Source organism: Triturus cristatus, chromosome 5_1 (genome assembly GCF_964204655.1).
Source record: "Triturus cristatus chromosome 5_1, aTriCri1.1, whole genome shotgun sequence".
In the NCBI taxonomy this organism is placed as follows: domain Eukaryota; kingdom Metazoa; phylum Chordata; class Amphibia; order Caudata; family Salamandridae; genus Triturus; species Triturus cristatus.
In genome coordinates this window covers 187,160,737-188,203,814 of record NC_140587.1, presented here as the reverse complement: position 1 = coordinate 188,203,814, position 1,043,078 = coordinate 187,160,737, and the positions used below count along the sequence as shown (strand labels likewise).

At 45.3% G+C, this 1,043,078-nt stretch overlaps 2 protein-coding genes across 2 annotated transcripts; both read right to left on the bottom strand.

Annotated features, from left to right (window-relative positions):
• Window positions 1-76,452: 76,452 nt before the first annotated feature.
• On the bottom strand, window positions 76,453-777,843 carry LOC146830624 (G2/M phase-specific E3 ubiquitin-protein ligase-like). The gene is made up of 9 exons (XM_085604807.1): window positions 777,818-777,843; window positions 91,548-91,754; window positions 88,708-88,867; window positions 85,149-85,250; window positions 84,748-85,061; window positions 81,104-81,285; window positions 79,949-80,121; window positions 78,022-78,236; window positions 76,453-77,004 (listed from the first exon to the last, which is right to left on the bottom strand). The coding sequence occupies exons 5-9, from the start codon at window positions 84,896-84,898 to the stop codon at window positions 76,748-76,750; spliced, it is 978 nt and encodes a 325-aa protein (XP_085460933.1). The 5' UTR covers window positions 84,899-85,061; window positions 85,149-85,250; window positions 88,708-88,867; window positions 91,548-91,754; window positions 777,818-777,843; the 3' UTR covers window positions 76,453-76,747.
• A 174,051-nt stretch (window positions 777,844-951,894) lies between these two features.
• On the bottom strand, window positions 951,895-972,105 carry LOC146830623 (uncharacterized). The gene is made up of 3 exons (XM_085603766.1): window positions 971,222-972,105; window positions 953,159-953,403; window positions 951,895-952,866 (listed from the first exon to the last, which is right to left on the bottom strand). Exons 1-3 carry the CDS (start codon window positions 972,103-972,105, stop codon window positions 952,019-952,021), a joined length of 1,977 nt encoding a protein of 658 aa, XP_085459892.1. The 3' UTR covers window positions 951,895-952,018.
• Window positions 972,106-1,043,078: the final 70,973 nt, after the last annotated feature.

Genomic DNA, 1,043,078 nt, shown 5'->3' with positions numbered 1-1,043,078 from the left:
GGGAGAAATGCGCATGCGCGGGCGTCCGCCGCATGCACATTCGTGAGGAAGAAGCTATCCAGGAAGCCGCAAGATGGAGCCCCGGGACGCGGCAGCTCAGGTAAGTAATTTTTTTAATCTAATGTTTATAATAATTGTAAAATGAGGGCGGGAGGGAGGGAGGCGGGTGGTGGGCAACTCTGCTCCGCTGCGGGGTGTGCGTAGTCTGCCCCTGCTACGCCTACTTTGCGCAGCGCGAAGTGGGCAGTACTACGCACACTCCGTGGGCGGAGCGGAGCACTGCGCCCACCCTTACTTTTTAATGTAGGGGAGTCTCAAGACATGTGTCTCACCCGCAGTAATTTCATTGCAAATGTTCTGAGAGTGTTTACTGCCAGTGTTTGCCTTTTAAGATAAGGCTGCTGCGACTCAGCTAAGGTGAGGGGCACATAACTGCTTACACATGTGTGCTGGCTGTGCATGTGAGACTACTGTTGAGCGATCCCAGTAACTGCACAGAGGTAGCCTGGCACAGGGGGACTCCGCAGGGTTAGATTTTGACCTGATATAGATCTTATACTATTAATGTGCACTTATAGGGAAAGTTAGTGTGAGTAGGTTCTAGAGCCCATGCCACCCCATGTAAAAGGAGTAATTAACAGTGCTTCCCTCAGCTCCTGATGATGAAGAGGTTGGGATAAAAATCTGTATCTGTTAATTACCTGCCACTCTGTACCAGGGCTGGGGACAGACGAGGCCCACCGAACAAAGGAGGAAGCCCGGAAAATGGAGCCATCACACGAGGGAGCTCCTATTTGATGTTTTGGTGGAAAAAGCATGGCATTGATGTTAGCGAGGGACGGAGCTGAGAATCTTAGAGCAGATGTGACCTGTAATGCCTGGATGATGCCATCTTAAACTGAGGGTTGGAACAGGGGTGGAAAGGTGATGTGGCACGCTAGGATTGGCCAGGGGTGCCTGGCTTCTAGAACCAGTGACAAGGTCCAGGAGTAGATCTGATGCAGGGAGCCACTGGAACCAGAACCCTGTGGAATATACCGCTTTAGAGGTGAGAAGGGCTGCTAAAACTGCTCCTGGTGCTAGAGCTCACCGCCATGAGAAAAATGAGTCCAAACAAGATTGGCCAAATTGTCCCAATGGAGCCCGAGTTATGGCTGTTTCAAAATTGGTGACCTTTGACACCCAGCAAGGATCGAGCCCTTGGAGCTCTGCTGCCACTGTGAGAAATGACCCCTAATGTGGGCCAGGGCCCAGGAGTCAGCGCAAGGATTATTTATTGTGTGTTTTTAAACAGTGAGCTCTCCGTAAGTGCATTCCTGCCCTCGGGAGCCGCAACTCCCCAGAGGCTGATGCAAAATGGAAGGGGAGTGCCATCTAGCCACCTCTCTTCTGGAAGAAGAAACTTGCCCAGAACCCCATCTCTGGGCCTCGAAGAACATGGAGACTGTGAAAGCGCCATTGCACCCCTCAGGTGTGATGGGCCTGTCCCCCGCTCCCTGTGCCCATGTTCCAGTGGGAGTGGAATGGCAACGACAAAGAAAAGACACCCTGCCAGGTTGAAGAGCTGCTAGTTCCTGCCCCGGCAAAGAAGAACGCTTGCCAGGCAGAGAGCCTGAAGGGGCAACAGGGGGTAGGCTCCCCAAGTTGCCCCAAACAAAGTTGCCATGTGCGGTGCCCAGGAGGGAATGGGCACCCACAAAAAAAGACCACCGAAGGAGGCGCATTCACAAGGCCACACGCCAAAATGGAAATCATCTCTTCCTGACACAGCAGAAGAGTCACTCATAAAATATTAACTGCCCTTCTCAAGGGAACACCACATAATGCCTTGCTGGGTATATTTACATTGATTATATCTGCTTCTGGTGGCCCCAGGAGGACAGAGGCACCACCAGCAACATGAAAAATGTGAGTGAGAGGCTGTAGGTGTGCAGCAGCCCCCCTTCCCTTACATTTTTTAAAACTAACCCTAAGGAGTCAAAGAAAGTACGACCACCTTGGCCTTTCAGGTTTTTTTTTTCTTTGCAGAGTTTTATATAGTGGGAACTTGACCCGAATCGGGTATCAGAGCGCTTTACATAGCACGAGTTACGTTACATGAGGACACACATTCATTTTTTGTTAGGCACAGGGAGATTAATTGATTTGCCCAGAATCACAGGATATTCAGCGTCATTACCGAGACTCGAACCCAGTTCCTTAGGTCCGAGGTCGAACGCCCTAGCCGATAGGCCAACTCCTCTCCCCAGGTTGAATTTAAATAATTCCCAGAACTGGAGCATTTGTTCTTCAGATGGAAATTCAGTGCCATCTAGGGGCTTGGTCTATGGCTGCATTTTATGTGGCCTGAAGGTGTACAAAGAAGACACATGGTGTGCAGTGCCCTCTAGTGGTTAGTTAAATGGCTGCATCCTATGTGGTCTGAAAGTATAAAAAAGCACACAGACATATTATGTTCATTTTAAAATGCTTTATTGATATGATACTATTGTCAGTGATTCCTGGTGAAGGATGACATGCTTTATTGATATTAAGCATTGGATTTGAACAAGGTTATTGTTGAATACTGCATATACACACAAAGTGATGGTGATTTTACCATGTAGTCTGTTGTTCTTGCAATATGGTGTTATGTTTTGTAGGGTACCCCGATATAGGCTTGAGTAGTCACCTAACCCTTCACCTACATTTACCGTACCATTGTACTACATAACGGGTTTTGGTTTGGACCTTTTACCAGCTGAGCACTGTATAAATGTTGTGTGGTTTTCCCCGAAAACTAGCCTCGTTAATTATGCATGAGGATTTTCAGAATCACAGCAGGATTACCATCTCCTGTATAATAACTCTGTATAAGGGTTATCCCTTCCGTCATCCTTGACCAACATGACACACCAAGATAGAATCACCTGATAGTACCTTTTGGGTATAAATACACCACATCTTTGCCAGGGTAGGTAGAGGAGAACACACACTGACGCGTGACATTGAGGTCCCTGCATGCAGATACTCCAGCACGTAGTGGTCTGCCATCCCTCGCGGGGTGTCTATCTCGAGACCAAGACTGGCCGTTCATTCTATTGCACCAGGTAATGGGGTTAGCCTCATCCTAGGGGGATTCTTGGCTCTACACCTCATTACATGCTAGGTACACTTAGGTACATCTAGTTAAGTTTGCATCATAGGAGTACGCATTATTACTGTCATGCTTGCATATATTTATTGTCTTAGCACTATGGTATAAATCTACCATCCATTTACTCTGTTGGTGCTTATTATCGTTTTTAGCTGTTTCTGTGTTATGGTTGTTTCAGCACACCTACTTTACACTAGAATGACGCTGGCTCAAAAATACTTATAGGAAACGTACCCACTGTTTATTCTCTGTATCTCTGAAACAAAGTGAGCACGAATGACTAAGCAAAAAGTAATGTACTGTTTCCACGATCCCTGATGGGACAGAGTTGTCATGTTAGATAGTTGCTAGGATCTATTCTCTCCTTGGTAAGAGGAGTTTACAGTGGCACTGGGAGCTAGCTGGTATACAGGCGAACATATCCGGTGTGGGTGTCTGGAATCAGTCTGGACACCTATCCCACAGTTTTTGTTGTCTAAATGCGCAGATCCTATATACATTTATAGGATCTACACAACAATGGTGAACCCTTGATGAAGCCAATAGGCCTGTTTTATCTAAAGTGATACCTCTTTATATTGTGATGTGTTGTTTTGTATAAAAAGGGGGGGCACTACAATTTTGAGAGTCATGACCCTTTGGGGTCAAATGTGATTTCATAATATCATCCAAGTTATTTGTTATTTGCTTTTTGTAAATATTTACATATTTTTTAATGAATGTGTAGTATTTAATAGTGTGTGTGTGTAATAAACGTACTCTTCCTTTGAATGTACAATCATTTTTTGAGTGTTATTATTGCATGCATTCAAATGGTGATAAATAGCATACACCACTTCCCCTGAGTGGGCATTGGACTGCTCTGCTTTGCTACCCTGAGAGAGTCAAGCACTACAATAGGGTGCTTGGTTCCCTGTAAGGGGGAATTGTGGACCTAATATTTGTGCAGGCCTCACATCCTGCAAAACTAGTAAGTCAACTTCCTACAGTCACCACCTGTAAAAATACAAGAACACATGTCATAAGTATATCAACAAATCATGATGTTATATATTGTAACAGTTACAGGTTCATCCCTTATAGGACCTATACTAAGCATTAACAAACGTTTTGCATCAGATGTGTCACTGTTATCATATGTTACGTTGTGTTTTGTTTTGTTATTGTTAGACTTGGGGGTCTCTAGTTGGCACAGGTATGCACTTGTGACAAATAGGGACCCTCTCCTCTAGTCAGGGTAAGGGGGTACACCTAAAATAACCCCTGCTCACCCCCTTGGTAGCTTGGCACGAGCAGACAGGCTTATCTCAGAGGCAGTGTGTAAAGCATTTGTGAACACATACAGTAATCAAGTGACAACACTACAGATGGACACCACACAGGTTTAATATAAAAATTAAGTATTCTTTATATAGATTTACGACAAGACCATTAAACGACAAAAATACACTATACTGTTACTTTAGATAGTAGAATTTTGCTTAGTTCTCTTAAGTTCTCAGATGCGACTCTTTAAGTCAATGTACCTTTTAGATGCGACACGCAGGGCAATGAAAGTGTTGCAATGATGTTGATGCGATGAAGTTTTTGGTGCAAAAAAATAAAGACGTGAAGATCTTACAGATGCGGCATGCTTCTCCGATGTTGCGAGATGACTCGACTCTCTGCTTCAGCTGCAGCGGCGACACACTTTACACGATGCGACGACAGCGGCATTGGCAGCGACACTCTTCTCTGACGTTTGCGAGTCGCTTCCGCTCGATGCGATGTTGCACAGGCGACACCCCTTTATGCGATGCGACGACAGCAGCTCCGACGGCGGCACGCTTCTCCGTGGATGCGAGGCACTTTTCTTGATGCGGTGCAATGCGACAACTACGGAGCCTGCGATGGCGACACGCTTCTTCCTCGATGCGAGACTCTTCTCTTGATGCGGTGCAATGCGTCAGCTACGATGGCTGCGATGGCGACACGCTTCTTTGGCGTTGTGAGACACTTCCTGGATGATGCGAGACGCTTCCGCTCAATGCGATGCTGCAGCGGCGACACACTTTACGAGATGCGACGACAACAGGTCCGACGGCGGCACGCTTCTCCTTCTTGAGTCGCGCTTCCAGCTCCTTGCGACATGCAGTCCCTCAGAAGGCCGAACAACAGCAGCAGGCACTTCCAAAGAACTCTGTGGAGCTGGGGGGTGAGATCTGTTGTTCCTGAGACTTCAGCAGGAGGCAAGCTCTATTCCAAGCCCTTGGAGATCCTTCACAAGTTGAGCAAAAGTACACACACAGTTCCTTTCTCCTCTATTTGGCAGTAAGGCAACCACTGCAGGCCAATCCCCCTGTTTCAGGGATAGTTTCCTCCTCAGCTTCTTCTGGTTCCTCCCTCAGCAGAGGTTCTTCTTGTTCTCCCAAAGTGATCTAAATTCTTGGGATCAGGGTCCCAATACTTATACCCCAAAATCCTTTGTCCTCTGCGGGCAGAGGTGCCCTTGCCCAGTCCAAACCAGTTCCTGAGCACTCTGTTTACCAGACTTCTCCTTTCCTTTCACAGTGTAGGGCAGAACCATTAGACGCCCCACAGGAGGTGGAGCCAGCATTGTGGAAGGCAAGTACAGCCCTGGAGCACTTTGTTGACAGGATTCCTTCTCTTCATTCACTGTGCAGGGCAGAGTCATCAGCCGCTCCCCAGGAGGTGGAGCCAGCATTGTGGAAGGCAGGCACAGCCCTATTCAGGTCCCAGGTGCAACTCCTCCTACTCATCTAGATGCAGATCTCTCTATTCACCACTGGGACACCTCACCCTGTCTCCTGGAATTCCCCAGCCCTGTCACTCAAACTCCAGACAAAGGAATACATAGCCTAGCAGAGGCAGGTTTGAATAGTTAGACAAGAAAATGTCTACTTTCTAAAAGTGGCATTTTCAAACACAGAATGTTAAAACCAACTTCACTAAAATATGTATTTTATCATCCTGAGTGCAGGCATACTAAATTGGAATTTCTACCATGTTCTCTGAGTCAGCTAAGATTATAAGATGTAATAACCAAACTGCCCATTCTGGCCTATGGAGAACAGGTAGCCTTGCAATAGTGAAAAACGAAAATGGCTGTAATTCACTATTAGAACATGCCATACATACTAGGGCTTGTCCTACCTTATCCTTACAATGCACCCTGCCCTTGGGCCTACCATAAGGGTGTCTGATATGAAGAAAAGGGAAGGTTTAGGGACTGGCAAGTGGGTGCACTTGCCCAGTCAGCATGACAGTACCAGACTGCACGCAAGCTCTGCAATGGCAGACCTTAGACACATGTTTACAGGCTGCTTCCGTGGGTGGCACAACCAGTGCTGCAAGCCCACCAGCAGTATTTGGATTTACAAGCCCTGGGCCCTCCTGGTGCACGGTACTAGGGTCTGACAGGTAAACCAAACCAACCAATCATGGAATCACAAATCATACATCAATTTACAATAGGGAGCACTTGCACTGTGGCACTGGACAGCAGTGGCACAGTGCCCTGAGCAACTAACACCAGCAAAAACATATGAGGCACAGCGAAAAATGGAAGGGAGACCCACGCCAAGGTGCCAGGTCTAACAGTTATGTGTAGTGTATAGCACACACCTCTCCCGGGAGGGTATCCTGGCACTGACGGTGGAGCTGTATGTTCCAAACCAGGGTCGGGTTCAGGTGCAGAGTCAAGTCTTCAGTTTCTTGCAGAATTCTAGGACTGAGGAGAAGGCTGTGTTGTGGAGGGTCAGGTTGTTTCAGGCTTTAGGAGCGACGTAGAAGAAGGTGCTACTGATGGATCTGGTTCTACACATGCAAGGATGGGGGAAAGGGTGTTCGTGGGTAGGATTCGGATGAGTAGAGTTGTCCTGTAGGTTTGTAGACATTTATTCAGTTTTTGAGGTGCGTAAGGTCAGTGATGTGCCAGGCTTTGTATGTGTGTGTGAGGAGTTTGAAGAGTGTTTGTTTGTAGGTTGGCAGCCAGGGAATCTCCTTGATGTGCAGGGTGGGAGGTTCAGGTAGAGCCTGGCTGCTGAGTTTTGTATGGTCTAGAGTCTTCTGGTAAGGTGAGTGTTGATTCCAGCAGAGTGTGTTGCCGTAGTCCAGTTTGCTGTTGATTGGGGCTTAGGTGATGGTTCTGATATTATTGGTGGGGAGACATTTGGAGATCTTGTTGTGCATCTTGAGCGTGTGGAAGCAAGAGAAAGAGACGGCATTCACTTGGCCGGTCATGGAGAATTAGTTATTGATTACTATTTTGAGGTACTTTGGATGGGTTGTAAGGAGGTGGAGGCCCAGAGAGAGATATATTTGTTAAAGATTACTATTTCCGTCTTGTCTTTGTTGAGCTTGAGGCACTTAGTTTTCATCAATGTGGCGACTTTGGTCACGCAGGATGAGAAATTGGTCTAGGTGTGTGGGTCTTGTCCGAGGTGAAGAGTATGAGCTAGGTGTCATCAGCATAGAATATGATGTTGATTTTGAGGGCACAGATGATGTTAGTGAGTGGGTCCATGTATGTGTTGAACATAGTGGAGCTGAGTGATGATTGCTGTGGAACTCTACAGATGAGCTTGATGGCGTCTGAGCTGAAGGGTGCCAGGCTCAGTGACTGCATATGGCCTGTCAGGAAGGAGAAAATCCAGAAAAGTGCAGGACCTCGGATGCTGGCTTCTTGCAGTAATTGGGTAAGGATGGTGTCGGAGATGGTGTTGAAGGCTGCAGAGAGATTCAGTAGAATGAGGAAGGCATTGTCACTTCTGTCCATGGTCATCCAGATATCGTCCGTGGTAGCGATTTTCTGAGGTTGGACCTGAATCCAGATTGAGTGGTTTCAAGAAGGTGGTTGTCTTTGAGGTGGTGGCTAGGCATTTGTTGATCATCTTTTCCATTACTTGTGCTGGGTAGGGTAGTATAGAGACAGGCTAGTAGCTGGTTAGTATCGTCAGGTCAGTCGAGGGTTTCTTTAGGAGGGGGAGTACTGCAGCACGTTTTCAGATATTCTGGTAGGTAGCTGTGATAAATTAGTCATCAGGATTTGGGTACACTTTTTGGATGAATATGTGGTAAGGGTAGGATCTGAGGGTACCCTGGGGTGCATGCACTGCAGGATAAATATGATTTCCTGAGTAATGATGGTGGGCCAGGTGGCCAGGGTTGTCCTCTTGGTGTTGGTAGAGAGGGGCAAGTGACTGCTAGGGTCCAGTTGGAGCTTGACGTTTTCATAGATGTGGTGATCATGTTGATGAAGAAAAAGGACAACTAAGTGCAGATGTCCTGTCAGGGGTTTACGCTGTTTCTCTGTCATATCTGTAGTACATGATACGAACTGTTACCAGTAAATTGTCTATATGTAAGATTTACCAGTCCCCTTATGTCAGTACCACAAAAGCATGCAGCAGTACCTTACGTATTATGGACTGGTCTCCTATGTCAAGAGACTTGAAAGTTTAGTTCCTATCAGCGATAATAGGTTCTGTAATTTTTTATCCCATGCATGAGGTTGCACGGGAACCCAACACTTCTCCTGCAAGAACTAAGGACCCTCAACATGAGGGGTGGGCCTTACAGTGACCTTTCTCTTTATAAATAAACGCATTATTCATGTAGTATACTGTTTAAACTATCTATAGCACATTTCCATGGGTTTCTAAATGAGACTAATATGGTGTGATTCAACACCTCCTCTATTATAAGGCAGACTTTAGTGGATTCATTAGTTTTCTTCATTGAAATAAAGGCGGAACTGTACCCGCATTAAACAGCAATTTATAGCAATGGTGAGATAGTCTTGATAACACTAATTATTTTCCAACAATGTGTTTAATGCTCCCACTATATGTTGCTCCACATTGTTATAATAATAATTGCCCCAAATGATAACAAATATTGAGTTTGTGGTATGATTCCACGGTGTGTATGTGTAAGGCCATCACTAATTAAGGGCCTGATTACGATCTTGGTCGATGGGATATTCCGTCACAAATCTCGTCTGCCGTATCACAAGTTCCTTTTTTTTTTTTAACTCTTTATTTTGAGATTATACAGCAAAATACAGAGAACATTACACTTATGCATAGACGGAGATATAGAAATATCAACGTACCACTGGGTATCGTACACTTGAGTCAATTGCTTGGTCATAGCAGTCCTTCCCCACGATAGGGCCGCTCTGTTCAGCAGTCTTTGCCCAATGGGGAAACCAGCCCTACCTCCAAGCCCAGCACATAAATCCAATCATTATCCCTCGGCCGTAACAGGGGGCCATCTCTGGTCCTCATGTACAGCGAGGTACCGCGTCAGAGGCCCCCAAATGTCAAGGGGGCGGGACGCAGGCGGCAACAATTCAGCATACAGAAGAACATTTTCCTGACAGGTAAGCATATCCTGCAACCCTTCCTTAAACTTAGGACTTCTCCCCCGCCCCCATCGACACGCCACACGGCGCTTAGCAAGCAGTAGCGCGCAAGTAACAAAGCGATGATCCGACTTAGGTATGCCCCGGGTGTATCCCAGTAAGGCCTGCAGAGGAGAAGGACGTAGCGGGGACCCCAGCATCTCGCCTAAGGCGTCGTAGACCCGGTTCCAATAGCTATCTATGCCTGGGCAGGTCCAGGCCAGGTGTAGGAAATCCGACCCAGGGGAGTGGCACCTATCACATTGGTCACTATCCCGGAGATTAAACCTATGCATCTGGACTGGGGTGCAATAAAGGCGATGTAGGAACTTATAATGGAATACGCGGAACCTACTACTCGAGGAGATCATTTCAGTTTGCAAACAACAGAACTCCCACTGTTCATCCGTGAAAGCAGTGCCAATCTCAGTCTCCCAGCCAGCACGGGACCTCAGAATCTCTCCCCCGACACGGTTGTAAAGGCGTCGGTAAAGCGAGGAGACCATGTGCGATGGGGAAGAAGAGGCAAGAAGATAATGAAACGGTTCCAGAACCGTAGGCTCTGCCGGGAATGCCGGCAATATTTTCTGTAGTCCACTGCGAAGTCGAATAAAAGCAAAGACCTCCAGAGGTGTGGGGACAGTGGTGCCGAAAAGGAGCGGGAGGTCACGAAACCTACCCTCATGGAATAAATCACCCCAGCACGTAATCCCCATTTTAAGTTTGATTCTCTGGAACAGGCCTTCCTCTAAAAGCAGAAGAGCCGGATGATACACCAGGGGCATCAGTGGGGAATAAAGGAGCGGCGCACCCATGTGTTCAGCCAGAACACTCCAAGCATGCACCGTGGCATGTACAGGATTGCGATCGGCACGAGACGAAGGAACCTCCGCAAGGGCCGCCCCCTCAAGCGGGACCGGATCCGCCAGCCAGTGCTCCACCGCTATCTGTGGCATGAAAGGGGAGGGGCGAAACCAATAATACACGTAGTGTGCCTTAGCGCAGTTGTAGTAAAGTTTGAAATCAGGGATATCAAGGCCACCTTGTATATACGGGCCCGTGAGCACAGACCACTTAAGCCACGGTCTTTTCCCTCCCCACACCAGGCAGATAAGCTCCGATCGTAATGCCCTGAAGAAATATCCACCCGGATGAAACGGTATATTGAGGAATAGGTAGAGTAGCTTGGGGAGTATAACCATCTTTATAAGTGAGACCCGGCCAGCCATAGTCAGCGGTAAGGTCAGCCACCTAACCACGCTCGAGCGTATAACTTCCAGAGCCTTACCGTAAGTCATGCACATCACCTCCTGCCGATCCCTAGAAACCCACAATCCCAAGTACTTCACGTCAGTGTCGGGCCACTCTACCGGGAAATCGAGCGGGATTCTGATGACCCCCTCCGTTAGGGGGAGGACAGCGGATTTGCCCCAGTTGATGTGTATCCCCGAGTACAGCGAGAATCTAACAAATTCCCGAAGTATAGGGTTTAAGTGATCCCGGGGGTGTTTGATATAAAGTGTGAGATCGTCCGCGTAGAGCGATAATAAAATTTGCCTCTGTTGACATCTCAGGGACGCCGCAAGGTAATTCTGCCTGAGTCGGGATGCCAGCGGTTCTATCGCCAAGGCGAAGAGGAGCGGCGATAATGGGCACCCCTGCCGAGTACCTCTGGTGACTGGGAAGGGTTCGGAGACACGACCATTAATAAGGACTCTCGCCATGGGGCGGTGATACAGGATTTGGATCCATCTGGAGAAAGCTAATGGCATACACATGTTGCGTAGAATCAGATGAAGAAAGTCCCACTCGACGGAGTCGAATGCCTTGGTGGCATCCAAGAACACTGCCACCAGCACAAGAGAGGGATCACCATTGTTCAGGACCGAGAAAAGAGTCCGCAGATTGTGGGAGGTAGATCTGCCAGGGATGAACCCCGCTTGGTCCGGCAGGATCAAGTCGCCAATCAGGAGATTGACGCGATTCGCTAGTACCTTGGCGAGGACCTTCACATCAATATTAAGGAGAGAAAGGGGCCTATAGGAATCACAGGAACCCGGGGGCTTCCCTGGCTTGAGAAGCGAGACTATCAGAGTCTCCGACATACTAGGTGGCAAAGAGCCAGTCTCATTCGCCTCCTCGAACACCTCACGCAAGACCGCCGCCAGTGGGTCAATGAAGGCCTTGTAGTATTCAATAGGGAAGCCATCCAGGCCCGGCGCCTTTCCCGAGGACATTTGCATTATGGCTTCCTTGATTTCGGCAAGCCCTATGGGGGCCGCCAAGAGTTCCCGCTGGGCATTTGATAGCCATCCGAGAGTAAGCTCCGACAAATACTCAGACATTTCCAACGGCGACTCACGCCTGGATGTGTACAAGGCGGAGTAGTGTGATACAAAGGAGGAGAGTATAGAGAGCGTATCATGGTACATAGTGCTGTCAGGGGCTCTGACCTCCAAGATGTGATTGGCGCATCGCGGGGGACGGAACACCCCCGCCAGAAATCTGTCGGGCCGCTCCCCCTCCCCATACACCCGCGCGGTGAAATGTTTCCCCCAGAAATGGACTTCTCTCTCCGCGGTGAGCTTGTACTCTGAGATCTTAGTACGATATTCAAACTGAGCCTTGGGGTCCTCCAGGAAATCGGGGGCAGTTTCTAGTACCCGCAGATCCCGCTCCAGGGAGGTCAGCGTGGTGCGAAGGGAGCGCAGGACTCCCGAGCCCTTAGAAATACACACCCCCCGCATGGTGACCTTGAAGGTCTCCCACACCGTCGCCACGCAGTCCACCGACCCTCTATTGCGATCTATAAAATCCATGATCTCCTGGGACATTTCAGTCTGGAAAAGCTCGTCTAGGAGAATATTAGGTTGCATGCGCCATGGGAGCGGTGCGCCAACCAGTCCCGTTCTAGCCAGAGTGATCAGCACAGGTGCATGGTCCGAATAGGTACGAGGCAAGTGTCGTGCGGCCAGCAATGAGTACCCCAAACTCCTTGAGAGTAGCACGTAATCCAACCGAGCCCATGTGGAGTGCGGTGCTGACCAGTGCTTGCCCTCCTGCACATCCGGGCGAATGCGGCGCCAGGCGTCAATCAGTAAATGGTGAGCCATTAAGTCAGAGATATAAGCCTGAGAGCGAGGGTGATGTGCGGTGTCTACATTGGAGCGGTGCAGAGCAGGGTTCAGAGTGACATTGAAATCTCCTCTCCATATCAAGTGCGTAGACCCTATGTCCAGTATGACTTCCCATAGGGAAATAAAGTGCGTGGGCTTGTCCAGATTCGGCCCATCAGAGGACGCGATAGTGACCGTGGCGTTACCCATCGGACCCCACACGACACAGAAACGTCCCTCAGCATCCGTTTTTTCCCCCAGGGGCACAAATGGAGTGTTTCCTGACCAATATGGCTGTTCCCCTAGAATAAGTAGAATACGAGGAGAAGAGGCCATAAGACGCCCATCGGGATGCAAAGGTAGGTAAGCGACGGGGGGCCGTGTGAGTTTCCTGCAGCACCGCTATGTGTATCTGATGACGGTCAAGATAACTTAGGATCTGCCGGCGCTTGCGCGGGTCCCCCAACCCCCGTATGTTCCAGGTCAGGACATTGATCCTGCTATGCGGGTCTCGCAGCATGTTGCCTTCCTCCTGCGCCATCACGCGGACTGACACCAGATTCTGAGTCTAAGCATATCTCGCTGCCGAGCTGCACGGCCCCCCCGTACCCCCCCTCCCAGACCGAGAACACAGCGCACTGCCATCTCCAGGCCCCACCGTAGGCACTGCCAGACTTCTAACCCTAATGTATAAGAGTGCATAGTCCTGTGTACAAGTGTAGTGCTGTAGTCACATTCCCTCCCCTCTCCCGCTCCAGCCGACCCTCCCAATAAACCGTCCCTTCATCAACCATTCCCTACCCCATCCCGCCCCCTCCCACCACGACAGCCCAATCCTGTCGGGATCCAGACCCCTCCCAACCCCTGTGTCGAACAGAACCAGTGTTGTGGGGTATTCCCTCTCTGGGTGACACCAGTGAGCCGGATCTGCCCTCCCCTATCCCGATATTTCACCCACTACATCGCCCTCGCTAAAAGCAAGGAGCAGAAGTGGGGTGGGAGGGGGAGTGCCGAGGCAAATAGTAGCCACAACCACCCTACCAGTGCCTAATAAGTATTGAGAGGCGGTACTAATGGGGCGCTTGATCTCAATGCTCCCCCCAACTCCACAAGCTCCACTAAAGGTCAAAGGACTGGAACATCTCTCCCCACAGTCAAGGCAGTCCAACTTGTGGATTCAGCCAGTCCATCTCTGCAACCAGAAGGAGGCATGAGCAAGGGAAAGAGAAAAGGAAGCAGAAAGTATGAGCTAGGAGAAGTGAAAAGGATGCAGAAAAAGAAGGAGCACAAAGGAATCATGACGTGAATACTCATCAGTCCGGAGCAGACTTCGGAGACCGGGACCCAGATCCCACCCCAGGGCTGCGCCGCGGGGACGCGGAGGGTCGCTGGTCCCTAAGGAAGTCCTCCACCTGTTGAGGATTGCCGAAGAAGAGGGCTTTGCCATGATGCGTGATCTTGAGCTTGGCAGGGTACAGCATGGAATATGGGATATCCCGCTGCTGCAGCTTTTTCTTTACTCCCGCGAACTTGCGACGAGCCTCCTGTACCACCTGGGTGAAGTCCGGGTAGAACGAGAGAGTGGTATTTTCATGCTGGATCGGTTGTTGCTCTCACGCCATGCGCAGCAGAGTGTCACGGTCTCTGTAATTGAGGAACTTGATAATCACCGGGCGCGGCGGAGCTCCAGGGACCGGCCGGGGCCCCAAGGATCTGTGAGCATGCTCCACCACCAGCTGAGGCGAAAAAGAGTTCCATCCGAATTTATCTACCAGTAGGCGTTCTATGAACTCCTCCATGCGGCGGCCGCCGCTGGATTCCGCAAGGCCAACCAGGCGGACGTTTTTCCTCCGGGAACGCGCCTCCAAGTCCTCATTTTTTTCAGCAATGACTTTGAGTAGTCGATCCATCTGCGAGATTTTAGTTGCACCGATCCCGGCCCCATCCTCCAGCTCCGAAATCCGACCCTCCGCCTCCTTCAGCCGCTCCCCGTGCTGATTCAGCCGGTGCACCACCGCTTCCAGCCGAGTATTCATATTATCGATCTTGGCGTCAATGGAGGTTAAACTCCGCTGCATACCCACGAGCAGGGACTTCCAGTCCAGTTCCTCCTCCTCGCTGGGACCCGGTTCCCCTCCATCCGCAGTCTGGGCGCGCGTTTTTTTCTTTGGGGGGTTGAAATGCAGTGTCGATTGTTTCGCGTCCGGTTTGCCCATTGTGTCTTCAGACGCCAAGATCAGTCCGTGCGGGGAGCGTGTTGTTCAAATCACGCGATTGGCGCCAGACCCAAGGGCCAGACCACGGGCCTCGCACCCCCCCCGCTCCGCACCTCTCCTCCGCTCCAGTTCCAACGGGGCCACCCACGGGGCCGTCTCCCAATGGCTGTCGATAGTGTTCCGCCCGGATGTCCAGCTAGAGGCCCAACTCTGTCCAGTGGCAAGCAGGAGTCGCAGCACCCCCCGCGCTCCTCCAGCCACAGTGCCAGTCAGTCACGCACATGCAGGACCGAGCAGATGACCGAAGAGGCACCCACCGGGCCAGTTCCCAGCGCCTCCCGCCAGCAAGGAAATCCCAAAGGGGCCGATCCAGCCAGACCCAGCCACTCCCCAGCTCCAGGCGCACCTCCAGCGCCTCACGGATGGTGTCCAGGTGTAGGATTCTGCCGCTCCTGTCCTCCGGAGCGCCGACAAGGTAGGCGGAGATACCAGAGAGCGCGCCTCCAGCCCCCTCAGCCCCGTGAGCTTCAAAGCAGGCCTCCAGCACACCCACCGGCCCCAGTAGCAGCAGCCCGTGTCTCCCGAGCGGAGGGGGGGTCACTCCTCCGCGAGCAACCAGGGGGGGGACAAAGCCGACAGCGGCCCCAAGGCAGCACCCAAAGCCGCGGCCCAGCAGGCCCCGAGGATCCCTGGCAGAAGGTAGCACCGGTAGCCGTTTCGTCGCTCCGCCCCTCTCACCAAGCCTCCCCCGGCGATTTCGCAAGCCGATCTCTCCGCCTCCAGGTCTCCGCTCCTCTTCAAACTGACACCGGACAGTCTCAGAGTACTGCGCCTCTCGTCAATGAGTTTAGTTCACCATTAACTGGCCGGGAGGATGGTGCTGCAGGATGAACATTTGCCTGGCTGGCTGGAGCCTCACAGAAGTGCGGCCATGACGGTCCAGCGCCACCTAGCGCCCCCCGTATCACAAGTTCCTTAGGCTATAGTGGAAATGTACTATGGCAGACGGGATATCGGTCACATTTGTGACGGAGTAACCCTGTCTGCCATGATGGTAATCAGGCCCTAAGTCTTGATTCCCCAAGGTTCCCTGTACCTGTTGCAAGGTGAATGCCAGATTCAGACAGCTTTCTGGAAACAATTCATGTTATTTATTCCAGATATACAAGAGAACTGTGACATCACTCTGACGTAGAGTTTGTTAACACTTCGTCTATATCCTGTGATTGCTACACCTTAAGGACATGCAGCCATAACCTGCCGCTTTATAAACTTCAAGCTCTTTAATCTTTCTTACGACCCCTGATGGGGAGACAATGTTAGTGGAGAGAAGCAAATAGGTGAGGACTTTGGCAGCATAATTTGCCATCAGCACGCGTACAGGTAAAGATTCAGCATTCTCTTTGAAATGTTGATATGGACTATTTTAAAAGTTTTTTTTCTATGAGGATCACTGCTGTTTACTTCCACCTGACTGTTGGAGGTTCCTCTAATGACTTCTCAAGGACTATGGCAAGACACCAAAAATCCCTAAGTAAGTGCAACCATACCTGGCTACAGATTGCCAGCTTATGTCTCTCTGAGCTTTTTCACCCAACGTCTGAGGATACCACCGACGTCCACAAAAGTGTTTGTGATCCTGAGCGTCCCTCTACAACCTCCTGCCTTGCCCACTGAAGGAAAATGAGATACAAAAAAGAAACCAGGTGGCATATTTACAAGCCCCTATCGCCATCACAGAGTCGTTTTTCAGGATGTTGTAGTGGCAATAGGGGCTTCGCCTTATTTCCAAGGTGGCGTTAAGCCACTGAAAGTGGCTTAACGCTGCCTTGTGAATAAGGATCCCTTTCATGCTACATTAGCGTGAAAGGGGTTGGCAATGGGTGTTGCGGTGGGCGTTCCACTGCAACACCCATTGATTTTGACGTTGTGTACTATTTGCAAGAGCTGCGTAAATATGGGGCTGCGCCAAAATTAAGACCAGGGTAAACCTGGTCTCAAACAGGCGCAACAAGGAGAAATCTTTCATTTCACCTCGTTTTTTCTGTTTCTATGTGTGCTGCATTGTGCAGCACACATAGAAACAGAAAAAGGCCATTGATTATTTATGTATAGGAAGGTCTCCCTCCCTGCAAATAAACAATCAATAAAAAAAATACGTTCTGCAACTTCTATGTGTGCTGCATTAAGCAACACACATAGAAGTTACAAAACACCATTTAAAGATTGTGCCCATAAACAATCTTCCCCTCAACGCAGGCACCCTTGCACTATGGTGCAAGGGTGCCTGCGTTGGCGCTAGGCTGCTAAATTTAGTGCCAGCACAGGGGGAAACGTAGGGCTTCACCATGTCTTTGTAAATATGGTCCAGCTCTGTGTTTCAGAGTGGATGAGCGCGGTGTTAAGCCAAGGAGGCTAACGCCAAGCTTGCCACTTCATAGTAAATATGCCCCCAAGTCTAAAACATAGGTGTTGAGATTGGGGTGAAGAAAATAATTTATCCTAGCAGGGAGAGCTCGACAACGACTTATCCAACTTCGAGGCGCTCATTCTGGCATCAGCTTCCTGCCCTGCTAAATTATTTTGACAAATAGAAGAGTAACATAGTCCCTTGATATAAACTCTGACCATGGGGCCTGCTCGATTTATGGGACTACCGTTCCATCAGGATTGGGCTGAAATTATGCCTAAGTAGGTCCTTGTCTACCACAAGCATTGACTTTCATTAGAGCCCACCAGGGAAACGCGCGGCCCGGGCGGAGACATAAGGTTGCACATGAACCCAACACTTCTGTAAGAACTAAGGGCCCTCAACATAAGGGGTGGGCCTTACAATCACCGTTCTCTAAATAAATTAACAAGTTAATCACGCAGTAAACTGTTCACATTATCCATAGCACATTTCCGTGGGTTTCTAAATAAGACTAAAATGTTGTGATTCAACACCTCCTCTATATTATAAGGCAGACTTCAGTGGGTTCATTAGTTTGCTTCATTGGAATAAAGGAGGCACTGTACCCGCATCAAACAACAATTTATACCAATGGTGAGACAGGCTTAATAACAGTCATTATTTCCCAACAATGTGTTTAATGCTCCTACTATATGTTGCTCCACATTGTTGTGTTAATAATTGCCCCTAATGATTAGAAATAATGTGTTTGCAGTAGGATAACACGGTGTGTACGTGTAAGCCTCCTTCACTAATTAAGTCTTGAATTCACCAAGGTTCCCTGTATCTGTTACAAAGTTAATGGAACTTGTTGGGTTTCCTAAACAAACCCTGTCATTTTCTCCAGTCGAGTTGCAGATCTGAATTGATAGCTATTGAATAGTTCAGTTATTACATTCAAAGCAGCTCTAAACACGGTGTACCTCCATCCAGAAGTGTATTAGAGACAAATAATGGTTGCACTGGTTCAACAAAAGGAAGCATTTTTGGTCTGGCCTAAGGATGGCTTTAGCTGTTTCAAAAACCTCATGTTTTCTGGAAAAAATCATAACAATTTTAAAGTTATGGTCTGCTGAAATGTCATTCACATTTTGATCCGGCCACAACTACATACAGCATGGTTCTCTTCATTGTAAGTGACTATTTTTAGCTCTCATTTCATGCTGTTTTTTAAAATATTTTTCAATTTTTATTCGAGAGGTCTTTTTCTCTGTTTACAAGCATATGCATGCCTCGTTTAAATGACAGCCTTTTCTTTTCTTATTGCAAATGTTTGCAAAAAAAAATGCCTCCTATCTAAAGACAGAGTTAATGGCTATACCAATGCTTGTTTTTGCTCTTACCTTTAAAACACCTGAGGACAACAGTGTGTGCTCGACAGTGGCGGCTGACATCTAAGGAGAGTGGTGAGGTGGGCAAATAGGCGGGTGCAGTATGACAGTGACAGGGACAGAAAGACACAGGCGGGCACCCAAGACATCAACACAGCCTGAATGGTCACGAGATATAGACCCGCATGCCCCCGTCCATAGGGCAACTATAAAGTAGCAGACAAGACTCTTTCCTGAGTTACCCATCAGCGCAAAGAAACAGCGTAAATGGTAGTCTATGTGTTTTGAGAAAACTGCCCCTCATAACACATCATCGTCCTAGATGGCCGACTGTCAACTGTGCGCAGTGCTTAATTTGTAAAATATGAAGTGCAGGTACTCAAATGTTTGTCGGAGGCCACACCTACTTTTCTCTGCCCCCACCCACTTCATCCACTGGCTCCGCTCACTTACTATATTAGCTCCACCCACATCGTCAACTGGCACTGCTAAACGTCAGATGTAATAAAAGGTGTGTCAGGGCACTAGTTTGCTCATACACACATTGCATAGATACAATCCTATGTGTGTAAATTAGTATATATGGAATGTTCCATCAGATAGGACTACAAGGCATAGGAATCATATGTCATCCATGATTGCATTGTAGGCAATATAGTTTAAGAGTTCCAAGTCTGAAAAAGCGCAAATTCAGAATTTAAAACATAACAGCATTGTTAGGGGTTCTCTCCAATAAGAATTGATTTCTACCCAAATGAACCCTTTTTGCAAGATTAGTTTAATGAAAGATTGGGCAAAAAAAATATATAGCTCTAATATATAACTTGCAGTTTGCATGCAGCTCTTTGATGACAGACTAGTTAATAGCTTGCTGTTCTATGTTAGGATTTTAACTTACAAACTGTAAGTAACAAAAAGAGCTCTCTGACAGAAGCAGTAACACACTGACCTACTTTACATGATTACATGCACTTTTTGATCGGCATGGTAAACGTTCTTTGCAGCAGGTATATTAACCATCTGTACTACCTTACAACAAGCAGTCACAACTTCCCCTAGACAAACCCCTGTGACTGTCTCCCTCCAGGAAGATGATTAATCACCAGTTATCTTGACAATTTAATTTATGCCTGAATATTACTGGAGGCCAGGAAAGAACTTGGCAGCAGGTGCTTTTAAAACAAGAATATACTGGCTGTGCTGGAGGTTAACCCTCTGCTTACCTTTGGGACTTGGCCCACCTGGCCCAGTCACAAGTCCAAGCCCCACCAAGGTTACAGAGTTAGAATGCACGCAGTATAATGGTGACTCACTGGACCCTGCTTATGCTCAACCTGCTGACACCTTCACTGTCCTCTCAGTCTGTGTGTTTTGATTGATGAGGATTCCGAGGGGGGAGGATAGGCATGCATGACTGTGCGCACCCAAACAAAAAGCAAGGCCAGAACCACCACCACGCCACCGCCACCCACGGGCGGCATGATCATGGTGGCACTGGCATCACATGGCGGCTATGGCCGCTACCTTACTTTACAGTAACAGTGCAGTCACAGTGTGTGTGTGTCATGTGTCAATTAAAACTTAAGTTACCGGTCGGTTCGGGCCGGGCAGCCCGGCCGGGACAGGGACACGCACACACACACTGACTGCAGTAGTGCACTGCACAGCCTGCAGGCTGCCTCTGCAGCCTTACTTAGGCTAACTGAATAGGCCTGCTGCTGCCACACTTTACACAGGTTCTGCGTCACCTGGTGGCTGGTGCGGTTACTGGCAGGTGGCACTGGCCAGAGTCAGACTGGCCAGTACTAGTAGAAGTAGTACTCACTCATTGATGGCGGGTACACTAGCCTACGCCGGGCTACTCCTCAGGCTCAACGTCAACAAGTCGCCAATGCAGCACGTCGCGACTTGCACCGCAACAACGTCGCCCTGCCTGGCCGTTTGTGCTTCTTGCTGCTGGCTTACTTTCAGTTTCACACTTAGACTTACTTTCACTTAGCGATGCTGCTGAATGGTTCTTTGAATCTCTTGAACCGAATGGCCATGTTCATGACTAGGTGGTGAGAGGTGAGAGGCCGTGCGGCCGGGTATGCTGGGGTGTGCGGTGTGCACTGTGCGGTGTGTCAAAGCAGCGAATGCGCGCGCATTGCAATCATTAAAAAAAAACAACTGTGCACGCTGCTTGGCGCGCACAGCCCCAACCCCCCCACAGATTTGTAAAAGCAAAACTGAATCCAGCCGCAACATCGATCAAACTAAGAAACCACGGCCACCGGGCCACGCCATCATCAATCAACATATAATCAATGATCAGTCAGTCGAATAATTATAATCGCCACGCGGCCACGCCATCATCAATAATCAACATATAAAAATCAGTCGAATCGAATAAATTAAACAGTCGGACTCTCTTGGCTCACAGGCATGGGCCGCAACACACTGTCTTCTTGATTGTGGGAGTGGGCAGTGACCCCGGACCAGTAAGTTCAGTGAGAGTGGGACTGGGAGTCTGGGGGAACTCACTCAGGACTGTCGACTGTGACTGGCAGCTTCATTAACTGATCAGGCCCTGCCTCGCCCTCACCTGGTGCTGCTTAGTCTGCGCTGCGCACCTTTATTTAACTGATGAATGATGATGATAGGCCTAGGCTACCAGGCCGTGCCTCCCTCACCTGGTGCTGCTGTGCTGTTGTAAGTTGTACTTTCTACTCCTCAACGTGGCCAAGATGGCCAACCAACGTCGTCCAGATCGCGCTCGCCTCTCACTAGTCAGTCAGAGACTTTGAACGGCGGCAGCGGCCGGTTGAACCCAGTCGGTGAGGTGCGGCCGTGCGGGTATGTTGGGGCGTGGTGGCAAAAAGCAGCGAATGCGCGCGCATTGATTGATTGCAATCTAAAAAATATCTGCCGCGCACAGCCCCAACCCCCGCAGAAGACCAAAGCCCTGCCCACCTCAGTGCCCCGCCCACTGGGCCGGCAACACTGAGCCGCTGCATTCACGATCATAACGAAATGAGCAGAACTAGTGTGTGACTCCTGTGGTGTGACTGAGTCGTGAAGAAACAGAGTCAACAAGTACGTCTTCAACAGCCAACCCGGTACGTAACACTCTAACTGCAGCACTTACGCGGTAGAGCAGAGCAGCAGTGTGCAGCAGTGTGCAGCAGTGGCACTGAGCCACTAAATACTATAAAATTAATTACGTGCACTAAACGTGTGTAGACACGGCCCTGATAATTAAGTGCCGGTGCTAAGCACCGGCAAGCACCGGCACAAATTAAGCACTGACTGTGCGTGAGAAGTAGGGGAGACACCACGGACCTCCCAAAGGCAGCCATTTCACTTCAACCCAAGCTCAGACATTAGTCTGAGCAGGGAATGGTGCGAGGGGCGCAAGCTGCTCCATGGATTCCTTTGAATTCTGGTGGGTTTAGCTCTGCTTATCTCCGTCAATGGATGCAGGACCACAAGAACCAGAATGCAGTGGGATCCCCAAAGACTCGGCCCGCTACTCACACGGACATAGGGACCAGGGTGCACTCCAAGTCTTCAACTGGGTTAAAGGCCCCGCCATACTTTAGGGGGTGCCCGAATGTCAAAGGCTTTCATTGCTTGCATTAAAGACACTTTTATTTAGGTCACGGGGGGAGGGGGTTGGCCAAGATGGCAGCCGAGTTGGCCGTGCCTGCTCGCCGCTCCCGTCTTTCACCTAGGCACCGGCCCTATAGCTACACATAGCAGGGCCCAGACGGTGTTCCAGACTTGCCCTGCCGGTGATCGTTCTGCGGCAGCCTAGGTTCAGGAGCGGAGCAGCCACACAATGCGATCACCAGAGATTGGCATCCGCTGCCCTGCGCCACAGAGTCTGCGGCCCATCCGGCAGTGGTCCGCAGAGGAACCGCGCATCGGGAGTGCATCCCTGGAACGGCGCCTGGAGGTCGCTTGGGTGGACGGCACTCAGGGGTCGCTAGCAGCAGGATGCCTTTTCCCCCCCCACCCCTTGGAGTGCATGCCTGGACGGCAGACGAACAGCGGGTCGGCGAGGGCCAGCTCATGGGAGCCCTCTGACCAGAGGTGAGTGTAGAGCAAGCCTGGGTCCTGCGGCCACCCAGAGTGACTAGACCGAGAGCGACGGGTGCAGGTGAGCCCGACATTGGAACCAGTTGGATCGCTTCTTCTGGGCCCCGACACCCTCCCTGAGTACGCCAAGTGGCATTGCATCCCTCCCCTGGTCTCCGCAGTGTTGTATAGCAGTGAGCCGCGAGGCCTCCGGGGACAGGAACAGGGCCAAGACGCCAGGGCGCGGTGGAGGATTGCAGGCCTGTGCCGCCTCCTTTAGAGACCTTAGCTGCAGAGGCTCCTAGCCCACATCTCCTGGAGGAGCCGGTTGTTTCTGCTGGTGTGCGACGGGCTAGGATCTCTGGGGGGGGGCGGCCGGAACAGGCGTTGCGGTGAGCGTCTCAGGCGGCGAGAGCGGCACTGACCGACCCTGCGCCAGTGTGTATGCCTGGCCCACCGAGTGCTTGCCACACGCCGAGGTTGGAAGGCCTCAAGGGGTGGTTATAGTCCCCACAGGGGTGACCCCCGTGGCGCTCTGGAACATAGATGTGACTGCCATGGGAAGCCCACAGCATAGCCTGGCGAGCGACCAGGTAAAGAAGGCTCACCGGGAGAGACACGGTCTGAAGTGTGTCGAACTCGCCAGATTGGGGGACATAGGAGTCACCGGAGATGGCCACTGTAGGCCTGTAGAACTTTATTGTGTCCGGGCCTCTTTGGCCCCTGCTGGCCTGTCACCTCCGGCCTCTACCTGGGCCCTTCAACTTTAGCACATAAAGGGAAAACAAATCCACTTAACCATGGCCACCACTAAATCCAAGAAGGAGAGATCGGTGAAGGATCTCCTCCTCAAGTCTGGCGCTGGAGGGGCTGAAGTGCCGTCAACTCCAGGGGGCTCCCAGCTGAACGCGACCATAGTGAAGCAGACAGACCAGTCACCCGTGGTATCCTTGAATCTCTTTTTGCTTCCCTAACAGGGGAATTTCATGCCATGAAAAAGGAGCTGACCTCGGAACTCCGAGAGATGCGCAGGGACATTGGCTCCGTAGAAGAAAGGGTTGATGCATTGGAGGCGCAAGCATCGTCGAGGGTCAGGGAGATTACTCAACACCAGCAGGAGATCCTACACCTTCAAGACCAGCAACTGGACCTCCGCGCCCATGCAGAGGACCTCAAGAACCGCTCCTGCCAGAACAACATCAGGATTCGGGCAGTCCCTCAGGGAACGGAGGGGCAGGACATCGAAATCTTCATCGAAGAGCTCTTCCGCCACGTCTTGGGGGGCCCCCCCAGAACAGCAGATCAAACTTGATAGGGCCCACAGTGTTGGGTCCAAGAGATCAGCGACCCCCCCCCCCACCGCATATCTTAACATGCGTTCACGATTTTCAACTTAAAGTATCCTCCGGGAAGCAGGAGCAAAGCATCCAATTGACTTTCACTCATCCAGGCCACTTTTGTATCACGACCTTACGGCCTCTACTTTGCAGAAAAGGTGGGAGTTTCAGCCAGTCACAGCGTTCCTGCGCTCAAAGAACATCTCACACTCCTGGGGCCATCCTTTCAGGATCTTCTTCAAATGGGAGTGCAAACTCCACCAGATCCGCTCCATGCAAGACCCTACATCGCTCCTAAATTTGCCAGAAGATGACCGGGATACCCTGGAGCGGGAAGACACTGATGGGCGCCGAGATGGAGTATCAAGATGGCGACGAGTGGGGAGGGCTCCAATACGCCTTCGTCCAGGCCCTGAGACAATGGCTAAAGAGCGTAAGGCTGTTATCACTACATTGGCGGAGGACTCTGCAGCCACAGATTGAATATTGATCTGGTAACATTAGATTCAATTCGCTAGTGGGGCTCTTCTAGCTTTCCAAGTCTGGGTCTTGGGCGGGATGGGGGCAGTAGGTGGTTCCTGCTGTACATCTCACGTCTCACTATGGGGCTGATGGCCCAGGACATTTATGGACTTTATAAGTTGTTGTTATCTTTTGTTTGTTTTATTCCAGGGGCAATGGGGTTCCTCCTCCTTACTCCAGATATGGTGGGTCTCTGAGATTTGCAGGTTGTGTTATTTATTAGAATATGCGGGCAGGGGTGGTTATCAGGCAGGCCTTTCTAGTGCAGTCTTACGCCCCCTATAATGGCCGCTGACATTAAGATCGTGTCCCTCAACGTCAAGGGCCTCAATGACCCTACACAACGATGTGCGGGTCTGTCCTTTCTAGACAACTCGGATGCCCATATCTGCCTCCTTCAGGAGACACATCTCCTGACACAAGACACTTGCAGATTAAGATCCAAAGTGTTCCCCCACCAACTGTTTTCCTCTCGGGCCTCTAAGAAAGCGGGAGTGGCAAATTTTGGTCTCTGCTAAGTTCTGGGGTCAGATAGGCCATAAACAGGCTGAGATTAAAGGCAGACTTTTGGCTTACACCTTTACGTTGGGGCAGCATACTTTTACAGTAGCCTCAGTTTATGTCCCCAACGAAGGTCAGGAGGGGTTCATTCGGTAGGTAGTTCAGGAGCTGACCTGCCTTACTGAGAGATCCCTGTTTTTAGGGGGAGATTTCAATTTGGCCTTTGACAATGAGCTTAATAGATCTTTGCAGCACTGGGGGCAGACCGGGGCACATTCTGGAAACGGGAAACGCTTACTTGTGGAAGCTGGTCTCACGGACGTCTTGCGATTACACCATCTGGAGTCCAGGGAGTACACATTCTACTTGCATCCCCACAAAACGTAAGCTAGGATTGACTATGTACTAACATCAGACACACGGACGCAACAAACATGGGAAGCTGAGGTTCTTCCATGCCCCCTATCTGATCACTCGGCAGTGAGGGTGTCCCTGTCCTTGCTCCACCGGCAACCCTCTCGTCACTTTTGTCATCTTCGCGAGACAATGTTGCAGTGCCCCTCAGTAGTGCAGCAGGTCACCAAAACCATAACTGATTACCTAAATCTCAATGACTCTCCTGACATCTCAACGGCAATCCTGTGGGACGCACTGAGGGCGGTGGTCAGGGGGGGGAGTTCCTGGGGATAGCGGCAGCGGACAATAAGATTAGGAGGGAGAAAAGGGAAGAATTAATGGGTGCGGTTGTCAAATTACAGCGCATGCACCAGCGGACAGGCGCACCCAGGGTCTGGAAACAACTTAAGGCGACAAGGGCACAGTTAGCGGGTCTGGATGTAGACAGAGCTGAATATGCCGTCTTTCGGCTAAAGCATGCCTTTTATGTTGGGGGTGACAGATGCAGGAGACTTTTGGCCAACAGATTACGTGCACAGCGGCAGGTATCCTGCATCCTTACGGCACTAGATCAGCAGGAGGAGGAGGAAACTACGGACCAAGAAATCGCCAAAATATTCCGGCAGTTTTATGTGACTCTTTATGAGGCCCAGATTTTACCCGAGGAAGGCCCTGCCCATTACCTACAGGGAGCTACCATGGCCAAGCTAGTTTTGAGCCAGGTAGAGGAGCTTGAAGCTCCTATTAGGCTGGAAGAGGTCATCTCCGCTATATATAAATTAAAATCCTCACAAATCCCCTGGCCCGGACGGCTTCCCCTCCGCTTTTTATAAAACGTTTTGCCACACCCTGGCCCCATTGCTAGTGTGGGTCTACAACTCGATCGGGACCTCCAACTCTCTCCTGCCCTCAATGTTAGAAGCACTGATCACGGTGATCCCTAAACCGGGTAAAGATAAGCGCCAGGGTGCATCTTTTTGCCCTATTTCCCTCCTCAATGTGGACCTTAAACATTTTACTGGGATCCTGGCAAGGAGACTCTCTCCCCACCTACCTGGGTTAATAGATCCAGATCAGTCTGGTTTTGTCCCTGGGCATCAGTGCTCTGACAACACCAAGTGACTTTTACACCTTGTGGATAGATCTAAATGCTTCCTGGCTGAACGAATGATATTTTCCATCAATGCTGAGAAAGCGTACAACAGGGTTCACTGGCCGTACTTTAGAGCGACGCTGTCTCACTTTGGCCTGCCACACCGCTTCATAGATTGGATACTCAGCGGTAATACCAAACCAACTGCCTCGGTGCGGTTGAATGGACCTGTCTCGAATTCCTTCTCCATTCAGCAGGAAACGAGGCAGGGATGCCCCCTGTCACCACTCTTGTTCGCCCTGTACATGGAGCCCATGGCTCAAAGCGTTCGGGACGATCCCTGTATCACAGGTGCGCTCTTTGGAGGGTCGGAGCATAATCTCTGCCTCTATGCAGATGATGTTGTGGCCATGCTGGAACGACCCAGGGAATCTCTTCCTGCCTTGCTAGCGTAGCAGGACAGGGTCGCCTCAATGTCGGGCTTCAAGATTAATGTGCATAAGTCACAAGCTCTTAACCTCTCTCTTGAACGTGAGACACTGGATCTGCTGTAGCGGTCCTATCATATCCATTGGGCACGAGATTCTATCTCCTATCTGGGCCTACAACTTTCCGATAGCATACAGATCCCCAAGTCGACGAATTACACATCGTTGTTATGGCCAGTTCGGGATTGCCTTAGAAAATGGCAGCCTCACTAGCTGTCATGGTTGGGTCGCATAGCGGCCATAAAAATGACAATACTTCCCAAGATCATCTATCTGTTTCAAACACTTCCACTAGTGCCCCCGACAGGAGTTATACTCTCGTTGTTGAGGGATATAGAACCTTTTATCCGGCGGGATCAGAGGGCTCGAATGCGCAGGGAGCTAACCTACAAGGATCCCATTGAGGGAGGTCTGGGTGTCCCCAACTTGCAGGCTTACTAGTGGGCATTTCAAATGAGAGCGTTGGTTGAATGGTCTTGTCCAGAGTCCGAGAAACACTGGCTGTTCATGGACAGGTCACTCACCAGACAGCCTTTGTGGAGGATCCCCTTCCTTACCCGAACGGCGAGGCCTCAGCTCTTGTACCTTTCCAAAGTAACTCATCCTACTCTTCTGGCAAGGGACAGGGTCGCTGCCTCTCGAGGGCTCACGACTTTCCCGCCCCCGATCACACCTATAGTTCATAATCCCGACTTTACTCAAGGGTTGGACTCGGTGTGGTTCTGGCATTGGACTAAGGAGGGTATTGATTTGATACCACAGGGCCCCTTTCCTTCTCTGACTTCCGAAGGGACCGGGACATTACAGAAACAGAAAGGTACCACTATTTACAGATCCAACACTGGGTGCTACACACCAAGGTGAGGGAGGGTGCCGAGAGACATCTTACGCCATCGAGAAATGGCTGCTCACGAGACACACTGACTCTCATCTGACATCCGACTTGTACAAGTTTACCAAATATGTCCCCAACACTGGGAAAACGCCAGGTCAATTAGGCTGGGAGGGGGGAACTGGGCCTAGCACTGACGCTGAAGGAGTGGCCGAGCGTCTGTTATAGGGCCCACCGCACAGCGCGTAACGTCGCCTCCATTGGAACAGCCACAAAAGCAGTCACCTATTGGTACTTGAACCCTCCCCGGCTCCACAGAGGTAACCCCTCTCATAGTCCCCTCTGTTGGAGAACTTGCGGTTCCCTGGGTACCCTAACCCATTTGTAATGGGACTGTCTCTCCCTAGCAGGTTATTGGAAGCAGATTCTGAATGATATTGACTCCCACTTTGCCACCCAAATCCTGCGCCTCCCGGTGTATACGCTCCTGGGCCTCCCAAATCCAATCACTTTTCCACTTAAATCCTGGAGGGGCAAGCAAGTGGCACTAGCTCAGGGGGCGGCCATAGAAATTATACTCTCCCATTGGGGTACCTCGACTAGGATGGCTCCATAGACTGTGGGGCATACTGGGGATGGAGAAAATCTTGTTGTCCCTTGTACACCTGGGCGCATCATTTTACGACATTTGGGAACCCTTTCTCAAACTCTTGACCTCCGAGTTCACGGAACTCACCTGCCCCAAATATGTGAGATTGCTGTGACTTGCAGGCCTACCCAAGCAAACAGACTCGGACACTTCTGCTACTCAGTAGGACCCCTTCTCCAGGGGGCATCTTTCATATAATCGAGGATGTTCACCACGCAAGAATGTTCAACCGAAAATGTAGGGGGGGTTTGTTATTCTAGTTATTGTATAGTTTGCCAAAAGCAATAATCCTTTTGTTCGATTGCATCTTGATGGACATGTAGCAAGTTGGCTTGTATGTTGACTTATTGTCTTAGAAACCAATAAAAGAAAATGTAAACCAAAATAGACACCCGGTTTTATTAGCAGTAATCATGTTCACAATATCCAGGTGTGGAGAGTATGCTAATTTCCACTCAGATCCCCGCTTTTTAGCTTTAATTATCCAAACTATGCAATACTTTAAAGGCAACAGTGCCCCTTGTATGGTGACACATTTGCCAATCAAAACTGCCATACTGTGACATGTTGTTGAGAGTGAATGCATCCTCGTTGTGGCTCACTTCCTTGCACACATAGAGGCAGGTTTCAAGAACAGTTAAAAGCAGGCCATCAGGAGCACAGGCTTGCCTCACACAAAAAAGACATGTCACATGGCCATCAGCAGTGCAGACATCCAATCAACATACAGCCCAGGCAGCAGGGTCTGCACCCACGCACTCAAGTACACACAACTGGTAGCTACATGTAGGGCGCAAAAAAAAATCCACTTACCTCACACCTCCTCACTGCATAAAAGAAAATATAAACAAATTAAAAAAACACATACCTGCAATGGCTGCCGCCTCTTCTTTGTCCTCCGTCCCTCTGACATCTTCCGGCACTCCTGGCCAGCAGCAGGAAGCACCCGCCCTCCCAGCCTCCCCATAGCCAATCACAACACTTCAATGCAGCAATGTGATTTGTTTTAGTGCCATGGATCGGCGCTCAGACGGGGACTGGGAGGGTTTGCATGTTCCTCACCAGGCTGCGTAATGCAGCCTGCTGGGGAACATGCAAAATGCACAGGACTGCTTGGGGCGGCCCGAGAGTAACCCTGGGCGTTGTGGGCATAGTGGGGCTACGTGGAGCATCGCGGAGTGGGGCCAAATCTACACGCACCTGCACACTCCGCGTGGCCCCACTATGCGCCGCCCGCCTCCCTCCCGCCCTCATTTTAAAATTACTTACAACCTTAAAAGTAAAGAAAATTAATTACCTGAGCTGCGGCGTCCCGGGGCTCCCTCTTCCTGCTTCCTCGCTAACATCTTCCTCACAAATGCGCGGGCATATTTCAGGGAATAGATCTCCTCCGGAGAAGAGATTTTGATATAGATCTGGGCAGCGGCGGTTTTCTGTAACGGGCGGGCGGGCGGCGCCCTCCCTTTCGTGATCGCCGCCCGCCCGTCGCCTCGCTCGGCAGCCGCGCTACATTTCGATTTAAAATGATTCACAAGCGGAACGGTGCGCACGCGCCCAGCCTACCTGCCAGTGCCAGCACAGTCATTACAGCGAAGTCCTGCTGCTGCCTGCTTGCGACGCTCGGAGTCAGACTCCAGCGTCATTGCATCACGCAGGCCAGGCAGCAGGGCAGGCACAGAATTCATGCAGTGTGTGGGGCAAGTTTGTGACACATGCGCTCTGCGCATGTGTCACAAATAGAAACTTTCGATCTACCGGGCGGACATAATGTCAGCCCGGTAGTTATATTGACAGCCCAGTTAGGGCCCGCGGCCCCTCCCACTTATGACGCCAGTAAGGTGTCAATTCCAGAGCAGCCTCGGGCGGGTACTGTATAAGCCCGAGGCTGCATTAGTCACCACGTTGCCCTGCCTCACCCCTCCCTTTCACCAGTCGTCACTGGATGGGGTGGGGTCAAGCATAACTGATCCCACCCATCTCTATGACGAGTTGGGAAAGGTAGGGTTTTTTTTATTTTTCGTTATTACAATAATGATTTCCAGCATTATTGTAATAACTTAATATAAAGTGATTAAAAAAATAATAAACTCACACACATTTCCTTGTGTCACAGAGTCATGAGACTTAACTCATGACCCTGTGAGGTGGAGTCACATGATACATGCTGCTTTCACTTTCAGTTCCACTGAACCAGCAGCAGCTCTGATTTGAAGGTGGCAGGAGCAGGTCCAGAGACACACAAAGCACACAGCAACCAGCATCGAGGCCATCAACTAGCTGACTAAGACAGAAGCAGCTGCCTGATAAGGTAAGTGTGAAATAATAATTTGTACTTTTAATTTTTTGTGCAATGTTTGCATTGTTTAAATATGCTGCTTTATATATTTATTTTAGCATATTGCCCAGTTGGTTGACCAGGTCTAGTATAATGCCTCATGAGTGCATTAAAAAAATATAGCAAGGGTTAAATTTGATATTAACCCTTGCAAGTTTTTTAAATGCACTCTATGGGGCAGATTTATGAGGGACTTGCGCCCCTTTTACGCCGCTGCAGCGGCGGCGTAAACCCTGCGCCACGTTGCGCCACATTTACATCGTGACGCATCTATGGAGATGCATCACGGTGTAAAGCCCTGCGCCACGTGAAACCTGCGTCAGGTTTCACGTGGGCGTTTCGACTCAGGGGGGGGCGTTCCGTCGCAGGAACGCCCCTGAAAAGTGACTCAGCGAAATCTATAAGATTTCACTGAGTCACTTTCCCAACGCTGATGCGTCAAAACCCTGCACCTGCTTGAAGCAGGCGTAAGGCTTGACGCACCATGTTAGGGATAGGGTAGGTTGGAACAGTGCTGGAGTTGCATCGCGCTTGCGACGCAACTTCATCACTGCGCCAACCTTACGCTGGCAGATGCGTCGCGTATCTGCTTGCCCTTGCGCCACGATGCACCGCATTGTAAATGCGGCGCATCTGCGGTGGCGCATGGGCAAACTTGCGTGACGCATCTTCCCTGGCGCATCCATGCTGATTTGCAGGGATGCGCCAGGGAACATAAATCTGCCCCTATGTCTGATGCAAAGCGGATCATGTAATATGCAGGTGACAATATTTTTACTTTATGTTGCCAGATAAGTGGGTCACTGCTTTTAACACAGAGATAGTTGTTATCGACAGTTCATAAATCGTAATCCTTCTAATATAGCACAGTGAGCTATAAACAACATGCAACTCTTACACCTTGTGTCCCTCACTCACTTATGTAACACAACCTGTACATTCATTTACACACTCATTTTCATAAAGCGCAACTCCTTACCCATAAGTGTTTCAAGCAGTTTGGGGGTGAGGGGAGCGGGTGAGGGGAGCTGCGGTTCAGTCGAAGAGCCAGGTCTTGAGGTCCTTCCTGAATTGGTCCTTCCTGAATTGCGGACGTAATGGTGATTGCCGGAAGTGGACAGGCAGGGAGTTCCAGGAGTTAGGAGAAGGATCTTTCTCCAGCAGTGGTCTTGCTGATACGTGGTATGGTGGCCTGGCCCAGTTGGATGGAGTGGAGATGTCTGGTGTATGTGTAGAAGGAGAAGTGGTTGTTGAGGTATCAATCCATCATGTGTTTGTTAAACGCGACTACTCACCAGTAAGGGTCTCAAGGAGGAGGGGATGTGCAGGTTCCAGTCCATCAAGGAGGGGGTCTGTCGAAAAGCCAAGATTTTTAGGTTTCGCGTGAAGATGGGAGTGATAGTGTCTAAGGTGGAGCGGTAAGGCATTCCAGGCTCTGGCCGCGAGGAAGAAGAAGGAGCGGCTTCCCGATCTGGTTTTTCTGGCACGGGGGACAATGGCGTAGGAGAGCTGGGCTGATCGTAGGGCACTTTTGGGTGAGTGGAATTTGAGTCGGCTGTTTAGGTATGCTGGTCCGGTGTTGTGGCGGGCTTTATGTGCGTAGGTGAGAATCTTGAAGGTGATTCTAGCCTCGATGGGGAGACAGTGGAGTGTGAGCAGGTGCTGGGAGATATGGCAGTGTCTTGGCAGGTTGAGGACCAATCTTGCGGCGGCATTCTAGATGTTTTATAGTTTGCGGGAAAGGTTTTTGTTTATTCCAGCGTAGAGTGCGTTGCCGTAGTAGTATCTGCTGGTGATGAGGGCGTGAGTGACGGTATTTCTGTGCTTGAGGGGGATCCATTTGAAGGTCTTAGATAGGAGGCAGAGGGTGTGAAAGGAGAATGCAACGGAGTTGACCTGGCGGTCCATTTTGAGCTCGGAGTCCAGGATGATCCCAAGGTTGCGTGCGTGGTCCATGGGTGGGAGCCACTAGGTGTCGTTCCAGGCGTCGGGGTGTGGGCCCATGATGAGTACTTCTGATTTGTCAGTGTTGAGTTGTAGGCAGCTGCTTTTCATCCATTTTGCAACAGCTTTCATGCCTTCTTGAAAGTTGTGTTTGGCTGCATTGGGTTCGCTGGATAGGGATAGAATGAGTTGGGTGTCGTCTGTGTATGAAACAATGTTAAGTCCATGGGTTCTGACGATGGGGCGAGCGGAGCTATCTAAACGTTGAAGAGCCTTGGGCTGAGGGAGGACCCCTGGGGGACTCCGCAGGTGGTTGGTGTAGGGTCCGAGACGAAAGGTAGGAGTCTGACCCGCTGTGTTCTGCCGGAGAGGAAAGAGTGGATCCAGTCGAGGGCCTTGTCCCGGATCTCTAAGTCATGGTGGGGATGCACTGCAAGATCTTATGAAGTAGATGGAGCGTGCGGAAATAGGAGGATGATACTGCGTTGATTTGGGGGTTTATTGAGAGCGAGGAGTCCAGGAAGATGCCAGGGTTTTGCGCGTGGTCAGTGGGTAGTGGTCATTGTGGGCCCCCTCTGTGTGTATAGGGAGGTGCACTGGGGGGTACCATGAGTTCCATGCACCAAATGGCAGGCACTGCACGGTGCCTGCCACGTGGTGCAGGGAAATGCTGGGCATGCTCTTTTGACATTGCAGACGGTGCTGCAGCCAGCAGCACCGTCCGCAATGTTAAAAGGCCAGGATGCACCCGCAGTATGGCTGACACATCCTAATTGCACTGGTGGGACTGCCGCACGTCTGGCGGGTGGTCAAAACCATCATAATGAGCCCCTTAGGTCTTGTTTGAGCTAAGCTTGAGGCAGCTGTCCTTCTTCCAGGTGGAGACTGCTTTATCTCCTTGTGGAAGTTGCTCTTGGTGGCTGTGGGTTCTTCTGTGAGGGAGAGAATCAGCTAAGTATTGTCGATATAGGAGACAATGTTGAGACTGCGGTTTCTGATGATGGCTGCAAGTGGAGCCCTGTAGATGCTGAAGAGGGTGAGGCTCAGGGAGGATCCCTGAGGCCCTTTGCAGCTGATCTCAGTGGGTTTTGAGTTGAATTGTGGAAGTCTGACTCTCTATGTTCGGCCGGTGAAGGAGTTGATCCATCCAGGGCTTTATCGCGGATGCCAGCGACGTGGAGTCTTGCTCAGAGGGTTTGGTGGGAAACGGTGTTTAAGGAGGCTGAGAGGTCCAGGAGGATAAGGGCAGCTGCTTCGCCTCGGTCGAGGCATTTGCATCTAGGTGTGAAGCTCTAGATAGCTCCCTGGAACAAAAGAATGCCAATGGCCCTTTAAATTTGGCCTGATAGAATCTGATAAGCCCCCCCACCCCCTTTGCACGTTGCTGCTTGGAATGAAAGCAGACAACCTGGAGACGCTGCTGAATGTGTACCTCTTACAAATGGGGATTTTGGTTGGCTAGGGTATACACATAATCCAGCAATAACCCACCATTATAGTCAGATTAATTCAGATACACATGTAAGATTACCTCTGGTCATCGTCTGGTAGCTTGGCGAAGAGCAGGCAGGCTTATCAAAGAGGCAATGTGTAAAGTATTAGTGCAACACATAGTAAAGTAACACAGTAAAAGACACCACAAAAAAACTTCACACCAGTTGTAGAAAAAGAGGCCATCTTTATCTAATTAAAGCTAAGCCTAAAGGACAACAGTCTAATAAGTGTATTAAGAATTATGCCAGTAGTAAAGTTAATTGCTCATTCTCCAGGGCCATCACAAAGCAAAGATGCAGGTGCTCCCTTTGAGGGAGTCATAGTAACATAATATCCTCAAATGAGTCCACTGGTCACCTCCGCCTCGGAAAGGTCTTCAATGCAATGGGGGTTGAAGTCAGGCCGTGGGCCCTCGAGAGAGTACTTGGGGCTTGGAGTCGCTGCTCTGGCTGTCTGCGGTCTCGCACACGGAGTCCACGGGGCGGAAAGTTGAGTTGGGTACCAGCATGGCCGAAGGAGCACAGTCAGGTCTATGGCCCCATCCTGCTGTGTTGGAAGGCCTCACACATGGAGCCAATGTTGGTAAGAGGCACAGAGGCAGGCAGGGCTAGGTTTCAGCCACAGTAGAGTCACATGAGGTGTTCCCATGACTCTGCTCACTAAACCAACAGGATTCTAGAGTTCATGCACAGCACCACAGGCACTCACTGCAATGCACACATACTAAAACATACACCCACATTGTTTCACATATATTCGTTTAAACGTGTATGCACTTCTTTGCAGAAACCAGCAACTTTACACAAAATTACACAAATCACAATGCTTGCAGAGACCCAGGATCTCACTTGCACTCATGCACATTCTATTAAAACCACCTGAATTTATTATCTTAAATGTTTGTGTTTATTTGTTTTGTGTAAAAGAGTATTGTACAGGTAGCACATTTGCTAGAAACATTACATGAATACAGTGCAGTAATTGTTGGTAATAATTCTTGTTTTAATTCTTTTAGCACATGAGAAATTGGAGTTAAGACTGATCGTAATATAATCACATTCAAGATCGGTACTGCGAGATCTCGAAAGAAGACACGTGGTGGCTCCGGCCCTGCGGCGACAGAACCTTTATCGAAACTCAGCTTCCTGGTCCTAGACCTCAGGCCAGAAGGTAGGACATGCTTTTGTATTTCCCGCAAAGGTCCACATTCAGCTATGTATGGGTGCCAAGTGTGTGGTCTTTAGGTGTGGAGGCCTGTTGGTTTATCCTAGCAAAACAGTGCAGAGAGTATGAGGTTGAATTTTAAGGGGATAATTTTGTGTTTTTTCATGATTAACTATGAGAAGTTCAAAAATGTTGATTTTTAAATCTTTTATTATTGTATGCTCTCTTTCATTTATCTAACTAGCCTAATAATCCCTTACTATCCCTTAATGCTTACCGTCCCTAAAGATATTAAACCCCAAACTGCCCATACATTCTGTCGTTTCTTGATGCATAATAAATGGACTACTCTTTAATGCTACCCTGATTCATAATAGCCCTGAACTACTCCTTAGTGCTACCCTAAAATCCCGTAATTATCCATTAACGCTAACTTGACCTGAATCATTACAATTCATTGCTAGTCTCCTGCCCCTTATTTTAGATGCTCCTGTCTACTTTGGGAGGATGGCCCTTAGCCCTGCTACCAGTACACTTATGTTTCTTGTATAATGCATGAAAGCCACTACTTATTTTCATTCTATTTTTTCAGTCAACAATGTTTTTCACACCAATGTTTTTCAGTCTACTTTTTCCGTACCATGGGGCAGATTTACGTTTCCTGGCGCATACCTGCAAATCAGCAGGGATGTGCCAGGGAAGATGCGTCAAGCAAGTTTGCCCATGCGCCATTGCAGATGCGCCGCATTTGCAATGTGGTGCATCATGGTGCAAAGACAAGCAGATGCTTGACGCATCTGCTGGCGTAAGGTTGGCGCAGTGCTGAAGTTGTGTCGCAAGCGTGACGCAACTCTAGCACTGTTCCAACCTGCCCTATCCCTAACATGGTGCGTCACGTCTTACGCCTGCTTGAAGCAGGCATAAGGATTTGACGCACCAGCGTCGGAAAAGTGACTGCGTGAAATCTCGTGGATTTCACTGCGTCACTTTTCCGAGGGTTTTGTCGACGTAACGCCCACCCTGCATACATTAAACCTGACTCAGGTTTAATGTGGCGCAGGGCTTTACAACGTGACGCATCTCCCTAGATGCGTCACGTTGCAAATCTGTCGCAGCATGGCGCTAGCTTTGCGCCGCCGCTGCGTCACAAATGTGATGCAACGGCAGCGCAAAAGTGGCGCACAGGGCTTGTAAATCTGCCCCAGAGTATGTACAGTGAGTAGGATATATAAAATCTATCTAATGTGTTGTGACAGTGTGACTCCTGTCCATTTAGTAATAGGATCACTGATATGACTAGCACTGTCTAAAGGATGTAATTATAGTCTGTCTTGTGTGTAGAATACCTCCATCCATATATTTTTTGAATTTGGAAATAGTCTAACTGCAATGGTAAACTCTTAATTGGAAAAATATACATTTATTTTGCTGTGCTTGGTACAGACGGCTGCTGGATATATCAGAGATCTGCCTAGAACTCTTTTAAAGGGTATTGCTCAATGCAAGTCGTATGCTTTTTACAGAAAATTTCAACATGTTTTGTATTATTTGCCATCTAAAGTCAAGTCTAAATGTATAAGTACTTTGTTTTAGGTTTACTCCTAACATATACTGATTTTATCCTTCTAATAGTAATTCAAGGACCCCATAATTGGAATATACCCTTTAAATTCTAGGCAGATCACTGAATTGAAATGCTTAAGCTTTTCAATCGCCACTGGTGTTGTGCATGCAATGGCACCTAGCCTCAAAGCTTACATCATATTTTAATTATTAACAGGATCCCAGGAGGAATTCTGAACTAGTTACAAGGCTATACCGCTTGGGGGACAGCTGTACGTGCTGCTGCAGTTGCATTCCTGTCAGAATGAGGATGGATGACTAATTGCTGTTACTATTGTGTGCATGACAATTCATATTAGTGTATTCATTATTTTGCGTGATATAGTTTTTGTGTCTTCAACCTAGGGAATATTTAAAAACAGGTTAGGTTTTCTATTTCCAGTCTGATCTATTGCTAGATACAATGAACACAGTTGACAGTTTACTCGTAAACCCCTTTTTGGGCTTGACACATGCTGATGAACTGCAAGTGAAAACATTAGGAGCTGATAAACCTGAAATTAAAATTGAGCAGTCTGCAAAAGATAGGGGACAGGGTTATACACGTCGGTTTACCAGAACATGGTATGATAGGATAGAGTGGCTTACTGGTAGCGCTTCTAAAAATGCTTTATTCTGTTTCCCTTGCTTACTTTTTGGAGGTGAAGTTGCCTGGACAAAAACAGGAGTTACTGACCTAAAGCATCTGGCTGAAAAAATAAAAAAACATGATTCCTGTAAATCTCATTTGACAAATATGTTGAAATGATCTCTTTTCGGAAAATCGGACATTGTACAGCAATTGAACGAAGCATACCGTGTGGGAGTAAGAAAACATAATGCAGAAGTGGATAAAAACCGATACATTTTATCAAAATTGATTGACTGTATTCGTTTTTGTGGTGCCTTTGAATTGGCATTACGGGGCCATGATGAAACTGAAGAGTCTCTAAATCCTGGCGTGTTCAGGGGCCTTGTTGACTTTGTCTCCAGCATTGACAGTGCTATGGAAACACATTTAAGAACAGCCACAGTGTTTAAAGGCACGTCTAAAACTATTCAGAATGAATTGCTGGACTGTATGCTGGAAGTGATAAGAGAATATATTACACAGCAGTTGAGAAGCACTGATTATGTAGCTATCCAAGCTGACGATACAACTGATGTCTCTACTAAGACACAGTCAGTTCTAGTCTTCCGCTACATTGATGGAAATTGCAAGGTAGCTGAACGATTTTATTGTTTCACACATCTAAAAGACTCATCTGCAGAAACAATTGCCTCAGCCATTCTTAATGAATTAAACATTGTTTTCCCTGACCAATGTGCTAAAGGAAAACTAATTGCTCAAAGCTACGATGGGGCCAGCGTCATGCGTGGTGCAACAGGTGGGGTGCAAAAGAAAATCAGGGATGTTTACCCAAATGCACATTAAATTCATTGCTATGCCCACCAACTTAACCTAATTATGGAACAGGCTTCCTCCAAAATATCTAGAGTTAAAATTTTCTTTTCAGAGATTGGAGGTATAACAGCATTTTTTGCACGTTCCCCGAAAAGGACTGATATTCTTGAACAAATAGTTTCAAGAAGACTTCCAAGAGGGTCTGCAACTCGCTGGAACTTCAATATTCGAGCAATATTGATAATTTATGAATACAGAGACGATCTTCTTGAATGCATGTCAACCATTGCAAACAGTGGTGATTTTGAGTCAAATACTATATGTGAAGCTAAGGGATTTAGTAGAACATTAGATGATAGAGAGTTTATATTCTTTCTGTTTCTTTTTCACCGTATAATGCCCCAGGTAGACATTTTATATAATCAATTGCAAAAGCGAGACATTGACACTGTATATGTCCAGAAAGCTACTACAGACTTTGGGACAAGCATCACCAAAGTATGGGAATCCATTGACAGTTTGGATTCTACACTGCCACAAGAATGTACATTTGTAAACCGAAGACTGCAAATAAATACTTTGACCCAAGAAGCAAAAGAAGTCTGTGACATTATTGTGGTCCATGCCAGAGAGCGCTTTGCATTCACAAAGCATCTTGTAAGTGCAACACTATTGCGAAGTGACCTTTTTGAAAGACATGACAAATCTTTCCCAGCTGAGGCACTCGCAGAAATGATAGAAGCCTATCCTATGTTAGACAAGGCTAGATTGCGTACAGAACTTTCGGTCCTGTATGGAAGACGTGACTTCCGTCAAACTACTGGTGGTGCCATGGCTTTATTTAGCTTTTTGTGTGAAAACAACTTAGAGAAATCTTTTTCTGAGACCATAAAGCTTTTAAGAGTTGTCATTACTACACCCATGACAACAGCAGAGTCTGAGAGATGTTTTTCCACACTAAAGAGGGTAAAAACGTTTTTGCGAAACACTATGACTCAAGCTAGACTTAATGCATTGGCTATGCTGTCAATGGAAAAGGAGCTAATAAAGGAAATACCAGAATTCAACAAAAGAACAATTGAAAAGTTTGTTCATATTAAAGATCAACGAGCAAACTTTCTATATAAATAGAATATATTAATCTGATGTGTAATCATAGTTTCAGGTGTTTATAGCTCGGTTTGTTTTGTTTGATAACATTAGGAAGTACTGTTGGACATGTACTCATTCCATTTAATATTCATAAAACTCCTGTACAGTTGATATGTGTTTATATATGTGTGTTTATGTATCTGTGAATTTATAGATATTTGTTTTCATATTTTATTATTTTTTCAAATATTTTTGTTGTTAGTGTCTAAAAATATGTTGGTTTTGAGGGTATATGTCTTTATATGTACAACATTTAGTTATTTTCGTAATTTATTTTTATTTAACTGTTTTCTACTGTACTAACAGGGACAAGAACCCTTCTACCTGTGATTGACATGCAAAGTATTTAAATATTATTATTATTTTTTTAATTGTTTAAAAATATCATATTGGTTTTGAAAGTTCTTAAAATGTACATTTATTTATTTTCATAATTTCTTTTAATTCATTTTTTTCTGCTGTGCTGGCTGAAGAGCACAAGGACCTGAGTGTGGCATGCAAAGAATTTATATAGTATTATTTAAAATAATTGTGTTTGTGTTTACAAATATCATATTGGTTTTGAAGGGATATTTCTTAAAATATACATTTATTTATTTTCATATTTTATTTTTATGTAGCCATTTTCTACTGTACTGACAGGCACAAGGGACTGAGAGTGGCATGCAAAGTATTTAGAAATAAAGTAAAACGTTTTTACCAAGCCTGCTTATACATATAAAGTTTGTGTTGTTTCTTTCTAAAATAAATTAAAGATTGTTGATGGATATTTCTTATATTTTAAGCAATGCATATTACACTCATTTCATAACTCATTTTTATTTAGTGTTTTTCTAAAATACTGATGGACCCAAGGGCCTCAGAGCGCTATATGAACTATTTTAAGTACAATATTTACTTCATTTTGCAAAATTGCCTCGCTCAAAAATGCAAAGCTTTTGCTGACTTCCTAAAAATTAAATGTTTGTTTCGAATGGATATTTCTTATACTTGTAGCTATTTAATGTCATGAAGATTACTGGGCAATCAACATTGAATAGCTGATGCAGAAAAGGAAGTGGCCAGCCTTCATTTCGGGTAGGAACAAAATTACAAGTGTGTTTCTTTGCGGATGTTTATGCACCTATGTTAGGTGTTTTCTATTGGAATGGGTAGAGACAAAGCCGTTTTGCTTAGTACCCCTAGCCATCTTCAGAAGTCAGACTTGCTTGGCAACACAGAAATTCTCTGAAATTATGTATGAGTTTTCTTTTATGAATGCCTAGAAGAACTGATTTTTCAGTCCATTTATCACATAAATAGTGCTGAAAATTGCACCTAAAAATGCCAATTTTTAAAAAATGTCTTCACTGGGGAGAACCCCCCCGAACCCCCCTTATTGCCGTCGGGCTCGCTCGCTACACTCGCTCGATCCCGTACGTTCATGCCTTTTGAAATACGCCCACCAGTTTAAAATTCCACCAGCCGCCACTGGATCTGGGTATCATTGGCATACATGTGGTAGGAGATCTTGGCGGTACATAGTACTTCTGCAGGCAGTTTGAGGTACAGATTGAAGAGGGTAGGGTAAAGAGTTGATCCTTGGGGGACTCCGACTGTAATCAGAGAAGGAGCGGATAAATTACCGTTGACTAAGAATTTCTGGGAGTGGTTCTAGAGGAAGGATCGAAACCAATTCTGCACAGATCCCCCCCAGTCCTATCCTGAGTTTGAGGCGTTGTAGAAGTTTCTCGTAGTTGACTGTATAGAACGCTGAGGATAGATCTAATAGAATTAGGTGACAGGTTATGCCTTGGTCAAGGGCTTGGAGAGCATCCTCCACAATATGGAGAGTGGTGGTTTTGTGTTGTGCTCTGGCCTGAACCCCGATTGGAAATCATCTAGCAGATTGAAGTTGGTGATGTGTTGGCTCAGTTGAAGTTTTACACATTTCTCCGGAACTTTCGCTAGGAGTGGGATATTGGATATTGGTCTAAAGTTGTCCGGAGAGGCGAGATTCAGCGTAAGTATTTTTAAGATGGGGATGACTTGACCGGCTTTTACAGAGTCAGGTATCGACCCAGGTACACTTTAGTGAAGATAGGGGATATGAGGGGGCAGAAGGTCTCGTAAAAAAGGGCAGTAAATCCATCTGGGCCTGGGTGTTTAAGCAGCTTCTGTTTTGAGATATCAGTTATGAATTCCTCCATTCAAATAGGGGATTCTAGAGACTCTGCTTGATTTGGTGTTATTTTGGCAGTAGTGACATCTCGTCGGTACTCTGCGGGCCGTTTAATGGAAGCTCTTGTGCCTCTAAGAGCCCCACGTAGTATTGCCTTAATGTTTCAGCAATCTAGTAGTATGTGTCGCCTGGTTGATATTCCAGCTGGCGGGATGTCTATTTTTGTGGCTGTCTGGCCCTGATAATGCTGGGGCAATCTGGTCTTCCAAGACAATGGGGCCGTTGCCTCCGCCTCTCTCTCCTTTCTCAAATCTTTTTGGCCCAGTAGGGTGTTAAATGCTTGGGGATGACCCCAAGCCTCTGGAGGAGGGGCAGCGCTCATGCGATGGAGGGTGCACAGAACCCACCCCTCTCCCTGTTGTGAGCAGAGCAGGCTGCTGCAGAGAGATAAATGCAGTGCCAGGCCTCCGACTCTCTCTACCTCTCCGCCAGCTCTCTGTTAAATCGGGGGAAGGCGTCTCGTAGTTCGCTGGGATTAGGTCCGGAGGTGAACTGAGGTCTTCTTGAGTCAGCCGCCAATCGCGGCAGGACTGATGCCACCCGCCAGGGCTGGCCAGCCGACCGCCTCCGCCTCGGGGCATATCGGGATCTCTCGGGTCCCTGGGGGGCACAACCCACCACCGGGTTGCTCCACAGTGACCCGCTGCAGCTCAGAGCCATCCCCACTAGCCGGCACTGCACCATCAAGGAGTGTCTGAGTCTGTGGTGCTCCCTCGATCTGATCTATGGTGGCCGCTCGTGTGCCAGTCCGTTCTCACTGCTCGGCCGTCAGAGCCCCCTTGCTGCTCATGATTCTTGGGTGCCTTCCGTGCTTGCCAATTCCCAGGGGAGTCAGTGGAGGCGCAAATCGAGTCCTCTGGTCCAGCTATGTAACTATAGTGCAGTGGGCTCAGGCGGTCAGATGGAGCGACGAGCAGGCACGTACTACTCGGTCGCCATCTTGGCCACGCCCTCCCCCTGTTGTATTTTAAAGGCCATTCTTTGTTATTTAAATGCTGGATAAATGGAGTTTTCTCCAAATTTGAGCATCGGTTACATTTTGCACTAGTGCAAAAGTTGTTTAATCAGGTGCCATATTACATAAATTACCTAGGGATAGCAACAGGCTTTTGGAACGGGGGTGGCAGCTATGCTGTTCTGTGTGTAATGACAGGACAAGCCGAATGGCTAAAGTGATAGCAAAAACTCGGACGTGGGTACTGTGTTCTCTTCAGCGCATGCTCAATCTTGAAGAAATGCTTTAGAAAATGGAGCAATTTATAGAAATACACAGTTTGTGTAACAGAAAGAACCCTAAATCCTGCAATCCTAGGAGCTTGGCGTATGTCACCTATCATTGGATATTACAGATGAAAGAATTAACAGCTCAAACATTGGCATCTTCAGGCGCGCAACGCCCATAGGGCTAAAAGGGCTTCAGCACCCCACCCTCACCATCGCATGTCTCAGCCGGGGCTGTTGCAGCTCGAGTTGCTGTGGGCTCGGCTGGCCAGTGTCTGGGGTCTCATCTCCGGCACGCCCGAACTTTTCACAGGTCTTTAAAGACCAAACAGCATATTTACATACCTTTGTAAACTGGTTACCGAGGCTTAGTTTTTATTTCTAGTTCCAGTACCCCCTGGGCCCCCACTCTGCCTATTCCTTACATTTGTATTTTACCTTTGTTGCCGTAGTGTGAGAATGTATTTCGTGAAAAGGAATATAAAGTAGGGTTGCCAAAAGAAAAATGCCAGCCATGTGTTGTTTAAAGAGCCTGCAAAGACCTCTTCTTGACACTAAATAGCGATATAAATAAAAAAGTCTGTATTCATTTGGAATGTGTCTTTTCTGTCTTTTTGTTACCTTTAATTTTCAGTCATGGATCATTCAGGCAGCCCTAGAACACAATTAAAAGTGTTTTCCATTTATATTTGCTGTTCGAAGTATGCCCAGATAAGATGACTGTTTTTTTTGTACAGTCTGGGACATCAAAATAATGAGCTGGCAACCCCAATCATAAGACTCAAATTTTGTTGCAGTATCAGCACATTATATATTTTCTCCACCCTCGATCCCTGATTAAAGCCATAATTGCAATAGTTTAACTTGTATCCGAAGCCCTACGGCACCGTAAAAAACAAGCCGAGTTACTTCAAGTGTCCAGGAATGCACCCTGCTCCTCATTCTCGCCCTTCACTTTCACGCTCACCTTGCACTCACAGCGATCACAATGTACCCACACTGATCACCATGCTCTCACACTATTCACCCACCCACCCTGCACTCACAGTGATCACTCTGCACTCACAATACTTATGCTGTTCACCCTGTTCCTCACCCTGCCGTCACATGAGTACACTATTTACCCTACACTCATGTGACACTTAACTCACTTGTACCCCCACTGCAATAGTTTAACTTGTATCCGAAACCCTATGCCGCCATCAATAACAAGCTGAGTTACTTCAAGTGTCTGGGAATGCACCCTGCTCCTCATTCTCGCCATCACTTTCACGCTCACCCTGCACTCACAGCAATCACAATGCCCTCACACTGATCACCATGCTCTCACGCTATTCACCCGCTCACCCTGCACTCACAGTGATCACTCTGCACTTGCAATACTTGTGCTGTTCACCCTGTACCTTACCCTGCAGTCACATGAGTACGCTACTTACCCTGCACTCATGTGACACTTCACTCACCTGTACCCCCACTGCTCAATCTGCGGTATCACTCAAACAAGCCCATCAATAACCATGCATTAATTCGTCCCACTCTGCACTTACTACGGCACCCAAATTCATATGGTCACCTCACTCACCCTGCAGTCACTCCTATTACCCAAATCTCGCAATGTTGCATTGCTCACCGTGTACTCACATGAGCACTCCTGCCACCCACACAGCACAGAGGGTTAATGTGCCTGCTACAAAGAAGGCGTACCATGCATATCACAGAACTGAGTGTGAGTAAACTATGAGTAGTGCTAAAAAAAAATCAAATGTTTGTCATAAAGGTGCTATAGAGAGATGAGGTGCATTGTTGGTGAGTGATAGTGAGGAAATTCATGGAGAAGGAGGAAATGGGGGAGGAGAATCAAAAAAAGACTGTTGCACCATGTGTGCGACCAGTGCTAGGGTCAGCCCTGACTGGGAGTGTTAGATCCCCCCGCCCCCAAAGTTCGGGTCTAGTTGCGCCCCAGGACGTCTTATATATTCATTGTTTCACTACAAACCTCATACAGAAATTGGTGCCTTAGGTGGACTACCATGTGTAGCAAAAACAAATCCGCAACTTTGTAGAGCCCTAGTCCCATTCTGCCACTATGCAAACGACGTTTGATGACAATGTATTAAATAAATTGAAGGCAAGTAACACTGAAAAGGCACTCAGATAGAGACTAGAGTTTCATAATGCCAAAGCTGTCCCCCAAAGTTTTAATGAGTGTCAAGCTGAATCTTTTCTGCAAATATAAGGGAATGCTTTGCTTATACACATTTTTTAAAAGTCTATGGGGCATATCAACAACAACCGGCGATAATTATCGCTAAGCGCACTTAGCGCTAGGATAATTATCGCCGGCTAGCGTTGATTTTTATCGCTGAGATAGCGTGCTATTAGCAACGCTTATCTCAATAGCGAAAAAAATAAAAAATCCTCACGCTAAGTGGCTAACGTGAGATTATCGCTGGAAACCCAGAGATAATCTCACGTTAGCTTGTTGATAGGGACAGACAAACGTAGCCATGATATCCTCCTTCCATTGGATATCATGGCTAAGTCAGAAAAATACCAGACGTAAAAAAGCAGCGTTAACCGCGGTTAGCGCTGCTTTTTTTGTCTCTAACAGGCTTAGCGATATTCTTGATAACATTTTTAAAATTTTATGTTGTTGGTATTCCCTGTACTAAATTGGTTAAAACCCTGCACTTTATAATACCTTGTTTTTGCAGTTTTTTTTTCTTTGAGGTATTTTGCTACTAAAGCAGCGTTGTTGTTTTTTTTTTTTGTGTGTACCAATGCTGCTGCCCCGGATAAACCCCGAAGAATTGATATATTTTAAATATTTTAAGGATATTTTGTTATATTAATGTAATGTTGAAATTTGTAAATGTTATGTTCTTTCTTGGATGTTTTAATATCCGAATAAAGATTAAGTGATTATGATAATAGGAGAAATGTCGCTTAGCGACATTTCTCCTATTATTTTACTCTGGAGCGCCCCCTTTGCATCTCATTAGAGATGCAAGGGGAAGCGTAGAGTAAAAGGGTGCTAACATGCAAATTTGCATGTTAGCACCCTGTTGTTAAGAGGGTGCTAGTTTTATCTCTGCTTTTTTGGCTTTTAAAGCCAAAAAAGCAGAGATAAAGCCCTTGTTGATATGCCCCTATATTCCTTTATCACTATTAGACATTAAACTAATACCTGATTCAGTTTTCCCATGTCTCCTAATGGAAGAATATATCGAAATTTGTAAAGGAGGCTCGCATATGTAATTTAGTGTTTTACAGATCACCTTTAGATTTGTGATGTGTTTTATATGCAAATTACAACACACTGGGTAATTGACAGATCTATTGCTGCCTCATTTCTTCCATTGCCAGCTTTAAGTGAGGAGCATGCATAAGAGCAGGTGAAGAGAGATGAGAACTGCTGTTTGCACTTCCAATGGGAGGAAAGTCTCCAGCATCATGTTCGAAGTCGTCTGCTCCTGTTGAAGCCCATTGGCAAGTAGTCGATAGGTGTCATTCGCTCCTAATTCTTTGTACTGACTTTGGGCCTTATTTAGATCTCGGCGGATGGAACACAAATGTGACAGATATCCGCCGTATTCCTGGATCTAAACTGCAAGAATTATTCTCAAATCCCTATTTGCGCAAAAATATTTTGCACTGAACTCTCTGTCTCTTGATCTATAGTTTGGTGGCATTTTGTGTTTTACATGCACTGATGAGCCCCTGTGCATTGATTTTAAGTGCTTTTTTTTCTTTTCTATCAGGTCATTTGAGAAGGAAGCATCATTGTTTCTGCATCCTTCTCAGAATGAACTTTCGATCCCGCTTGCGGTATTCGCTTACCAATAATGTACTCATGTAACCTATATTAATTAATTTATTTGTATGCATTTATTTATTTTGTATATTGCTTGTCTCCCACGAGGGCAATAAAACAGGAGTAAACTCGCAGAGTTGAATTCCTAATTCACAGTAGAACTGGACAGGTTTTAAGGTTCTTCTGGTAAAGAGGGTAATTTCATGGAAAAAAGCATGGCGCACCCCCGAGAGGCTTCATGAACCCCAGAAGCAAGCTTGATGCCATGGTCATACTTTGTATGGCACAACTGCATTTTTAGCACTAATCCTCTTACTATCCCTCTGAAACTGTTCTCTCATATATTCAGTATATCGTCCATTTCTTATGTTGGCATGTTTACAACTTCACAATTATTCTGACCATTAGTGACCGCTTACTGTTATAAATTAGTTTTCCTGTTTCCTGACTTGCATCTTTCCTCTCAGTGGTAACACAACTGGGTAGTATAGTATAGTTTCCGAACTCACACAAGCTTCTTGATATTTAGTGATCGCATAAACAGAATCTATTCAAGGAAAGGTATAGAAATAATTTTCATATACTGTCTAGATATGTTTGGCCTTTTAGGATTTAACATTTTGAGAAGTATTTTATTTCTTGCTCATAAGAACTGCATTTTATACTAAATATTGTAATCACTCCCTTGTTATATTTTTTCAGTGCCTGTGCTTGTAGATTGATCTATAAACACATTACTTACCTAACCTCATTCAAGTTTTCAGGGCTCATCCAGTTTTCACTGATGCCATCATCATACATGAATGAATATTGTTTGACTGAGTACACATTTGTCCAACTGGCTCAGTGAATGGAAATTATTGCTGTTTACGGAATGAGATGGGATTAGTTTTCAAATTTAACTATGTACTTATATCTGTCTTATGGTTGTTGATTTATGTGATGCTAAGCAGCTTTATTTTTCCTATGTACAGAAGTAGGGTAAGAAGGTGACAAAATTGATTTTAATGTTCATGTTAAATATGATGGCGACTCCTTATGTTGATTGGATGAGCTGACTTGTGCATTCATGTGGTGTGCAGCAATGATAACATTTAGGTGTAATAAAATCTTGTGACTTAATATAGCCTTATAGCCCACTGTAGCGGGCTATACCGGCTATTATAGGCCAGCTCCAGCGTTTAACAAGGGAGCGGGACTTCAAAAGCTGGTATAGCCCAGCTATAAGGCTATTAGAACATTTTACCACTGGGTGGCAGAATGTTCTAACAAATAAAACAAAAGCCTCTGGAGCCCAAAGGGATTGAAATCCACTCGGGCTCCAGAGGCCTTTGTTCAAAAAAACATTGGAATGTTGCTCTGCGGGCCTTTACCGGCCCATAGAAGCACAGAGCACTCCATTGTCTTCAATGGAGTGCTCCAAATTCCAATGTTCTAATATCGCCTTATAGCCAGCCGTAGGGGGCTATACCGGCTATTAAAGGCCCGCTCCAGCATAAAGGCCCGAGCCGAAGGCGAGGGACTTTAACAAGGGAGCGGAACTTTAATAGCCGGTATAGCCAGCTACGAAGGGCTATAAGACTATTAGAACATTCTGCTACTAGAGGGCAGAATGGTCCAACAAATAAAACAAAGGCCTCTTGGAGTTCGAGGGGTTTAAATTCCCTCGGGCTCCGAGAGGCCTTTGAAAACAACATTGGAATGTTGCTTTGCAGGCCTTTACCGGCCCGTAAAAGCATAGAGCACTCCATTATCTTCAATGGAGCTCCCAACATTCCACTGCTCTAACTTAGCATAACATCTGTAATGTGTGCTTTTATCATAATTATTGCTTTTAAAATAGCTCCCCTTTCAAAAACATGAATGGTAATTGTCATTTATTAGACACTTACTATTGGTCCTTTACTCCTTCTTCTAATTTTAATCACCCTAATTCCTGTACAAATCCTTTGGTATATTTAGACATCTGATGTACATGAAACTCCTTCCATGAAAATAGTTTATTATGCTCATTTGCCCATAACCTACCTCAAGAATCATACATGTGTCTATAGACGTTTCAGAGATCAGCAGCCTACCACAAGCAACTCTACCAGTAGATACTTCAGACTTACAAGCCTGGGTTTGAACGCAGTTTCAAAACTAAAAGTGCCAGAATATAGGGAGTTAACCCTGATCTAAATGTAACCAACCACCAAGATCTTTCATCCTTGCACTTCTGGACAGGCCTATAGAAAGCATAAGGGGGAGGGAGCACACTGCCTCTCATCCCAGCACAGTTCACCCAATTGCATTCTAGTAAATGCAGTATGCTTACTTCAATGTTTCTGTATTTTTTCACCAAAGCAGATGCAGATAGGGCTATTATCTCTATACAAGTGTTTCTGGGTTTAGCCCTTCATCAGTAGAGAAAAGAAGCAGTAGACAGCAGAGAAACATCATCTGGTGTTGCTGAAGTGCTGCTGCCCCAGTCTCCACAGGTCACAGTACCCCTCCACAGGCACACAGGTGCATCCCATTCAGCTCTTTGACTCAAAGGAGCCAATGAGCTGACCAGCCTTACAAGTCTCTTGAGCCTACGAGCTGTCAAGTTCACCTGGGGTGCAGCACTATCTGCACAAACTTTGGTGAAAAACAATAGCAACTTTGAAGTAAGCATTGAACAATTACCAGAATGTAATGGGGTGAACTGTGCTGGGATGAGAGGCAGTGTGTCCCCTCTCCCTTGACTCTATAGAAAGCATCTTTGCCCACAGCCTCTTGGAGGGACAATCTGTATAAATGAACCACGTAATATTTATGTTCAGATCACCTTTGATATCCCCCAGAGAAAGATATTTGCTGCCATGATTTCCAACCAGTACGATACCCATGGGGATACGACTGTCCAATAAGACATCCCACCCCCTTCATCAATGCACAGATGCTATACAGCTGTCCCTCGATCTATCTGGACATCACTCTCACCTGTATTTCATCATAAACCTCAACCCATTCAAAATGCCTTTTGTGCTCAATAAATACTCCAGGCAACAGTGATGGTCCATGCCTCAATCTCTAATCTCAAGCTTAATGGTATTCCTGCACAGATGTGTTTGGCTTGTGTGTTGACTCCAATCTAACTTTCAAGGACCTTGTGAAAATGAAATCCCAGACAGCATGGGACCAACTGGGCACTTACTGCAGGATTAGGTCAATCAATCCACCAATCAGTTTTTAATAAACCCCCTAAACTATTGGTCTATCTCACACTGAAATGGGTGATGCTTTGCAGTTGGGTCTGACTGGTAATCAATGAATATTAAACCACATCAACTACAGGTTACTATTACTTTGCAGACTTCCCTTACCAGCCTGCCTCACATTCAAGTTCTACTGTGTGATACACAATGCAATAAAAACAGACAAGAAATGCTGTGTTCTGCGCTCTCAGGCCCATATTTATCAAAGGATTGCGTTGCCCTTAAATTATGCACGGTGCGCAAGGACAACACAATCCTTACGTCAAATGTAATAAGCCACGCAAAGCCGCCTTGTGTGGCCCTGCGCGGCCTGGGAATTCTGAAGTAACGCAATGCAGCGCAAGTCGCTGTCTTGCATTATTCTGCCCTGGGAAGGTGGAACATGGGCGTTCTCATGCATCCACCCATGCTTTTTGGTGCATTCCTACATTTACAAAGACTAGCACAACTGGCAATATTGCATAATTGTAAGCCTTCTCGATAGAGATGCATCGAGTAAAAATATCTTTATTGCGCCGTGTTGTTTCCTCTCCTTAAGTGTGCTGCAGGGAAAGGAGAAGATGCCTTCAAGGAATATTTGTGTGCAGGAAGGTGTCCTTTCCTGCATAAAACCAATCCTGCCTGCATTGCAGGCACCCGTGCAGCATGGCACTAGGCAGCGAATAGTGTGCCAGCGCAGGGAGAGAGCAGGAATGCGCCTTATCTTGATAAATAGGACTCATTTCTCCCCTCTCCATTGGACGCAGTGCAGCAATGTGTCTTGTTGCGTTGCACTGCGTCAAACGGTGATAAATGTGCAACAGCGCAGGAAGGAAGTCAAACTCACCTCTACACTATGTTCTTGATGAAATAATTTGACTCTCCGAGCGAAACTGAGCCCCCTCTTTCACCCCCTTGAAAGTCCTCAATTAATCCCCACACTTGTGCAATGACTTGTTAATATGTGTAGGCATCTGACAGGGTGTCTACGCTTGAGCTATGACGAGTTCCTCTCGTGCACCCAGTAACCATTCACAACTGGCACAGATTTCGGTGGTGTATGCAAAAAGCTTTGCTGTCTACCGGCACAAACCCACAGCTAAGAAATGCCCCTGTTAACTGCACCTACATACACACAGGTTTAGCGAAAAGGTCATCTGATACAGTCTGAGGTGGAGGTTTCTGGATATTACCAACCCCAAATGTGTTCTGGTCGAAAGACTGCAAGTGTGTATTTTGACAATATGGCACAGATTCAAATTTGAGGTGTGTGAAAATGCTTTAGCTTTTAGGAAGATATATTGAAAACGTTTTTGCTTTGCCATTACCTCTTACAATGTGTTATTCATGTTGCATATATCAATATGAACACTAGAAAAATAGTTCTGCATCAGATATAATTTGCATAAAACAGTTAGGTCCCCATTGCGAGTGAGAAAGTAAACCCATTTAGCCCAGAAGGGGAATAACCAGTCGAATTGTGGTTATGAGTAATTAAGGCTTCGAGTTCCTTTCCTGCTCAATTAAGTTGCCATTGAAAATCTGCACAAAAGGAAAACCTTCAAAGGAAAAAGCAGCAAACATTTGATACTGTGCCAGGAAAAGCAAAGCTAAAGGCAGCTGTGCAGAGACAAAATCTGCTTAAATGTTACCAGCACCCTATGCAGTGACAATTATCTCACCAGTCAAAGAAAAACTTGCCCAGGTGCAGCTAAACTAGGAATATTTGCAAACTTCAAGAACTATGGGAAGCCGTTCATGTCAAAATTACAGATCCCCATATAAGGCACCTCCTGAAATGCATAGAGTGCTCCTAAATAAATTTGACACACACCAGAATGAATGTAACATGTGTCTAAACAAATATGAAACATGGCATGGTGAATATACTACTTAGTGGACAATAGGAATAATCCACACTCTGAATTGGATAAAAGGTATACCAAGATGTATAGCAACTATGCTGAAATGAATATGACTGTTGCTGAAAAGAATACAACAAGATCTCAAGTGAATATAAACCTTAATGAAATTATATAGACTGGTGATGAAATGAATATGACCCACATCAGAACGAATATGGCACATATTAAATTGAATTTGACACTCTTTAAAATGACTGTGACACACATGAAATGAATGTCAGACATGCAGCAATGAATACAAGATAAGGTGAAATAATTATGACTAGTGTCAGAATGAATATGACTAACACTGAACTGAATATGACACATTTATGTAAATATGATTCCAGTTGAAATACATTTTGTGTGCAATTTAAATGAATATGGCCCACACTGAAATGAATATGAGAAGCTTTAAACGGAATACAACATGCATTGGAATCAATGAAACATGGCAGAATAAACAAAAGAACTAAAGTGAATATAAATCTTATTGAAATGATATACACCGGTGCTGAAATGAATTTGACCCACACTGGAACAAATATGGCACATAGTAAATTGAATTTGACACTCTTTAAAATGTACATCAATTAATACAAGCCATGTTCAAATGAATATGACACATGTTCAAATGAATAAAAGACCATTTGAAATAAATATGACTAGTGTCAAAATTAATATCACTAACACTGAACTGAATGTGACACATGTTATTATTAATATGATTGCAGTTGAAATGAATTTGATGTGCATTAAAAGGAATATGGCCCACACTGATATGAATATGAGAAGCTTTGAACTGAATACAACATTCATTGGAATCGATATGGCACATATTACATTGAATGTGACACTTTTTCAAATGACTGTGACAGACATGAAAGGAATGTTAGACAATCAGCAATGAATGCAAGCCATGTTCAAATGAATATGACACATGTTCAAATGAATACAAGATAAGGTGAAATAATTATGACTAGTGTCAAAATGAATATGACTAACACTGAACTGAATATGACACATTTATATAAATATGATACTATTTGTAATACATTTGGTGTGCAATTAAAATGAATTTGGCCCACACTGAAATGAATATGAGAAGCTTCGAACTGAATACAACATGCATTGGAATCAATGAAACATGGCAGAATAAACATACTATCTATTGGACAATATGAATAACACACATTGAATTGGATATAAGATAAACCGAGACATATAGCAACTACGCTGAAAGGAATATGACTGTTGCTGAAAAGACTACAACAAGATCTCAAGTGAATATAAACCTTAATGAAATGATATAGACTGGTGATAAAATGAATATGACCCACATTGCAACGAATATGGCACATATTAAATTGATTTTGACACTCTTAAAAATGACTATGACACACATACAATGAATGTCAGACATGCAGCAATGAATACAAGCCATGTTCAAATGAATAAGACACATGTTAAAATGAATACAAGATAAGGTGAAATAATTATGACTAGTGTCAGAATTAATATGACTAACACTGAACCGAATACAACATGTTAATATAAATATGATTCTAGTTGAAATACATTTGGTGTGCAATTTAAATGAATATGGCCCACACTGATATGAATATGAGGAGCTTTGAACTGAATACCACATCCATTGGAATCGATATGGCACATATTACATTGAATGTGACACTTTTTCAAATGACTGTTAAAATAATATGACCTAGGCTTGGATGAATATGGCCTGGTTTAAGATTAACATGATGCACATTAAATAGGATGCATTGAAATAAATATGACCTAATTGGAAATGAGTATGACACATTTTGAAATTATTATGACCTACATTAACATCAGTTTGACACCTTTTAGAATTAGTATATCACACACCAAACAAATAATAAAGTCAAATGAAGTAAATAAAATCTGGACTGACATGATTATAGCATGGACTGAAATTAATGTGTAGTTCACCTAATCGACTATGACGTCCTATGATGAATATGATATGCACATAAAATAAAAGGGACTGCTACAGTTAACCAACAACTGCCTAGATAAATAAATATTACGGAGGTGCCTGAATTCAGTAGCACTGGAAGGCACATGACATTGTGGCCCAATCAAAATGCAGGACAAGTCAAACAGGAAAACCAACTTCTGAAAATGCTCAGTCCTTGAGTTTTTAGCCCTTAGAGAGCATGGCTTTCACAAATGCCTCTACATTTAATTTTTTGCTAATTTTGCTTGTTTGTTTCTTAAATGAGGCATTATCAGATGACCTTGTAGACTATCTCACCTCTTTAAAGTCATGCTTTTTTGCTTTAGATAGAGCTTTGTTGTGTGTTGATATTAATTGTTTGGAACTCCTGCAGAGAAAACTGGAGAGCCATTTGGAAATTTTAATCGCCATATTAACGGCCTACAATCTTTCTGGAAGTGCGACCATCACTGTGAGCTTCATTTTGGAAGAGTTGTGTAGGCTCACTTCTGTTTCCATTACAAACATTGAAAACAAGATCACCAGTTTGTCAGCTGTTTCTGCAAGTACTTTCCATACACCTGCAGCAAATCAAGGAGTAGGAAGGCCAAGGTAAGTTCAATTTTATTATTTCAGTCACACTGTTTTGCAACTGGCTTTTTACAGTCTATTTTAATTCTTTTTCTGCAGGTTTCTTGTTTCAAAAGAAAATATGGAGTACCTATGGGAGATTGGATTTTCATGGGCATCGATTGCATCATGTATGAACATAAGTTCCTCAACTCTTTACAGACGAAGAGTTGAAATGGGTTTGTGCACATCTTCTGAAAATAGATTTACCAATATAAGTGATGCAGAGCTTGATCAACAAATCATAAACATTCTAAGTTCAACGCCTGATTCAGGAGAAAGTTATGTCAGTGGAAGCTTGAGAGGTAGAGGACTAAGAATTCAAAGATGGAGAGTGAGAAATAGACTTCATCTTCTTGACCCTGTTGGTAGAGCAATTAGACAACGTACGGCTATTCGACGAAGGGTGTACCATGTGCAAGGTCCAAATCATTTATGGTAAAGCATTCCAATCTATCTATCTATCTATCTATCTATCTATCTATCTATCTATCTATCTATCTATCTATCTATCTATCTATCTATCTATCTATCTATCTATCTATCTATCTATCTATCTATCTATCTATCTATCTATCTATCTATCTATCTATCTATCTATCTATCTATCTATCTATCTATCTATCTATATATCTATCTGTCTGTATATCTATCATGTATAGGTTACTTCTCTCTCTACGAGTGTCAGTGATTCACTCTAACAATGTTTGATAAGTGATTTATTTAGGCCAAAACTAGAATATGCTATCCAAACTCTTTGCCCTTCAGCAACAACTCTGAGCTTCAGACCATGCCCTGTTTCTAGAGATTTTGCACTAAGGCCATATGCCCCATGTCATTTCTAAAATCCTCCAAACCTATTGCATATGGCTGTGTTGAGTGTTGTTTAACAGTAGTGAATTGTGTAGTATTAATGTTTTCTGTTGTGTTCGTGTAGTTTTGCTCGGTGTAGTGTTGCTGTGTTATTACGTTTGCTGTTTTGCTTTCATCTTGTGTTTTTGTGCCCTCTAGACCTTTTGTTGTTTTCTGCGGTGTTGCTGGTTTTCACTGTGTTCTTGTGTGGTTCAATTGTTTTTATATTTTGAGACTATCCAAATGTGTGGGTCTGGTCAAAGGCACCACTCCTGCAAACCAAAGTGAGGTTGTTCAAAGTTGAAGGCAATTTCCAGTAGGCACACCGGCTTTGAGGACTGGCTGTACACTGGGGCCCAGATTTACTTTTCGTTCGCAGAACGCTGACACAAAGACAATTTTCTGCACTGCGTTGTGCGGAAGGGAGAAAACAAAAATGCTCTGTATTTACAAAGATATGGAGTATAAGCCGCTTGAGCTTCCAGCCCCGCTTGCAACCTATGCACCCCAACTTCCTTTATTCCACAAATCGCTTAATTCATTGATGGTGCAAAAGTCCACAGTTGTATTACATATTGCCATATATAAACGTCATAACACTTCAATCAATCATGTAATTCCTGCCTCCTTGCTTCAATTTTGACAGCACAACCCTTTTTTGACAGTGCCCTGAGCGAAAGCCATTTTTTTGCGGCCTCTAGGCTACACCTTGCTGACAAGTGTTGAGGGGTGGCCCTCATGCCTGAACCGGGCTGCAAATGCCATGTCCGCCCTCTGCTGGCCTGTCGCCTGCTCCCTGTGCCCCACCCGTAAGACATCCCAAGGACACGGGTTTGAGCAGCTTCTCTTTGGCTATTCAGCTCTGACTGCTTTCCCTCTGTGCAACTCCGCCCTGCCTGAGCCCTACATCTGCCTATGGCTGCGACGCCCGTATTTCAGGTGTGGGTGGGTGGCTCAACGGCAAATGCACATGTTCTTGGTGGGGGCCCCCGCCGCCCTTAAGACCTGGTGCATCCCCAGAGGGCTCCCTAAACCTCTCACTGCCCCTCCCTAAACTCCTCCCTAATCCTTCCTCTTTATTAATTTATTTATTTTATGCATTTTTATATAGCGCTGACTTTACCCGAAGGTGTCAGACCGCTTCTTTAGTAGTAAGTATGCTGTTTTCTCCATCCACTTCCCTGTCCCTTCCAAATTTACAACTAAAAGGTATACTTACTTGTGCGGAGACTTCACTCTCATGATGGAGATCTATGCTCAGAAAAGTTAAGAGCAGTAGAGGTGGAAACTATGCACAGAGGCTTGTGAATACCATTGTCAGTATGCTAGTAGTGCTACTGTAGTACTACGAAATGCAGTTAATGACTAGCCCTCAGGGCAGTGGCTTAACACAGGCTCCCACAGCCCCGTGGGGTCCCCCCCAGCACAGTGCTCAGGCCTGAGAGCTCTGGGTTAAATTCTGAGAGTGGGCCCATCCATGTACCTTGCAGGGGGCCCCCCTCAAATCTTGTTACGCCTCTGCCTCCGGGTGTCTAACATAGCTGAATCTAGATAATTATTTGCAAACCCTCTGAGAGAGGATCACCTCACATACCTATCCTGTTAGATATAACTTTGAAATTAGGATTTTGAGGTTTTTTTTAAGGCATTAAAAGAATGTAATAATTCCCATAGAGGGGTGATTAAGTTTCATACTCTAGCACCACTTTCGGAGAAAGCCTGGGTGAGACTTCTGGTTTCTTGAAGGCTAGAGTTTATAGTAGGAGAGAGTCTGCACTCTGTAGTATACTTGATCGCCAGAGATTACCAAATTGTCGGCTAGATAGCTGGGGGGAGATGTTGAGTATAGATTTATGGATAATGAGGGCTATTTTGTAAATACTTCTGTTCTCTACGTAAATCTGTTTTAGTGATGTGGTATGATCAGACATCAACCAATCTTCAGTGTTGATGGCTGCTTTTAATAGCGAAAGGTGAATTATCAAAATTCATAAAGCAAGGAAAGATTATAAGAAACTCTCGAGAGGACAAAGGTTTGCGTCACAGATCTGATGGTATTTTGTTGAATGATGGATTTAATGCCTCCTACGAGTCTGTTTTGGTGGTTAGCGTTTTGAGCTTGGGCATCGATGTGATCCTGTAAGTGCCTTTATTTCAAGGGTCAAGCAATCATTATAATTGTTTGCAGTCCTGCATGTTTAGTTTCATCTAACCATATTTTCACTGGAGTGGTGCATGTCAATGTAGAGAAGAAGAGCAGCTAAATCTTTGTAGGGGTTTACCTTTTGCTGTTGGTGACAAAATACCTTAAGTAATTTTAGGGTCTCACCCACTTCAAATAATATCTTCTAGTGAGGAGACTCTCAGACAGAGCTGCAGTTGTTCACATACAAGCAACAGGAGATGTTTGAATGATTCAGAAGTGAGAAGATGTGTTCTGTGTATGCACTAAAGAGTGTCAAGAAAAAAATTGACTATTAGAGTACTCCTTGGTAGTGAGGCCTAGGGGTCGATTATGAGTTTGGCGGTCCAACCGCCGTTAGACGGTGTCTGTGAATGCCAGTACACTGCTGTGCTGGAGCTCTCCCGGCTGCCGTATTACGAGTTACCAGGGTGGCCAGTGGAGTGGTTGCAGTGGAGGGTAGTATATCCCCATACATATCAATGAGTATGTGTAGATTTCGACTGCATATGTGTTAAATGCTTACATATGCACAATATATACATGGTAAGATACCATCTATATATTAAGATACTATATCCCCATACATATCGATGCATATGTGTTCATTTCGACTGCATATGTGTTGAATGCATACATATGCAAGATATATATATGGTAAGATACCATTTACCCATTACCGGGCTCCGAGCCATATGTGTGCAGTCCCGGCAATGGGTATATGTTATGATATGCACTTACGTGTATTTTGGTATACTTTTCCTCAGGGTGAAGATCCACCTCGAAATCTCTAAGAAAAAACAGGACAGGTGTAAGTATGCACCCCAAACCCTTCCTTTCTGACTTCCAAACTGCAAAGGTTAACTGGCAGAAGAGCAAACTTGTAATACGGTCAGCGGTCTTGCACCGCTTGACTCCCCAATGGGTGCTGCCTTTCCGTGACCATCATGCCGGAAGTTTACCTTGTGCTGGCAGTGCCGACGGTTCAACTAAGGTCCCAGCACAGGCAACACTGTCAACTCGTAATACGGCGGATGGACTGCCGCCCTCAGACTGCCACCACCAGCCCAGCAGTCTATGGACCGCCAAACTCGTAATCAGGCCCTATGTTTTTTGACAGGAAGTTTGCTAGTTTTATTTTCAGGGATCAGTTTTTCTTAGGGTTGGGGCACAGATTCCCAACCACTGTTCAAATGTTTTCAAAAGGATGGCATGATTTACTATATTAAGTAACTCTGACTGTGATAAACTGGGAAGAATGAGTAAACATCATTAGAGTAGGATTTTGACAGCATCATCTACTATTTGTACCATACCAGTTGTTGAGTTACAGCCTGCAAGGAATGTTGATTGAAGATCATAGAGGAGCTTGTTTGTGTTTCATTGCTAAAAAGCATTGATTATTTCATGATGTGGCTTTCCAAAACTTATATAGGAAAGGTAATTTGAAAAATGGTCAGAAATTACCTTGATTTTCGTAATCGGATCACTGTTTTCTGAGCACAAGAATGACTTAGCGGATTTTCAAATTGTCCTGGCACCATGCGCTGCTTCCGGGAGTAAATGGCAAAGATCGTTATGTCTTGAATGGATTATATGCTTTATTCGCCTCGCTGGCATGTAGTGGCAGAAGTGACAGGAGGGTCTTAGATTAGCAACAGTCTTTGTTAATACTGCCTGGTTTATCTTATAAAACAAAGATCAAATCTGTGCGGACTCACAGACTAGTAGGAATGGGAGTTTCTCAGGAGTATCAACTATGAGAGTTCTACTTCTCTTATTTTGTACTGGAAGAAGGTAGATACTTTTTCACACTGTCTCTTGTATTGTAGTGGAGGCGGAACTAGAGATATACACATTGCTATGATAGCATAAGCGTCTTAGACATTAAAACGCCATCTTGCCACTTTTGCTGCTCTTGCACACGACACTGTAGATAGATGTTATTAATTATATGAAAACTGCTTGCTTGCTTTTTCTTCACATGAGAAAGGTCTGTTGTTCACATTGCTAGACGTGCACCGCGACCTTGGTCTGAACATTGTGTGCAGAAACAGTCGGGGCTAACAAACAATGTATGCTTTTGAATTCGGGTTGATCGGCCCACGCTCTAGCCATAACACGCACACAGCTGCAAATATCTGAAACTCGAGTGCCTTTAATATTGCAGTTCGCATGCATGAGACTCACATTCTGGAGAATACTTTTTCCAGACACAGAGCAAAGCTGATCCTGTGATGTGATTCACCTAAGCTGTTATTTACGGTATGGGGTTCCCCATTCAAACCTAGAGACCTTCTATTAGTCTAATAATACTAGCTTACTAATGAAGGGAGGGTGGTTGTATTCCACTATCATTTGTAATATGATTTCTCCCTTTATTTTCTATGGTATTGTAACAATGCTGATGGTTTTTATTTTTAATAATTTGTCTGCTTATGTTAGCCAAAGTACTGCATCTTGGGACACGTAGTTTATAAAATAAACATTTTACACTTTACTGTGTCTCAGAATACTCTTGTTGTGGACTGATATGAGAATAATAACGAACAGGTATTTCTAATTCCCACCATTCCTGAGAGTACTCTAAGTCGCATGTTCTGGGTTGTCTAATCATTGGTAGCTTCGAAATGATACGAAGAGCGAATGAGACACTGACCGGATAGGGTTCTGGGTACTCAGGTGAGTTTTTGGTACACCGCAATTCACTGAGGTCCTGGTTTCCTGCGCATAGTTCTGTGCATGAGCAGAATCCCTGCAACAGGATTTTTTGATGGCATGTGACAACAGTTGGGGTTTTCTATTGTTTTTTAACAATTTCAAAAAGCTTCTTGCTTTAATTTTTTACAATATAGATCCCTTATTAATAAAGAAGGTGTTGGTCTCCAATATGTGATTATACTATACCTTCCATTTTTATCTTACCTTTTCCCGTTTAAAGTGGAAGTGTATCTCCTTCATATTCTGTCTGTTGTGCTAAGAATTTTCCTTTCTTCATATAATTATTAGCAAATTAGTACAAAGAAGAGGGATTAGTTTGCCTTTTTTTAAAGTGAAACAATTTCATCTGCCATGTCAATCATGGTTTCATTATAATGTGCTGTTAAACAAGTAATGTTGGGTTCATTTATGTTGTTGGCTAATTTTGTAATGCTCTTCTATTCAAGATAGAGCAGTTTGTGTCCCTGCAATTTTTCGTTCAGATCGTCTGTTTGTTTAATTGACCCATGACATACGTTTTGGTACATAAAAAGGTGAAAGATAGTGGGAGGTGGAGAAAGCGGTCAACCAACATTTGGTTTTTGCTCTTGATGCAGACGTTTTTGACTATTGGGAAGCTGATTGTCAAATTTTCACATGAGTTGGTGCTGAGCAAAAAGGAATGAGTTGTATGTTATGTTGCCAAGTATTTCTAATGTGCACGTACACCAAAAAGGTTTCATGGCATTGGGGCAAAAGAGGCAAGGAACTCGGAACTTATCCATAAGCTTGTCTAAAGAGCCATATTTTTAGCGAGGTCGTAAAGCTTCCATGGGAAGTAGTGACTCTAATGAGTCAGGGAAGAGAATTCCACATGTGTGGAGCAGTCACAGCAAACCTTAGGCACTCAGTCTATTTTTCCTGTACTTGGGAACCACAAGCAGATTTTGATGAGCTGATCTAAGGTTACGTTTGGGGGTATAGTCCTGGATTCTGGAGTTCACAAAAGTAGGATATTCACCATTATGCGATTTAAAAATAATGCACCCAGTTTTAATTAAGGACCTTTGGCCAGTGTAATTTTGACATCAGAGGTTTAGTGTGGAGCCATACGAGCCTGGTTTGGAACCAGCGGCAGCTTCTGTCTCTGTCCCTTAGGAAGTCCCAGATAGAGTGAGTTTGCATAGTTGATGGGGACATAACCAAGGCGATTATAATCTGAGTAATAGCCTTGAGTGATAAGATAAAGTTACTGCACTTACCTGAGGCTTCATAGATAGATTCTCATCCATCATGACCCCAAGGCTCTTGCCTGTTTTTTTCTTCACTGGTCAAATGGAAGGATTTCAGCTATGCATTTTGTTTTCAGGCGTCACAATTTCAGTCTTATCTGAATTCAACTTTAACTCATTACAACTCATTCAGTCACAAATGTATAACATGGTGCTTCAGAAACATTATGCAGATTCTGTTGTGTCATCGATGTTGAAAAGCAACTGCATATCATCAGTGTACTTGTATATGTTCACCATCTGTTCCTGTAGGGTGCGGACTAGGGGGCGGATACCGAGGTTGAAAAGATGGGGGGACAAAGAGGACCCCTGTAATACTCCTCAGTTAAGTTCTACCTTGGATGAGGAAAAAGGAGTGAGATGTGCTGATTTTGAACATCCAGAATGGAAGGACTTTATCCAGTTTAATGCCGACTCCTTCACATGTGCGACCCTGACATATTTGATTAAGATGTCGTGCGCTCTACTGTGTCAAAGGCTGCAGATATGTCTAACAGTACCAGTGCCTGGGTCACTCCTGTGTCTGTTTCTTCTTTCATATCACTAATTACGGAGAGAATAGAGTCTCAGGCATGGGCAGGGCATGTGCATGGGCAGGCCAAAACCCGGACTGGTGGTGATTGAGAAAAGAGAAGTCCTCTAAGAATGTGCTTAAAGGTTTGGTAATGTTTGCCTTTAGTAACTTGGCTAAGTAAGGGAGGAGTGAAATGGGCTGTAGTTTTTCAATATGGAGGGATCGTCCTCAGCTTTTTTTTGAAGTGGGATGACTACCGCCTCCTTCAAGGTATGGGTGACAATGCCTTGACTTAGGGATAAGTTAAGCAGAAAGATCACAGGATCTGGAAAATGTGAGAAGATTTCTTTTAGGATCCGTGGGGGACAGGTGTCTTTTGGAGAGCCAGATTTGACCTTAGTCATCAATTTCCACTTATCAGCTTTAGAGATGGCCGGTAAAACTTGTGTTATATGGAGTGTTATAAAATTCGCATCTTCCGAGCCAGTAGTGCTGCTTAGGAGGCTGGGAGGAATACTGTCTATAATCAACCGTATTTGGTCAATGAAAAAGAAGACTAAGTAGTCATACTTGAGCGATCAGGGTTAGAAAGTTTGCTGACAGTATCAAGTATTTCTTCAGTTTTGTTGCCAGAATGTAGGATTTTATTTAATAAATAGGCATATTTAGCCCCCCAAATTGATTTCTTGTAGGCCTTTAGTCGCACCATGAAAATGTCCTTATTCTCCGGAGTAGATGTTTTCTGAAATTTTCGCTATAACTGGCATTGCTCAAGTTCAGCTTTTGTTAGTTCCTCTGTGTACCATTTTGAGGGTTCATGGCGGTGAATTGGTTTTGTTTTCTGTTTCAGGGGGGATACGTTCCTGGCTTCCTTGAGCCAGGAGGATATGGGTGAATCTAGTTTAATGGTAATGTTCTCTACCGTTACAATTGGTAGGGGAGTAAGTTTGGTAAAATAAAGTGAGTCATTTAAAATGTTTTATTTGTATCTCTCTACTTGTGACTGAAGATACCTATAAAGATGTATTTTGTTGTTGAATGGATTCATTCCCCTCTTTTCCGTAAACTTCTTTTTCAACTCTGAGTCTTCCCTGTCTTCAAAATAATTTCTTCCTATTGGAGAAGTTAATTAAATTAAAGGAGAAGGTTTGATTTGATTTCACCTTTACTCATGTAATGTTAATAATCAGCAATCAGTGTTTCCAGTAATTCTTTATGGGCACTAAAACACATAATCATTGATTTTGGTATGGGGATAGTGACCACAAGAGGAGATCCAACCCTTAGATATGCACCTAAATCCGTTCAATTCATAATGAAGGTCATAGTGTTGTTTTTTTGATTTACACTAATGTATGAAATATTTATTCACCATTTTAAAGTTTGTTTATTTTTTTATTTATCAGGCATATTGACAGTAATCACAAGCTGATACGGTGGAGGTTTGTCTTCCATGGCTGCATCGATGGCTTCAGTAGAGCAATTATATATGTGAAATGTTGCACCAACAATCGAGCAGGCACAGTTCTTAACCTTTTCAGAGATGGAATATCCAGATTTGGACTGCCATTGAGGGTTAGAGGCGACATGGGTGTTGAAAATGTTGATGTTGCACGTTACATGATATGTAGAAGAGGATTAAACAGAGGCAGTTTTATTTGTGGTCGAAGTGTTCACAATCAACGTATTGAGCGATTGTGGGGAGAGTTAAACAGAGTTGTTGTTCGTTACTTCAAGGATTTGTTCTTTTGGATGGAACAAAATGGAATATTAGATATTCAAAATGAAATCCATCTTTTTGCACTGCACTTTATTTACCTAAAAAGACTAAATAAAGCAGTTGCTGAGTTTGTGAACCAATGGAATAATCACCATTTGCGTACAGAAGGGCACTTAACTCCTTTACAGTTATGGACTCGTGGTATGCTCTGTGCCACCTCCATGTTAGACACCTTTTGTGTAGGAGATGATTATGGTGTTGATAACTATGGGTACACTTTTACTGCTGAAGTAAACGATTCTGTACAGGTCCCGGAAAATGTTATAATTTTAAGAGAAGAAGACAGGGTGGCACTAGAGAATTCAATGGACCCAGACACCAATCATTCTAATCATGCAGTAGACATTTTTATAAGCACATGTAATTTTATTGCAAATCTAATTAACAATGTCGACAATGCTTAAATTCTAAGTAGTTCGTTTTGCTCTCCGATATGCTCCAATGTTTTGTTTTCTCCTTGTTTTTATGCATCATTGAGCAAGGTATATAGCAATTTCTTTACTAATGTAAAAATGACATTTTTTGTACAACACTTTAAGTATTTGTGATGTCAGTGGTTGCATTCCACACTGTGGACTTACAGTTAGTGGATCAAAAAATATATTGTTATTAAACATGGCCTTTGTTGGTCTCATTCTTTAAAATAATAAACTGTGGTTACCCTGAGCTGGACAGCAAGTGGAAACTGTTTTAAGCTTGAAAGTGTTGGTGTTAGTTGTAATTGTGTGTTTCAATGACCACTAAACATGCAGTAATTTTAAATATGTTCTGAATGCAAAATCAGTTTCAGAATATTGTCAGCAGAGGATGTAACTTAAACATATGACTTTTATGATAAAATGAGCGATGACACATTCTACCCCTGCAGAGGTAAAGTTAAATAGATTAAAATTAGTGTCACATAAATCATCAAAACTACTAGGATAATGTTCAGGCGCTGTAAATTAAAATAAAATACACAAACATACAAATATCATAGTGAACAATAATAGCTTAATGTATTGGATTAAAAGGACATCACTTGAAATTATTATACCATGGAACATATGGAAAAAAAGCAAATTCTCGGTGAAAAATTAGAGGCACATACAGGATATATGAGCCCATAGACAGTTGCAATTATTTCGCTTTCCCTCATGGTTGATTTTAGAAACTGGTGTTTGGAGGCTCAGTTGCAGAGATTATGTTGTTCGGATACAGATTCATACTTCCAAATTGTCAGCACTGGAGCATAGATTCAGAGCTTTACTTTCGTAATGTTATGTTCGTATTACACTATACTTGAAATGATTTTTTGCTGATTGTTTCCTTGTTAATTGTTGTCAGAAATGCCCCTCTTAAGTGTAGGTGATACCTTGTTTTGGCCTCTCCAAAATGAGAAGACTCTTTGTGCACAATACCCATCAGCCAAGAAGACACTATTTACCGTTACCTATGAAAAAACACATTCCCTTTGCCCATTGTTACACATTTGTAATTTACATGACTGCCTATCTTCATTGGTATCATTTAGGTGATTGCTTATATTTGCTGCCTGATACAGTGAAAGAATGCATTGTTAATACTTTCTACTGGTACTGAACTAGAAAAACCATTAGAAGCAGTAGTCGAGTGATAAACAAATAAGGTGACAGTTTCAGAAATGTCCTCATAACGTGTTTACAATTGCATTAGTGTACCTACAGTGTTCAAATTCTCATTTTGCTGCAAGAAAAAGTCTGATTTAAACTGATGAGTTGGACATGAGGAATTGCTCCTCTTTACATGCTCAACTTCTTTTTTGACTGAATATATTGCTTTTTTAGACTCTGCACAACATGGTACTGCTATCAACGCCCAGTGTATGTGTTCTCAACCCTAAAACTTTTAGACATTGACCAATCTTTTATTGGCATACTAAGGCCATAGTGTATGATGTAGAAAATGCACCCAAGGCACGGACTGCCGCACCTATTGTACACTCCACTCAGTAGGACAAAGGAATAAAACATGACGTTGTGGCTACCATTGTTGCCTGACTGCTGCAGTGTAATACTTGCAGAGCAAACTGTTATAATAACCTTTTTTAATAGGTAAAAACCCCCCTTTGAAATATTAGGAAGTCACCACTTTGTGAGTGTTGTAGCCAACACGCTTGGTTGGGTGGTATTTAAAAGTGCCTAAAGGCTATTATCAGTTTACTGCTCTATGTATAAAACCAGAGTGATTTCAAATTTTTAATAAATAGAAATAATAAATAGAAAGTTAGCATTTATCTGCCTGAGCTTTCAGAAAGCTAAATAGCATTAGCCTTTGTCAACTCCCAGCCTCTACTCAAGCCTGGCTATAGGTTTAAAAAAAATGTGAACTGCATCCCAGGAGCAAACAATAGGCTGACCTGAATGGGTAGATGAACCCTCAGAATTCCACAGAATATTTACAGAGGAGGCTGTGGGCATCCTGTTAACACCGTAATGTCAATCCGGCTTAACAGGTCTGTGAGCCACATCTAACACTTGCAAGGGAGAGGACAGGATGCCAAGGCAATTTTGTGAACTTAATGCCTTTCACTGAAAGACCCTGCTTGTGACCTACCAGGCATCTGTCTCTGTGTTTCTTGTGGGTACAGTGAGTGCATCAAACTGAATTTTATTATTAGATGTGGAACGTCACTAGGATTACCAGGGTACACTCCCCATTTACACCCCCAGCCACAGAGCCAGAGTTTATTGTGGCCAGAGACCTTTGCCGTACTGAACTTGCTCTAATACACTTTGCATTTTTGGCCAGTTTACAGTAAGGTAAACATGAACTACTGCAAACGTAAATTTTTTTACTGCTTGGGAAACTTTACTCCATTGGTCATAGAGGAACTGGGAGTGTCATAGTGTGTACCCATTCCCCTACAAGCTGGTGAACCAAAGAAGTCTGGACCCTCATCCAGCCTTTCTCTGAAAAATGGCAGACTTGCTAAAAGTCTGAAGCTGCTGCACTTGGCTTCTGTGACCTGTTAGAAGGACCTGAAGAGTTTGGACCCCCTCCTTCTTGAAATCCAAGGACTGAAAGGTCTCCAAATATCAAGAGGCTGATCTCCTGTGCGGGTCCAGGAACCAAAAAACCAAAAAAACCTGAAAAGAATGTTCCTGTGAAGAATGGCAGTTGACCAGTGGCAACTGGACCCGGACTGAACTTTGCTGTTTCCCTCTGACAGACACCCTGAGGGGCAGATTTATCATTATTTTATGCAGTGCGGTGCAGCAAGCCACCTTGCTGCACTATGCTACGTGAAAGAGAAAGGTCACGATTGTACCGTATTTAACACGAAACCACGCATTCCTGACCTTTACTTGCACTGGCGCACCATGTGCTGCCTTGCAGACAGGAGTGTTTTTTACAGGACACCTTCCTGCATTAAAAAAATCCCCTGAAGCATTTTTCTCTTTCTATTTGTGCTATGTGTGCTGCAGCACACATGGAAAGTGGAACAAAAGAGGAGAAATAGAGACATTTCTCCTCCTTATGCTTCACCTGGGAGGCTTAGCATTTTTACCCATTCCCAGATCTGACAGTAATGTTATATCTGGAAATGTGCCAAAATGCATGGTAGAATGCGTGGGAACACCTAGGCTACACCCATGAAATACCTCCTTTTGACAGAGTAATGCAACACAGCAATTTGCACTGTGTTTCGTTACTCGAGATTTATCAAGCCACGCTGGGCTACGCAAGGTGGCCTTGCGTTGCTTCATAAATCTGACTTAGTAGTTGTGTCGCAAAGGCAATGCAACTCGTTGGTAAATCTGCCTCTTAGAGTCTAAAACTACTACACCTTATAAGTGTCCTCCTGTGGTGGTTCAGGCACCACAAGACGTTCGGGAACTTTGCTCCAAAGTTTAAAGGGACCAATGGCAACAAGTATTTGATTGGCAGTTCCCAGAGTCAGATTGAAAATCCTCAGAAATTCAAAAACGTTTGAACTTGGAAATTATTTCAAACTTCTCGTCCCTAGCGGGGCTAATCTACTTGGTATATCCAACGTGCTGGAGCGGCACTGATGTAAAAATGTACAACGTGGCTAAATCCCGCCTCCACTCCTATCTTAGACCTCCTAGTACCTCCTACTCATGACATAATTAGGCTAAACAGAGCTCGGAAGCTGGGTAGTGGCCTAGCTTGTATTCATAGGAACACACTCTCCATTTCTCACATGGAGTCCTCTTCGCCATCCTCCTGTGAATACCTCTGTCTCAGCTCTCAAGTACTAACCTGCCGGATTGCAAACTTCACCATTTTTATCACCCCCCGGGAGACAATCTCCCCTTCATCGAGCAACTAATGGAAAACATCTCTGGCAATGTCGACTCAGCCGTGTCCCAAATCTTCCTTGGTGATTTCAACCTTCACCGGTCTAACCCCAATGCACATGCGGTAATGTGCCTTAAATCATTCTTAACTGATCAAGAACTGATTCAGCACTGTGATCGACCTACTCATAACAAAGGAGACACTCTAGACCTCATTATCTTGAAAGGAGAGACCATCACTTTGGAGACCATTACCCCTTGTGACTGGTCCAACTACCACTGCATCCTCTTTTATATTAACAGATAGGCGTCGGAGAGGAAGTGTCAACCAACGAAATCAAAGATTTGGAAAAGGGACCTCAGATCAATAAACTCAGATGAACTAGCAGCCTACTGTAAAGCTGCCCTCTCCTCTCAAGCTGACTTGGTTGAGGTTCAGTGACTCACCGACTCCTACAACTCGACCATCTCCAACCTCATGGCTGACATTGCACCACCCAAACAAAAAAATGCCTCAACAAAAATATCCATCCGGTGTAAAATGATAATCTAAACACGGTACGCCGCAACCTCAGGACTGTTGAACGGTCCTGTAAATCCAAATCCTCCCTACCAACTAAAACTCCTTAGAGATGTTAGGAGCTTCTACAACAAACAAATCAAGAGCGCTAAAGCTGACTACTTCAGACACCAACTTGATCAAGCTGCTACCGCCCCAAGAAACTTTTAGTATTGGTCAAACAGCAATCAGTGGAAGGTCCAAACCATTGACTCTGGAAGCAGTACACCATCATGCGACAAACCTGCTGCTTTCTTCACTGAGAAATCAAGACCCATCACCACTGAACTCACCTCCAAGAAGGCTCTCCTGTCATCCTCTGGGTCCACACCATGCCTTGACCTCTTAGAAAACTCCAAACCTGCAAACCTATCAGCCTGAACACTAAGAACAATTCGTAATGGGGCACCGTTACCCCATTCAGTGAAAAAGACATCAACAAGATTCTTCAGAATATCAACCCATCTAACCACTTCAGTGACCCGTTACCCCCGGCCATCTTCAAAGAAATCAAGAATGCACTCATCCTCAGCTGGACAGGGATTGTAAACGCTTTTTTATAACAAGGCACCATCCCAGACTGCCTAAAAGCAGCTCAAGTATCACCTACACTAAAAAAACAAACGCAGATAAAGCTGACCTCAAAAACCTCCGCCCTATCTCCAACATCCCAACCCTAGCCAACATCCTAGTAAAATGCGTACAATCCCAACTTTGTGCTCACATAGATAACTTCCAACTCCTAGACCATTATCAATCCGGTTTTCGAAAGGGGCAGGATACGGAATCGGCTCTCACTCATGTTATGGATGACATTTTAAAAATGCTTGACTAAAATGATTCTTGACTCCTAATCCTCCGTTACCTTTCCTCCGCATTCGAAACGGTTAATCATGACAACCTTCTATCCATTCTGAAGAACAGGATGGGTTTCACGGGTCGGGTGCTACAATGGTTCTCGTCCTTCCTCCACCACAGATCACAAAGAATCAAGGCAAACCACTCACTCTCCCAGCCTTCTCTAGTACTCATGGGGGACCTCCAAGGATCAGCCCTTTCTCCTATCCTCTTCAACCTTTTCTTGGAACCACAAGCTAATTCATTAAATTCCACAAACATTCTCTTCCATATGTATGCGGACGATACGCAACTTTATCTGAAACTCTCATCCCCGGACAACATCATCTCACTCAACACTACCCTAACGTCTAACTGAGAATCATCGCCTGCTCAACACCTCCAAAATTGAATACCTTCTCATCTCTCCTCCGAACCACATCTCCAAGCCAGACCTTTGGCTGATTCACCTCACTGCTTTTAACTGCATCCCTCTCATCATAGACTCAGCCAAATCTCTTGGAATCACCCTGGACAAGCACTTGAATATGACAAATCACATCAGCAATGTGTGTAAGGGAGCTAATCACTTGATGAGGACACTTAAAAATATCAAACCATTCCTTCCACAGTCTGATTTCAAGCAGGTAGTCCAAGCGCTTGTCTTGCCGGGGCTAGACTACAGCAGCGCTACGCTCTGGGATCTTCCCAAATACACCCTGGCTCCACTAAGGGCATCACTGAATGCTGCGGCTAGACTGGTTACAGGTAGCAAACAAAATGAGCACATATCCCCAGTCCTAAAATCCCTTAAATGGTTGCCCTACACAGCTTGAATTCAGTTAAAGATTGCCGTTCAGACGCACAAAGCCTTGCATTTCAAAACTCCCAGGTACCTAGCGCAAAAACTTTAATTATCCTGTGGTGGTAGAGCCTCAAGAAGCGCTAACACTTTCCTCTTGAAACCACTCATCCATAGCAAAAAAAAAACTTGTCACCAAGCCTTCTCCAGCGCTGCCCCAAAGATACGGAACTCTCTTCCCCTGGAAGTATGCAGAATATCCTTAATGACAGCTTTCAAAGTGGAAGCTCAAAGATTCCTAATGAATTAACTCTTACCTAAATTGCGCAATGTTCACCTGCACTAAGTCATTGATCCTACAACCGTTGTACCATCATTTGATGCTGCTCTTCTTTACCGCAGTGTGCCCCCCTTTGTAGCCCGCTATATACCTGTTTATTGTATTACTCTCCTTGACTCATTGTCTTGTAATTATGTGAATATTCCTGTTTTTTTTATTCTTACTTGATGTCGTTATTGCATTTATGTCCTTCCTTCCATCTTTTTGTAAAGCGCTCTGATATCCTTCAGGATCTTGTCTGCGCTATATAAAGCTTTATAAAATAAAAATAAAACTCATTAATCTGATGACATCCCACTCACTTTTCAGGCAATGCCCTCCTGTGAAGGCCTCTGTTTTTCAATAGTTGGTAAATCTTTCCTGCTCTATGTTGGGTTAATGTTTGGTGCATCAGGTCGGATAGGGACAGAAAATACTACTTTATTATTCATACTTCTGAATATTTTACTTTTGTATTTAGACATCAGCACAGTCACAATTAATCATAAGTACTTTCAAACCGAACATATTTCTCGCAAAGCCTATATTACATATGCAGTGAGCCTGTAGCTAGCATGGTTGGGTTCATCAGTCTTCAGATGGTAGTCCCCATCACCACATAGGCTGACTCTGACAGCGATTGCAAAACTGTTGTCCTGAATATGGGGCACTGTAATTCTTGTATGGTCATAAGAGCATGGTTTTTACTGATGCTGGCATCTTAAACAGGGCTAGACTTTTCTTCCACAGGTGATTAGGTCAAAAGAGGACAAAGGAAGATGTCTTTGTCTCGTGCTTCAATGACAATAGAAACAGAACCGAGACCAAATTCTTCCAACATTTTCACATATACAAAAAGAAAAATGCCTCTTTGATGTGTTTTTCTGTAGGATCCTGCACATAACAGTACTGGCTGTAATCCAGGTACACTTTTAGCATGAAGCAAGGGTGCCTGCATTGTTGCTAAGCAGCAACAAGTGTGCTAGCACCAGAAGAGAGTGCCATATATTTTAAATATGGCTGTTGTGAGCTCTATCCCATTCACGTAATGCGCCACAGAAACTTGCCTTGCTGCACTGCGTTCATGTACTTACTAAATTTCTCCCTAGATTTTGGGGTGTGATGCTGTTTGCAAGGTGCACCCTACTACCTACGTCCGTGTTGGGTCCCATGACATTTCTGTTTGCAATCTACTTGCAAGGGCACACAGCCTACAGCTTAGCCTACGGCAATTTATTTAATAGGGTTTGCAGACAGTTTCGAGGGGTGCCTATGGGAGTATCCTGTTCCTTTAGCCTCCAGCATTCAATTTAAAATGTAGTATCTGTATGATTGGTCTCCATCATCCATTCAGTCCTTTTCCCTACAGAGCCTTGACCCCTTCTATTTGTCTATTTCCCCACCTTCCTGCACACTTCCATGTACCATTTCTCCTTAGATCCCATTCCAACCTGGATCCATTTCCTGAATTTAGGCCTTTAGCTTCCAGAGTGTACTCCATCCTGGTGTTCCCACCTCATCCCACCTCAACAGGGTATGAACTATAGTAGACTTCTCTTCCTAGCCTTCTCTTAATATTTTGTAACTTCTTTCTTCCACTCCCCTGTACTTACTCGGAGTATCCCATGCAGTCTTTTTTTCCTTTCCTTTCTTTATTCTTTGCGCCATTTTCTGCCCTATTTCCCTTCATGCTTTGTTCTTACTTTGCTGTGTTTTTGTGACTAGAGTCCTAGACACATTCATGCTTCCTACCTTCCTTTTGCACAATAATGCAATTTTCATCACTTGGTCCCAGTCAGATCTTACCTCCCTATCTATCTCTCCCCTGCCACACCCTTTTACTTGTGCCATTGCCTACCTGGTCCCTCTAACCATTTCAGTCTGTTTCTCACAAGAAGTTTCTTACATTCGGTAATGCTTTAGCTAGTAGAGACTCTATCTAGCTGCAGATTCCTAACCATAGAATATTCCTCAGGAGTCAGACTAGATCCAGAAGTTTTCAAGCAGTTCGCTTGAGATGGCCTCGTCCGGCTCTGTGTTGTGGTGTCTACGCTGTCAATGCAATGCAATGCGTGGTGCCTAAATAAATGCCACCCTGAAGCGCTGATGTTAGTTCCTTTTGTGACTTTCCATGTCAAGCACGCAGCCATGCTGAGGACTGACAACTGAACTGAAATTCTAAGGCCCTTAGAATGGTGAGCCTTACACTGTGATCAGTTCTGCGAGCATGGAGGATGGAATGACCAGAAAGGTCATCTGATAAGAGACTTCTAGCTGCATATTCCTTATCTTAGAATACAAAACCCAAGCAAAGCTTCCCAGGAGGTGGGTATGCGAAGCTGGTTTAAACCAGGAAGTCCTACAAGACTGAGTGGACCAAGTGCCCATCATAACGGACCGAACTGTTCAGGCAATAGTGTTTGGTAGACATCTGCAGAGATGCCCATGTTGCTGCCTAACAGATAACCAGGACAGGGACTCCTTACGCTAACGCAATGGTCGTAGCCTTGGCTGTGGTGGATGAGCAAGCAAGCCCTCAGGAGGTTGCTTCTTGCCCAATACGTATCAGGTGTTTATGCTGAGCAGTATCCGTCTTGAGATGGTCCATTTCTGCACAGCATTCCCTTTCTTGGCCCCTTTGTACACCACAAAGACTTGATCGTACACCCGGAACTCTTTTGTGTGGTCAAGTTAGAAACAACAACTCTTTTTGGGTCCAGACAATGGAGTCTCTCCTCCTCCTTTGAAGTGTGAGGTAGAGAAAAAAAGTTAGGCAATGTGATGCACTGGCCTACAAGGAAAGTAGTCACAACCTTCCGGAGTAAGGAGGCATGTGTCCGGAGTACGAGATTGTCCGGATAGAAGATGGTGTAGGGAGGGTTTACATAGAGTGGCTGCAATTTGCTGACCATTCTGGCCGATGTAACGTGCACTAAAAAAGCAGTCTTGATGGTTAATCAGTGGCCGGATCAATTATGCAAAGGCTCAAAGTGTGCACACAATAAAGCATGCTGAATGGCCTGGGAGGAATTGTATGTTGCAAACCGTTGAGGATCCTAGCCTCAAAAGGTGCCTTGAACAAAGAAGAATGTCCAAACAGGAGAAACTGAGAATGGGGAGCAGTTAGAGCACTAATGTTCCTAGATAAACACCATGCAACAAATTTATCCTCGCGTGCTGGCGTATACCCACTTGGTGGAGGTACTCCTGGCTGTCAGAATAACATCACATACTTTGTGAGGAAGTTTGAAAACTGTCAGCTGTTAAAGGTTGGTCTTCAAACATAAAGGTGAAGGGTGTGCAGGTTCGAGTGTAGGACCCTCCCGTTGCTGCAAAAGAAGGTTCTCTCAATGAGACAGCCTGATCGGGGGATCGATCATTCAAGTCCAGAAGCGGGTTCATAGAAAGCCGAAGGCCTGTGTCTTCACTGGAGTCTGTACTCCTCCAAGTACAGCGGCGGAGGCCTCGGCTGCTACCTGCTGTGTCCTCAGCCAAAATGTTGTAACCCCTGTCAGCATGTCAGCTCTCGGAAGAGGGAGCAACATGTCATGGGCACTGACGTGTGCGGCAGGGCTTTCTTTTAAGATGACGAATGCATGTTACTCGGTAGAGTGTGTACCTGCTAGGCTTAGGGTCTAGAAAACGAATGCTTTGAATGATGATAATACTTAACAGAGTGTGCAAGATGGTTATATTATTTTTAAAGCAGTTAGGTTTTACTTACACCAACAAAAATAACAGCAACACAGCATATGAAACTTCCATTCAGCTGTTCAAAGAGCAATGTGTTAGAAACAGCATTACAAGGTCATTCAAACCATGAAAGAGCAACTTTAGAGGCATTTTTCCACACATTTGCTTACCGTTCATACATGCTTCTAACGGAGGCATGGTTTGTTCTATGATACAGATACGTCAGACTTAACAACTTCCACAAACATTTCCAAAGAGAATTATTGATGAGAAAGTTGTAAACAGATCGACAAATTTGGGAGAGGAAGACAAGAGGACTGATTGCTTGTGGGAAATGCTAGTGTCCAACTGCAAGCTTCAAATGTATTCAGTGGCATGATATGAATTGGCGTAAAATAATTAGGGACAACACTACTCGCACACCAATATAATAACTGTAAAGCTGCTAATATTTTCAATATAGGCTGTAGGTATGGTTTAAGCTAATTCATTACCAATATTATGGAAGTGCAATAAAAAATATGTTTTTGGTTTTTCTAATGTTCTTTTTATTTGATAGTATGAGTGCTAGAATTATTTTTATATATTTGCCATATTCTGATACACAAGGTTTTTATGTGCAGATTGTCCATATTGCCTATTCTATTATTTAAAAACACCAATAGTTGTGATGTTGACTGCTTTCAGGTTGAGGCTTCACACATCTACAAAGACTCCTTTCAGATAAGACCTTCTCTGGAAGGACTCTCTGACTCATAAAAGTCAGGATCAAGATGAGCATGATTCAGTGCAGGGAAGTGTGAGAAAAGCCTGTCTTTTTTCCTATTCTCTGAAGGTAGTGTAGTAACCAAGTTTCCCTTAGAGTTATGTGAATCTTTGTGGATGTGCCCTGCAATTTGGGAGTTCACAACACAGTGCAGTAGGTCCCTGCTGACCACTCGTGGTGCAAAAGACACACAATTGATGGACGGAATGCAGAACAAATCAAAACATTCACCCCCAGTCAGGAGATCTGGGTTAAATCCATCATTCTTTTGCTCACCATGCCACCCCAGTTTAGACCTGGCCATATGCAAATCAGTCATGACCTTGTGCCTCATGGGAACAGTCCAGCCCGAACTGCCAAGCCAGGTCCTCCCTGGACCGTAAATAAGCATTCGAGGACAGGTTTCGGGGTTACATGGGTCCCGAGCTCTCCATGCCACTGGAGTGAAGCTATCCTGGATGATGAGGGTTGAAAGCCTGAAACCGGTCCTAGGATGCTTGTTTCCAGTCCGTGGAGGACCTGACCTGGCAGTTCGAGCTGGATTGTTCCCATTGGGCGCAGGGTCAAGACTGATTTGCATATGGCTGGGTCCAAACTGGAATGGCATGGTGAGCAAAAACATGATGGGAGTTAGGCCCAGAGCTCTGTACTGGGGTGAATGTATTACATTGTTCAGCATTCTGTCCATCAACTGTTCTTTTTGCATCTGACCACTCGTTGTGGGATGAACAAATTTCACTCTGGTGGGAACTGTCACACGGGTCTGCTTGAGACCATTCAAAATGATAATCAGCCCCTGACCCTTGTTACTGGCACTAGAGAGCTTGAACCCAAAAGGATGGGAACCCCTTGGAGCGGAGGACTAGGACACAAGGCACAGTAGCTCAGTAAAGTAATTGTAGCTATAGCCTGTTCTGTGAATCATTCAGTTAAGCATTTTTCATAAGCAAAGTAAAGGTATGGGTTAGACGATCACTTGCTGCTTTGCAGGCCAATAGATGACGTCTGAGTTTACATACCCTCACACTACCTCACTGAGAAGCCTGCAACTGCTTGCCATTGCTACAATTGAGAGTGAAGTGTTATAGGGATTGTACATAGCCCAGTTTGCACAGCCAAAGGTTCACTGTACCCCTTTACATCAGAGGTACATTACCACAGGCCTCAGGCCCAATTGCCACTGCTTGCCCAGTGGCCACCAAAACAGGGTCTGACACAAGACACACTAAAAACATGAAACCAAGAACTCCGTCAATCTGAAGAACTTCTATTTATTGACAACCAATGTATATTTATTGGTATAGATCGTTTAGAAAAAAACTTTATTCATCATTGTAACAACAAACATTGACAAAAGAAATGTGCTATTCTCAAGGCACAGAGACCTGCCCTGTGGCTATCAAGTGGTTTTACAGAAGCCTAAAGCCCTTGCATTTCGTAAGCTGCCACAAGACTCACACCTTCCGCGACAACAGCATGATCAATCCTTGTATCCATAACTACTTTGTCATATATATACATTATACCCCTCATTTCAATATGATCATTAGGCTCGTCCAAATCCTGGAGAATTCAGTATCCCAAAGTCCATGTTTGTTTTAAATTCCTCATAGGATATTGAAAGGGGGAGGCGCAACACATTTCCACAGGTGTTTGCCTCTGGAAACATAGACATTTCAACTTGTCCATCGCATGAATGTAGAAACTCTATTGATGGTTGAGGATTAAAGCCAAGTGGTGGAACTGTGTTAGCGCCAGTCACAAAACACAGAATGTCCTTTAATTTGGCTTCACATGCAAGCTCTAAAAGAAAAAATATATATATGAGTAAAACTAGTTAAATTGTGATTACAGCAAAGATTGTGATTGTTTTTGTATTTCATCTGCTAAATGAATACTTCAGTAATGGTTGACATGTGGATAATAAAACCAATGATGATTTGCTGTGCTTCATTTCACCAAAAACTCATCAATTCGAGATTATCTGTTGTTAACAACAGATAACATTTCAAGATCTGGTGTCAGATTATTTTACCATTTCCACAATCCTGCTCGCCTTACTCTCCCTTTAATAGAAGTCTTCCCATTGTTCAACATGGAGTAAGCATAGGTATTCCATGTTGGTAGACCTGCATCTGACACTCTCTCTGAGTCTTCACACACACACACCACTGTTTATACAAACAATGCCGATAAGCCAATAACCTTATCTTAAAGGCTTGGGGCTGGAGGTAGCTGCAATCTCCACTGTGCAAAGGCTTTACTCTTTTAGAGACCCACACAGCAGACCCAATCATGCTCTATATCGATTTGTATTACTTTTCCTTGATGCAGTACATGAAGCATCATTCTAATGGGGTAGCTACCATTTTACTCCCAGGACACTACAATTAAGCTTTAACCCCTTCCATGCTGCGCAAATTCCGCCGCTGTGCTGACGGAATCTTGCGCGGGCGTGGTCATGACGGAACGGTTCCGTCATGAGCACAGCTCAACCGTGGCTCATGACGGAACCGTTCCGTCATGAGCACCGAAGGGGTTAACAACATTAATAATATACATATCGTGCAAAATAAAGATTGAAATAAAGCAGGCATAGACTTCACAACTTTGGATGCATTGTCCTTTTGTTCTTCTTATAGATTTTACTCTGTGCAAATAAAACGGGTTAGTATGTCCCTCATAAACTCTCTTTCTCTACAGTATAATTCGGAAGTTTTTGACACCATGTTTGTCATAATAGGCTGGTTTAAATTATGTTTTCAACAGATGTGTCTCATCAATAGTTGAGCTATAACATAATGAAACAATTTCACTTGCCTTCACAATCTTGGAGGTAATCTCTCCAGTAAGCAATGATGTGTTCTTCCTGTAACCGATGGTTACTGCCTAATGAACTGAATTTAATGGTAAACATGCCATTAATGATATCAGTGGTGATTTCGTGCTCCATCCAAATGAATGCCTCTTCAAAAAGTTGTTTATGAATTTCCATGGCCTGAAGTACACCCAGAGTTTTTAACCCCTCCTTTAATCTGCAATAAAGAAAAAAGAATACCTAACCATAAATAATCAGACTATTGGTCAAACTATAATGTAAAAGTTATTATAAAATTAATATATGTCTATGATGCATCTAAAGGTCCATCAGTGCCCTATGTTCAAGCTGTTCATAAAAAGTTCTGTCCAAAAACAAAAATCTGAAGCTAGCTGTTGGAAAACACTGACAAAGGCAAATTCTCTTTCTCCTGTGGTCTTGTGATGAATTCCTAGCAGCAAGGTAGCACACGACTTGCAGCTTTTCTTAAAAAAACGTAACCAAACCCAGCAAGTACATTATTAGAGGGCAAACAGTTCATTTTCAGAGCTTTTTGGATGCCAATTTTTGACTTTAAACTGTTGACCCGGTGGAGTGTGTGAATGGGACCTTAGAGACTGTGCTTGGACTTTTAGCAAGGCCTAGCCAACCCTGCATAATAAATTGTTATTTTATGCATTGGATTAAAAGAGCACCTGGTCGAGGTGATTTGTAGCTGTTGATGTCTGCAGGCTTCACGCTCACATCAACCGTGGGAGTTCACTGGAAGGTAGGGGGCTAGAGGTGGCAGTAGATGTCAAAGAATAGATTTTGACTCTTAATTCTGGGTGAATCTGTACTCCATAAACCATCTACTTTATGAGGAGTACAAAGGGTTGCCTTTCCAAATATTTTTTTCAACAAACTGTAAAAATATTATATAGAATGATGAAAACTAAAATATAGTCAAGGTAACCCTATACAGCCAATTGCAAATTTACTATTCTTAGGTATGCATCGAATTACCTAGACAACATCCAATTATTTATTTTTTTGCAGTTGGATAAAAAAAAATCGTTAGATTGATAGAACACCTTACAGAGTTTGCTAAGCAAATGTTTGAGGCAAACAAGCACTGCGATACTGATAGCAAATTCTGTTTTAAACATTAGAGAATGGCCTCAATAAACACTTATTAGGGCAAATGCACAAATCATTGGCAGCAAAACAATAGTTACAATTTGTGACCATTACATTTATGATTTCAGACCTATATGTTGATTTTTAAAATGTCCTGGTGGATACATTCAAAAACGTTGAGGAAATGTGTGGCCTGCTGATCAAGTTTGTATTCACCGGGCTGCCATTACTTTTCTATCCCACGCACATGCAAGCCCTGAATCTGTTACATTTTTAGAACTCCTTTTGGGCTGCCAAGACGTGAATATGAGAAGTCCAATTCCTCTGACGATCTGCTGTTTATGCTGATGCCCATTGTGACTATGAAGGGAAAGGTAGCTGTGGCTTAATTTTAGTGCAATTTCTATTTGGGGAAGTTGGGGAGGTGGGAAGGCCTTCACCGTTTTATTTCTTCCTGTTTGTTTTCTCTATTTTGATTTGTGTTGCATGGGCTGAACCTATGGGAATGTTGGGATTCCTGTAATTTTTGTTAGCCTTCTATTTATGCCCCCTGGAGGAAGGACAGCACAAGTTGTATTGTAAAATGCCAACAAAAAACTGAAACAAACTAAATTTAAAATATATTTGAGCACCATGATGTGCTTGATTTCACATTCTATCATTGGGACATTTCACACAGTGTGAATATGTATGATGCCATTAGGGTGAACAGTGATTTACAGTAATTACTTTTTAAAAATGGACATACATGTATTGCAAAGTAAAAAAGATATTGTTTTATAATGCATATGCACATAAATAGCACTGTACCTAACTAGTGAAGGAACAGTCCTCCCCACAATGTACCAATTGATGATATCTTCCAATAGTTCTTTTTTGTCATTCAGAGATTTTAATGGACGCAAGCAACCTGCTACGCTTAGAATTGTGCTGTGTTTTTGAATCAATCCTTGAAGAGTTTCAAGAGACGAAGCATCCTCTATCTATGGAAAAATTAAGATTATGATATTCTGATTAAATAGAAACAAAAAACATTTTAACTTAACAAAAAAAACTGTAATTAAACCATGATGATGCAGAATATTTTGCCTTGGCCATCTGCTAAATAAACATATTTGTTCAGTAAGTTTAATGTTTATAAAAGTTTAACAGTCAATGGACTAAAACAGTATCAACTGCTGCTGTAGTTAACGCCACTGTAGTTTTACACTAGCTACACTCTCTCCCTGAATGGAACACCAACTGTAAAAGAGTGGGAGAGAATTAGACAAAGATGACTAGCAAAATGGCCTAATGTACCTGAAAGTGTTTGGCAATGAGTATATTAATCCAGAATACAGATATTTAGGTCCTCTCCTATATCACATTGTTTGCAGAAACATGGTCAGGAAGGCCCCATCTATTATGTTATTAGTCAGTCTTGAAAAACTGTAGCAATTCCAGGGGAGTCTCATGGGGCAACTACAAGTGGTAGTTGGTATGACTGTAGTTATGTGCCTGAAACTTTGTCTTCTTGTAATATGAAGACTCTGACATATCAAGAACATATCACATACTTTTGATTTGGTAGTATCACTAAGAAATATAGATCAAAATTTGGTTAACAGTATAACGTTCTTGATTGATCACTGATGCAAGAATGTGGATTTGTGCATGTCAGTTGAGAGAGTAGCAAATACGTAGAGGTTGCTTTGGAAACTTTAAAAAGGTGTGGAGGCACGGGAATAGACATTCAGGATTGACCCAATTCCATATCAAATAGATGAGTGTAATTTCTTTTCATATTCATTTATAGTACATGTGGCAATTATACATAAATCCAAGATACATAAGTAACTATTAACCACAAAATTAGACCCAAATCATTTGCATGTTTTTGCCTCATAGACCCTCAACTACGTGAAAACCAAATAAGAAAAATTGATAAAGATTCCTCAGCACAGATGTTTAGTATCTATTGCTTACCTCTTGCAACATGTCTCGTGTATCTGGATCTACCACATCTACCAAACTGCAATTCACATTTTTTTCATCAGAAACTAAACATCGATACAAAACAGGAGACACAAAATTTGGAGCAGGCCCCCCGTGAACTAGGGAAACAGCCAGGGCTTGGCCAGCAAGGTAATAGTCATCATTTCGCATACCTTAAACAAGAAAAAAGAGATTAAACGTAAAGTATTCTGCTTATCTATAAAACATTTATTATACATCTCAAACTAAATTTATTGCATAAAATCTAGAAAACATATTATCCAAGAATCCACGGCCCGATTCACAAAGGTACTTACGTGCAGTAAAGTCAAGTATGCAGAGTCTCGGCATATGTGGAGAAGCCTTCACACTCGGGGCTTAATCACTGTACTTGGGACACAGTCTCCATACTCGGTGCAGAATCTACACAGTTCACAGTGCGGAAATTCGGCCCGAGTACAAGACTCCGCACTCTTAACAGTACCTTTATAAATCAGGACCACAATATATTTAAGACAGACTAAGATGTTTAGACAGATGGCCTGATTACGAGTTTACCCGTTACTTTACGCACCTGATAAATAATTTTACCACAGGGTACATTAAATATTGGTTGTGAAAAATAACACTTATTGCTAGTTTGTGGCGAATAGCATGCAGATCTTGGTGTTTAAAGCACCAAAATCTGCATGATACAGTAAATTCCCTGTTTTTCTCTACCATTATCTTTTGACAGGTTTCGCATGCCAAAATTTATCGACGGTTGAGTTTTTTTTAACATCCTATAATGATCAAATGCAAGATCCTGAAGAAAGACCGCTCCACCCGCCCCACTCGCCAGCATCCACAAAAGCTCCCTCCGCATGACAACCACTGACTTGGACGACGCTTTGCCCCCATGTAACACATCCACTTCCAGACCAACCCCAGAATAATGCTCCATGGAACCCTCGCCTACAGACTGCCTGGCTCCATTCACCAATGTCACTGCTGACCTAATCACATTCCATGCACTCGCCTCCACAGACTACATACTACTTAGAGAACTAAACTTCCACCTGGATAACCACCACGACCCCAACACCACCGCCCACCCTGAGAACCTCGGCAACATAGGACTGAAGCAACTTGTCTCTGCCCCCACTCACACAGCAGTACACAAACTTGACCCTGTCTTCGCAGGAGGAAATAGCATCTTCCTCTGTCACATCACGGAACTGCTCTGGTCTGACCACCATTGCATCCACTTCTCCTTTAGAAAACCCACAACACACAAGCACACGCATCGCCTCCCATGCAGAATCTGGAGCAAAGTCTCAGAAGAACACATCACCTCTGCTTTCACCTGCACTCCATCCCTAACTATGACAGATGCCAACACTGTGGCAAGCAACCTCCACCAATGGATCGCCAACTGAACAAACACACTCGCTCCCCTCCAGAAGACTACAAGACGACACAACAAGAAAGCAAAGTGGTTCACCGCAGCACTCCAAGAATCTAAGCACGCCTGCCGACGACTGGAAAAGACATGGAGAAACAGCAAAACTCTGGAAAAACACACCACCTACAAAACAGCCACCACGGCATACCGCCAACTCATTAAATCCACAAAGAAGAATTTCCTCCAAGACAGAATCCTCTCCAACACCCACAACTCCAAGGACCTCTTCTCCATCATACAGGAATTTGCCAACCCCAACAGCGAAACAACAGAAGCCCACCACTCCCAAGACCTCTGCAACAGACTCAGCTCCTTCTTTCACCTCAAGATCAAGACGCTCTATTACAACTTGGACGGCCAAGACCTCTGCACCGCCTCAACCCCCACCCCCAGCAATGCCACCCAACAGATCCTACTTACTTGGACCCCACTCACGACAGAGGACACCATAAACAACATGAAGAACATCCACTCCGGAGCACCTTCAGACCCCTGCCTGCCACACATCTTACACAGGGCTGCCACAGCCATCGCATCCGAGCTACGTTGAACCATCAACTGCTCCATCGTGACTGTCACATTCACTGACAAATCGAAGCGCACCTAACTCAACCCCCTCCTAATGAAATCCTCCGCAGACCCGACAGACCGGAAGAACTTCAGGCCCATCTTGGTGATCCCTTTCGCAGCCAAGGTCATCGGAAAGGCCATCAACACCCAGCTAACATACTTCATTCAAGCCACCAACATCCTAGACATCTCCCAAACTGGATTCCGCAGCAACCACATCACTAAGACCACCCTCTAAACCGCAACAGATGACATCCGTGCACTCCTTGACCAAGACCAAACTGCAGCCCTCATCCGCCTGGACCTATCCGCAGCGTTCGACACTGTCTCCCAATGCACACTAACTACCAGACTCCACGACGCCGGCAACCAAGGAAAGGCCTTAGACTGGATACGCTCATTCCTCATGGGCAGAACACAGAGAATAAGACTTCTTTCTTTCCTTTCAGAACCGACCAAGACCAGGTGCGGAGTACCCCAAGGATCCTGCCTCAGCCCCACCATCTTCAAAGTTTACATGGCCCCCCTCGCAAGCATCATCCGAAACCATGAGTTCAACATCGTCTCCTACGCTGATGACACCCAACCCATGCTCTCCCTCACCAAGGAACCCAACATCACCAGGCACAATAAGGGATGAAAGCTGGCAAAGTTATATTCCTTGGAGGATGATTGTTGGGGACATGTCTTAATAACCCAGTTTAATTGTCTCCACCTCGTGCTTATATATGTAGTACCTGATTAAAAGGTACAACTCATTCCTGCCCAAAGAGATTTACAACAGTGTGTTTAACCAGGAATAGAATATTACATGCCATTTTTGGACCTTCCAGATGTTTCTTTCTTTAAGCGGCAGCATAATCCGAACTTAACCATAATTAAGTTGCTGTACCCAAAAAGTTCTGCTTTCTCAACACTCCTACAAGATGTCTTGATGGGCTCCAGTGGAGGAAAAAGTCTATCTTAAGAACTTTTTTTTTTAAGATCTGCATCTACAATGGACTGGAAGACTTTAATTTCTACGTACAAGAACTCCTACCGTTATAACCAAACCAGTGTCTGAAGTCTCATGTATCAAACTAACCCACGCAGTGGTTTATTTCCTTTGATATTCGGGCATAAGCAGGATGCATCTGTACAGTTTGGGTGATTATTTCATACACACTGCTGCACCAGAGCATCAACTAAGATTACCTAATGCAGAATCTCTAAAGTTAGCCATTATTTGAAGTACTTGTCAGGGGAATTTTCTCTAAATTGATAACAGTAACTACAGCAGGAAAACCTTAGCCCCTCATTTAATGCAAAGCAAACATAAAATATATAATGGAGTACATGCTAGCAAGGTTGTTTTACAGGCTGCAAGGGATATATTCAGTGGGTGAAATTGAAACCAGTCTGCTCTTGCTGCATAAATGAATAGTATAGTGCAGTATTCCCTTCACTATTCCACTTTTAGTTAAAATTCTTTGAGAATGTCTGATCAGTGGTATCAAACAAACTTTGAAGGAGTCAGTAAGTAATATAATATAAACATTATTTACACTTCAAATAATTATTCTTTCCCTCCTCTAGAATTTGAGCAGTTTAGGAAGGTTGGAACATAATAAATTTACGGTACCTAGGGCATCACAACTGAGTGTCTTGCTGTTTTCGGGTCCCTCAAAGAGTTTGCTGTGTTGTAAATAATGCATTAACAATCGCAAAAATTCCCGTGTTGGACCACCAAAATCAACAGCTCCTTCAGAGTTACCAGAGGAATCAGTAAACATAACAGATATACGGTTGATTGCTTTATAGGTTTTGCGAAGGAAGCCACGACGTGCTCCATCCCAAATATTTCGCCGATTTATGTTGAACTTGGATGTCTTTTCAGAGTCAATTTGTAAAGCAAGGTTTGATAGTAGATCCTTCAAAGTTATGTCATCGCTCTCACTGAAATACAGGAAATAAAGCTAAGCTATCAAATGTATCAGTTCAAAATTAAACGTATATATTCGGAATTAAACCTTATAAAATTACCTTTCGTGTGCCTCATTTTGTTCAGCAATATTGATATTTGAGGTATCAAACTCTTCATCGTCAGGGATGTGCACATTATCAACCAACAGTTCAGTGTAACATCTAAAACAGGAAGAATATTGTCAACTATTACTATGTTAAAAAAACACAACCAATGTATCATCCTATTGCTTCCTGTTACAAGTCAACCTTATACATGACTTATAGGGCTACATGCATGAAAGTTAGAAATAGCCATTTCATAATTGCGATTTGCTGTGAATCACAATTAGGAAATCGCTATTCCTAAATGGACGTCTTTTGAGTTTAATCACTGGTTTGTAGTGGGTTGAGGTAGGTCGCAATTTGCAGCCCATTAGGAATCGTTGCCATCACAGGGATGGTGGCCTGCTGGGATCAGCAGACAACCATGTCTGTGATTGCATTCAAATAAAGAAACTATTTTTTGTGCCTAAACGCAGCCCATTTTCCTTGAAGGAGAACATGATGAGTTTAAAAAAGAAATAAATGAAACTTGGAAGTTTCAGTTTTTAAGAGCAGGCCAGTGCTAATATTTTTGCAACCGTATTTCAGTCGCAAAACATTTGTACATACCATTCTAATTTCGTAATAGGAAGGGATGCCCTCCTCATGCCCCTTCCTAATACAGAATAACAGAACCCAAATTGCCATTCTATAAAAGCATTTTGGAGGACGCAAATGGCCCGACTCTGTGAATTGGGTTGTTTGTGACTACATATACATGTTCCTAGGTTTGGATTACTAACGTTTTACCAAATTAAGCAACAATCATCACTAGAGAACTCATTATCTAATTTGTTCACACTAGGTATGATCTTGTAACCAACCTGAGTATGTTTAATGATTAATTATGCTTAATTGTGTAAGCCAATTACTTTAGACTTGTAGAAATTGCCAGTCTTGTCTTTGCCCTCCACATTTATTTAGCATAGTAGTGCAGATTACAATTTTACCATCAATGCATTTTAATAGACAGAACATGGGTTAGTGGCAGCATATAGTTAAGATTCCTACAATATGTAAAACAAGAAAAAACTACTAGCGCCGTGCCACACGCCAAGGGTGTTATACTTCAGAAGTACATACCTGTGGTACTCCATATTGACTACTAGGCACCTCGACATTTGGTTTTACATCTTTTAAATTGTGAATTTTGTAATTCTGTCTCATGCTAAGATGCCATGGCCACCACACTACATTATGCCGCACAACTACTGCTTGGGATTGTACATTTTACATTGTTGTATTCCTGCATAATTTAAGTGACTGCTGTACATACCATTACCTGCCTTGATATACAGATTTTTTTTTCTTTAAAGTATTTGACCACTTCAGATGCATTGTACATTAACTGCATGATCCAATAGCCTTACATCACGGGAAATAGCAGGGAAAACAGTTATTCGTGGTCCTGCATTACTGGCCTGGTCATGACAAAACTTGCAAGAGAATAACTTTTTATATGAAAGCCAAATACTTTCGAAATTATATGACAATATTTAAAAAACAAGCAAATTTATAATTGAATATCTGGGTTGAGAAAAGCAGTACCGATAATGGTCATCAAATCCTTCGCTAATGACAGTGGGAGAGGGCGAAATCTGAATTGTATGTTCTTCTGTCGTGTTCGCAGAAATTGGATTTGTTGTAATGTTGTCGACTTTCAATGGATCTGAACTACTCAGGTATTCTGTTTCAGCAGAATTATTGCTGAAAGGTTCTTCACTTTCCAGCCCCATCACCATCTCCGTTTTTTCATCTATGCCTTTATCCTATAAAAACATCAATGGCACATCAAATGAATCTTGATGAAGATATCCAAGAAATGCTAGTAATCAAACAATTTATAAATAGCCAGTGTGTAGAAGCCAGGCAAGAACTACTCCTTGAGGACAGCATCACACAAGCATTTCCAGTGTTCACTGGCAGATTACCATACACAAATCCTACTGCTATAAGGTGATTTAAACTGCCTACAAGATCATCCATAGCACAACTCCATATTTTTCAAATATAAATTCTGACATTACATGTATAATACAACTCTCAGCTGAAGGCACTTACCATTTGCAATTTACACCTTGTGCAATAAGCAGCTCCAATAACTTTAATTGGAACATTGAAGTTAAACATATTAGGGAAATAACTATATATATGTGATTCCTGACATCACACGGTAACCTAATCTTGTCACTGTATATTTATTTGCTAATACTGTATAGCTGCATACCTAATCTACCTCATATCACTGTAAATTGTCCTGCTATTCAAATTGTATCGTTAACCTACCTCATGTAATTGTTAAGTGCTCTGATACCCAAGGGTCACGTTCGCGCTATATAAAACTCTTTAAATAAATAAATAAAAATAAATTCACCTCTGCATCTTATACACACATACAGACATTAACTCACTCACAAACTCCGTCTAGGCAATCACTTGTTCACATTTGTTGGCAGTCACTCCATATAGAGTAAGAGAGAACCGCATAGGCTGGTGATACATAGCTATATGAATAGAGTTAAATATTGGACTATACAGTTTAATGCCCAAATTAAAACAAAGTGGATCATATTGAATTATGTTATAAAGTAAAGTTGTATATTCCTATCTAAATATTAAGTAATGTTCCTCCTTTTTATTTTCGGTAACAACATAGGGCCAGATGTAGGTGGCCAAATACTGAGCGGTAACGCATAAATCCGCAGAATTTCTGTGTTACCGAGTGCAATGTAGGTAAGTTGAAACCTACTTGCAAAATAAGGAATCGCATAATAGCGATTACTTATTTTGCTCTTGCATTTAAGGAATCGGAAATATCGATTCCGAAAATGCAATGTACGTAGCACTAAAAATAGTGCACTTCAGCCTTAAGGAATCGCTAATTACCACCAACTTCAAGTTGGTGGTAAGTAGCGATTTCCTTTAAAAAAGCCCTTTTTTGCTTTTTAAAATGTGCTATGTGGCACACATTCATGCCCTTGGGGCATGTATGTGCGCCACATGTGCAGACATGCAAGTTTCAGGGGTGCAACAGGGTGTCATTTGGACACACTGGCACCCTTGAAATAGCTCCCGCTATTACAGATTCGGTAATACCGTATCGCTAATAGTGAAAATCTTCTTATTCAGTCCTATGGGCCTCCTAGCCCGTAGGAATGAATGGGTAGGTATTCCTTAATAACGAATCTCAATTACCGATTCGTTATTGAGGAAAGTTAAGGAATCGCTAATATTTTAGCGATTCCTACCTACATTCCATTTAGTGAGTCCTTAATAGCGATTCGGTAGAAATCGCTATTAAGGACTCGCTAAATTGAAGTTACCTACATCTGCCCCCTAGTACAGTATTTTACTTCCGGCTTAGATAGATATTGCTACGCTATAAAAAATTTTTTTTATCTAACTGCACTAGAAAGAAGATGCAATATGAAAAATATTATGGGAATATGAAAATGCATGCATATGTATTAATAGACCTGTTTCCTATACCTTTCAAAAGAAACCACAGAGCATACTTTATGCAAGTATTACTTACAGTCACCTGTGAATCAGGAAGTTGAAGAATTTGCCTTGATGGTTGTAAATAGACTGATTTCTGTTTGAAGAGTTTTGAGATTATAAGACCTGACAGACTCTGTTTGTCCATTAGCAATGGCTGCACTAATTTGTTATGGCATGGCATCAGAAGTTTTATGCTATAAAAACATAAAGTGGCGTGTTAGTTTAACTACACATGAACTTTAACATTATACATTTCAACATATCTCAAAATATCACAAATGTTCAATCTGCATCACTCAGAATATCATCCATGAAGGAAAAATTAAACCTGTTTGTCAATAAGCTGACCAACTTTTATCAATGCTGACAAACTGTTATACCTGTCAGCCTTAGAGTGGTCTTCCCCCAGACTTTTTGCTTATTTACATCCACTTTGTAATTATTGTTTTTGTTGGACTTAGGACTCTGACCACTGCTGACCAGTGCTTAAATGTGCCTGTGCTTCTGCCATAAACCTGGTTTATCCACAATTGGTATTTTTAATGTACTTGTAGGTGCATTGTAAAATGGTATTCCATATACCCAGGGCCTGCAAATTAAATGCTGCTAGTGGGCCTATAGCACTGATTGTGCAACCCACTCAAGTAGCCTATCAGACCTGTCTTAGGCCTGCCACTGCAGGACTTGTGTGTGCTGTTTCCTGCCACTCCGACTTGACATGTAAAATCAAAGCCTTAAATTTCCCTTTTATTACAAATATGTCACCCCTAAGATAGGTCCTAGGTAGCCCATAGACCTGTAACAAAACTCTGTCAGAAGAACTGCTGTGAGGCTTCAAGGACTGTCACTATTCTGGACTACTGATCTTGAAAACCTGCTTTTCTGCTGTGCTGCCCTTCTGCCTGCTGCTCACTGGCCCTGCCGAGTGACAGCTGGACTCTGCCTTACGACCAAAGTGTTCTCCAAGTGCTTATTTGATTTCCTCCTGTTGCTTGCGACTCAGCGATATCAAAGTCTATAATCTTGCTCCTGTGCCTGGTCCATTGGAAGTGGACCCAGATACTTGCTCCAGAGAAACAATGCATCCATTGCTTGTATGAAGCAGAACCTGATGCATCGTAACTGTGACAGGAGTTGAATCGGCACATTGCTTCAGAACCAATGCAACGGCTGTGCAAACTGATGTTCGGAACATCGCACTCAAAACCAACGCATCTAGTTTTTGGCACTTCGTCTTCGGAACCGACGCATCGCCACCCTTTGGGAATCAACATGCCGCTCCCCTGCGCTCCGCATCTCGCTGTTGCACCTAGGATCAAAGTACTATGTTCACTGGACCTGCTTGGCTCTTGTCCCTGGTCTCTGATCTATCACGTTGGCCTGAACTGTTGACTTTGCCCCAGTCCAGCGTGACCAGATAACCCAAATTAGTGCATATTGCTTGTAAAGACTAGTCCTCTTTTTATTCTTTATAAATTCATAACTCCACTTCTACTCTTTCAATTTATGTTGGTTTGTTCTAGATTAATTTATAATATTATTGCCTGTTTTGCTAAACCTATGTGGAGTATTTCTGTTGTTATTGTGTGTTGTGTAGCACAAATACTGTACACGATAACTATTTTGATTTGCCAAGCTACCAGAGGTTGAGCACAGGTAATTTTAGTGTGTATCCGAGATACCCTTAATAGGATTGTGGTTCCTGCTTAGACATGGTGCATGTCTTTGCCAACTAGAGACACGGGGTCTTATTTATAAGTCCCTTGCGGCACAACTGCGCTGCCGGAGCATCACTTTTGTGACCTTACAGAGGCGCCATGTTCAGATCTAGTTCTATGAGACCATTAGAAGCCACTTTACATGGATTTTCATGGCTTCGTAGATATGGAGTAAAGCAAAGAAGCGCAAGTTGCTGACTTGCCTTACTTTGTGTCAAAGAGGCAGTACATTCTCTAGAGCATGCGTAATGAGGAGAAATGTTTACATTTCTCATTTTTTCCACTTTGCATGTGTGCTGCATTCTGCAGCAAACATAGAACAAGGAAAATGCCACTAGTGATTGTTTTTATCCAGGAAAGTGCCCCTTTCTGCACGAAAAACAATCACGCTAATAACGCAGACACCCTTGCACCATGATGCGAGGGTGCCTGCGTTGGTTTATAGCTGTAAATTGTGTGCCGGCGTGGGCTGAAAGGACATGAAATGCACTGTTTCTTGCAAATACGGGTCATTTCCTGCCCTTTCGAATTGGGGTAGGGCAGTGCAGCAAAATGACTTGCGGCACAACCCAACTCCTAAACTTTAAAAATATGCCCCACAGTTTCAAACACCATCTATATATTGGATGGGAGGTAGCGCTGTGGATAAGAATGGAACAGATGGAACTGCTTATCTTTCAGCATTCTAATTGTCACTATATTGATTGTACAATGTGCTATGCTTTTCATTCACGTCAGTGGTCCCGAGTCCTCCAGATCTGAATGTAGTGAAGATACGCATCTATATTTTAGATCACTAGCACAAGTATTAAATTATTTGTACTCCTCCTTTTAAGAATATCACTCCATTAACTATTGTTATCCGTGTAAAAAAGGAGTAATTATTAATTGACACCTGCAGTGAGTTTCTTCCTCCTGTCTATCTGACCATTGACACTCATTACTTCTTAAATTTCTTTGTATCCATATGTTATTTGCCATACACATAACCAAAAATCTCGTAATACATTGAAAGTATATGGCTTTGATTTACAAAATAGATTAAATGCAAGACTGTTACATAATTAAGTGGAAATAGATAACAATTCCATATACAACTTGCTGATATTTTCAAAATAGTATTGCATAAAAATAAGCGAAATGAAAATTGTCTTACTCAATATTGTCAATTTTGGGGCTAAAAGCCACACGGAGTTGGTCCTGCACCTCATAGTTAGTCCATAATTTGTTAAACTCAAATGTTGTGATGATATGTCCACTCTCATAAAGAAATTGCTTTGTTCCTTGCTTCACCACACTCTCATCTTGAGGACTAGATAAAAGAATTACTTCCTTTGTGAATGTAGGAGGCCCACGAAAATGCCTGAAATGCAAAGCCATGTCCAGATGTCAATTATATATTTAGAAATTGAATATAATTCTACACTTTGTACTATATCACAATTCAAGAACCAGTTTCTGTGAAGTACCAAGAAAAAACTCTCATTAGATCAGAAAAAAAGAACATTTGATTGGCACAATGGTCCTGAAAGAGCAAAGCGTTCATAAAAGCATAAAATAACAAGTTTAAGATCTTATTTTTAGAACTGTTGCACCACCTCTAGCCTAATCAGGGTGCGTGTTTATTGAGTAAACCATTTTTGGGGAGTTCTTGGGACTGTGCTCATTATCTCTCCCTCTCTCTCTCTATATATATATATATATATATATATATATATATATATATATATATCTTCGCCATGCATGGACGCACCGCTCAAAGACCAAAGAAGGGCCCGCGAGGGAGGTAAAGAATCCTCTCTGGATAGGAACATCAGGACTGTAGTTTTAAACATGCAGGGGTGTGTGCTGGGGCTCACCGGAGGGCTGTAAAACAATGTGTCCTGGAACAAACAGCAGAAATCAACCCACCAAAGGGCGAAAAAGTGCATAAGTTAACTACACCTCCCAGCATGCATGGAGAAGATCAATACAGGCACACCGGAGGACAATTGAAGAATGAAGACATGCGGAATGGAGAAGTAGCTGCAGGAAAATGATTCTCTGCTACGGGCCTCTGACGAGAAGTGCAAATGCTTCGAAACGTACGTAAGGCCAAGGACTCGATAACCGGGATGAAAAACTGTGTGTTTTTAAAATAAATAGTCTGTGACTAACCTGATGTGGAGTGCGGCCTCAAATCGGAGAAATCTGTGGGGATATATATATAGACATATATATATAAATATCACAACACAGGAAGAGATATCGATGATTCAAGTCCGTAAAACAGCAGCTTTATTCAAGTACACAGAGGCAGCATTTCCTTTGAAAGGTTATCTCTTCCTGTGTTGTGGTTTTAAAGGACAGGAGACTCCTTGCCTGTTCAAACGAGGCCGCCCTGCAGGGACGGGGGCTCCTACCAAAGTGGAGAACTGTGCTTGGATATATATCTTGGTCATGTGATCAAGGCCTTTATGAGGCCGATACGCGTCATGGCGGTGCACGACACACTTTTTGATTAAATATATATGCACTGATTCGACTGGGTCCGCTTCGTCCGCTTTACAAGCTTGAATGGTGTGACGAAGTTCCTGTATATATATAGTGCAGCCACTGAGGAAGAGCATAAATTCTGCTCGAAACGCGTATGGCACGCCACATGGGGAGCTTGTGCTAGGCTGGGAACTGAACTGCCAGCGGTGTTTTGTGCTGTAACCCATTCGTAAGAGGCAACTCCTTGAGGACAACCTGTGTGTGAATAATAAAGCGGCTCGTCCGTCCGCGGAGAAGCCCTACCGCTTCTTTAGCGGGTCTTGCGTGCTTGGATTCACGGGCACGTTTATGAACGGAGGGGGCCTCAGCCACTGGCATATATTGGCGAGGGTTCCAGCACAGATTTCAAGACTTCTCACCCAAACGGGTTTGACATTTTAAACGAACGGAGGCAGTGAGTCCACATGGTGACAAACTACTAGTCCTTTTGAACTACTAAGACCAGAATGCTGTGGTTGACGCCCATTTGGGCGGGACTTATCTACTTTGAATAAATTTAGTTTGAAATCAATCTGCTTCATTTGTCGTGCAGCCACTGAGGAAGAGCAGCAACTCTGCTCGAAACGCGTATGGCACGCCACACGGGGAGCTTGTGCTAGGCTGGGAACTGAACTGCCAGCGGTGTTTTGTGCTGTAACCCCTTCATAAGAGGCAACTCCTTGAGGACAACCTGTGTGTGAATATATATATATATATATATATATATATATATATATATATATATATATATATATATATATATATATATATATATATATATATATATATATAGAGAGAGAGAGAGAGAGAGATATGTCGATATATATATATATATATATATATATATATATATATATATATTACCTACTGGCGGTCGCCAGTAGGTAGTTATAGTTAGGACCACGTTTCCATAGGAAAACCTCAACATTCTATTTTGAATAACTTTGGCGCCGGTCGATGAATCCTCGCGAATTTCTCAAAATAGGTGGGGCGCTACGCTCCGCTCCTACCCTGAAAGTCTCGGGGGGATCCGTCAAGCGGGGGCTGAGATAAAAGGGGGGTCCCAAAACGCGTTTTTCCATAGGACCTTTAGAACGAGCTACAGCCCGAACGGCTGAACAGAATTACTCGAAATTTGGCAGAGAGGTAGTCCCTAGGTCAAGGAAGTGCCTTTTGTAGGTTTGGTGTAAATCTGTTCAGTAGATTCTGAGAAAATAGCCTTTAAATCAATATATATATCTGAGCCCGCTTACGGTACGCTTACCGTATGCTTACGGTAAGCGTACGGTGGCGTGCGCGAGCGCGATTCTGATTGGCTCTTAGATCTTAGTAAACATTCGAATCGGCCGAAACCAGGAAGCGGCGGCCGCCATTTTGTGTATTTCACTCTGAAAAAAAAGAGTGAAAACAAGAAAAGGGGGCAATGAGGAGAGTTACAGACCCCCTTACATTTGTGAGGGGGTCAAAGAAGGACTGTAAAGTACAAAGAAAACATTTATTGATTTTAAAAAAAATCACGGGGTACGCGTACGGTAAGCTTACGGTAAGCGTACGGTAGAAAAAAAAAAAAAAAAAAATGAAAATCAGATTTAAGTGTTTAGATATTAGGGGGCTCTAAAAAGAGCCGTTGTGTTTATGAAATGATTTTTTAGTGGTACCTACAAGTAAGTACCGATGCAGAGTCTAAGGTTCAAGAGGAAGACTCTGTTCCCTTCATCATTGAAGTGCACACCATCTCCTCTATAAATGTCTTGCATGTCATAACGTAAATGGCACCCATACCATAGTCACGGAGGAAAGCAGAAACAGATTTGTTGACGTGCTTTCTTGCTTTGTCATCGCACCGCGTGCCCACCGTGCGTGCACGGCACTAACTGCGTAAAGTGGGCGCGCGGTGCACGAAGCGCACCGCGTGCTCACTGTGCGCGCACGGTGTGCGAAGCGCACCGTGCGCGCACGGAACGAACTGCGTTAAGTGGGCGCCCACGCCACGAATGGCGTAAAGTAACTTAGCATTTAAAAAACCGTACAAATTCACTGAAAAAACCATAGGTTTCACACACGTTATAGTTAGGAATTAGCATTTAAAAAACCTTGCAAATTCACTGAAAAAACCATAGGTTTCACACATGTTATAGTTAGCGGAAATTTTACTGATAAAAAACCAATGAAATTCCCCCGTTATAGTTAGTGCAGGCAACTATAACTCACGCGACCGCAATCTTCTGCTGATGACATATGTGTCTTTATGAAAAAAAAATATTTGTAATATATGTATAGCTAAAAATGTATGGAAGAAGACATGGGCAAATAAGTGTCTAAATACAGTATTAGCATCAGCAGAGGATTGCGGTCGCGTGAGTTATAGTTGCCTGCACTAACTATAACGGGGGAATTTCATTGGTTTTTTATTAGTAAAATTTCCGCTAACTATAACATGTGTGAAACCTATGGTTTTTTCAGTGAATATAGATATATATATATAGATATATACACTAATATATATAATATATATACACTATTTGTGTGTGTGTGTACATATGAGTGTATATATTTAAAACAAATTAATAAGAATCCACAAATTCAAGTGTTTATTTCAAATAAAACAAAAACATGCTGTACGGTAACTATTGCATAGCACCCCATTGCATTTTTGCCAAATGTGCTCCTCTCAAGTAAGCTCTTTTGGTAAATTATCACTGACACAACAAGAAACTGTACATTTGGCAAGTGAGAGATTCTGGGTCTGAGGAAGGAGAGCATCCACCACCCCGGTGGTTTGTAGGCCACACACCCAATTTAAAGTGAAACTCATAGTGAAATTTATTTGAACAAAATTATTTGGGAGACAATGAAGGCAATGAAATAGTATATCATATGTAATCTAACCTCCGAGTATATTTTGGCTGTTGCATCCTTTCACCATTCTGTCTTCCAAAGTTGCGTGTAAAGTGAAATATTGGCGATTGCGTCACAGAACTTTGCACACGTGTTTCTGACTGTTCTTGGGCTGACTTAGCAGATTCCATTGGGTTTGAAGAACACCTTCCTCTCGAAAAAATGTGTCTTACTTCTTCGTCCACGTCTTGTCCTCTGTTTCTGTATCGTGTATTGTAGTTTGATCTAGATATGCTTAGACTGTTAGTATTGGCATTACTACTTCCTGAAAAGGTTTGATTGGACCTAACATGGGTCTGAGGATTCCTTGGTACATCTAGAGTTTGGCTTATTGCCTCCAAAATTGATGGCTGAGCTAAAAGGCTATCGACAAGGTCACACACTACCTTTGACTCTGCAGCCATCTTTTTAGTGAGATCTGGAAAAAAGAACATATCAGTATGTAATAACACTGTAAAAAACTCATATCATCTGACAAATAACAAGCTAGATAAGGTATGGAAATTACCCCACCAAAAAGGATTTTCCCTGCACGATTTTTGCCAAGTATAATAACCTGGCAAAATTTGAGCAAGAGATAAGTACACATATTTCGAGGTTAGAACATGTAATGTGGTAAAACAAATGGCATTGCCCTCCTTGATTCACCATTCAGAGGCGTGGGACTTAGAAAGATGCAGTTAAACTTCACCCTTCATAAAATAAACACTGCATTCTCAGAATTCCATGTGTAGTTGAAATGTATACATTTATTACAAGAATGAAAATGCAGCCCTCCATCTGTCAAAAAATACGGTAGGGACACCTTTAAGGAATCCACTTTGTTCACATCTTGTTTCCTAGCAAAGCAATTCAGAATGGCTGTAAATAAACCTGAAATAAATATTGAACCTCTGATGTCTGCTAACAATACTCTGTGGAGAACTGTGCTGTACTGCACATTTTGAATTGTCAAACAACTTTTGATGTTATTTGAAAAAAAGTCTAAGTAAGCAGTTGCTTCCATTTATTTTTTTCTTTTATATTATTGTGACTTAGGTACGCTGCATATTACTGGAAATGTAGGTAGTAGACAATCACTTGCTTTGAAAAATAAGAAAGAGGAATTACAATGTGAAGAATTGTAACTACTGGCTTTTCAATTGGCTGTATCATAAGTGTCATGGTTCCAAAATAAAGGCTATTTACCCTCTCCACCATATTGTTTAACTGTCATCAGGTTTTTTCATTAGTTTGGCCCTGGCAGAAAGCACGCATTGCCTTTGTCAATGTGTTGTTTTACGTTTGGCATTTGATCTAATATGTAATATACACACATTTAAATGAGCTTACATAATGACAAAGTAACATATCAAGTTAGCATCCATTTCATAAAAGCGTGGAGTGGGGTTGCTTGGGAACTACCCAGAGTTCCTTGCTTCCTTTTTTGGCATAAATTATCTGGCACTCTAAGCCTGAAAGGCTATTTTTTTGCCTTATACTGGGTGTTCCCTTGAATCTGGACAAAGCTATACCTTTCTGAGGAGCTCATAGTAAGAGATAAACACATGTCCCAATGCTCACAACTCACCCGAGTCCCCGTGCAGACTACACAAGAGTTCAAAGGCCCACCAATAGCTCCCCGCCATGTCCCAATAACTCACCCAAGGGTTTCGGACACTTGCGCACCACACACCCTGCCGCATGTGGTACCGTTCCACCCCCACGAAAGGACCAGGCTGCATTGCCCCTTAGTTGAACGATGGGGCCTCCCGGGATGGAGAAGGCCGAGGTGGGGAGGGGATCTGCACATGGAGTCACCCCAGCAACTCACCGTCGAGTCCTGAGCGGTGGTGCACAGCCCCCCAGAGTTGCCCGCCCGAACGAGGAGCACAGCAGGCCACCCGGGGAGGGCTACGCAACTGACCTTCCCCGAGCGACAGGGGTAAGGGCTCTTAGGCAGCAGGCCCGCGGCCCTCCAACTGGCCACCCCACAGGACTTCACCGCGAGGCCCCTGGCAAACAGCTGATCCGCCGAACTGTGTCCTTTGCGGTTGGAGGAACCGTAACCCTGGCACCACTGGGATCACGATCAGTGATCATGTGCACTCGCAAGCAAGAACCCAGGGACTCCGGCAAGGAAGCCGGCGCACCAATGGCTGGCCCACTCGCGCACATCGCGGAGAGCAGGGAGCCACGCCACCCGGGTAAAGCCGCGCCGGCTCACCGCATGGCAGCTGAGACCGACCTCCAGTTGCGGGTCTACCCCTAGCGATTGGGCCAACTGCGCTGCTTGCTGCCCCCCGCAGCATCGCTTCTGTAGCCCTCAGGACCTAAGGGAAACAGATCATTGGATATAAACAAATTGTTTGACCACAAAGACAGTTATTAAAGTCAGAGCTGGAATTTATTTGCTAGGGGACCCCCCCAACCCCACACACACACTTAGCACTGCAGCCCCTGTGCAAGGGCTGTATCCCATCTACACAGTGCTTAATTTGTAAAATAAGAAGTGCCGGGCTCTCGTCAGGAGGGGACCGCAGATTCCACCACACATTGTCCTGCTATGCTGCAAATGATAGTAACAACAAAACTACTAACAGTCACACTCCTACAAGTGTGACAGGTAGTAGTCATTTTGAATGAATACAGCATTGATAATTAACAGTTGTTATGGTTATCTCTAAATTGGCTAGACAGCGCCACCTTGTGGCAGGCTGTCACAAGCAGCGGGGCTGACAATTAAGTGCTGGTGCCGAGCACCGGAAAACACCGGCTCAAATTAAGCACTGCAACCCACCCAGGGCAGAACCAAGGAAGCAATCCACCCATGGCAGAACCAAGGAAGCAACACACCCAGGGCAGAAGCATTAAAGCAAGGCACCCAGGGCAGAACCATGGAAGCAACCCACCCAGGGCAGAACGAAGGCCACAATCCACTCAGGGCAGAACCAAGGAAGCAACCCACCCATGGCAGAACCAAGGAAGCAACCCACCATGTGGAGCACCAAGGAAGCAACCCACCCAGGGCAGCACCAAGGAAGCAACCCACCCAGGGCAGAACCACGACCGACAACCACCCAGTAAAGAACCAAAGAAGCAACCCACCCAGGGCAGAACCAAGGAAGCAACCCACCCAGGGCATAACCTAGGATGCAACCCACCAAGGGTAGCACCAAGGAAGCAACCCACCCAGAGCAGAACCAAGGAAGCAACCCACCCAAGGCAGCACCAAGGCGACAAAGAAAACATGAAATCACTATGAAGGCAACACAGGGAACAACATCCACCAAAATAGTACCAAGGATGCAACTCACCCGCACCAGCACCGAATAAGCAATCTCAAGTGTGAATTATTTTAGCAGCAGGCCACTCCTGCCATGTGGGTGCAGAAGACCAACCGCCCTGCCCTCTGCCTCCTCCATCCCTTCCCTTCCTCCTTCCTGGCCCCCTCATGAATCTCACCGACACCTCATTTCTAACATGCACAAGCGCTTTCTCTTCTAGGCGCTGACAGGCCCTGTCTCCCCGGACAGCACCACGACACGATGAATAGAGGGGCCGCCCTCGGCTTGGAGCGTCGATGCACTTCTGAACCCCCACCTGCCTGGTGGGGGCTCAGGCATGACGCAGCTTCAAAAGTGGGCGTCTAAGGCCCGGACAAGGGGTGGTGCACCGCCAGCACAGATGTGCAGCACACCGGCCAGCTGTGAAAACCACGGAATGATAATCGTGAACGTTCAAACCATCCCCAGTTCCCCAACACAAACTGAGTGATCTCTCAGCACTTTACATGAGGTGTTATTGTTCCAGAATTAAGTAAAACTGACGCCGAGCTTTGCAGGAGAAACGCTGCTTTCTGCTGGAGCTTCGGGTAAGGGCTGACCCTTGGCCAGTATGGCAGGTACCATTTCATACGTAGGTATGCTACGACTAATAAACACTAAAAAACATACCACAGATATAGCAAATCACCATCACTCCTCAGCAGAGACAACGACCTGTCCCTGCGTCTGGACCAAAACTTACTTACTTTCAGCCAAGCAAACTTTACAAGATGTGTAACCCCTCTAAAAACTGTTTCTTTCTTCAGGTTTGGTATTTAGATTATCATTTATTTAGAGAAATGTGTGGTTCCTTTACAACGTAAATATTCTTTTCACAATTATTATCCCATTAACGTCATTTGAGTTCTCACACCAACGGGCTATCAGCAATGTGATGTTATGAACAGCTCCGCATAGGAACACTGGAAGTGTGAGAAATCCAGAGAGTGGCCCAGGGCAGCATTCTACAGACTCCTCACAAGTCAGTTATCTATCTATCTATCTATCTATCTATCTATCTATCTATCTATCTATCTATCTATCTATCTATCTATCTATCTATCTATCTATCTATCTATCTATCTATCTATCTATCTATCTATCTATCTATCTATCTATCTATCTATCTATCTATCTATCTATCTATCTATCTATCTGTCTGTCTATCTGTCTGTCTATCTGTCTATCTATCTGTCTATCTGTCTGTCTGTCTATCTGTCTCTCTTTTTTGTCTATATATTTAATTACTGACCCCTTCTAAAGGGGGACCAACGCGTCTATAGCCCCATACCCAGGGCTTTAAGTGAGGAAAAAAACTGGGGGTGCTCTAAAAGCGGCGGGGCAAACCTCTTAAAGGAGTGTGGCCTATCCAAGTAGGGTGTGGTCTAAATCACGATAACTAGCATTGTGTGCTTAAGAAAATCCCCTCCAATTATCCTACCTTCAGAAAACACTCTCTTTAAAGGATTTACCTTCCTCCTACAATGTGGCTCACCTAGCATGAGGTCTCCACAAAATGAGCATGCTCTAGCTGCAGTCCAATAAAAAAAAGAAAAAGGACTACCTTTGCGAGGCTCGAAAATAGAGCCCGATAGAGACCTGTTTCGAGGCCCCCTGAAAATAACTGCCGGTGCTCAGACCCGGTCCACTTAAAGCCCTGCATACATCCATCCTAAGCACTGCGCCATCCAAACATCTTTGAATCCATCCATACATTCCTACCTACATACATACATACATCTGTCCCTGCAACTGTCCTAAGCATCTATCAGCCCACCCGCCTATCCTAAGTACTGGTCCATTCATCCTTCCATCCATCCATTCATCAAGCCAGCAATCCATTCATGAATTCATCCATCCATCCAGCCATCCATCCATACATACATAAATGTGTCCCTGGACCTATCCTAAGCATCTATCAGCCCACCTGCCTATCCTAAGCACTGTGCCATCTATACGCCCATACATCCATTCATACATCTGTCCCAGAACTTATCCTAAGCATGTATCAGCCCACCCTACTATCCTAAGTACTGGTCCATGCATCCATTCATCCTTCCATCCATCTAGCTAACCATTCAACCATCTGGCCATCCATCCACTCGTCCTTAATTCACCTATCTGTCCTTCTTTCCGTGCACCCTCCTCCCCCGATCCTAAACACCCCGTATTATACTCATCCACCCAGCCTCTTAATGGGCCGAAAAGGCTGGTGATAACCATTGACAGGCAGATGTTTCTGATAAAGAACAAGAAAGCTTTCAGTTGCTCTTTGTGTACCATAGTACACCCCTTCTCTGGTTTTGTTTTAAACAAAGGTTGATCCAGCGAAAGAAATGTAAACCAGCTTTTCAGTGTAAGACGCTAATTCAGAAACATAAACTTTTGTCCATTTCTATATAGGAACACTGATTTAAATTGGCCGTAACTGACAGATACTGAATACCTGTAGTTCTTACATTTTAGAGAGCATACCAAACAGCTAATTTGGGGTGGTGGGAACCTGCCCTTCTATGGGGCATATTAACAACGAGGCGATAAAACATTATCGCCGCTTTTGCGGCCGTTTTCGGCCGAAAAGCGGCGATAATTTTATCGCAATATCATCAAGGACACGCTAGCGCGTGTTTCCTTGATGTAGAGCCCGTTTTTTCACAGCCTCGCCTCGCATCGCTAATGAGATGCAAAAGAGGCGTGGCTGTGAAAACAACACATGTTAATATCGTGAAGGTAGCTTCGCGATATTAACAAGGAGGTGCAGCGATAAAAAAAATCGCGCTACCTCAGCCTTAACTCAGGAATTTAACACCTGTTAAATTCCTGACTAAGGCATACTTTTAATAGGATATGGATTATGCTGATAGGACCACAGGGTCCTATCAGCAATGTTATCGCTGTTTTCAATGGAACATCGCTGGAAAACGAGCGATGTTCCATTGAAAACACCGCTATCGCTGAAATATTATCGCCATAGCGCTATGCGTTGTAAATATAGCGTTATCATGGCGATAATATTCAGCGATAGCTGGCGATAATTTTTCTGTCGCTATGAACGGCCAGCGATAATTATCGCTGGCCGTTGATAATATGCCCCTATATTTCCATGTGAAGCACAGTATAGGAATATAAAGTTAATTCCAACACTACTATCTTCATATTAAAGAGGGATGTGAGAACTAAATGAGCCAGGCAAAGCGTGTGTTTTCATAGCACTAAAACAAGACACTGTGAAAGGTCAGAGCAGGGTCGGCTGCCTGTGGTTGTCTCCAGAGGCGCAACTAGAGCCAAATTTCGGGGGAGGCTAATTCTCTCAGCAATAGGCAGAGTGGGGATGCAGGGGCTCTAAAAAGGGGTGAAAAACAACAGAGCCTCATTTACAAGCAAATGGTCTTTTAAAGACCTGTGAAGTACTCCCGTGCGGCTGTGTGTGTGCCCGGGAAGCTGTCTCAGCCCGGGGCAATGGGCGTTGCGCGCCTGGTCGTCTCTCTCCTAAGCACCCCACAATGATGTTGCTAATGCGCTGCAAAAAGAGAAGGGAAGGGAAATCCTGAGAGAAAATGGCTCTCTTTAAAGGATTTCCCTTCCCCTACAACGCGGCTCACCTGGCATGACGTCTCCACTTCTCAGTAGTGAGCGACGTGCAAGCTCTCACTACACTCCAATTTTTAAAAAAAAGAAACCGGACTACCTTTGTGAGGCCAGAAAAGAGAGCCCCATAGAGACCCGTTTCGAGGCCCCCTGAAAGTAACTGCCGGTGCTCAGACCCGGCCCACACCGCTTGGTAGCCCATATCACATACAGCCATGAGGTGTACATGCGTCATCAGTTATGGGAGCAAGTAATACCGACTTGTGACGGTCTTGATCCCAACACCCACAGGGTGGGCTACCTAACGACGCCGGTGACCTGCTACACGCATGAAAGTCGGTTCTGCTGCCAAACCTAAGCATCCCTGGGCACCTGGCTTGGCAGTTCGGGCTGGACTGTTCCCATGGGGCACAGGGTCAAGACTGATATGCATATGGCTGGGTTCAAACTGGAAAGGCATGGTGAGCAAAAAAAAGATGGATTTAGGCCCAGATCTCTGTCCTGGGGTGAATGTATGACATTGTTCTGCATTCTGTCCATCAATTGTTGTTTTTGCATTTGTCACCCCGAGTGGGACGGGTATGCTCAGACGTGAGTCCCGTGCTCTCCATGCCACTGGAATCAAGCTATCCTGGCTGACGAGGGCTGAAAGCCCGAAACCGGTCCTAGGATGCTGTTTCCAGTCCAGGGAGGACCTCGCTTGGCCGTTCGGGCTGGACTGTTCCCATGGGGCACAGGGTCAAGACTGATATGCATATGGCTGGGTTCAAACTGGAAAGGCATGGTGAGCAAAAAAACGATGGATTTAGGCCCAGATCTCTGTACTGGGGTGAATGTATGACATTGTTCTGCATTCTGTCCATCAATTGTTGTTTTTTCACCCGCAGGGGAGCGCCCGGCCTGCGCTGAGTTTGGGGTACCCTGGGGTTATTTACCCAATGACATAAGGGAGGTGCGGGCTCCAGCGGATAATTTATAGTCCGAGTTTGGAATTTCTCTGCATTGAGAAGACCCATGATGTATACGATTTATTGAACGCTGGGGCTCTTTCGTTTTCAGTGTCATCCGCCCGTGTTAGAATCCAGCCTAGGTCCAGTCCTCTTAGATTAGCTCAGGGGCAAGTGAAGAGCTTTTCAGTTTGGCCGGCATAGAGATGGCAATAACAAGGAGTTTCGCACTCCCAAACAGCCCTGGGTTGTTCTAATCAATCAGAGAGCTAAATAGGGACTTCTCAGTCCCATACACTGTACAGTAGAGGGATTGATATGAGCTTGGCCACCCGGGTGCAACAGCTTATTCCTACCATTGTTTCTTGAATTTCCAAATGGCATTCCTTATGTTAGGGACCAACACCCACGTCATCACGCTACCGGGCAGAGTGGGCGTCACACGTGGATCCAGTACTTACTGGGCTTTTGGCCCTCCCCCCTCCTTCAAAACATAACATTGGAGTTTGAGCTGGAAACTTAATAGATCCTTACACATTTAAAATGCATTGCAATTGTACAAGTTCCTTAACCTTATTTCCAAACCCCATTAATTTTACTGAGTAGCATATAGGATGTATATGTGTTGCGCACACATGCAGTGAAAGATTCACATTTGTAAATGGCAATTTAAGTTTTTTAATAAATGTGTCACTAATTAAGATTGAAGTTGTAGATGCCTTTGTCTTAAGGACGTATCATGAGCTGAGTGAGTCGCAATTATTACATAATTTCCCCAACACAGGTAGGTATTAAAGGTGATAAGAAATGGTCACTTCCCTGGGGGTCATCTTTACATATAATACACACATTTTCCCAAGTAACAGAACATGAAATCAGAGGGGGTAAAGACAAACGTTCACCAGCATTCACTGCCCAAGTGTTAATATTTCTTTGTAAAATAGTATTTCTCTTAGTGCTGAATCATCTTTGTTTCTTCGACCCCATCCCCCACACAGCACAGAAACCACGCTCTTGGCCTTTGTGCTGAGTTTCAGGAGGTAATATTTGCTTGCCTCCGGGAATAAAAGTTCTTTGTCAAGCCCGGGTGCCCGTTTGTTTTGAAATATGTATATCCAGAGTACGATACAGTGACTTCGAAATATATAATCGTGGTTCAGGTAATAGTGCATAAAGAAAAGTATACGTGTAATGTTATTTCAAAATGTACGTTGTCTTGCATTCTCTAGTTCCAGGTATCGAAATACTCTCCCTTTAGGAATAATCGGCGTTTATTCAAACACAGATGGCACCCAGGGCTTTCTTTCTCATCGACCTGTTTCACCCCAGTAGTCTCACGTTAAAACATTTAAAAGAAACCGATTCACACCTCCGCCTGAGGTGGACTGCCACCAAATGCATTTTTTGATAAAAACTGGCGAAAAGCAGGGTTTGTTCCCTGAGAGGGCTCCGTGGTTTGATGCTTCCTCCCACAAGAAGAAGGGAAGACCTCCTGGCTCCCGGTCAACAAATATTTCAATGCCACGAGTCGAGGTTCCTACAGTGGCGTAACGAAACAAGAGGGGGCCCCCCTGCAAAGTACAGGGAGGGGGCCCCCTCTCCAACACCTACCACTTTTGCTGAGGGGGTCCCCTGGAGCTCTGCACTCGGGGGGGGGCTTATGCTATTTTAATGCTGAGGAAAAATAATCACTGAAGTATTGCCTAATATGCATACAAACGCTGCAGAAAAAAGAAATAGGGGCATGCACAATTTACTCTGAATGTGTGGCTGCGAAGCACGATTGGGTATTTTCAACAAAGTGAAAAATTAACATTGTCATATTAACAGAACACTGCTCCTCCAGAGGAAGCATGGGGTTCAAGACATTTGGGACTTGCTGTTTGTCCGCTTTCATAGTTCCCAGCAGGCTGTAATGGAGAATATCTGTTGCAAAAGCCATCTGTCAAGTTTTTCATGTGTTACACCCCATCCGGAGGCACCGGACCCTCCAATAAAGAAGCATTAATAAATCAAATATCCTTGTAGGGCCGCAGGCTGACATCTGCAAAATGTTGCGAAAGAAAGGCTTATTTTATGATGGGTGTATGGCTTGTGGTGGATAGAGTCTTGCAAATGGCATGCAAGCAAACCCGGGGCACAGGTCCCTGAATAAAAGCAGCACCCACTGAAGAGAACTGAAGAGAGAATATAATTGAACTCAACCCGTGGTCGAAGTGGGGAAAAAAAAAGTAGGGGAACTGTAGGCAGAGAATCAGAGGGCGGTAATAACCCAAGGATTGGGCCAGTGGACGGAGTCAGAGGTGTGGTCAGAAAGAGCAAACTATCCAATTTTTAGTATTTGTTTGGTATTTCACTGACCAGTTACAGTTTATTACATTATTTAATCCAAACAATGGATGGATATGTTTATTAAAGGTTTAATATGAGTTATTGACATCAAAATACATTCACAAAGTAGGATACATTCCCAATCACAGAATGTCCCACATACGCTCAAAGGTGGAATCACAAGCTATCTGTCTCCGAGCCATGGTGTCTCTGTCATCAGAACTTCTCTTGCCCTTTTCCACAAGAGCAGTTCAAACATGAATGGTGAAATATCCTAGATTGCAAATGTATTTCACGTAATCATGGCTCTGCACAGATGCACAAATGCTGACTCCAGCACATGTGCTATCTCGATAGAAAACAGTGCAGCTTAGAAGTGTCATATTGATTTTCATTTATACAGTGCAAGCAAATAACAGGATAAAATAAAACCTAGCTTTAAAGAATGACTATGAGAGTGATAAACTGTAAATGCCACAGTTTGTCTAAAAACAGACTCTCTGACTGCTCTGTTACGTATAGACTACCACTACCATCATGTTACAAAGTTAAATTAATTACTTACTGGGACAGCCTTTTTAGTTTTAAGTGATCTACGAAGGAGGCCTGCTGCTCGACACGATGATTACTTCTGTCGTCGGCTGAATAGGCCTGCGGCTGCACAGTATGCTGGGCGGGCCGTGAGCAAAAACACTGCTCATTGGGCCACTCCAGGTACTCATTTGACGATTCGCCAAGCAGGGGGGAACTTGCAACCCTTCACCATTGATTGAACAATTGCAAAATGGGGTGTGACCTAAATTACGCCGAGCCAGGGGCTCAGGCAGCTTCTGGCAGTACTGTATGGCTCACAATAAGGCGGCCAACTGGGCCGCGGCAAGCAGCGGCCTCCAATTTGAAATATTTTAAACACACGCAGTCACATGAGATATGAGCTCTTCCCCGGGGAGACTGGGACCCATATCAGAACTTAGTAAGCAACGTGCAGTTCAACCAATTATCAATATTTTGTGTAGAGTGTAGACCCGGCCCTGAAAAATAAATGCCTGTGCTAAGCACCGGCACAAATTAAGCACTCAGGGACGGCGAGGTGACAGGAATTGCCAGAGAAGGGGCACAAGGGGGGCTTGTGAGGAAGAAAGGCTGAGAGCGGTGATAGGGGGAGCAATGGTGACAGCATGGAAATGAATGAAGGAGAAAGTATGGTGGAGAGAGGAGTGAGTGGAGATACGGTAAAGGAGAATGAGGGGGGAATGAACAGGGAGGGCATGAAGGAGGGTGGAACATTGTCCTTATAGAAGAAACCTGATGAGGCAGGATCAGGAATGGATGAAGTACAGCGGTGGGGTCTGGCGGGGGAATCATGATCCTGGTGGGTTATGGGGTGGGAGGGCAGCTGGAGCTTGGCAAGAAGCTGGAGCGGGGTGAGGCACGCACTGAGGTCCGAGGTAAAGGGAGTGAAGGAGAATGAGGCAGGAAAAAAACATTTTAGGGAGGGAGTCAAGAGGATATTATTGAGGGAGCGCTTGGCAGAAAAGAGGAAGCATAACACGAAAGAAGCATGGTAGGGGGTAGAGAGCAAGTCAAGGGGTACGGAGGAGGGTGTCAAAGACCGTAGAAGGGTGAGGAAGCATGACATGAAAGGACAGGGAGGGCCGAAGGTTGTGTGGTACAGAGCACACAAGAGATATGGCAGGAGGGGAGAGGCCATGATGCAGAAGGCGCTTGGAAGATAGCTGGTGCGCGAGACATATATATATGCGCCGTTATTGTTTCTGGTAGTGGGGCAGTGTAAACTTTTTGGGAGGCTTGATAAAGTTATGAACTCTGGAATATTCCACCCTGGCTAGAAGTACAGAGAGTTGTCACCTAGCGCCAAGGGCTATCATCAGTGCTGGGCTAGTGTACGCACCTGTAGAAATGCCACAAAAGTCTTTGGGCCACCCTTTAGAATCCCAGCAGGGCTCACTCAGCCTTTCATCCTCCTAGATTCTATCAAATGAATGTCATTGGTTGGTAAATAGTACCGCTATTACTTTTCATTGTTCAGAACCTCCAGGATTTAACGATTTGCAAAAAAATCGCGAAATCTGCAGTTTTGTAAAAATGCCGCGATATTTACAAAACTGCCCGCGAAATTTGGACGGTTAGGCAGCTCTTGGAAGGAGGCCCCTTTTAGGTGTCTGTGCTGACAGGACAGCTGTCTGCAATGTCAATATGTGTGGCATATTTGTTAGGCCTTTGCAGGCATCAGCAGATACACGTTACAACAATGTCTAATGTTTCAGGAGCTGGGGGGGGAGGTCTCTTTTTAGCAGATCTCGCCCAACCTGCTGGAATGTTGGCCCCACATGTGTATTCCTGCACATCACGCTAGTGGGGAACAGGGCGCGGCTTCACTCATAAAAGTAACCCCTGCCCCCCCACCCACCCATGGTGAATCTCTGGTAGATGCCGGAAAAGCGAGATTTCGTCCAGCCTGCGCATCCTGTGGGGGAGCAGGAGAAGGAGGTGTGGGGGGAGGGGGGCTGATGTGACCAGCGGAAACTGCGAGCATTTGAATGAAGAAAAAACTGCGAGGGACGGAAAGATGTGCAGCGTGGAGAGGGGGAGCTGCGAATGAGACGTGAGGATGAGGATTGGAAGCGATGGAGAGGGAAAGGGACAAAGAGTGAGGGGGCACGAACGGGGGAGGGCTGGATGATGTAGAGGTGAGGGGAAGATAGATTGGAGGAAGAGGAATGGTGAAGAGACAAGAAGGGGTGAGAAGTGTGGGATGTGAAGGAAGAGTGAAGGAGCTAGAAAGGGAAAGGTCAGAAAGAAATGGAAGGTGTGAGATGGAGAGGGTGGGAAGGAAGATAGAGATGGCAAAAGAGAGATGGGATAGAAGAATTAGGTGTGCGAAAGGAGGCCAAGGCTAAAGAGGGGAGGGAAGGGAGAGGCCTTGAGGGGGGGCAGAACGAGGTTAAGATGGGGAAAAGAGAAGCAGAAGAGATGGGAGAAGAAGGGAGAAAGAGTACAAGATGTAGAGAGCGGTGGGAAAGGAGAATAGAGATGCGAGGAGAATGAGTAAAAGGTTCCCGAGCGGAAATAGAGGGGGCGGTGAGAGCTTGAGAGCTGAAGTGGGGGAGGGGGGCAAAGAGGAGGGAAGAGAAAACGAGGAGAGGTGGGGAGATGGAATATAAACCAGAGACAAAGTTAGAAGAGATGGGAAGACAAAGGAGAAGTGCGGGAAGTGAATGCGTCAGAGAGGCAGGAAGGACAAACTGAAAGCAGGAGGGAAAGGCATGAAAGGAACAGCCGTGCACTGAAAAGAACCGAGGCAGAAAATTGGAGTGAAAAAGAGAGAGAAAAAAATGAAGAAGAGAATAGAGCGAGTAAGGAGGAAAGAGCATTTGAAAGAGAATGATTAGAAGCACTGGATTATTGAGCAGGGAGAAAATAAACCGGGGCTTACATTTTTATAATTCCAGGCTCCCGGGATTGGCATAGAACCTGCCTTGTGTCAGTGTTGTTATCTCTTTGCTATAGATTACTGAAATCATAAAAATCACAATCAGGCGCGCAACACCCATTGGGCTCACCGAAATTTGGCTCTAGTTGGCTGCCTGAGTCTGTATAACAAGTTCGGATGAGGAGTGGTATATATAATTGTAAATGAGTGTAGAGTCACCAATTTAGAGTAGGACTACTGTTCGCACCGAAAATGAAAGATTACACTTCACCCTCTGGAAGCCCCATAAGCAATATTACATACATAAGAAAGACAAAAAAGGCCTGCATTTTAGGGGCTGCAAACTTTTTCCCATTAAAAAAAGGTTTTGGCTAGCCATAAGAAGAGAACTGAAATTTAAAGTTGTCTAACAGCACACATGCATCCCAGTTTTTTTTGCATTCTGGGAGCTCTAGTCCTGAGCTTGTAATGACAAAGGTATACTACAAGTATCAGAAAGGAAATGACAAAAAAGGAATGATATCTTATGGTGGGGAGTAGAAGGTTGCGGGGAGGCGCCCATGGGCCTGTGATAGGAATGATTTGCATTCCTCAATTGGGAATTTTTTAAAAAGTGGATATATTGAATTGTGCAAACCTCTGACACCCATCCAATGAAATGCACCCTTTCCAATAGGGTGATGCGTGCCAGGGCCAGGCTTGACCTTGGCAGATGGGCTCCTGAGACCCAGATTCACCCCTCTTTAAATCCTACTGTGTGAATGGGGCGAGGGAGCACACACGGCTCTTTAAAGAATTGCCCGTAGGTCCCAGAGGAGAGGGCTGGTGAGATCGTGAACTTGTACTACATTGTAATTAATGTGCCCTCTCCAACAGGGAGTGACTGCAAATCTGGGACGTCTGTCACCCCAAATTCTGCTAAAGCACCCCACTGCAGGCTTGCATCATCAACTGCTGTTCCAGCACTGAGTTCTCATGCACAGCTGTGTCAGTGCACCCCCACTACAGGGCTGCAGCACCCCTTGCTATTCCAGTGCTGATAACTCACACACTGCTCTGCATCTGCCAGGGCTCCTGGGTCTAGGCCTGCAGCAGCCCCTGCTTTTGCCTATCTGAAACCAACATATAGCATAGGTCTGCCAATGCACCCCGACGCCTGCTGCTATTTCACTACTGGGACCACAAACATAGCGCTGCCAATGCACCTCAATATAGCAGACATGCCAACCCTCCCGATTCAGGCGGGAGACTACCGATTTCAAAGCTAGTCTCCCGCCTCCCGATTCCTGCAAGCAAAACCCGATTCCTCGGGGGTTTCAGCTGACACAGCTTGGTTTTGTGTAACGTGCTAATTCTTCCAGCAATAGTTTGAGTGGTGATGCAGGGGCTCTGGAAGGGGTGAAAAAGCTAAACAAAGCCTCATTAACATACGAATGGTATTTAAAAGACCTGTGAAGTACTCTGGGGCGGCTGTGTGGGTGCCTGGGGAAGGGCACAGGTGGGGGGGGGGGGGATGCACTGCCAGCAACCTGCCAGGCCAGTACACAACTCTTGCATCGATCACCCTCTCTCTACCTGCCATTGCGCTCCATGCTTCTGAAAGGTAAGAAAAAAAACGTGCATTTTGCGTTTCAAATGTCCGATGCTGCTGCAGGACACTTCCAAAGCCCATACACGACAGTAACCCGATTCAAGGCCCCATTCTCCTGAATTTTTTTTTAAATCTCCCACTTAGCTCTTCTGAAATGTTGGCATGTATGATATAGGCCAAAAAGAAGTCGCCGACTTTTTTTTCCAAGCGCTGAGAAAAGCATGCTGTGTTGCGGTGGCATCCGAGTACAGACCTGCAGGACGCCACGTATGCCAGAACTCCATCATTCATTCGTCACTTCCTGCTCCAAGCATGTCTCCGTCTGCACACTTTCAAAATATATTTTTTCTTTTCAGGTACTTTAATGATAATGATATCTATGCTATCCGACGCACATGCCAGAAAAGGCTAACGAAGGGTGTCCTTCATCACAAAGGGAATGTTCTCATCCCTCACGACTAAAAACACTGAAAGAGGTCCCTAATCGAAATCCAGTCGTAAGCGTTAGTTTACAACTGAATTTGCCGTTTGTTTTTACACCTGTCAGCATGCGCACAACACCCATTGGAGTCAAAGGGCTTCAGCCACCCCCCCCCCCCCCCTGTGTGTGGCAGAGGTGGGTCTGTGCGTCTGTAAGTGATGTATGCGTTTCATGCATTATTAAGCAACTGAGAAGGCAATTAACATTTACTCACAGCGTGTTGTGACAACTGCCTTCCACGAATCATAGAAATTAAATTACTGTTTTTCATAAATGTCCGTTTAAAACATGATAGATGTTATCATGCCACGCCAATCACATTTAACTACCTATTCATACGATTTGCAGTGTAAATAATTATCACCTTGAAATAGGCAAAATCGCCTTTCCCCGAGGCCTTCCATCAACGTGCTGTGCAGGCCTGGATAACTGAACACCTATGCACGTGTTTACAGCTATACTCCCTAAAATGGCGCGCTCTAGCCGCCAGATCTGAAAGTGAAAGTACACAGATGCTGGAGAGCCAATGTCACGTTGAGTTAGTTATTCGCATTTGACTAGCGCCCAGCGGCGTAAGGGAGCTTAGGTGTCCCCCCCACCAAACATGGAGGAGGGACACCCACCCTCCGGACCAAGTCAGGAGCTCTCAATCCAGGGGCACACCAACCATGTACAGTGCCGGAAGGGGGACGGGAGCTCGGGCCCCTCGCACCGCAGGCGCTGCTTGGACTATTGTTACGCCTGTGCTAGCGCCATCCTCCGTTTTTCAGGGAGTCGTAGCGCCCTTTCTATCTTGCGAAAGTTCCTTGAGTGAAACGTGAAAAACATCAGTTGTTTGCGCCTGTCGGTTTTTGGTGTTTGATCCCGTGATTTTAGTAGAGAGCATCTTGAATGTTTAGAATGGAACTGTTTTCTGGGCAATAATGCAAAGCGCGAACACGTTTTGTCCTGGGAGATCTTTGTAGTGTGTAATGGGGATGGGTGGGTGGTCCGAGAGACTCTTATGTTCTTTTTTTTTCCTCGAGTGGTTGGTTTTCCTTTACTTGTCCGAAGTAAATGTTCTCTATCTCTCCATCACAATCCAGGTAGGTCATTATGACGCAGCATTGCCCTCTTGAGAGAACGGTGTGTTGCTGTTATATTTATCAGAGGGTTTCCATGGTGCGTGTTTCTGTGGCAAATTACAGCGCTATTACTTTGCCGACTGCAGTGTTTATGCCAAATAGATGGCATTGTGCACCTGCTGATAGAAGGGTTCTGTCACGCAGGTGCTGCTGCCCGAGGATGACAAGTACTGTGCGCCTTTCTCTGAAATGATGACTCACAACTACATTAGTGCGTGGAAATTGCCGTTGGGAGTCTGTCGAAAGTGCAGTTGTTGAATGTTGACGATATTCTGAGTTTGTGCTATGAGGACCAGGCGCGCAACACCTATTGGACTCATAGGGCTTCAGCCCCCCCGTCGTATGTGGCAGCCCGGGATGAGGCAGCTTCCCGGCACACACACAGCCGCGCCCGAGCACTTCACAGGTCTTTTAAAAGACCATTTGCATGTTAATGAGGCCTCGCTTTTGTTTCAGCCCTTCCAAGAGCCCCAGCAGCTCCACTCTGCCTATTGCTTAAAGATTCAGCTCCCCCCTCCCCCGTAAATCAGCTCCACTCTGCCTATTGCTTAAAGTTTCATTGCGCCTCTGCTCTGTGTCTACATACCCGTTGCTTGCAGTCCGAATTTCTGTTCTTGCTGCTGTGACGGAGCACCGGGGCTGCAGGGCTCTGAAGTCTGGGAGGGGCTGGGTTTGTTGACTGGAGTGGCTGTTGGGCACTGGCACGCAGTTGATCAGTGCCAGTGCCAAATTCGAGCAAAAGCCTCTGCACAATTAGGGAGGCCTACCAAAGGAAACACGTGCTGCGTGCACAGAGAAGGCCTGCAAAGAATTATGGGAAGGAGTGCAAGGGTGGGGGCAGGACCACCAGTGAGCTCTGCAACTTGCATTGAAGTCCACTGTGATTGGCTGTCAGTGTCATGTGCTTTTCAGTACATGTTATACACACAGCTCACCATATCCAATTCATTCACGTCCTTATTCAGTTCATTCAGTACTCTATGCAACTCAATGTGATTCATATCCAATTTCAGTGATGCCTATATTAATTTTAACAACAGTATTATTTGCTTCATTGTTAGTTATATAAATTTCAAGATTTGACATATTTAAACCATTTGTAACGAAAATGTTTCAATTCATTTTTAAATTAGCTTTTGTGTTATATCAACTGTATGCAAAACAGCACACTTTCCTGTAGTAAATGACAGCACCTTAACACATGGGACAGCATGTCATTTAATACATTAACAGTCCAGCAGGATCCTTCTTTTCCCAGAACATCTTTTTCACACATAAGGATGGCACCTCCAAAGCACAGTGGCATTAATCAAAGCTGTAATGGGGCCAAGATGGCGCTTCGGGTACTATTACATTTAGAGCTTTTGTCCAGGAATCAATGTGTATGTACGTTCCCATCATACCTCCATCCCTCCCCTATTCTGCATGTTGGGCCACATTTTTAATGGATTTCGATGACATTGATTTCATGAGTTAACAAGTAAGCTTGCAATGGGCCCCACATGTTGTTGGGTTGGACACAAAGGAGAATAGTGGAAGAGTAGAGTTCCAGTTGGTCATTGTAGTATATCATATCATGCTACCAGGTCCTCAAAGTAGGTATGTGATCCCTACCCATCATACATGACACACGCCTCTTTGCCAACAGTAGTGCCATCAATGTGAACCGTCACACGGCGTGACCTTAGTATAGCTCCTAGAACATGAAATACTTTGCCCCAGTAGCTAGCAAGCAGTGGGCATGCTTAGTTCAGGTGCAGGAAGCCCACTTATAGTGCGTTACACCTTACACACCTGGAGTGGCCTGTAATTTGTGAGTAATCAGTTTGAGGAGAGTATGGTATGTCCGGTGTAAATATGCCGACGGAGATAGCTCCTCAATTTTGCTACAACATTAAGGCCACTCCGTATCCGTAATTAGATCTGCCAGGTCCACATCCCACAGCACCTTGGTACTAGGCCTTAGTGTTGAGAGCTCGGCCTGTATGGAGGAGTAGAGCTTGGTTACCAGTTGTCTAGCCGTCTGTGCATTTAAGACAGGGGCGCAACTAGACCCAAACTGTGGGGGAGCTAAGACTCCCAGCCAGGGCCAGCTCGAGAACTGGTGGCACCAGTTACCACAGGCTTTTTTGGTGATCTCCGCTCCTATAACATCCTTCTCAAAGTATTCCCTCACTACCACTCTCCAATACTGCACTACATCTTTCATTAGCCTTTCTCTGATGTACATTTCATTTTTTTATAGTGTAACTCACAGTTCACTCACACTCAGTTGTGTGATCTGCATGGTACACATTCTTTGCAACAGGCACATTAACCCTCTGCGCTACTTTGCAGTGAGTCAAAACAGCCACTAGACAAAAAATTCAGCGCCCCCACCAGAGTCAACGCCAGGTGCAGCTGCATTAGTCCCTTCGCCCTAACACCAGTCCTGACCCCAGCAATTGGGCAGGACAAGCATTTCCAGAAATGGGGTCAGAGCTAACCTCTTAGCCATTATATGAGGGAAAAGATCTATGTTACTGGTGAGGTGTGATACTTCCCCCAAATTCCAGCAAGCAAAAACAAGTTAACAGATTTCTTGTAGATGATTTAAGGGAGAGTAGATTTCTGGTCTGAGAATGTTTTTGAAAGGTTTGGGATAAAATTTGCTAAAACACCACAGACCCTTATAGGGCATTCATGAAATATTCCAGTACTTTCATGGTGCACCAGGGAAACCTGGCCTTTCCTCATAGCAGATCACATTTTTTTCAAATGTCTTAAGTCCGAAATTACTTCCACTATACCAAGGTCATCATTATTTCATGGGTGAAGCCCTTATGCCAAGGAGTACTTTCAATATGACAGTGACAGAATTTCATGTCATGTCAGGGGTACCCCATATGCTAAGAATCACATGCATCATGTCAAGGTCTTCAGCCAGGTGTGGCGGCGTGTTTTCTGTGTCCCAGCCGCTGGGTATAACTGGGCAATCGGCTTTCTCAGTTAGACAGTTCAAGTCCCCTCAGCCAATGATGGTGTCTTCATAGAAGCATATCAGGGCCTGCAGTTTGCCATAGGTAACACATCCCATCCATATGCTGTTAGTGCCCTTGTCAATAAGGCAAGAATAATCTCCAGAAGCACACTTGCACACATAAGACATATACACTTACAGACTCTCTCACACACACATTCTCATTATATGTCTTGCACTCTCTCCTACATATGTACTCTGTCACACTCACACACAGACACACTGCCACTCACACTTCCATTAGTCAATCTGCTTTTATTGTGTTAGATTAGCTTGCTCGGCTGCTTCTGCTATACCTGCCTGTCCTTTAAGTGAAGCTTAATAAAAACATAGGGGCATATCAACAACACCCGGCGATAATTATCGCTCAGCGCTCTTAGCGTGAGGATAATTATCGCCGGCTAGCGTGAATTTTTATCGCTGAGATAGCGTGCTATTAGCAACGCTTATCTCAATAGCGATAAAAATCCTCACGCTAACAGGCTAACGTGAGATTACCACTGGAAACCCAGCGATAATCTCACGTTACCTTGTTGATAGGGACAGGCAAACTTAGCCACGATATCCTCCTTCCATAGGATATCATGGCTAAGTCAGAAAAATACCAGATGTAAAAAAGCAGCGTTAACCGCGGTTAGCGCTGCTTTTTTTGTCTCTAACAGGGTTAGCGACATTCTTGATAATAGGAGAAATGTCGCTTAGCGACATTTCTCCTATTATTTTACTATGGAACGCCCCCTTTGCATCTCATTAGAGATGCAAGGGGAAGCGTAGAGTAAAAGGGTGCTAACATGCAAATTTGCGTGTTAGCACCCTGTTGTTGATAGGGTGCTAGTTTTATCTCTGCTTTTTTGGCTTTTAAAGCCAAAAAAGCAGAGATAAAGCCCTTGTTGATATGCCCGATATTCTCTACACGCTATCCAAAAATGATAATATATTGCCTTGTCAATTTTTGGTACAAGTATGATGTGAATGAAAAGTGCACTTCCTTAAAATAGCTGTACAGGACTTATATTTGGTTTCACGTGTGGATCAAACAGTTACAGTATTGGAAATTAACTAATCTACATACAACATGTAATATCACAGCATCCAACTGATCTAATAAAATGCTTGAATTCTTCAGCAATCATGGATTTTATAATGTAACACTTTGCATTTTGGGTTTTTGAGACCCAACTTACAATGTAAAGAAACACCACATGTCCCAGAATGAAGCATTGTGGTGAATGGAAAACTAGGAATGGCTGAAGATGTCTCACAATCCTTAATCACACCTCAAAGCCTCCCATTGTAGGGCTGAGGCTTTGGATATGGTGCTGGATTGAGGATTGTGTGCCAAACCTTGTGCCTCCCACATTCTCAGTCCGCTCTCCCCTCTTGCACCAGCCCCGTTGTTGCAGATGGAATTTAGTAGGCATTTACTACTTTGGAAAGAGCAGATATTCTGTGGGTGCCTTTATAGAAATATGTTTATATTCTTGAGAGTTGTGTCATTTTCATATGTGCAGGATAAGAGGTATGATCATTTAAGTGCTTGGTGATGGTGAATAGTATGAAGGAGTGCAGCGTGAGTGGTGCGAGTGTAGGGTAAGAAATGTGCCAATGTGAGGGTTGGGTGAGCTAAATGCAATGTTAGAGGAGGGCCCATGTGAGTGTCGGGTGAGAGGAGTGCGTGCAGAGTGAGAGAAGTGAATGCAGGGTGGTATGAGCAGTTTAAATGCAGGGTGAGTGGTGTACCTGTGTGTGGTTCAGGGTGAGCGGTGAAAATGAAGGGTGGTCTGTGAGAGTGACGGGTGAGTGCATGGTGAGAGGAGTTACTGCAGAGTGAGTGGTGTGTGCAGGCAGGATGAACAGATTGCCTATATGGAATGCAGGCTGAGAGGTTTGTCTGTGTGAGTGCAGGATGAGAAGAGGAAGTGCAGGTGAGTGGTGTGAGTGCAGAGTGAGTGCTGTGCTTATTTGCATGGTGTGAGTGTAGGGTGACGGCTGTGCCCATGTGAGTGAATGGTGAGCTGCCTGAATGAAAGGAGTACCTATCAGTGCACAGTGAGCGATGTGACAGTGTGAGAAGAGGGTGAGAGGAGTGACTGCAGGGTGAGTGATGTGACAGATGAGTTTAGGTGCAGGTGAAAGAACAGAGTGAGAGGAATTAATGCATAGTGATTGATGTGCTTGTTTGAGTAAGATTGCAGAGTGAGCCATGACAGTGACAGGTGAGTGAAGCATCAAATGAGTGCAAGGTGAGTAGTGTGATCGTGTAAGTGCAGGCTGAAAAGCGTGAGTAATTGGTGAGTGGCATGAGTGCAGTGTATTCACTGTGAGTGCAGGGTGAGCAGTGTGCTCATGTGACCGCAGGGTAAGGTGAGGGAGGACGGCTTGAGTTCAAAGCAAGGAGAATGAGTGCAGTGTGATCGCTGTGAGTGCAGGGTGAGCAGTGTGCTTGTGTGATTGAAGGGTAAGAGAAGGATGAACAGTATGAGTGCAGGGTAACATCGTGAGTGCAGTGTGATTGCTATGAGTGTAGGGTGAGCAGTGAAAGTTACAGGTGAGTGGAGTGTTATATGCGTGCAGGGTGAGCGGTGTGCAAGTATGAGTGCAGGTTAGGAGCAGGGTGAATGGTATGAGTGCAGGGTAACAGCATGCGTGCAGTGTGATCACTGTGAGTGTAGGGTGAGCAGTGAAAGTTACAAGTGAGTGGAGTGTCATGTACGTGCAGGGTGAGCGGTGTGCAAGTGTGAGTGCAGGGTAGGAGGAGGGTGAAGGAGTTTGAGTGCCTGGTGAGCAGTGTGAGTGCTGTGGGACTGCTGTGAGTGCAGGGTGATCGTAAAAGTGAAGGGTGAGAATGAGGAGTGAGTTGTCTGAATGCAGGATGTAATCCCAGGCACCTGGAGTAACTCACCTTTGAATTGACGGCTGCCGTAGGGTTTCAGATATAAGCTAAACTATTGCTATTATGGCATCAATCAGGGATTGAGAGTGGAGTAAATAAATGAAGTGCTGATCCTGCAACAAACTTTCAGTCTCCTGATTCGGGTTTCCAGCTGACAGGATGTCTACCGGCAGCACCAGTATTTTGATGTCCCAACCAGTACAGAAATAAGTGGAATCACCTAAATCCAGTACTTCTAGCACTTATCTGCCCCAGCAGCTGGAGCTGCAGCAGCCCGGGCTGAGACACACGAAAGAAGGGACCTAAAGCCCTTTTAGCCCTACAGACATTGCAGGCCTGATTTAAGAACATGGTTAATATCTTGGATTCAGCAGCTCCTCAGGAAACAGATGATAGTGCTCTCCACTCAATGCACGAAAGCAAAAGTAGGTGATTGTGCCCATCAGGGGCAAATCAGCTTTTGGGAAACCTAAAAATTGGATGGTATGGAATAGCTTACTTAGTCAGTGGATCCCCCATTTAGTCAACCTCTACAGGACAACTTTGTCTTTAGTCAGCAGTATTAAAGTGAAGTGATGCAAGGATTGTTCAGTGGAATAGAGTATTGGGCAACCCAGCCTTCTACGGATCTCCTCCCATGCCAACTGTGTGCATGCCACAGACTCTCTCCCTCCTTGGCTGCAGCGTGGGGCCTGCCGAGCAAGGCCAGCAATGGATTGGGGTGTGCGATTGTTGGATGGTGGTTTGGTAGTAGGTGAAAGTAGGTATCTACTGCTAGTATTAACACCACAATAACAATATAAGGCCCAGTCAAGGTCTTGATAAGTTATTCCCCTGCTCAACCCTTGATAGCTGGCTACGAGCAGGCAAAGTTATCTTAGGAGACAGGTGTGTAAAGCACCAATACACTAAATAAGAAAGACACTACAGACAATAAAAGTCCAACACCAATTTATTAAAATAGGAAATATTTTTATGATTAAAATGACACCAAAATGACAAAGATCCAATGTAGGGAACTGGAGACATACATTTTCAAAGATTAAATGTAAAACTGTGCTTTCTAGCGGCAAAAAGTTAAAAGTGCTAATTGCAGCTATGTGGATGCACCAGACCAGGACCAAGTCAAAATTCAGGCCCACCATGATGAAGAGCGGATCAGATGCACTTGGGGGTTTGGGCCGGTCAAAACTTTACCTTTGGACGTAGTCACTTTTTTGGTTCTTTTTCTCTCAATGTCATGCGGGTTTCGTCAGCAGGCAATGTTTGGTGTCAATGACGGTGGCTTTGTCCAGCGGGGCCCCTCAGTAAACTCCTGGAGGTCTCATTGACGATGCAGAGCTCCGGAGTATCTGCAATAATAATTTTAACATGTGTCATATTTCAAAATAAGCCATATTCATTTCAATAGAGGCAATATTAATTTTGATGTGTATCATATTCATTTTAAAGCATACCATATTCATTTTGCAAGTTTCATTATAATTTCAGCATGGGTCATATTCATTTTAAGGCATGCTGAATTAATTTCAAAGGGGCTCATATTCATTTCAATGCGTGTCATATTCATCTTAGCATGTGTCATATTCCTTTCAATTGATGTTTCATTGATATTAACATATCTTAGATTGATTTTAACATGAATTATAACCATTTCAACACATATTATGATCGTGTCAATGCGTATCATATTACTTTCAATGCAAGCCGTATTCATTTTGATGAATGTCATGTTTATTTTAACTTTACTTATATTCATTTTAAAACATGTCAAATTCATTTTAATAAAGTTTATATTCATTTCAACATATATTATATTCATTTTAATATGTGTTATATTCCTTTTAAATCATGTCATATTCAATTCAGTGGATGCAATATTAATAATACAACGTGTCATATTAATTTTAACATGAGTCATATCCATTTCAAAATATGTGATATTCATTTCAATGCTTATCATAAACATTTCAAAGCATGTCATATTTATTTTGCCAGAGGCCAGTTTATTTCAGCATTGGTCATATTCATTTTCAAGCAAGTTACATTTATTCAAATGAGACTCATATTCATTTCAACACATGTCACATTCATCTTAGCATGTGACATATTCCTTTCACTGGATATCACATTCATATGAATACTTCTTTTTTAATGTTAACATGAGTCATATCCATTTCAACACATATCATATTCAATTTAATGTGAATCATACTTTTTTTAGTGCAAGCCATATTCATTGTGATAAATGTCATGTTAATTGCAACATTACTCATATTCATTTTAAATCATGTCAAATTTGTTTTAATAAAGCTTATATTTATATCAACACATGCCATATTCATTGTAATGTGTCCTATTTCTTTCAATCAATGTTATATTTATTTCAATGGATGTCATATTCATATTAACATTTGTCATGTTCATTTTAAGATGCAAGTGACCCTTTTTAATATATATTATATTTATTTGAATATATATCATATTATTTTCAAGGCATGCCATATTAATTTTGATGGATGTCATGAGAATTTCAGCTTTGGTCATACTCATTTTAAAGCTTACCAATTTCGATTTAATAGGGCTTATATTAATTACAACACAAGCCATATTTATTTGAAATCATCTCCTATTAATTTCTGTATCTCTCATATTCATTGCAATCTGGGTAACATTAATTTCAAAGCAATTCATATTCATTGCAACATGTGTAATGTTCATCTCAGTGTATGTTATATTATTTTCAATGTGCATAATATTATTTTCATAATATAACATATTCATTTCAGTAACTTATATCCATTTCAATCTGTAATATACATTTCAATGTACGTCATATTCATCTTGGCATATGTACGTGAATTCAAGAAATGTCCAATTCTTCTTGATGCTTATTGCATTCGCTTCAGTGATAGCTATATTATTTACAGTGAGGGCCATATTCATTTTAGTTTGACTGATATATATTTCATTATATCTCTTATTCAATTCTGAGTGTGTATTATTCATAATAATCACTAAGTAGCACATTCACTCTGCCAGGTTTCATATTTGTTTTGACACATGTTACATTCATTCTGGTGTGTGTCAAATTTATTTAGGAGCACTCTATGCATTTCAGGAGGTGCCTTATATGGAGATCTGTAATTTTGACATGAACGGCTTCCCATAAAGAACGGCCTCAGATTTGAAAAATCTTCACTGGCACAGAAAAATAAAATATAAACTTGGCACACTCCACCTCGTACATGGGGTTTGGTTTTTTTTTGTTGTTGCATCTTTTATATAGCGCGAACTCGACCCGAAGGTATTGGAGCGCTTTACATAGCACCGTATTTACATGACACATTCAGGCACGGGGAGATTAAGTGATTTGCCCAGAATCACAGCATGTGGACGCGACCTCGAGGCTCGAACCCTGGTTTCCTGCACCAAAGTCGGCAGTTTAAGCCGACGGATCAAGGAAGTGTTTATGAATGAGAAACCTGCAGTATGACATGGGCGCAGGTTTTCAGCAACGAGCTGGTTAAATGTGTTTGTCCTCCATCCCTGAGAAAAACCCACAGCAGTGTGCACGGTTTGTTGTGGATCCTGGGAGAGCCGGCTTTAGGCTACGGCACTGCCTGTTCCTTCAGTAATCTCAGTAATTTCCTGTCAGAAGTGAAGAGATCGCCTGGAACCGCGGAGTTTTCCGAAGCTCCGGCCGTCTTGTGTGGAAGTTTAGCAGATGCTCGCTGCCTCGCGCTCCCGGGCACTTTGGCTCGGCTCTGAAGTGTGCGAGAAGGTCAGGCCAGTCCCAGGCCTCCCAGAGCAACAATTTACTCCCAGTCTCATTGCCTGCAGGTGAGGAGCCTAACCTTTGCCAGCCTCGGCATTTCTCCCTTGTGAGCGTCTTTGGCAGAAGCGGAAACTTTCTGATGAGTAAAACTGCCGGCTGGTTCACTGGTGCAAGCTTGTTTATGCTGACGCTCGAGGGCCGTCTCCGTGCTGATGTCCCTGCTGCACCGTTACCTGAACTGTGCACATTAAACACCGCCCAATTGGCTGCAGTGTAAGCTGCATCAACACATTCGTAAATACAAACTGATGATGCCACAATACGTACAAAAATACAAATTGTTCTGATTCGAAGTCAAATGTATATGTGTAGGTCATATTTGCTTTTTAAATAGGGATGTTTAAAAGGGTAGTGCAATAGCTGGCATGTCCACATGCACAGTAAGGTTAGACCCGGGAGCTCCCACCCCCGGAACATGGAGAACATTGGTTTGCCCCATGACGTTCGATGCTTAAAAGACCCGAGACCCCAGCTGTGTATTCTACTGGGTGTATTTCTCATTCAGTATAGGGTGCCACTTGTGAGCACTTGCCTGACCTCCACGCCTATAAAGCGCAAGATAGCATTCAGTGGCGGCTGGCATGTACCAAGGGCGGTAGGCAGGTGACAACAATAAAAAATAAAACACACTTACCTTGATATGTGACACAACGTCCTCCTCCACCGGTCTTCTCTCTTTCAGGCAGGCTCCAACGCAGGACCCAGCCAACTCCCCTAACCAATCCCAGTGCTGCTCTCACCAGCATGAGAGCGGCACCAGAACCGGAGGGCGCGAGCTCACTTAGCGCACCAACCCAGTTGTCTTAGACAGCCAAGTTAGAAAATTATAAAATGCACATGTCTGGCCGCCCGTCGCAAGACAGCCGGCCAAAGGGACATGCGCATTTTAAACTTAGGCGAACAGCTTCCTGCTGCCACTCCGCAGCACTGGTCCGCCCCCATCTTGAAACTCAGTCGGGACAGGTTGGTTGCTGAAAAATAAATTAGTAATAAACTTTATAACCATCTTATTTTTCAGCTCTGGCTTGGGGCTTTTCTTTGTGGGGCGACGCTCTTCTGCTCAATCATGATAGCATGGGCAGCCATTTATGGGATCCGGAGCATGAAGCAGCGCAAGCTCACACTGGGAAGCAACACCCTGTGATGCGCTGGTGAACCTACACCAAGCCGAGGCTAGAGGATCTGCTGGCACCTCTGATCCGTGGTTTGCCAGAATGAGCCCCACCTTTCCCGACAACCTTCTTGAATATCGGGCAACACAGCTTATAAGTAATAACACTGACCATGCACCTAGGACGATGACAACTGAATGACCAGAGACTATGCAGCTGGCACACAATCCTCACCTGGCAGGGCAGAATGATATGAGATAGTCAAAGGAAGGTTCCACAACCTAGCGTGCACCTGGAACACATATTCTCACACCTGGGGCCTCAGCAATGGCCGGCCACACCGACCAGACATGTAAGGGTACCATCACAGTCTAAAAGGCAGACACTGAAATAAAAGGAGCCATGTTTGTACACGGAAGCAGAAAAAACTCTTTTTGGAATCTGAACATGGGGTAAGTCTAATAAACAGCGATACCACTGCACTGGAAGTACAGGGGGGCATATTTATCAAGCAGTTGTGTCACACTTGCGCCACGCAATGGGGTGCAAAAGCAACTCAACTACTAAGTAAGATTTATCAAGCCATGCAAGGCCACCTTGTGTGGCACTGCATGGCTTGATGAATCTGGAGTAACGCAAACATAGTGCAAATCATTGTGTTGCGTTAATCTGCACCAGGGAGGCATTGCATGGGTGGAGCGTGGGTGTTCTCACGCATCCACTCATGGATTTTGGCACATTCCCTGATTTACCATTAACGGTAGACCTGGAAATGAGTCACGCGCTAACCTTGGCTTTCTGGGCACCCTTGAAGTCACCACATACCTCGACAGCCGTGAGGGGAACGGCTCTCCTACCCGGAGCTTCAGGGCAGCCTGCTGCAGTGCCGTGAGGGGAACGGCAGTTCACGAGAAAACTACCATCCCCAGCATTCCCTCTCCCGGGCGCCTGCCTACAGCGTCATCAGGCTGCGCCGGGGAGGGTTAAAGGCTGGGACGAAGAGCCGCTGCGCGGGACGCGCTAACCTTGGCTTTCTGGGCACCCTTGAAGTCACCACATACCTCGACAGCCGTGAGGGGAACGGCTCTCCTACCCGGAGCTTCAGGGCAGCCTGCTGCAGTGCCGTGAGGGGAACGGCGGTTCACGAGAAAACTACCATCCCCAGCATTCCCTCTCCCGGGCGCCTGCCTACAGCGTCATCAGGCTGCGCCGGGGAGGGTTAAAGGCTGGGACGAAGAGCCGCTGCGCGGGACGCGCTAACCTTGGCTTTCTGGGCACCCTTGAAGTCACCACATACCTCGACAGCCGTGAGGGGAACGGCTCTCCTACCCGGAGCTTCAGGGCAGCCTGCTGCAGTGCCGTGAGGGGAACGGCGGTTCACGAGAAAACTACCATCCCCTCTCCCGGGCGCCTGCCTACAGCGTCATCAGGCTGCGCCGGGGAGGGTTAAAGGCTGGGACGAAGAGCCGCTGCGCGGGCCGCGCGCGGGCCGCGCCCGGGTGAAGCCCGGGACAAGGGCGGGCCCGTCCTTGCCCGTCAAGGACCGATCAAGGCCGGGCTGGGCAACGTCCCTGACATCAGCTGTAGATCATCAAACTCGTAAGTGTTGCCGGTGGGCCCATGGTCATTTTACGCTTGTATGTTTCCCCTCATTAACGACGTGTAGGTATTTGTGCATCGTGGCCGTACCATCTGCCCTACTCTGCCCTGCTCACATCATCAGGATTCCAACTTTAGGTACTAACACAGTGGAAGGCGGACACTGAGACTGTATGAGACACTTAGTTGACGCACCTGGAAGTCTATTAATTCTCTGATTGATTTGTGTGGGTAGTTGGAACAGAGTGGCCTATGTGAGATTAAACTTGTTTGGATTGGGCTTGAGCTCCCAGTTGTTGCGCCCATCTCAGACACTAGACCCACAAATCCCTTGATTCTCTATCGCCTTATTTACACTATCTAAGGGACGTCTATATTAAGTAGGAATAATATGAGTAAGATTAAAAATACTCCAATGGCAACTCGCTCAATCTCTAGGAAAAAGGCCCAGGCCAATATACCACTCCCTAGCATCACTGCCATAGACAGGATGCTACAAAGAACTATAGGAGTTGTGGCCAACGCAATTGAGAATACGGAAAGGCGCCTCTCACTACCCCCAAGCATACGCCCACGGATGCAACCAACTGAAGACTTAAATATCGATGCAAATAATTCTATTACTACTGCATACTCTCAGGACTCTATTCTCATGGCCTCTTTTGCCGGCTTCCCAGTAAGAGAGACAAACCAAATTATACTCTCCCAACAAACTTTCCCACCTGATTTTATAACCCAACAAACTTTCCCACCTGATTTTATAACCCAGGAAAGCAGGCTGTCAGTATCACCAAACATCCAAACAAATACAGAATCTCCATCACTCATCAACATCTCAGAAGGCGAAGTGGGGACGAATGACTGTATTATTAATGATGATATCAACATACCTGACACAGTCATCCCATGTAACCCTTCGAGGGAGAAAGGGTGTACAGACAAACTGGAACCCAAAAGAAAGGCGAAGGCTGTCAACAAACCAAGGGCAAAATAAAAAAATACAAGGCTCAAACATGGATTAGGGCAGGGCAGAAATAGTACCTCTGCGCCAAGAACATCCAATAAGGCAGTACAACTTATAATACACACAGATCAATTACAGAAAGTACCAACTCTGGGAAACACACGCCAAGAAACTGTTGCCAGCATCCCTTGTAATCAGGAAAGTCCTAACAACCTTTGTATGAAGAATTTAATGCCTGGAATGGAACAGTTAATGAAGTCACTCATGCTCCCCGTTATTGAAAGGATAAAAACAATAGGGGAAAGGCTGGAGAAGATCGAACAGCAAAACAATGAAATTATGACGATACTTGTTAAGTTTTCTTCATCACAGAACCAAAATAATGCCAATGACAAACGGATCAATGAGGAAATCCCGTCAGACGTGATGGACACTAGTAAATATAAGCAATTAGCTCCGCAAGTTACACTATCAAATAATGGCAATGAGATACCGCAAATAGCTCCCCAAAAAAGTTTGGTCGGAGCAATTGAGGTACAACCCCATTCCGGGGCACAGGCTGGAATAGTTGGCACAGAGCACACTATTGGGAAAGACGGGATCTGTATCAACAGTAATACCAGTAATAGAAATATCACTGAGGAACAATCTGAGAGATTGAGGTTAATTAGTAAGAACGCATGTATTGACCTGCCACCAGAATCGTACCCTTTCACAGCAGTCATGATAGGAGTACCCACTTTAAGAGAGGGCAAGTTGGAGAATTATATTGAATTAAAAAATAAGGTAAGCCATTGGCTATCCCAACATAGACCTATTCCCCCATATCTAAATGGCCAAATACTTAATGTCAGGAGACTGAACTGGGTGGGCAAGAGACAAAAGGATTATGAAGGAGACTGCATTATTGTAAATTTTAAAGACAGACGCTCGGCAGGTTATATTAGTGGGTGGAGGGAGCATGGTTTGGAAAGTAGAATTCAAATAGTGGATCTCACCTATTTTTACCCACCCTCCCAGCACCCCCAAAGTAACTTGCCATGGAACTTTACTCAAGAAAATAGGCACTTCGATCATTATGACAATCGTCACATGGTTCGATGTCACCCCCGTTTTGCACCCTTATACGAGGATAGACACCCTAACTATATTGACTACTACGACAGGCAATACAGGATACCCATTTATAACCGCTTTGACGCCCTCAACTCTCAAGGCTTAGAGGGCGTGGATTGACCGTTTGTAGAGATTTTGATACCATCAACTATCAACCCATTTGAATTAAAAAGCAGCGTAACAACTAAAGAGCACACTCCTGTAATTCTGAGCCTAGTAGACGAGTGGCAAACTGTCAACCCACTTGAACCAAAAAACAGTGTAATAAACAAAGAGCAGACCCCTGCAACCCTGAGTTTAGCAGACGAGTGGCCAGTCAGCCCTAACTCATTTTTTGTAAATACCTTTGGGAACCAGGGTAAGACTAATGTAAATCCAGAGCAGTTGGTGGTCTTTAGCGAACCATTGACCACTTAAAAACCACTTACAGCCTTGCCCTCTTTTAAGAGTAATCTTATAAAACCCCCAAAATTAGGTCAGAATAAAGTATATGACCTAAAAATACTTAGCTGGAACGTCGCAGGCCTTGAACCCAGATTAAAAAATAACGACTGGGTGGAGTTAATTACAAGGTACGACATAATTATGTTCCAAGAAACTTGGGCACCACATAATCTGCATATTGATGGGTTTCATTGTTATAACACCCCAGCGCATAAATCGCTACATGGTCGGGCTGTTGGTGGGTTGTTCGTTGGCCTCAGTATAATGGCCGGGGGAAACCACAGGGCCATTAGGACTGATAATGTCAACATACAGGCTATTGAGTATAAGCAAAAAAAAAATCCTTTTGTTCTGATAAATTTTTACAATAATGATTTTTTATCAGTTCCAAACAAGAATTTTACAGCACTGTCTGATTTCATTTCCAAGTTAGTAGATAGTCAGGGAGAAATCGGTGGGCCTGAAATTGTCGTGGCTGGGGATTTTAACGCGCAGCTCCCAATAATTTCATCGGCGCAACAGCAAAATGGATATCTTGCTAATCAAAGGGGTCGGGAATTGAGAGCTCTCCTAGATGATCATATTCTTAGTAACACAAAGGATCATGGACCAAAATTAACGCAGGATCAGGTACCTACACATAGAGGACCAGCTAGTACCTCCACTATTGATTTTATTTTTGTTTCCCCTGGTATGGCTGATTGCATAGTAGAAACTGATACGGTGGATACTGACTTTGGGGATCATAACCCCGTAACTGTAACACTTAAATTAGCCCCCAAACCGGTTTATAGATCGATGCAGGGAGCAAAGGATCTAAGCGTATCCACTGATAAATTGCGGCTAAAATGGAGAGGCATAGATAGAGCAAAAATTATGGCATCTTTGTTAGGGGATAATCAGCAGAGCATAGATCTCTGCCTAGACCAAACAACTGGTGGCCAGCTAATCATAACACATTTTAGCAAAATATGTGCCTCAGTCAGGTCTTTGCTGACGGTCCAGGCCCCTCAGAGCCCTAAAGACCCCAGGTGGTTTGATCATAGTTGCTCAACTGCAAATAGGAACCTACGTAAGACTCTCATAGAAATTCCTAGAGTCAGGGCAAAAGTTAGTGAAGCAAGGAAGATTTATAAATTAGCCCTAGAGAAAAGGAAATCTATGCTCCTGGGCGAACGCTGGGAAGCCCTGGCTCTGACCGCAGGAAGTAAATTGAGCAATGTATTTTGGCCAGCAGTAAAAGAACTTCGGAATATGGGCCAACAACTTACACCAATCAGCTGTACTATCTCTGCTAGTTCCTGGGAACTACATTTTGCAAAAATATATGCTGCCCCGGGAAAAGACCCACTTATCAATATTCCTGAAATACCTGTTAATTTAAAAATAACCGAAGGAGAAGTAGAGGAGGCAATTGCACAGAGCCTTGGTAACAAGGCCCCCGGCCCAGATGGTCTCCCAATAGATCTTATTAAATGGCAACCTGATCTCTGGGCACCCATACTAGTGAATGTTTTTAACAGTCTTCCTGAATCCCCAATGCCTGAAACATGGAGTACTAGTATAATAGTCCCAATTTATAAGAAAGGGGATAGGTCGGATCCTGTAAACTACAGACCAATCTCATTGTTAGATAACACACTGAAGATATTAGGTCGTGTCATCTACAATAGATTGATTACATGGTCAGAGGAAACTGGGATATTATCCCCCTGCCAACTAGGATTCAGATCAAGGGTCGGCACAGTGGAACAATGCCTCAACCTCAAACTAATTATTGATAAATATAATATTGCCCGCTCTGTCCCTATTTATTTAGCTTTTATGGATTTGTCATCCGCCTTTGATTTGGTTAATCGGTCTAAACTCTGGACTATTTTATTAGAGTATGGGATGGACACGACCCTGGTCCACTTTTTAGCTTTTTTACATACGGACCTAAAATCTAGAGTGAGAATAGGCGTAGGCGGGGAATTGTCTGGACCCATTGAAATTGGAAGAGGAGTTAGACAGGGGTGCGTTTTAGCACCCCTGCTTTTTATTATTTATATAAACAGGCTTAGTAACTACCTTGCAAAGTCCAAACCAGACGTACCCCTAATAAATGGCAAAGCAATACCTACTCTTCTGTACGCAGACGATGCGGTGCTAATGGGCCGCACACCGAACTCGCTCCGTTCTCTGGTTCTTAATTTTACTGTATTTATGGATAATTTGGACTTAAGAGTCAATTTTAAAAAATCTTTCATAATGGCATGTGGGCCAGGGAAACGGCGACTGAGCCCCATACAAGTCGGGGGAGAAAAACTTATCGCAACCAATACTTTCCCGTATTTGGGTGTGACCTTTGCTGCGAATGGCTCGTGGTCTGGGCATTTGGCCCAGGCCACGAGCAAATTCTCAAAGGCCGCAAACTCAATTTTAAGCATCCCGAAACCTAAGAGGTCGGGAGTAACAAAGGCAATTGCTAAGATCTTCAAACTCCAATGTGTGCCAGTGGCAACTTATGGAGCTGAAGTCTGGGGCATCGGGAACAGCATCTCCATCCAGCGGGTAGAGAACCGGTTTTGCAGGAGATTATTAAATGTGCCAATTTTCACATCCAATCTCATCACACATAATTAATTAGATTTAAATTTTATCTCAGATTTTGTTAGTTCACGACCAGTACTATTTTGGCACTCGGTCTGGACAAACAAATCCGCGCTACTCACACAAGAGATAATAACTGATTGTTTAAATTGTGATAGGGGGCTGAAGATCCCGTGGATATCTTACATAAACACAAACCTGCGAGAAATAGGCATGGATAATATTTTTATTAACCCTACACATGCCAGTAAAATTAAAAAATCTGAATTAAAAGAGGCACTAAGCGCACTGTTCTGCCAAAAAAGACTTAGGAGGGAAAAAGAGAAACCAACAGTTATAAGGTATATGGAAATAGCAGCCACCAGAAATCCCTTCCCATTATATCTTACTATACAATTGACAAACTGGGAAAGAAGTCTTCTATGTCGCCTGAGGGCTGGGACTATTAGGTATCTTTTAAATTTCCCTTTGGGGTACCAAGAAACTGCACTTATGACGAGCTGTCCCTGTAATGGGCAAAGTAAACAAAGCGATTTGCACTTCTTTTTTCTCTGTAATTTTTACTTAATGTATACAAAGCGGTTCTTAATCCCTTATTTTAAAAAATTTAGACCAATTAGTTTAACCAAATCTTATGAGGTATTGTTAGCACTTGGAAACGAGGAAATAATCTTCCGTGTTTGTAGTTTTTTAAAAACAGCTGTCTATGCGCGCAGAACTATGGAAATGTAAATAATGATGTATTTTAACTCATATGTATTATTGGGGAATTTGATTTTTCTTTGATGTGAATATATGATGTGCTTTTATGAATTGTTATAATTCGAATAAAGATTCTTTGAATTGAATTGAATTGGAGTCACAATGCTACATGTTCCCATGTGAGATGTACTGAGGAGAAATATCTTTATTTATCCTCATTTTTCCTCTTTCAATGTGTGCTGCATTCTGCATTCTGGAGCACACATAGAAAGAGGAAAATGCCTCCAGAGATTGTTTTCCTGCATGAAGGAGTCACTTCCTTAAAAAAAAATCCTTCTTACAACGCATGCAGCCTTGCACCATGGTGCAAGGGTGTCTGCGTTGGCGCTAAGTAGCACATTAAGCACCAGCACAGGGAAAAGACAGGAATGCACTATATAATGTTAAACACAAAGCATTCCTGATCTTTCCCTATCACCCAGTGCAACGCAGCAAGGTGTCTTGCTGCACTGCATGATTTTTGATAAAAATGCTCCTAAGTGTTCTGTTAACACTGCTAGGTAAGCCTGATTATAAGCTGCGCCCCAACAAGCCAGACAAGGTCCCACAGGGTCAAGTGATGATTTCTCTGTGTGTTTAAAGAAGTAGCCAGCAAGTGCCCCCTGGGAAACGAGAAAAGAAAGTACAAGCACCAGTCATCCAGGGGTCTCATTTCGCAAACTACCCCAACTTGTCTTTGAGAACCTGGTATCCTGACCAAACATGCTGATGTTGGGCCGCTTGCATGAACTGTTGGAGGTATGAGGCATCAATGTAGAATTAGCATTACAAAGGTTCACGCTTAACCTCCTCTCGCCATATTAGAATGTGTGTGGACAGTGCAGAGGTGAGATCCTCCAAAGGCTAAAAGTGTAAAAATACAGATGGAGAGAGTTCTGCACAAATTGAGCATTTAGATACTCTCAGGTGCATGCTTAGAAATGCAGCATTTGCACATTTTCCTGTCATATGGGCATAGCAACAAACCTTGAGAGTGACTCTAATGTAGGTGTTGCAAAGTTGGTTATTAGTAGTGGTAAATGTGCATCTACTGCTGGCAATAAGGCCACTTACATGGTCTAGGGCTCAGAATAGGTGCGAGCAGGCTGGCTTAACTTAAAAGACAGGTTTGCATTTAAAAACAACAATTCAGTAAATAATTAAGACACCCCACACAATAAAAATCCCACACCAATTTATAAATATAGAAAATATTTGTATCTATAAAATGACAGCAAAACGAAACAAATCCAATGTAGGCAACCAGAGATATGAATTTCTAAAGATGTAACCTTATATAGCACTTAAAAACCAATAGCGCCACTTTGGGATATCTGATCGCGCTTGCCCTTGACAAAGTCACAGTTTCAGGCCGACCATGATGGAGCCCTGCTCAGATACCCCTTGTGGTAGCCCTCGTCGAAATTTTACAGTCGGACCTAGAAACCTCTCTGGAGCTTCGGGGTCCGTCAATGCTCTGTTAACCTGTAGCTTGCAGGGGAGTCCACTCTGTAATCCTTTCGAAACAAGGTACATCCACAGGGCATTAGTTTCTGATGGTGCAGCAGATGCAGTCTGTCCGAATGCACGGTCTGGTGGCGCAAATCAAGTGTCCAGCATGGCAATCCTTCTTCATCTCCTAGTTTCAAGCTGTTGAAAACTAAAACAGCAATATGATTAACCCCTTCGCTGCTAGGCCTTTTCCCCTCCTGTGCTAAGCCCTTTTTGGGCTATTTGAGGTAGTGCGCGCTTAGGCCCCTGTAACTTTTTGACCACATTAGGTATCCACGCCAAATTTGCGTCCTTTTCTTCCAACATCTTGGGAATTCTAAAGGTACCCAGGGTTTGTGGATTCTCCTAGAGGGTTCCCAGAAATTAGTCAAAATACAGCAATTTTTTTTTTTTTGTGTGAAAAATGTGAAAAACGGGCTGCAAATGAAAGCTTCTGGGTTTTTCTCTGCAAATGGTATCAAAAAAGGGTTTGTGGGGCTGAAATCACAATTTCTCCAGCTTTTAGGGAATGACAGACTTTTGTTAGAAAACCAACATTTTTTACACAGTTTTGGCATTTTTCTGGGACATACCCTATTTTTGCTATTTTTTGTGCTTTCAACCTCCTTCCAGTTAACGGTAGAAAAGGGTAACAAAACAATAATGGATCCTGGAAAGCTATACATTTTTAAAAAGTAGACAAAATTCTGAATTCAGCAAGGGGTCATTTGCGTAGATCCATCAAGGTTTCTTTATAGAAATTTACAGGCAAATATAGGAAAAATTAAAAATTTGTTGAAAAAAGCAGCCTCTTGAATCAACGTTTTTACCTGTAACTTCTTCGAATTATGACATCTCTTTGAAAGCAATGTACCGTTACATCCGGTAGACCTTCCTGGTTGTGGGGACATATAGGACTTGTAGGTTCACCAAGAGCCCAACGAACCCAGAGTAGAAAAATGAGCAGAATTTTGTAATGTTTTTTTTTTTTGGTCCGGGTATATAGCAATTATTGTGGGAAAATGTATACTTGGAAAAATCGGTATGAAAGTCACCTATGTATTTCTGAAATGGGAACAAATTACAGAGTTCAGAAACAGTGCATATTTGCACATTTTCGAAATTGGGAATACTCATATTTGCATGACAATTATTGGTCATTTTTCAAAATGACTTTTTTTTTACACAATGTCTTTCATTTGGAAGGGAGAAATGCATCAAAAATCAATAGGTAATAACAGTTGCTTTACAAATTTGAACTACCCTAAGTCTCCCGAGAAAAATGGTACCTCACTTGTGTGGGTAGGCATAGTGCCCACGACAGGAAGTGGCTCAAAACCTAAGGTGAACACACCACATTTTCACACTGAAAATTTACACTTTTTTTGCAAAGAGTCTAGCTGTAGTTTTTGAACCCTAGCCCTGCCGGCACCTAGGGAAACCTAGCAAACCTATACATTTTTGAAAACTAGACACCCAGGGGAATCCAGGATGGGGTGACTTGACTGCCTCCCACCATGGTCTGTTACCCAGAATCCCTTGCAAACGTAAAAAATTGACAAAAAAAACACATTTTCCCCACATTTCTGTGATGGAAAGTTCTGGAATCTGCGTGGATCCACAAATTTCCACCCACCCCGCGTTCCCCAAAGTCCTACGAGAAAAATGGTACCTCACTTGTGCGGGTCGGCCTAGTGCCCGCGGCAGGAAACGGCGCAAAACGCAACGTGGTTTTGCAGTGAAAAATGACCCTTTTTTTGGCAAAGTGACTAGCTGTAGATTTTGTACCCTGCCCTGCCGGCACCTAGGGAAACCTAGCAAACCTATACATTTCTGAAAACTAGACACCCAGGGGAATCCAGGATGGGGTGACTTGACTGCCTCCCACCATGGTCTGTTACCCAGAATCCCTTGCAAACGTAAAAAATTGACAAAAAAAACACATTTTCCCCTCATTTCTGTGATGGAAAGTTCTGGAATCTGCGTGGATCCACAAATTTCCACCCACCCCGCGTTCCCCAAAGTCCTACGAGAAAAATGGTACCTCACTTGTGCGGGTCGGCCTAGTGCCCGCGACAGGAAACGGCGCAAAACGCAACGTGGTTTTGGAGTGAAAAATGACCCTTTTTTTGGCAAAGTGACTAGCTGTAGATTTTGTACCCTAGCCCTGCCGGCACCTAGGGAAACCTAGCAAACCTATACATTTCTGAAAACTAGACACCCAGGGGAATCCAGGATGGGGTGACTTGACTGCCTCCCACCATGGTCTGTTACCCAGAATCCCTTGCAAACGTAAAAAATTGACAAAAAAAACACATTTTCCCCACATTTCTGTGATGGAAAGTTCTGGAATCTGCGTGGATCCACAAATTTCCACCCACCCCGCGTTCCCCAAAGTCCTACGAGAAAAATGGTACCTCACTTGTGCGGGTCGGCCTAGTGCCCGCGACAGGAAACGGCGCAAAACGCAACGTGGTTTTGGAGTGAAAAATGACCCTTTTTTTGGCAAAGTGACTAGCTGTAGATTTTGTACCCTAGCCCTGCCGGCACCTAGGGAAACCTAGCAAACCTATACATTTTTGAAAACTAGACACTCAGGGGAATCCAGGATGGGGTGACTTGACTGCCTCCCACCATGGTCTGTTACCCAGAATCCCTTGCAAACGTAAAAAATTGACAAAAAAAACACATTTTCCCCACATTTCTGTGATGGAAAGTTCTGGAACCTGCGTGGATCCACAAATTTCCACCCACCCCGCGATCCCCAAAGTCCTACGAGAAAAATGGTACCTCACTTGTGCGGGTCGGCCTAGTGCCCGCGACAGGAAACTGCGCAAAATGCAACGTGGTTTTGGAGTGAAAAATGACCCTTTTTTTGGCAAAGTGACTAGCTGTAGATTTTGTACCCTAGCCCTGCCGGCACCTAGGGAAACCTAGCAAACCTATACATTTTTGAAAACTAGACACCCAGGGGAATCCAGGATGGGGTGACTTGACTGCCTCCCACCATGGTCTGTTACCCAGAATCCCTTGCAAACATAAAAAATTGACAAAAAAAACACATTTTCCCCACATTTCTGTGATGGAAAGTTCTGGAACCTGCGTGGATCCACAAATTTCCACCCACCCCGCGTTCCCCAAAGTCCTACGAGAAAAATGGTACCTCACTTGTGCGGGTCGGCCTAGTGCCCGCGACAGGAAACGGCGCAAAACGCAACGTGGTTTTGCAGTGAAAAATGACCCTTTTTTTGGCAAAGTGACTAGCTGTAGATTTTGTACCCTAGCCCTGGCGGCACCTAGGGAAACCTAGCAAACCTATACATTTTTGAAAACTAGACACCCAGGGGAATCCAGGATGGGGTGACTTGACTGCCTCCCACCATGGTCTGTTACCCAGAATCCCTTGCAAACGTAAACAATTGACAAAAAAAACACATTTTCCCCACTTTTCTGTGATGGAAAGTTCTGGAATCTGCGTGGATCCACAAATTTCCACCCACCCCGCGTTCCCCAAAGTCCTACGAGAAAAATGGTACCTCACTTGTGCGGGTCGGCCTAGTGCCCGCGACAGGAAACGTCGCAAAACGCAACGTGGTTTTGGAGTGAAAAATGACCCTTTTTTTGGAAAAGTGACTAGCTGTAGATTTTGTACCCTAGCCCTGGCGGCACCTAGGGAAACCTAGCAAACCTATACATTTTTGAAAACTAGACACCCAGGGGAATCCAGGATGGGGTGACTTGACTGCCTCCCACCATGGTCTGTTACCCAGAATCCCTTGCAAACGTAAAAAATTGACAAAAAAAACACATTTTCCCCACATTTCTGTGATGGAAAGTTCTGGAATCTGCGTGGATCCACAAATTTCCACCCACCCCGCGTTCCCCAAAGTCCTACGAGAAAAATGGTACCTCACTTGTGCGGGTCGGCCTAGTGCCCGCGACAGGAAACGGCGCAAAACGCAACGTGGTTTTGGAGTGAAAAATGACCCTTTTTTTGGCAAAGTGACTAGCTGTAGATTTTGTACCCTAGCCCTGCCGGCACCTAGGGAAACCTAGCAAACCTATACATTTCTGAAAACTAGACACCCAGGGGAATCCAGGATGGGGTGACTTGACTGCCTCCCACCATGGTCTGTTACCCAGAATCCCTTGCAAACGTAAAAAATTGACAAAAAAAACACATTTTCCCCACATTTCTGTGATGGAAAGTTCTGGAATCTGCGTGGATCCACAAATTTCCACCCACCCCGCGTTCCCCAAAGTCCTACGAGAAAAATGGTACCTCACTTGTGCGGGTCGGCCTAGTGCCCGCGACAGGAAACGGCGCAAAACGCAACGTGGTTTTGGAGTGAAAAATGACCCTTTTTTTGGCAAAGTGACTAGCTGTAGATTTTGTACCCTAGCCTTGTCGGCACCTAGGGAAACCTAGCAAACCTATACATTTTTGAAAACTAGACACCCAGGGGAATCCAGGATGGGGTGACTTGACTGCCTCCCACCATGGTCTGTTACCCAGAATCCCTTGCAAACGTAAAAAATTGACAAAAAAAACACATTTTCCCCACATTTCTGTGATGGAAAGTTCTGGAATCTGCGTGGATCCACAAATTTCCACCCACCCCGCGTTCCCCAAAGTCCTACGAGAAAAATGGTACCTCACTTGTGCGGGTCGGCCTAGTGCCCGCGACAGGAAACGGCGCAAAACGCAACGTGGTTTTGGAGTGAAAAATGACCCTTTTTTTGGCAAAGTGACTAGCTGTAGATTTTGTACCCTAGCCCTGCCGGCACCTAGGGAAACCTAGCAAACCTATACATTTTTGAAAACTAGACACCCAGGGGAATCCAGGATGGGGTGACTTGACTGCCTCCCACCATGGTCTGTTACCCAGAATCCCTTGCAAACGTAAAAAATTGACAAAAAAAACACATTTCCCCACATTTCTGTGATGGAAAGTTCTGGAATGTGCGTGGATCCACAAATTTCCACCCACCCCGCGTTCCCCAAAGTCCTACGAGAAAAATGGTACCTCACTTGTGCGGGTCGGCCTAGTGCCCGCGACAGGAAACGGCGCAAAACGCAACGTGGTTTTGGAGTGAAAAATGACCCTTTTTTTGGCAAAGTGACTAGCTGTAGATTTTGTACCCTAGCCCTGCCGGCACCTAGGGAAACCTAGCAAACCTATACATTTTTGAAAACTAGACACCCAGGGGAATCCAGGATGGGGTGACTTGACTGCCTCCCACCATGGTCTGTTACCCAGAATCCCTTGCAAACGTAAAAAATTGACAAAAAAAACACATTTTCCCCACATTTCTGTGATGGAAAGTTCTGGAATCTGCGTGGATCCACAAATTTCCACCCACCCCGCGTTCCCCAAAGTCCTACGAGAAAAATGGTACCTCACTTGTGCGGGTCGGCCTGGTGCCCGCAACAGGAAACGGCGCAAAACGCAACGTGGTTTTGGAGTGAAAAATGACCCTTTTTTTGGCAAAGTGACTAGCTGTAGACTTTGTACCCTAGCCCTGCCGGCACCTAGGGAAACCTAGCAAACCTATACATTTTTTAAAACTAGACACCCAGGGGAATCCAGGATGGGGTGACTTGACTGCCTCCCACCATGGTCTGTTACCCAGAATCCCTTGCAAACGTAAAAAATTGACAAAAAAAAACACATTTTCCCCACATTTCTGTGATGGAAAGTTCTGGAACCTGCGTGGATCCACAAATTTCCACCCACTCCGCGTTCCCCAAAGTCCTACGAGAAAAATGGTACCTCACTTGTGCGGGTCGGCCTGGTGCCCGCAACAGGAAACGGCGCAAAACGCAACGTGGTTTTGGAGTGAAAAATGACCCTTTTTTTGGCAAAGTGACTAGCTGTAGATTTTGTACCCTAGCCCTGCCGGCACCTAGGGAAACCTAGCAAACCTATACATTTCTGAAAACTAGACACCCAGGGGAATCCAGGATGGGGTGACTTGACTGCCTCCCACCAGGGTCTGTTACCCAGAATCCCTTGCAAACGTAAAAAAATGACAAAAAAAACACATTTTCCCCACATTTCTGTGATGGAAAGTTCTGGAATCTGCGTGGATCCACAAATTTCCACCCACCCCGCGTTCCCCAAAGTCCTACGAGAAAAATGGTACCTCACTTGTGCGGGTCGGCCTAGTGCCTGCGACAGGAAACGGCGCAAAACGCAACGTGGTTTTGGAGTGAAAAATGACCCTTTTTTTGGCAAAGTGACTAGCTGTCGATTTTGTACCCTAGCCCTGCCGGCAACTAGGGAAACCTAGCAAACCTATACATTTTTGAAAACTAGACACCCAGGGGAATCCAGGATGGGGTGACTTGACTGCCTCCCACCATGGTCTGTTACCCAGAATCCCTTGCAAACGTAAAAAATTGACAAAAAAAACACATTTTCCCCACATTTCTGTGATGGAAAGTTCTGGAACCTGCGTGGATCCACAAATTTCCACCCACCCCGCGTTCCCCAAAGTCCTACGAGAAAAATGGTACCTCACTTGTGCGGGTCGGCCTAGTGCCCGCAACAGGAAATGGCGCAAAACGCAAAGTGGTTTTGGAGTGAAAAATGACCCTTTTTTTGGCAAAGTGACTAGCTGTAGATTTTGTACCCTAGCCCTGCCGGCACCTAGGGAAACCTAGCAAACCTATACATTTCTGAAAACTAGACACCCGGCGGCTTCCAGGGAGGTATGGCTTGCGTGGATCCCCAACGTTTCCTTACCCAGAATCCCCTGCAAACCTCAATTTTTGCCCAAAAAATCACTTTTTTCACACATTTTGGGGTGGGAAAGTAGTGGCATCACCGGGCTCACACAAATTTACCACCACCCAGCGTTCCCCCAGGTCTCCCGGTAAAAATGGTGCCTCACTTGTGTGGGAGGCCCAAGTACCCGCGGCAGGCAAGGGCCCCAAACGTAGTGAGGCGACATCAAGATGGCCTATCGCCAAACCACCTGGTTTTGCAAGGGGGGTCACTTTGGTTTTTGGCCCGGTGCGCGGCGGCCATCTAGGAAAACCTACCAAACCCAGGCATTTTTGAAAACTAGACACCCGGCGGCTTCCAGGGAGGTATGGCTTGCGTGGATCCCCCAACGTTTCCTTACCCAGAATCCCCTGCAAACCTCAATTTTTGCCCAAAAAATCACTTTTTTCACACATTTTGGGGTGGGAAAGTAGTGGCATCACCGGGCTCACACAAATTTACCACCACCCAGCGTTCCCCCAGGTCTCCCGGTAAAAATGGTGCCTCACTTGTGTGGGAGGCCCAAGTACCCGCCGCAGGCAAGGGCCCCAAACGTAGTGAGGCGACATCAAGATGGCCTATCGCCAAACCACCTGGTTTTGCAAGGGGGGTCACTTTGGTTTTTGGCCCGGTGCGCGGCGGCCATCTAGGGAAACCTACCAAACCCAGGCATTTTTGAAAACTAGACACCCGGCGGCTTCCAGGGAGGTATGGCTTGCGTGGATCCCCCAACGTTTCCTTACCCAGAATCCCCTGCAAACCTCAAATTTTGCTCAAAAAATCACTTTTTTCACACATTTTGGGGTGGGAAAGTAGTGGCATCACCGGGCTCACACAAATTTACCACCACCCAGCGTTCCCCCAGGTCTCCCGGTAAAAATGGTGCCTCACTTGTGTGGGAGGCCCAAGTACCCGCGGCAGGCAAGGGCCCCAAACGTAGTGAGGCGACATCAAGATGGCCTATCGCCAAACCACCAGGTTTTGCAAGGGGGGTCACTTTGGTTTTTGGCCCGGTGCGCGGCGGCCATCTAGGGAAACCTAGCAAACCCAGGCATATTTGAAAACTAGACACCCGGCGGCTTCCAGGGAGGTATGGCTTGCGTGGATCCCCCAACGTTTCCTTACCCAGAATCCCCTGCAAACCTCAATTTCTGCTCAAAAAATCACTTTTTTCACACATTTTGGGGTGGGAAAGTAGTGGCATCACCGGGCTCACACAAATTTACCACCACCCAGCGTTCCCCCAGGTCTCCCGGTAAAAATGGTGCCTCACTTGTGTGGGAGGCCCAAGTACCCGCGATAGGCAAGGGCCCCAAACGTAGTGAGGCGACATCAAGATGGCCTATCGCCAAACCACCTGGTTTTGCAAGGGGGGTCACTTTGGTTCTTGGCCCGGTGCGCGGCGGCCATCTAGGGAAACCTAGCAAACCCAGGCATTTTTGAAAACTAGACACCCGGCGGCTTCCAGGGAGGTATGGCTTGCGTGGATCCCCCAACGTTTCCTTACCCAGAATCCCCTGCAAACCTCAAATTTTGCTCAAAAAATCACTTTTTTCACACATTTTGGGGTGGGAAAGTAGTGGCATCACCGGGCTCACACAAATTTACCACCACCCAGCGTTCCCCCAGGTCTCCCGGTAAAAATGGTGCCTCACTTGTGTGGGAGGCCCAAGTACCCGCGGCAGGCAAGGGCCCCAAACGTAGTGAGGCGACATCAAGATGGCCTATCGCCAAACCACCTGGTTTTGCAAGGGGGGTCACTTTGGTTTTTGGCCCGGTGCGCGGCGGCCATCTAGGGAAACCTACCAAACCCAGGCATTTTTGAAAACTAGACACCCGGCGGCTTCCAGGGAGGTATGGCTTGCGTGGATCCCCCAACGTTTCCTTACCCAGAATCCCCTGCAAACCTCATTTTTTGCTCAAAAAATCACTTTTTTCACACATTTTGGGGTGGGAAAGTAGTGGCATCACCGGGCTCACACAAATTTACCACCACCCAGCGTTCCCCCAGGTCTCCCGGTAAAAATGGTGCCTCACTTGTGTGGGAGGCCCAAGTACCCGCGGCAGGCAAGGGCCCCAAACGTAGTGAGGCGACATCAAGATGGCCTATCGCCAAACCACCAGGTTTTGCAAGGGGGGTCACTTTGGTTTTTGGCCCGGTGCGCGGCGGCCATCTAGGGAAACCTAGCAAACCCAGGCATTTTTGAAAACTAGACACCCGGCGGCTTCCAGGGAGGTATGGCTTGCGTGGATCCCCCAACGTTTCCTTACCCAGAATCCCCTGCAAACCTCACTTTTTGCTCAAAAAATCACTTTTTTCACACATTTTGGGGTGGGAAAGTAGTGGCATCACCGGGCTCACACAAATTTACCACCACCCAGCGTTCCCCCAGGTCTCCCGGTAAAAATGGTGCCTCACTTGTGTGGGAGGCCCAAGTACCCGCGGCAGGCAAGGGCCCCAAACGTAGTGAGGCGACATCAAGATGGCCTATCGCCAAACCACCAGGTTTTGCAAGGGGGGTCACTTTGGTTTTTGGCCCGGTGCGCGGCGGCCATCTAGGGAAACCTAGCAAACCCAGGCATTTTTGAAAACTAGACACCCGGCGGCTTCCAGGGAGGTATGGCTTGCGTGGATCCCCCAACGTTTCCTTACCCAGAATCCCCTGCAAACCTCAATTTTTGCTCAAAAAATCACTTTTTTCACACATTTTGGGGTGGGAAAGTAGTGGCATCACCGGGCTCACACAAATTTACCACCACCCAGCGTTCCCCCAGGTCTCCCGGTAAAAATGGTGCCTCACTTGTGTGGGAGGCCCAAGTACCCGCGGCAGGCAAGGACAACAAACGTAGTGAGGCAACATCAACATTGCCTATCCCAAATGTCGCCTCACTACGTTTGTTGTCCTTGCCTGCCGCGGGTACTTGGGCCTCCCACACAAGTGAGGCACCATTTTTACCGGGAGACCTGGGGGAACGCTGGGTGGTGGTAAATTTGTGTGAGCCCGGTGATGCCACTACTTTCCCACCCCAAAATGTGTGAAAAAAGTGATTTTTTGAGCAAAAATTGAGGTTTGCAGGGGATTCTGGGTAAGGAAACGTTGGGGGATCCACGCAAGCCATACCTCCCTGGAAGCCGCCGGGTGTCTAGTTTTCAAAAATGCCTGAGTTTGCTAGGTTTCCCTAGATGGCCGTCGCGCACCGGGCCAAAAACCAAAGTGACCCCCCTTGCAAAACCAGGTGGTTTGGCGATAGGCCATCTTGATGTCGCCTCACTACGTTTGGGGCCCTTGCCTGCCGCGGGTACTTGGGCCTCCCACACAAGTGAGGCACCATTTTTACCGGGAGACCTGGGGGAACGCTGGGTGGTGGTAAATTTGTGTGAGCCCGGTGATGCCACTACTTTCCCACCCCAAAATGTGTGAAAAAAGTGATTTTTTGAGCAAAAAATGAGGTTTGCAGGGGATTCTGGGTAAGGAAACGTTGGGGGATCCACGCAAGCCATACCTCCCTGGAAGCCGCCGGGTGTCTAGTTTTCAAAAATGCCTGGGTTTGGTAGGTTTCCCTAGATGGCCGCCGCGCACCAGGCCAAAAACCAAAGTGACCCCCCTTGCAAAACCAGGTGGTTTGGCGATAGGCCATCTTGATGTCGCCTCACTACGTTTGGGGCCCTTGCCTGCCGCGGGTACTTGGGCCTCCCACACAAGTGAGGCACCATTTTTACCGGGAGACCTGGGGGAACGCTGGGTGGTGGTAAATTTGTGTGAGCCCGGTGATGCCACTACTTTCCCACCCCAAAATGTGTGAAAAAAGTGATTTTTTTAGCAAAATTTGAGGTTTGCAGGGGATTCTGGGTAAGGAAACGTTGGTGGATCCACGCAAGCCATACCTCCCTGGAAGCCGCCGGGTGTCTAGTTTTCAAAAATGCCTGGGTTTGGTAGGTTTCCCTAGATGGCCGCCGCGCACCGGGCCAAAAACCAAAGTGACCCCCCTTGCAAAACCAGGTGGTTTGGCGATAGGCCATCTTGATGTCGCCTCACTACGTTTGGGGCCCTTGCCTGCCGCGGGTACTTGGGCCTCCCACACAAGTGAGGCACCATTTTTACCGGGAGACCTGGGGGAACGCTGGGTGGTGGTAAATTTGTGTGAGCCCGTTGATGCCACTACTTTCCCACCCCAAAATGTGTGAAAAAAGTGATTTTTTGAGCAAAAATTGAGGTTTGCAGGGGATTCTGGGTAAGGAAACGTTGGGGGATCCACGCAAGCCATACCTCCCTGGAAGCCGCCGGGTGTCTAGTTTTCAAAAATGCCTGGGTTTGCTAGGTTTCCCTAGATGGCCGCCGCGCACCGGGCCAAAAACCAAAGTGACCCCCCTTGCAAAACCAGGTGGTTTGGCGATAGGCCATCTTGATGTCGCCTCACTACGTTTGGGGCCCTTGCCTGCCGCGGGTACTTGGGCCTCCCACACAAGTGAGGCACCATTTTTACCGGGAGACCTGGGGGAATGCTGGGTGGTGGTAAATTTGTGTGAGCCCGGTGATGCCACTACTTTCCCACCCCAAAATGTGTGAAAAAAGTGATTTTTTGAGCAAAAATTGAGGTTTGCAGGGGATTCTGGGTAAGGAAACGTTGGGGGATCCACGCAAGCCATACCTCCCTGGAAGCCGCCGGGTGTCTAGTTTTCAAAAATGCCTGGGTTGGAAAGGTTTCCCTAGATGGCCGCCGAGCCCTGGGCAAAAAACCAAAGTAACCCCCCTTGCAAAACCAGATTACCTATTGTTACTACAGCGTGAGAATTTAGGAATAATACTGCAAAGAAAATGTGGCAGACAATTTGAGGTTTACAGGACAATGGGGATAAAAAATATTTTTCAAATCACTAGAGAGACATCACCATGAACTCCCAAGGGTTTTCGACAATATCTACAGTTGGTGGGTTATTCTTACATGGAAAGTGTACCTTGGCAGAGAAACAAAAGACAAAGATTCCTGCACAACCATCTATTCCTCAAACACACACACATACTGGTTGGATTTGGCACGAGGGCAAGTCATGGTTCAGTGTATTAAATTTTATTAACAAGAGATTTCACAAAAATGAAATGCACTGTCAATAATTAAATTCACAAAAAACCAAACCAATGACTTGCAGCTCGTGAGCTGTAAAGCCACGTCAAGGCACCAACCGCTTTACAGGCCATTTACACACCTTTCATACGTGATACAAACAAGACCATTCGCACCACCAGGTACAAAAGCAACACAGTACAAAAATCACCAAAAAGGGACAAGGTACACCCTGCTTCAGAAAGACAAATATTACTGCACAGTCATCTAACCCGCAAGCACACACACATACTGGTTGGATTTGGCACGAGGGTGAGTGATGGTTCAGTAGATAAAATTGTATTACCAAGTGATTTCACAAAACATGAAATGCACTGGTAATAATTGAAAGGGCAAGAAACTGAACCATTGACTCACAGCTCGTGAGCTGTAAAGCCACGACAAGGCACCAACCTCTTTACAGGCCATTCATACACCTTTCATACGTGTGAGACATACAAAACCATTCACACCGCCAGCCGCGGGCCCATCACATAACAAAACTCACACCAGCACACAGCGCCATTCAAGGGCCCATCACTTTCACACGCCCACAATCCAGACACAGCAACTACACAGGCTGAAGGATTGCGTGGAGTGGCACTCAGCTAGCAGTGTGTGTAGTGACCAGCAGAAAGTCACTACTCACACACAGCCAGCCAAGCACCAGTCGACACACACCGCTAGCCAAACGCCAGTCCACGCACACCGCTAGCCAAGCGCCAGTCCAGGCACACCGCCATCCAATCGCCAGTCCAGGCACACCGGCAGCCAATCGCCAATCCACCTACACCGCCAGCCAAGCTCCAGTCCACGGACACCACCAGCCAAGCACCAGTCCGCACACACCACCAGTCCACGCACACCGCCAGCCAAGTACCAGTCCACGCACACCGCCAGCCAAGCACCATTCCACGCACACCGCCAGCCAAGCTCCAGTCCACGCACACCACCAGCCAAGCTCCAGTCCACGGACACCACCAGCCAAGCTCCAGTCCACGGACACCACCAGCCAAACACCAGTCCGCACACACCACCAGTCCACACACACCGCCAGCCAAGTAACAGTCCACGCACACCGCCAGCTAAGCACCATTCCACGCACACCGCCAGCCAAGCACCATTCCACGCACACCGCCAGCCAAGCACCATTCCACGCACACCACCAGCCACGCACCAGTCCACGCACACCGCCAGTCCATGCACACCGCCAGTCCACGCACACCGTCAGCCAAGCACCATTCCACGCACACCACCAACCAAGTGCCAGTCCACACACACCAACAGCCAAGCGCAAGCCTACACACACCGCCATCACATTTTGGATTTTTTTAGAAAAAAATAAAAACACAAACAAATTGCAAATAGATACAAATCTTCTAACAGAAAATCAGCAACTAAATACATTGCACTAACACCAACCTTGAAACAGAATCATATTTTCCAAAGAATACAGACCAGGCAGTTCACTTTACCACTCATGAATGTTCCCAGAAATTTTTACGCGTGTGGTACGCTCTGAAACAAGCAGAGAGACACAGTGCAGGATGAGAGGGACAATCGGGGCAGTACATACGACTCTCCTTCCGCAAACCTCTTCGCCAACAGACTCTACATCTCCTACTGGGAAAATCTTTTGCGGGTGTGGGAGGAATGTGATCTGGAAAGTGGCGTTCTTTCAATCTAGCAACATCCTCCACCAGTCCAACTCTAGGAACACTTGCCTGTTCCACTACAACAAGGCTGCCTATTACAGACTCCTGAAACTTAGCAAAAGTCATCTTTGACTCAGGGCAAGAATCCTGGAACACAACAAAAGCATTAAACATTGCCATGTGGAAAAGATGGATAGCCAACTTCTTGTACCAAATGTAAGCCTTACGAAGAGCAGTGTAAGGTTCCAACCTCTGATCTACTCTGTCAACACCACCCATGTGCCTATTATAGTCTAAAATGCACACAGGTTTGCGCGCTTCAGCGACCTGACCCCAAACAGTCACAGGTGCAGTGCTTTCATCATGGATGGAAGTCAGCATGTATACATCTCTCCTGTCTGTAAACTTCACAGCAAGAAGCTCCTGGCAACGCAACGCACTGCACTGTCCCCGCACAAGCTTTTGACACACAAGTTCTTTCGGGAAACCTTTACGGTTAGAGCGGATTGTGCCACAAGCAAGAGTGTCCACTTTGGCCAATTCCCTGAACAACCGCACACCAGTGTAGAAGTTATCTACATATAAATGGTGGCCTTTGTTAAAAAATCCTCTACCAAGTTCCCAAACAATTTTCTCAGTCACTCCAAAAGTGGACGGACAACCAGGGAGGTTAAACCTAGATTCCTTACCGGTGTACACCCTGAAATTAGAGACATATCCAGTCCTACTGTCACACAGCATATACAGCTTTATTCCATAGCGTGCCCTCTTACTAGGAATGTATTGCCTAAAAACCAAGCGGCCCTTGAACAACACCAAAGACTCATCCACTGCAATTTCTCTACCAGGGGCATAAATCTCAGAAAATCGATCAACAAAGTGATCAAGGACAGGCCTAATCTTAAAAAGACGGTCACAATCAGGGTGATCTCGTGGCAACGCTAAACCATTATCAACAAAGTGCATCATCCGAAGCAGAAGCAAATACCTGTCACGAGTCATGACTGCCGGAAAAATAGACGTTGCCATCAAGGGACTGCTAGACCAATATGAAGCCAATGATGGCTTCCTTAGCAAGCCCATCAAAAAAGTTAAACCCAAGAACTTCTTCATCTCTTCAACATTTGTGGGAGTCCACCGGGTAGCTCTAGAGTGTGGCTTAAGACTGGCACTGTTGTCCCTCAAAAACTGTTCGGCATACAAATTAGTCTGCTCAACAATCTCTGCCAAAAACACATCGTCCATAAACAACTGAAAAAAATTTACAGGCAAAAAGTTCTCAGTATTCACTCTAGACCCTGGAACACCAGTAAACTCTGGAAATTCCGGCTGCACCATGCCAGGGGCAACCCAGAGGTCATCACTTTCAACGGGAAGACTTGCAGCCCCAGCCTGCAGCCCAGATGCCTCTTGCCGCACTACACCAACGGGAAGTCTTGCAGCCCCAGGCTGCAGCCCAGATGCCTCTTGCCGCACTATCGGCACATCAATCTCCTCCTCTAACACAGGCACTTCATCCGCACTAAGAGTATCTTCATCATCCGATGACTCCATACGGAGAGACAACTCACTGCCAGAATCGTCCCCTGCCTCCTCTCCCTCAGATGCAGAGTCAGTCTCTGAACCAATATCAGAGGAAGACTCAAACAGCAAACCAACAACCTGCTGAGCAGTCATCCTGCGGCTAGCCATTATACTTACTAAGATAGAAGACTGCACAAACAAGTCAACAACAACCAACAATGTGCAAACAAAGTAAGTAAAGAAATGTGTACCTTTATCACAAAGATCAATGTACTCAAAAACTATACAATCCAATTACAAGAGACAGCTGCACTCACCAGAAACCAACTCTGCAGTGACACAGCAAAAACCAACGATATCAAACTGGAAAGAAGAAAAAAAAACAAATTACTCACAAGACAACAAAATACACATCGAGCACCAATGCAAAAAGTTTTTGACACTCAAAAACCAAACATACTGCTATTATTACACCATTTGCAAAACAGGCAGAGAAATCAAACACATTTACATTGTACAAAAATAAGTCTCTTACCAAACTACACAAACAGCAGAACCACCAGTCACAACACTGCAACGTGAAATGAAGAAAAGCCTTCACCTAGAACAAAAAAGTAAACAAAAAAAAAACATTACAATTGGAATTCACAAAAAATATAACAATAAACATTATAACATGCTATGTCACTACCCAAATGGTCAATCGGGTTGTGTGCCAGAAAACAAATTACACCCTGGAAGCGAGGGGTCACTTCTATTTTTATTTGAACTAATTCCCTGGTGTCTAGTGGCCTTTTCTGCCCCCCCTGGGAGCAGACACGGCGAAAAAATAAAACCTATCTGCCCCCAGAGGGGGCAGAAAAATCTACAAAATAATTAGGGGCCCAAGGAAGCGACCCTTGCCCAAGGGGTCGCTTCCTACAACAAAAATTAGATCCCTGGTGTCTAGTGGGCTTTTCTGCCCCCCCCCCCCTGGGAGCAGAAACGGCAAAAAAATAACACCGATCTGCCCCCAGAGGGGGCAGAAAAGTCTTCAAAAAATTTAGGGGGCCAAGGAAGCGACCCTTGCCCAAGGGGTCGCTTCCTACAATAATAATAAGATCCCTGGTGTCTAGTGGGCTTTTCTGCCCCCCCCTAGGAGCAGAAACGGCAAAATAATGACACCGATCTGCCCCCAGAGGGTGCAGAAAAGTCTTTCAAAAATGTGTGGGCCCAAGGAAGCGACCCTTGCCCAAGGGGTCGCTTCCTACAATAATAATAAGATCCCTGGTGTCTAGTGGGCTTTTCTGCCCCCCCTGGGAGCACAAACGGCAAAACAAACGACACCGATCTGTACCCAGAGGGGGCAGAAAAGTCTTCAAACAATTTAGGGCCCCAAGGAAGCGACCCTTGCTCAAGGGGTCGCTTACTACATAAATAATGATATCCCTGGTGTCTAGTGGGCTTTTCTGCCCCCCCTGGGAGCAGAAACGGCAAAAAAAAACCACCAATCTGCCCCCAGAGGGGGCAGAAAAGTCTTATAATAATATATGGCCCCCAGGAAGCGACCCTTACCCAAGGGGTCGCTTCCAAAATAAAATAAAACACATCCCTGGTGTCTAGTGGGGCATCCCTGCTCCACGATCGCGACGCTGTGCGCGATCGTGGAGCAGGAATGCCCTGTATTGAGACATCGGGGGAGAGGAAATACTCTTTCCTCTCTCCCGATGCCTCAATACTACAAATTTCACCGCCGCGGCCCCCACCGGACCACAAAACCTACCTCTGCTCCCTTGGACGCGCTGGAAGAAATGGATTCCAGCGCGTCCAACGCTTCCTGGTGACGCCGGCGCGCGCTGTGCGCGCTGACGTCATCAGAAAGCGTGGGGGGGCTCGGGGGGGCTCTGGGGTGGCAGCGGAAGCTCTTCCGCTGCCACCCCCGTAAAGGGGGTGAAGATCGCTGCACAAGGGGGGGAGCGCCAGCGCTTCCCCCGGGGGCTGTCCTCATGACGGAACGGTTCCGTCATGAGCACAGCCCAACCGATGCTCATGACGGAACCGTTCCGTCATGAGCATCGAAGGGGTTAAGCATTAACTGAAGACATGAATTCTCTACAGTTAAAACGTGTTTCTTGTCTTATGTTGACTAATGTCCGGACTCCATTTTGTATTGTCATGTCTCCACGTGCTTTGCACGAGAAGAGTCCTACCTTTCCGCTAGTTGCTCTTGTAATCTGCCTAGTAACAGTCTATAAATAGCTCCTTTGTCCGTCTGGGGCATGCCCAGACTTGACCACATCTGTTATCAGTTAGTCCTTGTTTGACCATGTTTTCGCGGGTTCAGGAAATTGTTAACTCCGCCCATATATTGATCCTGTATCGAAAATATCCATACATGGTAATGAATTTTGCTCTATGTTGTATCCACCCACTTATGAGCCCCTCTGTTGTGTATAAAAGGAGACCGTGTACGCAAGTTCTTTGTGCTACTCTATGCAATACTGAAGAGTGTTGTGTAGGTTGTAGGACCACCCTTAAGTGTTAATAAACTCTGTCTTGGTATTTGCAGTTTCCGTGCCAACTTCCTTCTGGCTTTCGTTACAGTAGGGCGAACCCTTGTATTTGCGGGCCTAGCTGGGGTCTGTACTCATCAATTGGCGCCCGTCACGTGGGGCTCATCGGCGACTCGGATGCTCGAAGGACTGGTCGTGACGAAGGTGAGGAATTTGGCCGGGGATGTGATCACTGCCAGTGGCGTCTTTTAGTCCTGGCATCCTGAGGTTTCTTCCTTCCCTTCCGAGCTGACCATCTGGGTGGCGCCGGTCCTCGACTGAGACCTCTTCTGTCGGTTTGCCGTGTGATAGCCGTTTGGGCGAATTTTGGAACTTGGCAGTTGGAATCTGGACGCTTTTGATTGGTAAGAACCGTTGTACGGTACTTGCTTCGAGTTTTGAAGCCTGGGTTGGCTATTTGAGTTTGATTTGTGATGACCGGTCATATTTTGTACTGATTACTGTGGGAATATGTGCGTTGCAACACATATAGGCAGGTAATGTGGAGATATTTCTCCGGAGTTGTTTAAATTTGAACGGCGCAACGTTTAAGTGCCATTTTTGATAATACTGCATATCTTGCATTATTTTTGAGCATGCCTGCTTTTAGCGCACTCCGTAAGTGGTGCTGCTGCTTTGGAAACCGGTTAAATCTTGAGGAATCTGCTCCAGCCCCCCCAGAGGGGACTCCTAATAGGGATATGTATGTGAAGCATGGTCTTTCCTCTATAATGTACAGCACAGTGTGGAGGAAATACACCAAAAAGGATCCTGAGTTACGATGGCCTTTGTATGGATCGTTTGATATGCGTAAGATTGAGTATGTGGAACAGTGTATGTGTAAACGGCGTGCTAGGCAAGACATGTTTGAATGTGTACGGTTATGGGGGAAGGAAGTGCGTGAGCGAGAGAAACGTGAGAAAGCGCTGATTGATAAAGAGCAACGGAAAAATGATCATGTGAGAGTGCAGGAAGCGAAGCGTCGGGAGGAAAGAGAACTGGCGGAGAGACAAGAGAAAGAGCGTAGGTTGCAAGTATCGGGTCAATATGCTGTCCGCCAGCCACTTTATCCTGTCCTTACTAATCTTGAAGATGATTTTCATTTATTAGATCGCTCTCCGCCCCCTTATGTTGGCGCGTCTGCCCCGAGGTCACAGAATTCTGGATCGGTTTCGGATAAGGTAGACACGCGGTCCATGTTATCAACTGATCGTATGGGTGAGCTTCGGAAAATTTCTTTTCGTGCGCTTAAGGGCAAGCTATCTCTTCCTGAATCATTGGCATTTTTGGAAAGTTGGCAGGATAGGGAAAAGTTATATTTTGTTGAAACTTTTTCTGATGAAGTGGTTACTGCCTTTCGGAAATATTCTGATGTTTTTGAGCCTGATGATATAGTATTAGATTCTAAAGCTTTACGTAACGGTGTCTTTTCTCCCTCTAGGGTACCCGATGCGGTCCGACGGCTGTTTGCATTGCGGGACGCGATGTTTGAACTTAAAGAGAAAGCGCGCCAAAAGACAGGGGAGGAGGAGCAATCGAATCCACATGTCGGCGGGAAACAGTCGTCTACCTCCCATTCAGATAAGAGTGAATTAGTGCATGCTAAACCGATGCGAGAAGCGGCACCTTTGTATGTTCCTCCTAAAGGAGCGGGAACTAGTTCAGATATGTCTTCCCCCGATGCTAGGGGATATTTTGTGTATAATTGGGTTTATACTCCCTGGCATAGGACTGATGTTATGGCATTGAAGAATGCATTGTCTGACCCCCGCAAGAATCCAGCGGCCTTTTATGAAGAGGTCGAAGGGGCCTTGAATTCTTGTACTATGACTTTAGCAGACATAGATTTGTTCTTTGGGCTCATTTTACCACCAGATATGTGGCGATCTGTGCGGAAGGTGGATGATCAAGCCGCTTTTAAGGCCAAATGGTCTGAGATTGAGGATGAGGATAGGGAGAGAAAGCCCGCGCAAAAACCGCCCCAGCTTATTTTAGATCTTCATGCTGCTATCTTGACTAAATTGAAAACAATTACTCCCCCTAGGAAAATTGACTGGAATACGTTAGCCTCGTGTAAACAGAAGGTTGATGAATCAGTTTCAGACTTCTTTACGCGCTTTGAGGAAACATTTCATGATTTCAGTGGTCAGTCACTTACGGATGATACGGGTCGACATCTTTTTGTTGATAAATATGTGGCGAATTTATTACCGGGAATAGCAGCTCGATTAAAAGCGAGTGAAAGTTCTTGGTCCACCTCGTCTCCGGCATCCCTCCTGACCATGGCTCAGTATTATGAGCGTCAGGAACAAGAAGCGAAGGGGCATGAGGAGAAGAAATCGAAAGATTTGAAAACTAAGGTGATGTTAGCGCAAGTGTATGGTCCGCCTCGTCGGGGTGTTGAGAGAGGTAGAGGAGGATTTTATGGTCCCCCTTCGGGTCGGTCGGATGTTAATAGGAATCAATGTGCGTATTGCAAACAGTTGGGTCATTGGGCCAGGGATTGTCCGGTATTATATGCATCTCGTCAGGGACGTGGTCAGGGACCGCCGAGAGGTAGAGGGGGCTTTTCGAATTTCAGAGGGAATTCCAATGATCGTGCTCGATTTGAGCCTAACGTGCAGCAACGAGATAGACCTAATGTATTTGATGGACAAAATCAGTATCAAATGTCTGGGAATGATCGCCCTGGGTACCATGACTCGCAGCATGCATAGGATTGCGTTGGGTGGGGGTTGGAATCAGTCGAAGTGCCAATTGATCAGAACGGTCCTTATGTTACAGCAAATGTTCTGGGTTCTACTGATCGGTTCCTAGTTGATACAGGAGCTACTCGCAGTGCGCTGTCCAAACAATTGGTTCCGAGGGCTCCCCCATCTGGCTTAATGGTTACATCGGTAGGATTTGATGGTACACTCTCTCGAAGCCCTCTATCCCAACCCCTTGCATTTCATGTTGACCACCTTTCTGCACCCTGTCCGTTTTTGCTTGCCCCGAACACACCTGACAACATTATGGGTCTTGATATGCTTAAGCACTTTAGAGCTACGATCCGCTGCTCCCCTACTGGAGTACGCGTGATCTTAAACGATAATCACCCATGACAGAACGGATGTGTGTGGTTGCAGAGGATACTGTATTAGCTTCTCTCCCTCGTACTTTGTGGGCCACTTCGGATACTGATGTGGGACAGATGGTGATTCCGCCTGTCCACATTAGTGTCAAGGAGGGTGCTGTGTTACCACGCCTCCCTCAATATCGTATTTCCCAGGAGGGGGAGGAGGCACTCATACAGATTGTGCAGGATTTGATCAAGGTGGGAGTAGTGGAGGAAGTTCCATATAATGTCTGCAACAGTCCTATTCTACCCATTTTGAAGAAGGATACTGATACTAGGGTTTATCGTTTCATTATTGACTTAAGGGAGGTGAATAAGATAGTGATACCTCAGTATCCCGTGGTTTCTGATATCACGACGTTGCTTACTTTGGTCCCGCCAACGGCGACCACATTCTCGGTTATCGATTTGAAAAATGCTTTCTTTTCGATTCCTATTCATCCTGATAGCCGGTACCTTTTCGGCTTCACTTTGAATAATCGGTCTTATAGATTTTGTAGAGTCCCTCAGGGTTATACAGAGAGTCCTAGTATTTACAGTCAAGCATTGAAAAGACAATTGAATTCCTTTGTTCTGCCTGATGGTGTAGCCCTTATACAATATGTCGACGATATTTTGTTGGCGACCGACACTCCTGAGCTATGTGAGAAATGCACTTTATCTTTGCTTTCCTTTTTGGCATCTCACAATCACAAAGTGTCGAAGAAGAAATTGCAATTTTGTAGACCAAAGGTGACTTACTTGGGTCACCTTTTGTCTAAGGAGGGGCGTGCACTCACACCAGATCGTATTCAAGCAATTTTGGACACGCCAGTACCTTCCACACAGAAGGACGTGCGTGCATTTTTGGGTCTTGCTTCTTTTTGTAGGCAATGGATATTGGGGTTTTCATATATAGTTAAGCCATTGTTAGCACTTTTGACAAAAGATACCCCAATTCCTCTTCCCTGGTCAAATGAGTGTGAAATTGCCTTTCAGCAACTTGCGACAAGCCCTTTGCTCAGCACCAGTGTTAGGTACCCCTGATTATACTAAGCCTTTTACATTGTATGTACATGAGAGAGATGGATGTGCATTATCAGTTTTAGTGCAGATGCACGGCGACAAGCAGCGCCCTTGTGCATATTTTTCGGCCGTACTTGATCCTGTTGCCCGAGCATTGCCTGGTTGTTTTCGCTCGGTTGCGGCGACAGCTGTGTCAATACGCCAAAGCGAGGGAATTGTGTTATCTCATAAGCTGTTGGTATTAGTTCCCCATGCTGTTGATGCCCTGCTTAATCAGACAAAGACGCAGCATTTGACCAGTGCTCGTTTAACGGGATATGAGTTGACGCTTTTGGCTCCTCATATTACGTTGAAGAGGTGTGCAACATTAAATCCAGCCACATTGTTGCCTTTCCCGGAAACTCAGTCTGAAGCACGAAAAGCACATGACTGTATTCTTGTGACTGAGGAACAGACAAAGGGTCGTATTGATCTCCAGGATACGCCCTTTACAGAGGTAGATGGAGAACTATGGGTGGACGGATCATGTCTGAAGCTACCAGATGGTACGACTTCAGCAGCGTATGCAATTACCACATTACAAACAATAGTGGAGACAGCACGCATACCGCAGAAATCAGCTCAAGCAGCGGAACTGATAGCATTAACACGAGCATGTGAGCTCAGTGCAGGATTGTGTGTGAATGTTTATACAGATAGCCGCTATGCCTTCGGAGTAGCGCACGATTTTGGCCTACTCTGGAAGGAGAGAGGGTTTCTAACGTCACATGGAGCACAGATAATGTATGGAGAGTTAGTTCACAACCTTTTGACTGCATTAACATATCCAAAGAAGATTGCTATAGTTAAATGTAGTGCCCATAAAAAGGTGGTTGATAAAGTTGGAGAAGGGAATGCTTTGGCAGACCGGGTGGCACGAGAGACTGCGATGCAGCCTGACTCTACTGCAATGTATGTTGTGAAGTCACAGGCAGAAAGATGGCACGATGCTAGGAGAGAAGTGCTGGAGATACAGAGGACCGCTTCCGATAAGGAACGGGAGCAATGGCCCAATGATGGAGAATTAGATGATGAAGGGTGTAGAAGAAATAAGCAGATGGATAAATGGAAGTTACCCACAGCTTTCGTACAACCTATGGTTCAGATGGCACATGGACTAGCGCATGTCGGAGCTTCCGCAATTGAAAAATTACTCACACGAGTTTGGGAGCATCCGGAGATCGCTAGCACGGCAAAGAGGGTAGTGCAGACTTGCATGATTTGCCTGAAGTATAACCCAGGAAAGGGTACACGAACTCCAGCAGGAGGATTTGCAACGCCTACTGCACCCTTTGAGGTTTTGCAGATGGATTACATTCAGCTTGAGCGCTGTAATAATCTGAAGTATGTTCTAGTAGTGGTTTGTGCCTTCAGTAAATGGGTTGAGGCATACCCTACGAAAGACAATACTGCAATGACTACAGCCAAGATGCTATTGAAGGAGTTCTTCCCTCGATATGGTGTTTGTAGATTGTTGTGGAGTGATAACGGACCTCATTTTATAGCAGACGTTATCAAGTATGTCCTGAAAGGACTGGGAATTACCCAGAAATTTCATGCAGTATTTCACCCTCAGTCTGCGGGATTGGTTGAGAAATATAACGGTACTTTGAAGCTTAAGATCGCTAAGATCCAAGCTTCGACTTCTTTGACTTGGCCAGACGCTTTACCGCTGGCATTATTGTCAATTAGATCGATACCGCATTCTCGGACCGGTCTCATGCCATATGAGATCGTGTTCGGACGCCCAATGAATATTTGGGGTCCACCGAAACCGAAGTCAGTGTATGATGTACCTTGTGTAATGATGAATGATTATCTGGCACAGTTAACGGATAATTTGGTTTCTATTCATCAACAGGTTCGAGAAGCGCTCCCTGAACGGTCCACAGGTGAAGGACATAACCTCCGGCCTGGAGACTATGTTATGATCAAGGTGTTTGAAAGGACGAACAGTCTGGAGCCGAGATGGGTTGGTCCTGAGCATTTTTTGCTCGCGACGAGGACTGCTGTGCGGGTCTCCAATCCGAAGAACTGGATCCACTCCCTGCACTGTCGTAAAGTGCCGCCTGGATTAGTGGAGCCTGCTGTATTGACCGACCATCGAGAAATCCTGACCGCAGAGACAAGCCGTGCTGTGGAACCGAACAACACTGAGGAGCTCTTCCCGGACCAAGTGATTCCTGGAGGAAGAAGATATCATCTCAGACCGAGGAAGTGATTTCTTTCTGTATTAGGACACATTGTCAGAACGGCCCTTAGGTTAGTGAAACGGAGAGCCAATGAGGCAAGGGGGGGAGGGATCAGCCCTGCATTAGTGTAGTGACACCCGTCTTGGCCCGCTGGTGAAGAAATCAACGGCTGCCTAAGGGGAAGAGTTCTGACAACCTTTTAGTTTCAGGAAGATATTGACTTTTACTGCAAAATGGAGAAGAAGAAGATTTTTTGTGCGACAAGTTTTATTATCATTGTACCTATTGTTGGTATAACCACGTGGTTTGTTGAGGATGTGACTCCTGCCCATGAGTTGTTTGTTTTGACTACTCCAGTGCCTGAGGAGCACTACTTTTACACCCTTCCGTATCAAGAATTGAAGCATCGTCAGTCTTATTTGAATAATACTTTTTTCCAGATGTTGCATCATACCCATGTTGCTACAAATGCTACGAACTGTTGGATATGCGGTATGATGCCAGCCCATCAGAAGAAAGGAGGAACGCCGTTTATACCTCCTTCCTTTCTCTCATAATGGCTCTTGTAGAGCATGGTACACTTTGCTTTTTGCCACACCGAAACCTACAGTGGGATGACTACTTTTTAGACTTAATAGGGAATGTCAAGATAAAGAAGGCTATCCACAAGCGAATGGGACAATATGGGAGTGGGAAGAATATCGACCAGATAATGAATCAATCCCCTACATCTTCATGAACACCAGAGACACTGCTGGGAATGAGAACTTCGTAATTCAAGTGGCACAAGCTCAAGCGGACCTGTGTGTCCAGAGTGTGGGTCATATTCCTGTTGGTGTTAGTGATTGTATTATTGTTTTGAACATAGATGGATTAAATATTAGTACTTTCTTAGCTTCCCACAATACGTACTTCGTATGTGGGAATAAAGGTTATTATCGCTTACCAGCCGGCTGGTCCGGAGTATGTTATGTAGCATTCTTATTACCCCCTGTATTCTTAGCGCCTGCATCCTATCATAAAGACTTGAAGTTATTGAACAATGTAACTGTAAATAGGTATAAACGTACTCTATCTATTGATGATGTTGACCAAACTGACACTAGCTTACAGCAGTATGTTGATTTTAACTTAGGATTGTTTTTCTTTGTTGGAGCTGCCCTAAATAGTAGGAAGGTTCGACGATTAACAAGAGTTGCAGAGGCTGTAACGAATCAAGCTGCTGCTGCTCTTGGGAATCTTACTGAAGAATTGCAAATCACTAGAATTGTTGCGTTACAGAATCGTATGGTATTAGATGTTATGTTAGCAGACAGAGGTGGAGCATGTAGAATTATTGGAAGTAGCTGTTGTGTATTTATTCCTGACCACACGCCATCAGTCTATAATGCTATTAATAAATTGCATAAAATCGCAGCTGAGATTCATACAGAAAATGGCACTTGGACCTTTTCTGGATGGTTTTGGGCATTGCTCACTACATGGGGATGGAAAGTCTTAACTGGTCTCTGTATTATTGTAGCAGTTCTGTTTTTCTGCTGCATCTGTGTTCAGTGTGGTCCTTTACTCTGTTCTTTATGTGTGTCATTTTGTATTCCTGATAAGAAAGCTATTGCCAATGTCACCTATCAGAAAAACTTAAACAAGGAGGTGGAAGAGATGATGAAAATTGACATATATGATGATTATCCTAATAAGCCGAATGTCTTCAGTAAATGCTGAAAGGGTCGTCTGTTGAAAACTAAAACAGCGATATGATTAAGCATTAACTGAAGACATGAACTCTCTACAGTTAAAACGTGTTTCTTGTCTTATGTTGACTAATGTCCGGACTCCATTTTGTATTGTCATGTCTCCACGTGCTTTGCACGAGAAGAGTCCTACCTTTCCGCTAGTTACTCTTGTAATCTGCCTAGTAACAGTCTATAAATAGCTCCTTTGTCCGTCTGGGGAATGCCCAGACTTGACCACATCTGTTATCAGTTAGTCCTTGCTTGACCATGTTTTCGCGGGTTCAGGAAATTGTTAACTCCGCCCATATATTGATCCTGTATCGAAAATATCCATACATGGTAATGAATTTTGCTCTATGTTGTATCCACCCACTTATGAGCCCCTCTGTTGTGTATAAAAGGGGACCGTGTACGCAAGTTCTTTGTGCTACTCTATGCAATACTGAAGAGTGTTGTGTAGGTTGTAGGACCACCCTTAAGGGTTAATAAACTCTGTCTTTGTATTTGCAGTTTCCGTGCCAACTTCCTTCTAGCTTTCGTTACAGGAGGGCGAACCCTTGTATTTGCGGGCCTAGCTGGGGTCTGTACTCATCAAAGCGGCAGATCTGAGAGGCTTTGCACCTTTCACATATTTATTCAGCTTTCTCTGGGGTCTAGCAGGAAAGCACTCATGTCCAATGAGGTGCATCACAACACTCCAGAGCATGACAACTACTTCCAAAGTGTGGCTGTTAGAAGGTGGTTCTGACACTCTGAGCCGCCTGGATTTTTCACTTTTGGAGCACCTATTAGTTGAGCTTTTTACTGTGGGAGAGCCTCATAAATTGGGACTCACACACAGTGAACTCATGATGAAGGAGACTACATGTGGATTTTACTGGTGTCCCCCTAGCTTGACTAGGCCGCTGCGCAGCAGCTGGAGTGAGGGGCACCGGGCTGGTTACATGCAGACACATGTGTACAGACATGTGCACATGTGTGCGGGCTGCGCAGGGTAGATTCCTGGCATGCACAGCCCAGGAGCAGCTGTAAAGTGAATGGGGTGGCAGGACTTATGCAGAATTGGGTGGTGACATGGACTAGGCTTTATACAATTGGAAGAAACATTTGAGGGAAAATCAGTGTGCTTTACTATTTTCACTCCATTACTCCCCTATGAGGATGGGGAGAACTTTGGCTAGTTTTACTTTCCTAAGGCCTACAAGTTCCAGACACGCATTAAAGTCCACTGTAACTGGTGTGAGAAGAAGTATTCTGCAGAGTCCAAAGTCATATTTGTACTGCTTTTGGGTCTTCCAGAAATGTCGTATTTCCCTGAGTCAGCTCATAACCAGGGCCTGGCTGGGGGCTGGCACTGACAGGCTGGATTAATTACCTATTCTGCAAGAGCGAAGGCCTCCTCTCCAAGAAGAGAAGATGGGTAGAGCTACAGGCTAATCCATCAGCAGCTGTCACCGGGTGCCAGGCACCAAGCTGCACCAGGGAGAAGGCAGTACGGGGACTCTCAGAGACCATGTGGCAGGAGACCCTGAGCGACGCCATTTTGAAGAAACCAAGAGGCATGGGCAGGAAGGAGGGAGCTGGAGCAGAGAAGTGAGGTATCGCTGTGTGATAGGGCAAACGGAGACTTCTTGCCAGCTTCCTTCCCAATTCTTTAAAAGAACTTGCACAGGAAGAGGAGCTCTCTCTGGGGTGTGGTCTGCTGAGTCAGAGGGTGCTGGAGCCTGGCGCAATGGGCAGTTGGAAAGAGCAACCCCCTGACTGTCCCAGGATCCTGAACAGCGCCAGGAGAAGAGTCCAGGACCAGTGTGCAGAAGCATGGGCCTCTGCGGAGGGAGAAGAGAGGCCCAGGAGGAGAGCCAGGCGAAAGGCTGGTGCAGGGAGCCAGTGAAGACAGCTCCCTGCTGAATATACCCTCTGTGAGACCCAGAGGGCGAAGGAAGGTGCTCCCAGTGGCTGGAGTGCACCTCCAAGAGCAAGAAGAGGCCAAGATCACGAAGATCGGACCCCTGGGGGCTGAGATAGGCCCCCCCAGAAGGTAGGTGATCTATGACCAACCGATGACGAAGCGCGTGGGGCTTCCCCGCCAGTCCAGAAAATGCCCCCGGGGTTGGACAGGTCCCAGGGGCTGCCCCCGCAAGAAGAAAAGTCGGGGAGCACCGTTGCGCTCCCCGTGAAAAATGCCCCCACGGGGTTCCAGGAGCCCACCCTGGCCCCTGCTGAACCCCGGAGGCAGGGGAGCATCATCGCGCCCTCCCTTGGGAATGGGGAGAGGGGCATGGGAACCCAACTACGGGCCACGCTGGAGGCGGGGGGTTGCCGTCGCACCCCCTGCGAAGATAAAAGTCGGGGAGCGCGATGGTGAAGGGGCCCAACCGGGGTGCCAGGAGCCCATCCCTGGCCTCCGGCAACAATGGAGTGTGGGGAGCGCCATCACGCCCCGCAAGGAAGTCAAGGGGGCCCGGGATCCCGACTCCGGGCCCTGCCCCCGTAAGTAAAGCCGGGGAGCGCCATCGCGCTCCCCGTGAATATGTGCAAGGGGGTCCAGGACCCCATCTCTGGGCCCTGAATGGAAGGCGGGTAAAGTGCCATCGCACTTCCCCGCAGTGGTGGAAAGGCAGGGAGAGTGCCATTGCACTCCCCCGAAGACCTGCTAGTGAGGGAGCAGCCTCTGGGTCTGCCCGCCGGATCAGAATGCACACGCCGGCTCCCGCGGCTGCACACAAGGGTGCGGGCTTAGAGGGAGCTGGCAGGGGCAGCCAGGGGTGGGCTCTCCGGGCTACCCTCCATCAACCTGCCAGCACGGGGTGCCCGGGTGGGACCGGGCCCCCGCAATGAGGAGAGGAGCAGCTGGAGGTGGGCTCCCCGAGCCGCGAGAACAACTCACCGGCATCACGAGATCCGGGTGGAACCGGACCTCCAACGATGTCGTGGAGCGCCTGGGGGTGGGCTTCCCGAGCCACGGGAGCCCTTACCAGAAGCATGGGGTCTGGGTGGGACCGGACCTCCAACGATGTCGTGAAGCGCTAGGAAGCAGGGCAGTGCGGCTCTCCCCGGAGCAGCGGGGGAACCGCTGCTCTAATATTCAAGAGCGCCCATAATGCCTTGCAGGCCGCCAAGGAAATGTCAGCTTTTCTCTACTTGTGGTGTCCCTAGGAGGAGAGGGTCTCCACCACATGTGTGACAGGGTGCAGGAGGAGCTGCAGGAGCAACGCAGTCTCCCCCAGCACAACGCGAAGAAGTCCCTCCCTAAGTCTCATGGGGACTAAAAAGAATAACCCATCAAGGGCTCAGCCAGGAACTATTGGCATCCCCATTGCTGGAACTTATCTTCTACAGCTGGGGGTGCCTTAGGGACTGGCTCAAGGAGTGAAGGGCCGAGTTGGGGATGTCTGAAGAAGGGTATACTCTGGAGGTGAAGAGGTGTAATTGCACCAGAACTGCATTTACTAACTTTATTTCTTTTAGAGTGACTAAGAGCCACGTGTAATGTGAAGTACCTGTGTAAAGTGATGTCATAAGCCAAATGGGGTTATGTTGCTCGACATTTCTGTTAGGGCGTCTGGCTGTATATGCTTAATCCTGTGATTTCATCTGTGATGCCTTTGGGGGCTGTAATTGCAATGCATTATACTGATCAACAAATGTGATGATTCTAAAGTGATGCTTAAACATGTATTTTTGCTGCTGCGCTTAGGTGAAGAACAATCCAGACTGTTATCCCCTAAGATGTAGAGGTGTATACTTCTGGGTCAGTAGGAGATGCTCAGTTAGGGTTATGTGTCACCAGGGCAGGCATACCTAGTTTAAATGCTTGTTGAGGTAATGGGGTGAGCCGCCACTAGGATAGTGCCAGTGCGCAGGGCCGTCGCTCCAGGTTATGTTCAACTAACTGCATTAGGGGGCAAGATGTTGTGCATACATGGGAGTGGTGGTACTGGACCACACCCCCCTGCGGGAGGGGTGTAGATGTTATGCAATGTCACAAAGTAATTCCAACAGCTTATGTAAATTTGTAAATTGGTGCATAGTATTGAGTAGTGTGTGTGTTTAATAAATGTACTCTTACTTTTATAAAGCAAAGTACAGACTGGGCAATCAATTTTTGAGTGTTATTTCTGTGCACCTGTAATGGCGATTACTAGCCCACACCACCTCCCTTGAGTAAGCCTCAGACTGCTCTGCACCGCTACCCTCTGAGAGTCAGGCACTACAATTGGGTGTTTGGTTCCCAGTGAAGGACAAATGTAGTCATGTTATTTGTGCAGGCCTCACAGATACTGCCTTGTTTTCCAACAGTGGCTTATTCTTGTCCGAGAAAGCACCATTCCTCCAAAATTCATCATGCTGAAATCCCAGCAGAGGAGCAAGAACTAGCTAGACCCACATCCAGTGTGACTCATTTCCATAGCTCTCTTCTCCCTAATATCTGCAGCTTTCTTCCTTAAGCCTGCCATCTGGATAGGTCAGAGAGGATGGGGGTAGGCAGACCTAGCATAATCTGCCTGTCATGTCCCTCCTTTGAACCCTCATGCTTTATGACACCTCCTCCCTACTCTGGCATTCCGGTGTGGCAGAACCCTCTCCAGCAGATAGTTTCTCCCCTGGTGAGCCATTGATCACTTCATCAATGCAGTCTGGTTAATCCCGTTAACTCTGACCAATCAGGGAAGACTGAAGGACAGCTCACAGACAAGAAAGTCTTATAACTTCTTTTCCGTACAATTTAAGATAGATTCAGCAATGGCACACTGCTGGATTCATCAATAAAATTCTTCAAAGTCTTTACATGATATCTATTTAATTCCTAGCAATAATTATGTGCCCATAAACTATTGCAATGTTGTTCTATGTGGCTAGGTATCTATAAACGGGAAAAAGAAATGTGCAATTTCTCCATCACCAGGGCATACAAAACATTTTTCATAAAGGCCCTGCTTATAGTTACATGACCCCCGCCAATGGGACTCCTAGGGAAGACCTTGGGGGTCCTAAACATATACAAATAATAGGGAATCTCACCCCACAGTGCTCATAGCACCAAAGCCGATTTTGGGAGGGACTTTACCACAAGGCGCCAAGTGAAATGTGCAATTTCTCTATCCCCAGGGCATATAAAGCATATTTTATAAGGACGCTGACTATATTTACTTAACACCCTGCCCCTGGGACGCCAAGGGGAGACCTTGGGGGTACCTAATATTAACAAAAAATGTAGAGTATCACTTTTTAAGTGCCCCTCCCACCTAAGTCGAGTTTGCAGTGAATATACTTTTAAAAACACTGCAACAAAGCAGGGGTTCTTTTTAAGTGACCTCAGGCACTCAGCTGTGCACACATGCAAGTGCAAAAAGGCTGCTGGCCCCTAAACGTCCATGTCCTATGATATACTAGGGATTTAAAGGTAGTTTTAATCCCCCTTACCCTACTTTCTACAAGGGACTTATTGGGTGGTCATGCCAATTATATGTGTGTGTTTGTGTTTTCAACATAGCACTGGCCCTGGGCCTGATTAGACAGAGCCCAGGAACAATCAGAGTCAGTTACCACCAGTACCAGTAAGCAAAAAATGGGAGTGCACAGTGCACACAGGGTGGCTTTGAAACAGCTACCTACCTTGATAACATAATGTAATGTAACATCATATAGCATAGCATAACATAACACGATATATAACATAACATAACATATCTCACCCATTCAATAAGTATTTATTTCTTCTAGTGAACCGAGAAACTCTGCATCCACAAATCAGCCTGGACAACATAAAACTTAGTGTATCATGCTGTCTATCACTGCCTCCTTGCAACTTCCACCCCTTCCAGTCCCCCTCCCACTTTCTATTCCCTCCTGACACCCTTGGATTTCATCTTCCTGGCCCAAAAATCCAGTAAGTGCTCTCTAACAGCCTTGTTTTAACTTTGTATATGTAATGTATCTATGCATTTTGTAAATACTACAAATATATTCATCTTTATTTTTTTAGTTTCAGTATTATGCAAATATGAGCCGACCTGTCAAGATGACACATTTGTTTCCATCTGGTCACTCAGTTACATCAAAGGCATCACAATGACAACACAGTGTCCGCATCAGGCAGCCACTTTAAAATGCTATAAAGATGGTCTGGTGACTATCTGCCTATTCAGAGAGTGAAGAAATCTATAAGCTCTGAATAGGGCGGATGGGACATCCGCTGCTTTTTGGCAGTTGTCCTGAATCCACTAAACTCTAAACGAGACACTGGACCTCATTTACAAGGACCCTGTGCCACCAGAATGCCGCGTTTATTAATGGTCCGGTGGCGCATAGTGCAACAGCTACAATGCCACTTAAAACAACCCTGAGTGGCTTTCATGGCCTTGTAAATATGGGCTGAGGCAACGCAGCACAAGTAGCTGCGTTGCTTCACCCTGCGATAGGGAGGTGTGGCATGGGCGGTGCAGTGGGTGTTCCCACGTAACACCCCTGGCAATTTACACGTTTTCAGATTTATGTGATTACTTAAACCTGGGAATGCGTCAAAAGCCTTCACCACCGCAAAGGTGACATCGGGAAGGCGCAATGAGGAGAAAATATATTATTTGTCCTTGTTATTTCCTCTTTCTATGTGTGCTGCATTCTGCATTTTGCGGCACACATAGAAAGAGGAAATCACCTCCATTGATTGGTTTTGTGCAAGAAGGTGTCCCTTCTTGCACAAAAACAATCACCCCTAAATGCAGACACACTTGCATCATGGCGCAAGAGTGTCAGCATTGGCAGACATTTTTGTGCCAGTGCAGGAGGAAAGGACGGGAATGTGCCGTATCTGATAGATGCATGCAAAAAGAACAATTGATGGACAGAATGCAGAACAATGTAATACATTCACCCCAGTACAGAGATCTGTGACTAAATCCATAGTTTTATTGCTCCCTATACCATTTCAGTTTGAACCCAGCCATATGCAAATCAGTCTTGACCCTAAGCCCAAAGGGAACAGTCCAGCCCGAACTGCCAGGCCAGGTCCTCCCTGTACTGGAAACAAACATCCTGGGACCGGTTTCGGGGTTTCACCCCTCATCAGCCAAGATAGCTTGACTCCAGTGGCATGGAGAGCAGGGGACCCTCGTCTGGGCATACCCTACCCACTTAGTGCGATAAATGCAAAAGAAACAATTGATGGTCGGAATGCTTAACAATGCAAACATCCACCCTCAGTCACAAGGATCTGGGTTTAATCCATCATTCTTTTGCTCTCCATGCCATTCCAGTTTGAACCCAGCCATATGCAAATCAGTCTTGACCCTGTGCCAAACTGGGGTGATGTGGTGAGCAAAAGAATGATGGATTAAACCCAGATCCTCGTGACTGGGGGTGAATGTCTGCTTTGTTCAGCATTCTGCCCATCAATTGTTTCTTTTGCATTTGTCACCCTAAGAGGGTTATTTTTAGGAGTAGTTGGACAGAATGCTCATTCTGGAAGGTGGAATAAAGTTCTGGACCCTTGGTGGGCTAACGATAAATAAAGTGTTTTAGTTATTTTTCAGAAATGGCCAGCTTGTTAGTATTTTTTGTTGCTTACTTGAGTTATGAATGAGACAAGCCGTGTTTGGAAATACTTCTTGTCACGATAGGGAGGCATGCATCAGAGATTAAAAAGGGAATAATTTACTGAGACCTACTTACTCCAATGACCAGTGTGAGAGCTGCTTACAGGGTGACTTTGAGGGGCTAGGTGAAACCTCAGTGATCCTACAAGTAGTGAGTTGCCATTGTCTAATCTCAAAAGCACCAGGTTGAAATCCTCCTCTGGGGTCAAAGTTGCAGTTCCTTACAGGAGTCTCACAAGTAGTGTGCCCATTGGCCAAAGGGTTGGCACGTACTGAAGATTTACATTCCTGCCCAGGTTAAAACCTTTTGGTTTAGTAGTAAGAGACTGTGTTGAGCCAGTCATGTGAAACAAAGACAGGCGCGGCCCATGCAGGTAAGAGCGGTGGGCGTGGTGGGGCAGGGTGGAGGAGGTGGACTCGACAGACGACGATGAGGGACATTAAATAAATTATTAATTTTCACCTTGTTGTTGTCTGTCAAGTCCCCCTCCCGCCCCGCCCCACCGTTCTTACCTGACGGGTCACTCCTGAACAATGAGACATTTTATAGGGAAGATCAGGAGAAGTTCTGTTTAAGAATGTCGTTCTTGAGTCAAACAGAAGTCACCCAATTTTGCATTTCTTTGAGTCTTGATAAGGAATGCAATGCCATTTGGTAAAGATATTCTCATGTATAGCTGAATGTACCCGCCCTAAATATGGAACGAAATTCTAGAGTCTCTGCAAAGGGAGGCAAGAGGTAACTTTGATAACACACCTTCGCTCAGGCTCCACCATTTAGCACATTCTACTCCTCTACCATGTTGACATGCAGCTAACATAGCGCTGCACATAATCTGTTGATAAAAAAGAACTACCAGCACTATATTACTGCCACCTCCCATGTCAAAACAGAAAAATGCAGCATAAGGAGTGAGATGGGTATTATGTTGAAAAAGCTTTAAAGAAAAACAGTACTGTATGAGAGTTTGAAATGGGATTATTAGGGACATCCCAAATTAAAAAGAAAGAAGACAAAAGACGACGGCCTGAGGAAGGACAATGTTTGCACAAAGGAGGCAGATTGCAGAACCAAACAGACTTCATTTCTGGGTTAGAGCCTTTCTTCATTTCCCCAGCCTGCATCTGCCATCATATCAAGACTCAATAAGTGAATACAGGGGAAATATTTGGGGACAAGGAACATAAGATATTCAGGACATGGAGAAAGAACAAAAAGCCTTCCATGAAGTAGGTGAGGTGCAGCACATGACTTGGGAGATCAATTTTACATAATAACATTCATGAGTGTTAGATAGTGCTCTACAAATGCCTTTGCCACTCACTTAAGTAGCCTTTAAACATGTGTGAGGCCTGCCATTGCAGTCTGTATGTGCAGTTTTAAACAGCCATTTCCATCTGACAAAATAAACCTTTTGCCAGGCCTAAGCTTTCCTTTTTAATACATACAAGTCACCCCTAGGTTAGGCCCTAAACAGCCCAAAGGTCATGGTCCAGTCTAACTAAAAATGTGAACATGTACTTTTAACTTTTACATGTCCTGGTAGTGAAAACATCTTAATTCTGTTTTTCTCTACTACAAGGCCTACCTGTCCCATAGGATAAAATTGGGCTACCTTATTCTATTTGATAAGTGATAACTTTAAATTGGGAGCAGTTAAGAATGCTGATTTTTGTGTCTAAAGAATTGTAATTTAAAACTGTCTTTAAAGTCGGATTTTAAGTCACAATTCTGAAAATGCCACTTTTAGAAAGCTGCCATTTTCTTGTCCCCGGCATTTGGCGCTACTCGTCTGTATCCTGGGTCACATGACTAGGTGTAGCTTGGAAGTTGGTGTTTGTGTTTTACCCCAGACAGTGAGACAAAGGGGGTATAGCCATTGGCAGTATGGGACCATCTCTGACTTGATGAAGATTAGGAGCTGTCAACTACCACACTTGCCCATCACAAAGGCTCTTTCCAGCACACTCACAAAGGGTTTTGACACTAGTCTTTTGCATCCCCAGGCAAGCTGCAGCCTGGGGACGCGGGAAATTCTCATGGTGGAAACCTCCAGAACCTTTGCCTACTTCTAAGTGAGCACCAGGTACAAATAGAGAGTTCTCAGACCCAACTCTTCTGTACACCTCTGGACCTGTAGAAGACTCAGAAGGACTGCTGAGAAGCTCTGCAAGACAACTGCTAATCTGTTTCCCTGCTGATCTGCTTCCTGACTGAGAAAAACTGAACCTGCATCTTGGACCCTGGACCACCAGAGTGTCTTCAAGGGTTAGTTGGCTGGCATCCCAATCTAAGTATCAGCGACTGTAAAGGCTCCAACTGACTTGACCTCAGCACCTGGATTCTGTCTGCTCTGAGTCCCACCTCCCAAGCGGTGTCACTCCACTCCTGGACCCTTGGAAGCAGGCCTGAAAGTGCTCTGCCAGCCCAGCTGTGGTTCTGTGAGCAGAACTGACACAGCGCTACGCATCTACTCGCAGACTAGCTACAGAACTGCCGCAGCACAAAGTATTCCCGACACCAGACCTTGCATCACAGCCCTCAGTCTCCTCTGAACTGCTACTGTGTAACGCATCTTTGACGTCAGCCTTCCTATTGCAAGCCCCCTCATTGACTACATCCTCGAAGACAACTTCACATCGCAGACCCACAGCTTCTATGGAACCGCTGTTGGGTGATGAATCCTCAATGTTGTAATTCGCATTGCAATCCTCCAGTCAAGGGCATCCTCGACAATGACGCAGGACTCTGAATTACAGCCCAGAAGCTGACCAAACCTGATACTGCGCGACGTATAGTCAACACAGGATCTCACAGCATTCCACAAACCAGGATTTATGGGACTTTGTTTAGCTGACCTAACTTCGTCCCTGTATCTGGCCCACGCTCCATCATGGTTGGCCTGAACTTGAGACGCGGCCAAATAACCACAGTTAGTGCTTTGTGCTTATGTGCACTATTATCATTTATTTCTTCAAAATTGCATATCTCCAGTTCCACTACTTAAGAGTTTTGTCGTTTTGTTCTCAAATAATTTAATACATTTTACTCTATTTTTCTAAATTGGTGTGCAATTTTTCTTGTGTTTTCACTGTATTGCTGTTTGTGTGCTGTGTAAATACTTTACACATTGCCTTTACGTACAGCTTTGTGCCAAGCTACCAAAGGGTTGAGCACAGGTGAATTTGGGGTTTGGTTGTGACTTACCCTGATAGAAATTGTGGTTGATGCTTGAGTAGGGTTTCACCCCCACAACCAGGAACCCAATGTCCAACAATTTGTAGCAACCAATGATGTTGTACAAGGATGTACAAACGTATGGATCACAAAACTTTGACTGTAATACTCATTTCGAAGTAAGAGGTTTTAGATAACGCAGGCAGTAAACACGTGCCAGAGGGACAGCTATAATAAGATAGGTCCTGATACACAAACATTTTGTGATTTACTCTTGTAGATCTCACGGCTTGAATTATGGAGTAGGTCAGTAGTGCTACAGGAGTAAATCACACCTACTAGTAGCATAATCCTACTGAAACCAGCCCATAGTGTACACATCACTTTCCAACTAAGAGTGTTTGTGGCCACCTAGAGAAACCACTTGTGTGAAGAACTGGATAGTGTTGTGTTGGCAACATATTACCCCGATCAGTCCCTTTCCTATCTTTGGAAATGATTCCTGATGTGTGATGTCATCAGTGATGTCTTCAGGGGCATCAGAAGTGATGAGATCATCAACTAAGCCACGTGTAATCTGATCGTTGATAACACCAATAGCGCTATGTGTGGTGGCATCAATGATTATTACATTATGTACCAAATGTGCAGGAGCTGTGCACGACGGGAGTACATGTATTGCCAATATTCTACATCTTAGTTAGATTTAGGCACTTTTGAATTCTCTCGTTGCAATTATAATGTCCCTTCCTTTGTTGTTTTTTTTTATGGAAGATGCACGCGGACAGATCTACTTTGTCCGCAATCTATAGGAGACGATGAGAAAGGCTGGAGTTTCCCTGTTATCACCCTCTCGCCTTCGTGCATATTTCACTCTGTGAATCAATACAGCCGGAGGCGGGTTTATTCTGCAGCGCGCGCAATATTAGCTTCGCTCTCTCTGCATATAAAGTAGATTTTATTGTGCGTCCAATAGTTGCTTGTTGACCCCAGGTTAGAATTCCTTTCCGCGGATCTGAAATAGAATGGAAGCCAATTTAGTGATAAGTCCATAATATCGGTGCTGTCAGTTCAGGCCCATGAGCGTGTAAAGGCATTTGACTTTCATGTGGACTCTCCGATGCAATGAGAACGCGCATCCCCCTGGTGTGTTCAGTTTAAGAGCGCGCGCCCACCTTGAAGATCGCTGCTAAGTGCTAATCTCCCCTTCCTCTTCCGCAAATCTTGTGCTCTGTATCCATCCAGCTGTGCACTCCCTGCCCTGCTTGACATTCTCAAAGCGTCATCACGTTCATTTGCACCGTGCATTAACATGCGTCTTACATCCCTTGCTCTCGGCTCATAAACACAACAGACTGCACTCGTCTGGAGTATTATGCAGGTAAATGTTTTTTGATTCTTCCCAATAAGTCCAGTTGTTAAAACATATTATATGTAGCTAAGGGGCATATTTACAATAAAATGTCGGAACGCAGAGCTGCGCTAAATGTGGCAGCGCCGGGCGCTGACATTTTCAAAATGCAAGGACGCGCTGTATTCACAATAATGCGGGGCACCCCTACGTTTGCCCTAGTGCTTGTGCAAAAGAAAATCTGCCCAGCGCAGACACCTTGCCGCCATGTTACAAAGGGTGCCTGCGCTACAGAGATAACTGTGTATGTGCAGGAAGGGACACTTTCCTGCACATAAACAATCAATAATGGCAATTTGCACCTTATATGTGTGCTGCAGAAAACATCACATATGGAAAGAGCAAACAATGAGGAGAAGTTAATAATTTATCCTTGTATCGCCATTCTTACACCTTGTATTCCATGGTGTTCATTTTTGGCGCTGCCTCAACCTTGTAAAGCTGAGGCAGCATCAAGAAGCAATGGGTGTTGCAGTAGAACTCCCACGGCAAACCCCATTGCAGGCCCCTTTGCCGCAGAGGACTGCGGCAGAAAGAGGCATATTTACATGGTGACGTTAAGCCACAAAACGTGGCTTAGACCAACATCGTAAATATGGAAAATGGCTATTGCGCCACCAGAGCATCAAAAAAAGGGGCGCTCCGGTGGCGGTGAGGGCTTGTAAATATGCCCCTAAATTCCTTCACTCCTGTTATGTTTTAAATAAATGCAAACCTACAACTGTTGGTGCAGCAACTGTACAGAGCAGTTCACATTCCGAGAACATTCAGTAAAACAGTAGTGGCTGCCTAGGTTAGACAAGTTTGATACTAGGGTAGAAATAAAAAATGTTTACATTTATACATATTTTTGATTAGTGTATTCACGCAGAGAGTTGTTTAGTAACTTTTAATTATTGGCCCTTTGAGGTGGGTTAACTAAAGCGATATCTGCTCCTCCGCGTAAAGAAGCAGACTAAATGATACTGTTCTCCACTCCACCCCTTTATTTTCCAGGTGCCTGCCTTATGTGGAAATCCCAGTTTAGAGGGTGATATGGCACTGTGTGGGTGGATTCCCTGCTGCCGTGGATGGAAGTCCTATGGCTTTGTAGTCCAGAGAGACTGGCAGCCAATCGCTTTGGCTGGAACACTACACAGATTTCCGTGGCCAGTTAGCACAGGTAGGAAGCAGAGTGTTTCAGGCAATATGATAGGCCATCACATTAACAATGATTAGGTCCCACATATCTGTACCCTCAAGACTTTCTGTCTCGTTACAAAGCAAGCACATCGGCCCAAACTTCATGCCATCTTCTTTACCGCCATGCTATGGGTACCACTGACATTTCTCATGATTTCAATGCATTTCATTCTCGGGTAGGTTGTGTGCTCTGTCTTTTTGTTACCTTAGTTTACCCTTCCTAGTCTGTCTCCCTTATCCTTGATGGAGTCCTACTTGACTATGTTAGTACAGTAGAGCTATTTTATGGCACATATCTTGTACTGGTTGGAATATTCTATATTTGGTAGTTGCTTTGAGGATCACCCTGCTGCATGTTGGTGGTGTTGCCCCTCACACACTCCCACACTCCCACACACACAACTTTGAAAAATTGCCTATTACCTGGAATCAGAGGTTGAAGGTCCTAGGGAAGAATGTCACAGTGGGACATTGGGTACGTCGGTGCTAGGAAATGTCCTGCAAACTCCTGCTACCGCAAGTAACATTCTACACAATTCAAATTACCAGTGCCGGCTTCCACAGAGTAGCACCGGTGAGGCAGGGGTAAGGCTCCCCTTTGACAATCACAATGCTTCAATGCGGTGTCGTGATTGGTCTGAGCACCATGGATTGGCACTCAGATGGGGACAGGGAGCCTGTGCATGTTCCCCACCAGGCGGTGTCATGCAGCCTGATGGGGACATGCAAAGTGTGCAGGACTGTTTGACCGGCCCAAGAGGGCAGGCCAAACCGTCATGCGCACTTAAGGGGCCACCATTCCTCTCCTTGCAGGCTTTGATGACAGCCAAGCCCCACCCCATAAAGCTGCTTGCCAAAGGGAAAAATAAAATGACAATAATGTGGTGTTATTATCGTTTTATTATTCTTTTTTCCACTGCATAAAAAATGCAGTGGGGCGGTGCTCAGCCACCGCTGCGAATTGCAACACTTTCGATTCCGAATGGCATGGTAACATGGAGACAGCACACTGCCTACAGATCACAGCACACTAGTATGTCATCTTTGAAGAAATTGTACGATACCGCATGTCATGCAGAACCTTCCACCTGCACCATAAAGATTGTGCTAGGGTTTACAGCTTGAGAAGTTACAAATAAGTCATTCTTTCCGCAGTCTTTGGGATCTGCCACATACAGTGGAGGACGTACTGGAAGACATAACTTTTAACTGGTGAACACACTTGAGTGACAGAGAACACCAGCAGTTTTGAGCAGTGGTATTCTTCCACCCAGCTTGTATGGGTAGACAGACTATTTGATGAACCTGCAGCCAACACAAAGGATAAAGTATACGAATCTCAGCCAAACAATTTCTCTCTGCCACCCATTACATTTTGGGGCAGTGTGGTACATGGCATGGTCATTCTACTTTAGAAACTGAGGCAGTGTACGAACTTTAGTGTCTTTTACTAGGGCGTGGGTACTAACAAGCCTGTTCTCAGGGTCCAAAATGCAGTCTTGTTTGTGGCCGAGGGCCGCACTGATGGGCCTGCGGGTGGGGGAGGGGGTGGATGGTGGGTCGGTGGGGGTGGGGCCACTAGAGTAAACATGCATGGCATAGCCAATAGGTCTCATCTTTGGGACATTATAAGTGTTTAGCCATGCAACAGTTGATGTTGCACCAAGGATATTGTGCTGCATAATTAAATACATATAAGGTCCCAAAGGCGAGACCTATTGCCTATGCCAATGCTTGTCTTACTTTAAGGCTGGCTGTGTTGGGAGAGCCTTGGTCCATCCAGCCGCAAAACCAGTAGCAGGAAAACAACATTTTCTTCAGGTTTATCCCTTGTTTACTGCTTCAGAGAAACAATGCTCCTGGTTTCTCGGGCAGACCGGATGCAGTGGAATATGGCATGAGTTTTCCTCCAGCAGTGTTTGTGGAATCTTTCACTTTTAGCCCAAAATACTTAGAAACCCGATTTATAAAATTAATAGTGTAGATTAATTTAATTAATTTCCCAAAAAATACACAACCTTGGGTGGAAAAGTCCTCTGAGGGAAAGTCCTATGACTTGCTTATTTGCTGCATTACTCGGCTGGTTTGTATACATTATTCATGGGGACTTGTTTACCCTACTCCAGTTCTAGAACTATGCATTGGTTCTTATGCGTGACCCTACTGGTACCCTACTACATGGGGGCTCAGACCTCTACCACCATGACCCTTCTCTCTAGCTTGTTTCCTTTCTGTTCCCCATCATCCCTAGGATGAACGGATCTCTGACTATCTCCCTGCTATGTCTGGCGAGGAAGGTGTCTGTGACTCTCAGAGCCAAATACAGCCCACATAGGACTGTTCAGACTCCCCTTAAACCCAGGCTGACTCAGTTTCCATCCTTCCAAAGTCGATAAACTGAGTGCTTCTAGATCTGGGTCATACCAGTGTCTGCAAAATACAGTGCTTTGAAGTGGCAGAAGTGGTCTACGTATTAAACAGCTCGCTATTACTTTGTTTTACCTGTAATAGAAATTCACAGTGTCTTTCACTCCAGTTGCCACTAAAGTCTCAGAGGAGGACCAGTAGAACAATTATGTAGATAGAGGAAATAATAATGCATTTAGTATAGCACCAAACGCTACTATTCTGCTGTTTCTAAACACTGTAAAACATGGACTTACCCCTCTCGGAGGAATGAAAGACTGGGTCTGCCTTATTCGCATTCGAACTCATGACTTTTTCCAATAACTGAAGATAGGAGAAGATGTGGCATAATGGCAAGAGCTAGCGACTTTGGAGTTGGTGAACTAGGTTCGAATTTCACGTGGGCTCAACATCCTGTGATTCTGGGCAAATCACCTATGACTGTCAGGAGTGCCCCAACCAAACCTGCCGCAATTTAGGATCGAGTTGAAGACAGCTCTTTAAGAAGTGCTGCGTCATGACCAGTTACACTAGAATTATGTGATTTTGCCGCCACCTTTTCCACATAAATGATGGATACTGAAACTGTAAGTTTCCTTTGGGGCAGAGTCAGGATGGGGGCGCTTGGAGACAAGGCGGTGTTTAGTGAGCCCCACCTTCGCCCTGTACAAAAGCCCGGTGTGGGTTCAGACCTGCCCCTTGTGGAAATGTGCCCGGCGCTGCCCTCCATGCCAGCTCCGCGCAGAGTGGCGTTGCCGCCCGTGAGACCCACGGGATGGAGTAAAGGAAGGTACGGTACAAATGCCAGGGGCAGGGCCGATTTCATCCCTCGCTGCCACCCTGCCCTCCCCTGCTCATAGCTGCAGCGGTCCTATGCACAGCGATTCATCTATCAGACGCATGCGCTCTCTGACCAGATACTCCATCAGTGGTGCACTCGAGTACCCCCCCTTCCACCCCCTCCGTCACTGTTTGAGACAACCCCCACTCCAAATCTTCATTTCAGTCCCGTTTCCCCACCTTTCGAGTCATGCCATGCCGTCTCTTCTCTATGAAGCGCCTTCTTGTCCATAGGTGACTTCCAAGCGCTGTGTGCCGACAGAAAAAGCGAGAGTGGCATGAAAGCTAAACTGAGAGTAGAAGGGTCCGGTGGAGAGGGGAAGAAAGAAACATGTTATGTGTTTTTTTTAATGCACTTTACACAGTTCCACACATTGACAAAGCTGCCTCGAAGCGCTACTCAGGTTTTTCTGAATAATTGTCATTGATTTATGTTTCGTTCGCTGCATTCTCTCTATATGCTGCTTTCTTTCACTCCCACTAGTGTGCCAGATGTCCCGGATTTCAGCGGACCGGCACGGCTTTAGAAGACTGCCCCAGCCCCTTCTAAGCACTCACTAAGTAGTGCGTGCCTGTTGACGCTTTCACCGTGCAGCTGTCCCATAACACCATGGATAACAGAATAGTTCCCTTCTTTAAATAGTCGCCTGCTGGGAGCCTTGGGTCCTTTCTTTAAATAGTCGCCTGCTGGGAGCCTCGGGTCCTTCATGCAGCTGTGAGCAGGGGTAAGTTTGACGAAAGGCGGCAGGGGGAGGGGAGAGAGGAGGGGGCCTGCGCAATTACCTTGTGAGAGCGAGCGGCAAGGCATGATAATTGATACCATATGGTGCTGCCGCTCGCTCCCGCAAGGAAATCGGCACACATGCACGCGTTGCCATTGAAGGCAAAGGAACGCGTGCACGTTTTTGGCCGAAAAAGGGAACCGATTGCTAAAGGTCTCCTCCTATGCAGCGCATGCGCGCTGCGTAGGCGAGACCTAAAAAAAAATTCACCACCTTCTCAAAATATTACTAGGCAGTGCTGTATTTCAAAAGCAGTTTTAAATACTAGAAGTAGCTTTTCAAAAAACTGAATGACCTCGCAGAAAGTGTGCTTTTTTCTTGGCGTAAATGTATTCAGTAGTGGTGCTGGGTGCTAATCAATGGCTCCAAGTCCAAGTTTGCTTTTGCAAATGGAGTTGAGGGGCATCATGACCCACATAGTTCTTTGCCTCTCATGAGCCATGGTCTGACTCCATATTCAACAGTGGTAACAAAAATAACACTTTAGACTGTGCATCTGCTTATATAGGATTACACACCAGTGAAAGGTCACATTTCATTTTACATTGAAAAGATGATGTGTGCATTGCTCATACCTTTAATGCCTTTTGCAAATTTACACAACTCTTTCCAATCAAAAAGCATTCAAGAATAATATATTGCACAAAGCTGACAAGGTTTCAGATTGCTAATGTGTGACGTTCCATTGCCTATGTGTGACACTTCAAGAGGCCCTTATCACCAGGAAAACCAAGCATTGAAATCAATGAAATGAGATAACATTTTAAAAACTACCCTGAACTAAGCAGAGAAGTTCTATAAGTTGCATTGAAACAGCTGTGTTGGCCACAACATCCTTTTGGATGGCCATTACAAACATTTTGTGTTACAAAATGATGGTACTATGGGCCAGGCAACAGTTTGTCATCAAAGCAGGCGTCCAGGTGCTGCCAGCATTTAAAATACTGTGCAGCACAGATACAAATGTCCAGATCTATGAAGAATTCAAGCAATATCTAGATGAGTGAGTTTAAAAAGAAACTATTCCATTTAAACAACATTCTTTTAAAGGGCCTTTGCTTACCATCAATACCAGGCTCGTGACATCACCAAGGCTGTCAGTAAACACAAAAGAAGGCCATTGGAAGAAGGTGCATGCTCCAGCAGCCCTCTTTTGTGTTTACTGAGAGCCCACTACAAGGACCTCAGGCCGCCAAGGAATGTCTGCTGGGCCATACCACGGTACTAGGGCAATGTGGAAACTGGAATAGAAATGGTTTTTTTGTATTCTGGAGCAATGTGCGTGCACATAGGTAGTAGTGTTAGGTATGGTAATAATGTGGAAGGTTATCTTCACACCCTGAGGCAATGTGGGCGGTGGCCTCATGGGAGTGCTTTTAAGCTAATGAGTAGTTCTACTTTTGGAGACTGAAGACTGTCAAATCAGCAATTCAATGGTAATAAGTAACTTTCAATAATCCTAACCCGAACAACAATAACTTCTGCCCCTGAAAAGCCCCAGTCTCTGGAATACTGGCATATTTGAACAGCATCTCTAGCAGTCTGCCACATTAAGCATCATGTGATTCACATATTATCAGTAGCACCCTGTTGGCTGCTGCTTGAGGGGCAACCTGTCCACACCCTGGAATATTACATTTATAATAATTTCTCCTGTATTGTAGAAGTGACATATGTTTAGTGGCCATATGTAGAGAGCAACCAAGCATATAATACCAATAATGATGTTGACATTTTATATTCTTACACAGAACGTGGGATGGTTATTAACTTGAACAGTTAACAGCATTATGCACTGAAAATAAATATCACCGTCAATACCAGTATTATGATATGAGCACCTAGAGGCCACAAAAGATCCTCGTCACCCATAGAGTCCCCCAGAGGTCAATACTGTCTCCTGTCATCTTTAATCTTTATATGGAGCAGCTCCATATTCTACTCACAGATAACAGCATCAAGATTTACCAATATGTCTGTGATGCCCAACTTTACTTGGAAGTCTCCTCTGCTTCAGACATCCAATCCCCAAACACTGCCTGCACATCATCCAGATTTGGATGGCAGCGCATACCTGAAACTCAAACCAACCAAGACAGAATTCCTGTTATTTGCCAAGAACAACAAACAAGAAATAGTCCAAACCTACCTTAGTGACAAGAACTTTGACAATTTCGAGTTAATTGCCCCAAAAACAAAGACACACATCACTCTCATAATTAAGGGACTCCATTGCCCCCCCCCCTTGTCTGCCTGCACCACCTTCAAAACTAACTGTATGATTTGCAAAGACATCACAACCATTACCACCACTTGTCTTGCAGATTAGCTCATAATCTCTGATGGGTCTCAGTACAGCCACAACACCATATGACTGCAGTCTAAGAAGTGCAAATAGGAAAAACAAGACAGAAAACCTTCGCTATCTATGCACCCATGATCTAGAACAACGTCCCTTTATCCACCAGGACAGCTCCAATACTGCTCTGATTTAAGAAAAAGTTGAAGGCTCACCTCTTTAAAGAACACTCCATTACAATGCATTTTTCAGACACAACCCAGCTTCCTCTCCTATTACCCATTGACTTTCTGCTTGTCTTTGATCGTTTAGACTGTGCGTGTATACTATATAAATACATCGTCAGTTTGAAATACTGTGAAAAAGGTATTTTTCCTGATCTGGAAACGGGCAACATTTTCTAGTCTTTGAGAACCGGTCATGGATATAGAAAAAAAATACGCAAAGGAGCTTGAGGTCAGTCCCTTAAAGCCATTGGTTTCTGTGGGACTGCCCATTGCAGGCATTGCCTGATAAAGACGTCATTCACATCTTGGAACAGGTCAGAGGAGTATTTCCACTTAGTTTCATCCAGCCAATTATTTGAGGCATTCAACATCTAAGAATGCTTATGGCTAGATTCCATTGCAATGCATGGTCTGTGAATAATCTTTACATTGCAATGGAGGGCCACCATACACACAGGTTTACTCTTGTTCTCTCAAAATCTGGCTGAGTAGAAGGAGAGATCTACAGTTGGCCACCCTTGTGAGTGAGACAGCAAAAATGTGAGTACAACTGAATGCCTCTTCCAGCTGCTGTTATTTCATTTTTGCAGCAATCCTGCCATCATGGCAAGGAGAGGCTTCCTTCTGCCAATATCTCCCAGCCATATATTTGGGGCTCAGACTGGCTTTACCACTCACCAAGTCATTCTTTTCTGTCAATGCTGTGTTCTCCCTCCTCTGAGTGTCTTTTTTTTGCTTGACCTCAGTCTACATAGACAGGAGACTCATCACTGAAAATGCAGGGTCAAAGAGTGTAGTAGTGCCAATACAATCTGTAGAACGTGCACCCTGTCAACGTTACCTACTTGCCTTGTCCCCCTTCAGAGCTAGCAGCTACTGTACAAATTCCTGGCACCACCCCTGTGAGCAGAGTAGTGCTGACTATGATAGAACAGCTGTCAGTGCTCTGCAGCTCTGGAGTTCATGGAGAAGGCGGATTCAGAGGTGCCAGGCTGTAAGTAACAAGCTCCAAACTGTGCTAGGGCCTATGAATTCTGAAGAACGTATTGATGAAGAAAATACAGTACTTGGCAATATCTTTCCTACAGTGAGAAAATGGAGAGGAAAGGGGAGTGCTGGCCCTGTTGCACTCTGCTCTTGGTCAGCATCCAACAGCTGGTGGAACGCGAGCTACCGGGAGAGCCGGGAGGTACCGGTGGGCTGCTGCAGGCCCTAAATACAGTTGCCTCAAGGCGACTAGCTCACTGGTGCTCTCTTGGGCAACAGGCCTTTCCTTGGGAACATGTTGGCAACCATGGCATTTCCATGTTTCTTCTTATATTTCTTCTTCTTCCCAGAATCCTCTAGAGAGGATTTCTGGGATAGGAAATACTGCCTGTTCCTAGATGGTGCATTGTCCGATTTCTTTCCCTAATCCAATATGGTGGTCCAACTTCCTTTGATGTAATTCCTGCCCTGGACCTACATAAGGAAGGGTTTTACATTCTTTCCTTGCGTCACAATGCTCCAGGTCTCCTGCGGATCCAGCGCTCCAGTCCTTCCTTGGCTCCTCCAGGAATATTCAGCCTTCTTCTATTTTGTAGTCTGTATGTCTACAACCATTCTAGTGCTCCAGTCTTCTCTTCGCTCCTACAGAATCTCAAGTCTTTTCCTGTTGGTTGGATCTCCTGCCTTGTTTCTTGCCTCAAAGTCCCAACTGTGCCCAAGTCATCTTGGATTGTGTTTGCCTTATGGCCTTTTCATCCTTCCTGGGGCCAATTCCAAAAGACAGTTTCAGACTAGGCAGTTCCTGTGTCCACAGCAACATGGCTACTAGAAGGAGTCACCCATACTTTCGGCAGTCAAGAACTGTGAAAACATGGCCCTCTTATACAACTCGCAGCCAAAGAGTTTCTGAGAGGGGTCAGCTTTGTGACATTTATTTGCATTTTTAATATAAACAAGCACATTGTACACATTATACATATTACATCATGTGTGTTATTATCCGATATGATCTTTGTGGTTCATATTTAACTGAGCGTATCATTCTCCATACATTTGTAGGTGAAATTATACATTGAATGTATGTTGCACTGGTTACAGTAAAACCTGTATTCTAACATATCTGACTATCTCCAGTGTCTACGTAGTTATCCTCTCTTGCCGGACAATCAGTGTTGGCAATTTATATTCAATCTGCTCAGCTCAAGATTTAAGCTTGAAACAAAGCATTGCTAGCAACTATGAACAAATAAGTCAATAACCTTGCACATCCAATACATGCCTATTACATTTCGGTTTCAACATATTTATCCAATGTGCGGCCCCTAACCTCCCATGTGTCTTCATCTTCCGTGTACAGGGTGACGCGTCCTTTTTTTGTTTTTGGAAGGGGGGTGTGATCATTAATATCCCGGAGCCATACTCTGCATTGTCTCCTATTCAGTAAGTACTCGCCTCTCGTCTATGGCGTCTAATGTGTGGACTAATTATGTGCCCTCACCTCTGGTCTCCTCACCACCCTGTGAAGTGTTGTCCTCCGATGTATAACCAGGATATTGCAGCGCTGTTCTAATTGTATCCCAGTACTGGGTGATAGGGTATTTGCGCAACCCAGCTGCCTCCTCTCTGTGCAATGCTGTGCTCTCTGCTTGGGCTCATACCTCTAGTGAGCCTTTCCAATTATCAATTGCAGGGGGTGTTTACTTTCCCATCTTCTAATGATCAGCCTTTTGGCCACTATGAGTCCCAAATCCATGAATCTGGAGGTGACTTTTTGTTTTTTTGGGCGTAGGGAATATTCCCAAGACGCATTCCTCCCATGTACGCAGTGGTGGACGAGCAGTGCATTCGGACAGCTCTTCCGTTACTCCCTGCCAATATGTCTGTAGTGAGGGGCAGGACCATGTCATGTGTAGAAAATCTGCTCCCACCTGAGCACATCGCGGACAAGCAGAGTCAGCGAGTTGGAAGTATCTGTTTATCTTGTCGGGTGACAGATATGCCCTGTGCACTATATATGTCTGTATGACTGAATTTGGAATTGCGCGGATTCTGTGTCGGGCTAGCTAGGATTGTTTCCCATTCCTTTTCCGTCCAAGGGCCTCCTCTATCCTCTATCCTCTTCCTACTTCATGCGTAGGGACGACAAAGGCTTCAGAGTGTGCTCTAGTAGTGCTTCTTTCAGCCAGTGCAAGATGTGACTCCTGTTTCCCATTACATAGAAGTATTGAACTACCAGGTGTTGTTGGGGCTCAGTGGTCCTATCCCCCCACGTTGCTGTAAGAGCCCTCACAATTGAGTTGTATAACATGAATTGGCCTGCTGGCAACGTATGTATCTCTGCAGCCTGCCAGGTTCCTAGGTCCCTGCTAGAGGTGCCTCTCTGGCGTCTCGGGGTGCTCAGAAAGGGGAGTGCGGGTGCATATGGGTTTGTGTTAATGGTTAAATATAGACTACGTCTGTGGCAACGGTAAGCCAGGGCCAGTAAGGTGGGTGCAGTGGTCAGCGATCTTGCTGCCGGGTGTAACAGGTTATATATCTGGGCTAGTGACCATCCTGGCTGTGTTGTGGCTGTCTCAGCTAGGTTATGTCCTGCGAGCCATTTCTTTACCCATTGCAGCTGTGCAGCTAAATAATAAAGTTCCATGTTCAGAACAGCCAGCCCCCCTTTGTTTGTAGGGGAATACAATTCCCACAGCTCTATTCTATGCCTGCATTCCAAATAAAGTCACAAATTATTTGTTCTAGCTCTCGAAACATTCTGACTGGCACATAGACTATGAGATTCACAAAATGGTATAGCAGTCTAGGTAGCATTACCATTTTAATGAGCGCTATTCTACCCATGAAGTTTAGCGGCAGTGATTTCCAAAGTTTAATTTGTGCATGAGTTAAGGAAATGGTTCTGCATGGATTATATTCAAATATGTCAGCCTGGCTGTGATATATACGGACACCTAAGAAGGTTGCCAGTTGACAAGTTCAATGTTAATTCTGAAGTTCGGATTTTGAGTCCTGGTACTGAAGGGGTATAGGCACTACTTGCTCCAATTCACCTTCAGCCCCGACAGGTCTGCAAATTTTCGCAAGGTTCCCGCAATGGTTTCTGGTTCCAGCTACTAAATTCATGATAAGTCTGGTAGACACAAATGTACAACTAGCCCTTAGACACAACAACTTTATGGTGCTTGGTGACTTAAATATCCACTTTGATAATAAGCAAGACGAGGACATAAATCTGTTATGTAAGGACCTTCTGACAATGAATCTGGCTCAAAAGGTTATAACGCATACACACCAAAAGGGTCATATACTTCACCCAATCTTCACTAATTGCGGAGACGTAATGGTCGGACCTCCATGCCCCATTCCTTGGTCAGACCATTATTTAGTTCCTTTTTCTATACCTTTAGTCAGGAAAATCCTGAATCAGCCCAATCAAAAAATAAATACTAGGAATTGGAGTGGATTTAACTCCACTTCCTTCTCTCAGGCATTAATAGGAAAGGAACCCAGATTGGACAAGGACATAAATCGGGCAAATGACCAACTGGATTCGTGGATCTCCGAGACACTTAATGAAATAGCACCATGGACCACAAGGACCCCAAAAAGGTTGGGTGCTAAATAAATTAATAAATTAATAAAGAATTGGCTATAACCAAAAATAATTGCAAAAAGCTTGAACGAAAATGGAGGATTAACTATTGCAACAAGGCTAGAGAAGACTATAAATACGGGCCTAAACAATATTACTCACAAATTAAGAAAGTCAGAGGAACATACTATACAAATAAAATTAACAGAGCCAAGAATGCCCCTAAAGAATTATTCACCATTTTGAAATCGCTTAAAACTCATAAAGAGCAGGATGATCATCCTACCTCCAGAGAGAATTGTGATAATATTGCAGAGTTCTTTGCCACCAAGGTCAAGAACATCTACAACTCTTTTCCTATAGAGGCCAGAGCAGGAACTAGGACCATTGACTCTAATAATAAAGCTTACGCAGAAGGAACACTGGACATATTTACCATACACAGTCTAGAGACACTTACGGCTATAGCTAAAGGAATAAAATCCGGGTCCCCCTGTGATGCGACTAGACCGGACATAATCATGGAAGGAGCCAATCCGATTATGCGCATATTTTAGACATTATCTCTCGCTCGTTCCAAGAAGGTCTAGTCCCTACGAAATGGAAACAGGCCATTGTTAAACCTTTGAAAAAGAACCCTCGAATCAAACATACAATACTTGAAAATCTACGCCCAATCTCCCTATTGCCTTTTGTAGCTAAGATTGCGGAGAAAATTACGAATAAACAACTTACTGATCATATAAATAAATACAATTTACTTCACCTTTCTCAATCAGGCTTCAGAAGCGCTCACTCAACTGAATCGGCACTACTCTATGCCACTGAAGCGCTGAGGAAACATGCCGATGAAGGGGACACTGCTGCACTGATCCTTCTTGATCTCAGCGCGGCATTTGACACGGTATCACATCAGCTGCTCCTACAAAGACTGGAAGCATACGGCATTAGGGATAAGGCCCTGCATTGGCTGAGGTCTTTTCTCTCTGAACGCAGCTTTAGAGTGGCTCAGAAATCTCACATATCAAAGAGTATGCCCCTTGAACAGGGGGTTCCTCAAGGCTCGATATTGAGTCCCACCCTCTTTAATCTATATGTAAGCCCCCTGGCTGAGCATGTAGAACAACATAATGTATCAATTGTCTCATATGCTGATGATACGCAGCTAATAGTCCTACTGTCACAAAAGGAGGAACAAGCAGCTACTCGCTTCTCCAAATGTCTATCAGAGGTGGCGGAGTGGATGTCTAACCACTGCCTTAAACTAAATGGGAGCAAAATGGAGGTTATGATTGTGGGTAGACAACCAACCATTTGGTCATCAGCTTGGTGGCCAACTTCCCTGGGTCAACCACCCAACCCTAAAACTGAAGTAAAAAACCTCGGATTTTACTTTGACTCTGAGTTGAGCTTTATCAACCAAATACATAGGGTTGCAGGCAAATGCTATGGAGCTATTAAGATTCTGAGAAAAATTCTCAATCTCCTACCTTCCAATGCCAGAAAAACCATTGTCCATCCCACAATAACATCTCAACTGGACTACGGCAATGTCCTATATCTTGGTTCCACGAAGGGAGGAATAGCTAAACTTCAGAGAGTACAAAATGCCGCTGCCCGTCTAGTACTTGGCTTACCCAGAAGAGCAAATTCAGAAAAGGCCCTGGAAAAACTTCACTGGTTGCCAGTGGGAAAAAGGGTCTTTTTTAAGGCTCTATGCTACAGCCATCGCATCCTTATGAAGTCCGGCCCCAAATATCTGCATTCTCTACTAATGGAATACAAACCGGGGCGGACTTTGCGATCCTCTGGCATGGCCTTCGTTAAAGTACCCAGGATATATAAAGCCAGATTTGGAGCCAGCTCCTTCAGATATCTAGCGGCAAAAACCTGGAATACGCTGCCAATAAACTTAAGAACAGCGACCTCCGAAACACTTTTCCGCAAAAAGCTCAAAACATGGCTATTCAACCTGGCGGCTTTCTCATAGACTCATAGCGAGCGCTCCTCTCTCCTGCAATTTCTTCTCTTGTGTCACAGCGCGGGGACACACCGAAACGGTGTAACCATGCGCTTTATAAATGTATAAAACTAAACTAAACTATATTGTCCAGTTCTCTAAGATATACGAGGAGATCATCCACGTATAGGGAAATCCCATGCGTACCATCTCCCAATAATATGCCCCACTGTTCTCCTCCCTTACGCCTGTGTATGGCTAGCGGTTCCATTTGCTAGTGAAAACAACAAAGGGGACAGTGAGCAACCTTGTCTGGTGCCCCTGTTTACTACTATGCTTTCCGACATGGTGTTGCCTGTGCGCACCCTAATAAGTGGTTCTGTGTTGAGTAGTCTGACCATCTTGAGAATGGTGTTCCCGAAACCGAAGTGTTGTAGGACCGTGAATAGGTAGGGCCATTCTAGAGAGTCAAAAGTCTTTTCTAAGTCAAGGACCATATTTCCAGCGTCGGGCCAGTTACAGCCGGCATATTCTTGCACCCTAAAGAATCGCCTGATGTTTAACAAAGTACTACGAGTAGGTACAAACCTGTTTTGGCCAGGGTTTAATAGGGATCTCACCATCGGTGCCTATCGCAAAGAGGCCAGTACTTTATAATCCGTGTTCAAAGTGCCAGTGGCCTATAGAAGCCCTTCAGAGCTCGATTCCTATCCAGCTTGTGGAAAGAGATTAATAGTGCTTCTCGTTGCGAATCAGACAAGGTGCAGCTCGTGAGTGCCTCATCATAGACTTTTTGCAGTTGAGGTGCCAGGAGTGGAGCATATGCCTTGAAGAATTTGGTTGGTAAACCTTCGGGTCCTGGAGTGTTCCCTGTGGCTAGGGTGCGTATGCCAGCCAATATCTCTTCTAATGTAAGCGGGTCCTTGAGTTCTAATTTTTGCTCAGGTGTTATGTTGGGAAGGGGTATTTCTGTGAGAAAGCGTTGAATCGCATCTGGTGTTGCCGTAATTGTAGATTTATATAAAGAGTTATAGTGTCATGTGAACTCCCTGTGTATTTCTTGTTACGTGTATAGTAATACGCCGTCCGATGAGCATATAGAAGTAATGGGGGATCTGGCAGCATCCTGCCTAATGAGCCACGCTAGAAACCGGCCAGCTTTGTCCTCAGTGCTGTGCTTTCACGCCGAATGTGCTTTGTAGTTAAGGCACCGTAATCATTCTAGTAGCTGCGCCTGTTCAGCCCTGCTCTCCTGTAGTCTTGTGTTGCCCGATGGATCAGTGTATGTGCGCTGTTCGAGACCCGCTAGTTCTTTCTCTAGTTGTTTGAGATCTGCTTCAATGGATCTGCACATACCATGTTGTGTGCCTAGGCAGTGTCCCCTTATTACTGATTTGAAGGCATCTCATTCAACTAATGCAGATGTCGCAGTGCCTGCAGTTTCATCAAAGTTGTTCGCTGTAGCTGTGCTCAGAGATTCGTGAAACAGCATGTCTTCTAGTGTCTCCGGCTGCCTGCACCATCTGGGGACTGTCATTACTCCACTATCCCATGTCATTTGAATTGTATGTGGGTTTTGATCGGAGTGTGTCCTCCCCAGGTATTCGGACCTAAGTATTGTAGGCAGTAGCTCCTTTGTCACTAAAATTTGTGTAAGTTGTGTGATCCCGAATAATAGGAATAGATCCTATCTGTGGGGTTTCTATGCCTCCATACATCTGCCAGACCGCACTGCACGACCCAAGTGTTTAGTGCCCTCATCGCAGCTGTCGTTGGTGCCCCATGTAAGGGAGAGAAGGAGCGGTCCAGTGAAACATCTAGTACACAATAATAGTCTCCTCCAATCATTCATGGCACTCCGTGCCAGTGTGATAGTGTGCCTGAAAAAGTATAAAGAAACGCTGCTTGGTCAGTGTTGGGTGCACATGTGGAGCCCAGTACGATCGGTCTGCCATCCAGTCGACCCCGCACCAGGGCATATCAGCCTTCTTCTTCTATGATTGTTTCATCTACCTGAAAGGGAGTGCCTGCTCTGACCCATATCAGCACACTTCTAGCGAATCCTGAATAGCCAGTTGCATACATTTGTCCCCTTCATCTCCTTTGCAGTGTAAGTGTCACAGTTTTTGTGAGGTGCGTCTCTTGGAGGAGAGCTATTTGGATTCCATGATGTTTGAGATAAGAAGTATCTACAACAAGGAGAGTGGATGTCCCTCACATTTCAGGTGCATAGTTTAGTGCCTGTCATGTTTGGGTAGTTCTGTGATATATGAGGGGGGTGCAGGTTTTCGGGGTGGCATCTGAATGCGCTAGAGAGCGTGGGGTGGGGCAACCAGTGGACTATTGTCATGTCTTTTCTACTGTTTGGCTGAATCGGTGTGCTTTGACTGTATAACCTCATTTGAACATCAGATCTTAATACCAATAGGGCAAATTTGCAATATCCACTTTGTCCAAACCCTTGAACAATAAAACATATCAACACTAAGTCATGGTTCAGGCTACGTTGGTTTTGTGTTTCCAGCAAATTAAGTAAATTGAAATTGGGAAAAGGAACACTACGAGTTCCCCTGTTGTACAGTGGAAGGCAACAATCAGGGTTGTCTTGCTTATGATAAAATGACAAGCGAGGATGCTGATGGAAAGCATGTCAGTGCACATGATCTATTGATGGCGATCTGTGTTAAGAGTAGAACAGTAGAGGTCAGGCCAGGTCCCAAGGGTACCACAATTGAGTACTTTCTGTATTACTCCTGAGCAGTTACACGGGTCAACCCTCCCATGTTATAAGTGAAATCAGTTGTCCGCGTCTGGAGCGTGCCAGATTGTTGTCTGCGTCCAATGCCGTACAGCGTGTGTATAGTGATAGAGGCTGATTTAGGTTGCAAAAATACTGCAGTATAATATTTAGATTTTTACTTCACAATTACTACAAATCATTCTATAGCTGCAAAGCTCAGTTCCTTCGGATATTGACGTGCACATCATATAATGTCATCTGCCGTTTGGGGCGTAACATCCGGTAAGGTCTTTGACTCCTGCGAATTCAGGGCTTCATCTATAGATTCTGCATCACTTGTTTGATTTTGAAAACTGTCCTCCAACTGCGAGTCACTCATGTGGTTCACGATTTCCGCTGCTTTTTGCAGTGTACTTTGCTGGTCACGCCTCATTTGTTCCAGGTTGGGACCATGGTGTGCCAGTGACAACTGTTGTTTGTTTCTTTTCCCTGGTCGTCACCACGGATCTGGGCCTTGTGTGCTCTCGGGCATGCCTCGTTTCCCCCTGCATCGTCTCCCAGGTTTGCACCATCTATCCATTCTCAGGATTCAGCAGGCGTGTCAAAGAAGTACAACTTGTCTTTCGCCACCGCTCGTAGGCATGAAGTAAACAACAGTGAATATTTAAGTTCCAATGTGCGGAGTCATTGCTTGACCTCCAGAAAGGAGTGTCTCTGCTTTTGTACCATAGCTGAATAGTCCAGGAATAGCATCACTGTTCTATTTACAACTTGTAATTTTTGTATCTTCCTCACCTTCTGTAAAATGGAGTATTGATCCTTGTAATTCACTACTTGGAATAGTAGTGGCCTGAGTCCCGCTCCCGGCCGGGGAGGACAAGCTGGCACCCTGTGTGCCATTTCTATGGCGGCGTGCTGCGACAATGTTCCCGCTGAGAGTAACCCTAGCAGCCAGTTTTTAATGTATGTGGTGGCATCTCTCACCTCTACTGTTTCAGGAAGACTTATGACGTGTCCGTTGTTGCGTCTAGATCGGCCTTCTGAGTCCTCCGCTCTGCGTTCAAGCAAATGTACCTTATCCAATAGTTCTTTCGGTAGTTTCTCAGTGTCTCGTGTCTTGGGTGCAAGCTCAGCCATGGACACTTCTAATGTGCTGGTCCTATATGCGAGTTTTCGGTCATCAGCATGGAGGTGATTCAGATCTAGTGCCACCTTGTCAATCTTGTTCTCCAGTGAAGTTCTCGTCAGCTCCATGGTTGTCCCCAGCTTCTCTACTGCAGCAAGCACCGCGTCCAATTTGGTAGCCATTTGTTCTGCAGATGGTGTGCTCACAGATTTGTTCATCTGGGGGAGTGATGACGATGGCTGGCCTGCCTGACCCACAGCGCCAGAGCAGAGGCGTCCCATATCTGACATATGGTGCCAGTCGTTTATCCAGTGCAGTCCTGCACTATTCCTTTTCAACTGTTGTGCATAGCGTGTTCTAGTGGTGATCTGACATGCGCACCATCAGCAGGAGGTAACCCCACACTTGGGTATTTACGCTTGCGGGCTCATAGGTAGACTGGGTCGGGTAGCCAGTTGCACAATACTGGTGTGCAGTAGGATTGTGCGTTGCTGCTTTAGTGCTTTACTGCTGCCTGGCGTCATACGTCGCTGCCCAGGGTTACTATCTCTCTCCCGTCCCGTATCGCAGCTCAGTCACAACACTTCGCCACCTAGGCCTTCATTTCTCACAGCGTGCCTGAGCCTGCCTCCTCCACCACTGCTGGGTCCACCAGTGATCTCCAGTCCACTCGCGGCAGCTTCTCTCACCCTCTCAGCCTTGTATTGCCACTCCGCAGCATGTGAAGTCCTCTAGTGGGAGAGGGCTCACCACCCGCAGCAACCCGTTTCTTTATGGCGCCTCCGAGATCCGCACATTACGTGGTCGCGGTCCGAGCAGGCCTCTCTCCTTTAAGGCAGTGCGTCACTCATTGCCCCTCACAGCGTCAACGCCCCAGCGTCTGTAATTTGGCAGTTTCTGTGACATGCCCTGATGTAGATTTCCTCAGTGCACAACACAAGAGTCAGTCTGGAGGAGATTCAGCCCTTAGGCCTTTCTCAGGCTTGCCTGTCAAGGGATTGAATGTATTGATAGCTTTCCCCAGGGTCTCCTTGAGTGCCCATTTTTCCCTACATCACAGGTCTTTTGTCAAGTTATTTACTCAAAGTTTATGCTAATGTCTGACAAATGACTTGAGTTAGCATTAACGTTGACTAACCAGAATCTAAGTGAAGATTTGACATGTAGCTGGCATTCCCCTTGTCTTCCCAGTGTTTCAGCTGTAGATCTGACCTCTGAATTACTCTGCCCAACCCCCGAAGGTTGAGTACAGGCAGACTTGAAACGTTGTTTCCGATTTATGTGTCGCACTCTGATCTTAAACAAGTGCTGCCTAATGTCAGACCTTTTTTTGCAATGGAAGTTTAATTTTCCTACATTTGTTCTGCTTTTTATTGACCAAGGCTTCTGAGGCTGCCATTAATATATCAATACCAATAGATAATGGTATTTTTTTTTAATTGTTTTATGGGCAACAGTGTATCTGTGTGTGGATGTTTGTATGACTATGACAGTAGGATGACCACAGTCATGCTGTGGTCAGGGTTCTCTTCTCCACTCCTGCAGCTTCAGCTCAACCACTCATGCATTCACCCTCTTATCAAGATGCAATCACCCACATTCACCGAATCACAGAAACCCCACACTCAGTGACTTGTCCATTTTTACGGCACCATCTACCGCGCTCCACTGCCGTTTGGCTATGTGCACGTTATAGAAATAACATACATATATATATATATATATATATATATCTATATATATATATATATATATATATATATATATATATATGAACATATACTTACCACACAAACTGGCCCATCAGTTATCAGACACTTTTACTAATAAACTACCAGACCTCTTGGCTTTCCTTGTATTTGTTCTACTGGCCTACATTACATTGGACAGGCACTGCATGTCCTACTGCACAAATATTTGTTTGCTGTGCATCTAGAACTTTGGATGTCACAAAATAGTTTATTGTCCAATTAAATATTTCTTGCAATGAAGAAATATAGCTTCTGTCTAAAATGATAAAACAGAAATAATTATTTAACGAAATTACTCTTTATTACATGAAATATAAATCTGTTATTTCATGCTATATTTTGGCATGAAATGCATCCTTGCATCACCTTTTGGTGCTAGGATGTATATAAACAAGAGAACTGTGTGTTCAGGGTACATTTTTTCCACCTTAATGTGATCACACACCACTTGTCCCACAATTTGAAGTCAAAAGATAACCAGGTATTCATGTACAACTTATGAGACCTCTTTTACCAGGCTCTATGGACAAACCTCCATAGTTTGTTACAATACCCTACACTACAGCATTTTCTGAGATAAACAGAAAGGCATGCAACCTTACAGCCATGCTTACAACTCCAGTGTGAGTTAAGCCACATGTAAGATGTTTTCTTTATATACAGCTTGATAGTTATAACCTTCATATATTCTTCTCTCCCCTACAATTACTATGTTAAATAGGACTTATTGTATTCACTGCCTTGCTGTTCTTTTTCTTGTTGTTCTCAATAAAATCAAACTAAAAAAAAAACATATGTGTTTCGCTGCTCCATTCTACAATATTCAGCAGTCTACAATGCCTCAAAATCTCCAGCACAGTTCTGGGAATAAAGATCGACATAAATGCCCTCATTGCATTAAATTTGTCTACCGTAGTCTGTTACACATATTTAACATGGACATTCAATGGTGGATAACATATTGTCAATAGAAGCTTTTTCTTCTCTCTTTTCTCACCATTTCTTTGCATTACACTTTGGCTTTAAGCTGCAACCTACTTTGAAACATACATCTGCAACCCATGTCAGGTGTGCTCACCCTTTTGCTTGTTTAACATAGAGTACTGCTTGGACCCCAAACGTTACTAGTTTGCAAAAGTTGCACCATATAACTTTCAAAATGCACAGCCACACTTTCCTCCAACACTTACATTATTGTACACTGTAATTCTATGCTGTGTATGACTTTAGTCCGTTTTGTTCTCTAGCAACTTCTTTTTTTTAATGATAAATAAAAATATCAAGAAAGATTTAAATCGAGATGACGCCCATGATGTCATCATGTATTGTCATTTGAGATGTCATCAGTGCTGTCATATGAGATGTTATATGTGATTTTATATGAGAGGTCATGGGCAGTGCATGGCAGTGACAGAAGTTAAAGTTATCTTAGTAAACCATAACCTGTGAATTTCAGTGATTTTTGGTTTATAAATATTTGTTTCCATTTCATTACAGCACCTATGTCATCTCTTTAGCTTTTGGTTTTAGTCAATGAATTTCTGTATTTTTATTTAACAGGAAATAAGATTGTATTACATACCTTAGTATACATTCAGTTTAACCTTTGTTTTTTTAGTAAACACATATTTATTACTGTTGGGTGTGCGGAGGTGCCCTGACTTAGAAGAGCGGAGGAGGTCAATATGCCCCTTCTCCCCTCAATAATGGAAATATATAGCTAATTATACTCTACACATCTGCATACATGTGTATTTTCTTGAACAAAAAAAAAAAATGAACAAGGATACAGGGAGTTATATTTGTGCACTACAGCATAACCACATTGAAGAGGCCTTGTTACTCTAAGGGAAGTAATGTCCATGTGTAATGTTATTGTAAAACCAATCTGAGGTATGGTTCTGGCTCAAACACAACTAACAATTGAAATCTGCCAGTTGAGGTTACTACTCACACAAAACACACCATAACTTGCAGCACCCTCCATGCTGTTTTCGTTTCCTTTGTTTCTTGACTGTTTGCAAATGGGTCTTTGGGAGGGAGGGGGGATAGCCAACACGGAGACCAATTTTTGTGTGTGAAGAAGGCCACTTTATTGAAAACAGGTGCATATCACAATGTCAACCTAGGCCATTGCCTTACAAACTAAAACCTCACTATACATAAATTAACTGATCCTCCATTTCCCCCACCTCTACGATCCCCACATAAAATCCCCCACCCTGCCGATAACATATCATTACATAACATTCCATAACAATCCCATTCCACAGTATTGCAGTTCCAAACTTCTGCCATCTAATAAAAACCTACAACCCTATCTGTCCTTCTGCAACTGTAACTACCTAACCTCCATTCTAAACTTATCCTACCTGCCTAACCTTTCGCTGGCCCTGCCCACAAAACTTCCAACATTTAACTCAAAACTTCTACCAATTTGGCCAACTTTTGAACAACCCCGCCACCCAGGAAAAAGCGAGAGCATAGGCGGATAGCCGCCTCCTCTTTTTTATGCCCCCCCTGCCCTAATAGGAGTGTTTTCCTAGTGACTCTGTACATTCAGCACCCTGGCCAATACTTCCCTAATCTCCAGCAAATACAAGTCCATACTCAAATGTGACAAGTGGACCCCATCACCTCTACAAAATTCCACTGTGTCAAACTTAATCTCCCAATGTGCAGTCCTGTAGAAACCCAAGTCTCTGTAATAAAGCACCATTTCCGCATTCAGCTTTCTCCGATCCCTGTCCACCGCCCTCGGATTGATAGCCCCTCTCCAAACCCTATGCGGAATAAACTCTGTCCAAATGACAGAGCACCCGGACCACTGGCGCTTTAACAGGGCCAGGTCCCTCTTCATGCTTCTCATAAGGACCAAACCCTTCTCCCTAACCATGTCATTTTCTCCCAGGTAATCAACAAAATGTCGGTGCACCTACCAGCCACCAACATACCATAGAATAAACGCAGAAGTTCCTTCCACTACATGCCCCCCTGCCCCTTCCACAAAACCTTGAATAAATCTTTATTAAAACCTACATTTTCTCCAAAATAGCTGGACCACGCTGGACCTGGGCCCACTTCACGAATGAATGCCCCACTATCTACATGGTAATTTCCTTAACGAGGGTGCCCGCGACCAAACCTGAAATAGAAAAACTGCATGAACAGACAAAAACACATAGCCGCACTACATTCATCCTGCGGCGCCGCAAACATAACTCTGGTAACAGTCCGAATACCATTCCCCTATTGCTCATCGTGAACGTTACTCTCTTGTGTGCCATTTGTGCCCCCACTGACAGTCAAACCTGGTGATGCAGAGGTCGCTGTACCGTCATCGCCCCACCCCGCCGTCTTCCCAAGTCCTCCCTACCCTTCCCCCTTGCACCCCCAGTGAAGTGTCCCCACCACACCAGCCTCTCATGAACTGTGCTTCTTTTCTCTGACCATCATTGTCTCCAGCAGCCCCAGCCTCTGCTGCCTTTCATCCATCAGCAAACAAGCCTCCCTCAAGCGGGATTCCAACTCAATGCCCTTAAAGAAAAAGCCGTACTGTGCCCCGTCGATTGTTCTATGCTAAAGGCACTCCAATTCCCCTCATGATCTCTTTGAAACTGTCCAGTGCTGCCTGGCATTCCGTTGAGTTTGAGGTGCCATCAAAGAGGAAGTCATCCATATAGTGCATTACCACTGGTGAACCGTGTGCCTGGAAAACTACCACTGGAGGAACGTACTGAAAAATTCGAGGGATGCGCAAGACATAGAGCTGCCCATCGGTACTGTTTTGCCCACGTACCGTTCACCACTGAAATGAATGCCCAGGAGGTCCCCGTCCCCCGGGTGGACTGGAAGCAATCGGAAAGCTGACTATATGTCGCATCCTGCCCTGACCGCTGTTGTGCCTGTGGTCACTTACCAGTGACATGGCCGCTATAACCGACTAATAAGATGCCCGTGGTCACTTACCAGTGACTTGGCCACGTCAACCGGCTACTCAAACACCATGTCTTCTGTGTTGTCACTAAAATCATGCACCGCATTGCTTTCCAGCCATACACATGCTGACGTAACTGGAATTGCCCTTGTGCAGTCCTGGGCACCACCACCAACAGTACAGCCAAACAAATCTCCCTGCAACTGGGCACGCCATGCGAGCCTCGCACACTTCTTTGCCCAATTTATCTTGCACCACCTCTGGCTGTTCCCCTGCTGGCCTATATGCTCAGCTCATCGCCTCCACCCTGGGGCCTCTGATACTCAAAAGAAAACAGTCTGTAAACCCTTCTTGTAGCACTTTCGCAGCCTTCCGGTTGTTCTAACCGTGTAAGGCTGCCCCGAATTTGACCACCCTAATTTGTATATGAGCCCGTTGGCCATGCATCTCTACCCTCCGCCCCCCCTGACCGACTGCTGGTGCTGACCCCCCACCTGTGACCCCCCTTGGTGCCACTGCTGACTCCCTGCCTGCGGCCCTCCCCCCAAAGCAATTAACCAAGGCGTGTCTACCTTCATATTTCGAGCAGTCATGCCTGAATCTACAAAATTCCTGTGTGCACATTCCCTTATTGAAATCCCAGCAGGCCCCTCCAGAGCCCGTCTGCCCCCTGCCTGTACCACCCACCCCTCCCCAGGTGGGCTGCCCCTGCAAAGGCCGATAAACGACCGGTAGCCAGCTGGCGGTGAACACCATCTTCCCCGCCCTGGTGGACCCCATCGTGTGTTGCCACTGGTCCGTATCCAACTCCCCCCATTTTGCTTCTGTATCCCATGCCATACAAGTTCTAAACTCCTCGTCGTACTGGGCCCAAGCGTATCCTTCTCCCGTGATCTGAGCTTTCCTAATGACGTCCATATACTTAAAGAGTGCCACACACAGCTCTGGGTATTTTTCGCAATATAGGCTGGCATATATAAGAAAAGCTGCCGTCCAGTTTTGTATAGTGAGGGGCACCCTTGGCCGCTTTGCCAATTTGTATTCCTCCTTCTTTGACCCTTCTTTAGCTTACACCTCCCTGTGCAGCAGCTTGAACATTTCCACATACTCTCCTTTCCATATACGCTCTTTAGTGGCCAACATCAGATACGCACCCAATGGCTTCATTACTCCCATATAGGTCAGCTTCTTGATTTTCAATTCCTTGCTCTCTGACTTTACATCCGACTCCACTGTCCCCGCTGCCCCTGCGTCACCTGTCGTCTTTGCCTTAGCGTCGTCCCCTACTCTTACCGCTGTCTTGTCTGCGTCTTTCGTGCCTACTCCCACATCCAACACATATTTACCCCGGCTTAACCTCTTCCCCTCTTTCCCCACCCCTTCCCTCTCCAATCCCCACCGAAACCATTACAGGTTTCACCCTTCCGTCCTTCGTTTTACCTGGCTCCAATGAGGGTGCCGGTCTCTCTGCAGCTCACCTCGCCATAGGAGCTGTTGCTGCTGCCAACCCAGCTGTCCGACCCGTGGGCTCCACCTGGCATCGTGACATCTACAAGGTACTAGAAACAACATTATTTGGCCCCCCTGCACCCCTCCTCGCTTTCCCTCAATTCACCCTCCTCAAGACAGTCTTCTTCATAATCTAACTCCTCGTGCTCCAACTGTCCCCAATCCCGGTCTCCAAGGGGTGCCGACTGCCCTCTCCTCTGATCCCCCCTATAAGAGCCATGCATGGTCCTGCATCCTCGATGTCCCGTGTCCCGTTGAGGGCCTTCAGGTGTTGGGGCCCGCAAGACAGTTCTGGGCGTACGTATGCCGGCCGCGACGGGCTCCCCCGCTGGTACTGGGCATCCCACGCGAGGCTCCACCCTCCCTTCACCCCGGTGCCTATGAGCTGCTCCCAGCTTTGCCATGTCTGGCTCCCGCCGCTGTTCCACCACCTGCAACAGAAAGGTATGGTCTTATGTGCTGGGCCTAAATTCCTTATCCCTCCCCAGAGTACCAGCCGCCCAATGGCGCCCTGCTAAGGTCTATCGCAACCCCCCAAACCTATCCCCCCTCGTCGTCACTCCATTCCAATCTCCCCAGGCTCACACACACACACACGCCCGCCTCTGCCACCATCGCGCCGGAGCCCAGACCCCCACAAAGCCCCCCCTCCACACCTGACCCTTCGCCTGCCTGATCCCCTGCCGAGCCTCCAGACCCAGTGACCCCCGTGCGCCATGTAGGCATCAATCTGCTCCCTCCTTGATAAACCCTGTACCTCCTCATGCCATGAGGTAAAGATATCCAGGCCCTCCCAATCCTGACCCCCTCCGACCCATGCTCCTCCAGGATATCCTCCTCCTCCAGGACCTGACCTCCCTACCTCCCTCCCTCCCTCCCCCCTTACCCCCCCACCGCACCCGAGAAACCCCCTGCCTCTCTCCAACCTGTCCCTCCCTCCAGCACATCCTGCCCCAACTCGGCAGGAGCCTGCATAGTTCCCAGCTGCAAACCCCCCTCTACCCCTCCTACAGATGGCCCCAAAAAGCCCCCTTGCTCCCCTCCACTCGGCAGGCTCTCAATGAGAGGAGCAGCCCTGCCAGCAGGCCCTGAGTCCTCTTTTCCCCCTCCCTGAGCTCCAAAACTATAACCGAGCCTGGAGCCCCTCTGTCCCCCTCCCCCCTCCATGCTGCCCTCTCCTCCTTCGGGCCCCGCCCACCTTCAGTCTCCCCGGAGCCTCCAAGGAGACGAGAGGTTCTGGTGCATCCCTCCCAAGCGGGCCGCTCTCCTGGTATAGGAGCGGCCCCGCACATTCGCGGAAACGACCGGGGAGACACGAGATGTGCTCCGCCGGCAATCCCTGCCCGCAAACTCTCCCGCCGCAGCCTCGACTCCTACTAGAGGCTGCAGCCCTGGGCCAGCACCCTGGGACGCCCGCATGCCACTCTTGCGGCCCGGATCACTCACCTACCCACGCTTCACCCTCTTGGGGGATGAGCAGGCCGCGACGGCGGCCGCTACCCCCGCAGCCGTGCGCCTCGCTGGGTGCACAGGTTCCGACACCTCAGGCATTATGAAATCGAGCAGGCCGGCCTCCCTGAGCAGCCAGACCACCTCCAACACTCTCCAGTCCTCGCCAGCCATAATAGATCGTCGAATGCCCACTAAATCCCACACACCAAACCAAGCAAAACTCTAAATCCCTACAAAATTCTAAATACAGCTACGCGCCCAGCCACCAGGTCACCAAACCTAAAATGGTGGATGGGAGGGATAACCCCTTATAGTCTTTGGGCTATTAAATTAAGTTGGGCTATGTTTGGACTATTCCCAATGTATCCCAAAAGCTTTACGAAAATGGCCACTGCTGGCCGCCCCTCCCCTTCCAAAACTGCCCTGGGGCAGACCTCGTGGACTCGGCTGTCCCCCAAATCCCCCTTTGATTATAGTGGCCAGCGCAAGATATGGTGTGCGCTATGCACTTTCGTAACTACAACTGGTGAATTTACGTGGTTTTTTCACTTTTAAGCCAAAGCCATAACTCAGATTTCAACTTTTGTTTTGTATATTTCAATGGTTTTATTATGCGTTCCTTAACTTCCAATCCCCTGCTGCAGACATTCACTCTGGGGTGGGCTACAGACCCTGCATCCAATTTCATGAGTGGCCTTCCCCTGCAGCTTACGGTGTTTGGCCATGTGAAGTATGGACAGGGGGCTGGACGAGCCATGAGGCCAAGCCCACGCGCACAACTCTCTGCCATCAGCTATATGCCACTGCCCATGGCCACTGGCTTTTCGCAGTGAGAGTTGGGTGGTGGCCCGGCCAGTGGCAAGTCCCACCCCCCAACTCTCTGCTGACAGTCAACCCCACTGTGTCCAGCTGAAGGCCGTACACAGTGGGATTTTGTCACAGGGTCTACCAGTACCACTGCCTTCACTAAACACCCACTGCACATGGACTTTGCTAAGAAAGCATGGTTTCATTGGTTCGGTACAGATCAGTTCAGTTGCTTTTGAGTAACCCTGGGCGTAGGACTACACTATGCTTGCGTAGTTTGAGCAACTACGCGCTACACGAATTGCATGTAGCACAGTGCAAAAACGCGTAGCAGGCATTTTTTGCTTGCTCTCAGTCCACAACGTCAAGTTGGCGACCGCGAGCGAGCAATATAACATCCCGGTGAGACTTTTTTCCCGTTCGCGATCATCAACATCAAGTTGCATGGAAAATAAACCTCCCGGCGAGATTTTCAACGCGGGGAGGTCAGGTTTCTCATTGTGAGTGGTCGCGTATGCTCGCGACCGCTTGCAATGAGAAACTACCAGTCCACGTTGAGAAAGCTGCCACTCGAGTACAAATCTACTCGAGTGGCAGAAAACTACCGCTTGCACTGTGCAAGATGCGGTTTGCAATGATTGCACAGTGCGGACATGCATCCGGCACTGTGCAATCAGTGTGAACAGCATTTTGCACAGTGCACTACACAGTTCGCGTAGCCACATGTAGCTTGTGTAGTGCGAAGTGCACTTCGCGTAGCTACGCATAGCGCTACTACGCAAACTACGCCCAGGGTTACTTTTGAGATATCGGAGTTTTACAAAGTTGTGGGGTTGGTTTTATATTTCGCTTTTGTATCGGTTCAGAAACTCACAAATCCTGACAATTACCTTTGAATTTTGGTGTTTATAAAAACACATTGTTTTTCTCACTGTGGAAACATATTCTCCACAGTACAGAGGGAGTACCATGTGAGGGGACCCCCCCGAGGGATGTACTAGGGGGTACTCTAAAGCTTGGAAAAGGACAATGAAGAACTCATAAAAGTCGAGTTTGTCAAAATAAAATTGTTATTTATTAACACATTTTATTATTAGGAAAAAAGGCAAAATTTTATGTAGAAAATTGAGATTTTCATGGAAATTGCGCATTTGTACACAAAGAATACTAAAACGTAAAACACAGGACAAGACCCTCAGTTACGCAGAGCAGAGTCAAAGGAATTGCAAAGATGGATTATACTGCCTTTGGAGGATTGGCCACCAACAGCAGGCTGATGCATGGCCTGGATGCTTATGTATTTTAATCCTATTTCCATGGATATTTAACAGTGTGAAATGACTGTGCAGCCAAATAGATGTTTCAGCATTGTAACAAATTAATAGAATAATTAATAGTCATCAATTAATAGGATAACATTAATAAAAACTGATTTAAACTATAAAAAAACAGTTCTTTCCTGTGCCTGCAGCATTTTATATTGCTATGAAACTGCAGAGATGATTTTTTTAGCTCCTAGGTTCATATGTGATCTACACCAACTACTGTACTTTGTTGCAATGTTTCCGTTCTTTGTGATGGCTCTGGGTATTCCCATTTCAAATATTTTCTTCTACTTTAAGGACTGTGTTTAAATTAAAGAATCCACTGATGCACTTACAAGGAAAGTGTTCGTAAAATCCTGCTGTTACCTCCCACCATGTTATTGTAGTCATTCATCCTTTGGGTAGGGGCGGCCCCTCTGCTAAGACGGAGGAGCGTCTCCCCACTGCTCTCAGAGCAGGAGAAAAAGGAAAAATATAATGATTACTTAGTTATTATCATTTTTTTCTCTCATAGCTACTGGGCTGGGTTAGCGCAGGGGGTCTGGTGTCACAGGGAGGAGGAGTGGTTTGTGCACAATAAGTGCGCATGACGGTTTAGAAGGCCTTCTTGTGACGTCCAAACAGCCATGCGCACTTTGCATGTTCTCCACCGGCTGTATTGCACAGACTGGGTGGAGAACATGCACAGCCTCCTCCTTCCTCTATGAGCGCCGAACCACGGCTCTCCGACCAATCACGACACTGCTGTCATGGTGACAGCAGCGTCGTGATTGGCTTATGGGAGCCTGTGTGCTTCCTGCTTCTTCCAGACTCTGAGTCAGGAAGAGAAGCAGAGAGACAATGGAGGAGAGATGGTGGAATTGAGTGTTTTTCTTTTTGTATTGTATTTTTCAACCCCCCCGCCCCTCTACCCCTGTTTCCTACCAGCCATCACTGCCTTTAGGTGTGGCTGAGAAGGAGACACACCGTAAATTGATGGGACTGCTGCTCCACCAAACTCATTTACAGGTCGGGAAACCACCAGCTTTCCATAGAATGAGCCTCAATTGGAGCGGCCTGCAGAAAACTCTGACTCTGTGGCCAAATCGCCACAGGACCACCAGGTCTATCCATCCAACTCCTATTTGTGCTGCCTGGGACCGCCATGTGGAGGCAGAGTGGTATCTAGCACAAAAAAACACTCAGGTGCTTATTAATGGGATCTTGATATAGGGCAACACAGCAAGGCACCTTACTGTGCTGCCCTACTCCAAAGTGAAAGGGCAGGAATTCACAGTATATAAGCAGTACAGTGCATTCCTGTCCTTCCTCCCTGCACTGGCTCCATTTCGCAGCATAGCGCCAGTGCAGGCACCCATTTGCCATGGTACAAGGGTGCTCCCGTTACATGCAGGATGCAGCACGCATGGAAAGAGGAAAAAAACCAAGGAAAAATAAACATGTTTCCGCACATTATGCCTCACCCTAGGAGGCGTACAGATTTTGAGCTTCCCGTAAGCAGAGAATCGGCCAGGGACCAGGGTTCAATCCCCGACGCGGCAGGGTCGTGGACCAGGGTCAAAACGGACTCGATAATTCTCGCCTCGGTACCTACTCTAACCAGGAACACACTCGGCAACTCTGGGCATTAAGCTTGCCTCATCTCTACAACGGCCCCCCACAGACGCCGGGGATGCCTGGTTTCACCTTGGAGATACCCAGAAAGGGACAATCTCACAGGGATAGCCAGGACGGGTTCCCCAGCGGTCTACAGCGCCGGGACGCCCCGGTGTTGGGTAGCTGTGCGCTTTACAAGTCTACAACATTTACATTTACATTTACATGACTTTGTAAATCTGGGGTAGCGTCGAATTCCATGGGTGTTGTGTGGGAAAACCCACCGTAACGCCCCAGAAACGCTTCTCGGGAGCAGAGTATGGCGACGCAGCGATTTGCGCTGTGTCGCCTTACTCATGATGTAGGAGGCAACTCAAAGCCACGCAGGGTGGCTTTGCTTGGCATAATAAATCAAAATGAGAGCCCTGGGTCACATATGCACCACTTTATGTGGTGCAAAAGTGACGTGGGGCTCTCATAAATAAGCCGCTTAGTGACTCTCTAACATGGAGGGAAAAGCTCACTTGATGTCAGGGCCTTGATATTTTGTATTACAGAAACAAACCTCTGCTTTGGGGGTTTGCTTCTGTATTACAAAAAAGACACTGTTCACCGGCCTACATGGCATGATAGTCGGCAAGCGTGTCAGGCTTGAGAGAAGTGCTCCCACCGTGAAGGAAGAACCCTTCACAGTGAACACAAGCAGACTCCTCTAACTCTGATATGTGGTTTTCCCTGAGTTAGCGGGTGCCTCCAAAGGACTGTGGGTTTGTGGACAGCTCACCATAGTCTGAATAACCTCTTATACCTGTGCAACAGTGTGTGGCTCCTCAGTACAGACCCTCGCGTTTAAGATGGGCTGTAAATACAATCAACTCCACCGTGCAGGAAGTCGGGGTATCTTTAATAAGGATGCTTTTCATCTTGTATATTGCTTTTCTTCAGTAATGGTAGGATGCCAAGCCCCTACTTCTTTCTGTTGAGTGTGTCCTCATCTTAGCTTAACTTCTGAGTTCAAAATATTTGATTGAATTTTGTTTATATACAACTAATAAAGACAATACATAAAATATTAATATTTAGCAAAAATACCTAAATAACAATGCATACCGTAACCAAAGTCGTTAAAAAATTACAATAGGTAGTGAGATATTACATATTCAAAAGATACACAAAGGGGGAAAGGAAGGAGGGGGAGTGAGGGGACAAATATAACAACTAATGCATAAGATGTATACAGAGCTACTATATTTCATAATAAGAATAGTCTAGTTGAGTTAAAATCAAAATTTTAATTATTAATACAGCATTAAAAGGAGAAATATACATCAACAGGTGACCAAAAAGATTGATTGATAAGAGAATGAATTGTGAGTAATCCCATTCATGGATAATTGAGCACCTCAGCTAGACAAAATAACCCCACGACCACCAAGCGTCAAAAGATAATATAGAAATATCTGTCCAACAAAAAGTGATGGATTTTAAAGCTGCTGAGATTAGGAAATGGAAAAGTTTGCTTTCTAAATCATGTAAATTTTATGATATAATAGCAGATTTACATATTATTAATTGATAGGAAACATCAATTTGAAGTTTTAAAATCTTTTTTCTGATATCCCAAACTTCAAACCAAAGGACAATCAAAAAGCATATGTTGTAATGTACCTGTATGTAATTTACAATGCCAACAATCTGCAGAGGGAAGAAGTTTAGCTTGGAATAAACGTGATGGAGTCCATAAACGATTGTAGAGGATATAAGAATTGGTTTGGTAGATTGAAACAGGTAGCCAACCAGATATACTACTAAGCCAAATATCTTGCCACGTGTCAATAGATAAAGAAAGTGAAAGTTCATTGTTCCAAAAAGTGGATATCATCTCTATATTGCTACCTAGAGTATCTGATATTTGTTTGTATAAAATAGAAACCCCATGAAATGATTTAGAAACTGTTTGAATATAAATTGATAAATCAGCTGTAACATTAGAAGGAATGGCATTGGGGAAGGAATCTAAAATTGAATTGCACAAATATTGATACTTAATAAGGTCAGACTTAATTAAACCAAATCTTGCTTGTAACATTTCAAAAGAAATAAAAGTATTATTGGAAGAAACATCTTTGAGATAAAAAATACCAGCCTTAATCCATGAAAACCAGAAACTAATATTTCTGTTTAATTTAATAACATTGCTATATCATAGTGATAACTCATCAGTATTGTTCATGGGAAAAAGACAAATTAAGTCAAGATCATTAAATAGCATTTTAGTAGATTTAATAATAACTGATTTTTTAAAAAATGGAGTATTGTTATTCATGTACACCAAAGTAGGTAACGGAAATGGACTTACTATTGATATTTCAATACAGAGCCATGCAGGAGGATTATTTAAAAAGGAGTGATTAAACCATAATGAACTTTGTTTTAAAATAAAAGCTTTATGATAAAGAAAAAAGTATGGGATACCGAATCCAGCATTACGTTTAGGAACTTTTAATTTTTTATAATTAATACGAGGAGATTTGTAGTTCCATAAAAACTTTGACAAAAATGTATCAACATCTGTATAAAACTTTAATGGAAATTGAGTAGGAACCATGGCAAGGGTATAAAAGATTTTGGGAGCTATAGTCATTTTAATAGAATCCATCCTACCCCACCATGAAAGATGTAATGATGACCATTTAGACATTTTGTCTTTAATATAATTTAGGATTAAATCACAATTTAAAATTATTGTCGATTTTATGGATGAGGAAAATAAAATTTCAAGATATTTTAACTTATTCTTTTGCCAAATAATTTCATGCATGGGAAGCATATCAGGAGTGCAATAAACATTAAGGGCCGATTCCGATGTCAGACGAACTCAGGTCCATCCGAAATCGGTCAGGAGCCGTAACCAACCGACCTGCTGTCGTCGGTTATGGCCCTGCTAGTACGATGCGACCAAACAGGGTTCGGTCGCACTCGTATACAAGTCAATGCAGGCATGCATTCTGAGCGGAATGCATGCCTGCATCCTTGAAAGCAGGGGTGCAGTTCATCCCTGCACCCTGTGGGCGGCACCCCAAGGTGCCTGCCACCGGGTGCAGGGATCCACAGAGGGGCAGCATAGGTACCCCCAGGCTGCCTATCCGCAGCCTCGCACCCATGGGGGCCCTACAGGGGGCCTCCAAAGACAGTTTCTGACTGCCTTTTCGTGCCGGAAAAACCGGCACGAAAAGTCAGTGAAAAACTGCCACCGTACTCCCTCGGTCGCAAAGAGGCGGCTGGGGAGTACTGGGAGATTTCTGGACGGCGGACGGGCTTTCCGAGCCTGTCGTCCACAATCCAGAAATCCGTGTCTGATTCCTTTCCGACCGAGCCCATCGGAATGACTCGGTCGGAAAGGAATCCAGCCGACATGATACAAATCGGTCGGAAGGGCTGCGACCGTCGGTCGGATCCCTTCCGACCGGAATCGGAATCAGCCCCTTAAGGGAAAAAATTCAGGGGCATATCAGCAAGGGCCGGCGATAATTATCGCTCAGTGCTCTTAGCGTGAGGATAATTATCGCCGGCCAACTCTGAATTTTATCGCGGAGATAGCGTGCTATCAGCAACGCTTATCTCCAAAGCGATAAAATTCAGAGCGCAAGCTGCCAATTGTGAGATTATCGCTGGAAATACAGCGATAATCCCACAAGGTTTGGCGATATCTTGCTGATAGGGATAGACATACTTAGCCATGATATCCACCTTACATAGGATATCATGGCTAAGTCAGAAAAATACCAGACGTAAAAAAGCAGTGTTAACCACGGTTAGCGCTGCTTTTTTTATCGCTAACAGGGTTAACGATATCCTTGATAATAGGAGAAATGTCGCTTAGTGACATTTCTCTGACATTTCTCCTATTATTTTACTCTGGAACGCCCCCTTTGCATCTCATTAGAGATGCAAGGGGAAGCGTAGATTACAAGGGTGCTAACATGCGAATTTGCGTGTTAGCACCCTGTTGCTGATCGGGCGCTAGTTTTATCTCTGCTTTTTTGGCTTTTAAAGCCAAAAAAGCAGAGATAAAGCACTTGTTGAAGTGCCCCTCAGTTTTTTTGGTATTTAAAGTGTATCCAGAAACTGTAGAATAATTTGTTATAATATCCATTAATGAGGGGAACGAAGATATAGGGTCACTAACAAATAAAAGCACATCATCCGCATAAGCAAGGGTTTTAACAGTAACATCCTTAATAATGATTCCTTTAATATTATCACATTTTCTTATTAAGGTAAGAAAAGGTTCAATGCCAATTAAAAATAAAAGAGGAGAAAGAGGACATCATTGTCTTGTACCTCTAAAAAGCGAAAAATGAGTTGAGACTTGGCCATTAATAAATAAACGAGCAGTAGGGGCAAAATATAGAGCTGAAATCATGCGAATAAAAGTATCTCCAAAATTAAATGAGGATAACGTATGAAATAAAAATTGCCACTGGATTTTATCAAATGCCTTTTCAGCATCTAAGGCTAAAATTCCAGATGGCACTGTTAAAGTAGGACTTTGTTCAATAATATGTAGCAAAGTTCTTGTATTATTAGCAGAATATCTATTCTTCATAAAAAAAACAGATTGGTCAGGGTGTATAATAGAATCTTATATGGGGCCCAATCTAGTAGCAAGTGTTTTAGCTTATAATTTACAGTCTTGATTAATTAAGGATATAGGACGATAATTAGGCACAAGGGTGGGATCTTTATCTGGTTTCGGAAGTACTCTAATTAAAGCTTCAGTAAAAGAACCAGAGGTAGATCCTGTGGATCCAAAAAACGTAAATAGTTGGTGTGAAGAAGGTAAAAGGTGTGACTGAAATTCTTTGTAGAATTCCGCTGGAATCCCATCAGGACCAGGAGATTTGTTCTTTTTAACAGATTTTATAGCTGATAAGATTTCATCTTTAGTAATAGGTGCATCAAGTCCAATTTTATCTGTTTGTGAAATCTTGGGTAACTCACAGGAATTTAAAAAGGAATCGATTAAGGAAACATCCTGAAAATTGGGTTTATTATATAATGCAGAATAGAAATTCAAATATTCATTAACAATTTCATTGTGAGAGAGAGAGCAATTTTACCATGTGGACCATGAATTGAATTGATTTGAGTTTTATCTTTTTTTATGCGTAAATAATTAGCTAATAGTCTTCCGGATCTATTGGCATTAAAGCTAAATCTGGCTTTCGCATTAGAGATTTGAATCACTGCTCTTTTACTTAGGATTGAATTAAATTCATAACGAAATTTTTGTAGTTTAAATTTATATTGAGGATTGTTGGATGTAATAAAAAGTCGTTCAAATTTCGCAATCTGTTTTTGTATGTTTTTAGCATTAGCATGAAAGGTTTTATTTTCGTGAGCCATAATAGATATTGTTACACCCCTAATATAAGCTTTGAAAGCATCCCATCCATTAATCATAGAACTAGAACCTTCAGAATTGAGTATAAAATATTCTTGAATGGTGTCTAAAAGTTTAGGCTTGTTATGCTCATTTAAAATTATACCAGTGTTCATTCGCCATCTAGATTGTTTAGTATAAGTTGATTCCAAATTCAAAACCAAAGAAATCATAGCATGATCTGAGATGTCAATGTTACCAATATTAGGAGCAGTTATTGAACTAATTAGTTGCCTGGAAACCAATAAACAATCAATTCTAGAATGGGAATTATGAGGATTTGAGAAGAATGTAAAACATTTTTTCTGTAGGAAAATGTAATCTCCAAATATCAACTAACTTAGTGGCTTGAATAAATGATTTGAAAGCAAAATAAACTTTAGAAGGGTGAAACTTTGTAAGAGATAATCTATCTAATAAAGGGTCAAAGATAACATTAAAATCACCTCCAACAATTAAAGGGGCATTACCGACCTTTAGAACCTCTGTTGTGAGATTAGTCCAAAAAACTGGGTCATCTGCTGTATGACCATAAACATTTAATAAAAATAGAAATGAGTCATGAACTTTAATTTTAACAAGTATATATCTACCATCCTTATCAGAAGTTTTACTCAAAATGTGACAGTGTAGTTTTTTTGCAAAGAAAATAGCTACACCATTTTTTTTACCATTAGCAGGAGAAGAGGCAATAGCATCTACCCATTTCTTTTTCATATCATCTAAATATTTTATCATCTATATGAGTCTCTTGTATAAAACAAACATCAGCTTTGCAACTACTTAGATAATCTAGAATTTTTGTACGTTTAACTGGATGGCACAATCCTTTAACATTTAACGAAACTACTTTAATATTATGTATATTAGCCATAATAGAAGAAAGCAGAAAAGAGTTCAAGAAGAGAAAGATAAAAGAAGGTCAAGAGAATGAGAAAAAGGTAGCTCCAGATAAGGAAGAAGGAAAGGAAAAATGAAAAAACATGGAAAAAACGACAAACAGAAGACATAAATATGAAATGTGAAACACACACGCTTTACAAGCATGACCGGATCCGCTGGAGCCCATTATAGAGACATTTCAGTACTGTGTCAGAAAAGGCATAACTGGCAAAAATCAAGTAGCAGAGTCATTGGTATCCATAGAGTGCTGTGACTGATGATCCAAAAAATGTCTCAAATCTTCTGGACGCTGAAAAGATTTCGAGAAATTATCCTTCCAAATGCGCATCGTTGATGGATCAAAGAGACCATATTTGTAGCCTAGACTTCGTAGTTGAGGACGAAGAGCAGTGAATTCTTTGCGAATTGAGACAGTTTCTTTGGCGAAGTCTTGATGAATAAATATTATATTCCCATTTACCATCAATGAAGGTATTTCTCTAGCTGCTTTTCTGATTAGAACCAAATGGTGGTGTCGAAGAACTTTAAAAATAATTTGTCGCGGTTTTGTGTGTTGAGGGTTCCTATGTGAGGGAGTCCTATGAGCCTTATCAATTTCAAACTTTTCTGAAAATTTAATTTGTAAAAGACCAGGTTATAAATTCTCCAAATATAATCTACAGTTTTTTCCTTCAACATTTTCAGATAAATTAAATATCCGTAGATTATATTGTCTGTTACGATTTTCCAAGTCCAATAATGTTGAGCACATAGGTGACATTTTTGCCACAAGTGGAGTAAATGGGTCAATTTTGACCTTATTATCCTGTATTTTGATGAAATTATCCGATATTTTCATTGAAAGGCTGGCCATTTCTTTACGCACATTTTTTACTTCAGATGCAATAGTGTCTGTATTGACACGAAGTGCCTGAATTTCCTCCAATATTAAAGATAGTGAGGGTACAGAAGACTCCACTACTTTAGATTTAGTGGGAGGAGGAGAAACTTGCTGCCTCCTTCTATTATTAATAGAACTTTTATTTTCCATTTTCAAGTGAAAAGAGTCAGAATTATAATTGCAGAAGCAAATTAACGTATGAAAAAGTGAAAGCTGTGGAAATAACCAAGAAATGAATGGTGCAGCAGCTAATATGGGCTGGGGGAGTGGCTAGGCCCAAGCCAGGCCATTTCCTGAAAGCTCGCTCCGCCCCCTTGACAGAAAGTCTGGCTGTACCTGAATGCTATGCAGGGAGCAGGAACCAGGCGGTGAAAGAACCCACTTCCGCATTGCAGAAACCTATAAAATTGCTCCATAATGCTGGTAAGTCCTTTATAGATGCAGCGACGTCCTCCAGGGCAATTTTCTGACAAAATTCGGCGTTTTTAAATGAAAAACGGGCTTAAAACGCGCGAACACTCTCACGTGCGGCCATCTTGGATCGCGCGCTCACGCGTCTCCCCAGCTTAACTTCTAATTTCTTCCTCCACAATGGACAGTGCTCTTCTTCCTGATCCACTGTTGTGTTTTAACCCTTATTCTTGTACTTCCCATGCATATTGCTCTTATCTTTTTGCCTGTATTGTTGGGCTGTGTCTGCATTCTATTTGGTCATAGCTTAGCAACAGAATACTGGGGAGGTAAGGGTTTGAGTTCAGGCAGTTGTAAGAGAACTGCTGTCTGGGCTGGTGGTCTTTACCCTTGTACTAAAGAATAAACTTCCTTCACTCCTGGACTGGCTCTTGGACTTCTGTACCTTGGAGATCAACTTTACATCCACATTAAGGGACCTGAAGGATCAAGAACAACATTCCTAGGCTCATGACCATGAATAGTGCCAAGAAGCCCAGAAAACAATGGCAGCAAGGGCTATTTTATCCTTTAGTCTTTATTCAGGCCTTTATAATCAGCAGGTAACTTCATAATTATCTATGTAGACGTTATCTGCACTCTTCCATGACTAGGTGGTGGCAATTAATCTCTGTGGTGGGGAGTCACATTCGCTGTGCCTCTGAAGGCGATTAAATTGTGGACTTCATTTACCAGGTTTTGGCGCAGGACAGTGCCGCAAGGAATCTTGCTGCGCTGCCTTGCATCAAAAGAAAAGGGCAGGAATGCACTGTATCTAGGAGATACAGTGCATTTCTGTCCTTTTCCCTTGCACAGGCGCACAATGGGCTGCCATGCGCCAACGCAGGCACCCCTGCGCCATGGTGCCAGGGGTGTCTGCGTCGTAGGAGTGATTGTTTTTGTGCATAAAGGGACACCTTAATGCACAACATCAATCACAAGAGCTGTTTTCCTCTTTCTATGTGTGCTGCAGAATGCAGCACACTTAGAAAGAGGAAACATTTGGAGAAATGCACTTCCTCGTTAGAATCTGACGCATTCCTAGGTTTAAGATTCCTCGTAAATCTGTGAATGCTTCAGATTCCATGGGTGTTGCGTGGGAACACCCACAACACCACCCATGGAACGCCCCTTTCACGCAATGTGCTGTGTGAAAGAGGTACAGATTTGCAAGGCCATGAAAAGCCACGTAAAGTGACTTTGCGTGGCCTCGTAAATATGCAGCGGCATATTGCGCCACCGGAGTGTCAAAAACATGCCACTCCGGTGGCGCAAAAGTGCCCTAAATTCTTTGGAGTACCTGTACATAGACGCCAAGGATTTATGTGCATCCAGAGATGTTCAGCTATTTTTGCTGGAGATCCAGATTTATGCCACATTTATAAGATCGATGAATAACAAACTTTTTTAATATAAATCTTTTTCATTGCGTTTATTGAAATACAAAATATATAAAAAGGCAGTGCAGCATATTCGTATGTCCCCAAGTGGACATGGATAATATACTTGATTGCCATTACATTCATAGTGCATACATTTATTTCATTGGAATATACTGAAAATACCTCATAGATCGGGCACACCTAGGCCAATGCTGGACACCCCTACAGGAATCGAGAGCGCCATCTTTGTCCATAAAGTCTTCGCTACCTCTTCCTCGCCCTCATTGGCTGCCGGCCAGCATCCCCATGCTCCTGGCTCCTCCGGTGGTCACTGGTTGCACTCTGAACCGGAAGCTGACGTATGCAAGCTGACAACATGCTTCGAGTCACTGGCTGAGATTTGTATGAACAGCATGCTGAGTCCAAACGAGAGAGGTTTGCAATTACAATTTTCAGCACAAGTTCAGCCTTTTTCATCAGATCCTGTTTGTCTTGTCTTCCCAGCTCGATTCAAGTAACTTAATTGAATGGAAAAATGTCTGCAGGCTGAATAGATTACTTCACTTGTTTGGAATGTAAATTGCAAATCGGTAGTACAAGTGTTCAGCTGGTTTGTGATGGGATTTCTTCCTCTTAGATGCATTAAAGGCTTGATGTACACCCCGGGCTAGTTGTTTTACCAATTCTTAAAAGATGTTGAAAAATGCTGGTTCGAAAGTAATAACTAACAAGTGATCCGGTGTTCTCGACGACACAGGTCATTACATGGTGGGGGAACATTTCTGAAATTAACTAAAGCTCCTTAGGCAGACGAGGCACTGATTGATGCCGAGCAATTATTCCAGGGTAAATATTCATTCGAACTTATTCTTCGCCCACAGCACAAGGAAGAGGGAAGGCAGCCTGGTGCTGATTGATAGAGGCAGAGAGGGCCCTTCTAGTGCAGCCATCCGGGAGCTCTGGGTTCAGGCAGTGTGTGCATTGTTGGCTTGTCACAGCTTCCACGAGACATCAGTTTTCAGCTTAGTGATGCTTGGGTGCTTCAAGAACAGGAGAAATTCTCACTTGTGAAATTTAACATGGAATCATGTCGGGGAATTAGGCAAACTCATTTGCAGTCCAGGCTAATGAGAAGTAGATTTTATACACTAATGCAATTGCATACGTTTTATATATTTTATTCAGCGCCAGGTTTTTCAGGCACATGTGTACCTAGCTTTTTCCTTACTTGCATTTTGAATCTTGATTATTCCTTTAAAAACCCAGGACTACAAGTTCCAAAATTCAAAAAACCCAGACTGAAGATGCTAGTCACGCATAGAACATAATACACTTGGCAGCTATATTTAATGGCTTGTTTTGTTATGTACCCACATGCCACCAAATTCACTTAACAGCACAACTGAGAGCTGATGGGAGAATTTTCTTTAAATTCTGTATTGCACTTGCCTTTATCACATTCTCGTCACAGGATGGTTTTCTTGAGATTAACCTCTCATAGATAGTTCATAGCACAAATCAAATCAAATCAAATCAGGGGCATTTGTATCGCGCACATATCCCTCACCTGTGTCTCATGGCGCTTGCAGATAGCTCTGATAGACGGACCAGATCTAATTTACATAAAGCCAGGTTTTCAACTCTTTACGGAATTCACTATGTTCTGGAATGCTACGAAGATGGAGAGGCATTTTGTTCCAGGACGATGGTGCCAGGAAGGAGAACGAGCGGCCTCCTTGCCTGACGGTATTAATTCTTAGAGGAGTCAGCAATGCCGCATCGCTGGAGCGTAGCATTCTGGACGGAAGATACCACTGTAGCTTTGTTCGCCAGTATTTTGGACCAGTTCCGCACATATACTTATGAGCGAGACATAGTATTTTAAAAAGGGCTCGCTTTTTTACCGGGAGCCAATGGAGAGTATTTAGGCAAGCTGCAGAGGGAGATCTATAAGGGCGGTCAAGAACCAATCTTGCAGCAGTGTTCTGTAGAACCTGAAGTTTATTTGTGAGATCTTCATTTATTGACAGCAATAATGCATTGCCATAGTCCATTCTATTTATTATCAATCCTTGTGTCAGGGGTTTACGCGCCTCCATGGGGAGCCATCTAAAAACCTTCCGAAGGCTACGCATGACACCAAAACAGGTGCCAACGACATGGTTAACATGGCTTCGCATGGATAGACAGTCATCCATATGGAAACCCAGGTTACGGACCGTGTTTCTTGGGGCGGGACAAAGGCCAAGCCTAGAAGGCCACCAGTCATGTGACCAATGGTTGATAGCCTTACCAAAAAGCATGATCTCTTACTTGCCCCCATTTAGCCGGAGATGGTTAGATCTCATCCAATTATCAACATTGATAAGACAGTTTTTAAAACGTTGCTTGGTGTCATTTGGGTCAGGACCTAAGGTGATCAGAATCTGCGTGTCATCAGCGTAAGATATGACATCAAAACCATGAGATCTGATCACCTCAGCCAAAGGGGTCATATAAAGATTAAAAAGGGTGGGGCTCAAGATAGAGCCCTGAGGGACTCCCATCTTTACCGGTCTTTCACAGGAAACAAAGTTTCCCATCTGGACGGTAGTTGTGCGTTCTGATAAATAGGTGATAAACCATTTAAGAGCATTCCCCCTGGCACCCACCTCCCAGAGCCTTTGTTCAAGGATCTTATGGGAGATGTTGTCGAAGGCAGCAGACAGATCGAGCAGGACGATGATAACCGATTGGTGTTTATCTAGGGCTAATCTGATATTATCAGTGACCTCAACCAATGCCGTTTCTGTACTGTGTGCTGCTCTAAAGCCGAATTGAAAGGGGTCTAAGAGTCCGTGGCTCTCAAGATGGTTTACCAGTTGCAGGTTTACAAGGGACTCCAGTATTTTCCCAAAATAGGGAAGTAATGAAATGGGTCGGTAGTTCAGGAGCACCTTAGGATCGGCTGTCGGCTTCTAGTGCTGACATCTTCTAGTGCTGTGAGTGTTACTTTCCCAAACAACTATATATATATATATAGTCCTCATTGTCAGTGACCTGGTAAATGGGCCTGATTTCCCCACCCGGGAGTTACTGATACGGGGGGACTGGTAACTCTGGGGGTAAAAAAATGCCCACCCATAACAAGTTGTACCCTGTACATTAGGAAATTTGGAATTAAAGAAAGAACCTGAAATTCCCGTTCTGACTAGATCGACAATTCCTTATTATCCCTTTTACTTTCACACAGAGATTGTGCATGTTTTTGAGTGAAAGTCAAAAGATCTGCTGTGTTCCCACAGATTTTATCATTCCAATGAGGCCAGTAACTACTGTTAATGAACACTCTTGTTCACATGACTGAACTTATGAAAATCAGCTTGACCTGCCATCGAGCTTACCAAATAGGTTTTGGACCTGGACCCGTTGGTGCTTCCAGAACACAGAGATGCTGTTCATTCCATCTTGGCTAGGATACAAGCCTGAAGCCCCTGCTGAAACTCTGGTTGTCAACCCAGGTGATGCTGTTGACTTTGCCTGAATAAGAGTGCCTTGCCTGACCTCTCTACTCCACAACAATGATAGGAGGAAGGCATCCTTAAAAAAAACAACAATAGTAAGTCCAGAAGAGATGAGTGGTGACAATACCTTGTCGTCACACTCCCTTTGCCCACCACCTTCTTTTATTTTCTTGATGATCCCTGACCCTGATCTCTGACCCTGATCCCTGACCCCACTGTTGCTGTAGGCTAATCTAGGCCATCTTCTTTTAGATGTGAAAACACAGATCATACACCATGCTCTGAGGCATCAGTCTGAACAACAAACTCCTTGGAGAAGTTAGGAGTCTTGAGCAGAGGCGCCATGCACAAGGCCTTCTCTAGGGTGTCAAAAGCAGCCTGGCATCCCTTGGTCCAGATCACCTGACCTGGCTGCTCCTAGAAGTCACCTCTGTCAACGGGGCAACAATGGTGACTTAACTCTTGACGAATCTCTGGTAGTACCCGGTGAGGTCTTAGAAGGCTCTCGCCTCTGTCTGGGTCTGGGGGGGTGCACACGCCAGAATGGTGTCACTCTTGGGTTGTAGGCAGTAGCCGTTCCTCCGCTAAGGTGGAGGAACATTGCCCCAGTACTCAAAAGGAAAAATAAAATTACAATAATGTATCGTTATCATCATTTTAGTTTTCCTATTGCAGTCAGTGGCTCTCAGGGCGGGGCTGGCCAGATGAATGGGAGAAGTGGTTTGCACTCCTTAACTGCACATGACTGCCAAAACAGTCATGCGCACTTCGCATCTTCCCTACCAGGCTGTAATGCACAGCCTGGTGAGGAACATGCCCTGCCTCCCATTCCCCATCTGAGCTCGGATCCATGGCACTCAGACATTGCAGCATTGTTATTGGCTTAGGGAAGCCTGGGAGCCAGGGTGCTTCCTGCTGCTTCTTGCTGCCAGACCGGAGACAGAAAGAAGATGATGGAGGAGAGGCAGCCATTGGCCATTTTCAGGTGAGTGTTTTTTTGTCTTTTTTCATCCCACCCGCCCACCACCCGGGTCTGGTAGCAGCCGCTACTGGTTGTAGGTGTGCCACCTGGCCACTTCCTACCTGGTGTCCCAAGTAAACCACAGACATGTGCCCTATCCCTGCCCTTTCTGACATTTACTGGCCTTGATGGTAAGGCCTGCACTCTGCAGGGCCTTCAACACCTCCTGACGATGGTACAAATGATCCCCCCCCCAACAAGAGCTGAAGACTGCTATGTCGTCAAGGAACTGAAAAAACAATCCAGGACCCGATTGACTGACCTCTGAAATGTGACAGGGGCGTTCTTCAACCCAAAAGGTATCATCTGGAACTGGTAGTGCCCGTCTGACATTGAGAACACTTACCTCTCTTGTGTCCCCTCAGTCAAGGTAACCTCCCACTAACCAGACATTAGATCAAACATACTGAGGAACTTGGCAGCTCCCAGCTGATCAATGAGCTCATCATCTCATTGGGGGATGGGGTGCGCATCAGTCCTGGTGATGGCATTGAGTCCAGAGTAGTCCATGCAGAACCGTAGCTCAGGAGGGACATTGGGTGTGGCAGCATTTGAAACCAGGATCACTGGGCTGGATCAAGGACTGTTGGAGGGCTCAATCACCCCTAGTGCTAGCATCTTGGAAACCTCTTCCTTATTGCTAACTGTTGGAAAGTGTGTTATTGGTAGGGGTAAATGTAGGTCTGCCACTGGCAATAAGGCCACTAACAAATGATAGGACTCAGCATAGGTCTTAGAAAATTATTCCTATGCTCAACCCTTGGTAACGTGGCTGCGAGCAGACAGGCTTAACTTCAAAGACAGGTATGGAAAGCATTTAAAAACACCAATTCAGTAAATAATTAAGACACAAAACATAATAAAAATCAAACACCAATTTATACAAATAGGAAATATTTTGATCTTTAAAATGACACCAAAGCAACAAAACTCCAATGTAGGGAACCGGAGATATGAATTGTCAAAGATTTAATACAATATAGCACTTAGAAGATTATAGCACTATATTGTGATACCTGCTCGCGATAGACCAGGTCAAAGTCAAAGTTTCAGGCCGCGCGCGATGGAGCCCTGAGCGGCTACGGCTCGCGACAGGTCCAGGTCCAGGTCCAGGTCTCAGCCTCTACCTTCACACTTTTCTGGAGCTTTTCTCCTCGAGGCCCCTGAAAGTTCCCAGCCAGTCCAGATTCGGTGAGGGTTCGCCGGCTTGACCTGTGACGAGGTCCCAGTCAACTTCCCTGGAGCGGACTTAGAAAATGTTCCTTTTACGCTTCAGCAGGGCAACCCAGGAATCCAGGCCGGCACGCTATGGAAGGTAGGCGGCTTGGCTCTCGCAGTTGCTCCCGGTCACCTTTTCTACAAGCGCACTTAGAAACCTTTCTGGAGCTTTTTCTCTCGGGGTCTCTTGATGCTCCTCATGTTGCCGGATCCGGTGAGGGTTCGCTGGCTTTAGTTTTCTTCTAGTCCCGGTCAAACTCTGGAAGTTGGACCTATGGAGCTTTTAGAGGGACGAACCTGGATGGCTGGGCCGGCTCGCGGTTAAAGGCAGACGGCCTGGCTGGCCAGGTTGAGTCGATCCCTTTATGGAGCTAAGTTGCTCCAAAGTTCTCCAAACTTCTTGAACTTCTTCCTGAAGTTCCTCAAGGGGTCCCAAAGTGTCCCAAACTCACTCCAAGGGTCTGGAGGCTCCAAGATGGTCCTTGAAAGTCGAGGACTTCAGTTCCCACAATCCACTGGTACAAAACCCTTACAAATCCACTGGTAGTTCTCCAAGGTGTAGATTTAGTAGGTGATGTTCCAGATGAGCTCTTTTAACCTGTAGCTTTCAGGGAGTCCACTCTTTAGTTCTTTTTCAGCAAGATAATCCACAGGGCTGTAGTTTCAGATGGTGCAGTTTTCAGAGGTCAGGCCTTAGAAATCTTTGCACAGCAATCTTGTCAGCTTGGCAATGTCTGTCCTCCCTAAACTGCCCTTCCTGATTACACTGAAAACACTTGAGAGCCCCCCTTCTTCCAGACTTTCCTGGCAGAAAAACCTTCATCTTTTCACTAGGGGGTTGAGAGTCCTTACCCTGGGAACTGGTTTGGGGCCTTTAGAGAAATTCTAATTTTCTCTTGTCCTCCCCCCTTCTGCTGATGGGGACCCTGCCAACCCTTGGCAGAGTCTCCCTCATACAACGTCATGTGGACCCTGGTACTTATCCAGCAGTCCGCCTCCTGAGCAAGCTTCCTGGGGTCAGTAAGCTTGCTGCCCATCAAGTGCTGGTGCAGCTCTGGAAAACACAGACCAGCTTAGTGCTTCCACACAATCAAATTGTACATCCCCTGATAACCTCTTACCTCACTGGCCTTCACCCAATCATCCACTGCTCTGCAAATATAACCCACACACTCAAACCATGCCTGGGAATCAAGTTGTTTGCTCTGCCTAACGTGTTCCTGTACCTCTACGGGGTAAGACCATACCTAGTGATAAGGTTGTCCTACATGGTAGTGTAGGTGAGTTCACTTGCTTTCCCTAGGGCTAAAATGTGTCCCCGATCTGTGAAGTGGTTCCACAGACCTGCCCCCCCCCCATCCCTCAAAGGGAACCCGTTCATGTGGAGTTCTGCCTCATAGCCCTGAAACCACCTCTGGATGTCATCCGTCTTGGTGTACTTTTTTCCTAGGTTCTTGGGTATGTGCACCCTTCTTTCAGACTGCACTGAAGAAATGCTACCATCATCTGTACTGGCCTTGCTTTTCAAACCTAGCTCCTTTAAGCTCAGTTCATTAACTAAAATCCTTTTCCTTTCGTCCATAGCTAGTTTGTTTTCCCGCATTTGCATCCTGAGCCTTTCAAGATCCAATTTGTGCTTCCTAGCTTCCTGCCTGTCCTCCAGCTCCTCGGGGGACAGATCTTTGGATGAAACATTGCTGCTGGTCCTGGAGGGTGCTCTCCCCCCAGTAAGTTCCTGATGCACAAAATACACTTGCAGGCTCTGTTCCTCCATGTCCACATAATCATTCGCATCCTGTGTGTGCTCACCAGCCTCCCTGGCTGCCAATCAGGCCCTCAGTGCCTTTTTTAGGTCCTCCTTCTAAGTGAGGCCTTTAAAAGTACATTTGAGATCCTTGCAGATTTTTTTAGCTGAGGTCCCGTATAGGTTTCCAACCTCTCCTGCTCAAACACCAAATCTTCAGCTACAGCTGATGGCTCACCAGACTGAGGCATGATTGTGGACAAAATTCAGAAGTTGCAAAAACATCAAAAGGAAAGGGAAAAACATTATGTGGTTGTTGCAATGGTCTCACACACACATGCACACACACTTACACACACTCACACTCACACACTCACACACTCTCACACACACACACACAGTAATACAGTTAAAACAATACAAAAGGATTCCACACCTGTTTAGAAATATAACCAATATTGATCTGAATAAATCAAGACCCAAACAATAACAATCCAACATACCCAAGTCAAGATATACATTTTCAAAGATTAAATAAAGTTCAGTTCTTAGAAATCACTGGTTGCACTTGATTAGGACATAGTACCTTAGATGAATCGAAAATCAAAGATGATACGAGGTGCAAGGAAGGTGAGGCGCCAAAAAAGCAGCTGATGCGTTGGTTCTTTACTGCTACAGGAGAGGTGATGCATTGGTTCCTTACTGGTAGGCAGGGGAGGTGATGTGTCAGTTCCTTATTGTTGCATGGGAGGTGATTCGCCATTTTTGGACACGCGGGCTTGGTTCCTTACTGCAGTGTCAATGAAGAAAATGATACTCAGGCATTATGCGGCAATGATGTGTTGAAAGTCAAGTTGTGCTGCGTTGATTCCAAGCCGTTGAAGCAGGCACTGTGTCGGAGTTGGGGCAATGCATCACAGACCTCAGTGATGCAGTGCTCGAGACTCAGATAGTGGCAGTTCTTTGGGGGCGCTGCAATGAAAAGCTGGGGCCTGCCCTGTAAGCCGCGGTCAATATGTCAAGTGGGGATCACGCTACGGTGCTGGCAGCGGCGAAGCGTCTAGTTTTGCAGTGATACGTCTGAATGATGCTGAGAGTCAATGCATGTATTTTTGTCTTGAAATCACCAGTATTCACTTCCAAGGGCCCAGGAATTGGATTTGGCACCACTTGGCAAGTCAGGACTCTCAGCAGAAGGGCTCAGGTACTAGCAGGTAATGTCTTTGATGGCCCTGAGACTTCCTAACAGGAGGCAAGCTCAACTCAAGCCCTTGGAGAACCTTGGAAGCAGGATACAGAAAGCAATGTCCAGTCCTTTCACTCCCAGGACAGAAGCAGCATGCAGCAGGCCTACACAGCAAAGCAAACAGCAGTCCCTCCAGTCCCTCCTGACAGCTTATCCAGCCCTTCTTCCTGGCAGAATGCCCTCAACCCAGAAGTGTCCTGGGTATATGGTGTCAGAGGTCCAGAACTTATACCCATTTCAGCATTTGAAGTAGGAAAACTTCAAAGGAAAGCCTTTGTAGTGCACAAGACCCTGCTGTTCCCTGCTCTGGCTCCAGACACACTACAGGGGGGTGGAGACGGCTTTATGTGAGGACAGGCACAGCCGGTCAGCTGTCAGTGATTTGATTTGATTTATCCATTTGCAGAGCGCGCGAATGCCTGAAGGCGTCTTGGCGCTGAGATATACCATTGGCTCTTGAAGATGTTGATTAGAGCTGAGCGGAGAAAAGCCATGTTTTAACTTCCTTTCTAAAGGATTTCAAGGATGGGCTGATTTTTATGGCCAGTGGTAGTTGATTCCAGGTTCTTGCTGTGTGTACCAGGAAACTTTTTCCGCCCCAGTTGGCTCTTTTGAATCTCGGGACCCTGATGAGTTTCTTTTGGCCGGATCTGAGAAGTCTATTTGGCTCATAATGTTTTAGGTGTGACTTCAGAAATTGTGATCCAGTTCCGTTGATTGCCTTATAGGCCAGGCATAATGATTTGAATTCTATCCTTTTTGCAATTGGTAGCCAGTGTAAGTGTTTTAGTTTGTGGCTGAGTGGTTCAAACTTGGGTATGCCAAGTACCAGCCTGGCTGCTGCATTCTGCAGGCGTTGAAGTTTGGCTAGGATTTTCTTCCTGGCTCTGGCATAGAGGCCATTCCCGTAGTCCAGTCTTGACAAGGCTAATGCTGTCACCACTGTCTTGCGCGAATCATGCGGTAGATAAGGTAGTATTTTCTTAATCATTTTTAGGATGTACCAAAGTGCTGATGCCAGCTTGGTGGCTTGGGCGTCGAATGAGAGGTTGGTGTCTAAGGTGACTCACAGGTTTTTCACCTTTTCTGATGATTCGGGGCATCTTCACAAATTTCTTGGCCACCATGAGGGGGAACATATATTTGTGTCACCTCCTAGTATCATGACCTCACTCTTGTCCCCGTTAAGTTTTAGGCAGTTCCTTCTCATCCATTGACTGATCTGTACCATGCAATGTTGAAATTTTTCTGCAGTGTCCTCCACATCCCTACTGATTGACACCACGATTTGAGTATCGTCGGCGTAGGATATTGGAGTGAATCCACTGTTCCTTATTATTTCAGCAAGGGGAGCCACATATAGATTAAAAAGAGTGGGGCTCATCGAGGAGCCCTGCGGGACCCCGCATGGCATGTTGAATAAATTGGATTTCGCTTCTCCTGATTCTACTGAGAAAGTTCTGTTCTCTAAGTAGGAGGCAATGAGGGTACAAGCTGAGTCATGTATTTGTGCTGCTTTCAGTCATGTTATGAGGATCTCATGGCTGACTGTATCGAAGGCCGCCGATAGGTCGAGTAGCACCAAGGCGGCCTTCGATCCATTGTCCAGTACTTGCCTAAGTTCCTCCACTGCTGTAATCAAAGCAGTCTCCGTTCCATGTCCCTCGCTAAAACCAAACTGAGAATGGTCCAGCCAGTCGCCATCCATCAGATATCGGGATAACTGTTTGTTTAACAGTTTCTCGAGAATTTTCGCGGCAAAAGGGATCCTGGCTATTGGTCTGTAATTATTTGGAGTTTCGCAATCTAGGTTTGTTTTTTTTAGTAGCGGCCTGATTGATATCATTTTCCAATCATCTGGAAAGATGTTGGTTTTGATGATTTGGGAGAATAGTTGTTCTAACACCAGGCTCAGCTGTTCTGAGCAGATTTGCATAATTTTGGGTGGACAGGGGTCCATTGGGATACCTGAGTTGATGGTAAGAACCTCTTTCTGTATCTGTTCTTCTGTAGGAGGAGTGAAGTGGAACGATGTGGTTTGAACTGATTGTTCCACTGGGTTTATTAGGTGTGAGGTATCCTTTTCTGCCGTCTCCGTGCTGTGATTTTTGAAGGAGTCGTAGACTGATGATACTTTGCTAACAAAGAATTCGCCTAATACATTACAGAAGTCTGATGACAGTTCTTCTGAGTTATTATTTTCAAATTTTGATAATTTTTTGACAGTATCAAAGAGGGTTTTACTAGAGTTTTTTGACTCATTAATTTTCTGGACGAAGTATTTACTTTTTTCTGTTATTATTAATTTTTTGTAATTGGCTAAGGTAGCTTTATATTCTTGTCTGAAGTTGGTATCATAGTTGGTTCTCCACTTTTTCTCTGCTCTTCTGCACTTCTGTTTTTGTGCTTTCAGTGCTTCCGAGAACCATGGTTGTGAGGGGGTTTTTCTTTTCAGAGTAACTTTTTTTTGTGGGACTGTCAGTTTAACTGCGGTATCCAACCACTCGTTGAATTGGTTGCAGGCTATATTGCAGTTTTCATCAAATGTAGGATGGGATGGTCGGAGTGTTTCAACAAATGCCAGATGGTCAATTTTAGACCAGTCGGGATAAGTTGCTTGTTTAATAAGTTCCACAGGTCTCCCCGTATCCTCTTTAATTTCTAATGTAAATCGGACTAACTTGTGGTCCGACCATGGGATCTGGAGAGTATCAATTTTATTTAGGCTCGGACATGAGGTGAAAATACCGTCCAGTGTGTGGCCAGCATTATGGGTGTCTAGGTGTACCTTTTGTTCCAGGTCGAAGTTTGACATTGCATCCATAAATGAAGCTATCTTTGGGTCTGAGGTTTTTTCAAGATGTAGATTAAAATCTCCTAAAATTGTATAATCTGGGCTTGTCACGCTAGATTCCAAAAATGGACCTAGCAGCTCAATTAAGGATGTTTTTGCGCTAGGTGGTCTGTAAATTAGCAGTCCATTAAACGTATTTTTATCTGTGATTTTTATTTGGAATTTCAAGGTTTCGCAGTCTGAGTTGCTTCCTCTGTCTGAACTCTTAATCCTGAGTTCTTCTTTTGCTATTATTGCCAGTCCTCCCCCACGTTTCATTTTTCTGTCAGATCTAAAAATAGAGTAACCCTCCGGAATGGCCAGTGTCAGGTCGGCGTCTGACGCTTCGTCTGCCCATGTTTCGGTGACGAAAAGCATATCGATATTTTGGCTTTCGATTAATTCAGCTGCATGTATGTTATGCTTGACTAAAGACCTGACATTAATTAGGCCAGCCTTCAGGCTGCTGTTTCTACATTTTGGTATCATGGGTTTGTTCAGGATCTTAATAAGGGAGAAATAAAAAGTACATTTGCAGGACGGACATTTTTTACCTTCCTTGAGTAGCTCTATCCGGGCGCATGTGACGCTGGGTCTTAGAGTTCGGAGCTCCTGACTGGAGTACTTCCGTTGTCCTTTATCGGGATCGCTTTGGACATGGGGTATGGCCCTGGGCCCGGTCTCGGCGCGGACGGGCGCAGACGGGCTTGCCTTTGGCGCGCCTTGGGCGCGCAGACAGCGCGCCCGCTGCGCGCGTCCGCTGCGCGTTTGAGGGGGACTCATTTTTGAGTGAAATGGGAGGGGGCGTGGCCTACGTCCGTGGGCGTGGCCTGTGCTCGTGAGAATAATGGCGGCAAGAACTCCGACCCGCGGCAGCCCTGAAATCGGCAGCGCGGGGAATTCTAATCAGGTGAGGTGGGGGGAGTATTCAGGGTAAAGTGCAACAATTTAAAGTACAATTCTGTTTCTAAAAAGCAGTTTTAAAATCAAGTATTTTAAAAATAGCGAAAGAGCTCCCGGCTAACTCGCCTCAGGAGTGGTGAATCTCTGTCTGCGGCTTGTATTCAGCTCGCTTTTGAATGGGTCTGCGGAGGGGGTGTGGCCTACGTCCGTGGGCGTGGCCTGTGCTCGTGAGAATAATGGCCGCAAGAACTCCGACCCGCGGCAGCCCTGAAATCGGCAGCGCTGGGAGTTCTAATCAGGTGAGGTGGGGGGAGTATTCAGGGTAAAGTGCAACAATTTAAAGTACAATTCTGTTTCTAAAAAGCTGTTTTAAAATCAAGTATTTTAAAAATAGCGAAAGAGCTCCCGGCTAACTCGCCTCAGGAGTGGTGAATCTCCCCCTCCCACCAGTCAAGCTCAGGAAGACCCTTTTGGCTGGTAATGGGCCATCAGGATACCAAGGGCACACCTTAGCTCCCTCTGTATGACTGTCTATAGTGAATGCCCAAACAGCCCACCTGTCATCCTAATCCAGATATGTATTCAGCAGACAGACAGAGGCCCAGAATGTTTAAAGTAAGCAAATTCCAATGTTCTAAATGCAAAAAGAGCAATTGATGGACAGGATGCTGAACAATGTCAAACATTTACCCCAGTACAGAGATCTGGGCCTAAATCCATAGTTTTTTTGCTGCTCCCCATGCTTTTCCAGTTCAGACCCAGCCATATGCAAATCAGTCTTTTCCAGTTCAGACCCAGCCATATGCAAATCAGTCTTCAACCTGTTACCCATGGGAACTGTCCAGCCCGAAATGCCAGGCCAGGTCCTCCCTGAACTGGAAACAAGCATACTGGAACCAGTTCCTTTTGCTTTCCTTTTGCAATTTTTTAAAAGTGGCATTTTTTGACCTGCAGATTAAAAAACAACTTTACTAAAAGATGTATTTTTAAATTGTGAGTCCAGAGACTCCCAAACTTCAATTTTCTATCAGCTCCCAATTGTAAGATATACTTGTAAGAGGTTACAAGGCAGCTTCAATGCTAAGCTATAGGAGAGATGGGCCTTACTGTAGTGAAAAATGAAATTAGCAGTATTTCATTAACATGACATGTAAAACACACATGTCCTAACGTCTAATAACACTGGGGCTACATTGGGCCTAACCTAGGGGTGCCTTATATGTAGTAAAAGGGAAAGTTTGAGCCTGGCAAGTGGGTTCACTTGCCAGGTCAAAATAGCAGTTTAAAACTGCGCACACAGGCACTGCAGTGACAGGTCTCAGACATATTTGCAAGGCTACTCTTGTGGGTGGCACAATCAGTGCTGCAGGTCCACTAGTAGCATTTGATTTCCAGGCTTTGGGCAAACACAATGCACTGTACTAGGGACTTACTAGTAAATCAATTATGTCAATCATGGAGAAACCAATTACCATTACATTTTACAAAGGGAGTACTTGCTCAGAGTCCTAAAACCGGCAAAAACGAAGTGCAGCACACAAAAATAGGAGGTCAGTAGCAAAAAGACAGGGGAACTCATACCAAAAGATCCAAGATCTAACACAGATGTTCTTCAACATTAAGGTTGCAAACACAAAGGGCTTCATAATGAGTTTGTTGGTCCTCCTGTAGGCGCGCCACACGCGCATCGACAGGAGGACTGCCAAGCCTGTTGAGTGCTTGCCTGATGGATCACAACTATAGTCCATGGCGGGCGGGTGGTGATCCGGCGGTCTCCCGGGGATGTCTGTGCGTGGCTCATAGGTGAGCCTTAACTGCAGATACTGATGTGACAGTGCCTGCAGGAAGTTTCTGCATAGTGAGGCATGCATGCCACACTGTGCAGGAACTGGGGTGCAATTCCAGGGGTACACCACATGTGCCCCCCCACAAGCACCTCAGGCCCAGGAACGGCAGAGCACCCAGGTAGGGCCCCCTTAGTTGCCTCTCTGCCACGATTTTCATGGCAGGCTCACTGCCATGAAAGGGGAGGTGGACAGGCAACTCGTAATATGCACGGTGGTGCCGTAGCGGCAACCCTAGCATAAAGCTGTCCCCCTTCCCCTGCACGACTGTCTCAGGATCCCAGATCCCCAACAAACATGGTGGTCCTGGGGCGGTCTGACTGCCACACTCTGAATACTGCAGGCGGACCAGCAGTGATCGGACGGTCACCGCGAGCACAGGTGTCCTGTGGACCGCAGTACTCATAATAAGGCCCACAATGTTACTGACTCATAAAATATAACATTTAGGTTGGAGGCTATCAGTCCCATATTTTGAAATCTACTGATCATGGTCAGATAGTGACAATCAACATATATTGTTTTCAAACATTGTTTATTGATTTCACTGAATTCATGAACGCATTCTTGTGGTATAGTACCTTTTGGTGCAATATTGAGGCGATGTTCCTGACTATCCAGTGGTCGCAAACATAAGATAATGAGCATGCCAGATAACGTACTTATATGCCTATATTGTATTATATAATTGCCTTATAGTGCATTAAGTATTTTATTGTGTACTTTCCATGATCTGATTTACCATTAATAATGCAAATATATTTATATGCTCTTGAATGATAATGCAAGTCCTTTCTTGCCACAAATCTGGTTGGATATTCATGTCCTTATTGAACCTGTGATAGTTGTGGTGTGCCATATTAGGGGGCTGATTTAAATACTGGTGGAAAGGGTACTCTGTCACAATGGCAAGTATCCTTTACCCCAACCAGAAGTTTTGTCTGCCCTATTTAGGGTTAGGCGGGCCTTCAGTGTGTAGGCAGCAGAGACTACTTCCATCTCCACCACACACGTATACCTCTAATGGCCCGACGGAGTAACAGCTGTCTGAGGTTCAGCTTTGTGTCTGCTTGCTGTATTTAGACTGGGCGGACACATGGCCAGTTTTCACTGCCTGTCGCAGCCATGAAAAATGTAGTGGTAAGTGGCAGTGAAATGTTTAAATGGCCCCATACACCATGGAAGAATCCTCCCATGGTTGGGGGGATCATTGTTTCATTTTTTTTCAAAAACAAAATACCACTTAAATTTTCTTTTTGAAAAAAATGGTAAGTTTTATTTACAGCTTTGTCATGTTGATGGGGCCATCTGTCAAACTTAAAATGCATTTCCAGGAACAACTATGATGGTGATTTCTGGAAATGCGAGAGATGTCCACAGGAGCAGCAAACATTCCTATATATGGCAGATAGACTAGCCTTGCCATGGCGGGGGTGTAGTACTCCACCATGGCGACAGTAATTACTCCATCTGCCTACATTTAAATCAGTCCCTTAGTCTCTTCCAACATCACTTCTCTTAAGCTAGGTTATGTCTGCGTGTTCACGTCTACACAGGCAGTCCAGAAGGTTATGTGAGGATGACATTCTATCGTAGACACAATACCTAGAGCCCTGGTTACTAGGAACCACAGGCATTTACAAATGTTGAGTGCTTGGTGGCCCCAGAAAAGAGGACTGACACCAGGATTTGTCTATGCACACGTTCAGGTGACTGTAAACTTAAAATGGCAATGTGATAATTGCCCAGCAGGTGGCAAAAGAAAGCCTGCTAGATCTTACCACAATAGGGAAAATATGTTATAGGGCTGAATAGCACTTATTCCATTATCTTTGAATGACTAAGATACTTAACATTCCTGAAACTATGACCATGTTATTCACATAAAGAGGTACACATTTAGGCATGCCTGCTCTCAACAAGACTTGTATATAGTCAAACATAAACACAGAAGCTAGCACACACACACACACACACACACACACACACACATGCATCAACAGCATGCATTCTTTTCATTGGGGTATAGAGTAATCACCTCACTCCATGTCATTACAGACGCAGTTTCCAATCCAGGACGTTTGTGTCAGCCTAATGTATTCTGTGTGTTGCAGTCTTGGTTGATTTCCAATTAACTTAGACTCACATATCTGATGAGAATCATTTATAACTGAAATGTTCATGACTAGAAACAGTGACATGGAGTGAGATGGTCATGTTGCAGGGGTATTTTGCCAGCTCAGCATTACTGTCTTAACATTTTCTTTTGCTTCACTTTTTATAGCCATGGTTCTCTTTCTTCACTTTTTCTTGTTACAGTATTTGTTCTGTGTTTAACTACCACCCTTTTACTTTACCTTAAACCACTTTGGGCCTAATTACAGATGCGCGGTGGTGGTAGTCCAGCTACCATCACACCGGTGCTCGGACTGCCATATTACAACTAGGGCGGTCGGACCGCCGCCAGGAAACCACCCTCCCCCGGGGCTGTCGCAGGAGTCTTGAGGTGGCAAAATGCTTGCCGGTATCACCGCAGTCCCGCCAAGCATATCACAAGTTTCCTCTCTGCTGTCAGTGTCATGGAGGTTCCTACTCCATGAAGACTGTGGCGGAAAGGAAAAAGAGGGGGGGGGGGCATAGACTTTCGAGTCCGTGCCATGCAGGAATCTTGTTGTGTGGTCTGATTGCGGTGCCTGTATTCTAGCGCACCGCTACTTGAGTGCCAAGCCGTCTGCCAGCCAGACCAATTTAAACTGATGGGCAGGCGGCAGTGACTTTTGGCTGTGCAGGAGTGCAGCAGTGGGGCACCGCCGAAAGTCGTAATTAGGCCTTTTATGTGCAAGCCTCCACTCTCTCTCTCTATTTCCCTCCCTGCCAGTCACAGATAGATTTTAATGAGATTTCTTCAAAATAATTACAATACATCAGTATAAACATCAGAAGCGTATACATAATCTAATCTAGTATAAAACATATTTTAAAAACATACACAATGCATCCATAAAACCAAGACAAATATTTACAACACCAGTGCTCCATTTTGAGTGCTTCATTCGTCAGTTGATTGTAATTTTAAACTCTGCAGGGCTGGACAAACCTCCCAATTTTAATAAATTAGAATTAGAATTCTCTGCCCCGACTGGAGAAAAGGATTGCGCGTTGTAACTTTTTTTTCGTTGTTTTCAGCAGCCTAGAAAACCAAGAAGCATTCAGCTGGACTAAATGGCTAATGAGTTTCAGTGAAGAATCATTTCAGTTCTATTAAGGACACATTTGTGTGGGTTATGCACTTTAACTTTCTTCTCTTTCTTCTCATCAGCCAAGAAAACAAAGAAACATTCAACTAGACTACAGAGTACACAGTCAACAGTAGCCAATTAGAGATCTGTAGTCCCAAGACATAAAGCCACCGGAGATACGTCACTTCCTCTTCCTTTGTGCCAGTCTGCCCTCTTAATCTGTGCCCACTCTTCTATAACGCACCCTTCTGCTTCAATCCTGTGAAACACACATCATTATCAAGGTTCATCCTGATATTGAACCCTTTCATTAGTAGGCCAAACTCACAAATTGTCCTGTATAATGCCTGACCTTCCTTCTGTCAAACTTTAGAGGGCAGATCATAGATAAGGCTCCCAGTTTTACACATAAATAAAAACAGAAAACAATGTGTTTCCTGTCTTTATTTATTTTTAGAAGTGAAAAAATACAGAAAATTGTGCTTTGTGTGTGTGACACTCCACGCTGTCCTTCATAAATTCTAGGCCAACAGCTAAGAATATAGACATCGTGGAGAGTTAAAAATACAGGATTCGATTTCCTTAAATACAGGCATATGTGTATATAATGCTAATATTTACCTGTGGGTTTAGTGTTTTGTTTTATTTGGCTGCTTAATTAGCCAAAACGTGATAGATATCAAAGTATAAGTTTGTGTTTATCAGATAAATAAATGCGAAAATATAGCGTTTTACGTCTCCATTTATTCTCAAAACACAATACAAATATGGAAAAATACTAATAAGCAGGCCAAAAATTAAATTAAAAAATGTTTAAAAAATGTATACCATGAAACCAGGAGTCCTACCCATAAACTATTATAAAAGTAGAAACCATACCTCAAATCATTAAATAGCTTGTGGCAAATTTACAAATTTTTCACACAATGCAGGGCAACAAAACAAGTTGCTGCATTGCCTGAAAGGAAGACTGCAGAAATGCACCATATCGACTCAGATATAGCGCATTTCTGGTCTCTCCTTGTACTGGCCCACTGTGTGCTACCCAGCACCAACACAGGTGCCCTTGCATCATAGTGCAAGGGTGTCTGCGTTACAGCCAGAATTGTTTTTGCACAGCAAGGGATAGCTTCCTGCACGACAACAATCCTTAAAACATTTTCCTCTTTCGATGCATGCTGCAGAATGCAACACACATAGAAAGAGAAAGTAACGCATGAAATAAAAATATTTCTTCTTGTTATGCTTCCTTCAGGAAGGTGTAGCTTTTTGATGCGTTCTCAGGTTTACTAGCCTTTGTAAATATGGAAATGTGCCATAATCCATGGGTGGTTACATAGGAACACCCGTGCTTATCCACGGAATGCCTCCCTAAGACAAAGTAAGGCAAGGCTATGCGCTACCTCGTCTTGCTTTTTGGGAAAAAGCACACACAAAGCAACACAAATTAAACTTGTGTGGCTTTGTAAATCACAAATTTTATTTCGCAACGTGGCTGCGCCAAAAAAGTGATGCAAAATGTTATTAAATCTGCCCCCTTGTGTACATGTCTTTAGAGCTTCAATAAACAGCATAATTAAACACACCAGTGTCTTCATTCTCCCTTCTTCCACTAGAGGGTGGGAATCTAGAGAACTTCTTCAGGCAGGGATAATTCTAGCCTCCCTTATAATTAATACAATTGAAACTTTCTTCACTGCTCATTTGTCAGTTAAGTGATTTCCTTCTGGAACTAATATATTTGGAGGGTGAGTTACACATATTTGATTGTTGCAGCTGATAAATACGTTATCCCTGTGATCATTATTCAGTTTGCTTTAGTTGCATCATGCAGCACTGTTCTGCCCCTGGGTAGTCCACTCTATCGGGAAGGGCAGGTTGGGCAGGCTACCATTTTCTGCTGAGGGAGGAAGGAAGCCCTTCCAGAAGCTGGGAAGAGGGGCATTTGTCTCAAGGTTCTATGGTGACTGCTTGCTCTGCTCTTGCCAGCTGTGGGGCCCCTGACCTGGTGGTTTGGGAAATCAGATGCCTAGGCATCGGCAGTGGACCCGAGGTCCCATACACACAGTGGTGGTCCTCCACCACTAGGTGGCATTGCAGATGGCAAAGCACGCTGTCTCTCCTTTATACCTCAGGTGAGAAGCTGCCATAGGAAACATAGGCCAACATACATGCTTGATTGTCACAATTTAGTGGTAGGCCCTTATTTTAAAGGCACTGTTTTTTGGAGTTCTGATACTTTCGTCAGTCCCACTCCATCCACACTCACTGTTACACTCTATTCCTATAGAGAGGTGTCTGTCTGTAGAGAAGCTTGAAAGCGCATGCATTGTTCTCGGCGCCTGGTAGATGGCTGCCGGGTGGTGAAGCACTAAGTTTTTCTCAATTGTTAAAGCTATTTATATGCCATATTAGATAGGGGAGCCTAGTCTTCTTCAGAGAAACATTGTGTCACCCAAGGGCAAAAGATATACAAAAAGGACAAGGAGAATATTTGGAGACCCATAATGTAGTATAGAAGACATTGAGAAGCGCCAGCAAACAGTTAGCATAATTTCCATTCCCTCATGGTACCTGTGGCCAACTGGAGAATGTGTCCTTCCCCAATTCAACATGGCAGACAGTAGCGCTTCCAGGTTAGGAGGAGAAGGGACAGTATATAACCCTGTGCTACCCAGAAAAGGGAGCCTGTTTGCACCAACTCCTCCTTCATATGCACATTTATTATTTTGTTGTTCTCTTTCCGTTCCCTTTTGGTGACTACCTGCTTGTCTTTAACAACCTGTCACTATCAGTTCTGCTCCCAAGCACTGGGTGTGCTGCCCTCACCATATCCTCTGCATGTACCACTGGAGTTTGCTCACGCTGTGGGTGATGCCTCACCTGCAATCTACCGTGGTGGGTACAACCACTAGCACGTTGTTTTAAGAACTGTTGTTCTTTTACTAACACTGTATTATATAACTACTGTGCTTCACCATAAGTGGTGGATGAGTACATAGCAAGTGAAAATTCTGTAGGGGTGCTCAAGGTTTTCTTTCTTACCTGCCCTTCATCCTTGCTTCCCGCAGAGTCTTTTGAGACCCTGGAGGTTTCTAGAGCTTCTGGAACTTGTATGGGTTTCTCCGATCCCCATTTTAAAAGAATTGTGAAGGATTTCCAGGGGGGATTATACCAGCTAGTCCTAGTGGAATCTCTGGGCCTGATGATGTGATGCTAAGAGATCCCAGTAGGGGCATAGCTTGGTCAGTATGATTAGATGGGTGGAGGGGGTTGTATGGAGGGTGAGCTTCAGATTTCCCAACAATAATGCAGGCACATTGTGGTAAAACACATTGTTTGAGAAGCAGAGCAGGAAGGGGCTTAAGTTAAGAGGCAGTGTGAAGGGACAGCAGTGGGGATTGTTAGTGTTACTTCAAAGACAAGTTGTTTAAGATAACCAACAGGTTTATTAACTTCAAAACAGAGAGGAGAGCTTGTGAGTTTGTGTATATATTTTTGTCTGTGTCTGCATGTAAAAATCCTAGGTGAAATCCGACAGCCACCTCAAAATATCCGACTGAAAGCCCCTGTACCCAACTATTTACTAGTGGATATATTTATTAGTGGGGTGCAACACCCAAATACCCTACCCGAAGCTATGCCTCTGGATCCCAGGGCTTTTGCTCCAGGGTTTATCTGGGCCCTTGAAAGTGGTGTTAAAGGGGCCCAGATAGCCAAAATCTAAAAGTGGAGACTTAGACGTTTTCTGTCCGCCCAAGGTGCATCGCCGGTCAGATTGAGTTTGATTCTTCTCCCATTACGTTCTTCTCCGAAGCAGCAAATCTGTTTCAGTGGTTCGCTCAAGAGGTATCTAACCTTGTGGAACTGTCTTCAGCTACAGTCCTCTGCCTTGTCCCACTGAAGATTTTTTACTTCCATTTTAGGGCTAATTCCAAACATAGAAATCTTCACCACAGCTTTGACCTAAGGCCATCCGGCGATGATATTCCCTCTGCAGACAGGTCCTGCAATTTTGCCCCGCTGAACTTTATCTATTTATCTGAGGAATTTTTCCAAGTCAAAAGGTAAGCACTGCCCGGGCTCAACCACTTCTTGTATCCGTACTGTTCTCCATTGGGGTCTGCCATATTTTTCGACTTTGATCCGGTTTGACATAACTAGGCGCATATTTACTCGAGAAGTGGTGGAGCATGGCGTCGGGCTGGACTGTTCCCATGAGGCACAGGGTCAAGACTGATTTGCATATGGCTGGGTTCAAACTGGAATGGCATGGTGAGCAAAAAAATGATGGATTTAGGCCCAGATCTCTGTACTGGGGTGAATGTATGACATTGTTCTGCATTCTGTCCATCAACTGTTGTTTTTGCATTTGTCACCCCGAGTGGGACGGGAATGCTCAGACGTGAGTCCCGTGCTCTCCATGCCACTGGAATCAAGCTATCCTGGCTGAAGAGGGGTGAAACCCCGAAACCGGTCCTAGGATGCTTGGTTCCAGTCCAGGGAGGACCTGGCTTGGCAGTTCGGCTGGACTGTTCCCATGAGGCATAGGGTCAAGACCGATTTGCATAGGGCTGGGTTCAAACTGGATTAAGGCCCAGATCTCTGTACTGGGGTGAATGTATGACATTGTTCTGCATTCTGTCCATCAACTGTTGTTTTTGCCTTGTAAATAAGGCGAAGCACATAACGCCACAGGAACATCACTAAAAGGAATGCTCCTGTGGAGATAAGGTCCTGTAAATATGCCTCAAGATGTCTGAAGTTGGTGCTTTGATCTTGTAGGTGCTACTTTTCAGCAAAACATAAAAAAATCATAACTCTTGTTCAGCAGATTTTTATTTTTATTTTGGTGTCAAATAATGTATTAAAATGTACTCTATTTTTCTAAATTGGTTTGGGATTTTTCTTGTGTTGTGTTTTCACTTTATTACTGTTTATGTGCTGCATACATGCTTTACACAGTGCCTCTAAGATAAGGCTGACTGGTTTTTGTGCCAAGCTACCCAAGGTTTAGCACAGGTTAATATAATAACTTTTTGTGGTTCACCCTGCAAGGGATTGACCAGGGCTCACACCCCAGTCAACTAACAACCCGATTTCCTAACCGTGGACAAAAGAATGATGGTTTGGAATGCTCTAATGAGCAATTGCCGGTAAGATGACTTGTAGCAATCATTCCACCAATCACCTTTGTGTGTTTGATACAGGTTATATCCAACCACCCTGGGTAGATCCTAAGATTAAACGATACAGTACAGTTTGAAGAAGATAGTCCCATTGGTGTATGGGATGGAGTCTGGTTTCCCTGACGACAGATACTATCCACATCTTAAACTAAAGAACTGGCCTACAGAATGGGAAATGCCTGCAGATCTGTGATTTTAGGGCCATGTTCCAAACGATGGGGTTCATTTGGAGGAGCATCTGCTAGTGTAGTGACTACTCTGGGGTATCCCATTGGGAGTCCATCCAGAGTGAAAATATTTGCAGCTGTGGGGCATCAATATAGACCTGAAATTAATTTTGCCTTAGCTGGTTAATGAGTACTTAACCAGGAAAGAAAAGGACTATCTCTAAACATGGGCTCTGAGTCTGAATGTGTTAAGCAGGGGGTTTACCCTGGAAGGGGTCATCTTTATGGTAGCTTAAAGGACCAAATCTAATATCAAAACTATCTCTTGACCCGCTTTTCCTGCAGTTCTTAAACTTTGCTTGGCTCGGTGCCTCAAGGTCTATGAGGACCAGACATTCAAGGTTACACCACAGGGGTGCAAGAACTGCTCATTTCTGTCAGAAAGCCCTTTAGAGAGGGCTAATTGCCTACCATGATGCGATGATTCATGACAGAGGCAGGTATTAATTTCTCAGTTTTCGAAGCTCACTCCATGAGAAGAGGTTTGAATCCAAAGGCATTTACACTAGGAGGATGTTAGACCTGGCACTTTGGCGTGAGTCTCCCTTCCACTTTTTGTCGCTGTGCCTCATGTGTTTTTATGGTGTTGGCCGCTCAGAGCACTGTGCCACTGCCAACCAGTGCCACAGTGCAAGTGCTCCCTATTTAAAATGTATATGTTGGTTGGATTCCATGATTGGCTTATTTGGTTTACTGTCAGACCCCAGTAAAGTGCACCAGGAGTGCCCAGGGCTTGTAAACACAAATGCTGCTGGTGGGCTTGCAGCACTGGTTGTGCCGCCCACAGAAGCGGCCTAATAAAATGTGTCTAAGGTCTGTCATTGCAGAACCTGCGTGCAGTCTGGTACTGTCATGCTGACTGGGCAAGTGCACCCACTTCCCAGTCCCTAAACCTTCCCTTAACTTCATATTAGTCACCCCTATGGGCAGGGTGCATTGTAAGCATAAGGTAGGAGAAGCCCTGATGTGTGTGGCATGTCCTAATAGTGAATTACAGCCATTTTCGTTTCTCACTATTGTAAGGCTACCTGTTCTCCATAGGCCAGATTGGGCTGTTAGAATTGTTACATCCTATGATCCTAACAGACCCAGGGAACATGGTAGAAAGTCGAGTTTAGTATGCCTGAACTCAGAATATTAAAATACATCTTTTAGTAAAGTTTATTTTAATATTATGTGTTTGCAAATACCACTTTTACAAAGTTGGTATTTGCTTGCCTAACCATTTCAGCCCGCCTCTGCTATGATGTGTATCTGCCTGTCTGGTTTGTGTGAGTGACAGGGCTGGGGAAACCCAGAGGGGCAGGGCTAGGTAGCCTGGTGGTGAATGGAGAGATTGACATCCAGATGGGTGGGAGGAGTGCACCTGGACTCTGAATAGGGGTGTGCTCTGCCACCACAATGCTGGCTCCACCTCCTGTGGAGCGGCTGATGTCTCTGCCCTGCACCCTGAATAGAAAGGCAGAGTCATGTCAACAAAGTGCTCAAGAACTGGTTTGGACTGGGCAAAGGCCCCTCTAGCCCAGAGGAACAAAGGAATTAGGGGTATAAGTATTGGGCCCTGCTCCCAAGAAATTAGATCATGCTTGACAAGAAGAACCTCTGCCTGAGGAGAAGGAACTGGGAAAGCTGTAAGGAGGAGTACTGTCCCTGACCTGGGGGATTGGCCTGCAGTGGTTGCCTTGCTGCTGAAAGGAGAGGAGAAAAGACTACAAAGACTTTAATTCAACTTGTGCTTAAAAGATCTCCAAGGGCTTGTGCTGAGCTTGCCCCCTGAACGAAGTCCCAGGACCAGTGGACTTCACCCCCAGCTCCCCAGAGTCTTTTGGAAGTGCCTGCTGCTGTTGTTGGGCCTTCTGAGGGACTGCGTGTCGCAAGGAGCTGGAAGCGCGACTCGAGAAGGAGAAGCGTGCTGCCGTCAGAGCTGTTGTCGTCGCATCTCGCAAAGGGTGTCGCCGCTGCAGCATCGTATCGAGCGGAAGCGTCTCGCATCATTCCGGAAGTATCTCGGAACGCCGAAGAAGCGTGTCGCCATAGCAGCCATCGTAGCTGACACATTGCACCGCATCAAGAGAAGAGTCTCGCATCGAGGAAGAAGCGTGTCGCCATCGCAGCCATCGTAGTTGTCGCATTGCACCACATCAAGAAAAGCGCCTCGCATCCACGGAGAAGCATGCCGCCAACGGAGCTGCTGTCGTCGCATCGCGTAAAGGGGTGACGCCGCTGCAGCATCGCATCGAGCGGAAGCGTCTCGCAAACATCGGAGAAGAGTGCCGCTGCCAAGGTCGCTGTCGTCGCATCGCGTAAAGGGGTGACGCCGCTGCAGCCGACGCATCGAGTCGAGTCTCCTCGCAACATCGGAGAAGCATAACGCATCTGGAAGATCTTCACTTCTTTATTTCTTTGCACCAAAAACTTCATCGCATCAGCATCGTTGCAACCCTTTCGTTGCCCTGCATGTCGCATCTAAGGTACATTGACTTAAAGTGTCGCATTTAAGAACTTAAGAGAACTAAGCAAACTTCTACCATCTAAAAGTAACAGTATTGTGTATTTTTGTCGTTTAATGGTCTTGTGGTAACTCTATATAAAGAATCCTTATTTTTAATATAAAAACCTGTGTGGTGTCCATTTGTAGTGTTGTCACTTGGTTACTGTATGTGTTCACAAATGCCCGCTGGGTCAGTACCAGGGTCCACAAGGGTCCCGTGGGAGACTCCGCCAAAGGTGGGCAGGGTCCCCAGCCGAAGAGCGGGGGGGACAAGGGTAAACAGAGGGAGTTCCAGAAGAGGCCCCAAAGTAATCCCCAAGGGAACCAAGGGAAAGGTTCTCAGCCTCCCCCACCCCAGAAACCGACTGGGGCCCTGACAGGTACCCCTGTTCAAAGAGGGCCCCCAACCTGTTACAGATGTGGTAAGCTGGGTCATTTTGCCAATGATCCCAAGTGTCGCCAGTTTGGTAAACCAGCACCCCCTGGTGCAACCCCCCGGCAGACGGCTAGTGTAGCCCTGGGTGGAGAGATGGGTGTCCAAGGTGGGTGGGGTTCAGTAGAAATGTCCCTGGTCTCATTAGGAGACCGTGAAGTGGTCCCCAAAACCCAGCTGCCTGAGAACACTAAAAAATACAGGCAGTGGGTGACCATAAATGGCCATAGGGTGGAAGCCCTCCGAGACACAGGATCCAGTGTGACGGCTGTCAAGCGCCACCTGGTGTCTCAGGAGCAGGTTGTCCCAGGAGCATTCTATCCGGTTGTTGCCACCGACAACACCGAGAGTCACTGCCCGGTGGCTCAGGATCCCTTTGAGTGGGGGGGGGGTCTCTGGTACTCTTCAGGTAGCTGTGAGGCCCGCCATGCCTGTAGACTGTCTGTTAGGGAACGATCTGGAGAGCTCACCTTGGGCGAAGGTGTAGCGGAGTGCTCAACTGGAGATGTTGGGCATGCCAGATTGGGCGTGTGTCACCAAACGGTCCATGGCAGCGAGTAGAGGTGTTCAAGAGGACCTGGAGCCTGAGAGGGAGGCCCAGGAACCGGCCTTAGGGAGAAGAGGCAGGGGGCGCGGGAAACCTGCCCCCAAAGTTCCCACGGTCCAGGAGGAAGCAGACCTTGAGGGGATGCCCTGGAACCTACAGGGGAACAGATAGCTGAACTGGGGGACCTGCCTGAGCTGACCCATTGGCAGCAAGAAGGAGGACCCTCCAGGGAGGAATTCTGCAGGGAGCAGAAAGAGTGCCCTTCTCTCGTGGGTATGCGGCAGCAGGCTGCAGACCAGGCCAACGGTGATCAGTCTGGAACATATTTCATTTACTGGGAGAACGACCTCCTGTATTCTGAGCCTAAGGTTGCTGAGCCTGGGTCAGCCCATGTGCTGGTGGTACCCCAGCGCTTCAGAGCCTTCCTACTGGGGCTGGCTCACGATGTGCCATTGGCAGGACATTTGGGGCAGGACAAGACCTTTGAAAGGATTGTCACCCACTTCTTTTGGCCCCAAATGCTCAGTAGTTCAGACACTCACTGCAGGTCCTGCCAGACTTGCCAGGCAAGTGGGAAGAGTGGAAGGAAGCAGAAGGCTCCACTCCAGCCATTCCTTGTGGTCAGTACCCCATTCCAGCGAGTGGGGATTGACATTGTAGGGCCACTGGACCCCAGGACAGTGATGGTCCACCAGGTTCGTCCTGGTGGACCATGCCACCCGGTAACCGGAAGCCATCCCTCTGAGGACAGTGACGGCCCCCATGGTGGGATGTGCACTGATGGGAATTTTCTCCCGAGTGGGATTCCCTCTAGAGGTGGTGTCTGACCGAGGTACCAATTTCATATCTAAATATATGAAATCCCTTTGGCAAGAGTGTGGTGTAACCTACAAGTTCACCACACCTTACCACCCCCAAGGAAACGGGTTGGTTGAGAGATTCAACCAAACCCTAAAGGGCATGATAATGAGTCTTGAGGAACCCATGAGGCATAAGTGGGACGTCCTCTTACCATGCCTTCTCTTTGCTTACAGGGAGGTGCCACAGAAGTCTCTAGGGTTCAGTCCCTTTAAGCTTCTGTACGGACACCCAGTGAGAGGACCTCTAAGTCTGGTCAAGGAAGGCTGGGAGCAATCTCCCAGGAAATCTCCCCAGAATGTATATAGCTACATGCTGGCCTTCAGAAACCAGACTAGGCGTTTCAGGGAACTTGCTGAGGCAAACCTGGAAGCCAGCCAGGAGGAGATGAAGCGGTGGTACGACCAGAATGCCACTCTGGTAGAGCTTCAGCCTGGACAGAAGGTATGGGTCTTGGCCCCAGTGGAGCCCTGTGCGCTCCAGGATAAGTGGACCGATCCCTTTGAGGTTGTGGAGCGCAACTATTTGGTGAACTTGCGGTCTCCAAGGAACCCCTTGAGGGTCCTTCATGTCAACCGCCTCAAGCCCCACTTGGAGAGGTCCCAAGTGGGCATGCTCTTAGTGACAGATTCTGGGATGGAGAAGGAGACCGAGCCTCTTCCTGACCTCCTGTCAGCCAAGGAGCAAGATGGGTCAGTGGATGGTGTCATCCTCTCTTCCACCCTGACCCCTGAGCAACAGAACGGTTGTCGCCAGTTACTGGGGCAATTCTCTGACCTGTTTTCCCTGATTCCCGGTGTCACTGATTGGTGTGTCCATGATGTGGACACTGGGGATAGTACACCTGTGCGGCACAAGGCCTACAGGGTGACTGGCAGGGTAAGGGCCTGCATCAAGGAGGAGTTCTCCAAGATGTTTGCCCTTGGAGTAATTGAGTCCTCAAGCAGTCCTTGGGCCAGCCCAGTGGTCTTGGTCCCAAAGGCTGCGCGCCGGGAGCCACACCCAAACTCCGGTTCTGTGTGGACTACAGAGGACTCAATTCGGTCACCAGGACTGACGCACACCCCATCCCCAGAGCTGATGAGCTCATAGATCGTCTAGGGGCTGCCAACTACCTCAGCACGTTTGATTTGACGTCTGGGTATTGGCAGATCACCTGGACCGATGGGGCCAAAGAGAGATCAGCATTTTCCACCCCTGATGGGCATTACCAGTTCCGGGTTATGCCCTTTGGGATGAAGAATGCCCCTGCCACCTTCCAGAGGTTGGTCAACCAGGTGTTGGTTGGGCCGGATTTGTTCAGTGCAGCCTACCTGGATGACATCGCAGTGTTCAGCTCCACGTGGGAGGAACACCTGCGCCACCTCTGGGAAATGTTGATGGCACTGCGCAAGGCAGGCCTCACGATCAAGGCGAGTAAGTGCCAGATTGGGCAGGGTTCAGTGGTGTACTTGGGGCACCAAGTTGGGAGTGGCCAGGTGGCACCCCTTCAACCCAAGATAGAAACCATCCTGAATTGGGAGTCACCCAAAACCCAGACAGAGGTGAGAGCCTGCCTAGGTCTCACCGTGTATTACAGGAGGTTTGTAAAGGGGTATGGCAACATTGTTGCCCCCTTGACGGCGCTGACTTCAAGGAAGCAGCCCAGGAATGTGATTTGGACTGGCATCTGTCAGAAATCTTTTGAGGCCCTGAAAGCTGCTATGTGCACGGCGCCCGTGCTTTTGGCTCCCAACTTCTCCAAAGATTTTATCGTTCAGACAGACGCTTCAGAGCATGGTGTGGGGGCTGTTCTTTCACAGATTAATGAAGAGGGCCTAGATCAACCTGGAGCCTTTATTAGCAGGAGGTTACTACCACGGGAACAGAGATGGAGTGCTATTGAGCGTGAGGCATTTGCTGTGGTCTGGGCGCTGAAGAAGTTAAGACCCTACCTGTTTGGGCCCACTTCCGGGTTCAGACAGACCACAGGCCCCTCAGATGGTTGATGCATATGAGGGGTGAGAATCCAAAGCTGTTGAGGTGGTCCATTTCCCTACAGGGTATGGATTTCACGGTGGAACATCGCCCTGGTACAGATCACGCCAATGCTGACGGTCTGTCCAGATTTTTCCGCCTTAGTGATGAGGAACTCCCTGGGCTAGGGTAGTTCTCCCCACTTTTCAGCTGGAGGGGACACGTGTTAGACCTGGCACCTTGGCGTGAGTCTCCCTTCCACTTTTTATCGCTGTGCCTCATGTGTTTTTATGGTGTTGGCCGCTCAGAGCACTGTGCCACTGCCAACCAGTGCCACAGTGCAAGTGCTCCCTATTTAAAATGTATATGTTGGTTGGATTCCATGATTGGCTTATTTGGTTTACTGTCAGACCCCAGTAAAGTGCACCAGGAGTGCCCAGGGCTTGTAAACACAAATGCTGCTGGTGGGCTTGCAGCACTGGTTGTGCCACCCACAGAAGCGGCCTAGTAAAATGTGTCTAAGGTCTGCCATTGCAGAACCTGCGTGCAGTCTGGTACTGTCATGCTGACTGGGCAAGTGCACCCACTTCCCAGTCCCTAAACCTTCCCTTAACTTCATATTAGTCACCCCTATGGTAGGCCCAAGGGCAGGGTGCATTGTAAGCATAAGGTAGGACAAGCCCTGATGTGTGTGGCATGTCCTAATAGTGAATTAAAGCCATTTTCGTTTTTCACTATTGTAAGGCTACCTGTTCTCCATAGGCCAGAATGGGCTGTTAGAATTGTTACATCCTATGATCCTAACAGACCCAGGGAACATGGTAGAAAGTCGAGTTTAGTATGCCTGAACTCAGAATAATAAAATACATCTTTTAGTAAAGTTTATTTTAATATTCTGTGTTTGCAAATACCACTTTTAGAAAGTTGGTATTTGCTTGCCTAACCATTTCAGCCCGCCTCTGCTATGATGTGTATCTGCCTGTCTGGTTTGTGTGAGTGACAGGGCTGGGGAAACCCAGAGGGGCAGGGCTAGGTAGCCTGGTGGTGAATGGTGAGATTGACATCCAGATGGGTGGGAGGAGTGCACCTGGACTCTGAATAGGGGTGTGCTCTGCCACCACAATGCTGGCTCCACCTCCTGTGGAGCGGCTGATGTCTCTGCCCTGCACCCTGAATAAAAAGGCAGAGTCATGTCAACAAAGTGCTCAAGAACTGGTTTGGACTGGGCAAAGGCCCCTCTAGCCCAGAGGAACAAAGGAATTAGGGGTATAAGTATTGGGACCCTGCTCCCAAGAAATTAGATCCTGCTTGGCAAGAAGAACCTCTGCCTGAGGCGAAGGAACTGGGAAATCTGTAAGGAGGAGTACTGTCCCTGACCTGGGGGATTGGCCTGCAGTGGTTGCCTTGCTGCTGAAAGGAGAGGAGAAAAGACTACAAAGACTTTAATTCAACTTGTGCTTAAAAGATCTCCAAGGGCTTGTGCAGAGCTTGCCCCTTGAACGAAGTCCCAGGACCAGTGGACTTCACCCCCAGCTCCCCAGAGTCTTTTGGAAGTGCCTGCTGCTGTTGTTGGGCCTTCTGAGGGACTGCGTGTCGCAAGGAGCTGGAAGCGCGACTCGAGAAGGAGAAGCGTGCCGCCGTCGGAGCTGCTGTCTTCACATCGCGTAAAGGGGTGACGCCGCTGCAGCATCGCATCGAGCGGAAGCGTCTCTCAAACGTCGGAGAAGAGTGCCGCTGCCAAGGCCACTGATGTCGCATCGCGTAAAGGGGTGACGCCGCTGCAGCCGACGCATCGAGTTGAGTCTCCTCGCAACATCGGAGAAGCGTAACGCATCTTCACGTCTTTATTTCTTTGCACCAACAACTTCATCGCATCAGCATTGTTGCAACACTTTCGTTGCCCTGCGTGTCGCATCTAAGGTACATTGACTTAAAGTGTCACATTTAAGAACTTAAGAGAACTAAGCAAACTTCTACCATCTAAAAGTCACAGTATTGTGTATTTTGTCGTTTAATGGTCTTGTGGTAACTCTATATAAAGAATCCTTATTTTTAATATAAAAACCTGTGTGGTGTCCATTTGTAGTGTTGTCACTTGGTTACTGTATGTGTTCACAAATGTTTAACCTATAACGCTCTGAGATAAGCCTTGTATGCTCGCGCCAAGTTACCTAGAGGGTGAGCAGGGGTTATTTTAGGAGTGTAACCCCTTACCCTGACTAGAGGAAAGGTTCCCTGCTTGTCACAAGTACCTACCTGTACCAACCAGAGAACCCGGATTTTAACAGAGGACAACAAAAGGATAGCATCAATGCCGTGGACTGACCAATAGGTTCGACCTTTAAAAACTTTTACTTCAAACCAGTGATGGAGTGGCATGATTGGTGATGAGTAAGCTTTGAACATGCATAGTCCTCTCCTTAGGTCCTGACTTAGATCATAGATCATACATTTTCCATGATGGCACTGTTTTGGTATAAGTATGTGATTTACTGAAGATCTAAAGACATTTATACAAGATGTTTAATAATTTGGTGTATGCTTTCTAGATTTATGATTCTTCATGATGTTGTGTATAAGGATTTCCAGAATAAAGTTAAATAGTATGCATGACAATTTATTGGTTTGGACTACTAATGAAAAGGTACAGTTTATCAGGATTTTTCTTCATAATGGTACCTGTTTTTCTGGATTGGGATGAAGTAGGAGTGACAGGAGTGTGGCAGGATCAATTGAAGACTGGTGCAAAAAAGAGGAAGTGCTGTTTTTTCTGTGGGTTTATATTTTAAGGTTTCAGATCTCTAATTGACTTCTATTGTTCACGTAATCTGTAGTTAAGTTGAATGTTTCTTTGTTTTCTTGGTTGTTGAGAAGGTTAAAATGCATAATCCTCACATCTTTGTCCTTAATACAATTGAAATGTTCCTCTGTGATATTAGAAAGCCTAATTTGCAGATTATGAACATAAAGATCTTTCTTTAAGGATCTCATCAGATGGTTATTAACTCAAAAAATAAAAACGAAAAAGGAAAACAATAAAAAAAAATACAGTCACAGAAAATGAAAACATCTCTACAAGATCTTGTACTGTCCTCATTCAAAATGGATTTTAATTTTTTTTATCTGAAATCAGAACAAAGAGTGTAAATAAACAAAAAGTGATCTAAACTTTTAATATTCTTCTCATCACACAGACAGGAGGGTAAATTACCTTCACTGCATTTTACTGTAAAACCCTTTACTGACAATATCTTAATTTAAATTAAAGATAAGGTCATAGTGCATCGGATGTATTGGACCAATCCAGATACGGCTCTCTACCTGGAATAGTCTTAATCTGAAGGCACATCAGACCTGTACTAATTAGGGTCTCTGTTTTGTCTTAACCATGGAAAACAGAGGGCACTACCAGTTTAATAAATCACCAAAACATGCCGGTCCAATTTTCACTATGATTGATGGCATAAAGAATGTGGCCAAAAAGAATGTGGACAATGAAAAGTAAATTTTCAATCTAGTGTATATGGATAAACAATTGCCTCTCTCATCACACGATTAAAAGAGTTTGTGCATTGTGATTTCGAGAGATACAGCTGCAAGTAAGCAGGCTGTGTCCATCGCTTTTTGCCTCAACCTACTACAAAAGCTTTGCTAGCTAGAGGGCATTCTCACCTTAGCTTGTATCTCTCATATGGCTGAAGAGCAGGAAGAGATAATGAACAGTCATGAACATCTAAATGCACCAGAGAAAGTTGTGAACAATGGTAAAGACCTATGCATTGAAAATAATGCATAGCACGTATGTTACCAGTGTGGTTACCATCTGCCTCTCGCAGCCAATGCCCTGTCATGCACAGCTCATCGGAAATGTGGAAAGTCGGGTCACCTCCAGGTTGTCCACTAGAGCACCATCTAACATTCAGCAGCACCAATGAGTCCAAAACAACATGCCCCAATAATCAAAAGCACATCAAGACACCAACCTGACCTTAAATAAGTATGTGTTGCTTATGCAAGACCATACTAAAACTCTATGGACATATTTTCTTGCAAGAGGGCAGTACCTAAGTCTGTTCCACTTCCTCCGACTGTGTCTGGAATTGCTCTCTTTCCTGGTCCTGTGCAGATACTGGGCACAATACATTGTAGATTTCACTGCTGTCAGTGCTCAAGTCAGAAGCCTGAGTGAGAAAGTGGCACCTTTTCAGTGATCCACAGAATGGCAAGAAATGTTTGGTCTGATCTATAAGATTGCCTTTAGAGTAGACATGCCATATTTTACCCCAACCTTCACACATAGATTGTAGGAGATGCAGGTCCACTCACAGGCAATGAAGGGTAGCTTGACTGTCTTTCTGCATCTGTGAGCATGTCCGCTTGTTCATATACAGTAAGCCATTTACCATCATCACCGGTCACCAGAGCCTTATCTTTATATTTGGCAAAACAGAGATGAAGATGCCTCCTTGGAATATTGCAAGATGGGATCTTTGCCTTCAGGACTACAAATTCCACATCATCCACTATTCTGGAAAGAACCAGATCCTGGATAGCTTTGTATCAAAATATCCAACCATATCACAAAACCTTCTATCTCAGAGGAATATCTACGTTATGTAATCAAACAGGTCCTTTCATGCACTCTTTAAGAAGAGTTGACTGTACTGGCATCAAGAAAAGATCCTACCCTCCAAGCAGTGGCTGATCTCATAAACACTCAAAGGTGTGGAGACTTGGAGAGTGCTCACAAACTGTGCAAAGAAAGTAGACTGGCTCTGACTTCAAGGCTATCAAATCCATCCACAGGGAACTGGCAGTGCATTACATTGGGTTGATGCTCAAAGGTACTCACCTTGTGATACCTTGCTCCCTCAAAGGCATATGATCAAATTGACCAACGCATAGTTACCACACAGCGCCTTCTGCTTCAGATGGTCTGGTTCCTCTCACTTGATGCCCTTAAGGAAAACATTGTGGGATGGTGGCATCTTTGACAAGGACTAGGGAAGGACCAGAACCTCTTCAGATGTAGCTGCTACCTTTGAATGCCTGGGAAGAGGTGGAGATTTACATTTTTTGATGCATGGCTACAGGACATCCTATGCTGTTGTTTATAGATGAGTGTTATGATTTTTTTTTTGTAATGGCTGTCCCTACCACAGCAGTCGATGTTGTTCTCATAGTGCTAATACAAATATTTGCCACATTTGCCATCGCCTCCTTGGTCATATCTGACAATGCTTCCCGTTCAGTGGAAAGGAGTTCAAGAGGCTTGTAGCTTTTCTAGGATTTAGGCTCTAGAAGAAAGCACTGCTGTGGCTGCTGGCCAATAGCATTACAGAGGGATTAAAGGCTCCAATCAAGAGATCCTCTACTGATTACCAACACCTCCAACTCGTCAATATCCAGTATTATCGGTCATAGAGGGATCACAGAGATAACTGTCACAGGACCACAGGTGTGTTGTCTGCTGAAATTATGTTCAGGAGAAATTCTGAGGACTAAACTCCAGCAGCCTTCTAACAAACTTGGTCCTCACCTGAGAGGACCTGAGACACTACAGGGAAAATACAGCAAATTTTCAGCCTCAGTGACCTGTTAGTTGCTCATGCTAATGCTTTGTTTTCTCTTGTGTCCTGAGGTTTTAATTGTGTGATTTAAGTCATCATTGTACTGTTGATTGTTCTCCTGCTCCCCTTTTACTGTACGCATTTGAACCTTTTTAACATTTTATACACTTTGTATTGCTATTTGTACTTTCCTCATGTGCCCTGCATCAGATTAGCCGGTCCCTGGTCAGTCACGGCTTGTGCCGATTGAGCGGAGGGACTTCAGGCTTTTTTCCGCTGTCACCTCCCCCGAGAGAGATACGTTTCTGGGTGGGTCAGCATTTCAGCATATGGCCAAGCCCCCTCCCGCTATTTAAAACCTATCAGGGCGCGGACGCGAGCAGCAGCGCGCCAATGGCACATCAAAGGCAAGCCCATCTGTGCTTGACCGCCGCCAGCTGCCAGGACCTCTGTGTAATTTACATCACATTTCTTGGTAAGCCCTCTTTAATATCATGCTGTGTTATTCTAGTGCGGAGTTGCCATCTCTAAACCCCCTGATTCCACAAAATCATGAAAAGACTCCTTCTACGACTGAGCCCTTTGACAATTATCAGTCCATCACCCATAACGGGATAAAGATAAACGCACCAACTCACGATACAACTGATACATGTGCCACTGATATAGAAGTAGCTCTCAAACCGCTCACGGCTCTATATCTTAACGCTAGGTCCATACCCAAACATGCACTTGAACTCTGGAGCCTTTTGGAGGACGTAGAGCCCGATATTTGTTTTATAACTGAAACATGGCTTCATAGCCACGCTTCTTCTGATGTTACAATAGCCTTCCCCCTTCAGTACCATCTAACTAGACTAGATAGGGAAGTCGGTAGAGGGGGAGGTATTGCAGTCCCATTAAGGCTGCCTTTGAGATTAATGTATTAGAGTCCGTCACCACTACAATGCTTGAGATACTGATTTTTAACTTTTTAACTTCAGAACTCCTGACTACGAAACTTGAGAGGAGCTTTAGTTTACAGACCTCTGGGACCTAAAACAATATTTGTTAATCATCTGTTGGAAGTAATAGTGCCACATGTACTAGCCACTGACAATTTTAGCTTAATTGGAGATTGTAACTACCATGCGGAGCAATTGTTGGACTCTGATTCCTGCCACTTAGTTGGGGCTACGGAAACACTAGAATTGACACAGAAAGTAGTAGGCCCAACACATCTAGCCAGTCATACGTTTGATTTAGTATTCGAACCACCTTTTCCAGTACTATGGACTGACCATTATCTCTTAAAATTCTGTATGCCCATAAACTCGCATAGGAAACCAGGACTGAGTAAAAGTAATTTGATTCGGCCCTGGCGTAAACTAACTCCAGACGCCTTCTCAGCCCACTTCAAGCCACAGCAGATATGCCATTCCGATACTGTGGAACAGGCTATCATTATTTTAGAAACCTCTATTATTTCCACATTAGATAGGGTTGCCCCTGTAACCAAGGTTAAAGTAAAAAGTAAAGCTTCACCTCGGTTAACGACTGCACTAAAAATTGGCAAACAAATTAGTAGAACAGCTGAACGTCAGTGGAGAAAAACTAAAACTGACGAAGATCGCAGGAACTACAGACAGTTTCATCTTAACTATATAAAAAACATCAAATTGGCAAAAAAGACCTATTTAACTCAGCGAATAAACAATGCAGCACACTCTAGCAAGGAACTCTACAACATATTGAAAGAGTTCACATCCCCTCGGGTTGAGCAGTCCTCTTTTCTCCCCACTCAAGAGTGGGTGGATTCTGTATCTTCCTTTTTTGATAATAATATTAAAACCATTTACTCATCCTTTCCTCATCTTGACATAGATTACCATCACCAAATTAGTAACATGTCTATGGCACCCTCACTGTTGGAAATAAATGATGTCCCCCTGCTAACGGAATTTGAACCTATAACCATTACTGAAGTATTAGAAGGCTTAACCGAAGATCAAAACAGGTTCTCCAGTAGACCCCTTTCCGCCCCGATCCTGCACTAAGATTATGCCCCTATTTGCCAATATATTAACTGTTATTTTAAACATGTCACTAGAGCAAGCCAAAGTTCCGACTAGGTGGAAACATGCTCAAGTCAAGCCTATTCTTAAAAAACCTTCGGCTGACCGTAATTTACCTGTTAACTATCGTCCCATCTCACTGCTACCCTACTTTGGGAAGGTATTGGAGCATCTAGTTAATAAACGTCTCACTGCCCATCTTGAGCACCATGGTCTCCTGGATCCCTCACAGTCGGGTTTCCGGGCCGCCCATAGCACGGAGACTGCGGTCGTTGAGATTATCGATAACATCAGGCTCACATTGGATAAAGGAGAACCAGCAATCCTGGCTCTCTTGGATTTGTCTGCAGCCTTCGATACTATCTCCCACAGTATCTTGAAACATCAACTGTGGGAGGTAGGCATCAGAGGGAAGGCCTTAGACTGGTTTGAGAGCTATTTGGCGGATCGCTCTACTACCGTTCTTGTAGATTCAATAGCCTGGTGCAGTCGTCCAGTAACTGTTGGTGTGCCACAGGGCTCCATTCTCAGCCCCATGTTGTTTAATCTGTATCTAACTCCTCTAGCTGGTATCATCAGATCATATGGCTTTGAGACTGTGTCATATGCCGACGATAACCAATTGCTTGTCGACTTTGGTCCTGATTACGTTGGCACACGATCTTGTTTCAAGAGCTGTATGATCCAAATAAACAACTGGATGAGTGGAAACAAGTTACAACTAAATGGCAGCAAGACTGAGATCATCTTGTTTGGTAGAGCAGAGGGATTCTGGGCGCAAGACTGGTGGCCTTCGGAATTAGGCACATGTCCCTCCCCTAAGTCAGCAGTACGTAACCTGGGAATTACCTGCGACAGTTCACTGTCCATGAAAACCCACGTTAACCAGGTTCTTGGTGTCTGCTATGGGATCATGTGTAATTTCTGCAAAATCTTTAAGTGGCTACCCATTGAAGCTAGGAAACCTTTGGTGCAGGGTCTTGTTATTAGCCGACTTGATTATGGGAATGCCTTGTTCACGGCACTTAATGAGGACCTGCTTTCCAAGCTTCAGATTCTTCAAAACACCGCAGCCAGACTTATCCTTAATCTCCCTATTAGATCCCCCTCCGCTCCAAACCTTAAAACTCTCCACTGGCTACCAGTTCGACAAAGAGGCCATTTCAAAATCTTAAGTCTCACACATAAGACAATGTATGACACTGGCCCAAACTACCTTGCAAGAAAACTTAAATGGTACATACCGGGAAGACCTTTAAGGTCCGGCACCAAATCATACCTTGTTCAGCCTCACATTCGAACCTCTCGTAATGGTGGCCGTTCATTCTCTTACCTTGCCCCCATGCTATGGAATAAACTACCATTACACCTCTCGTCCATAGTCGACCATAGATGTTTTTGCAGAAAGCTGAAAAGCTGGCTTTTCCCTCAGTAAGCTTGCCTTTAGTTTTCTTGTTGTTGTCCGTATTGCTGTTTCATTGTTGCAAGCGCCATGAGACCTTCCGGTGAGATGTTCGCTCTACAAGAATATTTGACATTGACATTAGACATTGACATTGACATTTGACAAAGGGAAAATGAAACCACATACTGACGACTGAAGAAGGGCACATGTTTCTGATATGTAGAAGGTAACTGGCGGTAGGGAGGCTATGTGGGACTCTCAAAGATCACCCTGTTTATGGACCTGAAGCTATCATTCTGACTGACATCAAAGCCTCCATGGTCACAGCAAGGTCTAATGGTCGCCTTATCACCCAAAATTCATAGTATTTCCAACACTTTTGGGGGTGAGCCTGGTGAGCTTTCTCCCACTGATAAACAGTCAGATAAGGAGGAGCCAGTTTCCCAATCATGGGGACCTGGTGGAACTTACGCCAACCGTGCCACATACCATTGTGCCACTTACATTGCTGTCCACAACCTCCCATTCTTCTCCTCATTCCCCTTCTCACTCCTCTCTCCCTGCTTCCAAAACTCTTTGCCCCAACAAATGTCCTTCTCTTGACCTCGCCTGATAGTCAGAACTTTAGAGTGACTCAACGCGGTTGGGGTATATACAGTGAGTTCTTATTCATAATGAAGGGGCATATAGTGTCCCCATTTCCACCTCACTGCGGCGTCACATGCGGGTGGGATGACGACCTGCCCATTCCTGCGGGAAGTGGATGAGTGCTGGCGAAAAGCAGGATGGGTAGAATGCACGAGAGCAAAGCATTGTTTACTGAAGGGGGCTCGCGCTTATCTGAAATTGCAATCTTTGATACTGAGACATGCCTCCTCTCTTATCTGATCTGCCGTGATTATATTTTAATTAAAGGTATGACAGGTACGTTCACCTGATCTCCTGTGATGTGTAAACTGCAGTCACGGCATGCTATAGATTGCACATGAATTGTAAAAAAAAAACCATTAATGTATCGATTCCAAATGTCCCCTTATCCTTCCAGGAAAACAGAATTAGTACATTATTTTGCTTAAACTTTATTTCTCAGAATATCTCTCGGTAAAGGGTCGCCTGTGGGTGTGAGGAGGGGGGTAAAATGCCACATTAAAGTTGGGGGCGCATAGAGGAGCTCATCATATGATTTCAATAAATATATCCTGTTATATATTATACCAGAAATATCTACAATGAGGTTGTAAGAAAAATATTCTCACTTTCCTCCTATTTCGTCCATTTCATAGTCAAGTAATTTCGACTCTGCAGGGGTTGCTTAAAAATACCAATTGGCGTGGCCCATCCATTGGGTTCAGGCAGGCTGCCTCCTGGATGGAGGGTACAACAACTCAAGCGGAACAGTTTGAGGTGCTGTCTATAGTAGTCTTGCGCAAGCGGTTGTTAATTTAAGTGTTTTCTATGATTGAATTTCCTTCTAGAAGAATTCTCCCCCTCCACCTCGCGAGTGTGTGTGCAGTGGGCACACTGCTGAGCCCATGTCTCCCAGTCCTCAAAATATAGTACAGGAACTCCTAGAGTTTGAGAAGGCGCCAGGCGATCACAACTTAACAAGTAAAGCTTTATTGTAAGGCAAGTAGATGTCATGAGAATGGATATATATTTTTGGGAAGCAAAGAACTGTAGAATATTATTTGTGTAGGTTAAAAGATCAGGGGACAGTTACACTGTCAAGCCAGACCTAAAAAATCCTTTTAGGTTAATGACTTCCTTCCTATTTGTGCTGGCATAGAAAACACCATTTAGTTATCTAATACACTTTATAAGCATTACAATGTCATGTGGGTGACCCTGAAAGTTCAAGCTAGGGCAACTGGATAAATATCAGAGCTGTGCGGAGGGCAAGCACTTTTTTGTGGAAGCACACAACTTCTGCCCAATTAAAATATGTACCAAAATGTCGGCAAAAGCCGCTCACGTCTTCCCACATAACTGTCTAGAGACAGCTGCTCTGCAAGCCAGACTCCAAAAAGGCCCCAGCAGCATCAGACAAGCTGCTCATCCAGGGAGCAAGGAGCAACTGCCTTGGCAATCACCTGCAGCCTCAATAAGTATAGCAGAGAGACTGTGTGCAGAGTTCTTGACAGCACAGGGTCTCTGTGAAAATAAACACTGTACTTTTCAGACCATTACATGACTTGGGAACACGTTGAAACGCCGCAGCCCTGGAGAAAGATAAAACGAAACTATGTCTAAACTTGAACCCTTGTGATGCTTGAATCAATAAAACCAAATGCAAAGCAGAAAAACACATTACTACACAGACTCTCTCTTTAAACAACACCAAAGATAGAAGATAGGTAGATCATAACAAAATCTTTAAATTGCAGGTAGCCAGAGAGTGGCTTTTGATTATCTGATGGTGGAATCAGACCTCAAACATTCTTGAGAGAGTTCTTCATTTATCAAAGGACCACTTGTGGGCGTGTTCAAAAGTCCTTCACTCCAAACTACTGCAGAAGAAAATGTTGGTTTCCATTTGTATCCGGATTGCAAATACTATTCGTCAAAAGTTTATCTTTTTTATCCCTACTGTTATTAAAAGATAAACAATTAAAAATTTTAACAAGTGATTTGGAGCTTAAAGCCTCCTCTTGGTATGCTTCACTATCTTCAGAGTTAAACTCATAAAAAACAATTTCTGACCATCATTGTCAATGATAGAGGTTTTAACTAATCTTCGATTATTCCACCATGATCCATTGTAAATTTTGGCAGAGTTTCTACCCATTTTGTTTTATTTTATATGTCTTTGAAAACCTCGAAAGCATTTTTTTACATTAATAGGTAATTTTATTTTGACACAGTCTCCCACGCTCAATCCTGGCCTATGGTTGTTTTTCTTTTGAAATATAGAGTGTTTCTGTTCAATTGTGTTATTCATTTTTGACTTTGCCTCTGAATACGTTTTTAAATTAAATATAGGCATCCTCTATTAATATTAGGTGAACAGTGATATGCCCACACCTTATTAGCAACACAAGTGACTGCATCCAGCCTATTGAAGTGGCTGCTTGCACCCCTCAACAATCATGCTGCTGAATCTCTCTAAGAAGCCATTTGTATGAAAAAAATATAAAACTGTTTTGCTGCGTATAATCCCACATCCTTGTAAAGTCTCTTGAACCCCTAAAGAAGTGTATTGAACGTGATTGTTTGAAATCAAACGTTCAGGCAAACTTTCTTTTTTTTAAATTCTCTTCTGAACTTTTTCTGTGTTGTGTTGCAAAATTCAGTTGATGTCTGCCCATTTAGAAGAGTATCGATTAACACATGAACATATACTTTTCGACTAGACCAGCGGTTCCCAAACTGTGGTCCACCGATCCCCAGGGGTCTGTGACACTTTCCAAGGGGGTCCACAGTCAGCAGTTTTAAAAGCCCTGCAAAGTTCCTTATATAACCAGAAGTTTTTGGGCAACAATAAAAGTGTCAAGATAACTCCGGTGATTAATGTACCTGTTGGAGAGTCATGTGCATTTTGTCTAGTGGCATCTTTGACTCATTTATGGTTAACATGGCTCCTGCAAAGATTGTGTACCATGCATTTTAAAGAACAGTATTTTATGTGCAGAGCTCAGTGGGTTACTTTTTTTTATACAGAGTTTCTTTTGTTACTGTGCAGTTCATAAGTCACAATCGTGATTTAGCACAGTGAGCTATGAACTGCCATCAAAGAGCTGCATGCAAACTGCATGGTACAAGTTAGTAAGTTATGTTTTTTTCCTAGTCTTTCAATATCCTGATGCTGATAAAAAAAGGTTTGTTTGGGTAGAAATGAATTCTTATTATTAAAGTCAATGCTAACCACAGTGTTATGTTCTGAACCCTGAGTTTATGCTTCTCCAGATCAAGGACTCTTAAAAAATGCCTACCAGTATGGATGACATGAATCCTACACCTTGTAGTCCTCTTTACCTTATGTAACATTTTCTTTACACTGATTTTCACAAGTATGATTCATTGTCTCTGTATGTGTGTGATGTAAAGGGCTCGGACACCCGACACTCATAGAAGAGGTGCTATAAAACAAATTAAATACATGTGACAGAGGGGCTATGGAGAGATGAGAGGCACTGTTAGAGGGTGATAGTGAGGGAATCTCTGAAGAGGCGAAACAAAGATTGTTGTATCCTGATGAACAGGAAGGTCATTATTTACTATGCTTTTGAATCGAACACAATTAAATATATAATGGCAAATGTGTTGTTGAATGCACCATTGCAGATTTTTCAATATAAAATATTAACATCTTTAGTAATTCAAGTATTTGTTTAGTGTGAATATGTTTGTATATTTTTTGCGAATTACTGTTTTAATGTTTGAAATTTAAAACATACAAATTGATTGAAAGGTCCCCGGATTGAAGTAGTGACTCAGTAGGTGTCCTCAGGTGTCAAGAGGTTGGGAACCACTGGGCCTAATATTTCAAAGGCTACTTGCTTCTGTGGTCCAGTTGACCTGGTATGTATATTAGAACTCTTGATTTTAAGGGATGTGTCTGAATTGCATATTCTCCACCTTGTAACAAATAGAAAAAAAAAAAATGCATATAAATCCGCATGTAGTCCTCTCTAACTCCTTTTTTACTGTCCTATGCCCTTGAGAGTAATGAGACAACCTACCTTGAAAACTTATTTAGTCACAGAAATCATATCTTTTACCTTCCAAAAAGTTTGTAACCCTAAAACTAAATACTTCTCTGCTGGCCAACCTTCCATATAAAATTTGATGACATCATTTAAGCCTCCATCTTCACGCATGCCCTTCTCCCAATCATCTTCTGAAAGTTTTTTTTACCAAGAAAATGAACCATGTCATTTGCAGGTGCAACCATAAAGTTCTCTGAAGACAGCGTGTTTCCCAGACAGTATTTTATTTTAGATATAAGTTTGGACCAATAATCCACTACAATATTCAAATCACCTGGGATATATATGACAAAAAAATTGTACACGTACAATTTTGACAATATTCTTTTAGGTCTGGACGATGCTTTCCCAGTTCCCACTTTCTCGAGTAGTCCTAGAAGTGGTATTGATCAGTTCTGATGATAAACTATCACCCCCCCCAACAAATATATTTTAAAGTGTTTGACTGCACAAAAACAAGCCAGACCCTCACTTTCGATGGTGGTATGATGTCACCCAGCAGTAGATAATGACTTAGATGCAAATGAGACTGTATTTCCACCGTTGGTGTTTTTTTGGGGTACGACTGCCCCAAAACCTTCTCCACTGGCATCAACCCCTCGAATACATTGTCTAAACTGAGGGTAAGGTGCAGGAGGAAGTAAACTGACAATGGCTCTTTTACAAGTGTTAAAGGCCAGATTGTGAAAATTTGCTCACAAAAATGTTATAGCTTTTCTTAATAGAGATCTGAGAGGCGAGGTTTGTAATGCAAACGTTTAAACAAAACTTGACTATAATTCACATAAGTCTAAATATACGTTGATCCTTTTCGCACGGTTCCTACAAATTTTCAATGGAAGAAAAATATTGTCTTTTGGTTAAATGCCATCATCATCAATGACATGCCCTAGATGCTCCAAATCTCTGGCCTGAAACATACCTTTTTCCATCTGCAGGATCATGCTCTTGTCATGCATTATGTTAAGAGCATTTTCCAATCTACTCAATTGTGTCTGCATACCCCAACATGTCATCTTGGAAAGCTATTGTGCCTTTTTGCTCCCCATATAAAATAAACACGAGTTTCTGGAACAAGTAAGCAGCTGATTCTAGTCCAAAGGTTATGTGTATGTAATGTAAAGCACCATCTGGGGTTTATAAATGTGCTTAAGTGGCTCTCTACCTGGAATAGTATTAATCTGAAGACACATCAGACCTGTACTAATTAGGGTCTCTGTTTTGTGTTAACCATGGGAAACAGAGGGCACTACAAGCTTAATAAATCACCAAAACCATGCCGGTCCACTTTTCACTATGATTGGTGGCATAAAGAATGTGGCCAAAAAGAATGTGGACAATGAAAGGTACATTTTCAATCTAGTGTACATGGATACAAAATTGCCTCTCTCATCACACGATTAAAAGAGTTTGTGCATTGTGATTTCAAGAGCTACAGCTGCAAGTAAGCAGGCTGTGGCTATCGCTTTCCGCTTCAACCTACTACAAAAGCTTTGCTAGCTAGAGGGCATTCTCACCTTAGCTTGTATCTCCCATATGGATGAAGAGCAGGAAGAGATAATGAACAGACATGAACATCAAATTGCACCAGAGGAAGTTTTGAACAATGGTAAAGACCTATGCATTAAAAATAATGCATAGCATGTATATTACCAGTGTGGTTACCATCTGCCTCTCGTAGCCACACTGGTAATATACATGCTATGCATTATTTTTAATGCATTGGTCTTTACCATGTCATGCACAGCACATCGGAAATGTGGAAAGTCGGGTCACCTCCAGGTTGTCCACTGGAGCACCATCTAACATTCAGCAGCTCCAATGAGTCCAAAACAACATGCCCCCAGAATCAAAAGCACATCAAGACACCAACCTGACCTTAAATAAGTATGTGTTGCTTATGCAAGACCATACTAAAATTCTATGGACATATTTTCTTGCAAGAGGGCAGTAACTAAATCTGTTTCACTCCATCTGAGTGTGTCTGGAATTGCTCTCTTTCCTGGTCCTGTGCAGATTAACCCTGGGCGTAGTTTGCGTAGTCGCACTTTGCACTAAGCATGCTGCGCGTAGCTATGCGAACTGCGTAGTGCGGTAGGGAAATGCTGTTCACAATGATTGCACAGTGCTGGATGCTTGTCCGCACTGTGCAATCATTGCGAACGGCATCATGCACAGTGCAAGCGGTTGTTTTCTGCCGCTCGAGTAGATTCGTACTCGAGCAGCAGCTTTCTCAATGCGGACTGGTAGTTTCTCATCGCGAAACCTGACCTCCCCGCGTTGAGAATCTCGCCGGGAGGTTTATTTTCCACGCTCGCGATCGCCAACTTGATGTTGGCGATCGCGAACGTGGAAAAGGTCTCGCCGGGATGTTGATTTTGCTCGCTCGCGGTAGCCAACTTGACGTTGAGGACCGCGAGCGAGAGAAAAAATGGCTGCTACGCTATGCGTTTTTGCACAGTGCTACGTGCAATTCGCGTAGTGCGTAGTTGCACAAACCACGCACACTCCGCGAGCATAGCGTAGTTTTCCGCCCAGGCCTAGTGCAGATAGTGGGCACAATACATTGTAGATTTCACTGCTGTCAGTGCTCAAGTGAGAAGCCCGAGTGAGAAAGTGGCACCTTTTCAGTGATCCACAGAATGGCAAGAAAAATTTGGTTTGATCGATAGGATTGCCTTTAGTGTAGATGTGCCATATTTTACCCCAACCTTCACACATAGATTGTAGGAGATGCAGGTCCACTCACAGGCAATGAAGGAGAGCTTCACTAACTCTCTGGATCTGGGAGCATGTCCGCCTGTTCATATTCAGTAAGCCTTTTACCATCATCGCTGGTCACCAGGTCCTTATCTCTATATTTGGCAAACCGAAGACGAAGAGGCCTCCCAGGAATATTGCAAGATGGGATCTTTGCCTTCAGAATTACAGATTCAACATCATTCACAACTCACAAAAGGACAAGAACCTGGATTTCTTTGTATCAAAATATCCAACCACATCACAAACCTTCTATCTCAGCGGAATATTTACGTTATGTAATCATCATCATCAAATCCTTTATTCGATATTTACAAAATATCACAAAAGTACAATAATACAAAAAAAAAACATTTAAAAAAAAACTTCATTTCAATACATTCTGGTTACATTTGGGCATCACAAAGTTACACTTGACCTCAATTCATTCAACTTTGCCCCCTAGTATTCCTAAGTCTTAATGCAACTTTAATAAAATTCATAATACAAGCCAATGTCAGTGGATTTTCAGACCTTTGTAAATATAAAAGAGCGACCTTGGCATGTCTGAACTTCATTTGTTTTAGGATCCTTTGTAAAAAGCTACGCCTGGGTACCGAATAAAAAGGGCATAATAAAACAAAGTGAAGGGTATCCTGCGGAGACCTATTGTCGCAGCCGCAGGTACCCTTCTGCTCAACTGTAACAGTAAAACCAGGTGGATCAGCCAGCAGGTGATGTAAGAGATTGAGCCCGAATCGAGTGATTAAAAACCTATCCTGTGCATTATGCATAAGGACAAGGTATGGTTCCATACCTTCTACTGACTTTAACATACTATGAGCACGCACCGAAGGCTTACTTTCTTCAAGAACCACTCTTTCCGTGCAGCTTCCTTTGCATAAAAACTTCATTGAGTTCTAAGCCTGTCCTCTGGGGTTATTGTTATTGGATTAAAAAAAAGGTCCTTACAACCTAATCCCTCCAGAACAGTCCTTACATATTTCAACCATGGAATGCACATTCCCTTATCTCTATCCATGCAGTCTCTGATTATTTGTCTGCTCAAACCTGCCTCCGTATTGGACCAAATTTTTAGCCAAGCCATGAGAGGTCTGACCTTAATCAGGTCCTCCATATGTGCCCTTCCCAGTTCAGCGTGAGTAATATGGGGCGATATACATTGTGAGGTTTGGAGGATCTTCCTCAAGAATTTGTTCTCTTCAATCTGTAATTGCTGAGTGCATGCAAAACCCCGAACCTCAGCCCCATACATTACTTTAGGGCAGCAGATTGAGCCGTATAGGTGCATGACCTGTTCTGGGGACCACCTGCCCAACCTGCGGCCGTTATAGCCCCTGTATATCCTATTAATTTTGAGGCCCGCTCTTCAATTAAAAATTTAAAATTTAAAAGCCCATCGAAAAGTAAACCCAGGTAGGAGAAGGTCTTCACCTGTTCCATATTGTGTGTGCCTAACTTATATAGGAACTTTTTACAAGGTTTAGATCCAGCCAGTAATACATAGGATTTAGTTAAGTTGACCGACAGATCTAAATTGGCCATAAAACTCACAAACCCATCTATCAAACTCTGAAGGCATTTTGGTGTACGGGCTAAGTGTACCGCATCGTCAGCATACAACAACACGGGGACCGATCGGGACCCTATTCTATGGGTATCTGCATTCAGTTTGCATAATGCCTGTTCTAGCTCGTTTATATACAGTGAGAACAGGAACGGGGCCAAAATACATCCCTCTCTCACCCCGCTGGTGCAAGAGAAGGGTGCCGTAGTGTCACCATCCATGTTAAAGCGCACTTTAGCAGAGGTGTTCCAGTGGAGTGCTCTTAAGATGTCAACTAGGCCCTGATCTACCCCTAGTCTGATCATCAGATCCCAGAGCTTTTCCCTGTTGACATGATCAAAAGCGGATGAGAGATCCATGAACCCCAAATATACAGCCTGGTCGCTTGCGATGGTATATTTAGCCACTAATAAGTAAAGGTTCAGACACTGATCTGTGGTTGATTTTCCAGTCCTGAACCCATATTGCAAGTCCGAAATTATTTGGTGTTCTTCAGCCCAATCTAATAGGCGGTTTAAGACTACTCGGCCCAAAACTTTGGCCGTCACATCAATTAAAGATATGGGTCGGTAGCACTTCAGGTCATCCTTTTTTTCGTTTTTTGAAAATTGGGACAATTATAACCTCGGACCAGGATCGTGGCATGCCTGTTGCGATAGCTGTGTTTATTACCCTTGTTAGGATTGGGGCCCAGAGATCAACCCTGCTTAGATAGAGGTCTGGCGGAATTCCGTCCGGACCAGGAGCTTTGTTATGTACGTTATGTAATCAAACAAGTCATTTTATGCCCTTTTTGAGAAGTGTTGACTACACAGGCGTTGAGAAAATATCCTTCCCTCCAAGCAGTGGCTGATTTCATAAACACTCAAAGGTGTGGAGACTTGGAGAGCGCTCACAAACTGTGCAAAGAAAGTAGACTGGCTCTGACTTCAAGGCTATCAAATCCATCCAGAGTAAACTGGCAGTGCATTACATTGGGGTGATGCTCAAAGGTACTCACCTTGTGATACCTCGCTCCCTCAAAGGCATATGATCAAATTGACCAACGCATAGTTGCCACACAGCGCCTTCTGCTGCAGAAGGTCTGGTTCCTCTCACTGTATGCCCTTAGGGAGAACATTGTGGGATGGTGGCAAGTTTAACAAGGACTAGGGAAGGACCAGAACCACTTCACTCCACTGGAAGAGGTGGTGATTTAAATTGTTTAATGCATGGCTACAGGACATCCTATGCTGTTGTTTATAGATAAGTGTTATGATTTTTTTGAAGTAATGGCAGTCCCTAGCACAGCAGTCGATGTTGTTCTCATAGTGCTAATCAAAATATTTGCCGCATTTGCCATCGCCTCCTTGTTCATATCCGTCAATGCTTCCCGTTCAGTGGAAAGGAATTCAAGCGGCTTGTAGTTTTTCAAGGATTTAAGCTCTAGAAGAAAGCACTGCTGTGGCCGGTGGCCATTAGCATTACAGAGAGATTAAAGGCTCCAATCAAGAAACCTCTACTGATAACCAAGACCTCCAACTCGTCAATATCCAGCATTATCGGTCATAGAGGGATCACAGAGATAACTGTTACAGGACCACAGGTGTGTTGTCTGCTGAAATTATGTTCAGGAGAAATTCTGTGGACTAAAATCCAGCCGCCTTCTGCAAAACTTGGTCCTCACCTGCCAAGACCTGAGACACTACAGGGAAGGGGGAAAATGAAACTTGACGAATGAAGAAGGGTGCAAGTTTCTGATATGTAGAAGGTAACTGGTGGTAGTGAGGATATGTAGGACTCTAAAAGAGTCATTCTTACTGACATCAAAGCCTCCATGGTCACAGAAAAGTGTAATGGTCGCTTTATCACCCAAAATTCATAGTAATACCAACTCTTTTGGGGGTGAGCCCGGTGATCTTTCTCCCACTGATGAACAGTCGGATAAGGAGGAGCCAGTTTCCCAATCATGGGGGACTGGTGGAGCTTACGCAAACTGTGCCGCATACCATTGTGGCACTTACGTTACTGTCCACGCCTTCCCATCCTTCTCCTCTTTCCCCTTTTCACACACGCTCTCCCTGCTTCAAAAACCTGTTGCCCCAAAAATCTCCTACTTGCGACCTCGCCAGATAGTCAGAACTTTAGAGTGACTCAACACTGTTGGGGTATTTATAGTGGGTTCTTATTCATAATGACGGGGCATATAGGGTCCCCATTTCCACCTCACTGTGGCGTCACATCCGGGTGGGATGACAGCCTGTCCTTTTGTGCGGTAAGTGGATGAGTGCTGGCGAACAGGGCCGGCTCTAGGGTGGTGCGATCGGTGCGACCGCACTGGGCGTTGACTTGGGGTAGGGGCGTCATTTTTATAAATGGGAATTGTCATTTTATAAGCACCTGCTGCCTCATTCCTTGGCTCAATTAAAATGTTAAGAGAAGTCCCGTGATTAATCGTCTTCCTGGAAAGAGACCGGAGGTTTGTCTAGTGGAAATTTTAACTCATCCTAAGGTAGCACAGAGAGTTAAAATGCCTGCTGCTAAGAAAGTGTACCATGCAGATAACGAAGTGCATATAATGTAAATAGGTCAGTGGGTTTCTGCTTCTGTAAGAGAGATCCTTTTGTTACTTGTTGTTTTTAACTCAAAATCCTAATATAGAACATTGAGCTATTAACAGTCACCCTGGAGCTGCTGCAAACTGCAAGTTATATGTTAGAGCTATATGTTTTTTTGCCCAGTCTTTTATTATCTTAATCTTGTGAAAAGGGTTCATTTGGGTAGAAAACAATTCTTATTGTGAAAGAGAACCCTTAACAATGATGTTGCGTTTTAAGTTCTGAATTTGTGCCTTTCCTGAATAAGAACTTTAACTATATTGCCTACCAGTATCTATGACATGCCACTCCTACACTACACCTTGTAGTACTTACTGTCTGATGTAACATTTCCTATACACTGATTTACACACATATGATTGTCTCTGTGCAATGTGTGTGATATAGAGTGCTCTGACACCGTACACTGATATGAGTGGTGCTATAAAACTAAGGGGGATATTCTCAAGAACGTGTGACAACGACTGTAAAAGTAGGTTAACGCAACTCCCCACATCACAGTCCATCGCGGGAAAATAACACCTTGGTACCGCAGCATTCCCAAGCCGGAGGCACCATGCGATAGGCTCACGATAACGCGTCAAATGTCCGCGATGAAGTCAACGCGAAGCTGCAAAAAAGCGAAACACGAACGCAAAAAAAGCTGGGATGAGGCCAAGCACAAAACAAAAATCCACGAAAAGCAGCCACAGGCCTGCAAATCCCACGCGTCATATGGGAAAATGCACTATAAAAGGAAAAAAAACACACATCAAAACCCAAACAAACTGCATAGCACCATGGATGCACACGGACCGAGTGCAGAGGACAAACCGTACCCCACAAGACCCACGGAGGACCAGCCAGGAATTCCCTGTTCGGGGAAGTGCAAGGAGAAGAGGAAGAGGAAGACGGGGCTCAGTCCGCAGGAAGACGGGATCTTCGTCACGGAATTGACAGAACAATACCAACAACTGTTCATCACCTCCACTACGTCATTGGCAACACAAACGGATATATGGTGTCAAGCCCAGCTTCACAGGATCCGGTTGCAGCAGAAAAAAGGTCCACCTCCAGATATGACCCACACCCAACCACTGAAGGGAACTGGGTGTGCGAAAGATCAGGCGGGGGAAAGGAAAGGGAAGGGACAGCAGTGGAATAAAGGATCTGCAAAAAACAAACAGACAGGAATAAAATACGATAATCACCACTACTCTCAATATGGTCTCGCTAGGAAGTGTAGGTACCTGGGTCAACCAAAAGCCATATCACCTGAACAATTCCGGCTCGCCAACTACCCTCTTCAGACCTATCAAACACAGAAGACAGAGGTTATCTCACCCTTCACGTTCAACATGCAACACACAGCGCTAGCCTGCCCAATTCTTGCATACCCGCAAATATAGGGGCTTGTCCGGGAAGGCGGACTTCCTTTGGGAACTCTCTGTGAGTAATTGAACTGTCTCGGACAAAAGAACAAAAAGCAAAAGATTCCACTGGAGATAAAGGTAGCTCTCCAAACGCCGTACCCCTTAGTCTCGAGTTTATACTCCTCGTATTCCCTTCCTCCTAGGTTTTTCCCAGCTACTAATAATCCCAGGTTGGCTTTTGTGCCTGCACCTGTGGCTCGGATAGTTCCCCCAAAAATAATAAAGGCAACTTTAGGCTCCTCCCTTCCGTTGCTATGTGCGTCAAAATTAGCATCGGCGGTGTTCTCCCTCGAGCATCCGGTTCTTTCACCGGAGTTCCTTTCTCGGTGTCCACACCCCGCTACTTAATGTTTGGTTATGCACACAACCGCGGTTCTCTCACCTGGCAGCTGGTGAATGATATCCGCAAAGAGTTGCCCCGCAACTCACCTATCGGTTCCTTGATAGGAGACGAATACGGAGCGAAACTCAGTCCCGCAGCATCGGCAACGCTGCGTCCTCGTGGTCTGGCCGCTCGTCTTCCTCTCCGTCTTCCAACGTCCCACGCCGTATTCCTGACGGCGCTCCGCTCCCTCCTTCCTCCGCTCTCCGCCGAGGTAGGGAAACAAATCCAAGGTTCAAAATTACGCGCAACATCCTGTGCGCCCGCGCTCCCTATATCCTGTTGGTTGCTGAGGCTCCTAGGTAATGTAGTTCTGTTAGCCTCGGGAGGCGCGGTAACGATCGGATCCTGACAGTTGGTCCCCCTCCCCTAGCGCCTTCTAGGCCCAGGTTTCAGAGGGAACCGACGGTGGAACGAACGTTTGGCTCTGGGCGCCTGTACGTTCTGCCAAGGTTCCCATGAATCATCTTCGGCCGGATATCCTTTCCAGGATATGAGGTACCACAGTACTCCTCTCCGTAGCCGGGAATATTTGATGCTCCTGACTTCGTATTCCAGGCCTTCGTCCCGCAGTACTGGCGGCGGTGCTCTTTGGCGAGCCCCACGCGCTGGTTTCAGAAGAAAACAATGGAACACGGGGTGTATGCGAAGTGTTCCCGGCAACTTTAGTTTGTAGGTTACTGGATTGATTTGTCGGATCACAGTGTATGGGCCTATGTACCGTGGATGGAAGATACTTCGTATCTTAAATCGTATGTTCTTGGTTGATAACCAGACTCGATCCCCGATCTGGTATTGCGGTCCCTCCCTTCTGTGTCGGTCTTCCCACTTCTTGTATGTCGCCTTGGCTTGTGTCAAATGCCTTTTCACCTGGCGATGTAATGAGTGAAGTTTCTTCACTTGTGACAGAACCATGGGTTGGTTTCGTACTTCCTCGGGGATGGAGATTGGAAGTACCTTTGCTTCGAACCCAAACGTGGCATGAAACGGAGAGAGGCCTATGGAGCTGTGCCACGCATTGTTATAGGCCAATTCCGCCATCCATAGCATGTCGGTCCATGATTCCTGGGTCTCTCTAGCATAACAACGGAGGTATTTCTTGAGGGTTTGGATCAAACGCTCCGTTTGCCCATCTGTCTGAGGGTGGAAGCTGGTTGACAGAGAGGATTAGATTAGGAGGGCTTTACACCATAACTTCCAAAACCTCGCGATGAATTGCGGGCCCCTGTCCGAAATATTGACTTCAGGTAGGCCGTGCAACCTGACCACGTGGGATAAGAGGAGTTGCGCTGTGGCGCTGGCTGTGGGGAGATTTACACAAGGAATAAAATGCCCCATCTTCGTGAGTCCATCCACCACCACCATGATGGCCGAATTTCCCTTCTCCGTGGGTAACCCTGTGACGATATCCATACTAATGTGTTGCCATAGGCGACGTGGAGTGGGTAAGGGTAGGAGCTTACCTTTCTTTCCCCTCGTTTCGGTTTTTGCTCTTGCACATACTTCACATTGCGCCACCAATGAGGTAATGTCCTTGGGGAGTGATTTCCACCAGAAGAGGCGTTGGACTATTTGCAGGGTTTTTTGTCTTCCTGGATGTCCTGCTAAGGGGGAGACATGGCACCATTCGAATGCCTTTTTCTGTAACTCTTTTGAGGGTAGGAATACTTTGTTCGTATAGAAAGGCAACCCTTCTTTTACTGACCGGTCTACATTGTTTCTTGCCCAGTTTTCCCATTCTGCGTGTGGATGCTGTCTCCGTATCTCTGACAGGAAAGTTTCCACTCGTACTACGCACAGTACTTTAGAGGGATTGATTATGGGTTCCATCATTTGGTCCTGAGGGATGTGGTCGGTGGTTTTCTGTCTGGACAAGGAGTCCGCTTTTCTGTTATCCACTCCCGGTCTAAAGGTCACCACAAACTCGTACTCAGCGAAGAAAAGCATCCACCTCATTTGTCTTTGGGAAAGGTGTCTAGCGGACTTCATATATTGGAGGTTTCGGTGGTACGAGTACACCGTGACAGGATTGAGAAAAAGTAGGTCGCACACCGCTCGTCACACCAGCAAGTTGCCCCAAAGGACTGTGGGAAATGTAGTGGCGACGGTGGGTACGCCTATGCCACAAAATGTAAATAGAACAGTATGTGTATGCGTTAGCCATCCCTGGACACGTGTTTCGAGGTAGTTGCCTCTCGTCAGCAGGGAGCAGGTCAGTGTAAAGGGGTGCCGCGTGGACTGCCAAATGTAATTAAAAGCAGGTCAAGTACCTCTCCTGGCGCGCAGGTGCAGACTCAAGGCTCGTCAGCCCGTTAGCTTAAGGAAGCCGTTTAAATTGAGAAAAAGTAGGTCGCACACCGCTCGTCACACCAGCAAGTTGCCCCAAAGGACTGTGGGAAATGTAGTGGCGACGGCGGGTACGCCTATGCCACAAAATGTAAATAGAACAGTATGTGTATGCGTTAGCCATCCCTGGACACGTGTTTCGAGGTAGTTGCCTCTCGTCAGCAGGGAGCAGGTCAGTGTAAAGGGGTGCCGCGTGGACTGCCAAATGTAATTAAAAGCAGGTCAAGTACCTCTCCTGGCGCGCAGGTGCAGACTCAAGGCTCGTCAGCCCGTTAGCTTAAGGAAGCCGTTTAAATTGAGAAAAAGTAGGTCGCACACCGCTCGTCACACCAGCAAGTTGCCCCAAAGGACTGTGGGAAATGTAGTGGCGACGGCGGGTACGCCTATGCCACAAAATGTAAATAGAACAGTATGTGTATGCGTTAGCCATCCCTGGACACGTGTTTCGAGGTAGTTGCCTCTCGTCAGCAGGGAGCAGGTCAGTGTAAAGGGGTGCCGCGTGGACTGCCAAATGTAATTAAAAGCAGGTCAAGTACCTCTCCTGGCGCGCAGGTGCAGACTCAAGGCTCGTCAGCCCGTTAGCTTAAGGAAGCCGTTTAAATTGAGAAAAAGTAGGTTGCACACCGCTCGTCACACCAGCAAGTTGCCCCAAAGGACTGTGGGAAATGTAGTGGCGACGGCGGGTACGCCTATGCCACAAAATGTAAATAGAACAGTATGTGTATGCGTTAGCCATCCCTGTACACGTGTTTCGAGGTAGTTGCCTCTCGTCAGCAGGGAGCAGGTCAGTGTAAAGGGGTGCCGCGTGGACTGCCAAATGTAATTAAAAGCAGGTCAAGTACCTCTCCTGGCGCGCAGGTGCAGACTCAAGGCTCGTCAGCCCGTTAGCTTAAGGAAGCCGTTTAAATTGAGAAAAAGTAGGTCGCACACCGCTCGTCACACCAGCAAGTTGCCCCAAAGGACTGTGGGAAATGTAGTGGCGACGGCGGGTACGCCTATGCCACAAAATGTAAATAGAACAGTATGTGTATGCGTTAGCCATCCCTGGACACGTGTTTCGAGGTAGTTGCCTCTCGTCAGCAGGGAGCAGGTCAGTGTAAAGGGGTGCCGCGTGGACTGCCAAATGTAATTAAAAGCAGGTCAAGTACCTCTCCTGGCGCGCAGGTGCAGACTCAAGGCTCGTCAGCCCGTTAGCTTAAGGAAGCCGTTTAAATTGAGAAAAAGTAGGTCGCACACCGCTCGTCACACCAGCAAGTTGCCCCAAAGGACTGTGGGAAATGTAGTGGCGACGGCGGGTACGCCTATGCCACAAAATATAAATAGAACAGTATGTGTATGCGTTAGCCATCCCTGGACACGTGTTTCGAGGTAGTTGCCTCTCGTCAGCAGGGAGCAGGTCAGTGTAAAGGGGTGCCGCGTGGACTGCCAAATGTAATTAAAAGCAGGTCAAGTACCTCTCCTGGCGCGCAGGTGCAGACTCAAGGCTCGTCAGCCCGTTAGCTTAAGGAAGCCGTTTAAATTGAGAAAAAGTAGGTCGCACACCGCTCGTCACACCAGCAAGTTGCCCCAAAGGACTGTGGGAAATGTAGTGGCGACGGCGGGTACGCCTATGCCACAAAATGTAAATAGAACAGTATGTGTATGCGTTAGCCATCCCTGGACACGTGTTTCGAGGTAGTTGCCTCTCGTCAGCAGGGAGCAGGTCAGTGTAAAGGGGTGCCTCGTGGACTGCCAAATGTAATTAAAAGCAGGTCAAGTACCTCTCCTGGCGCGCAGGTGCAGACTCAAGGCTCGTCAGCCCGTTAGCTGAAGGAAGCCGTTTAAATTGAGAAAAAGTAGGTCGCACACCGCTCGTCACACCAGCAAGTTGCCCCAAAGGACTGTGGGAAATGTAGTGGCGACGGCGGGTACGCCTATGCCACAAAATGTAAATAGAACAGTATGTGTATGCGTTAGCCATCCCTGGACACGTGTTTCGAGGTAGTTGCCTCTCATCAGCAGGGAGCAGGTCAGTGTAAAGGGGTGCCGCGTGGACTGCCAAATGTAATTAAAAGCAGGTCAAGTACCTCTCCTGGCGCGCAGGTGCAGACTCAAGGCTCGTCAGCCCGTTAGCTTAAGGAAGCCGTTTAAATTGAGAAAAGTAGGTCGCACACCGCTCGTCACACCAGCAAGTTGCCCCAAAGGACTGTGGGAAATGTAGTGGCGACGGCGGGTACGCCTATGCCACAAAATGTAAATAGAACAGTATGTGTATGCGTTAGCCATCCCTGGACACGTGTTTCGAGGTAGTTGCCTCTCGTCAGCAGGGAGCAGGTCAGTGTAAAGGGGTGCCGCGTGGACTGCCAAATGTAATTAAAAGCAGGTCAAGTACCTCTCCTGGCGCGCAGGTGCAGACTCAAGGCTCGTCAGCCCGTTAGCTTAAGGAAACCGTTTAAATTGAGAAAAAGTAGGTCGCACACCGCTCGTCACACCAGCAAGTTGCCCCAAAGGACTGTGGGAAATGTAGTGGCGACGGCGGGTACGCCTATGCCACAAAATGTAAATAGAACAGTATGTGTATGCGTTAGCCATCCCTGGACACGTGTTTCGAGGTAGTTGCCTCTCGTCAGCAGGGAGCAGGTCAGTGTAAAGGGGTGCCGCGTGGACTGCCAAATGTAATTAAAAGCAGGTCAAGTACCTCTCCTGGCGCGCAGGTGCAGACTCAAGGCTCGTCAGCCCGTTAGCTTAAGGAAGCCGTTTAAATTGAGAAAAAGTAGGTCGCACACCGCTCGTCACACCAGCAAGTTGCCCCAAAGGACTGTGGGAAATGTAGTGGCGACGGCGGGTACGCCTATGCCACAAAATGTAAATAGAACAGTATGTGTATGCGTTAGCCATCCCTGGACACGTGTTTCGAGGTAGTTGCCTCTCGTCAGCAGGGAGCAGGTCAGTGTAAAGGGGTGCCGCGTGGACTGCCAAATGTAATTAAAAGCAGGTCAAGTACCTCTCCTGGCGCGCAGGTGCAGACTCAAGGCTCGTCAGCCCGTTAGCTTAAGGAAGCCGTTTAAATTGAGAAAAAGTAGGTCGCACACCGCTCGTCACACCAGCAAGTTGCCCCAAAGGACTGTGGGAAATGTAGTGGCGACGGCGGGTACGCCTATGCCACAAAATGTAAATAGAACAGTATGTGTATGCGTTAGCCATCCCTGGACACGTGTTTCGAGGTAGTTGCCTCTCGTCAGCAGGGAGCAGGTCAGTGTAAAGGGGTGCCGCGTGGACTGCCAAATGTAATTAAAAGCAGGTCAAGTACCTCTCCTGGCGCGCAGGTGCAGACTCAAGGCTCGTCAGCCCGTTAGCTTAAGGAAGCCGTTTAAATTGAGAAAAAGTAGGTCGCACACCGCTCGTCACACCAGCAAGTTGCCCCAAAGGACTGTGGGAAATGTAGTGGCGACGGCGGGTACGCCTATGCCACAAAATGTAAATAGAACAGTATGTGTATGCGTTAGCCATCCCTGGACACGTGTTTCGAGGTAGTTGCCTCTCGTCAGCAGGGAGCAGGTCAGTGTAAAGGGGTGCCGCGTGGACTGCCAAATGTAATTAAAAGCAGGTCAAGTACCTCTCCTGGCGCGCAGGTGCAGACTCAAGGCTCGTCAGCCCGTTAGCTTAAGGAAGCCGTTTAAATTGAGAAAAAGTAGGTCGCACACCGCTCGTCACACCAGCAAGTTGCCCCAAAGGACTGTGGGAAATGTAGTGGCGACGGCGGGTACGCCTATGCCACAAAATGTAAATAGAACAGTATGTGTATGCGTTAGCCATCCCTGGACACGTGTTTCGAGGTAGTTGCCTCTCGTCAGCAGGGAGCAGGTCAGTGTAAAGGGGTGCCGCGTGGACTGCCAAATGTAATTAAAAGCAGGTCAAGTACCTCTCCTGGCGCGCAGGTGCAGACTCAAGGCTCGTCAGCCCGTTAGCTTAAGGAAGCCGTTTAAATTGAGAAAAAGTAGGTCGCACACCGCTCGTCACACCAGCAAGTTGCCCCAAAGACCTGTGGGAAATGTAGTGGCGACGGCGGGTACGCCTATGCCACAAAATGTAAATAGAACAGTATGTGTATGCGTTAGCCATCCCTGGACACGTGTTAGGACTAGCAGAGTGCGGCCAATCGGATTTTTGTTTATATTCAGGCTCCCTTGAGCCGGTGGGGCTGACGAGCCCATGGCTACGCACCTGCGCGCCTTGAGTGGTACTTTACCTGAGAATATTTTTTGGCAGCCTACGCAGCAACCCTACACACATACCTACTCCCTGCTGACGAGAGGCAACTACCTCGAAACACGTGTCCAGGGATGGCTAACGCGACACTCATTTTCATTTTAAACTTTTGGCATAGGCGTACCCGCCGACGCTACTTCATGGACCACAATTCTTTGGGGTAACACGCTGGTAGGACTAGCAGAGTGCGGCCAATCGGATTTTTGTTTATATTCAGGCTCCCTTGAGCCGGTGGGGCTGACGAGCCCATGGCTACGCACCTGCGCGCCTTGAGTGGTACTTTACCTGAGAATATTTTTTGGCAGCCTACGCAGCAACCCTACACACATACCTACTCCCTGCTGACGAGAGGCAACTACCTCGAAACACGTGTCCAGGGATGGCTAACGCGACACTCATTTTCATTTTAAACTTTTGGCATAGGCGTACCCGCCGACGCTACTTCATGGACCACAATTCTTTGGGTTAACACGCTGGTAGGACTAGCAGAGTGCGGCCAATCGGATTTTTGTTTATATTCAGGCTCCCTTGAGCCGGTGGGGCTGACGAGCCCATGGCTACGCACCTGCGCGCCTTGAGTGGTACTTTACCTGAGAATATTTTTTGGCAGCCTACGCAGCAACCCTACACACATACCTACTCCCTGCTGACGAGAGGCAACTACCTCGAAACACGTGTCCAGGGATGGCTAACGCGACACTCATTTTCATTTTAAACTTTTGGCATAGGCGTACCCGCCGACGCTACTTCATGGACCACAATTCTTTGGGGTAACACGCTGGTAGGACTAGCAGAGTGCGGCCGATCGGATTTTTGTTTATATTCAGGCTCCCTTGAGCCGGTGGGGCTGACGAGCCCATGGCTACGCACCTGCGCGCCTTGAGTGGTACTTTACCTGAGAATATTTTTTGGCAGCCTACGCAGCAACCCTACACACATACCTACTCCCTGCTGACGAGAGGCAACTACCTCGAAACACGTGTCCAGGGATGGCTAACGCGACACTCATTTTCATTTTAAACTTTTGGCATAGGCGTACCCGCCGACGCTACTTCATGGACCACAATTCTTTGGGGTAACACGCTGGTAGGACTAGCAGAGTGCGGCCAATCGGATTTTTGTTTATATTCAGGCTCCCTTGAGCCGGTGGGGCTGACGAACCCATGGCTACGCACCTGCGCGCCTTGAGTGGTACTTTACCTGAGAATATTTTTTGGCAGCCTACGCAGCAACCCTACACACATACCTACTCCCTGCTGACGAGAGGCAACTACCTCGAAACACGTGTCCAGGGATGGCTAACGCGACACTCATTTTCATTTTAAACTTTTGGCATAGGCGTACCCGCCGACGCTACTTCATGGACCACAATTCTTTGGGGTAACACGCTGGTAGGACTAGCAGAGTGCGGCCAATCGGATTTTTGTTTATATTCAGGCTCCCTTGAGCCGGTGGGGCTGACGAGCCCATGGCTACGCACCTGCGCGCCTTGAGTGGTACTTTACCTGAGAATATTTTTTGGCAGCCTACGCAGCAACCCTACACACATACCTACTCCCTGCTGACGAGAGGCAACTACCTCGAAACACGTGTCTAGGGATGGCTAACGCGACACTCATTTTCATTTTAAACTTTTGGCATAGGCGTACCCGCCGACGCTACTTCATGGACCACAATTCTTTGGGGTAACACGCTGGTAGGACTAGCAGAGTGCGGCCAATCGGATTTTTGTTTATATTCAGGCTCCCTTGAGCCGGTGGGGCTGACGAGCCCATGGCTACGCACCTGCGCGCCTTGAGTGGTACTTTACCTGAGAATATTTTTTGGCAGCCTACGCAGCAACCCTACACACATACCTACTCCCTGCTGACGAGAGGCAACTACCTCGAAACACGTGTCCAGGGATGGCTAACGCGACACTCATTTTCATTTTAAACTTTTGGCATAGGCGTACCCGCCGACGCTACTTCATGGACCACAATTCTTTGGGTTAACACGCTGGTAGGACTAGCAGAGTGCGGCCAATCGGATTTTTGTTTATATTCAGGCTCCCTTGAGCCGGTGGGGCTGACGAGCCCATGGCTACGCACCTGCGCGCCTTGAGTGGTACTTTACCTGAGAATATTTTGTGGCAGCCTACGCAGCAACCCTACACACATACCTACTCCCTGCTGACGAGAGGCAACTACCTCGAAACACGTGTCCAGGGATGGCTAACGCGACACTCATTTTCATTTTAAACTTTTGGCATAGGCGTACCCGCCGACGCTACTTCATGGACCACAATTCTTTGGGGTAACACGCTGGTAGGACTAGCAGAGTGCGGCCAATCGGATTTTTGTTTATATTCAGGCTCCCTTGAGCCGGTGGGGCTGACGAGCCCATGGCTACGCACCTGCGCGCCTTGAGTGGTACTTTACCTGAGAATATTTTTTGGCAGCCTACGCAGCAACCCTACACACATACCTACTCCCTGCTGACGAGAGGCAACTACCTCGAAACACGTGTCCAGGGATGGCTAACGCGACACTCATTTTCATTTTAAACTTTTGGCATAGGCGTACCCGCCGACGCTACTTCATGGACCACAATTCTTTGGGTTAACACGCTGGTAGGACTAGCAGAGTGCGGCCAATCGGATTTTTGTTTATATTCAGGCTCCCTTGAGCCGGTGGGGCTGACGAGCCCATGGCTACGCACCTGCGCGCCTTGAGTGGTAGTTTACCTGAGAATATTTTTTGGCAGCCTACGCAGCAACCCTACACACATACCTACTCCCTGCTGACGAGAGGCAACTACCTCGAAACACGTGTCCAGGGATAGCTAACGCGACACTCATTTTCATTTTAAATTTTTGGCATAGGCGTACCCGCCGACGCTACTTCATGGACCACAATTCTTTGGGGTAACACGCTGGTAGGACTAGCAGAGTGCGGCCAATCGGATTTTTGTTTATATTCAGGCTCCCTTGAGCCGGTGGGGCTGACGAGCCCATGGCTACGCACCTGCGCGCCTTGAGTGGTACTTTACCTGAGAATATTTTTTGGCAGCCTACGCAGCAACCCTACACACATACCTACTCCCTGCTGACGAGAGGCAACTACCTCGAAACACGTGTCCAGGGATGGCTAACGCGACACTCATTTTCATTTTAAACTTTTGGCATAGGCGTACCCGCCGACGCTACTTCATGGACCACAATTCTTTGGGGTAACACGCTGGTAGGACTAGCAGAGTGCGGCCAATCGGATTTTTGTTTATATTCAGGCTCCCTTGAGCCGGTGGGGCTGACGAGCCCATGGCTACGCACCTGCGCGCCTTGAGTGGTACTTTACCTGAGAATATTTTTTGGCAGCCTACGCAGCAACCCTACACACATACCTACTCCCTGCTGACGAGAGGCAACTACCTCGAAACACGTGTCCAGGGATGGCTAACGCGACACTCATTTTCATTTTAAACTTTTGGCATAGGCGTACCCGCCGACGCTACTTCATGGACCACAATTCTTTGGGGTAACACGCTGGTAGGACTAGCAGAGTGCGGCCAATCGGATTTTTGTTTATATTCAGGCTCCCTTGAGCCGGTGGGGCTGACGAGCCCATGGCTACGCACCTGCGCGCCTTGAGTGGTACTTTACCTGAGAATATTTTTTGGCAGCCTACGCAGCAACCCTACACACATACCTACTCCCTGCTGACGAGAGGCAACTACCTCGAAACACGTGTCCAGGGATGGCTAACGCGACACTCATTTTCATTTTAAACTTTTGGCATAGGCGTACCCGCCGACGCTACTTCATGGACCACAATTCTTTGGGGTAACACGCTGGTAGGACTAGCAGAGTGCGGCCAATCGGATTTTTGTTTATATTCAGGCTCCCTTGAGCCGGTGGGGCTGACGAGCCCATGGCAACGCACCTGCGCGCCTTGAGTGGTACTTTACCTGAGAATATTTTTTGGCAGCCTACGCAGCAACCCTACACACATACCTACTCCCTGCTGACGAGAGGCAACTACCTCGAAACACGTGTCCAGGGATGGCTAACGCGACACTCATTTTCATTTTAAACTTTTGGCATAGGCGTACCCGCCGACGCTACTTCATGGACCACAATTCTTTGGGTTAACACGCTGGTAGGACTAGCAGAGTGCGGCCAATCGGATTTTTGTTTATATTCAGGCTCCCTTGAGCCGGTGGGGCTGACGAGCCCATGGCTACGCACCTGCGCGCCTTGAGTGGTACTTTACCTGAGAATATTTTTTGGCAGCCTACGCAGCAACCCTACACACATACCTACTCCCTGCTGACGAGAGGCAACTACCTCGAAACACGTGTCCAGGGATGGCTAACGCGACACTCATTTTCATTTTAAACTTTTGGCATAGGCGTACCCGCCGACGCTACTTCATGGACCACAATTCTTTGGGGTAACACGCTGGTAGGACTAGCAGAGTGCGGCCAATCGGATTTTTGTTTACACCGTGACAGGATGTTGGGCCCCCATAGGTAATGTCTCCATTCCTGAAAGGCTTTTTTGATGGCCAGCAGTTCTTTTTCTGCCACCGTATAATTTCTTTCAGCGGGGTTTAATTTCCTAGACATATATGCCACCGGGTGCAGCTGACCTGTGTCTTGATCCCTTTGTGACAGGATGGCTCCTACTGCCTCATCTGAGGCGTCTGCCTCGACCACAAAAGGGTGTTCGGGTCGTGGATGGGCTAGTATGGGAGCGGTCGTGAAAGCGGTCTTTAGGAATACAAAAGATGCCTCCGCTTCGTTGGTCCATTGGAAGGGCACCCCTTTTTTAAGCAGCCTCGTGATTGGTACTGCTACCTGCGAGAAGTGTTGGATAAACCTGCGGTAGTAGTTTGCGAAGCCCAAAAAACTCTGAACTTCACGAACGTTCTTTGGAGTAGGCCACTCTTGAACCGCAACCACCTTTCTCTCAGCCATGCGCAACCCCTCTGGACTAAGCATGACCCCTAGGAACTCAACCTGTGTCACCCCAAATTCGCATTTACTCAATTTGCAATATAACGAATGCAACCTTAGGGTGTTTAGTACTCGGAGAACGTGTTGGACGTGTTCTTCTGTAGTGTCTGAGTATATAAGGATGTCGTCGATGTAAACCACGACGAATACATCCACGTATTCTTTCAAAACATTGTTTAGGAAATACTGGAATGCCGCCGGGGCGTTACACAACCCGAACAGCATTACAGTATATTTGAATAACCCGTACCGGGTTTTAAACGCCGTTTTCCACTCATCCCCGGCCCTCACGCGTACCAAATGGTACGCCCCCCGTAAATCCAATCGAGTGTATACCTTGGCTTCTTTGACTTAGTCCAACAGGACCGGGATGAGCGGTAACGGGTACCGGTTGCGAACGGTGTTTTTATTGAGAACGCGATAGTCCACACACGCCCTCAATTCACCGTTGGCCTTTGGAATGAAAAACAGGGGGGAAGCCGCAGGGGAACGAGATGGTCTTATAAACCCTATAGCCAGGTAATTGTCTAGATATTCCCTCAGATGTTTTGTTTCGGGTACTGAAAGGGCATACACCCTACATGCGGGGATAGTAGCTCCCTCTACCAGGTCTATACGGCAATCGTACTCCCTGTGAGGGGGCAACTGCTCGGCTTTCGTTTCACAAAAAACGTCCTGATACAATGAATATTCTGCCGGTAACGAAACGTCTTTTTCGGCGGCAGTGGCTATAAAATGGGAGTGGGTCAAAGACTCGCTCTGTGAGTGGCAAGCATCGGAAACGAGGTGGTCCTGACATGTGTCGGAAAGGAACCGCACCGTCTTGCTCTTCCAGTCGATCGTGGGGTTGTGGTGGCTTAACCACAGCATGCTCAGGATCACCTCATACTGGGGGGCATCAATTATGTTAAGAGATACCATTTCCCGGTGTCTCTCCTCCCCTATGCCCATGGTCAGGAGCAGCTTATCTGTTTGTTCTATGATCAGTCCCGATTTTAACGGCTTTCCGTCTACCGCGAACACTTCCTCTGCGGTCCTCCTTGGTACCCTTTGTAATCCCAGCTTATTGACCAGCCCGCTGTCTATGAAGTTCCCGGTGGCTCCAGAATCCACCATGGCCTTGATCGTATAGCTGAAATCCTCCTGTGTGAGTGTACTGGGGACCACTATATGTGTTTCTGTGTCTTGCACCTCGGTTTTTGCCAGGGAAGGTAGAAGCCATCCGAACTCCTTTTCCTATTCCCCCAATACCTCTGTCTCCCTCTTTGCTACCGGGGCCACGGTAGACACAGCTAATTTCTTCGGTATCGACCAGGCCTCGTTGGGCTTCGGTTTAGTGGGACAGTCTCTAACGTAGTGTCCTTTTTTCCCGCAGTACATACATAAACATTGTACCCTTCTGCTCTCTCTCTCTTCTCTGGTCAATGGGCTCTTAACTACCCCAATTTCCATTGGTTCGGAAGATGCCTCAGGGCTTAGTACCGCCTTACGGGAAAGTCTCTCTCCTCTGTACAACCCTCTTTCCCTCTTTTTCTTTTCTCCTCTTTCCCTCATCCTCCCATCTAAGCGCAGGGTCAGATTAATCATGTTGGTGCACGTGTGTGGCTGTGGGTCTATTTGGGCCAACACATCCTTTATCTCATCGCGTAGTCCTTGATAATATAAGGACATACGTTTTTCCTCTGGCCAGGCTGTTTCAGCTACCAAACGTTGAAACGTGGTTAGATACGTGACCAAATCGTTTGTCCCTTGCTTTAGTTCTAGTAGTTCCTTGTCTGCACTAAGCGTGGTAGCCCTTCTGTCGAAGACCCTTTCGAACTCTGACCTAAACGCAGCCCAATCCGACAATACTGCGTCATTGTTTCTTACTAGATGGACAGCCCAATTTGCCGCATCCCCTACTAGATAGGATATGGCGAATGCCACTCGGGAATGATTATTGGGGAAGGATGCAGGTTTGCAGGAAAAATGAAGCATGATTTGAGTTAAAAACACTTGAACTTTAAGGGGATCCCCTGCATATCTCTCAGGACTGGCCAGGGGTATGGGAGGAGGCACGGTTACTTGGATCTGAGATGTCACTGGTGAGGCGTCAAAAGGATTCCGCGATAACCGCTCTACTCTGTCTCTTAAAGCCGCAGTTTCTGCCTTAGAGGCGGCTAATTCCTGCTGGACCGCTAAGAGCGCCTGAAGAACCTCATCCATGGTGGCCATGGTCTACCGCAACCGTGCCGGGTGAAGCTATAATTCGTGGGCGCGTAATTCTGTCAAGCCCAGCTTCACAGGATCCGGTTGCAGCAGAAAAAAGGTCCACCTCCAGATATGACCCACACCCAACCACTGAAGGGAACTGGGTGTGCGAAAGATCAGGCAGGGGAAAGGAAAGGGAAGGGACAGCAGTGGAATAAAGGATCTGCAAAAAACAGACAGGAATAAAATACGATAATCACCACTACTCTCAATATGGTCTCGCTAGGAAATGTAGGTACCTGGGTCAACCAAAAGCCATATCACCTGAACAATTCTGGCTCGCCAACTACCCTCTTCAGACCTATCAAACACAGAAGACAGAGGTTATCTCACCCTTCACGTTCAACATGCAACACACAGCGCTAGCCTACCCAGTTCTTGCATTACCGCAAATATAGAGGCTTGTCCGGGAAGGCGGACCTCCTTTGGGAACTCTCTGTGAGTAAATGAACTGTCTCGGACAAAAGAACAAAAAGCAAAAGATTCCACTGGAGATAAAGGTAGCTCTCCAAACGCCGTACCCCTTAGTCTCGAGTTTATACTCCTCGTATTCCCTTCCTCCTAGGTTTTTCCCAGCTACTAATAATCCCAGGTTGGCTTTTGTGCCTGCACCTCTGGCTCGGATAGTTCCCCCAAAAATAATATAGGCAACTTTAGGCTCCTCCCTTCCGTTGCTATGTGCGTCGAAATTAGCATCGGCGGTGTTCTCCCTCGAGCATCCGGTTCTTTCACCGGAGTTCCTTTCTCGGTGTCCACACCCCGCTACTTAATGTTTGGTTATGCACACAACCGCGGTTCTCTCACCTGGCAGCTGGTGAATAATATCCGCAAAGAGTTGCCCCGCAACTCACCTATCGGTTCCTTGATAGGAGACGAATACGGAGTGAAACTCAGTCCCGCAGCATCGGCAACGCTGCGTCCTCGCGGTCTGGCCGCTCGTCTTCCTCTCCGTCTTCCAACGTCCCACGCCGTATTCCTGAAGGCGCTCCGCTCCCTCCTTCCTCCGCTCTCCACCGAGGTAGGGAAACAAATCCAAGGTTCAAAATTACGCGCAACATCCTGTGCGCCCGCGCTCCCTATATCCTGTTGGTTTCTGAGGCTCCTGGGTAATGTAGTTCTGTTAGCCTCGGGAGGCGCGGTAAGGATCGGATCCTGACATATGGCAGTCCATCATCAACAACGTGAATGCAGTTGGAGTGTTGAGGAGGTCAATGGAGGAGGTCAAGAGGCGCTGGCATGAAGTGCACAGCCTAACCAGGGAGAAACTCACTGCCAACCAGAAGGCAGCAAAGGCGACTGGAGGTGGGACTCCTGCGCCACAGAAGGAGCTGGATGAGCTTGAGCAAATGGTGGCCACAGTCATCAGTGCGGAGACGGTGCAAGGAGTTGGGGGTCTGGACACAGCTCGATATGACCTGACCCAACAGAAACAGGGTAATGACCAGGGCCTGGGGAGACTGAGGGAGATGGGCACAATGGCACACATGCAGAATAATGCGCAGCACACTTCAAACCCACAATGAGTGTGGAACATGTCCCTGAAACCCATGGCGCACTGCAACAAACATAGAAACAACAAGTAGGTCCCCGTCCACAATGTGCACAAGTGGGCCCCCCTCCATTTCACCAATGCCACAACCTACCCATGCACATGTGCTGAATCCAGAAATGCAGCGTCTCACTGAGCCACACAGACTATGCATGTGGCATTGCATGACAGACAGCATGGCTGCGGTCACAATACATGACATGGTGCACGAGACGACTTTGAGGTGGCTGAGTGTTTAAAGGAGCAGGTCACACTCTGATACATCCATGTGCACCTACAACCCATGACGTCAAAAACACATCTGCAGACCAACAATGCACAAGAGTATAAAATATGTGCAATAGCACAAAGGACCCAAGTCGCAAATATCACAGCACCCGAAAAGCACACAAGTCAAAGGCACATCGACTCAAAGGGATGAGGGGCTGCCAAATCAGAACTGCAGGGCCGACTCGCCAACAATGCAGCACACACACATAGCAATCACAGCACATCAACATTGACGACAATGTGGTACAAAGTGTAGCACTCCCACGACAGGACAGAGGACACAACTGGTGCTGCTTGTACGTAGAAAATTGCCAATAACATCTGGCATTTCATGACACTGTGAGATGATGAAATACGAGTACAACCTCACAGCCATCATGTTGTCCAAATGTACGCTGTTTCCCAGCAAATAGCCAACTCCTCCAAAACAGTCACAATGTACATTGTCATGCAGTCTGTGTGTAAACATGTACAATGCGTGAATAACATGGAAAACACTGTTAACCTGCATCTCCCCTTCACATTGCAGAGGGACAATCAACACCTCCTGAAGAGCAGACCACACATCTCTACTGTGATGATGAAGAGGACACCCTGCACATTTGCCCAGACACCCTCCAACGGCTCGTGGACAGCCTCCGCACACCATCCCCAGTAGCAGGGCAGCCCAGCAGCATCGCGGTGAGACCACACCCTGCACAGACCACACAGCAGGAAGCACACACCACCACGGCTGGCCCACAGGACCCCCACGACCAACACTATGAATTCCAACGCCGTGTGTTAGTGAGCCAGGAGAAGTTGGCAGATCAGTTGAGGGGGGATTTCTACCTCGTGGCAGCCAAACTCGATGCCATACGTGGGTGTCTGAGTCCCATCAGGGACCACATACAGTCCCTAACAGTCACCACCTGTCCGCACCATGCTCACCGACAATCCTTGGTTGACTTCGCTGCGGCCATTACTCAGATACAAGAACTGTCTAGTCACACAGGCTCCAGCGATGACAGCACAAAGTTGGCACAGATGCGGAGGACGACCATGGAGCGAATGCAGGCTGGAAGTAGGGCTGCCATGGCTGAACACCAGCGACATGTAGCTGGGATCTTCCAGGCCTTGCAGATACTCATCTTGCCATTGCTGCCACAGAGCCTGTACCAGATGACTGCTGCAAGAACTTCGACACACATCTCCACACCCTGATGTGTCATTGACACACAGGGATGCGGTCATTACACCTCCACACCCTGATGTGTCAGTGGCCCACAGTGATGCAGCCATAACACTACCACACATACCTGACACACCGGACACAGAAGAAATCTCAGAGGAGTAAGATGTGGGGTGCAATAAATGTGTGAGGAAGGAGGCAGTAGCATCCATACCCGCCACATTGCCAGCCCCTATATGGTTCAGCCCTATGCATCATGCCCCGGAACAATACCTCCACTGTCCCCCGGAACACTCTGCGACATTCACCAGGAAACTGACATGGACTGCCATATCTGCTCTTGTACCAATGACACAGCAATCCGGCTGAGGACTTTACCCTTCCTCTTCAGATTAACTTTGCATTCCCCCAAGGACTCTGGTTGGCCCACCACTGGGCAACCACGTAATGTGGACTTGAACTGGCCATGTACCCCTCCATCTCTGAGACTCCCCAGAATGTGAATAAAACATTCCAAATCACACAGATGTGTCATATCTATGTTCACCCACGTGCACAAGTATGGATGAATGTAGGGACGTTGATTGCACATAAAGCAAGGTACACCCTTGTAAATGTGATCAATGTGCATGTTTGAGCCAGACCCACATGGCCAATTAGATGCACAGGTCTACCAGCAATTATCCCAAACACAATGTGTGGCTCACAGAGGTGGAGCTGCCAATAGGGATTCACCACCTATGTACCAGTGGCAGTCTGTCCCTCCCTGTGTATGGACAATGTTCATTGAGGCACACGATTGGTCATACTAATCAACACTCATCACAGTTGTACACTAGTGAAGTTGCGTAGGCTTTATTAGCATGTGCGTGTCAGTACGGGCAGGTGATAGGCCACAACATGCAGACAAATGCCTAAGACACTTACAGGCAGAATGGGAACGTGTCGAGGTTCAAGGAATGGGGTGGCAAAATTGTACACATATCCTTGCGGTTGGCAATGGTCTCAGCCCACCTTTCCTTGCTGGTTGAGTCATGTGATGTTTGGCGTCTGGTCATTGCCCCGTGTCAGGGGACACGACTCACAGCCCATGGGATCTGCCTGGAGCTATATCACAGGACTGTGCCGACAGTGTGCTCTGCTGACAGTGAGCAGGTGAAAGGGAACAACAAGGTCACATGTCCTGCTACATTGCCATGTGTGCAGTCTCCCTCCGTCAGTATGTCAGATTTAGGAACTTTACCAAACAACGCTGTGCAGGTCCACCCATGGGGCTGCAGCACCTTGCACGGTGTGTGGCAACACACGTAGGTGCACGCACATGCATTCTGAGTCTGAGCGAATGCCAACATGTTCACTGTTGTACTGGCTTATGGAACCAATCCTCCAGGATGCAATACGGTGTTGGGACCTGTGCTCTGGGTGTCAATCAGTTGTGGCTGCATGAAGGTAGTTACTCGTCAATCAATGTAAGCGCTGCTCCATAGGCGATCAGTTTCAGAAGTACGTCGTTCTCGAATTCAAGGAACACGAGGGAGAGCCAATCCATTGAGTGGTCCATGTGCTTTGACCACGCAGTTTCACCAATCCGTAACACAGCCCAATAGGGGAGCGCCTCGATGTGGTCACTGCACATGATGACTTGTGCAATCTCCTATCCACTGCTGCCGGCAGAGATGCAACATATCAAGGCATCCCATGCCTGGGTATCAAGGTTGCACTCCTGTTCGTGAACCAACAGGGGTGCACACATAAGTCGTAATCCAGTTCAGCTACCATTGTGTTGGATAGGCAGACCTCCATGTGCATGATCGACAGTGGAACCATGGCTGGGCGCATGTGACGAATGCCAGCCGGAAACTCAGACGGTAACTGTTTCGCAAAACTGCCATTGGCAGAGCTCCCAACAGATGCAGCATTCTTGCACGGTACATTTCCACGTGACGGGTTGTGCATGTGCCCGGGATTGCCTGCCATTGCGTTTGTTGGTCTCGTACCACCGGCACTACTCGGACTGGCAGCAGTTCTGTGGACGATATGCCACAGCCCGGAGTAATGAGTCATATGTCTGTTCAACGTTTGGACGTATGGGTTGTCTTTTTTGCCGATGTGTGCCGATGTGCATGCCATGCAGGTGTATCTCGAGCAGGGACAAGTGAGTGTGGGGTGTGGACAAATCACTCTTTCATTAGCGCAGTTCATGGTATGGGAGTCGGCAGAGTCTGGTATGGTATCTCACTCAGGGGGTGCCGGGCGTTTTGGAGACTAAGGTCGGAGGTTCGGATGTTGTGTATTGAGACAAAGGAGCTTTCATGCCTAATTTTGGTCTGGCTACTGCTTGCATTTCTGAAATGTGATGTGGCCTTCGCACTGAAATTGTTGCCAGGCCTTAGATTTTGGGTGCACCAATTGCGAGACACACGCAACAGTTGCCATGATTTTCCTTGCGCTCCTTGTTCAGTCTCTCTCTCTCTCTCTCTCTTTCCCTCTCTCTCTGTCCTTTGATGGGTGCCTGACACACCTTCCTGGGATATTGTCTTACAGGCTGTCACTTGCAGTTTGTTCGGGGATGATCCGCCATGACTCTACAAAATAGTTGTTTGGTGTGGAAATTGATTGTGATGTTTTGTTTGGACAATCAATGGTGGATGATTGATTCTGCTTTTTCTTTACTCACATGGCTGTTAGTTGTTGTGATTCTGCGGCATCAGGCAAATGATTTTGTGCATGTTTTGTAATGTTGATGTCCATTCTCTTGGTCTAGGGGAGGTGAGGGGTTCCCGGGTTGTGGCCCCGGGGCGGGGGGGGTGGCAGTGGATGTTGTTGCCCTCTCGGGGTTCCATGATGCATGGGGTAGGCTCCATGGCATCTGTTGTTCTTCATGTGTGGCTGTGGTCTGGGCTCCCTTTTCTGGTGCAAGTTGTAGTTCGACTTTGCACCAGGTCAGAGCAGGTGTTAATTCCCTGTTGCTAACGCGCCTTATCGCATGTTTTGTGTTCTCATCTCTGATCTGGCTGGTTGTTGAGAATCTTGAGGTGTGGTGTTGTTGCGGGTTTTTGCTCGGGAACGCCTACTCTGCATCTCATTAGCAATAGTTGCTGGGGTTATTCGTGGCGATGTTTTTTGCGACTGCTATCACAGGTAAACTGGGGATATGGGCTGTTGGCACCAGCTTGTGAATGGGGCGATAAATTTCTCGCGACTTTGGGTGTGATAAAGTACCGATAACTCGGCGATAGTTCCTTGAGAATATGCCCCTAAATGAATCTGAGAGATAGTGGTTATGGAGACTTGAGAGGCACTGTTAAAGGGTGCTAGTGAGGGAATCTGTGGCAGAGGTCGTCACTGGGGAGCGACAAGAGACATTGTCGCACAGGGCGTCACCAGCGCTAAAGCCGGCACTGCTGGCGAAAAGCAGGATGGGTAGAATGCACGAGAGCTAAGCATGGTGTACTGAAGGAGGCTAGTGCTTATGTGAAATTGCAATCTTTGATACTGAGACATGCCTCCTTTCTTATCTGATCTGCTGTGATTTTATTTTAATTAAAGGTATGACAAGAACGTTCAGCTGATCTCCTGTGATGTGTAAACTGCAGTCACGGCATGCTATAGATAGCGCAGGAATTATTATTTTTTAAATGTATTTATCGATTCCAAATGTCACCCTTATCCTTCCAGGAAAAAAGAATTAGTACATTATTTTACTTAAACTTTATTTCTCAGAATATCTCTCGGTAAAGGTTCGCCTGTGTGTGTGAGGAGATGATGGGGTGAGCAAATGCCATTTAAAAATTGGTGCAGCATAGAGGAGCTCGTCATAAGATTGCAATAAACATATCTTGTTATATAATATACTAGACAGGTCTACAATGAGATTGTAATACAAATATTCTTACTTTCCTCCGGAAGTTCCTATTTAGTCCATTTCTATTTTTTTTGCTTTATAAGTCAAGCAATTTTGACTCTGCAGGGGTTGCTTAAAAATACCAATTGGCGTCCCCCATCCATTGGGTTCAGACAAGCTGCCTCCTGGATGGAGGGTACACAACAACAACTGAAGCGGAACGGTTTGAGGTGCTGTCTATTTACGTGGAGTTTACGTGAAGTTTAGCCAAAATGGCCGAATCTGCTCAAAGTAGCCTTGCACCAGTGGTTGGTAATTTAAGTGCTTTCTATGATTGAATTTCATTCTAGAAGAATTCTCCCCCCACCACCTCCCAAGTGTGTGTGCAGTAGGCACACTACAGAACCCATGTCTCCCAGTCCTCAAAAGATGGGTAGGAAGTCCTATAGTTTGTGAAGGCGCCAGGCGATCACAACTTAACAAGTAAAGCTTTTTTGTAAGTCAAGTTAGATGTCATGGGAATGGATACATATTTTTAGGAAGCAGAGAACTGTAGAATAATATTTGTGTAGCTTAAAAGGTCAGGTTATAGTTGCACTGTCAAGCCAGACCTAAAAATCCTTTTAGGTTAATGACTTCCCTCCTATTTGTGCTGGCAGAGAAAACACCATGCATTATCCAGTTATCTAATACACTTTATAACCATTACAATGTCATGTGGGTGCCCCTGAAAGTTCAAGCTTGGGCAACTGGATAAATAAACAAAATGATCACAGCTGTGTGGAGCGCAAGCACTTTTTTGTGGAAGCACACAATTTCTGCCCAATCAAAATATGTACTCCTGGCATCCAAAATGTTGGCCAAAGCCGCTCTCGTCTTCCCACAAGGATCTATCGCCGAGTTATTAGCACTTTACCACAGCCAAAGTCACGATAAATTTATCGCCCCATTCACAAGCTGGTGCTAACAGCTGATATCGCCAGTTTACCTGCGATAGCAGTCGCAAAACACATCGCCACAGATGACCTCGGCAACTAATACCAATGATATGAGAGTAGGCATTCCCGTGCAAAAAGTCGCGACAACACCATTCCGCAACATTCTCAACGACCAGCCAGATTGGCGGAAAGATCACAAAACATGCGATAAGGCGTGTTAGCAGCAGGATTTTATCACCTGCTCTTACCTGGTGTAAAGTCGGACGACAACCGGCACCATACAAGGGAGCACAGCCCATAGCCACACATGAAGAACAACAGATGCCCTGGAGCAACTGATCATGCAGCCCTGAGCCCCAATAGGGTAACAACACCCACCGCCACCACCCCCAGGACCCCACCACCCCTCCCCCCGGGGCCCTACCCTGGGAATCGCCTACACACTCCCCCATTTGGACAAAGATATTGCACATCAACTTCACGAAATCATGAACCAAACAAATCACCTGAAGTCACACAATCACAACACATAACATACATGTGTGGTCAGAAAAAGGGAATTCATACATTCATATCATAATATCCAAATAATATATTTATTATAGAATAAAGCCAAAACAACAATTCTGAAGAGACATGGCAAGTGTTCTCAGGACATCCTGTAAGTCACAGCCTGCAAGACAGAAATCTAGATAAGAAGGTATGTCATCCGCTCATCAAAGTACAGAGAGAGAGAGCGAAAGAGAGAGGGAGACAGTGAGAGACAGAGAGAGAGAGAGAGAGAGGGAGAGAGGGAGAGAGAAAGAGAGGGAGAGAGAAAGAGAGGGAGACAGAGAGAGAGAGAAAGAGAGGGAGAGAAAGAGAGGGAGAGAGAAAGAGAGGGAGAGAGAGTGCAGACACTGCGGATCCAGGCCTCACTGCTCACTTGCTGCCACCGGTGTAGCTCCAACCACGTGCCGGTATACACTGCAGTCCCCCAGGTCCCTTATCTGAAACAGTTTCCAGAGACATGAATGGCAGAGTCCATATAGTTGCACACGCCATCATCGCTTGCCTGCTTCTGTGCACACAGGCTGCTGCACCCCAGCCCCCCCGCCGCCCAGCGGTGATTGCCCGCCCCTGCGCAACCAGGCCTCACTGCTCACTTTCCGCCACCGGTGTGTCTCCAAGAGGGTCCACCACGTGCCGGTGGGAGCTCCAAGCCCGGGGCCCGCAACCATGGCACCCTCCACATCATGCAGCCCCGCACTGTGGGCCACCAGGTCACACACTTGATTCTGGGTCTTGATTTCACAATAGCAGAGACCATATCAGTGCACACGGCATCATCGCAGGCTGCACACCTGCTCAGCTCTTGAGGTGCTACTAACTCTGTGAAGCACGAGGCAATGCCACGCGGCAGGAGGCCCACACTGCCCACTGGCTCAGGCCTACACTGCGGTCCAGCAGGGCTCACACTAATCCTTACCAGTCCAGACCATCAGGACGGCGCATCATCGCAGGCTGCACACCCGCTCAGCACTTTAGGTGTCCCTATCTCACTGCACCGCAAGACACCGTCCCGTGTGCCGCAGTGTATCCGGTGCCACCAAGTCTATGCACCGCTAGCCATGGACCCTTTGTGATTGAGTCCCGTGGTGCGTACGCCATCATGTCACCCCCGGCACTGGGCAATGTGAGGTGGCAGGGCCCTAGGACCTCATGCATAAATGATAACCACACGGAGAAACCCAGTTAGAGAATGGAAATGGCATCCAGCACGTGCGCCAGGCCCTTTTTATTGGCAGGGTCACATGTCATGTGACACTTGTGCTGGATGGGTGTGGTGTGGGTGTATACCAGCCGTGAGGGAGTGGCTGTGGCATGCTGTCAATTAGACCTCTGAGCAGCAGATCCCTACAGGGAAGACCTGGGACATGTAACGTTGTCGTTCCCCCCTGCGAGCGTAAGCGGAGTGGGCTGTCCTGGCGTATGCCAGTCCAGTGTAAGGGTGTGAACAATGACCCTGGGGCTCTGGGCATGGTTTCGTCCTGGGCTGGACAAGGAAGTGACTAATGGATGTGTCTCTGTTGTAGTGTCGCACCAATTGGCAATGAGTCACCCTCTGACCCAAGTCCCACAACATGAGCAACATGGACGTAAGGGGAAATCACTGACCATAGATTCATCCATACTTCCACACTTGAAAGATCATAGACATGACACATTGTGTTAACATGAATGTTTATTGCACATTCAGTGGAGTGTTGCAACTGGAGCAGAACAGGGCCATGCAAACCCCACTTCATATTGTTGGCTCGTGGAGGGCCAGCCAGAGTCCTTCAGGGAATGACAAGTACATCAGAAGAGGAAGAGTTCAACCCGGAGTCTAATAGCTGTACCATTGGTGACCAAACAGAATATGGCAGTCCATGTCGAGGTCCAAGGTGAGTGTTGCAGAGTGCATCGGGGGACAGTGGAAGGTGATGATGCAAAGAGCAGAACCAAGCAGAAACAGGCCGCATGGCAGAGATGAATGCTACTGCGTCCTTCGTCCTCTGCTGTTGCATGTGCCTCACATGTGGGTGGTGGTGTTCTGTCTCCAGCACTGTGTGGCAGTGACACCTCAGGGGCCGGAGGTGGAATGTCTGCCACACTCTGTGGCACTGACACATCAAGGGCCAGAGGTGGAATGTCTGCCGCACTCTGTGGCACTGACACATCATGGGCCGGAGATGTGGATGGGGTGGTAGCAGCAGCATGCATCAGCGCCAGGCCTTGAGGCAGCAATGCCATGAGGAGGGTCTTTAGGGCATTGAGGAACCCAGCTACCTCTCGCTGGTGTGCAGCCGTGGCAGCCGCTCTTTCCGCCTGCGTCCGCTCCATGTTATCCATGAGTGTCCCAACTCCCGGGTGAGATCGCTGGAGGCACTCTGACTAGACAGTCGTTCTTGTCGCAGAGTCAAGTTAATAAGCTAATTTTGCGGTAGTTATCACACTCTTCTGAGTTGACCTTATATAACTCAATTTCTGACCATCATTGTCAATGATAGAGGTTTTAACTAATCTTCAAATACTCCACCATGATCCATTGTTAATTTCGGCAAAGGTTCTACCTATTTTGTATTATTTTATTCATCTTTGAAAACTTTTAAAGCATTTCTTTTACATTAAAAAGTAATTTTATTTTGACAAAGTCTCCCACTCTCAATCCTGGGCTATGGTTGTTTGTCTTTTGAAATATAAAAGTGTTTCTGTTCAATTGTGTTATTCATTTTTGACTTTGCCTCTAAATACATGTTTTTAAATTAAATATAGGCAGTTTTTTGCTAAACTAGGTGGTATTCAGAATGGTTCTTGGCCATTTCCCTTCCAATTGACAAACACGGAATCCTCTAATAATATTAGGTGTACAGTGATACGCCCACACCTTATTAGCCACACAAGTGACTACATCCAGTCTATTGAAAGTGGCTGCTTGCTCAATTTGCATATAATGGGTACAGTATTATCTTTCATTTTAATATTGTGAGCGAATCTTAATACTTGTCCCAAATCTTTTCAGAATAAAGACTTACATTTTGGAAAATACATTTTGTTTAGCTGTGGAGAGGGCCATACAGTATATAGGGATGTCTGATGATGCCTAGGTTTTCTTGATGTCTCCACCTTAAGATGTATTGTCTCCCATGCGCCACATATAATTTCTCTAAAATGGATCAACAAATATTATGGCTATACAGAATCCCACAATGGAAATAGACTACTTCCCATACCCAAAGAATGACACATCCACTCTCTGCAATGGTCTTCAATTTCAATTCTTCCTGTAAAAAGACTCTGAGACAAATTAAAATGGCAATCCTGAATCAATGAACATCATGGGAGACACATTATCTATAACAACCTCACCCCCAGATGAACTACACGGACTGACATCAATATCCTCATTGACAACAGTGTTAGTAAAATATCGAGAATTGTGTGGTCCTCTTTTCATCTACTGATGATATGTCTCTAGGAAAGTGCTTATCATTACTAGAAAAAGTTGTCTCTTTTCCCAATGTGGTCACTTTCATCCCTGGAAGCATCTGTAATCACATTGATGGAATGTTGTGATTTGTAAACACTTGAGAAGTGACCAGTTTGCCCACAATTGAAACAGTCTTTGTTAATAGCTGGACAGTTGTTTTCTTTACCACTTATTGCCTAACATATTTGCTCTCGTTGTTGTGAAACACTTGTTTTTGTCTTTATTTCCACTGACTGCAACAACTTACATAGTATCATCCTTATAGTCATTGAGAAATTTGAATGACTTGATAGATCTTTCTATGCCTTTTGCAATATCTATGACTTCTGCCAGTGAAGGGTTCTTACTCCTGAGAAGTTGTTTCTGGATCTTTTTTATTAAAACAATGCATGATGATCTGGTCCCTAATACATTGTTTTGAGATAGACCCAACCATGCTCATCAACAATTTGAAATAGGGGCACCAGGCGATCACAATTTAACAAGTAAGCTTTATTGCCCTTGCAACTGCCCAGAGCCCCGATTAATATAAGAGATTGCAAATAAGAAGTAGTTGATAGCGCTTTCAGACCATAATCATGGGAAAATGTTCAAGTATCGCAACACTTGATAACTTTAAAACTAACCAATGACTAAACTTCAACCGTTGTGAAGCCTGATTCAAAAAAGTAAATGCAAAGCAGAGCAATTAATTCATTACTGTAGTGTGCCAGCTATTCTGATTGGCTGCTCAGCCAATGTCCTAAAGAGAGACACCAATAACCTGCCTGTCCATTCATTCTAGTTGGGGGTCCCTGTATGTATCTGCCAGTCAGAATGGTTGGCAACTTTCCACAAAATTGTGTGCAGGACCAACTTGTCTCCCAGGGTCTGCAGTAGAATTTGCCAATCATTTTCTGTGTCTAATGAGAGAAAATTGGAACCCAGCGATAATGGATATATCAGCCACAATCCTTAGGTCACCAAAACACGTTTTGCACAAACCACATCTATCAGGTGGCAAATTTACAGCTAATACTGGCCTTAATGATAAAAGACTCTTGAAGGAAGACATGACGGCTGTATCTAAGTTCATAAGTAATTGTATTTTTTTTGCTCCAATGGTTATGTTCAATATCAGGTGAGTAAGACAACCTTCCTGAAAATTACCTTGCCTCCCAAATGCTCAAAGTGCCTCAAATCTAACTCTAATCCTATAGTGTTGTTTCTAAAGTCATGTAGGATATATTGACACACCACATTAATTCTGTTGCCAGAGACAGTTTCTTTATTGGGAGAGTTAATGTTGCCCTAGAATATTGTGAATGGAGTTTTTTTTGTATTATGTGTGATCCAGTAAAGACGCCTCCAAGATGTGACTTCATATCCAAGTTTTTAAAAAGCAATGGCTTAAAATAAAAAGATTTACCCTCTGCAAAATGTAAAGAGGGGCCCCTGAGCCTCCCATATGTCACATATATTTATTGGCCTTGGGGTGCAATGTGGCCCCACTAAAGAGCTTGGGGGTCCCTTAAATATGTGGCCCCTTTGCATTGCAGTGGTCTACGTTAACTCTGTTTAAAATATTTGTCAGCAATACCACATTGTGTTTCTATTCCTACTAGCTGTGCTGGAGACACATGCTACAGGTATGGCCTAATTTATCTCTAGGCTCTGTGATGAAATAATTTGCTGAGGAATTCTTCCACCAAAGTTTTGTATGGTCAAATTGACAAAGACATTTGCTCATCTAAATTGGAGTTAAGTGTGCAGATGTTCCTTTTGGGAAAAAGACAACAACGGTGGACAGAAGCAACCACACCTCCCACACAGTTCCTTACTATTAAGGCCTGGTGCACTTCAATTCCAGTACCAGCCGTTGCATGATACTGCTACCAAGCAGAAATAAATTGAAATAAGAAATGTATATGTTCACAATTCTGTATCTTTGTAAAAAATCATTCTTTATTCATGTTCCATGTGTTTCGTAAAATCAATCAAGAAAACATCCAGCCAATGCGTTTCGTTCAAATCATCTGAACTTCATCATGGCTCCTAATCTGCAAGTGTACTTGTTTCTCCAAGAAGCAAGTGTATTGAGCAATCTCCCAGTTCAATTGCCAAGTAATGCAAGATCAAGTGCTAACTGTGCATGTGAAAGTCATCCAATTCTAGACATGGTAGATGTGTTCAGAATCAGGTCTCAAAGTGAGCACGGCAATGTGAGAGAAGCCCGGATGGTACGATTGCAGACCTAATTGATTAAAGGCGAAATCTAAACATTTGTACCATAAAAAAATCTTAAACTCGATGCAAGGGGCAACTGTTCGAATATACATACATCAGGACAATACGAATCCTTATATCTTGAGATTGAGGATTTCTACAGGATAGGGTCAAGTTTACGAGAGTGGCAGACTCCGTAATCCCTGGGTAACTAGGACCTAGGATAAAGTATCATTGCATGAACGACATCAGAGGTTCTGGAAAAAAAACATACTTAAGTTTCAGGACCAATTTCAGGCACCATAAAAGGCCATGAGAGTCACATGTTGTGGTCTTGAGAAAGATGATATAAATGAACTGGTCACCATTGAGACGCGTCAACGCTGTGTTTCATCATCTGGGTAGTGGCTGGAACCACAGAGAGAGAAGGAGACAACCTATCGGGCTCCAGCTCAATATTTCTTCAAACACGGATATGTGCTGTCTATGACAAAGTGTACTGTCTTGTTTTGTACTCTCTATGTTACTGTTGTATATTTCTGTGGTTCTATTACCTGTGTAAGGAATGTCAATTTGAATTATTGTTTTTAAGAATAGTATATAGGATATATGCCTTGTGAGGATATCATGTTTTAACTTATGTTTTACAATGAAATGTTTTTAGGGATTTGAGAATAAACTAGATATATTTTTTCTCATTCTTGTGGTTTGAGCTTTGGGTCTATGACCAGACTCCCTTCGGTATAAGTGGGTGTGTAAAAGTTTCTGGATTGTTGGAGTGAGTAGTAAACAAGGACTAGATACCGAAGGAAGCTTTCTTTTCCACTGGCACCCCAGGTTCATACCTGGATCAGTATCCTATGTCCACGCTGCCTAGTGTCTCCGATGTGACTCCCTAAAATATTCTTTGTTAGGTTTGTAAAATCATATTTACTCTTATGAAATGCGCATGCACATTTGCAAGGCAGATTTCTCATGAGAAATGGATGTATGATGGTACAACACGTACCATCACAACGCGGTATGTTACATTGCGGTTTTGACAACGCAAGTCGTTACATCGACTTGCGTTGGAGGGCGCTGGATTTAGGAATAGTGTGAATTACTATTCCAACTCCAGTCTACGTACAGTAGGGAAGGTGTTGGAGTAGTAATTCACACTATTTCTTAGTCTAGAGCGCCCTCCAGTGCAAGTCGGTGTAACGACTTTCGTTGTAAAAACCACGATGTAACCATACCGCGTTGTAATGGTTGCGTGGTAAAGGATGTTTCCCTGAGAAATATTACAATAAGATGGTGTGATATTATGTGAACAATGCTGGAGGTGACAATTCATGGGATGGAGGCTCCAGTTTGGAAAACGTACTTGTAACACTGAAGCTGGTGATCTCCAACAGATCTGCAAAGATTTGGGTATTCACCAATATTCCGAGGCACGTTACCATACTGAATTTGCTCATAGATTTACTCCTGTTAAGCATACAAATAAATCTAAATCCATGGTGGAAATGAGAAGGGAAGATCCCCAAATTCGTTGAGTGTGTACTAAAAGGGGTTTATCCACGGTATTTACTTCTCTCATCAGATATACAGCTTATCATCTGCAGGATGCTCCAAGAGATGTTTCTGTTCCCTGCAAAGCCTGAAGGACGTCTACAAAAAATGTTGTTTTTTAAAGGATGTAAATGTCGTTCTGCTCGAGAAACTGTCATTTACAGAAGAAGTGATATTTGGCGTCCTAAATAAATTTCTAGGTTTAAAAAATGTTGGCAAAATCTTGCAATTTATGTTTGGTATAAATGAAAACCCTACAAAAGTTTTTTATTTTTTTTATTTTAGCAAAGCCATCTATATAATTGTTCAAAGTGTAGCATTTAGCAGCACTAGGTAAAATTGTAATATAGATTGCATATTACCACAATATTGGTAAGAAAGGGCAACCATGCTGATGAAAAACATAAAGAACTATATTTATGAAGTTTGGGCTGCAGGGCAGCGCAGCAAGTCACCTTGCTATGCTGCCCTGCATCACAGAGAAAGGGAAGGACTGTGTCATATTATTCCAATACGGGGGCATTCCTAACCTTTTTCCTTGCTCTGGTGCCATTTTGGCAGCCTAGCGCCAATGCAGGAACCCTTGCACTATGGTGCAAGGGTGCCTGTGTTGTAGCCAGGATTGTTTTTGTGCAGGAAGGGATATCTTTCAGCAAAAAGCAATCCTAAGAGGATTTTTCCTATTTCTATTTGTGTTGCAGAATGCAGCAAACATACAAAGAGGAAAAAGCGAGGAGAAATAAACATATTTCTCTCTACGCCTCCCAAGGGGAGGTGTATTTTTTGGGTGCATTCCCAGGTTTGTAGGGTCTTGTAAATCTAGGAATGCATCAAAAACCATGGTAGTTGTGTGGGAACATCCACTCAATGCCCATGGAACGCCTAACCAGTAACGCAATGCGCTACTTCATATTTTTTGAGCCACTGAAAGCCACATAAGATAGCTTTACGTTGCTTCAAAAATATGACTTACGGGGGCGTGGCTGAGCGGTGAAGAGAAATGGCTGCCGCTTAGCAGAGCTCTGTGAAGCCCGTCCCTCCTCCGAATATCCGGTAATTTTATCCCTGTAAGGGGATTTGGTCTTCAGAAGACATCCGGTGCCCTCTCCCGCGACAGCGGAGTCTGTCAGACCCCTGGGGGCCTAGAGAGCGCCCATCCTGGAATGCGGCCTGCTGCAGGTGCACGCGCCGGACCTCGCGTGAAAGCCGAGGCGGCGTGCATGACCACGTACTTGGACTGGCTGGGCCGCTGGCCATGGGACTGCCGTGCTGCCCTGCCCTTGAATGCACGCAAGCAGTGATTCCCGCTCGAGGAGTGGCCTGGAGGACGGGGAACTGCAACACGGCACGGAGGAGGCGGGCAAGCCTGCTCCGCTCTACATCAGAGAGTGCCGTGAGTCGGAAGGACGCGGCGCTTTGGAATGCGGGCCCACCGTCAATCTGACACTACAGTGGGCGGTGGCGGCGGGGGGCTCCAGTGGCCGGAACCACCCCAGTGAGCTGCAGCCATACACAGTGTTCACGGGCAGAGAGTTGAAAATAGCCCAGGACTGCCAAGCTCCATTGTATTAAGACCCCACCAACATTTAAGAGTCAGAGTCCGTGACCCCCGGTGAAACGCTGGCCGCTGCACTCCTGGTTGCCATACCTGCCACTCTTGACACGGCCCAGTGGGGTGCGTGAGATGCAAGGCCCAGACACAGATGCCTCTATTGCGATTGTGGAGTGACGGTCTGGTGGTCCTCAAGGACCACCAGTTTAAGACTCTGGAGATTAAGGGTGTGCCCTCTGTCGATAGCCTAGTCTTTAAACTGGAATCCCCCCAATCATCTTTCACCTGCGCCCTCTTCTATAAACCCCCCTGCCGCATGCCCATTTTTCCCCAGGCTTTGGGAGAAATGATCTCTCATCTGGCGATTGTTCACGCCAGACTCCTCATCATAGGGGACTTCAATTATTGGCCCCTAGATGCAATGGAGAGCGTCAGCTCTATTGAACTAACGGATCTTCTGTTAGGTACGAACTGCACCCAACACGTGCAGGTACCCACCCATACCAAGTGACACACTTTAGACCAGGTCTGGACAGCCAACATGACCCCCTCGACCCTTTTGATTTCTCCATGTACCTGGTCGGATCATCACTTTGTGTCCTTCACTCTTCCGGAAGTTCAACCCGCTAAACCTAAAACGACCAAAAACTTTAAGTCAAGGAGCTGGAAAAACGCTAACATTGATCTTTTCTGCTCCCATCTTACTCTTATGGCCCCTATTGCCACAGAGTCAATCCATGCTCAGGCCACAAATCTCAAGTTATGGATTGAATCTGTAAGTGAGTGCGTCTCCCCGCTTAAATATACTAAAACCCTTAGACCTCATGACGTTCAGCGATGGTTCTCCGCGGACCTGAAAAGTAAGAAACTTGCACTCAGACAAGCGGAGCGTAAGTGGAGACTCCACTACTACTCAGTTGACAAAAACATTTACACCAAACTATTAAAGGAATATAAAACTGCCACTCTCCAAACCAAAATGGACTATTTTTCAAAAAAAGTCGTGGACTCAGCTAATAAAACCAAAGACATCTTTTCCATAGTCAGCGAGCTATCTAAACCTGATACAATAGTGCCTGAGCTAACCCCTTCTCAATCTCTTTGCGATTCACTCAGCTCCTACTTTATGGACAAGATCACTGATATTAAAGCCAGCATCTTGCCCTCCAACACCGCCCCCCAATCCTCCTAACACCAATGACTTGCCACCCCTGATGACCCAGTTCCCCCAAATCTCCTTGGAAATCTTTCTGGGGCTACTGAAAAGAGTCAGCTCAGGGTCCCCAACAGATTGCTGCCCCCCTCACGTCCTCCAAGAGACCTTCTCCAGGTGTCCTGATCATCCTCTTTCTCTCCTAAACAAATCATTTGAAGAGGGCATAGTCCCCGACCTCTTTAAATCTGCTGAAATAATCCCCATATTGAAGAAACCGGGTGCTGACCCCTCTACCCCTGGCAACTATTGCCCCATATCACTACTACCATACCTTGGAAAGGTCTTAGAGGCTTATGTCTCCACTCAACTAAGCTCTTTTGTTGAACTGCATCATATTCTGGACCCCCACCAGGCTGGCTTTCGACCCTCTCACTCCACTGAATCTGTCATTCTGACAGTTATGGACGAGCTCAGAGGGGGTGCTGATAAAGGGCTTACTCAGGCCCTGGTCCTCCTGGATTTGTCCGCTGCTTTTGACACGGTCGACCATGACATCCTCCTGGACCGTGTCAATAATGTCGGGATCCAGGGTCGGGCTCTGGATTGGCTCTCTTCTTTCCTCAGCAACAGATCTCAATCAGTCCGTCTCGCTAATTTCTCATAAAAAAAGAGGACACTTTCTTGCGGAGTTCCTCAGGGCTCCTCCCTCTCCCCGCTCCTTTTTAATCTCTACCTTCTTCCATTAATTTCATCTCTTCGGGACAGGGAAGTCGTAATTTACAATTATGCGGAAGACCTTCAGCTGGTCTTCAATATTAGCCTCCTCCCCTCCTCGCTAACTCACTTCCAAGACACCATGACCTTTATTAGCGAACGGATGAATGGAAACCAGCTGAAACTCAATCCTGGCAAAACGGAGCTAGTCCTCACGGGTGGCCCTGCTAACCCATGGAACTCCAACTTCTGGCCATCCTACCTAGGCAACCCTCCCACCCCGGCCAGCTCCGCCAAGAGCCTTGGAATACTGGTCAGCAACGACCTCTCGATGAAGGCCCAGATCAGCTCAGTGGTCTCAGCCGGCTTCTTCCAACTGCGCCGAATCAAGAAAATTAGCAGATTCCCATCTCAAGGAGCCCTGACCTTAGTAATCTTAGCCCTGGTCATCTCCCGACTGGACTTTTCCAACTGCCTCTACGTAGGCATCCCAGCATATCAGCTTAGACGCCTCCAACTTGTCCAGAACCAGGCTGCCAGACTGATTTTTCAGCAGCCTAGATGGCACCGTATTCATCCTCTAATGAAGGACCTTCATTGGCTGCCAGTGGCCAAACGTGGTCTTTTCAAATTGGGTTGCACTATCTTCAAATCCCTGTACGGTAACTGTCCAGCTTTCATCTCATCAAAAATCATACGTTAGGACCCCAACCGCTTCCTCCGGTCTATTCACCGGAACCTACTAGTCACCCCTACCTTTAAACGCAAAAAACTGGGCGGTGCTCGTTTTGGAGTATTGGCCCCGCAGTTCTGGAACTCACTTCCACTGGAGATTAGGACAACCACCACCTATGCCCCATTCAGGAAACTACTGAAGATTTGGCTATTCTCTCAGGCCTATGACAACTAGCCTTCTTTCCTTCTGCCATCTCTTGTTTCTCCCAGCGCCAAGAAACCGTTGGTGAACGTGCGCTTAACAAATTCCCTATAACATAACATAACATAACGGAGGCCCCTGTCTGCGTGTGGTCTCTTCTGGGAGGTGTTGGGCCCCCGAGTGTGGCATCAGCAGAACAGTCCAGCATGCAGCCATTGTGACTGCCGCCCGGTGAGGGTACAGAGGAGGAATACTGAGTTCTGGCCCTGCCACATCCTCTTCACTACTGACGTGCTTGGGACACCTGGGGGAGGCGAAATGTCATATACGAGAGGCAACAAGCCCATCCATCAAAACAGGCAGGACCGCTACACTCTCCCCAAGACGTCCCTACTGGATCCCCCACCCATTCAAAAAAGCGCTGAGACACAGGAAACGGTGGACCCAAAGCCTACCCTCAAAGACGTTATGGTGGCCATAGCCGGGATTAGGACCTCGCTGGAACAAAAGATGGATACCATCACTGTAGAAGTCAACCTGCTGCGAGCGGATCTTAATAAGAATAGCGAGCGAGTTAAACTGGTGGAAATCACTGCCTAGTGAAGGACACTACCAAGCTACAAACCAAGGTGAAAGACTTACAGACCTTTCGGAAGTTCGCGGAAGCTATGCTGGACGACTATGAAGGGCGCCTGCGACGCAACAACATGCGCATTTTGGGAGTTCTGGAGAAATCAGAGGGCCAGGTGACCGATTGTTGAAGACCTCATACTGAACCACCTACAACCCAAGGGACTGGGAAAGTTCTTTGTCATAGAGAGGGCACACAGATTTCCCGGGGGTCGCCCGAGGCCGGGGGTTCCTCCTCGCCCATCCTGGCCAGAGTCCTCAACTTTCGAGACCGGGACGTAATACTTCAGCATGCCCGAGCGGGACCTCCGCTCCGCTATGAAAACGCAGACATAACCTTTTTTCCGGATTTCATCCAAATTGTTCAGAGACAATGTCGATCCTTCCTGGGAATCAAGAAAACATTGAGAGACAAGGGATACAAGTACGCTATGCTGTTCCCAGCCAGGCTCCGGGTGGAGGCCGATGGTAGAGCCTGGTTCTTTGACCACCCGGAATCAGCAGTGGACTGGTTGGAGAGCTGCTAAACTGCTGAACATGCCACGGATGAGGTGAACTTTCTCTGGGTTGAGCGAACGAATGCCAACATAAGTAGGTACTGGACCAGATCTGCATGTAAAGTAAGCTTGGTCAGGGGGGGAGAGTGGGGTGAACACCGGAGAGTACCGTTGGACATATATGTAAGACAAGAATTTCTCAGAGGTATTGACTTGCGCAGATTCTGGTTACCGCATAAGGGACCATATTACAGTAATGCCTGAGGGGGAGGAGAGGGACAGAGGATCACGCACCCCATTTTTCTACATTTAGTTAACGTTCTGGGCAACAGGCACTCTGCAAGTTGAATCATGGGCAGTTTGAAGCCCAGAGTGCAGGGACGCTGGGAGGGGGTGGTTGGGGAGGGGGTTTGGTTTTTGTTAGATGTTAAGTTTAGAGCAACACTCAACATATCAACAGCACCAGAACAAAGGAGCAGTACACAAACACTGTTCTAGATGGGTACTCAGTGGGACACGGAGGTTAAAATCCTCAGCTGGAATGTCAACGGGCTTGGCGACAAAGTAAAACATAGTGTGGTTCATCAATATGTAAAGAGAAAAGCCCCGGATGTTATCCTATTACAAGAAACGCATCTAGTAGGGAACACCTATAAGGCAATGAACGGGGGAGGTACAAACTAATGGTACACGCGGGCTTCATGACTGGCTCGCGAGGAGTAGGCATATTGGTCAGGAACTCGTTTCCCTTTACTGTTCAGTCCACATGGTCGGATGACCGAGGCAGATATATAGAAATTTCAGGCCTCTGGGAGGGTGGAGCTTCAACATTTGTTTTGGTCTACATACCCCCGGGCTTCCAGGGAGACACATTCAAAGATCTGGGGGTGATCCTATTATTGCTCCCAGAAGGTCTACTCATGGTGGGGAGGGGGGACTTCAATGCAGTGGTCTCGGGAGAGTTGGAGCGGCACCCACCGCAAGACATTAGACCTGCACATAGATGGCTGCCCGATTTTCTTGGGGCTAGGGGATTGGTGGCTGGGTGGAGATCACATGACCCAGATAGGATCCAGTACACCTTTTTGTCGGGGGCCCACCATAGCCTATCCCGCATCGACTATATTTTGGTCCCAGCGTCCCAGGCACTCAATAGCCGGGAAATCCGACATCTAGCTAGGGGAATATCAGATCACTCACCAATTTGGGCACATGCAGTCATAGGCCAAAAGAGAATCAGGAAAGTAGCTCCCATCAATCCGTGGTATCTCCGAGACCCGGAAATCAGAAAGGATCTAATTCAGCCACTGATTATTATTTTCAAGAAAATGAGGGAACGGTGGACTCCGCCCAGATGTTATAGGAGGCCTACAAATCAGTAATCCGTGGGCAAGCCCTGTCCTTGACAGCCGGCAAGAAGAAAGATAGGCAAAAAGATTAAGTGCAGGCAGAGGATGAAGTTCACAGCTTGGAAGAACTACACAGGGGAATAACCCCTGAGAAACTGCATTGACTGCATCTAAAACAAGACGAGCTTAAGGCCTTAACCCCTTCAGTGCCCATGACGAGCTGGACTCGTCATGGGCTGCGGTGGCGCTGTGCCCATGACGAGTCCAGCTCGTCATGAACTCCGCCCGCTAATAAAAAGCGCGGCACTGGGTGGGGAAAGGGGCGGGCATGCAAGGGGTTAACAGATAGAGCTAGTGCTCAGTTTAGGGAAGCACAAAATAGAATATACGAGCATGGGGATAAGACGGGGAAGTTGATAGCAAGGCTACACAAGAAGGAATGGGTCAGTCGTCGAGTGACTGAGCTGAGGGAAGGGAATACTGACCCTGTTACTGATCCACAGGAAATTGCTAACCGATTTGCTGATCCGGGCTCCCGGACGGTACACTGAAGAAGACTCCCACTCGTGAATCCATGACATCACACTTCCCATCCTGATGGACGAAAATCGTGATTATCTTGAAGCTGACTTGTTGGATGATGAAACAGCTCAGGCTATACGATCTCTGCAGTCCGGGAAGGTCTTGGGTCCCAATGGCATACCCATCGAGCTCTACAAGCTCAGACCAGACAAGATAGCCCCATACCTTCATTCGATGTTAGCAGAGAGAAGGGGATACTCTCGACTGACGAAAGGATAGCTAATATTGTGGTCATTCACAAAGAGGGCAAACCCAAAACTAACTGTGCCTCGTATAGGCCGATATCCCTCCTTAACGTGGAACCCAAGATCCTGGCAAAACTTCTGGCAATGCACTTAGTAAAAGCGATAGCCAGCTTAGTACATCCCGATCAGTCAGGCTTTATGCCTCATAGTAACAATGCCTTAAATCAGCGCAGAGTGCACAGGGTGTTGGGAAGAGTAGCTACTATCCAGGAGCCCCCGGTTCTGGTTTCCCTAGATGCCACCATGGCATTTGACATGGTGGAATGGCCGTACCTCTTTGCAGTCCTCGAAAAAATGGGATTTGGCCCCAATTTTATGAGCTGGGTTAGACTGCTGTACTCGAAACCCATGGCACAAGTAGTGGTAAACAACAGGAAATCGGAGGTCTGTCATTAAGCCAAGGAACACGGCAGGGATGCCCCTTGTCTCCGCTCCTGTTTGCTCTGGAATCCCTTGCCGCATGGATTCGCAAGGATCCGGATATTCGCGGTATGCGCTGGTCCCCGGGGTAGGAAGATAGGATCTCTCTATACGCAGATGATATTCTGCTATACCTGGCTACCCCGAAAGCTTCCTTGGAGTGCACACTGGATATTTTGGCAGTGTCTGGCAGGTACTATGGATTCATAATAAACTGAACCAAGTCCGTCATTTACGTCCTTCGGGGGGAACTACCTGTTTTGCCGAGGAATTGTCCGATCCAGATAACAACAGAGGGTTTTTGATATCTTGGCATATTTATCTCGCCGAATCCTGCTCTCCGCTTCACCCGGAACCTCATGCCCCCTATGCAAAGATTGAAACAAGATATAGAGAACTGGAAGTCTTTGCCGCTCTCATTGCTGGGCAAAGCAGCCCTCTTTAAAATGATGGCGCTACCGCGCTTCTTGTATGCCCTCCAGAACTCGTTAGACCCGATTCCCAAATCATATTTTCAAGAAATTGAGAGCCTCCAGAGAGACCTATTGTGGGATGGCAAACCCAGAATTGCCCTATCCAAACTCACCCTCAATTGGTACGATAGTTGCATCAGCCTCCCAGATATCAAGAAATATTACTGGGCGTCCCATCTAGCAGCCATAAACCAGGGGTCCTATGGCCGTCTCGATGACCCGGGGTACGCCATGGATAGATGGCTCCTGCCGGGAGGGAACTACAATAGAGCACTCTACGCTAGACCCCGTAAATATTCCTTAACAGGTCCAACCTCCCGTTCAGTTCACGTTTGGCATACTGTAAACAAGCACTTGGGCTGGGACCGCAGGCTCACGCTGGCAACCCCCTTGTGGGATTCCGAAAAACTGGGAAACCTGTGGCGGACCCTGGGATTTGACAAGTGGGACCTGATCGGAATCTCCCTGATCAAGGTTCTTTGGGTCAAAGATGACATACTCTCATTTGCCTCCCTCCAACAGCAATATAGCCTAGCAGACACGGAACGCTTTAGATATCTCCAGATCCGTCATGCCCTCCAGACCTATCTCACTGGGGGAACTTCCCTCCCGGATGCCTCCCCTTTAGAGGACAGGATATTGGACGGTCACCTGCCCGAAAAGGCCATCTCCCTAATTTATAAAAAGCTAATCAATAATATGGAAGATCTACTCCAATAACTTAAAGAGAAATGGATCAGAGACGGGCTTGAGCTTGAAGAGGAGGATTGGAGGGAAGCAGTTTCCTCCCCGAGGGAGGTGGCAATTCAGGCTCGTCTGCGATTAGTACAACTCAAGATTCTCCACAGAATCTACATAACGGGGCCATGCCTGGTGCGAATGGGTAGAGCAGAGAGTGGGGAATGCAGGCGACAATGTGGGAGTACAGGCACCTTCATACATATAACATGGGAATGTGACCAAATACAAACTTATTGGCGCGCTATTCACCGCATCCTCAGTTAGGTGCTTGCAATTGAGTTGCTTCCTGAGGCACATAGGTGCCTTCTGAACATATGGGAACCAACAGACCTTACCTCCTATGCAAAGCTCTTCAACCACCTGGGGTAGAACCCTGGAAAGAAGACCTGGACTGGTGTATGTTCAGAGAAAAGTCAGTCTATATAGCCAGGGGGTGTCCCAGGAAATGGAACAGGGTCTGGGGTCCTTGGAACTCCTACCGTGATGAAATTTTTGCCCCGCCTACACATATGAATGTTGATGGTAGCCTCACACCCCCCTAACTGTCCAATGCGATACACTGCGACTTGAATATATGTAATTCGGAAACTAAATTGTTTGGAATGTACTGTCTCCTCTGTATGTTAAGAACGATATGATGTGTTGACAATACTTAATAAAAAAGAATTGATTAAAAAAAGAGGAAAAAAATATATGACTTACGGTTGGCGTCAGTCTTGCACCACATTGCATAGTGTAAGAGCGACGTAACCCTGGTCATTAGTATCGCCCTAAATAATGAAGGAAAATCAAACCAAGATCAGAATAACGAAACAAGTGTCCTAATGTTACCTAAAAGAGTATATGAGCTTGAATTATTTATAACATACTTTGGAGCAGATTGAGAAATCATTTCTGTAGTGCTCTGCCGAATCTATGACAGGGGTGGTTTTCCAGCAGTACTCTGACGCTCACAATGTGCACTTGCAGAATGGCCATCATGTGGGTCATTCTGTGAGCAAACGACGCAGCATTTTGTTCTCCACAGGGAAAATATTTTACAATGTGCACAATCCCTCTATTAAAATAAAATATTAAATGAATAAAATAACAAATAGAGGCACTCCCAATCTTCGTCAATATCTACAAAGTTTCAAGCTGGGACCATTCAAGAGTGCGTTGCCACCTGCTCTTGAATGTTCCCAGCCTAACCCCTGCTAATGTGGCAGAAGGGCCCTCTGTGACTGCAGGATTCCGCTGACCCTGTTTGTGAGAGTGACGATTTGAAATTAGGCGAAATTTGCAGAATTTGGGTAATTTTGCGTTCCGCGGAGAATGTGGATTGCCCAAAATTCTGCGTTCCGCGGCTTCACAGAATTTTTTTCTTGTTCGCGTTCTCAAAATGTGTGTTTGCAAGATATTTCCCCCCGAGCACGCAAACAGCGTTCGCGAACAGAAAAAAGCATCGCGAACAAGCAATTCCGCGTGTTTTCGCGGAATTTCTGCGTGCTCGCAGTGATTTTTTATCCGTTTTGCAGAGCTTTGCATAGCACGACTACTCAAATTCCGCCCACCCCTATTTGAAACGTGCTCTCTCACATGGCTTGCTTTTCCACACCGAAGCAAGAACTCAGAAGAAAGCCACATTGATCACATAAGAAATAGGCGAACCAATTGAAAGAGAATTCAACATTAATGAATTGCTACAGGTGACCGTTCAGAAGTCCTTCAACCTTCACTGGAACAAGGCTGAGGTGGCATTGTGGCAGCATAGCATGTGTGAAGCAAGCGTTCACCTTGCTATCTTGCCACTGAATAACAGATATTTATTGTTACTAAACAGTACTCATTTTATTGACCTCGGACGGATGAAACGCTAAGTGGGTCCGCTGGGATTTGAACCTGTGACCCTGAAGTTGAACACAGACCCCTGGAGTGAAAACATTAACCCGCTGAGCTACCAGACACAATCTACATCTAGATAACAATCATCACGGAATGCTAACACTGAAACATATTTGTACTATGAAAGCGGAGTTGTGAACTGATATAGCGCCTAGTAACTCAAGGGAGGATCGCGCGCCATAGAGACTCTATCATATGTCCTGAAGGGAAGTCACCGGCAAAAGCTCAGAACTTACCGTTGATTATGATAAACCCTGTTGTAACAATGATCAGTATTAGACCCTCAGTAAGTGCAACAATCAGTCTGGACTTAATCACAGACATTGAAAGCCTACTGGAATGTCATAATACAGGGACAGCTGTGGTAAGTGTAAGACACATATACAACGAATCTACAAAACGGCCTAAGGCCGCTAACTTCCTGTAACAATGTGGGAATAATGCACGCAGAATTGTTTGTAATTGCAACAAAACCAAAACCTCAATAACATATGTTTTTTTTTTTTAAATGAAAGCGAGTTGTATTTCTTTATACAGGTATTGATTTTGTCTCACACAACACCCACATTGGCTTTCAGGCACTTCAGAGCACTTTGTTTGGGGATAGTCAGACGTATAATCGCAGCGCTCTATATTTACTCGCGCTTCGCTTGCTGCATATTATTGCATTAGCGTTTTTAATTACATCTCCTAGTTTTGTATTTTTGTTGAGTTGTCTTGTATTTTGTTTACCCTGTTTTTAAATATATTGTATCTGCCCACACTCTTGCATCTTAAAACGTGGCCTCACCGCTGTTTTGCGGGTTGTATTGCCGATTTTTTAAACTTTTGCCGCCATCTTGGGGGACTGGATTAGCCGGTAGCGCCATTGCACTGAGCGCTCTAGTGCTCAGCTGAACTGGGGGGGAACTGCTATTTAAGCTGACCGCCTAGCTCTATGCCCTAAGGGATAGTCAGACGTATAATCGCAGCGCTCTATATTTACTCGCGCTTCGCTTGCTGCATATTATTGCATTAGCGTTTTTAATTACATCTCCTAGTTTTGTATTTTTGTTGAGTTGTCTTGTATTTTGTTTACCCTGTTTTTAAATATATTGTATCTGCCCACACTCTTGCATCTTAAAACGTGGCCTCACCGCTGTTTTGCGGGTTGTATTGCCGATTTTTTAAACTTTTGCCGCCATCTTGGGGGACTGGATTAGCCGGTAGCGCCATTGCACTGAGCGCTCTAGTGCTCAGCTGAACTGGGGGGGAACTGCTATTTAACCCTCCCTTGGCTCGCGCAGCGGTAACGCGCAGCGGTCGTGCCTGACTCGTGCCTGAGTCAGGCCAGAGTCCTGCCCGTCTGCGCCCGTCTGCGCCCGTCTGCGCCCGTCTGCGCCCGTCTGCGCCCGTCTGCGCCCGTCTGCGCCCGTCTGCGCCCGTCTGCGCCCGTCCGCGTTCCGGAGGCGTTTGAGGCGACGGGCAGGACGCGGCCATTCGGCTCGAGCTAGCTTGCCTATTGAACACCATGCTACACTACTCGGGTTCGGAACTTCGGTCTTGGCGGTACATAAATGGTTTCTGCCGGTCGGTTTTCCCTGCTCGCCACAAGGGCAAGCATTGCTGCCCTGAGTGTGGCTGGCGCCCGCAGAAATATTTTGGCGATGCGCCACTGAAGGCGGCGTTTTGCACTAAACATCTGGGCCTACTGCTCAACACTCGATCTCTGGGCCGGCACGCTTTGGATGTTTTTGATTTGCTAGAGTCAGAAAAACCCCTGTTCCTAATGCTCACCGAGACGTGGCTCGGCGTGGCGTCCAACCCAGATATTGCCACTGCTATCCCGCCCGAGTATAACATCTTCAGGCAGGATAGGCCGAAGGGGCGTGGAGGTGGCGTGGCATTAATAGTCAACAAAATGGTCACCTGCACCATCATTCCATCGGATGCGATCAAGGATTGCGAATCCCTTGCCTTTGCCCTTGTCCTTTCACCGCACCAATCGATTAAGGGTCTCCTAGTCTATCGGCCGCCAGGGCCCTTGGGCTCTTTTTTTGAAGAGTTCCAGTCGGTGACCTCTTCTTTGTTACTTACATCAGAACATTGCATTGTCGCCGGGGACTTCAACGTCCATATGGACGTGGAAACGGATCCCGATGCGATGAAAATGTTGGAGGTCACAGCCCCTATGGGCCTGGTTCCCTATCATGTCGGGCCGACCCATGAGAAGGGACATACCCTGGATTTGACCTTCTCTACGATCCCTATAGAGATGTTGGCCCCCACCCAGGTGCTTTGGTCTGACCACAGGCTGGTGAGATTTTATCTCTCAGATGCTGGGAAGCCTGCCGGTGTCCCCCGGCAGTCTTCAGTGGGATTCAGGCCACTCCACCGGATTACTCCGGAACTGTTGGCACAGTCCTGCGCCGATCACCCCTGTGCCTTAACCGGGAACTTAGAGGAGGATGTGGAGCGTTTGCAGGTCTGGCTCTCAGAGAGGCTCAATGAGCTTGCTCCTCTGAGACCCCTCCGCAAACCCGAAAAAGGTGCCTCTGCCCCTTGGTTTACGGAAGCATTGGCGGCCTCGCGTCGGCAATGCAAGGTAGCGGAAAGAGCTTGGCGCGTGAAATACGACGCGACGGCGAAACTCACCTACAGGTCTCTGGCGAAAGCGTACCATCGGAACATCCTCGCGGAGAAGAAGGCTTATTTTGCTAGAAAAATTGAAGCCGCTTCCAACTCCTGTAAGGAGCTTTTCGCCATTGTGCGGGAGTTTACAGCCTCTCGCGCAGCGCCTGCCCAGACCCCCCCTCCTGCGCCTTGGGTCAGGGCGATTGCGGACTTTTTCACCTCTAAGATCCAGCGGATCCAGGATTCCTTCCTTGTGTTGGATCCTGAGGTACCAGGTCGGGTGGAGAATGTCGCTGCTACCCGACTGAGCGCCGGTGTGGCCTTGGCAGTTTTCCCTCCTCTCTCGCTGTCAGCTTCATTTGACCTGATGGGGGGACTAAAGTCAGGTTCCCCTCGGGATGCCTGCCCCGCAAAATTCCTGGCTAAAATGGCAGCTGTCATTAATCCACTCGTGAACCCCCTGTTGAACTGTTCTCTTGCACAGGGTGTGGTTCCCCAGTCCTGGAAGCAGGCAATGATTATCCCCCTGCTTAAAAAGCCTGGTCTGGATGTGGAGGTGTTAGCGAATTATAGACCTATCTCGCTCCTGCCGGCTTTGGCGAAGGTCATTGAAAAGCACGTGCATAGGGTGCTTGCCGATTACTTGGAGGCCCACGACCTACTGCACCCTACCCAGTCGGGTTTTCGCGCCAATCTTAGCACCGAAACAGCCCTCTTGGAAGTCTCGGAGGCGATAAAGGAGGTGCTGGATTCGGGTGGGAGAGCGATGCTGGTGATGTTAGACCTGTCGGCGGCCTTTGACACCGTCCCCCATGAGGGTCTGCTTGCTAGACTCTCAGAGATTGGTCTTTGTGGGACGGTGCTCCAGTGGTTTCGATCTTTCCTGGCAGGTCGTCGACAATCGGTCTGGGCTTCTGCTTGCTCCGCCGAGATGTCGCCATTGGGTGTCGGAGTTCCTCAGGGCTCTGTCCTGAGCCCGACTCTATTTAATATCTTCATGACCCCTCTGGCGGCCCTGGCGGAGTCTTTCGGGGCCCAGATCGTTTCTTACGCCGATGACACCCAGCTCCTCTTCACCTGTGAGAGGGGTGCGGACTTCGATGGAGGTAGGATCCAGGGTTGCCTTGAGGCTGTGTTTCAGTGGTTCCATCATAACAGCCTCAAGTGCAACTCGGATAAATCCGAGGTCCTCTTCTTTGGGTGCAGCTCGGACCCGGACTGGAAAGTGTGGTGGCCTGAGAACATGTTTCCACCAGCAAGTTCGTCCCAGGTAGCGAAAAACCTTGGGATTAAGATCGACAATGGCCTCACACTACGTTCGCAGGTAATCGGTCTCACAGGGACCTGCTTCGGCTTACTCCGGATGCTTCGCAAGTTCCTTCCTTTGCTATCGGAGGAACATAGGAAGATCACGGTGCAGGCGATGATAGGCTCGAGAATAGATTATTCCAACGTTCTCTATCTCGGCCTGCCAGAATACCTGCTTCAACGACTACAGGTCGTTCAGAATTCGGCAGCACGTGCTATTTTTGGACTACCTCGCCGTGCCAGAGCCTCGGGCCTTTTGGAAGCTCTGCATTGGCTTCCTGTCCGGAAGCGGATAGTTTTTAAATCTCTCACCCTGGCACACAAAGCCTTGTACAGATCTGGAGCAAAATACCTCCAGGAAAGGTTGTCCTTTTACCGTCCGGCCAGATCGCTCAGGTCTGAAGCCTTGTTTTTTGCTGTAGTGCCCCGCGCGAAGAGAGCTCGCATCGGTGGCCGCTCCTTTAAATGTTTAGCGCCTCAGCTGTGGAATAAATTGCCTGTGTCCCTGCGTAGCACCCCAAACTTGTTGGCCTTTAGGAAGGGGCTTAAAACTTGGCTTTTCACTTCTTAGTTTCAGGTCCTATCAGGTTTCCTCTTTTTATGTTTCTGTTCATTTTCCCTGTTGTGTTTCTGCGATTAGTGTGCAATCCAAAGCGTCGGGACACTCTTTCGAGTAGCCGTACGCTATACAAAAAACCTGCATAACATAACATAACATAACATAACATAACATTTGGTTGGTATTTACAAGAGCTCCTTTTATTTCCTGTATAAAAGGCAAGAGGCAGCTGAGCACTGCCCATAGCAGCAGGATGGGCTGCTGGTATGTGCGGGGGCGGCGGCAGCAGGTGAATTTAGAAGGGCACCGAGGGCGTCCTGTAAAAACACAGCTGGGATCAGACAGATCATCTCAGTGGGGTAGGAGGGGGCATGAAGACCAATGCAGGAGGGGGCTTGTGAAGACTTTTGTTGTGAGAACTTTCCTGAATTTTACCAAGCGAGGCTGATGTACAAGGCGGGTTCTTTCAAGTCTGTTGGTGCTTACGTTCCTCTTGGAGTATTTTGAGCTCCTGGTAGTGCGGGCACCACTGGCTACACTGAATCTTGAGGCGAAGGGTTTAGGGTTTATTGCCTTGTAGTTGTCTGCACATCAGAGAGCAGACTTTGTAGTGGACTCTGGCAGAGGAGTTGTGGTTGTTCAAAGACTGGTGACTATCATCTGGCTGTCTTTGATCGGTGATTAGTCGCGCTGATGTGATTGTCAGTTTTTGCCTGCTCTTTCTTGCTTTGAGTTTCAGTTGCCCCGTAGATAAATCCGAACGATGTTCATAAAGTTTCTGAGTTTAGGATGTTGCTGATGTATGTTGGTTTGGCCAGTGAGTGTGTAGACAGCCCAGGAGAGCTGAGAGTGGAACGATTGTTGGAACAATTCCCTGCTCTCAGGTTCCCTAAAACCTGAGTTTTCTGGTTGTCTTAACCCCTTCGCTGCGGCGCGAATTCCGCCGCAGCGCTGGGGGGGTTTGGGGGGGTTGACGGCGCCGCCATGCTCATGACGGAACCACGCCGTCATGAGTCACGGGTGAGCTGTGCTCATGACGGCGTGGTTCCGTCATGACTCCACCCACTGCGCTAATCGCCCGCACAGCTGGGAATTAGCGCCGCGTGGGAGGAGCGGCCGCCAACGGCCGCAGCATGACGGAACCACTCCGTCATGAGCACATCGCACCCGTGGCTCATGACGGAGTGGTTCCGTCATGAGCGGGGAAGGGGTTAAAATGGATTCTGCCCGTTCTATATTGATTGATCAAAGTTGCCTTTTTTCTACCCACACCAACTGTGCCTTTCTGCCAGTGTCCTGGGTCCCATGACTGTGAATGGCTGTGCTGTTGTGGGTGTGTATTGTTTCCAGACAGGGAGACAAAGGCCGCCTAGGTATGAGGGAAGAGGGCCTTCCTGACAGGATAGCTGGGGAGGACATGTACCCAGCTCTGATTGCTCTTCGAAGGGTCTGTACCCGCAGCAGACATAAGAGCCTGACAGCGGGCCTGCCATTGCCATTGTCACCCTAGACACTTTGAAGACAGGGGAAGGAGAAGAACTGACCAGAACAGGTTTTGGGGGTAGGTCAGGGAATCCCCCCTCACAAAAGCCGACACCAGGTATAAACATGGGACTTTCAGAACCTCTCACCAGAACTCTCCTGGGCCTGTGGAAGATTCAAAAGAAGGACTGCCCGGCAGCTGTAAGGGCTGCTGTGCTGTCTAAGAAGGAAGATTGGACCTGCTTGCCTTGATTCCAGGTTACCCAGAGTGACTTCAAGGGCCAGTTGGCTGACATCCTGTGTGAGCTACAGGGACACTACAAGCTACCAGAGGCTTCCCTGCAACTGTCCAGATGACCAGTCCCATCTGGACCTGCCTGAGCCAAGCTGCTGGCTTATGCTAGAGTGAGATCTACTCCCCAAGACGTGCCCTCAGGTCTTGAATCTTGGCTGGCATCAATGTAAACTCCACCGGAAAGGAAAACCAATGCAAAGCTCTAGTGATGACAGGCTCTTTGGGCAACAGCAAGGACCGCCAATGACGCTCAAGCTACTAGTAGTGCCGACAGCCTCCTACTTGTGGCCTCCGCCAATGCAAACTGCATCCTTTGTGTGGACTTTGAGCAGGTAACACTTCAGTGGGACTAACCTGGTCCCTGCATCTGACCCGCTCTCCATTGCAGTAAGTCAGAACTTGTGACTTTCTCCAGGTATAGTGCGACCAGCTAGTGGCACTTTGAGTTTTTGGCAGTGTGTTCACCTAAAAGCTTAAAAACGTATATCTCTGGTTCTACTGATTGGAATTTTGTTGTTTTGGTGTCATTACATTAATTTAAATTTACGATATGTTTCTAAATCGGTTTGGGATTTTATTTGTGTTGTGTTTTTACTTTATTCCTGTTTGAGTGCTGCATCAACACATTACCCACTTCCTCTAAGTTAAGCCTGACTGCTATGTGCCAAGCTACCAGAGGGCTAAGGATAGGTTAATTTAGTGACTTTTGTATTTAACCCTGACAAGAACTGTTTTTTTTATTTGAGTAGTTTCCACCCCTCTCAGCCAATAACCCAGTTTCTTACAGTGTATGCTTGAGATGTAAAATAGTCCCTCGTGCGTTGCATTGCAAACAGTGCATACAAATCCACACCAGACACCATCATGAGGTGTTACAGAATACTCCTCTAGGAGGAGCCAAAGCTCACTCTGTGTCATAGAATTAATAACAGTAAGTCTTGCAGAAAGCTGCGCTGTGAAACCAGACTACAAATGTAGTGAATGTTTGTTCCACTAAAACGTCCTTATAATTGTTTTATAGACAGGTCTTCCCGTGGGCATGTTGAAAATAAAATAATGACCTGAACAGAGTTGAGGTGTTGCATGTGAAGGTCGGGTATGTTGCACAGCCTTATAGAAAACACCAGGGGTAAGTGTTCTTGGTGAAAGCCTAAATATTTGGATACCCAGACGTTGTTAGGATATCTTAGTGGGTTTAGTGCTAGTCGCAGCGGATATGCATGCAACTTATAGGTTTCAGGTTCAAACCATTTCATAGCTCTCAGATCATTTCATTGCTCTGAGGTGATGTCTGCTGCTGAGTAGGGAAATTACTAACAGTTATCAGAGCATTGAAATTGGGAGCGCGTCTCTGGAGATTGTGGAGTGACCCAGGGCCAAGAACGGCTGGTATGAACCTTTGTTTCAGCATTCCAATGTTTGTCTTTCTGCTGCTCCCTTTTTAATTTAAAAGATTCTTCCCTCAGTGGGTGGAATATTTTAATAGCCTCAAAGCCCTTTGCTTTGGCCTTTTCCATATGTAAAAGACCCTCTCCCTCGTTAAAGACCCACGTCTGCGGCTCTGGCCTATATCTCAGGTCCAGGATCTTTAATAACCGTTAAAGCTCTGGACAGCAGGCTATAATGCTGTATTATTCAACTGCACCAAGAAAGAATGTAGGTGTTCTGTGCAGCTGGCCAGTGTTATATACCACAACGCAGCACAGAACGTTGTTCTACATTCCTGAAAGGTCTGCAGAAAGGCACACAGCTTGATCGCAGCGCTACAGCCTTGAACAAGAAAAGGTGAGTGGAAACGAGCAGCAAAATGCCATCATTTCCAAGGGTAAAATTCTGTAAGAGGAAAGAAAGGCACCACTCAGCACTAAACACTCCTGCAACATTTCAGTCTGGCCCACTGGAGTGATGTCATCTAAGAGGAAGAGTCATGGCTTACTGGCTAGGATTCTGACACCTTGGGAGCCAAAAGCTTGGGTTCTGGGTCCATATCCAACTTTGACATGTTCAAACGGTGTGCGATTCTAGGCAAATGACCTCCTTTCTGTGTACCTGAAACTATACAATCCAAGGTATACACGAGTATTGTAAGATCTAACTGTGCTGTGCTGGCCCAGTCACATTCTCAAATATTTTCCGGTCACTTTCTTGTTTCTGTGCTCTGTCTCAGCCTTCATAATCCTCAGTGCAGAATGTGTCAAAAGATATGTGCCAGGGCTCTAGTCAGCTGGCATTGCCCATTGCAAATATAATTTACAGTAACAGCACAACTAACGAGTCACAATTCTACAAGTGTGACAATTCCGACAATTTCAGGACCCCACGTTAAAAGAGCGGGCTTGACAGCAGGTGTTAGTCATTCTTAATGTATATTGGATTTATAAACAAAAGTTGTTGTGCTCATCTCTAAATTTAAAAGAACAGCGCCTCCGTGTGGCAGACTGTCATAATCACCGGTGCTGACGATAAAGTGCCGGTGCCGAGCACCGGAAAACACCTGCTCAATTGAAGCAAAGCGCTGATTCTCTTTCCATACTTTTTTTTCTTTTGTTCTTTGGATTACGAGAGCTAGGACTGCTCTATACAGTCATAATAATTTGTACGGCTCGCTCTAGCCATTGATGTGCCCCGTAAAACTGGCTCCATGAACTGAAATTTACAGGAAGTGGCATGCATGGAAAGAAGCACACGGGTATTGGTTACGGTATCCTAATGTAAAGAACTGGTTGACATTGTGGGCCAAGATTATGTTCTGATCACGTGATTGAAGGCTTCGTGTGTCATAAAAGCAGGATACATAATAGGAAAAATGCGTCAAGGAGACATCCTGAGATGGTGACACTTATCTCAGGGAAGCGCATGTGGAAGGCTGGCAGAGCTTAAACGTAGGACTGTGGAAGTGGATGCTAAGATATTGTGAAGGTGCCCGGCATGGGATGTGGTTGAATCATGCTGCCGCAAGCATGATGCAGCCACTGTCATGCTTCACGGGACTGGCAGTGGCCCAGGGTCCAAGCAGCTGACAGTAATACAATAATCAAGGTAGCTTGTCTGCACGGAGACAACCAGGTCCGGGCTGTTGTGCCAAAAACAAGGTAGTTGTGAAATGTGATTGCAATTGAATTCCGATTGACTCACAGTGATAGTATCAGGTTATGTGCGAGGAAAGATAGGCCATGATGATTTTGTGGGAACTCTATAAATTGGAGAATAGTCTAGGTAGGCCAGAGGGGAGTTGAGAGGTTAAATATCCGCACAGGTTTTAAAAGTTTACCATGTTGAGATGTTTTAAATCTTTGGGTTTCTAGCTGAAGCTTTGACTAGGGTGGAAGGTGCTGAATATTTTGCAGCACTGTAGATCAAGTTCCTTGGATGCCAATATGGTTGATGCAGAGGACCCTAGCAAAGCAGGGAGAGGTGTGGCGCAGTTGCCAGAGCAGCTAACTCCGGTGCGCGGGGCTCACGGTTCGATCCCGGCACCGGCGGCGGCGCAGCTCAGCACCATGTGACACTGCTAAAAACGCCGATTCTTGCTACTGAAGGGTGCCGCTTACCTGTGTCCTTGGCGTTCCGTGGAGGGTCCTGCTTCTCTGCTGCGTCCCGCGCCTCTCTCCCGCCGTCGCACACCATCGCGACCGCTGTGTGGGGAGGAGCGCCAGAGGGGACTACAATACCCAGGGTCCCCAGCGTGGCAAAACCGGAAACGGAGCTGTTTGCGCGCCTGGAGGCGCTATTTAATTGAACCTGCCCTCGGCAGAGCGGGGGCTGAGTGCTGACTGCTAAAAACGCCGATTCTTGCTACTGAAGGGTGCCGCTTACCTGTGTCCTTGGCGTTCCGTGGAGGGTCCTGCTTCTCTGCTGCGTCCCGCGCCACTCTCCCGCCGTCGCACGCCATCGCGACCGCTGTTTGGGGAGGAGCGCCAGAGGGGACTACAATACCCAGGGTCCCCAGCGTGGCAAAACCGGAAACGGAGCTGTTTGCGCGCCTGGAGGCGCTATTTAATTGAACCTGCCCTCGGCAGAGCGGGGGCTGAGTGCTGACTGCTAAAAACGCCGATTCTTGCTACTGAAGGGTGCCGCTTACCTGTGTCCTTGGCGTTCCGTGGAGGGTCCTGCTTCTCTGCTGCGTCCCGCGCCTCTCTCCCGCCGTCGCACACCATCGCGACCGCTGTGTGGGGAGGAGCGCCAGAGGGGACTACAATACCCAGGGTCCCCAGCGTGGCAAAACCGGAAACGGAGCTGTTTGCGCGCTTGGAGGCGCTATTTAATTGAACCTGCCCTCGGCAGAGCGGGGGCTGAGTGCTGACTGCTAAAAACGACGATTCTTGCTACTGAAGGGTGCCGCTTACCTGTGTCCTTGGCGTTCCGTGGAGGGTCCTGCTTCTCTGCTGCGTCCCGCGCCTCTCTCCCGCCGTCGCACACCATCGCGACCGCTGTGTGGGGAGGAGCGCCAGAGGGGACTACAATACCCAGGGTCCCTGTTAGACCTGGCACCTTGGCGTGAGTTTCCCTTCCACTTTTTGATGGTGTGCCTCGATTGTTTTGCTGGTGTTGTCCGCTCAGGGCACTGCGCCACGGCTAATCCGTGCCGCAGTGCAAGTGCTCCCTAGGTAAAGTGTACCTGTAATTGATGTTCCTGATTGGTTTATTGGATTCACTGTCAGTCCCCAGTAAAGTGCACCAGGGGTGCCAGGGCTCGTGAATGCCAATGCTGCTGGTGGGCTTGCAGCGCTGGTTGCGCCACCCACGGAAGCGGCCTTGTAAAGTGTGTCTAGGGCCTGCCACCGCAGACCCTGTGCGCGGTCCGGGACCGTCGCGCTGACTGCGCAAGTGCCCCCACTTGCCAGTCCCTAAAACCTTCCCTTACCTACATATTAGCCACCCCTCTGGTAGGCCCAAGGGCAGGGTGCATTGTAGGCATAAGGTAGGACATGCCCTGATGTGTGTGGCATGTCTTAGTAGTGAATTACCGCCATTTTCGTTCTTCACTATTGAAGGCTACCTACTCTCCATAGGCCAGAATGGGCTGCTGGAGTCACTACACGCTGTGACCCCAGTGGACTCAGAGAGCATGGTAGAATGTCAAGTTTAGTATGCCTGAACTCAGAATAATAAAATACTTCTTGTAGTCAAGTTTATTTTAATATCCTGGGTTTGTAAATACTACTTTTAGAAAGTTAGTATTTACTGACCTGACCATCTCAGTCCGCCTCTGCTGTATGTGTGTGTGTTCTGCCCAGCAACAGTAAGGAGCAGGGTTGGGGAATCCCCAGAGACAGGTTGGCTGCCAGGTGGTGGGTAGAGAGATTACACCTGGATGGGTGGGAGGAGTACACCTTGACTCTTGAATAGACCTGTGCTCTGCCACCACAAAGCCGGCGCCACCCCCTGTGGGGCGGCTGATGTCTCTGCCCTGCTGCTGAAAGGAAAGAGCAGAGCCACAATAACAAAGTGCTCCAGAACTGGACTGAGCCAGGCCTAGGCCCCCTGGCGCTCAAGAACAAAAGAATCATGGTATAAAAGTAGGAGCCTGGCTCCTAAGAAATCAGAATCCTGTTTACCACAAAGGACCTCTGCCCGACTAGAAGGAGAAGAAGACGCCGGAGGAGCTGGCCTGCTGCTTGCCTTGCTGAGAGAGGAGAGGAAGAGACTTACTGAAAAGACTTTGCTACTTTGTGCTTGAACATTCTCCAAGGGCTTGATCTGAGCTTGCCCCCTGAACTGAACCCCAGGAACAGTGGGTTCTCGGTGCTCTTGCTCGTCCTCCAATTCGAGCCGTGTGTGCATCCCGCTGGAAAAGAGACTGCGCCCCTCATCGCCCCTCCTAGGGCCGTGACACTCAGAAGCTCGCCTGCCTCCAACCCGTGAGAGCCCCGCTCCGTCCCGAGCCGCTCTCTGTCCCCGGGCCAGGCCGCCTGCATCCCTGTCACCGCCTGCTACTGGAGCGCGCTGACCGCGCTATCACCCCTCCTGCCGGAAGCCGTCCGACGACTGTGATCTACGCCGGGTCACCCAGCTGCACTGACTGTGCCCTGTGGCCCCGCTTCGCTATCCTCGGACACCTCAGGCCGCGCCGCCCCCGCTGTGGAGACCCTCCGGCACCGCCGTGCTAAAGGGTCGCGGGCCGCGCCTGCCTACTTGCCCACACCTGCTGATTGAGGACCCAAGAACACTTCCCAAGCTGAGAGTCGCACCGACCTGTGCCGACTCTCCACATCACGAAGGAAGTTCCAGTATCGGGCTCGGGGCCCGCAACGCCTTATTTCCCCGTTCCCAGGAGTCGATCCCTGTGAGTACTGGAACTACAAGTAAAGAGCATACAAAGTATCCATTTGAAACAACGAACCAAGAACATTTGCCTGCTGTATAACTTGGTGGCCTAGCGAAAACGTTATTGGTCTTGTGATAAGTCTGTTGAGATATATATACCGTATTTTTACATAAAGAAGCGTATTTTTATATATATCCAAGCCTGGTGTCCGTTTCTGGGGGGATTGATGTATTTACTGTGTGTATGATTGTAAGTGCTTAACCAACAACGCCTGAGGAATCGCCTTGGCTGCTCACGCCACGCACCTAGAGGGTGAGCAAGGGTCATTCGCGAGGGGTTATCCTGCGCCCTGACGTGGAGGAGAGGGTTCCTGCTTGACACAAGGGCAACCTTGCGCCAACCAGAGATCCCCGACTCTAACATTGTTGGCAGCGGTTGGGATTTCGGATTTGCACTTATAATTTGCATACAGTGAATTATTAATCACCAGATAGTGAGAGCAGACCAAATAACGCAGCCACAGGTTTGTAATTGTTGAACTTTGTTGAGACATCTGCCATTACTGCAACCATGCCTGGCTCACACTCCGCTGGGAGGGCCCTCTCTGTGATTTCTGGAATCGATGAGGTGGATTGGGAGAGACTGGAAGGCTACACGATGGAGCAATTGAAAGGCTACAGTGTACAATTCAGAGTCCCCCATGCTGGATGCAAGAGGAAGCCCCAGTACACCAAGGCGTTGAGAGCCTGGAAGGAGTCACGAGACCTACGGAATGCGGGGGACATCGTTCCACCCGACAACCTTGAGGAGCCCAGCAGAGTCCGGTCGCCAGAGGAGCTGGCAGACAGGGCAGCAGACAGGGCGCATGCAATGGAGATGGCAAAGTTGGCAGGACAGATGGAAATGGAAAAGCAGAAGTTGGCCCTGGAGGCACAACAACGCCAAATGGATCATGATATCAGATTGAAGGAGTTGGAGCTGAAGGCGAAAAGTTTGGACACCGCTCCTTCTGGTGGCAGCACTCCACCAGCGCAGGTAGAGTCCAAGGTGTACATCCCCAAAGATGTAGTAAAGGAGTATTTCAGAAAGGATGACATAGGGCAGTGGTTTAGGGCCTACGAGGTGGCCATGTCCTCACACCGGGTCCCTGAGAAAGACTGGGGAGCGGGGTTGTGGGGAAGGTTCCTTGCTGAAGGGCGTGACACACTGTTAGATTTACCCTTAGATCTCCAAACCTCATACCCCCATATGAAGGAAGCTTTAATGACCAGGTATGGGTTAACTCCTGAGCTATATAGACAGAGGTTCAGGGAGACCAAGAAGATCCCTGAGAGTACGTATGTGGAATATGTGACCTTTTTCTGCAGAGCGCTGGATGGTTGGGTGAAGGGTAGCAAAGTGAGTGATTATCAAGGGCTGCTTGATTTAATTGCATGGGAGCACTTGTCCAGTCAATGTTTTCCTGAGCTACGCCAGCACCTGATTGATAGCAAGCTGTCCAACCCGAGGAAGCTTGCTGAGGAGGCGGACCGCTGGCTCAGCACCAGGGTCCACAAGGGTCAAGTGGGAGACTCCGCCAAAGGTGGGCAGGGTCCCCAGCAGAAGAGTGGGGGGGACAAGGGTAAACAGAAGGGGTTCCAAAAAGGCCCCCAAAGTAATTCCCAAGGGAACCAGCAGAAGGGTTCTCAGCCTCCCCCACCCCCGCAGCAGAACGGGGCCCCGACAGGTAGACCTGTTCCAAAGGGGCCCTTCAATTGTTATAAGTGTGGTGATCCGGGTCACATTGCCTCTGATCCTAAGTGTCGCCTGTTTGGTAAGACCGCGCCCACTGGTGCTCCACCCCGGCAAGTAGCTAGTGTTAACTTTGGGGAGGAAGTAGCAGTCCAGGAGGGTGGGGGTCCCGGGCAGATGACCCTAGTCTCGCTAGGAGACAGTGAGATGGTCCCTGTAACCTACCTGCCCTCTAACACTAAGAAATATGGGCAAGTGGTGACCATCAATGGAAAGAAGGTTGAGGCTCTTAGAGATACAGGAGCCAGCGTGACCTCGGTGAGGCAACACCTGGTGTCTCAAGAGCAGATTGTACCCAATGCCTACTGTAGGGTTGTCAATGCTGACAACGTAGAGAGTCGTTGTCCAATGGCTCAAGTTCCCTTTGAGTGGGGGGAGGTCTCTGGTACTCTACAAGTCGCTGTGAGGACTGACATGCCTGTAGATTGTCTGCTAGGGAACGACCTGGAGAGTTCCCCTTGGGAAAAGGTGGAGAAGACCACGCATCTGAGGATGGTGGGTCTACCCGACTGGGCGTGCGTGACCACCCGGTCCATGGCAGCCAGTAGGGGTGTTGAGAGGGTCCTGGAGCCTGAGGGAGAGGTCCAGGAACCGGCCTTAGGGAGAAGGCGCAGGAGGCGCGGGAAACCGGCCCCCGAAGTTCCCACGACCCAGGAGGAAGTAGACCCTGAGGGGGATGCTCTGGAGCCTACCGGGGAACAGATTGCCGAACTGGGAGATCTGCCTGAGCTGACCCATTGGCAGCAAGAAGGAGGTCCCTCCAGGGAGGAATTCTGCAGGGAGCAGAAAGAATGCCCTTCTCTCGTGGGTATGCGGCAGCAGGCTGCAGACCAGGCCAATGGTGTTCAGGCCAAAACACACTACGTGTACTGGGAGAGTGACCTCCTGTATTCCGAGCCTAAGGCTGCTGAACCTGGGTCAGCCCGTGTGCTGGTGGTACCCCAGAAGTTCAGAACCTTCCTACTGGGGCTGGCTCATGATGTGCCGTTAGCAGGACATTTGGGGATGGACAAGACCTATGACAGGCTTGTCACCCACTTTTACTGGCCCCAAATGCACAAGAATTCCGATTCCTACTGCAGAACCTGTCAGACTTGCCAGGCAAGTGGTAAGAGCGGAGGGAAGCATAAGGCTCCTCTGCAACCTTTCCCTGTGGTCGGTACGCCATTCCAACGAGTGGGTATTGACATTGTGGGGCCTCTGGACCCCAAGACAGCCCTGGGCAACAGGTTCATCCTGGTCTTGGTGGACCATGCCACCCGGTACCCTGAAGCCATCCCTCTGAGGACAGTGACGGCCCCCGTGGTGGGACGGGCACTGATGGGAATTTTCTCCCGAGTGGGATTCCCTCTAGAGGTGGTGAGCGACAGGGGGACCAATTTCATATCCACATATATGAAATCCCTGTGGAAGGAGTGTGGGGTAACTTACAAGTTCACCACTCCTTACCACCCCCAAGGAAATGGGTTGGTTGAGAGATTCAACCGAACCCTCAAAGGCATGATCATGGGCCTGGACGGTCCAATGAGGCGTAAGTGGGACGTCCTCTTGCCATGCCTGCTCTTCGCTTACCGAGAGGTGCCGCAGAAGTCTCTAGGATTCAGCCCCTTTGAGCTTCTGTATGGTCACCCGGTAAGAGGACCTCTGAGTTTGGTAAAGGAAGGCTGGGAGCAATCTCCCAGGAAACCTCCCCAGAATGTATATAGTTACATGCTGGCCTTCCGAAACCAGACTCGGCGTTTCAGGCAACTTGCTGAGGCAAATCTGGAAGCCAGCCAGGAGGAGATGAAGCGGTGGTACGACCGGAATGCCACTCTGGTAGAGCTTCAACCTGGACAAAAGGTGTGGGTCTTGGCCCCAGTGGAGCCTTGTGCACTTCAGGATAAGTGGACAGGTCCATTTGAGGTTGTGGAGCGCAAAAGTCCTATCACCTACTTGGTGGACATGCAGACTCCCAGGAACCCTTTGAGGGTCCTACATGTTAACCGCCTTAAGCCCCACTTAGAGAGGACCGAAGTGGGCATGCTGCTGGCCACTGATGATGGAATGGAAGAGGAGACCGAGCCTCTCCCTGACCTCTTAGTGGCCTCTGAGAAAGATGGGTCAGTGGATGGAGTTAACCTCTCACCCACCCTGACGCCCGAACAACAGGAAGACTGCCGCCACTTGCTGGGACAATTTTCCGACCGATTCTCCCTGGTTCCTGGTGTCACAGATTGGTGCGTCCATGATGTGGACACAGGAGACAGCTTACCCGTGAAGCACAAGGCTTACAGGGTAACTGACAGGGTCAGAGCTTGCATTAAGGAGGAGGTCTCCAAAATGCTTGCGCTAGGGGTGGTTGAGTCCTCCAGCAGTCCTTGGTCCAGCCCCGTGGTCTTGGTCCCAAAGGCTGCTGCGCCGGGAGCCACACCTGAACTCCGGTTCTGTGTGGACTACAGAGGACTCAATTCAGTCACGAAGACTGACGCGCACCCCATCCCCAGAGCTGATGAGCTCATTGATCGGCTGGGGGCTGCCCGGTTCCTCAGTACGTTTGATTTAACGTCTGGGTACTGGCAGATCGCCTTGACCGATGGGGCCAAAGAGAGGTCCGCATTCTCTACACCAGATGGGCACTTCCAGTTCCGAGTCATGCCATTTGGAATGAAGAATGCCCCTGCCACCTTCCAGAGGTTGGTCAACCAGGTACTGGTTGGGCTGGATGCGTTCAGTGCCGCCTACCTAGATGACATCGCAGTGTTCAGTGCCACCTGGCCTGAACACCTGCGCCACCTCTGGGAAGTGTTGATGGCGCTGCGCCGAGCAGGCCTCACGATCAAGGCAAGCAAGTGCCAGATCGGGCAGGGTTCCGTGGTGTACTTGGGACACCAAGTGGGGAGTGGCAAGGTGGCACCCTTGCAACCCAAAATTGAAACCATCCTGGCTTGGGAACCCCCCAAGACGCAGACCGCAGTGAGGGCCTTCCTGGGGCTCACTGGGTACTACAGGAGGTTTGTCAAGGGCTATGGAACGATCGTTGCCCCCTTGACAGAGCTGACTTCGAAGAAGCAGCCCAGGAACGTGATTTGGACTGACACCTGTCAGAAAGCTTTCGACACCCTGAAGACTGCCATGTGCACGGCGCCCGTGCTCTTGGCCCCTGACTTCTCCAGGGAATTCCTAGTCCAGACAGACGCTTCAGAGCATGGTGTAGGGGCTGTTCTCTCACAGATGACTGAGGAGGGCTGGGACCAACCCGTAGCCTTCATCAGTAGGAGGTTACTTCCACGGGAAAGTAGGTGGAGTGCAATTGAGCGAGAAGCATTTGCTGTGGTCTGGGCGCTGAAGAAGCTAAGACCCTACTTGTTTGGGTCTCACTTCCGGGTTCAGACGGACCACAGGCCCCTCAGATGGTTGATGCAAATGAGGGGTGAAAACCTGAAGCTGTTGAGGTGGTCCATCTCCCTACAGGGTATGGACTTTACGGTGGAACACCGTCCTGGTACAGATCACGCCAACGCTGACGGTCTGTCCAGGTATTTCCGCCTTAGTGACGAGGAACCCCCTGGGCAAGGGTAGTTCTCCCCACATTTCAGCTGGAGGGGACACGTGTTAGACCTGGCACCTTGGCGTGAGTTTCCCTTCCACTTTTTGATGGTGTGCCTCGATTGTTTTGCTGGTGTTGTCCGCTCAGGGCACTGCGCCACGGCTAATCCGTGCCGCAGTGCAAGTGCTCCCTAGGTAAAGTGTACCTGTAATTGATGTTCCTGATTGGTTTATTGGATTCACTGTCAGTCCCCAGTAAAGTGCACCAGGGGTGCCAGGGCTCGTGAATGCCAATGCTGCTGGTGGGCTTGCAGCGCTGGTTGCGCCACCCACGGAAGCGGCCTTGTAAAGTGTGTCTAGGGCCTGCCACCGCAGACCCTGTGCGCGGTCCGGGACCGTCGCGCTGACTGCGCAAGTGCCCCCACTTGCCAGTCCCTAAAACCTTCCCTTACCTACATATTAGCCACCCCTCTGGTAGGCCCAAGGGCAGGGTGCATTGTAGGCATAAGGTAGGACATGCCCTGATGTGTGTGGCATGTCTTAGTAGTGAATTACCGCCATTTTCGTTCTTCACTATTGAAGGCTACCTACTCTCCATAGGCCAGAATGGGCTGCTGGAGTCACTACACGCTGTGACCCCAGTGGACTCAGAGAGCATGGTAGAATGTCAAGTTTAGTATGCCTGAACTCAGAATAATAAAATACTTCTTGTAGTCAAGTTTATTTTAATATCCTGGGTTTGTAAATACTACTTTTAGAAAGTTAGTATTTACTGACCTGACCATCTCAGTCCGCCTCTGCTGTATGTGTGTGTGTTCTGCCCAGCAACAGTAAGGAGCAGGGTTGGGGAATCCCCAGAGACAGGTTGGCTGCCAGGTGGTGGGTAGAGAGATTACACCTGGATGGGTGGGAGGAGTACACCTTGACTCTTGAATAGACCTGTGCTCTGCCACCACAAAGCCGGCGCCACCCCCTGTGGGGCGGCTGATGTCTCTGCCCTGCTGCTGAAAGGAAAGAGCAGAGCCACAATAACAAAGTGCTCCAGAACTGGACTGAGCCAGGCCTAGGCCCCCTGGCGCTCAAGAACAAAAGAATCATGGTATAAAAGTAGGAGCCTGGCTCCTAAGAAATCAGAATCCTGTTTACCACAAAGGACCTCTGCCCGACTAGAAGGAGAAGAAGACGCCGGAGGAGCTGGCCTGCTGCTTGCCTTGCTGAGAGAGGAGAGGAAGAGACTTACTGAAAAGACTTTGCTACTTTGTGCTTGAACATTCTCCAAGGGCTTGATCTGAGCTTGCCCCCTGAACTGAACCCCAGGAACAGTGGGTTCTCGGTGCTCTTGCTCGTCCTCCAATTCGAGCCGTGTGTGCATCCCGCTGGAAAAGAGACTGCGCCCCTCATCGCCCCTCCTAGGGCCGTGACACTCAGAAGCTCGCCTGCCTCCAACCCGTGAGAGCCCCGCTCCGTCCCGAGCCGCTCTCTGTCCCCGGGCCAGGCCGCCTGCATCCCTGTCACCGCCTGCTACTGGAGCGCGCTGACCGCGCTATCACCCCTCCTGCCGGAAGCCGTCCGACGACTGTGATCTACGCCGGGTCACCCAGCTGCACTGACTGTGCCCTGTGGCCCCGCTTCGCTATCCTCGGACACCTCAGGCCGCGCCGCCCCCGCTGTGGAGACCCTCCGGCACCGCCGTGCTAAAGGGTCGCGGGCCGCGCCTGCCTACTTGCCCACACCTGCTGATTGAGGACCCAAGAACACTTCCCAAGCTGAGAGTCGCACCGACCTGTGCCGACTCTCCACATCACGAAGGAAGTTCCAGTATCGGGCTCGGGGCCCGCAACGCCTTATTTCCCCGTTCCCAGGAGTCGATCCCTGTGAGTACTGGAACTACAAGTAAAGAGCCTACAAAGTATCCATTTGAAACAACGAACCAAGAACATTTGCCTGCTGTATAACTTGGTGGCCTAGCGAAAACGTTATTGGTCTTGTGATAAGTCTGTTGAGATATATATACCGTATTTTTACATAAAGAAGCGTATTTTTATATATATCCAAGCCTGGTGTCCGTTTCTGGGGGGATTGATGTATTTACTGTGTGTATGATTGTAAGTGCTTAACCAACAACGCCTGAGGAATCGCCTTGGCTGCTCACGCCACGCACCTAGAGGGTGAGCAAGGGTCATTCGCGAGGGGTTATCCTGCGCCCTGACGTGGAGGAGAGGGTTCCTGCTTGACACAAGGGCAACCTTGCGCCAACCAGAGATCCCCGACTCTAACAGTCCCCAGCATGGCAAAACCGGAAACGGAGCTGTTTGCGCGCCTGGAGGCGCTATTTAATTGAACCTGCCCTCGGCAGAGCGGGGGCTGAGTGCTGACTGCTAAAAACGCCGATTCTTGCTACTGAAGGGTGCCGCTTACCTGTGTCCTTGGCGTTCCGTGGAGGGTCCTGCTTCTCTGCTGCGTCCCGCGCCTCTCTCCCGCCGTCGCACACCATCGCGACCGCTGTGTGGGGAGGAGCGCCAGAGGGGACTACAATACCCAGGGTCCCCAGCGTGGCAAAACCGGAAACAGAGCTGTTTGCGCGCCTGGAGGCGCTATTTAATTGAACCTGCCCTCGGCAGAGCGGGGGCTGAGTGCTGACTGCTAAAAACTCCGATTCTTGCTACTGAAGGGTGCCGCTTACCTGTGTCCTTGGCGTACCGTGGAGGGTCCTGCTTCTCTGCTGCGTCCCGCGCCTCTCTCCCGCCGTCGCACACCATCGCGACCGCTGTGTGGGGAGGAGCGCCAGAGGGGACTACAATACCCAGGGTCCCCAGCGTGGCAAAACCGGAAACGGAGCTGTTTGCGCGCCTGGAGGCGCTATTTAATTGAACCTGCCCTCGGCAGAGCGGGGGCTGAGTGCTGACTGCTAAAAACGCCGATTCTTGCTACTGAAGGGTGCCGCTTACCTGTGTCCTTGGCGTTCCGTGGAGGGTCCTGCTTCTCTGCTGCGTCCCGCGCCTCTCTCCCGCCGTCGCACACCATCGCGACCGCTGTGTGGGGAGGAGCGCCAGAGGGGACTACAATACCCAGGGTCCCCAGCGTGGCAAAACCGGAAACGGAGCTGTTTGCGCACCTGGAGGCGCTATTTAATTGAACCTGCCCTCGGCAGAGCGGGGGCTGAGTGCTGACTGCTAAAAACGCCGATTCTTGCTACTGAAGGGTGCCGCTTACCTGTGTCCTTGGCGTTCCGTGGAGGGTCCTGCTTCTCTGCTGCGTCCCGCGCCTCTCTCCCGCCGTCGCACACCATCGCGACCGCTGTGTGGGGAGGAGCGCCAGAGGGGACTACAATACCCAGGGTCCCCAGCGTGGCAAAACCGGAAACAGAGCTGTTTGCGCGCCTGGAGGCGCTATTTAATTGAACCTGCCCTCGGCAGAGCGGGGGCTGAGTGCTGACTGCTAAAAACGCCGATTCTTGCTACTGAAGGGTGCCGCTTACCTGTGTCCTTGGCGTTCCGTGGAGGGTCCTGCTTCTCTGCTGCGTCCCGCGCCTCTCTCCCGCCGTCGCACACCATCGCGACCGCTGTGTGGGGAGGAGCGCCAAAGGGGACTACAATACCCAGGGTCCCCAGCGTGGCAAAACCGGAAACGGAGCTGTCTGCGCGCCTGGAGGCGCTATTTAATTGAACCTGCCCCCCGCGTCGCGGGACCGCGCGCGGGCTAAGCCCGGGCAAAGGGCGGGCCCTCTTAGGCCCTCAGAGGCCTGAAGAGACTGGACTGGGCCAGGGACTTTGGTCGTTTCATCTTATAAACATCGGACACCGTAAGCACGTTAATGTTAATAGTCTTTATTCCAGGACTGTCACACAATAGTGCTATATTTAGATGTGGAAAGAATTGTTAGAAGATAATAGATATTGGTGTTCTACTTTCATCCATTTAAAAGGGATTCCATTGCTATTATTGCCATAGCTATTAGTTCAAAAAATCTAAAAATTCGCTTATTATTTTTTATTCATTCGTGTTTTGTTACTTATATCATACTGATAAGACTTCACGCGAAACAAGAAGCAGTAAAGCTGTGGCAGGTAGCTCAAAATTAACTGGAACATTAGATGATTTCATAGTTCGTACAAACACACTAATAGACCAGGGTATTGTCCTTATGGAGAGAACGGTTTCTCAAGATCTTGCTTTAGCTAAAAGGTCCTCTATGGGCCATATTGCTACAGCTCGAACCCCAGTACGAACCCCTGAGAACACTTTAATTAATTCTAACACATTACATATTAATGCAGAGGTCCATAGTACTACCGGTGCACATTCTGATTCTCAAGATTGTAGTGTTCTTGATTCACAGGGTTTGGCAACCATAGAAAGCACCTCGCTAGCCCCACAGTTAGATAGCCAGACAGCTAACAACAATATCTTAAGAAAAGGGAAAAGGGAGGGAGCTATCCCCAAAAAAAGTACAAGTAAGCGATCCTATAAAAAATATCCCGCCACCAAAACTACCAAAGCTGTAAAGATAGGAAAGTGTAATGAAAACAATACAGCCAATGTAAGAGCGACAAGGGAAAGCCAGGGCCACGAACTTGGGAAAGGAGGGGTTGTCCCTAAAACACTACCTATGAATATTGTAGATGATAGTTTTTTAGACAACTCCCTGGGCTACGAAATCCATGCATAGAGTTGGATATAGAACTTATCAGTTGGACGCAGTTCCATCAGTAAGAGGCCGTCCATCAGGAGGGTTAATAATATGGGTTAGTGTGTCTATTAATATAGCCATCCAGCAACTAAGAATTGATTCCTTTGATATACTTGGTCTGGAAATGGTTACCGTTGATAAACGGGTGATCCATCTTTTTAACGTATATAATCGACCATGCCCATCATACAAGGAGTCACTATGTATTGACAAATTAGAGTCAATACTGGATACTCTGGACCCGGAAGCAAGCACGATTATATGTGGGGACATGAACTGTAATTTTGAGCCCATTGCTGGAATGAATAACTTGTATGAGGATGAAGATAATGTTAATGGTATACCATCCTTATCTAGTAATGGGGCAGTTGTAGGTACTACCCTAGCTTTTCAAATTACAAGGATACTGGTAAGCCATGGACTGAGGGCATGCAACGGGCGTCTCCCATCTGATAGTCCCAAGGCACCTACTTTTATGAGACGTAATTGTCAAAGTATAATTGACTATGTTATTGTTTCCGTGGACTTGTGGCCATATACAAAAGACCTGATGGTCAAAGCAAGATCTGATAGTGATCACCATTCCCTCGAAATTAGTTTTGTAAAGAGCTTAATAATGGGGCTGGAAGCTAAAGAGGGAGGATATCAACCAGCCCCAGATAATGTTATATTAAGCAATAATCGTCGGTCTGTTAAATGGGCATATCCTGGAACAAGAAGACTTAGTGGTAAATATTTATAACTGCCTTACTAATATATTTGATACCTATAATCCCTCTAAAAGTGAACCTGGTCAATTTCTTAAATTACATAAAGAGTTCTTTAAAGAATTATTAGAACTTATGACTAAAAGACCAAAAAAAAGAACGGGTGCTGTGAATCTACAGCCTATAGGTAAACCATGGTTTAATAAAGAATGCCGAACAGCAAAATCAGCTCTGATTGATTCGGTCAAAACCAAAAATTCTCAGGCAGTTAAAGAAAGTAGGAAATTATACAACAAGGTCCTGGCCAACGCAAAGTGTTTATGGGTAGAGGAATTATGGTCCTGTATGCTGACGGCAGCTAAAATAAAGGACCAAAAGTTATTCTGGGAAACAGTGGCCAAGGGTAACCAAAGGGAGAAAGGCTCAAGAGAGGTTTTCCTTGATGAAGCAACTTGGATAGACCATTTTACGAACTTGTATGCCGCTCAAGGGGCTGATAGTGCAGTGCAGGAAGAGCATGCTTTGTTGCCCGTAGAGGCCGAACTCACACATATAGTTTTTGACCTAGAGGAAACAGAATTAGCCATTAACTCTGTCAAATACGGGAAAGCTCCTGGGCTGGACAAAGTACCAGGTGACCTATTCAAGCATGAATTAGATATCTGGGTACCATACCTTAATCATTTGTGCAACACTGTTGCTGCTGGGGAAGCAATTCCGGACACACGGAACGGAGCGGAAATTATTACTATTTTTAAAAAGGGCGATAGAAGCAATCCTGCTAACTATCGCCCTATAAGCCTTTTAGACATTACCCAAAAAATCTATGCTAGGCATATATTAAATCGTATTAATACATGGTTGGAAGAAGAATTAATTTTAACGAAATATCAAGCTGGGTTCAGAGTAAAAACAGGAACCCCTGATCAAGTCCTAAGGCTCTGTTGCTTGTATTGGAAATATGTTACCCTCCGCAAAGGCCACTTGTATGTGGCATTTGTAGATTTACGGGCCGCATTTGACCTTATACCGCGAGAACTTTTGTGGGAATCACTGAAATCTCAGGGACTCCCACTAGACCTATTAAAATTGGTTATTGGATTACATATGGATAATTATGCCAAGGTTAGGTGGGGTCCTACTGGGGAACTTACAAAAGCTATTCCAATAAAAAGAGGAGTACGCCAGGGGTGTGTATTGGCACCGACCTTATTCTCCCTGTTTGCTAATGATATTCCATCTTATATGGAGTGCAGTGACAATGATTCACCAAGACTAGGGGGCGAACGGGTTTCGTCCCTTCTGTTCGCAGATGACACCATTCTCATTTCCCAAACACCACGGGGCCTTCAAAATTTATTAAATAGGTTTCAGTCGTATTGTTCCTCGAAGGGCTTAGAAATTAATACTAAAAAAATGAAATATATGGCACTGAGCCCACATAGGAATTTTAAGAAAAATCTAATGTTAAATGGACAGAAGCTTGATTATGTGCAGAATTTTATTTATTTAGGTGTCTCTATAGACTCTTCTTTAGCATGGAGATCACAGCTAGAAAAGAATAAGATAGTCTTCAAACAAAACTGTCTCCCAATTCTCAAGAGACATAAAGAATGCTTGAACAAGGCAGTGACCCCTGCCCTAGAGATTTTCAAGTATAAAGTTCAACTAGCGGTATTATATGGGGCAGAACTATGGGGACCCGCATGTAGAAATACATTTGAAAGCCTTGAGAACAAGTTCCTTAGGGGGTTGATAAAAATATCTACTAATACCCCATTGACACCCCTCCTTCTGGATCTAAACTTGAAACGAACAGATCAACATGCAATATTAAGACCATTATTGCTGTGGGTTAGACTGTGGACGACTCCAGAATTACTTGACTACAAGAAAGGCCTGAAAGAAGTTATGGATCTCGATAGTTGTAACAAAGTTTATTGGTTCAAGCATGTTAGAAATTGGTTAGGCATGATCGGATTAGCCCATTTTTGGAATGATCCTGAGGCTATGAACTCGTGCTCTAGGAAAATTGTTAAACTATCCTTTTGGTCATATGTGAGCAACGAGTCAGTGTATATAAGAACCCATGGACCACTAACTGAAAACTTTTTATTGTTTAAGGATGTAGCATCTTTCGAACCCTTTTTAGACCAGATTCATCCGCCATTATCAAAAACTTTGTACCTAAAATTTAGATATGGTACACTTAGAACGAAGGCGCTTGAAAAAAGCTGGGCGAAATCAGGAAGTGATCTTTGTATTTCATGTACTCATGGTACTAAGGAAGATGATCTACATATACTTCTATTTTGCTCCAGCTATGCAATACCAAGGAAAAAGTGGATAGTGCCGCTTTGTCTTAAAATTGGTTCAAGATCCTACAAGGAGGCTGGCAGAATTTTAAAAACTGATACTAGCCAGGTGATAGTTTTTGGAGTTAGTAGATTTCTTCTCGCTGCTAATTTTATTAGAACAAAGTTGGGCCTACATTTTAAAAAAAATAAAATAAAAAGGGAAAACATATATAAAAATGCACAACTATTGTTCACTAGATATCTCCAAAATGACCACGACAATCAAATATTCAAATCGTATGTTTAATTACCCAACCAGGAGGATGTTGTTGTTGTTTTTATGAACTTTTCACAAAAATGTCCTAGCGGTTAGTGATTTAATACTATTTTAATAGTTTTTAAATTATATTTATTATTAACTGTATTTTTAACTATTGTAAAATATTCGCCCGGGCTAAATGTGTTTGATAAAGAATTATGTAATTAGATATTGTGTACTCGGATGCAATGGATATATATGAATAGGTTAGCTTAATTGACCCTCTTACTTTTTTTTTTTTTTTTTTTTGAGCTAGCAAATGTTAAATTGTTAGAATAACAAATGTTTTTTATTGTATCTTTTATGATGCTAATGCGTCGAAATAAAGATTTAAATGAAATGAAAGGATACATAATAGTAAAAATGCGTCAAGGAGACATCCTGAGATGGTGACACTTATCTCAGGGAAGCGCATGTGGAAGGCTGGCAGAGCTTAAACGTAGGACTGTGGAAGTGGATGCTAAGATATTGTGAAGGTGCCCGGCATGGGATGTGGTTGAATCATGCTGCCGCGAGCATGATGCAGCCACTGCCATGCTTCACGGGACTGGCAGTGGCCCAGGGTCCAAGCAGCTGACAGTAATACAATAATCAAGGTAGCTTGTCTGCACGGAGATAACCAGGTCCGGTAGTTGTGAAATGTGATTGCAATTGAATACCGATTGACTCACAGTGATAGTATCAGGTTATGTGCGAGGAAAGATAGGCCATGATGATTTTGTGGGAACTCTATAAATTGGAGAATAGTCTAGGTAGGCCAGAGGGGAGATTGAGAGGTTAAATATCCGCACAGGTTTTAAAAGTCTACCATGTTGAGATGTTTTAAATCTTTGGGTTTCTAGCTGAAGCTTTGACTAGGGTGGAAGGTGCTGAATATTTTGCAGCACTGTAGATCAAGTTCCTTGGATGCCAATATGGTTGATGCAGAGGACCCTAGCAAAGCAGGGAGAGGTGTGGCGCAGCTGCCAGAGCAGCTAACTCCGGTGCGCGGGGCTCACGGTTCGATCCCGGCACCGGCGGCGGCGCAGCTCAGCACCATGTGACACTGGGCGATTGCTCAATTAATCTCCCCAGCGCCTTGATACCTTAAGGGGTGATATGTTTGGCGCTTTACAAATATGCATTTATTATAAAGCACATCTGGTCACACAAAGGCAATAATGAGCTTGCAGTACTGGTAGAAAGTATTCCCAAAGTAGTAGATGCACTTGAAGTCTAGTCGCTACATGAGTCCAGCCCATTGTTGACCCAGAGGCCTTGCACTGAGCCGGGGTATGATCTCTGCAGGCTATCAAACCTTGCGATTAAAGAATATTGGTTGGCTTAATTCCCTCACTACAATTCACGGTGAAAATACATGCTTGAATTAAAGAACCCAAAAGGGTCATTTTTTATATTAAGATAGTGTATCTCCGTGTTGCAGAGGAGCACACAGATAAAGTTCCACATGTGCAGTAGAGGAAGCAATGAAAATCTAGGAGTCTGTCAGTCTGTGAATAATCACTTCCGTTTTTCCTGTACAGCGCTGATTCAGATTTGCAGATACCTAAAACATTGCTAATACAAGGATAAATACTCGAGAGATTTATTTTCGACCGATGCAGTTGTAGTAAAAGCGTTTGTGCAATTTCACCCATGCAACATGTATCACTTCCACATGTTTGATGTCAAATTTGTCACACCAATGTCATTTTTTAAATTCAAAAACAGATCAATAAACACACCACGCCATTTCCATGAGTGACTCTTTTTTCAGAAGGCCAGGCTGGTGTGGAAGTCCTGATGAGGGCTCATCTGAAGCCTCAGCCCCAAAAAGGGCTCTAGGAGGATAGATGCATTCACTGTGTACCCGGTGGGAGCTTCTGCAGCCCATGGGGTTTGTCCCTGGGCCTGGGATTCATTCACCAGCCTGCTGTGCCACAAAGTGCCAAGGATGGAGTTTCGCAGTCCTGTGTAGATCTCCTCTGCCTTGCCAGTGTGAAAACCACTGACCAGTCCCTGGATCAGAGCTTTAGCAGGCCTCTTTCACTTGACAGCATTGACATAAAGTGACCAGGACAGGGCTACGCAGCCCCGGTAGGGCTACCTTGCTTCACTTGACTACAAAGCTGTGACAATGTCTCGGATCAGAGCCCGAGCAGGCCTAGGGATTTGAAAAGCTCTCATTTGGCCCTGGGTCAGTGCTCCAGCAGGCCTGAGAGTATGGTGCTCTTGGGCTGGGCCCCATTTTCCAGTCTAGCATGTCGCAAAGTGTCCAGGATGTGATTCCGCGGCCTGAGGAGGACCCCACTGATTCACAAGGTCAAAGATCACTGACTGAGCCCCGGATCAGACCTCTACCAGGTCAGCATCCTCGAGTCACAAAGTACCCAGCATGGGCTTCTGAATCCTGAAGGCCCCCTGCTTTGCCAGGTTAAAAAGCTTTGATCAGGCATTGGTCAGAGCTCCAACAGACCCTGGAGTGCAGTGCGCTGGGCCTTGGGCTCTATTCGCCAGGCTACGGCATTGCAAAGTGCCTAGGACGAGATTCATCACGCACAGGGAGGACTCCTCTGCTGTGTCGGGTTACATGGATTTAATTGGGCCTGCAATCAGAGCTCCATTAGGCCCTGGGCTTCAGTCACCTGGCACCATTCACTATTCTGGTGTGTTACAAGCTGCCAGGATGGTGTTCTGAAGACTCTCCTGCATCACCTGGGTAAAAAGCTCTGACCAGGCCCCAAGTCAGACAACCAAGAGGGCCCCCTGTGCCTGACCAGGCCTGAGGCCAAAAACAGGTTCTGTTTCCACTACCCAGCTGGCCCCTCCAAATTCAAGAAGAACATTTTCAAAAGTCATGGAGAACAAGATGCCATCATTCAAGCCCATACATCTGGTTGCGCACTATAGAAATGTATATCATGCCCAGATGGTCAGGCTGCTCTGAAAGCCCCAACAAAGGTTCATTTAATTCTTTAAGTCCAACCAAGGCTCTAGAAGGTCATATACATTCGGTTGAGCACCCCTTTCTCTCCTGCTATGCACATATTACAAGAAAGCTAGTATTCTTCCTCCAAATTAGTACCGAGAGGGTTTTTGAGAGCCATTTGTCATCCAATCAGTCACCCACAGGTGCTAGAAGGGCCATGGTGGGCACAGATTGACCACACCAGGGCTGGTAAATGTAAATGTAAATGTTGTAGACTTGTAAAGCGCACAGCTACCCCAGCAACGGGGCGTCCCGGCGCTGTAGACCGCTGGGGAACCCGTCCTGGCTATCCCTGTGAGATGGTCCCTTTCTGGGTATCTCCAAGGTGAAACCAGGCATCCCCGGCGTCTGTGGGGGGCCGTTGTAGAGATGAGGCAAGCTTAATGCCCAGAGTTGCCGAGTGTGTTCCTGGTTAGAGTAGGTACCAAGGCGAGAATTATCGAGTCCGTTTTGACCCTGGTCCACGACCCTGCCGCGTCGGGAATTGAACCCTGGTCCCTGGCCGATTCTCTGCTTACGGGTCTGTCGCCTCTAACTAGTGAGCCACACCTCTCCTGGTAACAGCCCTGAGTCACCAGGCTTGGGGCCGGGTGCACCCTCCATTGATTGCCACAGAGGGGTGACCAAATGGCCTGGGCAGGTGCCAATGGAGGTGTTGAGAGGCAAGCCGCTGACTCCAGTTGGTGACTTTGGGCAGTGTCTTGGGGTGTGGGGAGGAGTCTCTGTGCACTCTTCTCAACGTGCATGCCCACTATGGTTGGTGGAACTTAGGTATTATGATTGTTGGTTGCCCTAAGGCATCTGGTTGGTGGTTTTCCTGGGCGATCTGGTCAGTGGCTACCTAGGCCATCTTGTTAGATTATGGCCGAGGCCAATCTGGTTGGCACCAGGGGGACCACATGATCAGTGGGCCAGTCGTAACAGGTGTCTCCAATGCATTGCTTCTCATGGGTTCCATGGGGCCCCCTCTTCATGGGGCCCTAATAATCTAGGAAAATGGCTTATTTCATAGGCCTAGAGGTCGTAGGGAGGCTTCATCCTTTTCTGACAACCAGGGCTGGGTTCCAGGTAGGGAGGTAGCACACCTGCGTATCCAGGTCCAAAGGACTGGGCTGGCAGACACCATCCAGGAAGAAGGTAAGGTAATGCCTGATAAGAGAAGCGTTATGGTTTCCTTCGGGATTTCCAAGAATTCCCAGTGAGAGGCAGGTTAGCCCAGTCACCAATGCCAGGGCTCCAGGCATCGGCCAGAGCCAGCTTCCTTACACACTTCTCTTCCCAATGCACGGTGGTGGCAGACTCAGGAGGAATCTAGGTGTCCCCTGGGCTAACTAGCTACAAGAATCCCCTGGGTGGCCCGGTCAAGGCACCAGGCACCCAGTAGGTCTAACTTCCCTACTCAGGGCAGTACTGGGGAGGAGTCTGGATCTTCTCCAAGCCAATCAGACCTAAGTGCCCTCAATGAGAGACAGATGAAGCCAATACTTTCACTTGAATAGCCTGGTGCACCAGGTCAGCCTGCACGCACTGGCCAGGGCCGCCTTCCCTACCCAGATATGGTGGTGCTAGACCGGAAAGGAGTCTGGGTCTCCTCTGGGCCGACCAGTTCCAAGAATCCCCAGTGAAAGGCGAATGAAGTCTGAGCTTTTGCCTGGGAGCCAGGTCCCGCAAGCCATGGTTCAAGGCACTGACCAGAGCAACGTTTCCTATCCAGTACCAGGGCATGGTACCCCCCTCTGTAAGGGTTTCTGCTGAGAGAATCTTCAAAATTCAGAATGGGGATTACTTCTGTTCAAAACCTTCTCCAGAGTTTCACCTCCTTTAAAGAACTCTGTATGCCAAGAGCTAAGAAGTCAACAGACCCTCCTCTAATTAAAAAACAAATAATAAAAACCTTTGTTTTGTAGGTTTGACCTCCCGAAATTTAGCAAAGGTTGAGGTATTTAATGCATAACAATCGGATACATTAAATCTAACCAAACTCGTAATTCCGACCCCTGTGCAAGCAAAGGGGTCAAAAACCAATGACCCACTCGCAATCATGGCCTAGGAGATGTCTAGGAGAGGACGGTGGACACTAGTTGGGAATATTATTTACTAAGTATAATATTTATGTAGTGTGGATGTTTCTAGACTTACACATAAGGCACACATTAAAGGCAGGTACTTTTTGGTTAAAGTGTATTTATTTCTTAGTTCTGTATCCTTTCACTTTCATTGACAAATGCTATTAGATGATTATTACACTGGTACTTAATATTTTTCAAGGTAATATTCCTTTAGGAGCCAGGTGTACCATTCCTATTGGTTAGACAAATGGCTAAAAATGGATGTTACTAACACAAGCTGTCAAGCTCTCTGGAACATTTTCAAGACCACCAGGTCTTGAAATGTTTACTCACTTAGGACCTAGTTACCGGTAGCATCTAGATTACATGTAATCTGGGAAAACTGCAACTCTCCAGTTTTGACCAGGATATTTCACCGGTTCAAACCAGACAGAATATTATGGTTCTTTGTGTGGCGCTGACTGACTATAAAAATCTGGAGTAACACAACGCTGTGCAAATCGCTGCGTTACATTACTGTGCCCTGGGAAGGTATTCCATGGGCGTTGCGTGGGTGTTCTCATGGAACTCCTATGGTTTTTGACGCATTTCCAGATTTACCCGTACTGCTAAACCTGGCAATGCACCCAAAAGTTACGCCTTCCGTAACGAAGAGAATAATCTCTGTTTCTCCTCATTTCTTCCTCTTTCTATGTGTTCTGCATTCTGCAACACATTTAGAAAGAGGAATATGCCTCCTAGGATTGTGTCCCTTCCTGCACAACAACAATCCTGCATGCAACAAAGGCACCTTTACACCATGGTGCCAAAAGGGTGCCAGCGCAGGGGACAGGACAGGAATGCGCTGTATTGCCTTAAATATGGCATATTCTTGCCCTTTGCCTGTCGTGCAGTGCAACGCAGCCAGGTGACTTGCTGCACTGCCTCACTATCTCATACATGAGCCCCAGGATGTGTTCCTCATTTCTTTGATTCACCTACAGAAGGCCTTAACCATCAGTTGGCAAAGAGACCTTTTGTATTCAATGTGGACGTAAAGTGTGCTTTGCATCAGTCCCTTGCTCTTGATTCTTCCGTTTATCTGTAAGAGAAGCATTTTTATCTCGCCATGGTAAGATTAGAGGAGTTGTATCCCTTCACTGCTGATGTCAGAACCTTGCTGATGGGAAGCATGCACAGGCAGTTACCGCGGGTTGGTTTTTCTTTTGTTTTATGAATCACCATTCAAAGATGCCCATATGTGTGTGCACATGTAGTAGCCAACTTAGAGTAAATTGTCTTAAAAAAAAATCAAACTTATCCATCATGCGTACACGGACAAGCATGGAAATTGGGTAAAAGATCACACATTGGCAAAGCCAAGCTGTGTCATGAGCGAGTCCTGTTTGATTTGCCAATGCTTGCTTTTAATAGTGCAAAAAATAATTTCCCCACAGCAGTGATTGAAAGTTGGCTGCATGTTGAGTTCCCATCCATGGTTTTCGTCTCAAAGTGGCATCATGTGCCAATGCACGAGCCACTTTGTGGTGCAAACGTAGTGCACAAATTCCATTAATGGCCCATTTGAACTGTGGCATTCCCATCACCCTTGTAGACTATGGAGAAATAACCAAAAAATTAGAGTCTGTCTTCAGTGCTCACATATTCTGCCCAACTTACAGGCCGTGGAGGTGGTTCCCTACCACATTAGAGGCGCAATATTAATGTTTGGAAATCTTTCAAGGGAGAGGATGTGGCCCAACGGCTAGCTCAATCGACCTTGAAGTTGGGGAACGAGGTTCGAGTCTGGAGGGAGTCTCAAATATCCTGTGATTCTGGGTAAATCGATTAATTTCCCCATGCCTAAAAATGCATATTTCCGTCTGCAATGCAACTGGTACCCATTTAAAGCGCTCTGATACCTTCGAGTCGAGTTTGCGTTACATAAAACTGCAAAAACTAACAAAAAAATGGGCTACTACAGCTAAACATGGTTGAAGACCAAATAACGTAGATGTGGCAGTCGACCCACCTCATCTTCTCCAGAGCTAGAAATGCATCAGAGTGGCCCTGATAGCACCAGATGGACATCTGGCATGGAAGCAAGCCCATGTTGGTGGTTCGACCTGAACAAAGGTTGGGACATTTTTGGGTGACTCACCTGTGAGTGCCCTTCTCCTATGTCATTTACTGAGTTCCATTGTCTCTTATGATGATAAAATGCTCAGGCTGCAAAAACAATATAGCCTTAGAGCCTGACGTAGTGGGCTCTACCGCCCATTAAATGCCTGCTCAAGCGCGATGGCCCTTAACAAAGGAGCAGGCCTTTAATGGCTGTTAAATCCCACTTTAGAGGGCTCTAAGGCTATCAGAACATACAGCCCCTAGAGGGCAGAATGTTCTAATTTTTAAAACAAAGGACTCACGTAGCCCGAGGGGGTTGAAATCCCCTCGGGCTCCTGAGGCCTTTGATAAACATTGGAATGTTGATGCTCTAGGCTTCCAATGTTAAAATTGCAATTACTTACAACTTCTGTTATTAATAGGTGTCCTAGTATTGCTGGGTCTGGTGGCTCAGTGGAATAAAGCAACCACTGCAGAAGCCTGTGTTTGACCTCATGGTTACAGGTTCAAATCCTGGCGGGTCCATTCAGCCTTTCATTCCTCTGAGGTCTATAAAATGAGTACCGTTGAGTAACAATAAACATCTGTTATTCAGCACCAGGACACCTACGGTTAATCGTGCGCTTTACAAATACACCTGTTATGTAATTGCTGTCCTCTGGCACCATGTTGTACTTTCTCTGACATTCTCAGTGTCGAGTAAACAGCTAGGCCTGGATCAGTGCAGTCTTCAAAACTTCTCAAAAGTTAAATACAAAGTTATGTTTGACTTTAAAGGCAATGATCTTTCCAAACCCAATGACAAGACGTTTAAATATTTGAAAAGTTTAATTTTTAGCTAAGATTCAGAGCATAACGTGAAACTCTGAAGCATAGTGCTCGTCGCCATTCCTAATATAGAAGATGAATAAAAATTGAATGATTGTCTCAGACAAAGTATTAAATAATTGCTGGAATAAATTGCACTGCATGCGAAGTGTCTGGCTTTGTTCAGACTGTACCGTTTCGGTTTCAGAACCCTAATTGCCAAACTTTGGATGTAAGAAACCTCACAAGACCTACTTTCCAGAATATTCTCACGAGGTGTGACTTGATTTTGTCACTCGCCTATCCAACTTAGGCTACAGACGTTTTTAGTTTTGTCAAACTGGACACCTTCGCACACTGTGTGACCGGTGTTAAAATGCATTGGGGTATATTCACAAGAACGTGTGATAACTACAGCAAGAGTAGCGTAACGCAGCTTTCAATATCGCAGCCTATCGTGTGAAAATAACCCCATGCCAACGTGGAATTCATACCAAGGCGGTAGCATGCGATAGTCACCAGATAACCCGCCAAATCTCCGCGTGAAAATCAACACCACGCTGCAGAAATGCGATATGCGAATGCCAAAAAACATACGATGAGGCCAACCGCGGTACAAAAAGTAGCAAAAACTAGCCACAGACCTGCAAATCCCACGCGTCTGGTGAAACAATGCACCATAAAAACCACAGAAAAAATACACCAAAAACAATCCAAAGCTCGTAGCAACATGGATGCACCCTAACTCAGAGCAGGGGCCAACTCGAACCCCACGACCCCCACAGACTACCAGCAAGGAACAACGGGGTCGGGGAAGGCCAAGGAGAAGAGGGAGAGGAAGACAGGGTGCAGACCGCCTGGAAAACAAGACCAGCGTCACGGAGGTGACAAAACACTACCAGCAACTGACCCACTAGCAGACCACCTGGATTGCAGTCGGAGTGCTGAGGAGGTCAATCCAGGAGGCCAATAGGCGCCGGCATGACGTGACTATCTAAACCAGGCACAAACCCACTGCCAACAGGAAGGCAGCAACGGCAACAGCAGGTGGCAGTCCAGCGCCACCGGAGGAGCTGAAGGAAACCCAGGCCACAGTAATCAGTGTGGAGACGGTGCAAGGAGTAGGGAGTACAGACACAGCTCCAGAGGACCTGACACAACATCAACAGGGAGTGCAACGAACAGGGACTAGGGGGACGGGGGAGTGGGCACAATGGCATACATGCACAACGAGGTGTAGCACACTGCACACCCACAATCACCCAGGTCCATGGGCCCGATCCCCTTGGCACACTGCAGCACACACACATAGCACGAACAACACACCCACATTGACGACAACGAGGAACAACGCGCATATGCGACACTGCAGAACAGAGATCACAACTGGCTCCGCACATGCACAGAAACATGCCTACTACATCTGACGGAGACGGAAACTAAAATGGAAATGTGCGCGTATGACATCACATCTGTCACGTAGACCAAATGTACACTGTCCCGCAGAAGAATTCAGCACCCCCAAACAGTCACAATGTACATTGCCATACAGTCTGCTTGCAAACCCGCACAATGCGCCAACATATATGTCAACGCAAAGTCAGTACGCACCTCCCCTTCACATCGCAGAGGGGTGCACAACACCTTCAGCAGAGCACAGAATATAACACATCAGTGATGCCGGAGAGGACCACCACACCGTCGACACAGACACCCTACAACAGCACATGGACATCCCACATGACCCCCCACCAGGACCAGGACAGCCAAGCTACTCAGAGGAGAACACCCAGCCAGCAATAGACCACACAGCAGGAAGCACACGCAAGCACAGCTGGCTCACGACACTTCACCCACCCACACATCGCACCCCAATGCCATGTTCCTGCATTCCAAAAGGAGGTGGCCCAACAGGTGTGGGTGGGGGCCGAACCCATGGAATGCAAACCAGGACACATACGTAGGTGTCCATCACCCTTCAGAGGCCACCAACACCCCACTAAGGAGACCCACACTGCCATAGAGACACATGCAGTTGCACATTCGCAGTACAGAACCGCGGGCAGGGGCGCTCAAATAGCAGTCAAACACCCATGTTGGCTCTGCATACGATGGCCCTGGCCACTCCCCTTACGAATTGAGTGGGTGATGACAAAGCTACATGTCCAAGCTCCAACCCGCTGCCTGCGGTGACATGTCTGCATCCGATGTACGTAGCACAATGTAATGGCGTCGGGCCCAGGGCCCTCTTGCATACAGCGAGACCATGGGACACAAGCAGATATCATGTTGAACTGGCTATGGGCAAATGCGCCCGATACCTTTATTGGCAGGGCCACATGTACAGTGACGCCTGTGCTGGATGTGTGTGGGGTGAGTGTAAGCCAGCACACACGGAATGTCTGGTGATGGCAACCACTGGAACATTACACACCAGTGCAACGGAAACAGAAAACACATGCATAAAAGAGTCAACTGCTTAGCAACATGGAGGGAGCCGGAGAAAGTCCAGAGGACAGCCAACATGCAAACAGAAGTGTCGGTGAGTTGCAGTGCACTGGGGATGGGACACTAGAGATGAGCGCGCCCATGTGAAGAAAAAGTCTCGGATTGTGTTCTTCCGACAGACACCTGATGCAGATGCAGTGAGGTGTGTCATACCTGCATCATCTTCACCATCAATGTTTCAGGGCTCTCACACTGTTTGAGATGACATAGCTGCGCAACCTCTCCACAGCTCAAAACTCAATCAGTAAAGGACAATGGCTTGCGGTGCACTGAGTCACTGGCACCTGGAGTGCTGAGCAGGGTATCAGGCCGATGATGGCATCCATGACAGGTCTGAGCAACTCCGTAAATCTGTCAGGACCACCGTGTAAACCGTGGCAGATGGCTGTGGGAGGTGGTCCTTGCGGTGGTGGTGTGTGCCTCCTGCGGTGATGCCACGTCCAGGCCGGTCAGGACTCGATTTGGTGTGTGAGCCCTGGTGGGATGCTGTTGGGCGCGGAAGCTGCGTTCAGCGCAGAGCCACAGAGAAATGGCGTTGATGATCCCAAGGCCAAAGCTTCAGGGGCCATCCAACTTCTCAGAAGAAGGGGTCCCGGACCTGACCAGTACAGAGTTAGTGGCCCCAGACGCACAGCGGCATGCACAGGCACTCAGCCACGGGTCGGTGACTTGCGGTGCAGTCAGATGGGCCATGCAACCTGAGCGGGTCACTATCAATGTCCGGGGTGTATGTTGCGGAGGGTTTCGGGGGACAGTGGAAGGTGTCGTCCAGGGCATGACACCGAAAGGTTTGATTTTATCCGGAAGCAGCAAATGGAGGAGTGGAATGCGACAGCCTCGTTGCCACCACCAATTCGGTATCAGTTACATGAGGATGAAAACTGCCCCCTAGTCCATAGACTCAGACGCCACCAAAGTTCGCCCAGAGAGTGTCAATGATTGTCGGGGAACAGACTTAGTGGCACCGGGGTTGAGAGGGGATGCTGTCTGCGATGATGCCGGTACGCTGATATGAACTCAGCCATAGCAAATGAAGAGTCTGTGACCTACTGGACCGCAGTGTAGGCTGGAGGCAGCGGTCAGCAGTGGCCCACAGCCATGTGTCGTAGGCACAGAGTCAGTGACACAAGGGCAGTTGTCGGTAGGGTTCGATCACCTCTGTAACGATGATCTTGTTTCCTCCGGACTGCAATGCGTCATCCTCCTACGCCTCTCCATGTGTGCGATGACATGTATTCAGCCTTTTGAATAACCGATGTTCAGTTCCAAATCTGTGACCCACTCATGCGCAGCGTGGGCCGAGGGCAGTAGTCTGCGTAGGGCCACAGACACATGTGGTTGTGATGCCATGCACAGACTTATTGGCACCACATCGAAGTGAGTATAGTGACATGTTCTATGCCTTAAATGATGTTCACTGCCATGGTGTAATCAAGACTCAGTTCCAAATGTCTGACCTTCCTGACCGTGGCGTAGGTCTGAGGCAGCAGTCAGCATGGCCCATTCACTGAGTGTCGCCGGCATAGGTTGGATGGCCCCACCGGCCTGCGTAGTTCAGGTTCAGTGGCACCACGTGTTGGGACACCTCCGTGTATGTGACCCGGGTTTCGTCCGGACTGAGCCACATCTTCCTCTTACTCCACTCAGTGTGACCACTGGTGTGGACTCTGCCATTTGTGACTTGCGCCTAGGTGCTGAATGCGGGACCTACTGGTCCGCAGGGTAGTCCTGGTCCCTCATCTACGTATCGCCGGGTGGCATTCAACAGGGTTAGTGGCACCATGTGTCGCCGGCTGGCGTTGAACAGGGTTAGTGGCACCACGTGTCGCCGGCTCGCATTGAACAGGATTAGTGGCACCACGTGTCGCCGGCTGGCGTTGAACAGGGTTTGTGGCACCACATGTCGCAAGAAGCCCATATGGAACTATGCCTCATTGATCAAAGGGAGTCTGGTGCTGTTGCCGCTGGCCTGGATTTGGGGTCACTGCCATTCATGACTCAGGACACAGTTTAACACATGGGACCTACTGGGCGAAGGAGTAGGCCTGAGGCGGCAGAAGAGTACGTCAATGAAAAAGGACTAAAGCGGGCCTGTGTCGTGGAGGCAGTGATGGTCTGAGGAGGCTACCAAGGTCACGGGACTCAGGACTGGAGCTTGAGCCAGAACGTGGTGGGCCCTCCTTGACACATGCCGGTGTCGGCAGGTGATCAGTGAGGCCTGGCTGTGCAGGGGCGGGCCTGATGGGTTCGTGGTCCAGCAGGCGCGCAGTGCCACAGGTAACTCCGCTCTAGAGGATGGCGTCGGCCTCGTGGCGGGGTTAGAGGTGCCGCGCTGTCAGAGACATTGGGCTTTCCGGAAGAGGACCATGCCCAGGGCTACGTGCTACTTATTCACACCCCTATGCTGGCATGGTGTACGCCGGGCAATCCCACTCCAGTCACGCTTAGGAGGGGGCGTAACAGGCAGGATTTCCACGAGGTGCCCCACTGGCTGTGGTGAAATGGTTGCGTCCACTGTCCACTACACTCCATACACCAGAGGTGTATGTCGCCATGGATATGGGTGTGTGCTGCATACTGCGGTCTGTCCAGCACATCTCCGCCACTCTTGGCATTGTGTACTTTACCAATCATGGTACTACTGCATCCTTCACACATGCCTGTTTGCCACCTCTCCCCACATTCGGCTGTAATGTGGCTGAGGTGCCATGCCGTTGATGACTTATGTTCACGGCTTAGCCAGGTAACCATTATGAGTTGTTCTGTCGTGTCTGGAGAGTGGGCATGTTGTTTGTGCATGTTGATTGTGATTTTGTGACGTGTGCATCACCTGAGTTGTGATTTGCATGGTTGTGGAGTTGAGGTGAGTGGGGTGTTCATTTGGAACTTGCCAAGGGGATGTGCATTTCCCTTGTTGCCATCCTGGGTACGCTGGTTGATAATGGACGGTCGGAGGATGGAGGAATCATGCACACTGGCTGTGTATTTGAAGGTGAAATTGTTGGAGGTTCCACGGAGTTCTGTTGTTGCCTGCACATTGGGGTGGGACGTGTGCTTTCTGTTGCACTGATTGTGTGCTGTGTCATCAGGGCGCACAGGTGGGACATTTGTGCTGTGGATTGCCCCCAACACGTGCGCGCATCCTGCTATGGCGTATGATCCTTGCTTGGTCTCCAGCATGACCTGCGCATTCTGTTTGACGTATGGGGACTGGGGTAGCAGGGTGATGGTGATGTCCAGGACAGGTGTGAGGGACTTGGATGTGGCTGGCAGTGAGACTCCTCCGACTCTGGCGGGTGTTGGTTGGGGGGTGCCAGGGGCCAACATGTGCAGCCAAGCCAGCATTTTGGTGTGGGGTGGGATGTTGGTTGTCCACTGTGTTGGTGCCGTAGGCCTGTTGGGCGATGACGGTCGGGATGCGTGGGGTGGTTGTCCCTTTCAGCCTGTGGTGGATGGTGACATTGTCAGAGGTTGGGTCTGTGTGGCTGGTACGCTTCCTGGGGGTCCGCAGTCTTTGTCTGCACTGCATCTGTGTAGGTCCAGGGGAGGGGTGTTCCAGGTGTGGGTTGTGGTCTTATGGTGGTGTTGGTGGGTGTTGTGGCCCTCTTGGGTGTCCGGGCCGCATGATGGGTGGCTCCATGGCATCTGTTGCCCTTCCGATGTGGCCCTGGGCTGGTCTTCCATTTGTGGTGCAGGCTGCCGTCCGACTTTACACCAGGTCAGAGCAGGTGTAGATTACCTGGTGCTAACGCGCCTTTTCGCCTGTTTTGTGTTTTTTATCGTAGTTCTGTCTGGTCGTTGAGAATGTTGAGGTGTGATGTTGTCGCGGCTTTTGGCACGGGAACACCCACTCTGCATCTCATTAACAATAGTTGCGGGGGGCCTCTGTGGCGATGTTTTTTGTGGCTGCTATCACGGGTAAACTGGTGCTGTGGGCTGTTTAGACCGGCTTGTGAATGGGGAGGTATTTTTATCACGACTTTGGCTGCGATAAAGTGACGTTGGTTGGGCGATAGCTCCTTGTGAATACGCCTCATTGTTTCTTGATATTATATCTTAGTGAGTTAATACAGTCACTGCAAAAATCAGTGCTTAATTAGCAGGTTTGAATCCTAATGGATCCACTCAACTTTCATCATTTTGATGTTTATAAAATCTGAATTGGAAAACAGTAACACTATGATACGACTTTCACAATGAAGCGCTATTTAAGGAACCACTTATGTGCCGAATGCAGGGAAGTAGGGAGTGGTATTTGATCGTTTGTCTATTGCCAGGCAGCACAGAAACATCTCTCACACGTGGGAGATGCCAAACGATGCTCAAAGAATGACCTGGGTCACTGAAGTCCAGAATCTTTCCCTCCTCGAAGATCTCGACGGAGTCCCAGAGCAGGTGAGACATAAATTTATTGAAACACCTGGAAAACTTCCAAATATTACTAGCTAAGCATATCTCTCAACCAGTGTCTCGCCATACACCGAAAACCCTACACATGAATTGGGCAGGACTGGAGGTAGTCAGTCCCTGTAACTCTTTCCCCATTAATGAGGCTTCCTTCTTTCCTTCTAGAGAGGTTGGAAACAGGGAACATGAGAATGATAGGTCTTTGGCTCCATGGGTCACATCAGAAGCTGTCCCAGGATCAACAAACCTGGTCTTGCACTTTGGTGTCTTTTTTACATCCTCCATTTCCAATATATATATATATATATATATATATATATATATATATATATATATTACCTACTGGCGGTCGCCAGTAGGTAGTTATAGTTAGGACCACGTTTCCATAGGAAAACCTCAACATTCTATTTTGAATAACTTTGGCGCCGGTCAACGAATCCTCGCGAATTTCTCAAAATAGGTGGGGCGCTACGCTCCGCTCCTACCCTGAAAGTCTCGGGGGGATTCGTCAAGCGGGGGCTGAGATAAAAGGGGGGTCCCAAAACGCGTTTTTCCCATGCATTTTTCCATAGGACCTTTAGAACGAGCTACAGCCCGAACGGCTGAACAGAATTACTAGAAATTTGGCAGAGAGGTAGTCCCTAGGTCAAGGAAGTGCCTTTTGTAGGTTTGGTGTAAATCTGTTCAGTAGATTCTGAGAAAATAGCCTTTAAATCAATATATATATCTGAGCCCGCTTACGGTACGCTTACCGTACGCTTACCGTACGCTTACCGTAAGCTTACGGTGGCGTGCGCGAGCGCGATTCTGATTGGCTCTTAGATCTTAGTAAACATTCGAATCGGCCGAAACCAGGAAGCGGCGTCCGCCATTTTGTCTCTCGCACTGAGTGTTGTTTATCAAACATGATGGCCAAAAACATGTTACGGGGCTGTTTTGACAACTCCCTCCCACATAGTCATGTTTAGGGAGTCCCCAAACATCCCCCAAGAGCAAAAACGGTTTTATTTTTTTTTCGGCAATTTCGCGGGGTACGCTTACCGTACGCTTACCGTACGCTTACCGTAAGCTTACCGTACGCTTACGGTAAAAAAATAAAAATAAAAAAAATACTATCCACACTTACCCCACCCCCTGTGCTTTTGGTGGCCGCAGGCCACCAAATGTGCAGGGCTTATTAATAGAGAAAAAAAACGTAATTTTGGCAACATGAAATTATAAAATCGAAATAAAAAAAACACTATCCACATTGACCTCACCCCCTGTGCTTTTGGTGGCCGAAGGCCACCAAATGTACAGGGCTTATTAAAGTTGATAAAAACCGTGCACGGAACGAACTGCGTTAAGTGGGCGCGCACGCCACAAATGGCGTAAAGTAACTTAGCATTTAAAAAACCGTACAAATTCACTGAAAAAACCATAGGTTTCACACACGTTATAGTTAGGAAATAGCATTTAAAAAACCTTGCTAATTCACTGAAAAAAACCATAGGTTTCACACATGTTATAGTTAGCTGGACATTTTACTGATAAAAAACCAATGAAATTCCCCCGTTATAGTTACTGTAGGCAACTATAACTCACGCGACCGTAATCCTCTGCTGATGACATATGTGTCTTTATGAAAAAAAAATATTTGTAATATATGTATAGCTAAAATTTAATGGAAGAAGATATGGGCAAATAAGTGTCTAAATACAGTATTAGCATCAGCAGAGGATTGCGGTCGCGTGAGTTATAGTTGCCTACAGTAACTATAACGGGGGAATTTCATTGGTTTTTTATCAGTAAAATGTCCAGCTAACTATAACATGTGTGAAACCTATGGTTTTTTCAGTGAATTAGCAAGGTTTTTTAAATGCTATTTCCTAACTATAACGTGTGTGAAACCTATGGTTTTTTCAGTGAATATATATATATATATATATATATATATATATATATATATATATATATATATATATATATTCGCTGAAAAAACCATAGGTTTCACACATGTTATAGTTAGCGGAAATTTTACTGATAAAAAACCAATGAAATTCCCCCGTTATAGTTAGTGCAGGCAACTATAACTCACGCGACCGCAATCCTCTGCTGATGCTAATACTGTATTTAGACACTTATTTGCCCATGTCTTCTTCCATACATTTTTAGCTATACATATATTACAAATATTTTTTTTTCATAAAGACACATATGTCATCAGCAGAAGATTGCGGTCGCGTGAGTTATAGTTGCCTGCACTAACTATAACGGGGGAATTTCATTGGTTTTTTATCAGTAAAATTTCCGCTAACTATAACATGTGTGAAACCTATGGTTTTTTCAGTGAATTTGCAAGGTTTTTTAAATGCTAATTCCTAACTATAACGTGTGTGAAACCTATGGTTTTTTCAGTGAATTTGTACGGTTTTTTAAATGCTAAGTTACTTTACGCCATTCGTGGCGTGCGCGCCCACTTAACGCAGTTCGTTCCGTGCGCGCACGGTGCGCTTCGCGCACCGTGCGCGCCCACTTTACGCAGTTAGTGCCGTGCACGCACGGGGGGCACGCGGTGCGCTACGCGCACCGCGTGCCCACGTTACGCTAGATGGGCCATGTACGCACGATGCGCTTCGCGCACCGTGCGCACATGGAGGACATATTATGCGCTTCCTTGTGATAGGTAATCTGTTGAAATTTTTTGGGGAAATGCAGTACTCAAATAAGCCATGCACAAATGGGGGCCTTCGGCCACCATTTGCACACGGGGTGGAGAGAGTGTGGATTTTTTTTTTTATAATTTTTTAACGTACGCGTATGGTAAGCGTACGGTAAGCGTAATCGGCGAAATTTTCGAAAAATTAAAAATTACCGTTTTTTGCCTTGGGGGATCTTTGAAAACTCAACTAACATGGTTATGTGCATGGGCGCTGTCTAAACAGCCCCTTTATATGTTTTTTGCATTTGTTTATCAGCTCCCCCCTCAGAGTGCGAGAGAGAAAATGGCGGCCGCCGCTTCCTGGTTTCGACCGATTCGAATGTTTACTAAGATCTAAGGGCCAATCAGAATCGCGTTTGCGCACGCCACCGTATGCGTACGGTAAGCGTACCGTAAGCGCACCGTAAGCTGGCTCAGATATATATATTGATTTAAAGGCTATTTTCTCAGAATCTACTGAACAGATTTACACCAAACCTACAAAAGGCACTTCCTTGACCTGAGGACTACCTCTCTGCCAAATTTCTAGTAATTCTGTTCAGCCGTTCGGGCTGTAGCCCTGTCTAAAGGTCCTATGGAAAAATGCATGGGAAAAACGCGTTTTGGGACCCCCCTTTTATCTCAGCCCCCGCTTGACGAATCCCCCCGAGACTTTCAGGGTAGGAGCGGAGCGTAGCGCCCCACCTATTTTGAAAAATTCGCGAGGATTCGTCGACCGGCGCCAAAGTTATTCAAAATAGAATGTTGAGGTTTTCCTATGGAAACGTGGTCCTAACTATAACTACCTACTGGCGACCGCCAGTAGGTAATATATATATATATATATATATATATATATATATATATATATATATATATATCCGAGTTTGTGTACTGCAGGCATTCTAACGTACTTTCCACAGTGGGCGGCGCCTGCAGCTTCGCCTTTCATACCTGGATGTCGCTGTGGAGGGAAAGCGAGTTTCCTGGACCCTCATCCAGCCGCTGTTATCTCGTCCGGTACCAGAATGCACACCCCTTCAGTAAGTGTGTGCATTTTTGTACAGTCACGATCCAATTAGTTTCGGCATGGTACAGTTATGGGATGCGGCGGTTCGACGTTTTCCAAGAACTTTGAGAGGATCACTGTTTGCCACTGTTGTCTGCACAAAAATGCACACACTTACTGTAGGGGTGTGCATTCTGGTACCGGAAGGGATAACAGTGGCTGCTTTAGGGTCCAGGAAACTCACTTTCCCTCCACAGCGACATCCAGGTACGAAAGGTGAAGCTGCAGGCTCCGCCCACTGTGGAAAGTACTTACGTTAGAGTGCCTGCAGCACACAAACTCGGAGTGCCAAGCTCGGGACATCCCTCTTTGCCTGCCAGAGTGTCTCCATCAATCAGAGAGAGACACTCTATATTTAGAAGTGGACACTTGCAACACGAGTGATAGAGGCATTTGATAAAGGCAATTATGCCGAAACGCGTCCTGCTGGAATAAAGCGAGAGTTCCTGCAAACCCGTGTGGGCTCAATCTTTTCGGATGGGGAAGGATTATGGTTTTTGATATATATGTGTATAAATATATTTTGGAGGAATACATTTCTTGAAGCAACCTTAATATGCAGACTGGGATCCTATGACATATTGGCTTACTGTTTTCTTCTTTAAAACAAGTTTTATTGGAACAGTCATAAAAGCTCATAAAACAAAAGGTCATGATTATTAAGACAATTAATTGTGATGATATACAACAGGAAGCTACTGCGATTTGCAACATTTTGGGGTACTGTTGTGATTTTCAGGAATATTTGTAAATGTTAAAGGTTACAGTTTACGACATTGAAGCACCTTTTTCAGAGTCCACACTTAAAATTCATCTCGATAGCCCTGAAGAAGTCTTCCAGACAAAACACGTGTTGGCTGTATCAGCTGCATTCACTGAGATCATACAACACTATCGAGCCCTATATTTGATATAAAATCGGTGTATTATTGGGAAAAAATGTAAGATCTACTATCTGTGTTCCTTGGTGTTCACTGCATAACAACAGTCAGTCATATATTGATGGTTTCTGTATTTTGTATTAGGGTTTACTCCATGTACACTTATATGGGTGAACATTGATGTGTTGCTATACTGTGTTCATTTTGTATTTGCTCTTATAATAAAAGTATTTTGTATTTTTCTACTACATGTGTATAATACTTTTCGTACAGCTTGGCTTATGCTTCGGACATTCAGATCTTTGTATGTTGGACTCTACTTTCAGTAGTCACCCTAGGTACACCACATGGTAGCAGGGTTGTTTTCTGTTGTAGAACCAAATATAGTTCTAGCTTGACTCCATATCACAGTGACCACGTTGCTGTTTGTGAATTGTGTGGGTACTCTTCCACTGCTACTTTTGTGATGGAACATGTACACATTTATCTTATTTTCTAGGAATATCTCTTAGTGCAAGGCCTATAATTGTGGGATGCCCACAACATCATGTTAAGATATGAATCCAGCTACAGGCATTTTGGAAATCTCTAGGCGGCATAGGATGGAGTATTTGTCACACCTGGTAAGGACCATTACCCCAGTGTGACGTAATTACCACATGTGGTAAATACTTCCTATTCTGATTTCTCAACTGGCAAATGAGGGACAATATGGAGAATTGGTATTTAACCCTCCAAAATATGCATATTATGCCTTTTTTCACAGCGCTTTTACCCTATTACGTTTCAGAAAGTTTGACCTGCCGGAATCTTTCAGGGGAAAACAGTGAGGGTGTGATAAATACAACACAACTTGTCATTCAAAAACACACACTTGTACAGGAATCAGAATTTCACCTTACAATTCTAAAGAGGACCTTAGACATGATTACTCACTGAATTCTATGTGGAACAGGGATGGTTATCAAGTAGTGAAAAAGCCTTGTACAAAAATTTAGTTTGTCTGCAAAATCTTGTGAAATTCATGTATTTAGCATTACGCATATGTTGTGAAATTTCATAAGATTTTTCCAACATTACATTTTCAATAATTTCATCTCACAGACAATTGGTACAGCCAAAAATGTTTCTTGTTACGTATTTAAGAAGCACCAAAACAACAGCAATGCCAAGAAATTACTAAAGAAAAGTTACAAAACAATTCTGGTAAAATTAGAAATTATGGAGTTTGAAATACTCTAGAGGTATGAAGCTGAGAGTCAGACACGGCTCCGCGAGTCCCCATTGAAGCTCTTTTTGTAGCAAAATGTTCAGATCTGGTCAAAACAGGAGATCTTACTCATTGAAGCTGCACATGTCACAGGTGCCTTGGCAATTTCACTTACCTCTAGGAGGATTACATTTTTTAAGTCTCAATTTTCTTGGATTCTAAAGTTCTTTCTCCTGGTTACTGTTCGGGGTCCAAACCACAAAGACAGCCTCCAGAGTAGAGGGGCACAGATAGCAGAAGGAGGCAGGTTCATTCACTCTCTTCAGACAGCGCTGCAGCACAGTTCCCAGTCCCTACTAGACTGCTGGGTTTCTGCAGGTAAGATCTGACCATGAAAGGCCAGTTGGTATGACCCCTCTAAAGTACTTTCTGTTCTTGACTGCAAGGAAGACGCATTCCAGAACTCTCAACTCATAAAAGCTGACAATGCAACAGAAACATCCTCTTTTGCTTTTCCCAAGTCCAATTATGTTCAGAGGTGCTCGTGGCTTCCTTCTTAACCAGTAATTGGTGATAACCATTCTCAATACCAAGGAAGTACACATAGTCAATGCAGCAGCAGTAATTATTGTTGTCCTACTTCAAACCATTCTAGATAACCATGCTCTAGGAGTCTTCAAAGTGGTGAAGAACAGGGTGCTAACATGCTCAGCTCTGAATCCTCACCATGGGGCAATTAGATTTAAAAAGAGGAAACTCCCCAGGCAAACCAAATCTGGTTGTTTCTGACACAAAGTCCCCTCTTATGTTGAGTAGAGATTGTTTGGCTTGGAGTAGACCGCCGTTTAAAGCCTTCCTCACATTAGAGATCTGTTTACCATCAATATGCCAATGATGAGAGCCCCAGCCGCATCGTTTCAATGCCACATTCTGTTCTTGTCCTCTCTGCTCTTCCATATTTCAAAATAACTAGGAGTGAATAAATTGTAATGAACTTTTCTGTGCCTTTTTCTTAAGGGACCGCAACCTGAGCAGGCCTATTGTCTCCTAGACAGGTATTTCACACTCCCCAAAAGAGTTAATTACTGCCACTGAAAAGAGAGATTCTGGCAGAACTAAATTGTTAGAACTGGCGATTTCTGGTTGGCTAGGGCTTGCGCCAAAGCCAGGCAGAAACCACCACTCTAGTCAGGGCAACGTAGTTACACGCCAAAGACAACCCCTGCTCACCCCCTTGGTAGCTTGGCACGAGCAGTCTGGCTTATCTCTGAGGCAATGTGTAAAGCGTTTGCGCGCGCACCCAGCAACAACACCCAAGGCCCACCACAAAGGAAACTCCACACAAGGTATTCTATAAAAATAGCCTTTGTATTATACACAACACATTAGATAAAAACACACACTTTACAATGTGCCAACAGGCACGGGCAGAATTTACAAGGGATTATATGTACAGGGGACAGGGCCACATGGACCACTGTCAGGAATTAGTACTTTTAGATATTTAGGGGCAGATTTATGAGCCCCTTGCGCCACTTTTGCGTCACTTTTAACATGGGAAAAGTGACGCAAAAGTGGCGCAAGGGGCTCATAAATCTGCCCCTTAGCACTTAGCACCAAATATAAAATTACTGTAGCACAAAAATAACATATATATAGCACACAACCAGTAACTACTGGTAACAAGAAAGTACCACCTGCGCAACCCTAACCACCTTAGGAGACTATCACGCAGGGACTCAGAACCTCCCTAGTACCACCGGTACCAGGGGAACACAATCACCTAAGTATCACAATACTTGTAGGGGAAAACACACATTACACATGATGCATAACACATTCAGAGGTGTAGAACATGGCACATGACGCATAAACTCATTCAGAGGTGCCGGGCAGGTAAACACATGATGCATAAAACATTCAGCGGTGTTCTGAAAGAAAACACATGATGCAGAAACTACATTCAGCGGTGTCATAAAAGAAAACACATGATGCATAAAACATTCAGAGGTGCTAGGAAAGAACATTAGCGAGAAACTCTCATGAGCCACCACCTGTGGCAGTCCCTATGCCAACTGGCCTTGTCGGGGCTAGGACACCCTGTCCCAGTCAAGCTGCGCCAGCTACGCAAACTAAAAAGCGCAAATATCCCAACCTAAACGTCGCAGCTGCCCACTAAGTGCTGGGCAGCTGTAGAACTGAGCCTGGGCACCACTTTGTCTTCTCCAAACAACATATAGTACTGGAGCCACCGAGGCTCTACGAGAAGAATGCCCCCAAAACGGCGTGGGAGCCTACTAGGCTCTTGAACAAAGGAATGCGCCCCTGGCACGTGGGGCCTCGTGGGCTCTCTAATCACACAAAATGCCCCCCTAGAGCCTTTCAGGGCTCTAAACGTTACTGTGGGGCAAGGGGGAGCGGCCCGCTCCCCTCTGGGGCCGCTCCATCACTGAACAACTGGTGCCCCCTTCGTTGGAGTCCCCATGGACTCTTAACACAGTGCGCCCCGTTGGAGCCTCACAGGCTCTGCCACATGCAGCCTCCTTCGTTGGAGCCTCACGGGGCTCGTGAACACTGCCCGCCCGCACGATGGAGTCCCACTCGGGTGACTCTTACAGCAAAGGCTGTCCCCACTCACCGGGCTCTTCGTCGTGCAGGTTGCTCCTCCTCGGATTCTCGCGGGGCTGCACACGGGGCTTCCTCCTTTGCGGCAGGGGCAGGCACCGGCAATGTGCCTCGAGCCCCCTCCGCTTCACTGGCACCTGCGGGACTCTCCGTACGGAGGGGAGTCTCCTGCTGCAGCACACCTCACCTCACCCGGGGCCTACGCAGGAGCGCGGGGTAGGCTCCCGCCTGCTTCCTGCTTCAAAGTCCTGCCCCCGTCCCAACGAAGGCTGCCTGACTTCCGGGCTTCCCCGGACCGGGCTGCAGCGGTGATATAAAACTTCAGCAATAAGAGGGGTAGGCTCCCTCGTCATAGGAGCTAAACGGCGGGGTGGGCACCCGCCGCGATATACCACAAATAAGGGGGGTGGCACCCGCCAACGGCAAGGACAGGGCAAATGCCGGGTGGGCACCGGCTTGCAGCAAGACAGCGCTCCCGAGCGCTAAGGCGGATAAAAGCGCTTCCAGGCGCTTAGGGCTACAAATAAAGCGCTCCCAGCGCTTTAGGGCACAAATAATAGTCCAGCCAAAGTCTTCCAAGAGCAGGGGGGCAAAGGCTGGGCCCAGAGCCAGCACACAGGGCCCTCCAGCAGGGAGGCAGTCCCCAGTGGCGGTCTCTCCTGGCGCCCAGCAGCAGCAGGCCCCCTCCAGATGATCCTGCAAGAGAACACCCCATGTAAGGGGACACAGCCCCTTTTGATACAGTAAATTCTTTGTCTGCAAGGTGCAGGGAAGGGGCGAACCAGTTACATCTGGTTCCTGAGCACTTTGTTTTGCTCAGCCCCTCTCCCTATTCACTGGCAGGCCAGGGTCATCTGACGCACCACAGGGGCCGGAGCCAGCAGTGTGTGGGGAAAGCCCTGTCCTATTCAGGACCCAGGTATACTCCTCCCCAGCCATCAGTATGCTAAATTCCCATTCACCACTGGGTGACTCCTCCTGACTCTGGGGATTTCCCTAGTCCGTCACATGACCTCCACCAGCCAATCGTCAGACAAGCCACACATTTCATACTGCACACTGAAGTGTCCACTTCTAGAAGTGGCACTTCCACACTAGGTACATGCACGCCGCACACATCATCGCGCAGCATTCACTCACACGAGTCCGCACATACCAAACTCGGGCCTGCACACTCCACGCATCAGGAACTACCAGGACACATACATTCCCCCATGCATTCCTATGGGAGGGCAGGCCAACCTCAACACACGCACGCACTTTACCCTGGGACACAGCGGTAAAGTGCGCAGAAACCCAAAAATCACTAAACCAAGTCACCACTAAAAAGCAAAAAGTTTCGGGGTGAACCTGCCAGAAGGGCCGGGTCCAACATAAATGAATTACTGTCCACGCTTTCAGGCAACAAAAAGTTTTATTAAAATTGTATCTGTAGTATTTTTTCATAGCAGTGTGTGGATGATTTCTGTAGCTGTTTCATAAGACAAATTTTTGAAAACTAGGATTTTTATTTACAAGTAGGCTTTTACTATGGGTAAAAACTACCAAAGCCTATCCAGTCAAGTAGCACTTTTAATCCAGCAGCGGCATTCCAAACTAGGTATTCAGCATGTCTTCCCTGTTACCCCATCCACTCACGACTTGTAAACTCCAATGCAATACATAGATGTAGGGAATTACCATCTTTTGCATTACTTCCCTCCAATGTTGTCCTATCTGTTTTGCTGGACTTAGATCTCTATGCACTTTATCCCTGCTAAACAGGAGTAAAGTGCCTTGTGCTCCCCTTTTAACAATGGTGAAATTAGCATATCTTTAATTTACTTATTTAACTTGCCTACAAGCCCCGGGTGTATGGTATAGATGCAGCCAGGGCCTGAAAGTTAAATGCCGCCTGTGGATTGCAATCTCTATATTGCCATTCACAATGTGGGGAAATAAAAAAGGCTTTAGGCCTACACTGTGTAGCCTGACTGCAGCAGCCACGAAAACTGCTTTCAAGTCTGTCAAAATAACTGAAACTCAGGGGAAACCCTGCTTTAAAATATTAATAAGTCACTGCTAAGTAAACCTTGTTGCCAACAAGGTACAGGGTCTGATATTTAAAAGTAAAGCATGGAAAAGCAAAGTTGGAATTTTCCTCCAGTGACTAGCCCCCATGTTTTCACTGGCAGGGTTGTAGCTGAATCCTAGAAAATCTCAAAGTACAAATTATAAACTTCATTATGTAACGTTGACAGGAAATAGCTAGAATGGTCATTCAGAGTTTATGTTTCATATTTATTAACAATCCATTTAATTGGTTAAGATAGATTTGTAATAAATATTCATGGAAAATACATTTTAGAAAGTTATCTTTTCCCCACTGAACCACCTGGAGGCTAATTTCCATTGGCCTGCTAACAGCTGCTCTGCCACTGCTTGACCTTAATAAGGTAAAAAAAAAACTGCTCACAGAACAGGACCATTACACCGATCTAGTGACAGGATAGGCTAGGTGTGGGACATGTGATCAATATTTGCTCAGGAAGGACAGTTGGGGTGGGTCCAGCAACTCCATTAACTAAACAGGGACAAGGTGAAGCCTGCCCATTAATTGTTCAGTGCAAGAGAGGAGACCTGAGGAAGTAAACGCATTTGTTCCTCAGGCCCACACTATTCAGACTGGATTCAACCCAGTTGGAGGGAAGCTACCCTAAGAACTGGACTGCAGTGGATACTAGCAAGGGGACTGCTCATTACCCTGACTACAACTCTGGACACAATGGATCTGCACAATGGAGGAAGGGTTCCCCCATCTTGGAGCTTAGGCGTAAGGTGCGTTTTGGAATTGTTTGCATTAGAGCAAACTGGAACTGGTGAAAATGTTGATAGGGTTACCCCTGGCAACATTTACCCCATTGGTTAGGGAGGGTCCCAGATTCACCCCTACCCATTGGTGAGTGCAAACCATACATGTGGAACACAAAAGCATTCTCCTCACAGCCCTTTCTGGGCCTGCAAAAAATCAGAAAAGCCCTGGACCTTGCTTGACGTAACCCGAGAAGAGTCTAGAAGGGTTGAACCTGCTCCCTCTTGAACACAAGGGAAAGAAGTGGGCACCAAGGGTCAGTTGGTTGACCTCCTCTGTGGCTACATGGGCACTATAAGCTTCAAGAGGACATTTTTCTGAAGTGACCAGTTAACCAGTACCAACTGGACCCGGACTGGACCCTGCTGGTGTCCAATGCTGGCGTGAGTCCAGGATCCTTAGTGCTGCCCTTGAAGTCCTGGAAGCTTTAGAAGTGACCCTAGCTTGGTGCTTCAGAAAGCCTGAAAAGTTTGGACAGAGACAATATTTGGACTCTTAAGACCAGAGCTTCATCAGGACGTTGCAGCAAAGGTGCTGAATTTTGATGCAACTTTGCCAAATACAGCTTCAAGCTTGTCCTGCTGGACGTTCTGAGTTCCAGTTAAAAATACTAAGTCCCACAATGATTCCACTATGCAACAAACTCAAATAGTCTATCTTCCATGATTTTCAGCAAGAAGTCTTGCTGAGCTTACTCCTGTCTATAGGCCTGCATCACATGACGTACATATCATCCCATCATTCATCATCAAAGACCTCTCCAACTACTGCCTAACTACGCAGAGGCCATTTTTTGTGAAGTTCATTGAGATGTAAGTTGTGAGCAGCTTATGATAAGATCACGTGCAACACCATCCTGCACAGATTGGGTTAGGATCAAGGCTGTGCTGCAAAATATAGTTGCGACCATCAAAGTAGTTGACAACACTTTGAAGCAATAACTTCTCCAACTTCCACTCAACACTTGACACTGTTGGTCATCACCATCTGCTCCACAGAATCAAATTATGAATGGGTTAGGATTAAATTGTGCTGAGGTTATTTGAGTCATTACTGAAGAATAGAGTCTAGTTTGACCTGAAGGGACTTGCCAGGTATTAGTGGCATCACCCACCCTACAACTATCAGTCCCTGGAATTCCTACAAATCAAAACGGACACAAGCATTAACTAGTGTATGCATCACACCAAGTGCCTAATTTGTAAAATATAAAGTGCCAAGGCTCTGACCAGGAGGCCACTGCAGCTTGCACCACACCTTTGTCATCGCTGCCAAAACAACCACTAACCATCTCTCTCATATGTAAATGCAACAGTTCAGATTATTCCAGGTCCCCAAAGCTAAAGGAATGGCTGGGGAGGCAGGTATTAGCACTTTTTTAATGTATTTTGTATTCCTAAACAACCGTTGTTCTGCTCATCTCTAAAGTAGATGAGCAGTGCCACCATGTGGTAGACTGCCAACAACATACTTAGAACAGTTAAGTGCCGCTGCCGAGCACTGGAAACCAATTAAGTGCCGGTGCTGAGCACCAGAAAGCCCCAGCTCAAATTTAGCACTGATCACACCAAGCTACACACGAGGATCTCCTATAGCCAAAGTATTATGCAGCTGAAGTAGCGGTTCCAGTCTTACAAGCCTGGATGTACAAATGCATATTCCAAGTTTAACTTGTGTAAAAAACAGATGGGGGTGGCCAAGATCAAAACATTTACATGGGTTCAACAAGACAAATAGCACCAGCATTGCCACACTGGAATGCTGGGAAGTACAGGAAGAAAAGGATTCTATCCCTTTCAAAATGTGGCAGCACCATCCCACTTCTGCTTAAGAAAGAGCTGAAGTCCACAGTCTTCAAGCAACGTTTCAATGCTTTGCAACCTACCAGTGATTAGATGCCTGTGAGGAGTGTAATCTCATTACACTAGTGCACCACCGTCTACCAGCCCAACCCCCCTCCGATTGCCTGCTCATCTACCCACTAATTGGTTCTTAAAAAAATGCCCACCCTTCTCAGTAATCATTGCTCTTTCACCCTGCCCCCCACTGCTGCAGTCTCCCTTTTACCCTTTTCTTCCATGCCCTTTTATAATGGTAGTACACTACCAATAATATATAATGAGTTATTGCTTTGTAGTAGCTTTCAAACTATACAAATTCACTCATTTTAAACTATGCTATGTTGTGCTGTAAACTGTGTATTGTTATGTTAAATCCTGGAATAGTATTAAGGCAATGCTGTGTCAGGTTATTGTAAGAAACAGGTTATTGGCAAGGGGGGTGAAAACCTTTCTCAAGCAATAACCGCAGTCCATGTCAGAGTGAACCACAAGAAGTCACTAAATTAATCTGCGCTTAAGCCTCTGGTAGCTTGTCACAAAAGCATTCACGCTTAACTTATGGGCAATGTATAAAGTCTTTATGCAGCACACAAACAGTAATAAAGTGAAAACATACCACAAGAAAAAACCCAACCCAAGTTAGAAAAATAGAGAAACTTTTACTAAATAAAATTAGACCAAAACAACAAAAATCAAATCAGTAGAACCAGAGAAATGCAATTTCAAAGTTTTAGGTATCTATAGCTAAAGCACGAAGCGCCACTCACAGTCATCTGGTCGTGCTAGACCAGGTAAAGTCACAAGTTCAGGCTGACCGCGATGGAGCACAGGCCAGATATAGTGACCAGGTTAGTCCCACTAAAAAAATTACCTTCTCAAATTCAACAGACTACAGATCGCAGTAGAGGAGGCTGCGAGGAGCAGGGAGAGTGTTGTGGATGGGCATTGCTATAGCGCAAAGATCCAGTCAGGCATTGCAGATGGTCATTGCTGGAGCTTCACATTGGCAGTCACCGTGGCCATCATAGTTGTAGCACAAAGTGCAGATGTAGAGTGCCTGTCATCGGTGGCGGTCACTGTAACTTGAAGACTATGGTATATCAGAGCTTCACATTGGCAGTCATTGGGGGAGGCAGAGTCTCTGCACGAACTGGCTTTTCGTGTCCATGATGAGCCCACAACTTTAGGATTTCTCATTGTCTTTCAGAAGAGTGCCCTCTGATGCCAGCCACGGGTCCAGGACCTGGGTAGGCACCTCTTGGGGATCAGAGACTCACTTTATCAGAGGACAGCAGGACAGAGGCAGGTCCATTTGCACGGCAAGTTGCAGCAGATCAGCTAGGAAGTTGTATGAAGGCCTCTGGAGGTTGGTGTGTCCATGTAGCTCAGAACAGGATCTCAACTAGCTGACTCTTGGAGTCACTCAGGTAGCCTGTGATGAAGGAAGAAGGTCTAGTCTTTCTTCTAACAGAGCAGGGCAAGCCACACGCAGCAGGGCAGTGTTCTAAGGAACACAAAAGGCCTCAAGCAGCAGGGCAGTCCGCTGGGGGACAACACAGTCCTTATTCTGTATTGTCCACAGGTCCAGGAGTGTACTGGGAGGTAGTTCAGGAGGTCCAATATTTATATCTGGTGCCAACATTTAAAAGGGGTGTGACACCCTGGTTATCCCCATATTAGGTTATGGAAAGTTCTCCCTTTCCCTTGAAAAGCTTCCAAGTAGTCTGGAGTAACAAAAGACTGGTGTCAGGGCCCTTTGTGTGTGGGCTGGAGGCAGCCCTTTGAAATGTAAGTGGGGCACAGAACAGCTCTGCCCCAAATGATGGCCCATCCTGCCAACACCTAGTCCCACTTTATTTCACTGTCTAAAAGGAATGCGCAAAGGCCAACTGCCAAGTTATTGACAGTCATGTGACCAATAACACAGGAACCAAGCACCAAATGGCTAGGACAAAAAAATACAAACTTTCTAAAAGGGGCATTTTCAGGTTTGTGACTTAAAATCTTACTTTATCATTAAAAAGGAGTTTAAATAACTATTCATTTGAGTCCAAAGATGATATTCCCATCTGTTCTCAGCCAAATGTTAGCACCTAATAAATGTAATATGGTAACCTAATGTTATCCAATGGGAGGGATAGGCCTTGCAATAGTGAAAAACAGATTTAGTTCTTTTCACTCTCAGGGCTTTTGAAATACAATGTACCCTACCCTGTAGGCTGTTTAGGACTTGTCTTAGGAGTGACTTATATGTAATAAAAGGGAATTTTAGGCTTGCCAAGGGGATTATATTCCAAGTCGAATTGGCAATTTAAAACAGCTAACAGGCTGCAATGGCACCCCTGCGGCATATTTTAAGGGGCTAGATAAGTGGGTAAGACAACCAGGGCCGGACTTGCAGTACCAGGCATCAGGCATTTTCCTGAGAGGCTGGAAGGGTGGGGGCTGGTTTTGCAGCAGTGGGGGCCAGTTTTGTTACTGGGGGCCGGTTTTGAAGGGGTGCTGCAATATCAGCCCCCAGTAAAAAAAGCAGCAAGCAAGCAGTTCCAGCCTCCTAGAGCAAGGCAGTGTTCCTATATAATATTGTCAGGGCTGCTTTGGGTTCTCAGTCCGGCTCTGGGCACAATAAGTGCTACAGGCCCACTAGTAGCATTTAATTTACCAGCCCTGGGTATAAGCTATATCCTTTTAATGAAGACTTGAAGTAAATTACATATGCCAATCAGGTGTTGGCCAATTTTACCATGTTTTAGAAAGTGAAACAAACACTTAAGCATTGATTAGCAGTGGTCCTAATGACAACAAAAATGAATTCAGAAAACATGAGGTTGAAGGCAAAATGTTTATGGGTGGCCATGCAGAGACTGCCAAGCCCAACATGACCCTCTTCCATCCTGAAGTCAGGGTATTCTAATCAAAACGTTGATGGGCTTCTCTGCTCAGGTAATCGAACATGGACTATGGTCCTCTATTGCAAAGGCATTTGTTAAAATCATGCCCTTTTGAACCCAGTTGGATCCCTCTGTCAACATTCTTCTGAGCTACTAGCCCGGCCCATTAGGAACACTTCTCCTTACCTATGGACCCAATCTGTGAAGCACCTAGCATTAACTTGCTCAAAGATGCATCTCAGTAGGCAGACAGTAAGTGATGTAGCACATGCAGCGCCTTGGATCATAATACTGTCCCCAACCCAGAAAAAATTCTGCCCAAAAGGACAGCAACCAACAGAAACTACTTTTGTTAGTGTCAAGTGCCAGGCCCTGGGTCGTCCACCAGTTGGCACTACCAGGTAGAGGCCACAAGTGGGGTGCCTTGGGCAGAACTAATTTACAGCCTTGGGGCTGGAAAAGAGTTCCCTACCTGTCTTGAGGGTTCTCTGACCTCTGAGGTTTCTCAGAACGGCAGGCAGCTGCCCCTGGTGTTAGGCACCCTACGGAAGTACCCTGGCACTGGCTACTCCGCCGAGGGTCTCTACTCTGATGCTGAACAGGGGACAAGGTTCAGCCTTTCAACCCCTTACACCTCCATCTCCTTCCCTGTACCCTCCATTTAGGACTGGTACCCTCAGAAACCTGAGCTTTTAGGGCATCCTGGGCGGCCACCCCTTTCAGCTCTTTCAACACTGGTGACAAATTATTTCCCAGGATGCAGTCATTGGGCATCTGAGGCTGAGTATAACCTTCTTCTGGGTCACCCCCAACCCCATTCCAGGGATACCAGAGGCACAGGGCAGAATATTCTTGCCCCTGGGCCTGAGCCACCATACACACCTGTCCGGTTTACTAATCTGGGGAAAACAGCCTTCCCACTACCTTTTACTCTGAGGCTTGTCTTGCTTTAAGGTCTAGATCCTTCAGACTCTCGTTATGAACCAGTATCAATTTTCTATCAGCCAAGGCCCTATCAGTCTCACCTTTCTCCTTTGCTAGGGCAATCTGAGCCTCAACCCTCCTCATCTCTGGAGAGAGCAGCCTCCCTCGCAGCCCTCCTGGCAGCATCCTCTTCTGAAGACCCCTTTGCAGCAGCCTCCTCCTTGGCTGCTTCAATTTTCAGCTTGGCTAGCTTCAGCCTGAACTCCCTTTAACCCTTCCAGTCCTCAGGGGTCAGGTTGCGAGAAGAAATGCTGCTGCCTGCTCTGTATCTTGCAGGGGACCTCACTCCTGTGGGTCCACCCCTCTTTTCTGGGGCGTTGAGTAGGAGTTGTTGTCCCTTCTACTCAATCACTTCCTCCCCCTGCTCCTCCATATATCCTCTTTCTACTCCTGTGCTGTACACTGTAACTGGTGGGCCTTCTCCACCCAGGCCCTGAAGGCCTCTAGAGGTGCAGCTTCTTGGAGCTCTTGGTTACTGTAAGTCTCCTCTCCATGCGGAATCCCTTGAGCTTCGCCACAGTGTAGCTTTCCAGTCTGTTCAGCCCAAACTCCATGCTTGCAGGCAGAGTTACAGGTGCATCAAGTCAAATAGAATGGAAGGGAAATAGGCCAATCAAGGAGAATTGTTGAAAAATCAATGTTGATGTCAAATTATTTATTTGTGATTTACTTTTAAACCAAATCACTGAGTGCCAATGCACAGACATAAGTACTCTCAGAGGATAGAACCGGTTGCTGATAAAATAATTTACCTTTAATTTCATGGTGAGGTGGATAATGATGGATTAGAGATATGTGAACAGAAGTCCTATATGACAATCTAAGCAAACCTTTCTTCCTTTGAATGAGCGATGAAACAAATCTTTAGTTTTTTTATTGATTATCATCTAGTTGGAAATTATTCAGCCCTATTCAAAAGGGGGTTTCTCAGGGTAGTGGCAGAACATGTCCATGCTGAGTTGAAGTAGATCTGAGTGCAGTCCATGGAGCCAGTGCAACAGTGAGTGAACTGACAAAAAGGTTGAGAATGATCAGGGAAGAGTAAGACCACATAGAGAGCCCTTAGAAGGGATGGTTGGATATTGTGATGAGGTAAGTACATGAAAACCTGAGCCACTACTTCATGCATCCACTATGCAAAGCGTAGTTTAGATTAGGTTTGTTGGAAAATGAGGCTGTATCTGTGAGGCCTGCACAAATAACATGACTACATTTGTCCTTCACTGGGAACCAACCACCCAATTGTAGCGCCTGACTCTCAGAGGGTAGCACTGCAGAGCAGTCTGAGGCTTACTCAAGGGAGGTGGTGTAATCGCCATTTGCAAGTGCGCAGAAATAACACTCAATACTTGATTGTCCAGTCTGTACTTTGCTTTATAAAGTACATTTATTAAACACACACACTACTCAATACTATGCACCAATTTACAAATATACATAAGCTGTTGAAATTACTTTGTGACATTGCATAACATCTCCTCCCCTCCCGCAGGGGGGGTGGGGTCTAGTACCACCACTCCCATGTATGCACATCTTCTTGCCCCTAATGCAGTTAGTTGAACATAACCTGGAGTGAGGGCCCTGCCCTCTGGCACCATCCCAGTGGCGACCCACCCCATTATCTCAATCAAGCATTAAACATAGGTAACCCTGCCTTGGTGACACAACACCCTGACTGATGATTTCCTACTGACCATGAAGTATGCACCTCTACATCTTAAGTCTGGGTTCTTCACCTAAGCGCAGCAGCAAGAATACATGTTTAAGCATCACTTTAGAATGACAGTACTCATCACATTGGTGGATCATTAAAATGAATTGCAAATACAGACCCTAAAGGCATCACAGATGAAATCACAGGTTCATACATATACAGCCAGACACCCTAGCAGGAATGTCTGGCAACATAACCCCACTCTGCTTATGACATACACTTATACAGGTACTTTACATTAATAACATTAGTAAATGCACTACTGGTGCAATTACACCTCTTCACCTCCAGGGGATGCCCTTCTCCAGACATCCCCAACTCAGCCCTTCACTCCTTGAAGCACTTCTCAATCCTCCTCCAGCTTTAGAACAAAGGTTCCAGCCCAAGAAGAGTTAAAATGCTGGCTGAGCCCTTGAGGGGTTATTCTTTTCAAGTCCCCATGAACTTAGGGAGGGACTTTTCTTTTTGTGCTGGGGGAGACTGCGTTGCTCCTGTAGCTCCCCGGGCACCCTGGCACACATATGGTGGTGCCCCCGTCCTCCTGGGGACACCACGCACAGAGAAAAAGCGGTTTGCCCTTGCAGGCCAGTCCTGGCCTACAAGGCATTATGGGGCTATTCCTCCGGCTCCATGAATATTGGATGAGCGGCTCTCCCGCTATGCAGGGGAGAGCCGAGCTTGTGGTGCTGGTGGTCCTCCGCAAGGTTCTCGCCTCATTGGGGGTCCCGGTCCCACCTGGAACCCCAGGTGAGTGTTCCCTGAGGCTCTGGGAGCCCACCCCCGGCCGCTCTTCTTTTCGCGGGGCCCGGTCCCACCCGGGCCTCGCACTGCTACCTCCTCTATTCCTGGTGGGGTCCCGGTCCCACACGGGACCCCCGCATGCCCACACGTTGGATGGCAGCCTGTGGAGCACACCCCCGGCTGCCTCCGCTGGCTCCCCGCTCGGCCAGCACCCACCCGTGCTGCCGCGGGAGCCGGCAGCATAGTTCTGGCTTGCCCGCTCCGGCGGCCAGACAAGCTGGACTGCTCTGGTCCTCGGGGGAGTGCGGCTGCACTCCCCCGGCCTCCTAATACTTCACGGGGCCCAGAGATGGGGTCCTGGGCCCCCAGGCACTCCGTCCCGGGGAGCGCGATGGCGCTCCCCAACCTCGGCTCTTCCGGGGGGGCGACGGTGGGCTCCTGGCCCCCTTTCAGGGCATTTGCACGGGGAGCATGACGACGTTCCCCGGCTGGCATTTTCGCAGGGGGGGGCACGACGGCGCTTCCCCCCCTCCATCTTCGGCGAGGGTGGGCTCCTGGCCCCCTTGCCAGGTATCTTCACGGGTATCTTCCCTTCTGCTGGCAGCAGCCCCTGGGAATTGACCCACCTCGGGGACTCATCTGGGATCGGCGGCGGAGCCCCACGTGCTTCGTCGTTGGTCCGGGCCAGGGTCAAAGGTCGCCTACCTTCTGGAGGGCCTATTTCGGCCCCCAGGGTACCAATCTGCACCCTTTTCACCTCTTCTCGCTCCTGGTGGTGCTCCCCAGCCACTGGGAGCACTTTCCTTCGCCCTCCTTGCCTCCAAGAGGGTGGATTCAGCAGGAAGCTGCCTTCACTGGCTCCCTGCGCCAGCCTTTCACCTGCTCTCCTCCTGGGCCTCTCTTCTCCCTGCTAAGAGGCCCCTGCTTCTGCACACTGGTCCTGGACTCTTCTCCTGGTGCTGTTCGGGATCCTGGGGGCAGTCAGGAGGTTCCTCCTTCCAACTGCCCATTGCGCCAGGCTCCAGCACCATCTAACTCAGCAGACCACACCCCAGAGAGAGCTCCTCTTCCTGTGCAAGTTCTTTTTAAGACCTTGGGGAGGGGGCTGGCAGAAAGTCTCTGTTTGCCCTATCACACAGCGACACATCACTTCTCTGCCCCTGCTCCCTCCTTCCTGCCCAGGCCTCTGGGTTGGTTCAAGATGGCGTCGTCCAGGGTCTCCTGCCACATGGTCTCTGAAATTCCCTTCCCCCCTCGCTGCCTTCCCTCCTTGGCGCAGCCTGGTGCCTGGCACCCAGTGATAACTGCTGGTGGATGAGCCTGTAGCCCCACCCATCTTCTCTTCGTGGAGAGGAGGTCTTCGCTCTGGGAAGAAAGGTCATCAAACCAGGCTACTGAGGTCAGCCCCCAGCCAGGGCCTGGTTATGGCTGACTCAGAGAAATATGACAGTTCTGGATGACCCAAAGGCAGTACAAATATGACTTTGGACTCTGCAGAATACTTCTTCTCACAACCGTCACAGTGGACGTTAGTGCATGTCTGGAATCTGTAGGCCTTAGGTAAGTTAATCTAGCCCATGAGCTCCACATCCCCGTAAGGGAATAATGAAGTGAAAAACACAGTAAAACACACTGACTTTCCCTGGCAAGTTTCTTCCCAGTGTATAAAGCCTAGTCTATGTCACCACCCAATTCTGCATAAGTCCTGCCACACCATTCACCTGGTATCTGCCCTGGGGCTGCACACGCCAGGGATCTCCCCTGCACAGCCCGCACACGTGTGCACACAAATGTAGACATGTGCCTGCATGTAACTAGCGAGATGTCCCTCACTTCCGCTGCTGCACAGCGGCCTGGTCAAGCCAGGGGGACACCAGTAAAATCCCCATGCAGTCTCTTTCATTATGAGTTCACTGTGGGTGACTCCCAACTTATGAGGCCCCCCCACAGTAAAAGCTCAACAATTAGGTGCTCAAAAAATCCGGGCAGCCCATAGTGTCAGGACCACCTTCTAACAAGGTTAAATTGTCGATTGGCCAGATTGCAGCACCATTCTGAGATAAGAATTCATGTATGGAAGTGGGTCACTTGCATTTAACCTGTTTTGATTACTGAGGACCTTCATACCATTCATTCATTCATGTAGTCTTTATTATCGATTAAAATTCATCATAAAAGACAATACATTATAAAAAAGTTCATACAAAGACAATTCAAGAATTAAAAGCAAAGTTAAAAAAATAATTAATAAGACACATCACTGGGTGCTGTTAGGTCTTATTTCTGATGATCCAAACCCAACCCAAATATTTGGCCACGGCTATTACAATGGATTCACTAGTGTCAAATCTTGGAGTACTTAAAGCCTCAAGCCTCAGCCTAGTGCCCATGTTGCGACAAATGGGTTTAAGCCACTTCGCCCGAGGGGCAGCGTAGGCTGGGCAAGCAAAAATTAAGTGACCAACAGATTCAACACAGTCTGTACACCAGCGACAGGAGTCGGACACCTCACACTTCCAGCTTTTAGTAAACGATCTAATAGGTAAAGATCCGACCCTGAATTGATGGTAAAGTTTCCTGTCGCTGGGCCTGCAAATAATATCCCAGTAGTCTTCTAAATGGGGAGCATTTTTCCACTCGAGGAACCTGCCGGTTAGAGACTCAGCCGAGATGTGAGTTAGCTGTTTCTGATATACCAGAGACCAATACAAGCCTTTAAATAATTTTTTTTCAGGAAAAGGGTTGTTAGCAGGGTCGGTCCATAGGTTTCCCAGGCCCATAGATTCCAGAAGCAGTCTTACTTCCTTAAACCAAGCTATATTACCAGAGCCTAGGATGGAACGTACATCCAGAAATATCTTAGCATAGGGGGCTAGTTCAGGGGTAATCCACAGTCTGCGCCAGAGGGCCAGAGGTTTAAACCGAGCAATATCATCAATAGAACGACATCCAAGGTCCAGTAGTAAAGGTTTCACTGGACTAGAGCTAGGAAGGCCCGTAAGGGCACCTTTTTGCACCTTAACCAGGGGAGATAGGTCAGCAAAACCCCAGAGTTCTGCTCCGTATAGGATCGCAGAGCTGTTCCTAGAGTTGAAAATCTTGATTGCTGGGCCTATCCTTTTAGTCTGGGACTGCCTCTGTTCTTTTACCAGACCACCTGAGAGCTGAGCAAATTTAAGAGATAGTAATTCAATTTGTGGCTTCCAGCTCAATTTATTTTCCAGAACTATCCCCAGATAAGTCATGATATTAGTACGTTCAAGAATTTCATTATTCATCATGACGCGGCCTCCCACGCTTCGTCCTTTATTAAAAACCATATACTTGGTTTTGGAAACGTTCACTTGGAGATCGTGATCCGTACAAAAAATTGCAAATCTATTTAGGGCCGCCTGTAACCCCCTCTGCGTCTGTGACAGTAATAGGGTGTCATCAGCAAACATGAGCAGTGGGATTTTAGTACCACCCACGGAGGGAGCGTCGGTTGAGGTAGATGTAAAATACTGCACAACTCTGTCTATGAATAGCAAAAAAAGAGTTGCCGCGAGGACGCACCCTTGCCTGACACCCCGAGTTACTTTAAATTTATCAGTAACCTGCCCTTGGTTCCCCCAACGAACCTGGGCAAAGTTATCGTCATGTAGCCTAATGACAATGTTCAAAAGCTCGGCAGGCATCCCCAACCCTGCCAAAACCCCCCATAGTTTTGTCCTGGGGACTAGGTCAAAGGCTGACCTGAGATCGACAAAAGCAGCATATAGCGAGCCACAGCCAAGATAAACAGTTTTCCAAACAATCAATTGGAACCTAAAAACCTGGTCAATGGTGCTAATGCAAGATCTGAACCCAGCCTGAAACGAGGATACAATGTCCTCCTGCTCAATCCATGCCTGAATCCTTGCCAAAATCATCCTAGCGAGGATTTTTTGGATTGAGTCAATTAAACTGATCGGCCGATAGTTCCCAGGGCACGAGCGATCACCCTTCTTAAAGATGGGCAGTATCTCAGCCCCTTTCCATGATTCCGGGATAGCCGCCCCTTTAACAAGGGCGGTGGCCAAGAAGGCAATATATGGTACCCAGATACAGTAGTCGTGTTTGAAGAGATCCGCTGGGACACAATCAATTCCAGGGGCCTTACCACTAGACATCCTGCTTAAAGCCGTTTCCACTTCCTTACTGTCGAAGGAAAAGTTTTGAAGGGAAGGGATGTCTCTCGGTGTTTGTTGGGGCATTTCATCGGCCAGATTAGTATTAGAGAACTGAGACTCAAAATAATCCACCCAGTTCTCAGGAGGAACATGGTTGGAGGGGATCTGCGAACACGAAGAATTCCCCCACTTCACTATGTGCCAGAATCGGGTCAGATTTTTATGTTTGCTGGCAAATAAAAGATCATGCCAATGATCATCGTCCCATTCTCGTTTGGCCAGAACTTTGGCCTTATGATAATTACCCCTGGCAGTTCTAATGTTGACCATGTTCTTTGTTTTGATGGCGATTTTTAATTTGCCATAAAGATCTCTACACAATTTATTATACCATGGGTTACGCATTGGTAGGCTGGGTTTCTGTACTTTACTTGGTTTAGAGAAAAGAGCCTATAGACCCGAAAACAGGGATTCATGTATCTGCGCAGTCTCCCTAATAACATCTTCTTGATTTTGTAGAGAATGAAAAGCTTCCAGCGCACTTGAGACCTTGGTATTAATTTCGGCTAGAACGACACTATTAGTGGCAACCCTGTCCCAACGCACTCTCCGTGAATTATTAGTGAGAAAAGCGTCTGCGGTCAAAATCACTGTAGGTTCGGTACTATGTCGTGATATGCATGACCAAATACTCAATACTAGGGGATTATGGTCGCTCTCGGGGCGATCGATGATCGCCATATCTTTTAGGGCAGACCAGAACTCCACTTTGATAAGAGCATAATCAATTCTACTGCGGCGGAGGCCATCATTGAAGGTGTCACGGCCAATCTTATCGGAGCTGGACCGACCATTTGCCGCCCTAAAACCACGCTCCATACATAAACTCATCCACTGGATAGCCGACTCAGACCATTGCTTGATGGGAGGAAGATCAAGCTGGGGAATATTCCAAGCGACATCCACTTCCATAGTAAGTGAATCCCAGTTGAAATTCAAAGGCTCAAAACAACAATTTAGATCCCCCACAATAAACACATTAGTACCAGGGTTGACAGTTTCCAAAAACCCATCAAGTTGCAAGAAGGTGTTAGAGCCACGACCACCCGGTTGGCCTCTATTATAGACATTAATAATCATAATATCTGATTCATTTTCAAGGTGCAACAAGATTATCAAGAGTTCTGGACTGTCGACAGCCAAAACAGTAGGTCTACATTTAAGCGTTTGTCTAACCCAAATACAAAGACCACCAGAGGGATGTCCCCTAGTCCCACTGATAGCCCCTTTATGAAAATTAATAAATAAAGCCCGGTGAATATACTGGGTCCACTGCCCACGTTTCTTGGAAAACCAAGATGTCATATTTGTTTACCCAAGTAGACCAATCTTCTATTGTGGTTTTGTTCCTTAGGCCCGCGATATTCCACGAAACCAAGGTGAAGAGCGGTGGACCTGATGCAAAACCTGGGGGACAATGAGGTTTGCTGACTTACCAGGAGCTAAACACTGGAGGTCACCAGGGCATGGTTCTAAATCCGTGATATTAGGACAGACATAGCGAGACATTCTGTCATGAGGTACATCAGCTACTTTAACTAAAGGGGAGGGGCACAGTATAAGCCTTGAGTGTCCTCAGGATAGTCCCAAGCTAATAATAGAGGATCTAGATTTAAGTTACCACAGAACATGTGGGGAGGAAAACAATCAGTGTTAGAATGCTTACCACCAAGAACGGGGGATCCCTCCACAGGACAACTACTGGGAAAAATTCCCCGACAAGCAATACGACCCACGCTTTTATCAAATGCACTGGCAAGGCCCTGGTTGGTATTATCACTAAATGCCAGTCAGTCAACACCATCCGTACTGCCCATGGGGCCAAAATGATTGAACAAGGGGAGATTAAAGTCTAACCTAGATGAAGGTCCTCGATGGCCTCTAAGGACCCTTTCCCATCCCGTTGATTGGGCATGATGGACAATACTAGGAACAATGGAATAAAAATACCTTAGATCTAATGTAATTATTCCACTGGGGCTCTTTACATTGGGATGGTGGAGGATATGTCTCACCACTCTGGGGTCCCTAAAATTGATAATAATGCAATCGCCATCCAGATTCTTTGGTTTAGTACCAAGCCAACACACCCTATGTACGAACAAAATTTCTGCGCAAAGGTTAGATGGTAAAGGCCTATTAATATTAAGCCAATGAATAACCTTATTCTTGAGCTCGTTGTGATACTCAATCTTGTCGTGAGATATCCTCGGAGCACCTGACAGAATTACTGTGTAGGGAAGTGACTCAGGAGGAAGATTAATGCAAGGGTGTTTGCGAAACGAGGCATCACTCTGGGGGACGGTTGGAACTACTGGGTTGTCATTAGACTCAACGTTAGGAACGTTTGAAACCATGTTCTGCATGTGGCCTACTCCGGTGGGTGGGGGGACATCACCCGGAGCATGGTCCATGATAGAGGAGCTAACAGGTCCATTATATACAGTTTGGTTCGGGGGATTACTAACCAGAGAGGGGGGATTTAAAACGGTCGTTGGTAAGGCTGCAGTGCTAGACAATTGGATAGGCCTAGGGCCAGGCAGGGACGCTAATACATTTTCCAAAAGAGTCGAGTTAGCAGCCACAGTACTTTCTAGGTTCCCAATGTTAGTAATGAGTTGTTTAATTCTCTCACAAATCGGTAACAACAGTGATTTTAATAGTTTCTCAAGGGTGTCCAATAAACCATCTGGGGGAAAGTTAGCACAAGGCTGACTAGATGTAATCATATCAGGCGTAAGACTAACGTGGGCTAGAGGTATACTGGGGATAGTGGGGGGTGGAGGTATTTTAGGTAGGGTAGAGGATTTGGACGCTTTGGACACTTTAGCTTGTTTACCCTTATTTGCCCCTCCCACCCGTTTCCTTTTTCCAGTTATGGGATGGCTCGTACTTCCCTTAGCCAAAGTAACGTCCCGTGGGTTATCTATAGGGGGCAGGGGAAGGACAGTACTAGAATTCGCAATGAGGGGTCTGGAGTCCAAAATTGAAACACTATCAGAGGTAGAATTCAAGATGCTACTTGTGTTGTCCAGCCCCGCAACCTCAGTTCTTGGCACCAGGACGGAGTCAGGTTCAGGTATTTGCAGTCGACACTCAGGGGAAACAGCTGACATAAATTTGCCCAGTGACGATCTCTTAGCCGATAAATCCAGAGACAATCTTTTCTCGGTTAGAATAATTTTGTGCTCAAGGACACGAACAGCTCTCGTAATGAAGTTATCAAGGGTCCCTGAAACTGAGTCCCCAGTGCTATCTTGGGCGATCTTTCTCCCGGACCTTAAGGAGGTCATTATGACATAAAACAAGTGAGAAAGGATAGCAACAACAAAATGGCAGCGGCCCCGAAGCACAAAATGTTATGCTTAAACAGAAGTACCCTGGGTTAAATCACAATAACATAGCGGGAGGCCACGAAACAGTGCTACATATTCGCAAAGATGGCACAAAGCAATATATAAAGGAACACAGCTCGTTACGGAACTACCAGGGTCTCTGAAGCAGAAGTCTGGGCCGGCCCGGCCTCTCCAGTCCACGAACGGCCACAAACGGTCCCGCCCTTGTCCCGGGCTTCTCCCGGCGCGCGACCGTGCGCGACCGCGTAGCGGGAGGGCTTGTCAAGGATATGCAGAGATCATTGTGGGCGGGAAGAGTGCACAGCTGAGCCTGGTCACAGGGCTGCTGGTCCTCGCAGTCCCGACCCAAAAATAGACCTCCACACACAATCCTCGGGTCCAAAAGTCCACTATCACCACTGTAGCGAGAGGCTTGGTAGAAAAGTCCCAAACTGCACAAGAGCTCAACGAACAGAGCAGCCACTCATAATTCACTCATTTGATACAACTTGCTCTTTGAGGTGTGCAGTGCAAAAACGGAGTTTTGGAAATAACTACTCGCCCCTCCTTCTCCAAGCTCTGCGCACCCAGACAGCTTTTAGTCAACCCAAGATTGACTCCAATTTCAGGCAGCACTTTGTCATTTTTTCCAACCTGATCCGAAGTGGCCTTTACTAGCAATTACTCAATGAAAGTAGGCGTAGTTTGTGTCTAGCTCCAGCTCAAGCCAAACTCCAGTCAGCTCCACAAGAAGAAGTCGAAAGCTGAACCTGGTCTAGCCAGACCTCCTCCTCCAGTCCTTCTCCTTGAGGCCACTAGGTCACTCCCTCCTTCTCATTTTGCTAAAGGTCTGCCTTGCTGCTTTCCTCCCCTCCTTTAGACTTTTAACTTCTTTTAGGCTTCTTTTAACCTTTAAACTCGGGCCGTTGCTGCTCTGGCACCTGTTTCTTTAAGAACTGCTCCTTGTGTTCTCTTGCCCAAATATTTTATTTCACCAACACCATTTTCTTCAATATTTTCTTCAACTGCGCATGAAACTATTTCAAATATGTGAGTTAAAAAAAAAAAAAACTGCGAGGTGTGCTCTTTTGCACTTTGCACTTCCACTTTATGCTGCGTGTGGTGATGAAAAGCCACCGGAGTATTAAGCGGAGGGTGCCAGATGAATGATGCTGAGACACTTTAACAGAGGGCAGAAGTGACCTGCTAAGATTAACCCGCCCCTGGGCCCCCGCTAAAGTCTTCTAGGACCCAAAGCAATACACGGCGAGGCGAGGCAGGGCTGTGTGCCGATGGAAGTGGTGCAACGCTCTCTCTCCCCTTCCCGCCTGCCTCCGCCTCTTACTGCTGATTCACCTCCATCGCGCCGGGTGTGGGATGCAAGAATCTGAATGCCTGCAGACCACCTGGGGGCCACTGCCGCTGCTGTTCCACCGGTCGTCTCCTCGACCTTCATACCTTCATTGGGGAGAGGAGATGGCCTAACGGCTAGAGCGGTCGACCTCGAATCTGGGGAACTGGGTTCGAGACTCGGCAACGACACTTAACATCCTGTGATTCTGGGCAAATCACTTAGTTTTCCCGTGCCTAACAAAAACATTTTCTAATTAATGTGTCCTCATGTAATGCAACTGGTGCTATGTAAAGCGCCCTGATACCCCATACCTTCGGGTCAAGTTCGTGCTATATAACACTCCATAGAATAAAAAAATTAAAAAAATAGTATCACCAATGAATTCTGCTCAGTACAAAGAAATGTTTTAGATTGGTTATGTCTGATTGATCACTAGATAATGGTATCCCTCTGCCGAATGTATGACGTTACAACGCATACATTTACAACGCATGCCTTTAGAATGCAGTTTTTACATCGCAACATCCTTTACAACACATACATTTACATCGCGTGCCGCTACAACGAATTCTTTAAAACTACATTTACAACGCATTCCATTACATCGCATTATACCTTTACAATGCATACCATTAGAACGCATACCATTACATTGCATTTAAGGTAAGTGTTGGATATTGTAGGGGTAACAATTTCTATTCTAACTCCAGGGGGTGCAACAGTAGGGTAAGTGTTGGATAGTGTAGGGGTACCATGCGTTGTAATGGTATGCATTGTAATGACATGTGATGTAATGCCTGCGTTGTAGTGACATGCGTTGTAGTGTCATGCGTTGTAGTGACATGCAATGTAATGGCTGCGTTGTAGTGACATGCATTGTAAAGGATGTTGTGATTTAATGACTGCGTTGTAAATGTAGTGCGATGCAATGACTGCGTTGTAAAGGTTGTTTCCCCCCTCTGCCTCATCGCTGGAGTCAGGAGTTGTCTTGCCTGCTGGACCAATGCTAAGCATTTCCCCTTAATTAGCCTTGTCCTCAGTCTCCAGGGAAATAACATTTTCCAGACACATACAATGTGTCTCAAAATAATAACTGCGGAGGAGCTCTAAGTAGCCTTGAACTACTAACACAAGCACCATACCAGGAGCAGATGGTTAGAGGATCCTTGCCAAGCATAGCAATATCAATAACATTGGTGGGCAATAGCCAAACAGATTCGTTCAGATGGGTCAACAGCGTGAAGTTATACATGTTTGGGGATCTTGTGGTTATTTTATATTTAGACCTGTTTATTAGTCAAGACCTTATCGTTTTAGAAAAGTCAAATACTTAATACACTTACTTATGGGGGTTGCAGCCAGCATCCGTCATTAATTGGTCTGTTGCTGTGCCAATCGCATTTTTCTTCCACCCAGTACAACATATACCAAGGGGTAGTGGGTCAGCCCACTGCAGCCATGCCTCTCTTCACCGTGAGCGACAGCACTCTGCTCTTTCACAAGGGGCACACCCCCCCACAAATAAATCCCTTCGATGCCAGGTAATGTGTGCTCTTTGCAATGAAAAAACATCTTTGCTTTTAGCCAAAGCTTTTTTTTCAGATTGACAAGGGCAGGGCAGTTTTACCAACAATAACGCTGTGCAAAACTCATGACAAAACAAGCATTGATAAAGCCAAAATGTTGTTTTTAATTCCTGAAGTGCCCTTAAATTGATGGCAAATATTCATTACAATGGCTGTCATTCCACGACAGATCAGTGGGTTAATGCACTCTAGGAAGGTATAGTGTAAATAAATAAATGTAAATGCCAGCATGTGTAAAGCGCACAGCTACCCCCGGAGAGGTGTCCCAGCACTGGGGGCCCTCGGGAAGATCCCACAATCTATTGCACAGAGTCACATGGTGCTGGGCTAACCTGCCACCGCAGCCGGGATCAAACCTTGAACCCTGTGGTCTGGAGTCAGGTACCCTGGCCGCTGCGCCACACCTCTTCCGCGTGGATGAAGCCTTTGCTGCAGACTTGTGTCTATAACCTGCAGGTTAAAGCTGGTAATCCCACCACTAGGGTTCATGGTTCCTGAGTCAGGTTACACCAGACTCTCCCTGAACCACCTCGCTGGCTGCACTCTCACTAATGAGCGTTTCAGGAGCAGTTCTGCCTAACAGGCGTCTCTTTTATATTAATGAAAATATAAGCGCGCTCCTTCCCGCGCTCCCTGGGCGGATTCAATTATGCCGGAAGATGAAATGGAAGAAATGCTGCGCTATCTGAGAGTTCATTTATCACATCTGGATATTCACACATCTGCACTTGGGGGCCAGCTTTTCAAGCAGGTTATGGAACAACCAATGCAGATCCGAGTTACCTTTATGCTCATTCAAATCCCCTCTCTATTAAAATGGCAGATAGGAATTTCTTAATTAGGAAATTAGCCTAAAGTGTCTACAAATTCAAGTTTAGTCAAGGGGGGTGAGGGCCCCCAAAGATAGCTTTAGGTATTCAAGAACTTGCATCCTCTCAATTAGACAGTCCATTGATAATGTTCAATTATGTTGTTACTGTCCAGCTCTGGGAAAGAAAACTGCAATGTATTAATAGTTGCATAAAACAGCCTTGGCTTCGGAGCTGCTTTCTGCCTGGGTATATGGAAAAGAGATACATGCCTACCATTTGGATGCAGGAGAGAGATTTCCCAGAGGGATGCACGCTGTGAAAGGGCAGGAAGGTCACAGACCTCACTTTCTCAGTAAAATGGCAAAGGCTAGCAGAGAATTGCTCATAAAATCATATATTGCCACTCAGGGATTTCTGCATTTGATTCATTCAGAGGCGATTAACTGGCGAAGCTCATTATTTGGGTCCCACCGGGCCAACCCTTCCTTGACTTTTCTTTGCATTTTGATCTTTCGGCTGAGTATTTTCATTTGAAACAATCTGTCAAATTCCTCTTAGTGTTGCTTTGATCGATCACCAAAAACAATGGTTCTTTAATAAGAAATTGCTGAAGGAAAATACCAACTCTGGGGTTGTGTGATCTAAACAGATTATTGTGATTTATCAAGATTTAGCAGATTAATGCTTTTCTGCATAAATTAATGCATTTGTGTATTTGAACATTAGCTATGAAGCTGCATATGTGCTGCTCATGGGGTCGCCACCGGGTAGTTATAGTTAGGACCACATTTTCATTGGAAATGGATTTTTGGGTTTGTTTGTAACTTTGGTGACATTTTACAAATCTTCACGAAAATTTGCACAAAATAAATCTCATCTAGCTCAGGTCCTTCCTGGAAAGGTTCCGTGTGATCTGACAAGCAGAGGCCGAGAAAAAGAGGGGGGGGGAAATTATACACAGCTCTAGCCAAAACAGCTGAATGGAATTACGCTCATTTGGTAGAAAGCTAGATCTTGATACAGAAAGCATGCTTTTTGTGATTAGGTGCAATTCCATTCTGTAGTTTTGGCATAATTAATGTTTAAAATTGCAAGTATATATAGAGACAAAATATATGATCTGATTGGCTGTTACCACATCAACAAGTTAGTTATGGCGGGAGCCCTGTTACAACTTGGGGGCTCAGTACCCTGTCTTGAAGATTTTTAAAAAAGACATATAGAAGGCAGGGTGGGGATACCCTGTCCTCACTAGGCCTAGTGGGAGAGGTCCGAGAGATTAAAAAAAATATATTTTTACTGCAAACTCGAGGTGAATCCCCAGGGGTTAAAAACAGTATTTTGTTTTTCTTGGCACTGTGGATCCTCAGTGGACACCCAAGATCTATGATAAAACTTTAAAAAATGCTTTTTCTATTTGAAACCCACCCCCCAAAGGGTGGGCAAGGGCACAGGGGTCTGTGCAATATTTATTTACAGAGGGGGGTATATGGCCGCCCTCCCTGGGAACCCGCTCCTCTGGGGTCGACTCTCTTACTAAGGCCATTAGGACGCCATTCACCTAGACTGCTTTCTTTTTTAATGGGAGGGGGTTCAATGGCCCACTTCCCAAAACATTTTAAGGCCCCTGGGACCCCCCCAGGGCATAGCATTTTCTAAATGGGGAGGGAGGCATGCTCCCCCCCCCCCCATACCCCCCCTAGACCTGGCATTCTTGGCGTGGTTTCCCATAACTTTTTGCCTTCAGACATCCTGTTTTTCCTGACTTCATTTTTGCTGGCCTTAGGATTCTGCGCACTCTACCACTGCGAATCAGTGCTAAGGTGCTTGTGCGCTTTCCCTAAAACATGGTAGAATTAGCTTATCCCCATTTGGCACATTTCATTTACTTATAAGTCCCAAACAAAGTGCACTGCAGGTGCCATGGGCCTGTAAATTAAATGCTACTAGTGGGCCTGCAGAGCTCATCATGCTAATACCTAAAATGGCACTTAAAAGCCTGTCTCAGGCCTGCCATTGCAGCCTGTTGTGAAATTTTAAACTGCCCTGTCGACCTGGCAAGATAAACCTCTTTCCATGCCCAAACCTTTCTTTCTAATGCATTTAAGTCATCCCTAAGGTAGGTCCTGCACAGCCCAAAGGACAGGGTGCAATTTAGTTATTTATTTATTTATTTCTGTGTTTTATAGAGCGCGAACTTGACCCGTTAGGGTATCAGAGCGCTTTACAGGAATCATAGGATTGTACAAAAAGACTTAGAATCACAAGAGTAAAAAATCAATTAGGAGGTGGCGGGGTGCAGAATACATAAGAGATAGGACACGTATTTACAGATTACATTTACAATTACTGAAGACAAAACCACAGTTTCTTGGTGGGGTGACTAGGTAATCCGAAGGGAGGCAATAGCCAGACGTATATCATGGTCATAGTGGTGGTTGAAGGTAAAATAAAATTTAAACGAGGAATTTTTTCCATAAGGAAGGTTTTGGTATCTTTTTTGAAACGAGACAGGGAAGGGATTCTTCTGATGGCGGGTGGGAGAGAGTTCCATATTCTAGGAGCGGCCCCAGAGAATGCACGATTGTACGTTTTTTTTTTCCGAAAGCGAGCAAGTTGCAGCAGGAGGTCTCTGGCGGACCGGGAGTTTCTGATTCCTCCGTGCAAGATATGCAGGGGAGTTTGAGTATAAAGCCTTGTGTGTAATGCAGGCTAGTTTAAGCTGTATTCTTGCCTCAAGAGGAAGCCAGTTCAGAGCTTTCAGGTGTGGGGAAATGTGGTCGAATTTCCTTGTGGAGGTAAGTAGCCTGCCTGCCGCATTGAGGCAGGCTTTTAAAGGTGCCAGGGAGATCTTGGGTAAACCCGAGAGGGAAGAACAGCCATACTCCAGTCTAGAGATGACTCGTGCTTGGACTGCCATTTTTAGGTCGGGAGCATCGAGGAGGGGTTTCAATTTCCTTAGGTAGCTCAGGTGGAATCTGGCTGATTTGGCCATCGAGTTGATGTGGTCCCGAATGTTCAAGTTGCTGTCCAGGGTGATTCCCAGGGATTTGGCCGAGTCCACGATGGTCGGTGGGCAATTTAAGGCTGAGATAGCCTTGATCCATATTTCCATCTCAGGGTTGGTTTTAGGAGGGGAAATTAGGAGAAATTCTGTTTTCTTTGCGTTGAGTTTGAGTTGATTGGAGGCGAGCCATTGGACAGTCAGTTTCAGGGCTTCGTTTAGGGAGAGGATCTCCTCGAGAGATGAGGTTTTGATGTAGATCTGAGTGTCATTACAATGGTTGTTCGGGTTTAAGGTAGATAGGATTTTAGAGATGGAGTCTTTGTCACAGACTTTGAAGTCAGTCCAGTGAGCTTGATTTTTAGGTGAAATCTGTGGGGGCGTTGCAGCAGGAGGAGGCAGGTCCAGAAGGAGTTGAGAGTATGTGGCAGGACTGAGTTAGTTTCCTAAGGCTATGATTTTGTCAGCGAAGAAGGAGGAGAATTCCTCGGAGGATATTAGGAACTTGGGGGTTTCTTTCGATGTTTTGGCCATTTTATTAGATTGGTGTTTGACCAGTTCGAAGAGCTTGCGGGGTCTGTTCTTGGCCTTCCCTAGTTCAGATCTGAAGAATTCTTTTTTTGAGTTGAGGATGTTCCTGTTCTAGGTATTTCTGGCCTGGCGGAGAAAATTTAGATGTGCGGCAGAGGGGTGCTGCCTCCAGGTTATTTCAGATTGCAGGAGGGGGTCTTCTCTCATTGTTGAGGGATCCAGTGAACCAGGGGTTTCTGTCTTTGATTTGGGTTCTTTTCAGTTTTAGTGGAGCTAGATCATCCAGAATGTTCGATATAGTCGCAGAGTAGGGATCGTTGACGTCACTGACCATTGTGATATGCGAGGGGGGAGGTCAGATTTGCAGCGAGCCTCAAGTTCACTATGGTCCAGGTTCTTGGTGTCCCTGATCCAGCGTTTGGGAATCACCGGTTGCGTTGCCCTTGTCTTGTGGGTGCCAAGTAGTAGGAAGGTGATGGCGTGGTGGTCAGACCAGTCAGATGGGTCTATAAGATAAGCTTCACTGCTGCTTCTTTAGAAATGATCCAATGTGTTTAAAAAGCAGGTCATGCGCCTTTTAGTTTAAATTCATTTTTCACTACTGCAAGGCCTATATCTCCCAGGGATTATCTTGTTAAATTTTATAAGTGTAATTCCCAAATGGGAAGATATGACTATTTCATGTTTGGTGTCTCTGTAATCCTATTTTAAAATCCTGATTCATGGTGAAGTCAGATTTTGAATAACAATTCTGAAAATGGCACTTTTAGAAAGCTCAAGTTAAGGGGACTGCTATGGGTTGTCTATTTGCACCGGAGTTAGCAGTGCTGTACATGGCAAAATTTGAAGAAAAGTAAATTTTTAATAACAATACATTTCAACACAAATCACAAATTAGGTAAGACATATCGATGATATATTCTTTATATGGACAGGACAAGTCCATACACTTGATCGATTCCACCGCTGATTAAATAACAGGACTCCAGATATTAAGTTTAGTGTACATCACAATCATTGGAGAATTACATATCTGGATGTTGAAATATATGCATCAGATGGAGTGCAAATGACTACGCTTCCAACAAAACTGACAGACAGGAATAAAGTTTTACATTATTCGAGTCACCATTCCCTTAGCCTTCGGGATAACTTACAGTTCAGTCAGTTTTTAAGGGTACAAAGAAATTGTTCTCACAAAATGGATTACCAGTTCCACACAACAAATCTGTTGAATAAACTAAAAGAATGAGGGTACCCCAAAAAATTATTGAAACACTCTATGAAAAGAGCGTGGTGGACACCCCGAGAAGAACTTCGAGAAGAGCTTCTCCGAAAAAGAGACAGTCCTAAGTTAGAACATCTTGTTTATGTAACAACATTTTGCACAAAGACTAATCAGCTAAAGAAGGTCATCAGGGCCACACTGGGGACCAAAATCGGCACTAGCAAAGTGCTCGGCCGGCCCCCCAGTGGGTTGGGGGTGCAGCCGAGCTGTTTGCCAGGGCCGGTTTCGGCCGATTTTGTCCCAGCGGCGGCATTGCAGCTAGGCCTGGGCGGTAAATTCTGTTCCGCTCGCGGAATTTGCAGAATTTAGGTAATTTCGCGTTCCGCGGAGAACGTGGAATCGCCCAAAATTCTGCTTTCCGCGGTTTCGGGGAATTTTTGCTTGTTCGCGATCTCAAAATGCGTGTTCGCGAGATATTTCCCCCGAGCACTCAAACAGCGGTCGCGAACAGGAAAAAAGCATCGCGAACAAGCAATTCCGCGTGTTCGCGGAATTTCTGCGTGTTCGCGGAGATTTTAAACCATTTCGCGGAGATTTGCGTAACGCGGCTACACAAATTCCGCCCAACCCTAATTGCAGCTATGCTGCAAAAACAGCCCTGTAACAAAAACGGCCTCCGGGGGCCCAAAGCTGGCCCCCACCCTAGTGGCCCACCGGGGCAATGCCCGGTGCCCGCTACAGCCAGTCCGGCCCTGAAGGTCATCAATCAAGATTGGCATTTGATCGCACATCTGTACCAGTCTTTCACTAAACCTCTGTTTGCTCTTAAAAGAGAGAAAAGTTTTGGCAACCAAGTGGTACGCGCAGCCCTTCCAACATCATCAGTTAAAAACACCTAGCGACAGTCTCTCAATTTACCACCAATTCAAGGACATCATAGGTGTGGTACATGTACCTGCTGTAACCAAATCATCGAAGGGGACCGGTTTTCACATAAAAATTTCCATTGGAAGCATAATACATTCTCAATTGCAAGTAAAAAAATGTAGTCTATGGAATAATTTGCCCTGTAATAAGTTGTACATTGGCAAAATGAATCAGGAAGTAAGGCAACGAATTATGCAGCATAAATCTAGAATTTGCAAGAAGGTAATCACTGCCTCATTGGTGAGTCATTGGTTAAACTAAAATCATTCAGAGAGTTAGTTGCGATCGGCTGTATTGTCACCAGTCGAATCTGACAGTCGGGGAGGTAATTCAGAAAGACGTCTCATTCTGAGAGAGGTTCTGTTAATAGTGAAATTTAATACAGTTTTTGATAGTCTGAATGAAATGACAGAACTGCATAATCCATAAAAAGCCCTGATGCCACCTTTTTGATGCACACATGATATCCAAAACATTTTTGGGGATCCATTCATTATAACCTGACCGATTAGGCTAATGTGACATCACCGTAATAGATTACAGATGCACTGTAAAAGGTTAGGTTTCCACCATGTGGTTTCATGTATATATAGATGAAGTTTATTTTTGGGGACTCAAATTCCCACAATTCTAAGATAGGAGGGAGGGAGCTGGAAACAGCCTCACCTACACCGGAATAGGATGTGTCCTGTGCACACACTAATGGCTGCATCCAGTAGTGAGTCTGGAGCCAAGGCAGGAAGATAGGACATCTGTGCACTTCAAAGGCATGTCTTTCAACTCTCCCCCATTTCAAAGGTGCCACTGGGTATAAGTAGTGAACCTCAGACTCCACCACTTCAGTACACATCTGGAACTGTGGATACTCTGCCAGGAAGAAGGACTGCTGTGCTGCTGAAAGGACTGCCACTTTGCTAAACTGCTACGCTGCTGGACTCCTGCTTTGCTGTGTTGACATGCTGCCCTCTTACCTAGGTGAGAAAGACTGGACCTGCATCTCATGAATCCAAAAGCCAGCGTGACTCCAAAGGCTAGTTGGCTGGCCTCCTGATCAGAAGCCTCAGGAACATACAGGCTTCCAACAACCTTGCATCTGCATCTGGACTCTGCCATCTGTGTGTCTACCCTACCAAGTGGTGCCACCCCTGTTCTGGATCCTTGGAAGTGGGCCTAAGGTTTTTACCAAGGAAACCAATGCTTCTCCTCTGCTGAGCAGAGCATCCTCTAGCTGAATTGACACATCTCCTCAGCTGAGGAGCTCAAAACTGACACATCGCTGCTGCTGCATGGATTGGAGCCAGTGTAGAAGGCCTGCATTGCCCTTGCAGTCCTTGGAACTGACACATCTCTGACAGCGCGGTGCATCTCCGACCCAAGTCCTCGCATTTCTTGTCGATGGTATCTTGATGACGACACCAGCCTCCGCATCGCAGCTTCACAGCTCTTCATAACGACACATCACCAGCTACGCACTACATACTCAACGCCGGTCTACGCATTACAAGCACTATCAATGGGATTTTCAGTGTTTATGCAACAGGTCCTCGCACCTCAGCAGCGGTGAATCTCAGAACCGATGCATCACTTTGTCTGCGCTGCGCTTTTCTGCCTCGAATCCACTCAATGCTCCGCAAACCGTATGTAAGGAACTTTGTTTAGTGGACCTATAACTGGGTCCCTGTTGTAGTCCCATGCTCCATCATGGTCAGCCTTAACTTGTGACTTTGTCCCGTTTTGGCACGACCAGATATCCCCTGTTGGCACTTAGTGCTTTTTGGAGCTATTTTACCTTAAAAATTCAAAATTCAATATCTCTGGTTTTACTGATTGGATTTTTGTCATTTTGGTCTTGTTTTATTTATTAGAAACTACACTGTTTTTCTAAACTTGGTGTTTGTTCTTTTTGTTTGGTCTTTTCAAGGTTTTACTGTTTTAATTGTTGCACAAATACTTAACACATTGCCTTCAAGTTAAGCTTGACTGATCTGTGCCAGGCTACCAGAGGGTGAACACAGGTTGGGGTTTGCTTGTGTCTTACACAGCCTAGGATTATGGTTGCTGCTTGACCCGGGCTCACATCCCAGTCAATCAGAACCCAATTTCTAACATTGATGGCAGCAGTGAGGATAGGACTTGTGTTTGTGCAGTGCCATGCAGTAGTTTGGTGTACACTACCATCCCATATCTAAGATCAAATCAAGTAAATTGTCTCTGATTGACCTTTTTGCTTCTTCCAAATGTATTCTCTCTCGACTTGGCCGTTGTGTCTGCGACCTCACCTGTATAGATGGAGTTTGAGCTGGAGAGTTACACCGTGGCCCACCATAAGGAGTTTTGTCAGGAGAGAGGGCTGCCTGCTAAAAAGAGCACTAAAAAATCAGAGCTCCAGAAAGCTTTAAAGGAATGGGCAGAGGCCCATCAATTCCCAACCAGAGCAGATGACCAGGAGAATGAGGAGTATGAGGAGGAGTCAGAGCAGGACCCACAGGAGGATCATAGACTGCGACCTGTTGAGGAGGGGGTAACAACCTCCTAGGATTAGAGATCCCTTCCTTGGCAGGGTTCAGTGTGTCCCCTCTCAACCTATCGCCAGAGGAGCTGGAGGAGAGGAAGGCGGAGAGGGAGAACAAGCTGGAAATGGCTAAGTTCAAAATGGAAGAAAAGAAGCTGGCCATGGAGGCAGAGCAAATGAAACTGGCCCTGGAAAAAGAGCAAAATAAGCTGCTCATGGAGGTGGAGCAAAAGAAACTGGCTATGGAGGAGAGAATTGCATTAGAGCATTTGGCTCACAGGAGGAACCTTAAGGTGCTGTACATCAAGGCCAGACAGACAGTCGAGCAGTGATATTTGCGGCCTTTCTTCAGTGCCCTCTGGAGACAAGAGGGTCCACATTTCTAAAGGTCTGGTGCCTGACTCTATTGTGGAACACAATATTGATAAGTGGTTTGAGGCTTACGGGATTGCCTTACAGATGAACGAGACCCCTGTAGAGTATTGGGGAGCTAGTCTGTGGAGGCATATCCATAGCAAAGGGAGGCACACCTTACATGCCCTAGAAAAGGAGGACAGAATTAAATGAGATATACCCCCATAAAGGAAGCCCTTGTTAGAAAGTATGTTTTGACCTAAGAAAAGTATAGGTTCAAGTTCAGGATCAGCCAGAAGCTGCTGAGTGGATTTTGTTTATTCCTTTGGCAGGGCACTGAATGGTTGGGTGAAGGGCAGTGAGATGAATGTTTACAAAGAGCTGTATCATCTGTTTGCAAAAGAGCACATGTTCAGTAATTGTTTTCCAGATCTTCGCCAGCACTTGACTGATAGTAAGCTCACTGACCCGAGAAAGCTTCACAAGGAGGAAGACCACTGGCTCAGCACGAGGGTCCATAAGGAGGTATCTGTGAGGAGGGGGATCACCACAAGGGTGGGCAAGGTCCCCAAACGATGAAGGGGAGATAAAAATAAGCACAACAAGTTCTCTAAAGGGCTCCAAATTAATTCCTCGGGCCAGGACTCCCATACTCGAACTGAGAAGAAGAAGTGATGGTTCCCTGACAGGAGGTCTTCAGGGAAGGCACCCCCTAAGTTCTATGAGGTTCAAAAGGAAGGGCACTTCAAGGGGAATGCCAAGTGTCCCAAGCTGGAACAGCCCCCCCCCCCCCCACCGGTGGGTGGTCATTGGGGCTGACTAGTGTGTGGCCTGGGGAGGAGATTGTCCCAGATAGTGTGGGGGACTGAGTAGAGGTTACCCCAGTTTCCCTCGGTGAAAGAGAACTGATGTAGATCATCTCACATGCCTTGTAACACTAGAAAGTACAGGCAGTGGGTCAGCATCAATGAGCATAGGGTGGACGCTCTGAGAGACACTTAACCAGCATGTTAAATGTAAGATGTCACCTGGTGACCTCAGAGCAGGTAGTCCCTAATGCATTCCACCAAGATGTTGCAGATGACAACCATGAGAGTCACTATGTAGAGGCTCGGGTTCCCTTTGATGAGGGAGGGGTCTCAGGTTCCTTGAGGGTAGCTGTGAGTCCATCCATGCCTGTTGATTATCTGCTTGGCAATGACCTGAAGCATACTGCCTGGAAGGAGGTGAAGCTCAGGTCCCACTTGGAGATGTTAGGGTTGCCTGAATGGGTGTGCTTGAAAACACAGTCCATGGCAGCCCGAGAGGGTAGTCAGGAGGACCTGGAGCCTGGAAGAATGGCCCAGGTGCCTACTAAGAAGAGGACGGGCATTCTGTATGAAATTTGAAATTCTGTATGGGCACCCTGTGAGAGGAACTCTCAGTTTGGTGAATGAGGACATGAGCATGTTACCAGGAAGGCCCCCGAGGATGTTGTCAACTGCATGCTGACAATCAACATCCAAACAGCACGTTACCGGGAGCTAGCACAGCAGAATCAGGAAGCCAGCCAGGAGGACATGAAATGGTGTTCTCACCAGAATCCAACTCTGGTTGAGTTTCACACTGGTCAAAAAGTGTGGGTGATGGAGCCCACGGAGCCCAGGGCAAGATCGCTGGTCTGGGCTTGTGAAGGAATGTGAGCAAGAGTGATGTCACCTATTCGATGGACCTCAGGACTCCCAGGAACTCTTTAAGGGACTTACATGTCAATCGTCTCAAGCCCCACTTTGAGAGGTCTGAGCTCACCTTGCTCCTAGTCACTGATGTTGGGATAGAAAAGGAGAGTGAACCTGTCCCTGACCTTCTGTCTTCTAAGAAGCAGGATGGGTCAGGGTAGGGTGTCAATCTCTCCCATACACTGACCCTAGACCAACAGAGAGACTGCTGCCAGTTGCTGGGAAAGTTTGCCTCTTTATTTTCCCCCTACCCCAGGACTCAGAACATGGTGTACCTATGATCTCAGGGAAGTGCTTCAGGCTCTGCAGAGGACTGGGCTGACTATGAAGGTCAGTAAGTGTCAAGTACAGCAGTGTTCAGTGGTCTACGTGGGTCACCAGCTTGGAGGAGGCAAGGTGCAGCCCCTCCAGGCCAAAATGGAAACCATTCTGGCTTGGGAACCCTCCTAAACCCAGACGTAGGTGAGAGCTTTCTTAGGTATTACTGGCTATTACAGGAGATTTTTCAAAGGGTATGGCACCATTGTTGCTCCCTTAACAGGGCTGATGTCCAAGAGGAAGCCACATCAGGTGATCTGGAGCTAGTTGTACCAGAAAGCTGTTGACAACCTGAAGGAGACCATGTGCACAGCACCCATGCTCAAGGCCCCTGACTTCTCCCAAGAATTCATAGTGAATACAGATGCCTCAGAGCATGGCATAGGGGCCTTGCTCTCAAAACTAAATGAAAAGGGCCTAGATTAGTCTGTAGCATTCATCAGTAGGCTACTTCCCAGGGAATAGCGGTGGAGTGTGATAGAGAGGGAAGCCTTTTCTGTGGTCTAGGCTCTAAAGAAGCTGAGAATATACCTGGTCGGTGTCACTTCCGGGTTCAGGCAGACCACAAACTCCTTAGATGGTTGATGCAAATGAGGGTTGGGAATCACAAACTGTTGAAGGTGTCCATCTCCCTAGAGGGAATGGACTTCATGGTGGACCACCATCCTGGAAAAGACCATGCCGCTGCTGTTCCCTCTCCAGATTCTTCCGCACTAGTGAAGAAAACTCCCAAGGGGTTGAGTAGCTCTCCCCACTTTCAGCTGGGTGGGGGGCACATTAGACCTGGCATCTTTGGTGTGGTTTCCCCTAACTTTTCACCTTCTGGCCTCCTGTTTTTCCCGACTTCGTTTTTGCTGGCCTTAGGATTCTGCGCACTTTACCACTGCTAACCAGTGCTTAAGCGCTTGAGCGCTTTCCCTAAAACATGGTAGAATTGGCTTATCTCCAATTGGCACACTTAATTTACTTATTAGTCTCTAGTAAAGTGCACTACAAGTGCCCAGGGCATGTAAATTAAGTGCTACTAGTGGGCCTGCAGCGATGATTGTGCCACCCACTTAAGTAGCCCTGTAAACATGCCTCAAGCCTGCCATTGCAGAGCCTGTGTGTGCAGTTTTAAACTGCCAAGTTGACCTGGCAGGAAAAACATCTTCCCAGGCCCAAGCCTTTCTTTTTATACATATACGTCACCCCTAGGGTAGGCCGTGGACATCCCAGAGGACATGGTGCAATGCATTCAAAAAGTATGACATGTACATTTTAGTTTTACATGTCCTGGTAGTGAAAAACTCAAATTAGTTTCTCACTACTGCAAGCCCTACATCTCTCATGGGATAACATTGGGATTACCTTATTACATTTTATAAACGTAATTCCCAAATAGGAAGATAAAAGTGGATCATGTTTGGTGTCTCTTAAATCCTAATTTAAAATCCTAACTTATGATGAAGTTGAATTTTAAAGTTCTGAAAATGCCACTTTTAGAAAGTTGGCATTCTCTTTCCTTAGTCATTTATTTAGTGCCTGCAGCCTGCCTCTGATCACATGACTGGGTATAGTTGGCAGCCAGCCATTGTGTATTCCACCTAGACAGCCACACACAATTGGAGCTTCAGTGTGACTTGATGGGCCATCCTGACAGTATGGGAGGGAGGAGCTGGACACAGCTCACTTACACCTGAATGGGCTGTGTACTGTCCACACATAAAGGTTGACATACCCTCAGTAGTGAGTCTGGAGCCAGAGCAGAAATGGAAGACATCTGTGCACTTCAAAGGCATGTCTTTCAACTCTCACCCACTTCAAAGTCACCAGTGGGTAAAAGTACTGAACCTCAGACACCACCACTTCAGTACATTTCTGGACCTGTGGATACTCTGCCAGTAAGAAGGACTGCTGTCCTGCTGATATTACTACCATTGTGCTGAACTGCTAGGCTCCTTGACTCCTGCTTTGCTGTGTTGACATGCTTCCCTCTTGCCTAGGTAAGAAGGACTGCACCTGCATCTCTTGAACCCAGAAGCCAGAGGGACTCCAAGGGCTAGTTGGCTGGCCTCCGGATCTCACGCCTCAGGGACATAAAAGGTTTCCAACAACCTGGCATATGCACCTGGACTCTGTTATTTGTAAGTCTACCCTGCAAAGTGGTGACACCCCAGTCCTGGGCCCTTGGAAGTGGGCCTAAGGTGGTTACCAGCAGAACCAATGTATCTCTTCTGCTGAGTGGCGCATCCTCTAGCCGAACTGACGAATCTTCTCAGCTGAGTTGTGTATCCTCTTTCACAACTGATGCATCACCACTGCTGTGTGAATTGGACTCGGTACAGAAGGCCCGCATCACCCTCGCAGTCCTCGGAAGTGATGCATCATTGACGACGCGGTGCATCTCCGACCCAAGTCTTCACATCTTTCGTCGATGATAGCTCGACGATGACACCGGCCTTTGCATCACAGACTCGCAGCTCTTCAGAACTGGTGCTTCACCAGCTGTGCGCAGCATCCTTGATGTCCGGACTATGCATCGCAAGCCCCGTCGATGGAATACTCGGCGTTGATGCAACTGCATCTTGCAGCGCAACGATTCTCCACCTTGGGTCTACAGATTACTCCGCAACCAGGATTTAAGGTACGTTTTTCAGTAGGCCTAACTGGGTCCCTGTAGCTGGCTTGTGCTCCATCGTGGTCAGCCTGAGCATGTGACTTTGTTCCGGTCCAGCACGGCCAGATATCCCTTGTCAGCTTTTAGTGCTTTTTGGTTCTATTTTACCATACAACTTTAAGATTTAATATCTCCTGTTTTACTTGATTGGATTTTTTGTCATTTTGGTCTTATTGTATTTATTAAAAACTACAATATTTTTCTAAACCTGGTGTGTTATCTTTTTGTGTGGTGTTTTCAATGTTTTCCTGTTTGAAGTGCTGCAAAGATACTTTACACATTGCCTTCAAGTTAAGCCTAACTGCTCTGTGCCAGGCTACCAAAAGGTGAGCACAGGTTAATTTGGGGTTTACTTGTGCCTTACCCTGACTAGGTTTGTGGTTGCTTCTAGACCAGGGCCACACCCCAGTCAACCAGAAACCCAATTTATAACACCGCCTCCCTCTGGCCATTGAAAGGTACCGGGGACCCCACCTCTCAGGTCCAAAGGTATTTTTACCTGAGGAGGGGGGGTATGGCCCCCTCCCCAAGCAATCCTATACCCTCGGGGAACACATCCCCAGGCACCTGATGGCAGCGGTGTCCCTGGGACTCCATCCCATGGGACACCTCTGTTCACTAACCAGAGAGAGTATGGGCAGGGGATATAAACTTAGCCCCTGCCCACACTCTCACGGGCAGGGAGCACAGCTTGGGAGGGGAGAAAAAAGCTGCTACCTACCAGCAGGAGAAAAAGAGCACAGCTATCTCCCGTCGAATGCAAGATGGGTGTTGGCTGGGGAGTTGGCTGGGGCCGTGGGAGCCTTGATAACCCCATGCCAACCCAAAGTTAATATAAAGTGTTGGCATCCCGAGTGGGACTGGGACACCCCCCAAAAAAAATAACCAAAAAAACTAACGATAAATGAGCGACAAGAGCTTGTTTAATTTTCACTTCCCCAGGCAAGGGGCACCCCATAATGCCCTGCAATGGCTTTTTAGTGATTTTTTGTATCCAGGTGGTGATCCTAGAAGGGGCAGGGTCACCACTAAGCACTTTTTTTATGTTGTGGTTGGCTGCAGAGAGTGCAGCAGGCTCCCCAGCAACATTTTTTTAAAAAACAGTAAGTCTCCAGGGTCATTGAATCCATGACCCCGAAAAGCTCACCATATTTTTTTTAAGCGCTCCCAGTAGGTGCTATATGCTCTTAAGCTGGAGTGCAGGGACCCCTTGTGGTGGGTTCTATTGTTCTATTTTGCGGCCTGAAGAATATCATAAGAAAGACTCAAAGACTTATTGTTTTTTTTTTATAATAAGGCTTTATTTAAAAAACATATATAATAATCACTTATATTAAACATTACAATGTATGAATTTATAAAATATACATGTTATTACAATTATTGGTGACTTTCGGACAAAAACGATAGGTCTGTTTTATTAGTATATGTTGATGAGAGCTGTCGATAAAGCCAACAGGCCCACTGTTTGTATTTTGATGTTTTGACCCTTTGCTAAAGTCAGAAGGTCTGTCTTACATTCAATGACATAATTTATAATGTTACATTATGTAGTCTGCCGTGCACGCCCATGGGGGGTAGGGCACCTGTAGATGGTTGACCACAGGCCAGGCCCTGTGCTCATCCCCAAACTGGGCACAGCTGGGTGTTTGGCACTGAAGGGTGTGTGTTGCAGAAGGTAGGGCCCCCCTGAGGACTTAGTTGCAGGGCCTAGCCACAGGCCAGGCCATATGCCCAACCCCATGCTGCACACACCAATGGACATCTTATTTTACTGAAAAAAGCAAAGGTTAAGGTGATGTTAAGATTAAGAATTGTAATTATATTTCATTTTAAATTAAAAAACCTTAGAAATTCACTGATAAAAAACAAAGGTTAAAGGGACGTTATAGTTTGGAGAAAATATCAGTTACAACTTACTGTTTTAAACAAACACAACCACTGACATTTGCAGGTTATAGTGATCTCAAGGATCTAAAGTTTGTGCTCTAAAGTAACTAACTTGCACCGTTGCCATGCACTGCTTATGGCCTTGCATATTACATCACTCATGACATTTTAAATGACATCATTGATAAAATAACTGCAATATCTGAACTTACTTAATTGGTGACAACATTGTGCATAGGGGGGCGTGAGTTATAGTTATTTTAGGGCATGAGTTTTAGTTATTTAAGTTGCATGTAACAATTACTATCCATAGAGAAACAACTCTCCCAATAGACATATCTCTTAAGTGTAATTTTAACTTGCTGCACAAATGTAACCCTGTGCATCCTGGTTTTCATGAAATACATTTGCTAAAACACATGCATATGAAACAAAGTCTAGGCAAAAACCACATATGCAGGTATGCTATGATTACTTACAGGTAATCCCCATTACTCTTAGTCCTACTCGTCCTCGACCCAGTCATAACTAATGAGGTATTCCACATGACAGGAATCAAAACAGGAAACGCTTTTAGGCTCCACCCACCCTCCCGTCAGGGGCTATAATGGATGGATGGATGGCGCATCTGGGAATTGTAATAGATGTGGGTTTATGTTGGCCCCCCCCCGTCCCCTAAAAGACAGACTGGCTTTAACAACCCCACTTGTATCAACAGGATAGAGGCTAGCAGTACTGCTAGGAATTTTTCCCCCAAGGATGTAGAATTTACTTGTTTTAGTTTAAATTGTCGCTCACTCCCAAAACATAGAGTGGATATATTTGACCTCTTAACTAATAAACGCCCAGATGCCATCTTTTTAACAGAAACATGGCTCCATGAAAGCTGCACTCCCAGATGGTTATTCTATAGTTAGAAGAGACCGTGAAGGTAAAACGGGTGGTGGGCTGGCTTTTATTTTTAATAATCCGTGCAAGTGTAAATTTGATAAGCTGACCTGGAAGGAAAGTGAGGCTATGACATTTAAACTTGCCCAAACTCCTCAGTTTACCTTCTCAGGAATGCTAATTTATCGTCCACCTGGCCCTGCTAGCCTGTGGGCTTCTACATTTCCTGATTTGGTCGCTCCCCATCTGCTTAGTGCAGCTAATTTTACAATTTTAGGTGACCTAAATATTCATTTTGATGATCCAACTTGCCCTGTTAGCACCTCCATAATTTCTGATTTGGCGGCCATGAATTTTGTGCTGTCTAATTCAGGACCGACTCATGCAGCGGTACATTTGTTAGACCCAATACCTTCTAATATCCTGAGCTTATGCTGCGCTCCGGCCCTCCCTGTCATCTGGCCTGATCATTTCTTAGTTGACTTCAGGGTTATGACAGAACTAACTAATCAAACTGTGCCCAATTTAGGGAATAAACTTAATTCTAGAAACTGGGATAAACTTGATATGGATCTATTTAACCATCATTTAATGGAAACCATGCCTCCCATTAATCAGATCTCCATGACCGACTTAGGTACTATCATGAATTGGATTTCTAATTCTGTTGATATCTGCCTCCCTCCTTCCTCGCAGAAAGTAAAAAATCATCGTCCTCCGGCTCCCTGGTTTTCACCCGCTTTACAAAAAGTGAAGAGTAAGTGTAAAGCGTTAGAGAGACGCTGGAGGAAGGACTATGCCCCAGAATCTAAAGCGAACTATAAACAATCAATCAGAGATTATCATTCTCTCTGTAATACTGCTCGGGCCGACTATGTAAGTGCTACTATTTCTAATGCCCAAAACTGCCCTAAAGTTCTGTTTAAACTGGTTAAGGAACTTTCCGGGACAGCCAGTCAAGCTCCACAACCAATTCTTTTGAAATCGCAATGTGAGGAACTTGCGATGTTTTTTCTTGATAAAGTGGCGCAGATCTATTCTAAATTAAATACTTCTAAGATTTACACCTTGCATCAATGCATTGCTACCCCTGCCTTACCTAATCCTAGGATTCAGTCAGAGGCCCAGGAGGAGGCCAGAATAAACAAACTCGAACAATGGACTCTGCTTGATACTATTTCTTTCAGTCGTATCTTAAAAAGCATTAAATCAGGTTCCCCTCGGGACCCGCTGCCTATTACCATATTGCAAAAAATGGACTTACCTGCTTTGCAGTTGATCAAGGAGCTACTTTATGCCTCCCTACGTGAAGCCCTGATTCCTCCTGAGTGGAAGCATGCGATGGTCCTCCCGCTGTTAAAGAAACCTAACGCTGACCCAGCCCAATTATCCAACTTTCGACCCATTTCCCTGCTCCCAGTTTTCTCCAAGCTATTGGAGAAACATGTGAATTCACAACTAACTCACTATGTGGAAACTCACAAGTTCTTACACCCATCCTAATCAGGGTTTAGGGAAGGGTATTCTACAGAAACCACACTTCTAGGAGTCAGTGAAATGATGCGTAGTCGCTTGGATGATGGCGATACTGTGGCGCTCATATTGTTAGACCTGAGCGCCGCATTTGACACGGTATCTCATACCGTGCTTTTGCAAACTCTCCAATCCATCGGCGTGACTGGATCTGCCTTGAAATGACTGACAAATTTTTTGTTGGACCGTACGTTTCAGGTTTCTTCTTCAAAAGCAGCTTCCAAAATACAGGCTTCCCCTTATGGGGTGCCACAGGGCTCTATTCTTAGCCCCTTATTGTTTAACATTTATGTTAAACCTTTGGCTGACATTCGTAGGAGGTAGGACTGTCAATTTTTTCCTACGCTGATGACACCCAAATAATCTTCTCCCTCTTTACTAAAGGAGCTTCTAAGCCCTCTTCTCTTCAAGATGGGCATAGTAAAATCATGCAGTGGATGCAAGTTAATTCACTCAAGCTCAATGAGGAGAAGATAGAGGTGCTCATCCTGGGGAATAACAAAGAGCTTTGGGGCCCCCAACATTTGCCCCCTGAATTAGGTGCCTTCCCTCAGCCTACTAAACAAGCCCGTAATCTGGGATTCATCATCGATGACCACCTCTCGATGAGGCCTCAAGCAATAAAAGTGGCTGCAACATGCTTTTCCATACTTAGATGGCTCAAAGATGTATGGATGTTGCTGGACTCCACAAAAAGAACGGTAGTCCAGACTTTGGTCACCTTTCGCCTGGACTACGGCTATATCCTTTTTCTTGGAGCCAATAAGGAGGTCATTCGTAAATTGCAAGTCGTTCAAAATGCTGCTGCTCGCCTGTTCTGCCGGATTCCAAAAACTACACCTGTCTCCAGTTCCTTGCGCGATCTCCACTGGTTGAAAGTGGAAAATCGCATTCAATTTAAGACCTTAACTTATATGCACAGGATTAAAACAGGCAAGGGCCCCCAATATCTGAGTTCCATTGCTCAACTGTATGTCCCCTCTCGCCCTCTCCGCTCAGCCAACCAGATAAAATTCTTGGTTCCGATATATAGATTATCCAGGGTAGGCAGACGATCTTTTTCCTATTTGGGTCCTACTTTGTGGAATTCTCTTCCTCTGTCTTTGAGGAACGAGTCCAGTTTTGTGCACTTTCGTAAGATGTTGAAAAACAGATTTTTAATCAATAGGTCTTCCATCTCTCTTTTGATTATTTTAACTTCCTTAAGGCGGCGCCGGGAAACCCTTGGGTAGCTGAGTGCCTAATAAAAGTAAATAAAAATAAATAAAAATAAAAAACTCCAAATCCAGCCCACATTGTATGGATATCCCCACCGTCTGACTTTGGTTACAAAGATTCAACAAGATGATGTCTCAGAGAGATATGTCCGTCAAGTAACAATTCTCACAGGCTCAGGTTTCTGAGAGCAAATCTATTCCTTGGGTTATACATATACCACAAATTCCAGCAGCCATCTTTTCTTCAGATTGCATAAATCATGAAGACACTGGCCTCAGACTTGCATGTTATGGGTTAAATATATTGCAGACCTTAAGACAGAAGGACTATCTCAAACAATTACAATATTTTAAAAGGCTACGGTTTCAGACAGCAAATCTGTCTTAGGTTACAGGTCTTATATTTGGTTAGGGCATATTACAACAGAGATGTCCTTCTGTCTTTCCAGAATAATGTACGCCTGTCAGACCTGTCATGGTATTCTCCCAAATCATTTTGCCTTCACCCCTCCGGTGTGTTGAATTTGTTTTTGTTAGCTTTAGGACTGCCCACTTTACCACTGCTTACCAGTGCTAAATTGCTTTTGCTCTCTCCTTCAAACATGGTAAAATTGGTTTACACCTAATGGGCATATTGAATTTCCTAGTAGATTGTACTATATATACCCCAAGCCTGTAAATGAAATACTAGTAGTTGGCATGCAGCACTCATTGTGCCACCCAAAAAGTAACCTTTTAATACATGTCTCAGGCTTGCTACAGTAGACGGTATTGTAGTTAATTATAAATTGCCATTTCGACCTGGCAAAATAAACCTTTTTGCCAGGCCCAAACATTCTTTTTTAATGCTTATAAGTTAACCCTTAAGGTAGGCCCGAAAGGCTCACAGGGCAGGGTACATTTTTTTTTAAGAGAAGGACATGTGTACTTATGTTTCACATGTCCTAGCAGTAAAAACTCCTACAGTTGTTTTTCACTGTTGTAAGGTCTATATTTCCCATTGACAAACACTATGTTTCCCTTTAACGTTAAATAAGTGCTAACTTTGGATTGGGAGATGCTGGAGATATACTGTTTACACTCAAATTATTGTATTTAAGATTCCTCCTAAATGGTAAAGTGGGATTTTAAGTTAGAATTCTGAAAATGACACTTTTAGAAAGTTGGCAGTTCTTTTCCCAACCATTTGTCCCTGTTGCCAGTGTCCTGGGGCAAAGGACTGGGAATGGCTCTGCTGATGGGGTTTGTGTATTGCTTCCAGATAGTAAAACAAAGGGAGCTTAGATGTGGAGAAGATGGGCCATCCTGGCAGGAAGGACTGGGAGGGAGGGGTTTTAACCCATTCCATTTACACCTCAAAGGGCTTTGCTTCATGCACAAAATGAAGACATTCGACACCAGGTCTCCATTTTGTCACCCTCAGACAGTTTGGAGCCTTGACAGGGAAAGAACTTTCCAGAACCAGATGTGGGGGCAGGACAAGGAGTCACCCACATAAAGGCTGGCACTTAGTATACATAATGGCCCTTCAGAGCCACTCGTCAGAACTCTCTTGAACCTGTGGAAGTTACAGAAGGATTAGTGCCCTAATGCTGAAGGCCTGGTTTGCTGTCTACGAAGGAAGAGTGGATCTGCTTTCCTTCATCCCATGCTACCTAGAGTCACTCCAAGGGTCACTTGGCTGACCTCCAGTGTGAGCAGCAGGGGCTGCAACTGCGCAGCTGACCTGCTGCTCTGGACCTGCCTGAGCCCTGCTGCTGGCCTCTGCCTGGGGTCAGTCCAGATCCTCAAGAGGTGTCCCCCAGGTCCTGGTCCCCAGGCTGGCATTCGAGTTCACTCCTCCCTGCCTAACTGTGGGCTCCTTCAAATCTGATGCTTGGCATCACAGCTCGCCGCAAGACCTCGCATTGCAGCCCCTCGCAGCTCCTGATTGGCAGCCTCATGGGAACTGATGCAGCCCATGGCAACTCAACACAGGACCTGGCATCACAGCCCTCGCAGCTTCTGATTGAAACAGACGCAGCGCGACGCACTTCGACACAGAACCTCACATCGCAGCCCTTGCAGCTCCTGATCTGTCCCAACGCAGTGCGATGCACCGTGATGCAGCACTTCGCAGCGCAGCACCGCACAGCTATTGATCGGGACTGACACCTTACAAAATGAAGCCTTGCATCTAGGACATAAGGTACAACTCTCAGGGGCACTAACCAGGTCCCTGTAACCACTCTGCGCTCCAACATGGGCAGCCAGACTTGTAATCGAGTTGGCTATAATTTAATCAGTCCTTAAAATAGAAATAGAAAAGTGGAGGTACTCACTGTACCAGAGTACCTGTTTGCAACTCAGAAGTGATATAATCCCCGATTAAACCTATTGCACCCCTGCAGAGGCGTGCAGGTACTGTCTCTTTAAAATTAAAAATGACAGCGACTCAGTAACTGTGAGTACCTGCCCCTCTAAAACACCGGACCGAATTACCTAATTTGTAATGTTCATGTGCTTTAATTTGCAGTTAATGGCCTACGCACGTGCTGCTAACTTAGCTATGTTACATGAAACTTCGAATGCCGGCAGGCTCATCAACCTTTCATCCTCGCGAGGTCGATAAATATAGTGATATCAAAATGGCAGCCAGTACTGTTTCAAAACAATTTATCAAACGCGGTAGGCCCTCAATGAGAGTTTCCCGCATAGTGCTGTTCTGTGTAACATGTGCTCCTGAGGGACAGACTCGCCATCTACTCGTCTAAGTAATAAAGCGTGTTATAAGCCTGCTGAGCGAAGTGCCTGAAGCTAGAGACTCGGGAACGTTATGCTTCCAAGGTGTGCTACTGTTTGGGGGTCACTGCGACTGTCTCCTCTGACCCCATCAGTTATAAATAGATGTGTCATCCTGTGCCATCCCAATGTCACTCACCCAGACGTGGCTGCCACGCGCTCGGAGCACTGGGTTCATTTCTGCACTTCCTGCGTGGCTGAACGGAGGCCATGAATGGCGCGCTACATTACGTACAGTGTTAACAGGGAAGATATGAAGTCCGCACGCAAAGCCAATGAGGCTAGGTTGATCAAGAGGCAGGAATTATTTACAGGCTTCCGCGGGTTTTTTTCTGTTCTTAGTAGGCTTACTGATGCACGAGTGCCCTCTAGAGGTTAACTTGCGACTTTTTTTTTAGGGCTTTGTTTTCCAGTCACTAAAGCCTGCAACAAATTATATCATTATTTTCTAATTATATAATTTGGTAGGCGTTCACTGTTTATTTCACTTGACGTTTCTTCAAAATAAAAGGCCGCGCACCCAGGACACTATCATATTATCAGGAAGAAGTATGCCCACACGCCAATAAATATTGACACAGACACTAAGGGGCATATTATCAAGAACGGCGTTAAAATTACTGCCGCTAAAGCTGCGATAATGTTCACGCCGTTCTTGATAATATGCCCCTCAGATTGTGCGCTGTTTGCATCACAAAAGTGACCCAAATCTTTTTTTGTCAATTTACTTTCCAGCACTAAACTGGTTTTGTTCAATTTTACAACTTTGTCCATAAGGTTTATAGAATGTGGGGATGACCTACTAATGGAAAGTAAAAGTAATTATGTGTTCTAAGCACTTGTGAGGTAATCATTGTGTTGGCAGATGGAAGGGGATGTTTGAGGCTATTTTCTGTGTGTGCGGTCATTTAAATCTGGCTGCTGTGGCAGTGTTGATTCTGAATGTATCCGTGCACACTGCATTATTGAAAATGAAACAGAGCACAAGGTTTGTGGTTGAGGATCAGTGCCATCTTCGGCGTTCTGAACAGCTATATATATCCTTTCCATATTAATTTACATCAAGTCCTCGTGCTACCAGTCGATCGGCTGTACAGGTTAACGTTTCAGAAATGGGGCCACCCTAAAGCAGTCGGAAGCTCAAGCTGCCCGGCATCCATCAACTAAATAATACTAAAAGTCAGCTTAAACAAGCAGTGATGGGACCATTTCTGCTTAAACACGCAGTGATGGGACCATTTCTACTTAAACAAGCATTGATGGGACCATTCCTGCTTAAACAAGCAGTGATGGAACCATTTCTACTTAAACAAGCAGTGCTGGAACAATTCCTGCTTAAACAAGCAGTGATGGAACCATTTCTACTTAAACAAGCAGTGCTGGAACAATTCCTGCTTAAACAAGCAGTGATGGGACCATTTCTACTTAAACAAGCAGTGATGGAACAATTCCTGCTTAAACAAGCAGTGCTGGAATAATTCCTGCTTAAACAAGCAGTGATGGAACAATTCCTGCTTAAACAAGCAGTGATGGGACCATTTCTGCTTAAACAAGCAGCGCTGGAACAATTCCTGCTTAAACAAGCAGTGATGGAACCAATTCTGCTTAAACAAGCAGTGATGGGACCATTTCTGCTTAAACAAGCAGTGCTGGAACAATTCCTGCTTAAACAAGCAGTGATGGAACAATTCCTGCTTAAACAAGCAGTGATGGAACAATTCCTGCTTAAACAAGCAGTGATGGGACAATTCCTGCTTAAACAAGCAGTGATGGAACCATTTCTACTTAAACAAGCAGTGCTGGAACAATTCCTGCTTAAACAAGCAGTGATGGGACCATTTCTACTTAAACAAGCAGTGCTGGAACAATTCCTGCTTAAACAAGCAGCGATGGGACCATTTCTGCTTAAACAAGCAGTGATGGAACAATTCCTGCTTAAACAAGCATTGATGGGACCATTCCTGCTTAAACAAGGAGTGATGGGACCATTTCTACTTAAACAAGCAGTGATGGGACCATTTCTGCTTAAACAAGCAGTGCTGGAACAATTCCTGCTTAAACAAGCAGTGATGGAACAATTCCTGCTTAAACAAGCAGTGATGGAACCATTGCTACTTAAACAAGCAGTGCTGGAACAATTCCTGCTTAAACAAGCAGTGATGGGACCATTTCTACTTAAACAAGCAGTGCTGGAACAATTCCTGCTTAAACAAGCAGTGATGGAACAATTCCTGCTTAAACAAGCAGTGATGGAACAATTCCTGCTTAAACAAGCAGTGATGGAACAATTCCTGCTTAAACAAGCAGTGATGGAACCATTTCTACTTAAACAAGCAGTGCTGGAACAATTCCTGCTTAAACAAGCAGTGATGGGACCATTTCTACTTAAACAAGCAGTGATGGGACCATTTCTGCTTAAACAAGCAGTGCTGGAACAATTCCTGCTTAAACAAGCAGTGCTGGAACAATTCCTGCTTAAACAAGCAGTGATGGGACCATTTCTACTTAAACAAGCAGTGCTGGAACAATTCCTGCTTAAACAAGCAGTTATGGAACCATTTCTACTTAAACAAGCAGTGCTGGAACAATTCCTGCTTAAACAAGCAGTGATGGGACCATTTCTACTTAAACAAGCAGTGCTGGAACAATTCCTGCTTAAACAAGCAGCGATGGGACCATTCCTGCTTAAACAAGCAGTGATGGAACAATTCCTGCTTAAACAAGCAGTGATGGAACCAATTCTGCTTAAACAAGCAGTGATGGTACCATTTGTGCTTAAACAAGCAGTGCTGGAACAATTCCTGCTTAAACAAGCAGTGATGGAACCAATTCTGCTTAAACAAGCAGTGATGGGACCATTTCTGCTTAAACAAGCAGTGCTGGAACAATTCCTGCTTAAACAAGCAGTGATAGAACCAATTCTGCTTAAACAAGCAGCGATGGGACCATTTCTGCTTAAACAAGCAGTGATGGAACAATTCCTGCTTAAACAAGCGGTGCTGGAATAATTCCTGCTTAAACAAGCAGTGATGGAACAATTCCTGCTTAAACAAGCAGTGATGGGACCATTTCTGCTTAAACAAGCAGTGATGGAACCAATTCTGCTTAAACAAGCAGTGATGGGACCATTTCTGCTTAAACAAGCAGTGCTGGAACAATTCCTGCTTAAACAAGCAGTGATGGAACCCATTCTGCTTAAACAAGCAGTGATGGGACCATTTCTGCTTAAACAAGCAGTGCTGGAACAATTCCTGCTTAAACAAGCAGTGATGGAACCAATTCTGCTTAAACAAGCAGTGATGGGACCGTTTCTGCTTAAACAAGCAGTGCTGGAACAATTCCTGCTTAAACAAGCAGTGATGGAACAATTCCTGCTTAAACAAGCAGTGATGGAACAATTCCTGCTTAAACAAGCAGTGATGGAACAATTCCTGCTTAATCAAGCAGTGATGGAACAATTCCTGCTTAAACAAGCAGTGATGGGACAATTTCTGCTTAAACAAGCAGTGCTGGAACAATTCCTGCTTAAAAAAGCAGTGATGGAACAATTCCTGTTTAAACAAGCAGTGATGGGACCATTTCTACTTAAACAAGCAGTGCTGGAACAATTCCTGCTTAAACAAGCAGCGATGGGACCATTTCTGCTCAAACAAGCAGTGATGGGACCATTTCTGCTTAAACAAGCAGTGATGGAACCAATTCTGATTAAACATGCAGTGATGGAACCATTTCTGCTTAAACAAGCAGTGATGGAACCAATTCTGCTTAAACAAGCAGTGATGGAACCAATTCTGCTTAAACATGCAGTGATGGAACCATTTCTGCTTAAACAAGCAGTGATGGAACCAATTCTGCTTAAACAAGCAGTAATGGGACCATTTCTGCTTAAACAAGCAGTGCTGGAACAATTCCTGCTTAAACAAGTAGTGTTGGAACATTTCCTGCTTAAACAAGCAGTGATGGAACCAATTCTGCTTAAACAAGCAGTGATGGAACCAATTCTGCTTAAACAAGCAGTGATGGAACCAATTCTGCTTAAACATGGAGTGATGGAACCATTTCTGCTTAAACAAGCAGTGATGGAAACAATTCTGCTTAAACAAGCAGTGATGGAACCAATTCTGCTTAAACAAGCAGTGATGGAACCATTTCTGCTTAAACAAGCAGTGATGGAACCATTTCTGCTTATACAAGCAGTGATGGAACCATTTCTGCTTAGGTCTGGTGTTAGCCAATACCGTTTGAGATTAATACAAATACTAATGTCTATACATTCATACTGCCGGGGTGGATTTCATATTGACTTTCCCTACCCTTTGTTTGTGGTAGCTTTATTCAGATTTTGATTCCACCCACGACATCATGGGACATAGTCATCCCACTTCCTCCACTGGCTTAGCTAACTGTGAGTAATAGCATTTTGCTCTTGCACTATGTGCACATTCACACAAAAAGTAGTCATCTTCAGTGCTAGGGACTACTGGCCCAATGTGAACTTTTTCTTAATATTTTTTTTCTTACACTATTTTTAGGATCACTTGAAAGTGCTGCTGTATCGCGGACTATTGATACAAATCTATAGAATTAGAGATAGTGAGTTTTGGCTTTACCCAGAGGAGCATTGCCCTCTAACCTCATGATACTGGCAGTCTAGTGCATCATTCCACGCTTTAGGAATGGCTTCCACTGAAATCCACGAGGGACTTCCGTTTGTCAAACAACTTTTGTGAATGCAACGAAGACAGACAGCCTTTGTGAATGTCTGTGTTTGCATGCATTGACCGCTTTGATTGACTTTGCCACTGCTTGTTGCACTTGAATTTAGTTTTTTTCTGCTTTGCACGAGCAATGTATGTGTTGTTGAATTCAGTGTCTTAGTTGCCTTTTCCACACATTGTAGGAAATATATGGTCAAAGAGAATTGATGGATGTTTAGTGGACTTGTGCTTATTAAAATTTCACGTGCACATAGTGCCAAAAATCAAAGCTTTAATTGCAATTCATAATCACAAATACACACCCCATCACAACTGCCATGCACACTGCAGCAAGAAAACTCAGAACACTGCTCTTGAGAATTTTCCCTACTACAGTGGGTGAAATCCGATAATTTTCTCCTTAATTCTCTTCCCCTGCCTTGCACTTCCTTGCCTACTTCTATGTGTACCATTATCTGGCTAAATTGTGACCGCCTGGTCTGCAGGATAAAAAAATTAGGAGGGACTACAAGCCAGAAGGACAGAAGTAAAGAAAACGATGAGTGTGGAAGGTGAAGTGGAGGGAGGCAAGAGGTTGAAATAGAGATGAGGTGACGAGATACGTAAAGTAGGGAGAGATAAGTGAAATTGAGAATAGTGAGGCAGCCAAAGATGAAGAAGGAGACAGAAAAATAGAGTTGGAGAAATGTATGAGGTTCTAGAGCGAGGCAGAGAGCTAGAGATAGGGTAAAGGAAATGTAGAGGGGTAGAGTACTCTCGGAGGTGAGGGAGACAACACAGAATGAGAGTGCATTAGTGACGGATAGAGGTCTACAGATAGACGTGAAGTAGTGAGAGCAGTTTAGAGAGATTTATGTTCAGGACACGGGTGAGGCAGAGAGAGAAGCAAACTGAGTCTGGGACTTCTTAATACGTTGGTCACATGAGGGACATGTTGCTAATTTCTCAATTGACCCTAAACCAGTGCGTTGTGGGAAGCCAGGTGGACATTACTGGGGCCACCTGGCCCATCTGAAAGATCAAGCAAGCTATTGTGTGGGAAGAGCACCTGAAAAAGATAGCTGCTACCGAGAGAAGAGAAAAACTGAGATAGATGAGGTGGTGATGGGGAAGAAGACATTGTGAAGAAAAGCAATCCTGTTACTGTCACTCCTAGTGTGCAGGCATCACCTGCTGCAACATCCTGCACGGCACAAGGTGAAGAGGGATTCAATCACCCAAAGTGCGTAAGAAGCCTATCTGCTCCCAGTAGGTCCCTTGGGGTGGGACCCGCACAAAGAAATCAACAAACACAACGTCCACTTATCCAGTCTGTGTGCAGCAATGAGTTGCTGTACCACTGAACCCATGAGCTAGTCCAGATATACAACTGGTAGCAGGCTAAAATGTTTGTTAGCGATCTACTTACTCCCTTTTTCTTTTGTAGAAGAAGAGAGGTTTCTGGAGACCCTCTGTTCAAAATAGAACGTTCCAAGTCAGGCCTATTTTTCAGCTCTGTACACCTCACAACAGACATGTTGACCAGTTGTCAGGCTTCAGACTACATGTGCAAGACTACACGCTAGGTCTCCTTTGAGGAAGATAAGCAAATGTTAGCCCCTGAGTTCAAAATTACTGATGCTTTTCAAGGCACTCATCAGCATGCAACAGTCGCAATGTTCTCCATGGAAAGAGCTGTGAACATCCTTGAAGAAATCAGAATGAACGTTTATAAATGGCTTCAAGCCAGAGGCATCAGCACTGGATTCATTGCCACTGACAATGGCAGTAATATTGTCAAGGCCATGGCTGAAGGAGGATACTTCAGAGGCCTGTGTTTAATATAATTGCATCAACCTAATTGTGCAGGACTTCCTAAAATGTAAGTAGTTGCCAAAAACATACTGGCCACCTGTTACAGGTTTTGCACTTAGTTCCGGCATTCCTTCAAAGCCTGGGAGCAAATGAGGATCATTCAGATGCTAGGAGTGTCCCTACAAAAGCCCTCAATCTGGAGGCCGCAACCCATTGGGACTCCACATTCTTCATGCTGCCATGCCTGTGTGAGCAGCACAGGTCTATCAATGATCATTTATTGCAAAGAAGCGGGAATGCTACTGTCAAAGCCATGGCGATGGGGGTTGACAACTGGGGGTAAGCAGGGTGTCTGATCCAAATGCTAGCGCCTTTTGAGATTTTGACACAGGAAGTCAGCAAGGAGGATTGTACCGTGAGTCAATCGATTCAATTGTTGCACATGCTGCAGGACCATTTACAAAAGAGGTTCAATTGAATAAAGAAGCTGCTGCTAAGATCAACAGCTTGATCTTTCATGTGACTACCAATCAAAAGCTTGAAAAAGTAATGGTGTCCTCCTGAGAGTATATCTGTGCTACTATGTGCAACAAGCATTTGCAATGCAATAGATCTCACATAAGTGAAAGTTTGAGCTGTTGCCATTGCAAATGAAAATGTTGGTTAGATTTATTTTTTGTTAAACAATATCACAGCAGTAGCATAGTAATAAAAGAAAAACAAATGGAAACGTAAGCTTAGCTGCAGTCTTTCTTTTTATAATTGCATTAAGGTTGCAGTACTTTATGTGGCTCATATAGGTCTCTGTACAAGTCCACAGGGACACCTAGTAATACCCTGTGGTTACTACATCCTTTCCTTGCTTGGGTTATTTTCTTTTATTACTTATGTTACTGCTAGGATATTTTGACCCAAAAAAATCTAACAAATGTTATTATTTGCAACACCAATAGCTTAAACTTTCAGTAATGCTAGACCCATTGCATTGCAAATGCTTGTTGTCTTGGCAATCTGTCACTTGCAGTTTGCCTTTCCTATGATTAATCCATGACTTTGAGCACCAGAATGCGGATAAATAAACACGACAGGATCAGCTATAAATAGGCATCACCCCCATTGCCTCTGATGAGGCCGGTTAATCGTCGTTCATTTGCCAGGCCAATAACTGTTAACTGTCACAGTGCTGCCTGTCAACTAAGTCTGAAGAAAGTAGGCAGGCTGGCTTACTCCTCCACAGCAGCTTCCCCCTGCCACCAGGTCTGTGCGTGAAGTCACTACCAAGCTACAGGTTAACCCCCGATGCATATGTGTTGACGAACCCCACAAGGCTCTCTGTGCAGCCTCCATAGCACGCGGAAAACAAAGAAGCGATTTACAAAAAAGTAAAACAAATTAAATATAAATTGCTCACGTTTTTGTTGTTTTTTTTTAAGTTAGGCTGGTGCACTAAGCATGGCAGACAATTAAAAGCTCTAATAGAGAAGTATGTTTTCTATACAGCACACTAGAAAAGTGCTCCCTGAATAAAAGCATGGCATGAAAGCAAGTGGTACGCTCTGCATCTCAATTTCTAATCTAGCACAATTAATTGCCTTTGAAAACCTTTGGCGAGCCGCGCAAGCCAAAACTACAGAAACATTTGCAGTGCAATAGGTCTTGCTTAACTATTGAAAAGCAGGCGCCGTGCTGCAGCATAAAGTTTGGCGCCCGTGTTGTTAATATGAAAGCGGGCGGCGTGCTAAGACCAAAAACGCAGCACCTGGGGGCGGGGCAGAGATGAGGAGCTTTGACCCGCGAGACCATGCGGCCGCCATTATTGACTGTGTGTTGCCAGTGGGCAAGCCTCGCATAACTAAAGAAATGCGAGGCTGCCATTCTTGAACATGAAGCGTTGCCATACTGTTGTAAAAAGAACAAAGCGCAGATTTTTAAAAAACCATAAAACGAAGTCAGGCGTGCGTGCTGAGCACGGCAGACAATTCAAAGTTCTAATAGAGAAGTATATTTTCTTTACAATACACTAGAAAAGGGCTGTCTGAATAAAAGCATGGCATAATCGCGGGAAGCAGTCGGAACACTGTGGTCTAAACCACGAGTGTTCCGACTCCGCAAGTTCTACAACGCATGCCTTAACCATCTATATTCCCTTACCATGTATATGCATGGTTAAGGCAATGTGCGGTCTAGCTGCTGCCTGCTGCGGATGAAAGCAGGAAGACCTCGCAAGTAGCAGTGAGGTAAGTGGGGCTGGGTGTAGTTCTGGGCTGGGGTGGTTTGGGGTGTGTTTTGTTGGCTGGGAGGTGGCTTGGGGTTGTTTTGCTGGTTGGGGGTGGGTCGAGTTTGTTTTGTGGGCTGGGGTGGTTAGGGCTTGTTATGGGGGCTGATGGGTGGGTTGGGGGTTGTCTTGTGGGCAGGGGATGGGTCGCGTTTGTTTTGTGGGCTGAGGGTGGGTCAGGATAGTTTGTGGGCTGGGGGTGGGTCGGGAGTAGTTTTGTAGGCTGGGGGTGGGTCGGGAGTAGTTTTGTGGGGTGGGGGTGTGTTGAGGTAGTTTTGTGGGCTGGGGGTGAGTCAGGGGTAGTTTTGTGCGCTGGCGTAGGTCATGGGTAGTTTTTAGGGCTGGGGGTTGGAGGTAGTTTTCAGGGCGGTGGTTCAGGCTAGTTTTCAGGGCTGGGGGGGTCAGGGTAATTTTCAGAGCTGAGGGGTAAGGGGAAGTTTTCAGGGCTGGGGGGTCGGGGGAAGTTTTCAGGGCTAGGGGGGTTCGGGTTAGTTTTTAGGGGTGGGGTAGTTTTCAGGGCTGGGGAGGGTCAGGTTAGTTTTTTTTATTAGGGGTTAGGGCATTAGGCCTCAGGGCTGAGGAATGGGTAGTCGGGGTAGTTTTTAGGGTTTAGGGGAAGATGGAGTCGTTTTTAGGGCTGGGTCAGGGCTGGCCTGGGTCAGGTTAAGGAACAGGGATCTAGGCCTCGGGCAGGGAGAGGGTAATGGGTAGTCAGGTAGTTTTTAGGACTTAGGGGAGGGCGGGTAGTTTTTAGGGCTGGAGGGGGGGTCGGGTAGTTTTTAAAATAGGGGTTTGCCTAAGAACAGTGGAAGTGGTTGGGGTAGTTGTAGGGACAGCACAAGGGGCGGGAGGGGTTAGAGGTAGTGTGTAAGGGTTAGGGACAGCGTGGTGATTGGGAGGGGGTAGGGGTGTTTGGCCCTCAGGGCGCAGAGGGGGCAAGGGGAGTTTGTAGCTGAGAGTGAGGGAAGGAGAGTTTGCGACCTTACCCACGCATGCCCCTTTACCATTAATGCCTTTACCACGAAATTACGTGGTAAAGGCATGCGTGGTAATGGAATGCGTGGTAAAGACACATTCGTTGTTTAGGTAAAGTATTAGAGGCATGTGTGGTTTATCCACTCGTGGTTCTATCATACAACACATGATCGCAAGTGATGTGCTCTGCATCTTAATATCTAATCTAGCACAATTAATTGTCTTTGAAAAAGTTTGGTGAGCCGCGCATACCAAAACGACATAAACATTTGCATTGCAATAGGGCTTAACTATTGAAAAGCAGGTACTGTACTGCAGCTTAAAGCACGGCACCCGTGTTGTTAATATGAAAGCAGGAGCCTTGCTAAAACCTAAGGAGCAGCACCTGGGGTGGGACAGGGATGAGGGGCTGTGACATGGGAGACCGCACAGCCACCATTGTTGACTGTGTGTTGCCAGTGGGCAAGCCACACGTTAGAAAAGAAATGTGCGGTCGCCATTCTTGAGTATGAAGTGTACCATGCTAATAAAAAAAGAACAAAGCGCGGAGTTAAAAAAAACATTTTTAAAAAGCGTGGTGTGCCGCGCTGCTTCCCCAAAAAATTATTATAGCGTGAGCAGCATTAATGGTGTAGCTGCCATTGTTAAAGCAAAAAACATAAGATAAGATAAAGTGTTGCGTGCCGTGCTGCTTATAAAGGAAGCAGTTTCGGGTGGCAGGAGAGCAAGTCGTGCATACTACAGGAGAAAGTAATTTAAGAAAATTGTGCTCACATACTGAAAATTTCAACATACCAAGTAACAACACATGTTACAGGGGCAGCCCTTATGGAAGGATACAAAATGAGAAAGGGAGGTACTAAGGTGGGACTACTAAGTCTATTCACGAATCAAAAGCCACCATTTACAAAGGACAGTAGGAGGAGGCAATTGAAAAGATGGGTGGAAAATGGGTGGAGCTACAAGGCCATACCTGAATACAGCATGTCTCGAAGAGACAGCGCAAGCGCTGCCTAGGTGAGACCTAACAAGGGCTACCCACTTTCATTCCTTTCCAGAACACCACCGCTAGCAGTCCCACCTAAGGCTGGTGAGGTCTCTCCCCATTAGTTCTGGCTACTACCTGTGTTCAGTCTGAAATGAGGGAAGAAAGAGACCCACGTTTAAATTCACCATCTGTGTACTCACCCTGCTCTCCCCTCCTTCCTCAAAGTTTTCAATAGTTCCTTGTCCTACACATATTATTCATCCTGTTCTTTCTTCATACTTTTCAGTATCACATAAAAGGTATCCACAAAATTGCAAAGCGCGCATCTTTACAAAGATGGAACTTCTGTGCAGAGCCATCCACAGCCAACACACTATCCTTCGCTTCTTTTCTGATTACCCTTCATATTCTGTCCCCAAACTACAGCTATTGCACATCCTAAAAGTCAACCTAGTGTCCTGCCACCTGCACACTGGATGTCCCTCTGCTGCACCTCGACTGCCCTCCTCTCCCCTCTGCTGACATGCAGCATGGATTGACATTCTCCCTTCAGCCATGGGTCAGAACCAAGCATCTGACTGAGTCACGGGGGTTTGCCGTGCAAAAGTGGGCGCACCCTAATTAAAGCAATTCCCTCTGACCTATGGACATTGGTTACCTAGAATACCCAACCCCGTCATCAGCTAGTCCAGCACTAGGCAAGGTGGGAGAAGAGTGAGGGAGCAAGGCCCTGCCTTTGCAATATCACTACTGTGCGGAACAGCTTATGGTGAAATGTGTGGATTCATTGACTTTGTTTATTTAGTCAGGAGTATTGTACATCTTTATGTGTCGCCTTTAGATTACTTAAGCAAGCTACCAGGTGTAATGAAGCCTTAAGGTAAAGCATATAGAGGCTAGTGTGTGTCAGGGCCCAAATCTGATGTTCTGTATTTCCGTATCCACGGACAGGGAGTTGTTTTCAGGCCCTTCCTGAAGCAGATGGAGTTCTGCTCTGCTCTCTGGCTCTGGATCAGAGGGATGCACAGTGTCTGCTCCTGAACTTCGAAAGGGGTGCCTTCGTGTTGGTTCTGGTTGAATGTTCTTTTAGGTGATGAGGTGTGAAGTGTCAATATTTAGACTGTAAGACCCAATGAAAATATTTTAAAATACTACGTACCATTGCTTATTTGCCTGAGAACCCACCTCAATCCAGCTCCTAGAGCAGGTCCTCCTACCAGGCTGTGATGTCTGCTCAGTTTTGTTGGACCTGCTGCTGGAAGGACACGACCCCTGCTCCACTGTGCCACGCTCCTGACATTATGGATACTAAGGGGGAGGGGAAAACAATCAGGTAACATAAGGTAATTAAAGCAAATAGATAAAAGCAGAAGCCGGGAGAGGTGTGGTGCAGTCGCTAGAGCAGCTTACTCAGTAGCACGCGGCTCACGATCCGATCACCGGCACTGGCGGCAGCTCAGCACCATGTGACTCTAGGCAATAACTCACATAATGTCCCCGACGGGCCCCAGCGCCTTAAGACCCTTAGGGGCGATTAGTTTGCACTTTACAAATTCCAGATTTACGATTTTAGGGAGAAGGCAAGCAACTGGACAGAATAGGTAAAGGGAGAAACAATAGATCAGCAGCAGACAAAATAGATGGGGCTGGGTTTGGGTGAGACTAGGCAGTCCCCCAGGAGCAGGGGTCTGAAAACTCCCACTCACACTCCCCGACCCTAAAAAGCATGACTCGCCTATGTCGTGTAATGTGACAACCGTGCGTAGTCTCCTTCTGTATCCATTTTTTGGCAACAGGTTCTAGCAGCCAAATTTTGCTACTTTTACGTAATTTGCATAATTTCTGAGAAATTCCATAAAATTTAAGTGGCGACCATTCGCAATCAGAAGGCTACTGCTCAAGTAGAAAACCTACTTGAGTGGCATCAAAATGAACTTGAGTAATGCGCCCTCTGGAGTGCTGCGCGGTGTCGTTCGTGCTGCTTTTTCATCATGCAACCCGCACCCAGCACTAAAGCACAGCGCGAGCATCGCAACACCCAGGGCTGGACTGGGATCCAAAACCAGTACTGGCAAACTGCTCGCCGGACACCCCTGGGGGACTGCAGCCGAGCTGTTTGCTAGGGCCGGTTTCAGCCAATCTTGTTAGAGGGGGGCCGATATTGCCGAACCCCTGTAACAAAAATGGCCCCCATGGGTCCAAAACCGGTGACTGCCCTGGCGGCTCACCGGGAAAATGCCTGGTGCCCGCTAAGGCCAGTCTGGCCCTGGCAACACCCCTATTACCCGTAGCAGACCAAAGTTGGAAATCAGGAGCACAAGACACCCTAATTTAAATGGAATTTTTAAGAGATTCATTGCTCCTTTTACGTATCTGTGTCGCCAGATAAAACTGTTTGTAAATGACTACAAAAGAAGTGCCCAAAAGTTGAAAAGGAAACGGAAAACTATTGTTATTTGTACCAGGTTACTTAGACCAAGAAGGGAAATAATTTACCTCATAATTTCCAAATGCATTTTGTGTTGTCAACAGTACTGTTTCATAATTATGTCTAAATGTTGATGTAAGGTTCGGAGAGTTTTTTTTAAACATCCTGGCCATATCATGATGGGCTGTACTGGCACACAGCGCATGGTTTATGCTCCTGCAGGACATAAAGACAATTCATTTAACCCACACTGCTCCGAGTTAATGCTTCATTTTTAGGTCTCGCGAGCCAAAGGCTCGAAGAGACATTTTATAACTGGCCTTTTCAAAGTGCTGCCGTGGCCTAAAGCTACAGTGCACGTGAGCGTGCACGCGCGCAGCCGCCAATCACTGCTGCGCGCGCACCACTCACGTGCTTGCAGTTGCCACACGCAGCGCTCCCGTCCAAGCGATCACTTTCGCTTTGATCGCGATCACTTTCTTTTGCTGCTGGTTTATAAGTACTATCCAATAGATGCACCTATCAGATCTTGCGCTTCCCTCTAGCTCCACTGAACTCATCGAAACAAGCCGCACCAGACAAGGAAACGGCTGTGTCCATCTTATAATGGGGTGCTTCTCTCTATCCTGTCGGACCATAGCCTATATTTATTTAAAAAATACTTACATACGTATGCAATTTAGAAAACGTGTATCAAACTACAAATAAAAACGTTAAATAAGAATAATTGTCTTTAAAAAAAGAAGAATCGTGTCAGAATAAAAGGTTGACTTCAAGTCCTTAACGCACACATTTTACATTTCTATATTTAACTTTCTTTACTGTTTTTCTACTATTTCTCAACCAATAATTATTAGTTTTGGGTTTAAAACACGCTAAACGTATTTTAACAATGCTTCCTTCAGGAGAATTTTTCGTTTCTTGTCCAGCCATTGAAGCCTTGTTATTTATTTGGGGGCTGGGTTTGTTTTGGACTTTTTTTGCTAGTATTCGCGCTTGTTTTCTGGTTCTAGAAGTGGGAGGGCTTGTTGCGGACAGGGCGGCGACACTGTTCCGGAGCTGTACCGTGCACCGGACTCTCCCAGTGCAGGTCTCCCAGTGCAGGTATTGATCCTTATGTGGCTCTACTTCTATTGTCATTTTGTCATCGTTAAGTCTTTTAAATCCAAGTCTCGTTTAGAAAGTACTTGTTGATAACTGAATTCAGACTAGTGTTTCGGGGAGGTGAACAATATGCACAAGCTGTACGTGATATTACCATGCCAGTACTGGGGTTTTCATTTTTTTTGTAAATTGATTTTGCTCCCAAAATGCTTACCTGTGGGCATCTTGATGTGATGGCTATGTGTGCTAATGTCTGTGTAATGTCGCAGGGAGGAAAGAAGTGGTGCCCTGTTAACCATGTTATTATGTGTGTGGGAGTGTGTCAGCGGTCTTTGTGCTCTCTCCAGAGTTGTCAAGTGTGCACTTAACGTGTGACACCTAGTCCTGATATTTCTCAGAACCGAACTCTGCATGCTGGCACTCATAGTTGGTAGTTTATGCTTTCCATTATATACGTAGATCTAGATGTTCTAACTGTTTGGTAAAAGGTCAGGAGAGGATGAAGGTGTCGCACGGGAAGTGGGACAGCATGGCTGCTATGTTGTCCTGTGCGCTATGTGTACGTGTGTGCGCCTGGCCACTGTCAGTGGGTATGTGTAAATGTACAGGCTGTGTGAGTGAGTGTAGTCTTGGAAGAGGTGTGTGCATCCAGGTCAGAATCGCACCTCTGTGTGACCAGATGGTTTTTTGAGTAGTTCCACTGTCCCCAAGTTCCACACACTTAATCAGTTATTGGGTTTGTCTTTATCTTTTGTAATAAATAAAAAACACCAAAAACAAACCAGTACATAGACAGGGGGGTTTAGGTAGTCCCCTATAGCCAATGTTTTGTTGAAAGTTTCACTCACATTGTGGTTATGCTTATAGTCAAAGCAGAGTAGTAGTCGGTCACCTCCAACCGTTAGCTTTTTAGGACTGACCTATAGATCCCATTAGCAACATTCCAGTCTCATGTCCCCTCTACCCCCACCCAAAAAAAAAAACATACATATGCATATACACAGATTAGCTTTTGGCTAACCCTTCTCAGCCATTAGTCCAGGTGTCAGTCATAGTTTAATTCCACGCATCACAGCCTACACTACAGTACAGGGCAGTGGGTCAGCCACTTCTGTCATTGGCTCTGTTCACTGTGAGTGATGGACTTTTCCGTTTCCACTTGTCCACCTCTACTTGGAAATATGCCTGCTTAAGTGCCAGGGCTGATAGGCCATTCTCTGCATTAATTTCTGCTATCATTCCTTTTTATTTTATGTATTGTGATGTCATTTTTACTGACTTTTTAATTGCAAACATATGCATGCCACCTATAGACAATTTGACGTTTTATTGCCTTTACAGTTTTAATGTCTATTGCATATATTCAAAGAAAAATACATTAAAAAAATCACCGGCTTGCCAAGGCCAGTTGCATTGGCTTTGCCAGTGCTCAGTTGTGTCTGGTGTTAGCCAAGACCTTTCGATTTTATTAAAAATTAAACATTTAATACACTTATAATGGTTTTCAGCCAGTCTACTTTATGCTTTGGTCTGCTTTTGTGACACACACTTTCTTCTGTCCACTACAGTATTAGGCTGTGGATTTGCCCACTTCAGCCATCGGCTAACTACACTGTGAGTGATGGCATTCTGGGACTACAAAGGCAATGTGTGATTTTGAGACCAAAAAAGTATGAAACATTTTTTTTGCTACACAAGAGCCCAGCAGCTTCCTCAACAATAACGTTTTGCAAAAATCGTGACAAAAGAAACACTGACAAAGCCAAAAGTCTAGAGGCCAATACCCAACTTATTGGTTTTGCCAATGCTTGTCAGTGTCATTCACATTTTTGCCCTCAGACAATGGATAATCATCTGGTCTTTGCAGTGGTATCAACTTTTTGTCTGTGTACATTAGAATCGCACAAGAAGGTATTTCATTTGGAGACACAGCCACACATGCAGCATGCCAGCCCTCTATGGAGCTGTTGTGTGCAGCACAGGCAGTGGAGTGACAACAGTTCGACCCCCCCCCTAATTTCCCCCCCCCAAAAAAGGGGAGAGCATGTATCGGCAGTTTTTATGATTTGGCTTGATAGCGAAGCTGTCGCCAGACAATTACGTGAGACTCACCAGTAAGTGCTTTGGGCCCGCCTACATGTTGGGAGCCGGGAGTGCATGGTTTGATTGGGCAGAAGTAGTGTGCTTCCAAAGAAAAGTGCTTGCTCTCCTCTCCACCCAGCTATGATTATTTTGTTTATTTATCAAAGGCACAAACATGACATTGTAATACTATTAAAGTGTTTTAGATTTCTAGATAAATGATGGTGTTTGTCTCTGGCCACTGCACATATGGAAGGAGGGCATGGAATTTTAGGCCTGGCTAGCCCGTGCAACTATCATTTTACCTTTTAACCTACACTGATATCATTCTACTGTTCTTTGCTACTGTTCTTTGCTACCACACAAATACATGTTCATTCCCATGCTATCTACTTGCAATGCTTCGCATTACCCTATTACATTCCATTAAAGTCAGGCCTATTGCCATTGCCATTTGTTTTGTTTGGTCTGTTAGATGCTAAATGTTTCTCTAACTCCTTTGTATGATCACTGCTTTTCACCAAGGTGACATGCTGTTAATACGCCTGCATTCAGAGCACAGTAACAGGAAAGTTGCTGCAGCTACGTGCAGCTCACATTCTCCTTTACAAATTTACAGTGTTAAAACTTGAACAAAGAGAATTATGTTGACCTAAGCAAGAAGCCACAACTGCTGGGAAAAAGCTAATTATGAGCATCATTAAAAGAGGCTAAAGTGGGGAGAGTCGTAGGAGACAGGCTAAGGCTAAACATAAGGTGATGTTTACAGGTCTGAATTAAACTGACTCATTCAGGATCCCGACAAATATTAGCCTGCTGCATGGCTAAATACTTATAAGGTCCCAAAAGCTAGACCGATTGCATTGCAAATAAGTGGGGAATAATGTGCAAAGTTTGCCTATCTAAACACTTATAAGGTCCCAAAGGCGAGACCTGTTGGCTATGCCAATGCTTGTTTAATATGTATTCCTTGCAGAATGGCATTTCCTTGTAACCCGGTACAACCACAGCTAGAGACTTGACCAAATCTTTGATATACCTGCTCGATTATTCTGAATGCGTAGGATCGATTATTGGTGCAGACTGCCACGTCATCGGCACAGGTGAATTCTGGTTTTGCCCATCGCAGTCCTTACCATTAGGGGTGGGCGGAATTTGCGGAATTAACCTTCGCAAATTATCGCGAGAATGTTTAAAATTATCGCAAACAAGCAGAAATATCGCGAAGATGCGGAAGTTTTTTTCCGGCATGTTCGCGAGATTTTCTGCATGGTTGCGGGTCGCCAACTTACCCATGTGGTTGCTTGCGGGCGCGGCCATCTTGTTTTGAGTTGTTCTCGCGGTGCATGATCGCGAGAAGAAAGACGTGATCGCGCGACGCATGACGTCACTGCGGGCGCGAACTGTCGCGAGACAGCGCAAATGGCTAAAAACAATACAACATCTCATGGAGAACGCGACCGGATCAAGAAAACTTGTCGGCGAACGCAGGGATTCAGGTAAGGCGATCGCGCGCGCGCGAGAATGTATCATTTTACAGCGCGAGCAAGAAACAAATTATCGCCAAGCTGCGGAAACCGGAATTTTTGACATTTTCGCGCTCTCCGCGGAACGCAAAAATGTCAAATTATCGCAATTTCCGCGAACGGAACGAAATTTTTGCCCAGGCCTACTTACCATGCTATCTGCCCTTTAACCTCCGGGATAAATGGCTCCATATACAGATCTCATCTAAGAAAGACAGGTCCTGGAAAAAAAAGTGCACTCCTATAATTCATCAAAACGATTACATTTCTGATGTAAAGCTGCATTTGCACAGAAATAAAAAAGTTGCCAACGGCAAGAATAAAAAAAGAGATAAAAAGCATGTATGTTAGATTTTTTTGTACCCCGAGGGTGGGCTACAATGAGTTGAACAGTATTATAGGCAAACAGACTCAAACGTAAGCCCTGATTCCGAGAGTGTGGTGGAACTCGGGGGTATCACTGCACTTGATATATATTGATTCCCTGAGATTCGCTATTGACCCGGTACAGCAAATACCTCAGAATCTGAGTTTTCCTGGGGTAAACGAGGATTACACGTGGATAGAGGTGCTTATCACACGATTAAATTTCAACAAGGCTGAACTGCAGACCTTCATCCAGGAAAAGTGTGGGATTTCAGATATTTCCGAACAAAAAACCTCCGCCTGTCATCTTTGGCTAACGCACCCTCTTTTGAAACCATTTCGCTTGTAAGACTGGCGGGCTGCTCGGCGCAACGCCCTGCTTAATAAAAGAACAGGCGCGAGGATGTCCATTTGACCGCCGGGGGTATTTCCGTGAAGTCTTCGCTTCGGGCGGTACACCTTCATTTCAAAGAGTTCACCTGCGGGCCGGGGCGGCTGACAAAAGAATCCTTCCGCGAGCGTGGAAGAAAGAGTCGAGGCTCGCGAGCGCTGAGGTGCTGCAGCGGCGCATTAATCACTGTCTCCCAGACAATTACTGAAGACAAGAGCTTGTACAAGGCCTTCACCGGTGAAGAAATATTCCTACCTGATTACAAGGGTCCCTAATGAGAGACAAAAAGCAATAGCGGAAAACAAAGGTCACAGCGAAGGAATCTGTCGGGGATGCAACTTTTTCCTCGAGTGTGTCTGGCCGGAGGGCGGCACTGGAAATGTAACTTCTACAGTGACTCAATCTTGCATGCAGTGAAGAGGTAACGATTTGTCCCTGAAAGAAAATAGCGCTGAGCTGCACAGGGTCGGGAAAAGGAATATAAATTATGATGATGGATGTTAAGAGGGAAAATGGTCTAGTGGCTGAAATGTTGAATTCAGGCTGGCGAGACCAGATGCCACTCTGGTTAAGTGTGCATCTCGTCTGGTCAGTCGTGCACTCATTGACTAGTTCATAAATATATGAAAGAAACAGAGTTAGTTATAGATTCCTTACCTTAGAATTACCCCTAGGCGTCAGATTGGATCTGGAAAGTTTTTCGTCAGCAGTACCCCTGCGTGTCGGTAGGTGGCGTCTTTCGACTTGTTGGTGTCGTGGTTACCAGGATAACGTCGCGGAAGTTACTTAGACGCCGCCCTTGCGCGCTGATGTCAGTTCTTTCTTTTTGTGCGCCAGCATGCGCAGCTCCTGAGAGAGACGTACCCCCAATCACTTTTTGACTGACTTTTTTGCAACTTTTGTCGACATCTTTTCAAATCTTACATCGCCTCCTGGTGCACGAGTGATGCCCGGTTACAAGGCCTGCGGTTCCTGTTCTCCACTGATGTTGGTGATGGATCCGCACCGCGTGTGCCTCTACTGCCTGGAACACAATCATGACCCCAAGTCGTGCTCGCTCTGCCAAACCATGACCCAAAGTCTTTGCAGGAGCGGTCCTGAAAGCTACTCGAGGCCCGGCAGTCAGCTCCACGTTGTTCAAGGTCCTGGTCGCGTGGGAAGTCGAGGGATTGATAGCGGAGCCATCATCAATCCTCGTCTAAGTCTTCGCACTCGGGGCCAGGTAAGTCGAAGCACAAGAAGAAGTTGAAAAAGTATCGTCGCTCTTCGACTTCCTCTCGTCCGTCGGCCGACGCGACGAAGCGTGCGGGTGGTGCCACTCTTGCGGCTCTGCGTGCGGAGCCTTCAGGGTTGACTCCGGCCTTCCCTCCCTTCCCAGGACCAGGAGCAACCACTGCCCAGCTTTGTCAGTTCTTCGAAGCGATGCACGCCGTCTTTGGGCAGCCCAACTCCTCCAGTGTGCCTTCAGGTCCCGCGGACTCGACTGGGGGCCCTATGCCTTCGATGCCGGTGGCTCCGGCCTCGGCTCTGCAGGGCCCCCTTGGATCCAGGCCTGATTCCGGATCAGCGCCGGTTGACCTCCTATCACCGTCACCGGCGACAATTCCACCGGCACCACGTACGCAACCAGCGCCGGCTGGATGTCCAGCCGGCGTCGACCCCGGCTTCCACCCCGATGTGGATATGGAGCCTGACCAGTGTTGACCAACGCCGGATCCGAAGCCGATGAGCACTTTTGTGCCTGCATTCCACCCTGGCCATTTTCAGCCAGTTTGGCAACGAGAGAAGGGTGGGAAAGACTGGGAGGTGTCTGAGGACCCTCTCACTGCTCTGCTGGAATACGATCAGGACTGGAGAGAGGACTTGGGGGATGCCAGTGGTCTGGGTTCCACACCAGATCTTGGCATGTTGTCTCCTCCAACTGTGGCTACGGAAGAGGGAACGTCTTACGCAGTGGTGTTGCGTAGGGCAGCCGAGGCCCTACACCTCGAGCTACCTACTGTGGTAGTCAGGAATAACCTCCCAACAGAGGTGCTTCAACCAGCAGCGAGCTCTTCTGATCCCCTGCTGCCATTTAATGTGGGGCTCCTGTGGATAGGATGGTTGCCAGATGCCATCGCCCGTCTCCCGGCGACCCCACTTTCCTCTCACAACACCCCTCCTCCGAGAGCTAATTAGTCCAAGGCTCAGCGTCCCAAAGCTCATTCCCTACTGCACCACCGGACAGGGAATCCAAGAAGCTGGATCAGTTTGGGAAGAAGTTGTTTTCTTCCTCCAGCTTAGGGCTGCAGTCAGTGAACACTGCATGCCTCTTGCGCCGTTATCCACTCTTTGTGTGGGATAGGGTGGTGCAAGTGCTGCTCAGTGTCCGGAGGTGGCCCGGGCCGTGCTCTCCCATGCTGTTGCCGAGGGGAGAGACACAGCAAAGTTCGCCATCCGCTGTGGACTGGACCCTGCTGACTCACTGGGTAGGACCATTTCAACATCGGTGGTGCTTCACCGTCATGCCTGGTTGAGGACAACTGGCTTTTCTGGGGATGTCCAGGACTTCTTGATGGACATGCCCTTTGATGGCCGTTGCCTGTTCGGCGACAAGGCAGATAGTGCCTAGAGCGCTTCAAGGACTCTCGGGCTACGGCCAAGTCCTTGGGCCTCACCACCACACTCCCTGCATGGTCTACCTTTTGCCCCTTTCGTGGCCACGGAAGGGGCGCCCCAACACGTTCCTTTCAGAGCCACAGGCCAGCGCAAGCTGTTCAACCTCAGCACGGCCGGGGATGTGGGAACCACTGACATGGTTCTGGGGGCCAGCGGGTGGGCCAGTCCACCACCGCCCCCTCTGCAGCAGCCTTCAAACCTTCCTAATCGGACCTTTCAGGCCCATCAAACGCCAGGGGGTGGCAGGTTTGGCTATCACCTCCCCCACTGGCGCACCATCACGTCGGACAGGTGGGTTTTGCAGATAGTCAGAAGGGGCTACTCCCTCCCCTTCGAGACTATCCCTCCAACCATACCACCCCAGCACCCTCACATGTTGGGGGATAATCTGGCCCTTCTCCAACAGGAAGTTACGGCTCTCTTGGTTCCCATTGAGCGCGTTCCTGCCCCAGAAGTAGGTCATGGTTGCTATTCCACTACTTTCTGGTGCCCAAGAAGGACAAGGGCCTGCGTCCTACCTTGGATCTCAGGGACGTCAACCGCTTCCTCCGGAAGGAGAAGTTCAAAATGTTGACCCTGGCTCAGGTCTTGTCTGCCCTCGACCCTGGAGACTGGATGGTAGCAATGGACTTGCAGGATAGTTATTTTCACATCCCCGTCCTGCCGGTCCACCGGCGTTACCTGCGGTTCACAGTAGGCCACGAGCACTTTCAGTTTACTGTGCTCCCCTTTGGCCTTACCAGCGCCCCTCAGGTGTTCACAAAAGTGATGGCGGTGGTCGCAGTTCATCTGCGCAGATCGGGGGTTCCAGTCTTACCCTATCTCGACGACTGGTTGTTGAAGGCAGGTTCGCTCCAGGCAGTCGTCTCCCACGCGGCCGACCTCCTGCAGTCGCTGGAGTTCTCCATCAGTGTGCCGAAGTCATACCTGACCCCCTCTCAGAAGCTCCTCTTCATCGGAGCAGTTCTGGACACAACGCAGTTTCGGGTTTATCCTCCTAAACAATGAGTCCAGGATATTCGGATTATGATTCCGATCTTTCAGCCTCTATCCCAGGTTTCGGTCAGGATGACCCTAAGTCTGCTGGGCCTCATGGCCTCCTGCATCTTGCTGGTCGATCATGCCAGGTGGCATATGTGGGCTCTGCAGTGGGACTTGAAGTTCCAGTGGGCGCAGCATCAGGGGAATCTGTCTGATTGCGTCCAGATCTCGAAGGGCACTGCACGACAATTGCAGTGGTGGCTCATGAACCAGGATTGGGTCAACCACAGACCCCTCTCCCTTCCCCAACCAGAAAACACAGTGGTCAAAGATGCATCCCTTCTGGGATGGGGTGGTCACATGGGAGAGGCGGAGATCAGAGGCCTCTGGTCTCCGGCGGAGTCCGAGCTCCACATCAATCTTCTGATGCTTTGGGCGATCCGTCTTGCACTAAAAGAATTCCTTCCCTCTGTCCGGGGAAGAGTAGTGCAGGTGTTCAAGGACAACACCACTGCCATGTGGTACTGCAACCAACAAGGTGGGGTTGAGTTGTGGACCCTATGTCAAGAGGCACTCCGTCTCCGGACATGGCTGTAACATGAGGGCATATCCCTGCTGGTTCAACACCTGGCAGGTTCACTGAACGCCAGGGCGGATGAGCTCAGCCGCGGTGCATGATGGATCATGAATGGCATCTTCACTCGGAGGTGGTGCAAGGTCTCTTTTAACAGTGGAGAGAGCCTTGGTTAGATCTATTCACCACCAAAGAGAACGCGCAATGTCAGCAATTCTGCCTACTGGAATTTCCAAGGCCGCACTCGCTAGGCAAAGCTTTTCGTCGCAAGTGGAGTTGCGGTCCTCTATATGCCTTTCCGCTTATATCATTTCTGCCCAGAGTGCTAAAGAAGATCAAGCGCGACGGGGCCCATGTCATTCTTGTGGCTCCGGATTGGGCTTGAAGAGTCTGCTATCCCGAGCTGCTCAACATAGCCATCGATCCCCCTATCCAACTGCCTCTTCTGGAGGATCTTCTGTAGCAGCAGCAGGGGACGGTCCTCCACCCGAACCTGTCCAATCTCCACCTTCTTGCGTGGAGATTGAGTGGCGGCAGTTGACGTAATTTGACTTGCCTCCCGAAGTCTGGGATGTAATCTGGGCTGACAGGCGTCCCTCCATTAAGATGGTATACCCCTGCCTATGGAATAAATGTGTGGCAAGGTGCACAGCAAAGGCTGTGGATCCCCTTTCTGCCCCTCTTTCTGTGGTTCTCTTGTTCCTCCTGTCTATGGCCCAGCAGGTCACTGCTCTAGGCACTCTTTAGGGCTGCCTCTCGGCCATTTCAGCCTTCCTCAGGCTTCCTGATCAGCCTTCTCTTTTCAAGTCCCCTGTTGTAAATAGGTTTCTCAAAGGCAGTACTCTTCTTTTTCCTCCTGTTCCTTTCGTAATGCCTCAGTGGGATTCGAACTTGGTTCTTACTTTTCTGACGTGTGCTCCCTTTGAGCCGCTACATAACTGTCCTCTCAGACTCCTTTTCTGGTTGTTCATCTGTACAAGGTCTTCCTCAGAACTCGACCTTGCTTTCTTCCAAAGGTGGTCACTTCTTTTCATATTGGCCAAACCATCACTTTGCCCACCTTCTTTCCGCCTCCGCATCCTTCAAAAGAGGAAGAGAGTCTCCACACCGTCTGGATCCAAAACATGCGCTCTCCTTTTATTTGGATCACACCAAACAATTCCGGGTGGATGACCAGCTCTTTGTTGGTTACGCGGGCGCTAAGAAAGGTCAGGCCGTGCACAAACAGACCATCTCCAGGTGTGTCATTCTGTGCATCAAGGCCTGCTATTCTTTGGCAAAGAATGAGCCTCCTGTGGGGCAGCGCACCCATTCCACCAGGGCGACGCAAGCTACTCCTGCTTTGGGACGGGGAGACCCCTAAATAACATCTGTCAGGCTGCTACGTGGGCATCACTGCACACGTTCACCAAGCATTACTGCCTGGACAGCCAAGTCTGGAGAGACAGCTTCTTTGGCCGTTCTGTTCTCTAGGACTTCTGGTGTGAACTTAGTTTGCAGAGCCCCCTCCAGGGTTGGCATTGCTGGGGTATCTATTCTAAGGTAAGGAATCTATAACTACCTGTTTCGTTCAGATGAACACGTTACTTACCTTCCGAAACAATATATCTGTGAGAAGCATACTTTAGTTATAGATTTCTTACCACCCCACCCGCCCTCCCCGTTCTGCTAACCGATTTCTAGGGTTAAGGTTATCCCTTTCAGGGCCCTAGTTTCAATGCACCAGTGGTCAGTGTCTTGCATGGCTCTGCGTTCCTGGCGCGGAAAGTCGTGTACAGAACTGACATCAGCACACGTGGGCCGCATCAAAGTAACTTCCGCACCGTCATCCCGGCGACCACGATGCCGACAACGGATGCAGAGTTGCCCGACGCCACCTACCGAAGTGCAGGGGTACTGCTGACAAAAAACTTTCCGGATCCAGTCTGATACCTGGGGGTAATTCTAAGGTAAGGAATATATAACTAACATATGTTTCTTACAGATATATCGTTACCGAAGGGAAGTAACTTGTTCATCATTTGCACGTAGCAGAAATGGAGGAGCCACTGAAGTCTCAAGCTGGCCTCAAGCCAGATGCTGGGTCTTGCAGCTTAGTGGACTAATGCGTCCACTGTAGGGGTCTGTGTTTGACCTTTTGGTCACAGGTTAAAATCCTGGTGGGTCCACTCAGCCTTTCATCCTTCTGAACTCGATATGAGTACATTGAGTTGGGTAGCAATAAACATCCATTATTCAGCGCCAAGATGCCCACGGGTGAACGTGCGCTTTACAAACACACGTTATGCCTGGCTCTGGTTCAGTATAAAGTCTTCTTGGATCCTCAAGACCAAATGAGCCGAGTGTCATGTGGCTTCTGCCTGCCACTCACGCCAAAAGCTCAGATTTAAAGGCAAAGCATTAACTTTTGATATAAAACAGGAGGAAATGAATAAGTAGGTCTCTTCAGGTGGGTAAATTGCCCAGTGTCACACCTGAAAACATAGGATCAATCATAGCTTCACCACTTGAGTAAATTCTGTGATCCAAGGCAAATATTTCATTCAAACGTGCTTCCTTTAAATGCATTACATATGAGAGTATCCTAAAATACGCAAGTTTAGTATGTGTGCTGTGCAAAAACATCTCCTGCGTTCGATTTATTAAAGTATAATGTTGCTGCATGTAAAATAAGGTTCTACGCCAAATATAGGGTGCATGTGACAACTCACTCGTATTCGTTCACTAATAGTCCTGTCATGGGAGTAGGCGAGAATGTTTCATGTTTCATGTGGATTGTATAATCTAATGTACTAAGCTGAAATACTTCTGGGATGTAAATAAATTCTATTTTTTCAAATTTGAAGAGTTATATTTTTCATTGTTTGTTTCACTAGTTACATGCTATATATGTTCATGGCTTGGCTCGTGCATGAGTTCTTAAAAGCAAGCCAGATTCTTGGCTCGGCTCTCCCTGTTAAGTTGTTGGTTCGCCGGCCTCTAGCATGGACCAGTTTGCACCACTGATGACATTTTGCACTGTTGGTCCATGCAAAATTACCCATAAGCATTGCAAACATAAGCCTTTTAGTCTTGTTACTTCAAGTATTTCTTGGTCACAGGACCAAAGTGTCTGATCCTGGGAATTTTACCTCACACAGTGCTACTTCATTTCCCATATCTGCGAAAAACAGGAGTGATTAGAAACAGGTTAAAAGCATTAATGAAGGGCTTTATGAAGGAGTGAACAATTCCAGCCATTTATATAAATCGAAACCCATGTATTAGATAAGTATTAGTACCATCAAGGATTTAACGATCATTTATGATTCAGTTGCCCTCCGTTTGCTCAAGAACAGCATTGCGTAAATATTCATAAACTAGCAGTCTACTACGTTGCTGACTTTGGAAGCATTAATTTATGAGTACTTACCATGCCTTCAGAACTTGACTTAAAATATTGAGTGATCTAACCCATTCTCTATATTCCATAGTGTCAATCTTGGAAATATGTGTGCAAGAAAAATTGACTTGAATGACTGTGATTGTGAGCATAGTGGCCTATGCTACCATCACTTCCAAAATGGCTGCAACCCACACCATGTTTAGGGCGTTGACAGGAGCAGCCCTTGCAGGTAAGAGCGGTGGGGTGGGGGTGGAGGATGCGACAGACGACAACGAGGGAAAATGAATTATTTATTTAATTTCCCCTCCTCGTTGTCTGTCGAGTTCCCCCCTCACCCCCCGCCCCATCCCTATTACCTGCACGGGCTGCCCATGGGCGTTGAGACCACAATTTCAGTCACAAGCGATTAAGAAGTGACTGACATCTCAAAGAAGGTGGTAGTTCATTCACAAATAAGAAAGTGTGCCTCTCATCCCATTAGATTAGTGAATGTTTTAAAATAAGTTCAAGACAAGTAAAGAATGCAGCCCCTTTTCCTTTAATAGCATCCAATTGGACTTTGCAACGGGGCACTCCTGGTGCCTCTGTTACTTTCCCAGCTCCCCGAGGCACCAGGAGAGTTTTTGAGAGTGAAAGAGAGGGAGGTAGGAGGAAGAAAGAAAGAAAGCGATCAGAGTGGGAGAAGATAAGCAGGACAGCAGGGGCGGGAGAGATGGATAGGAAGAGATTGCATGAGGAGATATTGGGAGGTAGGCTGGTTTTAGTGTTTTTTTGGTTGGTTGCCCAGTCTTGCCCTGTACTTTTGTCACCATAGTCAATGCCATCATTCTGCTTCACCTCAGGAACAAAGTGCATTATGGAATGGATGGTAAACATCTAGCACCACGGGTCAACATAGTCACTAAAGGCCACATCATTATTTCAAGTAGCGATTACCTAATTGCGATTTTCTCCAATACTCAATTAGGTAATCTCTACCTAATGTATGAAACTCTTTTCAGTTTCATTAGCGATTCATAATGAGTCGCAAATAGACCTACCTCATTCAAATTAATGAGGTACGTCGCAATTAGCGAGTCATTAGGAATCTACGCCATCACAGGGATGGTGGCCTGCTGAGATCAGCAGACCACCATGTCTGTGATTGCTTTTAAATAAATAAGTCTTTTTTGTTTTTAAATGCATCTTGTTTTCCTTAAAGGAAACCAGGATGCATTTAAAAATTAAAAATTAATCTTTGCAGTTTCATTTTTTAAGAGCAGTTAGTGGTCCGTGGGACCACTGCCTGCTGCTAATTTTTTTTTCCATTCTCAAAGGGGAGGGGGCCCCCTGGGGACTCCTTCCCATTTGCCATTTGTCCGTGGGACCACTGCCTGCTGCTAATTTTTTTTTCCATTCTCAAAGGGGAGGGGGCCCCCTGGGGACTCCTTCCCATTTGCGAATGGACTACCATCTCCTTCAAGGAATCGGTAAAATCTGAATGTTGTGCGACCGTAATTCGGTCGCTAAACATTCACACATCCCATTAAGATTCGGTATTTGGAAGGGACGCCCTAAACACGCCCCTTCCAAATATCGAATCACAAACACAAATTGCGATTCTGTAAAGTGTTACCGAATCGCAATTTGTGTTTCACACATATGTAAAAGCATTTTAACGGTCGGAAATGGACTGATCGGCCATTTCCGACCATAAAAATACTTAATACATGTGGCCCCTATGAACCAAATATGCCCTGATGTGAAAAGAACACAAGCTGTTGCAACTGTCATCCAACTGCAGCAACAACAAGCATTGGCAAAGCCAATAGGCCACGCTTTCGTGACCTATTGGTTATGCCAATGGTGTTTAGCCATGCTGCACAGCATCCCTGATGATGGGAACAGGCACCAGCCTAAGGGGACAGAAGTGTATGAGGGAGGTGGTTCGTAAACACATGTACTCTCTGTAAGTGCCTAAACTAAAAGAAAAAGTAGTTCCCTAACACAGAGCACATACATCTGTCAAGCACACATACCTTAAAGAGGCTGTGCTCCATGGGAGGGACAAACAGAAGGTTGAGAAGCTGGGACATGACTAAGAAGTAGGCAAATGTGGTGCTTGAACACTTGCTGACTGTTTTTTAACGAAACAAAATATCACACAGAATTAACACTGGAAAGTGCTTTGCATTTAGAATCCAAACACGCTACTGTCACCTAATGCAAAGATGCAAAGTTTTTTTGCAACCTCCACAAAAGTTTATTGAACATTTTGCAACTTTTTGTAGTTTGCAATGTTTTTCAATCCACTTTTCCACAATGCTAGGGCTATGCGCATATTGTTTAGACCTTACATTCCGGCCCGTTCACTAAGATCGGGTTCTCTGAATCTTCTTTGCCTGGATAGGATTAGGAAGGCAAGATGGGGTGGCAGAGCGTTCTCCCACCGAGCGGCAAAGCTATGGAACATGCTGCCTGTAGCCATGCGTCTACAACCTAATAGATTAGCTTTTAGGAAGTCCCTGAAAACTTGGCTGTTTGTGATTGTTTAGGTGTACGATACAGGCTGTGGGCCTACTAGGGGGCATATCAACAAGGGCTTTATCTCTGCTTTTTTGGCTTTAAAAGCCAAAAAAGCAGAGATAAAACTAGCGCCCTATCAACAACAGGGTGCTAATTTGTAATTTGTAATTTGTAAGTGGGTTTTGTATCGCGCCAACTCACCGACAGGTCTCAAAGCGCTACTGACCAAGTACAGCAACAAAGATGAAATAAGAATATAGAGGTGTCTGATCTAGTAACCGACTATTGAGATGGGAATGCGTCTTTAAAGAGTAAGGTTTTCAAGGACTTCCTAAAATGAAGAAGATTGGGTTCTCTGCGAAGTGCCTCCGGTAGCTTATTCCAGATGGTAGGAGCCTGAACTGAAAAAGATCTGCCTCCGTTTGTTGTTAACTTGAAACGTGGACAGGATAGCAGAAAAGATCCGGACGATCGCAGGGCGCGCTTAGGTTCGTATATTTCGAGCCTTTTTTTTATGTAGGCTGGTGCCTGTCCGTGGATTGCTTTGTGGCAGATACACATACTCTTAAATTCGACTCTCTGCACCATAGGCAGCCAATGTAGCCTATAGAGCAGAGGGGAGGCATGAGTCCGCCTCGGCATTCCAAGAATCAGACGTGCTGCGTCATTTAGGATAATCTGAAGACGGTTGATGGAGTTCTTTGGAAGGCCGAGGTACAACGCATTGCCATAGTCTATTCTAGACACTATTGTGGCTGAGACAATGGTTCGCAGCATATTCCTCGAGAGCAGGGGGGCGAGTTTACGTAGTTGCCTGATCAGATTGGTGCAGGAACCAACTACAGCGGATACTTGGTTGGCCATCGAGAGTTCCTGATCGATTTTCATCCCAAGACTCTTGACACTAGGGCACGGTTTTGGAGTAGGTCCTAGTTCTTGTGGCCAAAACAAATCATTCCAGGGGGAAATAGAGGTTGAGATTACGAGGACTTCCGTTTTGTCTGGATTGATTTTCAGCAAATTGGACGACATCCAGTTCACTGTAAATCGTAGTATGTCTTGGGCCATGGACTGAGCCGATGGTGTATTATCGATACTCAGCAACAGCTGAGTATCGTCGGCATAGTTAAAAACTTTACAATTCATGTTTGCCAGGGACTCTATCAATGGTTGTAGGTAAAGATTAAATAGGAGCGGAGAGAGCGCTGATCCCTGCGGGACTCCACAGGCTAACATGCCCACGTCTGAGACCTGGTCTGCCAACTGGATCTTCTGCGTCCTTCTTGTTAAGAAGGCTGTTAACCATTTGAGGGCTTGCTCTCCTATCCCAAACCTAGCCAGTCTGTCCAGGAGCAGTGCATGGCTGACAGTATCAAACGCCGCTGAAAGGTCTAATAATATCAGGGCGCTTGGCTTTTTACTGTCAGCCATGCATCTTAGTTCATCCAGTACCGACAGCATTACTAGTTCTGTGCTATGGTGGGCACGAAAACCAGCTTGCCGCTCCTGGAGAAGGTGGTGAGATTCCAGGAGGGATGACAGGGATTTTAGTACGTGCTGTTCTAGTACCTTTGACAGAAATGGCAGCTGGGAGATTGGCCTGTAGTTCTTCAGGCTAGTTGGATCAGCTCCAGGCTTTTTTATCAGGGGTCTGACGCGTGCCTCTTTGAAGATAGATGGTAATGATCCAGTGGCTAGTGAAGTGTTTAAAAGATCTAAAATCTGGTCTTCTAGAATCGGTATTGCTAGCCGAAGGATGTCGGGCGGGCAGGGATCAGCGGGGGAACCTGATTTGGTGGATACTACAAGTTGTCTCAGAATGGTGGAATCAATTTCGGGGAAGCTGGTAAAAACAGGAATTGAAGAGTTTGAAAGAGGCAGTTGTTCGATGTAGGGGACTGGGTTATCCTTCTTGATATCAGACAAGATGGTCGCTACTTTTTCGAGGAAATATCCTTGAAAGGTATCGCAGTCAATCAAGATATCTGCCTTTTCCTCCTTCTTACTCAGCTCTTTCAGGATTTGGAAGGTCTCTCTCTGAATGTTAGTAGCGTTGTTAATGCGTGTCTCATAATAATCCTTCTTGGCTGATATAATAAGCTTTTTGTATAATTGAAACGATGTTCTATATGATTCCCTGTCGGTATCCTTTTTGGATTTCCTCCAGCATCTTTCGAGGTAGCGAAGCTTTCTTTTTTGTTCACGTAGATCTTCGGTGAACCAGGGGGCTCCTTTCTCTGCACCTTTTATTTTTTGTGTCTTTTCAGGAGCTAGCTCATCGATTGATTGCCTAAGGGTGGTTATTATCATATCATACTTTGAATCTAGGTCAGTACTATCAGAAGGGGTTGTAAAATTCTGTTTGTATTTGGGCAGGGCTTTGGCTAGGGTCTCAGAATTCACTTTTTTCCATTGGCGCACTTTTTTTGTTTTTAACGGTAGTTTGGCCTGGTAGATATTTTGCGGTAAGTCATACGAGATAAGATGGTGATCCGACCAAATACAGGGTGAAATACTTGTGATGACCGCTTTTGGTGTCGAGGACCAAATGAGATCTAAAATATGGCCTTTTATGTGGGTAGGAGTTTCCACAAGTTGTGTCAATCCAAGGGCGGTCATGGTGGTCTGTAATTTCTGGACTGACGGATCTTGATCACTTTTATCCCAGTGGACATTGAAGTCACCAGTTACCAGGATGTTTTTATAATGTGTGCATAGGTCTGATATAATGGGAAAAAAGAGATCATTGAACATGGGGGTACTTTGGGGTGGGCAATATACTGTTAAGATAGTAAGACAGGAGTTGTTCATGGTAATTTTTATCCCCAGTAGGTCAACGGTATTTATGGTCTCTGATAAGATTTTGGTTACCATACATTGCCTTTTAAAGATCGTTGCTACACCCCCACCTCGGGCCCCCTCTGGTCGATTATGCCAGATCATATCATACCCACTGGGAAGGGCGGCGATGATATCCGGGGAAGAGGCATCACTCAGCCAGGTTTCGGTGAGTGTCAGGATATCGATAGTCTCGTCCTGTAGAAGGGTGAAGATTTCCAAGTGGTGTTTCTGCAGTGACCTGGTGTTGAGGGTAGCTAGCTTTAAGGGGGTTGAACGGCTTAAGTTCTTACAGCTAGAGATGTGCAAGATGTGATTTTCCTTGAGAGTGGCACATATAATAGGAGGTAGGGTATACATGTCAGATTTCAGTGCTAGGAGATCCGCTGAGGTATAGCAGGTGCGTGTGCCAGAGTCCCTAAGCCCTGAGCCCGGTCGTGCGCGGACGGGCGCAGACGGGCAGGACTCTGGCACGACTCCGGCGCAGGTCCAGCGCGTCCGCTGGTCGCGTCCGCTGCGCGGAGCCATCACTGTCTGTTTTTATAGCGCTGTCGATGGCCTCACTAACCCAGCCCGACCCAAGATGGCCGGCAAAACCGGCGCCCAGCGCTCTCGGCGTCAATACTCAGCCGAGAGCGGGACCGGAGCTGCAGGGAAGGGGTAAATGTGAATTCTAGGCGCTGCTGAGCGCTGGGGGGTCTCAACACACCTATTAAGATCAGGTGTGAAATATACAAGTAGCGAATATCAAAATGTTAAAAACACGATTGTAAAACAGGGAAAGACAAGAGACTTCCCGGCTTCCGCCTCAGGAGGGGAAAGGTGCGTGCAATGTCAGGCAAATTTGCATGTTAGCACCCTTTTACTCTACGCTTCCCCTTGCATCTCTAATGAGATGCAAAGGGGGCGTTCCAGAGTAAAATAATAGGAGGAATGTCGCTAAGCGACATTTCTCCTATTATCAAGAATGTCGCTAACCCTGTTAGAGACAAAAAAAGCAGCGCTAACCGCGGTTAACGCTGCTTTTTTACGTCTGCTAATTTTCAGACTTAGCCATGATATCCGATGGAAGGAGGATATCATGGCTAAGTTTGCCTGTCCCTATCAACAAGGTAACGTGAGATTATCGCTGGGTTTCCAGCGATAATCTCACGTTAGCATGTTAGCGTGTAGATTTTTATCGCTATTGAGATAAGCGTTGCTAATAGCACGCTATCTCAGCGATAAAAATTCACGCTAGCCGGCGATAATTATCCTCACGCTAAGAGCGCTGAGCGATAATTATCGCCGGTTGTTGTTGATATGCCCCCATGTTCTTTGAAGATGAAGCACTGGGTTCTCTCCTGATAACAGGTGAGTAAATCGGAAGAGTGGGAGAAGATAAGCAGGACAGCAGGGGCGGGAGAGATGGATAGGAAGAGATTGCATGAGGAGATATTGGGAGGTAGGCTGGTTTTAGTGTTTTTTTGGTTGGTTGCCCAGTCTTGCCCTGTACTTTTGTCACCATAGTCAATGCCATCATTCTGCTTCACCTCAGGAACAAAGTGCATTATGGAATGGATGGTAAACATCTAGCACCACGGGTCAACATAGTCACTAAAGGCCACATCATTATTTCAAGTAGCGATTACCTAATTGCGATTTTCTCCAATACTCAATTAGGTAATCTCTACCTAATGTATGAAACTCTTTTCAGTTTCATTAGCGATTCATAATGAGTCGCAAATAGACCTACCTCATTCAAATTAATGAGGTACGTCGCAATTAGCGAGTTATTAGGAATCTACGCCATCACAGGGATGGTGGCCTGCTGAGATCAGCAGACCACCATGTCTGTGATTGCTTTTAAATAAATAAGTCTTTTTTGTTTTTAAATGCATCTTGTTTTCCTTAAAGGAAACCAGGATGCATTTAAAAATTAAAAATTAAACTTTGCAGTTTCATTTTTTAAGAGCAGTTAGTGGTCCGTGGGACCACTGCCTGCTGCTAATTTTTTTTTCCATTCTCAAAGGGGAGGGGGCCCCCTGGGGACTCCTTCCCATTTGCCATTTGTCCGTGGGACCACTGCCTGCTGCTAATTTTTTTTTCCATTCTCAAAGGGGAGGGGGCCCCCTGGGGACTCCTTCCCATTTGCGAATGGACTACCATCTCCTTCAAGGAATCGGTAAAATCTGAATGTTGTGCGACCGTAATTCGGTCGCTAAACATTCACACATCCCATTAAGATTCGGTATTTGGAAGGGACGCCCTAAACACGCCCCTTCCAAATATCGAATCACAAACACAAATTGCGATTCTGTAAAGTGTTACCGAATCGCAATTTGTGTTTCACACATATGTAAAAGCATTTTAACGGTCGGAAATGGACTGATCGGCCATTTCCGACCATAAAAATACTTAATACATGTGGCCCCTATGAACCAAATATGCCCTGATGTGAAAAGAACACAAGCTGTTGCAACTGTCATCCAACTGCAGCAACAACAAGCATTGGCAAAGCCAATAGGCCACGCTTTCGTGACCTATTGGTTATGCCAATGGTGTTTAGCCATGCTGCACAGCATCCCTGATGATGGGAACAGGCACCAGCCTAAGGGGACAGAAGTGTATGGGGGAGGTGGTTCGTAAACACATGTACTCTCTGTAAGTGCCTAAACTAAAAGAAAAAGTAGTTCCCTAACACAGAGCACATACATCTGTCAAGCACACATACCTTAAAGAGGCTGTGCTCCATGGGAGGGACAAACAGAAGGTTGAGAAGCTGGGACATGACTAAGAAGTAGGCAAATGTGGTGCTTGAACACTTGCTGACTGTTTTTTAACGAAACAAAATATCACACAGAATTAACACTGGAAAGTGCTTTGCATTTAGAATCCAAACACGCTACTGTCACCTAATGCAAAGATGCAAAGTTTTTTTGCAACCTCCACAAAAGTTTATTGAACATTTTGCAACTTTTTGTAGGAATTTAACAGACGTAAAATTCCTACGTTAAGGCATACTTAACGCGATTTAAATAATCGCTACCCTTCCTTGTTAATATCGCGAAGTTGCCTTCGCGATATTTTCCCTGGTTGGTTTCACAGCCACGCCTACTTTGCATCTCATTAGCAATGCAAAGTTAGGCGTGCTGGAAACGGGCGCTAAGTCAGCAAAACACGCGATAGCGTGTCTTTGCTGATAAGACAATAAAATTATCGCCGCTTTTCGGCCGATAATTTTATAGCGCCGCCTTGGTAATATGCCCCTTAGACCGTTGAAGCCCTTATGTTTAACTTAAAAATAAATAAATCAGTGCCTTTAATGGCATTTGTTCATTTACTACCGGCCTGGGCCTACAGAAAAATGTATCCACACTTTAATGAGATTTTACAGAATCCTGTATGGGCTTCCCTAATTTTACCATCTTGAGAGATGTAAAATGTCTTGAGCTGTCCAAAAATAGAGATACCGAGCACCTAGTCGACAGCCTGCTGAGCTTTGACCTCTCACAAATAGTGAATTTGCCTCCCACCAGGCCAACCACACACTCGATGGAGTGTTTACCAGTTATCCCGATTTGAGCTTTGAGAAAGTCCTGCCTTTAATTTGAACAAACCATGAAGCTGTCTTCCGCAAGCTTAAAGTCCCTAGCGATCATCCTCCTAACCGTAACACGCCCACCACTTTTAAATTCTGTTATTAGCAGAAAATTAATCAAATGGAACCAAATAGCATCCTACAAGGTCCTGCCCCACACTAGGAAGCAATACCGACTCCGCGACTGGTAATTCCAGTGATTGGTTTGATTCCGCAGTCAAGCGCAAATCCAATTTGTAGCCCTACCAAATGGGATTGTAATCAGCCCCTAAACATTTTGAAATCAAAAATAGACATTGTGAGGTTACATATATGAAATATGGACTTCACTTTGTGGGCAGATAGCGTATAGCTAAAGCCCTCAAGACATCCTGGTGCGTGTATAGCCCGACCAAGTCTGATTTGCGTATGGTTGTTCTCTAGAGAGGCATCCTGGGCTAAAACATGATGGACTACAGTGGGTCTGAGTAATTCCCAGTGGCTGAATTTAATTCAAACATTCTATCAATCACGTTTGTGTTTTTCTAAGTGAGATGCCCTAGGTGTGACAAGTATGCCCATCTATGGGCTCTGTGCTTCTTGTGCCATTGGACCTCAGCTGCACCTCACTAATAGAGCCCAAATAGGTCAAAACTAATTTTGGGCTGTTTAAGTTCCATCTAAAAGAAACCTGGCCGAGAATTTCCGTCTGGACTGTTCTGACAGTAATTGTATTAGTTTTGACCAGTTTCTCCCTCTTCCAGTGGCATTCATTAGCTTTTAATGAGGCGTGAAATATCCTTTCATGACAGAGAGAACAATAGCTTTGTTCTGCTGGCCGGAAGGCAGCTGGAGCTAATCACAGTCCACTCACAGGTACTTACCTTGCCGTATGGGAGAGAGAAGTGGAGAGGAACAGAAAGTGACCTTAATTAAACAAATAGCTGAAACTTTCCAGAGTACCATATGTATGGTAAACTGTGCATTTGAAGCTGCTCTGCTCCCATCCAACAAGAACCCATCTGACCTGTCAACTCTTACAACAGAGGGAGTTCAATTCAATCGATGTATAGTTATATAGTGCATATCTACCCATAGGGTCTCCCAGCGCTCAAAAGCATAATTCAGTATTTATTAAGTCCCAATTATGCAAATAGCGATGTATATTAATAGTTTCCTTAAACTGCTTGCTTCCTCAGTCTTTCTTATTGTAATGGGCATATTGTTTTGCCAATAGGAAAGAGAAGGGCCTGCCTCCACTTCTTACTTCCCGCATCCTTGGGATTTCAGCCAAGTTTAAAGAGGAAGGCCTCAGGGGTCTCAAAGGCCTGTGGGGTCGCATCATGCGCTGGAGTAGTTGAGGGCCCTTTTTGTGATATGTGCTATGAGCGATACAGAGGGACTTAATTTGAATTCTTTGTTTATCTGAGAGCCAATGCAGAGCGGCCACTGACCCAGACACAGATCGATACTTCAGTGTCCTAAGCAGCAAACGTGCTGTTGTGCTCTGGACCAAAGTCGAGCTGGCCTCAGAACCAGCCAGGGCAGGTTTTCTGGGGAAGTTCCCTTCTCTCCAATGGGCAGCCCTTGGGTCAGTATTCAGAGCTCTGCACACGGGGACAAGGCTCCTGCCATTTTGGAACGGATCTAGAACAGAGCTTCCAGCATTCTATTGCAGTAAACAGCGAGGAAGCACTGTAAATAAGTGCTGGGTGAATTGTGGGATTTTTGGACAATTGGATTAAGACTTAAAACAATCATGTCCTAATGACCCAAATTAGAAAAATGGTACACAATGCTATTGATGGAGCTTAGATTTCACTTCTAAAATGTATGCATTATTATATGACAAAAAGCTGCAGACATGAGTTCTAAAATGGCACGCAGATTGTGGCGCAAGCAAGATGAAAACATAGGCCTGATCAGAATGCTTCAGTTTGGAGGTGCTTTCATGTGAAAACATGCTCAATTAGTTGAACAGCCATGTTTATATGTGATTAATCCATATGTAATCTCACTGCAGAATGCACATTAATTTAGAAATTGTATTTGTACTTTCAAAATCGCATATAATTGCACTGAATTAACATGTATTTTTGCAAGAGTAGAAATGTGCTGAATTGTGTTTCACAGTGTAGAAAACCACGTGATTTCAGTTTGCTTTAGTGGACTCAGCTAACTGCAGTTTTTGCCCTTGAACATTTTCAATGGAAGGTGCTCCTCTTCCCTACCAACTTTCAATGAAAGGGCTTTGTTAATAGATCACACCATCCGGTTTCCGTTCGACCTTCACTATGTTGCATATTTTTTGTAGCCTGTTTAAATGTGGAGAGAAGAGCACACTTTTTTTTCATAATTCACAAGACTGAAATTTGAACAAGAACACGCCTGATTAATGACGTATCCAGTCAGCCCATGGGGAGATGATGTGTCTTGAAGTTCTGTTTGGATCAGCTATGAGGACCGAGCACATGAACTTTTGCTTGAAATATGGCTTACAAGTCGGAGGAGTGCCTCTTTTTTCTTTTTTTTCTGAAGGCCAGGCCCAGTTTCTGTGCTGGACACAGAGACGGGGAGGAGAGAGGAGGGGCTGTCATCTGTGGGTTATTTTGCAACGAGAAAGAGACACAGACTAGCACAGCGAGGCAGAGAAAGAGCTGAAAGGATCAGAACAGATTTAGATTTTAGGTGGTAATCTGCATTTATTTCTCTTTATGGGAGATTTTTGCCATTATTAATTATTGATTAACCTTGTAAGACTTACTCTTTTTCTTAGAAACTCTTTAAGAGTTTTGACTGACAATTTGCGCCACATTTCCCTTCCTATATGTGATGCTTATATGCAGACTGTAATATGTTCTGTATTAATGCTATTTTTCCTATTTTTCAATTCTGTAACCTGATTGATTTTTGACTAATGAATAAAGAGTCAGAGAACCTTAACTTTTGACTTAAATTAAAACCCTTTAAAATAACTCACCACTCTCATTATTGACTTAAATATTGTTGGCATTTAATTTTCATATTTATGTAAAGTCTCCTGTTTGGTGAAACACGGTCATCAAAAGGTCCATCATTTCACCCTTTACAGTGGTCAACAATAGGTAATGTGGTTTTGAATAGGGAAATTACCAGGTAATTACCGCTGGATCAGTTTCTCCTCAGAACACAGCTGGTCTGGGGAAGAGGAAGATAATGTTAGCGTGTGTATTTGGAAGAGAACAGAGGCTTGGCCCTGCTCTCCATTGAACCAAAGAACTTAAAGTGATTCTTTACTGTCAGATTTGCTGGCCTTCTGCAAACTCAGGGACATACATTATAAGAGAGGGACTCCTCAGTGAAGGTACCAGCTAGAAGTGGACTGCACTGGACTTTGCTTGAGTCCTCGCTGGATTGAGTGGTTGAGCTTGTCTTTCACTTCCATCTGTGGCCTGGGCTCCTCTAAACTATTCCTAACAGTCTGTGAGCTGTATGACTGACCAGGAGTAAGGTGTCCTCCATCTGGAAGAAGTTAGGACTTAAGTATTTTTCAGCCTTCAGAGGGACAGACAAAGTACAACGCTTCCCAAAAAGACACTCATTTGATAACCAAGATTAGATGGTGTGTCCAGCTAAAAGGTTTTTGGGCTGGAAAATCAAGAATACTGCAGGACCATGTAAATCAAGTATCTAACCATGGCTTGGCCTTAGCATGGGCTGTACTTACCCTGCTTGAGGCTTTGGACCTTCATAAAAAAAAGACTAAGGACCTCATTCAGAGTTTGGTGGGAACAAAAAATCCTTCATTACCTGGAGGAAACTTTAAATGCAGCGTCTCAGAAGTCATGGTAGGATTATGGTAAAATCTCCCTAAAGTCACTGGAGGGCTGCTTTGAGGGCAGCAAAGTACATACATTTGATTATGATGGAGCACATGTGGAGTAATGTTTTTAGGAGTTGTGCCACATTTTGTGGACTGATTTCCAGCAAGCAAAATAAGCTGGCTGACCTTTGAGTAGGCACCAGAGTGTCAGGGAGATAAACGCAAGGAAGGTAGGTAGGGCCTTAAACTAGAGAAAAGGGAGCAGAGTACCATACCATTTCAGTATCGAAGATAGGTTGGGATAAAGGAGACAAGGATGTACTTTCAGAAGGTCTGATGCTTTGACTGCTTCCATCCGTATCCCCAAAAAGAAGGTCCCCACTAGTGGGCAGTGAACGAGGTCCCTATGACTACTCTGAGGGACTTATGTGGCTGATGGACTCAGGTCAGGGAACAGCTGGTTTCCCCAGGAGACTTCTAGGAGGGTCAGATCTGGGGGGTAAGAAATGTCCATAGTGGGGAAAATGGGTACCTTATGGCCGTGGTCACTTTAGATGGGAGGGAGGTGTTTGTCCAAACCTTACCTTTGGATGCATCCTAGTCAGTCAGCCGATGCAGGTGGAGAGAGTGCACTCACTAATTTTACCCTGGTGCAGGTCTCTGAAGTTACTGATCCAGAAGCTGTGGTTCAGAGACCCGTGGAGAGTAAGGAGTAGCAGGTGGATGCATGCCACAGTCAGAGAGGTTGACTGCTCTGATAGTAGAGGATCCCGAGACTGGCACTGGTGAGGTCACTTCTGTCCTGTAGGTGCTTCCTGCACTGTTAGAGAAAAAGGCAACAGGAGACATGGACTAGGCAGACCTTGTCATGGCACAAAGCGTTCCTCCATCTTTGAGGGCTTTGTGTTTCCAATCAGAGCCCAAGACTACTAGGCAAGTGTTCAGTCCTGTGTACAGACGCTAAGCTGGCAAGGATATATTCTTGGATATGATGGAGGTGTGTGTGGAAAGAAGGTGCCTGTAGCTTGAGGCTGAAGCCCCCACCCATTCTGTGTGCATATGGAGGTCTCAGAGCCCTCAAATAAGTCCCTTGTCTGGTTGAGGAGGAACAGAAGGGATTGCTCTGGTCGAGGAAGATCGGGTGCTGCTTCGGTACCATTGCAGTAATCTTTCGGGGACCCCTGTGCGGGCTTATTCTTGGTGGAGAAGGACGCAGCCCTAGTCCCTGTGGCTGACACTAGCCTGGGAAGCGTGGCACTGGGACGTGTGATTCCCCGGGTCTGTGTGAGGTGCGAGAGTTTAAATGTGTTCTAGAAAGTCCTCAGGGATCATGCTTGAGTTTAAAAGTTTGTATATATCATACTGCCACTGGCCATTGTCCACCAAGGAACAGCAGACCACACAAGTGTTATTCTTTTCTAATGACCGCCCTAGTTAAATACAATACTCAGTAGTAGTGCATTGTACTGTCCTAGTTCTAACAGCAGCTCGCTGAAAAGAATGAGGAATGGAAGAAATGCCAGTGCTTGATTTAAAATAAATCAATTCAATGAAAATAAGATCTTATTGGTGACTCTGAAGCTTGACAGCAGTGAAAATAACATTTTTAGCAGTAAACCTCAGCCTTCTATGAATATCAAACAGGAGGTAGTTCACATACAAACATGTAGTATACATATTTACTTTTTATCAGCAAGTGCCCTTAATTTGTTTTTATTTTAAACACTTTTTTTCTCTCTCTCTCTCCTGTTTTCCTAATAAAGGGTTATGACTAATTAAACTGGACTAATCGTCCTTTTAAAATTCAGAAGTTTTGCACATAATTAGAGGATGCAGCAGACTTACAATAGATGCTAGTGACATTAGGACATCTCCACCAATAGGTGGTGAATGGTATTCCTCCTTTTGAGAGGCTGGCTAAGGCCACACCTCTCACTCCTTTCTGGTACCACCTAATTGCCCCAGTCAGTGCTCCCTTCATTAATTGACAGGCTGCCTCAGTCTGTAAAATGTGCTCTGCCATTTTCAGCTCATGCATGTTCAACTTCTAGTGCGATAGATCCAGGGGCGTATGGCAGGCCCCTGTAGTCCCTGAGGTGCTGGGAGGCCCCAACCCTCCAGGGAGCTGCAAGCCTTCAAGGGCCGTCCCCCAAACCCCTTCAGTCAGCCCAAGGCCAATGAATATCTCTATGATATGGGGTACTCAGGAGCCCTCAGCACATTCCGCAGGGGGCCTCATCATTTTGTGTTACGCCACTGCAACTCGGGGGCCCCAACAGTGCCCTGCTCATCTGCATACTATTTCCAACTTAAAACCACCAATTTGCTACTGTGTTTACTTAATAGTACTGTTCTGTGGCATAGATGATTGAAGTGTTTGCAAGCTCTACAGTCTCTCAAAATATTTCCATAATATGCTACAGTAGAAAACATATAATCTCATTTACACAACATCGTACTGTATTTTCTATGTTTTTTTTGTAAAAAGTGTAGGGTTCCAATGAGGTCTGGGGATTCTGGTGACTCTGAGGCCTCCACTTGTGTATAAGGATGAGGCTCTGATGGACACAGCACAGCATCCAACCCAGGGTTGGACTGGCCGTAGCGGGCATCGGGCGTTTCCCCGAAAAGCTGAAAGGGTGGGGGCCTGTTTTGCACGAGTGGTGGCTGGTTTTCCAGTGGTGCTACAATATCGCGCCCCAGTAACAAATGCAGCGGAGCTTCAAACTTGTACCCTCCCCCCGCCCCCGGGCGCTGGTCTGACAAAATTGCAAGCGTTGCTTTGGGTTCCAGTCCAACCATGGTCGGACCTGATGTAAAGCTATTGACTTCTTCTTGAGAAAACCAAACCACTGCTCATTGTCTGTTTGATTGACAGTGTGTGGAGCGCACAGTGAAAGATGTGGAATCCAGTGAAGATCACAGAGGTGGTGAGAAGTGTAGTAAATGTTCTCTGCTTGAGTTCATCATACCTGCTGTTTTCTGAAGAAGTTGGAGCTGAGTAAGAAAAAACTCTGGGATTTTAAATGAAGAGCAGTACCATAATCGAAGTGAGAGCTCATTACAGCAGTGACAGCAGATAACGTGCCCTTGTGAGAGAGTGCAAGCAACATTCTTCATAAGGCCCGAACTTCTTCCACATTAGGCCGGGTCGCACAGACCTTTTATTCCACGGGGCATTTCCCTGGTGGGGCTGGAGCCCTTGGATGCTGGTTTTGAAAGCTCAGGGTCTCTCCTAGTGCCCATATCACTTTTCCTAGCTCCGGAACGGGGAGATTTCACTAAAGCGTAAGAAAGAAAGGGAAGGTAGAGAGAAAGCAGTCCAGCAGTCCTGCCCTGGTATTAAGTGGGACTAAATAAACACACACACATAACATACATATTATTCTGAGGAATTGACATTTCCCGTAATGAAGTGTGTATTTACTATTCTAACTCCACACACGCTTTGATAGTAGGGTAGGTTTTAAAGCGGGCTGAGGCAAATGTAAGTGCACTTTTCGTTTGTTCATACACTCACTCGAACGTACCTAAGCACACTACCGGGACAGGTCCTTCTAACACACCGGTTCTCAAAAAGATAATGTTTGCCTGGTTCTGTCAGGGTTTACCCATGTTATGAGGACAGATCTGGTCCTCATTACGCACACACACACGCACGCACACACAAACACATGCCTGCATTTGGCAAGTGTCTTCATGGCATTAGCAACAATTTTAGACAGACTGCACATTTTAGTTAACAGTACTTTGTATGCTGCGACATATGGGCATTCGAACCCAAATGTATCAATGGTTAATGTAGTAGCAAAGTATGCGATTCACAAAAAAAGGCTTTGCAACTTCAAAATGTATGTACAACACACAATGTGCACATTGTGATACATTAAGGTTTAGAGAGAAGGGTGGAATGAAAGGGACATCCCACACTCTTTACAAATTGCAACAAGATGTATCAATGGTTGTGCAAATTAATGGATCCCAGCACCTCAAAGAGAGTGGTATCGGTCTACAAAGTGGAAGCTGGCTGCAATTACAGCAGTAGACAGCTTCTGTTATGTGATGTCACACGTCCATTTGTGTTATGTCTAATTATTTTAAGCATTACGGCTTCTGCTCATTTAAAAACTGGGGCTGCCTTGCTAGCATTCTGTGAATGTGAATGCAAGGATGGGGGGATTCATAAAAGGATTGCCTCCCTCACTAAAAATTAAAGGAGCACTTTTGAACTTGACACTCTCTTCAGGGTCACCCCAAACATTTTGCCTTCATCCCTCCTGTTTGCTGAATTTATTTTTGTTAGCATTAGTATCACTGCTAACCAGTGTTAAAATGCTTGTTATCTCTCCCTAAAACATGGTAAAATTGGCCTACTCCTAATTGGCACATTTAATTTACTTTTAAGTCCTTAGTATATGTTACTACATGTATCCAGGGCATGTTATTTATATGCTACTAGTGGACCAACAGTACTCATCGTTCCAAAATCTAAAGCAGCGCTGAAAAACATGTCTCATGCCTAGCATTCTTTAAATTGCTAAATCAATCTGGCAAAATAAGCCTTTTGCCAAGTCTAAACCTTCCGTTTTAATACATATGTCACCCGTAAGGTAGGCCCTACAGAGCCCACAGAATTGGGTGCATTGAATTTAAAAAGTAGAACATGTGTTTTTCAGTTTTACATGTCAGGCCAGTGAAAAGCTCTTAGATTCATTACTCATTACTCTCTCCCATAGAATATCACTGGGTTACCTTATTACCATTGATAATTGCTAACATTTGATTGGAAGCAGGTAGAAATATCATGTTTGGGCTCACATAATGATAAGTTAACACCGTCTTTAATGTAATAATAGGATTATAGATTACAATTTTGAAAATGTGACTTTTCAGAAACTTGACAATTTGCTCCCCAAAAGCTTCTAAGGCTTTCTCAGGAGGATTCTGGCTGCCTGGGCCTTGTAATGACTCCCCCAGCAAAAATGCATATTGGGCCCAGACAGTAAACAATAGGGGACCAGATGCAGGCAGGGTGAGACATTCTTCTAGAATGGTGGGGGCAGAGCGATTCCCTGCTCCACTTAAATGTCAAGGGGCTTGCCTCCAGCTCACACAAGGTAACCTAACACTTGTATTTTGTGACCCTATACTTCTTGGAGTCTTGGCAGGGGAAGGAACTTTCCAGAACCAGTTCTGGGGGTATTTAGACGTTTCCGCCACTTTAAACGGCTGGCACCAGGTGTTGGACCCCAGATAGGCTCTTGAGTACCCTCCTGGAACTGTGAGCATTACGGAAGAAGGACTGTCTTGTTCCCCAAAGGTCTGCCCTGCTGCTTGATGCTTGTCTTGCTCCCCAGAGGACTGCCCTGCGGCTTGAGGCTTGCCTTGATCCTCAGAGGACTGCCCTGCTGCGTGAGGCCTGCCTTGTTTTCCAGAGGACTGCCCTGCTGCTTTAGGCTTGTCTTATTCCCATGAGGACTGCCTGTCTGCTTCAGGTCTACCTTGTACTTCGGAGAACTGCCCTACAGCTTGAGCCTTCCTATGTTCTTCAGAGGACTGCCCTGCTGCACAAGGCTTACCTTGTTCCCCGGAGGACTGACCTTCTGCTTGACCCTTGCCTTGTTTTCCTGATGACCTCTCTGCTACTTCAGGCTTACCATGTTCCTCAGAGGACTGCCCCACTGCTTGAGGCTTGCCTTTGTTTCAGAAGACTGCCCTGCTGCTTGAGGCTTACTTTGTGTCCCAGATGAGTGCCCCACTACATGAAACATGTCCTTCTCTCTGTGAAGGAAGACTGGACCTGCTCCCTTCATCCCAGGTTGAGTGACTCCAAGGGTCAGTTGGCTGACCTCCTGTTTTGAGCTACAGGAACACCACAATGTCCAGAGTCCTCCCTGCAACTGCGCAGCTGACCTGCTGAAACTTGACCTGGTTAGACCTGCAACTGGACCTGCCTGAGCCTGCAATTGGACCTTCCTGAGACATTTTGGCCTGTGCTAGAGTAAGTCCCTGATCCCCAAGAGGTGGCTCCCTAGGTCCTGGACCCTTGGTTGGCATCAGAGTGCATTCTAGAAGAAAAGGAAGAATCCTGAAGTTCTGGACTCTTCGCACCGGACTTTGAGAACGTAACATTTGCAGCAAGAGTAACCTGGTCCCTGTTCTGCCCCATGCCGCCATTGTGGTTGGCCTGCACTTGTGACTTTCCCCAGGTCCAGCACAACCAGATGACCATGGCTTGCTCTCTGTGCTTTGAGACGCTATGCCTTCCTAAAACTTTAAAACTGCATTGAATTTTGTTGTTTTGGTATCATTTTATTTAAGAAAATGCTCTCTATCTATCAAAATTAGTGTGGGATTTTTCTTGTGTTGTGTTTTCACTGTGTTACTGTTTGTGTGCTGCATAAATACTTAACATAGTGCCTGCGGGGTAAAGCTGGCTGCTTTTGTGTTAAGCACAGGTTAATTTAGTCATTTTTGTAGTTCACCTTGACGCCGATTGCAGTTGTTGTTTGAGAAGAATTCTCACCCCTCCAACCAATGACCCAGTTTCTTACAAGCAGCAATTCTGCAAATTCTACCATGTGCCATTTTTGCACTTCAACAGATTTATACATGCATCACAACTCAAATAAAAGTCTTGAATCACAAATCAGACACTGCTTATGAATTTCCTTGCGACGAGAGACACTGCAAAAAATAATCAGCACAAGTCCTAGAACACTTTGAGTTTCTTTTTTAGTTATTATACCATAAATGGTTTAGTGTCCCATGCAAGACAAGAGTTTCCTAGAAATCGCTACGTATTGTGAGCTAAAATAATAAAAGCCATCCTTGTTGTATAAAAATGTATACTAATGCCAACATGTATTCTGTGTTGACCGAATCAGATATTTAAAGCTACTTAAACCTGCTGGTGACATTTCTGCATCTATACCTTAATATAAAACCTAGAAAGGCACATGTGAGAGCGCCACAGCCAACCTGCTCATAAGGCATCTGCACCACGAGTTTAAATATCTTTTTTTTTTTTCATGAGTAGAGAAAGCTCATATATGGTTGCCCTTTCATGACAAAATCAGAAAAAGAAAAAAAAGGAAAGTTAATTGACCTTGGCAGGAGAGTAGTGGATTTGAAAATGCAGCCTTTATTGTGTTTTTTAAATTCAGATTGCAGTGGCAAAGAGTAATTCCTGCAATAAACACTTTTATTGGTGTATTTTTCCCTCCTGCAGACGATTAAACGGGCCTATTAAGAAGTAAGAGGGATATTTCCAAATTAAATAATAAAGCAAAACCCAATCAGACTTTTAAGCTCCATGCATTTTTTATGTCGGGGTGCCAGAGTGGTGGCGGTGGGGAGCTGGGCCTGCCTCACAGCAGCTAGAGAGGAGGTGCTGCACAAGCCGTGCCCACACAGGGAAATGAGCCAGATGCATCATTTGTAAGTAATCTGATGTTTAACTATCTCCTGGGTGCCCTCTTTGCTTGTACTGTTGATACTTACAGAACAAGTGACATGCTTAATGCACGGTGAAATGCGCGTGTGCACAGTGGGTAAAGTGTCTTTGGTTTTGTGAGGATACTGTTTAGCATGCAGCATGCCTCCCTTGTCCTAGAGGTCAAGGAAGGGCATTAAGGTGAGATGCAACTGAACCTTAGGCAAGAGCTGCTTTACGAAAAGCTCGAGCTTTTGTCACATATAAAGAGCATTCGAGGCAGGCGCGGTCGGCACAGGTGGTGCGGCAGGGCAGTGGGGGATAAGTCGAAAGACGATGGCATAGGCAAATTTAAATAAAAAATAAATAAAGCCACTCACCTTGCGCTCGCCACATGACCTGTCTGCGGCTGCCTAAATCAACGCAGCGACGCAATCGCTGCAGCATGGACCCACGCCCTTGGATTTTCTCACACATCGCACCTGTGCCCAAAATCTTCATCAACGAAGCCCTGCAGTAAGGAACCAAGGACGAATCACCTCCCCTCACAGAAGGAAACTGACCCATCACCTTTCCTGCATAGCAGTAAGGATCCCGACACATAACTTGAGGAAGGAACCAACGTGTCACCTTCTCTGAGAGTAAGGAACCGATGCATCTCTGTGTTCCGGCACCTCACCTCCCCTGCACCTGTCGTTCATCAGTTATTTTGACACACCCCAGGTGCTTTGCTCCAAAAGTGACGCATCATAAGTTTCTATGAACTGAACTGATTTAAATTTATGTTTAATAATTTCTAGATGTCAGTATGTTGGATTTGTGTAATGTTTGGTCTTGTTTTTTCATTAGATAAATATTTGCTAATATTTTAAACTGGTGTGGAGTATTTTTATGGTGTTTTTGCTGTGTTACTATATGTATGAACAAAATGTTCTACACATTACCTCTGTAGTTTAGTCTGACTGCTCTGTGCTGAGCTACCAGAGGGTGAGCACAGACACACTTAGGTGTGCACTTAGCTCATCCTTACTAGAAGGAAGGGTCCCTTGTTGGAGAGGGTGCAAACCACTGCCAACCAGAGACCCCCATTTTCACTGTCACTGGTATTTACAACCTACACTGTACACATACTGTTTGTACAGGAGCAGAAAACGTAGATTCCCCTTTGACACATAACCAGGTCTCTGATCCAGATCCAACATTCCATCATCACATTCTGTAAGCCTGTTTTCTCATAAGAATACTCATACCCACACTACACATTTTTACTCACATCAGTTATACTTGCTAAACTTGAAGAATTACCTGCATCCTTCTCGATCCACTCTGTTAAGTTTGGAACCAGGAACATGCCCTCTCTAATGGTGACACACCTGCAGATATTTTCATGTGGTCCTACAGGTCCACAACATGTTTTTCCTAACAGATCTCCAAATCAACTTGCTCACCAATGCTAGTTGTAACTAGTACTTTAAGGTGCTGTTAAAATGCCCAGCCAAACCATAACTTCTGGGATGGTATAGGGATATCCTAGTATGTTTGATCCCAAGGGTGCATTAAAATATTCTCATCTTTTCAGAAATGAACTGGATGCCATTGTCGATTATGATTTCTTTCTGGCATCTTTCACTCAAGAATACTTTATTCAAAAATTGAATAACAGTACCAGTTTTGACACTATTTACAAAATCAACTTCAGACCATCTGGACATGTATTCTATAAATAAAATACCATATTTTCAGTTTTCTCCAAAACCTTTATAGGTCTAGCAGTGTCTAAAGCTTATTTTGACCATTAATTTGAGGGAACATCAACATAGACGACTGGAGAAGGTTTTGTAAAATGCATGGCCCAAAGTCTCTTACAAAACACTGAATGTCCTTGTCAAATCAATGCCCCCAAAATGTACTCACACCCTTCTTTCATTGCTCAAATGGCTATGTGGCCCTCATATGATAACTCTAAAATCTTTTTCCTTAGGGAAGTCGCAACAAGCAAAAGGCTTGTTGCAAACTTTAATCACAAGCTTATTCTGAAGCAATTGTGCATAAGGTCTGACATCCTGACTACCATTATTGAAATTGGGCCACCACTGTATGATCCGTAGCATAAAATGTTTCAAAACTTCATCCTTGTTCAAACTTTCCATCTGTCATACACTCACCTGATCCCAACCATGGAGATGACACTGGAGCTAATGCTGGACATCCTATCTCTCACTGGGCAATGCATGTCAAGGAACCGAAACCTTAGATCCCACACTGTCTCCTGGGGGAAGAGGGGTTGGGATAAAATAAGAAAAGAGAGCAGTACTGGTTCTGCTCTGCAGCTGTGTGACACTGTGCATCAGGTTTTGTCACTTCTGAGACCTTCTACGTTTGCCAGGTACATTTGCACTGGACCAGAACCTCAGACTTTGCGATGATGCAGTGCACTGGAAATAAAAAGTACAGTGCACAGTGTTAGTGTATCAGTACACTAACAGGTCTCTACATACAATGAACATGCATTAACTTCAGTGACATAAACTTACAGGTTTCTTCTTCAGCAGCTCGGCATGAAAGCAGAATAACCAAAATCACAGATTGAAGTGTGGCTCTCGAAGGTGTAAACTTGAAATGCAGATTGGATTTATTGGCAATCCCAGCGATAATCTTGGAACATAGGTTAGAGTTATTTGCACTCCCAAGGACACACTCGAAACACAGTGTGGAGTTACTTGCACTCCCAAAGATACACTTGGAACAAAGTCTGGAGTTACTTGCACTCCTCATGATACACTTGGAGCGAAGTCAGAGTTACTTGCACTCCCAAAGATACACTTGGAGCAAAGGTTGGAGTTACTTACACTCCCAAGGATTTGGAACACAGGGTGGTGTAAAAGGTTCATGCATATTTCAAGAACTCAGAAGTGCTTTCTCTAGGCACTGCTGTTCATCAGAGAAACATGAAACTCAAGTCTTTAATCCTTGTGCGACACAGCTCTGGTGCCAAGGTTGCAGGAAGGGTCCGGAGTATAAACCCACAAGAAGCGCTGGAGTAAATTACAGAGAGGACGTGTAGGAAAAGTCTGTAGTCTTTGAAGACCGGGATACTTGGTACTGTTTACTACTATAGGAGGTCTAGTGTGCACTAGCCTGATATCAATACTTAGCCTATTTCTTCCACTTGACTGACGTTCGAAAAAGATCTCGAGGCTTTGACTCGGGGAGTCGCGGGAGGCTCAGAGTAGCTGTGCAGGAGGGAGTAGGAGGAAGACATCAGGGAAGCCAGTGCTTCAGGAACCACAGGTTTGGACAGACTTGAGTGAGACTGGCACACTTCCCGGTTCCGGCAGAATTCTTCAGGTGAGTTTCAAGGGTGAAGCTTATTCCACAGTAAGCAAGACCAAACCACAATTCGGGGTTGGGTGGGGTCCCCACTCGAAGGCTCAATGGATGTAGCTAGATCATGTGCAGCATGTGGAGCACATGGTCATCTGGAAGGTTCGTAAACCTTGGAGAAAACATGTGTTAGTACACTCTCTTTGACCTTATCAAATGAGCAGGTGTAACTTGTTGAGCGGAACCAAATAACAGGAAACACATGTATTATTTTTGCTCAAACTTGCATAATGGAAAACAACACCAAAGCCCCAGAAAGAGCAAATGCAAGGTTTGCCATTTGCTCAAGGGGTTCTGGGGGAAGCTTACAGGGGTTCAGGTGCAATGGGATTATGGGTTTTGGGAAAGCAGCGGTCATGAGGGTGATAGGGGAGCATCAGTCATGAGGGTGCTGGAGGAGCATCGATCATGAGGATGCTGTAGGAAACATTAGTCCTGAGGTTGCTGGAGAAACAAAAGACATGATATCATAGCGTGCCATAAAGTGCCATAGGGATAAAGCAACATGAGCCCTGCATGCTATACCACTATGCAGGGAGTTTAAGAAGGGGTCGTGACAGAGAGGGCGCAGGAGGGGATTGTAACACCACCCATTCATCCTCTTGAAGGGCCCCATTCGTCATGTCCTCAATTTTGTCAGTCAAACACATTTTCTCACCATCTTCACCATCAGCATCATTCAGAAGCACTCTGGACAAGAAATCTGCCACAGCATTGCTTTTGCCTGGATTATACTACATTTTGTAGCCAAATTCTTGCAAGCTCGCAGTACTGCTCCTCAGCAATCCTAGGTGTGGCTTTATCTCCATTCTGTGCACTAGATATATTGATTTGGGGTTTGTGGTCAGTGAATAGGATAAAAGAAACCCCCCCAAAAAAGTTTCTGAAGTTTTGCCTACCTCACCACAATGCCACAATACCATTGCCTCCTTCTCAATGGTTGAAAATGTGTGTTTAGCTCGGCGAAGAACCCTGGATACAAAAGCAGTAACACCTTCTTTATCATTTTCCCTTCTTTCATGAGGACAAAACCAAGACAAGATTGTTAACATCCATGACTATAATACTCCTATTCCTAGTATCAAAATATTTTTAACAGTTGAACAGTTACAAAGGCCTTGCATACATTGTTCAATGTGTTTTGATAATTTTCATCCCATTCATACAGTGCACCTTTCCTGAATGAGTCCCTAAGGGGACTGGAGTTGTCAGAAAATGGGGAACAAATGTGGAACAACACTTGGCCAACCTCAAAAAGGATCTCAATTAGTCCTTGTTCGTAGCTGTAGGGACATCATCAATGGTTTTCAAAAGTTTAATTTTGGGTATGATGACCCTTTCAGAAATGTGATACCCAGAATAACTAACACTGGACAGTTAAAACTTGTATTTTCTGCCCCAGAGCGTTAAACCCTTGTCTTGCAAAATATGTCAAACCATAATCAGCCTTTCATTATGTTGCTTCATCCTGTTTCCATATATCAATATTTAGTCCCGGGAGTAATGGACCATGTCACAATCTCTGCAAACCTCCTTTATCAGCCTTTGGAACACTGAGGAAACAGGCAGTAAATAAAATGGCAACTATTTGAAACTAAACACTCTCTCAGGCATAACAAAGGAAGTGAGGTCTCTAGATTTTTCACACAGCACTACCTAGTGGTAAGTAGGAGGCATATACAAAGTGGTGAACCCTGCTTTACATTCTAAGTAATAACATCTCAAAAATATTCTAGACTGGTTCGCTATCAACCCAAACATTACAATTAATGTCACATAAATCCATACAGAAGTGTATGTAATTGGCACCTTTGCCCACAAAAAAAACAGTTTCAAACACTCAGACCTTTCAAGAGGTTGAATCATATCCAACTCACACAGTTTACCAAATTCCATGGGCAAATCATTTCTTAAAGACAAAGGTACTCCTTGCACCTTGAGTACAACAGGTGTAAACCCTTTTATGTTATGATTTTGTGGTGGAACCCCACTGGCTTTTCCAAAATTCCAGAAAGTACACCAGGGAACATATTTGTGCATTGGCCCATAGGTGATACATTTAAACAGGTGAGCCAAGACTTGGCTATTGAGCAGGCAGGTTGATTTGGATCCAAAATAATGTCAAAGGCCCCTTGGTCATTCAGGCCCAATAAGTTTGATCCCTCTTTAGCTACATACATTATACACTGTTCCATTTTACATCATATTGCAGTATCCCTTCAAATTCCCCTTCAATCTGAATCCTCTTTCCCCCATATACAAACATTTTTATACTTGAATTCTTCTCATTTTGTGGTCTAAATCTCTTGAAAACCTCAGGCCCAATTAATGAACAAGGTGACCCAGATTCAGCCTTCAATTGCACACTAATCCCATTGATCACAACATCACAATTAGGAGGTTTTCACTTGAATGGTTTAGTGTGGCACCCTGTTCACCAGCATTAATATCCATTGTCCCATCAGACATCATATCATCACATTAGAAGATCAATACTACATCTTTCTCAGCTTCTCCCAGACCATATTCCTCTACCTGAGCTACATAGAACTTGTGCACACTGCAAAGAAGTCTCACAAAGAGACCTGTGTGATTATATTTAAAGCAAGGCAGGACAGTTCTTTGCCAATGCTAAATATGTACTGATAGACCTGTCATCGTTAGGGTGGTCTTACCCCAAACTTTTTGCTTCAACCCATCCTGTCTTGGTGAATTTGCTTTTGATGGTCTTAGGACTATGCACACTTTCCTACTGCTAACCAGTGTTAAAGTGGTTGTACTCTCTCTTTTAAGCATGGGAAAATGGGCACATTTACTTTACTTGTAAGTCCCCAGTACAGTTGTACTACAGGTACCCATGGCCTGTAAATTAAATGCTACCAGTGGGCCTGCAGCAGGTATTGTGTCACCCACTCAAGTAGCCTTTTTAAACATGTCTCAGGCCTGCCATTGCAGGCTGTGTTTGCAGTTGTAAACTGCCATTTCAACCTAGCAAAATAAATCTTTAACCAGGCCTTAATCTGCCTATTTATTACATATAAGTAGCCCCTAGGATAGGCCCTAAGCAATGCATAGTGCTGAGTGTGTTATATTTAAAAGGCTGCACATGTACGTTTAAGTTTTAAATGAAGTGAAGATAGTAAAAAACTCCTATATTCATTTTTTGCGACTGCAAGGCATACCTCCCTCATAGGATAACATTGTGTTACCTATTTGGTGTCTGATGATTTTGATTTTAAACCCCCTTTAACAGTAAAATTTGATTTTAAAAAACAATTCTGAAAATGCCACTTTTATTAAGTTAGCCTTTTCTTTTTTCCTAACCATTTGGTGACTGCAGCTTGTTATTGGATCACAGGCTGAGGTGCAGTTGCCTTTGTGCATTTCTCCCAGACAACATCACAATAAAGGGTCTAGGTGAAGGCAGGATGGACCATCTCTGACAGGATGGTGGAGCTGTCACTTACCACACTTGTACTTCAAAGGCATTGACCCAGATCACACACAAAGGGCTTCACTAGCCTATTGTGCCCCAGGTAGGGAGGCTGGAAATTACAGACACCTCTGTGGGGGAACTCCAGAAACTTCCCCTACATCAAAATGGCCACCGGGTATACAAAAGAGGACCCTTAGACCCACTTTTCAGTTTCCTGCTACACCCTGCTGCTCTGCTGCTTGAGGCCTGCCCGGCTTTCTGAGAAGGAAGACTGGACCTGCAGCCTTTATCCCAGGATGATGTGACTCCAATGGTCAGCTGACTGACTCTTGATCTGAGTTATGGTAAAACAACAAGCTCCAGAGACTTCTCTGCAACTTCCCAGCTGACATGCTGCAGCTAGAACTGCCTGGACCTGCAACTGGACCGCCCTGAGCCCTGAAGGCCTCTGCTGGAGTGAGCTTCTGAAACCCAAGAGGTGCCTCGCAGGTCCTGGATACTTGGTGAGGCATCAGTAGAGCTCCTACTTGGAGAAAAGGAGAGAATTTGAGGTTATGGGCTCTTCTCGAATGCGAACAGGCCTATTTGCGCCAAGATCCTAATGCCAGCACTGACTGCCAATGTGAAGCTCTAATTATCCCAACTCTTTACACTACAGTGACCGCTAGCGATGACCAACAACGCAAGATTTGCCTTTTAGGCTACAGCATTGACAGCCCGCAGTAACTACCAGTCCAAATCTCCAGCAATGAGGGTACACGGCACCAGACAGGATCTTCACAATAAAACGACGATCATCTGTGACCCTCTGCCATCTCTTCGCGCCACCGTGACGACCATCCGTGACACTCTCCCTGTTCATCACGGCCTCCTCCACCACAAATGGAACTCTTTGTGTTAGACTTTATAAGGTAACATTTTCAGTAGGACTAACCTGGTCCGGTGTTCTGCCCATGCTCCATTGCAGTCGGCCTCAACTTATGACATTCATCCGATATCGCACGACAAGATTACCGCAAGTGGCACTCTTTTTGGCACTCTACTTACCTTCCTATCTCCCTTTCTACTGATTGGATTTTTGTCTTTTTGATGTCAAATAATGTATTACATTTTACTCTATTTTTCTAAATCGGTGTGGGATTTTTCTTGTGTTGTGTTTGTACTTTATTACTATTCAAGTGCTGCATAAATACTTAACTTATTGCCTCTAAGTTAAGCCTAACTGCTTTTGTGCCAAGCTACCAGAGGGTTAAGCGCAGGTTAATTTAGTTACTTTTTGTGGTTCACCTAGAAAAGGATTATGGATGTTGCGTGAGTAGGGTTTCACCCTCCCTTCAACCAACAACCCAATTTCTCACAGGTACGACCACCACATCTAAAAAAACAGGGAACTCAAAAGCATTTCCTTCTTTCAGGTGTTCATTCTGGTTTGTTCCTTTGGCTTATTTTTAGTGTCATAGTGGTCATCTTTGCCACGAAGTACATTTACTTCTTTGCTGGTTGTGCTGATTGACGTAACTGTTGGGATAGATAGTTCTTTGGAGTAAGCATCAGAGTTTTCAATGGGTCTAGCAATGGCCTAGGAAGATTCTAAATCGGGGCAGTCGTTCTTGTATTTTCGTGTTGAAGGTTTTCCTGATCAACTCATCACAGGTAATTTCATGTTTGAACTCCCAATACTTACAGGTGACAGTTTTCTGAAGGAAGAAACAAAGTCATCAATAGATTCACATTGTTGCAGGTGTCTCTGTAAGAATTTGAATCTTTTTATGACTATGTTCTTAGAAGGTACAAATGTTTTGTGTATACTTTTTATGACTGAGAAATGCTCATCAACCACCTTAACTGGTGCACTTTCACCAGATGCACCTCCTTGCTGGAATTGTGTGTTGACTAGTTGTGAGTGTTATATTTTCAATAAGGGACTTTTTCCCAGTTCTAAATTGTGAATCAATGGTGTTTCGTTCCTATTTCTGAAGGTATCACTATTGATGGCGTCCAAGTAGCCTTCAAAAACTTCTTCCCATTTAAACCAGCTAATATCCGGAGTGCCTCGTTCAGTAAGAAATAAGGTCAGCGCAGATATGCCTTCCGTAGTTTACCGTAAATAAAAATGCTCAGTCCATGTCCTTTTAAAGATGGCCACCAAATGTCTGAAAGGTGGATTTTGTTTCTTAAGACCTCATTACAAGTGACTCACAGATCTCCTTTATAAGGAAAAATGCACCCTATCAAATATGATGCTCAAGCTTAGTCCTTCGATTACAGCGACGGCATCCAAGAAACAAAGTCATCAGCAATGAGCCCAATCCAATATGGCATATATTGAGAGGCAGACGTACATGCCCATTTTGCTGAATGCCCCGTAAGGCACACCCACAACATGGACGTCTGGCCGATGAGATTTTGCCTCATGAGAAGGCCACAAACTAGATGCAGGCTCTGGGGTTGATGATTCACGAGAGAGTACCCTAAACGCTATGAAATTCAGAAGTAGGATCAGAAAGCCAGTGGTTGGAGGTCCGGTGACTCCTCTTTGCCAATAAAAAGGTAGCGCCACGTCACACTAAAGGTGTGTAAACTGACTTTTATTTGTTGTACAGCTTGTCCATAGTTCTGACCACCACCACATAGTATTATCTACTGACATTGCATACATTGACATTGTCAAGTAGTGCTGCCATGCTATCACTGCCTATTCTGGCACTGGGTAATTGGACATTGTTTACCTTTACACATCAAAATAACACTTTCTACCCCAGCTCTTCACCCCTTCACAATGTGCCTCCAACTGGGCACATCCTGGCATTGCCCACTGTGACACAGAACACCTTAACCCTGCTCAGTGACACTACAGACCAAGACACAATCCATCAATTGTGCCCACTGATATTGTAAACCTTTTCATTGCACACACTGGCAATGCCGCCTCTGACTCTGAATACAGACACTGAATCTTAAGTTTGTTTACACAAAGTGAGAATGAAACCACACACAGCTCGCCTTCTACTCGACCTCCATCGCCATCCAATGCAGCTTAAGTGCCCTCTCACACAACATACAAACCAGATTCCAATCTGTCTCATGTAAATTGCCAGACCAGTGCTTAATTTGTAAAAGGATAAGTGCCGGGGCTCTAGTCAGGAGGCCACTGCAGCTTGCACCTCACATAACCCATTCCAGCGCTGCCAATGACAGTACATACACAGCTACTAACCTTTCACACTCCTACACGTGTGACAAGTCAGACTATTACAGGCCCCCAAAGCCAGAAGAATGGCTTGGGGGGCAGATATTAGTCATTATTAATGCAAATTGAATAAATAACCCTCTGTTGTTGTGTTCATACCTAAATTTGCAGGACAGCGCCACCATGTGGCAGACTGTCATAGCCCCGGTGCTGACAAAAAGGTGCCGGTGCTGAGCACCGGAAAGCACCGGCTCAAATAAGCACTTGCCCTTCTTAGGAAATAGTGATAACTGCCGGTGGAGTTGGTAGGGGAGGGGGTGGGGGCATTGGGATAAGGGGTATTTTTCTCTTTTTTTATTTGTTGTTTCTGTTCTATTGTCATTTGCGTTTCAGATCATTATTCAATTCAAAATGCACTGTTCCACAAAGTACTTCGGCTCACGTGTAGTGAGGGCGAAGACAAAAGTGAAGTCATGGAATTAACTAATTATACCAAAAATAACTGTTGAAATGTAAATGCACGTGCGTGATGAATGTAATCAAAATCCTTTGATGCAGTGTTTAATAAAACCAAGTTAAAACACAAAAAGTTTCTTGAACAAGTTTATCTTGGGGTAAAAAAATAAACCTATGACAAGACTACTACTATCCATAGCAGTATTAAACAATTAAAGCACATGTTAAAGATAACTATAATTACAGTCAGGAAGACTGGTAAAATGCATCATAGAGTTGTTATGCTATACTTAAACGAGTTTTAATAGGCACGCAGTTACAGTTTCTGTATTTGTGAACTAGCCTGTCAAGCAAAATGTAAATACAGACTCTGCAAAGGAACCAGAAGGTAATTCAGTGCAATAGTACAGTGGATAGGCATCCTTTACCGATCTAACATTGAAGGCATAAGCAAAGGGAAGAGCCGCACTCTGCAACAAGGCTCAGAGCCAATAATTATTATGTGACAAATAGATGTTGGCTCTGGAGATCTATAAAAGAAACTTCAGATATAAAGCCTCTATCTAGTCAGCAAACCTTATCTTAGCAACATGTGTGTCTCTATGTAAACTGTCACAGGAGAGCCAGACCTCAAATAGGTCTGACTTATAACATAAGCAGTTTATGCATTTAAACCACAGGAGTGAACTAGTGCCCTCCCAAGAAGGAGGATCTCTCAAAGTGTCTTTGAATACTGCTCCATCAGAATTAGTCCAGAGACGTATCCTGAGCTGCAGAGGTCTCAATTGCATTCGATGAGAAGCTCCTTGTACTCCTTGCTCCTTCTAGGGTCAGGTGTTACAATGGTTCTTGTCCTTCCTCCATGACAGATCACAATGAGTCAAGGCAAACCATTCCCTCTCCCAGCCCTCTCCAGTACTCATGGGTGTCCCCCAAGGGTCCGCCCTATCTCCTATCCCCTTCAACCTTTTCTTGGAACCATTCGCTAATTCACTAAATTCCTCAAACATTCTTTACCATATGTATGCGGACGACACGCAACTTTATTTGAAAATCTCTCCCCCGGATGACATCATCTCACTCAACCCTACCCTAACGTCTACTCAAAATTGGTTAGCTGAGAACCATCTCCTGCTCAACACCTCAAACTGAATTCCTTCTCATCTCTCCTCCGAACCACATCCCCAAGCTAGACCTTTGGCTGAATCACCTCACTGCTTTCAACCGCACCCCTCTCATCATAGACTCAGCCTAATCTCTCGGAATCACCCTGGACAAGCACCTGAATATGTAAAATCATATCAGCAATTTGTGTAAGGGAGCTAATCACTTGATGAGGACACTTAAAATATCAAACCATTCCTCCCACAAAGGGATTTCAAGCAGGTGGTCCAAGCACTTGTCTTGCTGAGGCTAGACTATGGCAGCGCTATGCTTTGTGACCTTCCCAAATGCACCCTGGCTCCACTAAGGGCATCACTGGATGCTGCGGCTAGACTGGTGACAGGTACCAAACGAAATGAGCACATATCCCCAGGCCTAAAATCCCTTAAATGGTTGCCCTACGAAGCTCGAATTCAGTTAGAGATTACCGTTCTGGCGCACAAAGCCCTGCATTTCAAAACTCCCAGGTACCTAGTGCAAAAGCTTGAACTATCCTGTAGTGGTAGAACCTCAAGAAGCACCAACACTTTCCTCTTGAAACCACTCATCCTTAGCAAAAAGAGAACTTGTCACCGAGCCTTCTCCGGCGCTGCCCCGAAGCTATGGAACTCTCTTCCACCGGAAGTACGCAAAATCTCATCGACTGCTCTCAAACTGGAAGCCAAGAGATTTCTAATGAACAAATTCTTACCTTAATTGGGCAAGGTTCACCTTCTCGAAGTCATTGATCCTACGACCATTGTACCATCATATGATACTGCTCTTCTTTACCGCATTGTGGGTCCCCCTTTGTAGCCCGCTATATATCTGTTTATTGTATTAATATCCTTGATTCATTTGTCTTGTAAGTAATTATGCGATTATTCCTGTTTTGCATTCTTCTTATTTGTTGTCGATATTGCATTTATGTCTTTCCTTCCATCCTTTTAGAAAGTGCTCTGATATCCTTCGGGATCTTGTTCGCGCTATATAAAACTTTATAAATAAAATAAATGTAACAGCAGAGTGGGAGTAGCTTAAGAGAGTGCTGTAAAACTTTAAGAAAAAATATTTGGTGCTGTCAAGCTTTCACAGATATGTTGCCCGCAGGGCAGGCTCAGTTTCAGTGCTGCACTGGGGACAGTGCATTCATTGTAATAGGCCACACTAACCTGATCTGATTCTAATGCACAGAGGCGCAGACTAAGGCAGTGCACCATGTCTATTATATCAGAAAAGGAACCAGGGAACAGTGATCGCATTAGTACGCTTTCCTATGACATGTAAAGTCTAGATGAAATTTATTAAGTCTCCCTAATCAGTAAAGGAGAAAAAAATGGCACAGACAAGGGCACTACCAACAAAATTGTATCTTGTTCACCTTTATTTTGAGTAATCAGTTCCACGCAAACAAACTCCATACACGTTCCAAATGCGAACCTTAAGCTTTCGAGGCTCCATTTTGCAAATGGTGGTATATTCACTGGCGTTGGAAAGCTATTTTCAAACAAATTTAAACTGGCTCCCTGCTTCTTAGTTAGGCTCCAGGCTCTAGGACTCCACAGCCTTTGAAACCATAAGTCTCCACGAACTTGCATGTGGCAGGCATGTAAACATGGAGCATGACTCCAGCACTGCATGGTTACAAGCTGCACCAAGAGCTGTCTATTCCCATAAACCCTCACAGGAACCTCAATCCTGTGGCGACCACTGGTAATGCCAGTTGCAAAGTTGCTTGGCACCCCAGGCAATAGTGTCTGTCGCAAGAGCAGTGAACATGAACCTGGTTCATGGAGAGGGAGGCACAAGCACTCTAGGCTGTGTTCGTAACCTTCCTTTGCCTTCATCACAAACAGCGTATCAACGTATCCTGGAGAAGATGCAGCTGACACAAATGTCCGATATCTGACTTGGGACTCACACCCTAAATGTGTCCACTCTGACACTGCCCCTGAGACACTTACACTGCTGGCCCTGACACTGCCCGCTTTGATTCTGCCTGACATCTTACTTGGCACTTGTAGGAGAGTAGGGTCTGCTATCCTATGGTCACCCCAAATTTTTGCTTTTTGCTTCACTGGTTTTTGACATATTGAGGCTGTGGGCCTGCCAATCAGACCCCCAGCCTGCTGTTCTCTCTACTAAATTAAAACTATGCACCCTAGGTGCATAACCAATTGGAAGTGGATCACCCTGTCAGCCCCTGTACCAGTGTACACTAGGTACCCAGGGCATTGGTGTATCTAAGGCCTGCCAGGGGCTGAAGCATGTATTATGCCACCCCAGGCTTGGCCTAACAAATTTGACACAACTGGCTGATCACTCAGCTGGGGTAAGTTGGTGTAACCACCTCTTACTTAGGTGTAGTATACCTATACCTAACCTTAAATGGGACACCTGGTAACCTATAAGTCACTCCTATGGCAGGCCTTAACAATCCTGAAGGCAGAGTGCTTGGTTCCATGTGAGATGGTGCTCTGGCATGTGCTGGGCCTGTCTGCAGTGGTCGGAACAACTTCCTTCTACTGTTTCCAGATATCGTCATACCATATACTCTTAAGTGCATTATGAACCTCGCGGTTAAATGCTAACTTTGGTTTGGCTTTATCAAAACATGTCGAGTAAGGTGTCATACGAATTGGAATACTAACCCCTCGCCAATTCTGGCGACGGGGTTAGCATTCCACCCTTCTAGAGGGACACGACATGTACAGTACCTGAAACCCGGGTAAAATCAGACATAGCCTCAGCTCCACAAAATGGATGCTGCCACCACAGACACAAGTCTGCCCTCCTGCTGCTGGGAGTCCTTCCAGCTTGGGAGGTGTGGACAAAGGGTTTCCTGCCAGGGGAGGTGCATGCACCACCCCAGACAGGATTTTGTGTATTGGTCAGGTAGGGCTTGAAAGAAACCAGACATGCCTGAGGCTCACAAGGAGCCTCGGTGCATATGCCAGTTCAATCCGGTCCTGGGGCACACCAGTCCCGGGCCTGCGCGAGCTGGACAAAGGATTGGGGATGTAACCACCCCCCTTCCTGGTCCCACCCTTAGGGAGGGACCTAGCAGGTAGTCCGGCCCCTAGAATCCGCTTAAAGGTAGGAGCTGTGTCCTAAGACTTCAGACATCCTGGAATCAACTTGAAACTAAGAAGAAGACGGGAACTTCGACGCTCTGCTGCACAGAGGACTGAAGCCAATCTCCCCTGTGGTCAGGGAGTGACCACCTTGCTAACGCAAGCACCATCCAGCGAATCGACGTCTGCTTTGCCGCCGCCTCCCGCCGGAGCCCGAGCCCAGAGACTGACAAGACCTGGACCTCCAGACCTCTCACCGCCCGATCCACAGTCCCTGAGAAGAGGAGACCCGTGGAGGCACCGAGACACGTGGAGCCAGCCATCTTGAAAAGACCACGACAAGCTGCAAGCGCAACAACCGAGGCTCCCTCCGAGTTGTGCTTTGGGATCTGAGAAGCCCAACACCCGAGCAGCATCTGCACCAAAGGTGAGCCCTCCAGCATCTCCACGATCTGCGTGGGGCCCTTCTGCATTTTGCCACTTGACGCGCCTAACCGGATGCTGGCCCGCTGGCTAGTGGCCATCTTGGTGACGAACTTCACAAAATACACTGTTGGTCTGGTTGCTCCAGACTGGCCCTTGCTCCCCTCCAAAGGAGCAATCCCTCTGACCTTGCTGGTCAGAACCATCAGCTTATTTCATCTCCTACAACAATTGCTGTTGCCAAGGCTTGTTTGCTTCGATCAAGTCGCCGACACCGCCGACAGCGAGAGCCTGCGTGGGACAGCTCGTGACTTGACTCCTTAACGTCGTCGACCTTCAGGGACCACGTGGCTGCAGAGACAAGCTACACCTTTCTTCCTGTTTGCACCCGACATCGCCTGGTACCCACCTGGTGCCACGCTGGTCACTGGCTAGTGACTGTGAACACTGTCCCCTCTGCTTACAGGTCTTCAACATCTCCGATCCACCCTTGGATCCACTGCATCTCCTCCGGACCGGTCGCCTGCAGCATCTTTGCCCCCAGGCTCCATTGAACAGATAGAAGAAACCCGACGCACTTCGACGCCTATGCACCCGCTTCCTGTGGGTGAGGTAAAGCTGGCACTCCGGTGCCCAAGTGCAGAGAATCATCTCTAGTGTCTGTGTTTCCAATCTTAAGTTCCTAGTCCATCCGGAAGATCCTCTTTGCAGTAACTTTGTACTATTTACGCACCCATTGAAAACCTATGGGAGCTCGCGTGTGACTATTTGCTCTGCACACGCAACCCGTGGACCTCCTGGTCACTAACTGAAGTTAGCTCCTTGTAGGCCCAGCGATTCTAGAGGCCCTAGGCCTTTTCCCCTTTCTGTTCGTGGTACTTATACCACTATTTTAGTATATGGTTTGAGCGGCCACCAGGGCTTATCCATATAAAGTGCAACTTCTGTGTACTCTGTTATAATCTTGTTTGACGATTTGTGCTCCTGTGCTCATAAAGAGACTAGGGGTTACTGTGAGAAATAAATACATATATATTTTGAATATATATCTGTGTGGTGTCCTTTCATTGGTATAAAAGGGGGTTGCATTTGGTAAAACAGCTTGCTTAACACGCTTCACGAGTTTAGCCTCAAAGACTGCTTAGCCTACGCTACCACTAGGGCAGCTAGTCCGAAAAGGTTGACTTACAACCACACCATAAGGGTTGCTTGGCATGGTACAAGGTGGTCACTAGAACTAGTGAACAGCATATACCAGGCCAACTTCTCACAGCACTCAACACCATAACTTTGCTCTCTGAGTCCCATGATCTGCAGACCTTAGTCTGCAGACACTGATTTGCAGTCAATGCCCACTGGGAGATTGTCAATTCTTATATTCCCAAGCCTAGCACCACAGACCCTTGTGGAAGTCATCTTATTTAGGTTTCCTGTTTGTGACACTTAATAAGGAGCTGCAAAGTATCTGGGGACATGTGTTTGAGCTTTCAGTGAACACAAGGCCTTGAGAAGTTAAGGAAATCATGAGACCATGAGTGTACACCCCGACCGCCTCTTTGCTTCGGTTGCAGAATATTTTATGAGTCAGTATCCAAAAATAGCTAAGTGTATGAGGTCGATTAATGATTGGATAAATATTTGGAAAGTCCCAACTCCGAGTGGTGCACAATGGACTGTGTTGTTTATAAGCGATCGAAGGTGAACCATTGTACCAATGGAGGCTGCCCTCACACTGCTGCATTTCACAATTGTGGACTATTTTGTGGACTATTTTGAACTTTACTGGACACTTGCATACTTTTTATTTATCAATAGGCTTCCACACCCTCAACTGATTAACAACGCTGTTCATCCTCATGCTACCCCCTTGAAAATGCTCACTCTGCACTGTGCACACCCTAAACACTATCCACCCTATCCAGCCAACCCTTACACATCCTGACACTGCCACTGCAGATGTTGGAACTGCACGGTGGCATTACCCAATGTACATGCTGACACTACAAGTAGTGTCAGTGCCCATCTTTACACTATTTAAATGTAACATAATGTAACTTTGAAGAATTATATAAATATCTTTTACTATATAAAAACATATTACATTTTAGAAAAACAATAAGTAAGTGCAAATAAACAGTGTTAAAATATTTTAACTTACTTACAAAAATGCAACAGTTCCACATTCTGTAAAATAATTTACAGCTGGTAAATCATTTTGTAGAATTGTTTCAATTAATTAAAACATTATTTTTGACACTTTTAAATATTGTAAAAAAATATAAATACTTAAAGCATGTACAAATGCAGTAAATATGTAGAAATAAACCAATGTATTGTAAAAATCTTGGAGTCTTGGAGACCCATGTTACCAGATGCCTCACTGGATTTTTAGATGAGTCTGAATTTCTTGATCCTCACCAAGCAGGCTTCCGCCCAGCACACTCTACTGAGGCTGTGATACTGACAGTGTTGGACCCTCTTCGCGGGTAGGAAGATAATGGCTCCCCGCAGGCTCTTGTCCTACTCGATCTCTCTGCGACCTTTGACATGGTCGACCATGGTTTGTTGGTCCACCGTGTCAGAGACGCTGGGATTCAGGGACCCGCTGTGGGCTGGATCGGCTCCTTCTTGGAAAACCGTTCCCAGGCAGTTTTTACCGCTCAGTTCACTGCTACCAGAACTAGGACCACATGTGGAGTACCACAGGGCTCCTCACTTTACCCCCTTTTGTTCAATCTTTACCTCCTCCCACTTATTCGGGCGTTGAAGGAGCAGCAAGGCTGCACTTTCAACTATGCTGATGATTTTCAATTTATATTCCCCATCAGCAATTTCCCTGACTCGGTCCGTGTTTTCCAGTCTACCATGCTGTTCATTAGCAGATGGATGAACAGCAATCACTTAAAAATTAACCTGGACAAAACCGAGTTGGTTCTAACAGGAAGTACCCCTGGGGTCCTAATTTTTGGCCCAAGAAACTGGGTCAACCCCCCTCCTCTTCCACTTCTGCCAAAATCCTTGGGTTAACAATTAACCATGATCTCACTATGAAGTCCCAAATCAGGTTAGTGATATCCACCTGCTTCTTCCAATTGAGGAAAATAAAAAAGATTTGGAGATTCCTCACCCAGGAAGCTTTGATTCAGGTGATTCTTGCCATGGTTATGTCCCATGTTGACTATGCCAACCCGCTGTATTTTGACATCCCCTTATATTTAACTAAACGTCTGCAGTTGGTACAGAACCAAGCTGCGCGCTTGATTTTTCAGAAACCCAGGCATCATCATGTCACTCCCCTCCTGAGGAAGCTACACTAGCTCCCGATCAGTCATCGAAGTGCCTTCAAGGTTTGTTGTCTCATCTTCAAATCTTTAAATGGAAGGAACCCTAAATTCTTGGACAACCTGCTTATGAGGCAGGCACGCACGGACAATTTGCACTCGGCCTACAAGCAACTTTTGTTCACCAATTCCTTTAAATTGAAGCGTGCAGGCGATGCAAGGTTCGCCATTCTAGCTCCTAAATGCTGGAACTCCCTTCCCCCTGAAATACGATTTTGCCCCGATCTCCTTGGTTTCAGGAGACTTCTTAAAACCTGGTTGTTCTGACAGGCGTATGAATAATTCCCTAGGGCTCAGGTCATTCTTTAGGGTTAAGGTATCACTCATAGTAGCGCCATGAAACCATCCCTGTGTACGTGCGCTATACAAATTCTTTTAACATAACAACATAACAAAAACAATGGGTATAACATAACCATTTTGTATAAATAAATATATCACATACACAGTGTTGCATTTTAGTATGCCACCATTGTCTTCAGATATGCATATTGTCTTTTTTCATTTGCTTCATAGTTTCTGGAGTGGAGCCTCAACAGGCATCAATGGGGGCTTGGAAGATCCCAGTTCAGAAGTTTAACGGTAAATATGTAACTGAGGATGATAATAAGGCTAATAAATGTGTATGGGCTTAACTCTTGGTGTTCCTGATTTCAACTATGCGTTTTCATTTTAGGTGTTCTAGAGTGTATGGGAGTTGAGATTATTGGTTTGCTGCAGTTTGAAATACTTTTAAAAGGAAAAGCCATTAGGGGATAATTCCCTCTAGATTTATTTACAGTATATTCTTCTTCTCAGGTATCCATGTGTGTTTTTAAAACATCTTTGGGTTTTTTCATGCATTCAAATTGTTTGGTGATTTCTATTTTTCTGTGATTTTCTTAAACTATGAAGGAAGTTCGGGATCCCTCCACTCAGAGACATATTCTTTACCTTTACTATTTTTTCTATGTTTTTCTTTGGATGTCCTTTATTACATGATTGTCTGGCTTTTTAAATATTTTTTGTTGAAGTCCACAATCCATTGTTGTTCTTTTAACAAAATAAGGGCTGATCATTGTTTACTGTTTTCGTGTATATTTTACAATGGTTTATGACCAACTCTTGATTATTATTGCAACTGCATGTTACTTTTCATTTTATATGTCATTTCTTTCAAATGTTTTTAAAAGTTGAATGTTTTCAGTTAATTATTAGGGGTTTTAAAATATTATTGAGTTTTGTGTTGTAATATTTAATATTGCAATGAGAAATATATTGTTTTGACGTAAGATACACTAGAAATGTGCCACCCTTCTATTGCATTTTTGTTTATTTTCTCCCTTTATAAACTGTTGATATAGCATTTTCTCTATGACATCTGGGGCCATATTCTCAAGGAGCTATCTCAGATTTAAAGGCAAATTTAGCACAGCCAAAGTCATGATAAATTTACCGCCCCATTCACAAGCCAGTGCAAACAGCCCACAGCACCACTTTTCCTGCATTAGCATCCGCAACAAACATCGCCACGGATGACCCCGGCAACTATCGCTAACGAGATGCATAGTAGGCATTCCCGTGCCAAAAGCCGCGACAACACCACTCCACAACATTCACAACGACCAGCCAGAACTGCGATAAGAACACAAAACAGGCGATAAGGTACAAATAGCAGCAGGAAAATAACACCTGCGCTGACCTGGTGCAAAGTCGGACCCCAGCCCGCACCACAAAAGGGAGCAGAGCCCAGAGCCACATCGGAAGGGCAACAGATGACATAAAGCCACTGGTCATGTGGCCCGGACACCCAAGACGGCCACAACACCCACCGCCACCATCTCAGGACCCCAAACCCCACCCGGAACACCCCCCCCTCCGGACCACCACAGAGGCAGCACAGACAAAGACAGCGGACCCCCAGGAAATGCACCAGCCTCACAGACCCAACACCTGACAATGTCATTGCCCACTACAGGCCCAAAAGGACAACCATCGTATGCATCCTGACCAACATCGCCCAAAAGGCCGATGACACTAACACAGTGGACAACCAACATCCCACGTCACACAAAGCTGCTAGCTGTGCTGCACCTGTTGGCCCCTGGTACCCCCCAACCAACATCCGACAGAGTCGGAGGAGTCACACAGCCAGCCACATCCAAGTCCCTCACACCTGTCCTGGACATCACCATCAGCCTGGTACCCCAGTCCCCATACATCCAAAAGAATGCGCAGGATCCGCTGGAGACCAAGCAAGGACCATACACCATAGCTGGATGCATGCACGTGTTGGGGGTAATCCACAGCACACATGTCATACCTGTGTCCCCTGGTGACACAGCACACAATAACCGCAACAGAAAGCACACGTCTCACATCAATGTGCAGGCAACAACCGAACACCGTGGAACCTCCACCAATGTCGCCTCCAAATATCCAGCCAGAGTGCATGGTCCCTCCATCATCCGACAGTCCAGCAGCAACCAGCGTTCCCAGGATGGCACCAAGGGAAATGCACAGCACCTTGGCAAGTTCCAAATGAACACCCCACTCACCTCAACTCCACAACCATGCAACTCACAACCCTGGCAATGCACACGTCACAAAATCACAACCAACATGCAAAACAACATGTCCACCCACCAGACACGACAGAATAACTCACAATGGTAACCTGGGAAGCTGTGAACATGAGTCATGAATGACATGGCACCTCAGCCACACACTAGCCGAATGTGGGGAGAGGTGGCAACCAGGCATGTGTGAAGGATGCAGGAGAACCATGATTGGGAAAGTACACAATGCCAAGAGTGGCGGAGATGTGCTTGACAGTCCACAGTATGCCGAACACACCCATATCCATGGCGACATACACCTCTGGTGTATGGAGTGTAGTTGACAGTGGACGCAACCATGTCACCCCAGCCAGTGGGGGAGTTCACAGAAATGTTGCCTGTTACGCCCCCCGTCAAGCGTGTGCGGAGTGGCATGGCCCAGCGTACGCCAGGCCAGCGTAGAGGTGTGAATAAAAAGCACAAAGCCCTGGGCGTGGTCCTCTTCCGGAAAGCCCAATGTCTCTGCCAGGGCAGCACCTCTCACCACGCCACGAGGCTGATGCCGTCCTCGTGAGTGGAGTTGCCTGTGATCTTGTGCGCCTGCCGTATCCCGGCCGGCTGGACCCCGATCCCGCCAGGCCCGCTCCTGCGCAGCCAGGCCACACTGATCACCTTCCGACACGGGCGTGTGTCAAGGAGGGCCCACCACGTGCCTGCGCAATCTCCAAGCCTGAGGCCCGCGACCTTGACAGCCTCTCAGACCATCACGGCTTCCACGACACTGGGCCGCTTTCTCTCCTTTCTCTTTGACGTACTCTACTGCCGACTCCAGCCTACACCACGGTCAAGTAGGTCAAACATTTGGAACTGAGTCTTGATTACACCATGGCAGTGAACATTATTTAGGGCAGAGTTCATGTCACTATACTGCCTTCGATGTGGTGCCACCAAGTCTGTGCATAGCATTACAACCACACATGTCTGTGTTCCTACACAGACTACTGGCCTCCGCCAACTCTGCACAAGAGTAGGTCACAAAATTGGAACTGAACATCGGTTATTCAAAGGCAGAATACATATCATCACACGCAAGGAGAGGCGTAAGAGGATGACGCATTGCAGTCCTGAGGGAAGAGGATCATCGTTCCGGAGGGAATCGAACACTACCGACAGCTGCCCTAGTGTCACTAACTCTGTGCATCGGGAGCCAATGACAGGTGGGTGTGGGCCACTGCTGACTACTGCCTTCAGCCCACACTATGGGCAAGTAGGTCACTCATTTGGAACTGAGTCTTGATCATAGTTTCTGTGCATGTGCGGAGCCAGTTGTGTCCTCTGTTCTGCAGTGTCGGCTTTGCACATTGTACCACGTTGTCGTCAATGTGGGTGTGCGGTGATTGCTATGTGTGTGTGCTGCAGTGTGTCTAGGGGATGAGGGACATGAACCAGGGTAATTGTGGGTGTGCAGTGTGCTACACCTCGTTGTGCATGTGTGCCATTGTGCCTATCCCCCCAGTCCCTGGTCGTTACTCACCCTGTTGATGTTGTGTCAGGTCGTCTCGAGCTGTGTCCGTACTCCCTACTCCTTGCACAGTCTCCACACTGATGACTCTGGCCTCAGTTTCCTCCAGCTCCTCCTGTGGCACAGGACTTCCACCTCCTCTCACCGTTGCAGCCTTCCTGTTGGCAGCGGGTTTGTGGCTGGTTTAGGTCGTCACATCATGCAAGCGCAGATTGGCCTCCTCAATTGGCCTCCTCGGCACCCCAACTGCATTCCAGGTGGTCTACTTGTGGGTCAGTTGCTGGTAGTATTCTGTCACCTCCGTGACGCTGATCTGGTTTTGCTGCAGACTGCACCCCGTCTTCCTCTCCCTCTTCTCCTCGGCCGTTCCCGTCCCCATTGGAGGTCTGTGGGGGTTGTGGAGTTTGCGTTGGCCTCTGCTTTCGATCAGAGTGCATCCATGTTGCTACATGCTTTGGCTTGTTTCTGGTGTGTTGTTTCTGTGGTTTTTATGGTGCATTTTCCTGCCAGCCGCGTGGGATTTGCAAGCCTGTGGCTGCTTTTCGCTACTTTTTGACCCGCGATTGGCCTCATCGCATGATTTTTTGCGTTTGCATTTTTGCAGCGTGGTGTTGATTTTAGCGTGGCCATTTGACGCGTTGTCTGGTGACTATCGCATGCTACCGCCGCATTGTGAATACTTGTTGGCGCGGCGTAATTTTCCCGTGATAAGCTGCGATGTTGAGAGTTGCATTAAGCTACTCTTGCGGTAGTTATCACACGTTCTTGTGTATACACCTCTTGGTCTTTTCAAGGGTAGTCTTTTCAATTTGGCTCCAAATGACTTTATGTCAAATAAAAATGCATGCCTTTGTCATAAAGGAAATCATTTGTAATGTCTCTTTTGTGATCTAATTGTAAGAAATGTGTTGTGAGTTGCGGCATATTTATATAATAGTAGTCCATACACTAGAGGGGAGTTAGATTCCTGCACTTTGTCATACACGTTGTACATTTAGATGAAGGGTGGTAGGTAAATCAAATCTTTGCTTTAGAGATGTTTACAGTTCTTACAATTTATTTACTCCCATCCTAGAATCAAGCTTTGATAAGATATTGCAAAAAAGTGTTTGAAGAAATGACTTGCTGTCTTTTAGAATTGTATTTTGTGCCACATAGCACACGTGGCAAAGAGTTTGCAGCAGATCGAATGATAATGCAATAAGGCTCTTCCATGTTTATTTGGAACCTTCACATGTGAATCCAGAATCCCAGAAGTTATTTAATCTCTAGCTTGTGTACAATATTAGACATAAAACCTCCTTATCCCTTTATTTGTTTTGTGTAGAATTGGTGTTAGTAGCCGGAGACACATAAACTGTTTTATTTATGCATTTATTCATAGCAATCTTTATATTGAGGGTCTCATTTATATAAAGTGTTGCATCGCCGCGTGAAAACAGTGATGCAACTCTTCTCAGTGTGCGCTTCTTGCGACACCATGGATTTCATATTTACTGTACAGCGCTCTATGTTGCAAGGATTTACAGATACGTCAGTATTCCTGATGTATTTTTAGGCGCAATAGTGGCACATTGCTGGTGTGTGTATGAAAACACACGCAATGCCAGAGATGTGTCCTTTCACATGAGGAAAGCCCCACATTGAAGGGCCTGCATCACTCCTTACGCCTGCTGTGAAGCAGGTGTAAGGAATTGACGCAGTGGCATCCTAGTATTGGCTTAGTGAAATCTCATAGATTTCAGTGCGTCACTACTACGAGCCATTTTTTGCAGGGGAACGCCCACCCTGCATATATTATACCTGATGCAGGTTTAATGTAATACCGGGGTTTACAAAATGACGCATCTGCCTAGATGCATCACTTTGTAACTATGAAGCTGTGTGGTGCATTTTTTACCCTGTCACAGCATCACAGAAAGTGATGCAACGGCAGCGTAAAGGGCTCCTGAATAAGGCCCTGAGTCGCTAAATGATCCCCCAGGGATTGTGTTCTTCCCGCCAGCCCTAGATGCCAGCACGTCAGATCCCAACCCTAAGCAGACTCCACACTTTCTGCTGTTGAAAATTACTGTTCATGTGTTTGAATAAAATATTTTACAAACTGTTGAATACGAGGGCTATAATGTCAGGCCAATTTGACACCCCACATATGATATGTTTGAATATAATACTATGCTTGAGACTGCACTTGACTTCATCGTCATATTATGCCTAAAAAGCCTAATAAAAAACACTAAAAAAAAAAAATATGTATTTATCTTGCCACAACACTTGGATGTGAGAGCACTCATTCAAACAGAGCATACAGCACTATAGTACAAAAAACAGCTATAGATTGTATATATGCATCATGGAGGAGTGACTGAATATTTTACATTTTAATTAACCCTCTAAATGTGCTCATCATTGGAAAGTATTAGGGTGCTTTCCATGGGAGCCGGCAACAAGTTCACAATGACAACAAATCAGTAAATAGTGTGTACTCATAGAGACTGCATAGTAATAGTGGGGCGCAGCCGAGGAGCACAAGTACAATGAGTGAGAATGTACTGAGTGATCTGTAGTAATCTGCGCACTGGAAGAAGTTGTAGCGGATTGTAGAAAATCAGTTTGTCAGATAAGTTGCACATTACTGGGAAGAGGGCAAGTGTTCTATGAGCCAGAGATTTATTTTTAGAAGCTACCTGAAGATTGGGAGGAGGGGCTCAGTTCTGACTCTTAGAAGTAATGGGGCCAGGCAGACTCATTCTTGAAGGTTCACCTTGTAGGTAGAGTAGATGGAGGGAGGTTCCAGTAGGCACCATGCAAATCTCAGATGAGGTTTGTATTAAGCATGACATTGTGGTGCAAATCAGAAGGAGAGGTCCACTATAGAACTATGGCAGTCCTTCATCAATAGACAAGGGGCAGGGGAAGAGCATGGTGGGATGTATCATATGCAATCTTGTCACCACTTCCAAAAGCTAAAATGTTTATGTGAACAGGGCCTGCGTGGCATTCCAACTAGCACTTTAAAGTGGAATTCTCATCTAGGCGGTAGTTTAATGACACCAGGGACAACTTCTTAAGCACTGCGTTGTGCCTGAAGCATTGAACATTGTGTTTAATGTCTCAATATGGAAACAGTCCATTGCACCAGCACTGTTCGCTAATGAATGATCCCCCTCATGCTGCCACAGAACCAGTTTTTGCAAAGCAAATCCTGCTAGAGTTGTAAAAGTGGTTACATATGGTATTATTTCTTTATGAGTAGGTGGAGCTTTCTATAGTTTACTCAACCACTAATAACCCAGTGGTGGCTGCCACTAACAAAGGGTTGTGGGGCAGGTGGGGTGGAGCATGGGGAAGAAGCGTGCAGAGGGTTACAGGGGGGGCCGGGTTAATAGTAAAAATAATTTAAAAACGTACCTGATGCCGATGGCCGCCTCCCACGTCGCGTCACTCCTGCTGGCCTCTTCCTGATCCCAGCAGCCCATGGGTTGACTCCGATCCAATCCCCGTGCTACAGGAAAGACGCTCTGCTCAGGTCATGGAGTCTGTGGGGTTTCTCAAGCCTGGCTGCTGAATGCAGCCAAGCTGGAGAAACCTAAGTGCGCATGTGTGTTTTAGTCAGCCTGAGACAGCCTGCCAAACACATATGAGTACTTAGGGAGTGCACAGGCACTCCTCCTCCCCCCTCCCATGCCTAGCCCCTCCATGCACAATCTGGCTCAGAGCCAGCAAACGAAAAATAAAATGATGCCAGGGCATCGTTTTTTGTTTGTTTGCTGGCTCTGCGCCAGGCGGTGGGGCGCTGCTCCTCCGCCATTGCCTTGCAGAGAGTTGTTGAAAGATACTGAATGCATCATAAGCAGAAGCTCTGTGCAGTTTTCTTTTATGTTAAATCTCCTCACATCAATATTAATTTGCAAAGCTTATGAAGCAAACTAATGGGTTGCGGTGTCTTTGGTAAGCTGCTGCATATCATTGTGGCTCTACAAACAGATATGTGGATGAGGATGACAGTAGACAAGACTTGCATGTGTGACCATGATAGAGCGCCATGTGATTCTGAGATTCGTCGGGGTGCACCATATTCACTATAAGTCGGCACCCGCATATAATCAATGTATATTTAGAAGCGTCATACAAATGTATTTGCTATAATCATGTAACATAGAAGTGTTAGAATGTAATAACGTTTTGTGAAGTTTAACGTTGCAAGTTATCGTGAATGTATTCATTATAACGTAGATGATTAGGTTTCACAATCAATGTAATGCGGATTAAATGTGTGTCATGTTAGAGTTAAAGTGTAGGTTGCTTATTTACATGATGGTAATGTTGAGTTAATGCCTAGACTGTGAGTTCGTAGAGTGTTTAATTTTGTAAGGCCTAACTGCATACGTAGAAGAGAAGGCCTGTTTATTTCTTATTTTAGCTATGTTGTAGGCCTGCAGGGTTTTCTTGGTTAAAGTTTGAGTTGCAGCGAAGCGTAAAACTTCAAGATGCGGAGAGTTTTTCTTTTTCGTTCCCATGTTTCTGTTGCAGGTGCAAGGACATTTAGCTCGTTAGTGAGAATAAGTCTTTGTTTTAGGAGTTGAGATACGGTGTGGAGCCAACAGGGGAGTGCATTGGAATGTGCAACTGTAACTCTTGGGATGGAAGGTGCCTGGGACCCAAGGACGAGCTAACGGACGATGGAAGATGGACAGCTGTGGATGGAAATTTACCGGAGGAAGACCTGGCTGAAGAGGGGTGTCAAAGGGCGTGTTCTGAATTATTGGGGTTTTGTATTAGGGACAGTGCCCCGTGGGTGGAGCAGATGAGGCTTAGATGGGAAGCTAGAAGGAGCATCGAAGATCGAGCTTTCACTAAGTGAAGACTTCTTAGGGAGTTTCACTTCTGACACCTTTCTCCAGAGATTCTCTTGCATGGGAGGGAATGCTAAGTAGGGATGCCACTTTAGAATAGAGTAGGGACAGAAAGGCTTCGACTGATGATTCCCAGCATTGACATCAGTATTTCGATTTTCTACCTAATGCTTTTAGAATCTGTAATTCTTTTCATTTTTAGTCGAATGCAAATTCTTCGTAGACTAGCTTTTGTGTTAGTGCCCATTTATCTTTTGTGCCTTGTACTAAGGTGCCTTTATGTTCAGATGTTTTTGCTCATAATAAAAGCTCGGAAATTTTAGATCTTGAGTCCTTAGTCTTTTTAATGATGTCAACCTGTGGTAGTTATCTGTTGATAATTGTGTTTATTCCCTCTGCGCTAATTGGCAAGTAAAAAGATCCTGGCGACCTGAAAGGGTTCTTGTAGATAATTGGGTAGACAAGAATCCGGCCCTATCAACCATACACTATGATTGAATTATGTTAATCAAGGGTGTTTATTGACCTGCTTTTTTTTTGCCCTGTATATTTCAGACCTTCTTCCACTACAAACACCTTCCCAAGGTTTCCTGGTACAGTCATTGACGTCTTGGTTGCTGATGATACCTATATTTTTGATCATATGGGAGTGAATCCTTATAATGTTTCAGATGCTTGTGCTAAATCATTATGGGGATGCACTACTCCACCTCATGAGAACAGAGGGGTTCACTACTTGGCTCATTGTCTACTAGAATATGGAATGATTTAATTGTTGGTTCGAACTGGGCTAATTTAAGGGACTACAGAGTTCTGATGTTGTTAAAAAAACTTGAAATCAAATTTGCAGCCGGAAAGGATTGCTAGGAAGAACAGGTTGTGGCAGGTGGAGAATCTATCACTGCCAATGTCAACATGTTCAAGAAGGAGGAAAATCCCATCACATATTGTATGGTGGTGATGAGAGTCATTCTGAGTCAAACTGCTCTTGGTTCATAGACGTTGACTTGACCTCTGATACGGTGGACCATGCTATCTTTTGGCCAACTCGCCATGTGGGGGTATTCAAGGAAAACAAATCACATTCTTCGAATTGCTACATGCATCAAGTGGAGGGAAGGTTCAACTTAGTACTTACGATATACTTTCAGCCAGTGGCGGTGCATCCATTGGGGGCGCTGGGGCATTGCCCCACTAGTCACATCGCCCTAAATTTGAGCAAGCAAATGAAGCAATTCTCAACTCCTCCACTCTCGCGCTGCTAGGACAAGCGTGCACGGCAATCGGCCGCTGAAGGGGGTGGGGGCGGGCTGTGGCAACACTCAATGCGGTTTGAGTGACAGTCAGACTGTCACTGACAGCAGCGCATAGTGCGCATGTTTGGGTTTGGGCTGTTCATTTTTATGACCAGCCCGTACATGCGCACTGTCAGCCACTACTATACCTTCAGTAGGAGAGCGAGGGAGGGGGGAACCCGAGAGGCTATCGCAGCCTCCCGGTCTCCTAGTGGACGGGCCGTATCCGTGGCCTAGGCAATCCTGGCGCTGGTGATGATCACATTTGCTCTCTACTTCAAAAGATCCCCCTGTAACACCAGCAATTGACTATTTAAGCCCAATCTACAACTGAGAGGTCTTCTTCTAAAAATGCGGCTGAATTTAGCCCTCAAAGAGAATTAACCCACTGCGGTGGGCACGAGGAGACCTCTCCCTAGCGCGTCTGTAGCCTGGGATTTGATGGTGCTATGCCACTTTTCCTGCATACATGTCCCCTGTTTGGCTGGTTACCGCCTTCTCAAACATAAGGATGTTGTGAATATGTCTGACATAGAATCATAGTCAATGGCAATTCAAGTGGAAAAGTGTTTAAAGGACACTGCACAGTAATTAATGAGGGTCTGTTAATGTCTTTATTTTTTTAACTTTTGTGATTGGTAATTTTGTAATTTAATGCAAGTGTTAGAATTTTTTCAATTGTAGATTTTATCGTTTTCTTTGTCTCTATTGTTGCCACCCCCAGATTAAAATCTTTAGATGTCTGAGGACCAGGAAGAATTTTCCTGGCTCCAGAGCAGAGGTACCGGGTCTGCTGGCATGGACCCTTGAAAGAAGCATGACATTGTGAAGAAAAATACCATTTTTTTTTTATGGTTTGATGCACAGCAGTCCTAAATAGATAAATATAATGGGCCTCATTTATGAGAAGTGACGCATCCCTGCGTGAAAGCAGAGATGCGTCACTTCTCAGTGCGCCCTCCTTGCGACATCATGTCGCAAGGAGTTACAGATACGTCAGTATTTTTGACGTATCTGTAGGCGCAAAAGTGACGCATTGCTGGAGTGTGTAACAAAAGTGACGCAACTCCAGAAATGTGTCCGGCCTGCGTCAGTCTCACGCCTGCTGTGAGGCAGGCGTAAGATATTGACGCATTTGCACCCTAGAAGTCACTTCTAAGATGCATACTTACGTGGGAACTCCCACCCTACATACATTACACCTGACACAGGTATAATGTGGCTCAGGGGTTTACAAAGTGACACATCTACCTAGATGCGTCACTTTGTAAATATGGTGCAACAAGGCTAATTTTTTACGCCGCTGGTGCGCCACAAAAAGTGACGCACCGGCGGTGCAAAAGTGACGTAAGACCTCATAAATAAGCCCCTATGTACTTAAGGTCAAAACTGACATATTTGCTGAATTAGAAAACGTTTGCTGTGCACCAGTGTCATGGAATGTTCTAGGTGTAATAAAAAACCGTTCAACAGGTAAGTGCTGTGTCTAATGTTGTCTACTGCTCTTGGAATGTCCCCAATAAATATAGCTATATTCCTTCTATGGCTAGGGAGAATGTTCTGGATCAATCCTCTGTCATAAGAATCAGGATTTTTAATAGAACTTCGGTAGATTGGATTTTTAATTAAGGGGTGGGATTTAAGGTTGAAGGTGAAATTACCGGCAGGTGCACACTGAATTATACTGTGGATAATCCACTGCGGTCATTGGTTGCATGTATTAAATCAAGGTTTTTGGCTAACTTGAAGGTGGACTTGTGTATTCTGTGTAGACAAAGTGAGGGGGACTTTGTTCCCTCTTACCAGGTTCTTTCAAATATGCTAAAGGAGCTTTAAACATGCTTCAGCCTACGGCTACAATGCAGTCTTTGCCACAACAATCTGTTCCCAATGACCCACACAATGACATTTTCATTTCTTCGTAGGAATTTTATGTTTATAAGAAGTAAGATACCTTCTTTAGGGTTCCTCCACTTCCCCAGTCTATTCATTCATCCCATGCAGAGGTCATGAGGGCTAATGCTCTCATACATTTCATTACCTAATGATGTTTGATTAACATCATAACTCATGGGTGGGCTCAGAGTATTCCAAGTCAGATCCATGAGACACCCCTCTATAGTTACACATTCGTCAAGGAAATGCCTTCAGAAACACATATGTGTGCCCCAAACATCGGCCACTGATTGGGGCACCAGTAGGTGTAGCTGAAGGAAGTTCCGCTTGACAAGGAACCCTGAAGAAGGCTCTACACCCATACAGTCTTTTAAAGATGACCGGAACATGTTGGCATAAAATCATGTTTATATGTGTCATTGAATCTCATCGCAGGGCTGACAATTTCTTCTAATCATATCAAAGGCCTGCCGAGGTGTGGGGAACCACCAATGCTGAAGCATGCCACGATTAGTTTTGGGTGAGGTGTCTTCCCGAAATTTATTTTGGATTCCTGTAGGTTTATTATGATAGCTTCTAACATAACCTAAGGCATCTTTAGTGATTTCTTGTGACAAAGAGGTGGGGATGCTAATTTGTTTTGTTCTCTCTCTCTCTCTCTCTCTCTCTCTCTCTCCAGTGTGATTTCATAGTACCAGAACTGCTCCAGTGCTTTTAATGGAAGAGTAGCGACACATCTCAGCAGCAAACAGGTACTCTGGGACAAGGAGTACCGGCACTTCTATATTTCCATTTACATCAATGAGTAACACTTGTGTGAGGATGAGCTATGATCAAGATATGATGGCTTTCACGTTTTCTTAAACCTCCAAGGACCAAAGAAGCTCATTTTGAAGCCACTCTTTTCAAAATATAATGTTTGGAAATTTAGGAAACAATTAAGGTACTAATTTGATTTAATGTGACTTTTTTGATGATTTTACGCTAATGCTTGTATGACTACTGTATGGTATAAACATATAGAAAAATAATTATAATAATATATCAATTTATGAGGAAATCCTGGAATTGTGTGTATCGGCTCTGCCTGGATTTATGTTGGACCCATGTCAGGCCGTGTTATGAACAGCGAGCATCTATGTAATATTTATTTATGCACACGTACAACCGCATTTTAGTCATGCAAATTCCATACCATCATTTTGTGCACTTGCCTTCTATTCTGATTATTGCAAATGTATATTATTACATTTTTCAGCAGAGAATATGGCAAGCAGTGTATATGCCAAATGTTCAGTTAGACCCAATTTAAGGAAATAAATTAGCACTAACTGATGAGAAAGGTAATGTAATCACAACGGATGGAGTAACCATGGCAAGAACATTGCTGCACCTGTCCTGTACTCACCTACTGCTTCTTAAGGCTTTCCACACTCACAGATTGATGTCAAAACACAGGGAGGGAGCAATCACACATGTAAACACAGTAGACCTGGAAAACTAACAGCATCATTCAGAGAAAGTAGGACAATGGTAAAACCTGCAGTGACCCGATTTAATGCAATGTTGCTTTTGTATGTGATGAGGTCTTACCATATTATAAAGAAGGTAATATCACATCATTGCACATATCAGTTCATCTCTGCTATTCATGTTAACACCTGAGAAAAGCGAATACTAATTGTGCACCTGTAGAGGAAGAAGATAATGCGGAAAACTCTTTCCGCATGTTATTGATATTAAAATTATGGTACCCACATGATTACTAGCTGTGCTAAGCAATGAGTGAATTGACCGTGTGTTCAAAATATGAGGTAAGATAGAAAAAAACATGACAGTAGCACACAAGTTAATGGGAACATTTTCATAAGAGCGGGTAGAGTGGTGAGAATGACATTTTAGAATGGTTGGACAAACCTGCCAACAAAATACTAAACTAGCGCATAATGACCAGTATCTCTGTATGGAAAATATCCATCACAATGCAGTCATTACAACAACCTACATTTACGATGCAACTGGTACAACGCAACTGCCTTTACATCGCATGCCATTACAATGCATGCCATTACAACGCATGTCATTACAATGCATACCATTACAACGCATGCCATTACAACGCATTATAAGTTAAGTAGTGGAGATTTTTTTAGTATTAGGGTGGGTATGGGTTTTGGGGTACATGGGAATAGTCATTTTTACCCCAACACTTTCCCTACTGTTGCACTCACTGGAGTGGGAATAGTTATTTTTTCCCCTACACTATCCAACACTTACCTTATTGTATGCCCTAAAAGTATTATGTGTTGTAATGGTAGGCGTTGTAATGGTATTTGTTGTAATGGAATGTGTTGTAATGGTAGTTTCAAAATATATGTTGTAATGGCATGTGTTGTAAAATCATGCAATGTAATGGTAGTTGCGATGTAAATACTGCGTTGTAAAAGCATGCGTTGTAACGTCATATATTCCTCTGTATGGTAGTTACCATACAAAATCTACATTTTCACTTAAAGGTCCCACTTGTTCTTAAGTTTCCCACCAGACTTTGATCATTGTGGAATATTGAAAGTTGATGAGCTAGGCTAGCAGATGTTCATATACACTGTAGAACAGTAATGACATGGCAAACCTGTGGGTACCCTGAATATCACACCTGCTGTACTTGAGAGTGTGGTACCAAACCAACATGGAATGAATGAATTAATTAATTAATTAAATTGTTCTATAAAGTGCACAATTACCCTTAGGTATCTTAGCACTAGAGGAAGGACAACAGAGCTGACCGGTCGCTAAAAGAGCAACTAACTCTGATAGCAGCTTATTCGACGACTTCGTTAAACGGCCAAGTCTTCAGCTGCTTCCTGAATTGCAACAGGGAAGGTTGGTGACACAGAGTAGAAGGCAGTGAGTTCCACAGTTTTCCTGCACAAATGGAAAACACGCTACCTTCCCAGCTTACTTTGTTTATTCTGGGAATAATGGCAGTTCGTGAGGAGCTAGATCTGAGATTCCTGCTCGGCATGGACCAAGAGAACCGTTCATGAAAATACTTTGGACGGGTCCAATGAAGGGCCTTATGGACAAGGCACACTGCCTTAAAAACAATCCTTTTCCTCACTGGAAACCAGTGGAGGCCCTGCAGTGATTGGGATGTGGGTGCAAACTTGAGACTTTTCAACAACAGTCTTGCCGCTACATTTTGTAAAGACTTTAGTTTCTTTACCACAAATTTGTGAGCGCCCAAATACAGGGCATTACTGTAATCCCGCTTCGCGAAGATGAGAGCCATCATCACTGTTTTTTGCAAGTCAAAGGGAATAAACTGCCAGAGTTTTTTGAAGACGTTCAACACGAAAAAACCTGAAGAAGTGATCGAATTTATTTGCTCAGAAAAGGATAATTTTGTGTCAAAGATGACTTCTAGATTTCTTACTTATTGAATCGGGAGTGCCGAAGATTGATGGCCACCATGATTTATTCCAGAAGTTAGTCTCTTTTCCAATAAGCAGCACCTCGTTTTTTTCAGAGTTCAGTTTCAGACAATTTTTTCGCATCCAGACTGCAACTTAAGACATGCAGTTGTAGAAGTTCCTGCCTACTTTTTTACGTCCAATTTAATAGACACCACTAGGTGAGTGTCATCGGTGAAAGAAAACACAGCAAAGCCATAGCTGCAAATGAGGCTGATAAGGGGGCTAACATAGATATTGAACAGCCTGGGGCTGAGGGAGGACCCCTGATGAATGCCACAGGGGATGGTAAAAGGCAAGGAACTCACCTCCCCATCTCGACCCGCTGTTGTCTGTTACTTAGAAATTAACTCAACAAGGCCAGTGCCGAGTTTCTGAAACCTAGCGAATGGAGCCGCTTTATGAGGAGTGAGTAGTGACCTGTATCAAAGTGGCAGATAAATCCAATAAAATCAGTGCAGCTTTGCCAACCTTGTTGATTACCATTCTTAATTCTTCTGCGGCTGCTACCAAAGCAGTTAGACGATAAGAATGCTTTCCAAATAATTCCCATTCCAGGCACATTTATTTATTTGACAACATTTTTTTATTTTGTTTATTGAGTTTCAAAAAGTCAATTATCTTCATCACCACACAGTGCGACTGCAGTTGACAAGCAAATTACAACATAATAAAAAACAACAAAAACATTGTGATTGACCTTACATGGAGTGTTCTTAAACGTATTATCTGCTTAATCCCTGTGTAGTTGATATGCCTGGCAGTGTATTCACAGGTTAACAGCTCTCAACTGTCAGATTCGTCCCCCTGATTTTGCGCCATTAGATAACTACGCAATGGTTCCCATATATCCTTCGGCTTAGAAGCCGTTGGAAATTCCTCCACCCAGAGCTCAAGATTCTCTTTACAGTATACCATATCACGAACCCAATGCTGTACTCGGGGTTCAGGGTGCTTTCCCATGTCAATGCTATGCGTCGCTTGGCTAGTAGAAGAGCAATTCTCACACACTTACCCAGTTCTCCCTTCAGCTGAGGTACATAGCCAAGTAGGCAGATCAATGGTGGGCATTCCACTAGAACTCCTGAGATTTATTGAATACGGTGTGTTACTGCCCCCCAGTACTGAGCCACCGGTGGGCATTGCCATGCTAAGTGCCAGAAGTCTGCCCCCGATAACCCGCAGCGCTTGCAATTACTCGTGTCTCTAAGGCCAAAAGTGTGTAATTTGAGGGGTGTGTGGTACACCAGTTGAAGGTATTTAAAATGGATAATTCTCAAATTACCATTGGGAGTTAGTTTGCCAGTAAGGGCGCAGACATGTTCCCACTCCAATGGTGTCAAAGGGGGGCGGGTCAAGTCTTTCACTCTAGCGATTCAGACTACGATCAGAGCCGTTTTTTTGGTCCACACGTATAGCTTTGTATAGCTTGGCTACCATCTGAAGCCGTGTAGGTGCTACCAAAGAATCTGCAGGGCTTTCAGTGGGGCGGTTCAGCGGGGAATGTTGTGTAATGCGTTTTAATTGCTAGTTTCAAACGGTGTATGGTGAACTGAAATAGTGGGGATGGGTTGATAATGTGCTGCAGGTTGTCAGCCGTAAGAAATTGTCCCTCCTGATAAATGTCTTGCATGCGGTTCATGCCAGTTTCTGTGAGTAAGCGCATCAAGCCTCGTTCTTGTGTCACCATGAGCGCTGCATGATGTGTCAACGGTAGGGCTTATTACACATAATTAGAAATGTATGTTCTTTCATAGGGCCTATGCATTTTTAATTGATCGTTGTTTGGTATGAATCCCTGTTGATGTCACACCTCATTGAGGTGCATTAGTGCCTCATGCCGCTCTCACAGCGATTGGTACACAGCGCTATGTATTCTCAGGATTCAAGATGAGAAACTGTGCTGCTGCTGGCGGGGGGAGGGGGAACACAAACAAAGAAAGACAGAATTATGAATCTATGAAATAGCACTTACCTGCTCCGAAGGTCGCTGCCTTGCTCTCGATCCTCACCTATCATCCAGGAACTGCTGCACACTACGCAGACTCCCAGCTGTCTATCCCAGCATTTCTCTCATGCTGGGAAATTAGTCCTAGCATAAGAGCAGCGCTGTGATTGGTCTGAGGGCCCTGGTTCGGCACTCAGACATGGACTGGGAGCCTGTGTTGGTTCTCCAGCCGGCTGTACAACACAACTCAGCCCCAGATGGCGGGGCAAACTGCCATGTACACTTAGCAGTGCCCACCACTCCCCCCTCCTCCTTGATCACTATGAACGGCCCTGCCTCTCCCTTGGCTCAGCTGGCAGCCTGCAGGACGAAAAATATAATGATAATAAAAAAAATTACTATCATATTATTTTTGCCCTTTGCTGGCTTGCAGCAGGGTGGGCGATGCTCCTCCGCCATAATGGAGGAGCCGCCTCTGTAGGGTTCTGATCCTGTCGTTTTTTTTTTTCATTGTTTTGTGGATCAAGAGTTGCCAAAATTGGACTGGCAAATTTTTCACTCTGGCGTTTTCCTAGTGGGCTGTGATTCAGGGATCCTTGCAGGTCGTGATTGGCTTCCATGAACGAACCATGCAATGGCCCAATTCCAGGCACAGCGTCCTTCAGCCTGGTGCTGGTATGAACATTTTTGCTGTGCTGATTCCCATTCCCTACTAGAAGCTCCCAAAATAAATGTCAGGACTAGGGTCGATAGAGGTACACGTGAGAGCACATCCCGAGCACAAACTGTAGACCTGTTAATTTGCAGATGTAGAGTCTGTCTGTATGTGAGGTTTGTTGTTACATTGCATCTGGTAGCATTTGTTGGTCCATCAGTTACTTGGCACCAGCCTGCAATGCGCTCCTCATGCAGTTACTGCAGCTCATGTGTCCCTCAGTGTTTGAGCCACAGCCTGTGCGGGTCTGCTCCTGTAGAAACGTTACTCAGATGTCACCGGCAGCAAACCTGGCTGCCACAATGAGCCAAGCACCCCCTCCGATTGTTTGCACTATATGTAGCGTTAGCATCTCTGGGGTATGTATATGCACACATTCAAAGGCAGTGGGCCTGGTAGAATATAATCTGGTGTTTTATTCTTTTGTGTCACACACACATATACACACAAACACAAGTATACACCCATACACCACACCACCACCCCAGATAGAGGAAAGGATGAACAATTAAATGAATATTAAGACAGATAACACACTTAGGGGCATATTCTCAAGGAGCTACTGCCGAGTTAACGGCACTTTATCGCAACCAAAGTTGCAATAAACTTATCGCCCCATTCACAAGCTGGTGTCAACAGCCCATAACACCAATTTACCCACGATAGCAGCCGCAAAAAACATCGCCACAGATGACCCCGGCAACTATCGCTAATGAGATGCAAAAAACCCCGACAACACCACTCCGCAACATTCTCAACGACCAGCCAGATCGGCGATAAGATCACAAAACATGCGATAAGGCACGTTAGCAGCAGGAAATTAACAGCTGCTATGACCTGGTGCAAAGACGGACAACAACCGGCAACAGACAAGGGAGCACAGTCCATAGCCAAACATGAAGAACAACAGATGCACCAGGGTAACTGAACATGCAGCCCGGAGCCCCAATAGGGCAACAACACCCACTACCACCAAGACCCCTCCAGGACCTCAACCGCCCCGCCCAGATCAACACTGAGGCAGCGCAGACAAAGACAGCGACCTGCTAAAAATGCACCAACCTCACAGACCCAACACCAGGGAACGCCATTGCCCACCACAGGCTCAAAAGAACAACCATCCTACGCATCCTGACCACCATTGCCCACAGGCCGACAGTACAAACACAGCGGACAACCAACATCCCTCCGCAGAGAAAGCTGCTGGCTGTGCCGCACCTGTTGGCCTCTGGAACCTGCCAGGCAACAACCGCCAGAGTCGGAGGAGTCTCACAGCCAGCCACATCCAAGCCCCCCAAAAGTCTTGGATGCCATCATCGGCTTGGTACCACACTACCTATCCTTCCCCCACACTGCGCAGGAACAGTTGGAGACCAAGCAAGGCGTCAAAGCCATAGCAGGCTTCTCTCACATGTCAGGGGGCAATTGAATGCACACATGTCCTACTTGTGCTCCCTGGTGACACTGCACACAATATCCGCTACCGAAAGCACACGCATACCATCACTGTGCATGCAATAGTGGACCACCTGGGAATCTCCACCAACCTTGACGCCAACCACCCATTTCGAGTGCATGAGGCCTACATCTTCCGACAGCCCATAATCACCCGGCACTTCCTGGCTGGCACCTATGGAAATGCGCTGCTGGCACCTCAACTCCACAACCATGCAACTCACAACACTTGGAATGCACACGTCACAAACTCACATACAACATGCCAAACAACATGCCCACATACCAGACACAACAGCACAACTCACTCTGGCAACCTGGGCCATCCATGCACATAAGCCATCAACTGCATGGCACCTCAACCGCATAGCATATTGTGTGAAGAAGTGGGGACCAGGCATGTGCGAAGGAGGCAAGTGACCGATGAATGACAATGTACACAATGCCAAGTGTGGTGTTAAAGCGATGGCCAGACTGCAGTATGCAGACCACACACATATCCATGTCGACATACACCACTGGTGTATGGAGTGCAGTGGATGCAACCATGTCACCCCAGCCAGTGGGGAAGATCCCGGAAATGTAGCTTATTACGTCCCCCCTGTAAGCGTGAGTGAAGTTTAGCATGCCGGCATATGCCGGGCACGCGTAGGGGTGTGAATAAAAAGCACGTAGCTCTCGGCGTGGTTCGCTTCCGGAATGCCCAACGACTCTGCCAGGGCGGCGCCCCTCACCCCACCATGAGGTCGATGCCATCGCCGTGAGCGGTGTTGCCTGCGTTCATGTGCACCTGCTGCACCCCGGGCCGCAGGGACCTGTACCAGACCTGCCAGGCCCAGCGCACCCAGGCCTCAATGCGCACCTGCAGACACCGGCATGGGTTGATGAGGGCCCACTACATGCCGGTGCAAGCTCCAAGCCCAAGTGCCACGAACCTGCCAGCCTCCTCAGACCATCACTGGCCCGCTGTACTCCCTTCTCATTGACGTACTCCACCTGCATGCACAGCGGAAAAGTAGGTCACACATTTGGAACCTGAGTCTTGATTACACTGTGGCAGAGAACATCAATTATGGCTGATTTTATCTCACAATACTTCCATCGATGTGGTGCCACCAAGTCTGTGCATAGCATTCCATCCACACGTGTCCTTGGGCCCATGCAGACTACTGCCCTCGGGCCACGCTGCGTTCGAGTAGGTCACACTAATCGAATTCAGTCTTGATTTATTAATGGCTGACTTGATGTCATAGTACAGGCCTCAACGCAGACTGCATCCCCTTTCAGCCCCGATGCCACTAAGTCTGGTACCCGAGACCCATGGACACTTTCTGGTTGAACTTTGGTGCGGCTGAGTCCATGGACTTGACGATGTCGTCACCATCATGTCGGTGATACTGACTTTGTGGCTAAAATGATGCCGTGGCATTCCACTCCTCCCTTTGCTGCTTCCGGACAGCTTCCACCCTCTGCATCATGCCATAGAGGACACCTTCCACTGTCCCCTGCAACCCTCCGCAACATACACCTTGGACATTGATGAGGACCCACTCAGCTCGTGTGGCCCATCTGACTGCACTGCAAGTCACCGTCCCGTGGCGGGGTGTCTGTGTCAGCCACAGTGCATCCGGGGCCAGTAACTCTGTGCAGCTCAAGTCAGGGACCCTGTCTTCTGATATATTGAATGGCCTCTGAGACGAGGGCCTTGGGGTCATCAATGCCATGTGTCTGTGGCCCTGCGCTGTCCCCTGCCTCCAGCCTCAACTGCGTTACACCAGGGCTCACACATCAAATCGAGTCCTGAGTGGCCCGGACGACGCATCACTGCAGGAGGCACACGCCACCCCCGCCAGGCCCACCACTGACCACCAACTGCAAGAGTCAAAACAGTTGTACTGGCAGACTAACTAAGTTTCTCACACCTGTGGTGGATGCCATCATCTGCCTGATACCCTGCTTGGCACTCCAGGTGCCCCAACCTCAGTGCACTGTAACTCACGGAAACTTCTGTTTTCATATTGGGTGGCCTCTGTACTTGCTCCAGCTACCTCCATGATGCTCCGCAGTTGTCTCTGTCATGCTGGTGTTTTCTCTTTCCGTTTTACTACTGTTCACTGTTCATGTTTTTGCCAGCACCAAAAACTCCTTGCGGGCTGGGCTTACACTCACCCTACACACATCCAGCACAGGTGTCACTGTACATGTGGCCCTGCCAATAAAGGGGCCAGGCGCACGTGCCCGTGGCCAGTTACACAAACTGTCTACATGTGTCCTTGTGTTCATGATGTATGCATGAGGGTCCCGGGCCCGACAAGATTACATTGTGTTGAGTACAGCGGACGCCAACATGTAACCGCAGGTAGCGTGTTAGACCTTGGACATGTAGCATTATCGTCACCCACTCAATACATCAGTGGAGTGTACTGGGTCGTCGTACGCACGTCCAGCGTGGGTGTGTGAATGATAATTGCATGACTCTGGGCGTGGTGCTGTACTGTAAATGTGCACATGCACGTGTCTCTGTCACAGTGTGGGTCTCCTTGGCGTGGTGCAGGTGGTCCCTGAGGGGAATTGGACATCCATGCATGTGGTGTAGTTCGTGTTTCATGGGTTTATGCCCCACCTGTTCGGCCACCTCCTTTTATCATTCTGACACCTGGCATTGGAATGCGATGTGTGCCTAGGTGACGTGTTGGGAGCCAGCCGTGGTGGCGGGTGCTTCCTGCTGTGTTGTCTGTGCAGGGGCTGGGGTCTCCTCTGTGTAGCTTGGCTGCCCTGCTCCTGGGGGTGGGTTGTCTGAGATGTCCATGGGCTTTTGTAGGGCGTCAATGCCGATGGTGGGGTGGTCCTCTCCAGCATCACTGGTGGGTAGTCTGGTGTGCTCTGCTGGAGGTGTTGTTTGTTCCTCTGCAATGTGATGGGGAGATGCATGTTGAGATTGTGTTGACATGTATGTTGGCACATTGTCCTTGTTTACATGCAGACTGTATGACTATGTACATTGTGACTGTTTGGGAGGTGCTTGATTTTTTTTTAGGACAGTGGACATTTGGACTACATGACGGATTTCCTTTTCACAGTTTTCCGCGCTGTTAGATGTGGTTGGCCTGTTTCAGCGCATGAGCGCAGCCAGTTGTGTCCTCTGTTCCGCAGTGTCGGTGTTGCACTTTGTGCCACATTGTCTTCGGATGTGCTGTTATTGCTATGTGTGTGTGCTGATGTGTGCCACGGGAGGATGAGCATGTTCCAGGATCGTTATGCATGTCTGCCATTGTGCCCATCTCCCCCTGTCCCCCCAGTCCGTGGTTGGTGATCACCATGTTGATGTTGTGTCAGGTCCTCTCGGGCTGTGTCCTGACTCCCGCCTCCTTGCAGCATCTCCACACTGATGACTGTGGCCTCAGTTTCCTCCAGCTCCTCCTGTGGTGCAGGACTCCCACCTCCTGTTTCCGTTGCTGCCTTCCTGTTGGCAGAGGGTTTGTCCTAAGTTTGGCTTTTGATATCATGCCAGCAACTCTTGTCCTCCTCCATTGATCTCCTCGATACTCCAACTGCATTCACTGTGGTCTAATTGTGTGTCAGTTGATGGTAGTATTCTGTCACCTCGGTGTCGCTGATCTGCTTTTCCTGCGGACTGTACCCCGTCTTCCTCTCACTCTTCTCCTTGGCCTTCCCCAACCCCATTGTTACTTGCTGGTGGCTTGTGGGGCTTGTGGGGTTCGCGTTGGCCTCCTCACTAGGTCCGGGTGCATCCATGGTGCTACGCAGTTGCTATTTATGTCCCTTTTATTTCCGTGGCGTTTATGGTGCATTTTCCCACATGACGCGTGGGAAATGCAGGCCTGTGGCTGGTTTTCGCTGGTTTTGGTGTCGCGATTGGCATTAGCGCAACTTTTTTGGTGTTGGTGTTTCACGTTTTTGTGGCATCACGTTGACTTCATCGCGGACATTTGACGTCTTATTGTGGGACTATGGCATGGTACTACCGGCTTGGGAATGCCGTGTTATGAAGGGGTTGTTTTCCCGCGATGGACTGCGATGTGGTGAGTTGCGATAAGCTACTCTTGCGGTAGTTATCGCACGTTCTTGAGAATATAGCCCTTAGATGTGTCTATGCACTTGTAAACCAAAGATACGTACATACCACAGGCATACAACCAACAGACAGACACCATTGTGCTTAGATTAACAATCATATAGTTGCCCATAGATACAGGCCAGCAGACTTAACAGGTGCCTCTGCTCAGAGACTGTAAAACATTAAGACAACCATGTCCATACGACATATGGTGTTATCCGTACACACAGGACAAACCACAAACACACTTCCCCCAAGGCTTTGAGCAATATTCTGTACCCCCAAGGTTCCATTTATTAAGCCCAGCCTAACAATTAAACAATCTCTTATGAGTTTTTTTATTCATAGGCTTATCACAGACTTAAATGTACCATGGGAAACCCAGTCTAACTTTTAAAACACAGCACTCCCTAAACCATGCCGACTGAGATAACTCCAGACTTCACACAGTTACTGTTTTTGATGTTCACACACATTTGAAACAAAAGGGAACTCTGAGAGCACTGGCACCCTGATTCTGCCAATCCTTCCTAGAGCCATTTTCAGCCAGGCCCAGAGCAGTGCCGGCTTCCCGTTTTTCAATTACATAAACATGGCCGCAATACACAATCTGTCTGCCATCTTCTTGTTCACAAACACCAATCATAATGAAACGGCCCAGAACAAACACAGCCATGCCAGTCATCCAGTCAGCGAAATGGAAGAGAAGCCCTTTGAACATGAAAGAGCTCTCCAGTTTACAGAATGTTCCTTTTTAACATTTCCAGAAGAAATGCCCCTTTTGATGAGCTTGGGAAACCAAACTCCTCTTCTCTTTAAGTGGGCAAATAATTGGCTATAGCAATGCTTTTCGGTCCATGTTTTATATTCTGCCCATGTTTTCTTCAGTTAGACGAAGCCCAAAGTTTTACATTTAAAAACATCTATGCAATTACTTTCTTAGCACTGTCTTCTTGTATTGTAATTGGTGTTAGCAGGAGTGTTTTCTGTTTCTCCACCAGATGACAGCTGCTATAATATCTGTCATCTTTCTTACATCCCGAGTTGCACAAACACTCTATACAATTGTAGGAAACTCCTGTAGCGGGGACAAGGGGCTTAGAGACTCAGTTAAGATCACAAACAGGATTACAAACCTGCAACTCAACCGGGGATTGTGCGGTGTAATATTTCATTTTGTTGCATGGTTAAAAGAAAAGTACTGGGCTGGACAATAGAATATGGTGTCTGTTGGTTAATTGTTGAGGTCTGAGCTCTTACCCACCACCCAGTGCTTAATTTGAGCCAGTGGTTTCCGGTGCTCAGCACTGGCACTTAATCATGAATATCGGCACTTATTGCGTGAACTCGACCCAAAGGTATCGGAGTGTGGACACATTCACTTTTGGTAGGCACGAGAGTTCTGTTTTATGCAGCGCTTGCAGTAGAAATTGGCTGGTGCAATCTGCCTCCTGACGAGAGCTCTGGCACTTTTTTTTTGTTATTTACAAACTTATCAGGGCCCACCACACTTCCTCCATGGGAAGCCTTTGACTGCTTGCCCTCCTCCCTTGAGATTCAAGTGTGGAATGCGTTCACTTGTCTCAGTTTGCTTAGCTATTTTAGGACAGACCCCAAAGCCCCAGTGGGAAACAACTTCAACCACCACAGGTGGGACACAACAGCCCCTGGTGCCATGGGGCTCCCTAAAAGGGTCTTACAGATCCCAAAGCAGTGTCTTGAGGTTGGCATAAACATTCAAAGTCCATCCCTTTATAATGGAGTTCCGAATTAGACTTTGTAAGACTGGTGGTGTGCCACAGTAATTGCCTGTAAATATGTGTGTGCATATGTTTATTACTGTGTGTTGATACCCATCATTCTGCTGCAGCAACAATTGATGGATGGAATGCTGAATAAATCAAACAGTCACCCCCATTCAAGAGATCTGGGTTGAATCTATCATTCTTTTTACTCACTACATCACCCCAGTTTAGACTCAGCCATATGCAGATCAGTCTTGACCCTGTACCTCATGAAACGCCCAGATCTTTGTGACTGGGGGTTAATGGTTGCATTGTTCAGCATTCCTTCCAACAATTGTTCTTTTTGCTTTTGTCACCCTAAGTGGGAAGGGTATGTCCAGACATGGGCCCCATACTCACTGCCCCACTGGATTCAAGCTAGCCTGGCTGATGAGGGGTGATGCTCCGAAACTGGTCCCAGGATGCTTGTTTCTGATCCAGGGAGGACCTGGCTTGGCAGTTTTGGGTGGACTGTTCTAATGAGGAACAGTGTCAAGACTGATTTGCATATGGCTGGGTCCAACTGGGGTGGTGTGGTGAGCAAAAGAACGATGGATTAAACCCAGATCCTTGTGACTGGGCAAGAATGTTTGCATTGTTCAGCATTCTGTCCATCAATTGTTCCTTTTGCTTTTGTCTCCCTAAGTGGGAAGGGTATGCCCAGACGTGGGTCCCGTGCTCACTGTGCCACTGAATTCAAGCTAGCCTGGCTAATGAGCCGAAACTGGACCCAGGATGATTGTTTCTGGTCCTGGGAGGACCTGGCTTAGTAGTTCGGGCTGGACTGTTCCCATGAGGAATAGGGTCAAGACTGATTTGTATATGGCGGGGTCCAAACTGGGGTGGCGTGGTAAGCAAATGAACAATGAATTAAACTCAGATCCTTGTGACTGGGGGTGAATGTTTGCATTGTTCAGCATTCCGTCCATCAATTGTTCCTTTTGCTTTCATCATTTTGCTGTGGCATTCCGCCCCCGGCTGCCTACTGAATTTATTACATTATGCATATAACCATCTAGAAGTGTATTGCTTATGTTTTAATATATTATGGTTATATGTTTTCATCCGTATATTCATATGTCAACTGTGGCAAAGTGTCTTGTTTAGGCCTATAGCTCTTTTGCAGGAACACAGCCCATTGGGAGGAATTTATAGTTAAGGCAATTTGTCCCATCGTACCAGAGGGCGTTTGGGATTGATCGTTACAAGACTACACTGTGTTATATAAAAATGTAAAGGGATGACATCACCACCTCAGATTTATCTATCGAGTGACTCGCATGTTCAAGCCATCCCTCAAGATTGATATCAAAGTCATCTTGACAGAATTACATTCTCACATTGTGGCACTCAATAATGAGTCTTTTTCTGGTGGTTAAATTCAACATATTGGTCTATAGAAACCTCAGCACCCACATACAGACACATGGTTTAAAACGCCCACAGTGCTGAGCTCAAGGTGAATTTGGTATGTAAAAAGCACAAAACAACTCTACATAGCTAATGGGTTTTTTTCAGACAAAACATAGCTCCAGAGACATAATACTTCCTGGTTGGAAATGTTCACTTTGCATGCACTTTGAGGGCCATATTATCAAGAACGGTGATAACATTGTCGCCGCTTTAGCGGCAGGAAACTGTCGCTAAAGCAGCGATAAGGGGCTTAATAATATGCCCTTGTGAATTCCAGTATAAGCCCAGGTTCTGGTGTAAATGACATCAAACCTGGGCTTCTATTGGAATTCACAAGGGCATATTATCAAGCCCCTTATTGCCGCTTTAACAGTAGTTTCCTGCCGCTAAAGCGGCGATAATGTTATCGCCATTCTTGATAACATGGCCCTGAGAATCTCCAGGGTAGAAGAACAGCCCTGAGATGTTTTCAGCCAGAATTATGGAACTCCTACGGGGAGATTCTGAAGTGAACGATATTTAAATTACTTTTCCATAGTAGGATGGGGATGCACAGATGCTTACAGGGGGCTTTTTCATTGCAGAGCAGCAATGGCCTAGAGTATTCCTGACAATATATATAAAACAGGACTCCCTGCTTAATTTCTGGTTCCAAGAGCAGGTAAAAAAAAAAAATCTTTAGACAAATTCCCTGGCAACCAAATTCATTTACAAAGCTTGTAAGTCACACATCCATCGACATATGTACGGCCCAACCGATTATGTTTTATTCTTTCTTTGTCATTTTATTATCATATTTCTTCAACAATATACAAATGCATCAAGTAGTACTCAATATGTAGCTTATTTTAATCTAAATATACATCTTCAATATTCCCAATATTCCCAATCACAGGTCAACATGAGAGATGATAAATTCCATTCATTGATTTGTTCGCACAATACATTGAGAGGATGCTGCAGCCTATGATACTTGGATATGGGAACATTGAAGATACATATTTAGATTATAATAAGCTACATATTGAGTACTACTTGATGCATTTGTATATTGTTGATGCATTTGTATAATGTTGAAGAAACATGATATTAAAATAACTAGGAAATAATAAAACGTAATCAGTTGGGCCCTCTACGTATGGATCGACATGTGATTTACAAGCTTTTGTAGATGAATTAGGTTGCCAGGGAATCTTTCTAGGGGGATATTCACAAGAACGTGTGATAACTATCGCAATAGTAGTGTAAAGCAACTTTCAATATCGCAGCCCATTGTGGGAAAATAACCACTTGTCAACGTGGAATTCACAACAAGGCGGTACCATGCGGTAGTCTGCCAATACCGTGGACAATGTCCGCGATACAACCACCACGACGGAGATAAAAACACAAACCACAACACCAAAAAACACGCGATGGGCCAAAGCGCGATGAGGAAATCAGCAATAAGCAGCGCCAGGCCTGCAACACACACCAATCACCATAAAAGTAGAAAAAACACCCACACACAAACTGACCTACACCCAAGCACCATGGAGGCAGCCGGAGCAGGCGCAGAGAACGAGCGCAACCCCACAAGCACCCCGGATGACCAGCCATGGACATCGGGGACAGGGAAGGGTAAGGGCAAGAAGACGAGGAAGACGAAGTTCAGTCCGCAGGTGAACAGGATCATAGTCACGGAGGTGATGGAACACCATCAACAACTCTCTGCCACCTCCAACGTGTCATTGGGCACCAACACTGCAATATGGCGGGACATCGTCGACAAGGTGAATGCCGTCGGAGATCACAAGCGGACAGTGGACGAGGTCAAGAGGCGATGGAATGCCATCAAGCGGAAGACTAAGGAGAAACTCTCCGCCAACCAGAAGGCAGCAATGCAGACCGGAGGTGGGGGTCCAATGCCACAGCTGGAGCTGGATGACATGGAGGAGCTGGTGTCAACAGTCATCAGTGTGGATACTGTGGCCGGAGTCGGGGGACCGGACACTGCTCGACAGGACACAACACAACCACAACAGGGTGAGTGACCACCAGGTACTGGGGTGATGGGTGGAGATGGCCACGATGGCACACATGCACAATCAAGCAAGGCACAGTACACACCCACAAAGACCCTGGCTCCTTGCACAGACCCATAGACTGTCACAATGTACAATGCCATGCTGTCTGAATGTCAACCTGTACCATGCGGCTACATAGATGTGGACACATTGTAATACACCATCTCCCCTTCATATCGCAGGGGCATCGTCAACACCTTCTGCAGTCCCAGCCACTCTTCACTGATGACGAGGAGGACAACACCAGCATAGACGCACAAGCCCTCCTAGACATCATTGACCTCATCTGCGACCCACCTCCAGGATCAGGGCAGCCCAGCTACATCGAGGAGACCCCACCCACCACCCAAACCAACCAGCAGGAGGCACCCACAGACCCGGCACCCTCCCAAGTCCCCCAGGAACAACAAATGGCCTTCCAACGCCGTGTGCTGGAGGGCCAGAGGGAGACAGCTGAGCAGATGCGGGTGGGGTTCGAACTCATGGCTGCCAAACTGGATGCCATCCTTGGGTGTCTATGTCTGCCTCATGGTCTCCAATGATCCCTGACTGACATCGCTGGAGTCATGACGTGAAGAGTAGAACAGCTGTCCGCTCAGAGTGGCTCCAGCGATACTAGCCGTGAGCTGGCACACATGCGGAGGCTCAGGGAGGACATGGTGCGTATAGAGATGGAAAGGATGGCAGCCCCCGCTGCACATCATCGGAATCTGGAATCTATCATGCCCTGCAGACCTCCATCATGGCATTGCCGCTACAAGGTGTGGTGCTGATGAATGCTGCTGCCCCCACACTATCCACATCTCCGCCCCCTGGTGTGTCAGTGCCTCACAGTGCGGCAGACGTATCCACCCAGGCCACTGCTGTGTCAGTGGCACACAGTGCCGCAGCCGGGACTGCAACACCCACAGGGGGGGCAGGGCACACATCCAGGGACGAGGACGTGGATGGGTTTGTGATCAGGAGGCACTAGCATTCATTTCCGCCACCTGGCCTGTTTTTGCTTGGTGCCGCACATGGCCTCATGACCTTCCACTGACCCCGATACACTCCGATGCACTCCCCTTTGACAGCAACATGGACTGCCACATCCTGTTCGACGACCAATGACACGGCGGACAGACGGCAGACTTTACCCTTCCTCTTCCGCAGTACATGTCATCCACGGATGGACTCTGGCTGGCCCTCCATGGGCCCATATTGTGTAGTGTGTTCGGCATTGCCATGTACTGCTCCAGCTGCATACCTGCACTGGATGTGCAAATAAACGTCCAGTGACGCACTGCTGTGTCATGTCTTACATCATTCAGGAACGGATGTGTGGATGAATGTGGGGACAGTGCCTTCCCTTGTGTCAATGATGTTCATCCTGTGGGATGTGAGTCAGAGGGTTCGAAATTGCATTTTGTGTACCTGGTACCGTGAACACTACAACAGGGACACACGCATCAGTCACTTCCTTGTCCGGACATGGACTGGACCACACCCGAGCCCACAAGTCATTGTGGCAAGCCCCACGCTGGTCCGGTGTATGGCTGGCCAGACCACTCCGATGACGCACCGAGGGAGGGCCATCATTGTTACCCGTCACAGGCGTACTCGCTGGTGTTGTGCAGGTCACTGGTCTAGTCGTCAGCATGTCACAGCCACTCCCTGAGGGCAGGTTTGCACACACACCACACCCATCCGGCACAAGCGTCACTGGCCATGTGACTCTGCCAACATAAGGGGCCGACAACATCACATTCCCCTCTTCCGGTGGTGACTGGATGACGGCCGCTCCACGCTTCTCATTCATAAAGGGCCCTTGAGTTGTTGCGCACAGGGTTGGTGGCAACTGTGGCCTGGCGCACGACATAGGCCTACCGCCATGTGGCACTGACTGGGGTTGCACAGGGTTAATGGCATCCGAGGCCTTGCGGCCAGCACGGGCCTGCCACCACGTGGCACTGACTGGGGTTGCACAGGGTTAGTGGCACCCGGAGCATTGTGGCTGGCACAGGCACCCCGCTACAGGACGGTGACTTTGGGTGCACTGAGTCAGTGGCACCTTAAGCTGCTGAGCGGGTGTGCAGCCTACGATGATGCCCCGTCCCGGCGGTCTGGACAGCTCAGGTTTTGTGTGCCCTGCTGGACCGCAGTGTAGGCCAGAGCCAGCAGGCAGCGCGGGCCTACTGCTACATTGCATCGCTTCCAGGATCCCAGAGTTAGGGGCACCCATTGGGCGGAGCGGGTTTGCAGCCTGCGATGGTGACGGGTGCACTGGTATGTCCTCTGCCATGGAGTAATCAAGACCCAGCACCAAACGTGAGACCTGTTGGCCTGCGGAGCGGTGGTGTGGAGGGTGCCATGTCCGTGGGCCCTGGGCTTGTGGCATACACCGGCACGTGGTGGGAACTCCCATCTATGCAACGGTGGCGGAAGGTGAGCAGTGAGGCCTGGGTGTGCATGGTCAGGCATGCTCCGATGGGCGGCGGAAGGGCTTGGGGTGCCTCTGCCTGGGTGTGCATGGGCGGACATGCTCCAATGGGTGTTGGGAGGGGTTGTGGTGCCCCTGCCTGGGTGTGCATGGGCGGGCAGGTGCTGTTGTCTTGTGCAGGTGTGTGTACTGGGCCAGTCATGTATCTGGACTCTGTTTCAGCTGGCGGCTCTGACTTGGATGTTTGACCTGGTGAACTGCAATACATACATGGTTGGAGACCCACCGGTGGCAACAGGTGAGCAGTGTGGCCTGGGTGCGCAGGGGCAGCACTGTCTCTTTCTCCCCCTCTCTTCTTCTCTCTCTCCCCCTCTCCTCTTCTCTCTCTCTCCCTCTCTTCTTCTCTCTCGCTCTCTCCCCTCTCTTCCTCTCTCTCCCCCTAGCTCTCTCTCTGTCCTTTGATGTGCGCAGCACACACCTTCTCATCATGATTTTTGTCTTGCAGGCTGGGACCTACGGATTGTCCAGAGGGGAGCGGCCAAGTGTCTTCATTTAATTTCATTTCAGTCTTCATTTTAATAAAGTTTCATTTGTTGCTTCAAAAGTGAGTATGTGCTGCTCTTTTCTGTGTCGACACATGCATGTCACCAGTTGTGATTGTGCGACGTCAGGCGGATTATTTTGTGCATGTTTGGGTGTGGCTGATGTGGCATGTCTTTGGTCAGGGGGTGCCAGGGAGGGGTGGACCTGGGGGTGGTTTTGGTGGGTGTTGTGGCCCTCTCTGGTGTCCGGGCCGCGTGATGGGTGGCTCCATGGCTTCTGTTGCCCTTTGGGTGTGGTCCTGGACTGTTCTCCCTTTTGTGGTGCAGGCTTCCGTCAGACTTTACACCAGGTCAGAGCAGGTGTAGATTTCCTGGTGCTAATGCGCCTCATCGCCTGTTTTGTGTTTTTATCACCGATGTGGCTGGTCGTTGTGAATGTTATGATGTGATGTTGTCACGGATTTTGGCACAGGAATGCCCACTCTGCATCTCAGTAGCAATAGTTGCGCGGGTCCTCTGTGGCGATGTTTTTTGCGGCTGCTATCGCGGGTAAACTAGTGCTGTGGGCTGTTTACACCGGCTTGTGAATGGGGAGGTATTTTATTTTTATTGCAACTTTGGCTGCGATAAAGTGCCGTTAACTCGGCGATAGTTTCTTGTGTATATGCCCCCTAGAGTATTCCTGGACCAGTATGAGGGCACAGTGGATATTATAGTATGCAGGAAACAACATTTTCAGGTTTTATGAGGTCATCATTTAAAATGCAAACTACATTACTAGGGTAGTGGGACTATAAAGAGGTAGGAACTTGGGCTTAATCATCAGCTGTGGTTTCAAATGAAGCACTCCAATAACACAGTCAAAACAGTGCTTCCATTTTCTATTAGAACCTCAAAAACCTTCATTGATAGTGTAATATACAGTATGTTAGCCCAGTCAGCCTTACGGCGGTCTTCCCTCAAACCTTTTCTCTACTTACCTCCATTTTGTTGATAACATTTGTTTTGGTTGGTCTTAGAACTCTGTACTCTTTACCACTGCTAACCAGTACTAAATTACTTGTGTCCACTCTCCTAAACATGGTAAAATTGGTTTACACATGATTGGCACATTTAATTTATTTATAAGCCCCTTGTAGAGTGGACTTGTAAATTAAATGCTACTAGTAAGCCTGCTGTTACAGCAAACAAATGATGGACGGAATGCTGACAATGCAAACATTCTCGCCCAGTCAAAAGATCTAGGTTAAATCCATCGTTCTTTTGCCCACAACACCACCCCAGTTTGGACCCAGCCATATGCAAATCAGTCTTGACCCTGTGCCTCATAGGAACAGTCCAGACCGAACTGCAAGGCCTGGTCTTCCCTGGACCGGAAACAAGCATCCTGGGACCGGTTTCAGGGTATCTCACCCTTCTTCAGCCAGGCTAGCTTGAATCCAGTGGCGCAGTGAGCAAGGGACCCACGTCTGGGCATACCCATCCCACTTAGGGCGAAAAGGGTTACAGCAAACAAATGATTTAGTTTTAAACTGCCAATTTGACTTGGCAATAAAACCCATTTGCTAAGCCTTAATCTCTCCTTTTGTTGCATTTATGTCACCTCTAATGTAGGCCCTAGGTAGCCTAACCATAGGGCAGTGTGCATTGTAATTAAAGGGTTGGACATGCACTTTTAAGTTTTACAAGTCCTGGTAGTGAGATACTTCCAAATTCGTTTTTCATTACTGTGAGGACTACCTGTCCAATAGGATACATTTGGGTTGCCTTATTATATTTATTAAGTGCTAGCTGTTGACTGGGACCAGGTAAGCAGTTCATGTTTGATTTCTATGTCATTGTAATAAAGTCGGATTTTAAATTACTAATTTGAAAATCGCACATTTTGAAAGTAGGCATTATTCTGTCCTTAGCCATTCAATACCTGCAGCCTCCCCGCAGTCAAATGACTGAGTGTAACTGACAGGTAGACTTTGTGAATTCCTCTCAGGGGATATTACAATAGAGGGATTATGTGTGCCCCAATGGACAATCTGTTGGCAGGATTTGGGGGGCAAAGTTCGACACAACCCCACTTGCAACTGAATAGGCTGTGCTCTGCTGTCACACAAAAGGCTTGTCAACACCATATAGTCTCTGTAACCAGCTTGGAGCCAGTGCAGGGGAGCCAGGAAATTCCAAACACTTCAAAGAAAAACCTCTAGAAACGTCTATCCAAACTTCAGACCCTCAGACCCTCTCTTCAGTTCACTCCTTGATCTGCAGAAGGACGCCCAGAAGACTGCCTGTTGCTGTGCACTTTACAAGACTGCTGTGCCGTACCTGGAAGGACTGCTTTGCTACCTGGAGCCTGCCTTGACCCCTCAGAGTCCAGCCCCACAGTTTTAGTTCTGCTTCTTTAGCTGAATCCTTACTATCAGTGTACCTCCAAAGGCTAATTTGCTGGCCTCCTGTTTACTGTGTCGTGCAGCACCTATATAAGATCTGTGCGTTAGACAACATATACTGTAGGATTAGTGTCCAGACTGAATCTAAACACCCCTACTGGGTATGTTAGCCTGTATACCAGCAAGCTCACGGTGCCACTAGAAACCCCTCTTACCAAGGAGAGAATAGCTCTTGGCAACTATCGAACATGACAATCGTGTCCAATCAGGGATTGTGGAAACAGTGCAATACTTTTCGCTCAGTCACTTGTGCTCACTTTGTCTCAGAGAGATACACAGAATAAAAGGTGGGGACGATTTTCAATAAGCATTTATTGAACCTGCGTCATTCTCGTGTAAAATAGGTGTGCTGAAACAATTATTAGACAGTAACAGATATAAATCATTAGAAGCACTAACAGAGTAAAAGTATGGTAGATTTCTACCATTGTGCTAAAACAATGAATACAGGCAAGTATATAAAATGAGTAGTAAATGCGTAGTCCTATGATGCAACCCTACCTAGATATACCTAAGTGTACCTAGCTTGTCTGTGGGTGTAAAGCCAAGAATCCCTCTAGGCTAAAGTCAACCTCATTACCTGAAGTGAGGGACTGTGGGACCATGTCTTGGTCTCGAGATGGACACCCCGCAAGGGATGTCAGACCACTGCGAGCTGGAGTGTCTGCTTGCAGGAGTCTCAGCATCTTGGGTCAGTGTGTCAGCATGGAAGTCCTCTGACTATCTCAGCAAGATATGGTGTATATATATCCAAAAGTGGTACCACCTTGGGGATATACCTTGCTGTATCATGTCAGACTAGGATGACGGAAGGAATGACCCTTATATATAGTTATTATGAAGGAGATGGTAGGCCTGCTGCCCTGCTGTGATTCCAAGAATCCTCATGCATAATCAATTAGTCTTAGGCTTTTCGGAGAAAACCTCATGTAATCTTTAGTCATTACCAGAACTAGGCAAAAGGTCAGTACTAAGAACCATTATGCAGTGTAATATCAGGGGAATGTAGGTGAAAGCTGCATTCATTACCTGAGCCGATATTGGGATACTTATATGGAACATAACAGCTGCCACAGGGATATAAAAGACTCCTGTCATCTTGAGTGAGTCCTGAACTCCCAAGTGGTGTCTCACCAGTGTTCGACCCTTGGTTGTGGTGCTAAAGGTGCGCAGATGGCCAGATTCCAAAATTTGGGACATAGGACATTTTTGGCTAAAAACTGCTCTGAGATCCAAGGGAAGACTGAGACCAACCTATTCGTTGATCCGCCCAAGGTGCATCCCCGGTCGGCCTGACTTCACGGCTGCTCCAGCTATGTTCTTTCCCACAGCAGCAAATCCTGTTCAGCTGTCTTTGGCCGAAGGGGTTTTCAACCTCCTGGAACTATCTTCGGCTACAGCCTCCTGCCTCGGCCAGCTGGAGATTTTCCACTTCCAAAAAAGTGACAAACGTGGAAATCTTCACCATGACTTCGGCAGAGGCTCTGCGAAGATGACACTCCCTCCTCAAACACCTCCTGCAGCCTTGCCCCGCTGAACTTCACCTTCTCAGAACATTTTTCTTGAAAATTCTTCTAAGCCAGAAGGTAAGCACTGACTGGACAAAAAACACTTCTAGTATCCGAACCGCGCTGCATCACAATCAGCCATATTTTTTTACTTTGACCCTGTCTTATGTGACTAGAGGTCCCTGGTTGGTGCTTTGATCTTTTCGGTGCCAGTTTTTGCAAAAAACTTTAAATATTTATAACTTCGGTTATACTGACTGGATAAGTGCTGTGTTGGTGTTAAAAGTTTATTCAAAATTACTATATTTTTCTGAATTGGTTTGCGATTTTCTTGTTTTATGTTTTCACTTTATTACTGTTTGTGTGCTGCATAAAATACTTTACACATTGCCTCTAATGTAAGCCCCTAAGGTAAGCCCGACTGCTTTTTATGCCAAGCTACCCAGGGTTAATCAATGGTTAATTCAGAGACTTTTTGTGGTAACCCAAAATGTAATAAATTATTTGAGACCAAAATGACAAAACTGCAATCAGTAGAACTAAAGATATGCAATTTTCAAGTTTGAGGAAGAAATGGGGCTTAAAAGCAAAAAACGCTAACTGTGGCTAACTGACCATGTCGGAGCGCTACAAAGTCATAAGTTCAGGCCGACCACGCTGGAGCGCTGGTCGGACACAGGGACCATGTTAGGGTCTCTGAACAAGAGTATCTTAAATCCTGGTTGCACAGCATTGCGAGGTCCTGCAACAAGGATGAGTCGCATAGCGGTGGTTCCGAGACCTGCCGTGCAAGGGCCTGGTTCAATGATGTGTCGTACAGCGGCGGTTCTGAGCAGCTGCAGCGTTGTAATTTGAGGAGCTGCAGGGTTGTGATTTGAGGTCCTCCGCCAAGGATGCATTGCACAGCAGAGGTTGGGAGGAGCTCCTAGGTCCTGCATTGTGGATGTGTCACGCAGCGGTTGTTCTGAAGTGAAGCTGCGATGCGATACATCACTCTGCGTCGGTTCTGCTCTGACCACAGCTGGGATGCCAGGGTGCCTTTAGGTCCACTTTCAAGGGTCCAGGACTGAGGGGTGGCATGACTTGGGTGTAGGACCCACAGCAGGCAGAGTCCAGGGAGAGGGTCAATGTGTTTGGAGTCTCTTCTGACCCTGAGGCTCTGATAAGGAGGCCAAACAAATAGCCCCTGGAGTCACTTTGGTGGTCCTTTGTTGAAGATGCAGGTCCAGTCCTTCTCACTCAGGCAGTAGAACAGCAGGGCATCAGGGCAGCACGGCAGCAGGGCTGCAGAGTAGCAGCTCAGCAGAGTAGCAGTCCTTCATGCAGCAGTGTAGCGCAGCTATCCTTCTTCTGAGTCTTCCACAGGTCCAGATATGTACTGAAGAGTGGATGCGAGGGCCCTATTTTTATACCTGGTGTCTTCTTTGAAGTAGGAGAAGTTTCTAGAGATTCCATTTGAAGTGCTTGAAATTTCCTGCATCCTTCTCTGACTCCAGCTTGGCTCCAGGCACAATGGACTAGTGTGATGGTCTTTGTGTAAAGGCAGGGTACAGGCTATTTACTTGTAGGTGGGGCTCTGCCCACCATCCTGTCAGTGACGGCCCATCCAGGCACACCTAAACCCTCTACTGAGTGACTGTCTGGGAAGAATATACAACTGCCAACTGCACCCAGTAAGGCGACCAAAGAAGAGGGTGCAGGCACCAAATAGTTAGGGCAGGGGAAAGCTAGTTTTCTACAAGTGGTATTTTCAAAATTGTGATTTAAAATCTGACTTTATCATTAAAGCAGGTTTTAAATTACAATTTCTCAGACACCAAACATGAATTTCCTGCCTGCTCCCAATCAAAAGTTAGAACTTATTATTATTATTACATGTAATAAGGCAACCCAATGTTATCCTACAGGAGAGTTAGGCCTCACAGTAGTGAACAATTTGTTTTTGAGTGTTTTACTACCAGGATATGTAAAACCTAAAAGCCTAAGTCCAGTCTTCTATTTACAATGCACTCTGACCTATGGGCTGTCTAAAGCTTACCATAGGGGTGGCTTATATGCAATTAAATAGGGTGTTATTTGGTTGTTATGGAGTACTATAATTGAATAATATGCCCAGCCTAGCTGCAGCCTGAGGCAGTAAATGTGTCTGATGGCTGGCACAGGTGCACAAAGGCAACTGCAGCAGCCATCAGAGAGCTTGACCGAGACTAGCAAAGTCTCAGCATTAGCCTCTGGGTCCTGCCAGGCCTCAAGACCTCCCCATTAGTGACATGCTGCAGGACCACTAGTAGAGGTATCCCTGAGTGCTTCTGCCTTAATCCCTACAGTGCCCAGCGCTACCTATCAGTCATGCCATTGCTTCATCCTCTCCCATCTCATCAGGGGGGAGAGAGGTTGGCAAGAGTCTCACTCACCGCACCCAACTTTATGACAAAATGGGAGAAGGTGAGGTGAAAAGGCAATAAACTGACAGCTGGAGGCTACGCACCACTGTGCTGACTCCAGCTTTCTGTTTTAGTTCTCAAGGCTGCAAGAAGCTGTTTACATGCCCAGAGAGTCTACCCCATACCATCAGCTGAAAGACAATAGCTCAGGTAGCTCAAGGTAAAAAACTAAAATAAAACCCAGTAAATTGTTATCTGCATGTGTGTGTATAAGTGATAGTGTAACTAAGTGGGAGTGAGTCAATCAGAATGAGTGAGAATAAGTGAGACTAAGTTAAAATTATAGAGTGAGTAAAACTGAGTGCAAGTGAGTGTGAGCTTGAGTGAATGCGTGAGAGAGAATGAATAAGGGTGAAGGGGGTAATTCTTGGTGTATGAGGTACCAAAGACACCCTCACCATCACAACCATGGAGCACTCACCTGAAATGGAGCACCTCCACTTCTAGATCGAGACCAACCCGAACGCCACCATCTGTGGCACCCTCATCTACAGACCTCCTGCACCGCACCCCTGCATCATCGATGCCATAGCCAACTTCATCGCTCACCACGCTCTCACCTCAATTGACTAAATCATCCTCAGCAAACTCAATTTCCACCTGGATAACCTCGAAAACCACAACACCTCATCCTTACTGGAGAATCTCACCACCATCGGACTCAAACAGGTCACAACCCCAACTCACTCAGCAGGGCACACGCTCAACCCCATCTTCTCTGCAAGCAACAACATCTCCATCAACCATACCTCCGAACCACACTGAACCAACCATCACTGCATCCACTTCTCCTTCACCAAACCCACCGTACGCCACCACGCCTACCGTGACCTTGCAAAAGCTGGAACAAGGTCACCAAAGACAGCTCACCACCTCCCTCAGCAAGACCCCACCACAGACATCCACTGATGCCAACACTGCAGTACGCAATCTCTACCGCTGGATCTCCGACTGCGACATCACACGGGCCCCCCCTTAGAAAACCCTTGGGCAAACAGCTCTTCAAGAAGGCCAGCTGGTTCTCCTCCGCCCTCCAAGGGTCCCGGCTCAAGAAAAGATAGAGGAGGGGTAAGATCAGGGCAGACCACGCAGCCTGAAAATCCACCGTCACCGCACACCACCCTCTCATCAGAACAACAAAGAAGGCAGCCATCGAGGAACGCATCAAGGCCAACGCACACAACAGCAAAGAACTCTTGAACATAGTCAAATAATTCACCAAACCCAGCACAAAGAAAGCAGACATCCCCCATCCAAAGACCTCCGTGACAACCTTGCCATCTTCAACCGCAAGATCAAGGAGATCTACGACAGCTTCGCAACCCAAGATCCATCCACACCACCCGCAACCACAGCACCTAATGGCCCCCAGCAGATCTTGACCAGCTGGGCTACCCTCACCTCTGACAACACCCTAAGCATCATGAATAGCATCCACTCCAGAGCCCCCTCAGACACCTGCCCTCACCACATCAACAACAGACCACGGTCAGACGGACGATACTTTGGGCACAACTTCACATGATACTGGCATGGATAGAAGGCAATAATCCTTAGAAAATCCAGAAGAGGTTGGTGCGATTAGAATATCGATAAATATATATATGGATTATTAAACTTGTTTGGTGATTTACATGAGCTGTTCCCAATTTGGGGGCATATCATCAAGGGGCAACGATAATATTATCGCTGCTTTAGAGCCTGTTTTCGGGCAAAAAGTGGCGATAATATTATCGCATTATCATCAAGGGCAAGCTAGCGCGTGATTCCTTGACCTATAGCCCCTTTTTCACACGCCTCGCATCGATAATGAGATGCAAAGGAGGCGTGGCTGTGAAAACAATGTGGGATAATATCACGAAGGCAGCTTCGCGATATTATCAAGGAGGGTTAGCGATATATAAAATTGCGTTAAGTATGCCTTAACGCAGGAATTTAACGTCTGTTAAATTCCTGACTAAGGCATACTTAACACGGGGGGGTGGATTGTGTGGCTAAGACCACAGGCCCTATGGTGATATCCCAACTATCTCTGAAATTTTTATCGCCTCGGCAATGCGGGTTGTTGATAACGCGCTAACCGGGCGATAAATTCCAGAGATAGCCGGCGATAAATATGCAAGCGCGCTTTGCGATTTTTATCGCCGGCCCTTGATAATATGCGCCCACAACATATATAATTAACAAGACGTCAAGAGATTCTTTGCTTTCAAGATTTCACATTCGTGGATTGCTTTGCTGATCTTCGTGATCTGATTCACAACGCTGATCAAGTCCATCTATTGGACAGAACAAGTTGGCTGGGCTTAATGCTTCAGATTGGAAATGAAATGAAAATAAAGATTATATGAAGGAAAGAAATTTCAAGATTCCCGCACTTTAATTTTGTTTCAAATCGCATGAATTTGATATTGTTTATAATCTATAAATGTACTACATTTGATTATATGCTCCTTATCATTATTTCTTTATTCTAAGAGAAGTTTTCTTCTTGTATAGTGTGACTTCTATGCAGTGGGGGTTACGAAAAGTGGAGCATTACGATTTAAACACTCATGGGAACTAATATACTGGTGCAGCCATTTAATCCCACACTGTGGTTTCTCTAAAAAATAACATCTTCAACAGATCCTGCACCTCCATCGCTTTCGAACTCTGCCGCATCATCAACGGCTCCATCGAGTCCGCAACTTTCCTGAAAGACTGGAAGCACATAGAGATCAACCCCCTGATGAAGAAACCTTCTGCCGACTTGACGGACCTCAAGAACTACAGACCTATCTCTCTGCTCTCCTTCCCAGTGAAAGTCATAGAGAAGGCCATCAACGCCCAACTCTCCGAGTTTGCCAAAATGAACAACATCCTGGACAGTTAGACTTGGCATCTTCTGGCGTGTTTACCCTGTCTTTTTGCTTTCTGACCTCCCAGTTTTGACTCCGTTTTTTGCTGGTTTAGTGTCTCTGTGCACTTTCTCACTGCTGTTCAGTGTTAAAGTGCAAGTGCTCCTGTTGTAAATTATTATCAGGTATTGGAGTTTCCATGATTGGCATATTTGATTTACTGGTAAGCCCCTAGTAAAGTGCACTGAGTGTGCTAGGGCCTGTAAATCAAATGCTACTAGTGGGCCTGCAGCACTGATTGTGCCACCCACATGAGTAGCCCTGACAAGGTATCTCAGACCTGCCACTTCAGGGTCTACACGCAGTTTGTAACTGCCATGTTGACCTGGCAAGTGCACCCACTTGCCAGGTCCTAACCTTCCCTTTTTTTACATATAAGTCACTCCTAAGGTAGGCCCAAGGTACCCCTTTGGGTAGGGTGCTGTGTATGATAACAATATGACCTGTACTGGTGTGTGTGACATGTCTTTGCGGTGTATTTTGTTTTTCACCACTGTAAGGCTATCTGTCCCATAGGAAAGAATAGGAATTTTACTTATAACATCTTATAGGCATAACTTCCCATTGGGACAAGACAGAGAAATGGAGTTTAGTATGCCTGGTCTCAGAAGGTAAAAATGCATCTTTTAGTAAAGATGATTTTTATGTTCTGGGTTTGAAAATACAATTTTTAGAAAGTAGGTATTTTCTTGCTTAGCCATCCTGTGTGCCTCTGCTGAGTTTGTGGATTGACTGTCTTGCTATGGAGGGACAGGGGCTGGGGATGAGCAGTGGCTCCAGAGAGTCTGGATGAGTCAGGGCTGGGCTTAATAGACCTGGGCTGCATTTATAGTAGTAGAAGGAGTTTTCCATGCACCTGAGTTGGCCTGGTCTGCCTAGAACAATGCTGTTCCCACCTCTTGCTGGAAAGCTGGTCCAGAGAGGACCGAACTCGTTTGGACTAAGCACAGACACTCTCTGTCTGAGGGAACAAAGGGTTTTGAGTATAAAGATTAGGAGCCAGACCCCAGAATTTTAGAGCTCGCTGGAATCAAGGAACCTATCGAGAAGAAGAGCTGGAAGAGCTACCAGGAGGAGTACTGCCCCTTTGCTGTTTTATTGCTTTGTTGGGTTGCCTGCAGTTGCTGCTTCTGCCTTGGGCAGTGAAAGGACTGGACTGAACTGAACTTTCTTTTACTTGTGCTGAGTATCTCCAAGGGCTTGAAGTAGAGCTTGCCTCCTGTTCTGAAGTGTCAGGGACTGCAAAGACTTCACCACCCTCTGGTTATCCCTTCCGGAACCACTGTTTTAGTTGCCACAGAGAAAGGAAATGCAACCGAGTCCATTACTGGCTCCGTAGCTGGCTCTGTGTCCTGACGGCACCGCAGAAGGCACTGTCTGCATCACGCACCGCAACCTTGGTCTCACCGACTACGATGACTGATGCTGCTGCCACCGAGTCATAGATTGCACCGTGACCTGTGGGCATTGCACTCTGCTTCGGCTCGCTTCACTTTGCCATCCTGGTCTCACCAACGCTGTCGCTGACTTCAACACCGGTGACCGCATCGTGGCTGGTGGTACCGCTCGTAAGTTTCCCAACGCATCGCCTTGTCCCACACAGCCGTCTGGCCCGACCGACGCCAGCTCCCGCTAACTGGCTCTGTCACTCGCACCGCAACCTGCCAGCACCGCATTGAGCACCGCCTCACCGATGCCTCCTGGATGATTGCCACCGAGCCGCTGCCTGCACCGCATCAAGAGAGCACCGCACACTGCACCACTTCCATTTTGCAACACAATCGTCGCCACGGCCGGCTCGCACCAACGTGTCAGCCGCAACGAGAAAGGTACTGTTACGAGTCTGTCCAAACTTTTGCTGGCCCATACTGACGAGGTCGGCTGGAGCTGTTAGACTCTGTTGTTTTCAGCATCGAGGTAGCCCTGGACGGAGCTACCAACTCGTACGAACTTTTTTTTTAGGTTTTTCTGCAATTTTAAGGATATCTTGCAAAATATATATTTTTAAGTACTGTATGTTGGGTTCTTATCGTTTTGGTCTTGTTTTGATATATAAAAATATTGGATATTTTTCTAAACTGTTGCAGTGTCCTTTCGTAGTGTTTTCACTGTATTACTGCTGGTTATGTGCAAATGCTTTACACACTGCCTCTGAGATAAGCCTGACTGCTCGTGCCAAGCTACCAAGTGGGTGAGCCAAGGTTATTTTAGGAGTGTAACTCCCTTATCCTGACTAGGAAGAAGGGTCCCTACTTGAACAAAGGACCTATCTCTACCAACTAGAGACCCTCATTTCTGTGTTTGACACCGTCTCCCACCACACCCTCTGTGCAAGACTCCACGACGCTGCCATCCATGACAAAGCCCTCGAATGGATCCGTTCCTTCCCCATCGGCTGAAAGCAGAGAGCCAGAATTTCACTGTTCAAATCAGAAGCCCACAGAAATTAGTTACGGAGTGCCTCAGGGATCCTCTCTGAGCTCCACCCTCTTCAATATCTACATGGCCCAGCTGGCAGCCATCGTCAGAAGCCACAGAATTAACATTGTTACCTATGCTGCTGACACCCAGCTGATTCTCTCCCTCACAAACAAACACACAGCAGCCAACCACAATATTCACAACTGGATGGAGGCAGTTGCCCCCTGGATGAAGGACAGCTGCCTCAAGTTTAACCCAGACAATACCAAAGTCCTCATCCTGGGCTCCTCCCCCTCCACCTGGGATGACTCTTGGTGGCCTGCAGTGCTCAAAATCCCCCCACACCCGTGGACCATGCATGAAACCTCAGCATCATCCTGGACTCCTCGCTCTCAATGAACCGCCAAATCCACACCATCACGTCCACCTGCTTCAACACGCTCCGCCTCCTTCATAAGATCTTCAGGTGGATCCCCATCAACTACAGGAAACCGGTCACCCATGCGTTCATCAGCAGTAGTCTCGAGTATGGCAATGCACTCTACACCGTCACCACCCAGAAACTTCAAAAGAAACTACAGACCATCCAGAATGCCTCTGCTAGACTCGTCCGGAACATCCCAAGCTGCAACCACATGACTGGCCACCTGAGAGACCTTAACTGGCCACCTTCAAGCTTCTCACACACGCCGACAAAGCACTCCACAATGCCAGACTTGAATACCTCAACCACCGCCTCTCTTTCTACACCCCCACCGGACATCTCGACTCCACCCAACTAGTCCTGGCCACCGTCCCACGGCTTCACAAGACCACAGCTGGAGGAAGATCCTTCTCCTACCTCGCTGCGACGCCCTTGAACCCTGCCTCTGCACCTCAGGCAATCACCATAGCTGCTGCAATTCAGGAAGAACTTCAAGACCTGGCTCTTTGACTGAACCATAGACTCAGCCCCTCCCCCCCAGCGCCTTAAGACCCTTACGGGTGAGTAGTCATGCTTTACAAGTCCTTGCTTGATGGATTAACACTTGCACAATACAGGCACATAAGATGTAATTCTTGGCATATTGGACACCTGTGGTAAAATGCTGGTGTTGACAACCCTTAGTAAGTGTAAAATTACACCTGATACCTGGCTGCACAGCGCAAAACTTTATACAACATAGTTTTCCATATTTTTAGATAAATTATCCATTCAAATAATGAAATTTACAAAACTATTCAACTGTTGTTTATTATAATCAGTGATATTCCAATTATATCACTATTTTGTGATGAAACTATGATAAATTATAAATTCAAATGTATGAACAAATAACAGTCATTTCTCAAAACAACATTTGCAACAAATTCCTATTTAACAAAATTAATGATTTCGCAAAGAATCCATTGAAAATGCCCAATGAAGTTTGGGAGGGAAATCCCTTCTCCAGGGGCCACTGTAAACAAGAAACAATAGGAAGATTGTATGGGTAATCATAATAATATGGACAGAGGAATTAATGTAAAAGTATACAATGTCTTGTTTAGTAATAGAATGTAGACCAGTTTTACAAGAACCCGTAAAAAGGTTGAAAGACTATGAGATAAACGCCACCTAGTGTTGCCGATCAGTACAATCAAAGATCTACCACCATACCTTCACCGCAAAAGGAGTGTCCCGACAACATGCAAGTGTCTGTATGCCAGCCTATTGTTTGCTCCTGAGAGGCATTTCACAACCATCCACACCTTTTTAAATGCTAAATACTGGCTGACAAAAATGGAAAAGAAAAAATGCAGATTATCCTCCAGCAACTTCATGCAGAAAAGAGGTACCTTTCCAAAAGTTACTTTTCTGTAATATTTACTAAAAATCCTACTTCACCATTAAAATTTATTTTTAATAACTATGAAAAATAGATGTTTAATTTTTTTTTAACTAATTCCTTTCATGAGATACAGTGTCACTGTTTAATATTGCATCGCATTGATTTCCTATGCAACGGCCTTGCTACAGTGAAAATAGCTTTTGGGGCCTTCTCACTGTAAGGATATGTGTAAAATTAAGCTTTTACAGTTCCTAGTTGTACATACCATGCACCCTGCCTCATGGGAAATTACGTCTACTTAGTGGGTGACATAAAAGGAAGGTTTAGGCCTTTCAAAGGGGGTTATTTCAGCAGTCCCAATATACAGTTTAAAACTGCATGGCCAGGCTACCAAGGATAGGTCTGCATTCATGTTTACACTGCCACTGTAGTGGATGGCACAATTGGTGCAGCAGTCCACTCATGATATTTAACTTATGGGCCCTGGATATGCTTTGGTACCATGTACTAGGGACTTATAGGTAAGTTAAATATGCCAATGATCCCATGTTGAAAGAAGGAGAACAAGGACTTTCATTGGTTAGCAGGGTTTACGTGCACATAGTTCTACAGGCAGCAATGTTTAGGGTCGAACGAAAAGCAAAAAATCTGGGCTGATCATGCTGAAAAGTCAGATTTCCTACAGTGACGTATACAACAGAAACAGAATATTGGGTCTTGATGTTATTGTGGGTGCAGGATGTAGTAGCCTGGCCATATGCTGTGACGAGTTTAGGTAAAGGCTAGGATATTTTAGCCTATTTAGTCTATGTCAGGATTAGGGAAATGATCACATTATATAGCAGCCGTCAAGGTATTGTGTAGGAGGTGATAGGGCAGTGCTACTGGGGAATAAGGTTCATTGGGGTTAGGGAAGGGCTAGAATAGAACACCTAGTGAAAAGAATGTGTTGGAATCATTGAAGGGTAATAGTATAGAAACTGGGGATTAGGGTTTAATAGGGTTTGGGAGTGTGAGAAATTGGGCTGTTGGTGGAGGAGGTGTAAATCCTCGAGCAACAGCTACAACCCCTGTCAGGGTGAACCACAATAACTGACTAAATTAACCTGTGCTTAACCCTCTGGTAGCTTCACACAAAAGCAATCAGACTTAAGTTAGAGGCAATGTGTAAAGTATTCATGCAGCACTTAAACAGTACTAAAGTGAAAACACAAAACAAGAAAATTGACCGGCACTGAGTTAGAACCATAGATTAAAATGTAATATATTTGTTGACACCAAAACAGCAAAAATCCAATCAGTACAACCAGAGATATGTAATTTCATAGACTTAAGGTAAGCATTGCGCCTAAAAGCACAAAGCGCCACTCGAGGCTATCTGGTCGTGTGAGACCGGGTGAAAGTCACACGTTCAGGCCGACTACGATGTGGTACGGGCCAGATAAAGGGACCAGGATAGTGATGCTGAAAAAGTTGCCTTCTAAAGTCCAACATGAAGAGTTCTGTTTGCATTGGAGAAGGTCGTGACGAGCAAGGAGAGCATCGAGGGTGGTCGTCACTGTAGCACGAAGAGCATGTTGGGTGTCTCTGATGGCCATCACAGTAGCACGTGCCAAGCATCGTGGACATTCATTGCTTGAGATTCGCATTGGCAGTTACAGTGTGCTATTGATGGCAGATCTGGCGTTGACAGTCGTCACTGGCGGTTGCTGTAGTGCAAGGAGTTGGGTTCACCAGAACTTCCCATTGACGCCCAGTGTGGATGACAAGATCTTGGGGTAATGGGCACTTTCGCCCAAAACTTCAGGATTTCTCCTTTTGTCAAGGAGGAGCTCAAATGATGCCACACAGGGTCTAGGACAAGAGGGGCACCTCTTGGGGATCAGGAACACACTCCAGCAAAGGGGAGCAGGGTTCAGAACAAGAAATTACACTTTTAGTTTTTCATCATTCTGATTCCAGTTCACTGTTTCTAATCTGATATCATATGATGTCCCGAGTGACAATCCCTGTATTTACGGCTCTCTAATGTTGGCAGAGCCTTTAACGAGCTGGAATACAAACAAAACCTCTATAATAGGTGCAAAAAATACCCTGAAAAATAAAACACTTTTCTACACAGGTAACTATCTTTACTGTTTCATAAATATGGTTTGTGATCGGATTCATTGTCAATGTTCATCAGCTGTATCATAATGCATAGTCATCAGCACTGTACCTTTCCTCCTGGTGTTAAGCAATCAGCTTCCACCACTATCAAAAGCTTAGTACCATATATGACTCCAAAAATATAAGCAAAGCCTGCATACGACGATGAATCCTCTTGTTCCTCTTGTGGAACAATAACTGCAAAGTTAAAGTTCATATTTCCATGCACATATTGGTTACAAATATCACAGTCTAAATCCTTGATCTCAAGTATTGTCCCGGAATACATCACTGTATCCCGTGATTCTTTGATAACTCCAGGCGATAGTGCATTGGGCTCCACACTCTGGCAACAACCACCAGGCTGCAGCAACTGAGTATCTTGATTGCCTAGCAGACAAAGCTCTACAACATGAGGAATTATTACTTCAAGATGGCTGACACCATTGCAAGTCTTGTGAGAGCCATGCAGCACTGTGGGACATGTCGCCTATTTGGACTCCACTGGTGGGTTTTGTGTAGTGCTAGTGTTGCAGACGTAAATCTCACAGCAAGCAGCACTCACAGTCTGCACGTACCCCTTAACTAGTCTATCATTGAAGTCCTGAGCACTCCAGAAGTTCAGAGGAGTGTGTCGCCATGCCTGTCCATTGTAAACAGTGGGGGTCGGGTCAAGGCTAAAGTAATGACCTGTATCATGGTCATAACTCTCTAATTTTATAATATTTTTTAGTCAATATTTCAGCTACACTGGGTTACATTTGCTAAGGACATCCAGCTTTAAAAGCTCATAGACTTGTAAAGAGCAGTTCAGGCACCATAGTTTGGTGTGGCTAGCCAATTCTTCCCCACAGGTATTTTTTTTTTACTATCCTTGGATCTACTTAACTTAAATAATCAAAATAGCGAAGCACCTGAGCATCAACTCTATTTTGCATTTCAACTAATCCTAATTTAAATCAACCTTAAACACGCTTTTCACAACTGAGATTCTATTTTATCCAGTGCCAGAAAAAAATGTTGTGCCTCTAAAACAAGTGAGTTTCGATTTTACAAAACGCCTACTCGACTAATTTGTAGCAGATTGGTGGTCCATAGGAAATTTTAAAATATATCATCGGAAAGATGAGTCCCAAGCCACAAATAGTCCTTAACCACTTCTAACTTATTACCATGGGATATCCACAGCAGGCAGTAAGTTGCTAGTTCTCTTACACCAAATATAATTATCTCAGTTTTCTTTTGATTAACCATCTTTTTTTGTTCCTCAGCATATTCAGACATAGCTAATAATTGTCTGTGGAAGCCCACGGGTGCTATTTTGACAGAGGCTATATCATCTTTATACCTTAAAGCTGTTACAAATAACACCCCAAGCTCAGACCGGCACAATCTTGGCTCACTTCAATACCCAAGGCGGGCAGATGTATTCAGAGGAAATAGTAAAGGGCAAGAACAGGGCCCTGCCTGAGCTCATTACCCACAAATATTTTTTAATGTTTATTAATATGTTGTGCCGGTCATTATTCTTACTCAGTTATTGGAACATAGAGATATGGTGATAAAGATTCAGGGTCTGACTCAGGTCGAGTAGAATACCTTTGTGAATAGCAAACAATCGTAAGATGTAAGTTTACCTTTGTGAATCAGGCCCAGTGTTACCATATATATTTAGGACCTCGCCATATACATTATAAGAATAAAAAAATAAGAAGAAGAAACAAATCACAAAGAAAAAATGAAAAATAAGAAAGCAAGAAAAGAAGAAATGCACGTGAGCTTTAGTCGCAGGCAACTAAAATTGCCATCTGCATTCTGTCAAGAAATGTCTTTAAAAAGACCCCCAACATTCAGGAGAAACTGAACAGACAGCCGAAATTAGGCATCTTGTAAATTTCAGTCAAAATAGAAGAGGAAAAGTGATTGATTTGCAGGTCCTTCTGTTCTTGGCAAGCCGGCCGCTCCTGGTTGCCAGCTCTTGATTACCCCGTCTATGGCGGCGTCCATTATCCTCGCGCCGTTTGGATGGCGTCCCAGCCCGCAGATCATTCTGAGCGTGAATACAGAGTAAACCAGATAGATAAAATAAAATTAACGAACACATGCTAACTTCATTTAAATTGACTTGTTGTTGGAAGAGTCGGCAAAATATTGAAACAATTAACGAGAAAGTCAACACAAGTAAAGACAAAATTAAGGCTAGACAAGAAGTACTTACAAAATACAGCCCATGAGACTGAAAACCAACTCAGTCTTATGACTCACGTCACTTCCTGGGGTCCATTTTGGAATGGAAAACACACATCTGCTGCTCAGTCACACCAGTCAACAAAAGCAGATGTTCTGTGCTGTTTACACTCTTGCTTTCATTGTATGGACTGGCGACACGGGAAGGAGCACGATGAAGCCCATGCTGTTTGTGGGAATGGTGATAGGTGCACAAATGGCATTTTCCAACTCCACAACGTTTTTTTTTAAATGTATGCCTTGTTTGCCAACTGAATAAACTGGCATAAATAGAGAACAAATAGAAGATTTAAAATGTGTTTCTGATGGGAACCGCAGCACAGTCTTTAACTTGTGAAAAAATAGGTGCAGGAGCCCAGAGTTTTACTTAGGATCAGTGGCGTGGCAAAGGGGGTAGGGGAGCTCCCCCTGCTCTTACACGCGGCCGTCGTGGGGCAACAAACGCAGGAATCGCCCGTGCCCCCAACCCGCTCCTACATGCGGCCAAAGGCCTAGCTACGCCGATGCTTAGGAGCTGGCCGCTGCGCTGCCAAATGGCAGAGTTGCGGAATACCAAGATTTGATTCCACCTCTTGCCTGGATTTGATTCCACCTCTTGACTCACCCTCCCACCATCTTACACCTCCTGTTTTTTTTATCTCACTCTTTCATGCTCTTTTGTCACCCAGCGTTCTCTCTTTGTCACTGTATTTCTAGGTTTCTCCATTTTCTGCTTCTATTTTACTAAAAGCGGTTTCAGTGCCCTTGGCAATTATTCACCAGTACAACCACACGCTTATGTCAATCAGCAATGTCACCAATGATAGGTTTGATATGTCCTGAATGCCTCTACAAAGCTCAATGCTTACTTCGGATATTGCTCCAGGCTAAGGGTGTACCTGAGTTAATGGAAACTCAAGCATGATAATGCTATGCCACTGGAGCTAAAAAAGAAATACAAAGAAAGGGTGGTTGTCAGACATTTGGTTATCAATTTGGGAGGTTGTGCTCCCTATCAACCTAATAAACACAATCTGGTTAGGACAAAACGTCTCTGCTCAAACCTTGGTAGTCATGGCACAAGCATCAGGCAGTCTCAAGCGAGGTGTGTGTTAAACTAAATCAGTGCCAACAATTTTAAAGTCATGGAAACAACACAAGAACATTCCCAAGATAATTCAGAACAATGTAGTGAGCAAAAATACACTAAGATCATCAGAACTGGAGAAGAGGAATCAGAGATATGAATATTTTTTTTTCGGCCCAAAAGCACCAAAATGTAAAGTGCCATTGAGAAACAATAGTTCATGGCTGACCGAGAATTTAAAAAAAAGTATTTTCTTTTTATTGATTATCATTATAGTCACAGGTTTACGATCAGTGTAATTGCGTGCAAAGTTGCAGAGGCTAGGATGATATAGGCAAGATTGATCAAAGGCTGCTAACTGTCAATATTACAAAGATTCATCCTCTTTCCCAAGCAATTTGCGCCATAGTCCCAGTCTCGATGTTCCATTAACAATCCCCTTAATAAAGGCCGGGGGGAACAGGGGGAAAGAGATACACAGGTATAGAGGGGGGAGAGAAGAGGAGTGTGCTGGCCTCCTAAAGAAGTGTTCTTACAAGCCCACTTACACATGTGCTGCCTGTGTAAAAGTACAATATTTCCACTGTATAACAGTCATTTAGACCAAAGGGAGGGGCCTTGTCTTGAATTTGTGGGAGGGAGTTAAGGCATCTCTGTAGTGGTTCACAAAATGTTCCTGGGGCAAGCCTGTGCAGGCATACGTTCCCAATATTCAGACAGTTGCCCATGGCAGAGCACAGTGTCCTTCAGCCAATCAGCAACACAAGGACTTCCACGGCGGCCCAGCACATCACTATCCGCCGCTTGGCAAGCAGCAGAAGCATAGCCTTTTCTGTTTGTCACCGGCGCAGATCGTACATACCCTAGCATCTCTGTCAGGGGGGGCACTCTATCTGGTATTCAAGCATCTTGTTCAGCATTCCAAAAATATTCTCCCAGTAGCCTGCAATTTCTGGGCAGGTCCAGGCTACGTGCAAGAAATTTGCCTCCTTAGCCCGGCATCTCACACATCTCGCATCCTCATTCAAGCCAGCTTTGTACAGTCATTCGGGAGTCCTATATAGTCTATGATTAGGCTATCTGGTTTTAGATTTAAACCTATATTAACTGATAAAACCTCACTGAAAGGAAAATAGCCATCACCGGTGTAAACATATAAACACTGGAAAAACACCTTTGCGACCACAAACTAAGTGCTTGTCAAAGAAAGGAAAAGGTGAGTGAAAGTCATTTTTATTTCTTCCTGAAAGGGCCAATACAATGTAACTTTGTTGTACACGGCAGCAGCATGAAAGACTAGGCTAACATTATTCTGCTTGAGTTTTGTTGTTTAAGAATGTCACTAAAATATTGTCTCTTCTTCCTTTTGCTTTTTTCAATTTTGTGGTCTTTGGTCTAAATATGCAGTGTTAAGAAGCATGTATTAGGCCTTATTTGGTTATTTTATAAACAGTAGAGAATTAGGAAATATAAAATAATTTTGTTATTTTGGCTACATTTGATTTCACTGATAGGTAAAATGGATGATTTCATAAGAATCTTTCCCAATATGTACCATCACATTTACCCACAGACAGAGAATGGGTGAAATCCTTTGATACATCAGCCCCCTTTTCTAGAGAGTCAGTATTGATTGCCAAACCCCAAAGGCTTTAAACATTCGATGCAAGGTGTAGTGACAGGTACATTTAAAAAGAATGTTGTCACCAAGCATCTGCGATTGGGGTGAAATCATGACACCAGACGTTGGTAAACATGGAAAGCAGTGCCACTTGGAATGCTGCTGAAAAAATTTCCTACCAAGTTCAATTAAGATTGGAGTGATAATATTTGTATTTGCAGTAATTCAACTATGTATATGAAAAAGTTGTATGACGACCTGTCAAAGTCGATACCTGAGCTGAAGTGCTTCCCTGTAAGAGATCCTTGTCACTTCCTAGATGGTATACTGCAAGCATCTTTACACTCTTCCGAGTTAATGAAGAATGCTATTGACTTTGTAGGCCATTCTGGTGCACTGTTTCGTTATGCCCAGGACCTAAAATACAAATTTCTCATTTTGTGCTTTTTGTGGCTTCAAAGAAAGAGTCATCCTAACTGTGTCATTTAGCTAGTGGATTCTCAGTCCTAGAGGCTGTGAATGCCATATTATCCGTGTGGCGACCAGTTATAGAATGTGTGCTTGGTGAGGATGGCAAAGGCAAGAAATGTGATGATCTTGGGTCACATTGATAATAATGTGAAAAAATACAGTCTACTGCATGCTTAGGTTTTTTACAGGAAAACATGATCTTTGGTCACATATTGATAGTGGTGTGAAAAAAGTACACTCTACTGCATGCCTAGGTTTTTACAGGAAAGCATGACTGCTGTAGTGGACATAATCAAAATACTAGAGTCTGAAAACACCCTTGTCTACCAAGGGTTCAGTGTAATTGGTGTAAATGTGAAACATCTACCGCCTTGCTATGTTGTATTTTGCTACTCCCAACACTAACCAGTCTATTGTGTTGGGGCAGTTTTCCTCATCTTGGTTCATCAAAAGCAGCCATTTAGCATCCATAAGCACCTCTACTGCTAACACTAGACCTCAGTCGTCACCCCTTGCCAACACTTATGAATCATGGGACATTCCCACAGGATATGATAGAAGGATCCTTCATGTGCACAACCCCTCACACATTGTGAGGTCTCTACCACCCCCAGTTTATGTAGCAGAGTGTGTGGGTAATAAGAACAATTTAAAGACTTTCAGCTGTATTAGCCGAAATCTGGCTCGGATTGCTATGTCTCAGGTACTTTGTAGGGCTTCTACCCATTCCTCATCAAATGAACTCACAAGAGCTGGAAGTTCCAGACGGATGAGAAGCTCTAATGCTCTTCTCCTCATTCCCCCATAACTAAAAAAAGAAATCTACCCAGACTTGCTCCTTCTAGGGCAACGTGCCTCGCATCTTGAATTCCCTTCCGGGGGACCTTCGTTGCAACCCCTCCTACAAACGACTTCAAAAGAGACCTTAAATGCCATCTGCTCAATACCTACTGGAGTACATGATCCTTTCAGAACCTGATATCTTGTGACACCTATTTCAGATCATCTCTCTGCTAATCTACCGGCCTTTTGTGTTCCTTCTGTTTTCCTGGTTGTTTACTCCTGCCTTGCTCTCCATGGTCTCCCATGTATTTTATGTTCTAATTATATTTCTGTAAATTTTGTGTGTTCTGTTAATCACTGGTTCTTGTTAGAATTAATTATGAGTGTTCCTCTGTCACACCTCCCTTATTTTCTTTTTCTAACTGTATGCAATCCTTTGATCCTAATTTGTTTTTTGCCTTTCTCCTGATTTGATGTTGGATATTCACATATCCTTGATTGTATTTTGCATGTATCCTTTGTTCCATTGACATTTGCCTTGCTCTCGCTCCTTTAAAGCGCTCTGATACCTCTGGGTCTAGCCAGCATTATATAAAACCTTTAAAATAAAATAAATACAATTAAAATAAATCTCCTTGAGAGTAGGCTAGGTGACACTTTTAGTGACTTTGGCCACTTGGTAAGCAAATAAATGTTGAAGAGCAATTCAAGAAATTTTCGTTTACAGTCCATGGGAAATGGCTTCCAATGATGCATAGACATGTCCCTTCTCCAACCATGGCATTTGAAGTTAATGAAGCCTCACTGAGGTACTCTGCACAAGTTCTAGATCCCTTTTTTTTTTCTCCAGACTTTGAAAAGTACTGCTTCATTTGTTACCGCTTCAATAACTGAGAGCATATGTGCCTGCCCAATTCAATGAATATGTTTCAGAACATGTCCTTGAGAATCACAATCTTCAGGTACACCAGTATTGGCATGGAAAGCTATGTCATTGGCCAGAGTTACCAAATTGTGCACTGGCTGTTTGGGCATTGCCCGTCTCAAGTGCCAATGTTGAGAGGGCTTTTCACAGATAAACGTTTACATAGGAAGGAAAGAGCGAGCACACATGACCAAAGACTCACTAAAGAAGTATTGTATGGTGTACTACAAAAAGTTTGATTTGTAAAAATGTATTTAGACCTCATATACCCTGTACACACGCTATCTATACACATGCACTGTCAATGCGGAAAGCAAGCAATATTTAAAAGCAAAACATTTCATAAACACCGGAAAAACACTGTTTCTGTTGTTCCTAATGGCGAAAAAATGCGTAACCACTGATAGCCACTGTTTTTTAAGGTATTGAAAAAACTGAAAAAACCCCACCAGAATTTACCAAAAATAGAAACTGAAACCAGGCAAGCCTATCTATGATGAAACTTGAAGTGAATTAGCTTCAACCTATAGTTAGGGGACAGCTCTCTAGCTTGGGCGCAGCAATATGCCCACTGCTCACCCTCCATGAGGGAACCCAGTATCCCCTCCCATTCCCTTCGCGCCACCGGAACACACACTGGCGCATCACGCTGCATACCCGTGTATAAACGAGTGATAAGTTTACGTGGTGATGGATTGTTCAAGAAATGGTCCAGAACCTGGAACATTGGAGGCGCCATCGGGAAAGAGGCAAAGCAGGCACGCAGCACTGTGCGGAGCTGATAATATGTCATTCTGTCGAGCAACCCCGTGGTTTCCCCCGCAAGCGCGCTGTCAGGCAATACAAATGTGCCCTTGGGGAACGCATCGCACATAGTGTGGAGATTACTTAGTCTATGGCATGCGTCCTTATCTTCCGAAAATGTCAATGCTGGATGTCCGGACAGGGGCACAGAGGGGGCATACATCACTTCCAAATGCGTTCTGCGTCTCAGCTCCTGCCAGGCCCACACCATATATCCAAACGTGTCCACTGCTGAGCGCGGCCTGGTCTGTACTGACCCATATGCAGCGGTTTAGGGGCCGCTTGATCATGTTCCAGTGCTGTTTGCGCCATGAATTGAGTCGGAAAGAGACAATAAAATCCGAACTAGGCTTGGGCACAATGTAGTAGAGCTCCATGTCTGGGGCCCCCAGCCCCCTGTTCAAAGGGCAGTGTCAGGATCTCCCACGAGACTCTGGGCTGTTTTCCAGCCAAAGCAAAACGTATCAAGTTCGAGCGCAGTCTGCGCTTGAGAGTTGTGTTAGGAGGAGCGGGAGGTTAACAAACACATAAAGAATCTTGGGAAGCACAATCATTTGAGCTATTGCCAATCGTCCGCCAGGCACAGCGGCAATGAGGCCCGCTGCCCTAACCGGCTGTCAAGCCAGTCAATGAGTCTCTCGTAGTTATATTGCCATAGCTCCTCAGTATTACGGCTCAATCAGACTACCAGATATTTCACTGGGCCCTCTGCCCAGCTGAGGGGATATTCTGACTGAAACCATTGAGTGGCTGCCATCAGCAGGAAGATAGTCGATTTTCCCCAATTGATGGTTATGCCTGAAAGCCCCCCGAATTTTGTGATTTCTCTAATTAGTGGGCCTACGTTTTCCACTGGGTCACATCGTCAGGATACAGAGATACCAGAATTACCCTTGGGACAAATGTCAGGCCACGATGTGCATGATGCTGTCTCAGTCGGGCAGCCAAAGGCTCCATGGCTATGGCAAAAAAAAGGATAGATAACGGGCATCCCTTTCTGGTTCCACGAGACACAGGGAAAGGGGGGGAGACTAACCCATTGATCAGGAGTCTTGCCGTCAGAGAGGAGTACAGGAGGGCAATCAATTTAGAAATGTAGGGCTGTCACCAAGGCGAGCCAGGAGGGCAAACAAATACAGCCATTCCAAGGTATCAAATGCCTTGGTAGCATCCAGAAATATTACAGCCGCCTGAATCAAGGGGGTCTATCACTTGTATAGTCGCGAAAAAGATGCACAGGGTGTGAGTAGTGGATCCCCAGGGACAAATCCGCACTGGTCGGGACACAGCACAAGGGGCAAGAGCGAGAATAGTGAGTTTAACAAGAATTGCATTGTCCATATTAATCATTGATAGCAGCCAATAAGAGTCGCATAGCAGCAGGTCTTTATCTGGTTTTAAAATCATGATGATAAGCGCAGTTACACTCGCTCCATACATGCTTATGAGATGTGGCACCAGCAGCAGTGCAAATTCTTTATAGAAAGTGGCCGTCAGGCCATTCAATCTTGGGGCCTTGTCCCCGGGCAAGGCTCAGATCTCCCTAATCACCTTCTCCTCCCTTCAACCAGAGCAGCTGGCTAGAGTTAAAGAAGGCAGCAAGATCCGAGTGGGTGCCATTTTGCCTAGCCGCGTACAGTGAGGAATAGAAGGACATCATTTCTTCCTGGACAGCGGCCTGGCCAATCTCCATATTACTGTTGGTTGTACGTGACTTGCTAATGTAATCGTTTGCCCATGGTTTTTTAAGTAGACCTGCAAGTGTTTTGCCTGCTCGGTCTCCCTCTCCTTACCTCCTGGCACGCGCCTCCCTCCCTAGATAGTGTGGCAGCCTCCTCGATCTCAGCAATCTTGCCCCTAATGTTCCTGAGGGTATGATTTTTAGTAGTGACAAAGAATTTGCTTTCTAGGTTTCGGATCTCCCCCTCGAGACGCCGGAGATCACCCCGCAATGCGTGCAATACTCCCACCTGCTTTGCGATACACTCCCCTCTATTTACAGACTTAAATTCCTCCCAGAGTGTGGATGGGGATTTTACAGTGCCCTCATTCAGTGCAAAGTATTCTACTATCGCAGTTCAAATGGCTTCTCGAAACACCTGATCGGGTAAAGGGAGTTGCCAGCTAAATGATATACTGGGAGCGCCTGTTAAGGTGAAATTTAAGTAATACCGGAGAATGATTGGATAGGTTTCTGATTAGGTGGGTGACCTTGGAGACCAATGCATGTACATCTTTTGAAGTCAACCAAAAATCTATCCTGGACTACAAGGGGCCGCTGAGGATACACACGTGCCTTCCTCATGATGTGTATGTCGGTAGCTCCATATATCAGTCAGGCCATAATCCTCCATGATGGTCTGCAGTTGTGTCGCCGCCCTCGGGTGAGGGAGCAGCCCGAGTTATCCCTGTCAGGCTCTAAAATAAGACTGTGCCTGGGCCCAGTGTGTCTGCTAACCTCTAAACCTCCCCAAAAAAGTGTGGGTCATCAACATTAGGGCCGTAGACAGATCAGTCTGATCGTGTGTCCCCCCCAGCGTGCATGCCACCATTACATATCTCCCCAGTGGGTCGCTCAGAGCGATATGCGTGCACCAAGGCAATCCTTTTCTAATGAGAATCGCAACCCCTCTCGCATAGTTGAAATAGCATGTTTCTCACCAATCCACCCTGCATGCAGGGGCATACAATTGTTCCCCATCAAGTGCAATTCTTGCAAGAAGCAGATGTCTGCCCCATGCCGGTTGAGATACGCCGCTACCAGCGTCGCTTTCCTTCTGCCATTCAGTCTGCGGACATTCCAGGTTATTGCTCTTAGTGTGGTCACATTCACCTCAGGAGCTCCCATGTTCCCCACAACAATCACTCTTGCGCTTAGCAGGCTCATTGCCCAGTGCATGGCGAGAGGAGGCAGCAAAGGAAGGGAAGGAAAGAAATGGAAGGCAGAGAAGGAACAGCAACATTGTAGTAAACTAACAAACCTCTGGTAACACCACCCTCGTCCACTACAGCCACACAATCTGGCTGAATTACAAAACCCCCCTACCAGTAAAGCCACTTGTGGTCAGTTAAGAGAAACTGAGTAGGATTCATCCCTCCGGGAAACCGCTAGAGGCCCGGCATTTCCCAGCTGATGGAAGCTGGGTGGCTGGACGCAGTTGACGAATCTGGTGGAAGCCCCAGTTTCCTGTGAGGCAGACATAACTGTTCAATACATATCAAGCAGGTGCAGAAAAACCTTAGAGGGAAAGCCAAGCATCCTTTTTATAAGTGGAGAGGGGACGCCCGGCTTGTCCAGCCCAGTAACAGGAATTCCCTCTGTCAGCAGTGCTCGATGCGGTAGTCGTTTTTGCTGAGACAGTCCTCCTCTCTCGAGGTCCTCTCCGATCGCGGGGTGGTTTAATTGGTAGCAGGTTCCCTTGCGAATTTTGGGGCATATTAACAAGCCAGACGATATAATTATCGCCGCTTTAGCGGCAGAAAACTACCGCTAAAACGGCGATAATGGGCTTGATAATATGCTCTATGGAATTCCAATTGAAGCTCAGGTTAGACGTCCTTCACATCTAACATGGGCTTCAATTGGAATTCCATAGAGACTATTATCAAGCCCATTATCGCAGTTTTAGCTGCAGTTTTCTGCCGCTAAAGCGGCGATAATTATATCGCCTGGCTTGTTAATATGCCTCGTAGAGTCCAACTTAGAGTCAGTGAAGTACGGAGTTTTGCTGTCGTGGAAAATACGTAATTTTGGGGCATATCAACAAGGGCTTTATCTCTGATTTTTTGGCTTTAAAAGCCAAAAAAGGAGAGATAAAACTAACGCCCTATCAACAACAGGGTGCTATCATGCAAATTTGCATGTTAGCACCCTTTTACTCTACGCTTCCCCTTGCATCTCTAATGAGATGCAAAGGGGGCGTTCCAGAGTAAAATAATGGGAGAAATGTCGCTAAGCGACATTTCTCCTATTATCAAAAATGTCGCTAACCCTGTTAGAGACAAAAAAAGCAGCGCTAACCGCGGTTAACGCTGCTTTTTTACGTCTGGTATTTTTCAGACTTAGCCATGATATCCTATGGAAGGAGGATATCATGGCTAAGTTTGCCTGTCCCTATCAACAAGGTAACGTGAGATTATCGCTGGGTTTCCAGCGATAATCTCACGTTAGCCTGTTAGCGTGAGGATTTTTATCGCTATTGAGATAAGCGTTGCTAATAGCACGCTATCTCAGCGATAAAAATTCACGCTAGCCGGCGATAATTATCCTGGCGCTAAGTGCGCTTAGAGATAATTATCGCCGGATGTTGTTGATATGCCCCTTTGTTGGATACAGAAGAGAGTACTTAACATCACATTTCTGGGGCATCTGTTTGACCGGTATAAACTCTCGTCTTGCCTCCTGCAAAATGAGGGTGAAGTTCGGGTAGAACGATACAGCGTTACCTTGATATACTGTTTCTTATTGTCGCTTGTTTTATGTAACACAGTGTCCCTATCTCGGTAGTTCAGCAGGCTGGCGATTATCGGCCTGGCAGGGCCCCCCGCTGAGGCCTTAGGCCGAGCGCTCTCTGGGCCCTCTCTACTATGCAGACCGCCGATAGGGAGTCCCCATATAGGGACCGCAGCATTTTCTCAACATAGTCCTCAACTCGGGTCATGACGGTGGGGGACCTCTCTTTGGGGCATATCAACAAGGGCTTTATCTCTGCTTTTTTGGCTTTAAAAGCCAAAAAAGCAGAGATAAAACTAGCACCCTATCAACAACAGGGTGCTAACACGCAAATTTGCATGTTAGCACCCTTTTACTCTACGCTTCCCCTTGCATCTCTAATGAGATGCAAAAGGGGCGTTCCAGAGTAAAATAATAGGAGAAATGTCGCTAAGCGACATTTTTCCTATTATCAAGAATGTCGCTAAGCCTGTTAGAGACAAAAAAAGCAGCGCTAAGCGCGGTTAACGCTGCTTTTTTACGTCTGCTAATTTTCAGACTTAGCCATGATATCCTATGGAAGGAGGATATCATGGCTAAGTTTGCCTGTCCCTATCAACAAGGTAACGTGTGATTATCGCTGGGTTTCCAGCGATAATCTCACGTTAGCCTGTTAGCGTGTAGATTTTTATCGCTATTGAGATAAGCGTTGCTAATAGCACGCTATCTCAGCGATAAAAATTCACGCTAGCCGGCGATAATTATCCTCACGCTAAGAGCGCTGAGCGATAATTATCGCCGGTTGTTGTTGATATGCCCCTTTGCTCCTCTTGTCTATCGCCTCTTTGCTGGGCCCACTCACCTGTCCATCTCCCCGTCATGGCCCACTACTGTTCATTCCCAGGTTCCATCAATGCTGTGCGGTCCATAGGCCCAGGACATGCCGCTGTCCAGGCCGACATGCAGGCTGCCCCAGGGCACTCAAGGGACCAGAGCGGGGAGGTCTAGGCACCCAGCAGCTCCTCTCTGTTCAACATCCACACCATCCTGTCTTTGCGGGTTGGGAGCCTCGCACAGCTCACTATCAGGCTCCCCCTGCAGTGCTCCTCACCTGCTGCACCTTGATTCCACCTGCAGTAGCGGCCTCTCGCAGGATTCACAGCTGCCTGATAAGGCCGCTCCTTGTGTGTAGGAATCGGGAACCCAGCAGGCCTTCTGCCCCGATCTGAGGCACCACAGCAGATGCCTCTCCGCTCCCGTCCTCCTCACTCCTCTCCGGGCCCTGCAGCGTTTATTTACTCAATACACGGCCACTTGGTTGATCGCAGCCTGCTGCTGGGGCAGCAGCACTGCCCAATGCGGACACCCTTCGGTCCTCTGGCCCCTCTTCCAGCCTTACTGCTGTCCATCCTGCCGCTGCCCTGCACGTCTCTGCAGTTGCGGCCCCAGTCGTCTCATCCCACTTCTTGCTCTGTGGGCCACCATGAGCCCCTGTTCTTTTACCTCTGATCGGGGAGGGAGCCACGGCCTGGCTCTTGTGCCACCGAGTGCTCCTGCCACTCCTCTCTACCCCCGCTCCCAGGGGTCCTTCTCGGCATACAGCTCCTGGAGCCTCACGGGTGCGCCATTTCGGTCTGGGCTCAGCCTGCAGCACGCTTCGCCCCGGTGTATCGTTGCTCCCAGGGTCAGCCTGTGTGGTCCTCGATGATCACAAGGCAATCACCTTCCTTTTTTCAACCACCATACCTGCCCGTACTGCTGGATTTTGTATGGATTACCTGTCTAGCCTGCATAGCCTCACAGAGTAACAGCCATCTTGCACTAGCGCCCTCCCCCCCAATTTTCCGGGACTTAAGTGCAATTTCAGGCAGTCACTATGTAGGAGATCTTATACACAAAGCGGGTCATCTGCTTCAAAGATTTTATCTTACACTTAGGGCCTGGATTAAAGTTTGGCAGGTAGATTATGTTACGTACCTTCGCCATGGAAAAGTCATTTACTCTTCCTAAAGACTCCTACTAAGCAAGTCCCTATGAATGTTTGATCTTTGTCGATTCTATACTTACAATATTTTTGCATTATTTTACTTTGTGCCAGACTATCTGCTCCTCGCTTTATAACTACAATAGAGAATGAGTCTATCCTAATTCCCCGTTATTTTTGTTTTAAGAATTATTCACATTTTCATTTGAACTTAGAAGTTAACTATTTTTGTTTTCTGTAATGATTTTTTACTTGAAAACAAACCTTCCTAGTTTTGACTTTGAACCTTGTGTGGTGTAAGTGGTTTGACTTGATTTATCTCTATTTCGGTGTCATCATCCTTTGGGACCTGAACATGGCCCCGACCCTTGAAAGTAGTGCTTAAGTATAATACAATAGTGTCAATAGTATCTAGAGAACAAACTAGCAGCCATACTCACAGGTACAAGGTTTTACTTTGTCACTATTTTGGTTCTGAAAATACTCCAGTGGGGCATGGCTGGAGCGTGTAGCCGGGCCTGGTCATCCCTTTTCCAGCATGGATAAAAGTTCAATAGAGGGTCAACATTGTTCTCTTTCCTTTCCCTAGGCAAGACTCAGCACCTTGTACCGGTCTTCCGAAGGTAAAATAAATTAATCTTAAGTACCATTTATCTCTCTCCAGGTCTGTCTCCTGCAGGCTCCACTCCTCTGTGGTGAGCAGTGCCCTCTTGGAGGCAAGAGTCCTCTCTCTCTCTTTGCGCTGCTAGAGCAGGAAAATAGGAGGTCAACCATTTGACCCTAGTTCTAGTGTCTAGGTGCTATCAGGAGCCCTTAAATCCTTTTCTTTTGACAGGAGTCAAGGATAATCTTTCCTCTGTAATAGTCAAGAGGCCCCTTTGTTCCAGCAGGGACTCTACTTCATTTGTAGTCTTTTCAGGTCCAAGTCTGATCTCAGGAGGTGTCGGTAAGTTCCCAGACGTATCCTCTGCAGTACCCAGTGACCTAGAAAATGTTTCCCATCCAAGTCTGGCTGTTTACCAGTCCTATTCCCCTTCTTTCTGCAATGTGTCATCTTCACCTTGCTCTAAAATTACCCAGGAGCCCCTTTTTCAAGATGGTAACAAATGTCTCCACCAGACAGGCCTCTGTACAGTTCCCTAGCCACTCCTCTATGTAGATGAGCTCTCCTCCCATCTGACAGGGTCATAAGTGATCCTTCCTCCTGCTTGAGTTGGTGCCAGAGGGGAGAGAAGAGGTCTGAATAAATGGGAACAGGTGTTGTCAGCCCATTTTGGTTCTGCAAGTGAAGTGTTAAAGCTACCCTTTGTTGTGCCAGCAGTCCTGCACCCTTCCCAGATAGCCAAATCCTGCGAAATAGCCAGTAGAAAACACGCTTTTCTTCTATGCTTCTTGGTAGGCTTTTGTTTTGTAAGTTAGAGTTATCAATTCTCCCAGCCAAGGGTGTGTGTTCCAGCTCTGAAGGAGTGATGAGGTGATAAGTGTCAGAATTGGTTTTCAGTCACTTTTGGCTCAGGCAGCAAAATCTATTTTCCATGAACGTTGGCAGACATCTGATTTCACCATTAAATTGGATTTTTAAACCTAAGAGGGGAAACATTTGAATGACCTTTCTAGTATTTTACCAAGCAAAGATGCAAAATAAATATTTTGTAGCTAAATGTACATAGTGGGAATCTCTTTTCAGCCTTTAAACACTGTGAACTTTTTAAATGATTGAAGTAATATGTTTTATACATTTGGAACCATGCCTTGTGGACTTCCAAGGCACACTCTAGGAGAAACATATTAATATGTTTAAATTGGTTTTCCTACTTGGCAAAAGTACTTTCCCTGACAAGGTACGGCAGTGTCTGTAAACTAGAGGCCAACAGTATGTTTGCCACCTATGTAGGTGGTTTAAATACAAACTGCAACCCCCATATGCCTTCTAACACTCATGCCGGTGGTACATTTTCCGTGCCACGTGAGCGGCACAGGAAAGCTAAATTGACCAAATAATTGAAAACAATTTTACCAATACCGTTTTAGTGCCAGTGGACAGCATCCTAATACCAGTTAATATTGGGTGCAGAAAAAGGCTTAAAATCAGCATTTTTCCCTTTGACTCCTTTCTTTATTTGGCCCACATTAGAGGGGTTGACAAAAGGACACTGCACTATTTGTACCTTGGGTTTGTTGCTTGCCATAAAGCTTCCACATTCTTCTTTTCCTAAATGAAATATTTGAGCTTTGCAAATAGTGGTCTACTGCCTGCTTCCATGTGGCAAGAAAAGACATAATGAAATGAGCATATGAAGGCACTAAAGGCACCTCTATAGGACTGGTAGCATTACAAGTACTGTATTGTTCAGGACACTGAGACACATTTTATTGACAGTCATTCGTGGAAAGTGCACATGGAGATATTTGTGTTCTGTGCTCTAAAAAACGTAGATACCAATATACCTGTCAATGGGCCCTGAGTGATAAAAACTGTCTTCAACAAGGCCATAATCTGATGGCAAATTATTGGTAGGCTAATTTACCATCAAGATTTCTCCTATGACAATCTCTATTTTGGTGTTGTTTATTCTTAGATTAGACATATTCTGCTAACTGCCAGGATAAATTCTGGGAATTTTTTCATGGTCGGTCTGACACTGGCCAACCAGAGTGTCATCAATAGAATTGTGAAAACATATGTCAAACTAGTGAATCAGTGTATTTTGTAGTCAGACCGAAATCCCTGAGATTTCTCATAACACCATGCACAGTTGTTTAGATGTAGTCTGGAATGGAGAGCTTGCAGCAAATTGCAAAATATCAGTGAGGAGCAACCAATATAGGCACCATTGGCCTTTCCCATTAGATTATTACACATTAATGTCACCAAAAATGTGGTTCCTTGAGATGGCCTAAAACTAAAATAATGATGGTGCTGTAGATATCACAGCTGCATGATGCTTGAACATGACAGAATATCCTAGCTACTTTAATCTATGAACAGTTGTAATTATTGATTAAAAATGCTATTGGGCAGTTATGATAATTATGTTTTGTCTATTAGCTCTTCCAGATTTCAAAATAAATAAACATTGCAATTGGTAAATTGAATCTTTTGTCATTTGTACTCAAAATCGTGGTCACTATGACAACATCTCAGTAATCCTAGAAGCAAATTAATTTTCCCTCTTTGATTTAGATTTAGATTATTTGAATCTGCCAATCTAGGGATACACCTTTTCTAGTCTTGTTTATATCAGTTATTGTGCATTTGTTCAATGGGTATTGGTTGTCAATATAGACTATACACTTGCTGGGCATTACAATTATCAAATGCCATGGTAACCATACAGAAACATCGGCACCACCATCTAATGTAATTTGTAGAGAAGATTACCAAAATCTTTGACATCATTGTCTGAAAAAACATCCCACCAAGCTGTCTGCAGTTCAACTGACACATCACCCTCATATTTGTCTAGATGCTTTTACCCACATTACAGAAGAATAACTGTTGGTGAAGAGCCATCCTCTGTGTTACCATAAAAGATATGTCCTGCCAAAGTATGAACCTACTGCTGCCTGTTTTGGGGAATTCATTTCAATTACTCTTCAACAGTTCACTCACTGGGTGTAACTGGAAGCTTCCAGCAATCAAACCAGTGCTAAAGAAACCCTCACTATACCTGATAGTTTTAAATAAATTCCACCCTATTTCCCTTTTTAGAAAGTTACTTAAAAATATACGTTAAAGCCAGCTGCAACTATCTGCAGAAGAGTGAGGCCCACTCAATGTTTTTTAAGCAGGCTTCTGTCCTGGCCACTGGAGTGGTGTTGCTCCTAGCCTTTGATAATCCCAGGAGACTTGTTGATGATGGTGGGTCATAGCAGTGATCCTATTCCATCTTTCTGCCACCCAGATCAGGTTTGGACTCTTATGGACAGGTTTTCCTAGACATCTGGAAAATATTGACTCCCTCATTAGGTTTGTGGTTGTCCTCCAATTTTTTCAAACTAAATTTATCAAAACAGAGATTTTGATTATTGCCTTAATTCCTTATGCTGAAACAACACCTACTTGCCAGAAATAACAGGACAACCTCAAATGTTTTCTAAAGTTGTCCTTAATCTGGGGGTCTTCATAGACTCTGGTTTATCCGTGATTACCCTAGTGAGGAGTTCAGCAAATGTTTGCTGTGACGAATACCCATCTATTGAAAGATCCTACCATTTCATTATTTCAGGGTAATAAATTAATTCTTTCAATCAACACTTGTTTATGGTAATTTTGCCAACCTTGCCAATCCTGCAGCACCTGAAAAACTTCCAAAACACTGACAGACACCTGATACCTAAACCACCAGTTGGTATCACTTTAGTTCTGTACTTTGCTAAGTCATATCTGCTTATGCTGCCCATTCATTTTAGGATTACCTTCATAGCATTGTTCATAAAATTACCTTAATAGTCTTGTTCATAAGATCCTTCATGAGAAATCTATCAGCTTCCTAGCCACTAAATGTATTCTTTTTTTTAAATGTATTTATAACCATCTGGCAGTACAATATCCATTACCACAAAGCTCAACATTGATTATCAGTACATAGCAATTGCAATCACAGTTCAGGCAGTGGTGCACACTAAATTGTCTAAAACTTCCAGATTACAAAATCATCTTTTGTACATATCTAGGTTGGCTAGTGTTAACAGTTTGCCAATAGAGTTACATGTTCTACAGCAATGTTCAGGTGGTCATCTGTATTCCAACAAATAAAACATGAATTTGCAGTGTGGTATGCAGCCAAGTGCTATATGGTGTGAGTGAGTCGCAGTCTGCCTCAGAGTGTCGGATCGCATCTCTACGAAGTAAAAAAGAGGTAAAAGGTTCCCAGAAATCTCGGTGTTAGACTTTGGGGGGCGTCAACTCCCAGAAAGCAGTTAGCTGCTCATGGCAATATGCAATATCTGTAAGCCAGTCGCGAAGTGTGGGTGCCTGCATCCCACCCCAGTACATTGAGATTCTTTGCTTCGCGAGAAGGAGTATCATGGTGGTCAGTCTACAGTACTCGCATGGCATGTCTCTCACATAGCCACGTAGGCAGGTAAGTGGGGAGGGGAGAATTTCTGTATTGATGACCTCCGCAATCATGCAGAAGACCTCCGTCCAGAAAGCAGCAACCACCGGGCAGTGCAAGGCCAAATGCATAAAGTCTGAGTGGGGTGCATGGCAACACTTGCAATGGGGATCAGAGGAAAGTTCCATCCAAAATAATTGTGCTGGTGTGTGGTACAATCTATGTAAGGATTTTGAATGTATGAGATGGGGCTGGTAGTTGGGGGAGAGCATTTAAAGTTGATTGCAGCTGTAGACCCATTAGGCGTCACTAAATGTATTCCCACTCACTTGTTATAACCTAATAATCCTCTGTTATGATCCCAAAGTAGGAGCAATGGCTATTGGTAACTGGACCTTCACTATTACTATGGCCAAGATGTGCAATCCATTGCCATACAACTTGTGACCTAATTAAACAAAAAAAACGGAGGTTTTACAATGTTGACCAGAGTGGGACATAGACTTAAATAAATGTCAATAATATATAAATAGATTATGCCTAAGTGCATACAAAATTGCAAATTACTCCAACATTTAGCACACATTGGGGCATATGTACAAGGATGTGGCGGAGTGAGGCGTTAGCCGTCATGGCTTAACGCCTCACTCCGTCACTTCAGAAATGCAAGGCTGCACCATATTTACAAAGATATGGTGCAGCCTTGCGTTTCCACCTGCACTGGCGCTACGCGTAGCAGTGTACCGCCAACGCAGGCACACTTGCACACTAGTGCAAGGGTGTCTGCATGTAGGGGAGGATTGTTTATGTGCAGGAAGGGTCACCTTCCTACACATAAACAATCCATGGCGTTTTGCTTTTTCCATGTGTGCTGCACAAGGCAGCACACATGCATTTTTCCTGGTTTCGCAGACTTAGGACCAGGTGTTTCCTGGTCATATTGTTGGTGCTGCCTCCTATTTACGCTGACCTTATAAATAGGGAGCAGCATCAAAATAAATGGGTGTGTCCGAGTGGTAGGAAGTCTGGTACATGGCCTGATGAAAGAGAGGCATTTTAGTCCAGAATGGGGAGATGATGTGGTTAAGTCTTTGAACTCAAGTGGAGAGAACGAGGACCAGTGAAGCAATAGTTTTGAAAATTTCACCTTCTGTCATGAGTTTGAAGTCTGACCTTTTCGCATTATTCCTTGGTTGAAAGAGTTCGATGTTGGTGGAGTCTGTAGGTTGGGCTGTAGGGATATTCTCAAGGGACAGGGAATGTTCAATTTTAGCTACTTTGTCAGTGAAGAAGTTAGCAATTACTTTGCAGCGTTCAGTAGTGGCTATTGTTTCTTGGAGAGAGGTAAGCGTAGTTTGTTATTACTATATTGAAGAGCTCCCTAGGTCGGTTCTTCAAATGGTTGAGTTGATTACGAAAGAAAGTGGCTTTTTTCCATTAAAAATGTGTTTCTTAACGGGGAGCCGCTTGGCTCTTAAGAGTGAGAGGTTCGTCAGTGAGGGGTTCGGTCTCCATAACCTTTCAGTCTGTCCGAGTTGTCTTCTTTCATTGTTGAGGTCTAGACTAAACCAGGATCTGGATTGGATTTTTCTCAATCTCTTTATTTTGAGTGACGTAACCTGGTGAAGAGCATTGGTTAATCATGAGTTGTAGTGGACAGTAAGTTCATCAACGGTTTGAGGGAGGCGTTGCAAATGCAATTTGTCATTGATCCTGGATTCTAGTTCCATTTGTGGGACATGCTTGATGTTCTTAGACCAGTGTAAGGGTTTGCAGGATGGGGCTGGGATGGGTGTGTGGTGTTGGTTGAATAGAATAAGATGGTCATCTGACCAATCAGCTGGCAAGATCGATTGATTGGAAACAAGCTTATCTTTAGTGATGATCGCATCCAGGGTTCAGCCTTTAATTTCGATCGGTGCATTACAGAGTTGCTTGATATCATTTATTCCCAGTAGATTATTCAGGTTGGAGATTGAGGGGTTATCTGTGTCATTCCAGTGTAGGTTGAAGTCACCCAGGAGCATGCTATTGGAGTCAGTTAGTGAGAGTTGGGTTATTAGGTTGGTAATTTCCTCAATGTAGAGTGGGTGGTCACCTGGTGGGTGATAGGTGGTGTGAAGTTAGTTGGAAATGTTGTCCTGGTCTCATGTGGGTTAAATTGTATTTCCTTTTTGTGGATGACTGCAAGTGCATCCCCTATTTGTCCTGTTCTATCTCTTCTGATGATGGAGTATCCAGTAAGAGTAAGCAGGTCTAGTGTTGAAGTTGAGTGATCATTAAGCCAGGTTTCGGTAAGGAAAGCAATGTTGATTTCTTCCGCTGGTAAGGTCTCAGCAATATCTGTTGAATGTTTAGCAGCAGATCTACAGTTTATGAGCATACATGCCATGGAGCAAGGGATATTTTTAGCAGAGTGCAGTGTATGGATGGTGGTGTATTGAGCTGGAGGTCTGGGGTATATGCTAGGTCCAGGGATTCTATTTGTGCCAATGATTACTAGGATTTTGGATGCTGGCTTTGAGACTGCTCGAGAGGATTTGGGGTTGTATGATTCGCTGAGTAGTTCCGCTTCTATGGAGGATAGGGTGTTGAGGGCTCGGTGTGGTCTGTAGGACAGGCATTTCAAAGGAATGGTGGTATGGTCGGTGATTGCGGACTGTTGGAGATTATTTAATGGGGGGTTCAGTTTACAGTTTTCAGAGCGGATTTGAGTATTACATTAGTCATGATCACTAGGTTGTTTTTTACTATAGAAAATCACATTTCTGTTCTAAATGCCTCATGAAAGTGGTAAGGGTGTCGGTGAGGTTGCTTAATCTTTGAGTATGTAGGAAGGTGACGAGTTATGAGTCTAAGGTAGGCAAATGATTACTGATGGAGGGAAGAGAGGTGACTTCAGGGTAGGCAATGTTGAGGGGTTGAGAGGGCTGGGTGGGTTCAGCAATGGGAGTTCGGGGTATGTTTGAGTGGTGCTCAATGTTGGGCATTCTTAAATTGGGAGTGGTATTCTTGTACACGTTGTGAGCGATATGGGTTTGTGTTTTGATGTGGTCATTTTCTGTGGATGGTGCAGTGGGAGTATGACTAGAGCTGACTTGATTACGGCATATGTTAGGGGTGGCATAGGAGTGTAGTACAGTAGTGGAGTCGTGTAAGCAGATAGATTCTGGGCAATCAAACTGGGTGGGTGTTGGGAGTGGAGTTGGCTCCAGTTGAGTTAGAGAGGTGAGGAGAGAGGCGATGTATCGGTCAAGGATGGAGAGGTGATGGTCTGCTGCTTGAATTAATATCTTCTCCATTCTAAAGATCGATATGCAGGTCTCAAATTTTGAGAGGGGGTAATAATGAGTTTAGTACCATAGAGAATTTTGGTAGTTTTAGCAATTTAAAAGGCGTGAGAGGAAGATGTTCCTCCATTTTGCAGGGCATTTAGTGTAGACAATGAGGTCAGTTTTCGTATTGCTATTGGACATGCTATTGTAGGTATCAGCTATCAGTGTTTCAGGAAGTTATTTGAGAAGGTTGTGTTTGATTTTTTTTTTGCATTAATTGAGAGGTTTTTGGACTATTTTATGCTCCAAGTGTTGGGGCTGAATCTCTCAAGATTTGTATCAGGGATCCTAAGGTATGGGTATATCATCATGGTTGCCCCTTGTAGTAGAGTCTCTGTTATATAGTGGGTGCAGTGCAAAGTGAAGTATGTGCAGATGACCGTGAGTTAGCAGATGAATCATTTTGATGTGGGCACCATTTCCTCTAATTAGGTCAGTGGGGACGGTGTGCATGGGCCTAATCCAAGAAGGCCACTGCTCCTGGTTCTCTTAGTCTTCTTTCTAGTGCAATGGGGATAGTCTTTGTTTAGTTACTATGAATTCCTTGTGAGATGCAATAGTCTCTTAGTCTTCTTTCTAATGCAGTAGAGTTAGTCTTTCTCTAGTTGCAATGAATTCAACTGTGAGATGCCATAGAGGTATTGTTTACATAAGGGATTTTAATTTTTCTCTAGGGCTTTTTGAGTCAGAGAGTGAGGGCCTAAGGCCAATGCAACTGCACTGCATCATGATGTGCAGTCTGTGCTCCTAATCACCTCTTTCTAACTTCTTTGATATGCATCGCTCCCAGGCAGTGAGAGGAGGGGAGGGAATCCAAGGGGTGTGGTGGCGGCAGCGTGTGGGAGGTAATATTAAGAAAAAATTAGATGTAGTAAATGTACAGTACTACCAGCCTCAACAGCAAAAGGCTTGCACTCTCGCGCGCCGGGATAGCTCAGTTCCAAGGACAGACCAGGGCAGCACAGCAGAGCTAGAGGCCCCGGACAGCAGGTTTTGGATGAACTGTCCGGAAGGAAGATCTAGAGGCAAGTCGTACCTACATTGCAGAGTTGTGGATAGAAGTATTACTGGCCCCCCAAGCATCTCAGGAGCAAGGGGGCAGCGGCTAGGAGTCCTCAGCAACAGCTGACTCCTCGAAGGAAATTGTGTTTTCTAGACAGAAACGCTGTAGCGGCTCGTAAAATTATTTTAATTATTCTCGGCTCCCCTCCCTCTCTTAATGTGTAGGGAAAGAGTTTGCCTGCGTATTTGTTTGTGTTCTGTGTACTTCATGCGGAGTTCACTATTTTTGTTTTAATATTTGTATTTTATTCTTGTGCTCATTCTCTCTTACCCGCACACTAAAATTTGATTCACTTCTCGCTACTTCGCGAGTTTCTCGGGGTTTCTGAGGGACTAGGACATTAGACGGCGCCATTTTGGTCAGCGCTCTAGCGTTCACATTGCGGGGGCTTTAGGAATACACCCATGCCAGCGCGCAGCGCAACAGCTGACTCCTCGAAGGAATTTGTGTTTTCTAGACAGAAACGCTGTAGCGGCTCGTAAAATTATTTTAATTATTCTCGGCTCCCCTCCCTCTCTTAATGTGTAGGGAAGGAGTTTGCCAGCGTATTTGTTTGTGTTCTGTGTACTTCATGCGGAGTTCACTATTTTTGTTTTAATATTTGTATTTTATTCTTGTGCTCATTCTCTCTTACCCGCACACTAAAATTTGATTCACTTCTCGCTACTTCGCGAATTTCTCGGGGTTTCTGAGGGACTAGGACATTAGACGGCGCCATTTTGGTCAGCGCTCTAGCGTTCACATTGCGGGGGCTTTAAGAACACACCCATGCCAGCGCGCAGCGCAACAGCTGACTCCCCGAAGGAAATTGTGTTTTCTAGACAGAAATGCTGTCGCGGCTCGTAAAATTATTTTAATTATTCTCGGCTCCCCTCCCTCTCTTAGGGCCTTATGTAGGTAGCCTAACATTTACCACTTCATAAATACCGAATTTTACCGATTCGGTATTTATGAAGTGGTAAATGCTATGTAGGTAATGACTCGGTAAAAATTACCGATTCGGAATTGGTCGGTAATTAAGAATCGGTATTTACCGATTCGTTAATGGTAACTGGCTTCCCTTTGATTCCTATGGGCCAGGAGGCCCATAGGAATCAATGGGAAGCCAGTTACCATTACCGAATCGGTAAATACCGATTCGGTAATGGGGGGAGCACAATCAAGGGTGGCAGGGTGTCACAGTGACACCCTGTTGCACCCCTGATTCCTGCATGTGTGCACATGTGGCACACATACATGCCCTAAGGGCATGTATGTCTGCCACATTGCACACTTCTAAGGGCCAAAAAATGCTTTTACTAAGACATTCGTCATTTACCACCAACTTTTAGTTGGTGGTAAATAACGAATCCACACAACACCCACACACTCCCCCTACATCTCATTTCAGGATTTGGTATTTACCGAATCGGTAAAATTACCGATTCGGTAAATTACCGAATCCTGAAATGTCCCCCCTACATCCCAAACGCCTGAATACCGGTCGGTAACTGCATTTTTACCGAAAATCGGCCGTTACCGACCGGTATTAGGCCACCTACATATGGCCCTTAATGTGTAGGGAAGGAGTTTGCCAGCGTATTTGTTTGTGTTCTGTGTACTTCATGCGGAGTTCACTATTTTTGTTTTAATATTTGTATTTTATTCTTGTGCTCATTCTCTCTTACCCGCACACTAAAATTTGATTCACTTCTCGCTACTTCGCGAGTTTCTCAGGGTTTCTGAGGGACTAGGACATTAGACGGCGCCATTTTGGTCAGCGCTCTAGCGTTCACATTGCGGCGGCTTTAAGAACACACCCATGCCAGCGCGCAGCGCACGCGCGCAGCGGGCATGCCGTTGGTGCTCCGGAGGCGCGCCAGCGGCAAGCCCGTCTGCGCCTGTCCGTGCCAGGACGCCGCCAGCCGCCAGATACCCTGATAGTTTGCAGTCACTATCCAGACCTGTGTATAACCCAGCGTGGACATACTCACCTGAGCATTTGCTGTCTTTAAGTGGGATGTGCTGTAAGGATCTGTGCTATAATCTTTTTGAGGGCCCCTTTTCATGTTTGACCTGCAAGTTTCAAAGCATGCATTGTCATTGTCCCATCTCATTCATCTCATCCTCACTTGATTGTATTTGCTTACCTAATTCTCTGAGGTTGGAGCCCCCTAGTTATTTATCTCCTATTGTGCAGCATCAAGTATGGAACTGTATCCTAGCCAATGTTAGATCCCTGGTTAGGCACTCTGCGAATCTATGGGATGTTTTAACCGATCAGAAGCCTGACATAGGTTTCATTACTGAGACCTGGCTTAAACCCTCCTCCACCCCGGCTATTGCTTTAGCTATACCTGAGGGCTATCGGATTCTCAGGCGGGATAGAATAGGTAAAATGGGTGGGGGTATAGCCTTAATTCACAAAGAGGAACTGGCTGTTACCATCCTTGATCAGATGGGGACGGAAGCATTCAAATGCATTGGTTCTCTCTACATGTTGCATCTGGAAAGGTGCACTAGTTTATAGACCGCCTGGGTCAATATCAAATTTTACCAATCAGCTGCTCGAATTTATTTCTCCTCACTTAATTGCTACACGTAAATTTCTCCTGCTTGGGGATTTTAACATTCACAGTGAAGATGCCTCTAATCAAGATGCCAGACTATGCTTACAAGACCTAGCTGCAGGAGGTTTAGAGATTATTAACACCGCTCCTACCCACATAGCTGGGCACACTTTGGACCTCATCCTTTCCAACTCCTTGGATATCAAATGTGGTGAAACTCTTCCGCTTACATGGTCTGACCATTCCATGATAAATTTCCAAGTGTTGGGTCCCATGGACCTTCCTCCGGGGATAAAAAATACTTCTGTCACTCGTCAGTACAGACCTTGGCATAAATTAACTGCCAATCATCTTTCCCTACTGTTTGCTGAGTGGGATTGGAACAGAATGCAAGGGGATGTGGATCAACAGCTCGATCTTTTTGATTCGAGAGTTAGTAATCTACTGGATAAAGTAATTCCTCTTACACCTCTTAGATACTTACCCAAAAGCTCTGCTACTGGCTGGTATACGTCTGGCTTACGTGCGGAGAAAAGCGTTTGTAAAAAATTGGAGCGGATTTGGCGTCGCTCACATGATGAACATGCTAAAACTAGGTATAAAGCAGCTATGCTAATCTATCATAAAAATGTCAAATTGGCCCGTAAAACCCACATTGCAGAGATGTTGGAGCAGGCAGGTAATAATGCCAGATTGCTTTTTCAAATTGTACACGATTTTACGAACCCCAAATCTTGCCAGACGAGGGATAGTCTTTCTCAGTCATTATGTGATAATATCTCCTCCTTTTTTGTACCAAAAATTGAGAAGATCTATCAAAATATCACCCTCTCTAATACTTTTGTTCCGATTCCTGTAGAGATCGTGTTACACCCTACTACTGAAGGACCTCGTCTGACTACATTTCCTGCTATCCCCATCACTGAAGTGCAAACACTTTTGGAATGCACCAGATCTGGATCCCCCCTGGATACTATCCCTGCTAAAATCTCTTCTAGATTTGCGGCCCAGCTGGCATCCCCAGTTTGCTCTATAATTAATGCCTCTTTAAAATCTGCTATTCTCCCTCAAAGATGAAAACACGCCCAAATTATCCCCATCCGCAAAAATTCTAAAATCTCCCCTGAGGAATTGTCAAACTATCGTCCGATTTCATTGCTCCCGCTACAGAGCAAGATCACAGAGAAACATATCAATAAGCACTTTTCTGCTTTTCTCGAGTCTTCTAGGGCTCTGGATGTCTCTCAGTCAGGCTTTCGTGCTAAACATAGCACTGAAACTGCTTTGGTGGAGGTAGTGGACAATATCAGAATGGCTCTGGATCAAGGTCAAGCGGCACTTCTGGTGCTGCTTGACCTATCAGCAGCATTTGATACCATCTCCCATCAAGTTCTCCTACATAGACTATTGGAGCTTGGCATTGACGGATCTGAATTGAGCTGGTTGTCAAATTTTTTGTCCAACCGTACTCAGGCAGTGTCAATGAGTCCTTTTTCATCGGCTCCCACACAGGTTACCAGAGGCGTAAATGTAAATGTAAATGTATGTGTCTTGTAAAGTGCACTGCTGCCCTGAGGCGTCCTGGCGCTGTAGACCGCTGGGGAACCCGTCCTGGCTATCCCTGTGAGATGGTCCCTCCTGGGTATCTCCAAGGTGAAACCAGGCATCCCCGGCGAATGTGGGGGGCCGTTGTGGAGATGAGGCAAGCTAATGCCCAGAGTCGCCGAGTGTGATCCCTGGTTAGAATAGGCACCGAAGCGAGAATTATCGAGTCCGCTGGCCCTGGTCCACGACCCTGCCGCGTCGGGGATTGAACCCTGGTCCTGGGCCGTCCTCTGCTTCTGGGTCTGCTTCCTCTAACCAGTGAGCCACACCTCTCCTCATGTTTGAGCCCTACTCTATTTAACATCTATGTGACGCCTCTGGCTAAACTGATGAGGGATCTGGGGTTTAACCCCATTTCCTACGCAGATGATACCCAACTCCTCCTCACCTTCGATAAAAAGAGATCCGATACACAAACCATCTTTTCTCAGGGTATGATGGCTATTGCCTCCTGGATGAAAACTAACTATCTCCAGTTAAACTCTGAGAAATCTGAGATCCTGTTGTTCAGAGGTGCTGACATCTGTTGGTCACCTAGATGGTGGCCTGAGGAGCTGGGTAAAGCCCCTGCTCCTAAAGAGGTAGTTAAAAATCTAGGCATTAAGCTTGATAAGAAACATACGTTGCAGACCCATGTTAATATTACTATTGGGTCTTGCTATCACATCTTAAGTCTACTCAGAAGAGTTTTTCCACTGCTTCTACTCTCCACCAGGAAGACTTTAATTCAAGCACTGCTCATGAGCAAGATTGATTATTGTAATGCTCTTCTTCTTTAAGCTCATGCTACCTCATTGGACAAATTGCAGGTTATTCAAAATACGGCTGCTCGTCTGGTAACCGATTCTCCCGCTAGGACCCCCTCGCTGCCTTTATTGCATGAACTACATTGGCTGCCAATTAGAAAAAGAGTTTAATTTAAAACAGGCTGCATAATTTTTAAGGCTCTAAACGAACTTAGTCCTCGTTATCTTACTAGGAAACTGGGAATGTATCATCCTATATCCTCTCTCAGATCAGGATCTAAAAAACTTTTCTCTGTTCGTATAATAAATAAAGCCCGTTCTGGTGGTAAGGCCTTTTCGTATTTGGCTCCTATGTTTTGGAACAGTCTTCCCCTTTACCTCTGCATGGGAATGCCCCTTTTCCGTGTCAGAAAGCTGATGAAGACATATCTTTTCTAGTTCAAGATAGCTCGCTGTTGCTAGCGCAGAGATACCCCTTGGGGTGATTCAGCGCTATATAAAATTATAAAATCAAATCAAATCATCACCACCTTCCTGACCTTCCTGAATATAAAAGCAAGCTAGTATTCATTTATGCTTGCATAGCTACACCATCATTAGTTTGTCTATGGATAGTAGAGTTTTCTTATGAGATCAATAACATTAATCCAGTAGGTGTTTAAATTTAAAATACATAGGGGCAGATTTGTGTTCCCTTGCGCCACAATAGATGCGGCGCATTTACAATGCAGCGCATCGTGGCGCAAGGATAAACAGATGCGCGACGCATCTGATGGCGGAAGGTTGGCGCATTGCTGGAGTTGCGTCGCAAGCTCGACCACGTCCAGCAAGGCTCGGGGGTGCCCTATCGTTACAATGCTGCGTCAATCCTTACGCCTGCTTCACGCAGGCGCAGGGTTTTGACGCAGCATGGCCGGAAAAGTAGATTTCACTCAGCCACTTTTCGGAGGCGTTCCTGCACCGGAACGTTCCCCCCTGTGCAGGTACGCCCACATGTGGCGCAAGCTTTACAACGTGACGCATCTCCCTAGATGCGTCACGTTGTAAATGGGGCGCAACATGGCGCAGGGTTTACGCTGCCGCTGCGTCACAAAAGTGACGCAACGGCAGCGTAAAAGTGGCGCAAGTCCGTTATAAATCTGCCTCATAATGTCCTTGCCTGATGCATCTACATTTCGAAACACATATAGATTTCTTTTGAGCACCTTCATACTTACTGTATTCATATTGCTCCAGAAAAAAAACGTTGTTAAATTTGTGCCATTGTTCAATCTGTTTTGATGAATATGATGAATGTATCATTGGTTATTTGCAGTGTAGCTTCCACTTCACTGTGTATTTGTATTCTTAAAATAAGTCTACTATTTTGCTTCCTATTGTAGGGACCATTAGTTCAGTATCAAGAAGATGTCTTTATGATAATTAGTATTGGACCCGGTAAAGTTAATTTTGCTTAGGATCCAAAAAGATATAGCCAGTCAACATTGTCAAATGTCTTTTCAAAATCTAGTCCAAGTAGAATGTGATGTGAGAGTTTGAACTTCGTAAAATAAATGATATTACATACTTGTCTTGTGCTGTTATATGTTATGTTATGTTATGTTATATTGTGTTTATATAGCGCACGGCTACTCAGAAAGAGTGTCCCGGCGCTTTCCACATGCAGCTCAGTGTAAAATAACACAACAGACCAATAACAGACCACTAGGCACAAAAAAAGAAGAAAAGAAAACCTAAAGGTTAAAAAGCCAAGTCTTCAGGCTCTTCCTAAACTGAAGCAAATTAGAAGTGCTGCGTAAAACCAGCGGAAGCGAATTCAAAAGCTGAGGGGCCTTGAGGCTAAAAGAGCGCCCCCCAGTGCGGGCCTTCCTCACACGCGGAACCACGGCCATGAAAAGAGATTCTGACCGCAGTGAACGGGCTGGACGGTAAAAAGACAGCCTCCGTTGCAAATACCTAGCACCAGAGCCAAAAAGTGCTTTATGCATCAGCGTCAAGGATTTAAACATAATCCGCTTCCGGATGGGCAACCAGTGAAGCGTCTGCAGCAGCCCAGATACTCGTGCTCGCCTGTGAAGGCCAAAAATGGCACGAGCGGCAGAGTTCTGCGCCACCTGCAGGCGCTGGACCAAATAATCCGGGAGGCCAAGGAAGAGGGCGTTCGCGTAATCCAGCCTGGATCCAATAAGAGCTTGCACAGTGATACGCCTGTGCTCCACAGAGAGCAATGGTAGAAACTTGCGGAGCATCTTCAAAATGCCAAAGCAGGTGCCAGCCAGACCAAGAACATGCGCTCTCAACATAAGCTTATTGTCCAGCTTGACTCCCAAGTTTTTGGCAACCAGCGATGACTGTGCAGGAGGACACATATCCAACGGCCACCATTCCTGCCACTCCGGGTCAGTAGCACAGCCGAAGAATAAAACCTCCGACTTGCTGGAATTGGCCTTCAGGCTATTCCGCTGGAACCAGTCGAAGACCATTCCCAAGCACCCCCGAATACTCTCTCAATAAAATGCCTGATCTTTTCCGCAGGTGAAGAGGAGTTGCGTGTCATCTGCGTATGACACGATCTGGGCCCCATAAGCCTCCACCAAGGGCGCCAGAGGGGACATGAAGATGTTAAACAACGTCGGGCTCAACACAGAACCCTGTGGAACTCCGACTCCCAATGGCGGCATCTCAGCGGAGCTCTGGGAAACCCAGATCGTCTGGCGGCGGCCCTCAAGAAAAGATGTAAACCATTTGAGCACCGTCCCCCTAAGGCTGATGTCATGGAGCCTGGCGAGGAGCGCCACATGGGGGACGGTGTCAAAGGCCGCCGACAGATCTAACATGACAAGCATGGCCTTGCCTCCAACATCCAAAGTCTCGCGAATGACCTCTGAGACCTCCAGCAGAGCCGTTTCCGTACTTAAATTAGGACGGAATCCGGATTGGGATGGATGAAGTAGATTGTTTGTTTCTAAGAAACCAGACAAGATGCCATGCACATGTTTCCCTGTGATCTTCGCCAGAGCCGGAAGAAGAGAAATTGGCCTGTAGTTGGCCAGGACCTCGGCATCCAAACCGGGCTTTTTCAGGAGGGGGATCACCATCGCCCTTTTCCAGGTGCGTGGGACACTCCCCTCCCTCAAGGAGGCATTGAGAAGGAGGTTGACCAGTGGGTTCACCATCGCCGCCATCCTGGCCAAAAATTTGGCAGGGCAGGGGTCTAGCGGCGAGCCTGATTTAAGGCTGGCCAGCAGCAACAGGGACGCATCGCTAGAAACAGATGGAAAGTCCGACAGCACAGCAACAGGCGTGGACGATGGAACGCGTCCCGCCCCGGAGCCGCAACACCCCTCCTCCGACCTCTCCAAGAAGGAGGCCTGAATCGCCTTGATCTTATCTGTAAAGAAGCTGGCAAGATCACACGCCCACGAGTCAGGTGAAACTGGAAGGGGCAAGTTGGAGCTGGGGGTCGTGAACTCCTTCACCACAGTGAAGATCTCCTTACTGGAGTTCACCGACGCCTCGATCCTCCTAGCAAGATATTCCTTCTTTGCACACAGGATGTCCCGGTGATAAGCCTTCACAGCCGACCTATAGGCGAGTTTGGCCTTCCCGTCATACTGAAGGTGCCAGGCCCGCTCAGCAACCTTACATTGGCTGCGAGCCACGCGCAGCGCCTCCGTAAACCACGGCGCAGATCGCCGTATTGCCGTGGACCGGGGGGCCGCCCTTGGGGCAAGATCATTCAACCTTTCAGTCAGCCACAGCTGCAGAGCCTCAGTGTCCCGTTCCAAATCGCCCGAGAAGGGGCATGGATGATCCACAAGCGCCTGCTCCAGCATATCGGGCGTCACTCTATGCAACGCTCTCACAGCTGGTCTGGGCAGTATGGGGGCGCTGCTGTTCGTTCGCCCGTTCTCCAACACGGAGAACCTAATCAGCCTGTGATCCGGGCAGGGTTTCAATATCAACAATCGGGACCGACGAAAACACTTGGTCCAGGGTATGCCCTTTCTCATGTGTAGGACCCATCACAAAAGGTACAAGGCCCAGCGGGGATGTAATATCCAGCAATTTAGTTGAGTCTGAATCGTCCGCCACGTCCAGATGGAAATTGAAGTCGCCCGCCACCACACAATGCTGTGTGGACAGCGCCAGTTCGGAAATGGCCATCTGCAGGTCATCCAAAAAGGAACCCACAGGGCCAGGCGGCCTGTATACCAGCAGCCCCTTCAGAGCCTGGCACGGGGACAGTCTGAGCGTAAAGGCAAGGGACTCGGAACCCCCGATGGAATTCAGGGGGAGAACTGAGCAGGACACGCTCTTCTTCACCACCAAAGCAACCCCGCCACCCCTTCCCTTCGCTCTGTCCTGCTGGAAGATATTATACGCCGGAGGAATGGCTGAGAAAATGTCCGGATTGGACGCCTCGCCCAACCAGGTTTCAGTCAGTAGAAGACATAATGGATTTTCCCTGACAAGGAGATCATAAATGTACAGGGCATGGCTACCTACTGACCTTGTATTGAGCAGCAGGCACAGATGTTTAACACGAGCCACTGCTGGTCGGTGGACGGTGACAGGAGTCCACACAGGCGACCAGCCACAGCCCGGGCAACGCCGTTTACCCTTGAGACGGCCCGGGAAAACAGAGCGACAAGAACAAGAAACAGTCTGCAGGGCGCGCAGCGTCGCTGAGGTGTAACAGATCATCCTCGTCCGAGGTTTACCGGGCCACAGTCCACCGCCGCCCCGGCGCCTCCGGGACGCTGACGGGCGCAGACGGGCAGGACTCCGGCACGACTCAGGCTAAGCGAAGGCGTCCATTTGCGCGTCCCGCTGCGCGGGAACAAGCGACTTTAAATAGGCGCTCCAATAAGCCCTTAGCGCGCGAGTCCGCTCCAAGATGGCCGCCGCCGCCGGATCAAGTGCCCCAATCCAAAATGGCGCCCACCAAAGTTCGCCCCCGGGACCCGGACCCACCAAAGTGGTGGTGCTTCTGGCAAAAATGCCTTCTTTTAAATGCAGTGAGGGAAATAGGAGCGCGAGCTGCAAGCGAGAACTTAAAAACAGGGGTAAGTTCAACACAATCTCAAACACAAATACAAAACAAGGAAATGCTAAAAAACACAGCGCTAATGCAAGCGGAAGCGCAGCAGTGTGGTAGCCAGTAGAGACAGCCGCCGCACAGAGGACCGCCTTAAATAGGCGCTCCAATAAGCCCTTAGCTCTTAGCTATATCCTAATCTACCTGTTATCTTTAGGGTAATTAAACTTGGTGTACAGGTATATAGGTAATGAAATGACATAACAAAACAGTGGATTTGGTATTAATCACTTATTATATCTAATGTCTGATGCTGAAAAGATACCTTGATATTTAAAGATTACTATGGTTTACTATAGTTTTGTATAACCTTTAAAACTGAAATTGAATATCAACATTATTTCAAAATAATTCATGTACTAAAATGTGAACCTTCTGATTGTAGAATATGGTGACTAATAAATTCAAGGTGCATGACAGTTGTACTATGTCTACCTTGATGTAGAAATACCCACAGATGGTCAGAGCCTTGCACATGAAGGAATGGTCCAAAAAATGTCCAAGTGCATCTAAAATGGTTTTGTCCAAAGGAGATCAGTGGTAGACTTATGGGAAGCATTTGATGTTGTGATGTAATATCTTAAATTGATCAGCATTCGAGCTAAGGATGTTCATAGTATATGATTATTTAGGGTCACTGCCTATCTTCTCGTTTTCACATCATACACATTTTAGAATTACTTCATAAACCATAAAAAGTATATGGGTCATAATTGGTCATTTGTAATCCAGTATCCTATCATCAGTGTATCTACAGAAAATACACATTGCTAAGTCAGGGATAATAACCTTTCCTTTACAGAGAAGCCTTTATTTAGTGGCTTGGGCAATGTTGAAGCGTGATGTTTAGCTGTGGCAGTTTGCTAATTTCCTAATCTCGGTAATTTTTTGTGAATACTTTCTAGTCACTTTTCAAATTCCTTAATATAAACAGTGAAGGTTTCATTTAATCAATTGTAATAATTTGCAAATAATGTTTTCTTGTATCTACCTTGACACCCTTTATGGATCAGCCAAGACATCAATCTCATTACCAAAGATCTAAATGTACTTTAAAGAAACATTGGTAGATCAATATCTGAAATAGATTAGTTAAGGAAGTTTCATTCACCACCGTTAGACAAGCAATGTCCTCATGGTGTTCATAAATCGTAAGAGAAAGAAAAATACTCTCAATCTACAAAGGTTAGAATTGCTATTTTGAACTTTATAAGAACATGTTCCTTCACATAGACTGAAGAGGTGTTGTTGATTTTACAATGGCAAATGTGTTACAATAAAGGGCAGAATCAATTAATATTAATCTCTGTGACTTACAACTTTAATCTTGCGTTAAAGCTCTCTCTCATTGTTGGACTATGGGGACAACACGTCATTTTTGTTTTCTGAACTCTTATGCTGTTCACCTAATTTTCTCTTGCTGGAGACTTGGCTCCAGGAGAAAATGTCTTGTGAGAACTCGATCTGTGCTACGACTGCAAGTTCTGTACTGGCAAGCACCTTCTCAATCTATCTCAACCTTCGTCTTTATCATCTGTCTCTTTTGTTTGTCTCCATCTCGCTATATGTTTTATTTTTTTGTCCTCCATCTCACTCTTGCTGTATGTGTCTGCCTTCTAGTTTTGTTGACAAGGTTTTAGAATGAGTTGACTGCAGATATCCCTGAGAAAATGATAGCTTGGTAGCCTCAAATGTGACAAGTAATTAATCTGCAGTTCTAACAGAAAACATCTGATGCAATGTTTTTAGTGCTAATAACAACCTCACCCCATCTCCATATTGCTCTGCTTCTCTTGCTCCTTCTCTTATTCTTTGTCTTCCAATCCATTTACCAGAGATCAATATAATGCAGACCATTGGGTAAGTTCATAATAATGACATTTAAATGTTTGTCCCTCTTTCTATCTATCCAGCACTCAGGTTTACCGTTCATTGTTATGTCTGTTATTTTTCTATCTCACTCTCTCATCTTCTTACACCTCTTCCTCTAAGTCTCTCTTTCTTTTTCACTCTAGCTTTCCCATAAGTATTCCTTATTAATATTTGAACTTATGGTATTAATCTGTCCTTTCAATTGTAATATTGTTTGGGTTTTCCCAGTGCCTTAAAGCTGCTCTGCCAATATTTGATTTATTCTTTGTTCAAATTAAACTAGATGTCACCAAATTAAAGCAATGCTTGCGGCTTACAATGACAAATGTGTCAGGATTCACTTATGCATTTGGTTAAGTTCTTGAAAAGTTACTGTGCCTACTCATGAAATGCATCTTTATTGCCCACTGCTTAGATCTATGTCTATCATTAAAGGCCCTTTCCTCACGTTATAGGGCTGGACAATATTTTAGTAACCAGTGGGGCCAAGACAAAAGGCTACAATTATATCCTCTGCCTTTGCATCTGTATTACACAAATCCAACATTATATCAGACATCTTCTTGATACTGAACTGTTTGAAGGTTACATTTCTTGTCAATACACCCAAACATCAAAATGCATTTAATCTATCACTTCTTAATTGACTTTGGATGGAAGTCGACCTTTCCAGTTACTGCATCAACAGTGAAATCATATAACAGTACACTTGACACCACTGTTTCAGCTCAGTTCAGTATGCCACTTGGTAAGCACAGGTCAATCTGCAAATATCTACCTTCCATTGCTCAAGAAATTAAACATTTATTAACACCTACCCAACTAAGAACAGCAGGCATCATATCCAAGTCATCTCTCATTTGGACTTTGGCAAGGCTGCATTCCACTGTATGACCCGCCTGATCCATGATAAAATGTCATCATATCCCTTTACCTCTCTTGAAGCATGGCATCTCTGCTGACCTAGGTAGGACCCCATAGACCCTTAACAATTGGTGATTTGGGGCCGGAGGGGGGGAGTTTTGAGAATGATGGGGCCATACTTATAAAGGGAAGATATTTTGAATCGATCTCATTATTGTTCTCAGTACTCTAGATGGGCCCGATTCACAGAACTATCTTAAGACAAAATCCTAAACTTACTACCATTTTGGTATTCACAAAAGAGGCTCCAGAGACCTTAAACCATGCACGGGGCCTCTTCTAGAGTGAGTCCTAAACCCCCAAGTGGTGCCCCTCCAGTCTTGGACCCTTAGTGGTGGTGCTAAAGGTGCAGACCCTGATTAACCCTAAAAGTTGGGATTTAAGCTTTTCCATAAAAGGTGCCCTGAGAACTGACAGAAAACTGGGACCTACCTGCCAGCTGACCTGACCAAAGTGCATTGTGGGGTGGCCTGACTTTGCTGTAATCCCTGCTACATTCAATGCAGCAGCAAATCCTGTTCAGCGGTTACCTCTCAGTGAAGGTACCCGACCTCGTGAAGACCTCGTCTGCTGAAGCCTGCAGGTTTATTTTGCTGGAGAGTCTTGACTTCCAACAAGTGACAAGGTAAAAACCTTCACCACAACTTCAATCAGATTCTCCCCAACAACACCTCCACCTCCTGGGGCATTGTCTGCTGGCTTGCCATGCTGAGCTCTACCTTCTCAGGAACCTTTCTTCAAACTTTATTCCAAGTCACCTTCAGTGTCCTACACGTGCTCCAAGCTAAGTCGGCCTTAACAATTAACTTTGCACTGGTCTCACGCGGCCAGATACTTACGGTTGATGCTTTGATCTTTTAGACAGTATTGTATTTTGCACTAAAAACTTTAAAAAGTCATAACTCTGGCAAAACTGATTGGATTTAATTAATTGTGGTGTTGTTTTATTCAATAAAATGTATTATATCGTTCTAAATTTGGTAGAGACTTTTGTCGTGTTGTGTTTTTACTTTATTACTGTACTGTTTGTGTGCAGCATAAATACTTTCCACATTTCCTCAAAGTTAACCTCAACTGCTTTGTGCCAAGCTTCCAGAGGGTTGAGCACTGGTTAATTTGGTGACTTTTGTGGTTCACCCTGACAAGGACTGTGGTTGTTGTCTGAGTGGGGCTTCCTCTACCCTCAACCAATAATCAAATTTCTTACAACTATCATTATAAATATTGTGGAGTCATAAGTACTGTAGTTGGTGTGAGAGTTTTGGTTTGCAAGCAAGTTTATGAGCTATGGTTTACGAAGGGAACCCTAACTAGGGACTTTTGGGGGTTTTTGATTTCATTTAATTATCATCACTGGACAATAACTATGTTTTTAAAGGGAATTTTAGAGGGTTTTTTTAAACAGTGAGGTGTTTTGAGCAATGTTATGAAGAATTTCATATTAATTATTCAGGTTTTAGATGGAAAGATAGAAGTATTTTCCTGGTGATTGTGTGGATATTTGTGGTATTATCTTACAGGCCACCACTATTCTGCATGGCCTTTAGGGAGTTGAAAGTCTGTGGTGCAAAGGATTGGGTAGAACAAAGCGCAAAGGGGGTGAGCACGGTGTGGTTAGGACTGGGTGCCAGGAGTCAGGGCAGCCTAGAAGGGATTTGTTCAGAATTATGAGGGAGAGGAATATGAGGGTGCAAAGGAAGCACACGGAACACTGGTTGATATGCATAGGAAGCAAGCGATAGTGGATTCATGCTGCAGGGAGTTGAAAAGCACAGTGTGTGAAAAGGGAAGTTCAGAATGACAGTGGGTAATACGCTCTGAGTGATTAAGTAAGGAGTGGCTAGTGCAAAGGTGGGGAGTGGAAGGAATCACTGCATATGCAAAGGAATGTGGATCAGGGCTGGGGTGCAAAGTTTATTATGTGTAGGAAGAGCAAGATGCAAAGGAGTACAAAGTAATGAGTGCAAAGGAGTGGGAAATAGAGGGGGGATGGGGTAGACATTGCAGGGAATAAGGGGGTGGGGAATGCTTCAGGCAGAGTAGGGCCTAGAGGGAAACACAGGTTGCAGTGGAAGTAGATGTTGCAAGGATTGAGTGCAGGAGGCAAAGTAGAGTGCAAGGTGGAAAACAAAGCACGTTGGCAAATGGGAAGTCACTCCTTTTGTGAACACAGTTGAATTAGATGAAGCAACAGTGCCTACCACCAAAATGCACCCTCAGTATAAGTAGCATAGGCAGCAGGACTATCTGCAGAAGTAGTCTGTCATCAGGGACCTATGAACCGCAACGCGAAGGCAGACATGCAGTCGGGGTCGCATTATGCAGTGTATCAGCTGCATATTGTTAGGCTGACGGCAGGAAGCAGAACAGGGCATGGCCCTCTGCTCAGCCACGTACTCAACTGCTTACAGGGAAGAGGGGACACAGACATAGGTGAGTTCAGTGTCAATGAGTTCATCATACAAGGAGCTGAGGGAACTAGTAGCTGCTACTAATCAGAATTTACGATATCAAGGAGAGCATCGTTAGAGCAGAGAGAGCATGAGGGCCACTGCAGTTTCTAGTGAAGTACTTGAAAGGAGCACAGAGACAGTGCCAAAATGTCAATAAAAGCATTGCAGGTCTCACATAGATTGCAGGTAAGCCGTATTAGTCTGTTCTTGTGGTCCTAATCTTATCTTCAGGTAGTAGATATTTGCGATTGTTTAAAAGCAAAGTGATCTTCACAATACTTTTGTAAGAGTGGTCAATATCTTTCTCAGGTCCAGTAAAAAGTGTGTGAATATCTATTACCTGAAGATATGTTTAGGACCTACAATCCATGTGAGACCAACAACACTCTTTTTGACATACAAACCAGCATAGCCTTGAAAAAGCCCCCGGACCAACGCATCATTGAGGGACAAAACATTTCTTGGCTGATCTAAGTTCTACGCCTCGCAATTAAATAGAGGCTTTCATTTGTTTCAAGCTGGATTCAAATAAACATATGTGACGTGTAGTAGTAGGTAATCTCTGACCACTATTTTACTCAAGTAATATCCAACCACATTTCTTATTATTATTGTGAATTGCTTACTCTATCTTACTTAAATATTTTTCATAGTTGTGGGCATTGGGGTATTGCCCTCATGGGATAAGCAATGAATACTACCAACGAGCCAATACTAGTCAGTGCAACTCCATAACTATTACTCCCCTTCCTTGATAACCATAGCTTCACTGTGTGAATGTAGTTACAAAAGAGCATGCATTCAGTACACAAAATCCAGAGATCTTACTTTAACTACTTACTGCACATTTCACCAACATGTATACAATCGAACTGCTAGTGTCTTGCCATGCCCCTTACAGAGACAAAGGTCATTTTCAGCACAGAGGACCATGCTCTATTGTATACATATATTAATGATTGTTTTCTTTGGAGGAGTAAAACATATATTCGTCATGAATCAGTAATTGGCTTTTAACAATATGAAGTTAGGTATTTATACTGCCATTTTTGTATTAAAGTCTCTGCACAAGGGAGATTCATGTGCTCACAATACAAGGATTTATCCATTTATTTAAATATTTATTTATCGATATTTATATGTTTAAATATTTTGCAAATGTTTTATTTAGGTATTTAAAACGGAATGGTTTACACTATTATGAAACCTCCCAAAACAGATTTTCTTCAATGTATCAACATGCACACTGTTCTTCTATGTCCATTGTGAAGAGTGTTACAATGTTACAATATTGCACAGGTCACTTTAAACAAAATCACGTGGGTAATGGTGGGAAGAAAACTGATTATATAAACAAATCAATCTGCTAGGAGCGCATCATGTGATCAAGTCCCCTGTGAGGGACGAAATGCGTCATGGCTACCATGGTCTGTTGGGAGCAACAATAAAATAGCCAGCAGTAAAAACTACGTTGTCCGTGCTCTTTCTTCAACCGACGAGAGTGAGCGAGACGGGAAGGAGTTCTTTTGGATGGATATATATATATATATATATTACCTACTGGCGGTCGCCAGTAGGTAGTTATAGTTAGGACCACGTTTCCATAGGAAATCCGCAACATTCTATTTTGAATAACTTTGGCACCGGTCGACGAATCCTCGCGAATTTTTCAAAATAGGTGGGGCGCTACGCTCCGCTCCTTCCCTGAAAGTCTCGGGGGGATTCGTCAAGCGGGGGCTGAGATAAAAGGGGGGTCCCAAAACGCGTTTTTCCCATGCATTTTTCCATAGGACCTTTAGACAGGGCTACAGCCCGAACGGCTGAACAGAATTACTAGAAATTTGGCAGAGAGGTAGTCCTCAGGTCAAGGAAGTGCCTTTTGTAGGTTTGGTGTAAATCTGTTCAGTAGATTCTGAGAAAATAGCCTTTAAATCAATATATATATATCTGAGCCAGCTTACGGTGCGCTTACGGTACGCTTACCGTACGCGTACGGTGGCGTGCGCGAGCGCGATTCTGATTGGCTCTTAGATCTTAGTAAACATTCTAATCGGCCGAAACCAGGAAGCGGCGGCCGCCATTTTCTCTCTCGCACTGAGAGTGATGTTTAAAATATAAAGCACAAAAACATGTAAAGGGGCTGTTTAGACAGCTCCCACACACATAGCAATGTTGAGGGAGTCCCCAAAGATCCCCCAAGGCCAAAAACGGAATTTTTATTTTTTCGCTAATTTCGCCGATTATGCTTACCGTACGCGTACGTTAAAAAATTATAAAAAAAAAAAAATTATCCACACTCTCCCCACCCCGTCTGCAATAGGTGCCCGAAGGGCACCAATTGAGCATGGCTTAATAAAGGTGAGTTAAACTAAAATATTTAAAAAAAAAATAATAAAAAAAAAAATTATCCACACTCTCTCCACCCCGTGTGCAAATGGTGCCCGAAGGGCACCATTTGTGCATGGCTTATAACATATACGAAAAATTAAAATATTACCTTTCAAAACGAAGTGCATCATATGTCCTCCATGTGCGCACGGTGCGCGAAGCGCATCGTGCGTACATGGCCCATCTAGCGTAACGTGGGCACGCGGTGCGCGTAGCGCACCGTGTGCCCACTGTGCGTGCACGGCACTAACTGCGTAAAGTGGGCGCGCGGTGCGCGAAGCGCACCGCGTGCTCACTGTGCGCGCACGGTGCGCGAAGCGCACCGTGCGCACACGGAACGAACTGCGTTAAGTGGGCGCGCACGCCACGAATGGCGTAAAGTAACTTAGCATTTAAAAAACCGTACAAATTCACTGAAAAAACCATAGGTTTCACACACGTTATAGTTAGGAATTAGCATTTAAAAAACCTTGCAAATTCACTGAAAAAACCATAGGTTTCACACATGTTATAGTTAGCGGAAATTTTACTGATAAAAAACCAATGAAATTCCCCCGTTATAGTTAGTGCAGGCAACTATAACTCACGCGACCGCAATCTTCTGCTGATGACATATGTGTCTTTATGAAAAAAAAATATTTGTAATATATGTATAGCTAAAAATGTATGGAAGAAGACATGGGCAAATAAGTGTCTAAATACAGTATTAGCATCAGCAGAGGATTGCGGTCGCGTGAGTTATAGTTGCCTGCACTAACTATAACGGGGGAATTTCATTGGTTTTTTATCAGTAAAATTTCCGCTAACTATAACATGTGTGAAACCTATGGTTTTTTCAGTGAATATATATATATATAGATATATATAGATATATATATATATATATATATATATATATATATATATATATATTCTCCGACTTGAAAGGAGACCAGGACCCTGACAGGGCGGCATCAGTCAGACGGGAACGGAGCATCCCGTTAATTTAACATCAACAAAAGGGGAAGCTGACGCCTCTTAGTTTCAGGAGCAGATTCACGCTTTATTAGGCATTAGAAAGCTGGCAGCACCACTCTCCTTCCTGACGCGTTTCAGCTTACACAGAAGCCTTGTTCACAGGTGAGCAGTTTATTTAATTTGAATTTCGTCATGTGACTTCACGCCCCAATAGGCAAACTGCTGGAAGATGTACAAGTCTATCGGTCATCATGAACCATAATGCACTTCGGTGGTAGGTGAAATACCCATCTGCGCTGCAGCGCGATACTTCCAATGAAATACTTTGTAAAATACCTTGTAATGCTTTGAAAGGCACAGCAGTCTTGCAGATTTCGATATATTCTGTTGCACAATGCTGGAATGTACGAAGTGCCTGCCACCCACTTCATTCAATGTCTCATGCAGCGCAAATGTCCTGAACCGGCAAGAGAAGGTGAAATACCCCTCTCGCTCCCTTGCACTCTTCCACTTACTATGTCAATACTAGGATAATCCATTCACAGAGTGGAGGAGGCGGGTCAGTCTCCAGAACTGTTTCCAGAAAAGCAAGAATTCTCCGACTTGAAAGGAGACCAGGACCCTGACAGGGCGGCATCAGTCAGACGGGAACGGAGCATCCCGTTCTAATGCCTAATAAAGCGTGAATCTGCTCCTGAAACTAAGAGGCGTCAGCTTCCCCTTTTGTTGATATATATATATATATATATATATATATACACACACATACATACATACATATATATATTTATGTATGTATGTATGTATGTATGTATATATATATACACGCACACAATCCAGAGTTGCCCCTCAAAGGAAAAGCACACGCAGGTAGGTTATCACTGAAAAGGCAAGAGCAGCTGCCACAGACTCAATCCCCATTTACTTTCACACTGCCATCGCGTTTCGGGCAACACGCCCTTCTTCATGGGTAGCCTCGTGCAAATGATGGAAAGCAGAAAACACCAGTGTATCCCCTCCTTTTATTGTCATAATTGCGCTCAGATGAGCAGCCTTCTTGCATTATGGGACTGGTGGTGCTGTAATCCCCATGTGGGTCGCTGCTGTCAAACACACTAATAATGTTGTTTTAAAAGGAAAACAGAGTCTTGTAGAGTCACTCTCTCATTCAAAAGAGTGCCTCCTGCTCAGTATTTACTGCCCAAGTATGCAGCAACTGACCCGCTCGGGTCTTGCTGTGTTGCTAATCCGTTGCCGGGCCGGCCACATTACATACAGAATCCAAAGTTGCCCCTCAAAGGAAAAGCACACACAGGTAGGTTATCGTTGAAAAGGCAAAAGCAGCTGCCAAGGACAATCGACTGCTCAGAATGTTAGGTCTACCAAATATAAAATAGCAATCCTAAGCATATCACTGTTGTAAGTCTGACCAAGTATGTGAAGGTATGAATGCGTGTCTATGCTTTTACCTAGTGACATGTTTAATTAAAATAAACATACAAACACTTGAATACCTGTGTTTCAAACAGCATACTCTGTAAATTTGTGTAAAAGAAGGTGTATGCATTTATTTCTGCTCACAAAACAGGGCACATGGGTATTCAATAGTATATTTGCGGGGCTCTATAACACATATATACAAAAGACATGTCGCTCTGTGCAACCAAATGACAGAGCAGACCTGATTTGACCACCTATAGGAGAAGTTACCCGCTTTTTACGGTGCCATCTTCAGATGCATAACACATGTAAGAATACATATACAAGTAGACATATACCTCAGTCACGAGAGCACACGGACCTTTAAACTTGACAGCTTGCACTTCCCATTTGAGCACAGAAGGAGGCAAGAGAAGTACAGAAACAGGCAAAAGAGGTGCAGAAAGAAGCAATGAGCAGTACAGAAAGAACCAACAGAGGTGCAGAAGGAGGCAAGAGGGCTGAAGAAAGAGGCAAGAGGGGTACCGAAATTTGCAAGAGAGGTGCAGAAAGAAGCAACAGAGGTGTGGAAGGAGACAAGAGAACAGCAGAAAGAGGCAAGAGAGTTGGTTGCAGAAACAGGCAAAAGGGGTACAGAAACAGGGAACAACTGGGCGGACTGAGGCAAGAGAGGACATAGGGGTGCAGAAAGATGCAAGAGGTACCCAGAAATTTGAACAGAGGTGCTGAAAGAAGCAAGAGCAGTGCAGAAAGAACCAACAGAGGTGCAATAGGAGGCAAGAGGCATGCTGAAAGGAGTAGGAAAAGTGCACAAAGAGGCAAGATGGGTACAGAAAGAGGCAGGAGGGGTGCAGAATGATGGAAGAGAAGTGCAGAAAGAAGCAACAGAGGTACAGAACAAGGCAAGAGTGGTGCAGAAAGAGACAAGAGAGTTGCACAAAGAGGGAAGAGGGGTTAAGAAATAGGCAAGAGGGGTGCAAAAAGAAGCAAGTGAGGTACATAAACAGGTAAGAGAAGTGCAGAAAGAGGCAACATAATTGCCAAAAGAAGCAACAGATGTGTAGAAAGAAGCAAGAGAAGTGTAGAAAGAGGCAAGTGAGGTGCAGAAAGAGGGAAAGACGAGTGCAGAAAGAGACAACAGGGGTGCAGAAAGAAGCAAGACAGGTGCAGAAAGAAGCATGCAAAGTGCAGAATGAAGCAACAGGGGTGCAGAAAGAGGCAAGAGAAGTGCAGAAAGAAGCAAAAGAGGTGCAGAAGGAGGCAAGAGAACTGCAGAAAGAGGCAAGAGAATTGCAGAAAGAGGCAAGAGGCTTGCTGAAACAGGCAAAAGAGGTACAGAAAGAGGGAACAGGGGTGCAGATAGAGGCAAGAGAGGTGCAGAAAGTGGTAAGAGGGGTACAGAAAGAGGCAAGACAGGTGCATACATTTGCAAGAAAGGTGCAGAAAGAAGCAAGAGAAGTGCAAAAGAACCAACAGAGGTGCAGAAAGAGGCAAGTGAGGTGCAGAAGGAGGCAAGATAACTGTAGGAAGAGGCAAAAGGGGTCATAAAGCGGAAACAGGTAGGTAGACTGAGGCAAAAGAGGCGCAGAAAGAGGGAAGAGGGGTGCAGAAAGAGGCAAGAGGGATGAAGAAATGTGGGACAGATGTGCAGAAAGAAGCAAGAGTAGTGCAGAAAGAACAGAGGTGCAGAAAGAGGCAAGAGGGGTACAGAAAGAGGCAAGTGAAGTACAGAAAGAAGTAAAAGAGGTGCAAAAAGAGGCAAGAGAACTGCAGAAAAGGGCAAGAGAGGTGCAGAATGAGGCAGGAGAGGTGCACAGAGAGGCAAGAGGGAGGGGTACAGAAAGAGGCAAGAGGGGTGCAGAAGGAAGCAAGAGAAGTACAGAAAGAAGCAACAGCGGTGCTGAAAGAGGCAAGAGGGGTGCAGAAAGACGCAAGAGAAGTACAGAAAGAAGCAACAGAGTTGCAGAAAGAGTCAAGACAAGTGCAGAAGCAGGCAAGAAAGGTGCAGAAAGAGGGAAGAGGGGTGCAGGGGCGCAGAAAGAGGCAAGAAGGATACAGAAATTAGCAAGAGAGGTGCAGAAAGAAGCAAGAGCAGTGCAGTAAGAAGCACAAGAAGTGCAGAAAGAAGGGAGAGAGGTGGACAAAAAGGGAAGAGGGGTGCAGAAATAGGCAAGAGGGATGCAGACATTTGCAAAAGAGGAGCAGTGCAGTGCAGAAAGAACCAACAGAGGTGCAAAAAGAAGCTTATGACATATTGGTCCATGCAGTACCATTTGCTTCTCTGGAATCATAGGGTCCACCACTGGTGTGCTTGCTAAAGGGAGTAGAAAGGTATGCTGTGTGAGCACATATGCGCTGTGAAATGCAGGTCTGTCTTCAGGTCCCTCTGGCCCATGACGTGAGCCTTGTAAACAATTGCAGAAGCCTGACCTGCTGGACTGTCACTTGCTAAGCATCTGTATGCATTGTACCAAAGAGCTCAGGGACAAGATGGCATGACTTCACAAATGTTTAGAGTTAGGTACAAAACAAGCTGGAGAATCACTGCATAACTATCTCCGGCTTAGCGAGACTTGGAATGATGTGGCTGGACGTCTGGGGCAAAGGAGGATGAATTTTGCAGGGACATCGGGTTTGCATCTACATGCGCACAGGCAATGCTTTTAATTTCCAAAACTCTCAGCACTCATTATGAGAACATTGGGACCGAAATGAGATATTTACCTGGCAGGCCAACATGGTGCTTTCTGGGATTTGAAGTCCACCAATGTGGGCTTCAATAATGCTCCAATTAGAAGTCGGCCCAGCTGAACTACAACCAATGGGTTATCAGCAGAATTATTTAAAAGCAGCGTTTGGAGCCAAAACTGATGTGAAGGCATTTGATAAAGACAATTACTGTCGAAACGCGTCATGCCATATTTCCTGCAATAAAGAATCTTCTTGATGCCCCCGCTGTGTCCCTCCGATTGCTTCCGAGTGAAGAGGTCGAATATTAGATATATCTGCGCGCTAGCCCCTGGCGCGCTGAGGTGACCCGTCCAAAGAGTGTCCGGAGATTCAAGGGCAAAAAAGAAAGGTGACTCCAAGGTGTTGGATTTCTCCGTGACCGCCGCATCCAGGGATCGCTAAAGACTGCTGTAAATGCACAGTTCGTGACTTCATGGAGAGATGGAATCACTGCATAACTATCTCCGGCTTAGCGAGACTTGGAATGATGTGGCTGGACGTCTGGGGCAAAGGAGGATGAATTTTGAAGGGACATCGGGTTTGCATCTACATGCGCACAGGCAATGTTTTAATTTCCAAAACTCTCAGCACTCATTATGAGAACATTGGGACCGAAATGAGATATTTACCTGGCAGGCCAACATGGTGCTTTCTGGGATTTGAAGTCCACCAATGTGGGCTTCAATAATGCTCCAATTAGAAGTCGGCCCAGCTGAACTACAACCAATGGGTTATCAGCAGAATTATTTAAAAGCAGCGTTTGGAGCCAAAACTGATGTGAAGGCATTTGATAAAGACAATTACTGTCGAAACGCGTCATGCCATATTTCCTGCAATAAAGAATCTTCTTGATGCCCCCGCTGTGTCCCTCCGATTGCTTCCGAGTGAAGAGGTCGAATATTGGATATATCTGCGCGCTAGCCCCTGGCGCGCTGAGGTGACCCGTCCAAAGAGTGTCCGGAGATTCAAGGGCAAAAAAGAAAGGTGACTCCAAGGTGTTGGATTTCTCCGTGACCGCCGCATCCAGGGATCGCTAAAGACTGCTGTAAATGCACAGTTCGTGACTTCACGGAGAGATGGAATCACTGCATAACTATCTCCGGCTTAGCGAGACTTGGAATGATGTGGCTGGACGTCTGGGGCAAAGGAGGATGAATTTTGCAGGGACATCGGGTTTGCATCTACATGCGCACAGGCAATGCTTTTAATTTCCAAAACTCTCAGCACTCATTATGAGAACATTGGGACCGAAATGAGATATTTACCTGGCAGGCCAACATGGTGCTTTCTGGGATTTGAAGTCCACCAATGTGGGCTTCAATAATGCTCCAATTAGAAGTCGGCCCAGCTGAACTACAACCAATGGGTTATCAGCAGAATTATTTAAAAGCAGCGTTTGGAGCCAAAACTGATGTGAAGGCATTTGATAAAGACAATTACTGTCGAAACGCGTCATGCCATATTTCCTGCAATAAAGAATCTTCTTGATGCCCCCGCTGTGTCCCTCCGATTGCTTCCGAGTGAAGAGGTCGAATATTGGATATATCTGCGCGCTAGCCCCTGGCGCGCTGAGGTGACCCGTCCAAAGAGTGTCCGGAGATTCAAGGGCAAAAAAGAAAGGTGACTCCAAGGTGTTGGATTTCTCCGTGACCGCCGCATCCAGGGATCGCTAAAGACTGCTGTAAATGCACAGTTCGTGACTTCACGGAGAGATGGAATCACTGCATAACTATCTCCGGCTTAGCGAGACTTGGAATGATGTGGCTGGACGTCTGGGGCAAAGGAGGATGAATTTTGCAGGGACATCGGGTTTGCATCTACATGCGCACATGCAATGCTTTTAATTTCCAAAACTCTCAGCACTCATTATGAGAACATTGGGACCGAAATGAGATATTTACCTGGCAGGCCAACATGGTGCTTTCTGGGATTTGAAGTCCACCAATGTGGGCTTCAATAATGCTCCAATTAGAAGTCGGCCCAGCTGAACTACAACCAATGGGTTATCAGCAGAATTATTTAAAAGCAGCGTTTGGAGCCAAAACTGATGTGAAGGCATTTGATAAAGACAATTACTGTCGAAACGCGTCATGCCATATTTCCTGCAATAAAGAATCTTCTTGATGCCCCCGCTGTGTCCCTCCGATTGCTTCCGAGTGAAGAGGTCGAATATTGGATATATCTGCGCGCTAGCCCCTGTCGCGCTGAGGTGACCCGTCCAAAGAGTGTCCGGAGATTCAAGGGCAAAAAAGAAAGGTGACTCCAAGGTGTTGGATTTCTCCGTGACCGCCGCATCCAGGGATCGCTAAAGACTGCTGTAAATGCACAGTTTGTGACTTCACGGAGAGATGGAATCACTGCATAACTATCTCCGGCTTAGCGAGACTTGGAATGATGTGGCTGGACGTCTGGGGCAAAGGAGGATGAATTTTGCAGGGACATCGGGTTTGCATCTACATGCGCACAGGCAATGCTTTTAATTTCCAAAACTCTCAGCACTCATTATGAGAACATTGGGACCGAAATGAGATATTTACCTGGCAGGCCAACATGGTGCTTTCTGGGATTTGAAGTCCACCAATGTGGGCTTCAATAATGCTCCAATTAGAAGTCGGCCCAGCTGAACTACAACCAATGGGTTACCAGCAGAATTATTTAAAAGCAGCGTTTGGAGCCAAAACTGATGTGAAGGCATTTAATAAAGACAATTACTGTCGAAACGCGTCATGCCATATTTCCTGCAATAAAGAATCTTCTTGATGCCCCCGCTGTGTCCCTCCGATTGCTTCCGAGTGAAGAGGTCGAATATTGGATATATCTGCGCGCTAGCCCCTGGCGCGCTGAGGTGACCCGTCCAAAGAGTGTCCGGAGATTCAAGGGCAAAAAAGAAAGGTGACTCCAAGGTGTTGGATTTCTCCGTGACCGCCGCATCCAGGGATCGCTAAAGACTGCTGTAAATGCACAGTTCGTGACTTCATGGAGAGATGGAATCACTGCATAACTATCTCCGGCTTAGCGAGACTTGGAATGATGTGGCTGGACGTCTGGGGCAAAGGAGGATGAATTTTGCAGGGACATCGGGTTTGCATCTACATGCGCACAGGCAATGCTTTTAATTTCCAAAACTCTCAGCACTCATTATGAGAACATTGGGACCGAAATGAGATATTTACCTGGCACGCCAACATGGTGCTTTCTGGGATTTGAAGTCCACCAATGTGGGCTTCAATAATGCTCCAATTAGAAGTCGGCCCAGCTGAACTACAACCAATGGGTTACCAGCAGAATTATTTAAAAGCAGCGTTTGGAGCCAAAACTGATGTGAAGGCATTTGATAAAGACAATTACTGTCGAAACGCGTCATGCCATATTTCCTGCAATAAAGAATCTTCTTGATGCCCCCGCTGTGTCCCTCCGATTGCTTCCGAGTGAAGAGGTCGAATATTGGATATATCTGCGCGCTAGCCCCTGGCGCGCTGAGGTGACCCGTCCAAAGAGTGTCCGGAGATTCAAGGGCAAAAAAGAAAGGTGACTCCAAGGTGTTGGATTTCTCCGTGACCGCCGCATCCAGGGATCGCTAAAGACTGCTGTAAATGCACAGTTCGTGACTTCACGGAGAGATGGAATCACTGCATAACTATCTCCGGCTTAGCGAGACTTGGAATGATGTGGCTGGACGTCTGGGGCAAAGGAGGATGAATTTTGCAGGGACATCGGGTTTGCATCTACATGCGCACAGGCAATGCTTTTAATTTCCAAAACTCTCAGCACTCATTATGAGAACATTGGGACCGAAATGAGATATTTACCTGGCAGGCCAACATGGTGCTTTCTGGGATTTGAAGTCCACCAATGTGGGCTTCAATAATGCTCCAATTAGAAGTCGGCCCAGCTGAACTACAACCAATGGGTTACCAGCAGAATTATTTAAAAGCAGCGTTTGGAGCCAAAACTGATGTGAAGGCATTTGATAAAGACAATTACTGTCGAAACGCGTCATGCCATATTTCCTGCAATAAAGAATCTTCTTGATGCCCCCGCTGTGTCCCTCCGATTGCTTCCAAGTGAAGAGGTCGAATATTGGATATATCTGCGCGCTAGCCCCTGGCGCGCTGAGGTGACCCGTCCAAAGAGTGTCCGGAGATTCAAGGGCAAAAAAGAAAGGTGACTCCAAGGTGTTGGATTTCTCCGTGACCGCCGCATCCAGGGATCGCTAAAGACTGCTGTAAATGCACAGTTTGTGACTTCACGGAGAGATGGAATCACTGCATAACTATCTCCGGCTTAGCGAGACTTGGAATGATGTGGCTGGACGTCTGGGGCAAAGGAGGATGAATTTTGCAGGGACATCGGGTTTGCATCTACATGTGCACAGGCAATGCTTTTAATTTCCAAAACTCTCAGCACTCATTATGAGAACATTGGGACCGAAATGAGATATTTACCTGGCAGGCCAACATGGTGCTTTCTGGGATTTGAAGTCCACCAATGTGGGCTTCAATAATGCTCCAATTAGAAGTCGGCCCAGCTGAACTACAACCAATTGGTTACCAGCAGAATTATTTAAAAGCAGCGTTTGGAGCCAAAACTGATGTGAAGGCATTTGATAAAGACAATTACTGTCGAAACGCGTCATGCCATATTTCCTGCAATAAAGAATCTTCTTGATGCCCCCGCTGTGTCCCTCCGATTGCTTCCAAGTGAAGAGGTCGAATATTGGATATATCTGCGCGCTAGCCCCTGGCGCGCTGAGGTGACCCGTCCAAAGAGTGTCCGGAGATTCAAGGGCAAAAAAGAAAGGTGACTCCAAGGTGTTGGATTTCTCCGTGACCGCCGCATCCAGGGATCGCTAAAGACTGCTGTAAATGCACAGTTCGTGACTTCACGGAGAGATGGAATCACTGCATAACTATCTCCGGCTTAGCGAGACTTGGAATGATGTGGCTGGACGTCTGGGGCAAAGGAGGATGAATTTTGCAGGGACATCGGGTTTGCATCTACATGCGCACAGGCAATGCTTTTAATTTCCAAAACTCTCAGCACTCATTATGAGAACATTGGGACCGAAATGAGATATTTACCTGGCAGGCCAACATGGTGCTTTCTGGGATTTGAAGTCCACCAATGTGGGCTTCAATAATGCTCCAATTAGAAGTCGGCCCAGCTGAACTACAACCAATGGGTTACCAGCAGAATTATTTAAAAGCAGCGTTTGGAGCCAAAACTGATGTGAAGGCATTTGATAAAGACAATTACTGTCGAAACGCGTCATTCCATATTTCCTGCAATAAAGAATCTTCTTGATGCCCCCGCTGTGTCCCTCCGATTGCTTCCAAGTGAAGAGGTCGAATATTGGATATATCTGCGCGCTAGGCCCTGGCGCGCTGAGGTGACCCGTCCAAAGAGTGTCCCGAGATTCAAGGGCAAAAAAGAAAGGTGACTCCAAGGTGTTGGATTTCTCCGTGACCGCCGCATCCAGGGATCGCTAAAGACTGCTGTAAATGCACAGTTCGTGACTTCACGGAGAGATGGAATCACTGCATAACTATCTCCGGCTTAGCGAGACTTGGAATTATGTGGCTGGACGTCTGGGGCAAAGGAGGATGAATTTTGCAGGGACATCGAGTTTGCATCTACATGCGCACAGGCAATGCTTTTAATTTCCAAAACTCTCAGCACTCATTATGAGAACATTGGGACCGAAATGAGATATTTACCTGGCAGGCCAACATGGTGCTTTCTGGGATTTGAAGTCCACCAATGTGGGCTTCAATAATGCTCCAATTAGAAGTCGGCCCAGCTGAACTACAACCAATGGGTTACCAGCAGAATTATTTAAAAGCAGCGTTTGGAGCCAAAACTGATGTGAAGGCATTTGATAAAGACAATTACTGTCGAAACGCGTCATGCCATATTTCCTGCAATAAAGAATCTTCTTGATGCCCCCGCTGTGTCCCTCCGATTGCTTCCGAGTGAAGAGGTCGAATATTGGATATATATATATATATATATATATATATATATATATATATATATATATATATATATATATATATATATATATATATATATATATATATATATATATATATATATATACACATATTATCTAATTCTCAAGCTGGAGAATTAGATTATATATATATATATATATATATATATATATATATATATATATATATATATATATATATATATATATAAAATGAGAATAAAACAGTAACATATAAAAAAGGCGTGAGGAGGCTGACAGGTGGAGTGTTAAAAAAGGCAAGTAAAGTAGAAAACAGAGAAGATGCACACATAGAAAATGGCAAAAAATGGGCAGAGGGGCAGGAGGGGAAAAGATACAGAGTGGTCAACTGTCACAAAAGGCAGGCAGAAAAGATTAAAGATAGATAGAAAATGAGAAAAGACCAACAGAAACAAAGGTAACAAGGGAAACACGCAGATGCATTTTTAAAAATCACAATAAAGAGACAGTTACAGTGAGCTATGGCTAAGGCGGAGGCAAGCAGATAGAAAAAAAGGCAAAAGGATGAACGAATATTCAGACGGACAGGTTCCATGGAGCAAAGAGACACAGGATGGCAGATAAAAGGCGGACAAAAGCTAGCTAAGGAAAAAGCAAAAGCAAACAGAGAATGACAACAAGGCAGGCAGAGAGTTAAAGAAGGGATACACACAAGTAAACCAAGAGGGGAAAATGAAAAAAGGCAGGATAAGGGACAGATACGATAGTATAAAAAAAAAACAGGCAGTTAAAAAAAGCCAAAAAATAGGTTTAACCAGGCACACAGATGAATAAAAAAATGACGAAAGACAGACTGAAAAGTAAAACAACCATTAAGCAGTAGTACAGAGAATGGGCAAATGGCTCACAGACACAAAAGGGTAAAAAAGAAATTCGGCAATAGACAAATGTAATGATAAGTGGATGGGAACTCAGACAGAAAATGGCAACCACACATTCTGACAGCCATGCACAGCTTGAACATAGGAGAGTTGGGCAGATGGAGAGAAAACAAGAAAAGCAGATAGAAAATGTCGAAAAGACAAGCGCTACTGATTTGCAGCGGATGATAAAAGGGGGAAAGATATGTCAGTTGAAAGACGTAAAAAGCAGAAGACAGGCTTCTAGATGGAGGGGAGGGCAAATAGAAAAATACATAGATTGAAAAACGTTTGCAGCTAGTGGATGGCAGATGGACAGATACTAGCATGAAAGGGAAATGGAGTGAAACCAGACTGAGATGATAACAATCAATCAGGTATTTGTAGAGCGTGCTACTTACCCGTGAGGGTCTCAAGGCACTGAGGGGGGGGGGTGCTGCTACTGTTCGAAGAGCCAGGTTTTGAGGAGCCTTCTGAAGGTGAGCAGGTCCTGGGTCTGTCGCAGATGGGTGGGGAGGGTGTTCCAGGTTTTGGCGGCGAGGAAGGAGAAGGATCTTCCGCCGGAGGTTGTGTGTTGGATGCGCGGGACGGTGGCAAGGGCGAGGCTGGAGGAGCGGAGCTTGGGGGCGGGGGTGTAGAAGTTGAGTCTGCTGTTCAGGTAGGCTGGTCCGGTGTTGTGGAGTGTTTTGTGTGCGTGGGTGGAGGAGCTTGAAGGTGATCCTCTTGTTGACAGGGAGCCAGTGCAGGTCTCTTAGGTGGGGGTGATGTGGATGTGGCGGGGGACGTTGAGGATCAGTCGGGCGGAGGCGTTTTGGATGCGTTGTAGTCGTCGCAGGTGTTTGGCTGGGGTTCCAGCATAGAGTGCGTTGCCGTAGTCCAGCCTGCTGCTGACGAGGGCCTGGGTCACTGTTCTTCTTGTTCTTCTTGTTTCGGTCGGGATCCATTTGTAAATCCTGCGGAGCATGCAGAGGGTGTTGTTGCAGGAGGAGGAGATGGCGTTGACCTGCTTCGACATGGAGAGGGCGGAGTCGAGGATGAATCCTAGGTTGCGTGCATGGTCCATGGGTGTTGGAGCTGCTCCCAGTGTGGTCAGCCACCAGGAGTTGTCCCATGCAGAGGGGGTGGGACCTAGGATGAGGACCTCCATCTTGTCCGAGTTCAGTGTCAGATGGCTGCTCCTCATCCACTCCGCGATGGCCTTCATTCCCTCGTGGAGGATGGTTTTTGCGGTGTGCGGGTCCTTGGTGAGGGAGAGGATGAGCTGGGTGTCGTCGGCATAGGAGATGATGTTCAGGTCGTGGTGGTGGGCCCTTGTGCGAGGGGGGCCATGTAGACATTGAATAGGGTCGGGCTGAGGGATGCACCCTGGGGTACACCGCAGATGATGTTGGTGGCTTTGGATCGGAAGGGCTGGAGGCAAACTCTCTGGGTTCTGCCGGAGAGGAAGGACATGGTCCAGTCCAGGGCCTTCTTCTGGATTCCGGCTTCTTAGAGGCGTGTTCTTAGTGTGCGGTGGCAGACCGTGTCGAAGGCAGCTGACAGGTCTAGGAGGATGAGGGCTGAAGTTTCGCCGTTGTCAAGCTGGCGCCTGATGTCGTCTGTGGCGGCGATGAGGGCAGTCCCGGTGCTGTGGTTGCGTCTGAATCCGGACTGGGATGGGTCTAGGATGTTGTTGTCCTCGAGGTGGGAGGCCAGTTGCATGTTGGCGATTTTCTCGATGACCTTCGCCGGGAAGTGGAGCAGGGAGATGGTCCGGAAGTTCTTGAGGTCTTCGGGGTCCGCATTGGGCTTCTTGAGGAGGGCGTTGATTTCAGCGTGCTTCCAGCTTTCCGGGAATGTCCCTGTGTCGAAGGAGATGTTGATGATCTTCCGCAGATGGGGTGCAATGGTGGCGTCAGCTTTGTTGAAAATGTGGTGCGGGCAGGGATCTGATGAGGATCCTGAGTGGATGGAGTTCATGACCTTGCGAGTCTCTTTGTTGTTGATGTGGGACCAGGAGGCCAGGTGGTTGGTGCAGGTGGCGTTTGAGGTGGGGTCTGCTGCGGTCGGGGTGGGAGAGGAGTTGAAGCTGTCTTGGATGTCGGCGATCTTGCGATGGAAGAAGGTGGCCAGTGAGTCGCACAGATCTTGCGAGGGTGGGATGTCGTTGGTGTTGGCACTGGGGTTGGAGAGTTCCTTCACTATATTGAAAAGTTCTTTGCTGTCGTGTGCGTTGTTGTCCAGTCGGGTTTTGAAGGACGATCTCTTGGCTGCTCTGATGAGGTGGTGATGTCTGCGGATGGCGTCCTTGTGGGCTGTGTGGCTTTCTTCTCCAGCTTCCGGCATGTTCGTTTGGAGATCTGGAGTTCTTCGGTGAACCAGGCGGCTTTCTTGCTGGGGTTGTTGGTGGAGGGCTTCATAATCGGGGCTAGGGTGTTGGCGCAGTCGTTGATCCACTGTCTGAAGTTTCGGGCAGCGGCGTTTGTGTCGGTGGGGTCGGTGGGAGGGTTCTGGGCGAGGGTGGAAGTCAGCTGGTCTTCGGTGACTTTGCTCCAGCATCGGCAAGGCAGCTGTTGGGTGCGTTGGTGTGTGGTTGGTTTCTTGAAGGTGAAGTGGATGCAACGGTGGTCCATCCAGTGGAGTTCGGTGGTGTGGTTGAAGGCGACATGGGAGCTTGTGGAGAAGATGGGGTCGAGCGTGTGGCCGGAGGCGTGGGTGGGTTTGGTGACGAGTTGTCGAAGGCCGAGGTTGGCGAGGTTGGCGATCAGGGTAGCGGAGTTGGCGTCGTTGTTGTTCTCGAGGTGGAAGTTCAGGTCCCCGAGGAGGATGTAGTCTGTGGAGGCGAGTGCGTGGGTGCTGGCGAGGTCGGAGATGGAGTCGCTGAAGAGGGCCCGGGGTCCAGGGGGTCTGTAGATGAGTGTTCCTCTGAGGGTGGTGTTGGGGTCGGTGTGGATCCGGAAGTGCAGGTGTTCTGCGGAGTTGAGGGAGTCGTCTGCGAGGGTGTGGACCCGGAGGGTGGATTTGTGGTTGATGGCTATTCCTCCTCCCATTCCGTTGGTGCGGTCTCTGTGGGAGATCTTGTAGCCGTCCGGGATGGCTATGGCGATATCAGGTGCCGAGGAGTCGTTCCACCAGGTCTCGGTCAGGAAGGCAATGTCTGGGGTGGAGGTGTCGAGCAGGTCCCAGAGCTCGACGGCGTGTTTGCGTGCAGAGCGAATTTTAAGGAGTATGCAGCGGAGGTGGTTGGGTCCGGTCCTTGGAGGTTTGGTGGTTCTGTCGCATGTGAATTTGCAGGTGTGGCAGGAGAAGGGTCTGTGGGTGTGTTTCGGGGCGGCCTGGAAGCAGCGGTGGTCTCGGCCAGTGTTGAGAGCATGGAGGGTGTTGGCGTCGTAACGGAGTCTGGCGTTGTGGCAGGTGCGGGGTCCAGGGGTTCTGGCACTGGGCACGGTCCAGGCACGGACGGGTACAGACGGGCTTGCCTTTGGCACGCCGGTGGTGCGCCCACTGCGCGCGTCCGCTTCGCGGCCGTACAGCGGCTGCCATTAAAGGCGGGGAGGGAGGGAGGAGCAGCTGGGAGGCGGGAGCGGGGCAGCGAGGGGGCGTGGCCACCTGGGTCAGCGGCAGTGAAACAGGATACAGAAGGCAAAAAGAGGGGAGTGGGGGGGCTCGACTGGGCAACGCAACGACGGTAAAAACAAGTACAAGGCACAAAATCACAGGAGATAGGAAAGATACAAAACAAGTAGGCGGTCACCAGAACTCAGCGGCGGTTCGAGGCACACGGGGATCGAACCCACGTATGAGGCGGCAGCAGCAGGGCAGCTGGGTGAGCACGGATAGGTGGAGCTGTTCGGCAGTGGGGGCTGACCTGGCCTGCAAGCAGGGTCAGGGTCACTCCCACTGTCGGGCAGCGGCCGCCATTTAAGGCGGGGAGGGAGGGAGGAGCAGCTGGGAGGCGGGAGCAGGGCGGCGATTGGGCGAGGCCGCCTGGGTCAGCGGCGGTGAAACAGGATAAAGAAGGCAAAAAGGGGGGTGGGGGGGCTCGACTTGGCAACGCAAAATGGTAAAAACAAGTACAAGGTACAAAATCACAGGAGATAGGAAAGATACAAAACAAGTAGGCGGTCACCAGAACTCAGTGGCGGTTCGAGGCACATGGGGATCGAACCCATGTATAAGGCGGCAGCAGCAGGGCAGCGGGGTGAGCACGGACAGGTGGAGCTGTTTGGCAGTGGGGGCGACCTGGCCTGCAAGCAGGGTCAGGGTCACTCCCACTGTCGGGCAGCGGCCGCCATTTAAGGCGGGGAGGGAGGGAGGAGCAGCTGGGAGGCGGGAGCGGGGCAGCGAGGGGGCGTGGCCGCCTGGGTCAGCGGCGGTGAAACGGGATACAGAAGGCAAAAAGGGGGTGTGGGGGGGCTCGACTGGGCAACGCAAAGACGGTAAAAACAAGTACAAGGCACAAAATCACAGGAGATAGGAAAGATACAAATCAAGTAGGCGGTCACCAGAACTCAGCGGCGGTTCTAAGCGACATGGGGATCGAACCCACGTACGAGGCGGCAGCAGCAGGGCAGTGGGGTGAGCACGGACAGGTGGAGCTGTTCGGCAGTGGGGGGCGACCTGGCCTGCAAGCAGGGTTAGGGTCACTCCCACTGTCGGGCAGCGGCCGCCATTTAAGGCGAGGAGGGAGGGAGGAGCAGCTGGGAGGCGGGAGCGGGGCGGCGGGCGGCGTGGCCGCCTGGGTCAGTGGCGGTGAAGAGGGATACAGAAGGAAAAAAAGGGGGGTGAGGGGCTCGACTGGGCAATGCAAAGACGGTAGCTGGAGCTGTTCGGCAGTGGGGGGGCCACCTGGCCTGCAAGCAGGGTCAGGGTCACTGAAAGAAAGACCAGTGAGAAGTGATTAACAAAAAATACTCTTAGAAATAAAGAAAAAGACAGGCAGAAAGACAAACAACCAAAAGCTAGAAGAAACACAAGTACATTTTGCAAAGAATTAATGAGTTGTGTGTAAAACACCAAATGCACACCCTACTCCCAATTCACTATGTAGGCAGAAATTTAGAATACTAAACTTAATCGAAAATAATTAAAAGCCCCTGTTAAAAATAATGTTCTGCGGCAAAAAGTGTAGGTGTTTTTATCGCCTTTTGCTTCCTTGATGCAGGCATGGTGTGCCTTCTGTTCCCCTACACATGATGACAACGGGATATTTTTTTGCTTCAGCCACGAAATGAATACAGCAATTCTTAATGTGTGTAATATCTATATAGTTACACCTATATGTAGGCCATGGTTTCTTCAAAATGATTAAGAATCTTAGCATACAAAGGGTTCTTTGGAACTGTAAGGTATACTAGTGGATGTAATGTCCCTCTGAGCAGCTGCTAGTGTGCGGCGTGAGGCGATGCGCTGATAATGCAGGTGTATTGTCATGTGACACGTATCACACAGTGCGTTCCAACAAAGGGGGCAGCTCTCAGAATATCAGTGAGTTTAGGTGCGGTCAAAACTACAGCGAGTTTGGAGGAAAATAAAGTTTAAAAAGGTAAACACTTTAAATGAAGAACAACATCCACAGAATAGTGAAAGCAGTATCCACAGAGTAGTACAAGGGGTTTGAAATACAGGGGGAAATAAAAATTGGATAGCTGCTCCGTAAGTTAAAGGGGGAGTCGACTTCATCGTCGGTATAACATTTAGCTAAACCATGGGCTGTCATCCCGGGATAGTTCACAAGTTTCAGATGAAGAGCAGTATATATATATATATATATATATATATATATATATATATATATATATATATATATATATATATATAGTGATCAAGACTGCCGTGGGGCAGTCGAAACGCGTCAGGCTGGGCACTTGCTTTTAAGATTTTTTGCACAGCAACGTTTTAATCTGCAACAATAAACAGAAAAACCTTTTCTCTCATCGTGTGGTCCGTACCTGTTTTCGCGCCCGTGACTGGGATTGTTTCAGGATTGTGGATCTCATATATATATATATATCCACACAAAATACGGGTCCTTCTGGGATCGGTCCCGTCGCCAGGTGGTGCGTCCGCCGGCAGAAACCCAAGCCGGTATCAAAATGTTCAGAAGTTTCCTCAAATAATGACGCACACTCGGGAGTCCATTGTACCCATAGAGGTTTAATAAAGTGAACCGCTACGCGTTTCGACACTAAGAGTGTCTTTTTCACACGATTTTCACAGTGTTACGTGGCGTGTATTTGTAAACAGAAAACATAGAAAAGGCACTACAATCGGAGCAACCATTTCTGCCCCGTTTTTTGGCATCCATCTTGGAAGAGTAACCACAGTAAGTATGCAATACCTTAAACAATGTAGAACTGTACATTAATATCTACTGTGATGACAATTGATGAACTTAAAATAATAAACCATGCTGCCTCATTGTCCAATGCCTATTCGGTGCAAAACTAAAGTAGATTTATAACAAATACAAAAATAAATAAATTTGTATATTGTATATAGGTAGGTTACATGATTTTAATTTTGATACTCTGTGTCTAGATTACGCAAGTGCACATTCTTGTATGTCATCTCTAATCTAGAGAAAGGTATTCAACTGTGACTACCCTTAATTTTGTGTCTGAATGCTTAGACATCAATAAAGTTCGAACAGGATTTGTCAGGCAAGTGCCTTAAGAAAATTGTATAGATTATACTCAAACGGTGGAACCATCACAGTATAGGCGCCATAGTGGCTCTAAGCAAATGCCTTACATGAATTCTGTAGACAAGACCCCAGGTAGCTTTGCAAAATCTACAGTCCTAAACAGTGAAACATAAACCAAGATAAAAGATAAAACAAAGATTTACATTACCCTATTGCCCGTCATTTTCAAGATAAACATCAATCTAATAACTCCCTTTTGAGATTTTTTGCCATTGAACAAATCAACACAAGCAAAAGGGGCGGAAATAGAGAGATAGCGCTTAGGAAAAAAGAATCAAAATGGATTATCAAACTAGGAACTAGATTTCCAGGAGGGCATAATCTCGATGAAGAATTAGCGAGCCACCTGCATGATGATTAGATTTGCTGTGTATTTAATGCTGTGTTCATATCTTAGAACTGTATTGTAAATATTGTGTTTTTAACTGTGTGCTCTGTTTTGTTGTTTTTTAGGAGGAAAGGAAGGGACCCTTCACTGGCACTGGTGGGCATAGATTTCACGGGTACCCTACTCTTTTCTTCATCAAAATCACCTAAGCACTCTCCATCAAGTAAAGTGACGTAACAAACGTTTTATCTTTATCTTCTCAAATGTTAAATGTATTCACTTTTATCTTGGTTTATGTTTCACTGTTTAGGACTGTAGATTTTGCAAAGCTACCTGGGGTCTTGTCTACAGAATTCATGTAAGGCATTTGCTTAGAGCCACTATGGCGCCTATACTGTGATGGTTCCACCGTTTGAGTATAATCTATACAATTTTCTTAAGGCACTTGCCTGACAAATCTTGTTCGAACTTTATTGATGTCTAATCATTCAGACACAAAATTACGGGTAGTCACAGTTGAATACCTTTCTCTAGATTAGAGATGACATACAAGAATGTGCACTTGCGTAATCTAGACACAGAGTATCAAAATTGAAAATCATGTAACCTACCTATATACAATATACAAATTTATTTATTTTTGTATTTGTTATAAATCTACTTTAATTTTGCACCGAATAGGCATTGGACAATGAGGCAGCATGGTTTATTAATTTTAAGTTCACCAATTGTCATCACAGTAGATATTAATGTACAGTTCTACATTGTTTAAGGTATTGCATACTTACTGTGGTTACTCTTCCAAGATGGATGCCAAAAAACGGGGCAGAAATGGTTGCTCCGATTGTAGTGCCTTTTCTATGTTTTCTGTTTACAAATACACGCCACGTAACACTGTGAAAATCGTGTGATCAAGACACTCTTGATGTCGAAACGCGTAGCGGTTCACTTTATTAAACCTCTATGGTTACAATGGACTCCCGAGTGTGCGTCATTATTTGAGGAAACTTCTGAACATATATATATATATATATATATATATATATATATATATATACACATATATATATATACACATTACCTACTGGCGGTCGCCAGTAGGTAGTTATAGTTAGGACCACGTTTCCATAGGAAAACCTCAACATTCTATTTTGAATAACTTTGGCGCCGGTCGACGAATCCTCGCGAATTTCTCAAAATAGGTGGGGCGCTACGCTCCGCTCCTACCCTGAAAGTCTCGGGGGGATTCGTCAAGCGGGGGCTGAGATAAAAGGGGGGTCCCAAAACGCGTTTTTCCCATGCATTTTTCCATAGGACCTTTAGAACGAGCTACAGCCCGAACGGCTGAACAGAATTACTAGAAATTTGGCAGAGAGGTAGTCCCTAGGTCAAGGAAGTGCCTTTTGTAGGTTTGGTGTAAATCTGTTCAGTAGATTCTGAGAAAATAGCCTTTAAATCAATATATATATCTGAGCCCGCTTACGGTACGCTTACGGTACGCTTACCGTACGCTTACCGTAAGCTTACGGTGGCGTGCGCGAGCGCGATTCTGATTGGCTCTTAGATCTTAGTAAACATTCGAATCGGCCGAAACCAGGAAGCGGCGTCCGCCATTTTGTCTCTCGCACTGAGTGTTGTTTATCAAACATGATGGCCAAAAACATGTTACGGGGCTGTTTTGACAAGTCCCTCCTACATAGTCATGTTGAGGGAGTCCCCAAACATCCCCCAAGAGCAAAAACGGTTTTATTTTTTTTTCGGCAATTTCGCGGGGTACGCTTACCGTACGCTTACCGTACGCTTACCGTAAGCTTACCGTACGCTTACGGTAAAAAAATAAAAATAAAAAAAACACTATCCACACTTACCCCACCCCCTGTGCTTTTGGTGGCCGCAGGCCACCAAATGTGCAGGGCTTATTAATAGAGAAAAAAAACGTAATTTTGGCAACATGAAATTATAAAATCGAAATAAAAAAAACACTATCCACATTGACCTCACCCCCTGTGCTTTTGGTGGCCGAAGGCCACCAAATGTACAGGGCTTATTAAAGTTGATAAAAACCGTGCACGGAACGAACTGCGTTAAGTGGGCGCGCACGCCACAAATGGCGTAAAGTAACTTAGCATTTAAAAAACCGTACAAATTCACTGAAAAAACCATAGGTTTCACACACGTTATAGTTAGGAAATAGCATTTAAAAAACCTTGCTAATTCACTGAAAAAACCATAGGTTTCACACATGTTATAGTTAGCTGGACATTTTACTGATAAAAAACCAATGAAATTCCCCCGTTATAGTTACTGTAGGCAACTATAACTCACGCGACTGTAATCCTCTGCTGATGACATATGTGTCTTTATGAAAAAAAAATATTTGTAATATATGTATAGCTAAAATTTAATGAAAGAAGATATGGGCAAATAAGTGTCTAAATACAGTATTAGCATCAGCAGAGGATTGCGGTCGCGTGAGTTATAGTTGCCTACAGTAACTATAACGGGGGAATTTCATTGGTTTTTTATCAGTAAAATGTCCAGCTAACTATAACATGTGTGAAACCTATGGTTTTTTCAGTGAATATATATATATATATACACACATATACACACATATATATATATATATGTATTCACTGAAAAAACCATAGGTTTCAGACATGTTATAGTTAGCGGAAATTTTACTGATAAAAAACCAATGAAATTCCCCCGTTATAGTTAGTGCAGGCAACTATAACTCACGCGACCGCAATCCTCTGCTGATGCTAATACTGTATTTAGACACTTATTTGCCCATGTCTTCTTCCATAAATTTTTAGCTATACATATATTAGAAATATTTTTTTTTCATAAAGACACATATGTCATCAGCAGAAGATTGCGGTCGCGTGAGTTATAGTTGCCTGCACTAACTATAACGGGGGAATTTCATTGGTTTTTTATCAGTAAAATTTCCGCTAACTATAACATGTCTGAAACCTATGGTTTTTTCAGTGAATTTGCAAGGTTTTTTAAATGCTAATTCCTAACTATAACGTGTGTGAAACCTATGGTTTTTTCAGTGAATTTGTACGTTTTTTTAAATGCTAAGTTACTTTACGCCATTCGTGGCGTGCGCGCCCAGTTAACGCAGTTCATTCCGTGCGCGCACGGTGCGCTTCGCGCACCGCGCGCCCACTTTACGCAGTTAGTGCCGTACACGCAAGGTGGGCACGCAGTGCGCTACGCGCACCGCGTTCCCACGTTACGCACCGTGCGCACATGGAGGACATATTATGCGCTTCCTTGTGATAGGTAATCTGTTAAATTTAATTTGTAAGTGATGACAATAATATGCCATGCACAGAGAGTGTTTTTTTTTTTTTTTTTATTAATATTTTTAGCGTAAGCGCACCGTACGCGTACGGTAAGCGTAATCGGCGAAATTTTCAAAAAATTAAAATTTACTGTTTTTGGCCTTTGAGGACTCAACTAACATGGCTATGTGCATGGGCGCTGTCTAAACAGCCCCTTTATATGTTTTTTTGCCTTTATTTACAGCCCCCCCCTCAGAGTGCGAGAGAGAAAATGGCGGCCGCCGCTTCCTGGTTTCGACCGATTCGAATGTTTACTTAGATGTAACAGCCAATCAGAATCGCGCTCGCGCACGCCACGCGAGACTCCTACCCTGAAAGTCTCGGGGGGATTCGTCAAGCGGGGGCTGAGATAAAAGGGGGGTCCCAAAACGCATTTTTCCCATGCATTTTTCCATAGGACCTTTAGACAGGGCTACAGCCCGAACGGCTGAACAGAATTACTAGAAATTTGGCAGAGAGGTAGTCCTCAGGTCAAGGAAGTGCCTTTTGTAGGTTTGGTGTAAATCTGTTCAGTAGATTCTGAGAAAATAGCCTTTAAATCAATATATATATCTGAGCCAGCTTACGGTACGCTTACCGTAAGCTTACCGTACGCGTACGGTGGCGTGCGCGAGCGCGATTCTGATTGGCTCTTAGATCTTAGTAAACATTCCAAACAGCCGAAACCAGGAAGCGGCGGCCGCCATTTTCTCTCTCGCACTGAGAGCTAGGTTGTTAAATAAAACCAATAAACATGTAAAGGGGCTGTTTAGACAGCTCCCACACACATAGCCATGTTGAGGGAGTCCCCAAAGACCCCCCAAGGCCAAAAATGCAATTTTTATTTTTTCGCTAATTTCGCCGATTACGCTTACCGTACGCGTACGGTAAAAAATGTAAAAAAAAAACACTATCCACACTCACCCCACCCCCTGTGCTTTTGGTGGCCGCAGGCCACCAAATGTCCAGGACTTATCAGAGGTGTGAAAAACCACAATATTTTAAACAAAAATAATAAAAGAAAAAATTAACAACACTCTCTCCACCCCACTTATAAAAATTACGAAAAATTAAAATATTACCTTTCAAAACGAAGTGCATCATATGTCCTCCATGTGCGCACGGTGCGCGAAGCGCATCGTGCGTACATGGCCCATCTAGCGTAACGTGGGCACGCGGTGCGCATAGCGCACCGCGTGCCCACCGTGCGTGCACGGCACTAACTGCGTAAAGTGGTCGCGTGAGTTATAGTTGCCTACACTAACTATAACGGGGGAATTTCACTGTTTTTTTCTCAGTAAAATTTCCGCTAACTATAACATGTGTGAAACCTATGGTTTTTTCAGTGAATATATATATATAAATATATATATATATATATATATATATATATATATATATCCAAACAAACAAGAGTTGCCACTTATGGAAGAGCCACACCAGGTAGGTTTGATTCCTTCTTTATATATATATATATATATATTCACTGAAAAAACCATAGGTTTCAGGGGTGTTATAGTTAGCTGGACTTTTCACTTGTACAAAACCATTGAAATTCCCCCGTTATAGTTAGTTCAGCTAACTATAACTCGCGCGCCCGCAATGCACTGCTGATGACGTCACATATTACATCACTCATGACATGGTCAGTGACATCACTCATGACATCACTGATGACATCTCAAATGACATCACTGATAACATGTCATGAGTGATGTCACTGACCATGTCATGAGTGATGTAATATGTGACGTCATGAGCAGTGCATTGCGGGCGCGCGAGTTATAGTTAGCTGAACTAACTATAACAGGGGAATTTCAATGGTTTTGTACAAGTGAAAAGTCCAGCTAACTATAACACCCCTGAAACCTATCGTTTTTTCAGTGAATTTCTGAGGTTTTTTAAATGCTAATTCCTAACTATAACGTGCCTGAAACCTATGGTTTTTTCTGTGAACTATGCCTACAGAGACAGGACATGTGAAGAAAGAAGAAAAAATGCACAGAAAGAAAAAAAAGAAGTGCAGAAAGAAGCAACAGAAGTCCTCAAAGACGAAGAAAAGTGCAGGAAGAAGGATAACGTGCAGAAAGAACAAAAAGAAGAGCAGAAAGAATCCTTGTTGCAAAATCATCCTGTACCCTCAACTTTTTCAGACGGATACTGGTGGTAACCGAGTCTGACTAACCAGTCCTAGAGCCAGTGCTATGTTAAAAGACACTTAGAATACAGTGAAAACACCTACATACACTAGGGAACATTATGCGTTGGGGTCCCCCTGTGATTAGCATGACCTCCTCTGTAAGCCCCTAGTATATAATAGGGCAGGGGGATTAAAACTACCTCTTAAAACAGGCCACAGGGCGTTTTTGCACACGTTAACTCAGGCCCCGTCCCCTCCCTTCACCACTGTGTAAACACACCCTGTGTCCGTTTTTAGTTGGGAGATTAAGTTCATTTGAATCCTGAGGGTCCCTAGGGTCCATCTAGCCCACTAGAACCCTCCAGTAAGTGCTACAGAGCTGCGTTGCAGAGAGGTGTAAAAAGTGGCACAGCCTGGACCACCTCTCTGCAATGCAGCTCAGTGGCGCTTACTGGAAGCACTTGGTGGGCTAGTTAGCCCACAGGGGCCCTCAGTATTGAAGGGAAATTATATCCCCAATTTAAAATGTGCCATAGTGCGTGTTTGCACACGTCACCTCAGGCCCCGTTCCCTCCCTTCACCACTGTGTAAACGCGCCCTGTGGCTGTTCTAAGTTGAGAGATTAAGTCCCCTTGAATCCTAAGGGTCCCTAGGGTAAAACTAGACCACTAGGTACCTCCAGTAAGCGCCACAGAGCTGCGTTGCAGAGAGGTGTAAAAAGGGGCTTGGCCTCAGAACACCTGTCTGCAGCGCAGCTCCCTGGTGCATACTGGAGATGCCTGTTGGGCTAGTTGGCCCTCAGGGACCCTCAGTATTGAAGAGGAATTAATTCCCCAACTTACAACTCGCCAGGGGGCGCGTTTTCAGAGTGCTGCAAGGAGGGGGCGTGGCCTCCGGCACGATGCCAGTCTTTTATTTATTTTAATTTTTTAAGAAGGGGGGCTGTGTGGTTCCCCTTCTTATTCTAATTTATTGGCCCTGATGACCCCATCCCCCAGGGCCTGTCTCCTAATTATATTTTTTTACCCCAATCCCCAGGGCCGGCCACTGTTTTTTATTATTTTTAAAAAATATATATTTATAGACACACCTAGGACATGCTGGACAAACCGTACGTACCCATCACCATGACGATTTGAGTGATATTCATTAAAAGGCGACTATGCATACAATGAATCCACGTGGAATGTATTTACACCACTAGTGAAGCTCTGACATGTCTGATGCCCTACCGTGCCTAATCCCGGTAGACACCCTTGTCGTTTATTTATACAAACATGGGTAGCTATTGACGGGCACATTTAATACACATGCACACCAAGCCATTCAAAGGGGATTCAACAAAAATTCGACCAAAACTATGTAAGAAACCCCCCTCACGGTTAATAAAACACACATCCACTGCCGGATGTGTAATACTTTTAATTTTACTCTCTGGAAAGGGGACGAACATCACTTGAGAGTCACAGCGTGCTCCTGGCAGAGCCCAATGCTGTGTTACACCCACCATTGCCGGCCGAGTGCGACACACCTCTGTGTTGTATTCCACCAGCTAGTGCATATGCTATGACACTCTAGCCCATGTGCACTGTAACACCACCCCGTGAATATGTCATGCCACACTTGTCTTCGCACGGGTTATATTGCCCCATCTAACGTGCCTTCCTCGATGCCTATGTTATAACGCACAGTGCTATGCCATACATATTACAATCTGGGATCCATATCTTTGTCACAGTGCATATGCAACGTTACACTCCCCAGCACATATTTTATATTACAACTTTAGAGACTAGTTAGGTTACACAACACTGCCCTGTGCATATTACACTCCAAGGCGCACATCGCATAGCACGCGCTAGTGCCTGTGCTATCTCGCGCTCTCCAATGAATCTGTCATTGCGCACAATGTATTGCATATTATATTTCACGCCCGGTTCATCTTATATCACACTTTTTGGTGCATAGTTTATACCATACACTATATCTAGTTTTCATTTTCAATCGTGCTCTCAGGACTATGTTCTATATAACACTGTGTTCACCTACCCTTTTCACGGGCATTACATTTTGCGATAGGGGGTGTAGGGTCAAGGGGTGTTTCTGCCAAGTGAGCCCGGAGTCACTGTCACAAATGTCCTCTTCTTCCTGAATAAAAGTGAGATTATGCTGCATACTTGTTCATATTTTAAGTAGTTCGCACAGACACACGTTTTAAAAACAATAAAGTTCCTAATACCCGCCTTCTCTGAACAGTTAGCTTGCTGCCCCATCCCCCTCCTCCCTATCCTCTGTTGTGTGAATCCATGGACTAGCCTCCTCCCTCCTGCCATGCATGGTCTGATGTGCTGCCACTGCCCTCAATTTAGTATGATGTACCAGTCCCCTCCTCCTGCCCTCCATTGCCCAGTTCTATGCCCCATCATTGACCTCCTGCTTAAACTCTGTGCTTAGCTTGCTGCCCCTATTCTCCTTCCCCCTGCCCTCTGATGTCTTTGTGCATGCCCCTGCTCCATCCTTTTTGCCCACCATGTTCCATGGACCTGCCACTCCTATCTACTCTGAGTGTTCTGTTGAGCTGCCACTCCCCTCCCACCTGCCTAGCATTGTCAGATGACTGTAACCTGTCCCTGCCACCTCCACCCTGTCTGTCCACATGCCATGCCCCTATCCTCTTCCTCCTCTCCTACATGGTCCATTGTACTGCCCCACTTCTGCCCTCCCTGGTCTGTTGTGCTGCAACTGCTCCTCCTGCCTGCCCCGTGCGGTCTGTTGTGAGGCCCCTTCCCCTGAACTTTCTTGTCTGTGCACAGGTCCTGACCCTCCCTTCTATCCTCCATCGTCCTTTGTGCATGCCACTGCACCCTCCTTCTTGCCCATCATAGCCATTGTGCTGCCACTAACCCTCCCACTTACCATGCATGGTCTTCTGTGCTGCCATGGCCCCTCCCACCTTCCCTGTGTGGTCAGTTAGCTGCCCCTGACCCCCTCCCACCTTCCCTCCATGGTCTGTATGTATGCCATCACAGTCTCACTGTTGCTCTTCATGGTGTGTCTTGCTTCTAGTGCCCATCCTGCCTGACCTCCATGGCTATCTTGCTGCTCCTGCCCTGCCCCCTTGCCCCCAGCCCTCTGTTTACATGTGCAGACCCCTACTCTCTCCCTCCTGGCTTGTCTGTTCCATTGTAATGCCCCTGATCCGTCCCTCCTGCCCTTTATGGTCTGTTATGCTGCAGCTTTCTCTCCTGTCTGTCCATTATGGTCAGCTAGCTACCATTGCCTCTTGCCCCTCTGTTCTCTGTTGTCCATGTGCATGGTCCTGTCCCCTCCCTCTTGCTTTCTATGGATTGTTGTGCTGCACTCCCGTCCCGCATGCCCTGTGTGGTGTATTGTGCTGCTGCAAACCCTGATGCCTGCCCTGCAGGGTCAGTTTGGTGCACCTCTCCATGTCCCTCCTGTCCTCTGTTATCCAAGTCCATGTCCCTACCCCATTTCCTTCCATGATCCAATGTACCATACTTGCGAACATTTTGAACTTGGTAAGAGGGAGATTTTGAAAAAAACCTGGGGTATTGATTTTCCCCTTTGAGTTACATTGAAAAAGAGGAGATTGTAGACAGGTGACAGATCAAATAAAGTCCATTTGAGCTTAAAAACATTGGACGTTTCCTGGCTGAATCAGGTCTGTTGGCATGTATGGTTGTACTACCATTGCCTCTTCCTTCTGCCCACAATGGTCTATTACATTGCCACAGCCTCTCTTGCAAGTCCTGTATTGTTGGTTTGTTGCCCCTGCCCCCCTGTCCACTGCCCTCCATAGTCTGTTGTGCTGCCACGGCCCTTCCTGCCTGCTCAGTGTGGTTAAATTGTTGCCTTTGCACCCTCCTACCTGCCTTCAATTTTCAGAGTCCGTGCCCCTGGCCTCTGCCTCTCAACAGTATCCTAATGAACAACTAGATTGCTAACATTCTATATTTATTACAAAAGTGTGGAACGCCTGGCGTCATCTTGATGTAATCAAAACTGTAATACCTAGAGCATTTCCTTTAGAAATTACATATATGAGAGGGTCCTATTGGCATCAAAATTATGGTTAGTGCTCTAAAAGACTAAAATAAGGACATATTTTCTGAGTTTTCAAATAGCGACAAAGCACTTTTAAATTATTTGTTATCTTTATGTTTTTTTATCCAGTTGACCACTTGATTAAATGTTGCACTTAGGGGAGAGGATGTGGTGTTACTTCCAGAATTGCAGATTTTGCAACTGGGGAACCAGGTTGGAGTTTCTGCTTCAGCTCGACATTCTGTGACTCTGGTCAAATCACTTAGTCTCCCCATGTCTACAACCAAAATGAATTTGTTCTTGTGTGATGTAACCAATGCTCATGTAAAGCACTCCAATACCTGACAAGTCCGCACTATATAACACTGCAAAAACACAAAATAATAAGTGTTTTGCACACTTCTGTCATTGGGCTATAATTGGGCTACATCTGGGTGATTTTGGGCTACATTTGGGCTCTTTTGTCTCCGGTGGCCATCTTGGGAGATTTATTTGTTATGAAGTTTCCTAATTTCCTCATGTACTGCAGTCTCCTCAGTAGGAAATGCTTTCAGTTTTTTACTTTGATTCCATCATGAAGGTATTCAGATATGTCACACATTTGCCATAAATTCTGAAAGTTAGCACTCTAGTTGCTCATTAGATCACTGTAGTAAAACTACTGTTCACCATGGAAGTCTGCTCCTGGTATTAAAAGTGCATGTTTCAGTCTGCATGTCAGAATTTTTTAATGAAATAGAAGAGGATTTGAGAAGTCACTCAAAATGTGCCCTCATTTTCTTTCTTCAGCATTAATCATAATTTCTATGGCAAAATGAACCCCCTCATTGTGTTCCTTTTTAAATTAAATGTTTTAAGTGTTTCCATTTTATTCCAATCAAGATGGCTTCAGGTGTGCCATACTTTTGTCATAATGAAGACAGTAAGCGCTCTGGTTGTTTTTAAGAACACTCTGGGACATTCTGTCAATTGGGCTATACTTGGGCTACATCTGGGTGATATTTGGGCTACATTTGGGCTCTTTTGTCTCTGGTGGCCATCTTGGGAGACTTATTTGTTATGAAGTTTCCTAATTTCCTCATTTACTGCAGTCTCCTCAGTAGGAAATACTTTCAGCTTTTTACTTTGATTCCATCAAGAAGGCATTCAGATGTGTCACACATTTGCCATAAATTCAGAATGTTAGCACTCTTTTTGCTCATTAGATCACTGTAGTAAAGCTACTGCTCACCAGGGAAAACTGCTGCTGGTATTGAAAGTGCATGTTTCAGTCTGCATGTCAGAAATTTTTAATGAAATAAAAGAGAATTTCAGAAGTCAAAATGTGCCCTAGTTTTTCTTTCTGCAGCACTAATCATACTTGTTATGGAAAAATGAACCCCCTCATTTTGTTCCTTTTTAAATTAAATGTTTTAAGAGTTACCACTTTAATCCAAGCAAGATGGCTTCAGGTGTGCCATACGTTTATCATCAGTAGGACTGTTAGCGCTCTAGTTGTTCTTTGGAACACTCTGGGAAGCTGCAGTAGAACACAAAGGAATCAACTGACAGTCTCTGCCCTTGTTGGATGTACATGTTTTACTGAGAATGTCAGACTTCATTCTCACATGACTGAGAAAGATAATGTGAATTTACAGAAAATAAGCTCTCAGTTTAGCTTATAGATCACCTTCCAAACCTCTGTGGGAAAAGCATGAGGAAATATTTTTCTCTCAATCATGATATCCCAGCAGAAGGCTTTTTCACATGGTGAAATCACCTTAGAACATACCACAATTCCTAAAATTAGTATGGTACCATCAACAAATGATTTATAATGTAACTAAAGTCTTAAAACCTTCTATTAACTGCAATGCTTTTTAATGAGGTGCTATCATGTATATTGGTCCCAAGATGGCTGCCAACACTTCTTGGATGAATTGCTGACAGCCAATCAGATCTCAGGATGAGATGTGTGGTTAGGCTCCGCCCACATATATATATGATTTTACTTTTGATTTTCTCAGGAACTACTGAACAGATTGACACCAGACCTGCAAAAGGCACTTCCCTGAGCTGAGGACTACCTCTCTGCCAAATTTCAAGTAATTCTGTTCAGCCGTTCGGGCTGTGCCTTGGACTAAAGGTCCCTATGGAAAATTGCATGGGGAAAACGCGTTTTGGGACTACCCTTTTTTCTCAGCCCCCGCTTGACGAATCCCCCCGAGACTTTCAGGGTAGGAGCGGAGCGCCCCACCTATTTTGAAAATTTCGCGAGGATTCGTCAACCGGCGCCAAAGTTATTCCAAATAGAATGTTGCAGATTTCCTATGGAAACACGGTCCTAACTATAACTATCTACTGGCGACCGCCAGTAGATAATATACAAGCTCCAAGTACTCAACGTACAAGGAGCACTCGAGCGTCAACATGCTCCTAAAGAGCCTTTATGAGGCAGAGGCTCTGCTAATTGAACGCGCATAGGACACCGCCCTCATCATTTAAATGCTCCAAAGCATGCCCTGAATGGGATGCTCTGCCCCCACTAGCAGAGCATTATGGGCCTTGTAGTGTCCTTTATCCCCCAATGACGCACGCAATGTTGCTGCTGTAGCATTGAATGCCCCCAGAGGGGCCTTGGTGTGCCGGTGGACATGCTAAATCCGTTGTTGCCCCTCAAAATCGGCTTGCTCGATAACAGACCACGTGGCCCCCGCATCCTGGGGTGGTGCTCCTTCACGGCAGGGTGTGCCGTGTAGTTATCCAAGCTCCAAGTACCCAACGTACAAGGAGCACTCGAGTGGCAACATGCTCCTAAGGAGCCTTTATGGTATACAGTCCACCAGTACAACAATAACTTTAAACAGTTCAATGTGCCATGGATGCCTGACGCGTTTCGAAGTGTCCCCACTTCTCTTAGAAGACTTTGGCAATTGAAGGCGCATAGGACACTGCCCTCATCATTTAAATACTCCAATGCATGCCCTGAATGGGACGCTCTTCTGTGACTAGCAGAGCATTATGAGCCTTGTAGTGTCCTTTATCTCCCAATGGAGCGCGCGATGTTGCTGCTGTAGCATTGAATGCCCCCAGATGGGCCTTGGTGTGCCAGTCGACATGCTAAATCCGTTGCTGCCCCACGAAATTGGCCTGCTCGATAACAGACCACGTGGCCCCCACATCCTGGGGTGGTGCTCCTTCACAGCAGGGTGTGCCGCGTATTTATCCAAGCTCCAAGTACCCATCGTACAAGGAGCACTCGAGCGGCAACATACTCCTAAAGAGCCTTTATGGTATACAGTCCACCAGTACAACGATAACTTTAAGTAGTTCAATGTGCCATGGATGCCTGACGCTTTTTGAAGTATCCCCACTTCTCTTCAGAAGCTTTGGCAATTGAAGGCGCATAGGACACCGCCCTCATCATTTAAATGCTACAATGCATGCCCTAAATGTGACGCTCTGCCGCGACTAGCAGAGCAGAATGGGCCTTGTAGTGTCCTTTATCTCCCAATGCAGCGCGTGATGTTGCTGCTGTAGCATTGAATGCCCCCAGATGGGCTTCGGTGTGCCGGTGGACATGCTAAATCCATTGCTGCCCCACGAAATTGGCCTGTCCGATAACAGACCACGTGGCCCCCGCATCCTGGGGTGGTGCTCCTTCACGGCAGGGTGTGCCACGTATTTCATCCAAGCTCCAAGTACCCAACGTACAAGGAGCACTCGAGCGGCAACATGCTCCTAAAGAGCCCTTATGGTATACAGTCCACCAGTACAACGATAAATTTAAGCAGTTCAATGTGCCATGGATGCCTGACGTATTTCGAAGTGTCCCCACTTCTCTTCAGAGGCTTCGGCAATTGAAGGTGCATAGGACACCGCTCTCATCATTTTAATGCTCCAATGCATGCCCTGAAAGGAAACTCTCTGCCACGACTAGCAGAGCAATATGGGCCCTGTAGTGTCCTTTATCTCCCAAAGGAGCGCGCAATGTTGCTCCTGTAGCAATAGATGCCCCCAGATGGGCCTCGGTGTGCCGGTGGACATGCTAAATCCATTGCTGCCCCAAGAAATTGGACGGCTTGATAACAGACCACGTGTCCCCCGCATCCTGTGGTGGTGCTCCTTCACGGCAGGGTGTGACGCGTATTTATCCAAGCTCCAAGTACCCAACATACAAGGAGCACTCGAGCGGCAACATGCTCCTAAAGAGCCTTTTTGGTATACAGTCCACCAGTTCAACGATAACTTTAAGCAGTTCAATGTGCCATGAATGCCTGATGCATTTCGAAGTGTCCTCACTTCTCTTCACAGGCTTTAGCAATTGAAGGCGCATAGGACACCGACCTCATCATTTAAATGCTCCAATGCGTGCCCTGAATGGGACGCTCTGCCATGACTAGCAGAGCATTATGGGCCTTGCAGTGTCCTTTATCTCCCAATGGAGCGCGCAATGTTGCTGCTGTAGCATTGAATGCCCCCAGATGGGCCTCGGTGTGCCGGTGGACATGCTAAATCCGTTGCTGTCCCACGAAATAGGCCTGCTCGATAACAGACAACTTGGCACCCACATCCTGGGTGGGTGCTCCTTTGCGGCAGGGTGTGCCGCGTATTTATCCAAGCTCCAATTACCCAACGTACAAGGAGCACTCGAGCTGCAACATGATCTCAAAGAGCCTTTATGGTATACAGTCCACCAGTACAACGATAACTGTAAGCAATTCAATGTGCCATGGATGCCTTTAGCTAACTATAACTCCCGCTCCCGCAATGCACTGCTGATGACGTCACATATTACATCACTCATGACATGGTCAGTGACATCACTCATGACATCTCAAATGACATCACTGATGGCATCATCCACTTAAACTCCGATGCTCCTACTCACACCCTAATATAACTTTTCATACACCCACTCTAAAATACAGACTACCATTCTCGAAACCATAGACACCTAATACCAGTTAGTACATACCCACTCACTGATTCATAGGTCCACACACACATACACTCACCCACCCATACAGTCACTCATACATGCAGTCACTCATCAATACAGCCACTATTATATGCACTCATACACCCATCTAGACACTCGCACATCGACACTCACACATAGAGTTACTCACACACCTAGTCAGTCACCCAAAGAGTCAATCACAATGTAATTTACTCATCTATACAGTAATACACACACACCACCTCACTTATTCACAGATACTAACACATACTTAGTTTCTTATATAATCACTGACACAAGCACACACTCATCCATACATCTCCTCTCACAATCACTCACTTTCAAATATAGTCACTTATATACTCCAACACTCACATATTCTGCCATTCACCTATGCAGTTACTCACACATATACCACTGAGACATCCATTCACTCACCAACACAGCCATATGCACACTCCCTCACCTATACAGCCCTTCGCAGACGCACTCATGAACCCATGCACCCAGTGAATCACCCACTCACACATCCATGCAGGTACTCACACAACACACAGACACTCAGGAACCCATACAGATACTCATGTACCTATTCACCAACCCATGCAGCCACTTACACACCAACTGACAGACTTATACAGACATTCACCCAGATTAGTCACTCACCCTAACATTCAGCCAGACAAGTATAATCACTCACGTATACAGTCAGTCAGACAGCAGGGCAGTGGGGTGAGCACGGACAGGTGGAGCTGTTCGTCAGTCGGGGGCGACCTGGCCTGCAAGCAGGGTCAGGGTCACTCCCACTGTCGGGCAGCGGCCGCCATCTAAGGCGAGGAGGGAGGGAGGAGCAGTTGGGAGGCGGGAGCGGGGCGGCGGGGGGCGTGGCCGCCTGGGTCAGCGGCGGTGAAATGGGATACAGAAGGAAAGAAAGGGGGGGTGAGGGGCTCGACTGGGCAATGCAAAGACGGTAGCTGGAGCTGTTCGGCAGTGGGGGGCGACCTGGCCTGCAAGCAGGGTCAGGGTCACTGAAAGAAAGACCAGTGAGAAGTGATTAACAAAAAATACTCTTAGAAATAAAGAAAAAGACAGGCAGAAAGACAAACAACCAAAAGCTAGAAGAAACACAAGTACATTTTGCAAAGAATTAATGAGTTGTGTGTAAAACACCAAATGCACACCCTACTCCCAATTCACTATGTAGGCAGAGATTTAGAATACTAAACTTAATCGAAAATAATTAAAAGACCCTGTTAAAAATAATGTTCTGCGGCAAAAAGTGTAGGTGTTTTTATCGCCTTTTGCTTCCTTGATGCAGGCATGGTGTGCCTTCTGTTCCCCTACACATGATGACAGCGGGATATTTTTTTGCTTCAGCCACGAAAAGAATACAGCAATTCTTAATGTGCGTAATATCTATATAGTTACACCTATATGTATGCCATGGTTTCTTCAAAATGATTAAGAATCTTAGCATACAAAGGGTTCTATGGAACTGTATGGTATACTAGTGGATGTAATGTCCCTCTGAGCAGCTGCTAGTGTGCGGCGTGAGGCGATGCGCTGATAATGCAGGTGTATTGTCATGTGACACGTATCACACGGTGCGTTCCAACAAAGGGGGCAGCTCGCAGAATATCAGTGAGTTTAGGTGCGGTCAAAACTACAGCGAGTTTGGAGAAAAATAAAGTTTAAAAAGGTAAACACTTTAAATGAAGAACAACATCCACAGAATAGTGAAAGCAGTATCCACAGAGTAGTACAAGGGGTTTGAAATACAGGGGGAAATAAAAATTGGATAGCTGCTCCGTAAGTTAAAGGGGGAGTCGACTTCATCGTCGGTATAACATTTAGCTAAACCATGGGCTGTCATCCCGGGATAGTTCACAAGTTTCAGATGAAGAGCAGTATATATATATATATATATATATATATATATATATAGTGATCAAGACTGCCGTGGGGCAGTCGAAACGCGTCAGGCTGGGCACTTGCTTTTAAGATTTTTTGCACAGCAACGTTTTAATCTGCAACAATAAACAGAAAAACCTTTTCTCTCATCGTGTGGTCCGTACCTGTTTTCGCGCCCGTGACTGGGATTGTTTCAGGATTGTGGATCTCATATATATATATATTACCTACTGGCGGTCGCCAGTAGGTAGTTATAGTTAGGACCACGTTTCCATAGGAAATCCGCAACATTCTATTTTGAATAACTTTTGCGCCGGTCGACGAATCCTCGCGAATTTTTCAAAATAGGTGGGGCGCTACGCTCCGCTCCTTCCCTGAAAGTCTCGGGGGCATTCGGCAAGCGGGGGCTGAGATAAAAGGGGGGTCCCAAAACGCGTTTTTCCCATGCATTTTTCCATAGGACCTTTAGACAGGGCTACAGCCCGAACGGCTGAACAGAATTACTAGAAATTTGGCAGAGAGGTAGTCCTCAGGTCAAGGAAGTGCCTTTTGTAGGTTTGGTGTAAATCTGTTCAGTAGATTCTGAGAAAATAGCCTTTAAATCAATATATATATCTGAGCCAGCTTACGGTGCGCTTACGGTACGCTTACCGTACGCGTAGGGTGGCGTGCGCGAGCGCGATTCTGATTGGCTCTTAGATCTTAGTAAACATTCGAATCGGTCGAAACCAGGAAGCGGCGGCCGCCATTTCGTGTGTTTCACTCAGAAAAAAAAGAGTGATAACAAGAAAAGGGGGCAAGGAGGAGAGTTACAGACCCCCTAACATTTGTAAGGGGGTCAAAGAAGGACAGAAAAGTACAAAGAAAACATTTATTGATTTTTAAAAAAATCACGGGGTACGCGTACGGTAAGCGTACGGTAAAAAAAAAAAGAAAAAAAGAAATGAAAATCAGATTTAAGTGTTTAGATATTAGGGGGCTCTAAAAAGAGCCGTTGTGTTTATGAAGTGATTTTTTTGTGGTACCTACAAGTAAGTACCGATGCAGAGTCTAAGGTTCAAGAGGAAGACTCTGTTCCCTTCATCATTGAAGTGTACACCATCTCCTCTATAAATGTCTTGCATGTCATAACGCAAGTTGTTGTGGTAAATGGAACCCATACCAAAGTCACGGAGGAAAGCAGAAACAGATTTGTTGACGTGCTTTCTTGCTTTGTCAATCTGCGGACAGAAATGATTGGACCAGTTCCATTTTTGCCTTTGGCATATGTTAGAAAACACAAAGGCAGTTTTAGGGAAAAGTGAAAACAGTTGTGCAAAGGTCTCCTTCATAAGCATTTCCAGACCTACCCCAGTCAAAGTGCCTAGGTCATTGCCACCACAGTGCACTATTATGAGGTCAGGGTGTTGGATGTGCATGAAGGATTTCACCAATGGCATCAATTGGTGCCACTTTAACCCTCTCTGACCAATCCATTTAATGTCTACATTTGGCAAAGCAAGGTCTCTCACCATATCTGTTTTCTCTGCATACTTTTCACTCCAGAAGACATAGCTGTGCCCTACAATCCACACTGTGAACATCTTCAAAGGAGAACTGGATGCACTCAGGAGGTGTCTTTCAGTAGAATGGCAATATGAAAAGAAAGACAGTTTGGAAATGGAGGCATACATATTTTTTTCAAAAAAAAAAGAACTGATTGGCTGTTTCATACCATTCTAGAATAAAAACTAGGCTGTATGTGTAAATTAATAGAAGCATGTTTTGTATTGGTACAGAAAAATGTGTTACCAAAGAACAGTACTATGGATTTGCTGTTAGGTTTGAAAAGTCAAGCACTCTTGCTCTGTGGAATTGAAACATTGTTTGGCGAACTTCTGACCTGACTCCACACAGCAGTGTTCCATGAGCTGTTGCTATGGTAGCAGGCAGAAGTCAAGTTGGGGGAAGGGTACTAGGCAGAAGTCAAGTTGGGGGAAGGGTACTTTTGGAAAAGGGTTGGTTTTCAACCAATAGAAATGTGTGATTACATTTGAAAAAAAGGGGCAAGCACTGAGATTTGAAACTAACATGTATATGTGTGGAAAAAGAGAGGGAAAGTTTGCCATTATCTGGTTCTGCTGAGAGGAGAGAGGTGTAGAGAACAGAGATCCTGGCACTGATAATCTGCTGTTTGAGTGCCACATTTCTTTCACAACTAACTAATTTTAAAGGTGAGTTTAGAGTCTGAGAGGGGATGTATATGGTAAATTAAGAAATGAATAATAGAAATGCAATTCTTTTTGTTGAAGTTGTGTTTATTATTTTCTGTTTTGGGAGAAATTTAAATGTGAGAAACATGTAAAATAATATGGACTATGTTTTCACAATAAATTAAGGTGTACTGGTATAATAAAAGAATAGTTTAAAAGTTTGAGGTTGGACTCAGTAATGCAAATACATTTAGCATCACTAAGGCTGGTTGCCCTTGCTGGAGTGTAGGCAGACACCCAGGTTACAAATGATGCTGGTCTGAAAAAGCAGTTTGGACATGTGCTTTGTAAAAAATCTGAAAAGTGGATTCATAATGTGTCAGTCTGTAAAAGTGTTTATCACTTGCCAAAAAAAAGAGCAGTAAGTGTGCTTTCAAATTGGCAAAGAAATTTCGTTTTGTGACTAATGTGAAAACATGACTCTGTGTGCAAATAGGAATTACAGGCAGAGATTTATTGCGTATTGCTCTGGTGATTTCACAGTTGCATTAGATGGAAAGGGGGAGACATTTTTTGGTGCAGAAGCAGACTCTTAGCACACAGGTAGCTGCTTACCATGTGGAATCATGCACAGTATTCACAAGCGAGTGGGGTTTGAGGTTTCAGTCAGTAATGCAAATACATTCAGCATCATTAAGGCTGGTTGCCCTTGCTGGAGTGTAGGCAGACACCCAGGTTACAAATGATGCTGGTCTGAAAAAGCAGTTTGGACATGTGCTTTGTAAAAAATCTGAAAAGTGGATTCATAATGTGTCAGTCTGTAAAAGTGTTTATTACTTGCCAAAAAAAAGAGCAGTAAGTGTGCTTTCAAATTGGCAAAGAAATTTCGTTTTGTGACTAATGTGAAAACATGACTCTGTGTGCAAATAGGAATTACAGGCAGAGATTTATTGCGTATTGCTCTGGTGATTTCACAGTTGCATTAGATGGAAAGGGGGAGACATTTTTTGGTGCAGAAGCAGACTCTTAGCACACAGGTAGCTGCTTACCATGTGGAATCATGCACAGTATTCACAAGCGAGTGGGGTTTGAGGTTTCAGTCAGTAATGCAAATACATTCAGCATCACTAAGGCTGGTTGCCCTTGCTGGAGTGTAGGCAGACACCCAGGTTACAAATGATGCTGGTCTGAAAAAGCAGTTTGGACATGTGCTTTGTAAAAAATCTGAAAAGTGGATTCATAATGTGTCAGTCTGTAAAAGTGTTTATTACTTGCCAAAAAAAAGAGCAGTAAGTGTGCTTTCAAATTGGCAAACAAATTTCGTTTTGTGACTAATGTGAAAACATGACTCTGTGTGCAAATAGGAATTACAGGCAGAGATTTATTGCGTATTGCTCTGGTGATTTCACAGTTGCATTAGATGGAAAGGGGGAGACATTTTTTGGTGCAGAAGCAGACTCTTAGCACACAGGTAGCTGCTTACCATGTGGAATCATGCACAGTATTCACAAGCGAGTGGGGTTTGAGGTTTCAGTCAGTAATGCAAATACATTCAGCATCACTAAGGCTGGTTGCCCTTGCTGGAGTGTAGGCAGACACCCAGGTTACAAATGATGCTGGTCTGAAAAAGCAGTTTGGACATGTGCTTTGTAAAAAATCTGAAAAGTGGATTCATAATGTGTCAGTCTGTAAAAGTGTGTATTACTTGCCAAAAAAAAGAGCAGTAAGTGTGCTTTCAAATTGGCAAAGAAATTTCGTTTTGTGACTAATGTGAAAACATGACTCTGTGTGCAAATAGGAATTGCAGGCAGAGATTGATTGCGTATTGCTCTGGTGATTTCACAGTTGCATTAGAAGGAAAGGGGGAGCCTTTTTTTGGTGCAGAAGCTGACTCTTAGCACACAGGTAGCTGCTTACCATGTGGAATCATGCACAGTATTCACAAGCGAGTGGGGTTTGAGGTTTCAGTCAGTAATGCAAATACATTCAGCATCACTAAGACTGGTTGCCCTTGCTGGAGTGTAGGCAGACACCCAGGTTACAAATGATGCTGGTCTGAAAAAGCAGTTTGGACATGTGCTTTGTAAAAAATCTGAAAAGTGGATTCATAATGTGTCAGTCTGTAAAAGTGTTTATTACTTGCCAAAAAAAGAGCAGTAAGTGTGCTTTCAAATTGGCAAAGAAATTTCGTTTTGTGACTAATGTGAAAACATGACTCTGTGTGCAAATAGGAATTACAGGCAGAGATTTATTGCGTATTGCTCTGGTGATTTCACAGTTGCATTAGATGGAAAGGGGGAGCCTTTTTTTGGTGCAGAAGCTGACTCATAGCACACAGGTAGCTGCTTACCATGTGGAATCATGCACAGTATTCACAAGCGAGTGGGGTTTGAGGTTTCAGTCAGTAATGCAAATACATTCAGCATCACTAAGGCTGGTTGCCCTTGCTGGAGTGTAGGCAGACACCCAGGTTACAAATGATGCTGGTCTGAAAAAGCAGTTTGGACATGTGCTTTGTAAAAAATCTGAAAAGTGGATTCATAATGTGTCAGTCTGTAAAAGTGTTTATCACTTGCCAAAAAAAAGAGCAGTAAGTGTGCTTTCAAATTGGCAAAGAAATTTCGTTTTGTGACTAATGTGAAAACATGACTCTGTGTGCAAATAGGAATTACAGGCAGAGATTTATTGCGTATTGCTCTGGTGATTTCACAGTTGCATTAGATGGAAAGGGGGAGCCTTTTTTTGGTGCAGAAGCTGACTCTTAGCACACAGGTAGCTGCTTACCATGTGGAATCATGCACAGTATTCACAAGCGAGTGGGGTTTGAGGTTTCAGTCAGTAATGCAAATACATTCAGCATCACTAAGGCTGGTTGCCCTTGCTGGAGTGTAGGCAGACACCCAGGTTACAAATGATGCTGGTCTGAAAAAGCAGTTTGGACATGTGCTTTGTAAAAAAAAAGAAAAGTGGATTCATAATGTGTCAGTCTGTAAAAGTGTTTATTACTTGCCAAAAAAAAGAGCAGTAAGTGTGCTTTCAAATTGGCAAAGAAATTTCGTTTTGTGACTAATGTGAAAACATGACTCTGTGTGCAAATAGGAATTACAGGCAGAGATTTATTGCGTATTGCTCTGGTGATTTCACAGTTGCATTAGAAGGAAAGGGGGAGCCTTTTTTGGGTGCAGAAGCTGACTCTTAGCACACAGGTAGCTGCTTACCATGTGGAATCATGCACAGTATTCACAAGCGAGTGGGGTTTGAGGTTTCAGTCAGTAATGCAAATACATTCAGCATCACTAAGGCTGGTTGCCCTTGCTGGAGTGTTGGCAGACACCCAGGTCACAAATGATGCTGGTCTGAAAAAGCAGTTTGGACATGTGCTTTGTAAAAAATCTGAAAAGTGGATTCATAATGTGTCAGTCTGTAAAAGTGTTTATTACTTGCCAAAAAAAAGAGCAGTAAGTGTGCTTTCAAATTGGCAAAGAAATTTGGTTTTGTGACTAATGTGAACACATGACTCTGTGTCCAAATAGGAATTACAGGCAGAGATTTATTGCGTATTGCTCTGGTGATTTCACAGTTGCATTAGATGGAAAGGGGGAGACATTTTTTGGTGCAGAAGCAGACTCTTAGCACACAGGTAGCTGCTTACCATGTGGAATCATGCACAGTATTCACAAGCGAGTGGGGTTTGAGGTTTCAGTCAGTAATGCAAATACATTCAGCATCACTAAGGCTGGTTGCCCTTGCTGGAGTGTAGGCAGACACCCAGGTTTCAAATGATGCTGGTCTGAAAAAGCAGTTTGGACATGTGCTTTGTAAAAAATCTGAAAAGTGGATTCATAATGTGTCAGTCTGTAAAAGTGTTTATTACTTGCCAAAAAAAAGAGCAGTAAGTGTGCTTTCAAATTGGCAAAGAAATTTCGTTTTGTGACTAATGTGAAAACATGACTCTGTGTGCAAATAGGAATTACAGGCAGAGATTTATTGCGTATTGCTCTGGTGATTTCACAGTTGCATTAGATGGAAAGGGGGAGACATTTTTTGGTGCAGAAGCAGACTCTTAGCACACAGGTAGCTGCTTACCATGTGGAATCATGCACAGTATTCACAAGCGAGTGGGGTTTGAGGTTTCAGTCAGTAATGCAAATACATTCAGCATCACTAAGGCTGGTTGCCCTTGCTGGAGTGTAGGCAGACACCCAGGTTACAAATGATGCTGGTCTGAAAAAGCAGTTTGGACATGTGCTTTGTAAAAAATCTGAAAAGTGGATTCATAATGTGTCAGTCTGTAAAAGTGTTTATTACTTGCCAAAAAAAAGAGCAGTAAGTGTGCTTTCAAATTGGCAAAGAAATTTCGTTTTGTGACTAATGTGAAAACATGACTCTGTGTGCAAATAGGAATTGCAGGCAGAGATTGATTGCGTATTGCTCTGGTGATTTCACAGTTGCATTAGAAGGAAAGGGGGAGCCTTTTTTTGGTGCAGAAGCTGACTCTTAGCACACAGGTAGCTGCTTACCATGTGGAATCATGCACAGTATTCACAAGCGAGTGGGGTTTGAGGTTTCAGTCAGTAATGCAAATACATTCAGCATCACTAAGACTGGTTGCCCTTGCTGGAGTGTAGGCAGACACCCAGGTTACAAATGATGCTGGTCTGAAAAAGCAGTTTGGACATGTGCTTTGTAAAAAATCTGAAAAGTGGATTCATAATGTGTCAGTCTGTAAAAGTGTTTATTACTTGCCAAAAAAAAGAGCAGTAAGTGTGCTTTCAAATTGGCAAAGAAATTTCGTTTTGTGACTAATGTGAAAACATGACTCTGTGTGCAAATAGGAATTACAGGCAGAGATTTATTGCGTATTGCTCTGGTGATTTCACAGTTGCATTAGATGGAAAGGGGGAGCCTTTTTTTGGTGCAGAAGCTGACTCATAGCACACAGGTAGCTGCTTACCATGTGGAATCATGCACAGTATTCACAAGCGGGTGGGGTTTGAGGTTTCAGTCAGTAATGCAAGTACATTCAGCATCACTAAGGCTGGTTGCCCTTGCTGGAGTGTAGGCAGACACCCAGGTTACAAATGATGCTGGTCTGAAAAAGCAGTTTGGACATGTGCTTTGTAAAAAATCTGAAAAGTGGATTCATAATGTGTCAGTCTGTAAAAGTGTTTATCACTTGCCAAAAAAAAGAGCAGTAAGTGTGCTTTCAAATTGGCAAAGAAATTTCGTTTTGTGACTAATGTGAAAACATGACTCTGTGTGCAAATAGGAATTACAGGCAGAGATTTATTGCGTATTGCTCTGGTGATTTCACAGTTGCATTAGATGGAAAGGGGGAGCCTTTTTTGGTGCAGAAGCAGACTCTTAGCACACAGCCAGCTACTTACCATGTGGAATCATGCACAGTATTCACAAGCGAGTGGGGTTTGAGGTTTCAGTCAGTAATGCAAATACATTCAGCATCACTAAGGCTGGTTGCCCTTGCTGGAGTGTAGGCAGACACCCAGGTTACAAATGATGCTGGTCTGAAAAAGCAGTTTGGACATGTGCTTTGTAAAAAATCTGAAAAGTGGATTCATAATGTGTCAGTCTGTAAAAGTGTTTATTACTTGCCAAAAAAAGAGCAGTAAGTGTGCTTTCAAATTGGCAAAGAAATTTCGTTTTGTGACTAATGTGAAAACATGACTCTGTGTGCAAATAGGAATTACAGGCAGAGATTTATTGCGTATTGCTCTGGTGATTTCACAGTTGCATTAGATGGAAAGGGGGAGCCTTTTTTTGGTGCAGAAGCTGACTCATAGCACACAGGTAGCTGCTTACCATGTGGAATCATGCACAGTATTCACAAGCGAGTGGGGTTTGAGGTTTCAGTCAGTAATGCAAATACATTCAGCATCACTAAGGCTGGTTGCCCTTGCTGGAGTGTAGGCAGACACCCAGGTTACAAATGATGCTGGTCTGAAAAAGCAGTTTGGACATGTGCTTTGTAAAAAATCTGAAAAGTGGATTCATAACGTGTCAGTCTGTAAAAGTGTTTATTACTTGCCAAAAAAAAGAGCAGTAAGTGTGCTTTCAAATTGGCAAAGAAATTTCGTTTTGTGACTAATGTGAAAACATGACTCTGTGTGCAAATAGGAATTACAGGCAGAGATTTATTGCGTATTGCTCTGGTGATTTCACAGTTGCATTAGATGGAAAGGGGGAGCCTTTTTTTGGTGCAGAAGCTGACTCATAGCACACAGGTAGCTGCTTACCATGTGGAATCATGCACAGTATTCACAAGCGAGTGGGGTTTGAGGTTTCAGTCAGTAATGCAAATACATTCAGCATCACTAAGGCTGGTTGCCCTTGCTGGAGTGTAGGCAGACACCCAGGTTACAAATGATGCTGGTCTGAAAAAGCAGTTTGGACATGTGCATTGTTAAAAATCTGAAAAGTGGATTCATAATGTGTCAGTCTGTAAAAGTGTTTATCACTTGCCAAAAAAAAGAGCAGTAAGTGTGCTTTCAAATTGGCAAAGAAATTTCGTTTTGTGACTAATGTGAAAACATGACTCTGTGTGCAAATAGGAATTACAGGCAGAGATTTATTGCGTATTGCTCTGGTGATTTCACAGTTGCATTAGATGGAAAGGGGGAGCCTTTTTTTGGTGCAGAAGCTGACTCTTAGCACACAGGTAGCTGCTTACCATGTGGAATCATGCACAGTATTCACAAGCGAGTGGGGTTTGAGGTTTCAGTCAGTAATGCAAATACATTCAGCATCACTAAGGCTGGTTGCCCTTGCTGGAGTGTAGGCAGACACCCAGGTTACAAATGATGCTGGTCTGAAAAAGCAGTTTGGACATGTGCTTTGTAAAAAAACTGAAAAGTGGATTCATAATGTGTCAGTCTGTAAAAGTGTTTATTACTTGCCAAAAAAAAGAGCAGTAAGTGTGCTTTCAAATTGGCAAAGAAATTTCGTTTTGTGACTAATGTGAAAACATGACTCTGTGTGCAAATAGGAATTACAGGCAGAGATTTATTGCGTATTGCTCTGGTGATTTCACAGTTGCATTAGAAGGAAAGGGGGAGCCTTTTTTGGGTGCAGAAGCTGACTCTTAGCACACAGGTAGCTGCTTACCATGTGGAATCATGCACAGTATTCACAAGCGAGTGGGGTTTGAGGTTTCAGTCAGTAATGCAAATACATTCAGCATCACTAAGGCTGGTTGCCCTTGCTGGAGTGTTGGCAGACACCCAGGTCACAAATGATGCTGGTCTGAAAAAGCAGTTTGGACATGTGCTTTGTAAAAAATCTGAAAAGTGGATTCATAATGTGTCAGTCTGTAAAAGTGTTTATTACTTGCCAAAAAAAAGAGCAGTAAGTGTGCTTTCAAATTGGCAAAGAAATTTGGTTTTGTGACTAATGTGAAAACATGACTCTGTGTCCAAATAGGAATTACAGGCAGAGATTTATTGCGTATTGCTCTGGTGATTTCACAGTTGCATTAGATGGAAAGGGGGAGCCTTTTTTTGGTGCAGAAGCTGACTCTTAGCACACAGGTAGCTGCTTACCATGTGGAATCATGCACAGTATTCACAAGCGAGTGGGGTTTGAGGTTTCAGTCAGTAATGCAAATACATTCAGCATCACTAAGGCTGGTTGCCCTTGCTGGAGTGTAGGCAGACACCCAGGTTACAAATGATGCTGGTCTGAAAAAGCAGTTTGGACATGTGCTTTGTAAAAAATCTGAAAAGTGGATTCATAATGTGTCAGTCTGTAAAAGTGTTTATCACTTGCCAAAAAAAAGAGCAGTAAGTGTGCTTTCAAATTGGCAAAGAAATTTCGTTTTGTGACCAATGTGAAAACAAATGTAGTAATATATTTAAATAAAATAAAGGAATTTTTTTTTAGTTTTTTTCAGGTATTGCTGAAGAGCAGTGAACAAAATTTAAGATGCCTACAAAATCCAGAGTAAAAAAAGAGCAGAAAAAAACCTATATTTGAAGACAACTGGAGGACCTAAGTTAGTTGGAGATGCTCATGTTGGGAAAAAGAAAAAATCTTCTGGTAAGCAAACAAAAGATTTTCTAAGGAACATATTAAAAAAAAGGAAAAATGTACAAAATGTCTGTACTGGAAAGAATGATTTTAATCGAAAAGGACAGGAAAAAATTGAGAATTTAGTTAATGCAAATATACCTTCTGCAACTAAAAAGATAAACTTAAACAGAAAAACAGCGTTTAAAGAGATACGTAGAAAAATGTTTCAGAGGAGAGTTATGTCCAATTTGATAAAGGATGTGAAGAAATATAAGCAAAAGGCAAAGTTTTATAAGAGAAAAAAAGAAATTGAAGCCATTGCAGCAAAGGCATTAGAATTAAAAAGGAAACTATTCATTTTAATTTTGAATAGGATGCGTACATTAGACAAAATGGTTAATGTACTGAAATCACATAGCAAAAGGAAAAGAGTAGTGAACAGAACAAACTTTTGTAAAGTGTTTTTAGGAAAATGGATGCATAGTTCAAGTAGTGACCCTTTTTTTAATGAAGAGAGTTATTTTCAAAGTAATAGTTTGCTGCATGCAGTTGACACCAGAGGTCGTGCTTATGAAGTGAAAAATGGTTGCATAATGGAGAAGGAGATAATGGTTCCAAGAGATGAGGTACAAGTGATGGCGGATGAGGCTATGGGGAGACGTCCTAAAGCCCCAGTGTACACTTGGAATTGTAGTAGTATTTGCACTGTGCGTCAGGAATCTATTGATAAATTTCGTGAGTTTCTAAGAGAATATAGCAAAAAAAGTGTGAAACAGAAGATTAAGGTGCTTCAAAGTCTAGATCCATGCAGAGTGAGAGAGAATACTGGTTTGCAGGGTCATTCTCTGGCTTGTCTATCTAGAAAAGTGTGTAATAGTATTTTCCATCATTTTAGGATGCTGGCTGTTCATCATACTGAAATGAGAAAGTTTGTGAGACGGTTGTATTTTGCTAAAAGTCCAGCAATAAAGTTAGATGAATTGAATAGGGCTCTGTTCCGTGGAACGGTATCAGATGTAGAGAAGGTTGTTGATGAAATTCAGTTTTGTTACTTTGGTCCTGAACAAAACAGTGCAGAGAAGGACACAATAAATGAGGAAGAAGTGGAAGAAAATGTAGAACCCTCTGTAAGTAAGACATTTAATGATCACATAACAAAATTTGCAATAATCTCTAATGAAAGACCAAATATTACTTGTATTTGTTGCCGCAGAACTCATTATAGAAAACAAACCAGGTATGTTGATCTCTACAGAAAGAGTGAAAATGAAGATAATTATAAGTGGGAGGATTTTGCCACCTATATATTTCTTGAAAATTGTTTTGAATTGGGTGAAGTTCAGCGTATTTGTAAATACTGTTACAACAAGTTAGAGGAAAATAGAATGCCGACCAGAGCTGTACATAATAATTTAGAATTGGATGCTGTTCCTGCTGAACTTTCTGAATTAAATACATATGAGTCTATACTCATTCAATGTGTTCATCCGTTCCAGACCATAGTACGTATGGAGCCCAAAACTGGTAAATTACCTCCTTCAGATTTACTGAGAGGTTTAAAAGGTAGAGTGGTGTATTTGCCCTTGGATTTGAAAAAAAATATGGAAACTATTGATGAGGATACTTTGGAAACTGAACCATTAATTATTCTGGTTAATGGTGTACCTACAAAGAATAAGAAGATTTGGCAGGAGCTGGTAAATGTACGGAAAGTACAAAGAGCAAATTTGTATTTGAAAAGGAATAACAAATGGTATGAATCAATTTATATAGAAGAAGAAGAAGAAGAAGATTTACAAGAAGACACAGAAACACCAACTGGACAAATTGAAAAAGTGGACAAGTCAAAGGAAGAAGAAATTTATGAACATTTTAGCATACATCCTCTTCATTCAAAAGAAGTTATGGGAGACAATATTGATCTATTTCAGATGAAGAAAGCAAAAGGAACTCCCGTGAGTGTATGGGAGGAGAGCTTGGAAGCTCGATGTTTTCCCCAGCTGTTTCCTAAAGGAAAAGGAGGACGATACGATGAACGTCCGGAACAGATTCCAGCTTCTGAGTATCGGACTACAAGACTATATGCTGAAGATCCCAGATTTCGACAAAGTATTCCTTATTTGTTCCATCTTTTATTTGAAAGCGACTTGTCTGCACTGTCTTATGCAGTAAATCACATTTTAAAAAGTGGAGTACATTTACAAAATGTGTCTGCTAAGGATTTTATGGAGAAAGTGCAGCACCGAGATGATCATTTGGAAACACAACTGATCAATCTGATGGCTTGTCAGCGTGGGACAAATGAATATTGGTACCGACGCCATGGTGAATTAAAATGCATGTTACGGAATTTAGGAACTCCAACATGGTTCCTTACCCTAAGCTGTGCCGAGTACGCTTGGGATGATTTACTGGATTTTCTACGAGAGGCAAATTCAAACATTAAAAACATCGAATACAAGACAGCAGGAGAACTGTGCTCATTGGATCCGGTTAATGTTTGCAGATATTTCAATCATAGATTTGAGGCTATGATGTCCTTCATCTGCAATAAAAAAAATCCACCTCTAGGAGAAGTAGTGGATTTCTTTTGGAGAAAAGAGTACCAGGCAAGAGGTGCTCCTCATATTCATATGCTGTTGTGGATCAAGGATGCCCCAAAGTTTGGAACAGATACTGATGAAGCAGTGTTATCTTACATTGAAGAATATGCAACATGTGCTATACCAAAAAGCACAGAAGAGAAAAAGTTAAAGGAGCAAGTTTTACGTTTCCAAAGTCATCGGTGTGGAAAATACTGTCGACGGAAATACAAGAGCAAAGATAAATACTACACTAAATGTCGATTTGGATTTCCTAGACCTGTTCTTTCAAATGGAAGAGTTAACAGTTTTATGTCAGCTGTGAGACATACTATCACAAGAAAATCACCTAAGAATACCTACAACCTTAAAAGAAAAGAAGAATCAAAAAATATAAATGACTACAACCCAGTGATTTTATCCATGTGGAACGCTAACATGGATATACAGTATGTAGCTGACAATTCCATTGCTGTTGCTCGATATGTAACGTCTTACATTACGAAATCAGAAAAAACAGAATTGAAGGAAATGTGGGAAGAGATTTCTCACGAGAAAACTGTCAGTAAGAAGCTGTACAGTTTCAGTTTGAAGATGTTATCGCATCGAGAAATTGGATCCTACGAATGTTCAGATAGGTTATCTTCTGCAAGTCTCTACTCGAAATCAAGAAGAATAATTTGGGCAAGTTTAGGCCTTGCAGCAATGAGAAATCGGGTACTGAAATCTGTTGGAGAAATTGAATATTTGGCCGAGAATGACCCAGAAAGTACAGATATTTTGAAATCAAACATGTTGGATACATATTACCCAAAGAGAAGTCATCATCTGGAGAACATGTGTCTCTATGAAGTGCTGCAGAACTACATTTATTCACGGAAAGCCGCAGAAGACATCAACAATGGAAAATATAAAGTCATTGGTGAGGAAGGATGTTTGGTGAAGCAAACAAAAGGAAGTTTGATAAATCACCGGAAGCTGAGTTGCGACACTACTGACAAAAAGGAATTTTACTACTTGGCTCTTTTACAGCTGTTTAAACCATGGCGTACAGAGGATGAACTACTGGGAGAATTTCAAAGCTATGAAGATTCATTTAATGCTTGCAAAGACAGCATACAATGCAGAACATTCACAACTTATCTGCAAATGTTAAATGAAGAAATTGAACAGGAAACTACAATTGCAGCAGAAATAGCTAGAGACAGTTCTCAGGACAGCCAAAGTTCAGGAACACTCAGTCAAGATCCCCTAGGACAACCAATCGTTGAAAATGAAGCATCAATAGCCATGAATGAAGTGGAAACAGCTATGAATCAAGCTCAAGAAGAATTTATAGACTTACAAAATTTGGAAAGACAACTGAATCAAGAGCAGCAACAAATTTATGAAGAGATCAGAAACAAAATTGATCACGGATTTCTACATGAAAAAAAAGAGTGCTCATGCACATCATTTCATCCAATCAGGATGTATGTAAGCGGACAAGCTGGAACTGGAAAAAGTTTCCTTATAAAAGTCATCAGAAGCTACCTACAGCAAAAAACGGATTCTACTTTGTCTTGTGTGGTTACTGCTCCAACTGGGTTAGCAGCATATAACATAAAAGGAATCACTTTACATCGTTTGCTAATGTTACCAGTGGAGCATGAGAACAAAATACAATACAACAAGCTAACTGGAGAAGCATGCTTGGAAGTTTCAAGAGTATTGAAGAAGATGCAAGTTCTCATTATTGATGAGGTGAGCATGGTATCAAACTTAATGCTTGCCTTTGTGCATTTAAGAATGCAGCAAATTCTGAAGTCAGACTATGACGTGTTATTTGGAGGAAAACACGTCATAGTTTTTGGAGATCTTTTGCAACTTACTCCAGTTAAAGGACAACCAGTGTTTAATACTGTGACACATGAAGACACGAAGAAGTCATTGGGAAGCATCGGTAATACAAATATTTGGTCCTTCTTTGAGTACAACGAACTTACAACTAATATGAGGCAAGCAAACGAAGAAGAATATGGAAGTATTCTGAAAGATATCAGGATTGGACTACTCACAGAAGCTGGCAAAAAAGCATTACAGACTCGGCTGCTACATAATTTATTTCCAAAGGAAGAAATAGTTGCAGAGAAGATATACAAGAACATTGCAGAAAACAAAAGTGTCATCTGCTTAATGCCAACTCTACGTGAATGCTCAATATTCAATGAGGAGCTTTTGAAATTGGAAAAGGAAGATATCAGGAAATTGGAAGCAGTGGACAAAATTGAGGATGGAAGAATTACTGTCACATTAACAGGCACACTGAAAAATAAATTGGATTCACTAGAGAAGAAGATTTCCAAAACAGCTGGATTAGAAAAAAATCTATATGTTTGCATGAACTGTAGAGTATTTTTAAGGAGAAATTTGGATGTTGAAAAAGGTTTAGTTAATGGAGCTATGGGAAGAGTTGTGGGTTTTATTAATTATCAGAAAAAAGATGGAATTGAATGTTTAAAAATAAAATTTGATCAGATAGAAGAAGTTAAAGATATTTGTCGTTGTACAGTTCGTTTCATGCTTGTGAAAGACTTATATGTACGTAGGAAGCAGTTTCCGTTTTCTCTAGCATATGCTGTAACTATTCACAAGTCTCAAGGATTGACTGTAGATTGTGCATTTGTGAACATTGGTTCAACTGTGTTCAAAGAAGGTATGGCATATGTTGCTTTGTCACGAGTGAAAACATTATCAGGTTTATTCATGATAGACTTTGATGATTCAAAAGTTAGTGCTGATACAAACTGTGTAAAGGAGTATAATAGATTAAGAAGAAGCTATGCTCCTCATTTAGGTCAGTATCCTGTGTTGGAGAAACGTGTAGTTTCTCGTAAAAGGAAAAATGAGAATATCTGTAATGAAGATGTAGAGAGGAGGAAAAAAAAGAGGAGTGATGTAATTGCAAGCAAAAAGAATAAGGAAAATGAAGAACAGGTTGTAGGATGTTATTTTGAAAATAGCTCTGGTGTCAACTGCTACGCTAATGTAGTGCTGAATGTTGCATTTTATCTGGAAAGTTTGCAAGAGCAGATAATAGTAAATCAGGGAAAAAGATTCTGTACTGTGCTGAGTCTCCTTTTTGAAAAGCTGAGTAATGATAAAACTCAAATAGAAAGTGTTACTGAAATTAGAAAAGTTTTAGATGTATGTTCAGGACGAACACAGTTTTCTCAAAATGTACAGCAAGACGCACAGGAATTCTTGATTTATTTTCTTCAGGTACTGGAAGAAGAAGGGGTTAACATTGAAAATTTATTTGGTCTCTCTTATAAATGGGAACATAGTTGTGAAAACTGTTATAATATATGTGGCTCTAATGTTGATTCTGAAAGGTTTATTTATTTAACATTGCCAGAGAGTAAAACAGTCACTTTTGCTAAATTAGTTAAAGATGCTAATCATAGCATGCAATGCAGTGAGTGTAAATCTGACATGTTTTCAACATTAATTTTAAAGGAATACAGACAGTATGTAATTTTAATGATGCAACGATGTAGAGCTGATGGTTCAAAATTGGATACTTTAATAAAGAAGTTTACAGGACAGCAATTATCAATTTCAGGAAAAACTTTTGTAACAGTTGCAATAATTTTCCATGATGGACCTACTGTAACTTCTGGTCATTACACAGTTTATCTTAAATGTGAAAAAGGCTGGACACTGTGTAATGATTCCCAATTGATTTTTAAGCAACGTTTGCCTTTTGATTTAGCAAATTCCTATCTAATCTTCCTGAAACCTAAATTTTAGAGAGATTTGACAACATCTGGAGAAAACAATTTTACCATTTTATTGGATTACCATTTGGAATTTACAAATAAAAAGATTTAACAAATTATCATTTGGCCTAATGGAAAGGTAACCAATTGTAATGTGGAATTTTTCCATTTTTTAAGGAAACTTTGGAAAACCAAAAATTTAGAAAAAATCGGTAACATCTGCACAATTTAAATTTTGGAATGTTATTGGATTGCCATTGGAAATTTTTTCAAAAAAGATTTTTAAAATTACTATTTGGCCATGCGGAAAAGTAAACAATTCTATTGTGGACTTATTTAATTATTAATTAATCTTTCGGAAACCAAAATGTTACAGAGAAACGGTGACATCTGTACAATTTAAACTTTTGTTTTTTATTGGATTACCATTGGAAATTAAACAAAAAAAGAATTTTAAAATTACTATTTGGCCTAAAGGAAATGGAACCAGATGTATTGTGGAGTTATTTGACATATATTATTGTGATTATACTTCTGAAACAAAAATATCAGACGGTATTTTAAAGAAATAAGTATAGATATTAGATGATATTTTTTTAGAATATTTTGCATTTCTTTAAAGTTATGTTTATGAAAAAAGAGATTCTGGGCTTTTTTAAAAACAATCTTTGAGATTGTTAATTTTTTTTTGCCTGCTGTTAAATGATGAATGCAATTGCTTTCACAATTTATAGTGAAATGCAATATTTTCTGAAAACAGCAAAAAAAAGGCAAAAATATTTTTTGAAAAATATGTAAATATGTGTACTGTATTATTAAATGTTTTATTAAATATTAATACTTTTTTCTTTTTTTTGAGATTGAGATAGAAAATTTTCGAAAACTATAACCATTTTAAAAGCAATTAAAAATAAATTAAATGAATAAATCTTTTTTTGAGTGGGTATGGTAAGTCAATAATGTCATGGTCCCTTTTTTCCACTTCTCTACAATCGCATTTGCAGTTTTTAATTGTTGTCTCTCAAGGACCTTGTAATGTGATAATTGATTTTTAGTGTTTTTAAAAAAAAAAAAAAAAAAATTACGCGTACGGTAAAAAAAAAAAAAAAAAAAGTTTTTAAAAAAATATATAAAAAATAGATGAAAGGTAAGGTTGGCTCTTAAAAGAGCCGTTGTGTTCATGCAGGGACAGAGGAAAGAAAGATTGGGAATATTAGATGGTACGACAAGTGTGCTGATCTATTTTACTGTTCACTAGGGAAACACTGGTCTCCCTATAAGTAATTAGATCGTGACAATGGGCGCACCGTACTTCAACCCTCGCAAACCGAGGGTTAATTTCCAGAGGACCAGAAAAAGGAGATGCTCCCCCCACAGATGAAGGGCTCACCTGACCTGCAGAAGAAGGACTCGGCTCTGCAGATGATGGTCCAGGCTGAGCTGCTGTGGATGTGCTTGGTTGATTTACTGAAGGGTTACCTTCAGTAAGTCGAGCATGTGTCCTTCTGTGTACATCCTTAAGGTGTCTCATCATGGTGTGATTCCCAAAGGAATACTTCCTGTCAGGATTACCTCTTGAAAGTACACGCTTACACAGCTTGCAAGTCACTAAGGGTGCATTTACCTTTTGCTGGCCTTCTGGAAAAGTAAAATAATCCCATACGTAAGAGGTCTTTTGTTTCCTCGCTCTCTGCCTCAAGGTAGTGCTGCTAGCCTCACTCTCAGAAGAGCTCTGCTGTTCTGCCATCGTATCACAAAGACAACCCAGCTCCTTCTCCTAAGGGATCACAAGCAGAAATGAGGGGAATGTGTGTGGTGTAGGAGAGTTCTAGAACTGAAAGTAGTTTCAACCAATCAAAAGTTGTGTTTCATGATCACATGACCTACCGTACGCTTACGGTACGCTTACGGCAAAAGTACGCATGCGCGTAAAAAAGACACGCGCTTGCGCGCATGCGCATAACAGTCACTCCCCGACACTTCCGCGTAACGTGCGCGTGTAGCGTACACGCGTACGCGACCCACGCGGAGTACGCGCGGCTACGCAAATTGCGTAACTATACGCAAACAGCGTAGAAAAATTACGGACATTGCGTAAACCGTACGCTTACCGTAAGCTTACGGTACGCGTACTAAAAAAAAAATTAAAAAAAAAGGAAAAAATGTATTGCTAATAAATTTTACCTGTTTATTTTATAAAATATATTAAAAAAAACATATTATAGAATTTTAAAAATTTAACCATAGTCTTTAAAAAAGGATAGAAAATTAAAATAAAAATATGTAAAAAAAAATAGAAGAAAAAAAAAAAATTAGCATTTAAAAAACCTTGCAAATTCACTGAAAAAACCATGGGTTTCACACACGTTATAGTTAGGAATTAGCATTTAAAAAACCTTTGAAATTCACTGAAAAAACCATGGGGTTCACACACGTTATAGTTAGGAATTAGCATTTAAAAAACCTTAGAAATTCAATGAAAAAACCAAAGGTTTCACACATGTTATAGTTAGCTGGACATTTCACTCGTAAAAAACCAATGAAATTCCCCCGTTATAGTTAGTTCAGCTAACTATAACTCGCGCGCCCGCAATGCACTACTGATGACGTCACATATAACATCACTCATGACATGGTCAGTGACATCACTCATGACATCACTGATGACATCTCAAATGACATCACTGATGACATCATCCAGTGAATGTGTGTTTTTCTGAAAATTAAATATGTTTTAATATATGTATATCTCAAGGTCGATGGAAGAATAAATGAGTATATAAGTGTCTAAAATGATGATTTGTTTCTGAAAAATTGATTGTATTACTGACTGATTAAGTGTATCTTTTTGAATACATGGCTTAGTGAGTAATGTTTAAATGTGTAAATACCTGTATCAGTCTCTCACTTTGTATATAAGTGGCTGCATGGGTTGGTGAGTAGCTACATGAGTGTCTATATAGGTTAATAGTTGTTTTTTTGAGTATCAGTATGAGTGTCTGAGTGTCTTCATGGTGCGGTGGGGGGTATTACGTAGTGCATAGATGCATGAATGAGTGACTCACTGTTTGTATGTGTTGAAGACAGCATGTGTGCAGGACTGTATGGGTGGATGAGTGTGTGCATGGGTGTGTTAGTGAGTGAATGACTGTCTCAATAGTGTCTTCATAAGTAACTACATATGTTTTAAGCTAGTATATGTGACTATTGTTGTTTATAAGTGAGTATATGTGAGAGTGAGAGATTGGAAGAGTTCCTGTTTTAATAAGTATGTGTTTCTATAAGTGATTGTTAAAAAGACTAAGTATGTGTAAGTTTCTGTAAAAGTAAGTGTGCTGGTGTGTGTATAACTGTATATGCAAGTAAATGGATGTTTGATTCTTTATTAGCATGAGTGACTATGTGTGTGAGTAACTCTATGGATGAGTGGGATTGTGTTACAGGATGTTTAGGTGTATGAGTACATATGATGTGTGAGTACATATATGAGTGACTGTATAGGATTGTTGGTGGATGAGTGGATGTGTATGTGGATCTTAGAATTACTGAATAGGTTGTTGTAACTGTTATTGGTATGTCCATTGTTTTGAAAATGTTAGTGTCTATTTTTGAATGTTTGTATCAAAGGTTATATTAGGGTGAGAGGAGGTCTACCACTCTGTCACAAGGATAATGTCATCAGTGATGTCATTTGAGATGTCATCAGTGATGTCATGAGTGATGTCACTGACCATGTCATGAGTGATGTAATATGTGACGTCATCAGTAGTGCATTGCGGGCGCGCGAGTTATAGTTAGCTGAACTAACTATAACGGGGGAATTTCATTGGTTTTTTACGAGTGAAATGTCCAGCTAACTATAACATGTGTGAAACCTTTGGTTTTTTCATTGAATATATATATATATATATACATATATATATACATATATATATATATTCAGTGAAAAAACCATAGGTTTCACACATGTTATAGTTAGCTGGACATTTTACTGATAAAAAACCATTGAAATTCCCCCGTTATAGTTAGTGCAGGCAAATATAACTCACGCGACCGCAATCCTCTGCTGATGCTAATACTGTATTTAGACACTTATTTGCCCATGTCTTCTTCCATTAAATTTTAGCTATACATATATTACAAATATTTTTTTTTCATAAAGACACATATGTCATCAGCAGAGGATTGCGGTCGCGTGAGTTATAGTTGCCTGCACTAACTATAACGGGGGAATTTCAATGGTTTTTTATCAGTAAAATGTCCAGCTAACTATAACATGTGTGAAACCTATGGTTTTTTCACTGAATTTGCAAGGTTTTTTAAATGCTAATTCCTAACTATAACGTGTGTGAAACCTATGGTTTTTTCAGTGAATTTGTACGTTTTTTTAAATGCTAAGTTACTTTACGCCATTCGTGGCGTGCGCGCCCACTTAACGCAGTTCGTTCCGTGCGCGCAAGGTGCGCTTCGCGCACCGTGCGCGCACAGTGAGAACGCGGTGCGCTTCGCGCACCGCGCGCCCACTTTACGCAGTTAGTGCCGTGCACGCACGGTGGGCACGCGGTGCGCTACGCGCACCGCGTGCCCACGTTACGCTAGATGGCCCATGTACGCACGATGCGCTTCGCGCACCGTGCGCACATGGAGGACATATTATGCGCTTCGTTGTGAAAGGTAATCTTTTAATTTTTTTGTTATTTTATATGCCTTGCACATATGGTGCCCTTCGGGCACCATATGCACACGGGGTGGGGAGAGTATGGATATTTTTTTTTTTTTTAATATTTTTACCGTACGCGTACGGTAAGCGTAATCGGCGAAATTTTCAAAAAAATTAAAATTGCCTTTTTGGCCTTGGGGGATCTTTAGGGACTCCTTCATCATGGCTATGTGCTTAGGAGCTGTCTAAACAGCCCCGTTACATGTTTTTGGCCTTTGTTTTTCAACCCCCCCTCAGAGTGCGAGAGAGAAAATGGCGGCCGCCGCTTCCTGGTTTCGACCGATTCGAATGTTTACTAAGATCTAACAGCCAATCAGATTCGCGCTCGCGCACGGCACCGTACGCGTACGGTAAGCTTACCGTAAGCGCACCGTAAGCGTACCGTAAGCTGCCACAGATATATATATTGATTTAAATGCTATTTTCTCAGGAACTACTGAACAGATTTACACCAGACTTACAAAAGGCACTTCCTTGACCTGAGGACTACCTCTCTGCCAAATTTCAAGTAACTCTGTTCAGCCGTTCGGGCTGTAGCTGTGTCTAAAGGTCCTATGGAAAAATGCATGGGAAAAACGCGTTTTGGGACCCCCCTTTTTTCTCAGCCCCCGCTTGACGAATCCCCCCGAGACTTTCAGGGCAGGAGCGGAGTGTAGCGCCCCACCTATTTTGAAAATTTCGCGAGGATTCGTCGACCGGCGCCAAAGTTATTCCAAATAGAATGTTGCGGTTTTCCTATGGAAACAGGGTCCTAACTATAACTACCTACTGGCGACCGCCAGTAGGTAATATATATATATATATATATATATTACCTACTGGCGGTCGCCAGTAGGTAGTTATAGTTAGGACCCTGTTTCCATAGGAAATCCGCAACATTCTATTTGGAATAACTTTGGCGCCGGTCGACGAATCCTCGCGAAATTTTCAAAATAGGTGGGGCGCTACGCTCCGCTCCTACCCTGAAAGTCTCGGGGGGATTCGTCAAGCAGGGGCCGAGAAAAAAGGGGGGTCCCAAAACGCGTTTTCCCCATGCATTTTTCCATAGGACCTTTAGACACAGCTACAGCCCGAACGGCTGAACAGAATTACTTGACATTTGGCAGAGAGGTAGCCATAAGGTCAAGGAAGTGCCTTTTGCAGGTCTGGTGTAAATCTGTTCAGTATTTCCTGAGAAAATAGCATTTAAAAGCATATATATATGTGGGCGGAGCCTAACCACACATCTCATCCTGAGATCTGATTGGCTGTCAGCACTTCATCCAAGAAGTGTTGGCAGCCATCTTGGGACCAATATACATGATAGCACCTCATTAAAAAGCATTGCAGTTAATAGAAGGTTTTAAGACTTTAGTTACATTATAAATCATTTGTTGATGGTACCATACTCATTTTAGGAATTGTGGTATGTTCTAAGGTGATTTCACCATGTGAAAAAGCCTTCTGCTGGGATATCATGATTGAGAGAAAAATATTTTCTCATGCTTTTACCACAGAGGTTTGGAAGGTGATCTATAGGCTAAACTGAGAGCTTATTTTCTGTAAATTCACATTATCTTTCTCAGTCATGTGAGAATGAAGTCTGACATTCTCAGTAAAACATGTACATCCAACAAGGGCAGAGACTGTCAGTTGATTCCTTTGTGTTCTACTGCAGCTTCCCAGAGTGTTCCAAAGAACTACTAGAGCGCTAACAGTCCTACTTATGATAAACGTATGGCACACCTGAAGCCATCTTGCTTGGATTAAAGTGGTAACTCTTAAAACATTTAATTTAAAAAGGAACAAAATGAGGGGGTTCATTTTTCCATAAAAAGTATGATTAGTGCTGCAGAAAGAAAAATTAGGGCACATTTTGAGTGACTTCTCAAATCCTCTTCTATTTCATTAAAAAATTCTGACATGCAGACTGAAACATGCACTTTCAATACCAGCAGCAGTTTTCCCTGGTGAGCAGTAGCTTTACTACAGTGATCTAATGAGCAAAAAGAGTGCTAACATTCTGAATTTATGGCAAATGTGTGACACATCTGAATGCCTTCTTGATGGAATCAAAGTAAAAAACTGAAAGTATTTCCTACTGAGGAGACTGCAGTAAATGAGGAAATTAGGAAACTTCATAACAAATAAGTCTCCCAAGATGGCCACCAGAGACAAAAGAGCCCAAATGTAGCCCAAATATCACCCAGATGTAGCCCAAGTATAGCCCAATGACAGAATGTCCCAGAATGTTCTTAAAAACAACTAGAGCGCTTACTGTCTTCATTATGACAAAAGTATGGCACACCTGAAGCCATCTTGATTGGAATAAACTGGTAACACTTAAAACATTTAATTTAAAAAGGAACACAATGAGGAGGTTCATTTTGCCATAGAAATTATGATTAATGCTGAAGAAAGAAAATGAGGGCACATTTTGAGTGACTTCTCAAATCCTCTTCTATTTCATTAAAAAATTCTGACATGCAGACTGAAACATGCACTTTTAATACCAGGAGCAGACTTCCATGGTGCAGTAGATTTACTACAGTGATCTAATGAGCAACTAGAGTGCTAACATTCAGAATTTATGGCAAATGTGTGACATATCTGAATACCTTCATGATGGAATCAAAGTAAAAAACTGAAAGCATTTCCTACTGAGGAGACTGCAGTACATGAGGAAATTAGGAAACTTCATAACAAATAAATCTCCCAAGATGGCCACCGGAGACAAAAGAGCCCAAATGTAGCCCAAAATCACCCAGATGTAGCCCAAATATAGCCCAATGACAGAAGTGTGCAAAACACTTATTATTTTGTGTTTTTGCAGTGTTATATAGTGCAGATTTGTCAGGTATTGGAGTGCTTTACATGAGCATTGGTTACATCACACAAGAACAAATTCATTTTGGTTGTAGACATGGGGAGACTAAGTGATTTGACCAGCATCACAGAATGTCGAGCTGAAGCAGAAACTGCAACCTGGTTCCCCAGTTGCAAAGTCTGCAGTTCTGGAAGTAACACCACATCCTCTCCCCTAAGTGCAACATTTAATCAAGTGGTCAACTGGATAAAAAAACATAAAGATAACAAATAATTTAAAAGTGCTTTGTCGCTATTTGAAAACTCAGAAAATATGTCCTTATTTTAGTCTTTTAGAGCACTAACCATAATTTTGATGCCAATAAGACCCTCTCATATATGTAATTTCTAAAGGAAATGCTCTAGGTATTACAGTTTTGATTACATCAAGATGATGTCAGGCGTTCCACACTTTTGTAATAAATATAGAATGTTAGCAATCTAGTTGTTCATTAGGATACTGTTGAGAGGCAGAGGCCAGGGGCACGGACTCTGAAAATTGAAGGCAGGTAGGAGGGTGCAAAGGCAACAATTTAACCACACTGAGCAGGCAGGAAGGGCCGTGGAAGCACAACAGACTATGGAGGGCAGTGGAAAGGGGGGCAGGGGCAACAAACCAACAATACAGGACTTGCAAGAGAGGCTGTTGGAGGGAAGATCTATTACGGGTCAAGGAAGCTAGGGGCGGTCCCCAGATCCCCGGGAGCCACCACAGAACTGAGCAGGAGAGTGAGTCAGGGACAAAAGGGGCACCTTAATTTGAGCCGGGGTGCCTAGGAACGCTTGCTCCAAAAATGAAGAAAACAGACATATGAGACATGGAATTGGAGGCAGAATACAATGGCAGTTTAATGAGAAGATGCAACTTCAAAGAAACCGCAGAATAGAGACATAAAGTACAAAATACAGAATCCAGATAATCATACAGCTGTCATAATATTCTCTGTATCTCAATTAATGTACTGACAGAGAGAGAGAGAAAACACATCTATAAATGCATCATGAGAAACAAGTTACACCAAGGAAAATGTTACCTAGGAACACTCACGTTTACTCTTAGAGCAAGCATTCCTGCAATTACAATACAAAATCTTTTAAATGCAAAAGTAAAGAGAACAATGGTTAAACATAACATGACATTTCATATAGGTAAAATAGAATAAGATACTTCAAGCAAAGCAGAGCAAGACATTTTAAGCAAAGGAAGACAAGAGCTCCCAGCTCTTGGGGAAAACCTGCACTGCCTGTTAACCTACATACAGACGGCGAGGTAGTCCGTCGATATCTGTGGGTGCTCCCTTTTTATATCATTTTGTGGGCTCCTTTGCACGCTACATCTACCTACGTATGCTACCCAAAAGCTTCGTCTGCAGATTTTACCAGACATTTCGTCATTTACCCACTTAATGCTGACAATGGACTGGGTGAAAAGGTCAGTCTCTCAGGCCAATCGCTTATCGTAAGTTCCATAGAGCAAGCAGAAAATAATGGGTATTGTACGGGAATTCAATATATTCATGTATAAAATCTCCTCAGTTCTCCTAACTTGACGCTCTGCGGTTGCCACTTCCTTAAAAGCGGGAAACCTGCCCAGGAAGCAAGTACCAGTCCAGGATGCAGCCTACTGTATGTCGACAGCTTCAGGGGGATGTTGAACTTTGATACCGAGCACGGAGCACTCGGGTAGGGTGGAGGCTACTAGTTTGGATCAGAAGGCCTCGCAGACCTGCCTTCAGACTGCTATACACTAAAATTGCAGAGCTATGGTCAATTTAACAAAGAGGCCTACATATTGAACAGAAGGGCCTACACAGGGGTTTTATGCTGGCTGAGTGGTAAGGATGTCTCAGGATAATTATATAGCAACACAGGACCCGCTGGTCAATTTAATACGGCCTACAAATGCAGCTGGCAGGGCAAGGACAAGGGTCTCATACTTCAGGTGTGGACAGAACGGGCCAGGGGCCCCCTGTGATACAAAATCTACCCTCCTTCAAGGCTGTGGCAATGTAATAGACCATTGTGGGCAGAAGGAAGAGGCAATGGTAGTACAACCATACATGCCAACAGACCCGATTCAGCCAGGAAACGTCCAATGTTTTTAAGCTCAAATGGGCTTTATTTGATCTGTCTCCTGTCTACAATATCCTCTTTTTCAATGTAACTCAAAGGGGAAAATCAATACCCCAGTTTTTTTTCAAAATCTCCCTCTTACCAAGTTCAAAATGTTCACAAGTATGGTACATTGGATCATGGAAGGAAATGGGATAGGGACATGGACTTGGATAACAGAGGACAGGAGGGACATGGAGAGGTGCACCAAACTGACCCTGCAGGGCAGGCATCAGGGTTTGCAGCAGCACAATACACCACACAGGGCATGCAGGATGGGAGTGCAGCACAACAATCCATAGAAAGCAAGAGGGAGGGGACAGGACCATGCACATGGACAACAGAGAACTGAGGGGCAAGAGGCAATGGTAGCTAGCTGACCATAATGGACAGACAGGAGAGAAAGCTGCAGCATAACAGACCATAAAGGGCAGGAGGGACGGATCAGGGGCATTACAATGGAACAGACAAGCCAGGAGGGAGGGAGTAGGGCTGGGGGCAATGGGGCAGGGCAGGAGCAGCAAGATAGCCATGGAGGTCAGGCAGGATGGGCACTAGAAGCAAGACACACCATGAAGAGCAACAGTGAGACTGTGATGGCATACACACAGACCATGGAGGGAAGGTGGGAGGGGGTCAGGGGCAGCTAACTGACCACACAGGGAAGGTGGGAGGGGCCATGGCAGCACAGAAGACCATGCATGGCAAGTGGGAGGGTTAGTGGCAGCACAATGGCTATGATGGGCAAGAAGGAGGGTGGAGGGGCATGCACAAAGGACGATGGAGGATAGAAGGGAGGGTCAGGACCTGTGCACAGACAAGAAAGTTCAGGGGAAGGGACCTCACAACAGACCACACGGGGCAGGCAGGAGGAGCAGTTGCAGCACAACAGACCAGGGAGGGCAGAAGGGTGTGGCAGTACAATGGACCATGTAGGACAGGAGGAAGAGGATAGGGGCATGGCATGTGGACAGGCAGGGTGGAGGTGGCAGGGACAGGTTACAGTCATCTGACAATGCTAGGCAGGTGGGAGGGGAGTGGCAGCTCAACAGAACACTCAGAGTAGATAGGAGTGGCAGGTCCATGGGACATGGTGGGCAAAAAGGATGGAGCAGGGGCATGCACAAAGACATCGGAGGGCAGGGGGAAGGAGAATAGGGGCAGCAAGCTAAGCACAGAGTTTAAGCAGGAGGTCAATGATGGGGCAAAGAATTGGGCAATGGAGGGCAGGAGGAGTGGACTGGTACATCATACTAAATTGAGGGCAGTGGCAGCACATCAGACCATGCATGGCAGGAGGGAGGAGGCTAGTCCATGGATTCACACAACAGAGGATAGGGAGGAAAGGGATGGGGCAGCAAGCTAACTGTTCAGAGAAGGCGGGTTTAAGGAACTTTATTGTTTTTAAAACATTGTGTCTGTGCGAACTACTTAAAATATGAACAAGTATGCAGCATAATCTCACTTTTATTCAGGGGCTCACTTGGCAGAAACACCCCCTGACCCTCCACCCCCTATCGCAAAATGTAATGCCCGTGAAAAGGGTAGGTGAACACAGTGTTATATAGAACATAGTCCTGAGAGCACGATTGAAAATGAAAACTAGATATAGTGTATGGTATAAACTATGCACCAAAAAGTGTGATATAAGATGAACCGGGCATGAAATATAATATGCAATACATTGTGCGCAATGACAGATTCATTGGAGAGCGCGAGATAGCACAGGCACTAGCGCGTGCTATGCGATATGCGCCTTGGAGTGTAATATGCACAGGGCAGTGTTGTGTAACCTAACTAGTCTCTAAAGTTGTAATATAAAATATGTGCTGGGGAGTGTAACGTTGCATATGCACTGTGACAAAGATATGGATCCCAGATTGTAATATGTATGGCATAGCACTGTGCGTTATAACATAGGCATCGAGAAAGGCACGTTAGATGGGGCAATATAACCCGTGCGAAGACAAGTGTGGCATGACATATTCACGGGGTGGTGTTACAGTGCACATGGGCTAGAGAGTGTCATAGCATATGCACTAGCTAGTGGAATACAACACAGAGGTGTGTGGCACTCGGCAGGCAATGGTGGGTGTAACAAAGCATTGGGCTCTGTCAGGAGCACGCTGTGACTCTCAAGTGATGTTCGTCCCCTTTCTAGAGAGTAAAATAAAAAGTATTACACATCCGGCAGTGGATGTGTGTTTTATTAACCGTGAGGGGGGTTTCTTGCATAGTTTTGGTCGAATTTTTGTCGAATCCCCTTTGAATGGCTTGGTGTGCATGTGTATTAAATGTGCCCGTCAATAGCTACCCATGTTTGTATAAATAAACGACAAGGGTGTCTACCAGGATTAGGCACGGTAGGGCATCAGACATGTCAGAGCTTCACTAGTGGTGTAAATACATTCCACGTGGATTCATTGCATGCATAGTCGCCTTTTAATGAATATCACGCAAATCGTCATGGTGATAGGTACGTACGGTTTGTCCAGCATGTCCTAGGTGTGTCTATGAATATATATTTTTTAAAAATAATAAAAAACAGTGGCCGGCCCTGGGGATTGGGGTCAAAAAAATATAATTAGGAGACTGGCCCTGGGGGATGGGGTCATCAGGGCCAATAAATTAGAAGAAGAAGGGGAACCAAACAGCCCCCCTTCTTAAAAAACTAAAATAAATAAAAGACTGGCATCGTGCCGAAGGCCATGCCCCCTCCGTGCAGCACTCTGCAAACGCGCCCCCAACAGGCATCTCCAGTATGCGCCAGGGAGCTGCGCTGCAGCCAGGTGTTCTGAGGCCAAGCCCCTTTTTACACCTCTCTGCAACGCAGCTCTGTGGCGCTTACTGGAGGTACCTAGTGGTCTAGTTTGACCCTAGGGACCCTTAGGATTCAAGGGGACTTAATCTCTCAACTTAGAACAGCCACAGGGCGCGTTTACACAGTGGTGAAGGGAGGGGACGGGGCCTGAGGTGACGTGTGCAAACACGCACTATGGCACGTTTTAAATTGGGGATATAATTTCCCTTCAATACTGAGGGCCCCTGGGGGCTAACTAGCCCACCAAGTGCTTCCAGTAAGCGCCACTGAGCTGCATTGCAGAGAGGTGGTCCAGGCCGTGCCACTTTTTACACCTCTCTGCAACGCAGCTCTGTGGCACTTACTGGAGGTACCTAGTGGGCTAGTTGGACCCTAGGGACCCTCAGGATTCAAATGAACTTAATCTCCCAACTAAAAATGGACACAGGGCGTGTTTACACAGTGGTGAATGGAGGGGACGGGGCCTGAGTTAACGTGTGCAAAAACGCCCTGTGGCCTGTTTTAAGAGGTAGTTTTAATCCCCATGCCCTATTATATACTAGGGGCTTACAGAGGAGGTCATGCTAATCACAGGGGGACCCCAACGCATAATGTTCCCTAGTGTATGTAGGTGTTTTCACTGTATTCTAAGTGTCTTTTAACATAGCACTGGCTCTAGGACTGGTTAGTCAGACTCAGTTACCACCAGTATCCGTCTGAAAAAGTTGAGGGTACAGGATGATTTTGCAACAAGGCTTCTTTCTGCTCTTCTTTTTGTTCTTTCTGCACGTTATCCTTCTTCCTGCACTTATCTTCGTATTTGAGGACTTCTGTTGCTTCTGTCTGCACTTCTTTTGTTTCTTTCTGTGCATTTTTTCTTCTTTCTTCACATGTCCTATCTCTGTAGGTATAGTTAGAAATTAGCATTTAAAAAACCTTTTAAATTCACAGAAAAAACCATAGGTTTCAGGCACGTTATAGTTAGGAATTAGCATTTAAAAAACCTTAGAAATTCAGTGAAAAAACCATAGGTTTCACACATGTTATAGTTAGCTGGACATTTTACTCGTAAAAAACCAATGAAATTGCCCCGTTATAGTTAGTTCAGCTAACTATAACTCGCGCGCCCGCAATGCACTGCTGATGACGTCACATATTACATCACTCATGACATGGTCAGTGACATCACTCATGACATCACTGATGACATCTCAAATGACATCACTGATGACCTCACTGATGACATCATCCAGTGAATGTGTGTTTTTCTGAAAATTAAATATGTTTTATATATGTATATCTCAAGGTCAATGGAAGAATAAATGGGTATATAAGTGTCTAAATGGATGCTTTGTTTTTGAAAAATTTATTGTGTAACTGACTGATTAAGTGTATCATAGTGAATACATGGCTTACTGTGTAATGTTTAAATATGAAAATATCTGTATCAGTCTCTCACTTTGTGTATAAGTGGTTGCATGGGTTGGTGAGTAGCTACATGGGTGTCTATATAGGTTATTAGTTGTTTTTTGAGTATCAGTCTGAGTGTCTGTATGGGTCGGTGGGGGGTATTATGTAGTGCATAGGTGCATGAATGAATGATTCACTCTTTGTGTGTGTTGAACACAGCATGTGTGCAGGACTGTATGGGTGGATGAGTGTGTGTATGGGTGTGTTAGTGAGTGAATGACTGTCTCAATAGTGTCTTTATGAGTAACTACATATGTTTAAAACTAGTATATGTGACTATTGGTGTATATATGTGAGTATATGTGAGAGATTGAAAGAGTTCCTGTATGAATAAGTATGTGTTTCTATAAGTGATTGTTTAAAAGACTAAGTATGTGTAAGTTTCTGTAGAAGTAAGTGTGGTGGTGTGTGTATAACTGTATATGCTAGTAAATGTATGTTTGATTCTTTATTAGCATGAGTGACTATGTGTGTGAGTAACTCTGTGGATGAGTGGCATTGTGTAACAGGATGTATAGGTGTATGAGTACATATGATGAGTGAGTACATGTATGAGTGACTGTATTGGACTGTTGGTAAATGAGTGGATGTTTATGTGGATCTTAGAATTACTGAATAGGTTGTTGTAACTGGTATTGGTATGTCCATTGTTTTGAAAATTTTAGTCTCTATTTTTGAATGTGTGTATCAAAGGTTATATTAGGGTGAGAGGAGGTCTGCCACTCTATCACAAGGATGATGTCATCAGTGAGGTCATCAGTGATGTCATTTGAGATGTCATCAGTGATGTCATGAGTGATGTCACTGACCATGTCATGAGTGATGTAATATGTGACGTCATCAGCAGTGCATTGCGGGCGCGCGAGTTATAGTTAGCTGAACTAACTATAACGGGGCAATTTCATTGGTTTTTTACGAGTAAAATGTCCAGCTAACTATAACATGTGTGAAACCTATGGTTTTTTCACTGAATTTCTAAGGTTTTTTAAATGCTAATTCCTAACTATAACGTGCCTGAAACCTATGGTTTTTTCTGTGAATATATATATATATATATATATGTATGTATATGTATATATATATATATATATATATATATATATATATATATATATATATATATATATATATATATATATATATATATATATATATATATATATATATATATATATATATATATATATATATATATATATATATATATATATATGTATATATTACCTACTGGCGGTCGCCAGTAGGTAGTTATAGTTAGGACCCTGTTTCCATAGGAAATCCGCAACATTCTATTTTGAATAACTTTGGCGCCGGTCGACGAATCCTCGCGTATTTCTCAAAATAGGTGGGGCGCTACGCTCCGCTCCTACCCTGAAAGTCTCGGGGGGATTCGTCAAGCGGGGGCTGAGATAAAAGGGGGGTCCCAAAACGCGTTTTTCCCATGCATTTTTCCATAGGACCTTTAGACAGGGCTACAGCCCGAACGGCTGAACAGAATTACTAGAAATTTGGCAGAGAGGTAGTCCTCAGGTCAAGGAAGTGCCTTTTGTAGGTTTGGTGTAAATCTGTTCAGTAGATTCTGAGAAAATAGCATTTAAATCAATATATATATCTGAGCCAGCTTACGGTACGCTTACCGTAAGCTTACCGTACGCGTACGGTGGCGTGCGCGAGCGCGATTCTGATTGGCTGTTACATCTAAGTAAACATTCGAATCGGTCGAAACCAGGAAGCGGCGGCCGCCATTTTCTCTCTCGCACTCTGAGGGGGGGGGCTGTAAACAAAGGCAAAAAACATATAAAGGGGCTGTTTAGACAGCGCCCATGCACATAGCCATGTTAGTTGAGTCCTCAAAGGCCAAAAACGGTAAATTTTTATTTTTTGAAAATTTCGCTGATTACGCTTACTGTACGCGTACGGTGCGCTTACGCTAAAAATTTTAATAAAAAAAAAAAAACACTCTCTGTGCATGGCATATTATTGTCATCACTTACAAATTAAATTTAACAGATTACCTATCACAAGGAAGCGCATAATATGTCCTCCATGTGCGCACGGTGCGTAACGTGGGCACGCGGTGCGCGTAGCGCACTGCGTGCCCACCTTGCGTGTACGGCACTAACTGCGTAAAGTGGGCGCGCGGTGCGCGAAGCGCACCGTGCGCGCACGGAACGAACTGCGTTAAGTGGGCGTGCACGTGGGCGTGAGTGTTGTCATCAGTGATGTCATTTGAGATGTCATCAGTGATGTCATGAGTGATGTCACTGACCATGTCATGAGTGATGTAATATGTGACGTCATCAGCAGTGCATTGCGGGCGCGCGAGTTATAGTTAGCTGAACTAACTATAACGGGGGAATTTCAATGGTTTTGAACAAGTGAAAAGTCCAGCTAACTATAACACCCCTGAAACCTATGGTTTTTTCAGTGAATTTCTGAGGTTTTTTAAATGCTAATTCCTAACTATAACGTGCCTGAAACCTATGGTTTTTTCTGTGAATTTCAAAGGTTTTTTAAATGCTAATTTCTAACTATGCCTACAGAGATAGGACATGTGAAGAAAGAAGAAAAAATGCACAGAAAGAAAAAAAAGAAGTGCAGAAAGAAGCAACAGAAGTCCTCAAAGACGAAGAAAAGTGCAGGAAGAAGGATAACGTGCAGAAAGAACAAAAAGAAGAGCAGAAAGAAGCCTTGTTGCAAAATCATCCTGTACCCTCAACTTTTTCAGACGGATACTGGTGGTAACTGAGTCTGACTAACCAGTCCTAGAGCCAGTGCTATATTAAAAGACACTTAGAATACAGTGAAAACACCTACATACACTAGGGAACATTATGCGTTGGGGTCCCCCTGTGATTAGCATGACCTCCTCTGTAAGCCCCTAGTATATAATAGGGCACGGGGATTAAAACTAGCTCTTAAAACAGGCCACAGGGCGTTTTTGCACACGTTAACTCAGGCCCTGTCCCCTCCCTTCACCAATGTGTAAACACGCCCTGTGTCCGTTTTTAGTTGGGAGATTAAGTTCATTTGAATCCTGAGGGTCCCTAGGGTCCAACTAGCCCACTAGGTACCTCCAGTAAGTGCCACAGAGCTGCGTTGCAGAGAGGTGTAAAAAGTGTCACGGCCTGGACCACCTCTCTGCAATGCAGCTCAGTGGCGCTTACTGGAAGCACTTGGTGGGCTAGTTAGCCCCCAGGGGCCCTCAGTATTGAAGGAAAATTATATCCCCAATTTAAAACGTGCCATAGTGCGTGTTTGCACACGTCACCTCAGGCCCCGTCCCCTCCCTTCACCACTGTGTAAACGCGCCCTGTGGCTGTTCTAAGTTGAGAGATTAAGTCCCCTTGAATCCTAAGGGTCCCTAGGGTCAAACTAGACCACTAGGTAACTCCAGTAAGCGCCACAGAGCTGCGTTGCAGAGAGGTGTAAAAAGGGGCTTGGCCTCAGAACACCTGTCTGCAGCGCAGCTCCCTGGTGCATACTGGAGATGCCTGTTGGGCTAGTTGGCCCTCAGGGACCCTCAGTATTGAAGAGGAATTAATTCCCCAACTTACAACTCGCCAGGGGGCGCGTTTGCAGAGTGCTGCAAGGAGGGGGCGTGGCCTCCAGCACGATGCCAGTCTTTTATTTATTTTAATTTTTTAAGAAGGGGGGCTGTGTGGTTCCCCTTCTTATTCTAATTTATTGGCCCTGATGACCCCATCCCCCAGGGCCTGTCTCCTAATTATATTTTTTTGACCCCAATACCCAGGGCCGGCCACTGTTTTTTATTATTTTTAAAAAATATATATTTATAGACACACCTAGGACATGCTGGACAAACCGTACGTACCTATCACCATGACGATTTGCGTGATATTCATTAAAAGGCGACTATGCATACAATGAATCCACGTGGAATGTATTTACACCACTAGTGAAGCTCTGACATGTCTGATGCCCTACCGTGCCTAATCCCGGTAGACACCCTTGTCGTTTATTTATACAAACATGGGTAGCTATTGACGGGCACATTTAATACACATGCACACCAAGCCATTCAAAGGGGATTCGACAAAAATTCGACCAAAACTATGCAAGAAACCCCCCTCACGGTTAATAAAACACACATCCACTGCCGGATGTGTAATACTTTTTATTTTACTCTCTGGAAAGGGGACGAACATCACTTGAGAGTCACAGCGCGCTCCTGGCAGAGCCCAATGCTGTGTTACACCCACCATTGCCTGCTGAGTGCCACACACCTCTGTGTTGTATTCCACTAGCTAGTACATATGCTATGACACTCTCTAGCCCATGTGCACTGTAACACCACCCCATGAATATGTCATGCCACACTTGTCTTCGCACGAGTTATATTGCCCCACCTAACGTGCCTTCCTCGATGCCTATGTTATAACGCACAGTGCTATGCCATACATATTACAATCTGGGATCCATATCTTTGTCACAGTGCATATGCAACGTTACACTCCCCAGCACATATTTTATATTACAACTTTAGAGACTAGTTAGGTTACACAACACTGCCCTGTGCATATTACACTCCAAGGCGCATATCGCATAGCACGCGCTAGTGCCTGTGCTATCTCGCGCTCTCCAATGAATCTGTCATTGCGCACAATGTATTGCATATTATATTTCACGCCCGGTTCATCTTATATCACACTTTTTGGTGCATAGTTTATACCATACACTATATCTAGTTTTCATTTTCAATCGTGCTCTCAGGACTATGTTCTATATAACACTGTGTTCACCTACCCTTTTCACGGGCATTACATTTTGCGATAGGGGGTGGAGGGTCAGGGGGTGTTTCTGCCAAGTGAGCCCGGAGACACAGTCACGAACGTCCTCTTCTTCCTGAATAAAAGTGAGATTATGCTTTATACTTGTTCATATTTTAAGTAGCTCGCACAGACACACATTTTAAAAACAATAAAGTTCCTAATACCCACCTTCTCTGAACAGATAGCTTGCTGCCCCATCCACCTCCTCCCTATCCTCTGTTGTCTGAATCCATGGACTAGCCTCCTCCCTCCTGCCATGCATGGTCTGATGTGCTGCCACTGCCCTCTATTTAGCATGATGTACCAGTCCACTCCTCCTGCCCTCCATTGCCCAATTCTATGGCCCATCATTGACCTCCTGCTTAGCCTCTGTGCTTAGCGTGCTGCCCCTATTCTCCTTCCCCCTGCCCTCCGATGTCTTTGTGTATGCCCCTGCTCTATCCTTTTGCCCACCATGTTCCATGGACCTGCCACTCCTATCTACTCTGAGTGTTCTGTTGAGCTGCCACTCCCCTCCCACCTGCCTAGCATTGTCAGATGACTGTAACCTGTCCCTGCCACCTCCACCCTGCCTGTCCACATGCCATGCCCCTATCCTCTTCCTCCTGTCCTACATGGTCCATTGTACTGCCACACCCTTCTGCCCTCCCTGGTCTGTTGTGCTGCAACTGCTCCTCCTGCCTGCCCCGTGTGGTCTGTTGTGAGGCCCCTTCCCCTGAACTTTCTTGTCTGTGCACAGGTCCTGACCCTCCCTTCTATCCTCCATCGTCCTTTGTGCATGCCCCTGCACCCTCCTTCTTGCCCATCATAGCCATTGTGCTACCACTAACCCTCCCACTTGCCATGCATGGTCTTCTGTGTTGCCATGGCCCCTCCCACCTTCCCTGTGTGGTCAGTTAGCTGCCCCTGAACCCCTCCCACCTTCCCTCCATGGTCTGTGTGTATGCCATCACAGTCTCACTGTTGCTCTTCATGGTGTGTTTTGCTTCTAGTGCCCATCCTGCCTGACCTCCATGGCTATATTGCTGCTCCTGCCCTGCCCCCTTGCCCCCAGCCCTCTGTTTACATGTGCAGACCCCTACTCCCTCCCTCCTGGCTTGTCTGTTCCATTGTAATGCCCCTGATCCATCCCTCCTGCCCTTTATGGTCTGTTATGCTGCAGCTTTCTCTCCTGTCTGTCCATTATGGTCCTGCCTCTTGCCCCTCTGTTCTCTGTTGTCCATGTGCATGGTCCTGTCCCCTCCCTCTTGCTTTCTATGGATTGTTGTGCTGCACTCCCGTCCCGCATGCCCTGTGTGGTGTATTGTGCTGCTGCAAACCCTGCCTGCCCTGCAGGGTCAGTTTGGTGCACCTCTCCATGTCCCTCCTGTCATCTGTTATCCAAGTCCATGTCCCTACCCCATTGCCTTCCATGATCCAATGTACCATACTTGCGAACATTTTGAACTTGGTAAGAGGGAGATTTTGAAAAAAAACTGGGGTATTGATTTTCCCCTTTGAGTTACATTGAAAAAGAGGAGATTGTAGACAGGAGACAGATAAAATAAAGCCCATTTGAGCTTAAAAACATTGGACGTTTCCTGGCTGAATCGGGTCTGTTGGCATGTATGGTTGTACTACCATTGCCTCTTCCTTCTGCCCAAAATGGTCTATTACATTGCCACAGCCTCTCTTGCAAGTCCTGTATTGTTGGTTTGTTGCCCCTGCCCCCCTTTCCACTGCCCTCCATAGTCTGTTGTGCTGCCACGGCCCTTCCTGCCTGCTCAGTGTGGTTAAATTGTTGCCTTTGCACCCTCCTACCTGCCTTCAATTTTCAGAGTCCGTGCCCCTGGCCTCTGCCTCTCAACAGTATCCTAATGAACAACTAGATTGCTAACATTCTATATTTATTACAAAAGTGTGGAACGCCTGACGTCATCTTGATGTAATCAAAACTGTAATACCTAGAGCATTTCCTTTAGAAATTACATATATGAGAGGGTCTTATTGGCATCCAAAGTATGGTTAGTGCTCTAAAAGACTAAAATAAGGACATATTTTCTGAGTTTTCAATTAGCGAGAAAGCACTTTTAACCCCTTGAGTGCCCCGCCCTTTCCACGCCCTGTGCCGGGCGTTTCATTAGGGGGCGGGGCTCATGACGAGATAGTCTCGTCATGGGCACAGCGCAACCGCGGCCCATGACGAGACCATCTCGTCATGGGCACTCAAGAGGTTAAATTATTTGTTACCTTTATGTTTTTTTATCCAGTTGACCACTTGATTAAATGTTGCACTTAGGGGAGAGGATGTGGTGTTACTTCCAGAACTGCAGACTTTGCAACTGGGGAACCAGGTTGGAGTTTCTGCTTCAGCTCGACATTCTGTGATTCTGGTCAAATCACTTAGTCTCCCCATGTCTACAACCAAAATGAATTTGTTCTTGTGTGATGTAACCAATGCTCATGTAAAGCACTCCAATACCTGACAAGTCTGCACTATATAACACTGCAAAAACACAAAATAATAAGTGTTTTGCACACTTCTGTCATTGGGCTATATTTGGGCTACATCTGGGTGATTTTGGGCTACATTTGGGCTCTTTTGTCTCCGATGGCCATCTTGGGAGAATTATTTGTTATGAAGTTTCCTAATTTCCTCATGTACTGCAGTCTCCTCAGTAGGAAATGCTTTCAGTTTTTTACTTTGATTCCATCATGAAGGTATTCAGATATGTCACACATTTGCCATAAATTCTGAATGTTAGCACTCTAGTTGAACATTAGATCACTGTAGTAAAACTACTGTTCACCATGGAAGTCTGCTCCTGGTATTAAAAGTGCATGTTTCAGTCTGCATGTCAGAATTTTTTAATGAAATAGAAGAGGATTTGAGAAGTCACTCAAAATGTGCCCTCATTTTCTTTCTTCAGCATTAATCATAATTTCTATGGCAAAATGAACCCCCTCATTGTGTTCCTTTTTAAATTAAATGTTTTAAGTGTTACCAGTTTATTCCAATCAAGATGGCTTCAGGTGTGCCATACTTTTGTCATAATGAAGACAGTAAGCACTCTAGTTGTTTTTAAGAACACTCTGGGACATTCTGTCATTGGGCTATACTTGGGCTACATCTGGGTGATATTTGGGCTACATTTGGGCTCTTTTGTGGCCATCTTGGCAGACTTATTTGTTATGAAGTTTGCTAATTTCCTCATTTACTGCAGTCTCCTCAGTAGGAAATACTTTCAGTTTTTTACTTTGATTCCAAAGGCATTCAGACGTGTCACACATTTGCCATAAATTCAGAATGTTAGCACTCTTTTTGCTCATTAGATCACTGTAGTAAAGCTACTGCTCACCAGGAAAAACTGCTGCTGGTATTGAAAGTGCATGTTTCAGTCTGCATGTCAGAATTTTTTAATGAAATGAAATAGAAGAGGATTTGAGAAGTCACTCAAAATGTTTCTTTCTGCAGCACTAATCATACTTTTTATGGAAAAATGAACCCCCTCATTTTGTTCCTTTTTAAATTAAATGTTTTAAGAGTTACCACTTTAATCCAAGCAAGATGGCTTCAGGTGTGCCATACGTTTATCATAAGTAGGACTGTTAGCGCTCTAGTTGTTCTTTGGAACACTCTGGGAAGCTGCAGTAGAACACAAAGGAATCAACTGACAGTCTCTGCCCTTGTTGGATGTACATGTTTTACTGAGAATGTCAGACTTCATTCTCACATGACTGAGAAAGATAATGTGAATTTACAGAAAATAAGCTCTCAGTTTAGCTTATAGATCACCTTCCAAACCTCTGTGGGAAAAGCATGAGAAAATATTTTTCTCTCAATCATGATATCCCAGCAGAAGGCTTTTTCACATGGTGAAATCACCTTAGAACATACCACAATTCCTAAAATGAGTATGGTACCATCAACAAATGATTTATAATGTAACGAAAGTCTTAAAACCTTCTATTAACTGCAATGCTTTTTAATGAGGTGCTATCATGTATATTGGTCCCAAGATGGCTGCCAACACTTCTTGGATGAAGTGCTGACAGCCAATCAGATCTCAGGATGAGATGTGTGGTTAGGCTCCTCCCACATATATATGATTTTACTTATGATTTTCTCAGGAACTACTGAACAGATTGACACCAGACCTGCAAAAGGCACATCCCTGACCTGAGGACTACCTCTCTGCCAAATTTCAAGTAATTCTGTTCTGCCGTTCGGGCTGTACCTTGGACTAAAGGTCCCTATGGAAAATTGCATGGGGAAAACGCGTTTTGGGACCCCCCTTTTTTCTCGGCCCCCGCTTGACGAATCCCCCCGAGACTTTCAGGGTAGGAGCGGAGCGGAGCGCCCCACCTATTTTGAAAATTTCGCGAGGATTCGTCAACCGCGCCAAAGTTATTCCAAATAGAATGTTGCGGATTTCCAATTGAAACACGGTCCTAACTATAACTATCTACTGGCGACCGCCAGTAGATAATATATATACATATATATCCAAACAAACAAGAGTTGACCCTTATGGAAGAGCCACACCAGGTAGGTTTGATTCATTCTTTATATATATATATATATATATATATATATATATATATATATATATATATATATATATATATATATATATATATATATATATATATATATATATATATATATATATACAAGCTCCAAGTACTCAACGTACAAGGATCACTCGAGCGTCAACATGCTCCTAAAGAGCCTTTATGAGGCAGAGGCTGTGGCAATTGAACGCACATAGGACACCGCCCTCATCATTTAAATGCTCCAAAGCATGCCCTGAATGGGACGCTCTGCCACCACTAGCAGAGCATTATGGGCCTTGTAGTGTCCTTTATCTCCCAATGAAGCGCGCAATGTTGCTGCTGTAGCATTGAATGCCCCCAGAGGGGCCTTCGTGTGCCGGAGGACATGCTAAATCCGTTGCTGCCCCTCAAAATCGGCTTGCTCGATAACAGACCACGTGGCCCCCGCATCCTGGGGTGGTGCTCCTTCACGGCAGGGTGTGCCGTGTAGTTATCCAAGCTCCAAGTACCCAACGTACAAGGAGCACTCAAGTGGCAACATGCTTCTAAAGAGCCTTTATGGTATACAGTCCACCAGTACAACAATAACTTTAAACAGTTCAATGTGCCATGGATGCCTGACGGGTTTCGAAGTGTCCCCACTTCTCTTAGAAGACTTTGGCAATTGAAGGCGCATAGGACACTGCCCTCATCATTTAAATACTCCAATGCATGCCCTGAATGGGACGCTATTCTGTGAATAGCAGAGCATTATGAGCCTTGTAGTGTCCTTTATCTCCTAATGGAGCGCGCGATGTTCCTGCTGTAGCATTGAATGCACCCAGATGGGCCTTGGTGTGCCAGTCGACATGCTAAATCCGTTGCTGCCCCACGAAATTGGCCTGCTCGATAACCGACCACGTGGCCCCCACATCCTGGGGTGGTGCTCCTTCGCAGCAGGGTGTGCCGCGTATTTATCCAAGCTCCAAGTACCCAACGTACAAGGAGCACTCGAGCGGCAACATACTCCTAAAGAGCCTTTATGGTATACAGTCCACCAGTACAACGATAACTTTAAGTAGTTCAATGTGCCATGGATGCCTGACACTTTTTGAAGTATCCCCACTTCTCTTCAGAGGCTTTGGCAATTGAAGGCGCATAGGACACCGCCCTCATCATTTAAATGCTACAATGCATGCCCTGAATGTGACGCTCTGCCGTGACTAGCAGTGCAGAATGGGCCTTGTAGTGTCCTTTATCTTCCAATGCAGCGCGTGATGTTGCTGCTGTAGCATTGAATGCCCCCAGATGGGCCTCGGTGTGCCGGTGGACATGCTAAATCCATTGCTGCCCCACGAAATTGGCCTGTCCGATAACAGACCACGTGGCCCCCGCATCCTGGGGTGGTGCTCCTTCACGGCAGGGTGTGCCGCGTATTTATCCAAGCTCCAAGTACCCAACGTACAAGGAGCACTCGAGCGGCAACATGCTCCTAAAGAGCCCTTATGGTATACAGTCCACCAGTACAATGATAAATTTAAGCAGTTCAATGTGCCATGGATGCCTGACGTGTTTCGAAGTGTCCCCACTTCTCTTCAGAGGCTTCGGCAATTGAAGGCGCATAGGACACCGCTCTCATCATTTTAATGCTCCAATGCATGCCTTGAATGGGACGCTCTGCCGCGACTAGCAGAGCATTATGGGCCTTGCAGTGTCCTTTATCTCCCAATGGAGCGCGCAATGTTGCTGCTGTAGCATTGAATGCCCCCAGATGGGCCTCGGTGTGCCGGTGGACATGCTAAATCTGTTGCTGTCCCACGAAATAGGCCTGTTCGATAACAGACCACTTGGCACCCACATCCTGGGTGGGTGCTCCTTTGCGGCAGGGTGTGCCGCGTATTTATCCAAGCTCCAATTACCCAACTTACAAGGAGCACTCGAGCTGCAACATGATCTCAAAGAGCCTTTATGGTATACAGTCCACCAGTACAACGATAACTGTAAGCAGTTCAATGTGCCATGGATGCCTGACGCGTTTAGCTAACTATAACTCCCGCTCCCGCAATGCACTGCTGATGACGTCACATATTACATCACTCATGACATGGTCAGTGACATCACTCATGACATCTCAAATGACATCACTGATGGCATCATCCACTTAAACTCCGATGCACCTACTCACACCCTAATATAACTTTTCATACACCCACTCTAAAATACCGACTACCATTCTCGAAACCATAGACACCTAATACCAGTTAGTGCATACCCACTCACTGATTCATAGGTCCACACACACATACACTCACCCACCCATACAGTCACTCATACATGCAGTCACTCATCAATACAGCCACTATTATATGCACTCATACACCCATCTAGACACTCACACATCGACACTCACCCATAGAATTACTCACACACCTAGTCAGTCACCCAAAGAGTCAATCACAATGTAATTTACTCATCTATACAGTAATACACACACCACCTCACTTATTCACAGATACTAACACATACTTAGTTTCTTATATAATCACTGACACAAGCACACACTCATCCATACATCTCCTCTCACAATCACTCACTTTCAAATATAGTCACTTATATACTCCAACACTCACATATTCTGCCATTCACCTATGCAGTTACTCACGAATATACCACTGAGACATCCATTCACTCACCAACACAGCCATATGCACACTCCCTCACCTATACAGCCCCTCGCAGACGCACTCATGAACCCATGCACCCAGTGAATCACCCACTCACACATCCATGCAGGTACTCACACAACACACAGACACTCAGGAACCCATACAGATACTCAGAAAACCAATCAATAACCCATATAGATACTCATGTACCTATTCACCAACCCATGCAGCCACTTACACACCAACTGACAGACTGATACAGACATTCACACAGATTAGTCACTCACCCTAACATTCAGCCAGACAAGTATAATCACTCAGGTATACAGTCAGTCAGACACTGACTGAATCGTCATATATAGATCACATTCTTAAACGTTCTAGAAACACTCACAGTCACTGGATGATGTAATCAGTGATATCATCAGTGATGTCATTTGAGATGTCATCAGTGATGTCAATGACCATGTCCTGAGTGATGTAATATGTGATGTCATCAGCAGTGCATTGTGGGGGCATGAGTTATAGTTAGCTCAGGTAACTATAACTGCTGAATTTCACAGGTATTATACGAGTGAAATCTGAGTCTAACTATAACGTCCCTGTAATCTTTGTTTTTATCAGCGAATTTATAGTTTTTTTTAATGTTAAGAAAGATGCCTATCACAATGGATGGTGGGGGGGTTGGAAGCAGGGCCTGACCTGGCATTGTGCTGCCCCCACCCAAGCTTGCTGCTCCTGCCTCCCCTCCTCCTAGCCATCCATTGTCCATGTCCATGCCCCTGCTCCCTCATTACAGCCTTGTGTGGCCGTTGTTCTGCCACTGGCCTTCCTGCCTTCACTGAACTGTTAGCTTGCTGCCCCATCCACCTCCTCCCTATTCTCTGTTGTCTGAATCCATGCACTAGCCTCCTCCCTCCTGCCATGTATGGCCTGATCTGCTGCCACTGCCATCCATTTAGCATGATGTCCCAGTCCACTCCTCCTGCCCTACATTGCCAAATTCTATGCCCCATCATTGACCTCCTGCTTAGCCTCTGTGCTTAGCTTGCTGCCCCTACTCTCCTTCCCCCTGCCCTCCGATGTCTGTGTGCATGCCCCTTCTCAATCCTTTTTGCCCACCATGTTCCATGGACCTGCCCCTCCTCTCTACTCTGAAATTTCGGTTGAGCTGCCACTTCCCTCCCACCTGCCTAGCATTGTCAGATGACTGTAACCTGTCCCTGCCACCTCCACCCTGCCTGTTCACATTCCATGCCCCTATCCGCTTCCTCCTGTCCTCCATGGTCCATTTTACTGCCACACCATTTCTGCCCTCCCTGGTCTGTATTGCAGCAACTGCTCCTCCTGCCTGCCCCGCATGGCCTGTTGTGAGGCCCCTTCCCCTGAACTCTCTTGTCTATGCCCAGCTCCTACCCCTCCCTTCTATCCTCCTTGATCCTTTGTGCATGCCCCTGCCCCCTCCTTATTGCCCACCATGGTCATTGTGCTCCCACTAACCCTCACAATTTCCATGCATGGTCTTCTATGCTGCCACAGCCCCTCCCACCTTCCCTGTGTGGTCAGCTAGCTGCCCCTGACCCCCTCCCACCTTCCCTCCATGGTCTGTGTCTATGCCATTATAGTCTCACTGTTGCTCTCCATGGTGTGTATTGCTTCTAGTGCCCATCCTGCCTGACCTCCATGGTCAGCTTGCTGCTCCTACCCTGTCCCCTTGCCCCCTGCCCTCTGTTTTTCGTTTGCAGACCTCTATTCCCTCCCTCCTGGCTTGTCTGTTCCATTGTAATGCACCTGATCCCTCCCTCCTGCCCTTTATGGTCCGTTATGCTGCAGCTTTTTCTCCTGTCTGTCCATTATGGTCAGTGAGCTGCCATTGCCTCTTTCCTCTCTGTTCTCTGTTGTCCATGTGCATGGTCCTGTCCCCTCCCTATTGCTTTCCATGGTTTGTTGTGCTGCACTCCTGTCCTGCATGCCCTGTGTGGTGTATTGTGCTGCTGCAAACCCTGATGCCTGCCCTGTAAGGTCAGTTTGGTGCACCTCTCCATGTCCCTCCTGTCCTCTGTTATCCGAGTCCATGTCCCTACCCCAATTCCTCCTGCCTTCCATGATCCAATGTACCATACTTGCTAACATTTTAAACTTGGTTAGAGGGAGATTTTGAAATAAAAACTGGGGTATTGATTTTCCCCATTGACTTAAAGTGAAAAAGAGGAGATTGTATACAGGAGACCGTTCAAATAAAGCCCATTTAGGCTTAAAAACATTCGGCGTTTCCTGGCTGAATCGGTTCTGTTGGTATGTATGGTTGTACTACCATTGCCCCTTCCTTCTGCCCACAATAGTATATTATATTGCCACAGCCTCTCTTGCCTATCCAGCATTGTTGGTTTGTTGTCCCGGCCCCCTTTCCACTGCCCTTCATAGTCTGTTGTGCTGCCACTGCCCTTCCTGCCTGCCCAGTGTGGTCAAATTGTTGCCTCTGCACCCTACTACCTTCCTTCAATTTTCTGAGCCGTCCTCTGGTCTCTGCCTCTCAACAGTATCCTAATGAACAACTAGATTGCGAACATTCTATATTTATTACAAAAGTGTGGCACGCCTGATGTCATCTTGATGTAATCAAAACTGTAATACCTAGAGCATTTCCTTTAGAAATTACAGAAATAAGAGGGTCTTATATGCATCAAAATTATGGTTAGTGCTCTAAAAAACTAAAATGAGGACATATTTTCTGAGTTTTCAAATAGCGACAAAGCACTTTTAAATTATTTGTTTTCTTTATGGTTTTTTATCTAGTTGACCAACTTGATTAAATGTTGCACTTAGGGGAGAGGATGTGGTGTTACTTCCAGAGCTGCAGACTTTGTAACTGGGGAACCAGGTTGGAGTTTCTGCTTCAGGTAAACATTCTGTGATTCTGGTCAAATCACTTAATATACCCATGTCTACAACCAAAATGAATTTGTCCTTGTGTGATGTAACCAATGCTCATGTTAAGCACTCCAATACCTGACCAGTCTGCCCTATATAAAACTGCAAAAACATAAAAAATTAAAAAAGTGTTTTGCACACTTCTGTCATTGGGCTATACGTGGGATACATTTGGGTGATATTTGTGCAACATTTGGGTTCTTTTGTCTCTGGTGGACATTTTGGGAGATTTTTTTGTTATGAAGTTTCCTAATTTCCTCATTTACTGCAGTCTCCTCAGTAGGAAATGCTTTCAGTTTTTTTACTTTGATTCCATCAAGAAGGCATTCAGATGTGTCACACGTTTTCAATAAATTCTGAATGTCAGCACTCTAGTTGCTCATTAGATCACTGTAGTAAAGCTACTGCTAACCAGGGAAGGCTGCTGCTGGTATTGCAAGTGCATGTTTCAATCTGCATGTCAGAGTTTTTTAATGAAATAGAAGAGTATTTGAGAAGTCACTCAAAATATGTCCTCATTTTTCTTTCTGCAGCACTAATCATAATTTCTTTGGCAAAATGAACCCCCTCATTTTGTTCCTTTTTAAATTAAAGGTTTTAAGAGTTAGCACTATATTCCAATCAAGATGGCTTCAGGTGTGCAATACTTTTGTCATAACTTAGACTGTTAGAGCTCTAGTTCTTCTTTAGAACAATCTGGGAAGCTGAGTAGAACACAAAGGAATCAACTGACAGTCTCTGCCCTTGTTGGATGTACATGTTTTACTGAGAATGTCAGACTTCCTTCTCACATGACTGAGAAAGATAATGTGAATTTACAGAAAATATGCTCTCGTTTTAGCTTCTAGATCACCTTCCAAACCTCTGTGGGAAAAGTATGAGAAAATAGTTTTCTCTCAAACATGATTCATGATATCCAAGCAGAAGGCTTTTTCAGAGGGTAAAATCACCTTAGAACACACCACAATTCCTAAAATTAATATGGTGTCATCAACAAATGATTTATAATGTAACTAAAGTCTTATCACCCTTTATACGTTCTCCTTTTGGTGACCCTCAAAACCTTCCATTCACTACAACGTTTTTTAATGGGGTGCTATCATGTATATTGGTCCCAAGGTGGCTGCCAACACTTCTTGGGTGAAGTGCTGACAGCCAATCAGATCTCACGATGAGATGTGTGGTTAGGCTCTGCCCATATATAAATGTATTTTTCCTTTAATATTAAAAAAACGACTGAATGGATTTCACCATTTAAAAAAAGGGTGCTTTCTGAACCAAGAGCTACCTTTTTGTCAAATGTGGTTTCATTCTGTTCAGCAGTTCAGGCTGTAGCCTTGTCTAAAGTTTTGTAAAGAAATTAACATGTGGAAAACACGTTTTGGGACCCCCTTTTTTTCTCGGCTCCCGCTTGACGAATCCCCTCGAAACTTTCAAGACAGGAGCTGAGCGGGCCATTAGTTTAGAAAATTTTGCAAAGAGTCGTCAAACGGCACCAATGATATTGTCAAAAGAAAAAACGCTTTTTGAATAGAAACAAGGTCCTCACTATAACTACCTACTGGCGGTATATTACCTACGACCGCCAGTAGATAATATACATATATATATATATATATATATATATATATATATATATATATATATATATGTATTTATACAGTAAGCTCCGTTTCACCTATAATCTCCACAAGGACGGATACGGACCACAGTGAGTGCTTAAGAATTTAATTTGTGCACAGCCATAACGCGTTTAACTCTCTTTGAGCCTTGATCACATGACATGGGCTCCGCGTTTTCCTCAGATATTTAAAGTGACAAAGTGCTAAGTGGTAACAACCATGTGTGCAAATAGCTCAATAGACATAGAAGACATTTGTGAGTTTAACACATATAAATACGTTCATGAATACATATGGCAATTATATTTGGATAAAAACGGGTTAAAATATATTGGAACATTCATAGCATAAAAAATTTAGCATTCAAAATGCAAAAAGTAGCTGATGAGATTAACATGTATAATACATAATAATCATGGACTTTAAATATTTCAAGTATTTTAAGTATTTTACTACCGTCTCTGTTGGATTTGATTCAGGCCACAGTGGCCCTGTATCCAATTTGATTATGGCACTGTCTTTTATACTTGTACAAAACCCGTATTCCAGCCAATTCATGTCAAATACAATATTCTGCATGTGTATTCAAGCAAGGTCGTATCAATTTGGATTACAGTTTCCGTAGTCTTAGTAGCCATTTGCCAAAAATGTCATAGTGCAATACATAAAAAGTGGCTCAAAGTGATGTAAAGAAAAATGTGCATAATGTGATTTTGCTAAGTGCAATGAGTGCAGCTCATTTACAATTTAAAATAATGTTATGATTTCCTGCATTGGACACATGTAAAGATCAAATTTGGGTGGAAATGCCTTGGCTTGGAGCCCCAAGCCTAAGGTTATATTACTTTCCCCTTCTGTCGTACATAAATGTATCGATTTGTTTTTATATTTATATAATTTTTTTAATATTTTTTTTCCATTTTTAATTTTTACATTTCATGTTGAATTTTTAAATTTAATTTTTTAATTTTTAAATTTCATGTTATAGCCGATATATCTTGATTCTAACAACATTATTTTAGGTTAGTTTACATTCATGGTATAGGTGAGATTTTCATAGCCCTCTTGTTAAATATATTAAATATATGTAAAAATAATCCACTGTGTACAAAGGTCGCAGCTCTTTCTCCAATTGATATAAAAAAATATTATTCAATATTAAAGGACTACACATCCCACAATGCACCAGTGGGCACTCATAGTAACAATATTAGAGACAAGTTTCGGCAACTGGAAAAGCTCATGAGGGCAGATCAAAAAAAGTGATGGGAGGCAAAATCTCTTCAACGCTCTGTGTATGTCGGCAGGGTACCACGAGGTTTACGTATTCTCCTAGCGCCCAGCTACGAAGATCCCGACCGGGAAATGATGAAGGAGTGGGCAGAGGCTAACTTGGATTTGTCACACAGGCTCCTACTTATACTTGTGAAATATGCAGAAAAAGACCGGGCTAGGCTCCTGGAGCAGATCAACACACTAAATGAGGAGATTGCCAACATGGAACAAAAAGATGAAAATACAAAATTGAGGGAAGAAAAGACCAAGAGGTTAAAAAAAGAGGAGGAAATTATTAGAGAGAGGAAAGCTTTTAAGTTTCACAGGGATCGTAATGATTACGAAAGCGGACGTATTTTCACATTTGCCAGACAGTACGATTCCCTTAAGGTCTCCAAATATGGAGGAGGGCAAGCAGAGAAACAGTTGCCTGCCACAAAATCCAATATGACAGCTGCCACATCATACTTGGATTTAAGTTCAGCCCCAGAAAGCGAAACAGAAACGGAGACCCACCATCAAATGTTTAAACAGATCCCAACCTCCCTGTCACTGGCCGATGAAGTTGATTTTTTAGTAGAAGAGCGCAGGCAGACCCTGCGCCCAAGACCAAATTCAAACAAGTCAAAAGCCGAACAACAAAACGCCGCGAAAGAAGGCAGGCCAGGAGGCGAAACAACAGGCAACAAACCTCAACAAAAGAAACAACAGAAAATAAACTGGAGACGGTAACAACGGGTGAAGCCAATAACAATTTTACCGTCTTGAATCTTACTGATGTTGTCCTAAACAAAGCAGAACAACAACTCCTCTCTCTAGGATTATCTTATTGTCCGGTCAGTTCCATTAGTTACGCTACCACTAGGTTTGACATTTACAAAGGGATAAGCAAGTTGAAGTTAAAAAAGCATTTTTTACAAAACAAACAACAGGATCCTACTAAGACAATGGCAACAACCCAGCAAGATACAACTAATGGACAAGAAGACAATCCAAGTATTCTCACTCCATAAGACCTGAGATTACTCACTGACATACAGGAACTTATCTTGGCAAATCAGACCCCCAATATCAACATAGCAAGGGCTGGAAATGAGGACAACAAAATATTGCAAATAAAACCGAAGACCCCTTTAAAGCCCCATTCGACATTCAATCCATTAATGATAAAGGATTCCATCAATAGTTTCCATGAGAATGTGATTAGCGGACTCAAGGATCTAAACTATAAAATGTTGAACCCTACCAAACGCAAAACAAACAGACAGGAGATTCAATTCAATGCATTAATGTCTAAACTCAAGAGAAACCTAGATATTGTCGTCTGCAATGCAGACAAAGGGGGAAATGTAGTCCTGTGGAAAAAAGACGATTATGTCAGTGAAGCTATGACACAACTCAATGACACACAAAGTTATTGACGTAGTGACTATTCTTGGCGGAAAGTGAATAATTAATTTTATTTTAAACTAATTGGATGGAAAAACGCTGGACAATTATCTTCGGATTAATTTAAGTATATGAAAAAGGACAAACCAGTGATACCTATTTTATATTTCATTCCAAAGATTCATAAGAATGCCCATTTACCTCCGGGCAGACCTGTCATATCTGCTCGCAATAGTTTGCTTGAAAATACCTCCAGATATATAGATTTTTACTTACAAGAACATGTCCAGAATTTAGCGTCCTATATTCGTGACACCAGTGACTTTTTAGCCAAATTAATTGATTATCCATGGCGCGATGAGCATCTCTTAATCACGTTGGATGTAACATCCCTCTATACTTCTATCAATCATAGGGATGGTCTAAGGGCCCTAGAATTTTATCTGTCTAGGAGAGGTCCAGAATTTACACAACATAGTTTGATGATTCTAAACATGGTAGAGTTTTGTTTACGTAACAACTATTTTATGTTTCAAAACTCCCTATATCAACAAATGTGAGGAGTAGCGATGGGAGCCAGCTTCTCCCCCAGCTATGCTTTCTTGCATATGGGCTGGTGGGAGGAGCTGGTCCTATCGAGGGAACATGCGACTATTGTAACAACTAACCTTAAAGCCTGGTGGAGATACATAGACGATCTGTTCTTAATTTGGGATGAAGCAGAGAAATTTGTACAGGCACTAAATGTGAATTCACTCAACCTACATTTTACTGCTTCCATCAGTGCTACTAATATCAACTTTCTTGATGTACAGGTTTGTGTGGCGGAAGGCAAATTAATAACCAAATTACACAGAAAGCCAACAGCAGGCAATTCAGTGCTACATGCTGGCAGCTCACATCCCAAGCATCTCATCCAAAGTATTCCTTACGGAGAGATGCTAAGGCTTAGACGCATTTGCAGGTGCGAAGAAGATTTGGCGATTGAGCAGAATAATAGCAAACATCGCTTTGAGCAGAGAGGATATACTAAACATAGTAAAGACGTTGCCATCCGTAAAAGTATGATGTTACCAAGGGAATCTCTCTTGAACAAAGATAGCAAGTAACTCTACCTTACAACACAACACAATACCAAACAAATTATTGACAACATGTTTAGATTCATCATTCAGTTCAGTGAACAAGAAGGACAGATTAGGAAACTCTTAACAAGAAATTGGCCTTTAGTCCTTAGTGACCCCATCATTGGGCACTTGCTCCCCAGGAAACCAGCTATCACGTATAGCAGAGCAAGGTCCATGAAAGACATTTTGGTCCAAAATGACCATACAGTACCTGGTAAAAGTATGTGGTTATCACAAAGAAAGGGGTTTTTCAAATGTCGAGTATGCAAGGCATGCCAATATGGGTGTAATCAAACTACATACGAAACCCCGTTCAGTGAAAAGGAAAATGTGATAACAAAATCCCTCATTTGTAAAACTGATTATGCCGTATATGTGCTGGAGTGCCCTTGTGGACTTCGCTACATTGGTAGCACAATCTTACCAGCACACAAGAGGGTACTCCAGCAACTAAGGGCAATACAAAACCAAGATCAGGCATTTCCAGTTGCCAGGCACTTTAGCGAATTACATGATTTTGACCCTAGTGGTTTGAGATACTTCTTAATAGATGTGGTCACCCCCAATAAAAGCGGGGGAGACAGAGAAAAAGTGCTCAGACTACTCGAGGCCAAATATATCCTCAATCTCGATACTAAACATCCTAAGGGTCTCAATGCCACTGAGGAACTTTTTACTTGCCTCTAATATAGGCCAACTGCAAGAACAAGGATTCTGAAATTGTTATGCCCACTTAGTCATCAAACAAGGAAAAAATATACATATTCTTTTAAATAAGAATTTTTAATTTTAGTGTTCTGTAATTGTAAACTTCCATTTAGACACTAATCAGAACACTTCAACTGCCACATTTTGCACATATTTTTACACATAGGATGAGTTAGCAGAAAAAATCTTTTTAGCAAGGTTTTAAGTAAGGGTTTTATCAGGTTATTAGTAATAATATTATGCAATTTTGCACAGCATTTGCACTTTACAATATTCAATGTTTACATAAAACTACAGAAGTTAGGTACTGTAATAGCGAAATGTGCACAAAGATTTGGGACATAACCAATTTTATGGTATTGATACCGAAATTCATTTTTTCATGATTTTAGACAATTTTATAATCATGTTCCCCTTTGAAATTATGCAAGAACAGTTTTTACAATGAGAATATACGATGGAATGAATTCATTGGATAAACTTTTTTTCGCAAGGATTTTAAGGAAATGTTGTTACTGTGTCAATTCCACAACATTGACAGAAATGTAACCATTCAATATGCATTTCCCTCCAAAACTTCTGATAATGTTATTCTGTTATTAAGTTACATTGCAATATTACAAGTAATGGTATACCTGTCACTTTAGACACTGGCTGTTACAAAGACTATTGGGTAAAAAAATGGTATAAAAAAAGTACTCACCTGACAGAGCGTGTCATGTGATCAAGGCCCAAAGAGGGCTGAAACGCGTCATGGCTGTAAAGGTCCGAGAACAAATAATAAACACCTAAGCACAACGTGGTGGTCCGTGCCCGTTCTTGTTTCCAATGGAAAGGAAGTCGTAAGACGGAGCTGATTCAACGATATATATATATATATATATATGTATTTATACAGTAAACTCCGTTTCACCTATAATCTCCACAAGGACGGATACGGACCACAGTGAGTGCTTAAGAATTTAATTTGTGCACAGCCATAACGCGTTTAACTCTCTTCGAGCCTTGATCACATGACATGGGCTCCACGTTTTCCTCAGATATTTAAAGTAACAAAGTGCTAAGTGGTAACAACTATGTGTGCAAATAGCTCAATAGACATAGAAGACATTTGCGAGTTTAACACATACGTTCATGAATACATATGGCAATTATATTTGGATAAAAACGGGTTAAAATATATTGGAACATTCATAGCATAAAAAGTTTAACATTTAAAATGCAAAAAGTATCTGATGAGACATGATTTTAAAATGTATAATACATAATCATCATGGACTTTAAATGTTTCAAGTATTTTAAGAATTTTACTACAGTGTCTATTGGATTTGATTCAGGCCACAGTGGCCCTGTATCCAATTTGATTACGGCACTGCCTTTTATACTTGTACAAAACCCGTATTCCAGCCAATTCATGTCAAATACAATATTCTGCATGTGTATTCAAGCAAGGTCGTATCAATTTGGATTACAGTTTCCGTAGTCTTAGTAGCCATTTGCCAAAAATGTCATAGTGCAATACATAAAAAGTGGTGTGATGTGAAGAAAAATGTGCATAATGTGATTTTGCTAAGTGCAATGAGTGCAGCTCATATACAATTTAAAAGAATGTTTTGATTTCCTGCATTGGACACATGTAAAGATCAAATTTATTTTTTTTTGTTTGAAAAACCTTTATTGAACCATTGAAAGTGTACACTGCTGTTCAGCCAACAACCCGGAGGCAGGCAGCTTGTGTTTGCGGCATCGCGCCGCAAGCTCGGATCAAAGTCATACACTTGAGCAAAATCCCGACAGCAGCGGTGTCTCGGCTTTCCACATTTTACCATACAAAAATAGAAACTGTACAAACTACAACAGTGGCTGCAATCTGAAAACGGAGGAGAGCCCCCTAGCACCTGCACAAAATTGCCTTGCAGTGAACACCCAGCGATAATGCGGCCATATTCATACGCCGCTACATGAGACCCTGCACAGACTACCCCTCTTCGCAGTTTCACGCCATTCCCGCAACAATGCCACACATCCAGCAGTCCCTCTCAGTCATCGTCAGCCACCTCAGCCGCTGCCAGCCAGTCCACCAGCGGCTGCCAAATGTCCGCGGGTCTGGACCGCAGCGGCATCTGATCCCAGTAGGCTGTCAATTGCTCCTTGCAGTAAGTTGCTGACGCCACCCATCCCAAAACCCCTGGCGGAGACCTTTTTTTCCAATGTAACGCTATTTGGCGCTTAGCAAGCAGTAGGAGAAGGGCAACCAACTTGCGCGAGGCACACGGCACGCTCAGCACAAAGCCCAGAAGGGCCACGAGAGGGTCCGGCACAATAGTCAGACCCACCATCTTCCCTATGGCAGCAAAAACTGCCTCCCAAAACCCATAAATCGGACCGCACACCCAAACTAAGTGGTAGAATGTAGCCTCTCGTTCGCCACATCGCCAGCAATTCGCATCTACCTGTAATCCCATTTTAAAGAGTTGCATGGGTGTTCGATATGTCCTGTGAAGGAAGTTAAAGTGAATAAGTCTCAATCTATAGTTAGGCGACAAGTTTTCAAGCTGGGTGCAGCAGAACTCCCACTGCTTCTCTGTAATCTGAATACCCGCCTCCGTCTCCCACAGGGACCGTGAGTCTGCATGGGCCACAGGCGAAGCACTTTGCGTAGCCCTATATATACGCGTTATCAGCTTGCGTGGGGATCTATTTGATAGTATGTCTTCTAGCGCTGCCACCGACGGTGGGGCCTTTGGGAACGTAGGATACCGATGCCTGCACGCCGCCCTCAGCTGGTAATATAGGAGAAGTTCAGAAGCCGACGGGTCCGGTGCTACGGCCATGTCCTGCACATTGAGGAACGTGTCGTCAGGGTAGAGGTCGCCTGCTAGTTTCAGGCCACAGCTACTAGCCCGCCGTGCCACCGCCGCATCAGTGAGCGGTCCCAGCAATGGGTTGCCCTCCAACGGCATACTCGGGGCATAAAGCTCAGTTACGTCCGCGCGCTTCGCAATGTTCGAACAGGCCCAACGCACCATCTCCACTGTATTAATGTCATCCTGGGACCTTCAATATCGTTGGTATGCCGCAGTCCTGAGGGGGCACGGCGCCGCAACATCCGTTTCTATGGCAACGTGGGGTTGATAGGGAATCGGATGATGCCAGAAATGTAAATATTGAGCTTGAGCACTGTAGGCGTACAGCTCAATGTCCGGGGCAGCCAGGCCCCCCTGGCGGAAAGGGAGGGTGAGGAGGTTCCATGCCACTCTGGGCTGCCTGCCAGCCCAAACCAGCTCTATCATAGCAGAACGCAGCCGGTTGAAGAACGCCTTTGTCATCGGAAGGGGGATGTTGACAAACAGATAGAGGAATTTGGGTACCACAACCATTTTGAGTATCGCGATGCGGCCCGTCAATGACAAAGGCAGCGTTTTCCACCTCTTCACTTTACCCTCAAACCATTCCATAGCCACACCAAAGTTTGCCAGCCACAGTTCTTGAATAGAGCGGCTTATGTGTATACCTAAATACTTGACCTCGTCTTTGACCCAGTCTATTGGGAATTCTGTGTGGCACGCGGTTGTGCCATCCGTCAGTGGCAGCATTACCGATTTAGACCAGTTAATATCTATGCCAGTGAGGCCGCTATAGCGCACCATTTCCTGCATTAGCGGGTCGAAGTTTTTGGATGGGTCGACCATGTATATGGTGATGTCATCAGCGTACATGGAAATGAGCAGCCCGCGCGACGTGAATCCAACGCCTCGCTGTGCATGGTGCTGTCTCATGCGGGCTGCTAGTGGTTCCGTCGCGATAGCAAATAACAACGGCGACAGTGGACACCCCTGCCGTGTCCCTAATCAAAATTAAAAGTAAAGCAAAAATCGCAAGAACAGGTACCGGCTCCTGTGCCCTGTTCCTAATTTGGAAAACGGCATGGGTGCCATTGAGCTAGCTGCTTACGCGCTCCTTTGTTGCCAGGAACACAGCTGCAGGTACAGAGAAGTGGGTTACCTACACATGCTCCTGAGCTCTATTTAAAATTGCCAACAGTGTTCAGGAACCTGTCTCAAATGTGATGAGACGGGTTCAGTGGATAGCTCAACCCCTACACTTGGGAAATGCAGGATATTATGGTACTGTCACTCTCTCTGCCTTGGACAAGGTAAGCTGGCTTTAATTTGACAATCTCCACTCTTGGAAAATGTAGTAGAGGGTGGTGGATACCTTTTTTCTCCCCCCCCCCACCCTTGGACAAGGTGAATAGTTTGTGTAGATCCCCCATTACCCTCCCTCACCCTAACTGGGTGATGGAGGACTCACCAAGGCAGTTACCACTGGACCAGTACAACTACAAATTGCCCTCTTGGGCAAGGCAAGAGACTAAGTAAGGTATTTATACCTCCCTAGCCATTAGGGAAGGCCGAGGAAAACATTTATGAATTCCCTCCACTTTGGAAAAGTCAGGGGTTGTGTATAGATCACTGGGTCTAATCCAAGCCTAGTTGTTCTGTGTTAGAGGCCCTTTTATGTCCATTAGTGCAATGGCTTGCACTAAATCCTGCTGCTTTCTTTTTTTCTCTATTTACTTGTTTTCCTCCCACTTACTTTTTGGTCTTCTGACCACTGCATTGTCCCTGGTGTGGCTGCCCAGGTCTTGCGGCGGTGGTGAGTTATGTTCCATATGTATTGATGCCTGTGTGAGCATTTTGACTGCATATGCGGCGAATGCACACATATGCATGATACATGTTGAAAAACACCTCCGAGCTCATGGCTGTCAGATGTGACTGCGGTTGTGGCAGTCCACGGACTGCTGAACTCGTAATAAGGCCCTTGTCCCTATTGCCCACGATCTATGAGATATCATAAATTTAGCAAAAGTATATATGCTTTGGGAATTTGCCTCTAAAAGGGCAAAATAGATTGGGCCCGATTCACAGAATTAACTTAAGACACAATCCTAAACTTACTACTTTTGGTATTCACAGAATGCACTTACTACTTTTTGTATTCACAGAATGGATTTATGACTACTAACTTTACGTCCGCACTCGGGCCGGAAATTCCGGCCCGGAGGCGGAGCTTCCAGCCCGGAGTCGGAGCTTCCAGCCCAGAGGCGGAGCTTCCGGCCCGAAGGTGGAGATTTCGGCCACGACTAAATCTCTCCCACTGGCCGGAATCACCACCTCCGGGCCGGAAGCTCCGCCTCTGGGCCAGAAGCTCCGCCTCCGGGCCGGAATTTCCAGCCCGAGTGCGGACGTAAAGTTAGTAGTCGTAAATCCATTCTGTGAATACCAAAAGTAGTAAGTGCATTCTGTGAATGCCAAAAGTAGTAAGTGCATTCTGTGAATACCAAAAGTAGTAAGTTTAGGATTTTGTCTTAAGTTAATTCTGTGAATCGGGCCCATGGTCACCAAGAATGGTTAACAAATGACAGAAAGGTCGGGACTTTATAAAGCATTGGGGACTAATTTTCATTCAGCAGTTTTGGAGTTGTGTACACAGAAAAATAACCTATAGCAAATTCCATTATTATTGGCAAAGGGAAAAAAATGAGCTTTGTCCCCTTGTAATTCTATGACTCGTTGCACCATTTTGCACCAAAAGCCTCATGATAGCACTTTTATCGCATGTACCTTTAGCCACACTGACTCTGTATCTTCAAACTAGTACTTTATTTAGATCTCCTGGTTCCATCACCCACGAGAAGTCCTTGGGCCGGTAGATGTGAAACTTAAATAATGCCTAGTTTCCAGCCCTCAAACTCTGCTTTGCCTCCCCCTTGGAAGGCCATCTATTCCAGGGCAAAACTTCGCAGTTCTTATCTGCTCCAGAAGAACAAATATGATGGCACGAAATTCATTGGCAATAACCCGTTGACCCAATGCGGATCTGCCTGGTAGCCTGAAGTAAGGCACGCTTCTTTCTCAGTTCACTTCATGCCCACAGACCCCCAAGACAAGCATATCTACTGGTAATCTCACACACTACTGACAAACCCCAGCTACTCCTTTTAGCTATAACACCTGCCTAGAAGCTGTTTATCATTAGGCCTGGGTGTGAAATTTGGCCCTGCCCGCTGAGTTTGCGCAGTTTTTCCCACTTTGCGGTACGCGTAGAGTGCGGAGTTCTGAAAAACTCCACGGAGCGGAGTTTTTACCGCGCTTGCCATCTTTAAGTTGGCGAATGCAAGTGCGGAAAATCTTACTCCAGACCACCTTCCGCCGAGATTTCTAAATGCTGGCGGTCATGGATGGTCACTACCTCTCACGTTGAGAAACCTTTTGTTTGCGCTGAGGAAGCTGCTGCTTGAGTAGAATATTTACTTCAGCGGCAGAAAGAAGCAGCATCCTCTTGTGCTGCATGTGGTTCCGTTCATGCTGATTTTACAGCATGGGACAAACACCCGGTGCTAAAAATCTGCACGAACGGCGCAACGTAATGCACGCCCCTGCTTGGGGAACTGCGCATAGAGCGGCAGAGCTTTTGGCCACTTCGCGGAGTTCCGCATTGTGGAAACTCCACAAACTCCACCCAGGCCTATTTATCATAACCTAATATCCACTTTCCTATTGAACCTTCTTGCTGTTTTCTTATTGTTAATGCATGGGTGTCCTTCCAGTCATTTAATGCTTTCACATAATGATCTCCCCATCGGCTGTATATCCATCTTCTGCTAGTGTTCAGGTCTGCTTTTTGAGCACATTCTCTCAGTAATCTCTCAGTCACCATGACAACCTGGGTTCATCATTAGTGCATACTTATAATAGGTCGCCAACCCTTCGCTTCTCCTTTCCCTCCTTTCCCTCTCCCTTTGTCATTTCACTTTCCCTCTCTCCCGTCAGTTCCATCCCAAATTGACAAGTTAGAAGGGCATCAGCCCAATTTACAAAGAAAATGTGTAAACCTACACCCAGAGTGTTGTACTCTCACATGGGCAGAAATGTATGCATTTTAGGTAGTCACAAAAGTTTACCAGGTTACTCCTGGAAACCTACACCAGTCTCAGCTTTGCAGGCGAAATCATAGAAACGTTTTGTAAATTCCTTTCTTCCTCCTTAGTAGAACAGTTTCAACTTATACAATTTCACACGTTGAAACGTCTGTGCCTTAGTTTAATGGCACAATACTTTTTCTGTTTGTTTCTTCACATTGAGAAACTGTTTCCAAGGACCCTTATAAAATCCGGGGTCTTCGGATCAGTCACATTGGAGGGTCGGAAAGGGGTTGCCAAGGCGTTTGTGAGTACTCTCAAACTTTTGGGTGTTCACTTACTTTGCTGGCAGACCAAACACCGGCACGTCTACTCCCACCCCCTTGAGTGGTATTTATTGACGCACTGTTTTGAATAAGTCTGGGTTTTTATTGCACATGAGTAATAGGACTCACAACTTCAAAGTCACAGTTTGTGAATTCCTTGCAGCTGTAAATCGAACCATAGGTCCCTGTAAGTCATACTTAACATAATACCTAAGACATAACACCACATAATACTGGCCCAGCATACCTCAACAACGGCATCTGCTTTCACAAGCCTTCCAGACACCTCTGCTTGTCCGGACTCCTACCTGCACAAATCCCACGCATACGGAAAACCAGACCCAGCAGTCGAGCCTTCTCCTACATTGCACCTAAAGCTGGAACGACCTGTTACTGCATACACGAGCCTCCTCCTCGCTGCCTGATTTCCACAAGAAGCTGAAGGACTGGCTGTTCGAGTAGCCCCTCTAGGCCCTAGGTGTGGCTAGACTCACACCTGGTCAGCGCCAGGATACCCTCTTGGGTGATAGAGTGCTCTACAAATCTGCATCACAGAACATAACACACAAGTAGCTTTTCTGACTCAAGCCCATAAGTTTGCATTGGGGAAACACTCACGTAGGGGGTGAAGCCATGCTGACTATGGAGCCCCCTTTTCAAAATCAAGCGTGTGCCTAGCTGCACACTTAGCACTTATAAAGCAAACACCCTGGGTGTATTTAGACACAGACACACTGCATGTGTGTGATTTATTTTGTGCATGCACACAGTATTTTTTGCACATGCACTTTAATTTCAGGAGCTTGTCCATGCCTCTACGGTGTGAATGTGGCTCGGAGTAAGAGTCAATGTCGTTCACAGCTGTGGGATTCAGAAAACAAATGTACTGGCTTTAATTTGAGCGTCTCAGCCTGCATGATATATTTATTTATAATGTGCGAGCCAGTGCTGGAAAGGGAAGGCCATCCGTTTCAAATACACTGAGCCCATATTAGAACAGCAGATGCCAACACTATTTAACAACCGTTGGCAATGCCGATAGGTCTGGCTTATAACTCAAAATGCAGGCCAACCATATCGGCGTTGCCAATGAGTGTCTCCCCGTGGTCTGTGAATACTGCCTGCAGGTAGGTAGACCTAGCGTAACTGCTTGTCATCATCCCTACCATGACCTGTAAGGTCTCCCTTCAAACCAGTCCGGGGTGGGGGGGGCTGCAAGAGTGCTAATGGTTGTATGTTGCTGCTTCTCTTTTGGAAGTGCAGTCAGTGGAGTGAGACTGCTAGTATGTGATGGGTGTGAGAGTGCCTCTCGTAGCATGTGACTGCTAGTCTCCAAGGGATGTGGCAGAGTTGTCAATAAGATGCTTTTTTTCCACTGAAAGGGCCTTAACAGTTTTTATTGGGGTTATGGCTGAAGATAAGGTGCTCACATTTAACAACAGGAGAGTCTCACTTTTTAATCAATGCTGCACCAGTTGCTGCTAAGCAGAGCCCTCAAGCTCCACTCGTTAGACTTGCCTGCTTTCCCTAATGAGATTATGAAATTAGTTGGGTGTACTAATGACCCAGCATTTATATTTATTTACTTTAAAAAACTATTGAGTAGCAACCACTGGCAGCCTGAAGCCACACACCAACACTGCCCTGCACGAATCACACATCATCTGCACAACGGGCATTACCAAGCACCAGGTACAGCAGTGAACAGAGGCTCAGCCATATCCCTCTTTTATCCTTTAGTGCTCACAGACACTTACCCTCTGCTCCAGGACCCTGGCTTAGGCCTCTATCGACCAGCTCCAGTGCAGCCTCTTGTGGCTGCTCGCCCTGGATGATGCAGAAGTCCCTGTGTGCACCGGTAGTGCTCACATGCATCAAAGTCTCCTTGAAGCTGAAGGTGCGTGTGCTTTACAGTGAGTATGACTGGAGCAGCTGGCTCAGCAGCTGATAGACAGGGCCGGACTAGGAACCCAAAGCAGCCCTGGAAATGTTGTCAGACTACCAACCCCCCCTTTGGAGGTGCAAATGTGAAGCACCGCTGCTTTTGTTATTAGATCACTGCTGCAAAAAAGGGCCGCAGTAGCAAAACCGACCTACACCACTGCAAAACAGGCCCCCATCCTTCCAGCTTCCTGGGGAAATTCCTGATGCCTGATACAGCCAGTCAGGCCCGACGGATAGGATCACTATACTGCGCATGTGCCAATGAGCAGATACTCATGCATGCACACTAGAGAAACCAGCAGAGCACAGAATACACTCGGTGGCGGAGTGAAGTGAGCAGCCGTCCTCCTTCACTGCACTACATACACTGGCTCTCCGCTCCAGGCCCACTGACCCCCTAAGCTCACACTAGTAATGGATGAGGTAAGCGGTGCTGTAAGGCTATGTGCAAACACAACAAGATGATGGACGGTGTGCTGAAACTTTTCAACAACTCACCCCCAGTCACAGATCTCGGTTTAATCCATCGTTCTTTTGCTCACTATGCCACCCCAGTTTTGACACAGCCATGTGCAAATCGGTCTTGACCATCTTCCTCATGGGAACAGTCCTGCCCGAACTGCCTGGCCAGGTCCTCCCTCGACTGGAAACAAGCATCCTGAGACAGGTTTTGGGGATTTACCCCTCATCAGCCAGTCTAGTTTGAATCCATTGGCACAGCGAGGAAGTGACCCACGTCTGGACATTCCCTTGGCCACTTAGGGTGAACATAGCAAACACAAGATGATGGATGGAGTGCTGAACGTTTTCAACCACTGATGCCCAGTCAAAGATCTGGGTTCGATCCATCGTTCTTTTGCTCAGTATACCAATCCAGTTTGGACCCAGCCATTTGCAATTCAGTCTGGACCCTGTTCCTAATGGGAACAGTCTAGCTCGAACTGCCAGGTCAGGTCGTCCCTGTACTAGAAACAAGCATCCTGGGACCAGTTTCAGTTTATTACCCCACATCAGCCAGGATAGCATGAATCCAGTGGCACAGCATGAATCCAGTGGCACCCACGTTGAGGCATACCCTCAGCAATGAAGGGGGAACATAGCAAACACAACCGTGTGCAGCAGGTGCTGCAGTGTTGTTATTTTGCTGACAGGGACCAAGGAGGGGCTGCCCTCCATCACTTCACTGCATACACATGGGTCTCTGGAGCAGGCACTCTGACCCCATGAGCTCTCATTATGGAGCCCATAGTATGCAGAAGGGGAGGGAGGGAGGGACACGCAGGGAACAAAATCAATGGGAATGATTAAGTGCCTCGTGACATAACATCACGCTGCAACACAGCTCGGAGTTGATCTGCTGTGGGGGATGTCTTTCTCGAGTTCCGACCTGATCAGCCAGCCATAACAGAAACATGGCACTGAAGCACACACAGCCCAATTTTCATTTCCTAGTCTTTTCCTTCTCAAGTCTCAACTTCTCAGTAGTTAATTCCAGTCCAAACATGAATGGTACACAGTTCTTATTTAATTCAGGACCACATCCCAGTTCATCATTGTTCAAAAACGCAGCAGCCGACACATGTTTCATCCTCTTGGACTTTTTCAAGGCTAAGTAGATTATAGATGTCAAAAACATTTCGTAACCACATTTGAATCCCAGTAATGGATTTAATGGTTTTGTTGTGCCAGTAAATGTACAGCGTTTGTAACACACTGCTCCCGGTGAGAATAGAATCACCCTTCCAGCCGGTTATAACACATATCCAGTCTTGAGTGTTGCTTACTAGGGCTTGAGGAGGTGGTATTTCTTTAATACTGTGGCTCTGTCTGCCATGCAGGCTGCACACATTTTCAGCAGGAGCTGTGCTCAGTGGGTGGACTAGTATTTCTGCTCCCACGGTGACACCCTGACAGCAGGTTACATCCCTCTTCGCATCCCCCAAGTTCAACGGATTGGCTGCCAGAAACCCACTTTCCCACCCCAGCCCATCGTAAGAGAGAGGTCTCACCTTGTATGAGTCAGTAGCCAGAAAGATATTAAACTTGCCCTCTCTTGCTGCCATTTTGTACTGCACAGTGCAGAGCTATTAATGTGTGCGTGTCCCAGAGACCAGCATGAACAGCAGCACAGTGATGTGTTACAGCGGAGTGGAAAACCGAAGAATTCCACTGAGTTTTTATGCAACTCAGCAGAATTCCACGTAGTGCAACTCTGTGAACTCCACCCACCCCCACAGAAAGGTAGCTCTTGGTCCAAAAAATGACCTTTTAGTTATTTGAAGTAAATCCAATCGGTAATTTGTAGTTTTTGAAAAGAAAATCCAAATTTGTGTATCTATGGTTGTGATGAATTGCGAATGCGCCTGCCAACAGGAATGTTGTGATTGGCTGGCCGCAACCTGTGTAGAAAGTTGCAGCTGACATTTTAAGTGATGGGACATGGTCCCCGGGGCTGAAACTAAATATGATAAGTGGTATAAGGGGTCGGGTAGAGGTACCCTGACCCCATGGCTACAAAATAGTGGTGTTTCAGAGACCCTTTATGTGTAACATGCATCAAAAAATGGTTTGTTTTCTCCTCATGTGATATTCGCTAATTCATCATGACACTCTGCGCAGCCCCAGTGTAATGAATTTGCAAATATTCCCGCAAAAATTAAAACAAGATACATTCACACATACTCACAAACCCACTCAGACACTCACACACTGACTCATACATCCATTGAGGGACTCATGCACCCACTCATAGACCCACTCAAACAGGCATGCATCCACTCACAGACCCACTCAGACACTCATACACCCACTAACAGACCCACTCAGAAACTCATGCACCTACTCATAGATCCACTCAGAGACCCATGTACCCACTCACAGACCCACTTAGACACTCTTGCACCCACTCACAGATCTATTCATGCACTGAAGCACCCACTCAGAGATCCACTCAGGCTTTCACAAATCCACTCACAGACCTACTAAGACACACACACCCACTCACAGACCCACTTACACACACTCATACACCTATTCATAGACCCACTAAGAGACTGATGCACCCACTAACAAACCTACTCAGACACTCACACACCCACTCACAGGCCAACTCAGACACTCATACACCCTCTCAGAGATCCAGTCAGACATTCACGCATCCTCTCACAGAGCCACTGAGAAACTCATGCACCCATTTACAGACCTACTCAGAAACTACTGCACCCACTCATAGACCCACTCAAACATTCATGCACCCACTCAAAAGACCCACTCAGAAAGGCATGCACCCACTCACAGACCCACTCAGACACTCTCACACCCACTGACAATCCCACTCAGAAACTCATGCACCCATTCACAGATCCACTCAGAGACTCCTGCACCCAGTCATGGATCTACTCATACACTCAAGCACCCACTTACAAACCCACTCAGATGTTCTTGCACCCACTCAAAGACCCATTCAGACATTTATGCAACCACTCAGATATCCAGTCAGACATTCATACTCACAGTCACAAACCTACTCAGAGACTCATGTACCTACTCACAAACCTACTCAGAGACTAATTCACCTACTTACATACCCAATCAGACACTCCATTATGCTCTCACAGTCCCACTCAGACATTCATTCACCCACTCACAGGCCCACTCAGACAGTAATGCACTCACTCAGAGACTCACTCAGACATTTACGCACTCACACACAGATCTACTCAGAGACTCATGCACCCATTCATATACCTACTCAGACACTCATGCACCCACTCATAGACCCACTGAGAGACTCATGCACCCACTCACAGACCCACTCAGAGATGCATCCAGACCCACTCAGACACTCAAGCACCCACTCACAGACCGATTCAGATATTCATGCGCCCACTCAGAGATCCAGTCAGATATTCATTTACCCACTCACAGAACCATTCAGAGACTCATGCACCCACTTACAGACCCACTCAGACAATAACACACCTGGTCTGATGTACAGTCACGTATTTAGTTGTGAATTTTGAAAGTGCTCGTGTCCATTGAATGTCTGCTTTTGTTTTACGATTCGCAACGTATTTGTGAATTTGAAAAAAAAGATATTTAAAAAGAAAATTAATCAGTGTTTTAGAAATAGGGTGGCTCTGAGAAAAGCCTATGTGTTTATTGTATGTAGATGATAAATACGCATAAAACAGGATGCAGTGTTTGAAGTTGTTAAGTAACAACCTGTTGCCTTTCTTTATGCAGTGAGCTCCATCTCTTCTATATATACCCTCCATGTCAAAGCGCCAGTTGTTTTTGTAGAGAGAGCCCATGTTATGGTCTCTGAGGAATGTAGAAACAGTTTTATTGACATGTTTCCTGGCTTTGTCTATCTGCAGACAGAACTTGTTTTGCCACTTCCATTTGTGCCTTTGGCATAGGTTGTAGAATTCCAAGACAGTCTGAGGTAAAAGTACAATTAATTAAGCAAAGGCAGCCTTCATTAAGATTTCAAGTCTTACCCCAGTAAGTGTGCCTAGGTCATTGTCACCACAGTGCACAATCATGAGGTGATAGTATTGGCTATCCATGATGCTTTCAACCAAAGGCGTACAAAAATAACAATTGGTTCTGTCGGGTATAAATTATTTCTTAAACCATTAAACCAGTCATTGGTTTATTCACAGGAAAGACAATTAATCTTAAGTAATACACATAGAGACCAAAAAGGTATTCAAAATTTTTATAAATTGCATCATTTATGAATACCCACATTAAATTGCATGACTGTCAAGACATAAGAGTGAATTATAATTTGTGACAAGGTGACATGTGGTGCTCAGTGCTGTAGTGAAAGTGCGTAATATATACAAAGTGACTTGTGAAAGTATTGACGTTTTCAAAGGCCAGAAAAACAGATATTTGAATCGGTCTGCAGACCGATTGAATAGGTCTTTATGCAGAGTCTTTCAACTGGTCCAGGGGATATGTCGACGTTTCAACCCAGGAGGGGCACTACTAACTAGTCAATGCGGGTCTTCATCAGGACAGGGGCAGTGGGGTGACAGCCTAAAAGAGCCCAATGTAGCTCATGGGGCGTGTTAGATCTCTTCGTTTGATGTAGCAAACAGGAGCAAAGGTCTCCTGCGCAGCGTAAGTTCTTCCTCAATGGGGATTTCCAGTCTTGAGATGCGGTTAATCTCTTCCAATGATGGGTCTTGAGAGTCTCAGAATAGTTAAAAGGTAGGGGGAGGGGGCTCAGGGAATCGTCCTGTCTCCTCCGATTGTATTAATCACAGCAATTGATGCCACTTTAACACACTCCGGTCAATCCAAGTAATGTCCACATTAGGCAACCCCAAGTCCCTGTCGATGCCACTATTTCCAGCAGACTCTCTAGCCCAAAACATAAAGCTGTGACCCACGGGAAACAACCTTAACATCGCGGATTTTATACCGCAATACGTTCACAATGTGGTTGTTATAACAACCACGTTGTTACAATGCAGTACCATTACTACGCAAGTCGCTACAACGACTCGCGCTAGATGGCAATCTAGACTAAGGAATAGTATGATTTAGTATTCCAACACCTTCCCAATTGTTGTACACACTGGAGTTGGACTAGTAAATCATACTATTTCTAAGTACAGCGCGCCATCTAGCACAAGTCGTTGTAACGACTCGCGTTGTAATAGCAATGCATTGTAACAACGTGGTCGTTGTAACAACTGCATTGTGAATGTACTGCGGTATAAAATCCGCATTGTAAAGTGCTATATTTGTGACCCACAATCCACACTCTAACCATTTTGAAGGTAAGTAGGAGTAGTACACAGGAGAAGGCTGGAGCAGAATGAGACAGTTTTCAAAATGAAAGGCAGTTGAAATGGAGGTGAGGCCCTGGTTTAAACAAAGTATATATTTGATTGGATGGTGCAAATATGCAGGCAGCTAATATTTGGTACTGATTTTTAAGGAAAAATAAGTAGGTCTGTGTATGGCTCTGGTAAAAATAAAAAATGTAAAGCATCTTGGATATGCTGTTAATTGGAAACAGACAACCACACCTGCTGCAGTTGAGTTGAACAGTAATGTGCTGTTTTTAGAATGCGTTGTGAACTTGTGACCTACTGTTCAAGAGGATGTTCTAAAGGGGGCTGCTATTGAAACTCTGCTAAGAGAGTGTGGGGGAAGTGCTTTAAACAGACTGTAGACTGTTTGTTAAAATTACAGTGGTTTACACTCATTTTCTTATCATGGAGGCTTTATTTTCTTAGTCACACGTAGGCAATAAACATTAGGGGAGTAGAGCACAAAGCTAAATATGTTTTTGGACTCCCATACATGTTTGTGAATTCGTCACGAAGTAACACAGGGGCCACCTGATGGTGGTGACGAATTCACGAATATGCCCCAAACCACTTCCATATTGGGCCTCTTCAATGAAGTGGAAAAAGGTTTTAAGAAATACTGACCATTAAGAAGTGAATTAAAAAAAGTAAAATATGAGTGGGATGTCTTGATTTGCTACCTTCAACAGTATCTCTGAGTGCAAAGCTGGAATGTTTGCTATTAATGGTTGCTCTGCATGAGAGTGGTATACCATTCTTATGCTTAGTTTTTACATTTTCTATGAGACAACTGTCTAACTGACAACATTAAAAATACCTGATAAACCAACTCTATTTACAGGTATATGAATTGAATGTAGTTTTAAAAAGTATGATTGTATAGGTATGTGTATACATGAGGTTGGTGAAAGTGTGTATGATTTATACAAAAGTATTGCGAGTGTATTAGGGGATCTGTGGGTGGGTGTGTAATATTCTATATTGTATTCTGTGTTTATATTTCTTTGTACTATTGTATTATGTTTATTTCCATGGTTTTACTCTTCAGCAGCAGAGTATTCCATTTAGAATGTACATAGTGGAAGGGATCTTATGAGTGGCAGTTGAAGCTGGATGTTTCCCATGTTTGTGGCTGGAGTTTGCTCTTGGTAATAAATACCAACTTTATTGGAACCACTTTCTTCTGGATTTATTTCAACTTGAGACCTTTACATTGGCGACGATTGGGCAGAAGAAACTTCAACACTCAGGTGCTGTTTAGTGTGTACCTGTCTCGTTTGAATGCTTTTATGGGAATTGTGTTTATTTCCTATCTAGTGATTTCTACATTCAGCACTTTTTAAATAATTTATTTGGGAGTACTTATTGACATTATCATTTCTCTCGTGAACTTTTAACTTTGGTAATTTCATTTTAAATTGAGCCTGTCTACTTGCTGTGCAGAAGGCAATGGTTTGATTGAGTTTGAAATAGCTATAAAAAAATATGGAAAAACATTTCTTACCTAAAGGTTTGATAATTTAAGAGAGGTTTCATTTTGGTAAAAGAAAACAACATGAAGGAGAATCTGTTGAAGATTCTGTTACAGCATTGAGACAACTAGCTTCTCATTGTAACTTTGGGGAGAATACAGAAGATAGAATACATGACCAATTCATGTTAGAATGTTGGAGTGACAAAATTAGGGAAGAATTGTGGTGCAAGAATGATCCCACTCTTTCTGAGGTATTCATCATCGTCAAACAAGTTAAGCATTCAAAGGAATGCATGAGGGAATTGCAAAAACCTAAGACTGTAGCCTAAATGTGAGTCCACGGGTGAGGCGTCTGGAGTTAATGCTGTTTCTTCTTCTAAAAGTAAAACCAATGTGTCTTCAAAACCAAAAGGTTTCTGTTTTAGATGTGGAAATCCTTATCAGATGGCAAATTCTAGGGATTGTCCTGCATTGCATCTGGTTTGTAGAGTGTGTGGAAAAGACATTTTGCTAAGTATTACGAGTTCATTACTGTGAAAAAGTTAATACTGTTGGGGAACTTGAATGTGATATTTTGTTGCAAGTTACTGATGTTAATGTCAATGAGGTGCATGAAGTGAGTTGCTCCCATCCTTCGGATGTGGTGTGTGTGAATGGTTTTACGGTTGTAATGATGATGGATTCTGGTGCCAAACTGTCTTTAATCTCTAATAAAGATTTTGAGAAAACCTTTAAGGGAAAGGTTTCTCTCATTGCACCTGATGTTACACCGTACAGCTATGGTGGGAAGTCCATAGAGTTGGTTGGGTACTTTCAAGCAGATTTTGAGTTTCATTGAAACAAAGCTATGGGAAAGTTATGTGCCACGGAAGGGTGATTCGATCTTGAGTTGGCAACAAGAAAATGCTTGGAATTTTCTTACACCCCAATCTTGACTCCCATGTGCAAGTAAGAAAAGTTGTTACTATGTCTGATCAATTTCGACAAGAGTTTCCCACCATGTTCGCAAAACAAATAGGTTGTGTAAAAGGGTATGTTCATCACATTAAGATTGAGGATGGTGCCACCCCAGTTATATGCAAAGTTAGGAATGTGCCTTTGACTCTTCAAGATGCAGTGCAGGAGGAGTTGAAAAGGCTTGAGAGTGAAGGAATCATTAAACCTTTGGAGTCTCCAGAGTGGTTGGCTCCTGTGGTTGTTGCATCCAAGAGTTCAGGTGAGATGCGTCTTTGTGTAGATCTTCGTCATTTAAATAAGAAATAGTTGAAGATAAGTTTCCGCTTCCTACTATTCAAGAGATGGTCATGTTGATTGGTGGTGCCAAGTATTTTACCATTCTAAACTTGATGTCCATGTATAATCAAGTTAGATTGAGTGATGATTCCAAAAATCTGACTGCATTTGTAATGCCTTTTGGTGTTTTCCGATTCAACCGTATGCCATTTGGACTTTGTTCTGCAGCATCGGTTTTTCAAAGGTTAATGGCATTGTTGTTGAAAGCTTTGGATGGAGATAAATTCTTTCAAGATGATGTATTGATTTTTAGCAATGACTTGTCGGATCATTTATGAAGAGTGAGAGAGGTACTGAGTATTTTTGAGCAAAAGGGCATAACTTTGAAGTTGAACAAATACAAATTTGGTTTGAGCCAAATAATGTATTTAGGTTATGTCATTTCGAGTAAGGGATGTAGTCCAAAACCTGAATTAGTTGCATAGCGGTGCGAGCGCTGGCAACGGAAATCGCCGTCATCTTCCACCTGCCTCCCCTCACGCCCAGTCAGTGACACGCCCACTCGGAGGACACGCCCCCTGCTACCAGCTGAAAAACACGCGGATTCACGAGCGCGCTAGTTAATTTTGGAACCTCCTGAGGCACAGCCGGGAGTAGGCAGCTATCAGCAGCTATCAGCGCCTGAACGCTTGCACTTCTAACGTTAGGAAATTGCTTTTAATACTCACTTTTCCTTCCCCTTGTCACTCGATCTTGCATAGCGGTGCGAGCACTGGCAACGGAAATCGCCGTCATCTTCCACCTGCCTCCCCTCACGCCCAGTCAGTGACACGCCCACTCGGAGGACACGCCCCCGTACGTATTTCCCTTACCATATAGATGTGTACATATCGGAAGCGCAGCGGACGAGCGCAGCGGGCGCGCCGATGGCGCGCTGAAGGCGCGCTTAAGGCAAGCTCGTCTGCGCTCGTCCGCGATCAGGCCGTGTCCGGGGCAGGGACTTCTCCACGTCTCAGCCATATCTCTGCGAAATATACTCGGACCGAGTTGTTGTCTTTGAGACCTCCATTCCTCGTGACCGGCCCTTGTCCCGCCTTTGACACTCAGCCAGGCCTTTGCCTGCACAGTCTGTAATTTTTCCTTCTCTGCCTTAGACCACACTTGCAGCACAACGTACGATCTGCACCCCGCTTCCATACGTGGTGCCCAGTCCTTCCCGACCCTCAGAGCCGCACTGATTAACTGTAGATCGCTGAGCAAACATGCCATCGATATTTGGCAGTCCCTCCGGGAAAACAATTGGGACTTGCTCTTTCTAACTGAAACTTGGCTGAACGACACCACCAACCCCGCCATCACCTTTGCTTTGCCGGAGGGCTATAATATCAGCGGCGCCAACCGGTCTAACGGCTCTTCAGGAGGTGGTGTCGCCTTAATCCATAAGTCCAAATGGACGGTTACCCTCCCCTCTTACGACCAAATCGATTGTATTGAAGGCATGCTTTTTAGTATCTTAACTTCCCCGTCTTCCTCTTGTTCGGGAATTCTTATTTATCGTCCCCCTCATTCCAACACTGCTCACCTACCGGCTCTGGCGGACTATATCATCCAGCTTAGTACGCGCTATGCTAATTTTACCGCTCTAGGCGATTTTAACCTCCATGTTGACAACGTATCCTGTTCGCATAGCAATCACTTCATTTCCATGTTAGCGGACTGCAATCTTGCCCAAATAATAACCCTACCCACGCACAAAGCGGGTCATATACTGGATCTGATCTGCTCCAACTTACCTTCTATTCAGGCATCCCCCCCTACCCCGGTTATCTGGTCGGACCATTTTCTCATTCCTTTTGAGATCGGTATTCCCTGCCATTCTAGACCCGCTATCATCCCCAAAATATCTGGCAGAAACTGGAGTCGGATCACTTCTGAATCACTCCTGGAATACCTACAAAACACCCAACCAGGTTTGTCACCTGATCTTGATCTACAGATTGACCACTTGGATGCATGGATCGGTCAGGCTTTAGATGCTCTTGCTCCTCTCAAGCCTATTAAAACCCATAGGGCTGTACCTTCAGCACCCTGGTACTCTGACGATCTCCGACAGAAAAAGACCTCTTGTAAATCTTTCGAACGCCTCTGGAGACAGAACTATACTACGGACAGTAAAATCACCTATAAAATAGCTCTTAAAGAATATCGCCGAATGATTGAGGAGCATAAACGGGACTATCTGGCCTCTCGAATCAAACTCGCCAGCAACGGCGCTAGGGAGATCTTCAATATAGTTAGATATTTTACAGATCCTAACGCATTGACACGCACTCAACCTGCCTCACAGGCACTTTGCGATAAACTTTCTCAATTTTTTGAGGACAAAATTGAGACCATTTACTCCTCTTTTCCCACCTCCACTTCTGAAGGAAGGGAAGAGGAACCCATAATTTTCTTGCCACCGGTGTCTACCTTTCTCGAATTTGCAGCCGTCTCTGAGGCAGAATCCCTGGCCGAACTACTTAAATGTAAGTCAGGTTCCCCGAATGATCCCTGGCCAGCTAAGCAATACAAAAAACTTGCTTCTTTACTTAACCCTTACCTGAATCTTATTTGGAATGATTCCCTCAGAACAGGCAGCTTTCCTGCCAAATGGAAACTTGCCTCTCTGGTCCCCATCCTCAAAAAGCCTAATCTGGACCCAGACCTTCCCAGTAATTACAGACCTATTTCTCTCCTGCCTGCCCCAGCTAAGATCCTGGAGAAATTGGTGCACTCCCAGTTGGCTAATTTCATCGAATCCAATAGACTCCTCCATGAATCCCAGCATGGCTTTAGGTCGGGCCATAGCACAGAGTCGGCCCTTATTGAAATGGCTGACTCGGTGAGATGGACGCTCGACCAGGGGTCGAGGGCGGTGTTAGTGCTGCTGGATCTTTCAGCGGCATTTGACACCGTCTCTCATAGGACCCTGCTGGGGAGGCTGGAGGACTTAGGTTTGGGTGGTGCTGTGTTGAAATGGTTCTCATCCTACCTCTCGGACCGTTCTCAGCAGGTTTTCACTCCTCCCTACACTTCCTCCCTCAGACCACTCAAATGGGGAGTTCCACAAGGCTCCTCTCTGAGCCCGCTTCTATTCAATGTTTATTTCACTCCCTTGGCCAAGCTGATTGCTCAGTCTGGGATTAAATCCATCTCCTACGCTGACGATATTCAGCTACTTTTCACTTTCAATACCCCCTCTGCTTCTGCTTTTGACCCATTGAAAACCTGCCTTCGAGACATTTCTACCTGGATGGACGCCAACTCCCTCCGTCTCAATGCAGGTAAAACGGAGATTTTGTTTTTTAACTCTCCATCCCCCCTGGATTCTAGCCTATGGTGGCCAGTTGATCTGAGTCAAGCTCCCATCCCCAAAGACTCGGTCAGAAACCTAGGAGTACGCTGGGACACCCACCTTAGTTTTAACACCCAGGTACAAACAGTTGCAGCCTCCTGCTTCGCAAAGATCAGGACACTTAAACGGCTCATCAACTATCTACCAGCGGACTGCCGCAAGACGGTGATCCAGGCATTGATAACATCTCACCTTGATTACGCCATTGCCCTCTATCTTGGTATTTCAGCATCCCTTTGTCATAAACTTCAGACGGTCCAAAACGCCGCAGCACGGTTGGTGGAGAAAGTCCCCGCTAGACACCATATGTCCCCTCTCCTCCGTAAACTCCACTGGCTGCCCATTGCCAAAAGATATGTCTTCAAAGCTATGACGCTGGCCTTTCGTGCGTCCAAAGGCAACGGGTCGGCCCATCTGAAAAACACCTTGCGACCTTACGTTAACTCCAGGACTTTACGCTCCAACTCTTTATTCTTCCTGGACACCCCACGATTCAAACGTACTCGAGCAGGTGGAAAAACCTTTGAGGTCTGTGCCACTCAGTGTTGGAACAAGCTTCTGCATGCCCTTCGCACCTGCCATACTGAATCTGTATTCCGTAAACACCTGAAAACTCATCTCTTTTCCCCTTAAATCAGGCCTGCTATCTTCCTTTGCTCTCCGGTTTCTGAGTTTTCTAGCGCCGGGACGCCCCGTTGGGGCAGCTTTGCGCTTTATAAAATACACAAATAAATAAATAAATAAAATAAATAAATAAAATAGTTCAAGCTATTGCAAAATTGTCTCAACCTACTAAAAAGGAGGACATCCAAACTTTTCTAGGAATGGTAACATTTTATGCATGTTTTGTTCCTAATCTTGTGAGTCGGTCTATGGATATGCATTGTCTATTAAGAAAAAGAGTATAATTTGTTTGGACTGATTAATGTAACAAAGAGTTTGAGGATCTTAGGGAGCACTTGCTTCTGTCCAAGCCTTGAAAAGTTTGGTACCAGGTATGCCATGTGTTTTGTAGACAGATGCTAGCATCAAAGGGCTTGGGGCTGTCTTGAAACAAAGACAAGGATCTGAAGAAGTGACTGTATTGTTTGCATCCAGGTTTTTGAGAGGAACAGAGGAGCGATATTCGACCATTGAGAGGGAAGCTCTTACTATATTTTGGGTTGTTAGAAAATGTAAGCAGTTTTTGTGGGGAGTCAAATTTACAGTGTGTTCTGATCATAAGCCTTTACAAGAGGTTTTTTTTTGTGATGAAGGGGTTAGACTGCATTTCTACTAGGATTTGCAAATGGTTAGTTGCTGTGCAAGACTTTCAGTTCACACTTATGTACTTGCAAGGTGTAGAAAATAAAGTGGCAGATTCTTTATCAAGGATGAGTTCTGATGTTTCTGTTTTTGTAGATGAATGTGACTGGTGGAAGGAGGATGGTGTCAGGGTTTGTGTGGTGACTGGTGGTTGTGTGAATGAGGAAGACTGGAGTCAAGAGGTTGAAAGAGATGAAGTTCAGAAAGAGATTCTTAAGAATCTGTTGTAAGATGATGTGCCATGGATTAAATTTGAATGTTTTGCAGGTTTTGTCAAACTGATTGATGAATTGTCGATTTGTAATGGAGTTCTTTTTAGGGATGGAAGATTGGTTTCTCCAGTGGGGATCAGGGAATGTTTAATTTCTTTAGCACATGAGGGACACCAGGGCATCTGCAAGACTAAAGAGAGACTTAGATCCAAGTATAGGTGGCAAGGAATGGATATCATGGTTGAAAGGTTGGTTTGAGATTGTTGTGAGTGTAAGTTGAGTGATAAGAGTCTCAACGTAAGGAAATCCCCCATGGTTTGTATAGAAATTCCTTCCGAGGTGTGGAAGGAAATTGCCCATGATATACTCGGACCTATAAATGTAGGGAGTGCATCCAAATATGTTTTGGTTGTTATGGACATGCTTTCTCGATAGCCTGAGGTTGGTATAACCAATTAAATTAATACCTCAACTGTTGTTAAATTTTTGTCAGAAATATTTGCCAGGGAAGGTAATCCAAGGTCTATACTTACCGACAATGGCGTTCAATTTGTCTCTAAAGAAATGATGGAGTTTTTGAAAAGTAGGGGAATCTCTCACAAAAAAGTGTGCTTTATATCATCCAGAATCTAATGGTATGGTTGAGAGATTTAAGAAGACATTGAAAGAAGCCATTCAGATTTCTAGAAGTAATGGAAAAGACTGGATTCATGTTGTGAAAAAAGAGTTGAGGAGTATAGAGTCACTCCACATTCAACTACAGATTTATGTCCTTTAGAGTTATTTAAAAAATGCAAACCACATACTCTTGTTGAACCTCCCTGGGTCCGTAACCACCTTGAGAGTGTAATACGTAGTGATGAAATGTTGAAAACCTATCGTGAAAGAGAACTATTTGCTCATGATGAAGGAAAAAAAATTATGATGAACGTCATGCTGTGAAGCCTTTTCATGTTAATGTTGGTGATATTGTAAAAGTTAAATTACCAGAAAGTTCTCAGAGTGTTTCTAAGTTCAGCAAAACATTACTGTGACCAAATTATTTAAGGGGGCAGCCAAATTGGATGATGGATGTATTTGGAATTTTAATCGTTTGGTTAAGATAAATAATTTGTAATATCTTTTCCTTGTTTTTGTTTATGGGGAGAAGATGTGTGATATTCTATATTGTATTCTGTGTTTATTAATTTCTTTGCACTATTGTATTTTGTTTATTTCCATAGTTTTGCTGCAGAGTATTCCATTTTGAATGTATATAGATGAAGGGATCTTATGAGTGGCAGTTGATGCTGGATGTTTCCCATGTTTGTGGCTGGAGTTTCTTCTATGTAATAAATACCAACTTTATCGGAACCACTTCTTCTGGATTTATTTCAACTTGCAAACTTCACAGGGTGTTTTAGAGTTATTATAGGTTCATGAATGTATGTGTGTGTGTCTCTGTGGGTTTGTGAGTGAATGTGTGAGTGTCTGTCTAGGTCTGAGAGTAGGTGTGTGAGTAGTCCTTCCATCATGTGTTGTCCTGAAACTGTAGAGTATTTATTTGGTGTTTTACTGCATGGTTGAGTTGGCATTAAAAGCTCCTCGCTGAGCTTTAAACGTCTGTTTTACTATGTACTAGTTACTCCTTGGGTAGGGTGTAGGTAAGTCATAGGGGAGGGTGCTATGTGTTTACAGAGCAAGACATATACTTTAAAGTCTCATTGAGTCACATGTATATTTTGAGACCATTAGGCATAGTTAGATGTGCCATCTTTCACCATACTGCAAATTATATGCATATTTAGAAAAGCAGAGTTACTCACCTTGCCTATGAGGGCGAGCCAGAGGCATGTAAATATTCAGTGGCATGCTCATACAGCACTTATGTAAGCAGCAGTAACAGAGGCACTTGCATACACATTTCTAAAAGCCAAAACTCAGTAATAGAGGCAGTAGGTAATATATACAGCCAATAACATAGACATAAAGAGATTGTGACTTAGTTAATTTCACAGCAAGAAAGGGACTGATTCAACTATTTAGATGTGTACTGAAGTAGTGATACTCCTAGTCACTCATCCAAACTAGCAGGCTTTTAAACATGTGGTGTGGCTGCTACTGCAAATTATTTGTGGACAGTTTTACTGCCAGGTTGAGTTGGCATTTAAAATTCCTTGTCAAAATTTAAATATCTCTTCTACTATATATAAGTCCTCCAGTATTAACAGAGACAGTTGCATACACAATTAGAAACTCCAACACTCAGTAATAGAGCCAGTAAGTTATATATACAGTCACTAACATACACATATAGAGACCCATAGAGAAACTAAGACTGCTAGCCATATAGCGCTACAGTTACTTACACATGCAGTAACATACCCAGGGAGGGACTGATACTCATATTTAGATTTGTATAGACGTACTGGCTCTCATATTCAGCTAACTAAGCAAGTTGCCCTTTAAACATGCATTGGCCCTGCTACTGTAGATACTATGGTGCCGATTACGATCCGGTAAAAACCGGGTACGAACCGTCGGTCGGAGCGTTTTCCCCGTCCGACTCGTACCCGGTCGTAAAACTTTACAAACATGGAATTACGATTCGCACGGAAACACCATTTCCGTACGAATCGTAAAAAACACCGACCGACGAAAATATACATACGAATGTGATCCGGGAATGCTGCGACGTGACGTCGGTACGCTTTCAGGCAGCGTTTCACGACCCAGGAATTACGATTCGAACCGACAGCAGTCCGGACGGCAATATTTTCACGGCACCCAAAAAGTGCCGGAAAAGCGAAGTACGGCGCGAATCGACCAGAGTAGGTGGCCCGGTACGCACCGTACCCCCCCCAGCCCCCGTACGTACGCGCCGACCCCCCCAGCCCCCGTACGTACGCGCCGACCCCCCCCCAGCCCCCGTACGTACGCGCCGACCCCCCCCCAGCCCCCGTACGTACGCGCCGACCCCCCCCCAGCCCCCGTACGTACGCGCCGAACCCCCCTGTATGTACACCCGTGTACGTGTCGAACCCCCGTGTACGTTCGAGTCGAACCCCCACCCGTGTATGTACGGTGCGTACCCCCATGTACGTTCGAGTCGAACCCCCTGTGTACGTTCGAGTCGAACCCCCCGTGTACGTTCGAGTCGTACCCCCACCCGTGTATGTACGGTGCGTACCCCCCGTGTACGTTCGAGTCGAACCCCCGTGTACGTTTGAGTCGAACCCCCGTGTACGTTCGAGTCGAACCCCCCCGTGTACGTTCAAGTCGAACCCCCCCATGTACGTTCGAGTCGAACCCCCCCATGTACGTTCGAGTCGAACCCCCCGTGTACGTTCGAGTCGTACCCCCACCCGTGTATGTACGGTGCGTACCCCCGATGTACGTTCGAGTCGAACCCCCCCATGTACGTTCGAGTCGAACCCCCCGTGTACGTTCGAGTCGAACCCCCCCATGTACGTTCGAGTCGAACCCCCCCGTGTACGTTCGAGTCGAACCCCCCCATGTACGTTCGAGTCGAACCCCCCCCGTGTACGTTCGAGTCGAACCCCCCCATGTACGTTCGAGTCGAACCCCCCCCGTGTACGTTCGAGTCGTACCCCCACCCGTGTATGTACGGTGCGTACCCCCAGCGCTACGCGCTGGGGGTACGCACCGTACATACACGGGTGGGGGTACGACTCGAACGTACACGGGGGGGGTTCGACTCGAACGTACATGGGGGGTACGCACCGTACATACACGGGTGGGGGTTCGACTCGAACGTACACGGGGGGTTCGACTCGAACGTACATGGGGGGGTTCGACTCGAACGTACACGGGGGGTTCGACTCGAACGTACACGGGGGTTCGACTCGAACGTACACGGGGGGTTCGACTCGAACGTACACGGGGGGTATGCACCGTACATACACGGGTGGGGGTTCGACTCGAACGTACACGGGGGTTCGACACGTACACGGGTGTACATACAGGGGGGTTCGGCGCGTACGTACGGGGGCTGGGGGGGGGGGGTCGGCGCGTACGTACGGGGGCTGGGGGGGGTCGGCGCGTACGTACGGGGGCTGGGGGGGGTCGGCGCGTACGTACGGGGGCTGGGGGGGGTCGGCTCGTACGTACGGGGGCTGGGGGGGGGTCGGCGCGTATGTGGGCACGTCTCCATGGTTGCTATGGGAGTTCGGTGCGGACGGTGTTTTTTCCATCTGGTTGTAACCTCGGACGCACGGGATGGATCGTGATTCCTCGGTCGGACTTCACCTTTCACATTTGTACGGTAAATCGTACGAGGACGTGTCGGACACATTTTCCGACCCAAGGACGTGTGGGGAATGATTCCCAATGCGGTTCGTATGGACTTTTTACCATGCGAATCGTGATTGCCAGTTCGTACGGCACTTGTACGATTCGTACGGTAAAAAGACCGGATACGAGTCGCACGGGGAAATTTTTTACCGGATCGTAATCGGCACCTATGTGTGCAGGTTGACTTGGTATGGATAACCCCTTACCAAGCCTTCAACTTTCCTTCTATAAAATATGTCACCCCTAAGGTAGGGTGTAGGTAGACCATAGGGTAGCGTACTATGTCCCTAGAATGTAAGACATGTACATTGAAGTTTCAATGTGTCACACGGAAACTTCCAGACCCATATACCCAGTTAAACAACCAGTCTACCACCCATGCTGCAAATTCACGTATTAACAAAAGCACAGTCACTCATCTAGTCAGTCAGACAGAGACAGAGGCACTTACACATTCAGTCACATGCCCATACAGCACTTATGCATCCAGCAGTAACAGAGTCAGTTGCACACACAAATATAAATCCCAGCACAGTATTAGAGCGAGTAAGTATATAAGTCAGTTACATACACATATAGAGACCTATGGAGAAACTAAGACAGCTAGTCATATAGCTTTATAGTTACTCACACAGGCAGTAAAACACCCAGGAAGGGACTGATACCCTTATTTATATTTGGTCAGAGATACTTGCACTCATAGTCAGCTATCTAGACAACAAGCCCTTTAAACCTGCATTGGGCCATCTACTACAGAGATGATGTATGTATTATTATTGCCAGGTTGACTTGGCATTAATAACCGCTTAACAAGCCTTAAACATTCCTTCTACTAGATATATGTCACCCCTAAGGTAGGGTGTACATAGGTAATAGGGCAGGGTGCTATGTCGTTAGAAGGTAAGACATATACTTTGAAGTTTCAGTGAGTCACGTGTGCCTTTGAAGACTTAAATGCCCTGCTAAACATTCAGTACCCCACCCATATTGCAACTTACATACATATTTACAAATGTATATAGACAATCTGCCAGCCAGTCAAACAGAGACAGAGGCACTTTATGTAGTTATGAATTTAGCAGTTATGGAGCCAGTTGCACCCACAATTATAAACCCCAATACTCACTAATACCACCAGTAAATAATCCATACAGTCAGTTACATACACATATAGAGCCCCATACAGATACTAGAACAGCTAGTCATATAGCAACATAGCCATTTACATATCCAGTGACACACTCAGAGAAAGACCAATGCAGTTATTTAGATATGTATTGAAGTACTGATAAAGATGTGTTGGCCTGCTACTGCACAGTCTATGTGTGCAATATTACTGCTAGGTTTAATAGGCATATAATATCCCTCTCTAAGCCATAAAGTCCCTTTTTTCATATAAGTCACTCTTAAGGTAGGCCATAGGTAGACATACACTGATGCATTCGGAGACACATCCAGATACACTCTAATGGATTTAGTAGCACTCGTAGGCACACGCTGTTGGATATTCTAAAACACTGAAGCACACACTCATGCGTACACTAAGACATCCAGGACAAACTGATGTAAACAGTAGGACATGCAGGAAGACACTTATGCATATTCTGACACACCCACTCACACACTGATGCATACACTTAGACACACAGGCACACACTCATGCATACACTAAGCTACCCAGGTACAGACTTAAACATGCAATGTCACACCCAGGAACACACTTATGCATACACTGACACACCCAGGTACACTCTGATGCACATAGTGAAACTACCACACATATACTAATACTTCAGCTTGAAAGATGGGGTTCTACGAGTGCTGTGACCAGTTGGGCTAGACCAGTTTGTTCTCAAAGTCAAGGAGAATTGTTTGGATAAGTTTAGGCCTAGCAAGTACGAGAATTATAGAGTTTAAAACTTTCCCAGAAATTCAGTATCTAGCAGACTTTGACCCGGAAAGTACAGACATTGTGAAATCGAATACATTAGATACGTACTATCCAAAAAGGAGTCCACATCTAGAAAGCATGTGCCTTAATGAAGTACTCCAACATCACAATTACAGAAACAATGTAACTGAAAAGTTAGAAGAAGGGAATATGCTGTAGTTGGATGTGACGGTTATTTGCTGAGACATGCAAAAGGAAATCTAATTAACCACAGAAATTTAATTGCCAAACTCCAGATAGAAAAGTTGGCACTTCTACAACTCTTCAAGCCTTGGCATGCTACAAGTCTTGATGTGCTCTTTAAGCCTTGGCATGCTGTAGAGTATGACTGCTAAGAAGATTCTTTCAATGCCGTGAAAGACATGTTAAATGATGAGATTGAACAGGAGGAAATGATTACTGCTGAGATAGCTAAGGAGAGCGCACAAACAAACCAAAGTTCTGAACCACTGAGTTAAAGTTCTCTTGGACAACCAATTATTGAAAATAAAGCTGCAATAGCCATGAATGAGGTGAAAAGTGCAATGGAACAAGTGAGACAGGAAATGGTTGATTTGGAATAGTTAGTTGGACAACTGAATGATGAACAGAAATACATGTATATGGACATACAAGAGAAAATAAAGCATGGATTTCTTCTTGAGAAGAAAGAATGTAAATGTTCATCATTTAACCCAATACTACTATACATCAGTGGTCAATCTAGCACCAGAAAAAGCTTTGTCATTCAAGTTCTCCCCGCTTACCGACAGAGGACTACAGAATCAAATTTATTTTGTGTACTAACAGCACTAACTGGATTAGCCTGACACAACATTAACAGAATTACTCTACATCGACTACTAATGCTACCTGTTGAACATGACAATAAATTGGAATACCAGAAGTTATCCGGTGAATCTTTTCAAAGAGTATTAAAGAAATTGAAGCTTTTAATCATCGATGAGGTGAGCGTGGTCTCAAACTTAATGCTTGCCTTCGTACACTTGAGAATGCAACAGATTTTAAAAAACAGAGTATGATGTACTGTTTGGAAGAAAGCATTCATTTGTCTACGGTGACCTACGGCAACTTACCCCCATCAAAGGACAGCCTGTTTTCAAGGCACTGCTGCATGATGAAACTCGGAATTGTTTGGGAAGTATTGGCAATGTAAACATTTGGCTAAACTTCCAGTACGAGGAACTACTGAAGAATATGCATCAAGCATCTGATGTAAAATACAGAAATATTCTGAAGGACATTAGAGTAGGTGTTCTGACAAGGGAGGGGAAACATACCGTTAGAAAGTCAACATTTCAAGAAACTTTTCTCCTTTATGAACACAGCAGCACAGCTAATGTTCAATTTCATTGATGAAGGCAAATCCATAGTCTGTTAACGTCTACATTTCAAGAGTGCTCCAATTTTAATGAACAATTACTAAAACTGGCAAAAGAAGAAATTTTGGAAATTACAGCTATTGGCAAAATGGAACACCAGGGAGTAACAGTACTGCTAAGGGGAAGCTAAAAGCTAAATTGGGATCATTGGAGAAATCTGTATCCAGGACTGCAGAATTAGAAAAAGCAAAAACTGTAGAGTAATTTTGCAGTGTAATTTGAATGTTGAGGAAGGATTAGTAGATCATGCAATAAGTAAGGTTATTGATTTCAATAATTTTCCAAATAGGGATGCAGTTGAACATTTAGCTATAAATTTGATCAGATTAATGGCGTGAAGCAAATTGGCCAATGTGGTGTGCATTTTTTGCTTATGAAAGACTGCAACAGCAGATCCCAGTGTTTCTATCATATGCTATTTACTATTCATAAATCTCAAGTTTTAAGTGTAGATGCAACTTTTATTAATATTGGTAGTAATGTACTTAAAGAAGGTATGTCATATGTTGCATTGTCTATTCTAAGAACATTGTCCGGTTTGTTTTTGGTTCATTTTGATGACAAAAAAGTTAGTGCCAATGCAAGTTGTCATAGAGAATACAATCAGTTAAGAAGTGTATACTCTCCTCATTGAGGACATTATTAGGGGTGGGTGGAATTTACGTAATCGCGCTATGCAAAGCTCTGCAAAACGGTAAAAAATCTCCGCGAGGATGCAGAAATTCCGCAAACACGTGGAATTGCTTGTTCGCGATGCTTTTTTCCTGTTCGTGAATGCTGTTTGCGTGCTCGGGGGAAATATTTCACAAACACGCATTTTGAAAGCGCGAACAAGCAAAAAATACTGCGAAGCCGCGGGACGCGGCAATTTCCGCGTTCTCCGCAGAACGCGAAATTACCCAAATTCCGCAAGCGGAACGGAATTTACTGCCCAGGCCTCGCCAGTATCCCATTTATGAAAAATTGATAAGCTGTCCAAAACGAAAGCTCACAAAACAATCTACAGACGTTTCTAAAAAGGAGGAGAACAGGGAAAGTGTTAAGAAGAAAAAACTTGCAAATGAGGAAAGTATTGTAGTTTACCAGTTGACAAACACTTCTATTGTCAACTGTTATGTAAATGTTGTTCTCAATGTACAGTTTTATTTACCGCAGCTTATGAATAAAATTGAACAGAAACCACATAAGAGATCATGTTCTGCACTGTGTAGTTTGCTGCAACGTTTACATAGTGATAAGACTGTAATACATTGTGCTTAAGGCATTCGAGATCTAGTATATATATGTAGTGATTCAGTACTATTTACTGAGAACACCCAACGAGATGCATATACATTCATAATGGCCATCCTTGGAGTTTTAGAAGAAATAAATATAGATGACTTATTGCAACTAAGCTACACACGGAACCATGACAGTAAAGCTGGCTCTTTTATGTCTGCCACTAATATAAATAGCAGATGGATCTAAATTGGAAACCAAAATTACAAACTTTAAAGCAGAACAAATATCAGTTTCTGGACAGACCTATACTCCTATGGCTGTCATCTTTCAAGGAGGTCTTAATGTAACATCTTGAGAATAAACTGTAAGAGTGAAGCTGCATGGACAGAATGCAATGACACCAACCTTAAATGCAAACAAAAAGTTGCAAGGAGAATTTCTGATAAAAAAAAATTGGTGTATGTATTTCTTGTTTGTGGCCCATCAGTGTTTCCAGACATCATTTGGCCTACTAGGGATGATGTTTTCAAAAGGATCTCCAAAATTCAAGTGTGTTTTATATCTATTAGTAGTATTGTACCAGTTATATTAAAAGGGGTATTTTTAGCATATGTTTGTTTAGATATGTGTGTATTAATGGTAGATAAAACAACTGATTAGTGCAATGCATAGTGTCACTTATTTGTAGTAATATACTGTGCAGTTTTTTTCTACATTAAATGTAACTGTTTTTTCCCACTGTTCAAGGATGAATCTTTATTCAGTACATCATTTATGGTGTAGAAGTATGAAAGTTGAGAACAGTAAAAACGGGAAAATTAAATGTTTACCATATGTTATATACTGTTACAACAAAGTTAATCTGCACTGTTTTGTTTGCTGAATTTTGTAACGGTAATACTAACTTATATTTATGTTCTTTTTGTTTTTCAGCAGTGGTTGCAATTAAACATTTTTAGATGTCTGAACATGCTCATTTTGCCGTTGGGATATTAGTTTCACATACCCCTGTAGAGGATTTTCATGCATAAAGAGCACTTGGCATGCTTTGCCACCACTTTATTTTGCCTGGAGAAGATAGTAAAAAACCCATGCAATTGATTGCCGCTTTGCTGGTGGTTCCTCCTCTAAAGAATTGTGTTCAAAAGGGTGTGGCAACTGATCTTCACTGATCTTCACTGCCACCAGATACCATTTTATTGGCAAATCATAGAAAAGTTAGCCAAATTTAATTTGGAAAAGAAAGAAGAATATTTATGATTGTTTTGCCCACTGTTCAAGGGTGAAACTTTATACACACTACATTGATTATGGTGTACAAGTACATAAGCTGAGAAAAGTAAAAAAAGGGAAAAGGAAATGAGTTACTATAATGTGAAATACTGTTACAGCACAAGAAATGGCTACTGTTTAGTTTATAAAATGACCTTATGCATTGCAGAAACTACAATTGAATCGGACAAAATTTCGAAGGTCAGAAATTCGACCTACAAAAATATCGCAACACTAATATCGATGTCAAGAATATCGACATCCTATCTACAACATGGTAAGTGCAAAAATATCGAAAATAAAATATAGATGTCAAAAATATCGTTTTTAAAAATATCGTTTTTTTTTTAGTGATAAAAAATATGTAAAATACACATAATAATTCTTATAAATAAAATAAACATAATTAAATATATTTCACAGTGTTAAAAATTAATAATTAATAAATATAATTTTTACAAAAATGAATTAAACATAGACATATAATATATAATATATATACTTACTTAATAATGTTTTAATAATTATTTTAATAAATTATAAATTATTTAAAAATGTTAACAATTGCAAAAACATTACACACATAAAACAATAACATAAATAAACATTAAATAATTATGTATAACAAATTAAAAAAATTACATTTAATTTTAATATTGTTAAAATTAATTATATACTACATTAGCTAAAATAATAAAAACAATATTAAATAGCAGAGACAATAAAACTACTACTCCAGCTCCAAAAAAAACAACAGAAAGGAAAGTGTTGGATAGCGTAAGGGTAAAAATTACTATTCCCACTCCAGAGAGTGGAACAGTAGGGAAAGCGTTGGATAGCGTAGGGGTAAAAATTACTATTCCAACTCCAGAGAGTGCAACAGTAGGGAAAGTGTTGGATAGCGTAGGGGTAAAAATTACTATTCCAACTCCAGAGAGTGCAACAGTAGGGAAAGTGTTGGATAGCGTAGGGGTAAAAATTACTATTCCAACTCCAGAGAGAGCAACAGTAGGGAAAGTGTTGGATAGCGTAGGGTAAAAATTACTATTCCAACTCCAGAGAGTGCAACAGCAGGGAAAGTGTTGGATAGCGTAGGGGTAAAAATTACTATTCCAACTCCAAAGAGTGCAACAGCAGGGAAAGTGTTGGATTGCGTAGGGGTAAAAATTACTATTCTAACTCCAGAGAGTGCAACAGTAGGGAAAGTGTTGGACAGCGTAGGGGTAAAAATTACTATTCCCACTCCAGAGAGTGCAACAGTAGGGAAAGTGTTGGATAGCGTAGGGAAAATAATTACTATTCCAACTCCAGAGAGTGCAATAGTAAGGAAAACGTTGGATAGCGTAGGAGTAAAAATTACGATTCCCACTCCACTGAGTCCAACAGTAGGGAAAGCGTTGGATAGCGTATGGGTAAAAATTACTATTCCCACTCCAGAGAGTGCAACAGTAGTGAAAACGCTGGATAGCGTAGGGGTACAAATTACTATTCCCACTCCAGTAAGTGAAACAGTAGGAAAAGCGCTGGATAGCGTAGGGGTAAAAATTACTAATCCCACTCCAGTAAGTGAAACAGTAGGGAAAGCGCTGGATAGCGTAGGGGTAAAAATTACTATTCCAACTCCAGAGAGTGCAACAGTAGGGAAAGTGTTGGATAGCGTAGGGGTAAAAATTACTATTCCAACTCCAGAGAGAGCAACAGTAGGGAAAGTGTTGTATAGCGTAGGGTAAAAATTACTATTCCAACTCCAGAGAGTGCAACAGCAGGGAAAGTGTTGGATAGCGTAGGGGTAAAAATTACTATTCCAACTCCAAAGAGTGCAACAGCAGGGAAAGTGTTGGATTGCATAGGGGTAAAAATTACTATTCTAACTCCAGAGAGTGCAACAGTAGGGAAAGTGTTGGATAGCGTAGGGGTAAAAATTACTATTCCCACTCCAGAGAGTGCAACAGTAGGGACAGTGTTGGATAGCGTAGGGGTACAAATTACTATTCCCACTCCAGTAAGTGAAACAGTAGGGAAAGCGCTGGATAGCGTAGGGGTAAAAATTACTATTCCAACTCCAGAGAGTGCAACAGTAGGGAAAGTGTTGGATAGCGTAGGGGTAAAAATTACTATTCCAACTCCAGAGAGAGCAACAGTAGGAAAAGTGTTGGATAGCGTAGGGTAAAAATTACTATTCCAACTCCAGAGAGTGCAACAGCAGGGAAAGTGTTGGATAGCGTAGGGGTAAAAATTACTATTCCAACTCCAAAGAGTGCAACAGCAGGGAAAGTGTTGGATTGCGTAGGGGTAAAAATTACTATTCTAACTCCAGAGAGTGCAACAGTAGGGAAAGTCTTGGATAGCGTAGGGGTAAAAATTACTATTCCCACTCCAGAGAGTGCAACAGTAGGGAAAGTGTTGGATAGCGTAGGGAAAAGAATTACTATTCCAACTCCAGAGAGTGCAACAGTAGGGAAAGCGTTGGATAGCGTAGGGGTACAAATTACTATTCCCACTCCAGTAAGTGAAACAGTAGGGAAAGCGCTGGATAGCGTGGGGGTAAAAATTACTATTCCAACTCCAAAGAGTGCAACAGTAGGGAAAGCGTTGGATAGCGTAGGGGTAAAAATTACTATTCCAACTCCAGAGAGTGCAATAGTAGGGAAAGCGTTGGATAGCGTAAGAGTAAAAATTACTATTCCCACTCCAGTGAGTCCAACAGAAGGGAAAGCGTTGGATAGCGTAGGAGTAAAAATTACTATTCCCACTCCAGAGAGTGCAACAGTAGTGAAAACGCTGGATAGCGTAGGGGTACAAATTACTATTCCCACTCCAGTAAGTGAAACAGTAGGGAAAGCGCTGGATAGCGTAGGGTTAAAAATTACTATTCCAACTCCAGATAGTAAAACAGTTGGGAAAGCACTGGATAGCATAGGGATTCTATAAACATAATAACCAATTAAATAATTAGTTATAAAAAAATAGCATATTGATAATTAATTTACAAAATATGTATTATTAAATACCAATTATTTAAAATAAATATTTATATAAATAACTTTAAATTACATCCCACACTATTCCCCCTTTAAAACACAACACACTACACATACAAAATACACAATACATTTAAATATCAGTTTATCTATTATTTACAATTAATAATACATTCTTTATAATTAATATACTTATTATTTACAAATGTATACATATTAACTACCAAATTACAATTATTCACAAATTAATTATTAATTAACAATACATTAATTAGCAATAACAACAAATACCATGAAATAATAAATTATTTATATTTACTATATTTAACGTACTAATAACAATTAATTACCAATTAATAATTAATTGACAATTAATTATTATTAATTACAAATAAATAAAAATTATCAGTAATTATTTGAATTTAATTACATCCCACCCTATTCCCCTATAAACCCACAACCCACTACACATAAAAATTCACATAATTAATTTAATCATCAATTAATCACTTAATAAAATTAAATCACCAATTAATTAGTAATTAACAATTAATTAATTAACAATACCAATAAATAAATATGAATATTAAACTAATTATAACTTATATAATTAACCAATTAATAAAATTAATTTACAATTAATAATTAATTAACAATTAATTAATCAATTAATATATTTAATTAACAATTAGTAATTAATTAACAATTAATTAATCATAAATACCAATTAAACAATACATATTAATTAATTAATTATAATTAAATTACTTCCCACCCTATTCCCCTATAAACCCACAACCCGCTCTGATACTAAAACGCTAAATTATATTTTAAATAATTATTAATCTCTAAACATTTATTTTTAAATGTATTAAAATACATTACAATAATCTTTAACATACAAATAAAATACATATTAAAATACATTACACTAATAAAATATCGATATTCTTGACATCGAAATTTTTGATTACGATCTTACTTACATCTATATTAATGACTTCGATATTATTGACTTCGATAATACTTACCTTGGGGTCGATATTCTGTCCATCGATATTCTTGACTTCGATATTCTTTACCTACGATATTTACAACTCGATATACTTGTAGGTCGAAATTTAAAACTCGATATTTAGACTGCTCACCAATTTGATCATGGAATTATGAAAAAGTAATGCTAACATGTGTATAGGTTTTTTGCTTTTAAACAGATGAATGACACCATCTTTAGGAGTAAAGTAATTTCCTAATTACTACTTTCTGTGTAGTTCTACAAACCAATATTGTCAAGGTATACACCAAGGTACAGCCTCATAGAGCCACTGAGACATCCAGACACACACTGATATGCCCAGACACTCACCCATTCAGCTACTCACATTCCCACTGACTCACTGACAATAGCACACCAAATCACTCACCAATCCATGTACTACCACATGCACTCACTTACCCATACAGATACTCACACACCTATTCACTCACTCATTTATGTACTAACTCATGCACTCACTCACCCATATAGTCACTTAGTCACCCATACAATCACTAACACACCCGGTCATTCTCCAATGTAACCACTGACACACCCAATCACTCCCCCATAAGCTACAAACACATCTTCTCACTCATCCCACCAGTCTTCCTCTGTTGAGAAGGTTTTCTCAGAGGGGTGTTTGTGTCTGAATACAACTATTTGACCCTGAAATCCTATGTTTTGACAAGAAAATGTAGTATATAGGTCTCATGGCTCCTGAAGTATTACATCATCACTGCAACACATCTGCCATTTTCAAAAATGCCAACCAGAAACATTTGGCCTGGATCAGCAATGTCTACTCAAGCTACATTACTTCTCTAATGATCCAAAAACACCAATTAAAAATGAACATTTCTGGACAATTTTATATGGAGCTACATCAGGGGGCTGGGATTATCACCCATATAGCCATTCAGACACCTACTCACTCACACATACATACAGTCACTCATATATCCACTCACTCACCTATACAGCTACTAACACAGCCAGTCACTCACCCCTACAGCTAACGATACACACTCTCATTCTCTCATACAGGCACTGAAACACTCATTCACTCACCCATACAGGCACTCACATACTCATTCACTCACCTCTACACTCTCTGACACACCAGCTCTCGCACCCATATAGTCACTCAAACACCCACTCACGTACCCATACAGCTACACACACGCATGCTTACTCACCCAAATAGACACACACATCCTCTCACAGACCCATACAGCCACTCACACACCCACTCACTCACCCATACAGTTACTCACATACCCACTCACTCTCCATATAGTCATTGACACACCTATTAACTTATCTATGGAGGTACTAACATAGCCACTCACTCATCTATAGAGCCACTCACATACCCAGTCACACACCTATATAGCTACTAACACATGCGCTCACTCCTAGTCCTGGTTCCTTGATATACCTCTGTAAAGAATTGTTGTCCAGAGATTTTCATTTTTTATTTGTGTTTTTATATCATTAGACAAGTAATTTAACTTGGTTAGATATTGCTAATCTGGGCCAAATTTTTCTGGGAGACATTTTTCAAAATTACAGATCTGTTGCAGCGATGATGTTATATTTCAGGAACCAGGAGACCTATGTACTTCATTTTGGTGTCAAAAATAGGTTTTGGGGGTCATTTAATCTTATAGAGACAGAAAATAATTCCTCAGAGCAACCCTTCTGCAATATTCCAAAATTTCGGCTTTACAATGATGTGTTTTAGCCATCATATTGGTAACTTATTTTAATATTCTTTCAGGTTTTCCTTTGAATCAGATTCCTAAACATGAGCGAAGCAGGTGGTAGCAAAGGATCTTTACCTCCTGACAGTGTTGCTTACTACAAAATCTGTGGACTCCTTCAACAAAGTAAAATGTGTTATATGCCAGACTAATCTGAAAGAAAATCTAACATCAACTGTGGCTGGAGAGAAGAGAGTTTGAGATGCTGCAGAAATGTCGCCAGACGAAGTTCACAAACGATTGAAAATGATGGGTGAAGAGGATGAAATATTTTATCATTGTAACAACATGTGCTGCAAATCGTTTACAGTGGAAAAAAGCCTGGAAACAATTAGTCAAAAAATAGCTGACACCAGCGAATCACAACACCCAATGCCCATTCAATTAGAAGATCAATGGCTATCCCTTGTCCATCTCCAACAACTGATCAGAAAGCAGAGAATCATCAATGTCTTATCTGTGGTATTAGCAAGAACAAGAGTCAAAGGGATTGACCAAAGAACAAAGTACAGAGTATGTCAGTCTCAAAGGTCAAACATCTTTTCATCTGCAGCTAGTTTCTTCCAAGATGAAGTTTTCAGCCGTGTAGCTGATCTAAACAGCAAGGTGAATGTATTTGCTGTGGATTTGTATGCCCTCCTGAACTGCATGCATGCAAACATTCAAAAATATAAGTGTACTATGAGCTCCCAGCAGCAACCTAACCGCCAGCCTTCAGGTGAATTTGCACTCTTTAAAAAAGCAAATGAAGTTTTAAAGCCACTCTTGAGTGCTGGCTGCGGGTTCACACTCAGTGAGATCAGAGAAATAATGGTCAACGTTGACGGAACTGTATTGATCGATAATAATGAAATTAAGATTTTTCTTGTGCGAATGTATAATGACAGAATTTAATTTTGTCAGTCTAACAAAAAGAATGACCCACTTATGGTGTTCTCAGCTGATGTGACTCCTGAAGTTATTGCTCGCAAAATAAGATGACTGGGTGCAGTAAAATCAGCTGGAACCATTTTAAGAAACGTAATGAAAGATTTAGATTTTGGAATAAATGGCAAATTTTGTGATGCCCCAGAGCTTCACAAACCACAGGAGTCAACAAGAATGCCTGATGTTGTCTTAACATTTTTTACAACATTATTTAATGCCAGCAAAGCAAAACTGTTACAAAATAAAGTTCTTGAGTTCGGAACATAATTCGACAACATTGATGATTGCTTTGAAGCTATAAGGGAAGGAGTGGAAGACAATCCCACAAGCCGACAGGCTTATGCTGTGCAAATGTACTGTCTTTTCCAAATCATGTTTTATGAATTACATCATGGCAAAAAGAAAACTCCACTACACATTGTGACTGCCCAAGCAATCTACGACAAGTGCAATAGTAGTGAGCTAATCCCTTCAATGAATATGATTGGTGTGTCAACAAGTTATAATGATATAGTACAGAGTAGGAACTTGTTAGCATCTCATGCAGTAAAATCTTGTGAATCCGACAGCACACCACTTCCAAGTTACTTTACCAGGAAAGTATTTACAATTGCTGCTCTCCATAATTTGGATTTTGAAAACAGCTACGATTTGTCTGGAACATCCAACACACATGATACTGGTGAAGTCCTCCTGAGGCTCAGTAGGGAAAGACTAACTTTGCTCCTTTTTTAAAATTGCACTATCTGTTTTGTTAACCCGCATTTGTGGCTTTTAAAAAATTGACTTGTAAATTTTAAATTGCGCATTTGCACGCTGCGGAACTCACCAGCCAGAGAGGCCACAACTCATAGACCACCGCAGTCTCAGCGCGGGACCGCTGCCATTTTGGGGAGTATTCCGGTCAGCGGGCTAGTCTTCTGATGCCCCTGACGATACTTGTACAGACGCTGGCGTGAGCGCGCAGCAGGTACACCGCTGGCGCGCCGAAGGTGTGCCAAAGGCAAGCCCGTCTGCTCCCGTCCGCACTTGTTCTGCACTCAGCGCCAGCCCCCCTGTCCAAACAACCTCAGGGAAAACCACACCTCTTTCGTACTCTAGTAATGACCTGTAAGCTCTTAACCCCAACAAAACAGGCCAGATTTGCTATAGTATCCACCCAGAACACAGGCTTTCTCAAATCTTAAAGATTTGCCCGGGTTGTAACATCAAACTTCCGGAAACAACATCTTTACCAGTGGCAGCGCTAAATGGGGAACAGAAATGGAAAAGTAAAGTCGCCTTAGGCACTGCATTTATCCGTGTCCTCATTAATGCGAGGTTTCTGGTCAAGCACAGCACCAAATGCGCCTCCTTTTTGGAAAACGAGGGGATAATGATTGCTTTTGTTACAGAGACCTGGACGGACGATGCCTCTGGTCCAGACCTGGTGAAAGCCAAGCCACCTGACTATCTCTGCTACTCGCTTAGCAGAGCACAGAAGAAAGGGGGCGGACTAGCAGTTATACACCACAACACAATCTCATCATCCTTTAATCCACTAGTGAATGAGGAATGTGAAGCTCTAGAGTTCTGTCTCTATATTTCATATTATGACTCCTTTAGAGGCTCCCTCATCTATAGGCCCCCAGGCCCGAGAAAACATTTTATAACCCAAGTTGCCAACTTTTTAAAAACAGGGTTAAACACTTCCTCATATACAATTTTAGGCGATTTTAATTTCCATCTTGAGGCAGACTCAGACCCAGATACGGCCAACCTTCTAGATCTTCTGATGGGCGGAAATCTAGAACAACTGGTATCTGGAGCCACCCATCAAGCAGGTCACATTCAAGAATATACTCCCCCAACATGGTCCGATCACTAAGCAGTACTCTTCAAGCTTACCACGACCAACCACTCTGGCGTAAAACCCTCTAAAAAATATCCTGAAACTCGAGCCTGGGAAAGCATAGCAGCTGAGGATCTACACAATCTCCTGCCTCAACTGATACCCTGCCTGACCTGGACCATGCAACTAAATCTTACACGAAGTGGCTAGAAGAGGCAGGGAATAAGCTAGCCCCCCAAAAAATGCTACGCCTCCACAGGCAATGACCTTCTGCACCTTGGTACTCGCAGGAGCTCAAGGACCAAAAACGTATTTGTAAACACAGGGAAAGAAGTTGGAGAAAGGGATACAAAAAAGAAGACAAAAAAGAATACAGATCGAACCTGGCTCAACACAAACAGCTGGTTCAAAGCACCAAACAAAAGCATTTTCACGGATAAAATTCACGAGGCCAAAAACTCGCCCAAAGTACTGTTCAAAACAGTTAATTCCCTTGCCCACCCTAGCACTCCATCTATCCCAGCAAGTCAAGAATTATGCAATAATATAGCCAAATTCTTCTTCGACAAAGTTAATGTCATTTTTTTTAACATTCTTAGACTCATCAAATAGAAGGGAATCAGACTCTTCCATTTGTCCAATGAAAGACATAAAAGATATCTTCGAACTCAACAGCTTCAGCCGTCTCACGGAAGGGGATACCTATAATCTCCTTGTTAAAGCGAAATCAGGTTCCCCGTACAACCCATGCCTGATAGAGACATTAAAATTAGCGGGAAAGATAGTGGTGGGCAAACTCACATTTATCTTCAACCTAATGTACAAGGAGGGATACTTCCCAAGAGACTGGAAACAGGCTTCCATTCTGGCATTATTAAAGAAACCCAACCAAGATGCCAAAGATCCGAACAACTTCAGGCCCATTTCCAGACTACCCCTTCTAGCAAAAACTTTAAAGAGAAATATGAACATCCAACGTAACCAGTTTCTTAAACTATCTCAAGCATTAGACCCTACTCAATATGGATTTAGAGAGGGTCACAGCACGGAAACAGCACTTATCAAGTCCACGGAAGAGATCAGAGCCACTCTTGATCAAGGAGGCAGGGCCGCCCTGATCATGCTGGACCTTTCGGTGGCATTTGATATGGTCCAACATGCTTTGTTGGTTGACCGCTTAGAAGAGATAGTGTAGTGGAGGCGGGGTTCTATGTGCAAACATTGCTATGTTAGCATAAGCGCTTTAGATGTAAAATGCCATCTTGCCACATTGCTGCTTATGCACACAACACTGCAGGTAGCTGTTATTACAAGAAAAACTGCTTGCTTGCTTTCTCGTCACATGAGAACGGTCTGTTGTTCACATCCCTAGACGTGCACCGCGACCTTAGTCTGAACACTGTGTGCAGAAGCCGTCAAGGTCAAATAACAATGTATGCTTTTGAATTCAGGTTGATCGGCCCACGCTCTAGACATAACACACACACAGCCACAAATATCTGATACTCGGGGACCTTTAATATTGCATTTGCATGCATGATTCAGACACTTGGAGAAAACCTTTCCAGACACAGAGAGCAGAGCTGATCCTGTGATGTGATTCACCTAAGCTGATATTTACGGTATGGGGTTCCCCGTTCAAGCCTAAAGACCTTCTATTAGTTTCATAAATCTAGCTTACTAGCGAAGGGAGGGTGGTTGTTTTCCACTATCATTTGTAATATGATTTCTCCCTTTATTTTCTATGGTATTGTAACAATGCTGATGATTTTGTTTTTAATCATCTGTCTGCTTATATTAGCCAAAGTACTGCACATCAGAGCACGTAGTTAAAAAGTAAACATTTTAAACTTTACCATGTCTCTGATTACTCTTGTTGTGGACTATTATGAGAATAATAATGAAAAGGTGTTTCTGATTCCCACCATTCCTGAGAGTACTCTAAGTCGCTTGTTCTGGGTTGTCTAATCATTGGTAGCTTCGAGATGATACGGAGAACGAATGAGACACTGATGCTAGTTGGATAGGGGTTCTGGGTACCGGGGTGATTTTTTTGGTACACCACAATTCACTGAGGTCCTGGTTTCCTGCACATAGTTCTGTGCATGAGCAGAATCCCTGCAACATGGCGCACCTATTGTTTTGGTCTTATGATTGAGACGCCTTAGTAGTGCTTATATTAGTCCACAATACCGTCACTCTTGTTTCCGGTTGATGGGAGTGACGGTTTAAACCTACCTAAATAGTTAATGTATAGGCTCTCTCAAGCTTGACAATTAAAAAGGTTTCATTTTATCTTATACCCTTTTTGTGCTACTGTTTATATAGATTATTTTTCTTCTCTGTGTCCTTATGGCTGAAGTCGCTATTGCAGTGCATATTCACGCACCTCTCCGGGGTCATTTGACGCAGTTTGGGGTGCCAGACGATGGGATGTCTATTATCTTTGTAGTGAGTGCCGATGCATCGCATCCCTATGAGCTATTTTACTCTTGGGTTACTTTGCCGGACGTGAATGCGGATGATAATATGTTTCACACATACACTTCTACGGCAGTCCCGGCTAATTACACGCCGTATAGGACGCAGGAAATTCCCATTTTTGCTTGGCAGCATCATATTTGGTTCAATGGCGCCCTCCCCCACATGGTTGCACCGGTTCGTTTTGGTCCCTTGTCTATTCCAGGGGCCACTTGGCAAGTCTTGGCCAGGTTTACACCACATCCACGTTATTTGCAAGCCCCGCAGGATGACTTACGTCAACTCCATACCGCCTTGATTACGGTACATAGGGTTTTAGTGCAATACGTCTCACGCAATGTCCAGGTGGGGGCACCAGGGGTTGCGGCGCAACCAGCTGGCGTGGCCGGGATTACTATTAGTCCCGTCATGGTTAATTCAGTAATGGGCAAAAGCCCCCAGAATAAGGACGATATGCCTTATTGGCTTGCTGAGAAATTTGACCAGCTGGAAGCAGTTTTTCCAAATTCTACTCCTGTGGAAAAACACAGGATCCTCACCATTAGTTTGCAGAAAGACTTAGTCCCAGAGGTAGCTGATTGTGATAACTGGGGTAAAGTGTTTGCGGCAGTCTACTCGAAGTGCTTTGGCACCCCGTCTATGGCTGTACTGCCCTCCGTGATCAAGCGTGTTCAGGATCAACATGGTCCAGAGGCGGTGGTTTAGTTAGGTATGAGGCTTGTCGGCGTGTTCGACGTAGTGGCCACGCTCATCCTTGCTAACGTCAAGAGAGAAGACGTTAACTTTTAAGTGTCGAATGCGCTGCGCCTCGTTGAAGACGTCGATAAACCCCGGCAGTTACCAAAGATTATTGCGGATGCTTACAAGACCATTGGCCGCAATAGTGTGGGGGTTAAGCCTTTTGTTCAAACAACAGCTATGCAACCGCAAACCAAGACAGGGACGTCTTCTAAAGACGACCGTCCAGCTTTTCCTAAACAAAATTGGAAAGCTAAAAAACAGTGGAAGCAGCAACAGAAACAGGGGTCTCGTCCCCCGTCGCCGGTTCATGCGACTACTGAACGCACATATGATTTGTGCAATCGCACTAGGATTAGGTCTCCTGATAGATTTCAGGTTCCTGAACAACGTTCTCCTCGTTCTTCACAGGAAACATCGGTCTCACAGTCCGGTGGAGAAGAACGTGGCAAAGGTTGGGGTGCCCAACAAGGCCGTGAGCAGCCCCGCCAGGCTGACGGTAAAGGCAAGCAGGACGACTTTGCATGACAACGACCCCCGTTTCAGAAGACGACAGTTGCTGCACTAACAGCGAGGTATGCCACAGATAGTGAGAACGCAGCTTCAGAACCTGATATGGGCACTAACGCTGCTAGACAGCGCAGCGGATGTTACAGTAGTGTGGCAAGCACTGCTTCCATATCTGAAGGCGACAGCAACTGACACATTCATTACTGTAGAAACTGCTGATACTAGAGTGGCCCCCCCTGACAGACTATATGACATAGTCCTTTTAATAGAAGGTGACATACAACGTACTATAAAAGGGATTTTTGGGGAAAATCTGACCTCTACATATGACACTCTGTTAGCAGAGGCAGACTGGCTCCCAGCTTTCGTTTTGGCTGCTCCTAGAGGGGAGGAGGTAATCCTCCCATCTTTCTCACACACTGTGCCAAAGGATCAGGCTCAGAACTTTGCAGAAGAGTGGGCTCAGGTACTTGCTCCGGCGTTGTACCGTACTCGGGTTGGGTGGGATAAGTTGTCGCCAAGCCATGAGATTACATTACGGTCCATGCCCCAGCCACAACCCCAATATCCCATGCGCCGCGAAGCTAGATCTCCCATCGCAGAAATCCTTGCACAATTGGTATATCAAGGTGTAATTCAAACATGTGTGTCACCCATGAATAATCCCCTATTCACTGTAACCAAACTTGATGGGTCGTACCGCCTAGTTTTGGATTACCAGCATTTGATCTCTCATTGTCGGACCTGGTCGGTACAGAATACCCACAGTTCTGCCCTCGTTGATAGTCTGGTGAGAAAAAGGTTTAAAACCACACTTGACATCTCCAATGGCTTTTATAGCCAGAATCTGTCCTCTATTAGTAGTCAATGGACAGCCTTTACTTCTGGCGGCAAACCAAAACAGTTTAAAAGATTAGCCATGGGCTATAAAAACAGTCCAGGTGTCTTTGCCGCTCGCGTAGTCTCTCTGTTAGAGACCATTGACCCTGATGCGTACTTGTATGTTGATGATATCTATCTCACAGATGACAAATTATGGCCGCATCTATGTCCCGTTGACAGCATCATTGTCATGTTTGCGGACTCCGGTTAAAAATTTAACTTTGCAAAGTCACACATTGCAGAGTATACAGTGTTGTTTTTGGGCTATGAACTCAACAACAAAGGACGAGGTTTAGCACCTCACTTCCTAGAGAAGTGCGCATGTTTGCATGCTCCAAAAACTCTGAATAAACTACAATCTTTGCTGGGTTTTTTGAATTTCGGGCGTACTTACATTCCCGATTATGCCCAGCGTATCAAGCCGCTATATTCCTTGGTACAACCTACTTTTTCCAAATCAAGCTGGCTGCGAGAACATTCAGCTATCCTGCAATCTTTGCAGGCTGATCTTCTTGCTTCGAAATACTTACTGACGCGTGATAACCACACTAACCTGGTGATAAGAATTGTACCTTGCGCAGTGGCTTTCACGTACTTAACGTTCAATTAGGGCGACACTGTCCCCATTGCTTACAAGTCACACTTGTACACTTCAGCTGAAATGTGCTTTTCCACTGTCGAAAAAGTTTTGACTGCGGTGCAGATGGCGATTCTGAAAGAGAGAGTGCTGTCGCAGGGGAAACACATGTTGGTTGTCACACCGTATCCTGCCCTAGAGGCAGTAACGAAAGCCAGTGTACTAAATTCTAAAGCTTTGCATCCGCGTTGGATACAATGGGCCACTTCTTTGACATCGTCGGATGTCACTTACTTCTTTGATGCCTCATTGCAGACTCAGGAGTACTTGCAGTATGAATTTGTTCATCCAGCTCCTCTGTCCTTGTGTCCGCTTGAGGATTACCATTGTGTCATTTACACTGGCGGCCTGCGCAATAGTGGCTGGTACTTTCGTGAACGGTAAATTCAAAACAGATGTCGTGCACATGCAGATATTGGATGATTGTACCGCCCAGTTGGCAGAGCTTCGTGCTCTGGTGCTTGCACTGGAGTTTGCTGATCCTCGAGTTACTACTCTTATAGTGAGTGACTCTTTTTACTGTGTTCAGTCTTTCAACGATAATTTATTCTTTTGGTCTCAAAATGAGTATCGTGATTCCAATCACAATCAAGCATAAAATGCTTTTGGTTCGAGTCACAGACCTTAAACAACGTCTGCCGCTCGTATATGTAATTCATACTCTAGGGCACCAACGGGTAGGTGTCCACGCTGTCGGAAACAGCTTAGCTGACGAAGCAGCGAAAACAGCAGTGGCAACATATCAAGTAGCAGCAGTTACAAGATCCAAAAGTAAGATTGATGATGACATCTTGGCAGCTATTCCTGCGACACAGAAGGGTGATAATTATCCTCGGGGTTTCCTTCTAAATACTCATCATTTAAGTCCTGATAAAGTTCCCTATGTGAGAATTAACGACGTTGGTGACAGATTGATTCCCAACGTGGACTGCAGACTTTCCTTGATAACAGCAGCTCACGAAGTTATGGCTTCTGCCCATGCTGGTTTTTCGGCGACTGGTACTCTCTTACAACAACGTTATTGGTGGCACAGATTGTATAAACAGACTTGTGCTTATATTCTTAATTGTGACATCTGCCAGCAGATAAAGCCTTTGACTGTTGCGCGCCCACCTCAAACACAGTTGTACATATCTAATAAACCACTTGGGTGCGTTTATTTAGATCACTGCGGTCCTTTCTCCTCTGATACTGCGTATAAGTACATCTTAGTTGCAGTGGATTTGTGCACACGTTTTCTTTGGGTCTGGCCACAACGGAATGCTGATGCTCGAACTGTCATCAGGGATTTGCGTGTCTTTGTGGGAATTTTTGCATGTGGTACCCTTCATTCTGATCAAGGTCCTGCGTTCGCCTCTAAGGCGTATAAAGATGCTATGAGATCTTTGGGGATCCAAGTAAAATTTTCATCTCCATATCGGCCTGAAGGCGATAGTGTTGTGGAGCGAATGGACCGTGACTTAAAGCAATCCCTGACAGCTAGGGTTTTAGGTACTGTCAGGAACTGGTTGGCCCATCTGTATAGCGTTCAACGTGCACTTAATAATCTCACTAGAAGGTCTCTGGGTGGGCGGACCCCATACGAAATGGCCTTTGGCATAAAGATGTTTGTCCCGGACCTTGATGGTCTAGACATGGGGGCGTCGGCCGCACCCTTTGACGTAGATGATCACTCTGCTGTATTACAGAATCTACAAGAGACCAGAGACAGTCTTGCAAAGGAACACTTGCCCTCCACAACTGATGCTGTGTGTAGGAGAGTAGGATCTGCACTTATGTTGCCCCCACTTTTTTTCTGATGTTAACACTGGTTTCTGGCTATAGTCTGGCTGGGTCCCTGCTAATCAGGGCCCCAGTCTCTCTGTTCTCTCTAAACAACTTGGAGTGCATACTAGATGCACTAGTGATTGGATACTGTGGTACCTTATGAGCCCCTAGTATACGGTACCCTAGTTACCAAGGGCATAGGTACTTCACAGGCCTACCAGGGGCTGAAGCATGTATTATGCCATCCCTGGGAAGCAGACTAAATCTGACACCACAGGCCTGCTACGGCACTGAGGTATAGGTTCCTATATCTCACCTTACACACACATATAAACCTATCAGTCACCCCTAACGCAGGCCCTATCAATCCTGAGGGCAGGGAGCTTGGTTTAAAATGTGAGGGGGTGCCTCTGCCTGAGCAGGGCCCCTCTGCAGCTGGCAGGTCTATTCTCTGTGGCTGTTTGTGGATGCGGTTAAACCATATACTCTTAAGTGCATTATAACCTACCGGTAAATGCTAGCTTTGGAATGACTGCATCAAAACATGTCGTGTTTGGTTTCAAACAACTTGGAATCATACCCCCACACCAGTAACTGGTGTGGGAGTATGATCCCACCCTTCTAGAGGGGACGACATGTACCTACTGTGGAAACACGGCAGAAATCTGAAAGAGCCCTGGCATCACAAAATGGATGTCACCAGCACAGACACTGAGCAGCCCTCCTGCTGCTGACTGAAACTCGCAGTGGAGGAGGCCCAACAATAGGCATCCTGTCACAGGGAGGTGTCACTACCTTCCAGACAGGGGCTGAAGCATGTATTATGCCACCCCTGGGAAGCAGACTAAATATGACACCACAGGCCGGCTACGGCAGCCTGGGTGAGGTAGTGTTAGCACTCCTCACTGAGGTATAGGTTCCTATATCTCACTATAAACCTATCAGTCACCCCTAAGGCAGGCCCTATCAATCCTGAGGGCAGGGTGCTTGGTTTACAATGTGAGGGGGTGCCTCTGCCTGAGAAGGGCCCCTCTGCAGCTGGCAGAGTCTATTCTCTGTGGCTGTTTGTGGATGCGGTTAAACCATATACTCTTAAGTGCATTATAACCTACCGGTAAATGCTAACTTTGGAATGACTGCATCGAAACATGTCGTGTTTGGTGTCAAACAACTTGGAATCATACCCCCACACCAGTAACTGGTGTGGGAGTATGATCCCACCCTTCTAGAGGGGACGACATGTACCTACTGTGGAAACACGGTAGAAATCTGAAAGAGCCCTGCCATCACAAAATGGATGTCACCAGCACAGACACTGGGCTGCCCTCCTGCTGCTGACTGAAACTCGCTGGGAGGTGGCCCAACAATAGGCATCCTGTCACAGGGAGGTGTCACTACCTTCCAGACAGGGGCTGAAGCATGTATTATGCCACTCCTGGGAAGCAGACTAAATCTGACACCACAGGCCTGCTACGGCAGCCTGGGTGAGGTAGTGTTAGCACTCCTCACTGAGGTATAGGTTCCTATATCTCACCTTACACACACATATAAACGTATCAGTCACCCCTAAGGAAGGCCCTATCAATCCTGAGGGCAGGGTGCTTGGTTTACAATGTGAGGGGGTGCCTCTGCCTGAGCAGGGCCCCCCTGCAGCTGTCAGAGTCTATTCACTGTGGCTGTTTGTGGATGTGGTTAAAAACCATATACTCTTAAGTGCATTATAACCTATCGGTAAATGCTAACTTTGGAATGACTGCATCAAAACATGTCATGTTTGGTGTCAAACAACTTGGAATCATACCCCCACACCATTAACTGGTGTGGGAGTATGATCCCACCCTTCAAGAGGGGACGACATGTACCTACTGTGGAAACACGGTAGAAATCTGAAAGAGCCCTGGCATCACAAAATGGATGTCACCAGCACAGACACTGGGCTGCCCTCCTGCTGCTGACTGAAACTCGCAGTGGAGGAGACCCAACAATAGGCATCCTGTCACAGGGAGGTGTCACTACCTTCCAGACAGGATTTAGTGTATTGGGGCTGGGTGGGTGCACTCCTAGAGTGCTGTGAAGTCCTGCACTGGGGGAACAGTAGGCTCCTCTGTGCATATGCCAGCTCAAACCGGTTCAGGGGCTACCTGTCCCTGCTCTGGCGTGAAACTGGACAAAGGGAAGTGGGTGTAACCGCCCACTCCCCTGACCCTCCCAGAGGAGTGGTCATAGAGCTAGTCCCTCCATTCCTTTTAGTATAAGTGTGGAAACCCTTGCAATTGCAAGTTACATATCCCTGGACGACGCTTTAAAAGAAGAATCCTGGTCCTTCGACGTTCCACTCCCTTTGGAAGACGGAAGAATCTCCCTTGGGGTCAAGGAGTGACTCCCCTGCTTGGCAGGCACCAAAAACTTGAATCAACGGTCACAAACTTTCCCGCTAGAGTCCGAAGTCCGAAGTCCCTGCAGCTCCAGAAGTCAATTTCCTGACTTCTCGATGGCCATTGTGAGTCCCCAGCAAAGCTGTGGCGAGTGGACCCCATGAGTGACGAGGAACAGCTATACCTGGGTACCGTGCACTATTGTCGAGTGCAACCCCTTCACGACGTTCTATGAACTTGTGCTTTGGACCATTTGTGGCCCAAGCCTCCAGCAGGTTGTGCACCGAAAATCAGAGGCCTACCCCATTCCGTGGGCTCCTGTGAAGCATTTCCTCACAAGGTGTCTTCGCGATCCCTTGCCCATTGGCTTGTGGGTCCCCTGAAGACTTTCTGATCAAACCAAAGGGCTCCCCTGGTTGCTCCAGGCCTGCCCTTACTTACCTTTGCTGGGCAAGTCCCTCAGACCTTGTTGGTCTGCACCATTGACTAAATTCACTTTCCACAAGACTTGCTGCTACCAAGGCTTGTTGGCTCCAATCCGGTTGCCGACACAGCAGTAAGCTGCAGATGTCATGAGACACTCCGAATCCAGCTGCTGGTCATCGTCGATCTCTCCTGGTCCTCGTGAGCGAAGAGTCAAAACACCCTTGATCACCTGAAATCACCCGACATCCGTGGGCATCCATCTTCCTGTCCCCGGCGCACTGGCAAGTGATTGTGAACACTGTCCCTTCAATTTTCAGGCTATCTTCATCTTGAATCCAGCCTTGGACTCCACTTCTCCAGTCTTCGCAAGCAGCAAATCTTCTTTGGTCTCCATAGAAAACAGCGATGCGACCCGACACCAAAAGACACCTATGCACCCGGCTTCCCTGGGTGAGGTAACTCGTGCACTCCGATGCCCTAGTGTGTGTTGGCCCTCGAATTACTTACCTTGTAAGTGGCTTGCTTGTAGACTTCCTCGAAGTACCCTTAAACTTTAAAAATCAAATCGCGACTTTCTCCATTGAAATCCATAGGGAACACGCGGCTGTGTTCTCACACTGCATGCGACTCCCGTGGGTCTTTTACTTACCTGCTTTTGCTGCATTAGTGAAGCCCCAGCGATTCTACAGGCCCTGGGCCTTGTCATTCTGCAAGTCGACTTTCCTAAACCTCTTTTTTAGTATATGATCTGGTACGCCCCTAGGGCCCCAGCCATATTTGTGCTTAACTTACTGTGAAACGTTGACCTTTGAATGTGTTCCTGGCTTCTAATCTCATAAAGAGATTAGTAGAGTGTGTCTAGAAATAAATACATATATATTTGATATATATACCTGTGTGGTGTCCTTTCATTTGGTAATTCAAGAGATTATAAGGTAAAACAAGCTGCTTTACTTTCCCCAGAGACTTAGCCTGAAGGCTGCTCTCCACAGCTACCACTAGGATAGCTTTCTTTAAAAGGTTGTCTTAAACCTATCTACCATAAGAGTCGAATTGGACTGGTGCAAGGTGGCCACTATAACTAGTGACCAGCATATGCCAGGCCAACTTCTCACACTGTGCTTCAGATTCTGTTAGTTGGCTGGCTACCTCGAGTTGGTGACCTGGTCCGTGAGAAGGTGGGGAACAAGAAGAAGTTTGGCCCCTCTTATCGTGCTCCAGTACCAGTGCTTGCCGTGCAGGGTACAAGAACAGTCATTTTACCTCCACTTCCTCGTCGCAAGGATAACGGGTACATCTCCATTGACAATGTCAAACTACAACGAGTGGCCAATTCTTCTTAGTATGGCTCCAGCGGTCTCTTGTCCAGCAATGCTGAAAAATTCTGTTTTGGCTCCGGCAACTACCAACAGGCCTGACATTGCCATCGAGATGCATACAGTTACTAATCCTTTATCGCCTCCACCGGCTGGTGGTCCAGTTGAAGATACTGAGTATACTTATCCCACAGATGTGTTGTTGCCTGGTTTACATACAACTGCAGTTGACCAGTCACATTTTTCATTTGACACTAACTCTATGACTTCCAATGCCCCGTCGAAAATTTCTATTTTTGCTGCTTGGTTTAAAAGACATTTTTTAATTCCCCCTTGGACTTACATTTGGCTGGTGCTAATAACTATTTTTTTGTTTATGTCCATTGGATTTGTATTTTTTTGTCTAGTAAATGGACACTATCTCACCGAAAGATCTCTAATTAGATTAATTGATGGAATTTTGGCCCCCCCACTCCTCATCGCACATCATGAAAAGGGACCAGACTTTTGTGAATATTACTGCCTGGCCTGTGTTATATGGAATTGTATGGGATCATGTTAAATTTCAAATTCATGGTCCCACAGAGGTGAATAATGTCCCCAAAGTACTTCGTGTTTCTATGGGGATGTTGTGAAACAAAACATCCGCTCTGATGATTGGGATGTCAAGGCCGTAGAGGCTCTTTTTTCTGATTTGAAATATTATGCTGCTTTTGATGCTGAAGATTTATACTTAGACACAGCAAACTACGGAAAGTTGTTTTGCTACCAACACTATGGCAATCATTTCCTGCATAAAGCAAATACATTTAGAAATGTAGTCAATTATTCACAATGGGAACATTGTCCAGCACCAATTGAAGATAGCTCCAAAACTCTAGTGGACACATTTACATATTTTACTGACTGCAGGGTATCTAAACATGAAGCCTTATATTTTAAATTGGTTGCTGAGTCAGCTCCCAAAGTTAGACTGACCCACACTAAATTATTGTATTCCAAGCCCTTTATCGATGAATTAGCAATAGGGGGCTATGAGCTGTGGAAAGATACCATTGATCTTAAATCTGTTTGGGGGTCTAAAGCATGGCAGGTACAAGGTACAGAAGCTCTGCATATTGCTTGCCTTATCCCAAACCGTATGTTGTTTTTGAATTCTACCATTTTTCAAACCACCTGCTTTGGATTGGCTACTTCAAAAAATTCCCCTACTATTCCTGATCTGGACGCTTATCCAAGATGGGATAATCACACAGATCTGTCCCTTGATGCCTTGCAGTCATTTATTACTAATACATCCTTCAACATTTCCAACCTAGACCCTGAAGGGTGGTTAATATGGCAGAAAAACTCAGATTCCTGTCAACATCTTTTTCTGGGTCTGTACCCTGGCTATACACAGGTTAGGGTGGACCCCGATTTGAATCTTCCCATTCTATAACTACCTATTCGGTAGGGAAGTTATGTCATACCTGGCGGCAACATTCCACCTTGGCATCTGTTAAACTTCATTTATCAGAATTGAATGACAAAGTGTATTTGAATGATTCCGTTAAAGGTCCTGTGAGTGGCAGGTCCAAAATATGGGTGTATGCTGTTTACAACCAAGTTTGGGAATTATCTCAAATTGAAGCTGCTTCCAGATTAAGGGCTATTGATCAAGCCAATTTAGAAAAGGTGCTAGCTGTCATCGATAATAGCGTTAACACCCTTTCTTCAAGAATTTACACATTTGATAATATTGTTTCATCTGTTGTGGATATTGTACAGGCTGATATGTCTGTTTTATACCATGGTCAAAATCAATTGCGTTCTATAATGCAGACTTTACAAACATTGAAGGCTGGGAAAGTCCCCTGGGACTACATGAACACATCATCTTTATTCCTGCCGTTTAATCTGACTGATAAACAACAGTTCATGTCCATGAAGGATGCATCATACTCATTACTGCATATTGAAAAGTTGGAACCTTTACCTTTCTCTGTGGCCGAATCGAATTCAGCTGTGTGGCTTATCCATAGTTTAATCACCTTACCATTTCCATTGTTTAAATTCAGGTTATGTATGACACATTATGCCCTAGGCAGATACGAACCATTGGGTACTGCTTTCCTGCATGAAGTTTGGTCACTTCCATTTACATACAGTTGCCTGAGAGAGGGTAAAGAAGTTTATTTAAAAAGAGAGGAGTGCACTTCCACGCCTGATCACTCAGTGGTCTGTAGTAACATCCAATTGCATGGCGCCTGCAACGTTCAGGCACCGAATTTGGCTTGCATTCTGAAGGGAAATCCTGTGCCAGCAATTACACCCACTTTTACATTATTAGCTAACGGCAGTTATTTGCTTTTAAATAATGAGGCATGCTGCGGGATGCGAGTGGGGATTCCGTACATTGTAACTGTCTCACAACGCGTAGTCTGTTGTAAAAATATCCTTTTCCCACCCCCTCATGGGAGACTGGATGTATCCATCTGGCCTTCCATCCCAACCTTAAAAGCGGAGTTCAACAAGATGAGCAGACTAAGGGCTCTATTGTCTCAAAAAGAAGTCGCTCTGACTTCCTCCCGTGAAACATTCGTACCGAGGTGCATGCGCTTTTAAATACTGATCTCCCCCTTCATTCCGGTGCTCTGATTCATACTAAATTCAATGCCTAGTCAACAACTGGCTTGGTGCATTTTTTCAAATTTGTGGACTCCGGCCTCGTGACCTCCTTCCATATAATATATGGTGTGATACCGGCATTTTTTCATTCTTTTTTTTCGAGCGTCTTCAGCGGGCTACCATTGATTCTCGCCCTGACTGCTGGTGTGATCCTGTTGGTTTGTTTGCTCCACAATGGCTGCACGATCTGTATCACACGACAACCCGCCCCGGCTGCTTTAACTGTGCAACCAGATGCTTGAATACTATGGAACATTACCACTGGCCACTTTAAGCATAGCCTATGGATTATCCTTCCGGTTCTCTTACTTTACTTGCGTGCAACCTGTTTTCCATTGCCTAGATTGTCCATTCGAATGGGCTCTGGATTTGTGCCTGCCGAACACGGCGTCTCCTGCCCCGGATTATGATGGACTAATGAGTCCCTTAGTTTCTCATGAGTTGGACTGTTCTGGCATCGGGATTATGGCCTGTGGAGCTGCACATGGAGTCCTGGGGAATTGGGATATATATGCGGCAGCATATGACTTCTTGGCGAGAAGTTATCTTGAAGAACACGCAAGTTGTCCTCTGATTGTACTAGAGGCTCTGGTTATCGAAGGACATGTATGTTCATTTACTTTACTTGACTGGATGGCTGAATCTTTTACTGAACATTATAATTACTTCCTCTTGCAGGCAGCTGCTACTTACTGTGCCTACACGTTGATGGATTAAATTGGCAGTTGTCCATCTTCCGTATGTCCTAATCCAGATTTTTAATTTTTCTTTTTACTCCACATTGGGTTGTGTCACGCCCCTGAAAGATGTTTTAATTTTTTCATTTTCCCAACAAATTTTTCGAACTGTCACTACCAATTATATGGATTGGCAATACATGAACTTGGTTCTGTCTCGACTAGAACTTGAACTCTGCGTTCATAAGTAGCTTCCCTAATCTGTTCGTGGTCCGATCAAGGGAGGGTGTAGTGGAGGTGGGGTTCTATGTGTACACATTGCTATGTTAGCATAAACGCTTTAGATGTAAAACGCTATCTTGCCACTTTGCTGCTTTTGCACACGACTCTGCAGGTAGCTGTTATACAAGAAAAACTGCTTACTTGCTTTTTCTTCACATGAGAACGGTCTGTTGTTCACATTCCTAGATGTGCACCGCGACCTTAGTCTGAACACTGTGTGCAGAAGCCGTCAAGGTCCAATAACAATGTATGCTTTTGAATTCAGGTTGATCGGCCTACGCTCTAGACATAACACGCACACATCTGCAAATATCTGAAACTCGGGTGCCTTTAATATTGCATTTGCATGCATGATTAAGACACTTGGAGAAAACCTTTCCAGACACAGAGAGCAGAGCTGATCCTGTGATGTGATTCACCTAAGCTTATATTTACGGTATGGGGTTCCCCATTCAAGCCTAGAGACCTTCTATTAGTTTCATAAAACTAGCTTAAGGGAGGGTGGTTGTTTTCCACTATCATTTGTAATATGATTTCTCCCTTCATTTTCTATGGTATTGTAACAATGCTGATGGTTTTGTTTTTAATCATTTGTCTGCTTATATTAGCCAAAGTACTGCACCTTAGAGCACGTAGTTAAAAATAAACATTTTAAACTTTACCGTGTCTCTGATTACTCTTGTTGTGGACTGATATGAGAATAATAACGAAAAAGTGTTTCTGATTCCCACCATTCCTGAGAGTACTCTAAGTCGCTTGTTCTGGGTTGTCTAATCATTGGTAGCTTCGAGATGATACGGATAATGAATGAGACACTGATGCTAGTCGGATAGGGGTTCTGGGTACTGAGGTGAGTTTTTTGGTACACCACAATTTACTGAGGTCCTGGCTTCCTGCGCATAGTTCTGTGCATGAGCAGAATCCCTGCAACAATAGGAGTTAAGGGCACGGCCCAAAAACAAATGGAATCTTTTCTCTCAGAAAGAACCCAAAGGTCAAATTGGACAAATTTGAGGCATATGCTTTCTCCTTACCTTGTGGAGTCCTGCAGGGGTCCTCATTAAGCCCAACACTTTTTAATATTTATGTGTCCTCTCTGGCCCCCCTCATAGAATCCTATGGTTTTAGTTTGACATCCTACGCCGACTACACCCAAATCGTAGTGGTTATATGACCAGAACTACTACAAGACACCGCATACAAACTACAGGACTGTATGAACACTGTAGGAAATTGGATGGCACAGAACTGTCTAAAGTTAAACTCCAGTAAGACTGAGGTTGTGCTCTTTGGCAACAACCCTACTTTTTGGACTTCAAACTGTTGGCCAAACTCCCTAGGGCCACTGCCAGACCCAACCAGGAAGGTGAAGAACCTGGGAACCTGGATTGATGACACACTTAGTTTCAAGGACCAGGTGAATTCAGTGGCATCTCCACTTCGTTCACCCTTAGATCTTGTAAAAAAAAATAATGCCTCTACTTCCTAAAGTCGCACAACAAACGGTAGTCACTGCATTAGTAATGTCCAGACTAGACTATTACAACAGTCTTTATCTCAAGCACCAAGAAGGATCAATGAATAAACTACAAATTCTGCAGAACGCAGCCGCCAGACTCCTTACAGGAACTCCTAAATATGCATCAATCACAGAATCAATTGAAAAACGTCACTGGCTGCCAGTCAGGAAGCGTACCCAGTTCAAGGCCCTGTGTTTGATCTTCAAGGCGCTGCAGGGAACAGGACCTGAATTTCTAAAACAACACTTCCATTGGTACTCGCCAAAAACAGCACTCCGATCATCTGATGCCAAATTAGTGATAATGCCCCGGACGAAAAAAGCTAACTGGGGCAGCAGAAGTTTTATTCCCAATCCAGCTATGGCTTGGAACACCCTCCCACCTTATCTGAGACACATGACCAACTTGATGGCCTTTAGGAAGGCCTTAAAAACGTGGCTCTTTACAAATTAGGTCGCATAATACACAATCTGTGTTCTTCCGGTAGGTTCTTCACTTCAGCGCCAGGACACCTTCGGGTAACAGTAGCTCTTTACAAATGCAATTAACATTAACATTAACAACATTAACATACTGCCATGGTGCTTTTTCAAGACTGTACCAATGAAGTAGCTGCTGGTGTGTCAGCTGTAGGCATAAACAAATGAAGGTTCAAACTTATAAACCAACTGCCTTGCCAACGTGTTCAAAATCACTACAAGACATCAACACGACCCAGTCTGCCAGAAAGTTGCAAAGTGGCTGAGGACATGGATATTCTTCTACCTGATGCTGTGGTTCGCAGAGCTGATTTAACTGAATTTATCATATCACTTATTCGGTGCATACTGAAGGATGTAGAAAAGCCAGTTCCTCCGTGGGCTGAAACTCATGCTCTGATCTCCCAGAGTACCATCCCATTGAAGAAGGTTGGATTTTTACCAGTCAAAAACTATGCTACAGTATAGGCAGCTCTAAGACATTTCCAAAATGTGCATGCTCAGCTTGGAGACCAGCCTATCCTACCATTCAATGAAGAAGTTTCCATATTGAAGCTGGCATTTTTATGAACAATCCAGTAGAATTTGTTGATTTTTATTCAATGATGGGTGTTTTCTACCTGACAAATGTTGTGTTGGGGTGAGCAGGAAATAATTTCAGTGGATGTGGCACAGATGATGCACTTATTGAGGCTGAAATCTTTGGAAGCAAAACTGTCTAGTCATTATTGAGCAGAACCCATTATGTTAATTTGTTGCAAGTATACCCATCATATCTGAGGCTATAGAAACATTGCGTTGGAATGCTTCTGGAACAAGAATGACAAATTAGGTTTTGCATATCTTATCTCAGAAGTGTATAAGGCACAGGATGCACTTCACTCAAAAGACCCAATGCAAATCCAGGTGATGATCAATGCACTCAGTTCAAAATCAGACAGCCTGAAAACCAAGTTTGTAGAGTTTGTCAAAGAATGTGATGAAAAATCTAAACTTTACAAGTACTGGGGAAATGTTTCACATATAATAGCTCCAGTGAAAAACTTCATACATTCTGATCAGGAAGGTGATTGGAAGTTAAATTTGTGAAGACTGCGGAGTCACTGATCACTGGGTTTTGCAAATTCGATTGCATAAACTACCTGAGATATGGGTCCTGGTTTTTGGAATGAGTAAATAAGCTAGAGGTTGGAAAACCATAGCTCCACAGAAAATCCATCCAAAGACATTTTGTGGTGAAAGCCGGAGTGGGAACGTTCAATCCTGTGGCTCCAGATATGAAACTAGAACAGACGATCCAGAGATCACAGAAAAGCTACAAGGGAATTGTTGGTCAGACACGTAAAAGTGAATGTATGACTCAATGGCAGCTAATTTAGCATGAAGTCCCTTCTATTTGCAATGTTTTCAGAGAGATGACAAAATCACAATTTATTGACCATTGTAAAATGGTTCCTCCCTATGAACTTGTGGGAAAGAGAGGGGAACGTTTTAATAAACATGTTGACAGGCTTCTTCATTTCATACAGCAGCAAGGAAACCCCTTTGAAATCAACGAGCCTGTGCAACTACGCTACTTCGTGACCAAACAATAGGTGGATAACAATATAAAGACATGTCTTCTAGATGTCCTGGAACATGGATTGAAACTACATGCAGAACTGGGGCATGTAAGGTTTGCACTGAAAGAGAAAAAGCTGTTTGACATAATCACTAAAGCTGAACTTTCACACTTTAATTGCCATAGTGAGAGTTTAATCCAACCAGAAACCGTAAACAGGTTACAAAAAAACAAATTTCTCAAGACCATAGAGAGCTGAATGTAGCAAAAGAAAGGGGTGAATTTATCAAGGAAATTCTTTCACATGATCTTCTTCCAACAAATGCATTATTCGATGGAGATTCTGCAATCAAACCAGTGAAGCACAAACTCTTACAAGAGCTTGCAAAAAACTTTCACCTGAAGAATTTCAGTTCAAAAAGGTGTCCTCATTTTAAACTGCTGTTGTTGTGGACTGTATGTCACAATTGCGAATGATTTCAATAATGCAAAACTTCAGAGAGGTCGTTCAGACTGTTCTACAAATATCAAAGTCAGTGCTCAGCTTGCAATACCTGCACATTGTCTTCGACAGTTATCTTGCAATATCTGTCAAAGATTGTGAGAGAATCAGACAAATGTCTACAAGTGGAACAATTGACATTGCCTGCATCAAGAATTCAACAACTATCTTTATCTTTATTTTAGTTTTATATAGCGCTGGCTAGACCCGCAGGTATCACAGTGCTTTACATAAGGAAATAGCATGAAGGCGGAGGAACATGAGGTGGATGTCCTTCTGTAAAGAAAAGAAACAAGGAACACAAAGGAATGGCACAGTGAGAGAGTACACACGGTCCGTGGAGAGGTACATGCGGAACAAACTGCGCTGCAACTATTGTGGAGGGGCCAAATCATAGTTGTAAGGCAACAGTTGGGTCATAGGGGGTAACAATAGTACCACATGCATTGGAGGTAATGCACAGAAGACTAAAATGCCACACAGTACGTAAAGGTAGCTAACATATTATCAATAAGATCACAGTGTGTCACAACAGTGAGATTGCCATTAAAAATCCCTCTCCACATTTTGAATGGCAATCTCACTGTTCCTCCGCCTTCGACCGTTCTTGTTTGCTTTACCATTTTATTATGATTCGTATGTTTATTTGTTCTCTTTGTGTCCTTCCCAGCCCTGAAGAGTCACGGGTTGTTTCCCGTTGACGAAACACGTGTCGGCTGGTTGTTCTCATGTTCCTTGTTTCATTTGATGATACGCACGATTAAATCTACAAAGACATTTCTGGTGTAGACCTTCTTCGTACTTTCGACCTTACCCTCCGGTCCCACCACATTGTGTTTACGCTTTAACGTGTGCGCAGAACCTGTCTTCATTTGTAGTGGGTGTATCCTACACCCCAAATCGCAGGGGTTCTTTTTCTTGCCAGGGTTTGTTTTCCCCTGATCTTGCAGCACCGTACTTACCAGTCCAATTTCTGACCCTTGGTGTGTTATGTTTGAGCGCCATTCTTCCTTCATTAACTAAACCCCTCACAGAACCTATTATGTGCATGAGGGAACACTGCCAGTCGTGGCTCCTGGGTTATTGAGAGCCGCCCTCCTCCAGTTTCCGGTATGTTCCCAGTACCGTCTGCCTATTCCGGTACAGCCAGGGGGGACCACTATAATGAGGCAGTCATTCCAGAGCATCGGTCCCACCCCCTCTCTGCAGGGTCCTCTTTCACCGAGGTACCGGTGCTCCTCCACAGCGGGTCCTCACGACTCCTGGCTCACTAGTGTGCACAACGGGTGCCTTCAAGTGCAACGTGCACAGTAGCCCCCAGGTCCATCCGGGCTCGCACAGGCCCCAGGTGCCGCCGGAATCCCATTGATTTCCTCTGGGACATGGATGCACTGATTGTCTGTAAATAGCTGGTGATTAATGGCTAATTTCCTGCAGTTTCAAATTGGTGGCAGTGGAGCAGTCCTGGATCATGTCCGCACTGCCATCTTAGCTCACTTTCTCACGGGAAGATCGCAGCTTATAACTCGGCTCAACAGGATCGCAGAAAGGCAGTTTAAACGTCTGTGAGATCCGCCAGCATTCTGATTGCTGGACTTGTGATTCCGGTGGGACTTGACCACAGCAAAGCGCCGCTCCGGATACTGGCGTGCGGGTTCCTCTCGAAGTTTCAGCTCTGAGCGGCCATCGTGGTCGCTGGCTCCTCCTTCTCCCCAAATATACCTGCGCAACTTGATAAATTCAGATCATCAACATAGAACAAGATAAACATTGGAGATGTTAACTCACCAAAACATTGTTGATACTATAGTGAACACTGAATTTTCAATTATTGCAAGGGAAATGATTTCCAATGAGGAGTTCGGTTAAGTCCAGTTGGGTCCCATGGAGTGGCATTGTACCTACTCCAGTGTGAGAGGTTGCCAAAGATCAAGCATGCCTTGATAAGTTAAGGGTGAGATGACCTCTCAAAAATCTTTTGATGACCCTCTGCTTGAGAAAGTCTAAACTGCAAGAGTATAGCAGTGACTTCATTACACTTAGGTAATTTAGTTTTTTGTATTCATTTGTAGATATACTCACCTCCTACACTCAGTTTTTGGGGTAGACAATGAGGAGTTGGTGCCTGCAGAGATATATTCAAAAGGTACGGGGCATATTGTTCAAGAACTTACCAGCAAATGTTAGGAAGCTGGCCTTCGTGTTGTACTACATGTTGATTGGGCTATTTGAAATGGTTCCAATTGAGTCATTATACTGTCAAATGACACAATCTTATTATTGTGCTACTTAGATTTATTGCAATGCTCATAAGTCAGATTATCAGAGTTATGGAAATGTTATGGAACAGGCCGGAAAAGATGTTTGATTCCACTTCATATTCTGTACAAGAAACTTGACACAGAGATGCCCAATGTTCTTATCAAGGCACGTATTCTTATGGGTGATGACACTATGAGCAAAATTCGAAAAAAGCTTGGAATTTATCTGATGAATCTGTGAAGTTTCTAAAGGATTTGCTGAGACATAAGAAGAAGACTTTAAAGACATACAAAAATACCTTGTGCATGTGTGGAAAACTAAACGAGTTCTAACTGTCCCACATTTGACGAGCTTCAGTACAGTGAGTTCAAGAGATCAGTCCCACTATGTAACCTTCCACCAACGTCATATTCTGTGTGTGGACACATTAAAAAAGCGTTCTACTTGATGAGAAGATATGTAAATGTTTGTACACATGCATATGTAGAAAAAGATCCATGTGAATTTGGTTGGGAAGATATTGATTGGGTGCTAAAACTTAAGAAATTTCAAAAGCCACTCCCCACAGAATTGACATGTGCATGTACTTTTAAAACCTGTGCTGCAAAAAGATTTCCCTGTCGATATGCTCTTCTCAAATGTTAAACATTCTGCAAATGTACCAGAAGCAATTGCCGAAACAAATAAATAAAGTGGACTTTGAAAATGTGTCTAAAACAGGAGTGATAAACATAATTCTTTTCATAGTCTGATAATAAAACTTGTTTAATGTATACATTAAAGAATTCAGCATTTAGTAGTAGTAAAGTTAGGAGTCCTAACTTTACTACTACTAAATGCCTTCTGTGAATACCAAAAGTAGTAAGTTTAGGAATTTATCTAAGTTTAGTAGAAGTAAACTTAGGAGTCCAAACTTCACTACTACTAAATGCCTTCTGTGAATACCAAAAGTAGTACGTTTAGGATTTTATCTCAGATTAGTTCTGTGAATCGGCCTCACAGTTACTAACACTCACTCAACCATTTCAGCTTGTTACACACCCACTCACTCACCCATACATTCACCGACACGCCCACTCACTCACCCACACAGTCACTGACACACGCACTCACTCACCCATACAGTCACTAACACACCTACTCACTCAGCCATACAGTCACTAACATACCCACTCACTCACCTATACAGGTACTAACACAGCCACTCATTCACCTATAAAGACAGTCACACATGCACTTATTCAACCATCATCCTGTCACACACCCATTCACTCACTCAACCATACACTCACTGACACACCCACTTACTCACCCATACAGTCACTGGCACATGCACTCACTCACTATAATTACTAACAGACATGCTCACTCACCCATAAACTCATGCACTCACTCTCCCAAATAGCCACTCATGGACTTGTTCACAAATCCGTATACCCACTCACACACCCAATCACTCACCAACATAGCCACTGATGCATCCACTCACATACCCATACAAACACTTACAGTCGTTCACAAACCCATACAGCCACTGTCACACTCATTCACTTACCCACATGCTCACTCATTCGAGCACTTACACAGCCCCTTACTCATTCATGCACCCACCCACTCACTAGCACAGAAACTCACTCACTCATTCTCTTTCTTATACATACTTAAACATACAGTTTATCTTGTTTTAACCCCTTGGGTGCTAAATACGGAACACATGTGACCCTTATCTATCACAATATTACCTGTTTTTGCAAAGAGAGTAACTATAATTTGGTCCCAGGCTCCATGGCCATCAGGGGAAACCTACCAAACTGAGACATTTCTGAAAACTAGTCACCCGAAGGAGTCCAGGGAGGTGGGGCTTGCGTGGATCCCCCATTGTTTCCTTAAAGAGAATCCCCTGCAAACCTCAATTTACTGAAAACAAAATCAAATTTTCCTCACATTTCTGCATGGGATCACCAGACTGGCACACTTTCCCTACCACCAAGCATTCTTCTCAGTCTCCCTATAAAAATGATAACTCACTTGTGTGGTTGGGCCTGTGAAAGGGAAGGGCCAAAAACATGGAGAGATTGAGGGGGCATCAAATCATGTTCATAAGTGCAGTTGTTTTTTCTTTGATATGTTTTTAGGCTGATTCTGCTTTGGGCACCCACACAAGTGAGGTATTATTTTTATCGGGAGACCTAGGAGAACGTTGGGTGGCAGGAAATTTGTGCTGACACAGTGTTACCACACAGAAATATGAGGAAAATGTGGGGGGTTTTTAGCTAAATTTGAGGTCAGGAGGGGATTCTGGGTAAGAAAGCTTTTGGGGATCCGCGCAAGCCACACCTCCCTGTACTTCCTCTGGTGTCTATTTTTCAGAAATATCTGGGTTTAGTAGGTCACCAAAACTCAGGTGCCTCATTTGCAAAAGCAGGTTGTTTTGTGATAGATAATTTTGATGTCCCCACAATACGTTTTGAGGCATTTTCTGTGGCGGGCACGAGGCCTTACCACAAAAGTGAGGTACCGTTTTTATATGGAGACTTGGAGGAATGCCAGGAGGGTGGAAGTTTGTCACTCCCACAGATTTCAGAACTTTCCATCACAGAAATGTGATGAAAATGTGTATTTTTAGACAAAATTTGATGTTTGCAAGGGATTCAGGACAAACAAACGTGAAGAGAGCCATGCATGTCAGCCCCTCCTGGATTTCCCTTGGTGTCTAGTTTAAAAAAATGTACAGGTTTGCTAGGTTTCCCTAGGTGCTGGCTGATCTAGGGCCCAAAATGCACAACTACTCAACTTGCAAAAAAAGGTAAGTTTTCAGTGGAAAAATGTGATGTGTCTACATTGCGTTTTGGGCTGTTTTTTGTCATGAGCACTAGGCCTACCCACACAAGTGAGGTACCATTTTTATTAGAAGCCTTGGGAAAATGCTGGGTGTATGTGTCTCCTCTCAGATTCCAGACCCTTCCATCACAGAAATATTTGAAAAATATGTTTGTTTAGTTTTTAAAAATGTACAGGTTTACTATGTTTCTATGGGTGCCGGTTGAGCTACGGCCCAAAATTCACAGCTAGGCACATTGAAAAAAAGTGTTAATTTTCAGTGGAAACATTTGATGAGTCCAGGCTGCGTTTTGGGCCGTTTCCTGCCGCGGGCACTAGGCATACCCACACAAGTGAGGTACCATTTCTATTGAGAGACTTAGGGAAATACAGAATAGTAGGACAAGTCATATTACCAATCGTCTTCCTCCGCTTTTGCACCTTCCGAATGGAATGCAGTGTGTAAAAAAGAAGTCATTTTTGGACAGATTTGAATGTGTCCAGGCGGGGTCCATTTTCTTCAGCTGCAGTCGGGTCCGAGGTACCAATTTCACCTGGTTAGCTCACCAAAATGTTGCTCGAATATGAATTTACCTTGAAAAACAAACAATAAGAGGAGTTTATCAAAACTGCAACAATTGGTTTAATTAAATACTTTGGCCGAGAGCACAGTTACTGAAGCGGGTCTGAGGAATGTCTCAAATACAATCTAACTGAACAAGTCTTTATACAGTTTTTTGGGACATAAAGTCATAAAGCACTTCCGAGGAACCTTTTTGGTAAAATAATTCAGACCTTGTATGTGGAGTCATAAATAAGGCCCCTGATAACACATGCAGGTGGGCTTCAACCCTGTGTGAACACAATGGGGGCCAGTGGGTAATGTGTCAAAATATCCAGCATGAGGGGTGCGTGATCACTCCATGTACTGCATGTGCTGTGTCATGATTGACTATGTGTTCCTAACTTTGTGTGTCATCTGAGTTCATGATGTTTTGGGAAGGCATGAATCACGCTGGCCATTTGTGTTTTTGGGGGGGATATCTACCTAGACCATTGGGGTGTCTCTGCGCTTTTCTCGGGGATTGACCTTAGTTTCTTGTTTGCGCATTTGTTTGCCGGCTACATGCCACCCCACCTGTGCCCTGTCAATCAGTAACCTCAGGCCTAGGTCGCAGACCCTGCTTGACCATGTATTTGTTGATGGAGAGTTCCTGACGGGCGAGTTTGGTAATAGTGCTGCGCTTTCACCCCAAATATGCGAGTATATCATTATAAACATTGGCACCAATTTTAACAATATTAAAATACCGATCACAATTATTAATTATTAATGTGTGTATTTATGGTTTTTTCACTTTCTAAGAATCATGCCGATTTTCCTGCATACCCACTGTAGCAGAATATATACGTATCATTAGTGTTCATAGCCAATTCGCAAATATGAAAAACATTTTTTAAAAGAAAAGCCTTCTGGGGACAAGAAAATGACTCTGCATTCATGAAGGCCTAAAAAAATTAGGACATCTCCACCAAACAAATAAGCACTTGCTTCATATAGTTAGGATAAAGTACCCTTGTTTGGTGGAGATTCACCTCTTTGTAGTCTTGTTGTCTTATGTATAGCAGGATTAATGTTATCACAAATTTAGGGATAAAGACACACGAGGAACAATAACATTGCCAAAATGCAAAGAAGGTCATTGGAGACATTTCCTCAAGATCCATTATACAGCTATTCTGCAGAATACAAACTTGGCAATTACCGCATGAGGCAGCACTTACTAATTAACCAGTATAAACTACTCCAGCTGGGTATACATTTTTTACAAAACTGTGGACTCTTGTTGGATAAATGGGCAGGTGATGTTTCTTTCTGGCCTTGATGTTCCTGGTCGTGACCAAGGTGCTTGGTAGCATCGAAACGCATTGGTGCACTCCGTGTTCCGCCTAAGTGTTGGCAAATAAATTTGGTGTTTTAACTTGCACCGGAGTGCCATAGAGTCCTTTTTGAATAAGGAAGCCATTGTTTAATGAATATATTTATAAACATATATATATATATATGCATTGAAAAAAACAAAGGTTACAGGGCTGTTATAGTTACAAAATGGAATTAAAAAAACCTTAGGTATTCACTGAAAAAAACAAAGGTTACAGAGACAATATAGTTAGACTCAGATTTCATCAGCACAAATCCAGAGAAATTCAGTAATTATAGTTAGCTGAGCTAATTTTAACTCGCACCCCTTGTCGTGTAGTTCCCACAAATCTATGTAGGATCTGCATGTTTAGACAACATACACTAAGGGATTGGTGTCCAGACTGACTCCAGACACCCCAAAAGATATATTAGCCTGTAGCCCAGCTAGCTCACAGTGCCACTATGAGCCCCCCAACGTTACCAAGGAGCGAATAGTTTCTGGCAACTATCGAACATGACAGCCCTGATCCCGCAGGGATCATGGCAACAGTACAGTACTTTTCGCTCAGTTACTCCTAATCACTTTGTCTCAGAGAGATACACAGAAGAAACTGTGGGGATGTTTTCAATAAGTATTTATTGAACCGGCATCATTCTAGTTTAAAATACATGTGCTCCAACAACTATTAGACAGAAACAGATATACATGGTTATAAGCACCGACAGAGTAAATAAAAGGTAGAATTCTACTATGGTGCTAAAGCAATGAATGTTTGCAAACATATAGATACATGGCAGTAATCATGAGTACTCCTACGATGCAAAACCATAACTAGATATACCTAAGTGTACCTAGCATGTATGTAGCTGTACAGCCAAAAACACCCTATGAAAGAGCTAACCCCATTGCCTGATGTGAGAGAATGAAGGACCCTGTCTTGGTCTCGAGAGGGACACCCCGCGAGGGATGTCAGACCACTGCGCGCTGGAGTGGCTGCGGGCATCTTGTGTTAGCATGGAAGCTTTTTCTCCTCTGGTTTATGCAGCGAAGATGTGGTACTTATAAACCTAAAAAGTACCCTCAGCTGGTTCTACCTAGATTTGTAATGGTACTGTGGGCATGTCGGCCAAGGATGACGATAGCGGTGACCCTTATACAGTGTTATTATGTGGAAGATGGTAATCCTGGTGTGATATTAGGAATCCTCATGCAGAATAAATGAGGCTAGTTTTCAGAGAAAACCAAATTACATTTATTCAGCACCTAACTAGGTAAAAGGTTGGCGGCAGGAACGTTATGTAGAGCAAGGTAGGACAAATGTAGGTAAAAGGTCATGCAACTACCTAGACCTCTATTGGGGTTCATAACATTGCAATGCACTGTTTATGACCCTACATATTACATCACTGATGACATGATCAGTGACATCAATGATGGCATCACTGATGACATCTCAAATGACATCACTGATGACATCCTCCAGTGACTGTGAGTGTTTTTTTAAAGTGTTTGAGTATTAAATATATATATCAAGGTGTATTGTTGAATCCATGTGTGTCAGAGTACCTGTATGGATGATTCAGTGGGTGCATGACTAACTGTATAAATGAGTGATTGTGTGTATCAGTAAATGTATGGGTGAGTGACTGGTTGTATGAATGTTTGTGTCAATCTGTCAGTTGATGTTTAAGTGGCTGTATGGGTGTGTGAGTGGGTACGTGAGTGGCTTTATGGGTGATTGATTGGTTGTCTGAGTACCTGTAAGGGTGTCTGAGTATCTGTGTGGGTGGGTGCAGGTGTGTGTGACTGGCTGTTTGGATGAGTGAGTGAGTGGGTGAGTCAGTGGTATATGGGTGAGTAACTGTGTATGTGAAAGGCAGTATAGGTGAGTGTTGGGAGTATATGAGTGACTGTATGTATGACTGAGTGATTACGAGAGTGGTCATATGGATGAGTATGTGCTTGTGCCACTGACTGTATAGGTGAGTTAGTTTAAGTAAGTTTCTGTATGAATAAATGAATGGGTGTGTGTATAACTGTATAAGTGAGTAAATGGCTGTGTGATTGACTCTGTTGCTGAGTGAGCATATATGTGAGTAGCTCTATGAGTCACTGACTGTGTGTGAGTAGCTGTATGGATATATGAGTAGATATATCAGTGGCTGTATTTCTGAGTGATTGATGTGTGAATGTATATGTGACTGAGTTGATGTGAGTGCAGTCCTATGAATCAGCGAGTGGGTGTGTAAGTACAGGTATGGGTGTGTCAATGGTTTTGAGAATGCTAGTGTGGAAGTTGGAGTGGGTCTTTGAAAGGTTATATTGGGGTGTGGCGGGTACATCAGTGATGTCATTTGAGATGTCATCAGGGATATCACCGACCATTTCATGAGTTATGTAATAGGTGAGGTCATTAGCAGTGCATTGCAGGGGTGCAAGCAGTTATTAGCTCAGTTAACTATGACTGCTGAATTTCTCTGGTTTTGTGCATGTTAAATCTGAGCCTAACTATAGCATCCCTCTAACCTTTGGTTTTTCAGTTAATTTCTAAGGTTTTTTAAATGCTAATTCCTGACTATAACTTACCTGCAACCTTTGTTTTTTATCATTGAATTTCTATAGTTTTTAAGTAGCAATGGTGTTTGCAGAATGGTGTGGAAATGGGGCGTGGCTCCTTGCCAGCTGTCAGGAATCCCACTGTGTAGGACTTACAGAAAGTACCAGGAGGGCTTCTTTGTCCCCAAGGTCCTTTAGCATCCAAGAGAGCTGTATTCCTCAACCAGTAGTGTGCCAGCAGAAGCGTTTGCAGTGTGGTGCAGAAAGGGGGCGTGGCCTCCGAAGACCTCTTAGCAAACTGACTGTGTGGGACTTGCTTGAGGTAACAGGAGGGGTAGTTGGCCCCAACGACCCTCAATAGTCAAGGGGACTTCATTCTGTAACTAGTACTATACCAGGAGATGCATTTGTAGAGTGGTGGAGAAAGGATGTCCTTGATGATTGCACAGGTAGTGCCTGTATGATTCTTTGAGTGCCATTGCCAAGGACACACTGCGAATACCAGGTGTTTTTAACAAAGTGTAAAACACATATGTAGGCCATATTTCACACAAGGTTTCAGTGTAGCTATTTGGTAAAATACTCATTTAACTTTCCCCTTTGTACACATTTGTCAAAAGAACTACATCAAAAATGCATTTCCTTCTTCACAGCAACACTGAAGGTCGCAATGACATCAGTAGTGACAAATACAAATGACAAAATATAAAACAGATATTTAAACATATTTTACACAAAGTTTGACTCTAACTGTATAGTAACATAATTGTTTAACCTTATTTTAACAACACATTTAAAAAAAAACAACAGTAACTTTTAACATCTGAACTCACGAAGAGAATATAACTACAAAACACCTATAAAACTACTCATTCTTACCCAAACTCAACAGGAATCAAAAACTGCTCCAAAACTAGTACAATGCACACTCTGTTAAAAGATCCACTCTAGAGAGACAAATAAAATTATTCATGTGGGATAAAGTCCATGGTCTATCATCTTAAAACCTAACATAGAAAATATCTCTAACTGGCAATCAAGTAGAGGAAAGCTGGAGGACCATCTACATCAGTGGCACCAGCAACAACAATTAACGGCCAGAAAGTCCCTTCAGTGGTGAAGACTACTGCCACAGATGTGGCTCAAGAGTTTTTATAAATGGCCATGGATAACATGGACTGTAGTGTTTTTATAACTGCTAGTGAGCAGTGTGCTACTGCTATTCACAATGCTACAAAAAAATCATACATGCTATTTTCTTCCCCTTTAATATTATTTGACCATTTCTCAGTGCGGATTTTTCGAATTACACCTGTCCCAGTTGCCATTGTTGTTACCATAAAAAAGAACAGAACTTTTTTACAACTTTACAAAACCAATAAATTCAAAAACAAAACAGAAAATCATGTCACTGGGAAATAAAGGAATGTAATTGAATAAATACACTTTTCAACTAAAACAATAAGAAGAACATGCTCATTTATCTATCTTGAACATTCTGTAAGACAAGTTCATAGTGAGCAGATTAGCGCAATGCACAATATGTCATAAGACATTGTCAAGGGGTAGAAATAAAATATATTCTTGCAGGACTACATCCACGCTTTACCATCTAAAAACATACCAAAGTAATAGTGTAAAAGCACCAAGAAAGCAACGCAAGGCTGAAGGACCCTCAACTATAATAGCAGCCACAACAACACCAGAGCAGAGAGTCCATTCAAAGGTCCAATCTCAACTTCAAGATTTGGCTCCACAGTTTTCCCGGATGGCATCATATTGCATGGTTTGTGGAGTTGTAGTGAGTGCTGGAGAGAGAGCAGTCCATAACGGCCCTTTATAATGCTGCAAAGAATCATAAATGTTTTTTATTTTTGGTCCTTCGTAGTTTTTCTATATTAGCAGAAATTTTATTATCATACAAAATGGGTATCTAATATCTATGTGTTGCTTATTTTATTATCTTCTAATTTATTGTAACACTACTCACATATAGCTTGCCACATAAACAAGTCAGAGTGTCACTCTACAAATAAATACACAGCTACCTTGCCAGTTATCATTATTTAATTTTTCACTTTTTAAATATAAGTCACCAGTCTGTGTTAAAATCTTCTAGTAAGTGTATCGACAACATATGCAAACATAATCTTGGTTTTTAGACTACACTGTGTTACATTTTGTAATCTCTTCTTTAAAACTATCAACTGTGATATATGTGTCCTGTTCTGAAACTCCTCCTCTTAACAATTCTTCATTTTCCCTAGAATCCTGCTCAGGACCAAAGAAACAAAACTGCTCAAGATCACAAACCTGTCCTACATCTGCCACAGTGTCATGCAAAACAGCTCTATTCATGTCTCCTAAACATAAGGTAAGGGTTTTCACATAGTACAGCCTCCTAACTAAAGATCGCATTATTGAGTGGCGTACAGATAACATCTTGAAATGATGAAAGGTGTTTTGGCACACTTTGTTAGATAAACAAGCTTGAGTGTCCCTGCAAATTTGTATGCTTTCCAATATTTGAAGGCTCCAAACCTTGTAAAGTAGTTATTTTCTGTTTTAAACTTCACCTTGGAAAGATATGTAGAAATGTCCTTAATATATCAATGGATTGCTGTCGAATACAAAAAATACTCCTACAATTCCATTTCTATACAGGTGCATGACTCCGCCTTCCCTTTACCTTTTCTCCAATAACTTGTTCTACATTTGTAGGTACCATCACCTCTTTCGCTATAGGAGTACCACTCTTCATTACATGTCAAAACAACAATTGATGGACAGAATGCAGAACAATGTCATACATTCACCCAAGTACAGAGATATGGGCCTAAATCCATTTTTTTTGCTCACCATGCCATTCCAGTGTGAACCCAGCCATATGCAAATCAGTCTTGACCCTGTGCCCAATGGGAACAGTCCAGCCCGAACTGCCAGGCCAGGTCCTCCCTGGACTGGAAACAAGCCCCCTAGGACTGGTTTCGGGGTTTCACCCCTCTTCAGCCAGAATAGCTTGACTCCAGTGGCAAGGAGAGCACAGCACCCACATCTGGGCATACCCATCTCACTCGGGTGACAAATGCAAAAACAACAATTGATTGACAGAATGCAGAACAATGTCATACATTCACCCCAGTACAGAGGTGAGGGCCTAAATCTATCGTTTTTTGCTCACCATGCCATTCCAGTTTGAACCCAGCCAGCCATATGCATATCAGTCTTGGCCCTGTGTCCAATGGGAACAGTCCAGCCCGAACTGCCATCCATCAATTGTCTATCTTTTTATTCTTCATTACATAACATCGTCCTCTGTAATCAATAGCATGAACTAATCTAATATTCTGGATATAGCTTTCTTCATTAAAGAAAGACTCTGTACTAGAAGTATTTATGTAGTCTTCACTAAAAACTGTACAAAAGTTACATCTATTCACTAATCTTTTTTTCTGATTTTGTCTCCTCAAGTACAACATCATTTTGTCAAGAGTCTTAATTCTATTTATAATCAGAATAAAAACCTTCACCTTCAAAGCAAAGGCCTTATCAACTACTCTCTCAAATCTTTCATTCTGTTCCACTGCATGTCTCCTTCTCCTATACTTCTTACTATTTCTCAGTAGATTTATAACTACTCTACTACGAAACATCCTAACTCTGATTTCCTTAAAATGCTTCTGTCTCCTCATTAAGGTGTATACATCGCTGTCTCCGTTTACATACACAAACAAAAGATGACTGAAGTGAGGCTGGAGGCAGACATGTCCAGGCATTGATTTTAACTTGATGAAGTCTACCTATGTAACCACGGTAAGGAGGATCAATAATTTGGAGATTGTTCAAGCCCAGAACTCGAGTGACAGAAAACTCAGAATATATTAAGACTAGATTTCATTGAAGGATCTCAGAGAGAGCCCCTCATTTGATGGGTGCCACTTGATCTTGAGGAGCCAGTTCCCAAGAGTGATCATTGAATGATGACACATCACCAATTCCGATCTGAAGTTGTGGAACACACCAAGGGGCATATCAGCAAGCAGGCAATAAAAAAATTATCGCAGCTTTTGCGTCCGTTTTCGGACGAAAAGCGGCAATAATTTTATCGCCTGATCAGCAAGGTCACGCTATCGTGTGAAACCTTGCCTGATCACCATTTCCCTTAATGCCCATCTTTGCATCTCTAATGAGATGCAAAGTGGGCGTTCATCCCCAGGATAACAGGAGAAATGTCGCTAAGCGACATTTCTCCTATTATCAAGCCTCACGCAAAGCAGCACAGTAACAAGAAAAGTAGCGTTAACCTCTGTTATAGCTACTTTCCTTACGCCTGCTTTGAAACTTACTTAGCCATGATATCCTATGGAAGGTGGATATCATGGCTAAGTATGTGAGGCCCTATCAGCAAGCTATCGTCAAAAGTTGTGTGATTATCGCTGGATTTCCAGCGATAATCGCACATTTGGCAGCTTGAGCTCTCAATTTTATCGCTTTGGAGATAAGCGTTGCTAATAGCACGCTATCTCCGCGATAAAATTCAGAGTTGGCCGGCGATAATTATCCTCACACTAAGAGCGCTGAGCGATAATTATCGCCGGCCCTTGCTGATATGCCCCCAAGTCTTTTTCCTGAAGAAGGTGGTTGGATCATTTTAACTCACCAAAACGAGTTGCGCTCATTATACAAAAGCACTAAATCAACCCTATCTTGGCCAAACAAGAGACTGTACAAAATAGGTATTTTACTAGTGAATTTCTTTGTGATTAGTGTGTAACAATGACAAAAAATGAATGTCTATGATATTCTCCCATGTTCATTTACTGTGATTATTGTAGCAATGTGTATGATCTTTGTCACATTTTGATGTGGCTCTCTATCCATGTTTTTATTATATGCACTCTTGATATGACTTTTTTAACTGATTTTACAGAATAAACATTCATATATTGTATTTTTGCAAATGGTCAGCACTATTTAGTGATATTGGTATGCTTGGATGAATGGTGTATGATTTATTATCGGTTTGTTCATATACACACAAAGTCAATTGTTTTTGAGTATACATCTCTGTTACATGATGAGTTTGTTCTCTTACCAATAGCTCTTTTTTCGTTTACCACTTTTACTTATTTTTGCCCCTTTAGAGTCTCAGTTCTGTATAGATACTGTACTTGCTGCTGTTCTTTTTCCCTCCAACCTTTTGTAGGCAATCTGTCTGTAATTATGCAGATATTGTTATGTAAAAAAAAAGTAAATATATATTAGAATTTTTTTTTTGCCTATGTAGCAGCTACTTTACATCTGGCTTACACATAATAAAAAAACAGTTTTTCTCTTCTGTTGCAGTTTTAAATCTACAAATCAACCTGCTGACATAACTATAATGACTTACTTAATTGTAGCAATCCCAAACCAATACACAAAGCATAATTTATTACTTACCTTTTAATATTAGCTGCACCATATCTAGCTTCTCACTTATACACGGTAAAAGAACACTTTATGCCTTTTGTATTACATTTTAAAATAAACACCAACCAAAGTGTAAAACTGTATACAGGGTCGCAAAACTCTAAAACACAACATAAGAGCTATTTCTGTGCCTCTCTACCACTGTGTCACTGGTAGATTTAGGGGCAGATTTACTATCTAGTCACATAGTGCATTGCAGCAGACACAAATGTTGCATTGTGCTCCGTGAAAAGAAGAGAGGAAGAGAGTGCCCTATTTGCTAAAATAAGGCACTCTCCTCCCATCTCACTATCGCCGGCGCTGAAATCAGCTGCCGTGTGCCATGGAGACACCTTTGCACCATGGAGTAAGGGTGTCTCTGTCAGACTAGCATTGGTTTTGTACTGGAAGGAACCCTTCCAGTACAAAATACTATGCACAGTATCACTTTAAACATTTTCCAATTCTGTATGTGTGCTGTAAAGTGCAGCACACATTCAAAGTCAGAAAAGGAAGGAGATATGAAAGCATTTCTCCTTCCCTGCGCCTACTCGAAAAAGGAGCAGTTTCCTCATGCTACACCCAATCTACTTTATTTTATGAATTTGGTTTAGCGTGAGAAACCTTGAGTGGTTGCATGGGACTGCCCATGCTCCACCCTTGGTATGCCCCAATGGTGCAAAGTAATGATGCTTCGCATTAGTTTTCCATTATTTCCAGCGCTAAACAAGTTTAACGCAGGAAAGTAATTTGGGAAAAGAAGATTTTGTGCCCAAGTGTGGCATGTTTGTGATGCAAACATGGCACAAATTTGCAGTAAATCTCCTCCTTTGGGTTTCAGTACTTTTCTACTTAGATGTGTCAGATTTATATTTTGAGAAACACTGCATATAAAAATCTGCACATTTTCTGTATCACAGCATATAGTTTTCTAATTCTTCCGAGTACATGCAAACAGTGTGTGACAGGTTACATATATAATTCGCATGCTATACAAAAGAGAGAGGGAGGCCCGGGAGCTTATAAAAGGTCCAGTGTCCACGCTCCTAATATCTGCATTAATATCACAAAAAGGACACTGTTCCTGAAAAGTAGGGTGCAAAAAGTCACCCATACAATAAGGTGCAAACAGTCACCATATGTTAAGAAGAGGAATTAGAAAAAAGAGAAAAGAGGAAGGAAAAAGAAAAAGAAAGAGAGAAATACCTAGGTGAAGGGACCCTCAGAAGAAAGGGAAAACCATAATGTGTCCTCTGTTGCCCTCACACACCCCAAAGGGTGTCATGCTTCATCATCGGGCAGTTGCTACTCGTAGGGCCGGCGCTGCAATTCCCTACGGGTCCCCCGAAGGGTCTCTTTGTCGGAGATCTTTTATAGGACTGCCGGATGGTGCATGTGGGTGTGTGGGGTGGGGGGTCCAATGAGGGTGAAAACAAAAGTGCGTGCAAGTGTCAAGAGAAAATTCGTGAAGGGTAAACCTGCAGCGATTGTCTGAATTGTGTACCCTAAGCAGACTCAACTGCTAAATAAAATCTAGCCCCAAAGGCATACTATGCCCGGGTGTAGAAAGACATAGGTCAACATGTTTCGCGCCTGCGTCGCCATAAGGGTCGTTGGCGCTTCGTCAGGACCAGAACTTTAAAATGTAAAGTGCACGTGAAAACCAATTAAAATACCCTCAAAATAGATCAGGGCGGGCAGTAACCTGTATCACCCGAAATCTGGCTACAGCTGCATGATGTAACCGCTCCTGATCAGTACCTAGGACAGAAAAAACAAAACGAAGTAAAACACAAATATAAGCATCAGGAACACCTTGATGCCACATGATGTGCCACCGTTGTGTGCACATCCAGTACATGAAAAACAAGAAATAGATCGGCGTATGAGATAATAACCCACATCGAATAGTGCTTATGGACACTGTGTCCAGAGGAATCAACCGCTCTAAGATTTATACACATACCACCCCATCAAAATTAAAACAGGGTTTTTTTAATGAGTGCTTACCTCGCACTGCTGAAGAAAAAAACCGCTGGCACAAGCAATGAAACGCCCCTAATTTAACGTGCTGTGGAAAACGGGAGATCAAAAGGAGTTTACGGCTGAGCCGTGGGACCTTACTATTTTACCTTTTTTTTCCTTTTTTATCATAGGCGCCTGAGATAATACCCTTTTGAAAGTGGTTCCCCCCGTTATACAGGCACCAGCAATAATGGACCCCTTGTGTATTCACTGGGTCTGTTAACAGTAATGTGGGAACTTTTCTCACTCTAGGAGATCTTACATATTGCAGCAATGATAATTGATTGTGAGCACGAGTTGAGTCTACACTCATTAGTAGGCATTATCGTTTGTATTGAGCGCATGATTTGCGCATGTGTTGGGGATTAGTTTGCCCTACCTATGCACTTGCGCGTTAAGCTCATAAACTCGAGCATGCGCACTAAACTTTTCGACTATCAGGATTTACCGGATGGAGTTAACGCCCTGTACCTGACCCCGGTGATTTGTTATAATTGAACCGCGTAAAGCTTCGTTGCTTTCTGGCATATGCAACGATGGGGTAGGTGCACTGGCGGCAGTATCCGAGGAAAAATGTGAGTAGCCTTGTTTAAAAGGGATACAGGCACCACTATTAGTGGGGGCTTAATATATATTTGGTCCCATGTTTGTTTTTGTAAACTCCTTTTGATCTCCCGTTTTCCACAGCACGTTAAATTAGGGGCGTTTCATTGCTTGTGCCAGCGTTTTTTTTCTTCAGCAGTGCGAGGTAAGCACTCATTAAAAAACCCCTGTTTTAATTTTGATGGGGTGGTATGTGTATAAATCTTAGAGCGGTTGATTCCTCTGGACACAGTGTCCATAAGCACTATTCGATGTGGGTTATTATCTCATACGCCGATCTATTTCTTGTTTTTCATGTACTGGATGTGCACACAACGGTGGCACATCATGTGGCATCAAGGTGTTCCTGATGCTTATATTTGTGTTTTACTTCGTTTTGTTTTTTCTGTCCTAGGTACTGATCAGGAGCGGTTACATCATGCAGCTGTAGCCAGATTTCGGGTGATACAGGTTACTGCCCGCCCTGATCTATTTTGAGGGTATTTTAATTGGTTTTCACGTGCACATTACATTTTAAAGTTCTGGTCCTGACGAAGCGCCAACGACCCTTATGGCGACGCAGGCGTGAAACATGTTGACCTATGTCTTTCTACACCCGGGCATAGTATGCCTTTGGGGCTAGATTTTATTTAGCAGTTGAGTCTGCTTAGGGTACACAATTCAGACAATCGCTGCAGGTTTACCCTTCACGAATTTTCTCTTGACACTTGCACGCACTTTTGTTTTCACCCTCATTGGACCCCCCACCCCACACACCCACATGCACCATCCGGCAGTCCTATAAAAGATCTCCGACAAAGAGACCCTTCGGGGGACCCATAGGGAATTGCAGCGCCGGCCCTACGAGGAGCAACTGCCCGATGATGAAGCATGACACCCTTTGGGGTGTGTGAGGGCAACAGAGGACACATTATGGTTTTCCCTTTCGTCTGAGGGTCCCTTCACCTAGGTATTTCTCTCTTTCTTTTTCTTTTTCCTTCCTCTTTTCTCTTTTTTCTGATTCCTCTTCTTAACATATGGTGACTGTTTGCACCTTATTGTATGGGTGACTTTTTACATATATAATTCACCAGATGATTCTAAAAGAGTGTACCTTCCTCACTAAGGGCCTCATGTAGGAAGCCAAATACCGGTCGGTAACGTCCGAAATTCGGTAAATATCCCGTTACCGACCGGTATTTAGGCATTTGCGATGTAGGTGGCAGATTTTCTGGATTCGGTATTTACCGATTCGGAAATTAAGAAATCGGTAAAATACCGATTCGGTAAATTCCGAATCCAGAAATGCTATGTAGGGGGCACTCAAGTGAGTGCATCATTGGTGTCTGGATTCGTTATTTACCACCAACTACTAGTTGATGGTAAATGACGAATACCTTTCAAAAAGCATTTTTGTGCTATTTGAAAAGTGCAATGTGGCAGACATGCATGCCCTTAGGGCATGTATGTGCGCCACATGTGCACACATGCACGAAGCAGGGGTGCAACAGGGTGTCAATGTGACACCCTGCCACCCATGATAATGCCTCCCCTATTACCGATTCGGTATTTACCGAATCGGTAATGGTAACTGGCTTCCCATTATTTCCTATGGGCCTCCAGGCCCATAGGAATGAATGGGAAGGGATGCATTATTACCGATTCGGTAAATACCGATTCTTAAATACCGATATTTACCGAATCGGTAATAATTACCGATTGGTTACCTACATTACATTTACCGATTCATAAATACCAAATCGGTAAAATTCGGTATTTATGAATCGGTAAATGTGATGCTACCTACATATGGCCCATAGGGCCTCATGTAGGAAGCCAAATACCGGTCGGTAACGGCCGAAATTCGGTAAATATTCCGTTACCGACCGGTATTTAGGCATTTGCGATGTAGGTGGCAGATTTTCTGGATTCGGTATTTACCGATTCGGAAATTAAGGAATCGGTAAAATACCGATTCGGTAACTACCGAATCCAGAAATGCTATGTAGGGGGCACTCAAGTGAGTGCATCATTGGTGTCTGGATTCATTATTTACCACCAACTACTAGTTGATGGTAAATGACGAATACCTTTCAAAAAGCATTTTTGTGCTATTTGAAAAGTGCAATGCGGCAGACATACATGCGCCACATGTGCACACATGCACGAATCAGGGGTGCAACAGGGTGTCAATGTGACACCCTGCCACCCAAGATAATGCCTCCTCTATTACTGATTCGGTATTTACCGAATCGGTAATGGTAACAGGCTTCCCATTTTTTCCTATGGGCCTCCAGGCCCATAGGAATGAATGGGAAGGGATGCATTATTACCGATTCGGTAAATACCGATTCTTAAATACCGATATTTACCGAATCGGTAATAATTACCGATTGGTTACCTACATTACATTTACCGATTCATAAATACCGAATCGGTAAAATTCGGTATTTATGAATCGGTAAAGGTGATGCTACCTACATATGGCCCATAAACTTGTAAATACATGTGTTTTTGGTTGAGTACAACAATACTCCCTGGGTGATTGGATGAGTGCATAGATACTAACCCTGGGCGTAGTCCGCGTAGTCACACTTCGCGAAGCTTCGCGAAGATGTACTTGCACTACGCGAGCTACGCAAAGCATCGCGAGCATGCGTAGTTGCTTTCTGCACCCGTTCGCGATGGCTTTTTCTTGTTCGGGAGCGCGGTGAGCGTGTTCGGGGAGCTGTTTGCATGATCGGGGATAATATCTCGCGATCTTACCCATGCGGTCGCCAATGGGCGCGGCCATCTTGTTTTTCAATTGTCCCACCCGCTCGCGATGCCTTATTTCCTGTTCCGGGTCGCGGATAGCATGTGCATTGACGTGTTCGGGAGCGCATTTGACTTGTTCGCGATGAATAGTGCATGTTCGCGAGAAATTTCGCACAAACTTACCCACGCTGTCGCGAATGGGCACGGCCATCTTGTTTTTCACTCTATACTATGGTTCTGGGCCTACTTTTCTATCCTCCCTTTATCTTTGCATTTTTTCTGACTTTTTTTAGTTATCATCTATCTCTCTCTTTTGCATTTTATTTCTACTTTTACTGTGTTTTTTTAACTTTTATAAAGTTCTTTCTTTCTTCTTCCCCCTAACTATTTTTTCCCCTTCTAACTTTTCTTTTCCGCCTCCCACCCACCCCAGAACCATGGCCAAGGGCACAGCTAGTGCCAAGGGCAAGGGACCTGCAGGAGCAGTAGGCAAGGTCCACCTGCCTTGCGGAAGAATGCGTCCTGCAGGGGTGCAGGCCCGGCAACTGTTTGGGGAGGAGGAGGTGGCCGCCCTTGTTTTTTTCATCCAGCGCCACCTCCCCTTGACCTTGGCAGCAGGCGGCAGGCCCGGCTCCGGGTACGCTACCCAGGAGCGGCACCGTCGGTGGGCGAAGGTGCGCCGGACAGTGTTCCGGTGCTCTGGGGTCCGGCGCACCCACAATCAGCTAGCCCACCGGTGGTCCGACATCCTGGACCGGGAGCAGGACCTGTTGGACCTGCTAGGTGTCGAGGTCGTCGGGCTTGGTGAGTAACTTATTGTGTATAAATTACATTTGACGAACAACAAGATTACTGCTGCGTGCCAAGTGTTGCTGGTAAATTAATACGTTCCAAAAAGCAAAATCTTCTTTGATTTAACCCCTTCAGTGCCCATGACGAGATAGTCTCGTCATGGAGCGCGGTTGCGCTGTGCCCATGACGAGACTATCTCGTCATGAACCCCGCCCGCTAATGAAAGGCCCGGCACAGGGCGGGGAAAGGGCGGGGCACTGAAGAGGTTAAGGACCCAGGTGCTCGGTGGTACTCTTACTTGTTTGCAACTTAGTTTGCACTAGCTTGTGCTGATTATGTAAGAGTTTATTTTACAAAACTGAAGATAGGTAATGCGATTTGCTAGAGAGACTCTAGTCCTTCCATTGTCCTACTGTGAAATAGTGGTGGATGGATATTGGATACTAGGTTTAGTTTGTTACTATTAGTTAATAATTGTTTTATGCGGTCTGCGTGACGCTTCATCTGTCACTGAGTGCTGCTTACCCCAGTCCTTCGTAAAACCTTTTGTACTTTGTTTAGTGAGTGGTAGGCTTAGCATGGTCAGTCAGTAGCAGAACTAGATCAGAATCATGCAACCAACCCAAAATTTGTTGTATGTATGTATGCACAAATGTATGCATGTGTCCTCCATCTCATATATGCATTTGATGGCTGAAAAAAATGGAAATGCAGCGTTAGTGAACAATTGGCCCATCTGGAATAGGTGGTGTAGGTCAGATGGTACTTACTAGGCTTCGTATTGTAATCAGAATGATTATGGAACACTGGAGTGTTCATAAATAAGTAGACGATCCGTGAATGCAGGAAGAAGCCAGTAGAAGTCGATCCATCTGATTAGATAGGTCAATTTTATTGCAATTGTTGTTTCCTAAAATGTTGTTTGACTTATTTTTCCAAATGATTTATTATTATTTGTTTCACAGCACTCCTTAATGTTTGTCTCTTTCTTTATTATATTTTACATGATCATCAGCACCACCCTGGGGCAAGAAGACGGGGTCGGAGTCGGCGGGGGAACCACAGGACCGCTCCTCTACCGAGGCTCCTGCTGCTGGCCCCAGTAAGTCCTCCAGTGGTTATATTGACATTTACATTTCCCTAACTTTTACTGCATCTTTTTTTCCAACTATACATTTATTACAAAAGCTTACTTCTTTGACCTTGACTATCTGTTTCCAAATTCTGTTTATCCCTGCCTCTTGGTTGCTTCTAACTGCCTCTGCTATGACTCTCTGTACTACTACTACTACTGTTACTATTATTACTCTGTCTGGAGCGAAGCTTGCACAGTTGCCCACTCTTTATTGAAGGTTTTCTTTGGAATAATAAAACTCTGATTGACCAATAGCTCTATCCACTGTGTCCTGTCCTTTGGGTTGTCCTCTTCTAGTCTCCTCAATGTTGAGGCTTTGACAATTACCACAAACAAAATAGCCAGCCAGATATTTGACTAGTATTTTTGATCGGATAGTACCTGATACTTTGTCTAGTGATTCTGCAGAACAACATAGAGAACTATGCACAACAATATAGGATGTTGGTGATGGGAGGTTGAACCTTACTGATCACACCTCAGTCCGAAGAACCCACGATCCCCTGACCGACTAGCTATAGTGTCTCACATTAGGGTCCCACTCCCGACCCCCCCCCCCCCCACAAATAAGATACACAATGTTGATGATGACTGAGACAGACAACCCAGAACATAATAACACCATTTTGCTCACTCACTTATGTAAGTCCACCCCACCACACCAAATACCACAGAGTCTATGTGTAAGTTCAAAAGGTTTATTTGAAACAAGTAACAAACTCTGTACATCGTTAATATGAAATTTAATTTACTACAGCCATAGTCAATAAGCCTGCAAAAAGCCTAAGATTAAAACAGTAAACATTTACAAGTGCATGACAATAAGAACAAGAGCCAAGATCTTTTGAATTCTGGAAGACCCCTCACCGTGGAACGTAGAAATACTGGTTACATCATCTTGCATCATAATATGCTCTGTATATCTCTGGTTTGTAGAAGGGAATCTTCCGCCTATTATATGAAAAAAATGCCGTGCGTTAGCCGTTAGATAGTATACTGGTGAATGCAAGCATTTTGCAGTCATGGCAAAAAGTGCAACATGTATGTGATGGCTTAGCAATACGGATTAAACAAACTCAATAAGTGGGTTGTTTTTCGAACTCTAGTCTTCACTTGTACGCAACAGTCAAGTGGCCTCAAAGGCGTCTACTGCACATGTCAATAAGCTGGCAGGTATAATTAAATATATGCGCCAAAAGAGTAGTAGTCGACATGATGAATCTAAAACGGTTACATATGGCTCAGGCTAACTTTCAAAAGAGTAGAGTAGGACTAGATGACCCTAGGAACCATATCACTACTAGTGTCTGTCTACTGACTGTAGTTACTGTCTAGTGCTGATGTATGTTGGATTACATTTTTTTCAATGTTCCAAGTGAACACTATTAAAATAGGGGGAGGTTTCCAGGCATCTAAAAATTTGTGATGTTTTTTTCTAGGCACACTACCATCCACCAGTGCCGGCGGGGCCAGCAGCGATGCGGCCATTCCGGAGGGAGCAGGAGAACTGGCGGCACCTGCAGGAGAGACGGGGGGGAGCCACCAGCAGTGGCCGGCGGCGGTAAGTTATATTCATTACTTCTTGACATTACTACTAGATGGAAGTGTGCTCACTATTTCACTGTACTGTGTGACTTATTAAGTTGTAGTGAACATTATACAACGGTTGAAGAAGACACCCTTTACTTAGCATTAACAGCGTGAGTTAAGTAACCAATGGCCTCTTCTATTTGACTCCAAAATCAGCTGTGAAGGTTTTATGGAGAAGACAAACTCAGATCAGATGACCTTGATGGATGTGTTGAACAAAGAGGGAAAGAACTAAGGGTGGAAGGACGGGCGAGATAAATAATATGACTGACTGGCAGAGAAGGATATGTTGTTGGAAGCATGCATAGGTGGCTGATAGTAATCAGGTCAGATGCATGGGTTGTTGAAGGATGGGTGGAAGGTGAAAGAGAATGCCTGCCTGGTTGGGTGACACAGTATGGGTGGATAGTGCTACATAGCAAGAATCAGCGGTGTTTGGTTCAAATTCAAACTCAAAGCCAAGGCAAGCAAGGAAGGAGCGGAAGCATGGGTGGTTGTTGGTGAAACCAACTTAGGTGCCGATTCCGATCCGTTAAAAATATTCCCCGTACAAATCGTATCCGGATTTTTTTACGTACGAATCGTACAAGTCCCGTACAAACTGGCAAGTACGATTCGTATGTTAAAAAATCCATACGAATCGCATTGGGAAAATTCCCCGACACGTCCTCGGGTCGGAAAAAGTGTCCGACACGTCCCCGGACAGTTTTACGTACGAATCAGTAAACTGAAGTCCGAGCGCGCAAGTAAGATCCGTCCCGTCCGTCTGAATGCACAACCGTATGGAAAAAACACCGTACGGAGCGAACTCCCATAGCAACCATGGAGACGTCCAAACATGTGCCGCATACACGCCGAACACCCCCCCCAGCCCACCCCCCCAAGTACGCGCCGTACCCCCAGCCCCCCCATGTACACGCCGTACCCCCACCCCCGTAGGCACGGAGTGTACCCCCACCCCGTAGGTACGGAGCGTACCCCCACCCCCATAGGTACAGAGCGTACCCCCACCCCACCCCGTAGGTACGGAGCGTCCCCCCCTAGGTACAGAGCATACCCCCACCCCGTGTAGGTACAGAGTGTACCCCCACCCCGTAGGTACGGAGCGTACCTCCCCCCGTAGATATGGAGCGTACCCCTACCCCACCCTGTTGGTATGGAGCATACCCCCACCCCCCGTATGTACGGTGGGGACCCCCAGCGCATAGTGCTGGGGGTCCGCACAGTACCATGGGGGTGGGGGGTACGCTCCATACCTACGGGGTGGGGGTACACACCGTCCATAGGGGGGTGGGGGTATGCACCGTCCCTAGGGGGGTGGGGGTACGCACCGTCCATACGGGGGTGGGGGTACGCACCATCCATAAGGGGGTGGGGGTACACACCGTACCCCCAGTACCCCGTATGTACGCGCCGTACCCCCAGCCCCCCGTATGTACGCGCCGTACCCTCGGTTCCCGTATGTACGACATGTACCCCCAGGCCCCTACACCCTGCCCGTGCCTGTACGCACCCTACCCCAGGCCCCTACACCAGCACCCTCACCCAGCATTGCGCATGTACGAGTCGTACCAAGCCATAGCAAATGTGAGCACTGTACAACAACATGGCCGATGTACGCACCTTACAGACGCGAAAAACACACGTACTGAACCAGGACACTGCAAAACACCACAAGGAGAGTCAATTCGAATCGCACAACACCACAAAACACGTCCAACAAGCCCAAATACATCCAATACACTGACCTGCAACAGCCAAACAGGTAAACAGAGGCCCAAAACACAACCACTCCTTATAACACACCCACCCAAAGTTCAAACACAGCCACACCCACAAATGGACCAATAAAAAGGGCCCACACACACAAACCATGAGCCTTTGCAACAGACCCACTGCTGCCAGACCCCACAGACAACCCACAGCACCATACTTGAACCTCGACTACACCTTACACTTGCACACCTTCACACAACCACCTTCACAAACACCCCCTCATCACATTCACACACACACCTTCACAACCACACACACACCCCCACAACCATCCACACCCACACCCCACACCATGCCCACAGACAAGAATCCAAAGTTCACAACAGCGGAGCTGGAGATCCTTGTCAACGAAATCATCAGAGTCGAGCCACAGCTCTTTGGAACATTGGTCAGACAGACCAGCGTAGCAGCAAAATCAGCCATGTGGCAGAGGATCGTCGAGAGGGTGAATGCTGTTGCGCCCATCAGAAGGACCAGGCATGAATGCCAAGCCAGGTGGTACGATCTGCGGAGGACGGTCCGCCACAAAATGACTGACGAATATAACCAGGGGAACATCACTGGAGGTGGCCCGCCCCGCAGACCGGTACACTACCATCCCTGGGAGGAGAAGGTGATGCGCACGCTGCCGCCGGTGGGAGTACACAGAGTAGAAGGAGTCGCAGAGCCTGGTGAGTACACAAACAACTCACCTCACATGGGGGGAACCGCATCAACAACCCAACTCCCAATAATGCACGCAACTACCCCAAAGCCATCACCGGACACAACGACACTCCAAAAACACGCACATGCCATTAGCGGCTCCATGCCCCATGCACCAAGCAAGGCCATGCCAAGTCACAGGCCACACAAAACACCAACACAAGACAGGATGTCCGTGATGCCGGGAGGGTGGGCCTCCAAAAAACATTGTGCAACTCAGAAGCAGACACCAATGCCCTCAGCCCATATGGCCTAGGGCAGAGCTATACAAACAGTATGTCCCGACACTGTATTGTGTCGCATGCAAATGGTGGCCGCGTCGCAGGATGACATGGGTATGAAGGCCCAATTTGCACATAACAGCAGCTAATGAAGAGGCATCACTGTGAAAGAGTGTCAGCACACACCGCCGCAGCAGCGCAGAATCAGAGACACTCTGCCCAATGGGGGCCGGGAGATTCTAAACAAAGCCACATGAACAAGCCAATGGCCTTTGAAAGACCTGCAAAGTGTGTGTGCCAAGGAAGCTGGGCTGAGGTGACAGAGGGTGACAGACAGACGGAGGGAGAGGGAGAGAGAGGGAGGGAGACAGAGGGCAACAGAGGGCGACAGAGGGAGACAGACAGAGGGAGGAGGGTGACAGAGGGAGGGAGAGAGGGAGACAGAGGGAGACAAAATCACCCTTGGGTGGTGTAGGCATGTCCGCTCGTCAGCAGGTGGACTGTGTGCATGTTGACAAGGTCTGTCAGTGCGTGAAACACCCCTTTTACGTTTGGAAATCACTGGGCCATGTGTCAAACTGTGCACGAGTAGATCCTTGCTGCAGGCACAAACCTAACCTTACACCCACTATACCCACTCACTGTGTTTGTTAGAACCCAGTCACAAATGCATAAGTTACCAACCTGCATTCTCCAATAGATATGAAAACACACCATTTGGCCACATACAGTACAACACGTAAGCCGGTTCTGCATCGCTCGCTACGCACGCTCGCTACACTGCTCACTGCGTTCAAAAATTATGCAACAACAAAGAGTGTGTCACGCATAGGAAAAGTGTTGAAAGCTGTGGCCAAGGGACATACCCATGCACCATGCACAATGCACAGGGACTTGCCAAGTACAGACAAGGTAGATGACACTTGGCCCCGCTGTAGACAGCACAAGGCAATCCTGTGACCACTGTACACTCAAACACCAACTCCACATGCCACCTACCTACCACAGGAACTCACATTCACTGTCATTCCAGCATGCACCATGAGGGGATAGACACATCACCTGGTAGACCCAATGACAAATCACACCACACCCAACAGCTTGCCCGGTCAAACCCCCCCCCCCCCCTTACACAAGCACACACCCCCGGGGCAGCCAACGCAAATTGGCACTCCCACAATGGATATGTGACACAACAAGACCAATCCTTAGCCAAATAAGCATCCCAACACTCATTAGACAGGAAAAATAACCAGGAGTACATATCAATCTGTCCCCCGCAACATACCCATCCACAAGTGCACTGTGAGAGGAATGCTAGACATATCCAACTACCCAGAGGAACTGTGCCAACTTGAATATGTATGAAACATGGATGTTGCATGAAACACCATTAACATTGTCTCTCTCTCACACACAGGGCAAGGTCGTCGATCTCCCCCCAACACTGGGGGGGAAGAGTCACAGGACCGGGCTTGGCGTGACGATGATCCCACCGGCACCGACGACTCTCACCACTCCGTGGATGACCCCAACCAACCTGGCCCCTCTGGTGCCCAAGCACCTGCAGCACCTGCGTCAGGTACAACTGTGCCAACCACCACCCCCATTCCTGCCACATCCCAGGATACACACAGGAGCCCTGCTCACACACAACAACGCAGCCAGTCTGACCAGGAGGGACAAGGTACTCCGGGCACCCAGGAGGAGGCAGGCGACCCCGCAAATGCCATCCCTCAGGGGTCTCGGAGACCCGATGTGCCCACAATGGCAGGCCAAGCTCAAGTGGGCAGGGGTGGTGGGAGTGGAGGACGGCGGAGGTGCGAACCTGACCAGACAGCTGAGGAACCCGTTATGTCACACGTCCGCAACATCCTGGACACATACCGGCGTGATGCCAGGGGCATCAGCCAGGCAGTGGAGACCCTCAATGAGATTAAGAACCTGCAGGCAGAGCAATATGCCAGTCAACAGCAACACCAAGGACGGATGGAGGCAAGACTGGCTGAGCTCGTGGCGGTGCAAACGGACATGACCCGTGCACTCCATCGGATTGCCGAAAACATGGACAACCCTCCCTGTGCCACCAGGCGAAGATCAACACCAGCCACAGGGAGGGATCAGGAGGAGGAGGATTCGTCCGACGGAGCATCACAGACATCGTCACGGCCTGCTTCTGAGGGTCCCTGGAGGAAGGTGGGTCGTCCACACAAAAGACCGTGAGAGTCAGCGGACCATCACCATCTCCCAGGTCACCTGGCCTGGCACCTGGCCCTCTGGCGCAACAGCAGAACCTCATCCAATGACATTCTCTGCCACATGGACTTGCTGGTCACTGTCTGACCAATGTTGACAAAGACTGTGGCATGGACTCTGATGACTTCCAATGGCAAGGATCCCAACTCCCCCTGTGAACTTTGGATTACAGACACCCGGCGAGCACCTCTTTACATCCCCCCAAACACGTACCCCACCACTAATAAGAATCATAAAAATCACAAGATGATGCCGTCATTTTGCATTATTCCATAACATGTGTGTGTTGGAAAGTCAAACCATGCCTGAGTTTTGAAAACCATGCCACAAGTTGCACACAAACACAAGCATGTCAGAAAGGACTACTGCAAAAGGTTTATGATAAGGAAGGAGTGTCTGGTTCAACATGGCACACACACAGACAATGGATGCACATGCAGCAAAGTGGCCGTTGTGGGGACTGAGATGCCAAAATACCTACCCAGCCATGTACATCATGCACAATACATATCATAATCCCTGACAAACAGCTTGCATCTTGCTACTCTACACATAGACTCATATGCACAATCTGTGATAACTATGCCAGACATGCCGCATGCACAGTGGCAAGAGACCTGCATTGACAGAGATGAGGCACCTTGGAGGCTGAAGGACACCTTTATTAGTCATGTTTGCCGGAAGGCAAATGCATCTATATTAACAGATGCACAGGTCATGTGGATGAACATGTGGGACCTGAACTGGCACCCCCCTTTGCACCACAGATGCAGGAAATCCATAGAACTGGCACACAAGTGACGGGTTTGAGGCAAACACCCCGTGCTGCTCACGGAGAGGCTGCTATTCACCATTGAGCCTCTAATGGGGATGTCCCACACTATGTCAACCCGGTGCATCCCGTATGTTTCCGAGGACAGTGTTACACACATTGATGCCTTCATCCCAATCCACAATCACATTACAGATGACTGTCACCAAGTGTGACTATCAATTCAGGTGAATCCAGCTCCATGTCATGTGCCCCATGGTGATTCTACATGTATGCAAAGTAACCAAACATGAACAGGAGCAGTGCACACACATTCCAAACAAATAGCACACCCAAAAAGCCGTGCTGCATCCCTTACCCTAAGGAGAATTTCCGACATGTCCGTGCATGTTATGCTGATTCAGCACACGTTGCTGTATTCATGAGGAATAGGAGCAAAACAATGCTACCAGCAGACAGCATGCGCAAATACCTGGGGATGAGAGACACACAAGAAGTGAGCCAAAAGAAGCACATCCGCATGCATGGGCATGTACTCGACACGTATAAGATTGTCAACATGCTAGGTGAAAATAGTGTCTCAGGAAAGACATTCTTTTATTACACCATCACTCGAGTGACACATCCAAACATACCTCTGACTCACTTGCCATACATGCAGATGGACCCACACATTGCAACACATGCCACACAAGGCTCAATGCGTGCACACTCAGACACTGCAACTCACCACTAATTAAAGAAGTTGCGTATGAGCCGACTCCGGATGTCCTCTTCCCCCTCCTCCTCAACATCACTTGCCTCGTCACCAAGCCCCTCGTCCTCCACGGGTGGATGTTCCTGCTCATCCGGATCCAGGATGAGTGGCACAGCTTTCTCCACTGCCATGTTGTGCAGCATGCAGCACACGAGAAAGATTTTGCAGACCTTCACCGGTGCATATGGGAGTGCGCCGCCGGTCTTGTGGAGGCACCGGAATCGGCTCTTCAGGAGGCCAAAGGTCCTCTCTATCACTTGCCTGGTCTGGCCATGGGCGTTGTTGTACCGGTGATCGCCAGCCGTTCTGGGGTTGCGGAGAGGCGTGATCAGCCATGGCATGTTGGGATAGCCAGAGTTCCCTACATGGAAACATCATGGACAGAAGTGGGTCAGGAGAAGCAGTAAGACAGAAAGATGACGCTAAATACAGGAGTAACAGAGTATACCCACCAACAAGACATGCTCGTTCGTTGCGCAGCTGCAGCATCATTTCAGGCACCCTGCTACGCCTCATGATGTAGGCATCGTGTGCTGATCCTGGAAAACGAGCACAGACATGGGAAATCACCATGTTAGCAAGACACACCACAAGGGCATTAATGGAGAGGTAATGTTTCCTGTTTCTATAGGCTACCTCCTGTGCCTGTGGTGGTATCAAAGCCACATGTGTCCCATCAATAGACCCAATGACATGGGGCATCCCTCCCAGGGCATAGAAGTCACCCTTGACACCTGTCAACTGCTCAGGAGTTGGGAAATGAATAAACTTATCCAGGTGAACCAACATGGCCTCTAAAAAATCATGCAGGACACGGCTGAACATGGTCTGGGACATGCCACCAACATGAGCTATGGTATATTGAAACGTACCCGTTTCAAAGAAATGTAGGGCTGCCATCACCTTCATCTTGGGTGTCAGTGCAGTAGGATACCTGTGTAGCGGTTGGAGGTGTGGTGCCAGCCTTGCGGTCAAGTTCTCAATCAACGGTTGGGAGAAGCGGTAGCGGCGTATACAGTCACATTCCCTCAGGGCAGCCAAGTCTGGCATTGGTCGGGGGAGAGGCGGAGCCCTGCAGTAATTTGGAAGGGATAACGAAGAGTGAGTACAGTACAACAACAATGTCAATGTACTGAGCACATGTTCAACAGCCAATACACATATGCTACATACAGAGTCAGGTCTGTGTAATATATCCTGGACATGTATGCCAAGCAGGTGACACTCCTACCAAGAGCCAGCTACAAACGTGGATTCTCAAGGTCAACATGACATGGCATGAAACTAGCTGTGGGCCAGTGTAAGTGAACAGGCAGACGCATTACAGGAGTGACAGACATCCGCATATGTGCAGAATAAGGATGTTTATCATACAGACAGGTTGTGGAACACTAGAGGCACAGGTCACATGTCCTTGAAAAAAGGACAGACCACACACCTTGCCATGAAGGGGTACATGTCAAGACAGATCACACATACATTGAGACTATGCAGATATGTCCTTGTCTCGCAAGTCCATGTTCGATGCATACATACACACGTTACGTCTGTGTCCTGGTGTGCATAATGGTGTGCCATGCCCATCTACACACAGACACATCTTGGATGCAGCAACTGCAGATGCATTTGACGGAACACCAACAGCAAGCTTATGGGAACACATGACACACACATGACATAGTCACATCGTGCCACGCCGGTAGTTACATGTCAGGAGTAATTATCCGTGTACCTGGCATCAGGGGACAGTTGCGGGTGTTGGTGACTGTGCCATGCCAGTGATGCATTGCTCAACAAGTCTGTACTACATGCACACATGTCAAAGGTGTGTAGGGGATGTGTGGCACATAGTGCACCATCACACATGACATGTGTACACAGCTCATCACACATCTATTGGGTTCAAACATGAGGCGATATGTGCCACATCACAGCCTGACACACCTAGTCCCGAGACATGTAGGACTGCACTGGCAATGACTTGATGTCCAGCCTTGGCCAAGTATGACAGCTCAATTCCTTTCTGTGTGCCGCTTGTCACCAGTGAAAGCTGTGAAACGCACCGTACACACGCTCTGAGGGCGTGTGTAGGGTCCGTATGACTATGGTAGTGTAGCCGTACGCGTACGCAATGGTGAAACGGTCCGTACACGCGTGTGTAGGGTCCATATCACTATGGTAGTGTAACCGTACGCGTACGCCATTGTGATACGGTCTGTACACACGTGTGTAGGGTCCGTATCACTATGGTAGTGTAGCCGTACGCGTACGCCATAGGGATACGGGCCGTACACACGTGTGTACGGCCCGTATCACTATGGTAGTGTTGCCGTACGCATACGGCATAGGGATCTGGTCCATACACGCGTGTGTAGGGTCCGTATCACTATGGTAGTGTTGCCGTAGGCGTAAGCCATAGGGATACGGTCTGTACACGCGTGTGTAGGGTCCGTATCACTATGGTAGTGTAGCCGTACGCGTACGCCATAGGGATACGGGCCGTACACACGCGTGTACGGACCGTATCCCTATGGTGTATGCCTACGGCAACACTACCATAGTGATACAGACCCTACACACACGTGTACGGACCATATCACTGGAGTAGTGGTGCCCTAGGGGCGTGGAACGCACCGTACCTGTGTGTGTATAGTGAAATTACATAGGGGACACATGAGGGACAAGTATAAGGGCCTAAATGCATGCTGGTTGTCATGGAGACCGAGTTTCCAGTTCAAATTATTCATCAGGTGGCCAGCAAAAGTTGGTTGGAGACAATATACAATGTTGCCAAGTGGTTGTTGACTTGACATCATGCTCAATTTTTGAATCATGCAAAGGCCCTCCCTGGGGAAGGTTTAAAGGGATTGGAGGAAACGTAGGATGCAAATGAGACTGACCAATCACTCTGTACTCCTGTAAATGAAACAGGCCAGCAAGGCCAATATAAGGCAGCCAGGTCCCATGAGAGAGCACTTGCCTGCACAACCTTTCATTCCACACCACTGCTGCTGCTTGTGATTCCTCTGGCACCATGTCCAGGTCTGTGGAGAGGGCCAAGCCATTCACCCTGGAGGAGAATGTGGCATTGCTGGATGTCATCCTGCCACAGTACCCCAGCCTGTATGGGAGACCAGGGGAGCAGGTGAGTGCTGACTCCACTAGCTTAGACTGTACCCCTTTTTTGTGACTGTCACTTCTGGCATTGTGTCCAGGTGTGACAGACATGCAATGTTCTTTAGAGTGGGTCCCAGGGGGGGAATGGCTCATGTCTCCCATGCAGAGCATGCTGTAGTGCATATCTGCACTCCTCACTTGCATAGTGCTTACTGTGACAATCACTGCATGGTGCATGCCACATTCAGCCTGGCTAATCCTCTTGGGAATGTTGTTTCTACAGTCCTGATGTGATTCTGTGTTCCCCCCAGTGTGACAGGTGACTGCACCCACAGATGTGTGTGAGTTGAGTGTACCTGTGGTGAGAGTGTCCAAATGATGTGTTTGTCCCCTGGACATTGGTGTGTGTGTAAGTCCCCTATCATGTGGGTGAGTGTCTATGTGGAGTGTTGCAGCCCAGATGCATGAGGGATGCATATACCCTACCCATCTGATGTGAGCAGGGAGCAGTGCTGTGTGTCTGACGTTCTGGGCTAGCCCAACACCTGTGACACCCCCCAGTCAAGTGGCACATGTGCAGAGTGAGGTTTGTACCCGCAGTTGCCAATGGCAGGTGATTGTCCTGTGCCTGTGTGTGTCTGTGTACTCTGCTGAGGTTGCGTCAGTGGCCTGGGGCATGTGACTGCTTTGAGGTGCTGCACATAATCCTGGTGTAGCTTGTGATGCACAGTGTGAGCCAGGATCATTGATTGTGTGGCACCCCTCATTCTACCTGTGTACTTTCAATGCCACGTAGTGCATTTGGCCTTCCCCAGAGGATAATGTCCCTATGACAAAGGTGCAATGAGTTGGCTGCATACTATGCCCTGTTCACACCAGCCAAATTGTTAAAATGTGTGTCTCTGTGACATGTAGCAGGTGTATTGATGTTGTCTCACTTTGTCATCCTCACAGGTAGGCGCCTATGCCAAGGGGGAGATCTGGAAGGAGGCCCTCAGGGCCGTGAGGTCGGTGGAGAGTCGGAAGCGGTGCCTGGCCCAGGTGAGGAAACGCTGGCAGGATATCCGGTGCTGGACCAGGAGGATCGCCTGGGTCCTGCTGGGGGACTCACCAGAAGGGAAGAAGAACCGTGGGCACCGGCGCCTGACCCACATCAGGAAGCGTGTGCTGGCGGTGGTCTTCCCTGACTTGGATAGGCGCTTACTGGAGAAGCAGCAGCAGGAAGGGGGTAGGTACATGTGTGTTTGTTGTGTGTCACCAGCTTTTGGAAGTGCGCAGTCGCATGGATACACTGCCAGGGTTTATATGTGCAGTGCATATCCTGTTCCACAAAGTCAACCCATGCTGTTCTTCCTCCCTTCCCCTCCTTGACATGTGTTCCCGGGTCAGTGGGTAGTCACTCTTGGACAAGGTTATCTAGGCTGGCAGTTAATCCAAGTGCCCAATGCTTGCAACATCATGTGTGGGGGTGGTGTGTTACATGTGTTGTAAGCTTGCCTGTGCCCTGGCCAGTTCAGTCATTGTGGGGTCCATGTTAGTTGGCACTGCTGCTGAGTCCCGACATAGGAGTGTGTCTTAAAAGTGTACTGCCTTACAGCATGCATGACCAATGTTGTGCCCTCAGACATGATGTGCATGAGTGTGAGATATGCATAGTGCAGGGACGGTCGCTTCTGTTGCAGTCATATCCATACAGGACCATGGAGGAGTGTGGCCACTACAGTCCCCTGGGGCACCTTTTCCTAGGTATCATGTGTGTCAGCCAACAATGTGGACATTCTCTGTGTCTTCAGCATAGGTTGGGCTCTGTGGCATTGTACCCTGGCCTCATTTGTATTTACGTTAAGTGTGCTACATGTGTCCACTTGACAGGGTGACCCAATTTGGCTTGTGCATACTCACTGTGGCCAGTGCCTGTGTGTCTTGGTACAACTATCTGATGATGGTTGTTTGTCAATTATATGTGTGGTCAGGCGCACGAGGGGTAGTTCGTGTACAATCAGGATTTATTGTAGGGCATTTTTTTAATCCCCGAGTAGGAGGTGTAAGTACTTCCTCTGTCTCAATCACATTGTCTCAGGTAGGGGGGTGTTTGTGCAGGCAAGGCCTACATGTCCAAACCGTATGTCTCCTTGCCAGGTCTGGCCTGTGTGTGATGATTGTCTGGACATACACTCAACATGCAGTGACCCATTCATGTTGGGCATGGTTTAATGTATTTGCTAAGCATGCATGTGCCAAATGTTAACAGACATGGTTCCTGCTCATCCCTTTTTTTGGCAACGGTGTGTGGTCCAGATGCTGTGCTCGACTGTCCCCTGTCTCATTTGATATCAAGGTTTTTGCTGTTGTGTCATGCTCTCCATTGTTTCTCAGTGGCATGGTGGGTCAACCCACTGTGTGGTGCAGGGCCTACACATGTCCGTAGTATTGTAGATGTTACTCATGTTGCTTTTCATGCTATGCACTGTGACCTATGTAGTTTAGACTCATGTGTCATATGTATACAGGTGTCTGATTATTTCCTGTCTCTTCACCTTGCCCACAGCATCGTCAGGGAAAACCGAGGGAGACACTGGCACGGACCTTGAGGAGGGATCCAGCACTGGTGCCACCACTGCTGGCGAGTCTTGCGCAGCGAGTGGCACGGAGGCCGAGGGGAGTGAGGCGGAGGACCTGTCCAGTCCCACCACTGACTATGACGCTGACGGGCCCGAGGCTGAGCTCCCAGAGGGGGCGGAGGCTGCTCACAGAGCTGAAAGCAGCACTCCATCTCTCGCCGCCCCCTCCATTCCCTTCACCGGCCTCCCACTTGCTTGGGTCCCTTCCCTCCGTGCTAGGCGACAACATGTCTCCTTCGTGCCAGGCACCGCACCCCCTGCCCCTGTCTCCCCTGCTGCCGTCAATGCCGGTTCTGTGGACATTCTGCGGCAGTTGCAGGTTGGTCAGACATCGCTGCTTAATGTCCTCCATGGCCACACCAGACTGCTGACACAGATGGTGTCGTACATGGAGGGCATGTTAGCAGCGATGTCTGACCAACGGATGTTGCTGAGGTCCATAGACTCATCACTGACTGCAGCAGTGGAACTCCAGCAGCGCTCCGTCCCCCCCTACCCCTGCACCATCCACACTTTCCACTCCCATGCCTGTCCCACGCACACCCAGACGTCCCTATGCACGCACCCCACCAGACACAGGCAGCACACCACCAGGGAAGGCCAAGCGCACACCTCCTGTCACGCACACACAGGGGGAAGTAGGCAAAGCCACTGGGTCGGGGGGCAAACAGCAGGCACGCAGCCACAGTGGGAGTGCGCAGTCCTCACAACCCACTTCCTCCAAAACCACTCCCCTTAGCTCTCCTGGCCAACAGTCGGACAAAGAGTCCTTCATGGCCAGTCTGTCCCTCAGCCCCAGTGTGACACCACCCCGCAAGCAGTCGAGGAAGTCCCCAGGCAGGGGAGTTGAGTCCCCCCCCTGTCCACACCCTCCCCCAGTAGCGCTGCAACCCATCCCTCCGACCCCCCCCCTCCTTGGGGCCTGTGGTTCATTCGGGTGCAGGGGAGACGCTGGAAGACCTTGCAACCGTGTGCAGCGCCCTGCTAACCACCACCTTTGGCGCTGCCCCACCCCCTGTGGTGAAGTCATCCGTCCCTGCACCCACAACACCTACCCTTGCCCCTCCTGTCCCTGCGGTGCCTGGTCCTTCCCCCCACATGATGCCCCCCCTTCTGTGGATGATATGGAAGAGTGAACTGTGCAGGCAAGCTAGGGGAGACACGTCCCAAAGTGTCCCCCACCAGGACTTCGCACATGGCCTGGCCTATGGGCCCTGTATATAGTGGACATTTCTTTTGCTATAATTTTTTATGCTGAATAAAGCATTTTGGTTTTCATTTGCACACAAATGCTTTTCTGGTCTTGCTGTTGGTGGTGCTGCTCCATGATTTGGGGTGGTGATAATGTGTTAGGTGTCTGGGAAATATTGTAGTGTGCTGCTCATGGGGTGGACCCTGGTATCTGTGTGCCATCACAAGGTATCTGCAAATAATCTTTGGTCATGTAAGCTCTTACTGTATGGTGACATTGTCCCAAGGTGTGTTCCTTCCTCTGTGGACCCTGACATCTTCCCTGCAGGGTGTTTCCCAATTGTTGTGCTGAGCTCTGTCTACATTTCCTGGGTGTGTGACAGATCCCTTCAACTTTGGCCATGTAGCTCAGCAATGTCTCCACCTGCATCATTTGTGGCATCCTTGGTGGTCACTGTACTTGTGTATGGAGTATATTGACATGACTTCATGTGGACATGTTCCCTTTTACGCACTATGCATGTGTGTACTCCCAGCCTCGCACACATGTGTTACGTGTTCTGCAGGGTCTTTGGGCACCTGTCTGACAATTGTGGGCATTGTATCTGTGGGTACTCCACCCTTTTCCTTCCATGGGAGGCAACAACTTGTTGGCTGCCCCAGCACCTGTACATTCCTATCAGTCCTGGAATGTGCGTGACAGTGTGTGTTCCCTTTGGGTCTCTTAGTTTAGTAGGGTGGCACATGAATATACAGTCTTGTTGCATGCTCTCAGTGTGTGTATTGTGCTGCCAGCGCCAGGGGTGGGTAAGCATGTGTCATTTGTCATCACACCCACATGTGGTGTGTCATGCAGTGGGGGATGGACATCCACTCTCATGGGAGTAGGACACCGCTGTCAGTGATGTGTTGGCATGCCACTCTCAATATAGTCACACTTTGTGTATGCCTTCATGCACCCATGGAGTTTTGCTAATTGTAGGATGGTGTACACACCACCATGTCTCTGTCCACTGCTGGGAGGACTCTGCACCCACCCCTCCTATGTCTGGGCACTGCTGGGAGAACTCTGCACCCCCCCTCCTGTGTCTGGGCACTGCTGGGAGGACTCTGCACCCACCCCTCCTGTGTCTGGGCCTTACTGGGAGTGATAGGCACCCACCCCCCTATGTCTGGGCACTGCTGGGAGGACTCTGCACCCACCCCTCCTGTGTCTGGGCACTGCTGGGAGTGATAGGCACCCACCCCTCCTATGTCTGGGCACTGCTGGGAGGACTCTGCACCCACCCCTCCTATGTCTGGGCACTGCTGGGAGGACTCTGCACCCACCCCTCCTGTGTCTGGGCACTGCTGGGAGTGATAGGCACCCACCCCTCCTATGTCTGGGCACTGCTGGGAGGACTCTGCACCCACCCCTCCTGTTTCTGGGCACTGCTGGGAGGACTCTGCACCCACCCCTCCTGTGTCTGGGCACTGCTGGGAGGACTCTGCACCCACCCCTCCAGTGTATGGGCACTGCTGGGAGTGATATGCAACCACCCCTCCTATGTCTGGGCACTGCTGGGAGGACTCTGCACCGACCCCTCCTGTGTCTGAGCACTGCTGGGAGTGATAGGCACCCATCCCTCCTATGTCTGGGCACTGCTGGGAGGACTCTGCACCCACTCCTCCTATGTCTGGGCACTGCTGGGAGGACTCTGCACACACCCCTCCTGTGTCTGGGGACTGCTGGGAGTGATAGGCACCCACCCCTCCTATGTCTGGGCACTGCTGGGAGGACTCTGCACCCACCCCTCCTATGTCTGGGCACTGCTGGGAGGACTCTGCACCCACCCCTCCTGTGTCTGGGCACTGCTGGGAGTGATAGGCACCCACCCCTCCTATGTCTGGGCACTGCTGGGAGGACTCTGCACCCACCCCTCCTGTGTCTGGGCACTGCTGGGAGGACTCTTCACCCACCCCTCCTGTGTCTGGGCACTGCTGGGAGTGATAGGCACCCTCCCCTCCTATGTCTGGGCACTGCTGGGAGGACTCTGCACCCACCCCCCCGTGTCTGGGCACTGCTGGGAGTGATAGGCACCCACCCCTCCTATGTCTGGGCACTGCTGGGAGGACTCTGCACCCACCCCTCCTGTGTCTGGGCACTGCTGGGAGTGATAGGCACCCACCCCTCCTATGTCTGGGCACTGCTGGGAGGACTCTGCACCCACCCCTCCCATGTCTGGGCACTGCTGGGAGGACTCTGCACCCACCCCTCCTATGTCTGGGCACTGCTGGGAGGACTCTGCACCCACCCCTCCTATGCCTGGGCACTGCTGGGAAGACTCTGCACCCACCCCTCATATGTCTGGGCACTGCTGGGGCTGATGGCCACACACCCCTATGTGTCTGTCCACTGTCGCGGTACGGCCGGTACCCACGTCCCAAAGGCATGGAAACGGGTCGTACCATGCCCACCCCTACGTCACCCCAACAATGGCGGTACGGCCCGTACCCATGCCTTTGGGACGTGGGTACGGGCCGTAACGCCATTGTTGGGGTGACGTAGGGGTGGGCGTGGTACGACCCGTACACACGCTCTTAATGTGTGGGTACGGGCCGCAATCTTTCTTGATATAGATACTCCTTCCACATCCACACCCAAACCATCTCAGAAGGAGTTGGCCACCAGGGCCCGGCGCCGTAAACTGGAGGCCATTTGCGAAGAATATCGCTGGCTGGTGGCTCAGGCGGAGGAGGAGGAGGAGGCGCTGCAGCTGCAGCCTCCTCCAATGCCCCGGGCCCCCGCCGCTGCGCATCCATCTCGACCACTGATGCCCCCCACCCTGCATGTAACTGCAGGGCATTTCGCCGCCAGTTGCTCTGCCGGATGGCCCGCTTAGAGGAGAACCTAGAGGAGCGGGTTAAGATCCTGGTGGACAAACACCTGAAGGCCCGCTGACGATAGAGGACCTTGTCTCATTTGCCCCTTTTTTAATTCCTTTTGCTGGTGGGTGGGTTTTTGGGCATTGGGGATTCGTTCGAACATTGGGACTCTTGGACTTTCGTTTCGTTGTGGACATTGGTTGGGGTTAGGGAGGGGGGTAGGTTAGGTCCGAGTGGGATAGTTTATTTTTGTTAGGGGATATTACATTTTATACTATTTACTTATACGATGTTAATGTTTTGTGGTGGGTTACAGTTTTCCGAATTCAATCTAAGTTACATGGTTTGTTACTTTGTTGCCGACAGCCAGTGTTTGATATAAAAGATCTGCCGATTTTGTAACACACAAACCGATAGATGCAGTACCCCTCACTGAGTTATTTTTAATTGTCATAATAGTACTGTCAGTCTCTCCTCCTATTCCATACTACCCACCAAACTTATCTTACCTGTGATTGATGATGAAGTTCGGCACACTGATGGCTGCATGGTTGGTTTCCCAAATGAACGGAGAAGATGCCCTTATTGCGGTGGTAGTAGTAGACTGTGGGAGGAGTAGTAGAACACAAAGTAAACTACAGCATGGGTGGGCAAGCAGAAGAAGATCCTTGCCCTGCCTTAGTTGAAATTCAATTAGTGCTGCTTTCACCACATATGCCCCAGCAAGCGTGTAATCAATTGTTGGTGTACATTTTATGTAGTCACATCACACCTCAATATAAATAACACAGCCCGGGGGAAGAGGGTTAGGGATTGATGAATGGATGGGTAGTGGGGTTTTGGGAAAGGTTTGAGAAAGAAAAACAGACAGTATGCATGGACACAACAAAAGTAAAACACAATCTTGTAAGACGACCATGATCCATTATCAAAGAAATCAAAGTATAAAGTGAGAAAAAGCAAATGCATGCATGCTGAGGAAGAGAACTTGATGGTTAATGATAATGAGTTGTGCTTACTACTATTACCCAATGAGACAGTACAGGGAAGAAATTATTAATATGAAATTTGCCTTGCATGTCTGCCGCCCTCAGAGCTCAGACCGAACCAAATTACATGCTGTACCGGGCTTACTTTTATTTTTCAAGCTGGCAAAGGAAATGAAAAAATAGTTGTAGGGATCAATTACCAAACAAACCACAACACACAGTCGTAATGATTGAACCGAAAAAAGGAATCAAATAAATGTAAGGACGAATGATGAATGATACTAAAGTTACTGTATTATCCTGGTCCAAATGTGGAGTTGCATCATTCTCATCATTCCTCTTGGTCCTCCCTTCCATGGACATTCCGCACATCAATCTTGGGTACCACTGCCTGCCTGATGCGGATTGGTAAGGTAAGTGTGAGTCATTTCTCCCACTATAGCACAGGTTAAAGGCCGGCCTGTAAGTGTAGATGGAAAAACAACTGGGGGTATTGAAAAATTACTGCATTTAAAACAATAAACTCAATTACAGTGGAGTGCAAGAAGAGAAGACAAGACTCTGGAGAGAACACTTTCAGACTGAGGCAGCTTAGATAGGATACATAGTGTCTACTCTACAGCATTAAGCTACAACAACAATGGGACAGGGCTTAGGAGCCAGCACAGCCACAGAACAGGAGAACCGCGGCACAGGCCAGGCACCCCACCCCTTACTTACATTTTGACCGAGCCAGACAAATGTCATATGCACTGCAGCAACCTACCTTTTTCCAAATGAAGTGACTAAATCAATGCGCCACTGTCCCTCATACCACTACACTCTACTCCAGTCCATACCACTACACGGACATCTAGCCTGGGTCTGCTGTGGTTCTTGTTCAAACTCAAAGTCAAACTGTTTACCTTTTAAGTCAGCCCATCAAACGCAGTTATTCCATCAATTATCTCCGATCCAACTGACTGTGTGCAAAGATAGTATGCTCAGCAGCATCATGATGATGACCGTGTGGTACGTATTCTCCAACACCAACTCAGTCTGTAGTGACTGATTAAGTTTATAATATATTCCATATTACAAAATTGCAACGGATATTGGCTGGCACCTGCAGTGGTAGGAGTACAATGTGGTTATTAAACAACAAGGAAACATTAACTGTCACCTCACCTGAGTCACTTTTACTTTGTCGATAAAGTAGTATAGTTCTACTTCGTGCACATTCGTTCGTAGTCAGCCAGCATCCAATGCAATGCATGCCATCATTCACAATAATCACTCATTACCTGTCTTGCTGTTCTCTTTGGCTGTCAGATCTGATGCCTGCCTAGCCTTCTGACAGTCAGTGATGAGTTTCTTTCGGCTTGGAAACAAAACGGAATATAGCTGCAGTCACGTTTCACTTCTTTTGGAGGGACTGTTAGAGGCAACATGTATTGTACTATTCTCCATCTCCATCCAATGTATGGCTTGCTTGATATGTATCTAGGGAGAGTAAGGAAGATGGAGCAGGACCCTGAGGAGTGGAGTGGACAGTTATGCACAGACGTGCAACTCCAATAGGGAAATAAAAAGAGGAGACCGTTGATGGATTTGTTGTGATTAGATTTTGAACAAGAAAAACAGATACACAGTCACACACAAATAAAGGAAGGGAGAACAATTTGAAAGCCTAGTTGTCAGGGAAGAGAAGCTCGTCCTCAAACTCTGGTGGTTCGGACAGAAGTACGTCTAACAACCCACTACTTATGTCATTGAAGTCGCTCTCCTCTTCCTGCTGTGATTCACGTATTTTGTACTCCGGTGGTATAAAGTGTTGATTCATTTTGATCATGGTTAACCTCTCAACGCTTTTGGGCGAGAGACTGGTCCTTTTGACAGTAACAATGGCACCAGCAGTACTGAAAACACGCTCTGAAGAGACACTTGCAACAGGGCAAGCCACATACTTTATCGCCAGCCTGCTGAGCACTGGCCATTGGCTTCTTTTCCCATACCAATACACCAATGGGCTTTGCTCCATGAAGACCTCTGTTGTGTCATCTAGATAGGCCTGAACCATCCGCTCAATGTTCAGGGGTGCTCCGATTTGCTTGGCCTCTTTTGCCTTTGCATCAGTCATGGACGTACAAAACCCTTTCCGTAGAAACCAATCACCTGCTGTTTTTTTAAATGTGCCTGATGATCCTGTTGGTGCTGTTGATGTTATTGCTGGCAGTGTTGTTGACTGCTGGGAGGCAAACGCACTGCTCTCGGCCTCTGAAGTAGAACTTGACCCTGGGTGTCCTCCAGTACTTTTTCTGCCCTGGGGGGGGCGGGCCTCTAATTAAGATCTGTTCGTTTTCAAAGTCAGTGGCTTCCTCAGCTATCAAAGTTTTGTACTGGGCAACATCCACTTCTGAAAAAGGAATTACTTCATTACTGCGCAGCAATAATTTGTAACGTGGATCCAAAATTGAGGCAGTAATGTAATGTGGATGTGACACAATGTTATTTTGAATCCTTGTATTGTCAGATAAGCGAGCGACTAAGGTGTCTGCCAAATAATATGCGTCTACTTTGTCATTCACACCTGCATACATTTCTGACACCTCCTTCAGCTCTTGCTCTAGCATGTACAACAATGGGATAGCTTGGCCCATAGTACAGTCCTCCCTGCTCACTTCACGTGTGAAGACCTCGAAAGGAAGTAGCATCTCTGTCAGGCATTTGACGAGGTCCCATTGGGCCATCTCAACTGTCATGCCTTTCACAGTAGGATCCCCTGACCTTTTCATGACATAAGCATTAAGTGGTATATACAGCTCGAACAGACGCTCAAGCATGTAATACGTTGAGTTCCAACGTGTTGGCACCTCCTGGATGAGTGCTTTGACTGGAATTTTATGCTCACGTTGAATGACCCTCAGCTGCTTCCGGGCTTTAAAAGAATGGTTGAAATGTGTGCATATTCTTCTGCAGGTGGTCAGTAAGCTGCTGACTTTGCTTTCATTTTTCAGAAAGTCTTGTACAACAATGTTAATGCAGTGTGCCAAACATGGGACCCTGAAATAGCCACCATCTTTCATGGCCCTAACTACATTACTGCCATTGTCCATGGCAACAAAACCAATGGTAAGCCCTCTTGGTCGCAGCCACTCAAACACCTTGCTGTTAAACTCATCCAAAATGTTTGCAGCAGTATGAGATTTCTCCATAGCAAACATGGCTACAGTTGCATGTTTGCGAGTGTCAACAACACCGTCAGATATCTTATCTTTAACACCCGAAAAAGAGACCCAGTGTGCAGTGATGCACATGTAATCAGTGGCTTGGCAACTGGTCCATATGTCTGTTGTCAGGTGTATACTCTGAACAGCACTCTGTTTTAAGGCTTTTCCAAGCAATTCCAGCACGTCGTGATGGAGTGCTGGAACAGCAACTCTTGCGAAATAGTAGCGGCTGGGAACTTTCCATTTTGGGCAGATGGTGTTCACAAATTCAAGAAAACCCACCCCTTCAACAAAAGAAAAAGGGAGAAGGTCCAGTGCTAACATTTTAGCCAGCTTCGCATTGTACAAACGTGCTATTTGGTGGTTGCGTTCGTACTGCCCCTCCGGCCTAGTAAACATGCTAAGAATGGTAGGCTGCATGGTATTCCTTCCTGTGGTCAACGTCGCACCTTTTGGGCCAGCAGTACTCCTTGGTGTCTCAGGCTGACTCTTACTCTTGTGCCAATGAGATGTGGCTGAGGATGTGGGCGTTACCACTGCAGTGCTGGGGACAGGGCTACTTTGTGTACCACTACCACAGAGAATGTCTCCCTTTTCTTCCTGTTCCACCGTGAGCGGACTTTCTACTCGTTTATGCCCAACAGCAATGGTTCCAGTTTTCATGTGACTAAGGTGCTCCTCCCACTGGATTGCGGGGTGTTTTTTCAGATGGGTCATTTGGCCTCCAGTACCATAGTTTGTACCAAGCTTACCACGACTAACAGAGGTATGGTGGACAGTGGCAGTGTTCCCCCGACCCCGCTTGGTGTCAGGTAATTTATCAGAGCGGAGCGTTTTTGAGCAATTGGCAATTGGAGCGTTTTGAGCAATTGGCATAAGCATTGTGTCACTGTGAACTAGGAACTGAGTATTTTAACATCACTTGCGGCGAATTTTAAATCAATTTTAAAACACTGCACTTTGAAGCATTTAACTTCACATCCTGCGGTTATTGTTTGCACAATTAATTGCCTACCTGCTATCTAATCTGTTAGCACTCTGACGATTCTACCGCTACTGTAGGGGTTCTAGGGGCCAGGTTTCTGTCTCTGCTCAGTGATCCAGCCCACCCGCCCTGGTCCGACTCGGTAGCCAATACCGTTGAGCGGAGGGCGGGTGGACAAGAGCAAGACACGCCCACTAACCCCGGAACAGGTGAGCGGTTAGCGCTCTAACAGCTTTTCACTCAGGCTATTTAGGCGGCGAGGAGGCCTGGACGATTGCGGTAAGGGGAGGACAGTGGCAGTGTTCCCCCGACCCCGCTTGGTGTCAGGTAATTTATCAGAGCGGAGCGTTTTTGAGCAATTGGCAATTGGAGCGTTTTGAGCAATTGGCATAAGCATTGTGTCACTGTGAACTAGGAACTGAGTATTTTAACATCACTTGCGGCGAATTTTAAATCAATTTTAAAACACTGCACTTTGAAGCATTTAACTTCACATCCTGCGGTTATTGTTTGCACAATTAATTGCCTACCTGCTATCTAATCTGTTAGCACTCTGACGATTCTACCGCTACTGTAGGGGTTCTAGGGGCCAGGTTTCTGTCTCTGCTCAGTGATCCAGCCCACCCGCCCTGGTCCGACTCGGTAGCCAATACCGTTGAGCGGAGGGCGGGTGGACAAGAGCAAGACACGCCCACTAACCCCGGAACAGGTGAGCGGTTAGCGCTCTAACAGCTTTTCACTCAGGCTATTTAGCCCCTCGTCGGCCAAAGCGCGCAGCGGTTGCGCGCAGAGGGGCGCCATTGCCGGCGCCGAAGACAAGCCTAAGACCTGCCCGTCTGCGCCCGTCCGCGACTGGACGGGGCCAGGGGCCATGGGGACTGCGAGAACCCACACACAAAGGCGTCCATCGGTGAGGTACACTTATAGCTCACATGTATTAAAGGGATACAACGTACAATCATTAAATAGTGGCAGGGTAAACGAACACCTTGAGGTAGATGGGCTTTTGCCAAGCAAACAACGGCGCACTGAGAGCACCATTGTTACACAAGATCCGCCCGATATGGATTGTTCTATTTTCGTCGACCCCGATATTAGTGGGGTGTCAGGAAACAACCATACTCTTTCTGGGAAGAAAAACATCCTGTGCAACATTAGGTCGCTCCCGAAACACAGTGCTGAAGTTTGGGACCTAATCTCTTCCAAACAACCAGATTTATGCTACCTCACAGAAACGTGGTTGAAACCACATTCCACTCCTGCCATAACCTTGGGAGTCCCTAGTGACTATAAAATAGTGAGGCTGGATCGCCCCACTAAAATTGGTGGGGGGATTGCAATTGTACATAAACAGGAAATTGGTATATCGGTTTTAGATGAAATAAGTTCCCCAGAAATTGAATTAATAATTTTTAAAATAATATTGCCATCTAATGATACTCAAAGGGGTGCATTAGTATATCGACCCCCTGGATCGTACAATAATTTCTCTAGCTTATTGATTGAGCTACTTGCCCCATATGTCAATAGTGACAGCGAGTTTATTTTAGTCGGAGACTTTAATGTACACTGTGATAAGTCGGATTGTTGTGAGGCCCAATCCCTACTTCTTGACCTGTCCTCATTGGGCCTTATGAAACGCAACTCTGGGCCCACACATCAGGCAGGCCATACCCTTGACCTGGTATTTTCTAATTTTATGCTGGTCTCTTGTCCACCAGCAAGGCAGGTCAACTGGACAGACCACTATGTTGTGGAATTCCTTACTCCCCACCCGAAACGCATCTCTTCTCGAACTAAACAGTTACCGAGGACACGTAGACAGTGGCACAAAATTACCAATACCACTTTTAAAAATAATTTTTATTGTCCACCTTCTGTTCCTAATGAAAATATTGATACGGCCGTGACAAATTGTGAAAAAGCTATTGTGGATACTATTGACAAGATTGCCCCTTTTAAACAATTTAAACCCAGACTCACAAAAAAACAAGAAATTTGGTTTACTGATCACCTTAGAACGTTAAAATTGCATGCCAGGAAACTTGAAAAGAGATGGAGAACCTCTCACTTGATCGAGGACAAAAATAAATATTGGGACTCACTATCTATATACCACAAAGCCATTCGTGTTGCCCGCAAGACTCACATTGCATCGCAAATCACAGCTGCAGGAAACTCTTCAAGGATTTTGTACCAAGTTCTACAATCCTTTGTTAAACCTGCAGCTTGTGAATCTTCGGACCTTGCATCCCAACAGCTGTGTGACGACATCTCTTGCTTTTTTACGAATAAGATAGATACTATCTACGACAAAATAGTTTGCACCAATAACAAACTGACCACAGATATGGCACCTTTGGGAATAGATGCTGACCCCAATCTGAATAAATTTATGTTAAGCTTTTTTCCACCCATTTCTTTACAAGAGACATCTGCACTAGTATCACGGATTAAAAGTGGTAGCCCTGACGATATCATCCCAGCCAGGATTATGCCTGTCCTGACTGACGAGTTGTGCCCCATGATCCAAAGGTTGGTGAATCTCTCTCTGGGCTCAGGCACTGTCCCAAGAGAGTGGAAACGTGCTCTTATTAGGCCTATTAGGAAGAATACTACTATCCCACGGTCCGATCTAACAAATCTCAGGCCCATATCCCTTTTACCATTCTTAGGGAAACTGATCGAAAAATATGTTAATGGTCATCTGTCCAATCATATCGAACTTGTTGGCGGCCTGGACTATTCACAATCAGGGTTCAGGCCGAAACACAGCACAGAGTCTACCTTGCTGTCTGTTACAGACGACTTACATATGTATCAGGACAAGGGTTTCTCAGTAATCCTAGTTCTTTTAGATCTTTCAGCAGCGTTCGACACCGTGTCCCATACCATTCTTATTGACCGGTTGTCGAACGCTGGTATTGAGGATAAAGCCCTTGATTGGCTAAAGAGCTTCCTATCAGGGCGCTCCCAGAGAGTGATCATGGACACGTACCGATCAGCGGAGGTGGAGATATCGAAAGGGGTGCCACAGGGCTCTTGTCTAAGCCCTACCTTATTTAACATCTACGTGGCACCCCTGGCAAGAGTGATGCGCAGCTATGGATTCATTCCAGTATCCTATGCTGATGACACGCAGCTCCTCTTCCCTTTTAAGACCATGTCCGCAGAAATTAAAAACTCCTTTTCTGCGGGCATGAAGGCGGTGGCTAATTGGATGTCTTCCAACTTCCTGCAATGCAATGTCAGTAAGACGGAACTAATGTTGTTTGGAGAAGCCAAACTATTGTGGACCCCCGATTGGTGGCCCCCCGATTTGGGAGTAGCCCCAGAACCCAAACAGGTTGTGAAGAGTTTAGGGATTCGGATGGATCAAGACTTGTCATTTGGACAGCATGCTAACCATACTGCTGGAATTTGTTTCCATACGATTGGCCTGCTACGCAGAGTCTTTCCCTTACTACCGGACTCTTTCAGACGAACTCTGGTCCAGACATTGGTTCTGAGTCGAATTGACTACTGCAATGGCCTGTTGCTTTTTGCCAACGAAAATGTGCTGGCCAAGCTTCAGGTCATTCAAAACACCGCGGCTCGTCTTGTCCTTAATGTTCCTCCAAGAACTGCGTCCAAACCTCTTCTGGAGAAACTGCACTGGCTCTCCATTCGCCAGAGATCTAAGTTCAAGTTATGCTGCTTGATCCATAAATGTTTAAATGGACAAGGACCTATTTATCTTCAGAACAAATTTGTTCCTTATGTTCCAAGTCGTTCACTTAGGTCCAGTAACTGTCTTCTTCTGGTGATTCCCCGTGCAAAGAAATCTAGACACGGTGGTAAAGCGTTATCTATCGTAGGCCCTACCCTATGGAATAGACTTCCTCTTCATCTGAGACAGTGCAAAGAACATCTCACTTTCAGGAAACTCCTGAAGACTGTGTTGTTCAGAAACAAGATCTAGCTCCTATTATTCCTCTGTATCTACCGGCTCCAGAAAGCGCAGAGATACTCCAGTTGGAGTCGATTCTAGCGCTATACAAACCCACAAATAAATAAATAAATATGCCAAACAGAGCATATAGCAATGTTCTCCTCCTTTCCGCTAACCGCAAAGAAGTCCCACACTGGGGAGCTTAACTTTTGTCTCCTGCTGGAGGTGCCACTCCCACTTCCAATGCCGGATGAACTGGAGGGTGTGTGTTGAATTTGACTCTGTGCAGTACCACTACCTACTTCTGCTGAGGTGGTGCTTGTGCTGGATGTAAGACGCTGCCGGCCCTTTGCTAATGCAAATATGGAAGCTGGAGGTCGTGTTGGTGTTACCTGTGTTGGAGGTATGCGTGCTACATCCCTCGCAGCCATTTTGGATAGTGTAAAAATGTTGATCTCCATCTCCTCAGGCCCGGGAGTGATGTTCATGATGACTGGCTCATCATCATCATCATCATCATCCTGCTCTTCTACATCAACCTCCATAAGTGTAAGGCTTTCTGGAACCTTCCTTTTACCATGGCTGCTCTTGTGACGTGTTTCCCTCTCAGACTCAGTTTGTGGCTTCCAAGTGGCATCTAGATCATCAAAAGGGGGGCTTGATGTACTAACCCTCCTTTTCCTTGCTGGGGATTTGGAAGCCAATGGAACTTCTAAAGGAGTGGCTTCCTCTTCTTCCTCTGCATGAGGCTCAATTTCCTGATCTGCCCCTACTTCGGGAGGAACTACAGCTACTATTGCGGGCGGTGGCTGCGGTTGTTGACCACTTATCTGCTGTGTTCCCTCCTGCGTTGATTGTGTACTACTTTGAGATAGCGATAAGTTTAGTTCAGGCTCAGCATCACTGCTTTCCACCATAAGGCTGGCTACCTCTTCCACACTCATCTGCTTGGGCCTGGGGTGGTGGGTTGGGCCCACTGATGTGGAGGTGCTGTCCCCAGCTTGGCCCCCCGACACCGCTGCTGCAGGCGTCATTTTTGGTGTACCAAAAAAGGTTTTGGGAGGCACACCAGCCTTAAGTAACACTTCCTTCTTCTGTTCCTTCTTCTCCATGGCAACTTTCTTGGTACCGGAGGACCTGCTACCTGCTTTCTTTAGGGGCATCTTCTTCAGATGTCAAAACAGCACTCAGTTGCACAAGTTGCAGAGATGCCTGGTCAGGTCACTCACATGTCACGTCGTGTACAGCAGCAGGACGTCGGTCTGGCACCACAACGGTCGATGATGATGACACACCTCCTCTGTCTTTTGTGCACCTAAAAGCAAAAAAGCCAGAAGAACATCAGTCAAAAGATCAATAATATAATAAATAACTTCTTAGTGTCTGGTGGGTGGTCACAATTATTAAATTTTATGAAGTCAGTGAACAACAACAGTATAGCCATTTAAGAGACTGACAAGGCCAGGGCTCCTGGTGTACTTGTACTGTGTACACTCAGGGAGAAGAATAGCAAAGAACAGAAACATAAATGTAGTGTAGCCTGTTTGCCCTAAATAAAAATTTGTGCATCTTATGGGATGGATGCAGCATCAGGGAGCAACAACAACGAACATATACACGTCAAAACTAAAGGCATTTATTTACAACACCCACAAAGTGAAATGTACCCCCGAAAAAAAGTAAAGCCCACATTTTACAATTCAATCCAAAGCCATACATAATGTTGAACTTTAACGCACAACACAAAAACAGTTGTTTAAATTCCATGCACCCATGCTGATTGATGAGTAGTACCCCTGGGCCTACTGTACGACTAGGCCATAAGCTTGGAGGCCTATGGAAAAAGCACAGTGGCTGGTACCACAAAATGGCCGCCACCACATGGCCAGGCCACTCACAAAAACAAGAAAAGGTCCGGAATACAAGACAGACAATGCAGGCCTATTGCAAAATCACAATGCCTGCCTCCACAAAATGGCCGTCACACATGCTCAGGCCACCCACCACAATAATAACCAAAAAGTGATTACAAAGGACAGGAACAGGCAGTTGTAGTCTCTGTGGGACTTTCTTCCTCTCCTAAAAATATTTTTTTTTAAATAAAAGCTTCTCCGGGCTCCAAAACTACAGCAGAATGACAACCTGAGGAGTTTTTTTAGCCAAATGCACAAAATCAGCGTTTTCGAGAAGGATTTATGTTGCTCGCGAGATATTGTTTGCCAGATTGCAAATGCGTGTTCGGGATCGCGAACTGTACAAAAAGGCTTTATCGCGTGCGCTAACACGTATATTGAGAGCGCGAAAATGACGAAAACTGTAAGTCCGCGTTGTCGCGCTGTGCAGAGTTACCGAAAGTACGCGAGCTGAATCCCTAGGGTTACCTACTGGCTGAAAAGCCCTATTTATTTAACACACACCCAAAAACTGCTATCCCACCCCAGAAAACACCTTTTGCAATGAAATCCAAAGCCATCCATGGTGTAAAAAAAAATCAACAGACAACACAAACTGTAAATTTAAATAACGCACCAAAGATTTGAGGCTGGCTACCTCTGGGCCTACTGGCAGACTAGGCCACAAGCTTGGAACAGTCAATGTAAGCCTATGGCAAAAGCACATTGCCTGCCTTAACAAAATGGCCGCCACACACATGGCCAGGAGGACACAACAACAACAAGCATAAGCCAAGAGGAACAAAGAAAAGAGATGCAGGCCTTTTTGGAAAAAGAAGCATACACTACTAAACTACCACCACAAAATTGCCACAAGCCACATGGGCACTCACAGTCACAATAGGCCATGGAAAACAATGAACTGAAGCAGGCCTATAATATATGACCGGAGAAAGGAGGCCTGCTAAACAACACAGCTTTAATACAAAAATGAAAATCAACAGGGCTATGAAAGGATTGGAAAGAAGTTACACATCAAGCACACACATCCAACAAAGGTATTTCACACACACACACGCACACCAACAGTGAAAAATACCACAGCCACATTTCGCATTTCAATCCTATGCCATCCATGCCCTACATGATGTTGAAATTCTACAGACACCACGAAACATGGACCCATGAGTACCCTACTGGCTAAAAACAATGCAAATACCAGAAAAATGTAGGTACAAACAAGCCCCAATGAAACAAACACACCAATTCTCCAACTTACATGTAGTAAATTAAATCTCAAATCAAAAAGTCCTCAAATAAATCCAATCCAATGGTATGATGCAGCAGACAGACACAAAAAGTGATCCTTCCAGCTCCAAATCCAGATGAAAGTGAACAACACATAACAGATGCACAAAGCACTGGGAGGAGCATGCAGGACAGGAATAGGAAGTTGTAGACTATGGGGCACTTCCTTCCTCTTGAAAAAAAGAGTTAAAAAAATTAAAGGACTCCTCCTTACACAAAAGACTACAGCAAAATCACAATCTGAGGAGTTTTTCTGAGCAAAATGATCATTTTAGAGAAGGTTTTATGAAGCTCGAGAGATATTCTTCGCCAGATTGTAGTTTTTGCATGTTCGGGATCACGATCTTACCAAGACAGCCGCCGGAAGTCAGCTCGCGCGCCCGAATGACTTGTTCGCGTTTGCACACTCTCGCGGGCTTGGGCAGCCATATTAAAAATCTCGTGGCGCTCGCAAACGGACAGAAAAGCAAGTTGGCCATCGCAGAATCACGGTAAGACGTTACCGCGCGCGCGAGAATGAATATTGAGCGCGCGAGAAAGCAAAACTACTACGCTACGCACTAGATTGCATAGCAATCTGCAACTTCGCGCTCTACGCGAATCGCGAAGTTACCTAAACTTCGCAAGCTCCGCGAACGGAGCGTAGTTCAACGCCGAGGCTTAACAGATTGTGCCTCTAAAATTACCTCATAATATAAGTAGTGCCTGCATGATATGATTCCCTGAGTATGTACGAACTACATCAGTGGTCCCATAGCTGCATAGTTAGCGCCTGTGAATTCACATACCTATATTGCTACTATCTGGGTGATTGACTGAACGCATGGGTGTTGCCAGTGTAGTTCAATGAGCACATAATGAGAACCTGCGTGATCAGAGGAGTGAACGTGTAGTGCCTCGGTGATTGAATAAGTCTAGATATCCCACTTGATATATAATTGCAGACATGGCTCTCTAAGAGCATTTGTTGCTCTGTTACTCAGCGTCCACATGCTTCAATAAGTTTCTAAAACTGAAAACAACTATTCTCACCTTTTGAAAGCACTAAACCCTTTCCTAATGGCATACCTACATCATTTGACAAATATTTCTTGTGTCTTTAAAACATATATTCAACATTTCTCGAAGAAAAGTGACATGCCAAGTGAAGCTAACACACAAACTCTCAAAAGAAATTCTTCATTATTACCCCTCCCCAGTTTTAAAAAGTGCATGTTGAAAGAAATGCACCACCCTCACTATATACATGAACTTTCCAACAGCCTTGAAGAACATAGATCACCATATAAACAAATATGTGATTTTATAAAAGATATACACCTCCAAGCCATCTTTCCAAAAGTATATAGTTCACTGTATCTTTAAGTGAACTCAACAGTCTCATCGTACATATGACTATCTGCAACCAGAAAAACCATATCTCACCATCTAAACATATGCAAACTGATCATATAAGTTAAAAAACACATTGACAAACTCTTCCTAATACATACCTAACAATTGTTACTACTTTATTATTTATATAGAGGCACAGAACATTTTCTTATTTTTTATTTGTGACTACAGGATTCCTGTTTAATAAGGTGATTAAAACTACCACAAATCCCAGAATGCAAATAATATAGATGTATCTTTTCCTCACATGAGGCTTAGACATTTAAAACATTGTCATTGTTAAAAGCATTGCGAACGGAGCGTAGTTCAACGCCCAGGCTTAATAGATTGTGCCTCTAAAATTACCTCATAATATAAGTAGTGCCTGCATGATATGATTCCCTGAGTATGTACGAACTACATCAGTGGTCCCATAGCTGCATAGTTAGCGCCTGTGAATTCACATACCTATATTGCTACTATCTGGGTGATTGACTGAACGCATGGGTGTTGCCAGTGTAGTTCAATGAGCACATAATGAGAACCTGCGTGATCAGAGGAGTGAACGTGTAGTGCCTCGGTGATTGAATAAGTCTAGATATCCCACTTGATATATAATTGCAGACATGGCTCTCTAAGAGCATTTGTTGCTCTGTTACTCAGCGTCCACATGCTTCAATAAGTTTCTAAAACTGAAAACAACTATTCTCACCTTTTGAAAGCACTAAACCCTTTCCTAATGGCATACCTACATCATTTGACAAATATTTCTTGTGTCTTTAAAACATATATTCAACATTTCTCGAAGAAAAGTGACATGCCAAGTGAAGCTAACACACAAACTCTCAAAAGAAATTCTTCATTATTACCCCTCCCCAGTTTTAAAAAGTGCATGTTGAAAGAAATGCACCACCCTCACTATATACATGAACTTTCCAACAGCCTTGAAGAACATAGATCACCATATAAACAAATATGTGATTTTATAAAAGATATACACCTCCAAGCCATCTTTCCAAAAGTATATAGTTCACTGTATCTTTAAGTGAACTCAACAGTCTCATCGTACATATGACTATCTGCAACCAGAAAAACCATATCTCACCATCTAAACATATGCAAACTGATCATATAAGTTAAAAAACACATTGACAAACTCTTCCTAATACATACCTAACAATTGTTACTACTTTATTATTTATATAGAGGCACAGAACATTTTCTTATTTTTTATTTGTGACTACAGGATTCCTGTTTAATAAGGTGATTAAAACTACCACAAATCCCAGAATGCAAATAATATAGATGTATCTTTTCCTCACATGAGGCTTAGACATTTAAAACATTGTCATTGTTAAAAGCATTGCTCATGGTAATTTTCAACAGTACTAACATTTAAACACATACCCTCTGCCAGATACAGTTCATCTAATATTTTTTTTACATCACTGTAATACTCTTTTTAATCAAACTCCCATATACATCTTAATTTCTGGTGTACATTTTTTATATAATTAAAATGTTAGCTACATATCAGTGAATTGAGCTTGTAGGTTGTATATTGTTGTTTTAGCTCTTTCTGGATAGTTTTGAGACTGTTAAGATTTGTAAAAACTGAGCACAAGAATGGTACACCACTCTCAAAGAAAGCAACTCTAAAATGGCAGCCTCTTCAACTTTCCACTGTATCATCATGAGAAAGGCAGCAAATGAAACTGTGTCTTTCATTTTAGACTACCGCATCTCCACTTGTGAATGGTTATAGTTCTCGGGGGTCTTCCTTATTTGGAAGTGTTGCCCTCAAACACCCATGTGGGTGTCATGCTTTATCATCAGGCCTTTTGCTCCTCGGTGGGGTTGGCGCTGCAATGCTCCAAGGGCCCGGTGAAAGGGCTCTTTGTCTGAGATCTTTTTTTGTATCAGCCGTGATGGTGTATGCAGGTGTGGGTAGCTCTATATTATGGGTGAAAAGTGTGATCTAAAATTAACCTCAAGGAAATTAAATTAAATTAAATTAAATTAAATTAAAATGTATTCAAAGTTCCTTTGGTAAGGTTAAGAACCAAGTCAGGGTAGTGTGTGCTGAGTTAGGAACTCACACTCTTTAGCTTGCTCCCAGCCCCGCTCTCTGTGATTCATGAATAAAAAAAATGGTTTCTGCATACCTCAGAGACCATCACATGGGCTGTATCTATAACAGCAATGTGAGTTTTGACATGCATGGAATTTATAGAAATTATGAAGTGCATCTTACAGATAAAGGCAACAGGGTGTTTCTAAGTAACCTGAAACTACACACCCGGTCATATGTGTAGCAACCATATATACACAACCAACGCAACGTCAGAGCCACCCTAGTACCTGAAATATTGTGAAGTTTTTTCTAAAGGGTTTTTTGTTAGTTTTTGGGGAGCTTTGTGATGATGTTGTGATTTACACGGACACGTCACAAAACTGAAAACAAAAGCAGACCCTCAATGACCACCAATACATCCCAAAAAAATATGTAAAAATATCCATTCTGAACATTGCACTACACATAATACTCTATGCATACTTCTTTCAAAGCATGTTTAAACTCATATTTTGTACTAAGTTTTTGCAATGTTTAGCTGGAGTCTATTTTTGGACATCCAGGTTGCAATGGCTTTCATCCCAGCAGCAAAAGATTCTTTAGATTTAATCAAATTTTTCTCAAAGGAGAAAAGTAGCTGGGTATCATCTGCATATGATATGATCTTAAAGCCAAAAGCTTTGACAATATTGCGCATGATCAAAAAATCAATTTTGAGCACGTAATCTAACACCCCCATTTCTCAAACATGGGGTCAGAGTACGTCTACTGTGACCCCTTGTGTTAGCCTTTTAAGAAATGTTGAGCCCCGCAAAAAGTTTCCGATCAATAAAATGGCAGCTGCAACTTTCTGTTCCGGGTCCTTCCAGCCAATCAGAGCATTCCCATTGACACATGCATTCATGAGTAATCGCAAACCATCACAAACTATCTGCGGCCAGACATATCACTATAAATTTGGCTTAAATTTCGCAAAAATTACTGAATGGATTTACACCAAATGCACAAAAGGCACTTCCTTGAATCAACACCCTCCTCCCTGCCAAATTTGGTGAAAGTCTGTTCAGCCGTTCGGGCTGTAGGTGTGGCTAAAGGTTACAAACACACCCTTATTTCACACCCCAAATTCTCGGCTGCCACTGTACGGATCGCCCCCAAACTTACCATGACAACCAGAACCTGCCTTGACACTTTTTTTGGGGAAAATGTCATGAAGATTGGTCGAACGAGGCCATGGTTTTAGGCAAGTCAAAAAATGCTTTTCCTATGAAAACTAGGTCCTAACTATAACTACCTGCTGGCGATGGCGAGTAGGTAAAATATACATATATATATATATATATATATATATATATATATATATATATATATATATATATATATATATATATATATATATATATATATATGTATATATATATATATATATAGGCACCAACTCGCCTTCACTTTCTTTGTTTCACGAAACAAACGAGCGCAGACCCAACAAATCTTGTGCTGTATTTTTATTAAGCCATATCCGCCATTACGCGTTTCGGGCGATCCCGCCCTTGATCACATGACAGCTCTTTGAATTGTAACCACGGTATTTAAAGTGCAAATGCAGATGACTCAATTAATGGACATAGAGGAAAGACATTGCAATATGTCGAGGAGGTACTTAAGACGGTAAAATCATTACATGAATGTAAACATTTCTATTATCCATCTTTTCATTTATGCATACAAATAAACATATATATATGTACCCCAACATTCCCTTAAGGAAACTAATTTCCTAAAATTCCCGAGGCATTAATATTTGCATAAATGCTGAATTCATTCCATGTATTATTATGTCCAAAATTGACTTTTTACAAAAGTGCTTGCCAGAATAAAAACCTTATACCTAATAATAAACATTACAAAAATTTCAATTTATCATTTTTATCATTTTGTATCCTAAAGAGTTGACCAATGCTAACCTCAATGACTTACCAACACCACTTATTAATATTGTGGGTTGAAAGGATGTGCAAAACAGCAAGGGTATATTTAAAGTGCAAATAAGCACGGGATGACAATAAATAAATATATAAATATATTGGGTAGATCCTGCCAGAAATTATTCAGAAAACAATGGAAGCATATAATATACTTTCCTTTGCCAATTTCTAAAATCCATCCTAAAACATTATAAATATATAAATATCATCCTAAAATTTGCCTTAAAATATCTTTTTTGCTTCTTTCTTTTTTTGTTTTTTTGTATAGTGGAACTTCATGATGTGCGCCTTTATGGGAAGAACCAATAATAAAGCACATTGTTCTCCTTGTTGTGTCCCATATTCCATGTTTTGTTACGGTTCCCCTCAGAATAATATTTATCCTTTGCTGTACTGTTATAAGAATGTGTATAAATCTTCACTGTTATTCAGACCCCTGGGGTGTTTGGAATCAAACTGCAGAATATACGTTGTTTCCAGCCTTCTCAGTTTAGGTTCCCTATCCCCTCCTCTTCTTTGTGGGGTTACAGTGTCTATAACATAATATTTCAGGTATTTTGCGTCACTATTATGGTTAGTCTTAAAATGTCTTGCAACTGGATAATTTTCATCATTGTTGCATATTGCTCATATATGTTGAAGGATTCTTTTATGCACAGGTAGCTTTGTGCTCCCTACATATCTTAAATTGCAACTGCAGGTGAGCACATACACTGCAAATTCTGACTTGCACGTAAGGAAATGCCCAATTTCACACAATTTGGACCCAAATGCTGTAATATAGGTCTTAGTGTTAATTGCATATCTGCATGCCTTACATGATGCACATTTAAAGAATCACTTTCTCGTCGTCAGCCATGAGCCTTTGCTGCCAATCTCTAGGTCACTTCTGACTAGTGCCATACCCATACTATTGGTTTTCCTAAAAGTAACTGAAGGATTATTAGGTAACAATTCTCCGATTATAGGGTCATCCTTCACGATGGGCCAGCTTTTTCTCACTATCTTCCTTATTTGCTTTTCTTGACGTGAGAATCCTAAAATCAGCCTCTCCTCTTTTCTGACTGGCTGAGATATCCTTATGTTTCAACAAATCACATCTAGCCAGAGACTTTGATTTAATAAGGGCCCCCCCCCCAAAAAAAATCGGCATAATTCGCGCTGGGGTTGCGGGTTTCCGAGTTTAATTTTAATGAGACCCCGGGGTGGGTATGTCCTGGAGGCAGTTCTTATAAAATAATAGCGGGGGCTCGCTGGGGCTGCGGGTGCATGCTGGGGTACCCGTAGTCATGAGGCTTCACTCATGTTGCGAAGGGTGTTGAGCGGCCCCCTCCTGGAGCTCTCCATCTGCTTATAACTTTGATGTCATTTGAAGATTCTTTACGAAATTTCCAAAAAGTTTCTCTTTTTTGATCAGCTCCTATCTTGAAAGTTTAGGGGTGATTGGTCAAGGAGGGGCTGAGAAAAAAGGGGGGTGTGAAAACGTGTTTTCTCAATGGATTTTCCATAGGAAACTTTAGACAAGGCTACAGGTCAAACTGCTGAACGGAATTACGCCAAATTTGGCAGGGAGAAAGGCCTTGGTCCAGAAAGCACGGTTTTGTTGAAATGGTGTAAATCCGTTCAGTAGTTTTTGAGATATTAAAGGGAATAATATATATATATCTGTTTGGTGCCTTACTCCTGAGCACGAGCTTGCCTCTGATTGGCTGCTAACTCTTCACAGCAGGAAGTGTCCTCTTTTTGGCTGCTAACACTTAAGACCAGGAAGTGTTAGCAGCCATCTTGTGCTTTGCATCAAGTGAAAATATAAAAGAAAGGTTCCGGGGGCAATTTAATATAGCGGAGCTCTGTGTAATGATGATTTGGACTCAGTGATGGTTTAAGATTTATTAACAATAAAGGAGAAACAGGTGAGCGCCAGGCAGCACGACTTCCACTCCAGGACACTAGTAAGAAGATAACCCTTTCATGCTCCCTGTGCCCAAAATCACCACTTCGGAGGTATGCCTTTAGAAGCCAGTCCATCGGCTCACAGCTGTCTACCTTTGTGAGCTAGTACGCTGCTGTGCCTGTACCTCTGCGAGCTACTACACTGCTGTTCCTTTGGGAGCGGACGGCTCATAGTTTTGCCTCTGTGAGTCGAGCGGACGGGCCGCAGTTGTCGCTCTGCGAGCCTGGGTACGAACTGATCATAATTCTTACTATATGATTGAGAGGCAGAGGTTAGCTCGGCTCGTGATGCCGCGCTAGCGCTTTGATGCTCATTTTAAACTGCAAGAATTGTTTTTAAAAATTGACTCACTGTATCAGATACTGTTTCTTGTGTGCTCGATGACTCCCCGGTCCACCGCAGCAACACCTGTGCTGATTGAGTGGAGGGAGAATACCGAGCTGAGGGAATCTACTCACCCTCATTACTTCCTGGTAGGGACATTATCGGGCGGCCATCTTTGTTGGGTGACGCTCTAGCGTTTCTTGTGGTTCCTCTACTTCAGCACAGAATGGCGCCGACGCACAGTGGATTGAGAGGCAGAGGTTAGCTCGGCTGGTGATGCTGCGCAAGCGCTTTGATGCTCATTTTAAACTGCACGAATTGTTTTAAAAATTGACTCACTGTATCAGATACTGTTTCTTGTGTGCTCGACGACTCCCCGGTCCACCGCAGCAACACCTGTGCTGATTGAGTGGAGGGAGAATACCGAGCTGAGGGAATCTACTCACCCTCATTACTTCCTGGTAGGGACATTATCGGGCGGCCATCTATGTTGGGTGGCGCTCTAGCGTTTCTTGTGGTTCCTCTACTTCAGCACGGAATGGCGCCGACGATTAGCGGATTGAGAGGCAGAGGTTAGCTCGGCTCGTGATGCTGCGCTAGCGCTTTGATGCTCATTTTAAACTGCACGAATTGTTTTTAAAAATTGACTCACTGTATCAGATACTGTTTCTTGGGTGCTCGACGACTCCCCGGTCCACCGCAGCAACACCTGTGCTGATTGAGTGGAGGGAGAATACCGAGCTGAGGGAATCTGCTCACCCTCATTACTTCCTGGTACAGACATTATCGGGCAGCCATCTTTGTTGGGTGACGCTCTAGCGTTTCTTGTGGTTCCTCTACTTCAGCACGGAATGGCGCCGACGCGCAGTGGAGGCTCGCCGCGGGCGTGCCAAAGGCGTGCCTAAGGCAAGCCCCTGTGCGCCCGTCCGCGCCTGGCCGGGCCTAGGGGCCACAATCCCTGTCAGTCCCCCCAGAAACAGCGTAACCTACAACTCCCAGGGCCCGATTCACAGAACTAACTTAAGATAAAATCCTAAACTTACTACCATTTTCGTATTTACAGAAGGCACTTACTCATTTTGGTATTCACAGAAGACACTTACTCACTTCGGTATTCACAGAAGTTAGGAGTCCTAACTTTAGGACTCCTAAATGCCTTCTGTGAATACCGAAAGTCTTAAAATTAGGATTTTTCTCAGTTTAGGAGTCCTAAAGTTAGGACTCCTAACTTTACTACTACTAAACTGAGAAAAATCCTAATTTTAAGGCTTTCGGGAGTCACAGAACGCATTTAGGGGTCCTAAAGTTAGGAGTCCTAACTTTAGGACTACTAAATTGAGAAAAATCCTTATTTTAAGACTTTCGGTATTCACAGAAGGCATTTAGGAGTCCTAAAGTTAGGAGTCCTAACTATACTACTACTAAACTGAGAAAAATACTAATTTTAAGGCTTTCGGGAGTCACAGAAGGCATTTAGGAGTCCTAAAGTTAGGAGTCCTAACTTTAGGACTACTAAATTGAGAAAAATCCTTATTTTAAGACTTTCGGTATTCACAGAAGGCATTTAGGAGTTCTAAAGTTAGGAGTCCTAACTTTACTACTACTAAACTGAGAAAAATCCTAATTTTAAGACTTTCGGTATTCACAGAAGGCATTTAGGAGTCCTAAAGTTAGGACTCCTAACTTCTGTGAATACCGAAATGAGTAAGTGCCTTCTGTGAATACCAAAATGAGTAAGTGCCTTCTGTGAATTCAAAAATAGTAGTAAGTTTAGGATTTTGTCTTAAGTTAGTTCTGTGAATCGGGCCCCCAATCTCTGCATGAGCTGAGAAGGGATATCAATCACAATTGCCTTCACTCATTGAACATTGCTGATAGGCCTTCTCATTGCCCTCACTGTAATTTTAGACTCCAACCTCACAATATCCACGCGCCTCAGGCCAAGATCCCATTCAGGATGTTTCTTTTAAATTGTAGATCACTCCCTAAACATTCTATTGAATTAGCATTATTAATAGAGGAGCTTAAGCCAGACGCCTTTTTCTTGACTGAGACATGGCTTCAGATTGAAGCTGATCCTGCTATTATCCAAACCCTTCCCCAGGGTTACTCAATACTCAGAGCCGACCGCAAGACCGGCAGAGGTGGGGGCTTAGCCATTATATCCAAAGACACTTTCAACTGTCGAACCATCATGAACACGTTACCAGACTGTGAAAGCATGGCCTTCTCTCTGGAATTGTCATCAATGAGCACTTTCCCTGGTTTACTGCTCTATCGCCCCCCGGGTCCCCTAGGGCAATTCTGCTCTAATCTATCGACGTCAGTCGCCAATCTAGCATTGGCCCCAGCTAACTTCACGGTGCTTGGATATCTCAATATTCATCTAGATGACCCCTCCATTCACGCAACCAGTGAGCTTTTGCTGAGCCTTCAAGCATTCCAACTCAGACAGAAAGGATTTGCCCCTACACATGACAAAGGTCATCTTCTTGATCATGTGTTCAGTAACCTGGACAATCTTGTCGTAGGTACCCCCACCCCACTTCCCTGGACGGATCACTTTCTGATTCCCCTTTGTTGGGAGACCTCTAGTCCACCCCTTACCCAGAGAGCAGTGCCAACCCTGGAAAGGAAATGGTCTAGACTTGTGTCTAACAAATAGACCACAGTCCTCGAAGCCACTAGATCAGTTAGTAATTCCAACCTTGAATTGGCTAGCGAGAACTTTAATACTTGGATCCAAAGCGCCCTTGACTTAGTACTCCACAAAGAACCTACCCATAGGAAATGCAGACTGAAAACAGCCCCATGGTTCTCTCCCAAACTGAGGGATTTAAAACAGTCATGCAGAAGATTAGAAAGAAGATGGAGACACAACTTCTCAGAGGCTAGCAAGCTTATCTATAGAGAGACAATAAGGCTTTACAAATTAGAAATCAAACGTGCCCAAACTGCATTCTATGCGGAGAAAATAGGTATTGCCGCTAATTCTCCCAAAGAGATTTTTCATATAGCCAAATCACTCAACACCTTACCTCAGAAACCTCCCACAACTGATGGAGAACTCACTTGTTGCAATAAATTGGCAGTCTTTTTTCAACAAAAAATCCAAAAGATTTATATGTCCTTTCCAACCACATTGGCAAGACACATGACACCAGAACAAGAGGCCCTCATGCCAACTTTCAATGCTCGTTAGAGCGATTTCCCCTCTTAGATGTGGAATCACTGGACCTAATCATTTCTAGGGTTACATCAGGCTCCCCTTCTGATCCTGCCCGCCGCAATCTCTTACCCTAGTCATCAACTCCATTCGCCCCGTAATCCTTGATATTTTGAATTCTTCCATTACCACTGGTATGGTACCCTCCACATGGAAATGTGCAATGGTTAGGGCCCTATTGAAGAAACCTAACCTAGACCAATCTATTCTGGCCAACTATCGTCCAATCTCCCTTCTCCCCTGGCTGAGCAAGCTGATTGAGAAACACATTAACTCCACACTTGTAGATTATTTGGAATCCAATAATCTGCTACATGACTCTCAAACAGGCTTTCGTCCCCAGCTTAGGACAGAGACTGCTTTATTAGCAGTAACAGAGGAGGCTAGGAGGTTACTGGACCAGGGAGGCACAGCGGCAATCATCCTTCTGGACCTCAGTGCCGCTTTTGATACCATCAACCATAACATTCTGTCTCATTGTCTTAAAAACGTGGGAGTGACAGGTACGGCACTAACCTGGTTTCAGTCCTTCATCAGTGATCGCTTCTTCCAAATCTTCGAAGGAGAAGTGGCTTCCACTCGGTTGCCTCTGAGTTGTGGGGTTCCTCAGAGCTCCGCTCTGAGCCCTACGCTATTCAATATCTACCTGAGTCCCCTGCCGGAGATTGTCCATCCATTCGGCCTTAAGATCATCACCTATGCAGATGACACTCAGCAAGTAGTGGCCTTAAACAATCCTGAGGGGTCGTCTTGCACCCTAGGTCCCTGCCTAGAGGCGGTAGCCGAGTGGATGGTACTCTTGTGCTTTAAGCTTAACGGGGACAAAACCGAGATTATGTTCCTGGGCAACCCTCATTATTCCATTCCCTCTATCTTTACTCTTTCATGGCCAGTTTGTCTTGGCCCGGCCCCAGCTCCTAAGCACAGATCAAGAGTCTTGGCGTGTGGCTGGACAGTTCCCTCGACTTTAACCATCAGGCCACTAAGCTATCAGCCACTTGTTACAGCCTGATGAGAATGCTACGGAAAATCACCCCCCTCTTGCCCTTTCAGGCAAGAACAATAATGGTACAGGCCCTCATACTTTCCCGTCTTGATTACGGCAATGCTCTATACCTGGGAGCTCCCCAATTCACTATTCACAAATTGCAAACAATTCAGAATTGTGCTGCCCGTCAACTCCTCCAAGTGCCCCGATGGCAATCTGCCAAGCCAGCTCTCAGGAACCTCCATTGACTCCCAATCTCAGCCAGGATACAGTTCAAAGCTATGTGCCTGGCCCATAGAGCCATATGGAAAACTGGCCCGGTCATTACTCATTCCCTTGTCACTCCTTATCAACCCTCTAGAAATCTTCGTTCCAGCTCCTCTTTTCTGGCCACTCCAAAGCTAATACAAAGATCAAGATGGGGTGGACGGTCCTTCTCGTTTAATGCCCCAAATCTCTGGAACATGCTTCCTGATACCTTACGGAAGGAAAAAAACCTGCTGCCCTTCTGTAAATTCCTAAAAACTCACCTTTTCAAGACATCGCTCTAATCGACCTTGCTGACCTGCCTCGTCCGTCCTACAGCGCTGGGAGGCATTAGGGTAGCCATGCGCTATATAAATTTAATTTCATTCATTCATTCATTCATTCATTCATTCATATGAGCGTTGAAAAGCCATTTTGTGATTCAGTCCGTCAGCTGGCATCTGTCTGAGGTATTTCTAAAAACATACCGGAGCTCTGTTTCTGAGAGATACCCCTTTCACGCTGCCTCTCCCCACATCAGCAGGTAACGCACCCTCTTCCCACATCACTAGCATACCATCAACAACCTTCTTGGGCCCGCAAGTCTCCCTCTGCGAACCACTGGTGGGCTCGCAGCTCTTCCGGTGCAACTTCTCGGGCCCACACTTTTACGAGCCTCGCCGCCGGTTTTCAGGTCTCTGAGAAGAGATGCAATGGAGGTAACGATGAAGCAGGTCAGACACCCACCAGTAATCCAACATCCCCCAGCAGCAGCTGCTTGTCCGCCATCCCCGCTCACCCCCAACAAACAAATGTGACAGGAACGTTTTTAAATGTGAAGCCTAACAAATCGGCTTGTGTTGCAGTTTTAATAAAAAAGATGCTTGTGAGGTTGGACAAATAAGAATCTTAGTCATGTATGGATTTACATATAAAACATTTTATTAAAACAAAACAACAATAAATAAAACTCTGTGTAAAATATCTTATTAAAAGAAAACAACAATGAATACAACTATGTACAGCCATGGCGTGTCATCCCTCGACAATTTGTGAATCACAGCCTGCAAGACAAAAAGAAAAATAAGATGGTGCGTTATGCGTCCAGCAAAGGAGAGAGAAAGAGAAGAAGAGTGAGATACAAGGAAGATAGAAAGAGAGAAACAGTGTGAGAGAGAGGAAGAGAGAGAAAGCGTGAGAGAGAGAGGACGAGAGAGAGAGAAAGAGAAGACAGAGAGAGAAAGAGTGAGAGAGGAAGAGAGAAAGAATGAAACAGTGTGAGCGAGAGGAAGAGAGAGAGAGAGAGGGAGAACGAGTGAGCGAGAGGAAGAGAGAGAGAAAAAGAGAAAGAGAGAGAGGAAGACAGAAAGAAAGAGGAAGATAGAGAGGAAGACAGAGAAAGAGAGAAAGAGTGAGAGAGAGAAAGACAGAGATACAAGCAAGAGAGAAAGAGAGAAACAGTGTGAGAGAGAAGAGAAAGAGAGAGAGAGAGGAAGACAGAGAGAGAAAGAGAAGACAGAGAGAGAAAGAGTGAGAGAGGAAGAGAGAAAGAATGAAACAGTGTGAGCGAGAGGAAGAGAGAGAGAGAGGAAGAGAGAGGGAGAAAGAGTGAGCGAGAGGAAGAGAGAGAGACAAAGAGTGAGAGAGAGGAAGAGAGAAATATTAAGAAAGAAAGAAAGAGTGAGATACAAGGAGGAGAGAAAGAAACAGTGTGAGAGAGAGGAAAAGAGAGACAAACAGTGTGAGAGAGAGGAAGAGAGAGAGAAAGGAAGTGAGAGGAAGAAAGAATGAGAGAGACAGGAAGAGACAAAGAAAGAGAGAAAGTGTGAGAGAGAGAGAAAGGAATAGATGGAGAGGGAGTGTTGACACTGTAGAAAATCTCCGCAGCTCACCTTTGTGTCACCGGTGTGTCTCCTACCACGTGACGGGACATACTGCACCCTCAAGTTATCTGATAGTATAGAATTAGTAATTGCAGACTATATACAACTGCACACGCGTAATTCTCTGTTTCAGCTCTGCGCAACCAGGCTGCTGCATCCCATCCACTTCCACTGCCCAGAGGTTCTCTAACAGCCGCTGCGCACCCAGGGCCATATTATCAAGAACGGCGATAACATTATCGCCGCTTTAGCGGCAGGAAACTGCCACAAAAGCGGCGATAAGGAGCTTGATAATATGCCCTTGTGAATTCCCAAAGAAGTCCAGATTTGATGTCCTTCACACCAGAACCTGGGATTCTATGGGAATTCTCAAGGGCATATTATCAAGCCACTTATCGCCGCTTTAGCAGCAGTTTCCTGCCGCTAAAGCGGTGATAATGTTATCGCCATTCTTGATATTATGGTTCCCAGTCTCCTGTAGCCCATACACTTGCACTGCCCTGAGGTGCATAACAGTCGCTGTGCACCCAGGCTGCTGCACCCCATGCACTCCCACTATCCGGATCTGACTGCCTGCCGCTGCGCATCCAGGCTGCTGCACCCCATCCACTCCCACTGGCCGGTGGTGAGTGCCCGCTGCAGCCTCTCTGCTCACCTTCCGCCACTGGCGTGTGTCGAAGAGAGTCGACCACGTGCTGAAGGAACCTCCTCAGCCGCAGTACACACAGTCAACGGAGCTACAATTCAAACTGGGTGTTGATTGCCAGGACGGCCACGCATCATTGCAGGTTCTACACGTGTTCAGACCTGGTGGTGTTTGGGGGGACGTCAATTTGTGAATCAGAGCCTGTTAGATAAAAAGCAAGATAATATTGTGCGTCATGCGTCCATCAAAGGAGAGAGGAACAGAAAGAGAGAGAGAAAGAGTGAGAGAGTGACACTGGAGAAAATCTTCGCAGCTCACCTTTGTGTCACCAGTGTGTCTCCAACCACGTGCCGTGACATAGTGCACCCTCAAGCTCCCACATCTGAAAGATAGTACAGAATTAGTAATTGTAGGAAAGACCAGTATGCAGGAATGAAAAGACAGAGACGGTAATTCTCTTGATGTGGTTTAATCCTCAGAACATGTTTTGTAAGCAGCAAGTATAAAGCAAGAATGACTGAACCCCCGTTAACCTCTACCCCCCAACCTTTTCACATTCAAAACATAACACTCCGAAAGCGATGCGAGGCAGCCACGAGCTGTGAGAGGAATGTCATGCTCGTGTCTACATGCTTCGATGCTCCCAACACACCTTACCTCTTTAAAAAAAAACTGAGAAAGGAAAGTTCATCAAAATCTGATGGTAAATTTAAGGGTACAAAGTATGAAAAAAGAAATACTCAACTACTTTGCTACAGATGTGGGAGCGACGGACATTTGGCCGACTGTAAAAACTGAGTATATATGACTGCGTACACCTAAATCACTGTGCAGCCTTTCTGCATCCAGGCTGCTGCACCCCATCCATTCCCGCCGCTTAGAGGTATCTGCCCGCTGCTGTGCACCCAGGCCTCACTGCTCACCTTTTCGCAGTCACGGCACCCTCCACATCATGCAGCTCCATTCTGCAAGGTAATAGGTCTCATATTGGGTACTGAGTCTTGATATGGCCATGGCAGAGGATATACTAGTGCACCTATCATCATCACAGGTTGTACACCCGCTCAGCGAAAAGTGAGGCCACGTACTCTAAACTCTAAAATGGCGTAGTGCATGTGTGCCCGGTCTTTTATATTAGCAGGGTCACGTGCCCTGTGATGCCTGTGCTGGATGGGTGTGGTGTGGGTGTATACCAGCCTTGAGGGAGTGGCTGTGGCAACAGTGTTTCCAGATTGGGCTAGATCACGCACAATTGGGCTATATTTTTCCGGTTGTGTGGTAAAATTTTGGTTTGTGCTAGTTGCCAGATTATACATATACATACAAGGCTTCAGCAAAGTAGAATGTTAAAGCGCTTTATTAGACAAATATTCACTTGGCATACTGCTGCAACATCAATACCAATGCATTCACCGCCTGCTTGACGCTGTCCCTGCCCCTCCTTCCCTAAAGTAGCAATATTGGGCTAGTTTGGGCTACTTTTTAGTTGGCTTTGGGCTATAGAAAGCTTAAAAAATACTGGATTCGGGTGTCCGTGTTGGAGTGCTACCGTCACCCGGGTTGCAATAGCCAAAGTGTCACTCTGTGAGCCAAGTCCCACAATATGGCCAACATGGAAGGTATGGGAAATTACTGACCCTATATGCATCCATAGTTCCACACAAGAAAGATGGTGGACATGGGATATCTGTGTAGATATGAATGTTTATTGCACATTCAGTGGAGTGTTGCAGCTGTAGCAATACAGGGCCATGTAAAGTTGACGTTTCAGTGTTTGGCACATGGAGGGCAGCCAATTAGATACAAGGTCATTTTCGGAGTTGGGCTGCGCCAACATATGTACTTATACAATCACTCCGATGATCCTCACGCACTTATAAATTCAGTATACACTCTCCTTGCAGTACTCTAATGATGCAGTCTCTACGTACGTACTTGTACAATGACCGAGACAAAGTTTTCCCCCACTGTCAAAAGTAAGATGGTTGCATACGCTGTCCGGAGCACTATGTAATGTGGTAGGGCCTAGGGGCAGCATGTTGCATACATAATGAATACACGGACACAGATAGATAGTGGAACTGGGTACGGGCACATGCACTCGACTCCTTTTTTATTAACAGGGTCACATGTCCAGTGATGTCTGTGGTGGATCCGTGTTGGGTGGTTGTAAGCCAACCCTCCGTGAATGGTTGGTGGTGGTAACAAGTACAACAGTAATCATTGGATCAGACACAGAGATTCAATCACAAAGGGTCAATGATTTGTGCTGCACTAAGGTATGGGCACCAGACATGAAATCATACCGAAAAGATTCTATCGTAAAGGGTTCATGACTTGTGATACACTGAGGTAGGACAGCAGATGTGAAATGATACACAAAATATTGTATCAGAAAGGGTGCATGAGTTGTGCTGCACTGAGGTAGGGGCATCAGAAGCATTCAGCATGTGCGCAGTCAGCGATGAAACGTGGACTGGGGGGCCGCACTGGGAGCAATGTCTCTTGCCTATTGGACTGCGTCAACGGCTATTGCGACTCGATGTGAATTGTGAGCCCTGCTGTTCGCAGTGTAGGTGGATGGAACAAAAGATTAAACATTTATGAAATACACTGTCAAAATATGTAAGTTTCAGGGATGTTATAGTTAAAATTGTGAGCTCTGCTGTCGGCAGTATAGACTAACATTCAGTGTTCGTTTGGACTTGCAAGATGAATTTGGTCATTATAGTAAAGCTATGACTGACATAAAGCAAGTTCTTGAAGCAAGGATACTAAAAGGATATTGTGTAGATTTGAGGGACGTTATACTTAGTTGGGATTTTCACCAGAAACTACTTTAAACTTTGTTATTTCTATTTGAAACTTCACATCACTATTATCTTCCATCTCTTCTTCAACATGTACACTTATCAAACTGTTATTTTCTGTACACTTCTCTTGACTACCAATGAAAGGCAACTCTATATCATCACAAACTTGTTTTATATCATTTATATTAAAACTCGATTTTGTGCCGCAGCAAGACCTAGACTTATCCAGAGGATTCCTCTTGACTTTGAATATAAACTTGCAGATGTCTATCGATCCGAACATTCGTAGGATCCAATTTCTCGATGTGAAAGCATCTTCAAGCTGAAGCTGTACAATTTTTTGCTAAATGTCTTCTCCTGTGAAATTTCTTCCCACATTTCTTTAAATTCTGTCTTCTCAGACTTGGTAATATATGATGTGACATAGCGAGAAACAGCAATTCAGTTATCTGCAAAATATTGTATGTCCATATTTGCATTCCACAGCTTCAAAATCACCGGATTGTAATCATTAATGTACTTCGATTGTTCTGTTCTTTTTATATTATAAGTGTTTTTGGGTGATTTTCAAGTGATAGTATGCCTCACTGCTGACATAAAACTGTTCACTCTGCCTTGCGATGACTTATGGTGTACTGAGTTAGAAGTACCTTTGGCGCTCAGTGTGTACGTACCCTGTGATGATGCATGGTCCTGGGGGGCCGCACTCAGACCAATGTCTTTTGTCTATTGAATTCTGCCTTAATAAGGCCACAGGGTGATGAGTTTTGGTGCACTGAGCTAGTAGTACCTTTGGCACAGAGCGTGTACGTATCCTGCGATAATGCATGGTCTGGAGGGGCCGCACTCAGAACTATGTTTTGTATATTTGAATTCTGCTTCAATACGGCCATGTGGCGATGACTTATGGTGCAGTGAGTTAGTAGTACCTTTGACGCTCAGCATGTACGTGTACGTACCCTGCGATGATGCGTGGCATGGGGGGGCCGCATTCGGACCAATGTCTTTTGTCTATTGAATTCTGCCTCAATTCGATTTTCGAGTGATAGCATACCTCACTGCTGACATAAAACTGTTCACTTTTCCTTGCGATGACTTATTGTGCACTGAGTTAGTAGTACCTTTGGCGCTCAGCGTGTACGTACCCTGCGATGATGCGTGGTCCAGGGGGGGGCCTCACTTGGACCAATGTCTTTTGTCTATTGAATTCTGCCTCAATACGGCCACATGGCGAAGACTTATCGTGCACTGAGTTAGTAGTACCTTTGGTACTGAGCCTGTACGTAACCTGCAATGATGCATGGTCCGGGGGGGCCGCATTCAGAGTAATGTCTTTTGTCTATTGAATTCTGCCTTAATAAGGCAACGTGGCGATGAGTTATGGTGCGCTGAGTTAGTAGTACCTTTGGCGCTCAGCGTGTACGTATCCTGTGATGATGCATGGTCCGTGGGGCCGCACTCGAAACAATGTCTTTTTAATTCTGCCTTAATAAGGCCACATGGTGATGACTTGTGGTGCACTGAGTTAGTGGCACCTGAAGTACTCAGTGTGTGCACACCCTGAGATGATGCGTGGTCCGGAGGGCCACACTGGGAGCAATGTATCTTGCGTATTGCACTGCGTCATCTGCAATCGCTACTCCATCTGAATTGTGAGGCCTGCTGTCCGCAGTGTAGATCGAAGGCAGTAGTCTGTACAGACATAAGTCTGCGGTGCTGTGCCGCTGGGTTCGCAGGGGGCCTGTGTCGAGGAGGCCCGCAGTCATGGCGGCAGCCACGTGGCAGGGTGAGGCCAACCGCTCTGGCAGACGCGTTGGCCTTCACAGTTCACAAGTGAACCATGCCCAGAGCCCCGGCTTATTTATTTATACTCCTATGCTGGAGTGGCGTATGTTGGATGAGCCCACTGCGCTTCCGCTTCCAGGGGAGGACAACACAGATACATGTCCGAGATCTTCCCCACTGCCTGAGGTAATATGGTTGCGTCTATTGTGCACAACACTAAAAGCACCAGCAGTGTATATACAGATGGAGAGGTTTATGATCTTTATAGTGAGGTCTGTCCAGCACATCACCGCTACACTTGGTATTGTGTGCATTATTATTATTGATGGGTGAGTTGCGTCCTTCACACATACTTGGTTGCCATATCTGGCAACATTCAAGTATTGTGTGGCTGAGGGACCGTGCCGTTTTTGGAAGGTCCACTGTCCTGTTCTTTGCTGCCTCGTGGTAGTAGGGAGAGGGGTGGTCTGGGGGGGACGTCCTGAAGCTGGTGGCAGTGCGTGTTGTGGCCTTCATGGGTGTTTGAGCTGCGTGATCAGTAACTCTATGACATATGTTGTGCTTCAGATGTGATTCTGGGCTACAGTCCCTTTCACATTGTAGGTAGTCATCCTGGTTTACACCAGTAAAATGCAGATGTTAAATTCCTACTGCAAACGTGGCTTATTCCCTGTTTTTGGATCGCACCCCAGATTTGACTGCTCGTTGAAAATATCGGGAACTGGTGCTTTTGTGTTAATTTTTGTACGGGGACGTCTACTCTGTATATTATTACTGTTAGTTGTAATTCTTTTTTGTGGAAGCTCTTGCTGGAAAACTGGAGATATTGGCTGTTTTCACTAGGTTAACAATAAAGTGATAATTTAAAAATCACTGAAAAAACTATAGGTTTAAAGAAGAAAATAATTAGAAACTAGCAATTAAAAAACTTTGAAATTCACTGAAAAAACAATAGGTTTCAGGGACGTTATAGTTAGCTGGACATTTCACTCATACAAAAAAACATAGAAATTCCACCGTTATAGTTAGTTGAGCTAACTTATGCCCATGCAATGCACTGCTGATGATGTCACATGTTACATCATTCATGACTGGTCAGTGACATCACTGATGACATCACTGATGACTTCTCAAATTACATCACTGATGACATCATCCACGTGACAATCTGATGCACCTCCTCACACCCTAATATAACCTTTGATACACCCCCTGTAAAATACAGAGTTCCATTTTCAAAACCATGGAGACACCAAAACCAGTTACTACAAACGCACTCACTAATTACTAGGTCTACAGACACATGCACTCATTCACCCATGCAACCATTCATACATGTAGTCACTGATCAATACAACACTATCATATGCACTCATGCAGCTATACAGACACTGACACACCACCATTCATCCTACAATCTCATGCACTCATCATAGTCAGTCATGGAAAGAATGAATCATAGTTCCATTTACTCACCTACACAGTTATACACACACCACCTCATTTATTCATACAGATACTAACGCATACTTACTCTCTTATATAATCACTAATACAAGTATACACTGATCCATACAGCCACTCTCACAATCACTGACTCTCACATATAGTCATTTATATACTCCAACTCTCACATACACTGCCTTTTACATTTGTAGTTACTTGGACAAGTACCACTGAGACATCCAACTTTTCACCAACACATCCATACACACACTCACCCGCCCATACAGCTGTTTCCACATGCACTCTTTAAACTCAGACAGCCAGTGAATCAACCACTCACATATCTATGCGCAGAGTCACACACCTCCCACCCACCCACACACACACTCAGTCTTCCATACAAATACTCAGGCAACCAATCAATAACCCATATAGACACTCATGTAGCACCTGACCAACACAGCCAGCAGCTTACACAAAAACAGACATACTGATGCAGACATTCAGACAGTTTAGTCACTAACCTATGCATTCAGTAAGACACATTTAATCACTCACTTATACAGTCAGTCACGCACCTACTAAATCCTTCATCCAGACACTTATACATCCAGATGTTCTTCAATACACCTTGGCATCTATATTAAACATATTTAAACTTTACAGAAACACACATTCACTGGATGATGCCAGCGCTTCATTTTTTTTTAATCATCAGGATCCGCGCACCCTGCTCGCATCTTCCCGTTTAAAAAAAATATATATATATATATTTTTTCGGCCCAGGGGATCCTTGTGGGACCCCCTAAGCAGGCCTAGGGGGTCAGGGTGTTTCTACCCTGCCCCCTTTTTGCGTTATGCGCACTTTTTTGAAGGATTTCTTGTGCCTCGGTTCTACCGAGGCACAAAATGGCTGCCAACACTTCCTAGTTTGGAGTGTTGACAGCAAGTTGACAGCCAATTAATATGCAGCTCGTGATCGGGAGGGTGCGCGGATCCACCGCACCCATAGATATATATGTGATTTTACTTTTGATTTTCTCAGGAACTACTGAACGGATTTACACCATTTAACCAAAAGGCATGACTCTGAACCAAGGGCTACCTTTTTGCCAAATTTGGTGTAATTCCGTTCAGCAGTTCGGGCTGTAGCTGCGACTAAAGGTTGCTATGGAAAATTGCATGCGGAAAACACGTTTTGGGACCCCCCTTTTTTCTCGGGCCCCGCTTGACGAATCACCCCGAGACTTTCAGGATACAAGCGGACCGTAGCTGGCCAAATGTTTTGAAAATTTCGCGAAGATTCGTCAACCATTATTGGGAATAGAATGTTGCGGATTTCCTATGGAAAATAGGTCCTAACTATAACTACCTACTGGCGACCGCCAGTAGGTAATATATATATTTATCTTCTTCAAGCGGCACTCTGAAAAATGTGACCTGTAGTGGATTGTTTGATGAATCACAGAAATAAAACCTTTTGCTCTATTCTGACAGAATGTAATGTAATGGATAGCTCATCCAATGACATTTGCAAGCCTTAGTGATAATGTGTCTCTCCGTGGTGTCGGTTACCTGTCTCATTAGAGAGGATTATCACATCTCACATGCTTTTTTCACCCGAGACAGATGAAGACATCTATTGCGGGACGTGGGCTGAGATGATCTGTCTGATGAATCTCCCCATGGCACTGGTTCGCTGCCATCCTGTCTCGTCCATGATCCACTGAGCAGATGGCATAGCTGGCAACTTGCTTCTTAATTTGTGCATTCGTACGCAGCAGGAAAGTTTGCCACACACTCTTTATAATGTAGCATGATTCCTAACCTCCCATGAGCCATTGATTCCAGTGATTTAATTAAATAAAAATAGTCTTTATTTTATGTATAGAGTTGTGTGTATATATTATATTCATGGTTTGGAATTGTTACTCTCGTTTTAATGTATCACCTTACTAGAGCAACTACAGTGTGCTAAGCATTGGACATTGCATTTTGTGATAAAATGAATTGCACGCTGGCATGCCACGTGCAGGGCCATGGATGTCACTTACCAAAATATTATGAATAGCTGAAGTGAAATGGCACTCCTTTCATCACTGATGACATCACAGCATTGACACTTTGCTGAACTCGTAGCTGTTCAAACACGTCTTGTTTGCCTTGAGAGCTAACAGAAGGTGAATGAGTGCGACGTACAGGAAGTAAAAAAGTAAACAGGGCTTACTTTCTCTTCCAAGTGCTGTGACTGACTAGACTACAGTTTTGTGTTTATTCATGTCTAGTTATTCTTAACATGGCAACTTGGACTCTTTTTTAATATTCTTTTAAATTATATTTTACGGAATTTCATCTTGTACAATGTTTGTTAGGTTTATGTTTTTTGAAGGAGAAAAACAAACCAGCGCTTGCTAGTTCTCTAAATATTTTTACTAGGCCTGACATGAAAAAATGGGCATGTTGGTGAAATACTTAACAGGTGGCAACCCTAGTTGTGCCAGGGGTACCAAAGGGCAATGGAGTAACAGTCGCAACCTCTCGTGATTCCCATATTCATGCGCCGACCTCTACCAGCACTGTAATGCAATTGGAAATTATAAATTAAATGCAGGTTATGAGGGGTCGCATCCAGATTTACTCCAACCTGACGATTTTGGTTTTTGGGGGCACACCCGTAGGACAGCCTCTGTTCAGAGATGATTGACAGGAATGGGTTCTACTGTAGTAAGGGCAGACAACAACACCTCAGCCAAGTAGTTTTATTTCTGCTGGGAAGTGCGTTTTAGGTGTTTTCTTACCCACCTCAGAGAAGTGATTACTTTATTATTTTCTAAATAGATGTAGGTATACAGTATTCAAATATACTTAATCTTTAGAATCTTTGTTGACAAAATCATATTTTAGGTGGAGGTAGGATTGATGTAAAGGCCTTATCAACGAGTGGAATCTCCTTAAAAAATTAGCTAGCATTCGCGCCAAGAATTTTCAATTCTATTAAGGACACGGAGGCGAAGATTATGCTTCTCTTTCTATTTATTGCTACTCACAGCAGCCAATGAAAACTTTTCTTTATGCAAAACAAACTACATTTCCCATGATGCATACACCACATCACTTCCTGCAGGGCCCCATAAGAGCCAGTAACACCGGAACCAGTCCTCTTTCTTTGCTCCGAACAACGAGTCCAATAAGTATAATAAAGTTCAACAACAGCTTCCAACGTGGAAGAAAACCAGACCAGCTGGGAAGAACGTCAATCTGTCAACAGGATTAGTCCATCTTCTTTTCGGATCCTGAAAAAACAGAGATAAAACAACCCGTAACTTCTGTATAATCAGAGTATGTATACAACGGGTGGGCAAAAATTACAATACTGTAATTTAACCGGGTGGGATAATCCTCGCCTCCGTGTCCTTAATAGAATTGAAAATTCTTGGCGCGAATGCTAGCTAATTTTTTATTCTATTACAGGACCGGAGGCTTCGTATTATGCTAGTTTAACGCTGATCCAAAAACAACAGAGGATATATCACCCACCGGTTTATAATAAAACTGTTTAAACTTTGATTCAGACGACCAGTCTGCAGAATGCATAATATCTTGCACGGTGGAACCCAACATGAAAGTCTTAGAGGCCATAGCGCCTCGGACAGAATGTGCACCAAAGACCTGAGTATCAACACCTGCTTCTTGCATGACATCTTTGAGCCATCTGGCTATGGTAGCCGCTGTCACAGGTTTGTATGGTTTCTGCAGAGCAATTAATAATTGTGCCACCCCCTCCGGCCTGGTAGACCTGGTACATTCTTCATAAGCCTTGAGGCATTGAACCACACAAAGTTTAGCATTATCGGGAAAAGCATGATAATCCACACTGCGTGACATTGTCTTAGTTCTAGAAGAACTAGAAAACGAAACTCCCTCCGGAGTAAATACTCTACCTGCAATATCAAGAGCTTTAACATCCGAAGAACGTCTACAAGCTGCTAGGCAAAGCAACATGGCCAGCTTGGCCGACAATTGTTTCCTGGACAACCTATTGTTGTCGGGCCAGCTATTAAAGAGTGACAGAACCAGTGAGACATCCCACAAAGAAGAGTACCTTGGTTTGGGCGGATTAGCTACTCTGATGCCCTTCAGGAGCTTACATATTAAAAGATGCATTCCGACAGGCTTGCCCTCGATCTGAGAGTGGCCTGCCGAGATGGCGGAACGGAAGTTATTAACAGAGCAGTACGCTAAACCTTCCGACGCCTTCTCCGATAGAAAATTTACAATATAGGGTAATCCTGCCCCCACGGATCCACATGTTGTCCCATGCACCAACGAACCCAGCATCCCCAGGCTGAAGAATATCGCTTCCTGGTAGAGGGGGCCCACGCTTGATTGATAAAGCTCGAAGCTTGGTCCGAAAATCCTGGCATTTGCCAACGCTGCCTGAAAGTCTCCAGGCCATCAGGGACAGGTGCCCCGATAGAACCATTGGGTGTTTCTCCCCCTGAGGGCCCTGGAGCATCGTCGAGGACCATGGAATCCTCCTGGGGAAGTCGCAACTCGCCTCCAGCAACAACGGGAACCAGGGCTGCGACTTCCACAAGGGAGTCACTAATATCACTTCTGCTCTCTGGCGCATCACCTGAGTGAACACGCGGGGAATGAGGATGAATGGTGGAAACGCGTAATTCAATTCCTGAGTCCACTCCAGCGCAAAGGCATCCGTCGCCAGCGCCAGAGGGTCCGGCCTCCAGCTGAAAAATCTCGTCATTTGACGGTTCAGCCTGGAGGCAAACAGGTCGATCTGGCAAAGTCCCCAAATCTCCTGTAACCACCGAACCACGCGTGGGAGAAGTTGCCAGTCGCTGTAGTCCCTGAGGTGGCGAGAGTTCCAATCCGCTACCACATTGGACTGACCCGGAATGTATTCTGCTATCACGGAAATCTGATGGTTCAGGCAATAGTGCCAAAAGGCCTTCGCTATCTCCACCAACATTGAGGACCTCGTGCCCCCCAATTTGTTGATGTACCAGACCGCCGATATGTTGTCCATCCGAAGAAGGATGCAAAATGAGATCTGCCTGGGAGCTAACGTCCGGATCGCAAACGAGCCTGCGAGGAGGTCTAGACAATTTATGTGAAGATCTAACTCCTCTAGGGACCATCGTCCCCCTGTGGAAATATTTCCGCAGCGCGCTCCCCAACCCCAACGGCTGGCGTCGGATTCTATGACCACCTCTTGACGAGAACCAAAGATTGCTCTGCCGTTCCATGCCTCGACGTGGGCCAACCACCATTGCATCTCCTCCCTTACTTCCTGGGAAAGAGGGACTACGTCCGTGTAAGAAAGGCCCTTCTGCAAGTGTTGAATTTTGAGTCGCTGCAGGGCCCTGTAGTGTAGGGGACCCGGAAATATTGCCTGAATGGACGACGCGAGAAGTCCCACTATCCGGGCAATCCCCCTGACCGAGACCATCTGTTTGGTCAGGAACGAGCGAAGTTCCTTCTTGATATCCCGAAGTTTGGAATTTGGAAGGCTGAGTTGGGCCATCTGAGAGTTGATGACGAACCCCAGAAAATCTATCGTCTGTGTGGGAGATAAGACCGATTTTGGTTCGTTGATCACGAACCCCAGACTCTGCAAAATATGAATGGTCATGCGCAAGTGTTGAGCTACCAACGCCGGAGATTGCGCCATAATGAGCATGTCGTCCAGATAGACAATCATGCGAACGCCTTGTTCTCTGAGGTAGGCAACGACCGGTTTCAGAACCTTGGTGAAGCACCACGGTGCTGAGGAAAGTCCGAAAGGAAGGACCAAATATTCGTATCACCGGTTGCGCCATTGAAATTGAAGGAATCTGCGATGGCGACGATATATGGGAACGGCCAGATAAGCGTCTTTCAGATCCAGGTGGACCAACCAGTCCCCTTGCTTCAGCAAATCTGCCAGCAGATGGATGCCCTCCATCTTGAAATGCTTGTAAGTCAGAAAGTCATTGAAATCCTTCAAATTGAGTACCAACCTGTAACCACCTCCTTTCTTCTGCACCAGAAAAATATTGCTGCAGAAACCGCAAGGGCCCTCTTCGCAAGGAGCTATCGCGCGTTTCTGCAGCAATCCGTCTATTTCTGAATCTATGAAATCGCACTCTAGTTGGGAAAAAGAAAGCTGTCTGGGACGATGTACCTGACAGGGCGCCTGAAAAAACTCTAGGTGGAACCCCTGAACTGTCTGCAAAACCCATGCGTCTTGTGATATTTGCACCCAGTTGTGATAAAACTGCCGAATACGTCCCCCCAACGGAAGAAGAAATAAATCTGGAGCGCTCACCTTAAGACTCGGTGGCGTGGAACCCTCCATGATAGGAACCTTTGTTAAAGCGCCGCTTGTTGAAGCGCTGTCTGGTGGGATAGAAGGTGCCACCGCGGGTGGAGTCCCACTCTCCTATGCCCCGTCCGAAGTCTCCACGTGGAGGACCTTGGGAATATTGACGGCCAAACGAGCGTCCCCGGCCTCGTCCGGCCCTGTTGAAAACCCTAGCTTGGAAAACACGTTTGATCCCAGCCTGGGCCTTGTCCAAGGTAGTGAAGGTACCCACATATTTCGCCACATCTTTGACGAAACGATCGCCGAAGAGGTTTCCGTCCGCCAACGGACCCGGCTCCGCCGCAGCCAACTCTGTAAGGTTGGAGTCCATGCGCATCAGAATAGATTTCCTGCGCTCCGTGGAGATAGCGCAGTTGGCATTCCCCAATAGACAGATAGCCCGCTGGGTCCAGCCTGCCAAAACATGAGAGTCAATTTTGGTGCCCGATTCCTGCGCCTCTAGTGTCATCTCCAAAATTTTTGCTAGGGGTCCGACCACGTCCAAAAGCTTATCCTGGCACCCTCGCCATGCGCGGTCTAAACCCTTCTTGGGGTCTTTGGCAAACTTTTTCAGAAAGGTAAGCAAACTCGGGTCAATCTCCGGCGTTTCCGCCACCTTATCCGAGAGATCCGGTCTGGGACATTCAGACCGCAGCCTGTTGTGCACCTCCTTATCGAAGCTCTTGCGCAAATTCTCATGCAAGTATGCAGCCACCTCCGGGGCAGGCAACCAATCGGAAGATCTGGGGTGCACGATTTCCGAGGGGTTGAATGTAAAATGCGTGGGAGTCGGTGGAGAAGGTTCTGCATGTTTAACCTTCCGAGACTTCTTTCGGGGAGGAGAGTCCTCCGGGGTGTCCGAGGAGGAGGAGGAAGACTCCGTGTCAGTGTCCTGCACCCTCTCTCTCTCCCTCGCCGGGCGCGGCAGCGACTTATAGGAATCAGAATGCGGCCAAGACTTAGGCTGCGGCTCCCCCGCCGGAGCTTCATCTGGGGTAGTGAAGCCATGCTGCTTCGCGAACCTCTCCATTTGCCTGGTAATAGGCTTCAATGCGGTAGCCAAGGCCTGCTGCACCCTTCCCGGGACCGCCTTCTCCAGGGCCTTGTTGACAGACTCCTGCACGGAAGCGTCAAGGGCCTCAACAATGTTATCCTCAATGGCAGGTGTCTCCACCTCCTCCTCATACAAGGCGTCATCCTCCTCATAATGCACCCAATTCTCCATGGTGGAACCAAACTTATAAACGTATTTGCTCATAAGGCAACAGCAAGGAGGTATAATCAAAGGGGAGCCAACCCAAGCACAACAGCACCGGTACCTAGCTCCTCAGCAACAGCTGTGATTCTATTATTACAGCCCTTCAGGGCTTCGTGGAGCCAGAGAGCAAGAATAAAGATTCAAGTAGGTGTGCTCCCTCCAGGCCCAGGTCGTTTTTTCAGCCAGCCAGGCGTCAGCAGTGCTCTCAGATGAAAAACGCAGCCTCTAATACCCAAAACGAAAGCAAAACACCTAAAAACGGGCCGTTTCGACGTGCGTAGCCCAAATCCTACCAAAATAGCCCAATTGGGCTACGCACGTGGAAACGCGATCTAAACCGAAAGTAAATGGCTCCCGGCGTCTTCGGCATACTAGGGAAGCCGTAGCGCCAATATTACCCTCCAGGACACCCGCCGAAGGCAGGGCGGTACCGGTGCCACAAGGATGCAAAACTAAGCGCTCGCGCGCTGTCCCGTCTCCCGACGAGTCGGCTGATCGCCGCGTCTAAGGGGAGGAAGATCCGCGCATATGCGCCTCGGATCGCTCGCTGCCACAAGTGCCCCCAACACCTCCCCGCTCTCAGCGGGAGTCACAGAGCGCCAAGCGCCGCGCTATGTCCGCCCAACCCTGAAGGGTAAATACAATCGAGGCGCCTCAGCAACCGTTGCCACGACAACCACTGTAACCATAAACAGTACTCATAAATCACCAATACCATCAATACGCAAATCAATACAATCAATACAATCAATAATCAATGTCAATAACGGAGCTCTCAACTTAACTGTCTGCGTGAGCAGCAAAGAAAGAGGACTGGTTCCGGTGTTACTGGCTCTTATGGGGCCCTGCAGGAAGTGATGTGGTGTATGCATCATGGGAAATGTAGTTTGTTTTGCATAAAGAAAAGTTTTCATTGGCTGCTGTGAGTAGCAATAAATAGAAAGAGAAGCATAATACGAAGCCTCCGGTCCTGTAATAGAATTGATTACTGCCCTCTTTGTAATGGTCACCTGTTGGCAGCAATGCAACGCTCTATAAGGGAAATCCCAAGTGTGGCTTCTTTTCAATAATTATCCGTATGGGCAATGCCCTTGGGTGCCTATATTTCTTTAATACTAACATACGGCATATAGGTTTAGGTGTTCACGCATTTTACATTAGGCATGGTGTATTCAACGTTCGCTTTACAAATAATAGTTATCAAGCACATTGGGTAATTAAAGGACATGAACACTGCAACACCCAGCATGCACTGGTGCGTTAAATGGTGCCTACTGTGCACGAAACGAGCTAGCAAGAAATGCACTTATTTATATTCCTGATTTAAGAATAAATGCTGTGGTATTCCAGAAGATCGAAAAATCACGGAAATGCTTGACATTCATTTGAATTAATTTACCATGCAAAAATATACGTTTGGTGTTTATGATGTCTCGTGTTTCTGCTTTCAGACAAGTTAAAAGTTTATTCATTTGAAACAGATGCTGTAAATAGCTTCCATGCAATTGATTTTTGGAGTGGCACGGGAGAGCCCTGCTTTGAAACTAAGGATATATTGCCAGATCTTAGCCGCGCATTGATAATAAATGCCATGAAAGAAGAGATCTGAACTCCAGACCTGAGCCATGACATTTGCATACCTCATTAGATAAACAAATCACACACGGGTTTCACAGTCTAGCCCCCACAAGCCTTTCTGGTGGAAGATCGTATGAAACAGTTTCCTTAAATGGAGCACACACCATCAAGTCAAATTTAAACAAGCATTGGCATAGCCAATAGGTCTCGCTTTTGAGACCTTATAAGTATTTAGTTATGCAGCACAATATCCTTTGTGAAACAATTAAACTGTTGCATGGCTAAGCACTTATAAGGTCCCAAAGGCGAGACCTATTGGCTATGCCAATGCTTGTTTGTACAGCAGAGTGGCCCAGCAGCAATCTGCTGCTGTTCGGCCTTTAACATTTTTGTTTTGTTTTATTAAATGAGATATGGAGGTGGGTGACAGAAAGTGATGGGTAGGTTAGTGGAGAGAGCGGAGACGGGATTGGTATTCCCGCTGTATACTGTTTTTGCTGAGATGCCAACTGTTGGTGTTTTGTGGGAGCAGATAGGATTTCCAGATGGTGCTCAGCGGGAGTGCTGGCTCCACATTAGTGGCTGCTGCTGACGCGAGCCAGGCAGAACTAAAGAAAGGTGCGCTGCCAGTATTATTAAAGTTAAAGCGGTGTTATAAGCGGCATCTCGTGAACCAAGCCACGCAGAACAAAAGCAAGGTGCGTGGTGATAATAAAGTTAAAGCGCAGCATTGCGTGCTGCCAAAAATTCCATTATTTAAATAAAGGTTGAGTTGGGCGCGCCGCACAAATGAGACCAAAAGCCCTGCCGTTATGTTAAAGATGAAGCACGGTGTGCCGCGATGTGAAATAAAACAGATTGGTTTAATCCAGGCACTCTTACTGAGCAGTACACGCTAAGGAGGAAGTGTGTAGCTGTCGTCAGATACCGGCTGTTGCTATTGGGTGGAAGTGGATAAGATTTCCGGCTGGTGCTTATTGGGAGTTCTGGCTCCACGTTTGTGGCTGCTGCTATAAGGGGCATCTTCTGACGAGAGCTGTGCAGATCCAAAGAAAGGTGCGTGGACCCTGTTATTAAAGATTAAGTGCAGCATGGCGCGCTGCCAAAAATAAAACATAGATTGTTTTAATCCAGGCACTCCCACTAAGCAGCGTATGCTAAGGAGGAAGTGTGTAGCTGTCGTCCTACTGCTTTAAGCGGCATCTCCTGATGCGAGCTGTGCAGAATCAAAGAAAGGCGTTGCTACTATTATTGAAGTTAAAGCAGTGCTGTAAGTCGCATCCCTTGACGTGACACATGCAGAACAAAAAGGCGCACGGCTCCCATTATTAAAGTGGAAGCATGCCAAGGCCTACTGCTAAAAAACCAAGCATTGGCCGCGCGGCAGTAAATGTAACGCTGCGCGGCTGTGAAAGCGAAAGTGATCGCGATCACTCTGAAAGCGAAAGTGATTGCGATCGCGATGATGCGCTAAAGCACGCTATGGATGCGCGTGCAGCAGCACACGTGCTTGTGCGCGTGACAGTAAACTGGTGGGCGCTTTGGTAGCACTTTCAAAAGCAGCTACTAAATGTCTCGGCCAGACCAGCGCATGCGCTGGATCAGGCGAGACCTAAAAAGGTACCTAAAAATCAAATATTAGAAACATGCGACCCCAAATGTACTCGATCGCTCACGTTGATTATGAGATTAAGGATGGGTATAAAGTGGGCTGATCTGTCTGGATTTTTGTGTTTCTGGCGCTAAAATTGGGTTTGACATAGACATTAACAATTTAGACAATGTAATTAAAGGATGATAGAGTTTGTCGATGTGTACCAGTAGCTCCAGGGAACCGCCATCTTCTTTTATCGCGCACAGGCTATCACAGTGTTCTTTTGGTCCATCAGGACATGCACTTAGCTCTCTTGCATTAAGGTCTCAGGTCATTTTTTTAACTCGAGACACTTGGGACATAAGAAGTGTCAACAATCGAAGGTTAATACTTTGCACTGATGGAACATTCTACCCGTTGTAGATCTTTCTCTTCACTCACAAGGGTTAACGTATCTTGCCAATTCACCAAGGGTGATAATGGAAAGTTCTTGATTTCAGCGAGAAGTGCTCAATGCTCCATTTGAGGATCCTTCTTTGGCGCATAATCTAGCAGCAGAAGGACTTCCACTGTATCTTTCGCAAGGATGAGTTATTTCTGCCACTGGATTCTGCACTGGACTGGAATTCTCACCTGGGAGTTTCGTACTGTAGTGGGAGTCTTAACATTTGTTTGGGATCCGCTTGCCCTGCGAGAGGCCATCCATCTTACTTTTGCAAACTCAAAGGCCTTTATGGAAGGCCTATTGGCCTTGGATGCTCCAAACCTCCCTCATGCTGGATGAAATAAACATCTCCAATGTAGGCCATTGCAGACCATGACTCTTCTGGGACGGGGCTATACATGTCTAATGGCTTGCACGGAATGTCTAGTATTCAGGTGGACCAAGGGGGGAACACTGCACCACCCAATCATGCACAGTGCTTAAATCATGACTTTTTCTGTGACCGCTCAGGCGTAACCAGTGAACCATAACAACAAACCCTTTCCATCTGCTTCCAACCAGTGGGTTTTATTTCTGCCAGTCACTCGGATGTGCTTTTGCACCTACACTTCCATGCAACCTTTGCTTTTGACAACAATGTCATACATTTAAAAAAGCAAGAGCAATGCTAACAATCGTAAACGATAGTCGAAAGTTATATAATCCTTTGGTACCACAATGCAAGAAGCAATTCCTCAAGTTAATGCAAAAGTATTTTGGCTTTTGGTAAATTGTGGACTAAAGGTGTCTTCTGAGCATAGCAGTACAAGTATTTGAAGAAAAATGGACTGGACACCTATTCTGTCTAAAAACGTCCATAGAGAAAATACCATTTTCACAGAATATCTAAAAATGTCCGTATCTCTCACTAATGCTACCAGGAAGCAGGTATTAGTCCTAAAAGTATGAAACAGTCATAGGCAGGTGGCCTAGAAAGTCTTCCAGCTCTAATATGGAATGCTGTGCCTCTTTGGTGGGCAGCTACTTTAAGCCTCATTTTTCCAGTGAATTACATCTGAAGGGGCGATCTCTACCTCATGGTGAGGTGCCATTATTAAGCCGATTTACGAAAAAAAGGTAATTGAAACAAACCCACTGTTGTACATAGCTGTTTGTGATGTCCTAATTGCGAATCGCACAAATTTGCATTAGGAAATCGCAGACTGACTTTATGGTATATCTGGCCCTAATTTCTTTGCTGGATACCTCTTCTCTTAAAATACTTAGAAAGTTGGATATAAGCCACTGGCATCACACGGAGCGACCAAGGTGGTTTCAGGGAAATCTTTCTACAATTTGCCACTTTCAGGGTCTCTGGTGGATTTCCAGGCTGCTTTTGACTTGGTGGACTGGAATCTGCTGTGGCGCAACCACCAGTCCTACAGTATTACCCACGCTTTGCTATTTATGATCCAACGGCTTTTTCAATTTGAGTGACTCTGTAAGGGAGTGGTGTTTTACCTGATAGAAGTTAGGTGGAGAATGGTTTGAGGCAGAGGGGCGCTTTAGCCCACTACTATTCAACCTTTTTATCTTGGACCTCCCTATTAGTATATCAAGGATAAATTAATTCTCCCCCAAAAAAGGCACTGTCCCCATACTGTGCTCTATGTATATTAATGATTTAATACTTATGAACCACACTCTGATTGGGTTTTATTACTTATGAACCACATTCTGGTTGGGTTTTATTACTTATGAACCACAGTCTGGTTGGGTTTTATTACTTATGAACCACAGTCTGGTTGGGTTGTATTACTTATGAACCACACTCTGGTTGGGTTTTATTACTTATGAACCACACTCAGGTTGGGTTTTATTACTTATGAACCACACTCTGGTTGGGTTTTATTACTTATGAACCATACTGTGATTGGGTTTTATTACTTATGAACCACATTCTGGTTGGGTTTTATTACTTATGAACCACACTCTGGTTGGGTTTTATTACTTATGAACCACATTCTGGTTGGGTTTTATTACTTATGAACCATACTGTGATTGGGTTTTATTACTTATGAACCACATTCTGGTTGGGTTTTATTACTTATGAACCACACTCTGGTTGGGTTTTATTACTTATGAACCACACTCTGGTTGGGTTACAAAGGAAAATAAATACCCTTAGAGATTATTGTGAAGCTTAAATATCAGCACTGAGAGGATCAAGATGTTGAACTTTGCAAAGAGAGCAAAGAGGTTTGCATAGTTAGAACAAGTTAGTTTTTCCAAATATCATGGTCCTCACCTCACTGTAAACCTGCGACGGGATAAACATCTGTCAGTTTAAAAAAATGTCTCTACTGCAAACTTGCTCACTTTGATACTGGATATGGTGGCTTTCCGTACAACCAATATGGGAGAAAATGCCAGTTTTTGCATGGTCACCCCATTTTTGTTCTGCATTTTATTGCTGTATTTTTTACTTTGTGCAATGAGACAGCACTAATCAGGCCCTGTGCATGCGCTCTGACCTCTAAAAGCTGATTAAAAATGGCTAACTCCATACTGGCATATTTAACTTTCCTGTAAATTCATAGACTATGGTGCAGAAATTCACGCATGCTATATCACCAGTGGACTGCATCACTTATTGTGCTCCTCACTAGTGTCACTAAGGAAAATCTGGCTTCAGGCCTACCATTGTAGCCTGACTACTGCAGTTTAAACCTGGAGCCTGAACTGTAAAAATAACCCTTTTGACGGGGGAAAAACCCTTTTAAATATTAATTAGTCACCTCTATCTGTCCCCGATATTGTACAAGGTAAGGTGCATACTGTTTAAAAATGGGATACGTAGAAATGTAATGTTGCCATGTGGACATGTCCTTACAGTGACAATCCCCCACAACCCTTTTTCACGAAGGAGGGCACTGGTTGCCATATGAGGAAAACTTGTAGAGATTAAAATAATTCTGTCATCTCTGGTTTAGGACCACTATTTTTAATATTTATTAAAATGTTAATCTAATGGTGAAGCTATATTTTAAATAAATATTTAGGAAATGTAAATATTGGAAAGCTTGCCTCAACCCCCACGGAGGTTAACTTGCATTAGCCTGACAGCAACATCTCTGCCCGTGCTTGATATTATTGTGGTGTGAAAACTGCCCCCAAAGCAGAGACAATGGCTCAGGCCTGGTGACAGGAGGGTGTAGAAAGTGTGATACATATCATGTGAGTAAGGGCAGCTGGTGAGGTTTCAGGAACTTCATTAACTTGTAAGGGAGAGAGGTGAAGCCTGCCCATTCATAGGTTACAGTGAGTAAATACCTAAGGAAGGCACAGACTTTGGGCCTGATTTAGATCTTGGCAGCTGGGTTACTCCGTCACAACGGCGATGGATTTCCCATCCCACAAAATATAAATCTCATTATATCCTATGGGATTTATATACTGTTATGATGGAGTTACCCGTCTGCCAAGATCTAGATCAGGCCCTTTGTTCTTTAAGCCCAAGATAGCCAGTGTAGCACCAGTCCAGTGAGAGATGATGTTAATCCAAGATCCAGTTTGGGGTAGTTTAGGAGGAGAGGATTCCTAATTTCTCTAAGCACTCCCCTGACTGTCACAAAAGCTCCCTCCTAGGGCAAAAAGCATGGCCGGACTGAGAACGCAAACCAGCCCAGGCAATTAACTCGGACTGGCCCCGGGAGGCGGGAGTGGGGGAGGAGTTGGGTGCTTGTGGGAAACACTACTTTTGTCACAGGGGGTCAATATTTGCACTGCTGCAAAACTAGCCCACAGTAACAAAAACACCCCCACCACTCCAAAACCAGCCCCCACCGTTCTGGCTCACCGGGGAAAATGCCCAGTGCCCGCTACAGCCTGTCCGGCCCTGGGAAAAAGCCTGTGCTGTCTTGAATTTCCCACATTTTAATGCACTCTGCAATAGTTTGCAGTAAGGCAAAGAGGATGTGCTTTAAAAGTGGGTAAAGTTGCCTCTGAGAACGTTTTCCTCATTGGTTAGAGAGATTCCAGGTGTCACACCCACCTACTGGCTACTGAACTGTACAAATATAGACTACTCATTCAGCTCCTCAGACTACTTGCTGGACCTGTGGAAGAGCAGAAGAGGACTTGACCTGCTCTCTGTGATCTAAGAGGAGCCTTTAAGGACATGACCTGCTCTTTTTTGTAGCCAGGTGTAGTATTGTTGAAGAAAGACGCTGAAGACATGTAAGGTGAAACCAGCAGGTTTAATCTGTAATGCAGAACTCATCCAACAGGAACGGCCAAAGCATCAACTGACACCAAGCCTCCAGCAAACCAAGTTACGACATAGCACGATTCCATGACATCTAAAACATTCTATTTAACAGAGAAGGGGAATACATGTGAGAGAAAGGAAACACTGGCATAATGTGCAAGCCACAACCCAGAGTGGTAGTACTACCAGTATACCACACATCTCCCTTCCTTCATAACTATGTACAATATCATACAAAGAGAACAAGAAATACTATGTCAAATTATGCATAGTCTTTCAGATAAGCAGGACGTTTGACAACCCTGGAGGACCACCTAACATTTTCCATACAACTCTGACCTTTACCAATTTCAGAGTTAGGATGGTCGCAAATAGTGGTGTTATTTCTTGAGCTTGCATACGACATCCCATCACATTTACCCTTTAAAATGACAAGCTTGCTAAGATTCCATATGAGATGATCTTCAGTCTTAACAGCATTGTGGAAAACTTTAATAACTAACATAGGCTCCATGAACTTAGAAGAAAAACTGCCATACAGACCTGGTCGTTTAATCATCACCCAATCCCCCACCTTGACCTCCGCTTTCTTCACCGGAATTCCTTTCATCAAAATATTTTTTCTGTCAGCAGCTTTTATCTCTTCCTTCCTTTGCACATCATTACATCACACATTTTACCCCTGGATAACTCATACATATTGACCCAGGCAGGTTCAAGACATGTGTTAGGTAACCTGCCACGAAACAACAGAAAAGGAAGTTTCCCAGTGTTTCCATGAGGAGTCATTCTGTACTCTTCAACCTTACTGAGAATGTATTTTTTCCAATCCAATGAAGATGACTTAGCTAATGCAGTCGTTTCTTTGAGCACTCTATTAAATCTCTCCAACATCCCATTAGACTCGGGATGATAAAGAGCACAAGTTTTATGAACAATACATTTTGAAGACAAAAAATCCACCATCTCCTTTGATGTCAGTTGGACACCATTATCAGTTAAAATTGACTCATGTACACCTTCCTTGGATAACAATTCACCTAAATATTTTATGACATGTGCAAAGTCAATTATTGAAGTAAAGAAAACCTCTGTCCAAAGAGAAAACATATCTTCAATGACCACAATAAAAACTTGAAGGCCACTGCTATGGACAGGTCCCAAAATATCCAATGAAATGTCTTGCAAAGGACATCTTCCTATAATCATAGGTTGAACCTGAGGACATTTTGATTTGTCCCTCAGGTTCACGGAAGACAGTCTGCACCACACTCTCTAACTGCTTGTCCATCCCCGGCAACCAGTAAGACATACGCAATCATTCCTTAGTTTTTGTAATCCCCGAATGAGTCACATGAACCAGATCAACCAATTATTTTCTCAGACTGCTAGGAGAAACCAGCTTTGTCCCATGAAACAACAACGCCTTCTCAACACTCAGTTCATCATGCAGATACCAAAAAGGTCTCGTAAGATCACACCCAGACTTAATACTAGTCCAACCCTTTTGTAGGAAAGACATAACCTCTTTGAGTGTAGGGTCAATGGCTAACTCCTCGCGCCACCTTTCTTCAGAGATAATACCAGTGTCTAACACACACCAATTCATTATCCTCATCCGCTGCACAGACATAATATCGACTTTTTTAGTTCGACCTACATAAATATCGAGTTTTTAAAAAAAAAGTTTGAGTTTATTAAGCAATGAAACACAGTAGAAGAGAAACAGCATGTACAAAAAAGTATAATACATCTCAGTTACGTAAAATGAATTATAAGGAGAGAGATAAAACCAAAGTACAATCATTATCAGAAAACATACTGCGTAAAATAAAGGAATGAAAGAAGGGGGAGGGGAAGGAAGCAAAGGGGAAAAAACAGGGGAAGAAGAATGTATCATAACTTTATAACACTAAAGGAAAAATAGCATATGGAAATAGACACTGTAGGCATAAAAAACATTTAAAGAATAAATATCATACTGTGATATGAAATACATCGGAAGGGATAGTAATGATAAGTTATTTGAAGAAATAAAAGACAACACAATTCATTATGGTGGTTTCCGGACTTCTTTCGAGTAACAATAGATGAGGCAGCCCAGGATAAGTAATTAGACAAAGGGAGCCACAAAAGATCTCTTTTAATAGATAAAGATGTGGGTGTAATGTAACTAGTATCAAGTCTGTGATGAAAACATACGGCGTTCCACCATGCCCTAAAAGTGACTTTGTCTGCTTGTTTCCAGTTGGAAGTTATTAAATACAAGGTTACTGCTAATAATAAATCTATTCATTTAAAGTTAGATGGTGATTGGGGCCATTGAGGTGATAGAGAGCCTAAGAAAATGGAGAAGGGTACATAAGTTTAAATTTTTTTATTAATTTGAGACCAAACTAATTGCCAAAAGTGAGAAATAGTGGAAAAATCTAAAAGCATGTGTTTTAAGTCAGCATGAGTGCAGGGGCAAGACCAGCATGTAGATGGAGAATTCGGAGAGAAGGAAGATAGTTTAGCGGGGGTAAATAAAAGGTGCTGGGAAACAAAATAAAGGGTTTGAGAGGTATTAGCAGCTCTAGACGTTTTATGAATTTTGAACCATAATTTATCCCAAATGAGGGTCGGACAGCACTCTGATAAGTCCTTTTCCCACACCAATTCTGCCCTAATTTTGTCCCTGTCTGAGAAGAGAAATAAATGTTTATGTAAAGAGGAAGCAGAAGGAGAAGAAATTAATAAGGGAAAAATAGTGGAACATCTCAAGGGTGGTTTAGGGACAGATGATAAAGAAAGAAGATATTGGGTAAGAGAAGGAGGTAAAAGATTATATTGTGATATAAAAGACGATGGTAATGAAAATTTCGTTTGAAGGTCGTAAAAGGATAAAGGAACGTTATTGACTAATAGTTGGAAAATCCAAAACAACCCTTTGAGTCTCCAAGATTTCCAGAAAATGGTGCAATTCTTTATACGTAATAGGTTATTGTGCCAAATGGGTTGTTGATCTAACGTGGAGGGTGAAGGAGGAGAAGAGGGTAAAAGAGGGATGAGAATTTTGCGTGTATGGGAGATAATGGGAGGCTGAAAAGAGAATATATTTTTAGTAAAGGCGAGAGATTCTTTAAAATCAAAAGGGGACACAAAAAACCTTTCTATGGAAATCCATATAGGGGGATGAATACAATGTTCAAGGGAGTGCTAACGGGATGACTGTTTTAAAGAGAAAGCATAATGATAAGATTTGAATTCAGGATATTTAAGACCACCGGAAGATTTGTCTACCTTCAAGGAAGATAAGGCTATTGGAGGGGATTTACCCTTCCAGAGAAATTTTGTTCAGAGAGAGTCAATTTTCTTAAAATAAAATCCAGGAATGTGTACAGGGATCATTGAAAGAATGTACAGAATCCAAGGAGAAAGCATCATCTTGATGGAGTCTAATCGTCCCCACCAAGAGAGAAAAAGCGGGTGCCAACGTTCAATAGTGTCAGAAAGAATTTTGAGGATATGGTCAAAATTTTGTTTCAATGTTGCAGAAATATTTCAGGAGAACCATAGGCCTAGATATTTTATTTTAGAAGGTTGCAAAGAGAAACCGGTATGAATAAAATCATGTTTAAGGCATGTCATATTAGAGAAGTAGGACCTCGCATTTGTCTGAGTTAAGGCGATATATAGATAGTTGAGAAAAAATATCAACCTGATTGAGAAAGGGGGAATTAGACGTGGCAGGGTTAGAGCAATATAAAAGGATATCATCTGCATATACAGACATATTAACATGGGAAGAATCGAGTTGAAAACCAGTAATCTGATTATCTTGTCTGATCTTGGTTAGAAAAGGCTCTAATCCTACTATAAATAATAGAGGTGATAACGGACAACCTTGTTGTACTCCTCTGAAAAGAGGAACATAGTCCAAGGTCTTGCCGTTAACAGAAACAGATGCTCTGGGGCCTGAGTATAGTAAGGAAATAAAAGAAAACCCTATCCATTTTAAAGCCTGGAACATGAAATCCCATCCAATCCTGTCAAAAGCTTTTTCTGCAGCTAAAGCTAGAGCAGCAATAGGGTAGTGAAGAGAAGAAGCTTTGCTAAGGATGTTGATAAAGACTCTGGAATTATCGGATGATAATCGACCTTTTACAAAGGCCGACTGTTCTGGGCCAATAAGATTAGGTAAAATAGGATCAATAGGGAGAGCCAGAATTTTTGCAAATATCTTATAATCAAGGTCAACTAAGGAAATTAGGCAGTAATTTGTGCATAGAGAAGAGTCTTTATTATACGTAGGAATTAAACATATCATGGCCGCTTGAAAAGTTCCACAGGAAGAACTAGCTGTAATAAAAGAGTTAAAAAGAAGTAAAAGATTCGGAAGAAGTAGGTTGGAAAAAGGCGCATAAAATTCAATAGTAAATCCGTCGGGACCAGGAGCTTTTCCTCTTTTTAATACTGAAACTGCATGCATAATGTCTGAGAGAGTGATATCAGTTTCTAAAGAACTAAAATCAGTATGATGCGAAGGGGGGGATTCAATAGCTTGAAAATAAGAGGAAAGATCATTTGGGTTTGTTTGCTGTTCAGGGGTATATACATTTTTAGAGAGGGAGACAAACTCATTTAAAATATTGCTGTCTTTAAATATTGAGGTACCAGAAGCATTTCGTAGAGATTCTATTCTAGTCGGTTCTCGTCTTATTTTCAAGTAATTAGCTAATAATTTCCCCATTTTATTTAGGCCTCCATAATAACGAGAACTACTTTTAAAAGATAGGACGAAGCAGCTTCTGTAGACAGTTTGTTGAAGGTAAGTTTTGCATTAATAAGATTCTTTTAAAGACGATTCAGTTTTCGAATGATAATGAGTATATTCAAGATGCTTGCTCTTAGTAAGTAATTGGGCAGTTTGAGCTTCAAAAGACATCTGTTTTTGTGAAACAAAATTCATTATAAAGACTCTAGCTGCGGCCTTGAAAGAGTTCCAGACCATTACAGGGGAGGAGTCTGGAGTGGATTTGAAAGAAAAGATCTCAGAAACAAAACAGCTGAATTGGCCTGAAAAATTAGGATTGGATAGTTATGTATTATTAAAGCGCCATCTACCAGCATGAGGGGTAAAAGGTATCAAGTCAAAGTCTATGTAAACTGGGGCATGATCTGATAATAAGATAGAACCTATTTTGGAATGAAGAACCTGTTGAGATGGGGATTTACTTAGAAAAAGATAATCAATTTGCGATTGTGATTGATATGGAGGGGAAAAGAAACTATGGGGCCGATTACGATGGCAGGTGGATTACCACCGCCAGCCCTGCGGTGAGGACCACCGGCCTGGCAGTGGCGATCCGCCTGCCATCAACCTGAATATTCCCACCGCCAAATTAGGATGGCGGTGGGAATGGGGATGGTACCGCGGAGGACGGAAGGACCGTCTGCCATGGTCCCGCAAGGCGGTCCTTTTCCGCCCGCCTTGCGGGACACGGTACAATGGGGCAATGACAGCGGTGCCGTGCAGGCAACGCCATGGGCATTTCGATGCCTGTCTTTTTCGGTGGAGATCCCGCCGCAAAAAGACAGGCGGAGAATGCCTTTGGGGGCCCGTTGTGGCCCCCGGGGGGTAGGGGGTGGGGGCTGAACGTGGGTGGTACCTATGGTACTCCCCTGCATTTGCATTTACAAGGTGGCAGGCACCGCAGGGTGCCTGTCACGTTGTACATTCAAATACACAACATGTATTTTTACATTGCGGCGAGTGCTGCTTGCAGCACCGCCCGCCACAATGTAAAAATATGGGATGCGCCCTCCAGTGTGGCGGGCGCATCGCAATTGGTATTGCAGGACCGCCGCACCTATTGCGGGTGGTCCCTTTTGCCAATGCGATGGCAGGGGGACTTTGTCCGCCCGCCATCGTAATCGACCCCTATATTCTTGGAGGTCAGGGTTACAGAGCCTCCAAATATCCACTAGAGATTTGTGGCGTATGGTGGATGTGAATTGTGAGTGCATCTTAGTGTTGACAAATTTAACTGAGGAGTGTCTGTCTAATACGGGATCAAGTTCTTGATTACAATCTCCACCAAAAACAATATAGTCATTATCAAATAAAAGAAGTTTGTCAGAGATTTGGGTCCAGAATACATTGTCAACATTAATTGAAGCATAAACATTAAAGAGAACTAACAGTATCTGATTAATGAGAAGTTTAACAATTACCGAACGACCTTCTGAATCTGATTCTTGATGAGTAACTGAAATCTGAAATTTCTTGTGGCAAAGAATTGAAAATCCATTCTTCTTACCTAGAGCTGGAGAGGAAAAAACATTGCTTACCCAACATCTTTTTTAGTTTAGATGCTTCGATTTCAGATGAATGGGTTTCTTGAAACAATGCAATATCCGTTTTTAACTTGGCTAAATGGGTTAATACCCGTTGTCTTTTTATAGGATTATTTACTCCCTTAACATTCCATGTAGTAACTCTAAATATAACCAGTAAGTTTTAACATGAACAAACACTATGCAAACAGTGAGACTTTCAAATTAATTATTACGAGAAGGAAAAAAGATAGAAGAATAAAGGAAGGAATGCAGTTTCAGGATTGAAGAAAGGGAAGAAGGAGTGATAGGAGAGATATAGTAAAGTATGAAGAGGAAGAAAAATTTTAAGAGAAAAGGTGGGAGAAAGGGATGAACACAACCAAGAACGAAAAAACAAAACAATCCAAACATTTGATAAAGAAGAATGGTAAGAAAAAGACATACCACACACATACAATAAAGGTGGTGTTGGTGGAGCCACATAGGGGAGGTAGCACACCGGATGGAAGACTCCAGGAGAAAAACGGCACAGGGAACATTCTCCAGTGAGAACGAAGGGCACATAAAGCAAAGGACCGCAAAACCGCACCTGGTAAGAAAGAAAAAGAAAATATTAACAAAGGACATTACAACATAACAAAATACAACAGGAAGGAGGATAAGTACAAATAATAACAAACATAATTGAAATAATCAAGACATTTATGGCCGAGGAATGTCCATGGACTCATCTCTGCAGGTGTTCAAGAAATGCTGAAGAAGCGCAGGATCTTCATAGTTTGTTGTTTTGTTATTATAAGTCACCTTGAAAAGGCAAGGATGAAACAAGCCATATCGAGCATTCAGGTTGCGAAGTGCAGGTCTCATATCCAAGAACTTCTTCCGGTGATCCGCAGTTACTTTGGCATAGTCCTGAGCAAAGAAAAGATTAGATCCATTCCAAGAGGTTTTCCCTTTTCGTTTGGCAGCATGGAGGACTTTAAGCAAAACAGTGTATTCTAAAAAATACAAGATAACTCCTCTAGGTTTCATTGAAGAGGATGAAGAAGAACGAACGAACTAAACGATGAGCTTGTTGAATATTCAATGGAGGGGTGTCAGGAAAACCAAGAAGGGTTGGCTGGGAGGATTGAAAAAAGGATAGGGGATTAGAACCTTCGAGACCTTCAGCAAGACCATAAATGCGTAGGTTATAACGCATGTTGCGATTTTTCAAATTTTCAACCTCCTGTCTAAGCTGCTGTATCTCTCTTTGCATGCATGGAACCTGATCGGTGACTGCTTGAACTGAATCAACTCGATTCCCAAGGTTCTCAACTTTTTCCTCAGTATGAGACCAATTATCTTCAAGGCTCTGGAGACGGGAGTTAGTTTCTTCCATGTAAGGCTTGAGGGATCGAATTTCTTCAAGTAGAAGTTCCATGGAATTTGAGGAGGAAGAATTAGTAGGAGAAGGTGGGTTTGTCTTTACACGTTTGCCTGATGAAGAGATGGATGCGGAGGGTATTTTAGAACCTGGCTTGGAGCATGAACTAGGTGTATTAGGAGTCGAGCCCCTTGGTCCAACAGATTCATTGACTACCTCCTCCATATATTCTTGCAAAACACTGAAGGGATTATGATCCTCTAAAGACGCACAATTAATGCGTTGAGTACCACTGCGATTAGTAGAGGGCATTTCCATATAAAATATGTGAAATGGACTGTATGGGCAGAAAAGCACAAAGTCCCAAAATGATGCCCAAGGGTACAGTAGATAAGCTTTGAGGTGTGAAGAATAAACAATTAATTTCAGTTCAGAAGTATGTAGTCCTCAAGTTGTTGTTCAGTAGGAGAGAAGCATGATGAAAGAATGAAAGAAAAACGCTAATTTAATGCCATTTGAGCATTATACTGTGAGGAAAAGTGTCTCAGAACGGCAGGCAGGAAACGCGGGGAGCGATAGAAAATCAAAATGACGGCCGCGACACCACATTGAGCCCCAGTCGGCAAATAAAGCTAAGAAAACATCCTTCGCGCTCACCCCGTTCGCCCGCGAAGTTCACAGACAGTGCAGGAGAAGTTACGACCCATGAGGGTGCGGTCCTGAGGTCCAAAATGTAGAAACAGGAATCTGGAGAGTTCCTGTTGCCCTACACCGCCACGGAGCTCCTCGGAACAGCGGCCACCTCCATCGGCTCCTAAGCCACGCCCCCCATAAATATCGAGTTTTAAATATCGTAGGGACAGAATATCGATATCAAGAATATCGGTGACCAGAATATCGACCTGAAGGTAAGAAATATCGTTTTTGTTCTTATCAAAGTTAGTAATTTTGATAGCAAAAATATCTATGTTAATAATTTTGATGTTTATGTTAGTGTATGTATTTTATATGTATGCGTTTCACATGTTTTGTTATGTTTTGTATTCTTTTAATATATGTATTAAATGTTTAGAAGTAAATTTTGCGTTTTAGTACCATAGCGGGTTGTGGGTTTATAGGGGGATAGGGTGGGAAGTAATTTAATTATGGTAAATTAAATAATAATTTTTAGAAATATTAATTATTTTAAAGTAAATTTTGCATTTTAGTTCCGTAGCGGGTTGTGGGTTTATAGGGGAATAGGGTGGGAAGTAATTTAATTGTACTTAAGTAAAGATTCATTTTTTATTTTTTGGGATTGATCATTAATGTATTGTTTATTAATTGCTCATTGGTAATTAATTTTTATTAATCGATTAATTGATAAATATATTAATTGTGTTAATTTAGTTTAGGAGCGGGTTGTGTTTTTATAGAGCAATAGGGTGGAAAGTAATTTATTATAATTAAGTAATTATTAATTAATATGTATTGGTATTGATAAATTATGTATTGTTAATTAAATATTAATTTGTGATTAATTTTTATTAATTGATAATTATATTAATTGTGGTAATTTTGATGCGGAATGGGTTGGGGGTTTATTGGGGAATAGGGTGGGAAGTAATTTAAGGTTATTAAAGTAATTATTAATTTAATTTTATTAGTATTTATAATTAATTTATTATTAATTCCTAATTTAATTAAAAATATATTTAATTAATAAGTTTGTTATTTTAAACCCCTACGCTATCCAATACTTTCCCTACTGTTGCACTCACTGGAGTGGGAATAGTAATTTCTACCCCTACGCTATCCAACACTTTCCCTACTGTTGCACTCTTTGGAGTGGAAATAGTAATTTTAACCCCTACGCTATCCAACACTCTCCCTACTGTTGCAATAATTGGAGTGGGAATAGTAATTTTAACCTCTTCGCTATCCAACACTTTCCCTACTGTTGCACTCACTGAAGTGGGAATAGTAATTTTAAACCCCTACGCTATTCAACACTTTCCCTACTGTTGTACTCACTGGAGTGGGAATAGTAATTTTAGTCCCTCCGCTATCCAATATTTTTCTGTATACTTTTAGTTAATGTTGTGTATAATTTAATTTAAAAAGATTAAAAATATTGAATTTTTTCAATTTGTTATAATTTTATTTATATTATTTTTATATGTGTATATAAGTATTTCTAATTTATAAAATGTTTTAACAATGTATAAATTATTAAAATAATTATTTACGAATATTATTAAGTATATATATTATATTTTATGTTTAATATATCTTAATATTAGTTATGATTTTTAAACACTTTAAAATATTTTTAACTATGTTTCTTTTAATTATATTTATTATTTACTTTATTTTACTCTATTTTTTTTACATTTAAAAAAAATGATATTTTTAACAACGATATTTTAGACATCAATATTTTTTTCCCGATATTTTTGTACTTACCATGATGTAGATAGGATGTCGATATTCTTGACTTCGATATTTTGGCACAATATTTTTGTACCTCGATATTGTGGTAGTCAATATTTTGTCAGCGATTCTCCTCATCCATGTCATCATCAGAAAAAAATTCTTTAGGAGTGAGGCGTGATAATACATCAGTAACGCCATTATCCACACCAGGAATATACCTCAGAAAAATTATACTCTTGCAATCGAATGACCCACTTAGTAACCCTGCTAGAAATCAAATCAAGACCTTTTTAGTTAAAGATCTCAACTAAGGGATTGTGATCTGTGCAGATCTCGAAATCAACACCCCACAGAAATGTCTTTAATTTTCTGACAGCCCAGAAAACAGCAAGAAATTCCCCCTCCACAACAAAATACCTTGTTTCTGCATCTTTTAGGTTGAGTGAGAGAAACATGACAGTTTGCATCCCAGAAGGACAATGTTGCTGCAAAACTGCTCCCAAACCTCTTTCACTTGCGGCAGTTGTAAGAATAGGTTTGATTCTGGGGTCCAAAGCTAACACCCTTCCGTAGAAGACCCCTCATGTTTGAGCTCAAATCAGCAGAATTCCTCACAAACTTTGCATAATACTTAACCATGACAAAAAAAATCATTAATTCACCCTTATTGGAAGGAGAATTCATATTTTGAATAGTAGAAACCAGATCCCTTTTGGGTTTGACACCATACCCAGTTATGTTATGTCCAAGACAGTTAATAGAATTAGATCTAAATTTGCACTTTTCGATTTTAATGGTACGATTGCAATCACACAATTTTCTAAGCAATTCCTTTAAACGTGCATCATGTTCATTCACATCATTGCCAAATATAAGGATGTTGTCCTGATAAATGCCAACACCGTAACCTTCTACAATTTCTTCATCTCTCTGGGATCTTTTAGCAAAATGATAACTTTCTAGGATAGGACTAACCTTCGGCAAGTAATGTTCATCCAATTTCTTAATGCATATCTCGCATTCGTTTAAATCTTCTGCCTCTACAGACGATAGGTCTGGAAGATGATCAAAAACTTTGTCCTTCAGAAACTAAACAGTGAAGCAGTAATGAGGATCTCCTTTCAGCACTGAGTGAGGCCCCAGAAACTTTAGCGTATCTTTCAAAAACTTTTTTCCACTTTTACAATATAGGGGCTGATTTCGATGTCGGACGGACTCAGATCCGTCCGACTTCGGTCAGGAGCCGTAACCGACCGACTTGCTGTCGTCGGTTACGGCCCTGCAAGTATGATTGTTCGGTCGCATTCGTATACTTCACAATGCAAGCATGCATTCCAAGCGGAATGCATGCTTGCAGTGCGAAAAGCAGGGGTGCAGTTTATCCCTGGACCCTGTGGCCGGCACCCCAAGGTGCCTGCCACCGGGTGCAGGGATCCACAGAGGGGCACCATAGGTGCCCCCAGGCCGCCATTCGGCAGCCTTACACCCATGGGGGCCCCACTGGGGACAGTTTCCGACTGCCTTTTCGTGCCAGAAAGACAGGCACGAAAAGGCAGTGAAAAACTGCCATCATACTCCCTCGGTCGCAAAGAGGCGGCCGGGGGAGTACTGAGGGATTTCCGGACAGGGGGCGGGCTCTCTGAGCCTGTCGTCCGCAATCCAGAAATCCGAGTCGGATTCCTTTCCAACAGAGCCCATCAGAATGGCTCGGTCGGAAAGGAATCCGGCCGACACCTTCCGAAATCCGAATCGTCCCCTTAATTTGGGGAACACGCAGACTAGACAAGAAAAAAAGGTGGTGCCGTGACATTTTCCATTTTTGTTTTCTTTTTTCCTTGAAATTCAAGAAATTATAAATGCGTGAACCAAGCAATAAGGTAGACAGCTGAATTAGCTATAAACTCATATTCAGTTAAAATTGAAAAACAGTAAATTCAATACAAAGAAACAGTCATTTACAATTTGTAAAATAGTGTTAGTCTATGCAATCTCAATAATGATGTACCAACTCTGGGGTCGATTCCGATTCCGGCTGCAAATCGTACCGACCGACACAGACCCGGACCGGAGACCGACCGACACGGACCAGCGCCGTACGACCCGTGCAGTATGATGCAACGCGTGTGAATTACAACCAACACGTACGGAATACAAGCCGTACGACCAAGCTATAGGGAAAATAGTGATCCGGCCGGAAAACCGACGTGAGTTTCACCGACCGACACGAACCCGGAATTAACCCGACCGACACGTACCCGCGATGTCCGATCCACGCAGTACGATGCAATGCATGTAAAACCAGACTGACTCGCACGGAGACCAAGCCGCACGACCGACACGCACAGAAAACCAGGCCCACAAGTAATAGAGATCTACGCGACCGACGCGGATGAAACGCAGAAGATAGACAGCGTGAACGAGGCGGAGAAGCCCGCATGAGCCAACATCACTGTCCGTTTCCATCAGAAGAACGTCTCCTTCATGCCTACAAAACCCAAAGGAAAAAAGACAAAAAAAGGACCAAACAAGCAATGACAAAGCCAATAAATATCAAATAAAAAAAACCTGGGACAAAGACACACCCACAACTCCAACTATATAAAGGACTTCAATCACTACCATGATCTCTTGCAAATAGGAGACGCAGCCAGCAGCAAACACCATCACACAGCAACCACAGACACACTCACGGCTCACCCATCACATAACTCACACACCATCAGCACCTCATCCAAAAGCACACACACATACAGCTAGCAAAACCAACACTAACCCACCCTCACTTGTACCCTCACACACACATCACTCACCACCACCCATCACCATGCCCCCAAAGAAGAATCCAAAGTTCACAGATAGTGAGTTAGAAGTGCTGGTAGACGAGATCATCAGAGTAGAGCCACATTTGTTCGGTACATTGGTCCAAAGGACCCCCATGTCACAGAAAACAAAGATGTGGGCGAGGATTGTGGACAAGGTGAACACACAAGCACCAGCAAGGCACACAAAGGATGATATCCAGAACAGATGGTATGATGTGCGCAGGAGGATCAAGAAACTCATTGAAAAAGATCACGCCCTGAGTCAGTGCACCGGCAGTGGCCCTCCTGCCAAACCAGTCTACTTCAGGACCTGGGAGGAGAAGGTGTGGGACATCCTACCACCAGAGAGCGTCCTTGGTCTAACAGACATACCAGAGCCTGGTGAGTACACAAACAACATACCCAATATTGTGAGGCAAGGGGACAGTGAAACCATGCAGCGCAAGCAAAGCCACAGTAACCAATAGATAATCATCCCAAGATGTGTATGGCAGTCAGACAAACACAATACCTGCCATCTCATAGTGACTTGGAACTGTGTCATGACATGCACCAACCTACAAACAAATAGAGCAAGGCAGTGGCACAAAGCAAAAAAAACACTGCCAAACAGTTTGCCACCGCAAATACACTACCTCACAGTGCAGCTGACTGACAGGAAGGAATAGTGGGGATGCAGGTGAAGTGAGTGTATCCAAAAGCATGATGGGGTTTGTAATCACAGATAATGCTCCCCCTCCTGATTGGCCCATCAAGACCTCTCTGAACCATGCCCACATCACAGGGAGTGGAAAATGACTGACAAGATGGCTGACACTGGGTCCTGCTGTGGGGAGCACAAGGCCCTGGTAGGGGTTGTGTGCAAATCAGAAGCAGGACACCACTGATTGACATCCTGAAAGACAACTCGCAAGCCCTCCAATGGAAGCACGTTTCATGGTGGGATGTCTGGCCGGGTGGGAAGGAGAACTGACAGCTCTGACCATACTTACCAGCATGTGGAGACACCCCCTCCTCAACACAAACTCCATACAACTCACCGGGTAGAATGCATTGACCCACACCTCTGTGAAATATCAGCAAAAGATACCCCGTACTGGGTGCTGCTGTGTGAAGCACAGGGGCTCTCTTTGGACTTGTAGCCAAACAAACACCAGGATTTCACAGTCAGCCATCTTGCCATTGCTGTCACACTCCCTCACAGGGAAGCAGAGTCAAGAGGGAGGAAGAATAGGCATGCTGGGAAGGGGGGTGTAGCCAAGAGTATGATGGGAGTTGCAGTCACAGACAATCCACACCTACCCACATGGCCCAGCAAGCTCACACTGAACCATGCTTGCCTCACAGGGAGTGGGAAGGGACTGACAAGATGTCTGACACTGGTTTCTGTTGTGGGGACTACAAGTCCCTGCTGGGAACTGGGCAACAACAAACACCAGGACTTCACAGTCAGCCATCTTGCCATTGTTGTCACACCCCCTCACAGCGAAGCAGAGTCAAGAGGGAGGAAGTATGGGCATGCTGGGAAGGGGGGTGTACCCAAGACCATGATGGGAGTTGCAGTCACAGACAGGCGGAAGGGAGGACGGTGGCAGAGTCTCCCCGACCCGCTTTACTATCTGCTGTGATTGCAACAGCGCTTTGCGCTCCCCACTAGCCGGTACCTGTTTGTGTGCTCCTGCACAGTTTAGCTTTTAATTTGTGATTACGACATTTTAAAAACCTTTTGTGATACTTACTGCTAATATTGTGAGAATGTGCTGACTTCCTGACTCACAGAGGGCAAGTGCTCGATTCTTCCCCTGCCCCGCCCCGGTCCGACACGGCAACCAGTGCCGATTGAGCGGAGGGCGGGACAGGAAGAGCCAGTGACCCCACCCAGACTATCGCGCTGCTAGCGCTCTAGCTGATTGCATCAGGCAGGGCATTTAAGGCGGCGAGGAGCAGCGGGAGCTTGCGGAAGGGAGGACGGTGGCAGAGTCTCCCCGACCCGCTTTACTATCTGCTGTGATTGCAACAGCGCTTTGCGCTCCCCACTAGCCGGTACCTGTTTGTGTGCTCCTGCACAGTTTAGCTTTTAATTTGTGATTACGACATTTTAAAAACCTTTTGTGATACTTACTGCTAATATTGTGAGAATGTGCTGACTTCCTGACTCACAGAGGGCAAGTGCTCGATTCTTCCCCTGCCCCGCCCCGGTCCGACACGGCAACCAGTGCCGATTGAGCGGAGGGCGGGACAGGAAGAGCCAGTGACCCCACCCAGACTATCGCGCTGCTAGCGCTCTAGCTGATTGCATCAGGCAGGGCATTTAAGGCGGCGAGGAGCAGCGGGAGCTTGCGGAAGGGAGGACGGTGGCAGAGTTTCCCCGACCCGCTTTACTATCTGCTGTGATTGCAACAGCGCTTTGCGCTCCCCACTAGCCGGTACCTGTTTGTGTGCTCCTGCACAGTTTAGCTTTTAATTTGTGATTACGACATTTAAAAACCTTTTGTGATACTTACTGCTAATATTGTGAGAATGTGCTGACTTCCTGACTCACAGAGGGCAAGTGCTCGATTCTTCCCCTGCCCCGCCCCGGTCCGACACGGCAACCAGTGCCGATTGAGCGGAGGGCGGGACAGGAAGAGCCAGTGACCCCACCCAGACTATCGCGCTGCTAGCGCTCTAGCTGATTGCATCAGGCAGGGCATTTAAGCCCTCTCGTCGCCCAAGCGCGCAGTGATTGCGCGCATGGGGCGCCTTAGTCGCGCCTGAGACGAGCCAGAGAGGAGCCCGTCTGTGCCCGTCCGTGACCGCACGGGGCCAGGGGCCATGACCCCTGTTACCGCGGCACCTCCCGCTAGCGGTTCTGACAGACTCAGGTACTCCTCCAATGACCTACGTAATTTGTGGCACCCGCCGCCGAAAGGTTGCGCTCAGGACCCTGGCTTATGTCCAGGGGGCCCGTTCTCATGTAGGCATTGCCGCTACCAGTCATACCCATGCCCTCCCCTTTCAGGCACATTGACCCCTGAGGACTCGAGCCCCAGGTCCCCTAGGGGCAACAGCATACTATGTAATATAAGATCCCTCCCGAAGCATCACTCGGAGGTTTGGGACCTAATCCACTCGACCCGCCCTGATTTCTGCTTCTGTACGGAGACCTGGCTCAAACCCCATCTGGTCCCTGCCATCACCTTGGGGATCCCTTTGGGGTACAAGATTCTTAGGCTCGACCGCCCTGTCAAAACCGGCGGCGGGGTCGCTGTAATTTATAAAGACACTCTCACTGTCACCTTTCTCGACCAATGCTGTACTAGGGACATTGAAATCCTGGTTTTCAAAATTGGTTCCTTTTCACAAGCTTGCTGGAAGGGAGCACTGGTGTACCGTCCCCCTGGCCCTTGTGGCGAGGCTTCGACCCTCCTTCTGGAGACACTAGCTCCTTATATCAGCATAGGGACTGATTTTGTACTCCTTGGAGACTTCAATGTCCACAGTGAACTGGTTGACAATGCAGAAGCGCGCAACCTGCTGGCTGATCTATCTGCCCTAGGTCTTAAACAGTGCAACCAAGGTCCGACCCATCGGGCCGGTCACACCCTTGACTTAATCCTGTCCAACTCGCACTCCCTGACTTGTTATCCTCCTACGCAGGTGGAATGGACCGATCACTTTGTAATTAACTTCTCCCTCCCCACCCTCATCAAAGAACGCTCCCAACCTGCTCCCCTCCCGTTATGGCGCAGGCAGTGGTACAAGGTGTCCGCTGACACTTTCAAAACTACTTTCGTACCTCCCGACTTTCTCCCCTCTGACTCCACCAGTTCGGCTCTGTCTAAATACAATGATGCCTTGATCACGGCGGTCAACCTAATTGCCCCTTTAAGACGCTGTAACCGGCGTTCTGACCGCAGGCAGGAACCATGGTACTCGGACCTACTGCGTGCGGAGAAAAAGGCCTGCAGGAAGTTGGAGAAAACCTGGAGAATCTCACGCAGTATGACCGATAAAGACCGCTATGGCTCAGCCATGAGACTCTATCATAAAAACATCAGAGCTGCCCGTAAATCCCACATTGTCTCCCAACTGTCTGAGGCTGGCAATGACTCTAAACTACTGTACCAGGTTCTCTGTACATTTACCAAGCCCGTCGCCTGTGACAGTCCAGAAATGCTGACCCAAAAACTGTGTGAGGATACCGCTGGGTTTTTTGCCGATAAAATTGATTCCATTTATCGAAACATCTCCCAAGCAAGCCCACCTATTGAGGAAATGGTCCCCTCTTCTAGCCCCCAGCCCGGAATAGTCGGCGCTGTTTCCGCTGCGCTGTCCTCTATCCCCGAGATTAGCTTGGACCAAGTCAACTCCCTGATCGGGACTATTAAATCAGGCAGCCCAGTGGACCCTGTACCTGCCCGTGTCATGCACCTCATTGGGAGTGTCCTCAGTCCCTCCATTCAGACGGTGATCAATCGCTCCCTCTCCGAGGGACTGGTCCCCCGGGAGTGGAAAGAGGCCATGGTCAAGCCTATCAGGAAAAACACCTCCATCCCCTGGTCAGATATGACTAATCTGAGGCCAATCTCCCTCTTGCCGTTCATCAGCAAATTGATGGAGAAGCATGTGAATCACCACCTTTCCAGCTTCATTGAGCAGACCGGCAGTCTGGACCACTCTCAGTCGGGGTTCAGGCCTAGGTATAGCACCGAGACGGCTCTTCTTTCCGTCACGGATGCTATACGCTTGTCCCTGGACAGAGGGATGTCAGTGGTGTTGGTGCTGCTGGACTTGTCCGCAGCATTCGACACCATATCCCACGCCATCCTCCTTACCAGATTAAAGGAGATTGGTATTGATAGATCCGCCTTGGCGTGGTTCACCAGCTTTCTCTCCGAACGTACCCAGAAGGTGAATATGGGCTCCTTCAGCTCCCCCTCGGCCAGCATCACCAGAGGAGTCCCGCAGGGCTCCTGTCTCAGCCCTACGTTGTTTAACGTATATGTCTCCTCTTTGGCTAACATTATGAGGTCTTTCGGGTTTATGCCCATCTCTTACGCTGACGATACGCAGCTGCTGTTCACTTTTAAAAACTTTACCCCGGAGATAAGACAAGCTTTCTCCAACGGCATGACTGCGATCGCCAGCTGGATGGCCCAGAACTTTCTCCAGTGTAATGTGGGAAAGTCTGAGGTCATGCTATTCGGAGAGGCAAAAATCCTGTGGACCCCTGACTGGTGGCCCTCCAGTCTGGGTCAGGCCCCTTCCCCTAAACTGGTGGTGAAAAACCTGGGGGTCCGTCTAGATCATGATCTCACCCTTGCCCATCATGCCAGCACCACGGCGGGATCCTGCTTCCACATCATTAGCCTCCTTCGGAAGGTGTTCCCCCTTCTACCAGACTATACAAGAAAGACCTTGGTCCAGGCCCTCGTTTTGAGCCGCCTGGACTATTGCAATGGCCTATTCTTAGCAGCCAATGAAGGAGTGCTTAATAAACTTCAGGTGGTTCAGAACACTGCGGCCCGCCTGGTGACCAATGCCCCCCCTAGAACTCCATCCTTGCCCCTCCTCAAGGCCCTCCATTGGCTTCCCATCCGGAAACGGGTGGAATTCAAGATTTGCTGTGTGGTGCACAAGAATCTTCACAACCTCGGTCCACACTACCTGGCCGAGAAATTTGTATACCACCGCCCTTCCCGCATTCTTAGGTCCAGCAATCAGCTATTACTCCAGGTTCCTAGACATAACAAGACCAGACAGGGAGTCGCGCCCTTTCCATTATGGGCCCGCGTCTGTGGAACAGTCTTCCCCTTTCCCTCAGAGACTGCCCGAGCCATCTAGCTTTCAGGAAACGCCTAAAGACAACCCTGTTCTAGTTGGAGCGCTGCCCTACCTGTTTCTTCACAGCACCGCGCGGAGATACACCTTCGGGTGTGATGCCGGCGCGTTACAAGCCCATAAATAAATAAATAAATAAATCCACACCCACCCACATGGCCCAGCAAGCTCACACTAAACCATGCTCGCCTCACAGGGAGTGGGAAGGGACTGACAAGATGTCTGACACTGGGCTCTGTTGTGGGGAGCACAAGGCCCTACTGGGAACTGGGCAACAACAAACACCAGGACTTCACAGTCAGCCATCTTGCCATTGCTGTCACACCCCCTCACAGGCAAGCAGAGTCAAGAGGGAGGAGGTATGGGCATGCTGGGAAGGGGGTGTAGCCAAGACCATGATGGGAGTTGCAGTCACAGATAATCCACACCCACCCACATGGTCCAGCAAGCTCACACTGAACCATGCTCACCTCACAGGGAGTGGGAAGGGACTGACAAGATGTCTGACACTGGGCCTGAGAAATTATGTGGCTGAGAATCACACATATGCACTTACCAAACAAAACCCGGTCGCACACACAGCCATTGCAACCATATGTTCAAAATCATTGTCTGGGGATGCAGTGTCCAGGGATGCCCCCTGGCCGGGCAGGGGAGGTGTGTCTTGCAGATGACCAATGTGGAGAGCCATATATATGGTACATTGTACAAAACACACAGGAATTCACATATACATCATTGACAGGGGACATCTGACAGTGAATGGAATGGACACATCAATATAGCCGACACCACAGCATGGTCACATTCACACTCGGTGCCGTTGTGAGCTGCATTCCACCCCTACATCGTGCTGAAACATAGGCATCCTTCACACAACACACCACTCACTGACATAGACACTGTAGACACAAGGTCAAACATGGACAGCATTGTAGGAGACATGCTGCTCACAGCAGCCAAACTGCAACACACACACCAACGGCCCTCACTGTCATGAACATTGAAAAGCCAGAGTGCTACCTTGCCCAATCCTTGTCAACATGTGGAACATTGACAAGTCAAATCACATATGCACGTACAAAACTCAGCACCAGAATCATTAACGATGGTGACATCATCACTTGTATGAAATGAGATGGGAACTAGGAACACTGGAAGAAAACACTTCCTCCAAAGAGATCACCGGCATACCGGACTGTGACCATGCCGTACCAATACACCAATGTGGCACACTAAGACTAGCAAACTCTGCTACCACACATGTCCCAATAGTACAACATATCCCCAGTGGAATAGCATGTATGTCCTTGTTAAAGCTCACATGTGTACAGGGATGACACACCTGTGTCAGAAACGTGATGACCCTTGAGTAGCAATGGTCATGTACAGACAAATCTATCCATGAGCTGGGCATGCACACACTTCGACATGCACATTGAAATGTTTCTTCATGGCTGGGCAATGTGCAACAACAATATCAAACTCTGTCCGTGACAAGCTGGAAATAATCAGTGTACACGCAGGCATCCGTTCGTACAGTAGAAAATGTCATGTTTGTGAACCATTGATGCCTGTAGAAACATAACTTACATTGTGTGTCTCTTCCAAACACAGGTGGTGCTGGGGACCCTGAGCTCTCTGGTTTGACTCTGTCTCTGTCGTCTTCGGATGACGACGACCAACCTGGCCCCTCCGGTGTGAGTCATCATACAGCACCAGCAGCATCAACATCTGCACCTCCTGTACCTATGCCTCCAGCATCTGGAAACCGACAGGCCACCCCCGCCAACACTGACAGACCAAGGCCACTGAACACCCACAGCACAGGGACACAGGACCCCCCGGAAGCTACAGCAAACACCCCCAGCAACACCACCCAAGGGGTCCCAGTGTCACCTGTGCGTCCTGCCACTGGTCCTGCCCGTGTGGATAGGGGTGCTGGGAGGGGTGGGAGGCAGAGGGCACGCCTTGCAGAGGGGTCTGGACTGCATGATGACCCCCAAATGGCACGCATCATAGATGCATACCAGGATAGCACTGGAGGATTTGGCCAAGTAGTAGGGATCCTCAAGGACATACAACAGGAGCAGGTTGCCCATCATGCCCACATGGAGGCAAAGTGGGATGCCTTTATTGCGGTGCATCGGGATATACTCCAATGCCTCCGCCAGATCAACACAAACCTGTCCACACCTCCCTGTGTGGCCACAACATCTGTTGCAACACCATCTGCCAGCGCCACAGGGAGGGAGGAGGACTCTGGCGGAAAGTCCCCTGCACCGCAGAGGCCTGCACCCGAGGATTCCCCTTCCAAGAAGAAGAGGGGTCATCCGAAGAAGGACATGTGAGAGGCAGATGTCCCAGCGCATCCCCCAGGGCCTCTAAACCTGTTATGGACAATGTTCTTTGTGCGCAACCCGTTCACCTTGTTCAATCGCACACAACTCGCCCACATGACATGGAGGGTTCATGTTGGTCTAATGTAGCAGATGACTGTGGACTTTACTCTGGACATTTCATCTACCAGCGCTTCCAACTCTAATGTGAACTTTAGATTCCAAACCCAATGTACAGCACCCACCATCCTGTGCACTTTCCTCACACATGTTCGAAAATAAACTCACCAGTATACCATACTTGCCTCTGTTGTGATTCCAACTTGTCATGTGTCATGGAGATGTCGATCTGCTACACAGCACAGTGCATGCCAAATACTGCAAATCATGGTGATGTGACACATGTGAGGGAGACACACCACTATGGCAACACAACACATACTCACCATGGCCATGTTACTCATCCCACAAAATGATGTTGACCTGAAACACATAGGTATGCACAAACACAACACCTATCCACAGTCATTGGTAACAAGTCCACAGGTGAGATAAGCAAATGTCACTCAGATGTGGGAAGACAGACAACGCACCTAACAGAGCATAGCACAGGTTAATTACACATCAGCAACATATTTATTCAAAAATAGTTGCAAGGCAATTGTACGTTACGGTGGACACACGTTCACAGAGTGTCTGAGAATTGTAGTCATGGGGTGTGTGGCACATCACTTGATGTCAATTGACTACTCCCACACTGTTGTCGGATTCTGGGTGTTGGGGGTCAGTGTTGACCAAACAAGAGGCAAATTACCCTGTGAAGGACAGACACAAGACACAGTTAAAAGCACAGCAGAACAGGAGAGAAATGCAATACACATGCACAAAACATGTCACAAGAAGCCTACACAGAAACAAGTTAGCAGTACTACCCTATTGTGGAGTACACCCCACCTGAATGGATACATCACTGCACGCATCCAGTCAAGTGGCACACAGACACACTCAGACAGCAAAAGAGCAGCCATAACACATTCCAGGCTAACTCCATACATTGACATAACAACCCTGGAAACTCACATTCTGGTGAAGAAGTTGTTGAGCTGTGAGCGGACGTCACCCTCATCCTTATCATCACTGGCATTGTGGCCCAGGCCGGGATCCTCCACAGGTGGCGGAGATTGGTCATCGTCATCCTGGATGAGAGGCACCTTCTTCCGCACTGCCATGTTGTGTAGCATGCAGCATACAAGGATAATTTTGCACACCTTTGCAGGCTCAAATGGGAGGGCACCTCCGGTCTTGTCCAGGCAGTGAAAGCGGCTTTTCAGGAGGCCAAATGTCCGCTCAATCACCCTCCTGCTCCGACCATGTGCCTCATTGTTGCGCATCTCGGCTGGTGTCACAGGGTTCCTGAGGGGTGTCAGCAACCACGGCATGTTGGGGTATCCGGAGTCACATACACACAAAAAAATTAACAAGCAGCTTAGTTTTTTAGGAGTGCGGAATACAAAATTGACAAACACACACAATGATAAATAGTCAGTACACACCGACAAGGCAGGCACGCTGATCTGGCATCTGTGACATCAGCGTTGCAATGCGACTACTCCTCATTATGTAGGCATCGTGCGCAGAACCAGGGAACCGTGCACACACGTGTGATACACATGTCTGCATGACATACCACCACAGCATGGATCGAGTCGAAATGTTTCCTGTTACGGTATGCCTGCTCATGTGCCTGTGGTGGTATCAGGGCCACATGTGTCCCATCAATAGATCCGATGATGTTCGGCATCCTCCCCAATATATAAAAGGCATCCTTTATTTCAGGGAGTTCAGCTGGGCTAGGGAACTTGATGTACAGGTCAAGGAAATGCAACATGCCCTCCAAGACATTGCGCAGCACACGACTAAACATAGTTTGCGACATCCCACCTGCTGTATCCACAGTGTACTGGATTGTACCAGTAGCAAAGAAGTGCAGGGCTGCCATCAGCTTCACCTCTGGGGTCAGTGCTGTAGGGTATGTTCGGCCAGGTAGCAGATGCGGCGCCTACTGCTCCGCCAACTCCTCAATCAGTGGCCTGGTGAAGTGGTACCTTCGGATGCAGTCGCGTTCCTGCATGGTTTAAAGGTCTGAGAACGGTCGATGGACAGCTGGTGCCCTGCAGGACAGAGATGAACAAAGGAAGATTGTTGGTTCATCCACCCATGTGGCCATGACCAGGCTCAATATCACATGATACATCATGACATTACACAATGTACTGAGGTGTGTGCTGTTGGGCATGGACACATATGTCACCTACATGACCATCACCTCACATCTCAATTCCACATGTCCACATAAGTCCCATGTAGTGCAATGGCCAATCATTTGGCTTTGTCACCCGACCTATGTGCTGCTGTGACGTTACAAACACACACCACAGTGACAAGTGAGGCCTGATGTCTCCCAGGCATCACAGATCTTTGCCATGCAGATACCCAGGGTCCCTGTATTGCCACATCGACACTGGCATGGACATGGCATATCACGTACACACCACAAGGCAAGCGTGAGTCCCACAGGTAGAGGCCACTGTTGTCCCTGCAGGCCCTACATGTACGTCTCTTAGACACACACACACCATCAAGGTTGCTGCATATACCACATGGATGTGGAGACTGTCTCCCATTGGGCACATTTGATCATCCACATCTGAGACACAACATGCACACAGACTGTGGGTGCACAACTGAATTGTGGTCTCACTGTGACGAAGATGCCATCACCCCCAGGACTCAGGGTGTCAGTGACATATCTTAAACATATCCAACCTGCAACTGTGTCTGTGACTCATGCTCATTACTGTACATTTGCACATCACAGTGGTAATGTGCACAACACACAAAGGATTCTGTCCCCATGATTGCCGTGCACAGCCTGGGAGTGGCTGAACAAAAGTGACACACAACAAACCAAATGTTGCCCCCCCCCAACACACAGGGAATGCAGCCTTACATGCCATGGGACACTGTGTGGCCAATGCTGTAGTGTGGTAGGTGTGCACATGTGTCCCTGGCAAGTAATTGTGTGTTGAATCCGTCAAATAGTCACACCACTGAGGTCCGACGCGGGTGACAATGCGTACGCATTGCACGGTTCATGACCGAGCCATGCGTACACTTTGCCATTGACTGCAATGAGGTCCGACGCGGGTGACAATGCGTACGCATTGCACGGTTCATGACCGAGCCGTGTGTATGCTTTGCCATTGACTGCAATGAGGTCCGACGCGGGTGACTATCATGCATGCACATCGGGCAGGCATGGTCCGAGACAGGCGTACGCCTTGGCCATTGAATCGTATGGAGACGGGTGCATGTGTATTTTCAAAAATACGCGTTGTACAGTCAGTTGACCGAGCCGGGCGCACCCATTGGCTCTGGACTGTCATGGAGATGGATGCGGATTCAAAACTTGTACGAGATGTGCGCTGGAAATTCAGTTGGATGCCTACAACAATGTTACAATTCCTAGGGCTTCATGAAGGTGAAGATTTGAACGATGCGGAAGACGTGTACAAGACTTACATTTCCATGGACTGGCCAGATTCATAGAATTCAACCGTGTTGGACCTATCACTGGGGACACATGGCACAGAGTCTGCATCGGCAGCACAGATATAAGGCTGGCTGGCCCCCAGGGAGCTCACTCGCCTGCACTACATGCTACTGCCCCACATGCCTGCTATCACTGCTGCTGTCTCTGCATCCTCTGGCTCCTGCTATGGCACGTACTCTGGAGAGGGCCTCAGCCTTCACTGAGGAGGAGAACCAGGCCCTTCTGGACAGGCTCCTTCCACAGTACAGCAATCTGTATGGGAAACCAGGGGAGCAGGTGAGTGTGCAGTCCACTGCCTTCCTAATATTGCATGTTGTCTGACTAGCAGTACTAGCAGTGTGTACACCAGTGGCAAGCATTCTCACTGACTACTTTCATCCCCCAAAGTGTGTAGGTACATATAATGAACAGGTGTTCTGCTGCTAAAGTGCATTAGTGCAAGCTTAAACTTCCCAGGCATTGTTAACATGTCAGACATGCAGGTTATTTGTCCTTTCCCATGGTTGCACTACCTGTGTAACTCATTTTCCTTTGTGATGATGACATGTATATCCAAATGTGTGCAGCACAAATATGAGGCATGTGTGTTAATGGACTTTTAACTTTGTCATTCTCACAGGTTGATGCCCACCAGAAGCAGGAGATATGGCTGACCATCGCCCGGGTAGTTCGTTCGGTGGGGGTCTACAAGCGCCGGATCCGCAACTGCCAGAAGAGGTGGCAGGACCTTCGGGGCTGGACCCAGAGGATCGCAAGAGTCCAGCTGAAGCTGTCACCTCCACGCAGGAGGGGTGGACAACAGACCCTGACCCCCCACATGCTCTGGATCCTGGCGGTGGTCTTCCCGGACCTGGATAGGCAGCTGAAGGCCAGAGAGAAGCAAGGAGGGGGTAAGTCCATGCCTAATCTGTGTACTATGTCTCACATTCTAATTGCAGTCTTTTGGCCTGGTCACACTTCCACATTACGTAGGTCTTGTAGTCCAATACTCAGGTCCCTCAATTGTGTGATGCACCCTCCTCATCTGTTCCACTGGTGTGGCCCCTACAGTCTGTTGCTTGTGTCACTAGGGCACTGTGTCCCTGAAGTCAGCTATGCTTCAGCTTCCGGACAGCATCTGTTCCCGTGACTCTGTTGTGTGTTTCATGGGTGGTTCAATTGTTTACCCAATGCCTGGGATCTGACATGTGATCTGTGTGTGCCCTTGATATGTGTTCCAATTGATGGTCTGACTCACCACATGTGGCTGGGGTATTTCAAACAAAGCCATGCAGCTGGGGACTCCAATTTGTGGGCCTCAGGATTATGTATATAAAGTATGTCACACTTGCTTAGCCACATGACTACTGTCCAGGGCCAAACACTGTTTCACGTAGACCTGGGCAGTCATGCCTCCTCAAAGGCATTTAGAAACACTCTGTAATCCCACTCCAGTCTATCAACTTACAGGTTGTGCTTAGTGACATGTGCCTTCAGTTGTCTGCCTCTGTGTCATTATGGTGTGGCTTCCTGTTACGTACAACTGGGGTGTCCATGATTTTGAGGGTCAGCAGGACATCTGAGATGTGACTGTGAGATACAAGCCCTGTGTGATCATCTGACAGTGCACAAATATGTGTATGCAACTGTGTACTTAGGGCAGCTGGGTTACATGCACAGCAGACTGTGATGTGCTAATGTACAGGGAGTTCTGTTTGCAGAGACTCATATGTCTGATTTGCATGATGTGGGGTCTTCTGGGTCCTGGATATGTTGTTTGCAGGGGATGGGCAAGTGCACTTGTCATCTGCAGAGTTAGCTTTACCCCTGAGCTATGATTGTGACACAGTGCATACTGTGTTGTCTGGATGCCCTGCCCCTGTGACAGGAGACAGTGTTGACTGACTTTCCAGGCATGCCAGTGCCATGGCATTTAACTTGCTATGAGTGATTGTGCATTGTGTTCAAGTGTGCACCATGCACCCCATTGTGGGATTGACTATCAGGACATGAGAACATCATAGTGTGTGTTGCTGGCATGCATCACAAGCATGTGAAATGAGTCTCTGCCCATCCCTTCATCCGGACACCTGTACTGAGTCAGTGGCAAGATATGTGCTGTGTGTATAGTGACATACTCCTACATGTTCACTTGCATGTCCAACTAATGTGTGGGTGGTGCATGCCGGGACATTGGGGTATTAGCATCCAGCATGCAACAGACATATGGGTGCAAGTCAAGGAGGGATATGTGTGCCATGGTTGATGGTGAAAATGACAATTGGCTTATTCTAAACAGTGTTGGCACTTTGAGCAGTGTTCAGCTGATAATGCCAGGGCTTGCCCTATGATGTACTCACTGTGGTGTGTGCAGTCAGTGCAGGTGACTGATGTTGTTCTCTTTCTTCCTATTCCTTTCCAGATACATCCACGCCCACAGGAGGGGACAGCTCCACGGAGCAGGAGGAGCCTCAGAGCCTGACAGGGACAGAAGGAGAGGAGTCGGGGGGACCCAGTGGCACGGAGCCACACCGAGTATCGCCAGCACCATCCACCCCAGCTGAGGGCCACAGCAGCCCTGAGGATGACTCCTTTGTGGAGGCGGGTGTCAGCAGCCACCAAACCCCAGCTAGTGAGGCTGTCCCCACCATCGCCACTGCCCCTACCACCACCATCACCACCCTCCCATCGACTCCCATCCCAGAGGTCCGTGGAGGCTCCTGTGTTCAGGAGCATGTCTCCTTTGTGCCAGGCACCACACCCCCTGCCCCTGTGTCCCCTGCTGCCCTGAGTGAGGAGTCTGTGGACTTACTTAGACAGATCCATGTAGGGCAGACATCGATGCTGAGTGTCCTCCATGCACACACCAGTCTGTTGACGCAACTGGTGTCGTTCATGGATGGCATTTCATCGGGCATGTCTGCCCTACAGAGGACCAATCAGTCCGTGGCCTCCTCCCTGATGGCAGCAGTGTCCCTCCTCCAACAGTCCCACACCCCTCCTACCCCTGCACCACCCACGATTCCTAGCAGCCTACCTGTCCCAAGCACACACACACCTGCACATTCTCACAAAGCCACAGACACGGGCAGCACACACAAACCAAGGGCTGGACGTGCACACAAGCAAGCGCAGGGGACTGATACCACACTCACAGGGGATGGTTTGCAGACACACACACAGTCATCCACAACCACTCCGCAGTCCTCCGAAACCTCTCCTCCAAGCCCCCTTCCCTTGCCTCACCTGCAACCCCATCTCCACAGAAGCTCTTCCTCTGTGACCTTAACCTCTTCCCCACCGACCCAGCAGATCCAGATTACAAGGGGAAGAGGAAGTCCCCACACACAGAAGGGAGTGCCCCTCACACCCAGACACCCTCCCCCAGGCACAGTCAGACTGAGGCCCCCACCCGCAAGTCCCCCTGGAGCCAGAAGAGCAAGACCCCACTGCCACCATGCAGCTCCAAGGCAAAGTCTCCATCCTCCATCCCCCAGGCCACCACTCCAGAGGTTCCCCCGCCACACCCTGCCCTGGGTTCCCCCACCCACAGATACACCATCCCCAAAATGCTGAGGCCCTCCCCCCCCTATCACTTGCTCCTCCACACCCGGTCAGACGGTTATTGCCACTGATGTGGGGACCGTGTCCCTCCCCACTGTCCTGCCGACCTCACCTGCACCCCATTCCACTCACATGGATGTAGGCACTGCAGTGGAGTCCATGACCACCCCGTATGACTTTGGCACTGCAGTGGGGACCCAATCCACTCCATCTGACCTGCCCACTGAAGTTGTGCCGGCACCCACCCCATCTGACTTGTGCCCCACAGTTGTGACTGCACCCACCACTTAAGTCAGCTCCACTGCAGTTGCAAGTGACTCTCCTGCATCCACCACCCCTTCACCGCCTCCTTCTGCTGCGCCCTGAACCTGTCCCTGTGGTGCCTGGCCTGCCTCCATGTATGCCCCTCCGAGGGGATGTCCCCTGTCCTTACCAGTGCAGGCAAGCAACGTGTGACAGTTGTCACCCAAGTTCACTCCTTGTCATTTGATAATGGAGTGGCCATTGGCCGTTTGTTTGAATGGACGTTTAAATTTTCATATGCTGAATAAAGCTTTTTTCTTTATCCTTGTGAGCTTGATTTAGCTGTACATTATGTTGATGATGTTTAGCATGCCCTTGCACCTGTAATGCTTGGTTTAAAATGTTGAATACTGAGGTGTTGATGTGAGGTACTCCATGTGGTCCATGAGATATGTATCCTATTCTGGTCGGTATCCATGTCATCCTTTGTAGCTAACTGGGTGTGTCATGGTCAACAATTTGTGGACATCTCTGTGAACATTTCATTTGCATGGTCACATCTGTGGCTTGCACCCATGCACATATGATGTGCTTCCCATTGTCCAATTCGTCTATTTCCCTGACTTTGGGCGCATCACCACTGGACCTACAGGTGTGGGCATCATTGGTATAGGAGCAACTGGGTCCTCCTTGCAACTTGCTGTACATATGTGTTGAGAATGTGCAGATGACTTAAGGGAGACTCACGTACCAAGGCTGTTGTGACCAGAGCCTTCATTTTGTGGTAACTGATGGCTGACTGACCAAGTGTTCTGCTAACATGAGTGAGACGTACTGTGACTATGTTTGGCACAGCTGGGCTTCCACAGGAGTTTTGTCCCCTCAAGTAAGTGTGTTGTTCCGTGACATAGCCTGGGCCCATGGTGTGTGTTGTGCGAGCATGTGTGTGTGTGTCCACATCCCTTTTCATACACAGGCAGTGTTCCCTTGATATGTCCCTGTTGTTTATGCTTGCTGAGTGGTACTGTGTTCATCCCACAACTTTGCCATGGGCTACCAGATGTGTGGGTGCATGACACACTACTGTTAATTGGTGTTTCATCATTGGGATTTTTCAGTTCTGCCTTATGGTGATGTTGTCAGACGCAGATGGGACACAGTCAGGGGTCCCCAAGGCACTTGTTAGTTCGCAATATCATGTAGTTGTCCCTGGGTGATACCTTTCAGTGATCAATACATGTGTATGTGTGTGTGACTGCTCCCACTTGTCCGGTTCAGGGCTGCAATGTTTGCAGGTGTCAGCATGTGTGCCTTGTGGTTCTCCTTGGCTTCTGCATTGTCCTAGGACTGTGGGAGGTATTCTGAAGGTTACGTGAGCTTTGACATCATGGCCAGGTACCTCATACTGTGCAGTATGTCTGTCATTCACCATGGTTGTAAACTATCCTTGTGTAATGAGTCTGTGCACCTTAGTTCCTCCCAACATTCCTGTGTTTGTCATGGGTGCATGTGCAATGTCACCTGTCCATGTGGGCTTCACAGATGCACATTGTTGCAGTTCAGGGTGTGTGGTGTTGAGGGTGGACTGATGTAAATGTTTGCATGGATGGGTCCCTAGCTCCCGTTTGTTCATGGATGACGGGCCATGCTGAGTGATTTGTGTTTGTGTAGATGTGATGTACGTTTGTGGCACAGGACACATGTCTTGTTTTCACAGTTTGTAAGACATCTACCTTTCTCATCACAGTGGAGGTGTCATGCATGCTTGTGTCACCCCAATGTCTGGTCCCTGGGGGTAGTGCTGTTGTGTGTCAGTCTCTTGCTGTGTTAGTTTGTGTTCATTCCAGCTTGGTCACATGTGTCTGTTGTGCTCCCTCTCATCTCACAATGCCTGATTGCCCACCGAGGGGGTCCCAATGATGGTTTACGTTTGTATGGCATTGTGTCCACATCTGTGTCACTGTGATTCAGCCCCCCTCATGTGTTGTGTAGTTGCCTGGAGATACTCACACACACACACAAACACACACACACACACACACACACATGTTGTGTCAGATGTGCAGTGTGAGGTTGCCTATTTGTGTTTGTGCATCTGCATCAGTGCAATGGTATTGTTGTTGTGGGCCATTGTCTGGATGCTGTGTCTGTGATTTTCCCTGCTGTCCCTGTGAGTCATATCACATCATTCTGCACATTCATCCTGGTTGTTAGGTGCCATTGCTGGCATGGAATGGGAGTTTGCGACCTGACACCTACAGTCTACACAGGTTGTTTTGATTAGTGTGTCTATTTTCGAGATGTGTGTATGCTTTCTGATGGTCACGTCTGCTCTTGTGTCATTGTACACTGTATGCATTGTCAGCCCCCATGTGTGGTGCTTGTCTGCACATGGCCGAGAGTATGTTTTGTTTTCACAGCACTGTTAGCCTCACCACATCTCTGTGGGTATGGGACACAACCACTAGTTTGCCCCTAAAGTGTTTACTGTGTTGGGACCGGGAATCATACATGCTGTTTGGCATTTGCAGCTAGGACCATGATGACACTTACCTTTTGGTCACTGTGATGAGGGGGGGTTTAGACCCCATCACCACAATGCTCGACATTTGCTGCAGTTTGGAACCCCACACTTAACTTTTGTTCTACACAGTGAGGTGGTGTTATTTTTACATTGACACAGTGCTATAGTGATGCTTGCCTTATGTAGGCCACACACATCTTTTGGTCACACATGTGCTGGTAGTTACATTGTATGTTCGAAGTCATAATCACTGTTGTGGGCATTTGTCACAGACTACACACTGTTGTCATGATGTTAGAGGGGATGTATTTTGCTGACATACCTAATGTTGGAGTATGATGGATGTGTGGCACATCACCCATCCTATGAGTGGGGGTGGCAGGGGTGATGGGCAACAGGTCCCCTATGAGTGGGGGTTGCAGGGGTGATGTGCAACACAAGCCCTATGAGTGGGGGTGGCAGGGGTGATGGGCAACAGGTCCCCTATGAGTGGGGGTGGCAGGGGTGATGGGCAACAGGTCCCCTATGGGTGGGGGTTGCAGGGGTGATGTGCAACACAAGCCCTATGAGTGGGGGTGGCAGGGGTGATGTGCAACATGAGCCCTATGAGTGGGGGTGGCAGGAGTGATGGGCAACATAAGCCCTATGAGTGGGGGTTGCAGGGGTGATGGGCAACAGGTCCCCTATGAGTGGGGGTGGCAGGGGTGATAGGCAACATAAGCACTATGAGTGGGGGTGCCAGGGGTGATGGGTAACAGGTCCCCTATGAGTGGGGGGGCAGTGGTGATGCGCAACATGGTCCCTATGAGTGGGGGTGGCAGGGGTGATGGGCAACAGGTCCCCTATGAGTGGGGGTGGCAGGGGTGATGTGCAACATAAGCCCTATGAGTGGGGGTGGCATTAGTGATGCTCAACAGGTCCCCTATGGGTGGGGTTGCCAGGGGTGATGGGCAACAGGTCCCCTATGAGTGGGGGTGGCAGGGGTGATGTGCAACATGAGCCCTATGAGTGGGGGTGGCAGGGGTGATGGGCAACCGGTCCCCCTATGAGTGGGTGTGCCAGGGGTGATGTGCAACATAAGCCCTATGAGTGGGGTGGCAGGAGTGATGGGCAACATAAGACCTTTGAGTGGGGGTGGCAGTAGTGCTGGGCAACATAAGCCCTATGAGTGGGGGTAGCAGGGGTGATGGGCAACATAAGCCCTAAGAGTGGGGGTGGCAGGGGTGATGGGCAACAGGTCCCCTATGAGTGGGGGCGGCAGGGGTGATGTGCAACATGAGCCCTATGAGTGGGGGTGGCAGGGGTGATGGGCAACAGGTCCCCTATGAGTGGGGGTGCCAGGGGTGATGTGCAACATAAGCCCTATGAGTGGGGTGGCAGGAGTGATGGGCAACATAAGCCCTATGAGTGGGGGTGGCAGTAGTGCTGGGCAACATAAGCCCTATGAGTGGGGGTGCCAGGGGTGATGTGCAACATAAGCCCTATGAGTGGGGGTGGCAGGGGTGATGGGCAACATAAGCCCTATGTGTGGGGGTGGCAGTAGTGCTGGGCAACAGGTTCCCTGCGAGTGGGGGTGGCAGGGGTGATGGGCAACATAAGGCCTATGAGTGGGGGTGGCATTAGTGATGGTCAACAGGTCCCCTATGTTGCCATTGACATAGACACCCAACGCACCCCCTTTGGGTCTACAGGATAGATGCACGTTGCTGCCCAGGCAAGGAATACACTGTTGGTCTTGGCATAATTTGCGCAGTTGTGTCACACTGCGGCTGACTGTACACAAGACATCCAGGAGGTGACTTGCTGGAGAATCTAGATAATAGTAACAAGGGGGAAGATTTGCGCAATAGAGGTGGATGACGCTAGCAGCCTACTGGGACATGCGCTGGCGCCTTCATTAGAGGCAGGGTGCAGAACCACTGGCTGAGATGGCAATCTGGCTGTAACTGACGCGTCTGGGGGATGAGGCAGTGCCCTGCTGTGACACTTGGAAACTGGGTGAGGATTGCTGTGGATGCCGGTGCTGCCCTGCTCCCGGAGAGAGTCACACCGTGTATTGTGTGCTAAGGAGGTAACACCCACTGACCCTGCGATATACGGACCGACACCGGAGTGCGGTGTGGTGAGCCCATGTCGGGTGGCACACATGCACGGGCCCGTGCAGGAGGAGCGCAGACCCCACGGATCCCGGCTAGGACTAAAGCGGACAAGATGGCGAAGCACGGAAACACAGATCAAACAGCGGTTAAACTAGACGCAGTGCTTGCTGCGATGGAACGGCTGGAGGAAAACATCAATCAGACCCGTACCTCTCTCGAGTCTAAAATAGATAAGGTAGCAATCGACCTTACTCAACTACATGCAGATCACCAGAAGCTAACTGACCGCACCACGGTCCTGGAGTCCTCACTTGCCGATATCAAGCCACTAGTGGTCCAGACGGACAAACTGGTCCAGGACCTGCTCAACCGAGTGGGGCTCTTGGAGGACAGGGCAGAGGATGCTGAAGGGTGCACGCAAAGAAATAATGTACGCGTGGTGGGAGTTCCGGAACGCTGGGAAGGCAGGGAACCCATGCTGCACATGGAAAAATGGCTCAAGGACCTCCTGCCGGAGGGGACCTTCTCGCCCCAGTTCGTGATTGAGCGGGCACACAGGGTGCCTGCGCGGCCTCCCCCTACGGGATCCAATCCACAACCCATGCTCCTCCGGCTTCTCAACTATCGAGACCGTGACTCCATCTTACAGGAAACCAGGAAGCTGCAAGATATCCAGATAGACAACCACCGAATTATGTTCTTCCCGGACCATACCATCCGAGTACAGCGGCAGTGATACTCCTTTATGGCGGTGAAGAAGTGACTGCGGCAGCACAACCTGAAATACTCCCTGCTCTTCCCGGCGCGATTGCGGGTAATGGCAAATGACAAAACGCACTTCTTTGCCACGCCTGAGGAAGCAGAGGACTGGCTGGACACCTTCACCACTGCAAGGCCTCGAGGCGACTCTGTGGCAGTCACATTACCAAAACTGAGTAGTTCCACCCGCCGTCGCAGGAGAGAGAGAAGATCGTCGGGGACTCGATTGCCGCCCTCACCGTCGATGGGACCACACGCGCACTTGATTCTCAGTGGACAATGCGATGCCTTGCAGGCGGCGGCGGAGATCAGTGGCTCTTTGGGGGTTGAGGGCATGTCGAACACGAGCCAACATGACCTGTCCAGTGATGATGAACTGATATATGGACTGCAACCCGAACAGGACTCAACTGAGCAGCCGGATGTCACTCCACAGACAGCCGACCATATCATATGAACACTGTGAGATTCTATACTTGTTTGGACTTCAAGTGGAGGTACTGTGCTGTATATGTAGAAACATTTGGTCGTTGAGGATGTGTCCATGTGCGGGGGCGGCAGGTCGGCCATTGCATTGGGTGTGGGGCAGGGGGGTGCGGCAGAGCCATTAGAGGAGAGGGGGGGGTCTGATCTCCAGCTCCATCATGACTGTGTCGGCACTGGACTAGGCTGTTGACCTGGTTGGAATGCTTGGGCCCAGGAGCACAGCTGGCACACATCACACCGTATCCAGCCCGCAGATGGGGGGGCCTCTAGAACATGGGATACACATATTATTAATCCCTGGTACTCGATGCGTAGTACACCCCCCCAGGTCATTTTGACTGTTGCCTCTGTTGAGGGTTTGGACGATTGCCTGTTGCACTTTCGCCCTTTTGGCATTATTTCGAAGTTTTTGTTATTATATTGGTTTGTTATGGGATGTCTTTTAATGCACTCTGCTCCTGTTCGACAAACACTGCCACGAGGTCTCATGTGGGAAACGCAGGGCACTGCAAGGCCACAAATACTGTGTGATCCTGATGGGTTGAAGGGGATGCAACGGAAGTTTGGGTACTATAGAAAATATGTCTACAGTTAAAATTAGTACATGGAATGTGCGAGGCATGCATACACCGTCCCGCAGGTATCAGATATACCCATACCTCAAGAGACATCGGGTACAAATAGCTCTCTTGCAAGAGACTAAGGGTGGGCGTAGTTCACGAAGTAGCACTTTGCGAAGCTACGCAAAGTGAAGTTCGCACTACGCGAGCTACGCGTAGCACTTTGCGAACTGCGTAGTAACATGTTCGCACTGTGCAAGATGTTGTTTTCAATGATTGCACAGTGCGGACAAGTAACCGGCACTGTGCAATCATTGAAAATGGCATCTTGCACAGTGCGAGGTGTAGTTTTCTGCTGCTCGAGTAGTTTCTCATTGCGAGCGGTTGCGAGCATACGCGACCCCTCGCAATGAGAAACCTGACCTCCTCGCGTTGGGAATCTCGCCGGGGGGTTTGTTTTCCATGCTCGCGCTCGCCAACTTGATGTTGCTGATCGCGAACAAGGAAAAAGTCTTGCCGGGATGTCATTTTGCTTGCTCGCGGTCGCCAACTTGACGTTGAGGACCGCGAGCAAGCAAAAAATAACCGCAGCACTACGCAACACTACGCTACGCGTGTTCGCACTGTGCTACGTGGAATTCGCGCAGTGCGAAGTAGCACGAACTTCGCAAACTACGCGAGCGTAGCGTAGTGCTTTGCCCAGGCTTACAAGAGACGCACCTGACGGCAGCGGAAACGCAGCACTTACATCGATGCTGGCAAGGCCAATTATATGCTACGGGATACTCTGCATATGCCTGAGGTGCGCTAGTCTGGGTGCAACCGGGGGTCCCCTTCACAGTCACACAATCATTGGCAGACACAGAGGGACGATATGTGGTGGTGAGGGGCACACTGGATGGTAAACAGGTTGTGATTGCATCATTATATGCTCCCAACACCAAGTTTGTTTTTATAATATGTCACGCATTTTAGCGCCATGGTATGACGTACCTCTGCTATTGGGGGGAGATTACAATAGCGTACTCGATGTCACATTGGATCGATCCTTCCCGCTCCTGTCAGGCACAGCCACAAACACTGCCATGAAGGCGCTGGCAAACTGGGCGGAACACTGGCACCTCAGAGACATTTGGAGGCATTGCAACCCCCACGATAGGGTGTACTCTTACTATTCTGGTGCTCACGACTTACATGTACGACTGGATAGGTACATTCTTTCTGAGGAATTGCTTCCACATGTGTCTGCGGTTTATTATTTAGGAAGGACGCACTCAGATCATTATCCACACTTACTAGAGGTACAGTGGGAACCCCCTCGGTCGCCGATCCAGACCTGGTGGATACAACCAGATGTGTTATTAGATAAGCCCTTCCGGAGCCTGCTGGCCATGCACATAGCACACTACTTTGAAGAAAACACTGGTACCAGTACAACGCCCCAAGTAGAATGGGACGCGTTCAAAGTGGTGTTCAGAGGCGAATGTCTTGGAATGCAGGCAGGTATGCGAAAGCAAGTAGAGACTGAACTCACACATATCGAAAGTAACCTGCTCCAGGGAGAGGGAGGGACTGCAGGGGGTGGCGATGGGTCTTTGGCACAAGCTAAAGAGGAAGGGCCCGATTCACAGAACTAACTTAAGGCAAAATCCTAAACTTACTACCATTTTCGTATTCACAGAAGGCACTTACTCATTTTGGTATTCACAGAAGACACTTACTCACTTCGGTATTCACAGAAGTTAGGAGTCCTAACTTTAGGACTCCTAAATGCCTTCTGTGAATACCGAAAGTCTTAAAATTAGGATTTTTCTCACTTTAGGAGTCCTAAAGTTAGGACTCCTACTTTACTACTGCTAAATAGAGAAAAATCCTAATTTTAAGGCTTTCGGTATTCACAGAAGGCATTTAGGAGTCCTAAAGTTAGGAGTCCTAACTTTACTACTACTAAATAGAGAAAAATCCTAATTTTAAGGCTTTCGGTATTCACAGAAGGCATTTAGGAGTCCTAAAGTTAGGAGTCCTCACTTTACTACTACTAAACTGAGAAAAATCCTAATTTTATGGCTTTCGAGATTCACAGAAGGCATTTAGGAGTCCTAAAGTTAGGAGTCCTAACTTTACTACTACTAAATTGAGAAAAATTCTAATTTTAAGGCTTTCGGTATTCACAGAAGGCATTTAGGAGTCCAAAAGTTAGGAGTCCTAACTATACTACTACTAAACTGAGAAAAATCCTAATTTTAAGACTTTCGGTATTCACAGAAGGCATTTAGGAGTCCTAAAGTTAGGACTCCTAACTTCTGTGAATACCAAAAGGAGTAAGTGCCTTCTGTGAATACCAAAATGAGTAAGTGCCTTCTGTGAATACCAAAATGGTAGTAAGTTTAGGATTTTGTCTTAAGTTAGTTCTGTGAATCGGGCCCGAACATTCCAGATTGCTTGACCGACTCCGTAATCTGAACTACGCAGCACACTCAGCGCGAACTCACCACTCAGGGGACAAACCTGGCAGGCTGTTATCATACGGCAAGACACAATTACCACACCTGTGACGTCTATACAAAACGCACATGGTGTCATGGTTCATACCCAGGCAGGTATACACGAGGTGTTTGTAGAACACTACACTGTAATGTATCAGTCTTACTTGTGGGCTATGGGCGCAGACATACAGGAGTTTCTCTCGTCCCTGACGCTGCCGTGCCGGACGGAGCATCAGCAGGACGAATTAGGTGGCCCTTTGCTGTCAGAGGAACTGCGCGAGAGTATTCTCTCACTGTCAAACGGTAAATCCCCAGGCCCGGATGGACTACCGGCCGAAGTTTTTTAAAGCTTACTCCGATTAATACCAGAGCTGCTGCGAGTATATGCGGCAGCCCTGGATGACTCCACTCTCACGCGTACTCAAAATGAGGCAATGCTAGTCTCCCTCCTGAAACCAAGTAGAGACCCCGCAAATTTAGGCTCCTATCACCCATTGGCCTTGTTAAACGCAGATTTTAAAATCCTTGCTTCCACCCTGGCTAGGCGTCTGTCTCTGTTTGTGCCGGCCCTGGTCCACAGCTACCAAAATGGATTCGGCCACACCAGGAGCACCTCCCTTAACATCCGCAGGTTATTCAGAGTTCAGAAATAAGCTACGAAACAGTGACCAAGCTCTGGCTACTTAGCACTTGACCTGGAGAAGGTCTTTGATTCAGTGGAGTGGCCTTACCTTGCAGCGGTGCTGCGTAAATATGAGTTAGGAAATGGGTATTTACAAATGGTACAGTTATCAGCGACCCACGGTACGAGTCCGTACAGGCAGACTTGTGTCAGATGAAGTCAGAATCAGATGAGGAACTAGGCTGGGATGCCCGCTGTCCCCACTGCTCTTTTCCCTTGCTATGGAGCCCTTGGCGAATATGCTACGAGACAGTGGAACAGACTGGGGAATACCCCTGGAAGATGGGCTCCATACGGTGCCCCTATATGCCGGTGACCTGTTGTTGTATATGGAGGACCTGCATGAGATGCCGCTGGCGGTGTCTGATAGATTCAGCAGATTTGAGGGAATCTCGGGACTCAAGGTGAATTGGGGCAAGTCGGGCGCTTATCCTTTTAGCGAACACGTGGCCGCAACTGGGATAACAATGAATGGCTCGGCGCTAGCCTGGTACCCGACAATGTTTAGATATCTGGGCATATACATTTACAGGTCCCCGGTGGACATATTGGAAGGCAATTTGATACGAGCTATTACTTCCATACGAGCGCAGATGCAATTCTGGAAAACTCTGCCATTAAACGTGATGAGCCGAGTCACCCTCACTAAAATGATAGTATTGCCTAGACTATTGTATTACTTTGCAAATTTGCCTGTATATGTCCCGGTGCAGCTGTTTTGGGAGCTGGAGGGGCTGATCAGAGGACTAATATGGAACACGGGACGGCCCAGGATAGCGCTGCAGAAATTATATGCACCACGGAGCGTGGGGGCTTAGCGGTCCCTCATCTGGATTTATATTACTTGGCTGCACAGCTACAGTGGGTCGCAAGGTGGCTTAGTGGTAAACAACTGGCAGACACCGCTACGGAGACACACTCATGGACGCAGACACAAATCTATGGCCTATTTCACCCGCTGGCGAACTCTCCCTGCCCGACGCAGTTACACCTTGAGATAGCATACAGGTGTTACTGCAGGAGTCTTCAGCTTACGAGGGGCACTGTCCCCTATGCTCCAATACTGCCGCTGGTGGGTACACCCCGAGGCAGAGATGTTGTGACTGACATAGAGCTGGCATCATGGACGGAGGCGGGAGTGGAGACATTAGGGAATTTATATGTGGATGGTGCCTTATTGTCCTTTGCAACTCTGTGAGAGGATACTGGCTTGCCGGTTGGCCAGTTTCTCCAGCATGCAGCCATCATGCGGACATTAACACACACATGGAGAGATTTGTCGACTGAACTGCCAGCTCATCAACTGTTACAGTATTTACATGTGATGGGGGAGGGAACACATGTGATTCATTGACTGGTGCAGGCCCTACTCACGCATGTGTCGAACCCGTTGCAGAAACTCCGGGCGAGCTGGGCCGAGGACAGAGGTCAACCCTGGACAGACAAAGATTGGGAATGTGTCTTGGCTAGCGCCAGGCATTTACCCCGTAACTCATGCTTTCAGCTCATACAAACATACATATTACACAGAGCGTACCTTTCGCCAGACAAGATCAATAGATACTTTAACATCACAATTTCAGCTTGCCCGAGATGCCATTTGCTGGGCGCTGATTTACTACATATGCTGTGGTCCTGCTCCCGGCTTCACACCTATTGGCGCACAATGGTGGAAACTTTAGCCAGCGGCACTAACGTTGAATTGCTATGCACATGGGAGGTTTGTATCCTGGGGTTCTATAAGCGTACAAAAGCTAACAGAGTGAGCTCTAGATTCTGCGACTTAGGACTTATCACCGCAAAGGGATTAATAACTAAAAGATGGAAGAGCAGGGACCCTCCAGAGGTATCCCATTGGCTGAAATCTCTAGAAAACTGGGCGCAGGGGGAGAGCACCAATCTTCATAGAGAAGAAACAGCTGGGCTGCGCAAGTTTCCTATCGCGCAAGCTTGGGATGACATGTTGAAGGCTCTCACATGCGCGGGTGAGGGAGTTTGCGTTCCCCAGCTGCGGCAGTCGGGAGAAGATAATTGAGGAGGCTACCCCGGACGTTCAGGAAAGCAGTGCATACCAGGCTATTAAGGTGGGTATTGACTCCACGTTCCTTTATATCCAAACATAGACGAGACCCCTGAAATAGGACATCTTGGACATTACACAACTATACATACACCAGGGACAACAATCCATACGTGACAAATTAAGTGTGTCCCCCAATATGGTTTCCCTTGCATGGCACACAAAATTTTCTTTTCGATGATGGACGCTCTGTGTATTTGATATCTCACAGTTTTGTTATATTTATCTCTATAATCATTGGTTATGGTTACTTTTGGACTGGAAGATGTAGACATCCGGCAAACCAGTGATGCTACATGCCCCTCTAAAATATATGACTTATTGCTCATTGTTTCCCAGTGATTGTATCGTATATACACCACATATTGACATGTTGACGGATATATTTGCATAACACTAATAGATGCAAACATTAGAAATATAGGATGGAGGTGTCCTACCCTTCAATCAGATGTAACGGTATATGCGGGTTTTACATACCCACGTCAAATTATTAACACATGTGCACTGACGAAAGTAAAAGCAGTAACATTGTACAGTGAATGCCACAGGAGTTGATTGGTAATTCTGCTGATACTGCCGCAATGATAATAACCTTGTATATCAGTGCAGAACTGGGCTATGATTGCTTGGTTTGTATTGTGAAATTGTTGAAAATTTGAATAAAGATATTTTAAAAAAACAACAAAAAAAACAGGACAGACCGGCTATGGGTACGTGTCGGTCGCAAGGTAAAGGCTACAGACAGCTCTCGGAGAGCTTTTCGACCCGGATCGGAATCGACCCCTCTATATAATGAATGTATAGACCCACCCTACGTTTGAACATTGTGGGTGTGCGCGTCACCTCAATACACAACAGGTACTTTAAATAATAATAACCACACTGCACATGTACATATAATTGTATTGACACATATATCCAGGAAATGCCAAACTGAAATCCTGAAATAGGCGTATTATTGTATTTGAACCAAAATGTGTGTATCATTGACAAGACACGCAATTATCTAATGTGTGTGTCATTGTATTGATATACATCCTGTAAAATGTCAAGCTGAAATCTTCAATTGAGCGTACTACTGAATTCAAACCAAAATGTGCGTATCATTGATAGGACACGCAATTATCAAATGTGTGTATCATTGAATCGACAGGAAACACAATTATTAAATGTGCGTATCATTGAATACACGCTCACGGCAGTAATTTTTTCTTCCTTGTTGGGCGGAGCACCTCCCCGGGTGACGATAGCCAATCGGAACTGCCTTTGGGATCGGCTTAGTCAAAGCAAAACAGGAAACACAATGGTCCCATAACCCTTCACAAACCTCCTTTAGTACCCAGTCAAGCCAAGGAAGGCCCTGACTTGAGTCTGGGTTTTGAGAGCCTCCCACTCCAGAATAGTCTGAATCTTGGGTTGGAGAGGTAGGACTTGCCCTTCACCTACAAGGAGGCACAATGATATAGCAGAACTCTGCCCTATCTGGCACTTACTAAACTTCATAGTTAGGCCTGCCTGATGCAGGGCCTGTAAAACCTCCTTTAGGTGAACCAGGTGATCCTCCCAGGTCACACTTGGAGATGTTGGGATTGCCTAAATGGGTCTGTGTGACCACAAGGTCCATGGCTACCCGGGAGGAGAGTCAAGGAATCCTGGAGCCTAGCAGAATAGCCCAGGAAGTTGCCAAGAAGAGTAAGTTCAAGGGGTGCAGGAGACCACCCTGTGATGTTCCCGCAGTTCAAGTTAACGGGGCATCTGAGAAGGATGCTCCTGAGCTTACCAGGGAAGACATAGCTGCCCTGGGAGACCTGCCTGAGCATGCAGGATGGGCCCACTAGGGAGAATTTCTGCAAAGCACAGAAAGAGGGCCCCACTCTAGAGAACTTGACGTGGCAATCCAAGTCCCAGGCAGCAGGTGATACCTCTGGAGATCACCGTATCTATTGGGAAAATACCTCCTGTACAGTGAGCCTAAGGTTCCGGGATCTGGGGCAACCCATGTACTACTGGTTCCTCAGGGTTGCAGGACTTTCTAACGGACTCATGATATTCCTCTGGCAGGACATCTGGGGCAAGGCAAGACATTTGCCAGGCTTTTCCCCCACTTCTGTTGGCCCGGGTGAAGACGGACTCCGATGCATTCTCTAAGTCCTGTCTCACCTGCCAGGCCAATGAGAGGTCAGAGAAAAAGCTCAAGGCTCCCCTGACACCATTACGTGTCATTGGCACTGTTAGACCTGGCATCCTTTGGCGTGATTTTTCTGCCTTTTTGCCTCTGACAACCTGTTTTTGACTATGTGCTGCATTTGGTTTTTGCTGGTTTTAGAACTCTGGGCACTTTACCACTGCTGACCAGTGCTAAAGTGCAAGTGCTCCCTGTCTAAAATGTAATGGTAATTGGTCTCTCCATGATTGGCATATTTGATTTACTAGTAAGTCCCTAGTACAGTGCACCATGTGTGCCCATGGCCTGTAAATCAAATACTACTAATGGGACTGCAGCACTGATTGTGCCACCCACATGAGTAGCCCTGCAAACCAGTCTCAGGCCTGGCACTGCAGCATTTGTGGGTGCAGTTTTAAATAGGCCTGGGGAGTGAACTTCACTCCGCTCGTGGATTTTGCGGAGTATACTGCACTCCGCGGAGCTTGTGGAGTGCAGAAAACTCCGCTTCGCAATGTGCAGCGGAGTAAGTTTGCGATCGCGAACGGTAAGTTTGCGAGCATGAGCTGCTGCTCGGGTACAATTTCTACCCGAGCGGCAGGAAAACCAGCACAAACTGCAGTTCGCACTGCACTCCGCCACTCGCAGAGCTTCGCAGAGTTTTTTGGTAACTTCACCCTGTTCCATGTAGCAAAACTCCACGAAACTACGCCCAGGCCTGGTTGTAAACTGCCATTTCGACCTGTCAAGTGCACCCACTTGCAAGGCCCAAACCTTCCCTTTTATTACATGTACAGCACCCCTAAAGTAGGCCCACGGTAGCCCCATGGGCAGGGTGCAGTGTATTTAAAAGGTAAGACATATACTTTTGTGTTTTACATGTCCTGGTAGTGAAATACAGCTAATTACGTTGTTCAATACAGCAAGGACTATCTCTCCCATAGGTAAGCATTGAGGCTGCCTCGTAACATCTTACTGGTGTATTTCTAATTGGAAGCTGGGGAGAGAATGTGGCCTAACGGCTAGGGTGGTCGACCTCGGAGCTGGGGAACTGGATTCAAGTTTTGACAGTGATGCTCAACATTCTGTAATTCTGGGCAAATGACTTAATCTCCCTGTGCCTAACAAAAAAATGAATGTGGCCATCTGTAACATAACTGATATTCATGTAAAGTGCTCTGATACCTCCGGGTCTAGTTCATGCTATATAAAACTCTACCAAAAAAAAAGGGTGAGATGAAATTCGAGTTTGGTGTCTCTGGACTCACAATTTAAAAAACACATCTTTAATGAGGTTGGTTTTTTAATTGCAGGTCTGGAGATGCCACTTTTAGAAAGTTGGCATTTTCTTAGTTTAACCATCCTGTGCCTCCTCCTGTCTCTGAATTTATTTAAATTTTATTTTACAGAGTTTTATATAGCGCAAACTTGACACGAATCGGGTATCAGAGCGCTTTACATAGCACCAGTTGCATTACATGAGGACACATTCATTTTTTTTGTTCTTTTGTTAGGCACGGGTAGGTTAAGTGATTTGCCCAGAATCACAGAATGTTCAGTGTCATTGCTGAGACTCCAACCTGGTTCCCCAGATTCGAGGTCGACCGCTGTAGGTGTTAGGCCAACTCCTCTCCCCAATACATCTCTGGGTCAGGTTGACAGTTGGGCTGTTTGTGCATTCACTTTAGACAGTTACACAAAGGGAGCTAAGGTGTGCCCTGCATATCTTGATGGCCCATCACCCAGCTGATGAGCCTTCCTGAGCTAGGGTGGTGGGAGACGGCATTCCCAAAGACTTGTTCACGTACCTGCTGACTCTGTTGTTGAATGCGCAAGGGTCAGGATATTGGCCTAAAATTATTCGGATCTTTAATGTCGAGGTTCGGTTTTTTTAATAGGGGCAGAATGGAGTTTTTTTTCCAGTCCGACGGGTAATAACCTTCTCTATACATAGCATTAAAAATGGGTGTCAAGACTCGAGCAACAGGCTCTTCTGCTAATTTTAAGATCAGACTGGGATCCAGAGGGGAGCCCGATTTCACCCGCATCAGGGGGTTAGCGGTTTCTGTGGTGGTAAGTTGAACAAACTTGTCCGGCGATCCTTTCTTTTCTAGATGCAGGTGATCTACTTGGTCCGCCCTGGTTTTTGGAATTACATTGGTGAAAGCGGAAAAGATGGTATTCACTTTCGCATAAAAGAAGCTAGCTAGAGATTCACAGGGCGCCTGACTGGGTGTGATTGAAATAGCCACTGGATTGGCCAGACTGATGATTATTGAATAATTCCCTAGCAGAGTTAGTAGATCTATTGATCTTCATAGAGAAAAATAGAAGCTTTGCCTGATGGATCTGCTGTTTGCATATGGCATGACCTTGTTTGTACTCCTCCTTATCACTATCCTTATGTTGTTTGGAAGGGGTCAGTGAGTGAACTGTCTTCATGATGGAGGATGTATCCTGGTGGGTGAGTTGTCTCCTTTCCGTCAACGGGGTGGTTGTTGTGCTGGTGGTTGTTCAGGGTAGTTGATGAAGTTGGATAGTTTGGGTTAAGACCTGAAGTTTCAGAAGATCTTGGTATTTTGTTGCGGAAGAAATCAACAAGGTTGTTGCAGAGTTCTTGTGAATGGGTGACACTGTTTGCTGTGACTGAGGGGTTGGAGAATTCCTTGACAAGGGTTCCATGTTTTTGTTAGGCTTGGTTTTGACTTGCTGCGAGGGCTTTTTTCCTTGTTTCCCATAGTTGGTGGTGGTAGTGGTTGAATGCTGTTTTGTGCTTGATCCAGGTGTTGAAGGCTTTGGCACTAAGGTCCAGGCTGCTGGTGGGTTCTGGGTGGCTGGATGTTAAGTGTGTTAATCCAGTCTGACTCTGTGACTTTCCTCTAGTTGCAGCATTGCTTGCTGGGCTTTCCTGGGGGGAGGGCCTGTGCAGTGGTAATACTGAAATATACTGTGGTGGTGTCCATCCAGGTGAATTGGGTGATGTGGTTTTATGTGATTCTGTCCCTGGAGGTGAAAATGAGGTTTAGTGTGTGTCCTGTGGAGTGCACAGGTTCGTTTTTGAGTAGCGTGGGTCACCCCTGTGCCAGTGGCACTGGCCCCCTTATGCCCCCTGAGGAACAGTTGGAGAATGCACTGGCTGGGGACCTTAGATGGTTCCTTGAGATGTCTGTGGAATGGCCCTTGACTCTGGTAACATAAATGTGCCCTTCAAGGTAGGGAGGGTGTTTGGCTTGTCAGCTGTGGAGGGACTGTGGAAGACACCCCCTCCACAGGAGAAATAGGAAAGAGCATAAGGAGACCAGGTGTAGCGCAAGCCTGGTAAGAGAGCAGCAAAGTCCAGATCTTTAAAGAAAAGCTCATTTAAAGGCCGGGAGGCCTTAAGAAAATGCTTCTGGGGGCTATGGCTGGTCCCCAATAGCAAACTGAGACCAAGATGAAGCAAAGCATCCCAATGAGGCCAGAGATATCCCTCTAAGAAACGCTGTGCCTAAAGAGGAATGTGTAGAGAAAAGAGCAAGCAGCACTCTACTGGATTTTCTAAAATTATCACACCGAGGGCCAAGTCCAGGGGGTCAGTGCAACCTAATTTTGTTACATTTAATGAGGCAGAGGTGTGTCTGTGGCCCCCTCCCCAGGAAGACCTATGATCCCGGGAACCTCACCCCCTGGAATCCGATGTGGAGAAACGTTGTCCCCGGAGTATCCCATCTCCCCGGGACAAAACAAGCAGGGTACACTCCTAGCACAAGGAGGAGATGCGGCTCGCCCACTCCCCATGAACATGTCTGGGGGTAGCAGGGAGTACATTGCCAACATCTCCCCTCCAGCTTGTAGTTGGGTGGGCAAAAAAGATGATGCTGGTTCTACATTGGCACACAACTGTTTTGCCTGCTGCATGGGTTCTCTGTGCGGCCACGACATTCTGCAGCATGCCAGGTGCCCCATCAAAGGAAAAGGGATAACAAGCCCTTAAAACAATTTAAAAGTATGACGCAAGGCCATTTTTCAAAGCACAAGCTTGCAATTTACTCCTACTCAAGCCCCACAGCATCAAAAAGAATCCTCAGTTCCCTTAACATCTTGAAACAAGGTTTTATACATTATGATACGTTTTTCTGAGTCTGTGATTTCATTTCCCTTAATGGCACAATACTTCCAGGAGTAGCTGAGCACTGTATAAATGTTATCACCCGTAATGCAAGAAAGAGCAGCACAGCAGCTACCCAAATATGCATGCTGCAGGGAAAAAGAGTGCCCCATGAGCTCCTGCAAGAGGGTAAATATTTACATATCGGCCTCCGTGGTGTCTCAAGAGTAGGAAGGAGTGGGGGCGTGGCTTGAGCCGCCATGAGATGGCAGCAGCTGAGTGAAGCTCCGCGCCTCAGCGGAGTCCGTTTCGATACCGAAGCGGCTTCCCTCCCATTTCGACTGCATGACCTGATGGGTTTTGGAGCACTGATGTGGGAAAACAGGTGGCTGTTCATCTTTTCGGTTTTTATACAGTTACTTGCCTGTTTTCACCCGCGTTGCGCTTCCCTCACGAACGCTCGTCCCGGCCGCCATCTTGGTTACAGCTGGAGACGCCGGATTTTGCTGGCAGCTTGTGGCTGCTATCTCTCTGGGCATTTACAGTGTCTTGCTTGCCTTAAAGACTTGTGTCAGGTCCAGAGTTCATCATTTGGTGCCAAATGCTGAAAATCTAACGTTTTATTTACTGTGGAACAACCAACTGCTTCTCAGAATTAATTTCCCTGTAACTTCACAGCACTGGAAGGAAAAGGATTCTATTAATAGACTCACAGTACTAATCTAATTCCCATGAGTTCCTGAAGGAGTTGGATTCTTTTGTAAACAACTAAATATATATTGAAGGTTTGTTTGACATGGGCTTTGCTTCGCTAGAGACTGTCTAGACATTGGAGTGTCTTGTTCAGAGCGTTGTCTACATGACATTATTTCTATTGGAGCGTTGGCACCGGGGCACAGGTAGTTGTTCTTTTTCTCCTGTCTTATTCAAATATCTGTCTGTTTTCCCCTGTGTCATGCTGTCTTCATGAGCGCTCGTTCTGGCCACCATTTTAGATGCAGCAGGAGGTGCCAGTCTTCGTTAGCGCACCTCTCTTTCAGTGTATTCCTGGTTCTTAGCATAGAGTGCTTCCTCTATTTTTTGGAGGATTTTGATCTGTGGGCATTTATAACTCTGACTTGGTTTCTCATACCTTCGTACGTCAACTACTCATATGGTTTGAGGTAACGCAGCGTCATCTTGTCCTGTTATATTTAAGGTGCTCTCTTCTCTCCCTAACCAATAGGGTGTTTCCACAAACATGACTTCTCTTCATAAAGATTCTCCTACTGCTGCATCTAAGCGTCCTAAGAAGGATCCTAATTCACCTACAAAATCTCCTCTACCTATCACGCTGGAGGATCTTATGGAGGAATTTAAACTTATGAAACCCTTTATTCTTGACACTAATGCCACTCTTCAACGGCTTGATGAGAAATGGTCTAATCTAGAATCTAGGGTATCGGTGGTGTAACAGAGGATTAGTGATGCTCAAGATGTCTGCTCAAAAGTGGAAGCTATGTCTAAAGAAATAACTCTCCTCAAACAGCATACAGAGGACTTGGAAAATCAAAACCGACGCAATAACCTTAGGATTTATGGTATCCCTGAAGGGAAGGAGGGTCCTGACATGCTTACCTTTCTCAAACTTAATATACCTAAAATAGTTGGCCTCAAAGTTAATAAGCCACTTAACCTACAGCGTGCTCATTGTATTGGTCCCAGGCATGGTGAATCTCCTTCTACTTCGTTAGTCAATCGGCCCAGAGGGATTATTGTTCTATTTCTGGAATACACTGAACTGTTAATGGTTTTGTCTGCGGCCAAGCAGAGGAAGCAGATGTTGTGGTCTGGTCATAAAATCTTTTTCTCTCAGGATGTATCCCGCGCCACTGCTGCTCGACGCAAAGAGTTCCTCTCCTTTTGTCCTGCTCTTCGCTCCATGAATGCTAGATATGGCCTTGTCGATCCTTGTTTTTTAAAGTTACTCACAAGGAAAGATCCTACTCTTTTGACCGCCAAGAAGATTTAAGACAGTTTATTCTTCGTCACAAAGGAAAGGAGATGGAGCTTGGAAAAACATGATTATTGAATGATACATCTCGTTATTTTCCTTGTTGCGCAGCTTTGAACATTTTGTCTAGTTCTTTTTTGACTTAAGCTCATTCTTCATTACTAGGGAGAGGAAATGGTACCTGGAGAATATAGCTTTTGACTGCTTCCCAATGTGGTTCCTTTTTTTGCTCTACTCTGTTACTGGTTTTAGCTCATTGTTGCTTCTCCTTTTTTTCCTCACAGGTTTTTGAGGATTCAATCCTCATTTTTGCAGTTATTTGTCTATTTTTATCCTTGTCTGTTTTATATTTATTGTTTTCATTGTTTATTATTCGTTTTCTAAACTTATGGTTTAATAATAATGTTCTGGTTTTCATCTTTCACAGATTTGTCTTGTGTGGTGCGGTTACCCCTTCCTGATGTTTCTTTCCTCATGGTGCCTTCCCTCCCACTCCTATTGTTTATTATTCTTCTGGTTTCGGTAAGTGTCTCCTTTTCCTTAAATTGTCTACGTATTTCTTAGGTAAAGTACTTTGAGATTTCTTGTGTCTTGTTTTTCTGTTTTACCATGCTGTTGTTTTTATGGTCGCTCCTTATTATATTTTTCTTTTATGTGTTTTTTGGGTCTCGGCCGTTCCTCCTAGTCTTTGCTTTGTCGCGTCTGTCTCCTCTCCGCGGCTCCCCGCCTCCTGATGTTACTCTTTTTATTCTGGCAATATGCTTTGTTCTTCTTGACTGAGGTTCCTTTGCTTCTTGTCAACTTTCTTTTTCCTATCATTTCCCCCTTCTGGTTTCCTTTTTTCTTTTTCCTTCATTTCTTTTTTCTTCCTTTTTCTATCCCCTAAGTCTCTTCAGCATACCGATTCTATTCATCTCCATTTCTTTTTATTTTCTAATTTGTCAATATTTTACTATTCACTTTTCTTACTGGCTTCTAATATTTACTCTCTGGTACTTTGTCTTACAAGTTTTCATGTGTCCATTTTTCAGTTATATAAATTATAAATTGTCTCTACTGTTGCTTAATGTCATAAATTGCATATCTTGTTGCTTAATGTTTGTTCTCTTTGGTTACCATGACTGATAATGTTCGCATTGTTTCATTGAATGTTAAGGGATTACGTAATCCTGTCAAGAAACAGAGGGTTCTTTCTCATTTGTCTAGGTGGCAATGTAAAATAGCAGTGCTCCAGGAGACTGATCTTCATTAAAATGAGATTAATTCCCTTGAAAAGCAATGGGTGGGCCATGTTTTTGTTCCCTGTCTGAAGATAGGAAGAATGGAGTGGTTACTTTATTTCTCAAATCTCTTTCTTTGGTTTTGGAGAGGGAGGAGAGAGATGCTGATGGAAGATAGCTCCTTTCACATCTTAATATAAATGGTTTCCCTATCGCCCTTCCCAACATTTATGGGCCTACTGGTGTTGATTCACAATTCTGGAAGAATATGTCACACACCCATCATTCATGTCCTGACACCAATTTACTCGGGGGTGGGGATTGCAATCATGGCATGGCCCTTTTACAGACAGGAAGTCTCACGCTAGGTACATTCCCAACAGAATGCAAAAAACCTTCACGACTACAATCCAATTGAGGGGTCTGGTTGATACTTGGAGAATTTCTCATCCGGATATGCTAGAATATACTTTCTACTCTCCTACTCACAAATCTTCTTCTAGAATAGATTATATCTTTTTGAGTCCCCAATTACTCCCTAATTTAATCAATGCTGACATTGGGTGTATTCTTATTTCCGACCATGCTCCGGTTTTGATTAGTTAAAAGGGTTTCAAACATTATAACATGAGAGTAACGTTTTGGATTGAATGGTGGCGTACACTGACGAACGCAGTTGCCCGTGTTCTAATGAACAGCATGAGATAAAAGGGTTTTAAACATAACATGAGAGTAACGTTCGGTCCGCTGATCATTGCCTGTGACCTGAGAGGACGCTTTGCAGCACACGAGGGGAAGCAGCGACGAGGCTATTCCGACGGGACTGCGAGGCCCAGGGTGCACACCTACAACTTTTCCTAGCACACCTGGCTCCTCTTCCCGGCTCCGCCTCAATTTCTTTACCAACCCCCACGCCTCGCGGCCCCCGCTTCGCGGGAGCCGCTCGCAGGCATAGACTATTTAAGCCAGCAGCTGTCAGTCAGAATCGGGTCCGCTGATCATTGCCTGTGACCTGAGAGGACGCTTTGCAGCACACGAGGGGAAGCAGCGACGAGGCTATTCCGACGGGACTGCGAGGCCCAGGGTGCACACCTACAACTTTTCCTAGCACACCTGGCTCCTCTTCCCGGCTCCACCTCAATTTCTTTACCAACCCCCACGCCTCGCGGCCCCCGCTTCGCGGGAGCCGCTCGCAGGCATAGACTATTTAAGCCAGCAGCTGTCGGTCAGAATTCGGGTCCGCTGATCATTGCCTGTGACCTGAGAGGACGCTTTGCAGCACACGAGGGGAAGCAGCGACGAGGCTATTCCGACGGGACTGCGAGGCCCAGGGTGCACACCTACAACTTTTCCTAGCACACCTGGCTCCTCTTCCCGGCTCCGCCTCAATTTCTTTACCAACCCCCACGCCTCGCGGCCCCCGCTTCGCGGGAGCCGCTCGCAGGCATAGACTATTTAAGCCAGCAGCTGTCGGTCAGATTCGGGTCCGCTGATCATTGCCTGTGACCTGAGAGGACGCTTTGCAGCACACGAGGGGAAGCAGCGACGAGGCTATTCCGACGGGACTGCGAGGCCCAGGGTGCACACCTACAACTTTTCCTAGCACACCTGGCTCCTCTTCCCGGCTCCGCCCCCTCTTTGATTCTCCATCTACTTCAAGGCTCACGCCCACACGCGCTAGCGGTACGCGCGCGGGACACAGCCCGGGGCGAAGACCGGGCAAAGAGCGGGCCGTTTGTTGCCGTTCGTGGCCGGACGTGGACGGGACGGGCCACCCCTCTAAGACTGATTGTTGTTTGCGTACAACGGACACTTAAGACCGCTATTCACGAACTGGGCCGGTAATTGACTACTTTTATTGTTCTGCCTTTTAATTGTTCAGTTTTACAAGTTACGGCAGGCATTTTGAATAGTTTGTTTATCCTGGGTTGTAGTACATCGACATAGGCTATATTCCCCTCCTCTTCTACGAAGATGACATCACTAAGATCTGGCAGAAAGTTTGTTCAGGGCACCACCGGGGGCTGTGTTTCAGGGACCCTTGATAATTTTATCACCAGAGCAACACGGGTCCTCGAACACGAAATCACACTAACTGAAAAACGTCTGTCCCTTGAATTATCGGCCAAAAGATCATCTCTTGGCAATATTATGGCAGCCACTTCCCCAGTCAGTAGGCAATTTCCATCAGCTTCTGATTTATTACCTAATAAGACGTCTGGGACGTCGATCATCCCACCACCTAGCCCATTGGATGGCACTCTTGACACCCCAACTATTTATGAAGCCTGTGGCTCTTCCTCAGACCGTAGCGTTACTTCTCCTCTGCCTCCCTCTGATCAATCCTGCACTGTCATCCCGTCTCCGGTTAGCAAGTCCCAGCATAATAAAGGGCCAAGAAAGCGTGTGGGAGCACCTCTTAGGGGTAAACGTCCCAAAGTCCCAAAAAAATCTAATCGTGCTAAACCATGTCTTGATCCTCCTTTGCATTCAACACACAGCCCCCCCTCCACTGCAGGGTGTCAGCTCCCCCCCCAATCCTCAGTCACTCCGTCTAATACTAATCCTCCTCAGCTTTGCTCTCTTGAACTCCTGGAGCAGTCTCTCAAATCTCTTCTTTTACCCTTATATGAGAGAGTTAAGCAACTCTCTATTCATTTAGGGAAATTAGAGACTATGGTGCTAACTAATACATCTTTACTGGAGAAATCAATAGTGCCTCCCGTCGCTCCCAACATTTCATCCACCCGGCCCACCACTATCACAACCGGGCCACTTCTCAATAATCCCACTCCTTTGATTAGTGCCTCTTCCCTTCCATCTGCCCAAAATGAACAAGATAAGGCAGTTTCCCACCCCTCTGTTAGCGCTGTCCCGTCTTCGCAATTAGATAGTAACCAGAGTAATCATGTAATTAGACAGCACCAGGCAGAGGGTGCGGGCTCATTCCCACAACTCCCCCATATCAATCTTCCCCGTGAGTCCAAGCCCTACACAGTTGTACTGGTTGGTGTCCCAAGGCTCCCCGTGGACAAGTCTGAGTCGCACGATGGGCTGAAGAATAAAGTGACCCACTGGTTGAACTGCAATAGGCCTTTGCCTCCCAGAACATGTGCTGAAATATTAATGGTACGAAGGGTGAGTTGGTTGGGCTCCGGGGTAAAGAAAGTTGAGGGCGATTGTGTACTTAGTAATTTCCGAGATCCCAGGGCAGTGAGCCATATTTGCTCTCTTCCAAATCTTTTGAGTGCCACTGGTATCCAGACGGTTGACTTGTCCTATTTTTACCCCTGTACCTCCAGTGATACTTTGTGCCCCCAGTCTACTGGTTGGGAAAGGGTCTCTAGGGGACTTTGCCGCCCGCCCATTCTGGACTTTCATCTTCCCCTGCAGAACCATTATGCTCCCTTGAATTCCTTGGAGGGGATTGATTGACTGCCATTAATTCAGACTAATTCGGGGATCGCGAGTTTGTTCTCTGCGAACCCCGCCCATTTTACTAGTCCAGGGCCGGGTAGTTGGGGCGGGACTGCGGGGCCACATCGGAGTTTGGGTGCTTTCCACTCCAACATTGTATGTGTTGATTCAAATGCGTCTCATAATAACTCTGCCCTCCCCCTCTCAGTCATGGACGGTCAGAACGCCATCCCGGCTATAAACCCAGTGACTCGCATTCTGTCCCTTCCCGAGATAACCCGCACTCCTGTCCCGCCTATTGCTAGCCCATCCATACCTCACTTTGATTCCTGCTCTCTAGAGCTAGCATGTGGAGAAGCTGATACTATCGCGGTTCGAGGCCCACTTCATGCTCCACAGCTGGCTGGTTCGCCCTGTTCTTCCCTCCTGAAAATGGCTTCTTGGAACATTGCGGGATTACGTAGTAAAATTGTAATGGAGGAATGGTCCGCCTGGGCATCTACCCATGATATTCTGGTTTTCCAGGAAACGTGGGCGGTGGACCCTATTTTCTTTTCTGGCTTTGTCAATTTTTACAAAGCGGCTATTGGTGGGGCAAGGGGCCGTCCTTCTGGCGGTCTCTGCATTTGGGTCAGACAAAGTTTAAAGTATAATGTTACTGAGGTAAAAATCGATAGCCCTGACATAATGATCATTTTGTTACAACTCAAACATGAATCAGACATATTGATCATCAATGTATATAACAGGGGACTCCCAGGAGGTAAAGGTTCTAACACTTTTTGGCAACTAGATGGGTTCTTGGAAACTGTCAATCCATGTACTAATGTGGTAATAGTGGGGGATTTCAATTGCTGCTTTGAGCCCTTGCTCTTTGCATGGGATTCTTTAACAATGGAAGTGGATGCAACGATGAATATCCCCCCCCTCGACCTTCCGCCCATCAAGAAGTGGTCTGAATCAGCTATACAGTGGATGTCTCTGTGTATGGAGCGAGGCTTTAGGGCAGCGAACGGCCCTACTCCATCGGACAAGTCCGGTAAGGTCACTTTTTCTGATGGCCGACGCAGTAGTAGAATCGACTACGCCTTGATTAAAGTCGAGTTCTGGCCTACATTAAGTGACATGGTGATCCAGGACATGCCCGAGAGTGACCACAACCCCCTAGTTTTAAACTTTTTGTTCTGCATTGACCACAGAAATAATCCCTCTGAGATTGTCACAGCCGACGCCCTACTAACTAATAATACACAGAGAGTGCCCTGGGAAAAGGTAGCTCTGGACAGCGCCACACTAACAACGATCAGTTCGAAAGTTTCGTGTGCGGTAGCAGACCTCCAGACTCTTCAGAGTAGAGAGGATGATGTTGGTGAGTCCTCACTCATCCATGACACCCTATTCCAAGACCTTAAGTCTCTGTTCACTAAACCCTGTACGGCCAAGAGACCTCATACTCCCAAGACTAACTCATGGTATAATAAAGCCTGTCGCGAGTCTTACAGCAAATTGAAGTTCGCCATTAAATCTAAAAACCCGGCGACTATCAGACTTGCAAGGAAAAATTATAGCTTAGTCAAAACCAAGGCCAAAAAAGCTTGGGATAATGATCATTGGAATGATCTCTTGGATGCGAGTTATCATAAAAATCTGACCTTGTTCTGGCATATTGTAAAATGGGGCAATACTTTATGTTTGCAGACACCTACCAACCACGTACCCCCCGATACTTGGGTCTCTCACTTCGAATGGCAGTTTTCGGATTTGACTACGAATGAGGTGACCATTCCTACATTATCTCAGATCACGTACCCCCTATCGAATCTCAAATTTGACTGCAAAGAAGTAGAGTTGGCCTTATCTAGGGTTCCAAGTGAAAAAGGCTCCGGGTATAGACTGTGTCCCCGCTGACCTGTTCAAATCGGACCGTGCAAATTGGGTACCCTACATCGCTCTTCTGGCCACTGCAATAGCAAGGGGGGCCGGCATCCCTGAATCATGGAGGGGCGCGGAGATCTTGCCGATCTTCAAGAAGGGCGATCGTTCTTCACCGGGGAACTATCGCCCAATCAGCTTAATTGACTCTGTTCAAAAAATTATAGCAAGGATGATCCTGGCTAGAATAGAGTCATGGATAGAACTGGAGAATATTATCTCGCCCCTCCAGGCTGGTTTCAGACCCTGTACTAGTACCATCGATCAGGCGTTTAAGTTTCAATTGATCATCTGGAAAACAGTTTATGTCTGCGGTGGTACTTTGTATGCCGCCTTTGTAGACCTTCGGTCGGCATTCGACCTGGTTAACAGGTCCAAACTTTGGGCGGTTCTAGCAGACTTAGGGATGCCCGCCGATCTTCTGCACATTGTAATCCGGCTGCACGAAGAAAATTTCGCCATTGTTCGTTGGGGAAAGCAAGGACAGGTCACCGACAGATTTAACGTTAATAGGGGTGTCAGGCAAGGGCGCGTCCTTGCACCAACTCTGTTTTTGTTATTTATTAACAGTGTTGTGAAGTACTTTTTATCTACTCCTACAGACGCCCCTTCGTTGGGAGGTATAAAAATCCCACTCCTTATGTTTGCCGATGACACCTTGCTTTTATCACAAACTATGTCCGGCTTACAGACGGCTTTGAACGTTTTCTCCAACTTTTGTTCTGATTTCGACCTGTCGGTGAACGTAGCAAAAACGAAGTATATGGTTTTCAACAAAGGGAAAGGCACGAAAGGTCAAGTATCTATGAATGATGACATACTTGAACGTACTCAAGTGATGACCTACTTGGGGATCGTTCTTGAAAACAAATTGTGTTGGAAGCCACAAATTGATGTCCTCTCACTCAAATTTGCCCAACTTTCGGGTGTCTAGTCAAAGAACACAAGCAATCCCAGACGAAAACAATACGTCCAGTTATTAAAATTTATAATGCCAGGATCAATTCAGCAATCCTTTACGGTGCGGAACTCTGGGGTTTTTCTGACCTTTCCCCACTGGTTAAAGCTCAACATAAATTTCTAAGGCTACTAACGGGCCTCCCTAGCTCGACACCTGTGAAACCGCTTATGCTGGATCTTGGCTGTCATTCTTTTGATGACATTGCCAGGTTCAAACCACTGTCCTTTTGGAGGAGATTATGGACAGTTCCGGAACTAGAGCCCTACGCCAAGGCTTTCCTGGACGTCCGTTCCATCCTGGGCGCAGGAAATATCTTGTGGTTTAAGCAAGTCAGTTTACATCTAGAATCCATGGGCCTGGGAACTCTCTGGACTGATCCAATTTCCAACTCCTTCCCCCCCAAAAAAGTCTTTAAAAGTCTTTATTGGACTATGGTTTGCCAAAAACATCAAACCCGAGTTCCAGCAGAGTCCCTGTCAGGCAGGTTTCTTGTGCAGAAAAACGCCCTGTGTCTTGAAGCTTATTGGGATATCATTACAAAGCCCAGCGACAGGAAGCTTTACCACCAACTGAGGGTTGGTACCCTACCCACCAATTCTTTCACTGAAAATTGGAAGGGTGCGACTGGTGATTCCTGCCGCTGGTGCCTAGATTGTGCTGAAACTGTGGGCCATATATTTTTTGCTTGTCCAGCATACGCCGCTCCCCGGGCCAAATAGCTCAAACCCATTTGTCAAACCCTGGGTACCAGACAGGGACTTGAGGCCCTTAACATCCTAAGATTCAACACGGGAGAATGTATTGTAGTAGCAGTTGCTAAATTCTTGGGGTGGGTTTGGTTTATCAGAAACAGGAGGCAATAGCCAGTTGACCCGTGCTTATCTAAGTTTTTACTTTCTCTGTGTTCTGTATGCATTTTTATCCTTCACATGTACAAAACGCTTTTTTTGTAAATGTCTTTTTATGATAAGTATGATCGATAATAAAGACTAATAAAATGAAATGAAATGATTAGTCTTCATCTCCCCTCGGAACCTTCCAAGCCACATACATAGCATTTCAATAACTATTTACTCAAGGATCTTAAGTTTCTGGAGCGTTTTAAAGAATTCCTGCCAGAGTTCTTCCTTAGGAGCGCTACTCCGGATATCCCTTTTCCCACTGTATGGAATGCCTTCAAGGCAACAGCCAGAGGTTTCATCATTGATTACGTTGCGACTAAAATCAAACAGTGTGCGAAGGATTCTGCTTCCTTGTTAGCCTCCATTAAACATCTTGAATACGCCTATTTTACTTCTAATAATGAAGACACACTAAAGAAGTTAATTCCGGCGAAGTTATCTTTCAATAAGAAACCGACGGAGGAGGCTACAGGCACCCTACTTAAAGTTAATTCTAAATTCTATGGGGGCCGCAATAGAGCTGGCAAATTACTGGTGATTTATTTGAAGGTGAAGTCCCAACGTTCCAAGGTTGTTAAAATTACTGATAACAGTGGTATTGACCATTTCAAGGACGAGGAAATACTACATTTTCTTACTGATTTTTAAAAAACGCTAAATACTCAAGAATCTTCTCCCTCCAAAGAGGCATTGGATTCCTTTTTTGATGCACTCCTTCCACGTCCCTCTTCACTTCTTGATTGCTCCTCAGAAAATGATCTATCCCTTTCTGAGCTTAAGACCGCCCTAACCCATTTACCAAAAGATAAGTCACCTGGCCCGGACAGCTTCACTGCCGAGTTTTATTCCTGTTTCTCCCAGATCTTACTTCCTCACCTTTTATCTTTATTCCATCATTTTATGTCCTACAAAGAGGCTCGTAGCTCCTTTCTTGAAGCTATGATTTGTCTAATTCCTAAGAAGGGCAAAGATCCTTCTTCTTGCGCTAATTATCTCCCCATTTCTTTAATTAATTTAGACTGTAAGATTTTCGCTAAGGTCCTCGCTCTTTGTAATCCCTGAATTATTGGATATGAGCAAACAGGGTTTGTCAAAGGTAGAATGATTGCAGATAATACTGCTTCTGAAAGCTCCTCCCCGGTTGCAGCTATCACCCTTGATGCGGAGAAAGCTTTTGACCGCATTCACTGGCTTTTTATGATGTGTTCTCTCAAGTGGCATGGATTTGGTCCTGGTATTTTATCCCTCATTAGTTTGGTGTATTCCTCCCCTACCACTTTGCTCTTTGTTAATGGTTTTCAATCCCCTTATTTTACTCTCCAACGAGGCACTTGTCAAGGTTGTCCTCTGTCTCCTTTGCTTTTTATTCTTTCTCTTTAACCTTTTCTTCACTGCCTTAGGAACTCTTCTGCTTTTCGGGGTTTTACTCATAAATCTCTTGAAGTCAAGTTTACGGCATATGCCGACGATATCTTGCTATATATGTCTGATCCTTCTACCTCTTTACCAGCTTTTATCGACCTCTTGTCTTCTTATGCTGCCTTGTCCGGATACAAGTTAAATTTCTCGAAGTCTGAAATTCTTCCCTTGAATAAACACTGTCTTCGAAGCATTTTTGAAGGGACAAACTTCAAATGGAGTAATAATTGCATAAAACATTCTTCTTCAATTACCACGACAATTTAACTTGACTTGGATGATATTTTATCAAAAATTTCTAACATGGCGGAGAAATGGTCTCCACTATTCTTGTCTTGGTGGGGCAGATTGGAAACTTCTAAGATGATGATGCTTTCAGTAATTAATTTTCTATCTTTCCATGTTACCGGTACGACTTCCTTTAAAAGATTTTAAGAGTCTTAACAGCATCTTGAGTGAATTTCTATGGAACAACCAGAAAGCTCGTATTTCTCTGTCTGCTTTGTCTGCCCCTAAACATAGGGGTGGGGTTAATTTTCCTAATTTCCGTCAATGTCACTCCTCATTTTTAATTTGTCAAGTTCTGCCTTATCTTTCTTCTTCAGATGACCCACCCATATCCGTATGGTATAAACTAGAGAAATCTGTTATTCATCCTTCTCCTCGTTAGCCAACTTTGTTCATCCTCCTCGCTCGTTCAAATCCCCTACTATCCCATACCTTATATCGACTTTCTATTTGATTCTGTATAAGTCACGTTCACCACTCCAGCTATTCCTGGATTCCTCTATTTGGCACAATAAATCCATGAAAATTTCTTATCGTTCTATCTTCTGGAAGGATTGGATTATCAAAGTGATTATACAGGTTAAACATAATAAGCAGCTTTTATCTTTTCAGGAAATCCGATCAAAATATAATTTACCTGTTAGGTCTCTCTCTAAGTTCGATTCTTTGAGATTGATTTTAGCTCAGCAACTTTCTCTTCTCTATGAGACTCCCTTTTCTTCATCTGACCTCTCTACACAAGTATTACCTACTTCACCTTCTGTCCGGGCTTTTCATATATATAAATATCTCTATTTTTCTCTCCCCACTTGTCCCAAAAGCAAGAATGAACTTTTATGGGAAAGGGACCTACAACATACTCTTTCTATACACACATGGAACTCCATTTGGGCTCGGATACACCATACTTCATTCAATGCCAGTACCACTCAAACTCTCTATTATTTTTATCAGAGATTATTTTTAATTCCATTAACAGTCTCCAAATTCAGCTCTGACCTATCTCCTAATTGTTGGTCCTATAAGAATACTCCTAGCACGTATATCAACTCCTTTTTTCTCTACCCAAATATTTCTACTTTTTGGACACAAGTATGCTAGTCAATTGCTTCTATTTGCTCCACTAATTTTCCCTTTGATATTGATTCCATATTTTTGGGTAGTAATTCTATACGTTGGTTGGGCTCTGATTTGTCCATTGCTTTTGCTTTTCAGGTCATAACCTCTAATTGGAAGGATGCCTCCAAAGTCACTTTTTCTGCTTGGTGGAATCTTTTATGCCACCATCACAGGCTTGATAGAGCTTATATTACTTCCTCGAGGCAGCTTATTCGTAAAGAGGCCTTCTCACTAATTATATTTCTTCCTCTGCATTGCATGCCAATGACAGTAACTTTATTTTTCAGCCGCCGTGAATGCTGGACTTCTTCCTTTTTTATAATGTTCATATTTTATAGACCGTATATTGCTATTTGAGATTCTGTTTTATTTGTTATTGAAAAGTTTTACAAGATTATATGATAGGACTGCTGATACCTTTTATCTTCAATTTCCTTTCCTCCTCTCCTCTTCTTTTACTTTCTTCTCTCCTCTCCCCCTTCTTTCCTCCTCCTTTTTTTCCTTCTCCCCTTTTCTAATCTTTAAAATTCAAAACCAAAAATGCGAAATTTACTATGGTACTCTTTGATTTCATTTTAATCTTAATAGTGGTGTTTATTCCTGACAATGTCTGATTTATCAGGTTTTTCAGCACTTTTCTATTTATGCTCTTGGTTATCCTTTGGATTTGGTTTTTAAGCCCTATATTATAATTTTGTACCATGTTCTCTTTATCTGTTTTAATAAAGCTTTCTAAACAAAGAGTGGGCAGGAGTACTACCAACAATTTAAAGCACTTGTGCAGTGGCCTCCACCCAAAGAATTCTTAAAAGCCGTCCTTAAAGCTCCCAGGGAATTGACTCGTTGATCCCAGGAGAGGTTTGCAGGTGTTTAAGCACTCCTGGAGCTGGACCTTTTGCTCATAAGCCTGGAGTGCGAGACCCCTGTGGTTGGTCTTTAAGCTGCAATGGGAGCGTGCAGAGCCTGACTGGGAGCCAAAAGTAGCCCTGGCAAGTTTTGTCCCACCAGCCCCCTCCCTTCATAGTCCGCCTCAGCCAGCTCCGTTCGGCGGCACTGAGGCTTGTATTTTCTTTGCACTGCACTGCTGGTCTACTGTAAGAGTGGTCCCAAAAAGTGAAAATTGGCCCCCTGGCCTCCAGCCTACCCAGAAAACTCCCAATGCCCGGTATGGCACTGTAGTAAGAACAGGGCACATGTCTTTCAACACAATGTTTTACTTTTATCGAGAATGTTGATCATTGAAAATACAAGGTTTTGCGTCATAAAGAATAGTATTACATGTTAGTACTATCCTCATTGATTTCAATAGTGCTGTAATTTGGTGACACCCTGACAAAGCCAGTAGGCCTGCCTTATGGATAGCGACAAACTCTATTATACTGATATTGCTTCTAGCATACATGGGAGTAGAGTGGCCATAGATTTCAGTACCCCCTACTGGTGTAACGTGTAATAAGGGTTCCGCCAAATGTATTTCTAGCTACCTGACTGTAATTAAAGTGTAGCATTTAGTTGTGTGGATGTAAAAAACATACTTTTCCATTTTATTTGAAAAAAACACTGGCTGGACAATAATTTATTGAGTGTTGTTGTTGCAAATCATTGAGCTGGGGTTACTGACTCACACCACCGCCCCTGAGTAGGCCATGGACTGTTATGCTCTGCTGCCCTCAGATAGTCAAGTGCCACAGTGGACTATTTGGTTCCCGGTAAAGAGGAACTTGTGAAGGACTCACATCCTTCGCAACTAATAACCCAATTTCTCACAATGTACGTGGGAAAAAGCAAAATGATTTTCTGTATTTAATGCAATTTGGCCCTGTGCAGTACTGCAGGCCACTGCAGGTATTTTTTTTCATGTTGCTGGGTATGTCATGCCCCCATAGTTGCTTGTTTTACTTTTTTAAACCTTTACTTTGTAGAGGAGGACAGACTTTCTCAGACCACATTTTACCCTCCTCAAATTCATCTACCAGCTACTTCGGTTTTCCTCCACACATTGTGCAGGTGGAGCAGGACCGGGGCTGCAGACAGCTATCCTGGCTCAGCCAGTCAGCTGTTCAATGGCGGTTCCTCATAACGAGCTGGGGAGCGTCACCCCACCTGCAGCGAGTGCCGCAGGTAAACACAGATTAATAAAACAGTCATTTAAATGTTATTATTCTCTTGTGCTTCAGTGCCAGTCTGCATCGACGTGTGTGAGAGTGGAGGCGGGGCTGATAGCGGCAAGGCGATGGCTGCCAGTACGCATGTTGAATAGGCCAGTTGACTACAGTTGACCTATCTAACATGCGCAAGGAAGACCCAGCAATCCTAGGGCTGTGAAACAGCCGAGGAATTAATTATGTGAGGTTTGGCAGACGTTGCGCCTGCATAGCCTACAACTCCCAGAAAATACCTGGAGTGAAGGCGGAGCCGCGGCAATAAAGGCGCGCACGCTGTGACGTGCATAATTTTGGATTCGAACCTGTCGAATGAGTGTACCCTTGCATTCTACCCGAAGGCGTCAGTTTCTTGGTATTCACCAGTAATTCGAACACAGTCTGCCGAAAGGAATCCAGAAGGGGAGGCGTAACCTTTAGCCTCCACGGAGAAGCGAGGCGTGGCAGCGTTTCAGCCGTCTCCTTCAGCCGCCGCCGGGAACTCTGTCCGGGCGCTCCATTCGGACACACCAGTGCCTGAAGAAAAGAGTGCGCCCAACCCTTTGCAGTTACGGCGCTCCAAGGTAGGAGCAGTGCTTTGTAGGGTTTCCCTGGAGTTAACGCGCTCGTGTTTAGAGCTGTTAACACTCATCTTGGTTATATTTCCGCCCCAACTATAGAGATTACCGGAGACAACAATTTCAGTTACACGCTCATAGAGGAAGGGGCTGACAATGTTCCGCAAATATTCCGTGACTTTCACACCACCAGGATTAGATGGTAGTCTAAAGAGGAAGGAAACATTTAGATATTTTGTTTTGGATTTAAGGTATTAGCATGGAGCATTAATTGTTGCCTATGTCCACAGACTTTTGAGTTGCAACTTTATGGAACAGTACACAGGGCTGAGGATCTTTTGAGCTCGCTATAATACAGTGCTCCTCCCTTTCAGCAGAACATAGAGATATCCGATACCTTCAATACAGGTGTGTAAGGGTTACATAAGAGAAAGTCAAGTATTGTTCGCAGGGTGTTCTCATCTGATTGATGTTGTTATGCCTGTTTTGTCTTTCCTAGTATTCGGTATGGTGTGATACTGTGTTGTTGAAGGAAGACAGAGTCTACTTGTGTGGTCTATCATCGAAGGTAAATGGACTTATTAGCGAGACCTTAATGAGCGTAGTGTTGCATGCTCTTTGTATTTCATGGTGTGCATTTGTATTTCGGGTTCTACTCCCTGCTGTTCCCTTCCTACCCTTCCCTCACTTAATCGTCCTAATACTCCGTGCAATTGTTGTAGGAGTTGGGGAGATCAAGGGGTGGACCCCTTATTGCATCACATGAATCCTGAGGAGCATCCGTCTTCGGACAGGAACGTTACAGAATTACGCACCCACGATATTTACTCCTCCCGGTTCGTGGGGTGCAAAAAGGGTGCGCCATGGAGGAAGTTCTCCAGGCGCTAGCCGCAGTACAGCAGCAACTGGCGGCCTCTAGAGCAGAGACCTGCGTCATTATGTGACAGAGTAGAAAGATTAACTAGAAACCCCTTTGAGGTAGTCACTGGGAATCCCCAGATACACGTCACAGTCCCTCCTCCCATTCACTTAGCAAGCCCGGAGAGGTATGCAGGGGATCCCCAGAAGATACAAGTGTTCTTAACCAAGATCATGATGCATTTTTTTTTGCAAGCCATCATCTTTCCCAAGCAATCATTCACAGGTGACTTTTGCGATCTCATATCTCATAGGCGACGCAGCAAATTGGGCGGTGCCTTTGGTTAGGAACAACAACCGTATTTTGTCGGATTGGGACGATTTCAGGGCAGCTTTAGAAGGTGTGTTTGATAGAAAAACCACGACCTTCAGCACGGATAAGGAACTCTTGGAGTTAAGACAAGGGAGAAGTGAGTTAGTGATATATTTGACATCCTTCAACAGACTCATGGCGGAGGCGGCTTGGCCGGAAGAAAAGAGAATGTCTCTTTTTTACCAAGACCTATGAGATGAGCTGAAGGATGTCATAGCAAGAATAGACCCACAACCACGCTCTTGTGCCGACCTTATCAGTCTCTCATTATGACTAGACGGACGTTTAGCAGATAGAGGAGGAGATAGGTATAAAGGAGACAGGGCAGGGTACAGACCGGATAGAAGCCCTAGGAAGAAATCGACAAGTAATGAGGTCGCGTCTGAACCCATGGAGGTTGGGGCAATTCACGCACCTCTGTCGCATCTTGAGAGGGAGATTAGACGCTCCCGGGGGCTCTGCATGTATTACTGTAAAAAAGTTAATTACGTCAGGGACTGCCCCGCGAAGCTCAAAAGACCCGGAGGTACCTATAGAAACAGAAAATCCCTAGCTTCCATGACGAACACAGACCTCCGTGATGTTTCTACTGTCCCGTCAGAACAGGCAGTGGACAAGGAATGGAAGATCCCTTCTTTGGCCACCGCTCAGTTAAAGGACACGGAATCCCATATAGTGCTCTCGATGTGTCTGGAATTCAAGCAACATGTGTTTCAAGTGATGGCCATGCTTGACTCTGGGGCCACAGGGATCTTCATAGATAGCGGTTTGGTAAAACAGCTAGCTATAAATAGCGTACCATGAGAAACACCAGAGGAGGTGTTGGCTGTGGACGGCAAACCCCTTACATCCGGACTGCTCACCGAACAGGCAGAGAATGTACAGCTATCGGTTAGGACTTGAGGGAGACAGCATGTAGAAACCTTGGCCTTAAACATAATTGAAGCCCCTCAGTACGAGGTGATTTTGGGGATGCCGTGGTTCTGTCATCATCACCCCACCATTAATTGGAGAGACAAAACTGTTCAGTTCCAGTCAGAGGAGTGTCAAGAACACATGATTCTAGAGTCCGACTCCTGTGCGGCTCTACTGGCTCACCCGTTTTTCATGGCCACAGCAGATGAAAAGGAGGTGGTCTTGCCAAGTAAATACGCTCAGTTCGCTGATGTCTTCAGTAAGTCCCAAGCGGAGAAGCTCCAGCCACATAGGCCAAATAGACCTGGTGGATGGGGCAGCCCTACCCGCTTGTAGAGTATACGTGCTCTCAGAACCAGAGACCAGGCATTTGAGGGAATACTTAGACCACTTCTTAGACTTAGGGTTTATTAGACTGTCCCGCTCCCCGGCAGCATCCCCTCTCTTCTTCATTGCCAAAGCTAATGGTGAGTTGAGGGCTTGCTGTGACTATCGTATGTTAAACAAATATACTATTCGCAATCGATATCCTCTATCCCTCATACCCGTCTTGTTGGATCAGGTCCGTGAAGCCAAAATCTACACCAGACTAGATCTCAGGGGAGCGTATCACCTGATACGCGTACGAGAGGGGGATGAATGGAAAACTGCCTTTAATACACGCTATGGCCTGTATGAATACACCGTGATGCCGTTCGGGCTATGTAACGCCCCTGCGGCCTTTCAGTACTTCCTGAATGACGTACTGAAAGAATATGCGGATCGCTCAGTAGTGGTCTACATAGACGATATATTGATATATTCAGAGGTAGAGGAACACTACACAGAACAAGTTAGACAAGTCTTAAAATCCCTAATGAAGCACCGCTTGTTTTGCAAGCTGAGCAAGTGTGAGTTTGAAGTGCATGAGGTAGAGTTTTTGGAGGTTATACTCCATTCAGATGGTTTGGGTATGGCGGAACGAAAGGTTCAGGCAGTACAGGACTGGCCTGTACCACACAACGTCAGGTAAGTGCAATGCTTCCTCGGTTTCGCTAACTATTATCGTAGGTTCATTCAGGGTTTCTCAAAAAAAGCGATACCAATCACCAGACTGCTCAGGAAGGGAGTGCCTTTCGAATGGAACCAGGAGGCCGCGGCAGCCTTTGAGTACCTAAAGACAGCCTTCGCCTCGGCGCCAGTACTTAGACACCCCCAATTGGATGCCCCCTTCATAGTGGAAGCAGATGCATCGGATGAGGTGACAGGAGCCATACTCTCTCAAAGGGACAAACACACCAGACAGTCACACCCCGTAGCCTACCTTTCTAAAAAACTTAACTCAACCGAAAAGAACTACAACATCGCAGAGAAGGAGTTGCTGGCATTCAAGAAGGCCTTCCAGGAATGGCGTCCTTATTTGTGGGGGGCACAGTACCCGGTTACGGTGTATTCAGACCATAGGAACCTGCAGTACCTCAAGACAGCTAGGCATCTCTCCCAAAGACAAATGAGGTGGGTGCTGTTCTTTGAGGAATATGATTTTATCATTACCTTCAGACCGGGTTCAGACAATCGCAAAGCGGATTCCTTATCCCGGCTTGCTACACACGCCGACAAACCAACGATTCCTGATGAAGCCATTATAAACCCTTGCAAAGTGGTCTGTACTCTCAGAGCTGAACAATACTTGAATGAGATACGACGAAACAGGAGTCCAGAAGAATGGAACAAGTGGGCTAGAGCTAAACCATCCAGGGACATCAATCATGGGTTGCCTTTTCAGCTACATAGACTGTTTCTTCCCACGTTGGCATTAAGAAAAAAGGCTTTTGCATGGTGGCATGACTCCCCGTTGGCTGGACATCCTGGCATGAGAAAGACAAAGCTTCTGATGCGAAGATATTTCTGGTGGGAGACATTGGTTCAACATGTTAAGGTCTGGGTCTCTATATATGAGAGCTGTGCAAGGGGGAAATCCGACACATCAAAAAAGAAGGGAAAACTCATGCCCATGCCCACACCGCTTTCACCATGGCAACACATCAGTTTGGACTTCCGGTGGATCAGGGGTATTCAGCAATTCTTGTGGTGGTGGACAGTCTTACAAAAATGGGGCACTTCGTGCCGTGCAAGAAACTGCCCTCAGCCGGACAAACAGCTCAATCAATATTACAGAACATCGTTCGACTCCACGGGACTCCCAAAGTCATCGTATCAGACAGGGGCCCCCAATGAATAGCCAGCTTCTGGAAGATGTGGTGCCAAGCCCTGCAGATGGAGTCGGCGGTATCCACTAGCTTCCATCCACAAACAGATGGACAAACGGAGAGGCTGAATCAGACCCTGAAAAAATACCTGAGATGCGACGCCACCGAAGCACAAGAATCCTGGGTTTCCCTGCTATGGACTGCCGAATTAGCCTACAACAACACTCCTCACAGTTCGACAGGGGTTTCTCCGTTCACAGCCAACTATGGTTTCCACACCAGGATCTTGCCCATTGATCTGCCTAATGACCTCGCAAACCAGCCATCTGTACTTGCTCATATCATGAAGCTGAAAGAGGGACACCTGAAAGTGAGGAAACAGCTGTTGCAGGCCAAACTAGTGTACAAAGGATGGGAAGACCATCATCGTATTGAGGGACCACAGTATGCGGTGGGGGACCTGGTGTGGTTATCCACTAAAAACATCAAGTTCAAGTTACGCAGTATATTTCATCCCAGATTCATAGGTCCATAACCAGTGGTGAAACAGATCAATCCAGTAGCCTACAAGTTGCATTTGCCTTGCTCTCTGAGGATCCATCCGGTGTTTCACTGCAGTCTTCTGAAACCCGCGGTAGGGGTGAAGCAGAGAGCACCCCCTCCGGTGGCTAAGGATGGTGGGCTAGAATATGAGGTGAGGAGCATCAAGAATTTTAGGTAGAGGAGAGGTAAGCTCTGGTATCTGGTGTTGTGGAGAGGTTATACATCGGAAGATGATTCCTGGGAGCCGTGCAGTAATGTACATGCTCCGGTGGCAGTTCGCTCCTTCCACCTCCGGCATCCTGACAAGCCTGGGTCTAGGAGGCGCTTGGCGGGGGGATCTACTGTGAGGTTTGGCAGACGTTGCTCTTGCATAGCCTACAACTCCCAGAAAACACCTGGAGTGAAGGCGGAGCCGCGGCAATAAAAGGATGCGACGCACACGCTGTGACGTGAGTAATTTTGGATTCGAACCTGTCGAATCAGTGTACCCTGGCATTCTACCCGAAGGCGTCTGTTTCTTGGTATTCACCAGTAATTCGAACGAAGTCTGCCGAAAGAAATCCAGAAGGGGAGGTATAACCTTTAGCCTCCACGGAGAAGCGAGGCGTGGCAGCGTTTCAGCCGTCTCCTTCAGCCGCCGGTGGTAACTCTGTCCGGGTGCTCCATTCGGACACACCAGTGCCTGAAGAGGAGAGTGCTCTCACACCTTTGCAGTTATGGCGCTCCAAGGTAGGAGCAGTACTTTGCAGGATTTCCCTGGAGTTAACGCGCTCGTGTTTTGAGCCGTTAACACTCTTGGTTATATTTCCTCTCCAACTATAGAGATTACCGGAGATAACAATTTCAGCTACATGTTCATAGAGGAAGGGGCTGACGGTGTTCAGCAAATATTCTGTGACTTTCACGCCACCAGGATTGGATGGTAGTCTAAAGAGAAAGGAAACATTTAGACATTTTGTTTTGGATTTAAGGTATTAGCACGGAGCCTTAATTGTTGCCTATGTCCACAGACTTTTGAGTTGCCACTTTATGGAACAGTACACAGGGCAGAGGATCTTTTGAGCTCACTATAATACAGCGCTCCTCGCTTTCAGCAGAACATAGAGATATCCGATACCTTCAATACAGGTGTGTAGGGGTTACATAAGAGAAAGTCAAGTATTGTTCGCAGGGTGTTCTCATCTGATTGATGTTGTTATGCCTGTTTTGTCTTTCCTAGTATTCGGTATGTTGTAATACCGTGTTGTTGAAGGAAGACAGAGTCTGCTTGTGTGGTCTATCATCGAAGGTAAATTGATTTATTAGCAAGACCTTAATGAGCGTAGTGTTGTATGCTCTTTGTATTTCATGGTGTGCATTTGTATTTCAGGTTCTACTCCCTGCTGTTCCCTTCCTACCCTTCCCTCACTTGATCGTCCTAATACTCCGTGCAATTGTTGAGGAGTTGGGGAGATCAAGGGGTGGACCCCTTATTGCATCACATGAATCCTGAGGAGCATCCGTCTTTGGACAGGAACGTTACAAATTAAACTGGTCCACAGCCTCAAAATGAGCACTGGGTTAGCCTGCTCCAACCAATCCTAGCACTGCACTCATGCTCAAAACAGCATAAGATCAGTTCTAGTTTTGGTTGCTGGCATGACAGGAAGTCGTGAACCCCCTTCCTTTTTCGTCACCTGGGAGGAAAGATACGCAGCAATGGATGAGTCTTTTCAACATCATTTCTTGAACTGCCCCACTGTTTTTACATAATAGTAGCCGACACTGCAGCTATCAGTCCTTAAGATCCTCCTACACTCTCTATTTGCGCAAGTATATCATAGTCATTGGTAATGTGGTAGCTAGCATGCTAGTTTGGCAAAGCTGTGAATTACAGCACCACCATCTTATAAACAAGCATTTGCAGTGCAATAGGTCTCGCAATTGCGAGAGTTTCAGCTATTAGCATTGTAAATGACAATGCCTTTTATTTATGTTTTGAAAACCAAAACATAAATAAAATGCATTGTCATTTACAATGCCAATAGCTCAAAGTAGCGTAAATGAGAGACCTATTACATTGCAAATGCTTGGGGTTTGTTTTTCACCACGACTTTGCAGGGCGGCTCAGCAGGACTATACAGCGTGGCTATTATACAGGGTTATGCAGTCTATTCCTTGCAGCCATGCAGGGCTATGCAGTGCTGCTATGAACTGCATTCACAGGCTGATCTCTGGGAAGGGGGGTCATCAGGACAGGAGTGCTAGGCATATCCAGGGGCCATGCACAGCTGGTGTGGCCAATGTGATTGTGTTTATATAAATCGCAAAGATGCTTTTGTTCCCTAAGCTCCCATACATTTTTAATATCATAGTGTAGATTTTCTTGTTTGTTAAAAAGCATAAATGTGCATGGTTTTTAGGACTTTAGTTTCATGATATTCACCCTTCTGTCTCACTTGCTTTATGGTCTGTCAATCAATAAAGGATTTATAAAGTGCAGCAAATCAACCGCGAGGGTCTTGAGGCACTGATGACAGTATATGAATGCATCGACGTGCAGTGAAAGGATCCCCTGGCATCGAGCACTGAGTGAGGAGTGCACTGCATTACCGCCAGTACACACGTACAAGCGCTTCTACCTAACAGGGAGGCAGCAAGCACGAGCCACAGGATGTAATGGAAGCATAAATGTCTGGGAAGGTCCCACCAAAAAGAAACCCTGTCTTTTACCTGCTGTTTGCATGCGCTCTAGTGCAGCGGATAAGAACCCGAGAGCTATGCCGAGAGTTTCTGAAGGGGTTATACCCAAAGCGCTAAGACGTCACACCAGTAGCCAGTGTGTGCTATGCAAGTACCCTTTTATGCACATTTTTATAGTTTGATATACTTTCAGTTTTATAAAGCACCACAGACCTGAGTCCCAAAGCACAAGTGAATATCTGGACAGTTGAAATGTAAGACACGTGTCCTGTCACATATCGATGACACATAACGCATTATAGAAAGCCAGCTTGTGAAAGGTTTATCTCCAGGACAGAGCCTTTGGTGGGAGGACACGAAGCCATTAGCTAAAGAAACAAACCCCACGTATTGAAGCCAACAGCTGCAACCCCAGTCCCCGTGGAGGGATTCACCACAGATAATGACAGAGGGAGGAGGCTAGTTATGTTATATTATGTTAATTTAAATTTATAAGGCACAACAGCTACCCAAAATGGGTTTCCTGGCGCTAACTGGAAAAAGAAACAGAAACCAGTTTAACGATTATTGATTAAAAAGCCAAGTTTTTAAGGATTTATGGAATTCGACATACACAGTTTCATTACGAATTGATATGGGAAGCGAGTTCCATAAGGAAGGACCAAGGCAGGTGAATGATCGACCACCCATCCAAGATAGTCTAACTCTGGGCACAGAGAATTTCCCTTGAGTTGATGAGCGAAGACGACGAGAAGGCACATAAGGATAAACCAAGGACTGGAGATACTGAGGGGCCACTCCTGTTTTGATCTTTAACATATAGCTCAGGGCTTTGAACTGTATTTGGTTCTCTACCCTGAGCCAGTGGAGATCACACAGGTGGCCAGAGACAGAAGCAGCTCTAGGAACCTGGCATAACAATCTGGTGGCAGAGTTCTGAACCATCTGCAGCTTTGAGCCACCTCTTTGTTAGTCCCCAGATAAAGAATGTTGCCGTAGTCCAGTCTAGAGGTGGCAAGAGCCTGGACCACGGTTCTCTGGATATGATCCGGCAGCATCCAAATAATCTTTTTTAGCCATTTCAAGATGGTAAAACATGTACCGGCCACCTTAACAGCTTGATGTTGCATAGTTAATGAGTCATCGATGATGAAGTCCAGGTTATGAACTTGGCAGGAGGGCTGAGGAAGAGCACCCATTTCACTAGGCCAGTGCTGGGGACCCCAAAGATCTTTATTTTACCCAAAACTAAGACCTCGGTCTTCGCTCCATTGAGCTTGAGACAATTTGCCTGCATCCACGAAGCAATTTTGCCCAAGCCCAACTGGAGGGGGGGATGTCTCAGCCGCTCTCTCCACTGAAACAGAGAAGATAATCTGGGTGTCGTCCGCGTAAGAGAACAAAAACAGCCCAGCTCCCTCTGCAACATCGGCCAAAGGTCTGATGTATAGATTAAATAATAGAGGGCTTAGAAGGGAGCCTTGAGGTACCCCATATGGTGAAAAATGGGTATCAGAACTAGCCGTTGGAGAAAAGACTTGAAAGGTCCGATTAGCAAGAAAAGAAATGAGCCAGTTAAGAGCCGAGCCACTAATGCCCAATGATCTTAAGGTTTTCACTAACATGGTGTGTGACACTGTGTCAAAAGCTGTGCTTAAATCAAGCAATATAAGAACCACCGTGTCTCCAGAATCTAGATGGCGACACGGTCTTTCCGTGACTCTGAGGAGTGTTGTTTTTGTTGAAAAACCTGCTCTAAAGCCCGATTGAAATGGGTGAAGAAATTTTTGTGACTCTACAAATTTAGACAGTTATAAATTAATATGCCTCTCCAAAATCTTTGAAAAAGCCGGTAACAAAGAAATAGGCCAATAGTTGGAGGGCAAATCAGTATCCGCGTTAGCCTTCTTCGGAAGGGGGAGCACCTTCGCATGTTTCCACTCTGGTAGAACTATTGATTCCGGCAAAAAGGCATTTAAAAGTTCCATGATTACCATCAATGATGGCAGCTCGAGCTGCTTGAGCACAGAGATAGGGAGAGGGTCCCTGGGAGATCCTATTTAACACTTTCTAAAAGACGTTTAAAAGAATCCATAGTTAGTAAAGGTCATGTATCTAGTTTGGTTGTGTGTTCAGAGGGCACCCTGTCTTGATCAAGGTAGATATTATTAGTTAAAAACAGTGTGGATGCTGGTTGGGGGGAAATGGCAGATTGCGATTGGGGGGAATTATCAGACTGCAACCCTTCTATTTCAGTGTATATTTTCTCTACTTTCTAGAGAAAGAATTTAGCTAATTCTTCGCATTGCCGATTATTTAACGAAGGAGGCCTAGATTGAGTTTCTGAGCCAGAAAGCTCCTTGACCATTTTAAATAAAGTTTTGGAACTGTTCAAAGCACTGAAAATGGTTGTGGATACATATTCCACACATGCAGACTTGCAAAGATTATGGTAATCTCTTTTGGCCCTCTTATAAGCAAATTTGGAGTTAGGTGCATAGTTCCTCCTCCAGCATCTTTCCAGCACCTTACATTTGGTTTTCTCCATTTTTTATTTCTCAGAGAACCAGGGCGCCGGGGGACGGTGGTTGTTTACCTTTTAAAGGAAGGAGGGAGACAGGTGTCAATGGCATTTAGAAGCCACTTTTGTACGGTGCCCGAAAGAGTACCCAACATTTGTTTAGAGATGGGAATATTAGAGGACAAGATCTTATTTAAAGCTACCATATCTAATTTTCTCCAGTTTCTTGTTGACTTCCTGAAAGTAGGACTAACAGAAAAAGAGTTTGCTAAGTACCCCAAATGAAAACGAATAGCAAAGTGATCCGACCAGCATAGAGGAAGAGCTGAAGAGCAGTGAATGTTGGATAAGCTGGAAAAAAATAGGATCCAATAAATGGCCCGCCGCATGTGAGGGGCCCGAATTATGAAATTCAATATTCATTGCTGCCAAAACAGAGATAAAAATACCACTGATATTACATGTGGGGTCTTCTAAGTGTAAATTAAGGTCGCCCGGAATAGAAAAATTTGCAGCGTTCATAAGGAAAGGAGTTATCAAACCAGGGAAGGATGAAGCCCATGTGCCAGACGGCCCAGGAGGCCGATACACTAATATCCCAGAAAGGGTCAACTTAGGGGTTAGAGCCAGCTTGAATAAGTCTGTCTCACAGTTCCTAAAAGGTAAATCTTCAAACTTACACAAGTAGTCTTTTTTATAAACTATAGCAATACCCCCCACCTGTTTTAAAGCCCCTATCTTTTCTGACTATGGCGTAATTAAGCGGCAAAGCAGCTGCAATGTCAGGACTAGAACTTTCGTGCAGCCATGTCTCAGTAAGAAACATGGCATCTGGTTGTTCACTGACCAAAAGATCGAAGATGTCCACTTTATGCTTGGGAAGAGAGCGGCAGTTAATACTAAGAAAGGAAAATTCCTTATTAAATATGGAGGTATTGTTACAGAAACGATCTTTTTATTTAATGATCACTGAAGTAGAATTATGACAAGGTGCTAAATTAAAAGAAAATCCACAGTATAAACAATTTTTGCCCCCGTCCTCGGGATGTAATAAGGTGCAATCAGAGAGCGGTAAATTACCGCAAACCATTAGCTGCTTAGTAGAATAACATAACCTAGGGGCACTTTTTGGACCAGGGGTCATGGCCCCGGGTCCGTTCGGGCGCAGACGGGCACAGACGGACTTGCCTTTGGCACAAGGCGCTCCCACTGCGCGTCCGTTCTATGGCCATTAAATAGAATTACGGCAGGACGGCTTGCAGCGACTAGAACACTGCCTGGAGTGAGAACGCACATACATTGGGAGGGAGGGAGGGGGAGAAGGAATGGAAAACGGGAGGGCGTGCAGGGGAGGGGGAGAAGACAAGGACATTGTGAGGGAGGGAGGGCGGGGGAGATGGCACGGACAATGGGGAGGGCGGGTGGGGGTGGAGGACAGGAGAAGGCACGGACAAAGCTGCATGACGCTAGGTGCGCAAAGGAAATAGCACATGGCCCGTGTAACAACCAAGTAAAGGGGCCAGTAGCCATGGAAGGCTACAAATGACAACATGGTTGTACTAAGGAGGGACTAGCAAGCCTCATAATGACTCAGAAGCCAGCATTTACCAAGGACAAACACACAAGTCAATAAGAAATAAGGGCGGGGGAGTGGACAAAGCTTCTCTCCGTACTCATCTTCCCCAGCTCTTAGCAGAGCAGCATTTGGGCGCTGGCCCGCGCTCGAACTAAAAAAGCAGCTCGAACCAGATTGATGCTCACAAAGGCAAATGTGCTTAGGCTCTGCTTAGAAGTCATTATCACGCCCTGCATTGTTAGATTTGTTGACTTATTAATTAATACAGGCACTTTCCAAATGCCTTTTTCCACTACATTAAATGTATTTACTTGGCCTCTGTCTACGCTCTTGACTTTAAATGGTAGGAAAGAAATATTAATGTCAACTGGAGAGGTGTTTATTTAGGTAAATGGATTAATTGGATTCCAGGGAGTGTCTTACATCAAAAATGCCAATACGATGGGAATATATTTGTATTTTATCTGGGTTGTTCTCTTGAAACTCATTTTCTAAACCATCTGTGCATGCAATGCAAGGCAGTTACAATCTGAGCTCCTTCAATACCCTGGCTATGTGAATGGAATTGATTTTATTGCATCCTTTGTTCTAAGGCTTTGCAGCACGTATATATTAAAATCCAGCAGTTTGAGCTGGGGGAGCACAGGCTTTCATGCTTTTAAATTGCTATAATATTGGTATTTTCCTGTAGAAATTAAAACCCTGCGAGGGGCTACTGGGTCAACAATCTGATATTCCTTCACCCCCAGTGGCAAAGAGAGATCACCTTATTGCTGATGTGATGAAGTAATCATGAACAGGAACAAAGCTTGGCATTTCAATAATGAAAGAAATACACTTTTGCATTGTACAAACACTGAAATAATGGCACTAAGTCTTGCAAGTTAAACCATGGAAGGTGGAATCAGCATACCTGCCAGGCTGGGAGAGACGATGTAGAGACAGCGAATGACCCGGCATGGCAGCTGCACAAGAGATCTAGGAGCCCGTTCACAAACTGCAATTTGTATTATGTGCTAAATGCTATTCACAAACCTAGGGACAGACAGCGGCTGCAGGAAAGTACGGCAATTGGAGGGGCTGGAAAATTAGTTAATACATACAAAAAAATACATAAATAAAATTATCTACATAAAGGAAAGAAAAAAAAGGTACTTGCCATGCTCTCCGGAGACATGTCATCCTTGCTCCGGTCATCTTCTTCTCCTGACGTTACGTCCAGTTGGGCTTAACCAATACTGGCGCTGCTCTCATGCAGTTGAGAGCAGTGCCAGGATTGGCGGAGCGGCCTCTCTCGCCTCTCCCGAAGACACTGTAGGCTTGTGTAGGCTCTCAACCCGGCTGTCTAAGAAAGCTTGGTTGAGAGGTTTATAGTGTGCATGTCAGGCTCGCCGTCACAAGACCTCCGACCAAATGGACATGCGCACTATAAAGAAGGGCACAGGCAGCCCACCACTGCTGCCACTCAGCAGGTCTCGTCCTGACACTCAGTTCAGGACGGGGTGACGGAAAATAAAATGGTAATGAACTAACTTCATTACCATTTTAATTTTTGTCTCTGGGGCATGTCTGAGGCAATTAATTGGGGCGACGCCCCTACGCTCAAACGGAGGAGCAGCCCCTGGGCACAGAGAGCTCTGCCTCTCAAATGTTTCTATGTTGAGAACTCTACCACGGTGATGGAGACCTCAACACACATAAGTAAAGAATTTAGTAGTAAAAGTTGAAGGGACCAGGGGACTGATGAGTCAATGGGCAATATCAACCTATAAATGGGAAAGGTCGAGGAAACTGTAAGATGGGGTTTCAGAAGGGGCATGGTAACACCAGCACACACCCACAAAAAAGCAAAGCCATTGCTGTCCAGAAAGAACAGCCCTAAAGGTGTGAACGCAGGTATAAATGTACTCCCGCTGAGCCCTGGAGTAAGTCGAGCACCACTCATGGGCACTGGCAGTTACTGTAACACTCTCTCAAACACTATCATGTTGCATTGAATTTTCACCTCTGTAAAGACATATCTACCCTCATCGTCTGCCCACATTTTAACTATACTAGTTAGGAGCTTCTTATGAATGAGTTTGGTAATCCCTGTTTTTTGCTCTCGTTCAAAATCAAATCTTCCCTTCTTTGGGCACCATATGGCATGAGTATTTAACCATCCCCACCAAGTCCCGCATCTGTTTTTCAGTTTGGATGTCAAGTTCCTGTAATATTGCTACAACATCATGTTTCGTGCCAAGATTCAAAGTTTTTTTTTTTACATTTTATAAAGTGCTTAAGGCCAAGGATGTTCATGGATATGCTCATTACATCTACACTGTCCTTTTTAGGCTGACATTGGTAACCCCGGGTTTCTGCATCATTGCAGAAGTCTCTTGTAATTGTGGGGTGAGGTTAACCTCTAAGATTATCAAACACATTGTAGCCTCAGTGGTCGTGGTGCTACTGTATATTGTACAGTACCAAAATGTAGTCTGTGGTGTGGGGATCAGTGGGTTTGAGAATAGGGTTGGTGGGGGGATAGTGCAAGACAGTGTTTCTTAATAGGATAGATAGAAAGGTTGTAGGATTTCTTATGCTTACTCAGAATATTAAAGACTAGATGCTGGTTACAGAATGCCCGGTGATGGTTTTTCCACTAAGAACTTTGTATGGTTGGGTCAAGGTTCCTTATCCTCACACCCCTCACGCGCCATCTCTAACCCATGTCGCTATTGGACTAGTAGATGTCGTTGACAATGACTTACATCAACCATAAATGGATAGTAATGTCTATACCTAACCTATCATGGGTATCTTTAGTGTTAATGATTTTCAACAATGAGTCAAAATCAAATATGTGCTCCGAAGCCCCATGTGCACAATACCTTGAGGAACCATTCTATTATTGAGTCTGTAAAGAACTAGCATTAAAGAGACAGAGTAAAGGTAATTTCCCAGTTACGTTCAAATCCCCCTCTTCTCATGGAATAAAATATGTTTACGTTACCATGCCTCATTTTTAATAGCGGATATGGATTATTTCAGGTTTTTTCTTCGGCACTGGTTTTATTAGCCCATGCCTCTTCCTTAATAGGAGTTAAGGAGGTCACGCTCAAGCTTCTCTCTTCCTTTCTCAGAGCCAGATCTCAAAAAGTCATGTTAGAGAACTTTAACTCTTCACCCAACATTCTGCCTTGTGGAGTCCCGCAGGGGTCATCCCTTACCCCCCTTTTTAACATTTATGTAGCTAAACTGGCCCGCTCATTAGAAGTTTCAACATGGAGGTAACTTACTTTGCAGATTACACCCAGCTAATAATTACAGCAGCTCATAATGACACATCAGGCCCCCAAGATGTTGTAATTGCACCAATGCAACAGTGGCAGGATCAGTGGGCATTGCTTTAAGCTTAACGCAGGGAAAACAGAGATTATGGTGTTTGGCAATCCCTCCCCGGCTTGGTCCACCAATTGGTGGCCTGATTATTTGCCACTACCACCTCGCCCTGTCACCAAAGTGAAGAATTTGGGAATCATCATTGATGACAACCTTAATATGAGCGCGCAAATATCATCTCTTACATCCGCAACTTATTATATCATTAAAATAATAAGAATAATTCTTCCTTTTATTCCAGACAGTCAAATAAATGTTTTACTAACCCTGCTTGTACTTCCCAGGCTGGACTATTGTAATAGTTTTTATCTAACCGTTTTAGAAAAACATATGTGTCGACTAAAATTAGTCCAAAATGCTGCAAGACTGATTTTTAATCTTCCTAAATTCCATTCCATCAAGCAGGGACTCCGCAAGATGCACTGGCTTCCCATGCGCAGCCGGGCCAACTTTAAAGTCCTCTGCCTGGCCCACAAAGGACTGCATAACTCAGGCCCAGAATTCTTCAGGACAGTTTTCAAGAGATGCAAGCCCATCAGAGAACTTAGATCGACCAATGCCAATCTATTTGTTGTTCCGACATTTAAAAAGATGCAATGCACGGTAGAGGTACAATCCTCAACATCATCAAACTCTGGAACAGCCTCCCACCCCACCTCAGAGCTATTCCTTCCTCAACATTGTTTAGGAAGGAGATAAAAACCTGGCTATTTATTATCTAAGTCTCTACTCACCTGCCTTTTCTGACAGCGCCAAGACACCTTTGGTATTCGCACGCTTTAAAAAATTTCTAACATAACATAGCATAACTTAACATCAAGGTAGTTTTTCAGTTCTTCAGGTTCGTAGAATTCCCCGATACAACTGTCTATCGTTAAGAGCAGTGTTGGTGGTTCCTGTAATCCATATCTAATGTTCCGTTTCTTGAGCCTTTGATGTAGAACTAGGATTTTTCTTCTTTTCAGGTTTGTGTTTTGTGAAAAGTTTGCCACAATACAGATTTTGTGGCCCCTGCAGTAAAATATGAGCTAGGCACTTGGCCAGCCTGCTGCTGTTTCATAAAACATGCTATCATTTGTTGTGGTTTGTAGAATGTACTGGATATTACTAATGCATTGCCACATCTAACACTAAAACGCAGTTTGAAGGTGGCCCTGGACACTCAGCATACATGAGACAGAAGTCTGCTAAGACAAAGCAGGGAGCTTTGGCATACAGACAGGGGATATAACAGAATTGCGGTTTGGCCCTGTTTGATCCCTTTCTTGAGCACAAACATATTACATGTGCCTCAAACAGGCCTTTCAGGTAGTTCTCTACATTTTGTGCCAGTACACGTGGAGCTGAGCCCACCCTAAATTTCCAGTTGAGCTCAGAGTAGTCATCCTTGCCCATTCAAGTTGACCTGTTAGTCAAAATGGTCTATTGTGTGGCTCCTGGGAGGACTGAACACCTCATTAAAGGCTATGTACAGGCTGGGAATCTGCTGGAGATCTAATGCAAATTAGTCTGCAGGAGCTTCAGACAAGGTAAAGGTAACTTTATAAAAGTTACCTTTCTTTAAGGAAAACCTGAACCATTGAATTTGATTTCTAATAACTATTAAAACAGTGGTTTCATTTTTTTCAAGCTGGTTTAAACCACAGATATCAAAATTTATATTTTAATCTGTACTCTGGTTCTCTGTATAGGGCAGCCAGGCCTAACACTGTGAAAATAGCTTTAAGGGGCCTTGTCACAGTAGGAACCTGGTGACAATAATTATCTACATGTCCAACTTTAAATACCATGCACTCGATCTTGTGAACTACAAGGCCTACATAGGGGTGAATTATTAATATTTTAAATAGATGTTTTTGCCTGTCAAAAAGGGTAACTTTGTAAAGTTTCACTGTAGGTTTTACACTGCAGCAGTCAGGCTACAATGGTAGACCTAATGCTGTGCTGTCTAAGTCCATGCTGTGGCGGGCACAATATTTGATGCAGTCCATAGGTGGCCTTTAACTTCCAGGCCCTGGGTACATTTTCTACACCATATATTAGGGACTTATGGGCAAGGAGAGTGTGGCAATTAGGAATAAGCCGGTTTACCTTCTACAGGCACTTTATTCCTTTTGAGCAGGGGAAAAGTATACAGAGTTCAGAAACCATAAAAATAGGGTCCAGAAAAAGGTGAAAATCTGGGGTGACCCTGCAGAAAAAACAGATTTCCTACATTGTTCTAAATGTATTTTAAGATTGTATATTGTCCTGCAATGGCTCCATTTTATCAATGAAGTATCTTTTAAACTCAGGGCAGATACCAAATGAATGGGTTGGTGGTACGGGAATGGTGGGTGGGCCATGCCTTTTTGCATTGATGAATTATTTAAAGTTGAGTTTTTGAACAATAAGAAAAAGTAGCAAACTGATTGGTTTAATTAAGTAGATTTTGCGTTTTTAGTCTTGTTTCTACACTCTTGTTTGCACTTGTGGTGGAAAATATGTAGTAGTAAATCAATTTATGCTTTCTAGGAACCTGTTGTGAATTTCTGTAGTCATAAAAGGAAGTACATTAAGCCATAACCACGTTTATGGACTAAAATTCCTCTGTGAATCAGCCTGATTGTTTATTATTGTTAGTCTTGGAACATCAAGGTGGAAATTTCCTTGGGTAAGAGAATTCCAATCATGCTTAAAAAAAGATATAAGGGATAAAGTACCCCCTGCCATACATGATAAGGATATATTGCAGGTTACCAAGGAGTTCCATAAGCATATAGGTTATATGGTTATGGAACTCCTGTGTGACTTGCAATATCCTAATTATGTATGCCAGAGGGTACTTTATCCCATATAATACTTGGTCACACCATCACCTTTCCCACAAACCTATTAAAACCTTGGAGAGATCGACTTTCATAAGAAAGAATGAGCATGTTTGCAAACATAAAGAGTAAAAATAAACCTCTAGTGCAAAATTAAACAAATCAAAAACCTGTTGGTTATTTGTTGGAAACAGATATTAGAAACAGTTAATACAAGTCATTTTTTTTTTTTTTACAAAAGAAAGCTGCACTAGCTTGGAATGTGTAGAAACATGTAGAAAGATTGTACCTATTCTCTAACTATCTAAGGAGTGCAAAAAACACATGTTCTCTCTGCTTGTCATTGTAAGATAATAAAACAGTAGATCAGAAGAAAGAAAAGCAACATTCCATTTTCGTTGCTAAGCAGCTGCTTCCATTATGCTCCTGACCTGTCCTGCCTTACACCTCAGCTGCTGGCAGCAGGCAGTGTGAAGACAGAACTCGACTGTATACTTATGATAGCCGAGTTCTGACCTATAATCGGAGACTTGGTGCATCACAAGTGGCCGATTATAAAGAAATCAGAGACTGGCGTTTATACAGGGATTACAAAATCACATTTATTATAATACCATATGCTTGTATGGAGAATACAAGGAATTCCCACTGGATGGTGGTCTGGTGTTCCTTGCAGGCCAACATTCCTGTGTTTGCAGCCAATCACAGGGGGTCGCAATAAACTGCCTAATTAATATTTTTCCGGCAGGTCATTCTGAGATCCCCCAGTGACTGACTATTTTGCTAAATGACCTATAAGTACAAATGTCACAAAGCAAAATCAGAGACGGGGTGCAATTTGCAGTCACTCTTTGTGACCTTTTTCTTGGTACATAGGACTCCTTTTTGCCAGGAAGGCCTGCAAGACAGCCACTGTCAATAAACCACACATCCGGTGGGATGTGGCAGAATGGGAGTAATTGACTTTACCCGGATTTATGAGGGTCAAAAAGCCCCAGGAGTCGCCAAGACTGACATGAGTGATCAATAGAGGGGCCACCAGGCAGGACTGACCATATAGCGTGCAGGTGACGTTTTACAGCAGAGTTTATTTATCTCACATAATGAATGTTCAGCCTGAGTCTGATTTCTGTCTCCACCAGTCCTGCCTTCCTGTCACTGAGCAGGTGCTCTAGGGCAGGCAAAGGTTAAAAGAAGGTCAAAGTTCATGCACACATCTCATCGAACCTTGGCTCTGAGTATGAAACACTGCCCTAAATGGTGATGTTTTAAATAGCAACCTCTCGCCTCTCATACTCTTCCTTGCTATATAGAACGATGTTACAGATAGTATATAATTGTAATTGTCCGTTCAAGAGCTGCCCAGATCTTCAACGGAGCTGTTGAAAGTATTTTAAAAATAGACATTTTTCTGCGGGCCGCGGTTTGGACTCCCTGGACATTCTTAGTCACCGGGACAGCCTACAACGTGACACTTTCAGTTGACTGATCGGGCTGTTTTCTTTCCCCTAATTCTAATACACAAGATGGTCTTCTGTTCCCAGCTGCCCCATGCTGATAGGTTTAATTGTCACCACAAAAAGCACAGCGATGAAACATCAGGGCGGTCGCCGCGCCACCTCTCACGGGCGCCAATTACAGTTAAAGCAGCAGAGAGCAGCGGGCTCCCCTCAGCGCTTCAGTCGTGTGCCAAGACTTGGCGCTATTCCGGATTGCTCCCTTCAGCATCCCTGCTCGTCACAGGGCATGCAGGGGTGTGCCGGGCATATGTCGTGCTCCGAAAGTGATGCCCCCAGGACTTTAGCTCAACGAGGGGAGGGGTGTAACTTGTCGGCTCCCACATCCCCCAGCTGCCGCTTTCATTTAATACAAGGCACATTAGTTGAAAGTAAACTTTTCTGAAGACACTGAAAAGAACTTTTAATTGTCTGGTGTCAAAGATGAACAAGGAAAAGTAAAGAGTAGGCGTGCAGTTGTTTTGGAGCTGTGGTAAAATGCAGTAATTGTCCACTATTGCTCTCAGAGACCGGCTATCCGCCATATTTCTTGTTGACTTGGCCTGTGATCCTGTACAGCGCTCTGCTGCATTGCTAGATTCACACTTTGCAAACCCCACATAAAGGCCAGCGGCCAGATGTGCAACCGGTTTTAGCAGTTGCATATGTAGAGACTGCTAAAAAGGGATGCAGTATCTACAAAGTGTATTTTGCGAGTCCGTAACCTTTGCCAATTCTCAAAATAGGGTTTGTGAGTCCCTATTAGAAAGGGGTATGCCAAGGGCCTCCCTTCCTAATAGCAAGTCGCACTGGTATGTACCATTGTTTTGCGACCTCAAATGCCTTTGCATAAAATTTGCACTCACCACCAGCCATGCCCCGTGCAGGTAAGAGCGGTGGGGCCAGGTTTGCGGGTGGGATTCGTCAGACATCCCGAAGGGAAAATTAGATACATTATTATTTTTCCCTCCTGGTCGTCGGTTGAATCCCCCCCCAACCTGGCCCCACTCCTCTTACCTGCATGGGCTGCGGCTGGTTACCACCTACTTCACCTACTCTAACCCGTTGTGAATGTATGCCAAAATATTTTTTAAGAGCCCAACGGACCACTACCTGCCCTTAAAAAATGAAAAGAAAAATTATCATTTTTTTATTTTAAACACATCCCGTTTTTCCTTTAAGGAAAACAGCCTGCATTTGAAAAATGAAAAGTTGTTTTATTTAAAAAGGAATCACAGATGTGGTGGTCTGCTGTCCCCAGCAAGCCACCATTCCTGTTATTGTAGCAATTCGCAATGAGTCGCAAATTGCGACCTGCCTCATGAATATGGATGAGGCAGGTCATTTGCAACCCCATTCAGAATCGCTAAATGTGTCTGAGGCATATTGCGAGTCACAAAATATTGCAGTTTGCGACCCTCAAAACTGAATGCTCGTACATCTGGCCCCAGATGTACAAAGCCCTTTTCTGTTCGCAAAATGTCTGCTTTGCAGAATCAGGCCATTTACAATTGTAAAAAGGCCATTTGTTATGTACGAAACTCAAATTGTGATTCAGTAACATGCATTAAGTCCATTTCAAATACAGAATCGGAATGGTGTGCATTAAAGTTTTGCAACTTGAATCTGGTTGCAAAACATTAACACTTTACCCACTACAAACATAGAGAGGTAAGACATTTGCAAATGGTAAGGGGTCACAAAGGGACCACTTCCACTTGTTCCACTTGTTGAAAGAAATAGTTTTTAATAGTAGGAAGTAGTCCAATGGATCACTGCCCACTCTTAAAAAATATCTTACTTTTTGTATTATTATTATTTTCAAAACAGCTGTTTTGCTTTAAGGAAAACTGGCTGCAGTTAAAAAGAAATGATTGCTTTATTTAAAAGCAATCACATACATGGTGGTCTGCTGACACCAGCAGGCCACCATCCCTGTGATGGCTGTGATTCATAGTCAGTGCGCAAGCGCCATTTGTGATCACTTTTACTAAATCCGTTCTTTGTACATCTGGCAAAGAGTGCTTGAAATGGAAATATAGAAGTGCAGATGCTTATTATTTAGAGTACCTGTTTGCTCCTGAGAAGCAGTGCTTAATTTGTAATAGAGAGAGTGCCAGTGCCTGAAGCTCGAATCAGAAGATGGCGGCTGACGCTATTAAATATTGACGCAACACATTTAAAGGCTGTGTGGTCTTTAATTACCTACTAGACGTTCCCTGCTCCTTGTTCTCACTCTTGTAGGTTCCTGCTTTCTCTCTTTGTGATGGTTTTGCCGTCTTTTTCTTCTTCCTTCATTCAATCTGTGTGATTTTCCCTCTCTTGCACTCAGTAAGTATACGATAAGGACAAATAAGTGCCAGTTTTCATAAATAAGTGCTGGTGCCCCCACCGGTAACCACAGGCTCAAATGAAGCACTGAGGAGAAGTACCTGTACTCTCTCATTAAATGTTTTTAACAATGCTAAGAAGTGTAGGCACTCTCCCTTTCAAACTAAAGTAGTGAAGGTACTTATTACTGGACAGTAAATACCAAGTTGGACCACTGATCCACATATGTACCTGGCATTGATTACAATCACAAAGCTCTAAATGTTGAAAGAAAGCTCAGAACATTTCATACCAGCAGTGTTGGACTGGCCTTTGGGCCGTCTTGCGCAGCCAGATGGGCCAGCTGAAAGAACCAGTGTGTGAGACGTTTTTTGTAATTCCCTTGCGCTGTGATGGTGCTAAAAAACCACAACCATCACTTTGACACTTTCAAGCTGGCCTATCTGGCAGTGCTAGAGTATCAGATAGGTCAGTCCAACACTGCACACTGGAATGAGATCAACTTCTAAAGCCAGCCTAATTTCACCAACCTATCTGCCACCTTTTCATCTAAGAAATGTGGTGAGGACGGGAAACTGCACTGGAAGGCCCACTTAAACGTTAAACCACTTAACAGTTATTTGCACACCCACTGAACACAAATGCCTTCATTTATGAATGTAAAATCACCGTAGCTGTTCACAAAATGCAAATTTACCGTCATAAATGGATTTAATGTCATGTACAAATACACCAGAATGATGGAGCTCACCATGTGAGCAGACCTGCCACTGGGACGGGTTAAGGTAATTCTGTGAAGTTGAACACCCACAAACATGCACATTTGTTGCTTCAGTGATGTACTAACTGATAATACATCAGATGCAGCGGCACCTGAGCAGGGAGATGGGGTTCCCAACACTTCAATTAGGGCTGTAGTTTACTACTCAACGGGGATGATGGGTGTTAGACCTGGCACCTTTGGCGTGGGTCTCCCCTGCATTTTTTGCCTTTGCCTCCTGTGTTTTTGCTGTGTGTTGGACTCCGGTTTGCTGGTCAAGATGCTTTGGGCACCTTGCCACTGCTGTTCACTGCCAAAGTGCAAGTGCTCCCTTTGTAAATTATTGTTATGGATTGGTGTTTCCATAATTGGATATTTGATTTACTAGTCAGTTCCTAATACAGTGGACCGTGTGTGCCCAGGGCCTGTAAATCAAATGCTGCTAGTGGGCTTGCAGCACTGATTGTGCCACCCACATAAGCAGCCTGTAAATGTAACTCTGGCCTGCCATTGCAGAGCCTGTGTGCAGTCCAGTACTGCCATGTCGACTTGACAAGCGCACCTACTTGCCAGGCCCCAACCTTCCCTTTTCTTACATTTTAGTCACCCCTGAGGTAGGCCCAAGGTACCCCTTTGGGAAGGGTGAAGTGTATGTGAAAGGTAGGACATGCCCTGGTGTGTGTGGCATGTCCTGATAGTGAATTACTGCCAATTTAGTTTTTCACTATTGCAAGGCTAGCTGTTCCCATAGGACTTAATAGGGAGTTTCTTTATAACATCTTATAAACAGAACTGCCCCTGGGAACCAGGTAGGAAAATAAAGTTTAGTATGCCTAAACTCAGAATGTTAAAATGCATCTGTTAGTGAGGGTGATTTTTACATTATGTGCTAGAAAATACCACTTTTAGAAAGTAGGGGGCAGATTTACAAGACACGTATAAAAAAACCTTGCGCCACCATGGATGCGTTGCATTTACAATGCGGCGCACCGTGGCGCAAGTCTAGACCGATGCTTGGCGCATCTGTAGGCGTAAAGGTGAAGCAAGCGTGACACAACTCCAGCACTGCTCAGGGGCGGCCTATACTTGCTGTGCTGCGTCGCTGTTTTTGACGCAGCGGGGTCGAACAGTGACTCAGTGAAATCTTGTAGATTTCACTGCATCACTTTTACGAGGCTTCCTTGCGATGGTACGCCCACCCTGCATACGTGATACCTGACACACGTATAATGTAGCGCAGGGCTTTACAACGTGACGCATCTCCCTAGATGCGTCATGTTGTAAATATGTTGCATAGTGGCGCGTTGTTTACGACGCCGCTGCATCACGGAAGTGACACAACGGTATCGTAAAGATGTTGCAAGGGGCTTGCAAATCTACCCCTAGCTTTTTCTTACTGAGCCATCTAGTGTGCCTCTGCTAGGTTTGTGTATTGCACGTCTGCCTTTTGGATGACAGAGGCTGGGGAGGAGCAGTGGCTCTAGAGAACCTGGTGAGTCAGGGCAGGGCTGAATAGACCTGGCTGCATCTAGAGTAGGGGGAGGAGATTTCTTTTCACCTGAATGGGCCTGGTCTGCCTTTCACAATGCTGTCTCCACCTCCTGCCACGAAGCTGCACCAGAGAGACAGAACCGGTTTTGAACAAGCACAGGGCTTCTCTGCCACCAGAGAACAAAGGATTTTGAGATATAAATATTGGGGCCCAGACCTCAGAACTAGGCCTGGGCAAAAATTTCGTTCCGTTCGCGGAAATTGCGATAATTTGACATTTTTGCGTTCCGCGGAGAGCGCGAAAATGTCAAAAATTCCGGTTTCCGCAGCTTGGCGATAATTTGTTTCTTGCTCGCGCTGTAAAATGATACATTCTCGCGCGCGCGCGATCGCCTTACCTGAATCCCTGCGTTCGCCGACAAGTTTTCTTGATCCGGTCGCGTTCTCCATGAGATGTTGTATTGTTTTTAGCCATTTGCGCTGTCTCGCGACAGTTCGCGCCCGCAGTGACGTCATGCGTCGCGCGATCACGTCTTTCTTCTCGCGATCATGCACCGCGAGAACAACTCAAAACAAGATGGCCGCGCCCGCAAGCAACCACATGGGTAAGTTGGCGACCCGCAACCATGCAGAAAATCTCGCGAACATGCCGGAAAAAAACTTCCGCATCTTCGCGATATTTCTGCTTGTTTGCGATAATTTTAAACATTCTCGCGATAATTTGCGAAGGTTAATTCCGCAAATTCCGCCCACCCCTACTCAGAACTTGAGATCATTTCTGGGAATCAAGAGGAGCCTTTGCTAAGGAGAAGTGCTGGGGAAGCTGAGGAGGAATACTGCTCCTGTGCTGTGTGCTGTCTGGGGTTGGCCTGCAGTGGCTGCTTGTTGCCAAGGAAAGGAGAATAGGACTTTGCTGTTTGCTGTGTCCCCTGCTTGAAGAAGATCTCCAAGGGCTTAAAACTGAGCTTGCCTCCTGTTCTGAAGTCTCAGGGACACAAAGACTTCACCACCAGCTCCTCTGAACTTCTTTGCTGGAAGTTCTGACCTGCAAAGAGGTGCCTGCTGTTGTTTTGGACCTCAAGAGACTGTTTTCCGCTGGGAGCTGGAAAAGTAACGCAACATCAAGAAGCGAGACGCTTCCGCACCTGTTTCCGATGCATTGCCAAAGAAATTGTCGCAGTGCCTGCCCGCGGCTTTGAGAATCGCCGCATCGACTGCTCCAATCTCCGAAGTCCGAGATCTTCGCACCGATTTCAACGCAAGACCTGCTGCGTGGCTGCAAGAGTTCACGCATCATTCCAGATCGTCCCATCGCATCGAGGTGCCAAGTTTGTCGTATCGTTGGGGGACGCAGTAAGCAACCGACGCATCACCTCCCCACGCAGTAAGAAACCGACGCATCACCTTCTCTCCGGTAAAGAACCAACGCATCACCTCCCCTGCACTGTAGTAAAGAACTGATGCATCACCTCCCCCGGAGCAAGGAAACAGCACATCACCTTACCTGAGTGTAAGGAACCGATGCATCACCTTCCCTGTGTCCCGTGTTGTTTGCGTGACGCATCCTAAGTACTTAGTGAGAAAAGTGTTGCATCTGCAATTTGCTTCTTAACTGAACTATTTCTACCATCTGAAAGTCATATTTCTATTACTGTCTTGTAGATTTTTATCATTTGGTCTTGTTTTGGTTTGGATAAAGATTACTTATTTTTCTAAACTGGTGTGGTGTCCATTTGTAGTGTTTTCACGGTATTACTGTAAGTGTTCACAAATGCTTTACACAATGCCTCTGAGATAAAGCTGTCTGCTCCTGCCAAGCTAACAAGGGCGTGAGAAGGGGTTATTTTAGGAGTTATCCCCCTTACCCTGACTAGAAGCAAGGGTCCCTAAGGTACCTCCCTCTGCCAACTAGAAACCCCATTTCTAACAAGGGGTCATTTTGCTTGTTTGCAGTGTGGCCCATTGTTAGAAAGGGGGTTTCTAATTGGCTAGGGTATGCACCTACGCGAGGCAGAAGCCACCACTCTATTCAGGGTAATGGAGTTACACACCCATGATAACCCCAGCTCACCCCTTTGGTAGCTTGGCAGAGCAGTCAGGCTTATCCCAGAGGCAATATATAAAGTGTTTGCACAACACACACATCAGTGACATAATAAATACAACACATAAGAGACACCACACAGTAGTGTATAAGCCCTGGCTCCAGATACACTACAGGGGGCAGAGACAGCTTTATGAAAGGCAGGCTCCTCCCACCACTCTAACCCAGGAAGAATCATCAGGATAAGAGGGACACACCTTCGCTCCCTCTGTGACTGTTTAGAGTGAATGTTCAAAACTGGACCCGTCAGTCTAAAATAGATGTTTATTGGAGTCAGGCTGCAAAGTACAAGGGGCCATATGTAGGAAGCCAAATACCGGTCGGTAACGGACGATTTTCGGTAAATATCCCGTTACCGACCGGTATTTAGGCATTTGCTATGTAGGGGGCATATTTCAGGATTCGGTAATTTACCGAATCAGTAAAATTACTGAATCGGTGAAATTACCGATTCGGTAAATACCGAATCCTGAAATGAGATGTAGGAAACACTCTAATGAGTGTTGTGTAGGAATTAGAATTCGGTATTTACCACCAAATATAGGTTGGTGATAAATACCGAATACATTGCAAAAAGCAATATTTTGCTGAAATAAGAGTGCCATGTGGCAGACATACATGCCCTTAGGGCATGTATGTCCGCCACATGTGCACACATGCAGGAATCAGGGGTGCAACAGGGTGTCAATGTGACACCCTACCACCCTTGAATGTGCTCCCCCCATTACCGAATCGGTGTTTACCGATTCGGTAATGAGGCATACCTTCCCATTGATTCCTATGGGCCTCCAGGCCCATAGGAATCAATGGGAAGGTATGCCTCATTACCGAATCGGTAAATACCGATTCGGTAATTACCGAATTTCTCCGATTCGGTAAAATTTACCGAATTATTACCTACATACAATTTACCGATTCTTAAATACCGAATCGGTAAAATTCAGTATTTAAGAATCGGTAAATTGTATGCCACCTACATATGGCCCAAAGAGTCATAAGCACACAGAAAAGCCCACTTCTAAAAGTGGGATTTCCAAAATAGTAATAAAACATCCGCTTTCAGCACTAAGCAAGATTTATCACCAATATTCCAAACATACCAGACATGTCAACGTTACTCCTTCCAGATTACAAATTACCACACATATCAGGGAATTACCAATGCAAACATATGAGAGGAGCAGCCTCACAGCAGTGAGGAACCAAATGGGCTGTTTATCACTGCCAGGACATGCCACACAACAAAGGCACATGTCCTACCTTTTACCTACCAGGACATGCCACACATAAAGGCACATGTCCTACCTTTTACTTACGCAGCACCCTGCCCATATGGCCACCTAGGGCCCACCATAAGGGTTACCTATATGTAGTAAAAGGGAAGTTTCAAACTTGGCAAACACTTTAAAGGCCACTTCACTGTGGCAGTAAACTGCGTACGCAGGATAGAGACAGGTTTGAAAGGCTACTTCTGTGGGTGGCGCAAGCAGTGCTGCTGGCCCATTAAAAGCATTTAATTTACAGACCCTGGGTCGTTAGGATACCACTATACAAGGGACTTACAGGCAAATGAAATATGACCAACAGCTGTAGACCAATCTTAAGAAGTTTACAGGAGGGAGCACATGCACTTTAGCACTGATTAGCAGAGGTAAAGTGTCCATAGTCATACAACCAACAAAACATGTCAGAGAAAATACAGGAGGAAGGCAGAAGGTTTTGGGATAACCCTGAAAAAAGGGTAGACCAATAAATACCATCAAAACCCCCTTCCAGCCTAAAGGCAGAGTAGACCAATCAATACCTTGATGGGCTTCCCTGCTTGGGGAGATAGAACATTGACCTTGGCCCGCAACTGCAGGGGCACGTTCCAGCTCTACGCCAATCTGAAACCATGTGGATCCCTCTCTCTATGCTTTTAGGACCAACAAAGCTAACGCTTGGGGATTCCTTATCTGTCAGTGGCCAGAACCAGGCCTCAGGCCATCCAGGGGTTTCTGGTCTCTGAAATCTCACAGAGTGGGGGGCTATAGCCCGAGGTGCATAGCATCCTTTCTCCACACGATCTCCCACCAGTGCAGGGGTTCTACTCTGCCACTTGTTCCCAAGCCCAGGGTCTGCACCCTTAAGCTGGACAGGAGTCACGGTGAGGCTCTCCTCCTCCTACCACTCCTTCTTGGGCTCCTCAGCCTCCTCCTAGGATTTGGACCCCCAGAAACCAGAACTACCAGGGCACTGGTGTCAACCATCCCATTAAATTCTCCCACCAGTTCAGGGGTTCCACTCTGCAACTGATCTCCCAACTCAGGGTCAGCACCTTCAGATTGAACCGCGGACAAGGGAGAGTCCTTCCTACCCCTTCCCCCTCTTCTAGAGTCCTGAATCCTCCCCACCTTGAATGGTACCTCAAGAAGACAGCACAGTAGGGACCACCGGGTCAGGGGGGACATCCTGAACCTAGCCTCCCAACCCATGGACCACATCCTGCAGCTGAACATGTGCCTGCCAAATCAGGAGTTCCTGGGGAGTACACTTACTTCCCCCAAGGGTAACACATTCCTCATGCATTGCGTTAAAGTCTGCCTGGCACTGATCTCAGGACTCCTGCCCATCTGACAGTGCATGAGGACCCCCCAAGACCAGAAGGAGTGCCACCAGGGCCATTCCTCAGGGGCTCTGACCTCAGAGCTGGCATTGGACCCACTGGTTCTGCCACTGGGGACTGCCTCCCACTCTCACCCCTCCATCGGGGCTTACACACCCTTCACTCAGGAGTGGTGCTGCCAGAACCCAGAACTGGTGAGATGCTTGTGACAACCACCCTCCAAAAGTTATCCTGACACTGTGAGATCTCCCTCAGTGGACGGCCTTCTAATACAGACTAGGCTCCCCTCCTGGAGTTCACTCATGGCACCAACCATGCTTTAGCACTGGGTTTTGGGCAACCTGGGACTCAACCCAACCCCACCTATCCTCCTCACCTGAGAAGGGACATGTGACTCTCTACCCATCCCACGGCACTGGGACCTATCTGGGCTACCAGGAATCTTTCCCACCTCCTTCAGTTGGGAAAAACATGAGCCACTCCCTTTAGGATCACTCACAGATGCCTTTCCAGACCCTCTAGCACTCACCCAGAGGTCCGTCTCCTGCTCAAATTCCCTGGGGTCAGAGTGCTTATACTCCAACTGGTGTCGGCATAGCCCTGGAAAACAGCAACAGAACATTTGCTCTCTGACAATCAGATTGAACAGCCCTTCAAAATTGTTTGCTGTGCTACCCTTCATCCATCCCTCCAGTGCTTTGCAACAATCCTCCACAAACTCTCCCCAATACTGGTGAGAAAGATTCCTACTGCCCCTGAACCTCACCCTATACCCTTCAGGAGTGGCACCCTCTTCCTGGGAACTAGGTACCACAATCTTGTTTCTGGGAGTGGAAGTTTCTACACTGGTCCCAACATTGCTGCCACCACTGGACTCCACCTGCATCACTGGTGAGTCCAGAACACTGAAACTACGCTCATGGGACAACCTTTCCTCAAGAACTAGTTTCTCTCTGCTGAAGGCCCTCTAAGCCTCCACCATTCTCTCCTGAACTAAGGCTCTCTCAACCTCCGCCTTTCTCTTCTCAATGGCGAGCTTCCTGAGACTCAACTCCTGACCCAAAAACAATGTCTTCTACTCCAGAGCGAGGGACCTCTCCTTTTGCTTTTGCTTCATCTCAACCATCTTGATTTTCATTTCATACTTGAGCTTCTCAAGCTCTAGGTCATGCTCTCTCTCTTTTCACCTGTCCACCAGCTGCTCTGGGGATAGACCTTGGAGGGAACCACTGCTCCTGGCACTAGACCCAGCAAGGGACTCCATCTACTTGGACTCCTTTACCGCTTCTGGCATCCCTGTCCGGTAATTTTCTCCTTCTTCCTCCGACTCCTCAAGGCCACGGCACTCTAGGGGTACAGACTGGGAACTCTCCCACTCAGTGTCCTCTCCAATCTCAAAGTCCTCCTCAGGGTCTCCCTCAGAACCACCCTGCTCCTGGATCTCTGTTAACGCCTCTTCGCGGGTCTCTTCAGCATAGTACATGTCCCTAAAAAGGTCCTCAGGTTCCATTGTGCCTTTTACAACTCAAGCAGGACTTCCTGAAGGTCTAGTTGGGTGGCTTCCCCAATCACAACTATTCCCCTTTCCCTGCAGAACCCCTTTAACTCGCCCATATTGTATTTCATCAGGTTGTGTATACTAAAGTAGATTCCATTTTGGCCAGCTACTAACACAAGTGCAACAACAAGATTCCTAGGCGCAAGAGCAGGAGTACTCAATAAAAAAAGTGACAAATGATGATATCAGGAGAAAAACAAAAAAGTGATGGTCTAAGTACAGAGTTTGTAGTGCAACAATGAGTCTCTCTGGTACTGCACAAATGCAAGTCCTATCCTCACTGCTAACATCTAATGTTTGAAATGGGGTTTCTGGTTCGCTAGGGTATGCACTTAAGCCAGGCAAAACTCACCACTCTAGTAAGGGTCATGGAGTTACACACCCAAGATAACCCCTGCTCACCCCCTTGGTAGGTTGGTAGAGTAGTCAGGCTTATCGCAGAGGCAATGCGTAAAGCAAAGCATTTGCGCAACACACACACACACACACAGCAGTGACACAATAAATTCACTACAAAACAGACATCACACAGTAGTATATTAAAATACGCCTCTGTATTGCATATAAACATAGACCAAAATCCCATGAACCAATAATCACTTTGCCAACTAGGCAATTATCATAACATTACAGTTAGTGCAATAAAGTAAATACTTATAGGTTGCACACATCGGGCCCGATTCACAGAACTAACTTAAGACAAAATCCTAAACTTACTACCATTTTGGTATTCACAGAAGGCACTTACTCATTTTGGTATTCACAGAAGGCACTTACTCATTTCAGTATTCACAGAAGTTAGGAGTCCTAACTTTAGGACTCCTAAATGCCTTCTGTGAATACCGAAAGACTTAAATTTAGGATTTTTCTCAGTTTAGTAGTAGTATAGTTAGGACTCCTAACTTTAGGGGCCCGATTCACAGAACTAACTTAAGACAAAATCCTAAACTTACTACCATTTTGGTATTTACAGAAGGCACTTACTACCATTTTGGTATTCACAGAAGGCACTTACTCATTTCGGTATTCACAGAAGTTAGGAGTCCTAACTTTAGACCTCGCTGTGTCCCCCACACCTCACAGGGAAAGGTGGCAGCCCGTGAACGTGTGGTGTAGCTGCCGAGAGCAACGCAGCCTTGGGGAATATGGGGAGCAGCACAGACCACTGACACCGAAATAGTCTGAAAAATGCCGCTTTTATTGAAACAGGTGCACATCACAATTAAAAGGCCCTTGGCCTGATGCCTTACAAAACTACAACCTCACTATACAAACTGGTACCTCTGTTACACTACCCCCACCCCTAATGTTCCCTCACACAACATTTAAAGCCTGCAATTCAGTACCACTGTGACCTTTTAACTTTTGACCTTTGAACTTTGACCTTTGAACTTTACCCTTTCACCCCTACTGTTACCTTTTAAACTTTGAACTTTACCCATTCACCTTTGACCTTTCAACCGTAACCTTTACGACTATTAACCTGCAACTAACCTAACTACCAAAAGCACCTTAAAGATCCTACCTCGTGAACTTGTCTACCCGTTCCCTTTCAGCCTGGATTGCCTCTGTCAATAATGAATAAACTTGGCTAAAACATGGCAACTTGACTGCCAGCCGCCACCCAGAAAAAGGGGGGTGGGGGAACTACCCCTTTTTTCTGCCCCACAAAAACCTAGGTACCGTCAAAGCCTCCGAAAAGGAAAACCGGCACCAGACACAATCCGGCCCATGTGAAAAAGAGAACCAGGACAACCCCCTAACAATACCTCCGGGTCATAAGATAAAGCCAGCTGCATGAACCTTGTGAAAAGACGTCCTGACCCTTTCCATGCCTTCCTATTGCCTCCATGTATTCAGCCCTCATGCCACACCCCGCATGGCCAAACTCAACCCACCTAGCACTGCTTGACCATTTGCGTTACTCACCTGTGTTTAAATTCCTAACCCCTACCCCCCTGCCACCAATAAACTATCTTAAAAGGGTAGCAGCTACCTCCCTCCCAGGCCCCCTTCTCCTATACGATCCCATGTGCAAACGATACAGAGTGCACCTCTTTTCTTGCTGGTCTTCCCATATTACCAAGTAATCCTCCAGTATCGAAACCGACTCACCGGAGACCTCCAACTAGAGCCAAACCTGAAAAACAACAATAACATTTCAGAAAACTAAATATCTTAGCAACACTTCTTCCCTGACCTGTACACATTGCTAACAGAATTACATGTACCTCTCCCCAAGACCTCATATCTGCCATGCTCCGACCCCAAGGCAAGTCTAGCAAGACCTTGTGTATCTGCCGCTCCCCAGCAGTACGGAGAACAGTGGAAAAGTCGCCCCATTGCCCACCATTGTGCCATAACCAGCCTCTGCGCCTCACGACCCAGGGCAACATAAAAAATAGATACCTACGCTCTACATCTGCCAAGACCTCTCCGATCTGTCGTATGTCTGCTGTCCTTGGGCGGCTTCCCCTAAACTGACCCCTTTTAACCAGAACAATTCATATCCTAAAAATAGCCCCCCAAAACCTCCCAAATGAGCAGGACAAGAACAACCACTAAAGTGTTTTCCAGAGCCACACACGCGTAACCTATTGAATAACCTGTGCACATATGCCCCAGTCTCTGGCGTCAAAGAGGGGATCACGTTACTGAAATCCCCCACCCCAACTCCCGACAACCTGCACCCCACTTGTCTGCCAACGGGGAGTATCGCTGCCCCAAAAACTCCCCTCGGCTGTGGACCTTTCTGCTGTCCCACGTACTAGTGACTATTCCTGTCCAAACAGCTGCCAAAGAAACTGTACCCATCTTCAATCTTCACTCTGGTCTTTGTCTCCCGTGCTCCCTGCTAAGCAGGACAGCACTGCAAGCCTTGTAACCAAGTACATTTTACAGGAACTCACCCAACTGTGAGCCGGAGAAAGCATTTGAGATATCCTAGCCCTACCCCGACGCATGACACGCTATTGACATGCCCTCGAATTTCGACCTGCGCATACCAACCCCGGCAACCAATTCCACCCCGTATAGGGACCCACTGACCGCCCTTTTTGTAATGGGCCCCTAAGGCAGGCCCTGGCTGTCCCAAACACTGTCCCACACCTTCGGGCCACCCATGGAAACAGGCTTGGTAGATCTAACCCCTTGCTAAGTATGCCTCCTTGGCCACGGTATCAATTACAATGCCCATGGGTGTCAGCACCGTACTGGGACTAGCTGCTTTCCTTGTTGCCCAAAGAAATACTCTGAGCATGCCTCCGAGCTCCCAGCACTGTCCAGCCTCCTCTGGCAGTCGGTGGAACCGGGCTTATCCTCTCTAATCCCTACCTGTACACAGGACCTCCATGGCCACTGTCATTGTTGATGCCCCTGCATGCCAGTGCCGTTCTGGGCCATGTGACTGATATGTTACCAAGGGTACCCCAAATATCAACACAAACTCCTCCAGCATGTGCTATTGCCGTTCTGGGTCACCTGTCTTGCCAATGGTACACCCAAAGGTCCCCTCTCAGCTCCTCGAGCATGCCCATCACCCTCTGGCAGCCCTTGCAAGCAGTGCTAAAGCCGTTCTGGGCCATGTATCTACAAAGTTGCCAATGGTGCCGCAAAGGTCAACTCCGAGCTCCTCTCCTGTGCTAGCGCTGTTCATGTGCTAGTGCCGTTCTGGGCCATGTGTCTTTTATGATGCCAGTGGTACCCCAAAGGTCAACTCAGAGCTCCTCAAGCATGTGCCAGTGCCGTTCTGGGCCAAGTATCTTTTAGGTTGACAATGGTACCCCAAAGGTCAACTCTAAGCTGTTCGAGCATGTGCTAGTGCAGCACTGGGCTACTTGTCTTTTATGTTGCCAATGGTACCCAGAGGTCAACTCTGCCCAAGCATGTTTAGCGTCCTCTGGCAGCCCTCGGAACTACACGTGTTTGCTCTATCACCATTAGTAACCAGGCAGCCATGGCCTTAGGCTCCACCTCACCGCCCTTTATTGACAGCCCCCGACCTGGGTCCAGCTGTCTGCTCTAGTGCCCAATGCACACCAAATCACCTATGATCCCCATTTGTGTTTGCTTTATCACCACCATAACCAGGCCACGGTGGCCACAGGATGCATCTCAATGTCCTAAGATGACAGCCCCAAAACGTGTCCAGCTGTCTACTCGTGTGCTCCCATGTACCCCATATCACTCCTGATCCCCAATCGTGGCGGCTGTATCAGTATAGTAAACAGGACTCACTGTACAACGGCTCCATCATAATGGCACCAATGCCAAAGGAAACCCCCAAGACCCACCTGAACACGCCAAAATATCCAGCCATCCTGCGGAACCCGGCCACCCCACAATGAACACTTTTCCCCCAAGTGGCATATTACCTCAAAATGCCCTATCCTCCATGACATTACACTTTGAAAAATTAAGCAACACAGGCATCCTCCAGTGCAACACTTCCAAGCAAGCTATCCCCTGCTTAATATCCTTGGATGGAAAACCAATTCTGACTCTTCCATGCTTGAGAATCCCCAGAACATGCGTGAGCAGTTTCCCTTAACCCTGGTCATTGACGTCATTTTTTTTTGTTTTTTGATAATATACCTCCGCACTCCAAAGTATTGAAAGCTACCAGTTACTAGGTGTGTTAGAAGTTTCTCCCCATATGCCTGCTTGTGTTGCTGTGTCCCTGCAGACTTCCGCCAGAATCATTGGTAATAGAAGGTGTATCCCCGGGGCCTTTAAGCCTGCAGGTATACCTACAAAATCCCTGGTGTGCCTCCCACCAGCACCAACAGTATCAGCTTTCTTTTTAATTGCCAGCCTATGTCGTATACCCACTGCTACGGGCCCTTCCCATAGTTTAAACCTATGGTCCCCAGCTCAGCATTCTCCTACCCTCATACCTTAACCCCATCTTGAACTCTCGTGCCAAAGCTCCTCCCTCAATTATACCCGACACCCAAATTATGCTGCTGCACTTTTACCTGCTGCTAGAACCGGTGTCCATTCTGGAGCCCGCCCTTTGTCCCCTTTTGTTCTCTTCCTGACGGGTTCTCCACTGCTGTCCTGATGCCAAAGTCCTTTCTTTCACCGCTTGCTTGCTGAATGAACCTGGAAAATGTCATGAACAAATTGGTAAGATCCACCACCCCCCCACCATCCTTCAGTACCTCCACCTAATTATGTTCAACTTAACACTCCCTCATAGGTCAGGTTGTGATATTCCATGTGTCCGCCCCATGCGTGCCAGCATTTTCTGCCTACCCTCGTGCTTAACTGCACATCCTCATAATATATTGACAGCATCGACAGGAACCGAACGCTTATCCTTTGAACCTGTGACCCAAAATGGCACACCACCTAACATTTGTGCCATAGCTCCCTCCAAAGTGCTCCACCTTTATCCGTATACCCTCATGCCTACATTGAAAAACCATACCATAACCATCCTGCCATACCCTACCCTAAAAGCTGCTTTCTGAGTCGATGTCCGGTGCACCGCTGAAGCTGTATGGGGCCTACGTGGGGCAGTGATCTTGTGGTCCCCCGACGCTCCAGCCTGGCCGTACTGGGCACAGCGTTCTCTTCACCACGGAGTAATGGAGCCATACATTGCCCTCCCGTGTCGGGAAAGCTGCATAAGTGATCCAGCTGCAAATATGTGGTCCGGTGTGCTGGTCCCTGCCTGAATCCTGATCTGTTCCTTTCCCAGCATATCGTTCGGAAAAACCTACCCCCTCCAAAAATACCTGAACCCCCCCCTTCATGCTCGCACAAATTATATGACTACTTCCTCTATTCTATGCCATCCCGGGATCGTGCTGCTACCAGAACTATCCCAATGTACCCGGACCTACTCCACCTAACTAACCCTCCAAAAGGGGCTTCCAGGTAAGTACCCCGGAGTGGGCGAGGAAATGCCACTCCGTTCCGAGAAAAAAGCTAAGGAACTGACCCCCTCACATGATATGATGCGTGACATGCCGACACATCACCGTGGCCGCCTCTCTGCCAGCCAGGAAATTAAAAGAAAAAGGAGCAGAGCACCTTCAGCCCCCTACCCAGAAAGGCCCCAACCTTGCTTGCTGTAGCTCACGAGATTAAATCTGAAAAGGAAGAGTGGGGGCAGAATCAAGCGTGAAAGGGGTCCCGCCACCGCCTCCGTCAAGGGTGTCAGCCCAGCCAAACCCGAATACTGCACTGGTCCTAAAAAGACCATCTACTTGTAAGGAGGCATTGTTGCTTTTCACCCCTTCTTAGAACCCCTGCCTCTAAACTCTGTATGGGGATGGAAGGATCAACCCCCCAAACTTTTCATAGCCCCCGCACAAAATTTGGCTCCAGATGCACGTCTGGGATCCCGAAACAGGGTGGTCCCCCACTACCCCTGCTCAGGAAATTCTCTCCCCTCCCCCCTATACCCCGAGGCCTCAAACGCCTTCATACGCTCCTAAAAAGGGGGCGTGTGGGCAATGAGGGGCCTGTGCCAAAATTCCCGCTTCAGGTCCGCTCTCAGAAGACGAGAGCAACCCGATTCTAACCTTCCATCAAGTACCGACAATGGTCACGCCAGCTGCCGCAGCGACGAGCCTCTCCTCCCTGTGGAGTTCTCCCGCATCACACGCAAGCCGCCACAGCGGCAAGGCTCTCCTCCCTGTGGAATTCTCCTGCCCTCATCGACACCCGGCAAATGCCAGGATGCCCGACTGGAAAAGAAGCAGTGACGGACAGGCACGGCCAATGTGAGGGTGCCGTGACAAGAAAGGGAAAGCAAAAAAGCCTCACTAACTAGAATCAGGAAAAAACTCTGTTCTGACTATGACCAGCCACTGTGAATACCACAAAATGGTGGCTGGTTATACCAAAATGGCGACATAAATATCCCTTCGGCTATAAAATAGCCCAACCAGCCCAATAAGCCCAAAGGGGGCGGAGCAGACACATGAGCCGCTCCCATTCCCCAAACATTCCAGGGGGCAGACCTCCCTACGCTTGGCTGCCCCCCAAGACTCCCTTTCTATTTACAACAAGCCTCCCCGAACTTGCAGCAGATCCTGGACTTCTCCAGGGTCTCGCCGTCCGCTGCTGTGAGCCCATGTGGGAGTGCTGATGCACTCCAATTTAGGGTTTTATAGCAACTTCTTTATGGTCTTCAGGCCAGTCATGTCAGCAGTGCTGGCATGTACAGAAGCATGTTAAAACCCACACTGTTCTCTGGAGCAGGCAGTGATTCATATGCAGGCTGAAGTGAGCACACCGGCTCAAAGAAACATGGTTGTATCTCTGACAGCACCTCTGGGGAATGCGGTGCTGCTCTACATGCTGAACCTTGTGAGCGGGCCGATGAGCAGCACTCACCATGTGCTGGTAAGGAGAAAGAGGCACACCATATGCTACTACCAGAGTCACAGGGTCAGATTTGCCTCAGAACAAAGCGCTCACCATGCACTGACTCGAGGCCATAAACAGCACTCACTCCTTGCTTGCAGTATACATTTATTTATTAAGGAGATTTATATAGCGCTGGCCAGACCTGTGGGTATCGGAGCGCTTAACAACAGTCCTACTACAAAGAAATTCACATAATACAGTAATAGTATAGATCCTGGATGGAGAGTTCCAGCGCGTTGTGTGACCAAGGGGCACAGAGGTCCTGGAATGTCTTAGAAGAATGCCGTTGGCTTGTGCAGTGCTCCTCTTTCAGGGAGTAAGGCTTCAGCACTTCAGCGGTTCCTGTCAATTCGCTAGTGGACGATCTAGGAAAAGGTCTTAGAGCTGTCTTTTGAATTTTGCAAAGGAGGGGATAGTTCATTTGGGGGGGGGGGGGATAGAGTTCCAGATTTTGGGCACATTGCCCGCGAAGGACAGGGCCGTTGTTTTTCATTTGCGTGTTTTCAGTGGGATGAGTAGTAAGGTGTTCGAGCTCCTGAGGGTCCTGGTTTGGCCGCCTTTTTTGAGTTTGGAAGCCAGGTATTCCGGTTTGCCTGTGTGAAGGACTCTGTGCATGAGGCAGGCTGTTCTGAAGCTAGCCTGCATTTCAACTGGGAGTCATTTTAGTTCTCTGAGTGCGGGTGAGATGTGGTTGAATTTCTTAACTCCGGTGACCATTCTGGCTTCTGCATTGAAAGTTGTTTTGAGGGGAGCAAAGTGTGATTTTGCTGTACCAGAGAGGACTGCAATCCCATAGTCTAGTCTGGACAGCAACAGTGCTTGGGTAGCTTGTTTGACGTCTTTAGGCGGGATGAAAGGTTTTATTTTGTTCAGTAGCTTTAGGTTAACCCTTTCACCGCGGCGGGAATTCCGCCGCGGTGCTGGGGGGTGCGGGGGGGCAGCGCGGTGGCGCTGTGCTCATGACGGAGCCGCTCCGTCATGAGCCACGGTTGGGCTGTGCTCATGACGGAACGGTTCTGTCATGACTCCGCCCATTTGCGTTGTCCCCCCGCACAGGCGGGGAAACAGCGCCGCGCAGGCGGAGCGGCCGCCAACGGGCGTGTCATGACGGAACCGTTCCGTCATGAGCACACGGCAACCGTGGCTCATGACGGAATGGTTCCGTCATGAGCAGGGAAGGGGTTAAGGAAGGCGCTCTTGGCAAAGTTCTTAATGTGTTTGGTCATGTCCAATTTCGAGTCAAGAGTGATAACTAGTGATTTTACTGAGTCCGCTAGGGTGAGATTACCTCTGAGAGCATCAATAGCTTTTAGCAAATCTGCAATTTGTGTGTTCTCTTCTTTGTTGGAGATGAGGAGTATTTCCGTTTTGTCTTGGTTGAGTTTTATGTGGTTACTCGAGAGCCAGTGTTGGACTTCTCTTAGCGTGTTATTGAGTCTCTGAATGTCATCGAAGGAGGAGGTTTCCAGATAAATATGAGTGTTGTCAGCATACAGATGGAAAGGAATGTTGGCTTTTTTGAGTAGGGTGGTGAGGGGTTCCATGTAGATGTTGAAAAGTTGCTGGGAGAGCACTGAACCTTGGGGGACACCGCTGCTGATGGGGTGTAGCTCGGATGCAAAGTTTTTGATTTTTATTCAGTGGGTGCGTTTGTGAAGGAAGGAGGAGAACCAGTGTGGGACCACCTCATATAGAACTGCCCTTTTTTGCAGGACCTTGATGAGAAGTTTGTGTTCGACCGTGTCTAAAGCTGCAGATAGATCTAGGAGAATGAGTAAGCTGCATTGGTCCGCATCAAGTGATTTGCGGATATCATCAATGACGTTGAGGATGGCGGTGTCAGTACTGCAGCCTTTTCTGAAACCCAATTGATGGGAGTCAAGAAGGTTGATGCTATCCATGTGCTGCGTTAGTTGAAGGAGCATGCATCTTTCCAGGATTTTGGATAGAAGAGGTAAGTTAGAGACAGGTCTGAAGTTATTCAGATCTGTTGTGTCTAGGCCTGGTGTTTTCAGCAGTGGCGTGACTTGACCGACTTTGAGGCAGTCTGGAATGGCTCCGGTTCTCAGAGAGCTGTTTATGATCTTGCACCAGAGCGGGGCCAGGGAGATTTTCAGCTTTTTGGTCATTTGGGGAGGTAGAGGATCCAGGACATTGGATGAGGGATTGGAGGTGGAGATCATTTTGACTATCTCTTCTTCCTGAATGGGGTTGAAAGATTTCCAGGATTTTGTGGGGGTCTTGTATGAGTTGTCTATAGTCCCCAGCGTGATGCTCTTGATGGAGGGGATGATGTTGGAGTCCAGTGAGAGCTCAATCTTGGTGGCCTTGTCATTAAAGAAGTTGGCGAAGTTGGCGCAGAGTTCGTTGGAAGCCTGCACTGAGGAAGTAGCGGGCTTGTAGGTTTGCTGCCTAATGATGTTGAAGAGCTCCCTGGGCCTGTTTTTTGCGTTGTCCAGCGTGGTGCAGAAAAACAAGGTTTTTTCATTCTTGATATATTTTTTATACTTCCTTCGAGCTACTTTTAGTTGCTCACGGAGGGTATCTGAAGGGTTGTTCCTCTAGTGTCTTTCTATGGGTCTTAGTTGTCTTCTTTCAGAGTTGATGTCGGTGTTAAACCATGATCTTGATGGAATGTTCCTGTTTTTTTTAGTTACAGGGGGGCTAGTTGATCAAGAATGGACAACATGTTTGAGTTGTAGTGCGAGGTGAAATCAGTTGTGGTGAGCTGATCGGTGACGCTGGGGAGGAGCGAGCTAATCCTTTCTTCTAGGTCGGCTAGGGGAATCTGAGTTCGATTTCTAGTCCATTTGGGGGTATCTTGCAGGGGGAGCTGGAATAGAAACTTTTGGTTGATGTGGAATAGGATGTTCTGGTGGTCGGACCAATCCATGGGGTAGATATGGTCAATTGTAACTGCGTCGCTTTCAGCGATAATGGCATCTAAGGTTGCTCCTTTGTTGTGTGTTTCTTCTGAGCAGTTTTGGGTAAGATTATTGTCAAGTAGAAGGTTGTTTAGGGTCTGAATTAGCGAGTTGTTTGCATCATTCCAACGTAGGTTGAGATCCTAAAGAATTAGGTTGTTTGAGTCTCCGAGGGAGCAGTGAGCAATCAGGTCAGAAAAATGTTCCCTGAATGCTGTGAAGTTGCCTGGGGTATGATATAGAAGATGGCAGAGTATTGCTCCATTGTCATTTGTCTTGATATTGACGGTAAGACATTCAAAGGTGCTGTACATGAATGTGTCTAGTTCCACAATGGCGATGTTGTTTATGTGTATGATTGCTATTCCACCACCTCTTTGATCTTTTCTGTCTTTGTTGATAATAGTGAAGCCTGGGGGCACAAGCATATCCAAGCTTGGGGAGGAGAACTCGTTTAGCCAAGTCTCAGTGATGAACGCAATGTCTATGTCATGGGAGAGCATGGCTTCTGCTAGTTCTGTAGCATGTTTGGAGGCTGATCTGCAGTTAATGAGCATGCAGTTGGTCTAGGGCCCCTCTTGGTTCTGTTTCTTTTCAGGGGGGGGTCCCTTGGTATGTTAGGGAGGAGGGCCAGGGGTCTTGGGTATTTCGAGGGGGGGGTAGTCTCTTCCAAATCCATTGATCACTTGGATCTTGGATTTTGGGGAGGCTGCAGGTGGAAGACTTATGTTGAAGCTAGCTCCGCCGCTTCCTTTGGGAGCTAGCTCCACTGCTTCCTTTACATAATGTGGCAAGATCGGGAGCACTCAATGCGTAGCTCCCACTGGAGTGCACACTGCTGCCTGGTTCACAGACCACAGGAGTCCCATAGCAGAAGTGTACTGCTGCCACTCGTGATGACCCTGGAGTTGCAAACAACCAGGGGGCCGGCCAACAGGCTCTGTGAGTTCACGGGGGCACACAATGAATGTAGGCAACAAGCCAGCACACAGGGTCTTTGCTGGCAGAGAGGCAGTCCTTCCAGCAGGTCAGCACAACAAAGCAAAGTCCAAGTGGTTGTTTTCCTGGCAGCACAGCAATACTCTGGGGCAGTATGTAGAGCAGAAACGTCTGGTTACAAGTCCCACGCAGTGCCTAAAATCATGGGGTCACAGCCCCTATACTTATACTCCAAACGTCTTTGTTCTGGGGGTACATCGAAAAACTTTAGAAGTGCACAACACCCCTAGTTAATCCCTAGCCCTGGCTCCAGATTCACTACAGGTGGAGACAGCATTGTGAAAGGCAGGCACAGCCCTATTCAGGTGCAGGTGACAACTCCCACCACTCTAACCCTGGAAGACTCCTCGGGATATGTTGGGCACACCTCAACTCCTTCTGTGACTATCTAGAGTGAATGCGCAAAACAGGCCCCTGTCAGTTTAAACCAGATATTGATTGGAGCCAGGCTGCAAAGCACAAAGAGTCATCATAAGCACACAGAAATGCCCACTTCTAAAAGTGGCATTTTCAAAATAGTAATAAAAAATCTGCTTTCAACAATAAGCAGGATTTATCACCACTATTCCAAACATACCAAACATGGCAATGCTACTCCTCCCAGACCAGAATTTACCACTGAAACACATATCAGGGAATTCCCAATGCAAACCTATGAGAGTAGCAGCATCACAGCAGTAAGAAACCAAATAGGCAGTTTTTCTCTACCAAGACAAGCCACACAATAAAGGCACATGTCCTCCTTTTACCTACACAACACCCTGCCCATAAGGCGACCTAGGGCCTACCCTAGGTGACCTAAATGTAGTAAAAGGGGAGTTTCAGACTTGGCAAACACTTTAAATGCCACGCCACTGTGGCAGATCTCTGAGACAGGTTTGAAAGGCTACTTCTGTGGGTGGCACAAGCAGCGATGCAGGCCTACTATTACCATTTAATTTACAGGCACTGTGTATATAGGATACCACTGTACAAGGGGCTTACAGGTAAATGAAATATGCTTAACAGGTGTACACCAATTTTACCAAGTTTATAAGAGGGAGTACATGCACTTAGCTCTGATCAGCAGTGCTAAGTGCCAAGAGTCATGAAACCAAAAAAAACAGGTCAGGGAAAATACAGGAGGAAGGCAAACAGTTTTTGGATAACACTGCAAAAAGGGCCAAGACCAACAGTCATGTAACAATTACTATGTCGGCAGATTGTGGGTACTCCTAAATCTTTGGCAGAAACATTCCTAAACAGTATATGGTCAAAGAAATAGGTACACTAGGAGTAAATCCCCATCCATGGTGGGGTTGGGAAAGAAATACCAGTGGTAGCAGAGATTTTTAGGGACTTGGGGCCAGATGTAGATATGCACAAAATGCAAAATGTGATTCGGTAACAAAGTACCAAATCGCATTTTGCATTTGTGATTTGGTATTTGGTAGGCGTGGGCCCGATTCACAGAACAAACTTAAGACAAAATCCTAAACTTAGTACCATTTTGGTATTCACAGAATGCACTTACTACTTCTGGTATTCACAGAATGAACTTACTACTTTTGCGATTCACAGAATAAACTTACTACTTTTGCTATTCACAGAATGGATTTACGACTACTAACTTTACGTCCGCACTCGGGCCGGAGCTTCCGGCCCGGAGGCGGAGCTTCCGGCCCCGAGGCGGGGTTTCCGGCCCGGAGGCGGGTCTTCCGGGCCAGAGGCGCAGCTTCCGGCCCAGAGGTGGAGATTTTGGCCATGGCTAAATCTCCACCTCCGGCCCGGAAGCTCCGCCTCTGGGCCAGAAGCTCCGCCTCCGGGCCTGAAGCTCCACCTCCGGGCCGGAGTTTACGGCCCGAGTGCAGACGTAAAGTTAGTAGTCATAAATCCATTCTGTGAATAGCAAAAGTAGTAAGTTTATTGTGTGAATCGCAAAAGTAGTAAGTTCATTCTGTGAATACCAGAAGTAGTAAGTGCATTCTGTGAATACCAAAATGGTACTAAGTTTAGGATTTTGTCTTAAGTTTGTTCTGTGAATCGGGCCCTTCGAGTTTAGGGTGTCCCTTCCAAATACGGAAACGGTATGGTATGTACTACTGTTTTACGGCTGAACATTATCACCAGTTTAAAACTTGTGGTCACCCATTTGCAAGGGGGGCAGGGTCCCCAGGGGTCCCCTTCTCCTTTGAGAATGTGAGTAATAATATTTTTTAAGAGCAGGCAGTGGACCCTCGAATCACTGCCTACTCTTAAAAAATGAAAGTTCAGGGTTTCATTTCTTTCTTTTTAAACGCATCCATCTCTTTTTCCTTTAAGGAAAACTGGGTGCATTAAAAAAAATAAAAGATTGCTTTATTAAAAAGCAATCACAGACATGTTCGTCTGCTAACCTCAGCAGGCAGCCATCCTCTCATGCATGTGATTCCCAATGGGTCACAAATTGTGACTTACCTCATTAATATTCATGAGGTAGGTTGATTTGCGTCCCACAAGAAATCTTTAAGTGAAATTCCACGAGTTTCATATATTAGGAATACCGATTTCCTAATGTCTACATCTGGCCTTGTTTCTTTAACAGATGCAGTTAACTCTCTAAACCTAAACATGAGTGACATGACATGGTCCACTGATGTTAGCAGGCTCCCTTTACAGTAATCACATCACCCATGGAAGCACCCTTCCCCCACACTGGTATTACTAACCCATCCATTTTAATTGACTGAATTGCTTTTCTTCCCCTAAATTGAGTGTAGAAATATTTTCATGTACTCTGCCCCTTATGCATTTCAAGAGTGGTGGTGGAATATGCAGTCTGTAGAGTACACAGTTGACTGTTTTGTCACATACCTGAATTGAGGCTTAACCCACAGCAGCCCAATACAGGCTCCGGACTGCTGTAGAAAAGGATAGTCATTAGCAGATTTCAGTGCAAAGATTGTACAGTGGCAGAGGCACGCGTGCAAACATGCAGGATATTTCACATACAACTTGTTTTTGTGAATTCAGCAGTGCATACTGTGGGGCCGATTCCGCTACCCGGTCGGACAGCTGTCCGTAGCCTTACCTGTGCGAGCCGGTTCGTCCTGCAGATTAGTACGATGCGCATAACTGCCAAAAACCCGACCGACACGTAGGCTGTGAATCAAGCTCCATTCTCCATCCGAGTCGTAACTCCTAACGATGACCCAAGTCGCCCGGAAGCAGTATCCATAGCAGTTTCTGGCATGACAAGTACGATGCGTACTTCCTACGCGCCGGACGGGTCGTCACGTACGGCACGTCACAGCATCCGGAAAACAAGCATATCGGCTACGATTCGCGCCACAACTCAATACACGGCTACGAGACGGACCAGCTTGCAGCGGGTACGAGACGGAGCAACAAGCAGCGTGTACGACACAAACACATCATGAATCCCATCACGCAGGTCATACCAGTACTCTACATCTATGACCAGAGCAGGAACCGACGCCGACGGTGCAGGCGGTAAGTCAGACACCTACCACATAAAAAAACGACTCGTACCTGCAAAATGGCACACACACACAAGGGATCCACATCCTGGCTACTAACAGCCCACCATAGGGGTTGCATGGTCAGCACCACTAACACCCCCACCGATAGGGGACCTGTTGCCCATCACTACTGCCACCCCCAGCCATAGGGCTTATGTAGCCCATCACTACTGCCACCCCCAGCCATAGGGCTTATGTTGCCCATCACTACTGCCACCCCCACCCATATGGCTGATGTTGCCCATCACCCCTGCCACCCCCACTCACAGGGGACCTGTTGCCCATCACCCCTGCCACCCCCAACCATAGGGCTTATGTTGCCCATCACTACTGCCACCCCCACCCATATGGCTGATGTTGCCAATCACCCATGCCACCCCCACCCATAGGGCTGATGTTGCCCATCACTCCTGCCACCCCCACCCATATGGCTGATGTTGGCCATCACCCCTGCCACCCCCACTCACAGGGGGCTTGTTGCCCATCACCCGTGCCACCCCCACCCATAGGGCTTATGTTGCCCATCACTACTACCACCCCCACACATAGGGCTGATGTTGCCCATCACTCCTGACACCCCCACCCATAGGGACTATGTTGCCCATCACCCCTGCCACCCACACCCATAGGGCTTATGTTGCCCATCACTGCTGCCACCCCCACCCATAGGGTGTATGTTGCCCATCACCCCTGCCACCCCCACCCATACGGCTGATGTTGTCCATCACTCCTGACACCCTCACCCATAGGCACTATGTTGCCCATCACCCCTGCCACCCACACCCATAGGGCTTATGTTGCCCATCACTACTGTCACCCCCAGGCATGGGGCTTATGTTGCCCATCACTGCTGCTATCCCCACCCATATGGCTGATGTTGCCCATCACCCCTGCCCCCCCACACATAGGGCTGATGTTGCCCATCACTCTGCCACCCCACCCATAGGGCTTCTGTTGCCCATCACTACTGCCACCCCCACACATAGGGCTGATGTTGCCCATCACTCCTGCCACCCCCCCATATGGCTGATGTTGGCCATCACCCCTGCCACCCCCACTCACAGGGGACCTGTTGCCCATCACCCCTGCCACCCCCACCCATAGGGCTTATGTTGCCCATCACTACTGTCACCCCCACACATAGGGCTGATGTTGCCTATCACCCCTGCCACCCCCACCCATACGGCTGATGTTGCCCATCACCCCTGCCACCCCCACTCACAGGGGACCTGTTGCCCATCACCCCTGACACCCCCACCCATGGGGCTTATGTTGCCCATCCCTACTACCACCCCCACACATAGGGCTGATGTTGCCCATCACTCCTGACACCCCCACCCATAGGGACTATGTTGCCCATCACCCCTGCCACCCACACCCATAGGGCTTATGTTGCCCATCACTACTGCCACCCCCAGGCATGGAGCTTATGTTGCCCATTACTACAGCCACCCCCACCCATATGGCTGATGTTGGCCATCACCCCTGCCACCCCCACTCACAAGGGACCTGTTGCCCATCACTACTGCCACCCCCACCCATAGGGCTTATGTTGCCCATCACTACTGCCACCCCCACACATTGGGCTGATGTTGGCCATCACCCCTGCCACCCCCACTCACAGGGAACCTGTTGCCCATCACCCCTCCCACCCCCACCCATAGGATGGGTGATGCGCAACACATCCAGCATACGCAAACATCAGGTATGTCCGCAAAATACATCCCCCCTAACATCATGTCAACAGTGTGTAGTCTGTGACAAATGCCCACAACAGTGATTATGGCTATGAGCATACAATGTAAGTAACAGCACATGTGTGACCAACACATGAGTGTGACATACACAAGGCAAGCATCACCATAGCACTGTTGCAATGTAAAAAGAACACTCCCTCACTGTGTAGAACAGAAGTTAAGTGGGGGCTTCCAAAACGCAGCAGATGTTGAGCATTGTGGTGATGGGGACTAAACCCCCCCTCATCACAGTGACCAAAAGGTAAGTATCATCATGGTCAAAGCTGCAAATAACAAACAGCATGTATGATCCCTGCTACCAACACATCAAACACTTCTGTGGCAAACTAGTGGTTGTGTCCCATACACACAGAGATGTGGTGAGGCTAACAGTGCTGTGAAAACATAACACACTCTCGGCCATGTGTAGACAAGCACCACACATGGGGGCTGACAATGCATACAGCGTACAATGACACAACAGCAGAAGTGACCATCACCAAGCATGCACACATCTCGAAAATAGACACACCAATCAAAACAACATGTGTAGACTGTAGGTGTCAGATCCCAAACTCACATTCCATGCCAGCATGGCACCTAACAACCAGGATGAATGTGCACAATGATGTGATATGACTCACAGGGAAAGCATGCAAAATCACAGAAACAGCATCCAGACAAAGGTCCACAACAGCAATACCAATGCACTGGTGCAGATGCACAAACACAAACAGGCAAACTCACACTGCACATCTGACACAGCATGTGTGCGTGTGTGTCAGAGTATCCCCAGGCAACTACACAACACAAGAGGGGGGCTGAACCACAGTGACACAGATGTGGACACAGTGCCATACAAAAGTAAACCATAATTGGGACACCCACAGTGGGCAATCAGGCATTGGGAGATAAGAGGGAGCACGACAGACACATGTGACACAAGCTGGAATGAACACCAACTAACACAGCAAGAGGCTGACACACAACACCACTACCCCCAGGGAACAGACTTTGGGGTGACACAAGCATGCATGACACATCCACTGTGATGACAAAGGCAGATGTCGTACAAACTGGGAAACCCAGACATGTGTCCTGTGCCACAAACGTACATCACACATACACAAACACAAATCACTCAGCATGGCCCCTCATCCATGGACAAACGGGAGCTAGGGGACCACCCATGCAAACATTCACATCAGTCCACACCACACATCCTGACCTGCAACAATGTGTATCTGTGAAGCTCACATGGACAGGTGACATTGCACATGCACCCATGACAAACACAGGAATGTTGTGAGGAACTAAGGTGCACAGACACATCACACAAGGACAGTTCACAACCCTGGGGAATGACAGACATACTGCACAGTATGCGGTACATGGCCATGATCTCAAAGCTCACATAACCTTCAGAATACCTGCCACAGTCCCAGGACAATGCAGATGCAAAGGAGAACCACAAGGCACACATGCTGACACCTGCCAGCATCGCAGCCATGAACCCGACATGTGGGAGCAGTCACACACACATACAAATGTCTCAATCACTGAAAACTACCCCCTAGGGACAACTACATGATTTAGCAAATAAACAGGTGCCTTGAGGAACCCTGACTGTTTCCCATCTGTGTCTGACAACATCATCACCACTCAGAACTGACAAATCCCAATGATGATACACCAATTAACAGTAGTGTGTCATGCACCCACACATCTGGTAGCCCATTGGAAAAGTAGTGGGATGAACGCAGTACCACTCAGCAAGCATCAACAACAGGAACATATCAAGGGAACGCTGTCTGTGTATGAACAGGGATGTGGACACACACACGTGCACATTCAACACACACCATGGGCCCAGGCCATGTCACTGGACAACGCACTTACTTGAGGGGACCCAACTCCTGTGGGAGCCCAGCTGTGCCAAACATATTCACCGCAAGTCCCACTTATGGCAGCAGAACACTTGGTCAGTCAGCCATCAGTTACCACACAATGAAGGCTCTGGTCACAACAGCCTGAGTACGTGAGTCTCCCCTAAGTCATCTGCACATACCCAAAACATATGTCTAACAAGTTACACAGAGGACTCAGTTGCTCCTATGACAATGATGCCCACACCTGTAGGTCCAGTGTTGATGAGCACAAAGTATGTGGAAGTGACAAATTGGACAATGGGAAGCACATCATATGTGCAGGGGTGCAAGCCACAGATGTGACCATGCAAATGAAATGCTCACAGAGAGATGTCCACAAATAGTTGATCCTGACACACCCAGGTAGCTGCAAAGGATGACATGGATACCCACCAGAATAGGATACATATCTCATGGACCACAGGGAGTACCTCACAGCAACACATCAGAATTCAACATTGTAAACAAAGCATCACAGGTGCAAGGGCATGTTAAATATCATCAACATAATGTACAGCGAAATCTAGTTCCCAGGGAGAAGGAAAAAAGTTTTATTCAGCATTTTAAAAGTTAAACGTCTGTGCAAACAAAAGGCCAATGGCCAGTCCATGTCCAAATGCCAAGGAGTGAAGTAGAGTGACAACTGTCACACCTTGCTTGCCTGAACTGCTAAGGACCGGGGTCATCCCCTCGGAGGGGCATAAATGGGGGCAGGCCAGGCCCCGCAGGGACAGGATCAGGGCACAGCAGAAGAAGGCAGTGAAGAGGTGGGGGATGCAGGTGAGACACTTGCAACTGCAGTGGAGCTGACTGAAGTGGTGGGTGCTGTAACAACTGTGGGGTGCAAGTCAGATGGTGGGGGTGCCGGCACAACTCCAGTGGGCAGGTCAGATGGAGTGGATTGGCTCACCACTGCAGTGCCCAAGTCAGACGGGGTGGTCGTGGACTCCAAAGCAGTGCCTACATCCATGGGAGCGAAATGGGGGACAGGTGAGGTGGGCAGGGGGGGACACGGTTCCCACATCAGTGGCACTAACTGTCTGACCAGGTGTGGAGGAGCAAGTGCTAGGGGGGATGGCCTTAGCATTTTGGGGATGGTGTATCTGTGGGTGGGGGAACCCGGGGCAGGGAGCGGCGAGGGAACCTCTGGAGTGGTGGCCCGGGGGACGGAGACTTTGGCTTGGAGCTGCGTGGTGGCGGGGGACTTGCTCTTCTGGCGTCGGGGGGACTTGCGGGTGGGGGTCTCTGTCTGACTGCGCCTGGGGAAGGGAGTCCGAGTGTGAGGGGCACTCCCTTCTGTGTGTCGGGACTTCCTTTTCCCCTTGTAATCAGGATCTGCAGGGTCAGTGGGGAAGAGGCCAAGGTCACAGAGGAAGAGCTTCTGGGGGGATGGGGTTGCAGGTGAGGCAAGGGAAGGGGGCTGGGAGGGAGAGGTCTCGGAGGACTGCTGAGTGGTTGTGGATGACTTTGTGTGTGTCTGCAAACCAGCCCCTGTGAGTGTGGAATCAGTCCCCTGAGCTTGCTTGTGTGCACGTCTAGACCTTGGTTTGAGGGTTTCTGTGCTTGGGACAGGTAGGGTGCTAGGAATCGTGGGTGGTGCAGGTGTATGAGGGGTGTGGGACTGTTGGAGGAGGGACACTGCTGCCATCAGGGAGTAGGCCACGGACTGATTGGTCCTCTGTAGGGCAGACATGCCTGAGGAAATGCCCTCCATGAATGACACCAGTTGTGTCAACAGACCTGTGTGTGCATGGAGGACCTTCAGCATCGATGTCTGCCCTACATTGATCTGTCTAAGTAAGTCCACAGACTCCTAACTCAGGGCAGCAGGGGACACAGGGGCAGGGGGTGCAGTTCCTGGCACAAAGGAGACATGCTCACGAACACGGGAGCCCACAGGGACCTCTGGGATGGGAGCCGATGGGAGGAGGTGGTGGTGGTGGTGGTGGTGGCGGGGACAGCCTCACTAGCTGGGGTTTGGTGGCTGCTGACATCCTCAAAGCTGCTGTGGCCCTCAGCTGGGGTGATGGTGCTGACGACTTCTCTGTGTGGCTCCACTCGCCCTCCGTGCCACTGGGTCTACCCGACTCGTCTCCTTCTGTCCCTGTCAGGCTCTGTGGCTCCTCCTGGTCCATGGAGCTGTCCCCTCCTGTGGCCGTGGATGTATCTGGATAGGAATAGGAAGTAAGAGAACAACATCAGTCACCTGCATCGACTGCACACACCACAGTGAGTACATCACATCACAGGGCAAGCCCTGGCATCATCAGCTGAACACAGCTCAAAGTGCCAACACTGTTTAGGATTTGACAATTGTCATTCTCAACATCAACCATGGCACAAATATCCCTTCTTGACTTTCACACATATGTCCATTGCATGTTGGATGCCAACACCCCAATGTGTCAACATGCACCACCCACGCATTAGTTGTACATGCAAGTGAACATGTAGGAGTATGTCACTATACACACAGCACATCTCTTGCTACTGACTCAGTACAGGTGTCTGGATGAAGGGATGGGCAGAGACTCATTTCTCATGCTTGGGATGCATGCCAGCAACACACACTATGATGTACTCATGTCCTGATGGGAAATGCCACAATGGGGTGCATGGTGCACACTTGAACACAATGCAGGCTTACTCATAGGAAGTGAAATGCCATGGCACTGGGATGCCCTGAAAGTCAGTCAACACTGTCTCCTGTCACAGGGGCAGGGCATCCAGACAACAACAATATGCACTGACTCACAATCCTAGCTCAGGGGTAAAGCGAACTCTGCAGATGACCGGCGCACTTGCCCATCCCATGCAAACAACATATCCAGGACCCAGAAGACCCCACATAATGCAAATCATACATATGAGTCTTAGCAAACACAAATCCCTGTACATTAACACATCACAGTCTGCCATGCATGTAACCCAGCTGCATGAAGGACACAGTTGCATACACCATTGTGCGCTGTCAGATGATCACACACCTATATGTCACACAGGTCTTGTCTCTCACAGTCACATCGCAGATGTCATGCTGACCCTTTAAATGATGGACACCCCAGCTGTACGTAACAACAAGCCACACCCCAATGACACAGAGGCAGACACCGGAGGGCACATGTCACTAAGCACAACCTGCAATTTCATACACAGGAGTGGGATTACAGAGTGTTTCTAAATGCCCTTGAAGGGGCATGACTGGTCAGGACTACATGAAACAGTGTTTGGCCATGGACAGTAGTCAGGTGGCTAAGCAAGTGTGACATACTTGATATACATACTCCTGAGGCCCGAAAATTGGAGTCCCCTGCTGCATGGATTTGTTTGGAATACCCCAGCCACATGTTGTGAGTCAGACCAGCAATTGGTACACATCTCAAGGGCACACACAGATCACATGTAAGATCTCAGGCATTGTGTAAACAATTGACCCACCCATGAAACACACAACAGATTCACGGGAACTGATGCTGACCGGTACCTGAAGCATAGCTGACTGCAGGGACAAAGTGCCCTAGTGACACAAGCAACAGACTGGAGGGGCCACACCTGTGGAACAGATGAGGAGGGTGCATCACACAATTGAGGGACATGAGTTTTGGACTACAAGACCTACGTAATGTGGAAGTGTGACCAGGACAAAAACTGCAATTAGCATGTCAGTCATAGTACACAGATCAGACATGGACTCACCCCCTTCCTGCTGCTGTCTGGCCTTCAGCTGTCTATCCAGGTCCAGGAAGACCACCTCCAGGATACGGAGCATGTGGGGAGTCAGGGTCCGGTGTCCACCCCTCCTGCGTGGAGGTGACAGCTTCAGCTGTACTCTAGCTATCCTCCGGGTCCAGCCCCGAAGGTCCTGCCACCTCTTCTGGCAGTTGCGGATCTGGCGCTTGTAGACCCCCACAGAACAAACAGCCCGAGCGATGGTCAGCCAGATCTCCTGCTTCTGGTGGGCATCAACCTGTGAGGAGGACAAAGTGAAAAGTACATTAACACACATTCCCGGATTTGTGCAGCACACATTTGGATATACATGTCATCATCACAAAGGGAAAAAAATTACACAGGTAGTGCAACCATGGGGAAGGAAAAATCACCTGCATGTCTGACATGTTAACAATGCCTGGATAGTTTAAGCTTGCAATAATGCACTTTAGCAGCAGGAAAACTATTCATTACATGTACCTACACACTTTGGGGGATGAAAGTAGTCTGTGAGAATGATTGCCACTGGTGTACACACTGCTAGTACTGCTAGTCAGACAATATGCATAATTAGGAAGTCAGTGGACTGCATACTCACCTGCTCCCCTGGATTCCCATAGAGCTTTCTGTACTCTGGAAGGAGCCCGTCCAGCAGGGCCTGGTTCTCCTCCTCAGTGAAGGCTGGGGCCCTCTCCAGAGTACGTGCCATAGCAGGAGCCAGAGGATGCATAGACAGCAGCAGTGGTAGCAGGGATGTGGTCCAGTAGCATGTAGTGCAGGCAAGTGAGCTCCCTGGGGGCCAGCCAGCCTTATATCTGTGCTGCAGAGGCAGACTCTGTGCCATGTGTCCCAAGAGATAGGTCCAACACGGTTGCATTCTATGAATCTGGCCAAATCCATTTAAAAGTACGACTCGTACACGCCTTCCACATGTAACGCTTGAAATTGCAACATTGTTGTAGGCATCCAACTGAATTTCCAGTGCACAACTCGTACAAGTTTTGAATCCGCATCTGACTCCATGACAGTCCGGAGCCAATGGGTGCGGCCGGCTCGTTCAACTGACTGTACAACACGTATTTTTAATATACACATGCACCCGTCTCCATACGATTCAATGGCCAAGGCGTATGCCTGTCTCGGACCATGCCTGTCCGACGCATATGCAAGATAGTCACCCATGTCGGACCTCATTGCATTCAATGACAAAGCGTACGCACGGCTCTGACATGACCCAAGGAATGCGTACGCATTGTCACCCACGTCGGTCCTCTTTGCATTCAATGACAAAGCGTACGCACGGCTCGGACATGACCCGTGCAATGCGTACACAGTGTCACCCGCGTCGGACCTCATTAGTGTGACTATTATATGGATGCAACACACATATACTGGCCAGGGACACCTGTGCACACCTGCCACACTACAGCATTGGCCACACAGTGTCCCATGACATGTAAGGCTGCATTCCCTGGGTGTTTGGGCTGACCACATCTGTTTTTTTGGCTGACACTTTTGCAACCACTCCCAGGCTGTGCATGTGTACATGGGGGCAGAATCCTTTGTGTGTTGTGCACATTATCACTGTGAAGTGCAATTGGACAGTAATGGGCATGAGTCACGGCCACAGTGTCAGGTTGGATATGTTTAGGACAGGTCACATACACCCTGAGTCCTGAGGGTGATGGCATGTACGTCACAGTGAGACCTGTAGCCACAATACTGATGTGCACCCACAGTCTGTGTGCATGTTGTGCCTCAGATGTGTCTCATCAAATGTTCCCAATGGGTGACAGTCTCCACATCCATGTGGTATATGCATAAACCTTGATGGGGTGTGTGTCTAAGAGACGTACATGTAGGGCCAGCAGGAACAACAGTGGCCACCACCTGTGGGACTTACGCTTGCCTTGTGGTGTGTACTTGCTACGCCATGTCCATTGCTGTGTTGATGTGGCAATACAGGGAGCCTGGGTTTCTGCGTGGCAAAGATCTGTGATGCCTGGGAGACATGAGGCCTCAATTGTCACTGCGGTGTGTTCTTGGAACGTTGCAGCAGCACATAGGTGGGGTGACACAGCCAGATGATTGACCATTGCACTACATGGGACTCATGTAGACATGTGGAATTGAGATGTGAGGTGGTGGTCTTGTAGGTGACATATGTGTCCATGACCAGCTGCACACACCTCAGTACATTATGTAATGTCATGAACAAGCATGTGATAGTGATCGTGGTAATGGCCACATGGGTGGATGAACTGACAATCTTCCTTTGTGCATCTCTGTACTGCAGGGCACCAGCTGTCCATCGTCTGTTCCCAGACCTTGCAACCATGCAGGAACGCAACTGCATCAGATGGTACCGCTTCACCAGGCCACTGATTGAGGAGTTGGCAAAGCAGTTAGCGACACATCTGCTACCTGGCCGGACATACCCTACAGCACTGACCACAGAGGTGAAGGTGATGGCAGCCCTGCACTTCTTTGTTACTGGTACCTTCCAGTACACTGTGGCTACTGCTGGTGGGATGTCGCAAAGGATGTTTAGTCGGGTGCTATGCGATATATTGGAGGGGATGTTGCAATTCCTCGACCTGTATATGAAGTTCCCGAGCCCAGCTGAACTCCCTGAAATAAAGGATGCCTTTTATACACTGGGGAGGATGCCGAACGTCATTGGATCTATTGATGGGACACATGTTGCCTGATACCACCACAGGCACATGAGCAGGCATACCGGAACAGGAAGCACTACCATTCGATCAATGCTCTGGTGGTCTGTCTTGCTGATATGTCGATCACACATGTGTGTGCACGGTTCCCTGGTTCTGCGCACAATGCCTACATTATGAGGAGTAGTCGCATTGCAACGCTGATGTCACAGATGCCAGCTCAGCATGCCTGGCTTGTCGGTGTGTACTGACTGTTTCTCATTGTGTGTGTTTGTCAATGTTGTATTCAGCACTCCGACAAAACTTAGCTACTTGTTCATTTTTGTGTGTGTAGGTGATTCTGGATACTCCAACATGCCATGGTTGCTGACACCCCTCAGGAACCTTGTGACACCAGCCGAGCTGCGCTACAATGAGGCACATGGTCGGAGCAGGAGGGTGATTGAGCGGACATTCGGCCTCCTGAAAAGCCGCTTTCCCTGCCTGGACAAGACCGGAGGGGCCCTCCCATATGAGCCTGCAAAGGTGTGCAAAATAATCCTTGTCTGCTGCATGCTACACAACATGGCAGTGCGGAAGGAGGTGCCTCTCATCCAGGATGACGATGATGACGACCAACGTCCGGCACCTGTGGAGGATCCCGGCCTGGGCCAAGATGCCAGTGTTGATGAAGATGATGGTGACGTCCGCTCCCAGCTCATCAACAACTTGTTCACCTGAATGTGAGTTTCCAGGGTTGTTATGTGAATGTATGGAGGTAGCCTGGAATGTGTTGTGCCAGCTCTGTTGATGTCTGAGTGTGTCTGTGTGCCACTTGACTGGATGCGTGCTGTGATGTGTCCATTCAGGTGGTGTGTACTCCACAATAGGGTAGTACTGCTAACTAGTGTTTGTGTAGGTGTCTTGCAACATGTTTTGTGCATGTGTATTGCATTTCTCTCCTGTTCTTCTGTGCTTTTGACTGTATCTTGTCTGTCCTTCCTAGGGTACTTTGCCTGTTGTGTGGTCAACACTGACCCCCAACACCCAGAAGCCAACACCAGTGTAGAAGTTGACAATTCCCATCAACTGATGTACCACACATCCCTGGACTTCCATTCTCCAACACATTGGGAGCGTGTGCCCACTGTTATGTAGAATTACTGTGCAACTAGTGTGGAATAAACGTGTTGCTGATGTGTAATGAACCTGTGCTACGCTTTGTTATGTGAGTTGTCTGTCTTCCCACATCTGAGTGACATCTGCTTGCCTCACCTGTGGACTTGTTACCACTGACTGTGCTTGGTGTTGTGTCTGTGCATGCCAATGTGTTTCAGGTCAACATCATTGTGTGGGATGAGTAACATGGCCATGGTGAGTATGTTTTGTGTTGCCATAGTGGTGTGTCTCCCTCACATGTGTCACATCCCCATGACTCACCTTACGTTGGTCACATTGTTGCAGAATTTGTCATGCACTGTGTTGTGTAGCAGATCGACATCTCCCTGAACATGACAAGTTGGAATCACAACAGAGGCACTGTATGGTGTACTGGTGAGTTTATTTACAAACATGTGTGAGGGAAGTGCACAGGATGGTGGGTGCTGTACAGTGGTTTGGGAATCCAAAGTTCACATTGGAGTTGGAAGTGCTGGTAGATGAAATGTCCAGAATAAAGTCCACAGTCATCTGATACATTGGCCCAACATGAACCCTCCATGTCATGTGGGCGAGTTGTGTGCGATTGGACAAAGTGAACGGGTTGCGCACAGAAGAACATTGTCCAGAACAGGTTTAGAGGCCCTGGGGGATGTGCTGGGACATCTGCCTCTCACATATCCTTCTTCAGATGACCCCTCTTCTTCCGGGGGGGGGATCCTCATGTGCAGGCCTCTGCGGTGCAGGGGACTCTCCGCAGGGTCCTCCTCCCTCCCTGTGGCGCTGGTAGATGGTGTTGCAACAGATGTTGTGGGCACACAGGGGGGTGTGGACAGGTTGGTGTTGATCTGGCGGAGGCATTGTAGTATGTCCCGATGCACCGCAGTGATGTCATCCCACTTGGCCTCCATGCGGGCATGGTGGGCGACCTGCTCATGTTGCATGTCCTTGAGGATCTCCACTACCTGGCCAAATCCTCTGGTGCTATCCTGGTACGCATCTAAGATGCGTGCCAGGTGGGGGTCATCATGCAGTCCAGACCCCTCTGCAAGGCGAGCCCTGTGCCTTCCACCCCTCCCAGCACCCCTCTCCACACGGGCAGGACCAGCAGCGGCACGCACAGGTGAAACTGGGACCCCTTGGGTGGTGTTGCTGGTGGTGTTGGCTGTAGCTTCCGGGGGGTCCTGTGTCCCTGTGCTGTGGGTGTTGATTGTCCTTGGGCTGTCCGTGATGGCGGGGGTGCCCTGTCGGTGTCCAGATGCTGGAGGCGTGGGTACAGGGGGGGCAGATGTTGATGCTGCTGGTGCTGCATGATGGCTCACACCGGAGGGGCCAGATTGGTCGTCGTCATCCAAAGAGGACAGTGAGAGAGTCAGACCAGAGAGCTCAGTGTCCACCAGAGTCTGGGACTGGGTTTCCTCATCATTTGGTGCTGGGTGCCCAGCACCACCTGTGTTTGGAAGAGACACACAATGTGATTTATGTTTCTACATGCATTGTTGGTTCACAAACATGACATTTTCTACTTTTCAAACAGATGCCTGCCTGTACACTGCTTTTTCCCAGCTTGTCACGGACAGAGTTTGATATTGTTGTTGGCCATTTCCCTCTTGACTCTGCTTCCCTGTGAGGGGGTGTGACAGCAATGGCAAGATGGCTAACTGTGAAGTCCTGATGTTTGTTGTTGGCCATTTCCCAGCATGGCCTTGTGCTCCCCACAACAGAGGCCAGTGTCAGACATCTTGTCAGTCCCTTCCCACTCCCTGTGAGGCGAGTATGGTTCAGTTTGATCTTTCTGGGCCATGTGGGTGGGTGTAGGTTGTCTGTGACTGTGACTCCCATCATACTCTTGGCTACACCCCTCTTCCCAGCATGCCCATACTTCCTCCCTCTTGACTCTGCTACCCCGTGAGGGGGTGTGACAGCAATGGCAAGATGGCTGACTGTGAAATCCTGGTGTTTGTTTGGCTACAAGTCCCAAGTGAGCCCCTGGGCTTCACACAGCTGCACCCAGTATCTTTTGATGATATTTCAATGAGGTGTGTGTCAATGCATTGTACCCGGTGAGCCCATATTTACAAGCCTCTATTGGAACCCCAGTGCCACTTTCAGTGACGGTTTATTCGCAATAGTGCCTTCTCCTAAAGTACAAGGCATCATTCAGCCACTTAAAGTGGCTTAACAATGCCTTGTAAAGGGACCCTCCACGTGAAAAGGGAGGGCAATGTGTTTTGCGGTGTGTAGCACTGCAACTAGCATAGATTCAGATGCTATCACATAATTTCAAGGGTGGCATTATAAGGTGATAAACATATCAACAGAGTATCCCTGTATAAGGGCATAACTCATAATTGCCATCCTGAAATTCATGCGTGTTTCCAGAACACAAAACTACAGTATCTTGACAGTAACCGTTCACTAAAATATTGTCATGACCACACATTCTAATGATAGTTGTGTGATTGAATATGTTGTATACAATGTCCAAAGCACCATTCCATCAAATCACTTCCTACATAAGTGCAACCACAAATCCAAAACAGTAACCTTTTATTAAAAACTACAAAATGATGTAACTTAAATTAACACTAATCATTGCAACTAACCTAATCTGAACTAACTGCTACTAACTAAATGCTACTCTTAACTATCTACCTTATCTAATACTAAACACGCAACATATATGAGACATCAGCCCCTCCTCCCTCGCTCAAGGCACATCATCAGACAGGACAAGTACATGTTAACTAAACATAAACTATATATCCTACACAAATAAATATATTTTTGTTTATTATACAAGAAAAATACATCAACCCCCCCACCCAAAGGAAAGGAAACTTAGACCATAACACTACATTAAGAGAATAAAAAATTTAAAACCTTACCCAAAGATTACACTAACTATTTCTACTCTACAACTACACTAAATAACGCTTTAAAAATTACAATAATATAAACACATTTGTATAAAAGGAATCGGAAGGCTGTAGAAAAGGGGTAAGGCTCACAACCTCAGCTGCACAAAATGGGAGACCCAGGAAACCCTTGATGTCCTGGAGGTGGGTGTCCATGTCCGACACTTCCCTTTTAACTTGTGCCAGTCGCACATTCATGTCCAGCATGCACCAACGGTCCCTGTTGGTGATCCCTACACCATGGTGCCGATTACGATCCGGTAAAAACCGGGTACGAACCGTCGGTCGGAGCGTTTTCCCCGTCCGACTCGTACCCGGTCGTAAAACTTTACAAACATGGAATTACGATTCGCACGGAAACACCATTTCCGTACGAATCGTAAAAAACACCGACCGACGAAAATATACATACGAATGTGATCCGGGAATGCTGCGACGTGATGTCGGGACGCTTTCAGGCAGCGTTTCACGACCCAGGAATTACGATTCGAACCGACAGCAGTCCGGACGGCAATATTTTCACGGCACCCAAAAAGTGCCGCAAAAGCGAAGTACGGCGCGAATCGACCAGAGTAGGTGGCCCGGTACGCACCGTACCCCCCCCCGCCCCCGTAGGTACGCGCCGACCCCCCCCCCAGCCCCCGTAGGTATGCGCCGACCCCCCCCAGCCCCCGTAGGTACGCGCCGACCCCCCCCAGCCCCCGTAGGTACGCGCCGAACCCCCCTGTATGTACACCCGTGTACGTGTCGAACCCCCCGTGTATGTTCGAGTCGTACCCCCTCCGTGTATGTACGGTGCGTACCCCCCCATGTATGTACGGTGCGTACCCCCCCGTGTATGTACGGTGCGTACCCCCAGCGCGGTACGACTCGAACGTACACGGGGGGGTTCGACTCGAACGTACACGGGGGGGTACGCACCGTACATACACAGGGGTACGCACCGTACATACACGGGTGGGGGTACGACTCGAACGTACACGGGGGGGTTCGACTCGAACGTACACGGGGGGTACGCACCGTACATACACGGGGGGTACGCACCGTACATACACGGGTGGGGGTACGACTCGAACGTACACGGGGGGGTTCGACTCGAACGTACACGGGGGGGTACGCACCGTACATACACGGGGGTACGCACCGTACATACACGGGTGGGGGTACGACTCGAACGTACACTGGGGGTTCGACTCGAACGTACACGGGGGGGTTCGACTCGAACGTACACGGGGGGGTTCAACACGTACACGGGTGTACATACAGGGGGTTCGGCGCGTACCTACGGGGGCTGGGGGGGGTCGGCGCGTACCTACGGGGGCTGGGGGGGGGGTCGGCGCGTACCCATGGGGGCTGGGGGGGGTCGGCGCATACCTACGGGGGCTGGGGGGGGGTCGGCGCGTACCTACGGGGGCTGGGGGGGGGGTCGGCGCGTACCTACGGGGGCTGGGGGGGGTCGGCGCGTACCTACGGGGGCTGGGGGGGGTCGGCGCGTACCTACGGGGGCTGGGGGGGGGTCGGCGCGTACCTACGGGGGCTGGGGGGGGGTCGGCGCGTACCTATGGGGGCTGGGGGCGCGTATGCGGGCACGTCTCCATGGTTGCTATGGGAGTTCGGTGCGGACGGTGATTTTTCCATCCGGTTGTAACATCGGACGCACGGGATGGATCGTGATTCCTCGGTCGGACTTCACCTTTCACGTTTGTACGGTAAATCGTCCGAGGACGTGTCGGACACATTTTCCGACCCGAGGACGTGTGGGGAATGATTCCCAATGCGGTTCGTATGGACTTTTTACCATGCGAATCGTGATTGCCAGTTCGTACGGCACTTGTACGATTCGTACGGTAAAAAGACCGGATACGAGTCGCACGGGGATATTTTTTACCGGATCGTGATCGGCACCTAAGTGTCCATGCTGCAGATGGCAGGGAGGCAGTCCCTTGTGTGTGTGGACGTGAGGGGGCACCTATTTGTGTGTCTGATCCGGTTGCAGAAGGTTGGCTGGATGGTGTCTGACCTTGAGTGGCAGATCGGTGAGGATGTCTCGACCCACATCTGACATTAGAAGGGCCTGGTGTGTCCCTTCTCAAGGTATGCTGTGCAAAATTAAGGCAGAGAATTCCATCTCACAGCTGCCCAGTCATCTCTGTACCTCTTTGCCATTGCACGATAGCCCTTGGCCACCTGGCGTATGTGCATGTATCGTTCCTTACATATCTTGAACCCCAGTGCCTCCTCTGGCAACATGTTGTCTGAAAAATAAGACTAATGACAATATGTAAGTCCTGATATTAATGCCAATCTTCTCCATTTAACTTTGAAACACAAGGGCATGAAAACATGGACCCTACACTCTCACCAAAGATTGTGAAGTTTATAATTGACCAGAACAATGCAATGTGGAATTAAGGAGCAATTACAACCTGATGGTATTACTGACCTGACAATGTATCGCATGGGACATGTCAAGGGCAGAGTAGAGTCACAACATTTTAAGATTGGCGGAGTCAAATGATGGTGCTGTCAAATAGTCAGAATGAGTCGACCAGGTGAATGAGCCCAAGGAGACAGCTTGACAGTACCGTTGCAGAGCCAGGCCATGCCATGCAAATGAAATACACAGGGCCATATTTGCAAGGTGGTGGCGGAGCGTGCCATTGGTCTCCTTGGCTTAACGCCACACCTGGCAACTTCAGGAATGCAGGTTTGCACCAAACCTACTACAGTGGGGTGCAGATCTGTGTCTGCTCCCGCGCTGCAGGAAAACCTTTGCCTCCATGGTGCAGGTGTCTCTGCATTGATGTGGAAGTTGATCATGTTCCAGAGGGAGCCCCATCCTGCACATGACCATTCCTGAAATTATGTTCTGTCACTTCTATATGTGCTGCGCAATGTAGCACATATTTAAGTCAGATGATGACATTTTCATTACAGATTGGTCATGTGCTGTGAGGCGCACCTTCCTGCACAAGAACAATCAATAGTATCTTAATGTTTCCAAGGGTGCCGCTCAACGCAGAACACATTGGAAGATCAGGGATGGGGTATACAGACAGAATATCAAGTTAAAAATGTCGACTTACACAAATATAGAGTTGGAAATATCGTGACACAGAAATATCGACAGCAAGAATATCGTGGTCAAGAATATCGACTTTACCAGGGTATGGTCCCGATGGCGAAGGTATCACGGCCTGGATGGGGGGCTCTAGTGGGGCGGTGGGGTGGAGGGGGCCGGCATGGTCATGGACGACGTTGACTGCCCTAGGGCACAGACAGTGGTGTATACTGAAGACACTGGTGTCTCCCGTGGCATAAGTCCGAATCAGACTTCTGGTGTGACGAGAGAGGGGTGGGGGTGGAGGGCGGGCGAGGTGGGGGTGATTCTCAATACTGACCTGTTTGTTTGGTTGTTTTATTGTGTGTAGCTGTAAACCAAAAATGCCAATAAAAATGTTTACAAAAAAAAAGAATATCGACTTTAAGGTAAGAAATATCTTTTTTCAAAAATATCGGTTAGTAATATCATATGCAAAAGTATAATTGTTTAAAATATAGATTTTTTATTTAGTGTTATGTATTTTAGTATGTATTTTAAATGTATGTGATCTATTTTTTTTTTAAATATTGTTTTTGTTTTTTAATATGTTATATTTTTTGTAGTTATCAATTTTAATTACATTTTGCATTTTTTAGTTCCGTAGTGGACTGTGGGTTTATAGGGGAATAGGGTGGGAAGTAATTTAATTCTAATAAATTAATGATTTTTTATTTAGTAATATTTAGTTAATTTAGATTGTATAGTGTTAATTGTAGGAAGTAATTTAGTATTAATTAATTAGTAATTGGTTGTAATTAATATTAGTTAATTATTTAATTGGTAATTAATTATGGTAATTGTATTATTTATTTGGGTGCGTTTTGTGGGGATTGTAGGGGTAAAGTTAATTTAATTATGATTTTTTTTGTATTTATTGATATTTATTTAATTTAGATTTTATAATGCTAATTGTAGAAAGTAATTTATTATAAAGTAATTATTAATTGGTTGTTAATTATGATTAATTAATTGGTAATTAATTATGTTAATTGTGTCATTTTTTTAGGAGCGGGTTGTGGAGTTTATTGGGATAAAGGGTGGGAAGTAATTTATTTTTAATTATTAATTATTTGTTAATTAATGCTAATGAATTAATAAAAAATGTAATGTGGCAATTGTATAATTAATTTTATATGTGAGTTGTGTGGTTTGTAGTGGTAAAGGGTGGGAAGTAATTTATTTTTAATTAATTATTAGGTAGTTGTTAATAGAAGATAATGTATTATTTTAAAATTAATTACGGAAATGTGTAATGATTTTCAGGTGTGGGCTGGGGGCTTTATAGGGGTGAAAAGTGATTTATGTTTAATTAATAATTAGTTGATCATTATTATTCAGTCATCATTTGATAATGAGGGTAATTGTTTCATTTTTTTGTCTGTGCGTTTTGGTTTTATAGGTGTAATGTATGGGGAGTAAATTATTTTTTGTCTGCTTTAATTTGTTTTTTAATTAATAATTATTCCTTAATTGATAGTTAATTATGTTAATTATGGCAGTACATTTTTTTAAAATGCAGATGTGTGTTGTGAATTGTGCAGTGTTATAGGGTAGGAAATAAAAAAGATGACATTTATGTAACAATGTTTTTGTTTATAAATAATTTCTAATTAAAAATAGTAATTTGTAAATAATTTTTACATTTATTTAATATAATTTTTCTAGGTATTTGTCATATCTAGTTAACATTATAATATGTTTCTATTTTTTAGATTTTTAAAATATTTTTATATATTTAATTTAATTTTTTAATTATTTGGTGTTGGTGGTATTTTGTTTGTTTTTAATTTTGAACTGACTGGAGTGAGAATATAAATTTTTACCACTCCGCTATCCAACACTTTCCCTAGTGTTGCACTAACTTTAGTGGGAATAGTATTTTTTACCCCTCTGCTATCCAACACTTTCCCTACTGTTGCACTCACTGGATTGGAAATAGTACTTTTTACCCCTCCGCTATACAACACTTTCCCCACTGTCGCATTCACTGGAGTGGGAATAGTCATTTTTATTCCTCCGCTATCCAACACTTTCCCTACTGTTCCACTCACTGGAGTGGGAATAGTAATTTTTACCCCTCCGCTATCCAACACTTTCCCTACTGTTGCACTAACTGGAGTGTGAATAGTCATTTTTACCCCTCCGCTATCCCACACTTTCCCTACTATTGCACTCACTGGAATAGGAATAGTATTTCTTACCCCTCCGCTATCCAACACTTTCCCTACTGTTGCACTCACTGGAGCGGTAATATTATTTTTTACCCCTCTGCTATCCAACACTTTCCCTACTATTGCACTCACTGAAGTGGAACATTTAAGTCTAAAGACTTTTAAATAGTTTAATGTTTTAATTTATAAAATAATGTTTTTCTTATTAGATTTCATGTTATTGGTGTATGCATATATATGTTTATTTGTACATTTTAATATATACAATTATAAAAGAAATTAAAATAAATGTTTTATTAATTGTTTTAAAGAAAATATATATATTACATTTTATATATAGTTCAATAAAGAAAGTAAGTAAGACAGCTGAAACGCGTTACCGGCAAATAAACCTCTGGTAGTGTACCGATCCTGAGAGAGCGATTACATTCTTTATTGAACTATACTAATCGTCCAGTGGGCTTTGCTGGCATCTCGCATCACCTATCGAGGAGTTGAAAGGGCAGGATGAAGCAATTCGAGAAATCGAGCCGTTTGGATACATTTTATATATGTATGTTTACATTTTTGTAAATACATTTGTTTGTTATATTTGTTAAAATGTATATTAAATCTAATAAAAAATGTGAAGGTAATGTTATTATTTAATATATTTATTATGATTTTTTATACATGTATTAAAATCGATATTTTGTACAACTTCATTTTTTACATCGATATTTTTTTCAGATAATTGTGTACTTTCCATTATAAATATAGGATGTCGATATTTTTTACATCTATATTTATAACTCGATATTTGTGTGTGGGGATATTTTGGGGGTCGAGATTCTATCAGTGAATCAAGGAATGGGAACTAATTAAACCATTCTCACCACAGTGCATTTTCATATTCAATTTGGCTGGGGTATCACACATTACGCATTAAAACATATTCAAGCTGGGCTTGGAGATAGGGGCCAGACATCTAAAATGTTGTTTGTGCATGTATACATTTACCACACAAGATATGATGTGAAAAGTTGGTATAATGCACGATTGGGCTTCATTCTGAGGCAGCCAGCTTAATGCAGCTTCGTCACTCAGGCTAAGGAACTCTTGCTACCACAATGTTGTACCATGTAACGTTGCTGAGTAAATGGTGTCCTTGTAATATGCACAAACATGTCCAAGACACAACACATCAGAATAAAGACACTGACTATTGGCAGGAATCCAAGGTTAGCACTTGACTATCCAATACAGTGATGTCGACACATCCAAAGGAGGCGTGACTCTGGATCCTGCAGCACTAACTAATTAATCACGTAAACCATCTTTCATATTTTGTATGTGACTGACTCTTTGTATTGATACCTCTAACTGACACCTGTTGCTCCAAGGAATTGATCAACTTTGACAGTCATCTCAGTCAAGGCTGTACACACATTCCATATCTGGTAATAGCCATCACCAACATCACTCACATGTCTCCTCTCCTGTCTGTTTGCTGTACGCTGTGTAATCCACATGCATTGGCGGAAGTGGCATAACACTTTGATATTTCTGGACTAAGTGAAGGTGTCATTGTAACAACAAGTTTCATTGACTGAACCAGTCTGTACAGACTGCCCAGATCACATCATGTAGCTGTTGGCATGCAACCTAAGCCTAAGCTGCCACGTACACATAATGCAATGCCTTGAAGGCATGTACACTTTGTGATTTGGACATGTATTTACACCTGAGATCAGGGTTTAATGCGTTTCTTCTATCACAATGCGTGACAGTTGCATACAGCATTTATCCAGGCATGAATAGCTCAGCATGCAAAGAATTATGGGAATTTGGGCCCAATAAATTACATTGCATCACACATCAGATGTGACAAATCTCAGATGGACAACCTTGAAAATGTATGTTGTATTGTATTGACATCAGAACATCTCAGAAATAGTTGTCTGATATATTGCTAATGCAGGTTGGCCAACAATGTGCAATGGTAAAATGGCAAAAAAATTTGCATACACAACATTGTCCATTTGAAATGCCTATCACCAGAACAGGCCCCCTTGCACATTAGTGGAAGAGTGCCTACATGTTTAGCATGCCATGATAATTGATCCAAGAAAGGTCAAGAGCCAGTGATAAGCAGGATATTTGATGATACACTGTGACGATGACTTTCACTGACTGGGTCCACGCACAGAAATCTCCTCATACACTGCCTTAATAGGATGCAATGCGCAGCACACATTGAAACATGACACAGCACTTCATTTATTGTGTGCAGGAGTATACACATTCCTGCACATGGTCATACCTCATCATAAACACTGTCTCACTTGCACAATGGTGCAAGTGTGATTGTGTTTGAGCTGGCAGCTTGGCTTAAAAAAAGACTGAAATCATCCTGTAGCGTTTATTACATTGTGTTCCTGACTACATTTTTGTAGTTTGTAAGAAAAAGTTGATTGATGAACTTTGGAATTGCACTTGCCACCTTGCCTGCCAACGATGATTGCCAGGTGGTCCAACACATCCCCCTCACGGCCCATGCAATCCTGCCATCGGTGCTTCCATAGGGGGCACAGTCCTGTCCACCCCGAAGATCCTCATCATTTAACTGCGGACATACTCCCACCTCACCTTACGTACATGGACAGTATATCCTTGCAGGATCCTTCCCCCAGTCTCAACCATCAATGGCAGATAGAATGTAACAAGCCGGAGGAAGCCCCCAGTGCCCCCTCTGACACCCTGCCCTCCCTACCCACACCTGACATCCCCCAAAACATCCCTAAACCCACTGTCTAAAAAGAAAAGCCCCAAAATATCACCCTGCAACAGTTAATATGATCAAACTGCCCCTTGGACAGGCACCCAACAAGATTTACTACAATGCGCAAAATACACGTAAAGACAAGTACACAGGACTTCACTGAGACACTAGGGACAGTTCACAGGACACAACACCACTCTCTACCCCAAACAAACCAGCACACAGCTTAATCCACCTCCAACACTCTCCACAGGCACTGACAGTGTGCTTAAAAGAGAAAGTGAAAGTATACAGTGCTTTTCCATTACACAGGATGCATGCTGACATCACTTCCAGTGTGTTTGCAGCCTGTTTTTTGACTCTGCGATAATAGTTCGCACTCTATTGGCTTTTGCTGTAATTTTTAGTGTTGTAACATGTATATTGCGATTATTTTCAATGACGGCTATGAAAACATTATAGCTGACACCATTTGTCTATATGATGTGATCTGTGTTGTGTATGTGACTTCCGTCATTGTGATATGTCAAGATTACAGTTATACATAGCTGTCAACATGCCCTTGAACCACACATTGCAGCATATCCACATTGATCCATGTGTGATTAGACATGCATGCAATAGTGGTAGTCATTATGTTTGGCATAGTTTGTATGTATGGCAAGATAAGTGACTGTCAAATTACACATTGCTGTGATGTCTGCAACTGTTTGACAGGCTTGCAACACCATGTAAATGAACATCAGGCATCCAGTACCTGTAAAACATATTTTGGATGCTGCAAACGATGTGAAGGCTTGACCACAGATTCACGCTTGTTTATTCGTCACCTAGATTTGCAGATGTGCACAATTTATATGTGCAGCTGCAAAGTCAGTCATGTGCATGAAACAAGATGGTAGTGGGACACGATGGGGGTTTACCTAATCTGATGAGGTGAGCAAACTGTGTAGATCTGGCATTTGATTTGCCATTTCTGCAACATTTGTGCAATGTATTCTTACATGTCACACTGAACAGTTTGTGTCCAGCACAATTACACATCAGTCTAGTGTGACGGTGCTACACAGCTTGAAGCTAGGTAGATAAGAATATGATGGCTGGACAGGTGAAACATCAACCATTTTATGTGAGTATGCAGAAAGTCATGTTTAAGCCTCTGTAGGCGACATGAGCTTGTGGTAGCACCGCTGATGTTGTTGGCCGGAATGTATGCACCAGAATTCAAAATGTGTCATCCTGGTGCAAAATATATTGAGGTCAACAAAGCTCACGAAGCCATGTGGAAACTTGTTGTACAGCCAGAGTCCAAATTGGATAGGACATAGTTGGCTGGCCACAACAAAGCAGCCCTTTACATGGTGCACTACTTACAGCAGCATGACGTCCAATGTCAGTAAGCACATACAGTCCACATTAAATTGACTCAACACAGTTTTTTTTTATTTGACCCATATTGTCAGCACAGGTACTGCAGTGTTTATGCAAAATGTCTTTTACGGCTAGGCCTGCATCATCCACAAGCCTGCATTGATGCAGCATCAACAACACTTAGCTGTTGGCAAATTCTGGCATGCCAGATGTAGACCCATTGCGTACCAGAGAAGCAAAAATGGTGCACCGTGTAGGGGTGAACAATCAAGGTGCACCTGATCATGTACAAAGGGTACTCTATATTGCATGGCACACACCAACACAACAATGGGTTGACAGGGAAGACATCCTATTTTGTCCTGCCCCTTTTCACATCATCATTTTGTGCAGAGCATTAGCTGGTGAAGGTGAGGCACCTGACCTTGAGAAATCTTCTATGACAAGGTACCTGTGACTGGGCAACTTAGCGAGGCCAAGTACATATCTAGCAGCTGTGGTCTCCCCGGTATACTCAGAGTGCCCAGCTGTACCAATGCTTGCGTTCTCACGGCAGACCAAGGATTGAGCTTGGTGAGTCAACGATGATGAAAGTGTGTTGTGTTTAGAAGCTTTGTGTCATTGTCCATGGCTATGAGATGGTTTTAGTTGAAGCAGATGAGGCACAGCAATGTTATGTTAAAAAAACATGTTCACACTGCTTGTACAACCCTGACTTACATATGATATGTCTCACATGTAATTTGCTTTCTTAAGTTGTCATCCAGTAAATGACCATGTGGGTCTGATTTTCATCATCACATGTTATGTTGTTTATTGGTGATTTCACTTGGTTCTGTCGGGAGATAGGTTTTGGTGTAGCATACAGATGACTGGAGTTAAGGTACTGGTTGGCCACACAGGGCTGCAACACATTCCATGCATGTTTTCTGGCCATCCTGTACAACATTGTATTCTACAGAGTATGTTGTACATTCCTTGAGAGATACAATGAAATGTGACATTGCAGCATTTTTTAAGCTGCATGTTTGTCTATGTGTTCAACTGTGACTGCAGGGATTCATCTTTGCTTTCAGGAACGACGTGGGACTAACCAGTTGACTTTCTTGCCTTTCCCGGCCCAACAACTCGCCGGACCCGCTGCGCGGGTCCCGCAGCGTCCAGTGAACACCGTAAGAGCGCCTGGACGGGGTTGCCTTCACCGGGGTGAGCGCATCTGTACAGGGCTGCGAGCAGCAGGGGACTCCATTGCCCAGGAGTCCCTGCGAGCCCCATTGCCTACACCTGGGCTGCTCTCCCTGCACGACACGCCCCCCTCACCTACCTAATTTCCAAACTTAAGCAGCCACTCATCCGCAGCGCGGGAGCGCGCGGGAGCGCCCGGGGCTAAGCCCGGGCAAAGGGCGGGCCGTCTAAGGCCGTCCAAGGACGTACAGGGACGGGCCGGGCCCTTTCTCTTACTCTCGGGATTCGAGGACTCAAAGTATGTTTTAGTTATCAATGTGATAAGATGTTGAATGTAGTTATAATGTGTAATTGAAGTTTTAAACTTTTATCTAATTTATATTTTAAATTGTACACATTATTCCTTATTTTTAGTCTTATGATGTCCTCATCACTAAGAAAGGGTAGGCGGGTTACAGTAAAGTCAAGTAGTGTTAAAGCCACTGGAACCTTAGATGATTTTATCACCCGTGCCACGGGGATATTAGATAAGGAAATTGCTCTTACTGAAAAGCGTTTGTCTCTGGACTTAGTTACGGGGAAGCGTTCATCTTTGGGTCGGTTTGCATCTGTGGTCACTCCTGAAAAGAGCATAATAAACGACTTGGAAGCCAGCCCAGACTTAGCCGTTACTTCAGATAATCAAGAAATATCTATGGGCGATGTAGTGAACGGTCCAATAGAAGATTGTTCTGTATTGAGCAATATTGAGGATGGGATCCAACACCCTAATTTGACCCTGTCGGGCCCCATTTCCCTACAATCCAAAGCTTCGGCCTCTGTTCCAGAAGTCACAAAAACTAGTAAACGTAAAAGAGGGGGAGGTCACTTGAAGGGAAGGGTCATACGTATGGGAGACCCTGGTGATCTGACTCATTGCTGCCAAAACAACAACAAAGCTTTGTTAACACATATTGAGAAGCTGGTAAAAAATCTCTTGTTACCCCTTATTGAGAGAACACAAATAGTTAACCTAAAATTGGACCAATTAGAGCACTTAATATCAGTTAACACACATTCGCTGGAAATTTTGGCTAACAACAGCAAATTTCCACAGGCCCAGGGGAATTGTATTGAAATAAAGAAGGGGGCTCATAAAACCTCTATTCAAAAACCAAGTAATCCGCCCCAGCCTATTGCATCTGTTGATTCCCAGCGAACCCCTGTACGATCAGTCCCAACTAGACCTGCACTGGTGGCTGATGGGGACTCTCAGTCAATACCGATTATGGCTATAGCAGCAGCACCGAGCTCAATTACATCTAAGCCAGTAGCCTCATCTCAAGTTAAACAAACTCCACTGAGCGGCCCATTAGTTCTGGATGAAATGGCACCTCCAAGTAAACCAATATGTGTGAATATACCCCCCGAATCTGCACCTTTTATGGCCATCCTGACAGGTGTCCCGGTGGTCGCACCAAATAAACATGAATCAAATCAGGACCTATCAAATAAAGTCATATTCTGGCTCAACAACAATAGACCACTCCCCCCAGCCTCTAGTACAAAAATATTAAACGTACGAAGGGTCCCTTGGGTTGGCCCAAGCAAGAAGGATTTAGAGGGGGATTGTATCCTAATTAATTTTAGGGACAGGTGGGTCAAGGACTTAATCTGTAACAAAGCAAGGTTTGCTAGAATGGGGGATATTCAATGTATAGGTCTTGAATATTTTTATCCCAACTTGCATCATCTTCCCCCTAACCCTCGCTTTCCTGGGTCGAGAGTGCAGGGTAATAATTACTCTGGATGGACTCAGATTAATACTATATCTCGACCCCCTCAAAATCATCCTGGTTTGTGGTTCCAGGGTGATGGATCTTTCATGGGGCCAACAAGTTTCAAAAATTTTGGGCAAACCCCCTATGACCAATCAAGAAGGAGATTCCAGGGGGAGGAATACCTAGGGTGGATGCCAAATAACAATATTCCATTAAGAAACCGATTTGACCCACTGGTGGGAATGGAGGGTTTAGATTGACCATTAGACAAGAAAAAGGAAAGCATTTTATCTACCACAGATTTGGTCATGGGGGAAAACGGGGGGATAAGGCAGGAGGATAACCAGGTGGTGGACGCTTTCGACCACAATGCTCAACCTAATATGCGTTCGGATAGTCAAACTGTTAGCAACTTAGCCTGTGAGCTAAACCCACCAATTACTGGGCCTGACCTGGAAACTCCAATAAAGTTTGTGGACAATAGCCTAGGGGAACCTGGGCTGTGTCTAATCTCATGGAATATTGCAGGTCTTGCGGGTAGAATGGAGGATGAAGCTTGGCTGGAGCATGTGGGTGGTCAGGATATCCTGTGCTTTCAGGAGACATGGAGCAGAGTGGGTGGGGAAATTGATGGTTTTCAATCTTTTAATGTTTTGGCGGTCCCATCACTAGCTGGGAGGGCAAGGGGTGGGTTAATGACAGCTCTATCCATCAAACTAAAGAACCTGATAACCTCAAAAATAGTGGATACTCCTTGGTACCAGTTGCTCTTGTTGGAAAATTTGTTCCCAGAGCCCGTGTTGTTAATTAATTGGTACCATAATGTCTTTGATAGAAATGATGTATCTACAATCCAGAGTTTGGAGGAAGCAATATGTAAGGCTCGTAGTGATCGAGCTTTATTAGTAGTTATTTGGGTTGGTGATTTTAATTGTACACTGTGCAAATTTGGTGGCTGCAATGTCTGTGGTATCAATGATCTAAATGAACAGCCCTTGATGCATTTTAAACACACGCCCCAGGGGGACGCTTTAAATAATATCATTATTCTAAATGACTTATGTATGGTAGAGCCCTGGGCTGCCCCAAATATATCGCCAATACCAACCTTTCAGGGAACAAGAGGTGCAATGAGTACTATTGATTTTGTATTTGTGTCTAGTAACTTTCTTCATTATGTTAATAGGCTTGAGGTAATCGCAAGTGCCGTAAGCGATCATAATCCTTTAATGCTATCCTTGAGTGCCCCTGCTAGTAGAAAACATTTGGTTTGGGAGCAACCCATAACATATAATAAAAATCAGGGAGTTACCATGAAGTGGGGGAAAATAAATGCTGAAGGCCTTGAGGTAGAGATTCTGAATGTTTGTAAAACTGAGATCGAATCATGCCTGTCTCTGACGTCTGATCCAGACAAGGTCATTGGGAGTTTTGAAAAATTATGTGGGCACGTGGCTGAGCACCTTAGAAAACCAGTGGGGAAAAAGAATTTAAGGTGTTTTAAATGGTTTGACTCTGCATGCTCTGCCTCACATAAATCCTTAAAAGCTGCCCTTACACAAAAACCAAGAAATAAGGAACTGATAAGATCGACCAGAAGGGCTTATAAAGAGGCCATCACAAAGAGGAAGCAGGAATTGAAAAATCGAGCCTGGGACGATCTAGAGAAGGCCTCTGAGCTAAAAGATAGTAGGCTCTTCTGGGAAGTAGTAAATCGTCCCTTGTTTAAAAATGACACCAAAGAAAGTATACTGACGCAGATTACTGGTGAATCTTGGGAAGTTCACTTTGGTAAAATCTTTAATCCCAAAGCATTATTACTTTCGGATTTGTTGGATGATGTAGGGGATTTGGTGGTACCATCTTCAGCTTTGCTTCTTAGCTCTTCACTTACACTGGAAGAGGTTGAAGTAGCTTTGAGGAAGGGCATATCATTAAAAGCCCCGGGCCCTGATGCCGTCCCTTTAGACTTTTTTAAACATAATATTGAAGCTTGGGCACCTTTATTACTGAATGTTTTTAGGGCTGTTGTTCTTGGTCGCATCCCTGTATCGTGGAAGGTGGCAGTGGTGGTGCCGATTTTCAAGAAGGGCGATAGGTGTGATCCCCGATGCTATCGCCCTATATCCTTGATCGATGCATCATGTAAACTATTGGGGAGGGTTATTTTGGCCTGATTAGAAACATGGGCTGACTCTGTTGGTCTAATTGTGAACTCCCAGTATGGATTCAGAAGTGGGAAGGGGACAGTTGAGCAGTGCCTGAATTTGGCGCTAATTATTGGCAAGTACATGAAGGCAAGGAGTTCTGCAATTTACCTTGCCTTCATGGACTTGTCAAGCGCCTTTGACACTGTTTGTAGAAGCAGGCTGTGGCAGATGATGGACGATATGGGCTTCGAAGAACCCCTGGTGACACTTCTCCGCAGACTACACGCAGCAACGTCCGTGGCTATAAGATTTGGACCTGGGGGGGAAACAACTAAACCTATTCCCTCAACTGAGGGGGTGCGTCAAGGTTGCATTTTGGCGCCTTTCTTGTTCCTAGTATACACAAATGGACTAGAAAAGTACTTGTTGGACCACTGTTGTGATTTTCCTAAGGTAAACGGTAGGAGTATTCCTATACTCTCATATGCAGACGATACTGTTTTAATGACCCTCACTGGAAACAGTTTGCAGTTGTGCCTAGATGCCTTTAACACCTTCATGCTGGATCTTGACCTGAAGGTAAATTTTGGAAAATCTTTTGCAATGGTCTGTGGTCCTAAAGGAACAAAACCTAGAAAATTTGTGGTGAATCACTCTACTATTGAAAGGGTGGAGAATTTTAATTACCTTGGAAATCTTTTCAATAGCAAACTAAGTTGGGCTCCTTTAATGAAGGCTCGAGCCCAGAGTGCTACCCGCTCCATAGAAGGTCTTTTTCGCTTCTGTGGTAAGTTGGGTCAAAAACCTGTTGCGCACCTTAAAACTCTTTATATATCTAAATGTTTATCTGTGGCTACCTACGGGGCAGGAGTATGGGGGACCGAAAACCCCTCAGTGGTACAAGTGATGGAAAATAAATTCCTAAAACGGGTATTACTGATTCCATCGGGTTCATCGAATAGCTTCTGTCATAATGAAATGGGAATGACCAAAGTGACTGACATCATTCGTCTGTCACCCCTATTATTATGGGGCAAAATATGGTTATCTGACGATTTGCAGCTCTCGAGAGAAATTCTCTCAGACTGCTTGAGCCTGGATAATGCAAACAAGATCCCCTGGTTGTCATACGTCAGGGACATGTTGAATAAGATAGGTTTGGGTCATGTTTATGAAAATCCTGCAAACATCCAGGGAAACATAAAAACCCAAATTAAGTCAAATTACTGGAAGTTTTTAGGCTCACGGTGTCTGGGAGGCCTTATTGGCTATGTACCTAAGTTACAGCATCAATTTTATTTAACTTTTACAACTAATGTCCAATGGCGGTTTTATCTCACGAGGTTTAGGCTAAATACCCTCCATTTTCTTTTCGCCTTTCCTAAACAAGGGGGTTGGTGTGAGCAGCTACCCCCTTGTCCCTGTAATGACAGAGTTAGCCAAAGTACTATACATGTTGTCCTGTTTTGCTCCTTATATCAAGATCCTAGGATTAGATTTATTAAACCTGTCCTGAAGGGGCGGCAACCATGCACTTATAAAGAAGGCTATGATTATTTGCTGTCATTATCTTCTGTTGATACTTGCTGTGCCATGTTAAATTTTATAAGAGTTTCACTTCAGATTAGGAAACGCTATGGATAAATTAGCTGTAGAACTGTGCTTTGCCATTGGATTTGTATTTATGCTGTATGATGGATTTTTTTGAATTGTAATTTTTATTTTATGGATGGATCACCTTATTTGTGTATTATGTTTTTTAACTTTGTGCTTTTATGATTCATTGTATGAATCGAATAAAGATTTTTGAACCGAACCGTGACTGCAGGTGTGTGTATGTATATATCTGTGTAGTTATGATAAAATACACACATCACGCAATTGACATTAGTAAACTTGTAGTGACCATCCCAAGACGTTTTTGAGAATGTCATTGTGCTACTATTTCTCTTCATGTCTGTCTCACCCAATACATTGTCCATTTATGATGTAATTGTCAGTATGTTGCTGGGCAATTTTGGCTGTACTTATTGGTTTTCCTGCTGCACTTCACTCATGTGTATGTCTGTTCTCTGTTTTGGGTGTGTGAACACACAGCTAGAGTTAATAGATGAGGATGCAGCCCATTCTAACCCTTTATTACCACGAGGCAATCTTGTTGTGGTGCATGTGACATAGACAATTCAATTAAATTGCCTTAGTAGGTACATGGCCCTACATGCACGTTGTTGTGTTCATTTGTCTTGTCATCTGTCTCATGTCTGACTTATGTGTCATTGTTTGTGCTGTTTGTGATTATGTGACTATAGCCTTCACAGATCATTGCTGTGTTGTAGAATGATACATGTACAGTGAATGATGCATGTTGTGTGACTATTGATCATTACAATGGCACATGTGTCAGCTTTTGAGATATTTACAATTTCAGTTGTTGTGTCACTTTGTGTGCTTGTTGTTTGAGGCATTCACAGATCCGTATTGACACAACAGTTATTGTACTATCATCTGAATCTTCATTCTCCACACCCAGAATTGGATGCCGTACAGATCGGTAATGTATTTTTGAGACTGTTGTCACTTACCTTTATTCCTGTATCATTGAACACACAGATATGTTTGATTACACATATTATGATTGTTTCTAGCTATGTGGGCACAGCTACAATGGTGCATCAGGCATACAGTGTATGTTGTAGTTCACTCTTGTATGTCATCAGACATTTATGTGCTCCTGGGATGACACAACGCACACATATTGATTCTCACTGAGGGACCATACACATTAATTTGCTCATATGCCCAATACGTCGTTCCATCCTCAATCTTCGTTTCATTGATGTTCTGTCCACTGCTATATGTGACAGCTGTGTGGCACAGTGTTTTATTTACCTTTCAATTAACAGATATATTAACTTCTGAAGATATAAACCAATTGTACAAGACCTTTTTGTATTGATATTTTATTTAATAATGTAACATTCAGTGATTTTTTTAAAAGAAAAATCCATATGATGGGATCTTTGTTTATTGTGATTATGTGAAAAAATTCCTGATGATTTGATCCTTTCATGCTGTTCGAGCAGCAGAAGCTGTGGTGTGTCTAGCATATGCCTCTTCTTCCTGTCCATCCTCTGGATTGACCTGTTCCTCCTGGTCTTCATCCAATGGCGTGTTTGTGCATACACAAATATTGTGCAGAATGCAACATGTCATTATGATCCTGCAAACAGGTTCAGGACTGTACAGGAGTCTGCCCCCGATATGTCTAGGCACCTGAACCATGATTTAAGGACTCCAAAGGTCCATTCAACAATGGCCCTTGTGTGTCCCAGTGCAACGTTGTAGTCTCTCTGGCCCTGTGTGTGGGTCACTTTGATGAGCACCATCAGCCATGGAGAGAGTGCATATACTTGATCACCTGAAACAGATGATGAAGAGAAGTGGCCATTGTTATTTGTGCCTGCTGTGTTTGCAGAGTGCCTTATTTGGTGTGCATTGTGCAACTTTGTCCTTTTTGTTTTGTCAGGTGGAGCTTCAGACAATTAACCTGCATCAGTGAAATTAACTTGCCTATACTTGACAGCCTAAACATCACCATGTTGTCATTGTCCGGGTACTGTGTATTACCACCATGTTGTGACTGTCAGAATGTACAGGTCAATAAAAAAAAGTTTAGAGTTTCTTTACATGCCCGTTGCACCAACTGTACGTCTCATTTGCAAATACTTTATTGGGTGCACCATTGGCACATGTGACTGCTGAAACACCTTGACTTTTTGAAGATTACTTTGTTGGAACATCATCTAGATACCTCTTTGGGAGAATTTGTTCTGAAGGTAGCTGAGAGCGAATATCTTTGTCTGCTAAACGTTGAACTCATTGTGGTCTCTTTACATCCAGCTTGCCCCCAAGGTGGGACAGTGTTCAAGTGACAGTGGCACTGATACCTGTTGCCCTTGACTTACTGTTACAGGTGAAGACAATGTACATATGCATTGATGTCCCTGTGCATGAGTACACTTTGACTCTGCATATAAGCATGTTGGGGAAATACCCATCAATATTGCCATGTGTCTGTTCCCAATTGACACACATTATATTTTCTGATTTTCTGATTCAGATTGCTACACCTCACTAGGGGAGTCATATGGACGCACAACATGTAGTGAGATTGTGATTTGGATTTTGTGTATGCTCTTCCTATGCATGCTCCATTCTGCAACAACACAGACTGATGTTTAATCAACTTTGGTGATTATTTATGTGCAGTTGGTGCTCCCTTCATGCAGCACTACTAGCAAAACCGTGATGCAGGAACACCCGCTGCATGGTGCATAGTTGACTATGTTTTTGCATGTCAGCTAATTGTGCACCATCACATGTGAGAGAAGGGTGACCTGTCATCTTGCTGAACATATGGCACATGATTATTTCAAGATGCATGTAGCACAGCAGAAGCATATGTTCTGTGTCATGTGCTGCATTGATTATTTCATATTTTTGACTGATGAGTTCAGTAACATACATTTCCAAAGGGTGCCATAGTGGTTTGTGTGAGATTTTCTAGGATTCTCCCTTGTTTTGCTGTCTTGATTATCTTGCATTGTGTGCTTGTGTATATTGTTTGGACCTGTTCCAAGGTATTTCGTATTACATTTTCTACATGTGCATTCTCAGATATTTGAGCTACATGCTTGTGTAGTTGAGATGTGTGTTGTGTTCAATTTAGACTAACAAACAAGTAGTCCATTTCCATAAGTGCCATTCTCAAAGCGCTGGTTGATGATCGATTGGTGAAAGATGTAGGATTCATGCACACTCCCAGGAAACTTAGCTACAACATTGTTGAACAGGCCCAGGTGGTCCACAATTGCCTGCACATTAATTGAGTGTGTGTGCTTCCTGTTCCTGTATATATGTGCAGTGTCCACAGGAGGCACAAATAGAGCATGGGTGCAGTCAATTGCCTCCAACATATGAGGAAACCCAGCAATGTCATAGAAGCCTTGATTGTTGTCAAGTTGTTCCTGCGCGGTGTTGGGGAAGCGTAGGTGCTGCGGTGTCAGGCTGATAATGCTATCCAGGAGAGTTGGGAGGAACCTGGAGAAGGCTGACTGTGAGACTCCACCCACTCTGGCAGTGATTGTTAGGAAGGTACCAGAGGCCAACATGTGCATCACTGCAAGTAGCTTTGTCTGCAGCGGGATGCTTGTGCAGCGCTGGCATGGTGCCTGCAGCCATGGCGCTATCTGGGTGAGTATGCGTAGGATGGATGTCTTTTTTAGACTGTATTGGGCTATCACATCCTCTGGCCAGAGGTCTATCAGGGTAATGCGTTGGCAGTAGACCTGATCTTTTCTGCGGTGCTGCCTCTGTGGTGGTTCTGGTGGCAGTGGTGGTTGTGGTTGTGGTCTTCTTGGAGCTCCAAGCTGCAAGAGTAGTAACTCCATGGCGTCACTAGGTGAGCAAATGAGGGTCTGGATTAGTCTCCCTTATTTACCAGTGTGTTTGCACCATTTTTTAGACCAGAAAAAAAGCTTTTTTCTGGTCTTTAAATCCTGCCACTAACTTAGCTCTGCTGCAGTTTTTTTTAATTATCTCCGGATGAAAAATTCATTGCACATATCGCGAAGTGGGGTTAGCGGCATTTTTTACACAGGAATGCCCACAGTGCATCTCATTTTAGTGGCGATCCTAAAAACGCATGTTTACGCTAGAAAACAGCCGCTAATTGCGGTTAGCGGCAACTTGTATATACAGCACTAAAAATAAAGCAGCTGTAACATCAAACAATTATGCTATGGTAGCGTTAACTCCTTGTACATATGCCCCCAAGTATTCTAAACTTTTACGTTTCACACAACATGGCATAGAAATATTGACATGCCCTAGACATTCATACTTGTTTAATTATTTCCTCATTCTAGAACATCTAAATTTCAAAGGTGCGATTCTGTGGGGGGCATAATCTTCAAAGTTGCAGCAGGCTAGTGCTATTTTAAAATGAGCTATCTGTGCCAGGAGTGGACAGGCAGGGTGACTTTCACCCCTAAACAAAGCCTTTTTTCAGGGATGTTTTAAAGCAGCCTCTTCACAGATTTCACGATGATGATGATGAAAGATGCAGGAATTTGAGATGCAGACTCCAGGCCTCTGCATCAACCTCTCTATAGAAACAGAGACACACAGCAGATGCCGATGGGGTCGCCTTGTATTCAGAGCTCGCTAGTTTCCCATGTCCAGTGTGAGTTATCCAGCGGACCCTGTCTTCTTAATTATTCTGCCTTCCAATTTTTTATTTGTAGCGTTGCAACTGCTGTATTTACACTTAGGGGCCAATTGTGATCTGGGTCGGAAGGGCACCGAACGCGATCCGGCCGGAAAAACTACGTGAGATTCACCGACCGAGTCGTTTCCAGGTCCGAACCGCTCCGTACGTCTCGGTCGGAAGCTAACCGTGGCGTGCAATGGATGCGATTTACAACCGAGCCAGTACGATGCACGCGTCGTACAGCCTGTGCGAGCCGGAGTGTCCGGCTCGCAAAAGCTCCCGGAGTCGGACTTCGGGGTCCGCGTCGGACCCCCTGACACCCGCAGCCCTATGACTCGGACACAGGGGGAGACCTATGGGTCTCCCCCACACAGGCATGTACGGAGTGGATGGCACCGACGTGTACCCACTGTAGGGGGCGCACTTGTTCGAGACGTACCCATTCAGTCAATGGGAGCGCATGTACGCGTCGTACGACCAGCTCCCATTGACTTCTAAGGGAGTCCGACCGAACCGTGTCCGACAGCATACGGCCGCATCGTACTTGCTCAGTCGGACTGCAGGACTCCGGCTTGGTCGGAAAATAATCCGGATCTGGCTCGGTCGGAGTGCTTTCCGACCCGGATCGGAATCGGCCCCTTAGTGGGATCTGAGAGATGCTCTGTCTCCGCAGCAAGCACTGTACCTCACTGAGATGCCTTACCAGTGGATAGTATTGTCCATCAGATATAGATGTGATAATCTCGCTGGGCTCATACTCGTTTTAATTCCTTTTCCATTGGTGTCATTTATTTTCCACCGCCCCTCCCTCATAACCTAGCTCCCATTTTCTGGTTCTCCAGCACCGCAAGGGCATATAAATGGCAAGAGGGCTATGCAAATATGATCACTCCATTGCAAACAACAAAACTAAATTAAAAAACATTGTAATTTACATCTCCAATAGCTCTAACTTTCACAAATGCTAGACCAATTCACATTGCAAATGCTTATTTCATTTAGTGGCTATTTCCCCCCTTTAACTTTACTTTTCAGGTCTATTTGTCTTGTTTTTGGGTAATGTTCCAGAAAGACAGTTGTGGCAAGCTGCTGCCATAAGTGCGCCGGGTATACCCAGATGTGGGTCCCGTGCTCACTGTGCCACTGGATTCAAGCTAGCCTGGCTGATGAAGGGTGATGCCCTGAAATGCTTGTTTTCGGTCCAGCGAGGACCTAGCTTGGCTGTTCGGGCTGGACTGTTCCCACAAAGAGCAGAGTCAAGACTCATTTGCACATGGCTGGGTCTAACTGGGGTGCGGACAAAAGAACAGTGCATTTAAACCACATCCCTTGACTGGGGGTGAATGTTTGATTTGCTCTGCATTTTGTCCATCATCTGTGTGTATTTTGCATTCACGTCATTTGTTGAAGCAGGTAAAACATTTGTTAAGGTTTTTCTTAGGGTTTTAGGCATGGGGGTTAAGAAGTAGTAGTAATTGGTAGTTAGAGTGATGTTTTGTGATTTTTGTTACATTTAATAGTAGTTTTTCTGTTTAGGATGTGTGCTTTAGAGAGATATAATTCTTATATATGGTATTTTGTTATATTATGCGTATTGTACAACTTAACTAATATGTAATTTTGATGTTTGAATGTACTGTTCTTTGTGGATGGGTACCTTCTCTTTTTTTTTTTACAGGTTTACAGTTAAGAAGGTGTATTGTTTCCCTTAATGTTTGTGTTTCTATGAGGTGATGTATCTTGCTCTTTCTGTCATTTTATCTGAAGATAGTTTAATAATATAAGGTGTTACATGTTTAGAAATTATAAATATGTTTAACATTAACATGAAAAATGATCTCCTTTGTTTGTTTAATTATACTTACATGTCTGTTTATGCTGGAAATTGCACTTTGTATTTTCTGTTTGCAAAACATCAGTTCTGAGATGCGGCTGTTCCGAAGGCGCTGTGCCAGTTCTAATTCTGCAACAGCAGTGATTAATCGATTATGGTACTGCAGCAGAGGATGTGTGAGTTTCCCTGAAGCAAACACCTTTAGGCCCCCTTTCAAGGGTACAGGACAGGGGTGGCATCACTTCGCAGGGCAGACTCACACTTGGCAAAGTCCAGGTGCAGTAGCAGGGTGGTTGGGAGTCTTTTATGTCCCTGAGACTTCAAATCAGGAGGCCAGTCGGTTAGCCTTTGGAGTCACTCTGGGTTCAAGTGATGCAGGTCCAGTTCTTCTCCCCCAAGCAAGAGAGATCAACAGGCATCAGGGCAATACAGAGCAGGAGTCCAACAAACAGCACTCCAGCAGAGTGGCAATCCTTCAGCAGCACAGCTGTCCTTCTTCCTGGCAGAGTAGTCGCAGGTCCAGAAGTTGGGTCTTTGAAGTGGGGGAGTCTCTTCAAAGACAGGTCTTTGAAGTCCATAGAGGTCCTCCCTTCCTGCCCTGGCTCCAGACTCACTACAGGGCGTTACGCAGCCCTTTGTGTGGACTGGACACAGCCTATTTAGGTGTAAGTGAGGCTGTACCCAGCTCCTCCCTCCCACCCTCCAAAGATGGCCCATCAAGTGACACCTAAGCTCCCATTGTGTGTGGCTGTCAATGGCGATTACCTAAAGCCCGGCTGTCACCCACCCTTGACTGGTCAGAGGCAGGCACTAAATGGCTCAAGTGAGAAAATGCCAACTTTCTAAAAGTGGCATTTCCCAAATTGTAATTTAGAATCCCACTTCACTATAAGTTAAGACTTTAAATTAGGATTCACCGTACTTTGGCGGTTTTTATCTCTTCCCAATTGGGAATTACACTTATATTATGTAATAAATTAATCCCACTGCAGGCCCACTTAGTAGCATTTCATTTACAGGCCCTGGGTACAGGGTGTACCACTTTACTATGTACTTATAAGTAAATTGAATATGTCAATTGAGTGAACCAATATTAGCATGTTCAGGGAAGAGAGCACAAGCACATTAGCACTGGTTAGTAGTGGTTAAGTGCACAAAGTCGTAGTACCAGAAAAAACAAGGTAAAAAATGGAGGGTACAAGCAAAAATTTGGGGAGACCACCCTAAGACTGTCAGTTCTAGTAGTCAGTGATCCATAGGAATGACTAAGGCAGACACTGTTTGAGGTACTACCGCGAAGCTTGAGGTGTCTTGTAAGAATTATAAGTATGACTTTGTAGAAGAATAGATTTTGAATCATTGTTTAGGTGATTGTGTCTATCGTGTATTGACAAGAGCAACAGCAGCATTCTGCATGTTTCAGAGCTGTCACTGTTACCTTATATGTGAATGGTAGAGGTAAAACCAGGTTCATGGTTGCTCATACAAGAATGGCTGGACACAGTGGAGCAATAGTAGTGAAAAACAAGGAAACAATAAAGGCAAAATAAGCCTTGACATTTCCAAGAGCTGGCAGCCTATATATGGGCTGTGCAGTGCTCATGTGAAATCATACTTTCTGTTCCACTGCTTTTTTAGTGCCAGATTTCTTCAATTTGTGTGAATCGGTGTATAAAATAAGTTATCTTCCAACAGATAAACCTGGTCCAGGACCAGTAGAAGACAAATGTATAAACAATCCTAAACAGAAAAAGCAATCTTGTGCATGGCTCAATATACAAAACTATAGAGTGACAATCATCTGATTAGAAAAAATATTTAAAAAAATGAATCTAAATCAAAGATTGAAGAAAAACACAATACATGGCAACAATCCCATAGCACAGAAAACAAAGCTACACGGAGGACTGTCACTAAGTTGCAAAAGACTGGTTAAAAAGTAAGTATGGTTAGCTAGTTTCTTATTTGCTGATGGTCACCTTGTGTCACCTAATGCTACTACGGAAGTTACTTTCCTGTTATTGTTTAGTTTAGGGTAAATTAAATTGTCTGGATTACTAAAACTGAGCTTGAGTAGTGTTAAAATGTTAGGGCGTTTATCATTTGTTATGTGATGATTGTTGTATGGTTTACATTGCACACATTTTCAGGGCCCGGCTTGTGTGTGGGCCCTAAGAGCCAAGCAAGACCATTGGCTCGGCTCTTAATGTTAATTTGTTTGCTCACTCACCTCTAGGTACACGTCTGTCACCATGCAAGGGACTTTTCTCACCCAAAACACATTTTCTGAAGGAACTTCATTGGCTTCCAATCCAGCAAAAACTTGCCATTGTTCATTGTGTTATTTGTCAGCTTTTCCCAGATTTGATTGTCTGAAATTTAACTCTCACAATGCCAAATAATAATTTCCTGCTCAGTATCCCTAGAACTAGAACTACCATTTTCTGTGTTCTTGTTTTGCTGCTGCTGTATGTGGTACACTTTACCTCTATCCTTGCGCTCTTTATCACTTTTTACTCTCTTCAGAAAACAGGTAAATACCTTTTTATTTACAAAAAAGCCTCTAATACTAAGCCTGTAAAACTGTTACTTTCCAAAGAAGTGAGGTTATTCCAGTGCTATGAAACTTCCACACACATATGTTTTGTAAATAACTGTAACGTAACAATATTTAATCTCTATTCAGTGTATTAAAGTTCAACTCCATTACCGGATACTGGGGCACCTACTCTCCCACCTTGCTGGCATATCACCGAAATAGGCAGAGGGACCTTCTTCCTTCCTGCTCCTTCGTGTCTTCCTCTTAGGGAGTGGGAGATTCAAGTCAGTGGCCATGCTTTATGTCCCTATGCCATATTTTAGGCAACTTTGGCTTAATCATTGACATCCTGGCAAAGGGTGACCACCTTTGACATGTGAGCATCCGTAACCTGATACATGCAAGATGGTGACCATCCCTGGCATAAGTTTGGGAACTCCTTTCATAATGCTAGCAGTCCTGTATATTGTGGGCACCTTGGCATACGCTATCCACCCCACTGGCAAACCATAAATAAGTATGTCTAGTTGGAGAGGTAGAGGAGTGTCAGTGTATTTGAAGAAATGCTTTTTTTAGGACAAGAATCCTCACTAGGGGTGGGCGGAATTTGCGGAATTAACCTTCGCAAATTATCGCGAGAATGTTTAAAATTATCGCAAACAAGCAGAAATATCGCAAAGATGCGGAAGTTTTTTTCCGGCATGTTCGCGAGATTTTCTGCATGGTTGCGGGTCGCCAACTTACCCATGTGGTTGCTTGCGGGCGCGGCCATCTTGTTTTGAGTTGTTCTCGCGGTGCATGATCGCGAGAAGAAAGACGTGATCGCGCGACGCATGACGTCACTGCGGGCGCGAACTGTCGCGAGACAGCGCAAATGGCTAAAAACAATACAACATCTCATGGAGAACGCGACCGGATCAAGAAAACTTGTCGGCGAACGCAGGGATTCAGGTAAGGCGATCGCGCGCGCGCGAGAATGTATCATTTTACAGCGCGAGCAAGAAACAAATTATCGCCAAGCTGCGGAAACCGGAATTTTTGACATTTTCGCGCTCTCCGCGGAACGCAAAAATGTCAAATTATCGCAATTTCCGCGAACGGAACGAAATTTTTGCCCAGGCCTAATCCTCACCCACCCGGAGGTGGCAGGCTTCATCATTGGGTTCCCTGTTAACACCAGGACCCTTAGAACAACCCAATCCAGGATTTAGGGGCATTTCTCAGGGACAGTTTTATAGTCACTCTATGATAACAAACAAACATAACCTAAAGATGGCTTAATTATGGTAAGCCAACTGATACAAAAGGTCCCCCACAATCTCCATTTTAGTGAGGGTCTACTGTCATGTTGCCCTCGTAATATGATATTCAGCTCACTCTCAAGCCTTAAAAACGTTGCCTAGAACGTGGAGCTTGTGAGGTCTCAGTGTACTCATGCATGAGTGGCCGGCGAGAGGAAACTGGTCCTGAGGAATGCCCCTAAACCCTGGCTTGCGGCATTATAAGGGCAGAAACATGTCGACCATATAAGGGGAATATTATTTCCAAACTCCCCATAAATGGTTTTACTTCTATGCATCGGGGGAGCCAGAATAAAACTGATACGTAACCCACTAGGAGATACTTCAATATATTGTATTGTTTTGTAATTGCATTTATATAGTGCTTACTACCCCTGACGAGGCGTTGAAGTGCTTTTTCGGCGAGTAGCACGCTATCCCGGGACCCATCAAGGATTAGTGTTGAATTAGTATAGTGAAATGTGAAAGTAATTTGAGTGGCGGATAGGTTAGTAAGTTATTTGGATTCAGAAGGATAGAAGAGGTAAAAAGGTTTGCAGTTATATAGCGCTTGTTACCCCTGATGGGTGTTGAAGCACTTCTTTCGGCGAATAGCACACTACTCCGGAACCCATAAAGGATTAGTGGTGAATTAGTGCAGTGGAATATGAAAGCAATTTGAGTGGTGGATATAAGTCAGTTAATTGGATTGAGAAGGGTAGCGAAGGCATAGAAAAGAGGGAAAGGTTTTCATTTACATAGCTCTTGTTACCCCTGATGGGGTGTTAAAGCCCTTTTTTGGCTAGTAGCACGCTACTCTGGAACCCATAAAGGACTAGTGTAGCCACTCACCCATACCTGACCATTTTCTTTAAAACAAAACACCTCATCTCCTCTCCATTGGAGAGTTAAGGCCCACACCAGGGAGGACTGCAGCAAGCGTCAGGACACCTCAGGGTAACCGTGCGCTGTATAGGTTTTCCTAACATAACGTAACATAACACCAGGCACCAATAGTCCTGATGTGAGGAGGGAACCCAATGATAAAGCATGCCACCTTCAGGTGGGTGGGGGTTCTTGTCCTACACACACCTCTCTAACTAGACATACTTTTTTGTGATTAATATTGATAGGGAGCAGTGCGTAGCTAGTCAGGTTGTAAATTCCTACTACACTCCCCTTGTGTTTTGCAAACCAGACACAGTGGTGGACCAGCTTGGAACATTGTGAGCATCCTTGGTTTAATTGAGGCCATCTCTGGCAAAGTGATGGCCACAATTTTCATAATGGTAGGCATCCCTAACATACTATGGGCATCCTTAGACTTACTGTGCTTATACCTGTCATTATGGTGACAACTCCTGACATTTATATGTTGTGTCTTGACATATTGTTAACACTCTTAGCATCGGGCCGATTCACAGAACTAACTTAAGACAAAATCTTAAACTTACTACTTTTGATATTCACACAAGTTAGGATTTTGTCTTAAGTTTGTCTTAAGACAGACTTAATACAGACTTAAGACAGACTTAAGACAGACTTAAGACAGACTTAAGACAGACTTAAGACAGACTTAAGACAAACTTAAGACAAACTTAAGACAAAATCCTAACTTCTGTGAATACCAAAAGTAGTAAGTTTAGGATTTTTTGTCTTAAATTACTACTGTGAATCGGGCCCATTGTATCAATCTCTGACGTTGGTGGCAGAATCTTGTGAATCATGTAGGTACTTCATGAAAATGACCAGCTAATGGATGTGGCCCAAGCACATATTCACTGAAAATAAAGCAAAATGTTTAGTCAGAAAATGTTTACGTTTGATTAGTGGGAATTAATTTGTTTATCAAAAATGAAAGTCTTGTATTTGACAGAAGGATGTGTATGTTTTCAGAAACTGCTTTGTTGATGCTCGGATGACCATGGTAATACCCTTACCAGTCACACTCCCACTAATGACCCCAAAGCCAAAAAGAAAGAAATGTGCTTAAAATCCATTCCTAGGCTGTTGAATCACTGAAACAGAACTTAGGGCCAGATGTACGAGGTAAGTATTTGCGGTTACCAAATAACGGATTTTGCGATTTTCTATTCGGTAATCACAAACAGCAATGTACAACTGTGTGTTTCACACATTTTGTAATTCCCAGTTGTTCGCAAATAGACCTACTTCATTAATATTCATGAAGTAGGTTTTGGTTTGAGACCCTTTGGGAATCGCAAAGAATTAAAGGGATGGTGGCCTGCTGGGATCAGCAGACCACCATGTCTGTGGCTGCTTTTCAGTAAAGTATTTTTTTTTTTAAATGCAGCCTTTTTTTCGGGATGCGTTTCAAAAAGAAAAATGAAAAGTTTTCTTTTACTTTTTAAAGAGCGGGCAGTGCTCCGTGGGACCACTGCCTGCTCTTAAAAAATGTTTTTACACACGATCACCATCCTTTGGAGACCCCTACCCCTTTGTGAATGGGTTACCATGTATGTGAAGTAGGTGGTAAAATGTGAATGTTTAGTATTAGGAAGGGACACCATAAACACACCCATTCCTAATACCGAATCGCAAACCCAATTTGTGATTAGGTAAAATTATACCAAATCGAAAATTGGGCCTTTGTACATTGAAAAATTTATTTTTTTCCATTGCAAATGGCCCGAGAATCGGACTGTTTGTGAATGAAAAATCCTTTGTACATTTGGCCCTTAGTGGCCAATGAATGAGGGAGAAACAGGAAGAAGAGTCATAAAGAAAATCAAGAACTGAAAACTTCTATGTTGGACTTATCTCACTAGCAATTCCCGAAACCTATTTCCTCAAATGGGTTACCCTTACCCACAAAGGCTAGACTTAAAACACTCTCCTAAAACCCCAGAATCATAACCTTAAAAGTTACTGTTTAGGCAAAGTCAGGCAAATGCCCTGAGTCCTTTCTAGACACCTGAAGGTGGCCTAATCACTGTGACCTAGGAAATACTTACCTCCTTCCGTGGCAGTCCATTTTAAGTTTCATATGGAGCCCAAGAAGGCCATGAAGCCCTGCTCCACAATCCCCATCTTCACTCACACCAGTGACCTCTTCCTAGCCAAGGTGGCTGGACTCAGGTCTGTAAAAATAGCAGGATGCAGTTGCCCATCATTATTGATTTTCTTTGGATCCCTTCTGGCAGCAATTTGTCTCTCATGTTCGCAGATTCAAGTATAACCACCAGTAACAACTCAACTCTGTCTTGTTTACCTGCTAACAGCCCATAGGCCCTCTACACAGGGTGTTTCGTATATCCAGGATAAATTCCCTCAAAAATCCTAGTACACGTTCATTTTCTCCTGTGATAACTCTGATGGACCCAAGGAAGGGTCATCCAGTATTCCAAGAGTATTGTTTACCTCATTTTTACATATAATTTCAACATGGCTACTGTGGTGCATCTCCTGAAACTGACCATGTCATCCAGCATGGTTGCCTGCTGGGCAATAACTGAAGCCCAGCCAAATGTAATTTTACAACCACTGCACGTCACCCAACATCCTCCCAAACAAGCTCTTCAAATTGTTTTCCACCACTGTGACAACTGTTTTAATCACCCAGGGCATTATTTATAAGCGCCTTGCACCACTGGTGCGTCACTTTTTATGATGTAGATGGTGACCATATCTAGGAGGCCACTCAAAGTAAAGTTGAATGACTTTTCATGGCCTTGTGGATATGGTGTAAGGCAACACAGAGCAAGTCGCTGCTTTAACTTACGCTGAGGCGTAATTAGGAGAAATATCTTTATTTAGCCTCGTTTTTTCATTTTTCTATTTGTGCTGCATTCTGAAGTACACCTAGAAAGAGGAAAACGCCTCCATGGAATGTTTTTGTGTAGGAAAGTGTCCCATCCTGCACAAAAGCAACCCTTCCAACAAAGCAGACCCCCTTGCACCATTGTACAAGGGGGCCTGTGCTGGTGCTAGGCAGCTAAGTGTGCACTGGTACAGGCGAAAGGACAGGAATGTACTATGTCTTGAAAATATGGTGCATTCCGGCTCTTTCGAATTGGGGTAGGGCAGCGCAGCAAAAAGACTTGCGGCGCTGCCCTACCCCAATTCATTGTAAATGAGGTCCCCAGTTTTATTCTTTGAAGTCAGTCTGCGCTGCATTATTGGAATAAAGCAATGTCGTCTACCATCTCAATACTTCCTCTTCCACTGGGAAGTCTACAGTTATTTTCTTTTGCCTTCTGCTGGTAGCACTGCCTCAAGGTTTGAAAAACATCTATTTCATTCTCTGTTTCAGTCTGATGGCAGTTCAGTGTTGTAAGACTAGAGGAATCATAGGGTTGTAGACAGGCAGTCCTCAGGATTCAAGTGGCCTTCCAAGGCAGTAGTGCAAAATACACCAGCCAATGAGCTCATTTACCTCGGGGCGGGGGGAGGGGGGTGGCCGATCAGCTAATACAAAGCAGCTGTTTTCACGCATGCCATTAAAACGCATGTGTTACAACGCATTATCCGCTACAGCGGGTAGCCATTGCTATGCATTTTTATGCAATGCATTTGTTTTTACAAGGCATGCCTTTATGAAGTATTTCATTGTAAAGGTATGTATGGTAAAGTCATGTTAGTAGGGCATATGGGTGGGAACAACCACGTTGAGAGGAAACTGAGATATTCTTCCCCTTCTTCACAATGACATACATCGCCCCTCAGACGAGCTGCCTGCATGAGGAGAGAGGTAAGGGTGATTGGGCCTGGGGTGTGGGTGGGGGGCTACTATTTCAGGGGTTGGGGTTGAAGAAGGGCTGGGTGTTGAGGGGGCGCAGGGGTAGTGTTTTAGGGTTTAGGGTAAGAGAAGGGCTGGGTTCCGGGGGGTCATGCAGGGGTAGTTTTTTAGGGTTCAGGGCAGGGGAAGTGCTGGGGGCTGCTGGGGGTTCTGGCAGGGGTAGGGTTTTAGAGTTTAGGGCAGGGGAAGGGTATTTTATTAGCAGAGCTGTGGGCCGCATTGTAACACATGCGTAATAAAGACATGCGTTACAACAGAATATGATGTGAAGTCATACATCTCCTCCAGGGTTCCACTCAGAAGACAGGGGAACCAAGTGCAAATAGGACTCAGTAGTTCAGGGAGTCCTCAATGTTGGAGAAGATATCAATTGCCTGAAGGTCCAGAATCTTGGTCCCAAGTCTGTATCTGTGCACCTTTCCCAAGTATCAAGTTCATGCAGCTCTATCTATGCCACAGGAGTCACTTCATTCTGCATTCTCCTTTCAAATCTCGTGGCTTTACCATAAGCTTTGGTACTTCTCAGGCATCACCGGAGCCTCAAAGGATGAGAGTGCCAGCACCACCACAATCTTCATGCCCAGCCCACAGGGCAGGCCGAGACAGAGCAGAAGTACCATTGATGGGGCTCCAGCAAAGTCAGGACTCAAAGTTCACTCCTCCTAGAAGGACCAGTGTTTCACCAGTTAACCTGCTGATTTCAGTGGACTCCTAGCATCTGGAAGAGAAAAGGCAGGCGTAAGATGTCGCCAGCAAAAGAAGGTTCCGCCACCTCCCATCCCCGAAATGTTGAATGAAAATAAATTCTCATTTATAGAGACTAATTGATATTATTATGAGTTTGGTGGTCCTCCTGTCGGCCCGCCACTGCTGCGCCAACATGAGGACTGCCAAGCCTGTGTTGCGCCTGCCCGCCGGATTGTGAGTTGAATCCAGGGTGTGCAGGTGGTGCTGCTGCGGTCCCACGGTGGTCTCACGGCAGCAGCTGAATAAGGCTCATAGAGATCCTAACTGCAGACCGCCACCATGAAAGCACCTTCATCACGTTCATGCATGGTGTGGCATACATGCTACACCATGCAGGAACGTGGAGTGGAATTTGTTGTGCCCCCCTGCATGCACCCCAGGCCCAGATCCGGCATAGTTGCCTCCCTGCCACCATTTTCAAGGTTGGCTCACTGCCATGAAGTGGGTGGTGGAAAGCCAACTCAAAATATACTTGCGGTCCCAGCAGTGGCACGCCAGCATATTGAGGCTGGTTTCAGACTGCCGTCGCTGCAGGATCCTTGATCCTGGTGGAGTCGGCGGTCTTGTGGCAGTCCAACTGTCACACTCAGAATACTGCGGGCGGACCCACAGTGTGGAAGTGGTCAGACCGCCACTATGAGTACATATTAAGGCCCTAATTGCTGACATTATTTACTAGGTGCAGGTGACACTACTAGGGCTGAAATGTCACTGATCATAAAAGATATGATAATGTTAAAACCAGTCGTGGCTGCTCCCGCAAAGTAGTAGTGGGGCAAGGAGGGGGGGATAGGAGGGGAGAAAAAAATAATAAAAAAAGATCACTTATCTGCCGACTGGCCGCCGCCTCTATTCCGTCCTCTCTGTTCTCTTCCTGGCTTCTGTTTGAACAGGAAGCAGGATAGGCTCCCTTAATCCAACCACCTGTAAGCTAGTTGTCTTATTGCCACAAGAAGGGTATAAATCCTACTAATAAGTGCAAAACTGTTGATGAGAAATGAGGTGCAACTGTAATAAAAGTGCTGTGCACCACTCAAGGAGATTGCCAGGTATCAGGAGACTGTGTCAGAATGGACTGACCCTTATCTTGCCATGTCTACTACTGCCCATAATCACCCTTGTAATGTCACAGGTGGATCATTCCACTTCTACTCTTAAAATTGCGAAAGATTCAAAACACCACAGCTAGACAGCTGCTACACCTTTGTCCATAGAAACACATCACACTGATGGACCACATACTCTCCTGTCTATCTATAAGCAGATGGTCTGCCTTCAAAACGCTCAGCATCATACAAAGGTTCATTCAAAGGAAAAACCTGCTACCCAAAGCTAAAATCCAGAGAAATTCCCACGACCACAGAACATTCTATTTAAGACTATCAATAGAAGAACATCATTATCAGTGCTGGTGGTGAAATTTGGAACTCTTTGCCAGCCAACACTAAAAACATACAAGACTAATTGAAGTTCAGAAAGGATTAAAAAGATTTGGCTTTTCCTGACCTAAAGATGGAAAATCAAACTGGAATCTGGTCACCACAAAAACTGAACAACCTCTGAGATTATAACTATTGATACTGAGGCACTCTTCACAAAGTCCAACAAACAAAAGTACACCAGCTGAATCGTGTCGAAAAAGTTCAAAAGTCTTAATTCCAAATAATGTCCACAATTGTCTGAAATTCCACTAGCAGCTTGATAGTGAGCTTCATACATCAATGGCAGCCAGCACATGTTTCGTCACAACAGCAACTTTTTCAAGCCTAAAACGTTAGTCTCAAGATTCAATGTCTTTGTGACCATCATTAGGGATATCCAGGATATCCAGTCCAGGACATCAGCTTCCATTCAAGTACACAAAGATAAGTGCCATGTAAGTAAATTTATTAGGAAAAATGATTACTCCATAAATAGATGATAAGTGGGGACATCCAAGAACTGAACCGTTATTGGTAGAGTGCGTGTTCCAAAAGATATAATCATGATGTTGGAAATTTTGGCCTTGATAAGATTTCAACTCTAGCGCTTGGTTCAGAGTAAGTCACTTTATACATCAATGGCAGCTGAAGTGTTTCGTCACAAAAGCAACTTTTTCTAGGCTGAAAAGTACACCTCATGATTCAATATCTTGACGTCAATCGTTGAGAATATTTAAGATCCTGTTCAGGACATCAACTTCCGTCAAGTACACAAAAATAAGTGCCATTTAAGTACATTTTTTGCAAAACAATATCGCTCCATAAATATGTGGTAAGAGGGAACATCCAAGTACTGAGCCAGTATTGGTAGAGTGGATGTTCCAAAAGTTATAATAGTGATGTTGGAAATAATATCCTTGAAAAGCTTCCAAATCTGTACATGTATTTAGCGTCCTGTTCAGAGTAAGTTGCTTACTCTGAAAGTTGCTGTTGTGAAGAAACATGTGTCGGCTGCCACTGATGTATAAAGCTCGCAGTCCAGCTATAGGTGGAATTTAAGACTGAATTGTGGACTGTATTTGGAATAAACACTACTGAACTTTTTTTACTTCATTTATCTGGTGGACTTTTGTTTCTTGGACTTTGTAAAGGATGCTTCAGCATCAATATTTATAATTTAGAAATCATAAACCTCCAGGTTCATGATCCATGTACACTCTATGGAAGCAGGGAGTAGATACCATGTGAGCACCAATAAACAATATAAGTCAGTTCTAGTACCAGACCCTATAAATGTATGCTTTAGGATGTGCGCTTGCTATACCGCAGCTACCCAATTGTTTGATCAACCTCCGAGATTAGTCAAAAGAAAAATAGAGGAATGACTTAAATAATGTGCTATAGTGAACGACTAATCAGTGCATGCCGCAGACTTGACTTATATTTCTTCTGACTGTCCAGATAAGTCATTTCTTCCAACTACCTGTAACCAGTGCATACCAAGGGTTGTTTTTTTTATGGACCTGTACAATATTCATTTCAAGGCAACACCTAATCAGGACAGGTCAAGGGATGGGCCTATATGTAGTCCCTATGTCTGTTCATGTACCACTCCCACGACTACTAAACCAATGATATCCATAGGTGTATTTGTAAAGAACACTCTCACCCAAATCGTGTGTCTTAGCGCTGAAATAACATATTTTTATTGTTACCCAACTCAATGGTATTTATTTTATTGGTGTCCCTGGAATGAAAGAATGAGTAGACCACAAGGATTTGAACTTGTGACCATGCGTCAAACACAGATCTCTGAAGCAGCTGCACTAGTCCACTGAGCCACTAACCTGGCACTACTAAAAGGAGGCAATGCACCTAAGTGACAAGATAACAGCTGTCTCTCCCTCTGATTGGACATCTCTCTCCTTACAGTAATGACTTTTATCATGGATAATGTAAAGATAGCCCATCCCTGCAGGTCCCTCTGTCCGTACCCCATTTTCTCTCCAGCCTCTCCAGGTTTAGACAGTGCATCTGGTTTGACTATGTATCCTGTAAAGGACATGGGTTGATAGCATCTGCTGTGGTCCAAGAATTCTATAAGGGACTGGCAGAATAATTATCACCAACTGAATAATGTAAACTGCATAAGCTCTATCTGCCTCCGCCACTACACTATTAAGAGCTTCGAACTAAAACAGGATTTGTGCACCACTCTGATTACTCATGCACAACACCAAAACACTTTCTTCATAGACCACACAGCAATACAATACCCTTAAAACAAAGACTCCCTCACATGTAGTGTGCTATCCAGTGCAGGAAAGGAGGCGAATTATATCGGATCCGGGTTCCAGCGGCTATTATTGAGCCAGATCAAGGATCAAGCCTAACCCTAGTGAAATATGCTGAATTTGTCCCGGCATAACTTGTCGACACAGCGACATGTTCACCAGCACCCTCATTTTGTTTGCTTTCTGTTCCCAGCAGCAAACTGCAGCCAGCTATAGGAGGCTTTCCTTTTTAGGTCGAGCCTAGAACATGCGCTGTTGCTCGACTTTTTGCAAAGGGGATCTCGAAAGTGCTACCCAGGCATTTGCTGGCTGGCTAGAAGCTTGAGTGCGCGTGCATGCACGGCCATCTGCCTTTCCTGTGCACCATCTGTCTTTCCTCTCTCTTGCTCTCTGCCTCCGCCCCTCCCCCCCTGCTGCACGCGCATCCCTAGCGTCATCGCGATGACTTTCGCTTTCAGAGTGATTGCGATCGCGATGACTTTCGCTTTTACTGCCACGCGTCCAATGGATGTTGCTTTTTAGGTCTCGCCTGAGCCAGCACTTTAGTGCTGCTCTCGCGAGAGCTTTTGTAAACGGGGGATTTGAAAGTGCAAACTAGTGATTTCAGGCCGCCAACTACAGTGCATGTGCGCCGGGCGCGCGCACCATTTGGCAGCCTGCGTGATCATTTTGCGGCCGCTTTGATGTTCTCAGTGAGCCGCGTGGCCACTGAGAACATCAAAGCGGGCGCGAAAGTGCATACCATTTGCCACCCCCTCCCTTATCCCACTTCCTGCTTGTTGAAAGAGGCAACCAATGCAGTGTCTTAAGGCCTCCGATGCAGAGGAGTGACTTGGACATTGTAATGCTAATCTGGCAGCAGCAGTTTGAATTCTATAATGCTGCTTCAAAATATAATCTGGAGAACCTAAAAAAAGTGCGAAACAATAGTCTAGCTTACTTAAGATGGTGAACTGTACTACCAGAGGTCGCGTCTGAGCCGGAAGAAGTGGTAGAATTTTTTTGTATCACTCAATATGGAGAAGCAAGAGGATGACACCTTATTTACTTTACTTATTAGTGGCAGATCTTCATTCGCCCAAAAGCCAAAGTTCCCAATATTGGCTAAATACCAGAAGGAAGCTCTCTCAAGGTTTGCACAAAATTTTAGTTTTATCACCATTGAATTGCTGAGCATTCATGGATCACTAAGCTGAAATTTCCCTCATATAACTATAAAAAACAAGCATTGGCATAGCCAATAGGTCTCCCTTTTGGGACCTTATAAGTGTTTAGCCATGCAACAGTTGATGTTATTGCACCAGGGATATTGTGCTGCATACCTAAATACTTATAAGGTCCCAAAAGCGAGACCTATTGGCTATGCCAATGCTTGTTATCGTTGCCACCTTTGTGTCCCAAGCTTATCAAAAATGTAAATTTGTAAAAAACATAAAGATGAGGGAATCCTCGCAGGAGGCAGTACTAGGGCGTTTTTTAATCCTTTAATGTAATGAATATCTTCAGTACCTGATATAGTTTCGGCCAAGATCTATTCTGCTGAAGAATAAAATGAACACGGGATAGATATTCAGTGAGGAGTGTGGTTTCCTGGCAGACCCTTAACATTCGATAAGTGCGCTTGGTTCGGAGATGCTGAAAGTGGCCTGTGTTGTCCTTCGGCCATTAGATCGCAGCTCGGGGTAAACCCGCCAGAAGCACTTGTCTGCGTCCCAGCTGGTCTTCATTTTCTGTAAGAACGTGTGCATTTCAAAGGTCTCTTTCTCGCTGCGCTTAAACAAGCCGTGCGGCGCTGTAATGACATTATTGGAAGTGTGTTTAAACCTGGCATGGGTAAACTTCGAAATGTACACCGCCGTAAAAAAAAAATTGAGTTACTATTTTAATTATCTTTCACATATAAGGGTAAAGCAGTGGCTTATTGCGTGCTCTCGGAGTATCTGTGGGTAAAATGCACGGGTTGGAATCCCAACTGACTGACTCAGATTTTCATCCTCCGAGGGTTGAAGAAACGAACCACTTTAAGTCGAATCTGTGAAACACCTTATTGCAGAACTGTAATATTAGATTGACAGAGATAAACACACAGTTATTATTGTTCCATTAACTACTGACATAGATTTTGCAGAATTGGCATATTTTAAAGTAGCGACACAGTCTGCCCTTTCTGTTTCGAAAAATGTCCATATAGACAGTGAAAGTGGTTCATTTGTTAACGTCAGCCCCCTTTTCAACAATCGAATGCTAAAAATATTTCCATTCACTCGCATTAGCAAAAGTCGTTGAAGTCCATATGTGCACCTGTATAACTGAGTCCGAAGGTCAATGCCAATTGGTCCTAGCAAAAAACATTTAAGGTAAGAAAAAGGTCACATTCTCAAAACATATATTCCAAAAATGTTTTCTTTTTGCTTTGTATTAGCTTCTTTTCCACGTTTGTGTGATACTTTAACATAAAATACAGAGGAAACCTTCTGCAAAGTATGTCTTCTGAACAGGATTTGTATTTTAAAGCAGTTCCGCTTCATGGCATCACCCTCAACATCTTTATTTAAGAACTTTAGATAATCAGTTAACATTTGGGAACACTGATTCTCATTCGTGCGACCTCAGAATGAAACGAGACCTCCTTTAAAGAAATTAAAAGTCGAGAATGCTCACTCATGTCACAGGTGGCTTATAGCGCTATGCTGCCAATGTGTGTATTGTGATCACACAAATTCCACGCTGAATTTATAGAAGCATTTTTAGGTCGAGCCTAGAACGCATGCGCTGAGGCTCGACTTTTTTGTAAAGGGGATCTCGAAAGTGCTACCCAGGCATTTGCTGGCTGGCTACAAGCTTGAGTGCACGTACGTGTGCCCGCGTGGCCATCTGACTTTCCTGTGCACCATCTGTCTTTCCTCTCCCTTGCTCCCTACCTCCGCCCCTCCGCTCGCTGCTGCGCGCGCATTCCTGGCGTCATCGCGATGACTTTTGCTTTCACAGTGATCGCGATGACTTTCGCTTTTACGGCCGTGCGGCGTTACTTTTACTGCAGTGCGGCCAATGGTTGTTGCTTTTTATCGTTGCCACCTCACCAGTACGCTGGTACACTGGTCTTTGTTTCTTAGATGCTTCACAAAAAAAAGATTAATTCATCACCCAGTGGTGTTGCTAACTCTCACAATCTTGCGCCCCTCCAAATGTCGTTGCTAATCGAATCTATAAAGTGGTGTATGGTATGTGATCATCTCCATCATAGTGCCGCTGAGCTCATGTGTCTTAGAGGTTATTTTGCTCCCATACGGTTGTCAGTGAGCTCGCATACCATATGGTTGCATTATTACATTTTGCAGAACACGGTTATTTTCCAGCACAAATTGTTTTTTTTACAGTTGTTAATATGCTGCACATTTATACAGTGTGGCCTTTTTCTTTCAGATAATGTTGATTTCTCTAATCCAAAAACCTTGTTACTTTCTCATTATTTTCATGTTACGGATCTTTCGCATATTAATTCCTGCCTTGGTCTCCCTCACTTCTCTTTCTAACTCTCTTTTTTTTTATCTTTCAACTCTTTTTCTTCTCTTTTTTACTGTTTTGCAGCTGCTGCACATAAAATCTGCTTCACAGCGAGACATTCTTCAGAGACCGTCAAACTTTTTCTGGTGTAAACATGATGCTTCAGTTCCCCCAAAATTTGGCTCTAGTTGCCCGCCTGGGCCTCGTGTAATCCTTTTGTGCAAATGCAGTATTTTCTGGAATGTTACCTTTGTTGTTTGTTTTAACTGCTTGCAAACATAAATTTTGCACAGTGGACAATAGGAAACAATGTTGATTTGTTCATTGGAGGAATGGCAGGACGCCCTGTACCTCTGACTATCGATTTTGTATCATACCATTAGTCGGCATTACCAAGAAGGAATTTTGTCATATGGGACAGTTAACTTGTCTTGTGGCCAACTTACTACTAGACTTAGAATTGAGCACCAAGTACCCTTTCTTCAGTTATCCCTGGGGATACTGAGGCAGAGCTGTTTAATTCATACTCTGGGATGTGGACTACAAATTCAGAACTCAGAACAGTGTAATAACACTTACATAAATCAGTGTCCAGCCAGTACTTTATTGTACACACAGTTAAAGTGCACACACTAAATTATAAATTTGCACATGAACAAGCTTTACACAATAAACAGTAACACATCTCTGCCTATTGCCTTTCTCAAAGGTTTTTCATGATAAGCAGCTGCCTATAAGCTTTAGCTACTGTTTGTCACAATAAATTATCCCTGGTCAACAAACTTTCACTGGGGGATTTTTTATAAAAAAACACACGCCACTATTTATTGGCTTTTTACTGGTGGGGGACAGAGCCTGGCACTCTTCCATCCTTCTCCTTCACTGATAGGTTTCTCTTTCAATGGTTCTGTGCTTGCAAACCTGGTTTATAGGTCTCGTTAGGCAGCGCAGCTGCTCTGGCGAGACATTTAGTTAGTGGATTTTCAAAGTGCTACCCAGGCTTTTGCTGGCCACAACCTTGAGTGCAGGTGCATGTGCATGTGCGCAGCCCCCATCTGCCTTTCCTTTGTTGTCATGGGTAATTAAGCACCTCTCTCCGGTCATCCTTTCATGTCATCGCTCGTTACCTCTTCTGAACTCCCCCGCCCTTGGCTGAGCTTCACTCTTTATATTTCTATCACTTCATGTAGCCAGTCTTCGCCTATATCTGCCTGCTCTCCCAGACCTTACTTACCTCCCACCGCCCGCTCAATCTCTATCTGAGCCTCTGTCTGTCTCTACTTTTCTCTAGGCTTGTCTTTTTACCACACTGTTCATGCTTCCGCGTACTTTCGTATCATTTTCTCTCTGCCTCCTCCTATCTCTTCTTAGTAGCTCTCTTTCTCTCTCTGTGTCTCTCTTCCACTTTTTGCATTTCTCTCCATTTTCTGCATCGGAACATCTGTCTGTCTATTACTTTTGTATCTCTACCTGTGAAACTCTGTGGGGCCGATTCATAGAAGCATCCGTGTTTAGTGCCGAAAATATAAGGGTTTGAGAAATTGTTATTTTTTTATTGAATTTTGGTGAAGTCCCAAAAATGGTCCCAAAATTTCACTTTTACATCAAAATGTGGTTTGACAGTATACTGTGTGACACCAGTGTCCGTATCCAGTTTCAACACCTCTAGTTTCGCCCTGCTCTGCTTACCAGCCCACATCAGATATATCAGCAAACTATTCAGGGTGGTGAAAGTGGCATGAGGGATACAAAAGAAGGAATTCTTGAAGGCATACAGGCAATGCAGGAGCAATACTATCTTATTCAGGGCCATCCGCCCCATAGTAGACAGGGGGAGGTGATTACAGAAGCAGATAGAGCTCTCTAGGCCAGTAATGAGCATCCCATATTCAGGTTGTAATTAGATTCAGCAGTGTGTGCCACCGCACGTTCAGCTGTAGGCATCTTGGCGCTGAATAACAGAGGCTTATTCAGCTACTTTAACCCTTGTGCAAAGAAGTGATGCATAATGATATGTTCTGAAACTTTGCACCAGCTTCAACAAATGTGCAAGCCCATCACTCAATAGAATGGCTTGCATTTTTCAGGGAGACTGCTATTGTGTGCATCTTTGCACATCTCACTTCGTGGGAATATGCCAAAGTCAGATATACTCTTTGGCTACTCTCATTCAGATGGTGCAGGGATGAAGGCCTGCTGGAGACAACAGGCCTCCTGTACTACAGAGGTCTGTAGCATCCAGAGGATTGCCCTTAAAGGAGTTCTGGAGGCCATATGGGCAACACGTGAAATACACACCACCCTGATAATGGCAGACCGTTAGCATTTCTATCCCTTTGTTTTACCTTTAAGCTCCTTGAGCCATTTCCTGTGCAATGTGTGTGGGGGGCAGATCTGAAGGGAAGCATCCCTAATGAACCATACAATATAGCAGAATGGCACTCACTTTTTTGGAAAATCTGAAAATAAATATGCCCTTGCTGAATGCTAAAATATTCACACCTGGGGAAGAAATCACAAAAGGGAAGGGATCCCCGGTAGATGGGTAGCAAGTAGCGCACATGTCTGGGAAATCCAGAATCTAAGACTAAGAGTCAAAAACAGTATGTTTGAAATCTGTCTTCAATTCTTCTCAGGCATCAGAATGTACAGTGTGATGTAAAGTATGTCTCTACATACCACACTCTGTGAATAGCTGTCACTAATTTATACCACCCAATACATTTCTTTCTCTGTCGCACCTTTCTGTCCGATGTCTCATTCCTTTACCTAAACACTCCCTTTTTACCTGTCTATTTATACATGGCAACGTACCTACAACACTATTGCTCTACCTTTACGTCAAACCTCTCCTTCAATAAACCTCAGTGCCCCACAGTACTTACCGTTCATGACCTCAACTTGCCACGTCTCTCCGATCCTACCTCTAGATCTCTAGCTCTCGGTCAGCTCTCTGCCCCTCTCTTCTCCTCACGTGCCCCTCTCTCTCTCTCTCTATATATATATATATATATATATATATATACTTTCTCTTCTTTCTGCATCTTGCTGCTCTGTTTGCATCTCATCCCCCTTCATTTCTCTTCCATTTACTTCACCTCCCTCTTAATTTCATCTCTCTTTATCTTACCCTTTCTATCATTTTTGCCATCTATGCCTTACCTTTCTCTAGCTCTCGCATGCCTCTTTCTACCTCGCCATTCTCTCTTTCATTTCTCTCTCTGCCTCACAACTCACTGCCTCATCTCTCTCTTCCTCACCTCTCATACACTATCTAGCCTCCCAATTTACCTCACCTATTGGCCTTCTATGTCTCTCTTTTTATTGATGTCCTCTTTCCCTCACCTTTCCCATTATTTTATTTCTTTCTATCTACAATGCTCTCTCTACCTCTTCCACTCCATCTATCACTCCCTTTGCTTTCATCTCTCTTTCTATCTCCTTCACTGTTTCCGTTCACTTTCTCTGCTTCCAATGTCTCGCTTATTTAATACATCTGTCTTACCTCTGTCTCTCTCTCCCTATTTCACCATTCTCTACTTCTCCCTCGCCCTTCCTCTGTATTAGCCTCATCTCTCTACCTCATCTGCACCTCTTTACTCTCTACTTCTCATATCTTTCTATTTTTCATCCCACCGGCTCTACCTGCCTCTCTGCCTCGCTACTTTGTTTATCTGACCTGTCACTCTTGCATGCCAGGCCTCTAAAAACAAGCATTGGCATAGCCAATAGGTCTCGCCTTTTGGATCTTATACGTTTTTAGTCATGCAACAGTTGATGTTATTGCACCAAGGATATTGTGCTGCATAACTAAATACTTATAAGGTCCCAAAAGCGAGACCTACTGGCTATGACAATGCTTGTTTCACTTTCAGCTAAGCCCAAAACAAAGACCCAGTTGAAATGGCCATCAATCCTCTATTTATTTGAGTACAATCCTGGGTGGGAGCTATCTAGAGCCTCACACCTAGATGCCAATGCAATGGGGGGAAACAAAGACACACAGCTTGTTATCACTTCACCAGTACTATGATTTAGACCATTTGTTTTACTTTGTTCAGTCCATGTTTATGATAAATATGCAGGCATCGTAAGAATGTCAGATGTATATATCTGTATGGGTTAACACCCAAACAAGAATTTAATCAGCACGTACTATTTTTGTAACTTTTATAGCGGAACTCATACAACTATAGGGTGTCAGAGCGCTTTACATCACACCAACACATTATAGGGAGACAATATATCATGCACGTTAATTAATGCACAGGGAATGTTAGACAGGACGACGAGGGTTACAAGATATAGGAGTAACATATCGGCCTTACTGGTAGGCATTCTATGTTAAGAGTGCAAGGTCGGGAGGAGGAACACGAAGTCTGGATTTAAAAAGTAACACAGTGTTTAGGGTTCTCTGTACTATTCAGACTTTAATACTAACCCTGAAGAACCCTTTTTAGCAACTTTAGAATAATGACAGATTAAGGAAAAAAACATGCAGCTCCTTGATGCCGGTTCACGACTCAGTGTGCTATAGTAGAAGGATTGCAACGCATAAACTTTAAGTTACAAAAGGATCTCTGTGTCAAAAGCACTAAGCACTCACCAATCTAAATGACATGCAAATCAATGGTCTGCGTGTTACACAATGTGCTTTATAGCAAACATATTAACCAGCTATGCTACTTTGTGTCAAACCAGTAACTAGACAAAACACAAACCTCTCCAGTAACAGGCACATGCATCAAACCTTTTTGCGATCGCAAACGGTGCGAATCGCAACAATTGGCCGTTTGCGATCGCAAAAGACGGTGTAGCAATGCATCAACTGTATATTTGCGAAAACACAGGTTTTCGCAAATATAAAGAATCGCTAAACATTCTGCGAATCATATTGCGATTCGGTATTTGCGTCTCCCTAATAGCGAATCGCAAATAAAGAATCGCAAATAATATGCATGGAAAATCGCAAACTGCGATTTAGCCAAAATTCGCAATTTTGCGAGAGCAAAATAAGAAGGATCACAACCAGGTGGTAATCATGAGTGCAAATCAGATACAGCTGAAAATCAACTAAAACCTATCTAAACACACCCAGAATGAGCTAGCACATTTCACAATGGCAGGGATTTACCTGATGTCGAGGAGGATGAGGCTGCAGAGTGCTGGACACAGACGGAGGCGAATAAATGAGCGCATTTTCAGAGTCTGCATAACTATGCTAGGACAGCAAGAGGATGAGATATACGATAAGTATAGGCTCAATGCAGCAAGGATCCATGATCTAATCAATTAATTGGATCTCATTCTGCAACGACAGACACGTAGGACCAATGCTATCCCAACGCATGTGCAGGTCCTATGTTGCCTACACCTTCTGGCGTCAGGCAGTTTTCAGGGGGTCATTGCTGTAGCGGGAGGTGTGTCACAAAGCGCACTTTCAAGAATATTCAAACCATTCCTTGATGCCATGATGGCTGTGATCGGGTCACACATCAATTTCCCTACCACCGCGCTTGACCTTGCGAAAACTAAACAGGAGTTCTACCAGATAGCTCGCTTCCCACATGTTTTGGGTTGTATTGATTGCACCCACGTGGCAAGATGTCCCCCTGCAGCACAGGAATATTCATATAGAAATAGGAAATGTTACCATTCCCTCAATATTCAGGTTGTTTGCAATGCCAAAAACATAATAACTGACATAGTTGCGCAATTTCCCGGGAGTGCACATGATTCTTATATATTCAGGCAAAGTGGCATACAAACCCGTCTTGTCAGGGGAGAATTTGGAGAGGGACATCGGCTTGGTAAATATGTGTAATTGTTTCTCACAGTCATTGTACGTATGTCAATGTCAAACTGCCACTGAACCTTTGCTTCCATACATGTAGGTGACAGCGCATACGCCTTGCGTAATTACCTCCTGACGCCTTACCTCAATCCCACATCTGCCAATCAACAGAGGTACAATGCAGCACATATTTCAACAAGGAACATCATAGAGCGCACATTTGGGCTGCTGAAGAGCCAATTCAGATGTCTCCATAAGACCGGTGGAGCACTTCAGTACAACCCTGAACAATGCTGCAAGATAGTAGCAGCATGTGCCATGCTGCACAATATTGCGACAAAGGGAGGAATGGAAATCGAGGTGTCTGACAGCGAATCGGAGGATGGGAACCAGCAAGTGCCACACCACCGTGCAGCACAAGGGGCAAGCGCAGCAGAAGGGCGCAGGAGGAAATTGGACATCACACAAAATTATTTCTGAGGTGAGTAATGATGACACAGAAACTTTATTTTGCAATCAAAGTAATCTTTAATTAAATAAGAATGACATGAGTGTTGAAGCACACTTTTAATGTGACCAGTGTAATGGACATAATTGGTTTGCTAAAGAAAATGTACTTGTAAGTCAGTAAAAGGTCAGATCACAACAATGGTTACGTCACCATAGTGGAATGTAATTCTACATGGCAGTCTAGCGCTTTCTTCCACGAACACCCAGACGCCTGTCAGAGCCAGCATGGTCATCCCTAATGTTGGAAGCAGAGGGGGTACTGCTGCGGGTGTTGCGTCTTCTTGCAGTGTCGACTGGCATTGCCAAACTACTTAGGCTTGAGGCACCCTCACTACCCTGTTCCGGCGTGGAAATGTTGGCCGCAATTGTGGAAGCATTAAGCAATTCTACTGCATTGGTCACCTGGTCCAGTGCTTTAGCCACATCCCCGCTCCAATGGCACATTTCTGTTTGCATGGTCACAGACCTACGTGCCAGCAGTGCAGTTGTCGTGGCCAGCCTATTGTTAGATTTGGTAAATATTTTGAGGTGCTGCATTAGTTCGCGATGGTGATTTTTGTGGGATACATGTCCCTCCTGCATGACCTTGGTCAGTTGCTGCACACTATCGGACAGTACTGCAATGTTGCTTGCCATCTTGCCAATTTGTAATTGCACTGCACGTGTGTTTTTTGTCTGCAGGCGCTGCATACGGAGCATCTGTCCCTCAAGACCACCCCAGACATCATTTGTTTGCTCCTCCTGCTGTGTTCTCAGTGCTCTTCCTCTTCTACGCCGGACTCTGATGTTGCTTCTGTGGACCTGTGTTTGGGGTATTGGGATGGAAGTGGCCTGACCATGGCTGGCACCCGGTGTTGCATCAGCCTCATCATCAGAATCCATGGTGACCAGTGATGGGACAGGTGCCCTGCATGAGTTTGGGGCACGTGATGGATTTCTTTGCAACACGGGTGTGTCCATGTTTTCACCTGCGCTGGTGTCCTGCATGTCGTGGGAATCACTATCCTCGGCTTCTACACGTTGTGCATCTGTGAGGTGAAACAGTGCAAAATAGCATGAATTAATGTCTGTGATGTCATATCACGCTAAAATAATTTTTGTTTTGTTATTAAATTTATAATATATTACACTATTTAGAGTTTTTTTATCTCAGATTTGTGTGTTTGTCATTGTGACTGTTTCACCTAACTACATCTCCCATAATGCACCTCCCTTTATGAATACCTTGTGTAGTAGATGTTCAAAGTGTGCACTTGGGCTGTACTGAGGTCAGGTTTCACCTTTACATTTTAGGACAATGGAAACATGCATTCATCTTACCTTCAGATGTGTTTGCTGCTCCTGACGTGTCAAGCTGGGTCACACCAACAACAGCTTCTGGCTGGATGGTGGATTCGACCAAGTCCTCCATGAGAGTGTTCCCAGTGTCTGTTGGTGTTCCCCCTCCTGTCTTCTTGGCCTCCTTGAGCCGGTCAGCAATGCGCACCTTAGCCCGACTGCGCAAGTCATACCATCGTTTTTTTAGTTCTTCGATGGTGCGGTATGTCACCCCAATGGCATTGACCCTGTTTTGGATCCAGAGCCAGATTTTTCTTTTCTCCTGCTCTGCCACTTTTAGGGATAATTTTCAAACAGCTTGTCATGGCTGTGGACTACTACCTCAATGAGGGTGTCAATTTATTTTTCAGAAAACTTTATTTTCCGCTTCCTGCCTGTTTGGCTCTCTCTGCTGTTTGTGAGGCTTCCATTTAGTTGAGCTTCAAGGTGTTTGTAATGTCTCTCTCCCACTCCTGTTCAGCTCCCAGAGCCAGCTTCCTCCTCTCCCTGAGACTGTGCACTGGAAATGAGGCTGGAGCTGCTCACTTCCTGGTTCTGATGTCATCAAGATGCATCAAAATGCGACTTCGGTAATTGCGATTTCGCTAATAGCGAAATTGCTATTAGCGAGTTCGCAATTGCCGGAATTGCTATTATATTAGCGATTATTTGCGATTCTTTATTTTCTCGCTATTTTTTTTAATGCATCGCATTTTGCGAGTCTTTATTTGCGATTCCTTAAAAATCGCAAATAAGGACTCGCAATTTGTCACTTTGATGCATTTGCCTGTATGTGCATTAGCCACTGGTTATCTCACCACTGTTATTATCAACTGAAAATTCTCGTGTACACAAATATCTCTGCAGCAAGTGCCTTAGCCCCGTAAGATATTTTAAAATGCAGCCTCTTGTGTCCATTTAGGTAAGCTAGAACAGATTTACTGTCAAGTTAAATTACCTGTTGCCAATGTCTTTGCTACAGAGTTTGCTACTATTATGCATGTCATGACTCCGCCCCTCGTGACTCCACCCCAGTCCACTTCTACACCTTGCCATGCTTGACTGCCCAACTGCCCCTCACAGGTGTGCAGCAGCAGTTCTCTAATAGTAGGGGGGAGACCAGTCTGTCATCATGCAGTAAGGGGTCCGTGCGTATGGCTATGCGAGGCCATTAGAGGCAGCTAGGGACGCTTGGTCTCACCTGCACATGTACCTGCGATAAAGCGTTTCTCAAAATGTGACTCCCAGGGCAGTGAAATGTCACAAATTAGCTCACTGAAAAATTGAAAATGTCACACAGGAAGGCAATGAAAACTTCGCAGCTGTGTGACCCCCAATTGATGGCTTCCCAGAGTATTTTTTTTCAGTTCCAGCATTGGGCGTCTCGTCATCTCTTCAGATGTATTTAGCGCTATTTAAATGCAAGTTCAAGTGATCAGCATTAGAGATCACTGCTGCGTTAACCAACTTCCGGTTATAATGTTCTTCAAGGTTAGCACGCACCACAGGAATCAGTAATCTTCGCGATGCTTGGCGCGCTTCCGGCTGCCTCTCCCACGGTTATTTTTAGCATCAAACACTTTGAATGCTCTTTGTATTTAAGTGGCCCATTTGTCATCTTCAAGCAGCAGTGACATGCATCACGCCTCAGCTCTTGTCTATGCTGTCACTCCCAATGTCTTTTCAATAGTCTGTCGCTCTAAATTGACGTACCACCGTTTACTTCCGCAAAGCCTCCCTCTCTAAGCAAATGCCACCGGTGTGACCCCATGTCTACCGTCTGCAATAAGAGGGATGCATTTTGAGGTAATGGCCGCTCATGGGACCAGCCACACATACAATGTGCGGGTCATTTGTTCACAAGTGACGTATGTAGGTACGCTCCCGATGCACGGGCATCAATTTGCAGGTGACGCGCGCGCCACGCCGCCTCTCCTTTCCGCCCGCCATGCAGCTGCTGAAGAAGATTTATGAATGCACCCATAATCATCTTCTTTCTGCTCTACTGTAAAACAAGGCACAGCTGTACGGGCCCACTCTGTCAAGAAAATGCCAGCTGATAGCTTAATTGCCTGATAAAGAGTGACAAGAGGGAAACAACATACATAACAGGCAGTTTTTTTCGCAATTTAAAGTTGCTGATTCTCGGTTTTAAAGCTGAAATATGCCTTCTGCAACCTTTAGCAATATGTCTCAATTCACGGTTTGCAAGTCTGAAGGGTTCCCTTTGTGCAGTGGGGAGTAATCGTCTGTCACTTCTTCCCAGTAAAGCATCTGCTTTATGCAGCGCGTGCTGGCGGCGCGCGCTGTGAAACAAGAAGTAAACATAAAACTCGCTCTGCACAGCACAAATACTGGAAAACTAATAGGGTGCACAATTGTTATGTTTGTAATTCGGATGTAAACCCCGTGAAAGAATAACGTGTGCAATACAATACAGCGCTGTATGCTTCAGGGAGCTAGTTATTCACAGGAAAACTTAGGTGTCATGTTTATAGACATTATCTTTGTTTTGTTAGGACAATGGAATGTCGTGATGTCTCAGGGTTTAGCCAGAAACTAATGAGGTGTTTCCTGCGAGCACACGGTCGAATTAACAAAGGTAAATGGTGTTGGATGCACATAATAAGCAGTTTATAGCTTTACATGCAATGTGATGGCATTTTAAACACTTCTTAAAATTGTAAAGGGCTACATACAAGAAGCTAGGTTGCTTTTATATAGCATCTATTTGCATCAATACTGCTTTTGCAGTGCTGATAACGTAAGGTGTTTTTAAGACACAGCCCATACTAATTTTATCTTTTTATGGAGCCTTAACCAAGCACTGCTTATGAGCTCACGTATTATACAACTCATGACACGTTGTATCACTTAATTGATAACATCAGTGATGACATCTGAAATTACAGCATGACAGCATGACTCTCACTAGCTAATTTTACCCAAAAGCCTTTGCAAACATCAAACTTTGGTGAAAAAAACACAATTTTTCCTCACCTTTCTGTGACAAAGAGTTCTTGAATATGTGGAGAGCCATTCATTTCCTACTACCATGAGCTCCCGACTGTACCCTGATAAGAACGGTACCCCACTTGTGTGGGTGGCACACAAGACCACGTATCAGGAGACTGTGTCAGAATGGACTGACCCTTATCTTGCCATGTCTACTAATGCCCATAATCTACCTTGTAATGTCACAGGTGGATCATTCCACTTCTACTCTTCAAATTGCGAAAAATTCAAAACACCACAGCTAGACAGCTGCTACACCTTTGTCCATAGAAACACATCACACTGATGGACCACATACTCTCCTGTCTATCTATAAGCAGATGCTCTGCCTTCATACACAGCATCATACAAAGGTTCATTCAAGGGAAACACCTGTTCCCCAAAGCTAAATTCCAGTGAAATTCCCATGAAAAAACATTCTATTAAGACTATCAATAGAAGAACATCATTAGCAGTGCAGGTTGTGAGTTTTGGAACTCTTTGCCAGCCAACATTAGAAAGACTAATTGAAGTTCTAAAAGGATTAAAAGATCTTGCTTTTCCTGACCTAATGATGGAAAATCAAACTAGAATGTGGTCACTGCAAAAACGGAATAACCTCTGGGATTATAACTTTTGATACTGAGGCACTCTTCACAAAGTCCAACAAACATAAGTCCACCAGCTAAATTGTGTCGAAAAAGTTCAGAAGTCTTTATTCCAAATAATGTCCACATTCATCTAAAATTCCGCTAGCAGCTCGATTGTGAGCTTTATACATCAATGGCAGCCAGCACATGTATTGTCACAAAGGCAACTTTTTCAAGGCTAAAACGTAAGTCCAGCCTTGAAAAACCATGACACTAAAGGCCCTACAGCGCTACGTTGATAGATAAGCAATAGGGGTAGCTGCGGTATTTGGGGCCGTGCTGGGGTGCCATCCATGCATACCTGCGAACCACAGATATTTTTGAAAACTAGACAACCATGGGATTCCATGGTGGTGTGCCATGCATGGATGTGCCTGTGCTCCCCTAAACATGGTTAAATTGGCTTATACCCAACTGGCATATTTTATTTACTTGCAAGTCCTTTGTAGAGTGGTATACCATATACCCAGGGGCTGTAAATTAAATGCCACCAGTGGATCTGCAGCACTTAACGTGGGCCCACTTAAGTAGCACCATAAACATGTCCCAGGCTTGCCACTACAGCCTGAATGAAGTTTTAATCTGCCGTTTCGACCTGGCAAGATAAACCTGATGCCAGGCCCAAATCTTCCTTTCAAATGCATATAAGTCACCCTTAGGGTAGGCCCTGGATAGCCCAGCTAGCAGGGTGAATTGAATTTGAAAAGTAAGACATGTACTTCTAAGTTGTACATGTCCTGGTAGCGAAAACATCTTAAATTCATTTTTCACTACTGCAAGGCCTATCCCTCCATTGGATAACATTGGAGTTGCCTTATTACATTTTACAAGTGTAATTTCCAAATTGGAATAGATGACCAATTCATGTTTGGTGTCTCTGGAATTGGAATTTAAAACCCTAACTTATGATGAAATTGTATTTTAAATTTACATTTTGAAAATGACACTTTTAGAAAATTGGCATTTTTCTGCCTTAGCCATTTAGGGCCCATCTCCTAAACAGATTGTCTGAAACCAGCCACAATCAAGTAGCAAATTCACCTGAAGAGGTCCAGGTAGGTCAGGTACTGCAGATACGTGAGGAAAACAAAAAGGCGATAAGTTGAATGCTTGCCAATAGTCTCAGACACTGGCAATGCCACAGGACTGCATGCCAGTCCATCATATGTTCACCCACTAAGCTACTCCAGACAGAGAACAGCTAAATTAAATCAACCCTGCCTAAATAGGAACAGTCCAGCCTGCATAGCTAAATCAGGTACCCTCTGGATAGGAATACAAGCGACCCCAGACCACTTTCAGTGACGCGTAGCTTGAGTCCTGTGGCACAGTGAGGAGGGTTCCCACGTCTGGGTATATCCGCTGCATGAAGTGTACCATACAGAGCAAAACACAAAGGTGATGGGTAAAATGCTCGCAAATAGTCTCTGTCACTGGCAATGGCTTAAGGTAGCATTTCACTCCATCTTTTTATTTCCCTGTGCCACCCCAGTGATCAGCGTTAGGTAAATCAGCTTTGGTCCTGCCCGATCAGCACTGCATGTACTCTGGCCATAGAATTGGGGATTGTGATTTGGTCAATATTTCACAAGTTCTCAATATTGTTCTGTAAGCTGCATGTTGCCAAGGAAGTCTGAGAACTAAAGATTACCTCCTAAGCTTGAGAAGTCCAAGTGTTTAATATTTAACTATTGATGGCATAAGAAACCCTGAATTATCTGTCAAATAGACTATCATCTCCTTCATCATTTCTTTCTTCTGTATTTGGGGCTCCAAAGGGAGACTCTTCACCTGTTACATGCGAGCTCCCGCTATGCTCCCCTCTGGGCATGTGGAATGCAACAGGCTAGGGCCACCTCAGGCGGGACCAGCGAAACCTGATCGACGGACAGGTTTAAAGGCTCTAGACCAGGGGTCTTCAAACTGTGGGGCGCGACCCCCAGGGGGGGGCGTGGAGCAATGCAAAGGGGGTCGCGCATTCCCAAGCACACTTCTGCCAAGGCCCAAGGGATTCAGCCCCCCTCTTCCTCCATCCTGTGTCTCAGCCCGGGCTGCTGCAGTGCAACTCGAGCTGCTGGAGGCTCAGCTGGGCAGTGTCTGGAGTCTTATCTCCGGCACGCCCGTCCGAGTTTTTCACAGGTCTTTAAAGACCATTTGCATATTAGCATGCCTTTGTGAACCAGTTACAAAGGCTTAGTGTCCCCCCCCGTTCCAGTACCCCATGGGTCCTCACTCCTTACATTTGTATTTTAGATTTACTGTTGTTGTGTGAGAATGCATTTAATGAAAAGGATTATAAAGTAGGGTTGCCAAAAGAAAAATGCCTACCCTGTGTTGTTTAAAGAGCCTGCAAAGACCTTCTCTTGACACCAAATAGACTTATAAATAAAAAAGTATGTATTCATTCGTTATGTGACTTTTCTGTCTTTGTTTTCTTTAATTATCACTCATGGATCATTGAGGCAGCCCTAGAACACAATTAAAAGTGCTTTCTATTTATATTTGCTGTTCAAAGTATGCACAGATACGTGCTTAAAATTCTGTTTTAGGTGATTGCTTATTTTTGTACCAACTGGGCCATCAAAATAATCTGCTGGCTACCCTAACCATAGGACTGCAAGTTTGTTGCAGGATCAGCACATTATTTATTTCCTCCACCCTCGATCCCAGATTGATGCCATAATAGCAATAGTTTAACTTAGGTCTTAAACCCTACGCTGCCTCCAATAACATGCTGAGTTACTTCAAGTGCCTGGGAATAAACCCTGCATTCAGACAACTCACTCCTCATTCTCGCCCTTCTCTTTCACGCTCACCCTGCACTCACAGCATTCACAATGCACTCACACTGATTACCATGCACTCACACCATTCACCGGCTCACCCTGCACTCACAGTGATCACTCTGCACTCACAATGCACTTGCGCTGTTCACCCTATACCTCACCCTGCAGTCACTCAAGCACACTACTCACCCTGCACTCATGTGACACTTCACTCACCTGTCCCCCTCACTGCTCAATATGCAACTCACTCAAACAAGCCCATCAGTAATCATACATTAATTAGTCCCGTTCTGAACTTGCATCCACACTCAAATTCGTACAGCCACCTCACTCACCCTGCAGTCACTCCTCTCACCCTACTCTCACACTGTTGCATCTCTCACCGTGCACTCACATGGGCACTCTTGTCACCCACACAGTGCAGAGGGTTAATGTTCCTGCTACAAAGAATATGTACCATGCCGATCACAGAGATGAGTGTGACTAAAGTATGAGTAGCGCTACAAAAAATGAAATGTTTGTCAGAAAGCTACTATAGAGAGATGAAGTGCATTGTTGGTGAGTGGTAGTGAGTGAATTCATGGAGAAGAAGGAAACGGGGGTGGGGCACCAAAAAAGACTGTTGCACAGTGTGTAACCAGTGTTAGGGCAGCCCTGGCTAGGAGTGTTAGCCAATATAAACATAAACACAATAGGGAGTGGAGAGGTACCACTCATGCGAGTGGTGGAGGTGGATACTTCCTCCCGGTCAGATGTTCATAAACATATGGATCCACCCGTAGGTTGAGTATATTGTGAAAATTCCACAAGAAGACGAAATGTATCCCACGGCCGTGGAGAATACAAATCAGTTGTTTAAATACCCCTCACACACCAAAAGGGCCCTTGGTGTCATGCTTCATCATAGAGGTCTTCCCGCCCCTCTACGGGACGGGGCGTGCTGCGACCTACGTCTACGCGGGAGCACTGTTATAATTGAAACCACTATGTGTGATGCAAGGGTGTGAGAGGAAGGGTCAGGAGTGAGTGGAAACGTGAGTTAAAAAATACCTGGCTCTTCTGGTCGAATGAACTTTATTATACCGTTTGAGCTGGTATTAGTAAAATAGTGGGGGGGAGGAGGAAAGTATGCCTCAATGAGCTAGGCCTCCTGATGGTGCCGACATGTTTCGAAGCTTCCCCAAGCTTCTTCTTCAGGACCTTAAGGATCCCTTCCTAAAACTCACAGTGATGTGTTAACAATGAAAAATTAATATGTTGTGTTCAAAATGAATAAAGTAACGTAGGAAGAAACTAACTTCCAATGGTTAGTAATGCCTAAATAGGTCTTATATGGTCCATATACTTGCTGTAATGAGAAAATTACTTCATGAGCTCAGGACCTGGTGGGGGGAATGCCAACTCGGCTATGAATCCCTGGGAAAATGTCCCGCCAGAATAACCACGGTCGCGGGGTGGTTATTCTGGCGGGACATTTTCCCAGGGATTCATAGCCGAGTTGGCATTCCCCCCACCAGGTCCTGAGCTCATGAAGTAATTTTCTCATTACAGCAAGTATATGGACCATATAAGACCTATTTAGGCATTACTAACCATTGGAAGTTAGTTTCTTCCTACGTTACTTTATTCATTTTGAACACAACATATTAATTTTTCATTGTAAACACATCACTGTGAGTTTTAGGAAGGGATCCTTAAGGTCCTGAAGAAGAAGCTTGGGGAAGCTTCGAAACATGTCGGCACCATCAGGAGGCCTAGCTCATTGAGGCATACTTTCCTCCTCCCCCCCACTATTTTACTAATACCAGCTCAAACGGTATAATAAAGTTCATTCGACCAGAAGAGCCAGGTATTTTTTAACTCACGTTTCCACTCACTCCTGACCCTTCCTCTCACACCCTTGCATCACACATAGTGGTTTCACTTATAACAGTGCTCCCGCGTAGACGTAGGTCGCAGCACGCCCCGTCCCGTAGAGGGGCGGGAAGACCCCTATGATGAAGCATGACACCAAGGGCCCTTTTGGTGTGTGAGGGGTATTTAAACAACTGATTTGTATTCTCCACGGCCGTGGGATACATTTCGTCTTCTTGTGGAATTTTCACAATATACTCAACCTACGGGTGGATCCATATGTTTATGAACATCTGACCTAGGAGTGTTAGCCCCCACCCCCAAAGTTCTGGTCTAGTGGCTCCCCTGCGTCTCCCTATTATTATTATTTACATTTGTAGAGCGCTACTGTTACCAAAAGATGTCCTGCGGCTAATAACCATCTGCTGCCAGAAGGACAATGAGAAACACACAGAAGGAAAAGAAGAACCAGCCAAATGGGGTAACCCACAGAGCATAGAGAAAGGTTTTTATATCTTCCTAAAGGATAATAGATTCTTGGTGGAGCGAAGCAAAGCAGGGTGCACGTTCTATAACTGCGCAGCCTGCACCAAAACAGCGAGACAGACAACTCATGCCTTCTTGAATTAGGGAACAATATGCAGAGTGGCACAGGCTGAGAAGAGCATACGGGTCCGACCCGTATGCTTGGTGAGGAGAGAAGAGAGAGGACAGCAAGGGAGTGAGAGAATTTGATTGAAGAGGTCAGGGATGAGGAGAAATGTGAATTGCCGAAGAGAAGTGTGGACACGCAGGAGGTGAGTGTGAGCCAAAGGTGACGGCTTCTGTTAGAACAGAGGGGAGATGTGAAAGATGAATGGGGTACTGGAGAGGTGTAAGATACAAATAGACTAAAATTGAATGGAGAGACGAGGTGAATGAGGTGCTGAGGGGCACAGGAGGTGACGAGGCCAGAGAGGCCATGATATAAATGTGAGAGACTGTTAGAGATGAGGGCTGTGAAAAGACAGACTGACAAGAGGTGATTAAAGGTGAAGTGAGAGGTTGAATGGGGAGAATTCAGAAGTTGTAAAAAGGGGTAAAAGAAAATGGCCTGCAAAGTGAGAGAGGGATCCGGGTTTTGGGAGAGGAGAGAGGGATGGGAGGGAGTGAGTGAGTGAGAGGAAAGCTGCATGGGTAAACTGTTTAACTCTGCTCAAAACCTCAAGGGTTTTAAGGGACCCCTGGTTCTCCCGGCCCGGGCCAGGTGAGCTTCTACTGTGGCAGCACGTATTCCTGCGGAGTGGAAGCCCCTTCACAAGGTTGACTAGAAGTCTTTTTGATGTTAATTGCAGTATTTTGGTTATAAACAGGTACTGATGGGGTGGAATCTTTCCTCTGTGTTACTGTGTGTAAAAAAATTATTTCATAATAATGAAGTAATGCTATCCCAAAATACGCTGCATCACATAACATCATTTACATTTTCTTCCCACACAATTTAGTCAAGCCTGTCACGTAATTTGGTCCTCACCTGCCTCATAATTCCAGTAGCCCTGCCTACAGGTTTAGACATTTTTGTCAGGAGGAGGTACTTACACCTCAAAATGTTGACAGGGGGGTCTCGGCATGCAAGAGTTTGAAGACCTCTGCTCTAGACTGAGGGTGACACATTTTCCACTCCCAGCGTGATCACTCGCCGGTGCGGCCCACCATCAACCAGGGGAGGGTTTGGGTTCTGAGAACACGGATAATATGTGTCTTGAACGCCAAGACGTTTTATTCCTGACCTTATTATAGATATGGTGGGATTATAAGGTGTCTATTTCCTGATTACCACTCTCACATTTCAGTTTCATGGTCCTGATGAAGCGCACAGGGATCCATTAGGGACCCACTGGTTGCGTGAAACATGTCAACCATTCTTCACCTTTGAACACACACTTCTTGTACGGGTTGAGAGCAGCGGGAACAAGCTTGTCCCTCCCTTTATTTGTTTAAGGGTAGTCTCCAATTCCGCGCATTTTTTTGTCTTACCTAGAGGACCCCTCATTAAACATATCGGGGTACCAATAGGTAATTTTAATCCACACCTCATTCACTCACTTGCCACACATCCACATGCACAAGTGCGGCACCTCCTGAAAAGATCTTCGTCAAAGAGCCCTCTTGTGGGTTCCGTGGGGGTGGCGATGCAGTCCCCCCACGGGCCCCACAAGAGGAGCATAGCCCAATGATGATGCTTTACACTCGCAAGGGTGTGTGAGGGCACAAGAACGCACAGGAGGAATCCTCCCTATTGACACACACTCAATCTCTTGCTGGAGACTGTCTTTACACTCACCCACAACCATAAAGGGTTGTAGAGTGCTTTTTTTTTCTCTCTTAGGAACTGTTACCATTTAGTGTTGATGAGTGCTGAATCCTGCCCAGCAGGGCATAGAACACATGCACAGCATGTGTCCTGTATACATCATATGCAAATGTCTAGAGAGAAGGATTAGCAATGACCTGAACCCTGCACAAAGAATTATATCTCAGACGCCAGACAGTGCACAAAGAAAAAGGTGAAGAAACAAAGAAACATTTGGAGCTGGGAGGTAATCGGATGGCTGCCAAAAGTTTGTACATGTCCCCTTTGCTCACCTTTGAAAGTGCAGTGGTAGGAGGCGTGGCTAAACTAGACTCAAGGTGGTAGGATGATTTTGTAGTTCTGATTCATCCCCACTATCCAACACTGATCATGGGCATTAAAACTGCAGAAAAACAGAGCAGAGCTGACTGCGGATACCTCCCCTGTACGTCATTTAGGGGTTGCTGCTTTGACCCCTGGCATGCCCCTTCTGACCCCTGGCACTGCCTTTGCGACCCCTAGGTTCAGCAGTGGCAAAATCAGTAGCAGGAACAGAAGCAGCTTGTCCTTATGGATGTCGGTTGGGCATCACTCACCTCATTTTTTTATGTATCAGATTTTATTGATTTTCTTATAAAGACATACAAATACAAAAAGCAGCAGCATAGATAAATCTTACAGTGAGTGCAATAAGTGTTGGTATACTTTCGGTGTGAGATTACCTTACACATGTACATCCTCATTCCACTTCTCAATGTCTCCTTATCACCAATTAAGTCAGTAGTCCCAGCCATTTCCCCCATACACAGCTGTGTTTGGCAGGACAGCCTCTCGCTTTGTATATGGGCTTTTCTTGTGCTGTGCTACACCATTTCAGAATGCTAGGGGGGGCAGGATCTTTCCATGCCACTACAATCGCTGTTCCGAGGAATATGTTATCTACCCGGGTCCCATCCAGGCCATCCATGACTCCAAGAAGTAGGGCTAGTGGGTTAAGTGGGACCTCCTAACCCAGGACATCGTTTAGTTCAGACACTATTTTTTCCCAGTACAAGGTGAGGGGGCGGCAGGTCCACATCATGTGGTAGACATCTGCGGGTTGCATCTGGCATTGTGAGAATATTGGGGGGGCCAGAAGTCCCGCTCGGTGCAGACGGGCTGGGGTCAGGTATGCACAATGTAGGTAGTAGAGCTGAATTAGCCTGAGCCTAGCGTACATGGTGGTTATGCGGGGGGCCATCAGGGCGTCCCTCCAGTCCTCCTTCTCCAGGGGGCCCAGCCAGGCCTCACCAGCGACACCTGAGGGGGTTTTAGGGAGGTCGGGAGTTATTGACTAGGGAGCGGTAAATCTTGGATACCCCTCCTTTCCCAAGGTCACCCATCAGGATTTGGGCTTCTAAAGGGCTAAATTCTGGGAATGTGTAGGGGGTGAGGGCATGACAGAGTTGCAGATATTTGAAAACTGGGTGGGATGCAGTGCATATGAGTTTTGTAAGTCATGGAAGGAGCACATGTGATCACCTCTCCATACGTCTCCCAGCTTCGAAATTCCGACCAAATCCCATTTGCGAAAGCCCTCTAGTGTGCCTACCTCCCCAAGCCAGGTGCCATTCCACAGAGGTGTTTGTAGTGTCAGTTTATAGTTTCATTGTGTGTTCCAACTGGAAACAACTATCCAGCAGACTGGATGTGTTGAACGGTCCTGGAATTGGTACCCCGGTACCAACAGGTAACACCTTTGTAGACAACCAAAAGCTACGAGATTGGATAGCTATGATAGGCCATCAACTTGGCTCCTCCAGCGCTAAAAACTCCGTCAAAAAGAAAAAGAAGGCTCCTTGGTTTACACCATCTCTGAGAGTAGAACTGGGAAAATTGAGAATGTTAGAACGACGGTGGCGCAGGCGCTATGAAGTCACTGCCCGTGACACCTATAAATTGTAAGGGTGGGCGTAGTTCGCGAAGTAGCACTTCGCGAAGCTACGCAAAGTGAAGTTCGCACTACGCGAGCTACGCGTAGCACTTCGCGAACTGCGAAGTAACATGTTCGCACTGTGCAAGATGTTGTTTTCAATGATTGCACAGTGCGGACAAGCAACCGGCACTGTGCAATCATTGAAAATGGCATCTTGCACAGTGCGAGCTGTAGTTTTCTGCTGCTCGAGTAGATTTTTACTCGAGCTGCAGCTTTCTCAACGCGAACTGGTAGTTTCTCATCGCGAGCGGTCGCGAGCATACGCGACCCCTCGCAATGAGAAACCTGACCTTCTCGCGTTGGGAATCTCGCCGGGAGGTTTATTTTCCATGCTCGCGATCGCGAACAAGGAAAAAGTCTCGCCAGGATGTCATTTTGCTTGCTCGCGGTCGCCAACTTGACGTTGAGGACCGCGAGCAAGCAAAAAATGACCGCAGCACTACGCAACACTACGCTACGCGTGTTCGCACTGTGCTACGTGCAGTTCGCGTAGCGCGAAGTAGCGCGAACTTCGCAAACTACGCGAGCGTAGCGTAGTGCTTCGCCCAGGCCTAATAAATTGGCCAGAAGACAGTACCACGCAGATATAAAATCTGCAAAGAAAGTTCACTATCTTCAGGCCATTGAAAGGGCAGCCCAGGAGCAAAGGGAAATCTTTAACATAGTCAAAGATTTTATGAATCCTTCCGCCCTGTCGCAAGAGATCCCTCCATCCCAAAGCCTATGTAACGATATCTCGGATTACTTCGAAAATAAAATTCTAAATATCGTGAGAACCTTTCCCCCAGCTCCTTCCAGCCTAGAAGCAGACGAAAGAGTGGAGAGGGGACAATCCCTAATTAGCCTGGCTACTTTTGCCCCGGTCTCCCTTGAGGACTCCTTTAATGCCATTGCTGCGAGCAAATCTGGATCCCCCTTTGATCCCTGCCCTCCTTTTGTTCTACAAACATTGGCAGTAACCATTAATCCCATCGTAAACAGTATCATAAACACATCTATGGCGACGGCAGATGTCCCTTGTGATTGGAAACTTGCAGCGGTTAAACCACTTCAGAAAAAGACTCTCACCGACCCTACCATCCTTTCCAACCTTCGCCCAATCTCCCTGCTCCCGGTGATGTCCAAACTGACGGAAAAATTTGTGAACATCCAACTCACAAACTTTTTAGAAACAAATGATATCTTACATCCTAATCAGTCAGGTTTTCGGTCACAACATTCTACCGAGTCTGCCTTATTGTTCACAAATGAGACTCTCCGCATGGCCATTGACCAGGGAAAGAAGGCGGTCCTAATTCTACTCGACCTGTCGGCAGCCTTCGATACGGTCTCACATCACATCTTAGTGGACCGTCTTGCTGCCGCAGGGGTAGATGGGATAGCCCTGTCTTGGCTGAGTAATTTTCTTAGTGACAGACACCAAATTACGGTATTGGGCCAGTATCAATCTGAGGCAAAGACCCTTAGTTCTGGAGTTCCTCAGGGGTCAAGCTTAAGTCCCATACTCTTTAATCTGTACTTGGCCCCCCTGATAAAACTGATTGCCTCTTTCCAGATCAGTACCATCTCATATGCTGACGATACGCAGCTTATTTTGGTATTGGATGAGGAACAAGCTGATGCCGAAGAAAATCTCAAAGAGTGCCTAGCAGCAACATTTAAATGGATGACAGACAATCATCTTAAATGTAATGCCGATAAGACGGAAATTCTGCCGGTTGGAAAGGCAAATCTATTCTCTCCGAAAGATTGCTGGCCTGACGGTGAGGCAACTCCTCCCAATACCATCACATCCGTCAGGAACCTAGGCATTAAATTTGACAATCAGCTGTCCTTCAAACAACAAGCTGTTGCGGTAGCTGGCACCTGTTTCCACCTATCCAAGACTTTGAGAAAGTTTTTCGATCTCCTGCCGTTGTCAGCTAGGAAGACTGTTGCAGTAGCCCTAATTACCTCTAGGCTGGACTACTGCAACAGCCTATACGCGGGCACCAGCAGAGCAGTCCTTCACAGACTGCAAATGGTCCAAAATGCAGCAGCCCGTCTGGTTTTGGGCTGGCCCCGCAGATCCTCAGCCTCTGCAGCAATGGATATTTTACACTGGTTGTCAATTGCAAAGAAAATTCTCTTTAAGGTTCTCTTGATTACCTTTAGGGCCTTCCATCATCGAGGCCCTAAATATCTAACCCAAGGCTTTAAACGCTACTTCCCGGCACGCTGCCTAAGATCTGTGGCCCAGAATCTGCTGGTTATTCCTAAATTTAGGCTGACAACCAAAGGGGGCAAATCCCTCTTCGTGTTGGGCGCCAAGGCATGGAACAAGCTCCCTCTCCCCTTGCGTTCCATGTCGGATGAAACCCAATATAGGAAAGCATTAAAAACCTGGGTATACGCTATGACTGAGTCAGCTTGCATAGCTATGGTTTGAGATGTGGTGTTCTGTGCAAATGAGGTCTACTTTCTCCCCCTGTCTCGTACATCTGAGTTGGGTAAGCGCCAAGATACTCCCTGGAGTGATAGTTGCGCTATAAAAGTGGATTTTACATTTACATTTACATTTAATGCAGAGCTGAGCGGCAGACGACAAACACCGCTCTAGTGACTGCCGGGAGTGTGTGGAGGATCGGGGACCCATAAAACATGAACTGGATCTGAGAGAATTCAAGGCCTTCCAGCTCGACTCGATACTCCGGGCCAGACCAGCCGCCGGTGAACCAGTAGTGTATCACCAGGAGGGGAGTGGCCTGATAGTATAGAAAAATATTAGTCATGCCCAATCCACCATCATACGGGCCTTTTTGACAGAAGGCGAGTGTCATTCGCGGTCTCGAGGTATTCTATAGGAAGGCTGTGGCCATGCTGTCTAGTGTTTGGAACCATCCGTGAGAGAGGTGTAGTGGAAAGTTCTGGATTATGTATGGGAACCAAGGGAGTACCATCATTTTAAATAAGGCGACTCTACCCATCGGGTTGAGAGAATGGGATTGTCATTTACGGAGGTCAGTTTTCGTTTGTAGGGAGCTGACGTAGAGTGACCAGGCGAGTTCCGGGAGCAATGCCACCCAGACGCCCAAATATTTGAAGGAGAGGCATTTTATAAGGATATTCTCCTGCCAATCTATGCATTCCCTGGACACGTGTAATGGGATCAGAGTCGATTTAGCTGGGTTCAGACACAAGCCTGAAACCGCTTCAAAGGAGCAGAGGAGTTGGCGGCATCTGGGGCCCGAACAGGCTGGGTCCGCAAGGAAATGTAGGACCTCGTCGGCATTAAGAGCGATGTGTTCTTCGTGCACTCCTTGCCTGCGCCACCCGTGAATCTGGGCATCTGCACGGACATGGCATAACAGAATCTCAATGGCAGGGAGAAGAGGAGGGATGACAGAGGGCACCCGTGCCGTGTCTACCACTGAATTGGGAAAGTGTCCGAGAGGGCTCTGTTTACGAGCACTCATGCTGAGGGGTTAGAGTATAATACTCACACTAGGCTGCAGAAGTGGTGTCTCGTGCCCACCACCTCCAGTTTCGCCTCTAGATAGTGCCAGTCAACGGTATCAAGAAGTCAAGCAATGAAAGGGTGAGGTGAGGGTTGAGGGGGTGGCGGTGGGCCAGTGCCAGGTGAAGGTGCCGTATGTAGTATCTCATGCTACGGTGTGGCATATATCCGCATTGGTCTGGGTGGATGAGGCTGTTGAGGACCGATTTAAGGTGCATGGATAGGACTGTCGCATGCATATTGACTTTGGTGCTGATTAATGAAATTGGGCGGTAATCTGAGCAGGAGGTTGATGGGGGCTGTGTCTTGAGTATGACTACTATTGCTTCCATATCCGTCTCTGGTGGGAAGGCTAGTGTCTCTACCACTTCCTCATAGAGCGCGAGCAGGTGAGGAATTAGGGTGTCACAGTATGCCGAATAGTATTCCACTGGGAATCCGTCGGGCCCGGGTGTCTTCCTGGCAGCGGTTAAGAAGATAACCTCTTCTATTTTCTCCCTCGTGATAGATTTGTCCAGCAGGGTATTTTCTTGCCCTGTGAGACGGGGAAGGAGAGTGAGGTCCAGCGTCCCAGGATCAAGGCCGTGGGGCCGGTCTGCAGCATAGAGCTGGAAATAGTAATTGGCGAAGGCTTTGGTGATGGAAATAGGCGTGTGATGGGTTTGACCTTGTTGGTCAAGAATCTACGGGACTATCCATTTCACCAAGGGTTGAAAGGCCAGCCAGTGGAGCAACTTGCCATTTTTATCTCCCTACTCATAAACACGAAATACAGAGGACCTCTGATTCGCGCGATATGTATTTTATCTCTTCTCTTAGGAGCTCATGTTGTCAGGCTTCTTGTACGGACTAGTGCGGTTTTCAGGGTGGGTGCATGGGTTGTTGGAGGGACATAGAGTGAGACAGGGTTAATGGTCGCCTCCCCCAGGGCTCCAGTCAGGGCCACCTGAGGGTCTCTATTTATGCTAATGGGAGTGAGAGGGAGGGTACAGCGTCGGAGGATCGCAGCTCCGCAAGATCCCCGTTCGAACCCACAGTGCCAGACCATATCGAATCCTTGGAGAGCGAGGAAGGGGCTATGGTTGCCCATGAGGTGGGTCTCCTTGAGCAAGAGGGCATTGGGGGACCATCTTTGAGCGTGTTTCAGTACTGCCGTGAATTTCACTTTGTCCAGGAGCCCGTTTACATTCCAGGAGAGGATTTGTCGGGTTTGCCCCTGATATTGGGTTATGGCCATATTGTGCTTGTAGGGTTAGGGGGCAGCAACAGTGTAATTGATAGGTCGGGGTGCCCAAGGCCAGTTTAGTCTGGAGGTCTAGTCATCTCACATTGACGGTGATGTGTACCTGCATCTAGTGTAGCAAGGTAAATGCTGCATCTGCAGAGCAGAACTAAACTTAACTTTGGGACAACAGTCCCGGTCCCTTCCCACAACCAACCCCCCTTCCTATACTTCTTAAAGGGAAGCATCTGTCGCCCTAACTAGAAAAAGTGTAACAAGACTAAACTATAGGCTTAGTGTGTGAGTTGCATGGTGGACCCCTCCATGTGGAAGATCTACGGTCAGGTCACATTTATTACACTAGAGCCATAAGTGTTAAGAGCAACAAGTAGAGAATGCCATCCATCGATGGCTGCAAGGGCTTGCCCCAGGTAGGTGTTCATTAGATCATCTGGGTCTGTGATAGGTCGGTGTCTTCTGATCCAGCAATCAGTGGTGAATGTGGCCTCCCTTCGGTTCTTGTCTCTTCCGACTCTTGATCTTGCAGCAGGTCCGTGAGTTTCAGAAGCTTGAGCTGTTCATTGGAGGTTCGGGTGGTAGCTGTGGATGAGGTGGATGCCTCTCTGTGGCTATTTCGTCCCCTGCGGGAGCGCGTGAATTGTATTTGAGGCCTGGGAACAACAGTTGGTACTGGAGGTTCAGGGCCCATAGTTTCTGTTTTACTTCCACATAAGAGCGGCGCTGTGACTGAACTTACTTTGTATAGTCCGGGAAGATCATGACTTTGTGGCTTTGGTAGGACAGGGTTGTCTGGGAACGAGAAGCCTGCAGAATAGCGTCTCTGTCTTTGAAGTTGAGGATTCTGGCTATTATCGACCAGTGTGGGGTGCCCGGCGATGGCTTGGGTGCCAGAGCTCGGTGGAAGCGCACCACGGTGAACCACACTGAGAGTCTATCCGTCGGCATCCATGATTTGATCCAGGTCTCAATGAAGTTTACTTGCCCGGGCTCTGCTCCTTCAGGGAAGCCTACCAGGCAGAGGTCGTTGCGCCATGAGTGATTTTCCGCATCTTCCGTGTGCCTGTGTAGCTCTCTTCTGTGGGATTGGAGTTGCGAGACCTGTTCTTTTAAACAGTGAACATCATCTTCCACTGTAGATAAGCGGGATTGTGCTTCTGTTAAGTGAGCCGTGGTATTTCGAAGGTTCTGTCTGATGAGGGCCATATTAACCCACACCTGACCTATTTTATTCTCCACTGAGTCCTGTGAGGGTCGTAGGGCCTGCAGGTTTGCGGCAAGGTCTCCCTCGGGGAGCGTGACTTTACAATGGACTGCTTTGCAGGCCCCAGTCCCGCTCTTGGTGTATTGCTCCATTCGGGTTTGAGTTGAGGGAGGTTTTGCTGCTTTATCCTTACTCATGGCTGACATGGCCAGCAAGTGGGGGAGCCGGCGCAGTCTCTTGGATGGCTCTCCAGACTCCTGGTGAATAGATCGCTTCCACTTAGGTGGTGGATTGGGGGAAGGTTGGCGTCTATCCAGGTGATAGTGTGCACCACCGGTCTTTCCCTGTTTAAGCTTCATTAGTGACTTGATTGACACCATAGGGCCCTCAAATCCCCTCCTTCCATCAAGCTCGCTCATTCAGCCAGGAGATCATGAGCGCTCGTGCCTTACGCTTGAGCCAACTGTAACCTCAGGACCCTAACTTCAGGTTGCGGTTTCCGGGTCGATGCTGTGTTTGGTGGTCGCAGGATCTCGTCACCCGGAGTCTTGAGTTTAAACATGCCCGATGGTGCCTCCCTGTGCTGCTCACCCACCCCCACTTATCACTTTGGTCCGGTGCAACTCTGCGGCGCTCAGTTTCTTCATTGTAGATCACACCAGGGCCCTGGGGTCGTATGCGTTACTACTTGTATCGAGGGATGGAGGCAAGTCTTCAGGAAGGGGAGGTATCCCAGTTCCGGCGCACCTAGTGAGCATCGCGGGTTGTGCGTTCGGTCTTCCAGGCCAGGTCGATTCTTGGAGGTAAAAAGTAGGGGGAAGGAAGGGGTCCCCCGGTCCCTCCATCAGCTCCTTTCACTCAGCTCTATAGATAGTTGGGGTGTAGGATCCTTCTGGTGCATGGATGTTCTGGAGAGTCCCACTGCCTGTGGGTCTCCGCCGCTGCTCAGCGGATATGGCTGGGATCAATTCAGTCTCTTGGGGCCACCTCTAACCCAGGCACGTTGCATCCGGGGCCCCACTACTGTCGCGTCTTTCCAATCTGTGAGGCAAACCCTATTCTTCTGAGCTGGACTGACGTCTCTTCCATTACGGCAGGGGTGAGATGCCCTTGATACCTAGTTCTTTTGGGGACTCCTGCGGCTAATGGTCTTTGACTCTGCTTCGCTTGAGGCCTGGTTGATGGAGGTCGCTGGGATCAGCCCTGTTGGGCACTGTCTTGGCCCTTCCCCCTAGGGTGTGGGACCATTTTGGTGTTCGGCTGCTTCAGGGCTCTTCACGGCCTGCGGGCCTGTACTTCTGGTTGCAGGGGTGGCTGGGATCGTTGGAGTCCTGGGGCCTCTACGAGCACAGGCCCATCGCCCTCCAGATTGCGGGCCTCATTGCAATCAAGCTCCCTGTCTGCGAGTCGGGTCTCGCTCTGGCTTGATGAGTCTTGTTCTATGGTCCCGGTGGGTCTTCGATTAAGGGAATCACACGCCTGCTGTCTCCATCTCCCGGTGTGGCTGCCCCGGGTGCTGCTGCATGGAGGAGTCTGTCTGCAGTTACGGGAGTACAGGGACCATATCATTTGGGACTGCCGTTCCCAGGGTCTTGGGCGGAGACATTGCTGGGTCTGCAATCTGTAGACAGCACTCCTACTACTTGGGCACAACGGCATTTTCTCTTGTCCCTCAGTCCACACTACTATCAGAAAGGCCGCCAACGTCTCGGCTACATCCCACTACAGCGTCTTCACTCACTGTTGATATCGGCCCGGGGCTGACATCAACCTGGGTTCTGATATGACGCTGGTGTGGTGTCAGGAGGCACGGCCGGTTAATATTTTTCTCTCCGCGCCTCACTGATCGAGTCGCGCCCGAGGTGCCAACCTCTCAATCTCTTCGCCTGGTAGCCGCCATCTTGGGTTGGTGAGAGGGGCAGGCTGCAGGGTGTTTTCTTACGCAGCTGGCCACCGGAGCAGTTGGGTTCACCGTCGGTGAGCCACTGCTGCTTCGGAGGGTCGGATTGTCTCCAATTCCGCCTCTGCTGCAGCCCTTCAGTTATCACAGCCAGGTCGCGGAGCTCGGCCACATCGCCGCCATTTTCCCTGTGGGTAAATGTCCAACAGGTCGGCACCACCATTGCCTATAGTGTAGGACAGCTATTTTATGGTTCAGGTTCCTTGTAGGTGCTGTCAGTGCACCATGCGGGACAGTTATAGTGACTTTTGATTGCCAAAGGAGTTTCAGGATACAGGCGGATGATGGAGGGGTCCGGAGCACTCTTAGAGTGCGACAGCCATCTTGACGCTCGAAGCCACACCCCCCACTCACCTCGTTTTTTGCCAACTTTTATTATACTAATAGTGAATAATATTTCATTGTTCGCTATTAGTGTAATGTAAAATGAAGTACAAATAGCTGAAATAGGACTTTACCTGGCAGCTGAGGTAAGTAAAAAAAATGCTTTTAAATGTAGGTATGTTACCTGCTTGCTCGCAGTTTTGAATGTTCTTATTTAAGAGAGAGTGTGTGCATTTATAGGCAGAGTATGTGTGAGTATGTGTGTGTATGTGTGAATGTGTGTGTATGTATAAGCATATATATGTGTGAGTCAAAGTGAAGGTCAAGGGGCATGTGAAGTCACTTCCACTACCCCTGGCATTTGGTGAATTAACATTCATGATATCTCCTTGGTCCCTGCCTGGGAGAAAAGTCAGGAATGTGCTGTATGTCTTAAATACAGCACATTCCTGCTCTTTTCCAGTGATGCAGTGCAGCGCCGCAAGGTGACTTGCTGTGCTACACTGCGCCACTCTTTCATAAATAGGCCCCTAAGAGCAGAGCCACCTTCCTTCAAATCCAGATTGGAGGCTACAGAAATTAAGATAATTTTGACAGAAAGCCAACATAATTGCATAGGCAATACCCCAGTTGTTGAGTAAGAATTATGGCTGCTGTGCTAAAAAAACATAGGGCCCGATTCACAGAACTAACTTAAGACAAAATCCCAAACTTACTACCATTTTGGTATTCACAGAAGGCACTTACTCATTTCGGTATTCACAGAAGTTAGGAGTCCTAACTTTAGGACTCCTAAATGCCTTCTGTGAATACAGAAAGTCTTAAAGTTAGGATTTTTCTCAGTTTAGGAGTAGTAAAGTTAGGACTCCTAGCTTTAGGACACCTAAATGCCTTCTGTGAATACTGAAAGTCTTAAAGTTAGGATTTTTCTCAGTTTAGGAGTAGTAAAGATCTAACTCGCGTGGGGAGGGGATAGCATGGGGGGGTTAATTTAAAATAAAAAAATGTTAACCTACCGCATCGTCTCTGCTCCTCACAGGAAGCAGGGAGCCTCCCTCCCCTCCCCTCTGCCAATCACAACGCTGCAAGGGCAGCATTGTGAGTGGTTGGGATGCCGACCACACAGGCGTCTATGGGATGCCATTTTCTTCATGTAGGTTGAATGCAACCTACATGGAGAAAAGGCAGAGCGCAAATGACTGGTTTGGTCGGCCCTGCCACTCCTCCCCTGCCCTAGAGCAGGACCACCCAACCAAACGCTTCTGCTTTCTCGCCGTGCGAGAAGCAGAAACATAAAATGATATTTATAAATACCATTTTATGTTTCTGCTGCTCGTACATCGAGAAAGCAGTGGGGCGACGCTCCTCGCCCACATGGAGGAGCCGCCCCTGATATTAAGTATTAACCAATCACATTCCCCGGGAATGCTCTAACACCTTCCCCACCTTGCTTCATGCACCCTATGTACTATTACAACAACACAGGAGTACAGAGACCCAATATATCTGTTTTTCATGCATCAACAAGACCAGGACAGAATCACGAGAAAAGAAGAATTCTCTTGAACACAAGACAATCTTCTTTTATTTATTTCCTCTTGAGTGTATCTCAATTAGCCCTACTGTAAATAGAATGATTAGTGTCCCTGTATAATACTTCAACTTGATACAGATGCGTAGGGTGCGTGGTCCTGGACCGATAACCCACTGGCTTAAAGATAACTAGATAGTTAGGGTTAAGTGTTTTGTGACTACACAAGTGTATCCTAAGCAGGACACAATCCACATCTTATTCTTATCTCCTACCCACTAGAACTCTCAACTCCACTCTAGAATGACCTTTTCAGGTGCATTAAGACCACAGGTCTAGGTAATTCATATTCTATCCATTAGGGAAGCACAACTCCCACCTGTTACAAAAAGAACAGAGCTGTATAGGCTATACTGCTGGTCGCACTAGTATGAGTACATATATTTTCAAACAGCAAATATAGGCACTCAACTGTTTTTGAACCCACTGCTAAGGAATCATAGTATAAACAACTTTGGAAACAAACTAAACTAGGAGCGCTTACATCCACAATATATCAATCCTATCTATGGGATATTACAAAAAACTATGCATATGATGTTTCGTCCTATTTTTACAAATTCAGTTGATGCAACATTCAGATCATATTTATCATATCACATGGACTCACGTATTCATGTTGAAGCTTCTGTGATTTTTCTGTAAGGATATAAATTAATCAGCCAAGCCAAAGAGTTTCATTCTTAAGGACTTCATCAGGTTTTGGTTGATACAGACAAATGGATGGATCCCATCATTATTAGTAATATATTTGTACAATCCTGTAAATTCACTCTAAGTGGCCAACCAGATCAATCTTTTCTTATTGAATCCCAAATGTATTACTTAGATTAGATGGGCATCATCATCTACAAAAGAGTGTCACTCCAATCAATAAGGTCAAAAGTTTTAAGTTCACCCTGTAGGATTTATATCAAGGAATGCCAAACCCATTTGTCTGGATCAACCAAACCTGTGTGATATGATAAATATGATCTGAATGTTACATCAACTGAATTTGTAATAATAGGAGGAAACACCATATGCATTGTATATTGTTTATGACACAATCAAAGAGGCAGAAGAAGCAGGCAGACTGAGACCTAAATATAGCAGGGCAAGTATTACCCTTCTACCAAAACAAGACAGAGACCGCCTATACTGCTCTATCTACAGACCAATTTCTCAAAGCAAAAGTGATTACCTCTTTACCTAAATTAGGACCTGGACCTAGAATTCAGTGCCATACCCCACCAAGATATTCTATCTTGCCAAAAATACCCCCCCTTCCAACTATATGTCGCGATCTTCGCCATCCCACTACACCCCCACCCCATCAACTTCCTTTGCTCCCTCCCTCTCTTTCATTGTGGATGCCTTACCCCGCCCTTACTATTAATTTTTGTTTAGTTATTCATTTTATAAGTTTGTATAGTGCAACAGCTACCCAAGACAGGGTTTCCTGGCGCTTAGGCAACAGATAAGATAGTTCAAGTCCGGTAAATCAAAAAAGCCATGTTTTCAGCTGTCTGCGAAAAGCAAGCAAAGAGGTGCAAGATCTGAGGTGTTCTGGTAGGATGTTCCAGAGCTTTGAGCCTAGATACCCAAAGGAGCGACCTCCCATGCGTGACAATTTGATTCTGGGAACAGTACACAAAGAAAGGTTGCTGGAGCGCAGGTGGCGGGCAGGTTGGTAAGCAGTTATCAGGCTAATAATATGATGAGGAGCAGTTCATGTCCTTGCTTTGAAAAAAATAACATAGAGCCTTAAATTGAATGCGCCTCTCCACCCTTAACCAGTGCAGGTCCTGAAGCAAAGATGTAACTGATGTGTGTTTCGGCAGTCGATGAATCAGCCTTGAGTCAGCATTCTGCACCACCTGCGTACATCTCAAGGAAGCTTTGTCAGCCCCAGGTACAGAACGTTGCCATAGTTCAATCGGGATAGAATAAGTGCTTAGACGGCACTTCTCTGTGCAGATTTAGAAAGAATCCATATAAATGTATGCAGCCGTTTCAAGGTTGCGAAACAGGTAGCAGATACCTGGGCGACCTGAGGCTTCATAGAAAGCTGATAATTCAGCGTGAGGTCAAGATTCTTTACTTTGGGGACAGAAGTGTCACCCAGAGCAGGCCACCAGTGTTGGGGTCCCCAAAGGGACGGATTCTTTCCTAGCACCATCACCGCTCTGTTCAATTTCAATGAATTGCTGTTTATACAGGCGGCAGCATCAGACAAACAGGAATTCAAAGATCCAGAGTCATCACTTAGGTTCAGCTGACGCATTTGACTAACAAAATCCCTGACTATAAACGCACAGCCAGGCCAGACACATGCATTTGCTAGACATAGATTTCCATGCTGTATTTTGAATTTTTGATCAGACCGCGCGTCATGCGCTTCTCTAAATATTCTGGATACCCGAACAATTGAATGGAACTTGGAAATGACTCATGCACATGCATAAAATGTTTGCACTTATAAATGTATTGTTGGCAATAAAAAACATCTAATAAAAAGAATTTTAAAAAACGAGAAGTGGTAGTTTGCAGTATTATGCATGACAGAGCTGCTGCTGACGCTGCTGTCGCGAGATGACGTTGGATTGGCGACACAATTCAAGACAGTTCTTCCAAGGGTCTTCCGTCCTGAAATCATGGACGTCATTTCAGGGTCTCCAGAGGTCCCAGCTGCCACACCTGGCTTGCTCCTTGCGACCCCTGACACTGATTTTACGACCCCTGGCCTGAGAGGTCGCACAAGCAGTGACAGGAACATAAGGAAAATGGCTCTCACCCGAGCCCTGTTTACTTTTTGCTGCTCGTTTAAAACTGGGATGTTTTAATCAAAGCTTTAAATAGAATTATAGAAGTGTGGGTGCTCACAATCCGGAGTACCTGTTTGCTTCTGAGAAGTGCAAGTACTCTCCCATTAATTGTATTGCGGCCATGCTGAGAAGTACAGGTACTCTCCTTTTCACATTAAAGAAGTGCAGGTACTCAGTACCGGACAGTATCATCCCATTCAAAGTGCTGCTTTTAATTCATTTATTTGTATCGGAGGTCTCTCTAGATGGGAGGTTTAGCGGGGCACCCAAAGGGCCGCAGATAAAACTGGTGGGGCCACCTATAAAGTGCAATTATGAGTGTTGCATGCATGTGTGTATTATGATATTAATTTATAGATTAATAAAATAATGCAAGAGGTTTCTAATCCAGGTACAAAATACAAATCTATACGTGTGTGCGTGCCTGTATGCGTGGGTGTGTGTGTCTGTGATTTGTATCTTCTTAGAAAACTGTTGCTGCATTATTTTATTAACCTGGCATTTTTTGTTTACTCTATTGTTTATTGTTACTTCAGCAGTGTCACTACTTTAATGCCCTTATGTCAAAGGTAATAGCAACATTATCTCTAACATCATCAGGATTATAACGTAACATGATGTCACTTCCTGTGATGTCTTTAGCGGCTGAAGGTTTGGATGATGTCTCTTGGCATTTTTGTGAATTCTACGCCAATGCCAGGAATGCCATTGAAAGTATGCCAACAAATATTTCATACAGACTGAAAATCATTCTAGAGTCTACTGTGCCTCTGCATGCAACGATCAATGTGTGGGGAACATCTGTTATGTGAATCCAAGAATTGAACCATCACTTTGGGGTCAAGCTCCAGAAGTCTTTTCTCAGGACAGGAAGGATAGTAACAAAGAAGGAATGTAATCAGTTTTAATGTGACGTGGTGGCGGTGCCTTTCATGACATTGACCCTAAAACTGTAAGAGACTTTCTGGTATCCTGGGTACATTTCTATCTAGGTATCATGGGGACTAAGGAAAGTTATCCTGGTTAAAAATGTGTAACATAAGAATACAAATCACTCATCTATATGGAGGCACTCTAAAAATAGCACAGGATTGTAATAAACATGGTAACGGACAAATGTAAGAACAGACTGGTCACAAAAATAGGTAGCAAATTACACACCAGCCTTTTACAACCAGTCTGTAATTTTACAGCCTAAGAACGTGTAGTATCTTACACCTCTGTCCATGCTTGTCCTTCTCCTCATTCATCACATGCAATGCCTCTTGAATGTTACTGTGTTATGATGCTGTGTGGAATGTTGGGTGTCTCTTAAGAAAGGCAGAGTTGAGATGGGCTGAACTGCCTGCTGGCTGCTCCTGGTGGGGATTGTACTTTATTACTTCTGGACTCAACTACTTATCTTCAATACACCAACCTGAAATACCTCTACGTATCCGGTTTCATCACTACAATTTTATGGCGACGAGTATGGGATAAGAGGAACACGCTGCCAATCACAAGGTGGAGGAACACATAGTACGTTGCGCTGGATGGCTCCAGGCGAAGGAGTGCTACAATGCGTCCATCGAAGAGCTCCGGGTTCTATAGCAACGGAGCCTCGAGAACAGTGACTTGACGGGAATGGCTGAGCATGAATTAAGAATGTTGGTGAGTGTGCACGTGCCGGTTGAGACTCATGCTTGAATTAAAAAATATGCACAGCGGTTGACATGTACAATAGTACAAGTGCCTAAGACAGTAAAAGACAAAACTATGTCTCAACAAATCCGGATGCCACAGTTGATCAAAACGTACTAGGGAGTTTGTAGAGACATCCCGAAGCTTGGGACTTTTACCAAAAAAATATTGCCATTTCTTCAGACTGTTTGAACTGCCAAAATGTCGAGGGGATGACTGGGGCCACAATTGAGTAAAATAGACTTACCTCATAAGTTCATAACTGGATAACTGCATAACTGCTTGATTTAAAGTATCAACGTTGTAAATGTGCACAGCTCTGCTTCGTGCGATGTTTACCTCGTAGAATATGTTCACAGTTGACAGTATTTTGACAGATCCACTTTAGTGCAGGACTCTATGTAGAGATTTCTGCTCCTACTGTAGATGCAAGGAGCACTTGAAAACGTCGTGTAGGCACCCCTTTGTAGCTGTTCTAGGGTAGTATGAAGGATGGGGTCATTCCCCTCAATGGGCTCTATTTCAAATTATGTTTATCGTTTGCAAATGGTCTAGTGTCACTGTGTATGTAATGTGCTCGATTGTAGGTCAAGTCAATTCTATTTAGCTCAATGGGGTACATTTTTGCACCCTATTTCGATTGCTCTATTATATCAATGTACATGCATGTGTTTAGTTACTCTATTTTCTCAATGCAGTATTCCCTGTTCGGGATTGCACTTCTCAATTTGCATGCATTCCAGTAGAATTCCCTAGTTGGGATGACATTGTGTTGTACTCACCACGGTACTCACGGTTTCATATGGTCACCCTCAACAGTTCAATTACTCGATTTTTTCAATGTTTTTTTAAAGTGTGACTTTTACCAAGCTTTCAATTTTGGGGTTTCTGCCTCTCAATTTTTCAAGGTGTTTTCAATGTGTGACCTTTATGAGGTTGTCGATATGCGGGTTACTCTCTCTCTATTCATCAATATATTTTCTATTTTTGATCTTTACCAGGTTGTCACTATGGGGTCATTCTTCTCAATTTTTCAATGTGTGACCCTTTACGAGGTCGTCTCTATATGGGTTTTATCCCTCTCTATTGCTCAATATGTGACCTGTTACATTGTAATGCTCTATTCTAAAATTATCTACATTATATTTTATTGCTGTTCTAAGGTAGTGTGAAGGATCTTTTGGTGTTCTTTCCTCTGTTTCTCTGTTAGCTATTTGTATTTACTCAATACCTGTCTCCTTTCATACTTTTCCTGTCAGTGGGTGTGTCTGGAGTAGTCCTTGGGTTTCTCTTCCCTTTTTCTTTCTCGTTGTTTTATGGGGAAGGGAGGATGAGTACTTATTTATTTGTTTGTACCTTTCGGTGGTCTCCTCTCACTCTTTTACCTTCCTGTTCTTTTTCTGCAGTTTTTCTCTATTTACAAGTTCCTGTTGTTCCAGTGAACTAATAGGGCATGTTGCAAAATTTCCAGTGTCAGGGGGTCACAGAACAACTGGCCTAATCAATATTATTAAGGAAGACTATTTTTTTTAATGCCTTCTGATTAGCTGAAAAGTGATGTTGGACTACAAAGAACAGCAGGCCACCATCCCTGTTTTTGCTCTCCCAAATAGGAAGGTTTCTTTTTTTTGGTTTTGCCTGCTTGCAAATCCTTTGTATTTTTTTTTTTTTAATAATAATTAAAAATGGCTTAGAACTTGCCCCTTGCTTACCATTGGCTGGCACACACGTGGCTCCTACTTCACTTTACTTACCATTGCCTGGCTCCCACGTGGCTCCCTCCTCACTATACTTACTAGTGGCTGGGTCCCATATCACACATCACTCTCGTTTATTTTGCTGTTCAGCACACTGTCATCCTGCTGTGGAGCATGGACCAAGTACTGCTTCTGGTGGCCAGTGTCCGTGTGCCTGTACAGGTCCTTTGGTATTAATTTGAAGTGTGAACTCCATCAGTGTGCATCGTTTTCAAGTTAACGCTATGCCTTTAATATAGTACAAACTCGATCCTAAGGTATTGGAACGCTTTACAAGCCACATTCATATTTAGGCATGAAGAGATTACATGATTTGCCCAGAATCACAGGATGTTGATCCAACAAGACTCGAACCCGGTTTCCCAGTTACAAAGTCAGCAGCTTTGGCCACAAGTCTGTCATTCTTTAGTCAAAGCCTCTTATTTCTCATTGTAGCAGAAGAACAGCTACTAAATGTTGTTCAAAGTGTTTCCCGGTTTCAGGATGAGGTGCCCCATCACTTCATCACAATAGCACAGGACACACTCACAGACAACAAATGAATGCTACCATATCCACACCGAGCTGCAATTTTTCAAAGAAACATTGCACTGTTGTGTTTATCTATACATTTTACAGGGTGCTGTCATTTGCCATTTTCCCCTTCAAAGGTATTCTGTAGATTTTGTTAAATGATTTGGTTAAAACTGCAGGGCAGACTAGTCCTTTTTTGTACCTACAGCATATATTAGAGTGCTTCACAAGGCCTGATTCTTACAAACATGTGCGCAACTTTTACATGAGCACCTTACAGCCAGACACGTTCATTTTTAAGCAGGGAGAGATTAAGTGATTTGCCCAGAATCACAGGATGTTGAGCCTCCCGCTGAGACTCAGACCCGATACTGCAGCTTCAAATTTGGCCGCTCTAGCCATTGCGCCATATCCTCTCTCTATTTGGTACTTTACAGGCACCTCCGCATCGGGAGCACAAGATGCAAAAAAAACCTTTTACAGGCAGCTCTTTCATCCCAACGACATCATCAAAACACCATGGCTTGCTTCATGCGAGAGCTCTGCTCTCAGTGTGCTCCCTTGCTCAGAAAAAAACAGGCTCCTGGAGCAGCGCTGTGCATCAGGGAACAACCACAGGAAACATCCATTACAACGCACACATTACAACGCATGGCATTACAACGCACTGACTAGCACCTTCTCTAGGTAAGCACCCGGCTGTGTTAGAATAGTAATTTTCGTTGTAATGGAACATGCATTGTAATGACTTGAGTTGTAATGGCATGCATTGTAATGGAAGTTGTATTGTAAAAACCATGTTGTAAAGGTATGCGCTGTAATAGTTTGCGTTGTAATGTCATACATCCAACAACCACACCTTCCTGCTTTTAAACCCACTCCCTTGTTCACATTAAACAGCTGGCTGTTGTTTTGGTGAAATGACAGGGACTCCCACCCCACGCTGCTGCTCAATGAGTTATAAACTGGTGGAGCCATGGTACATGGGCTGATGATACTCTGTGCAGTGATAAACATAAATTTAATTGAATTATACATATTACTGTCTTTTGCTTGCCCGCTCGTGTTGTCCTGGTTTTCAAAGAAGGCCAGAGAACATGTGAAGCACAATTACAGGTTAATTGTTCCATCGGCCTCTTCCCTTTAGTTGGTTTATCGGTGAGAAGGCAGTAGTTTCTTATCAAATCGGCTGCTGTGAATGAAGCGCTTCGTCTTTGCTATATGTGACTTGTGTAAACTTGGAGGCAGACAAGGGGCCGCTTTTGAAATGTTTGTGGCTGAGACCGCTCCCCTGTGCACCTTCCTGTCTTACTGTACTGTACTATATTTATTGAACAAGAGTCACTTGTCCTTTTGCATGTTGTTGACTTGTCTTCCATCTTGGAGAAGATTCACGCAGTTCTTTGTAACAGGAAAAAAAACAAGCATTGGCAAAGTCAATTGATTTCGTCTGTGCCAAATCTATTAGCTTAGTCAATGTTTTTTTTGACATGTTTCACAGCAGTTGAGCTCCTGTGGAACATGGCTTAAAATTAATTTTAAAAGGCTATGTCGCTGTCAATCCTGGCCATGTCATATTGCTTTTTTTTTTTTTTTACATATAGGACATATCGAGGATAGCAAGCAGCAGTACCTCGAGTTCACTCAATACAGTTCTTAAAGGGACATCTGTCTTACAGAGGCAGCATGCCCTCTGCGAATGGGGAACTACCATCTTCAAGCAGTTGATAAGTAATCGAAGTTTTGTGACTGTAACTGCTGCCATCCACCATTGATACGTCTGATTGTGGTTTACAATTAGGATCCAACACCCTTCTTATGCCCATTCCTAATTCCTACTCGGAACGGGTCGGTAAATTTGGCAGAGTTACCAAATTGCTTTGTAAGGCAAAAAAACTGATTTTCAGTCACAAAACTTGTGATTTTACGAATTGTAGGGTTTGCAACTGATTACGCTAAATTGCACCCATGTCTTCTTCCTAACAATTAGCGTTCTGAATCTTTTCTTTAGCTACTAAACAATGGTAGAGGGGAAAAACATTTCATAACAAGATGACAATAGTATACCTGAAAGTACCACGGATTCTGACTTTAGGTTTGTCAATTTATTATAATGCCAAGAATAATAAGATGTACACACATCGTAAGATTAACATATAAAGATATAAGAAAGTCAATACAGAGCTGATTCTACGAATATAAAGTAATTCGGCATAACATAAATAGAATGGTAAATTCGAGGATCAGGATGCAACTCAAAACTGACACAGAGTCTAGGTCCCTTTTCATCAGAAATAAAACAAATCTGTCCCTACACTGTACTATTAGGAGATGCTATCTAATACCCTTCCATCTATTACCAAAGGTGTCAGCATGTGTTGACTTCCTGAGAAGTATTCACGTCAAATGGGTTAGGGTGCTTAAGGCTAGGAGTGAGTTCCAAGATGCTCCTTCCTCTCCGAAAGCTAGCAGAAGTCTGGAGTCTCCGTCCCTGCACATCATACAATATAGAATTTGATTCTTGGTTTCATCCTGGTAAAATTTTCCATTGCAACTTTTTCTAAATGGGGAGGTACACACTTTCTAATTATGTTTTCTTTGTTCGGCGTGGTGACCTTGATTCCCAGGGCAGCCAGACATGGAAGATACCCTTCCTTCTCGCTTCCAACTGTCTTCAAAGCATTCCTTGTATCTTCTCCAATCTGAAAACAACGAGTTGGCATTCTGATACCTGCAGTAGGATGAGAACACTGCTATTTCTTGAAAACAACATGCATTTCATTATTTATTTCTCAAGAAGACAAGGGGGTGCAAAAACAAGTACAGCGTTAGCCCTAGAAAGTCGGGCAACTTTAAACAAGAAACTATTACATTATATGGATATATATTATCCTGCTTTCTGTATACGCAGGCATGATGATGCCTACATAGTTATATTATAACATTGCACTACAATGAATGTGTAAATGAGTCTATTGAGTACATGTTCATTATCATAAAACACATCAAAAAATATATTGGTGCGTAGGTGCATGACAACTATGTCTATAATGTACCCATACGAAATAGAATGCTGAAAGTGCTCTATCACAACTGAGAAATGGCTTTGTACATTAGGCCTTAAATGCGTGACATGTCAAATGTCGGATTGTGCGGACTGCAGCCGAAAAAAGTAATAAGCACCAGGTATCACTGCAGTGCCCTCACCTGCACTGCTCTCTTCACTGCACTCACGGTACTCATCACTTTTGTTTCAAAGCTGTGACTCGTAAAAATAAACCTCTAATTCCATCGGCGCGTTAATACCTTTCTGTTAATTGCAATGAAAGTCGATTTATCTTTCCTGGATATGTCAGACCTGAAACACTGAACTTTAAAAGCCAAATGTGACGCCTAAATGAACATGTAATCCATTAAGTAGAAATGAACACATTTGTCTTTTTAGCGATTTCAATCTCATGCTAATTGGAAGCCCTTCATCATCAGAGGCTTGTCGCGGGAGACGAGAGTGGATGCGCGGGACAGACGCATGGGGCCTCCCTCCCAACATGGCAGATCAAAGAAGAGACATCTACGACGCGACTGCAATTAACTCAGTGAATTAAAACGCTCCATCAGAAGGGGAGGGATAGAAGGGGCCATTTATTAAAAGGCTTTAAGTGAATACAGAGTCAGCTGAACAATACCTGAGCAAATTGGGTATTTAGTTCTTTAATAGGACAAATCAACACAATGCGGCAGACGCACGCAGCTGGTTGGCTGCTCTGGATCACGTGTGACAGACCAACACTGGCAAACAGCTAATTGATAAACTGGGGGCAGAAGGAGGGAGCAGCTCGCTTTAATTGGCTCTTCTGATCTGGTGGTGAATGTGAGGCCTGCACATGCGTGCATGTGGTTGTGGTGCATGTGAGGCACACATGGACGTGTGTGTCCACACTCCACACCCATGCATCTGGTTATGACTGTCCTTCCAAAAGTAGACATCCTGTGAACATGTCCTTTTAGAGATAATATGTGCCTCAAAACAATGAAACATAGTGGTCTAACAAGTGCAGGCTAAGTGAGTAGCGGTGCCCGGAGTCACCTGAAAAGGTGTTCCTACTTCCCTCTCACCGGCGCAGCTCCATAAGTTCAAGGACACCTGATTTATAGAGCTAGCATTTCTATTGGCTGTAAGAATTAGGGCTTGAGCTCCTATTGGTTTCTAAGGCCAGGCAGTGCTTAATTTGTAAAATATGAAGTCCAGGAGCTCAAATATTTGTCAGAGGCCACACCCACTTTCCCTGGCTCCACCCACTTCCTTTATTGGCTCCACCCAAATCCTCAACTGGCATTGCTGAAAGCCAGATTAATTACCCCATCCAATGCTTGGGGGTGTCCAGGCTGGAGTGTGAAACAATATATTCAATGCCCCCACCCTGCTCACTGCCCAATGTGTGTATTATGTGTGTACTCCCTGATTCTCACAGGTTTGCACCCAACAGTTTTTTTCTGAGTTTGCACTGGTGACCCTTGAACCAGCAGCACATTGACTCAGCTGCTTAGCCTTCAAGGCACCTGCACTGAGAGTCAGGACACAGATCGAACAGAGCTTCAAATGTACTTACAACTGAGTTTTACACAGAAAAAGGGTCGCAACAGGACAACATTGGAGAAGATTGTACCTCGACAATCAGATTCTAACATACCATAAAATGCACCTTTGTAGTGCACACATTCGCTCTAGAGAAAGCCTCTTGGCGCTACTGGCAAGCATTAGATGTTTATTGTTACCCAACTCAATGATACTGATTTCTTTTGATCTTTTTTCAGTTTTCATATAGTGAGAACTTGTTTCAAGGGCATTAGAGCGATTTGGGCAAGTACTAGATTACATTCCATGAGGTATGTTTTTTGAGGCTAGGAAGATTAAGTGATTTGTCCAGAATCACAAAATGAGCCAATGCTGGACTCAGACCTGGTTTCCCAGTTCCAATCTAGGCAGCTCAGGCTCTTTGGCCCCATCTCCTCAGATGGATGAAAGTCTGAGAGGACACAGAGAGAACATCAGGTTCAACACAGGCCTCTGCAGTGGATGCACAAGTCCAGGGAGGCGCCAGGTCAAGGTATAACTCAACTGACCCTGAGAGAGCTGACTCTTTATCTGCAACATTCTTAGAGCCGCTTGAGTACCGGAAAGGAGAAACGCAGCAATCTGTAAAATTCCCAAACAGATAAATATAAATACCTCAGCCCCCTACCATACCCCATCGTGACTGTTTAGCTGCTGTTCGCAGGGGTCCGTGGCCCCTCACAGCACAGATCACCTTTGGCTTCAAACCTAACTTAGACCCAGTTTGGCCAGTGCGCTTCTTCTCCAAAATATCATTTCAGCAGCAGTCTCTCAGCTGGGCAGTACCATTCCAGGGGGGGTGTGCTCTTATCTCGAAACAAGTTTAGCCCATATTTTTGGGAAAGTTCTAAACATTTTGGCCTCTTGTTCATCCTCTGGAATTACATTCCCCTTCTATCAGTTTGTTGCTGGACAAGACCACCCCAGAGCCGGAAAGCCCAGACCGGGCTTGCTGCTCCAGATACAGGGAGAGTGTTGTACCTGCTGCTCAGCCAGTGTGAGTGTGGTGTGGAATGTTGGTGTGGATGATGCTGTGGAATGTTGGATGAGTGAGGCTGGCAGTTGGAGAATGGGCTGAGCAGCAGGAAGGCTGATTCTGGTACGGGCTCTCTGTACCTTTTATCTGGAACCATTTACTTGAATAAATACTACCTTAAGATTACCTGGAACGGATCCTCTTTTCATTACATCAGAGAGCTCCTGGCCCAATTCCTGCAGGTTCATTGCGCCTAAAAAACCCACAAAATACATAAATGATTAAACATAACATCACAAGCCATGATCTGACATGATGATGATGCACCTCAGAGATTGTCAGTAAGTTTACAAGTCAAGATAACCTGTGCCGCTTTCAGTTGACTCAGGACGCGTTCCAACAATATAATAAAATAAAAATAACAAAGTATGATGTTTATATTTTAAGATGACAACATAATTGTGTTCAAACTATTACTAGAAAGTAGAAGCAAAAGACAGGATTTGAAACCACATAGTTGCAACCAACAAATTATTTCCTCAAATAATGTGAGGAAAAACCACAGTTCCAGTAATCCTATGTAGGCCCCATGGCATGCATCCATTTCATGCCTACTTTTGTCAGTCTCAGTCCTTTTGTAGGCCCATCACCATCAACCTGCGCCTCGAAGTCAGACTCAGAGGAGTCGTCATGTAACATTCATTGCGAGTTTACACTGCAACCACGCTGAAAAAAAGCAGCGTTGATTACTTTCTAGGTTACGGTTACAGCCTTTAGACTAGAGGCCTGCTGCTGCACACTGGCTGCATGGCACTCTGCTTCAAGTAATAGTGCCGTCATGCTGAACTGCCAGTGCATGCGTCATGACTCAAGATTACGCACGCTGCCGCAGCGCAGACACACAGCCAGGACCAAATCCAGCCCAATCAGTGGCCAGCCCATGGCTAACACTGACTGAAAGGCAGGCATTGATTTATCGGCTAAGCACTCTTCACCGGGAGTGACAGAATGTAAAGTCAAATATATTTTTGGGACATGTTGTGCAGTCGTTGTTGATGTAATTCGGTAGGCAGTGGCACTCAGGTTACAGTCTAGACAATGCCCTGAGAAATAAGTGCCGGTGCTAAGCACTGGAACCCACCAGCACAAATTAAGCACGGTGGCTAGGGTTTCTATTGTCAGGTCACCTGATCTCTAGAGTTATTTAAACAGTGGGTTTAAGACATTCAGCTTGGGCATCCAGTAAAGGGAGCCAGTAAGGATGCTATGTGTTAAAGCCTGGAAAGGGCCTGGGGCCAGAACGAAAATCTGCATCTGCAACTTCATAACTCCAGGTAAGTAACCATTCATTTATAAAATCTGTTTTAACTACTACACTCTAAACACTACCCATTCTAAATTCACACCCCTCATAAACAAGACTAAAACCTCAACCCAGCAAACTAATGGCCTATAGTAAAAGGTTAAATTCTTGGAGAATATATATCAAGGATCAGTGTTTTCTCAACTTTAAATCTTTACAGAAGAAAATGACTTGATGTCAGACCAACAGTCTGGCTTAAGACCAGGCAGAGGCAAAGAGATAATTATCATATCCATTGGGAATGACATAAATATCAGAGTGGACAAGAACTCAGTTTCCACTCTATTGCCACTGGATTTATCAGCTGCATTTGACACCATCCACCACTACACGCTATCACAAAGGCCTCATGTTAGACCTGGCTTTTTCAGCTGGTTTATACCCAGACTTTTTGCTTTTTGGCCTCCTATGTTTTACCCTGTTTTGGTTGGTTATGACTCTTGGCACTTTACCACTGCTGATCAGTGCTAAAGTGCATATGCCCTCTGTGCAAATTTTTAATATGGATTGGTGTTTTCATGATTGGCTTATTTGACTTGCTACTAAGTCCCTAGTACAGTGCACTGTGTGTGCGCAGGGCCTGCAAGTCAAATGCTGCTAGTGGGCCTGCAGCACTGGCGCCTAGAGTATGGCAGCCAGGAGAAATCTCTTTATAAACTAGCATTGGCTAACTATAAATGACTCTTCTTAAAGGAACAACGTAGCTACTATACAAGGGAATTAGAAACAGCACAAGATTCCACTAAACAACTGTTTCGGGTGGTGTCTAAACTTGCAGCGCCATTATGCAGCAATACTAATGTGGCATCCCAAGCTTTTCGTGACTCCTTAGCCCTCAGTTTGCAGGCTAAGGTGGATCAAATCTACTCAAATTTTAATGCCTCTGTCAAGGTTAAGAGTCCGCTGGATTTAAACAGCGAGGTATTAGACAGCTTTGCCTTCAGGGAATTTGGGCGAGTTTCTGCAGAAAAGATAACTGATCTGGTGAGCACGGCTAAATCGGCTCACCGTTTGATCCTTGTCCCCCCTCTGTTCTGAAACTGATTCCAGACCTCATAGGTACTGCCCTGGCTAATACTTTCAACTCCATGTTTAGCTCAGGCATCTATCCTTCCCAATGGAAAAAGGTCTCTATTCTCCCACTGCTAAAAACCTAACTTGGACCAAGGGGATTCTAACAATTATCAACCAATTGCGCCTCTCCCGTTGCCTGCTAAACTTGCTGAGAAAATTATGCGTGATCAATTGGCCCAATGCATGTATGAAAATAAGCTGTTTTATAAAACACAATTCAGCTTTAGGAAAGGCCACAATACAGAGACTGCACTCATTAAAGCTACCGATAAGATTAGGTTTGTGTTAGACAAAGGAGGTGCTGCTGTACTTGTACTACTAGACTTATCAGCAGCATTTGACACGGAAGATCATGGCCTGCTGATCAATCGTGTCTCTGCACTAGGCATTGGGAACAAGGCAAAATCCCTTTTGACCTCTTTTGTATTGAAACGTACACAGCGAGCCAGCCTGGGCAATTTCGACTCTCCAGTTTTTTCACTTCCGTGCTGAGTGCCACAGGGATCTTCTATAAGTCCGACGTTCAACATTTACGTAACCGACTTAGCACGGGTGATTAAATCTTTTGGACTAGCTCTCATGTCATATGGAGATGACACCCAATTGGTGCTCTTTGTTCAGAACGGGGACACTGTTTTGGCTAACCTCCATGATGGCATGTTGGCCAGCAGCGCCTGGATGTCATGACACTGCCTCAAATTAAATTCGTCCAAGACAGAGATTATGGTCTTTGGAAATTTTTCTCCTATGTGGTCTTTGGTCTGGTGGCCCAATAAATTGGGATTGCACCCAATTCCAGTCACTAACGCCAAGAACATGGCAGTCATTCTAGACGACTTTTAATGTCATGCTAACGCAGTGGTCACTTCATCCTTTTAAGTCCTAAAAATGGTGAAGAAACTGCTCCCTTTCATCCCAATTCTTGCCAGGAGAAAATTAATATCTGCTTTGGTTATGACCAAAGTTGATTACTGCAACAGTCTATTGATTAATGCACAGGAAATGGTTCTTAGTAAGCTGTAGTTGGTGCAGAATGCGACTGCTAGGATACTGTTGGGCACTCCGAAATTGAAATCGATCTCCAAGGTGGTTAAACGACTTAACTGGTTGCCTATAAGAACCAGAACAAAATTCAGAGCACTCTGCATTGCCTATAAGGCGATTCATAATATAGGGCGGAATTTCTAAAGAATTCACTCCATTTATACACTCCCATCAGATCCCTGCGTTCGGCAGGTGCTAATTTTCTTATCGTCCCAAGAACCTACAGAACTAATTGGGGTGACAGAAGTTTCGTAGTTGTCACTGCTAAGCTGTGGAACTCTCTTCCCTCTCATATTAGAGCCAGACCTACTTTATTGTCATTTAGGGAAAAATTAAAACATGACTTAATAGGTATTTACATCTAAGCCACACCTTCTGGAGCACTTAGCGCTGAGACATCTATGGGTATTTGCGCGCTTTATAAGTTGTTATAACATAACATAACATAACATTGTGCCCCAAACATAAGCAGCCTTGCAAAGGGTTCTCAGACCTGCCACTGCAGTGTCTGCATACAGTCTCTACAACCATGTCGACCTGGCAAGTGCACCCACTTGCCAGGCCCTAAACTTTATTTATTTGAAAAGTTTTATAAAGCGCGAATATAACCCTTATGGATATCAGAACGCGGTACACAGTGGCGAAAGCAAGAATAACACAACACAATGAAACAATTGAGGTAGTTCAATAATCACAAGGTCAAACAAAGGGGGGAACAATCACGGTCAAGAGGCAGGAGAGTCAGTCAGACTTGAGGGATCAGTACAGTTTCAAAAGGTCCATAGAACAAGATTACAAGTGAACAGAAAGCATAAAAATGTATACAAACATATAAAGAAGTATCACATCCAGATAGAGAGGAGTCTAGGGAAGGGAAGCCAGGTTAGTGCAGTTGATGTTCACTCAAGATTAGCCATTTGACATGTTTCTTGAAAGGTGCAGTGGATGGGTTGGATCTGATCTCGGGAGGAAGAGCGTTCCAAATTCTTGGAGCACGACCAGTGAAAACACCATTGTAAGTTCTGTTCTTTTTGAATTTGGGAGGTTTCAAAAGTAGGGTGGTCGAACTTCTTAAGTTCCGACTCGAGCCAGATAGTTCAAGCTTTTTAGCCAAGTAAACCGGGGTGTTGTATGAATAGCTTTATGCGTCAAGCAAGCTAACTTGAAATGTATCCTAGCTTCTATAGACAGCCAATTTAGTTTATTAGGTCTGGCATGATGTGGTCATGCTCTCTGGATGCTGTGATGAGCCTGGCCAATTTGTTTAGAGTGGTTCTGAGCAGTACCAAACTAGCTTAAGGGAGCTCAGCAAGGGTCACCAAACCATATTCCAGTCGAGAGATAACCAGAAATTGTACTGCAGGCCGGATGTCCTCAGGCGGAAGGAAATGCTTGATTTTCTCAAGGGTGTTGAGCTGAAGATTGGATCCCCTAATAGTTGAACTGATGTGAGCTTACATATATAGGTATTTGTCCAATGAGATACCTAATGATTTAGCAGTCAACAACATGAGGGGTGCAGTTAAGAGCAGTGAGTTGTTCAAGCCAATCCATGGTAGGTGCAGAGTGGTTGCGGGGGGCAATAGGAAGGAATTCTGTTTTGAGAGTATTTAACAAAATATGGTTCTGGGCTAGCCATTGTTGAGTTTGTAAGAGTGCATCATTTAAGGTTTTAATGTCCTCTGGAGAGGAGATCTTCAAGTACAGTTGCTTGTCATCAGCATTCATGTGGTAATGAATGTTAGAACAATTCAGAATATTGGAGAGAGGTTCCATAAAAAGGTTGAAAAGAGTGGGCGAGCCTCGAGGAACTCCAATGGTAACTGGAGTACTGGATGCAAGGTAATGGTTAACTTTGATTCTTTGTTTGTGGTTCTGTAAAAAAGAGGCAAACCAATTTAAGATATGGCCAGAAATACCCATCCTATGCTGAAGAAGAGCAATCAGATTTTCATGTTTGATGGTGCCAAATGCTGAGAACAAGTCAAGAAGGATCAGAAGACAAGGGGCATTATGATCAAGGGATTTGCTTTTCTAACATATGAGTCACCTCTAAAGTAGGCCAAGGTACCCCTGTGGGCAAGGTACAGTGTATGTGAAAAGTAGAACATGTTGTGATGTGGATAAAATGTCCTGATAGTGAACTACAGTGAATTTTAGTTTTTCACTATTGAAAAGCTATCTGTCCCATAGGAAAAAAATTGGAGTTTGTTTATAACATCTTATAAATATAACTACCCATTGGAACAAGATAGAAAGATAGAGTTTAGTATGCCTGAACTCAGAATATAAAAATGCATCTTTTAGTAAAGATAATTGTTATATTGTGTGTTTGAAAATACCACTTTAAGAAAGTGGGTATTTTTTTGCTTAGCCATCCTGTGTCCCTCTGCTGGTTTGTGGATTGACTGTCTGGCTTTGGAGTGACGGGGGCTGGGGATGTGCATTCTCTCAGACAGCCACCGGGGGGAGAGGGGCATGTTGATGTGTGTCCTACCTTTCTTGAATGAGTCAGGGCTGGGCTGAATAGACTTGGGCTGCATTCATAGTAGAGGGAGGAGATTTCTTGCACCAGAGAGGCCAAAACTGGTTTTGTTTGGGCAAAGAGCTTCTCTGCCATCAGTGAACAAAGGAATTTGTGTTATAAAACGTGTGGCTCAGACCCCAGACTTTTATATTACTTCTGGAATTCAAGAAGAACCTTTGCCAAGGAGAAGAGGTGGAGAAACTAAAGGAGCAGTACTGCCCCTTTGCTGCATGCTGTCTTCATTTGACAAGCAGTGTCTGTTTCTGCCAAGAAAAAGACAAGGACTTTGCTGTGTGCTGTGTGCCCTGCTTGAGAAAGATCTCCAAGGGCAGTTGCTTGTCATCAGCATACATGTGGTAATGAATGTTTGAACAATTTAGAATATTGGAGAGAGGTTCCATAAAAGGGTTGAAAAGAGGCTGGCCAAATTACCACAGTGGGGGCTCCTCTGCTATGGTGGAGGAACATTGCCCCACTACTGTTGAGCAGTGCAAAGTAAAGCAAATGTAAAATGATAATATTTTTGAGAACTAACTTAAGACAAAATCCTAAACTTCTACTTTTGGTATTCACAGAAGGCATTTAGTAGTAGCAAAGTTAGGATTTTGTCTTAAGTCTGTCTTAAGTCTGTCTTAAGTCTGTCCTAAGTTTGTCTTAAGTCTGTCTTAAGTCTGTCTTAAGTCTGTCTTAAATCTGTCTTAAGTCTGTCCTAAGTTTGTCTTAAGTTTGTTTTAAGACTGTCTTAAGTCTGTCTTAAGTCTGTCTTAAGTCAAACTTAAGACAAAATCCTAACTTTACTACTACTAAATGCCTTCCGTGAATACCAAATGTAGTAGAACAGACTTAAGACTCCCTAAAATTCACAAGCCGGGGCCTTTCCCCCCGGGGAGACCAATTGTCTCTGGTATTGGGTCTTCTACAGAACGACTGTGTAAATATATTGATATCTACTTACAACCGCTTGTTCATAATTTGCCATCATACCTTAGGGATACGGGTGACTTACTCAATAAGTTGGAGGACATGGAGTGGACGGAAGAACTATCTCTCACCACTTTGGACATCTGTGCCTTATATACTAGTATTCCCCAAGATCAAGGTCTACAGACATAGAAGGACACACTATATCAAAGAGATGCAACTATATTTGAACACACGGAGATGTTACTTGATTTTACAAAGATAGTCTTAGAGAACAATGTGTTCTTACACCAAGGCATGTGGTTCAAACAGTCTATGGGTGTAGCCATGGGATCAAAATTCTCCCCATCGTACGGTAATTTGTACATTGGTAGATTTGAGAAGAAACCTCTATGATTATTAGTACCTCCAGAACTTACAGGACTTATAGTCTATTGGACACGCTATATAGATGATATTTTTGTCATTTGGGCAGGTAGCGTGAACCAATTTGAGGCCTTGACAGATTACCTAAATGACAATACCTATAATTAGAAATTTACCTCTAAGCATGACAAATCTGAAATAGAATTTCTGGATGTCAAAATTTACATTAAGGACAATAAAATCATGTCCCGATTATATAGGAAACCAACGGCATGCAATGCCTTATTACATGCCTCCAGTGCTCATCCCAAGATACAGATCAACTCAATTCCTTTTGGTGAAATGACCAGACTCAGAAGGAATTGTAGTGAAGAGGACATATTTCATCAGGAATTGATGAATCTTCAAACACGGTTTCAGAGTAGAGGATACTCCTCATATGTACTAAAAGAATCTAGAAGGAAAATTTCTCAGAAGACTAGACACTCGATATTGAAAAAGTCAAACGTCACACAAAAGAAAAAAGATGGAGATAAGATCAGTCTAGTCACGAATTACAATACACATAGTCATCAGATCTATAGAATTATGAGAAAGCATTGGCATTTTTTAAATCTGTACAGTACAATGAAGAGATTTGTTCCATCTAATCCTAGTATTGTATACAGAAGGGGAAGAACACTGAGGGACTTTTTGTGTACAAGCTATTTACCCCCCAAACGTACTGGTAACACCTGGTTATCCAACAAACCTAATGGTTTCTACAAGTGTGCACACTACAACATGTGCCAATTTGCTTGTAACAAATTGAGAGAATTCAGGTATAATACCAACACAACATATCAGGTTCGTCAATTTATCAACTGCAATACCAGATATGTTATCAATTGCATATGTTGTATTGTGGCTTAATATATATAGGTAGCACAATACGACCATTGAAGGAGAGAATCCAGGAACACATAAGAGCTACCCTCTAGCTGTGCACTTCAACGCCGACCATACAGATAGAACCTTAACAGGACTAACTTTTCATGGCATTGCTGAAACTCCAACTGATGCTAGAGGGGGAGACAGGACTTTAATGTTAAGAAAGGCTGAAGCACAATGGATCATCCGCCTTTGTGCGGTAGAAAGGGGTGTTAACATTGACAAAGAAATGTACATCTTCCTCAAGGATTAGACATCAGCTATGACATTTGCCACTTTCCTAGTATATATACACGATATAAGAACAAAAAAATCCTTTTCCAAAGCAGATAATTTATGGAAAATGCACAATGTATATATGCTTAAATGATTTGACACTTTGGGATTATATTCCTATATCTTTGTGCTTCTCGTTTTGTGTTTATTATGCATGACATATTGAAAAAGTAGAGCTATATTATTTATGCATATTAGACTCTGTAATTACCAAACGGAACAATGCTAATGTTATTATATGATTTAGAGTTCCATTTCACTGCATATATAATTCTTCTTATGTGCAATATTGTATTACTCACTTACAGATAAAGAAAATCTGTGATTGAATCACGACATGTGCCTTTTAAAAATAATTTGCCAATCACTAATATTGCATCAAGGTTGGATGAAAAATGCACCTCTTTTTCTTTTTGTTTTACCACGTACTAATTGTTTTGAACATTAACTTATTGGTGTGATTACATTCCAAATATCGTTATAAAATTTGAGAGAATTAGCGGTATAAACAAAGTTTTGGCTGTTCTGTGTATACATTGAGCAACATGCGCAATGAGAATATGCAGGTAGACTATTTAGGGTGGTTATTGAACGTGAAAAATAAACACTAGACTATCGGTTTACCATATACCAATGATCATTTCTTTTTTCTTTTCAGGGGCATATCATAGCCCTATGCTTATTTCCTACCAAAGTGTAAGTCCTCTAACTTTTAAATAGTTGATTTTATTAATAACGATTGGACTTTCTACGTGTATGTCCAACGCTATATATGTTGTATTAATAATGCTTTTAATATTGGGCTCATAAGGTATAGATGATTCGACTACCTTTTTTTACTTTATTACAGAGATCATGGCGAATTTACAATCGTCATACAAATCTTGGTCTTAAGTAGAACTGTCCCTTTTCCTTAATGGTACTTTTACCGATCCAAACTATTAAAATGACCCACTGATGGTGGAGTATGTGTGATATGTTCATCATACATTATTGAACTCTCACCTTGTAGCCTAGATTGGCTTTTTGATGTAGATTTGAAAGAAGTGACATCTACTATTTGTATTGTTATATAGCGAATATGAGTTTCTAAATGTTTCGAAAATAATTTTATATTGAGATTTATCAGGGAGACGATTGGATGTTTTTCTCTTTCTATAGATGACTATTATTGGATCAATTTGAAAACCTTGGGGCATAACTTTGTTCCGGACCAGAATACAAGTTCAAAGAGGTATATAGATTACTTGATCGTACCGCCTACAAAGTACAAATTAGGAGGTTCAGATATAATATCTCTCTTCTCCGATTTGGATTTTCTTAAATTTTCTTCTGTGTCTCATTTATCAATATTTTGGTAGGGTTTTATCATTTCTACAAGAAGATCTGAATTTCTATGGAATACTTTTTGGGACTCATCTACTACATATTGAAGGTATAATATATGAAATTGAACTTACTGGTCTTTTTCATTTCTAATCACACCTACAAACTACTGGATGCCCTAAATATCCACATTTTGGTATATTTGCACTGCATGAATAAAGATTTTTCACTTGGTTACTTTTGGGTCTATTATTTCACCAGTCTTAATAAATTAATCTGTTGTGATACTTTCATAGAAATATCTCATTCCTGTTTCCTTCTTTGTATTTTTGCCTTTTTTTGGTTGTAAATATTGTTTATTTAAATCATTTGCAGCCTTGAAAAAGTTATTTATAATGAAACACGTGTCGGCTGCTGGTTTGATGCCTGATGGGAGGATTATTTTATCAAGTCTTGCAATTTTGGAATACAGTGCCATTACTTCCAAACATATGGTTAAATTTGTATGTTCTATATGTGTATTAAACTGCACAGCAAGTAAAAACGTATTTTTGTTTGCTGCTATGTTCTAAGTCACAGGCATAGAAAAAGAGTTATCAAACAATATTGAATTGATTTGAGTGCCGAGGTTTATCCAATTGTATTGATCCCATCGAATCCTGTCGATGTTATCATTGCACCAGACAGGGGAGCCCTAGGAACCGGTTTTTTAGACAGAGCACTACGAGTAGCTCCTGTAACAACCAGAAACCCAGTAGAGTCCAAGACATTTGCATCAACATAAGGACCTTTCTGATCTACTGGGACCTCAACTGGTTCCTTACCCCATCTTTGGCATTCCTATGCATAATCAGAATCCCCAAGGCCATCAGCCGAATAATCTGACATTTGATATTGATTTCCTCTATCAAAAGTATTAGAATAATTTGGCCCATGTTCAACTGCCTCAAACCTGGGACGAGTTCTTATTCCTCTCTTGTGTGCTGAATTCCCTGGGTGTCCTCTCATACTTCCTCTACCCCATTGATACTGCTGAACCTGCAAAAGGGGGCACTCAGAATGCCAATGTCCAATCTCTTTACAATAAGCACACTGATCAGAAGACAAAGTTAATCGAGAGAAAGGGGGTACACCAGGGGTATGTACTACACCTCCGCCTCTACCACCACCTCTGAATGGTGGACCATATACTTGAGCCAACATAACTTTCGTCTTTTTGCCTTTTGCTTCCAATTTCTGACGCTCATAATACTGGGCCATAGTCAAAAGGGAAACTGGGGATGACGTAGTCCACAAATTCTCACTGGCCTTAAGGCGACTGGCTATTTCTGGCAACATGATAGTGACAAATTTATTGACAAACAAATGCTTACCCATGTCATCTGTCAATGACTGCCCACTAAGGTCATGGAATGTCTCTTCAAATCGTGTAAAGAAATCAGAAACGGACCCATCCACTTTCTGTTTACAAGATGCTAACATTGTCCGATCTATTTTCTTAGGGGGTATGAGTGTTTTTACCTTAGTTACAATAGCTTTGAGAAAATCTAATATCTCCTCTTGTGGCTTCTGTGCAGGCTCTCCAGCCACATCTATTTCTTCTAAATGCACCCAAGTATCACCATATGCTACATTATCATCTATTTTCTGAATTGATCTCCACATATCAAGGGGCCAAAAAAGTCCAAAAAACATATCAATATTTGGCAAGGTCATAGTGCAGGAACTAATGGCTCCTTCCACTTCCTCATAAAAAGCAGCCAGATTTTTTCTCGGGTCAGGCAAAGCAGCCTTAAGAGCCATAATATTTGCTCTACTCCAAGGAGTATAGACCCAATTATAAACAAAATATCCCTTTGCATCATCTGAATCTTTATCGGCACTAGTTTCCGCACCCATCGGAAGAACATACAAAGGTGCTGCTTGACGCATTGGTTTTACAGTAACTACAGTATCACTAGAGTCATTGTCTGTCCCCGAAATTTCTTCTTTCTGAACTGGGGTCTGTACTGTTTGTGCAGTTTCAACTTTACTAGCTGATTTTTGCTCCACTTTTAAATGCAGTGTATCATGTCTTAATTAACTACTCACTTAATTAAATCAGGTATATTTGACAAAAGGAAAGTTCCTTCATTTAATTTTTTATAATCAGAATTAATATCATTGGGCTCTAAGTTTTGAGAAACGTTTCTAAAACCAAGTATCACCTCCCAGCTGAACTTCTCTGCAAAATATAACTGCTCTAAATCCTTCCACTGCTGAACCAGTGTTACAAGACAGCAACACAGCCTACGGAGTATGCTGGAAAAAGGCATGCTACCAATTTTTGTAAAATATTACTTTTCAAAATATTCAAAAGTAGAGAAAAATCTCCACGTTACCTGCCTCTATTTTTTTGCAAAAAATAAATTAAACAAAATCAGAATCTTGGCCAAGCAAACAAGAGTGCCGCTTCAGCGACCTTACCAAACAAGAGTCTCCAACCTCCAACTGCCAATCTCTTGGTCGACATAATGTTCACTGCAAATTTCACGCTAAAGAATACCTCAGTCGTGACTGGCCAACACCTGGAGGGTCAAATCGAGAAAACCGGAAAAATCACTTCAGCTGAAAAGACAAGGGTCTCCTCATGCAGGACGTCTCCTCAGCAATATTCCACTCTTCCGCCAAGACCACTCCTTTGGATGGCCGCGTCTCTGATGAGGACCCACGTGTCGGGCACCAACTGTAGAAAGGTGCTTTTTTATTAATGAGCACACCAGTGCAGGGGTCACCCTTCTCTGTCCACGGGTCCGTAGACCAACAAAATAGAGATTGGCACTGAAGCTGGAATTCAAATAACATAACAAGTTTATTATTCACTCATGAGTGGGACCACGTCCACACAGCACTCTCAAGTGCTGCCTGAGGTAGTACATTGAAGTCACAGAACACAGGCCTTATATACAGCTTTTTCTGCACTGGTAAGCATGTGGATACAAATAGAAGGTACAGGCCTACACCAGAATAGTTACCGACAAACATTGGCAGGTGGGAGATCACTCAGTCAGCAAAGTGGGAGGGGGAGCAGGAGTGCTTATGGCAGCAGTAAATGGTTGACAGTTGAGTCTGAGACCAGGTGTTCTGGCAGCTACAAACTCTTAACATGCACATTCCTTTTAGCTGAGTCAGGAAGTCAACTAAATAGACAGCACAGGCAGGGAAAAAGACGTGCAGCAGAGGATGGGAGAATTACAAAGCCAACAAAATGGATGCCACAACCAAGATGGCTTCAGCTTATGCTAACAGAAATTATTTCAGATTTCCACACTGGCAACATTTGTGGACTGCGTGCCATCGCAGCTGCTGTAGGTGGATGGTATAGAGAATATGGAGGATGTCGGCTGGTATTCTTGCATAGAGTTCATTTCCATTGTCCAGTCTGCGTGTAATGAGGGCCTGGGTGATGGTGCGCCTTGAGTCCTGGGGGTACCCACTTGAAAATCTTGCATAGCAAGCGCAGGATGAAGAAGCACGAGTGTGTGATGGTGTTGACTTGCAAGACCTTCGTAAGTTTGCTGTTGCGGATGATTCCAAGGTTTCTGGGGTGCTCAGTAGGGGTTGGTGTGGGGCCAAGCTCTAAGGAGACCGAGGAGGAGTTCTTGTTTCCGAAGATCATCATTTTAGTCTTGTCTTCGTTAGGCTTCAGGCAGTTTTCTTTCATCCATTCTACAACACTGGTCATGCAATTGTGGAAGTTATTCCTGGTGTTCTGGGGATCTTCTGAGAGGGAGAGGATGAGTAGTGAGTCATCGGCATAAGTGATGATGTTCAGTCAGTGGGGTCTGATGATATTGGCCAGCACTGTCATGTAAGTGTTGAAAAAGGTGGGGCTTAGAGATGAGCCTTGTGGGACTTAGCAGATGACTTGCTTGAGTTTGAAGGTGAAGTGTCGGAGTTGCACTCTTTTGGTTCTTCAAGTGAGGAAAGAGGTGTTCCACTTGAGCGCTTTTCCTGGATTTCGATGTAATGGATTCTGGCGATGAAGGTATGATGTGAGACAGCGTTGAATGCAGTGGAGCAGTCGAGGAGGGTGTGAGCAGCTGTCTCACCTCAGTCGAGTATGGCACAGATGTTGTCTGTGGCTGCAATGAGGGCTGTTTCCGCATGGTGGTTGCTGCGGAATGCAGTTTGTGAGCAGTCTACGAGTTGATGGTGTTCCAAGTGCTTGGCGAGTTGATTGCCTTCTCCATGACATTGGCCAAGAAAGGTAGTAGTGAGATGGGACAGCAGTTTTTGATTTTGCTGGAGTTAGCCAATGGTTTCTTTAGGAAGGAACTAACCTTTGAGTATTTCCAATTTTCTGGAATAGTGGCAATTGCTATAGAGGTTGTGAGTTTGGGGCTGATTTTGGGCCCACCTTGGTTGAAGATGTGGTGGTAGTCCCTGAGGGTACAGTCTTTCTGATGGATGTAATGGTGGGTGAGTTGGCTCTTATTGGTTAGTTGGGTGACTCTCGTCTTGCTGGTGGTAATGAGGTAGTTGATGAAGTCGGAAGTCTTGGGCCGAGGGTTGAAGTTTCTGTAGAGCATGGCAATCTTTTCGTGGAAGAAGTCAGCGAGTCAGAGTTCTTGTGAAAGGGGACGTTGTTTGCTCTGGCTGGAGGGTTGGAGAATTCCTTGGCAATCACAAAGAGTTCCCTGTTGTTGGGGCTGACTTTTATTCTTGCTGTGAGGGCTTTTTTCTTGTTTCCCACAGTTGGTGATGGTAGTGGTTGAGTTAAATTTTGTAAGAGGTCCTGTCAGTGGCATATTTGTTGGTTATCCGTCTCATTTCTGTTGCAGTGGTGTTTGGAGTACCTGAGGTATTTAGTAGTCTAGCTGGCTTGCTTGTTGGTTCTTCTGTTTCTGATGTTTTTGACTGTTGCAAGGGTGTTGGTGCAGTTTTTGAGCCAGGTGTTGAAGTTTCTGATGCTGAGATCCAGGCTGTTGGTGGGTTCCAGCTGGTTGGATGTGAGTGCATTGAGTGTTAAGGAGTGAGCATGTGATCCACTGTTGTGTTGTAGGTGTAGTGGTCTCACGGGACTTGGGAGAGTGGAAGTGAGCAAGTAGTGGCAGGTAAAATGGCAGGTGCTGCAGGCAAAAGATCCTACTGTGGAAAGTGGTGCGCAGTGCATCAATGTTCTTGGTGGCGGCCGGTGTCGAGGGAGCGGAGTGCAGTGCAGGTTTAGCTCTGGGGGATCACTGAACCAGGGTTCGTGGCATTGGGTTTGGTCCAACATTGATGGACGCAGAAATGCTTGAATGAGACATGCATTTGGTGCACCGGAGGCACGCCCGCTTGGCGAAGCCGCCATTAAGTAGGTTCTAGGAGGTGAGAGGGGTTCAGGGTCATGGGTGGGGCTGCTGAAGCTGGGAAGAAGAGGCAGTAAGGTGCGTGGGAGAACAGGTAAGGAGAGGGGGTAGGCGAGAGGAGGCGTGAGCGAAGGCCGCTGGTAGCGGCAGAAGGGGTGGTGGAAGGGGGACAGAAGAGATGAAAAAAGGTGGCAAGAGGAGCAACGAGGAATGAGTGAAGGGAAAAAGAAGCAAAAACACATGAAAGAGCACCGAAACAAAGAGGCACGAATGAAAGGCAAAAAGGGGCACAAAATCTGGAAAAGAGCGATGAAGCATGAGTGAGAGGGGAAGAGCAAGAGGGAGCAGAGAGAGAGTGAGGAGGTTAGCATCAGGAGCTCGGAGCTGGGTCAAAAATGGTCTTGACTGGTCAGAGGACCAGTCCAGGTCGGTGGGGAGCTGGGCCTTTAACACAATATTTATCTTGTTCATAGGTTTTTTTCTTTCTGCTAAGTCTAACTCTGTGTCTGTTCTTTTCCAGGTATCCATCTTCAAGAGCTCTGCAGAATCCCCTCTTCTTGGACCCTTGAGAGAACAAACAGCAGGTTTCAGTGTGGATGAATAAGGAATATATAATAGAAAATATAGAGAAATAAATTCATGCTTCCTTCATCACCTAATGTTTCTTTTCTGGAGTCGTCCTTTTTCTGCTTTTCATTTTTTGGGGTTTTCCTTCCTTTTCATGCCTTAGGGTTTACTTTCCCTCTGTATAAGTGACCCGAATCTCTTTTTTTGTCTTTCTTTTGGTAGTTCCTTCCTTTTCTCATTTATATAATTATCCTCTGGTTTCTTCAATTTGTTTTCAATTAGCATTCTCAATACAGAGAATTTGTTGTGTGGTCTGTTGTAGAGAGGAGGAAAGAAAAAACAAAATAACAAAGAGAGAGAATCGGATTGGGTGGGTTTGTTTCACCCTTGCTTAAATTAACCTCCTTCTCTTCAGTGCCCTTCTCTTTCCTTATCTGCCTCATACCCGTCCAATCAGAGGCTGCCACCTGGTGGCATAGTGGACTAATGCGTCCACTGTAGGGGCCTATGGTTGACTTCATGGTCACAGGTTCAAATCCCTGTGGGTCCACTCAGCCATTTTTTCTTCTGAGGTCAATAACATGAGTACTATTGAGTTGGGTAACAATAGATATCTGCTATTCAGCCCCAAGATACCCTTCTTGGTGAACGTGCACTTTACAAAAACACATGTTATGTTGTGTTAAAGTGAGGAGAACAGTGAAATGGCTCATCACCACCTTGGCACCCACCTGGTAATCCTCAAACCTCCCCAGGACTTGAGAAGGTAGACCGACTGTGTCTGCTTTCTCGTCTCAGTGGCGCGCAGCTCGGTCTGTGGCCCATGATCTCTGTTTGCACACTTGGATTTAGCTGTACTCTGTGCTGGGCACATGTCTTCTTGGGCATCATCTTTCTTCAGCTCTTCCCTTCCTTCTGTGCTCTCCTTTTCTCCTTGACCACATCCTTTGGCTTCTGGTTCTTGTTTCTGAAGAAACAAAGCATATCTTGGAACAATCTTTCTTTCCTCTCGCCCATCCTTCTTCCTGTCTTGGATCATTGTTGATGCCTTAATATTATAGCTTTTTTTATTTTCTAATGTTTTTCTTTCATTTTCTCCTCCCGGTTGCTGTAGTGTTGAGGATGTTGGCTGTGCCCATGGGACCCCCTAATACCCCAACAGCTAAATTCATATTACACTCTGACTTGGAATAATCTAGAAAAATTATTTAATGACTATTTTTAATATTCACTAAAAATTAAATTCTATGATGAAGTGTCATCTTTGATAAATATGCATCATTATGTACATCCACTAATCTCTAAAAAAATGGCCAAGTTCTTGTGATTTTGACACAAGGGACTCCACAATCCCCATTAATTTCACGATCACTGGTAACAATTGTATTGTATTGTAATTGCATTTATATAGCGCTTACTACCCCTGACGAGGCATCAAAGTGCTTTTTTGGTGAGTAGCACGCTACTCCGGAGCCCATAAACGATTAGTGCTGAATTTGTATAGTGAAATATGAAAGTAATTTGAGTGGTGGATATGTTAGTCAGCAGCAGCGGTCCGTGGAGGGAGTTCGGTGGGGCAGTGAGGCGGGGCGGGAGAGGGGCAGAGTGGGGAAATGTAAACACCAGAATTTGGATGAACGGCGGTAAGTACACATTTAAATAAATAAAACGAATCACCGAACTCCCTCCACGGACCGCTACTGTTAGTCAGTTCTTTGGATTGAGAAGGATAGCGAACGAGTAGAATAGGTAAAAAGGTTTGCATTTATATAGAGCTTGCTACCCCTGATGAGGTGTTGAAGTGCTTCTTCGGCAAGTAGCACGCTACTCCGGAACCCGTAAAAAATTAGCGGTGAATTAGCATAGTGAATTATGAAATTAATTTGAGTGGTGGACATGTAAGTCTGTTATTTGGATTGAAAAGGATAGTGTTTGTTTGTTTTGGGGCTCATAGCAATAGGAGGAGGCTGGGATTAGTAAAAGGGAGTAGAGGGGGATGAGTAAAAGGAAGGTGGAGGGGGAGGAGTCAGAGCAAGGGTTTAGAAAGGCTTGTTTTGGGGGATTAGAATAGTAAAAAGAGGCATGAGATGATGCAAGCAGGGGTGAAGTAGGGAAGAGTCTTGAAAGGACTATTTTGGGGACCATAGTGGCGGTACGGGATGAATGAGAGAGAGTGCAGGTAATGGATATATTGATAGAGGTATAGGGTGAGTAATAGGCTAGTGCATTGGAAAGAGTAGTAGAAAGAGGTTCGAGATGAGTCATAGAATTGACCTAAACGATATATTAAGAGATGTAAAAGGTAAAAAATAGGGTAGTGCATTGGATATGCTGAATTAGAAAAAAGTAATAAATAAGTAAAAGTAATAAATATATAGATCCAAATGTATTAAAGATATAGATCCATAAGTACATGGAAGGTATATAGATGCATAAAGGAAGTTAGTATATGTAGATTAAAGATGCATTAAAAAAACTCTGCCTTTCAAGTGTTGCTGTACTTTAAATTAGTTTTATTTATTTTTATATATTTTTTTAGATCAATAGTGAAGCAATTGTAGATAAATAATTATGATAAAAAGATTTACCTATTTATGCAGTCACTTATATACATATTAAAAACAGAGAATAATCAGTATGTACATTTGTTTAGCAGAACTAATTAATATATATATATAAATAATATTTTTATAACATAAGTATGCTACATGTTTATACAAAGCAATACGCATGTATAGGTACATATCTATAGTACAAATAAATGCTTGACTACAGAGAGATATGCTGTATATTTCTATCTGTTTGCGTATGGTGGTTATGTGGGGAAGAGCCAATGCTTGAGTAGTTTTCCGAAGAGAAGGTGGTTAGCTGTGGATCTTATGTTGGGGGGTAAAGATTTCAATAGTTTGGCTGCTTGAACAGAAAATGATGTGCCACCCATTGTTTTTTATTGTATCTTGGGATTTTGAGGCGAAGTGCCACTCTAGAGTGGAGGTTCCTTTGTAGAATGTGTTTGGTGATTTTCTTCCTGATGAAGAGCGGCCCCGTTTCATGTATCATTTGTGGGTGATACAAAGCAGCTTGAACGTGGATTTTCTGGCAACTGTTAACCAGTGCAGGGCTTTCAAGGCACGGGAGATGTGATTTCGTGATTTTATATGTAAGAGAAATCTGGCAGCCGAGTTCTGAATTCGTTGTTGTCTTTTCGTGGTCGTTAAATGTGGTCCATGGTAGAGGCTATTGGCATAATCAAGTCTGGACAAAACAAGGGAGATGGTAGCCTGGACCTTCTTGTGTGGAAATCCAAAATGGGGGAAGAATTGTTGCAGTTTTTATAGTAACAAAGCTTGATCTTGCTAGTTTGCCCACTAGGCATTCATTGATAGCTTGGAGTCGATGATCATTCCAAGGTTTCTTACTTCCTTCGATATTTTAGACAGTGTTCCCAGATCATCTGGCCACATGGCGAGTGGGTTATAATGTTTCCAATTGCCACAAGTGAGTATTTCCGTTTTGGAAGCATTCAGTTTGAGATGGCTCAACGTCATCCATTGATCCACAGCTCTGAGACAACTGAAAATATATATCTGTGACTCCTTTTGGAGTAACCACTTACAGTCCAACTTACAACTGTTCATGCTGGAACTTCTAAGAGGGTTTTTTTCCATCCTCTTGAAAAATCTACGGTCCTGAAGATGCTCTTATGGACTTACAGCAACAGAGAACCAAACGTTGACTTAATGTCCAATCTCTTATAAAAAGCTATTGTCAAATGTGCTATTTGTAACTTATTTCTATTTGCTAGACAGTTTTAAATACTGTGTACAGGATTTGGAATTTTAAAACAATGACATATGGTCCCTTAAGATATGTGTAATTCATGAATAACCATTGTCAGTGTGTTTCTGATATTGATCTTTTGTGAACCCCTTGTTGTATATATAATAAAACCTTTTGAATATAAAAAATGTATCTACACATCTACTTTAGAAAAAAATATTTTTCTTGAAGTAATGATGTTTTTATAAATTGATCTTTGAATAACTATGAATGTAATTATTGATGTCATAACATGATGAACTTTGATCTAATATATTATCTTTCTAAAAGTGACATTTACAGATTTGTGATTAAAACTCCAATTTCACCATTAAAGAGGGCTTTTAATTATATCTCGACCTGTCTACCTGCTCCCTTTTGGTCAGAGAGCTAGCGGGTAGACAGATTGAGTTTTGTGTCTAAAGAATTGTAATTAAAAGCCCTCTTTAATGGTGAAGTTGTATTTTCTGAAAAGGACACAAAGTTAAAGCTTACTAAATGTAATAATGTAAGCCCAATGTTATCCTATAGGTGGGGTAAGCCTTGCCGCAATGAAAAATGGATTTAGGAGTTTTTCACTACCAGGACATGTAAAGCTTAAAGTACTTATCCTACTTTTTAAATACACTGGACCCTGTCCTCTGGACTGCTCAAGGCCTACCCTAGGTGTGACATATATATATTACAAGGCAGGTTTAGGCACTGCAGATGGTTTATTTTGCCAGGTTGAAATGGCGGTTTGAAAACTGAACATACAGGCTGCAATTGCAAGCCTGTGACATGTTTGAAGGGCTATTAAGTGTGTGACATTATCAGTGCTGCAGGCCCACCAGTAGCATTTAAGTGACAGGCCCTGGGTACATGTACAAGTAAATTAAATGTGCCAATTGGGTATAAGCCAATTCCACCATGTTTTAAAGAAACAGCACAATCACTTTAGCACTAGTTAGCAGTGGTAACGTGCTCAGAGTCCTAAGGCCAGAAAAAAAGAGATGAGCAAAATTTGGAGGGGTAAAGGCAAAACGTTTGGGGGAAGACCACTCTAAGGCTGACAGGTCATACATATGCTACCACCCGCCAGGGTATTTTGAGGCTGAGCAGATGTGTGTGCCTGTAGGCTGGCCAAATAAAAAGTCAGGTCTTCAGCTTCTTGTGAAATTTAAGAAGAGAGGAGGAGGTGCTGGTGTGAAGCGTGAGATTGTTCCATGCTTTAGGACTGATGTAAGAGAGCTCCTGTCCTCCTCATCTGGTTTTGTGTATGCATAGGATGTGTGCAAGGAGGAGCAGAGGTTTCTGGGTGGTTGGGGGATGGAGATGTAACTGTTAGATATGTAGGGATGAAATTGTGCAGTGCCTTGAATGTGTGTGTATCGAGTTTGAAATTAGTGTGTTAGTGTATCTGGAGCGAGTACAGCTCCATGAGATGTGGGGTGATGTGAGTTTTGTGTGGGAAGTTGAGGATGAATCTAGCTACCAAGTTCTGGGTTCTTGTTGAATTTTGCATACTTTTATACTGTTATATTATTAATGTTTTAATGCTAGCTATTGTTTAGTTAATTAAATATATTTTAGTACATATTAAAATAGTTTCTAATTTTTTATATCATGTTTAGCATTTTAAAATATTATTCTTTGATTGAATGTGTTTCTTTATGAATAAAGATTTTTTGAATTATTGATTTAAAGTAGTGTATTTGAATTAAAATATTATTTATTTAATATTATTGATATTTAGTATGCTATGGTGTTTCATGTATTTCGTGTTTCTGTGTTTTTGTTTTTATCAATTAGGTATCTTAGATTTTTTCAATTCAATATTTTTGCAGCCAATATTAGTTCATTTATTTTTTAATTCAGGGTTGTGATATCATGGTTGTCAATATTATTTTCATTTCAAGCGAATTTTATGGCATGGGACATATACCAATATTATGCACATCTCTTTAATTGCCAACTCACAGCAGCAACTACAAAACAATGTGAAGAACTTAGAATAGGAATCTAATAGTGTTCTACAGGCAACTTAGTTACCTGTGCGGCAGCCATCTTCCTTCTTTGTTGCTGCTCACAGCTGCAGATAAGTCACACTTTTTTATTGTCTTATTGTCTTAAAATTAAGGGTGAACGATACCCTGGTATTGATGTGATTAATATGTGAGGAGACTAGATTAATATGGGAATTAGCCTTTGAGCTTATGGAATTTTGGTTTATTCAGGTTTCCCTTGTTGTATTGAGGATCGGGCCTTAATGGTGTTACATTGACTTGGAGTTATATTGGACCGGCCTGCCCCGGATCCAAATGAAAGAATTCCTTTTTATGTTTTACCCCTTCTTTCGTTGGTCGGGTCGAGATTAAGCTATTTTTCACCAACTGACACAGTTGCTTTACGAGCGGTGTCAACGGCCGCTGCGAGCGCGAACAAGGTCGAGGCTGGAGTTGTCAGCTTGAGCCGCGAGCCAGTGAGGAGAAGCGCAACTCAATCTGAACGTTCTGGTGCACGCGAAGAATGCCGCCTTCCCTAGTGGCAAGTACCTCGCATGCCAGGAAACAAACGGGTACATTTCTCTTGTTTGGTGAGTTTTAAAATTTCAACAAATAATTAGTTACTCAGCCAATTGCGATCGACATAGATAGGGTTATTCATGACTGAAGGCTCCTCAACTAATTTTAACCTCGTGAGCCACCGTAAGAGTGTCAAGTGACGCTTTGGCCATACTGCATTGGGCCAGTACAGTGATTTTTAGTGAATAATCAGATGGACATCTTCTGGGCTGTCAGAGATGCGTCTGAATCCTCTTTTGTTCCACAGAGTCAGTTTCTTTCATCACATAGGGCGAATTGGTTGCTGTGAATTGAAGAGAGTTACAATTTATATCTTTTGCCTGTTTTTGGTAAGGGAAAGAAGGTTTTGGCTGTTATTGAAAGTATATGTAGGGCAGAGAAGGCTTTTATAATTGATTGGGGACATATTTTAAGAGAATGGAGAAGGAAAGAGCTCTTGAGGGAAATGTTGAGGAAAAAGTTCAAGAATGTGTTGATAAGGCAGTCTCTGTGTTAGCAACGCAGTTAGGGAAGAAATTGGATGATTTTATTATTAGGTTGGAAGGCAGGTTTGGCAAAAAGGTAGAGGAGGAACAGTTTTGGTCAGTGGAAGAGGTGTTCACGGTTAATGGTAGTTGCAAAAAAGCCATGCAAAAGAGAAAACCCATGTCTAAAGAAAAACTCAGCAAGGAGAAAGGAGTCTTTAACCAGAAAGGCAAGAACAGGGTCACCTCAAAGGAGGCATATGGAAAGGCTATAAAGACTGCAAAAGATTATCACAGGGCAATTGTCTGTGATGAGTCCTCTAGCAGTGGGGATATTGTAATATCCTGCTCTTCTGATTTTGAGACCTCAGAGGATGAGGGCATTGAAACAAAGAGAATTAAAAAAGAGAGGAAAGAAAAGGAAGGCATGGAACAGGTCAAAGACCCCCTGGTGAATTTATGTTCGACCCCAATACAATTCAGCATCCTCTATCTCCCTAATGGGTCTCTATTAAACATGTGGCTGAGTATGTTGAGTTTTGGATAAGAAGGGAAATGCCCAAGGAGGTCCGGACTAGGCACTGCTCCGAATGTCCAAGACCTTCCTTAGCTAATAAAATGTCATATACATCGGCATTGGATTCTAAGATGCTGACGTTTCTTAATGAGTTGGGAAGAGACCCAAGACGGGGGCTCGATAAAGGGTTGAAAGGCTGTCAAGATCGCCTTCTAGATGTTTTCAGCCCTCTAACAAAATTGTTTATTCTTTACAAAAAGTCTTACCTTTTGGAGACTTCAGAGGATGTCTTAGAGCTGAGACAATGGGTGCAGAGGGCGGTTTGTTTATTAGAAAATGTGAACGCCTCTCTCTGCTGTGAACGTAGAAAACAATCTTCTTATGAAGATAGCCCCCAAGCTGGCTGAATTGTCAGGGAAAGAGTCAGGGCAAGAGGCAAATGGACTCCTCTCTGGGGAGGAATGTGAGAAAGAAATGGCCCGATATGCAGGGGCATTTAATTCAATACAAAAGGTTCAGAAAGATATAAAGAAGTTTTTTTGAATGGCCGGTAGAATGCTGGGTCGATTACCCAGCCGAGGTTTTGGAGTTATGCAAAATTCCTTCTATCATGGTTATAGACCCAGAGGTTTCCAGTCTTCAGGGGTTACTCACCTAGCTTCTACCCTCAGAAATAAAGAGGAAGAGGATGGTATAGAGGAGATAGAAGAGCAAGATAAGGTATGTTTGGCAAGCGACCTTTCGTCTATTCAGGTAAAGTTGGGTGGCAGACTCGCCCATTTTTTAGACAGGTGGAAAGAGATAACCTCCGACCCTTGTGTGTTACAGACAATAAGTGGGTACAAGATTGATTTTGTGGATACTCCAGTTCAGATGAGAAGGCCGACGCCCTTGAGGTTCTCAAAAGAGGAAATGGTAGAAAAGGAGGTTCACGACTTAGCAGAGAAGGGAGCGATAGAGAAATCATATGATTCATCTGCAGGGTTTGTAAGCATTCTATTTCTAGTAGAAAAGAAAGACAAGGGTATGAGACATGTGATATACCTCAAAGAATTAAACAAATGGGTAGAATACAATCATTTCAAGATGGAAGGAATTCACATGCTGAGGGACCTCCTAAGAAAAGGAGATTGGTTAACCAATTTGGATTTAAAAGACGCTTACCAAACGGTTTCTGTTTGTCTGAATCAAAGAGATCTCTTGAAGTTCCAATGGAAAGGAACCATGTGGGGATTCAAAAGCCTTCCCTTTGGTTTAACTTCGGCTCCCTGGTGCTTTACAAAGGTGATGCGACCAGTAGTAGCTTGGTTATGCACAAGAAGGATGAGGCTAATAGTCTATTTAGACGACATTCTCATTATGTCAGAAAGAAAGGATCTAGCCCACGAACATACAACTCTGGCTCTTTGGTGGATAGAAGACTTGGGCATTGTGGCGAACATGAAGAAGTCTTGTTTAGATCCAAGACAGGAGACAGTTTTTTTAGGTTTTCAGATTTGGACCTTGGACTGTGTATTAAAGTTGCCCATGGAGAAGGTGAGGAAGTTCCGCAGGGAGGTGCGGAGAGCATTAGTAAGCGAGTGGTTAACTCTGAGACTGATAGCGAAGATCTTGGGACTCCTCTCTGCCTCCATCCAAGCAGTTTTCCCAGCTCCCCTACATTATCATGCATTACAGAGATTGGAGATGATTTATTTAAACAGAGGGATGAGATATTCAGACAAAGTTCAGACAGACTCAGAAACTAGGCAGGGATTAAGGTGGTAGCAGGAGAATCTGGAGGCTTGGAATGGAAGGTCTATTTTCGGTCAGCCTCCGGACATGGTTATAGAATCGGATGCCAGCCTTCAAGGTTGGGGAGCAAGGTGCGGTTCTGTGACGACTGGGAGAACATGGACAAGTTAGAAAAGGGAGATGCACATCAACTACCTAGAGTGGTTGGCAGGCTCCTTTGCAGTGAAGAGTTTTCTCAAAGATCATATGAGGTGCTGTGTCCTATTGAGGACGGACAACATTTCAGCTGTAAAATATGTAAACAAACTGGGATGTCCACGTTCAAAGGCCCTAGCGGACTTAGCAAAGGATTTTTGCCATTTCTGTCTGGGAAGAAACATAATGATTCAAGCACAGTACTTGCCAGATGTAAGCAACACTGTGGCAGACTGGAATTCCAGGCAGTTGAGAGATTTCAGTGACTGGAAGTTGAACAGGGAGGTGTTCTCATAGATAAATTCCTATTGGGGTCTAATGGAGATAGACCTGTTTGCAAACAGGGTGAATGTTCAACTTCCCAGGGTCTTCAGTTTGAGACCGGACCCAGAGGCAGAGGCAGTGGACGCATTTTTGCAGCACTGGGGGAATTTAAGGGGTTATGCTTTCCCGTCTTTTGCGTTAATTCAGAAGGTACTTCTGAAAGTATGAAAGGGAATCAGCAGAAATGGTTTTGGTAACTCCTTTTTGGACATCCCAAGTTTGGTCCGGATGCAATGGAAATGTAGATTGCCAACCCTCTTCTTCTTCCGAACATCCCACCCTTATTAACCGATGTTTCGGGCAAGAATCACAAATTAGTTCTGCGGGACATTTAAGGCTGATGGCGTGGTTGACTTCTGGAGTGTCTGGCAGATGTCAGGATTATCGCAGGAGGCTTCAAAACTCATTAATGAGTCATGGTCTCCAGGAACATCTTAGGTGTACAAACCGGCCCAGGGGAGATGGTTTTGTTGGTGTGCCTCAAGGGGTTTGGATCCCATATCAGCTCTTCTGGTAGAAGTGGTGAATTTTTGACAGAGGTCTTATAGTACTGTTAATGTTGGTAGATCGTCAATTTCAGCAGGGCACAAATTGATTGATAGCTTACCAGTGGGTCAATATGATGTTGTGAAAAGACTTTTAAGAATAATAAAGATTAAAGTACCCCCTGGTCCAAGGTATTCATCTTTGTGGGACATGGCTCTTGTCCTTAGAGAGCTGGCTAGTTGGACTGAGAATGAATTCTTGAACGATAAGCAACTCTCTTTGAAGCTGGTTATGCTGTTGCATCTTGTATCCTTTAGAGGGGTATCAGACGTTAGGGCTGTTGATATTTCCGGACGTAGGTTTGTACCGAAAGCGGTGTGCTTTTACATCACAATGAGAACTAAAACTTTGTCTAGAACAATATTTTACCCTAATTTAGATGAATGTAGAAAGCTATGTGTTGTGAGATGCATACGTGAGTATGACAGAAGGACTGCGAATGTGAGAAGCAGCTCAAATCCTCATTTGTTAATTTCCTAGAGAAACCCACATAAGGCTGTGTCCACCCATACTTTATCTCGTTGGGTCAAAGAAGTTATGGGGAAAGCTGGTATAGATTTAAATAAATTTGGGGCTCATTCCACGAGAGGAGCGATGGCTTCAAAAGCTCTCCTTCTGGGAGGTGGGCCAAATGGGATTTTATATGCAGCTGATTGGTCATCAGATTCAGTTTTTAAGAAATTTTACTTTAAACCTGTGTATTCTTCAGTAAGGAATATTATTGCAAGGCTTTAAACATGCATAATATTGGCCTCCGTGCCTTGCCATAAAATTCAGATTTTCCACAGCTAGGGTGGGTAGAAAATCATGATTGTCACATGACACGGAGGCTGATATTATCCCTCCCTGACTTCCCACCCTATAATTTGTCCATGTCTTTTCTTTTCAGGACAAGAATTTAAGAATTAATTGAGGAAGAATGAGGAGGAATATTCCTAGAGTTTGTCATTCTACGGAATGCTTTGTTGGATTTTGCTTTTTTCTACGTATTTGTTATATCGAAGTTGTTTGCACCAAAAAGAAGGAAGATGGCTGTCACATAGGAGTAAGTAGCCTTTAGAACTCAGAACTTTCTACCCACCCTAGCTGTGGAAAATGTGAATTTTCCTTGATATTCTGTCATGTTAGTGCCCTGACCAAAGAGCTCATAGAAATCATTACCTGAAGTGGAGATTTAAGGAGAAAAAATAGATAAACACATTTGTTTTAGTTTAATACTAAAAAATCTAGTATTAGGAGCCCATTGTGTTAGGGATTTGATGAGCGATGAGTTGATGAGCTATGAAAAATGAATTGAAAAATAGTTTTTTATGATTACAGTTGTCGTGTATTAACTCTCAAGTTAACACAACAAGATTTTTCTAGTGCTTTCTAGTACTTTTACATTTTATATACATTATCAAAATATTGTTAATTAACATTTCAAACCTAAGGAGTATGTATGTGTTGCACCTTCCACCCTGTGAGAAATTGGGTGTTAGTTGAGGGAGGTGTGATCCCTCCTCAAGCAATGAGCCTGTGCTTAACCCGCTGGTAGCCTGCCACGTAAGCAATCAGGCTTAACTTAGAGGCAATGTGTAAAGTATTTATGCAGCACACAAAATAGTAATGAAGTGAACACACAACACATAAATATTATAGTACATTTTAATACTTTTGTTTAACTAAAACAACAAAAATCCAATCTATAGAACCGGAGTCATACATTTTGAAATTTTAAGGTGAAAAACTACAGCCAAAAGATCAAAGCGCCAACCATGGCTTTCTAGTTGCATGAGACGAGGGCAAAGTTGAAAGTTATGGCTGACCACAATGGAGCGTGGTTTAGATACACAAAGTGGATTGGGTCTGGTCTCCACTTAACTTTGGACTTAGAAGAAATTTCAAGGAAAAATGTCTGAAAAGGTCAAGTTTAGCAGGGCAAGGCAGCTTGTGGTGTCGAGGGAGGAGGAGGCGCCATTGTCGGGGAGCCTCTGAACGCAGTTACAGTAAAGATTACTTTGCTCGTACTTAGATTCATTTTTGGAAGTTGAACATCTACAGCAGGAAGCAGCTGCAGGCTGTCGCTGACGAAGGCTACACAAGGCCCTTTTGCGAGGCGCTGCTGACCAGGATTTGCTGCTGTGGAGAAGAACGTAGTGGAAGCTGCCGTGAAGTGAGTCCAACTGCACCTTGGCCCGTTCAACAAGCAGGAAAGTTCTGACTTCCTCTCGGTTCTCAGAGCACTTTTTTGCCCAAAAAATGTAAGTCCCACATTTTTTATTTTGGCTATCTTGGCACTTTAAGCACCCCTTCCAAGCGTCCAGGATATGAGCGGCATGCTTGGAGAGTCTCACTCAGGCAGTGTCCAGGTGTGGGTTCAGGATTGTTGGATCCTTTTCTGTGCCTGAGGCTCTGATCACTAGACCAGACAACTACAGCTTGGAGTCACTTTGGGAAGTCCTGTGTTCAAGGAGAAGAGCAGGGCTGAAGCACCAGGGCACACATCTGGTGATCAGAACAGTTATCAGGCACCAGGCCAGTCCTTATTAGTGCAGAAAAACAGTCCCTCTGAAGTACACAGAATCAGTCACTCCTCTGGTAGTCCTTCTAGAGGTCCAGGAGTAAAATGAAGAGTGGGTCTGAGTGTCCTACCTGGTGCTTCCATTGAAATAGGCAATGTTTCCAGAGGTCCCCCCTTCAAAATATTTTGGAATTTTTTGCCTTCATGCTCAGGATCCAGGCTGGCTGCAGGAACAAAAGACTAGTGTGATTTTTTTTTGTGTGAGCAGGGCTCAGCCTCTGTTGCACAGCTCAGCCTACCCATCCTGCCAGTGATGGACCTCTATTTTGTGGTTATCTGGTTGGAATATGCAAGAAACAACTGCCAGTCACACCTAGTCATATGACACAGGAACAAGCTACATGCACCAAATGGTTGGGACAAAAAAATGTCTACTTTCTAAAAGTTGCATTTTCAGAATTGTGAATTAAAATTGAGCTTTACAATTACAGAGGATTTTAAATTATAATTTCCCAGATTTCAAACATGACTTTCCTACCTGCTCCGAATCAAAAGTTATAACTTATTAAATGTAATAAAATAATCTAATGTTAATCTATGAAAGACGTAGGTCTCACAGTATTGTAAAACAATTTTGGGAGTTTTCACTACAAGGATATGTAAAATGTAAAAGTATAGTGCCAACTTTTAAATGACAATGCACCCTGCTCCATGGGCTGTCTAGAGCATACCTTAGGGGTGACTTACATGTAATGAAAAAGGAGTTTTATGCTTGACAAGGGGGTTATTTTCCCAAGTCGAATTTGTAGTTTAAAACTGAAAACAGGTAGCAATGACACACCTGGCTAGGTAAGTGCTGCATGCCCACTCGTAGCATTTAATTTACCAGCCCTGGATATATGATATGCTTCTTTATGAGGGACTTATAAGTAAATTGAATATGCGAATCAGGTGTAAGTCAATTTTACCATATTTAGGGAGTGAGCCCAAGCCCTTTAGCACTAGTTAGCAGCGGTAACACGCACAGAGTTCTAAGGCCAACAAAACAAATTGGGGGAAGACGACCCTAAGGCTGGCAGGTCTAACACACCCTACATGTGTTCACCATACTTCAGTGTGATGGACACCTTGTCCCAAATTTGTTGAATCTATTTTAGGGTTAGGATATGTGCCCTTTTCCTCAGGGAATTGATAGGGAATTGGGGCACTCATTACTCCAATACTGGTCAATGTAGTGATTCCATTCTATAATCAATTGTACATTTAGGGGCCTATTATGATACGTCCCATAAAGGTTGCGACCTTAGGTCGGAGCCTTCAGGGCCACATCGTAATAGGCCGATAGGTTTCATTTCCGTCCGCCTCATTTTGATGGAGGCGGTCGGAAAGGAACCTGGCCGGTCATTCCGGGTGGCTTCCGACGGGCTTGGAGAGCCTGTCCGCTAGTCGGAATGCGGCCTGTAATCTCAAGGGAGGCTCTTTCCGCCCTTGAGTTTCCAATGCATGCTTTCTGACATGGTTTCCATGTTGGTCTGTCCGACATGGATAGCATGTCAGAAAGCGTGTTTGGGTGCTCCCCTGTTGATCCCTGCACCTTGTGGCATGCACCTTGAGGTGCCTGTCACGGGGTGCAGAGATGAATCTCCCATTTCACTTTGGGAGCATGCAATGCTGCTGGTTTACAATCGTTATGCATGCTCCCATAGTGAAATATAGGAAGGCGACTAAATAGTGTTTGGTTGCATCCTAATGGGGCGTTTAGGACCAATGATCGGGTGTCAGCCGGTTCCATGATGGAGTCTGTGTGGGGGGAAGTGATTTCGCCCAACATCATAATGAGCCCATTAATGTTGTTCTACAATGGGACAGGAATCAAAGAACTCCTTGGATATATCCACTGTTTGGAAGCAGACAGGTACAATGCATCAAGGGTGCAATTAAACTATGTTATTGCACTCAGTGGGTTCAAGGAGTTTAATTTCATAGACCTATGCTTAGCATGCTCAAAATGTACGCACTAGAAAAGAGTATTTAGACTCAATTTCAAAAATGTTCTTTATTGCTTGACTGACTAAATTCAGTGGTCACTTAATATGATGTAAATATTGCCAAAAGTCAAACCCAATTATTCATGCAACATCACTGGCATACATGGTCATTTAATGCCAATTCCTATGCTGTCACTGTGTTTTGAAGAGTACATGGAGCCACATCCATCTCTCCTGGAATCATAGTTATTCAGTGTCCATGTATGTATTTCTGTGGAATTGTATATCAAAAAGCTAGCTGCAAAGGAACAAAGTTCTCTAAGTAGATGAACAGGTACATTTCAGCTGTAATTGTATTTGCCTCAGTCATGCCTTGAGCACTTTCCTAATTTGTTAATTTCATAGTCTCAGAGTTGGCCCAGATGAACAAAGCCATTTTGTGGTGACGAGCCTTGCAATAGAATTTGCAACCACAAATTGATTTTTTGCCATGTATGAGACAAATTTTAAGAGTGGGAGAATCATTTCTGTGTTAAATGTGTTTACTGGCCCAAAGAGAAGGCCAATTAAAGTGGAAGAGAAAGGGGTGTTCCGTCCCGATTGCGATTTATTATCCGATGTATAATTCAATAGTTCATGACCAAAGCTGGGCTCCAAATAATTGAGCCATTGCAGACACCCCAAAGGAGATGGTAACAGATTCACATAAGGGAAGCTATTCTTGTAAGAATCAATTCCTTTGGTCTCATTTATACTATGCATTTTCACAGCATTTTTACTTATAATAGCTGCTCCTGAGGTGTGTTCAGTTCCCCACTGATAGTTTAAATGAATAAAGCTGTATTTCCAAACCCTGTATTTTTTTTCCTCTGCAGGTGTTTTTGTTGTGGTTCCAAGAACAGCCTGTTGCTGAGAATAATAGGCAAATGCCAAGCAGGCCTCAGGACAGCAGGGGAAGCAACTGCCATCCCTTCCTGGGGAGAATTGAGAGGGGAAGGCGCTGGTGCAACAAAGCAACAGCTACAGTAATGTCACTGCATGACCGCGGGAAGCGGATCAGTTGCTCCAAAAGGATGCAGTGGAATGGATAAGTCTCTAGTGAGTCGTGTTCATTGGAATCTAAGGCCACTCTTGCAGAGCTGCAAGGGGTGGGCAGGCCAATAGCCACTTCCAGGCGGTTCACCAAACTGCCAGGGAAAGCCTGCCTGACCTAGGATGACAGCAGCAAAAGGAACAGATGATGGAGGGAATGCGGACCAAAGCAAACATTCACCCCCAGTCACAAGGATCTGGGTTTAATCCATTGTTCTTTTGCTCACCACACCAACCCAGTTTGGACCCAGCCATATGCAAATCCGACTTGACCCTGTTCCTCATGGGAACAGTCGAGCCCGAACTGCCAAGCCAGGTTCTCCCTGGACCGTAAACAAGAATCCTGGTACCGGTTTCAGGACATCACCCCTTATCAGCCAGGTTAGCTTGAATCCAGTTGCACAGTGAGCACAGGACCCATGTCTGGGTATACCCTTCCCACTTAGGGCAACAAAAGCAAAAAGAACAAATAATGGACGGAATGCTGCACACTGCAAAAATTCACCCCCAGCCAAAAAGAGCAGGGTTTAATCCATTGTTCTTTTGCTCACCACGCTACCCCAGGTTGGACCCAGTCATATGCAGATCGGTCTTGACCCTGCTCCTCATGGGAACAGTCCAGCTCGAACAGCCAAGCCAGTTCCTCCCTGGACTGGAGACTAGCATCCTGGGACCGGTTTTAGGGAGTCACCCCTCATCAGTCAAGCTAGCTTGCATCCAGTGGTGCAGTGAGCACGGGACCCATGTCTGGACAAACCTGTCCCACTTGGGTTTCAAAAGCAAAAGGAACAAATGATAGATGGAATGCGAACAATGCCAACATTCACCCCCCAGACACAAAGATCTGGGTTTAGTCCATCATACTTTTGCTCACGCCAGCCCAGTTTGGACCCAGCCATATACAAATCAGCCTTCACCCTGTTCCTCATGGGAACAATCCAGCCTGAACTGGCAAGTAAAAAAGCCAAGTAGAAGTGGTGCAATGAAATCTCGGAGATTTCACTGCACCACTTCTATGACTTAACTCTGTTAAATCCTTATGCCTGCTTCAAGCAGGCGTAAGGATTGAGGCAGGGCTTTTCACATGGGATTCGCCCATGGGCAATGGCACATTGCTCGAGTTGCATCAGTTTTCTGACAAACTCTAGCAATGCGTCATTATTGAACCAACAGATATGTCAGGATTCCTGACGTATCTGTTGACTCCTTGCGACATGGAGCACCGTATACACTACGGTGCATCCAAGGTGTGGCAAGGAGGGCACAATGAAAAGTGATGCATCACCCATTTTAACCAGCAATGTGCCACATTTCATAAATGAGGCCCTCAGTTCGAACCTTATGACATGAGGCAATAGAAGACACATGTATCTTATTGTACAGTTCACATCACTTTCACTTATAAGCCCTGTATCGTCTGCATGGTTGTCAATTGTTATATCAACCAAAGAAATAGTAAAATATATTTTTTGCATTTCAAAGGCCTTGAGTACGTTGGTTGCGATAAAAGAATGGGTTATGCAGGCTCAAAGAGAAGGTAGGTACCTGGTCAGAAATAAGATCCAGGGTACTACTGTACTACATCTTTAATTGTACCCCAAATAGAGCTGGTACCTAAAAATATGAAAGGGGCGTATAGGCTAATTTATCATCTGTCATGGCCTGAAGGGATATCGACTAATGACCACATTGACGAGACTGACTTCTTATTTAAAGTACAACAGCATGGACACAGCAGCGATAAGAGAATGCAAAGGCGGATCTGCAATGGCAAAGGCAGATATCAAGTTCGCATTTTGCCTACTACCAGTCCACCCACAGGACATGCCATTATTGGGCACACAATTTCAGTGACAGATGCACATTGACAGAGCATTGCCAATGGATTGCTTAGTCATATGTGAGGTCTTTGTAAGATTTAGCACCGTCATAGAATTGGCAGTAACAGAGGTAATGGCGTCAGTGCATTTGCTGCCCTACCTTGACAACTTGTTAATGGTGAGAAGGAGAGTCTGTAATGGGGAGTGTGCAAGCTTATTACCGACTTTTCAAGAGGTAATTGGGAATCTCGTTATTCTGCCTGCAGAAGAGAAAACAGAAGGCCCCATCACACGCTTGACCCTTTTAGGCATAGGACAGATTTGGCTACACCTGAACATTGCATGCAAAGTGGTGGCCCTAGGTAGAGCATTCACCTGGCACTAGGCATTTGGCATTTACAATGATAAGAGCCTCAAAGCTCCATAGTGGCATATGGATAACAGAAAGGGTGCGGAAAGACTTACGTTTGTGGCTGAGGTTTCTGTAGCCTTACAATGGTGTGATGGTTTGGCAACAGGAGGACCCCTCTTGATTGGGCCGTGCATATCTTTTCAGATGCATCTACGAAAGAAGTTTTTGATCCGCATTAGAATGGGCTATGGTGTGCAGCAGTTTGGCCAGTGCTATGGAGGGTTAAGTGGCACAGTATTACCTTTCTTGAATTTTTCCCAGTAATGGTGGCAATGCACCTGTGAAAGGAGGTGAGTTCAGAGAGAGGAACATACAGACCATGAAGGACCAGGTGGTCTTGCAACTGTTAGGAGAATTTGTCAAGGGGGACAGAAAGGGTCCCCTGTTTGTCCATGGCAAAAGAAGTGTGATGATGGCTCAACAGATATTTGGGGTACTGAGTCTATATTTTCACCAGGGTAGATTGAGAGGCAAGGACTTTAGAATGCACTCCTTCTGTGTAAGGGAAACCATTGAAGGCATCAGGAAAGGTCTGGGGGAGCTAGAGACAAAGTGAATGGGGTGTTGGAAAAGGGAATGCATGTGGGGGGTACATGACGCAAGGATGGTAGGAGTGGTGTCTGAAGGTGGTGCTCTTTTAATTGACAAGTGAATAGCAGAGGGGATCTCCAAAACAGGCAGTTTGGATCTGTGACCACTCCATCATTAAGTGGGTTAGTGGACATGCAGAGCGGCAGAGTGAAGGTGCCCTGAGGAAGAAGTGGTGGTGATAAGTTTTGGGAAAAGGGTCATGAACTGGGGGCTGTTGATGAGGCGTTAAGGGAAAGGAGGGTATAATGGTCATGCCTGGAGGCATCAATAATGCATTTGTGGGACAAATATTTAGTTGAGGACACTGGTCTGAAACTGCTGAAGATGGTGAAGCAGGACCTAGGGACAGTGAGGGAGCTATGGTCTAAGACGGTGGTGATGTGGATAGGAGAGTGTGGAGGGGTGCACAAGTCTGCTGCCATCAATAGAGCCATGAGGAAAGACATCAGAGTGGTGTCATGTTTTTGCAAGTCGAAGGAGATAGAAGTGGTCAGGCATCAAAGACATAGTGCCTTATCTACAACAAAGTAATGCAGCGTAGTGCCGCAAGCCATTTGGGTGCACTGCGCTGCATTACTTTGAAAGCAAAGGGATACGTCATATCTACAACAATTTGAGGGATCCCTTTGCTCTCCCCTGTGCTGGCACACAATTGGCTGCCATGCGCAATGCAGGCAACCTTGCATCATGGTGCAAGGGTGCCTGCTTTGCGGGGATGATTGTTTTTGTACTGGAAGGGACATCTTTCTGCACAAAAACAATCACAAGAGGTGTTTTTCTCTTTCTATGTGTGCTGCAGAATGCAGTACGCATTGAAAGAGGAAAAACGAGGAGAAATAAAAACATTTCTCCTCGTGCACCTCGCCATGCCTCCCCTGGGGAGGCATAGCATTCTGACTCATTTCCAGTTGTCCAATTTCTCGTAAATCTGAAAATGCTGTAGAGTCCATGGATGTTGCGTGGGAACACCCACAGCAACACCCATGGCATGTTCCTTTCACGCAAAGTGATGGGTGATAAGGGGTCGTATTTACGAGGCAACGAAAAGCCACACAATGTGGTTTTACGTTTCTTTGTAAATATGGGGCAGCACCCTGTGCCTCCTCACAAAAAGTGACGAACCGGTGTTGTAAGGGGCTTGTAAATATGCCCCATAGTTTATGACTGCCAGAGAAACTAAAGTATGTCAGGGTTCAGGAGTCCCTCCTGGGAAACAGTAAATATATGGAACAATGGAAAAAGGTGTTAGAGGAGTGGGGGTCAGCAGGAGCAAGTGGTGTCCTAGTAGTGGGGCAGGAGTACTGCCTTGAGGAGGGCTTCTTCTGGTGGCGGTTTGGAGGGCAAAAGGGACATGATTATGGGTAACAGAAAAACAGAAAGTATAGAGAATGATTGAAGGAAAGGATAGCAGGCTTGGTCCAGAAGCAGGCTACCCAATGAGGCAGAGGAACAGTGGGGGAAGGAAACAGGCCAGAGTGGCCTGATACAGACATAAAATGGAAATCGTCAAGTTGAAGCTGAAGGAGTAAGATGTTAAGGTATGGGTGGTGGGAACTGTTTAGGAGTGGCGGAATGCTTTAGTTCACATATGTTAATATGTTGTTACGGCATATTTGTTTTTGCTGCAAGAAGCAGAAGTATGTTGTTACTTGGTGCCCAGTTGCTACTAAATAAAGTTTCTTCTGACAAACAAGCACCTGTGGTGATTTCCCTCCCATGCAGCACTCTGGGTGGAAGGGTCGGTAAATGTCCTCTGTGCTGAGGGAGAATTGTGAGGGGACGCTTTGGCGTGAGGATGGTATGATGATTAAGCAACCGTATGGTCACTATGATGATGTGACCGAGTGACTGTGGGAAGTGGAGTAGTTGCTTTGAAAGAACGCAGAGCGCACCAACGTCAGGTGAGGGCATTTTGGCAACAAGTTGGGGCGTGGTGGGGTCACAAAGAGGAGGGAAGGGGATGAGACAAGCAGGTGTCACTGGAAGCCAGTGGTTCAAAGGGCACTAAATATGGGATTCGAGTTACGGGGAATAGAACAATGAAAAGTAAAGAGAGAATGAGGGAAGAAAGGGATAGCCAACATGGTCAAAGGGCTCCAAAGGCAGGTAAGCTGGTGAGGCGGAGAAGCAGATAGGGCAGGAGAAAAGCTATAGGGCCCTGAGGGACATAAAATGCAAATGGTCAACTTGCAGTTCAGAGTAAGGGCCTAATTTATGAGGCCTTACCGGCACTTTTGCACCGCCAGAACGTCATGTTTTTGACATTTGGTGGCGCAATGTTCCACTGGCATTTTTATAAGGCCATGAAAAGCCACGTTACGTGACTTTTCATGGCCTTATAATATGTGTCCCTTTCAAACTGATTGAAAGGGGTGCTCCATGGGTGTTGCTGGGGGCGTTCCAAGCAACATCCATGGCTTTTTGACACTGCCCCAGATTTACGAGAAATTGAAAATCTGAGGCAGCGGTAAAAACGTACACCTCACCAAAAGAGCTAACTAGGGCGGCAGGAGCTTCCTCGTCTGCACCTCTAGGGCTTGGAATAAACTTCCTCTCCTGATTGAGGCCTCTCTCAACCTGTTGTCATTTAGGAAGGCACTGAAAACTTGACTATTTAGCAATTCGTTTTACCTATTTCTCTACGTTATTATGCTATCTCGGCTGTTGAGCTAAGTGCCAGGACACATTCGGGTAACCACTGCGCTTACAAATGGTATGGGGTAATGGGGATATGTATGTAAAATCAACTTGAACCACACCTCACATTTAACTTTGTGGGCTCTGAACAATCTGATACGTGTATGGATGGTATGGCTTTCATGGTGATAAAATCATGAGACATGCGTAGGCATTAAGTATTTGTTACTTTCCACTTCTGGAAAAAATCATTATGCTATCAGTAACTGCTTGATTGGTTGATTACGTTTTTTACTGTATGTGTTCACTTAAAAGCCATTGCTGTAAAAGGCATGGTTAAACATACAAAGACTGTAAGACATTGGGTTATTGGTTGAGAGGGTGCCTTTCTGTGTTGGAGGCGAGACAACCTGTACTACCCCACATCTCGTTCTGGAAAGTTCTTCTCATTCCCTGTCAAGGCTTCAAACTGTCTCGGGTGGCAATAGGCTGGTGTAAGAGTCCTTTTTGGTGTGCTGGAGGCAAACCCTTTGCAGTGGAAGGGAAAAGTGCACAGCCCTGCCCGAGCCATCCTGGCATGATGGCCCATCCTGCCCACCCCTAGTCCTCTTTATATCACTGTCTGGGAGGAATAAACAAACCCTAGGAGCAAAGCCATTCACTGTCATGTGATGCAGGACACTGACAGAAGGCACAAATGGTTAGGACAAGATGCTGACTTTCCATAAGTGTCAATTTCAGAATTTTGACTTAAAATCTGACTTTACCATTAAAGAGGACTTTAAATTACAATCCGTTTAAGTCTAAACAGTATACCTGTATTTGCCCCCAACCAAAGTTAGCTCTTATTAAATTTAATAAGGAAACCCAGTGTGAGCTAATGGTAGAGATAGGCCTTCCAGTAGTGAAAAACAACTTTAGGAGTTGTTCACTACCAGGACATGTAAAAAGTAAACCCATAATGTCCTACTTTTTAAATACCATGTACCCCATACTAAGAGCTTTTAGGGCCTACCTCTGTGATGCATTGTCAGATCTTCATGCTACAGCAATGACCATCCACAATGTAATGCTTGCTCTTTGCGGTACAGCTATGACCACCCGCGACACTCTCCCTGCTTCTCGCAGCCGCCTCCACCATAGGTTGAGCTCTTTCTGCCGGAGTTTAAGAAGGTAACTTTTTCAGTAGGACTAACCTGGCCCCTATATCTTGCCCCGGGCTTCATCGTGATGGGCCAGAAGCTGTGACCTTCCCCCAGTTTAGCACAACAAAATGACCATGAGTGGCGCTTTGTACTTTTAGGCACTATCTGGCCTGTAACTTTGAAATAGCATGTGCTAAGACGTTACAGCTTAAGCTTTACGTTCAAAGTTGTAAAATACTAAAAGTAGTTTTTAAATTGGACTTATAGACACCTCTGAAGAAGGGCTATTTAGCCTGAAATGCATTGGGTCTCAGTAAAACAGATAAATAATGTTTACCCTCGTACTACAGAACAAAGCCCGGATTGGCATATCTACAGCAATTGGAAAATAATGGAGAAACATACAGCCTTTTATGCGAGGGAAGAAAAAGGAAAACAATGAGAAATTTATGAAAAAAACAGAGTTCAAAATGGATTAAAAATGATTAATTAACTAATGATGGAGTTAATTGAATTTTGTCTGCATTGGCTGTGCGACTGGTGGTTGAAGAGTAATGTCGCTCTACACATTATGAAGCTTTTTTGGTACCAGACATATCTTTAGAGATTTTTATCTATGCCTCTTGCAGCAGCTGCCTGCTTTACAAACACCCACAGCTGTATGGATGTGCCCCCACAATTTATTCTCTCTTCCACTCCTGAAGCAAACGTGCCATCTTAGAAGCACAAGATCATGGAACGCCTAGGATGTAAACATAGTGTATATTATCACTTTCCCATATCCCGTCCACATCCTGACATACTTATTGTGTCCACTATCTGTTTCTTCTTCCTGGTCCCGTGGTATTGGGTGCAGCACGTCAGGTGGTGAGGGAAGGTTTCTATTTAGGAACCTCCCCTACCTGACACCGGTGCTTGGTTTAACCGAAATCCCTACCCCGAGAGGTCGCTGGAGTGCGCCTCTCCATACCCACGAACTCCCCTAGTAGTGTCCCGAAGTTGCGAGTACTTTGCAAACTCGGCAGGAGCCGCAAGTCCATTTTCAGTTGCGGCTGGAGCCGCAGAACATTTCCTTTTCGCAGTAAAAGCCGCGAGTGCCTCACTGCTGCGGCCGGAGCTGCTCCATCTTTGTTCTTCCCATGGCAGAAGCCGCGAGTGCTCAACAGCTGCGACCGGAGCCGCAAAACATTTCCTTTTCGCTGTAAAAGTCGCGAGTGCCTCAATGCTGCACCTGGTACTGCTCTATCTTTGTTCTTCCCACAGCTGAAGCTGTGAGTGCTCAACAGTTGTGGCCGGAGCCGCTAAAACATTTCCTTTTCACGGTAAAAGCTGCAAGTGCCTCACTGATGCGGCCAGAGCCGCTTCACCTTTGTTCTTAACACGGCAGTAGCCGCGACTGCACAACCGTTGCAGCTGGAGCCGCCAAACATTTTCTTCAGAACACCTGCGAGTGCTTATTAATTGCGGCAGGAGCCGCCAAACACTTCCTTCAAGCGGCAGAGGCCGCGAATCTTTCATTACAGCGATAGTTGGCGCTCCCCAGTTTTCCAAGGCAGCAGAAGCTGCAAAATATTATTTCCCCTAAAGCAGAAGCTGCAAGTTGGCTTCTGATGTAGCACGGACCGTGAAGCCTTTTTTCTACGACAGCAGGAGCCGCCAGAGAACTAGAATCAACACTGACCACGAGTGAGGTCCCCTGACCTCTCTTCTATCCTTGAGGCGCATATTGTAATATCCTGCTCTTCTGATTTTGAGACCTCAGAGGATGAGGGCATTGAAACAAAGAGAGGAATATAAAGGGAGGCATAGAACAGGTAAAAAAAACACTAGGTCTCTATTAAACATGTGGCTGAGCATGTTGAGTTTTGGATAAGAAGGGAAATGCCCAAGGAGGTCCGGACTAGGCACTGCTCCGAATGTCCAAGACCTTCCTTAGTGAATAAAATGTCATATACACAGGAATTGGATTCTAAGATGCTGACGTTTCTTAATAAGTTGGGAAGAGACCCAAGACGGGGGCTCGATAAAGGGTTGAAGTCTGTCAAGATCGCCTTTTAGATGTTTTCGGCCCTCTAACAAAATTGTTTGATCTTTACGAAGAGGCTTACCTTCTGGAGACTTCAGAGGATGTCTTAGAGCTGAGACAATGGGTGCAGAGGGCAGTTTGTTTATTAGGAAATGCGAACGCCTCTCTCTGCTGTGAACGTAGAAAAAAGTCTTCTTATGAAGATAGCCCCCAAGCTGGCTGAATTGACAGGGAAAGAGTCAGGGCAAGAGGCAAAGGGACTCCTCTCTGTGAAGGAATTTGATAAGGAAATGGCCCGATACGCAGGGGCATTTAATTCAATACAGAAGGCTCAGAAGGATATAAAGAAGCTTTCTGGAATGGCCGGTAGAATGCAGGGTCAATTCCCCAGCCGAGGTTTTGGAGTTATGCGAAATTCCTTCTTTCGTGGTTATAGACCCGGAGGTTTCCAGTCTTCAGGGGTTACTCACCTAGCTTCTACCCTCAGAGATAGAGAGGAAGAGGACGGTACAGAGGAGATAGAAGAGCAAGATAAGGTATGTTTGGCAAGCAACCTTTCGTCTATTCAGGTAAAATTGGGTGGCAGACTGGCCCATTTTTTAGACAGGTGGAAAGAGATAACCTCCGACCCTTGGGTGTTACAGACAGTAAGTGGGTACAAGATTGATTTTGTGGATACTCCAGTTCAGATGAGAAAGCCGATGCCCTTGAGGTTCTCAAAAGAGGAAATGGTAGAAAATGAGGTTCACGACTTAGCAGAGAAGGGAGCGATAGAGAAATCATACGATTCATCTGCAGGGTTTGTAAGCATTCTATTTCTAGTAGAAAAGAAAGACAAGGGTATGAGACATGTGATAAACCTCAAAGAATTAATAAATGGGTAGAATACAATCATTTCAAGATGGAAGGGATTCACATGTTGAGGGACCTCCTAAGAAAAGGAGATTGGTGAAACAATTTGGATTTAAAAGACGCTTACCAAACTTTTTCTGTTTGTCTGAATCAGAGAGATCTCTTGAAGTTCCAATGGAAAAGTACCATGTGGGGATTCAAAAGCCTTCCCTTTGGTTTAACTTCGGCTCCCTGGTGCTTTACAAAGGTGATGCAACCAGTAGTAGCTTGGTTATGCACAAGAGGGATGAGGCTAATAGTCTATTTCAGAGTTCTTCAATCTGTGGGGCGCGCCCCCCTGGGGGGGCGTGACACCATCTCAGGGGGGGCGTGCACTCCACTCTAATCTTACCTTCCTTCCCTGCATCGAGGGGAAATCGATGGGGCACTACGTGCCCATGCTTTTGTCTTGCTAACTCTCCCAGGAGGGGGTTAATTCATAGAGCTGAAATTCTTCAGCTGCAGTGGGAGGCAGGACATCTCCTCTGCTAAAACCTAAATCAATCGATCAGGACTCCTTCGCTTTCAAAATCATAGCAGAGGAGACCCCTTGCCTCCCACTGCAGCTGAAGCATTTCAGCTCTATGAATTAACCCCCTCCTGGGAGAGTTAGCTCTTCCCAGAAAGGAGAAAAAGTTTCCAGAGACGTTTTAAGGCATGGGCAAGGTGGGCTCTGGCCCAGTGCCCCAGCCTTTCAAAGGGGGTGGGGAGTGGGGGGGGGGGGGGGTGGAAACAGTCAGCTCTGTTTCAAAGAGTCTTGCCCTCATGACCTTGAAAAAATTTTAAACACAATGTTGTAAATAGCGTTTTTCTATCATTCAGTTTTAATGTGTAAAAGTCTATTATAGACCTTTTGCAGACAAAATGTGTTTATGCGTCATGCAACATCCATATAAAAAGTTTATTTTAGATCAATACAGGACCTTGCATATGAGGAATGGGAGGGTGTGACCAAGATTATTTGCAGTAATATTAGTGGACTGCTGTTGTGTTACATACTGAAAACACACACATCACTATCCCTAAATATCAGATGTACAAACATTTAGTATTTGACCAAAGAAGGCATGAAAGAGCTGAGACTGGATCATAAAATCAAAGCTGGTCCGAACAGGGGCCCCCAAAATACATTTAGCCCAGGGCCCTCAAAATCCTTAGAACGTCCCTGAAAGTTTCTTTTAAAATTACAAAGGCAGGCGCGCAAAATGGCAGCCAGCCATGTGTTGTTTAAACAGCCTGCAAATTGCTTGTCTTGACACTAAATATGGTTATAAATAAAGAAGTATGTATTTATTTGTAATGTGACTTTTCTGTCTTTGCTCCCTTTTATTAACAGTCATGGATCATTCAAGCAGCTCTAGAAAACAATTAAAAGTTATTTATATTTATATTTGCTGTTCAAAGTATGCCCAGACAAGTGCTGAAAATACAGCTTTAGGTGACTGCTTATTTTTATACCGTCTGTGACATCAAAATAATGAGCTGGCTACCCTAATCATAAGACTGGAAGTTTGTTGAGGGATCAGCACATTATTTCTTTCCTCCACCCTGATCCCTGGTTACTGCCATAATAGCAATAGTTTAACACATTTGAAACCCTACGCTGCGGTCAATAACATGCTGAGTTACTTCAAGTGTCTGGGATTGCACCTTGCAGTCAGACAACTCGCTCCTCATTCTCGCCCTTCACTTTCACCCTCACCCTGCACTCACACTGATCCGATACACTCACACCATTCACCCACTTACCCTCCACTCACAATGATCACTCTGCACTCACAGCGATCACAATGCGCTCACACTGATCACCATGCACTCACACCATTTACTGGCTCACCCTGCACTCACACTGATCACCATGCACTCACACCATTCACCCACTTACCCTCCACTCACAGTGATCACTCTGCACTCACAATGCACTTGCGCTGATCACCCTGTACCTCACCCTACAGTCACATGAGCACACTACTCAACCTGCACTCATGTGATACTTCACACACCTGTCCCCCTCACTGCTCAATCTGCAATCTCACTCAAATAAGCCCACCCCTAACCATACATTCATTCATCCCACTCTGCACTAAAATGCGCACCCAAATTCATATGGTCACCTCACTCACCCCTGTACACAAGTATGGACGTGTTGTACCCCATCAAGGTTTTTGTCCTAAATTACAAAAGGAGACATCTAAATGCACTGCAATCCAGCCTTCCAGGGGGCCCATGATAGAGACAGTTCTGTTTTTGCCCTGATGGCCTGGAATAATTCCTCAACAGATTCTTGCAAATACCGTTTTGTTTAATTTCTTTTTAATGTGATTGATGTGAGGGAGTCTATTACTATTTGCAGAGAAATGTGTTTGTTTCATGCAACAACCATAAAAAAGTTAACCATAAAAAAGTTAGATCCAAGCGGGTCTTCACATATGAGAAATTGGAGGATATCACAGATATAATTCACTGTAAAATTAGTGGGCTGCTGCTTTGTTACAAAAGTGAAAACACATCACTGTCTCTGAATATTAGATGTAAACACTTTTAGAATTGCGACTACAGTGCCTGTGCACCGTTAGTAGCCTGGCTAAATAGGGTATTGCAGAGCTGAAAGTAAATCATTTAAACTCAAAGCCGTACTGAACAGGGGCACCCACAATAGTTTTGTCATTGCAGGTCTGTGGTATGTGTCATAGGTATATGGCGCCTCAGAGAAAGTGCACAACATTTATTCCAAATCACTTATATGACGGTGCTGGAAGGTGTAGAGAAACCACACACTCTACAAATGTAAGCCAAAGCTTAACGTCACTTATTACTGAATCCTCAGCACACGTGGATAATATAGTTCTCGTCGTCTATTTCCTACATGAGGACATGAGTACATAAAAGGCAAATCATAAGACGGAATACAATCTTCTTCGTGTCTTCTTTATTAAGAAGTGTTCAGGTGAAGTATCAAGGTTACAGCCATTCACAGCCAACACGTGTTTCGTCGTATCGGGAATGTAGTCCCACGACTTCCTCAAGGCTCTCTTCGTATTTGTAGAACATTTTTAAATGTGGTTGTAATTCCGGCCCACATGGGGGTCTATGATCAATGCAGGGAACGAGGGATGTCACAATCCTGCCAGAGAGGTGTTCCTGTTCGACACTTCTCTAGCGTATTCTTAATATTCTTGTGCCCTCGTCCTCAATCCAGCCAGTGATATACGATTGTCGGGTTCGCCGAGTGTAGCAGCCCGTGCACGTATACCACTGGCTGGATTGAGGACGAGGGCACAAGAATATTAAGAATACGCTAGAGAAGTGTCGAACACGAACACCTCTCTGGCAGGATTGTGACATCCCTCGTTCCCCGCATTGATCATAGACCCCCATGTGGGCCGGAATTACAACCACATTTAAAAATTTTCTACAAATACGAAGAGAGCCTTGAGGAAGTCGTGGGACTACATTCCCGATACGACGAAACACGTGTTGGCTGTGAATGGCTGTAACCTTGATACTTCACCTGAACACTTCTTAATAAAGAAGACACGAAGAAGATTGTATTCCGTCTTATGATTTGCCTTTTATGTACTCATGTCCTCATGTATGAAATAGACGACGAGAACTATATTATCCACGTGTGCTGAGGATTCAGTAATAAGTCACAATAGTTTTGGCCCAGGGCACCCAAAATCCCTAACATGTCCATGCCATCACAAAGTCTGTCAGACAACATTACTCTAAAGTAAAATAGACAACATCATTAATTTATTATTAGTTCTATTTTTTTTTAAACATCAGCCTGACGTGTTCTAAACCCCCACTGCTTGAGGCAAGCAACTTATCGTACCACAACGGAATTCTCAATTAGGTGTCCGTTCAGCGCCCTGTGTGTGGACTTTCAACTGTCTTCGGATCCATAACTGGTTGGTGGGCAATTATCCCATTATAATGCTGCCTAAAACGTTTGGTAATGATTTCTAGAGAAGATTTGTTTCTCGTGTACCAGCTCTGAGCTAGGGAGTGCTCGAAAAATCTGACAACACTGTCTCCCTTACAGTCGCTGTCTTGGCTGAAAATGTCTGCAGAATATTCAGCTTTGGGAGAAACTGCTATCAAAACTCTCTTGCCTTTCAGCTCGTCCGATTTATGTGAGATTGGGTTCTCAGCACTTGCAGTATTAAAGACTAAGTACAGTTCAAGACTGGACATGGAGCACAACCTGAGGATGGCAGTAGCAAACATCCATCCACAGATTGACCGTCTCTGAAAATCAGGCACACCTCTCACATTTATGTTGGTGGTGTTATTACAATCTATGTCATGTGTAAAACAAAGCATCCTAGTACAAACAATTTGCGCACATTTTATCTTGGAAAGTGGTGTTTTGAGCTGTGTAATAAGCCTCTGTCATTTCACCACACCCACTCACAAACCTGCCGTTTACTAAACACTCTTATTGTATTGAACATTATTTGCTGGATATGCCCGGACTATGCGCATGGCGGTCAATTCCAGCAATTTCTGTCAGGGTGTGGGGGGGCCCAACATCTAAAAAAATTCAGCTGGGCGGGGCTCAACCTACAAAAGTTTGAAGACCTCTGGTCTATTTAGACGACATTCTCATTATGTCAGAAAGAAAGGATCTAGCCCACGAACATACAACTCTGGCTGTTTGGTAGATAGAAGACTTGGGCATTGTGGCGAACATGAAGAAGTCTTGTTTAGATCCAAGACAGGAGACAGTTTTTTTAGGTTTTCAGATTTGGACCTTGGACTGTGTATTAAAGTTGCCCATGGAGAAGGTGAGGAAGATCCGCAGGGAGGTGCGGAGAGCATTAGTAAGCGAGTGGTTAACTCTGAGACTGATAGCAAAGATCTTGGGCCTCCTCTCTGCCTCCATCCAAGCAGTTTTCCCAGCTCCCCTACATTATCATGCATTACAGAGATTGAAGATGATTTATTTAAACAGAGGGATGAGATATTCAGACAAAGTTCAGACAGACTCAGAAACGAGGCAGGAATTAAGGTGGTAGCAGGAGAAGCTGGAGGCTTGGAATGAAAAGTCTAGTACTACAAGAAGTTGGAGACTGATCCCACCGAGAGACTTCTATCACGCATACGCATCCTTGTCAACGAAGCTACCAATGAGGGCTGGATCACATCTCACGAGGCGGCATTCCTTATTAATGAGAACCCCAGGATGCCGTACTTCTACCTACTACCCAAAATACACAAGGGCATCACTCCACCACCAGGACGACCGATCGTCTCTGGAATAGGCTCGCTATTGGAACCACTGAGCAAGTTCAGTGACTTCTTCCTCCGCCCTATGGTCCAAGCCACTCCGGCCTATCTAAAAGACACCAGGGACGTCTTGAATCTGATACAAGAGATTAACGACAACAATACCGAGACCATCAACCTCCTCTTAACTTTAGACGTAGAGGCATTGTATACGAATATCCCGCAAGATGCTACGATTGAAGTAGTAGAACAACTCCTACTCGAGACAGACCTACCCACCAGTACACCTGCGAGCTTCATCACAGAACTTATCATGCTGGCCCTTAAGAACAACTTCTTTATGTACAAGACTACCATCTACCATCAGATACAAGGGACCAGCATGGGGAGTACATTCGCGCCGAGTCTGGCAGGGCTGTACATGGCGCACTTTGAGGCTAATAACATCTTTACTGAGAATAACCCCTACAGAGAGAACATGGTAACTTGGAAACGATACATCGATGATGTGCTCATCCTATGGAAGGGTAGTGTGGAGACCTGCCAGGAATTCTACACATGGATAAACAACTTGAACCCTCATCTACGCTTTACCAAAACAGAGAGTGAAAAAGAAATTCCTTTCCTGGATTTATTGATCGCCCTTGAAGGGGGAAAACTCAACACTACCGTCTACAGAAAAACGACTGATTGCAACAGTCTACTGGATTTTCACAGCCATCACCCCAAAGCACTGAGGGAAAATTTGCCCTTCGGACAATTCCTGCGGATTCGCAGGAATTGTAGTGACACCCATGAATATGACATTCAAGCAAATTCCCTCACATCAAATCTAAAACAAAGACATTACCCAGAGAGGATTATACAACGAGCATGCAAACGAGCCAGGAACAACAACCGCCAGGCGCTACTAGAAGACAAGACTAAGGAAACCGGTAATACCATCACTTGTGTCACTACCTTTACCCCTCTGTCAAACCAAATCAAAAACATTGTGAACCGTAACTGGAAAATTCTGAACACGGGGAACCTCATGTTAGAGCGCCCCAGGTTTGCGTTCAAGAGGACCACCAACTTACGGGACCAACTGATCAACACGAGACCCCGCGCGAAGACCAATCGTCAGGAGTCCACGCTATGGTCCCTCCCTGCTGTGAAAGGCCATTACCCATGTGGCAATTGTAGTGCATGTCCCTTTACCAAACACACTACACACTTGGAGCTGGACAAGATCACGTGGGACCAACAGAGCCACACGAACTGCAACACAAAAAACTGTGTGTACCTTATCACCTGCCCCTGTGCACTTCGCTACGTGGGGATGACCACAAGACAAGTGAAACTGAGGATAAGCGAACATAGGAGTACGATCCGACGGGGGAGAACAGCAACCAGACTAACGAATCATTACATTGAAAAAGGGCATACATGTGATGATATCAAGTGGACAGTATTGGAAAACAGCCAGCATTGGAATAACAACACCCTACTGCGCAGAGAACAACGCTGGGTACATCGTCTCCGGACCAATGAGGTGGGCTTGAACGATGATATACCATGGACTGAATTATAACCCAGCTTGAGGGGATGAGAGTCAAATAATCAACACACACCCCCACCTACATTATAACGAGTTCATACCAAGCCATAACATGCCCAGGGCCACCTTTGTCTTTGTAATGCCTCCCTTTTTGAGTAACTCTGATTTAAAAAGACAATAGGCTCTAGCATATGCTTCCCTGAGTCACCTGTCATACAATGACATTAACACTGAGGCACCATCCGCCCCTCTCTATGGGGGTATGTCGTAACTAGGAGCACCCTACTCACGTAACTCTACCTTCCCTTCCGAAGTTTTGGTCAATCGGGCAGGCAGCGACCCGATAAATCATTAAGGGTTGGTTATGTGGTTACGTATTTTCTTCCCCCCCTCTCCCCGATGCCCCCGAGACTCATCCAACAAGAAACACTCCTACGAGTCTACGATTGATTGTACATACACGGGCACCACATTGATTCATCAATTACACAGTCTTTCCACAATAGAGCGCCGCCTTTACCGCGCGAGATCAGCCATTTCAAACTGTGAAGATACATTGCTCACATTACTCAGCGATATGCACGCACCATTGAGAACTGCACAGGCACATTACCATGGCAACAGCAGAACGCCAGCCGGAGCCATTACTTGACACACGCAGGCGCGTAGTTCGCCTGTCTATCTCTTGCACATGCGCATCAACACACAATAACGATGCAAACACAGCTGCTCCTCGTAGATGACCGGACACGGGTATCGCCCCAATTAGCCTACGCGGGAACTACAAAAGAAACCCGGAGAAGTCCTCGTCTCCATTCCAGATAGGAGGACGACTGGGGTAGGTGGTTAAGAGGCCACGCCGGAGCTAAACTGTAAGTAAAACGCATGTATAGGTGCTGAGGAGAGCGGCCTTTTACTCAAACAAAGTTTATATGACAGCTCAGACGAGTTTTGGAATTATTACGAGTAAGGTTTACTAGCAGTTGCCTGTCATTTATTCCTTTTTTACAGCACTAGAAGGTGTGTACGCTCGTCCCCTAATCTATGGAGCATTATTCTCCCCGTTTTTAGGTGAGTGTTGTAACATACTAGTGTACGAACCCTAATGATATAGACCGACTCACTGTATACCGCATGAGGACTTGTACATCTGTTTTGATCTCTACCACGGTTAGTGCCTGGACTAATGGGCGACTCCGATCGGCGACGGGCTGTCTCCATTCCAGGTCTCTTTCCCTGGCCCAGGCGCCCGGCAGCTTATCGTTGAGACCCCATCACGCCACCACCCGTGAGTGGAGGTGATATCCCTTTTGAATGATTTTACTATGTACTCGTTTTAGAATCCCTTGGACAGGTGAACATTCTTTAATATGCAGGATGTTCTCCTTTCTCTTTCTCTTTATGTTTACCTAGGCTTTTATCCTGGAGCGACTTGACTCTCACACAGAGAGCAGCACTATCTTGACCTGTACGCCCGGATAGTAACTGTGGGTAGTATCCCTCAGTCCACATTCACTATTATTCTTTTTTGGTCCTGAGGAAGCGCCGAGGATCCTTTTTTGGACCATTGGGGCGCGAAACATGTCGACCACATGACCACACACTAGTTACCTAATGGCACATTATTTCCAATAAGGTAACACCCAACCTACGGGTTTTTTAGTATGTCAAGGGTGCTATTTACATTAAACCTTATTTTTTCAGCAACCCTTAGACATTTTTAGGCTACCTCGTCACTGACACACCCCATCACCACATATCTTTTTATTAGGACCCAAACCACACACCCGCATGCACCAAACGGCGTTTTCTCTAAAAGATCTCCGCTAAAGTGACCCTTCGGGGGACCCGTAGGGCATTGCAGCGCCGGCCCGACGAGGAGCAAACGCCCAATGATGAAGCATGACATCCTTCGGGGTGTGTGAGGGCATCAAGAGAAACTAAGGTATGCCCTCCCTCCTGATCTAAACTTGTTTGGGCCTAATACTAGCCTAGGCCTTTCCTCTTTCTTATCTCTTTCCGAACTGGTCTCTTTTGCCCCTTTCCCTCTTTAGGAACAGTGTCTCCATTTGAGTATTATAGAAAAGGGAGATGCACATCAACTACCTAGAGTTGTTGGCAGGCTCCTTTGCAGTGAAGAGTTTTCTCACGGATCATATGAGGTGCTGTGTCCTTTTGAGGACGGACAACATTTCAGCTGTAAAATATGTAAACAAACTGGGAGGTCCACGTTCAAAGGCCCTAGAGGACTTAGCAAAGGATTTTTGCCATTTTTGTCTGGGAAGAAACATTATGATTCAAGCACAGTACTTGCCAGGTGTAAGCAACACTGTGGCAGACTGGAATTCCAGGCAGTTGAGAGATTTCAGCGACTGGAGGTTGAACAGGGAGGTGTTCTCATTGAAAAATTCCTATTGGGCTCTAATGAAGATAGGGCTGTTTGCAAACAGGGTGAATGTTCAACTTCCCAGGTTCTTCACTTAGAGACCGCACCCAGAGGCAGAGGCAGTGGACGCATTTTTGCAGCACTGGGGGAATTTAAGGGGTTATGCTTTCCCGTCTTTTGCGTTAATTCAGAGGGTACTTCTGAAAGTTAGAAGGGAATCGGCAGAAATTGTTTTGGTAACTCCTTTTTGGACATCCCAAGTTTGGTCCGGAAGCAATGGAAATGTAGATTGCCAACTCTCTTCTTCTTCTGAACACCCCACCCTTATTAACCGATGTCTCGGGCAAGAATCACAAATTAGTTCTGCAGGGACATTTAAGGCTGATGGCGTGGTTGACTTCTGGAGACTCTGGCAGATGTCAGGATTATCGCAGGAGGCTTCAAAACTCATTAATGAGTCATGGTCTCCAGAAACATCTTAGGCGTACAAACTGGCCTTGGGGAGATGGTTTCGTTGGTGGGTTTGGATCCCATATCAGCTCTTCTGGTAGAAGTGGTGAATTTTTGACAGAGATCTTCCTCGAGGCTAGTCTTATAATACTGTAAATGTTGGTAGATCGTCAATTTCAGTAGGGCACAAATTGATTGATAGCTTGCCAGTGGGTCAATATGAAGCCATCGCTCCTCTCGTGGAATGATCCCCAAATTTATTTAAATCTATACCAGCTTTCCCCATAACTTCTTTGACCCAACTTCCAAGAGGCATGCAAAGTAACTGACTTTTCCCTCTATTTGACCTCTGTCTATTCTATTTCTGTGTTTAAACATCTCTTCCTACATCTACCTCTTGGCCTCTCAACTCTCTACCCACTGTAAACTTAAGGATCTTTAAGGCTCCTGATCAGGACTTATTTTAAATGTTTTTGTGATCCTGTTAAAGTTTAACATAACTTAGTATTATTTGGCATTGTGTAGGCTTGAACTAACAGGAAATGAGCAATACAATTCAAATTTGTTTCATACAGGGGCTTTAAAAATATGTCTTGCTTCTGGAACCATACATTCCTTAATATAACACTGCCCTAAACTCAGGCAATATCAGATAAACATAAAGACAACCAGCAGCAGTTTCCTCTTGCCGTTTAATGTAGTAATCGTCCATCATGTCCCCAATACAGAGTTCAGTTTGAATATTTATTTTAGTTTTTATTGTACATAACATGCATACATAAATAAAAATTATCACCTTGAGCTCCCTCTGACTGCATATTGTTGCAAGTGTCTCTGAGCAGAACAACCTATAGTCCTAAAACCTGCAGCCCTAAATAGTCATGACAAGCCAGTTCACAAACATCTGCCAGATTGAGTCAAAAAGAAATTGCTTGATATGGTACAACATCACATATTGCGGCACCCTCAAGTGAACACTGCCTCACCCCCGCACATACAGGCTGATTCACACACAGGCGTATTCAGCCATGTTGTCCCACACACAGACATTGGTTAAAATGTACACTCACATGAGATTACTCATTTAAAGTGGGGTCTTTGTGAACATAATGGTACATAACCTCTTGTAATGTTCTTTTCCACCACCATAGGGTAGGCGATCAAATTCACTGATGAAGAAAACACATTGAAGGGACACTAGATAGATGGAAAGTATGCAAAGAAAATACGGTATGTTAAACTTTTTCCCAATATAAACTATGCATCTGTCTCACAGTATGGCCACATTTTCAGGGCTAGTTAATTACCTTTTAACCTCTAGTATGATCATTGTCTAAGTAGGTGGGAAAAGTGCAAAGCCCAACCACACATTTTTATACTTTTTTTCCCCATCACTCCCAAAGTGCAGAAAGACTGCCCACTCCACATAAGAGCCTCTTCATTGCCTCTTGAAATCTGCAAGAAGCCGAAGACCCAGATTTTCAATTAGCCAACCTACCATAGGCAGGACTAAGCACACACAAGGGTTCAGCAAGAGGATACTCTTGCAGGTGAAAGTGAGTTTTACATATCAACATAACCACACTTTCACAGACTACAAAGGAATTAGGTATCCTTCCGATGTCTGTCAGGAAAGCTAAAAACCTAGGAGTAGTAATTGGCAATAGGCTCATCTTTGGGGATCAGATGAACACGGTCACTTGCTCAACTTTCCAGACGCTTAGGATGAGAAGAAAAATACTGCACATACTACCTCAGGAAAACCACCGAATAGTGATAACCTCCCTTATTCAAAACGTGATTACTGCAATGGTTTATACCTGAATATTCAACAACAACATTTGAACAAACTACAATTATTGCAAAATGCGGCAGCTAGGCTGCTAACAGGTACTCCAAAATGTACATCTGTTGAAAGAGAAATTAGAAAGCTCCACTGGCTGCCAATAGGTAATGGGTTTGATTCAAATCACTTTGTACTGCCTTCAAGGCTCTGCATAATGTGGACCTGACCATCTTAGGCAGTGTTTCAGTTGGTAAACCCCCTCCCAACAGAACTCGTCGCTCCTCATGAGCTAAGATGGTGATAGTGCCTAAATTCAAAAGAGCTAACTAGGGCGGCAGGAGCTTCCTCATCTGTACCTCTAGGGCATGGAATAAACTTCCTCTCCTTATTGAGGCCTCTCTCAACCTGTTGTCATTTAGGAAGGCACTGAAAACTTGGCTATTCAGCAATTCGTTTTACCTGGTTCTTCTACGTTATTATGCTATCTCGGCTGTTGAGCTAAGTGCCAGGACACCGTCGGGTAACCACTGCGCTCGATAAATGTATTTAACATAACATATAAATGAATTAGCATGTGGTTCTTTTAAGAACTGGATTGGCACACAGAAAAGTTGTTTGTAGCTAAATCTAATAAAGAAAGCAACTTGCAGATGCAGAATTTACTTACAAATGGTATGGGGTAATGGGGACATGTATGTAAAATCAACTTGAACCACACCTCACATTTAACTTTGTGGGCTCTGAACAATCTGATACGTGTATGGATGGTATGGCTTTCATGGTGATAAAATCATGAGACATGCATAGGCATTAAGTATTTGTTACTTTCCACTTCTGGAAAAAATCATTATGCTATTAGTAACTGGTTAATTGGTTGATTATGTTTTTTACTGTATGTGTTCACTTAAAAGCCATTGCCGTAAAAGGCATGGTTAAACATACAAACACTGTAAGACATTGGGTTATTGGTTGAGAGGGTGCCTTTCTGTGTTGGAGGCGAGACAACCTGTACTACCCCACATCTTGTTCTGGAAAGTTCTTCTCATTCCCTGTCAAGGCTTCAAACTGTCTCGGGTGGCAATAGGCTGGTGTAAGAGTCCTTTTTGGTGTGCTGGAGGCAAACCCTTTGCAGTGGAAGTGGAAAAGTGCACAGAACTGCCTGAGCCATCCTGGCATGACGGCCCATCCTGCCCACACCTAGTCCTCTTTGTGTCACTGTCTGGGAGGAATAAACAAACCCTAGGAGCAAAGCCATTCACTGTCATGTGATGGAGGACACTGACAGAAGGCACAAATGGTTAGGACAAGATGCTAACTTTCTAAAAGTGGCAATTTCAGAATTCTGACTTAAAATCCGACTTTACCATTAAAGAGGACTTTAAATTACAATCCGTTTAAGTCTAAACAGTATACCTGTATCTGCCCCCAATCAATGTTAGCTCTTATTAAATTTAATAAGGAAACCCAGTGTGAGCTAATGGTAGAGATAGGCCTTCCAGTAGTGAAAAACAACTTTAGGAGTTGTTCACTACCAGGACATGTAAAACGTAAGCCCATAATGTCCTACTTTTTAAATACCATGTACCCCGTACTAAGAGCTTTTAGGACCTACCTCTGTGATGCATTGTCAGATCTTCATGCTACAGCAATGACCGTCCACGATGTCATGCTTGCTCTTTGCGGTACAGCTATGACCACCCGCAACACTCTCCCTGCTCCTCGCAGCCTCCTCCACCATGGGTTGAGCTCTTTCTGCCGGAGTTTAAGAAGGTAACTTTTTCAGTAGGACTAACCTGGCCCCTATATCTTGCCCTGGGCTCCATCTTGATGGGCCAGAAGCTAGCCTGTGACCTTCCCCCAGTTTAGCACAATAAAATTACCATGAGTGGCGCTTTGTACTTTTAGGCACTATCTGGCCTGTAACTTTGAAATAGCATGTGCTAAGACGTTACAGCTTATGCTTTACGTTCAAAGTTGTAAAATACTAAAAGTAGTTTTTAATTTGGACTTATAGCCACCTCTGAAGAAGGGCTATTTAGCCTGAAATGCATTGGGTCTCAGTAAAACAGCTGCTCGGGATAAATAATGTTTACCCTCGTACTACAGAACTAAGCCCGGATTGGCATATGTACAGCAATTGGAAAATAACATACAGCCTTTTATGCGAGGGAAGAAAAAGGAAAACAATGAGAAATTTATGAAAAAAACATGGTTCAAAATGGATTAAAATGGATTAGTTAACTAATGATGGAGTTAATTGAATTTTGTCTGCATTGGCTGTGCGACTGGTGGTTGAAGAGTCATGTCGTTCTACACATTATGAAGCTTTTTTGGTACCAGACATATCTATGCCTCTTGCAGCAACTGCCTGCTTTACAAACACCCAGAGCTGTATGGATGTGCCCCCACAATTTATTCTCTCTTCCACTCCTGAAGCAAATGGGCCATCTTAGAAGCATAAGATCATGGAACGCCTAGGATGTAAACATAGTGTATATTATCACTTTCCCATATCCCGTCCACATCCTGACATACTTATTGTGTCCACCATCTGTTTCTTCTTCCTGGTCCCGTGGTATTGGGTGCAGCACGTCAGGTGGTGAGGGAAGGTTTCTATTTAGGAACCTCCCCTACCTGACAGAGGTGCCTGGATTAACTGAAATCCCTACCCCGAGCGCGCCTCTCCATACCTACAAACTCCCCCTAGTAGTGTCCCGAAGTTGCGAGTACTTTGCAAACGCGGCAGGAGCCGCAAGTCCATTTTCAGTTGCGGCCAG

Excerpts from the sequence above, each read along its gene's own strand:
- LOC146830624 (XM_085604807.1), bottom strand. The coding sequence starts at position 84,898 with ATGTTTACTGATTCCTCTGGTAACTCTGAAGGAGCTGTTGATTTTGGT. Across the intron at positions 81,286-84,747 it reads ACTCAGTTGTGATGCCCTAG|GTATGCGAAATGATGACTAT; the intron begins GTACCGTAAATT and ends TTCTTGTTTAAG. Across the intron at positions 80,122-81,103 it reads CACGAGACATGTTGCAAGAG|ATAGAGGATGCTTCGTCTCT; the intron begins GTAAGCAATAGA and ends ATTTTTCCATAG.
- LOC146830623 (XM_085603766.1), bottom strand. The coding sequence starts at position 972,105 with ATGAGCGAGCTTGATGGAAGGAGGGGATTTGAGGGCCCTATGGTGTCA. Across the intron at positions 953,404-971,221 it reads ATCTTCCCGGACTATACAAA|GGTCAATGCCATTGGGGTGA; the intron begins GTAAGTTCAGTC and ends GATCCAAAACAG. Across the intron at positions 952,867-953,158 it reads AGCAGCAAACACATCTGAAG|ATGCACAACGTGTAGAAGCC; the intron begins GTAAGATGAATG and ends TTCACCTCACAG.